The 1,153,433-nt window shown below is 43.0% G+C and overlaps 1 protein-coding gene and 6 non-coding genes across 11 annotated transcripts; 3 read left to right on the top strand and 4 right to left on the bottom strand.

The window, feature by feature from the left end:
* The first annotated feature begins 50,585 nt into the window (after positions 1–50,585).
* On the top strand, positions 50,586–50,723 carry LOC119931943. Its single transcript, XR_005452239.1, has one exon. It is a non-coding gene; the product is annotated as a small nucleolar RNA SNORA7 (small nucleolar RNA).
* A 28,404-nt stretch (positions 50,724–79,127) lies between these two features.
* LOC119931914 lies at positions 79,128–79,265 on the bottom strand. The gene has a single exon (XR_005452216.1). It is a non-coding gene; the product is annotated as a small nucleolar RNA SNORA7 (small nucleolar RNA).
* Positions 79,266–103,568: 24,303 nt separating this feature from the next.
* LOC119931898 lies at positions 103,569–103,707 on the bottom strand. The gene has a single exon (XR_005452201.1). It is a non-coding gene; the product is annotated as a small nucleolar RNA SNORA7 (small nucleolar RNA).
* Positions 103,708–205,334: 101,627 nt separating this feature from the next.
* Positions 205,335–905,648, bottom strand: PTPRT (protein tyrosine phosphatase receptor type T). 5 transcript variants are annotated; one of them, XM_038750171.1, is made up of 33 exons: positions 905,552–905,648; positions 806,321–806,592; positions 799,738–799,819; positions 792,762–792,877; positions 789,520–789,694; positions 693,691–693,984; positions 514,707–515,003; positions 510,701–510,810; positions 434,035–434,236; positions 431,145–431,247; positions 388,771–389,044; positions 376,163–376,199; positions 369,756–369,806; positions 356,065–356,200; positions 346,758–346,787; positions 324,524–324,672; positions 319,493–319,570; positions 319,279–319,314; positions 291,325–291,512; positions 268,796–268,883; positions 258,538–258,614; positions 256,459–256,495; positions 255,749–255,846; positions 246,680–246,796; positions 245,340–245,494; positions 241,527–241,662; positions 237,535–237,684; positions 236,420–236,593; positions 228,736–228,867; positions 214,887–215,012; positions 210,679–210,842; positions 209,550–209,685; positions 205,335–208,461 (listed from the first exon to the last, which is right to left on the bottom strand). In XM_038750171.1, exons 1-33 carry the CDS (start codon positions 905,574–905,576, stop codon positions 208,408–208,410), a joined length of 4,299 nt encoding a protein of 1,432 aa, XP_038606099.1. In that variant the 5' UTR covers positions 905,577–905,648; the 3' UTR covers positions 205,335–208,407. The 5 variants fall into 5 exon arrangements, with proteins under 5 accessions (XP_038606099.1, XP_038606102.1, XP_038606101.1 ...); XM_038750174.1 differs by lacking the exon at positions 319,279–319,314 and having other exon boundaries at positions 369,756–369,809; XM_038750173.1 differs by lacking the exon at positions 346,758–346,787 and having other exon boundaries at positions 369,756–369,809.
* Positions 422,310–422,447, top strand: LOC119931962. The gene has a single exon (XR_005452255.1). It is a non-coding gene; the product is annotated as a small nucleolar RNA SNORA7 (small nucleolar RNA).
* Positions 601,268–601,406, bottom strand: LOC119931865. The gene has a single exon (XR_005452172.1). It is a non-coding gene; the product is annotated as a small nucleolar RNA SNORA7 (small nucleolar RNA).
* Positions 905,649–1,086,133: 180,485 nt separating the features above from the next.
* On the top strand, positions 1,086,134–1,086,271 carry LOC119931918. The gene has a single exon (XR_005452219.1). It is a non-coding gene; the product is annotated as a small nucleolar RNA SNORA7 (small nucleolar RNA).
* The last annotated feature ends 67,162 nt before the right edge of the window (positions 1,086,272–1,153,433 follow it).

Genomic DNA, 1,153,433 nt, shown 5'->3' with positions numbered 1-1,153,433 from the left:
CTCTCCCCACACCACAACTCAGCCCACACACTTTGTTCCTCTAATAACCTCCAATAACCCATCCCTTTATCTCACTCGCTCTCGCCCCCATCACATCTAACAGACCACTAGTCTCCCCAACTTCAAAGCCTTAAAATTACATCTCCTCCAGGAAGCCTTTACTATCTTATATTCCCTCCCTTGTGCATCACCTAAGGACTTGAATCTCTTTCTCCTAAGCACTTAGGAATCCACCTTCCCTTCCACAATCCTGACACTTAAGTACACATTTTTATACCACCTGTAATTAATTTTAATGTCTGTCTCCTTTACTAAATTCCAAGCTTCTTAACAGCAGGGATCATGTCTTTTTAATGCTATTATACTCTCCCAAGGACTTAGTACAGCATTCTTTACACTGTTACATGCTCAGTAAATCCATTGATTTTTCACAAGAGGATGAACCCATTGCCAATCCTAGCACTTTTAAATTTGTGCTATGCTCCCCCAAGTGCTTAGTATATTTTCCCCTCTCCTAGCTCCATAGCACTTTTGTACATTTCCACCTGTATTTTATTTTAATGTCTATTTCCCCCTCTAGTCTGTAAATTCCTTGTGGGTAGGGATGGTCTATACCTACTCCTTGGTATTTTTCTCTCTCAACCACTGAGTGTGGTGCTCTGCACACAGCAAGTGCTCAGTATATATCATCGGTTATTGATTATCATTCATTGTATATGTTCATTCAATTGTACATTCCATTTTTAAAAATCATCTTAGTTATAAATATTTGCCTCCCAAATGAGAGTATAAGCTCCTTGTGGGCAGGAAAGATGTTAGTTCTTCATTCTGTACTCCCCAAGTGCCTAGAACAGAGCACCATCCCAAATCAATCAATGGAATTTATTAAGTGCTTACTGTGTGAGGAGCATTGTACTAAGCACCTGGGAGAGGTCAGTATACCAGAGTTAGTAGACACATTCCTGCCCACAAGGAGCTTACAGTCTAGAAGGGGAGACAGACATTAATATAAGTAAATTATGGTTATGTACATAAGTACTGTGGGGATGAGGGTGGAGTTAATAAAGGGTGTGGATGTGATGCAGAAGGGAGTGGGAGAAGAGGAAATGAGGGCTTATTCGGGGAAGGCATCTTGGAGGAGATGTGATTTTAATAAGGCTTTGAAGGTGGAGAGAGTTATCGTCTGTCAGATATGAAGGGGCTGAGGGAATTCCAGAGCAGAAGCAGGATGCAGACCAGGGGTCAACAAATACAATTACTACTATCACACCCAGAGAAACAGCAGTAACAGCATTAGTCTCTTCCTATGTGTTAATGGCTTGAGTAGATACAAAATAATCAGCTCAGAGAAAGCAAGTATTTTATAGATGTGGAAACCGGGGCCCAGAAAGGTTAATTGATTAGCTCAAGGTCACACAGCCGACTAATGACAAAGCTAGGACTAGAACCCAAGGATCCAGTGATTCACCCCCAATAAGGCCCTCCCAGAATCCAGCTCACCAGTCCGGGTTTGCACTTGGAGAAGTGGAGACACTGATGAATCCGAAATTCATTCATTCATATTTATTGAGCGCTTACTGTGTGCAAAGCACTATATTAAGCACTTAGGAGAGTACAATACAACAATAACCATGAAATTTGGGATGGGAAGAAGAATGAAAGCCTGGACTCCCGTTAGCCAACCCCATCACTGGCCTTTATCCCACCTCTCTTTTTTAGAAACTGCATCAGAATTCATTTACCTGAAAGTCAACTAGAGACATCCAGCATTTATGGTGATTTAATCCTTTTCTATTTAAAACCACTTTTGTGATGCTATAAAATTGTTGACAAGGCAAAATGTGTCACCCACAAACAAATTTCACACTACCATATGTAAGATCTATGTGAAATATTATGAAATTGGCCAACTTGCCTGCTAATTAGAAAATGTGGTGCGACAAAATTGTCTAAATAACTTGAAATATTAAAATGACAGAATGCTATAACTATAATTTTGAAAAGCATGAATATTGGCCAATTTGTTAATATAAATTGTTAATTTTTTTCCCCATCAGACATAACAATCTTGAAGGTGGGCTATATTAGTTATACAGTAGGATAATTATGCTGGAAATATATGTTCTTCCCCATCTGTTCTGTTTGGACTCTAGACTGTAAGCCCTCTAGACTAAGCTTGTTGTGGTCAAGGAATTTGTCTGTTATACTGTAATAATAGTAATAACATTAATGATGATGATGGTATTTGTTAAGCCTTACTAGGGGCCAAGAACTGTTCTAAGCACTGAGGTAGATACAAGGTTATCAGGTTGTCCCATGTGGGGCTCACAGTCTTAATCCCCATTTTACAGATGAGGTAACTGAGGCACCAAGGAAGTTAAGTGACTTGCCCAAAGTCACACAGCTAACAAGTGGTGGAGCCAGGATTAGAACCCACGACCTCTGACTCCCAAGCCCATGCTTCTTCCACTAAGCCACACTGCTTCTCCTGATTGCTTAGTACAGTGCTCTGCAAATAGTAAGCGCTCAATACATATGACTGATTTTTTTCCTACGACCTGTGAAGCATTCCACTCCAAAGAGTGACTATGCCTAGCTAGGATACGTAACAATAGTATATATGGAGCGTCTGTAGTGTACTGAGAATGGTAGGGGGCTTAGGGAGAATACAGCACTATTCACTCATTCAATCCTATTTATTGAGTGCTTACAGTCTGGAGCACTGTACTATGCATTTGGGAGAGTACAATACAACAATAAACACACATCCTCTGTCCACAACGAGCTTACAATCTAGAGCACTATCAGATATGGTTCCAGACTTTGAGCTGCTTATTGTGGTCTAACTGGAAAGATAAGATATCAGTTGACAATGAGACAATTTGTTAAAATATGAGGCTAGATTAAAAAAAAGGTGGATAAGTGCTTAGCATAATGCACTGTACGTCGTAAGCACTCAATGTTTATTTGACAAGTAAATCAATAACATAGAGGACCACCCAAGAGGCCTGTGGTGGTTAAAGGATTAAACAATCAATAGTATTTATTAAGTATAAGCTCTTGGGAAGATGTTATAAAGTAGGCAGATGCGATCTTTGCCTGGAGGAGTGAGGCACTAAATTATAGGTGGGATAAACAACCGAATATGACATAAGTGGTCTCAGAAGAGGGGGATCGGGTAAGTAAGGACTCAAAAGCACAGGTGATTCAGGAGGGAGGGGAAATAGGGTGGAGAGAGGAGAGTTGTATTAGGGAAGGCTTCCTGGAGGAAGCATTATTTCAGTAGGGCTTTGAAGAGAGGGAGAACAGTGGTCTGCCATATTTGAAGAGGGAGAGAGTTCCAGCAGGGCTTCTTGGAGGAGGCATTTTAAGAAGGCCTTTGGATCTTGGAAGGGTAAGGTTTAGAATCCTTGAGCAGAGGGGCTTGGGGCTTGGCACGTTATGGGGAAGAAGTTAATGGGGGGGATTCTTGGGAATGGATGCTCAGAGATTAGATGACTTCTGGGGTATGTAAGTGCCCTTTCCTGTCCATCCAAACTGCTACCACATTAATACAATCTCATCCTGCCTAGATTACTGCATCAGCCTTCTTGTTGACTCCCAACCTCCTGTCTCTCCCCACTCCAGTCCGTACTTCATGCCGCTGCCCAGATCATTTTTCTACAGAAACATTCAGGACATGTCACCCCACTCCTCAAAAATCTCCAATGGTTGCCCATCCACCTCCATACCAAACAGAAACTTCTCACCATGGACTTTAAAGCACTCCATCACCTTTCACCCTCCTACCTCACCTTCTCCTTCTACAACCCAATCCACATACTTCGCTTCTCTAGTGCTAGCCTTCTCAATGTGCCTCAATCTCACCTGTCTCGCCACTGAACCCTCTGCCTCTGACCTAGTACATCCTCCCTCCTCAAATCCGACATACAAATACTCTTCTGCTCACTTCAAAGCCTTATTGAAGGCACGTCTCCTGCAAGAAGCCTTCCCAGAATAAGCCCCACTTGTCCTCATCTCCCACTCTCTTCTGCATCACCCTGACTTGCTCCCTTTGCTCTTCTTCCCCCCTACCCCAGCCCCACAACATTTATGTACATATCTGTAATTTTATTTATTTGTATTGATGTCTTTCTCCCCACTTCTTAACTCTGAGCTCACTGTGGGCAGGGAATGTCACTCTTTATTGTTGTATTGTACTTAGTACAGTGCTTTGCACACAGTAAGCACTTAATACAATTGTTTGGTTAAGTGCGGTGAGGGAAGGGCCTGTGTATTCGGTATCTTCCTTCTATTATACTCTCCAGAGCACATAGTACAGTGCTCTGGGCCCAGGTGGCGCTCAGTACTGTTATTGCTGTTGCTGGACTCATTGAGTTCATGTGCGTAGTGAGGGAAGACAGCCTCAGAAGTGCCCTCCCTTCACTCCCATTTCAGTTGCCGGATGCCACTCCTCAATGCCACCCTTGGATTTCTGTCACAATCTGCCCTCGGTGAGAGCTGTCCTTGCATGTGAAAGAAAACCAGACCTGGTTCTCCTCTAATGGAGAGGGTGGCATTCCTCTGAAACCGTGTGCTATGGGAAGTATCCCCCACTACAACTCACGGCCGTGTGTATACATCCCCTTTCTTCAGAACCGATCCAGTTCTGAAGCCCAAACAAGCTCACTTTGTCAGAAGAATTCTGCTATTTAAGTGCTTACTGTGTGCCAAGTAACTGATCAATTGCAGTTATTGAGAGCTTACTGTGTGCAGAGCATGTACGAGGCAATTGGGAGAGCACGTTATAACTCTACTAAGCACTTGCGAAAAGAGAGGATAACCAGGTCCTACATGGGGCTCACAGTCTAAGTAGGAGAGAACACAGGTATTGAATCCCCATTTTGCAGATGATGGATCTTGGACTCAGAGAAGTGAAGTCTCTTGCCAAAGGTCACAGAGTAGACAAGTGACGGAGCCAGGATTAGAAGTAAGGTCCTCTGACTTCCAGTCCCATGCTTATTCTACTAGGCCATGCTGCACCTATAGAGAATATTCTCTATTTTCATTCCATCTGAAATATGCTGAAAAAGCACATTAGGGAAGAATGATCTTTTTAAATAGTAATAATTATGGTATTTAAACGCTTACTATGTGCCAGGCACTGGACTAAGCCCTCGATACAGGCAAATCAGGTTGGATACATTCATTCAGTCGTATTTGTTGAGTGCTTACTGTGTGCAGAGCACTGTACTAAGAGCTTGATACAGTCCTTTGTCCCACTTAGGGCTTGCAGTCTCAGTCCCCATTTTCCAGATGAGGTAACTGAGGCCCAGAGAAGTTAATTGACTTGCCCAAATTCACACAGCAGACAAGTGGTGGAGCCGGGATTAGAACCCAGGACATTCTGACTCCCTCTGCTGGCTTTCACAAGACCTTTGCTCCTCAGTGGCTTTAGAACAGCAGTGAAGGCGGTCTCAGTGGTAGTCTCATCTGGAACTGCAGCCTGAATTCATCTGCTGCTGGCCGCAGGTCACCTCAGTGAGAGAGTGTGGGTGTTTTGATGCCATCCATCGTCACTTCTGCCTAAAGAAAATTCTAAAATCCTGCTCAGGGTTGGATGTTTCTTCCCTCCCTCCCAACCCTAAATTAAATGTAAGTAAGGGCAAGGGGCTGCTCGCCATGTTCACCAAGTTCTCCGACTACATACTGTAAGCTGCCTGTGGGCAGGTAATATGTCTACCAACTCTGTTGTGTTGTACTCTCTCAAGCACTTAATACAATGCTCTGCACATCGTAGGTACTCAATAAATACAACTGATTGAGTGCATGAGCACAAGAAGCAGTGTGGCTTAGTGGATAGAGCATGAGCCTGGGAGCCAGAAGGTCATAGGTTCTAACTCCGGCTCTGCCAACTTGTCTGCTGGGTGACCTTGGGCAAGTCACTTCATTTCTCTGTGCCTCAGTTACCTCATCTGTAAAATGGGGATTAAAAGTGTGAGCCCTATGTGGAACAGAGAATACATCCAATCTGACTACCTCGTATCTGCCCCAGCGCTTAGAACCGTGCTTTGCACATAGTAAGTGCTTAACAAGTACCATAATTATTATTACTATTATTATGGGTACAGTGAGCAAGAAATTATCTGTCAGTGACACTAACGTGCAGGAATGCAGTCCCAAATGTGGGCAATTTTGTCCTTAAATAGGAAAGACAGATTTATCTATCTTTGTAGGTATCTATACATATAAATATAAATATCTCTAGCTACCTATGTGTGTGTGTGTGTGTTTGTGTGTGTGTTTACATACACACACAAATTTATATACATATAAGTAAAGGAATTAATAAGCGATAACCGTGATATCAGCCTGAGCTCAAGGGACAGATAACAGACACCGTAATAGACATTGTAGGCCACCGCTACCCTGTCATCATCACCCTCTCAGTCAACGACATAAGGTAAGAGATTCCTTGCCAGCTGCAATTTCCCAATCCTTGCCATCGATCAGTTCACCGTGACCACCATAAACACCACATTTGTCAAGAGAGAATATTTCACGTTTTCCCCACACCAATGAGGGCATGATCTATGGCTTTTGAATTTAAATGGCTGGTCAGACCTCATCAGGGCTGGATCGATAAATTTATTAGGGGGTATGGGGTGGGGTGTCCCATGCTTGTGTCATGGGTAAAATCCAAACCGCAGAGTGGATTAATCCAAGCAGCCCCACCATTGGAATACTTTTTAAAAGTGTATTCCTACCCATCAGGCTTCATTTCTTTGAAAGTCTGAGATTGGGGGATGTCCCTGGCAGTAGCAACCCTCCTAACCCATATCTGTTGGATACTCACCCCAGCTCTACAGCACTTAAATATACCTAAACACTACTATTTTCCCCCTCTGTAATTTACTTTAATGTCAGTCTCCCCTTGTACACTGCAAGCTTCTCGTGGGTGAGGACAGTATCTCCCAACTCTGTTACATTGTATTCATTCATTCATCCATCTATTAAATGGTATTTCTTGAGCACATACTGTGTGCAAAGCACTGTACTAAGCACTTGGGAGAGTACAATGTAAAAATAAAGACACATTCCCTGCCCACAATGACCTTACAGTCTAGAGGGGTAGACAGACAACAATATAAACAAATTACGGATATGTACGTAAGCGCTATAGGGCTGGGATTGGGGATGAATAGAGGGAGCAAGTCAGCGAGACACAAAAGGGAGAAGGGAAAATGAGGACTAGTCAGGGAAGACCTCTTGGAGGAGATGTGCCTTCAATAAGACTTTGAACAAGGGGGAGAGTACAGGAGTAGATACAGTATAATTAGATCAGATGCATTCCTGGCTTCACAATCAAAGGGAGAGGGAGAATGGGCATTTAAATCCCCAGTTTTTACAGATGAGGGAGCTGAGGCATGGTGATATGAAGTGACTGGACCAAGGTCTTACAAATGGCAGAGCTACAGTTAGAACCTAGGTGTCTCAACTCCAAATCCTGCGTTTTTTCCACTGTCACACTGTTTCCCATGTGACGTCACCACACAAGCCACTTTCTGGCTTGCTTTTAAATGAGATTAGTAATGAAGAGTTTAAAGAAATGTATCTGGGTTGATAGAATAATTTCTAAACCAGCCAGAACATAATCAAAGGATATGACATATCTTAGTTCCATGATGCACCGAACCGTTAGATATTTGTAGGTATTCTAAGACAGGGCCATGGGAGTGACCAACTTTATTAGATATGGCTGAACTTGAGGGTGCTCTGTAGGTTGAAGATAATGAACACCAATAAAGCACTCTGTGTTGTTTTTAATGGAATTATTTTCCAAAGAGACTCAGTCACTACCCTATAATTGGGAATAAGGAACAATTGTGAAGGCCAGGGAGCAATTATTTAGTTCAATCTCTTTCAATTAATCTGTGTTCCAGGAACAACCCAGAAGTCTGACCCAACCAATGATCATGTTTGTCTCTCCAGCTCCCGTTTAAGCCCTGAGAAATGGAAGGTTTAAATCCACTCTCGATTGGAACTAAATCAGGACTTTCTTTCTCCCTTTTGTTGTTTTAAATTACCTTCCAGCTCAACTCCAGATGGAGCAATTCAGAGTTTATGGGATATAAAAGTCATGGTCCTCGGCATGACAGTAGGTACCAGGAAGTGGCAAAAAATGAGGGATTTATCCTCTAGGAGCCTACTTGGATGGAAACGGAGACAAATCAACATGTGGATTGATGTCTCCTCCTGCCGCTGCAAGCTTATCATTCCACTTGATCGGAACAATCCTTTTATGTGCCTAGAAGCTGAAGATAAAATGTCCAGCTCTAGAATGACACAATACGGTATTAAGGAGAAAAATGAAAAAAATAATCACCCTCCACCTTCTATTTGTCTATGCATAGCCCCTTGGCCAAGGGCCCATCACTTTGGAGAGGGTGCCCAGCCTTCTAATAGTCTTAAAGTGAAGAACAGGCATCCATTTTGATCCCCAAAGCTGGATCAATTCCTTTGGAAGCAGCGTGGCCTAGAGGATAAACTGCAGGCCTGCGACTCAGAAGGGCCTCGGTTCTAATTCCGCCTCTGCCACTTGTCTGCTGTGTGACCTTGGGCAAGTAACTTTGCTTCTCTGTGCTTCAGTTACCTCATCTGTAAAATGCTGATTAAGACCGTGAACACTTTGTGGGACCGTGATTGGGCCCAACCTGATTAGCCTGTATCTACCCCAGTGCTTAGTACAGTGCCTTGCACATAGTAAGTGCTTAAATACCATTTAAAAAAACAACAAAAAATGAGATGCACCTTGGCCTAGTGGATAGTAAGTGCCTAACATACCGTTGCAAAAAAAAAAATGTCTTCACTATCTTGGTTATTGGATCTGATTCATATCTATGCCTTCGCTCTGGATATTTGAGGCCCCCCAAATGGATTACTTCTTCCACCCCAGGATCCTGCTATCAATATCAGTTCTTGGGAGCCAAACTCTCCAGCTTTGCACTGTAGACAACCCTTAATCTTGGCTTTTTTCTTCGACTCACTTCTCTCATTCAAACCATGTATTCATCCTGTCTCCAAATCCTATTGCTTTTACTTCGACATCTGTAGAATCCACTCCTCCCTCTTCATCCAAACTGTTACCCTGTTTATCCTTGGCGTACTTGACACATCTTGCATACCCTAACTTGATATCTGCATCAGCCTCCTCACTGACCTTCCTGCTTCCCGTCTCTCCCTGCTCCAGTCCATACTTCACTGTGGCCCAGATTGGTTTTCTAACCTACCATTTTGCTTATGTCTCCCCATGCTTCCAATGGTTGCCCATCCATCTCTGCATCAAACAGAAATTCCTTACCATTGACATTAGGGCAATCAGCTCATCCCTTCCTACCTAACTTTGCTCATCTTCCTTTACAACCCAACTGGCACACTTCATTCCTCCAAAAGACCTTCCCTAACTAAGCCCTCCTTTCCTCTTCTCCCCCTCCCTTCTGTGTCTCCCTGACTTGCTACCTTTATTCATCCCCACTCCCAGCCCCACAGCACTCATATACTTATCTGTAATTTATTCAAATTAATGTCTGTCTCCCCCTCTAGGTTGTAACTTCCTTGTGGGCAGGCAATGTGTCTGTTTATTGTTATATTGTACTCTTCCAAGCACTTAGTACAGTGTTCTGCACACAATAAGCACTCAATAAATACAATTGACTGATTGACCAACTGCAATATCAATCATCTCACTGTGCCTTCATCTCAACTGTCTCACCATCAGTCCCTTGTTCACTTCCTCCCTCCTACCTGGATCATTCTCCCCCTTTGCATTTGGCAGATTTGACAGTCTCCCGAGACTTATTCCTTCCTACTTGAGCTGTGAGCTCCAAGTGGGATAGGGACTATGTCCTATCTGATTATCCTGTATTTATTCCAGCCCTCAGAAAAGTGACTGTTGCCCAGTAAGCTCTGAACCAATGCCATAATTATTATTATTAGCTTCAAAACCCTATTAGAATTATCTCTCCTCCAAGAGGACTTAACTAACTCCTCATTTCCCCTATTCACCCACCCTTCTGTGTCACCTGTACTCTTGGGTGTGTATGCCTTAAACTCTCTGATACTCATCTCATGCCCAGCCCTTTAGCACTTCTTCCTGATCTCTCATTCATTCATTCAATCGTATTTATTGATTGCTTACTGGGTGCAGAGCACTGTACTAAGCACTTGGGAAGTACAAGTTGGCAACATAAAGAGATGGTCCCTACCCAACAGTGGGCTCACAGTCTAGAAGGGGGAGACAGACAACAAAACAAAACATGTGAACAGGTGTCAAGTTATCAGAATAAATCGAAATAAAGTTAGATGCACATCATTAACAAAATAAATAGTATAGTAAATACGTACAAGCTGCAGCTGAGATCATCTCATGCCTTCTTTCACTTTAACTGCTTGACTCTCAAGACACAGAACATGAGCCTGAGATTCAGAGGACCTGGGTTCTAATTCTGGGTCTGCCACTTGCCTGCTGTGTGACCTTGGGCAAGTCACTTCACTTATCTATGCCTCAGTTACTTCAGCTGTAAAATGGGGATTGATACTGTAAGCTCTATGGTGGACAGGGACTGTGTCCAACCTGACTGTCTTGTATCTACCCCAGGGCTTAGTACAGTGCCTGGAACATAGTAAGAGCTTAACAAATACCATTTAAAAAAATACACCAAATACCCTTTCTCACCTTTCCTGCATTAAGTTTAGAGCATCTCCCGTTTGTTTTCAAAGACTTTATGCACACAGCCTCCCTAATCTTATCTCTATCTTCCTCAGTCCATTCCCTCCCTGGGTTTTCTATTTTTCTATCAGCATCTAATAATAATAATAATCATGATGGTACTTGTTAAGCACTTACTATGTGCATAGCACTGTTCTAAGTGCTGGGGGGAAACAAGGTGATCAGGTTGTCCCACGTGGGGCTCACAGTCTTAATCCCCATTTTACAGATGAGGGAACTGAGGCATAGAGAAATTAAGTGACTTGCTGAAATTGTCACACAGCTGACAATTGGTGGAGCCGGGATTTGAACCCATGACCTCTGACTCCAAAGCCTGTGCTTTTTCCACTGAGCCATGCTGCTTCTTTACCGAGTACTGCCTCATTAAATTCTTTGTGAAAACTTTCCTCCCTCTTTCCTCCATTGGGAGCTACTCTCCATGGTTCTCTTTCATGGATTTCAAAGTATTTGAGGATGTCAGCCATTATGGAAAACAACAGGAATTCAGTGTAAAAACAGGTGATGTGAGATGGCTTGCTTAGTGCTCCTAGGCTATGTACTGCTGCTCTCTGTTCCACCAGAAAGAAGCTAAGCTTTGGTGGAGGGGTGGCACACGGCATGTGTGTTTTGGTGTGTGTGTGCATGCATGTGTATGCATTCTGTTGCTCAGCAGGAGAATCTTTTGGGCTGTAGGTTGTGACCTGAACTGTGCATTCTGCAATGGGCTTTTGAATCACACACCATGCATGAAGGACATGCATATGCATAGGACACACAGTGTACCACCCCTCTGCTAGACAGCAGCTTTGTTGGCCACAGGTAAGTGACCCACCCTAGGCTGGATCTCCATCAGGTTAGGCCTGCCCTGCTCACCCTCTTCTTTCTCTTTCTGTCTTCTCTTTCTCTCACCCACCTCCCCAGAGGTGAAGGTGACCAGATTCTTGACCTCTGGAAGTGGGGGCTGGGTGATGGAGAAGAGATGCATGAAGGGGAAGGCTATGCCAGAGGGTAGAGAAGAGGCACAGTAGAAAGTTCCCAATCTCAAACAGTCCCCAAATGGATATTGAAGGCACATCTCCTCCTAGAGATCTTCCCAGACTAGCCCCCACCTTATCTCGTCTCCCACTCCCTTCTGCATCACCTTAACTTGTTCCCTTTGCTCCTCCCTCCTCCCAGCCCCACAGCACTTACGTATACACCTGTAATTTTATTTATTTGTGTTCATGCCCACCTCCCCGCCTCTAGACTGTAAGCTCATAGTGAACAGAGACTGTGTTTATTGTTGTATTGTACTTTCCCAAGCACTTAGTACAGTGTTCTGCACACAGTAAGTGCTGAATAAATATCATTGAATTGAATTGAACTGTTACTGTACCAAAAGAGCTGATTACCAGAGAGTCTTTTAGTTTTCCCAGCTCTCCTCCCAGGGCCATGCTGGGAGGTCTTGGGGAACAGAGTCCAGGAAGGCTAGTGGCAAATTGAGAGGGGATTGGGGAAAGGAAGACAAGGATTCAGCACCCCCAACATCAGACACCATCTTTACAGACTCCTGAACCAATCAGGGAGCCCAAACATGGATGTACACAATGGACTTGCACCTTAGCCCCAACAAGCACTATGTGTTTAGGCCACCATTGAATTTATAAAGTGCTTTCCCCACAAAACACATCAGTATTAATCATCTCATTTCATCTTCAGAGATTCTCTGGAAGGTAGGGAGGGCAAAGCAAGTAGAATCCTTATTTTAGAGATGTGGAAACAGATACAGAGCAATTACTTGACTTGCTCTAGCTTTCACAGAAGGCCAGTGGTAGAATGGGGAATAAAACCCAGATATCCTAACTCCCAGACAAGTGCTCTTGTCTACTAATCTATCATGCCCAAAGAAACAAACATGGCAGATGAACTGTGCTAAATCACAACCCAAAATGCAGATTACAAATCCCCTTTTGTACTGAAACCAAAACCAGAACCACAGAGGATGTTAAAAAACAGGTGTATCTGCTCTAAGGAGTCTCATATTTTCCCCAAATTCCCAACTGTTCTCCACACCTAGACCTCTTAAGAGTGCAAACATAAGTTTATGTCATTTGGTTTGATTTGAATACTGTGTGAAGTTAAAGTATCTTCCAGAACACCCTGCAAATACTTGACTCTTTCTAACAGACATGCAAATTTGCTAGGAATTTAAGTGTTGGAGTCACAAACATTGGATCAAGTTTTTGGGAATAGATCACCTCTTGAGCACATAACCCCAAATTGTCCTAAAAAAAATCTGGTTTCCATTGCATCTGCATGAACTCACAGTTCTCTCAGACTTTACTTCAAATAGGGGCACTCATATTTTACTGCTGACATGGGTTTATGTACTGCTGCTTTTAAGTCTCTTGGGTGAGACCATTAGCATACCTCTAGGATGCTCTGTTATGTTTCATTATTCATGGAGAGCAGGTTACCAGCCCTCATTTTAATGAACCTTTTGTGTAACGTGCACAAATGGAGTCCAAAACAATCTCAAGCTACTGGGGACTGGGGGAGTCATAGGTGTTTGTGACCCCCTTCCTCAGAGCGAGTCAGGAAGCTGAGGGGGATGGATCAGAGAAGAAGATAAATAGAGATGGGGGGCTCTGGCTAGCCAGAGGGAGGAATCTGTGCTTAGAATTACCACATTAAGCCCCAGGTTACACAAAACTATGCACTCCACCCCACTGTGGTTTTGCTTTGGTATTTACCACATGCAGTCAATCAACTTTCAGTCAGGAAAGCAGAATTTAGGAAGTAGTGGTAATAGTAGTAGTAGTAGTTAATTGTATTTGTTAAGTGCTTAGTATTTGTGAAGCCCTGTATTAAGGTTTGTGCAATAAATCACTGAACCCCTAAATCTTTACCCGGGAATTTGCATGTGAACCTATGTGTAGAGTGCAATTTTGAAGAAGCTGTAGGGTAATTTTCAGGAGAAAGAGCATGGGTGAAAAGACATGGGCCTGGGAGTTAAAGGACCTGGGTTCTAAACCTAGCTGGTTACTTGATTCCATGCTGTGTGTTTGGACAAGTCACATACCTTCTCTGCTCCTCAGTTACCTCACCTGCAAAATGGGGTTTCAATACTTGTTCTCCCTCCTTCTTGGACTGTGAGCCCCATGTGGGACTTGATGATCTAGTATCTAACCCAGTACTTAGTACAGTACTTGACATATAGTAAACGCTTAACAAATACTATTATTGTTATTATTATCATTATTATTATCTTGTTTCTGTAATCTCTAAGCTCCTTATGGTTATTAGCTATTATATGATACTTTGTCAAGTGCTTGCAACTATTATATTGTTCTTTCCTAAGAACTTAGTACACTGCTCTGCACAGAGTAAGTGCTCAATATATACTACTAATTTATAGTTTATTTTTTTCTTCAACAAACCTGTGATTTAAACAGAGGACAGAGAAGACCCTGAATCCTAGGGTAAGAACCAGAAAATTCCCCAAAAGCATCAGAACATTGGGTTCCGTTTTAAGGAATATGCACACCCTCCTCAAGGTCTATCCAATTCTTTGGTATTTCCTGATGTCCTTCCTATCTGACAAGCCCATAACCTTGGCATCATGCTTGACTCCTCTCTGTCATTCAACCCACATATTCAATCCGTCACTAAATCCTGTTGGTCACCCCTTTTCAACATAGCTAAAATTTGCCCTTTCCCCTCCGTCCAAACTGCTACCATGTTAATACTGTCACTCATTCTATCCCACCTGGATTACTGCATCAGGCTTCTTGCTGACTTCCCAGCCTCATATCTCTCCCCATTCCAGTCCACAGTTCACTCTGCTGCCCTGATCATTTTTCTACAAAAACATTTCCCCGCTCCTCAAAGTACTCCAGGGGTTGCCCATCCACCTCTGCATCAAACAAAAACTCCTCACCATTGACTTTAAAGCATAACCTTGCCCCCTCCTACTCACCTAGCTATTCTCCTTCTACAACCCTGCTCACACATTTCACTCCTCCAGTACTAACCTTCTCACTGTACCTCGATCTCACCTACCTGCCCCTAGCCCCTGTCCTGCCTCTGGTCTGAAACACTCTCCCTCCTCAAATCTGACAGACAATTACTCTTTTCCCTTCAAAGACTTATTGAAGGCACATCTCCTCCAAGAGGCCTTCCCCCTTTCCTCCTCCCCCACTCACTTCTTTGTCTCATTGACTTGCTCACTTTGCTCTTCCCCTCTCGCAGCCCCACAGCACTTATGAACATATCTGTAATTTTATTTATTTGTATTGATGTCTGTCTCTTTCTTTCTAGACTGTAAACTCATTGAGAATAGGGAATGTGCCTGTTTATTGTTGTATTTTAAACTCCCAAGTGCTTAGTCGTGTCTCAGTGAAAAAGAGCCCGGGCTTGGGAGTCAGAGGTGGTGGGTTCTAATCCCGGCTCTGCCACTTGTCAGCTGTGTGACTTTGGGTAAGTCACTTAACTTCTCTGTGCCTCAGTTACCTCATCTGTAAAATGGGAATTAAGACTGTGAGCCCCCCATGGGACAGCCTGATCACCTTGTAACCTCCCCAGCACTTAGAACAGTGCTTTGCACATAGTAAGCACCTAACAAATCCCATTATTATTATTATTATTATTATTATTATTATTACAGCGCTCTGCATCCAGTAAGCACTCAATAAATACAATTGAAGGAATGAATGAGATGTTTTATGTTACTACTTTTCCCATATTCAATTCAGCCCCCTCTAATTGCTAGGATAGCCGGCTGGTGTGAGACCACACCGCACTGTTATATGAATCCTCTCCCCTCAATTCTGTAGGAACATTATGCTTGTGAGTTCCCAGGCTAAGCACCCAGAAAATTTAATCTCCTGATTAGAATAAGTGCAAAGAAGCTGGTTTTGTAATTTGTTTCTCTGCATCAAGGACTTTTACGGATAATAAGCCCCACAAGTGTGGAGTTTGGGTTTGCTTGTCATAACTGAGAAGAATTACAGTCCTTCATCTTCTGACTCACACCTGCCTGCAAGTGACAAGGACCACCCCCTATCTGGGGGCCGGATGGGTAGGGGGCAGGGGAGGGCACCCACTAGAAGTTGGGCAGAGCTGATCCCAGTTGTGGACCTGAGGGCCAGTGGAGAGGGAGAGGTCTTGAAGAGGGGAATTACTGACTGATCTTTTTGATTTTTATTTTTTATGATGGCATTTGTTCAGTGCTTACTGTGTGCCAGGCACTGTACTAAACACTGGGGTAGTTACAAAGTAGTCAGGTAGACAAAGTCCTTTGTTCCATATGAGGTTCACAGTCTAAGTGGGAAGGAGAATCCCCATTTTACAGATGAGGAAGCTGAGTCCCAGAGAAGTGAACTGACTTGCCCAAGGTCACACAGCAGGCACTTCATCTCCTCCAACTCCCACCTCTATAGTCTGGATTCCATCCCCTCCACTGTACTGAAATTGCCCTCTCAAAAGTCACCAGCGATCTCCTTCTTGCCAAATCTAACAGCCTCTACTCCACCTTAATCCTCTTTGACCTCTCGGCAGCCTTTGACACTGTGGACTTTCCCCTTCTCCTGGAAACACCATCTAACTTTGGTTTCTCTGACACTGTCCTCTCTGGCTACTCCTTCTAAGTCTCTTTCATGAACTCTTCCTCTTCCTTCCATCCCCATATTTTTTGGGGGTAGGAGTGGGTGGGTCACTCAAGGCTCAGATTTAGGTCTCCTATTTTCCTTCTGCACCCACTCCCTTAGAGGAGCTCATCTGTTCCCTCGACTCCAACTTCCCAAATCTACCTTGCTGTCCCTGTGATCTCACTCCTCCTCTGCAATCTTGGATTTCCTCCTGGCTTCAAGACATCTCTACTTGGATGTCCCTCCAACACCTGAAACTCCTCATGGTCAAAATTGAACTTCTCATCTTCCCTCCCAAGCATCTTCCTCCCCACAGGTTTCCCACTACTGTTGACAAGACCACTGTCCTCCCTATATCACAACCCACAACATTGACATTATCCTTGATTTGTCTCTTTCAACCCTCATATTTACTCAATCACCAAATCCTGCCAGTTCTATCTTCACAACATTGCTAGAATCTAACCCTTCCACTCCATCCAAACTGTCACCAAGCACGTCATATCTCAAATACCATCATTATTATTGTATCAAATGTTACAACAGTCCTCTCGCTTACCTCCCTGCCTCCAGCCTCTCCCTTCTTCAATCCATACTTCACTCTACCACTTAGATTGTCTTTCTAAAATATCTTTCTGCAGTTCCCCACTCCTCAGAAACTTCCAATGGTTGACAGTCCATCTCCCATCAAGCAGAAATTCCTCATTATTGGCTTTAAGGCATTCAAACAACTCACTTCCCCTCCTACCAAACCTTGTTTTTGTCCCACTGTAACACAGCTCACATGCTTTGCTCCTCCAATACCAACCAACTGTGTCTCATTCTCATCTCTCTCACCATCTCCCTCCTCCCTTCTGCCTGCTTCTTTTCCCATCCAAAAGACCACTACTCTTCAAATACCACATCTCCTTCAAGAGGCCTTCCCTAATCTCTCAACTCCCCACTTTATTTATTACCTGTTTTTATCCTGTACAATTTTTATTACCTGCCTGTAATCTGATTGTATTGTACTTGCCCTAGTGCTTGGCACCTAGTGAGTGAACAGATACCACTATTATTATTATTATTGTTATTCATTAGGTCCCACCTTCTGCATTATAACTGAACCTGAGTTCTCACCCTCAAAGGACTTAGGTTCTTCCCCATCCCTAAAGAAACTATATACATAACTGAAAACTCTGCTGCTTTCCCTACCTGTAATTTATTTTAGTGTCTCTTTCCCTCAGTAGATTGTAAGATGCTTAAGGGTATATATGGTGTCTACTAGCTCTGCTGTACTCAAGCATTTAGTACAGTTTTTCTAACAGAATAAAAGCCCAATAAATATAATTGACTGATGGAGCCAATTAACTGTAGTTCAGTGGTATTTATTATTCATTCATTCATATTTATTGAGCACGCACTTGAGTGCCTACAGTGTGCAGAGCTCTGCACTAAGCACTTGGGAGAGTATAGTACTGGAGAGAATGGTACAGTTCCTCCTGCCATCAGGACATCTCTACTTGGATGTCCTGCCATCACAACATCACCAAGATCTGCCCTTTCCTCTCCATCCAAACCGCTACCCACGTTAGTACAATCACTCATCCTATCCTGACTGGATTACTGCATCAGTCTCCTTTCTGACCGCTTAACCTCCTGCCTCTCCCCACTTCAGTCCATACTTCACTCTGCTGTCCAGATCATCATTCTACAGAAACATTCAGGGCATGTCACCCTCCTCCTCAGAACTCTCCAGTGGTAATCTATCATCCTCCTTATCAAACAAAAACTCCTCAGTATTGGCTTCAAAGCTCTCCATCAGCTTGCTCCTTCTTATCTCACCTCCCTTCTCTCCTTCTACATCCCAGCCCGTGCATTCCTCTCCTCAGGTGCTAATCTTCTCACTGAACCTCATTCTCACCTGTCTCACCGCCAACCCCTCGCCCATATCCTACCTGTGGCCTGGAACATGCTCCCTCTTCAAATCCCCCAATTACTCTTCCCCGTCTTCAAAGCCCTACTGAAGGCCCACCTCCTCCAAGAGCCTTCTCAGACAGAGCCCCCTTTTCCTCAGGTCCCCCTCCCTTCCATATCACCTCGACTCATTCTCTTTGTGCTCCCCTCCACCCCACAGCACTTATATATATAATTCTATTTATTTATATTGATGCCTGTTTACTTGTTTTGATGTCTGTCTCCCCTCTCTAGACAGTAAGCCATTGGGGGGAGGGATCATCTCTCTTTATAGCTATATTGTACTTTCCAAGTGTTTAGTACAGTGCTCTGCACACAGTAAACATTCTATACATATGATTGACTGAATTAATGAAATACCACTATTGTTATTATTATTATTAGCAACAAGGACATCTGCCTTCTGCTCTGTGACAGTGGGCTCACAGTCTAGAAGAAGCTTTACACACAGTAAGTGCTCAATAAATACAATTGAATTGAAGTCATACAACAGACAAATGACAGAGTGAGGATTAGAACCCAAGTCCTCTGACTCCCAAGCCCATTCTCTATCCACTATGTACACTGTTTTGTTAGGCCACACTGCTTCCCTCAGGACATCAGGTCCTAATGTAGCCACTCTGTCTTTAAACTAATCCAGGAAGACAGTGACTCCTCTTCCCCACCCTCGTAAAATATCCAGGAAAAAGCGTTCCTCAGACACCCTGTCACCATCCACAGTAGTGCATAGGGAATGACTGCTAGAGTGGGGGTTGTTAGGAAGAACAAGAGATGGTTAGAGTTAGAGTCCACAGAGAAGCAGCATGGCCTAGTGGCTAGAGTATGGGCTTGAAGTCAGAGGTTGTAGGTTCTAATCCCTGCTCTGTCACTTGTCTGCTATGTGACCTTGGGGAAGTCACTTAACTTCTCTGTGCCTCAGTTACCTCATTGTAAAATGGGGAATGAGACTGTGAGCCCCACGTGGGACAACCTGATTACCTTGAACAGTGCTTGGCACATAGTAAGTGCTTAACAAATTATACCATAAAAAAAATCTAAGGAGAAAAGAACAAACACACAATCAGATAGAAAAGGCAAGTGCAGGAGCATAAAGTAAAAGGGAAAACACTTAGCCATTACTTACCCATTCATTTTTAAATGATAGGGAGGATCAGTTGCAGTTTAATAAAATAATAATAATGATAAATAATAATAATAATAGTATTTGTTAAGTGATTAGTATGGACCAAGCATTGTACTAAGTGTTGAAGTAGAAACAAGGTAATCAGGTTAGATACAGTCCCTCTGCCGTGTGGGACTCACAGCTTAACTAGGAAGGAGAATCCTTATGTTACAGTTAAGGAAACTGAGTCACCAAGAACTTGAGTGACTTGCCCAAGATCACATAGCAGGCAAGTGGCATAGCTGGGAGGTCTGCCTGGCCAACTAGGAGGCAGCAGGAATGGTTGAACCCAGAGGCATCTCCCTCACTCTCCCTTGAATGAGTCAGGTTCAAGAGACATTCAAGAGACAGAAGAACTGCAGGCTGAATAAGTGTGTACTGAAACTAAGACTCCCAAGCCAGTCTCCTGGTTCCTGTTCCAGAAAGAGAACAAATAGAACTCACCTCTTGTGAATCTGCCCAGGGGTTTGGCCTCCCTTCTCATTCTCCCTGGGATTAGTTCCCTTTAGCTTCAGCATCCCCTTTTAAGAAGGGAGAGAACACAGACTCTGATGAGAGGGTCTTTATTCCCCTCCTACCAGCTTATCTGCATTGTCTGTTGGGAGCCCCTGTCATCCATCTGTGGCAAAATAGTCCACAAACCTCATTCTCTCTTTAAACCCCTCAGCTACTTCGGATGGTTTCCGATCCCGGGGAATGTTGATTGCAAGAGAAGAACTCTGCATGGACACCATGCCAACACTTTAAAGCGGTGGGATGCAATATTACCTCTCTGCCCCACTGAGCTAGCATCAAACCGAGCACAGCGGTTCCCACGAGCACGGGGAAATCTTGGCCTCCTCCCCATTGGGTACAGTTGGATGTGATTTCCTTGTTCTCGGTTGCTCCTTTTCAAAACTTGCTTTAAAACACAGGAGCAGATGGAGCTGGAATCCAGAGAGGGTCATTTCCCCCCTTGTGGGATTTTTAAGGGCCATTATTGAAGGTGGTGATGGGATGCTTGAACCCTGACAGCAGAGGAAATGTCTGACACTCATGGTAGATTAGGCTGAAATGAAAGAACTTTAGAAGAGTAATCTCTTCCCCTCAGGTGACGTTGCAGAGCATCAAGACAACCATTTCAGTTCTACCCTTTTTGCTCAGCTAGCGGGAATGTGTAGAGCAGGATTCTGATGACTCTAGCTGCAGATATTTTTGTGTCGGTCTCCCCTACTTGTTGGCAGAAGATGTGTCTCTTGTTTCTGTTCTATTTTCCCAAGTATTGGGTCCAGGACATGACACCAGTATAACCTAGTGGAAAGAGGAAGGGCCTGGGAGTCAGAGGACCTGGGTTTCTAATCCCAGATTAGCTGTTTACTTGCTGTGTGTCACAGAGCAAGTGCCTTAGCTTCTCTGTGCCTCAGTTTCCTCATCTGCAAAGTGGCGATTGCATACCTCTTCTCTCTCTTAGACTGTGATCTCCATTTGGGACAGGGACTGTGCCTGGCCTGATTATTTTGCAACTCCTCCAGTGCCTAGCACAGTGCTCAGTACATAGTAACCCACTATGTTGTACTATACTCTCACAAGTGGCTTAGTACAGTGCTCTGTATTGTACAGTAAGCACTCAATAAATACCAAAGATTGATTGATAGCAAGCATGGCATAGCGGATAGAGCATGGGCCTCAGAGTCAGAGGGTGATGGGTTCTAGTCCTAGCTCGACCACTTGTCTGCTGTGTGACCTTGTGAAAGTCACTTCACTTCTCTGTGCCTCAGTTGCTTCATTGTAAAATGGGGTTTGAGACTGTGAGTCCCGTGTGGGACTTGCTTACATCCACTCCAGCACTTAGTACAGTCCCTAGCACATAGTAAGCACTTTACAAATACTACAATTAACGTTATTATTACTTAACCAGTACCACAGTTACATATTAATAACAATCTATACCAATTTCCCCCCTCCCCGTTGCCCCCACCAAGCTCACAGTGTGGCTCAGTGGAAAGAGCCCGGGCTTGGGAGTCAGAGGTCATGGGTTCTAATCTCTGCTCCACCACTTGTCAGCTGTGTGACCTTGGGTAAATCACTTGGCTTCTCTGGGCTTCAGTTCCCTCATCTGTAAAATGGGGATTAAGACTGTGAGCCTCACGTGGGACAACCTGATTACCTTGCATTCCCCCAGTGCTTAGAACAGTGCTTGGCACACAGTAAGTGCTTAATAAATACCATCATCATCATCATCATCATCATACTCTTTTGCCTTCTTCCTGCCTTTCTCAGTCTTTAGGGGAATAGCAGAGGTGTGACAGGGCAGAGCTCTAAGGGACCAGCTCCTTTTGTTTCTGGATAAAGAGCAAGTTCACTGGATTTTCTTTTGGGTGGGAAGGGGAATCTGAGCAGCATTGCCTCCTAGGACCAATCTCACACAGTCAACTAGGGAGTCACTGGCAGTGAGCTGACGTTGTGACATTGTGTGACATTGTGGTTTTGTGAGGGTGCAACCACTGAGGGGGAGAGAGACATTGTCATATTAATAATTATGGTATTTGTTAAGCCCTTACGATGTGCCAAGCACTGAGGTAGGTATAAGGTAATCAGGTTGTCCCACATGGGGCTCAGAATCTGAATCCCCATTTTACAGATGAGATAACTGAGGCCCAGAGAAGTTAAGAGACTTCCCCAAGGTTACGCAGCCGACAAGTGGCAGAGCCAGGATTAGAGCCCAGGTCCTTCTGACCTCCAGACCATGCGATATCCACCAGGCTATGCTGCTTCTCAAATCTATTGGCCTCCTCATCCTCTCAGCCACCTTTATTCTAAGGAGCAACCCCTTCTCTTGGAAACATTATCCAACCTTGACTTAGCTCACCCTATCCTCTTCTGTCACTCTTTCTCAGCCTCTTTTCCAGACTCCTCCTCTGCTTTCCACTCTCTCTAACCCCATCTTGAAAGAAAGGACTAGGTGAAAGAGCGTGGATCTGCGAGTCAGAACATCTGGGTTCTAATCCCAGTTCTGCCACTTGTCTGCTGGGTGACCTGGAGTAAGTCACTTAACTTCTCATGCCTCAATTCTCTCATGTATAAAATGGGGATTAAGACTGTAAACCCCACGTATGACAGGGACTGTGTCCAAACCAATTATCTTGTATCTATCCCAGTGATTAGTATAGTGCCTGACACATAGTAAGTGCTTAGCAAATACCATTAAAAAAAACAAAAAACCCTTTCAGCGTGACCTAGTGGATAAAACCAGGTTCTGATCTCTGCTCTTTCAGTTGCCTGATGTGTGACTCAAGCCAAGTCATTTTACATATCTGTGCCTCAGTTTCCTCAACTGCAAAATGAGGATTCAATATCTGTTCTCCCTCTTTACTGTGAGTCTATGTGGGTCAGGAACAGTATCCTGTCTAATAATTTGTATCTACCTCAATGTTTAGAACAGTGCTTGGCAGGTAGTGAGGGCTTAATAAGTTCCATTAAAAAACTCCCAAAGCACACCATCCAATTTGTCTGATAGACTAGACATTTCAGTTGGTTTGCTAGATCTTACGAGAAGCCACTTGCTATAAGCCCCGTTTGACCTCCTGCTCTCCAAGGCAGGAGCCAGAATAAATCTTTTGGTTAAAAGTCACATTTACGTTTAGGGTAGGGAATGCTAAGTGAAGAAGTAATTATTAGATTTCCAGATTGTATTGACATTGGTCTGGGCCTCTATTAGGAGCATTTATTGTGTTATGAATCTATCTCAGAGGAATTTCTGGCTTCATGGAATGCTTCCAATATCATCTCTTAGGAGTAGGGTGGCTTTCCCCACCCCCGCTAGAAAGAATTCAACTGCGTTTAGACAAGAATATATCCTGGATCGAAGACTATTAGCAAGCAAAGAGAATTGAATACAGGCACGTAAGCAGTGAGCTCCTCTGGCTCGTTCTTAGCCCGAACCCTGGGCACTTGAGAAGAATTATTCCACAGGCACCCAGTGTGTGGGGCAAGAAAATGCCTATTGCTCCCTTCTCTTTTGTGTGGTTTCTCTCTATGCTTTCAGTGGTGGAAGGGTGCTAGAGAAAAGTTCAGGAGAAGCAGTGTAGCCTTTTGGAAAGAGCGCTGGCCTGGGAATCATAGCACCTGGTTCTAATACCAGCTCTATCTGCTGTGTGACCTTGGTTGTGACCTTTAGTTTTCTCAACTGTAATAATAATAATTATTCTGGCATTTGTCAAGTGCTTACTGTATGCCAGGCACTGTACTAAACGCTGGGGTGGATACAAGCAAATTGGGTGGGACACAGTCCCTGTCTCACATGGAGCTCACAGTCTCAATCCCCATTTTACAGATGAGGAAAATGAGGCCCAGAGAAGTGAAGTGACTTGCCCAAGATCTCGCAAGAGACAAGTGGCAGAGCCAGAAATAGAACCCGCAACCATCTGACCCCCTAGGCCCGTGCTGTATTCACTATACCATCTTGCTTCCCATCAAAAAATGGGCATAAAGAATATGAGCCCTATGTGGGACAGGGACTGTGTTCAATGCGATTCACTTGTATCTCCCCCAGCGCTTAGTACAATGCCTGGCATATAGTAAGCACTTAACAAATACCATAAAAAAGGTTCTCTCCTCCCTGGCAGTAGAAAGTTTCAGCAGGTTGGCTCTCAGAGTAGCAGTAAGACCTAGTGGACAGAGTGCAGGCCTAAGAGTTAGAAGGTTATGGGTTCTAATCTCGGCTCCATCACTTGTTTGTTTGCTGTGTGACCTCAGGCAAGTCACTTCACTGCTTTGTGCCTCAGTTACCTCATCTGTAAAATGGGGATTAAGACTGTGAACCTGATGTGGGACAGGGACTATGTGCAACCTGATTTACTTGTATTCTTCCCCCCAGTGCTTGGTACAGTCCCTGGCACAGGATAAGTGCTTTTACAATTATTATTATTGTTATTATTACTAAGTTTCTCTCCCTGTTGCTGCTGTAGAAAATGGAGAAAGCTGCTGAGATGGGAAGGGATGGAGTAGAATGGAGAAAGCTTTCTACGCTCTATTCCCACAAGCCAGTTCCCTCAGGGACCCCTGGACCCACATTGCCCACGAGGGGAGGCCATATCTGTTGATGAGAAGGCAGAGAGAGAAAGTGGGTTCTGATTATTCACCCCAAGACCCAGAGGCCGGCAATGACCTATATCAGGACACCCCCTCTCCAGTGGGGAGGGCCAAGATTCAAAGGTCATATGCCAATACCTATTTTTCAAGATCCCAAACTCCATTCTGAGGCCACTGGGGCAACCCCTTTTGCTGCTACATCATCTTAAACCTCTCTGCAGTTTTGCATTTATAGTTTGACTGCTGCCGTCTTTCTTGTCTCCTCCGGAGCCTTATCATAAATGAGAGGTCGGATCTCGAAGGGCTTATCTAGGAAGCTCTCCAAATAAGCAAGCAGGTGAGACAGGCAGATTGTGAAAATGAAGTGCATGGACAGATGTTGAGCAGCCCCTGTGATGGCGGAAAGGGGAGGAGGATTTCGTTGGAGCGAGGGCTGGCTACTAGCTCTGTTGGCCAAGCTGAGTCAGATTTCAGAGGCTGCTTCCAGCCTCTGCATCGAGGAAATAAAAATGGATTCTCCCTAAGGAGCTAAGCACCACACAACTGGCAGCTTCTCTCAGACAGAGCTGTGGAAAAAAAAAAAAAGGAACAGGTAGAAGTGATTTTCATGAGGAAATAAAATCCTACATATCTTTTCATCATTGTTATTGAACACAGAATTTATTATAATAATAATAATGGCATTTATTAAGTGCTTACTATGTGCAAAGCATTGTTCTAAGCGCTGGGGAGGTTACAAGGTGATCAGGTTGTCCCACGGGGGGCTCACAGAAGGACAGCTTTGGTTTGTGTTTGTTTCATAATAAACAGATCAGAAATATTGAGTTTGCTGGATTTTGATGCTAGGGTTAAGTCTAGGGGAACCTAGGCTTGGAACCTAGATGTCGACAACTGCATCAGAAAATCCAAGGAATTTATTGAGTGCTTATTATGAAGCACTTGGGAGAGTAAAAACCAACAGAGTTGATAGACACGTTCCCTGCCCACACTGAGCTCTGGATTTTGCCATTTGCACCCAAATTTATTCACAGAATTTCCCAGTTCAGGCAATCTTGTTGCAGAAAGATGCCAAATTCTGCCAGCTCTAGTCACTTGCTAATTCTAGGCACAGAGAACACACTTCATGCAAAGCCAAAAATCAATCAGTGGTATTTATTGAGCATTTACTGTTTGGAAAGCACCATACTAAGAGCTGGGGAGAGCACAGTATAACAGAGTTAGAAGATACGTTTCCTGCCCACAACAAGTTTACAGTCTAGAGGGGGAGACAGATGTTAATCAAACCAAATTAATTATGGATATGTAAATAAGTGCTGAGGGGATGAGGGTGGTGAAAACTGAGTGTGCTAAGGCTAAATATCTAGGGCAGAGCTATGGCTTAAAGTCAGAGTTCAGGATTCCTGGTGCCTTTGCTATAAATCCAATGAAACCAATTATTAATAAATACCTAAATGTAACGGGTTACATGTTGATTTGTATGTCAATCACTGAGGTGCTACCTGATAATCAAATAAGATCAGGGGAAACAATTTAAGAGGTAGGGAGGGCAGGTATTCAACGGATGAGAAAGTTGCAGCACACAGAGGTTGAGTCACCCAAGGTCACACAGATCTCACCCAGCATCACACAGGTCAGTAGCAGAGTTGAAATTAGAATCTGGGATTCCTGCCTCCCAATCCAGCAGGAATTCAGTGGGCAAAACACTATTGACCCAATTCAGTCCAGTTAATCATGCCAACACCAGTATGGGGAATCCATTTCCCCCACAGTCTCACCATTTCATGGCTCACCACCAAAAATCTCCCCAAATATTTTAAAGCCTAATGGAAGTTTATCTGATTTCAGTCCTCTGACATTTTCTGCCTTACCCCAGATTTCAGGAAGGGGACTCTCTTCTTTGAGAGAGCAATTCCCAGTGAGTACCCAGATGTTTCCAGACCCAGCGCTTCCTGTTGTGAATCCGCACCCCATGTTATAAATGGGACTGTACCCTTTAGGGAGCTGTAGGAAAAGTTTCAGCCAGGAGCCGGGAAGTGTCAGCGTTTCAGTCTCCGCTCCGCTCTAATTGAAATCTTCTCTGTCATTTACTCGTCAGGAATGAATCTAGCTCCTTCTCTAATGAAACACTAGACACTGCCTTGACAGTTCCAGGTGGAAAATTATTCCGCAGCTTAATCGCTCACTGTCAGAGCTAGTTCCACCCACATCAGCATCCATTAACCTTGGTTCTGCCAGTTCTTGTTTTTGTGTTGAATTTGGGGTTCCAGTCCCCTTTAGAATTTGAGTCTCAGCAGACTAGACAACTTGGCCTGGTTTTTAATATTCATGAATAACATCTAGGTGATGGCTAGCTGAATAAAGAGAAATCATGTAAACAGTTACCACCTGACACACAAATTTTGTCCTTTTACAGCACTTTTCAAAGGATCGCAAAGCACCTTCCAAGGAGTTTCTCTAACTGGATTGCAAAACAAGGGAGAAGTGACTCTCTAGGTTATAAAATTTTGCTCATGAAGTAATTTCAGCAGTCATGCCTTACTTCCATCTAGCATCCTTCTTTCAAAAATGGATGTCATTTATTTATTCATTCAATCGTATTTATTGAGCACTTACTGTGTGCATAGAACTGTACTAAGTGCTTGGGCACTGTACTAAGCGTTTGTAAAAGTATTTATCTTAATGTCTGTGTCCCCCTCTAGACTGTAAGCTCCTTTTCGGCTAGGATCATGTCTACCAAGCCTACTGTACTAAGTCATATTTATTGAGTACTTATTGTGTGCAGAGCACTGTATTAAGTGCATGAGGGAGTAGAGTTAATAGACATGTTCCCTGCCCATGACAAGCTTAGAGGGAGATACAGATATTAATATAAATTATGGATATGTACTTAAGTACTGTGGGGCCAAGGGAGGGGTAAATTACAAATGCAAATCTAAGTGCAAAGGTGAGACAGAATGGAGTGGGAGAAGAGTAAATAAGGGTTTAGTCAGGGAAGGCCTCTTGGAGGAGATGTGCTTTAAACAAGGCTTTCAAGGCGGAGAGTGTGATCATCTGTTGGTTATGAAGAGGGAGGGAGTTCTGGGCCAGAGGCCGGATGTGAGAAAGAAGTCAGCAGAGAGTTAGACGAGATCAAGGCGCAGCGAGAAGGTTGGCATTAGAGAAGCAAAGTTTACGGGCTGGATTGTAGTAGGAAATCAGGGAGGTGGGGACAAGGTGATTGAGTGCTTTAAAGCCAATGGTAAGACGTTTCTGTTTGATGTGGAGGTGGATGGGCAATCAGTGGAGCTTCTTGAGGAATGGTGAATCGTTGACTATTTTGAAGAAAAATGATCCGGGCAGCATAATCAAGTATGGCCTGAAGTGGGTAGGGGCACAAGGCAGAGAGATCGGCAAAGAGGCTTGACGCAGTAATCCAGGCGGGAAAGAATAAGTGCTTGGATTAACTTGGTAGCAGTTTGGATAGAGAGGAAAGGGTGGATTTTAACAATGCCGTGAGGATTAAATTGACAGGATTTGGTGACAGATTGAATATGTGGGTTTAATGAGAGCTATGAGTCAAGGATGACACCAAGGTTACAGGCTTGTGACCTTAGGCAAGTCACTTGCTGTGCCTCAGTTACCTCATCTGTAAAATGGGAATTGAGACTTTGAGCTCCATGAGGGACAAGGTCTGTGTCCAACCCAATTTGCTTGTATCCACTCCAGCGCTTAGTACAGTTCCTAATACATAGTAAGCACTTAACATGTGGACATGTTAAGTTTGAGGTGTCAGCAGACTATCCAAGTAGAGATGCTCTGAAGGCTGGAGGAACTGTAGTGTCCCCCTTCTAGACTGTGAGCCCATTGTTGGGTAGGGACCACCTCTATATGTTGCCGACTTGTACTTCCCAAGCGATTAGTACAGTGCTCTATAAATACGATTGAATGAATGAATATGGTACTGCACTCTCCCCAGTGTTTAGTACAGTGGTCTGCACAGAGTAAGTGCTTGGCACACAGTAAGGGCTCAATAAATACTATTGATTGAAGAATCACCCTCAAGCAGTCCAGACCCTGTGAAGAGCTTCCCTTAATCTACCTGCCTGGAAGAAGCTTGTATCACTCTGTGAGGTTTCCATTAATGCTTTCCACCCTGCCCAGATTCCTAGGGATGATATTCCAAGTGACATCTGCTCTGCAAAGCCCAGAGAAAGAAAGTGACTGATGCTTCAGTGATATTTTTTCAGTTTCATGTGGCGTAGTGGATAGAGCACAGGCCTGGGAGTCTGAAGGACCTGGGTTCTAATCCCAGCTCTGCCACTTCTCTGCTATGTGAGCTTGGGCAAGTCACTTAAATTCTCTGTGCCTCAGTTCTCTTGTTCACCTTCCAATTTAGACTGTGAGCCCCATGCGGGACAGGGACTGTGGCCAACCTGATTATCTTGTATCTACCCCAGTATTTAGAACAGTGCCTGGCACATAGTAAGAGCTTAAAAGATACCACACCATTATTACAATTATTATTATGCATAAAATGCTTTTCTCATGTCCTGGATCTGTAGAATTATCCTAATTTGGGCAGTTGTATTAATTATGGCACTCATCCAAAGTGGGACTTGGTAAGAATGATTCTCCCCATTTTGAGATGGGGAAAGAGAAGTCCATAGGGAACAGGAGAACTGGCCAAAGTTGCAAAACAGCAAATTGAATGTGTTCTCCATCAGGCCCAATGAATGCTGCCATTGCCTGAGAACTAATAAATGTGAGGACTAAGCTAAAATAAATCCTGGCTGCAAGGGCCAGTTGCTTTGTTTAGAGATAAATACAGATTAGTTTCTACTTAGATGCATTGTCAGCTGTTCAAGGATCACAGTTCTCTGCAAAGACAAATACAAAATAGAACCCGTTCAAGCTTTTGAATTTTGTTCTGTCTGTAAACTAGTTGTGGGCAGGGAACGTGTTTACCAACTCTGTTGTATTGGCCTCCCCCAAATGCTTAGAACAGTGCTCTGCATAGTTAGTGCTAAATGAATGCCACTGATATGCCTGTTTGATTGACCTAGCCAGGTTCATCTGATGCAGCCCTGTTCAAGGACCTTTTGTGTTTTTTTTTATTATTATGGTATTAAATGTTTACTATGTCCTAGGCACTGTACTAAATTCTGGGGTAGATACAAGCTAACCTTATTGGATCCAATCCCTGTCCCACATAGGGCTCGCAATCTTAATCCCCCTTTTACAGAAGAGGTGACTGAGGCAGAGAGAAGTGAAGTGATGTGCCCAAGATCACACAACAGACAAGTGGCGGAGATGGGATTGGATTCTTGATTATACCCTTCCTTTGTGTGATTATTTAGATTCTCCCATCATGGCTCACCTCAGCTTCTGTCCAGGAAAGGGCAGTGGCAGCCTGTCATATTCAAAGATGATGCAGGTGTGTTAACAGAGCCCTATGGTTCGTTGTGGAAGTATCAAAACTAGGCAAAATGTAGATAAAATGAGTGCATAATACAAACATCGTTGTACTAGACATAAAAGCCAAGAATGACAGTTCTTCCAATCAGTCATATTTACTGATCACCTACTGTGTGCAGAACAGTACTGAGAGCTTGGGAGAGTATAATATAACAGTGTTGGTAGACACAGTCCCTGCCCACAATTAGTTCACAGTCTAGATGGGGAGACATTAATATTGTGTATATATGTAAGGTCTATATAAGGACAAGGTCAAGGTCTAAATAAGAACAACCTTCTTATTCTGGGAGTAACAGACTAGTTATTTTGAGCAAAGGATATGTTTTATGAACTGCAGATCCAGACTACCTTGGCAGGACAGTCAGGGTAGCCCACACTTTGGACTAGGCGGTCTCCTTCCTGCTGAATCATTCAGTGACGTTTACGTGGAGCAAGAGAAGACAAGAGGAGAGCATTGAGTCCTATAAATATGTATATGTATGTATAATTCCAGGCTGAATTGATGGTCTGTTCTGAGAATATAGGAAAAGGTAGGTGGCAGCCAGAAGGAGAAGCAGAATGGCATAGTGGATAGAGCACCAGCCTGGGAGTCAGAAGGACTTGGGTTCTAATCTCGACTCCACCACTTTTCTGCTGTGTGGTGTTGGGCAAGTCACTTAACATCCCTGTGCCTCAGTTTTCTCAACTGTAAAATGGGGATTCAATATCTGTTCTCTTCCAACCCTCCAGTGTGAACCCTAAGTGGGTCAGGGGTTATGTCCAATCTGCTCATATTCTATCTACCCCAGTGCTTAGGACAGAATAAGCACTTAAATACCACAATCACTCTAAACATCAGGTACAGTGATTTGACCATACATACTTAAATACCTTTGGGGATGATGGCAACAACACAGTTTGGCCAGGAAGCCCAAGGGCAATGACTTGTTGGCATAGCCTGGAGAGGAGTCAGAATTACTTGATGTCAAGAATCCAGCAATATTTAAGGCCAGTATTTTCTGCAGCACTCAACTGGGAACAGGGTCATGGTCTAAATAAGGACAACATTCTGATTCTGGGAGAAACAGACTAGGTGTTTTGAGGATGGGGTATGTTTTATCAACAGAAGATCCAGACTGCCTTAGCAAGACAGTCAGGGTAGCTCACCTTCTGGCCTAGGCAGCCTCCTTCCTGCTGAACCATTCGCTGACTTTAACCTGGAGGATAAGAAGACAAGGTGGAGGGCATCGAGTCCTAGGCTGGGCCATGAGTGTTGCACAAGCCCAGCTCCAACATCAGTCAGCTGAGGGAGAATTGGGAAGGGACATTTTAGGAATCTGGAGGGCAGTGCCAACTTTAGACATTTGTCCACCCCAAGTCCCTGCCACCTCACTGGCCCCCCTGTTAGGTTGGATGACCAAGTTTGTGGGAACCCCTGGACCCCTCCCTCTAGATTGTCCCATGTGGGCAGGGAATTTGTTATATCATTATACTGGACTCTCCCAAGCACTTAGTACAGTGCTCTGCACACAATAAAAGCTTAATAAAAAAGTTTGACCGACTGATTGTCCCAGAGTGTTTTGACAGAGGTGCCTAAAATCACCCCCTTGCTCCAGAAGGATTGTGTTCCTCTCCCTGGTCTTGGTTCACACCAACATTGCTTTTTTTATTACAAAAAAATGGTATTTAAGCACTATGTGTCAAGCTTGTTATAAATCCTGGGGTAGATACAAGTTTATTAGGTCAAAGTCCCTGCCCCACATATGGCTCACGGTATAAGTAAGAAATGTAGGATTTAATTCTCATTTTACAGTGGAGGAAGCTGAGGAACAGTAAAGTGAAGTGACTTGCCCAAGGTCACACAAGAAGCCGTTGGCAGAGCTGAGATGAGAACCCAGGTCCTCTGCCAGGACCGTGCTCTTTCCACTTGGCCATTCTGCTTCCAGCCTGGTCTGGCGTTTTCACAATTTTAATTGTAGCTGCTTGGCTGCAACCCCTGAGCAGACACTCTGGCTTCCACAGAGGGAGGAGGAAGGCAGGGGAGGGGGAGTCAATTCCCCTTTCTGGGCCTCGCCGATCAAGTTGGTTGTGTGTAAAATGGGGATGAAGACTGTGAGCCCCACGTGGGACAACCTGATCACCTTGTACCCCCCCCCCCCAGCACTTAGAACAGTGTTTTACACATAGTAAGCACTTAACAAATGCCATCATCTTCTAGACTGTGAGCCTGCTGTTGGGTAGGGACCGTATCTATATGTTGCCAACTTGCAATTCCCAAGCGTTTAGTACAATGCTTCTAGACTGTGAGCCCTTCTAGACTGTGAGCGCACTGTTGGGTAGGGACCGTCTCTATATGTTGCCAACTTGTACTTCCCAAGCGCTTAGTACAGTGCTCTGCACACAGTAAGTGCTCAATAAATACGATTGAATGAATGAATGAATGGTTCAACAGCATCCTGGGCTTGACATAAGCGGTGGCACAAGGGGCCTTTTTGATCCCTTAGATTTCAGGATCCAAAACCACTCCGAGCTCCGTCTTGGGGGTGGGAAGAGAGGAGGGGACAGCTTAAAAAAAAAGCAGAGTTAATGGAGCACAAGTAATTCTGCTCTTTCTCCACACTCCAGTCCAGATCTGCAAAGTGCTGGCTTTTGCCCAGGATCTCTAAATTGGGAAACACATAAAACCAGACAATTACAATTCATTCCCCCAGCACTGGTTTCAGGACAGGCTGTGGAAGCCTGCTTTCTTATGTTCACTTAACATATTGTGAATTTACATAGTCATAAACTGCATTTTACATAAATGTCCACTTTCTTATAGAAAGCGTACAAGGGTAATTGAATCCACCAGTTAATGGAATCAAATCACTGTTCCCCAAAATAATTTCAATAAGAAGGACCCATTGTATTTGGTGGGCAGTGGGTCGCCGGGGTAGGGGGGGACGGGGGGAATCTGCTTTTTAGTGTCAAAAATCTCCATCTTGTAATTTAGGCCTGTGCTTTCTAATCATGTCCTCTCTCCTTCAAAGAGAAATGCAGCGTCTAATAAAGAGGAGGAAAAGCTAGTTCTCTGTGCATGCCCGCTAACAATCTAGGGAAACATTTTTTCTGGCTCATCCCCTCTCAAAATGAAATGGGTGGTTTCCCTTATTGTTGTTGTTAATATTATGAATATTAATGATGGGGACTTCATTGAGGATCTAGCTTGCTTGTAGAGTTAGATAAATGACACCTTGGGACTTGGCATTCTGCAGTGAGTGGCCTAACATTTCCCTGCATTAATGTGTATGCCTGCCATCAGTCAACTGGACATAATGACCCCAGTGCTCATCCAGGTTTATGGAAACTCTCTGGCTTGCACCAAAGTGAACCTGATAGAGAAGCAGTGTGGCATAGTGGACAGAGCATGGCCCTAGGAGTTAGAAGGACCTGGTTTTTAATCCCAGCCCTGCCACTTACCTGCTGTGTGACCTTGGGTAAATCACTTACCTTCTCTGTGCCTCAGTCACTTCATCTGTAAAATGGCAAATTGAGACTAAGCCCCACGTGGGACAGGGATGGTATCCAACTCGATCTGCTTGTATCCACCCCAGAGCTGAGTACAGTGTGTGGCATATAGTAAGCACTTAACAAATACCACAGTTATCATTATTATTTTTCATTCATTCAATCCTATTTATTGAGTGCTTACTGTGTGCAGAGCACTGTACTAGGTGCTTGGAAAGTACAATTGAGCAACAGAGATGATCCCTGCCCAACGATGGGTATTTTTGTCACCAGCTTAGCAGTTGTCCTTTGTTACTTGTCACAACTCCTGTGCAAGCCCATCAATCCCATCAACCCCCGGGGCACTCCTACGTACAAGGATCTCCAATGATTCAGTCAGATTGGGTTCCTTGAAGATGTAGATATCTTGTAGAGAATGTTTTCACACAGATTCACGTGTGGTTCTCCAGAGCCTGTGCCAGAAGTGGTCCCAACAGATGAATGGGGCTTCTAAAAAAGTAAAATAATGATGGTATTTGTTAAACGCTTACTATGTGCCAAGCACTGTTCTAAATGACACATTCTTTCTCATTTATTCTCCTTCCCATTCCTAGAGGCTTCCCTGCACCCTGGACTCAGTCCCCTTGTCCCTGATCTCTCCACACTACCGAGTGCCCTATTAAAAGCAAAATCTTCCAGAAGTCAGGGATTGCCAGCTTGATTATAATAATAATAATGATGGTAGTTTTTAAGCACTTACTATGTGACAGGCACTGCTCTAAGCACTGGGGTAGATACAAGATAATCAGGTTGTCCCACGTGGGGCTCACAGTCTTAATCCCCATTTTACAGATAAGGTAAGGCACAGAGAAGTTAAGGGACTTGCCCAAAGTCACACAGCAGACAAGTGGCAGAGTCAGGATTAGAACCCATGACCTTTGACTCCCAAGCCGGGGCTCTTGCCACTGATCCTCTCTTCCCACACACAGGTCAATATTGTTGATGCTGAGGAGAACAAGACCCGAAAATTTACTTTCAGGGGTCTTGCAAACATAACCACATCAGCAGCAAAACCCCTTCAGTCTGGCACTTTAGCCACATGCAACTTTATCCTCTCTAATCTTTTCAGTGCTGTTGAACTTGTTATTTCCTGCGTCAAAAGCCTCCAGTCAATATTTAATATATTTGATACATACGGTGGGTTTAATAAAAACATCCCCAGTAATGTTATTTCTTTTTTGAGATTTTTTTACGTGTTTCAGGAGCCAACATTAGATGCGGTGTGGGTAGATGTTCTGTGAGTTTCCCACATATTCTTCTGACCATAAATCTCAATTTTGAATTGCTTTTTAGAGTGTGAGCTTTCTAAAGGCAGAGTGTTTGCCAGTGTGGTCTAGTGGAAAGAGCAAGGGCCTGGAAGACAGGAGGCCTGGGTCCTAATCCTGGCTCCATCACTTGCCTGTTCATTCATTCATTCAGTTGTATTTATTGAGCACTTACTGTGTGCAGAGCACTGTTCTAAGTGCTTGGAAAACACAATTCGGCAACAAATAGAGACAGTCCCTACCAACAACGGGCTCACAGTCTAGAAATGGGTTTACAGTCTAGAAACCCCTAGCACTTAGTACAATAATAATAATAATAATAATAATAATTATATTTATTAAACACTATGTGCTTTGCACTGTACTAAGTGGTGGGGTGGATACAGATTGAGTTGGATACAGTTCCTGTCGCACAGTGGGATCACAGTTTGGGGTGGACACAGTCCTTGTCTCATGTGGGGCTCACAGTCTCATTCCTCAGTTTGCGGATGGGATAACCGAGGCCCAGAGAAGTGAAGTGACTTGCCCAAAGTCTCACAGCAGACCAGTGGTGGAGCCGGAATTAGAACTCATGACTCCCAGGCCTGTGCTTTATCCACTAGGCCATGGTGCTTCTCATCTACAGTGCCTGGCACAGAGAAAATGCTAAACAAATACCATTAACAACAACCAGTGGCAGAGGCAGAATTAGAACTCAGGTCCTATGGATCCCAGGCCCATGCTATTTCCATTAGTCCACATTGCTTCCCAGACCTCAGTTCTAATCCCAGTTCAGCTCTCTGTGTGCTGTGTGACTTTGGGCAAGACACTTTACTTCTTGGTGCCTCAGTTTCCTCATCTGTAAAATGGGGATTAAAACCTAATCCCTCCTACCTAGGCTCTGAGCCCATATGAGACAGGGACTTTGTCCAAAATCAACTTGTATCTTCCCCAGTACTTAGAACAGTATTTGGTACATACAAAGCATTTGTGTGGCTTAGTGGAAAGAGCCCAGTCTTGGAAGTCAGAGGATATGGGTTCTAATCCCAGCTCTGCCACTTGTCTGCTGTGTGACCTAGGGCAAGCCACTTATCTTCTCTGTGCCTCAGTTACCTCATCTGTAAAATGGGGATTAAGACTGTGAGCCCCACGTGGGAGAACATGATTTCCTTGTATCCACCCCAGCACTTAGAACAGTGCTTGGTGCATAGTAAGTGCCATCATTATTAGAATCCCTCATTATTATTACTTCACCATCCAAATTCCCTCCCACCCCCGCATCCATATACTCAAACCCCTTGGTCATTTGTTGAGAAGCAGCATGGCCTAATGGAAAGAGCACAGGCCTGGGAGCCAAAGAACCTGGGTTCTAATCCCAGCTCCACCGTTTACCTACTGTTCTGGCAAGTCACTTTACTTCTCTGTGCCTCAGTTACTTCATCTGTAAAATGGGGATTAAAACTGTGAGCCCCATGTGGGACATGGACTGTGTCCAACCTCGAATCTACCCCAGCACTTAGGACCGTCCCTGACACATAGTAAACCTTTATCAAAGACCGTTAAAAGAAAAAAAAGTGATTTCTCATTTGCTTTCAAAATCTATCCCATCCGTTCCTCCATCCTTATCCCTGTTCACCTTTCGTAAACACCGACACCCACTTGTGTTCCCTCCTTGACTGACATTTTCAACTGCTTTCTCTGAAGGCTCCTGTCCCCTCCAAATTCACCCACATACTTATGATTCTTAAAAAAAAACACCCTTTAAAAGAAACCCTTCTCTTGCTATCTATTCACCTGGCTATCATCCCATCTCCCACTTCTGTTCAAGGTCCTTGAGCAGGTCGTATACACCCTCTGCCTCTTCTCCAAATCCCTCCTTGACTCTCTACAGTCTAATTTTCACCCCCTTCACTCTATCAAGACTCTTTCCTTTTAGGTCACCAATGACTTCCTTATTGCCTAATCTAATGGACTCTATTCCTCCCTAATAGTAATACCAGTGATATTTGTGACATTTCTATCATGTACCAGACACTGTACTAAGCTCTGGGTTAGATCCCTTCTAGACAGTCAGCTAGTTGTGGGCTGGGAACGTGTCTGTTTACTGTTACATTGTTCTCTCCCACCAAGCGCTTAGTATAGTTCTCTGCACACAGTAAGCACTCAACATATGCAACTGAATGAATGAATACGGTATATGCAGATGGGAAACAGGCCCTATCCAACATACGGTTCTCATGTGGCTATGTGGGAGGGAGAGTAAATTTTGAAACCCCATTTTACAGATGAAGAAACTAATCCTAATCTTCCATTCACTTCTCAGCTGTTTATGATACTGTGCACCAGTTCCTTCTCATGGGGCCAGTATTTCTCGATAGGCATCGCCTTATTCATCTTCCTCAGTTTCTTTCATTGCCTCTTCTTCCACTTCTCACCCCTTACTCTAATGTTCCTCAAGGATCAGTACTATGACCCCTTTTCAATAGACCCACATTTTGGGGAGCTCATCTGCTCCCACACCTTCACCTACCACCTCTATGCTCCAAATCTACCATGTTAACTCCAACCTTTCCCTTTCTTTGCAATCTTGGATTTCCTCCTCCTTCCTACCAGTATCTCCAACTCTGTGTGTGCAAAGCTGAACTCCTCATTCTCCCCTCTACCATATCCTCTTCCCCACCCAACTCTTCCATTTCAGTTGACCCCGCCCCTATCCATCCTGTGTTTCAAATGCATAATCTTGACTTTATCTTTTTCTTTTCCTCTCTCAAATTCAATCATCTAATCCACTCTGTACCTTCTCAGGATAGCATCTGGAGAGTTTCCAGTACTTTACCAGTCTCTGCTAAGGGAGGAAGAGTCAGGCAGAGGCATTTCCATTCCTGGCTTGTGCAGTGTCTAGCAAGCGGAAGGCAATCTGCTATAAGTAAGAACTCACCTACGCTGGGCAGAAACAGCATGGGAGAGAGTCAAGGGCAGAAACTCGAGTTTACTGCATGGAAATGGTTTACTATTGCTTTATGGATACACTACCAGAACGATTGCAGATGGGTGTTCTGGGAGAGATGTGTCCATGGAGTCTCTATGGGTCGGAGACGACTCTACAGCATAAGACAATCCACTCAATTCTTCCTTCACAGCATACCCAGAATCCACCCCTTTGTCTTCAAACAGTCATACTGAGTGCTTACTATGTGCAGAGCACTATACGAGGGAGCTTACAGTCTAGAGGGGGAGACAGACATTAAGATGAACTATGGGTACGTACATAAGTGCTGTGAGTGGGGTGAATAAAGAGTGCAAATCCAATCATAACGGTGACGTAGACGGGAGAAGGAATAAGGGAATTTAGGGCTTAGTTGGGGAAACCCTTCTGGAAGACAAGTGATTTTTAAAAAGGGTATTCAAACAGTCACTTGACTTGATGTTACTACTGCATCAGCTTCCTCGCTGATCTCCCTGTCTCCAGTCTCTCGGCTCTTCAGTCCATACGTCACTCTGCTGCTTGGATCAGTTTTCTAAAATAGTTTGCCCATTTCTCCCACTCCTTAAAACCTTCAGTGATTTCTCACTCCTCTCCACTTATTGCAGAAACTCCTGTCCAGTAGCTTTAAGGCAGTCGATCGGCTCTCTCCCTTCTCCCACTCCACTCCAAATTGCACCCTCCTTTCTTTTCAATCTGACCATTTCACAGCTCCTCATTCTCATCTCTTCCATTGCTGAACTCCTGCTGACACCGTGCCCACTGCCCAAACTTACCAGCACCTTCTTATCCCACAGACAACTCTCCCCATCATCAAAGCCCTTCTGAAATGACATCTTCTCCAGTTCGTAAACCAATTTCTCCCCTCCTTTTCTTGTATCCCCCTCAACTGCCATTTCAGAATTTTCACACATATAAATACATATGTCTCAACCTACCCTTGCCCTTAGGCACATATTTTACAAACCCCATTATTTAAGCACCAACTGTTGCATCTATTCTTCTTTATTAGTGTCCGTCAGTTTCCCCCACTCTATAAGATCCTTGAAGGCAACAATCACATCTAAGAAGCAGCATGGAGTAGTGGGTAGAGAATGGGCCTGGGTCAGAGGTCATGGGTTTTAATCCCAGCTCAGCTACTTGTTTGCTGTGAGATCTTGGATAAGTCACTTCACTTCTCAGTGCCTCAGTTACCTCACCTGTAAAACGGGGATTGAGATGTGAGCCCCATGTGGGACAGGGACTGTGTCCAACCTGATTTGCTTGTATTCACCCCAGCACTTAGGACAGTGCTTGGCACACAGTAAGTGCTTAACAAATGCCACAATTATTATTATCTAACTCTACTGTGCTCTAGCAGCTTAGTACCGTGCTTTACATACACTAGATGTGTAATAAATACTAATGAATCTAGAGGGTATCATTGGGTGGGCTTCAGCCCTGCCAGAGAACCACGAGGTCCCTTCTCAGAGTGTTGCTTCTGAGCTGGGGGATTCAGCAACTGGAGTAGAGGCGGAGGGCCGGTGAATGAAATAAAAATACGAGACCTATAGGAATCTGGTGAATCAGAAAAGCAGAAAAGCCCAACAGCTGTCGTATTTCTAAGGAACTGGTGAAAGACAGGGGAACAAATTTCCTTTCAGATCCAGAATTCTGTGATGGTTTTACAGTGTTTGACCAGAATCTCACAGGCAGAGGTAAAGTGCACCAGAAAAGCTTCAGAACCCATCAGTGGTATTTATTGAGTGCTCACTATATGCGGAGCATTATACTAACCACTTGGGAGAGTGTGATATTAGAGAATTAGCAGACACATTCCCTGCGCATAACAAGTTTACAATCTAGAGGGACCAGATAAGTTGGAATAGTCTATTATTGCAGGAAACACAGGAGAATAAAGACATATAAGAACTGCCTTCCTCCCCATCTGATAACAAAAGACTAACTCTCATACTTCGGTTGACTACATTGCAAGAGCTCACTACCTTAACTTTCATTCATTCATTCAATCGTATTTATTGAGCGCTTACTGTGTGCAGAGCACTGTACTAAGTGCTTGGGAAGTACAAGTCGGCAAAATATGGAGATGGTCCCTACCCAACAACGGGCTCACAGTCTAGAAGGGGGAGACAGACAACAAAACAAAACCAAACATGTAGACAGGTGTCCAAATTGTCAGAACAAGTAGAATTAAAGCTATATGTACAACATTAACAAAATAAATAGAATAGTAAATATGTACAAGTAAAATAAATAGAGTAATAAGTCTGTACAAATATACAAGTGCTGTGGGGAGGGAAAGGAGGTAGGGAAGGGGGAATGGGGTGGAGGAGAGGGAAAAAGGGTCTCAGTCTGGAAAGGCTTCTTGGAGGAGGTGAGCTCTCAGTTGGGCTTTGAAGGGAGGAAGAGAGCTAGCTTAGCGGATGTGTGGAGGGAGGGCATTCCGGGCCAGGGGAAGGATGTGGGCCGGGGGTCATTCATTCATTCATTCATTCATCATATTGAGCGCTTACTGTGTGCAGAGCACTGTGCTAAGCGCTTGGGAACTACAAGTAATAAACAATAGAGTTTATTACTCTGTTTTACTTGTACATATTTACTATTCTATTATTATTCTATTAATATTATTATACATATTTACTATTCTATTTATTTTGTTAATACTGTGCATCTAGCTTTATTTTTATTTATCCTGATGACCTGAGACCTGTCCACATGTTTTGTTGTGTTGTCTGGCTACTCCTTCTAGACTGTGAGCCCATTGTTGGGTAGGGACAGTCTGTATGTGTTGCCAACTTGTACTTCCCAAGAGCTTAGCACAGTGCTCTGCCCAAAGTAAGCACTCAATAAATACGATTGAATGAATGAACTTTCAGAAATGAAAAACATAAGACATAAGCCATTAGGGTCCTTCAATAATAAATGTGTGTGTGTACATGTCAACAATGCACTTTGTTTCCCACAGCTTTTAAGAGCATTTTAGCACTCTGAGCAGACGAGAAGTCTGTAGGATTTTCTATATTTAAGACACAAGTCTGCATAAGGTTATCACATTGACTTCCGCAGGTGGGGGAGAAAAATATCCAAGGCACACATGAAAGATAATACATAGGGTACTTTAGGCTTGAAAAATCCTGTTAGGAAATGGCATACTGTGATTAAGAAATAAAGAAAAGTCAATTTTAAAAGTTGGGGAGTAAAAGTGTCTCATATTCAAAGTAGTCTGTTATGATGACAGAGCAATATAATGGATATGTTGAAAAGAACAGCAAGTGGTAAGTGTAGGTGTTTGAAATGGGAATTTGTATTGCAAAAGTCTAGTAGAGTAAGAAAATGAGTACATATTGAAAAAGAGAGAATCTATGAATTAAAAAAAGAATGTGTTAATTAAAACTAATTGTTATAGGGTTCAAAATAGTTCCTCTTTGGCCAGAGTTTCAGAAGTCATAAACGGGACAAACAAGTAGGGAAGAAAGGAGAAGGAAAAGTTTTACTTTTTACATTCTGCAAGCACTTGAGAACAAAGCCAGTCAACTGCTGATCATTCAAGAGCCGTTCACAGATAATGAAAACTGCCCGCACTGTTAGCAGTGATTGAATTTGCTCTAGAGTTATGTCCACCTAGAAGCTGACAAAGATCTGTTTGTCAGCGAAAACATGGATTTGAAAGTAAGACTAAATAGTATTCACTTAGTTTCTGTGGGATTTATTTCCCACCATATTGTAAGGTCCTGAAGGACAGGGATCATGTCTATCAATTCCATAGCACTGTACTCGCCCATGCATCGGGTACAGTCCTCTGAACACAGTAAGTGCTCAAAAAAGACCATTTATTATGAAAATTAAGGACTGTGGGTATTCAGGTATTGTAGTAATCAATTTTAGATAGTGGTCCCCACTGACTAAACATTTCCTTACTATGAGGGGCTTAGCATTTACTCAATAGATACAACTGCCTAAATTTGAAAATAATTGTCTGGCTCTGTAGAAGCTGAGCTATGCCAGGGTAACATATTGTCACCAGCTTTCCTTTTCATTCATTCATTCAATCGTATTTATTGAGCACTTACTGTGTGTAGAACACCGTACTAGGTTCTTGGGAAGTACAAGTCGGAAACATATAGAGATGGTCCCTACCCAACAACGGGCTCACAGTCTAGAAGGGGGAGACAGGAGAGTAGCGAGGTGAGGTAACCTGGACCCCTGAACCTCTTCCCTGGTCAGACAGCGGATTTAGGGCTGCCATTGGTAGAAGTTGTCCGTGAACCCTGAGGGGAGGAAAGGAAAGTGTCTTATTATTAAATGACTGCATGAGGGCCTGGTTACAGTCTCTGAGAGAGGCCATGGAAGAATTGAGAAGAAGCTCAGAGAAGGACAACCAAAATATCCATGGTGATGGTAAGGTTTTCATAGTGGCTAGATTGAGAAGTTGAAGGAAGAAACTTTCCCCAAATCTTTTTTTAAATGGTATTTGTTAAGCACTTAATGATTATAATAATTATGGGATTTGTTAAGCGCTTACTATATGCCAAGCACTGGACTAAGTGCTGGGGTAGATAAAAGATAATTGGCTTGGACACAGTCCCTGTCCCACATAGGACTCCTAGTCTTAATCCCCACTTTATATATGAGGGAACTGAGGCACAGAGAAGTTAGGTGACTTGCCCAATGTCACCCATCAGACCTGTAGCAGAGCTGAGATTAGAATCAGGCTGGACACAGTCCATGTCCCACACAGAATTTACAGTCTTAATCCCCATTTTACTGATGAAGTAACTGAGGCACAGAGAAGTGAAGTGACTTGCCCAAGGTCACACAGGAGGTAGGTGCAGAGCTGGGATTAGAACCCACATCCTCTGACTCCCAAACCTGGGCTCTTGCCACTAGGCCATGCTGCTTCTCCATGAGTGACTTGACTAAAGTCACATAGCAGATATGTGGTGGAGCAGAGATTAGAACCCAGGTCCTTCTGACTCCCAGGGTTTGGTCTGTCCACTAGGCCATGCTGCTTTGCTAATATTCCCACATTTTAGATCAATGTTGTCCATTCATTGATTCAATCATATTTATTGAGAGCTTACTGTGTGCAGAGCACTGTATTAAGCGCTTGGGAAGTACAAGTTGGCAACATATAGAGACGGTCCCTACCCAGCAGTGGGCTCACAGTCTAGAAGGGGGAGACAGACAACAAAACAAGACATGTAGACAGGTGTCAAAATCACCAGAACAAATAGAATGTGCATAGCTGTATGCACATAATTAACAAAATAGAATAGTAAATATGTACAAGTAAAATAAATACAGTAATCTTTACAAATATATACAAATACTGTGGGGAGGGGAAGGAGGTAGGGTAGGGGGTGGGGAGGAGGAGAGGAAAAAGGGGGCTCAGTCTGGGAAGGCCTCCTGGAGGAGGTGAGCTCTCAGTAGGGCTTTGAAGAGAGGAAGAGAGCTAGCTTGACAGATGTGCGGAGGGAGGGCATTCCAAGCCAGGGGGAGGACGTGGGCCGAGGGTTGACGGCAGGACAGGTGAGAATGAGGCACAGTGAGGAGGTTAGCGGCAGAGGAGCGGAGGGTGTGTGCTGGGCTGTAGAAGGAGAGAAGGGAGGTGAGGTAAGAAGGGGCGAGGTGATGAAGAGCCTTGAAGCCGAGAGTGAGGAGTTTTTGCTTGATTCGTAGGTTTGACAGGCAACTACTGAAGATTTTTGAGGAGGGGAGTGACATGCCCAGAGTGTTTCTGTACAAAGATAATTTGGGCAGCAGAGTGAACTATATACTGAAGCAGGGTGAGACAGGAGGTTGGGAGATCAGAGAGGAGGCTGATGCAGTAATCCAGTCGGGATAGGATGAGAGATTGAACCAACAAAGTCCAGCCAAACTGAAATCAAGCATGTTTTCACACAGCAGGGAACAAGCTCATGAGAAATCAAAGTTGGACACAGAGATCAAAGAGAGGCTCAAGGAGGGTTTGCATAAACTCATGGATGGGAGGTCCATTATGGCTCCTTAGAGAGGAAAAAAATGGGGATTTTAGAGTGTCAATTGGCTTTATGAGGACAGTTCTCTAACCACAAGGGTGGAGGCACAGGAGGACAACCAAGGCACTGTTTCTCAAAGTATCCCTTCAGGCTAATGATGAGGCAGAAAGTTTTCTTTCTTGGACCAGCTTTGCAAGGGGGTGGGATTCATCAGAACCACTTCTCCCCATTATTCCTACCAGCCTTCTTCTCCCTACACCCTATCCCCCGGGAAGCAAGATGTTTACTACAACAAAGTCTCTCAGATTCCAAATCTGTCTGCCGAAAGGTCTGCCCTCAGACTCCTACTTAAGGATTTTAGAGTCCTGAAGCTATTAACAGGTTTGATATGCACCTCATAGTGGATTAGACCAATATAAAACACTTCTCCACTTTCCCAGGAAAAAAACAAAAATACTCTATGTTCTGGGGACCATAGTTTCCACCAGGAGCTGAGATGGACAACCACTGGACTGATCCAATATCATAAGATGTTGATTTATGTGCCCCTTTCCAGGATTAATAATAATAGCAATAATGGAATTGAAGCATTTACTAGAGAAGCAGCATGTCTCAGTGGAAAGAGCACAGGCTTGGGAGTCAGAGGTCATGGGTTCTAATCCCGGCTCTGCCACATTTCTGCTGTGTGACCTTGGGCAGGTCACTTAACTTCTCTGAGCCTGTTACCTCATCTGTAAAATGGGGATTAAGACTGTGAGCCCCACGTGGGACAACCTGATCACCTTGTATCCCCTCCAGCGCTTAGAATAGTGCTTGGCACATAGTAAGCACTTAACAAATGCCATCATCATTATCATCATCATCATCATCATCATCATTTACTATGTGCCAAGTGCTGCATTACACTCTGAGGTAGATACCAGATAATCAGGTTGGACACAACTCTGGTCCCACAGTTTAAGTACAAAGGAGAATAGGAATTGAATCTCTATTCTGCAGATGAGGAAGCTGAGGGCTAGAGAAGCTAAATGACTCAGCCAAGGTCACACTGCAGGCAAATGACACAGCCAGGATTAGAAACCAGACACACTGACTCCCAGGGTTGTGTCCTTTCCACTAGGCACGTGACTTCCTAGACCATTACCACCCATGCGGTCATCTCCAGCAGGTATGAACAGCATTGTCCGGGGTAACCTCACTCCTCTCCATCAGAGATGGATGATGACTCATCCATTCTGCTAGGAGAGGAGTAATAATAACAATAATGATGGTATTTGTTAAGCAGTTATTATGTGCCTTGCACTGTTAGTGATGAGGGGAGGCGAAAAAGGATTTATGTTTATTGGTTCCCTCTCCAATTGGTTCCAATGAAGAGCAGCAATGGTTCCTAGCAGGGATTGTGCATTATTTCTATTTCAATCCTGAGGTGTTTCAAAGAGGGAGTCATTCATTTGTGGCTCCTTAAGGGAGGTGAGTCTGAGCAGCTGTTGACACAAGCCCTAGTTGTTCGGAGCTGGCAGTGGCATCTCCCCTACAAGATGGGGTCTGGTATGGCAGGCTGAGGAACCTCTAGGAAGGAGACTTGTAATCAGGAACCTCTTTCAGGGATGATAATAATAATAATATAATAATAACAATAATAATACTTTTTAAGTGCTTACTGTGTTCCAAGCACTGTTCTAAGCACTAGGGTAGATACAAATTAATCAGGTTGGACATAGTCCCTGTCCCACATGGGGCTCACTGCCTTAGTAGGAGGGAGTAGGATTTAATCCCCATTTTACAGATGGGCTAACTGAGACACAAAGCTTTTAAGTTACTTGCCCAAGGTAGCCCAGCAGACATATGGCAGAGCCAGGATTAGAACCTAGGTTGTCTTATACCAAGGCCTGTGGTCTTTCCATTAGGCCACACTGCTTCTTCAAAGATGATAAGGGATAACAATAATAATAATAATAATAATAATGGCATTTTTTAACCGCTTACTATGTACAAAGCACTGTTCTAAGCACTGGGGGGTTACAAGGTGATCAGGTTGTCCCATGGGGGGCTCACAGTCAACCCCCTTTTTACAGATGAGGGAACTGAGGCCCAGAGAAGTGAAGTGACTTGCCCAAGGTCACACAGCTGACAACTGGCAGAGCCGGGATTTGAACCCATGACCACTGACTCCAAAGCCCGGGCTCTTTCCACTGAGCCACGCTGCTTCTCTAATGGCATGCTGTAGTGGATACAGCATGGTGCTGGGAGTCAGAAGGTCATGGGTTCTAGTCCCAGCTCCACCACTTGTCTGCTGTGTGATCTTGGACAAGTCACTTCACTTCTCTGTGCCCCAGTTGCATTATCTGTAAAGTGGGGATTGAGACCATGAGCCCCATGTGGGCAGGGACTATGTCCAGCCTGATTTGCTTGTGTCCATCCCAGCATTTGGTGCAGTGTCTTGCACATAGTAAAAGCTTAACAAATACCACGATTATTGTAATTATTAAGAACTTTCTCACTTAGGGTCTGCAAGCTAAGGTGGAGCAAACTGCCCCAAGTAAAAGATGTTTTAGAACTCATATGAGCCTTAAAAAAAAGTTTTGAATCCAAGCTTTTGAGAATTGTGTTCCTGACCAGTTGGGGGTATTCTTTCTGGACTGTTTCACCCATTCCTACAGGATGATATAAAAGTCGGCGCTTCATTGAACTTTCTAATAGCCTGGACATATTTCCCTCACAACCCTGGTAGTTCCTCTCACCATGTGCTTTCTCCCTAGCAGCAGGACACAACATATTGTAAAGAGAAAATGGTGATTAGAAAGAACATTCGAGCAGAGGAAACTTGACTGGAAAAATGCTTTAGTTAAATGAAGCGATGAAGATTGTTTTTAACTTAATCTGTTAAACACACACATATCTATTTGTCCTCTTCTTTTGAAAATAAGGGAACATCTCATGTGCCAGGACAGAGCTTGAGGTGGAGACAGGGATTATTACAGTGACTGCTGCGTCCTGTTGGAATGCCTCTGAGGAAGGTCCAATATGTAGATAATCATTGGGAGACACATAACAGAATCAGATTGGACACGGTCCATCCCATAGGCTAAATTGGAGGAAGGACAGTTATTTTATCAATATCTTACAGATGAGGAAACCGAGGCTTGGAATAGTGACTTGCCCAAGAGTCTGTTCTCTTGATGTAATTATTGACTTATATGGAACACCTCCTTCACGATGTAGGGGCTCTGATGAACAGGTGGAAGATGGTTTTCTTCTCTTGCACGCCTAAAGAGAAAACAAAAGTCCTGAGCAGGTCCATTTTATCAAGACTGGATTAGCTGATTAGTTATTATCCCAGTTCCCAGGTTTACTGCATTCTTACCCAGGCTTAGACAGCTATGGTTCTGAGAAGGCTGTGGCCATGTTTGCCCAGGAATGATGGTGGTGTTATCCATTGTGAATGACAGATGAGCCTTGGTCTAGACACTTCAGGGCTGAAAATCCGTGCAGAGGAATGGATGGAAGTACTAGTGGTTTATATAAGACCACTGTACAGCATGGACCCTTCCAACCATGCTTGGGCTGTGTTTTCATTAAGTACGAAGGCAAGGAGCCATCTCATTATTCATTTATTCTTTCAATCGTATTTACTGAGTGCTCACTGTGTGCAGAGCACTGTGCTAAGCCCTTGGAAAGTACAATTCAGCAACAGAGACAATCCCTACCCAACAATGGGCTCACAGTCTAGAAGTGGGGAGACAGACATCAAAACAAGTAAACAGGCATCAATAGCATCAATATAAATAAATAGAATAATAGATATATATCATTAATATAAATAAGTAGAATTATAACTATGTACATATATACACAAGAGCTGTTGGGGGGAGAGGTGGTAGAGCAAAAGGAGTATGATGGAGAGGGGAGTGGGATCAGAGGAAAGGGGTGGCTTAATCTGGGCAGGCCTCCTGGAGGAGGTGAGCCTTCAGTAGGGCTTTGAAGGGGGGAAGTGTGATTGTTTGGCAGATTTGAGGAGGGAGGGCATTCCAGGCCAGAGGTTGGACATGGGTGAGGGGTCGACAGCGGGACAGGTGAGAACGAGGCACAGTGAGAAGGTTACATTATGAAGTGTATGCCAGTTTTAGGTATAAATCCCATTATTTGCCAAAGTGACCAGAGCACTGGTACAATGCTGTGCCATTGTTCCATATATTTACCAGCAGAGGGTGGAAAGAAAATGCGTCTAGGAGTCAGAGGACCTGGATTCTAATCCTGGCTCTGTGTGACCTTGAGCAGGTTGCTAAACTTCTCTGGGCCTCAGTTTCCTCATCTGTAAAAAGAGGGAAACAAATGGGGATTAAGATTGAGAGCACTATGTGGAACATGGACTGTGTCCAACCTGATTAGCTTGTATCTACCCCAGTGCTTAGTACAGTGCCTTGGATATAGTTAGAGCTTAACAAATACGATTAACAAATATATTTTTTTCATGTGTTAGCTATTTTCAGCTGAGTCTGTCCACTAAGCAAGATACCCTTGGGGGTGTTGAAGTCAGACACCTTCACCATGAGTGGCAGAGAACTGGCATGCACTGTTTCACTTTCGGCCATTTCACTGTCCCACCGGACGAGGTGCTGCATCATGCTTTGGGTTGGAAATGGGGGCATTTTCCAGTTTATATAAAACAGAATGAGTTATGGGTACTTTTAGTAAAGTGGGCCTATCTGGGAATGGGGCTGTTGGTTAAATAGCTTTAGGAACAGTGAATTTAATGCCTTCTGGAATATCTGCACCTTTGCCTCACAGAGATGTAAGCGCTAGACTGTAAAGTTGCCTTGGGCAGGGAATGTGTCTGTTTATTGTTATTTTGTACTCTCCCAAGCGCTTAGTACAGTGCTGTGAACACAGTAAAGTGCTCATAAACATGATTGACTGACTGCTTTGGTACCAAGCATGGTTCCTCCTTCCACTTCTCCCACTTTGTCCTGGTCGCAATACAGCCAGTGGGCAATACCAGTGTGTTCAGCACAGCTGGGCTTAACCACAGGGTAACCAAATCCTGTAGAAATATCCATGGTACCTCACAGCCTAACATGAATCCCCTTCTTCCAAGAGATGTTTGCAGCTTAACTTTCTCAGTTTGGAAAAGTTCTAGTAGATTCAGTAGACAAACTGAGAATTTTCCTTTTTTATGGCATTTCTTAAGCACTTACTGTGTGGCAAACACTGTCCTAAGTGCTGGGTTAGATACAAGTCAATTAGGTCAGACACAGTCCCTGACCCAGATTGGGCTTACAATTTAGGTAGGAGGGAGAATCAGTTTTAAGCCCCATTTTACAGTTGAGGAAGCTGAGGCACAGAGAAGTTAAGCGACTCATCCAAGGTCACACAGCAAGCAATTGGCAGAGCTGGGATTAGAAGCCAGGTCCTTTTGACACCCAGACCTGTGCACTTTACACTAGGCTATACTACTTCTGGTTCAAGCGAGCTAAACTCTGATGTGTTTTCTGAGCTCAATGGATGTGTGTGAAGGAGCAGATCAAACTCACCCAGCCACTCGAATTACTAGTATATTATTAATTTCCAGCTATCGACCAACCAAATACTGAATGCTGCTCAGATGGAGCTTTTAGAAGGGAGTATGCTGCTTTGTCATGTTGGCTAATGAAGGGGTAGAGCAAACAGCAACAGAACTGTAACTAGAGGCATGTAATTATTTCTGAAATGGAGAGCCCCAGAGATCTTTTTTTAATTTATTCTTATGACAATGGCAGTGGTTGAACTTCATTTGCTCTTCCAAGACTGAACACAGCTCAAAAGTGGGAGGGCTGCCAAAGTTTATAAGAACACAGGAGCAGTGTGGCCTAGTGGAAAGAGGATGGGGCTGGAAGTCAGGGATCTTGGTTTCGTTTGATGATATTTATTAAATCTTTACTTTGTGTCAAGCACTGTTCTGAGCACTGGGGTAGATACAAGTTAATCAGTTTGGACATAGTCCCCGCTTCACAAACAGCGATCACAGTCTAAATAAGTGGGAGAACAGGTATTTTGTCCACCTCCCCCCCCACCCCCCTTTTTAACAGTTGAGGAAACTGAGACACAGGAAAGTTAAATGCCTTGTTCAAGATCATGACTTATCCAAGGTCATGGCAGGCAAGTGGAAAAGGTAGGATTGGAACCCAGGTCCTCTGACTCCCCCAGTCCATGTTCTTTCTACTGGACCACTCTGCTTCTAATCCCATCCCTGCCCTTACCTGCTATAACCTTTAACAAGTCAAAACTTCCCTGTATCTCAGTTTCCTCACCTGTAAAATGGGGATCCAACATCTGTTCTCCCTCCCTACTATGCGCCCATGTAGGACAAGGGCTGTGTCTATCCTAATGCTCAGAACAGTGCTTGACTCATAGAAAATGCTTAACAAATGCCAAGGTAATAATAATAACACCATAAAATCCTGGAGCCTCTGCCTCCTCTAAGGACCCATTTGAAGCCACAGGAGTTGAGGATCCTTCAGTCAATCATTTTATATTGTCACTTTGGATTGCATTTTGATCTCAGGAGGAGAATACTACAGCAAATTCTCTTTCTTCAGTGGGTGTAGTATATTGGTGCAAGACTTAACAAAACCATCAATGAAGAGCATCAGCCTTTGAAACCAATTATGACCATGCAGCAGGTCTGTAGAAATATAAAGCTATGGGAAACCACCGATCGTATAGTATTTCAAATCCAAAATGATGCAGTAGACATAAGAGCTTGGTTTTCAAAATTTTTATATTTGGACCAAAACAAAAATGTTCCATATTGTCCCCCAGCATGGATGAAATAGGATTACACAGTGGCTCCCACTTCCTACCCACTCTCAGGGTTGCAACTGGAGAGTTTCCAGTACTCTACCAGTCTCAGCTATGGGAGGGAGAGTCAAGCAGAGGCATACCCATTCCATTCCTAGCTTGGCCAGTGGCTAGTGAGTGGAAGGCAATCTGTTACAAATTCAAACTTACCTTTGCTGGGCAACAGTGGCATGGGAGAGAGTAGAGGGCGGAGACTCAAGTTTACTGTGTGGAAGTATTTTTATTATTTTTACTTAGAAAACTCTCTGGATAAACTACCAGAACGACTGCAGATGGAGAGTGGGGCTTCCTGGGAGAGATGTGTCCGTGACACCGCTAAGAGCCAAAGACGACTCGACAGCATAAGACACACACCACCTTCCTCCCTGCACCAAATGGTACTCCCAACATGACTTCTAACCCACCTGATTTTGATATTCAATTTTCTCAGGGTCAAAATTCCTCCCAGGTGGCTTGGAAAAGCTCATTTAAGTAATCTCTTTTTTCTAAGGATTACTGCTTTTTACTACTTGTTTCTCTGTCCTTCACCATCCAGCTGACAAGAGACTAGAGAAAGAAACAAGAAGTACAACTCACTTTCTCCTAATTTTGCTCAAATTAAAGCACCCAAGGACCACCACTGAACCATGACTTCAGCATTATATCTCTCTCTTGCCACTTTCACATCTATGATCTTTTTTTATTATTTTTATCTCCCCTTGTGATACTTCAGCAAAGTCACAAACTCCTCCAGTACCAGGAACAAATAGCTCAAGAGCAACTGCTTGAAGGCTAATTGACATATTCAATCATTGACAAAACCCCATCAACCATTTATCTGTGACCACAGTAATTATCTTAAGTTCTAACCAATAAATAGTTTTTATTGTACACCAAGTGTAGAGCTAAGATTATTCTGTAAGAGCAAATATTACGAATCATGACTTCTGCATTGAAGGAGCTTACAGTCTAGTAAGGAAGACAAACATAAAAATGAATGGGAGAGGAGGAAGTCATAGAGTTTAAAGATATGCACCTAAAGTGCTAAAGTACTATTGATGACATTTGTATTTGTTCGTTCATTCATTCAATCATATTTATTGAGCACTAACTGTGTGCAGAGCACTGTACAAGGTGTGTGGAAAGTACAATTCGGCAACAGATGGAGACAATCCCTACCCAACAACAGGCTCACAGTCTAGAAGGAGGGAGACAGACAATAAATCAAAACAAGTAGACAAGCATCAGTAGCATCAATATAAATAAATAGAATTATAGATGTATACATATTAATAAAATAAATAGAATAATAAATATGTACATATATACAAGTGCTGTGGGGTGGGGAGGCGGGTAGAGCAGCGGGAGGGAGTAGGGGTGATGGGGAGGGGAAGAGGAGCAGAGGAAAAGTGGCTCAGTCTGGGAAGGCCTCCTGGAGGAGGTGAGCTTTCAGTAGGGCTTCGAAGGGGGGAAGTGTGCTAGTTTGCTGGATGTGAGGAGGGAGAGCATTCTAGGCCAGAGGTAGGACGTGAGTCAGGGGTTGACGGTGGGACAGGCGAGAATGAGGCACAGTGAGGAAGTTAGTGGCAGAGTAAGTTCTGCAGGCTGGGCTGTAGAAGGAGAGAAGGGAGGTGAGGTAGGAGGGGTCAAGGTGATGGAGAGCTTTGAAGCCAATAGTTTGGAGGTTTTGCTTCATATGAAGGTTGATAGGCAGCCGCTAGAGATTTTTGAGGAGGGGGCTGACATGCCCAGAGTGTTTCTGTAGAAAGATAATCTGGGCAGCAGAGTGAAGTATAGACCGAAGTAGGGAGAGACAGGAGGTTGGGAGATCAGAAAGGATGCTGATGCAGTAATCCAGTCGGGATATGATGAATACTATGATAAAATCGTACTAACAAAGTTGCGGTTTGGGTGGAGAGGAAAGGGAGGATCTTGGCAAAGGTGTGAAGGTGGGACGGGCAAGTTTTGGTGATAGATTGGATGTATGGGGTGAATGAGAGTGGTGTCAAGGATTTGTTAAGTGCTTACTATGTGCCAAGCACTGTTCTAAGCCCTGGGGTAGGTACAGGGTAATCAAGTTGTCCCACGTGGGGCTCACAGTCTTAGTCCCTATTTTACAGATGAGCTAACTGAGGCATGGAAAAGTTAAATGGCTTGCCCAAGGTCACACAGCAGACAGGTGGCGGAGCTGGGATTCGAACCCACATCCTCTGACTCCCAAGCCCATGCTCTTTCCACTAAGCCATGCTGTTTCTCTTAGCCATGCTGTTTCTCTTGCATGTGAGTATCCCTGTGCCTCAATCAGTCCTATTTATTGCAGAAGCAGTGTGGTCTAGTAGATAGAGCACGGGCCTGGGAGTCAGAGGGACCCGAGTTCTAAATCCTGGGTCCTTCCCTTGTCTGCTGTGTGACCTTGGGCGAGTCACTTAACTCGTCAGAGCCTCAGTTCCCTCATCAGTGAAATGGGGATTAAGGATGTAAGCCCCATGTGGGACATGGACTGTGTCCAACTTGATTAGTTTGTATCTACCCCAGTGCTTAGTACAGTGCCTGGTACATAGTAAGCACTTAACAAGTACCATAAAAAAGAGTGCTTAGTATGTGCAGATCACTGTATTAAGGATCTGAGAGACTAATAATAATAATGGCATTTATTAAGCATTTACTATGTGCCAAGCACTGTTCTAAGCACTGGGGAAGTTACAAGGTGATCAGGTTGTCCCACCGGGGGCTCACAGTCAATCCCCATTTTACAGATGAGGTAACTGAGGCACAGAGAAGTTAAGTGGCCTGCCCAAAGTCACACAGCTGACCGTTGGCGGTGATGGGGTTATATCTATATAACTACATCCATATAACAGAATTGGTAGACATGTTTCCTGCCCAAAATGAGTTTACACTCTAGAGGGGGAGAAATATTAATATAAATAAATTACATATGTCCACAAAGAGCTGTGGGGCTGAGGGGTGAATAATGGGTGCAAATCCAAGTGCAGGGGGGGACAGTTTGTCTTATGCTGTCGAGTTATCTCAGACTCATAACGACACCATGAGCACTTCTCTCCCAGAATGCCCCACCTCCATCAGCAATCGTTCTGGTAGTGTATCCATAGAGGTTTCTTGGTAAAAATATGGAAATGTTTTACCATTGCTTACTTACGCGCAGTAAACTTGAGTCTCCACCCTTGACTCCCTCCCACGCTGCTGCTGCCCAGCGCAGGTGAATTTTGACCTGTAGCAGGTTGCCTTCCACTCACTAGCCACAGCCCAAGCTAGGAATGGGATGGGTAGGCCTCTGCTTGACTCTCCCTCATATAGTTGAGACTGGTAGAGGACTGGAAATTGTCCTGGTGTGACCTGTGAGGGGAAAGGGAAACACAGGAGCTGGGATTTCAGAAGGGCTTTGAAGAAGGGGAGAGCAAGGGTGTTTAAGATGTGGAGTGGGAAGGAGTCAGAAAGATGTTGGCAGTTGATGAGAACAAGCTACAGTTAGCAAGATGGCTGGAGAGGAATGGAGTGTGAGCTGGGGTGTAGTTGGAGAAGAGAGTGGAAATGTAATAATGATAATTGTGGTATTTCTTAAGCACTTACTACATGCCAGGCACTGTACTAGGCACTGGGATAGATACAAGATAATCAGGTTTGACTCAGTCCCACATGGGGCTTGCAGTCTTAATCCCCATTTTACAGATGGGAAAACTGAGGGACAGAGAAGTTATGTCACTTACCCAAAATCACACAGCAGACAAGTGGTGAAGTCAGGATTGGAAACCAGGCCCATCTGAGTCCCAGGCCCCTGCTGTTTCCACTAGGCCACACTACCTCTGATTTCTGCTATAGTCTCACAAGTGTTTAATACAGCAGATGTTCAATAAATCTGAACAGTCAACCCCTAGGCATCAGGCACTTGGTTTAGGTTGATTCTTGCTCTCTCTTACAAAAGCCCTGCACTTCTGAAGCAAAAGAAGGCAGATGATCGAACAAGGGAACAGACAGTTTGGAGCAGATAGTTCCTCATTTTTCCCCTCAATTCCAATGAATGCTAGTTTGTGTCCACCTGGGAGACGTCATTATATACATTCATTATGAGAGAAGCAGCGTGGCCTGAGAGAAGCATCATGGTCTAGTGGATACAACATGGGCCCGGGGGTCAGAAGGACCTGGGTTCTAATCCCAGCTCTGCCACTTGTCTGCTGTGTGACCTTGGGCAAGTCACTTTACTTCTCCATGTCTCCATTACCTCATCTACAAAATGGGGATTAAGAATGTGAGCCCCATGTGCGACATGGACTGTGTGCAACCTGATTAGCTTGTAAGCGCTTAACAAATACCAACGTTATTGGAGGAAGTAGTGTGGCTCAGGGGAAAGATCATGGACATTGGAGTCAGAGGTCATGGGTTCAGATTCCAGCTCTGCCAATTGCCAGCTGTGTGACTTCAGGTAAGTCACTTAACTTCTCTGTGCCTCAGTTACCTCATCTGTAAAATGGGGATTAAGACTGTGATCCCCCCATGGGACAACCTGATCACTTTGTAACCTCCCCAGCACTTAGAACAGTGCTTTGCACATAGTAAGCACTTAATTAATGCTATCATTATCTACCCCAGCGCTTAGTACAATTCCTGGTATATAGTAAGCACTTAACAAATACCATAATATATATACACCACCTAACCTGTGCACCAAATCTTCTGAAACTCAGCAAGGCCAGAGTTTAATACAGCAAATTTCTTGACCTCCAGGTCATTGAAGAAAAGCTACGGAGAGGAATCAGGCCCAGAGAAAGGGGAAAAAAATAGGAAGAGGAGAAATTGAGGCCAGAGGAAGGGGGGAAGTGTGCCCAATTCAACACTACTCAAACTCCCACCTGGAGAGGTTGTCCAATTCCACACCACTGGGCATCTGTTCAGTTCCTGTTTAAGGCTAGGGAAGGACACTCAAGAGGTGTGAAGTCTTCATCGATACAATGTTGGGAAGGCCACGATAGCCTGCAACTCAGCTCTGGTAAACACTGTGCCCTACTGCTCTCTATCATCGTCCTTATCTCTGGTGTCATTTCAACTTGCCTTAGATGTCGCTCACCCCTTTTCCCTGCCTTATGCTGAGATTGTGAGTCCTTTGGGAACCATAGATTGTTGCCTAATTCTCAGCAGTGTGCTTTTCCCCTGAAATGTGCCCTGTACACAGTAGTAACTTAAAGCAGCATTACTACCCCATTGCTAAATAAACTGTAGAGATATCCTAAACTAGTCTTCATAAAGCCATTTTACTCAGCTCTCATGGCTGAAAAGTGCTTTTTAGCACTGGACCTCCCTTTTCCTAGTATCTCTTAACATGGAATCCCAAATACTGTGTTCCTGTTTAGGCAGATCGCAGTTTAATTTTAAAGGGCACAAGGTAATTTATTAGAAACACAAAGGGTTGAAGGAAATGAGTGAACAAAACACTCAAACATCCAGTGCAGAATAACTATCAAACACAGACTGTCTATCCACAAAAATTCATACAAGGTCAACTGGGGATACAAAAAAAAAAGACACCTTTCTCTGTACAAGACATTCCCTACAGTACATCTTTCCAGAACCAGCCCAAGGCTAAAATGAGGATTCTATCCCCCCTGGGCCCTTCCTTATGTAGACAGCTGTAATTATTTATATTAATGTCTATTGGTCCCTCTAGAGTATAAGTTCGTTGTGAGCAGGAAATATGTCTGTTCATTGTTATAGTGTACTCTGCATGCAGTAAGTGCTCAGTAATTACAACTGACTGACTCATACATGGGTAAAAGATGCCAAACTTCCTCAGTTTTCCCTTCTTGAACTCCTTGGGAAGATCCAGGCCCCAGCTTGAAGTTGAGTATAGGCACTGTCCTAAAATTAGTGCCTTCCTTATGAGTTGAATATTTGAGGGGGAGAATTACAAAGACCACAATCCCATTATCATAGAAGCGACTGGCCAATGCTTCATCCTCAGCCCTGATGATTTCCTAAGAAAAGTCTACATGCTTAGAGTAAGAACCACATATTTAAGGGGCCCAAGTAAACCATCCTTACATGCTCAAAGTGTTAGTTCAGAGCTAAATAATAGTTCAACGAGGAGAATTACATATTAGTTGGCTCAATTCTGTGATCGTGTTTTTGCTATATATTTTGGCTAGAAGTTTTCATCAAGGGAATGCGCTTCCAACAACACAAGTACATTTGGATTTAGCATGACATCATGTCAGAAGAAACAGTTGCAGGCATGCATGTCCATGGTGTCAGACATAAGTGAGTCCTAAAGCATGAGCTTTCTTTAAAGAGGAGTTCCATAAGTGCAATTCCTGCCCTTTGGGGACAGCTGGAGTGCTGTACAACAAAGTGATACAAACTCCCTAAGACTTTCATCACTCACACCCCAAAGAATCAAAAACTTAGTGGAGTAGTTTGCCCTTCCATGGCAAGTCAACTGAACTAGTCTTGATTCCCTAGGCTATACATAGACCAAATCCAGTGGAGAGCTGAGCTATTATTGCCTGTTACCAAGGACATTTACAGATTACAGACACCCTTAGTGATATCATTGGCAGGTTTGAGAACAGCATGACTGGGTACTAATCCCAGCTCCACCACTTGTCTTCTGCCTGGGCAAGTCATTTCATTTCATCTCCAAAATGGGGATTAAGACCATGAGGCCCAAGTGGGATGTTGTGTCCAACCTGATTAGCTTGTATCTGCCCCAGCGCTTAGATTCTGGCACAGAATAAGCGATTCACAAATACCATAAAAAAAGTCATATGAACAAGCTATGAAGTCACCTGATTGGAGGAAAGGTGTGCTTTGTAAAAACTGTGTGTTTGTGTGGGGGTGGGGGTGGAGGGGGAATCTAGCCCCAGTGCGTTATTCCAAGGTTAGAAATTGATTGGGACTTGTGGAAGGAATTGGGAAAAGTTTGTTTGATTTGGATGGGGCAGAATTTTCTGTTGGATGAGTGTTTGCCTGCTAGATTATGCTGGAAAAAATCTACTCTGGGGTATGGAACATGAATGGGGATGTTCTGTTATTAATTAATCCCAACAGTATTTATTGAGAGCTTCCTGTATGAAATGCTTGAGAGAGCACAATACAAGATTTGGTAGACATGTTCCTTGCTCACAAGGAACATCCTAGAGGCAGATACAGTAGTCATTAAAATAAATTACAAAGATAGACATAATAATTATGATATTTAAGTGCTTACTATGTGCCAAGCACTGTTGTAAGTGCTGGGGGAGTTACAAGGTAAGCAACCTGTCCCATGCGGGGCTCACAGTCTTAAATCTCCATTTTCCGGGTGAGGTAACTGAGACCCAGAGAAGTTAAGCAGCTTGCCCAAGGTCACACAGCAAAGTGATAGGCAGGATTAGAACCCAAGTCCTCTGACTCCCAAGCCTGTGCTCTTGCCACTAGGCCATGCTGCTTCTCATAATGCCATGGGGCTGAGACTGGGGTGAATAGCAAGTTCATTCGATAGAATTTATTGAGCACTTACTGTGCGCAGAGCACTGTACTATGCACTTGGGAGAATAAACTTTAACAATAAACACACTCCTTGCTCACAATGAATATACAGTCTAAATGAGGAGACAAAAGTTAATATAAATAAATGAAATTACAGATAATGTACATAAGTGCTAGGGCTGGGAGGGAGGATGAATAAAGGGAACAAGCCAGGGCAGTGCAGAAGGGAGTAGGATAAGAGGAAAGGAAGGCTTAGTCAGGGAAGGCCTCTTGGAGGAGATGTGCCCTTCAGTGATGTTTTGAAGTTGGAGGAGAGCAATTGTCTATCAGATAAGCAAGTACTTAAAGGGTACATAGGCACATAGAAAGAGGTAGGGAGTAGGGGAAATGAGGACTCAGTTGGGGAAGGCCTCTTGGAGGAGATGCAATTTTAATAAGTCTTCGAAGGTACTAAGGTCTTGGAAAAGCACAGTAGACGTAGTGGACACAATCTCTGCCCACAAGGAGTTTTCAATTCAGAGGGGGAGACAAGCATTAAAATATATTATAGACAGGGGAAATGGCAGAACCTAAGGATCTCTCTATTAAAAAGATTTGACTTGAAAAGTGGAGTCTCTGTGAGTGGTCCCTTCAGACTCTCCACAGGACACAGAGCTGGTCTACGGAGATGAGGAGAGCAATTACACTGTCCACAAGGTGTCCAGATCCCTGCCTCATCAAATAAAATGGAGCAAATATTGGGAAAATCTCATCATCCTGGGTAAATATCTTATCTTGACCATGCAGACCCTAAAGAAGGTTTTTTTTTCTTTTACTGATACCAGTGAAGTGCTTACTTTGTGCCAAGCACTGTCCTAAGCACTGAGGTAGATACAGGATAAATCCCTATCCCATATGGGGCTCACGGTCTAAGAAGGAGGATGTAGGATTTAATCCCCATTTTACCAATGAGGTAACTGAGGCACAGAGAAGTAACTTGCCCAAGATCACACAGCAAACAAGTGTTGGGACTGGGATTAGAACTCAGGTCCTCCGACTCCTGGGCCCATGCTCTTTCCACTAGGCAATACTGCTTTCCTTTGGACTGAGTGATCAGGACTGGCTGCTTACATTATGCAAATTCACCATATATTTGTTCAGTTCACAACTAGGGGCTGCCCAGGCCTGGATAAAAGTCTCTTTTCAGCTATTTCCCAGAACCAGAGAAGCAACATGGCTCAGCGTGGAAAGAGCATGGGCTTTGGAGTCAGAGGTCATGGGTTCAAATCCCGATGCCACCACCTGTCTGCTGTGACCTTGGGCAAGTCACTTAACTTCTCTGGGCCTCAGTTACCACATCTGTAAAATGGGGATGAAGACTGTGAGCCCCACGTGGGATAACCTGATCACCTTTTATCCTCCCCCAGTGCTTAGAACAGTACTTTGCACATAGTAAGCACTTAACAAACGCCATTATTATTATATTATTAACCAGTAGGAAGAACAGAAATAGTGAAGAGTCAAGAAGCAGTGTGGCTTGGTAGATAAAGCATGAGCCTGGGAGTCAGAAGGACCTAATTTCAGCTCTGCCATATGTCTGCTGTGTGTCCTTGGTCACTTAACTTTTCTGTGCCTCAGTTACCTCATCTGTAAAATGAGGATTAAGAGTGTGAGCCCCATGTGGGACAAGGACTGTGTTCAACCTAATTAATTTGTATTTACCCCATAGCTTAGAACAGTGCTTGGCACATACTAAACACTTAATAAGTATGATATTATTCCAGAAGGTAAATTTAAACTCTTTAAAAACTACAGCTCTCCCTCTAAACTGAGGAAAGAACTGAATTAAGTGATTGACTTAAAAAGGAAAAAGAGGCAATTTAGATCCATTTTTCAAACCACTATGCAGTTCTCCTTATGCCAACACAATACTTGTCAGAATCCCTCCCACTGCAAGAATAGTTGTGCCTACATAGCTCCAAGACCATTATTGTGAGGTTGATGCTAGTGAGCATGAGTGTCTCTGTTAGAATCATAACTAAAATGGAAATGCACTCTGAGACTACCACCCAGTAGTATAATGAAGTAGATTCAAACTGTCTGGTATTACCCAACTCTTCAACCTAGCCACTTCCCTTCCCGCTGCTTGGAGATAAGTTAAAGTTTTCTTCATAATCAAGGGAGGGTTTTTTTGGTGGTGGTGGGGGGGAAGCAAGGGGGAGAGAAGCGTCAGCAGGCTTCCTCTCATGAGCCTTTAATTAACTTCCCACTGTAATGACAATTGCATCCTGTAATCAAAGTAGTCATCATTAATGGGACAATTATTCCACCCCACTCATAGCTCTGGGTAATGACTCAGAAATGCAAATGAGAAACGATGAGTCTCTATGATGTGAATTCATGACAAGAAGGCAGAGAGTGCCTCTCCTGAGGACATATATTGGGACTCACTTTTCGTCATTTGTGATGCTAGGTTGTGAAATACCTGCTTGGATACTATTAGATGTTGATATCTTTCTCGCTCTCAAGAAAGGAATCCATGGATTCTATGGGTATGTTTTTAAAACAAGCATGTTGAATTCTAGCAGCTATTCTTCTATTCCTCTGGTTTTCCTCCAACTGCAATCATTCAGTAGTATTTATTGAGTCTTTATGGTGTGCAGAACAATGTACTAAGTCCTTGGGAGAGTAGAATAGAATTGCTGGGCATGACCTCTGTCCTCAAAGAGATTACGATCAATCTGGTGGCAGAAGGCAGACACTAAATTGAATCTATCCCACTGCTCTTGACTTTCAACATGACCTCCTTAGCAATGACCAGACAGGTGAAAAAAACCTAAAACATTCAAGGATCACCTATATAAGTAATTCAAACCCAAACATTATGTCCCATAAGAATCAATGTTCTTGGTTTTCACCAAAGCTGAAAAAATATGTAACTCTGCATGCTTACTTGAATGAATTGTAGCTACATTCTGTATTTGTTAAGCAGTCATGCGACCAAATGGAACTCTTTTTCATGGTACTTGTTAAACGCTTACTATATGCTAGGCACTGCAGTAAGCGCTGGGGTAGATACAAGGTAATCAGGTGGGACACATCCACATCCCACATGGGGCTCACTGACTAGATCGAATTGTACTTTCCAAGTACTTAGTACAGTGCTCTGCACAAAGTAAGTGCTCATAAATACAATTGAATGAATGAATGAATAAGTCCCCATTTTACAGATGAGGTAACTGGAGGCACAGAGAAGTCAAGTGACTTGCCCAGGGTCACACAGCAAACAAGGTCCAGAGCCAGGATTAGAACCCAGATCCTTCTGACTCCCCATCCACTTCCCTCATGATGATTTAGAACATCCTTGTGTCATTCTTGTGGTTCCAAAGCAATTCTTCCTTAAAAAATAGAATTGTACCTATTTATACTGCCTTTATAGTCTCATTGACATTTTATATTCCCCTTTATTTTCTTTACTATGCTAAATGGCACATTAAGTTAAGGGCCTCCATGACCCATAACACAGTACACATATATTAGCACAGTACATAGCAGAGTATACAATACAAAAATAATTGTGGATTCATAGGCCCGCCTTTACTGTGTTCATGTAGCCAAAATAAACTGAAGAGTAAAGGTAATTTTCTGGTTATATTCAAATTAAGAAATCCTCATGTTGAGAAAAGAGTGGGGTTTTTAGCTAGAGCTTTTTAATTTAGCTATCTACATTGTCTGATTTGAACAGATAACTGTTTGAATCACCATTCATGGAGAATACAAATGAGCATTTAATGGGAATTTTAACTGCAACCCCCAACCAATAAGAATTAATCAATTAATGTCAGCATGCATCACAACAACAACAGTATGATCTACTCAAACCTATGAAAGTTTGAAGGCCATTAGAAATAGCTTACAGTTCTCCCCTTCTCCCAGGCTTAAACAATTCAGAGTTCTTAACAAGTAGTGTTATCATTCAATGGTATTGATTGAGCACTTACTTTGTGCGGAACACTGTACTAAGCACTTAGCATCTGCTGCACTGCAGTTCCTATCATTTTTTTGCCTGGATAATTTCCAGTAGCAGCATGGCCTAGTGGAAAGAGCACAGGCATGAGGTTCAGAGGGCCAAGGTTCTAACCCCAGCTCTGCCAATTGTGTGACCCTGGATAAGTCACTTCCCTTCTCTGTGCCTCAGTTCCCTCATCCGAGAAACAGGGATTCAATACTCTTGATTATCAATAATTCAATACTTGATTATCTTGTATCTAAGCAGCATAGCTTAGTGGAAAGAGTCCGGGCTTGGGAGTCAGAGGTCGTGGGTTCTAATCCCGGCTTGCCATTTGTCAGCTCTGTGACTTTGGGCAAGCCACTTAACTTCTCTGTGCCTCAGTTACCTCATCTGTAAAATGGGGATTAAGACTATGAGCCCCACGTGGGACAACCTGGTAATCTTGTATCTATCCCAGTGCTTAGAACAGTGCTTGGCACATATAAAGCGCTTAACAAATACCATTATTATTATTACCCCAGAGCTTAGTACAATGCTTGGCATATCGTAAGCACTTAACAAATGCCACTACCATTATTATTAGAAATGGGAATCTAAGCACTGGAGACCCCTTAGTCCCAAATGTACAAAAACACAACGAGACACTCAGGAGTTTACTGGAACCCAGATGTCTTTAGCACCCATTGTCTTTCTTCTCTTCAGGGACCTAGGGTCACCTCAGTTAGGTTTTTCTTGCCCATCATTCCAAACCACTTTTCTTGTTTTACTACCACTATCACTGCTTGAGGTCTCCTCTCTTCACCGGGATCTACCGCAACTCTCCTCTGGGCTTCTGGAGACAACCAAGAGGCTGTAGGAGCCTGTGGAAGTCTGAGAGTCAAAGGGCCTGAGTTCTAGCAGCGGCTGTGCCCCTTGCCTGCTGTGTGACTGTAGGCAAATCACTTAACTTCTCTGTGCCTTATTTGCAAAGTGTTCTCCCACCTGTTCTCCCACCTTCTTCAAATGTGAGTCCCATGTGGGACCTGATTATCTTATTATTATTATTATTATTATATTTATATTATATTATATTATTATATTATATAATAATAATTATTAATAATAATAATGGTATTTGTTAAGCGCTTACTATGTGCAAAGCACTGTTCTTAGCACTGGGGAGGTTACAAGGTGATCAGGTTGTCCCACGTGGGGCTCACAGTTTTAATCCCCATTTGACAGATGAGGTACCTGAGGCACAGAGAAGCTGTGACTTGCCCAAAGTCACACAGCTGAGAGTTGTCGGAGCTGGGATTTGAACCCATGACCTCTGACTCCAAAGCCCGTGCTCTTTCCACTGAGCCACGCTGCTTCTCTAGTATGAAGTATGTGATAAAATGATACTCCAGAGCTTAGAACATAGAAAACACTTTGACAGGGAATGTGTCTATCAACTCTGATACTTTATACTCTTCCAAATGCCTAGTATAGTGCTCTGCTCACTGTAAGGCCTCTGTAAGTATGATTGATTAACAAATGTTATTATTATTATTAGTAGTAGTAGTATTAATGCAGGATGCTCAGGGAGATGTGGTCAGAGATAGTGCACTATCCTCATTTCCTGATCTAGTCAGAACGTTTAGGGATGCCCATGATCAGCAGGGCACCCGCCTGGCTTATCTACTTCAAACCTGATGAAGAGTAGGACCTAACCACACCCTCTTACCCACATCCTTAGTCACTGACATGTGTTATCCAGCAGCTGCTTGTAGGGTGGGATGGAGTCATGGAATAGAAAAACATCCTATCATTATTATTTTTATGGTACTCGTTAAGTGCTTACTATGCACCAGGCACTGTACTGAGAGTTGGGGTAGATAGAAGGTAATCAGGTTGGGCACAGTCCCTGTCCCACATGGGGTTCACAGTCTTAGTAGGAGGGAGTAGGCTTTAAACCTCATTTTACAGATAAGGAAACTGAGGCCCGGAGAAGTTAAGTTAGGACTTCTGCCCTCGAAAGGTAGATAGCTCCTTTCTGCTTCTTTTTCTCCATGACCCCCCGAGCCCCTCTGCCCATCCGCCAAGCTAGCTCTCTTCCTCCCTTCAAGGCCCTGCTGAGAGCTCACCTCCTCCAGGAGGCCTTCCCAGACTGAGCCCCTTCCTTCCTCTCCCCCTCGTCCCCCTCTCCATCCCCTCCATCTTACCTCCTTCCCTTCCCCACAGCACCTGTATATATGTATATATGTTTGTACATATTTATTACTCTATTTTACTTGTACATATCTATTCTATTTATTTTATTTTGTTAGTATGTTTGGTTTTGTTCTCTGTCTCCCCCTTTTAGACTGGGAGCCCACTGTTGGGTAGGTACTGTCTCTATATGTTGCCAATTTGTACTTCCCAAGCGCTTAGTACAGTGCTCTGCACATAGTAAGCGCTCAATAAATACGATTGATGATGATGATGATGATGATGATGATCTATCCGGGCTTGCCTTGGTTCAAAACAGCACTTCAAGCAGTAAGTAGGCCTGAAGGGAGGAAGAAGGAAGAAGGGCAGAGCTGTTTTAAAACCAAGAGTGAGTAAATCTTTCCATCTGCGAGGTTTTTTTTTTAAATTCAATAGTCAGACGAGATTACGTGATGTGGGGAGCCTACACACAAAGAATAAACATGGACAGCACAAGCATCCTTAAAAGTGCGTTATTAACTTGAAAGAGCATCCTGCATCCATCATGCTCGGTGGGGCCCACATCAATGCTTCACTAAACAGCTCAGATTATTTCCCTGTAATTGCCTTCCTGAGCTATCTAAGAGCCTCGATTCATTTCCATTAAGGCTCAGGAGAATGAGATCATTTAACTTTCTCCCCTCCCCACCCCAGCTCTCTTCCCCCATTTTGTAAATTATGCAATTATGTGCTCACTAACTGCGATTGATAAAGTTGAGCACTTGATGCGGCAATGGAGCGGTCCAGATGGGAACCTAGTGAGGGCTTTGATCTCTGGCATATGTTTTTCTGACTTTGTTCTTCAGAGACTCTATGAAGAGCAGAGAGGGAAAGGGAAAGGGGTGGATGAAGTCATCTAAGATCCTAATGTCTGTCTTCTCCTGTGGAATGTAAATTCTTTGTGGGCAGAAGTAATGCCTATGCTATTGTACTCTCCCAAGAGCTTAGTAAGGTGCTCTGTGCACAGAGAGTGCTCAATAAATACCACTGATTGATTGACTGACTGCTCTTCAGTGCGAGCAGAGCAGGTATCTGGAGGACCCTCCCAAAGCCCCATACAGCCACCTGAAGAGCTTGACATTGCCGAGTCCATGTTTGAACTTGATATTAATAATGACAGTATTTAATTATGGTATTTGTTAAGTACTTACTCTGTGCCAGGCACTGTACTAAGCACTGGGGTGGATACAAGCAAATTGGTTTGGACACAGTCTCTATTCCAAGTGGGGCTCACAGTCCAATTTTGCAGCTGAGATAACATTCAACTTTTCATTGAACATGGTGATTTCTGAAAGCAAATAGGCTGATTTTCAAGGAATTCAGTCTCCATTTCTGATCATGTCGACATTTTCTTTGACCTCCTCCAGGAAGCCTTCCCTGACTAATCACTTATTTCCCACACTATTTCCCCTCCTATGACATCAACTATGCACTTGAGACCATATTGCCATTCAATCAATGTTATTTATAAGTGCTTACTGTTTGCAGAGCTCTTGGGGAGTACAAGACAATAGAGTTGGTAAATACAATCCCTGCCTGCAAGGAGTTTACAATCTGGAATGGGAGACAGTCATTGAAATCATTACACATAGAGGAAATGTCAAGGTATAAGGATAGATATATAAATGCTGTGGGGATGGAAGCGGGGTGAACAAGTACTTAAAGGATAAGTAAAGTCACCCAGTGTACAGGGGACTCAGAAAGGAGAGGGAGCTGGGGAAATGTGGGCTTAGATAGGGAAGGCCTCATGGAGGAGATCTGAATTTAATAAGGTTTTGAAGGAGGGTAGAGTTGTATTCCGGTGAATACGAACGAGGAGGTAGTTCCAGGCCAGAGGGAGGATGTGGGATAAACAAGGTTGAGGTACAGTGAGTAGGTTGGCATTAGAGAAGCGAAGTTTGTGGGTTGGGTCATAGGAGGATATCAGCGAGGTGAGATAGGAGGGAGAGAGCTGATTGAGTGTCTTAAAGGAGTTTCTGTTTGATGAGCAGGCAGAACGGCAGTCACCTGAGGTTTTTGAAGACTGGGGAGACTTGAACTAAGTGTTTTTTTAGAAAAATGATTGATCAGGGAGTGAAATGAGGATTGGAGTGGGGAGAGATAGGAAGCAGGGAGGTCAGCAAGGAGGCTGATGTAGGAATGGAGGCCGGATAAGATAGGTGCTATCAGTGTGGTAACAGTTTGGATGGAGAAGAAAGGGTGGATTCTAGAGATGTTGTGAAGGTAGAACTGACATCTCCCTTTCTCTCATGGTATGTTATGTGTTTTCCCTACCTTCCTGCACTCTTTAATTCTTCAGACCAGTCAATCAATCAATCATATTTATTAAGCACTTTCTGTGTGCCTGAAACAGTAATAAGTGCTTTGGAGAGTAATAAAATAATAATAATGATGGCGTTTATTAAGCACTTACTATGTGCAAAGCACTGTTCTAGGCGCTGAGGAGGTTACAAGGTGATAAGGTTGTCCCACAGGGGGCTCACAATCTTAATCCCCATTTTAAAGATGAGGTAACTGAGCCACAGAGAAGTGAAGTGACTTGCCCAAAGTCACCCAACTGACAATTGGCAGAGCCAGGATTTGAACCCATGACCTCTGACTCCAAAGCCCATGCTCCTTCCACTGAGCCACGCTGCTTCATACAATATAATAGTACAATATAATAGAGTTGCTAGACACATTCCCTGCCCATAAGGATCTTACAGTCTAGAAGAGGACTTAGACATTAAGATATTAAATAAATTGTGATACATATATAACTGCTGAAGGACTGAGGGTGAGGTGAATAAAGGAACCAAATCCAAGTGCAAGGGCGATGCAAAGGGGAGGGAGAAGAGGAAATGAGGGCTTAGTCAGGGAAGGCTTCTCGGAGGAAACGTGATTTTAATAAAGCTTTGAAGTGGAGGAGAGTGATTCTCTGTTGGATATGAAGGAGAAGGGAATTCCAGGCCAGAGGCAGGACATGGGTGAGGAGACGGCTGTGAGATAGATGAGATCAAGGTACGGTGAGTAAATTGGCATTGAGAAGCCAAGTGTACAGGCAGGATTGAAGTAGGAATTCAGAAAGGTTATGTAGGAACAAGCAAGGTAATTATAGCCAAACCCTCAGCTAAACCCCAGTCTCACCTCCATTTCACTTATAAACATACTTTATAACAGAACACTTCCCCTACCTGTAATCTGTTTTGTCCGCCTCCTGATTGAACTCTGATTGAAGGTAGGGATTTTATCTACCTACTGTATTGTACTCTCCCAAGCACTTTGTACAGCATGGAGTAAGGGTTCTAGCAATACAATTCCAAATACTAGTCAATACCATGGATTGACTGATTTGTTTCATTTCAGAAGCTACCTTTTGATGGTTGGTTCTTTAAGTTTATTTTGTTTTCCTGCGGGATCCATGATCACATATATATTTGGATGAAATATGTTTGTCTGGACCAATTCCACAGTGAATGAATTTCCACACAGAACCCTCTGTCTTTTATAGCCAAAATGTTTCAGAGATTTCTTCCCTTGTCAGAAGGGTCGGCCACAGAGCACTTTTACTGTATTTCCGCTTTTACCATGGGCGGATTCTGAGTCTTTCTTCCTATTGCTGCTAGTGGAGCAATCGTGAGAGAATGTCAGAACCGGAACAATCGATTATCTTTTCTGAATCTTCTCCCAAACCTTTTAAGAGCCGTCTGCCAGAAAGAGTCGTGTCGAAACGTGGACCCTAGGTTCTCATCCTACTGCCTTCTGTGGGCTCTTGAACAGCAGACAATTCTGCCTGCCTGACTCTGTCTGTACCCCCAAATACCCCGGGGGCTTTAGAGAGAGGCTACCCTGACTTGGGGCTCTGGGATGACAGGCAAACACAGCCTTAGGCGACCTGTCATTGGTTGGCAGATGCCTTTGGGAGATTCAGGCTTAGTCAGGCACAATTCCTTGTTTGGAGACCCCTTAAAAAGCCCCTGGCCCTCACAGTCCCAATGGATAGGAGTGGCTCGAATCAATCCGTGCTACTTATTGACCACTTACTGCACCCCAGAGCCCCGAACTAGGCACTTGGGAGAATACATTTCCCCAAGAGACCATCATGAGGGGTTATATTGCTAGAAGCAACATGGTGTAGAGAGAAGCAGCAAGGCATAGTGGACAGAGCCTGGGGCCCGGAATCAGAAGGTCGTGGGTTCTAATCCCGGCTCCACCACTTGTCTGCTGTGTGACTTTGGAAAAGTCACCTACTTTGCTGTGCCTCAGCTATCTCATCTGTAAAATGGGGATTGAGATTGTTAGCCCCACGTGGGACAGGGACTACAATTTGCTTGTATCCAATCCAGCCCTTAGTACAGTGCCTGGCACATAGTTAGCACTTAACAAACACCACAGTTGTTTAATTAATTAAAACTTCCCAGTTCTGTGAACTCAAAATTGGCCTGTCTGGGTATCCCTTCCCCTAAGACACTAGTGAAGCCATCTCAAACCCTTTACAGTCTTGGGGCATTTTCACCAAGCTGTCACCATATTTGGCAAATCCTCAAATAAGGGGAAACATCATGGCCTAGTGGAAAGGTCACATATCTGAGAGTCACAGGACCTCGTTCTAATTCTGATCTTGGGCAACTCACTTGATTTCTCTGTGCCTCAGTTTCCTCATCTGTAAAATGGGGTTTGAATCATATTCCCTTAAGTTTAGACTGTGAGCCCCATATAGGCCAGGAACTGTGTCCAACTAGACTATCTTATATCTATCCCAGTGCTTTGTACAGTGCTGGACACAAAGCAGGCACTTAACAAGTACCATAAAAATGAAAAAAGTCCCCTTCATGGCCAACATGTTTCCATCAACCTCTCGTCCACATCCTGTCTCTGGTCTGGAAGGCCCTCCCTTTTCATATTTGACAATCATTCTCCCCACCTTCAAAGCCTCACTGAAGGCACATCTCCTCCAAGAGGCCTTTCCTGACTGACCCCTCATTTCCTCTCTTCCCAACTCCCATCTGCATCGCCCTGATTTTACTCGCTTTATTCACCCCTCCCTGCTCAGCCCCACAAACACCTATTCATAATTTATTTATTCATATTTATGTCTGTCTCCCCCTCTAGACCATGAGCTCGTTGTAAGCAGGGAATGTGTCTTAATAACTCTGTTGTATTGCACTCTCCCAAGTGCTTAGTACAGTGCTCTGCACAAAGTAAGCGCTCAATCAATAGGATTGACTGATTCATTGGCCTGTGAAGTTACCACAGTAGCAATGAATTTTCTATGTATCCTTTAGGACCCTGGCTGGGATGAGTTCTGGAATCCTGGATCGCTCCATCTGGCCACTGCTACCCTCTATAAGCTTTTTGGGGAGAGGTAGGCTCCTGGCCCACATGTATTCTGGTGTTCCAATGCCACAGCAGTGCTCTTATTGGAGGCAAAATTTGGGCAACATCTCACACAAGATTTCTGACCCAATCACAGGACCTCCCTTGCTCTAGTTATTTGCATCTGACAGAAAATAATACAGTACCTGTCCTGACTGATCAAGCTCTGAAGACAACTTCCCCATAACTTTAGCTTTTTGTAGTCAATCAAGCTTTAGTATTTACCAAGCACCTAATGTGTTCAGAGCACTGTACTTCACTCTTGAGAGTAGCTGAAGACTTTCTTGGGGGTGAGAGGCAGCCTGGCATAATGGATAGCGCATGGGCTTGGGAGTCAGCAGGGCCTGGGTTCTAATCCTACCGCTTGTATGCTCTATGACCTTTAGCAAGTAACTTCACATCTCTGGGCCTCAGGTATCTCATCTGGAAAATGGGGATTGACACTGTGAGACCCACGTGGAACCTGGACTGTGTCCAACTTGATTTGCTTGTACCTGCCCCAGTGCTTAGTACAGTGCATGACACATAATAAGGGCTTAACAAATACCACAATTATTATATAATATTCACTGCTAGAACAAAATCATGGATTGTAAACATTCTGTGAGCAGTAACTTTGTCTCTTACCTCTGTTGTCCCTCCCCAGCATCTAGTGTAGTATTCAGCACATAGGAGGGTTGATTGACTGTCCTGAAGCCTTTTCTTCATCATCAGTGGTATTCATTGAGCACTTACAGTGTGCAGAATACTGTACTAAGCTTGTGGGAGAGTACAATTACAATTCATCTTGTTGGCTTTGAAGGTGAGTAGCAAAGGAATTTAAAAGGAAAGGTGTAAATTTATTATGAGCAGAAAATAATTTTCTCACCCCCCAGAAAGTCTTCAGCTACTCTCAAGAGTGAAGTACAGTGCTCTGAACACATTAGGTGCTTGGTAAATACTAAAGCTTGATTGACTACAAAAAGCTAAAGTTATGGAGAAGTTGTCTTCAGAGCTTGATCAATGAGGACAGGTATTGTATTATTTTCTATCAAATTCGTTACAGCTTCCATTGTATTGTACTCTCCCAAATACTTAGTATAATGCTCTGCATGTAGTAAGTGCTCAGTAAATACCATTGATGGATTGATTGATTGAAGAACTCCTCTGGGATCTTGGGATGATTAGTACCTGTCAGACCTGTTTCTCACATGTCCCTGAGGAGAAGAAAACCCCTCCCTAGGAGAAGATTTCTGGGGCAGTCACTCTTGATGTTAAATAGGTGTGTTCAGATTGGCAGGAGAAGGATGGAAGGCCTGATTTTACTAGAGAGGAAATCTATTCCAAAGCAAATGCAGATATTGCAGAACTCCTGAATTTTTCAAAATCTGAGTTTGGAAGTCATCTTTTTTCTAGAGCAGCCTTACGTTGGAGAGATACTAGGTTCCGAACACAGTCACCCGGAAGAAAGACTCACACAAACACACACTAATGGAGTTAGAGATCAAGCACTTGGGCCCAGCCACCCAGGGGAGGGAGAGGAGAAGGATACATTAATGGAGAAAGATCCATGTACTGAACCCTGCCACGTAGAGTGAGAGAAGAGTGTTATACTAATGGAGAGTGATCACGTATTGAATGAAATCACCCAGGAGAAAGAACAGCTACATGCGTCAATGGAAAAGAGATGAAGTACATGAATCCATCCACCTAAGTGAGTGAGGAAAGGCACAGAAGGAAACAGACATCAAGTATATGAATATAGTTGCTTTGGAGAGGAGAGAGAGACACATCAAATAGAGTAAAACAACTACCCAGGAGAGAAGAAAGAGAGTCTAAGGAGAATTGTGTCATATATAGTGCACTGAAATCTATACTGCTGGGCCCCTACTTCTAGACTATAAACTTACTGTGAGCAGGGGACGTGTCCACTGACTCCCAAGCACTGTACAGTGCTGTACACACAATAAGCACTCAGGTAATATGATTGACTGACTGATTCTGGTTGCAAAAAATGTCCCTGTGTGGTGGCAACATGGGGCAAAGTGTATGTACCTGTGTGTATCTGTTTAATGTGCTACATGTATGTATGTGGGGAGAGGCCCTGTGAGCAGTGTTATTCATGGTGCATTATGGGCTTCCTCAGGAGGCCAAGGGGAGCAGACATTCCTACATGGTTCACTAGATTAGCCCCCAAAGACATTCTGGATCAAGCAGTATGGTACCCCACCCTTTTTATGGTATCCAGTAAGTGCTATGTGCCAGGCACTGTACTAAACGCTGGAGTATATACAAACAAATCAGGTTGGAAATCATCCATGTCCCACATGGGGCTCACAGTCTGAATCCCCATTTTACAGATGAGATAACTGAGGCACAGAGAAATGAAGTGACTGGCCCAAAGTCACACAGTAGACAAGTGGCGGAGCCAGGGTTGAAATAAAACCACACTAAGCTTTGCAACAAAACTCCCCTCTTGAGACAGGGACTGTTCCTGCTCTGATTATCTACCGTACACTTACCCTATTGTTTGGTCTTAATATGTGTCATAATTAGCCCAGCTCAAGGAAGAACTCAGTACAGTACCTGGCCTCACATCATGTTAATAATTGTGGTATTTGTTAAGTGCTTACTATGTACCAAGCACTGTTTTAAGAACTGGGGTAGACACAAGGTAATTAGGTTGGACACAGTCCCTGTCCCACATGGGGCTCACAGTCTTAATTTCCATTTTACCGATCAGATAACTGAGGCCCAGAAAAGTGAAGTGACTGGCACAAGGTCATACAGCAGACATGTGGCAGAACTACGATTAGAACCCACATCCTCTGATTCCCAAGCCTGTGCTCTTTCCACTAGGCCACATGGTGGGGCAGGGAGGTGGGGGGAGCAGAAGGGAGATGACTAAAGTGCTGGGGGTGGGCATCACAGGGTAGTAGGAGAGCCCAGAGGACTAAGCATGGCTGGGGCCTGCCACTTCCTCCCCAAACCTATCCCCACCCTGGCCAACTTTCTTTCACACCCAGAACTCCTTTCTCCTTGCAGGTCTCCTCCCTCCCACCCGACTCCCTCCCACTACTGACAAGAGTGGACATTCAGCTTCCCATCAATCAATCGATCAATGGTATCGATTGAGCATTTGCTGTGTGCCGAACCCTGTACTATGCGCTAGGCTGCAAGCTCACTGTGGGCAGGGAATGCATTTTTTTTATCTTTAAAGCATGCTCTCCCAAGTGCTTAGAACAGTGCTCTGCACACAGAAGTGCTCAATAAACATGATTGACTGACCGGCTGACTGGAAGAGTACAATGCAATCGTTTCTCACTCCCATAATGCTTCAAGCCCATCCGGCCAGGGATAAAAGCTGTTCCCGTGAGCTCTCAAATTCTTCCACCACCTCCGGAGAAAAGCTTTGTGTAACTGCTGTCGTGGCTTAGTGGAAAGAGCACGGACTTGGGAATCAGAGGTCATGGGTTCTAATCCCAACTCTGCCACTTATCAGCTGTATGACTTTGGGCAGGTCACTTAACTTCTCTGTGCCTCAGTTACCTCATCTGTAAAATGGGGATTAAGTCTGTTAGCCCTACATGGGACAACCTGATTACTTTGTATCTACCCTAGTGCTTAAAGCAGTGCTTGGCATATAGTAAGCACTTAACAAATACCATTATTATTATTATTATTATCATTGTTCCCTCCCCCCAAGTGGTCTCTGTCCCTGGTTTGCTCCCATGACCTCTCTGACTCCTCTATTACTGCTGAGACTTGAAGCCTATTTTGTCTGTTGGTGTTGTGTTTTAATATTCTATCTTATCTGTTGGGTCTGTTTCCAATTCCTCCTCCCCACTTAAACTTTTAGAGTGTGAGTCCCTTGAAGGACAGGGCTCATGTTTAATTTACACCTGTGTATTTTCTCCCAGCTCTTGGCTCAGGGCTCGTCACACCATAAGCACTTCATAAATATAATTACTATTACAACTCTAACAATAATAACTGTGGTATTTGTTAAGTACTTACCATGTGCCAGGCTTTATACTAAGTGGTGGGGTAGATACAAGATAATTGGGTTGGACACAGTCCCTGTCCCACATAGAGCTCACAGTCTTAATCTTCATTTTCTTGAGGAGGAAACTGAGGTAAAGATAAATTGAGTGGCATGCCTAAGGTCACGTAGCAGACAATGACAGAGCTGGGATTAGAACCCAGGTCATCTCTCAGGCCTGTGCTCTTTCCTCTAGGTCACACTGTTTCACTACTATTGCTACTGCTACTACTACTACTGCTGTTGGTAGAAGGAATCCCTGTCCTCAAAGAGCTTACACTGTCACTGCACAACACACCAGCCCCTTTGTCCACTCCCTGGGCATTTACCACTTTCAGCACTAGCTCTCTATGCTCCCACTTCTGGCAGCATGAAGACCCAGATCTGAAATCTCCTTCCCCATAAACTGGTGACTCCTCAGAAGCTGACATTCAATAACCTGTTCCCTCCCAATTTGTTCACATTGTCACCTTAATCCCAGACCGTCTACATAGTTCCCCTGGGGTCAGCCCCAAATCCAATCTCGTTTCTTTTCCTTCCCCTCATAGCCACCCCCACCATCCCTGTCATTTCAGGGAAGCAGTGGGGCTCAGTGGAAAGACCACAGGCCTGGGAGTCAGAAGGACATGGGTTCTAATTCCTGCTCTTCCACATGTCTGCTATGTGAGCCTGGGCAAGTCACTTAACTTTTCTGTGTCTTAACTACCTCCTCTGTAAAATGGGGATTAAGACTGTGAGCCCCGTGTGAAACAGGGACTCTGTCCAAACCAATTTGCTTGTATCCCCCCCAGCACAGACTGTGAGCCCGTTGTTAGGAAGGGACCATCTCTATATGTTGCCAACTTGTACTTCCCAAGTGCTTAGTACAGTGCTCTGCACACAGTAAGTGCTCAATAAATACAATTGAATGAATGAATGAATGAATAGTACAGCATCTGGTACACAGTAAATGCTTAGCAAAAACCACAGTTATTATTATTACTATTATTAACAACCTACATAGCTTGTATCTACCCTAGAGCCTAGTATAGTGCTTGACACATAGTAGTGTTTAAAATGTATCATAAAAAAAGGATCAGAGGGGGTTTGAAAGGTGAGTGCAGAACCAAATCAAGCAGCAAGGAACAGACTCCAAATATATCCGACAGAATGTATGGTGTGTTGTTTCTTATTGTTAGTCTCAGGATTTCAAACTTAAACGTGGGATTCATTCCCGACATATGTCAATTTAAAATTCCCTGTGAACTTTGAGTGTCCCATTAGTTCTCCTCCCAGCAGACTCATTCATTCATTCAATCATATTTATTGAGTGCTTACTGTGTGCAGAGCACTGTACTAAGCTCTTGGGAAGTACAAGTTGGTGACATATAGAGACAGTCCCTACCCAACAACTGGCTCAGAGTCTAGAAGGGGGAGACAGACAACAAAACAAAACATGTGGACAGGTGTCGTCATCAGAACAAATAGAATTAAAGCTAAATGCACGTCATTAACAAAATAAATAGAATAGTAAATATGTAGAAGTAAAATAAATAGAGTAATAAATCTGTACAAACATTTATACAGGTGCAGGAAATGAGAGTACAAACAGCTTACTCTAAGCCCTTTACTTCAGCATCCTAACCTGTTTCTACCCATCCTCCACCACAGCCCTTTTACTTGGTTGAAACTGGGGCCTAAGAAAATACGGATGAGAAGCAGGGCCATACAGTCCTGAGAACAGTCACCCCTCTCTGCACACAGACCTCTCTTCAAAATCCCCGCAGCCCAATCCCAGCCCACAGCCCCCAATACCCACCCAGTCCATCGTGCCCTCTTCACAGCCACGACCACCAAGTGGGTGGTGATTTGGAGATAATGCTAGGTGGCACCCACAGGGCACTAAAAAAGAACCCACCAGGTCTATTTGCATTAATTAGCTTGTCAATATGCATTTCCACATCTCCAGAAGTGAAAGGCCAACGCATTAAAAACGCACAGTGCCATATTTAACTGTCAGCTTTTCATTAGGATTAATTAGTTAATGTTTGTAAAGCGCTTTGGAGACAAGCGAGGCTACAAAAGTGCTAATTTATTGTTAATCATTACTGAAATTTGTTTTCTCTTAGGGGCTTTGCCAAAGCAAGGAGGATACCTCTTTGATTGTGAGGATCCACCGGAGGCCCACCACAAAGGCCCCCTTACTTGGGTAGGGAAGCCGTGTAGCCTAGTGGTTACAGCATGGGCCTGGAAGTCAAAGGACTGAAACGAAATTTAAAGGAGCTCTGTACATGCCCCTGGTTTGGGGATCTTTTTCACTATCAGAAGGGGATGTAAGCTCCCGGAGGACAGAAATCATATCTACCAACTCTATCGTATTGTACTCTCTTAAGCCCTTACTATGCTTAGCAAATACCACAGTTATTATTATTACTATTATTAACAACCTAAATAGCTTGTATTTCCCCTAGAACTTAGTATAGAGGAGCAGCGTGGCTCAGTGGAAAAAGCACAGGCTCTCCCCCTCCCCATCCCCCCCGCCTTACATCCTTCCCCTCCCCACAGCACCTGTATATATGTATATATGTTTGTAAATATTTATTACTCTATTTATTTTACTTGTACATATTTACTATTCTATTTATTTTATTTTGTTAATATGTTTTGTTTTGTTGTCTGTCTCCCCCTTCTAGACTGTGAGCCGGCTGTTGGGTAGGGAGCGTCTCTATATGTTGCCAACTTGTACTTCCCAAGCACTTAGTACAGTGCTCTGCACACAGTAAGCACTCAATAAATACGATTGAATGAATGAATGAATGAGTCAGAGGTCATGGGTTCAAATCCCGGCTCCACCAATTGTCAGCTGTGTGACTTTGGGCAAGTCACTTAACTCCTCTGCGCCTCAGTTAACTCATCTACAAAATGTGGATTAAGACTGTGAGCCCTCCATGGGACAACCTGATCACCTTGTAACCTCCCCAGTGCTTAGAACAGTGCTTTGCACATAGTAAGTGCTTAATAAATGCCATCATTATTAGTATTATTATTATTACCACAGTGCTCTGCACACAACAAGTGCTCAATAAATAGCATTGATGGATTAAATGCTCCAGCTGGAGAGGGCATTTCCACACCCCAAAGTGACCCTCTTTCTGGGGGTCAGCTGGTGTTGCTCAGAGGGAGGATCTCGTTGTAAACTTTTTATTCTGGCTCATTCGACTGCTCCAGATACTACCTTGCTCGGAGAGGAAGCTCAGTCAGTACTGCTAAGTGAGGGACTGAGGGGAGGGGGCATTTCTGCCCTCTACATAGCAAACTCAGGCAGAAGGGCATTGCTGCAGTCCCTTTATGGGCCTCTCCCAAGAGCCTATGCAGGCAAAGTCTGGCTACTAGTAAATATAGGGAGCTCCTTCCCTTCGAAGTGTGGTGAATTCCTAATTGCACATTCCTGTTTCCTCCTTTCCCTTCCTCCCTCTAATACACAAACACATCCTTAATAAGTCTGTACTAGTGCCCGCACCAGCACTCTGGACGGGAATTAAGGGATGGAATGCAAATTAAGCCACGTAGGCCAATTACATGGTTGGGCCATGCAGTAGACATGGCTAGATTCACGAATCAGACCACAGTTTATGGTCTGGAACCGCAATATGGCTAGCGAGGCAGACATTCATTCATTCAATCGCACATATCCTGCTTTATCTTTCTCCACACCACTTTTTCAAATGAGAAAAGGCTCAATATTCACTTTGTAGCAGCTGCTGCTGCTTAATTTTTACATAGAGTGCTCTGGAAGATGAAGGGACTGACAGCTGCTAACCACTCCTCTTGGCTAATACGGTGGCTTGGGAAGAGGAGGTTTTCTTTTCTGGGTTACTTTGCAGCTATTGAGGAAATGTGTTCAATCCTTCACTGTCTCATCCAGTTCCTCAGTCTTTAGTAAACTCCAAACATTTGCACTTGACCCCCATACTATGCTTAGAACAGAGCTCTGCACAGTAAGCGCCCTATAGATACCTTTGGTGATGATGATATTTAGGCCTCTAAGCTCAGTACAATTTTTAATAGTATTTGTTAAACACTTATTACATGTCAAATACCATTCTAAACACCAGAGTGCAAGTTGATTAGGTTGGCCACAGTCCCTGTTCTTCATGGGGTTCACAGCCTAAGTAAGAGGGTCAACAGGAGAACTGAGGCATGGAGGAAAGTGACTTGTCCAAGGTTCCACAAGCAATTAGCAGAGGCCCGATTAGAACACTGTCCTCTGACTCCAAGATCTGTGTTCTGTCTCCTAGGCCATCCTGCTTCTTAAGGTTTTACCAAATGTTTAACAGTTTGAGCAGACAGTTTCTCCACATCATTGCATCTTAATTTTCCTTTTTTTTTTCCAGGAGCATCCACATTTCCTTAAAATAGCACACATCTAATGTCCCATTAGATTTTAAGATTTCCAAGGGCAGAGACCGTATCCCCACTTCTATTTTAGGCCACCAAATCATTAGAAAGAGGCTCTGCACTTAGTAGTATATCAAAAAATACTGTTGATTTTCCTTGTGATGATGATGATGGTTCTGCCCAGTTTTCAACTACCTGTATTAGGATCAGGAATAGTACTGATCACTGAAATTCACCAAAATTAAATATAAGATTCAAGATTTTCCCTTATGCATTTTTTCTCAGAGTTTTATAGTGATGGTCTAACTGACCATCTGTGCCAATTCTGTACCTCATCTGCCTGCCCTTCCCCAGCTTCTCTGCTGAGCTGGTTCTAAAGGACAGGGGCATACATGGCCAAAATGTGGGCAGCAAGAGAGTGAAGAAAGAGGAGCAAAACGTCTGAACAATCTAGGGTCTGAATAAACAACCCTGATTAATTCACAGCTGACAGAACTTACGTATTGCTGGTCATGGGTGTATCAAACCAAGAGGGTCCCAGAGGGTATTTTCTGGCCATTTCCAGTTTGATTTCAGCTGGCAGAAGGGAGCGGACAGTTTCTCCAGAATACAGGGAAAGAGTGGGAGTGTGCCCTTTCTCTCATCTCATTTGGAGAAGCTTTCCCTGCCTTCACATACATTTTCATCTATGTATAGGCTACTTTAGTGGGAGATTTCTGAGTTGTGACAATGGGGCACAGTCCCCAAGAAGTCCATGGCCAGAAAAAAGCTACTGTTAGGAGGACAGAATACACTATTAATCAATCAATCAGTTAATCACATTATTGAGAGCTTACTGTATGTGAAGCACTGTACTAAGCACTTGGGTGAATGCAATATAACAGAGTTGGTAGATATGTTCCCTGGCCACAATCTTGTCTTCTCTTATGTCATTGCATCGTTTCCAACCCGTAGCAACACCACAGACACATCTATCCCAGAATGCCTTGCTCTCCATCTGCAATCATTCTGGTGGTGTATCTATAGAGTTTTCTTGGTAAAAATATGGAAGTGATTTACCTTCTGTGCAGTAAACTTGAGTCTGCACCCTCAACTCTCTCCCATGCTGCTGCTGCCCAGCATGGGTGAGTTTTGACTTGTGGCAGATTGTCTTTCTCTCACTAGCCACTGGCCAAGCTAGGAATGGAATGGTTATGCCTCTGCTTGACTCTCCCTCCCATAGTTGAGACTGGGAGAGTACTGGAGACTCTCCAAGTGCGACCCTGAGGGGCTGATCACAATGAGCTGGCAATGTAGAAAATTCTGGTTATTCCCCCCAGGTAACATGGCAAAAACACATGGATTCTGCCTTAAAATAAGAGGTCCTTAGAGCACTCTATCAATCAATCAATCAATCGTATTTATTGAGCGCTTACTGTGTGCAGAGCACTGTACTAAGGGCTTGGGAAGTACAAGTTGGCAACATATAGAGACAGTCCCTACCCAACAGTGGGCTCACAGTCTAAAAGGGGGAGACAGAGAACAAAACCAAACATACTAACAAACTAAAATAAATAGAATAGATATGTACAAGTAAAATAAATAAATAAATAGAGTAATAAATATGTACAAACATCTATACATATATACAGGTGCTGTGGGGAAGGGAAGGAGGTAAGATGAGGGGGATGGAGAGGGGGACAAGGGGGAGAGGAAGGAAGGGGCTCAGTCTGGGAAGGCCTCCTGGAGGAGGTGAGCTCTCAGTAGAGCCTTGAAGGGAGGAAGAGAGCTAGTTTGGTGGATGGGCAGAGGGAGGGCATTCCAGGCCTGGGGGATGACCTGGGCCAGGGGTCGATGGCGGGACAGGCGAGAACGAGGCATGGTGAGGAGATTAGTGGCAGAGGAGCGGAAGGTGCGGGTGGGCTGTAGAAGGAGAGAAGGGAGGTGAGGTAGGAGGGGGCGAGGTGATGGAGAGCCTTGGAACCCAGGGTGAGGAGTTTCTGCCTGATGCGCAGATTGATTGGTAGCCACTGGAGATTTTTGAGGAAGGGAGTAACATTCCCAGAGCGTTTCTGGACAAAGACAATCCAGGCAGCAGCATGAAGTATGGATTGAAGTGGGGAGAGACATGAGGATGGAAGATCAGAGAGACGGCTGACACAGTAGTCCAGACGGGATAGTATGAGAGCTTGAACCAGCAGGGTAGCAGTTTGGATGGAGAGGAAAGGGCGGAACTTGGCAATGTTGCGGAGCTGAGACCGGCAGGTTTTGGTGACGGCTTGGATGTGAGGGGTGAATGAGAGAGCGGAGTCGTGGATGACACCAAGGTTGCGGATTTGTGAGACGGGAAGGATGGTAGTGCCGTCAACAGAGATGGGAAAGTCAGGGACAGGGCAGAGTTTGAGAGGGAAGACAAGGAGTTCAGTCTTGGACATGTTGAGTTTGAGGTGGCAGGCAGACATCCAGATGGAGATGTCCTGAAGGCAGGAGGAGATGCGAGCCTGGAGAGAGGGGGAGAGAGCGGGGGCAGAGATGTAGATCTGGGTGTCATCAGCGTAGAGATGATAGTTGAAGCCGTGGGAGCGAATGAGGTCACCAAGGGAGTGCATGTAGATCGAGAACAGAAGGGGACCAAGCACTGAACCTTGGGGAACCCCCACAGTAAGGGGATGGGAGGGGGAGGAGGTGCCTGCAAAAGAGACTGAGAGTGAACGACCGGAGAGATAAGAGGAGAACCAGGAGAGGATGGAGTCTGTGAAGCCAAGGTCGGATAGCGTGTTGAGAAGAAGGGGGTGGTCCACAGTGTCGAAGGCAGCTGAGAGGTCGAGGAGGATTAGGATAGAGTATGAGCCGTTGGATTTGGCAAGCAGGAGGTCATTGGTGACCTTTGAGAGGGCAGTTTCAGTGGAATGTAGGGGACGGAAGCCAGACTAGAGGGGGTCGAGGAGAGAGTTGGTGTTGAGGAGTTCGAGGCAGCGCGTGTAGACGACTCGTTCGAGGAGTTGGAAAGGAATGGTAAGAGGGATATGGGGTGATAACTAGAAGGTGAGGTGGGGTCAAGAGAGGGTTTTTTTTAGGATGGGAGAGACATGAGCATGTTTGAAGGCAGAGGGGAAGGAACCAGTGGAGAGTGAGCGGTTGAAGATGGAAGTTAAGGAGGGGAGAAGGGACGGAGCGAGAAATTTCATGAGATGAGAGGGAATGGGGTCAGAAGCACAGGTGGCTGGAGTAGCACTTGAGAGGAGGGAGGAGAGCTCCTCTGAGGATACTGCTGGGAAGGATGGGAGAGTAGCAGAGAGTGTTGAGAGCCGGGGGGTTGGAGAAAGAGGGGGAGTGACTTTGGGGAGGTCGGACCTGATGGATTTAATTTTGTTAATGAAGTAGGAGGCCAGATCGTTGGGGGGAGGGAAGGAGGAGGGGGAGGAACCAGGGGCCTGAGAAGGGAGTTGAATGTACGGAAAAGCTGGCAGGGATGATGGGCATGGGTGTTAATAAGGGAGGAGAAATAGTTTTGTCTGGCAGAGGAGAGGGCTGAGTTAAGGCAGGAAAGGATAAACTTGAAGTGAACGAGGTTGGCATGGTGTTTAGACTTTCGCCAGCAGCGTTGGGCAGCTCGAGCATAAGAGCGAAGGAGGCGGACAGTGGCAGTGATCCAGGGCTGTGGGTTAGTGGTACAAGAGCGGCGAAGGGAAAGGGGAGCAAGTGAGTCTAGCTGAGTAGAAAGGGTAGAGTTGAGAGCAGTAATCTGATCATCAAGACTGGGTAGAGAGGAGAGGGAGGCGAGGTGGAGTGTGAGGCATTCAGAAAGATGGATGGGGTCAAGAGAGCAGAGATCTCTGTGAGGGAGTAATACGGATTTACAGGGGAAAGGAGTGAGAGTGAGGAGGCAGGTGAGAAGATTATGATCAGAGAGAGGGATTTCAGAGTTGGTGAGGGTGGACACAGTGCAGCGATAGGAGATGATGAGGTCGAGAGTATGACCAAGTTGGTGAGTGGGTGAGGTGGGGTGGAGCAAGAGGTTGGCAGCATCGAGGAGCAATAGAAGGCAGACGGCAGAGGAGTCATCAGGGATATCCATGTGGATGTTGAAGTCTCCGAGGATCAGAGTGGGCATGGAAAAGGAGAGAAGGGAGGTGAGGAAGGGCTACCTAGAGTTCTCCCCAACCAGTACCACTTTTATAGCACAGTTATGGCTTACCTGCTGCTTCCCATAATCCTACTTCTCTGGGCTCCATCTTCCTAGATGTAAATAGGATGGGGAGATCCAAGGGCACTAAATCACCAAGCTTCCTCTCCCATCATCCCCCGGGTGGTCAGCCAGTCAGTTGGTCAGTCAGTTGTATTTATTGAGAGCTTACTGTGTGCAGAGCACTGTACTAAGCACCTGGGAGAGCACAATAAAACAATATTGGAGAGACATTCCCTGTCCACAATGAGCTTACAGTTTAGAGGGGGAGACCAACATCAATATAAATAAATAATTTACAGATGTATTCTTAAGTGCCATGGGGCTGGGTTGTGGGATGAATAAAGGGAGCAGGTCAGGGTGATGCAGCAGGGAGTGAGATAAGAGAAAGGAGGGCTTAGGATAAGTTTTTGGATCAGTGTAGTAGCGGTTTGTATGGAGAGGAAAGCAGTATGACCTAGTGGAAAGAGCATGGACCTAGGAGTCAGAGGACCTGGATTCTAAATCCAGGCTCCGCCACTTGTCTGCTTTGTGACCTTGGGTAAGTCGCTTCACTTCTCTATGCCTCAGTTACCTCATCTGTAATAATAATAATAATAATAATGGCATTTATTAAGCACTTACTATGTGCAAAGCACTGTTCTAAGCACTGGGGAGGTTACAAGGTGATCAGGTTGTCCCACGTGGGGCTAGCAGTCTTCATCCCCATTTGACAGATGAGGTAACTGAGGCACAGAGAAGTGAAGTGACTTGCCCAAAGTCACACAGCTGACAAGTGGTGGAGCCAGGATTCGAACCCATGACCTCTGACTCCAAAGCCCATGCTCTTTCCGCTGAGCCACGCTGCTTCTCTAAAGTGGAAATTAAGACTGTGAGCCCCATGAGGGTCATGGGAATGTGTCCAACCTGATTAACTTGTATCTATCCTAGTACTCTAAATCCTGGCCCCACCACTTGTCTGCTGTGTGACCTGGGGTAAGTCGCTTCACTTCTCTATGCCGCAGTTATCTAATCCGTAAAGTGGGAATTAAGACCGTAAGACCCATGAGGGACATGACCTGTGTCCAATCTGATTAACTTGTATCTACCCTAGTGCTTAGTACAGTGCCTGGCACATAGTAAGTACATAACAAATACCATTAAAAAAGGGTGTATTTTAGTGAGGTGAAGGTAGAACCTGCAGGACTGACAGATTGTGTATGTGGGTTCACTGAGAGAGATGCATCAAAGATAATGCCAAGGTAAGTGCTTAGTACAGTGCTCTGCACACAGTAAGTGGTCAATAAATATGATTGAATGAATGAATTGACTAGTTAGACAGGGAGGTTGGTGGTGGGTTTGGGTGGGAAGATGAGGAGTTCTGTTTTGGACTTGTTGAGTTTGAGGTGTTGGTGGGACATCTGAATAGAGATGTCCTGAAGGCTGGAGGAAATACAGGACTGCAGAGAAGGAGGAAGATCAGGACCGGAGATATGGACTTGGGAATCATCTGCATAGAGATGATAGTTGAAGGCAAAGGAGCAAATGAGTTCTCCAAGAGAGTAGATATGATCCTTTTCTGTCATGGGAAGTGAGTGTTCATATGAGACAGGCAGCACCCAAAACACTCCTTTTCTTATTTCCAGCAGATCCAGTCTTGACGGCTTCCTATGTGTCCTCATCTTGGCTCCTACCTCCTGAGGGGACAGGTTTTGACTAGGCCAATTCATTTCACACCAGTGAAAAGGAGGTTATTGCTGCTGCACAAACCTTCTTTGTGTGAGGTTTTATTTAGTCGAATATATTGACCAGATTTTATGCATTAAAATTGCCGGAAAGCTTTGTTTGTCATTTGTACTTAGAGCTGTAGTACATAAACAAGACAGACAACATACTGGGGTTAGAATACCAGTCACTATGTGCTCAGCCTAATGAAAACTGGCACATTCGCCAGAGGATGATCATGAACAATTAAACATAATCACTGATAGTGAAAAGTAAAAATTCCAACAGAGAACAATTTGTCTAAGTGCAGTTCCAACCCTGGTAGTCAGGGGAAAAGGAATAAGATAGGGGAGGAGGAACTGAACTCTGAGACCCTGTTTTCAAACCTGTATCACTGTATTTTTCAGTTCAGAATTAATACTTTCTGGTGTTCCCCAGAGGGAATTGGAAAAATACTGTGTGTTTCTACAGTCAGCCAATAGTTGGTATTGGGTACCCACTGAACTGCTGGGGGGTTATAGCATGGCATATTAGAAGCAGCATGGCTATGGGAAGCAGCATGGCATAATGGGTAGAGCATAGAACAGTGCTTTGCCCATAGTAAATGCTTAATAAATGCCATCATTATTATTATTATTATGTGCCTGGGAGTCAGAGGTCACGAGTTCCAATTCCAATTCCATCACTTGTCTGCTGTGTGACCTTGGGCAAGTCACTTCACTTCTCTGTGCCTCAGTTCCCTCATCTGTAAAATGGGAATTAAGACTGTGAGTCCTATGTGGAGCAGGGACTTTATGCAACCTGATTATCTTCTATCTACCCCAGCACTTAGGATAGTGTCTGGCACATAGTAAGCACTTAACAAATACCATGATGATAATGATGATGATGATAATAATAATAATAATGATAATAATAATAATAATAATTACCACTGCTTGCTGGTACTACTATCATTATTTTTCTGGATATCTATTGGGTCTGTCTGCACCTAAGGATTCCCTTAGTGGATCTTTGGTCAGAATTCTTCACCTAGAAGGCGTAGGCAAGTATTTGCCTACTAAGTGGAACCCAAGTCTACAAAACCGCAGATTCATGCTTGTTTCACTGTACCAACAGCAGGATTGGATGAGTAAACCAATATCAATAAATCAATCAATATGAAATATATCTCATGGACAGGGAAGGTGCTTGCCAAACTCTATTGCACTGTACTTTGCACATAGTAACCAGTCAATAAGTAACACTGATTGATCAATAGAAACAGATGAATGAGGGCTGACTTGGTTGAGAGATTGGATTGAACAGTGGGGGATTCATCAGGGATAAACTCATGGAGTTGATAGCTTTTCATAAGGTTTGAAGGAGCATAAAACTGTAAAACATACTTAAGACAATAAGAATTTGCAGAGACATTCATACGCACTGAATCAATCCTGGAATACTTGGTTCCTGGAATACTTGGGGATATGAGGGAAATAACTGGGAAGATGTCCTGGATTTCTTCATCAGCCCACAAATTTCTTTCACATGTAATACCTCCCACCATTCTTGAGATCTGAGGAGGGGAAGATATTATAATCTTCTTCAATAGATAGAAAAACAGAGATTCTACAAGGTCAAAACACTTGCCCAAGGTCTCAGTGACTCAGGTACCTTTACCTACAGACCAGTGCACTTCCCATTAAACCATGCTGGGTGCTTGAGTGTTATGCAGGTAAAAATATCATCAGATTTAAAAAGGGCTTAGATAAATTCCTGCTGGATTTCCAGAGAGAAAGGTAGGGAGTAAAAAAGGGAAAAATCTGAGCTGCCAGCCGTCAGTTCCTCACAACAAAGTCCACCATCATATCGCACCTTCAAACATCCTACTGTTAGTGTCAGATGGAAAATACTGGATGAATCATTATTTTGATTGAGTCAGAATGGTTTTACTTATGTTATTCTGAAGATCTGAGAGGCAGTGGAAGAAGCTGGTTAGGGGGTACAAGCCAGGGGATTTGGTGGAAAGCTTACCTCCAAGCAAAATCTCCCAGATCTAAAATTCAGACATTTCATTTTCAAAGTGGGTCCTAGTGGATAGAGCACAGGCCTGGGAGACAGAAGACCTGGATTCTAATCCCAGGTCCGCATGGATTCTAATCCCAAGGTCTGCTGTTGGACCGTGGGCAAATCACTTAAAATGGGAATGAAAGCTGTGAGCCCCATGTGGGACATGGACTGTGTCCAACCTGATCATCTTGTATCTACGCCAATCTTTACTACAGTTTGGCACATAGTAAGATCTTAACGAATACCATTACAAAAAAGTAAATATCCTGTAAACCGATTTCATTCATTCCGTTGTATTTATTGAGTGCTTACTGCGTGCAGAGCTCTGCACTAAGCACTTGGGAGTATACAATAAAGCAATAAACAGTCACATTCCCTGCCCACAATGAGCTTACAGTCTAATATAAATATGGGAAAAAAGGAGGAGCCATCAAGCCAAATGGGTGCTCTTGACAGAAGTGGCAACTTGTGTCCCCAAGGTAAATTCTCTGGGCTTGTGGGAGCTGATGCAAATTTTGCACTCCTGGTTATCTACTGGCTAATACACTTGCCAGGCTAGAAGCAAACATAGATGCCTTCCCTCTAGTAGAAGGACCTTATCTGAAATCCTTTGTTCCTGAAGCTGCTGTTGCTCTCTCTTCAGCACACCCACTCCTGTGGAGGTAGGAAGAACAATCGGAGGTGACCCCCTGTCTTCTTGAAAGAGACTGTGGGTACAGAAATATTCTGCTCATCCCAAATAACAAATGGTCTGGCATCTCCACCTCAGAGCTGACTCAGTCATACATCTCTTTTAATAAGGAAAAGCTGGGTCAAATCTCAGAAACTGAGGAATTTAGTCCCTGTTCTTTGGGTTGTTGCATTTTTTTTTTGATCAGTAAATCCTCTTCCCACCCATAAATAAGGCATAATTTGACAAGGAGAGCTTGGTGGAGAAGGGAGCGAAGACCTGAGTAATGGAGCTTTCAATGTTTCTGTAAATTAGGAACACCCGAGTTGCTGTTGACCAAGTCGCCTTTATCACTTTGCTTTCTCGCACGACGCCAGCACTGTGCAATAAAGCTTCCTGTCCATTGCCTCCCTAATCATGTGAAACATAAATCCCTGAAGCTCAGTGACTGCTTGCAGTTGAGCAAGGATCATCAGGGATGTTTATTTTCACATTTTTAGCCATAATGAAATTAAAGGTGGTCCTTAGAATATACTTGTTCAAAATTGAAACTGAAATGCTCCCAATTCACTCCTATAGAGGACTGCCATTGTGACTTTTCACATGCCTCCATATTAGATAGGATTTGTGTTTTGGGGTAGAGGTGAGGGTTTTAAGGATTGATTATTATTATCATCAACGCTTTTTTGATTTTTTTATTATTTTTTGATTATTATTATTAACCCTAGTATTTGTTGAACACTCATGGTATTAACTTCCAATTTCTGATTTCCAAAAATTAGACTTGGTACTGTACTTGAGTGCTTGGTTAAAGGTGGGAGGGGAAGCAAATGGAATGATGCCCATGAAATGGAAATTCTACGAAGTTGTGTCTGGTTCCAAATGCAGACCCAAGGGAGCCTAAATTAAATGAAACTTGATTGTCCCTTGTCCAGACAAGATAGAGGGACAACACCCGTGGAATCTCTGTCCTGGATTTATAACAATAATGATGGTATTTGTTAAGTGCTTACAATGTGCCAAGCACTGTTCTAAGCACTGAGGGAGATACAAGGTTATCAGGTACTCAAGTGCTATTGGTGTTGGGGTGGGGCTGGGGAAAGGGTGACTATTCAAGTGCTTAGGAGATGAGGACTCAAATCTATAGATGACTTGAAAGGGTTGAAGTGGCAGTAGGGAGAAAAATAGCATGAGAAAATGAGAGATTAATCAATGTAATAATAATCATAATACTCTAACAGGCATTTATTAAATACTTACTATGTGTTAGGCAGTGGGATAGGTAAAAAATGTTCAAATTTTAATATTTTTTGTCCCACCCAGGAGCTCACAATCTGAGAGGGAGGGTGAATAATGAATTAATGAATCAATCAACCATATTTACTGAACACTTACTGTTTGCAGAGGCCTTTATTAAGTGCTTGGGAAAGTACAATATAACAGAGTTGGTAAACACATACAATGCACGCCATAAGCTTACAGTCTAGAGAGAGAGACAGACAGACATTAACATGAATAAATCAATTATGGATATGTATTTAAATGCTGTGGAGCTGAGGGAGAGGTGAATAAAGAGTGCAAATCCAAGGGCAAATGCAACAGAAAAGGGGTGATAAAAGAGGAAATGCGGACTTAGGGGATGCCTCTTGGAGGAGACGTGCGTTTAATAAGATTTCGAAGGCGGGGAGAGTGATCGTCAGTTGTCTATGAAGAGGAATGGCATTCCAGGCCAGAGACAGGAAATGGGCAAGGGGTCAGTGGTGAGATACATGAGATTGTGGTACAGTTGACACTAGAGGAGTGTAGTGTGCAGACTGGTTTGTAGGAGAAAATCAGACAAGTAAAGTAGGAGGGGGCAAGGTGACTGAGTGCTTTGGACTGTAAACTTGTTAATAGTAATATTATTATTAGTAGTAATAATAAAAATTGTGGTATTTAAGTGCTTACTATGTGACAGCACTGTACTAAGTGCTGGGGTAGATACAAGTTAATTGGGTTGGACACAGTCCCTATCCCACATAGGGCTCACAGTCATAATCTCCATTTTACAGATGGTAACTGAGGGACAGAGAAGTGAAGTGACTTTCCCAAGATCACACAGCAGACAAGTGGCAGAGGCAGAATTAGAATCCAGGTCCTTCTGCCTCCCAGGCCCATGCTATATCTGTGCTGCTTCTTATTATGGGCAGGGAACATGTCTGCTACTTCTTTTGTATTATACTCTCGCAAGCACTTAGTACAATGCTCTTCACATAGTAAGCACTTGATAAATAAGATTGACTGATTGATTAGAGCCGAGGAAAAGGGGTTTCTGTTCGATACAGAGGTGGATGGGCAGCCACTGGTGGTTTTTAAGGAGTGGGGAAACATGGATGGAACGGCTTTTAGAAAAATTATTCGAGGAGCCCAATGAAGTATGGACTGAAGTGGGGAGAGACAGGAGTCAGGAGGTCAGTAAGGAGGCTTTTGCAGTAATCAAGGTGGAATTGCTTGAGTGCTTGGATTAACATGGGTGGAGACAAAAGGGAGGACTTTAGAGATGTTGTGAAGGTTGAACAGGCAGGATTGGGGGTCAGTTTGAATGTGTGGATTGAATGAGAGAGATGAGTCGAGGATAATGCCAAGGTTACAGGTTTGTGAGACAGAGGATGGTAGTGCTACATGCACTGGGATTTGAACCCACGGCCTCTGACTCCAAAGCCCGGGCTCTTTCCACTGAGCCACGCTGCTTCCCGTAATGTAATGGCTCGTCGTGGGTTATCTGATGAAAGCCCGGCTCCGCCCCCTCACAATAATAATAATAATAATAATAATAATAATGGTATTGAAGCGCTTACTATGTGCAAATCACTGTTCTAAGCGCTACGGGGATACAAGGTGATCAGCTTACCTGTATATATGTATTTTGCCCCCTGTTGGGTAGGGACTGTCTTTATATGTTGCCAACTTGTACTTCCCAAGCGCTTAGTACAGTGCTCTGCACACAGTGAGCGCTCAATAAATATGATTGAATGAATGAATGAATGACTTATTTGTACATATTCATTCTATTTATTTTATTTTGTTAATATGTTTTGTTCTCTGTCTCCCCCTTCTAGACTGTGAGCCCACTGTTGGGTAGGGACCGTCTCTACATGTTGCCAACTTGTACTTCCCAAGCACTTAGTACAGTGCTCTGCACGCAGTAAGCGCTCAATAAATACGATTGAATGAATGAATGAAATACAGTTTCAAGAAAGTCATGGGAAGGACGGGCTCTGGGTGGGAAGATAGAAGTTCTGTTTTGGACATGTTAAATCTGAGGTGTCAGCGGGATAACCAAACAGAGATGTCCTGAAGGCAGGAGGAAATGCGAGACTGCAGAGAAGGAGAGAGATCAGTGCTGGAGATTTAGATTTGGAAATCATCTGCCTACATATGGCATTTGAAGGCACAGGAGCAAATGAGTTTTCCAAGGGAATGGGTGCAGATGGAGAACAGAAAGGGACCCAGAACTGTACCTTGAGGTATTCTCACATTTAGGGGATGGAAGGCAGAAGAAGATCCTGCTAAAAGGACTGAGAAAGAGCAGCAGCTAGAGAGATTAGCAGGAGAATCAGGAGAGATCAGTGTCAGTGAACCCAAAGTTGGATAATATTTTCAGGAGTAGGTGGTGGTTGGCAGTGTCGAAGGCAGCTAAGGGGTGGAGGAAGATTAGGATGGAGTAGAGCCTGTTGGATTTGGCAACAAAGAGATTATCACCTTTGAGAGGGCTGTTTCTGTCAAGCGAGATGAAAGCCAGATTGGAGGGGTTCAAGGAGAGAGTTGGAAGAGAGAAACTTGAGCCAGCAAGTATAGACAACTCGCTCAAGTAATATGGAGATTAATGGTAGGAGGGCAATGGGGCGATAACTGGAGGGAGCCGTGGGATCAAGGGAGGGCATTTTTGGGATTGGGCAGGCATGAGCATGTTGGAAAGCAGTGGGGAAAAACCACTGGAGAGTCAACAGTTGAAAATGGCAGTCAGGGAAGAAGAGACGGGGGAAAGTACTATAATAAGAGTAAGCACTGAAAGAAGAACCAACCACTGTAACTAAGCATTGGGGTTGATCTAATCTAAGCAGATGGGCTAGGGTCCCTTCCCTACATGGGGCTTACAGTCTAAGAGGCAGAACTGGCATTTCGTTCCCAATTTACAGATGAGTGAACTGAGCCCAAAAGGCTTAAGCGGCTTAGTCCTTCAAAGCTACAGAGATACCCAGAGTTTGAACACTGTCAAAGAACTTGATGGTAAAGAGACTTTATGCATTGAAAAGTTGTTTATTGCAGTAATTACCTGCTCAGTGATTAGAGTAGGCTGTAATGCATTCATTATGCCTGACCTGTCATCTTCACTAGGGGAAGAGAAGCCTTTTTCCCCACCCCATAGGCACTTACTTTGTGTACAAATGGGTTTCCTGGATATTTTATCATGACCTGAGGACTAGAAGAGAACCATCTGGAAATTAATTATATGCAATCCTTCATCAAAGGAAAGCAAGCCAAAATATGGTCCTCGAGGAGGGTGTGTTTCCAGAACATATCACCCAACATGGATTTTTTTAAAAATGGTATTTGTTAAAAAGTAGCATAACCTAATGGATAGAGTATGGGCCTGGGATTCAGAGGACCTGGGTTCTAATCCTGGTTCCTCCCTTGCCTGCTGTGTGTCCTTGAGCAAGTTGCTTAACTTCTCCATGTCTCAGTTAAGAATAATAATAATAATAATAATGACATTTATTAAGTGCTTACTATGTGCAAAGCACTGTTCTAAGTGCTGGAGAAGTTACAAGGTGATAAGGTTGTCCCACGGGGGACTCACAGTCTTAATCCCCATTCTACAGATGAGGTAACTGAGGCACAGAGAAGTTAAGTGACAGCTCCAAGTCACACAGCTGACAATTGGCAGAGCCAGGATTTGAACCCATGAACTCTGACTCCAAAACCTGTGCTCTTTCCACTGAGCCACACTGCTTCTCCATCTGAGAAATGGTGATAAAGGCTGTGAGCCCCTGTGGGACATGGTCCTTGTCCAACCTGAGCAGCTTGTATCTACCCCAGCACTTAGAACAGTCCCTGGCACATAGTAAGTGCATAACAAACACCATAAAAAAGCATTTACTATGTGTCAGGCACTGAACTAAATGCTGGGTAATATACAAGATAATCAGGTTGGACAGAGCCCATATCCCACATGGGATTCACAGTAGTAATCTCCATTTTACAGATGTAGTAAGCGATGCACAGAGAAGTGAAGTGAATTGCTAAAAGGTTACACATCAGACTAGTGTCAGATGGAGGATTAGAACTCAGGTCCTTCTGACTCCCAGGATTATGCTCTATCCTCTAAGCCATGCTGCTTTTCTTTGTGTTTGGGTTGTGTTGTGTGCGCGTTGGCATCAACTGGGCAAAAGTTTAAGAAACCAACTGTTTTGCCCCATTTGGATTCAGAAGTCACATGGCAGAGTCAGGGGCTGTGTCCACACAAGTAATGGGAAGCAAGGAGGCAAGCAGCTCTGGTGAATTTGATCAATAATAATAATAATAATGGTACTTGTTAAGTGCTTACTATGTGGCAAGAACTGTTCTAAGCACTGGGGTAGATACAAGGTAATCACATTGTCCCCTGTGGGGCTCAGAGTCTTCATCACCATTTTACAGATGAGGTAACTGAAGCACAGAAAAGTGAAGTGACTCATCCAAAGTTACACAGTTGACAAGCAGCAGAGTCAGGATTAGAACCCACTACCTCTGGCTCCCAAGCCGATGCCCTTTCCACTAAGTCACGCTGCTTCTCAATCAAAACTGACAATCAGTATCAGTATTGACAGCTGGATATGAGAGCCAAATTTAGGCCTCCACTGTGTACGCCACTTTGCCTGTGGAAATGCACTTACTAAATTCTTCCAGCCACACTGGCATGGGAGAGGCAGAGGACCCAAAATGGATCCATCCTTAATGGATGGTCTCCTGCACTCCTTGTGTAAGAATAAACTAGTGGATAGAAAATAACTGCCTTCTCAATTGGTGAACCACAGGCATAGCAATTACCTACCTCTCTTGTAGGAGCAGTCAGTCATGATCAACTAGTGTCCAGGTCGCTAGGAGCTTATGGAAAGAGCTCACCTCTGGAAAGGATGATTAATTATCTGCACCTCCAGAAAGTTCTTAGCTATGGGGAGGCTTTACAAAGACTGTCTTACACACCAGACCCCCTAACTCTATTAAAACTTTGCAGATACATTCCAAGTATCTCTCAGTCCACAGAAGTATGAGCAACCATTTCACCCTTACCAGTGGGAGCAGGAGCAGAGAGTAGGCAACATGGAGCCTCCGTAACACTAGAAACAACTGCACAGTATCCCAACACTGGGCCTGTCTCCATCTTCTAGACTGTAAGCCCAGTGTGGGCACGGATTGTCTCTCTACTGCTGAATTGTACTTTTAGTACAGTGCTCTGCACCCAGTAAATACTCAAAAAAAATGATTGGATTGAATTGAATCTACCCCCATCTCTGTCCCCTGCCCCTGTACTACTAGTCAAGTATCTTCTCCAGCAGAGCAGAGAGGGGACAGAAGCTACCTTCCCTACCTTCTCACTATTTTGCCAGTTTTTCTCTTTTCCCATGGGTCTGCCCTAACAGTAATTTGTTAAGCAATCCTAGTGATGTACTAATATAATAATAATTGTGGCATTTGTTAAGCACTTACTATGTGCCAGGAAATGTTCTAAATGCTGGGGTAGATACAAGCTAATTGGGTTGGACATAGTCCCTGTCCCACATAGGGCTCTCAGTCTTAATCCTATTTTGCAGATGAAGGAACTGAGTCACATAAAAGTGAAGTGATTTGCCCAAGGTCACACAGCCGACAAGTGGCAGAGGTGGGATTAGAACCCATGACATTCTGACTCCCAGGCTCTTGCTCTATGCCACGATCCTTCTACTAAGTGCTGGGGTAATGATAATAATAATTGCATTATTTGCTAAGCACTGACTGTGTGCTAGGCACTGTACTAAGCACTGGTTGGATTAAAGCAAATCGGTTTGGGCACATCCCACCCTTTTTAGATGGGGAGGCCCCTTGAGGAGTGGGGTTCAGTTTTGAATGAATATTAATATTGCATCCAAAGGCTGTGAGGACCAGTGAGTTGAAGGATAGTATTCGTTCCTTGAATTGCTTTTTTTCTCAATTTTAATTTCAATTCTTATTCACATCCTGATCTCTTGTAAGGTTAGCTTAATTTCTTTCCACACCTACCAATGCACTTGGGGTAATTTCCCCAAATATTCCATTATTTCTCTCCATTTCTGATATTAGAGAAAGTTATGATACAATCTCCCTCCATGTTTTGTCTTAGAACAGGGATAGAAGGCTTAATTACCATTCTTTTGATAATGCAAACCTGGATGTTCCTGCACATATGTGATGGATACTGAACACAGGAAGTACTAGAATATGAGGTTGCCTCAAAAAAGCATTTTTCCAAAAGGCAGCCTTAGTTTTATACCATCTGTATTTCTCTCTACTGTTCTTTCATTCAATCTATCAGTGGTATTCATTGAGCACTAACTGTGTGCAGAGCACTGTACTAAGCCCCTAGGAGAGTACAACAGAGTTGGTCGACACATTCTCTGCCCACAACTGGCTTACAGAGGCAGCAGAGCACAGGGCTGGGAGTCAGGAGACCTGGGTTCTAAAACCAGCACAGCCACATGACTGCTGTGTGACTGAGGGCAAGTCACCTAACTTCTCTGTGCCTCAGCTCCCTCCTCTGTACAATGGGAATTAAATTTCTGTTCTCCCTCCTCCTTACATTGTGAGTCTCAAATGGGACAGAGACTGTGCCTGATCTAATTATCTTGCATCCCAGTGCTTGGCACAGAATACTTAACAGATACCTCAATTTTTATTCTTATTCCCAGTTCCATGCTGGATCAGAGGAATGGTCCAACCTTCCCAATATTTTGTCTGCATAGTAGCACCAAACAGTAGTTGGAGGAGCAGAATAACAGTTATCCTTCCTGGTTAGAGATGTACCTTCCAAAAAGCCCTAATATTTTCCTCCCTACCAATGGCTTCAAAGCACTCAGCTCTCACTTCACCGATCTCCTGCTACAGCCCAGCCCGCACACTTTGCTCCTCTAGCTCCAGCTTGCTTACTGCATTCTGGTCTTGTCTACCTCACTACCAACCCTATTCCCACATCCTCCTTCTGACCTGGAAATTCCTCCCCTTCCATATATGCCAGACCATCACTCTCTGCACCTTTGAAGAATTTTTAAAGTCACATCTTCTCCAAGAGGTCTTCCCTGATTAAGTCCTCCTTTCCCCGGCTCCCTCTCCCTTCTGCATCATCTGTGCACTTGAATCTGTCACCTTTGGTCAATTGATAGTTGCCCCACCCTCAACCCCACAGCACCTATGTACATATCTTTAAATTATAAATTAAAATGATTTATTTTTATTAATGTCTGTCTCCCCTCTAGACACTAAATTTGTTGTGGGCAAGGAATGTATCTGCCAACTCAGTTGTATTGTACTCTCCCAAGCACTTAGTACAGTGCTCAGCACATAGTAAGCGTTCAATTAATATTACTGATTGATAAATCTCTCTGAGCCTTGCTAATTAGAGAAGCAGCGTGGCTCAGTGGAAAGAGTACGGGCTTTGGAGTCAGAGGTCATGGGTTCAAATCCCTGCTCTGCCAATGGTCAGCTGTGTGACTTTGGGCAAGTCACTTAACTTCTCTGTGCCTCAGTTACCTCATCTATAAAATGGGGATTAAGACTGTGAGCCCCCCTGTGGGACAACCTGATCACCTTGTAACCTCCCCAGCACTTAGAACAGTGCTTTGCACATAGTAAGCACTTAATAAATGCCATTATTATTATTATTATTATTGTTAACTTTGTCAGGCTCTTAGTACAGTGCTCTGAACACAGTAGGAGCTCAAGAAATACCACTCATTGGTTGATTTTCCCCTTTTATAATCCCAAATCCTTCTCCTGCCCTGTAATTTCCCCAAGGCCATTCTGAAGCTATTCATATTACATCCCTCCTTTCCTCAAATATTAAACTTTCCCCACCCGATGGGTGACAACTTGGTCCAAAAAAGAAAACACACCTTGGCCGGACCCAGAAGCTTGAGTTTTTAGAGCTGGTTCATAGTTTTAAAGAATTTGGAGGACTTTTGTGGTTGCCAGGGTTTTTTTTTTCTTGTATGTTTTCTAATTTGAGCCTCAATTTCCTTCCTAATGGTGCAATTAGGATCACCGAAGCTCAAGTGAAAATTGGAACGTGTCTTGTTAGATGCAACTGGAAACAAAACATCAGAGGGGTACAAAAAAGGGAGAGAATGCTTGACACATAACTATAATAGTTGGAGTGGAACTGCACTAACCTAAGTGGAATGGCACCTTGGGAAATCTAGCTGAATTGAATCAAAACCGAGGTGAACCCCCCGCCCAAGCAGATGGCAAGTTGTCTGGCTGACAAGCTTAAAGCAACGTAGTACTTCAGTTCTGCAGAGTCCAACATTAACTCTATAAGGTGCTATTATTAGGGAAATGAGAGCAGTTGTAAGTGTCTCTTAATGCTAGTGGGGAAGCAAGGAGTGCTAAATTAGGGAAAGTGTAATACAAAGGGAGGACTTCAGCACCATCAAATTATTCTTGGCCACCGAGGTCTGCTCATTTCAATTATCACTTGTGCAGTGGAGTCCCCTATAGTTTGCCATTAGCTCACAACATGATCCCTTACATACATGCACAAAGGTCTGGGCTGACTAGTTCAGTTGCCTTTGGTATAATGAAGCCTTTTTCTCTTTCTAAGCCACACATTAGTGTGGCTTTAAAAAAAGAGCTTCAAAATACTACACTTACGGCCAAATTGCTAGGAACCAGCCGAGTTGGCAGAAAGTTGAAAACTTGCAAAAAGTCACCTTCTATGTCTGCTTGAGCACTGGGGCCATGCAAATTTTTAGAATTATCCATGGTAGCAGACAGGTTGAAATGGGAAAACCTGCAATCAATGTTAGTCCCCACTCAGAAATTAAATGAAATGCCACTGGATGTTTTTTGGTTCAAAGGTATTTGGAAAAGTAGGGATTTTTATTCTGTCCCCATGTCCATGAACTGATCACCTCAGCCATACTAGTCAAGGTCTCCTGACTGGTACAAATGATGTACATCATAAGGATTTTGACTGAAATTGGAGAGTAGGTGTCCATCTTCAAAAGGGGTATGAAAAAGGAAATCAGCTACTAGCAACTTTAGTCAGGTCTATGCTAGCCAATCCAAGCTTTGAGGAGAGTTCAACAGAATCAAGATATGTTCTCTATTCTCAAGAAGTTTTCAGTCTAACATGAGAGGCAGCAGCAAGAAGACATAAAGGACTATTAAATATGGGCACCCTTAAAACCCATCATTTTCAACCATATGTGTATAGAGAACAGTTCCAAGAAATGTCCATATACATTGGGAGTACCACTTAGTTTTTTGTGTTTTGTTCTGAATTATACGGATACTTTATCCAACCATGTGAGGTCTCTCCTACACCTATCATGGCATTTCCTGTAGACTGTATGCTCCTTTTTTTAAAATGGTATTTAAGTGCTTATTATGGGCCAGGCACTGTACTAAGAGCGTGGGGTGGATACAAGCTAATCAAGTTGGACACAGCCCTCCTTGTAGGCAGGGATCACATCTATCAACCTTGTTGTACTGAACTTTCCCAAGTATTTAGTACTGTGCTGAGCTCAAAAATATCATTAATCAATTGAATCCAGGCACAAAACTACACTTCAGATGTGTAGGATAGCTGCCATCCTCTTTTAACCAGGGCGCCCAAGTATGGAAACCTGCCACCTGTCGCCCAAATAAAATTCACTGCTTTCCCATTCCTCTTTGGCAAATTGCAGACTTTGTTTCAAATTTTCCTGGAGAGGAGTGGATGTGGGTGATCTGAAAAGCTGGTCCCAACTTTCTGAAGAGTTTCAGCTTTTCCTCCATGGGGCTCATTTTAAAGGAATCCTGTCTTTCAGAATTGATGCATTTCTTTGAGCAGCCTATCTGTTATGGGGGTTGGCAATCTTGCCGGTTGACACAAAAAAACCACTGCAGCAAGGATAGGAGACAGGGACAAGGACAGTTATTTTCAACCACTGAAAGTTGGAGAGCCATTGTCTGCTCCTTTGGCAGCTCTGGGATTATATTTATTCTTCTCCAATCATTCGCTTTGATCTCCTCTTGCCGATTTCCAAAAGGGCAGTCAGTGTTCCCTGAGCTACTTTGGAAGTTTCTGAGAGAGGAAGAACACACGGGCAAAGTAAGCAGTGTGGCCTGGTGGAAAGAGCACTGCCCTGAGAGCCAGAGGACCTGCCACTTACATGCTGTGTGACCTTGAATAATCACTTAACTCTTCTGTGCCTCAGTTCCTTCATCTAAGTCTAAATAGACTTAGATGGGATTCAACATGTGTTCTCCCTCCTGCTTAGCTCGTGAGCCCAATGAGGGGCCTGATTATCTTATATCTACCCAAGCACTTACTACAGTATTTGACACATAGTAAGTACTTAACAAATATTATTATTATTATAATATGCATTGGCCAGGCTTCCACTTCTGGACGCCTCACCTCTTGATGGGACTCCTCCCTCCCACAATTCTAAATTAGGTACATTAACCCTTTTAGATCCTAAGGCTCTTGCAGTGAAGTAGCTTGGGAAGAAGTGTGACATAGAGGGATGAGCGAAGTCCTGAATGTCAGAGGACCTGGGTTATAATCCCCCGTCTGCTGCTTGCCTCCTTGTGTGACTTTGGGGAAATCACTTCTTTTCTTTGTCCTTCAGTTTCCTCATCTGTAAAATGGGAATTCAACACTTGTTCTCCCTCTTAATTAAACTGTGAGCTCAATATGGGACAGGGACTACTGTGTCCAACCTGATCAATCAATCAATCAGTGGTATTTATTAAGCACTTACTAAGTGAGGGACACTGTACTAAGTGCTAGGCAGTGTATAACACAACAAAATTAGCAGATCTGTTTCCTGTCCATAAGGAACTTACAGTTTGGAGGATTATCTTGTATCTACCCCAGAGGTGCATGTGTCATCACATACGTGATGCCAAGCTCATAGCTTATTGTGCACATGGTTTTAGAAGCCATCCAGAGCCCAGTGAGGATGGTTGGAAGACATGTACAAGAAGCACCAGGGCTCAGTGGAAGGAGCATGGGCTTGGGAGTCAGAGGTCATGGGTTCTAATCCTGGCTCCACCACATGTCTGCTGTGTGACCTTGGGCAAGTCATTTAACTTCTCTGAGCCTCAGTTACCTCATCTGTAAAATGGGGATTAAGACTGTGAGCCCCATGTGGGACAACCTGATCACCTTGTATCCCCCCCAGCGCTTAGAACAGTGCTTTTCACGTAATAAGCACTTAACAAATGCCATCATTATGTACAGAAACATAAATGCTCTGGGCATGTCACTCCCCTCCTCAAAAATCTCCAGTGGTTGCCTATCAACCTTTGAATCAAGCAAAAACTCCTCACTCTCAGCTTCAAGGCTCTCCATCACCTCATCCCCTCCTACCTCACCCACTTTGTCTCCTTCTATAGCCCAGCCCACACCCTCCGCTCCTCTGCCTCTAACCTCTTCACTGTGCCTCGTTCTTGCCTATCCAGCTGTCGACCCCTGGCCCACCTCCTTCCAGGATTCCTGGAATACTCTCCCTCCACACATCCACCAAGCTAGCTCTCTTTCTCCCTTCAGGGTCCTGCTGGGAGCTCACCTCCTCCAGGAGGCCTTCCCAGACTGAGCCTCCCCTTTTCCTCTCCTCCTCCTCCTCCCCTCCCCATCACCCCCTCCCTCCCTCTGCCCTACCCCCTTCCCCTCCCCACAGCACTTGTATATATTTGTACATATTTGTTACTCTATTTTATTTGTACATATTTACTCTATTTTATTAATGATGTGTATATAGCTATAACTCTATTTATTCTGATGGTATTGACACCTGTCTACTTGTTTTGCTTTGTTGTTTGTCTCCCCCTTCTAGACTGTGAGCCCATTGTTGGGTAGGGACCATCTCTATATGTTGCCAGTTTGTACTTCCCAAGTGCTTAGTACAGTGCTCTGCCCACAGTAAGTACTCAATAAATACGATTGAATGAATAAATGAATGAATAAATGAATGCATGAAATGTGCTTCTTGGGGAACAACCAGAATCTTGCTGGTTGATTCTTGGGACTCCTCTGACCCAGAAAGGAGCTGCTAGGAAAAAGGGAGACTCAAGTCATTGACCATCCAAGACTGGGGTAATTGGGGGCTGGGGGGTTGGGTGCCTCTAAGTAGCCCCATTGGACAGTTGGTCATAATAGGGTGAGCCTTCCAGTTGGGACATTTCTCAATCAATCAGTCAATCAGTGGTATTTATTGTAGTAAGTGCTTGGGATACTTCTAGAGAGTTGGTAGACCTGATCCTACCCTCAGAGACCTTACTCTTGGGCCAGCTTGTGGTGTTCCATAGTCTATCTACAGACTACATGATCCCATGTGTCTCTGCAGCTATTAGTGAACACCCCCGCCCCCAAAAAAATAGCAAATATCAATCAATGGTACTTACTGATTGCTTACTATGTGCCTAGTAATAATAATATTGATGGTATTTGTTAAGCGCTTACTAGGTGCCAAGCACTGTACTAAGTGCTGGGGTGGATACAAGCAAATTAAGTTGGACACAGTCCCTGTCCCATGTGGGGCTCACAGCCTCAATCCTCATTTTACAGATGAGGTAACTGAGGCACAGGGAAATGAAGTGATTTGCTCAAGGTCACACAGAAGAAAAGTGGCAGAGTAGGGATTAGAACCCTGGTCTTTCTGAATCCCAGGTCCTTACTGTATCACTACTGTACAAAATGCTTGAGAGAGTACAATATAAATGTTTCCTGCCCAAAATGTCTCTGTTCTGGGTTGGAATCAAGGCAGTGGTTCTAGAAAGCCTGGTGGGGGCCAGGGACTGCATCCATGACTAATTCTCTCTGCCATATTTTTTTTCCCAGCATTTAGTTCATGCCTTGCATGTAGTAGACACCTAACAAGTACTACTACTACACCTGCTTATGATTTACCTCAATGTTTTCCTCGGTGTAGCTAATGAAAGTGGTCCTTTGCCGTGGTTTAATCCTTACATAATGAAAATGAAAGAATAGTAACACATCCTTTAGCTGTTTTTCATTTGCAAAAATAACACCTTCACAAATGCCCCTGAACAGCTGTGAACAAATCTTCCTGCTCTGGTCCTACATCATCCCCCGGGCCTGGAATGCCCTCCCTCTGCCCATCCGCCAGGCTAGCTCTCTTCCTCCCTTCAAGGCCCTACTGAGAGCTCACCTCCTCCAGGAGGCCTTCCCAGACTGAGCCCCTTCCTTCCTGTCCCCCTCTCCATCCCCCCATCTTACCTCCTTCCCTTCCCCACAGCACCTGTATATATGTATATATGTTTGTACATATTTATTACTCTATTTATTTTACTTGTATATATCTATTCTATTTATTTTATTTTGTTAGTATGTTTGGTTTTGTTCTCTGTCTCCCCCTTTTAGACTGTGAGTGTTCTCGATCTACACGCACTCCCTTAGTGATCTCATTCACTCCCACGGCTTCAACTATCATCTCTATGCTGATGACACCCAGATCTGCATCTCTGCCCCTGCTCTCTCCCCCTCTCTCCAGGCTCGCATCTCCTCCTGCCTTCAGGACATCTCCATCTGGATGTCTGCCCGCCACCTAAAGCTCAACATGTCGAAGACATGTTGTCTTCCCTCCCAAACCTTGCCCTCTCTCTGACTTTCCCATCTCTGTTGACGGCACTACCATCCTTCCCGTTTCACAAGCCCGCAACCTTGGTGTCATCCTCGACTCCGCTCTCTCATTCACCCCTCACATCCAAGCCGTCACCAAAACCTGCCGGTCTCAGCTCCGCAACATTGCCAAGATCCGCCCTTTCCTCTCCATCCATACTGCTACCCTGCTCGTTCAAGCTCTCATCCTATCCCGTCTGGACTACTGCATCAGCCTTCTCTCTAATCTCCCATCCTCGTGTCTCTCCCCACTTCAATCCATACTTCATGCTGCTGCCCGGATTATCTTTGTCCAGAAATGCTCTGGGCATATTACTCCCCTCCTCAAAAATCTCCAGTGGCTACCAATCAATCTGCGCATCAGGCAGAAACTCCTCACCCTGGGCTTCAAGGCTCTCCATCACCTCACCCCCTCCTACCTCACCTCCCTTCTCTCCTTCTACAGCCCAGCACACACCCTCCGCTCCTCCGCCGCTAATCTCCTCACCGTGCCTCGTTCTCGCCTGTCCCGCCTTCGACCCCTGGCCCACGTCATTCCCCGGGCCTGGAATGCCCTCCCTCTGCCCATCTGCCAAGCTAGCTCTCTTCCTTCCTTCAAGGCCCTACTGAGAGCTCACCTCCTCCAGGAGGCCTTCCCAGACTGAGCCCCTTTCTTCCTCTCCCCCTCGTCCCCCTCTCCATCCCCCCATCTTACCTCCTTCCCTTCCCCACAGCACCTGTATATATGTATATATGTTTGTACATATTTATTACACTATTTACTTATCTATTTATTTTACTTGTACATATCTGTTCTATTTTATTTTGTTAGTATGTTTGGTTTTGTTCTCTGTCTCCCCCTTTTAGACTGTGAGCCCACTGTTGGGTAGGGACTGTCTCTATATGTTGCCAAATTGTACTTCCCAAGCGCTTAGTACAGTGCTCTGCACACAGTAAGCGCTCAATAAATACGATTGATGATGATGATGATGATTACAACTATGACCTTCCTTTATTTTTTCTATCCCCTTCCTAGTGTCAAGTCTAACAAGAAAATCAAATTGCAACAACACAGCACCAGGATATTTTTTATTGCAATATTAATACAGCTCTGTATTGGTAAGGACAGTGTCTATTGCCCTAAAAGCAGGCTCAACCTCATCACCGAAAGGTGGGAGAGATAGCTAGTTATAATCCTAGTGTTAGGGTTAGGGTTATTGGTCATTGGTGGGCTTGGTGTTCCTTCACACCAACAACAGGATCCAATCAAGTATGGCTTCAATTTTCTTAACTGACAACGCGTTGTGGCTGAAACTGACCACAGGGAAAGTGAGTGGCTGAAGCGTGATTTTGGGGAAACAAAGTAGATTGAAAACAAAATGAAGTAAGGGTAGTTAAGAGTTGATTTCCACACCAGTGATGCCCAACTTTCCATTGGCTCTTTCATTCACTGGGACTCATCGAACCAATTATTTGGTCCAACAAACAAAATTGTTAATGATTTTGCTTTAGAATTATATGATCATTAGTCACTTTGCCTTAGAATTCTAAAATGGTTAGTGATTTTTGCCTTAGAATTATATATGCATTAGGCTTAAATGTCCATTCATGATCACTTTAGAATGGACACGACCCAATAGCTTAGGGTGTTTGAGTGAGAATGAATGTGGAAAGTTAACTGGAAGGGAAAGTTACTAAAGCTGTCTGAAACAGAAAAAAACAAAACAACCCCCTGTGTAGCAGAAAATGTGGAATAGTAAGGAACTTCTGAGAGAAACAGAATAGGAGGGCTCTTACATCCTTACCTTTTTGACCAGGTTTCTATTTCAGAATATTTCACCCAAACAGTTAAGAAATGAAACAAAACAAAACAAAACAAAACCTTTTGATAAAGGCCTTTTGTCTTGTCATGCTGTGGAATGATCTCCGACCATAGCAACGCCATGGACACATCTCTCCCAGAACTCCCTACCTCCAACTGCAATCGTTCTGGTAGTGTATCCATAGAGTTTTCTTGGTAAAATTACAGAAGTGGTTTACTGTTGTCTCCTTCCATGCAGGTAACATGAGTCTCCACCCCTGACTCACTCCCATGCCACTGCTGCTCAGAGCAGGTGAGTTTTGACTTGTAGCAGATTGCCTTCCACTTGCCAGCCACTGCCCAAGCTAGGAATGGAATGGATATTGCCTCTGCTTGACTCTCCCTCCCATAGTCGAGACTGCTGGAGTACTGGAAACTCTTCAGGTGTGACACTAAGAGGGGAAAAGTCCTTTAGAAAATCTATATATATTATAGTTACTGATTTATCTTTATCCCTGGCTTCTTAACCACTTCAAAGAGAGATCAATAAGAGAAGGAGGACAGGATCTCCCAGCATGGCTCAGTGGACAGAGCACGGGCTTGGGAGTCAGAGGTCATTGGTTCCAATCCCGGCTCCGCCACTTGTCAGCTGTGTGACCTTGGGCAAGCCACTTAACTTCTCTGTGCCTCAGTTACCTCATCTGTAAAATGGGGATTAAGACTGTGAGCCCCTCGTGGGACAACTTCATCACCTTGTATTCCCCAGCACTTAGAACAGTGCTTTGCACATAGTAAGCACTTAACAAATACCATCATCATTATTATTATTATTATTACAAAAGCCATGTTGTCTTTCCCTCAGCAAGTTGGGGTTTCTTAAGTGTTTTTGGATTCTGACCATAATTACTGATTTCACTAGTTTGCCAGGTGTAAATCTACTGGTCGGCTGTATCCTTCCTTCACCCCACTGGTAAATAATAATAATTGTGCTCTTTGTTAAGCATGTGCTATGTTCAAAATACTGAAGTAAGCACTAAGAAAGATACAAGATAATCTGATTGGATGCAGTTCCTTTTCCATAAGGCAGTTCACAGTCTAGGTAGGACTGAGTAGGATTTAATCCCCATTTTACAGATGAGAGAACAGAGGCCCAGAAAAGCTAAACGACTAGCCCTAGGTCACATAGCAGGCAAGTGGCAAAGCTGCAAACTAGAACTCAGAACAAGAACAGAATGAAGTGGGTGAGGAAAAAATAAAGCCAAATTCAGTCATGCTTGTTGCTAGCTGTCAGAGAACCAGAAATCAATACAAAACACCTGCCAGCCAGCTCATCTATGAAAGGCTACCTACCGTATTGTCCAAGACTCCTTGCCAAGCATTATTTCTGCTGGACTTTTTTGGATTGCTCTCTGGAAGAAAAGATCCAGGACTCCCATTTTTGCAAATAGAAATCTGAGTGTTCTCTTCCTCAGGCTTTGTAATTCATCATCAAAGAATATACCATAGTTAACAAACCTATGTAAGCCCCTATGAGCTAACTAAATGCCAATTAATTAGCTCAAGGCCAGTGAGACTCTCTGGGTATGAATGGAAATTTTCTGTACATTTCATAAATAGGAGGTGAAAGAGAGAAATGTGAAATCTCTAGGACTCAAACAATTCTGAATCAACACTCCCGGAGAAAACAAGTAAGAAAGACTGGCACAAAACAGAAGGATTTTACTGCAGAGTCTAATTTCTTTTAATTATTTAAGCAACATACCTTAAATTTGATGGGATAAGCCATTAGTTAAACCTTATATCCTTTTTCTGTTGTGCGTGTGTTTTACTGGCTGTATTAAAGTGAACCCTCTGCTCCATTTTAATAAAATATTTTTGGAAAATCAATGGCCTGAGAGGCTTACCCAGAAAAATAGCAACAGTGAGGAAGGGGAACAGATATTAAAGCTAAAGGAAAGACTGAGGGGAGAAGTAGAGACAGCAGAAGAGAGGGAAGATTTGAGAAGCAGCATGCCTTATTGGAAAGAACACAGACCTGGGAGTCAGAGGGCCCGGGTTCTAACCTCAGCTCTTCCAATTACCTGCTTTGTGACCTTGGTCACTTAACTTCTCAGTGCCTCAGTTTCCTCATCTGTAAGATGGGGGATTGTATACCTGTTCTCCCTCCTACTTGGACTGTGAGCCCCACGTATTACAGGGACCATGTCCCACCTAATTGACTTCTGTCTAACAATAATAATAATAATAATGATGATGGCATTTGTTAAGTGCTCATTATGTGCAAAACACTGTTCCAAGCACTGGGGAGGATGCAAGGTGATCAGGTTGTCCCACATGGGGCTCACAGTCTTCATCCCCATTTTACAGATAAGGGAACTGAGGCTCAGAGAAGTTAAGTTACTTGCCCAAGGTCACACAGCAGACATGTGGTGGAGCCGGGATTGGAACTCATGACCTCTGACTCCCAAGCCCGTGCTCTTTCCACTGAGCCACAGTGCTTGATACACAGTAAGCACTCAACAAGTACCTTAAAAAAATGAACCCAGGTCCTCTGATTCCCAGGCTTCTGCTCTATCCATTAGGCCAAAGTGCTTCTCAAAATCTTTGAAAGTGGGGAGACTTGGGTTCAGTGTTCTCTTTGTCATCATTACGGGGACCAGGGGATTGGTTGGCCAATTTTGGATGAGAAAGGAGAGTGCTGGGAAACGTGAATGAGAGTGACATAACATTCACGAGGCTTAGAACATCTGCGTGAGCCCATAAGACATGTCTATAAATGCAATCTTATGCATAGTATTACTTATAAACTGGTTTTATGTTTCTTTATATATAACATCTATCACCTATTTCTCTAACTTGAACTATGTGAAAGCATTTTGATCTCCAGACTGTAAGCTCATTGTGGGCAGGGAATGTGTCTGTTAATTGTTATATTGTACTCTCAGAAGTGCTTAGGACAGGTATTTGCACATAGTAAGCACTCAATTAATGCGATTGAATGAAATGAATGAGTACCCATGGCTTGGAAAAAGCCATTAAAAACAAGTTCTTTTTTTTTCCTTTTTTCTGAGAGTTGCTTCTTAGCACTATTTGCCATAAACCAGGATATGGGCTTTAATCTGCTCTTACACTGATTAAATTTTTGTTCTAAGACCCATGCCTTTTCTCCCCTTCTACATTCCCACCTGCCTGCCAGCATCCAGCTCAAAACTTGTCAAATAAAGGAAAGAATGTCAACCAAACTAGGGATTTCTCCTGGATACAAGCCATATAATCAGACTCTTTGGCATGAAATTAAAAGAAAACTATATTTCATTAGAAGGGTGCAATTCTGTCCCACCTGCTCATGTGAACTGAGTCCAGTTCTGCAGTGATGGAGGCCCTGGGCAACTAGATAATCTTAAAATTATAGGGAGACTTGCTCCGTTCCTCCTCCTCACAACTCTCAATCAATCAATAATATTTACTGAACACCCACAGAGTCCACCCACAGTGAACATCCACACTATACTAAGGACTTGGGCAAATGCAATAGAGTAACTAGGCAGTGATCCCTGCCCTAGAGTAATTTAGAATCTAACTGGTGGTAGCCAAGGTGAGATGAATGTCTGGTGGGCTCAGGACAGAAGAACATTTCCTCCCTCCCTACCGCTCTGAAGTACATACCTGAGCTTGTACAAAGGATAGATTGTAAGGTTGTTATATGCTGAGAACATCTGCTAATTCTGTTGTATTGTACTCGCTTAAGCACTTGGTACAGTGTCCTGCACAAAGTGCCCAGTAAATACCACTGATTGATTGATTGCTTGATACAGTCCAATATTGTTGGTAGACTTGTTCCCTGTCCACAAGGAGCAATATGAAATAAAAAAAAAGAATGTCTGAATTGGACTTGTGACTCACCCATATATGTCAATACTGAACTGAGGTATTCTTTGTCCTAGAAATAATTTCAAATGGCCCCTTCCTTCATTCTCAGAGGACTGGATTTGACAATTAGAATCCAAGGGGGAGCATGATGATATGATTCAGTGCTATGGGTTAGGCATGAAATTCTGTTTCCTGCAAGAGAAGAACTGGAAAATGGAGGAGAGAAAATAAAATCCCTCAGCCAAAAACTTTCCCCCTGCCACCCTCCTACTGATCCCACCATGGTCAAGGAAGCAGCATAAGGTCTGTCTCCTTGAGAGGGTGTCCTACCCAGAGTGGCTTCATCGGATGAAGGAAAGGGAGGTTAGCAAATGCTAATCCCAGAAAACGAGATTGGTGGCCATTTTCCTTGCACTCCAGGCCAGCCTTTTAGCCTCTGGAGCACAGTGGTGCTAACAGCCTTGGGCTTCCAGGCTTGTGTTTCTTCCCTGCCATTTTGCTTTCCAGGAAATCTACAGGGGCTTTGGGAAGCCACACATCTCCTCCAAATGGACCTCAAAATAAATTAAGAGGGTTACACAAAGCAAAGTTTACTTTGACTTTCCCAACCCTAAAAGGAAAAAATAAAAACAACAACAACAGCATCCTATGTCTTTCCATTCCCCCCAAGAGGAGGTCTGGAGAAAAGCACTTCCTTGAAAATCATCCAAAAATTTCAGTAGCTTCTCTCTCCATGATCTCCCTCCTGTCTTTCCCACATCCCCCATCTCTGCTTCCTGCTCCCTTTCCCTCTCCTTTTCACTCACTGACAAATCCTGCTTAATCCATGGATTTGTATCAGTTGCTGACTAGATTGGGAAGTTTGGCTAAATCTAATCCTCCAGCTTCTGGAGAGAAATGGCTTATTTAAATATTTAGCTACACTTTGTCAACATCAGAGGGGCAGAGGCTGATGGATGACAGTAATTATGCCGGGTGCATCTCCATTAACACACTGCTGTCTCCAGGTATGATGTCTGCCTCTCACAGGCTTGTTTAATGATCAGGATGGGACAAGAATTTTAATGACCCTGGACCTACTATAGTGGCCTAACCTTTTTTTGTGTCAAAGCTCAGCTTTCAGGGACAAAGAAATCTGATGGAATGGGCGGTTCACCAGGAGAGCGCTCTCAGATATTGTTGTACAGTGGTCCACACTCAAGTCTATCCCATAAAAATAATAGTAATAATAATAACTATTGTTCAGCGCTTACTGTATGCAATTACTGGGGTAGATACAAGATACAAGATAATCAGGCCAGACACAGTTCTTGTCTCATTTGGGGCTTAACAGAATTGGTAGGCATATCCCTGCCCACAATGAGTTTATAGCTCCTGTTTCAGTTCTCTTAGTCTAAAGTGTGTCAAACCCAGGGGCACAAAGTAGGGAAGTTCATTCATTCATTCAGTCAGTCATTCAATCATATTTATTGAGCGCTTACTGCGTGCAGAGCACTGTACTAAGCACTTGAGAAGTACAAGTTGGCAACATATAGAGACGGTCCCTACCCAACAGCGGCTGATGCAGGAAGCAAGGATAGTGTTTATTTACTCTAGTGTACTCTCTTAAGTACTTGTGCTCAGCACACAATACATGCTCAAAAATACCACTGATTGATTGATTGCTCTGCCTCTTAGGGAGCAGCTTAAGTGTGGTGGACAATCCTTGGTCATGTATGTGTATATATATATACACTTGTCTTAGGGTTCAAAGATGATGTACTGTTAGATTTTTATCTCTGTATGTGTGTGTGTCTGACAAAAACAATTTTTTCTCTCCATTTGCAAGATAAAGCTGACAGCGGTCCAGGAATTCTGCTACTTTGACAGTATGCTCCCCAATAAATCAAGGATTGACAAAGGGGGAGAAAATCAAATTGACAAATCTAGTATTTCTTTTCAAAAACTGATTGAGTGGAGCCAATTTGGCATAAAGCTTCAGACCAAATTGAGGATGTATGGAGCAATTCTAATCAGATGTGGCATCTACAGTCAGTCTGGGAGCAGTTTTGTGAGGCAACCATATAAGCCATATCTGAGTTCTAGAGCAGTTTCACTACCACACTCATGTGCCATGCTTAGCTTTAAATGATGAAACATGACCACAGACAGTGAGGTACTGGAATGGAGCCACGTTCACCAGTATCAAAGCAATACCCATCACATCAATCGTCTCTAGGTGAGACATAACAGGAGGATGGATGACAGCAGCATGTCTGATTAGCTGCTCTATGGGAAGCTAAAAAGAGGAAATTATAAAGAGGAAGTACAGAAACCGGATTTTAAGCACTTACTAAAGCAAAACCACAAAAGATAGGGTGGGGTAGTCTGGATGGTTGAAAGATAGTAATAGAAATAATCTAGGGTATGACAATTAGAAATGAGGTGACTATTCTAAAACAGAGCCTTAAGGAAGATCAAGACACCAGGAGGGAAAAACAAATATGGCAGCGGGCACTGGGGATTTCCTAAATGCACCAATTTGGAAAAGAGCAATCTTTACCTACCAACAGTTTGGAAGGGAATATAGGTAACTTATTTCTCCTTCTACCTTTCTTCCTTCTCCTCCTCTTCCTCCTCCTCCTTCTCCTTCCTCTTCTTCTTCTTCTTCCTCTCCTCCTTCTCCTCCTCCTCCTTCCCCTCCTCCCTCTCCTTCTCCTCCTCCTTCTCCTCTTTCTCCTTCCTCTACTTCATAATAATAATAATAACAATAATAATAATAATAACTGTGATGAAGTGTTTTCTATGTGCCAAGCATTGTGCTGTGTGCTGGGATAGTTATGAGAAAATCAGATTGAACACAGTCCCTGTCCCACATGGGGTTCACAGTCTAAGGGTGGAGGAGAGAAGGTATTTAATCTCCATTTACAGCTGAGGAAACTGAGACACAGAGAGGTTAAATGACTTATCCAAGGTCAAACTGCAGGCAAGTGGCCAAGATAGGGTTAGAAAACAGGTCCTGTGACTCCCAGATTCACCCTGATTAAAAAAAAAAGGCTCATTATTAGAAATTTCATTTTTGAATTCAAAAGATATCTATCTTGGGCTTTAAACTTTTTTGCATGCAGCGCTGTAGTGCTAGCTGAATATCTTTAATTGGCCTTAATGCAATCATCTCTCCCCTTCCTATTTCACCTTGCTGATTTCCTACCCACCACTCACACTTCAGTCCTTCAACCTCAATCTCATCAATCTCGCCACTGACCCCTTACCCACATCTTTCCTCTGGACTCCAACTCCCTCCCCCTTCATATAAAAAAGACCATCACTATCGTCACCTTCAAAGCCTTATAATAAACTCACATCTCCTCCAAGAGGCCTTCCCTGACTAACCCCTAATTTTCCCTACTCTCTCTCTTTCTACATGGGCTATGCACTTGGATCTATGCACTTTAGGCACTTGATATTCATCTCACTCTCAGCCAAACAGCACTTTTATACATATTCATAAATTGTTTTAATGCCTGTCTCCACCTTTAGATTGTAAATTCTTGGTGGGCCGGACACGTAACTACCAAATCTGTTGTACTGTACTGTTCCAAGCATGTAATACTGAATAGAGTAAGTGCTCAATAAATACTTTTCATTGATTGACTAATGCTGTTTAGATGTATGTTCCCTCAATAAATAGTTTCATGCAGGGAACCAATGTGGCCTAGTAGAGAGAGCACGAGCCTGAGTGTCAGAAGGACCTGGGCTCTAATCCCAGCTCTGCCACTTGTCTGCTCTGTGTGACCTTTGGCAAGTCACTTAACTTCTCTGTGCTTCAGTTACCTCATCAGTAAAATGAGAATTAAAACAGTGAGCACCATGTGGGACAGGAACTGTGTCCAATCTACGTAGCTCATATCTACTACAATACTTAGTACAGTGCCACACAATAAGTGCTTTAACAAACACCATGAATAATATGCTGCCTATCTATTAGGAAACCATTTTGCTTAAAGTCAGGTAACATTCTGGGATAATGTTGTTTCATTATTGCCACCTGTGTGACTTCAATCTAAGCAGCATTTCCACTTCACTGTGGTGGGTACTGTTACCATATGCCAATAAACTACAAGTATTTCCTAAATATTTCAAATATGTGATAAAATCTCCCAGCAACACAAGTCAGAATAGCCCAGAAAGGGGAGTTGAAGTGTGTAGCAGAAACACTGGCAATAAAAAAAAATAATAAAGATTAACTTGAATAGTAAATTAAATGTTTTCCCGTTTCTGACCCCATTTCCTCCTCCAAAATTCACAATCATTATTAGTGTATTACAGTAAATTCTTGATTTAAACTTATTTGAAATGTATCCTGAATACACCCTTAATGTCTTTGGTGCAAAAATATTCCCAGAAATCGAACTCCCCCTTGCTTACATTAATTTTCATGAGGAAATTGGATATGTTTAGCATCATTTCACGGAAATTTTTAAGGACATTAAACATCAGTCATTATTGCATATTCCCAGAATTATGACAGTTCTTTGCCCAAGTCAAGTGCTCAATAAAAGCAATCGGTGGCCACAACCATAATAGTTGTGATGATGATGATCCTGACATCTGTTACAGTGTACTCTCCCAAGGGCTTAGTACAGTGCTCTGCGCATAGTAAACACTCCATAATTATGATTGACTGTTTTTAAAGGCCAGGGATTATGCCTTCATTTCTGCTTTATACATTCCCAAGCACACTGGTCAGGGCCTTACACGTAATGTTTGCTCAGTAACTAACTGTCATGACAATGATGGTGATGACTGGGTGATGATCTAGGAAGCAATTCTGCCTCTCCCCTCTCAGTCAGTAGGAGGTAGAGCCTCTGGCAGGCTTGGACAGCCCACATAATAACAACTGTGGTTTTTGTTAAGTGATTACTATGTTCCAAGCACTGTACTAAGTGCGGAGGTGCATGCGCTATAAACAGGTTAGACAAACCCCGTAACAGGGTGTCAGGGCATTGTGTGAAAGGGCAGGAGGCTGGAAAAGTTTGAAAAGCCCAACAGGCAGCTGTGTTGGGAGGATGGCCCAAGGGTTCGGAAAGAAGGACCCAGATTTTAGCTTATTGGCTGGTTGCTTTTATCATTCTGAATGTGATCTAGAAATGTAGGCTTTGAGAAAAAATTTGGGATAGCTGTGAACTGTGGAATGGCACAGTTATATTATTCCCTTTCTGAATGATTATTTCTTCTTCATGAGGCATCATGCGAGCCTTATGCCAATGAAAGCAGCATGACCAAGTGGAAAGAGCGTGGGCCTGGGAGTCAGAAGGACCTAAGTTCTAATCCTGACTCTGCCACTTGTCCACTGTGTGTTCTTGGGCAAGTCACTTAACTTCTCTGATCCTCAGTTACTTCATCTGTAAAATGGGGATTAAGACTGTAAACCCTATGTGGAACATGGACTGTGTCCAACTTGATTAGCTTGTATTTACCCCCGTGCTTAGTACAGTGTCTGGCACATAGTAAGCCCTTAACAAATTCCACTGAAAAAAAAGGTGTTTGTCTTCTGACTGGCATGTTTCTCTGCTGCACAAATAGTGGGTGATCTCAGCCCTGTGGGGAGAGTGACCTGCATTCAGTTTTATTTGATGAATTAAGTGTTCTCTTAGTTCACATAATGGCTTCTTTGGGGCACTGAGGAGGGGAAGCCTCTGGAACCAGTTGTCCCGGAGCTTCTCTTCCCACTCCCTGAAGGTGGATTGAATGCAGATAGCATCACAGGGGAAATTATCCTGAAGATTTCATTTAAATTCCTGTGGTATCTCTGCCCAAATCCAACACCTCACTTTTCACTTTGGGGTAATGGGCCTGGGGGAAGTGGTGGCCAGAATACTGAATGTTTCAGTTCTCTGGGGAGCTTGGGATGGGGATGGGAAGGGGGCTCCAAATCAGGGCTGCTGGAGAGCTTTGGCAGAACACTCTGAGTTGACTGCAATGGAAGCAGTATGGCCTAATGTGAGATGCAGCATGGCTTAATGGAAAGAGCAGGGGCTTGGGAGTCAGAGGTTGTGAGTTCTAATTCCAGCTCCACCACTTGTTAGCTGTGTGACTTTGGGCAAGTCACTTCACTTCTCTGTGCCTCAGTTACCTCATCTGTAAAATGGGGATTGAGTCTGTGAGCCCTACGTGGGACAACCTGATTACCTTGTATCTACTCCAGCGCTTAGAACAGTGCTTGGCACATAGCAAACACTTAACAAATACCATCATCATCATTATTATTAATGGATAGAGCCTGGGCATAGGAGTCAGGTTACCTGGGTTCTAATTTGCGTTCTGCCACTTGCCTGCTGTGTGACCTTGGACAAGTCACTTAACTTCTCATTCAGTCAGTCAGTCAGTCAATCAGTAAATCAATCATATTTAGACTGTGAGCTCATTATGGGCAGGGATTGCCTCTCTTTATTGTTGTACTGTACTTTCCCAAGCGCTTAGTACAATGTTCTGCACACAGTAAGCACTCAATAAATATGATTGAAGTGAACTGAATTATATTGAGTGCTTACTATATGCAGACCACTGTACTAACTGCTTGGGAGAGTACAATATAACAATATAACAGATGCATTCCCTACCCTCAACAAGTTTAAAGTCTAAATGGGGACCAGACATTAATAAAAATAAGTAAATTATAGATATGTGCAAAAGTGTGTGTCTCAGTTTTCTCAAACATGAAATGGGGATTCAGTATGCATCTTCCTTCCTACTTAGATTGTGAACCTCATGTGGGACAGGGACTGTCTGACCTGATGGATTTATATCTACCCCAATGCTTAGAACAGTGCTCGACAGTTCATAAGCGCTTAGCAAATACTGTGAAAAAGAGTCTTGTCAGACCTTTCTTTTTAAGAAACCATCGAATCAACTTTCTAGTGGAGGGTGTCTTTGTACAATTGTGTATGTGGGTGTGCATTGCCCTTGACATTTGAAGGAGGGGGCTCTCGTGGTGACTACAGATATGGCTGAAATTAGATGCACAGAAATTAGGTCAAGAGAGGGTGGGGAGGAGAGCAGAGAGAGATGGAGGAAAAGAGGGTTAATAAAGGAAAGATACAGAAGGGAGAGGATTAAAGAGAAAGAAAGAGAAGGTGGAAGCAGAAAGATCATCATCATCATCAATCATATTTATTGAGCGCTTACTGTGTGCAGAGCACTGTACTAAGCACTTGGGAAGTACAAATTGGCAACATATAGAGACAGTCCCTACCCAACAGTGGGCTCACAGTCTAAAAGATGAAGGAGAAGGATGAAGAAAGAGGAGAAAAAGAAGGAAGGAGAGAGGGGGCAAGGTACTTAGCTTCTGCTGGTCCGGCCTCCTGGGTAGACCTGACAATCATGTGATGGTTGGGTCAGAACTCAGCCCATTCAGTTGACAGTGTCCCGGGATGCCCCTGATGCCACCCTCAGTGGCAAAATGGGCTCTTGTTGCCCAGATGGCCCAGCCCAGGAAAGTTCAGTACAATGGCTGCCTCTACTCCATCAATCAATGGTATTTATTGAATGCTAACTGTGTGCAGAGCACTGTACTAATTGTATAGTGCTCACAGTCTTAATCCCCATTTTACAGATGAGGTAACTGAGACACAGAGAAGTGACTTGCCCAAAGTCACACAGCAGACAAGTGGCAGAGTCAGGATTAGAATGGAGACCCTTCCCCACACACCATGTCCCGCTCTCCTGCCGTCTTTTCCCCATCTTCCATGCTGTATACAAACTACTGTTCATGTAAATCTAGGGAGCACTTGGCTCCTGGCTGATTTAATAGGCCTACAGTCCAATTGTTAAGCCTCACACATGACACCTAAGGAACTCTACAGCCCTGCTCCGGGGTTAATTAATATTGTAAGTGGTCTTTGATTAAGTTTGTCGTAGTGGAACCAGACAAGATTGGAAGACTGGGACTTTGAGCTCCCCGAAACCCTTGGAAAAGAGGTTGTAATTTCCATGGGTCCCTTACCTGGCTCAATAAATATAAATAAAAATGAAATAAATAACAGCATGAGTTGTTTTTCCTAGCGAATCAGAATCTGCAGTAATAATTCTACACAACAGCCAGCAAATTCGAGAGGCAAATTGGCTTCTTGAACAATCTTAAATAAATTCCCCAAGATAATTACAGAACAGAGAAAATGCCATAAATTTGATTTAATTGACACCAGAAAAATGAAAGAGAGAAGGAGATATTTTTCCTTCAAGTGGGGATTCAGAAAACAGAGAGGATTGTGGATGTCTTAAAAGTGGGTGTTGTGTAGAGCTCCATTTTGCTTTGTGAATTCCTGAGCGAGGGATTGGTGTTGGAGACTGGAATTGTCTTAGAATGTAAGGTAAACTCACAGCAGAGTACGGGAACTTGAGAATAGCAATTCTCAAACTGGGGCTTGGACCTCCCAAGGAAAAAGATTGGAGAGGTAGAATTGGGCACTGTCTTGTAACCTCCTTAAGGGAAGTGTCAACCCTATAGCTATAACTCTCCTCATTTTGCACCCACTCCCTCTTTATTTTTCTACCTTCTACTCAGTCTCTACAGAAAACAGACTGTAGTTCAGTTGAGAATTTGATAATTTTGGAATTGGAGGAATAAAAGAATAGATATTCTTAATGCTCCCCATTTCCATTTTGGGTAACAATAATAGTAATAGTCAGTCAATCATATTTATTGAGCACTTACTGTATGCAGAACACTGTACTAAGCTCTTGGGAGAGTACACCATCACAACAAACAGACATATCACCTACCCATAGTGAGCTTACAGCCTAGAGGACAAGCATATATCCACATTAATAATAATAATCACCATATGTGTTAAGCACTTATTACCAATCAACTACACGATGGTATTTATTGAGGGCTTACTGTGTGCCAAGCACAGAACTAAGTGCTTGGTAAAGTACAATACCACAGAGTTGGTAGATGTGATCCCAGTCCACAAAGAATTTATAGTCTATCTGGGGAGATAGGCATTAAAATAAATTATGGATAGGGGAAATGGTAGGGTGTGGTACTGTACAATGAGCACGGTGGTAAGCACTGAGGTAGATAAAGTACAATCAGATTAGGCAAAGTCCCTGTCCGACATGGGGCTTTCAGTCTAAAGGAGGGGTATTCTGTCCCATTTTACAGATGAGAAAACTGAAGTGCAAAGAAGTTAGGAATCTGCTCAAGGTCACTCAGCAGCAAAGAGGCAGAGCTATGGACGGATGAGGAGATCATAGTTCAGAGAGGGGAGAAAAGGAGAAGCTCCTTTGAGAATGTAAGTGCCTTGTGGGCAGGGATCACATTTACCAACTCTATTGTACTGTACTTACCCAAGCATTAAGTTTAGTACAGTGCTCTGCACACAGTAAGCGCTCAATAAATACGATTGAATAAATTAAGTTCAGTGCTCAGCACCCAGTAAGCTCTCAAAACATTCCACTGATTGACTGAGAGGGCAAAGTCTAGAATGAGAGCAGGAAGAAACCATCAGGCTTTCCTGTCGAGTATGCGATATCATTCAAATCTTTTCTTACTTTTCTGGCTCCCCTGGAGATTGTAAGTTCCCTGAGAGTAAGGCTGTTGCCTACAATACTGTATTGTACTTTCCCAAGTGATTAGTATAATGCTGTGTACACAGTAAGTGCTCAATTGGTCGTTTGGTTGAGATTGTTCATCAAGCTGGATGAGGAGCTACCTGTCAAAGGGATAGCGGGATCAATCAATGGTATTTATTGAGCACTTATTCGGCGCATTCATCCATTCATTCAATCGTATTTATTGAGTGCTTACTGTGTGCAGAGCACTGTACCAAGTGCTTGGGAAGTACAAATCAGCAACTGCGCTAGCACCTTGGTGAGGACAATGTACAAGAGTTGGTAGACTCATTCCCTGCCTATAAAAAGATTACAGATTAGAAGCCTGACCCTCCTCCCCCATCCCTCTAATTCAGCAAATCAGGTTTGTAAAATACTCCTTCTACTTGTCTGTCAGTTACGGATCTGAGTGTTGAATTGGCTATACAGATAGCTTCTCCTGTCTAGCAGGAGAGGGAATTGGGAGGATAATTAACACTGCAAATCACTAAGGTATTCTTCCCTGCCTGTACTCACCCTAAGCAGTCAAGCATATTTTCAAGACATCTTATCCCCAACTTGCCACTTGGAACTCTCTCTCAAACCCATTGACCCTCCTTGAGGAGCCTGGCATCACGGTCAGAAATCAGAGGTGAAGGGGATCACAGCAGAGGGAAATTAGCTGGAGTAAAATGGGCCAGAATTCCCCTACCCTGAACAGTGCCATCTGTCTGCATGTGGGTTGAGACCTCATGGAAGCTGAGTGAAAACGTCATTTTCTGAGTACTCTCTGTGAAATGAGTGATTCTATTTTATTTGTTTTTCTCTTCAGATTTTAAAACTCTACAGTTTTAAACAACATTTGAGAAGAGTTTCCTGGAAATGTGCCTTTCCCTTCATATCCTCTTAGCTGGTCTTCAGGGGTTTGTCAGGTCCCAACCATCCAAGGAGGCCATAAATTTGTGTGTTTCCCAGTGGGACTGTTGCTTGCAGGTTCAGAGAAACAAACAGTCCTTGAAATTATGCTGTGCAAAGAAACCTGCCAAGTTAAAAGACCCTGAAGAAGGATACTACCATTAACACTTCCATTTTAATCCTTAAAAACCTGGTGAAATCTATCTGGAAACAGAAAGATCACTACCTCTGGGGACATTATTATTATTATTTATGGCACTCACCAAGTGCTTATTTTGAGCAAAGCACTTACTAAGTGCTGGGGAAAGGTACAAGGACACTGAAAAAAAAAACAGTCCCTAACCTACAGGGAGCTCACAATCTAAAATTATGGGGCAAGAGGGTGCCAGATACACATGAAAAGAATAACATGAATGAGCAAAAGCAACAACTAAACAAAGCAAAGACCAAAAAAAACTAAGGACAGCAGCTAAGTTCCGTTACAGAATGAGTGTTCAGTTTGAGAAGTAGTTTAGAAAGAGCATGGACCAGGGTTCTAATCCTGGTTCCACCACTTGCCTGCTTGGAGACCGTGGGCAAGCCAGTTAACTTCTCTGGGCCTCATCCTCATCTGTAAAATGGGGATTCAATACCTGTTCTCCCTCCCCCTTGGTTGGTGAGCCCCTTATGAACACTGACTGTGACCTTTCCTGATTATCTCGTATCTACCCCGGTGCTTGGTGCAATGCTTGGCACATCTCAAGGTCTTAACAAATACCATAGCTATTACAATTATTTTTCCTTCCCCAGACTGGTTTCAGACAGAGAGGGAAGCAGGAGTGCATAGCCATAAAGGGTTGCAGGGATGATGGCAGGTTTTGAGAACTGGGAAGTGCTCAGATTTACGTTGGATGAGTCAGAAGCCCCACTAGATTGTCAAGTTCCTCAAGGGCAGGGATTGTGTCTGGCAACTGTATTAATATAATTAACTGTATTAATATATTATTATTATTTCGGTATTTGTTTAAAGCTTACTATGTGCCAAGCACTGTTCAAAGCACTGGGGTAGGTCCAAGGTAGTTAGGTTATTCCACGTGGGGCTCACAGTCTTAATCCCCATTTTACAGCTGAGGTAACTGAGGCACAGAGAAGTTAAGTGGCTTGCCCAAGGTCTCACAGCAGACAAGTGGCAGAGCTGGGATTAGAACTCACATCCTCTGACTCCCAAGCCTGTGCTGTTATCACTAAGCCATGCTGCTTCTCTCCCAAGTTCTTAGTACAGTGCTCAATAAATATCATTGATTGATTGATTGACTGTTGTTAGAGCCACCTGGAAGGAAATGGCAGTTGGCTCTGGAAGAAGTTGATGAAGGTTTGGGATCCACTTGGAGGAATGCTGTAAATTTGGGGGTTCAGGCAACTTCCACGTGCCATTGTATGGGTGGGGGCAGTGAAATGTGTGAAGTGCCTTTCTTTTCACTGCAAGGCTGAAGCCAATCCCAACCTTTTCGAAGAGTCAACAGGGTGGGTGTTAGGCTGAAGTGGATGAGAGGGAATGAGCATTCTCAAACATCCCTGGCCATAGGAGCAGGCGGGTCTGTTTCTTCAAAATGTACCCAGGGGGATAGCTTTAAATTGAATGGGGATTTGGGGACACTTAAGCCCTGTGTGAGGCTACCTCTCAAAGCAGTTTTTCCTATTTGATTCATGTCAAGTAGTCATACATACTTAAATTACACACACATGCACATCACACACCTTTCCGGGTTCCCCAAGTGGGTTTGAAAAGCTTGTCAGTTAGTCTCTTCGATCCCTGAAAACTCTCTGTGATGCCATTTGGCAGGGGGATGAGGGATTTTGAACAGCCTCCAGGATTCTAACTACTGGCCTCTGTTTATTAAAAGAGCAGCTCCTTCTCCTTTCAGACATGTGCAGTTCTTCCTCAAATCTGGTCTGCCACAATCTAACCTTTCGTTCTCAGCAAAGAACTCTGTGTAGCTATAAAGCAAAATGTCACTTCATACAATGCTGCTGCACACCTTGTAATTGCTTCTGCCTCAGCTTTCCCTTCCCACCTGGCTCAGAGAGGCCCTTTCACTCTAAGAGATATAACCCAAGTATCAATAAATCAAAATGTCACCATTGATAAAATGCACACATGTAAGTGGAGTTCTTTCTTTGAGTCTCCTTGGTGCTGTTTCCCTGGGGTTGTATAAAAGGTATTGGGAACAGCTGCTGCTCATTTTGCTTACCTTTGCGTTGAAAGATTAACTCCCCGGGCCTTAAAAGAATTGCTATTGGGTACCAGGAAAAGGAAAAAGGGTTACAAAACACCTCTTGAAACATGAGCCCAAAAATACCTTTTGTGTGCACTTAGCTGGGAGTTCGTTGTTAACAAATCACTCATTTTTTCCTCTTTTTTTTTATCAACAAGATTTATAATACAAAGGCCAGGCAACTTTTCCTCATGTTTTTGTTGCTGGTGAAGCAGAATTAATGGACCTCCGCCATGTTTATCCATCATTAATCATTCCAAATCAACCCTGAGTCAGTTGGCTCTATTCTCTAGTGAATCGATGTCTACAGGTTACAAATAAAAACACTGTCATATTTATTGGACTTGCATTTGAGGTGGAAGGAGGAGAAGAGGTGTTGACTCCACACATTATTATTCAGAACATATTGGGCTCTCCCCACCCCCCACCCACCCCGGCCCCTCTCCAGACCTTCCTGAAAGTGAATAAGAACCACACTCACTGAACCTATTAGCACTACAGGTCACTAAATGCTTTGTACATGGCTGGAAAACATGACTGGATCTCCTTTAATACAGCTTTCTTTAAATTCAATTGGTTTGTCAAAAGCATATTAATCCATGCATGACCTTGCCTTTCTTTTCTGCTTCTGCAATTACTCTGCCCTTCATATGCTTTCTGGCTTCGCTTTTAAACTCAGTTCAATTGCTATTCAGGGGTCAGAAGAGGATATGTGGCACTTCAGTCAACCTTATTTGGAGAACATTTTTGGAAATGTTTTCTACTCCTTTTAGCTCAGCTTTTTTCCTATTTTATAGTTTCCAATTCCTTTTCCTCATTCCCCCACCCTGCCATTTCCCTCTACCCTTTCTTCTCAGCCCGATTTCCTTTCCATTTCATCTTTTCTTTCTTTCCTTTCGTGTACTGCATGTTTTTGCCGGAATTCTTTTGTATCTGGTTCTGAAAACCAAATCATGATGCTGTGCATTCTGGGTAATTGTGTTGGCCCATATACTTTTTGGTATTATTCTGCTTTTAAGAAGGAGGTATTACTGCTTTTAAAGCAATTTGCATAGAAATGCTAACATTTGCATTCAAATATACTTATCTCCATTCCAAAACACAGATTGAGGTGTGTTAAAGGGAGGGTTACCATTGTGCTGAAGTGTTTAATATATGCCAAACATAAACATTCAGGAAGGGTCAGTGCTGTTAGTAGATTGCCCCCGTTTAGTAATCGTCATGTAACAGAAGGAAGTGTAACTCAGCAAAAATCGAAGCAGAGCTTATCATCTTGGGTTTTAAATTAAATTGAATTACTTGCTAGCACATGTTAAAGGGTCCTTTTTCCAGAAGGAAGAATATCAAATTATAAAATCATCATGTAAGCTGGCCAGGTCAGTGGGGACAATTTTTTTTTTCCTTTTTTCATCCACGGAGATTGAATTTGGGCTGGTTGAGAAAGGATTTATCCTTCTATCCTTCTATGCCAAGGCAATCACCACCATCACAGATAGAAAAATCTCCTGAGGCCTTAAATAGGCCAGGGGTCAAGCTTAGATGCATACCATTTAGGGAGAAGATAGTGGTACCTTGACCCCTGACAGTGATAAGATGGAGTTGTCTTCCTGATGGTAGTAATGGCATTTATAGAGCACACACTGGATGAGAAGCAGTGCAGCTCAGAGAAAAGAGCATGGGCTTGGGAGTCAGAGGTCATGGGTTCTAATTCCGACCCCAACATTTGCCTGCTGTGTGACTTTGGGCAAGTCACTTAACTTCTCTGTGCCACAGTTCCCTCATCTGGAAAATGGGGAGTAAGACTGTGAGCCCCATGTGGGACAACCTGATTACAGTGTATTCCCCCCATTGCTTAGAACAGTGCTTGGCACATAGTAAGCTCTTAACAAATGCCATTATTATTATTATTATTATTACAATGCCCTGTTGTAATAAGTACTTTGGAAAACATGAGTGAAGCATAGGTGTGAGTCCCTGTCCTGAAGCAGCTTACCTTCTATCAGGGAAGACAGCCATACAGATATTTACAAAGAGGAGAATTAGAATAATTAACTAAATATACAGTTGAATAAACATAAAAATAAGTGCTAAAGTTAATTATGATGACGGCATTCGTTAAGCACTTACTATGTGCCAAGCATTGCACTAGTGCTGGGATGGGAATAATGATAATGATAATTGTGGTATTTGTTGAGCACTTACTGTGTGCCAGGCTCTGTTCTAAGTGCTGGGGTAGATAGAAGATAATCAGGTTGGATACAGTCCCTGCTCCACATAGGGCTCACAGTCTTATTCCCATTTTACAGATGGGGGAGCTGAGGATCAGAGAAGTTAAGTGGTTTTCCCAAGGCCACACAGCATACACAGGTGGGAATTAAACACAATCCCTGTCCCTTTGTGGGCTCACAGTCTGAAAAGAAAAAGGGGGGAGTGGAGACTGGTGACAGACACTTAAGGTGAGATGAGACAAATGGCTAAGGCAACGTAAAGATAACAACCCAAGAGCAGTATGGTATTCTAAATAGAGAGGAGCAGAATTTCAGGCTCTTCATGGCCCGAGATGTGGAGTATAATGAATGTGCCAAGAGATTGTCATCATTATTTTAATGTCATCTTTTGGCTTTAACAAGTTCTCCCTTTGGAAAGAAACACAAATTGTGCCAGTGATAACACTTCACAAGTTATTTAAAATCCATCAGCCTCTCCAGCATGTATCCAGGCTGTAATTTCACTGTGGGCAGGGAATGTGTTTACCAACTCTGCTGTATTGTGCTCTCCCAAGTGCTTAGTACAGTGCTCTGCACACAGTCAGCACTTAATAAATACCATTGATTAATTTATGCTTATACCTATTCATAGCACGTGTGCATATGTTTTTAAGCAACCACCCATTAAATCATTGATTACTATTACTCTGTTAAAAACTTTTATGTCTGTTTCCCCCATTTGAATGTAAACTCCTAGAAGTGGGGGAATGTGTCACTTTCTTGTTTTCTACTTCCTAGGTACTTACTACAGTGCCCCACTCAGAGGGGATGCTTAATAAATACTTCGATTATGACTACCCTTATTTATCTCCCAAGAAACAGATTTTCCTTTGAAGAAAATCTTTTTAAGCTGTAGTTACATTTAGATCATTATGGAAAACAGGGGCTGCTCAGTCTCTATACATAGACCGTGAAATGCAGTATTGTTTCTCTTAGAGATGAGAAGAGACCATCCCTGGTAAAAACCTCAGCCTGCATGCAGGAAAGAGTAAGACAGAGGGAGCCAAGGTTCTCTCATTGAACATTTGGAAACATTGTAGTCACTTCACTGGAGCTCCATCCGAATGCCTTTTCCCGGCCCGGCACTTTTCATGCAAAATGCTCAAGCAGAAAGGACAAAAATGTCAGAGAATGAGGGGGCGACTGTTATGTGTGGTCTATTAAACAACTGAAGCGTGAGTGGTGAGATATTCTCTTCTATGTTGCCATGGAATACTGCGCATTAGAAAGATGCAATTACTATTGACATCGCTAGAATGAGTACATAAATGCTCAAAAATCAGGATGGTGGGCTAGGGAGAGAAGGGGAGAGGGGAAAGCTTGAAACATTGTTTTAAACACACACACAAAAAAAATCAGTGATGGATGATCCCCTACTTCTGAAAAACCTGAGCCTTTCAACAGAGAGTAATTTCTGATCTGGAGAGAAAGAGTGAGAGTCGTGGGGAAAGGACGAGGTGGATCGGAGTAAATTACAAAACTGTCCTTTTTGGACAGAAAGGTAGTCATTTGGAACTCACAGGTTTCCTCACGTCAGCAAAAATCTGAGCAGCACAACCGAAGGAGAATGAGAATAATTGCCATACTCTGTATTTACACAATGCTCTGGATTTAAGGAGCTGCAAAGTCGTGATGGATATCATCTCATTAAGCTTCTTCCTGGAGTAAATGACAGGGGGCTATTATTCCAAGTTACTCAAGGAGCAATTGAAGCCCATGAGAGTGACTTGCAAAAGGTAACCGAATCAACTGGATGATAGGAAGATTGCCCAAGAGTTTATTCAGCTAGAATTGTCTTTGCCAGTAGCTTTTTTTTTTGCAATGGTATTTGTTAAGCACTTACTATGGGCCAGGCCCTATTCTAAGTGCTGGGGTAGATACAAGCTAATCAGTTTGGACACAGTCCATGTCCCTCATGGGGCTCACAGTCTTGAGGTGATTGAGGCACAGAAAAGTTAAATGGCTTTTTTTTTTTTCCAATAGTATTTGTTAAGCTCTTTACCAAGTGCCAGGCACTGTACTAAGCACTTTGGTAGGTACAAGTTAATTAACTTGTACAATGTGCCTGTCCCACCTAAGGCTCACAGCCTTAATCATCATTTTACAGATGAGATACCCGAGGCATTGAGAAGTGAATGATTTACTCAAGGTCACCCAGAAGACAAGTGAAGAAGCCAGGATTAGAATCTAGGGCCTTCTGACTCAATATCCTCACGTCTGACCCACTATCCCCTAGGCCATGCTGCTTCGCTGAGTGAGTTTTGCACTCAGTAAGTGCTCAATAAATACTCCCAACCGGTTCGATGTATGTTCCTTTAATTTACTTAAAGGTTTTATCTATTTTCACAGTTTTTATAACTATCATATGTGTGTATTTATGTATGCTTCTTTTTCCCCTTAGACTGTAAGCTTAACAAGGGAAGGAACTGGGCTTTAACTTCTGCTTATCCCTAACTGCTCTGCACAAAATAAGTACTCAAATACCATTGACCACTGATTGTTTAGACACCCAGTACAGTGCCTCACACGGAGGAGATGTTCAGTACATAATGATAATGATGATGACGATACTCCATTCTCGTGATTTCTCCCAGTCCCAGATTAGAACAACTGTGCTAAATTATTGGGAATGTACATTGCAGTAGACATGATCCCTCTCCTAAACGGGTTTATAATCTAGTGATAGGAGTGTAAAACATGGTTTAGTTGAAAGAACACTGGCCTGGGAGTAAAAGGACCTGGGTAATAATCTGGCCTCAGTTACCTCATCCGTAAAAAGGGGGGTTAAGACTGTGAGTCACACATGGGACATGTACTGTGTCCAACCTGATTAACTTGTATCTACCCGAATGCCTGCCCCAGAATAAGTGCTTAACAAATACCATAAAAAGCCCAATCCCAACATTTAAAGATTCACAGAATCCCAGTCATGTGGAATGAGTAGCCAGGGTATAGAGGAGCTCTGAGAGATTGCCCTGTTACCCTGGAGTTCAGAAATGGCTGAACGTGTCTGCTGTGTGACCTCAGACAAATCACTGAACATCTCTGTCCCTCAGTTACCTCATCTGCAAAATGGGGATTAATATTGTGAACCCCATGTGGGTTGCAGACTATGTCAAACCTGATCTACCTTCTCAACCAAGTGTTGAATGAGCCTGAGGGATCTGTCCTTAGGGGCTGGTTTCCAATGAAGAAGACTATGCTAGTAATCCCTTTACACTCCCAAGCCACTTGCTTGAAGGTGGCCATATAAAGAAGAATCACAGAATAAGAGAAAATGTTGCTAACCAGGGGCTTAGTGATATCTAAGTGAGAAACGGCATGGCCTGGTGGATAGAGTCTGGGACTGGGAATCAAAAATACCTGGATTCTAATTCTGCCTCTGCCACTTGTTTGCTATGTGACCTTGGGGAAGTCACTTTACTTCTCTGTGCCTCAGTTTCCTCATCTGTAAAATGGGGATTAATACTGTGGGACAGGGACCTTATACCTAACTCCAGTGCTTAGTACAGTGTCTGGCACATAGTAAATGCTTAACAAATACCACATTTATTATTATTATTATTATTACCTGCCTACCTAGCGGGCACATGTACAGTTTGAGCTACACCTTACTGGGCTCCAAGACTAGCTAAACCCCCATGATATCTAAACTCTCCATGGAATATTTCATGTGAGGCTCTACTCTCCTTCCATCTGAGTGCAGTGACAAGGCTGCTCCTATACTAATTGACTCAGGAAGCTCAGGATTCAAAGGACTTTGGGAAAATCTAAATTGAACTCTACAAAGGTTGGAAGAAGGGGGAACTCCAAAAAGATTGGTAGGAGGTGGAGCTCCACAAAGTTTGGGAGAAGATGGAGTTCCGTAAAATTTGGAGAAGCTGGAGTTCCACAAAAGTTGAGAGATTATGGAGCTCCACAGAAGTTTAGAGACTATGGAGCTTCACAAAATTTGGGAGAAGAGGGAACTCTATAAAGTTTGGGAAAAGATGCAGCTCTACAAAGGACAAGAGAAGGTGGAGTTTCACACAGATTGCTAGAACATAGAACTCCTTTATTGTTGGTAGAATATGGAGTTTCACAAAGGTTGGGAGAAGGAGGAATACCATAAAGTTTGGGAGAAGATGATGATGGTACTTGTTATGTGCCAGGAACTGCACTAAGCTCTGGGGTGGGGCTCACAGTCTCAATCCCCATTTTTCAGATGAGGTAACTGAGGCACAAAGAAGTGAACTGACTTTCCCAAGGTCACACAGCAGACAAGTGGTGGATTCAGGATTAGAATGCATGACCTTCTGACTTGCAGGCCCTTATTCTATCCACCACACCATGCTGCTTCTCCCAAAAGATGGAGCTCTGCACAGATTAGGACAAGGTGGAGTGTCTCACAGATCTGTAGAAAGTAGAGCTCTTCTAAGGTTGGGAGAATATGAAACTCCTCAAAGGTTGGAAGAAGAGGGAATTTCATAACGTTTGGGAGAAACATTGGTGGCCATTTCTGCCACATCACTGCCACTTTTCCAGTTTTACTGACCCAGTAGCTCTCTATTCCCAGCTGAACCACTCACACTTCTACGGGAGCAGAATGGAATGGGATTAGCCTGTTTTGGCTACTCTTCATCTGCCTCCCATTCTCCCAACCTCTCCCAACCTCATGGCCTCCGCTGCCCCTCTCCCTGCTCTGGCTGCTGAACCTCAACTTCTCCCTTCCCCTCCCACGTAGAAGCAGCATGGCTTAGTGGAAAGAGCACGGGCTTGGGAGTCAGAGGTCATGGTTTCTAATCTTGGCTCTGCCACTTATCAGCTGTGTGACTTTCGGCAAATCACTTAACTTCTCTGTGCCTGAGTTGCTCATCCGTAAAATGGGGATTAAGACTGTGAGCCCCATGTGGGACAACCTCATTACCATGTATCTGCCCCAGTGTTTAGAACAGTGCTTGGCACATAGTAAGCACTTAACAAATACCATAATAATAATAATAGTAACTATTATTATTATTATCCCCACCCTCTCTCCTTTCAAACTGTCTCTTTCCTGACCCTCACCAGTCACTACCTCTTCCCCCTGGAGCTCTGAATCTGTCATTGGTTGACAATGATCACAAAGCTTCCTGAAGTCCTCAGAGAGGCAGCTTATTCCTAGAGCAAAACAAAGTACAAACAAATATCATAAATTACGTATGGTTTAATAGAAGCAGTCAATTAATCAATGGTATTTATTGAGTGCTTACTGTGTGCAGAGCACTGGACTAAGCAGTGAGGAAAATACAATTAAAACAGTGTTGATCACGATCCCTACCCAGAAGGAGTAGGGATTCTTGGGAAGAAGCATGGTGTAGGGGAAAGAGCATAGGCCTGAGAGTGAGAGGACTTGGGTTCTAATCTCAGCTCTGACACATCTGCTTGTGACCTTCTCTGTGCCTCAGTTCCCTCAACTGCAAAATGGGACCAGATTATTTTATATCTACACCAGCACTTAGTACTGTGCTTGCACATCATAAGAGCTTAACAAATTCCATCATTATTATTGTTAATTTTAAAAAGATAAGCAGGTTACGTTATTTTGCTTCATCCCAAAATTCCTCTTGCCCTTTGGTCTTTCATAGGCTTGGGGTTAACCCATCTGGAGCCAGCTAGTGACTCCCCTGAACAGCTTCAATCGTGAATTGTTCCCAGAGAAGAGAACATTTTCTGCATCTTTTCAACAGCTCCAGGCCCTTGTTCTCCTTCCTGAGCTGTGAAATGGGTCACAGTGGTCAGGGGACAGGAGAAAGGGGGAGAGATGACAGCCAGCGAGACAAGAGGAAAGTAACAGAATCGTTTGGAATTATTCAGGCAAATCCAGGTTCTACTCTGAAATGAGCATCTGTAAGATAAGCTTCCAGCCAGTCTGTCAGCAATGTTTTCACAAAGATAGTGAGCTGGGAATTCGTTCCCTGAAATCAAAGTTCATCAAGGGCAAGCAGCATAACACCATCTCCGGTAATGGCAGGCCAATTCATCCTTCCTGTTTACAGTGACATAGAGCATGGCCTGCCACTCTGAGAGGACTGTGGAGATCCAGTTCATGGTGGGATATGTAAGAGGCAATCCAGGGGATCACAAATAAGCCAAAGGAGGATGGGGGAGAGGCAGAGGGTGACCCCTTCCATGCCTCCCACCCCCTGGGAGCTGGTTCTGTGAAGAGGTAGCGTCCACCTATTCCTTTTTACCTGGATCTCTACAGGCCGAAACATATAACCCGTAATTTTTTCAGCAACACGATTCTTTTAACCTGTAAATTGGAAATATATTTATTGAGTGCTTACTAAGTGCAGAGCACTGTACTAAGCTCTTGGGAGACTTGGCACTTGAAAAGATAAAGACCTAAGGTAAATAACAATGTGACAATCTTGGCTCCACGGACACTGTCCTCTCCTGGTTCTCCTTCTATTTCTCAGGCAACTCCTTCTCAGTTTCTTTTGTGGGCTCCTCCTCTCCCTTCCACCCTCAAAGTGCAGTTCTGGGTCCCCTTCTATTTTCCATCTACACTCTCTCCCTTGGAGAGCTCATTCACTCCCATGTTTTCAACTACCATATCTATGCAGATGATTCCCTAATCTACATCTCCTGCCCAAGTCTCTCTCCTTCTCTGCAGTCTTGTGTTTCCCTCTGCCTTCAAAACAGCTCTACTTGGATGTTCTGCTGACACCTCAAACTTAACATGTCCAAAACAGAACTCCTTATCTTTCCATTCATTCATTCATTCATTCATTCATTCATTCATTCATTCAGTCGTATTTATTGAGCACTTACTGTGTGCACAGCACTGTACTAAGCGCTTGGGAAGTACAAGTTGGCAACATATAGAGACGGTCCCTACCCAACAGCGGGCTCACAGTCTAGAAAGGGGAGACAGACAACAAAACAAAACATATTAACAAAATAAAATAAATAGAATAAATATGTACGAATAAAATTTAGTAATAAATACGTACAAACATATATACATATATACAAGTGCTGTAAGGCGGGGGGGATGAGGGGGAGAGGAAGGAGGGGGCTCCGTCTGGGAATAAAATTACAGATAGGTACATAAGTGCTGTGAAGCAGCGTGGCTCAGTGGAAAGAGCCTGGGCTTTGGAGTCAGAGGTCAGGGGTTCGAATCCTGGCTCCTTCACATGTCTGCTGTGTGACCTTGGGCAAGTCACTCAACCTCTCTGAGCCTCAGTTACTAAACCCTATTCTCTCCATGACCTTCCTGTTACTATAGACGGTCCCACCATATCTCCATCCTTCCTGCCTCACAAGCCTGTAATCTAGGTGTTGTCCTTGATTTATCTCTCTCATTCAACCCACATATTCAATCTGTCACCAAACCCTGTTGGTTCAACTTCACAACATTGCTAAAATCAACCCTCTCCTCTCCAGCCAAACTCCTACCATGTAAATCCAAGCATTTATTCTATCCCACCTTGATTGCTGTATCAACCTCCTTGCTGACCTCCCTGCCTCTGTTTCTTCCCATTCCAGTCCATACTTCACTCTGGTGCCTGGATCATTTCTCACAAAACCATTCAGTCAATATTTCCCTACTCTTCACGAACCTCCAGCAGAAGCTCTGTTGCCGCCACATCATATAGAAGCTCCTTACCATCAGCTTAAAAGCATTCAATCAACTTCCCCCACCTCTCTATAACCCAGATGGCACACTTTGCTCTTCTAATGCCAGTTACTCCCTGTACCTCAGTCTCGTCTGTCTCACTGCCAATTCCTCACCCACATCCCATCTCTGGCCTGAAATGTCCTCCCCCTTCATATCTGACGGAGGAGCACTCTCCTTATCTTCAAAGCCTATTTAAAGCACACCTACTCCAAGAGGCCTTCTCCAACCAAGCCCTCACTTCCTATTCTCCCAGTCCGGTGTCACCCTTGCACTTTGATTTTTACTTTTCCTTCACCCCTCCCTCAGCCATACTGATCTATATTTATGCATTTATATTAATGTCTGTCTTCCCCTCTAGTCTGTAAATCCTTTGTGGCAGAAAACATGTTGCTGTTGTTGTTTACAGTATTTGTTCAGTGCTTACTATGCATCAGACACTGCTCTAAGCACTAGGTAATCAGGTCGCACATAGTCCATGTCCCACAGGGGGCTCTCAGTCTTAATCCCCATTTAACAGATGAGGTAAACGAGGCACAGAGAAGTGAAATCACTTGCCCAAGATCACACAGCAGACAAATGGCAGAGGTGGAATTAGAACCCAGGTCCTTCTGACTCCCAGGTCTGTGTTCTATCCACTAGGCCACACTGTTATATTGTACCCTTCCAAGTGCTTAGTACAGTGCTCTGCACACAGAGGTGCTCAATAAATATGATTGATTGATTGATCAGGAACTGTTGCTTTTGTTTCCCCGTGGGACCTTTAAACAATCAAGTTATCAGGTAAAGTGTTTTCATGATCTATGCCCTCTGAGGGGACTCAATAAATACTTGAGGCTGATGACTTCTGTGACAAGGAATTCCAAATGGCTTTATATTTCCTTTGGAAATAGAGAGTCTGCTTCTGTTTTTCAAGTTAATGAAAACCTTAATACTTATGCCTGTGTTGTGCTGTGACTGTGTCATATTAGGGACAAGAGTTATACTTCATCCAGAAGGGGCAGAGACAGAAGCAAAGAACTATTCATTCATTCATTCAATCGTATTTATTGAGCACTTACTGTGTGCAGAGCACTGTACTAAGTGCTTGGGAAGTACAAGTTGGCAACATATGGAGCCAGTCCCTACCCAACAGCGGGCTCACAGTCTAGAAGGGGGAGACAGAGAACAAAACATATTAAAAAAATAAAATAAATAGAATAAATATGTACAAATAAAATAGAGTAATAAATATGTACAAACGTATATACATATATACAGGTGCTGTGGGCAGACAGACACATGGATTTACAGACAACCATGAGAATGAACACAGAACCAGGTAGATAGATGGAATCCAGGCTCAGACACACCCCAAGACACCGATGGATACCCACGTCTTCATAAACAGACTCAGATGCAGAGAAGCAATATGGCCTAGTGGATAGACCATGGGTCTGGGTGTCAGGAGACCGGAGCTGTAATCCTGGCTCTACCACTGACTCCTATGTGACCTCAGGAAGGTCACAACTTCTCTATGCCTCAGTTGCATTTGTAAAATGTAAGATGCTCTCCCTCCCTCCTTCTTAGTGTGTGAGACTATATCTATCACAGTGACTAGTACAGGCTTGGCACATAGCAAGAGCTTAACAAACATCACAATTATTCTTATTTTTACCCTTCCCTCACTTTCCCCACACACTGACAAAAATGCAGATACAGGTAGAATAAGTGGATAAAAACCCAGTTAGAGGTGCACATGAAAGAAGGCATTCATGGAGAGAGAGAGGTCCAGAGGGTGATGGCCAGAGACAAAGAGAAAGGTAGAGATAATAATAATAATGATGGCATTTGTTAAGCACTCACTATGTGCAAAGCACTGTTCTAAACGTTGGGGAGGATACAAGGTGATCAGGTTGTCCCATATGGGGCTCAGTCTTAATCCCCATTTTACAGATGAGGTAACTGAGGCACAGAGAAGTTAAGTGACTTGCCCAAAGCCACACAGCTGACAACAGGTGAAGCCGGGATGAATAGGAAGGGTAGAGTCACGGCTGTCCTACCCAATATCACAGCACATTTGTACATATCCATAATTTATTCATTTCTAGACTGTAAGCTCATTGTGGGCAGGAAATGTGCCTGCTTATTGTTGTATTGTACTCTCCCAAGCACTTAGTACAGTGCTCTGAACACAGTAAGGACTCAATACAATTGATTGAATGAATTTATATTATTTCCTGTCTTCTCCTTTACACTGTAAGGTCATTGTAGGTAGGGAGCATGTTTACCAGCTCTGTTATATCATTATATTGTATTCTTCCCAGAGTTTAGTACAGTGCTTTGCACACAGTGCTCAATAAATACAATTGATTGATAGATTGATTAATTTGTATCTACACCAGTGCTTAGTAGAGTGCCTGGCTCATAGTAAGCGCTTAACAAATACCATAATCATTAACAAATACCATTAAAAAAATGAAAAGCTGCCAGCCTCTGGCCACCAGACTCCCTGGCATCAATAAGATCACTGCCGTCATGGAGGAAAGCAGAACCTTTCGAGTCCTGCCAGCCTTGGTAGCCAACTCAGTCCTGCCAAGCCTGCTGGGAGGGGAAAGTCAGATAGCAAGTCTCTCTCCCTAGATTCTGGGCTAGTATCCCACCCCAGTGAAGGCGGTTTTGGGGTTGGGATTGAAGCAGTTGATGGGAAGACAGCCAGTTGACCAAGAGAAAAGGGGAACCTGGCCTTTTCTCGCAGGCATTTTCCTCACTTAGCCCTGATCCTCCTCCACAGGCAGGTGGCATGGGGAAACACCAATTTCACACATTTCAATGGTGCCAACGGTGAATATTTGCCTGGGTGGGCAGGTTGGTGCTGCCACCTTCTGCCACATTGGCAAACTTGGCACACAACTCCACTGGTGTGAAGTCTTTGCTGCGAGACTCAGGGATTGACCATTCACAGGAAGATCAGCTGGGGGACATTTGATGGTGCAGCGTTCTTCATGGAATAATCCACTGGCCAGGCAGTGACCCACTGCCAATTGAAAGAGTGTCCGGGTTGGGTTCAGAGGTAGTGGGGAAGGCTACTCCCTATCATCTGAGGCCACTGATATCTCTTCTCCAGCTCCTTACATCTTGTTTAGGATGCCTGGAAATCTGAGTGAGAGGGTCACATTTAATAGGCTTTTTAAAATAAAGCAATAAATCCAAAGAAAGGAAAAAAAATCTAATTACCAAAAGCCTCTTCCTCTCACAGTTCTAGACCTTCTAGCAAGAGGAAGTCTTGAGAGCCATTCCAAGGCTAGGCTGCTCTTTGCTTCAGGGATTTCTTTTTTTATTAGTCTTTTAATAATCCTTTGTGATTATTAACACTGTAATAAAACATCATAAAAGAAGTTGATCACATTATTAGAGTGCACTGAAGGCACAACAGCAGAGCTGTCTCTGGAGATTTCATCTTACGTGCTGGGGATGGGCTGAAGAGGGCTCACACCCTGTTCCCTTAAAATAAGGGGGTGCACTCTCACAAAACCTTACATTTGTGAACATCCATTGGCATTCAGGCCATTTCTTCCAACACGCTGGCATTTGGAATCCGGACGTTGTCTAATTTTAGATCAATGCTCTAGCTAGAAAGTTCTGGCAGGACTGAGTGAACCAGGATCCCAAACAAGAAGTGGACAGATCAGAACCTTCAGTAGGAAGTGAAAGTCATGTCTAGGTCTTCCTACCCTCCCCAGGCAGCTTTGTACAAGTGGGAGGACATAATAATAATAATAATAATGATGATGGCTTTTGTTAAGCACTTACTATGTGCCAAGCACTGTTCTAAGTACTGGGGGGAATACAAGGTGATCAGGTTGTCCCACATGGGGCTCACAATCTTAATCCCCATTTTACAGATGAGGTCACTGAGGCCCAGAGAAGTTAAGTGACTTGCCCAAAGTCACAAAGCAGACAAGCAGCGGAGCCGGAATTAGAACCCACGACCTCTGACTCCCAAGCCCGTGCTCTTTCCACTGAGCCAATGCTGCTTCTCTAAACACGCTGAGAGCAGTCAGACTGCAAGGCCAATCAGCCAGACAATTGCATTTACTGAGCATTTACTGTGTGCAAAGCACTGTACTAAGCACTTGAGAGAGTAAAATACAGCAATGAATGCATTCTCTGCCCGCAGTGTGTTTACAGTCAAGAGAAGGAGTCAGACATTAATATAAATAAATAATATTGATTCAGTTGTATTTATTGAGCTCTTATTGTGTGCAGAGCACTGTACAATTGGAAAGTACAACTCAGCAACAAATAGAGACAATCCCTGCCCACAGCGAGTCAAGCAAGACAGTTGAACAAGGAGTCCAATAGGTTGCCCAGGTCCCCAGGGCTGCAGCAAGGATCCTGCCTGGAGGAGGAGGAGGGATGAGAGAGGCACTCCCAATCCATCCACCAGTCATTTATTCAGGGCTTGCTGTGTGCAGAACACTGTACTAAGTGCTTGGGCGAGTACGCTAGAATTGGTTGTCATGATACCGGATCTCAAAGAGCTTACAATTTAACGGGGGAGATGGACATTAAAATAAATTACAGGTAAAGGAAGCAACCGTGTACCAGGACATGTACATAAGTGCTCCAGGGTTTGTGGGAGAATATTTGGAGGTCAGACTAAGTTCACTGGAGAAGTGATAGAGAGGGAAATTAGCAAGGAGATGAGAACTTCCTGGAGGAGAAAGGATTTCAGCTAGGCTTTGAAGATGGGAAGAGTGCTGGTTTGTCAGATATGTAGAGGGAGGGAGTGAGCAGGGGATCATCGGCCAGGGACCACGTTACTTTGGGAAAGTCACTTTTATTTCTGTGTCTCAGTTTCCTCAGTGAGGGAGAGCAGAATGAGGGATGGTGAATAGTTTGGTGTTAGGTGAACAAAGCTTGTGGACTGGGTTGAAATGTGAGAGGAATAAGGATAAGGGAGGGGGAGAGAGTTGAGTACCTCAAACCCACTGGGGAGGGGTTTCTGCTTGTTTGCTTTCGTGCAAATGCAAGTTTTGTGCTCCTTCAGGTATGAGGTAGGAAGAGCAGCGAGACTCTGGCCCAGAGTCACATCACACAGAATGTCACCAACCCCCATGAGCTTCACCTCTGGGGACTCCACCCACTTGGCTATGTCCACCCTGGGCATTTTCCTGGTCTGTTGGATGGACATGCTGAGCACTGCCCACCTCAAGACAGGTGGTGTGAATCTTGCTGGAAATGGACCCGCTGATACAGATTGGGGAGGCAGTCAGATAGTCACATTTATTGAGCACTTACTGTATACTGAACACTGTACTGAGCACTTGGGAGAGCATGAAATAACGATATAACAGACACATTCCCTGCCTACAACGAGTTTAAAATCTAGAGGAAGGCAGTCTTTCATAACTGGGGCTCTTGGATTAAACAGCTCTCTGAGATTCTTTGTCTCTACTTTTCAGTCCCAGACAATACCTACTCACCCAAGTAGACACCCATACCACCCCTGATGTGCAAACACTCTTGCAAAAGAAAAAAAGCCTAGAAGCCTAATGGAAAAAGCATAGCCCTGGGAGTCAGAGGACCTGGAGTCTAATCCCAGCTCTCCCACTTGACTATTGTGTGACCTTGGGAAAGTCACCTATATTTTCTGTGCCTCAGTTTTCTCATTATAAAATGGAGATTAAATCCTACTCCCGCCTACTTAGATTGTGAGCCCCATGTAGGACAAGGGACTGTGTCCAACCTGATTATCTTGTATCCACCCCAGCACTTAGAACAGTACTTGGCACATAGAAAGCACTTAACCAGTACCAAATCTAAAAGCAATCCTCCTCCTCCCCTTCTTTCTATTTCTTTCTCTTCCCCCCTCTTTCTCCTCTTCTTCCTCCTCCCCCATGTTCTACTCTTTCCCTTCCCCAAAATATGAAATGCTTTTCCAGCTGAGTGGTTTCTCTCTGTCAGTCACAAACCTTTGTTTGCCTGGAAACAATATGCCTAATGATATTCATTTTCTTCTCGGAATATAATTGCTGTTTAGCTATTCCATAATATTTCAATAATGTTAAAATTGCCTTGTTCTTAAAGAGAAAGCCACATAAGCAATCCATTCCAGTTCCCTAAACAATTTTTATGTCCCGCTGAGTATTTCTGGAAAGATAAAATATGTTTTTCACTCAGCACAAGCTAGAGAGTTCTAGCTACACTTCCCACTAGCTTGTTCTTGGACCTTGGGCAACTTAATTAAACTCTCTGCATCTCCATTTCTCGATCTGTAAATTGTGATTATAAATTCAGCTACTTAAACGTAGCATGATGAGGTTTAATTAATGTCAGCCATGTATCGGAGGAGCTGGAATAAAAAGTTCCATTTGCCGTAAGGCTAAGGGCTGCTGGGGGTTTTTATGTATGCCCTCTGCCGGAGTCGGACAACATGCATCAAGCTGGATAGGCAAATTCTCAGTGATGAAACTTCTGGGATTCGATGTTCTATGTGACATCATACAGAGCTGTGTGAGAGGCAAGCCACCCCCTACCCCAACCTTACAGAAGCAGCATGTCATAATAATAATAATAATAATAATAATAATAATAATCATAATCATAATCATAATGGTATTTGTTAAGTGCTTACTATGTGGAAAGCACTGTTCTAAACGCTGGGGGGATACAAGGTGATCAGGCTGTCCCACGTGGGGCTCACAGTCTTAATCCCCATTTTACAGATGAGGGAACTGAGACACAGAGAAGTTAAGTGACTTGCCCAAAGTCACACAGCTGACAGTTGGCAGAGTCAGGATTTGAACCCATGACTTCTGACTCCGAAGCCCAGGCTCTTTCCACTGAGCCACGCTGCTTCTCAAGTAGTGGATAAAGCAGGGGTCTGGGAGTCAGAAGGTCATGAGTTCTAATTCTGGCTCTGCCACTTGGTTGCTGGGTGACCGTGGGCAAGTCACTTCACTTCTTCTTTCCCTCAGTTACCTCATCTGTAAAATGGGGATTGAGACTGTGAATCCCACATGGGACAGGGGCTGTGTCCAACATGAGTTGCTTATATCCTCCCCAGCACATAGTAAGCATTTAGTAGCCTGGCACATAGTAAGACCTTAACAAATATTACAATTATTATTATTATTTGGACGCGAAGTGATGCTAATCTCACAGGCCATTGAGCAAAGCAAATTCCTTCCAGAAGAGACTATCTCCCCTCTTCCTCCCCTTCATCTGTATTTTGATCACATTTCAGGGCACTCTCCGAGGGAAAGGGAGTTTGGCAGCTTCTCTTTAGCCCCCCATTTGACTTCTTTGAAATGTCCCACCAAAGCCCAGTCCCTTGGCCAGCGGCTGCTTGGGAAAATGAGGGTGGAACTGAGCTGGAGGAAATTTGGAGCAGGAACGAAGCGTGACGTGTCTGCCTCCAGCCTTTGCTTTCCATCTATCTTGGCAGGAACTTGACACTTTACTAAAACAGAGGTTACGGAGCTGGGGGCAAAAGGAAACATAGAGACTCAAAGTGGATGTATTCTTTCCTGAAGGGGAACATGACAAAGATCTGACTTAATTGCTGCTTGGTTCCAGCTCAGGGAAATGTATATTTCAACATACCCTGGAACAACAGTTAGCCATCAATATTGATGGAGGGGCACCATTGCACTTTGAAGGCCCCCAGGTTGCTGCGTAATTTAAAGGAGACTTTTGTAGAGCTGCAGATTCTCTCTGTACTGAAAGTTTTTCATGTTTCACGATAGGGAAAATGGGCATGAGGAATAAGCATGTCAGGAATGCCCATTACAAGCAAATAATCTGCCCATCATACTGTAGGCCTACCGGGCACAGTCTCTTGGCCAGTATAATCGGAGCTGATTGACTTCACTGAGACCATGGTGTCTTTGGGGATGAGCCCAGGAGTTGTACTGATAGAGAGGAGGCCCCCTAATAATAATACTAATTAATAATCATAATATAATCATAGTTTATTATTATTATGGTACTTGTTAAGCATTTACTATGTGCCAAGCATGTTATAAGCACTTGGGTAGATAATAATAATGAATAATTCTGGTATTTGTTAAGCACTTACAGTGTGCCAGGCACCGTACTAAGCGCTGGGGTGAATACAAGCAAATCAGGTTGCTTCCCTGATTCCCATTCCCACATGGGGCTCACACTGTTAATCCCCATTTTACAGATGAGGTAAATGAGGCCCAGAGACGTGAAGTGACTTGCCCAAGATCACACAGCAGACATGTGGTGGAGTTGGGATTAGAACCCAGGTCTTTCTGGTTTCCAGGCCCGTCCTATATCCAATAAGCCACTCTGCTTCCCTAAACCTGGGAACATCCCTTAGAGGGGCCCGGGGCAAGTAGTCCAATAACAGTCACTGGGCCGGAGACATTCAAGAATGGGACAACCTTCTAGTGCCATAGTTCTGCGCTACAATCTCTCCCTCTCTCCCCTAGCCTCAGCCTGAGTTTCTGGAATTATTGCATCAGGGGGTTGGTTTGGTCCTAAACTATTTTTACATGCATTATCTCCTAGTATTATTACGAGCTAGAGAGAAGGAGGACTTATTATTCCCATTTTGCTGTTGAGGAAAGTGAGACTCAAAGAGTTTAGGAAATTTGCTCTCAGTAGCTCAGCAGAGCAGAGAAGGACTGTCCACATATCTTTCGATTACCTGAACTTTAACCTGTCCAATACGTTGCCTCATAGTCCATGTTTATCTACCAATCAACTAAGCAATCACTGTGGTCTAATGGATAAAGCATGGGCCTGGAAGCCAGAGGACCTGGGTTCTAAACCTGGCTCCCCCACTTGCCTGCTGTGTGACCTTGGGCAAGTTACTTAACTTCTCTGTGTCTCAGTTGCCTCAACTGCAAAATGGGAATTCAAGCCCATAACCTTAACATTACCATGGACTCATCTTTCTCTTCAACTCACACATTGAATCAATCACTATCTGCATTAAAGCAGTTAGCTTGTCCCCTCCTACAATAATTAGCTGATTCCCTTCTATAGCCCAGCCCATACACTTTACTCCTCTAAGGCCAATCTACACTCTCTCTACAGGTCTTTTCTATCTTACCACCGGCTCCTCTTCCATGTCCTTCCTCTGTCCTGGAACTCCAACCCTCTTTATATATGTCACTTTCCCAAACTTCAAAGCCTATTAAATTCACATCATGGCTCTTCAAATTGTTTACTGTGATTCCCTGGGTGTCACTTTACTTCTCTGTACAACAAGTTCCTCAGATGTAAAATGGGGATTCAATACCTGTTCTTCCTCCTACTTAGTCTGTAAGCCCCATGTGGTACCTGATTAATATGTATCTGTTCCAGCATTTATAGCAGAGCATAAGGTAAACACGTAACCAATAACACAACAATACTGATAATTATCCCTTCTAAGAGGCCTTCCCTGACTAAGCACTCAGTTCCCCCACTCCCTCTCCCTGCTGTACTGCTTATGCACTTGGATCTGTATCCAAGCAGATGGGAAGCAGCGTGGTTTAGTGGAAAGAGCATGGGCTTGGGAGTCAGAGGTCATGGGTTCTAATCCAGGCTCCACCACTTGTCAGTTGTGTGCCTATGGGCAAGTCACTTAATTTCTCTGTGCCTTAGTTACCTCATCTGTAAAATGGGGATTATGACTGTGAGCCCATGTGGGACAACCTGATTACCTTGTATCTACCCCAGTGTCTAGAACAGTGCTTGGCACATAGTAAGAGCTTAAAAAAGACTATTATTATTATTATCATCCTTGGAGCACTTGATATTTATCCCATTCTTAGCCCCAAAGCCCTTATGAAATATCCACAATTTATTTTAATGTCTGTATCCCCTTCTAGACTAGTGGGCAGGGAACAGGCCTACCAACTCTGTTTTATAATACTTGCCCAAGTGCTTAGTACAGTGGTCTGCACATTAATAATAATAATGGCATTTATTAAGCGCTTACTATGTGCAAAGCACTGTTCTAAGCACTGGGGAGGTTACAAGGCGATCAGGTTGTCCCACGGGGGGCTCACAATCTTAATCCCCATTTTGCAGATGAGGTAACTGAGGCACAGAGAAGTTAGGTGACTTGTCCAAAGTCACACAGCTGACTATTGGCAGAGTGGGGAATGGGATGATTGGGCAGGGCCAAGCAGCAGCCACCTGCCCATCAGATCACAGCCTTAGCTGCCGACTGACAATATCATTTATATATTGATTGATAACCGAAGGACCACCACTCTACCCACCTTTAAAGTCCTACTAAAATCGTATCTCCTCCAAGAGGCCTTTTCTGACTAGGCCTTCATTTGCACTCCTCACCTTCCCTTCTGTGTGTCTTATCTTTTTGGTATTTGTTATGTACATTCTGTGTTTCAAGCACTATGCTAAGAACTAGGGTAGATAAAAGCTAATCAGGTTGGACACAGTCCATGTCCCACATGAGGCTCACAGTCTTAATCCCCATTTTACAGATGTGGTAACTGAGGCACAGAGAAGTTCAGTGACTTGCCCGAAGTCACCCAGCAGACAAGTGATGGAGCTGGGATTAGAACCCAGGTTCTTCTGACTCCTAGTCCCGTGCTCTATCCACTAGACCATGTTGCTGCTCACATACCTATGCACTTGGATCTGAATCCCTTAAGCATCTGATATTCTCCCCACCCCCAGCCCCTCAGCACTTTTGTCCATAACTCCCTAGTTTCCCCTATCTTCAATTTATTTTAATGTTTGCCTCCCCTTCTAGACTGTAAACTCGTTGTGTGCTTACACAAGTGTTTACCAACTCTATTGTATTGTACTCACCCAAGTACTTAGTACTTAGAACAATGCCTGGCACATAGTAAGCACTTAACAAATACCATCGTTATTATTACAATGCTCTGCACCCAGTAAATGCCCAATAAATACGGTTGATTGATTACATATTTCTGACCAATCCTTCTGAAAATCTAAGCCAGACCTGAAACATTTTTAAATATCAAAAGAGAAAGAAATGAAAGCCAATCTAACATTTGATTATTACCTTAGAGATAGGGAGAAGCTCATTACAATATTAAGAAACAGGAAAATGAATTCTAAAGTAGATCCAGATGTTAGGAATACCAAATGAACTGAAAAAAAATCCTAATTATATTATATTAAATTACAGTAAATGGAGGTGCAAAGATTTTCAGGCTTAAAACAAGCACCTGTGTCTCAATTAGCAGCTTCAGAAGAAGACAGGGCGTTTAACCAATCCCAAGGCAGATGCCACCATTTCCAGTGATGTCTGGGGTATGTAGCATCTGCAGTTTTCCCAAGTCACCACCCTGGTTAAATCCTGAGTCAGAGAACAGTCACACCTAATTTGGAGTTCGCTTCCCTGAGGAAGAGGAGCATTAAGGTTCTTCTCCCAAGCTAAACTCAGATCTAGATGAATCATCACTTAAACACCTGCATTAGAACTACCACCCACTCAAATCATGCACTGGGCCTTTTAACACTACTTAAACTTTAATGAATTCCATTTAACAGTGTAATTGTGGCAGTGCTGAGCACTTGGAGCACGCAACCTGGAAACTGGGACAAAGTTATGCCTTTGTATAATTACTTATTGTTGTCCACCAGTGAACTTGGCATGACTGACTCCATCTTGTGCATATCAACAGTAACCCTCCAATTTTGTGCAGACCGAAAGCACTCCAGTGTGTGTAATGCTACATTAACCAAAGTGGCTCCTCTCTGTATGGGATGTCCCAATCCTGTGCTGACTGTTATCTCCTGATAACATCCTGATAACAGGAATTATGACATTAACCAAACCATGACAAACAAAGGGTTGTACTTTAACTCAGGATCTAGGAATGCCAAGGTTTCATGTGCGGCATGTACATGGGAATCCTTTGTGTAGCTCAGGTCGGGAACCAAATAAAAGAGGAAGAAGTGGCTGGGATCTGGGCTGCTTGCTGCTTGTACCTCTCTCGGGAGGTGAACGGGCAGGTAGTCAACCTTCCTACCTTTCCTGCTGTATCTGAACTCATGTCTCTGAGTCATTTTTCCTATCTGCGTCACCACCTTGTGTTTTCGAACCTTGCAGCCAATTTACACCGGTTAACCTATTTTGCACCCTACATTTCAATAACACTCATCTCTTGCCACTCCGCTTCCATGTCATCTCTGCATTTGGGTACTCACCCAGCTTTCTCTCCCTGGCACCTGTATACATGCTTTTATACTCTATTGCCTTCTGCTACCTGGAACTTATTTCAGTGTCTGTCTCTCTCACTAGGTGGTAAGATCACTGAAAGCCAGGGATAATGTATACTGATAATACAGTACTCTACCAAGTACAATACTCTACAATCAATCAAATTCATTGAGTCCTTACACTGTGTGCAGAACCCTGAACTAAGTGCTTGGGAGAGTACAATACAACAGAGTTCGTAGACTTGTTCTCTGCTCGCAATGAGCTTACAGTCTAGAGGACATGCTTACAGTCTACAGAGTGCACAGAATGAGGGCACACTAAATATTATTGATTGATTGATTGACTGACAGATGGAAGACAGTTTTAGAGAAGCAAGATCATGCCACTGAAGTCCCTGATCGCCCCCCACCTCAAAACCCGTCACAGCCTGGGATACCCTGGGAGTCCAGGTAGCCCTAGGGACCCCGCGTTGGGGTGAGCAGGTGAGGCCTGGATGGCTCCAAGGCCAGGTTGCCCACAGGGCTAGGTGGTCCCTGGGCTATTTGTGGTTATATTGGGGTCTCGGAGGAGATCCAAGGGAGACCCACACAAGATGACACTTGAGGTTCGGACCAGAGCAAGATGAGTCAAACTCTGCCCCAAGGTCTGCGTTCCTTCAGAGTGGCCTAGTGGAAAGAGTAAGGGCCAGGGAGTCTAAGGATCTGGGTCCTTACCCCAGCTCTGCCACTTTGCTGTGCAACCTTGGACAAGTCAGTTAAATTCTCTGTGCCTCTGTCCCGCAACTGTAAAATGGGGATTCTGCAGCTGTTCCTCCTCCTACTTTGAATTTGAGGCCGGGCCTCAATATAAATAAATAGAATTATAGATATATACATATATACATATGGACTGTGGGGCAGGGAGAGGTCAGGAAGAGCAAAGGGAGAAAGTCCTAATTTGGCCTCTGCCACTTACCTGCTATGGACCCTGGGCAAGTCACTTGAATTATCTGTGCCTTAATTACCTAATTTGTAAAATGAAGATTCAGAAGGTGAGCCCCGTATGGAACATGGACTGTGTTCAACCTCATTAACTTATTTCTACCCAGTGCTTAGTATAATGCCTAGACATAGAAAGTGCTTAACAAATACTATAAAAAGTCTTCTCTTGAGCCCTTGCCCATTCCATTAGGCCATACTGCCTTCATATACAATCCTCCAAAACCAACTGTAGAGAATAGATTTTTAGTGTACTGAAACTGTTCTTGCATTTGTTTCAGGGTAGGATAGGTTGCGCACTTGGAAACTGACAGTCCTCAAAACTGTGCCTCTAGCCTAAAGGAGGAGCTGGTATCTGATTTATCAATCAGTGGTATTTACTGAGCACTTACTACTTGCAGATCATTCCACTAAGCACTTGGGACAGTACAATACAACAAAATTAGCAGACATGTTCCCCACCCTCAGTGAGTTTACAGTCTAGATTAGTTTCCCAGCATCAGGTTGAACGCACAAAAACAACTCCCTATTTCCTAGGAGTTCCTCCAACTTGATAAGAGCTCCTGGTATTATTCTGTACACATCTTCCAGACTCTAATACGTAGGCATTAACTTTTTATGATATTAATTAAGTACTCATTATGTTCTAGGCACTGTGCTAAGCGCTGGGGTAGATATGTGTTAATCAGGTTGGATACAGTCCATGGGGCTCACAGTCTTAATCCCCATTATACAGAAGAGATCATTGAGGCACAGAGAATAATAATAATAATGATGATGGCATTTGTTAAGCGCTTACTATGTGTGAAGCACTGTTCTAAGTGCTGGAAAATTTAAGTGACTTGGCCAAAGTCTTACAGCAGATAAGTGGCAGAGCCGGGATTAAAATCAATATTTTTCTGACTCTCAGGCCTGTGCTCCATCCACTAGGCCAGGCTGCTCCTAATAATAATAATGATAATATGGTATCTATTAAGCACTTACTATGTGCCAGGCACTGTTCTAAACACTGGAGTAGATACAAGGTAATTGGGTTGGACACAGACCCTGTCCCACCTAGGGCTCACAGTCTTAATCCCATTTTCCAGATGAGGGAATTGAGGAACAGAGAAGTTAAGTGACTTGCCTCACATAGGAGACACATGGTAGAGCCGCGATTAGAACCCATGACCTTCTGACTCACAGGTCCATGCTCTATCCATTATGCCCTCCTGCTTCTCAAACACGTCCCCTTTACCCTCCTCCTATCTGTAAATTATTTTAGTGACTGTCTTCTCCCTGAAATGTGAGCTCCTTGGAGGGCAGGTGCCCTATCTCCTCATTCTATTGCACTCTCCCGGGTGCTCGGTAGAAGGCTGTGCACACCGTAAATGCTCAATAAATACCAAAGATTGCTAGGTTGAAAGTAATGACTGTATTTTCCAAGGAAGGAATCAAGGTAAAACTGCAGCCTTGGTGACAGTAATAATAGTAATGATGGTACTTCATAAATGCATACCCTGTGCCAAGCACTATTCTAAGAACTGCGGTAGATACAAGATAATAAGGTTGGACACACAACACACCCCACATGGCGCTCATAGTCTTAATTCCCATTTTATAGATGAGGTACCTGTGGCCTAGAAAGTTAAGTGACTTGCCCAAGGTCACACAGCAGACACGTGGTGGAGCCCGGGATTAGAACCCAGGTCCTTCTCATTCCTAGGTCAGTGTTCTATCCACCAGGGCACGCTACCTCTTTGGGCTGCCAGTTCATCTGAGAATCATGCTGTCGGACACGTGTGGGTCTTCCTTCCTTTGCCCCTGCCTCCCACCTTGGGTCAGAAGCCTCTCCTCTTTCATAGTGTTTGATCATCTGTAGACCATCTCTCAGAAATCTGAACTCTTTGGTGCCTGGCTTGGAGCCAGGGGCCAAAACAGAAGAAGCTCTGGAAGCCCATTCAATTCTTTTGACCTCTTCAGGTTCCAGAAAACCCTTGAGGAATAAGCATCAGAACCAATTCCCCTTTACATTGTGCATTTCAGAGCACCAGTTACTCATCAATGGACACTTTTGTGTCTTTGGTGTTAAGAATTCCAACTTCTGGTACAAATGTAATTTTTATGGGCTTGCTGCAAACTTGAGCATCTGCCTTCCCACTCGCTCTGTTACAACTGAGTAGCCGGAGTCGGGCCAGAACCTCAGCTGACTGTGTTTCCGAACTGAAGCGTGCAAACTCCTTGTGTTGTGTGGACTTGGGATTTAATTAACTTTTTAGGTGTTCTTGCTCCACTGAGCCTTGACTGCCCTTGGACCATCTACCTCCTTCCCCCTCTTTAAGATAACTAGTTCGCAGCCATTATGATTGCGAGCAGGGATAATTAAGGGAGAACTATCTTTCGAGATTCTTTTTCTGCAACTCATAGAACTCTGAATCCCATTCTCCTCTAGCAAAACACATTTCTCAGCCTCATTGTCATTATTTGTGAAAGCATTTATGGAATGTCTACTATTAGTTATGGCATTGATTAAGCATTCGCTAAGAGTTTACTACTACTGGTGATAGAGTGTATTACATGCCCAGCAATTCTGAGGTAGAAGAAAACCACAGAGTCCTAGATGAAGCTCTCAAACTGTCCTAATTTCATTTGAATGTAAGAAATTCAGTTTCTACCATAATTTGGGTTGGTGATACCAGATTTAATGTCTTCATATTAAAGCAGCGTGGCTTAGTGGAAAGGACCCGGGCTTGGAAGTCAGAGGTCGTGGGTTCTAATTCTGGCTCTTCCACTTGTCAACTCTGTAACTTTGGGCAAGTTACTTCTCTGTGCTTCAGTTACCTCATCTGTAAAATGGGGATTAAGACTGTGAGCCCCATGTGGGACAATCTGATAACCTTGTATTTATCCCAGTGCTTAGAACAGTGCTCGGCACATAGTAAGCGCCTAACAAATACCATCATTATTATTATGCACTCAATAAATATGATTGAATGAATGAATTAATTATTATTATTTACCAGGGCATGACATCCACTCCTTAGATGCCAAAGAAAAATGCATTCTCTACTAATACAACATTCTATGATATTGTGTTTCATCCTTCTATATAAGACAAGAAGGATACCAGGAACTTCCTAAGAGATCTTACTCAAAGAAGACTTGATGTTTTTACATTTCAGCTGGAGCACAACAGAGCAGAGTTATATGTTGTGATTAATTGCCCGGATCCAAAATGGTAAATTCATTTAGAGGGTTGAAAGAGTTTCAGGAGCCAACTATTTTGATAAGCCCCAGAGCACTATTCTCAAATCACAAGTTTTCTGAGTACATCATTAAGAACCTCCTGTTCACTTCTTGGAAGAACAGGAGGGTGGAAGTCCAACTGAAGAGCTGCAGAAAGCGTCCTGTGCTGGCTTGTATTTGTTGAAATGCTGCATTGCCTCAGTTCCAATAAGTCATGAATGGGGGTCTGGTCATGCTGGGGTGCCATGCCAGGAAATCATTATCATCAATGATATCTATTGAGTGCTTACTAGATGCAGAGCTCTGCACTAAGCGCTTGAGAGAGTACAATACAACAGAGTTGGCAGATACATTTCCTGCCCACAATGAGCTTATGGTCTAGAAATGGAGGCATACAGTAAAATAAATAAGTAATGTATAATATGTAATTTAAAGACATGTACATAAGTGCTGTGGGGCTTAGGGTGGGGCGGATAACAAATACCCAAAGGAGCTAACTACACTGCTCTTATTCATCAGAGCCAAAGACCAGTGGCTTTGATGAAATAACAGTTCAAAATAACGATTAGGAAACATACATCGTAAAAAAAAATCAGCATCAGTTCCTCAAGTGTCACAGTGACAGTGTTTTTGACTTACTGACTAGTGATTTTTTTCTCATCTTAAATCAAACAATCAATGGTACTTATTGTGCACTTACTGCATGCAGAACACTGTATTAAGTGCTTTGAGAGTGTACAATACAATCAAGTTGTAACCCCAGTGAGCTTACAACTAGAGGGAGGAAACAGACATTAATATAAATCAATAAAATATGGGTACGTACATCAGTGTTGTGGGTCTGGGGATGGAATGAATATCAAGTGCTTAAAGGATACAGATTCCAATGCATAGATGACAAAGAAGGTAAAGGGAGTCTAGGTTTTAATCGAGGAAGGCCTCTTGGAGGAAACTTGACCTTGAAGGTGGATAGAATGATGGTCTGTCAGGTCAGAGGGAGGGTGTAAGAAAGGGGTCATCAGTGAGATACACGAAATCAGGGCACAGTGAGTAAGCTGGCATTGGAGGAAGTGTGCAGATTGGGTTGTAAAAGGAAATCAGTGAGGTGAGGTAGAAGGGGGAGAGCTGATTGGAGGCTTTAAAACAAATGGTAAGGAGTTTCTGTTTGATATGTAGTGGATGGGCAACTTCAGAGAAGCTGTGTGGCCTAGTGGATACAGCACGGGCCTGGGAGAGAAAGGCCTGGGTTTTAATCCTGCCTCTGCCACTTGTCTGCTGGGTGACCTTAGCCAAATTATTTCGTTTCATTGTGCCTCAGTTACCTCACCTGTACAGTGGGGATTAAGACTGTGAGCAACATGGGGGATAGGAACTGTGTCCAACCTAATTAGCTTATATTTACCCCAGGGCTTAGAACAGTGTCTGGTGCATAGTAAGTGCTTAGCAAATCCCATTTAAAAAAAATGAGTGGGGGACATGAACTGAACGGCTAAACTGGGTTTGACAATTGGCAGAGCTGGGGAGTTAGAAAGGGACTTTGTTTTTATATATTTATTGCTTTGTTTTAGGTGCCTGTAAAAATCGATCTTTAATGCCCAGAATTGAACGTTTAAAAAACACATCACACACCTCATAACATTTTGTGGACCCGGTGCTAACAACACTAACAAATGATGAATCCCTAGAACTTACAGACCATGCTAAACGGAACTGCTGCATTGGGGGAGCTGCAGTTCAAATCAGCCTTAGCCTTCCGACTGCCTTTTGACCCAACAGCTACAGAAAATGGAAAACACCCTCTATTTGATGTGATAGCTATTGGTATTGAATTGGTAATTGGAACCTTGGCATCTGTGGATTGTGAATGACCAAGTTTCTATAGGCAATGCCAAGTAGTTAGACCCCTTGTCCCTGGCTGGCTCCATTCCAACAGAACCGGGGCTTTGGGAGTAACTAGTTTCTAACACATTGCCCCCAGAATTGTAGCCCCCTAGCAGAACCAAAGCCCCGTGAATTCTCAGAGCCACAGATGTCTCTGATTAAAGCTGCCTATCTCAAATCAGAAGCAAGTGGTTTTGAAGGAACATAGTGCTCTATCCCTGTGTTTATGTGTGTGTCGTGGGTGTAAAAAGACTAAAGTTCACCCCAGCAGTGAACCACCCTCAATTAAGAAGCTAGAGCAGGGGCAATGTATGGAGAGAGATCTCTCGTCATTGTTCCAAGAACATTAACTGAAACTGCACCAAGTATGAAGAGTAGGGTTAGGAGAGTGTCACGGAGTGTACCAGGGAAGCAGCGTGGCTCAGTGGAAAGAGCTCGGGCTTTGGAGTCAGAGGTCACGGGTTCAAATCCCAGCTCCACCAATTGTCAGCTGTGTGACTTTGGGCAAGTCACTTCACTTCTCCGGGCCTCAGTTCCCTCATCTGTAAAATGGGGATTAAGACTGCGAGCCCCCCAAGGGACAACCTGATCACTTTGCAACCTCCCCGGCGCTTAGAACAGAGCTTTGCACATAGTAAGCGCTTAACAAATACCATCATCATTATTTGGTGGAACTGGTATTAGAACCCAAGTCCTTCTGTCTACCACTAAGCCATGCTGCTTTGGCAATCTGTTGCCAATATCCTGCCTATTGGATTGATCACATGCTTGGGAGTTAGAAGGACCCGGGTTCTAATCCTAGCTCTGCCACTTATTTTTTTTTAATGGTATTTGTTAAGTGCTTACTATTTGCTAGGTGCTATTCTAAGTGCTGGAGTGGATACAAACTAATCAGGTTGGACACAGTCAATGACCCACATGGGGCTCACAGTCTTATTCCTCACTTTAGAGAAGCAGCATGGTTTAGTGGAAAGAGCAGGGGCTTGGGAGTCAGAGATTGTGGGTTCTAATCCTGGCTCTGACACTTGTCAGCCATGTGATTTAGGACAAAGTCACTTGACTTCTCTGTGCCTCAGTTGCCTCATCTGTAAAATGGGGATTAAGACTGTGAGCCTCATGAGGGACAACCTGATTCCTGTATCTACCTGGTGCTTAGAACAGTGCTTGGCACATAGTAAGTGCTTAATAAATACCATTATTATTATTATTATTATTTTACAAAGAGGCTGGTTAGGCTCAAAGAATTGAAGTGGCTTGCCCAAGGTCACATGGAAGACAAGTGGCAGAGCCAGGAATAGAACCCAGGTCCTTCTGACTCCCAGGCCTGTGCTTTCTCCACTAGGCCATGCCAATTGTCTGCTGTGTGACTTTGGACAAATCACTTCACTTCTCTGTGCCTTTTTTTCCTCATCTGTAAAATGGGGGTTAAGACTGTGAGCCCCATGTGAGGCATGGACTGTTTCCAACCTGATTATCTTATATCTACCCCAGTGCTTCATACAGTACCTGGCACATTGTAAGCGCTTAACAAATACTTTTAAAAAAAGAAGAGTCAGGAAGCTGATTAAGGCAGTTTTTGCTTAACACAGAGAGGCTTTGGAAGCCAGTGGAGGAGTCTGAAGAATAGAGAAATGTGTGTCTAGAGAGGTTAATATACCATGGCCCAATCTCATACCAGAGTTTTAGTTTGAGAGGAGAGGAAAGGGTCGATCTGGGGTTGTTGTTTTGGAAGATCTGGCATGATTTGGCAGAAGACTGAACCTCAGAGATGAAGGAGAGCAAGGAGTCAAGGATGACCCTGAGGTTTAAAGCTTATGGGATGAGACAAGGGAGATAGTGTTGCTGTCTACTGTGAAGGAAAATTAGGAAGAGAAGTGTTTTTAGGAGAAAAGACAAGTAGTTTTGTTTAAACTAATTGACTTTGGGACACTGAGTTGACAGGCAATTGGAGATGTCTTGGCAGCAAAAAGTGTAGCATTATAGTTTAGATGAGAGGTCAGAGCTAGAACAGTAGATTTGGGAGTTAGCCACATCTGAGTGGGTGGGAATGAATGTAGAGAGAGAAGAGTAGTGTGGCTTAGTGGATAGAGCATGGGCCTGGGAGTCAGAAGGTCATGAGTTCTAATCCTGGCTCTGCAACTTGTCTGTTATGTGATCTTTGGACCTATGTGACTTCTCTGTGCCTCAGTTACCCTATCTATAAAATGGGGATTGAGACTGTGAGCCCCAAATGGAACAGGGACTGTGTCCAACCTGATTTGCTTGTATCCATCCCAGCGTTTAGTACAGTGCCTGGCACAAAGTAAGCATTTAACAAATATCACAATTATTATATTATTAAGAGTAAGGGATGCAGAACAGTGTCATGGAATGCTCATAGTAAGAGGATAAGAGTGGGTAAAAGGGAGGAGAGGTTGGAGAAGTCAAAGAGGTAGGAGAACCAGGATGGATGATGCTAGGTAGTAAAACTGCAGCCTGAAAGCACTTTGAGGATCAGTTCCCAAGGTCAAAGGCAGCTAGACCACAAGCTCCTCGAAGGCAGGTATCACATCTACCAAATTTTCCCACTTAAGCGCTTCGTACAGTGCTCTGCACACAGTGGGAGCTCAATAAATACTATTGATTTAAGGGATAGGAGGGGAAGGAAGAGCACAGGGAAGGAAAGAGCTAGAGGAGAAGGGAAAGTTGGGGAGAGGAGAGGAGGTGGGGAGAAAGGGAAAGGGGTAGGAAATGGGAGGGGATGAAGAAGGTGGTGGAGAAGGAAAAGTGGGAGAAGAAAACAGGGAAGTAAGGGGAAGGGGGGAAGAAAGCAAAGAGGGGAATTCATTATGGGCAGGAAATGTGTCTGTTTATTGTTATATTGTACTCTCCCAAGTGCTTAGTACAGTGCTTTGCACACAGTAAGCATTCAATAAATATGACAATGAATAAAGGGGACAGAAAGGAGAAGGGGGGAAGAAAGGGGAAGAGGGGTGAGTAAGGGGAAAGGAAGTAGGGAAGAAAGGGGAAGAGGGGAAGGAAGGGAGGAAGAAAGGCAAGGGAAAAGGGGAGAGAAATGGGTGAGAAGAGTAAAGAAAGGGGAAGAAAGGAGAAGAAATGGAGGAAGAGGGGAGAGGAAAGGAGTAAGAAAGGGGGAAATAAAGCAGGGAAGAAAGGGGAAGAGGTTAGAGAAAAGAGGGAGAGATAGGAGGAGAAAGAAAGCAGCACAGAGGGGCATCAGTGCACATGGCTCTGGGATCACCTGGTCCCAGCTTTTGGGGGCTTCTGACTCCCTGCCTCTGGCCTTTGCCACCAGAAGGTCTCAATACCTTCACCTAGGGTACATTGTTGTTGGGTTTTTTTCTCTCCAAAGTGACCTGGGTGACCACAGTTTAAATATTTTCAACTCATCCTTCAGCATCACCTTTTGTGCAGTGGAAAGATTAATCCCCATTCCATGCTTTCTCCTGCAAGACAATTTCAATTTGGCAATAAATGCTAAGCAAATGACTATATATGTTATGCAAGTGAGTGTTGTGATGCAGTTTTACATATGTTAACAGTCAGGGGCTTAATTCATGCCATGAGACCCCTAAAACAATAACTGCAAAAAAAAAATATTAATTCCAGCAGTAGGCAATTATATACAGTGGGCTGGCAGAATTCCTCTTTTATACCAAATTTTACAGATCATATTTTCAGTGGATGCACATTAAATTAATTCTGTTAAAGAAATAATAAGCTATTAAGGCATAGGTAGCTGTAATTGGAGAAATCCCCTTTCTGGAAACCTCTGGGGGTGGTTCCATAAATTCTAATGTGAGTCTCAGATTGATAGTGGGAATAGCTTTCAGGTGAAGAACATGGGCCTTACTAATTGCTGAGAAAACCTTAAACACCTGAAAGCAGTTAAGGACTAAAGTGCCCCAACCAGGTTCCTGATGAGAAGCTTCAGGTGGGAAAAGAAACCATGGAGAAGATATCTCTCCTAGCATTCACTTCAGTGACCAAAGGTTTTACTTCTGGGCTCTACATGTCTCTTCAGGACTCTTGGGCTGAAGTAACAATAGAAGAGGAAATTGAAAGTGGTGAGTTTTGTCCCTTCAGCCTCTCTCCCTTTTACTATTTTCCTCCTCCTACTCCCCATTAGGTCTCACTTCCTTCCTGCATAATGTGAGCTCTCTTTACCATATCTTTCCCCTTATTAAAGTGTCTTTCAATGCCCAAAAGAACATTATAAATGGAAAGTTCAGAAATAACCACATTCTCCTTAGTCCTCTAGTCTAGTAAACTCATTATGGCAGGGAATGGGTCTGTTAATTCTGTTGTATTGTACTCTCCCAAGTGTTTAGTACAGTGTTCTCTACATAGTAAATGCTCAATAAATACCATTGTTTGATGCTCCAGATAAGGGAATAAATGAATAACTTTAGTATTCTTGGAAAATAATTGTAAACTCATTATGGGAAAGGAATGCCACTTCATTGTACTTTCCCATGTGCTTAGTACAGTGCTGTACACACAGTAAATGCTCAAATAATTGAATGAAATATATCACTGACATCAGGACACTTGCAGGGAAAAACAAAGTAAAACCAAAGGGTCCCATACACAATAGAAAGTACATTGGATTTTTATGACATTAACTTCAGGGCATGGAAAAGCAGCTCATTAACCATCAGAGGTGATATTGACAGCCATAACAGTTTGAATGTTTATAAATGATTTACAGTGGGAACTCTGACAACTAATTATGGGCTCCCATTGCAAATTGCTTTCTTCCAGTTCTTCTTTGGCTATCATTCTTCCAGTCTTAAGAGCCTAATTAGAACCGGTATTGACTACCTATGAATTAATTTTGTTAATATAAAAGGGGACTCTCTTGGTCAAACAAATTCCAAGTTATTTTCCTATGTCATTTAATGGGTTGCCATAGTGGGTATTTTCAATTCTGGAGTAATAGAAGCTGTTAGAGAAGTAGTGTGGCTTAGTGGAAAGACCGCGGGCTTAGGAGGCACAGGACGTGGGTTCTAATCCTGCCGTTGCCCCTTATCAGCTGTATGAGCCTGGGCAAATCACTTCTCTGTGCCTGTTACCTCATCTGTAAAATGGGGATTAAGACTGTGAGCCCCACATTGGAGAACCTGATTATCTTGTATCTACCCCAGCATTTAGAACTTTGTTTGGCACATAGTAAGCGTTTAACAAATACCATCATTATCACAAAGAGCTGGACTTTGACTTGGAAACCAATCTCTTCTTGTAGGAGAGGGAGTTGGCGGGGGTGGGGGGGGGGGAGGATTTTGCCTAGGCTTTCCCTTCTAACAGGAATACATCAGATTGCAAACTCTTTGTAGTTACAGACCTTTTGATGTATGTGCTCCCAAGTGCCTAGGACAGTGCTCTGATGCTCAGTAAATACAGATACAGGTGATGAGTGGGCCACTCTCTATGGTGAGGTGTCCTTCCCATAGTCATGCATCTGCTTGAGGTTCCAGAGATGCTTAGATGCACTCCACAGAGGAGGGCAGGGGGAGCTAGAATAAGTGTCTGACAATCAATCAATTGTATTTTGGGCAGAGCACTGTACTAAATGCTCGAGAAAGTACAATATAACACTTAGTGACATGTATCCTGTTTGCTACAAGCTTACTTACAGTTTAGAAGGGAGCTTAGATTCTAGAGGAGCTCTGACAGAGCCATGAGGCTTCAGCCAAGGTTTTCCTTGGCATGGTTCCCTGGAGACAGACAGGTGGAACCTTTTTCCATTTATCAACCCCATCCCCTGCCCCCCATTACCACCACCACTATCTGCTGACGGCTCAACTAATGCTTTCTGGGTGTCAATTATAATAATACTAGTGGCATTTATTAGGCACTTACTATGTGCAAAGCACTGTTCTAAGCGCTGGGGAGGTTACAAGGTGATCAGGTTGTCCCATGGGGGGCTCACAGCCTTAATCCCCATTTTACAGATGAGGTAACCGAGGCACAGAGAAGTTGTGACTTGCCCAAAATCACACAGCTGACAACTGGCAGAGCTGGGATTTGAACCCATGACCTCTGACTCCAAAGCCCATGCTCTTTCCACTGAGCCATGCTGATGCTCAAATCAAGTGCTTTACTAAGCACTAGGGTATATACAGTCACGTAGGACACAGTCCCTATCCCATATGGGGCTCAGTCGAAGTATGAGGGAAAAGAGGTATTGGATTTCCATTTTATCAATGAGGAAACTGGGGCACTAGGAATCCATCTATACATTTGTACTTTCTGTGTGCAGAACACTGTACAGAGCACGTGGGAGAGTCCAACAGAGTAAGGAGACGTGATTGCTTACCAGGCTCCACCCCCTGATGTCTCTCCCCTTCATCTATGCCCCACCCAGGCCTTACCCCTACAGCCCCACCCCTGTCCAAGCGTTTAGTCCAATGCTCAGCACACAGTAAGTGTTTAATAAATACGATGGAAGGAGTGAAAGAATGAATACTGTCCCCACCCTCCACCTGGGCCCCTCCCCGGCTCCGTCCCCTCGGTCTCACCTTCATCGATGAGGAACTCCACGGACAAGGTGCGGTTTCGCACGTTGAGCGAATCGGTGGGCTGGGACAGGATGCTGCGCAGCCCCAGGGGGGATTCAGCTGTGACTTAGTGGAAAGAGTACGGGCTTTGGAGTCAGAGGTCCTGGGTTCGAATGCTGACTCTGCCACTTGTCAGCTGTGTGACTTTGGGCAAATCACTTAACTTCTCTGTGCCTCAGTTACTTCATCTGTAAAATGGGGACTAAGATGGTGAACCCCATGGGGGACAACCTGATTACCTCGTATCTACCCCAGCGCTTAGAACAGTGCTTTGCACATAGTAAGCGCTTAACAAATATTATTATTATTATTATTGTTATTCGTCGTGGAGTTGCCTATGGGGAAGGGCTGGCGGAGGGCCAGAGTGGTCCAGGGTGGGGCGGGGGCGGGGCTGGGAAAGGGTCATCGCAGCTGGGGGCAGCGCTGGGGAAGGGTCAGCGCCACCATGGGAGGAACTGGGGATGGTCACCGAGGCTGGTGGGGGGCGGGAGAAGTGCCAGAGAGGCTTTGGAGTCGGAGCTCATGGGTTCAAATCCCTACTCCATCACTTGTCAGCTGTGTGACTTTGGGCAAGTCACTTAACTTCTCTGTGCCTCAGGTACCTCAGCTGTAAAATGGGGATGAAGACTGTGAGCCCCCCGTGGAACACCCTGATCACCTTGTAACCTCCCCAGTGCTTAGAACAATGTTTGGCACATAGTAAGCACTTAATAAAAGCCATTATTATTAGTAGTAGTACAGTGCTGTGCACACAGTAAGCGCTAAATAAATACAATTGAATGAATTGTATGAGAATGAATTGTATGAAATGAATGAGACTGACATTAAAATGGATTTCAGCTGGGCATGTACCTAGTGGGTTGGGGAGGAGAATAATAATAATGATAACATTTATTAAGTGCTTACTATGTGCAAAGCACTGTTCTAAGCACTGGGGAAGTTACAAAGTAATGAGGTTGTCCCACAGGTGGGGGCGCTCACAGTCTTAATCCCCATTTTACAGATGAGGGAACTGAGGCCCGGAGAAGTGAAGTGACTTACCCAAAGTCACACAGCTGACAAGTGGCAGAGCAGGGATTTGAACCCATGATCTCTGACTCCAAAGCCCATGCTCTTTCCACTGAGCCGGAATATCAAAGTGTTTACCGGATTCAGATTCAAATGCACAGGCAATGCAGAAGGCTTAGACAGGGAAGTGAGAAAATCAGGGAAGACCTCTTGGAGGAGGTATGATTTGAGTAGGGGTTGAAAGGTAGGGAATGGGATCAGAGAGATGAATGAGAAATGCTGATGCACTAATCAACATGGGATTTAATAAATGCTGGGATCAGAGAAGTAAAGTGACCGAGAAACAGCGTGGCTCAGTGGAAAGAGCACTGGCTTTGGAGTCAGAGGTCATGGGTTCAAATCCTGGCTCTGCCAATTGTCAGCTGTGTGACTTTGAGCAAGTCACAACTTCTCTGTGCCTCAGTTACCTCATCTGTAAAATGGGGATTGACTGTGAGCCCCCATGGGACAACCTGATCACCTTGTAACCTCCCCAGTGCTTAGAACAGTGCTTTGCAAGTAGTAAGCACTTAATAAATGCCATTATTATTATTACAGTACTTGCCTCCTTCCTTCCCTCACTGACATCTTCAACCATGTACTTTCCATTGACTTCTTCCCCACTTCTTTGAACATTCTCGTGGGTCCCTTATCTTAAAACAAACTCTCCCAAAGCAATCTCCATTTATTGCCCTATCTCCCTCCTATCATTCCTCTCTAAAACCCTTGAGTGAGTTTTCTACACCTGTTGCCTCTACTTCTCTCCTTCAATTTTCTCTCTGAGCTCCTCCAATCTGGCTTCCATCCTTCATGCCACAGTAACTGTCCTCTCAAAGTTCAGCAACGACTATCTTGCCAAATCCAATGGCCTTTACTCTATCCTAATCCTCCTCAACCTGTCTGCAGCCTTGGACACTGTGGACCACCCCTTTCTCCTGGAATCATCTAACCTTGGCATCACTGACAATGTCTAGTCCTGATTCTCCTCTTATTTCTCTGGCCATTCTTTTTCAGTCTCTTTTGTAGGCTCCTCCGCCCACAATCAACAACTATGGGAGACCCTCAAGGCTCGGTTCTGGATTCCCTTCTATTGTCCATCTACACCCACTTCCTTAGGACTCATTTGCTCCCATAGCTTCAACTATTATCTCTATGTGGATGATTCCCAAATCTACCTCTCCAACCCTGATCCCTCTCCTTTGGAGTTTGGCATTTCCTTCTGCTTTCAGGACATCTCCATTTGGATATCCCACCGACACTTCATACTGAATGTGTCCAAAACACAAATTCTTAGCTTCCCATCCAAACCCTGTCCTCCCCAAACTTTTTCATCACTGTAATCAATGCCACTACCCTCCCAGTCTCATAAGCCCGGAACTTTGGCGTCATCTTTGATTCATCTCTCTCATTCAATCTGCCAACAAGTCCTATTGGTTTTACCTTCACAGCATGTCTAAAAACTGCCCTTTCCTCTCCATCCACATTGCTACTATGCTGATCCAAGCATTTTTTCGTTTCCTGCCTGGACTACAGCATCAACCTGCTGACTGACCTCCCTGCCTCCTGTTTTTCCCCACTCTAGTCCATACTTCACTCTGCAGCCTGGATCATTTTTCTACAAAATCATTCAGTCAGTGTTTCCCCATTCCTTAAGAACCTCCAGTGGTTGCCCATCATCTCTACAACAAACAGAAACTCCTATCAGCTTTAAGGCACTCATTCACCTGCCCCATCCACCTCACCTTGATAATTTCCTTCTACAACCCAGCTCACCCACTTGGCTTCTCCAAAGCCAACCTACTTAGTGTACCACCACCACCTCATCTATCTAGCCCTTATAATCAATCAATCAATCAACGTATTTATTGAGTGCTTACTGTGTGCAGAGCACTGTACTAAGCGCTTGGGAAGTACAAATTGGCAACACATAGAGACAATCCCTACCCAACAGTGGGCTCACAGTCTGCCCATGGACTCCCTTTGGCCCGGAATTTCCTTTCCCTCTATATACAACAGGCCACCACTCTCCTCACCTTCATGAAACTCTAAGTTCTGTTCTGGCCCAAGGCAACCTTATTAATGTGCAATGAAAATCAATGCTTTTCCCTGCTGTGGCTTTTCCCTGCCCTTTTTTTACTAGTTGAGATGGAAGTTGAACTCTGACCGTCTGCCTCATCTTCCCCTCACTCACCAGCTGACCACAGTTCCCACCTCAGGCATGTAGCAGGCGGGCAGGAAGACATGTAGTGTTAAAATGAATCTACTACACTCTGACAGGCTAGTCAGGGTTTTGCAGCTAATGTGGTACAGAGCCTCGGGCTTCTTTAAAGTGAACAAGAGACGAAGAAAAGAAGCAGATAGACACTATAATAATAGGAGGTAGAAAGAACAGAGATAGCATGAAGACTCAGATGAAGGTGTGTCATTTTCTAATAATCCTCACCCACCAGTCTTTTCATTTTAGATGAGTACCGTTTTCTTCATTACCCACATCAGCTGTTTCTTCCCTTTTATAGAAACCTTACCTTAAGGGCAATGGATTTTACTGCAAAGTCAAAAGGCAGTTTTTACATAGACTCCATTACCTGTTTATAATTAAAATCATAAAACCCTTTGTAGAAGACTTAATAACTTCCCCCAGACTGAAGAAAGGTTTCATAAAAGGACTCATTAAAGGAACTTGTGGCCAACATTGTAAAATGAAAAGAATATAAAATGGGTGGGTCCTATTAAAGCATGGAAGAGAGGTGGGATCTCACTTCCCCTCCCCACCCTCAATTTCTCTTTCTTGGCTTCTCTGACCCAAGACTGGACAATGCTGAAATACTCTCCTTAGTTGATAAGCTCCTTTTAACCCCAGCTCATGAGGTCTCTTTTTTTTTCCACCCACATACACCTCTGGTCAACCAACTATATTTTACTAGGGGTAAAACATTGTACAAAGCTCTAAGAAAGTACAATAGAGTGAGCATGATCAGATGGTGAGAAATTGCTGATGAAGGAGTTAAAGGATATAATTTGGGAAGATGAACAATTCATCAGGGATGGCCTCATGGAGAAGATGTGATTTCAGAAGGGGTTTGAAGATGGAAAGAGCTGTGGACTGTCAGATATGAAGGAGAAGGAAGTATAAGGCACGGAGCAGGGTATGAGGGAAAGGACATTTTAGCAGATCTTGTAGCATGGAAGTGGAAGACAATGGAGGAGAATCAGGAGGTGGAGGGACTAACACTTTCCATTTGTGAAGACCATGGCTTTCCTGTCAGCAGCCTTATTCAGGGCTCTGCTGAGGCAAACCTTACAACCCTTCTCAAGACTTTTTAAAATAGTATTTATTAAGTGCTTATATGTCAAACACTATTCTAAGTGCTGAGGTAGGTACAAGTTAATTAGGTCAGACACAGTAGCTGCCCCACATAGAGCTCACAGTCCGAGGGATAACAGGTATCCCCATTCCACAGTTGAGGAAACTGAGGCACAGAGAAGTTATGCAGTTTGCCCAAGGTCACACAGCAGGCAATTGGCAGTTCGGGGATTAGAACCCAAGTCCTTTTGATTCTATGGGCCATGCTCTTTTTATTATGCCACACTGCTTCTCATGACCTTTCAGCGTCCTGGCACATAGCTTAGGGAACCTTTAGATATTTCTGTAGTAACCATTAGTGTAAATTAGTTCCCAGAGAAGAGACTCCCACTTTTGCATATGAGCCTTCTAGACTGTGAGCCCGTTGTTGGGTAGGAACCATCTCTATATGTTGCCGACTTGTACTTCACAAGCGCTTAGTACATTGCTTTGCACACAGTAAGCACTCAAATACAAATGAATGAGCAGAACAACTATGGCACACATCCACAAAACTAGGAACCGTCAAGGTGCAAGGGAGCCCTAAAGACCTCTTTGGGTGGGTAGGTCTAGGAAATTTTGGAGTATGGGAATCAATCAGTGGTATTTATTGAGTGCTAACTGGGTGAAGAGCACTGAATTAAGCACTTAGGAGAGTACAATATAACAGAGATTGTAGACACATTCCCTGCCCACAATGAGTCTAGAGGACTGGGGAGAGATAGAATGTGTGTGTGCATGCGTGTGTGTGTGTGTGTGGCAACCACACCTGGAAAACACACAAGTGACTCTTGCCACGTCATCCCCTGGGCCTGGAATGCCCTCCCTCTGCCCATCTGCCAAGCTAGCTCTCTTCCTCCCTTCAAGGCCCTGCTGAGAGCTCACCTCCTCCAGGAGGCCTTCCCAGACTGAGCCCCTTCCTTCCTCTCCCCCTCGTCCCCCTCTCCATCCCCCCATCTTACCTCCTTCCCTTCCCCACAGCACCTGTATATATGTATATATGTTTGTACATATTTATTACTCTTTTATTTGTACATATCTATTCTATTTATTTTATTTTGTTAGTATCTTTGGTTTTGTTCTCTGTCTCCCCCTTTTAGACTGTGAGCCCACTGTTGGGTAGGGACTGTCTCTATATGTTGCCAATTTGTACTTCCCAAGCATTTAGTACAGTGCTCTGCACATAGTAAGCGCTCAATAAATACGATTGATGATGATGATGATGTATGCATATATATGTGTGTGTGTATGCATGTATGCATATATATACGCACATATGGTATTTGCTGAGTGCTTAGTATGTGTCAGGCACTGTTCCAAGTGCTAGGGTAGATACAAGATAATCAATTTGGACACTTTCTATGTCCCTTATGGGGCTCACAGTCTTAATCCCCATTTCACAGATGAAGTAACTGAAGCACAGAGAAGTAAAGTGACTTGCCCAAGATCACACAGTTGGCAGAGCTGGGACTAGAATCCAAGACCTTCTGACTCCTAGACCTGTGTTCTATCCAGTAGACCATGCTACTCTCCTTTGGTCCCAGTTTTCAGAGTTCATCACTGTGGGATATAAATAATTTTAACGATGAATGAAAGGAAAACTACTGTGAATTTCTTAATGAAGAAGGGTAGGGATTAAACATTTTCTCATTCACATACCCATTTTTCCATCCCCATCCTCAGGTTCCCCTGTGAGACTGCTGTAAATTCTTTGAGGGCAGGCACCATATCATCTAAGTCTATTGTACTCTCCCAAGCACTTAATACAGTGTTCTACACACAGTAGATGCTTAATGAGTACTATTGGCTGAATGAAGAGATCCTGTGGCTTGCTTTCCATGAAAAGCACTTTGGCTATTGGATCTGGGACATCAGTCTATACTGCCCCCACATACAGTGGTGCATGATTCAGGCGCTCAAGTAATGTATTGTCTAACCAACTTAAAATCTCAAAATACTGCTCCCTCCACCCACACCCAAAGTGCATGGATTAATGGGTAGAGTTTGGGTCTTGGTGTCAGGAGACCCAACTTCTAATACCTGGTCTGTTGTGTGAACCTGGGCAAGTCATTTGACTGCTCTGTGTCTCCCTCTGTAGGGACACTTGCTCTCCCTACCACTCAGATAGTAAGCCCCCTGTGAGGGATGACCTGTTGTCACCATCTTGTATCTACCCCAGCACTTCATACAGTGCTTTGTGCCTGGAAAGCACTTAGCAAATCATCATCATTGTTCTTATTCTAGGCAGAGCTTTGGCCATGGAACCACTCAGAGATCACCTGATAGACCCTCAGCCTCAAAAAAGGTCTTCCAACCGGCAAGCCTGGAAAACACCTGATGGAGGTGAGATTCGATTTTCTTTGCCATATGTTGCATTTCACTGATCTTGCTGTGTGACTTAAAAGTAGCCTTGTGTCATTGTGCTCAGTGGAATATAGGAAGTGGCTGCTGGCTTTGGAGCTGTCTTCCTACCTAGTGAACTTTTTCTGTCCTTGCTGGGAATGTAGAAGGAGTGAACAGATGGTTCCCAGTGGTTGCAAGTATGAGACTGGTAAGGCAGGAGGGATGGCCTCTCCCCAGCTCAAGAAAGCATTCTTCTAGTTCTTTGGCTTTTGATCAGTATGAGTGAGTTATTCCTTTTCAAAGAAAGGGTATATGCACTATTAGTGGCACAGAGAAAAAGTGACTAGAAGAATTGAGTAGTATCAGACATAATTTATAATAGAATATCTCATTGAGAGTCATGGGTTTAATATAGGAACTAAAAAAACAAACCAACCAGTACCACCAGGTGAGAATTAAACAGGAGAAAGATAGCTGTACTATCTCTAACATTAATAAATGCAGGAGGCAACATTATGTTCAATAAGCCTGATAGATTATTTGCAGGATGCCAAAAGCTGGAATATGAAGCAATTATCCCACCACACAACAAACGAGATCCAAGACAGGTTTGAAGAATTGCATCTGGGTTTGTCATTTGTCAGGGACTTACAAGCAGTTGACCCAGTTTGGATGCTACGTAATAACATGTACCTTTGATCCCCTCAAAACAACCAGGCAGGCAGACAGCGGGCAGACTACCTAGGAGCTCGTTGTTGTCTGCAGAGAATCCAGGATAGGCTGTGGGAAGGAAAGGGACCAGGAAACCCTCTGTGTCCTAATCACTTCCCTGATATTTGACAGGAACAGAGCCATTGGACAGAGCTCCTTTGGGAAGGGAAGTAGAATTGGGATGAGCCCTATTCTCTCCCTCTCTACTTGGGCTGGGAGCCGGGCCTTGTGCAAATGCTGCCCCTTTTGTGACTCTGAATCAATGAGACCTTCCCTCTGTGAGGACGAGAGACGGTTGGTCCTGTACCTTGCACGGGTTCATACTGTTAGGAGTAGGGCAGAGAGGTTGCTAGTGAGTCTGCCATACACACACTTCTGACATCTGACGACTTTAAATTTCTTTAAAGTTCCTTCCTGACTTCTTTAAACATTCTAGCATGGGTCGCTGAGGGGCACTTAGCTGAAGGCAGAGAGTCTGAGGGCCCCCCAGTTATAAGACATCTTGAGGAGTGTCACAGTCAACTCATCTCTTTTGTAGAGGAAGAAGCTGCTATGGGATGCGTGTGTGTGTGTGTGTGTGTGTGTGCGTGTGTGTGTGGCAAGGGTGGGGGGATTGTTTTTGGTGAAATTTAAGTGCTTATGTGTCAGGCACAGTACTAAGCATTGTAATAGACACGAGCTAAACAGGTAGGATATGTCCATGTTCCATACGTACATACCATGTTTCATATGGGGCTCTCAATCTTTATGCCCATTTTATAGATGAGGTAATTGAGGCACAAGGAGGTTATTATTATTATTACTACTACTACTACTACTAAGAGTAAGGGATGCAGAACAGCGCCATGGAATGCCCATAGTAAGAGGATGAGAGTGAGTGAGTACATATTTACTATTCTATTTATTTTGTTAATGATGTGCATTTAGCTTTAATTCTGTTTGTTCTGATGACTTTGACACCTGTCCACATGTTTTGTTTTGTTGTCTGTCTCCCCCTTCTAGACTGTGAGCCTGTTGTTGAGTAGGGACCGTCTCTATATGTTGCCAACTTGTACTTCCCAAGTGCTTAGTACAGTGCTCTGCACATGGTATGCGCTCAATAAATATAATTGAATGAATGAATGAGTAAAAGGGAAGAGAGGTTGGAGAGGTCAGAAAGGTAGGAGAACCAGGATGGATGATGCTAGGTCAGTAAAACACAGCAGAAACATGACAGACCTGAAATTAGAATCCAGGTCATCTTATTCCCAGGCCCGTGCTCCTTCCACTAGGTCTTACTGCTTTTCATTGGTTCTGGTATAACTATTCCAACCCCCACTGAGTGGAATAACTGCATCCTCTCAATCAAGAGACACCAAGACTGGGCAGGAGTGTGGGTAATTGCACAGCCCACCTGGACCTCAACCATGGCAGAGGAATGTTTATTGGGTCAAATATAAAAGCCACTTTTGTGCCTTCCCAGCCTCTCTTCACCTCCAGAAAGGAAAAACCAACATCTGTAGCCTTGTCCCCTTGGGTGGTCAAGGCCCTGCTCCCTGCAACCCACAGCAGACACCAACTCCCCCGTGACTACGGATCGGAAGATTGTAGGTTCGACTCCTGGCTGGCTCCTAAACTTTTTGGAAGCAGCGTGGCAGAGTCGATAGAGCACGGCCTGGGAGTCAGAAGGTCATGAGTTCTGATTCCGGTCCTGCCACATGTCTGCTGTGTGGCCTTGGGCAAGCCACTTCACTTCCCTGGGCCTCAGTTACCTCATCTGTAAAATGGGGCTTAAAACTGTGAGCCCCACATGGGACAAGGGCTGTGTCCAACCCGATTTGCTTGTATCCACCCCAACATTTAGAACAGTACCTGGCACATAGTAAATGCTTAGCAAATACTACAATTATTATTACTATTATTATCCCATCCCCTCCTGCTTTCCACTCCCAGGCAGGAAGGAGAACAGCGCTTTCATTCATTCAATCGTATTTATTGAGCGCTTACTGTGTGCAGAGCACTTTACTAAGTGCTTGGGAAGTACAAGTCGGTAACATATAGAGACGGTCCCTACCCTAGAAGGGCTCACACTTGCATCATGAGGTCTCACAGAACCTCGGGAAAGAGAGTCACTGTTTTAGCCATTGCTGGGGACTCTGAATCACAAGGAGAAATTCTCTTCCACTTAACCACATATCCCTACAGACTTTTGTTTTTAGTTTTGTGTTTCGAGTACTTGTCCTCGGAATTTATGCCATTTTTGCGATTTAGTGTTTCATTGCTCCTGAGATGCCTGTTTCCAGCCCACAGTCCACCTTTATGATTATAAGCTCTGAGAGGGACAGGGTCCATGTCTAACTCCCTCCTATAATCTTTTTTCCAGAGCTTAGAACAGTGCTTTGTACAAAGTGCTTAATAAATACCATTTCTACTACTATATTCAGGACTAAGCACTTGGAAGAATGCACATAAATAGAAGGCAAAACCCAGCTCTCTAGGAGTTTTACAATCTAGCAGATGGTAGTGGGAGAGGACAGATAATATAGTTTACAGAAAGGAGGAAGTGCTTAATAGTGTATGTAAATCGATATGTACAAAAGAGGTATGGGCAGTTGAGCGATGAGGTGATGGGTTAAGTATCCCCTCTCATTCCCTTAATGTGATGGAAAACAAAGATTTTACTGTGAATCAGAAGCTCCTTTGCCTCCCCTACATCCCCAGCCCTCCATGCAGTATGGGTGATCAATAAATGCTTATTGAATGACTCACTGTTAATTTCTACTTCATATTCATCTGCATTTCATTGGCAGATGAAAACCACCCTCATTGCAAGTTTTCCCCTTAGTGATAATAATGGAACCTTAACTGGATGCAACACTTGGTGACAGGGAAAAATCCTTTCCGAGCCTTCAGAATAAGAGATGTCTCAGAGGCCCAGATCACCCTATTATTTCTAATATGCTATTTTTAAGATACATGTCAGAAACCTGCTCTTCTGCATTCTTAGGTTTTTCTAATATTTGCTCTTTTCATTGAAAAAGAAACAAAAGCAATAGAACTTTATTCTCCATTGATCTACTTTTATGGGTTCTGGGCTTAAGAAATTAGGAAAAATAGGTAAAGCACTGTAGTTGTCTGAGTACAGATAAGGCATTGCCTCTTCCATTCAGTATGCCCTTTACCAGAATGTCAGAGAAGCTGTATAAAGCTGTGGACGGGTATTACGTTATCGAGCATCATTATTTCTTCATCAGTTAGATCTTAAGAGATCCTGTTTATTAAAATGAAAAATAGGAACTGAAGTTAGTGAAAGCCAGGGTTTCATCATCGTGCTATTAACCTTGCGATCTCTTTTTAAGTTGCAGCTTTTCCACTAGTGCTCTCATTATCCATCTCGTCCTCTCAGCATAGAGGCCTTCTCCAGATGCTAACTCCCAGTAACAAGGTTTCTTTCTAAGACAATCAGTCTCCACATTGGAGACAGATTGATTGTAGTCTTATCTGCTTGGAATGGTCTCACCAGTACATAGAACCCTTTAATGGGATCTGGGCACCTTCTGTGCTGCCTGGATCCACTGCTGGCTGTATTTTCCTGCCAGTTTATCCTGGGCTAATAATTTATCCTAGAATTTAAGTCTATCCCTCTGGTGGATGTTCTCAGTTTAAGAGGTCTAAAGGCCTCTAGCAGTGCCCATACTGGCTGGGCTATTTGCAGGAGACTTTCTGTGGATAGAGGGAGCAGTACTGACACATAATGTCATAGGATTTTTTGAGGCTTTCCTAGGATTTCCTCTTTCTCCTCCTGCTGCTGAGTTTCTTCCTCACCACACTGTTTGTGTCCCCCAGGCCACCTGGCCTTTGCATCATTAGCCAGTAGGTCTGGGTCTATCAGTTCTACCCTGATGTTGAGACTTTTTTCTAAGTGGTGACTCCAATTAAAGAGCAAATGGGAAGCAGCATGGTGTCGTGGCTAGAGCACGGGCCTGGGATTCAGAAGGCCGTGAGTTCTAATCCCAGCTCTGCCACTTGTCTGCTGTGTGACCTTGGGCAAGCCACTTCACTTCTCTGTGTTTGTTACCTCATCTGTAAATGGCGATTGAGATTGTGAGTCCCTCGTAGGACAAAGACTGTGTCCAACCCAATTTGCTTGTATTCCCCTCAGCACTTAGTACAGTGCCCGACACATAGTAAGCGTGTAACAAATGCCATAATAATAATAATTATTATTATTAATAAACAGTAATGGTGACCCATCAACTCTACTGCTGTCAAGTGGTCTGGAGTAGTGTCACAGCTGAATCCTGCCACCATCAGGAGAAGATGCAGGCAAGCAAACTGATGGAATGGCAAAATAATAATTGTGGTACTTAAATGCTTACTATGTGACAAGCACTGGCCTAAGCAATAGAGTAGAAGCAAGTTAATCAGCCCTGTTTCACCTGGGTGTCTCAGCATAGAGGAGAGGGAGAAGTATTGACTCCCCATTTGCCAGATGAGAAAACCGAGGCACAGAAATGTTAAGTGATTGGCCCAGGGTCATAGGCAAGTTGGGATTAGATCCTCTGACTCCTAGGCCCGTGCTTTTTCCATTAGGTCACGCTGCTTCTCTGCAGTGGAATTTTTCTGGTGTTGAGTGTGACCAGGTCAGTTGGGATCCACTTCACGCCAGAGGCCAAGACTGTATAAAAGCCTCCTCCACTACAGGTGTAGGTTGTACCTGTCATAGAAATATGCTGACTTGAATTGAAGCAAAATTTTTGACCATTGAAACTGTAGGCTATTTTCATTTCAAAAACTCAACATCAATCTGAATTTATTGGCAAGTGACATTTAGATGTTAGATTATTTCTTGCTTCCTTGTAGTTTTACTCTCTGAACAGGTATGTCTACTTTGGAGTCTTTATGCATGGAGAATTGTAACAATCAGTTGTATTTATTCAGTACCTACTGGGTGCAGAGCACTGTATTAAGTGCTTAGGAGAGTACAATGCTACAGAACTGGTGGTCATGTTCCCTGCCCACAAGGAGCTAACAGTTCAGATCGGGGGGAAAGACAATAAAATAAATTGCAGCTATGAAAAGTGCTGATTTCTCATGAAATCTCTCGCTCCATCCCTTCTCCCCTGCTTAACTTCCATCTTCAACCGATCACTCTCCACTGGTTCCTTCCCCTCTGCCTTCAAACATGCCCATGTCTCTCCCATCCTAAAAAAACCCTCTCTTGACCCCACTTCACCTTCTAGTTATCGCCCCATATCCCTCCTACCATTCCTTTCCAAACTCCTTGAACGAGTTGTCTACACGCGCTGCCTCGAATTCCTCAAGAACAACACTCTCCTCGACCCCCTCCAGTCTGGCTTCCGTCCCCTACATTCCACAGAAACTGGAAAGGTTTCCAAGGTCACCAATGACCTCTTGCTTGCAAAATCCAATGGCTCATACTCTATATTAATCCTCCTCTACCTCTCAGCTGCCTTCGACACTGTGGACCACCCCCTTCTCCTCAACACGCTATCTGACCTTGGCTTCACAGACTCCGTCCTCTCCTGGTTCTCCTCTTATCTCTCCAGTCGTTCATTCTCAGTCTCTTTTGCAGGCTCCTCCTCCCCCTCCCATCCCCTTACTGTGGGGGTTCCCCAAGGTTCAGTGCTTGGTCCCCTTCTGTTCTCGATCTACACGCACTCCCTTGGTGACCTCATTTGCTCCCACGGCTTCAACTATCATCTTTACGCTGATGACACCCAGATCTACATCTCTGCCCCTGCTCTCTCCCCCTCTCTCCAGGCTCGCATCTCCTCCTGCCTACAGGACATCTCCATCTGGATGTCTGTCCACCACCTAAAACTCAACATGTCCAAGACTGAACTCCTTGTCTTCCCTCCCAAACCCTGCCCTCTCCCTGACTTTCCCATCTCTGTTGACGGCACTACCATCCTTCCCGTCTCACAAGCCCGCAACCTTGGTGTCATCCTTGACTCCGCTCTCTCGTTCACCCCTCACATCCAAGCCGTCACCAAAACCTGCCGGTCTCAGCTGCTCAACATTGCCAAGATCCGCCCTTTCCTCTCCATCCACACCGCTACCCTTCTCGTTCAAGCTCTCATCCTATCCCGTCTGGACTACTGCATCAGCCTTCTCTCTGATCTCCCATCCTCGTGTCTCTCCCCACTTCAATCCATACTTCATGCTGCTGCCCGGATTGTCTTTGTCCAGAAATGCTCTGGGCATGTTACTCCCCTCCTCTAAAATCTCCAGTGGCTACCAATCAATCTGCGCATCAGGCAGAAACTCCTCACCCTGGGCTTCAAGGCTCTCCATCACCTCGCCCCTCCTACCTCACCTCCCTTCTCTCCTTCTACAGCCCACCCCGCACCCTCCGCTCCTCTGCCGCTAATCTCCTCACCGTACCTTGTTCTCGCCTGTCCCGCCATCGACCCCTGGCCCACGTCATCCCCCGGGCCTGGAATGCCCTCCCTCTGCCAATCCACCAAGCTAGCTCTCTTCCTCCCTTCAAGGCCCTACTGAGAGCTCACCTCCTCCAGGAGGCCTTCCCAGACTGAGCCCCTTCCTTCCTCTCCCCCTCGTCCCCCTCTCCACCCCCCCATCTTACCTCCTTCCCTTCCCCACAGCACCTGTATATATGTATATATGTTTGTACATGTTTGTTACTCTATTTATTTTACTTGTACATATCTATTCTATTTATTTTATTTTGTTAGTATGTTTGGTTTTGTTCTCTGTCTCCCCCTTTTAGACTGTGAGCCCACTGTTGGGTAGGGACTGTCTCTATATGTTGCCAACTTGTACTTCCCAAGCACTTAGTACAGTACTCTGCACACAGTAAGTGCTCAATAAATACGATTGATGATGATGATGATGTGGATCTGAGGGTGGATAGAATATCAAGTGAATTTAGAGTACAGATCAAAGTGTATATGTTAACTTCTGCCTCCTCTAGACTGTAAGCTTGTGGATGGGAGAATGTCTACCAACTCTGTTGGGTTTAATACAGTGTTCTGTATTAGACTGTGACTAGACTGTGAGCCCACTTTTGGGTAGGGACCATCTCTATGTGTTGCCAACTTGTACTTCCCAAGCGCTTAGTACAGTGATCTGCACACCGGAAGCGCTCAATAAATACGATTGAATGAAAGAATGAATGTTCTGCACACAGTAAGTGCCTAATAAATTCCATCCTTTGATAGCTTAGATGACACAGAAGGGAGAGGAAGTAGAGGAGATGAAGGCTTAGTTGGGAGACACATTTTGGAGGAGATATAATTTTACTAGGGCTTTGAAGGTGGAAAGAATGGTTGTCTGTCGTAATAATAATAATGGTATTTGTTAAGTGCTTACTATGTTCCAAGCACTGCTCTAAGCACTGGAGTATATACAAGGTAATCAGGGTGCCCCACACGGGGCTCACAGTCTTAATCCCTGTTTTGCAGATGAGGTAACTGAGGCACAGAGAAGTTAAGTGATTTGCCCCAGAGTCACACAGCTAATAAGTGGTGGAGCCGGAATTAGAACCCACGACCTCTGACTCCCAAGCTCATGCTTCTCATCTATATGAAGGGGGAAGGAGTTACAGGCCTGAGAATGTAAGCAAGGAATCGGTAGTGACATAGACGAGATTGAAGTACAGAGAGTACTTAGTGAAGCTGTAATAATGATGATAATAATTGTGGTATTTGTTAAGCACTTACAATGTGCCAAGCTGGGGTGGGGTGAATGTGAGCAAACAGGGTTGGACACAGTTCTTGTCCTATGTAGAGCTCACAGTCTCAATCCCCATTTTACACATGATAACTGAGGCACAGAGAAGTGAAGTGACTTGTCCAAGGTCACACAGTGGCAGAGCTGGGAATAGAACCCATTATTTCTGATTCCCAGGCCCATGCTCTATCCATTTCACCATGCCGCTTCTCGATTGTAGCAAACTGGAAGTAAATTTGAAAAGTTCGGTGTGAGCAGCATTTATCAGCTTTTGGGCACTTCCTGCTCCTTGCTCTCCTTTCTCTTCCTCTGCCCCTTCCAACTATCATCATCATCAACAACAGCAGTGTTTATTGACAACCTTATTGTAATCAGAGGGCCCTACTAGGCACTTGAGGAATTTTCAGATGTATTAGAAATGGCTCCTTCCTTTAAGGAATTTACAATCAAATGGGAGACAAATACACATCAGAGGATGGGGAGAGAAATAACTCCCAAAGAACACAAAGTCTTTGATAAAAATGAAAAAGCCTAAGGAGATACATTTTAAAACTAGACAAAAAGGCTAGAAAATGTTGACTGAGTGTGAGGTGGCCAGAGAGAAGGAAAACCATTAATCAAGGTAAGCCTCCAATTTGGTCTACCTCATCTATTTTTTTAAATTATATTTGTTAAACATTTACTTGGTGCCAGTCACTGTATTAAGCAGTGGGGTAGATACAAGTTAATCGGGTTGGACACAGGCCCTATCTCACATGGGCCTCACAGTTGAAGTAGGAGAGAGGAGGAGTGAATCCCCATTTTACCGATGAGGTAATATAGGCACAGATAAGTTAAGTGACTTGCCCAAGGTCACACAGCAGACACATGGCAGAGCTAGGGTTAAAACTCAGTTCCTCTAGAGGCTAGTGAGGCTCAATGGCTAGGGCATTCCAACCCAAGGAGGAAGGCATGAGCAGAAACGGATGAGAAGTGAGAGAGTTGAGAGTGAGTGAGTGACAGCTGAGTTGTGGAAAAAAGGTAGGGGATATGAATGGGTCAGGCAAAGAGCCCAAGTTGTTAAGTGGAGTTGGGTGATCAACTGAGGGTTTGTTGTCTTGAAACCAATGATAAGGAGGTTTTGTTGTAAGCCAGAAGGAGTGGGAAGCCACAGGAAGTTTATTTCCCCAACTAAGCCCTCATTTTCCCTACTCCCTCTTACTTCTAGATCACATTTTTTCATTCATTCATTCAATCATGTATATTGAGTGCTTACCATGTGCAAAGCACTGCACTAAATGCTTGGGAGAGCACAGTATAACAATAAACAGACATATTCCCTGTCCTCAAAGAGTTTACAGTCTAGAGGGGGAGACAGACATTAATAGAAATAAATGAATTGCAGATATGTTGTACATTGGTGCTGTGGGGCAGGGGGAGGGGATGAACAAAGGGAGCAAGTCAGGGTGATGCAGAAGGGAGTGGGAGAAGAGAAAAAGCAGGCTTAGGGAAGACCTCTTGGAGGAGGTGTACCTTCAATAAGGCTTTGAAGTGAGCGAGAGTAATTGTCTGTGAGTTATAAGGCGGGAGGGTGTTCCAGGCCCGTGGTAGGATGTGGGCAAGAAGTCAGTGACAAGATAGACAAGATAGAAGTACAGTAAGTAAGTTAGCATTAAAGGAGTTTAGTGTGAGGGTTGGGTTGTAGTAGGAGCATAGTGAGGTGAGATAGGAAGGACCAAGGTGATTCATTGCTTTAAAGCCACTAGTGAGGATTACGATGGAGTGGAGGCCATTGGATTTAGCAAGAAGGAGATCATTGGTGACCTGCGAGAGGGTGGTTTCTGTGATGATGTTGATGGTATTTAAGCGCTTTCTATGTGCCAAGCACTGTACTAAGCATTGGAGGGGGGATACAAGGCAATCAGGTTGTCCCACGTGGGGCTCACGGTCTTAATTCCCATTTGACAGATGAGGTAGCTGAGGCCCAGAGAAGTTAAGTGACTTGCCCAAAGTCACACAGCTGACAAGTGGCGGAGCCGGAATTAGAACCCATGACCTCTGACTCCCAAGCCCGGCTCTTTTCACTGAGCCACGCTGCTGCAGGGGACCGAAGCCAGATAGGAGGGGGTAAAGGGGAGAACTTGTCTTGTACCGTCGAGTCGTGTCCGACCCATAGCCACTCCACGGATACATCTCTCTCAGTACACTCCACCTCCATCTGCAGTCGTTCTGGTGGTGTATCCATCGAGTCTTGGTCAAAATACGGAAGTGGTTTATCATTGCCTCCTTCTGCACAGTGAACCTGAGTCTCCACACTCTACTGTCTCCCATGCTGCTGCTGTCCAGCACAGGGGAGTTTTGATTTGGAGTAGATTGCCTTTCACGTGCTAACCACTGCCCAAGCTGGAAATTTCATTTCATTTATTTAATTGTATTTATTGAGCACTTATGTGTGCAGAGCACTGTACTAAGCACTTGGGAAGTACAAGTTGGCAACACATACAGTCCCTACCCAACAGCGGGCTCACAGTCTCGAAGGGGAAGACAGACAACAAAACAAAACATATTAACAAAATAAAATAAATAGAATAAATATGTAGAAATAAAATAGAGTAATAAATATGTACAAACATATATACATATATACAGGTGCTGTGGGGAGGGGAAGGAGGTAAGGCAGGAGGATGGGGAGAAGGGGGAGAGGAAGGAGGGGGCTCAGTCTGGGAAGGCCTCCTAATTTTCCTTAGGGAAAAGGCTTTCCTTAGGGAAGGTTTACACGCAGTAAGCTCTCAATAAATACGAGTGATTGATTGATGGAATGGCTATGCCTCTGATTGACTCTCCCTCCCATAGTCGAGTCTGGTAAAGTACTGGAAACTCTCCAGTTGTGGCCCTGATAGGGGTAAAGGAGAGAACTAGAGGAGATGAACTATGAACTTGGATCTGTCCCCTTTAAGAGCTTGATATTTGTGCCATGACACTTACGCATATATCCTAATTTATTTTAACATCTATTTTCCCCTCAAGACCATAGACTCCTTATGGGCAAGGAATACGTCTACCAACTGAATTGCACTGATACTCTCAAGTGTTTAAGACAGTGATCTGCACACAGTAAGGGTTCAATAAATGCCACTTGAGTGATTTGAAGAGCAGAATAAGTTGCTCCCTCCTTCCTCTAAACTGTAAGCTTGCTGTGGGCAGAGATTGTGTCTGTTATATTGTTATACTGTACTCTCCCAAGGGCTTAGAACAGTGCTCTGCACACAATAAGTACTCAAAAAATACAGTTGACTTAGATTGCTTCCCTTTCTCCTCCTCATCCATCTCCTCATAAACAGTGAGCATTATGTAGTGTTTTGCCCTAACCTGGGCACCTGAAGAAACACACAGTAGATACGGAGATGCTGGCCTTCCCTTAAGTTTTCAGTTTTAAAGTCCTCCTGATTTCACCTTTTATTTCACGCTACTCTTTTATTTTTTTAAGGTACATGTTAAGCACTTATTATGTCAGGCTCTGTACTAAGCACTGGGGTAGACACAAACAAATCAGGTTGGATGCAGTCCTTGTCCCATGTAGGGCTCACAGTCTTAATCTCCATTTTACAAATGAGGCACAGAGAGGTTAAGTGACTTGCCCAAGATTACACAGCAGATGTCCTTCTGACTCCTCGGCCCATGCTCTAGCCAGTAGGCTACTCTGTGACTGACCACTCTGTTTTCCTGGATTCAGGCAGCTCACAGGTGGCATTAAGCCCTCTTGGAAACTTCTATGACTGTCATGTGTACAGTGATTTTCCCTGCCAGTGTCCCCTCTTCTTTTTTTTCCTTTCACTCCCAGTGACTATTTCACCCCAGTCACCAGTGATGATCTGGCCCTTTTAAATCGGTTGAGTTTTGTTTTGTTTCGGGATTGGAGGGATTCAATGAGCAGGTTTTGGAGCTCTTGTTGTTAATGAATTCTATCTTCTTCACAGGGGGATTGTGAAGATTAATGTGTAAGTAAGTTTTCTAAAATGCCTTGAGCTTCTCAGAGGAAAGACGCTATATAAATGCAAAATAAAAACTAGGAGTGCGTGGCCTCTCTGTTCCCATAAAATGCTTCATGGAAGTGCCGAGGGCTGCTAAAGGGGGGTGGGGGATGGGGGAGGGAGAACTAGAGGAAGGACTCTCAGCTCACTGCATCCCCTCCCTCCATCAACCCTGCCTGAAGGTTTCCTCTGTCTTTAGCACTAACTCTTTAAAAGTTTTAAATGATAATGGTTATTGATGAAGTCACCTTCCATCAGGGCTAGTGTATGAACCTCAGTCCTGAAACTTCAGGACTGAGAATCTCCTGGAAGAAACAATGGACTGTGAAGTGCCTCTGATGGCCTAGTGGGAAGAGTCCAAGCTTGGGAGTCAGTGGACCTGGGTTCTAATCCCAGCTCTTCTACTTGCCTGTTGTGTGACCTCGGGCAAATCACTTATCTATGTCTCAGTTTCCTCTTCTGTAATTTGGGGATTCAATACCTCCTCCTCTTCCTACTTAGTCTGTGAGCCCCGTCTGGGAAAGGGACTGTGTCCAACCTGATTGTTGCATCTACCCCAGCGCTTTATACAGTGGTTGGTTTAAGGCTTCAGGCACTTAACAACTACCACTGTTGTTGTTGTTGTTGTTGTTCCCTTCTAGCTATGTTCCTGCTGGAGCTTGGTGGGTGCAGAGGAGTAGACAGGCAAGAGTACAGTGAGAAGTGCTTGGGAAGGGTTTTTATGTGTAGGATCTATTTAATAATAATAATTATAAAGGTAATTATTAAGCAATTACTTTGTGCCAGTCACTGTAATAAGCACTGGGGTAGATACAAGATAATTGGGCTGACACACACTGTCCCACATCGGGCTCACATTCTTAATCCCCATTTTACCGGTGAGTTAACTGAGGCACAGAGAAGTTGAGTGACTTGCCTAAGGTCACACAGCCAACAAGTGGCAGAGCTGGAACCCAGGTCTTTGTGACTCCAGGCCCATGCTCTACCCTAGGCCATACTGTTTCTCTTTATTTGAGAAGCAGCGTGGCTCAGTGGAAAGAGCCCGGGCTTTGGAGTCAAAGGTCATGGGTTCAAACCCCGGCTCTGCCACATGTCAGCTGTGTGACTTCGAGCAAGTCACTTAACTTTGCTGTGCCTCAGTTCCCTCATCTGTAAAATGGGGATTAAGACTGTGAGCTCCCCGTGGGACAACCTGATCACCTTGTAACTTCCCCAGTGCTTGGAACAGTGCTTGGCATATAGTAAGCACTTAATAAATGCCATCATTATCATCATCATCATTTGGAGCCAAAGTGACCACAACATAGTCAATGCTATGTCATAGTGCTATGACCAGACAGGTGGTGCTTCATTCATTGTCATATTTATTGAGTACTTACTGTGTGCAAGGTATTCTACTAAGAGCTTGGAAGAGTGCAAAATGACAATAAACAGGCATATTCCCTGGCCACAATGAGCGGCTACCTTGGTAGCTGCTATGGTCTTTCCCATGGATGGTGGGCAGCTATTTTTCTGGATCTCTGCTGGCTCTGTCCACCTCCCCTACATGGTCCTTTCATCAAAACCCTTCACCACTAATGGCACAGCCCCAGCTGGCAGAACTGAGACTAGAACCCAGCTCTCCTAATCCCCAGAGCATTAACTTGAATTTATTATTGATAGTAATAATAATGAAAGTAGTGATTCTTTTGGTATTTAAGTGCTTCCTGTGTGTCAACCACTAGGGTAGATACATGGTTGAACACAAACCCTGTCCCACCTAGGAGTCACAGTCTAAGTAGGAAGGAGTAGTATTTAATCCCCATTTTACAGATGAAGGAACTAAGACAAATAAGTTGTGACTTGCCCTAATAGTAATGATAATGATGGCATTTATTAAGCACTTACTATGTGCAAAGCATTGTTCTAAGCGCTGGGGAGGTTACAAGGTGATCAGGTTGTCCAATGGGGGGCTCACAGTCTTAATCCCCATTTTACAGATGAGGTAACTGAGGCACAGAGAAGTTAAGTGACTTGCCCAAAGTCACACAGCTGACAATTGGCAGAGCTGGAATTTGAACCCATGACCTCTGACTCCAAAGCCCGTGCTCTTTCCACTGAGCCACGCTGCCAACGTCATACAGCAGTCAAGTGTCAGAGTCAGGATTACAACCCAGGTCCTCCAAACTTCCAGGCCTGTGCTCTTTTCCTCTAAATCACGCTGCCTTTCCCAAGACACCTCTGCACCTATTACTTCAGCTAATCCTCACAACATCCCTGCGAGGTATTGAGAGGCAGATATTATTACCTCATTTCACTGATGGGGAAACTGAGTCTTAAGGAAGTTAAATGTCATGCCAAAAGTTGCAGATCTGGGACCAGAACCTCACTCTCAGTCCCGGGCCCCTGACACTACGCCACAATGCTGCTTACAGAGTGAGGTATGGCTAGAAGGTTGGCTTCGGAGGATGAAAAAGAGGGAGCTGATAAAGAGGGCTGATTCAAAATTTGGGAAGAGATGATGTATCTGAAATGTATTTATTATATCTGTAATTCATTTCTTTATATCAATTTTTTTTCTCCCTTTCTAGACTGTAAGCTCAATGTGGGCAGGGAGTGTAGACCTTGTTATACTCTCCCAAGCACTTAATACAGTTCTCCGCACAAAGTAAGCACTCAATAAATATGATTGAATGAGTTGAATTGAATAAATGAATGCAGATCTCTGAAGCTGATAGGAGTCCTTGCTTGATGCAGAAGGTTATGGCAAAGCCATTGGAGGGTTTTGAGGGTAGGAGAGAGAGGTGAAGCTTCAGTGGATTTTGTAGATTGAAGGCCAGAAGACTAACGAGGAGGCTGATGCTATTTCAGCAGCTGTTTGAGCTTCCCATTGTAACCGGTTTTCTCCTGTTTTCTGCCCAGTGAAGCTTGTATGTGTTAGGCATCTCTGTGTTCCAGAACCTCAGTGTTCGGGATATTATTTTGTCTTTTGATGGCCGTGTGCCACATGGGTACATGCACGGACCTGCTCTAGAAGATTGGCTGTGACAATTCTATAAATTTTTATTTCGGGCTGAATCTGGATGTCCAGTTGACACCACACTAGATCTGTCAATCTCCCAAAGGACATATTAGCCTTTTACATTCATTTATCTGTCTATTCTTGTATCAGTAGACAATGTGATGCTTTGGTAGATGTGGCTGAGGTCATCTCAGCATTGCTGAAGGAGATCCTTGCCTTTGTCCAGGGTTTACCAGGTGCAGCCAATTCGTGGCTTCAATCTTCAGGTTAAATGCTTGTCCACAACACTTTACTGATTTTGCAAAGCAGCTCATAATCATCTGCTGAATTCCTGAGTGTGTGCTCCATTAGAGCAGCTATCAGCTTTTGACTGGCTGATATGTATTTGATACCTGGAGTCGAATTGAGAAAGATTTCTAGAGAACTGGAATTATTCAACACCAACTTCCAGTTAACAATCAGCAATATTCATTAATAATAATAATAGTAATAATTTTGGTATTTAAGTGCTTGCTACGTACCAGCCACCGTACTAAGAGCTTGTCCAAACAAATCGGGTTGGACTCAGTCCCTGTCCCACGTGAGGCTCACAGTTTCAATCGCCACATATAAGATGAGGTAATTGAGGCACAGAGAAGTGAAGTGACGTGCCCACTGTCACACAGACAACTGGCTGAGCTGGGATTAGAACCCATTACCTCCGATTCCCAGGCCCGTGCTCTATCCACTGTGCCATACTGCTTCTTGTGTGTACTGCTTCAGTGCGTACTGAGCATGAAGCACTGTACCGAACATTTGGGAGAGTAAACAGAGGAGAGAAAAACTCATCCCTTGCCCTAAAGGAACTTACATAGGTTCGTGGAAAGAGCATGGGACCAGGGGGCAGAAGACTGGGGTTCTAGTCATGGATCTGCAATCTTGGACAAATCACTTAGTTTCTCAGTGCCTCCATTTCCTTATATGTAAAATGGGGATAAAATACCTGTTCTCTCTCCCTCTTAGGCTGTGACTGTGTGCTCTGATTATCTTGTATCTACCCCAGTGTTTAGAAAGGTGCTTGTCACATAGTAAGCCCTTAGTAAATATCATCATTACGGCATAATGCGGGAGACAAACAGAAATGACTTACAAATACAAGGAGTGGGAGGAAGAAGGAATTCACTCATTCAGTTGTATTTACTGAGCACTTACTGTGTGCAAAGAATGATACTAAGTGCTTGAGAGACTACAATACAATGGTAAACAGGCACATCCTCTACCCACAATAATCTCTCAGTCTAGAGGGGAGGAGACAGACATTAAAAAAAAATTACAGATACCTATGCAACTGCTGTGGGGCTGGGTGGGGGGATGAGCAAAGGAAGCAAGTCAGGGTGACTCAGAAGTGAGTGGGAGAAGAGGAAAGGCAGGCTTAGTCAGGGAAGGCCTCTTGGAGGAGATGTGCCTTCAGTAAGGGTTTGAAGGGGTGGAGACCAATTGTTTGTCAGATTTGATGAGGGAGGGCATTCCAGGCCAGAGAAGGGATGTAGGCAAGGGGTTGGCGGCAGGATAGATGATATCAAGGCACAGTAAGAAGGTTAGCTTTGAGGTCCAAGTTTGTTTGCTGGGTTGCAGTAGGAGAATAGAGAGGTGAGATAGGAGTTGGAAAGGTGACTGAATGTTTTAAAGCCAATGGTGAAGAGTTTTTGTTTGATGTGGGGTGAATGGGCAACGACTGGAGTTTTTTGAGGAGTGGGGAGACATGTCCTGAATGTTTTTGTAGAAAAATGATCTGGGCATCAGAGCAAAGTATGGACTCAAGTAGGGAGAGACAGAGGACATTGATGGCTACTGATCAATCTGCGCATCAGGCAGAAACTCCTCACCCTGGGCTTCAAGGCTCTCCATCACCTCGCCCCCTCCTACCTCACCTCCCTTCTCTCCTTCTACTGCCCAGCCCGCACCCTCCGCTCCTCCACCGCTAATCTCCTCACTGTACCTCGTTCTCGCCTGTCCCGCCATCGACCCCCGGCCCACGTCATCCCCCGGGCCTGGAATGCCCTCCCTCTGCCCATCCGCCAAGCTAGCTCTCTTCCTCCCTTCAAGGCCCTGCTGAGAGCTCACCTCCTCCAGGAGGCCTTCCCAGACTGAGCCCCTTCTTTCCTCTCCCCCTCGTCCCCCTCTCCATCCCCCCGTCTTACCTCCTTCCCTTCCCCACAGCACCTGTATATATGTATATATGGTTGTACATATTTATTACTCTATTTATTTATTTATTTATTTATTTATTTTGTACATTTCTATCCTATTTATTTTATTTTGTTGGTATGTTTGGTTCTGTTCTCTGTCTCCCCCTTTTAGACTGTGAGCCCACTGTTGGGTAGGGACTGTCTCTATGTGTTGCCAATTTGTACTTCCCAAGCGCTTAGTACAGTGCTCTGCACATAGTAAGTGCTCAATAAATACGATTGATTGATTGATTGACAGGGAGGTCAGCAAGGATGTTAATGCAGTAATCTAGGAGGGCTAGGATAAATAACTGTATTAACATGATAGCAGTTTGGATGGAGAAGAAAGCGTGGATTTTAGCAATGTTGTGAAGGTGGGACTGACAGAGGATTTAGTGATGGATTGAATATGCAATTTAAATGACAGAGAGTAGTCAAGGACTTCTAGACTGTGAGCCCATTGTTGGGTGGGGATTGTCTCTGTTGCCAAATTGTACTTTCCAAACACTTAATACAGTGTTCTGCACACAGTAAATATGATTGAGGGAAATGAATGAAAGGATAAAGCTAAGATTATGGGCTTGTGAGGCAGAAGGGATAGTGGTGCCATCTACAGTGATGAGAAAGTCAGGGGGAGGACAGGGTTTGGATGGGAAGACAAGGAGTTCTGTTTTGTACATGTTAAGCTTGAGGTAATGGGAGGACATCCAAGTAGAGATGTCTTGAAGGCAGGAGGAAATGCAATATGACAGTGATATAAAGGAAGTAGTGCAGCTACAACAGAATCAAAAGCTCCCATATTCCTTGTCAGGCTGCATAGAATAGACTAAGCAAGATTGGACTTCATGCTGAACCCCAAGTTTACTCCATTGATAATGGGGAAAGGGTCAGGAAAATTTGCTCCCATTGCAAACCTAGCCAGCCTATTATTAGAAGGTAATTCTAACATCTTAGTACACTTTTCAGGGCAGCAAAACAATTTTCAAAGGTGCGGGAGGCCAAAGATACTGATTGATCAATCAGTGGTATTCATTGAGTGTGGACTGTGTGCAGAGCACTATACTAAATGCTTGGGAAAGTATAGTACAACAGAGTTGGTAGACACATTCCCTGCCCACAAGGAACTTAGAGTCTAGAGGGGGGAGACTGACATTAATATGAATGAATTATGGGGTTTTTTATCGTATTTGTTAAGCACTTACTATGTGCCAGGCATTGTACCAAGTTCTGGGTAGATACAAGCTAATCAGGTTGGACGTAGTGTTCTACTTGGGGCACACAGTGCTAATCCCCACTTGAAAGATGAGGTAACTGAGGCAGAGAGGATATATATGTACATAATTGCCTTGGGCCTGAGGGTGGAATGATAATGAAGTGCTTAGAGGATACAGCCAAGCGAATAGGCGATGCAGACAGAGAAGGACTAGGGGAAATGAGGGATTCATCAGGGAAGGCCTCTTGGAGGACATGTGACCTTAATAAAGCTTTGAAGATAGGTAGAGTGGTTGTCTGTCATATGTGGAGGAAGAGGGAATTCCAGGTCAGAGAGAGGACGTGGGCAAAGGGTCAGCAGTGAAATAGACAAGATTAAGGTTCAGTGAGTAAGTTGGCGTTAGAAGAATGAAGTGTGGATACTGGGTTGTAATAGGAAACCAGTCATGTAGTGTAGGAGGGTGTGAGCTGACTGAGTGCTTTAAAGCCTATAATAAGGAGTTCCTGTTTGATGTGGAGGTGGATGGGAAACCACTGGAGGTTCTTGAGGAATATCGAGATGTGGACTGAATTTTTTTTTAAATGATCTGGGCAGCAGAGTGAAGGTGAGCCCCCCATGGGACAACCTGATCGCTTTGTAACCTCCCCAGTGCTTAGAACAGTGCTTTGCACATAGTAAGCACTTAATAAATGCCATCATCATTATTATTATTAATGGGGAGCAACAGGAGGCAGGGAGGTCAGCGAGGAGGCTGATGCAGTAGTCAAGGCGGGTTAAGATAAGTGCTTGAATCTGTATAATAGCAGTTTCAATGTAGAGGAAAGGGTGAATTTTAGTGATGCTGTAAAGGTAGAACCAACAGAATTTCATGACAAGTTGAATGAGAGAGGTGAGTTGAGGTTAATGCCTAGGTTCTGAGCTCATGAGTCAGGGAGAACGTTGGTGGTGTCTACAGTGATGGGAAAAACCAGAGGAGGAGGACAGGGTTTGAGTGCAAAAGTGAGTTCTGTCTGACACAGATATCTGTGCAGAGTATCTGTTCCTTGTATGTATCTGTATATATAAATAAATATATACAGATACATACAAGGAACAGTGTATATATATATATATATATATATATATATATATATATATATATATATATATATACATATATATGTATGGGCTCATACTTCCATTGTATATATAATAATAATATATATTATATATATATATATATATATATATATATATATATATATATAATGTTGACATTGGTGATTCATGTGTAGAATTCTCCCCTGCTATACGGGTGGCCTGAGTTCAAATTCAGGCAGTGCAAATAGTTTTTCCAGAGCTTACTACAGTGCCTGGAAGACAGCACTCAACAAATACCATTATTATATAATAAGCAACTGAGAGACATGATTCCTGCTCCCAAGCTGCTTACAATCTACCTAAAATCTAAGGCAAATTATAAACACAATAAAAAGCATTAAGCAGCCATGAACACTCCCTGAGTCCTCTTTCCTATGCAGTGGCGCACAATGCTGAGTATTGTTGTGCACACTTTGGAAATGTAGTACATGCTCTAAACCTGACAGACTATGAGACTCTGCATAAATAAATAGATGCATAAATATTCTAGGTTGTCGCTGACACTATAGTCTATGATACCAAGTGGAAAGGCTGAGAGGAGTTGCAATTTTTCATAAGTGCTCAAGCAGGATGCTGATAGCTCTTTATGCAGTCTCCTTTTTGAATCAATATCTGTGTGCAGACTGAACAGTGTTTCGCAACCAGAAGTCAATTATAAAGCGGGATCATCATGTGTAAATACTGTAAAAGCTGTAATCCAACCAGCCCTTCCTGGACTTCAGGCAGCACAGTGTAATGTGCAAACTAAAATTCAATCTGCTCACAGCAATCCCTTCCTCCATCATAGCCCCCCACAGCGCAGAAAACTAAATGCCATTCCCTGAATGCTTCCACTATCCTAGAACACAAAATAGCTTAATTCCTTAACCATCTTCCCAATCTGAACAGATTCCATCTACCCCCACTCCCAATGTCATGGTGATTTCACACGATTACCATCCCAGGGAGGAGAACCTTGCTACACCGTTGGAGACCAAGAAGTGTCCAGAAATCTGTGCAATAAAGAATTGACAGACCGGCACATAAACTGCTCTTCTCTGGTTCGTCAGTCAAGGACCAGTTGCCAGAGAGCAGAATGGCACCCCCCAAAAAACTGAGGCATGGAGAGGAGAGGCTACATCTTAAGACAGAACATGTCTCGCCACTGAATCTCTGAGTGTGGAAGTCTATATTAAGATGTGGTTGTTAGAAAAGTGGAACAGGTTGAAAAGGATGCTAATTTCTGCGAGCCTTCGAAAACCTGTTTAGATCTGTGTGTGCTGGAGATAAGATTCTGCTGTTGTATCGACTGCCATTCTAGTTACAAGTTTTATGCATGTGCACAGCAGTGGGGCATTAGAATTGCAAAGCTCTTCCTTTTCCCTTCATGAGTTTTTTTTCCCCTCTTTTGGTGCATACGTGTTCCTGCAAGGTAAGATGAAAACTGAAATGTTGGAGTTTTTTCTTTCTTTCTTTGGTTGCCAAGTGAAATGGTTTAGAGGGGATTCATCAGAAACAAGATGATAATGTCAATGCCGATGGTGTTAACTAAGCAACCGGCTAGTGAAATTTTCCCCTCAATAGTCCCAGACAAAGGCCTCAGACACTAATGACGTATATCTTTGGCCATTTGCCCACTGTTTTGGTTCCTTTTAGGGCGCTCTATCCTGGACTGTGGGCACCAAGTAAGCTTTTCAGAATGGGGAAGAGTTCATGATTTTCTGGAACTGGTTTTCTATGGGGAGTCTTTCTCTTATTGATGAAAGGGAAAGGGAGAGTGGAAGGACTGGGTAAAGTGAACAACTCTGACCTGTGTGTATGCATGCCAAGTGCATCAAGGCCATCTTTACTTTTAAGGTGAGAGAAAAGAAATACATACGGGGATAGGATAGTGGTTAATGATTATAATGATGGCATTTGTTAAGCACTTACTATGTGCCAGGCACTGTACTAAGTGCTGGGGTGGATACAGGCAACTTGCGTTGTATACAGTCCCTGTCCCATGTGGGGCCAAACAGTCTCAATCCCCATTTTACAGGTGAGGTAACTGAGTCACAGAGAAGTGAAGTGATGTGCTCAAAGTCACACAGCAGACAAGTGGCTGAACCAGAATTAGAACTCATGACCTCTGACTTCCAAGGCCCATGCTCTATCCACTACACCATGCTGATTGTATGTATGGGAAAGATGCTTAGTTGGGAACAAGGGGGAATTTGACTATCTGTATGCTGAAAACTCTGGAATGAGACTTCCAGAGAGATTAAGGTGTCTCCTTGGAGAGCTTTGCAAAAAAAATAGACACCCACTCCCACTGGTTTTGTCTTTCCTCCACCTGGATTCAGGGCGCTGGACCAGATGATCTATAATAATAATGATGATGGTGGTATTAAATTCTTATTTTCTGTCAAGGACTGGGGTTGATACAAGATAAACAGATAAACAGATCAGACTTAGTCCCTGTCCCAGTCAGGGCTCCCCATCTCAAAGGGAGAGAGAAAAGGTTTTGAATCCCCCCATTTTGCAGATGAGGAAACTGAGACCCAGAGATGTTAAGGGAGTTGCCTAAGGTCACACAGCAGGCAAGTGGTGGAACTGAGACTAGAACTCTGCTCTCCTGACTTGGGGCCCTTTTTATTAGACTATGCTGATCTCCTTGAAGACTCTTCCAGCTCTATGGAACTAGAGGACTGAGACAGTTCCTGGCCCATCCCAGCTTAGTAAGGGCTTAATAATAAGTAATAATAAGTATCATAGATATGTGCCAAGACTTATGCTTATTACTGGGGTGAATGCAAGATAATCAGATAATTGAGAAGCAGCGTGGCTCAGTGGAAAGAGCCCGGGCTTTGGAGTCAGAGTTCATGGGTTTGAATGCCGGCTCTGCCACATGTCTGAAGTGTGACCTTGGGCAAGTCACTTAACTTCTCTGAGCCTCAGTTACCTCATCTGTAAAATGGGGATTAACTGTGAGCCCCACGTGGGATAACCTTATCACCTTGTATCCCCCACCAGCGCTTAGAACAGTGCTTTGCACATAGTAAGTGCTTAACAAATGCCATCATTATTATTATTATTATTATTATAATCAGCAGCCCCTGCCCCACATGGGGCTCACTACCTAAGAGAAGGGATAGATGTCTTATCCCTGAGGCAAAGAGGCATCAAATGACTCACTCGAGGTCACACAGCAGGCCAGAGGTGGGATTAGTTCCCAGGTTTCATGATTCCCAGTCCCTTTCCATCAGACCACACTACCTCCCTTCTTGGTTCCCCCAAAACAGGGGATTGGCAAGTGCTGGGCTGACCAAACCTGTCCTTCTGGGGGTGTCTGCTGCTTGGACAAAGTCCCTAAATCTACCTGAACCTGGTGGATTCTTGGGCATATGGGCTTGCCAAGCTGTGTCTGGGTCTGGGCACCTTGAACCCTCTCCCAGAAGAGAGGTGTATCCAGGGAGCTTCTGGTTATGATCTGACCCTGGAGTGGAGTAAGAGGCAGATTCCTCCCTTGCTACCCCGCCCTTAAGTGGTCAAGCACATTGTCAGGGGTGAGAGAATGTACCCTGCACAGTTTGAGAACTCTTAGCCTCCTTTCAGCTGGTGTAGGGGCAGCAGCAAACTGCCATTCCTTCCCCAAGCAGCCTTACAGAGGGCTCTCCCCCAGGGTCCCTGAACTCCATCCCCAGGTCTATGAGGATGCATTATTTTCAGTGCTTCCTGCTGAATATTGGATGGAGAATCCAACCCCAAGGAGAAGCTGTTCCCATTATATTTCTACAGTTTAGCTTTTGGTCACAGCTGGAAGGAGGAAAGAGCTGCAGAGCACTAAAGTGAACAAAACAGTTCTCCGATCTTTCAGCAATTTCAAGGTTGAGATGCGGTTATCATGTTAGTCCAAGGCTGAGGAATGATTGTATTCTCTTTCCTAAACACTGAGTACTGACTTGAAATTTACTTTCAGAACTCCAAAGGTATCTTTGTCAGATGCCTTGCTGAGGGTTTTGATAGTAATGTAGGAATTACTTTTCCCTCATCCTTATCAATTAATTGATGGTATTTATTGAGCACTTACTGTAGGCCTAGGACTATACTAAGTACTTGGGAGAGTGCAATACAAAAGAGTTGCTAGACACATTCTCTGCCCACAAGGAGCAGGGAAACAGTGTGGCCTCATAGATAGAGGACGGGCCTGGGATTCAGAAGGTCATAGGTTTTAATACTGGCTCCGTGCCTTGTCTGCTGTGTGACCTTGGGCAAGTCACTTCACTTCTCTGGGAATTGAGACTGTGAGCCCCATGTGGGGCAGGGACTGTGTCCAACCTGATTTGCTTGTTTCCACCCCAGTGCTTAGTACAGTGCCCGGCACATAGTAAGCACTTAAGAAATACCACAATTATTATTGTTATTATCATGTAATTATAATTATTATCTTGTATGTTCCCCAATGTTTAGTACAGTGCCTGGCACATAGAAAGCCTTGAGAGCTGGGTAGATTGGGCAGGCATCGAGGAGTAGAAATTGTTCTTGCGGTTGCTGCTCACACCCAACTCCTTAGAATTGGGTGTAATTTATTGTATCTGTAATTCATTTATATTAATGTCTGCCAGCCCCTCTTAAACTCATTGTGGGCAGGGAATGTGTATGTTAGTTATTATATTGTACTCCTCCAAATGCTTAGTAGAGTGATCTACACACTGTAAGCACTCAATAAATATGATTGAATGAATGAATGGCTAGAGGCCCCACACTTGCTCCATATTGCTGAACTCTTTGTCCTTTAACTCATCCCAGGGCCATGGATGCTGCCCAGGCCATCCCACAAGGATATCTGCACCCTGAGACTTTCCTGAAGGTTGGAGGGTTAGTCCAACCATGTAACTACTGGGAAAACCACTCTGACACATGTCCCACTGGCATTGGCAAAACCCAAGTCCTAAGTGAGCAGGCACAGAGATCTCTGGAGTGCTCTGCACAAAATAAGCACTCAGTGCTGTTGATAATGAGGCTTCAGTACGATTTGGTAGCACCCTCGGGGTCTGAGCTACTCCATCTGGGAACATGCTACTTGCCCTGGTTGGGAAAGGAGACTAGAAAAGTTGTCCCTAACCATTTCTAACCTTGCCCAAACTAGACTCACCAGAGGTCCGTCACTATGGAGTCTTAACTAGGCAGTGGAAAAACAAATCAGATACTATGAAACTCAGATATAGCTGCACATTAAGTAGAGGGGATCATTCCTCTTGCTCGGAATGCCTTTCCTCCTCAAATGACAGACAATTACTCTCTCTTCAAAGCCTTATTGAAGGCACCTCTTCTCCAAGAGGCCTTCCCTGACCAAGCCCCCCTTTCCTCTTCTCCCAATACCTTCTACATTGCCCTCATTTGCTCCCATTGTTCATCTCCCCATCCCAGCCCCACAGCACTGATGTACACATCCGTAATCTATTTATATATATTAATGTATGTCTCCCCACTTCTAGACTGCAAGCTTGTTGTGGGCAGGGAATGTGAATGTACCTATTTATTGTTGTACTCTCCCAAACGCTTAGTACAGTGCTGTACACACAGTAAGGGCTCAAATGATTGAATGAATGAATCATTGGTCACAGGAAGAACCTGGAGTCAGGAGAGCTGGGTTCAAGCTCTGTCTCTGTCCCTGACCTGCTGGGTGAATTTAGGCAAGTCACTTAACTGTTACAGGCCTCTTTAACTTCAACCATGATTAACACAAAATCTGAGTCTCAACTTTCCCGGTTTGGTCACATTTCTGAGATGAAAACAATCCAGGAGTGCGAGCCTGCAAAGAACAGAGTCAGTTGGCAGTTGCCATTTAGGGAAGGGGAGAAGAGATGGAAAGAGAGATGACATATTTAAGCCATATCAGCGAGCAATTGAATAAGATCTGGGAAGGAACTGATTATGAAGTAGGTAGAAATGAATTACTCCAGTGTTTAGTTTAATCTCTTGGCACTGAAATGCTTCAGAAGAAAAAAAAGGTTAATCCATAAGTGTTGTTATTTTTAGGACTGCCTGTTGGTTCAAGATCTTAGATGTGTAGCATATTCTTATCAATCCCCCTAGAGCTGGCTTTAGGACTGATCTCTCTGAAGTCTTTGGTTTTTCAAGACAGAAAGAGATGGGGAGAAAAAAGGAGAAAGTGGGAGAGTGAAAGAGAGAGAGTAATCTTGTAAGTATGGAAGTATATGTGGGCAAACTCTGCATAATCCTGTCCTGAAGTTATCACCATAAAGATAGGATTTGAGCCTGTGGAATGAAAGCTGCTTTCAGCTCTCCTTTAGCTCCCCTGCCAGCAGAAAAATTGCATCTGATAATAGTTTCCACTTTACCCCTCACCCATTTCCTTGCACCACCCTGGATTGACTCTGCAAGCAAGATGGAAACTGAGAGAATCATTTTAAAAGCTTAAATTCAGTAGCAGCAAAGAGATCTCCCTAATTAAAATATGTCTCTGCTCCCCCAGTCAGAAAAGTAAGCTTTGGAATTAGACAGCAAATAACTTCGAGAGGGAAATGTTCCACCTTCACTCTCCCAATGTGAAGCATTGATGTGGATTTTGTGCCTAAACTACAACATCATGGTTTAGTGAAAAGAGCCCGGGCCTGGGACTTAGAGGACCAGGCTTCTAATCCTGGCTCTGCCACTTGCCTGCTGTGTGACCTTAGTCAAGTTGCTTAACTTCTCTGAGCCCGTTTTCTTACCTCTAAAATGTGGATTTAGTACCTGTTTTCCCTCCTATTTAGACTCTGACTCCCATATGGGACAGTGACTGTGTCCAACCTGATTATGTTGTGTCTACCCAAATGTGTAACATATAGTAATAGTTTAACAAATACCACAGTAATAATCATTATTATCATTAGTAAGCACCCAAGCACTTTTCTGAAGGAGCGCAAAGTGTTATGCACACATTTGTTACCTCATCATTATCAATGGCATTTATAGAGCACTTACTGTGTGCAGAGCACTGTTACTAACCACTTGGGAGAGTACAGTACATCACAGTTGATGGACATTTTCCCTGCCTACAATGATCTCACAGTCTAGAGGGGAAGACATTAATATAAATAAATACTTTATAAAATAACTTAAAGACCTATACAGAAGTGCTGAGGAGCTGATGGGACAAATATCCAGGGAAAATAGGGCTTAATCAGGGAAGGCTTCTTAGAGAAGATGTGCTCTCTAAAAGGCTTTGAAGGTGGGAGAGTAGTGGAATAACATACATGGAGAGGCAGGGAATTCCAGACCAGAGAGGACATGGGAAATAATAATAATAATAATGATAATATAGTACTTGTTAAGCACTTTATATGTGCCAAGCACTGTTCTAAGCACTGAGGTAGATACAAGGTAATCAGGTTGTCCCAAATGGGGCTCACAGTCTTAATCCTCATTTTACAGATGAGCTAACTGAGGCACAGAGAAGTGAAGTGACTTGCCCAAGGTCACACAGCAGACAAGTGGCAAAGCAGGGATTAGAACCCACAACCTCTGACTCCCAAGCCCCTGCTCTTTCCACTAAGCCACACTGCTTCTCAAGGGGTCAGTGGTGATGTAGATGAGATCAAGGCACAGTAAGCAAGCTGGTGCTAGAGGAGAGTAGTGTGTGAACAGGACTATAGTAGATGAGTGAGGTGAGTAGAAAGTGGGGGCAAGCTGATTAAATACTTATAACCTGTGTTAAGGAATTTCTGTTGGATGCAGAGTGAATAGGCAACCACTGGAGGTTCTTGAGTAGAAAGACATGGAATAAATATTTGTTTTTTTAGAACAATGATCTGGGCAGCAGAGTGAAGTGTATTCTAGAGTGGAGAGACAAGGGGTAGGGATGGCAGTTAGAAGGCAGATACAGTAGTCAAGAAGGGATAGGGTAAGTGTTTGGATGCAGTTTGGGGAGAAGGGCAGATTTTAGTGATGTTGTGAAGGTAGAACCGACCAGATTTAGTGACAGATTGAGTATGTGGGTTGAATGAGAGGCATGATTTGAGGATCCTCCCAGAGTTATGGGCTTGTGAGATAGGGAGGATAGTGGTAATTGTCTACAGTGATAGGAAAAACAAGAGAAGGACACATTTGTGTGGAAAGAGGGAGTTCTGTTTTGGACGTTCAATTTGAATAGCTTAATTCGTTCCCCTCCATGGTATGTGGGGAAAGGATCAAGTTCATCTCCGTTTTGCAATTGGGAAAAGAGAATCAGTCAAGGTCACAATCATCCAAGGCAGAGTAGGGTATAGAAAGAGCTGGGGTCCTTATCTGCTTTCTGCTCTCCCTCCCTCTAGATGCTAAATTCTCCTAATTTCCCTTGGACAAATGGGCCTACCGAGGCCCTTTTAAAGATCCAGTATACTCTCAGACTATGTGTTCTTGCTGCTTAACAATAATAATATTAATTATCTTGATCACTGTGGTATTTAAGTGCTTACTGTGTACCAAGCACTGGGGTAAATCCAAGATACACTGGATATAGTCCCTTTCTCACATGGAGTTCACAATCTAAATCGGAGGGAGAATGGGTACTGAATCCTCATTTTTAAAAATGAGGAAACTGATGTGAAGATGTGACTTGGCCAAAGTCACACAGCAGGCAAGAGGCATAACTGGGACTAGGACCCAGGTCCTCTGACTCTCAGGCTTGTTCTCGCAAGTGCCTAGTACGGCATCTGTCACACAGTAAGTGCTCAATAAATAACACTGATTGGTTGACTGATTTCTGCTAGACCATGCTGTTTCCACTCGTTTCCTGTGATCTCCAGTGTAGAATCTTCAATAGCTCCCCGTTCATTTGTTCTATAGCTTCAACAGTCTTTCTGAATTCCCCCCTCCGCCTTTCTTCCTGATGTCTTTCCTCCTTCCCTGGTGTCTTCCCGTCTCCTCCCCCGTGGGCTTAGCCCCTACTTTATCTCTGCCATTCCCATTTGTTGCCCCCCACCCCGAAACTCCTGCTTCCATCTCGGATATTCATCTTGCATGTTTGTATTCTCCCCAAAATCTTTCACTCCAATCCCAGCTTCCAGGGAGACCGACAAAACCCTAGTGGTTGTTTTGGTTGTGGTTAGAAGCAATTTATTCAACAATGCACCCAGCAGATGGAAGCATAGCAGCTGTTTGCTGCTAGAGGATGCACACAGAATCTTGACCCACAATCCCAGACTCCACCCTCATCTTTATTTATTTTTTTTTATTACTGTTGCACTCTAGTTTGCTGTTAAAGCAATGAATGTTACCATGGAAACAATCACACCATCGAGTCAGCCAATATAGAGGCTTGAATTATTTATTTTAAACCGAAGGCTGTGGTCTGGGTCTGAGAGTCAGTCTAGCACTTATCTGGCCACGCAGCTACACTGTGTGAAATTTAAAAGTCTTGCAAGGTTACAGTGTTGTCTGTATGTCTTAGGTCAAGGCACTGCAATTTGCCACTACGATCGCAATCCCAGCAGCAGACACTGTTGACCTTTCCCCATGTAAAAAAGGCAGAGAGAGGAGAAGGAAGGAGTATAATGGTCCGTGTTAGAGGTGTAGCTTTCCTAGATCCCAGGGTGGAGAGTGCTCTGTGACTTATTCACAGATTACCCCATCGATCCATTAAATGGCCAATAGCAAGTCATTTAGGCTCTCTGGGAAGTGTCTTCTAGGTTGCTTAAATAAGGGACTTGTTTACAGTGGAAAGAGCATGAGCTTTGAAGTCAGAGGTCATGGGTTCAAATCCCGGCCCTGCCAACTGTCAGCTGTGTGACTTTGGGCAAGTCACTTAACTTCTCTGTGCCTCAGTTACCTCATCTGTAAAATGGGGATTAAGACTGTGAGCCCCCCGTGGGACAACCTGATCACCTTGTAACCTCCCCAGTGCTTAGAACAGTGCTTTGCACATAGTAAGCATTTAACAAATACCATCATTATTATTATTCAGCATGACAAAAGGTATTGAAAATTAAATTAAGATCATTGTAGGACTGTGGGGTGCCCATTCAAAACTAGTAGATTAGGTCAGATTTTGTGAAATATGGCACAATTTTAAGTTATAGAGATGAATAGTTATTTCTCCCCTCTGTGCTCCCAGAGCTACTTATTTAATACTTGGAGTGTCATCTGGCATTCTTTTTTAGTGGTATTTGTTAAGTACGTATTATATGCCAGGCCCTGTATTAAGCACAAGGGTAGATACAAGACAGGTTGGACAAGTTCCATCTTCCACATGGGCTCACAGTCTTAATCTCCATTTTACAGATGAGGTAACTGAGAAACAGAGAAGTTAAATGACTTGCCCAGGGTCACCAAGCAGGCAAGCGGCAGAGCCAGGATTAGAACTCAGGTCCTCTGTCTCCCAGGCCCTTGCTCTTTCCACTAGGCCGTGCTGTTTTTCTGTATATTTTGACAGAGACCCTTGTGTCTGTAATTCATTTCCAAGGTAATGGTTCTGAAAAGATCATCCAGGAGTTAGCCGTCCCATCCCACATCCACCCTGTCATCCTTCTCTGCTCTCTCTCAAGAGGGGATCTTGCCTCTGGCCCTTCTCACCTTCTAAAAACACTTCCATCCACTCTAGGGAAGCAGCATGGCTCAGTGGAAAGAGCGTGGGCTTTGGAGTCAGAGGTCATCGGTTCAAATCCCGGCTCCACCACTTGTCAGCTGTGTGACCTTGGGCAAGTCACTTAACTTCTCTGTGCCTCAGTTACCTCATCTGTAAAATGGGGATTAAGACTGTGAGCCCCCCATGGGACAACCTGATCACCTTGTAAACTCCCCAGCACTTAGAACAGTGCTTTGCACATAGTAAGCACTCAATAAATGCCATCATCATCATCATCTTCTTCCCATCCTAACTGCCATCTTCAATTAGAAGCAGTGTGGCCTAGTGAAAGAGTATGGGTTTGGGAGTCAGAGGACCTGGATTCTAATCCTAGGACCACCACTTGCCTGCTGTGTGAGCTTGAGGTACTGAGCTTTCATTCATTCATTCAATCGTATTTAACAATAATAATAATGACATTTGTTAAGTGCTTGCTATGTGAAAAGTGCTGTTCTAAGCACTGGGGAGGATACAAGGAGATCAGATTGTCCCATGTGGAAATCACAGTCTTCATCTCCATTTTACAGATGAGGTAACTGAGGCCCAGAGAAGTTAAGTAACCTGCACAAAGTCACACAGCAGAGCTGGGATTTGAACCCATGACCTCTGACTCCCAAGCCCCTGCTCTTTCCATTGAGCCATGCCACTTCTCTAAATAATGGTATTTGTTAAGCGCTTGCTATGTGCCAAGCACTGTTCTAAGCGCAGGGGTAGCTACAAGGTAATCAGGTTGTCCCACGTGGGGCTCACAATCTTAATCCCCATTTTGCAGATGAGGAAACTGAGGCACAAAGAAGTGAAGTGACTTGACCAAAGTCACGCAGCTGACAAATGATGGAGTAGGGATTAGAACCCATGACATCTGACTCCCAAGCCCGGGCTCTTTCCACTAAGTCAAGCCGCTTCCTGCAGAGCACTGTACTAAGCACTTGGGAAGTACAAATTGCCAACATATAGAGATGGTCCCTACCCAACAGTACAACAGATGTGTCAGACATGTTCCATCTTGTATCTACCCCAGTGCTTAGTACAGTGCTTTGCACATAAGTGCTTAACAAATACTACAGTTTTTACTATTATGCCCACAGTTTAGAGTGGGGAAACAGGCATTAAATTATGGATATGTACGTAAGTGCTGTGGGGCTGAGAGTGGGGTGGATATTAAATGTTTAAACGGTACTGATCCAAGTGTTTAAGTGGTGCCGAAGGGAAATGGGAGGGTGGGTAAACTAGAGCTTAGTTGGGGAAAGCCTCTTGGAGGAGATGTGAATTTAATAAGGCTTTGAAGGTGGGGAGAGTGGTGGTCTGTCATTTGTAGAGAGGGAGGGAGTTCCAGGCCAGAAAGGGGACATGGGGTGAGGTAGATGAGGTCGAGGTACAGAATGAGGTTGGCATTAGAGGAGTCAAGTGTCCAGGCTGGTTTGTAGTAGGAAATTGGTGAGGTAAGGTAGGAGGGGGCAAATTATTCATTGCTTTAAAGCTGATGGTAAGGAGTTTCAGTTTGATGTGGAGGTGGATGGCCAGCCACTGAAGGTTTTTGAGGGGTGGGGTGATGGGGACCAACTATTCTTTTAGAAAAATGATTTGAGCAGCAGCGGGAAGTGAGGACTGAGCAAGATGAGATAGAGAAGCAGTGTGGCCAATTGAAAGAGCATGGGCCTGGGAGTCAAAGGACCTGGCTTTTAATCCTGGCTCTGCTACCAGTCTGCTGTGTGACCTAGGGTAAGTCACTTAACTTCTCTGTGCCTCAGTTACCTCATTTGTAAAATGCAAATTAAGACTGTGAGCCCTAATCTGGGGACTCTTTTGAACCCAATCATCTTATATCTACTCCAGAGCTAAGTACAGTGCCTGGCACATAATAAGTGTGCATAATAAGTTTGCAAGAGAAGCAGTGTGGCTCAGTGGAAAGAGCCCGGGCTTTGGAGTCAGAGGTCATGGGTTCAAATCCCAGCTCCGCCAATTGTTAGCTGTGTGACTTTGGGCTAGTCACTTCACTTCTCTGTACCTGTTACCTCATCTGTAAAATGGGGATTAAGACTGTGAGCCCCACATGGGACAACTTGATCACCTTGTATCCTCCCCAGTGCTCAGAACAGTGCTTTGCACATAGTAAGCACTTAATAAATGCCATTATTATTATTATTGTGTTTAACAAATCCCATTAAAAAATGGTCATTGAGGTGCAGAAGCAGTAGTCAAAAAGGTATATAAGGGGCTTGGATCAGCATGGTAGCAGTTTGGATAGAGAGGAAAGGGCAGATTTTAATGATGTTTTGATGGGCAGGACATCCAAGCAATGATTTCTACAAATCAGGAGAAAATGCTAGGCTGCAGAGGAGAGTTGTTCAGGCTGGAGATGTAAATTTGGAAGAGATGGTAGTTGAAGGTGTGGGAGTGAGTGAGTTCTCAAAAGGGATGGGTACAGATGAAGACTAGAGGGGAACCCAGAGCTAGGTGGAACTAACCAATCTGAAGCTAAACACTGGCATGGCCTCTCTTTTGGGCCCACCACGCTGAGGGTGGGCTAGGGGCCAGGATGCATTTTCTGTTGATTTTGCAACCAGAGGGAAGAAAGCTTTAAAACTAACCCAGTGTCCAGAAAGGCATGCTCGGGGCTGGGTCAAGCTAGGGTGGACTCTAGAGGTTGAAGAGCAGAGAGTTGTTGACACTGACCTTCCAACTGTGTCTGGCTGGTTGACTAACAGCAGTCACTGTTAGTGATTAGTCACTCCATCCATGGTATTTATTAAGCCCTTAAGTTATAGAACACTATACAAAGTGCTTGGAAGAGTATAATAGAAAAGTAATTGTGATATTTAAGGGCTTACTGTACTAAACACGAGGGTAGGTATAATTATTATTAGCATTATTGTGGTATTTGTTAAGTGTTTACTGTTGAATACTTTTCAAAGTGCTGGGGTAAATACAAGTTAATCACATTGTAAGTAGGCTCTGTACACACATGGGACTCACAATTTTAGTAGGAGGGGGAACTGAAATTGGATTGCCATTTTACAGTTGAGGTAACAGGCACAGATAAGTCAAGTGAATTGCCCAAAGTCACACAACAGACAAGTAGCAGAGCAGGGATTAGACCACAGGTCTTCTGACTCCCAGGCCCGTGTTCTATCCACTAGGCCATGAAACCAATTTCAGAAAAACAGGTATCATACCTGCCCTTGCTCTGACCAAAGTGCCCTACACACAGCAAGCATTCAGTATATACCATTGATTGACTCTGTGTGTATATGTGTGACTATATATACATCATACATATATAAATATATCAAGTGCTTAGTACAGTGCTCTGCACACAGTAAGTGCTCAATAAATACAACTGAATACATACAATTGTGCTTATACATATTTATATTTATGCAGTATTGCCTAGTGGACAGAGCATTAACCTGGGAGGCAGGAGACCTGGATTCTAAACCAACTTCCACCTTGACGACTTTGTGATTTTGGGCAAGTAACTTAACTTCTATGTGCCTCAGTTTCCTCAATTTTGAATGGTATTTGTTAAGCACTTACAATGTACCAGGTACTGTACTAAGCATTGGGGTAGATAAACAGGTTGGTCAAAGTCCTTATCCCACACATGGGTCTCACAGTCTAAATCAAAGGGTGGAGGATTTAATCCCCATTTACAGATGAGGATACTGAGGCACAGAGAAGTGAAGTATTTGCTGTAGGTCCCACAGCAAGCAATTGACAGAACTGGGACTAGAAACCAGGTTTTCTGACTCCCAGGCCTGTGCTTTTTTCCACTAGGCCATGATGCTTTTGATTATAGGATGATCAGATCAAATGCAGTCACTGTCCCACACAGGACCCACAGTCAAAGTAAACACAATCCCTATCCTCAAGGAGTTTACAATCTAAGCAGCCTTCCCTCCCAACCCCAGCAAAGCTCTCACTAGAATCCTTCTTCCTTCCGTATGGTAGAACTCTTCTCTTTTCCTCGACTGGATGGCGGGAAAGCAGGAGGGTCAAGTCCTCAAAATCAATTTATTTTTTTCTGAGCATTGGCCCCTTTGAGCTAAGTGCTGTCACATGTCCAGAAAAATTATAGTCTTCACAATGTTACATTTTGTAACATTGGTCCATGGTCCAATTTCCACTTTTGCAGGACACAGAGAAATTAGAAAGTGCTGTGGGAAAGGTTAAAGCAGTTACTCTGCCCCAGTTTTGTGTATGATCGGTCAAGAGTGTTCGCGCACAATTTGAAGCTTGCGGGTGCGGGGTGGATACTTTTCAAGAGGAGAAGGCAATTTTCTCGACTAGCCTCAGCGGAGAAAATCTAGCCCCAGGAAGTCCAAGGTCAGGGGGTGTCGGGGGGGCGGGTGTGTGGCAGAGAAGCCTGTGTGGCTTGTAATACCTCGGGCTACCTCAGTTCAGTTTGTTAATGTGACACGTTGCCCCATAGACCCAACAGAAACATGGTGTCCTCAGGGCTGATTTATTATTTTTTTAAGATCCCAGGGGAAATTCCCATTTAGGGTCACACTCCTAGCGGAGGGTCACTGACAGTAGCTCTAGTTGGGGCACTCAGCAAGCAGGCCTTCCTATGGAAACACTCCTGCAGGCCATCTTGAAGAGTGAGATGGACAGGGGGATGAAGCACAGAATTGATCTTGCTATCAAAAAATTATTTCCAAGTTATTCCTCGATTCTCTAAAATAAATTGAGCAATCCTTTTTGGCTGTGAAAATGCCAAATATGTCAGGTTTCCATTAAAGCATTCTTGTGAGAATAGTGGTCTGCCAGAAAGCCCTTCTCTCCCAAATGAAAATCTGCGTGTGCCTCTCCTTGCCTCACTGGAAGCAGCCATGGGAAACCTGCGCTTCCTTCCTCTCTCCCCATCCTCCTTCCTACCTTAACTCTTCAATCAGAGTGGGCTCACTGGTGATTTTGAAATGAAGTCAACTCCTAAGCCTGTGAGCCTCATTGGGAATGGGGACTGGGTCTAATCTGATTATTTTAAGTCTAACCCTGGAACTTAGTACAGTGCTTGGAATATAGTTAGTGCATCACAAATGCTACATGTTATAATAGCAATAATATTATCTTATTTGTCATTATTATACTCCAACACAAGGTCTTTGTTTTCCTTGAAGGGCATTACTTGTTGAGGGTAAGTCAGGGACACAGGGTTACTGCTAGATAGGATTTGACTTTATGGACAGGGCTACCTCAGAGGAGTTTTGTGTAAATTGTGTCCTGGTGTATTTTAGATTTTGCTCACCTTGCTCTTATGTGCTTTTAACTTACCTGGAAATATTTAAAAATTGCAAGCATGTCAGATTACATCACTAGGAAGGTCTGTAATGGAAATACCTCTGCAAAGGAAATGTGGTTTCTCTTGGTTGCAACCAAAGAAATGAGTGAATGATATGGACTCCACTAGGCAGGACTACTGAGAAGTCAAGTTTCTGCTTTAAAAATCTATCTAGAGTTTGAACAGACATGCCCAAATGCCACAGAACATTTAGAGTTAAGAGGTGAGGATTCTGTTGGGGGAGGAGGGGTGGTTTTCCTTTGAAAATCAGCATGAAGTGATGATTTTAAGCGTGTTTTCCCAGTGCAAGGACATGATTCTTTGATCAACTGACAGATTGTCGCCAGGTGTCCTGTAGCTTGAAGTAAATAGGATAGCCCCTTTCACCACAATGAGACACCAATGCAAATCCCTTGGGAAAACATAAATGTCCGGATCACAGGTTTATTGTATGGATTTGCAACACAGCCCAGATTACAAACATTGTTGGGGAACATTTACAGAATAAATAAGATGGACTCGCAGTTGTAAAAAGAAAAAAAATTGCACGCCACTAATGTACAGTCAAAAAATATATCGATATTCATTGACTTGACATTATTTACCTTCTGATTTTAAGCTAGGATGAAAAGAAAAAAACCCACTGAATGCAGTGTTGTTTTTTTGTATTAATTTTTTTTTCATTTTTCATACGTGCTTTATCTATCAAACATCCAAACTGTACAAGTGAACTTCACTGGTAGTCAGGAAGGGAGACTTGCAATGGCACCGAGATTTAGGTCTCATGCAACACACCACTCCTAGCTGGCAAAATATTTGCATCCAAAGACCTGGCACCAGAGGCTGCTGACCCAGTTCCCTCCAGAGGCCCAAGCATCAAAGAAACCAGCAAGGTTTGGCGGTGAGGGTCTCTGAGCAGTGACTGTGATTGAATCATGGGGGCAGAAAGATTGGCGAGGGAAGTTGATCTTGGCCCGTATTTTCCCACTGCCTCCTATGAACTACTTGTGTGCGAGGAGATAGTATCTTGGTCTAAGGAACAATGGTACCTGAGCGATAGCAGCAAGTGAATCATGATGATGATGGGAGAATGCGTGGTGTGGTGCCGGACCTACATCAGTCAGTCGGTCAATTGTATTTATTGAGCGCTTACTGCGTGCAGATCACTGTACTAAGTGCTTGGGAGAATACAATTAGAAGAATATCAGGGACACATTCCCTGCCCATGCGTCAGCTCAGTCGCCTTGCTTTATTTTGCCTATGGCCCGGGTGAATCCAGCCACGGTGATTGTAGGAATTGTGGAGCAGTGCTCAGTTAAGCCCCGTTGGCTCTGCCGGCCTCCCTCCATGGCCTTGGATCTGAGGCTGGACTCCCTCAGCTGCCTCCAAGCCAATTGGCACAGCTAACCCTGCTTCTCCCCCCTCCTCCTGATTTCTGAAGGATAGATCCCTTTAACCACTTCCTGACGGTATGACCTCTATCTTACAGCATGGAGCTCGATCCACTCCTTATTGTACCTTACTGCAGTCAGTTCCAATGACAGACCCTCTGAATGCAGACCCTCCAAGCGCTTAGTACAGTGCTCTGCACACAGTAAGCGCTCAATAAATACGATTGATGAATGCAACATTGGTGGGGGGGTTTGGATGAGGCATCCTCTGCGCTAACACATGTCAAGAGCTAAATCTAACAACAAGGCTGCATCCTTCACACGGGTATTATTTGGTGTGGAGGGCGGGCAACTATATTCTAGAGATGTTGAACTGAGTGGCACCAGAGGATTCTCAAATGGCCATTTGGAATCCTCTAGGTTTCTCTAGGGAGCGGCCACGTTGGGACTCTGGAGATCATTCGGGGCTTTCGTCTGGTCATGTGCTTTAGAATGGGGAAGCCTGGTAGCTGGGATCAGTTTAATCTCCCCATCTCATTGGCTCCCATGCCAGATGTCATGTCTCCTACTGAAAGCCCCATCCCCATGAACGTCTCCCACCTCAGGGTGACCCATCCCTCTGAGGTTATACCTGGTGGTAGGCATCACAGGAATCCACTTGGCCTTATGGCTGGAGGCCCTAGAGCCTGACTGCCGCCACCTATCACTGTAGGTAGGGCTGCCTTTTCAGAACAGCACTATCATCTTCAGGGTTCCAGCTTCATGCAGCAGGAGAGGCTGGGGTTGAGGATATACAGGATCAGTGACGGAAATTCTGGGAAGAAAGGACTCGAGCCCATTTAGCACAAAAGCACACCCTCAAACCACATTTCTGTTTCCTCCACTTTTCCTCTCATGGGCCCCTCCAGGGAGAATACTGTCCCTGTCACGGAGCAGGGAAATGCACGGATTTAATCTCTGAGATTGAACTTTTCAATGATTAAAGTCCTGCTTAGGGGTCTATATGTGTGGGAGGAAGCCTAGCAGACAGTAACGGTCTATGAATCAAGGACTGTAACTAATCCTGTGGACAGTCCAGGCAGAGGCTTTTGTGGCGTTATCAGTGAAACTGCAATTGTGTTATAGGGGTTATCTGGGAAATAAGGAAATTGAGGCCTTATCATTTATTACGCAGCAACAGAAGTGGACAGAGACTGTACTTCTAAGTCCGTGGACACTGACACTCACAGTGCTTTGTCAAATTAAAGCATACCCCAAATGTTCATTTGGATAAATTGCTAATTAATCTGTGATTTGACGGGAGGAGAGTGGCTCAGCAAGCTTGCCAAGGTACTGCCCGAATGCCCATTTGGAATCAGACTGACTTTTGAATGGACCCCCAGTTCACAGCCAAAAGTCCTTCCCCTGAGGCGGACTGCCTTTCCCAAAGATAGTGAGTGGTGGGTTTCACTGTCCTACAGTGAATCTCATGAGCACGTTAGTACCTGAGGCTGGGTGGGGGATCCTCAGTCTTGGTCCCTTCACCCTGCGCTCTTTCCTGGCCCTGAGGAAGAGGTAAAGATTATGGAGAGCCTCTGCAGCTGGGAAAGGAAAAGGGGTGGGTGGGCTGAAGATATCAGGGTTTTCATGGCAAATTTGACAAGGAGAGTCCTAAATTTCAGTCCCCAGGGCCAGCTCAACAGCAATAGGTTTCTGCAAAATTGAAAAACCAAGGGGTATTTATCCATGATAAAGTGGTAGAAGACATTGAGGTGCCAGCTTTGTGGGGGGGATGTCTGCCCAAATAAGCTGATCCCATCAGTGGGCTCCTTGAGCTATTAGCATTCATCTTGTGATCCACTCATTTTATTATTCATACGCAATAAGGCAACCTATTATCAGCACTGTTCTCTTTCACACACTGCCCAAAGTTCCCTCCCTGTGTTTGCTTAACTAGATATCTGGCTTATCCTCCCATCTTCAGAGCAAAACAAATAAACAAAAAGACACCTAGTGGTTCTGTCTTCCACCAGATGCCACCTGATCTCCTATGGGACAAATAAAATCTCTGGCTGCCGTTACTGTCTCGATGACCAGTCAAGGGCTGGGATGAGATTTGCATCTGTGAGAAATCACAGGTCAGGTGGCTCTTCCGACTGCACTCAATAGATAATGATTCACTGTCGATGATTCCCAGTCCCCATCCACACAGAGCACATTGGTTCCCCAAAATTCCTTTCTTGGAAGGACCTGAAACTCAGGCAAGCCCATGGAGTGCCTGGAACAGAACTCTCACTTCCTCTTCTCCCATTCCCTTCTGCATCCCCCTTGCATTTGGATTTGCTCCCTTTATTCACCTCCTCCCTCAGCCTCACAGCACTTAAGTACATATCCATTATTTATTCATTTATATTGTCGGTCTCCCCCTCTAGACTGTAAGATCATTTTAGGCAGGGAATTCTTTTATGTTGTACTCTCCAATCATTTAGCACAGTGTTCTGCACACAGAAAGCAATGAATAAATGGGATTGATTAATTAGTAAGGGTGCTGTAACTTGATCACCAGGGAATACCGCAAGACTTAAGCTTCTGCTAGGAAGGGATTCAGAAGAACAGGCATCCTTGTCCAGTTCTTCCTTCCCTTCCCTTTTCCCCTACTGGGCTCTCTGGTCTTCTCTGCTGCTGCCTTGGTGCTGAATCTGGTGCCCAGCAGGATCTAAGATATGAGATTCATTTTTATGCTATTGCTTTTAGGAGAGGTCTGGAAAGCTAGATCACAGGGCCTTAAGTAGGTACCAGTGTGCTAAAAAGACAGTCAAAAAAAGGGGGGAGTTGGGATGGAGGGAAGATGGGTTTTAGGGACAAAATAAGTTTTACAACTTTCCATCAAGACCCCCTATCATTGGCTTTCCCAATTGTACAGGACATTGACTGTGAGTTTGTTGTGGGCCGGGAATGTGTTTGTTGTTATATTGTACTCTCCCAAGCACTAAGTGCGGTGTTTTGCACACAGAAAGTGCTCAATAAATATGATTGAATGAATGAATTGACCTATTTCATTCTACATCCTGATGATGCAAGCTTTAAGCCCTCCCTCCTTTATCATTTCTCATACACCCTGTCTAGATGTGTTACTGCTTTTTCTAGCACACTTCTAGATGTATCCACAGTCACTTGACTTTCACTGCCCTAAGGTATTTCCGGGGTGAGGTATTTTTTGACTGCTGCCCCCGTGTTCATCTACAATGACCTACAAGGAACCAAAAAAATCTTACCCCCTACTGGCATCACCTTAGTGCTCCTTTCTTTCTCTCTTTCTCTTGAGGATTTTGTCCTTTCCACCCTTCCAGGCCAAATCTACATTCTTCTATTATGAACGATTCCCTGCTGTTTTCTAGGATTCTGGATCCCCTACACTTTCCCCTTGGGAGAGACCAATCACTGGTCCTGCCACCCCCTGCTGAGGGTGGAGCGCTTGCTCTATGAGCGTTCTTTACCTATTGATGGATCAAACTAGATGCAACACATGTCAAGTCTTCTTCCTAATGGCTAGCCAATGACATCCACTCCTGTCAAAAACTGGTAGGTTTCATTTATACCTAAGTAATTGTTTGGGAGAGTTGATCGATCCTGCAGAGTAACAGGCATTTGAGCCAGTTGATCTTGAAGTCCATTTCATCCCCCCTTTTTCCATGAATACCCCATACCTTGGGACAGCCACATCCTGCTTCCTAAAGGCAGATTGTTATTTGGAAATGGCTGACCTAAGAGAGTCCTTATCATTCAGGCAGATCCTTCTCCTGTGGGTTGCTAAAACCAGGATGAGGGCTATTGTGTTTATTTTCATGGGAATTCCACACACATCCAGAAAGAAAACAAAAGAATGCCAAACCATATGTGCAAAACATCGATGAAGACCAGACCAAGTGCCTCAATCCTGACTTGTGATCCTAAAGTATGACCAGTCTCTAGATAATGGTTACAGCATCTATTTACTACTCTGCTAAAAGCTGGGCAAAACCCAAGATATTCAGCTCAAACCCTGTCCTGTCCCACATGGTGTTCACTTGAACAAACCCAGAAAACTTGGCTTTCCCTAGGAGATAAATCAGGGAGGGATGTTTCCAGAACACCAACAGAAAACTACTCTCCATCTCCTGGAACACCTTTGGTAACATTGGGGGGGCCGAGGGGGTGGGGGGCAGTAAATTCAGGTGTTTTTAATTTCCATTCTAACAATGTGAACACCAAGATACTGATCAAATAATGGAGTTAAGGTGGAAACAGCCAGGGAAAAGATTTTAAAGTAACCTGGAAGAGAAGAAAAATGCTTTATCTTCCTGCCCAGTCAGCCCAAAAGACTTTCTTTATTCGAGTTCATTTTTGGGTCGCCATCTTATTTTTCATCAGCTTCCCACATTTCCTATTCCCTCTCTCTGTCTCACTCAACTCTCCCCAATAGCTCACTTTCACCATATCCATCCATCCAATACAGCCGTTGCTCCAGCAACTGCATCCGTATAGCATTCACCATCTCTCTCTCTAGCCTCTGAATCAGTAATGACACAGAAGTCCCCTCTCTGCCCTCTGAGTCATTGTCAACCTGACATCACTTTCCAGCTTTCTCCCTTCCAAGAGGAATAACTTCCCTCCATTTCATTTTTCTATTTGAATTTAAGGGGCCTAATCATACATCTTTGCCTGCAAACAGCACTCCCCAGGGGGAGACTTCTAACACCCAAGAAGACAGCCCTTAGATTCACCTGACCCAATGATCATGTAATTGTTCTGTCTCCCCTGGGAGCTATGATCAGTCTTGCTCTTAGTACTCAGCAGGTGACGTTTAAGCAGTTTGCAGTCTGGCAAATCCCATCTAAGTGTTTTTCATGTAGTCATACTTTGGGTTCATATCATCTCTTTTCTTATCCATTTCTTTTCACCGTCACCCCAACCTACTGACTTGTTCTTCACTAGGGGACACGGAGGGATGGCTTGCCCTGAGTCTTCCCCATCCTTCCAAAGTCAATATCCTTAATATTTATACTGGGGAAGGGGGAAGGTACTCTGTCTTTTCTTTCCTACTTCCCAAACCATTCACTATTTCCATAGTATTCCTGTCACTGAAATGTTCTTAGATTTGTACAGATCACTATAACTTAAGTGATTTTTTTCCATTGCCAAAGCAGGTCACTGACTTAGAGAAAATCAAGTGTGTGCTCTCTCTCTCCACTCTAAATGCAAAGTTGTGAGGGTAAGACTTATACATCAAGGGACCTGTTTCAAAGGATACATCATAGAATGGATCAAAGACACCTAAGCATGTAGACCATTGCCTTGCACAGAGCAGGTGCTCAGTAAATATTATTGATTGAAAGCAATGCTTGTTCTGGCTTTCAGTGTGCTGAACATGGTTCCTTGGGTGAACGGGCTTATCTAGCAGTGACATAATCACGGTCACATATGTTCTGGCAAAATCACTCTCAACATTAACCAATTAAGCAACTGCATAAGCCAGTGGACATTTTACTTTGCCCATGTGGCTGCTCTAAACTAGGAAAAGAGGGTTGCTGATAAGCTGAAACTCTGCTTGTATCAATTAATCAATTGTATTTATTGAGCACTTACTGTGTGCAGAGCACTGTATTAAGCAAATGGGAGAATACAACATAACAATATAAGAGACACATTCCTTTGCCCACAATGAGTTTACAGTCTAGAGAGCAAGCTTACAGTGTATCATAACATAGTCATATTTGTGAATGCAGGTAGATAGATATCAGTGGCCTGCAAAGTGTTCTCCAGATAGTATGGCACAAGTTCAAAATGAAGGTGCTCAAAAAGAAATGTCAATAAAAGTGGGGTGAGAATAAATCAAAGATGTGCATTTATGTGGATCCATGAGGACTGGAGGGGTACGTGCCCAGCTACTCTCTCTCTAAACATTGAGGCAAAAAATTCTGGTGATTTGAGCTAGTGGGAGAAAAGATTTATGTTGAAGGTGAAAGGTGGCAAAAATAAAGGGTTTTATATATATATATATATATATCAAAGATGCCTCAGTGGTGATGTCCAGTAGCCCCTAACAAGTTTGGCTGGGTCCATAAAGGAAGGGACCCTTTGCTCTCTGGGTTTTGGAGTTGTGTGTATGGCAGGAGGTGAGAGAGGGGGGAGAAAGGATGTTAACTGTCTGAAAGTCCCTAATATAGGACATGGGGCTTTCTGACCAGAATTCAGCTGTGTTCCTTCTTTCCATCCAGACAGATCCTAATCCCTGGGCCAAGGAAAGGGAGTACTGGCTGCCCAGGCCAAGATAATAAGAAAGCTTTAATATTTCAATCCAGGTGTTTGTGAAGTTGCCATCTTGTTTCTCACATTAGGCTATTCAAAGGGAACCATCTTCAAATCAAGGTGAACCCTCAGTATAGAAGGCCAGACAAACCCCAAGTAGGGGGTGCATGTCCTTAGAAATAACTGACAGGGTCCTGATTGTCACTCAGCAATGCATGGTCAAACACCATGCTCTTAAAAAGTGCTCAGGGTCTCAGGAACAAACCTGACAAGAGCCCTCTCCAGCCCCCTGAATTCTATTGAAACCCAAATACCCTTTGGGAAGCAGCATGAAAGAGCACGAGCCTGAAAGTCAGAAAATCTGGGTTCTCATCCCGGCTCTGCCCCTTGCCTGCTGTGTGACTTTGGACAAGTCAAAGTTTCTCTGTGCCTCAATTTCTTCAACCATAAAATGAGGATTCGATACCTGTTCTCTCCACTACCTTGACTGAGCCACATGTGAGGCAGGGACTATGCCCAAGCTGATTAGCTTGCTTCTACCCCAGTGCTTGGAAAAGTGCTTAACACATAGTAAGCGCTTCACAAGTATCATTTAAAATAAACACAAAAAAGTGTGCTTCCTTTTCAGTGGTTCCTCTCCACGGTCCCATAGTCCACTGGGCCATTCCTCTATCCATCACTGCCTCCCAGCTTTCGAACAGAACCCATCGTCTCCTTCCTTTCACTTACTTACACTCATGTTTGTTCATGTCATTCTTTGCGGCATCCTTAGCTCTTGCAAAAGTGCAATTTCTGATCCCATCCGAGCCAGACTGAAAAAGCCACCACTCTGGGCTCTTTCTTATGAGTGATGCCTAATCCAGTTCTGTTTTTCAATGCAATATTCTCACTGACCAGGGACATAGGGAAAGTAACCAGAAAGACTCATCTGTGCTTCTTCAGTGTCTGATGGAGAGGAGTAGTAATCAGTGCTGCCTAGGGCTTAGCTGACAATTAGCACAGTGTGTTCTAAACCCAGGAAGAAGAGGGTTTGGATGATGATCTTGTTTGAAAATGGTTTTATCGGCTTCATTTAGAACCAGGGCTCTGTTCTGTGGAGGAGGCAGAGATGGTGTCCTGCCTTAGGAAAGAGACAAGTGACTTTCCCTTCCTGGCACTGTCACTGCCCTTGAGGGTGTATATTGCTCTCTGCAAAATCACTGGCCAGCACTATCCTCCCCTCTACCTCCTCTTAGTCCTACAGCTAATGGCTTCTAGCCAAAACCCATGCTAAACATGCCCTTGGCAAATGTCCCCTGTAATCCAATTGCAGGGATGTATCTTCTGGCACATTTCCAGGGAACCTTTATTTCTTTCATATTATACCTGGGGGAGAAAGCACAGGGGGATTTTTGGCTTTGTGGTCTTTGCTGAAAATGAACATCCTAGGCCGAAAGGCCTTAAATGGGAATTTAGAAGAGCGTTTCACAGACAGAATCTCTAAACTACACCTTCCCATTCTGACTCCTTTTTAGTACTCTAGGAGTCACTGCCAAAAGTAAATTCCCATTCTCATGAAGCATCTCCCATCTAACATGCACATCACTATGCCTATATGCACATATACACATGCAAACATGAACAAATGCACACCTAAAAACACACTATGTCTACTGCTATCTCAGACCAAAAAAATTTCAAAACCAGGACAGAGAAATGCTCATTTGCTGGCAGAGGAACCACATAGCGTGGGTTTGATTGCATCAGAAGCTTCCCCCAGAAATCTGGGTGTTTAACTGTGGTAGCTTGAAATCCAGTGCATCTGGAAAGATTTGAAATCTGGATGATTGTGAAGGAGAACTTCGAATTGCAGGACAAGTAGCACGTGTTCAAGAACACTGAAATCTTAATCTGTTTGCCCTTTTAGTTTGCAGAATGGGTCTACCAACTCTATTGTATGTATGCTGCCAATCGCTCAGAACAGTGTGCTACACACAGGAAGTGCCCAATAAATACAACTGATTGATACAGCAGAAAGAATAGCCTTTTAATCCTTCCATGGTGTCTGGAGACTCTTGACTTGAGCACTGACAAATGATCCCCCACCAGCAAAATGTGTTTGAGGAGATGGGCCTCTTGAATTTGGTAAATGATCCCCATAGCCTAGAATGCTCCAAAAGATGAGGGGATTAAACACTTAAACTAAAATACGAAAGGTAACCAGAAACAGCCACCTCTTTCTATCTTGATCACCCTTTCCTTCTCTCATGGATGTAGATGCCCATTCTCCATAGGTTTCCTTGCTTTTGATGACAAATGGGATATAAAAATAAAACCCTCTAGGAGTCAGATTTGATTCACTTAAATTGGCTTCCAGTCTGCACTGGCACCCGAGATGTTAAAGCTTTTCAGTATTTGTTATGCCATGGGTTGGGTAAAGAAGAGATTGGGATTCACGGGGCGTTTTGGCGGAAAACAATGGTTAAATGTGTCAAATTCTGAGCCCTGAAAAACATATCCCAACTTCCCAAATCCACCAGCCCCGATTACACCTCATGGCCATTTTTTCTGCCAAACTGTCCACTTTGATGAGCAGAGAAGCTGCCGGCTTATAGTGGGACAAGTTTCATTTTAACCACACTGCTGAGAAATAAGCTGCCAACTCTCAATCTGGCTTCCTCATTAAAAGGACATCACCTCTATCAACTCTTCATGGGTTCCATCTTGAGTAACCAAACCCTCAGAAATCTGGTGCTCTCCATTTCTCAATGACAATAATGCCACCAAACAACTGCTCTGGAACCCCTCAGCTGAGTTGGTATGTACACAGAAAAAAGAACTTTACCCAGCATCTACCTCTGGCCCCAGTTCATTCAACAAGACCTGAGCCAGGGGGTGGTGGTACAGCATAGCTTGGAAACCTCGAGAAGTAAAGATAACCCAGTGGGAGTCACACACACATAATCAGGTCTAGCTAGAGGGGCATATTAAGGATGTGCCTAAGTCTAGCACTGTTGCTTCAATCAAACACTGAGGTAGAGCCAGGTCAGAGTCCATGTGGGCTGGCCCTCAGAGGAACAGGAGAAGATTTGGAGGCAGGGTCTCAGGGATTATGTACCCTTTAACCTACAGTCAGAGACCCCAAAGGATTTCTAATTCTCCAGCTTCCCAATTTCCGACTAGGAAATTCGCCGAGAGGAAGAAATATACCTCAACCTCTAAAGCACCTCCCTGTGGGTTTCAGTTTTCTCCAACAGACTCTAGCATAAGATTCACAAACCCGGGTAGAACAAAAACAAGTGACTTTAGACGGACAATCCGATGTTTCTTCTGTTGTCAGGGGGTTCCTGGGGGGTTAGGATGGGAATCCGGGAGGGCAGGGCAGACACTGGGGTATGAGAAAGCAGGGTCTTCCTCAGCCTTGCCTCCTTCCTCTCTGGTTTCAACAGCAGTCGGTTCAAGTAGCGGCGAATGAATGCACCATTGGCTAGCAGTCAGTCGCACGTGGGAGTCCCACTTCTCTTCAGTGAAGTCAGGATCTGGAAGTCTTTCATCCCTGTTACTGCCTTACAGAGAAAAGGGTGGTTTGGAGATCCTGGGGTTGGAACTCTTGCATGTTCACTGCTGCTAAAATGAACTCAAGTATTCCAGTGCAACCTCGTATACAAATTTATATTGTTCCTGAGAGCAGGTGGGGAAGGGAGGCGAGAAGAGAGAGAAGTGTTAACAGAGGGTTGGGGAACCCGATCATGCAGACAGCAGATACAGAAACAGCTTTGGACGTGAATTTGGGGAAAGATGCTTGGCCTCCGAACATTTCAGGTCACTAAACGGGCAACAGGAGTTTATTTGTGATTTAAGGACTGGCCCTCTGCCACAGGGTGGGCAAATAGACATGAGTATAGAAACACTGGAGATGCTCAAGTATTGAAGGGAGTGCTTTGGACCAGGACTTTCAGCCAGACTGGAAAACCATGAACAAAAAGAGGTGATTATGCTGTCCTACTAGCATTCTCTCACCCATCCCCAAGCTCTTAATGCTCCTTACGTCCCTTGGTAAGGGACAGGGCTCACCTCATAGAAGGGACGAAAAGAGCATGGAGGGAGACGGGAAGGGAGAGGAATCCAGGAAGAAAAGGGGAGGGGGTCAGGACTGGTCAAAGGAGGGAGGGGGTGATGAAAGGGGGACAGACAGCCAAGGGCAGTGATGAAGGAAGAGGGAGATGGAGGAAAACAGAAGTTTGAGGATGGAGGGATTGCATTGTGGAAATGGTGATTGAATTCACTGTAGTTTATATTAATGTCTGCCTCCCCCTCTCACTGTGGGCAGGGAGTGTGTCTGTTACAGTGCTGTGTTGTACTCTCCCAAGCCCATTAGTACAGTGCTCTGCACACAGTAACTGCTCAATAAATACGATTGATCGATGGATTGAATTAAGGCCTGGACAAGGTGTCTCTGCAGCTTCCTGTCTGCTCCTGCCCCAGGAGCCTTCCTGTCCCCAGGAGACAGAGGAATCTTTATTGGTTTCTGGCTGGAAGAGGATAATTTGCAGGAGCCTGAATCAGGTATCCTCTAGTTCCAGCTTGGATTCCCCACTTCCCAGTGGCAGAGTTAGGCTTTTCCCCACAGCTGTAGGGAGCAGAGAGCCCACGTGCCTGTGGGAAAAGGGGAGCAGAATAAGATCCCGACCCTTCCCTGCTTTGCCCTAATTAATGTTCACGTATTTTCCAAAAAAGACTTTGTCAAACACAGTCCCCTGGGCACTCACCAGCGTCTCCACCATGTTGGATTTGTTGTTCCTTAGCGTTTTCACTATGTGAAACACATCAATGATGTTTTGCTGCTGGATCATTTCACAAACACTGCAGATGGCACAGAAGGTTCCGCTGCGCCCACCACCATTTCTAGGCACGGAGGGAAGAAAGTGAGGCTCTGCCCTCCATACCTCTTATTCCACATGAAGATTAAATGCCTTCATGTTCATCATTGACAGGGGCCAAGAGCCAACAATGCACTGTGTGTAGATCAGGATTTAAAGTACACTACAAGAAGGCCTGGGCCTGTTCTCGCACATCTAAGTGTGAATGTACAGGCATATACCTGCTGCCTCACGTCAAAATAACCTTGATTTGGTCAGATCTGCCAATCACGACTGAAACCTTGCCATATGCCCTGTGGGCAGGGAGTATCTTTTACATCGTTATATTCTAGTCTTTCAGTCAGTCGGTCAATCATGTTTATTGAGCACTGATCGTGTGCACAGCACTGTACTAAGCACTTGGGAGAGTACTCTAAAACAATATAACAGATACATTCCCTGCCCACAACAAGCTTAGAGTCTACAGTCTTGTACTCTCCCAAGTGCTTAGTACAGTGCTCTGCACCCACCAAGCACTCAATAAATATCACTGATTGATGTTTTGCCCAAGACTAGATGGCACTGTAATCTAAACTAAGATTAGTGTGTCTTCTAGGATAAACAGGAAAGGCCCTTCACCATAAAGCAGTGTCCCAGGACAGTGGGGAGGCCAGTTGGTGACCTTCCCGATCAAGGAGAGGTGGGGGAGTGAGTACCTGCCATTAGGTGGGGGCCAGATCAGAGGGGTGGAGTGGTCTTAGGAAAAGCCTCAGCTTTGCCCACCCTCGGTCTCCCTCCATGACCCAAACCTATTAATAATAATAATGATGGCATTTGTTAAGCGCTTATTATGTGCAAAGCACTGGTCTAAGCCCTGGAGCACTGTTCTAATTGCAGATCACTGTCTCATCTATACCATCCATGGTTATAAGAGGCACACTGATGCCCAGGCAATGATTGGTCACACTTCCATGTGACCTAAGTAAGGAGGAGGAAGAGGGAGAACTAACAAGGAAGAGTACAGGGAAGTTCTACTTACAGGCAGTGAACAACAGTGCGTCCATCTCTCCCATCATACTGTTCTTGCCATTTCTCCAAGCGCCTGACAACTTTCAGAAGGGAGCGTTTGGAAGGAGGTGTGTCCCTATAGGCTGGCCAGCCAATATACTGTAGGTGCTGAACTATGCGGTACCCATCCTGGGGCTGAAAGTAAGACGTGAGGCAAAGTTATTAAAATGCTCTAGATTAGGACCTAGACACTCCATAACACCAATAATTCAGTGGTATGACCATCAGATGGGAACTCCCCCAAAACCTCCCCAGCTCCCCCAACTCCACAACATTCATAATCAATCATATTTATTAAGCACTTACTGTGTGCAGAGCACTGAGCTTAGAACTTGGGAGAGTAGACTATAACAGAGTTAGTAGATATGTTTCCTCCCCACATGGAGTTCACAGTCTATAGTGGAAGACAGATACTAATATGAAATAAATTATGGATATATATGTAAGTGCTGTGGAGCTTAGGTTGGAGTGAATAAAGGGTATAAATCCAAGTGCAAGGTGACACAGAAGGGAATGGGAGAAGAGGAAATGAGGGTTTAGCAGGGAAGAACTCTTAGAGGAGATCTGATTTTAATAAGGCTTTTAAGATGAGAAGCATGGTGGTCTGATGGATATGAAGTGGGAGGGAGTTTCCAGCCAGAGGCAGGATGTGGGCAAGGGGTTGGCAGCGAGGCAGATGAGAATGAGGTAAAGTGAGAAGGTTGGCTTTGGAGGAATGAAGTGTGCAGGCTGGATTGTAGTAGGAAATCAGAGAGGTAAGGTAGGATGGGGCAAGATGACTGAGCGCTTTATAGCCAGTTGTAAGGAGTTTCTATTGATGTGAAGGTGGATGGGCAACCACTGAAGGTTCTTGAGGAGTGGGAAAACATGGACATGGTTTTGCAGAAAAAAACAATCTGGGCAGCAGAGTGAAGCATAATAGACTGAAATGGGGAAGGACAGGAGGAAGGGAGGTCAGAAAGGAGGTGCTTGAAGTAATCAAGGCCTAAATAAGTGCTTGGATTAATTAGAGAAGCAGTGTGGCTCAGTGGAAAGAGCACGGGCTTTGGAGCCAGAGGTCATGGGTTCAAATCCCGGCTCCATCAATTGTCAGCTGTGTGACTTTGGGTAAGTCACTTAACTTCTCTGTGCCTCAGTTACCTCATCTGTAAAATGGGGATTAAGGCTGTGAACCACCCCCGTGGGACAACCTGATCACCTTGTAACCTCCCCAGTGCTTTGCACATAGTAAGGGCTTAATAAATGCCATCATTATTATTAATGTGGAAGCAGTTTGGATGGAGAGAGAAGGGTGGATTTTAGCAATATGAAGGTTGAAATGTCAGGATTTGGTGACAGATTGAATATGTCTGATGAATGAGAGAGATGAGCCAGAGATAATGCCAAGCTTCCAGACTTATGAGGTAGGGAACATGGTGGTGCTGTCTACAGTGATGGACAGAGAGGGTAGGGTTTGGGTGGGAAGATGAGAAGTTCTGTTTTAGACATGTTTAGTTTGAAGTGTTGGTGGGACATCCAAGTTGATATCCTGAAGGCAGGAGTAAATAGGAGACTGCAGAGAAGAAGAAAGGTCAAGGCTGGAGATATAGACTAGAATCATCCATGTAGAAATATAGATGGAGAACTGAAGGGGACCCAGAACTGAGCCTTCAGGAATTCCCACAGTTAGGAGATGGGAAGCAGAGGAAGAGCCTGCAAAAGAGACTTAGAATGAGTGGCCAGAGAGACAGGAGGACAACCAGGTGAGGACAGTGCCAGTGAAGTTCAGGTTGGATATTTCCAGGAAAAGTGTGTGGTCAACAGTGTCGAAGGCAGCGGTGAGGTCAAGGAAGATTAGGATGGTGTAGACGCCACTGGATTTGGCAAGAAGGAGGTCATTTAGATGGCAGTTTTGATAGAGTGAAGGGAGCAGAATCCACATGGGAGGGGACATCACTCGCCCCTCCTTCGAAACCCTCCTAAAATCACATCTCCTCCATGAGGCCATCCCAGACTCAGCCCTTTATCTCCTCTATTTGCCGTCCTCTCTGCATTGACTATGGTGTTTGTTATGTACCCCGTAAGCACTTTGATACTGAGCCACATACCTTCATGTTTCAGTTTGAATCCCCCTGCTTCCCAGTGCAAAATTAGGCATTTCCCCCCAGTTGTAGGGAACAGAGAGCCCACTTGCTTATGGGGAGCAGAATAAAGTCCAGACCCTTCCCCTCTTGGAGCAGAGGAAGTAGAGGTAGTGGGTGTAGACAACTTGCTCAGAGAACTGGATTTAGAAAAAAGGAGATGCTGGCTGCCTCTCAGGTAATCTCCACCTGCTTTTGAATCCTACCATGTTCACCTGGGCCTTTGATCACACTTTCACCCCTTGTAAAAACAGCTGTGCTCACTCTTTCCTCCCTGATCATCCTCTTCAACCACTCACTCTCTGATGGCTCCTTCCTCTCTGCTTTCAAACATGCCCACAAAACCTCATCCTAAAATTAAAAAAATCCCTTCTCAGCCCCACTGCACCAACTATTACCCATTTCCCACATCATCCCTGACCAAACTCTTCAAATGGGTTGTTCACCCTCACTGCCTCCACTTCCTCTCCTCCAACTCACTGACCTACTACAAGTCTGACTTCTGCCCCCTCCACTCCATTGAAACTGCTCTCTTCAAGGTCACAAATAATCTCCTCCTTGCCAAATCCAATGGATTCTTCACCATCCTAATCATCTTTTTCTTGTCATCAGTGATTGATACTGTGGACCAACCCCATTTTCTGGAAACGCTGCATCTAACCCTGATTTATCTGAACTCCTCTGGTTCTTCTCCTAGCTTTCTGGCCACTATTTCTCGGGCTCTGAGGCCAGCTCTTCCTCTGTCTTCCACCCTACAACTCTGAAAATCCCTCAAGGCTCAGTTCTGGGCCTCCTTCTGTCTTCAGTGAATCATATTTACTGAGCACTTACTATCTGCACAGCACTGTACTAAGCACTTGGGAGAGTAAAATACAACAGGATGAGCAGACACCTTCCCTGCCCACAGTGAGTTTACAATCTACACGCATTCCTTTAGGGAGGTCATCATGCTCATGACTTCAGTTACCACCTCTAGTCCAAATCTTCCTATCTAGCCCTGACCTCTCTCCTTCCCTGCAATCTCACATCACCTTTGGCTTCTAGAACATCTTCACTTGGATGTCATGCCGGTACCTCAAGCACAATATGTCCAATGCTGAAACCTTCATTTTCCTTCCCAAATCCCCTCCTCCTCCTAACTTTCCCATCACTGTTGCCACAACTACTTTTCTCCCATCCCACATTCCAGGAATGCTGGCATTACCCTAAACTTCCCTCTCTCTCTTTCAACTCCCCTATTCAGGCAGTCACCAAAGCCTGTCAGTTCTTTCTTCACAAAATCACCAGAATCCATCCCTTCCTCTCCATCCCAACTGCTACACAGTAAGTGCTCAATAAATATGATTTAATGAATGAATGAATGGTCCAAGAACCTGCCATACCCTGACCTCAGTATTACATCAGCCTCCTCTCTGACCTCCCTGTGCTTCCTCTCACCAGTCCATACTTTACTCTGCTGCCTGTATCATTTTTATAAAATTTTCATTTTGCACATCTCCCCGCTCCTCCTCTGAGAATGGTTACCTATTCTTCCTTACGTTGAGCAGAAACTCACCATTGATGTTAAGATACTCAAACAGTTCTCTTCCCTGTACCAATTCCTTCCTTCCTCCCACTTCACCCCAGCTCACACAATTTGCTCCTTTCAAGCCAACCTCCTCAATGTGCTTTCTTCTCTTGTAGATGAGGCAAACAGAGAGTGAGAGGAGTTAAAATTTAGCTAAGGAAGAAACTGGGGCAAGAAAACCGTTATAGAAATAATGGTCATTCATCTTGACCCTTGTGGGTTTGAATCAAAATGTTTACCTTTCAGCACCAAAATCTAGAAATCTTTCCTCCTTTGAAGAGGAAGCAGGTAATTAGGAAGTTTTCTTATAAAGTAGAATTCCTACCTTAGCCCTTCCTGTAATTCTGATTTTACATCCTATCACCGTGCATCTCATAACCCATTACACCTTCAGTCAGTCTTTATTTATCCAGCTTCCAACCAATCAGAACTGGACTCACGATCAAGTAGAAGGGAGTGGGAAATGGGAAAAGTGGTAATGGTGAATCTTACTCTAGCCATGTTGCAGATCCGGAATATCCTATTGATGATGTCCTCATCAATGTCGGCTGATACGAATTCCACTTGGATTGGTCCGTAACACGTGGATGTCTTCTCTGGCCAATACTGCATGCATAGCTAAGCCGGGGACAAAAGACACCAAGGGCTGATAAGTGAATTTGGAATATGAATCCTGCCAAAACTTATCCCATAGTTCTCTCATTTCCAAAACAGAATTCTTGCAAACCCCATTCTTAGATGAGGAACTGATGACCTGGGGGAAGTCATTTAACTTTGCTGTGACTCAGTTTTCTCCTCTGTAAAATGGGGATGAAATACCTGTTCTCCCCACCACCCTTAGGCTGAGTCCCACATGGGACAGGGACTTTATGTCTGATCTGATCCTCTTGTATCTATCCCAGCACTTAGTTCAGGGCTTGGCACATAGCAAATACTCAGCGAATGCCACTGTTACCATATTGAGAGCATACTGGGGCTTTGTGGATGGAGGATCGTCTGCTGGACTAGGAAGCAATGAAAATTTGAACTTAATTTCTCTTTGTCAGAGGCTTTCAATTATTCTGGCTTTTAACCAACACATAAGGCTGGAGGAATTAATACCTATGGACTCTTCTTTGCTGGCCTGAACCTCATTAGGCAATTTAAATGAATCAGAACTCCTTTCACTTTAATGAACAATTTCACCATGCCCAATTCTGGCCTGCCTCAGTTTGGCTGTGACTCAAAAGAAATGGGAAATTCTTTTTCCATAATTCCAACTTGGATAGAACTAAAAAGCTCCTAAGTCTTTTGTAAATCTGTTTTTAGCTCAGCATTTATAGCAAGTAGGTTAGAGAAAGTGACTGAAGTCTTTGGACTTTTAGCTGTATCTAGTCAAATGTCTGACTTAGAAGGCTATGCCCTTGGTATGGGTGGGCATGTAACTACACACACAAAGGGAGTGACCTTCTTTGTGTGTGTCTGTGTGTGTGTGTGTGCATGCATTATTAATTGTCCAGTGCTTCATGCTTCTGTACATATGCTTAATACAATGCTTTGCACCCAGTTGATGTTCAGTAAGTAGGCTGATGACTACCAAAGTTTGAGTTTGGGGCATTTATGAGTACCTTTGAAATGAACGTTGTCAAATTCGTTAACATAGTGAGCTTCTAGAATTTCTATTCCCAGCAAATGCAGTGAGGATTCTCCTTTGCTCTCCTCAGTTTTTCTTTCCCCAGTAGAAAAGGAGAATTAGCTGATTTCCCAGGAGGGCCCCCTGCAATCAGTCAGTGGTATTTATTGAGCGCTTACTGCAAGCAGAACACTGGACTAGGTGCTTACATTTTTGGGGAGTATACCACACCAAGCAGAGACACAGGACTCTGGAGTGTGTGCCCTGGACAGACTGGGACAGCAGAATTCCCATTCTCCTACCAGGCTAGGCCACATGCTCTTTGAGGTCTGGGGGCTATTTTTTTCAGTCATATTTGTTAATCACTTATTATGTGCCAGACACTGCACCAAGAACTGGGGCACAGTCCACATACCACATGGGGCTCACAAAATCCCCATTTTACAGATGAAGTAACTGAGGCATAGAGCAATGAAGTGACTTGCCCAAGATCACACAGCAGAAAAGTGGTGGAACCAGGATTGGAAACTTGGTCCCTCTGACTCCGAGGCCTGTGCTCCATCAACTATGCCATATTCATTCATTCATTCATTGTCGTATTTATTGAGCACTTACTGTGTGCAGAGCACTGTACTAAGTGCTTGGGAAGTACAAGTCGGCAACATATAGAGATGGTCCCTACCCAACAACGGGCTCACAGTCTAGAAGGGGGAGACAGACAACGAAACAAAACATGTAGACAGGTGTCAAAATTGTCAGAACAAATAGAATTAAAGCTATTTGCTCATCACTAACAAAATAAATAGAATAGTAAATATGTACAAGTAAAATAAATAGAGTAATAAATCTGTATAAATAAATGCAAGGGCTGTGGGGAGGGGAAGGAGGTAGGGTGGGGGGGATGGGGAGGAGGAGAGGAAAAAGGGGGCTCAGCCTGGGAAGGCCTCCTGGAGGAGGTGAGCTCTCAGTAGGGCTTTGAAGGGAGGAAGAGAGCTAGCTTGGCAGATGGGCGGAGGGAGGGCATTGCAGACCAGCGGGAGGACGTGGCTCAGGGGTCGACGGCGGGACAGGCGAGAACGAGGCACAGTGAGGAGGTTAGCAGCAGAGCAGCAGAGGGTGCGGGCTGGGCTGTACAAGGAGAGAAGGAAGGTGAGGTAGGAGGGGGCAAGGTGATGGAGAGCCTTGAAGCCGAGAGTGAGGAGTTTTTGATTGATTCATAGGTTGACAGGCAGCCACTGGAGATTTTTGAAGAAGGGAGTAACATGCCCAGAGCATTTCTATACAAAGATAATCCGGGCAGTGGAGTGAAGGATAGACTGAAGTGGGGAGAGACAGGAGGATGGGAGATCACAGAAGAGGCTGATGCAGTAATCCAATCGGGATAGGATGAGAGATTGAACCAGCAAGGTAGCGGTTTGGATGGAGAGGAAAGGGCAGATCTTGGCGATGTTGCGGAGGTTAGACTGGCAGGTTTTGCTGATGGATTGGATGTGTGGGGTGAACGAGAGAGTGGAGTCAAGGATGACACCAAGGTTGTGGGCTTGTGAGATGGGAAGGATGGTAGTGCCATCTACAGTGATGGGAAAGTCAGGGAGAGGGAGGGTTTGGGAGGGAAGATAAGTAATTTAGTCTTGGACATACTGTTTCCATGGACAGTACAAGCTTCAGATGAATATGTAAATTGGTGTTAAGGAATATGATATAGCCAAGATTGGTTCTGATGTTTAGAGGGTTTGCACAGTGAAATCCATGTACACATTGACTCTTAAATGACCTAAATAGAATGGGCTAGTGGTCACATCTCAGTCCTAATTCTAAGACCTTATGGTCACACAGCAGACAAGTCAAGTGACGAAGCTGGGATTAGGGCCAGGTTCTTCTGATACTCAGGCCCCTTCTCTATCTACCAGGCAACACTGCTTTAGGCTCCTTGGAGCAGCTGAAGGAAATGGATCAGGGCACTGGTTCAGTTTCGACATGGAATCCCAACCAGTCGCTTGCCTGGAGCCATCTTGTCGTGGTTGGAAATAACTGTTTGAGCCACAATTCTGATGTGGACTTAAAGGCTGTGTGGCATGGCTCCATTGTTTAGTGGCACTGATCTATTCTTCACCCCAAATGGAAACTTGTAATGGATGTGTCACTGTGGGCTAAGATGGTTAACACCTCTCTGCACAGGGAGGAGAATCAATTCATATGATGTATTTAGATGTACATTCATGTTATATAACAAATAAAACTTAACCTCTTCCCTTTTGGCCTGCCAGACCACCATTTTCAACCACTCACTCTACCAAGCTTCTTTCCTACTGCTTTCAAAAATGCCCAGGTATCCTCTACCTTAAAAAAACCCTTGCTTGAGCTCACACCAATTATCACCCCATCTGCCTCCTACCATTCCTTTCTAAATTCCTTGAGAAAGTTGTCTCCACCTGCAGCAGTCATTTCCTCTCCTCCAGGTCTCTGCTTGAACTCCGGCAATCTGGCTTCCACCCCTTCTATCTTGTGGAAACTGCCCTTTCTTAGGTCACCAATGATCTTAGGTCACCAATGACCTCCTTTTCACCAACTCCAAAAGCCTTCACTCCATCCTAATTCTCCTAAGCCTCTCAGTTCCACTGACATTGTGGACTGACCCTTCTCCTGGAAATATCATCCAATCTTGGCTTCACTGATGCTGTCCTCTCTTGGTTCACCTCTTGTCTCTCTGACCACTCCTTTTCTGTCTCTTTTACTGACCTCCTCTGCCTCCCACCTCTTAACTGTGAGAATCTGTCAAGGCTCAGTTCTGGGTCTCCTCTATTCTCTGTCTACATCCACTCCTTTGTAGAATGCATTTGCTTCCATGGATTCAACCATCATCTCTAAATCAACCTCTCTAGCCCTGATCTCTCTCCTTCTCTGTAGCCTCACATTTCCTCCTGTTTTCAAGATATCTCTAATTGGATGTCCAGCCAACACCTCCAAATCTTTCCACCCAAGTCCTACCCTCCCTGTGATCTGCCTGTTCAACACCACCATTCTCCCTGTCCTACAAACCCATAACATTGGCATTATCCTTGACTCATCTTACTCCTTCAATCTGCATACTTAGCCTGTGGTTCTTTCTTCCCAACATCTCTAGAATCCTCCCCTTCCTCTCCAACCAAACTGTTACCGTGGTGATCACATTTATCATATCCTGCCATGACTACTGCATAAGCCACTACACTGACCTCCCTTGCCACCAGTTTATCCCCACACCAGTCCATACTTCACTCTGTTACCCAGATCATTTTACTCTAAAATCATTCAATCCAAATCTTTCCCCTCCTCAAAAATATCCAATGGTTGTCCAACCATCTCCACATCAAACGAAGCTCCTTAAGTCACTCAATCAACTCTGCCCTTCCTGCCTGATCTCACTAATCTCCACTATTATCCAGCCCACACATTCACTACTCTAATGCAAAGCTACTCTCTGTTTCTTGATCTCATCTCTCTGCCAACTCCTTGCTCATGATCTCCTTCTGGCCATGAGTTCCCTCCCCTTTCACATTCAATAGACCACTACTCTTCCCATCTTTAAAGCCATCCTAAAATCATATCTCCACCAAGAAGCCTTCCCTATCTAACCTCTGTTTTCTCCACCCTATTTGCCCTTCTGTATCACCTGCATTTGGGTCTCTATCTCTTAAGAACTTCCTCATCTCATCCACACTGCCTTTATATACATATCTCTATACTCTGTCCCTTCCCCTCTCTGTAAGTTATTTCAATGCCTGTCTCCCCCAATAGATTGTAAACTCCTTGAGGTATCTGTGGTATTTGTTTTGTGGTATTTCTTAAACGCTTACTATGTTCCAGACACTATACTAAATACTGGGGCAGATAGAGAAGCAGCATGGCATAGTGGATAGGGCACGGGCTTGGGAGTTAGAAGGTCATGGGCAAGTCACTTCACTTCTCTGTGCCTCAGTTACCTCATCTGTAAAAATGGGGATTGAGACTGTGAGCCCTAAGTGGAACAAAGGACTGTGTTCAACCTGATTTGCTTGTACCCACCCCAGTGCTTAGTGCAGTGCCTGGCACATAGGAAGTGCTTAACAAGTACCATTATTATTATACAGGCAATGCTTGTACCCACTCCAGTGCTTAGTGCAGTGCCTGGCACATAGGAAGCGCTTAACAAGTACCATTATTATTATACAGGCAAATCAGGTTGGACAGAGTCCCTGTCCCACATGGGGCTCAAAGTCTCAGTCTTCATTTTACAGATGAGGTAACTGAGGCACAGAGAAGAAGGGATTTGCACAAGGTCACACAGAAGACAAGTGGCCGTACTGGGATTAGAACCCATGACATTTATACCAATTCTATTGTACTCTTCCATGTTGTTATACTATATATACTATTGACTGACTCTGTGTGTGTGTGTGTGTGTGTGTGTGTGTGTAAATATATGTAATTGTGTTTATATAATTACAGTTATGTAGTGTGGCCTAGTGGACAAAGCATGGGTATGGGAATCAGGAGACCTAGTTCTAAATCCAACTTTCACCATTTGTCTCTGGGTGACCTTGAGCAAGTCACTTATCTGTAAAACAGAGATTAAATACCTGTTCTTCCTCCCCCTTAGACTCTGAGCCCCATGTGGGCAGGGACTAGCTGACCTGATTATTCTGTAATACCCCAATGCTCTGTTAGGTGCTATATGCCAAGCACTGTACTGATACTATTATAATTAGTAGTAGTCGTTGTTGTATGATGTCTACTGAGACCACATCCTTGAAAGAATGAGCAGTGTTTTATGGGCACTCAAGCAAGAGAATCAAAGGCAGGAACTTGGTACCTGCACTTGGAAAATTAAAAAAAACAACAACAAAATTCCATCACCTATTTCAAGTGAAGCACTGTGAATAAAAATATGTTAAGTGCCCTGTTTATTTTCCGGCCTTGAAGTGATTCTAATCTACAACGAGTCACCTCTCAAAATAAAGGACCCTTCATTAATTGAACTCCAAGCTACTTTTAAGTCTTTTCCTTCAGTTAAGTAGTATTCTAGGAAGGAAATGAAATAGAAGTCCAGCGGTGGAGTTAATCACAGATTGTACATGCATTCCCTAAGGGGGTTAGGAGAGAGTTCTTGTGCTAAGAGGAAATCATGGAGTATTTTCTTGATGGCAAAAAGTGGCCTGGTGTTGTGTGTAAAAGCAGTAGTGTTCTGGTCAAGGTCGCTCAAGCAAGAGAGAGTCTCTTGCCAAAATCTTAGTTTTTCTGGAGTCCTTATGGATCAAGTTTTTCAGAACCTCCCTTCAGATCTGCAGCATGAGGAATAAGCTGATTTTGTAATTGTCTCCATTTGAGAAGAGCTCACTCAGTCTGGGCTAGAACACAGAAACAGGAAAGGGCAACCTCCACACTGGTGAAAGTTCCTGCTTATGCCAGTGACATACTAGGCAAAGCTAGATTGAGTAGGAGAAGGAGGAGGCAAGGGGAAGAAATCTAAAACATTATTTGACCCAGCCCTGCAGTTTCACATCAAGTCCAGCCTGTAACTGTAAGGATGCCCTCTGATGTGCCACACAAGCCATTTGTAAAGGTGGTGGGCAGGGCTTCTGGGAAGCTTGGGTTACCAGTCTTCCTCAGTTGCTGATCCAGGAGTACTCTGGTTAGGACCCTGCTGGCCATGGAGAGTAAGTAATGAGATGCCTTGATAACAGCCAAAATCTGATCTTTCACCTTTCTTCTTGAAGTTGGTGAGGAGGGTGGCTCAGTGGAAAGAGCACAGGCTTTGGAGTCAGAGGTCATGGGTTCAAATCCCAGTTCCGCCAACTGTCAGCTGTGTGACTTTGGGCAAGTCACTTAACTTCTCTGTGCCTCAGTTACCTCATCTGTAAAATGGGGATTAAAACTGTGAGCCCCCCATGGGACAACCTGATCACCATGTAACCTCCCCGGCACTTAGAACAGTGCTTTGCGCATAGTAAGTGCTTAACAAATACCATCGTTATTATTATTATTATCTGTTGGCCTTTCCTCAGTAGTTCATATGTTGAGAAAGAACTACTGTAAATATTAAAGCACAGTGTAGATCTCAGCAGGTTGGCCATTGAATCCAGGTGCTTTTCCATTCTTCAGGGCTCTGAAGACTTCTCCTGTACTTGGGGGATATGTCAGGTCTTTGTGAGTTTGGAGGCTTCATCTTCTTTTCAGGGCCTCATCTTCAACATTAGATGATGTATTCAAGGGAAGGTGGAAATTTCTTCAGGGTTCCCTCTTTCCAAGGAGATTTGAGTCACCTATCCTTTTCGGAGGTACTGTGGTGGCATTAATAGGGCTATATGTCTTTAGCCATTGAAAAGTGCGGGATGAATACCGAAACCATAAACATTTTAACACAGCATGTAGAATGTTTTGGGGTTTGGGGCAATCTGCATTGTCTTAGGGCTTTTCCACTTTGATACCCTACCTCTTATTGTTCATGCTGAAGCAGTGTGGCCTAGTGGATAGAGTATGGACCTGGGAGTCAGAAGGACCTGGGTTCTAATTCTGGCTCCATCACTTGTCTGCTGAGTGACCTTGGGCAAATCACTTCATATCTCTGTGCCTCAGTTACCTCATCTGTAGAATGGGGATTGAGACTGGGAGCCCAATGTGGGACAGGGACTGTGTCCAACCTGATTATCTTGTCTCTACCCTAGCACTTAATACAGTGCCTGGCACATAGTATGAGCTCAACAAATACATAATTATGATTATTATTATTTTATCATTATTATTATCTTCCTTAATTTAATTGGCATGTTACGATAAAGCTTTCTGAAAGCCTCACCCCTGCCTGAGATCTCAGATGCCACAAGGTACAGCAGATACAATAGTTGTTTGGCAACACCACATGCCTTTTATTTCCCAGTCATTAACATTGAACCCAATTTGGGTGACTTTTTTTGGCTATGCCAAAGGCTTGACAGCTACCTGGAATACAGCATCATGTTGAGATGCCCAATCAATCAATCAGTGGTATTTATTGAGTGCTTACAGTGTGCAGATCACATTACTAAGTGCTTAGGAAAAGCACCACACAACCAAGTTGGTAAACATGATCCCTGCCCACCAGGAGCTTACTGTCTACTGGGATCTCACTAAGATATCCATTTAGGAGACTGTGGTGTGATATTATTAAACTATTATTATTAATTTTAAGTGCTCAATAGATACCACTGATCGATTTTCACCTTTCAGCTGTGATATTGCTACAGAGCTCCTTCTAGATGTCTTCGTTTCCCAGAAGCTGAACATTCAGCTATTTGGTGATTTAGAGGCTAGTTTGTGATGCAGTAGTTGTGAGGACACTGCAGACTTGTAGCATATGAGACAGTAATTCATCCAATATGCTGCTTCATGCATGGTTGCTGTTAGCTGTGTGTTTTTGAGGTCCCTCTGCCACAATATCCTGATTTATCATTATTATTATCATCATTATAGTATTTTTAAAGTGCTTATTGTATGTCAAGCCCTGTTCTAAATTCTGAGGTAGATACAAGTTAATCGGGTCAGATACAGTCCCTGTCCCACATGGGGCTCACAATCTAAGTATGAAATCAATTAGATGCCACTATTTAGATTGTGGATGCACTTAGGATGTTTTTCTTTCATTTGGCAGGCTAAAGATAGTGTATGAGCATGAGATAGTATTTAGCATGTACACTCAGCAAAAGAGGGCTATTGATGTTGAGGTTGCCAATACCATACAGCTCAGTGACTTTCTTCCATGTGTACCACATATCACAATTTGGTACACTAGCAAGAAAATGCTCTATAAAACTGAGAGGAAGGCTCGGAGATATATTTACAGAATAAGGTGAGGCCTGGAAAAAGCTTAAGTGAATACTGCAGTGGGCTTCAGGCAACAAATACATCAAGCGATAAGCCCATTAGGGCACAATGATATCTTGGAAAATTTTCCTTTCTCCTAAATCTCTCCAGTTTGTGTGGATGGCTGCATAAGGGTAAACTCTTCCTCAACTTTTCAATCCATTCATGCAGGACTGTGGCTTCCCTCCCTTTATTTTTCCCTTCCATCTCCCAACTAGCTCTCTATTGTCTTCTCCTCCAACTCACTCCTCCTCACCCTTTCAGTATTATGGGGGATTCCCCCCTTCATCCCCACAAAGGAACAGGATTCAGTCTTTTCACTTGTACTGTTTTGTAAGCCTGCAGCCCAAGGACCGGCATTTCTTCAGTCCCCAGGGAGCAGCGGAGGGTATGGGGGTAGAAAGGTGGTGATTGAAGAATGAACTAGCATCCCTCTTTGAAAGCCAGGATTTTCAATCCCCTCCCATTGGACCAAACAATTGAATTGTGTTTCTCTGGCAGGCTGGTGGTGCTTGTAGGCCCGGCTCTGACTGGGCTTGAGGCCTGATGTTCAGCCCATCTATTCATTCAGGGTTTTGGCTGAACATCTGAAAGGCCCCAAGGAAAGGAAATTGGCAGCTGAATGTTAATGCAGACTTCAAATGACACAGTTCCAAGGCACCATTGAGGTGACACTGGCAATAGGTACTTTTGACTCTTCCTGGATCACTGTTTATTTTTGCAATTCTTTGATTTTTAACGACACGAGGTACCCAGATGCTAGTTATGAGTATCTTAGTGATATTTGTCTAAATAAACAGCCCATTCTACTGCAGATTTAAAGAGCATCGGGCCAACTATCTCTTTGTCCCCTCCCATCCAGGCTGTTTTTCAAAGACAGCAAACATTCCAAGAGAGCCCATCTTTGAAAGATTCTTTGAGTCCCTTCAGAGCTCTCCCACCTTCCTGCTCAGGATTTCTCCCTCCTTCAGAAAGCAGGCTTCTATCTCTCATCAAATGGTCTCTCCAAAAGGAGGAGAAGAGAAAAAAGTGTGCAAAACATGTCTCTGGAAAAGAAAGTCGACTTAATTTTAAATTTCAGATTAACCCAGTTTTTTTTTCCTGCCATTCTGGCTGACTTGGAGAAAGGCAAAAACCCTACCAGGTTTAGGGTAATTCTGGAACACTGTGGAAAATTGCAGGTGTCTATTCTCCTGGAGTGAGTACATCCTTCCCTCTTAGTGCAATGGTCTGGGTTGTTGATTTCTCTGGAAGCGCAGGAGATTTTGCTTGCTTACTAATAATTGTCATGATATTTGTTAAGCACTTGATCCTTGACAAGCACTGTAATAAGCATTAGGGTAGAAACAAGGTAATCAAGACAAGTACAGTCCCTGTCCCACAGGTGGATCAAGCACTGTTCTAAGCTCTGGAGTGGATACAAATGACCCAGGTTGGTCATAGTTCCTGTCACACATGGGGCTCATAGTCTAAGTAGGAAGGAGAACAAGTATTGCATCCCCATTTAACAGCTGAGGAAACTGAAGCACAATGAAGTTAAGTGACTTGTCCAAGCTCCCACTGCAGGCAAATAGCAGAGCAGGGATTAGAACCCAGGCCCTTGGCCTCCCAGGCCTGTGCTCTGTGTGCCAGTAAATCAACATGCTGCAGCCACACTCAGACCTCAAACCTGTCTTTGCCCTGATTTGTCATTCAGAGATCATCTGGTGGAGGGAGCTGTTGAGATCTATACTTCCCTACAAGGCAGTAGCATTATCATTAGGCAGATTAGCATTTAAGCATCAGAAGGGCTTCTGAAAATCCTTCTCCGATCATCTCAGTAACTAGGTCTTCCCATGGAAATCAACTAATCAGTCCATCAACTGTATTTATTGAGTGCTTTCTGTGTACAGAATATTGTACTGAGCACTTGGGAGTGGTTAATTTAGCATGGTTGAAAGCTGTGAGGAAGAAGCTATTGGAGAATGATCAGTTGAAGGTAGTGGTCAGGGAGGGAATAAAGGAGGGGGAAATGTGCTGATTAGGTACCAAGGGATGGGATCAGAAGCACAGGTGGAGGGGGTGGATTTTGAGAGAATGTGGGCAATCTCCTCTTGAGATACTGCTGGGAAAAAAGGGAGAGTCGAAGAAGGGGCAGGAGGAGGGAGGGACTGGAGAGGAGCAGGGGAGATTTTAGGGTTATCACGCCTGATGGTCTCAATTTTCTCGATAAAGTATATGGCCAGGTAGATGATGATAATAATGATGGCATTTATTAAGCGCTTACTATGTGCACAGCACTGTTCTAAGCATTGGAGCACTGTTCTAAGCACTGGATCATTACGGGCAAGAAAAGAGGGGACAGAGGTTTGAGGAGGGAGTTATATGTCTGAAACTACATGGGAGTCAATAAGGATGGAGACTGATGTGGCCAGGCGGAGGAGAGAGCAGAGTTAAATTAAGCATGGGTGAACTTCATATTGACAAGGTCAGCCTGATATCAGGATTTTCCCCAAAGCTCTCTGCGACTTGTGTACAGAATTGAAGAAAGCGGGATTGTGGAGGTGATTCAGGGCTGCAGGTCAGTTCTTTTTGATTGCTGACGGGATAGGTGAGGGAGTGATTTGAGTACAGTAAAGGGGGTTGTCAGGGGAAGGTAGTTTGGGTTTGGAGATTGTGAGACACAATGACTTGAGAAAATTGGCATAGGTCAAAAGATTGGCAATTTCTGTTGAGGGTGCCAATACCATATAGCCCAGTGACGTTCTTCCATGTGTACTGCATATCACAGTTTGGTACACTAGCAAGAAAATGCTCTATAAAACTGAGAGAAAGGCTCAGAGATAAATTTACAGAATAAGGCGAGGCCTGGAAAAAGCTTAAGTGAACACTGTAGTGGGCTTCAGGCAACAAATGCATCAAGCGATAAGCCCATTAAGGCACATTGATATTTTAGAAAATTTTCCTTTCTCCTAAATCTCTCCAGCTTGTGGGGAGAGTGTGTGTTTCCAAGTTGCTGCGTGAATGAAGTGGGGTAGAGCAGCAGGGTCAGTGGCATTGAGGAGTGGTAATAACCAGATATTTCAACCTCTCAAATGCATTTTTGCCTGCATTATTGTGATATTTCAGGTGACTAACAATTTTTAGTCTGAAATGTTTTCCTAGTTAGATTTGCACAGTTAATGCTAATCTTCTCACTGTGCCTTGATCTTATCTCACCTCCAACCCTTTGCCCACATCCTGCTTCTGGCCTGGAATGCTCTCCCTCCTCAAATCCAACAGACTATTACTTTCCCCCCGCTTCAAAGCCTTATTGAAGGTACATCTCCTCCAAGAGGCCTTCCCTATTTAAGCCCCCCTTTCCTCTTCTCCCACTCCTTTCTTTGTCACCCTGACTTGCTCCCTTTGCTCTTCCCCCTTCCCAGCCCCACTGCACTTATGTACATATTTGTCATTTATGTATTTATATTAATGTCTGTCTACCTCCCCACCCCCACAGACTGTAAGCTCGCTGTGGGCAGGGAATGTGTCTGTTGATTGTTGTATTGTACTCTCCCAAGTGCTTAGTACAGTGCTCTGCACAGAGTAAGCACTCAATAAATACAATTGAATGAATGAAACTTTTATCACCCAGTCCTTCATCATGGCAAACCCAGGGGTTCATTAAGGGAGCCAATAATGGGAAGAAAGCATTATAAGAATCATAGATTCAATTGGAATGTATAGGTCAGATAGCTCAAAATCACCGCCTGGCTGACAGATTCCTCTATTATTATGCCACATCTGGCACTAGCCAAATGTTTGGCATCTGTCTCTCAATTTAAAGTGTAAATACTTGAAAACTGCAGAAATAAAGTGTTGTACGAAAGAGTATGGCTGAGGCAGAAACCGGCAAGTGAGCAGCAACCTGATGTGATTGATGCTTACATACAGGCACACCCCCATTTCATCATCCCAGATCTACTTGTACCAACTTGGGGCTCTCTGCCATAACAGAGAGAGATCTGGGTTATTGGAAGAAACATTCTGTATTTCCTCACTCCTGTCATCCAAATCATGTAATGGAAACACGTGGCATAGCAGAATAGCTCCTTGCACAACTGATACATATAGGACAGGAAGCAGAAAACTCTTCTTCTTTTTGGAGACACCAGCTTGCAAATGTGTACAAGCCACGTCACTCTGCAAAATTCACATTATTATTATTACTGTGGTATTTAAGCGCTTATCATGTGTCTAGCACTGTTGTAAGAGCGAGGTAGAACAATCAGTGGTTTTTGAGTGTTTACTGTGTGTAGAGCAATATACTGAGGGCTTGGAAAAGTACAGTACAACAGAGTTGAAAGAGACGATCCCTGCCCACAATGAGTTTGCAGTCTAGAGGGGAGGTACAAATAATTCAGGATCCCGCCTCTGCCACATGTCTGCTGTGTGACCTTGGGCAAGTCACTTAACTTCTCGGAGCCTCAGTTGTCTCATCTGTAAAATGGGGATGATGGCTGTGAGCCCCATGCGGGACAACCTGATCACTTTGTATCCCCCAGTGCTTTGCACATAGTAAGCACTTAACAAATGCTATTATTATTATTATTATATAGTTCTTTAGATTACCAGGAGGCATTCTAAATAGGAGGTAGAACAGGAATTGAATCCCCATTTTAGTGATGAAGAAACTGAGGTATGGAGAAGTGAAGTGACTTGCTCAAGGTCTCAAAGCAGGTGGAGTCAGAATTAGAAGCCAGGTTCTCTGACTCTTGGGGTCTGTGCTCTTTCCCTCAGGCCATGCTGCTCCCTAACAAAAGTTGGGACCAACAAAAGTCGGAACCGACAAAAGCTGGGCCCAGAGGCCCTGGAACCTAAAGGGTTGGACCCCCAGGCAGAGTCTCCACCTACCTGGGCAGAATCCATCTCATTGAGCATCACCACCGAAGAGCAGTTGTAATCAAACACAAGCCTCCAGAAGTCTGCCACGGTGTTGGGAAGGGGGTGCTGGGTGACGATGAAGGCAGCAGGTTGCTTGTGGCTCTGAAAATAGAATAACATTGGCTTAAAAAAAACACCCATATCAATCAGCATTATTTAGATAACCCAGGAGGCTGAAATAGAGCAATCCAGGCCATTTAAACAGATTATACAAATCACCCTGACCTCCTTGTTATCACTTCACAATGAATGGAGCCCTCTCATAATGGAATCATTTTCCTCCCAACGAAGACATTTCATTAGAGAAGTGTCACAAGAATAAGGATTATCCAAATAAATTATTTATGTTTTGAGACTCAGCAAATAATAATGATTGGAAAATGCTGGAAACTGATTTCCCATCCCCCCGCAGCAGTAGATTTCTGGAAGAGAAAGCCTCTTTATCCTTTTGCCCGGCTTGCTTCGGTGTATGTAGAAAGGACCAGCACGGGCACAACCCTGTATTTTTTTCATAAAGCCTCTGTTCTCCCAAGGAAGGGCCATGGCTTTTCCTCCGGACTTTTGCAAGGTTTACTCTGTGGCCAGAGGGAAGTGCATCTCTTTATCGGTCCTGGGGGTTTGGGGAGGCTGTTAGTTAATACTCGTGCAGCTATGGCAATGTAACCAGCATTCAAATGAGGGCCCAGGTGGTGGCTTCTGGCAGCAAAGCCAGTCTGCTACTACCATCTGAAGGGCTGCTGGCCAGAAGCTTAAATGAGGCCACTGAACAATGGGACCCACTTCTCTGGACACTGGAATGGCTGTAGTGTACCACAGGGGGATTGGCAGTGTGCCTGGCCACTACCGTCTTGGAAATGGGACTTTCAGGGAGCCACCAGATTGAACCTAAACCCTAAAGCAGATACTGGGCACTCTAGTGCCACCCCCAGGTTCAGTGCTCATGCCCCAGCTGCAGTGAAACCTAAGCAGGCTACTTTGATGACAATGATGACATTCTGTACTTACCAAGTGCTGTAACCCGATTTGCTTGTTTCCACTTAGTACAGTGTTCTGCGCCCAGTAAGCACTCAATAAATACGACTGAATTCATTCATTCATTCAATCGTATTTATTGAGCGCTTGCTGTGTGCAGAGCACTGTACTAAGCGCTTGGGAAGTACAAGTCGGCAACATATAGAGACGGTCCCTATCCAAGAATGGGCTCACAGTCCAGAAGGGGAGAGACAGACAACAAAACAAAACACGTAGGCAGGTGTCAAAATTGTCAGAATAGAATTAAAGCTATATGCACATCATTAACAAAATAAATAGAATAGTAAATATGTACAAGTAAAATAAATAGAGTAATAAATCTGTACAAATATATATACAAGTGCTGTGGGGAGGGGAATTAATAATATTAATAATTTTGGTATTTAAGCACTTACTATGTGCCATTCATTCACCCCCCGCCCTACCTCCTTCCCCTCCCCCCAGCACTTGTATATTGGTTATTATTACTACTAATAATAATAACCACTGGGGTAGATACAAGTTAATCAGGTTGAACGCAGTCCCTGTCCTACATGGGGCTCACAGTCTAAGTAGGAGGGAGAGAAAGGTATTGAATCTGCATTTTACCAATGAGGAAACTGAGGTACAGAGAAGTTACGTGATCTGCCTGAGGTCACAAAGCAGGCAAGTGGCAGAGCTAGGATTGGAACCCAGATCTTCCAATTCTCAGGCCTGCTCTCTTTTCGTTTTCCAATTTTATAGGTCAGCTTTCAGATTTGGTTCCTTCACAGAATGTCCTTGAATGAGAAGCAGCCTTGCTTAGCAAATAGACCATGGTGCTGGGAGTCAGAAGGACCTGGGTTCTAATCCTTGCTCCATCACCTGCCTGCTGTGTGACCTTGGGCAAGTCACTTACCTTCTCAGTGCCACAGTTCCCTCAACTGTAAAATGAGGATTGAGATTATGAGCCCCATGTGGAACATGGACTGTGACTAACCTGATTAGCTCTTAGTACAGTGCCTGGAACATAGTAAATGCTTAACAAATACCATAAAAAAGGTTAAGTGTGGTTGCAAAGTGGTCTTCCTGGGGGCATTCCCATCCTGAGAACAAATCAAAATCCAGACAAGAGGCAACAGGGCCTAGAGGAATATGTCTGGACACCATGTTCCCCACCAGACTGTAAACTCATTGTCGGCAGGGAATGTATCTACTTATTGTTATATTATACTCTCCCAGGTGCTTAGTACAGTGCTTTGCACACAGTAAGTGCTTAATAAATGTGGTTGAATGAATGAATAAACCCAGGTTCCAATCTCAGCTCCAATACCTGTCTCCTGTATCATCCGGGGCAAGTCACAGTCTCTCTGGGCCAGAATTTTCTCTTGTTTAAACTGCTCTCCCTGCTTAGGAGACTGTAATCCTCTTTGGGGACAGGGACTGACTCTACGCTGATGATCCTGGACCTACCTTAGTGCAGTTGTTGGCATTTAGTACGTACTTCATAGACACCAAAATTATTATGATCATTATTGTTAATAACAAAAGCTTTGAGCATCACAGCTCCAGGGCATTCTCTGGGAAAGTGAGGAGCCCCTCTTTGCTCTTCCGAAAGACAGTAGGGCGGTTACCCTTTCTTTCCCTCTCCTGGTATCAATCATAGTCCCTGTCTTCTCTCCTCACAGGTGGTACCTACAGCCAACTGCTCCATGAGCACTAGCCAGGTGCTCGGCAGAGACTGGCAATGGCTACTGCCCAAATGAAGCAATCCCCTGTGGTCACTGACCCAGCAACTGGTAAGTTCCAACTGGGGAGAAGCCCCGGCCTGGGAACACAGTGCGAATGGCTCACAGGTGTTGGAGGCAGATGGTGTTTCTATGGCACTGCAATGAGCTGGCATGGGGCACAATGAGGAAGGCTAGCTAAATAGAGTGACATGAGTATTACAAGCCCATTATGTTAACCAAAGGCGGGAATGAAAAAGTCAGTTCATCAAATGCTAGGCTGAGCTCTCATTCCTTAGGTAAGGGAGAGCTACTTCCTCTCAGAGATGCTGCTGCCCAAACTGTATTTTAAACGTATACACCGTTTTGGGAGAATAATTTCTAAACACCTCACTTGCCTGTGCTGCTCAATAAGTCAATCAATGGTGTTTATTGAGCAGTTACTGTGCACAGAGCACTGAAATAAGCCCCTGGGGGAGTACAATACAATAGAGTTGGTTGAATTGTTCCCTGCCCAAAAGGAGTTCACAATCTAGAGGGCTGTTAGAGAATGGAGGCGTGCTTTCCTAAGAACAGGGTCCAAATCTGCTTCGACACACTGGATATTTGTATTTGATTCTGTTTCTTGGTTTATTACATTTCAGAGCTAACAGGAAATTTGGACATGAACAATGGCTACCTGATCAACTTCACTGCCTCACTGTGACTGACATTTCCACCTCCTCAGGTTTTAGTCCAGAGACGTGAAGTGGGAGGTTTGGTGAAGGCAGCTATTAAGGTGAGGTGGCCAATTGAAGCTGGCCTGCTAATATGTGTTTAAAAAGTGAGAAACAGACCACAGAGCAACAGGTCGCTACAAAATACACACTTGAAAATCCAAGTGGCCAAGAAAGTTTCCTAGCCTAGTCTTTGCAGAACATGCTTTTAGTGTGGATCTGAGTTCAGGCTTTGTCTATTGTTTGGAGCAAGTTTGGAGAGTCAGGATAACTGGGTTCTAATCTGCTGTGTGAACTTGGACAAGTTGCTTCTCTCTTCCTCAGTTATCTCCTCATCATCATCAATCGTATTTATTGAGCGCTTACTATGTGCAGAGCACTGTACTAAGCGCTTGGGAAGTACAAATTGGCAACATATAGAGTCCCTACCCAATAGTGGGCTCACATCTGTAAATTTGGGACTGAGACTATAAGCCCCATGTGGAACAGGGACTGTGTCCATCCTAATTAGTTCGTATCTACCCCAGTGCTTAGTATAGTGCCTGGCATATAGTAAGTGTTTAACAAATGCAATTATTATCATTACTATATTCTAATCCCAGCTCTGCCACTGGCCTGCCCAAGTGTAAACTGGACATCTAATACTTGCTGTCCCTACCTGTTGAGGCTGTGAGCTCCGTGTGGGATCCAGACTGTATCAGATCTGATTATCTCATTTGCTTAGCACTTAGTAAGTAGTAATAGTAAGTGCAGAGGCAACTGGAGGGTTTGGTTTAGGCACTAAATTTTGGGATTATTCTTCTAGAAGATTTAGGAGATTTATTTCCCGACTCCAGGTTCAATCGATTTTCATCTGAACCTGAAGCAGACCAAAGAGCAGCATGGAAACACACTCCATGTCTTTCCTGTGCTCTCTCTGGAAGTAAATATGGGAAATTTGTTCTAGTGTTTCTCAGAGAATGTTTCTACAGGGTAAATGTCCCTGTCTAAAGATGTTTTACTAGAACAGCTGTTCATTTCAAACACCTTTATTTGCAGGCAAGTTAATAGCTTGAAAATAAAAATTCAGGCTAAACTTCCCTGTCTTTGCATAATTGTGGTTGAGGAGGGTGGGAGATGGGAAAAGGGAAGGTAGGGTGTGGCAGGTGAAATCAGAAACTCTTTACCATTGGCTTTAAGGCACTCAATCAGCTCTGCCCCTCCTATCTGACCTTGCTAATATCCTATTACAACCCAGATCAGATACTTTGTTCCTCTAGGATTACCTTCTCACCGTACCTCAATCTCTCCTGCCTCTCCACCGATCCCTTTTCTACACCCTCCCTGTAGCCTGGAACTCCCTCCCACTTCATAATTGAGAGACCACCACTCTTCCCATTTTCAAAATCCCACTAAAATCATATTTCTTCCAAGAAGCCTTCCCTGACTAATCTCTTCTTTCCCCACCCTATTTGCCCTCCCTTCAGTGTCACCTATGCACTTGTATCTGTTTCCTTTAAGCACTTTGATACCCACTGTGTTCCCAGGCTCACAGGATTTATGTTCATAGCCTTATACTCCTCCACTTCCCCTATCTGTAATCTATTTTATTGTCTGTCTCCCTATCTAGACTCAAAGCCCCTTGAGGGCTGGGATCATGCCTTCCATCTCTATTGTATTGTACTCTTCCAATCTCTTAGTACAGTGCTTTGCACACAGTGAGCGCTCAGTAAATGCCATTGATTGGTGGAGGCCAGAGGGTTTTCTCACAGATTGAGAAGAGCTGAACATTCTCACTCATCATCAGAGCAAATGCAGGCCCACAACAATGGCCGGGAGCCGTGTCCACTTCTAACCATAAATTCTCTATTATCCTGACATATCTGACAGGCCCTTATCTTCAAACATGTTCAGGTTTAGTGCTCCTTCTGGCTTTCAGGAGACAGCCAGCAATCCATTTCATGGATAACATCATCCTTTACCACAAAAAAACATTAAAAATTAACTTTGGAGGGCTTGATATTTTTCTTCTTGTAGGAAAGTTCCTGTGGTTTCAAAATAATGGCCAGACTGAGCGGGAATACAGAGGAGAACACACAAAAAAGAGAAAAAACAAAAACAAAAATGACAAAAAAAAATGGAAAGGCCTCAGATGATAGGCAGGTGTGAACAATGCCCCATGGGAAAAGGATTAAAATAAGGCATTGCCCAAGGAACAGGGATTAACATTTGACTTCAGGGCATCAGCCAGGATTGTGTGCTACAGACTGGCAAAGTGTAAGGATGGACCTAGGGGCTGTAGGTCAAGGAAAACTCTTTCAAAGCCTGGAAACTGGACAGTGATGATTTTTTAAAATGTTATTTGTTAAATGTTACTATGGGTCAAGCACTGTTCTAAGTTCTGGGGTAGATACAAATTAATTAGGTTGGACTGTTTAAGGAGGAGGAAGAACACGAGAACTGAGGCACAGAGAAGTCAAATGACTTGCCCAAGGTCACACAACAACCTAGTGGTGGAGGTGGAATTAGAACCCAGATCCTCTAACTCCCAGGCTCATGTTCTTTCCACTAGGCCATGCTGCTTGACTGGGTCTAGGTCAGAGGAGTAGATCAAAACAATAACAGAGAGCACAGGGCTGTCTGGAAACAGCCTGCCCTCATTATAATAATGACAATAATTGAGGCATTGGTTAAATGCTTACTTGGTGCCAAGCACTGTATTAAGCATTGGAATAGATGCAGAATGCCAAATATCTCTGGGTTGAGGACCATGATTTCCTGATTGGATCTTAAATAGTATGCAAAGAAGAATTAATGCCACCCCTCCCCCACTATGGTTTTAGGAAATCTCAGTGCAATAAAGAAAGGGGAAAATACTGCCCTTTGATATGTACTCTGAGGATGAAGAAGTCAACAGCAAAAGGCTTGAACCTAACAGAAGTCTGAGCCCCAAATTTAAATTGAAATGTAATCTGCGGGCTGAAGTTTCTTGAGATTACTGACACTAGAGAAATGCAAGTGAAGGATGATGACAGTGACAGTGATGGAGATGAAAATTCTGATGGTGATGAACTCCTTAAAAAGAGAGAACAGGAGAATTTTGATGGTTCAGGATGAAAGCAAAATATCGGAAGTGCAAACACTTGATGCCAAATTGCGTTTTCCCCCCCAAAACATGGTGATGGAAGACAATCCTAAATTTTCTATTCAAGACATAAGCCACAAAAGGAAAACTAAGCTAAGGAGGAAGGAAAAAGGTGTTGATCCTATCATGATGACTCTTCTCAACTGGGAAGTGAATGGGGGTATTTTCCATAATTCCTGTTTTAAGGCGTCAACTACCATCACTGATCTGCTGGATCTTGGAGAACAAGACCCAAGGTTCACATTTTAGTGAAGGTTCTCAGCAGACAAAAACAACCATAGAAGCAGCATGGCTCAGTGGAAAGAGCATGGGCTTGGGAGTCAGAGGTCATGGGTTCAAATCCCTGCTCCGCCAATTGTCAACTGTGTGACTCTGGGCAAGTCACTTAACTTCTCTGTGCCTCAGTTACCTCATTTGTAAAATGAGGATTAAAACTGTGAGCCCCATGTGGGACAACCTGATCACCCTGTATCCTCTCCAGTGCTTAGAACAGTGCTTTGCACATAGTAAGTGCTTAAAAAAAGCAAAATAGTAGTGCATACACTTGATGCCAAATTGTGTTTTCTCCCCAAAACATGGTGATGAAAGACAATCCTATATTTCCTATTCAAGACTTAAGCCGCAAAAGGAAAACTCAGCTAAGGAGGAAAGAAAAAAGGTACTGATCCTACCACGATGACTTTTCTCAACTGGGAAGTGAACGGGGGTATTTTCCATAATTCCTGTTTTAAGGCATTAACTACCATCCCTGATCTGCTGGCTCTTGGAGAACAAGACCCAAGGTTCGTATCTTAGTGAAGGTTCTTCTCACTTAGCAGACAAAAACAACCAGGTCCACTGGTTCTATCTGTGAGGGAGACTTAGTACATGGAAGCTGTGGAAGCACCATCTCGAGAGACAGTGTTTTAGTTGCCCTAAGTGGTTTGGTTGTTCACCTGCCTGAAGGCATTGGACTGGACCATATGAACCCCTGGTGTCCCTCCCAGCTCTAGAACTCTGATGAAGGGCACCTGGGCCTAAAGAAAGAGAGGTGGGGTGGGGAGGAGAGATCTGGGGGAGGGGGTTTGTGGAGATACCATGCCCAAGATTGTACTTACATCCATGAGCGCCGCATTGATGTAGTTGCTTGATTCGCCATCTACAGAGATGAGGAAGGGCAGGCACCGGTCCAGGGGCAGAACATCCATGAGGCGGTTCTTGTCGTGATTTCTTGGCAAGAGGCCTATGCTGCAGTCTTCCGGTCTGACCCGAGGGGTCACGATGTTGAGGGTCTGCAGAGTGAACACAAGCCCGGAAAATATCACAGTTTAAAATCTGCCACCACAAGGCATCGCTGCACAGGGGCACGGATGTCCAACACCCTGCATTTCCTTTAGTTCCTCAGATTTCAACTTCATTGTGTTGAAATGGGAGAGAGGAGGAAAGCAACATTGCCTTAACCTTGTCCAAGAGAATTTCCAACTATGTTATCCTGCGCAGTAGACATCTGGATAAATCCTGGGTGGGATAAACTCTAATTTGGATGCTAATCAGAATACTGTGATTTCATACCTATTAATAATTTAAATGGGCTTGAAACTGCATCATGACTGAATTCTCAGGGTCTCGGTCTGAGCTAAGACAATCGCACGGAGTCCGAGCCACTCTGCAACCCTCCCACCCCCATCCAGATTTCAGCTGCCATGCCCCCAAGCCCCAGAGTCAGGCCCTGCAGGTGACAGAGACCCCCCCCCCCCAACCCCTTCTTTTGATCCTGAGGAAAATACTTTTTGGGGGAAGGAAATCTTTCCCATTTCTTTTTCTTTACATAAAATGATTTTTATGTCTTCATAATTCCCAACATTGAATACCCACAAAGCTGCTTTGGAATAACCTCATGTCTATTCATCTATGTTTTATTCTTTCATTTAAACTGTAATAAAAATAGAGTTTTGCTACAAAAAGAGGTGGCAAATTTTCTAACCTGGCACAGTGGCTGGGGATATTCTCTATGCTATTTAGAGCAGATGAATGATACCACTTCCAATTACCAGTACTACCTTGTAAGTCTGAAAACTGCACACCTGGCTCACTGCATACAGTCCTACATATCATCTCTTCTGCAAACCTTAAATTGATTTTTAAAAATTAATTAGCCCACTCGGCATCACCAGAAAGCTGAAAGTTAACTTGGTATTTGGTCTTAGTACGAAAAGTAACATTTGCCTTTTACCTGAAATTCATCTTTTATCTGGCTGGAATTGGTCTGTGGATCCAGTCTGCTGATGTTATAATATATAGATCTGAACTCACACACTGGAATAGCCGTATTACCACAAAGACAAGCCTCTAGGATGGCATCATGGACAAAGACATACTGTTCCTGCAAAGTAACAAGACAATGTACAGAGGATTTGTTACTTCTGGAAGAAGTTTCAAGTTGGCAGTGAGAATTTCCCCTTTTGAATTTGCTTCCATTGCATACTGCATCTTTCAGGAAATGTGTACCTCGTCACTGAGACTGCAAGAGATTGGTGGGGAGGAAAGGAGGTCTGAAAGTAGAAAATCCCCATTTTGTTGCCAGTCTCCATTGTCATTATTGCCAAGCTAATATTTCCTAGGAATCCCTACCTCAGAGCCCATCCTGATAACCACAGGATCAAATTTCCAATGTTATTTCACTCTGTGGTGATTCAGGCAAAACCCAGATTTTTCTACTGACAATTTCATTTTAAAAATTATACCCATCCCACACAGAAATAATATGTTCTGCTCCATCCAGATGACCCCATTCTGGGAATAAATTGCTCACCCTCTGGCCTCTTCGAGGAAATTAGACAATTTTAGTAAAGTACTGGATCATTTTACTAAATAATCTTCTCGTATCTCAAAAGTATTTCTGCAATCCCAAAGTGCCCAACTCTATTCCAGGAAATAGAGCTTTGTAGAGGCTAGGTAGGGTCAGGCCTGAACCTAATCCAGTCCATTTGAGCTCAGATCATTCCCTTGCTCCCTGCAACTTTCCCACCCCCCATTTTGGGTTTGCCAGGCTGAAAGAGAGTAGCATTACTGGAATTTTCACCTTTCGACAGTTGTCCCCTGGACTGCTGGCACTTACTCTAACTCAACAGTCCCAGTGCAGGTGAGCCAAAATCCCTGGATAAGGCAGGACCCATTTCTAGTTTCCTTTGGCTCATTTCTAGGCCAGTTCAGGACTTATTTGGGATGGAAGCTAGGACTAGCTTGGATTGGGGCAGGCCTGGGATAAACTAGAGCAGGCGTGGGTTCAAACTTGTTGGGGGAATCCAGGCAGGGCTAGTTCCTCTATTTTTTGGGTTCCGATATAAGGGGAGAATCAGTCTCATATTGAATGAACTCTTCCCGGGCATTGGATTCTAATACCTGAATTACTTCTTGCCATGGAATCAGTGATGTCTCAACTTTGTTAAGATGATTCTCCCAACTCTGTAGGTAGTAGTAGTGATAACATTTACTGAGCACCCACTTAGCACTATACTTTATGCTTGAGAAGCAGCGCAGCCTATTAGAAAGGTCATGGGCGTAGGAGTCAGGGGATCTGGGTTCTAATCCTGTCTCTGCCACTTGTCTGCAGTATGGCTGGGGGCAAGTCATTTAGCTTCTCTGCACCTTCATTTACTCATCTGTAAAATGGGGATTCAATACCTGTTCTCCCTCCTACATAGACTGTGAGCTTCATGTAGTAGAGGGACTGTATTCAACCTGATTATGTTTTGTGTCTACCCCAGCACTTATTACAGTGTTTGGTACATTGTTAAGGGCTTATCAAATACCACATTTATTATTACCACTATTATTAGGTAATATATTATTATATTACTCTCTATGTATCACCACCCAAACACATGGTCCACCTATTTTACGTACATAGTATGAACCAATATTAGCCTTCCCGGACTAAGTTCTCATCCTGTAACCCTATTTTCCTTCCTTACTGCCTCTTCCCTGTTCTTTGTCCCACCGGCTAAATCACTTAGATACTCACCCCACTCTCCCACTGACACGCAGCACTCATGTTCATATCCTTGCACTCGCTCCTAGACTGTAAGCTTTTTGTGGGCAGGGAACTTGTCTACCAACTCTGTTATACTGTGCTCTCCCAAACAGTAGAGTCTTCTGCACACAGTTAGCACTGACTCAATCAATCAATCAAGCATATTTATTGAGCGCTTACTGTGTGCAGAGGACTGTACTAAGCGCTTGGGAAGTACAAGTTGGCAACATATAGAGACAGTCCCTACCCAACAGTGGGCTCACAGTCTAAAAGGGGGAGACAGAGAACAAAACCAAACATACTAACAAAATAAAATAAATAGAATAGATAGGTACAAGTAAAATAAATAAATAAATAAATATGTACAAGCATATATACATATATACAGGTGCTGTGGGGAAGGGAAGGAGGTAAGATGGGGATGGAGGGGGGAGAGGAAGGAAGGGGCTCAGTCTTGGAAGGCCTCCTGGAGGAGATGAGCTCTCAGTAGGGCCTTGAAGGGAGGAAGAGAGCTAGCTTGGCAGATGGGCAGAGGGAGGGCATTCCAAGCCCCAGGGGATGACATGGGCTGGGGGTTGATGGCGGGACAGGTGAGAACGAGGCACGGTGAGGAGATTAGCGGCAGAGGAGTGGAGGGTGCGGGGTGGGCTGTAGAGGGAGAGAAGGGAGGTGAGGTAGGAGGGGGCGAGGTGATGGAGAGCCTTGAAGCTTATTTCCCTTAACCATAATGTATTTTAATGTCTGTCTTCGTAGAGTGTAAGCTCCTTGAGGGTAGGGGTGGTGTCTACCAACTGTACTGTATTCTACCAAGCACTTAGTCAAGTTCTCTGTCCAAAGTTAACACTCAGTAAATACCACTGATGGGTTAATTCCCAATTCACATCTCCACCCCTGATCTCTCTCCTGCTCTGCAATCTTGAATTTACTCCTGCCTTCAAGAAATCTCTACTTGGTTATCCCACCAACACCTCAAACTTAACATGTCCAAAACAGAACTCATTTTCCTCAAAAATCCTTACCATCCCCTGACTTTCCCATTGCCGTAGACAACACCTCCACCCTCCCTGCCTCACAAACCATAACCATGGTGTTATCTTCAATTTATCATTCCCTTTCAACCCGCATATTCAATCTGTCACCAAATTCGTCAGTTTGTCTTCATAGTATCATTAAAGTCTGCCCTTTCCTCTCCATCCAAACTACTATTATTGTGCTGACAGCCACTTATTACATCCCACTTTGACTACGACAGCAACCTCCTTGTTGTCCTCCCTGCCTCTTATATTTCCCCACTTCAATCTACACTTCACTCTGCTGCCCAGATTATTTCTCTAAAAAAATATTCAGTCCATGTTTCTCCACTCCACAAGAACCTCCAGTGCTTGCCCATGTACCTCCACATGAAACATCAACTCCTTCTCATTTATTTTAAAGCACTAAATCAGCTTACCCCTTCCTACCTTACTTCCCTGATTTCCCACTACACCCCAACCCAAACACTTGGCTTCTCTAATGCCAGCCTACAAAGTATGTCGATCTCGCCAACAACTCCTTGCCCACATCCTGGCTCTGGCCTGGAATTCCCTCACCCTATCCAGTGCTAAACAAGTACCATTAACAGACAAACAAAAATGTTTGTCTCCTCTTCTTGACTATAAGCTCCTTGTGGCTAACATGTAGCTAACATGTCTACCAACTCTGTTGTACTGTACTCTCCCAAGGTTCTAGTACAGTGATCTAGTCCCAGTAAGTGCTCAATAAAAACCACTGATTATTCTGGTTTGATTACCAGATTACAAAACTTCTTTTGTGTCAGATTTATTACAACTACTCCAGCAAGTCATAACAACACATTCTGTATATTAATAATAATAATAATTGTGGTATTTGTTAAGCACTTACTATGTGCCAGACACTGTTCTAAGAGTTAGGGTAGATATAAGATAATCAGGTTTGACACAGCCCCTCTCCCACATAAGGATCACAGTCTTCATCCCCATTTTACAGATGAGGGAACTGAGGCACAGAGAAGTGAAGTGACTTGCTCAAGGTCACACAGCAGACAAGTGGCAGGGCGGAATTAGAACTCAGGACCTTCTGACTCCCAGGTTCATGCTCTATCCATTAGGCCACACTGCTTCTCTATTCAAATGGTTAGATGTGGGTAAGAGCTCTGACCCACCGGCCTTTACCTCGGTCTGCACCAGGTTGACTCTTTGGGACCGCAGCTCTCGTACACAGTTGAAGATGTCTACCACGCCTTCATTCTCTGCCATATCGAGCATGATGTCTATGGCAATAAAACAACCCGTTCTTCCTGCACCAGCGCTAAAAAGAAAGGACAAGGCATCATCAATGAGTTCAAAGAAGCGGAACTATTGGATCAAAGGCTATCAGCTGGGAAGCCTCTGGAGACATCCATCTGCCACTTAGCAGAAAGAAAGCTCTGACAAGTGTAGATGGCATCAAAGACAAGGTGGTCTGTGTGGAGGTGAAGTTGGAGACCTCATGCCATGGAGGGAAAAAAGGAGAGAAAAAGGATGTAGAGGGAGAGAAAGGGAGAGTGTGTGAAGGAGACAAAGAGCACACACGAGCACCATTTAGACATTCAGAAAGGAAGTGCATTCCACTGGAGAGACATCTGGGTTGGGATTTAAAAGATCTAAATTGTATTTAAAATCCTCCTTCTGTCATCCTGCAATCTTGTTCAACACACCTTAATAAGCTGGGAATAATTATATCTCCATTTGTCAAAGTTCAAAATGCAACCTCTCATGCTAAAAATAATCAAAACACTCCAAAGATCTCTTAAATGTAAGCATTTTGAACATCTGTCTCTAAATGTAAGCATTTTGAACATCTGCATATTGATGGTTAAATTGTAATAAATAAAAAATCCGAGGACACCTTCCTCTAAAAATACTTTTGGTTTAAAATTTTGAGAACAGTTAAAGATAGAAACAGGTTTAAATACATTTTAATTATATTTTCCTCAACAAGACAATGCTCCTCTTGGAGAATTAGCTGGATCTTGAGATTGAAATGGCAGTTAAAGCCAAAGTGAATAGGAAGCAGACTGGGAAAAGTGGAGAAAGCAGTGGACGTGATGTGCAGGTTCCGAGGAGAATCAGAGTCCAGTTATAAAAGTCATACTAGGAAATTTTACTGATCATGAATTAATGGGCAAGTTCATCAAAAGCTAATCCTCAGAATAAGATACTTCTCGTATGTGCCATTCGAAGAGAAGATGACAATTTCTATTCCTTTACCTCTCCATACATTAACAAAGAGATTTACTGCTGGCTTAAAGGCCTCCTATATTAGAGAGCCTGTGCACAGATATCGAACTGTGATATCCAGAGAGGCTTTTGGAAAGAGGATCAGTAATTACAACCTAGAGCCACTCATTAAAACAGTAAAGATAACAACAGCTCATAGAAAAATAGCATTTCTTCACCAAATCTCACAACACCAGAATGGGGGTGGGGGTAGGGGAGGGGGCACCTGCTCAAGGTGAAGGTGGTAAGATTCAAAACCAACAAAATGCAACATTTTTTTCACCCAGCAGATGGGGAGTATGGAACGTGTTTCCACAGGAAGTTGTGCAGCCAGAAAATATCAATAAGCTCGAGAGGAGTTCGAATAAATTAATGGGTAAGAAGTCCATAATGAATCCATTGAATGGAGGTATGGTTATGGTGGGCTGCAGCATGGCTTGAAAATCAGAGGACTTGGATTCTAGTCCTAGCTCCATTACTTGCCTGCTGTTTGACTTTGAACAAGTCACTTAAATTCTCTGTGCCCTCTCTCCTCCTACAGCCCAGCCCGCACCCTCCGCTCCTCTGCCGCTAATCTCCTCACCATGCCTCGTTCTCGCCTGTCCCACCATCGACACCCGGCCCACGTCCTCCCCCGGGCCTGGAATGCCCTCCCTCTGCCTATCCGCCAAGCTAGCTCTCTTCCTCCCTTCAAGGCCCTACTGAGAGCTCATCTCCTCCAGGAGGCCTTCCCAGACTGAGCCCCTTCCTTCCTCTCCCCCTCGTCCCCATCTCCATCCCCCCATCTTACCTCCTTCCCTTCCCCACAGCACCTTTATATATGTATATATGTTTGTATATATTTATTACTCTATTTATTTATTTATTTATTTTACTTGTACCTATCTATTCTATTTATTTTATTTTGTTAGTATGTTTGGTTTTGTTCTCTGTCTCCCCCTTCTAGACTGTGAGCCCACTGTTGGGTAGGGACTGTCTCTATATGTTGCCAGCTTGTACTTCCCAAGCGCTTAGTACAGTGCTCTGCTCAATAAATATGATTGATCGATTGATTGTGCCTCAGTTTCCTTATGGGTAAAATGGGGATTAGTTTCTTCTACTTAGACTCTTAAGTCTCATGTGGGACAGGGATTATGTCCACACTAATTATCTTCTATCTATCCCAGCACTTAGTACAGTGCCTGGAACACAGTAAGCACTTAATAAACACCTTTATTATTATTATTAGATGGAAAAGTTGGGGAAGTTGGATAGAGGGCAAGGGGAGTAACCATTATGCAGTTCTCACAATTTTTCTGTGGCTCTGTCAGACACAAAACAGTAGGCTGGATGAAGCCTTGATTTGTTCCCTTCACCAGGGTCTCCCTAAGAGGCGTCAGGTAACACTATCTAATTAGGGGAGGGTATGGGTTCAGAAGGTGAGCCTGATAGGGAGCTTCCAGGAAGAATCTGTGTGCTGAGGAATTCCTGGTGTCATGTAATTAGACTTTATGGTCGGCTAGCCACATTTGGCAAACTTCCTGAAATTGATCACTTTGGAGGTATTTTTACAATGAAGCTCTTCCCTTTTTCAATTGTGGCATTCCTAGAGAAGAGAGGGTGAGGCAGGGAAAGGAAGTAGAGAGGTTCAGGGATCCTGTCTGCTCTGCCACAGGGCTGCTGCCCCTCAGCTTCCTGGAGACCACCCATTTACCCCTAGATTTCCTGGAGCTGGAAGCCTGGGTCTGGATTGCTGTCCTACTCCTTCCACTCTGCTCCCAACCAGGAAGAAACCTGTGGGTTTTTCATTGGAATTTGAAGGCAAGTAGGCGAAAAGCTGCCAGGAAGGCTCTCCTGGGCCCTCCCCAACAATATCCCCCGAGTAGGCCACCAGACAGCAACCATTAACCCCAAAGTTTCCTGGAGCTGGAGGATGGGTCATGAGAGAGTGTGACTCGATGCCGAATTACCCTGCTGGTCATCTTTGCCTAATAAAAGGCCCCAGTTGTTGATCAGGGATCGAAGAATATTTTTTGCTATCCTTCCCACTTGTTTGAAACTTATTATGAGACTTAAAACCTGACTGAAACTCCTGACACTTGTAAGAATAGGGAAACCCTACCCTTCCCTCCCACTCCAAACTCCAGGCACCTCATCCAGATAATCAGTAACTGAGGCTTTAGACTTCAATAATTCACAAGTAACCATCTGCTCTTGAGCTAAGCTAGCCTGTGGCAGGGCTCACGTCCTCCAATTCTACTGTCCTCATCACTTAGTACAGTGCTCCACACATAGTAGGTACACAATGAATATGACAGTTTGACTGGCTGAAGTGATGTAAGATGTAAAGGATGAAAAGCGTGGCTTAGTGGATAGAGCATGGGCCTGAAGGACCTGGGTTTTAATCTGAGCTCTGCCATATGTCTGCTGTGGGACCTGGGGAAAGTCACTTAATTTCTCTGGGCCTCAGTTACCTCATCTGTAAAATGGGGATTAAGAGAATGAGTCCCAAGAGGGACAGGGACTGGAGTCAACCTGATTAACTTGTATCTACCCTAGTGCTTAGAACAGTGCTTGGCACATAGTAAGTGCTCAACAAGTACCATAATTCTTATTATTAAAGGCAGGCTATTACTGTGCATGCATGGACACTGGAAGATAATGGAGATAACCATGGTGAAGAAAACATAGAAGAATGAGACATGGGGCTGCATAGTAGAGAGATAATCATGTAGAGATTGTACCTACCTGCAGTGCACAACTATAGGCCCCGCCTCAGGCGGATTGAGGAATTTCACCTGCCGAACGAAGCCCAGAAGGCCCGTGGCGTAGCAGGGCACCCCGTGGTCAGGCCAGCTGGTGAAGTGGAAGAGTCGAATCTCTCGGATTTCATGATAGCCTTTCTGAGGAGAAAAACACACCCTCAATTTTTTTCCACCTGCCATTCCCTTCTCTCAGCTCAGGTACTACAGCCCTCTAGCTGCTTCCAACAAAAGAGATATCCACAAGGTGTCTGTGTTGCCACAGGGTTGTGCAAGAATCAAGGAACAGACACTTTCACTCTGCTCCATGTCAATGTCAGTATTCAGTCAACTGACTGATAATGGAAGCCCTAAAGAGAATATGGAGTGTTCCATTTGGAATTTCCTTCTACAGGGCAGACAGAAAATGTGATGTTGCAATGTAGACCTATAGTCTTCTAAGGCTTCTCAGGGCATTCTTTATCAGATACATCTGGGTTGGGTAAGTGTCGGCATTTTTCTGTGTGTGTGTGTACATATAAACACTTGTCCTTTGATTTCCACAGTGATGTACCTGACTATACGATACCATCCAAGGGGACAAATGTGGCTGACAAAAACTGATGTATGACAAACACACACTGCCACAATCTTTGCAATTAAGGATTATTGGAATAATGGGTGGGCCCACCTCTGCTCTCATGCCTGCCTCTCGGCATCCTGATCTTTGTTAATCCTTCACTCTGGAAGAGCCATCCCTCTCCCGAGTCCCACATGTCAGGCTGATGTGTCGACTGCAGTGGAGCATCTCACCAGTCCACCGTTCCAGAGCACTGTTTGAGGCTGTGCTGCCCTATGTTTTTCATTCACTTAGTCTATCCTTCCAGTTTGCGTGTGTACCCTCTCAGTTCGCCTTACAGCAGCTGCTTAGGTTTATTGACAAAGAGTCAATTTTATCTCTAAAGATTCTGCCAAGACTACCTCAATAATAACAATTCTGCCAACAATATAGCTCCCAAATTGAGCTTTAGGACCGGTACACTAGGAACTGATGGTAAAGAGAAGCAGTGTGGCTTAGTGGAAAGAACACGGGCTTTGGAGTCAGAGGTCATGGGTTCAAGCTCTGGCTCCGCCAATTGTCAGCTGTGTGACTTTGGGCAAGTCACTTAACTTCTCTGTGCCTCAGTTACCTCATCTGTAAAATTGGGATTAAGACTGCGAGCCCCCCATGGGACAACCTGATCGCCTTGTAACCTCTCCAGTGCTTAGAACAGTGCTTTGCACATAGTAAGTGCTTAATAAATGCCATTATTATTATTGTTATTATTATTAAAGAGACGAGCTTACTTTTTGAACGGTAAATGTCCGGATGACATATTCAGCTAATGGTTCTGTTTCAATTAATGTGACCTTAATATCACTGTAGACCTCTGTGTCATCTGGCCAGTATCTGACACACTTCACCTGGAAGAGAAAAGAAAGAGAAATGAAAGGAGGAACGAGAAAAATCTGTTGCTAAGAAGAGAACCAACTTGACTCCAGCCTTAAATTTTAATGAACCAAAATGAAACGTTTGGTGCAATTTCAATTCTAATAGTAATAATAATAATTACTGTTGCACTTGTAAGTGCTTACTAGGTGCCAGATACTGTACTAAGCACAGGGGTGGATACAAATAAATCAGGGTGTACAGAGTCCCTATCATGATCTTAATCCTCATTTTACAGATGAGATAACTGGGACACAAAGATGTGAAATGACTTCCCCAAGGTCACACAGCATTAAGTGGAGATCCAGGATTAGACCTCATGTCCTTCTGACTTTCAGGTCTATCCACCAGGCAATGCTGTTCAGATTCCACAGGCCTGAACCTTCCAAAAGCCTCAGAACACAATTAACTCTTGTCACCTGAAGATAAGGCTGCCTGTTCTTGGTGACAGAGTAGTCCCATTAGGAAGGAGAGAAAGTGACTGTGTAAAATGAGAAACCATAGGATTAAGGAAGAGAAAGTCCTGGGACCTTGAACAAAAAATAAGAGTGAAAATAAGGCCATTGGTGATGAGAGAAGGAGGAGAAACTGAGATTGGGTGGAGACTAGGGCTCAAAGCAAAAGGGGTGGGGTGGGGACCCTGGAGTATTTGACAGGATGCATCATTTTACACACTGACCCTCTGCCTCCTCGTTGACTTCCCTGCCTCCTCCCAATCCAGTCCATACTTCACTCTACTGTCCAGATCATTTTTCTAAAGAAAGTCCAGTCCACGTCTCCCAACCATTATTATTATTAATATTGTTATTATTAACAGCAATCCAGAGGGTCCCATCAAATAGGAAGGAGGGGCTGCATGGCATTTGGAGAAGCAGTGCACGTTAGGGCTGGGATGACCAGAGAGAGCCAAATTAAGGGACCTTGGATCAGAGAATTGATCATGAATGTGGGGGGAGGTTACCACAGCCAGATCACTCACTGATCAGTCAGCCAGTCAGTCAATCCTATTTATTGAGTGCTTACTGGGTGCAGAGCACTGTACTAAGTGCTTGGGAGAGTACAATATAGCCATATAACAGACACATTCCCAACCCACAATGAGCTTACAATCTAGAGGGGGAAGACAGATATTAATATAAATAAATAAATTACAAATAATAAATAAATCTAAATTGGAGGAAATGTGCCTTCAATAAGGCTTTGAAGTGGGAGGAGAGTCACTGTCTATTGGATATGAGGCAACATATCCATTAATGTAATGCCTCTGGCATTACAGGCCAGAGGCAGGATGTGGGAGAGAGGTTGGTGGCGAGATGGACAAAGTCAAGGTACAGTGAGAAGGTTAGCATTAGAGGGGCAAAGTAGTACCGTACTGTACTAAGCATTTGGGAGAGTACAATATAACAAACACATTTCCTGCCCACAGTGAATTTACTCTCTTCCTGCCACACCTCTCTGAAGCTCTTTATGGGTGGGTTCTCTTCTAATCTTTCTGCTACTGGATGCATACTGGCCAGAAGTCCCAGAAAATCAAGCAACAAAGACGTTCATATCTTTGGTTGAGATTTGGGAGGTTGCCAAGCTATGCAACCCAACTGAGATAGAGTGTCTCCCGAGTTCAAACTACTTTCCCTGTATAAAATGGAACCGTGAGTGGCCTGAAAGAGGTAAGTCGGCTTAATGAAGCATATACAAGTGCACAAAATTCTCCTCGGGAGTAGCATAAGCATTGGGAGAATCTGACTCATTATCTTTCAGCATGGGGTGGGGAAACAGAGCGTGAACAGGCTCTTGCTGTTTGGAAATCTGGAAAGTTCCATTTAGTCACCCAAACTACCTTTTATTACCCTCTGAAATGCTGGAGGATGTGATCAAGGCACAAACCCTTGCCCTTAATGACCACAGCCTTTACTGGCTGCAGCAGAGTAGGCTAGAGAGTACATGGTTTAAGGCAACTGCGTATAGAAGGAAAAGAGCAGCAAAGGGGTGACCCCTCTTGTTCCCAAAATGCAGACTGATATAACAGGTTGGTGACAATGCCCATTGGGTGTCACGACTTGAAACTTGTGCTGCATCTAGCACTTCGATTTGCATGCTTTATTCACCCCTCCCACAGCCCAAAAGCATGTAAGTACACATCTGCAATTTATTTCTCTCCCTCTAGGTTGTAAGTTCGTTGTGGGCAGGGACTATGTCTATTTATTGTTATATTGTACTCTACCAAGCGCTTAGTACAGTGCTTTGCTCATGGTAAGAGCTCAATAAATACGATTGAATGAATAATGTCTGTTTCCCCCTCTAGGCTGAAAGCTCATTGTGAGCAGGGAACGTGTCTACCAATTCCATTATACTGTACTCTCCCAAGTGCTTAGTACAGTGCTCTGCACACCCTAAGTGCTCAATAAATATGATTGAATGATTATTGAAAAGACCACGGGCCTGGGAGTCAGGAGATCTAGGCTCTAATCCCAGCTCTACCATCTACCTGCTGTATGAGCTTGGAAAAGTCACTAAACTGCCCTATCTATGCCTCAGTTTCCTCATACTTAAAAATAGGTAACAGATACCTGTTTTCTCCTCTCCCATAGACTGAGGGCTCCACATGGGACAGGGGCTGTGTCTGATCTGATTATATTATAATCCACCCCAGCATTTAGTACAGTACTTGGCACAGAGTAAGCGCTTAACAATTAATATTAGCTCGGTTTGGTTGTAATGGAGAGATAACATCAGATGTAATCAAAAGTTGCTTTTAGCCTTGCTGGTCTGAATGCTCTGGAAACAGTTGTAATAAGGACTGGTTTGGTGAAAATGCTCTGTGACTCTAAAGACTATTGCAACCTTGCAGAAAAGCCAAAGCTGGGTCTTAATCCCACTGCTATGAGACAGTTTTTAGAACACAAATACAGTATTATAATGGTGGCACATAAAAGAGGTCAACAAAGTTTAGGGATATTCCAGTATTTTGAGAGCCACTCAGAGGCTGGTATTACACTTCTTTTGTATGTTCCCGAGAACCTAGTACAGCCCTCTGCTCCAAAACCAGTTAATACTGATACTGATTATGTCCCTGGCCAGAAAAAAAAACTTCTCCAAAGAACTGGTGAGCACTTAGAACCATAAGCACAACCATTGTATCACTGAAGAGTACTGAGGGCTTTATACTTGACATGCAAAGAAAAGAAATACTTGAGAGGAGGGAATATTCCTTTAAAATGCCCAGGACAAGAATTAGAGCTACATTCAAGGCCCTGGACTGTATGAAGTGTTTGCAAGTATGGAGCATAGGGATTTTGCCCTAAACAAAAAGAATTTCACACTCTAATCAATATCAATAAAAATGTCAAGCCTTTGGGGACTCTTCGGTATGATATGGTATAGTTAGAGATTAGAAACTGGCCAAAAGGTACACAGACTTTCCCTCAATACAGAGTACTCAGGGGAAATAGCTCGATACCACAGAGATCTGTCCTACTGTTCATTGTCTACACAGGAAGGAAGGGAAACTGGATAGTGGCAACTAGAAAGTAAATTCCCAGCTCTCAAACATGAATAAAAGCTCGGTCAATCTGACTCTTCTATTCCAGATCCCTGTAAACCAGAGGTCTCAATTTCCAGTGCAGTTGCTGACTTCAACAAATCACAGCAGACAGAATATTAGTGACTTAAAAGATCAGAAGGGTTCAGGGAACATCACTAGGAACTGTACCCCATCTCTGTCAAGATACTGCGATTTCTGAAAACCGAGGCACTGATAATTTAGGACAAAAGGCCCAAGAAGCCTTTGGATAAATTTCAACAGGAAAGATTTAAGCTAAACCCTCAAAATGACTCTCTGGGAGAACATTGGATCAGCATTCCAAGTTGTGAATTATTTCTCTGGAAATTTTTAAGAAAAAGGGTAACAACTGTTCTCCTGGAATACTTTTGGTGGGTCACGAACCTGATGACCGCTCATAGCTCCTTCCAGCCTCACGAGTGACTCTCCAGAGTTATTTTGAGTTGATTTTATCATGTGTTGTTTGATCAATATAGTATTTGTGGTGCCTTCTAAGATACCTTTCTTATCACAAATCAGCTTTTAGTATGGTTCCAGTATTATTAAATCTTTTTTGAAGCTGTCAAGATTTTTTCATGATAATTCTCTTCAGATTTTTTCCATGAGTAAGCTGAAGATTTATCCCAGATTCTTTGTAGCAGTCATTCAAGAACTAATTTTTGCTGATGACAGAGCTAACTGTCCCAGCAATGTGATATTCTGCTGGCAGTCACTGTTTGGCACATTCAGCATTATTTCATAGAAACAAAGGGGAAAAGAGGTCATAGACTGACCTTCCCAAGGAAAACTGGTCCAACCGAACATTAGAATACCACCAAAATCTGCACTGGAGTTTTGTTCCAGAGTAGGTTGCTGACCGTGAAATTCAATCAGGCAATGAACAAAAGTTAAAGAAACTGAATTAAGAAAGTGAGTGATACTGTTACTAAACCGACAGGCAGAATCTAGTCAGAGGAAGACATCATACTCCAGACTGACATTCAAGTTAGTCCCGGGGTGGGGGGGTCTCCACCCTTCCTCCCCTTTCCCCTTCATCTCCTGCTCCTAGAACCCCCCTCCCCATTTTGTTGTCTGTCTCCCCCTTCTAGACCGTGAGCCTGTTGTTGGATAGGGACCGTCTCTATACGTTGCTGACCTGTACTTCTCAAGCGCTTAGTACAGTATTCTGCACACAGTAAGTGTTCAATAAATACAATCGAATGAATGAAATTCCAGTCTACTGTTTGGTATTGCTGCCCAATCCACAGGATGAATAGAAGGCCTGGATCTGCTATGCTGTCACATTTGATTATTGGTAAAATTCAACTGAGGCTTTTTAGGTGCCATATTTAATACCGAACAGCAGGACCAAACATCCATAGATGAAGCTCTAATAATGATAATAATAATAATTGTGGCATTTGCTAAGCACTTACTATATGCCAGGCTCTGCAGTAAGAGCTGGGATGTATACAAGCAAATCAGGATGAACAAAGTCTCTGTCCCATATGGGACTCACAGTCTTAATCCACATTTTACAGATGAGATAACTGAGGCACAGAGAAGTGAAGTGACTTGCTCAAGGTCACACAGCAGACAAGTGGCAGATCTGGGATGAATAATAATAATAATTATGGCATTAGTTAAGCACTTACTATGGGCCAAGCACTGTTCTAAGCACTGGGGAGGTTACAAGGTGATCAGGTTGTCCCACGGGGGGCTCACAGTCTTAATCCCCATTTTACAGATGAGGTAACTGAGGCACAGAGAAGTTAAGTGGCTTGCCCAGGGTCACACAGCAAACAAGTGGTGGAGCCGGGATTACAGCCCATGTCCTTCTGACTCCCAGGTCTGTGCTCTATCCATTAGGCCACACTGCTTCTCCACGTATACGGTATGGTATGAGACAAAGCAAACTTGTCACAGGGGTTGATTTCTGCCAGGCTGTCGCTTGGGAAGATTGGATAGAGACCGACTACATAATCAACTGCTCTGTGGAGAGCAAAGGGAGAGTAGTTGGGAAAAGAAAATGCTGTCAGTGAACCCTGAAGCAAGGCAACATGGTAAATGCCTACGAAGAACATTCTGGTGTGCAACGATCACAACAGGGTGGCCCCCTGATAATTTGCTGATAATCAACATGCTATCCAGGAGACAAAGGCAGATCCACAAGCAGGCAAGCCCTGTGGGCAGAGGTAGAGAGAAAGCACTGGCTTCCTGTGCCCTGGGAGCCCTAGAGATTGCTAGTTTGTTCAGTTCAGCCTGCTTTCCAGGAGCACTGCTCCATCAGAAATGTCATCTGCATCTATTAACTAAGCTCAGTGCCGCTGATAGTTAACAGCTGCTCTCACCTTGTGTAGCTCTCCTCTGGCCTCATCTGCAGCCCCTGGAATATCCTTTTTGATTCTTCACTCAAGGGTGAACAAGAAAGAAGCTAAGTCCCCTCCTGGCCCTGGAGGGGATATGTTGTATCCTTTCCCTGCATTTTTTTCCACCTTGCCCTAGCAGCATAGCTGGAAGATAGATTTCTGGGGCAGTCATCACTGACCATTCTCTCTCAATGCAGCAAAGGCTACTGGGAGGCGATGGGGAAAATTGTGAACATCTTAGAGGATTCCTATCTAGTCTGGACTCCTCAGCTTCCCACCCAAACCTCTTTCAGTTTTTCTCATCACTGTAGGCTTCTACTATGCTTCCTTGTGTCACAAGCCCATAACTTTAGCATTATCCTCAATCATCTCTCTCATTCATCCTGCATATTCAGTCTGTCACCAAATGCTGCTGGTTCTTCTTTCACAACATCTCTAAAAACTGCCTCTTCCTCTCCATCCAAATTATTTACCATGATGGTCCAACCACTTATATCATACCAGAAGCAGCATGGCATAACGGATACAGCACGGGCCTGAGAACCAGGAGGTCATGGGTTCTAATCCCAGCTCCGCCACTTGTCTGTTGCATGACCTTGGGCATATCATTTCACTTCTTTGTGCCTCAGTTGCTTCATCTGTAAAATGGGGATTGAGACTGTGAGCCCCAAATGGGAAAGGAACTGTGTCCAACATGATTTGCTTGTGCCACCCCAGTGCTTAGTACAATGTCTGGCACACAGTAAGTGCTTAACAAATACCATTATTATTATCATCATTATTACCCCTACTTGACTACTGTGCTGTACTCTCCCCTAACTCTGCACACAGTAAATACCATTGATTGACCACCTTGCTGACCTCCTTGGCACCAGTCTCTCTCTATCCAGTCCATTCATTTCACTGCGACACCTGGTTCATTTTTCTAAAAAAAGGTTCTGTGCTCTTCTCCCCACTCCTCATAAAACTCCAACGGTTTCCCAGCCATCTATACATCAAACTAAAACCCCTTACCATAGGCTTTAAGGCACCCAAACAGCTTTCCTTGTCCTATTTTATCTTGATGATCCCCCACAAGCCAGCCCTCATATTTCACTCCTCTGACAGCAATTTACTCACTATACCTAAATCTAATCTGTCCCACTGCCGACCCCTTATTATAAGCTGTTTTATTAAACAGCCAAGCAGTAACACACATAGCATACAGTTAGTCAATCAATCATATTTATTGAGCACATACTGTGTTCAGAGCACTGTAATAAGCATTTGGGAGAGGACAGCACAGCAGAGTTTGTAGATATGTTCCCTGCCCACAGTGAGCAGTCTAGCGGGGGAGAAGGACAATAATACAAATGGATAATTTTATATATTTTGTAGCTATGTAAATAAGTGCTGTAAGGCTGATGGTGGGGTCAATATCAGGACAGTCAATCTAAAACAGTGAACCAAGCCTTTAAGAAACCTCTGATTAACCTGGTCCAGACTCTTCCCTTATAAAGAAGTTGTGTTCTTGAAGAACTTTGTGCTTCAGGAAAATTACAAATCTGTGGGAATGATTACGTTGGGGGAGAGGGTTATTAGCTTGAAGAGATAATAATAATAATAATAATGGCATTTATTAAGTACTGGGGAGGTTACAAGGTGATCAGGTTGTCCCACGTGGGGCTCACAGTCTTAATTCCCATTTTACAGATGAGGTAACTGAGGCACAGAGAAGTTAAGTGACTTGCACAAAGTCACACAGCTGACAATTGGCGGAGCCAGGATTTGAATCCATGACCTCTGACTCCAAAGCCCGTGCTCTTTCCACTGAGCCACGCTGCTTCTCTAGATCATCACTACTGAATTTTTCTATGTTGGTGGGCTCACCACTAGCAGAATGCTTTATGCCCTTGAAACTCACTGTTATTGTATTATGTAAAGCTGCAACTGTACTACATCACGCTACCTCATCACAACTTAAATCTCATGCATATGCAAAGCCATTTCTTCCCACTCCAAATTTACTTGTTCTAATTTATGGATCCATTCATTCATTCATTCAATCGTATTAATTAAGTGCTAACTGTGTGCAGAACACTGTACTAAGCACTCGGAAAAGTGCAATATAACAATAAACAGTGACAATCCCTGTGCGCAATGAGCTCATTATATTGAGGACATTCCCTCATCCTTCCATCAGGTTCTACCATGTAGTGTACTGAAAGTATACATTAATACAAATAATAATAATAATGAATCAGTTGTATTTATTGAGCACTTAGTGCTTGCAGAGCACTGTACTAAACAATAATAATGATATTATTATTATTAATAATAATAATAATACTATGTGCCAACCACCGTTCTAAGCACTTTGGTAGATACAAATTAATCAGGTCGGATTCAGTCCCTGTCCCAAATAGGGTTCGAAGTCTAAGTAGTTGGGAGTAGGGTTTAATTCCCAGTTTACAGATGAGGTAACTGAGGCCCAGAGAAGTGAACTAACTTGCCCAAGGTCACACAGCGGGAGTGTGGCAGAATGGAATTAGAACCTAAGTCCTCTGACTTACAGGCCCGTGCTCATTCCACTAGGCCATGCTACTTCTATGATTCTGCCATACATTGTAACAGAAATGACTGTATTTCTGAGGACACTCTTGGGAATAAGGCTCCCCTTTCTTCCAATTCTCAGGAGATCCCCTTTTGGTCATTGTCACTTTGGAAATCAGTTTAAACAGAATTTCACTGTGCAATAACATGGGTAATAAAATGGCAGTTTTCCCCTTTTCCTTGAGTAAGAAAATATGATTGGGTGTCACAAAAATATGCTGGGGATGGGGACACGAGGGAAAGGGGTTAGCAAAAAAAACACCAGGCTGCCCATTTAAAGGAAGAATGAGTGACCAAATCTATTTCAACTCTTTTTGAAGTGCAGCAAGTGGAAGATACTTCTCTTTGTCAGAAACACAGGAAGATCCAACAAGTCTTTTTGTTCCTTTCGCATGGTGGCTGGAAACATAATTTTACAAGTAGCTTACCCTTCCCACTTCCACAAGATTGGTAACCATGACAACACTGGCAGAGTTCTCCTGCCAAATCATCCTCCAAAAATCCTTGACTGTCTCTTGCATCGGACCTGTCAACAGGAAAGACAAAAATGATATTGAGGATTTCTGGGTGCAGAGACCAGCCACTTCCCTTATTTTTGGTAGCTGAGTGGTTCAGAAATACTCCATCTACCATCTGAGAGACTATAAGTTGACATTCAAGCTTTGAGCTTATTGGAAACTCTATATTACTCATGGTAGCTTTTGGTTTCATGAACATTTCTAATGTGGATGCTACCACATGATATTTGAGAGAGGAAGAAGCACTGACTCATGTTAGAAACCTCAGGTATCATGAAAAGATTCATGGAAACCTGAAATTGTCTCATTCGCCACTGGGTAGAGTTAAAAAATTGATTTGCAGTCATTCTGCTTCCCATCGAGGCTACATTCCCAACAGAATTCAAGAACAGGCTTGACTCCCAATGGAAGAGAATCATTAGCCCCTCTGAGGGCCTTTCCAGCCCCACCCCCACAATTCCAGAGATGTAAATTTGGTCTCGTTCATTTCTTGTTGCCAGAATTTAAAGGTCACGCATAGACTCATCTCCCTCCCATCCTAAGGATAGTGGTCATGGCAAATTCTGCTCCAAGGGTGCTCTCGGTGCCCCATGCTACAAAGAACCACGCAGGCTACTGACCTTGAGTTGCAATGTAATGGCGAGGTCGGTGATATCCCTGAAGTAGAAAAAGGGAAGGAAACAATGAGGATTCACAAGCTCCAGTCCCATGGGAAGTAGGGCATGACCCAAGGCTTCTTGGGCTTCTTCCACTCAATTTTACCATTCATTCACTCATTCATTCAATCAAATTTATTGATTCTACTAAGTGCTTGAGAGAGTATGAAATAACAATAAGCAGACACATTTCCTGTCCACAGCGAGCTTACAGTCTAGAGGGGGAGACAGGCATTAATATAAATAAAATATAAATAAATAAATTACAGATATGTATACCAGATGTGGCTGACAGCATGTTTAAGGCTGTTCTCACCCTCTCTTACTTCCTACACATGGGGCCTGTGTGGATGGATTGAAGGCAGTGCCTGGGTATATTACAGGTCTGGTGGCCTTGAGATAGAACAGGGTCTCCAAGAGGAGCAGGGCAGACCTAGCAGGTATGTGCTGGCTGAATCTCAGCCCATTTCACTCAACCCCTGCAGATTAGCCTACCAAGGCTCAGTGGAACGAAGCCACCTGGTCAACAGAACTATGGCTCCTTCTCACATCAGTCCATCACTGGCATTGTCTGAATGGTTACTCTGTGCAGAGGACTCTGCTAAGCACTTGAGAGACTACAGTTCAACAGAGTTGACAGATGCGATCCCTATCCACAAGAAGCTTACAGTGAGAATTACAATCTAGAGGGGGGAGACAGGAGTTAATAGAAATAAATTACACCTTGGAGACTGTGTCATTAGTCCCATTCTGAGGTAAAGGACAGATTTGAGCTGGGCTTTGATGTTTAGCATCAAATTAGATATTTAAAGGTAAAGAGATTGGTCTAGTTTGAATCAGCTATTTAGCTGAATGGTGGCAGAAGAAGACCAGGGCTACATTTTGAATCAGTTGATTTAATCTTGTTTCTTGTAATCAAAAGAGGTCAAAACATCCATAAACAGGCAAATAGAGATTACAAGAGGCAATTAATCCCGTTTCAGACAACAAAAAAATCATTTAGGACAAATTGAGTTGAGGTGGAGAAATTTCTATTTAAGTCTGTAGCAGGTATCCCTTCTAGACCATAAATGCCTTGATGGCACAGATCATGCCTATCAATCCTACTGAATTGCACTCTCCCCAGTGCTTAGTACAGTACTTTCTGCACATGGTAAGCTCTCAGCAAACACCACTGATTGATTGATAGATTAAATGCATTATTTTCATTTTTTCCTTTCTATGAAGCAGGCTGGTGATTAAATTGTTTGGCCAGCTGTGAAGCAACCATTTGGCTGTCTGAGAGTGCACAAAGAACAGCTGACCTGTTGGAGATGGGAGAGAAGTGGGGTTGGGGAGGGTAGGACATGACTGTGTGCCTCATGACAGACCGAGACTGTGTCCAACCTAATTGACTTGTACCTACCCCAGTACTTAGAACACTGTATACAGGAGGAAATCAAGGCCAGTACAGCACTGCATCTTCCAGGGGAACCTGTTATGGGATTCAGTATTGCAGGGTGGAGGAATCACTCAAAAAGTGGTGAGTGGAGTCAGTCAGTCAGACAATCGTATTTATTGATTGCTTACTGTATGCGGAGAGAGATGGAACTGTGCTGAGCTTAGGCCTAGATAACAGAGGGTGTGTGTGTGTGTGTGTGTGTGTGTGTGTGTGTGTGTGTGTGTGTGTGTGTGTGTGTGTGTGTGTGTGTGTGTGTTTACGTGTGTATGTATTTGTAACCTCACATTCCTTGTCCACTCTAACATCTGGCATATGGGTCAGAGGAAGTAATTCCCCATCTCTTGCCCTTACATTCTGATTCTTCTCCCCATCTCACATACACACAATCTGACTCGGTTGAAAAGGGTTGGGTGAAAATGTGGGCCCTCTGATATCCCTCCTATTTGCATTCTATAGCAAAACTTTTCAAGAAGCCAATTACTGTACATGCATATCTGAGGGACCAGAGACCACGTCAACCTCATTAAGGCTATTCCCTGATTCCCTCAGAAATACGCAGTCTTTGCAAGCTGAGCGTTGCCCGAACCATAACAGACACTTACGTCTATGTAGTTGGCATTAATGTAATCTGAGTGAGGGTCTCCATCCAACAGCAACAGCCTCACTCTTGAGTGGTCATCTGGGGAGGGAAAAGAAAGCCAAGCGAGTTACAAAAATGAAGCAAAAAAAAAATCCTCTCAAAACAGAAATAGAGAGACAAGTTTACAGAGTCATAGAAAACACACAAAGCGATATCTCTGAATCACCAACTGGGCTTCGAATCGAGATATTTATGCTGCTTCGGTGGTGAAACCTGCTGCATTTCAAGAGATTCCAGGACTCACAAAGCCTTCTAGGGGCACCCTGGAAAGGGTGGACAATCCTGCATTGCTTGTGTTTTATTTTCTTAAAAAAAAATCAAAATCTGCAGCAGTTCCTCATTTACCCCTGCTCTGTGGGGCGGTGATGCCAGTCAGACCAACCAAATAGTTATCATGTATCCGCAATGTGCTAAGCACTGAACTAGGCTCTGGGGCAGTTACATAAAATGTCTCAGAAGACATAGTATCATGGGAGGGGGCAAGCCACACAGAAAAACCTACTTTGACATTTGACAGGAGTTGTCAAATGAATGGCAAATGTCCAGAAGAAAAGGAAGCCCCCAACCCATCCTGGCTGCCTTTGAACCACCTGTGCCCTGAGGTCTGTTTTGCAATTTAAGAGCTCCAGGCCCTGGGAGCATCTGACTTTTTCTGCAGATGCAGGTCTCTCCAGTCTGCTGTGTGATTAAATGGTGAAGCAGTGGGAGGGGGAGGAAAGGGAGAGGGGAAGAGGAGAGGAGGGAGAAGGGATGACCCCATTGGGCTTCCTCTCTTGGCCCTGGTGGAGTCTAGGATGGCAGGAAGGGAACAGATTCCTAACTAAAGGGGAAAGAACGGTCACCCGAATCTGCAGGCATGGCCCCTTTAATCTTCTGCCACCAGAATTTTGCCTCAGGTGTCGGCCGAGTTAGTAGGTGAATGACCATAATGTGTACAGAGGGGGGCCTTTTCCACTTGAGTCAGAGGCTGCAGGTTAGAGGTAACAATGATTATTATAATGATAATAATAATGGTATTTATTAAATGTTTACTATGTGCTAAACATCATGCTAAGCACTGGGATAACTACTGGGCATTCAAGTCAGGCACAGTCCCTGTCCTAAGCGGTGTTCACCGTTTAAGGTGAACAGATATTGAATACCCATTTTGAAGGTGAGGAAACTGAGGCCCAGAAAATTAAATGACATGGCCACGTTTGCCCAGCAGGCAAGTGGTGGAGCCCAGAAATCAGATGGGATTAGTCTAATACTGTGGAAATACTGCTATTGGGCTGGCAGGGCTGTTAAATGAAAACCTCAGTAAATGTCCCAGAATTGGAAATGGGGCCCCCACACCCTATCTTCCCTGTGGTCATGACCTCTGGGCAGGAGCCTAGCTTTCACTATGTCCAGGGTCTAAGAAGTCAGAGAACCAGGCCCCGCATCTGGATCTGGGTTGAGTGCTAAGTTGGATCCCTCATGAAAAATTCTTCCTTCAGATGGACTGCACCATTTTGAAGTGCTACCCCTGGCCTTGCAGCCCAGTTTTCTTGAAAAGTGATATGGTCAGCTTAATTACAATATACACACAGAATGCAAACTCATTCAACGGTGAACCCAGAGAGATCAGGAGGCTTAATTAAAAGGTAAAAGGCACTTTGAAATCTACACTGAAAGACACAGGAGGGCAAATTACTATTATCCTCATAGCATATTTATTGCTTATGGGAAAGGCTCATACTGTTCCCTGTCCTTTATTCCCCTGACTTGGTATAATTAGGTAGATGAAAAATTATGTTTACTCACATAGACCTGGAGAAAGATAGGGTCGCAGCCAACATAGGAGAGTTAAACAGACAAGTTTACAGAGAGACCCAGAATGCTCATTATACAGTAGGTACATTTTGCAGATTTGTTAAAAAAAATAGGTTCTCATTTGCTATTCAAGGCAAGAAAAGAATCTGGAAAGCTTGAAACAGAACAACAACAAATCTCTCCAGGATCTAGGTGGTGGAAAAGCAAATAAAAACATCCCCTAGTGTTGCCATCAGGAGGTCAAAGTCTAGCAAAGTGGTACTTTATCGTAATAATATTGTTAAGATTTCTGCAATGGATCTCAAAGTGAACTGTGAGTCTACAAGACTGTGTTTGAAAGATAGTCCTTGGGAGAGGAGAGAGAATCTCTTACCTGGGAACTTTGAATAACTCTAGACAATAAACTCATTTTGGGCAGGGACTGTATCTGCTAATTCTGTTGTATTGTACTCTCCCAAGAATTCAGTACAGTGTTCTGCACATTGTAAGTGCTCAATAAATATAACTGATTGATTGATTAAAAAGGGAAATGAGGTTAATTCTTAAAGATTATTGCTGAACTACAGATATCTGTGAAGTATAACCACCCCATGAATGCCAACCCCCAAATCTAACTAAATGGAAATACAGTCGGGTTGGCTTCAGAGAGAATGCTCTTTGGATAACCCATGTTCTTTCTTGCTCTCTTTAGGGCAATAATGAAAGAGATATTATTTCTCATAGAAGAGTTATTTCACTCATTACAATGAATTGTGGAGTGGAGAAATCATTTCATGTAAGTATTAGAAATGTTAATGCTATCATCTTGCAAGAGTGGATGGAGAAGAGGCAGGGGATTGGACTAAAATTGCAGGGATCCCTAAGGGTATGTGAAGAGTCATGTGGTAACTCATCTTCATCAGAAGTGCTCATCGAAAGTTTCTGGTGGGGCCAGACAAAAGGGGCCGAGGGTTCTAAAGTTTTCTTTACACTTTCCTACACATGCTCCAGTGATGATAGATGGGTAATTTTCTCTGTGTGTGTGTGTGTGTGTGTGTGTGTGTGTGTGTGTGTGTGTGTGTGTTTAGAGATGACTATGTAAAAAGGTTGTGGTCTAGTGGGCTGATGTCAGGCTGGGGGAGATCTAGTTCAAATTCTGATGGGTTCCACCCCTAACTTATTGAGAGACCCCGGGGAAAGTGATGCCTGCCTTTCTTTTCTCCTCTGGGGGGTTATGAGGATCAAATGAAATCCCAGCTGTGTAAACACTGGGTGACTTTTAGGAAAAAAAAGTATGCTCGAATACAAGGTGTATTGCTTAAGGGGGGCTTAAGTTTTGTTCAGTCTGTCATTAGTATTTATAGAGTGCTTGCTCTGAAAGGCACTGTTTGAAATGCCAGGGAGCGTAAGATTGATTAGTCGTTAGAATTCCTGCCCTCAAGGGAGTTTACAATCTAGTGGGGGAGACAGAATTTAAAGATAAGTACATAACTGGTGTAGGGGGGACAGATGGGGATGAATGCCTAACTGCTTAAGGGAAGAGGATTCAAGTGCATGTGGGACATGGCAGTGTTGAAGTGGCAACACAAAGGGAAAAAGGGTGAGGGAAGGAGTTTTCACTAGTTTCAGGTAGAATAGTGGCTTCTTGAGATCAGGGACCATGTCTTTTCATCTTCCAAAGGTGATAAAGATGGCTGTGGAAATTATCATGTCATCTACTTCCTCTCCATTGCCTGGGAACCCTAGGCAAAGCCTTCTGGACCAAGTCCGGGAGACTACTGCAAGCCAGGTACACCCAGAATCAAACAGTGGCTTTAAGTGCCATATGTGACAATGGACATGTCATATTCAGGTACCATTCAGGTAAAAAATATCTAGCTCTCTAATTGATGCCTTTATATCTAGAAAAAGTGTTTAAACAACAGCTGACCTGGTCTCCAGTAGCTCTTCAACAAGTTGGTTTCTCTGAGAAACTACTGACAATCCAAAAAAAAAAAAAAAAATACCAAGACGGTAGGCTCAAGTGTACAGGAATTTAAGGTGGCTTGCCTGACCCTTTCCAAAATAACAACGGAGTAAAGTGGGGTTGTGAGAAACCCAAAGTCATAGTCCAACCATTCCAACTCCACAGACTCCAGCACACCATCCAACTGGTCTGCAGGATCTAAGCTCCCTATGTGGACAAGTATATCTGACTTTGGAGCAGTTTCCTCATCGTTATGGGTATCCTCCCTTTAGCATCACATGGTAAGACAACCTCACAAACAATCACATCATGGTAAATAGTCAATTAAATGAGGTTCCTTGAAAAGCATATTGTTAGAGTGGAACTGACGAAGAGAGTGGTTGACAACAGGTTACCCATTCAACTGCTTTAGGGTGCAAAGGAGAGAGAACCCATAGGCTGGGAAGACTGAATATTTTAAAGATAGAATGAAGGTACATGACTCATATCATGTAGTGTACATTCTGTTGGAAGAAATCAAAGCAGCTAGAACATCTACCATGCAGTTACCTGCAGTGTCTAGCAGAATCAGGCATTAAGGGCAAAATAGAAGAATATTAAGGGCTACCGTCCAGCCTTTATAATTACACAGTGTGGAAAAGTTGCCAAGTCATCTTTTCAGCTCTACCTGAACACATGACTCAAATTTCATTATCTTAAAACATGAAGGATGGTTATGGAGCAAAGTAATGACTTTTTTAGTATTTATTGAAGGCTTATTCTGTATAAAGCCCTATGCTGAGTGTTGAGGTAGATACAGTTTATCTAATTACAATCAGAGAAGCAGCATGGCTTAGTGGAAAGAATAGTGGCTTGGGAGTCAGAGGACATGGGTTCAAATCCTAACTCCTCCACTTGTCTGCTGTGTAACCTTGGGCAAGTCACTTAACTTCTCTGTGCCTCAGCTACCTCATCTGTAAAATGGGGATTAACAAATGTGAGCCCCACGTGGGACAATCTGATTACCCTGTAATAATGATAATAATAATAATGTTGGCATTTGTTAAGCGTTTACTATGTGCAAAGCACTGTTCTAAGCGCTGGGGGGGATACAAGGTGATCAGGTTGTCCCATGTGGGGCTCACAGTCTTAATCCCCATTTTACAGATGAGGTAACTGAGGCTCAGAGAAGTTAAGTGACTTGCCCGAGGTCACACAGCAGACATGTGGCAGAGTCAGGATTTGAACCCATGACTTCTGACTCCAAAGCCCATGCTCTTTCTACTGAGCCACGCTGCTTCTGTATCTACCCCAGTGCTTAGAACAGTGCTTGGCACACAGTAATCACTTAACAAATACTATTATTATTATTATTATTATTAATCAGATCAGATACTATCCCTGTCTCACCCCGGATTTAGAACCTAATAGATATGAAGAGCACATTCCCACTTTGCAGATGTGGAAACTGAGGCACAGAAAGATTAAATGATTTGCCTAAGACCACTCAGCAGGCAAATGACAGATGTGGAATAAGCCCCCAAGAGTTGTGACTACAAGTCCAATGCTCTTTCCACAAGGCCACACTGCTTCCCTCAATATACTCTATTTCCCCTTGAATCCCAAGATTACTCTTCACAGTTTCCTCCCACCCTGAAATCAATCAGTCAATCAACGGTACTTATTGAGTGCTCTACACAGTAGAGCACAGTAGAGTTCATTAGTACAGTGCTCTGCACACGGTAAGCGCTCAATAAATACGATGGAATGAATGAAAGTGCTCACTATGAGCAGACCACTGTACTCAGGACTTGGGGAGTACAATACAACAAAATTGGTGGACATGTTCCCTGCCCATAATGGGCTTACAGTCTAGATGGAATCAGACATTAATTCAAATAATTTATAATATATTTAAAGATATGTACTTAAGTGCTGTGGTGTTGGAAGACTGAGCTGTTGGCCGGGTTTTTAGAGTAGTTTGTTTTTTCTATCCAAGGCCTTCTAGTAACCTGTCCACAGCACTTACATACATATCTATAATTTATTTCTTTATGTTAATGTCTGTCTCCCCCTCGAGACTGTAAATTCATTGTGGGCAGGGAATGTGTCTGTTATTGTTGTGTCATACTCTCCCAAGAGCTTAGTACAGTGCTCTGCACAAAGTAAGCACTCAATAAATATGATTGACTGACTGACTGACCAGTAATAGACACCAACCTTGCCTGTGATCAGGCCTTTGCCCTCCCTGGGCATTTCTTAGTCAGTGCAAAGCTCCAACTTCGATTCCTAAAGCCCAGGACAATGTCAGTGTTTTGCTCGTCACTTTTCCCAGAATGGGTGAAATAAGGATTTGGAAAGGGAAGACGAGTCTCCTTCTCCTATTTTCAAATACACTGTCATTGTATGGATGCTCTGGGGCATTGGCTAAAGATGCATTTTGTAAATCTAACAACCAGCGATAAATAAATCCCTTTTGTCACTGTAGATGTGAAAACCCAATTTCTCTATCACCTGAATGACTCACAAATTTCTCCAGGTTTGTAGCATCTTTCTTACACATCGATTTCCTGCCTTTTAACAGTATCTGCCACTGTGCTCTTTTATGAATACCAAAGTATAGAATTCATTCTTTTTTTTCTTTCTTCCTTTTCAGTTACTAAATTCCATTTCTCCATCCTGTTAGTCTCATTGTCCCTCACCAAACTCTAAGTATGTATTTTGAAGAAAATAGTTATTATTTATCTGAAGGCTTTTTTAATCTCTGTCTTATTCTCAACCTTTTTTTATTTTACTCTCTCCAGCCATGCCCTCTCTTCCCTTCATTCTCCAATCTTTCCCTGTCCTCATCTGGACTTGAAGGCTTTGTCTGTTGTTTTATTCCCCTTTCTGTCTACTGATTGCTTTTTGTAGTTCCTTACATTTAATCACTACTGTTACCATATGTATATATGTATATAACCTTTGCCAGGATTCACTTTTTGAAGAGAAAAATGTAACTTTCTGAAACCTTTTCACTTCACTTGGGAACATTTACCCTTTTATTCTGCTTGATTTTAATCCTGTTACGTTTCTACAGTTGCTCTGAGCTTTTGTCCCAATTTAGAAGGCCACTGTAATTTATTTCCATCGCTCCCTCTGGTCCATCTTATTGGTTAACCAAGTCTAATGAAATCATTGTTGCTTTATGTTATCCTCTCCTGCCTGTTTCTACTGTTTGAAAATCATCTTGCAGTTCAGTCCACAAATATACTGATTTGTCTTCCTTAACATATCTGAGTTTATAGCCAGGTGGTTAAAGGGTGATTTCACTGTTTGTTTTATGTTACTGTCTAAAAGCATACACATCAGATGACAGGTAATAGATTAAGAACTGGGCTGCAATTAGCACAGTATTATGGGTTGACTTCCTTAGTGAGTAAGGGTAAAGCTGTATATCAAACTTGCATTGCAGAAACAACCCAGCTTCCTCAGCAGTAGCACAGAAAGCCGCATATATCTAAGGATATGCTGATAGACAAAGGGCTCTCAATCCATAAGAAATCCGTCTTTTCTCATGTAGGATTAAACAAATCAGCAAATGAAGCATCAACTTTCAAATCAAAATTCTGCAAATTGATGGGATGGTTCTGTTCTCTAGTTGTGAGGTTCACCTGGATGTGCTGGACCTGTATGTCTTATAATAAGGATAAATAATGACAGGATACCAAAGCATCTATTCCATAGTCAACAGATATTCAAACAAGGAGGATAAACTCTTAAAGGACACAGGGAAAGAGTCTTATGTAGTGAGGTCCTCATTAGCTAGGAAGTGCCTGCGGTAGAAGACAAATTTGGCTGAGTGACAATACTATAATAATAATATTTACTATTATTACTATCATTAAGATATGTGTCAAACACTGTACCAAGTACTGGGGTAGATACAAGTTAATCAGGTTGGACACAGTCCTTGCCCCACTTGGAGCTTACAAGTCTAAGTAGGAGGGAGAAAAAGTATTTAATCCTCATTTTATAATCTGAGGCACAGATTAAATGACTTGCCTAATGTCACACAGCAGGTAGTGGAAAGATCTGGATTAGAACCCAGGTTCTTTCACTCCCAGGCTCTTGTTCTTTGTATTAGGCCACGATGCTTCCTGCGAAGTACTTTATTTTGAGCGAGCAGATCCGGGAACTTGGCATTAAGTCCATCTTCAAGGAGGACGATATTTAGCCAAAGGAGGATGACCAGTTCCATTCAGTTCTACAGCTAACCTACTCACTGGTCCTTGTTCTCAACTCCCCGCTGACAGCCTTTCACTGTTGCCCTCCTTAATTGTCTGAATCTTCTTCCTCCTTCATATTAGACACTGCTGTCACCATTTTCATAGCCCTTCTGAGATCACATCTCCTTCAACCAATCAATGAATCAATGGTATTGATTAGGCATTTACTATGTGCAGAACACTGTTTTAAGTGTTTGGGAGAGTACAGTAGAACAGAATTAACAGAAACATTCTCTGCCCATAATAAATTTACAGGACACCTTCCCTGATAAATTTCTGATTTCCACACTTCATTTTTTATGTTATTTGTTAAGCACTTACTATGCCAGGCACCGTACTTAAGTGCTGGGGTAGATACAAGCTAATCAGCTTGGACACAGTCCATGTTCCCCATGGAGCTCCCAGTCTTAATCCCCATTTCACACATGAGGTTACTGAGGCACAGCAAAGTGACACAGCAAAGGTCACACAGTAGACAAGTGGCAGAGCCAGTATTAGAACCCAGGTCCTGCTGATGCCCAGGCCCATGCTCTATCAACTAGGCCAAGCTGCCTATTCTCTCTTCTACCCTTCTGGACCACTTAACCCCTCACAACCTCCCATGCCACTTGAATCAATCAATCATATTTATTGAACAATTTCTATGTGCAGAGCACTATACTAAGCACTTGGGAGAAGACGATGTAACAGAGTTGGTAGACTTGTTCCCTGCCCACAACAAGCTTCTGTATATATCTTACATACCTTATTTCCTAAGCACTAATTCATATACATGCATCTATTTAGCTTTCTTCTTCCTCCAACTGTAATTTATTTTAGTTAATATTCCGCTAGTTTGTAAGCTCCTTGAGGACAGGAAACATGTCCACTTAATCTATTGTACTCTTCCAAGTGCCTAGTACAGTGCTCTGAACACAGTTTGATGCTCAGTATATATTACTGGTTGGTTGTTTGGTTACAGCAAAAATACCTGGGTGCTGACACCTCATTCAGTAGAATTACAAACTCTCCTGGACATTTGGGGCCTTGGCTTCTATAACTGCCACTAGAGTACTGATGAAGGCCTGAACCTTTCATTCATTCATTCAATCGTATTTACTGAGCACTTACTGTGTGCATAGCACTGTACCAAGTGCTTGGGAGAGTACAACAATAAACAGACATATTCCCTGCCCACAATGAGCTGCTTCCCACCCTATGGCTGGATGGTTTCCCAACTATCTTGTGGGAAGTAAAGAAAGGGGGCGGGATGTGAGAGAATGTGTTTTATATAAAACAAATTCATAATTTGGAATTCTTGCTGCAGATTTGAGACAGTCCACCTCGCCGCCATGCATATCCTCCCCTTAGCATCATATGGTAAGACAAGCTGGTGATAAATGGTCAATTAAATGCTGCTCCTCTATGTTCAGCCACATACATTCTCCCAAGAAATAATCCTGTCTGTACAATCACCCTCAAATAGTGAGAATGATCAATGTTTTGTCAATGGTACCAGAGCAGTAAATCTCAATTTTAAATCTGCTTCTTTATTCTAGTGGAAGAACCTTCTGCTCAATCCACATTTCCTTCAAGTTCTTTCTCAATTACTTCCAGAACCTTACAAATAAAATTGTGCCAACTATCCTCTTTGATCTCTCTCTAACTACACTGTAACCCTAAAGAGTCTGCCCCAGTTGATTTCTTCTTCCCTATCATGCTTTCATTAAAAGCTTGTCCAAACACACCCTGGAAACACATAAACACACACATTTCTTCACTCTATTTCCTTGTTACTTGCACTGGTATTGTAAACGTTTCTGCCACTAACTTGAATAGATGTCTCTTACTCTGGCTATTTTCCTTGACTTTCTAAGCACTGAATTCCTTTTTTGTCTTCTCACAACTGCCATCTCGGTTTAAAGAGGAAGTTCCTTTGTAACTTCTAATGCAGAATCCTAGAGAATTCACAGGCCAGTAGCATCACAGTACACTTCCCTATATTTCTTGCACTGCCTTTGTAACTCTATGGAGCCTGTTGTGTCTATCACAGAAACTGCAGAGAGGTATTAACAATACACCGCCCAATGTGGAATTAAAACATGAAGTTTAAGTTGCTGCTAATAATCATATTCTCAAGGGAAAATATTTGGGAGCCATGTTTCCAGCTAAAGGTCATAAACATTAACATAACACGAGACATCATATATCACAGAAATTAAGGGGCGGCAACTCTAATCGGAACTTTCACCTACAAGATATGATGTTCCCGTATCGATTCTTGTTGCGGTTCTCATCTTCCTTGGCTGTATCCCAGGATGCTGTCTGCCCCTCGGGTAATGCCTGCAAAACAATGGCAAGGTAAATCAATCAATCGGTTGTACTTACTGAGTGCTTTCTGTGTGCAGAACACTGTACTACATGATTAGCAGATTACACTATTACAATAGAACAGAGTTGGAAGACACATTCCCTGCCTACAAAAAGTTTACGTTCTAGCTGTCAGTTAAAGAAAATAAACAAATGTACAGTTACAGAAAGGGGGCCGCATCTAACCCAGTGATTAGAACAGTGTGAAAGAAGAGGAGGAGAAAGAGGAAAACGAGGAAGTGGAAGAGAGAGAAGAGAAAGAACAATAACAAACAAGCAAAAATACAACCTCTGCTTTAATTCAGCAGTCAACCAAAGAAATGATTACCCAGTTTGGGACCTTTATGATGAATACAAATATGTAATCCATGATATTGTCTAATGATGTCATAAATATACAATAGCATGCATTTATCTAAATGCTATTCTTTATAAGATTAATATAACACCTTCATGCTTAATTCTAACTTATGAATACAAATAGATTTTTAGATATATGTAACAAAATATCCATCAAGACAATATGGTTAATGCAAATATATTTGTATTTATACATTTGTATTAGACAGAGGCACCAGTCCAATTATGTATTATTTAATAAATGCAGGGTAGGAATAAACCTCTAATATAATAATCCAGTCCCACCGAGATGATCAGAATACCAGGCAAACTATCATCTCCCCCAAGTAATGCTATAACTAAAATACAAGTGAACTGGGGGGTTGGGGGATTTCTTGTGTTCTCCAGAGCACTTTTTCAGGGAGAGCTGGATCACTCTGCTGGGCAGAAACTGGGACAATTTGGTTTTGCACACATCCCAGAGGAATTCCAGATGGCTCATGCCTTGGGCTCTATTTTTCATGCGAGTTTGGAAACAAGTGGACGAGATCATTTCTTCGGCTTCGAGGTTAACTATGGTGTCCCCTGAAAGCCTTCAGTGACTCTGGGGGGCCCAGCACCTGCTGTTCTTTAAGTGGGGATTCAATACTTGTTCTCCCTCCTAATTGACTGTAAGCCCCATAGGGGACGGGGACTGTGCCCCATTAGATAAACTTGTTTCTCTCCAGTGGTTAGAACACTGCTTGACATACAGTAAGTGCTTAGTAAATACCAATGAAAAAAGCACCTCTCCCTCTTCTCTTTCTCTATGGAAGTGTGAAGAAGTTCTCAGGCTGCCAGTTTCATTGGAGTGGCATAATAATAATGATGATACTAATGATAACAACTGTGTCACTTGTTAAGTTCTCACTATAAAGCCAAGCACTGTACTAAATGCAGGGGTAAATACAAGATAATAAGGTTGGAAACAGTCCTTGTCCCTTAGTTGGCTCACAGTTATTTAATCTTCATTTCACAGATGAGGAAACTGAGGCACAGAGAAATTAAGTTATCCAAGGTCCCTCAGCAGACAAATGGCAGAGCCAGGATTAGAACCCAGGTTGTCAGGCTCCCAGGTCCAAGCTCTTCATATGAGGTCTTGAAGATCATCTGTGGTGCTGCATTTTGATTCTGGCACCTCTTCTTGATAAGCTTTGAGTGAAAGGAGAGGGAAATTAGCTCTCAACCATCCTGAAGAATCCAGGACCTGTGTTTTAACCAATACCTCAGGGGAGAAACTCAGTTGTGCTTGCTCTGTAGTCACACTGCTTGACCTCAAGTGGAAAAGTAATTCCCTCCCAATCATTGTAACTAAGATTTTTTTTCTCTCTCTCTTTGATTTAACAGTCTGTTCTTTCATCAAACCCAGTTACCTGGATTGCATGGCAAATAGATAGAAATGTAATAAACGATACAGGTCCTGACACCTAATATTTTGGGGGGGAAGGGGAAGAGCCAGGGTTTCAATTTTTCATTTGGGTTAACCAGATTTGATGTTAACCAGGTGAACAATGAAGAACCATGGTTAATAGCACTAGAAAATTCAAGAAACGTGTCGGTGTTTGATGGTATCTATCCTCTCTCCATACACAACTGTACCTGCCATATGTCATTTTGGAGAGCCAGGGGTTTTGTGCTAAGAGTAGAAGTTACATGCTACTTGGAATTCTCTGCACCATAAAAAGCAAAGATAAAAGTAGTAGTAGATAAAAAAAAAAAAAAGATAAAAGTAGTAGTAGCATGTGTCGAGTGTTTTGTGCAGAATAAAGAAGGGACACATTCCTTATCCCACGAGAAGCTTACTCTCTAACCAGGGAGACAAACATAAAAGTATTTAGAAGTAGAATAGTCAAAATAAGTAACTACGTACACACGTATACATAAATGCTGAGAAGGGTACAAGTAAGTTCATAAGTGATCTAGTTGGGTAAAGGGATGATACAGTTTGGGTTAATGGGAAATTAATTTGGGAGAGTTTGTCGGAGGTAGAGAGATTTTAGCAGGACTCTGAATGTTGGGAGAGTTGAGGTCTGTCTGGGCCAGTGGCCAATTTGATTTTCATTTCCCTCTTCTCCACATTCTCCCATCTTTGAAGTCTTTGGTTGTTGTTGTCCACTGCCCTTCCGGAGCAGGAGAACAGGGCAAACAAACTGATGTTCATACATTGCTGAGCATAAAAGCTGTCCTTTACACACTGATTACTGATAAGCTTTCATCACAGTAACTTAGCTATTCAGACGTCTAAGGGAGCTTGTGTCAAGTGAAAATCAGATTCCCAGAATGCACGTGTCTCTATGCATGGACTGTAAGCTCCTTGTGGGCAGGGAACATGTTTACCAACTGTTACATTGCACTCTCCTCAGTGCTTAGTACATGGTAAATGCTCAATCAATACCACTGATAGGTTGATGCACCCTTCAGAAACCAAAGTGGTCCAGAATATACCAATAGGCATTGTGACACTGGAGGTCTCAGAAGAAATCTTCAACCCCTTTTCTACAAGGTTAAGAACGGGTTACAAAAAGGAAACAGAGATGTGGAGGGCAAAATTGCTACCTCCACAACCATTTGGATGGTAGCTCTTTTATATTGTACTCCCAACCACTTTAGAGTGTTCTTTACCTAGTAAGCACTCCATAAATACCACTGGTTGATTGATGGATGTCCGTCAAGGGAAGCAGCCTGGCCTAATGGGAAAAGCATGGACCTGAGAGTCAGAGGACCTGGGATCTAATCCTGGCTCTGCCACTTTTCCTGTTGGGTGAACTTATCTGTGCCTCAGTTTCCTCAACTGTAAAATAGTGATTCAATACCTGTTCTCTCTTCTACTTCTTCTAGAGAAGCAGCATGGCCTAGTGGAAAGAGCACAGGCCTGAGAGTCAGAGGTCATGGGTTCTAATCCTGCTCTGCCACATGACTGCTGTGTGACCTTGGGCAAGTCATTTAACTTTTCTGTGCCTCAGTTACCTCTTCTGTAAAATGGGGATCAAGATTGTTAGCCCCATGAGGGACATGGGCTGTGTACAACCTGATTACCTTGTATATAACCCAGCACTTGGAACAGTGTTTGGCACATACTAAGCACTTAAATATCACAATCATTATTATTATCCTACTTCAACTGTGGAACAGGGATTGTGTTTTACCTGATTAACTTGCGTCTACCTAGTGCTTAGAACAGTGCTTGACGCATAGTAGCTAATTTAAGAAATACCACTGGAAAAAAGCCCAACCCAAAACAGCAGTAACACTGTTTTTCCAAACATCTTATTGTTAACTGTTGGAAACAGTGTCTGGGATGCAAAGATTTGGGTTTGGCAATAACAATAATAATTTTGGTACTTAAGTGCTCACTATGTGCCAAGCACTGACTGGGTAGATATAAGTTAACCAGGTTGGACACAATCCCTGTCCCACATGGGGTTCAACACTCTTAATCCTCATTTTATAGATGAGGTAACTGAGGCCCAGAGAAGTTAAGTGATTTGTCCAAGGTCACACAATGGACATGTGCAGAGCTGGGATTGGTACTCAGGTCCTTCTAACTCCCAGGCCCAAGCTCTATCCCTTAGGCCAAACTGCTTTCCCAATAATGGTGGCGTTGCTAATGTTCTCAGAGTTCTTATACTACTAAAGAAGGGAAGTTCAAAAATTCCAACAAGTAATGGGTCAGGTTAGAATAACCCTTTGGTTATTTCTGGGTTGGCTATAAATCTACTTTATGGAAACCTGCAAACTCATCTCATTCAAATGTTATCAGTTTTGAACACCAATGAAAACTCAACACAGGGGCCTACTGCTCCAGTTGTGGCTAATTGCCCCCTGACTTAAAATAGAACCATTATTTACTTCCTTGTCAAGTAAGTATAAATGCTTACAGGAGTGAGAAATGCAGAAATGCTACAGGAGTGAGAAATAAATGGAAAAACAAATGCCATTTTCTTTTGCAGAACTGAGAGGCTGAGCGGGTTGGTGTTCAATAACAAGACAGAAGTCCCAATCTTTGGAACAGAAAGAGAGAAGCTCTTTTTCTATTCTGAATCTTGGCCTACTCCATCAGCATCCCTGAGTCATGGCCAGGGGGAATGACTAATGTATATTTCTCTGGCAACAATTATAGGATCTTTCTCTTGTGGGTCACTGGAAGAACTCTTCTCAGCTGAAGCAGATAAAACTTCAAATTTCAAGCAGATGTTCTCAGCTGGAACCATTTATGACCTCATTCTGGGTTGGAAATTGAATATTTAGTTTTCCCACATAGTTAATACACTGTTTTATGGGCTTCTGATTCACCTAAATACCACCCACGTAAAATAGCTGTAATTAAAAAGAATGTCAGTGCATAGGGCATGCACAAATATGGTGGAATTATTGACAAAAGTACCCTCCTTTGATATGTCACAACTTTTTCAATTGATGTATTCGATTTCTTTGGAGTCTGGGATGCATATAATTTAATCCATGTAAAGCCACGTTGGCCATCAACAGCCAGGTATAATTTGGAGTCATCCCCTCATGAAAATAAACACTCAAGTTTTCTCAGGCATGCTCTGCTGACACTTTGAGATAAACAATGGAAGAAATAGAAGGGAAGACTAGAGGAAATAACTAGGATAGACAGAGCTGACATTACAATAGACCCTGGTAGTCAGAACTCTGTGTTGGACCGAAGGGTCTTGCATCTCCTCTGAAGGGCTTCCAAGAGAGAAATAATGTCACATAATATTCTGAGGGTTGTTGACAAAGGCATGTTACAAAAGTTTTAATTCAAAAATCTACGGGTGAGCTGTAATAACATGGTAATTGGTGGACTTTGATCACACATCCATTTCTCTTTCTAGAGAGGTGCTACCTAATGGCCGGTAATCTCCCAGGCCAAAAAAAAAGAATGAAGAGGGTAAAAGCGCACGAGAGATGTTCATTTTCATCTTCAGAGAGAGAGGGAAAAGGTGCATTATTTTTACATTAGTGTCTAGTTACAGTAGATTGACCAGAGAATGGTGACAGTCATTAGGGATCTAATCATAATCTTTTGAAACAAAAACTTGCTATTTTCATTATATTAATCCATTATCAATCTCTCTTTCCTCTTCATTCTTTTTTCTCAGGATATGTTTGGTTCTATTTTTATATTCCTCTTCAAACTGCAAAATGTTTTCTAGTATTCAACAGCATTTTTTTAGTGACAATCTTTCAACCCCAAAAGAATTGTTTGAAGATATTCTTGCCTCTAGAAAAGGCTTTCACATTGCCCTACAACTCAGTAGAGAAAAGGCAATTCTGGTTGTATTACATATATCTATACATAGATATATATAGCTATATTCACATATATATAGTCAAAGGCTGAGGAAGACCAGTTAACCCTAGTGAACTCTAGATTCCCCTCATATGGAAAATCCCAGACAGAAAAAATAATCTCGACCCAGGACGGAGGCTACTTTGTAAGTGGTGGGCAGTGGCCTCCTGTCCCTTGGTGACTTTCTGGTTTCCACGCCACCATAAATAGCCTGTGCCTTCATAATAAATGCTTACCAGTTCTTCCTGGCAAACACTTAAGCTCTATAGGAGGTTTCTCTGTGAAGTCTTTCCAATTGGGTCTGACTGTGATAATGCAATGTCAAAGCCTGTTTGTTTTCCATGGCATCTGTATTTGCTTATGATCTTCTTTTCCTTAGGTGCTATAATGCTAAGGCAAAGCTGGATATCTCCCACCAAGTTGGGTACAGTAGTACTGAACATTTGGCACAGATGCTTAACAAAAGAAAGTGCCAAAATTTTCCAACAAGCGCTGGTAAGCCCGGTCTCTGATTTTTCATATTCCTTTCTTAACCAGTTTAGTTTGGGTTCCATCATCTTTGAGGAGTCACCATATCTAATACATATCAATGACCTTGACACAAATACCATCCTTCCACCCTCAAATGCATCACAAAACATAAGAATCCCAGCTTGGGGATTAGACGCAAGACTCCAAATTATCTTCACCTCCTTTTTCTAAATTCCTCCATTCATTATTATTATTATTACTAAGCATTTACTATGTGTCAAGCACTGGAGTAGATGCAAGTTAATCAGATTGGACACAGTACCCACCTCACATGGGGTTCCAAGTCAAAAGTTAGGGACAGAACAGGCAATAAATCCCCATTTTACAGATAAGGAAATTGAGTCACAGAGAAATTAAGTGACTTGGCCAAGGTCACCCAGCAGATGAGTGGCAGAGTTGGGATTAGAACCCAGGTCCTCTTACTCCCAGGCCCACGCTACTAGGCCATGCTGTTCCCTTATTTGATACTTATCATTCCCCAGTATATTAAAAGCAGATGAGGGCAAGTAACCACAGTCTGATGCTAGAGAGAATGCATGCACTCAGATTCCATCTCTTCTTCTTCCTGCCATCTTGTGATGTTTGCTAATGGTAAAATAGGCTGGCCACATTAAAAGTGTTTTTGAAAGATAGAAGACTGTAACACCATTCGAGGCTTGCAAAATTTATCTTTATGTTTCGATGGCCATGAGAGTCGGGTAGGAGTCTGGAAGTGTAAGAAAAATGTCCTACTTTGATGGTGAAATTAATCTGTGAGTATTCTTGGGGTTGCAAAGGCTAGTGCAAGTCCAAATTGCTGGCTACATTGTGCACACAAAAAGACCCTCTCTTGTTATGTCATCATGTTTGATGTTTGCAGCCCCAACACTATTTTACCTGTTTTACTTCCTGGTCTCTCATTCCTTCTGCAGCCTTTTCTCGAAAAGAGTCACTCCTTTTGTGGTAGAAGTACACCATGCTGATCTATCCTTGGCAAATGACTCAGTATTTCAGATGGGATGCAACACTGTCTGTGGCTTTGTTTTTACAGTGTCCTTAAACATTTCCTCTGTCCTCCTTGTTCTTACTTTCCTATTTTCACCTCTCTAAATAGCAGTTGTTTGCATATCCTGCTGTCATTCTTTCTCTTCACACCTCCCATCCAGCAAAACTTCCACATTAAGAGCCCTACTACATTTCAGTATTTCATTGTTTGTGATCTTGTCTTCCCAATTGAATTTGAGTTTGGTCCATAAATGTTGCTGGCCAAGGATAATGTTCTAGCATTCTGGGACAGCCAATCTACATGTCCCAGAATGTTGTGGGATTGAATTACTTATGCACTGGGCATGTTCCAGCCTGCATGTGGAAGTGCAAGAACTTAAGGGAGCAGAAGCTTCTGGGATAGGTTCAAGTTTTCTGAGCAGTTTAGCCAGGACTGTCCCAAATCTGGAACATCTGCATATTATTTGAAAATTGTTCGGAATATCTTGAAAAATTTGGACCCTAGGAGATTTGGGAGAGGCAGTGTGGATGGCTCAGGGAGATGCAACCCCACCACTGGACAAATAAGTCACATGCTGCTGCTGCTGATGGTGTTTGTTAAGTGCTTACTATGTGCCGAGCATTGTTCTAAGCGTAATGGTGTTTGCTAAGTGCTTACTATGTGCCAAGCACTGTTCTAAGCGCTGGGGTAGATACAAGGTATTCAGGTTGTCCCACATGGGGCTCACAGTCTTAATCCCCATTTTACAGATGAGGTAACTGAGGCACAGAGAAGTGAAGTGATTTGCTTAAGGTCACACAGCAGACAAGTGGTGGAGCCAGGATTAGAACTCACATCCTCTGGCTCCCAAGTCTGTGCTCTTTCCACTAAGCCACACTGGAATACCCCAATCCTACAGTCTTAACAAGCAGATAGTGTGGCTCATAGACCCAGGTAATTTTGGAACATCTCGGGTGATTTGAGAACATTTTTCAATGGTATCTGTTAAGGGTATTGTACTAGGTGCTGGGGTAGATACAAGCCAATCAGGTTGGACATAGTCCATGTCCCACATGGGGCTCACAGTCTTAATCCCCATCCCACAGATGACATAATTGAGGCACAGAGAAGTTAAGTGACTTGCCCAAGGTCACACAGCAGACCAGTGGTGGAGCCGGGATTAAAACCGAGGTCCTTGACTCCTAGGCCCATGCTGTATGTACTAGACTCTGCTGCTTCTCCAGGAACTTTGGTTATCTAGGAACATTGGTTCAAAGACTCAGGTTATAATTTGCTGATTAGACAGTACTGCCATTTGGTAAGAATCTGGGTATCTGAGACCCCACTTTAGAAATGTACTCTCACTACACAGGGGGAAGGCTAAACTAAGTGCCCTAAAACTTCCTTCTTTCACCAAGTTGGGCTCATTAGAACCACATGTAGCAAGCAAATACGAATAGCCACTAGGCTTATGGGATGATAATGTGACTGGTGAGAACACAAAGGAAAAGAGCATTGGCATAAGGAAAAGCTTATGGAGAGAGTAACCTTTTCTGGACAAGTCCCCTCTAAACGATGACATTGATTTTGGAATCAGTCCCTTGCCTCAAAACTCCCAAATTATCCCAGAGACAAGGGATCAGCTGTTGACTTCTCAAACAGAAATACTTCGTCACAATCATTTGACACGGTGATGAATACTAATGAATACTAATAAAAAAAAAGATTATTCTGCATGAGGACAGACTCATCACACTGATCCCAGCACCTGACAAACTAATCATCTTTGGGTATTTCTAGGCACAGCCTGGCAGCAGTGCTGAAATGTGGAAAATAGTCATCAGAGCACACGGGATTGGAAAACTAAACAGAAGTGCTTTATTCCTTGGTTAATTGTTTCCAACACTATATTCTGCCTACAGAATAAGAAAAAGTATTTCATGGCTTCACAGTTCAGCAGCAGTATATCAGGGTCACCTAGATCACTGCTTTAAAGGGATACTCAAATGCTTGCCTGTCCATGACTTGAATCGCACAAATGTCTTGCTGTTGGGGCAACCAGGACATCAAAAAGGGAACCTGCATCACCAAGCAAGCTCACGTTTAAGCTTCTAGTAAATGAAGGTAGCTGTAAGACATTGCATGAAGTCAGCAAGAAGCAGCATGGCTTAGGGAAAGGGGCATGGGTGTGGGACTCTGAAGACATGGGTTCGAATCCTAATTCTGCCACTTTATCGATGGTATTTATTGAGTGCGTACTGTGTACAGAGCATTGAACTAATCACTTGGGAGAGTACAGTAGAACAGAGTTGGTAGACATATTCCTTGCCCACTTTTTTTATGGTATTTGTTAGGTGCTTATGATATGCTGTAATGAGCATTGGGGTAGATACAAGCTAATTAGATTGGACTGGGTCCAATCCATGTCACTTATGGGGCTCTCTGCATTAATCCCCATTTTATTGATGAGGCAGCTGAGGCACAGAGAAGTTAAATAACTTGTCCAAGATCCTTCCGATTCCTAGGCCCATTCTTTGTCTTCTAGGCCATGCGGCTTTTCACTTGCTTGCTGTGTGACCTTAGGCAAATCCCTTAGCTTCTCTGGGTCTCAGTTTTCTCATCCGTAAAATGGGGATTAAAGACCTGCTCTCATTCCATTTTAGATTGTGAGCCGCCTGGGAGATAAGTACTGTGATCAACCCAATTATCTTGCATCTCCCCAGCCCTTAGTCCACATAGTAAGCACTTAACAAATATCTCAAAGGTTAAACACTGTGTCCAAACTAATTGTCTGGTATCTATCACAGAATTTAGTCTAGTGCATGGAACATAGTAAAGCACTTCGTAAATACCATAATTAAACCGTAGTCCTAGCGAAGCAAATACCCTATCTAAAAGTTCCAGTATGATTAATGAAAAGGTAACTGCCCAAGAAATGGTTTAATAGGAACTCATCTAGACTAGCTGGCCACCAAAAGTTGTTCAGCGAAAATGACTCAGAGGTCAAATAAATAATAATAATGGCATTTGTTAAGCGCTTATTATGTGCAAAGCACTGTTCTAAGCGCTGGAAGAGGATATAAAGTGATCACATTGTCCCACGTGGGGCTCACAGTCTTAATTCCCATTTTACAGATGAGGTAACTGAGGCTCAGAGAAGTTAAGTGACTTGCCCAAGGTCACACAGCAGACATGTGGGGGAGCTGGGATTAGAACCCATGACCGCAGACTCCCAAGCCTGTGCTCTTTCCACTGAGCCACACCTTGCAGTTAAGTAGAATTAAATCATCAATTCCTTATAATTCTAATCATCTTGTCAAAAGGATTACCTGCAGATATTGGAGTTGATATTCAGCAGCATGGCTTAGTGGATAGAGCTTCGGCCTGGGAGTCAGAGAGACAGACCTGGGTTTTAATCCCGGCTCTGCCACATGTCTTCTGTGTGACCTTGGGTAAGTCACTTAACTTCTCTGTGCCTCAGCTACCACATCTGTAAAACGGGGATTAAGCGTAGGAACCCCACGTGGGACAGGGATTGCAGGTTGGACTGCATCAAACCTGATCAACTTGTATCTGTAACAGCACTTAGAACAGTGCTTTGCACATAGTAAGCATTGAACAAGTATTACAGTTATGATTATAATTATTATAGTTACATTCAGAGGAAATTCCAAAATATGGGCACCACATTTTTTTTTAATTGGAGGGTTGCCATGGTTGAAGGATGCCTGGAGACCCAAATTATCACTAAGCCAAAGGACTTCTAGACTCTTTAAAAGGTCTACAGCAACTCAAACATATTACCCATACCAACTTCAACACTCACAAAAAATGTTGGTAGCTCCACTCTGGTCATCCTGGGAAATGTCATCGACATCTGAATGATTTCTGAACACCCCTTCGACTATTAAGGATAATTCCCCAAGAGAAAGGAAAGTTTACTCAGAGGTGAATCAAGCCAACGATCAGTGGTATTTATTGAGCACTTACTGGGTGAAGAGCACTGTGCTAAATGATTGGGAAAGTACAAAACAACACAATTAGTGCAGGTGATCCCTCCCAGAAGGAAGCTAGGGGATTTACTCATGCCAACTTTTGAGGAAGTCACCATCTCAGGGGAGCTGTGGAAACGTGGGGGCAGGAAGCAGGAAACTGATGTGCTGCTCAGACATCAGTATGCTTTACTCTTCAACCTTGTGGCAAAAGAAGCAGCGTGGCTTAATGGAAAGAGCACAGGCTTGAGAGTCAGAGATCGTGGGTTCTAATCCCAGATCTGCCACTTGACAGCTACGTGACTTTGGGCAAATCACTTCACTTCTCTGTGCCCCAGTTACCTCATCTGTAAAATGGAGATCAAGACTGCAAGCCCCATGTGGGACAACCTGATTACCTTTTATCTCCCCCTGCGCTTAGAACAGTGATTGGCACATAGTAAGTGCTTAACAAAAACCATCATTATTGTTATAATTATTATTATCTAGGAGGTATTGCTGAGTTTCAAAGATGCTATCACCATCTTCAAGAAGAGAAGTGATCAAACTGACTGTGGAAACTCTTGGGTCACCTAACTGTTCTAAATTGTTGGTAAGGCCTTAACTATATTCCTTCCAGATTGGCTATAGAAGGATACTTTTAACCATGCACTCCCAGAATGAGGGCAGCTTTTAATTGCAGTGTGGCTCAATAAATTTTGTGGAATCCAGAGGGCAAGGAAACCACCAATTTCTAGACTGTAAGTTTGTTACAGGCAGGGAATGTGTCTGTTTATTGTTATATTGGTACTTTCCCAAGCACTTAGAACAGTGCTCTGCACACAGTAAGCACTCAATAAAATATGACTGACTGACCACCAAGATTGCTACATTGAGGTCATCATCCTTAGGCAAGTGTTTTATACTACCAAGAGTCCTGGACCCTGGAACCTGCTAACTAATTTTAGCTAATTCCATAAACTCAACAAGACCCATAGGTCACTCATGATATTCAAAATGTTGAAGGTATTTGGTCTGATCCTAAATCCATCAACAATAAGCAGAGTAGGGCCCAGCACTGTCCCTCTAATCTTTAACAACCAGGTTTGAAAACTAACAAGAAACCAGGGAGCCACACTTGAAGACATCACAAAAGGAGGTGGGAGTAGCCTTACTAATTAGAGGAGCAGTGTGCTCAGTGGCAAGAGCCCGAGCTTTGGAGTCAGAGGTCATGGGTTCAAATCCTGACCACCAATTGTCAGCTGTGAGACTTAGGGCAAGTCACTTAACTTCTGTGCCTCAGTTACCTCATCTGTAAAATGGGGATGAAGACTGTGAGCCCCCCATGGGACAACCTGATCACTTTGTAACTTCCTCAGCACTTAGAACAGTGCTTTGCACATAGTAAGTGTTTAATAAATGCCATTATTATTATTATAAAATATTTATGGGCATCTGGAAAGTTCTATGTGCTCAAGAAGCTTGAAATAGTAGTCATCAACATAAGTCATCTGGTGGCTCTATGCCCCATTCCCTTGAAACAATCGTGCAAAATGGCGTGCCAATAAATCGAAACCACTTTGCAAAATCAGAGGAGCACAACAGACTGATAACAAGGCTGAGGAAGATTGAGGTGATGAATCCAACACACACCAGGAAACCTTAACTCACCACCAGTGATTTTCATCAAAAATCAGGGATGGAAGTTGCTGATATTTTGCTCTCTACACAACGTAACAGATCACCGGGCCCCCCACTGACAATAAAACAGTGAATAAACACAGTCTGAAGCAAGGCGACTATTTTGGAGACAATTAGGTGAAGTTTGGCATCAATGGCACATACACCTTCAGACAAAACTGCAAGGAGTCTGGATTTCTATTTGGATGAGAGACTGAACCTCCGTAGAAATTTCATCCAGCTTCTTGAACATTCTCATCCCAGTCATCTACGAGCCAAATAGCATCATGGAACAAGCCAGATTCACAAATGATGAGGGGATTGAAACACTGTCAATTTATCAACATTGAAGGGATACTCCTCATAACATAATTTCTCTGAAAGGGACCTGAGAGGAGAGTGGATGGCGGCCAAAGAGCTAAGCAGCTGCAGAAGAGTCCAAGGGGAGACAACTGAAACCACAGGTCTGATGTGAGTACAATACAACAAACACATTCCCTGCCCACAACAAGCTTATATCTCGCCCCCATCCTACCTTAACTTACAGATCTCCTACGGCTGTCCAGCCCACATACTTTGCTTCTCTAGCTCCAACTTTCTTCACTGTGCCCAACTTCATCTATCTTGCCACTCTCCTTTTTCCCATGTCCTCTCTCTGGCCTGAAACTCCCTCCCCCACCATATACAACAGACCAGAAACTCTCTTCACTTTCAAAGCCTTATTAAGGTCACATCTCCAAGAGGCATCCCTGATTGAGTCCTCTTTTCCCCAACACCCTCTCCCTTCTACGTCACCTGAGTACTTGTATCCACACCCTTTGGGCATTTGGTTTTCACCTCACTCTCACTCACACAGCATTTATATTAATATGCCTTTCCCTCCACAAGCTCACTGTGGGCAGGGAACGCGTCTACCAACTCTATTGTATTGTAATCTCCAAAGTGCTCAGAACAGCACTCTGCACACAGTAAGTGCTCAATAAATACTCCTGACTGACTGATTGATTGATGTGATATAATATTAAGCTGTTAAGAGAAAATAGGGGCGGACAGACCTGTCTCTTTGGTCTTGTTTTATGCTGTCAAGTCATCTCCGACTCACAGTGATTCCATGGACACATCTTTCCCAGAATACCCCACCTTCATCTGCAATCATTCTGGTAGTGTATCCATAGAGTTTTCTTGGTAAAAATATGGAAGTGGCTTACCATTGCCTTCTTCAGTGCTGCAGACTTGAGTCTCCAACCTTGACCCTCTCCCATGATGATGCTGCCTTGCATAGGTGAGTTTTGACTTGTAGCAGATTGCCTTCCACTTGCTAGCCACTGGCCAAACTAGGAACTGAATGGTTAGGCCTCTGCTTGAGTCTCCCTCCCATAGCCGAGACTGGTAGAGTACTGGAAACTCTTCAGGTGCGATCCTGAGAGCAGTTCCCAGTGGTAGCAACTGGGAAAGGGGTGACTCTTTGAGTAGAAGCTTCAAGAAAATTGACATTCTAAAAGTCTAAATCCAAGTCAGTTCCAAGCACTGAAAATTCCAAGGGTAACAGAAAGGCCAAGGACAAGCTTTATCTTTCACAGTACAGAACAGATTCTCAGTCAAGCACTCTGTTTGGACACCCATTTATTCCTGCTTCTCGCTACCCTTTCCACTGATTTTTTCACTTTCCTACTGATCCCACTGTTGGAAGTCGTAGGTTTTAATTGTGACTTGTAAATAGACTTATTGCAATAGGTACGTTTTTCAGAATATCATCAGCTCGTCAGAGGAAAAATTCTCTAGAAATCTAAGCAAATCATCCAATAAATGGAAACCTACATAAATTCAGAAAAGAGCATTGCAGCTTATCTACACTGTATTAAAACTTCTGCTGGATAGCGATGTGCCTAAGATACCACTTTGACACTGTGAGGCAAAAATGTCCTTTTCCAGAGATAGATACCGGAGACAAAATTCACCATTTCACGTAAAGGCAGCATCGGTGTCCGTTTCCCACCTTCCCCCACCCTGTGGCTGAGTCATCCATGGGAGAGGCCAAGGGTCAGATCTGTGCAGAAGTTATCATAAAGACATTCCTTACTAGGGTCTTACTGCTTCGTGAACCACAACCTGCTTCAGCTTGGGACATGTGAAACAGTAGAGGGAGCTGCAAGGCAAGTTTGGTGTGCACAGAGACAGTGTCTAAAAACTGGTCCCGAAATACAAACACACGCACTCCTACCCTTATTCACTGAGCTTATGTCTGATCGTATTTAAAGCAGCAATCTGCTCCGAATTTTTATGGCTGTTAACTGTTCAGTGATGAAGGGGCGAGGATACATTTTAAACAAAACTTTAATTTGTAACAGTAAATCCTACAACATCAGCCTAAATAGACCGGAGTGCACAGCCCTGAGCGCTGCTGTTCACTGATGACCTGCGCTCAGATGAGCAAAAACAATTTGCTATCAATTCACTTAAGAGGCAGTAACTTATGAATTTTGCTTGGAGAGGAAAACAGTAAAACAGCCCTTAGAGGTGAAAACATATTCATATATGACCCAGGCTATAATCCAAATAGTATCTACCTCCTCAGATAAGCAGCCCTTAAGGAGGGAATAATCATAATAATCATAATAATACTAACAATAATAATGATAAAAATTATGGTATTTAAGTACTTACTATGTGCAAAGTACTGTACTAAGTGCTTGGGTGGATACAAGCAAATGGGTTTGGACAGCCTCTGTCCCACGTGGGGCTCACAGTCTCAATCCCCATTTTACAGATGTGGCAACTGAGGCCCAGAGAAGCAAAGTAACTTTCCCAAGGTCACACAGGAGATGTTAGACCTGTCTGGTGTCAGAGTAGAAAAAGATTAGAGATACTATAACAAAGACATGAAAATTATCTCAAGGAGTAGCAACCCAGCATATGAATCCATGTGTTGGGTTATTCAACACTGACAGGAAGTGATTAGGCTGGAAATTTACCCAGGAGCAGATTAAGGGTCCGGAAGCTGAGGGAGACTATACAGCCTCAAGGCAAAGTCTGTCCCTTCTTCCATTCTCTGTGAGATGCGTGGGCATCTCCAAAGTCTGGGCATAAGATTTTCAAAGTACTTAGGGGCTACAGACTGAAGTGCATTATGTCTGTACCCTCTCAGCACTTTGATATTCCATCTCCCCAACCCCAAAGCACTTACGTATGTATCCTACTCTGCTGCTTCTCCCTACATGCAACTTATTTTAATGTCCATCTCCTTGGCTAAATCATAAGCTCTTTAAGGGCAGGGACCATGTCTACTAGCTCTAGTGCCCTCTTCCAAGCTCTTATTACAATGCGCTGCACCCAATAAGCACTCAGTAAATACCACTGGTTGATTAATTGATTTCCCTGCACAGCTTTAACTATTTTGTATCCCACAGCAACTGGGTTGTAATATCTAAGACAGGGAGGGGTGGGGAGGCAGGTATAGTTATGAAACAGCAAGGCATAGTGGATAAAGCATGGTCCCAGGAGTCAGAAGTCCTGGGTTCTAGTCCCAGCTCTACTATTTTTCTGCTGTGTGATCTTGGGCAAGTCTTTTCCCTTCCCTGTGCCTCAGTTACCTCACCTATAAAATGGGGATTTGAGACTGTGAGCCCCATTTGGGACAGGGCCTGTGGCCAGCTCGATTTGGTAGTATCCACCCCAGTGCTAAGTACAGTGTCTGTCGCATAGTAAGTGCTTAGCAAATACCATTATCATCATCATCATTAAAATGGCAACATGGGCAATGACCCCATTTTGATCAGCGTGCAGAGCATGGTCTCTGGACAGCTTGCATCCTCTCCCAGTGCTTAAAACTGCCCTGTAGTAATTGTCCTTCCCTCCAGCCAGGTATATGCCTGAATACTGAAGATGACACAAGAATTTGGTTTCTACCCCAGTGTTTGGAACAATGCTTGACCCATAGTGATCGCTTAACAAATACTGCAGTTCTTCTTATTAGTATTATTAAGCCCAGATTTTCCTCTGCCTCTACTACCAAGGTTATATCCTCCTACAAACCAAAGGGACGCTGAAGCCCCACATACTTACGATGGTTTAGAACGTACAGTCAGTCAGTCAATTATATTTACTGAGCACTTTCTGTGTGCAAAGCACTGTCTCAAGCACTTGGGAAACTGCAGTATAGCAATCTAACAGTCACATTCCCTGCCTACAACAAGTTTACAGTCTAGAGGGGAGAGAAAGTCCTTCCTTCTGTTTGTCAAAATTCTTGACTCCTGAATATGAATCCAAAAAAGATCAGGTCAAAGAAGAGCTTTTCCCCTACTCCCTTCAGCAGGAATATGCTAGAGGTTTTCTCCCTGACAATCTACACTGAGAAGCAGCGTGGCTCAATGGAAAGAGCACGGGCTTTGGAGTCAGAGGTCATGGGTTCAAATCCCAGCTCCACCAATTGTCAGCTTTGTGACTTTGGGCAAGTCACTTAACTTCTCTGTGCCTCAGTTACCTCATCTGTAAAATGGGGATGAAGAATGTGAGCCCCCCGTGGGACAACCTGATCACCTTGTAATCTCCCCAGCATTTAGAACAGTGCTTTGCACATAGTAAGTGCTTAATAAATGCCAAAATTATTATTATTACACTGTGAAGAGGAAATATAAGAGTATAATCCCTTCAAAGCCAGGGATTGGGTCTACCAACTTGACTGTACACTCCCAAGTGCTGAATACAGAAATATGCACCTAATAAAGTGCTCCATAAATACCTTTCAATCAATCAGCGGGATTTATTGAGTGCTCACAGGGTACAGAGCACTGTACTAAGTGCTTGGGAGAGTACAATAAATACAAGAGAAGCAGCATCGCTCAGTGGAAAGAGCACGGACTTGGGAGCCAGAGTTCATGGGTTCTAATCCTGACTCCGCCACTCGTCAGCTGTGTGACTTTGGGCAAGTCACCTAGCTTCTCTTGGCCTCAGTTATCTCATCCATAAAATGGGGGTTACAACTGTGAGCCCCACATGGGACAAACTGATCACCTTGTATCCCCCAACAGCGCTTAGAACAATGCTTTGCACATAGTAAGCACTTAACAAATGCCATCATTATTATTATTATTATTACAGTTGGTAGATGAGATCCCATCCCTGAGGGGCTAATAGTCTACACGGGGAGACAGATTGAAAATAAAGCATTTTATCTCAGAAACTGGGGTGTGGCTTTTGTGGGAACTAAAACAAATCCAAGAGATGGAGCAAACACAGGTTACTGTGGGATGGAAGCATACGGGGCTGGCACATTCGTCAGGATTCCCCATTTTCTACAGATAATAGCAACCTAACCCAGATTGCTGGTGTGAAAATGTTTTTGCCGAAAGATGTGAAAGTGGCCTAATAGAAAGAGCACAGGACAGGGTGGGAATCAGTGGGTCAGGATTCAAGTCTCAGCTCTACCACTGATCGATGGTGTGAGATCGGGTAGGTCACTTATTCTCTCTGAGACTCAGTTTCCTCATCTATAAAATGGCAGTGAGATTGATTGGGAGCCCAAATGGGGACACTGACTGTTTCTGATCTCATAGTCTTGAATCTACCCAGTGCTTCATATATAGTAAGTGCTTAATAAATGCCATAAATTATTATAATAATTGTTCTCTCCAAATATCTCTCAAGAGGAAGGGCTGTTCTCTGCCCTGAAGTAGAGAATTGCTAAGAAAAAGTATCCAGAACCCTTCTGCCCCTGCCACATGATGGATAAAATAAGACCTAGATTTTTTGAGGGGCCCACACAACCCATAACACTCTTTTCTAGAACAAAATGGGCCAAGCATCCAGTCAGTCCGTCAGTCCATTATAATTATTGAGCGCTAACCATGTGCAGAGCACTGTACTAAGTGCTTGAGAGAGTACACTCTAACAGACCCAGGTCTGCCACTTGTCTGCTGTGTGACCTTGGGCAAGCCACTTAACTTCTCTGTGCCTGTTACCTCATCTGTAAAAATATTTTACAAAAGTATTTGTTAAGCGCTTACTATATGCCAAGCACTGTTCTAAGCGCTGGGATAGATACAAGGGTATCAAGTTGTCCCACGTGGGGCTCACAGTCTTACTCCCCGTTTTACAGATGAGGTAACTGAGGCCCAGAGAAGTCAAGTGACTTGCCCAAAGTCACACAGCTGACAAATGGTGGATCAGGACTCAAACCCATGACCTCTGGCTCCCAAGCTCATGCCCTATCCACTATGCCACACTGCGTCTAATGGCTAGAGCACAAGCTACGGAGTAAGAGGAACCTGGGTTCTAATCCTGACTCCACCACTTGCCTGCTATGGGAACTTGGACAAGTCATTTCACTTCTCTGTGCCTCAGTTACTTCATTGTAAAACAGGATTAAGAGTATGAGACAGGGACTGTGTCCAACCCAATTAGCCTGTATCTACCCCAGCATTTAGAACAGGGCCTGTCAAATAGTAAGCACTTAACAAATACCACGTAGAAGCCCTAATTAATGACTACACAGGGGATCATAATGGCAAACAGAAACCAGGAGTTTTCCTCTAATCTACTGTGTCATATCAGCGCAAACCTGACGACTCCAGTTGTCTGAACAATAGAGTTTCATTCCCGACAAATCGCAACAAAAACCAAAGCCAGTGGTCGATGCCTCAACGTTGCTTAAAAATCAACAAGTGTTTTCTCTTCATTAAGTTGCATCATATTTCTCACAGCTGTTACATGCTCCTTTAAATTGTTTTAATGGTGCTCTAATAACATATTACCTTCTGGCCACCCCACAAAGCTTGTTTCATTCATTACAATTACAGCTTGCCTGAAATGGAGTTTCCTTGATTAACTATACTCATTCCTTTGCCTCCTTCCGTCACTATTCACCTCTGCTCTGTGTATGCGTGTGTGTGCGTGTGGGTGTGTGAGTGTGTGTTCTGCTTCTCTGCCTCTCCTCCCTCTCCCACATCCTTTCCCCTCCACTTATTTCTCTAATTCCTATGCTCCATCACCCTCCCTTCTCTTTAGGAAAAATGGTACAGGTTACACATTTCCTCTCCCTCCAGCTGCAAGTGAAATTTCCCCATCCCCTTCCATTGTCCCCCATTGAAAGCAGCAGATAGAAGTTCCTTTGAGGCCTCTTTAAGTCTTCCTAACCCCTCACGAGTGTAGTTTGGGTTCTCTTTCTTACCCACATCTTCCCTCTCTCCATTTCCAACTTGTCTTCTTCTCCAGCCTATGCTGATGATCTAATTAGTTGGACTAAACTAGAAAGACAGAGTGGCCCTTATAGGGTCTGGAGGAGCATGCAGTCCACAGATGACTCAGTAGATTGTGATCATTTATGCTTGGTCACAATGCCTTCAAACTGTGCTTTGTAGAATTTCGGGTTGGTACAATGGTGAGCAGAAAACAGCAGTATTAGCCACCCAAATCAATGCATTCATAGCTGGGGATATGGCATAATAATAGTAATTATAATTTTGGTATTTGTTAAGCGCTTACTATGTGCTAGGCACTGTACTAAACACTGGGGTGGGTACACGCAAATCAGGTTGGGCACAGTCCCTGTCCCACACAGGGGTCACAGTCTCGATCCCCATTTTACAGATGTGGTAACTGAGGCCCAGAGAAGTGAAGTGACTTGTGCAAGGTCACACAGCAGACAAATGGCAGAGCTGGGATTAGAAACCACCCTTTTTTTTTAATGGCATTTATTAAGCGCTTACTATGTGCAAAGTACTGTTCTAAGCGCTGGGGAGGTTACAAGGTGATCAGGTTGTCCCACGTGGGGCTCACAGTCTTAATCCCCATTTTACAGATGAGGTTACTGAGGCCCAGAGACGTGAAGTGACTTGCCCAAAGTCACACAACTGACAACAGGCAGAGCCAGGATTAGAACCCATGACCTCTGACTCCAAAGCCCGTGCTCTTTTCCGCTGAGCCACGCTGCTTCCAGGCCCATGGTCTATCCACTACACAATGCTGCTGAACTTGTCCAGTTAGAATTAGGACAAGGAGATGCTAGGCTGAGTATATTTCATGGGGAACTTCAATAGTCAAGGGGAGAGGGGGGTTGCTGGGATAGAAAGAAGTCCTGGTATTTTCAGGGGTGCATTGCCCTTTCCAATTTACTGAAAATATTTCCCAGCCTACTTGCCCAATGTGATAAGCAACAGGAGATAGGTCAGTAGAATGGAATGATGAATTCTTTTTCCCCTTTTTTACTGACATTCCTCTTGTGGGGATGTGTGGTGGCAAGAAGAAATTCAGACTGAAAGCTGCTTATGGGCAGGGAATTTGTCTATCAATTCTACTGCATTAGGAGAAGCAGTGTGGCCTAGTGGATACAGCATAGGCCTGGGAGTCAGGAGGTCCTGGGTTCTAGTCCTGACTCTGTCACTTGTCTTCCATGTGACCTTGGGTAAGTCACTTACCTTCTCTGTGCTTCCGTTACCTCATCTTTAAAATGGGGATTAAGACTGTGAACCTAATGTGGGCTGGGGACTGGGTCCAACCTTATTACTTTGTATCTACCCCAGTAATTAGAACAGAGACTGGCACATAGTAAGTGCTTTAAAAACATCACAATTATTGTTATTATTATTACTGTATTTTTCCCTTCTAAACAACTAGCATAGATTTGTTGATGGATGCAGCCGGGATGCACAAAGAAGATTTTAGTATTCTTAAAATCATGTAGTTGGGGGTCATTCTACCTTGAGTAAGAGTCTCACCTATTGAAGCCAGATGGAATGGTTGACAACACAGGTGCTCATCAGGGGTTGCCAGTTTGGCCATGGCCAATGGCTATGGGCTTCTCTGCAAGTGGCAGGGCTCTAATGGAAGACCCCCTTCCTCAATCCCAATGCCCTCCCCCTGCCAATGGCCTGGGGTTTTCGGTGGCACTGGACAAGCCTGTGTTTTGTGCTGTGAAGTGAGGTGGAAGAGAGGAAAGGCAGGGGGCATTGCCGAGCAGAGCTGCCAGTGGCTGCATTCATTCACTCAATTGTATTTATTGAGCGCTTACTGTGTGCAGAACACTGTACTAAGTGCAAGTCCCACCCCAGGATCCCGGGACTAACAGCTTTCAGATGCTGCCCAGTAGGGAGTGGTTTAAGGGAGTAGAACTAAGGGAATGGCAGGTGCTCAGTAACATCACTGACTGATGATTGAAATTCCCTCCCTAACCTCACTTCCACCAAAGGAGCTCCCAAAGTGCTACTGCTTGCTCGGGATCCAGGCAAACAGGAATTTGAATGGGGAGCAATAATAGGTGGTATTTGCACCCATTAATGAGAAGCAGCATGGCCTATTGGATAGAACATGGGACTGGGTGTCAGAAGGTCCTGGGTTCAAATCTAACAAATACCACAATTATTATTATTATTACCCGTCTGCCTCAAAGCATAGGCTCTACGTGTCACAGCCCAACCCAGAGTCTTTCCAGCAGCTACAACACTGCGTTCAAGACGTATGAATCAACAACAGTCAGGAAGGCATTACAGCCAATGGCTCCACAGGTCTAAACAGAGCTCCTTAAATCAATGACTCTCTCCACCCTTAAGTTCACGAAAATGAAGCTCCCCACTTTCTCTTCACATGTGCTCCTCTCACCTCATATTCCTCCTTGAATCCATAGCCCTGTCCCCGCTTCATCTGGGTGATGTGCTGAAGCAGGTCGGCCACCCGGATGGCTGGTTGGAACTGGCCTCGGGGGTAGGACATTTCCACGGGCTCGCAGCTCCGGTACGGGTGGGTCTGGATGGTGAGCGTGGGCTGGCTCATCTCTCCATGGCTGCTGTCTGTTTCATGGGAAGGGAAACAAAGCCAAGATTTACCTTCCCTGGTATTTCTAAGTGCTGTGTCTCATTTGTTATTTAAAGCAAAAGTGAGCCACTCCCATTATTTGAAAAGAGTCACGGTTTAGGTTTGCCAGAAGCCATTGATTTTACTTTACAAGAACAGCCAAAAGTGAGAAGCAGCATGGCCTAATGGAATGACGACGGGCCTGGGAATCAGGGGACTTGGGTTCAGAAGGTGGGGCTGATGCCGATCGGGGAAGCAGAAAGAAGAGCAGAGAGGCAAACCGAACCACCAGGAAGACGAAAGAACGCTTCCGGTATTTCTCCGTATTCAATCAGGGAGACGAGAGAGCGGCAGAGTCTTCCAAGGAGACGGGTGACCCGATGAAAAGGACAACATGGGATGGTTTATTTTCTTATTCAAACTCGAGTCCCTTCTAGCCTGCGTTTTGAGATGAAGAGTGGCTTGTTTGCCAAACGGCAGTTACAAAATGGCAATTGATTAGATTTCTGAGTTTTGTAACAACAAAGTGAAAATCTTTTCAGGCAATTAGCTGTAAAACATGAAATCATGTCCCCCCACATATTCAACAGGGATTTTGTGTGTGTGTGTGTGTGTGTGTGTGTGTGTGAGAGAGAGAGAGAGAGACAGAAAGACAGAGAGAAAGAGAGAGAGAGAGAGAAACTATCTGTCAGGGTGCTGATTTTAAATGAAATAACCAGCTCTAATAACCTGTTTTTCAGCCCCTACGTTTCACTTCTTTGCCCTAGTCCCATTTAGCTAAGTAAAGGGTAGAATGTGAGACTTCAAATATAAAAACCTTTTGTGTCAGGATATCGTAGATGAAAATGCATTGTTTGGATCTTTATTAGAGGAGCAGCATGGCCTAATGGACAGAGTAGGGACCTGGGATGCAGAGCATCTGGGTTCTAAACCCAGCTCTGCCAATTGCTTGCTGTGTAACCTGGGACATGTCACCTAGCTTCTCTGTGCCTCAGTTTCCTCAACTATAAAATTGAATGCTGGTTCTCCCTCCAACTTACACTGTGAGTCCCTTGTGGGACACGGACAGTGTCCAACCTGATTAAGTTGCATGTACCCCAGAGCTTGTAACAGTGCTTGACACATAATAAATGCTCAACAATAACATAACTATAAATGTATACAATAACAATAATGGAAATGTGCCCCAGTTCTTAGTTACATGCTTAGTATAAATGTGTCCCACGTTTGGGTTTGTTTCCAGGAATCATGGCAGAGGACCCAGCCAAGAGCTGAGGAGAGAGTATGATGGACACAGTTACATTAACATTAACATTAGAGAAGCAGCGTGGCTCAGTGGAAAGAGCATGGGCTTTGGAGTCAGAGGTCATGGGTTCAAATCCAGACTCCGCCAATTGTCAGCTGTGTGACTTTGGGCAAGTCACTTAACTTCTCTGGGCCTGACTTATCTCATCTGTAAAATGGGGATGAAGACTGTGAGCCCCCCGTGGGACAATGTGATCACCTTGAAACCTCCCCAGCGTTTAGAACAGTACATTTCACATAGTAAGCACCTAATAAATGCCATTATTAAGCACTGCCCCCCCTCAGTGAGGAACCTAAAGTGGATGGGTGGCATACAGGGGTGGGCATATAGGGCCTGTGGGATGTTTCACAGTATTATATCCTTAGGGATAACTTCAGCAAACACATTCCTAGATGGGTATAAATCATACATAAGCAAAACAAACAGAGAGAATGAAAAAGGATCACCCATTTGAAATGTAAGGAAAAGCATCGTCTTGAACCATTTGTAGTAATAATTATGTCAGTGCTAATGGCAACGTAAGGACTCTAAACAGAAGTAATTTCAAGGCTTATTAATTCTCCTAGTTGAATTCTCTTTTCCAGTGTATCTTACCTCACCTATTCCCTTATTAACCTCCTATAATATAGAAGAAATGTTTTTTCTTTTTTTTTTTATCGTGGGCCATTTCCAACAGACACACTATGCTTAATTTTCCATCATTAGGTTTAATGCAAACTCAATTTCACAACTCACTTCTCTCAGGAACCTACAAGTAATGCTATGTTTTTATCAGGCCCAATTAAAAAACGTTATGACGTTCCTATTCGAGAGGGAGCCTTAAAACTAATGTGCGATTCTATTGCTAATTCAACAAGGGCATGGGGAAATCGCAGGTTGCTCATAAAATGTAGCTCAAACCAGCCGGCCTTTGCTGTGCCAATTATTCTTTTCTCTCTTCATGCAATTTCAACTTCCCCTTTGCACTGCTTCCCAGATTTTTATTACAAAATAATATTTGGGATTCGGATAAGACTTTTCAGGTGGAGGAAAGTAGAAAACCTATAAATGTTCTCAGTGATCATGAAAGTATCCCTGGGAAAGAGGCAGTGAAAAGGTTTGGGGATCAGAGGGTTGAAATGATCTAGCCAAGATTCCCACTACACAGCCTGAAGTAATAATAATAATACTAGGTCCAGAATTCCCACTGCAGTTCTCACAGCTGGGCAGGGCTTTCATCCTTAGGCTGAAAAAGGATGATTTCTTGGAACAGGAAGCAACATGGCCTAGTGACAAGAGCACGGGTTTGGGAGCCAGAAGATGTGGGTTCTAATGCCGCCTTTGCCTCTTGTCTGCTGTGTGACCTTGGACAAGTCATTAAACTTCACTGTACCTCGGTTACCTCAACTGTGAAATGGGATTAAAACTTGTGAGTCCCATGTGGGACAGGGACTGGGTTTAATCTGATTACCTTGTATCTACCCCAGTGCTTGGAAGATGGTAACAAATAACACTATTATTATTATCATTATTATTATTATTATTATTGTTACTTTAACAGCCAACCCTTAGTGACTCAAGGATGGAATATTCAATGTGCAGCCTATCCAGACCCTGGGTTTTCCACATTTTTCCATTAGTTTGACCAGTGTGTGGGTACTTAACCCCTCACTAACCCCTCTTAATAGCTCTGGTATATGTTAAATGCTGGAGTGGATACATTATACATACATCAGATATAGCCTCCATATCACAGGGCTCTCACAATGTAATTAGGAGGGAGAACAGGTACTGAATCCCCATTTTACAGATGAGGAAACTGAGGTCCAGAGAAGTTAAATGACTTACCCAAGGTCACACAGCAGAGCTGGGATTAGAACCCCAGTCCCCTGATTCCTAGGCCTGAGCTCCTTCCAAGTAGGCCATGCTGCTTTTCAACTTCGACTGTACTTGTAAAGCAACAAAGGTGACTTCTGGCAAACATAAACCATGACACTTTTCAAAAAAATCTAACCCCAAAATAATAGGGGTGGCTCACTTCTGCTTTAAATGACAATTTTAAGTCAATCACCCAAAGAAGATGACTTGGATAGATCACAACATTGAGCACGGACTAGTGGAAAGAGCATGGGCCTGAGAGTCAGATGACATGGGTTCTAATTCTGTCTCTGCCACATGTCTGCTGTGTGACCTTGGGCAAGCCATTTCACTTCTCTGTGCCTCAGACTGTGAGTCCCATAGACTGTGAGCCCCATATGGAACAGGGACTGTGTCCATGCTGATTACCTTGTATCTACCCTCGCACTTAGTATGATGCCTGGTACACAGTAAGCCTTTAACAAATACCATTAAAAAAGAATAGGAAGAGGAATTTTGTGCCTTCCCTTTTCTGTCAATAATAGGATTGTTGGGAAACTTCCTCCTCCCCACCCTCCAGACTCCTGAAATGGCACAATAATGATTTCTTTACATTAACAATGATATTAAAAAACACTTGGCAAAAATAGAAGCAGTGTGACCTAATGGATAGAGCACAAGCCTGAGAGTCAGAAGCATGGGTTCTAATCTTGGCTCTCCCACTTGTCTGCTGTGTGACCTTGGGCAAGTCTGACATTTCCTCTCCATCCAAACTGCTACCTTGCTGGTTCAATCTCTCATCCTATCCCGACTGGATTACTGCATCAGCCTCCTTTCTGATCTCCCATTTTCCTGTCTCTCCCTGCTTCAATCTATACTTCACTCTGCTGCCCAGATCATCTTTGTATAGAAATGCTCTGGGCATGTCACTCCTCTCCTCAAAAATCTCCAGTGGCTGCCTATCAACCTTCAAATCAAGCAAAAACTCCTCACTCTCGTCTTCAAAGCTCTCCATCACCTCACCTGCTCCTACCTCACCTCCCTTCTCTCCTTTACAGCCCAGCCCGCACACTCCACTCCTCTGCCGCTAACCTCCTCACTGTGCCTCGTTCTCGCCTGTCCTGCTGTTGACCCCTGGCCCACATCCTAGCTCTGGCCTGGAATGCCTTTCCTCCACACATCCGCCAAACTACTTCCTCCCTTCAAAGCCCTACTGAGAGCTCACCTCCTCCAGAAGGCCTTCCCAGACTGAGACCCCCCTTTTTCCTCTCTTCCTCCTCCTCCCCTCCCCATAGCTCCCCCTCCCTATGCCCTACCCCCTTCCCCTCTGCACTTGGGTATCTTTGTACATATTAATTACTCTATTTATTTTACTAATGATGTATATATAGCTATAATTCTATTTATTCTGACGGTATTGACACCTGTTAATTGTTTTGTCTTGTTGTCTATCTACCCCTTCTAGATTGTAAGCCTGTTGTTGGTTCTATATGTTGCCGATTTGTACTTCCTAAGCGCTTAGTACAGTGCTCTGCACACAATAAGCACTCAATAAATATGATTGAATGAATGAATGAACTTAACTTCTCTGTGCCTCAGTTATCTCAGCTGTAAAATGGGAATTGAGACTATGAGCCCCATGGGGGAAAGGGACTGTGTCCAAACTGATTAGCTCATATCTGCCCCAGTGCTTGACACAAAGTAAAGTGCTTAACAAATACCATTGAATAAAATCATGTTCAAATAAAGTAATCTAATGGATTTTGGTTGTCCCAAATTCTCTTCCAGGCATAGCTTGTGACTTAATGAATGACCATCAGCGTGTTTACATGCCTTAGTTTCTCATCTGAGAAAAAAACTGATCATTAGGGAAAAGGTGGAACTTTGGCCCCATGAAAGGCCAAAGCATTATGTCAATGATTGTAGTCACAGATAATGCCTTCCTGGGGACTAATTAGGGGAATGAGAGGAGTTGGAGACTCCCAACTCAATAAATGGTTAAGTAAGGATTTTGTAACATAAAAGTAGAGCATGTGCTAAGTGGTAATTTGTTCCCAAAAGATAGAAGAGATTAACTGCCAGGTTGTTTACCTCAACAATTATTTCTGTAAAGTTTCTAGAGAGAAGTGAAGCATTTACTGAGTGATTGGAAAATCACAAAGGTCATTCCAAACTGTTTCTCTCAAAGTACTGTGCTAAGAGCAAGATTGAAATTATAGACCTGTAAATCTAAAATCTATATTAGGAAAACTGTGACTTTTACTTATGGATAGCTTAATGTTATTTTGGAAAATACACAGTTCTTCAGTTATGACTCAGACCAGATTTGCAAAAGATAAATGGTCTGAAAATTTGATTACATTTTCATTCCATGTTTGTTTTAAGAAGAGGGCTTCTGGTGCATATATGACTTGACTTTTCTGTACACTTAAAATCAGTTTCAAATAGAGGTTGACAACTTTAATATTTTTTAAGTCTGAAAACAGAAGATCAGAATGTGAGTGAAGTATTTTCCAACCTTGTCTGTGAGGCATAGGAGTCAGTGACTCTGGACTGAAACCAGGCCTTTCCTTAACACTTGATTCACCATTTAGACCAACAAATGATCATTTTCAATATCACTGTTTCCAGTGAGGGGAAAGAATGAAAGCTCCTAGTGGGCAGGGACTGTGACACTTCATAATTCTGTACTTCTCAAGCACATACTATGGTGCACTGCACCAAGTGGACGTGATATATGTGCTATTGCTACTATTACTACTACTACTACTACTATGACTACTAATACTATTACTACATTTTACGAGACTGATGCAGCCTGAACTGGCCCCCAAAATGGAACAAGCTTGATTTCACAGGTGAGAATGGCTCCAACAACTCATTCTTGGTGGGGGTTTAGGCCATTTTATGATGAGTTTCCTGTTCTCATTCACTGAATGGCTCCCTATCGGCCTAAAACAGCAGCATGGCCTACTAGAAAGAGCACGGGCCTGGGAATCCCTACCCTGCCATTTGCCTATGGGTGTGACCTTAGGCACGTCACTTCACTTCTCTGAGCCACAGTTCCCTCATCTGTAACATGGGGATTTAATACCTGTTCTCCCTCTTACTTACACGTGATGATCTGGTATCTACTCCAGTGCTTAGTACAGTGCTTGGTACATAGTAAGAGCATAACAAATACCACAATTATCATTATTATGCACTGTGTGACTCAGTGGAAAGAGCCTGGGCTTGGGAGTCAGAGGTCACAGGTTCTAATCCCGGCTTCGCCACTTGTCAGCTGTGTGACTTTGGGCAAGTCAGGTAGTTTCTCTGTGCCTCAGTTACCTCATCTGTAAAATGGGGTTTAAGACTGTGAACCCTATGTGGGACAACCTGATCACCTTGTATCCCCCCTAGCGCTTAGAACAGTGCTTTGCACATAGTAAGTGCTTAACAAATACCATCATTATTATTATTATTATTATTACTCCCAAAGCCAGTAGTTTTCAGAAGCCGTGCTGATATGATCGGGACTATATTTTGAACATGAAGTGATGTGCTTGGACAGAAATATGATTGTTTATTGTTGTATTGTACTCTCCCAAATGCTTAGTACAGTGCTCTGCACAGAGAGCTCAATAAATACGATTGATTGAATGAAGGAATGAAGGAATGAAACAATGTCCAGGCTGAGTAGAGTTTAAAACAGCACTTAATTAGTTAATGGGCTAGGGAAAAAGATCCATGGGCAATGACAGGTCCATATTTAAATTCTTGGTTTACTCTTCTGTGGCAGTAAAGTAGGCTAATAGTTTACTGGAAGCCTAGATGATAAATAGCATAAAGAGACTTATGTATGAGAAGAGGGATGAAAATGACATGTTTATGAGTTGCTGTAAATGAAATATTGAACTGTTTGAGGATAATTATAAAATTAAGGCTAATGATCCATTTGAAGTTACTGGAAAGGTGAACACAAACAGAAGGGTCAGTCAGGAATGAGACCAAAGGAAATAGATTTCATTCCAAAGAAAGGCTGGGAATAAAGGGAGATTGCTGACTTTTTGCCCAAGCTACAGGTTCTAGTAGTAATGGCACTTTAAGGCAGTGATTGATTGTGCTGTTTCATCAATTATTGTGAACTTCTACGTTTTGGCTTCATGCAGTTGAATTTTCCATATGGATTGAACAGGATTTAAAAATCTGCATATATTTGCAAGTTGTACAGTTTTTCTCTCGTATTTCAGTGTTTCCCACGGTTTTCAGACATAGCAGTCCAAGGTATAAAGAGCCACTTCCTGTTTGGGGCAGGAGTTCGCAGTCTAGCCAAGGAGTAGAAGGATGCTAGTACCTCATCAGACCTGCCCCAGAAATGCCAAACCAAGAAGGGAGTCATTGTCAAATTGAGATGTGAGTGAGACACTTTCAAAGTATAGGACTTGAAAACCATAAGTGCTGGCAGGAAAACAGTACTGGCATCCGACTCTTTCCGACCCAGAAATCTCAAAACTGGCTTCTGGTCACACACAGTGAGACTTTCTAGGAGATCTGAGAGGTTGGAAATGCATTCCATTTCAGATCTTATTCCATCTTTTTCCTCTGGTGACTAGGCTTTGGAATAATTTTGGTTTCTACTTTGGGTTATGAGGAATCAATTAACACTGCTGAACTATCTAACTTAGAAAATGCCTCAATTAACCAAGCGTTCCCTTTGGTTTATCCAGATTGGCATTTTGGAACACCCCAGAGGTTTGTCTCTGGAATCATAACAAACTACCATCAGTTACCTCAGTTACCCAAGGCTGGCACAATGGCTGATCCAACACATAATCAACTTCCATCTCGACAATCACTAGAGAATTCAAACCCACATGGCAGATGTGAAAAATCCACACCTCCTGGCACCTTCACTGCCATAGGTATGACCCAAGCAGTTTCTGCTGTGCAGAGACCTCCAAAAATGGCAGGTGTGAAGATGCCAATTGGGCATATGTATGGGTTCAGTTAATTTGGCTTACGTTTACTTGGCTAAGATGAATTCTCCACTTCTGTGCATCTTGGGTGAGACTGTTGGATGGGAAACTGGTCCCTCACAGTGCCTAAATCAGAGGGTGACCCCAAGAGTTTGGGTTTGCATCTGCAGACAGGTGGACCTAGAAATTCTCCAATAAACCAGATGCTTACTCTTCTTCTTATCAGAATAAAGAGCTTAGTTTTAGCCCAGAGGTTTCTAGAGTTCGTCACCTAGATTATTGTCAATGTCTCTTCTGACGGGGGAGGCCTACTGTGAGTCAAGAAGTAAATATCATCTCTGAAACTGATTATCCTTGATAAAAAATTTAATTTAAAGCGTTATTTCTCCCACTCGCCCCTCACCCATGCTGATGTAAAATTGGATTCCCTGGAAAATGAACAAAATCATTTTTCTTTTTTTTATTGTCCAATAATTGAATTTTCCAAATTGATCTGTGGAAATGTAAAATCCCCTGTTATCAGGGTTCTTAATGGAATGAAGTTAGCTATCTCCAAAAGTATCTTCGAGAATATTGCATTACCCTGCTCAGGAGCTCAGTAACTTGACTCCTTGTCCTTCAGTTCTTCAAACCAAGTAAATTCACCCATGCTCTGATTTTAATCCAGGCCTGCCTGAACTTAGCTGCTCAAAGATTAGCTCATTTCTTCAAGGCTTTCAATTTGCAGGCAACAAACACCAGCAAGAAATCAAGTCACACTCCAAGCCCTAATCATCTAATGAAAGAGCAACAGATTATGGAAATCATAACACAACCAATAGCAATAATTCCTTGTACTTGCAGATAATAATAATAATTTTGGCATTGCCCATGGATCTTCTTCCCTAGCCCACTAAGTGCTGTTTTAAACTCTACTCAGCCTGGACATTGTTTCATCCATTCATTCCTTCATTCAATCGTATTTATTGAGCTCTCTGTGCAGAGCACTGTACTAAGCATTTGGGAGAGTACAATATAACAATAAACAGTCATATTTCTGTCCAAGCACATCACTTCATGTTTAAAATATAGGTCCCGATCATATCAGCAAGCCTTCTGAAAACTACTGGCTTTGGGAGTAATAATAATAATAATAATGGCATTTGTTAAGCGCCTACGACGTGCCAAGCACTGTTCTAAGCGCTAGGGGGGATACAACGTAATCAGGTTGTCCCACGTGGGGCTCACAGTCTTAATCCCCATTTTCCAGATGAGGTAACTGAGGCACAGAGAAGTTAAATGACTTGCCCAAAGTCACACAGCTGATAAGTAGCGAAGCCGGGATTAGAACCCATGACCTCTGACTCCCAAGCCTGCGCTCTTTCTACTGAGCCACGCTGCTTCTCTAGTTTGGTTTCCATTACCCACCCCAACCCCATCTTCCTACCTGTTCACTTGCTCTCTATACCCCAGCAGACACAAAACTAACAAGGATGAGAGAGGGTGAGTGGTTCTGAGCAAACCACTTCCCATATATATTTAAATTTAATTAAATGGTATTTGTTGAGTGTTTATTGTGTGTCAAACTCTGCTTTAAACTCCTGCGTAGTTGCAAGTTAATTAGGTTGGACACAGTCCCTGTCCTGTGTAGGGCTCACAGTCTAAGTAGGAGAGAGAACAGGACAACTGAGGCACAGAGAAATTAAGAGATTTGCCTAAGCTCTCACATCAAGCAATTGACAGAGCCAATTACTATAGTGTACCACTTTGAGAAGCAGCATGGCTCAGTGGAAAGAGCATGGGCTTTGAAGTCAGTGGTCATGGGTTCAAATTCTGGCTCCACCAATTGTCAGCTGTGTGACTTTGGTTAAGTCACTTCACTTCTCTGGGCCTCAGTTACCTCATCTGTAAAATGGGGATTAAGACTATGAGCCCGCTGTGGGACAACCTGATCACCTTGTAACCTCCCCAGCGCTTAGAACACTGCTTTGTACATAGTAAGCACTTAATAAATGCTATCATTATTATTATTATTTAGTCCCCTCTCAGGGTCACACCTGAAGAGTTTCCAGTACTCTACCAGTCACAACTTTGAGAGGGAGAGTCAGGCAGAGGCATACACATTCCATTTCTAGCTCATCTGTTACTCGTGATAGGAGATGTCATAATTTTTCCCAAGGATTTTGGTTTCATTTTAGCCTCACCTCATCCATTATCAACTAGAGAGAGGAAGATTTTAGCCTCATTTTACAGGTGAGGAAAGGTTTAGCCACTTTTTCAGCATCATAAAGCTGGGACTAGAACCCAGGTCTTTTGATTCCCAGGGGGCTGCTCATCCTGCTAGATCCCACTGCCCCCGCCAAGGTCATGAATCCACCTATTTGGTTATGCATAGTTGGGTGACGGAGGCGTACAGCTGGAAGGGGGAAAGCCTCGTATTACACTGTCAATGGCAAAACATCTATAGCCTCCACTGCGTTCACTTGGCGAGGTGAGATTAATTGAATAAAAAAAGGAATAAATCCAAAATGGTGAGAACACAGTCTCCAAAGACAATGCGCTGTACTATCTGGCAAAAGAAAGATAAAAAAATGTTTCAAGGAGAACCTTAATCCTTATAGCGCCTAAGAAATTAGACTCTCAAAAGGAGGTGGGAGCGAATACTTTGCCTCATCTCCTTCTCTTATAAGAAGGACTAGATATGAGGGAGAGAGAGATCGTTGATGGGAAATCTGCCATGATTCCTGGAAGAGAGCAAAACTATCTGCACGAATCCCAGCCACTGCTGGACTGAGAAGAAGTCTGCAAATACAGCATCGTTTCCATTCAAAGTTCTTCTCTCAAGTCTGCCAATAATTTTCAGCTTCTGGAATGACAGAAGCACTGTTGTTTCCAGCTTAATTCTATTAGCCTTAGCAAGTGTGTAACGTGATAAGCTGCCCTCCATGCAAAATAAATGATTCCATGAGTGGTGCTTGTGATGATTTTAATTACACCCATATCCAATTTTTCTCTTCTAGAATAAGGGTTGTCAGTTTCACATCATTGCCAAAGGATGTCTCTGACATGTCTATTACTAAAGTCACAATTATTTTAAGGATACCAGTGGTACTTGGTACAATTAACTCAGCATTTTCTGTTAAATGGGTTTCAGCATATGAGATTAATAGCTGTATTGTAGATGGAGATATAGAATCAGCATGGCCTAGTGGAATGGGCACAGGTCTAGGAGTTAGAGGACTTGGGTTCTCATCCCAGTACCTCCTCCTGTCTGCTGTGTTACCTTAGGCAAGTCACTTCACTTCTCTGTGCCTCAGTTACCTAATCTGTAAAATGAGAATTAAGTCTGTGAGCCCTATTCAGGGCAGAGATAGTGTTCTACCCAATTATCTTGTATCTATCCTAGTTCTTAGTACAGTGCCTAATACATAGTAACAAATAACTTTTAAAAAAAGATGTTTATATCATTGGTATCTACGCTCTTAATCTTATACCTTCCATATGCTTTGCAATTTGTGCCCACTTATTTCTTCTAATTAAATAGTACACTGCTCCAGAACAGGTACTGCAATCCTTTGTCTTGTCTTCTGGTGTCAGATCAACTCTGACTCATAGCAATGCCATGGACACATCCCTCCCAGAATGCCCCACCTCCACCTGCAATCATTCTGGTAGCATTTCCATAGTGCTTTCTTGGTAAAAATATGGAAGTGGTTTACCACTGCTTCCTTCCACACAGTAACCTTGAGCCTCTGCCCTCGACTCTCTCCCATGCAGCTGCTGCCCAGCACAGGTTTGTTTGGACTTGTATCAGATTGCCTTCCACTCGCTAGCCACTAGCCAAGCTAGGAATAGAATGGATATGCCTCTGCTTGACTCTCCCTCCCATAGTCGAAACTGGTAGAGTACTGGGAACTCTCCAGGTGTGACTCAGTTGGATTATGTCCTTTACTTACTTTCTAAGGTCAACCTACTCACTGTACCCCGATCTCATCTGTCTCATCGCCGACCTCTTACCCATGTCCTGTTTCTGGTCTGAATTGCCCTCCCTTTGCATATCTGAAAGACAATTATTCTCCTCACCTTCAAAGCGGTTTTGATGGCACATCTCCAAAATGCCCTCCCTGACTAAGCCCTTATTTCCTCTTCTTCCACTTCCTTCTGTGCCAAAGTAAATAAATAAATAAGCAAATAAAGGTTTCACTCCCTTTATTCACCCCTTCCTCAGTTCCCCAAGCACTTATGTACATATCTATAATTTATTTAGTTATGTTAATGTCTGTCTCCCCCTCTAGACTCTAGGATCAATCTGGGCATGGAACATGTCAATCAACTCTGTTACATTGTACTCTTCTAAGTAATTAGTACAGTGCTCTGGACACAGTAAAGTGCTCAATACATTTGATTGACTGATTGCTATTGTATGTTCTCAAGTACCTAGTACAGGGCTCAGCAAACCATAGGCATTTAATACATGCCTTTGATGTTGATAGATATGAGGACTTCATCCTGAGAATAAAAAAAATCAATATTCCCCAATCTGATGAAAAAAACCCATCTATCTTTATCTACATTTTTTCTCTCTCACCTTTCCTTTTTTCTGGACAAGAATCTCCTTCAAGACTGCAATATGACAAACATACATAAAGGTGTGTGATTGTTTAATGAAATTGATTTTGCTGGAGAAGATGTGTCTGTTTAGACCTTTTTTTTCCAAACGATCCCTGAGAGGTTTTTTTATCTTTCACTTAGACTTAATAGAAAGAAAAGCATAAAGACTAAACAATTCTGGTAACAAAAAAAAAAAAACAAAAACATTTTGGGCAACATTATTTTAAATGACCAAGCCATAACGCTGGGCCAACCTAGAGCTCACTGTCCTGATAGCAACCTTTAAGTTTTCAATGAGGAAGTTTTTTTGAAAAATATTTCTAAAGATTGGGCTCCTTTCGTCATAGACTTCAAAAAGTGAAATACATAAAAGACTAAGATCATAGATACTAATAAGAGATAAAAATGTAATCTAGGATATGATCATTCATCTGATATCCTGACAGACACATAGAAAAAATATGGTGTTAATTATAACAAGTCCTCTACAAACCAAGGTATACAGAGTCCTGGAAAGACTCTGGCATTCTCTTTCACCCAACAACCTTTTTCTTTATTTATTCTTTGATGGTATTTATTAAGCCGTTTACCGTATTCCAGCACTACACTAAGTGCTGGGTTAAATACAAGCTAATCAGGTTGAAAAAAGTCCATGTTTCACATTGGGCTTGCAATCTTAATCCCCATTTTATAGATGAGGTAACCATTTACATTTGTTTGTTTTGTTTTATGGTACTTGTTAAACACTTACTATGTTCTAATCACTGGGGTAGGTACAAGTGACTTGCTTAAGGTTATACAGCAGACATGTTGGAGCCAGGATTAGAACTCAGGTCCTTCTGACTTCCAGGCCAATGGTCTACCCATTAGGCCGTACTGCTGCGTTATTTCAGTTTCCTGTCTATCAGCTCAACTATGTGAAATCAGGCTTCTATTTGGGTACACCTCAACATCCTCCTTATAGGCTGGTCAGTCCAAGATTCCCCTAATAATCCATTAGTTCATCACCCCACCCTTGATAATGGTCACAAACTGATCACCAAAAGATACCCAAAGCCAAAGTTAGTCTTTGGCTTGGCCAAGATATCATCCATGGGGTTATAAATATAGCTTTATTGGCTGGAGTTTCAAGTTTAATCAATAATTGGGTATGGGTGTGGCCTGGACCAAGTTTGGTTTAAAACAAAATCGGGAACTCTCCTTAAACCAGAGGGGTTACTGGGAACTGGGGCTTCAAAGTCAAGACACTAAGAAAGGTCAGATACATTCAGGATTAATGCCTGGTTTTAAGATGTAAAAAAATCCTCCTGTCTACTCTCCTACTAACCAGACTAGCTTCCCACCCACTCTCACCATTTTTCCAAAATATTTTCTCATTCACTTATTTGAACAAGAGATTGTAAAACCAGGGAGGGCAGGGATTTTATCAACTTATTCTACTTAACTTGCCCAAGCACTTAGTGTAGTGCTCTGTGCACAGTAAGCACTCAATAAATGCCTTTTATTCGCCTTTTCCTCAAATCACTCTGTTAACAATAATAATAATAATGTTGGTATTTGTTAAGTGCTTACTATCTGCCAAGCACTGTTCTAAGCACTAGGGGGGGGATACAAGGTAATCAGATTGTCCCATGTGGGGCTCACAGTCAATCCCCATTTACAGATGAGGAAACTGAGGCTCAGAGAAGTTAAATGACTTGCCCAAAGTCACACAGCTGACAAGTGGTGGAGGAGGATTAGAACCCATGACCTCTGACTCCCAAGCCTGTGCTCTTTCCACTGAGCCACGCTGCTTCTCTGTTCTTCCTGTTTCTTTCTCCTCGGATCCTTCCCTTCCTCAATTTTTCCTTTCATTATTTCCTCTTTTCTTTCCTTTCATATTTTACGTGACATCCTTTTTCTTGTGGCCTGTTCCCATGGTTTTCCTCCTCTTTGTTCTAGCTTATCTCTTGTCCTTGTAACTCCTACTTTATTTTCACTAACTCTTCCACCATTTCTTTTTCCTTCCTCCAAACTTGGTTTCCCATTCAGCCCTTTGTTCCTTCTCCTTATTTCCCTCTTTCCTGATCATTTTCTTTTCCATCATCTACTCAAGAGAAGAGCATGTGACATCCTGGCTCTTTTTGGTTCCTGATAGTGTGAGGGGGTAGCAAAGGGGAGGGTGTTGAGTGTCTGCTCCATGAAAACCCCATGTCACTGCCCTACTTTCTGGGCTGAGAACTTCTTGGAAAGGAGAGTGGAGGCCAGGGCTGACCAAAATCCTCCATTCCCTAGGGGCTGTGGCAGTGCTGGGCACCTTCTGCATAAGCTTCCTCTGGATTCCCCAGGAAAAAGACAAAGTAAAGTCTTGGTGAACCATTTCAAGTCTCCTACCTTTCCCCACTCCAGTCCATACTTCACTCGGCTGCCCGGATCATTTTTCTATAAATACATTTTTGAAACGACACCCCGCTTCTCAAAAAACCCCAATGGTTGTCCATCCACCTCCAAATCAAACAAAAGCTCCTTTCCATTGGCTTTAAAACACTATCAGCTTGCCCTCTCCTACCTCACCTCTCCTTCTACAACCCAGCCCACGTGCTTAGCTCCTCTAGCGCTAACTTTCTTAGTGTGCCTCGATCTCACCTGTCTTGCCGCCAATCCTTAGCTCACATCCTGTGTCTGGCCGGCAATGCCCTCCCTCCTCTTTTATGACAGACAACAAGTCTGCCCTTGTTCAAAACTTTACTGAAGCACATCTCCTCCAAGAGGTCTTCCTACACTAAGTCTAACTATCCTCATCTCCCACTCCTTTCTACATTGCCCTGACCTGTTCCCTTTGCTCTTCCCCCGTCCCGGCCCCAAAGCACTTATGTACATGTCTGTATTTCATCTATTTGTACTGATGTCTGTCTCCCCAACTCTAGACTGTGAGCTAGTTATGAGCAGGGAATGTCACTGTTTATTTTTGTATTGTACTTCCCCAAGTGCTTAATATAGTGATCTGCACACAGTAAGTGCTCAATAAACACAATCGTGAATCGTGAATGAATGAATGAACTCCAAGTTTCTGCTCTATGGATCAGGGTTTTGCATTAGAAAATCCCTCTACTGGATCTCAATGGACCACCAGGTTCTCAGCCTCCCTTCCCACTTTAGGCCAACACTACTGAAGGAGAAAAACAACTGTGGGTCAACAGTACGGTACCACTGCAAAATACTTGTCTAGTACAGAGTGGACTTTTGTGGATTACCCATAACTGTTCAATAATTCAGTGATTTATCTGGGGGCATGACACTCAGTTTCATACCTCCTTGTCAAATGCAGCAGCGTGGCGCAGTGGAAAGAGCACAGGCTTTGGAATCAAAAGTCATGGGTTCAAATCCCAGCTCCACCACTTGTCAGCTGTGTGACTTGGGGCAAGTCACTTAACTTCCCTGTGCCTCAGTTACTTCATCTGCAAAATGGGGATTAAGACTGTGAGCCCCACATGGGACAACCTTATCACCCTGCAACCTCCCCAGCACTTAGAACAGTCTTTTGCACATAGTAAGCATTTAATAAATGCCATTATTATTATTATTATTATTATTATTATTAAATGCCCAGCCAGGGAGAATGTTCAGCCTTTCCTAGATCCAAACAGCCTGAATGACCTTCTCTCAGTTCTACGGCAGTCCAATTCCCAAGGAAAATAAATGATCTTCAATTCCTTTTGTTCTGCAAGGGAATGTCTTCGGAGTGAAAGAAGTCTTAATCCGTAGGGGATTTAATGATTGATAATCATTTATAATAGTGAATTAATTATTCATTTGATGGTTTTTGTTCAGGAATATATTCAGCTACTGAATTCGTAAATGAATTAGCTAGTGATGACAGTTACTTCCAGTAATTAAATAGTAATTAAGTGTTTTGCTAAGAAAAGGAAATACAGACTAATGAATTTCTGAATAACAGTGTAATGCCAAATACATGATTTAGAGTAATTTAATAGGTACTTCCAAGGGCATTTGAACACATATATTGAGCACTTACAAAAGACAACAGTAGTAAAGTTTGCATAAATGACAGGGGAGGGGATAATGCAGATTAACTCCATCAGCTATGCTGCATCAAATTTCAAGGTGCCAAAAAATTCAGGCTCTATCATCAACAACAATCCACAGAAAACCCTACCTCTTAAAGCCAAAAGCATGACTGACTAGCTGTAAAGGCTCAAAGTTTTCCATGCATCTCCCTCCTGGATAACCTACGCCTGCTGGTTCAAGCCCCTGTTCCACCTTCGATACATTGGATCCTCGAGTGTAGTTAAGTTTAGTAATTAGTAGCCCTTTTCCTAGAGGGGAAAAAGCCTAAAACTTGCTTATTCCGTGAGGAACAAGATGGCCAGAAATTTAAAGTGGTGATGGAAGTTTTGTAGAGGAACTGTGTGATTTCCCAGTGTCCAACAGAATAGAATGTGGATAGCAGGGAAGCAACGTGACCTAGTGGAAACAACATAGGCTTGGGTGTCAAAGGACCTGGGTTCTAATTCCAGCTCTGCCACTTGCTGCTGTGTGACCTTGGGCAAGTCACTTAATTTCTCATTTCCATCACCTGCAAAATGAGGATTAAGACTGTGAGCCCCGTGTGGGACAGGGATTGTGTCAAACCTGATCACCATGCATTTATCCCAGAGCTTAGTACTGTGTATGACACATAACTGCTTAAAAAATACCATTAAGAAAGAAAAGAATCAGAGAACTGAATCACACTGTACATTGAAAGCATAGGCAGCTGCCAATATATAAATGCTCTCAGTAATATCTGCAGAAACTTGTATCTACTCCAGTCCTTAGTACAGTCCCTGGCACATAGTAAGAGCTTAACAAATGTCATTAAGATAAAAAGAAGGCTTTTTTCATCAAGGCAGGCTGTAAGCCTGGAGAACCCAAGCAGTGGATAGGTTGTGGAGGAAAATAATCAAGAGGCTGATTGTTCCAGGCTCAGGATAATTGGTACCCCCACTCCAATAGATTTAGTTTGCTAGTCTGTCTCTATCTAACACCAACTGGCCTCGCTTAAAACAGCTCCAGTCTATGATGAGGAAGAACAGCAACTGAGAAGAGTTTCTGTGGCAATAGGGCCTAGAAGCTGTGTGGCCAAGTGGAAAAAACACGGGAGTCAGAGGACCTGGGTTCTAATTCCATGTTCCACCACTTGACTGTTGCGTGATCTCAGGCAAGTCACTTAACTTCTTTGGGCCTCAGTTTCCTCAACTCTAAAATGGGGATTCAATACCTGTTCTCCCTCCTACTAAGACTTTGAGCACTATGTGACTGAAGTGGTACGTGAGGGACATGAGCTTACGTGAGCCCCATGTGGGACAGGGACTTTGTTTCACCTAATTAACTTGTATCTACCCCAGCACTTGGAACAGTGCTTCAGTGCTTGACACATAGTAACTCTTAACAAATGCCATCATTATTTAGTATTATTATCGAGGGGCATGAGGAATGCAGTTTCCCCAAATGTAGGAGGGGCAAGAATTTGGGCCCTGAATAAATACTTCCTCCCTCACCACCCATGAAACTGCCTTACCAGGTGTCTAAGCCCTGAGGAACTTTAATCTTTCAGTGCAATAACAGCGCACTGGTGAAATTATCCATCAGTGGCATTTACTGAGCTCTTACTGTGTGTAGAGCATTGTTCTGAGACTTTGTGAAAGTACAATAGAATTGGTAGACACAATCCCTGCCCATAAGGAGCTTGGAGTCTGCAGTCAGTCAGTCAATTGTATTTATTGAGCACTTACTGTGTGCAGAACACTGTACTAAAAGGGCTTGGCAAGTACAATATGACAATAAACAGACATGAAATAATAATAATGATGTGTCAGTCTTGCATTGTTCACAGATCAGACATCTGCATCAGCTGCATCCTTAGATCTGTAAGCTTACTGTGGGTAGGGAATGTTACTGTTATATTGTTATATTTTACTCTCTCAAGTGCTCAGTATAGTGATCTGCCTATGGTATGTGCTTAATGAATATGATTAACTGACTGACTCAAGACTGATATCCTGGAATGCTTTGGCAGTCACACAATTGGAGCCCACATGCTATTCCCATCTTTTTCAGGCCTGAAGCACATCTTGGCTGAGGTCTGGAGTACACCATTTCCTCATCTTTGATCAGTGTCCACTTCAAGAGTTTCTTTTTCAGGTAAGGGAGAGAGAATGCATAGCAAAATTAAGGGTAAGGGGCATTTTGGGGAGCCAAACCTGGTTAGGGCCAGGGCAGCCCCCTCCCCCCCCCCGCCCACCAAGAACTGTGTTGGTCTGTGCTCCCTCTAGACTGTAAGCTTGTCTTGGACAGGGAATGTGTCTGTTTATTGTTGTATTGTACTCTACCAAGCATTTAGTAGAGTGTTCTGAACACAATAAGTGCCTAATAAATATGATTGATTGATTGACAAAGGAACTCAGGACAAAAAGACTCTTCAAATACAACTACCTCTGTCCTTCACCCCTGGTCCCTGGGGGTTGGGAGGAGGAGGAGGACCTTCTTCAATTCCAGGGCCATGAAGAGGATGTGGTTTTCCTGGAGGGTCAGGCAGCAAAGGTCTGGAATAGGGGTTCAGAGAAGGCCATCAACTAGTCTGGGATTCCAGGAGGGTATGGCTGTCCAGAATGGCAACTCTCACAAGGTTCTCCAAGTAACCTGTTTCTACTACTGGCGACAAAACTGAGATGGACTGTGGCCTAGTGGAAAGACCCCAGGACTGGGGAGTCAGGGGCCTGGGTTCTAGTCCCAGGTCTGCCACTTGCCTGCTAGTTGACTTGGATAAGGCACTTAACTTCTCCTTGCTTCAGTCTCCTCACCTGTAAAATGGGGATTCAAAACCTGATCTTCCTCCCCTCATGTGGGACAGGGTCTATGTAATCTGACTGTCTTTACCCTAGCACTTAGCACAGTGCTTAACAAATAGCACAGTCATTATTACTATTTACAGTAATGAAACTGCTAATAGTCTTATCAGTCTCTTTGACTGAACAACTCCCTTGTTTATGCCTACACCAGTTCTGAGCTGTTGGCAAAGAGAGGCCCAGGGCTGGGATAATCGATGACATACAAAATAGTTCCAGTAAACAAATCCTCTTTTTGGCATCTTCAACTGGCCTTGGGGCCACTCTCAGAGTGCAAGTCCAGGCTGAGGTGCAGCCGGTTGACGCTGAGAAACAGCATGGCCTAGAGGAAAGCACACAGGCCTAGGAATCAGAGCACCTGGGTTCTAATTCTAGCTCGTCCATTTGCCTGCTGTGTGAACTTGAGCACATCACTTAACATCTCTGTACCTCAGTTTCCTCACCCGTAAACTGAGGATTCAATTTCTGTTCTCTCTTCTTCTTCAGACTTTAAGCCCCATGTGGAATGGCAAATGTGTAACAGGAACTCATTGCCTGTTACAAAGCCTTCCCATTTATTAACAGAAAACAGATGGCAACCAATATTGTCGAGCTGCAGGTGATGGATTCTGTTGGTAAAGTGGCTGAACGTCATTATTCCCTGTTTTTTTAAGAATCTCTCTCTCCAGCACTTTTAAGAAACCCCAAATTATCCTCCAAACCTCAGTGGACAGCTTCCTTCCAGATTCCTGAAGAAATCATCTTCAGTCCCCTATATTGTTCTTCAGGATTCAGTGAGAATCTTCAACAATCTTTGAAAGTTAGACCTGAATCCAAATGAACAGTGTGGCCTACTGGAAAGAGCATGGCCCTGGGAATCGGAGGACTGGGGTTCATTCACTGTTCTAAGTGCTGAGGTAGATACAACATAATCGGGTTGGACAAATCCCCATCCCACATGGGGCTCCCAGTCTCAATCCCCATTTTAAAGCAGAGGGAACTGAGTCCCAGAGAAGTGAAGTGACTTGCCCAAGGTCACACAGCAGAAAAGTGGCAGAGCCTGGATTAGAACCCATGATCTCCGACTCCCAAGCCTGGGCTCTTGCTGCTAGGCCTTGGGGTTCTAATCCCAGCTCTTCCAGTAGCCGGCCGTGTGACTCGGTGCAATCACTTCACTTCTCTGTGCCTCAGTTTTCTCATCTGTAGAATGGGAATAAGATACCTGTTCTCCCTCCCATTTAGACTGTGAGCTCCATGTGAGAGTGGGAGGGACTATGCCTGACCTGAAAAACTTATATCTATCTCAGCACTTGGTGAAATGTCTCAAGCATAGTAAGTGCTTAACAAATACGATGATGGTGATAATAATCATAACAATAATAATTTACCTACGGGGCTCTTTTAGTGCTGAACCCCCTATGAATTGATCATTAAGGTCTCAAATCAATCAATCAATTATATTTATTAAGCACCTACTGTGTGCAGAGCTTTGAGCTAAACTCTCGGGAGAATACCGTAGAATAGGCAGGCATGATTCTTGCCTTTATGGCTCATAGAGTCTAGAGGGCCCTCACCTACCTCTCTGGATGAAAATCCAAGTTCCTACTCAACACAAAACATGTATGCTTCTTAAAAATGGCTACATTTCAACACATCAGATGCTGCTTTCTGCTGCTCTATCAGTTTTTAAAACTGAATTTAAAATAGAAATACTGTATATATTTCCAAAGTGACCTGAAAGTTTTTAGCAGTCACGGGGGAGATTTGGCTAAATAAATCCAATCCCAAAATGGTGATTTAGGAAAGGCGCTAGCCCTGGTATTTATTGAGGGCTTACTTCGGGCAGAGAAATCAATCAATCAATCAATCACATTTATTGAGCTCTTACTATGTGCACAGCATTCTATTAAGTGCTTGGAAGATTACAATATAACAGAGTCTCTGTTCCACATGGGGCTCATAATCTAAGTTGGAGGCAGAACAGGCATTCAATCCCCATTTTACAGAAGTGGAAACTAAGGCCCAGGGAAGTTAAGTGAACTGCCTAAGATTACCCAGCAGGTGTGTGGCAGATGAGGGGTTGAAACCTAAGTCTCCAGACTCCTGGTCCTGGGTCCTACCCACTAGTTCATTTATTCAATTATATTAATTGAGCACTTACTGTTTGCAGAGCACTGTACTAAGCTCCTGGGAGAGTACAATATAACAATAAACAGACACATCACCTTTCCACAAGAAGCTTACAGTCCAGAGGGACTTATTCTGTTCTCTGACAGGTGGTTTATTTACTCACCCAAAAAACCCTTAGGTTGCTGGCCCAGTGCCTGGGCCCTGCCCTGGGAAGTATGCCTGGAGGTGAGGATGTTACTGTAGGAGTTATCTCTGCCCTGGGCAGTGTGTATTGTACTTCCCCAAGCGCTTAGTACAGTGCTCTGCACACAGTAAGCACTCAATAAATAAAATTGATTAATTGATGGTACGAGTTATCAGAATGATTACAGGCACCATGCTTATTTTCATGTCGGCCCCCTCCCCCTGCATACTGAAAACTCCTTGTGTGCAGGGATCACGTCTACCAAGTCTGTTGTATTATACTCTCCCCAGTGCTTAGCACAGTAAGCATTTTATAAATACCATTGATTGTCTGTCCCAACCATTACAGTATCAGCACGTAGAAACCCTGGCCAATTCTATCCATGCTTCCTTACACTGCCTTTGCTCTGCTCTCATTAAAGCCAGGGGCCGCAGAACTTGGGTCTTTTATTTGATCCTCAAGGGCACTTCTTTGTTCCTGTCCCTGATTCTGGCAGATCATTTCTCTAATTTGTCAAGGTCACATTGGATTCTATTCCTGTCTTCGGAGATGTGAGCAGCCCCTCTCGGCTAAGTGTCAACCTGAACTTAATCGGATTGTTCCTATTCTATCATTGAAGTCATTGATGAAAATATTAGATAATGTCAAGAAAATATTAAATGAAACTAGATATGGCTCACTTGTAACCCTCCAATATTTCTCCTTGATCCAATTTAGTCCTGGAGTAACCAAGAAATCTGATCTTCCCAATAAACATGTCCCTACATTTTTTTCCCTCCCAACATGATGCATTGCAAGCTTGGTTTACCATTCTTTCTTTGTAGCTATTTGCTTTATAAAATGGATTACTTATGAGCATCCTTATAATTTTCTCTCATTCAAACTCTTGAGCTGCTACCTGTTCAGGGCAAAGTTTAAAGCAGCTCCGATGGGTTTCTGTGGCTGGCAAAGAAAGCTAATGCAGATAATCCAAAATGACAGGCCTGAGAAATTCTACTGGTTAGAGTTTGAACATCTATGCATTTCCTTTCAGATTCATAGCAATGGGGTGGCCTTTTTCACCACACAGTCACATTCATTCATTCATTCATTCTCTCTCTCTCTCTCTCTCTCTCTGTCTCTCTCTGTCTCTGTCTCTGTCTCTCTCTCTCTCTCTCTCTCTCTCTTTTTGTACAGTCCCTGAATAATTCTCTAGCCCCTGGCTTCCCAGGTTCACAAGCTCCCTTTTCTGCCTTCTGGGATCCCTCTAGAGAGTCAGATTCCCCCAAATGGCAAACTGCACCCTAGGAATATTTGGAAAATCTGGGGGGAAGTTGCTTTCATTCTCTTTTAGGCCCCCAAGGGATCGGTAAGATGATAACTTATCCAGTTCACTACTGGTTCCCTACTGTGTTGAAAGTGAATCCCCAAATTCCTCCTTAAGGCTTTAGCTTCCAGGGAGCACATTCCAGGCTAGTAGAATTTTGCTCATTATCTTTGAACTTGTGGCTTTAAGGCAGCAGTCAGCTTTCTCCCCACTACTTAGCCTCACTCCTCCCCCACTACAAATCCACCCACATATTTGGCTCCTCTAACACCAACATACTCACTGGCTTCACTTCCTCTCAACCACCACTGACCCATTGCTCAAGCTATCACTCCTGCTTGGAACTCACTCCCCTTTCATATCTGACAACCACTCTCCTCATTTTCAAAGGCATGTAAATTATATTTCCAAGAAGCCTTTCCTAAATTTATCATCTCCCCATTTTATTTCCCTCCCTACCATTGCTGCTGCTACCACTACTACTAATAAGGATATAATGGTGGTATTTGTTAAGTGCTTACTATGTGCCAAGTTCTCTCCTAAGGGCTGGAATAGATACAGTATTTCAACACTTCTGTATCACTTGTGCACTTCAGTCCTCACCTACTTAAACACTTAGTTACTCACTCAAAACAGCACTTAGGTACATATTTTTGAACTCTCTTGCTTCCGGTTACCTGTAATTTCTTTTAGCATCTGACTCCCCTGCTAGACTGTAAACTCTTTGAGGGAAGAGATCGTTCCTACTAATCCTATTGTGCTCTCCCAAATGCTTACTCCAAAGCACTGCTCAGAATCAAAAACATTGACTGCCTTCCCAATAAGGAAGTGTTTCCACTTTTTTGGATTTCCTGCCTATCTGACATTCTGGGTAGAATTCTTCTCTCTGAGCTACCCAGGTTATGTCTTCTTAGGGAAACTCAGCAAAATGACAGAGAATCTTCACTTCCTACCAGATCAGGGGCAGTGTGCTCCCATCAATCAATCAATAAGTAATATTTATTGATCCTCCTGTACCCCCTGCCCCCATCATGTCTCTCCCCTGATGAATTAACAACATACTTCAGCAACAAAAATGAAACCATCAGGCATGATTCCCCTAAAATCTCCCCTGATCCTCTCCAATTCCCACCCTCTTCAACTCTCCCTATATTCCCTGCAGTAACTCAAGAAGACATCTCTCACCTTCTCTCTAAATCTATGCCCTCCACCTGTGCTTTTGACCCCATTCCTTCATAACTTTCTAAAACACTCACCTTCCTCCTTTCTTCCCTTCTTGACTGCCCTCCCCAACCATTTGCTTTCAAACACAAAGTATCCCCATCCTAAAAAAGCCCTCCTTTGATCCCATGGGTCCATCCAGTTATTGCCCATTCTCCCATCTACCATATCTCTCCAAGTCTTTTGAGTTGTTCACACCCACTGTTTCCATTTCCTCTCCTCTAATTCTCTCCTAAATCCCCTCCAATCTGGCTTCTGCCCCCTTCACTCCACATAAACAGTCCTCTCTAAGGCAACCAATGACCTTATTCTCCCCAAATCAGGCAGCCTCTACTCTATCTTAATCCTCCTAAACCTCTTAGTTGTCTTCAACACTGTAAACCATGCTCTTCTCCTTGAAAATTCATCCAACCTTGACTTCACTGATACTGTCATTCTCTTGGTTCTCCTCCTAGATCTCTAATCGATCCTTCTCAGTTTCTATTGTTGGCTGCTCCTCTGCCTCCCACCCTCTGAAAGTGGGGATCCCTCAAGGCTCAGTTCTAGGTCCCCTTCTATTTTTCATCTACACCCACTATACTTGAAAACTCATTCATTCCCACGGCTTCAACTACCACCTCTATGCAAATGATTCCCAAACCTACTTCTCCAGCCCCAACCTCTCTCCTTCCCTGCAATCTCTCATTTCCTTCTGCCTTCAGAACATCTTACCTGGATGTCCAGACGACACCTCAAAGCAAGCATTTCTGAAAATGAACTCATCTACCCACCCAAACCTTGGCCTCCCCCTGTCTTTCCCATTACTGTAGACAATACCACTAACTGCCCTGTGTCACAAGTGCCTACCTTTGGTGTTGTCCTCAACTTGTCTCTCTCATTCCACCAAATTCTGTCGGTTCTACCTTCACAACATCGCTAAAATCCATCCTTTCTTCTCCAAATTGCTATCATGTTGACCTAAGCACTCACCCTATCCCACCTGATTACTGTATCTGCCTCTTCACTGACCTTCCAGCCTCCTGTCTCTGTCCATTAGAGTCCATACTTCACTCTGCTGTATGGGTCCTTTTTCAGCAAAAACATTCAGTCCATGTCACCCCACTCCTTTAGAATCTCCAGTGATTACACACCCATCTCCACAATCAAACAGAAACTCTTTACTATTGGCTTTAAAGTACTCAATCACCTTATCCCATTTGACTCACCTCACTGATCTCTATTCCTCTAGCATGAGCTTACTCATCGAGCCTTGATCTCATGTATCACATCATCGACCCTTTCCTATGTCTTCCTCCTATCCTGGAACTACCTCCCTCCCCATATACACCAGACCACCACTCTCTGCACCTTGGAAGCATAGCTAAGGTCACATCTCCTCCAAGAGGCCTTCCCCAATTAAGCCCTCTTTTCCCAGCTTGTTCTCCCTTCTACACTGTGTGTGCCCTTGGATCTTTGACTTTTAGACATTTGATATTTGCCCCACCTCTAGCCCCACAGCACCTATGCACATATCTTTAAATTATTTATTATAAATCACTTATATTTATGTCTATCTCACCCTCTAGACTGTAAGCTCAGTATGGGAAGGGAACATATCTGCTAATTCTGCTGTTCTGTACTCTCCCAAGCATTTAGCACATACTTCATACATAATAAGAACTCAACAAATACCACTGATTGATTGATTGTGTGTTGATTTTGTGCAAAGCACTGGACTAAACTCTTGGGAGAAAACAATACAATAGAATTTGTAGATATGATCCCTTCCCCCAAGGAGTTTATAGCCTAGTAGGGGAAGCAGACATTAAAATGACTCAGCCAAGAAAACCTGCAGGGAAGGGAGGAGATTAGTGCTAAGTTCTCTGCACACAGTAAGCACTCAGTAAAAACCCTGGCTTGAGAGTCTGCAGGATACTCTGTGGCACCATGACTATGAAGATTTCACTTCATTCTATGAACAAAGTGAGAATTTTTCAGACAGAGCATCAGGCCCAAAGATTTCAGGACACCTGTTAAGCAACCAGGGCTGCTGATGTTTTTGGGAAGAGTGCTGCCATGAATTTGCCTAAAGATGCCCTGATGAATAGGTGGGAGAGAATTTGTCTATCCTGAGAGAGGGTACAGTAGAGAGAGCATGCAGTTGGACCTCAGCAGACAAGGGTTCTCATCCCAGCTAATCTCACTGGTCCACTGTGTGACCTAACACATTTCAGTTAACCTCTCTGTGCCTCAGTTTTCTTCTCTGATAAATGGGGATAACAATCCCTGCCTCTCCTAACCCTTACAGGGGTGTCCTCGGGAGGATAAACTGAGATAACTGATGTGAAAGGCCTTTGAAAAAACTACAGAGGCTACATAAAAACAAGGCACAGTATCATCATCACCTGTATATATGTATATATATTTGTATGTATTTATTACTCTATTTATTTATTTTATTTGTACATATTTATTCGATTTATTTTGTTAATATGTTGAATTTTGTTGTCTGTCTCACCCTTCTAGACTGTGAGCCCACTGTTGGGTAGGGACTGTCTCTATATGTTGCCAACTTGTACTTCCCAAGCACTTAGAACAGTGCTCTGCACACAGTAAGTGCTCAATAAATATGATTGAATGAATGAATCATCACGATTATCATTATGCTCTCATTGCCTTTCTGCAGTTGTGAAGCCTTAAAAGCTGGAAACCACCAGGATAGTATAGCCATTGGATGCAGAGATTCTCCTGCTTTGCAGCTGAACTTGCACCTTTCTGCAGTGGGAGATGACTGCAGCTGTCTCTCGCTAACAACAGCTGCGTGGTTGCTGGGTCCATCTCCCCTGCAGCCAGAGAAGTTCTGCACTAAGAGGGGAAGACGGGGCACCCACACCCCTCTGTCTTCCAGAGCCTGAGGGGGAGGATCAAGATTATTTATCATTTTTTTCCCTAGAGGAATAAAGAAAATTCAAATTTCTCCCCCTGGTTATTTTCTTCAAGTTTCATTGTTTCCTTCTTCTTCCGGCTTTCTGGGTTCTAATGGAACAGAAATCAACAGTGTTTTCTCATTTGTTTATTTTGTATCTGAAGTGTGAATGGGGCTGGCCCAGCTGTTAAAAAATCTTTTTTTTTTTTTTTTTTTTTGAGGGGGATGCAAGCTCTGTGAAGGTTTCAGTAAATATATTTCCCATTCCTTAGTAAAACAGTGGTAATCTTATCTCCAACTTGCTTCCTAAAGAATTCACTTGAATCCGGAGGCCTCACACCTAGACTATAGCATTTTCTGCTGTTTAGGAGGATGAATCACTGATCATAGCCTATGGGTTGGGAGGTTGTGGGGAGAGACTCTCTTGAAATACGGAACTTCCCCAAACCTGTTTCCTTACCTAGCAGCGTGGTTGACGGAACAGTATCTGATGACACTTTGAGATGAAATTCCGTTCACCCACAGGACACGTAATGATGGAAATCAACAGAAGGCGAATAGAATAAAAGCATAGAAATGAAAACACCGTTAGCTGCGACCCAGCCGGAGAAGAGTCAGTAAAATGTCAATTTAGGAAATATACCAAACGGAACACCAAATAATAGCACCGGTACCTGAATAGTAGGAATTCAACAAAGATTTGCTTTGCAGCGTTTTGCTTTGGACAGAAAATGAACAAGGAGAAGATGACGCTAGGTACAAAAGACATAAAGAAGAAAATTTAGACCAATATACAGAGAAAGAGAGAGCCTAGAGAGTAATTACATTAGAAAATATCATACTGTAATATCAGATGTAGATGATTAAATACAAATGAATATTTCCTTCAACTGAAGAAGGTGCATACTGATTTTTTCCCCAGGGTAAGCAAGATACATTCCACCTCCGAGAATGTTGAACCATTCTGAAATATCCAACACCTTGATAACAACATTATCAGGAAATGCAGATGATGATTAGCTTTGAATGTTTTTGTGAAGTTTCTTTTAAAAAGGTGCTGATTGGATTAATGTTGTAAAACACAACATAGTGATTTGTTTGAAAGAGAACTGTACTCTAAATTTTAGCCCCTTCCCAGGGTTTTGTCAATAAGACAAATTGCTGAGTATTAAATATCATCCTGATTTTTCAGGGCCTGGACACCTAGGATAATTTCCAGAGTTAAAACTATTCATCTTGTAATGGATCATGCTTTTTTCCCAATGCCTGACACATTTAAAAATATTCTTAGTGTCTCATAAAGATGCCAGTACACAAAATGGGAATACTATTCCCTAATACCATAAAAACAGATTCAATTTAATCTACATCAGGGTAATTTCTGAACCAATTTCTACATTTCAGTGGTATGTTTTTTAAACACCCATCAAAATGATTTTCACGGGGCATGTTAAGATGTAGCTGAGGCATTGTAGGGTTAGAACAGGAATTCCATAATGGATCGAATTGAGGTCCTAAAGCTGCTCCCATCAGACAGTATGAATATCCCTGGGCAACTCTCTGAGTTTTAAGAGTTCTATTCTGAGTGATCAGCCCTTTTATTTTGGCCTACCTTAGATTCTCAGATTCTCCCTTAGACAAGTCCCTCTAGACTTTAAGTTCGTTGTGAACAGGGAATAGGTTTGTTACATTGTCATATTTTACTCTCCCAAGCACTTAATACAGTGTGCTGCACATAGTAAGCACTCAATAAATACAACAAAGTCTATTCCTGAATAAAAAATCTTTCCCATGAAAGTCAGACCAACATATCTATTCTAATGATGATGCAATTCTTCTAATGTTTTCTTCCATATGAGACATGGGGCGATGAATGATTTGTAATCCACTGAATAATGAGCTGTTGAACCAGCATGGCCTAGTAGAAAGAGGGCAGGCCTGGGAGTTAGAGGACCTGGGTTCTAATCCCAGCTCTGCCACTTGTCTGCTGTGAGACCTTGGGCAAATCGCTTAACTTCTTTGTGCCTCAGTTACATCATCTGTAAAATGGGGATTAAAACTGTGAGCCCCATGTAGGACATAGACTGTGTTCAACCTGATCAGCTTGTATCTAATTCCTCACTTAGTATGGTGCCTGGCACATAGTAAGTGCTTAACAAATAACATAAAAAATACATGGTCAATGAGAAATTGATTACTAGTGATGCCAGCAGCCTGGCATGTTGTTGTTTTGGTTCCATGAAAGGGAGTCCAGGGAGTTTCTTTAGGGATTCAGTATACAAATACCAATGCCCCTGAAAGATGATCAGTGGAGGAGATAGACATGAGTGCAGCTTAGTCATTTACCTTTGTTCACTTTTGCCAGTCTCCCTTTGCTGAAAATTGTAGCCTACTTTTCATTTTCTAAGTCAAAAGAAGACCAAGAGGGCCTTTAAATGTATTAGAATTTGATTTTGATTAAAGCTCCCCTTTCCCCCATCAAATTTCCTCCTATAAATAGCATCATTTTTTCCAGGAAAATGGGATATTGAAATCTTCTCTATTGGCCAGTTCCCATATATGTCACCCTTGCTCGGAAGAAATGGGGAATTCTCTGAACCATCCCTACCACGTGGGAATTACCCAAGGACCCTGTCGAGTAATCTGTCAGTTGAGAGATTATATAGTGATAATACCAGGAAATGTGTCTGTTTATTGTTGTATCATACTCTCCTAAGCACTTAGTACAATGCTCCACACACAGTAAGCATTCAATAAATGTGACTGAATAATAATAATAATAATTATGGTAGTTGTTACGTGCTTTATATGTGTTGAGCACTGTTATAAGCACTGGGATAGATACACGTTAATTAGATCAGACACAGTCTCTCTGTCCCACATGGGGCTCACAATCTAAGTAGAAGGGAGGGCAGGTAGTGATGCCCCATTTTTGCTGGTGAGGAAACTGAGGCACAGAATTTAAGTGGTTTGCCCAAGGTCACACAGCAGGCTATTGGAGGAGCCAGGATTAGAACCTGGGTCCTCTCTTTTCCAGGCCTGGGCCCTTTCCACTAGGCCATGCTGCTTCACTCTGCTTATATCTTTAGAGAATCACAGCTCATGGAAATGGATGTGCATCCTGGAGAGCTGGGTTACTTAAAATGCCCAATCCCTATGTAAAGGGCCCAGAGCCATTGACCAATATGTAGTCTTTGGAGAACCATCGATCAGTATGGAGAGCTTTGACCAATATAGAGTCTCCCATCAAAAAAGACAGATGAGCCTCCAACCTGACCCATGAAGGAAGCTGACAGACAGAGTAGTGCTGAGGTTACAAACTTCAAGTGTCTTCTCCTTTGCTCCTTTTAAATCTAATTGCTACCTACCAACCCTCTTAAAAAAAGAATATAGCTTCAAGTCCAAAACAAACTTCTCCCAAACAAATCTATTTAGGGTAGATGTAAAATAAAAGCATTTAGGCAAAGAGTTGATCACTTTATAACCTATAGACTCTCAAGAGTTTCTAAAACTGCCTTTGAAAACCAACCCGGACTCATGAATTCTGTGTAATTATTTTAATCTCTAGTCTATAAACACCTATAGGGATTACTGAATAAGTCATACTTTCTCTTGTAGCTAGAAACCAAAGAACTTAGTGGATAGAGTATGGGCCTGGGAGTCAGAAGGACTTGAGTTCTAATCCCAACTCCACTTCTTGTGTGCTGTGTGAATTTGGGCAAGTCACTTAACTTCTCTGTGCCTCAGTTACCTTACCTGTAAAAATGGGGATTAAGACTGTGAGTCCCATGTGGGACAAGGACTATGTCTAAACTGATTAGCTTGCATCTACCCCAGCACTTAGAGCAGTGCCTAGCACATAGTAAGTGCTTAATGCCATAAAAAATAGGATAAATATATTCTTCCCTAGAAATGGTAGAGGTTTACGGAGGTGCTCTCATTTCTTCAAGGTCATTAGGATACATGCAATAGTTTGAATATGGGAATTAATCTTCTTAATTACTAACTTACTACAGAAAGGATCTGAGGTCTAAAGAATTAATCATTCAATAGTATTTACTGAGCACTTACTATGTGCACAACACTGTACTAAACTCTTGCAGGAGCACAATATAACAGAGGTGGTAGACATATTTCCTGGCCACAACATGGTTACAAGAATTCCGTCCATTAGACATTACTATTTAAGTTCATGCCTGGCAGGATTTATCATTATTTCCCCAGCCTTTGCCACCTCAAGCACTAGAAAGAGCATTCACCAGGAAGTTGGGGATTCCTTAGCTCTTATGGACGATAAGATGGAATGAATCTCTAGGGGAATTAGAATGGCATCCTGGGATGGGCCTGGGTTTGAACACAGAGATGAAGAAGAGGAGAAGAGGCCTTTGTGAGGATTGAATTCATTGGTCACCATATGTTCACTGAGGTTCTGTAATGTTCAGGTGGGATGGAAAACTTTGAGGGAGACAATGTGAATGTGGGTTGTGTGAACCTATGTACATATTTCACATTGGAAGATGCTTCTGACAGAAAAATTTCACTTACGTGCTCTCCCGCACCATTCACAAATGCCAAGTGTAGGATACCTTTTCTAGCTCCTTGGAAAATTGGGGTGAGATCCCCAACTAGGACTGAGACCTTCCAGGTGCTGCCTTATATGCCCTGTTGCCTTCTTCAGCAACTGGGATAATTAATCAATCAATGGCATTTACTGAGCACTTAGTGTGTACAGAGCACTGTACTGAGCACTTGGGGAAGTAAAATTTAATTGAGTTTATAGATAATTTCCTGCCTACAAGGAACTTACAATCTAGAAACCAACAATGGGCCGCCCATTTATAGTAGATATCAGCTTTGTGTAGGCAGCAATGGGGACAGGGGGACATCAGGCCAGCAGCAGGATTTGCACTGGATTTTTACTAATGAGCTACTGTTTCAAATGGGGACAGAGGAGTTCGGGAAGCATCATTTAGAAGAGGCACAGCTGGGTAACCCCAACTACTACTCAAAGATCCTAAAATAACTTTCATAAAGGGCAGAGCGTCAACTCGGGCGACCCGGCCAGATTTCAATTCAAGTAGCATACGCAGCAACCAGTAGGTATCGTGAAGGCGATGCTATTTTCAGGCTCGGCCCATAAGTTCACAGGAGGGCGAATGACAAGCCCACATCCAATTCCCCTCGGGCCACGGAGAGTCAGGAGACGGTCATGATTTTGATTACTACTTATTACATTATGATAAGCATTTAATGAAGTGAGTCGTTTCTTAACCACTGACTGTAGCCACAAGATGAAACATCACAAGACTCATTCGTGCCGGGTGAATTGGGTTTAAAATATGCAATGTTACTTTGTGCCCCAAGTTGGATAGCCTCCCATCACCAACAAGATGAAGAGAATTCATTTTCAGGTCATGAGAAGCTTCTTTCATCAAAGCTGGTTATCTTGTACTACCCATGAATTTAGCACGGTGCGTGGCAACATCCCAGGTGGTTTAAAAAATACATTATCATCATTATTATTATCATCATTATTATTACTATTCTTGTCTGATCCACCCTTTCATGTCATTGTTGGACCATCCATGGCTGGCATTTCATATCTTAAAATAGTCTATCAGCACCCTTGAGAAAATGTAAATGCTGAGGGACAGATCTAGTGCAGCTGACTCTGGGGTTACCTGTGACTGGCAGGAGAAACTTACTGAATCCATTAACATCCTGAGAACTGGAAGAAAGCACTTCTTCATTGTGAGCCGCGCTGAGTTTGGTGGTGGTCTTTTCTGCCATAGCAACAGGTCCCATCTCTCTCTGGGTGCTGCTCTGAGTTTCCTTCTGTTTCTTGGCTAGTTTCCTTTAAGGCATTTGCAAGAGAAGGGAAATCATGGTCAACTTTCATCAGGCATAATAAGGCTAAAGGAAAATAAGCCCGACTGCAGCCCTTTCAACATTTCATCTTGGACTTACATGCAGAGTGCTGCAAACAGAATGAAAGTGGAATTAAAGTGCATATGGATGGCTCAATGAAAACAGGGCCTTTTGAAATTGTTGTGCCCTTCTTTAGCTAAACAAAGACGACAGATGTTATCTCATCAATAACAGTGAATGTGCTTTGTCTTGGAGTTCAAGGGGGTTAGCCAATTAATAGTTTATTCAATGTTTATGTCAGTCATTCCAGAAAAGAAAGTGATGCTGGTCTAATTTAATAGCTTGTGTCATTCCAGTGACTTACCATCAAAATCTAGTCTATTTTCCTGAACTACAGGTGTCTACTATGAAAAGTAGACATGAAGCTCATGAAGTCCCAATAGAGTCATGACAATAAAAAATTAGCTTTGTTACTAGAGTTGGAAAAGAAATCTCTCTCTCCTTTTCTGGAAATAATGTGGATAAAAGGCATATGGGAATGGGACAAGTTTAGTTATTGTGCTTTAGGAAATTCAAAGAATCTTGCCTGGGACATACCCAATTTTCATGGTTGAAGGGATTGCAGGAAGATGATAAGGCCTTAGTCAGAAAAAGAGCAAAGGCTCAGGAGAAGCCTCCCTGATATGGCCAGCAAGATAAATGGGGATGAATGACAAGGAAATGAAAACTAGGTAATGTGATTGTCCGTCAAGAAGAAAATGAATTTAAAATGTACTATTATTATGATTATCATCATTATCATTCTTATTATTATTGTATTTGTTAAATGCCTACTGTGAGTCAAGCACTGTTCTAAGCACTGGGGTAGAAACAAGTTAATGAGGTTGGGCTCCGATCCTGCCCTACATGGGGCTCACAGTCACAATAGAAGGGAGAACAGGCATTGAATTCCCATTTTACAGATGAGGAAACTGAGACACAGAAAAGTTAAGTGACTTGTTCAAGGTCATACAGCAGAGAAGTGGCAGAGCTGGGATTAGAACCTAGGTCCTTTGACTCCTAGGCCTGGCAGCGTGGCTCAATGGAAAGAGCACGGGCTTGGGAGTCAGAGGTCATGGGTTCAAATCCTGGCTCCACCAATTGCCAGCTGTGTGACTTTGGGCAAGTCACTTAACTTCTCTGTGCCTAAGTTACCTCATCTGTAAAATGGGGATTAAAAGTGTGAGCCCCACGTGGGACAACCTGATCACCTTGTATACTTCCCAATACTTGGAACAGTGCTTTGCACATAGTACGCGCTTAACAAATGCCATTATTATTATTAAGTGCTTAGTACAGTGCTCTGCACACAGTAAGTGCTCAATAAATATGATTGATTGATTGATTAACTAGACCACGATGGATGTATCCTTAAACAGTTTTTGGAAAGGACCTAATGGAAAGTCCCAGCTCAATTCCAGCTTTATTCCCATTGTCTCAACATAAAATTAAATAAAACAAAATATAAGAGAGTTAGTTGTGATTGGGTACTTGAGACTTTGTTTTCTAAGAAACCAAAATCATAATTTGAATGACCACTGCAGAACATAATCGAAAGGAGAGGCTGATCTATGATTCAAGTGATAGGCATAGATGGGGGAAAAAAAGTATGTTATCTTTTCTAGGATAAGTAAAATGCCAAGGATTGAAATAGAGGGGAAAGCATGAGAAGGGAATTCTAGGAACCTCTTGGCTCCACTGGTATTCAAGACATTGAGTAATTGAAGAGAATATACATGCTGCATTAGTTAGACACTTTGAATTTCTAGGCTACTTTGTTCTGCTGAGGACACAACAACATATGCACATTTCAGAAATGAAGGGCACAATTTAAGATAACCACCCAGCTAGGAGATAAAGTTCAAATGACAAGGTGGCTTAGGGCACTAAAATCTAGTTATAAGTAATGGGCGTCCTCACATATTTGTATCTCATAATCTTTACAATGAGAAACCAATACTACTCATCCAGAATTCATGGAATATTCTCACACCCATGTCAACCTTGAAAATTGCATCATTGATCCATGAAAACTTGGCAAAATGCATCTGTATACTTCTTTCAAGAGCAGGAGTTCAAAGAATTTCATCTTAAAATGAAAAATCAAGTCAGGCATCATTGTAAAAACTAGGTTCACCCTGATGGAAACTGGCATCTGATACTATAACTTTTTTAAGACAAAACAGCAAAAGATCTTATTCTTGTTGTCATAGACAATGTGACTGTTTTGTTTCTCAGGAATTCTGCGCACAGCTATAGCTCATGCCTGTGGTCCTCAGGTTTTTAGGTCAGTGATCTGTTAATTGAGTTACTGGTGTAGCTGTGCTATGAAAGGGACTCAGGGCATTCCATGAAAGTGCATGATGAATCATTGTCCAGCAAGCAGGAACTGAAGGCTTCAGCCATAAAAATCTGCAGCTTGAATGGTAAAAACTGTGAGATCCAATCAGAACCAAGTTTTGGGATGGGGGCGGGTGGTAAGATTTTTACCAATAAACCTCCCTTGGCCAAACCCTGATTTTGCTAATGAATTACAAAGATGGGTGAAATTGTCAGAGAGATGGATAAATGTTGCCAACTTGTACTTCCCAAGTGCTTAGTACGGTGCTCTGCTCACAGTAAGCACTCAATAAATACGATTGAATGAATGAATGAATGAAAAGAGCTGTTTCCTACATAACTTCACTTATACATCGGTCTTTTCATATGGTATTCATTAAGCTCTTATTTTGTGGCAGGTACTGTACAAATAGATGGTGTAGATATAAGAGAATCAGGTTGATCACAGTCCGTGTCCCACATGGGGCTCACAGTCTTCACTCCCAGTTTACAGATGAGGTAACAGGCACAGAAAAATGAAGTGACTTGTCCAAGGTCACACAGCAGCAAAATGAGAGCCGGGTTCTGTTAGAGTCACTCCAGCTCCAGGCCCTCCGCACTACAGCAGCTGCACCCAACTAATGGGACCTCTGGTATGGAATCGATTGATAGATTGGAAAGGTAAGGTCAAGCCCAAGGGCCTGCTTGGCTATCAGCAGTATTGTAGAATGTGCACTGTGGTCATTCTGGCCCCTAAGTGTCGCCCTCAAATGGCTCTGCCCATCACCAGGTGGGCCACCCTGATCAGGGACCCAGGGGTCACAAAAACATCCCTCTGCCCCATGTACAACTTCCAGAGGAACAACCTGCAAGCTTACTTAGTCCGGTTTTCCCCTTCCACCATTTTAATTTGAAACATCAACTTGAAAGTTTTATATGATGCCAAGGCCCAGATGCTTTGCAGAGCTCAGCTAAGGTAAAAGCAGCACTGAAGCATGTTTCATGCCTTTCAGTTTGCTTTGCAACATTTGATAATGAATATCTAAAATACAGTGATATATTATCCTGTAAGATAATCAGAGGTACGATATAAGTTTTTTCTTGTGTACCCATGGTTAGTTATATGTTTGACTGAGAAGGAAGAAACCTCTTTAAATACAATATTGACAGAAATATTTTGAAAATGCTTAAATCAGGCAGTTCGACTTATTAAATAATCAGACCTGTGACAGAACATTCATTTATATCCTGGCCCATCCTAAATGTTGATGGCTTTGGGAGCCCCTGGGTACCCCTAACCTTTGGGCCTGGGGCAAGGCAGCACAGAGATTCTCAGGGGAATGCCCTATGCCCACTAGTTGCCCCAAGGTTGTCTGCTCATAGAGCCTGATTAGGTTATCTATTCTGACTGGGGCAGGATATCTAGGGCAGTTCAACTTGGGGAACTTGATTTCCTGGAGTAATCCCCAAGATTAATAGACTTCTAAGTATTCACTAGGTGTGCAGGACACCTGACTGCATGCTCATTAAAATGATAAAACACAGTGCCCACCCTTGAGATATCTGAAATCTAATTAATGAAGTCAGACCCGAAATGCATGATAAAATGGTCATAAAACATGGGTACGATGAGTAAAAATAAAGATAAATTTCTGTTTGATGAAAAGGAAAATGTCAATCCACTGTCGCATTTTCTTTTTGAGGAGGGAAGTGATGCATTCTGAATGGCATTTTAGGAAATTAATCTGGGAAACCAAATGTAGGATAGACTGAACGGAAGGGAGCAAAGGCTGGGGGCAGGAAGATCAATAAGGAAGCTGGGATAGTTTCCCTGGGAGAGTTGTTTGTTTCAGGGTATTGGTTAAGCATTTACTATGTGTCAAACACTGTTTTAAGTGCTGGGATAGATACAAGTCAATTAGGTTGGACACAGTCCCTGTCCCACATAGGGTTCAGATTCTAAGTTGAAGGGAGAACAGGAGAATTGAGGCCCAGAGAAGTGAGGTGACTTTCCCAAGGTCGCACAGCAAGGAATTGGCAGAGCTATGATTAGAACCCATGTTCTCTGACTACCAGTTCTGTGCTCTTTCCACCAGACCCTGCTGGCGATGACAGCCTGGTCCCCAGAGGTGGCTGAAAGTGTGGCAAGGAAGGGACAAGTCTGGGAAATATTGAGAAGGAAAATCCAGCAGGATTTAGCAACCAACTTTGCGTGTGGGAAGCATAAGCCTGAGAGGAGTCAAAGAAAAGGCCAAGGTTATGAACTTCTAGTACCGGGAAAATGGTGGTGTGGTCAGCCATGATGACAAAGTTAGGAGGAGACTGGATAAAGACAGGAAGAGAAGGATTTCATTTCTCACCATTTTGAGTTTAAGGGGATGACGGGCCATTTGTGTACAGCCATCCTGGAGTCCAAACAAAATAAAAGAACCTAAGGCAGATAGGGAGGTCGACTTGGGAGTCATCCTCTTAGAGGTAGTAGCTAAAGCCATATGATTGACTGTCTTGCCTGAGGGAATGCATATGGAACAAGAACACAGGATGAAGAACTAAGCCCTGTGAGACAAACAAAGTTAAAGGGGGAGAAGACAAAGAAAAGCCAAAAGTGTGAAGAAAAACAAGAAACTGTATCTGCTATAGTGAAATCAAGGCTGGAGAATATTTCTAGGAAAAGGGAATGGTTGATGGTGTCAAAAATTAACAAGAAGTCACTTCTTGGTTCAAAGAAGCCATTAAACATCACCCGAGTGACTTCTCTGCTTGCCAGGTACAATCCAGCTGCCTATATTTGTGTTGTATTGAGTTGCTGTAACCACAGTAACTACAACAACAATAGTTAGCCTTGCTCTGCTTTGATATAAACTGTCTTATTGTGCTAATTTAGTCCAATCACAAGGGTCACAGATTCACAAATAGAACTAGCTCCCAGAGTTCCTTAGGCTGCACTGTGATGCTGGGTTGGATGTGGAACACTTCCTGCACACCTGAAGACAGACTTATCAGATGCTGCTGAAAACCACGCTCAGCCTCAGTGAGATTTTTAATCTGAAGCAATTATCAACACGTAGAGACCATTAGGATGTGCCAAATGTATTTTGCTGGATGCTGATTCTAAGAGAAGTAGTGTGACTTAGTGGATAGAGCACGGTTCTGGGAGTCATAAGGACCTGGGTTCTACTTCCGGCTCCACCACTTGTCTGCTGTGTGACCTTGGGCAAGTCACTTCGCTTCTCTGGGCCTCAGTTACCTCATCCGTAAAATGGGGATTAGGACTAGGAGCCCTATGTGGGGCAGGGATGATATGAAATTTGATTTTCTTGTATCTATCCCAGTGCTTAGTATAGTGCCTGGCAAATAGTAAGTGCTTAACAAGTACCATTAAAATAAGTGCAGTTGGTTCTCCTAAACAAAATGTCATGTTCTTAATGTATACAGCACCAAGGAAGACCTGTGATGTAGTGCCACTATTTGTTAAAGTCCTACTACATGCCAGGCACTACACTAAGCACTGGATAGATACAAGTTAATGCACATGCATAACTGTTCTTCCAACACCATGATGCCTTCTCCCCAGACAAGCACGCTTTGTCAGAAGAAGTCTCCCTAACTGCCAAAGCTTTCTGGCAGAGTGGAGGGAAATCGTGCTTTCTGGCAGAACAGACTCGACCTCCTCATTTCACACCTAATTAGAATTGCAAGAAGCACTCACACTGAAAACTCAGGATCACATGTCTGCCAATGGGTTATCAGGTTTTCTAAAGCTGTACTGTTGGGAAAAATGTTATAGAGCTACAAGCTTAATTCTCCCCTTGCAATGCTACAGTGCGCAACATTATGAAAAGCCCTTCCTTCCTTCCTTTCTGGCAGGGCTCAGGCCTTTGGTCTGAAGGGGCTGACTGTCCTACCAGAAGAGCTTGTGGTTCACTGATCCTTTCCAAATTTAGATGACCCAAGGCAAACTGTTGCTATGGTTTGGGAGAAGGTTCATTTCTGCCTGTGCTCAGATAACAGGAATCAACCACTGGCCTTCCAAACCACCAGCAAAGGGAAGAAAGAAGAATTTAACTGAAACCTGAAAAGACAGTATGGAGAAAAGGAGATCTCAGCTTTCTCCCAACCCCACCCCTCTTTGTTTTCTGGGTTTGAGGGTTTTTTTGTTGTTCTTATCTCCTTCAGTCTTTCTGTGGCTACTCAACTTCATTTAGAGGTCTCTGGCTAATTGTTCTGTGTCCCCCTCCTTGGCTCTCTCCATTCTGCTGAGTCCTCGCTCTTGGCTTTCTGGACCCTCTTCTGAGCTCTGGCTTCATGTCTCACATGCCCAGTCCTTTCCCTGTCCCTCTCCTGCCTGTTACCCATGCCACAGGATTTCACAGATATTTCTGCCCTAATTAATAATTAATTTCAAGAAGAAAGGTGAAAGATCCATCTGTAGCAACTATCATGACAGCTCACTGCTTTCTTGCCATTGCTACCAGGATTCTAGCCAGAATCGGGTTACTTGAAAAGTTTGTTGACTACATACTTCCAGAATCACACACTGGCTCCATGCCACAGCATTACATAGTGGAAAAGATCTTTCCAGAACATCTGGTAAGAAGAAAGGAGAGAAAAGAGTTCCAATCCCTTGCTACCAATTCACACACCATTTCTAACTCAAAGGTCTTGTAATTATCACTGTTTCGTGGTCTGGAAATACAAGTCAAAGAATTGTTACTCTTGACTCACCCAAGGACAGACATTGGCAACCTCTATACTAGTAAATGTTTCCTTGAGCCAGGAAGTGTTATATTTCATCTACATATACAGCCCAATGATTTATTTCAGTTGGGGAGATTCCCCTTTGCCTCGCCCCTCCCTGCACTAATTTTGGTCTTGTAATAATGATTGTGGTATTTGTTTAATGTTTACTATGTGCCAAGCACTGTACTGAGCACTGCGGTAGATACAAGATAATCAAATCCCACAAGGGGCCCACATTCTAAGTAGGAGAGAGAGCACAGGCATTGAATTCCCATTTTTGCAGATGAGGAAATTGAGGCACAGAGAAGTTAAGTGAACTGCCCAAGGTCACACAGCAGGTAAGTGGCAGAGCAGAATTAGAACCCAGGTCCTCTGACTCCCAGGCCAATGCTCTTTCCACTAGACCACGCTGCTTTGTATGGTAGAAGGATAAATCAAAATGGACTCCAAAAAACTTGTCAGTCCCCAGAAAATACTCTCTCAAGGAAAATTTAATTCTGGGGCCAATTTTATTCAACATTTTTCCAAATTAGTTTGGTAGTGCAGACCTGGGACCTAGAAAGGGTCTGTGTTGTAGGGTCTAGTTTTCTCTGCCCTGCTCAACTCCCTTAAATTTTTTAGCTCCAATGCCCAGATTCTGATCTAAAGCCTGTACACTTACAGAATTCTTCATCTGAGAATCCTATTTCTTCTTTCTTCAAAATGGACTACTTGAAAGGGTATTTCTGAATCTCTGACAAGCTCTATCAGTGACATAGATCATGCTTCCTTCACTGATCAGCCTCAGCTGGGTCATCCAGATGGGAACATTAGTGTTAATCACGAGCTGGCCATCATCTGCTGAAAACACGTAACCACCATAATACTGGGGTCTGTCTCAGGGCATCAAGTAAAGCTTTTTGTCTCATGTATTATGCATCTTCAGTCCCCACCAGACTGGACAGCTATTGGAAGAAAAGTCTTGTGCAATCAACATCTGATGAACTGATTGAATTGTCAAAATGTCATTACAGGTAAATTAGGGGATGCTTCATTTTTAGCAATAAGAGAAGATGCCAGGAGAAAAAAAAATAGAGTGAGCCAATGAAGCAGTCTACCGGCTGGCTGTTTTTACAGTTGCAGATACATGGTATTAACAACTGATTCCCCATCTTTATGCAAGAAGTGTGCCAGGGTGGAGATAAATAGGGAGAAGACATTTGCAAATTATTCGTTTTACTAAATCGGAACACCAAAAATATGCATTGTAGGAAAATACCGATTTACACGGGCTTAGCTCCTTTTCTCATAAATAACCTGCGTGGATGACATCAGCATTCATGTCCAACATTATGACCTCACTGTTATGCATATGCTGCCATAATCTCTGCAGCCAAAGTGAGATGCAGTTAACCATGAGTAAGGTCTATATTCCAGGAAAACATATTAACAGAGGCTTAACAGCCACCATCCTGCTGCACATTCCCAGGTGAATCCTAATAACACTTCAAATCTGACTGGGAAGCATTCAGTTCAGGTAGTGATGGCAGCAATGTGCCAGCCCCAGAAACCTGTTCCTTAAGGGTCCCAGCAAAGGGGGAGAAGTCTGTCTCTCTGCTGGGCAAAGCCTGGACACCCTTTGGCAGCCCTGAAGGCAGGACATATCCACAGGGGTGGGAGCCATAGTAGGAGAAATGATTCTGTGTGGAGGGAACTCCATGGACCCAAGATCCCTTGCAGGTACCTTAGAAGGCCAACTAGCAGCATTCATGTTGGTGCCAACCACTAGATCTGAGGAGTCTGGGTCAGGCTGAAGTCATCCCAGAGAGTTTCCCAGACTCTGGGCCAAACACGTGGCAATGGATCGGGATGATCCAATTCATCATTCTTCTCTGAAGTGGGCTCAGTCTTGAGGCAGGTGGCCAATCAAGATCCTATTGCCCGTGGAAATGCTTCGAAAACCTTGACACATCCAACAGCTTAAGAGAACCCACTTGTTGCCCTATTATGTCACCATCCTTTCCATTTTGAAAATGCTTTTGCAGACATAGCACATTTGATTCTGCAGAACTCATGGCTTAGTGGAGAAAGTACTGGATTAGGAGTCAGGAGACCTGGGTTCGAATCCTAGCTCTGTCACTTATCTCTCCGCTTAACCTCTCCATGCCTCGGTTTCCTCATCTGTAAAATGTGAATTAAATACTTATTCTCCCTTCCCTTTAGACTATGAGCCTCACTGTTGTGATCATCATTATTATCACTCCTATTATTGCTAGGGATGCTCCTGAAAACTTCTTTAACTATAAAGATATTGTTGTTTGTCTCATTTGCTTATTATTATTTCCTTCCTATATTCATTCAATCATATTTATTATGTGCTTACTGTGTGCAGAGCACTGTACTAAGCGCTTGGGAAGTACAAGTTGGCAACATATAGAGACAGTCCCTACCCAACAGCGGGCTCGCAGTCTAGAAGATGTCTATACATCTGTGGGCAGTTCCTCTTCCTCGTTTAGGCTGTGAATCCTCTATAGTCCAGAAAGGATATCTGAATCAGCAATTAGTACACTCCTTTGCACAAAGTACTAGACATATACAATGAATAATAATAATGGTACTTGTTAAGCGCTTACTATGAGCCAAGCACTGTTCTAAGCATTGGGGTGGGTTGGACACAGTCCCAGTCCCACATTGGGCTCACACTCTTACTATATATTTTATAGGTGAGGTAACTGAGGCCAAGAGAAGTGAAGTGACTTGCCCAAGGTCACACAGCAGACACTGCTTCTCAATGAATAAAAGATGATTAAATATTTTGGTTATCTCTGGGGGCTGTCTAAACAGCAGTGTTGTCAGACATATCTGGCAGGAGTATTCAGCAAGGTCATCAGTGATTTTATAATCTGGAGAGAGTGGAGTCACATTCTCAGTTGTGAAGAAAGCCAGTGGAGAATAGAGGATTATAAAAAAGGGAATTTTTAAATGTATTATTCTCCGCTTAGAGAACCCTGGTATAAAGTGTGTGATCCAGTATGATCTTCTGGAATTCACAGCACCAATGGCAAATTAGGATGAGCCCTTCAGCCCTTCACCCACTGATGCCCCTGGTGAAAGCTAAACCAGGTACTTTAGTTGCTGGTGTTTCTCAATACTGTATTTCAGTTCCCAATGTAGATTTTCTCAAACCCATTGATTCATCTTGAAACTAATTTCTTAGCATCCTGCCAAGCAAAGTACAAAGCAGCAGCAGGCAAAAATCTTGCACCCAAGCTACTAAAACTAAAGGCATCCACACTTCACCATGGAAAATAAGTTGCTTAAACATAAGCATAAGAAATCATTATACCTGCTAAATAGAATATATCACCCTCCAAGACAGAAAAACTTCATTTTTATTTCCTCTGACCAAGGGGATACAATGACTGACTTATAGATCCTCTCTATTCAGTAACTCATGAGTGATGTGTTTTCCTTCTAATTCAATGAAGTAAAATGAATGAAACACTCATTTCATCACTACCTAAATCTCCAGACATCGATACCAAGATGGTCACGTTTATGTTGCTTTCACTTTGCCCCCATTCGTCAATTTCAAACATTCATAATTGTGACATAAAAATTGGTGGAGAATTTCAAAACATGAAACATACATGAAACCATGGTTTCAAACGGGCTGTTCAAAGGGAAGGAAATAAAAATCAAAGCCCCTTACCCTCTCATCATGGTCATAGGCCAAGGGAAAAGAAAAGGAATATTTCTCTGGAATAATAACATAAATAAAGGGGAAAATAAACAGGCAAACATGAAACAAAATGTATGAGTGTTCAGATGGCACATTTATAACCCACATATCCGTTGTATTTGAAAGCTGTCCTTCGCAGAGGATAAAAGCAGCTCCTGCCCCGCCACATGTCTGCTGTGTGACTTTGGGCAAGTCACTTACCTTCTCGGTGCCTGATTCCTCATCTGTAAAGTGGGGATTAAAACTATGAGCCCTATATGGGACACAGACTGTGTCCAATCTGATTTGTTGTTCCAGCGCTTTGTACAGCACTTGGCAAATTTGGAGCAGTTAACTAACATTTAAAAAAAAAATAAAAAGCAGCATCTCCCAGGTGAGGAGGCTGGCAGAAGTTGCAGAATTAGGGGGCTTCACATTTCAAGAGGCTTTCATTATGCCTCGGATAGAGCATAGGGTAGCACCAGGGCAGAGTACAGCACAGTGTGGACAAAGAGACTGATGCTGTTTTAAATAGCAAGTCTTTCCGTAGCACTTGGAGGGTAAATATCTGTGCACAGAACACCTGAAAGGATTCCAGGACAGTAGAAGCAAAGACAAGGATACTCAAGGTGGGATTCGCCACTATCAAGAAAAAGCCATCACTCCAGGCTGGTCAGATGGGAGATAAGACCAAAGCACTTTTGTTGCAACTGAACAATCCAGAAGAGTCAAGGACCCACCCACACCTGAAAGCTACCCCTGTTTGAGCCACTGTGGGAACCCTGGCCACCTTCATTTCATTGAGCCCCATGGGTGTCCAATTTGATTTGATCCAGATCCCCAATTATGACTGCCTATTTATGGCCTTTACTAAGCTTCTACTGTGTACTTAGCATAGTGTTATATGCTAGGGTACATACAATCAACAGTTAATATTCAGGATGTGGCCTATTAAGGGAAACTATTTAAGAGGGGGAGATCAGAAAATAGAAGAGAGAGAAGCAGTATGGCCTAGTGGATAGAGCATGGGCCTGGGAATCTGAGAACCTGGGTTCTAATCCTGGCTCCACCATTTGTCTCCTGTGTGCCCTAGGGCAAGTCACTTAAATTCTCTGTGCCTCAGTTACCTCTTCTGTAAAATGGGGATTAAGATTGTGAGCAGCATGTGGGACATGGATTGTGTCCAACCTGATTAGCTTGTATCTACCCCAGTGCTTTGTACAGTGTCTGGTCCATGGTAATCACATAACAAATAGGATTTAAAAATATGGCCCTAAAAAATGGGTCTTATTAAGATGCTGACAGATGTTGGCCCTGCTAGTTACTCATGCAAAGACTACACTACTGGAGAGAGTGGGAAGACTGTAAACTTTCAGTGACCATTTAAGATCACCCAGTAAGTGCTGTCCCTTAAAAATGCTTCCAGTAGCCCCTGGGATATAAACCAGCAATGAAAAGAGAGGAATGGGAGATACAGAGGAAGGTTCCTTGCCTCTTGGGGATTCTTAAAGGATACTAACATCCTCCCAGGAAGGCCAGGAATTAAACCCAAAGAATGGTCCCCAGGAATCCAAGCTTGTCAGTGAATCAAATGATATTATGATGTTCTAAAGTATCACTACTGTTGGACTAGATGACCATTTACTGTCCCTTACAGCTCACAGATTCTGTGATAATCCCTGCATCAAAGGCCAAAGAAATCTATAAATGCTGTTGTTATGAGACGTTTGGTCAGAGCTGCTCTCCCCATTGGGCAAATGAATAGTGAAGCAAGGTAACCTAATGGAAAGAGTCTGGACCTGGGATTTGGAGGACCTGAATTCTAATCCCACCTCCGCCACTAAGTGATCTTGGGTAAATCATTTAATTTCTGTGTGCTTCAGTTTTCTCACTGGTGAAATGGGGAAATAATAACTGTTCTCTTTCCTATTTAGACTATGACCACCTATGGACAGGGCTTTTGTCCAACTTGATTATCTTGTATCCCGACACCTGGTACAGTGTTTGGGACAGATTAAGCACTTAACAACTGCCACAATTACTATCAGTATCTGGCCTTTGCTGGGCCACAACCTAGGCTTGCTGTTCATGTCAGGAGCTTTTTGAGATCTTGCTTCTAAGTATCACATCTTCCCAAAGCCTGTTTGAAGACTCACATTATTCCTGCTTCTTGTCTGCCCACTGCATTGTTGTCTCAGCAAGCTACAGCTAGACTGAATCATTTAAGGTTGTGACTTTACAGTAGAATTAAAGAATTTCTTTCACATTCCTAGTTGACAGTGCCCACTTCCATGCTCCATAGACGAAGCTACGTGATAATAATTATGATGGTGAGAATAATAACAATGGTAATAATGGTATTTAACGGTATTTAAGAACTTATTCTGTGTCAAATACTGTATTAAGCACTAAGGTAGATATAAGATGTTTAGCCTGGACACAGTCACTGTCCCAAAAGGAACTCACGGTCTAAAAAAGAGGGAGAAAATATATTTAATTCTTATTTTACAGATGAAGAAACTGGGGCACAGAGAAAAGTGACATTCCTAAGGTCACTTGACAGGCAATTGTCAGAGTCAGGATTAGAACCCAGATCCTCTTACTCCCCATCCATATGCTCTTTCCACTAGGCTGCGTTGTTTCTCAAGTTTGCGGCAGCATTAATGCCAAACTTACACACTTTTTGTCAGGTTCCCGAAGGACATTTTGGAATGCTGGATCCTGTCTATACATAATTGGACAGCAGTTGCCCAGGTAGCAGAATCCTGTGACAGCATTCAACTCTGTGTAACTGCTGAAAATCTTTGATTGTTTGAGATGATTCCCAACACATGCTTATTGTCGATCCATGATACTTTGATGATCCTGAAACAAGGTTCAGGATCATTCATTCATTCATTCATTCAATCGTATTTATTGAACGATTACTGTGTGCAGAGCACTGTGCTAAGCGCTTGGGAAGTATAAGTTGGCAACATATAGAGACGGTCCCTACCCAACAACGGGGTCACAGAATGGGGAGACAGACAATAAATCAAAACATGTAGACAGGTGTCCAAATAATCAGAACAAATAGAATTAAAGCTATGTGCACATCATTAACAAAATAAATAGAATAGTAAACATGTACAAGTTAAATAATAAATCTGTACATATATATATACAAGTGTTGTGGGGAAGGGAAGGAGGTATTGCGAGGGGGGGGAGGAGGAGAGGAAAAAGGGAGCTCAGTCTGGGAAGGCTTTCTGGAGGAGGTGAGCTCTCAGTAGGGCTTTGAAGGGAGGAAGAGAGCTGAATGTGAATGTGTTCCTGGGGGTATGATTCTTAATTGTTTAAGGTGGCATATGACTGGTCCTATATGAATGCAGGGGGATGGACTAGAAGATCATTTAATGTCCCTTACAGCCCACAGATTCTATGATAATTCTTGCCCCAAAAGCAATAGAAACATAGAAACGCTGCTATTTTCAGAATGGTTGGTACAAATAACTACAGTATCTCAGTTTATTTTTCTTGAAGTAATGCACCTAAAAATTCAGGCTCAAAGCAGTTATTGGAACCATTTCACTACTTCAGCTAAATTAGTCTGCTAGTACATGCCATTTCTTCAAAAGCACAATCTACAGTTTGAGCCAATTTACTTCAGCACCTGGGAAGATAAATCTAACAAAAAAGAACTCTCAAAATATGGGCCCAGGACATGGGCATGTGTTTTGCATGAGAGCATCTATGTTCAAAATAAAGCCCCCAGTTCTACCAACCCAGCAAACTAAACTGTATCCTATCTAGGGTCGGATTAATGCAGAGGCTCATGAGGCTGAAGCCCAGAGGCCTCAGATTAAAAGGCCCCCACACACATCACAGTGCAGCCCCCAAATGTGCAAGCTACTGCCACCACCACAACTCCCACTCTTGACAAAAGTTGTCATCTAGCACATCCAATCGATGGCATTTATTTAGCATACTGGGTGCAGAGCACTCTACTAAGTGCTTGTGAGAGAACAATGCAACAGAACTGCTAGACACAGAGAAGCAGTGAGGTCTAGTGGTTACAGCATGAGACTGTGAGTCAGAAGAACCTGGATTCTAGTCGTGGTTCTGCCACTTGTCTGTGTGACTTTGGGCAAGTAACTTCACTTCTCTGTGCCTCAGTTTCCACATCTGTAAAATGGGGATAAAGACTGGGAGCCCAATGTGGAACATGGACTGTGTCCAACCTGATTACCTTGAATCTGCCCAGTGCTTAGAATAGTGCCTGGCACATAGTAAGTGCTTCACAAATACCATAAAAATAACAATAATCATAGTGATAACTGTTAAGTGCGTGTTATGTGCCAAGCACTGTACTAAGCATTGGGTACAGATATAAGATAATCAGGTTGGACACAGTCCCTGTCTCCAATGGGAGTCAAATTGGGAGGGAGAACTGGTATTGAATCCCCATTCTACAGATTAGAAAATTGAGGCCTAGAGAAGTGAAGTGACTTCCCCAGGGTCACATGACAGCCAGTGGTGAGCAAGGATTGGAATCCAGGTCGCCCGACTCCCAGGACTGTGTGCAATTCACTAGGCCACACGGGGACTTCTCTTCCCCTTCCTTTGCCCCGAAAACCCTTGACTGCAAGGGAAATGACTTTGCTGAAGCCACTTGGCTCTAGTCCTGAGAAAGTCCCATCAGAGCACATTGGGTAACAGTCCCAGGTATTATCATCAATAGCTTGGAACGTGTCATGTGGAGAACCCACAAAAATCCATTAGCTCCAGCCCCATGGCTCTATTCCTACCAGGACTCAGTAAGCAAAGATAGGATGTGGGAAATGGAAAAAAATAAATAAGGGTCTTTCTGTTGCTTCAATTAAGGGGGAGGTGATAAGCATACAATAGGGGCCCAATAAATAGTGAGCTGCAAAGAGGGAGCTGCAGGACAAGGAGAATACACCACTAGGTGAAGGAAAGAGAAGTGTTGGTAGAAAGATTTTGAAAAAAGCAGCCTTGTTCCTACCCCTACCAGACAGCTCCCCAGAGTTGTTCAGTTCTGGTCTTCGGGATCAACGTTACTGACAAACTTTCCATTCGGGCTCAGATCTAGAAGTCAACATTCATGGCGCCTTTCAGCAGAAAAGGGGCACTGGAAAGAGCACCGGAGAAATCAAATCATCCAAGAAGCAGCGTGGCCTAGTGGAAAGCACCCAGGCCCGAAAGTACCTTTCTTTGGGAAACCAGGACTCTCCCAGCTGAGAGCCTTTGCCTTCCACTCCCAAGTCTATGCGAACTGCAGCACAATGTCTGAGCCTCAGAACTCAGTAGTGGGAGCCACAGCCTCAGGAGACTTAGCTTTGAAAATAAACAACCGTCTCATAAAAGATTCCGGCGCCACATCCGCAAGGGTAAGGAGACAGGCAGGGTGAAAATTTTTTTTTAATGGCATTTATTAAGCGCTTACTATGTGCAAAGCACTGTTCTAAGCACTGGGGTGGATACAAGGTGATCAGGTTGTCCCACGGGGGGCTCACAGTCTTAATCCCCATTTTACAGATGAGGTAACTGAGGCTCAGAGAAGTGAAGTGACTTGCCCAAGGTCACACAGCAGACATGTGGCAGAGCCGGGATTTGAACCCATGACCTCTGACTCCAAAGCCCATGCTCTTTCCACTGAGCCACGCTGCTTCCGGAACTCCATCTGTGGGTCATATCACCTTAAGTAAGCATGCTGAATTACACATGCATTACCAAGGCAAATAGTAATTATAGCGATGATTATGGTATTTGTTAAAGCACTTACTGATTAACTTGTATCTACCCCAGTGCTTAGAACAGTGCCTACCACATAGTAAGCACTTAACAAATACCATAATTATTATTATTATTATTACTATATGCTAAGCACTGAACTAAGTGCTGGGGTGGATACAAGCATATCAGGTTGGACACAGTCCCTGTCCCAAGAGGGGCTTACAGTCTCAATCACCATTTTACAGATGAGGTACCTGAGGAACAGAGAAGTTAAGTGACTTGTCCAAGGACACACAGCAGACAAATCACAAAGAGAAAATCTAGGAGCTGCCAAAATCATGTTTGGCCTCTCTCCATCCCACTGGACTACCAAGCAACACCACTGGAAACCCTGCTGCCTGCCTCTATGTGGTCCCGGGACTTGGGAAAATACTCAAGTAGCAGCTGCTTGAGGCCTTCCCAAAATTTACAGCGTTGGGAAGGTTCTGGTTGTGGTGGTTACTGTTGGAGCCTCAGAGACCCTGAAACTTTGCTCCTCTAGCCTCAGTACTCTACTATTTGGCTTGTTTTACTGTTTTGGATTTCTCATCATCCTCATCTCTCACGTTGTTTGGGGGTTTTAATTGTATCTTTCCTTATGGGTCTATCACCAGTCGCTTTTAAGGATTTCTTTTCCCCAACTCTTAGACTGTGAGCCCCATGTGGGACAGGGACTTTGTACAAACTGATTACAGTGTAGCTACCCCAGCGATTAGTACAGTGCCTGGCACATAGGTGCTTATGAAGTATCATTTGAAAAAATAAAAATAAAAAGTAGGGGGCCTCCATCATTCAGTGATATTTATTGAGAGCTTCTGGATAAGTGCTAATACTAGTACTACTGCACCTTTCACTGACCATAAAAGGGGTTTATAGTTTGCTGGGCCATTCAAGGGAAATTAGGTTAGGCCAAGGGCAGTGGATGAATATGTAGGATAGTAGTGCAAATCCAACCTGAAGAGAAAGCTTGCAGGAGAAGGGAGCAAACAGGACAACGGGAGTTTTCCCTGGAGAATGCACCCGGAAAAACGGCCAATTGTTCCAAAGGCATCTAAACTCTCCTGTGGGATTTTGGGGATGTGGACAAATGATCCACAGAGTTGGCCCATGTGGTCTGGCTCCCAGAAATCGATTTTGTAGAGCCCATTCTGAATTCCCAGCTGTTTTCTGGGTCATTTCTGAAGCGTGTGGGGAGATGGACTCTAATCCTTACTGATCCATAGGACACTCATAATTCATTCAATTTCCGCTTGCTCTTGAGAGGTGACAAGGATGCTCACAGCATCCTGCTCTGACACCTTTGTAAGGCCATTTCTCCTCCATCATTTCAACCGGTATTTTTCAGATACACCAAAGAACACTGGCGTGGTAAGTAATTTGCAAAAATGCCAGACAATATGGCACCTATGTAAAAGGCAGCACATTTCCTGCCGTTCTGCAAATAGGGATCCTTGTTTTCCCTCCTCAGCTTCAGAGGGTGCAATCACATGTCTTCCAGAACTATAGCAGAGAGAACAACTTTTCTGTCCCCCATCTTCTGTGCTTTCTCGACCCAGATGTGTACCTCTCTCTAAAGGAGAAATCCTTCCTAGATATGCAAGGGCCCTGTGGTCTCCATTAAAGCAACATTTTCAAAGAGACATGACAGGAAGTTGGGACCAGTAGCTGCTGGCAGAATCAATGAGGGTACATGATTTCTGGTTGTCTTCTTAGTCCCACCTCCTGAGGCATGTGTTAATGATCCAAACTACAACATTATGTTCAGGCAGAGAGTGGATGTTTATAGTCTCTCTATCTTAAGAGAGAGAGAGAGAGAGAGAGAGAGAGAGAGAGAGAGAGAGAGAGAGAGAGAGAGAGTGAGTGAGTGTGTGTTGGGGGGAACAGGTGGACATGGGGAAATGGAGAAGGGGATGTTTTTATGAAGACCAAGGGACTGACAGTCAGGAGACATGGTTTCAAGTCCCAGCTTTGCCACTGGCTTACTGAGCAAGACACTTAATCTGGGCTTCAGTTTCCTCATCTGTGTAATGGGCTTAAGATGGATGGTGAGCCCTGGCTGGGACATGAACTGCATTCCATCACATTTTCTTGTATCTATTCTAGTGCTTAGCACATAGTAAGCACTTACTAAGTACCATAACTCATTAATTATTGGTTGGGCCAGCACAAAACAAAAAGGAATCTGGGATGGGATTTTTATAAGGTAAAATTCCTGGGTCTGTGCTGATGGGAAGGTCAAAAGCCAGGAAGAAAGCTGCTGAGCTGACAGGAGAGAGAACAGGGAGGGATCCCCTTGACCTTTCCCCAGGCTTTCAGACCATTCATGGATGTGGAACACCTGAATGATGGATTAGAACAGGCCAGTGGGAGCCATAGCCCCTAAATCTCCCTGAATCTGGTAGTTTCTTCTGCCCAGATGTGGTTCTTTGAGTCTTTTGTTGTGCTATCCCTCAGATCCCATACTTGCACAACATACAAAGTGGCAGAAATCCAGCTGTCTGCCAAGAGGCAGCAGCCCACGAAGCAGCTATATGTCAAAAGGCAACAGTTATCAATCATGCCTGGGCAGGAACCAATCAGGAGCTCACAGAAATGTCCAATCATAAAGGGAAAAAAAAAACCTGTCTGCTCTGACAGAAGCCAACATTTTACATTTGATTCTGACTTCTTACAACTTTCACTGCTTTCCAAACCCACCATAATGGGCATGAAAAGGAAAAGGACCCAGACATCCTGTCAAGAAATACTGGGGTTCAGAACATTAGGGAAAAGTGAGGGTTGCTTTTCCCATTTACAGAAGAGGAAATAATGTATCATTATGGAGTGATTCTTACAGCATCAACGCAATTGCCTCTTCCAACGTTCTCTAAAGATGCAGAAGGTACGAGCATGGGGAAGCAAGCTCTGATGAAGAATTTCTGTCTTAACTCTGAGGGTTAAGTCTAGTCTTTACTCAATTGGAACTTTCCCATTAGTGAAAAGTGCAAAAGAACCATGTCCAGTAGCCTAGATACCAGGATCTTTATGCCCTTCCACTCCGCTGAAAGAATATGAGAGGATTTGTTTCCCAGGAGCAAGGTTCCCAGGTTCATAAACCACAACCAATAACCACGTTTGAACCTGCATAGATCACATAAATTCCCTAACAGTCTAGAAAATATTATAACAGCCAAACTGAAGATATTGGGCATGATAAATAACTTAGCCTAAAAAAAAAGAAAAACCCGAGGTCTTAGGTAAAGACCTGACTGTATTTCTAAGATCCTCTAGCCCATAATTCTTAGTACTATAATAGATTATCATATTAAAACATTTTATGCAAAGAAACCAGTCTAACTGCTTCATTTATTTTCATTAATTAATGTTATTTTGTTTACCATGTTTGAAAATTAAATCCCATTTTTTTGTTTTGTAGTTGTATAATTGCCAAGCTAAATAAATCGAGTGAAACTGTTTCTTAGGACATCTACGGTACTTAAAGGTGAAATCCAAATCTGTGCAATTCAGGTCTGATGCCCTGGGGTGTTTCGTAAAGAGCTGTGGTATATTACATTTTTAAATGGGGGTTTGTGAGCACATCATGTTTCTGTTATCAAATCACTTCACTCCAAGTTTTTATGTGTAGGTGGGCAGCAAATGTCTGAAACCTTAACAAGTCTCTGACAATAATCATAATTATGTGAAGAGAATATTCACTAGGAATGATACAAATTCAGCCCTATGCTTCACCCAAGGCAAAATGTCTGGAAGAATGGTGTTCACATGGAACCACTTCTTGACAGAGAGAGTAGCTAGGAATCTGGGGAAGCAGAGCCTTCTATAGGTTTCTGCAATGATCCTGTCATCCAGGGGCTCAGTGGTTCCACTAAGAGGAAAGCTAGAAGTTCACACTGATGTTCTGGAATGCTCTAATCAGTCAATCAATAATATTTATTGAGCACTTACTGGGTGCAGAGCACTTTACTAAGTGCTTGGGAGAGTACAAAATAACAGAGTTGGAAGACACATTCCCAGCCCACAAAAAGCTTACAGTCTAGAGGGGGAGACTGGCATTAATATAAATAAATTACAGATATGTACGTAAGTGTTGTGCAGCCAAGGGGGTGTGAAAAAAGGTTGCAAATACAAGAGCAAAATTCCTTGCCGTGGCTGGATCCAGAGCACAGATTGCTTAGAGGTCCATTTCCCCTCCATGTCTAGAAAGGGCAAGGCTGTTGCACAGAAGGGAGACTGGAGAGGATTATAGCTCACCGTGATCCGCTTTTTCAACTTTATCCCAAAGAGGTCTTTGTGATCATTGAGAAAGAGTATCTGAGGGCCTAGACTGACCATGAGGTGTTCTGGAAGATGTTATATAATTTCATGACAGTAGGGTACCACTGAGAGTATGACTGAGCCAAATCATGAGTGCACCCAGTTCTCTCCACTGCTAAAATTCTTTTGGGGATGGAGACAGGTCTCTTTGAAAGCTGCATTAATTCTCCCTGGTTGTTATTAAGTCTGTTGTGCCTTACTGAATGATACCCTTGTATCTGAGGGGGTTAATGAAGCAACTCAGTGGGCTGGGTTTACTTTCAGAAAGCAGCTCGAGAGTGGGAGAACTTGGCTCAATGTGCCCTTTAATTACGACCAGGGAGTTTTGGGTGGGCACTGAAAGAATTTGGCTCTTTAGCTAAGTCATAAATTCACATCTCGGCAAGGTATTTTTTGGTGTCTTGCTTTAACGGATGAGGAAACAAGCAGAACAGTTCATGATTCACCCAAGTCCACAGAAGAACTGAACCTCAGTGCAGAATCCCTCCAAGACTGAGGAGCTTGGCCTAGAACTAGTCATAGAGGACTAAAGATATCTGGGAAAAAGAGTAGATACCATGAGAAGAAAATGTACTTTGAACCTAGGGAGGCTCAAGTTTTATTTAAAAACCAAAGAATTGTAAAAAAGACAAGGACTGGATGACTGAGTCACCTTGAACCACTCATATCTGCCTTTGCTAAATGGAGAAATGTCCACTGCTCTTGGTAGAGTTTGGACGAAATCTGATGCACAAACATTGTACACTGCTTCACACCGCACCTCTAGTTCCACCTTTTCATTCATTCATTCAAGCATATTTATTGAGCACTTACTGTGTGCAGAGCACTGTACTAAGCGCTTGGGAAGCACAAGCTGGCAACATATAGAGACGGTCCCTACCCAACAGCAGGCTCACAGTTTGAGCTTCTATTAACACACTGTGTCTCTAACTCCTAGATTAGGTAATGAAAAAACAACACGCATTCCAGTGTACAGAGCATTGCACAGAGGGAAAGACCACTAAGGGATGGGAATCAAGACAAATCAAAGATGATAAAAAGTTTCTAAAATGAAGAGAAGAAAGGAAAGGTACAAACTACTTAGACAAAGGTGAACAAGAGGGAAAAATTAATTGTTTAGGGAGGAAAACTACTGTTCCACTATAAAAAGCATGCTCAAGAAACGTCATCTCCAGCTAGGTACTTACAAGTAATAGGAGTAGGAATATGCATTTCTTCTATATATTGATGGGCAGTCAGATGAAGAAAATGTCCAAAAGGGGGGAAAAAGAAAAAACAAACAAGCAATAATTAGATTGATATGAAATCTTGGTTCTTTGAAATGTTCACAGTATTTCAGCCTCACTGAACTTAATGAGGTGTCTGCTTCTCGTTGGATGCACATTCTTTTGCCCTCACCATGACTCCTTTCAACCAAACTCGTTCAAGTCAAAAGAAAAGAAGACAGTGGCAGTAGAGAGTCTTGGGTAAAAGCTCGGCCTCGGGGTTTTGCCAGTTGGCTCTCTGTGACACTAAACATAACCCATGCACTTACTGCAGTGCTCCGTGCAAAGTAAGTGCTCAATAAATACCATTTGATGGATTGATTGAATAATGAAATCACTGCTTCCATTTAATGTTTGATAATTGTTTCATAGATTGTACCTGAACCGCTCACAGACAGGGTTTGCGATATTTCTCTTCTTCCTGGAGAAATATCGATGGAGAAATGCTATCGATATTTCTTTTTGATGGAGATATGCCATTGAACTTTAGGGAACAGAGGAGACCAGGGAGGTGTTTGTGCATTCACTCAAATGCTTCAACAGGTTCATTGACCTCCATTTTATATATGCTCTTTCACGCTGTGAGAAAACAGCATTTGGTTTGGCACTATGTCTCATTTTCCTTCTCAGATTGCTGCCCTGCAAAAGTGTTCAGGTTTAAGAATAAGAAGCCTGGGGATATTTAGCATAATTGCAGTGACCTCTTAAAAGATTCAAAAGACATTCTTCCTCAAGTGCAAGTAACTACCCAATGACCAGGTTCAGTACACGCTGCTATCAATTGTACTCTGATTTTCCTGAACTTTAAATACAAGGGGTACCTTGGCCATGATTATTCTGGAATGGAAGGTGTTAGTCCCCTGGAGAAGGAGCTGCCTAACAAATCGTACCAAAGACTGCCAAGCTTCCACAGTGAGAGGGACTTTAAAATATGCAATCCATTCTCTTCCACAAACCCCTGGCACAATTACTGCTTGACACGTTTGAAAGGGCAAAGTGATTATCACAAAACTGGATTATGAAATGCTGAAAGGAATGGCAAAGACTAATAATAATAATTGTAGTATTTGTTAAGCACTTACTATGTGCCAAGCACTGTTCTAAGCACTGGGGTAGGCACAAGTTAATCAGGTTGTCCCACATAGGGCTGACAGTCTTAATCTCCATTTTACAGAAGAGGTAACTGAGGCACAGAGATGTTAAGTGGCTTGCCTGAGATCACACAGCAGACAAGCAGCAGAGCTGGGATTAAAACCCATGTCCTCTGATTCCCAAGCCCGTGTTCTTTCCACTAAGCCATGCTGCTTTTCTAGATTTCCTAACCTTCACGGAATCTACTACCAGAAAGAAACTTCGGCCTCTCTCGCTTGAAGTCTTCCCAGAGACATTTGGGAAATCACACTGGCTCTTTTTTCCATGTTATGGGCAGGGAATGTTTCCGCTAATTCTGTTGTATTGTAGTCTCCCAAATGCTTAGTACAGTGCTCTGCACTTAGTGCTCAACAAATATACCATTGATTGATTTAATAATAGGCATGAGCCTGGGAGTCAGAAAGACCTGGGTTCTGATCCCAGTTCTGCCACATGACTGCTGTGTGACCTTGAGCAAATCACTTCACTTCTCTGGGCCTCAGTTACTTCAACTGTAGAATGTGGATTAAGAGTGAGAGCCCCATATGGGACAGGGAATGTGTCCAACCTGATTAACTTGTGCCTACCCCAGTGCCTAGAACAGTGCTTGGCACATAGTAAGTGCTTAAGAAGTACTATTATTTTTATTATTATTAGGGACAACTAGCCCAAATCTACTTTGTGTGGGGGAGAATGGGCAGTTCGGGGGAGTCATTGTTGCGGACTTAAGTGGGAGGGAAATTTCACCCTGTATCCCGTGCTTTCCTCTCACTCCCACACCTTTGCAGACCTTTGTGGGGACCACTCTGGAGGTAGCATAATAAAAATAATAATGATGGTATTTGTTAAGTGCTTACTATATGCCAAGCACTGTTCTCAATTATGGGTCCTGACTGACTGGAGGGGACAGATGTCAAGGTTGGAGGTTGGACCCTTTTGGGGCCTTGGGGAAGTTGTCCATGTCCTGCTTCTCCTACAGCAGCTTGAGGAGGGATTGGAGAGGAATGGAGCCGGCAGAAGAGTAAGTAACTGATTGATGCTCAAGGAGTGATTCCCCGCTTTTAGGTAACCTTGTTTCAGAAAGAAAAGGGAGGGGTGGAGTGAGCATGTTTCCAACTTTGTTGATCCTGAGATGGCATCATTTTGCCTCCAGGAGCACTGGCCAGGGCAATCAAGCTCAGCAGTTTCAATACCACCGAATATTTTATTTACATCTCTCATCAATCAATCAATCGTATTTATTGAGTGCTTACTGTGTGCAGAGCACTGTACTAAGCGCTTGGGAAGTACTGAGAGATTTAAGACTTCCACGTGTATCTTAATCATTATCTTGAAATTTACCCCAGTGCTTAGTGCACTGCTTCGCACAGTGTGCTCAGTCAATACAAAGATAATCATACAGTATGGTGTTTCATTGGATTCTCAAAAGATCTTTAGAACTAACGGCTGGTTTGACAATTAAGGCTCGTTGAGAATTAATGGCTGGTTTGAAGGTAACTGTCCCTCAGTTACCTCATATGTAAAATGGGATTAGGACTGAGAGTCCCTTGTGGGACAGGGACTGTGTACAACCTGATTAGATTTCATCTACCCCAGTGCTTAGTGCATTGCCTGGCTCATAGTACACACTTAACCAACTGGGTGTGGGGCAGCTGTTTCCTAGGACAAAGTTTGAGGTGGAGTTAAAAGGCAGGATTCCAATTCTTAATCCTTGATAGGGCCCAATAATGGTCCCTATGTTAGTGGCAGATCTAGTTATTCAAGGCTACCTCACTGTATCCCACACAGAACAAACTCCATCATCTCTAGTCTTTCTTAAATGACTCACTCAGGACTCTTCCTGAGTGAAAAAAATAAAATAAAGGAAGAAGCACTTCCAGGATTCACCAAGCACTGGGGTGAACAGACTACACACTTAACTTGGGGGTGTCCTAGGGGAAAGAACACGGACCTGGGATCAGAGGACCTAGGTGCCAATCCCAGCTCTGACACTTGCCTGCTGGGTAAACTTGGGAAAGTCACTTAACTTCTCTGTGCCTCAGTTACCTCATCTGTTCAATGGGCATTAAGACCGTGAGCCCTAGGTATGACATGGACTGTGTCCGACCTGCTTATCTTTGTACCTACCCCAGTGCCTCATATAGTGCCTGGGACATGTTGACAATAATGCTGTGGTATTTGTTAAGTACTTACAATGTGCCAGAAACTGTACAAGATAATTGGGGTGGACACAGTCTCTGTCCCACATAGAGCTCACAGTCTTCATAACAAATATTATTTTAAAGAAGTGTTTGCACTATCTGGAATAGTAGCAGTACTGTCCCCAGTCTTTAGTGCATCCTGCATTAGAGCAGAGGAGGAGCAATACTGGGGGCCCAGTCCTTCGATGGTGAGCATGGATCTGGGAGTCAGTCAGAACTGAGTTCTAATCAATCAATCAATCGTATTTATTGAGCGCTTACTGTGTGCAGAGAACTGTACTAACTGCTTGGGAAGTACAAGTTGGCAACATATAGAGAGAGTCCCTACCCAACAGTGGGCTCACAGTCTAAAAGGGACTCTAATCCCTTTTCTAGTTCTAATCCCACTCCACCACTTATCTGCTGTGTGACCTTGGGCAAGTCACTTAACTTGGAGAAGCAGCGTGGCTCAGTAGAAAGAGCACAGGCTTTGGAGTCAGCGGTCAGGGGTTCAAATCCCTGTTCCATCAATTGTCAGCTGTGTGACTTTAGGTAAGTCACTTAACTTCTCTGTGCCTCAGTTACCTCATCTGTAAAATGGGGATGAAGACTGTGAGCCCCCCGTGGGACAACCTGATCACCTTATAACCTCCCCAGCGCTTAGAACAGTGCTTTGCACATAGTAAGCGCTTAATAAATGCCATCATCATTATTATTATTAACTTCTCTGTCCTTCAATTACCTCGTCTGTAAAATGGGGATTAGGACTATGAGTCCCATGTGGGACAGGGACTGTGTCCAACCTGAGTAGCTTGCATCTACCCTGGCGCTCAGTGCAGTGACTGGCACATAGCACATACTTAGCAAATACCATAAAAAGAAAAATTTAAATGGTGCAGAGTCTCAAGTAAGAAGGTCTTTTTAAGAGGAAAGAAGATTCAGGAACTGAGCTAGCACCCTCCATGCTCTAAGCGGATTCCGAGGGGGAGACTATCTTGTGAATCCCTTGTACTTTCTTTTGGTCCAGCAAAAACTGAGAAGCCTTTCATCTGGAGTCTCATTCACTGTAGAAGGCTGAGGTAGAAATCCAGTGCATGTCACCTCTGACTCTGGTTAAAGTTCTGGTTGCATGCAGGGAGTACTTTGCCCACAGTAAGTACTCCACAATTATTGTTTGTGATGCTAATGAGAAGCCCCAAGAGAAGGCATCTGCCCTGCTTACCTGGAAGCAAAAGACATCCTAAGCCCCGAAGACTCAAGCTCCTTTCTGCATTACCCTTGGTTGCCATAATGTGGCCTAAATTCAAGATTAATTCTGGGTTCCTTTTCTGACAGGGTTCCCATTCTACACATAACGGGAAGAGGTTGGATGCAGATAGGAAAAGGCTTGGGGGAGATCTGCAAAAGATGATACATGCATTTAGCATTCCCTCTGGTTTCCCAACCTCCAGCCTCTCCCCACTCCAATCTTATGCCACATGCTACTACTCAGCACATCTCTCTTCTCCACAAAGCCCTTCCCTGGCTACTCTCGTTCTCTGCGCATCACAGTCGGCTTCAAAGCTCACAAACATCTCATCCCACGTTACCTTTCTGCTCCCTTTGCCCATTATTCCCCAATTTGCTGTGTTCATTTCTTCAAAGCTAACCTTCTAGCTGTACTTCACTCTCCACTCTCCCACTTCATCTCCTCACTCTACTCTTCAAGCTTGGAACTCTGTCCCTCCCAACATCAGCTCCCACAGCTCTCTCCACATTCCCAGCTCTACAAAAATCCCACCTCTTCCCCAAGCTTTCTCTGACTGACCCTGAGCACCCTGAGCCAAATCATCATAATAACTAACGATAATGGTATTTGTTAAGCACTTACTATGTGTAAGTATGATTCTAAGCGCTGGGGTAGATACAAGCTAATCAGGTTGGACACAGTCCATGTCCCCCATTATTTCTGCCCTCTTTTGCATTCATGTAAATATGTGGTCTCAATTATTTATTTTGATGACTCGTGTTATATTTTTTATGTTTGACCGAATGATCTGTCTTCTCTGTTACTGTATAAACTCCTGGTGCGCAAGGACTGTGTCATTTCTTTATTCTGTTCTTACCAACTGTCTAGTACAGGGCACCGTACCAAATGGGTGCCCAATAAATGCTACTTCTACATCAATCAAGCAATCAAAAGCATTTCATTGCTTGATTTATGTAGCAGTAGCATATGACACATATTCACCCCAACTCAAGGTGAGAAGCAGCTTAGTGGAAAGAACACAGGCCTGGGAGTCAGAGGACCTGGGATCTAATAGCGGCTCTGCCCATTCTCTGCTGATTGACCTTGGACAGGTCACTTAACTTCTCTGTGCCTCAGTTGCTTCACCTGTAAAATGGGGATTAAGACTGTCAGTCCCATGTGGGACATGCCTGTGGTCAACATGAGTCGGTTGTAACTACCCCATCACTTGGAACAGTGCCTGGCACAGAGTAAACACTTAAAACCTTAAGAAAAAGGCCAGTGGTTTACTCAAAAGACAGTCTTACTGCATTTGTTCAATGTTCTCAATGCTACTGTGTCTCCGTATCTTATTAATTCATCCCCTCCCTTTTCGTCCGCCTATTTTTATTGGTTAATAGAAAGCTTTGTTTAGGAAAATTAAATGGATCGTGTCTTCTACTAATTAACTACAGTGCCCCGAGCCACAAGCAGATGTCACTGTGATATCTTCCAGCTTCATGCGAAGGTATAGCTTCAAGTTCGTCTAATTAAATTACTTTGTTTCTGCACCATTGCCTGGAAAGACAAGCCTATCTTGTAGTGTTCCTCTGAGGCTGAAAGTGAGTTCCTTTTAACTAAGCTTTATTTCAAAGGGGTTAATCAGCCTCTGTTTGTACTTATGCAAATGAAAAGAAACTTTGGTTAGAAAATTATTTAGTCGACTGATTTTATCCACATAGCTCTGGCCTGTCAATGACTCTGATAGATGTACTGGCTTCTGATCTCCAAGGACCTGGTGTGACTATCTCTGGAAGAGATTGAGTTTGGGGCACTTAACCTGCTCTGTAGTGAAAATGCTTCTGAAGAAACAGCTTGGCCTAGTGAAGGAGCACAGGATTTGGAGTCATGAGTCCTGGGTTCTAATCCTGACTCCATCACTTGCCTGCTGTGTGGCCTTGGACAAGTCACTAGGTTTCTTCAGAACTCAGGTTCCTCATCTGTAAAATGGGGATTAAAAACCTCTTCCCCCTCTCCTTTGGCCACTGAGCTGGGATGGGGCAGGGACCATGTCTGGTCTGCTTATCTTGTATTTACTTAAGTGCACAGTGCTTGGCACATCATAAGCACTTAACAAATACCAGTATTTGTAAATATTACTACTACTACTAATACAAACAATAATGACAATAAGAATAATACCATCTACCAAAACATTCCAGCCAATGTGCAATTAGATATGATGAGGGAACATCTGCCAGAAGAAGCTTAGAGCTGACTCTACAAGCAATTCTAAATATTCGGAACCCTGGCATTGCTGTGTGAGCAGGACTGACAAACTAAGATTAAGTGGAGAGGGAAAAAATGCATGTTAACAAATAAATCCCCCTGACCACCTGATGAAACTAGTCAATTGGGGAATGAACAGGGAAGTAATCGCACTGTCCCTCACCAGGATCTGAAACAAGTACAGACCTTGCAAAGGGAGAAAGAAAATGAGCCTAGCACTATCAAGGGCTAATAAGGCAATAATGCAAACTGGATAGAAGAAAATCACTGTATTCACATAAATGCCCACCTTTACTCTCTAAACCCTTTCCATATCCCAAATATAATCCCATGGTGTCCATAGTTAACACCTTTTCTTTCAGCAATTAATGAAATATGGCTTCAAAAACAAAAATCAAAGTCAACAATTGAGATTTTCCTAAATTTTTAAATTTTAAATTTTTGATAAGGCTAACAAATACAGCTGTTTTTAAACTACCAATAAGAAAATAAAACTAAGTTGTGCCCTTTTTCAGAGGAATAATGCATTCCAATATTCTGTCTCAGACAACGGCACCTAAAGACACCAGGAGAAGGTCTTGCTGGCAGCTTATCTTCCTGGCACCTTCTCACATTCCTAATTCTTTCCTCTACTAACCTTATCATCCAGGAATTTATCCAAGTCCCTTTCAAACTTCTTGATAGTTTCTGCTGCACAACTTTCTGTTGAGATGAATTTCAGTTGCTTACCATCTGCTAGACCTATCAGCCTGGAAACTGCCAAAATCAGCCATCTAACCTCCCTATTTTTTCCCCTCTAACAATCTATCAGGGATCTATCATCAATGAATTTATCCACACCTTCTGGAATCTCTTCATATTTTATGCTTGTACACCTTCCCAAGTTAATGAATTTCAGTTGCTTATCACCCACCTAATACTTAGATGAACAGACTTTGTCTTATGGAGAATGGGATCCCTTCTAGTTTATAGATTCATGCACCTGATCCTTCCACTGAATATTAGAGATTCAACAAAAGCACCCTAAAGGTAAATACCCAACTGAAAATGAAACATTTTATATACCTACACACACTCACATGCACACACACATACCCCCTTGTGCATATCCATTCAAAACTAATTGGTAATATTTAGACCAGTACTATACATTACTAATGTGGGTTATCATCACTGAAAATCTGACAAGTTTCAACTAACATTGTGGCCTAAATTTAGTGGCCTCAGGACCATATTTCTTTTCTCCTAAAACTGAAATGTGAACATTGTCACCAGTCCTCATTATTTTCTGCTTAAATTCTTTTTTTTTCATTCTTTCTCATGACATTGAGCTTATGGGAATTTTGATAGACTGAAGGTGTCACAGCTGGCATGAAGTTCTTTTCCAGGGGACTGCTGTCGATTGATTATGAGGAGAAAGGCAAACCTCAGTCAAAGGCTCTGTTTTTTTCAATACAACTTTCCAAACTTTGGTGAAGTATGATTAAAAAAAAGTAAAATGGAATTAATCGAAGGGACAGGATGGAGCTACTGGGATTTTAGGAAGGAGAGAGAGATGCACTATAGAGGGCATGGCAATGCATGACTTATGTTGGGGAGTTTCACAGCAGGCTGTTTGAATAGTAACCATCAGCTGAAAAATGACTCATTGAGAAAATATGGAACCCCACCAGTGAAATTCTTTAGCTATAGTAAGCACTCATATTCATTTAGAACCTCTTAACTATTAGTGGAAAGAAAAAAAGCTAAACAATGTTTGCAAAAGCCCACATTTACACTGAGCTACTGACAGCATATAAAAAGTCTAATAGAAAATGAAGAGGAAGAACTTGTCAGTTTTGCTTCTTTGCAAAACAGGTGTTTTTGTAAATAGGCCTTGGCTCCGAATAACTAACACCACACTTCAGGATGCACTTCTCCTCTGATGGACTGGAAAGGTCAGTTTGACGAGATGGGATGTAAGAACTCTCATTTGGTGAAGAAGCACGAAGATGTTCAATGAAGAATCAGTGGAACTGCAGTACATTTCAGAACCAAATCTCTGAAAATCAAATGAGAGTCTTGCCCTTGCTCACAAACATTTCAGACTTTCACTTAACCATGCTTCCCAGAGGGCAGAATCAGAAAAACAATATCAAACAACATTTAGTGGCAGAAATATGAAAAATCTCATGCTCACACAAGGGTTATCCAATTCAGAGTCATTTCACCAAGAGGAAAAATATGGAGCTTCCCAATCGTTCTTATCATGTAGAGGGTTTTTTTTGTTATCACCTGTCTTTCATAGGCGCCATTCTCTCCCACAGAAACTGATCGGGAATGCAGGGTCCGGTGAAGCAAAGAAAGCACTGGCTCTCAAATATCGGGTCAATGAATAAAGTCATCCTGGGCCAAGAGGAGCAGAAGCAAAGCAGAGACTTACCTTCTCTTGATCGTGAGCATGGCTCCCAGAAGGATGATGACAAACATTAAGAGTCCTGCTATCACTCCTGCCATTTTCACAGTGTTGTCAACCTGCTTTTCAGGCTCCACTGAGTTGGAGTTCTGTGTGGAAGCTCCTTAAGAGGAGGGGAAGAAGATGCGGGGAAATAAAAACAACTCATATAAAACTCCAGTCTCAATACAGTGTAACTTATCCTAAATACTTTAGGGACCTAGAACTCACCACACCAGAACAAACCAAATGGTCCATCTGTTCAGGAGGCTGCATTTCCAAAAGCCTTTACCAGATGTTCCAAAGGAAAGTGGAGGCACCCAAGAGTGTACCAGACAGCTAAGTATCCCTTCCTATTCTCAAGGATAAACACCATTTTCCCTAAAACCTGAAGATTGGATGCTCTGACTTTTGGTTCAGGGGGAAAAGAGGATCTCTGCTGTTTACCAGAAAAACTACCCTGTCCCCAAGCCACTAGGATTTCCCAACTGCCATTGCTCTGTTCAACCATGACAGCAACAGCCATCCTTCTCTGTCCTTTCTCTGTCACTTCGAAGTGGAGAGGGTGTGGCTGTGACTAATGTGTCAGTTAGAATCTGAGCTGAGGGAAACCTGTAACTCTGATCTTTTAGCCACAATGCCCGATTGCTCTTATTGCATTTACCATTCTCTTTTTCGTTTATTTTTTTTTATTCTTTGATCTTTCCTTTTGTATCTGTTGCCCATCTCTTCTTTCCTCATTACTCTTAGATTATGAGCCCCTTGAGGACCAGGACCATCAGTAATTCTGAAATTTGTATTTTGTTCCCAATGCTAAGAACAATGCCTTGTGCACAGTCAGTGTTTACATAACTTTTGAAGGAAATGAACAATTGGTCCCCTATTTATAGGCAATTCAATTGTACATTCAATTTCTTCCTTTCATTACTCAATATTTGCAAGTCTGTCTATGGTATTAGAGTGAAAGTACCTTGTGGGAAGGAAATCTGTCTCTTGCTTATTTTGCACTTCCCAAACACTCAGTTCTGTGTATTACACCAGCTGATGCTCATTACATGCTACTCTGCTTTCACTTCTACAAATACCACTACTTTAAATACAGTCTTTTAGACTGTGAGCCCACTGTTGGGTAGGGACTGTCTCTATATGTTGCCAACTTGTACTTCCCAAGTGCTTAGTACAGTGCTCTGCACACAGTAAATGCTCAATAAATACGATTGATTGATTGATTGATATTAACCATCATATGGCCCATTATGGGCTGTGTCCTATTACAGCAAATGTCTCAATGATTTCAGCAGTAGATTTAGTTGTGTACAACATACAATACTGGGCTCATAATTTGACAAGCACTTTGGGATCCTTTCAAATGAAAGATGCTAATTAAAAATGAACAACCATTATCATTCCATAATTATATATTAATCAGAAAACATAGAAGCAAACACTTCCTACCCTAAAATCACACTAGGCCAAAGCCAGGCAGAGGAGAGCCACTTACCTGTCTGCCTCCCCTCGCAACCCTTTTCTTTCTATTTCCCCTACCCCTGGTTGTGGGCAAGGGAATGTGTCTGCTTATTGTGGTATGGTACTCTCTCAAGTGCTTAGTACAGTGCTCTGCACATGGTAAGTGCTCCCAACGTCTTACCAAGTTCCTAGAGTAGTACTTGAGTTACAGAGAAAGAAGATCAGCGAAGGAGTTTTCTAGCATGACTTTTGAGCCAACTACTAGGGTTTGAGAATGTAGACTGTAAGCTCCTTGTGGGAAGGGATCATGTCTACCAAATCTGTTGCACTGGAATTTTCGAAGTGCTTACTTAGTACAGTGCTTGCAACACAGTAAGCTCTTGGTAAATACAACTGATTGACTTGGGAAACAAAATGCTCATTAATTACTGAGAGAGGCCTAGTTCCCACCTATTCTCTAACTTTTTCTACTGCTGGTCTTCTATTTTCATTTTCTTTGTTTCCTCCTCTACCTCCATTTCTTACTAGTAATGAGCTCTGCCCTCTGCTCCATAAGCCAGAGGGCCCTCACACACATTTTCCTGGGAATGGGAAGGGAATATGCTGTCTTCTTTCTACCTACCTCCCAGATTCTCCAGCCCAGTTAGATTTTCAAGGTTACATTTGTGAGTTGAATATTTCTAGGCCTGCAGGAAATACTTAATGAAGCTGCTGAACACAACATCACATGAGAGGATGGACTTTGAACCAATGCCAGCTCTTCTGCTTGCCAGTTTCTAAAACGGTGTTTTGTAAAAAAGGATGGTGATGGCAGGTTGCTTTTAAGCACTTGGGAGAGTGACTCCAAACCAAAGAAAAGTGCTAGCTGAATGCCACACCCTCATCTTCCTTTCTTCATTTCATTTGTCCAAGGGGCATCTAATTGGAATATAAGTTCATTTAGAAGGGACCAGTGGTTTCCTTATGTTATTCGTGGCTTAATTCATGGTCGGTGCTTTTATGATATCAATAAACAATAATTTGAGTCATTTCCTATGATTCATAGAGGTAATTAGATAGTGGATGCATTATTATTTCTAATAGTGTTGATTTATTAAGCTATTCAAGTTTCACACATGTGTGACAAAATTGGCAATGGAAAAGTTAGCCCGATCAATCAGAGTCACTGGCCAGTGGTTGAGGACATCCTTTAGCATAAGGGGGTGAGACAGAAATCATGTTGATAAGTTAGTCCCCAGATGTGAATAAAAACATCAGTATTTCCCATCTTGAACTTCTCCTTGCAGTGAATTTAAGAACTTGTCATGATTTGCCTAAAAAGAGCCTAAGATTTCTATTCGGAATGGGAAAACCGGCTGCCATATCCTGATGTGGATTAAGGATTTATAATCGTTAAATAAAACACAGTAAGAGAGAAGAGGGAAAACATGGCTAAAACCACATTCTATATAAGGCCAGTTCCTTTAGAACCTCAACTGGTAGAAGAGTGAGGATTGATCAGTCAACTTGTCTTAGATTCTAAGACTGTTAACCCCTTTCCCCTTCCCCAGAATCTCTAAATTTATGTGTTAAATAATAATCAGCTCAATTTAGTGGGCACCACATTGCTGAAAATCCCCAGAGGGAGGATCTGGCCATCATTTGCACTGTGGCTATGCTCGGGGAGCAGAGAATCCCTTCCTATGACATGTGCAGAGAATCACCGAGCCCAGGAGGAACTGAGAAAATAATAATAACAATAATAATAACATTTGTTTAGCACTTACTATGTGCCTGGTACTGTACTAAGTGTTGGGGTAGATACAATCTAATCAGGTCGGAAACAGTCCCTGTCCCACAAAGGACTCCCAGTCTTAATCCCTATTTTACAGATGAGGAAATTGAGGCACAGAGAAGTTTACTGACTTGCCCGTGTTAACAAAATCAAGAAGTGTTGGAGCTGAGATTAGAACCCAGATCCTTCTGACTCCCTGGTCTTTGCTCTATTCACTAATAATAATAATAATGGCATTTACTAAGTGCTTACTATGTGCAAAGCACTGTTTTAAGCATTGGGGAGGTTACAAGGTGATCAGGTGGTCCCACGTGGGGCTCACAGTCTTCATTCCCATTTTACAGATGAGGTAACTGAGGCACAGAGAAGTTAAGTGACTTGCTCAAAGTCACATAGCTGACATTTGGTGGAGCCGGGATTTGAACCCATGACCTCTGACTCCAAAACCCGCACTCTTTTCCACTGAGCCATGCTGCATCTCTTAAGAGAGAAGGCCTGGGGGAGACCAAGCCTCCACTCTGCCTTGATGATTCTACGGCACATATTTTGAGTTTTGTTCTGTTCCCGGGGAAGAATCCTCAATCACCTGAGCTGCTGACAACTGAGGCCTCACTCTCCTGCAACTCTGTGCTAAACATCGCTCCAATCCCTTCACCTTCAGCTGCAGGACAGTCAAGCTGATTAAGCTTCTAACTCAAAGTATAGAGAAGCAGTAGAGAAGCAACATGGCCTAGTGATGAGAACATGGGCTTGGGAGTCAGAGGTTGTGGGTTCTAATTCCAGCTCCGCCACTTGTCTGCTGTGTGACCTTGAGCAAGTCACTTCACTTCTCTGAGCCTCAGTTATCTCATCTGTAAAATGGGGATTAAGACTATGAGCCCAACGTGGGGCAACCTGATTATCTAGTACCTACCCCAGCGCCTAGAACAGTGTTTGGTACACAGTAGGTGCTTAACAAATACCACTATTAATTAGTTAATTAATTACAATCAGCTGCTTGGAATATCTGAATGTAAACTATGCCCAATCCCAAAATGTTTCTTTAAATTAATTTTCCAGACCTAAATCATTGTCTTTGTTTTCAATCCCAGCGACCTTTCCCCGTTGGGTATCCTCGCATCCTCCCTCTCATCTACTTCCTCCAAATTGCAGTCTATTCCATCATGATCTTCAATAGCCCATCACTGGAAAAACTTTAATTCACCTCAAATTTTACCCCTGTGCACACAGCTTGAGACATACAACTCTTTTTCACGACTTGGTGTTGTCAGGGAATGGCAGTGTCTGTTAGAAACTGGAAGATTTCCGACAAATTTTAACTTTTGAGAAAGCAGGGTGCTATAGGCGTGGTAGTGATTTGAAAAGAGACAGGAATCTATAAAAAAGGATTAGCGGAAGCATAAACTCAATCAGTGGGAGGACTAGGGTAAACACCCAGCAAGGAGTTAAGATTAGTGATACTAAATTGAGCCAGAATAATGAAAAAAGCAATAAGAGAGTCATTGATTGCTGAGATTCCAGCCAAATCCGTCAAGGAAACATTTTCTTTCCTCTCGATCTTTAAAAGGCATTTTTTTTTAATGTGTGTAGAAGTAGAAACATTTCATTTTGGCTAAGAGCAAATCTATTCCCCAAAGGTTTGGAATAGATAGAGGGAAAAATTATTGGTCACAATATGGTTGTTGGATCTCACAGGGCAGTAACTGAAGGTTTTCATATTTAGAGCCTATTTGAAAGGGATGGGGTTGGAAAATCATAAATTAATTTCAGATCAGTGGTGTCAGGTCAAAATGACAGGGTAGCCTGGGAAAATATGGGGGCTATAAAGGGTGTTACAAGTCCACAGGCTGTTTGTTGCATTTGGCTGAGAGTTGGATGACATCACCAGTTCCTTGGCGAATAATTGATCTTGAGTGATTGACAAGAGGCAATTGGAGGAATAGCCAGTTATATATAACAAATTTAACAAGAACAGTGTGAGAAGCACAATGGCCAAGTTGGGAGAACATGGGCCTGGGAGTCAGAAGGACCTGGGTTCTAATCCCAGCTCCACCATATGCCTTATGCGACCTTGGTCAAGTCACTGAATTTCTCTGTGCCTCAGTTACTTCATCTGTAAAATGGGGTTCAGGCTGCGAACCCCATGTAGGACAGGGACTGTGTCCAGCCTGATTTAGCTTGTATCTACCCCAGCATTTAGTATAGTGCCTGGCACATGACTTCTCTCTTTTATTCAACCCACACATTCAATTTATCCTGTCAGTTAGACCTTCACAACATTGCTAAAATCTGCCCTTTCTTCTCCACGTTAATCCAATCACTTATTCTATCTGATCACACCTTGATTACTGTAACAGCCTCCTTTTTGATCTCCCTGCCTCCAGTTCATACTTCATTCTGCTGTTCAGATCATTTTTCTACAAAACTGTTGAGGCCATGTTTCCCAACTCCTCAAGAAACTCCAATGGTTGCCCATCCACCTCAGCATCAAACAGAAACTCCTCACCATTGGCTTTAAAGGACTCAATCACCTTGCCCCTTCTTACCTCACCTCCCTACTCTTTTATTACAACCCAGCCCACACACTTTGCTCCTCTAATGCCAAACCTCTCACTGTACCTCGGTCTCGCCAACCTCTAACCCACATCCTGCTTCCGGTCTGGAACACCCTCCCTCCAGTCTGGAACACTCTCCCTCCTCATATCTGACAGACAACTACTTTCCCCCTCTTCAAAGCCTTACTGAAGGCACCTTGACTAAGCCCTCCTTTCCTCTTTCTCGCACACCCTTGTGCGTCACCCTGGCATGCTCCTTTTATTCATTCCCCCACCCCAGCCCCACAAAACTTGCATGCATATCTTTAATTTATTTATGTTTAGGTCTGTCTCCTCCCCTAGACTGTTAGCTCATTGTGGGCAGCTGAAGTGCTCAACAAATACAAATGAGTGACTGACTTAAATACAGTAAAAGAGGAACAAGTGTTGAGTAGCTAAAGAGGGGAGTCTCTCTGGGTCTCATGAAAATGGAATGGACACTGCCCTTCCCCCTGTGTATTCTTCCCCTAATCACCTCTCTTTCTTCTTCCTTACTCTTCTCTCTTACTGTGCCTCTCTTTTCCTTTTTGAATGATTTTTTGAATTGGACTCTTCTGTTCCCACATCTTTGCCACATCACTGAAACAGAAGTACTTAGACTCTCCATGTGGGACAGGGACTGTGTCTGACCTGATTAAATTATATCTACTCCAGTGCTTAGAACAGTACTTGACATACAGTAAGTGTTTAACAAATGCCATAATAATAATAATAAGTACAACAAAGGGAATGACTGGCTTGGTGCCAACATGTCAGAAAAACAACCAGAATCATAGAAAATCTTAAGCAAAATGCAAACATCATGGCTGGGAGGTCTGCTTGGGGGTGTATGTTGCACAAAATGTCATCCATATCTTGGACTCAGCACCATTCAGACTCCAGTTGGATTCAAGGAGTTAAAGGAAAGGGGGAGACCTTGAAGAGCAGAGACGATTAAAGATTTGGAAAGTGGGAACAGTTAAGGAGACGTCCAAGAAATGTGGATTATGGAGACACAGAAGAAGCATGGTTTAGTGCAAAGAGCCCAAGCTTGGGAGTCAGAGGTCATGGGTTCTAATCCTGACTCCGCCACTTATCAGCTGTGTGACTTTGGGCAAGTCAATTAACTTCTCTGTGCCTCAGTTACCTCATCTGGAAAATGGGGATTAAGACTGTGAGCCCCACGTGGGACAACCTGATTACCTTGAAACAGTGCTTGGCACACAGTAAGTGCTTAACTAATAGCATCATCATCAAAATATGTGGGGTTATAACAGGTAGAGAAGCAGTGTTGCCTAGTAGATAGAACAGGAGTCTGGAAGTTGGAAGGACCTGGGTTCCAATTCTAGCTCTGCCACCTGTCTGCTGTGCAACCTTGGGCAAATCACTCAATTTATCTGTGCCTCAGTTACTTCCTTTATAAAATGGAAATTAAGACTCTGAACCCCATGTGGGACATGGACTATGTCCAACCTGAATAACTTGTATCTACCCCCACACTAAGTACAGTGCCTGGCACATAGTAAGCTCTTAATAAATACTATTAAAAAAAAACACAAAGGCACAGATCTATGAAGGCTGTTATGAAGAAGCTGACAAATAAGCTCCCTCTAGACTGTGAACTCCCTCTTGACTGTAAGCTAGTTGTGGGCAGGAAATGTGTCTGTTTATTGTTATATTGTACTCTCTCAAGTGCTTAGTACAGTGCTCTGCACAAAGTAAGCACTCAATATATACTATTGAAAGAATGAATGAATGAGGTTCATCTTCAGCCCCACAGATCACAGGTCCTGCTGTAACAGGCTTTCAGGCAGTTAAAACGTTTGGTCTGATGTCAGAAAAAAGTGTCTGGACTGTATGAGCAACCCTAGTCCTTGCAGCCTATAACTGAAGAAAATCAAGAGAAAACTGATTTAAACAACAGTAGCAACACCCACATTGACTAATAATTAATTGTGTTATTTGTTAAGTGCTTTCTATGTACTAAGCACTGTTCTAAGTGGTGGGTAGATTCAAGGTAGTTGGGTAAGACACAGCCCTTGTCCCACATGGGGATCTCAGTCTTGATTTGCATTTTACAGATGAGGCAACTGAGGCCCAGAGAATCGAAGTGACTTGCCCAAGGTCCCACAGCAGATGTGTAGCACAACTGGGATTAGAACCCAAGTCCTCTGACTCCTAGGCCCATACTCTTTCCACTAGGCCACACTGCATCTCCCTTACATCTTTACAGGGTTTGAGAACTGGACCTTAAATGCTCTTTCCTCAGACCCTGATCCAGCCCAAAGGAGAAAACTCCACAAAAGGGAAGTCAAATCCAATCAGCTCAGTTAAGAGGATTTTCCTGGGGTCCAGAGGGAAGACCTTCCCTCTGCTCCTCTCCAGTTTCCCGATTTCCCTGCTGGATGGTTCCAGGAAGCTGAAGCTCATGCCTGGGGAGCCCCCTAAAATGAACTCGGGGAAAATTTGGTTCTGGAGCCAGAGAGCCTCCATGAGGAGGTAGAGGGAAGCTTCACTGGCTCCTACTGTATCCCACCTCCATTTCCTCACCTTGCCTCACCCTCACCCCACACTAGGCACCCCCGTTCTCTCACTGTGCCTCCACTGAGTTCCTTCTAATGGGTGGCTGCACAGTAGCCACTCGTGGGCAGTAGTAGTAAGAGCATTTATTAAGAGCTTACTATGTGCAGAGCACTATACTAAGCTCTGGGAGAAAAAAACATACAGATGGGAATTAGACATCGATCCTGTCCCTCCAGGGGCTTACAATCTAAGAGGAGATCATTTCTACTGACTCTATTGTATTGTACTTCCCAAGCGCTTAGTACAGTGCTCTGCACATAGTAAGCGCTCAATAAATACGATTGATTGATTGATTGATTGATTACAGTGGTCTGCACATGTTAAGTGCTCAATAAATACCAGAGATTGAATAGTTCTATCCTTAGACCCTCAGATGAATGCACATCTCTCCCTCCCCTTTCCTCCTGCCCTTCCCACCACCAACCCACCAACAGACCAGAACTCTCCTCAGAGCATGGGACGAGTCAATATAGCTTATTTTCCCCCTACTATGTTCACCTGCATTTCTTTTACACATTCAATTGCCATTATAGACTATTTTAGAGATAGCTTCCCGAAGGAGATTTGAAGTTATAATGTATTAATAATAACCCTGTCTGTTTCTGAATATGGGCCCATTGGAAAACCTATTTAGGGAAAATGAGAGCTTTAATGTATTCATAACCTTAGGTATGTCATGTCTTTGGAAGCTCTATTTAAGGACGTGGACAATGGTAATATATTAATGCCAACATTCTTAAGAGCTCAGAGATAAAGAGAATTGCTGATTTGTGGTATCCTGTTGAAGAGTTGTTTCCTGTAGGCTCTGGAGGGGTGACAAGCCATTAGACCAATGTAACTCCAGGATCAAGAAAGTTTACCCACAGTTTGCCTCAGATTCTGCAGGTAAGGTTGCTTTAACAAAAATGCACCAGAGCCTATCCCTTCCACAAGAAGGGTCCAATTTATTTTTTATGGTATTTATTAAGCACTTACTATGTGTCAAGTGATGATGATGATAGCAATTGTTAAGTGCTTACTAAGTGCCAAGCACTGTTCTAAGTGCTGGAGACAGGTGGGGTGGGGGGGGGAATACAAGATAATAAGGTTGTCCCACATGGGGCTCATAGTCTTAATCCCCATTTTACAGATGAAGGAACTGAGGCACAGAGCAGTTAAGTGACTTGCCCAAAGTCACATACCTGACAAGTGGCAGAGCTGGGATTAGAACCCATGACCTCTGACTCCTAAGATGGTCCTCTTTCCATTGAGCCATGCAGCTTCTCTGTGCTGTTCTAAGTGCTGGGTTAGATATAAGTTAATGTGATCAGACACAGTCCCTGTCCCACATGGGGCTCACTGTCTACGTAGGGGACAGAACAAGAATTGAATCCCCATTTTTCAGAGTTCGAAATTGAGGCACAGAGAAGTTAAGTGACTGCCCAAGGTCACACAGCAGGCACACGGCAGAGCCAAAATTAGAACCCAGGTCCTTTGACTCCCAGTTCCGGACTTTGTCCAGTAGGCAACACTGTTTTCCGATTGGGTTTAGGCTCCCATGCTCCAGCAATAGGTGGGAGATGGGATGGCAAAGGAGAGATAGGGGCACAAGCTAAGGGAGATCATGTCTCCTCCAGGAAACCTCCCCTGACTAATATCTTACCTCCTACCCTATTTCACCCCCAACTGCATCTCACTAAATTGTAAGCTCCTTGATGGTAGGGATCTTATCTTCCAACTCTATTGTAAACTCTCAAGTGCTTGGTATAATGCTCCACATATACTAAATATCATTGATTGACTGACCTCTATTCTTGAGCCTGCATCTCCCAAGCACTTTCATTCATTCATTCATTCAATCGTATTTATTGAGTGCTTACAGTGTGCAAAGTACTGTACTAAGTGCTTGGGAGAGTACAATATAACAACAGACACATTCCTGCCCACAGTGAGCTTACAGTCTAGAGGGGACATTAATATAAATAAATAAATAGATAAATAAAGTACAGCTATATACAGATCTCCTCACACCACAGCACCAAGATCTTTAATCTCAGTGACTTCCCATTACTCATAATTAACTTTAGCATTTGTGTTCCACTTCATAGTGCCCACTTTGAGGGCAAGGACTGTGTATACTATCTTTATTGTAACTCCCAAACACTTGATACAGTACTCTGCACAGACTAAACACTCAATAAATACCACCGATTGACTGATTGGGAGGTCCTGAAGAGTAGAAGAGGCAAGAGAGAAGGTGGGACATAGAGAGAAGACTCCTACCCTGGGAAAGTTGGAGGGAACCTGGGAGAGTGAAGTGCTGTGTTCAGTCTCTCCCTCTCTATCTCTTATGGTTCAACCCTCCAAAGTCCCTCCCCACCCTTAAACCCGGACTTGGGAATTTTTCATCAAGAAAACATTTGGTGTCATTTCATAGATGATCTATTCTACTTAGACTTACACTCGTACCATAGAGGGTTTCTACACATTCAAAACTGTTTGTCTTGGAGTTGCACAGGTTCTCAAGATTCATGCTTAGGCCACGAGGCTGGGGTGAATTGTCTTAGTTTCCTCATCTGTAAAATGGGGATTAAATATGTGTCCTTCATTCATCATCATCATCATTTGTTTGAATCTACCCCAGTGTTTAGTACAGTGCCTGGCACATAGTAAGCACTTAACAAATACCATTCTCAGAAGCAGCATAGTATAGTGGACAGAGCACAGGCCTAGGAGTCTGAGGTCATGGGTTCTAATCCCAGCTCTGACACAAGTCTGCTGTGTGATCTTGGCCTCAGTTACCTCATCTGTAAAAAATGGGGACCAAGAGTGTGAGACTCATGTGGGATGGACGGTGTCCAATCTGATTAACTTGTACTATTGCACTGCTTAGAACAGTGTTTGACACACAGTGAGCGGTTAACAGGTACAATTATTATCATTATTATCATCATCAATGGTTCTTATTGAGCACTTAGTGTGTGCAGAGCACAGTACTAAGTGCTTGGGAGAGCACAATACAATATACCTGACAGACACGCTTCCTGCCCAGAGTGAGTTTACAATCTAGAGGGGGGAGTCAGAAATTAATATAAATAACTTCTATTATTTAAAGATATGTACATAAATAATAATAATAATGATAATGGCATTTGTTAAGCACTTACTATGTGCCAAGCACTGTTCTAAGCGCTGGGGGAGATGCAAGGTAATTAGGTTGTTCCACATGGGGCTCACAGTCTTAATCCCCATTTTATATATGAGGTAACTGAGGCACGGAGAAGTTAAGTGACTTGCCCAAGGTCACACGGCTGAGAAGTGGTGGAGTCGGGATTAGAACCCATGACCTCTGACTCCCAAGCCCGGGCTCTTTCTACTGAGCCATGCTGCATCTCAATGTTAGTTAGACTGTGAGCCCCATGTGACACAGTATCTGTGGCTGACCTTATTATCCTGTATCTATCCCAGTGCTTATCAGAGTGTTTGACACATAGTAAGTCCTAATGAATACCAATTCTTATGATTTATTATTATTGTGGTTATTATTATTATCATTATTATTGTGTCCTCTCTCATAGCAAGCTTTCTGAGGGATGCTTGATGAGTTCAGACTGTCTGCAGAGTGGTTCTGAGCAAGGAATCATTCCCTAATTTGAGTTTGATGGGAACTCAGAGGCTCTTATTTCAGTGGCAAACTGATTGAACTGAGGACTCCATCAATGAAAACCAATTAATAGGTCATTAATGGTGAAGAACCCTAAACCATCTTCAACAAACACTTCAGTTCTGGTGAGGACAGGTTTGCCAGTTCAAACCCATGTGTCCTTGTTCCAATCATGACTCTTGTAAGTAAGAAGTGATGCTGGTAGAGTGCTCAAGCACTTAGTACAGTGCTCTGCACATAGCAAGTGCTCAATAAATATGATTGAATGAATTCTAAATAACTGTCAAGATGGTGTGTGTAATTTTCCTGTATTTCTGGTATTACTACTACTGTGGGAATCACATTTTTAAAATGCCCTTAGAAGGGGGGAAACCTGTTAAAAGGAAACATTTCCATAGACCTAATATGTAAAATTACTTGAAAAGAAATACAACACAATGAAAAAAACCTGTTAAAAGAATTACATTCATTGCATCAAAAGGCAAAAGGCAGGAACAAATAGGCTTGATTTGGGATTAGACCTGTTTAAGGAATACATTATCTGTCTACCCAACTTGAATATATTTCATAAAACAATGGAACAGCCATAAATGGGGGTGGAGGTGGGGGTGGGGGGTGGGGGAGAAACAAGACTGGGTAGAAGAACAATTTCTCATGCAGCAAGGTAATGCAAAGAATAGGCTTTTCCTGTCAAATTTTCTATTGATGTTATTTCTGCTACATGCTTCCTTCAATATTATACTGGTCACTCTCTGGGTGGGAGATCAATTTTAGCACATCATGATTGCACAGTTACCTACAGGGACCTTTATCATCACTCTCGGGATTAAGGATTCTTTGGCAACAAGTACATGCTGGGAGAACATTTCAAAAACTATAGATCTAAAAGGACTGTTTTCCCTTTTAAACATGTGGCTAGACACTTCATTCATTCATTCAATCAATCGTATTTACTGAGCGCTTACCGTGTTTGCAAAGCACTGTACTAAGCGCCTGGGTGAGTACAATACTAAACCCTTGTCACCATCATATGCCATCCTGCAGTGCAGAGTTCTGGCCACCCAGATGGAGGAAACCAGATAACCATTGCCCATGCCAGGAGGCAATCATCCAGTTTCTAGAGGATGGATGGACAGAATGGGATAGAGGAGGGAATGAAACACCGAGACCTCAAAAACAACAGACAGAGAGCTATGCTAAGTAGAGTTGAGAGCCCAGATGACCTTCTTCCAACTACCATTACCATGGCTATTGGACTAGAAACCACTCCACATGCTCATTATGGGGAGGATGAGGTCTTCTGAGCTGATGTGGACACATGCAGAAACATGCCATGCAGAATCATGCTTTGGGAATTAGCAGCAGTCATTGTGCATGGGGACGGATTTTATAATTAAAAATGATACAATGGGAAATCACCCTCTAATTCCCAGAGATTTTTCAGTGACCTATCTCGGTGAGAAAGTAAGCATCAGAAGCCGGGTGAAGAGGACACATTCAGACCAAACACTTCTTTGAAAACAATGACAGAGAAACTGCACATGGAGTCTCTCATGCACACAACATGTGAACCCAGAGGGAAGGTAAATGTTGGAATGCTGGGAAATCCTGAGCTCTCCTCTCCTGAATGGATAGTCACCTGTGGTCAAGAGGGATGGGGAGCACGTGGTCACCTGCGGTCTACCCAGGACTGCTAAGGACAAGGAAAACAGTTCCCGGGCAGCATGCACAAGAGAAGAAAACAAAAAGAAAAAAAATGAAAATGTGCTACGCAACACTCAAACTGCAATTTGCTCTCATTGTAGACATTTCTCTTAGAAAGAAAAAGGACCAAAAGCCTCTGACTCAGTTTCCTCTGAGAGTCATTAGTCATTTAACACAGCAAAAATACAAGTCATCTCTTGCCCTTGCTCAGAAAGAGGCCGCAGTTTTCTACCATAAAATGTCTAAATTAGCGGTATCTGGGAGGAGAGGATTTTAATGCCAGGAGGATGGCTCAAATGAGAATAGAGGAAACAACACCAATGTCATTAAGGAATCTAATTGGCAATGTTTCTAGGCAGCCCTCTGTGTCAGAGAGCAAGTGAATTGTAATTTCATCAGCATTTTCTTTTTAAAGGGCAACTGCAATGTTAAAATGTGTGTTTATAAAAGAATACTAGCCAACTTGCTTGTAGAGAGACACTAAGGGGTAAGAAAGGACATTGGAACTACCTAAAATAGAAGCACAAAAAAGAGAAGTTCTGAAGAGTTTAAAACTTTCCTCAGAAGTTTTGGAAAGAGGTTAGAAGTCTGGGCAGAGCTTTCCAGTTATATTACACAGGGTTATTGTCCACAATGCTCTTTCAGTGCAGTAGTAGTAATAGTGTATATTATGCACTTACTGTATGCAAAGCACTATGCTAAGCACTGGGAAAGAATACATGCGCTGTCCCTGGTCCTCAAGGCCTCACAAAATAAGTACACAGTTAAGGGCAGAGTTATGACTGTATTAATGAATGCATCTATTTGGAAATGAGAAGGTAGAATTCAGCCACCAGAAATGTCTGAGAAAGATCAAAATCTGAGCAATCTTTTCCTTGTTTCAATATAGAACAGGTCACATGAGAAGGGGCACAGCACAAGTGTGTGTTGCAGGGGGATGAACTCATGATGAAGTTTCTCAGGTTTCCATTTATTAAAAAAAAACCCTAACGAACTACAGTTAAAAAGGAAAATTCTCATTCCTTCATTGCTCCATGCAAATGGAACCTTCCAAAGCATGCCCTGGGGGACTGAAGTAATTTCATTTCAGCCTTAAGTTCTCCACACCACCCAACAATATGATAATTTCCAATGTCACTCTGCTTGCACATCTTATTGCTTAATTATCCTAGAATTTGGCATTCAGCTCCTCGAAGGGGGGCTCTTTAATGGGAGAGCTAGTGATAGTATTTGCCAGATGAAAGAGTAGTTGTAGTCAACAAAGCAACTTGAAAACTGACCTCCTGTGGTTCTCTCAAAGACTTTGTTCAGTTTACAAATCAAATCAAAGATGATTTTTCCAACTGTCAAGATTGCAAACTCAATCCAGAAGCTAGGAACCCAGCTGTGGCTCCTTTTTGCCTCTTGCACTTGTAATACACTTTATATCATCAGAACTTGGACGACAGTTTTGATATTACGAACATGATCGAGGCCAGATATTATGTTTTGTTAGGAAAAAAGAGAATGCAGGATACTGGGGATCCACATATCAAAGAAGAAAGCTTAATTTTTAAAGTCTTCCAAAATATCTTGCCTCTTAATATCATTAAAAAAAACCCCACACATACACTTTGGATAAACAGGTTCCACTGGCAAACCTGTGTACTTTTAAGTGGCCAGGCTTCTTCAGTAGGACTCTGGGGATGGGGTCATTATGAGATGGGGAAGGTTCTTTAACCCACGTAAATGTGGTGGGTAAAATTCTATTTGTCCTACTATTTTGTTGGGGATTCCCATGTGCCTTCAGAAATCCTAATCATGTCTCAGAAGAAAAGTGCCGCATCAATAATGCTATTTCACAGTTCCTCCATACCGCTTTAAAGAGCTGGAATGAATTTGCTCTAGCTGGAGTTTGGCACCTCACTGAATTGGCTGTTCTGATCTAACATAAAATGTGCATCAATCAATCAATCATTGGTATTCTTTGAGAGCTTACTATGTGCAGAGCACTGTACTAAGCCCTTGGGAGAGGACTTATACAACAGAATTAGCAGACACATTCCCTGTCCATAAGAAGCTTACAGTCTAAAGGGAGAAACAGACATTTATATGAATAAACAAATGATTTATAATATATAATTTAAAGATATGTACATAAGTGTTGTGGGTTTGAGTGGGGTGAAAATCAAATGTCCAAAGGTCACAGATCCACGTGCAGAATAATAATAATAATAATGATGGCATTTGTTAAGTGATTACTATGTGCAAAGCACTGTTCTAAGCGCTCGGGTGGATATAAGGTGATCTGGTTGTCCCACGTGGGGCTCACAGCCTTAAATCCCCATTTTACAGATGAGGGAACTGAGGCACAGAGAAGTTAAGTGACTTGCCCAAAGTCACGCAGCTGACAATTGGTGGAGCTGGGATGCAGAAGGGAGAGGGGGCCTGGGAAATGACAACTTAATCGGGGAAGACCTCTTGGAGGAGATGTGACCTTAATAATGCTTTGAAGGTGGAGAGAGTGGTGGTCTGGCATATATGGAGTGGGAGACAGTTCCAGGCTAGGGGGAGGACATGGGAAAGAGGGCGGCGGTGAGATAGACAAAACTAGAGCACAGTGAGTAAACTGGCATTAGAGGAGAGAAGCTTGCAGACTGAGAGGTAGTAGGAGATCAGTGAGGTGAGGTAGGTTGGAGGTAGGATGGGGTGAGCTGAGTGACTGCTTTAAAGACAACAGTAAGGAGTTTCTGTTTGCTGTGGAAGTGGATGGAAAGTCACTGGGGAATACTGAGGAGTAGGGAGATATGGGCTGCACATTTTTGTTGATAAATGATCTGTGCAGCAAAGTGAAATATGGAGTGGAGTGGGAGATACAGGAGGCCCAGAGGTCAGCGAGGAGGCAGATTTAGTAGTCAAGGAGGGATAGGATAAGTGCTTGGATCAGCATGATAGTAGTTTGGATGGAAAGGAAAGAGTGGATTTTAGCAATGTTGTGAAGGTAGAACTTCATAACAAACAGCTTGGCATAGTGGATACAGCATGGGCCTGGGAGTCAGAAGACCTGGGTTCTAATCCTGACTCCATCACTTGCCTGGTGTGTGACCTTCTCCATGCCTAGGTTACCTCATCTGTAAAGTGGGAATTGAGACTGTGAGCCCCAGATGGGACAGGGACCATGTCCAACTCAATTTGCTTGTATCTTCCCTAGTGCTTAATATAGTGCCTGGTACATAGAAAGTACTTAACAAATGCCACAAAATAGAATAAGATTTGATGACACACTGAATATGTGGGTAGAACAAGAGAGATGAACTGAGAATAATGCCAAGGTTAGGGGCTTGTGAGATAGGGTGGATAGTGGTGTTGTCTGCAGTGATGGGAAAGACAGGGGGAGGATAGGATTTGGGTAGGAGAATATGAAGTTCCGTTTTGGATATGGTTGATTTGAGGTGTTGGCAGGACATCCAGTAGTGATATCTTGAAGGCAGGAGGAGTTGTGAGATTCCAGGGAAAGACAGAGTCAGGACAGGAGATGAAGATTTGGGAATCACGTGCAAAGAGGTGGTAATTGAACCCACTGGAATGAAAGAGTTCTCCAAGGGAGTGGGTATAGATGGAGAATAGAAGGGGAACTAGAACTGAGCCTTGAAGGACCTGTACTATGAGATGGTGGGAGACAGAGAAGGAGCCAACAAGAGAGACTGAGAAGGAGCAGTCAGAGAGATGGGAGGAGAACCAAGAAAGGAAAGTGTCAGTGAAGCCAAGGTTGGATAAAATTTCAAAGGAGAAGGGGATAGTCTACAGTGTCAAAGGTAGCTAAGTGGTCTAGGAAGATTAGGATGTAATAGAGGTTATCGTATTTGGTGAAAAGAAAGGCTGTTTCTGTGGGGTGAAGGGGGTGGAAGCCAGATTGGAGGTGATCTAGGAGAGAATTGCAGGAAAGGAAGTGGTGGCAGAGAATATAAACAACTCTCTCCTTAAGTTTGGAGATGGGACAATAACTGGAAGGAGCCATGGGGTCAAGAGAGGGGTTTTTTTAGGATAGGGGAGCATGTTTGAAAACAGTGGGGTTAGAAGCCATTGGAAAGAGAACAGCTGAAAGTGGCAAAATAGATGAGACCAAAGTACAGGGAGTAGGAGAATAGCTATGTGAGGTATGAGGGGGCAAGGTGATTGAGTGCCTTAAATCCAATGGAAAGGAGTTACTATTTGAAGTGGAGGTAGATGGGCATCTACTGGAGGGTCAGGAGTGGTGGAAACATGGACTGAACATTTTTGTAGAAAAATGGTCTGGAGAGGAAAGTGAAGTATCTACTGGAGAGGGGAGAGACAGGAGGGAGGGAGGTCAGGAAAGAAGCTGATAGAGTAATCAAGGCAGAATATGATAAGTCCTTAGATTAACATAGTAGCAGTTTGGATGAGGAAAAGTGAGCATTTAAGGGATGCTGTGAAGGTTGAACTGACAGGATTTGGTGACACTGAATATGTGGGTTGAATGAGAAAGATAAGTGGAGGTTAACGTCATGGTAATGGGCTTGTGAGACAGGAGCGATGGTGGTGCTGTCTATAGTGATGGGAAAGTCAGGAGGAGGACAGGGTTTGGATGGGAAGATAAGGAGTTCTATTTTGGACATGTTCAGTATGAGGTGACATCAGGACATCCAAGTAGAGATATCTTGAGGGCAGGAGGAAATGTGAGACTGCAGCGAGGAAGAGAGATCAGGCCTGGAGATGTAGATTTGGGAATCATCTGCATGGAGGTGGGAATTGAAGCCATGTAAGTGAATAAGTTCTCCAAGGGAATGGGTGTAGATGGAGAATAGAAGGGAACTCAGAACTGAATCCTGAGAGATTCACCCCACAGTTTGGGGTGGAAGGCATAGGAGGAGACTGTGAAAGAGACTGAGAAGCAGTGACCAGGAAGATAGGAGAAGCAGGAGAGGACAGTGCCAGTGAAGCACCGCTTTGGATAATGTTTCCAGAAGGGGCTGGTCGACAGTGTCAAAAGAAGCTGAGAGTATTAAAACCAGGTCCTTCTAACTCCCAGGCCCATGTTCTATCCACTAGGTCACATATTTTCTGGACATCCACAATGTGTTAGGAACAGTACTGAAGGAGAAATCATCCCATTATGAATTCCTAGTACAGTTTTCTATTCTAGAATCAGATGTGTTGCTATGGTGTCAAAATCAGTAGAATCTAAGAAGGTAAGGGGAATCAACAGATGAGGATGTGGAAGGAGTCCAAAAAGGAGGGGAATCATAAACCAAAGAAGTGATATTTATAAAAGGAAAAAAAAATCTGGTTGGATAAGTGGGTGAACAGCTAATACAGATAGGAAAACGGGGAAATGAGGATAATTACACGGGAAGTGAAATGGGAAGAATTGTGAGATAAGGTAGAAAGCCTTCTTGTTGATGAAATGTAGTGAGAGTATTCCTCATTATACATTACCCTACGGGCCTTTGGCAGATGTTCCCTAAGCCCTTATAATTTCATCAGACTGCAGAGTGGATTGGCAAGTGTACTAAGGCTATTTTACTTTCCCAGAATATTATTGCTTTGTTTTGTCTAAAGTGGACATTCAAAGTTCTACCACATCTCTGAATTTTTTTTTAATGGTGGACATTATATTTCTAGTGGCAAGTAATATAATTTGTGTAAATATTATTTGTGTACCATTATGTGTCTTTACTGGAAAGGATAAAGTTACAAGTCCTGTATCCCCTCATTATATGGTAAAAACTTCTTTTATCATCATCAGATTTTCTCAAGAGCTAGAATAATTTTCTGCAGATAAAGGACAACTCTTGGCTAGAGGTGATACATGCCTTTTTTATAGTATTTCTTAAGGGCTTACTATGTATCAAGCACTTGTTCTAAGCTCTGGGGTAAATACGAGGTAATCGGTCTGACACAGTCTCTGTCCCACGCCGGGCTCACAGCCTAAGTAGGAGGGAGAGCAGGTAGGTAATTGCATCTCCATTTTATAGTTGAGGAAACTGAGGCACAGAGAAGTGAAGTGACTTGCCCAGGGTCACAAAGCAGGCAAGTGGCAGAGTCTGAATTAGAACCCAGGTCCTCTGATTCCCAGGCCTGTGCTCTTTCCACTAGGTCATGCTGCTTCTTTGTTCTAATCTCTTTTTCTGTACAGTTTAAATACAAATCACGCCATTGAAAATAAGGAATTGGCATTCCTTCGGCATTGGTCAGCACGGCATGGATAAACCAAGCCAGAATGAAACTTGGCCCATGACTGAGGACTGCAATGAAAATTGAACTCTGTCACTAATATCATCTTTTCTCTATTAGTCACCATTCTTCAACGACAGGAAGGAAGACACCAACATTCCAACTTACCTTTCGTTGCCAATCGGATGCAGTTGATTTTGGTCTCCTGTCAACAAAAGCAATAAATGGTCCGGTTAATTATTGGGTGGATAAGTTGGTTCTATTCTATTCTGATAAAGAATAATATTTCCCGTTTTCCTGCATCCTGAAAGACAGTGTGTAAACACAACAATCTACTTCCCCAACCTACCTCACCCTCCCAAGGACCAAATTATTCCAACCTTTTCCAACACTGCTCCATTTCATTCAAAAACAGGTATATTCCCCCATCAGGGGATAGACTGGCTCCTTTGAAAACTTGGCCACAAGCCTTAAGAGATGGTTGGGGGTAATTTTGAAGCTATTCATCTGTTCCACAGTTGATTGCTTGCCAGCTTGTTATACACTGCACACAGTAAAATATTCAGTACATACCAATGACATCGATTCATTTGGGATATTGTGGGATAGGCCTTCTTTCCTGCCCCTTATATGCTAGGCGCATCATAAGAATGGCATGCCCTCTGATGAAGTGACTCCCTCCAACAATGTTATGATCCATATATCCATATCTGCTTAGTCTTCCATTCACTCACCCCATGGCTAACACTGCAGAGGTAATACAGTTTCATGATAGCAAGAGGCCTTCAAATTTTATCATGTGTATCATCAACTGGGATGGTCTGCTAAGGTCAGATTTTGGAATCTTTATTGCTCGCCCAGATATAAAGGCTGATAGAGTACAATTTTTATTTCCAGGAACCAGGCTGAGCAGATTGTGATTTTTAAAAAAATCTATTTTGACTTGTAAATGTAGCTCAAGAAATCTGGAAGCCAGTGCTATACAAAGCACATGAATACCAAGCAACACTGGCGTTTGTGCTGAGTTGCTTTTCTGTCCAAAATTATTAGAGCCATTTAACATGGCAGGTTCATCACTTGGGAACAGTGAGTGAAGAACGCTTTTCTGCAGGCAACAGTACAAAATCGGCATTGCAATCTGTAGCTAACTGTAAAATGCTGTGGAAGCAATAGCAATTCAGTCACCATCTAAAAAAGAAGAGAAGTGGCAATAGTAAAAAACAAGGAATAAATGGCACCAGAACTGATTTCATTTGAGCTGCTGGTTATGTCTGACTCAAATTAATCTAAGTAGACAGGACCCAATGGGTTGGTTGTGTTTGCATTTGCATGCATCAGTTACTATAGTTAATAAAGACAACCATGACTATTAAAGACAGTACTGTCTGGAATTCTACCAGTGTGATCGATTATTCAACAAGGTAAACCTGCTCTGCTGAACAGATTTCTCAGGTCTTTCCTCGATGACAGAAATTCAGAAACAGCTGACAAGAACTTTCTGATTCCCCATTCCCCACTTTCTAGAAGCAACCAAGAGTAAGACATTCAGGTTCACAATCCTGACTCCTCCAGAGCCTTGAAAAATCTCTTAATTTCTGCACCTCCCACTGCACAGTGTGCTTAATGAGAGAGCATTCCCTGACAGGAATGCACTGGGTCTTAATCGCTAATTGATGTTTGTAAAGTGTTCTGAAATCCTCCGATGAAAGATGTAATAAAAGGCCAATTTATTATTCTAATTGTTATTAGCACAGTCATTCATTAGCTGAAGCACAAACTGTCACAGCAAAATTGTGCGCAGAGATTACAGAGGGGCTTTCACATACCACTCTAGTGTGAGGATAAGTAATACAAACATCTATTATAAGTACCTGCCTTTATCTATCTAATTTAGATAGTTAGCCCACTGGGTAGGAATAGGGCCTATGGGTACCTAGCTCACTACTGATGCTCAATTAAATGTTGAGTAATCATCATCATAATCGTACACCCATTATAGAAGATTTCAGTTCCGTGAGTAATTAGGGAGACTAGAACCATTAACCACAAAGCAAAGCTCAGAGTCTTTGGTCTTCTCAGAAGGAAATGAGCAGGATTCACTTTTGGTCTCTTTCATGCCTGGTTGTGCATGAGCACTTACTACTGAAAAATAAGTAGATTAGGTGAAGATTGGCTCTCATCTTTTCCAAGCTTCATTCAGGGAACAGCATGGACATTGGGAGATGGGGGATCCAGCCCCAAACTCAGGGGCGGGAAGGTGATGCTAGGTAAGGGCCCCGAGCCCATTATGTACAAGGTTCAGAAAAAGTAAAGGACCGGGGCTTCATCTTGTCAACTCTCAGTCCCTCTACCCCCTTGCTTATGTCCATGTACACACAGAGAGCAGGGCCATCACTAGTCATTCACTTATTCGATTCATTTAGTGGTACTCATGGAGCTCTTACTGTGTGCAGATCACTGTACTAAGCACTTAGGAGAGTACAATACAACAATAAACACATTCCCTTCCCACGATGAGTTTATAGTCTAGAGGATGCATTTACATTGCCTCGGACAGGCAAAATCTGGAAATAATAATGATAATAATGGCATTTAAGTGCTTACTATGTGCAAAGCACTGTTCTAAGCGCTGGGGAGGTTACAAGGTGATCAGGTGGTCCCACAGGGGGCTCACAGTCTTCATCCCCATTTTGCAGATGAGGTAACTGAGGCCCAGAGAAGTGAAGTGACTTGCCCAAAGTCACACAGCTGACAATTGGTGGAGCTGGGATTTGAACCCATGACCTTTGACTCCAAAGCCTGTGCCCTTTCCACTGAGCCACGCTGCTTAGAGAGGTCTCGCTCATCCAGAGCACTATTTTAACCAGCAATGGCCTGGCACATATGTGACCTGGAACACACATCTTGCTTACATTCAGTGTGAGAAGAGACTCATGTGGGGCCACTGGATGGTCAGTGATTGAAGCCAAGAAGAGCCATTTGTATCCTCTTGGTGGAATCAATGATATTTATTGAGTGCTTACTGTGTGCAAAGCCCTGTGCTAAGTGCTTGGAAGAGTACAATACAACCGAGTTGGTAGACACATTCCCTACCCACAATGATCTTGCAGTATAGAGGGGGAGGCAGATGTTAATATAAAGAAAATATGGATATAATAAAGCACAGGTATATTAAATGAATTACAGACATTATCAGGACCAACTCCCCCCCACCCACCCCCACCCCCACCACCCTCCCCATTGCTGCTGATCAGCTCTGAGAGGAGAATGGTCTCACAGTTGAGGAAAAAGGGCAAAAATATGGACTGGGTGTCCTTCCTGCAGTGATCTGCTCTTCAGTTCCTTATACTCTCAGAGGCTATCAATCAATCCATCAGTGTTATTAATTGAGAATTATTTATGTTATTTGTTGAGCACTTACTACATACCAGACATTGTACTAAGCACTGGGGTAGATACAAGGTAATCAGTCTGGACACTGTCCATGTCTCACATAGAGCTCACAGTCTTAATCCCCATTTTACAGATGAGGAAACTGAGACACAGAAAAGTTAAGTGACTTGACCAAGGTCAAACAGCAGACAAACGGCAGAGATGTGGACAGTGCTCTGTACTAAACATAGCATGATTAGCAGACATGATCCCTGACTGTGAGGAGTTTACAATCTAGCAGGGGAGATAGATACTAAAACATTTTTCAGATAGAATGAGGAAGAGAAAATGCACAGGAATTAGTTTGTAAATGGGAGGGCATGCACAATATGCACACAAGTGCAAAGGAGGTTATGTGTACACAAGCGTGCATCTGACCCAGAGGTGCTGAGATGGCACTTAGAGGGATACAGCATAGGGAGATTAGAAATGTATTGGGGAAGATCTCCTGGAAGGGATAGGATTAGAGGAGGATTTTAAAAATGGGGATCCCTGTGGTCTGATGAATTTGTAGTGGGAAGAAATTCCAGGGAGGGGGAGAGGCATGAGCCTAGGAACAGCGGGGAGGAAATATAACAAGGCATAGTAGAGTAGCCTAAGAGGACTGAAGAGTGCAAACTGGGGTTTATCTGGGAGAAGATATTGAATGAGGAGGGAGAAAAGCTAATTGAGAGCCTTTAAGCCCAAGTTTGGGAGCTTCTGCTTGATGTAATGAGAAATGGAGTATTTTACGGAGCAGAGAGTACTCAGGCCTGAAAGGGGTCCAGGATATCCATTCCTCTGTCCTCTCCCCTTCCTCTCCCCTGCTTCAGCCTCTTTGTAAGTAATAATAATAATAATAATAATGATAATGATGGCATTTATTAAGTGCTTACTATATGTAAAGCACTGTACTAAGCACTGGGGAGGTTACAAGGTGATCAGGTTGTCCCATGGGGGGGCTCACAGTCTTAATCCCCATTTTACAGATGAGGTAACTGAGGCCCAGAGAAGTGAACTGACTTGCCCAAAGTCACACAGCTGACAATTGGTGGAGCTGGGATTTGAACCCATGACCTCTGACTCCAAAGCCCGAGCTCTTTCCACTGTGCCACGCTGCTGCTTCTCTTGGGAGCTGCTCTTACATTGTATTAATTTACAATCAGTGATATTTATTGAGTGCTTACTGTGTACTAAACACTTGGCAGAGTACAACACAACAGAGTTGGCAGGCACCTTCCCTGCCCATGAGTTGACAGTCTAGAAGGCACATCTCTTCCAAGAGGCCTTCCCTGACAAAACCCGCCTTTCCTCTTCACCCACTCCCTTCTGCATCACCTTGACTTGTTCCCTATATTCACCCCCCCCCACCAGCCCCATTACACTTGTGTACATAATCTGTAATTTATTTATTTATATCAATGTCTGTCTCCCTTTCTAGACTGTAAGCTCATTTTGGGAAGGGAATGTGTCTGCTTATTGTTATATTGTACTATCCTAAGCATTTAGTACAATTCACTTCACATATGAGGGAGAGACAATTGCCAGAGCCCTGGATACTGATCCAAAGCCCTCTGAGGTCAAGGACGGTAGAAGACTGACAATGAAGGAAGAAACATGGGGATATGAGAACAAAACCTATGAATTTATTAATCCAGGAGTCATAGTGAGTCTGAATCTCCCTTGCTGTGGATGAAAAGACTGGGCTGTGGGAAACCTACAGAATAATGTAAGCCCATTCCTGGGTGTATTTGAATGGGGGGAATGGGACACATTGTTCAGAGGAAATGATGCCTCACGCCACTGAGGTGTGACTGAGGGGCGGGAGCAAAATGGCAGCCAATCTGCCATCTCTATGTCAGCTTCCTGTACTTCCGCTGAAGTGGGCAGGAGACCGCCCTAGCTGATGGTGAATGAGAGGAATGACTAAAATGAGCCCGAGTATTAGGCAGTGTCTCCATCTCATTAGTGTTGATGAACAGTATTACAAACCAAGTGTGAGTGAATAGAGGGGAAGAATGCACCAGATGACTAGCTAGGAGGCTTACCCAACCAACACCAATCGCTTCATGGCCTCACTTCCATTCCCCTGGGTAATATCCCTACTGTACGTGCAAAGATGTGTCAAACAGAGCATGTTACTTCCGTTATCTAATGGCTACTTTTCAGCTTCTTAGTTCAATAAGAACTAAGCCTCCTCCTAGCCCCACAGCACTTATGTACATACTTGTAATTTATTTATTTTAATGTGTACCTCCCCCCTAGTCTGTAAGTTAATTGTGGGCAGGAAATGTGTCTGTTTTAAGTGCTGTATAGTACTCTCCCAAGTGCTTAGTACAGTGCTCTGTACAAAGTGCTCGATAAATATGATTGACAGACTGACCGAATAAATAGCAGTATTATGGTCATGGGTTTGAATCCTGGCTCTGCCATGTGTCAGCTGTGTGACTTTGGGCAAGTCACTTAACTTCTCTGTGCCTCAGTTACCTCATCTGTAAAATGGGGATTAAGACTGTGAGCCTCACGTGGGACAACCTGATCACCTTGTAACCTCCCTAGCGCTGAGAACAGTGCTTTGCACCTAGCAAATGTTTAACAAATGCAATAAAGATGGAAGGGACTTTGTGAGGTCATTTTGTCAAGCCACCTGCTTCTAAGTAAGAGTGGGTAAATCATCCAGGCCAGGTGGATGCCTATTTTAAAAAAGATATGTGTGGAAAATAACTCCATAGTCAGCTATTCCAGTATTTCACCACTGGGATGGTCAGACACCTCTTATATCCAATCCAAATCTCTCCTAGTGAAATTGAAGCCCATGCTCTCTGATCCTGACCTCAGACTGGTCATGGAACACGGTTCAATCTCCATTCTTCCTACAAATTCCCTTTATTCAGGTTTCAGAGCACTCCATAGCCATTTTCTTTAGCCTAGGTAACTCCTTTCTTCACTCTAACCTTTCCACCCAGGAATTGTTTTCTCATCCTTTGAAATGTGTTTCTCTCCATTCCTTCCAAAAGGCACACACAATCCAACACACTCTATACCAATAAGGGTCTGACCAGAGCAACATATGATGGACAGATTTACTTCTCAATTCTTTCATATCACACTCCTCTTTATATCTCCCACTTCCATGAATGAGTGAATACAGAAGTTAATTTGGGGGTTTGAGTGCAGCCTACAAGGTAGGGGATCCCCCCTCTAGACTGTGAGCCCATTGTTGAGTAGGGACCTTCTCTGTATGTTGCCAACTTGTACTTCCCAAGTGCTTAGTACAGTGCTCTGCACACAGTAAGTGCTCAATAAATACGATTGAATGAATGAATATTTATCTGATGTGCATCATGCCTAGAAAAAATACCAGAATCCCAGCAACATTGTGCAAATTAAGTAGTTGGCAGATCAATTTCTTCTGAAGAATTTTTTTACGTGTTTAAACCAGTTTGGAATCACTGCAGTCGATAATATCTTCACAACCATTCTCAAGTGATACTCTTTCTTTCCTCCAAACCCAAACGTATTCAGGAAAAACATATTAGATGCACAGATCTGGAGAGATGCTCTGTGTAGGACTGGTACTTATTTGTTTATTGATACTAAAATTGAGGAACAAGAGCCTAAATGCAACCCACTGGCCAAAAGAAATGATGAGAAAAGTGGGAGGAACTCCTTGCCTTATCAAAAATAACAATTCGTTGACAGAAATGAGTGACAGAGTTTCACAGGACAGGATCAAACTAGAGGGCTGAACTGCATCCAGCAATCTGCCTCTTTTGTTATTCTTCCACTGAGTTTTGCATCCTATTTTTTCCATCCACTATGGTGGACTAGATCCAAAGATGAGGGTGGCTCCAGAAATCATTTTTGTTTTTCAAAATTCCATTTTCAAAGGTAGAATCAAGGTAGTGTCATTATATAATGTATCCTTATAATAGCTCAGTGAGGTTGGAAGACAGAAGGGAGATAGTATAGTCTCCCATTATAAGGCTTAGGAAATTGAGGCACCAACTGATTGAATCACTATTCCAATGTCATTCAGCAAATGAGTGGGGCCGCTGGGATCAGAATTTAAATCTTAGCCAAACATTATACTCATAATCAGTGCTGCCTCTTCATTCGGTACAAAAACCCAATCAATACAGGGGGTTGCAGCTCCAACACTTAGAGACCATTGAAAGACTGCTGCTTTCGCAAGTGGGAAATCTCATTTCTATGTTGGCAGGAAGACCACCGCTTAGCCAGCTGCTCTGTCCCCTCTCCCACACTAAAGGTGCTCCAGCCAGCACATGTCAAACTAGACTGGGAGGAGGAAAAAAAAAAAGAGAAAGATGGATCACCCTCTTCTGTTCCCAGCATGATTCCTTGTTGTTCTATTTTCAAGTCGTGGGAATAGGAAGAAGACAGTGATGAGACTCTCCCATGAGAATACCTCCTGATACTGCTAAAGCTGTCCTTCTGTGTGGACAAGCTTTACTTTCAGGGTGAGAGAGAAAGGAAGAGAAAACAATCTGTGTTTAGATATTTCTGTTCTACTACATCTCTGAATCTGAGTTGATGAACTTAACTTCTCACCATATCTACCGTCCATCTGTCCCCATGCTCCAATCTGCCCTTTCTCTGTTATCATGATCCCTAAATCACTTTCTCTGTTTCACTACCATGTTTATCCACTTGTAGTCATAACAACTCTCGTACTTTTTAGCTATTGTTCATCAATTTATATCAGGTTGTCTTCCCAATGAGAACATAAGTGTCTCAGGGAATGGGGTACTGTTATGCATCTTCTGTATCTACCCCAAGGGCCTAGTGCAGTGCTTTGCAGACAGTAGACGCTCAATAAATACTATTGATGGTGTTGATAATTATGATCCAATAATTAAAATTTCCTACTTCAAAAATAGTAAATACTTGTTCTGAAATTCAGTTTTTAGTAGTGCATTTTCTAGTCAAGAAAAGGGAATTTACTGATGTTTCTATTTCAGTACCTCAGCAGATGAAAATCATTTTTCAAAGAGGGTGGTGATTAACAGGGTCATTTTGAGAGTGTAGTGACCGTGGCACTTTCCAAAAGTCAGATTCCAAGACAGAAGGAGCAGTAAGATATGTCCAAGTCTGACGTGTTCATTCTATTCCCTGTTATATCCCTGCCTGTCCTTCTGCTCTCACTATTAGTGAATAAGTACCATCTCCCCCTTTTAGACTGCGAGCCCACTGTTGGGTAGGGACTGTCTCTATGTGTTGCCAATTTGTACTTCCCAAGCGCTTAGTACAGTGCTCTACACATAGTAAGCGCTCAATAAATATGATTGATGATGATGATGATCTATACATTTCCCCCATTCAATTAGGAGCTTCTTGAGGGCAAGAAGTGTATGCCTTACTTCTCTTCTACTCTCCCATGTGTTTAACATTCAGTAACCACCCAATAAATGCCACCAATTGATTTCAATGAGGTGATAAGGAAAAGCGATGAGGTAAAGAACATGGGATAACTGGGTGCCTCCAATCAAAATAGATCAGAAGAACACCGGTGGTTTGGCACTCATTTTTCCACAACAGCCAAAGACATTGCCAACCTCAGTTAAAGCTGAAGTCTGCGATCTTCTCATGCAAAAATGCCATACCAAACGAAATCTTTGAGCAGTTGGTGGGCCAGCAACCAACCATTCAACACACACAGATGAGGTGGGGGAGAGAAGGAAAGAAAACAGTGCTTGTCACATAGTAAGCGCTTAACAAATACCATTATTATTATTATTATTATTATTATTAAAAACAGGGCACAGAGGTAAAAAAAGGAAGAGAGATAGAGAGAGAAAAAGGGAAAAAAATAATAATTATGGTACTTGTTGAGCCATTAGCAGGTACCATGTTCAGTACTCACTGCTGGGGTAGATACAGGATAATCAGGCTGGACGCAGACCCTGTCCAATGTGGAGCTTAAAGCCTAAGTGGGAGGGAATAGGATTTCATCCCCATTTTACATATGTGGAAACTGAGCCACAGAGAAGTGAAGTGACTTGCCCAAGGTCACACAACAGATAAGAGGAATAGCCAGGACTAGATCTCACATCCTCTGACACTCAAGCCTTGGTGCTTCTTGAAAGAGAGGGAACAAACTCATTTCTGAGTCTTTTCTTTTGAGAAGAGGGGATATGGCAGTTAGATTTGCAAAACTGCACGGTCACTGTTGTCACTGTCACACTCACCGCCTACTCTTCCTCCTGCACCACACCAGTGATCCAGAACTGGTATCGGTGGGGGTACATCTGGCCCCCTGCAACAAGGCTGCTCTATTCCCTGTCCTGGTGGATTGCTGCCCAGCAGAGTCCAGCCACCACAGTAAGGCCAGAGTGGTTGGTACTGGGCACTGGGGCTCCTTCTGTCCACTGATCCAGTGCCCAAAGGGGATGAGTGTTGTTCTTCCCTGTCCAGCTCTTTTGCCACCCTCAGCAAAGACAATTTAACTGGATACCAGAGGATAAGGGAAAGGGTGGGAGTAAGCCCTCACTTGCCAACAGTCAGTCAGTCAGACAATTGTATTTGTTGAGCATTTACTGTGTGCAGAGCACTGTACTAAGTGCTTGGATGCGTACAATATAGCAATAAACACATTCCCTTCCCACAACAAGCTTACTACCATCTGCATCATTATGCACTTCAATCTGTACCCTATAAGTACTTTATATTCATCCCACCTAAGCCCCATGGCATTTAGGTACCTATCCATAATTTATTTTAACACCTGGCTTCAAACAGTGCTCTGAACACAGCAAGTGCTCAGTGCATACCATTGATTGACTGGAAAATATTTGAGGGGATATCTTGACTTCCGATGCACATCCCCCAAGCCAAAACAGAGTGGTGCACACAATAGCTGCTCTGTAAGTATTTTTGGTGATACCAATGACTTCTTTCTCTTGAGAGATGAGGGCTTTGGTGCCTTTATCCATAACCTACTTTAAGAACATTCAATATGGATGGATGCCAGAAGAATGGCCCATGAGAAGGGTGATATTGTGTTTCTAGTAGGGAGAAAATCTGTTCCCACTCTTCAATGACCTAAAGTCTAAGACTGAGGCATCTTTTCTATCCAATACAATGTGTGGTAAAGTAAATGTGGTTACCCAATTGGGGAGAAACTGAAGTTGGTATTACACTTGTTTCAGGAACCAAGACTATTAGTTGAATTAAAGGAGTGGCTGATTAAGCACCTGAGACTCCCTTTTGTGGCTAGTTAAACATTTCCTTTAATAGGCCACACACAACATATCTTTGTGTGAATCATTCAAGCAATCATATTTATTGAGCATTTACGGTGGACAGAGCACTGTAATAAGCACTTGGGAGAATACAATATAACTGGGTTGTTACATGCATTCCCTGTCCACAAGGAGCTTACAGTCCAGATGGGGAGACAGACATTAATATTAATAAATTATGGTTATGTACCTAAGTGCTGTGGGGCTAAGGGTGGGGTGAGTAAAGGGTACAAATCCAAGTGCAAGGATGACTCAGAAGGGAACATTGAACTCAAGGCAACCTCTGTTTCTCTCCCTAAATCCCTTGCTGATGCATTTCTTTACCTGAAACACAATGACCCATTTCTACAGAGCATCCGATTTCTGACAATTCCCTCGAGGCAACACAATTCTAGTAGCGGAAAGAGCAAGCACCAGAGAAAAGGAAATGATTTTTTGATTTCTCACACTCCGTTTTCATCTCCCATGTCTGGCAGAGGCCCTATATAGGCTAAGTGTGCAACAGCAGAGTAAAAGGGTTACATAGAAGTGCAAGTCTTCTTCTCACACAAAGCTGAATGGAAAATAGCCATGCCCAACAAAGGCAGCTCAATATCCAATTCTGCATTAATTTGCCAGGCTTGTCTTCTATCCAGCTGTTAATTATGTTCTTTTCAATATAAAAATCATGACTAATGGTACCAGAGAGGAGTAGAACAGTGGATTCAGCAGAGCCCATTCTGTGAAGAGCAAAACCGAAACAATAAAAAATTGTTCTCAATCACTGTATGCCACTGAGAAACTTGCTTTTGTACTTAGCCATTTGGACCAAATTAAGCTCTCCCAGCATCCCTGAGTCTCCAGAGGAAGGCATTTGGGAAGGAGAGTGTTTTCCACACCAGGGTGCCATCAGGAAGGAGCTCAGCAGCTGCAATGAGAAGGGCTTGGAACCATATATCTCATCCTAATGCGAATAGAAACATCCAGTATCCTCAGCTTGCTCTAATCAGAGGTGCCAAACATCAGTTATCTTCCTTTGTGATGACTGGAAATTAGATGCTGAAGAGAAGACATCAGACTATCTGCCCAATAGACTCAGCTTGTCCTCAGGTGTGCAAACCATTTTCATTCCTACTAGGCATCTGAGGGCCACATTTGAAATTGCCACAACCCTTTTAGGCTAGAAGTGGTACAATTGATGGAGTTTGAGCCTGTAGCTTGCAGATTAAGCAAATATGTCACTAGCAAATGCCAGTGGATTCATTCACAGGAACCTGGAAACCTCTACATCAGCTTTGCAAAATGCAAAATTGCAAAATCCAATCAAACCCCCACAGTCGCAGGCCACAGGAAAGAACCCATCACCGGCCCTGTATTTTCCATCTCCATTCTTCTCCTTGCTTTTGATATGTATTCTAGATTATAGAATTTCTTTTTTTCAAAAGATACAAAAAGTAAAACTACCACATATGATGGGGGTGGGAAAAGTAAGATGGAGACATACACCTAAATATGTTTGATATCTTCATTTTTTCCCAAGTCAGTAGTGGAACTGTGTATATTATGCTGGTAGGAATGTCTTTGTAATTGGAAGAAGCAAACAAAACAAACCAAAACAAAGTTTGCCTATTTCAAGGTAGCACGAACAATGGTGCTGTTGGGGAGAATCAACAACAGGGCTAAGATACTAATTCTAAAATTTGGCTGTTAAATGAAAAAGTACCACTGTAATGCTGAACGTGATAGGGCATCCAATTTCCTCGATATTAGCCCGTATAATTTACAGCTCAGGTTCCTGAGACAGAGAAACATTGTGAGGGTAGCTTAATGAGTAATAGCCAGCTAGAGTCTTGACTCCCTAACCTGCGCTAATCCCTCTTATGTAAAATGAGTCCCTCTCAAATTCGCTTACTGCTGGATGTTGATCCCACCCCCTTCAGAACTGCCTGGAAGATCAGGCCCATCCTCTGGTTCCTATTCCCTGAATTCCTCCACTAACCTTCTGATGGACCAAGCAAAGTCACCATTGCAACATCCCGGGGCTAGGTTTCCCCAGACGTTTTGGCCAAATAATTGACAGGGATAAGTTCAAGCTCTTAGCCAACCACCCCCTTCCATACTTACTCCATTTGCTTTGCTGAGAGCCTGGAAATAGATGCTGTAACTCTTCAGGGGAGAGAGGGGGGCATTCCAGTAGCCATTGTAGGTTTTGTTGTCGCCCACTGTGAATGGCTGGGTCCCGGGAAGGTTGATGGGCTTCAGCTCAGCGGCAAAATAGTGAGGCGAGTCTAGGGTGGAAGCATTCTTGTAGCTCACAGGCACGGAGAAGCACTCAATGATGTCAGCAGCCCTCCGAGCCTTCTGTAGTCTCTCCTCCTTGACGACCAGCTGGTAGACACTGGGAGAGGACAGAGGGAGAGTTAGAATGCTCCAAACTGCCCCAGTCAGGTAGATCACAGTGAAACAGGAACAAATTTTTTTGGGGGGCGGGGGGCATTGCACTGGGCAAACAGGCTGAGGAAAAAGGTTGTCCGCTTTGGGTCTGAAGATGTACCCTTAAGCTGGAGAGGAATGGATACATTCTCAGAGAAAGCAAAACCTTGCCCAGAAACTTCAAAGGTCTAGAGTGCTGAACCCTGAACCAGAAAGCTGGAGAATGGCAGAAGCCTGGTTGTTTCCGGTTGAGGTTTTACCACACTAATTAATGCAGCTGTTGGTAAAAATGGCAAATACGCTTGCTTTATCAATAAATCCATCAATGATATATAATGAGCACTTACTAGGTTCAGAGCTCTGTACTACGTTCTTTGGAGTGTGCACTACAATAAAATTAGCACACTCAACCCTCCCCTTAACGAGCTTACAGCCTAGGTGGAACACTCATCCCCAGGGAGATCAGAAATTGGGTTGAAATAATAAATAAAATAAAAACAGGTCCACCACCAATTCTTACTCTCTGGATACCACCACCTTATGTCATCTTCAAAACATACAGAGGAGAAATCAGTGGCTGGGCCCAGACCCTCCAAATACTAGACAGGAGGTGAGTAAGCTGGTTTTAAAAAGAGCTTTTATCTCCCTGGCAACATGAGAAGCAGTACAGCTTAGTAAAAAGAGCACAGGCTTGGGAGTCAGAGGTCGTGGGTTCTAATCTCTGCTCCACCACTTCTCTGGTGTGTGACTTTGGGCAAGTCACTTCACTTCCCTGTGCCTCAGTTATCTCTTCTGTAAAATGGAGATGAAGACTGTGAGCCCCACATGATTACCTTGTATCTCCCCCGGCACTTAGAACAGTGCTTGGCACATAGTAAGCGCTTAACAAATACCATCATTATTATTATCAGCTCTTTAGGCAAGCCAGTGGATAAATAGCAAAAAACCAACCCTTGTTTGAATTGTTCTATCACTATCTATATTTGTTAATCCAGAATAGGGTCTACTGTCTGTGCCAGTTATCTACCGCCTTATCTACCCCTTGGCCAATCTGGCTGCTGCCACCAATTGAAATGATGATTTCAGAGCACAATACTGATTTGTAGAGCTCTTTTCTAAGCCTTGATTGGCAGCTTTAAATCTGACCTCAAGTGACTAGAACATGGGTCATTGTGCCCAAGCACTCTAACTTGCACTTGTTCACAGCTTATCCACCATCTATCAACTTGTTTACTCAATTTTTGGAGGGGTTCCTGCAGTACATCTCCATCTACATAACATTTCACTACCCAGAAGAGCTTCGTGTCAGCTGTGGATTTAGAGATTTCACCACGCACTCTCTTTGCCAAGTCGTTTATAAGGATGCTAAACAATACCAATTCCTGCATTGTTTCCTAGTGATCCCATCTTTACACCACTCCATTCAGGGAAAGTCTCATAGATTCTTCCCCTTTGTTTTCTATTTAGCCAGTTCTCTATCCAAAAGAGAACTTTCTATCCAATACCATAATTATGCAGTTGCTTTAAAAGCCTTTGGTGGGGAACCTCATCAAAGGCCTTATGACATTGTCTACGGATTCCCTTCTTCATTTATGTTTATTCACCCTTTCAGAAAAACAGCAGTATTTCAGACAATGGAACTGGTTTTAAAGCCTATTCTGTCTGAGGGCCCAGTGGAAAGAGCACAGTTCTGGGAATCAGGAGATCTGGGTTCTAGAGAAGCAGCATGGCTCAGTGGAAAGAGCCTGGGCTTTGGAGTCAGAGGTCATGGATTCAAATCCCGGCTCTGCCAATTGTCAGCTGTGTGACTTTGGGCAAGTCACTTAACTTCTTGGTGCCTCAGTTACCTCATCTGTAAAATGGGGATTAAGACTGTGAGCTCCATGTGGGACAATCTTATTACCTTGTATCTACCCCAGCACTTAGAACACTGCCTGGCACATAGTAAGCGCTTAATAAATGCCATTATTATTATTATTATTATTATTATCATTATTATTATTACTCTAGATGTAAATTTGCAAGTAGGCGGAATGTCTTTTGGGCAATACCAATAGCAATAATCGTAATTATGGTAATAATAATTTGGTATTTGTTTAGTGTTTACTATGTGCCAAGCACTGTACTAAGCCCTGATCAGGTGCCACATGGGACTCACAGTCTAAGTAGGAGGGGGAACAAGGTATTGAATCCCCATTTTGCAGATGAGGGAACTGAGGCTCAGAGAAATGAAGTGATTTGCCCAAGGTCACACAGCAGGTAAGTCACTGAATCAGAATTAGAACTCAAATCCTCTGACTCCCAGGCCTGCCTGTGTTTTTTCCAGTATGCCATACAGCTTCCTGAGGAAGTGAAGGAGGTTTCTGACTGAAGAATGTCTTTTGGTAAGGAGCCTATGGAATCAGATCTGACTCGAGCAAAATCACCCACTCATGGAATTGGAACTGTGAGGATGATGTCATTAACTTTGCCTCCACAGCAAAGGACAGTGCAGAAGCTGAGCCGCCTGGCCCCTTTGAGCCAGAAAGAGGCCGAGAGGAAGCCAAGGTGGCAGCTCCATGCCTCACTGGCTAGCAAGGGACGCACAACCTGTTCTTTTTTCCTTTTTTAAAAAAATAGTATCCAAATCCCACATGGGGCTCACTGTCCTAATCCCCAATTTACAGACAAGGTAACTGAGGCACAAAGGAAGAGAAATCTCTTGCCCCTAGTTACACAGCAGACAAGCAGCAAAGCCAACGTTAGAACTGAGGCCTTACTTACTCCCAAGCCTGTGCTCTATCCATTAGGCCTTCCTGCTTCTCTTGATCCCCAGAGTCCCCTGCATGGGCGACCCACTTGGCCTGCAGAAAGCAGAAGGGGTGCCAAAGTGGGCCAGACAAGTCAGGCAAGGTAGGAGGCTGCCCCAGGCATGCAGGGACAAAAGAGCACATCTACGCTGGGCACAGGGTGCCACGCTTACTAACAGCGGCCATGGATGGGCTCCATGTTGTTGGCAGTAGTAGCTGTTGCTCTGAAGCAGCCATGCAGTGCAATGACATCACATCACACTCTGCCATGTTCAGCATGATGAAATGACACCATGCATAGTATGAGAAGAGGGCAGCATAAATTGTGTGTCTCTTTGCACACTGACAGCTCAAAGACCCCAATGCAGACTCCTGGTCTAGGCCGTTTTGTGAGGTGGATGGGCCCAGCAGGAATTGTGAATAATTGTTGGCGAATGTGGGTGGGAGATAATAATAATAATAATAATGGCATTTATTAAGCACTTACTATGTGCAAAGCACTGTTCTAAGTGCTGGGGAAGTTACAAGGTGATCAGGTTGTCCCATGGGGGGCTCACAGTCTTAATTCCCATTTTACAGATGAGGTAACTAAGGCACAGAGAAGTGAAGTGACTTGCCCAGAGTCACACAACTGATAATTGGCGGAGCCAGGATTTGAACCCATGATCTCTGACTCCAAAGTGCATGCTCTTTTCCACTGAGCCACGCTGCTTGACAAATATGGGCAGAATCTACAGCAACCACCTCCTGGGTTTTGGTCTTCTCAGCCATAAATGGGTCTGACACTTAAAACATTTTTGTTTGTCCTCTAGACTATAAGCTCACTTTGGGAGGACACATGCCTATCAACTCTGTTGTATTTTCCTAAGCACTTAGTATAGTGCTCTGCACACAGAAAGTGCTCAATAAATACCACTGTTTTATTTGCTCTTCGCCATGAGGCTTTCTGCTGCTTTTCGACTCACTCTGTGCACTCTGTGCCCCAGCAGAAGCAGGAATGGCAGAGCTAAGAGACTTAGCAGCATTGCAGAAACTACTAGTACTATAATCCATTACTGATGAGGGTATTAAGTGCTTATAAGCACTTATAAGTGCTGAAAAGCAGCGTGGCTCAGTGGCAAGAGCCCAGGCTGGGGAGTCAGAGGTCATGGGTTCTAATCCCAGCTCTGCCACTTGTCAGCTGTGTGACCTCAGGTATGTCACTAAACTTCTTTGGGTCTCAGTTACCTCATCTATAAAATGGAGATGAAGATTGTGAGTCCTAAGTGGGACAACCTGATGACCTTGTATTCCCCCCAGCACTTAGAACAGTGCTTGGTACATAGTAAGCACTACACAAATACCATCACCATTATTATTAGAGAAGCACCATGACTCAGTGGAAAGAGCACGGGCTTGGGAGTCAGAGGTCATGGGTTCAAATCCTGGCTCTGCAGCTTGTCAGTTGTGTGACTTTGGGCAAGTCACTTAACTTCTCTGTGCCTCAGTTACCTCATCTGTAAAATGGGGGTTAAGATTGTGAGCCCACATGGGACAACCTGATCACCTTGTATCTTTCCCAGCGCTTAGAACAGTGCTCTGCACATAGTAAGCACTTAAAAAATATCAAAATTATTATAATAATAGTAACAAAAATAATGATAATGATACTAATACTGCTACTACTAATAATGGTATTTATTAAGCATTTACTATGTGCCAAGCACTGCACTAAGCTCTGTGGCCAAAACATAGTCAGATTGGTCATGGTCCCTGCCACACATGGGGCTCACTGTCTAAGTAGGAGGGAGAATGGGGATCTAATCACCATTTTAAGTTTAAGGAAACTGGGGTACAGAGAAGTTATACAACAGGAAAGTGGCAGTGGCAGCTCCCCTGACTCTCAGGGGAAAGAGGCCTGGTCTCTTTTCCAATAGGTTACACAAGCTCTCTAAGCACTGGATATCAGATCAGATGAAATCTATGTCCCACACTAAGCTCAAAGTAAGGAGGGAGGGCATGCATTTTATGTCCATTTTACAGATGAAGAAATTGGGACACCGAGATTTCTCAGAACCAAGATTTTCCTGCCAAACCTGTTGGGAGATTCCATCATCAGTCAACCTTTCAAGAATATCAACTGATTAAGGTCAGTTTGAGAATTTTAAATTGTGCTTCCCTTTTTCTCCATGGTATGTAAATTGTGAAAGAAAAAAAGATGGAGGAAAAAAAGCATTATTCCCTAATCCTACCATTTTCTATTCTTATCTTGCTGAAAATCTATTTTTCATGAGAAAAAGCTTGATTTACATTTATCAGCCAGAATAAAATAAAATATAAATATGAATAATGAAACAGAATTTTTCCGTCACTTAAAAAAAAGAGCTTGCAACCAAATAGGAGAATTCAGGAAAATCTGCTAAGAGAACAGGAGGTTTTGTTCAAAATATTCTGACATCAAAAGAGAACCATCTATAATATTCAGCCATCATATGCTTACTCAGTCAGAAGGCCCATTCTCTGATACTCCTCAGCTTTATCAGTCTGCTGGTTTATTCCCATCCTCATGACTCAATGAGGACCGATATGTTGCCATTTTGGGGGCCTTCCCCCAAAGTTACCAAGAGATTAATGTCACCACGCTTCCACTTTCAACCTGTTCCCTTCCTGAAACCATTATTTCAGTGATAGGGCATTAATTACTTTGATGTACTCTCCCAAATGTTTAGTATACTGCTCCGTACACTGTGGATGATAGAGCCTGACAATCTTCTTGAGATGGAAAGGATGAAAGCTAATCTCAAACTCATAACCAGTCTCCCTGTAGATCACCAGATGACTTTTTTTTCCTCAGGCACTTAGGCCCAGCTTTCAGAACCCTACAGTCCTTCTCTGGTAAGGATGTTAGTGTCCATCTACCACTCTAGACTATGAGGTCACTGTGGGTAGGGCATGTGTCTATTTTTATATTGCAGTCTCCCAAGTGTTTCATGCTGTGTTCTTCACACAGCAAGCACTCAATAAATACGACTGAATGAATGAATGAATGCTGAAGAGTAGATGGCTGTAACTGCCTGTTTAGCTTGGCTCACTTTGCGGCAGTGAAAGAGATGTCACCAGTAAAGTTTCACTTTTCTTCAGGGTATTCACATACACTCTCCTCACTTGTCTACACAAGGCTGGTGCTTTGTCTCAGACAGAAGAGATCAATAAAGGGATTAGAAATGGTCAGCAGTGAATCATTCTAAGTGCTTTCAAAGGGACGAAGCTTCTGAAAGACAGCATTGCTATATCTGTAATGGAAAGACATGGATTCTAACACCAACAAAGTAGAGGGTTAGGGTGGGCAGTTGAGAATTTTGCAGTGACTGCTTCAACCACTAAATCCACTTATGTGGATCATTTAACATTTCTTTTCTGGAGCCGTGTCAGTGTTGAAACGGTACAATTGATCAAAGGGGAAAAGGGCAAGGGATTTCTAATGGCAGACATTGTGAAGAAAGATAGTGATGGAAAATATTTATGCCTCAATCGATTACAGAGAGTTTAGAACGCAGATCATTTTTAATACAGAGCTGCTGTGAAATGTACATGTGTGTCTGTGTAAAATACTTTTTTTTTATTTCTTGTATTGATTCCTCCCTGTCTATAGTTTGTAAGATGAGGTGCTCAACTGTGGGGGATTCCAATGAGGGAAGGTCTCATCAGGCCTTGGGGGGCTAGGGGGAGCATTTTCCTGTCACCAATAAGGAGCAGGGAGCTGTCATGTATCTCTACTCCTTTTCACACACTTCCAAATTCACCCTTGCCATTGGCTAAATCTCCTCTCCCACGTATCCAGTAACTCAATTGTTACTGGTCTTAGGCAGTTTCATCTATTGAGTACTGAAAAGGTAATGTTTTTAATTCAACCAACACAGCTGGCAAAAATAGAATGATAGAGACAGATGGATATTCTGCCTCCCATTTTATCTGATAAATGGGCAATTTTAGCCCCACAGTGCCCCAGATACACAATACAGGGACATTAATATGATGCTGACTCAGAGCGATGGCCAGTTTTGGAAGCCTCAAAAGCTCTGTACACCTGCAATTACATTCTCTCTACTCTAAGGATTGTTCCGAGACACTTGGCTGGTTATCCAAATGCAGTTTGCAATGATATAAATTAGATAATGAAGAAAAATCAGTATTCCCTAAGCCTTAAAAGTCATGCTGAATATTTGCACTGCCACAAACAATCCTTAGAGGAGACTAGCTAACACACAAAGAGCACAGTAATTTATGGTTCAGTAATATTACTTTGCATTACATAGCACCTTCTAATCAACAATTCCAAAAGCCTTCAAAACAGGTATTAGCTTTGTTTTCTACACAGGTAAACTAATGTGCTATGACTCTTATACCCAATTTTCAGGCAATTAAATAACACTTTGTAAGTTTCAAAAACACTGTGGATTTGAGGTAGAAATTTGGAGGCCTAAATTAATGGCATTTGGGGAAATGAATGATGAAGGAGATGAAAATTCAAACAGACTATGATGACGCTCAAAGGAAGCCATTTTGAGGCTTCAAATTATCCAGTCTTGGACTACTCTTCTGTTTCTAATTATTTTGTATCTTCCTCAGCACTTAGTACAGTTCTTGTCCTATAGTAAGTGCTTAACAAATACCAGTTATTATTATTACCTTTATTATTATTGTTTTTGTTCAGTACACATTGGAAAAGAGAAGGTATCCCTAAAAAGCTTCACTATACTTGCTCCCAAGCACAAGGAAAGCTGGGGGTCTTTTTCTGCAACTATTCAGAAAAAAAAAAAATACTCTTTCTCCAAACAGTACAACTCAGACTTCTGAGTGTTCACGGAGTCTCCCTTTCTCGGGTCCTAACCTTCAGATGTCAGTCTGGTCCAAAACACTGGAATTCCTAAGATCAGAGCTGACCTCTCAAGTTTTGTCCATATGAATAAGTCCTTTTTTCCCAGATTCCATCCAAAGAGGGCAGGAGTGGGGATGGAGAAGAAGAGGGAGCAGAGCACAGGGTGATGATGAGCAGATTTAATAAAGCAACTAGTCAAACATTTCTACAAGCCAAAGTTTCCCCATTCTAGGAGTGTAATGGATCAGGATATGCACACACATTTCTTTAAGTGGAGCCAGCAGAGCATGCTGGCCTTTCTGCTATAATTAGAATCCCAAGAAGAGAAGGCAGCATTAGCTCACTATGGGTCATCTCAGCATTACTCTTTTACTATTTATTAAACACTTATCGGGCATACGTTGCTGCCCAGAGAAGATAAAAGAGGGTACTTTGGCAGCACCAGGGGGCATGTGGAGTGAACACAGATGAAATCCTGGAATCCTTGATAAATTGTGTAAGAAATGAGGGCCAGAAAATGTTCCCATACACGTTGAAACCCATCTTATGTTCCAAACCTGAGGCATCTGGAAGTTTAGACAGCTCACTTTATGTCTCTGGTAAAAAGCTTCCCTCGTTCTTGTTATCACAGCATAAACACAGCATCCAGAGAGGAAAATGTGCTCTTATCTTCACCTAACAAATGCTAACAAATGTGGTCTCCATTCAGTGCCCAGACATGAGTGTGGAAGATAATCACTCCAGATAACAGCTCTGTTTCTCACTTCGGGCTGGACTCCACCACTTACTTACTTTCTCTTTCATTTCCTTCTCTCAGTCTGACTACCTGCCAGTTTTGAGCTCCCTGGGGGATGGGCTTTTCCATTCACATATATTTGAAACCCAGCACCAGTAGGACAGTTGAGAATTTTCCTGGGTAACTAACTGATCCAAATCATTTGTGGTCAAATATTGTGTCCCTTCCCATCAGTCACTCAATCAATCATATCTATTGAATACTTGCTGCATGCAGAGCACTGTACTAAGTGCCTGTGAGAGTAATAATAATCCTGGTATTTGTTAAATGCTTACTGTGTGCCAAGCACTGTTCCAAGCACTGGGGTAGATACAAGGTAATTAGATTGTCCCACATGGGGCTCACAGTCTTAATCCCCATTTTACAGATGAGGTAACTGAGGAACAGAGAAGTGAAGTGACTTGCCCAAAGTCACACAGCTGACAAGTGGTGGAGCCGGGATTAGAACCCATGACCTCTGACTCCCAAGCCCAGGCTCTTTCCGCTAAGCCATGCTGCTTCTCTATAACAGAACCGTCTCTATATGTTGCAAACTTGTACTTCCCAAGCGCTTAGTACAGTGCTGTGCACACAGTAAGCGCTCAATAAATACGACTGAATGAATGAATGAATGAATGAAAGAAGCAGACATGTTCCCTGCCCACAAGGACCTCACAGTCTAGAGGGGGATATACACATTAAAATGCATTACAGAGGGGCTGGGTAACTGAGTAAATCTGATTTTGCTCCTGTATAATCTAGGTTACTGTCACAGTTGGCCTTAACTATGGGATGTTTTGGACATTTACACATGAGGAATGACCTGGCTTTCCAGGTCAGGTCAGGTCAGAAGAGCTTTCCCCAATCGAAGGTATTTATTGAGCACTTACTGTGTGCAGAGCACAGTACTAATGGTGTAGTGGATAGAGCATGAGCCCGGGAGTCAGAAGGCCATGGATTCTAATCCCAGCTCTGCCACTTGTCTGCTGTGTGACCTTGGGAAAGTCACTTCTCTGGGCCTCAGTTACCTCTTCTGTAAAATGGGGATTAAGACTGTGAGCCCCATGTGGGATAATTGGACAACCTTGTATCTAACCCATGCTTAGAACAGTGCTTGGCACATAGTCAGTGCTTAACAAATACCATAATTACTATTAATTCAATACAAAAGAGTTAGTAGACATGTTCTCTGCCCACAAGGAGCTCACAGTCTAGAACAACACAAGGGTGTATTTCTGTGACTGAAAACAGCAGACTGAGGAGATCAGGAAATACCAAATCAGCCTGACGAGAGCTGTGATAGGTGGCAGGAAACATTGCTACCTGTCTCCTGGACCAATATCCACCCGCACTCCAGCTCATCAACTCTAGACTCCACCTCTATCACCCCAATTGGACCCTGAAGATGAGATGGGGTGACAACAATTGGCAGGTGAGTCTGAGGTATGTGGGAAATAAAGGGTTGTTGCTAACTATTCCACTGGTGACTTGACTACTCTATCCCCTCACATTAAAGTTGACTCCCTTGGTTGTGGATTGTCCTAGACAAGGGATCGTGGGATCATGGAAGTAGGGAAGAGGAACAGGCAATGGGTGGGGTCCTCTGCTTTGCTCCTTTCTTTATTCTCACCCATCTTCCAGCTTAAATTGTATATTCAGGAAGGGTCAGGGGTGACTTTCCAAATTTGGGAAATAAAGCTTTCCAAACTGCTCCTGCCAGCATATTCCCAGACTTCTGGACTTCTAGCAGGGGGCCAAACTGGGGAAAAAGTACTGACCAAATAATAATAATAATAATAATGACGAGAGTATTTGTTAAGCACTTACTATGTGCGAAGCACTGTTCTAAGCACTGGGGTGATACAAGGTGATCAGGTTGTCCCACGTGGGGCTCATAGTCTTAATTTCCATTTTACAGATGAGGCAACTGAGGCACAGAGAGGTTAAGTGGCTTGCCCAAGGTCACACAGCTGACAAGTGGCGGAGCTGCAATTCGAACCCATGACCTCTGATTCCCAAGCCCACACTCTTTCCACTGAGCCACACTGCTTCTCTGCAGAAGCTAACCGAACCCCAGCAATACTTTCCAAGTAGTTATGTGATTCCAATTATTAACGGGTACACTTCAGTAAATTCTGAGTTAGCTCATTCCAGGCCCTCTAGTGGGGGACTCTTCACTGTCCAGGGCTGATATCGCAGATGGAAGATTCGGGAGGCCAGTTTTCAGCAGACGTGGAGGCTTAAGATGTGTGGATTTTGCTCATTCTGCAGCATGGGGAGCAAAGGGGTGTATACGAGAACTATATTAGGCCTATACTCTATTCAGGAACAGGAAGTTGGGGCATCATTATGGGAATGGAAAGAAGGGATCCTAAGCTGGTCAATAGGGAACTGGATATGGAATGTGGCAAGACTCGGAATAGCACAGAACAGGAGTCCCCACTAAAAGACAGGACGCAGGAAAAATCCCTTCTATTAGTCACCAAAGGAGCTTATATGAATTGTTCTGGTGGTGCTCACAAGCCATTTTTCAGGACTCTGGGAGGCAAACCAGATAGACATGAACACTAGTTGCAGGTCTCAATTCCTGGGTTTGTCCAGTGAATACTGACAAAAGCTAATTTGGTCTAATGGAAAGAGCATGAAACTGGGAGACTGGAGATCTGGGTTCTAATTCTGATTGTGCTTCTGGCTTGCTGTCTGATATTGGGCAGGGACATTGTCTCTGGGCCTCAGTTTCCTCACATGTAAAATAGCGATAAGATAGTCATTATCTTTATCTCTTGGACTGTAAGCCCTATGTTGGACAGGAAATCTGTCAGATGTGGATATAATAATAATTATTGTTATGGTATTTATTAGGCACTTACTATGTGTCAAGCATTGATCTAAGTGCTGGGGTAGATAGAAGTTTATGAGGTCGGATCCAGTCCCTTTCCCACATGGGGCTCACAGTTGAAATAGGAGGGAGAACAGGAATTGAATCCCTACGTTAAAGATGGGGGAACTGAAGCATAGAGAAGTGAAGTGACTTATCCAAGGTCACACAGGAAGCAATTGGCAGTGTCAGGCTTAGAACCAAGATAATCTGACTCCCAAGTTTGTGCTCTTTCCACTAGGCCACACTGCTTCTCTATGGTTAAATCTAACCCATCATCCAGCACGTTGCAGATTTTATAACTAGGAGCCCTTTTACCTTATGCAAAGAGCCAAGTTTTCAGAAAGCACAGTCTCATGGATAAAGCACGGGTCTGGGAGTCCAGAGGAGTTGGATTCCAATCCCGCCTCCACCACTTGTCTGTTGTGTGACCTTGGGCAAGTCACTTCACTTCTCTGTGCCTCAGTTGCCTCATCTGTAAAATGGGGATTAAGACTGTAAACCCCATATGGAACAGGGGCTGTGTCCAAACAGATTTGCTTATATCCACCCCAGCACTTACTACAGTGCCTGTCACAAAGTAAGCACTTAACAAATATCACAATCAGTACTATTATTATTATTATTCTAAGTTTAGTTGTTTTTCTAAGCAGCAGTGTATGAGGGAAGACTTAGTTTAGAAATCTGGGGGAGGTGGAGATATTTTTTCATGTTAGCTTATTATGAATTCAAGAAAACCCTAGGCTTTCCCCAAACTAGTACCTGCAGAGGCAAAATCAGCTCCAGCTGAACTAAGAAAAATACCGCACAATAGAAAATCAAGCTCCCATGCTTAAGAGACCTCAAAAATAGTGATTCTGCAAAGACCCCCTTATATTGGTCCTTTTTTACAGGAGGGAAATGATTATCAGTTGTTTGCTTTAGGTCTCAAAATCATGGTCAATCATCCCAGAGACAATTTACCATCTTTTTCGAAACCCTGTCCAGTGTCTAGTTCCGAAACGTAAAGTAAGAAGTAAATGACTTATTAAAAATTGTTGGGCTCCTAATAGCCGCCTTCCCCAGTAAAAATCATTAATAAAATATCAGTTGCTACCAGAGCAGCAAACATGCAGAAAGTAAAAATTGCATTAACAATGATATTTGAGAAGACAACTATATCCCAGTTCACGAATTATTCAACCAAGCCCTTAGTTAGGAATACTATTCTAATAGTTCCTCTCCAGGCTAATGGTGTCGGAAGTTTTCTCTATTGCCCCAAGGAGAAAAGCAGAGAAGTCTAGGAAGCTTTAAAAAGGCCAGATTACACATTTGCCTTGTATTTAGGTCTCAAAAAACAGAAAATTAAAGGTAATGTAATGTGGAAACCTGTTTTCTTCTTTTAAAGCACAAGAGTGTATTATCAATTTTAATAGAGAGGGGATCTTTATGCTTTCTTAGTGTTTTGTTTCATCTCTCTTTATGGGTCGGGCATGAGAACCCTCTTTAGATCTTCAAGTTAGGAGTGCTATGAAGTCCCAGGACAATGTCCAACTCTTTCTTGTGTAATAATAATAATGATGGTATTTAGTAAGTGCCTACTATGTGCCAAGCACTGTTCTAAGCACTGGGTTAGATACAAGGCAATTAGGTTGTCCCACTTGGGGCTCACAGTCTTAATCCAAATTTTACGGATGAGGTAACTGAGGCACAGAGAAGTGACTTGCCCCAGGTTACACAGCAGACAAGTGGTGAAGCCAGGATTAGAACCCATATCCTCTGACTCCCAAGCCTATGCTCTTTCCACTAAGCCACTAGCCCCAGCCCAATGTTCTGCATACATTTAGAGCTTAATCAATACTATTAATATTTCCAGGAACAATCAACTCTGCAAACATCTTCCACAGAGTTTTGCTAAATCCTTTCAAATAGCCCACTCCCCCTTTTCTCTCCTTCCCCTTCTTGCTTCTTCTTCTTTCTCTACTCTCTTTCCTCTGCTCCCTAAACTGCACAGTGTGGAAAAGAAATACCAGCTATACTCAATCAATCGCTCAATTAATCAGTGGCATTCAATGAGTGCTTACTGTGTGCAAAGCCCTGTATTAAGAGCCTGGAAGAGTATGATGCAACAGAGTTGGTAGACACATTGCCTGCACACCATGAACTTAGTCTAGAGGGGGAGACAGACATTCAGTAAATAATTTATGATATATCATTTACAGATATGTACGTAAGTGCTGTGGGGCTGAAGGTAGGATGAATATCAAATATCCCATGCTCTTTTTTGGAAAGAAGCTGCACAGGGAAAGAAAATGGGAGGAGCAAACAGAAGCAAGGGAAACAAATCTGGAAAATGAAAGACACTCAGTGGTTAGATTCCAATGAATGGGAATGCTGTGGACTTGTTGTGGACAAGGCAGGTGTGATAAGGTACACGTGTCTGATGGTGAGGAGACTGAAAAGAAAGAGGAAGCAGAGCTGGTGGCTTTGTCAGTGTTTCCTTAGTTTCAGAACTTTGGCAAGGATTCGACTGAGAATAAAGTCAAGTTAGGATATGATAAAGCTATTTCCCCCACTTAACTCAGCTGTCTCCACGTACCCGATACTCATAACATAGATTAGAGACAATAACTGCAATTACCCTGTGACATTGGCCTCTTTATCCAGTTCAATGTTATTTTATACTGACTGATTAATAATAATCAATCTCGATAAGTAGCCAGCTCAGCTATACACCATCTTCTACACCAGACACTTTCTCTCTTCTTCTCCCTAAATCCTCACTCAAAAATGTGGTCAGCTTTCGTCAAGCCTACATTCATCTTCTTCCCTGTCTCATCACTAACTCCATGACTCTATAATGTATTCATCTTCTTCCCCACTACCTTGTTCACAACTCCTCTTTCCATTGCCCCTCCCCATTCTATGCCATAACCTCCTACCACCTGTAGCCACTGCAGGGAGCTCACATTTCTCGTGTTAATATTAAAAGTCCGTACTTAGGATACCTAAATGGTGTTGTCTTTATAGCACAAGTCTCACTCATCACATGTCTGTGGTAAGATCTGGGAGTTGCCAGGCAGGACTGAAAAGATTCAAAATGGTGGCTTTCTGGCCTTCTGAAGTCTGTTCCCCACTGTTCCCTCAAATCCCTTCCTCTCTTTTGCCACTTACGCCTGTAAGTACTTAGGGTTTATAAGGCCCTTCTTGGCCTCAAATGAAGCCCAGTTGTTTTAACTGTATAATTGATAGTCCATTTGGCCTTCCCCTCCACCGTTTCCTCATAGATTTTGTACCCCATTCCATTATGCCCATGCCTCTAATGATCCCAAAGCATTATCTCTGCCAACCCTCCCTCTCTGCATCCCTTTTCCTTGCATATCGTCCCTCAGGAACACTCGGGGTGGTGTCACATGGATGGTTTGTTTTCTATTTTCTGGGCAGATTTACGAACCTCCTCCCTTTCCATTTCCAACTCACACACTGATGTAGCAGCCCCCTTTAGGGTTCCAAGAAATTATGCATTCATTTTGAAAGAAATTAACACCTCAAAGCAAACTATAATTAGGAATTCTTCAATTCAGTTTATGCTTTTTCAATTAGGTTCTCTATAATTTTAATCATGGGAGCATTAACATGTTTCTGTAATTTGTATACCTGTGGTATAATTAAGTCCTGAAATGCATTACTCGACACGGGGAAAGTGGGGTCTGCCAGTCTGTCTGCCTTTTTACATTCACATTATTGTCGTCTGTTGTTGGAAACATCTCAACATGATTTTGTAACTACCTTAGGGTGGCAGAGACCACAAGACACATGTGCCAAGACTAAATATTCTAATGCTAACCTTCTCACTGTACCTCGATCTCATCTATCTCACCACTGACCTCTCATCCACATCCTGCCTCTGGCCTGGAATGTCCTCCCTCCTCATAGCAGACAGAAAATTACTCTCCCTGACTTCAAAGCCTTATTGAAGGCACACCTCCTCCAAGAAGCCTTCCCTAATTAAGCCCTCCTTTCCTCTTTTCCCATTCCTTTCTGCATCACTCTGACTTGTTCCCTTCATTCATCCTCCCTCCCAGCCTCACTGCACAGATGTATATATCTGTAATTTATTTATTTATTCATTTACTTACTTATGCATATTAATGTATGTCTACCCCTCTGGGCCTTGAGTTCATTGAGGGCAGGGAATGTGTCCATTTGTTATTGTATTGCTTAGTACAGTGCTTTGCACACAGTAAGTGCTTAATAAATGATTGAATAAATAAATAGTAATAATAGCATTTGTTAAGCACTTATAATATGTTAAGCCCTGTACTAAGCACTGGGATAGATACAAGATAATCAGAAGATATGAAGAAGCAGCATGACCTAATGGAACGAGTACAGGCTTGGGATTTAGGAGGACATGGGTTCTAATCCCAGTTCTGCCTCTTGATGATGACGATGATTGCATTTGTGAGGCACTTACTATGTAGCAGGCACTGTACTTAGTGCTGTAGTAGATACAAGCAAATGGAATTAGACCCAGTCCTTGACCTAAGTGGGGCTCAGAGTCTCAATCCTCATTTTACAGCTGAAGTAATTGAGGCACAGAGAAGTGAAGAGATTTGCCCAAGGTCACACAGCAGATAGTGGCAGAGCTAGGATTAGAACCCATGACCTTCTGACTCCCAGGCCCATGCTCTATTCAGTACACCACTTCTCTGCTGCGTGACCATGGGCAAGTCACTTCACTGTTCTGTGCCTCAGTTTCCTCATCTATAACATGGGGATTAAGACTGTGAGCCCCATGTGGGGCACAGACTGTGTCCAACCTGATTAGCTTGTTTCTACCTCAGAGCTTAGTAAAGATACTGTCCCACCACTGATAAATGCTTTAAAAAACTGTTTAGGAAGAGTATTTCAACTGACAAGGACAGTCTGTCCTGGCAGGACATACATCAGTGCAGAATTGAGTAGGATAGATGAGTCTGAATCGGAAGAGTGGTTAAAACTTGGACTGAATGGGAATCAGACATTTTTGAAAGTTGAAAAATTTTAATTCAAGTTTTCAGTTTCTCTAGGTTAGTTTCTCTCCTACTGTTCCCGTTCTGCCTAGGAATAGAAATTTTGGTCTCAGAATATCGACTGCCAAGTTGATCTCGCTATACGGTTAGCAGCTCTGTATAGTCAAAGAAAAGAGTGGAAATTTCCACATATTGAACCCCTGAACCTTTGAAAAGTAAAATCTGTTCCTCTCTTTACTATCCCTAAACACTAAATCCAAATGGAAACTACTTCCTTTATGTTTACCAGCTGACTAATAAAAATTACTTTCAAACCAAATCTACGAGGCATTGGGATGTCATTCACATCAGAGGTGAAATTTTAAAATTATTTTTAAGCACTGAAGGTGGGATGGTTACAAAATGGAGGAGAATGGGGCACAAATTCCCTGCCCACAAAGAGCTTACAGTCTAGAGGGGATACAGACATCATTAGAGAAGCAGCATGGCTTAGTGGAAAGAACACGGGCTTGGGAGTCAGAAGTCATTGGTTCTAGTCCTGGCTCTGCCACTTGTCAGCTGTATGACTTTGGGCAAGTCACTTCTCTGTGCCTCACTTACCTCATCTGTAAAATGGGGATTAAGGCTGTGAGCCCCACGTGGGACAACCTGATAACCTTCTATCTAGTCCACACTTAGAACAGTGCTTGGAGCATAGTAAGCACTTAACAAATACCATTATTATTATTATTATTTAGGAAAACCTGTTTTCCACTTCAGTACTCTGAGGATCAATTGTTATTTGTCTTTGCAAAATAAAGCCGGACCCACAGGATTTTGCACAGCGTTTTCTAAGCTATCGTAATAATTAACATGTGACCATGGGTTCAATCCAAGAAAATCATTTGCACGCTGTTGAAATGTAAACTCTAAGAACAACCACAGCTGGAAGCTAAATTTAACAATAATAATAATAGTAAGTGTGGTGTTTTTTGGTTCCAGACACTGAACTAAGCACTAGGGTAGCTCCAAGCTGATCAGGTTGGACACCATCCTTGTCCCACATAAGGCTCGGAGTCTCAATCCCAGAGGCCCAGAGAATTGAAGTGACTCATCCAAGGTCACAAAGCAGACAAGTGGCACTGCCGGGATCAGAACCCAGCTCCTTCTGACTCCCAGGTCCTTAAAAAGAATTAACAGTGTTCAGGCCTCACCCTAGACAGGTTTGCTATTGACAAAAATCTGCAAATCTGCATGAAAATCATGCATTCCCCTGGCCTGGAATGCCCTCCCTCCGCACATCCACCAAGCTAGCTATCTTCCTCCCTTCAAAGCCCTACTGAGAGTTCACCTCCTCCAGGAGGCCTTCCCAGACTGAGCCCCCTCCTTCCTCTTCCCCTCCTCCCCCTCCCCATCCCTCGCCTTACCTCCTTCCCCTCCCCACAGCACCTGTATATATGTTTGTACATATTTATTACTCTATTTATTTTACTTGTACATATTTATTCTATTTATTTTATTTTGTTAATATGTTTTGTTTTGTTGTCTGTCTCCCCCTTCTAGACTGTGAGCCTGCTGTTGGGTAGGGACCGTCTCTCTATGTTGCCAACTTGTACTTCCCAAGTGCTTAGTGCAGTGCTCTGCACACAGTAAGTGCTCAATAAATACATTTGAATGAATAATAAAAATAAATAAATTATGAGTATGTATGTAAGTGCTATTGTGCTAGGGGAAGTGGGTGGTAAATAAAGGGAACAAGTCAAGGTGACGCAGAAGTGAGTGGAAAAAGAGGAAAAGGGCGTAGTCAGGGAAGGCTTCTTGGAGGAGATGTGCCTTCAATAAGGCTTTGAAGGTGGGGAGAGAAATTGTCTGTCACAAATGAAAAGGCAGGATGTTGCATATCAGAGGCATGATATGAGTGAGAGGTCAATGGCAAGATAGAAGACACTGAGGTACAAAGAGTAGAAGGGCATTAGAGGAGCAAAGTTTGTGCTGGCTTAAAGTAGGAGAGTAGTGAGGTGAGGTAGGAGGGAGCAAGGTGCTGATTGAGTGCATTAAAGGCGATGGTAAGGAGTTTCTGTTTGATGCAGAGGTGGATGGGCAACCACTAAACTCTCTCCCCGCTCCATATACACCACACAACCACTCTTTCCACCTTCGAACCATTATTGAGGTCACATCTTCTCCAAGAGGCCTTCCCCAATTAAGCCCACTTTTCTCTGCCTTGCTCTCCATTCTGCATCACCTATGACTTCAATCTGGGACCTTTGGACATTTGATATTAACCCCAGACGCAACCCCACAGCACTTATGTACATATCTTTCTACGATATATTATAAATTACTTATATATTCATATTAATGTTTGCCCTCCCCTCGACTGTAAGCTCATAATGGGAAGGGAATGAGTTGGCTAATTCTGTTTTATTGTACTCTCCCAAGTGCTTAGTACAGTGTTCTGCACATAGTAAGTACTCAATAAATACTAATGATTGACATTGTTATCTTGGAGCCTCTGAAGCAAGGAGGAGAATTCAGGAGCTGAAGCTGGAGTTTGGAGAGGGATGGTGGGGGTTTGCATTACAAAGGGAGAGAAAGTTGTTACTGGCCTCAAGCCAAAGTAGAGCAGTTCCCTTTTTCCTTTCCTCCACCTACCCTCTCCTCACTAACTCCCTCCCTCCATGATGATGATGTTGATGATGATGGCATTTGTTAAGCGCTTACTATGTGTCAAGCACTGTTCTAAGCACTGGGGAGTATAGGGTAGTCAGGTTGTCCCACGTGGGGCTCACACTTTTAATCCCTATTTTACAGGTGAGGTAACTGAGGCACAGAGAAGTTAAGTAACTTGCCCCAAAGTCACACAGCTGACAAGTGGCAGAGCCAGGATTAGAACCTGTCACCTCTGACTCCCAAGCCTGTGCTCTTCTCACTGAGCGATGCTGCTTCTCCATGTAGGGTCTACTCTGCTGATCAGCCTCTCCATTCTACCCTGACCCCACTGCTCAGTAGTATGCATAAAGTGTAGTAGCACTGCCAAAGGGAGTGGGTACATAAGATATGCACATAACTTTACTTAAGCATTAACACATGTATATTCCTCCCCTTTCCTTCTGCTTCCTAACTGTAATTTATTTTAGTTTCTGTCTCCCCAAATAGACTCTAAGGTCCTTGAGGGCAAAGAACATGCCAATTAATTCCCTTGTACGTCCTTGGTGCTTTATACAGCACTTGACCTATGGTAGGCACTCAATAAATACTTCGTGAAAAATGATAAATTAATTTTTATTCTAAACCCTGATTAGCATTGTGCCCAAACAATCTGGACTTTGTTAAGATCCACCTGAGGTATGTAGATTCTTGTATAGCAAAAAAAAAAATCTGTATAAATAGCAAAACCCATGACCAAACCACCTGGATTTTGTCAGCTACAAGGCACTATTTTAGTCAAAATCATCATCACCAAATAAGATTTATTTGGAACTGGGCTGGTCTGTTCAAATGATTAAAATAGACACTCTCATCACCACTTAATAATTTTGAGTCAAAAATAGACATCATCGATTAAACACACACACACACACACACACACACACAAATGTATAGAAAGACATGCAACTCTACAAAAGATATTAATAATGCAGGAAAAATCAGGGTCAGTATTACACGCACTAATGACTATTTAGATTTATCAGCACATAAGGATTTTCCATTTTCAGGTTTTAGTTGCAAACAGATTTTGATTGAACAAAAAAGGGAAAAAAACACTAGAATTATCTTCTGTGAAAGTGAAATCTCTTCCCTGGAAACCTTAACAAGACCCAGCCTTATATTCTGGATTGTCTAAACACTTTCCAGTCAGGAGATGGGGGGATGGACTAGAAGCCCTTCAGGGTCCTACCCAGCTTTGTAATTCCATTAGAAATGGATTTTCAACATTTCTTCCTTGTGTTTGAGAGACACTAATTGCTGTAGTTTGCAACAGACAGCTAACAAGCACAAGGGCTCAAAGTGAGCTGGGCTGATAGCATAATGGGATTTCTAGCTAATGGAACCATTAACATGTATCATCAGTATAATCCCCCTTCTCCATCACCCGAGACCCTGATGGTTAAGAATGCAGAATTGTGTGACTTTACATAAAAGCAAACATGTCTGTGAAGGAACTGACTCGAATGTGAATCTTTTCTCTTCCTGGTTGGCTCTTTTAAGAGTGGGATGAAATCCTGGGCTATTTTTTTTCCAATTGCTTGAGTGAGTATTGAATGTTGTTTAAGCCACTGGGAACAAACAGGATACAGTCCAGGAACCAAGCAACAACATTCCATAGTTATTAGCCCCGATGATCCTTTTGATCTTCAAACATAGGTCCACTTGTGTATGTTCAGAATTCCCCACAAATGAAACTTCTGACCATTAGCTTCTCCACCAGCAGAACCCCTCTTCCCTTTCTTCTCCTCCCATTACCTGTTACCAGATGCATGATCTTAGCACAGAAGGGCAAGTGGGTTCGAAAGACAGAGGGCTTATAGGCCCTGGGACCTGTGAGTGACCCCGATAGGGCTACAAAATGTAAGGCAGAAGGCCAGATCTGCAAAGAAGAATGTAAGATGAAAAGCCAGTAATGATAATTATTATTATTATAGTTTTTATTATTATTATCAGGGTACCTGTTAAGAGTTTACTATATGCCAAGCACTGTTCTAAACACTGAGGTATTGGCAAGTTAAACAGGTTGGACACAGTTCCTGCCCTGCGTGAGGCTCACACTCTTAATCCCCATTTTACAGATGAGGTAACTGAGGCCCAGACAAATTAAATGACTTGCCCAAGGTCACACAGCAGCCATGTGGCAGAGGCGGTATTGGAACCCAGGTCCTTCTGACTCCGAGGCCCGCGCTCTATCTACTAAGCAACACTGCTTTTCCTAATGCAGGTATGTAATGCAAATAAGGTGTAAGGCATTTTACAGAGAAGTAGCATGGCCTAGTGGAAAGAGCATGGGCTTGGGCATCAGAAGGACCTGGATTCTAATGCCCTCTGCCACACGACTGCTATGTGACCTTGGGCAGGTGTCTTAACTTTCTAGCGCCTCAGATACCCCATCCGTAAAATGGAGATTAAATCCTACTCCCTCCTATTTAGACTGTGAGCCCCCAGTGGGACAGGGACTGTGTCCAACCTTATTGACATGTATCTACCCCAGTGTTCAGAACAGTGCTTGGCACATAGTAAGCGCTTAACAATTACCATGATAAAAAAAAAAAAAACAAGGTGGAAGCCCAGATGTAAAATGAAAAGCCAGGCTTGAGAAATAGGCAATGTTTAGCTGCTATGAAAGAGAAGACTGATGAGTGGAAGAAAGCAAATCTGATTCAGAAGGCAGAGAAGAAACAGTGAATCTCAAGACTCTAGTTGATACTGGTTGAGAATGGACATAGGGGTTCAGAAGAGAGGGTAAGGATTGATGGAGTTGGGATAGAAGGAACTGGCCTCCCTTAAAGTTACTTCTCCTTGCTCTCCTCCTTTGGGAAGCAGCATGGCTTAGTGGAAAGAGCCCAGGCTTGGGAGTCAGAAGACATGGGTTCTAGTCCTGGCTCCGCTACTTGTCTGCTGTGTGACCTTGGGCAAGTCACTTAACTTCTCTGTGCCTCAGTTACCTCATCTGTAAAAATGGGGATTAATACTGTGAGCCCCACGTGGGACGAGCTGATTACCTTGCATCTACCCCAGCGCTTAGAACAGTGCTTGCACATAGTAAGTGCTTAACAAATACCACTATTATTATTATTATTCTTAAAAAACGCCTACTCAGAAAAATCGATGACACACTGCATTTTCATGAAAGAGGCAGACCTAAGGGACGGAGTGTATAAATAACTAAAATATTCAACCTGAATTGAGTTGGCTCACCGGTGGGTTAAGTGGTGAGGCTACCCGCTTTGGGATGCACCCAAAGTAAGCGGGGATACAGAGCAATAAAGTTTTTCTCGTGCCAACAAGTGGGGTTGAGTTCTTCACTACAGAGGGGAGAGTTGCAGGAGCCCTCGCCATGCCACTAGAGTCAGCTTTTCCCATAACACTATACCCTAGCTTCTGCTCTTCACTCCTCTCGAATAAATGTTCTTCCTATGCCTCACTCTTGGCTCTCTCACCTTGGATCCATTGCTCACAACTTCCCCCCTTCCCTTTCCCTCCTACCTGGAAAATCTTTCCTCATCTTTCCCAGAAATATTTCTTGGGAGGATCTTTCCTTTGCCAAACAAAGAGCCCCCATAAAAGGCCACTTCCTCCAGGAAACATTCTCTAATTCCTCAACCTCTCAGTCCAATCATTCCCCCAGACCTTCTATGCACATATCTGCTTCTCTACTTGTTACCTGTTATTCATTTATCTCCCTATGTTTTTAATTTGCAGCTATTTTCAAGCTATTTTAACAATTGTTTCGCCATTAATTCATGTCTACTTAACTTCCAGTCAGATTATAAACTGAAGGGCAGGGTCCCATCATACATTTCTGCTGAATGTAGCCCAAGTAATTAGGGCAGTGCTTTTCTCCCAGTAAGTAATCAATAAATACTGCTATTGATGGTCATTAAGGTATGGTCATTGTGTTCTATGTCCGGAAACATTTTCCAATCATATTCAATTTAGGGAAGGTGGTTTGTGAAGAGAATGCAAACAGTATTGTTTATTTCATTCAGTTTGTGAGCAAAATCTGAACCTATCTTCAGGCTCCCAAGGTGAAAGACTAATGCATTAATCCACTATGACACATACAATTAACTATCTATTTAAGATAATGAGGACCATTCCATAGCTTGGAAATGTGTGAAATGACTGGATAACATGTTTTTGAAGAATAACCCTCAAATTGGCAGTTTTGTGCTTTTCTCCCCCCTCTACTTGTCTAGCAAATTGACAACTTAATTTGAGGAAAATGGCCATTAGGCATGAGTCCTGACTCCATCAACAATGAGATAGCTGGTTTCTAGCCCAATGAGTGATCCAGACACTGAAGTAATTTATTTCAATCTTAAGTATATCATTCACTAACTGTCTTTGACGTGAAACACAAAACGATCAACCTACAACAAAGTTTAAAAACCATAGCTATACCGGGAATAATTTGGCCCAAGTGCCTTTCTTCCTAGAACCTCAAAGACTCTAGATGAGTTATATTATGTTTCAACCCAAGTGAGGCTACCTGGTTGCTTTGGAGAATACTCCAATATTATTTATCTGTATTTCAGGGAGCATACAGAAGATGAGGGACAAGTAAGGGGATAAAGCAACTGGATCTTATTAAAGATTGCATCAACTGCCTGGAAACATGGGGGCTTGCATTAGATAAATAGATTTCTTTGAATTCCTGTTATTATATTTAGATTTAGAGCATGGGATTATGGTGGGATAAAGGGTTTTAGATGAAGAATAATAGGTTCAGCATAACTTTAAGCATGTTAGGAAGACTAGAACTCTCCTGATGTAAATGCTTCTAAGCATGGCATATTTCAGTGAAGGAAAGGTGCTGAGTTTCAGTGAAAAAAATCAGTGCCCAGGTAGCCTAGAACTGTGTTCGGTAACCCCTTCCCACCACCAGACCTCATTGTAGGCAGGGAATGTGTCTGTTATATTGTTATATTTTTATCTCCCAAGTGTTTATTGCAGTGCTCTGCACACAGTTAGTGCTCAATAAATTTGATTGACTGACTGATTCCATAAAGGAAGAGTAGGAAGAGGAGGAGGAGGAGGGAGGATTCTGGCTTCCTGGGGTGTGTATGAGTCGGGGAGGATGAGACAGACACACTACCAGCTCTCCCTCTGCCTTTCTAGTGCCTCAACTATTCCCAGAATTCTCCTCTCACCATACAAACTCCAGCTTATACCAGCATCTAGAGTTAAGGTTGATACCCAAAACTTCATAGAACTCTGTTGAATTGTAAATCTCACTCCATGTAAAAATACCTGGTTATTTTGAAGCACAGTCTTAAGAAATGCACCACATTATACTTTAAATATTTATGAAGTTAACATCTTAATTGTTTTCAAACTACTATAAGCCTTAAAGAACAGTTTAAGAGTTCTTAAAGAATGTTATTTGCCAGATATTTCTTTGGTAATTATGCTCAGAGGTGCAAAGTTTTGTTACTAATCATAGCATTTATTCAGCACCCACTATATTGAGGATTTGGGAAGTATGGAATAAAGAAGTTACATGTTTCCTGCTAACAAGGAGCCTATACTCTAATGGGTAACAAAAGCATAAAAATATCTGCAACACTTTCAAAATGGGTAATGTGGCCTGATACATGTGAATATTAAGGAAGTTGTAAATACATTTAGAGGTGCTAGAGTTGGCTGATAGGACGATATATTCAATCGTATTTATTGAGCGCTTACTGTGTGCAGAGCACTGTACTAAGCACTTGGAAATTACAATTCAGTAACGAAGAGAGACAATCCCTGCCCACATTGGGCTCACAGTCTAGAAGGGCTAACATATGGCTTGGGTTGCTGGGAAATATATTAGAGACAGCTTGTTGGAGGAGGTGGGGGGAGCTGTGGTCTATCTGATGTGGGGAGGGAGGGAGTTCAAACTAAGGGGAAGAATGTGAGCGAGGGGATGGGTAGTGAGGGGATGGATAAAAGAGTGGTTCCAGGTCTGTAGCAGAAAGCAGGGAGATAGGCTGCCACTAGCTGGAAATCCATTCTACAAGAGAATTGGGTTCCATGGGATTCCTTGTTTTTAATACAAGGCATCTCTCTCTATATAAGGAATGGGCTTTCACTAATAAATATTTGTAAGTTGTATGGAAAATTATCATCATCAATCTGTGAACAGGATCTGAACTTCCCAAGGAGGTTAGTTTTGCCCTTTATAATAATAATAATAAAATAATAATAATGGCATTTATTAAGTGCTTACTATGTGCAAAGCACTGTTCTAAGTGCTGGGGGGGTTACAATGTGATCAGGTTGTCCCACGGGGGGCTCACGGTCTTAATCCCCATTTTACAGATGAGGTAACTGAGGCCTAGGGAAGTTAAGTGACTTGCCCAAAGTCACACAGCTGACAATTGGTGGAGCCGGGGTTTGAACCCATGACCTCTGACTCCAAAGCCCATGCTCTTTCCACTGGGCCAAGATGCTTCTCTTCTCGCTGCTTTATTGAAATGTACAGGATGATTAACTAGTAAATCTAATTCATTCATCTGTGAATTTTTTTCCCCCAAGAAGGTCCTTTCCTATCAAACAGGCATAAATCTGACTAAACAAGTTGGCTTGGATCCAGAAGCCTAATGTAGGAAAAGAAACAAAGGAATGAAGGAAACATTGACAAAGAAATAGAGACATAAGTCACTGCAGACACATTTTTACAGATTCAAAATGAGAAATGTGAGAAGCGATGTGCCCATATGGAAAGAACACAGGCCCAGAAGTCAGAGATCTGGGTTCTAATGTTGGTTTTGCCACTTGCTTGCTGTGACACCTGGGGCAGGTCACTTACCACCTCTATGCCTCAGGTTCCTCACCTGAAAAATTAGGATTTAATACCCATTCTCCCTCTTACTTAGACTTTGAGCCCCATGTGGAACAGGGACTGTGTCTGACCTGATTTTCTTGTACTCCCCCCACCCCTTAGCTCCTTAGTACAATTCTGGGAACACAGTAAGTAATTAACAAATACCATAATTGTTATTATTATTATAATTATATAAAAATAATAAGGCTCACTGACTAGAGGACCCAAAAAGAGGATAGAAGATGAAAAAAATTCCCAAAATACATATAGTAATTTAATCCTCAACTCTTGTAATCACAAAGTGTCAAAGCCTTATTGAAAGCACATCTCCTCCAAGAAGCCTTCCCAGACTAGGCTCCCCCTTTCCTCTTCTCCCACTACCTTCTGCATCTCCCTGACACAATCCCTTTATTCTTCCCCACTCCTAGCCCCACTTATGTATGTATCTGTAATATATTTGTATTGATGCCTGGCTCCCCACTCTAGACTTAATGTCATCGTGGGCAGGAAAAGTGTCTATTTATTGTTGTATTGTACTTTCCCAAGTGCTTAGTTCTGTGTTCTACACAAATAAGCACTCAATAAGTACGACAATGAATCCATTACAATTTAAGACTTGATTTGTGATATAGCCACAGAAATCTCTCCGATGATTTTTTTCTTTTTGTCCAAGCTTCATGAACGCAGTATTTTTTTTTAATCTCATCATTTTCATTTCAATTTGACTATCCCTCTTAAGTCAAACTTGAGAGGCTCTGAAGTTTCACCTGGATCATGTGTGTTGTGATTGTGGTGCAAATGAAAGCTTATTTCCCATTATGATCTACTGATGGAGTCTCCCATCAGGGATGAATGATGAGCCTTGGACCAGTGTAGAGGCATGGCTTTTAGTGACAAGGATTTGATCAGCACTCATAATCTCTCATCCCCATCATTTATTCTCACTGGGGCACGGAAAAAACAAGTAGGCAGGGTATAAACAATGTGAAATGCATGCCTTGTATTCATCCACAATGGCCAGATGCAGGCAGACCCGGGACTAGAATCCAAGTCTCCTAATTCCTAGAGTAGTGCTCTATCCACAGGGCAATGGCAAGGTTTATGGTCTATTAAATGGTGTCTATAAAACAAGAACCAGGATTGGATTCCATGGTTCATAACAAAACCACCAGTACAGTACTTTGACCAAAGAGCATGTGAAGAAATCATGTGAAGTTTGCTCTCCTTGATATCCAGTCTCTAGGTTTACAAGGCAGCTTCTAAATTCTAATTTTTTCCCTCTCATAACACATTGTGGATTAATTTTCCTTGCATTTATTCAATTATTTTTCAAACTTATTGACATTTTCTGCCTGCACAACTTGCTTTGGAAGTAATGTGTTCCCTTTTGTTGGGCTTGAATCAACCCCCTGCAGATACGAAGAGGAATCCCTAGGCCTGATGTACCTTTAAAATCTGGAGTTAAACAAGGACAACAGGTGATTCTTCCTAACCTTGGCTCTCATCTTCAATGGTATTAACTGAGCACTTACTATGTGCAGAGCACTGTCTTAAACCCTTGGAAGAGTACTCTCAGTGCATCACTGTTCTGAATTTATTTGGTGGAACATGTGTCTTTATTAATGGTGGAAATTTAATTTTGAGAAACCTAATGTTTCTCAGAGATGGGTTTTAAATATAATTGCAGGTTATTTCTTTTTCCAGTGTGGATAGGGAATTACCAAATCCTTAACTTGTTATATATTAATAAATCCTCTAAATTTTCATTTTTCCTTTCTAACTGGAGCTGATCATATTCTTGTATCTAAGAAGCAACCTGAAATCATTTCATTTTCCTTCCCTGTCTCTCAGCAGCCTCATTAAGCTCTTCTGTGATTTGCTTCTGGGGTTCCACTCCGGCTTCCTGTTTATTAAAGGTGAACTGATCCTTGTCAATCATTTTTCTCCTCTTTCTACAAAGGTTGATGTCCCCTCGGAAGGCAATCTACCTATTACTGTATATTTCACTTTTAATTTCAATTTACCTACTCATTCATTTTTCTTTCTTTTCTTTCTTTTGTGGTATTTGTTAAGTGCTTACTTTGTACCAAACACTGTGCTAAGAGCTGGATTAGATACAAGAAAATGTGGTTAGGCACAGTCCTGTCCCATATGTGATTAACAATCTAAATAGGGAGGAGAGCAGATATTGAGAAGTTCACTCAGATTCTACATGGAGCCCCAGTTTTTCCCATCCTGCAACACCAAGAACCTCTTTGGAAAGTGGGGAGTAGCTGAAAGACCAACAATGGAGACCCCAAAACAGCAACAAAACAAAACAACTTTTTTTTAATTTTCTACTAGGTCACTATCAGCTCCAAAAGAGAAGCAATACCAATAGTCTTAAGTAAAAGAAAAAGAAAACCTTCAAAAGCACATCCATCATTCTGTCCTAAAGGAAGGGATAAGCAAACTCATTCAGGCCTCCCAGCCTGGCAAGAACACTACAGGGAACACGATGTGTGGAAGAAACGGTTAATAATTGTTCTCCTTGCCATTCATCCTAATATTTAAGGCTGTAACATATGGCAGCCCTAACTATAGCATATATTAAGGACTTACTGCATCCTAAGCACTGAGATGGACACGAGGCTGTCAGAGTGGACAAGTCCCTGTCCCACACCAGGCTAACAATCAGTGTGGTCTACTGGAGAGAGGCATGGGCTGGGGACTCAGAGAAACTGGGTACCTAATTTTAGCTCAGACACCTACTTGCTGTATCACCTTGCAGAAGTCATTTTTACTGCTCTGTGCTTCAGGATCCTCATCTGTAAAATGGGGATTAAATACCCATTCTCCCTCCTACTTAATCTGTGTGCACCATGTAGGATGGGAACTCTGTCTGACCTGATTACCTTGTATTCACTCCAGCACTGACTACAGTGCTTGGTGCATAGTAAGCACTTGACAAATAGCATCATCATTATTATCATCATCATTATTTCCCCATCTTCATTTTACAGATACATTTAAGAGCACTAGAGAGTTTAAAAGATGGACCAAAGATGATAATAATAATAATAGTACTTGTTAAGTGCTTACAATGTGCCAAGCACTGTTCTAAGCACTTGAGTAGATAAAAGTTAATCAGGTTAGACACAGTACCTGTCCCACATGGGGCTCATGTTCTTAATCCCTGTTTTATAGATGAGGTAACTGGGGCCCAGAGAAGTTAAGTTACTTGCCCAGGGCCATGTGGTGGAGCCAGGATTAGAACCCAGGTCCTTCTGACTCCCAGACCAATGTTCTATCCACTAAGTCATGCCTCTTCACTAAGATCACACAACAGGTCAGTAGTGGAGTCAGGACTGTGTCTCCTTGATGTCATGCTACCATTAGACACCTAATATTTCCTCTAGTAACTCATTATTGACACTTCCCCCATTCATTTAACCAACCTGATATTTCCTCTCTCAATTTTATTTACAGAGCACTGTACTTAGCACTTGGAAAATTACAATATAACAGAGTTAACAGGTACATTCCTTGCCCACAAGGAGTTTATAGTCTAGAGAAAGAGGTACACAAATATAAATTACCAATATGTACCTAAATGGTGTGGAACTGAGGATGGGGTGAATAAAGGGTGCATATGTTAGTGCAAAAGTGATGTGTAAGGGGATAAGAGAAGAGGAAAGAAGGGCTTAGTAGGGAAAGACCTCTTGGAGGAGATGGGATTTTAAGAAGACTGACAGTGGGGAGAGTGATTGCCTTTCAGATCTGAAGGGGGAGGGAGTTCCGGGCCAGGCCACGGGCAGGACATGGGTGAGGAGTCGGCGATGAGATAGATGAGATAATTCCTGAGGTAACAAATTCAAATTGGTAAGTGCCTACTATATCAATCAGTCATATTTATTGAGTGCTTACTTGTGTAGACCACTGTACTAAGTGCCTGGGCAACTACAATATGACAATATAACAGAGTTGGTAGATACATCTCCTGCCCACAGTGAGCTTGCTATAGAAGTATCATCTGCTGTGGGTGCTGAGGCCAGGCCAGGGAGGGAGAGATAGGCACTCATGTTCTTCTTAGTTAGGGCACATTTTTGAATATCTTAATATTTAAAGTAGGCATGCGGAACCTGATTAGATTTTTATATTTTTATTTCTCAGGTTAACTTGGTCTTTACACATTATCTACACAGCATTAACCAAGTTCAATAACGTAATTTTCTGTTGCTGAAAGGGAGGCTGCCTATATGCCTGGTGGGTATTTGGGGGCTATCCATCAAGTCTGAAGATGAATAATAATGATGTTATTTGTTAAGCGCTATGTGCAAAGCACTGTTCTAAGCACTGGGGGGGGATACAAGGTGATCAGGTTGTCCCACGTGGGGCTCACAGTCTTCATCCCCATTTTACAGATGAGGTAACTGAGGCACATAGAAGTTAATTGACTTGCCCAAAGTCACACAGCTGACAAGTGGCAGAGCCGGGATTAGAACCCATGACCTCTGATTCCAAGCCTGTGCTCTTTCCACTGAGCCATGCTGCAACATGAATCAAATCTGTCAGAGTGCAGATATGGCTAGCAATCCCTTCTTCATTGTGGGAAGATACAGAGTGACCTTTCTGCACTGTTGCGTTTATTACTCATAGTGCATAGCACTGTTTTGACTCTCCCTCTTTGGGTCACGACCTTCCAGAAGACTTTACTCCAAGACAGGCACACCAGTTCTGAATGTTCTGCAGTGGCTGTTTCCCTTCTTCCCTGTAATTTTTTTTAAAATGGCATTCGTTACGAGTTTACTATGAGCCAGACACTGGACTAAGTGCAGGGGTAGACACAAGATAATGGAGTTGGACACAGTCCCTGTCCCACATTGGGCTCACAGCCTTAATCCCCATTTTACAGATGAGGTAACTGAGGCAAAGAGAAATCATAAGACCCATCCAAAATCACAGAGCAGACAAGTGGTAAAGGCAGGATTAGAACCCAGGGCCTCTGACTCCCAGGCCCATGCTCTTTCATTCATTCATATTTATTGAGACCTTGAAGGACACTCACTGTTAGGGGGTGGGAGGCAGAGGAGGAGCCCATGAAGGAGACTGAGAATAAATGACCAGAGAGATGAGGAGAACAAGAAGAGGACAGTCTGTGATGCCAAGACTGGATAATATTTCCAGGAGCATGGGCATGTTTGAAAGCAGTGGGGAAGAAGCCACTGGAGAGGGAACAGTGGAAGATGGCTGGTAGGGAGAGAAGGAGGGACAGGGCGAGAAGTTTGATAAGGTGTGAAGGAAAGGGGTCGGATGCACAGGTGGAGGGGGTGGCCTTTGAGAGGAAGCAGGAGATCACCTCCAGAGATACTGCTGGGAAGGATGAGAAGGTTGAAGAGGGGTCGGAGGCCATGCTGCCTCCTGTGACTGCATTTGAGATTTTGCTTTATTCATCATCATCATCAATCGTATTTATTGAGCGCTTACTATGTGCAGAGCACTGTACTAAGCGCTTGGGAAGTATAGTGTTTTCTCCATACAGCTTATCTATGGTGGCCCTGATTTCACCTCACCCTAGGCAGTTATTTAACCATCTATTCTACTCACAGTTCCCACCTAGAAAAGGTGTGCTATGATGAACTTGGAAGCCAGTGGCCTGCCTGAGCTGAAGAACTTCATTCTTTCTCATCCACAATTACAGCCTTATAGATTTGTTCCTTGGTTAGAGTCTATGTTCCCAAATGTTAGCGCTAGATTTGTTGTAAACATCAACTTTATCTCCTTCTCTATTGATTCCTAACTGTTTTAAAATCTTGCACATGCTCTTGGTATCAATTTCAGTTCCCTTACCAGGCTTCTCTACAAAATGCCTTCCTCCTGAATGACTGCATTTCACTTAAGTAGTCTTTCAGGTCAGGAGATTTAGCTACAAATTGCCGATACATTCCTAGTTTATGCACTGTCATCTTGGTTTCTAATGCTGTGTCTTCAAAACAACAGCAAGGTTTATTCTGATTCATTTCAATTGCCTATTCATTGTTCTGCTTAAACAGTCCTGTTCTCCAGGTTGATTGAATTTCATCAGCTAAAACCCTTCGACTGTTACATCCCATTGGCCCGAGGTGCTACTTATATTGCTTGTAGTTCCACCCTGTCAAATCATGCCACTTGCACCAGTTTTCACAGTACAAAACTGAATCTTGGTAAAAAGGTATCGGCTTCATTGTTGCTTCACCTCAAATTCTCATTTTACTTCGCAAGGTAATTACTTTGTCTTGGTGATGAGCTACTCTTACATTCAAGGGCTACCAGAGCCCAATTAGCTGGCTATAGCTTTACTCATTTCAAATGGACAGGGAAATAACATCCTTAAGGATGTAATGTTGGATTTTGGGATGGCTTGAGGTTGAGATAAAGATGAAAGGTGAAAGAAGATGGCACTGAAGAGGAGGAAAAGACGGGGAGGATGAGAAGGAGAAGGAAGAATAGATGAAGAAAAAAGGAGGCAGGGGGGAAGAAATGATGAGAAAAATGAGGGGAAAGAGGAGGAAGGGGTGGAAAAAGAAGAGAAAAGAAAGCTGAAGAAGATGATGGTCTTGAAGAATTGGTGAGGAACCAGATTTTCTTGCTCTAATGGAAGTTTTGCAAACAATTTGAATTAGAATTAGAAGTTTCCTTACCCTTGAAAGGTAAAGGAAGAATCAGATATTGCCTGTTCTTCACCCTTCACACCTTTGGGAAGCAATATAGCTTAGTGGAAAGAGCACAAGCCCAGGAGTCAGAGAACCTGGGTTCTAATCCCGATTTACCATGTGTCTGCTGTGTGACCTTGGGCAAGTCTCAATTTCTCTGTGCCTCCATTTTCTCATCTGTAAAACGGAGATTAAATCCTACTCCCTCCTTCTTAGACTGTGAGCTCCACGTAGGGCAGGGAGTGTGTCCAATCTAATTTTCTTGTACCCTCCCCGGTGCTTAGAACAGTGCTTGACACATGTAAGCACTTAACAAGTACCATAATTATAGTCCCATAATCCCAGCTCCACCATATGTCTGCTGTGTGACCTTGGGCAAGTCACTTAACTTCTCTGAGCCTCAGTTACCTCATCTGTAAAATGAGGATTAAGACTGTGAGCCCCACATGGGACAACCTGATCACCTTGTATTCCCCCCAGTGATTAGAACAATTTTCACACAGAGTAAGTGCTTAACAAATACCATCATTATTATTATTATTATAATTATTATTTAATCCTCCCAGCCTTAAATTGTCAAGTTACACAGGGCCATTTTAAGTTAGACATCCTATGGCTGTATTTAGTGGGTGTCTTATTCACAATTCACCTACATGCCATTAACCTGAATTAACAGTCAAGTTCATGGCATGGATAGTAGACAATCAGGGACAGAAATGTCTCAGGACTCATACCAATTTACTAGCCCTAGTCTTGACTTCCCCTCTCAGAGTCACATCTGGAGAGTTTCCAATACTCTACCAGTCTCAGCTGCAGGAGGGAGAGTCAAGCAGAGGCCTACCCTTTCCATTCCTAGCTTGGCCAGTGGCTAGCCAGTGGAAGGCAATCTGCTACAAGTCAAAACTCACTTGTGCTGGGCAGCAGAGGCATGGGAGAGGGTTGAGAGTGGAGACAAGTCAAGTGCAGAGACTTAAGTTTACTGCGTGGAAGGAGGCAAATACTTCTGTATTTTTACCAAGAAAACTCTATGTATACAATACCAGAATGATTGCAGAAGGAGGTGGGGCATTTTGGAAGAAAAGTGTCCATGGTGTCATTATGAGTCAACAGCATCAACGACAAGACAAGTCTTGACATGGATCCTCACTTTATCCCTACTTCTTCTTTCTCCACATCTCCTCCTGTCTTTTTCAACCCCAACCTCTCTCCCAGCCTTTGTCTTGGAATCTCTAACATTAACCACCCTGAGCTCAATTGAACAGAATTCAAAATAGCATAATCCTACTCATGAGAAATAATCAAATAATGGCAACCTACACATTCAAATCTTAGTTTGAGATGAGGATACCGCAAACTCCCAGTTTCCTGGGGCTTTATTTCTCTAGAAATCCCTTCTCTCCAAAAGAGAACTCCATAGTCGCTGCTCTGTTTGATCCTGTTCCTTGCTTCTGGTGAAATTATTTCCCCAAGTCTAATGAACTGTGTCTTCATTTTCTTGACAATGAAATACACTATGGTACAGAAAGTGAAATATAGTGTTCTGCACACAGTAAGTGCTCAATAAAACCCTGATTGATTGACTGATAGAAATGTTCCAGGGATGAGCAGACGGGTTCTTCAAGGGGCCATGACTTCTTAGCCCTTGTGGTTTCCTACAAAGCCACTCAGGGGTAAATTACTCCATGGTCCTATGGAAAATTCATTATTCTAGAATCGGCTTTATCCCAGCCCAATTCAGATGAAAGGAATGTCCCTTTTCCTACTTGTTCTGGTCACTCTAAATTATACAAAGGAGTCCAGATGAGGCAAAAATTCAGCATGACAACACAAGGTATGGCCATTTTATGTGCATAATGCAGCCAGAACTGTGGGTTCCACACTGGTCTTTTCAGGTCTTAAACGTGAACTTCTCTGTCAGTGATGATTTCTTAAAATAGAAAGGAAAAAAATCTCTCTCTCTCTCTCTCTCTCTCACACACACACACACACACACACGTTGAATTGGATACATTTCCAATTCCCTCTTCCTTCCCATTCCTCAACTCAAGCACATCATAAAGCCTCATTTTGACTACTGGATTAAATATGATTAATGTAGGCTGAAGCTTCTCCCTCTGTCTAGAACAACAGATCCATCAGCATTACAAGGGACAGGGTGGTTTGTTTTAGATCCTTCTAGAGGGAGTTTAAATATTAGATTCTCTTCACTATTTGACTGATCTTTTAAGTGATTCTGGGATTCTGTCACTTAAAACACAATAAATCTTTAAAGACTGGTGAAAACTCATGTAAAGGCAATATATCTCCACTGGGAAATATTAGAGAAATAGGTAGCATGCCACAATCCAGATGCAGGCTGCCGAAATTACTTTAGCTGAAAACAGACAGCAAGACATCATCCTATGCTTGGGACCCTTCCTCTTCCGACTTGATAACTATGTGAATGGGGTGACGGGGAGATGCATGTTTAAATCTCCTGGCATTCTGAGCTGTCCAAGCTACATGTCTTAGAATGCTGGAAGACTGATCTGGAGCATGAACTGAACATTCTATGGGACAGAAGTGAATTTTTTTTATGGTATTTGTTAAGTGCTTACTATGTGCCAGGCACTGAACTAAGTGCTGGGGTGGAAACAAGCAAATCGGGCTGGACATAGTCCCTGTCCCATGTATAAGCCAACACCTAATTATCTTGTATCTACCCAGTACTTAGTACAGTGCTTAGCATTGTTATTCTTAGTGTTGTTATTATACTCTGACATTCACTAGGGAGAGTACTTTGCACACAGTAAGCGCTCAATAAATACTACTGATTGATAAGCAGACCAGTTGAGCTGAGACAGTTCCAAATTTATCAATCAATTATATTTACTGAGCACTTAATAATAATGATGATGGCATTTATTAAGTGCTTACTATGTGCAAAGCACTGTTCTAAGCACTGGGGAGGTTACAAGGTGATCAGGTTGTCCCACGGGGGGCTCACAGTCTTAATCCCCATTTTACAGATGAGGTAACTGAGGCACAGAGAAGTTAAGTGACTTGCCCAACATCACACAGTTGACAATTGGCAGAGCCCGGATTTGAACCCATGACCTCTGACTCCAAAGCCTGTGATCTTTCCACTGAGCCACGCCCTTGAGAAAGTACTCCGGGACATTTGCTAATTTTGGTGACTAGACAGTATATGAACCTAATACTCTCCCACATAAATGCATTATATGGTCATTTCCAGTTTCATAGAAACAAAGGTAAGAATTCGGTAAACCTCATTTGAATGCCTGCCCACTTGTTTACCAAAGAACATAAAAGCAGAATGGAATGATTTTGAAATCACCTCTAGCTTTCCCACATTAGGAAGTGTTGTCTAAAAGAGACACGATGGAGATTTTACTTCAGGATCACATTCATTCAAATCCCTTTTTCTGGCAAATCGTATTTGCAAATTGAACAAAGGATGAGAGGGGTGGGTTTGACTGGAAATTGCCACTGAATTTAATGAAAAACACCTTAGCCACTCACACAATAAAATAAACACCCTACATCTTTTGTTAAATTTATAGCTGTCATGTACCTAGAAAGAAAAACTTCAAGAGGAAATGTAGTTTCAAATGTACAGTTCCAAATGAGATCATGCAAGACCATGGGTAAACTCCTTGTAGGTAGGAACACGTCTACCAAATATGTTATATTGTACTCCCCCTAAGAACTTAGTATAGTGCTCTGCACACAGTAAGCTGATGGACTGATTGATTTATTTTCAACCCAAAAACAGAGAGGAAGTCAAAACCATGCAAGGACCCCTTCTTGGCTAAGGAGGATTCACAAGGCTCTAACTTGTTGAAGAAAATATCATTTCAGGAAGCCTCATTATCCCTTTCCCCTTAAGACAGGATTCCTTGTTGGGTGAAAAGGATTTCATGATCAAATAAAGGTATGAGGTGGGTTGTGTTTCCTGTGGAGCCTGCTATGAGTGGAAAGTCTGAAGGAGATTCTTCACTTGGCATGGGGGAGAGTTGGTCTGGGAATCAGAAGAGCTGGGTTCTAGTACCTGCTTTCCTGCTGGAGCTGGCAATCAGTGGTTCAGGTTTCTGAAACAAGAACCACTTAAAGCATTTCATAAGGTGGACAGGCCTAGCAAGGATCCTGAAAAACAGTTGGCTAATATCAATCAAACAATGACATTCTTTCAGTGTTTACTATGTGCTGAGCACTGTTCAAAGCACTTGGGAGAGTACAATACAGCAGTTACATTCCCTGCCCATAATGAGCTTGCAGAGGTAGAGACAGACATTAATATGAATTACTAATTCATACTAATTCATACTAATATTAATAAGTACTGTGGGATGAATATCAAATGTCCAAACATCACAGACCCAAGAAGGGAGACCAAGATGGAGAAAAAAAGAGTTTAATCAAGGAAGGCCTCTTGGAGTAGATGTGATCTTAATAATGCTTTGAAGGTGGGGAGAGTGGTGGTCTGGCATATATGGAGGGGGAAAGAGTTCTAGGCTATGGGGAGGGCGTGGGAAAGGGGTTGGTAGTGAGATAGATGAGAATCGGCCACAGTGAGTAAACTGGCACTAGAGGAGTGGAATGTGTGGGCTGGGCTGTAGTAGATTAGTGAGGTGAGGTAGGATGGGGCTAGCTAACAGTGCTTTAAAGTCGATGCTAAGGAGTTTCTATTGGTATGGAGGTGGGTGGGTAGCCATTGGAGGTTCTTGAGGAGTGGGGAGTCATGGACTGAGCATTTTTGTTGATGATATGGATGGCATAGACAACAGTGGCTATCATTTCTATGCAGATGATTTCCATATCTCCCTCTCCAGCCCAGTCCTTTCTCTTTTCCTGCAATCTTGTATTTCCTCCTGCCTTCAGGACATCTCAACTTGGATGTCACCCTGCCACTTCAAAATTAACACATCTAAAATGGAACTACTCATTCTAAACCCTATCCACTTCCTGACTTTCCCATTGCTTAGACAATACTCCTATACTTCCTGTTTCACAAACCTACATTGTCCTAGAATCATTTTGCTCTTTCAACTCACATATTCAGTCAGTCACCAAATCCTGCCAGCTCTACCTTCACAAAATCTTGAGAGTGTGCTCCTTCTTTGCCATCTAAACTCTTACCAAGCTGGCCAGCTACTTACCATAGCCTATCTTGACTACTCTATCAGCCTCCTCCCTGATCAATCAATCCAAGGGAGTAATTGAGCACTTACTGTGTGCAGACCATCATACAATGAGTTGATCTTTGCTCACAAAGAGTTTAAATCTAGCTGGGGAGAAAGATATTAAAATAAATGGAGAAATAGAGTGTAAGGATAGGTACATAAATGCTGTAGAGGAGGAAGGGTGTGTTGGAGGGTGGTATATCACTTATTATCAAAGTGCTTAGAGGGTTCACTACACAGGTGACACAAAAGGGAGTGGATATAGGGTCAAGAGATGGAAGATAGAAATAACATGCATACATAACCTAACATCCCAAAAAACCCAAAGTGTTTGTAGCTGGGAATTGTATTTATGCTAAGTCTTTTTGTCCTTGCAAATGTGGGCATGACAGTGGAGTAAAGAGTGTATTCCTTTCAAGCTCTTATGGAAAAATATTTATATTGAAAATAGCCTCAATTTCTGAACATGCACAGTATGGTAAAATGTGTTGGTGGACTTTTTGAACATTACATAGGAAATTGCAAAGCATCAATAAAATGATAAATAGTAGCACTCTCATCATAGCAAACTACAAAAACTTGGGCTCAGACGTCATAAACCATCATGCCTGTTCACTGCTCCCTCAGAGCTTTACTACTTTTTCAAAACCTCAGGGAGGGAGGTCAGCCTCTTCAGTAACCTCCCTGCCTCCTGTTTCTCACCACTCCAGTCCATACTTAACTTTGCTGCCTGGATCATTTCTTGACAAAAATATTGCTGCCTGGATCATTTTTTGACAAAAACATTCAGTCCACTTCTCGCCACTGCCCAAAACCCACCCATGGCTGCCCGTCCGTCTCTGCGTCAAACAAAATCCTTACATCAGGATTTAAAGCACTTAATCATTTTACCCCTTCTACCTTACCTCTCTGCTCTCCTATAACAACCCAGCCCACATATTTTGCTCCTCTAATGCCAACCTGCTCACTATACCTCCAATCTCATGTATCTCAACCCTGACCTCTCCCCCCAACATTTCCTCTGGTCTTGAACACCCTCCCTCTTCATATCTAAGAGACCATCCCTGTCTCCACTTTCAAAGCTTTATTAAAAGCCTTCCCCAACTAAGCCCTCATTTCCTTTTACAACATTCCTGTGTCACCCTTGCACTCACTTTGCATGGCTTATTCACTCCCTCCCACAGCCCTAGAGCACTTATGTCACTATCTGTAATTTATTTATTTGCATTAATGTCTTGTTTCCCTGCTCCATACAGTAAGCTCACTGTGGGCAGGGAACATTTCTACCAACTCTGTTATATTGTACTCTCTCAAGTGCTAAGTGCAGTGCTCTGCACTGTACGATGGATGGATTGACTGAAAACCATCTCAGATTTACTCTGCTTGGCCATTTGATCTCTGTTCTTTTGTTTATTCATTTCTAGGATTTGGGCTTTGGGCAGTGTGAGAAGCAGCATGGCCAGGTGGAAAGAGCTTGGGCCTGGGAGTCAGTGAACTCAATAATAATAATAATAATAAAGTATGTGAAGTGCTTACCATGTAAGCACTGTTCTAAGAACTTGGGCATGTACAAGGTATTCAGGTAATGAGGCTCACAGTTCAAGTAGGAGGGAGAACAGGTATTTCAGCCCCATTTTGCATTTGGGGAAACTGAGGGACAGAGAAGTTAGGTGAGTTGCCCAAAGTCACACAGCAGGCATATGATTGAGCAAGGATTAGAAGCCAGGTCCTCTGACTTCCATGGGGCAGGGTTTTTCCATTAGGTCATCATGACCTGGGTTCTAAACCCTGTGGTCTACTGGGTAAACATAGGCAAGTCACTTAATTTCTCTGTGCTTCAGATCACGCATCTGTAAAATGAAGATTAAACCCTACTCTCTCTTACTTGGACTGTGAGCTCATATGGGACAGGGACTGTGTCCAAACTGATTATCTTATACTTACCCTAGAGCTGGACAGGTAGTGCATGCTTAACAAATACAATAATGATAACAATAATAGTTATTATTATTATTATTATAGCAATTATTGGACAGTAGATTTTCAGCAGTGTCCAACAATGCAGTACTTAGGAGCTGGGAGCATAAACATAGAATTCACAGTTCCTGGGTGATGGCAAAATGATTGCAAAACACCCTGCTGTACAAAGTGTGGTAGAAATGTCCATTAGTAAGAAGAACATTTCTAATAATAACAATAGTTTAAAGTAGCCTCAATTAATCAGTTTTCCGGCTTGGGAGTACCCATAATAATCTCAATGCAAACAGAGAGCTGTGAATTATTCACAGATAATGACCTGTGAAGTGTGTAAACAATGGAGTAATTTGGTTTCTGGGGTAGAGAATGGAGAATGAAGGCCAGTTTACCCACCATTGGAGGTGTAAGTACATTTCATTAAAAGATACTGTTTTTGAACAGGCCTCCTACTATGTCTGAACCTATGAGCTGAAGGATGGCTTCATATAAGATGCATTGGAAGTTTAGTTGTTGGTTCAAAGGAAAGACCGAGAACAAGCTGGCTGCTTTCCATGATTAGAAGCAGCATGGTTTAGTGGATAAAGTATTGGCCTGGGAATCAGAAGGACCTGGGTTTTAATCCCGGCCCTGCCACTTCTCTGCTGTGTGACCTTGGGCAAGTCATTTTTCTTCTCTGGGCCCTAGTTACTTCATCTGTAAAAAAACGGGGCTTAAGACTATGAGGCCCAGGTGGGACAGGGACTGTGTCCAACCTGATAACCTTGTATTTACTCCAGTGCTTAGAACAAAGCTTGGCACATAGTAAGCACTTAAAAAGTACCATAATAATAATAATTATTATTTACATAAAATAGGCCACCCCTGGTGCCATTCAAGGCCATTCATCAGCTGGACATCTGCGGAGATACAGGGGAGGCTTCTTGTCAGAATTTCTTCTGTTCCCTCCCAGGTAAGTCTAGACTAGGACTTCTCTTATTCTGAAGTGAATTCCACTTAAGGCAGTCAGGTTCTATGAAAGTAGCTATTGTGATACACCAAGAATCAGTATGCTGAGTGTCTGTTGGGGTCAGATTCAGGATCTGAGAAGCAACAGAGTAGGTCAGAGCAAGTCAAGAGAGCCCAGCTGACTCCAGCTTGTTTTGTGAGTTTGAGCATCATTTTCCTCATCTGTCAAATAGGGATAAGATAACCACTCTCCTTACCTCTTAGTTTGTGAACTCCATGTGAGACAGGGACTGTGCTTGATCTGATTCTCTTTTATCTACCTACTAGTATTAAGCCAATTACTACTATTACTACTGCTACTACTACTACAGAAACAGTGTGGCTCAGTGGAAAGAGCACAGGCTTTGGAGTCAGAGGTCATGGGTTCGAATCCCTGCTCTGCCACATGTCTGCTGTGTGACCTTGGGCAAGTCACTTAACTTCTCTGAGCCTCAGTTACCTCATCTGTAAAATGGGGATAAACAACTGTGAGCCCCATGTGGGACAACCTGATCACCTTGTATCCCCCCAGTGCTTAGAACAGTGCTTTGCACATAGTAAGTGCTTAACAAATGCCATTATTATTATTATTATTATTATTATTATTATTATTACCACTACTGACAATGATAATAATAATGATTGGGTTAAGTGCTTACTAGAGAAGCAGTGTGGCTCAGTGGAAAGAGCACGGGCTTGGAAGTCAGAAGTCATAGGTTCAAATTCCGGCTCCCCGGCTTGTCAGCTGTGTGACTTTGGGCAAGTAACTTAACTTCTCTGTGCCTCAGTTACCTCATCTGCAAAATGGGGATTAAGATTGTGAGGTCCACATGGGACAACCTGATCACCTTGTAACCACTCCAGTGCTTAGAACAGTGCTTTGCACATAGTAAGCGCTTAACAAATACCAAAATTATTATTATTAAAATTATTACTATGTGCCACTCCCTGTAGGAAGCCCTGGGACTCACAGACTAAGAGCAAGGGAAAATAAGTATCTTATTACCATTTTACAGATGAGGAAACTGGGGCCCAGAGAAGTTAAGTGACTCTCCTAAGGCCACACAGCAGGTAAATGGCAGAGCGGGATTCTGTAGAACTCAGGCCTCCTGACTGTCAGGCCATTGCTCTTTCCACTGCTCCTCAAATTGCTTGGGGCATAATAATCCCAGCTCTGCCACCTGTCTGCTGTGTGGCCTTGGGCAAGTCACTTAACTTCTCTGAGCCTCAGTTACCTCATCTGTAAAATGAGGATTAAGACTGTGAGCCCCATGTGGGACAACCTGATCACCTTGTATTCCTCCAGCACTTAGAACAGTGCTTTGCACATAGTAAGTGCTTAACAAATGCTATTATTATTATTATTATTATTATAAATAAGCACTTGTCAAATACAGCAACAACAGTAATGAAAGTTCCCACGTGAAAAGGACTGAAATCCAAAACTTTACCTGACAGGGGCTCCTCGGGACTGAGCGGGTTTCAACATGACCGTGATGGTGGTATCCGTTTCATTAAGTGGAGCATCTGTGTCATATTCAGCCATCGAAGGTGCTGTGCAGAAGACAGACAGCAAAATAATCACCCACATCACGTACTGGTGGGACACATACTCATTCATTTAATTCATTCATTTACTGAGCGCTTTCTAAGCACTTGGAAAGTACAATACAGCAATAAAGAGAGACAATCCCTGCCCACAACAGGTTCACAGTCTAGAGGGGCCCATGGCCTGGGGGAAGCTACACGATCAATCAATTGTATTTTTGGAGTACTTACTGTGTGTAGAGTAAGTACTAAGTGCCTGGAAGAGTGTACTCTATCAGAATATTACTGTGTGTTCCGCACACTTTAAGGACTCAATAAATACAACTGATGGATAACGGAATCTGTAGACACATTACACAATTAACTTACAATCTATTGACTAGGGATGGAACTCAGAGAATGCCTAAGTCCCAGGGCTGAGAATAGCCTGGACCAGAACAGTGGAAAGATGGATTCTGTTCCTTCAAGACAGAGAAGGCAACATACTCTCAGAGAAGATTTTATCAAGGGTAAAAGCTAGTTTACCCATCACAACCCTGCTAAAAATTGGTTCCAGTTAAGATTTACAATTGGCAAATGCACAGCAAGGCTTGTTTGATTTTTCTTATGGTCTTCTTAAGCACTTACTATGTGCCAGACACTGTACTGAGTTCTGAATTAGATACAAGCTAAATAGGTTGGACAAAATCTATGTCCCATCTGGGGCTCACAGCATTAATCCCCATTTTGCAGATGAGATAACTGAGAAAAAGAAAAGTTAAGTGACTTGCCCAAGGTCATACAGCACACAAGACACAAGGTCATACAGCATGGCCTAGTGGATAGAACACAGGCCTGGGAGTCAGAAGGTCATGGGTTCTAATCTTGGCTCTGCCACTTGTCTGCTGTGCTACCTTGGACAAATCACTTCACTTCTCTGTGCCTCAGTTATCTCATCTATATAATAGCGATTGAGACTGTGAGCCTCATGTGGGACAGGGACTGCATCCAACTGAATTTGCTTGTATCCACCTCAGTACTTAGTACAGTACCTGGCACACAGTAAGCGCTTAACAAATACCATTATTATTATTGTCGTGGACCCAGGATTAGAACACAGATCCTCTAACTCTCAGGCCTGTGATCTTTTTGTTTTTATGGTATTAATTACTTACTATATGCCAGGCACTGTACTAAGTGCTGGGGTAGATACAAGTTGGACACCGTCCATGGCCCACATGGGGCTCACAATCTTAATTCCCATTTCACAGATGAGGTAACTGAGGCTGAGAGAAGTTAAGTGACTTAGAGAAGCAGCGTGGCTCAGTGGAAAGAGCCCGGGCTTTGGAGTCAGAGGCCATGGGTTCATATCCCAGCTCTGCCAATTGCCAGCTGTGTGACTTTGGGCAAGTCACTTCACTTCTCTGTGCCTCAGTTACCTCATTTGTAAAATGGGGATTAAGACTGTGAGCCCCCCGTGGGACAACCTGATCACCTTGTAACCTCTCCAGCACTTAGAACAGTGCTTTGCACATAGTAAGCACTTAATAAATACTATCTTTATTATTATTACTTGCCAAGGGTCGCACAGCACCCAAAGTATCAGAGTTGAATTAGAACTCAGGTCCTCTAACATCTAGGCCTGTGCTCTTTCCACTAGGAAGGCAGGGTGCTCCAAACAGCCTACTGCAATCAAGTGTAGCCCAGTATGTCATCATCAGGGCAGGTGAGAAGGAACCCTTTGTCTCCCACTAGATTGTTCATCTATCAAATTCCTAGAGAAAACAGAGCAAATGGTGGCATCATAGAATTTGCGGAATGGGAGGATTGGGATTTCAGAGTGAATGCTATTGCATTTTTTGTGATGTTTGGGGGAGATGCCCAGTCCAAGCAGACAGCAATAAATCTGTGCTTTCATCTGTCCTGAGTTTATATTATGTGCCCAGAGAGGAACATTCATTCCAAGTTAATAGAGATATCTTCTGCGGTAATGAATTGGGTGGTTCCCTGGTGAAATGAGAGAGTGAATGACACCCCCTAAGGGACTCTGATGCTGGGGAGAAGTGAGCTGACTTGCATCTATACTAAAGGGAGACTAAACTCTCATCCACTCACAGTACAGAAGCAGCGTGGCCTAATGGATAAAGCATGGACCTGGGAGTCAGAAGGACCTGGGTTCTAATTCCGGCTCCACCACCTGTCTGCTGTATGACCTTGGGCAAGTCACTTCATTCCTCTGTGCCTCACTTACCTCATCTGTATGATGGGAATTAAGACTGTGAGACCTGTGCGGGACATGGACTGTGTCCAACATGATAAGCTTGTATCTACCCCAGCACTTAATACATTGTCTGGCACATAAATACCAATAAAAAGGTAAGAGAATATCCCTCATGCAGCACATGCACTGGAAAAATGTACATTCTGGGCACAGGGACATTAGCTCTTCTTTCTCTCTCTGAACGACTTTGGAGGGCATGGCTAAGAGGTAAGACTGACCTTTAAGGGACAGAGGCAAGTCCAGGCAGCACACATGCCCTGTCTCTCCCACTAAATTCCATGCAAGGCAGAGACAACATCCTTCAGTTTTGAGGGTACCGCTTCCCAGGGGCACAAAGTCCACTCTCCCCTCCATCATGAATAAGCACTTGGCCAAAGAGAGACCCCGGACAACCAGTAGAAAGGGCCCCCCATCCACCTGCCTTGGGACCCTTTAGTTAGGAAAGAATAGGACCCATCATAGCTGAATTTGCACCATTTAGGGCAAGGAGCCAACCCCCTGAAGCCATTCGGTCAATCTCCTAAGTGACATACCTGAAATTTTGGTAGCAATCCGAGTTGTGATGGGGGGTCCGAACCCCTTGACGGTGCTGGCTTTGATGGTGAAGGAGAAGGTGGTTCCAGGATACAGGCCTACAAAGAGGTGGTGAGTTTCATTCCTCAGTTTGAAGACCTTTCCTCTCTGGCTGGAGAGATCGGCACTGGGATCTAATGACCCAACGGCCTTGTAGGTTATCTGCAAAATAGGGACACCAAGAGTCAGGAGCTTCCTGTTTAATTCTCTTCAAGAAACAAGGAGGGACTGCCTTAACCTTGGGAAGCTCTAGCTTGGCAGTTAAATCTCAGTTACCCAGTTTGTGAGTTATCCAGAACCATGTCTTTTCTCACTTCCCTTTTTACCTGCTATGCTCCACTTCACCATTTTCAGCCTTACCTCCAGGAGGTCGGAGGATGGGAGAGCAGGCAAAAGAAAAAAATCAGGCCATTTTGGTTCATTAGTTAGGGAGTGACTGAAACCAGTGGTTAAAATCAATCAATCAAGAGTATTTTTGAGTACTTCCCATTGTTTTAAGTGCTCAGGATCAATCGATTAATCAATGCTATTCACTGAATCCTTACTGTGTGCAGATCACTATACTAAGTGCTTGTCAAAGCACTAGACAACAGACCTGGTCAATGCAATCCTGCTCACAAGAAACTTACATTCTACACTAAGGGTAGGGGAAATAGAGAAACAGAACACTTACACAAGTACTGTGGGCCTAGGGTGAATATCAAAGTACTTAAGGGGTTACCAACCAACTACATAGTTGAGGCAGAAGGGAGGGTGGATACAGGAAATGAAGGGCTAAGTTTGTGAAGGCCTCTTGTAGGAGATGTGATTTTAGGAGGGTTTCGAAGGTCGAGAGAGTGGTAGACTATAAGATATGAAGGGGGAGGGAATTCTAGAACTGAGAGAGAATGTGGGTAAGGGGTTGCTGGACTGGATGGGTGAGATTAAGCAACAAATAGTAGGGTGGTGCTACAACAGCAGAGTAGGAGATGAGTGAGGCTAGGTAGAAAGGAGAGAGGTGTTTCAGTGCCTTAAAGTGCCTTAGAGAAGCAGCATGGCTCAGTGGAAAGAGCTTGGGCTTTGGAGTCAGAGGTCATGGGTTCAAATCCCAGCTCTGCCAATTGTCAGCTGTGTGACTTTGGGCAAATCACTTAACTTCTCTGTGCCTCAGTTCCCTCATCTGTAAATTGGGGATGAAGACTGTGAGCCCCACATGGGACAACCTGATCACCTTTGTAACCTCCCCAGTGCTTAGAACAGTGCTTTGCACATAGTAAGCACTTAGCGTGGCTCAGTGGAAAGAGCCCGGGCTTTGGAGTCAGAGTTCATGGGTTTGAATCCCGACTACGCCAATTGTCAGCTGGGTGACTTTGGGCAAGTCACTTCACTTCTCTGTGCCTCAGTTACCTCATCTGTAAAATGGGGATTAAGACTGTGAGCCCCCCATGGGGCAACCTGATCACCTTGTAACCTCCCCAGTGCTTAGAACGGTGCTTTGCACATAGTAAGCACTTTAATAATAATAATAATGATAATAGTAATAATAATAATGATGGCATTTATTAAGTGCTTACTATGTGCAAAGCACCGTTCTAAGCACTGGGGAGGTTACAAGGTGATCAGGTTGCCCCATGGGGGGCTCACAGTCTTAATCCCCATTTTACAGATGAGGTAACTGAGGCACAGAGAAGTGAAGTGAAGTTGATGGTAAGGAGTTTTTGTTTGATGCAGAGGTGGATGGGCAACCACTGGACGTTCTTGAGGAGTGGGAAAATATGGAATGAATGGTTTTTCATCAGCAGAGTGAGGGGAGAGGGGAGAGAAGTTAATGAGAGGAGAGGAGAGGACAGTAGATTTTAAAAAGCAGTACCTGCCCTAGAGGGGCTAGTGGGGGAACTAGGAAAAATAAGGAAAGTGGATATGTACAAACGGTGCTGTAGGGTTTGTACAGATGTGCTGCAAGGGGTAATGTAAGTGTATAGTCAGGGCCAAGTGCTGTGGTAATATTTGGGGAAATAAAAGCAGTGGAGAGGAGCAATTAATCAGGGAAGCCCTCCTGAAGGAGAATAATTTCAGAAGTCCTTTGAAGAGGAAGTGCTCAGGTCTGGGAAAGATCAAGAGGGAGGGAGTTCCAGGTAGCAGAAAGGATATAATATAATAATAATAATGGCATTTATTAAGTGTTTACTATGTGTAAAGCACTGTTCTAAGCGCTAGGGGGGATACACATCATCAGGTTTTCCCACATGGGGCTCACAGTCTTCATCCCCATTTTACAGATGAGGTAACTGAGGCTCAGAGAAGTTAAGTGACTTGCCCAAGGTCACACAGCAGACTTGTGGCGGTGCCGGGATTAGAATCCATGACCTTTGACTCCCAAGTCCGTGCTCTTGCCGCTGAGCCATGCTGCTTCTCATAGCAAGGGATAAAATGAGACTTGAAGAGTACGGTGTCAGTGAATTTTCATTTTCCTCAGTAATGCTGTCTTCCACCAACATAGATACTATGATTCATCAGTTGTGCATAAATAGCAGTCACTGACTTGCTTTATTTCACTGAATGGAATTAATTAACCCCCTTCACATAACTCTGTGTGTCTCCCCCTGACCTCACAAAGTTCCTCCATTGTTAGCTGTTGATACCAGTGACTGCAGGAAGCCAACAGGTATCTCTTTACAATTTTACTGTGCGACCAAAGGTCACAAATCATGTGATTCAGAGAGTATGACTTGCAAAATTTCACATTTTGGTTGAACAATCCATTATGTATTTCATTTTCCCACTCAATCCTTCTCTCTTCTTCACCCACTGCCCCATCCCACCCCCTCTCAAGATAGAGGGAGGGGGAGAAGCAGAAGGGGCGGCAGAGTTTATATAAAGTCAGCAATCTTTACCCATGGATCAATCCACAAACCATCACTTGTCCTGGTGACTGTTAGATGGGGTGCCTGACAGGCTGCTTAATCTATCCCACTCCCTTCCGCGTCACCCCAACCTGCTCCCTTCATTCATCCCCTCTCCCAGCCTCATGTCACTTAAGTAAATATCTGTTATTTATTTATATTAATGTCTGTCTCCCCCTCCAGACTGTGAACTTATTCTGGGCAGGGACTTTGACTGTTTATTGTTATATCGTACTCTCCCAAGAGCTTAATACAGTGCTTTGTGCACAGTAAGGACTCAATAAATACAATTGAATGAATAGGAGCAAATATGACCAACTCCTCTGTAGTTCTCCTCACGAAGATGCTTGGAAGGTAGGATCTGATGCAATCTCAGCAGGACAGTTTTGTCAGGGCCAAAACACGTGGTCATTAATGATTATGGTATTTGTTAAGTGCTTACTATGTGTCAGGAACTGTATTAAGTGCTGGGGTGAATACAAGAAAATCAGGTTGTACACAGTCCCTGTCCCAGGCGGGTCTCTCAGTCTTAATACCCATTTTAAAGTTGAAGTAACTGAGGCACAGAGAAGTGAAATGACTTGCTCGAGGTCACACAGCAGACAAGTGACAGAGCTGGGATTAGAGCCCATGAACTTCTGATTTCCAGGCTCGTGTTCTATTCACTACTCCATGTTGCTGCCAGGATCAAGGAGCAAGGAACACCCACTTGGATAGCACTGACCAATGAAATCATAAGAGGCCCATTTAACAAGGAAAATCCATGATGTTTGTTCAGTCTCTGCTGTAGTTTGAGGACTGCTCCTGATTTCTCCCTCATTCCAGCCTTGCTTTTTCTAGTTAGTGAATGGGAATGATCCCTGACTTCCACCTCACAGAGCCAGCAGTGAGTTTGGCTACCGAGATTCATGAGTACATATATTGCAAGTACTAACACATCTTTAGCAAGAAATACAACCCAAAGCACACCTTTGAAATTCCACCTGAGTGTGGCTACGTATACTGGTGGCAACTCTTGATATACAGATACTTGGAGGTAAAACTCATGACTTATTTACCAGCCAATTCCTTCCCTGTGTTCCAAATTCAATCCAAAGGCGGCTCAATTTCAACTGAGCTGTCAATATAATATACCATGCTCTCCCGCTCCCTAACCTTTCCTTATATTACAGGATCCTCACTTATTTGTAATGAAACACTATGAATAAATCAATGTATGTTAATTTAGTGGGTCTTCAATTTTTTATGAAGGGCTTCTCAAAATCTAATTCCCAGCTTTGCTAGAGACAGTCTTTGAAAATTTTAAGTCACTGGTTTCATGAAGGTGGGGGTGGGCGATGGTGCATGGAAGAGAAGAAGGCAGGCATGAAAAAGAGGGGCAAGAGAATTCTGCTGCATCATGAACCTAAAAACAATGGCAACAAGGATTTAGAAAGACCTTTGTTTTACAAAGAACAAAGAGAATTTGATTTCAATAGCTACCCTGAAAGCTCAAAATGCAAAACCATTTCCTACTGGCTTTCTGACAGACAAACCCGATTAAGGACCTCTGGCGAGCTTTGCTGTATGGAGACATGGCCGGTCACTACCCAGAATGCTGGGACCAGAGGCTTGTTCTGATGACTGGGAAAAAAAACACCTCAGAAATAATGAATTCCTTCAGTTACCCAATGGTAGCGAACAATGAAAATTTAGGCACAGAGCCCCCAAGAGAACTGTGCCACTTCAAGGGATGTCAGTGTTTTTATTATAAAACAGCTGATTTTTAGATTTGGTGACCTGCCTGAAATTGGCTCTCTAAGGCCATTCTAAAACTTCTGTTTTCTTTCAGGGCTGGCCACTTGGTGGATCCTGGCAAATTCTAAAGCAAACTTTCAAAACAGGACTCTAGTTAAAAAAAAAGAATCATCCGGATTGAAAAATGAGTGTCCTAAAAATATGCAACATTGATTCTTTGTTTAAATATAGTTTGAAAATAAATTAGGAATGGCTTACCATTAAAACAGGGGGTTGGTACAAGGATTTTTGGGATTGGATACTGGTAAATTTGTAGCGCTTTATACTTGACCTAGAGGGATATTATGATTAAATGAGCCCTCAGCCCACCTTCTGTCTCTCCCTCCCACCTTCTGTGGATTGATGTTTTGAAGACTTTTGAAGAAGGCCTTCAACCCTAAAACATTCTGCTGTAGTTTGAGCACCACTCCTCATGTCTCCCACATTTCAGCCTTGCTTTTTGTGGTTAGTGAATGGGAATGGTCCCTGATTTCCACCTCAGAGAGCCAGCGGTGAGTTTGGCTCCAGAGAGATATTCATGAGTACATATATTGCAAGTACTAACACACCTTTAGAGAAATACAACCCAAAGCACACCTTTGAAATTCCGCCTGAGTGTGATTACATTAAATCCATCAGGTCCGACCTCCCCAATGTCACTTCCCCCCCTTCTCCAACCCCCTGGCTCTCAACACTCTCTGCTACTCTCCCATCCTTCCCAGCAGTATCCTCAGAGGAGCTCTCCTCCCTCCTCTCAAGTGCTACTCCGGCCACCTGTGCTTCTGACCCCATTCCCTCTTATCTCATGAAATCTCTCGCTCCATCCCTTCTCCTCTCCTTAACTTCCATCTTCAACCGCTCACTCTCCACTGGTTCCTTCCCCTCTGCCTTCAAACATGCCCATGTGTCTCCCATCCTAAAAAAACCCTCTCTTGACCCCACCTCACCTTCTAGTTATCTCCCCATATCCCTCCTACCATTCCTTTCCAAACTCCTTGAATGAGTCGTCTACACGCGCTGCCTCGAATTCCTCAACACCAACTCTCTCCTCAACCCCCTCCAGTCTGGCTTCCGTCCCCTACCTTCCACGGAAACTGCCCTCTCAAAGGTCACCAATGACCTCCTGCTTGCCAAATCCAACGGCTCATACTCTGTCCTAATCCTCCTCGACCTCTCAGCTGCCTTCGACACTGTGGACCACCCCCTTCTCCTCAACACGCTATCTGACCTTGGCTTCACAGACTCCGTCCTCTCCTGGTTCTCCTCTTATCTCTCCGGTCGTTCATTCTCAGTCTCTTTTGCAGGCTCCTCGTCCCCCTCCCATCTCCTTACTTTCGGGGGTTCCCCAAGGTTCAGTGCTTGGTCCCCTTCTGTTCTCGATCTACACGCACTCCCTTGGTGACCTCATTCGCTCCCACGGCTTCAACTATCACCTCTACGCTGATGACACCCAGATCTAAATCTCTGTCCCTGCTCTCTCCCCCTCCCTCCAGGCTCGCATCGCCTCCTGTCTTCAGGACATCTCCATCTGGATGTCTGCCCGCCACCTAAGCTCAACATGTCCAAGACTGAACTCCTTGTCTTCCCTCCCAAACCCTGCCCTCTCCCTGACTTTCCCATCTCTGTTGACGGCACTACCATCCTTCCCGTCTCACAAGCCTGCAAACTTGGTGTCATCCTCGACTTCACTCTCTCATTCACCCCTCATATCCAAGCCGTCACCGAAACCTGCCGGTCTCAGCTCCGCAACATTGCCAAGATCCACCCTTTCCTCTCCATCCAAACCGCTACCCTGCTCGTTCAAGCTCTCATCCTATCCCGTCTGCACTACTGCATCAGCCTTCTCTCTGATCTCCCATCCTCGTGTCTCTCCCCACTTCAATCCATACTTCATGCTGCTGCCCGGATTGTCTTTGTCCAGAAACGCTCTGGGCATGTTACTCCCCTCCTCAAAAATCTCCAGTGGCTACCAATCAATCTGCGCATCAGGCAGAAACTCCTCACCCTGGGCTTCAAGGCTCTCCATCACCTCGCCCCCTCCTACCTCACCTCCCTTCTCTCCTTCTACAGCCCACCCCGCACCCTCCGCTCCTCTGCCGCTAATCTCCTCACCGTGCCTCGTTCTCGCCTGTCCCGCCATCAACGCCCGGCCCACGTCATCCTCCGGGCCTGGAATGCCCTCCCTCTGCTCATCCGCCAAGCTAGCTCTCATCCTCCCTTCAAGGCCCTACTGAGAGCTCACCTCCTCCAGGAGGCCTTCCCAGACTGAGCCCCTTCCTTCCTCTCCCCCTCATCCCCCTCTCCATCCCCCCATCTTACCTCCTTACCTTCCCCACAGCACCTGTATATATGTATATATGTTTGTACATATTTATTACTCTATTTATTTATTTATTTTACCTGTACATATATATTCTATTTATTTTATTTTGTTAGTATGTTTGGTTTTGTTCTCTGTCTCCCCCTTTTAAACTGTGAGCCCACTGTTGGGTAGGGACTATCTCTGTATGTTGCCAACTTGTACTTCCCAAGTGCTTAGTACAGTGCTCTGCACACAGTAAGCGCTCAATAAATATGATTGATTGATTGATTGATTGATTACAGCTCACCATCATGTGCTTCCCATTGGGCTGGGCTGACCCACCAGCAAAATCTCAATGGGATTGGTTGGTTTCCTGAAGAGTGGGAGCTGGAAGAAGAGGATGGGCAAACAAAAGCCAGAAGTGGAGAAGCACTGTGAACTAATAGAGCACAGGCCTGGGAGTCAGAAGGACCTGGGTTCAAACCCAACTCTGCCACTTGTCTGCTGTGCAACCTTGGGCAAGTCACTTTCACATCTCTGGGCCTCAGTTTCCTCATCTGTAAAATGGAGATTAAGACTGTGAGTCCCATGTGGGACAGGGACTGTGTCCAACCTGATTAGCTTGTATCTATCACATTGCTTATTTAGTACAGTGCCTGGTACATAATAAGCACTTAACAAATACCATAAAAAGAAAAAAAGTGGATCCTCTCTGCTCCTCACTCCCTCCCACCTTAATACTCCTAATCCTCTTTATCACTATATTTATTAAGCAATGTTTCCTTGCCAAAGCACGATGCTAAGCGCTCCCAGTAAGTTTTTCAGAGCAAGTATGCCAGCCCTATGTGCCATCTGGACACCAAGAAGTCCTCTCTCCCACACTTCAGCTCTTCTTCTTCATAGATACATCCAGAAACCACAGATCCAGCCCTGTGATGCCTATTTCCAACAGTCACCCTTCACCTTCCCTCTTCACTTCTTCCCACCTCCAGCCCCAGCCTGATGACAAGATTCAGTTGTCCAACAGGAAGCCATAAGCTCATGGCCAAAGAGGTAACAGGTCACAGAGACATCTATTTTCAGATATCAGTGGTCAACTCACTGCACCAATCAAAATTTCTCCCTCCACCCTTCCCCCAAACACACCCCAGAACTTTTCAAAACTCATGATGATATTTTACAGATCAGCAACACTCCTGCCCTGGAACAGAATGATATGAACTAAAGGCATGGCTGATATCCCCCTAATACCCGACTCTTCTCAGATCCAACCACAGAAAGCAGCACTGTTTTTTGTCAATGTTCTTTATCAAAGTGTAAGCCCCTTGTGGGCAGGGTTCATGTCTACCAACTCTACTATATTATACTTCCCCAAGCATTTAGTCTGGTGCTCTGCATAATAAATCCACAAATACCATTGATTGAATGATTGATTGAAAGGACAAGAGAAATGAATACTGTAACTCTGTTCCTTGACCATTTCTGAACAAATTGCATTATCCAACTTGATGAGAAAACCGTCCTATGAACCATTATTAATTTCCCTATTATTATTCTCACAAACTTTCCACTTTAAAATAAAATAGTTGTCTTTGGTAAGTAAAGCAAATGTAAATTTGAACTGAATTTAAATAGGATTCTAATCTGAACAGATCACAATCAGTCATGGACTGCAGAATTTAGGGACAAATAGTTATGTTCCATCTAAGGGACTTACATAAACATTTTAGGACTTCAGGCTTGAGTTCTTCAGCAAATTCCAGTGTGTTTTCCCAATTCAGAGCTTAGAGAACAGATCTATTCAAGCTGTGGGACTAAATCAAATATTGTCTTCCAGGTACACAATGCAATTTAAAAATCAATTTGCTGTTTAACTGGCAAGCTGGGCAATGATTTCTGGGCCAATGCACTGTATTTGAATGTTCACTTCAGTTTACTTCTTTCTCTCTCCCTCTCTCTCTCTTTCTCTGCACCCCTCTATTTTTTGTACTTTGTAACAGTTTCCTCAAAAGGCATGTGAGTGATCCCACTTCCTTCCCACCTCACTCTCTGATCTTTGAGAAGCAGCATGGCTTAGTGGACAGAGCTCGGTTCTGGGAATCAAAAGGACCAAGGTTCTAATCTCAGCTTTGCCACATGTTTGCTGTGTGACCTTTGGCAAGTCACGGCACTTCTTTGGGCTTCAGTTACCTCATCTGTAAAATGGGGATAATATTGTGAGCACCATGTGGGGCAGGGTCTGAATACCGTGTATTGACCCCAGCACTTTTGTGTTTGGAACCTCGTAAGTGCTGTAAAAGTGCCTTAGTCATTATTATCATTATTATCTGTTTTATTCCTTTCCCTCCCAAGCTGTAGAGAGAGCCAAGAGGGTCTCCAGGAGGAATTTATCTCATAGCATGGAAAAGCATGTGGCTAGGCCTAGGGAGACCCACTGGCCTCTTAAATAAGTGGTCCGTCCTAGATTCAAATCTGAATCTTCTGAGATGATGGTTCACTTCCCCAAAATGCAGAGTTTTCTTTCCTCTTTGGAAGAATGATCTAATTTCCAGGAGAGGAGCTCCAACTGGTGGGACCGATACTTTCACCTAACAAGCCTGCTGACCGTTTTAGTTTTAGTGCTCTCTGAGGAAGGTGAGGTCGGCTGAAGGAGAGAAAGGCATCATGTGAAGGGAGCCATGGTGAAACTTGCCTTCATCAACAACCTATGGAAAAGAGAGCAGAGTCTTGTAAGGGCTTCACTTTCCCCACAGACCCCCAGTTTGAGGACTCTCTTAGGGAAACCACAATCAATCAGTGGTATTTATTGAGGGCTTAATATGCACTGAGCACTGGACTAAGCACCTGGGAGAGTACAACAGTTAGAAAAGATCCCTGACCTCAAGAAGCTTGTGGTCTAAAGGAAAACTCACTCTAGACTGTGAGCTTGTTGTGGGTAGGGATTGTGTTTGTCTTTTGTTATATTGTTATCTCCCAAGTGCTGACTACAGTGCTTTGCACAATAAATGCTCAATAAATACGATTGAATGAATGAATGAGAACTGGCATTCTAGTGATTCTCATTAATTGAAGTCTAAGAATATCACTTTGGTGGAATTGAGGAAAACATACATAAGATCTATTTCAATCACTCCCCTCTCTACTTGCTTTGAGACAGTCCTTTTGGAGGCCTCCAAGGTGGAGGGTAATGGAGTTCTTCAGGGGAGGGCAGATAATCTACCCTGTTCCAGGTATCGCAAAGGTGATGCACAGCCTCGTTTGCACAAACAAGAGCCATCTTGCCAACCTCATCACAAAAAGGACCTAAGGGGACACTCTTGTCCCATTTTAAAATATTCCACAGACATGGTAATAAGCATTAAAAGCCAATTTTATTTTCCATCCCCTAAATATAATTGGATTTATGTATGTCTGACACTGACTGTCCTTGAATATGAAGTAAAACCGCAAAAATGGATATTGTATCTCTTTTCAAAGAAGGAATTTGGCTTAACAAATTCTAACAAAGGCCTCCAAATCACAATTTCTGGATTCTCTCCCAACACCATCACTGTACTAACCCAAAGTTGAAGTGGACTTTCACCACAGGCTCAGAGAGCTAGCCTGTTTGCCTGCCTCTGAGTAGGATTACATAGTGGCTCTTCAACACAGGTGTTTGTAAACCCTGTTCCTAAAGGTGGTTGAAATGGAGGGGTCACCCACTTCCTCACAGCCTGCATAAAATCCTTTCGGTGAGTGAGGATTCCTAATTGGATTTCTAAATCTCTCTCACTGTATTAACAAGTTGCTTCCCTGGTTTACGCCTTGGTTTCCCCACTGAAGGGAAATCTCAGCTCACTGATCTCCTACTACAACCCAGACTACACCCCTGGATCCCCTAATGACAACCTTCTCATTGTGCCTCCATCTCGTCTGTCTTACCACCACATCCTCCCTTTGGTGTGGAACTCCCTCCCGCTTCACATTGGACAGCCCACCATTCTCACCACCTTCAAAGCCATCTGAAAATCATATCTCCTCCAAGAGGGCTTTCTGAACAAAGCCCATATCAATTAACCAATCAACCAATGGTATTTTTTGAGCACTAAGTGTGGAGCACAGTACAAAGCACTTGGGAGAGTACAACAGAATGAGCAGACACATTCCTTTGCCCATAATGAGCTTATAGTCTAGAAGGGGAGACAGACATTAATATAAATAATTTATAATATCTAACAAAGATGTGAGAAGCAGCGTGGCTTAGTGTAAAGAGCACGGGCATGGGAGTCAGAGATCACGGGTTCTAATCCTGACTCTGCCACTTGTCTGCTGTGTGACCTTGGGCAAGTCACTTAACTTCTCTTTGCCTCAGTTCCCTCATCTGTAAAATGGGGATTAAGACTGTGAGCCCCATGTGGGACAACCTGATTACCTTGCATCTACTCCAGGGCTTAGAACAGTGCTTGGAAGATAGTAAGCGCTTAAAAAATACCATTATTATTATTATTATTATTGTTATGTATATAAATATGCTGTGGGACTTATGTACACTTTAGCATAGGGCTTGGTGCATGGTAAGCACTTAAGCAAATAATGCTATTTATTGAGCTCTCGCAGTGTGCAGAGTTTTATACTAAGCGCTTGGAAGAATGCAATACAATAGAGTACGTATAAGTGATCCATGCCCACAAGAAGCTTACAGGTTACAGGGGGAGATAGATATTAAAATAAATTACAGACAGATATTTACATAAATGTTATTCCCACGTTTTTCCTTCTATTTGCTTCTAAGCACTTGGTAATCACCTCACTCTCAGCCCCACAGCCCTTATCCTTACACTCTGCCATTTCCCCTATTTGTAATTTATTTCAATGTCTGTCTCCCCCTCTAGTCTGCAAATCTGTACACACATCAAACACTCAACAAATATCACTGACTGCTATTGAGAGGGGACAACTTTGACAGAGGCATGCGTTTCTAAGCTACTTTCAACCCTCTGGATGAAAGGTTCTGGAAAACGAAAGCAGGATTATGTATAATTGAATGTGGCTCAGAAAAAACACAGTTTCTTAAAATGGCAATCATGCATCACACTAACGAGTCTGCCAAGTTTACATGGAAATAGTTTTTCTTTACGACCAAGAAGCAAGATAAACAAGGTAAACTGGGAGATCTGAGAGGAGCAGATGAACCTAATAAGGTCCTATATGAGGCTCACAGCCTAAGTAAGAGGAAGAATGGGTATTTAATCCCCATTTTGCAGATGAGGGAACTGAGGCCCAGAGAAGTGAAATGACTTGCCCGAGGTCACACAGGCAGGTCCTGGCTCCCTCGGACTCCCAGGCCCCTGTTCTTATCACTCTTCCTCCCTTCCCCATCGCCCCTACTTCCTCCCTCTGCTCTACCACCCCCCCCCGCCCGCCCCACAGCATTTGTGTATATTTGTACATATTTATTATTCTATTTATTTAATTAATGATGTGTATATTTCTAGAATTCTATTTATTCTATTTATCTATTTTGATCCTATTGATGCCTGTCTACTTGTTTTGTTTTGTTGTCTGTTTTTCCCTTCTAGACTGTGAGCCCCTTTCTGGGTAGGAATTGTCTCTGTTGCCGAATTGTACTTTCCAAGCGCTTAGTACAGTGCTCTCCACACAGTAAGTGCTCAATAAATACGATTGAATGAAAGAATGAATGGAGGTAACTGGAAAAGCTTAACAGCCTGTGCCCCATGGCATAATGGATACAGCACAGGCCTGGGAGTCAGGAGGTCATGAGTTCTAATCCTGACTTCTCCACTTGCAAGTCACTTTACCTCTCTGGGCCTCAGTTCTCTCATCTGTAAAATGGGAATTGAGACTGTGAGCCCCACGTGGGACAGGGGCTGTGTTCAACCCAATTTGCTTGTACACACCCCAGCACTTAGTACAGTATCTGACTCCTAGTAAGAACTTAACAAATTCCATTACTGGTATCCTGTAATAGTAACAAAGATGAGCATGAGGGTCAAGAACAAAATGTTTTCCTGAATCTTTGTCTTAATTACATAGAGATCACTGAAAAGACTCCCAGCTTCTGTGAGACTCAGTTTTCCATAATATGGGCCCATTTCCTCCTTCCTATTGGAAGGCTAATCTATATCTGGCAAAGTCCTTATCCCAAGGCCTGATTAGCCTGGACATGCCAGTATCATTCATTCAATCGTATTTATTAATAATAATAATAATGACATTTATTAAGCACTTCCTATGTGCAAAACACTGTTCTAAGCGCTGGGGAGGCTACAAGGTGATCAGGTTGTCCCATGGGGGGCTCACAGTCTTTCTTAATCCCCATTTTCCAGATGAGGTAACTGAGGCACAGAGAAGTTAAGTGACTTGCCCAAAGTCACACAGCTGACAAGTGGCAGAGTCGGGATTTGAGCCCCTGACCTCTGACTCCAAATCCCGTGCTCTTTCCACTGAGCCATGCTGCTTCCCACTTATTGAGCACTTACTGTGTGCAGAGTACTGTACTAAGTGCTTGGGAAGTACAAATTGGCAACATATAGAGACAGTTCCTACCCAACAATGGGCTCACAGTCTAGAAGATAATTATGGTATTTGTTAAGTGCTTACCAGTGCCAGGCATTGTACCTAGCGCTGGGGTGGACACAAGCAAATCGGGTTGGACGTAGTCTCTTGTCCCACATGGGGCTCACAATCCCAATCCCCACCCTACAGATGAAGTAACTGAGGCACAGAGAAATGAAGCAGTGTAGCTAAGTGGAAAGAGCCCGGGCTTGGGAGTTAGAGGACATGGGTTCTAATCCCAGCTCTGCAACTTGTCTGCTGTGTGACCTTGGGCAAGTCACTTAACGTCTCTGTGCCTCAATTTCCTCATCTGTAAAATGGGGATTAAGACTGTGAGCCCCATGTGGGACAACCTGTTTACCTTGTATCTATCCAGTGCCAATATCCCACTTCCACCACTTCACAGGGACTTCAACACCATGCAGTTGAACAAGGGATTGCTAGACTTGTAAAAGGGTGTCCTACAACATTTGGGTTTGGTGTTTGATTTCTTTCTCTACCAGCCTTCCTGTCTTCCTTCCTGGTCGTAGCTACTGGATTGGATCAAAGTGCGCTCACCTTCTGGGCTGATAACCCAAAAGACACTAGTACTAAATGAATGAATAATAACGGTATTTATTAAGTGCTTACCAAGCACAGTTCTAAGCTCTTCGGTAGAGACAAGGTAATCAGGTTGGACACAGTCCCTGTTCCACATGGAGCTCACTGTCTTAATTTCCATTTTATAGATGAGGGAACTAAGGCACAGAGAATTTAAGTGACGTCCCCAGGGTCACACAGCAGATGAGTGATGGAGCTGGGATTAGAACCGAGGTACTTTGTCTCCCAAGCCTGTGCTCTTTCTAAGCCATGTCTGCTTCCTTTGGGTCCCTCTGACCGTGAACTCTGCTGAGGACAGCAGCATGGCTTAGTGGGCAGAACTTGGGCCTGGGAGCCAGAAGCACCTGGGTTCTAATGCTGCTACATGTCTGCTGTGTGACCTTGGGCAAATAGCTTCTCTGGGCTTCCGTTACTTTATCTGTAAAATGGAGATTAAGACTGCGGAGATTAAGCCCATTGCGGGACAGGGACTGTCACCATCCTAATTAATTTGCATCTATTCCAGTATTTAAAATAGTGCTTGGCACATAGTAAGTGCTTAACAAGTACCATTATTATTGTTAACTACCTCCTCTTAACCCCCAAGAGCCACAGAGCCTGAGCTCAGGGAGAGTGGGGTCAAATCTGGGTGAGTTCTGGGGTAAGCAAATTTCCAAGTCTCCCACAGTGCGAAGGGCAGAGGTGCAACCAGGCGAGTGGCACATGATTGTTGGGTTAAGGTGAGGGAGGGAAGATGGCCAACCTGTGAGACAATTTGATTCAGTGAGCATCCTTCAGCTGTGGGGCTAGGCTCCCTTTCCCTAGAAATCCTTCCTTCACGTCCCCGTTTCACTTCTCTGCTACCTGTGCCTAAAATCCTTTGTCAGGAAAGAGCGCAATATGAGAGTCAAAAGTGACTTCTGTACTAGTCAGTCATTCCTACACCAACACCATCATTTCTTCCAGCCACTTCTGCCTCATCCACTCATGTTAGTTTCCTCCTGCCTTTTTTATGGTATTTTTAAAGTGCATACTAAGTGCCAGCAACTATATTAAGCACTCGGGTAGATACAAGCTAATCAGGTTGGACACAGTACATATTCCACATGGGGCTCATAGTCTTAATCCCCATTTTACAGATGAGGGGATTGAGGAACAGAGCAGTTAAGTGAATTGCCCAAGGTCACACAACAGACAATTGGCAGACCTGGGGTTAGAAGCAAGTCCTTTGATTCACAGGGAAATGTTCTTTCCACTACAGCATGAGTCTTCTAGCCTCTTCTTTGACTGAGGGTGAAGAGACTTTGTCTAAACCTACAAGCCTGAATCATTTTACTGGAGGAAACAAAATATTTGATAAATAAGGAATCTGGACCTAGCGGTAAATGGGTGTAGACATATACTGACAAAAGGCGGCAGAGAAGTTTCTTACTCCCACCCCTGGGTTCAACCAACTTTCTTGGAATGAGTTCCATTGGCAGTCTCTTTTCAGAGACTTGGAGTTAACTCTTAAAAGCATCGAAGGGTTGCCCATCACTCTGACAGATTCGAGCGCAGGGCCAGCCTTTCCATCTGCCACGCTTCGAGTCCCGTCGATCTATAGATGACATGCTTTGGAGAAGATTAAAGTAAAGGAGAAAGTAAATCAAATCAATGTGAAGATACCAAGTAATGTCAATGCCAGCTGGAACTCGCTGTAAGGAATGATTACAAATGATCAAGCCAGAAGCTTTAACTTTTGTACTCATTTTTTTCTTTAAGTGTTACATTTTCAACTATGAATTCTGAATGTCATTTGGCTCAGCAACAGCTCAATTATTATGCCAGCAATCTGACAGTCACACAGAACTCCCCCAAACGTAAAAATCTGAAGGAGTTGTTTCTTTTAGAGGATGGAAATACCTAAGCCTAAACATTAAATCAGACCAGAGAGAATCAAGATCTAGTATAGGATCGGGTCATTAGCTGGCCAGTGTCCCAAGCAGAAACTCACACCTATATAACCAGATCTGCAGAACACATTAGGAAGCAGAGGGTTGAGCAATTTCCCATGGAGTTCTGGATCTTTCAGACCTCAATGGGAATGACTTTTCTGACTGGGAGAATCCCTCTAAACTGTAAGCTCCTTGTGGGCAGGGAACATGTCAAGGAACACATCTATCAATCCTCTCATATCCTCTCCCAAGTGCTTAGTAAACATGATTGAGGGATTGAATGATCAATCAATAGATCATATTTATTGAGTGCTTACTGTGTGCAGAGCACTGTACTAAGCGGTTGCCTGAATTTCCATTTCACTGTGAAGTAACACACCATCCCAGACTAGTGCTTAGCAGACCCAAAAGCCAAGGCTTCACACCAGGAACCCACTGGGATTTACTTAAAAAAGTTCAGGACACGTCACACTGCTCCTCAAAAATCTCCAGTGGTTGCCCATCCACATCTGCATCAAACAAAAACTCCTCGTTATTGGTTTCAAAGCATTCCACCACCTTGCCCCCTCCTAACTCACCTCATTTCTCTCCTTTTACAACCCAGCCAGCCTACTTCGTTTGTCTAGTGCTAACCTTCTCACTGTGCCTCGATCTCACCTGTCTCACTGCTGATCCCTTGCCCACATCCAGCCTCTGTCTTGGAATGTCCTCCCTCCTCAAATCTGACAGATAATTACTCTCCCTTGCTTCAAAGCCTTACTGAAAGCACCATTCCTCCAAGAGGTCTTCCCAGGCTAAGCCCCACTTTTCCTCATCTCCCATTCCCTTCTGCATTGCCCTGATTTGCTCCCTTTGCTCTTTCACCCTCCCTGCCTCACAGCACTTATTCACATATCTGTAATTTTATTTATTTGTATTGATGTCTGTCTCCACCCCTCTTGACTGTAAACCTATTGTGGGCAGGGAATGTGACTGTTTATTGTTGTATTGTACTCTTCCAAGTCCTTAGTAAAGTGTTCCGCATAAAGTAAGCTCTCAATAAAAGATTGAATGAATGAATACCATTATGCCATTGCTGAAATGGGGGCCCCACTTTAAGAGGGTATGATGATGTAGTTCAAAGTCAGAAACAATGGTCTTTCCAGCACTTAGAACAGTGCTTTGCACATAGTAAGCGCTTAACAAATACCATCATTATTATTATCCCAAGATGCAACCCAGCAGGAAAAATGAGAGGAGGGGTCATTTTTCAGCTGTCTGTACCTACCTTCTAGGGTAAGTGACCAACTTTTTCATACAAATAAATTGGTTGAGCAGGTGTACAGGGGCAGCATAAAGCACAGGAGAGAGAAATCATCTGATGACTCCAAATCTGCAGGCTGCTAAGATGGATAACCCAGACAGCATAGTGAGTTTTCTGCTTGGCTGATCCACACTGGCCCAAATGATTCGGTTCACCAAGCGATTGCCCAGTGCCCTGCTTCAGCTGGGCTGACCAAAAATTACAGGGACATTTCCCTCTTTTTTTTTTGCTGGTGATTTGCTTGCACTGGTAAATGCAGCTTATCCGCTTTACTGACCACGAAACCCCTAAGTCGAGGTTGGAGTGCTATTTGGTCAAATACGGTCACTTCAGGACATTCTTCCTGGAGTGCTTAGAGCAATGCTTTGCATCCAGTAAGCGCTCAATCAACACCATTGATCAGTGGGTACACCCTGTCCCAGGTGACCAAGCAACCTCCTCAGCACCCCTCGATCCTCCCATCATTCCTCACCCTCCATGCTGGAGGGCCATGCGGGCTGGAAACCTGCTTCCCCACAGGGTCGGAAGGTTCATTCCTTCAGTTGTATTTGCTGAGCACTTACTGTGTGCAAAGCACTGTACTAAGCACTTGGGAGAGTACAGTACAACAACAGCCATATTCCCTGCCTGCAATGAGACTGGGATAGAGATCCATGTTACCCAGAGAACTCTTGAGACCACACTCTCTCCAGGCATTCCCAGGACCATAGGACACCATCCATCCAATGTTGCATCCCTGCCCTTTACAATCTGCAGAATGAATGTTGGAATGAATACCTTGGTGACTAAGGACTGTTGCCTGAGTGGTGAGGACCCTGAGAACTCTGATCACTGAGTACACATAATATCAATCATATTTATTGACTGCTTACAGTGTACCTAAGCATTTGGGAGAATGCAATAAAACAGAGTTGGTAGGCACGTATAATGAACACTCCAATACCATAGCTACTATTGCTATTCTTGTAGAAATCCACTCCTGGTTTTCATCTGTGCCTGATTCCCAAAGACTGTTCTAATTCCTGGCTCCACTTGCCTACTGTGTGACCTTGGGCAAGTCACTTAAATTCTCTGTACCTCAGTTGCCTCATCCACAATATGGGGATTCAGTACCTGTTTTTCCTCCTACTAAGACTGTGAGCCCCATGTGGGACCTGATTAATATGGTGCTTGGGACATAGTAAGTGATTAACAAATATTATTATTATCACTATTATGATCATACCCAGTGACAGGTGAGTTTTTATCATGAAATAATTAACAATGAAATGGCAATCAACCAATTATGCTCCTTCTTTCATAGCATCTATTGGATAAAAATGGAACGTATACATGTCCGTAATTCATATGTTACAGGTTTGTCTGGAGACTTACTTTCACTTGGACAAAATTGTTTCCTTCCAAGCTAAGGCAGAGGGATAAAACCTTTCCTGGTCTTGGGTTGGAAGCCGGACATGTAGGTGTTATAAAAAAAAATAGGCACCTAACTGCAAATAAAAACTGTTCTGAAGCAATCAAATAAATAACAACCAGAAAATGCTTACAAGAGGACAAGCTGATGGAAGGATTTACATTAATAGCACATCTTTTATTCAGATGAATGATAAGTATATGGAAACTCAGAATCACAATTTCACAGCAGGATTTTTTTTTCTTGTGAGAGACACAATTTATGGTTACATATATTTGCAAGAATAAATTCAGGACCTACTGATTCAAATTAGCTAGTTCTTCAGGGCAAACCCAGGCCTTGTTTGCAACAATGCTGGCAAGAGAATCTGAGAAGAATCTGATTTAGACCATACTCGCTTCTTCCTCCACTAAAATGGAGGTTTTACTGCGAAGAAGCTATTACCAGACATGGTGGCAGTAAAAACACTGTTGGTTCTCTGACCAGTTACATGTGAAGCTGCTTCACGCCATCAGAATGTAGGCCGAGGTTGGGGAATATTTTTTCAAACAATAAAGATGAAAGAGCTAAGCACACCCTCTTCAGTGCACCCAAACTGAGGTTTTGCAATGTTATCCCCAGGAAGAAATACCTAACAAGATAATGCATACTAAATTCACAATGTAATCAATCACCCCTCTGGTTAACAAAACAGAAAATTCTATTTCCAAATAGGAAGTATCTACTAAGTAGAATTTGCATGGTTAAGCATATTCTAGTCAACTAAGCAATTGGATTGGTGGAACTTGGCCATCTGACACTGCACATTCTGAAATTTCTGTGTGCCGACTAAAGACAGAATGTTAAATGTACAATCATTCCCCAGTATTGTCTACTCAAAACAATGGTTGTGATTACTGTTGGAATAACATGGGGTGCAGCTTTCCTGTTCACTTGTTTCAGATTTAGGGACTACTCATCCCGACAGATCTAAAAGAAGGCACTGGCTCGTAATGGAATGGGAAAATAGGGTGTAATTTTTCAGCACTATTTTTTCTATTTCAGATCAATGTCTTACACATTTTGGCCCAGTAATCATTACTTCCACTCACTGGCCTTGAGATATCAGAAACCTACTCAATCTCATCATATTTAGCAAGAGCTGAATGGAAAGCAGTCTACCTGCAGCAAAGAAGAGAGTCAAAGCTTCCTGTCACTGTCAGGTTAAAAAACCTCACTCAGATGTTCTACACATCTAATAATAATAATAATAATAATAATAATAATAATAATAATAATAGCAGCATTTGTTAAGCATTTACTATGTGCCAAGAACTGTTCTAAGTGCTGGGGTAAATAAAAGGTTATCAGGTTGTCCCACATGGGGCTCACGGTCTTAATCCCCATTTTTACAGATGAGGTAACTGAGGCACAGGGAAGTGACTCGTTCAAAGTCATCCAGCTGACAAGTGATGGAGCCATGACCTGTGACTCCCAAGCCCATGCTCTTTCCACTAAGCTACGCTGCTTCTCAGCCACACGGCTTATCAAATATATTCTTATTTACCCTGGCTCCATCTGCAAAAGCACCCAGAGACATATTCTTCTTTTGTCCTATTCTAGAGCAGAAATAGTCCTATTTTCCACTTAGCTATTGCAGGATGAAAGCAATGACTATTGATATGTAAAACATTCACTAAGGATTTAGGGGACAAAGCACTTTTTTTGAAATCTGGTATTTATAGGCAGGAGAGAAAATATTTGTCTTGGTAAACCAGAAAATAAAAGCTATGAATATGAATTAGGTCTGTATTACTGTATTTCATAAACGTATCTTGCACAATTTAATGATGTAAATCTCATAGCCTCAGAGAATTAAGAAACACCTTAAAAAAATAATATGCCCAATTAAAAGCAGTGTGGCGTCAGGGAAAGAACAAGGGCCTTAGCTGAGCAGCGGGGCATAGTGGATAGAGCATAGGCCTGGGATGCAGAAGGTCAGGGGTTCCAATCCTGAGTCCACTACTTGTCTGCTGTGTGACCTTGGGCAAGTCACTTTACTTCTCTGTGCCTCAATTACCTCATCTGTAAAATGGGGATTGAGACTGTGAGCCCCATATGGGGCAGGAATTGTGTCTAACTTGATTTGCTTGTATCTACCCCAGGGCTTAGTATATAGTACCTGGCACATAGTAAGTACTTAAAATATACCACAACTATTATTATTATTATTATCATCATTAGAGGACCTGCAGTCTACTCCTGGCTCCTCCACTTGTTTGCTATGTGACCTTAGACAAGTCAGTTAACTTCCCTGTGCTTCAGTTACCTCATCTGTAAAATGGAGATTAAAACTCTGAGCCCTATGTGGGAGAGGGTCTGTGTTCAACTTGATTATCTTATAGCTACCCCAGCACTTAGTACAATGCCCGACATAGTACATATTCAACAAATACAACAACAAAAACATTTGATCTACCAAAGATCCATATCTTTTTAAATATGACAACTGTGTCAAATAAAAAAAACTCTCACCCCATACACTGATGTTATAAGTGTAATTCATTCATTCATTTAATTATATTTATTGAGCACTTACTGTGTGCACAGCACTGTACTAAGTGCTTGGAAAGTACAATTTGGCAACAGATAAAATGAAAGAATAGGATATGGGGGAAAATGGGTTTGTCATTTTGAGTAAAAAACATTATTGGAAATAATTTCATTTTCCAAAAAAGGCAAATATAATCATACTCCACTCATTCTCAGGGCTCTTCTTTATCCTTTTCATCTTTATCCTCTTTCTCCAACTTCATTTTTTAAAAGAAAATTAGGTTGTAAGAGTCCAATAGAAATGTATTGTCCAAAACCCAGCCTCTCAAATTTAAACAACTTTTCTTCTCTCCTTAACTTACATTTCCTGGGCTCTTTTTTAGGACTGTGTATTTAGGTTACATGAATTATTGTAGAAGTTGGGATTTGGGAATTTGAGTCTGTTTTCCAAATGAAACTGTGATAATGGAAGTGAGAAGCCTCATAGGACAAGGAAATAAAGAAAAAAAATGAGAATCATAAAGGTAACACTTCAAAGGCAAAGCTAAGTGGAAAAGTGACCAATTATCCCAGTACTTTTGATCTATATGGACTGCTAATCTGGATCAATCAGACGAAGTCTACATGTTTTCTTCAGGAAAAAGAAATAAGATTTAGATTTGAATTATTCGGGTAACTGTTTCAACTCTACCTTGTGGAAAAGTCATTATTCAGTTGTGGTGGTGGGGGAAAAGGCATAATTTACCTATTTCATAAAATCACAAACAGAAGCAGCATCACAATCCACATGAGAGAGAGCTTCCAAGGGATGTTTTTTATGAAAAATTTCATGGAATAATGAAAGACTAGACTAGAGTTGTGCAGAGAGGTATAACTCCTGATTGACCAGGGAGTCTGAATAACTGACAACAGCTGTCCAAGGTAACGATTGTTAATATGATTATATATATTATATATATCATTATATATATATATATATATATATATATATATATATATATATATGATGGCATTTGTTAAGCACTTACTATGTGTGAAGCACTGTTTTAAGTGCTGGGGGGATACAAGGTGATCAGGTTGTTCCACGTGGGGCTCACAGTCTTAACCCCCATTTTACAGATGAGGTAACTGAGGCACAGAGAAGTTAAGTGACTAGCCCAAAGTCACACAGCTGACAAGTGGCAGAGCTGGGATTAGAACCTACGACCTCTGGCTCCCAAGCCCGTGCACTTTCCACTGAGCCATGATTACTACTACTACTATTAATATTTGTTAAACACTTACTATGTGCCAAGCACTATACTAAATGCTGGGGTAGATGTAATATTTGCTGATTGCACAAAGTCCCTGTCCCACATGGGACTTATAGTCTAATGGGGAGGTAGAACAGGTACCTTTGCCCCATTTTACAGATGAAAAAACAGCACCCCAGAAAAGTCCATTGATTTGCCCAAGGTCACATAGCAGTCAAGTGGAGGAGCTGGGGTTAGAGCCCAGGTCTTCTGACTCCCAGGCCCAGAGAACACAATTGATTGTGGTACTTGTTTTGCACTATGTGCCAAGAACCATACTAAGTGCTGAGGTAGATATAAAGTAATCAGATCCCACAGGGGGCTCACAGCCTAAGTTGAAGGGAGGCTTCTTATCTGCCCGACTGGTTCTTATCTGTCAGGGCTTTCCAAGGAGTTCTCTAATAGTGGAGTCCACATCACAGCATAAGCTTTTTTTCCCCTTTTTTCCCCTCTCTTGGGATAATTCATTTTCCCTGTAGTGAATTTAATTCCCACTGTTTGATTCAACAGACAAGTATTCCTTTTGTTTGTACGTAAAATAGCCTCTGGTCACACTGCCCTTCCCCAAAAGAAACATTATCGATTTATCAGGTCATTGTTCCCTATAGAATAATAATAATCATAATAATACAATGATAATGAAATAATGGGGCATTTGCTAAGCACATACAATGTGCCAAATATTGTACTAAGCACATGGGTAAATAACAATCCAATTTTCTCAGTCCCAAATGGTGATCACAGACAAAGGGTGATGGAAAGCAGGTATTTAATCCCCATTTTACAAATGAGGGGTCTGAGGCACAGAGAAGTTAAGTGGCTTGCCCAAGGTAACACAGTAGGCTGGTCCTTTTTTTTTTCTTTTCCACTGGTATTTTTTAAGCACTTACTATTTGTCAGGCATTTTACTAATCACTGGGGTAGATAAAAGTTAAATAAGGTTGAAAAACAAGGGGCAAGGGAACCGAGGCATAGAAAAGGGACAAGGGAACTGAGACATAGAAAAGTTAAGTGACTTGTGCAAGGTCACACAGCAGACAATTGGCAGAACCGGGATTAGAACTACTTTCACTAGGCCACAGAATGGGAAGGATAAGGTTTATAGACTAGAAAAGCCTGAAATGTAGCCTGTCATTCAAGTGGATCATCCAGCTGTCAAGGATGGAAGCGGGGAGGAGGGTGAAAGTGTTTTTGGGAGAATCAAGTGCTTTGTGCCTCACAAAACCACAAGTTTTGATGGCATGGGAAATATTTCTTTCCATCATTTTTTGGACAAATATTAAGTTTTTCTCATGCAAATTTGGGTCTAAATCAGATTTTTCAACTGTAAATATTCTACCTTTAAATGTGCCTATCCATTTGGTCTTGGGAAGGCTTAACCTAAAAATACACGAGGAACCGACATTTCTTCCTACTGAATTTCCCAAAGAATTAATTTTAGCCACAATTTTAAAATGGACAATCCTGATGTTCATGGAGTTTCTGAGGAATAGATGAACCTAAATGGTAGCAGGTCTTTCTAGTAACCTCATTTCTGAGCCCAAACCAGAAGCCCAGGTGATACGGAATTGACTGACAGTGCATCTTAAGCCTTTATAGCCCCTGATCTTATCCTCTGAGAAATTATGGGTTTGGGTGGCCAGAGGACAGACCAAGCAGGAAGGAGGGGTAAGGGGATCACAAGCACCCCCAGACATTACCTATTAATCATGTGGATTCCTGAACTAAGATGACGGACAGAAACTCCTTCACGGACCTCACTGCTGCCTCCACTCCCTGATCCCAACTGAGCACGCTCGCAGAAAACTGGGTGGAAATTTAGCAAGTGCTGTATTTAAGTGCATACTATGTGCCAGGCACTGTACTAAGCACTGAGGGAGATGCAAAATATTCAGGTTTTACACAGTCTCCATCCCACATAAGGCTCACAGCCTTAATCCCCATTTTACAGAGGTGTAACTAGATCACAGAGAAGTTAAGTGACTTGCCCAAGGTCAAACAGCAGAAAAGTGGCAGGGACAGGATTAGAACCCAGGTCCTTTGACTCCCAGGCCTCTCTTTCCAATAATCATGCTGCCTAGCTATCAGCTTCTCCTTCACAGACTTGAAAACAAGAATGGAACTGGAAACACGAATCCTCAGGGTTCACTCAGATTCTCGATCTTAAATTAAAATGTGCCAGGCAGTTCATCCCCGGGAGACACAAAAACATGCCATGAGAAATGGTGGCTGAGCAAGAAAAGGAAAGATGAAGCAAAGGTAAGTTCATTGGTGGGGGTGAGGTTGGTGAGAAAAGAAGCAAGGAAAAGGAAGAAGAAATTGAAGGAAACACGAAGGCCAAAATGAATTAAAAGGAAAGTAGTTACCTTAGTTATCTTCCCACAATTCTGTTATATCTCTGTCTTTCTATAGGTTCTACCTTTACATCTCTGGAGTCTGTCCCTCCCTCTCCACCCAAACTGCTACCATGCTGATAAAAGAACTTATTATAGCCTGCCTTGATTACTGCATCAGCTTCTTTACTGACTTCCCTGCCTCCTGTCTGTCCTGCCTCCAATCCATACTTCAGTCTGCTGGTTCTAAAAAAAACTTCTCCTCTATCCTCAAAAACCTCCAATTTAGCATTTTCATTTTCATTTTCCATCTATTTTCAAATCGAACAGAAACTTCCCCATCCTACCTTACTTCACCCATTTCCTACTACAATCTAACCCACTCAACCTCCCCCCTCTAAACCCCAACCTACTCATTATATCTCGATCCCATCTGACTTGCTGCCAACCTCTTGCCCACATCTTCCCTTCAGCCTGAAACTCCCTCATGCTTCATAGCTAGCATTCACTCTCCCCACCTTCAAGGCCCCACTAAAATCCTGTCTCCTCTAAGAGGACTTTTCTAAATAAATCCTCATTTCTTTAAGCTTGTTGTGGGCAGGAATTTTGTCTGTTAATTGTTATTATTGTTGTATTGTACTCTCCCAAGCACGTAGTACAGTGCTCTGCACACAGCAAGTGCTCAATAAATACAATGGAATGGATGAATGAATGTCACCTGTCCACTTGGGTCTGTGCCCCTTAAGCATTTTGATATTCACCCTCACATATCCTCAGCACTTACATACTTACCCATCTGTAATTTATTTTAATGTCTGTCTCATGTGTATGTGAAAGAGCACGGGCTTGGGAGTCAGAGGACATGGGTTCTAATCCCAGCTCCACGAGTTGTCTGCTGTGTGGCCTTAGGCAAGTTACTTAACTTCTCTGGGCCTCAGTTACTTCATCTGTGAAATGGGGATTAAGACTGTGAGCCCCGTGTGGGACAATCTGCTTACCTTGCATCTACCCCAGCACTAAGAACTGTGCTTGGCACATAGTATGTACTTAAATACATACAATTCCAACTTGTACTTCCCAAGCGCTTAGTACAGTGCTCTGCACACAGTAAGCGCTCAATAAATAAGATTGAATGAATGAAATACCATAATTATTATTACTGATGCAGTGCTCTGCACTAAGAGCTCGATATATTCCATGAATTCATTGATTGATTTTACAAAGCTCTTTTTGAAGGAAGGGAATGAATAACCTTGCCTTGATCTGCATTACTTCTATCATAATCTTTGATGTGTTCTGCTAAACTAGGAATCATGTTTGGTTGGGTATGTGCCTTAAAAATTATTAAGGATTTAAAGTGGAAAGTACTTTTTTTCTGGAAAGGTCTGAGACCAGCCCACCAGCTTTTGGAGTTAAATCTATGCTGGAGTGTAAATCATCCCACGCAGTGCAGAGATCTGCACACAGTGAGCACCCAATAAATAGCACTGATGGACTGATTTATTCCAATTCCATTTCTCTCTCATTTCAAGACCTGTAATTCTGCAAGACACCTGCAGGATTTGGGGCTTTTCCTAGAGTTCTCGCACCCCCTAATTTGGATTGCATCCTGAGGCTTTCAGAATTTCCTATTTCTCTGCACACATTAGGATGCTGATTACTGTGCACTTCATTATGTAACTGTCATTCGTTTTTAAGTTTGGAAATTCTTTTTACCAAAACTTTAATATGAAGCCAAAACCTCCAGCCACAAATTGATCTGACCACCTGAGAATCCTGCATCTTACGTTTTTGTTATTTCCCTAGGCCAACTCTTGATAATTAACTGATCTATTGACATTTCCAGTTGATTTTATTCATATTATAGAACATCTTGGTTTTTCAAATCTAAATTGCTTTATTTTTCTATTCAGTCTTTGGGAAGGGAAGGAGTGGAGGGGTTTTACTATGATTAAGTTTAAAATTCTGAAACTATGCCACCCCCTGCTTTCTTTTCAGTGTTTTATAACAAAACAAATATCAACAAAACTTTCAGTTCTTATCATTGTTATGATTATCAGAAGCATCATTATCACTATTTATTGACCATCTTTATGCAGAACACCATATGAGCCAATAGATTTGAAGGCATAATCCTCCCTTCCTAAAACTTATCTTCATGAATTTCCCCATGTTTACTTGTTCATTATACTTTAGATAAGCACTATATAATTTAACAATGTTTCAAAATCTTTTTGGTCAATGGAAATATTTTGAACATTATTTCACAGGGATATTTATTATTATTTAAATCAGATTGAAATACTGGATTTGGATCCAACAATTCTTTTAAGCATTATCAACCTATCAATAATATTTATAGAGCACTGCTTAGGAGAGTTACAATAGAGTTATCTTCTATCACCCAGAGTTCTCCTTTTGGGAATAAAATAAGGTTATTTCTTCTGAATTATAGAAAAATATGCAAAATCCTGTTTGAATGGGTTTTTTGAAGTGAAACATATTAATTAATTACACTCATGAAACTATATTTTTACTGTTTTATGAAAACAGATATGCTATTTATCTATAAGAAGATTTACAATGGTCTAATATATGGTTATCTCACTTCTGTCAACAGGGTATACGAAGCTTTGTCTGGTGCTAGAAGTGTCTTAGAAAACATTTTAATATTATCTCTCTCAAACTTTATTTTCCTTCTTTAGCTCTTTAGTTAATATTAATGTTTTAATATTTTAAAGTTTTAATATTTTTTAATGTTTTAAAGTGTCAAGTACTGTACCAAACGCTTAGATAGATAAGAAGGTAATCAAGTCAAACGCAGTCTCTGCACATGTGGGATTCACAGTCAAAGTAGGAATCAATATTTTGCAGGTGAGGAAACTGAAGCGCAGAAAAGTTAAGTGACTCACCCAAGTTCATACAGCAGGCAAATGGGATAATTGGGATTAGAACTCAGGTTCCTTGACTCTCAAGGCCTCTGTTCTTTCCACTAGGCCAAGCTGTTTCCTATATCCCAATTGCTATCATGTGTATGTCTGAAGGGAATATATGGCCAAAATATTTTATGTTTCTTACACTTAGGCATAGCTGTCTATGCTTTTCAAAACAAGGCTACATTATAGTTTAAATGTATCAATCGGAGTTAAATAATAATAATGATTATGATAATAATAATAATTTTGGGGGTTTGTTTGCTTTTATGCTGCCTGTTACGTACTTACTATATACCAAACACTGAATTAGACTTCTAGACTATGAGCCCACTGTTGGGTAGGGACTGTCTCTATATGCTGCCAACTTGTACTTCCCAAGTGCTTAGTACAGTGCTCTGCACATAGTAAGCGCTCAATAAATATGATTGAATGAATGAATGAATGAATTAAATGCTGGGGAGATACAAGATGATTAGGTCAGATGCAGGGCTCATATTTCCAGTAGGAGGGAGAGTAGGTATGGAATCCCATTTTACAGGTGAGGAAACAGAGGCATAGAGAAGTGAAGTGACTTATCCAAGGTGCCACAGCAGAGAAGTGGAGGATTCAGGATTAAAACCCAGGTCCTCTGACTCCCAGGCCTGGGCTATTTCAATTAGGTTTGACACACAGTAAGCGTTTAACAAATACTACTGCCACTACTACTATTATCATTATTCTTATTATTATTATTGCATGGTTAGAACTGGTTAGCACCCAACTTCTCTGAACTACAAGAACACACCCTATGTACCCATGAACTTCAAGTCTCAGTGCCAACACTCCCCTGAATCCCCTCCAATTCAGCTTCTGAAAATTTCACTCCACAGATGAGTCACGGGAATTATATGTATAGCAGCAATTCCTTCCCTGCACCAAGGCTGTTTTTATTCTGTCAAAGTGAGACATGTTATTTGCAAAAAATGCTACTGATATTTCTATACTTGGATGACACATTATTTTGTTCGTTGGTTATTTTGCCTTTAACAGTGCTGGAAAAAATCCAAAATTGACCAGAATCAGCTCTGGTATTATAAGAAAAAGTTCTGGAATGGCTCTTCTGGGGTTGGAGGGGATGCTAGTGGTTCCTCTAGCCTGCTTCCCCACTCACAGTGGCTATTACAACCCCTCTCTATTCTCTTCTCCAACCTCCATGGCCAGGAAAGCCTGGCTTTCTGGTTAAAAATATTTTTTTTTACGATTTTCAACAACTGACCTTTACTCTATGATGCGCAAGGTAGTCAGGGATGCTTCAAGACTTTGGCACCACCAAGTAAACTGGTGAAGCAGGGAAGGAGTATGAGTGGTAAACAGAGTCATTATTGAGGGTGGCAAATGACAGTTTGTGGCAATGCAAACTATATGCTTGGCTAATGTAGAAAGGTAAACAGGAGCCTTGGGAGAATCAAAAACTGCAATTCTCCCCTTACTGACTCCATTCATACAATCATATTTATTGAGCGCTATGTGCAAAGCACTGTACTAAGCTCTTGGAAAGTGTAATTCGGCAACAAATAGAGACAATCCATTCCCAACAACGGGACCCCATTATAGATAAGCAAAACACCAGCTTTGGCTTTTTCAGTATTTCCAATAACATGCTTCACTTTGACAATGTAGAAATGTTCCAGTGTTCTGCAATCAGTGTTGATTATACTTGCAAATTATTCAATTCCCCTTTTTTTTTTGCCACCACTGGGACAAGGAGCTTATTCTGCAACACGTAAGCTCAATGTGGGCAGGGAATGTGTATGCTACATTGTTGAGTTGGGCTCTCTCAAGTGTTTAATACACAGTTCTGCAAACAGTAGGTGCTCAATAACTACAATTGATTGATCTCATAAGATGACTGGCCAGAAGCTTCTTAGTGGTTCCCAGCTCCTCCCCAAATCCTCCAGGAGTCTGGTTGTCTGACACTTCTCAGGCTGCTGGTACTTTGAGGAATTGACAAGGATGGGGGTTGGCAAGGATGATTATGACATAGCACTTGGGCCAGGTGAACACAAATAGAAAAACTTCAATGCCAAGGAGGGTGAGATTCTCTCAAGTTTGGACAACTTACATCCTTTTCCCTAAGCTGAATCCCTGCTTATGGCTCTTAGATCATTCAAGTGCTTGTCGAGTGATATCTCATCTCCCTGGCTCACTCTATACCCAGGTTATAAATATGTACAATTATTTTCATCTTTTCTGATAAATCAATCCTTCAAGCTACCTATTGTTTCTTTTCTATAAATGACATCCAGTTTCCAGAGAGAAATCTGGAAACAAAGTGCCTAGAAATGTACTCAAGATTCGTCTCACTTTTAGAGGGAAGTTGGATGGGGAGGTTATTTGTACTCAGAGTTTGAACACTTAGAACATGAATTTCCCATCCCCCATGGGTATTTCTAGCAGGTAGCTTTTGCTTGGCAACATCATTTTTTTTTCCTGACATATTTGGGTGGTTTTGACAATGTATAGCTGGATTTCATTATTTTCTGCAAGCATTATATTTCTCCTGATTTGTATTTATCTCTTCCATTGGTATCAGAATCACTCAATCAAGTAGTAGTATTTATTGAATGCTTACTGTGTGCAGAGCACTGTACTTAGCATTCAGGCCACTAAAAAGAGTTAGTAAACATGATCCCTGCCCTTAAGGAGTTTTACAATGGAGTAAGTGAGGGAGACAGACATTAAAATAGATTACAGACAGGGGAAGCAACCAAGTAGAAGAATATATACTTTAGTGCTGAAGGGGTTGGGAGATCACTAAAATGCTTAGGGTGTACAGATTCAAGTGCATGGGTGATGCAGAAGGGAGGGAGAATAGGGTGGAGAGATGAGGGCTTAATCAGGGAAGGCTTCCTTGAGGAGATGTGATTTTAGTAGGGCTTTGAGGATGGCATGAGTGGTGGTCAGTCTGATACGATGGAGGAGGGAGTCCCAGATAGGAGGGAACATGTGAACAAGAGATTGATGGCAAGAGAGAGAGAGAAGATTGAGGAACAGTACCAATTCTCTGCCTTTTGAGGATTCCAAAAGTGACTATTTCCAATTCATGATCAACAAAAGAGATGTCAACTAAAATGTGACCTAACAGAGAACTTCAGGCACCCCTCCAAGTCAGTTCGATAGACCTAGAACTGAACGGAAAGCCATTTAGCCGAAATATTCAACAGGCTGTTCTTCTGCATGATAGTGCTCAATTTTTGGCTACTTGAAAGACATTTTTCAAAATTTTATAAGATGCTATATGAAATGCGTTCCTATTAGATGTCAGATAAATTATCTTCATCCTTGACTTGATTAGAATGAAGAATAGATTGTAAGGTCTTTGAGGGCAGGGAATATATCTACTTACTCCACTGTACTCTCCCACGTGCTTTGTATAGTGCTCTGCACTCTGCAGAGCACCCAGGAAGCACTCGGTAAATGCCACTTCTGGTAAGACTTTTCTTAGTACTTTTCCATTCACATAATACATTCATCTTTTTAGTAGGGAGAGCAATGTCTTCTATGAAATTTCTGCAACATGTAAACATGCAATGGGGAAGTTGACATCATCCTAGATGTGTTGGATTGAAAGACCCACAATCTTTAAACTGAAGCCAAATTCTTCCACTTAGTGATTCTAAAAGAATTGAAAGACCAGTTACTATGGATTTGTTCTGAATCTGTTCGGGTCTACAGAAAATCACAGTAACCTTTGTAAAATAGTAAAATGGGTACATTTTAAAATGAAATGATGTGAGCAATTTTTTTATAGTTCATTTCTTCCAAAACAAATTTCTTTTTCCCCCCACCAGGATGAATATTTTCCAAACCTATGATGTGTCAAGCACTGTTCTAAGAGTTGGGGTAGATAAAATTAATCAGGTTGAACACAGTCCATGTGAACATGGAGCTCACAGTCTTCACCACAATTTCATCGATGAGGTAACTGAGGCACAGAGAAGTGATTTGCCCAAAGTCACAAAGTAGACAAGTGGCAGGGCCAGAATTAGAACCCAGGTGCTTCTAACTCACAGGCTAGCATTCTATCCATTAGATCACACTGCTTCTTAGAGAAGCAGCGTGGCTCAATGGAAAAGAGCCCGGGTTTTGGATTCAGAGGTCATGGGTTCAAATCCCGGCTCCACCAATTGTCAGCTGTGTGACTTTGGGCAAGTCACTTCACTTCTCTGGGCCTCAGTCTCCTCATCTGTAAAATGGGGATGAAGACTGTGAGCCCCCCGTGGGACAACATGATCACCTCGTAACCTCCCCAGCGCTTAGAACAGTGCTTTGCACATAGTAAGTACTTAATAAATGCCATTATTATTATTATTGTTATTATTCTTAGTCTATCTCCTTAGAGCAACTGAGCATATATGGGACAGGACCTCCAAGGATTCCTGTTAGGAGTTCATTGTGGATGTGATTTAGATAACAAGCATGCCAGTGTTATCTGGGTTGCATGGGCTCTGGCTGTGCATTCCCTTTTGGGAGGTAATAGGTTGCTAGCTCTTTTTTCTTTTCACTAATGGGGTGGAAAATGACCCTGCTGATTCCATGCACCCAAAGGCCATGTGCAAGTTGTTAGATTTCATGGGGAATTTATGGCCTAATATTTCCTCTTCTGAGGAGAGACTGCAGCAACTGGTTAACTTCTCCCTCCAATAGTCATAGTCTGTATTATTATGATTTTAACTGTTAGTGTTGTTATCATTATCGTATTTGTTAAGTTCTTACTATGTGCCAGGCACTTTTCTAAGTAATGGGATAGATACAAGTTAATCAGGCTGGACACCATCCCTGACTTACCTGGAGTGCATAGTCTAAGTAGGAGGGAGACCAGGGATTGAATCACTGCATTGAGAAGCAACGTGGCCTGGTGGAAAGAGCCTGGCGTAGGAGTCAGAGGACCTGGATTCTAAACCCAGCTGTGCCATGGACCTGCTGTTTGACCTTGGCCAAGTCACTTAACTTTTCTGGGATGCAGTTCCCTCATCTGCAAAATGGGGATTCAACCCCTGGTCTCCCTCCTATTTAGACTGTGAACCCCTGCTTATCTTGTACCTATCCAGGTGCTTATTACAGTGCTTGGCACATTATAAATGTTTAATAAATATTATTATTATTATTATAAGCACCATCATCATCACTTTACTGTCTGAGGCTGAGAGTTGAGTGAGTTGTCCGAAGTCACACAACTGGCAAGTGGTAGAGCTGGAATTAGAACCCAGATCCTCTGGCTCTCAGGTCTGTGCTCTTTCTAATAGGCCAAGCTGCTCCTCCTCATTGTGGGAAACTAACTGGAATTATCTGCTTCTGCTGCTGATGGGGCAGCCTTCTAGTGAATCAGTCAACACCTTCCCTCATGCAGGGTGGTCATTTCCTCTGGATATTCCTGCTCCCCTGATCATGGGGAAAATCCTCTAGATTCAAATATCAATCAACACTGTAAGGTCATCCTCTAGACTGTAAGCTTCACTGTGTGCTGGGAATTTGTCTGTGATATTGTTATACTGTACTCTCCCAAGCCTTAGTACAGTGCTCTGCACACAGTAAATGCTCAATAAATAAGATTGACTGACTGACAGCCTTCTGTGATTCCACCAGCCATTTCTTCATGGGATGACTTCCTGGCACTCCAGGGGAAGGAAAAAAAATCTCCAGAAGTCATATTTCTACGCTGGGGCCGCTCTTCTAGAGCTCATCATTGCTTTTATCATCCTGCCTTCGTTAGCGCAAACCTCTGCTTTTCATTCATTCGTTCAATCACATTTATTGAGTGCTGTGTGCAGAGCACTGTACTAAGCACTTGGAAAGTATAATTTGGCAATAGATACAGTCCCTACCCAACAATCGGCAGCAGCTGTGGGCTCGTAGTGACTCCCCCACCCCCAACCTGGACTCAGATGGCCGGGAAGGCAGTGGGCCAGGACACATCTGCTTGGATTAGGTGAGAGGCTTTGAACAAATCAGGGTATCAGGTTTGTGTCTCTGCCACAGCTGAGGCCTTCCCATCTCTTCATCCCATCTCTTCCTTCCTGCTGCCTCCCCAGATTAAGAAAGCACCCCTGGATTTCCCAGTGTGGCATGGCTAGGGCACCATCAGTCCAACCACCTGAGCTGGTGGTTGGAGATAGAGAGAGAGCTGTGTGCATGGCCAGGAGTGGGTACTACAGTGCGCAATCAGAGAACATCTGCCCGCCATGTCCCGGGACCCCTGGCTGGGAGAAAGCCATCCCAGATTCACTTCCTGGATCTAGCAGCTGATGGGGATTCCTCATACCGGAACCTGGAAAGCTCCTGGGCCTCCTTGGATGGAGCTCTGGGCTCCTGGCTGGCCTGGCTAAGGATATCCCTGATCCTTTGCAAGCACTCGGCCAGGTTCAGAAGCTGGTACCGGCTTGATTCCGAGTTCATGATCAACTCCCCCAACTCACTGATCCGATGCCTTTACGCAATGGCAATTATTACTTCTCTTCCCTTGCTTCAAACAGGCAACACCTCAAAAGTTTCCTTAACATCCATCTTAACCTCATCAGCAATTCATTCCTTCTACTCCAAAACTCTCCAGGGCTATGACAAGTGAAGACCCCTGAGCCCACCTGAGCAGTGGCTACCTTTCTGCTGGATTAAAGCCTGGACCAAGCACAACAGAGGGATGGGAAAGCAGGAGCCCTTGGGAGAACTGGTAGAGAGCCAACTGTTCCTCCACTCCGAGCATCGGTGAGGTGAACCAGGTCAATTGCTGAGGATGTAAACGGCCGAGTCTCATGCTGGGAATCTCAGAAATTAAGCTCATTTGGGAAAGCCTAGATTGTCCTCTAATAGCTATACCTCATTAGGTTTCAGTTGGAAGGTAAAATTGGAGAATAGATGAGGAAAGAGCCAGGAGTGAGGGTTTGCCTTCCATCTCAGAACTAGGGCTGGGTCTGTTTTCCTTTATTAGTTTGGGGGATTAGTTTTCTTTATTCCCTTCCTTCTGAAGGAGGCGCTACATAATGTACAACCAATATAGGCAGAACTCATCCGTGGTACCACAGTGCTAACGATATGTGACTTACTAGAAGGGGTGAAAGTGGATAATTTATTTTGAGAATGGGTGAAAGTGGAAAATTTCTTTTGTCAGAACTTCAGGGAGTGAGCAATTGTTCCTGAGGGCCAGGCAGGGTGTTGGAGTGTGGGCGGAAAGTTTTTGAAGGAAGAGGAGGAATTGAGGAAGCTCCTTCCCTCTTCTGCTTAGCCTACAGCTGGAGATGTGACTCCTGGTTCTCTTCCTACTCATGCTGACCATACACCTGAGCATTAGGTTGGCCACTGAAGACACATATGAAGTCTCATGTGTGAAATCTGGGCACATATTCCAAGACCTTGAGTTCAGGGGGTGGAGTTAAAACCAGAAGGCGGGACTGTCACTGCTGGTCAGGAGAAGGCAGTGGGGCAGGGGCTAAAAGAGGGGTTAGGTGCCTCTGCTCCCTTGGGCACATGTGGATGGGGTCCTTGGCTCCTGCTGGCCAAAAGGGCTGGAGCAGAAGTGTATTGCAGCGTTAGGAGACACAACATAAACTGGTGGAAAGAGCACAGGCCTGGGAGTTAGAGGACCTGGGTTCTAATCCTGGCTCTGCCACCTGTCTGCTGTGTGATCTCGGGCAAGACAGTTAACTTCCCTATACCTGTTTCTTCATCTGTAATCTGGGGATTGAACCCTCTGATTTAGATGGTGAGCCCCTTGTGGAACAGGGATTGTGTTCAACCTAATTTGGTTGTATCTACCCTGGCACTTACAGTGTGGCTCAGTGGAAAGAGCACAGGCTTGGGAGTCAGAGGTCATGGATTCTAATCCCGACTCTGCCACTTGTCTGCTGTGTGACAACTTCTCTGTGCCTCAGTTACCTCATCTGTAAAATGGGGATTAAGACTGTGAGCCCTATGTTGGACAACCTAATCACCTTATATCCCCCCCACCCCTGGCACTTAGAACAGTGTTTTGCACATAGTAAGCACTTAACAAGTGCCATCATTGTTACAGTGCCAGGCACATAGTAAGTGCTGAATACCTGCCATAACACCAGATTATCATACATTTTAAATATGTAGATTGTAAACTCCTTGAGGGCCGCTACTGTCCTTACCACGTATGGGTAGGAACTGTTTATGATCTGATTTAATGTATGTAATTTATTTATTTATATTAATGTCTGCCTCCCCCTCTAGTCTGTATGCTGTTAACACACAGCAGGGAATGTGTCTGTTATATGCTGATTTTGTACTCTCCTAACACTTAGTACTATGCTCTGCACAAAGTAAGTGCTCAATAAGTACGATTGACTGAATATCTTATATCTGCCCCAGTGCTTAGTAAAATGCCTGGCACGTAGTAAGCACTTAACAAATGCCACAACGAAAAAAATCAAAACCACAACAGCAACACCACCAAAAAACCCTGAAGAAGTGCCTTGCCTATCAGTCTCAACAGTCCTCCAAAAGCTCAGGGCTCATGGCAATCTTACCTTCTAATGACTAACCTGAGTTACTCTGAGGGGTTACCAGTATGCAAATCCACAGGACAAGGAGCTGAATGACTGATTTCAACACTTAACAGAGCCTAGATCCAAGTGTTTGCATCTATGTCTATTCCTTGATTTTGTTTTCTCTTTAATGGGAAGATGAAGGGGTATCAAGTATCCCCTACATGTAGCATTTCTTGGTGATTTATGGGAATGGCCCTGGAGGCTTCTGGATCTTAAGAAATACAATTAATAGTAAGCAAAAGGGCCAGAATCTTCCTCATCAGTGAACATGAGCAGAGCTTCTCTTCTCTGAGCTTCCTGGTTCAAAAAGTTCTACAGTAGAGAGTTGACTCAATCAATAGCCTTTTTGAGCCCTGCTTTATGCACAGCACTGCATTGTTTGGAAGAGTACAATACAGGTAGAAGATATGAGCTCCGTGTGATCAGGGAGCTCCGTGTGGTCAGGGAATTTACCTCCCAAGGCCACAGAACAGTGCTCGACACACAAGTAAGCATTCAATAAATGCCATTCACTGCTTGGTGCTAATAGAAATGTTACAATTTAAGACCTCAGGGAGCTTACGTTCTAAAAAAGACAACACACAGATAAGCTCAATCAGTGGTACTTACTGAGTGCTAACTGTGTGCAGAGCACTGTACTATGCGCTTGGGAGAGTACAACAGAGTCAGTAGACCACATTGAAGAAAAATAGCGATCCTGGAGAAAATAGCCATTATTTTTGCAATTGACTTCATGAAAGATTCACGTTTATGCTGTTTTTGGTTTCTTTGTTGTGAAACTACAAACAGGGAAATGCAGTTTTATTGAGTTCATATGAGTAGAACAATACAGACGAATGATGACATCCACTCTCCTACTCAATCAGGACAACAAATAATGAATACCAAGTTTGGTGGGCTGATTTCATTAATTTTGTAACCTTTGAGCCTCTTTGGGAGGAAGACATATTCATAGACATTGCCTGATCTGGTAAATGGTATGTACTCATTTCCATCACATGATGCACATTTGGGTACCGTTACTGGGAGATTCTAGATTCATGAATGTCCAAGGCAAACACCCTTTTTTAAAAAATGATACTTGTTAAGCACTTAACTAAGTGACAGGCACTGTACTGATTGCTGGGGTAGATACAAGATAATCAGGTTGAACGCAGTCTGCGTCCCACCTAGGGCTCACAATTTTAATTCCCATTTTGCAGATGAGGTAACTGAAGCACACAGAAATGAAGTGGCTTGCCCAAGGTCACACAGAAGACAAGTGGCAGAATTGGGATTAGAACCCAGGCTTTCTGATTCTCTAGTCAATACTAGGCCCTGCTATTTTTCTCAGCCTTGTTCATGTCCACAAAATCAGAACTTTCTATCTCATGAGATTCAATTGAGAAGAAGTAGTAATGATCTGGGGCTCTTCCAAAGTTATTTTAAGGATGCAACTACCTAGACAAAGGACTCCCAGATTATTTACCAGCCACCTGGCAAAACTCATGTCTATGATAATAATAATGATGGTTTTTGTTAAGTGCTTACTATGTGCCATGCACTGTTCTAAGCACTGATGTAGAAACAAGCTAATCAGGTTTTCCCACATGGGGCTCACAGTCAATCCCCCATTGACAAATGAGGTAAATGAGGCACAGAGAAGTTAAGTGACTTTCCCAAAGTCACACAGCTGATAAGTGGCGGAGCCGGGATTAGAGCCCATGACTTCTGACTCCCAAGCCCTTGCTCTTTCCACTAAGCCATGCTGCTTCTCTATGATACCCTACAGTTACAGTAACAGTAACAGTTACAGTTACCCTACAAGAATATGCCCTGGGAGCTCTTTTTCTTATTAACAGCATTTGGAGACTTGAAAATGAAAAAAAATTATGAATTCTGTGGGGATAGAAGAATTCACAGGGAAATGGAAGAAGCAGCATCCTACTGACTCAACTTAGGAATACTTTTTATTGAAAGGCAGCAAGATTTACATGAGAGGCATTTGAAATTGTCTGCGATGTGATGGGACTTGTTTGGTATAAATATAAAAAGTCACCTTAAGATGTCAAGTGAATTCCAGCTGATTGGACTGAAATAGCTAGGCTGGTTTGCCTTTCCTGCTATAGTCAATCACTGTGATTATTAGGCTTTCCTCTCCTCCTAACCTAAGCAACTCCCTCTATGGTTATAAGGTATATGTTAGGTCAATCAGAAAGAGAAGTCAGTCTTTCAAGGCCACCCAGGGACCCTTTAGTTCACTCTACAAAACCTTTCAGTTCATGTTTTCCTACTCCAAAATCTCCAGTGGTTCCCTATTCATCTCCACCTCAAACTGAAACTCCTTACCGTTGGCTTTAAAACACTTCATCGCTTTGCCCCATCTCCCTTACGTTTCAGACTTTTTACTACAACCCAGTCCGCATACTATGCTCTCCTAACCCCAACCTACTCACTGTACCTCAGCCTCTTCTATTTCTCCACCAAACCCTCAACCATGTCCTGCTCTGGAACTCCCTCCCACTTCATAGACAACTTATGATTACTCTCCCCGACCTTCAAAGCCTTAATAACAGCCCATCTCCTCCAAGAGGCCATCCCCAATTAAGCCCTCATTTCCTCTACTCCTAGTCCCTTCTGTGTCATCCTTGCACTTGGATTTTCACCCCTTCAACAGTTCCACAGCATTTAAGTGTATATCTGAAATTTATTCCTTTATATGAATGCCTGTTCACCCCGCTATAATGTTAGCTCACCATGGGCAGGGAATGTGTCTACCAACTCTGTTAAACTGTATTGGTACAGGACTCTGCACATAGTAAGCATTCAATAAATACGATTGATTCACTCACACCTCAACCACTTTTAAAGGCTTTTCTTGGTCTTGAAGAGGATTTTCACCCTCTCACACACCTAACAATAACGTACCAAACCAGGGAGGGATTTAGCGACGGGGGATGGAGTCACAAAAACACATTGGCTGAACACAACCCCATGACCCTTTCCCAGCATCCTCTGGACATTTAATAGTTAAGCCTCCTTTCTGTCAAAGGAGCATTTCACCATCAAGGGCTTGGGCCCCAAAGCCAACCAGAGACATCAGGAGTCTCAGTTTGGAGTCCTGGATGTTTCTCAGGATTCTGAACTACATAACCTTTTGTGAAGACACTATGGAAAAGAGTCAGATGCTAAGGATTGGCAGCTAAATCTTGATGGTATCGTCATCAACGGCAATCATCGAAGGCAGTGGGGTCAAAGATCCTAGAGGATATTCATGCAGGTTAAGTAAAGATTAGAGTAGAAGTAGATTAGAAGTAGATTAGAGTAGATTGGAGTACATATCTCTCCTTTTACTAACTTTAGGTGACATGAATAGTAGAAGTACAAGCTTCAGAGTTAAACGTGGGTTGTTGTTTTTTTGCCTGTGGCCGATCCCACCTGTGATCCTTTAGTTCCAGTTTAGCAGTCTTTTTCCACCTGGCACAAGGCAGCCCAGCATCATTCTCCTGACTTACAGATCTTCAATCCCCTTTATATACTTTTCTAGTATATGGTTAGCCATGTATTTACCACCTATTCAGTACAGAACTTTGTACTAGGTGCTCTCCACTTAGTACAAAATACTCTCTAGGTGCTTACCAAATACAATTATTAGGAGAGAACAACATAGTTAAAAGATCCTGTCACCACCTACAAGGAGTTTACAATCTAGCAGTGGTGACAGGCGCAAAATTATTTACAGAGAGGAGGAAGGGGAAAATGCAAAGATGGATAGATGGATGGATAAGTGATTAAATGGAGTAAATCAATCAACACAGAAGTGCTAAGGATGGTTGTGAGTATGTAAGTGTGGTGGTGGCATAAAATGCTGAGGTGGTGGTTGAGAAATAGTAATCATTAATCCTATGAAATATTTGAACTCACAGAATCCAGTTATTTTTCTTTAGCACTCAGATACTACCACCTTCCTGACAGTTTAGCAGAGTGATATTTGAACCTCCAACAAACGCCAAAACAAATGTCACCATTAAATGAGCACCTTATTTATGTCCAAACACACTCTTTGGGATAGCTATTTATGGAGAAAGCTCTTTAAAATAAGACATTATCAGATAATGCACCCCACCATTCTGCAACAATCATCAGAATCAACTTTTGGTGAGGAAAAAAAATTGCTCCTGAAATGGCTCAAAAACAGCTGAAAGTGAGAGAGATGGAGATTTTTGCAAATTATGATGATGGAGAGTAAAAAGGCAAGGAAGAAACTTACATTTCCTTTTCATAAGACAATGGTGATTAATACGGCTGGAGACGATGCAAGCTCAATTGAAATGTTAAACAATAAACTTGCCAGTTAGGAAATCAAGTAAAAGGGCTATGGGAACTCAGGCCCTTAGTCTAGCTTTCAATCAATCAATCAATCGTATTTATTGAGCGCTTACTGTGTGCAGAGCACTGTACAAAGCGCTTGGGAAGTACAAGTTGGCAACATATAGAGACAGTCCCTACCCAACAGTGGGCTCACAGTCTAAAAGGGGGAGACAGAGAACAAAACCAAACATACTAACAAAATAAAATAAATAGAATAGATATGTACAAGTAAAATACAGTAATAGAGTAAAATAAATAGAGTAATAAATATGTAAAAACATATATACATATATACAGGTGCTGTGGGGAAGGGAAGGAGGTAAGATGGGGATGATGGAGAGGGGGACGAGGGGGAGAGGAAGGAAGGGGCTCAGTCTGGGAAGGTCTCCTGGAGGAGGTGAGCTCTCAGTAGGGCCTTGATGGGAGGAAGAGAGCTAGCTTAGCGGATGGGCAGAGGGAGGGCATTCCAGGCCCAGGGGATGACGTAGGCTGGGGGTTGATGGCGGGACAGGCGAGAACGAGGTACGGTGAGGAGATCAGCGGCAGAGGAGCGGAGGGTGCGGGGTGGGCTGTAGAAGGAGAGAAGGTATGTAGGAGGGGGCGAGGTGATGGAGAGCCTTGAAGCCCAGGGTGAGGAGTTTCTGCCTGATGCGCAGATTGATTGGTAGCCAGTGGAGATTTTTGAGGAGGGGAGTAACATGCCCAGAGCGTTTCTGGACAAAGACAATCCGGGCAGCAGCATGAAGTATGGATTGAAGTGGAGAGAGACACAAAGATGGGAAATCAGAGAGAAGGCTGATGCAGTAGTCCAGACAGGATAGGATGAGAGCTTGAACGAGCAGGGTAGTGGTATGGATGGAGAGGAAAGGCCAGATCTTGGCAATGTTGCGGAGCTGAGACCGGCAGGTTTTGGTGACGGCTTGGATGTTAGGGGTGACCGAGAGAGCGGAGTCGAGGATGACACCAAGTTTGCAGGCTTGTGAGACGGGAAGGATGGTAGTGCCGTCAACAGAGATGGGAAAGTCAGGGAGAGGGCAGGGTTTGGGAGGGAAGACAAGGAGTTCAGTCTTGGACATGTTGAGTTTTAGGTGCTGGGCAGACATCCAAATGGAGATGTCCTGAAGGCAGGAGGAGATGCGAGGGGGGAGAGAGCAGGGGCAGAGATTTAGATCTGGGTGTCATCAGCGTAGAGGTGATAGTTGAAGCCGTGGGAGCGAATGAGGTCACCAAGGGAGTGCGTGTAGATCGAGAACAGAAGGGGACCAATCACTGAACCTTGGGGAACCCCCACAGTAAGGGGATGGGAGGGGGAGGAGGAGCCTGCAAAAGAGACTGAGAATGAACGACCGGAGAGATAAGAGGAGAACCAGGAGAGGACGGAGTCTGTGAAGCCAAGGTCAGATAGCGTGTTGAGGAGAAGGGGGTGGTCCACAGTGTCGAAGGCAGCTGAGAGGTCGAGGAGGATTAGGATAGAGTATGAGCCGTTGGATTTGGCAAGCAGGAGGTCATTGGTGACATTTGAGAGGGCAGTTTCCGTGGAATGTAGGGGACGGAAGCCAGACTGGAGGGGGTCGAGGAGAGAGTTGGTGTTGAGGAATTCGAGGCAGTGCATGTAGACAACTCACTCAAGGAGTTTGGAAAGGAATGGTAGGAGGGATATGGGGCAATAACTAGAAGGTGAGGTGGGGTCAAACCCCCTGAAATCTAACGCTGAAAGAGGTCTCCGCATATAAACAGTGTCTTCAGAACAAAACTTCATTGAAGTCTAAAGATCACCGTCATATTTCTGCAGTTGTTTCCTACCAATGTTTCCAGGCTGCTTTCGTATTCTCAGTCTCAAGGACTAAATTCCTAAATAGCATCAATCAATCAATCGTATTTATTGAGCGCTTACTGTGTGCAGAGCACTGTACTAAGCGCTTGGGAAGTACAAGTTGGCAACATATAGAGACAGTCCCTACCCAACAGTGGGCTCACAGTCTAAAAGGGGGAGACAGAGAACAAAACCAAACATACTGACAAAATAAAATAGAGTAGATATGTACAATTAAAATAAATAGAGTAATAAATATGTACAAACATGTATACATATATACAGGTGCTGTGGGGAAGGGAAGGAAGTAAGATGGGGGGATGGAGAGGGGGACGAGGGGGAGAGGAAGGAAGGGGCTCAGTCTGGGAAGGCCTCCTGGAGGAGGTGAGCTCTCAGTAGGGCCTTGAAGGGAGGAAGAGAGCTAGCTTGGTGGATGGGCAGAGGGAGGGCATTCCAGGCCCGAGGGATGACGTGGGCTGGGGGTCGATGGCGGGACAGATGAGAACGAGGTATGGTGAGGAGATTAGCGGCAGAGGAGCAGAGGGTGCGGGGTGGGCTGTAGAAGGAGAGAAGGGAGGTGAGGTAGGAGGGGGCGAGGTGATGGAAAGCCTTGAAGCCCAGGGTGAGGAGTTTCTGCCTGATGTGCAGATTGATTGGTAGCCATTGGAGATTTTTGAGGAGGGGAGCGTTTCTGGACAAAGACAATCCGGGCAGCAGCATGAAGTATGGATTGAAGTGGGGAGAGACACAAGGATGGGAGATCAGAGAGAAGGCTAATGCAGTAGTCCAGACAGGATAGGATAAGAGCTTGAACGAGCAGGGTAGCGGTATGGATGGAAAGGAAAGGGCGGATCTTGGCAATGTTGCGGAGCTGAGAACGGCAGGTTTTGGTGACGGCTTGGATGTGAGGGGTGAATGAGAGAGCACAGTCAAGGAAGCCAGACTGGAGGGGGTCGAGGAGAGAGTTGCTGCTGAGGAATTCGAGGCAGCGCGTGTAGACACTCACGAGGGTTCACGGTTTGAACAACCTCCCGCAATCCTGTTTAATAGTACACTCGCTTTCAACTCTGGGTTGGCTGTCTGGATGTAATGCAGTTGTGGAGGGGGTCTCACTCCATTGCCCTGCCAGACGCTAGACTCATATCCCCCGGCTAAAGAAGCAGCATGGCCTAGTGGATAGAGCACGGCCCTGGAAGTCAGAAGGACCTGGGTTCCAATCCTGGTTCCGCCACTTGTACACCATGTGACCTTGGGCAGGTTACTTCACTTCTCTGTGCCTTGGTTCCCCCATCTGTCAAATGGAGATAAATACTGTCTCCCTTGACAAACATCATAACAGTCTGGGATTTACCATCTAACATCCTTAAGTGTTCCCTTCTACATTCCCCTATAGTCAACCATTATAGGTACATAAGAAATACTGATAGCTGGCAGACAATTAGGTTCCTCTTTTATTACATCCTTCCTTTTGTAATTTTCAGGCAAGGCATTTCCACTTAAGGAGTGAGGCAAAGCTTTTTAATAGCTCCAGATGCTAGCTAAAAAAGCTCCCAGGGCATTTACCGTAAATACTCACCCTGAGACGAGCCCCCTCCCCTAGCCATAACAGCCAGGAGTCTCAGGGGCACCAGGGGGGGTTCAACGCTTGCAGTTGTTACGAGTCAAATGTATAGTGTAGGTTGGTTTGTTCATCTAAACCCAAAGGAAACGTAAATTCACCTATGAGCCCTCACAAGGAATTGTGGCATTTACTCAGAAGCTTCGGCAAACAACAAAAATCTCTTGGCTGGGTGACCACACCGGCATTCAAATCAGGTCCTTCTGAAATGTACACCTCCTTCTTCAGCAGGCAGAACTGAATCAACTACTAGTCATTCCTCTAATGCCAACCTACTCACTGTACCTCAATCTCATCTATCTTGTCGCTGACCTCTTGCCTTCATCCTGCCTCTGTCCCGAAACAGCCTCCCTCTTCCTATGTGGCAGATCACTCTCCCTACTTTCAAAGCCTTATTAAAAGCATATCTCCAAGACGCCTTCTCCCAGTAAGCCCTCATTTCCTCTTCTCCCATTCCTTTCTGCTTTATCCTTGCACTTGGATTTATACCCTTATTCACCCCTCTCTCAGCCCCACAACACTTATGTACATATCCATAATTTATGTATATTAATATCTATATCTCCCTCTAGACTTTAAGCTCTGAAAACTCCTTTTTTGGTTTATTTTTATGGTACTTGTTAAGTGCGTCCTACATATCAGGCACTGTACCAAGCTAATCAGATTGGACACAGTCCATGCCCCCCATGGGCTCACAGTCTAAATCCCCATTTTACAGAGGAGGTAATTGAGGCCCAGAGAAGTTAAGTGACTTACCCAAAGTCACAGAGCAGACAAGTGGCAGAGTCTTGATTGGTCCATATGACTCCCAGGCCCCTCCTCCTTCCACTAGGCTACTGTTGTGGGCAGGGAATGTTTCTACTAACTCTGTTATAGTATACTCTCCCAAAAACTTAGTATAGTGCTCTGCAAACAGTAAGCGCTCAATAAATGCAAATGATTGATTTTATGCACATTTTATGCACATTCATCCTGTGTCCCCCATCTTTAATTGATTTTAATGTCAATCTTCCCCTGCAAACCAGAAGCTCCTTGTGTACAGGGATGTTGTCTACCAACTGTTTTTTATCATCATCACAAACCTGATGATCCAGTATGTACCCCAGTACTTAGTACACAGTATGTCCTTAACAAACACCATTAAAACAAACAAAAACAAAACAACTGTATTATATTGTTCTCTACCAGGGTGAGCCTGGAGACCACCCCAGACTGATCCTCATGGGGATTCTAGGGTACCCTGAGCCTTCAGGGACATTCTAGAGTAGGCAAATGTGGCAATGTGGAAAGAGAAAATGTCTGCCTACTCTGTTTCATTGTTATATTGTACTCTCCCATGCTCTTAGTACAGAGTTCTGCACACAGTAAACACTCAATAAATCCACTTCATTGATTGGAGGGTGGGGAATTCAATTTATCACATTGGGAAAGACACAAAAGTCACTCTCCTATTGAGTGTGGCCACATTGCTTCTCTGAATCTTCATTTTACAAATGAGGGAACTAAGGCCCTGAGAAGTTAAAGGACTTGCCCAAAGTCACACAGCAGACAAGTTGTCAGAGCCAGGATTAGAACCCAAGTCCTCTGACACCCAGGCCTGGGTTCTTTCACCTAGGCCACACTGCTTCTCTATCTGCAGATTTCCACAAACTGCATTTGCTCCTCCCTAACAGCTCCAGCCAAGAGCTACCAGCCCACAAGCAATCACTCCTTTTTGCCAAGATGGGCTGCCCCAGAGTGATCCAACCCAACAGGCAAAGACTGTGAGAAACTGTTCTTATGGGTGAAGCCAGGCTTTGGGATAGATCTTTGACTAATGCCTGCTTTCCTTATTTTTGTTTTTCAGTGACATGGCTAAGAATAGCACCACCTTCCCCGTGGCACTTGTGGGAATACAGGAGTTAAACAACTTGCAGCCAAATCAGGACTTCCTTTACTCTTCTTAAGCAGTTTTCTTGGCCCTCCATTACTATAATGGAGGAAGCTGAGCATCTAAGAAAACTTGGCTGCTAGAGGAGCAGACCTTTTCCTAAGGCAAAGCAGAATTACTTTCACCTTCTCCCTGCTTTCTTGTAATGATTAGCTCAGGGCTATTCTCATGATTCTACCTGCTGATGTTGCAGGAACAGCCTTGTTGGTGGTGAAAGGCCCAGCCTCCAACTGGGGTTTGAGCAGGTCTTTGGGGGTGTTGGGAATTTACCTGGTCTCCATGCTTGTGGGACAGGGAATCAGCTGAGGAAACAAAGGCCTGGAAGAAGTGAGGGGAGGAATCAAGGAATGCTTGTGCGAATGTGAAAGGATCAGAGGCTATCGATCAGAGATATCCTCTGGGGAAAGGGCAGATGGTTAAATTACAATGATCTGCAGCCCTTCCTGATTGGTTAGATACAGGGGTACATGTTGAACCAAGTGCTTCAATCACTAACATGCTTTCCAGGAGTGACTTGCATGCACTAAATATCGACTGAGTGGCCTGAAAGAGTCAATGCGCCTTGCCATTCTTAACTTATTATATTATTGTTGCTAAAGCCGTGGGAAGAATTCTTCAATCAGATTAATGCTTATTGCGCCCTAATCCATTTGTGCTGGCTTCTAGAAAAGGTTACAGTCCTATAATTCAGGTAGGAGCTTCTTTTTTCACCTAGATTATTTTCATAAGTGTTCCAACCCCCTGCCATCCTTTTCTCACGAAAGCCGTCTTGCTGTCCTGCCCAAGAGTCATAAGGAATTTTAACAGGAAGCAGTGTGGCCCAGCAGACAGATCGTGGGCCTGGGAGTCAGAAGGACCTGGGTTCTAATCCTGACTCCACCACTGATCTGCTCTGTTACCTTGGGTAAATCACTTCCCTGTGCCTCAGTTACCTGGAGATTAGGATTGTGAGCCCCACATGGGACGGGACCATGTCCAACCCAATTTACTTGTATCCACCCCAGTGCTTAGTACATTGTTTGGCATATAGCAAATGCTCAAAAAAACCCACAATCATTGTAATTACTATTATTACTATTATTATTAACAAAGAATGTGATAAGCAGTTCCAGTGGTTATTCCTGAACCCAGAGAAGCGGCATGGCTCAGTGGAAAGAGCACGGGCTTTGGAGTCAGAGGTCATGAGTTCAAATCCCAGCTCTGCCAATTGTCAGCTGTGTGACTTTGGGTAAGTCACTTAACTTCTCTGTGCCTCAGTTACCTCATCTGTAAAATGGGGATTAAGACTGTGAGCCTCCCTGGGACAACCTGATCACCTTGTAACCTCCCCAGCGCTTAGAAAATGCCGTTATTATTATTATTATTAGAGTCAAAGGCAACTGCTGAATCCCTGTAGATGGTCCCATCTGCCTTGGGTCAAGATACTCTGAAACCCTTCTCACTCTCTAATAATAATAATAATTATTATTATTATTAACGGTATTTTAAGCACTTACTGTGTGCCAAGCATTGGGGTGGATCCAAACAAGTCGAGTTGGACACAGTCCCTGTCTTATATAGAGCTCACAGTTTCAATCCCCATCTTATAAATGAGGTAACTGAAGCACAGAGACGTGAAGTGACTTGCCCAAGGCCACGCTACAGATGAATGGCGAAGTCAAAATTAGAACCCATAACCTTCTGACTCCCAGCCTCTTGCTCTATCCACTATACCATGCTGCTTCTCTACAGAACTGTAGTACCACAAACAGTTACTCCAGTCCCCCTCCCCCTCTAGAGTTGATGAGTCAATCACTCATGTTTATGTGCACTTACTGTGTGTAGAGCATTGTACACTAAGCCCTTGGGACAGTACAATATAATAGAGTTGGTAGGCACATTCACCACCCACAACAGGCTTACAGTCAAGCTATTGATCAGGAGAAGATTAACTCTGCTGTTTTAGCATTTATCCACATCCCCTGACAAGCAGGTTTATCCTTTCTAAATCACGCTGGCTTTTGCTAGATGATCAGGAAAACAAAACATAGCAGGCTGAGGCCCGTACGTTCCCAAATTATAATTTCAAGGTGATTTGAACTCCTTTTTTCCTAGGTTCTTGGGATGAATGGGATATCTGAAATCCTTTTTTTGAGCAGAGGGCCAAACAGAATTAATTTACTTAGAACTGCATTGTGTTCCAAAGTGAATGTAATGCCAGCAGCACAATCAGTTTCACCATTTTCTAAAGTTAATTAAATCATGATTTTAAAGCCATCTGAAACTTTTTTTTTTTTTACCATGGATTCCAGGAGGTTTTGTGTCTTAGAATCAGAGTGTAGTATTTAGCAGGAGAGGGGAATTCACTTCAATTTTTCATATTTTCAGTCAGGTTGGGGAAGAAGAGGAGGTTAATTTTAACAAATGCTTTAAACTATTAGAAGGAAGCATCTTCATCATTAATTACCAATGCCAGGAATGTGTTCCCCAAATAAGGATAAAACAAAGGCATTTTAGGGTTCTTTGCTTTTGGGCGGGGGGAGAGGTGTGTGTGTACATTTAAATGGCAGGAGAGATGGGGAACAGAATTCACATGGTGTTCTTCATATTCAAAAATGATATTATTGACAATGAGGTAATTCCCCTCTTAGGGCACAGGTAGTAGCAGAATTGGGATTTTGGGGGTGATACAATAAACAGAAACTTCTTACAATTAGCTTTAAAGCACTCAATCAGCTTGCCCCCTCCTACCTTACCTCACTGATCTCCTACTATAATAATGGCATTTATTAAGCACTTACTATGTGCAAAGCACTGTTCTAAGCACTGGATAATAACGATGACATTTATTAAGTGCTTACTATGTGCAAAACACTGTTCTAAGCACTAGGGAGGTTACAAGGTGATCAGGTTGTCCCATGGAGGGCTTACAGTCTTAATCCCCATTTTATAGATGAGGTAACTGAGGCACAGAGAAGTTAAGTGACTTGCCCAAAGTCACACAACTGACAAATGGCCGAGCTGGGATTTGAACCCATGACCTCTGACTCCAAAGCCCATGATCTTTCCACAGGTCCTGCCACACACTACACTCCTCTAGCACCAGTTTGCTTACTGTACCTCAGTTTCATCTATCTCACCACCAAACCCTTTCCCACATGCGCCCTTTGATTTGGAACTGCTTCCCCTTTCATAAATGATAGACCACCACTCTCTCCACCTAAAAAGCCTAAAAAGCCAAGAGGCCTTCTCCAATTAAGCCCTTTTATCCCTCCTCTCTCTTCTTTCTGGGATGTCTATGCTCTCAGATCTGGGCCCTTTAAGCACTTGATAATAATAACAATAATAATGATTATGGTATTTGTTAAGTCCATACTATGTGCCAGGCACTGTTGTAAGTGCTGGGGTAGATACAAGATAATTAGGTTGGACACAGTCCCTGTCCCAGGTAGGGCTCACGGTCTTAATCCCCATTTTACAGATGAGAGAATGGAGGCACAGAGAAATTAAGTAACTTGCCCAAGGTCAAACAGCAGACAAGTGGTAGAGTCGGGATTAGTACTTCTGGCCTTCTGACTCCCAGGCCTGTGTTCTTTGCACTAGGCCACGGTGCTTCCCCAACCTCAGCTCCAGGTAGACAGGTTTCCAGCCCTCAGTGAGCTTACAGTTTGCTGCTCTTACCACAAAATCCCGAGCCAGATCCTGGGCCCTCAGATCAGAATTCTGCAATAACTTTTTTTCCCTTGCCCCTGAAGCCCAGCCTCGACCCACTCCACTCAATTCATCAATCATATTTACTGAGCATTTACTGTATGCAGAACACTGTTCTAAGTGCTTGCGAGAGCACAATATAATAGAATTGGTAGAAACATTCCCTACTCACAAAGAACTTACAGTTTAGAGTGGGATGCAGACATTAACATAGATTAAATAAATTAGGGATATGGACATAAGTGCTGGGGCACTGAAAGAAGGGTGAATAAAGAGTGCAAATCCAAATACAAGGGTGATACAGAAGGGAGTGGAAGATGAGGAAATTAGGCCTTAGTCACAGAAGGCCTCTAGGAGGAGATGGGCTTTTAATAAGGCTTTGAAGGTGAGGAGAATGATCATCTGTTGGATATGAAGGAGGTTGTTCTACACTAGAGGCAGGATGTGGGAGAGAAGTCAGCAGTGAAATAAATGAAACTGAGGTACTGTGAGTAGGTTATAGTAATAATAATAATAACAATAATAATAATAATGGTATTTGTTAAGCACTTACTATGTGCCAAGGACTGTTCTAAGCACTGAGGTAGATACAAAGTAATCAGGTTGTTCCGCATGGGGCTCAGAGTCTTAATCCTCATATTACAGATGAGGTAACTGAGGCACAGAGAAGTTAAGTGATTTGCCCAATGTCACACAGCTGATAAGAGGTGGAGCTGGGATTAGAACCCACGAACTCTGACTCCCGAGCCCATGCTCTTTCCACTAAGCCATAGGAAATCAGGGAGATAAGGTAAGAAGGGGTAAGGTTTTTGAATGCTTTAAAGCCGTTGGAAAGGAATTTCTGTTCAATGTGGAGGTGGATGGGCAACCCCTGGAAATTCATGAGGAGTGGGTAAACATGGATTGAATGGCTTTGTAGAAAAATGATCAAAATGATCCAAATTAATCCATCAGTGATATTCATTGTGTGCTTACTGTGTGACAAGTACTGTACTCAGTGCTTATGTGCTCAAAAACTGTGATTGACTGATGGATTGACTGATTCAATGCAATGCAGTTGGTATCAGGGATCATGCCCACAAGGAGCTTAAAGGATTCCACCTCCTGTGGCCAAACTTGTGCTACATCAGCCCGGTTGTTCTGCAGCCCTTCACAGTCTACCGAACTCCCAATAAGTCAAACACGAACGCCTTGGCTCTGGCCTTTGGCACTCTCCATCTTCATTTTCTAAAGTCCACATCAAATAGTTACCTGGGGATTGGCAATCTGCAGATCAGTGACCATGAACAGGGCAGAAGTTGAGCTGAAGGAAAGATGGGCAGACATTGCAAACTCCCTGGATTTGGGTCAGGTCAGGGGGAGGGCAGGGTGTGGCTGAGGTGGTAGTGGAGAGAGCAAGGAGGAGGAGCCCAGGGAAATGCCACTAAGACACTGGTTATGTGGGGTAAGGGAATGTATCTGTCATTGTTATATGACACTCTCCCAGGTGCTTAGTAGAGTGCTCTGCACACAGTAAGTGCTCAGTAAATCCAACTGACTGGCTGACTGGCTAAAGGCATCAATTGCCTTCTCCAGCCTGGGCACCTCTGGGAGTCTTGTTCCTCTCCTCCAGTCTTCTTGCTACACACAGGCAAAGCTCAGTGGACTCTTGGTCCTTGGGTACTTGTCTGTCACTGCACCAAGCCCCCACTTCTTATTTCCGCTTCTTGCTCCCAGAGAGCTGTCTGGCACATGGTACTTGCCTGTATGTTTGCACCGGGTTAAGTCATTTCCCAAGACACGGCAACAGTGTAATAAAATTTCTCGAGAAAAACGGGAAGCGGGCATGAAGCAGGAAACACAAAGCAATTGGGAGTTTTCTGTAAGGCTATTATGGACTTCTTTTGATTTACTAAACTATAGATAATGGAAAAAAAATCCTTTTTATTTTACCTACTCTCTGAACATTATAGTCAAACTCAGCTCTCTAAGCTCTGCACCCCATTGACATTAATTAGAATGCTCTATATTATGGAGAGCTTTTAATGAGCTCTCATTTCAAATGATTTTACTGCCAACTAGCATTGTTCAGTTCAATAGCACGTAAAATGACATCTATAGAAAGGCTTTGATAAGATTGCAGTTCTGATGGTGTAATCTGCCCCATGCACTGTAGCTCAGTGAGTCTGCAGCAATGAGATTACATTCTTCCTAACATCCCTGCTACCCTTTGAGACCCAAATTTTCAGTCTTGCTGAATGCTGAATCCTCTATCTGGGGAAAAAAAATATTGGGAATTTGGTTTGTAAATAACACAGAGTTTGGGGAAGTATCCAAATTTATATCCAGCCCAGTTCAACACTCCCTTCCTATCAATATCAAACTCACATGGCCGTTCAGTATATCTATAAATATCTTTTCAATAAGGATGAAGCCAAGTATTTCTGAATGATTGTACCCAGCCTCAGGTGGTTTTATAAAGTGCTAGATGAAAGGCCAGGCAAGTTTAAGCACTCCAGAGATGCAATAAGTTAAAATATGTTTTGGAAAAAAGCTTGAGGCCAGACCTCCTTTGTGCTTCACAATTATGTTGAAATACCTTACTCAGCACTTGTGGAGAGACTATGGCAAGTGGATTCCAATGTGAAGCAGCCTGTTCGGTAACCCAGAATAAAAGCTGTTCTAAATTTAAAGCATTTGAGATAGATGGCCATTAAGCCATGCAGAAGGAAACAGAAGGACACTCATTTTTGCCACTGAGAAATTAATTGTGAAGTCCATCCAACACTTTTTATCTACCTTTGGCTGCATTTACGCAAAGGAAGGCCAACCACTTACCTAAGGCCAAGGAGGGCACTTCCCTTTAAGTGGACCTGCAGAAGAGCACTCCAGGCTGCTAAACTAAAGTGACAACACAAGGAAAACACGTGTATGTTGTAAGGTCACTGAAGTTTGAACATAGTAGAGGGGTAAGTTGAAAATGAATCCAACTTTTGAAACGTCAATTGACACATCTAAGCAATAACTTGACTCACACTGAATGATTTCAGAGTTAATCCCTTATTGTCATTAAAAGCAACGTTCACAGTGAGGACTCCCTGAAAGCCACAGGTCTATTGCTAAATCCCATATTACCCCCTTATCAGCACTGTGCTCTTAAGGTCCCTAGATGTACAGATGGTTGCTGTTGGAATCATATTGGGAGTTTACAAGCTTTCTTTTCTGGCAAGCGTAATTTAGGAAACCTTGGGATTGGTGAGATTTGTCATTGTAGGTAACTAAAATCAAATCTGATTGTTCCAAAAGAAGTTAAGTTTTCCCAAAGTAGATGCTGTCTCTATCTGCCTTCATTTCTGACCCTCAGACTTAGCTCCTTAAAGACAGTCTTACTGTTCATCATCCCCGATGAGAAGCAGCATGGTCTAGTGGAAAGAGCAAGGGTTTGAAAGTCTGAGAACTTGGGGTCTAATCCCTGATGTGTGACTTTGGACAAGTCACTTACATTATCTGGGCCTCGGTTTCCTCATCTGTAAAATGGGAATTCAATACCTGTTCTCCCTTCTGCTTAGATTGTTATTATTATCATTAAACCTGCTGGAAAATCACATGTAGGAAATTTCTGCTATACATTCTAGTCTCTGAAAATATAACTGAAGTGTTGATAGAGAGTAGGATTATCTTAACAGAGAAGTGGAAAGAACAAAAATTCATAAAGAAGGAAATATAACTTCCTGACCTCTGGATGCTAACATCATCCAAAAGAGGCAAAGGACAAGGAAACAAATCCAAACTTAACAGTTTCCTTTCAGAATGAAGCAGCCAATGGAGAAACATAAACAGGGAAAGATAAGGTGCACTATCATTAGAATGTGAGGAGCCTGAGAGATGTTTAGATGTTCTGAGAACTGAGTGTCAAGGGTAGGTTCAGATATATATATACATATTCATATTCACATATATATGTAGAGAGAATTTTGATCATAAACATACATATGTATGATTAAAAGCAAAACATACCCATATATATGTACATATACACACAAATCCATACACTTGTATACATACCACCCATATAGAACATCTATGTATGTGTGTGTGTGAACCTTTTACTTTTAATGACCCTCATTCTGATCCTTCATGCACAGTGGAGTATCAACTTGATGGCATTATTATTTTAAACTACAGTTCACTCAATTACACTGATCCAAGGAATTAAACCACCACTTTTAGAATTTTAATGCTTTGAAATTGCTAAATTGCAAAATGTTAAATGACAGAAAGGAAAAAAAAAACCTCACTGGAAAGGAAATATAAGGCCTATTCCTCACTTTGAACTGGAGAATCTGTGGGGAATTTGATGGGTATATGTTTATCTCCAGTACCTTAGCCAGACAGGTCTCTAGAAAGATCATGAAAAAAAAATGGGTCAACAACAACCACCAGATACAGAAAAGGAGAAGGTACATTTATTCAACATTAAGAATGAATTAGGGATATTTAGTAAGTCAATCTACTTCTGGGTTGATCAGAAGACCTTTCAGGAATTCTTCATATTAATGCCCCTGTAAACGTGTATTTTGGGTAAGGAATTTTAGGTTAAGCATTTTATTTTTTCAGAAGAGACTGTACTGGTGATCTCTAAAACAGCATACTTGAAGGGAATGATGTTGTGGAAATTTTCTAAAGCAAAAATATCAAGTTTAAAACCAGGGATCAAAGGCATGTATGGATATTCATATGTGCAGTGTATTGCATATATTTACATTTTTAAAATGTTTTTACCTATCATGAGGTATGTCTATTTTCTTTCTATACATCTGGGAATTTAACGGAATTCACTGAACATAAAGATCGCTCAAATCACTTAAAATTTTGCAAATTCACTTCCCAGTACAAATTTTGTGGGGATCCACATCTTGCTAATTTAGTCGTACTTCATGCTAATTGAGGTAGTCAAGAACTGCTAAAATAAATGAATATCAAGAGCTCAAATTCATTACTTTTAGACAGTTCAGACAATTATCCTATTTTAATGAGATAATCAAAACTGTGCACAGGAGTGTTTCTAGGAACAGGACATTTGAAAGTATTTGTGCACCCCCGGTGACTTGGGGGATCTTTTGGTTCAAGACCAAAGTTGGTTTGCTTTGATGGTAATATTAATACTAATAATACCAATGGTGCTTTCTAAGTGCTTACTATGTGCCAAGCACTGTACTAAACACTGGAGTTGATACAAGATAATCAGGTCCCACATGGGGCTCACCGTCTAAGTAGGAAGAAAAACAGTTACTGAATCCCCATTTTACAGACAAGGGAACTGAGGCATAGAGAAGTGAAGTGACTTGCCCAAGGTTACACAGCAGGTAAATGGTGGGGCCAGGGTTGGAACTCAGGTCCTCTGACTCCCAGTCCCAAGCTCCTTCCACTAGGCCACATTGCTTCTCACTCCAGTATTTCAGTATCCTAGTCAGGCTATACAAAAGGAGTATATAAGTTTAAGTATTCAGAATTGGTCATTGGGTTTGCCATTCATTAAGTTTGAATCTCTAAACTGGAGATGCAACACATAATCATGAAGGGCCTGAGTCTACGATTTCCATATTAGTTCCCAAGTGAGTATTGTAATGCTCATTGCACATTCTCCATAAATGCTGTCAATGAACAGATGTCTGACAGTAATGATGATGATGGTATTTGTTAAGTACTTACTATGTGCCAAGCACTGTTCTAAGCACTAAAAGTAGATACAAGGTTATCAGGCTGGACACAGTCCCTGTCCCACATGGGCTCACAGTCTTAATCCCCATTTTACATATGAGGCAACTGAGGCATAGAGAAGGAACACAGCAGAAAGTGGCAGAAATGGGAGTAGAACCAATGTTCTAATTGGTTCTGGCGGTTGTGGCCACCTCTCAGTAACATCTTAGAAATGATGTGCAACCATGGAGGTTACTCACATTTGAGAGGCTTACTTCAGCCTTTGATATATTTGGCCACCTCCAGAGTGTAGTTCTCCTAGCCTAGTCATAAAGCCCCAATTCAGAACCAATAAGACCACAGTTTGTTTGTTTTTATGGTATCTATTAAGCACTAACTGTGTGCCAGGTAGTGTACTAAACACTGGTTAAGTACCTATAGACTGTAAGCTCATTGAGGGCAGGAAATGTGTATTTTGTTTTGTTATATTGTACCCTCCCAAGTACTTAGCACAGTGTTCTGCACACAGTAAGCACTCAATTAAGATGATTGATTGACTACAAGCTAATCAAGTTAGAAATAATCCATGTTCCACACCCTTAAGACCTATTTTGTAAATGAGGTAACAAAGATGCAGAGAAGTTAGGTGACTTGGCCAAGTGGCAGAGTTTGGATTAGAACCCAGGTCCTCTGACTCCCAGTCCTGCTGCTTTCCACAAGAAGCAAGAAGATCAGGAATTTTCCCCAAAGGGCCTCTCAGTGAATTCATCAACAGTATTTATTGAGCAACTACTGTGTACAGAACACTGTACTGACTTCTTGGTATTTGTTCAGTGCTTACTATGTTGCAGGCACTGTACTAAGCACTGGGGTAGATCAATGCAAAATACTCAGGTTGTCACAGTCCCTGTCCTACATAAGGTTCACAATCTTAATCCCCATTTTACAGATGAAGTAACAGACACAGATAAATTAAGTGACTTGCCCAAGGTCACACAGCAGACACATGGTGGAGGTAGAATTAGAACCCAGTTCCTTTGACTCCCAGGCCTATGCTCTTTCCATTGAGTATAATGGTTTAGGAGCCTCAGACTCTGCTCTCAAATACTTTACAGTCTCTCCAGGAGTTGGGCATTCTTGGCAGATGTTCAAGAATCTCTTTTCAGAATCTTTGTGGCCTCTCAGGGATGATTGGATCTGGTTTCTCTGGTACATAAATCCCAGGCCATCCCTCATCACCACAGGGACATAGAGGTGGCCAGGACTCCTTGCCAAGGGGCAAGTCATTTCCTGACTTCAAAATAATTCACATCAGTCTCCTTAGGGATTCCAAGATACCACTTACCTCCCCTATTCCAGCTGGGAACCTTTTCCTCTAACTGGGTATTTTGAAATCCCAAAGGGAGGGTGGAGCACTGTTAATTTACTTGGAGAGAAGTGAAAATGGTTCTATATGCAATTCCAAATAATCTGCTTTTTCAAATATCTGCAAAGTGATTGCACAACTGAGAATGATTGGAAGTGCGCTAAGTTGCTGAAATGACTATTATTTGTACTTTTGGCCTAGTAGAAAAAACACAGGACTGGGAGTTAGGAGACTGGGTTCTAATCACAGCTCTTCCAGTTGACTTTATGACCTTAAGCAAGTCACTTCATTTCTCTGTGCCTCCCTTTCCTCATCTGTTAAATGGGGACCAATATCTACTCTCCCCCCACTCTGCCCCTTAAACTATGAGTCTCATGTGGATCACCAAACTGTATCTGATTATTTTGTATCTACCCCAGCTCAAACATAGTGCTTGGCACATAGTAAATGTTCAACGAATAGCAAAAATATTATAACTATTACTTAAAATACACATTTGAGCTAATAAATAGGTTGCTAAAATTGGGGAATTTCATTAACTTTAAGATGAAGCTGCACCCACATGATTTGTGGTACAATATTAGAAATACTTTTGAAAGAAAATCCTATCTACTTAATGGAGAAACCTGGAAAAAACATGTTCCATCCACCAGAACATGAATTAGAAGTTTCTCTCAGATGTAAGAGTGTAAGCAGCAGAAACATTTCAAGCACCTGCAAGTCAGTATTTATTTATTATTATGACATTTGTCAAGTGCTCACAATGTGTCAAGCACTGTTCTCAGCACTAGAGTAAGCTCATTATGGTCAGGGAACGTCTGCTAATTTTATTGTGTTTAACTCTCCCAAGCACTTAAAACAGTGCACTTCTCATAGTAAGTGCTCAGTTGATTGACAAAGAGAGTATAAACAATTTAATCAGGTTGGACACAGTCCCTGTCCAACTTGGGGCTCACAGTTTAAGTAATAGGGAGAACAGGTATTGCAATTTCATTATACAGTTGAGGAAACCAAGTCACAGATAAGTTAGGTGACTTGCCAAAGGTCACACAGCAGATGATGGCAGAGCTGGGATTAGAATTCAGGTACCATTGAGTCTCAGGCCAGCCAGCAGCCTTCCTTCAAGCCCAAGGCAGTGACCAAGCCAGCCAAGAAAGAGTTATCACAAGTTGCAAGGAGGCGAGTCCTTCACAAGCCAAACAACAGAAATGATCCTGAGCTTTCTTCAATAGGAATCCCCAGCCACAAGTTGCCAACTCTCACGGTATAGCAAACTAATCACATTTATCGACTGAAAACACATGCAAGCCCATAATGCTAGATCTCAAGGTTAGGCTGAGGGCATCATTCCCCTTAGGCTCCATTGGAATTCACTATATCCGTTTTCTGCCAATGATTCTCTAAGGCTTGGACTTAAAGCTATCGGAATCTGAAAGCTCATTCAATGTCACACACACTGTACACAGATTTGCAGAATCTGAAGGGAGATTTCTCTTGTTAAGAAAGAGTCATTATGATTGGCCTTTGGCTTAAAAATTAACTTTGAGGAAGCATATTATTTTTCTGGGAACGTTAACTGCCCTTTAATTTAGGGGATTTTTATTACTAGCTGTGGACTGAAATATCTAAAAAATTAAGGAGATTGGACCTGGATGCAACTAGATGTTAACAAGGAAAGCACAATAATTTTAAAGTGACAGAATGCTGAATGCTTCAGAATGAAAGGACAGTATTCAAACATGATTTCACAGGACTACCAAGCCACCTTTGATTTGTTGGTTGCAGGCGTTTGTTCTAGTGGACTCTCGAATGAAAATCATTCACCAAAACATGGGTCTTTCTTCAAGGAGGATTAAGGGCACAGTCTAAAACTATTTCAAGACAGAAGAATAACAATGACAAAACAGTGAACTAATGGACCCGTTTTTGAGCCACAATGAAATATATCTGATTGGACTGCATCTGTGTTGGCATAATGATTTGTTCTCGGTCTCTTCCTGATCATTATAACTGACTGATCGCTACAGCCGAAGTAGGCCAGAGAAGCCGATGGGGTGGATAACAAGGAAAACTAAAACAGCACATGAGTTATTGATAACCTGCTCATTTGTTCCTCTTTATCAAACAACTTGGCAGCTACCGACGGGCTACGGCACTATGGCAGTTAGAAGGGGACCCTACCAGTTGATTATTGAAATGGAGACCTCATTCACCAGGAATTTTTTTCCCAATTTTAAAAGAAACAGGATGTGCTGTTTTCCAATCTATTCTCCTGGGGTTTGCAAGTCAAGCATTGTAACACGAGTAAAGGAGAAGCCAGGCAAAGCGGGTATCACACTAATTAGCTAACGCTTGAGTTAACACCATATGGGGAGTGGGAAAACAAACAACTAATGCCATGCTTTCTCAGTCTGTGTACCTTTAGGTTTGGCAGGTGGTGCAGGTAATAGCGGGTGAGAAGCACTGATCTAATGACAAGCAGCAATTCTTAAATTCCCAACTGACTGTAAACACTTCAAGATTTGACGCAGGAAGGAATAGGTCAGTAGTGTAGTGATGGACCCTATTGGTCTACAAGGACATTGTCTAAACATGTCCTGTGCCTGTGGCCCAGCACACTGATATAATAACATCTGCAGCACCTACTTGTAAGCTCTTCCCAAAATCACACCGCTGGTAGGCTTTCCAAAGACTAATCTCTGTAATCCAATTTTTAAAAATGATATTTGTTAAGTGTTTACTATGTGCCAAGCACTGTACTAAGCCTGGCTCTCAGTAAGTGCATAACAACTCTCATTATAAAAAGCACTGGAGTAGATACAGGGTAATCAGGTTGGACACAGTTCATGTCACACATGGGGCTCATAGTGTTAAATCCTCATTTTACAGATGAGGTAACTGAAGCACAGATAAAGGAAGTGACATGTTCAAGGTCACACAGCAGACAAGTGGCAGGGATGGGGTTAGAACCCAGGTCCTTCTGACTCCCAGGACCATGCTCTATCCACTGGGCCACGCTGTTTCTCAATGAATGGTTTAGGAAAGATAACAATCCAGTTAACTGACAACAAGGTGTTCAAGTGACCACAAGCCTAATTTATTTTATGGCCCTCTACAACTTACTGATAAGGCATACTTTTTCATATTTTATAATCGTTATATAAATGTTTATCTCTCCCTCTGGACTATAAGCTTGGTTTAGGCAGGGCACGCATCTAACAATTCTGTTGTATTGTATTCTCCCAACTGCTTAGAACAGTGCTCTGCTTACAGTAAGTGCTTAATAATTTTAGTGGAACATGAACATGTATGTAGAGAGCCAATTCTCCCCTAAAGTAATAATGATTTAATTTAATAATGATTTTGGTATTTTTTAAGTGCTTAATATATGCCAAGCACTATACTAATCATTGGGATTGAAACAACACAATCAGGTGAGACACAGGCCCTGTACCACATGGGGCTCACAGTCTAAGTGACAGGGAGAATGGGTATGGGCAGGGAATGTATCTGCTAATTCTGTGGTATTGTACTCTCCCACGATCTTAGTACAGTACTCTGCACATGGTAAATGCTCTAGAAATATAATTATCACACCATTTTACCGATGAGAAAACTGAGGCACAGAGAAATTAAGTGACTTGCCCATAGTCACAAAGCAGACAAGGTTTGGATCAGGTTAGAACACAGGTCGTCCAACCTCTCACCTGGACATATGAGAGACAATGGGAGAATCTGGCTCCTTTTCCTTCAGTAACTTGAACAAGAGCCATCCGCTAAAACTTAGTTTCTAAATCACAGTTGATTTTAAGGAAGTGAATGAAATCAGCATTGACTCCCAGGACCATGTCCTTTTTTCACTAGGCCAAGCAGCTTCCCATAATTCCACAGATTGCTGTACAATGACATGTTAGCAATTCTTTCTCAAACAGCTATTGGTACGAACCTCAGAATCTTGAAGAGGTTATAGTCTGGGAGTCAAAAGGACCTGGGTTCTAATCTTCATTCCAGTACTCGTCTGCTGGGTGACCTTGGGCAAATCACTTCACTTCTCTGTGCCTCAGTTACCTCATCTGTAAAATGGGGATTAAGACTGCGAGTCCCATGTGGGACAGGGTCTGGGTCCAACCCGATTTGCTTGTATTCACCCCAGATCTTAATAAAGTTCCTGGCACATATTAAGTGCTTAACTAATACCACAATGATTACAGGCACCCCAAGTCAACCAATGTTCTTTGAACACTGTCCCTAAATCTTGCTCTAATGCTTATCTCAGTTATCCCTGTCCATCATCCTAACACTGACCCTAAGTGTATTGTTTCATTTTGTTTGTTTCACAGTGCTTGTTAAGCGCTTACTCTCTCCTATGAATCGACACCTTATCGTGGCAGGAGAATTTGCATACACTGGCAAAGCTTAGAGCTATGCTATTTAGGGCTACCCATAATGTAATGGTCGAAGCCAAAGTATCTGACCAAGTAGATTCACTTATGCTGGGCAGCACTGGCATGGGAAAGAGTCAAAGGCCCTTGAGTCAAAACGTTGATCAAAGAAAATGGCAGACTCAGATTTTTACTGCTTAGAAGAAGACAATGGTAAACCACTTCCATATCTTCACCAAGAAAACTCTATAGATACATATGCCACATTGACTTTATTACAGAATATGGGACATTCTGAAGAGAGTGTGTCCATGGAGTCATTATGGGCAGGAAATGACTTAATTATAATAATAATGGCATTTACTAAGTGCTTACTATGTGCAAAGCACTGTTCTAAGTGCTAGGGGGGTTACAAGGTGATCAGGTTGTCTCATAGGGGGCTCACAGTCTTAATCCCCATTTTCCAGATGAGGTAACTGAGGACCAGAGAAGTTAAGTGACTTGCCCAAAGTCACACAGCTGACAACTGGCGGAGCTGGGATTTGAACCCATGACCTCAGACTCCAAAGCCCGGGCTCTTTCCACTGAGCCACACTGCTTCTCAATGGCATTTGAGGAATGATGAAGCACTTACTATGTGTCAAATACTGTTCTAAGTGCTGGGATAGGAACAAATCAGTTAGGTCAGACATACTCCCTGTCCCGCATGGGATTCATAGTCTGAAGTAGGAAGAAGAACAGATATTGAATGCCCATTTTACAGTTGAGTAAGCACAGGGGAGTTAAGTGACTTGACCAAGGTCACACAGCAAGCAATTGGCAGAGCAATTGATGAAGCTGGGATTAGAACTCAGGTCCTCTGACTCCCGGGCCCATCCCTTTCCACCAGGTAACACTACTTCTATTGTTGATTTTTTACTGTTGCTTAGTATGTGCTGTACACACAGTAAGGACTCAGTAAATACCACTGATTGATTTTGACATTCCTGACACAATATACTTTTTGATATTTAATAATTATTCTGATTTTCACTAATTTGTCATCAAGCATAACATCATCAACAAGGTCCAGTCCTAGTTTCTCATTGGAAAGTTGTCATTCTTGAGTGAACCTCTCCTAAATAATTCCTTGGCTTTACTAAAGAGCTGTCCCAATCTGAAGGAATTAAGGTTGCTCCTAGGTTGTTGAACCTCTTACCTGGACAAATGGGAGACAATGGGAGAATCGGGCTCCTTTTCCTTCAGTAACTTGAACAAGAGCCATCTGCTAAAACTTAGTTTCTAAATCACGATTGATTTTAAGGAAGTGAATGAAATCATCGTTGATGGAACCCATAGAGATGTTGAGGTTAGGGAATGCTGATCTGAAATATCAAAGCAGAGGAATTTTCCACTCCACTGTGAGCTCACACTGTGTCTCCTGCACATCATGGTGTGATGCTAGGTAAACTTTTAATTCAGTGTCAGCTCTCATGAATCTGCTTCCCGTGCAGTGAAAAGCCAAGTTAAATAACCCAAGAGAAATGGGCTACTGGCAACAGGAAATGGAATTAGGGTTGACTGCAATTTTACAAGGCAAACAAGAGGGACTCTAACCTTCGAAGGACAATTTAAACTCAAATCTACTGGGATTAAAGTAACTAGACTCAAGTGCCCCGTTAAGGAGCTAAAAGTGTATGAAAGCCCCTTATTTTTATTCCTGGCATCCCAGCACAGACAATTTGCTACAGAAAATGGATATTGAGAAAGCTGGTCCATTACAAGAAGGAAATTCACTCCTGAGTAGTCTGAGTGGAATTTTTTTTAAAAAAATCATGAAATGGGAACATAAATGATGAAAAGAAAACACCTCGTAATGTTTAAAGAGACAGTTTGCTATTTACACATTTCCCTTAGGCATCACTCATTGAAAAGACTTTACCAATTTGAGCACTGCTTTTTCTAGCTGAGTGGCTACATATACTGTAGATACTTTTAAAATGCCTTAAGGATGGTAATGCATCAAAACAGTGCTTTCCATCCCCAGTCAAGTAACAGGAAGGATATTTCATACTGTGAAAACTGCAGAACTTTTTGTTTCCATCTTTCCTCCTTCTTCTGCCAAAGATATCTTTCTGTAAGCATTTTGCTTAGGTATTTATTTACCATATGTCTTGGAGATTTATTTTTACTTTCCTAGATTGCACAGAAGAAGAATGTTGGTGCTAATATCAGGAGTCCCTCCTGTTAGCTAATCAAGATGAGGTCTTGCAGCGTGGATGGGGAGGGCTAATATCCCATGAGCCATGACTAAAAGGCTGAGGTCAAGGCGTTATCCTCGCTCTCAGGCAGCTAAATTCTCATCCAAGAATATGATTAATGATGCAGCCAAGACAAAAACAGTGGCTAAATGAACCCCCCAGATCTGCAAATTCTTCCTCACATATACTGCCACACTATAAGGCTGCTCACCAGATTTCAAAAAGCACTGCTAATATTCTGCTGATGAAATCAATAATTAATGCCAACATCAAACATTATTCCTTCCACAGGGACATATTTGCTATACCCCTGGTTAAAAAAACCCGCCATCTGTCGATTTCCCCAGTTACCTTGTCCCGCCACATTACAAAGTACCTTTGTTGGATTAAAAAACAACAACCCTAAAGATCTTGATATTCACAACTGAGAGACAGCTGTAACAAAGATGCTTAAACAACTGTCACCTACATTTAATACCTTGCTTTCTCGTCTTCCCAGTGTATCACTGCAGTTCATCGTTCTTTTTAACTTTGTACCATTTCTATTTGAACACTTGTCAGTCTATCTGTCAGCTTTAAGCATCTGTGAACAGGCTCCAGGAGTGAAACTGCTCTACGTGTTTCAGGCTTTCGGGAGTGAAACATGATATGGAGGTTAGAGGAAGACCTAAAAATAGTAATTCTGAAGGGAGGCAGGAAAATCTTCCACTTTCCCTCCTTGATCCTTACAAATCCTGGGAAATAGTATCTTCTCTGTCCGACTCCTCAATCTCTCCCCCCATCTTCTTGGATCGTTGCCTCCTGGGCACCGGTTTGTTGCAGAAGGGTTTAAGGATTTTGCTTATCCATGTTCTCTGTGTACTTACGTCGATCTTCTTTAAGAGGGTGAATTGTACTTGGGGCCAAAAAGACTTTTCTTCACCCAAAGCATTTGAACAGAAGATCCTCCTCTAATCCTAGTGCCGCTCTCTTCCCTTCCATTTCCATCTGGATGATCTTCACTTATTCCTCAGCTCCCCTCATCACCATTAGAATCTGCCTGCAGCAAGTACGCTTATCAAAGATACCATGAAAATTCAAAATTCCCAGGAAAACCAAACATAAAGCTAAAAAATAAAAAAGATGAAGCAGAGCTGATTCATTTTATTTGGGGCTATCTTCCTTCAGGCCTGGCCCAAATTCTTTTCAACAATTAGTACAAACCTGCTTTAAGAGATCTCTCTTTCCACGAAGGGATTTTTTTTCCCAGGCTCTCCACATTAATGTTTCAGTATTTGTTAGACAGTATTTCCAATGCCTGGAACCATCCTGTCTCTTTGGATTACAGCCTTCACAACCTGAGAATGAATTCTGATAGAATTCCGATTCCTGTGATCTCTGCATTGTTGGGGGGGGCGGGGGGGAGAATAGTGAAGAGGGGGGAATGAAACGAAACTAGATATCTGTATCTAGAAAAAACGTTGACAACTTTCAAACCTATTGTACCTTCTAACCAAGTCTCATAAGTAGAGATTTAACATGGAATGTCTTTCTAAGAATAGCTTGAAGGGGGAATGTCAATCCCAGACTACTATTCTCAAAGCTACCATTCCCAGCTCATTAGGGGCATCTCATTTTCTTTAAGCTTCTTAGATTTATACATAGAATTTAGAAACTTAGTGATTCTGACTGCTTTAATCATAACGCTTACTTGGTGATTCATATGTCTGATTTTTAAGTGTTTTCACTACAATTTAACATAGTTTACATGAGAAACCTATTCCAGTTTAAATCAAATGTATTAAGTTCCCTTGCTTTCTGGGAAAGAGAAGCTTTGCAGTTAATTAGTTTGAAACAAATATTGATTATTGTTTTTCATAATCTCTAAAAGCTTGTCTTCGAATGGTTATATTGACATGATTTTTGACAGTGGATGACTTCTGGACAGCTTTCCTGATTAGCCTAAGACTCTGAATGTACTTTCTCCATTTAGCTGGAGTACTATGTTGGGGGCCCATGGATGTCAGTGGGATTTTTTGCCACAAAAAATCATCATCATGTACTTACATATAATGATAATGGTGCAATTTGTTGATCGCTTACTTTGTGTCAATTGATGTAGACGTAGAATAATCTGGTCAGACAGTCCCTGCCCCACATGGGGCTCGCAGTCTAAATAGGAGGGAAAATCCCCATTTTCTAGATGAGGAAGCTGAAGCACTAAGAAGTTAATCGACTTACCCAGGGTCCAACATCAGGCCAGTGACAGAGTCCAACTCCCAGGCCTGCGCTCTTTCCACTGGACCAGGCTGCTTCCCAGCAGCCCCGGGGCCTCCAGGCTCTCCTGGATGAGTCCTGGCTAGTTGTCATGTGGGCGGATTATCGGGTTTGGAGGGGAAGCATATGCTCAGGAATGGCTTGTGATGGTGCCAGTTTGGGGGTGGTACAAGGTTTCTTGTTGTTCTGAGAATGAACTGCTTGTTATACTAAGAGGAGTCAATTTTTCAGTTGCTGAGTTAGCAAAACTGATCATTTTAAGAAATGTTAATCAACTCAATTTGCAGGCACCACCCAATCAGTCAATCCAAAGTTAGTGAGGGTTTACTGTGGGCAGAGCACTGTACTAAGCTGTACTCCTCCAACAACATAAAAAAGAACTTGGTTCTGAGGAATTGCCTAACGTTACTTTGGATATGTGATGTTTCAAATAAGACTGGAAGAATCACCTCAATTCCAATGCATCTGCTGCCAAGATCCTCTGAGAAGGCAAACAGCAGGATCACCAACAACTCAGTGGGGGTGTTGGCATACTATGGGGCATCCTATCATTACCACCTGAGGGAGGGACTATATGTAAGATTTATAGGCCTTTGAGAGGGGTAACCTCCAAAGAAATAGAGAGCTCCTCCAATTCACATATGTGGCCTACCTTCCGCCTTGCAAACTGGGTCGCACTCACATACCTCTCCATTTGTGGGCGCTAAGTTTATGAACCTTGCAGGGAGACATAAAACCATTATGTCAAAGAACTCAGTCCTACTGTGAAAACAGGGTTGGGATCCTGAGCTAGTAGCCTCCATGATACCTGTCATGTTGGAAACCTCAAACAAGAAAAGGATCTGGGCCCTAGAACAACAGGAAGGCATAAGCAGGCATGGTCAACTAGACATCAATTTTGGCAGTGTTAGGAAGACCCAGGACCCAAGAATCCTGGAATACTACCTTTGGGGCTGTTGGGTTTCCCAAGCATTTAATACAGTGCAACACACCCAAAGGGGGCTCAATGAACATTGTAACCTTTTAAAAGGGGTCTTTTAAACTATAACTGCATTTGTCTCTGATCCAATATTTAGAACAAGGGATCACAGTTGACATCGAGTGAAATCCACAGTTTAGAAAGGCACAAATTTCAAGGTCTTGAGGGAAAGATATAATCTTTCTTTTTTTTTCATTTCAAAGATGATGATTTTAATGCAGAACCTCACTTAGGGGAGTGTGTATAGCTAGAAATCTCAGTACAATGTACCGACCTTTCCACCCTGTGCATATATAAACAACTCCCTTCCTTGGCTGCCATATGTTCCATTGTCAGCAGCTGGCCCCATTTTTCTATTTTGCTTTCAATATCACGATTTGTTTAAAGCTTCATCTCAGAGAGTTGTTCCTCCCTCAGAACTGACCTGCCGATTCCATGTTCTCCCACAGGTTGAGAGTGCCTAGGAGGCCAGAGGGCTAGCTGGGCAGAGCCAGCCTCATCTCCCTCCAGGAGCTATCCCTGTTAGACTCGGGAGGATGCTCCTCATTCATTCAATCATATTTATTGAGAGCTTACTGTGCAGATCACTTTACTGAGCACTTGGGAGAATACAATACCACAATAGTCAGACTCATTCCTCTCCCACAATGAGCACAAATCCTAATTTACTACGATTTTCCAGGGGAAGACCTGAGGTCATCTTGAACTGTGCAAGTACCAGTGAAACCAAGACCCCAGTCAATCAATCTGTGGTATTTTTTGAGTGCATATTCTGAGCAGAATACTAGACTAAGCCCTTTGGAAACTATAGTATGGTAGAATTTGTATACTCAATAGCATCATGGTCTAGTGGATAGAGCATGGGCCCGGAAGTCAGAAGGACCTGGATTCTAATCCTGCCTCCACTACTTACCTGCTGTATGACCTTGGGCGAGTCACTTCACTTCTCTGTGCCTCACTTACCTCATCTGTAAACTGGGGATTTGAGTCTCTGCCTTCAAACATGCCCATGTCTCTCCCATCCTAAAAAAACCCTCTCTTGACCCCACCTCACCTTCTGGTTATCACCCCATATGCCTCCTACCATTCCTTTCCAAACTCCTTAAATGAGTTGTCTACACGCGCTGCCTTGAATTCCTCAACAACAACTCTCTCCTCGACCCCCTCCAGTCTGGCTTCCGTCCCCTACATTCCACGGAAACTGCCCTCTCAAAGGTCACCAATGACCTCCTGCTTGCCAAATCCAACGGCTCATGCTCTGTCCTAATCCTTCTCGACCTCTCAGCTGCCTTCGACACTGTAGACCACCTCCTTCTCCTCAATATGCTATCTGACCTTGGCTTCACAGACTCCGTCCTCTCCTGGTTCTCCTCTTATCGCTACGGTTGTTGATTCTCAGTCTCTTTTGCAAGCTCCTCCTCCCCCTCCCATCCCCTTACTGTGGGGGTTCCCCAAGGTTCAGTGCTTGGTCCCCTTCTGTTCTCGATCTACACGCACTCCCTTGGTGACCTCATTCGCTCCCACGGCTTCAACTATCATCTCTACGCTGATGACACCCAGATCTACGTCTCTGCCCCTGCTCTCTTCCCCTCTCTCCAGGCTCGCATCTCCTCCTGTCTTCAGGACATCTCCATCTGGATGTCTGCCCGCCACCTAAAACTCAACATGTCCAAGACTGAACTCCTTGTCTTCCCTCCCAAACCCTGCCCTCTCCCTGACTTTCCCATCTCTGTTGACGGCACTACCATCCTTCCCGTCTCACAAGCCTGCAAACTTGGTGTCATCCTCGACTCCGTTCTCTCGGTCACCCCTAACATCCAAGCCGTCACCAAAACCTGCCGGTCTAAGCTCCGCAACATTGCCAAGATCCGCCCTTTCCTCTCCATCCATACCACTACCCTGCTCATTCAAGCTCTCATCCTATCCTGTCTGGACTACTGCATCAGCCTTCTCTCTGATCTCCCATCCTCGTGTCTCTCCCCACTTCAATCCATACTTCATGCTGCTGCCCGGATTGTCTTTGTCCAGAAACGCTCTGGGCATGTTACTCCCCTCCTCAAAAATCTCCAGTGGCTACCAATCAATCTGCGCATCAGGCAGAAACTCCTCACCCTGGGCTTCAAGGCTCTCCATCACCTCGCCCCCTCCTACCTCACCTCCCTTCTCTCCTTCTACAGCCTACCCCGCACCCTCCACTCCTCTGCCGCTAATCTCCTCACTGTACCTCGTTCTCGCCTGTCCCGCCATCGACCCCCGGCCCACGTCATCCCTCGGTCCTGGAGTGCCCTCCCTCTGCCCATCCGCCAAGCTAGCTCTCTTCCTCCCTTCAAGGCCCTACTGAGAGCTCACCTCCTCCATGAGGCCTTCCCAGACTGAGCCCCTTCCTTCCTCTCCCCCTCGTCCCCCTCTCCATCCCCCCATCTTACCTCCTTCCCTTCCCCACAGCACCTGTATATATGTATATATGTTTGTACATATTTATTACTCTATTTATTTTACTTGTACATATCTATTCTATTTATTTTATTTTGTTAGTATGTTTGGTTTTGTTCTCTGTCTCCCCCTTTTAGACTGTGAGCCCACTGTTGGGTAGGGACTGTCTCTATATGTTGCCAACTTGTACTTCCCAAGCGCTTAGTACAGTGCTCTGCACACAGTAAGCGCTCAATAAATACGATTGATGATGATGATGATGATGTGGGACAGGGACTTCTTCCAACCTGACTAGCTGTTTACCCCAGTGATTAGTACAGTTCTTGATACACAGTACGCAATTAAAAAAAACAACATCCTCATCAAAGAGCTTAAGGACCAGAGAGCCTGAGAACTCAGACATCTTCATCGCTCTTTACTAGTGTGTATTGTAATCTGGGGTCACTTGATCCTCCTAATGAGGCTAATAGAACTGAATTTCTGGCAGATGCTTCAACCACTAGTACAGCATTATCAATACCATGCTAATATTATATTATCAAAGAACTATCCTCTGTGACCAAAAATCATGCTCCTGATGTAAAGATTTAACTACACTGGGAAAGGTAACATGCTGGCATGCCAACCAGCTTCTATTTCACTAAACAAACTTCTCTGACCTCTTTCCCAACTATTGAGCAGGAAGGACAATGCTAAGTTTGGGGTGATGTCCCAGTTTCCTGATTGTTAACAAGAGGCAATCTGATCAGTCTATCTTTAAATAATGGACACACAAGTTGCAAATTAGCTACCAATGGAATACAGTGTTTACTGAATTAAAACAGATAGTTTGACTGGAGGCCAAAAAGGCAGAAAGATCAAAAGGCCAAACTGCGGAAAACTCTACCTCATGGAAGGTAGTTTAAAACAGATGACACTGTATGTGTTCTCTTTGATAATGGAAAGCCTTCAGTATTATTCATTGGATTAAACCATCAGGAGACCTAATTAGTGCATAGGCATACCTGCTGAAAGAAGTCAATGCATTTTAATGTATAGGAATACAGAACATAAGGAAAAATGGGCAGACATTAGGGCCTTTAACCTGCTGATTTGTGATGTCATATTCCTAGGATTAACCTCTTGTGTGACAAGACCCTGGAAATGTAGCCTGTCAACTGCAGATTAGCTAGGACCAGGCAATGCTCCTGATTAAGAGAATTCTGATTCTCCAAAAATATTTAAGACACACTGAGAACCACAGTTTTCAGGGCTAATGCTACAGGCAGACTGAAATTAAAGAAAAAACCATTTGATTGAACATAGATAAAAGTGGTATTCTTATCATCATCAGAAAAAAAGAGAATTTGAATGCCTGTGTGAAGAGTGCTGTACCAAGTGCAAAGGAACAAGCAACAGAGGAGAAGGTCCTCAGGGAGCTTCCAATCTCATGGGGGAAGATAGGAGAAAATAAATTGCAAAATCTGCAAACAGTGAAAGCTCAAATACACATGAACTATGAAAAAATAAGCAATTATAAACAAAATAATTAAGTAACAGATCACCAAATAAGCCCATGAGTTTCAAGGTGGTTGTTGGGTGACACTGTCAAGAATATATGGCAATTAGTCAAGGAATTCCCCTTAGAAGAGATGACGCTTGAGGAAGTCTTTTAAGGTTGGGAAGAAGGTGGGTTACCAGATTTGAGGTGGGTAAAGAGAGAGGGAAGTTCATACAGGGGCAAAGGAGTGAGCTTTGTGAGATTTATGGGCAGGTTAAATTAAGTTAGCTTGGGTACAGTGAAGAATGCAAGATGAGAATTAGTGGGAAAAAGGAGTAAATTGGTAATGATCAGACACTTGGTGGAGAGCCTTAAGTTAGTGGTTAAGAGACATTATGTGTGAACAATTGGGTAGACATTAAAAACAGTTTTTTAAGGAGGATGTATTCCAAACTGCCATTTAAGAAGACGGTTTGTTCAGTTGTTTAAAAGATGGTTAAAAGAGAGAAGAGGTTTGAGGAAGTGAGGCCCATTAGAACTAGCATGACCTAGTGGAAAGAACAGGAGCCTGGGAATCAGAGGATGTGGGTTCTAATCCCCATTCTGCCAGTTGCCTGCTGTGTGAGCTTGAGCAAGTCACAACTTCTTTGTGTCTCAATTTCTTCATCTGTAAATGGGGATTCAATGCCTTCTCTCCCTCCTACTTAGACTGTGAGCCCCATGTGGGACAAGGATTGTGTCTGGCCTGATTAACTTATATTTACCTCACCACTTACAGCGGGGTTTGACACCTAGTAAGTGCTTAACAAATATAACAGAAATAATAATAAGGCCCTTCATGCTTTCAGCAGGCTGGTGGTCACAGGGGTGGAGAGAAAAAGGAGGAGTTAGGAAATAGAGAGAAAAAAACACAGTATTTGAGACCAACAATGCAGGCATTCATGACAAAGAAGTGTTAACGACAATACAAAGTTTGTTGATAGTGATATGATGAGTACTTGGATCAGCATGAAAGCAGTTTGGAAAGTAGGAAGGGGCAGATTCTAGAGATGTTGTGAAGAAAAAATGATCAGCTCTCATCCTATCCCGTCTGGACTACTGCACTAGCCTTCTCTCTGATCTCCCATCCTCGTGTCTCTCTCCACTTCAATCCATACTTCATGCTGCTGCCCGGATTATCTTTGTCCAGAAACGCTCTGGACATATTACTCCCCTCCTCAAAAACCTCCAATGGCTACCGATCAATCTGCGCATCAGGCAGAAACTCCTCACCCTGGGCTTCAAGGCTCTCCATCACCTCGCCCCCTCCTACCTCACCTCCCTTCTCTCCTTCTACTGCCCAGCCCGCAACCTCCGCTCCTCCACCACTAATCTCCTCACTGTACCTCGCTCTCGCCTATCCCGCCATCGACCCCCGGCCCACGTCATCCCCCGGGCCTGGAATGCCCTCCCTCTGCCCATCCGCCAAGCTAGCTCTCTTCCTCCCTTCAAGGCCCTGCTGAGAGCTCACCTCCTCCAGGAGGCCTTCCCAGACTGAGCCCCTTCTTTCCTCTCCCCCTCGTCCCCCTCTCCATCCCCCCGTCTTACCTCCTTCCCTTCCCCACAGCACCTGTATATATGTATATATGGTTGTACATATTTATTACTCTATTTATTTATTTATTTATTTTACTTGTACATTTCTATCCTACTTATTTTATTTTGTTGGTATGTTTGGTTCTGTTCTCTGTCTCCCCCTTTTAGACTGTGAGCCCACTGTTGGGTAGGGACTGTCTCTATGTGATGCCAATTTGTGCTTCCCAAGCGCTTAGTACAGTGCTCTGCACATAGTAAGCGCTCAATAAATACGATTGATTGATTGATTGATTGATTAATCAGAAAGCTTTATCTAGTTCATTCTGCTGTTTTAATTCCTAGACTTCTCTATTGAGAGATACTGTAGAGGAAACGGCAGAAATGTACTTGGATAGCACAGCTGTGAAAAGGCTGATTTCTCGGTCAGAAAGAAGAACTTTAATGCAAGGAGGAGGGATTTGTACAGAGATTCAGATCCTAATGTGGCTGACCAGATGTTCATCAACACCCCCACCAGAGACATCCGGAGAACAATCCACGTTCAGTTTGGTGAATCTCTTTCAGAGCTCTCAGCCTGCCTGTACTGTGTTAGCAGCAAACCACAGGTTTAAAAATTAAAAGAGGTTTTCTTTGTATCATTTGGTTCTTCCCTCTATTTACTGACATATATTTCCTTACTAAATCTTCCAAGGGTTAGCCCTACTGCCCCAAAATAATTAGGTGATGGAACCTAATCCCCAGAATAGTCTTTCTGGTCTCTGGGAACTTAAAACAAAATATATTTCATTTTACCATTTCTCTGATATTTACCATAGAGCTCGCTGTCTCATGCCTTTAAATAAAACAAGTTTGTTCAGAAGTGAGCCCTGAAAGAAAGCGATCTAGCCATATTGGGCCCAGTTTGAACCCAGCGTATATGGACACCCTCTTAGAGTCAGATCTGTAACTACTCCCATGTCTTCTTTTGGCTAAGGTGTCTGAACTTTGAGCAGCTGGCTGATAATGGCAAATGAGAAGCAGCATGGCCTGGTGGATAGATCACGGGCCTGGAATTCAGAAGGACTGGGTTCTAATCCCAGTCCCGCCACTTGTCTGCTGGGTGAGCTTGGGCAAGTCATGTAATTTCTCTGGGCCTCAGTTACCTCAGCTGTATAGTGAGGATTAAGACTGTGAGCCCCATGTGGGACATGGACTGTGTCCAGCCTGATTAGCTTGTACCTATTCCAGTGTTTAGTATAGTGCCTGACACATAGTAAGTGCTTAACAAATACCATTAGAAAAAAAATGAGGTAGCTGTTTGGAAACGGACAAATATTTTCAAAAGATTAGGGAAAAACCACCAAGCCAATTTCATCTACAAGTCAAGCCCTATGGACTAATGAGCTCTTAGATGTGAAAAGTTAATCTTCATTAATTCCACTGTACCTCCCAGCCTCCTGCAATCTGCTTTTGCTACAATGCCTGGTTTGAAGTTCAAGATAAAAAGGAAATAACTCCTTGTTGGGTTCTTTTACTTAAAAAATGATCTGTTTCCTGTGAAGACAGGCAGCTAAACTTTGCACTCTAATGCTAGGTGTGTTTTCTGCTTGGATAGGCCACAGAAAGCAAATATAAGTTTAGACATCTAATCACATGAGCCTTCCTGGACTACCCTGTTCAATCCTCCCAAACAGCCAAGCAATTAATTTACAAAGGTACCTGAATGAGAATATTCAGCACTTCTGCCAGCTCATAATTGAGCTGGAAAGAAATCAGTCAAGTCTTTTTCACAATCAAGGCAAAACGGTTGCTTCTTCATATACTTTAAACATTTTTAATGGTATGTGTTTAGAGCTTACTGTGTGTCCAAAACTGTTCTAATTGCTGGGATTTGCACAAGTGAATTGGGTTGAGCACAGTCCCTGTCCCTTATGGAGCTCACAGTCTAAGTAGAGGGGAGAACAGGAAAACTGAGATAAAACAAAGTTAGGTGACTTGTCCAAGGTCACAAAGCAAACATTTTGGCAGTGCTGGGATTAGAACCCAGGTCCTCTAACTCCCAGGCCCGTGCCCTCTCTGCTAGGCCATGCTGCTTCTTTACTAGCTCAAACTTGTGTAGATTAAAAATGCTTTAATGCAGATTAAATGCAGATTAAAATGCTTTAATACTTTTTTGCAGAGAAGCAGTGTGGCTCAGTGGAAAGAGCACGGGCTTTGGAGTCAGAGGTCATGAGTTCAAACCCCAGCTCCGCCAATTGTCAGCTGTGTGACTTTGCCAAGTCACTTAACTTCTCTGTGCCTCAGTTACCTCATCTGTAAAATGGGGATTAAGACCATGAGCCCCCTGTGGGACAACCTGATCACCTTGTAACCTCTCCAGCACTTAGAACAGTGTTTTGCAGCACATAGTAAGCACTTAATAAATGCCATCATTATTATTATTATTAAACTTCCTTAATTCCCTTTGGTGGCACTCTGTATTCCACTGTGGACTTGGTGGAGGTTTTGTAGGTGGCAAGGGGTCTCGCTTATTTATGTTTTCCTATTTCAATAAACCATTTATCAGTTAATCATATTTATTGAGCATTTCCTTTTTTCTGGTATTTGGTAAGAACTAGGTGCCAGAAATTGTACAAAGTGCTGTGGTGGACGCAAGACAATCAGGTTTGGGTACAGTCCATGTCCCACATGGGGCTCACGGTCTTATTCCCCATTTTGCACATGAGGTAACCAAGGCACAGAGAAGTTAAGTGACTTGTCCAATGTAACACAGCAGACAAATGGTGGAACTTATTGTATGCAGAGCAGTGTACTAAATGCTTGGGATAGTATAACAGAGTTGGTAGACACATTGCCTTTTCACTAGCAACGTACAGTCTAGGTTGCCATCTATTTCCCTCAGCCTCGTCATAGGTAAGATCTGTAGGTCCAGTAGTTAGAGTAGTTATAATTCTTGTAATGTACTGAGATAATTAGCTAATGGAAGCTAATTTTAAAGCTCCAGTTTGTTCGTACAATTCTTTGGCACTTACACTGCTTAAACACAATTATACTTCAAAGCATGAGAGGGCTTGGGCAGACTTATTATGGCCCTGCTGAGAGTTCTGAGCACAAGGAAAATACACCTCCCAAACTCTATCCCAACCCAAATCAATCAATAAATAGTATTTACTGAACACCCCCTTTAGGCAGAGCACTGTAATGAGCACTTCCTTGACCACAAGGAGCTTACAAATTATCTAGACAGATAATAAAATAAAAGATTGATGGGAGGAATTAATAAGAGGAGGTAAGAGCTTGGGAGGGGTAATATGAAAACCCAAGTACTGAAGTAGCAGTTGGGATAAAGGGTGGGAAAATGGGAGAAATTAATTAGGGAAGGGCTGTTGGAAGATTTCAGAAGGGCCTTGAAGATGGAGAGAGCAGTGGTTTTCTAGATGTGAAGTGGGAAGGCATGAAGGAAAGGTCAGTGGTGAGAGAGAAAAAAAGATTCAGTAAGTAGGTTGGTTTAAGAAGAATGAAGACTGTAACCTGGTTTTAGTCGAGAGGAGAATGGATAAATAGGAGGGAGAGAGCTAATTGACTGCCTTAAAGATGATAGGAATTTCCGCTTGATGTGGAGAGAAACAGTCAATCAAGATTTTTGAGGAATGAGGAGAGGTGCAGGGTGACATTTTAGCAAAGTGATTTGGGCAGAAGAGTGATGTTTGGACTGGGAAGGTGAGAGACTAAAGCAATAGCTTAGCCAGGGATAAACCAGTACCTGGACCAGAATAGTGGGCCAATCTGATGTTGTAGAGGATGAACAGTCTAGGGATATGGGGGTCAAAAGAGAGGGAGCAGGAGTTAAGGATAATGCCATGATTATGGATTTGGGGAGAATGGTGGTGGTATCAACTCCTCCACCAGAGAGAGCATCCTTTCTTCCTGTTTCCCCTCAATTCTGGAAGGGAGAAACCACGTGACCTAATGGATAGAGCTTAGGCCTGGGTGTCAGAAGGACCTGGGTTCTCTGCCACTTGTCTGCTGTTTGACTTTGGGCAAGTCACTTCACTTCTATGTGCCCAGTTACCTCATCTGTAAAATGGAGATTAAGACTCTGAGCCCCATGTGGGACAGGGACTGTGGTCTAACTCGATTATCATATATCTTCCCCAGTGCTCAGTATAGGGCCTGACACATAGTGAGCACTTAACAAATATCATCAAAAAATAAAATAAAATTGGATACCCTCTGCGTTTCCATGAACTATGGTCATGTGCCCTACCTTTCTGCAGGGATATCGATAAGTTATTCACCCTGGTGGAAGCAGCGAGTCTCAGAGTCTTTAAAAGAGCCTTCCCTCAGATCATTTCCCTCTGAATGCTTTAGAGTTTTTGAAACAGTACACATATAGGGACCAGAAAATACATCTGGACAGGGTCCTTCATGAGGCTCTTTAATGCATGTTTTTCAGAATCTCTTGCCTTTCTTACCTCATAGAGGGTGATGACTCCATTGGTTTCATTTGGAGGTTTCCACTGAACATATATCTTCTCTTCAAAGGGTCCTCCTTGAATGGACTCGAGAGGAATAGCTCCAGGAACTGAGGCATCAAGGAAAAGGAAAAAGAGTATGGGGTCAGAAGGCTCCCAAGACCAAGAATCCAGGGAAATTTTCTCCTCCACATGCTTCTTCCAGAATATTCTGCCTATGTTGGATTCCCTAATCAAACTGGAACCATGTATGGAGTAAAGTAGAAATCCTTTTTAACTGCCTTATCCCCAGTATAGGGAGGAAATTTCTCCATAGCAGAAGCTGAAGTTGTAAAATAAAAATTGGGCTCCTTCACAGAAAGGAAGACATTTCATTTTACCCTTTCAGTCACGTGTTGCATCATAAAGAACATTTCTTAAAAAGAGATCTCTTCCTCTTTTGATTATCTGGCACTATGCTTTCTCTTCTGTTCTTACTAACATTTTAAAGAACTATCTTTCTTTACCCCTTCATGACTTCGCTTTTCTTTCACTGGACAGAATAGGATTTTCCTTAGCCCCTGACAGAGGTTCTACAACGAAAGCTAATGAATTTATAATTTTATTCTCTTAAAAAATGTTTACAAATGAAATTCTAGTTTTAACCGTGTTCCTTGACTGCGGGTCAATGTGATTCATCGCAATTAAAGCAGACATGCTGCCAAGACTTCAAGCAACATAACAGAAGGTAAAGTTCCTTTCTTTTTTTTTTTAAGTACAGAAAGGGACTTGGGGTTTCAAGTGCAGGCTTTTTCCCTTGTCAAATCTAGGAGGAAAAGGTGTTTAGCTCGATTCTTAATGGGGAGTGAGAATTAGGGCAGGCGACAGTGAGCAAGTGATATCGCAAAGTTTGATGATGGGTAGGCAGGTGGAGGCGGTCAAAAATTTGAAAACATCTGCCTGCTAAGAAGACTATGTGAATTGGGACCTGGGAGCACAATGATTCTGGAGCAGGCTTAGGAATGGGAGTGGACTAGAGGTCTCCCCAGATAAATTCTAAATTCTGAGGTTTAAATAGATTTCCTTAATGACATATTCCTGAATTAGTGTGACCAATTTTTTCCTTCATTCAGGGCAGCCAAATATCTGAAACCAGTCCTGGTCAGAAAAGAGTCAGCTTCCAGCCAAGAAGAGTATGTGAAAATGAGTTTGGTTGAGAAAGGCACTCTTGCCCAGAGCTATCCCATACCACAGTGGACTGTGGTAAACCAAGTGGAATGCTGAGGTAATTATCTCAATAATCCAGAGGGCACCCTTTTGTTTTGGAATTGGGACTACTTGTCTTGAAGTTACCTCAGAGCCACCATCCCACTAACACAACATGCATAGAAATGTCATCTGCATAGCAGGCATGCTTATTAGTCTGGTAATTTTTAAGTGCTTACTATGTGCTAAGCCCTGTTCTAAGCACTGGGGAAGATACAGGATAATGAGGTTGAATATAGTCCTTACAACATTGGCCTTATAGTCTAATTAGAGGGGAGTAAGACAATCCCCATTTTACAGATGAGGAAACTGAGGTACAGAGAATTGGCTTGCCCAAGGTCACACAGCAGAGAAGTGGAGGAGCTGGGATTAGAACCCAGGTCCTCTGACGCCCAGGCCCATACTCTCTGCCCTAGGCCTTGCTGCTTCCCATTTAAAACAGTAGCCTCAGACTCCTCACCAAAGTCAGAGATTTATTTATTTTTTATTTGTTTTCATGTATGTCTCCCCTGCTAGACTGTAAGCTTATTGTGGGCAGGGAATAGGTTTACTGTTGTATTATACTCTCCCAAGTGCTTAGTACACTGCTCTGCACACAGTAAGCACTCAATAAATATGATAGGCTGACAATGACAGATTCTAGAGGTATGAAGAGTGGGTTCCAGCTATGATGATTAAGCGACAGCTCCTTCGGTTCTTTGTGAGGGGTCACCTGTCTGTTCCAGTGCACAACTAGTAATCTAGAAGAACAAATAAACTTTCTTCATATGTAGGATGGCCTCAGAGTTAGCTCACTCAAACAAATAGAAACTTATAATTAAGGCATTCTAGGGCTGGCCTGACCTCCACACTCTCTAATGACAATAATTTTTCTTCCGATTTTTTTTCCTCAGATGACCGTTATTTTCCTGACTACTTCGAAGGAGTTTCTCATTAAGCTGAGTATGGTCAACAAGGTACCTATGTGTGAATTTAGTAGTGTCATAGAATCATTGTTAAGTGACACACACGTAACGGGTGCCTATCTACTTGGTTTTTTTTGTTGTCTGTCTCCCCCTTCTAGACTGTGAGCCCATTGTTGGTATTGTCTCTATCTGTTGCCAAATTGTACTTTCCAAGTGCTTAGTACAGTGTTCTGCATGCAGTACGCACTCAATAAATACAAATAAATGAATGAATGAGTGAATGAATGAATCAGGTGCCACTAGAAGCCCCACAAGGCATCCTCTATACCTCATGTTCTAGGGCATGTTGTTTTTTGGAAGAAAGAGTCAGAGTTGCAGAACAATGGGTTGAAATCCCCCCTTAAAAGAGCATATTTGGTTAAGACATGATCTTGCATTCCTCAAGTCCCCTCCCAAAGATATTTCACCTAATTTCAAGAGAACGCCATCTTATCCTATGAGATGAAATGTTATCAAGAATCATCATGCCTTTCGTCACCCAAAACCTAATGTGGAAACTGAAATTATCATGCACCTTCCCAGCATGGATGAGGGCATTCAAAGGTTCCCTCCTACTACTTAGAGACTTCTGGGTCTAGTTTACAAGATGCCAACATTTTTTACTCTTCCCTCGTGAGGTTTTTGCTTTAATGTAAAAGGTGTCATTATGAGGTTTTCATTTCAGGCTGAATCACCTATTTTGCGCTGCCCTCTGACTATTCCCAATTATACTAAATGGGTTTCTAACACCTTTCCTGAGAAAACAACTGAGGTAGAATATGCTACACACTAAAGCTGGGTCTTCACAGCCACACTGCTGAGAGCTGGTTTCCTTCTGAGAAATCTGTCGGCATCTGTCTTTATAACAAAATGTCAGGTTGATGTGTCTTTCAGGTAATGTGTGAAAGCCACTTTGAAAATTTAATACATTTTCATGCAAATATAGAGCTGGACCTCTACCTGCTTATTCTATTTAAAATGTTTATCATTTAGCCAATCTATATGGATTTAGCACCTTGCATTTTCCATTTGTCTATCAATCCCTCAGCCCTCTTCTGGATGGAATATTAAACATGTGCAATCCCAAAGAAAAAGCCACATTGTAAGTAGAGTGAATGTTGCTTGTCTTAGGGCTGTACTGTACAATACACTCTCTCTGTGCTGAACACAAGAGCCTTTCAGTCTAAGAGGCAGTGAATCCAATAAATTCATTCCTATTTCTAGGCGGGCACATGACATTCTCAATTAGAAGAAATCGCAATTGATTTAAGTAAAAGGAGGAGTGGTTCAAAGCCTAATGACTTTTAAAGTTGCACTGCATTTTCTTTTCTATGACCACAAATATTAGGAGAGAAACATTGTATCTCCTTAGTTTGATTTCTCTCTGGTCTTTCGTCTCAATTTTTTGGTAGGTGTACTAATTGCAACCCCCCCCCCCCCCCCCCCCCCCGGGATGGGCTGGCTCGCTCTCTCTCTCTCTCTCTCTCTCTCTCTCTCTCTCTCTCTCTCTCTCTCTCTCCTCCACCCCAGGTGTTAATCTGAGCCTTACCCAGAAATTAGTGGGTGTTGAATGCATGGCCAACATTCATGGGTAGGGAGTCTTCTGAATTTCTTTATAGTGGCTGATGACCACTAGTTCCATCAGAACCCTGAATCAATCAATCAGTCATATTTATTGAGTGCTTACTGTGCAGAGCTCTGTACTAAGCGATTGGGAGAGTACAACATAACAGGTATTTGGGGGATACCAATGAGGTGATATAAAAACCCCTAATCAGGAAAAATACAACTCAAAACAGATAAGATATGCCCCTTACCATCCTCTTCTGTCTGTACTACCAGCTCCTCGCTTTCCATCTTCCCCTCTGGATTAGACAGCACCATCCTCAGCCGGATGGTCATAAAAGGGCGAAGGCCCCGTAAGGTATAATGAGAAGATGTCTGGATGAGTTCTTCGGCCTCGTACTTTTGCTGATTGAACACATACTGGTACTGGACAGTTAGGTTGTAGCTGTGGCAACGGGTCACCGTGTAGCCGAAAGGTTCCCACTGAAGGGTTACTTGCCGGGAGCGGATGTCCACAATTTCCACATTCTGGGGACCATGGACAGGATCTGGGAAGTAAACAAACAGAGACAGAGTTTTAAGGCAATCGGGGCATCTAAAAGAGAGAGGAAACAGAGGGACATTGAAGATGGAGCATGCATCCGGCAGAAAAACATTTAGGATATGGCTGGAGATTCAAAACCAGGAAATCCACTAGGGGTTAGAGTTTTGTTCCTTTCTTTGGATACTATGGGTTCTTCAACTGAGGCTTGACCTAACTAGCACTGAATGAGGGGGAGGTGAGACATTTATCTGATTCAGTTAATAAATGTATTCAGACAATTGAGATATTAAGCATCAAAATGAATTTTGGACAGCTTTGAGAGGCTGAAAATAAATGGATGATTATCAATCGTCTTTTTCCCCGGATTGAGCCATTCAGGATTGAGTCCACTCTCGACAAGATTTGACTTATCTCCCAATTCAGTGCTATATTTAAGTCACAAGAGAACCAAAAAAAATGAGATAATTTCCCCTTATCTCCGATCTAATAATAGGTAACCAGAGGAAGAGTTAGTAATGTACAGGGAAAGGTTAGGGAAACTGGATGGTAGATATCTAACTTTTAAGATGGCTGTCAAAAAAGCCATCCATTGCAAAGTATCTTCAAGCCCTTTGTTGCCATTAATGAAGGCAAAATAACATGCTGGGTAGACAGTTGTTGTCTCCCACTAATAGCATTGCTTATGTTCTTGTTAACTCAGAATTCACATATTATAAACCTGAGTTTCTTCAAATTTTTACAGTTCAGTTCAAGGTTTTACCCACAGTGCAAAATGTTTTCCTTTTTCAGAGCACAGAATCAACATCTGAGAGACTTGTGACAAAGAATAAAAAAGAAAAGTTGTTTGCCATTTATAAGAAGCAATAATGAAACAGAGGAAAAAAGAAATAACCCCGATGAGAAAGTCATGGGGAAAGGTAAGATAAGAATAACAATTTCATTAGTGCTAACCAAGTCTGTGACAATTAGCAATGATGCAAAAACTACTGTGGAAATTAGCAATGGCATTTATGCTTTCTTTTTAAGCACTGTGGTTTGTTCTTGTGCCACCTCTGAAGGGAGAAAACTGATTTTCTTTTGTTTTTCTCCAAATATGTGATTTAGTAATACATTAAAAGCAAAACAATACCTTTGAATACTGGTATTAAAATGAAAAGCACTGTAGCTATTGGCTAATGTGCTCTAACTTCTCTCTCTCCATTTCTTTACTTTCTAACATCTTAAAACTCCCTATCATTGAATCTCAGAAGCTGAAGAACATTTGAGTTAGCTCCCAGGGAAGTCTAAACAGTTTGCCTTCCTGAGTAATTGAGGCTAAGAAGAATTGTTTTTGTGGTGATTATATTGAAAATAAGTATGTTCTTTAAAGAACCATCATAAGTCTGTCACCAGTGAAATTAAATGCAGTGTCCACTAACAAGTCACAAATTGTTTACATTTTTAGGATGATACTTGAACAGCACACTAAATTAAGAAACCAGAAAGTACCTGTACAAGATACTTTCATATCTTAAAAAGAACATAGAAGTCATACAGACTTTGTTGGCCTGGGGACAACAATTTGTACATTATCAGGAGAGGGTTCTAGACTGATCTCAATTCACTTGCCATTCACCCCACCTTCAGTCCCACAGCACTTTTGTCTATAACCAAAATTTCTTTTAATATCTCTCTCCCCCTCTTGACTGTGAGCTCCTTATAGGCAGCAACTGTATCTACCAACTCTGTTGCATTGTACTCTCCCAAGCACTTAGTGCAGTGCTCTTGTATACAGAAGCTCCCTAAATACTATTGACTGCTTTCCATAAAAGCTTTAGCATGTTAAATTCAAGGAGCTTAGTCTCCCAGTCAAATCAGATGAATATAAATGAATGATGTCACACTACGGGACTGTCCTTGAGAACTTGAAAATAATTTTGCTATGTACATACAGTGGGAACCTAGGAAGAGCTCAACTGCCCACTTTGCCAAGCTAAATCCTTGTAGACTCAGTGGTTGTTGATATCCAGTATTAGTTGAGGATACCCTAGGTGGCCAGTTCTAAGTGCTTAGTACAGGGCTCTGCACACAGTAAGTGCTCAATAAATATGATGGAATGAATATGCATCTTTTGTAGTCAGAGTATAAGAAACACAGATGTTTGCTTCAGAAGTTTTTAATGAGAAAGAACATAATTCCTTCCTCGACACTGCTCCACTGGAGGTATGCTCATGGAGTAAATGTGTAATTAATGGCTAAGCTCACCATTGTAAGACTGTAGGTATTACCATAATCAAGGCTAAGCTTATCATGCTTAAACTAAAGGAATAACCATTAGACTGTAAGTTCTCTGAGGACAGGGATCACATGTATCAACTCTTTTCTATTGTACTCTCCCAAGAATTTAGTACCGTGTTCTATACATACTAAACACTCAGTAAATACCTCTGACCTACTGATACTTAGGTTTGCTCATTTGCTAAGGGGGCAAATGGGCCTGTTGGAAAAGCAGAGAACTGGAAGTCCGGGAGAACTGTTTATTTCAATTCTGCCAATGCTATGCAACATTTCTATGCCTCAGTTTTCTCAATTGTAAAATGGGGGTAAGTGCTCTCTCTCTACCTTTAAGATTGTGAGCCCCATGGGAGACACGGGCTGTGTCCTCTTTGATTTCCTCATATCAATCCCTGTGCCTTGGGACATACTAGGAATGACTATTATTGTTCTACTGCTTTCCTAAAGTGATTTTCTTGCAAACGATGAAACTGAGGGTCACTTGCAGTAGCTGTAATAATTGATTTCCCTGATCAAATCCCATCAGAGAGAAGCCAGAATATCTAGAAAAGCTCTTCCTTTACTATGAAAGGGCAGAAATGTAAAGCATGAACATTGAATAGCGTCCTTCAGGACATGTTAATAGCCATTACAGAGGAATTTTTCAAGATCTTAAGACCATTCCAAATGAGGGAAAAGCCCCCCAAATACAAAAAGGATGAATTTTCCAATCACTTTTAGGTAACATAAGTCTCATAATTAGATGAGACTGTGCCTGCCCCATTTACCAAAAAATGTCCCCTGTCCTTTCAGGTTGACTGAAAACATCTGCTCTGTATGCTTGGCTATTGGCATTTTGCTCCTTTATTTCTCCCATCTCTTGAGTAAAGAACTTTGGTTTGGATTATTTGCTGCCTGTTTTCTTCATTTGCTTCAATCTAGCAGATCTCCAGTGAATTTCTATTCTAAAGTGCTGTAAGCCACTTTTCGGAACATGTTTCTTGCATTGCCTCTTTGAGAGGGAGGAAGCAGAGGGCAGAAAAGAGGCAAAGCGACTAGCTGCAGGAATGGCTGAGAGGCCTTGCATTGAGATGCAAGCCTGTTAGGTGCTCAAAAGTGTCTGCTGTGTGGCCTTGGGCAAGTCATTTCACTTCTCGGTGCCTCAGTTCCCTCATCTGTAAAATGGGGATTAAGATTGTGAACTCCATGTGGGACAGGGATTGTGTCCAACCTGATTACCTTGTATCCACCCCAGTGCTTAGGCCAATGCTTGGTACATAATAAGTGCTTAGTACCATCATCATTATTATTATTATTAAGCTAACAGTTTGGAGGCAGAAACCTAGCTACTCTTAATATTTTGATACACTGGAGAGGAAAAATGCAGGAGATTGAAAATTGCTGGTACTGAACTGAGAAGTCTATTCTCCCTCCAGTGATGGGGCCCTAAAAGCAAGTTAGTTGAAATCATTTGAAATAATTTTGGTAATCGGATCATCTTTTTGAGAAGAGCCTCATTTGATACAAACATCTTTCCGCTTTTATCACCTTCTTAATGACAGTGTACTTTACTGAAGAGGAGGGAAGGGATGCAAAATACGATTCAAATGATAGAAAAGAGAGGCAGTGAGTTGCATGCGTGGGTCCTGTTGATATTGGGGAGGTATTTGGTGCATGATAATACCTCAGAGGACAATTTTATGTGGTTTTCTAGTGTAGATATTTTTTACTGTTGTGAGGAAAATTAAAAAGGCTGTGGCAGCTGCTTTGTTGTGTTTGATGAATAAACTTTTCTTTGTTCTGAGCTCATCTCCATCCTTTGGCTCTGAGAACTGCCTGCAACTCTCTTGCTTGCAGGTTCATGTCTAACCTGGGCATCGGTCCTCCCCATTGATTCATCCCCAAACATGACTATTGCCTTGTTTGCAAAAGTAACTGAAAGACTGGCTCCAGTTTAAATAAATGCCTGTGATGTGGAAATTCACAGGTTTGCTTTCAAGCTGCATCAAACAGGCTTGGAATTGCTGTGAAAGCCATGTGTATGCAGCAGGAATTGTTTTTATATAATTTGGTGCTCTATTCAAATATTTGAAAGGTAATAACCTGAGTCTTTGATACCTGATTCATGACAAGGTCCAATCCATGCTCTTCTCTCACCATTACTCATGAGGAATCAAGATCATTTAAAAGAGAGTTGAGGTACATTTAACATTTTGTTTCCTTTATCAAAATCTCCCATGGAAAGATTTATACCTTGACTGACCAGATGATTGCTAATTTATTGTCCTTGGTGGGACTCAATGAAGTAAAGACCCAATCAGAACTGCCTTGAAAGCTCTGGGGATTTTGGGAGATTATTCAGGCTACAATTTTCTCCCCTTGTATTTATTTTCTCAATGGTACTTGTTAAGCATTTACTATGTGCTAGGCACTGTACTAAGTGCTGGGGTAGATACAAGATCATCAGTCCTTGTCCCACAAGGGACCCACAGTCTAAGTCAGAAGAGGATTTAATCCCCATTTCATGGATGAGGTAACTGAGACACAGCGAAATGACACATCTAAGATCACACAGCAGACAAGTGCCAGAGCTGGGATTAAAACCTAGATCCATGCTTTTTTCACTAGACCATGCTGCTTTTTCCCACTATACTGGCAGGCCAATTTAGTCCATGATGGAGGCAGTGGCAATGGGGGATGGGTAGGGATCATCACAAGGTTTTCTCAGTAACTGTTGAGTCCCCCAAGGATGAAGAGAGGACCTGGGGCATATCTGCCTAATCGCTTAAGGAAATTGGACCCAATCCCCCACCTGTTAGGAAATTCTGCTCTAGTTAAACAGGCTACTTAAGGACGTATATTTTTCCTTGGGAGACATTGATTCACCTTTGTTTTTTGGATTGGGCAGGAGGAGCGGTGGGCAAAAGGAAGGCCACTCATTCCTCAATGAATGGATACTGTCCAAGTTCTGACGTCTCACTCTCTCTCTCCACCTACCCCCTTCACTGTCCTCTGATTCATAGGTTTCAGCTTCCTGAAGGAAGAGGTGCTTTCACCACACAGTGTTAGAAAGGCCAAGAAATCATGGTGAGTAGAAGCAACAGCTAAATGAAGGGAAAGAGGAAGACAAGACCTCTTGGAACAGACCAGGTAAGAGGAAAAGAATTGTTTCTTGGAAAGCTCTAGAACATGAGGCCAAAGTCTCTAGACTGCAAGCCCTTGTGGGCAGGGGGGATGTGTCTACCAACTCTGTTATATTGTTACTCGCCCAAGAGCCTAATAATAATAATAATTATGGTATGTGTTAAGCACTATGTGCCAGGCACTATTCTAAGCACTGGGGAAGATATAAGATAATTGGATTGGACTCAGTCACCATTCCACATAGGGTTCACAGTCTTAATCCTCATTTTATAGATGAGGGAATGGGGGCACAGAAGTGATGTGACTTGCCCAAGGTCACACAACAGACAAGTGGGGGAACTGGGATTAGAACCCATGACCTATTGATTCCTGGTCCTGTGCTCTACCCACAGCAAGAACTCAATAATAATAATAATGACAACATTTATTAAGTGCTTACTATGTGCAAAGCACTGTTCTAAGCACTGGGGAGGTTACAAGGTGACTAGGTTGTCCCACAGGGGGCTCACAGTCTTCCTCCCCATTTTACAGATGAGGTAACTGAGGCACAGAGAAGTTAAGTGACTTGCCCAAAGTCACACAGCTGGGCAGAGCCAGAATTTGAACCCACGACCTCTGACTCCAAAGCCCATGCTCTTTCCACTGAGTCACACTGGTTCTCTACAATTGGCTGACTAATTGATAGACTCTAAGCTCCTTGAAGGCAGGGATTGTGCCTCCTCTTATTTTGTATCTTCTCAATTCCATTCATTCTATTCAATGTTATTTATTAAGCACTTAGTGTATACAAAGCACTTGAGAGACTACAATAGACACATTTCCTTAGTTCAATGCTAGGCACGAGGTAGGCGCTAAATAAATGCAGTTGAATGATTCTAACTTTCCCCCAATTAAAAACTGAAAGATGATTTCACTGTGTTTTCAGTTGTTTAAAACAAAAGGATTTCATTAGTCTAGTGTCAGCCACTTCTGCATTTCATAAAGGGCTGGTGGGATGGCGGCCCCTTTCTTTGAGTCTCAGAGTAAAGGTCACCACACCGGATGAGGGCTGTGGCGGAGAAAAAGAATGAAGCTTAAACTTTGGGCTAGGATAAAGTCTGCTAAGAGGCTGATAAAACAGGTCACATTTTTTTTCCTTTTTTAAAGGTATTTGTTAAGCGTTTACTATGTGCCAGGCACTGTTCCAAACACTGGGGTAGGTACAAGCTAAACATGTTGGACACAGTCCAATTCACAAATGGGGCTCACAGTCTCAAACTCCATTTTATATATGATGTAACTGAAGCACAGAGAAGTGAAATGACTTGCCCAAGGTCACACAGCAGACAAATGGCAGAGCCAGGATTAAAACCCAGGTCCTACTGACGTGCAGGCATGTGCTCTGTTCACTAGGCCATGCTACTTCTACGTATGTCTCTTACACAACAGTGGTAGCTCTTCTCCAAATGAAGTGGGTAAGACTGTGCGCAATAAAGTGGGAAAAATGTAGAGGTGGCCAGAACTTCCAAATGGGGTTTTACATTTTTTTAAATGGAATTTGCTAAGTGCATACTATGTGCCAGGCCCTGAACTGAGCACTGGGGTAGATATAAGCGAATCAGATTGGACACAGACCAAGTTCCACATGAGGCTCACAGTCTTAATCCCCTTTTACAGATGAGGTAACAGGCACAGAAAAGCTAAGGGACTTACCCATGGTCACACAGCAGATAAGTGGCAGAGCCGGGATAGAACTCAGGTCCTTTGAGTTATATAGTGAGTTCTGGATACCCTCTTTCTCAGCCAGTCACCATTCAAAGTAAGAATTAATCATTACAAGTCAACATGGAGATAATGTATTGAGAAAGCCTATACATATGAAAGGACAATCCTTATCCTCGTTTTTTAGTGATATTTCTTAAGTTCTTAATATATGCCAGGCCCTGTATTAAGCACTGAGGCACTGTAATAAGCAATTTTCCTGAGGAGTGGCATATCTCTTTTTTTCAGCCAAGTCCTCAAAATGCCACTACTTCCAAAACAGAGAAGCAGCGTGGCTCAGGGGAAAGAGCATGGGCTTAGGAGTCAGAGGTCATGGGTTCTAATCCCGACTCTGCCACTTATTGGCTGTGTGACTTTAGGCATGTCACAACTTCTCTGCCTTAGTTACCTCATCTGTAAAATGGGGATTAAGATTGTGAGCCCCATATGGAACAACCTGATCACCTTGTATCCCCCCAGTGCTTAGGACAGTGCTTTGCACATAGTAAGTGCTTAACAAATGCCATTATTATTATTATTATTAAAACTATTGAAACTATGCCATCATGTACAGAGGACACTCCTCCTTTCACAGAGTTCATTGTGGCCTGGGGCATTATTTCGCCAAGAGTGAGGATGGAAGGTCGTGAACACAGAATGGAATTTTTATTTATTTGGACACCCAGTTGAAGTCACTTCCAAATGAAACTGCCAAAGTTTTAGTCCTCGAGCTAGGAGCTGAAAACATTACAGCGTACATGATTTGATGTAGCATGTAAAGGAATAAATCAACAGGTAGTTGGGTACGACCATTAATTTGCCATTTCTGGATGAAAAAGGTACAAGGTAGCGGGGGAAAAAAGAGGAGAAAGGAAAAAAAATCAAATCAATCTCCCTGCAATGTCTCAACCTCACTCAAGTGGTTGCTCTCTTCTCCTATTTATCATGGCTCCTTTGTCAACATGAGTTTGCAGAATAAAAACAATGCCCACTTCTGCCTCTGGTGACTAGTAGGTTAAAGGAACCCAAACAATTTTCCAAAATCAGTATTCCTTCAAGGAATACAGATGACTGTAAGCTCGTTGTGGGCAGAAAATATGTGTATCAGTTCCATTATATTATACTCCCCCAAGTGCTTAGTACAGTGCTCTGCACACAGCAAGTGCTCAATAAATGCCATTAATTGAATGATCGGTAGTGGTCATCTGCTTCTTCCATGGTGCTCTTAATCTAGTCTCTGACTTCCTTGTGGCCAGCGATAGAGAGAACATCTCCAAAACAGTTTCACACAAGTCTTTGGTCTAATAATAATAAATAATTATGGTTCTTTTTAAGTGATTACTATGTACCAAGCACAGTTCTAAGCACTGCAAAAGATACAAGTTGGTCATGTTGGACACAGTCCCTGACCCAAATGGGGCTCACACTCTTAATTCCCATTTTACAAATGAGGTAATTGAGGCACAGAGAAGTTACCCAAGGTCACCCAGCAGACAAATGGCAGAGCCACTATAAGAACGCGGGTCCTCCCGACTCCCAGGCCCATGCTCTATCCACTAAGCCACACTGGTCTCACCCAGATCTCGTAAGCGCCCCTGAGAATTTGGGGAATTTACCTAAGAAATTGAAAATGGGGTCCCTGCAGTATCCTTGGGCCCTCTTTGGAGCTCTTTCCTAACTCTTGCTTATTCCTCGTGAGTTTCTTCTCTCAGCTATCACCCTTAGGAAACCTATCCCCTAACCAGACAAATTCAGCACATTATCTGGTGCAATTCCCAAGTTGGCTATTTCAGCCTCAGCTAAATTAAGCTAAAGCAAGAAACCATTACCGCCTTCCCATTCCTTCCACGATTTCACTCCCTTTAAAAAAAAAAAGAATAAAAGGAGGAAATGTTTACCTGCTTTGTGGGGATCCAAGATTTAAAATTTCAAAGTACTTGAAAGCTGCCCCACCTGCTATGCTCCTCTTTCCTTTCTCCCAAGCTTCCTGTGTTTATGATACCTGCTGCTGGGAAACAGCACTTAATCAGCAGCCATCTGTCTCAGGCTCTCTGTGAGGTCCAGTGAGGTGGGCACTAGGGCTGTGGAGCAATATGGACTTCCTCTGCACTGTGGGTGTCATTCCTGATGGCACCAATTTCTTGCAATTAGGCATCTGCAGCAGGTTAACCTGAAGGGCAGCACTGGGCTGTCCCCATTTAGATTGGCTGCTCAGCTGTGGGCTGCAGATTCAGAGTCCAGCTGTTTAAGAGTTTGCTTGCCTCTTCTCCCTGATGCAATTAGCCCAAAGAGAATCAACCTTCCTCTTCCTTTGGGTCACCTTGAGTTAGGCACCGAAGAGGAGAAAAAGAAATTAAATAAATGGTAATTGGCACCTTGAGGCAAGAGAACCCATGAGGAATGCATAATTGAGTTTCTGTTTTCTTTTTTTGTTTTAATAGTATTTGTTAAGTACTTACAATGTGCCAGGCATTGTACTAAGCTCCAGTAGATACAGGCTTATCAGGTTGGATACAGTACATGTCTCACAAAGCTCTATTCAAGTCACATCTCCTCCAAGAGGCCTTCCTTACCTAAGCCCTTCTTTCCTCTTCTCCCACTCCCTTTCTGCATCAACCTGACTTGCTCCCTTTATTCCTCCCTGTCCCAGCCTCACAGAGCTTAATTTATTTATTTATATTAATGTCCATCTACCCCTCTAGACCATAAGCTTCCTGTGGGCTGGGATGTATCTTTTTATTGTTATATTGTACTCTTCCAAGCTATCAGTTCAGTGCTCTGCATAGAGTAAGCACTCAATAAATATGATTGAATCCCTATTTTACAGATGAAGTATCCAAGGCACAGAGAAGCTAAGTGACTTGCCCAGGGTCACACAGCAGGCATGTGGCAGAACCGGAATAAGAACCCAGGTCCTTGTGACTCCCAAGCCTGTGCTCAATCCATTAGCCCATTCTGCTTCTCTAACCCTTTCCCATTGATGGAGCCTGCTTCTTCCATCTCAATTATTATTATGGTCTTTGTAAAGCGCTTACTATGTGCCAAGCACTGTCCTAAGCACTGGGATAGGTCATCAAGTTGTCCTACGTGGGCTCACAGTCTTCATCCCCATTTTACAGATGAGGGAACTGAAGCACAAAGAAGTGAAGTGACTTGCCCAAAGTCACCCAGCTGACAAGTGGTAGAGCCGGGATGAGAACCCATGACCTCTGACTCCCAAGCCCGGGCTCCTTCCACTGAGCCACACTGCTTCTCACGGGAGACAGAATCAACCTACCCAGTTAACAGTACCTGTCCACAACAGTTACTTGAACCCAATGGGAAGTGATAAGTGGAGCAAGCGAAAGCCATCTTCTTACTTGCCACAGGATTAGCCAGGAGTCCAGCAGTCCTTGGAACACCTCCCTGGGCTCTCAGACTACAGAGAGAGTCAGGAGCTGGAAGGAGGATCTCCCAGAACATCCTGTAATGGAAGCATCCAGGAGTACAAGTGCCCAACTTCAAAAATAAATGCCCCAAGATGCTTAAAAAATGGTGGGGACCCAGAGGAAATCAGGTTGGAAACAGAAAAGCAATTTCAAAATTACATGGTTTCAGTTTCCAGATGAAGAGGAGAGTGATATAGAGAAACCTGTGGAATAGAGAGTATAATTCCTTTCAGGGTTTGCTGCCAGTGTCTCATTTCAAGACAGGTTTCTGGTATCTCTAAACTAGAAGACTCAGGTAAAGTTTAAAGCAGAAATGGAAAACACCTTTGATTGTCAAAGATGATATCTTCTGCCTTTACTACTAGAATATTGGGCAAGTTCACCTTGAGAACTCTTCTCCCTCTGGGGAAAGCACACCACCTTTAAAGGATGCCTAAAGAGTGTCAGATATACGTATAAAGCAGAAATACAGACTTGCTGTCTCAACTTTTTTTTAATCCTCAGAAGCATATGCAGAAGTTAATCCAATTAAAAACACTCTAGAGTCATTACTGGATTAATCAATCAATGCAGCACATAACACTAGGCACTTGGGAGAGTAGATCAGAAGCCAAAGAAACGTCCCCACCTACAAGAAGCATACAATCTAATGGGAGAGAGCAGAGATTCATTTCTTACAGAACAGAGAAGAGCAAAGACGGAACAGGTACCTTGCTCCTTATGAGAGTGGACCTGTATCATGTTAATGTTTTGGGTAGCATATATTACTTAGTTGTATTTCTGGGGTTCCTGAAGAAGCCAGACATCATCAGTTCCGCTTTCCATATTTAACCAGCTCTGACCCCTTCTAACTGTGCTGCTTACACCCTGGGCAACTTCAGGACAGACCTCAGGGATTAAATAAGCAGTTTAGAGAAGCAGTGTGGTCCAGTGAAAAGAGCATGGGCCTGGGAATCAAAAGACTGGGATTCTAATTCTGGCTCTGACACTACCTGCTGTGTGACTTTGGGTGAGTCACTTAGCTTCTCTGTGCCTCAGTTCCCTCATTCACAAAATGAGGGTTCAATACCTCTTCTCACTCCTACTTAGAGACTGTGATCCCCATGTGGGATCTGATTATCTTGTATTTACCCCAGGACTTGACATATAGTAAGTGCTTAACAAATCACAGTTATTAATATTATACATAAAAACTGTGGTATTATTATAATTAATACTAATAATGAGCATCAAGAGCCTCCAGCCCCTTTGGGCAGCAGCTGTCAATCTAGTGGACCTCTAGGCCAATCAGGAGGGATGTATAAGGACAGGATTTTGTGGGGGGAAAAAACTCTCCTCCACCCAACCTCAGTCTCTCAGTTGTCAGCCTTCCTGTGATGAACTGTCACTTAAAATTCTAGCAGTGCATCCCCATTAACTGGTTAATGAGTCAGTTATCCTTAGCACTCTTCCAAAACATGGGCAGAATCTTCCAAACTGCTGCTAACTTTGCTCCATGCAAATACCACATTTCAAGGCTCTGGCTGAATTAATATAGGCTGCCTCATCAGGTTTGCCTGTTATTTCTTGTTAAGAAAGATGAAACCAGCCAAGTCCCAGTCACGGAAAAAAACCAAAAACAACAATGAAAAAAACCTCCCAGCTGCAGCTGAGACAGATGTGTTCACCTAGTGCTCTATTAGACAATGAAGACTTCTGGAAAAGTCCATCATTTTTATTGGATAATGAAGAATTCTGGAAATGGCCATCAGTTCTATTAGACAATTAAGACTTCTGGAAAAGACCATCACCTCTATTAGATAATGAAGGCTTTAGGAAATGGCCATCAACTCTATTAGGCAATGTAGATTTCTGGAAAAGACCAACAGTAGTGCTCCTTCTATGTCCTGCCCCTAAAATGTCAGTGTATTTACATGGGACTATTTAGAATCATACCCTCTCTCTCTCTCCAGTGCTGGGTTATCTTTCTGTTGGTGAATTTCTGAAATGATGAAGGTATTTTCTTGGCCAAACCCTCCAATGAATCAAATTTCCCTTCTACTTCAACACATTGTATTGTTTAGAAATAGGAGGTTTTTTTCCCAATTTTTAAAAATGTAATTCATTCCGGGTACCCGAAGGGCATGAAAGTAATTTTCAATCATCAAAACTTCATTCTTCTCCCTGCCAAGGTAAATATTTCACCACTGGGCTTCCGGACTCTCTGCTGACAAACATGATCATGCAAGTCTTGAAAAACTGAACTTATTTTCCCTGTCACTAATGCTGATGCTGCTCACTTTATCTCCCCTTGTTCTACCACACCTGACTGACTGTCAAAGAATGTCATCTTTCAGAGCTTCCAGACTCCTTCTGCTTCATCCTGAAACTTCACTCTCCTTGTCAAGAAAGGGCCCCAAGATCCAGTGGAGGTGCTGGGGGAGGGAGGGAGGTTGTTCTGCATTGGTTTTGAACCTCGTTTTCAACAGACTTTCTCCCCCTGTGGAGATATGGTCCTTTTCTAACTTTCTCTTAACCCATGCTTCTGGCTCTGCCCAGATAACAACAATAATAATAATAATGATGATGGTATTTGTTAAGCTCTTACTATGTGCCAGCACTGATCTAAGCCCTGGGGTAGATATTCATTCATTCATTCAATCGTATTTATTGAGCGCTTACTGTGTGCAGAGCACTGTACTAAGTGCTTGGGAAGCACAAATCGGCAACATATTGAGGCGGTCCCTACCCAACAACGGGCTCACAGTATAGAAGGGGAACACATACAAAACAAGTAGACAGGTTTCAATACCATCAGAATAAATAGAGTTATAGTTATGTACACATCATTAATGAAATATAGTAAATATGTACAGAGTAATAAATATGTACAAATATATACAAGTGCTGTGGGAAGATACAAGGTTATCAGGTTGAATGCAGTCCCTGTCCCACATGGGGCTCACAGTACTAATCTCCATTTTACAGATGAGGAAACCGAGGCACAGAAAAGTGAAGTAACTTGCCCTAGGTCACACAGCAGACAGGTGGTGGAGTCAGGATTAGAACCCAGGTCCTTCTAGCCCCCAGGCCCATGCTCTATCTGCTACACAACACTGCTTTTCAATTCAGCCTAGACAGACATCATTGGACAAACTCTACCACTGACCATACCTCTGTCCTCATTCACTATTGCTATGACTTACTCAAACTGCCCATGGAGTGAGAGAGTACAAGAGTTTCAAGTTTGTGCTTGAAAGAGTACAAACCTTAGCTCTCTTCCTCCCTTCAAGGCCCTGCTGAGAGCTCACCTCCTCCAGGAGGCCTTCCCAGACTGAGCCCCTTCCTTCCTCTCCCCCTCGTCCCCCTCTCCATCCCCCCATCTTACCTCCTTCCCTTCCCCACAGCACCTGTATATATGTATATATGTTTGTACATGTTTATTACTCTATTTATTTATTTATTTTACTTGTACATATCTATCCTATTTATTTTATTTTGTTAGTATGTTTGGTTTTGTTCTCTGTCTCCCCCTTTTAGACTGTGAGCCCACTGTTGGGTAGGGACTGTCTCTATATGTTGCCAATTTGTACTTCCCAAGCGCTTAGTACAGTGCTCTGCACATAGTAAGCACTCAATAAATACGATTGATGATGATGATGATGAATCAGAAGACTCGGGTTCTAATTTGGGTTCTGCCACTTGCCTGCTGTGTGACCTTAGACAAATTGCTTCTCTTCGCTTCAGTTTTCTCATCTGTAAAAGTGGGATTCAAAACCTGCTCTCCCTCCTTCTTAGGCAGTGAGCCCCAGCTGGGACAGGAACCAACCCAATTAACTTGTAACTATACTAGTTCTTCATACAGTCCTCAGCATATAATAACTGCTTAACAAATACTCAGTGGAAAGAGCACAGGCTTTGGAGTCAGAGATCATGGGTTCAAATCCTGACTCCACCAACTGTCAGCTGTGTGACTTTGGGCAAGCCACGTAACTTCTCTGGGCCTCAGTTACCTCATCTGTAAAATGGGGGTTAAGACTGTGAGCCCCCCGTGGGACAACCTGATCACCTTGTAACCTCCCCAGCACTTAGAACAGTGCTTTGCACATAGTAAGTGCTTAATAAATGCCATCATTATTATTAACTACTATTATTGTCATTTTTACACTTGTAATTCCTAAGGCAGAGGAGGGGAGTAACATGGAGGAATCAACAGGCATATACCAGAGAGCCCTATTGCACAGACAACCCTATTGTATTCCTTGGAGGATCATTGCTGGTCTAGAGGAAAAAACAATGAGCCTGGAGTTTGAGATCCTAACATAGCCCAGCCAGATGGCCCTTAAATAGATTAAGGTTAGAGGAAATAATTGACTCTGCAAATTATGTACATAAGTGCTGCCGGGAGTGTGGTAATTTAATCAATCAATCCATAGTATTTATTGAGCGCTTACTGTGTGTAGGGCACTGTACTAAGTGCTAGGGAGAGTACAATACAGTAAAGGTGGTAGACATGACACTGGCCCTTGAGAAGTTTACAATCTAGTTGGTCCATGAGGCATTTGCCCAGGTGCACTTTAAAATGCTTGTACCAACTTGTGGCTTGGCCACATCCGAGCTGACTGTGCGCTCACTGTGGGCAGGGAATGTGTCTGTTTATTGCTATATCATACTCTCCCAGGCATTTTGTACACTGCTTTGCACATGGTAAGTGCTCAATAAATGCAATTTAACTGAACTGTAGGCTGGGGAGGGCATTATGAGACACTAAACACACTGCTGGATAGGGCACAGCACAATGGATTTTAGAGAAAAAGGGAAGAGGGACCAGGGACACGTCCACACATTCCCAGAAAACCCAAGGGGAGATTGACAGAGAGCATACATGTGTTTTATGCACTTAGTCCATTTCTTCAGGCTATTGTAATAAGACGTTCACCAAATGAATGTTAGTGAAATAGTTTGCAGCTGAGAAAGAGCTACTTACATCCATCTGCATCCTCAGATGGTGCCCCACTACAATAATTCCTGAATGGACTTAAGAATCATCAGGCTAACTTTTTTTATTTCCTTATCTTTAAAAAGGAGGGGAAAGAACTCTAGTTCTGGCACACACTCCCTTTAATGACACTAAAAATGAAACTTTGAGGAATCACCCAGGGAGGGTTTTCCCCTGGTCAAACACCTTTGTCCACTTCCTTTTTTTGGACAAGGAGGGATAAGTAGTGAAACTCAAAATACCTTTCAATAGTTCAGTGGGTAGAGGTGATCCGGACCTGTATTCTGTCACAATATTGTTAAGGTCAGTGCCTTGATTGATGGGTGACCCCACAAACATCCTACTATCTTTTTGTTGGGTTACACATTTTGAGGTAATCCTGCCCAACTCCAGAACCAAATTCTGGAACTTCATGGCCACTCCAGTAAGAATTAAGTGACACCAGGTTCTGTGTGCCATAAACATGCACATGGGTGTAACATTAGTACTTACATGCACATGAAGACCACCCAAAAGATATTTTTAATCATCTACAGTCTTTCATTAATTGGATGGGAGAGCAGCAAAAACCTTTTCAAAATTGGCTCTTTTGGGTGACATTAGATCACAGTTAGAAATCCTGCATTTTGGGCACTCCGCTCAAGATCATATTTCCTGCACAAACCTAAAAGCTAATCTTTAAAATAGAGGAAAAGGATAATAAAAAGGGGGTAATTACTGATTTTATTAAAAACATCTATCACAGAATCACATAACTGGTTGTTATTTCGAAGGCTGGGGAGAGAAAGTCCATTAAGCATTCTTATGATTAAAGATAAGAGCATGATTAAATATGTAAATGAGAGCAGGTCTCCATGTCAGAGCCAAACTCAAATTTTTACGGAGAGGGATATATTTTCCTAACTCAGATTTCATCTTTGTGACCTCTCTGTGAACTTCTTCTGATCCCGTTGGGAAGTGGGTTAGCTCTTTCCCCTAGAAGCAAGCGTGTGGGCGGGAAAGGCTGTATAGAGTGCATATGTTGTTAGAATACAGAAGTTAGGGGGTTAAAATTGTAGTCCACTAATGTGCTCTTTCCATTCTGACTATTCTGCTGAAGTGCTCTGGAAAATCCTCAGGGAGAAAACAATGGGCCTAAGCCTCCCCTTCACTTCCAGGGGGAACTGGCTAGCCCCTTTTACAGGGCATAGAGGGGTAAGAACGTTTTCCTGAGTTCCCTCCTGAAGGCAATAGAGAATCACTTAGCTGACCCCAGCAGTCCTAAATTATGCATAATCCAGGATTGATCCACCCCAGAGGACACCGGGCAAAGTGACCAGAACCTGTGGAATGTGTTGATCTTTCTGCACTTTTCCTAGAGTGTGGGTGGGAAACCACAAATAGCAACAGAATCTCTGACCTTCCCAAAATGCCTCAAATGTCCAAAAGCTCCCAGATGTTCCTCCAGCATCCTGGAAGTTGGCCCACATGATGGAGGTAGCCCAACCCTTGGATGGTGAGTCCTGTCTGCTCTGCGGAGTTCACTGGAGCTGCCGTAATGCCCTGCCCACTTGGTACAATGGTCAACCACTCACTCCTCACAGTCTTTGCCCAATTCCAAGCCACATTGACACCTCAGCACCCAAGACTCTGCCTAACAACAGGCACCAGGTCAAACGCTGCTCCATATGAGTCCATGGGGTGGGAAGAACATCTAAGTGATGGAATGTTGTACTATATTCTCCCAAGGGCTTAATACAGAGCCCTGCACATGGTAAGCATTCAATAAATAAATACTGATTGGGAGGTCGGGCTCACGTTTGCGGTAATTCAGCTTTTTTTTCCCCCACAATTGACATTTTGTTATGTGGTGTCATAAAATTTGCAATGAGAAAATTTGTTCTTCTGTAATTTTGCAAAATCAATAAAAACAAATTAAAATAGAGAATTTAAGGTGTTTTTTCCACATCCCCAGTAAAAAAAAAATCAGTGATCTCATTTTATTTCTCCTGAGATCCCTAACTAGAATATAAAGTCATTAAGCTCAATTCAACTGAGAGACTATTCACTGCTTGCATCATATTACCCCAGGGAATGGTAATGTGATGAGAAGAGCAGGTAGATAGAGGGGCGGGGGAGAGAAAAATTTCACATTTTCATATTAAAGGAACACAGTTGAGGTGCACAGGTTTATGAGCAAAACTTAGCTTTTGTAGAAAATTAAAGGAACACTGATTAAGTATATTATTATTATTTTTATTGTGTTTGGTAAGCTCTTACTATTTGTCAAGCACTGTTTTAAGTCCTGGGGTAGATACAAGGTAATCGGGTTCGACTGTTCATGCCTCACCTGGAGTATGCAGTCTAACTAGGAGGGAGTACCAGACCCCAAATCCCCATTTTACAGATGAGGAAACTGAGGCAAAGAGAAGGAAGTGACTTGCCCAAGGTAACACTGCAGGCAACTGGCAGAGCTGGGACTAGAAACCAGGTCCCCTGACTCCCAGGCCTGGGGTCTTTCCATTAGCCTACATTGTTCATCCTCGAAGTACATATTTCTTCCTAGCCTTTGGAGAGGTTAGAAGAAGGGCAGCCTTAGGAAATCATTACCTCTGTTGTTTTGGCAAACGGAAAATGACAGTTTGGTGGGTTCTGGGGAGATAGAAGGGAAATCCCTCATTGCTGTTGAATGAGAAGGAAAAACTAGGTGAGATCATCAAGAAACCTAATTTGAAGATAATTTTGACAGAGCACAAAACATCTTCGCTAATCCAGAGAGCTCGCCAGGAGAAAATGAAAGGAATGTAGTGTCTTCATTTTACAGTGGTGAAAACTGAAGCTCAGGAGATGATGGGTCTATTTCATAGGGTCAAAATAAGAAGGTCCTGCCCAGCACACCAACTTCTAGATCACATGAGCTACGGCTCAAGAGCCGGTGAATTACAACTGTGCTTGATCTGACAATTAATGTGTTTTCATCTAATGCCTCTAATGCATTTTTCATCCTAGAAGTACATATTTCTTCCTAGCCTTTGGAGACTGGAAGCCCCGCCATATTTCATCTAAATATGCTTGCTCTCTCTTTACCTAGAAAAGTCTGGAAAATAATCAATCAATAGTATTTACTGAGCACTGACTGTATGCTGAGCACTGTACTAAACACTTGGAAAAGTACAAAATAATAGAGTTCGCACATGCAAGCCCTGCCCACAAAGACTTAGAGTCTACAGAGGGAGAGAGAGAGAAATACACACACACACACATATAGGATAGACAAATATCCACCTGTACAGATTTCACATATATCTTTTTTCACAGTAGCTTGAAGACTGTATCTGTCCTTGTCCAGTTTACCAAGGCTTTCACCAATCAATGGTGGTTATTGAGTGCCTACTAAGTGCAGAGCACTGTACTAAATGCTGGGGAGATTACAATACAACAGAATTAGCAGACATGTTCACTGCCCGTAATCAGTTTATAGTCTAGAGGGGGAGACAGACATTAATATAAATAAATAATTTATAATAGATGATCTAAAAATATGTACCTAAGTGCTGTGGGGTTGAGGGTAGGGAGATTATCAACTCTCCCTGTGTGTCACAGGCCCAAATGCAGAGATGACGCAAAGAGAGACAATTTTGGACCTAGGAAACTGCTGTCCTTGACTCATCTCTCTCATTTAACCTGAATAATCAGTCTGTCACCAAATTCTATCACCTCTAGAATCTGCCCCTTCATCTCCACTCAATCATTGTCAATACTGCCTTTTACAATTATTGATCCTTGCTGACAGATTTCTTGTCCTTCTTTAAAGATGTCAGAAATCCAGAAGAACAAGAGAAGCAAGTCTTAGCTGAGCTATTGTTCCATAATTTAAATGTGCATTTCAGGGAGGTCTGGGTGGGCCCATTACAGCCTGCTTTGCTGAAATCTTTGAAAAAAAAAAAAGATCCCACTTAATACTAAATCTTTCTTTTCCATCAGGTATATTTGCTCTAAACCCAGCAGTTTTTTGCTTTTTTTAATGCATCTGGATTAATTGCCTGCTCAGAAAATGGCTCAATTCTAAATTATTCTAAATTGCCTCGAAAACCTGTAATCTTTCCCAGTCACGTGGCACCTAATGTATTATTGAAGGTTTTCATTAGCCAGGCATGCTCTGGGTTTGTTCAGCATGTAACGTTCAGCGTTGCAGGAGGTATGGATTGGGTGTGACTCAAGCCACAGAAATCAAGTCCTTCTCCTCCTGGAAAGCTGAACAATTGATGAAAATTCCATCAGCCTAATGAAAGATTTGATTTTATTGCAGGTGAGCTAACAGAGGAATTCTGGCCTGCCTGTTATACAAACTCAATGAGTCTTTTGCAGGAGGAGGCCATCCAGAATCTGTGTTTCCCTGGACCTCAGCCCTTCCATGTTAATTTCCCTTTATGTAGAACACACTGTCCTTCTTTTAGGAAGACAATGGTGACAAGTGGGGCCGAAGAGACTGATGAGTGCAGAAAGGGTGAAACACTGAAAGTAAGCCAGAAGGGAACAGGGCTAACTTCTTATCGCTAACAACCTTGAAGGCAAACCCCAAAGACAGGGACCAGGAAGGGTCCATTCTGAGCCGGACACCACCAAGCCTCACACCTCAGCAACCGAGCACACGCAGAAGCAAAGACGACCATTTTACGGACACCAAAGACCCATTTGCCTGGTCAGACTGATTGAATGGTACACATGTGCCCACAGGCCAAGCCTATGCCACAGACCTTGAGGGCAGGGGATTTGGGGGGAGGGGATTGGCTGAGGTTACCTGCCTTCTAGGTGACATTTGAGCCAATCCTGCACAATAAAACTGCGCACAGCTGTTGGACAGAGAGCGCCCCAGTAGACTCTGTGTGGCATGAAGCCCTGTTCACCCAGAACGCACACTCCTTTGGCTTCCTCAAGGGCAGGGATTCAGGCTAACAATGCCCTTCCAAATTGTTTACATGGAAGAACAAATCTCTCTCGGGCTAATGGATCTGTCCCAGAGGAGGGTCTGTCATCTTTTTGAGCCCTCCTCCTCACACCCCTCATTGCCGAACCCCTGCTCCAAGTGAAGGACCCATCTTCCACTTAAGGCCTGGCATGCACATGTGGCTCCTGCAAAGCTCTCCCATCCGTGTGCTCTGTCTCCTTGGGAGAGATTGAACTTCACTAGATCTTTAGTTGTCTATTCTGCTCTCAAGGGGTACATGCTTTGTTTTCAGTTCACCAGAGCAGAAGTGCCTTATAGCCAGGGAATCAGGGAGAAGCTACTTCTTTCTTCTGCACAACCCAAGCATCTGATTCAGTGCACTACACAATAGGTTCTCAATAAACGCTACTGTGATGACTTCTACTATTTCCCCACATAGCAGCTGCTCAAATATTCAATCAATTATATTTATTGAGTGCTTACTATGTGCATAGTACTGTATTAAGCTCTTGGGAGAGTACAGTATAACAATAAATGGACTTATTCCCTGCCCACAGCTAGCTCACAGTTTAAAGTATCCTGCTGTCATACCTTCACCTCAGAAATCCTGCCGAGGACAGCATGCCACTGTGAACATTACTCCAATCTGGTGAACTTACTGCTTTCTAGGACTGCATTGACTTTAAAGCAGTCAATCACCTTGCCCCCTCCTACCTCACCTCACTGCTCTCCTACTACAACCCAGCCCACACAGCTCCTCTAATGCTAACCTTCTCGTTGTACCTCATTCTCATCTATCTCACCGCTGACCTCTGGCCCATGTCCTGCCTCTGGCCTGGAATGCCCTCCCTCTTCATATCTGATGGACACTTACTCTTCCCACTGTCAAAGGCTTATTGAAGGCACATCTCCTCTAAGAGGCCTTCCCTGACTGTTTCCCTTTTCTTCAGCTCCCTTATGCGTCACTCTGACTTGCTCCCATTTTATTTGTCCCCTCCTTCAAGTCCCACAGTACTTATTTCTTTACATTTATGTCTGTCTCCCCTCTCTCCACCACCTGCCAGATACTGTAAACTCACTATGGGCAGGGAATATATCTTTTATATTGCTATACTGTGCTCTCCCTAGTTCTTAGTACAGTGCTCTGCACACAGTAAGCACTCAATAAATATGATTGATTGGCAGATTCATGCTAGTCTTGTCTTTTTAATGGTATCTGTTAATCACTTATTGTGTGCCAGGCACTGTACTTAGTGCTAGGGTAATTACAAGCTAATCAAGTTGGATATGGTCCATGTCCCACATGGGGCTCACAGTCTTAATCCTATTTTACATTCGAGGAAACTGAAACACAGAGAAAAGTGACTCGCCTGAAGTCACACAGGAGACAAGTGCAGGACCAGGATTAGAACTCAGGTCCTTCTGACTCCCTGGCCCATGCTCTATCCACTAGACCATACTGCTTTGCAATGTCTTGCCATTTGATTTTGCATAAGCTTATATGTAATACGAGTGAAACTTCCTTCAACTACCCAAAAAGTCAGAAAGAGGTAATGAAAGAATATATAGACAGGGCGAGTGTGGTCAAATAGAAAGAGGACTGGTGGCAGTCTTAAGACCTGAGCTTAGGTACTAACTCTACCACAGACCTGTTGCATGATCTTGGGTAAGTCTTTGTACCTCTCTGCGCATCAGTTGCTCATATGTGAAATGGTGATGAGCCAATCTGCCTCTTCAACATCCTCCAGCAAGTCTTCCCCAATCAATAAAACAACAACAATGATAATAATAATAATAATATTTAAGTGCTTACTATGTGCCCAACACTGTTCTAAACACTGGGGTAAATACAGGTCAATCAGGTTGGATATAGCTCCTATCCCACATGGGGCTCACAGTCTAAAGAGGGAATTGAATTTAATCCCATTTTACAGATGAGGTAACTGAGGCACAGAGAAGTGACTTGCCAAAGGACACACAGCAGACACATGGCAGAACCAGGATTAGAACCCAGGTCCTCTGACCCCCAGGCCTGTGCTTCCAATAGGCCACACTGTTTCTCAACATTTTCCAATACTTGAGTTACATCAAATGAACAGCTACATATATCACATAATAATAATAATAATGGCATTTATTAAGTGCTTACTATATGCAAAGCACGGTTCTAAGCACTGGGGAGGTTACAAGGTGATCAGGTTGTCCCACGGGGGGCTCACAGTCTTCATCCCCATTTTACAGATGAGGGAACTGAGGCACAGAGAAGTGAAGTGACTTACTCAAAGCACACAGCTGACAATTGGCAGAGCCGGGATTTGAACCCATGACCTCTGACTCCAAAGCCTGTGCTCTTTCCACTGAGCCACTTATCTATATATAATGAAAATGATGGTATTTGTTAAGCACTTATGTGCTAAGCACTGTAACAAGCACTGGGGTAGATACATGATGCTCCAGTTGGACACAATCTCTGTCCCCCATGGGGCTCACAGTCTAAGTGGGAGGGAGAATGGGAATTGAGTCCCCATTTTACAGATATTTGCATATTTAATTGTATATACAATTACACACTGAATATACCTGGGTCTAATCCCAGCTCTGCCACTTTGCTGTGTGACCTCAAGCAAGTCACTTTACTTCTCTTTGCCTCACTTCTCTCATCTGTAAAATTGGAATTAAAACTGTGAGCCCCATGAGGGACAGGATCTGGGTCCAACCTAATTAACTTGTTACTACCCCAATACTTAGAACAGTGCATGGCACATAGTAAGTGCCTAACAACTCATTTGGAAACCACTAGTACATATTCTAAGTCTGTCTGAGCCTCTCTCTCTTTTTCTCTCTCACCTGCTATAATGTAGGGTCTCTGTTGGTAGGAAACATTTCTTGTGCTTCTGTACTACTTTCCCAAATGCTTAGTAATCAATTAATCACTGGTATTTATTGAGGTCTTTCTATGTGCAGAGCACTTCTGCTATGTGCTTGGGCGAGTATAGAGTAAGTATGCATGATCTCTGTCCTCAAGGAGTTTACAATCTAATAGAGTACATTGAATTACCATTGTTAATACTACTACTCTCCCTACCCTATGGGATTTTATGAGGGAAAAAAATGAAATGAATGATCCAAAAGACCTTTGAAAATATTAAGGTGCTATTCAAGTTTAAGGTCTCATTTTAATAAAAGTACTGTAGAGGTTTTGATAGTTACAGAGCACATTTCTGCTGCCTGATTCCTAAGGATTCATGCTCCCTTTACATTTGTTCATGTTGTCCTGAAGTATTAAATGTAAAACTATGAAGCGAAAAACTGATGCTATTTCTGGCACACATTTGTTTTTTCCAGTTAAAACAAAAAGAGGCTAAACTTCCCAGGAACTTTTTTTTTCCATTTGTGTTGAAATTGAGGAGAGAGGATCATTGAAGTGGAACTTAGTTGGGCAGGCTGCCTGCCAAACTGATTTCTGGAACCATCCCTAGGGAATCGCCCATTTTTAGTCATAGGACAAGCTGTCTGGGCAACAATTCCACTCTAATCTCAGCCACAGACTTTGACATCTTGTTCCTGAATAGAATAATGGCCACCCCCAGTTATGTGGTTGATTTAGGTCCTGGCTAGGATGAAGGTTTGACACATAAACCAGATTGTCCTACATATTCATTGGTCGAAAGTTCTGCCCAGTTGGCTCCCAAAACCCCAATTCATCAACTAATCAATTGTTCTCATTGAGCACTTACTCTATGCAGAGTGCTGTTCTAAGGGACATTAGTATAGAGATGGAATAGTATATAGAATACCAAAACCCCAATGCATCAACTAATCAATTGTTCTCATTGAGCACTTACTCTATGCAGAGTGCTGTTCTAAGGGACAGTATTAGTATACAGATGGGATAGTATATAGAATATAATACAGTATAGTGCAGTATAATACAGTAATTACATGAAGCAATCCTATTCAGATTAAAGAATTGTTCCTGATGAAACATCCTCCTCAAAAATATTCTTGCTCCTGGTCAAATAGCTCAATAAACTAACTCACAGATGAAATCCATGCCCCCGACAGCCCTGCATTTTCAATCTACTGCAACATCCAGATCCTTCTTGCCAAATGGATAGTTTTAGAAACTTCAAAGGTGGCTTTTGGCTCTTCTCTTAACTGGCACTTCGGATCTCCACTGGAACCATTTAAACAAAAACATTCTGATTAAAAACCTCAGTATGAACAAAATTTCCCTCGATGAGGGGATAAAACACATATGCATTGATGGGAGAAACACATAACAAATCTGTGAAAGGAGAATCTAAGGTAGGAAGACTTTGATCCTATGTTTTCCCATTTCATGATTGTTACCGTGCCATTACTAAGCAGTCACTGAGTTATGCCCAGATTTTTATATATTAATAGCTGAGACAATAATGTGTTTGCCCATTCTGACTTCAATTATGGGCCCCTCCTGAGTCCCTTCTCACATCTTGTACATATTTATTATTCTATTTATTTTATTTTGATAATATGTTTTGTTCTGTTGTCTGTCTCACCCTTCTAGACTGTGAGCCCGCTGTTGGGTAGGGACCATCTCTATATGTTGCCAACTTGTACTTCCCAAGCACTTAGTACAGTGCTCTGAACAAAGTAAGCACTCAATAAATACGATTGAATGAATGAATCATGCCGTGTCTCAGTGGGGACAAACGGAAAAATCAAAAATTCATTTTGTTTTCTGCAGCACCCCTGGTCTGGTTCAGCTCCATCCCAGTGCCAGTTGACAGAGCTCTGAGGAAACAGATGGCAGTCTGTGGGCCAAATCTGCCGCCATCTTTAATCGAATTGGGCAGCTGAGCTCATTTCCGCTCCATTAGGATCTGTCTTAGAGACAGGACTGCCAAAGGAAGGCGGCACAAAAGATGAGTTTTCCCCCTCACTGGTTTAAGAGATGCTCTTGGCTCTGAGAACTAATTGCACCGCTTTCTAACTTCCTGTGAAGTCTACACGTAGCGGGCAGACCATCGATATTTCTCCTTTCCATTCCTGCAAGCTGCTGTCTTCACATCAGTGCACTGCAGATCAATGGATTACAAGCCTCTATTTTCAAATGAAAAAATTCCCCACAACCAAAACATTTCCACCTCGGAATCCATTTTCTGAACAGGTGTGGGGAGGCATTGGGTCTGTATGAAGTGACATGATGTATTAACTCCATGCTTCAGTGACTACCCCACAGCTGTGGCATATTTCATATGCAGACCAGATAGGCCCATCTGCAAGAGTTCAGTTTTTCTCTATTTTCGTCAGGTGCCACAGTTTAGAAACTCAATTATGAGGGGTAACTGACATTTTGTGTGTGCCCTGGAAAAGAGATTCATCTAGGAATCATCTGAATCAGGGCAAGGAGTCAAGTGACAGTTGGTGGAAATCTCCTCTGTGGAAGAGCCAGGGCTTTGCTGGAAATAACCAGCACCTCAGTGGAAACAGCAGGGGAAAACAGCATGGGTTAGTGGGTAAAGCAAAGACTGGGAGTCAGAGGACCTGGGTTCTAATCCCACTCCGCTACTTGTCTGCTATATGACCTTGGGGGCAAGTCACTTATCTACTCTGCCTCTGTTTCCTCATCTGTAAAATGGAAATGAAGACTGGGAATATTAAATGGGATAGAAGTCTGTGTCCAACCCAATTTTCTTGTATATATCCCAACACTTCTTATAGTGTCTGGCACAAAGTAAGAGCTTAACAAATGTCATTTATAAAAAAAAAATAAAGAGCACAGACCTGGCCACATGCTGGCTGTGTAACCTTGGACAAGTCAATTAACTTCTTTGTGTCAGTTTCCTCATGTGCAAAAATGGGGTTAAGTTATCCATTCTCTCCCCCACCCTACCCGCCCTACCGTGGGACAGAATCTAGGGTGCTACTTATAGTGTGCCTACCCAAGTGCTTAGCACAGTGTTTGCCGCAGAATAAGCATTTTATACCTCAGGTATTAGTTACTACTATCAAAAATTGCATAGTAAGTGTTTGCAGAGTACATGACAATACTATGACATAATATGAGAAGCAGCATGGCATGGTGGACAGAGCATAAGGCTGGGAGTCAGAAGGTCATGGGCTCTAATTCCAGCTCTGCCACTTGCCTGCTGTGTGACCTTTGGTAAGTCACTTTACTTCTCTGGGCCTCAGTTCCCTCATATGTAAAATGGGGATCAAGACTGTGAGTCCCACATGGGAAAGGGACTGTGTCCAACCCAATTTGCTTGTATCTTCCCCAGTGCTTAGTACAGTGCTTGGCACATAGTAAGCACTTAACAAATACTTAATAATTAATTATTATTATTATTATTGTTGTTATTATTATTATTTCTAGCCCTTGGGTTCATGGATTCTTTTGGTTAAATGTTTCTGGGATGAATGATGAAGTCCCTCAAAATAAGCAATGGTGTAGACATTGAGCAGTATAAAGCTGTCCCACCACGAAGTTATATTCTTTGCTCCAAATTTCAACTTGGCTTCTTATAGAGAGGATGACATGAGGTAGTGTGACCAGCTGGAGGTTAATGCAACTTTCCTCAACTCTACCTTCTTCCTAAGGGAAAGTTCTGCTCTCTTCCTCTGTTACCTGCTAAACTCCCTTAAGCAGTTTGATATCCCAGCCCTAGAAACATGTATGCAAATATCCTTATACTCTATTATTTCCCCTATCCATAATGTAATTAATTATCTGTCTCCCACTGTGAGACTGTAAGCTCCCGATGGGCAGGTTTCAAATCTACCACTTCAGTTGAAGTGCACTTTCCCAGGCATTTAGAGTAGTGCTCTGCACACAGGAAGCACTTAGTAAATACCATTGATTGATTGATGGATTGATCATTATTAGAATGAATTTGATTTATTCCGTTAACCTTTGCCATATTGCTACAATTTGGCTTGGGGACTATGAAGCGATACCTAGGCTCATAGAACATCAATGAGCCGGGAGATCTTTTGGAATGGGCACTCTGATGACCTGGAAAAAATAATAAAGTGGGGGCAAGGGGAATGATTACCCTTTTCTTGAGAGGAACTGTAAATGCTTAAAGAGAGTTCAACTTATCCTGGAAGTGTTATCAGCTAATAAGCCATGAAATTCCAGCTTTTTTTCTGAACTCAAGAAAGAGACCAGCATAGAGGCAAATATATTTACTTATTCATAGGGAAGTACTGACAGTTTAAAGGAAAGAAATCTTTAAAATTTGTGTAGTTATGCAAATATGCATGGAAATACTCATATTCAGAGGACAATAATCAAATTAGTTCTACATAACACAATTCTCATTCTAGGTTGCTAAGAAGTATCGAATGACTACATTAAGTACATATATAATTCAAATTCACCAAGTGAATGGGGACACTGATTGCCAAAAAGACAAATTTGAAGAAAGATTATGGACCGAAAAAAAGCAAAGATCTGGTCTTTTCTGAAATTCCGAAGCAATTTATATCTCTTTAATGGACTTTGAGGCCACAATCAGTAGCTGTATGAAAAAGAACAGCAACTTGGGAGCAAATTGGATATTCTTACACTTTTCCAAATAAGATCCTCTTGGGAAAGTGGTTTGTTGGCTTGTATGACTGATTTTTAGGGATCACTGCCCAATTACTTCCCTCCTTTCAGATGAAAGAGGCAGAATAAACCATCAAAAGCAGATTACAAAGTTACATTTCAATTTTTTCTTGGAAATCTGCATAATGAACATTTCAGATCTGATGTTCCAGAGAGTGGTGCAAGTGGCAATGACAGAGAAACTCATACCCTGAGCTACCTACATCTCTCCCACTCCTTTGCCTGGAATTGCAATCACCCGGCAAAGTGAGGATTTATTTTTGAATGACTTCAAGTTAGAAAAAGCTTTTTGACTGCTGCCCCTTAATTAGAGGAACGACTTAATTGTCAGTCATATAATTAACAAATTAATTAGCCATGTGTAAATATCACACATAGGGCTGTTCATGACATTAACCTGTAGAACAATCAGGAATCTTCACATATCAAGGTGCTCAGGCAAGCGGCTGTGAAAATAATATTTGTTGTTCTTCATCTAGTCCATATCTTAAGTAATTTTACATGGAAATTGGCTCTGTTTACAAGGAAAAGTCAGATTTTTTATCTCTCCACCATGGAAACTCCACCTGTTTTCAGAAGCCAAGCTGTGTCCTTTTTTGTTCAGCCCATCGCCACCCACAATCAAGAATCGGAAATGGGACTGCGACTGGTGATTTTGTCGAAAAGGCAAAAAGACAAATCGGAGCAGCTTGTTTTTATACAGCTATTTGCCTCGGGGACGCTGACAGTAGTGAAAATGTGGTTTTCTATGTCAGTAAATTGAAGTTATGATTCAGAAAACCTGATGGCTTAGATCCCACAAACTTTTAACTGGAAAACAATAGTCTTAAATCAGATGGGCAATTTCTTTCATTTTGCAGTACCTCAGAGTATCTTTGAGATCCTTCCAGGTTTGCTCACTGGTTGTGCCTCCACTGGGCAGCTGGGAAGTCATTCATTCATATTTATTAAGTGCTTACTGTGTGCAGAGCACTATACTAAGTACTTGGGAAAGTACAATACAACAAGTCCAGGTCAAAAACATGGGGTTTTAATGTGTCTCGCTTATGAGCCGGCTAACAGGATTTTCAGAAGAAGCACAGAACTAAGGCTCTGAATGTGTGCTCTTGAAAGCACTTTCCTATCTTCACAATGATCTTAAAGACTGGGAACTGAATATCCTGCTTTTAGGTGCCTTTCTGCTCTATCCATTCATAAGGACTGGACCTACCTAAGAATTGAATCAACTTTGTCTATCAATCAGTGATATTTATTGAGCATTCACAATGTGCAGAGCTCTTTGTTCAATGCTTGGGGGAGTGTAATACACTAGAATCGGCTGACGTTCCCTGACAATGAAGACAAGCCCATGAAGACATAAGAATGTTAGAATCCTTGGTCAGGTTGCCCCAGTCAAATGATAAAGATGTCCTCAATAAGATGATACGAAATGAACAACCAATCCAAAAGATTCCAATCCTACACTCTGATTGTGTTTAAATTATCCATAGGTGAATGGGTAAAGGGGTGTATTATATTTTGGACATTTATAACGATCCTCTTCCTTTGAATAAAAGTCCCTAGGCACAAACTGAAAGCAAATTTAATGACTAATCGCTCCTCTTTTCATCCATAGACAAATTTCAATAATTATTCTTAGTCAACCCTTTAATTAGTCTAAATTTGCCGAGGCATAATTGAGGCTGCCCACACAATTTTCTATTAAAAATCTCAAGTGGATGGGTAAACAGAGATCTACTTTTTCTGACTTTATTTTTTGCTGTATACTGTATGCATCAATCTGTTCATAAATGCTTGTCCCAAATGTTGGTTAATCCACCTAACTAGCTGTACATTCCATCTTGAGACTCCCTTATTGGTTGAAAATATTATTTATTCATTCATTCACTTGTATTTATTGAGCGATTACAGTATACAAAGCCTGTATTAAGCGCTTGGGAGTGTACAATACCACAAGAGACACATTCCCTGCCCACAGTAAGCTTACACAATCCCAAGGAAGTCATTTCATTATCATGGAGTTGACTAGTTCCTCTGCGATGATACTTAGCATACCCAGACACTATAGTGGTGGATAGAAAACAGCATTGGCATTTAAGCAGCTGATGTTTTTAATCAGTAACAGGGAATGCAAATGTCTGCAAATTCTGATGAATTATACTCTCCCAAGAGCTTAGTACAGTACTCTGCACATAAGTGCTCAATAAATACCAATGATGAACAAATCCAGTCAAAAATGGAATCTGTACTCTCCAAATTCTGACCCAATGACAGTGCTTCAACCTGTCACTTCTGGTGGAATTTGAGGTTTGTTTGGGAAAACCATGGGCATGAGGCCAACTGCAGATTTGGAATGCAAAATTCAATGCTGGTCACTTTGCAGCTCTTAAACACTTTGCCCTATCCAGTATTCAAATTTGAACCCTAATCTTAATACTTGCCCTATCCCTACCTATCCTTGCTCAAAACCAAGTTTTTCTCAGAAATTTTTCTCCTCCCAAACTTACTATTCATTCATTCTTCATTCAATCATATTTATTGAGCACTTACTATGTGTGTAGCACTGTACTAAGCACTTGGGAGAATACAACAATAAACAGACACATTCCCTGCCCATAGTGAGCTTACAGTCTAGAGGGGAAGACAGATAGCCATATAAATAAATAAATTATGGATATGTATGTAAGTGCTGTGGGTCTGGGTAGCGGGATGAATAATGGGAGCAAGTCAGGATGACGCAGAAGGGAGTGGGAGAAGAAGAAAGGAGGGCTTTGGAAAGGCCTCTTTGAGGAGATATGCCTTCAATAAGGGTTTGATATTATTACTATCATTACTGTTAGTACTATGGTACCTGTTTAGAGCTTATTACATGCCAAGCACTGTTTGAAGTGCTGTGGCAGATACAAATTAATCAGGTTAGACACAGTCTCCATCTCACATGGGGCTCACAGTCTAAGGAGGAAGGTGAACAGGCTTTGAACTCCCATTCTACAGAGGAGGAAACTGAGGCAAAGGGAAGTGAAGTGACATCCCAAAGTCAAACACACAGGCAAATGGAAGAACTACGATTAGAACCCAGGTCTTTTGACTCCTAGGCCCATGTTTCAGTACAATTATTCAATCTTAGCCTTTCACCTAAAACTGCTGGAGTTCCTCAGGGATTTTATTGCTAACTGAATATGCACTTTTGGTACTTTCAATGAAACATAGGTTACTTTTGTCAAGAAAATTCTGACAGTGAATATTGCTAATTAGTGTAAATCAGGAATAATCCCCTTGTCCTTCCAAGTAGTCCTAGGTAATTCTATATTTGGAGCAGCCTGGCCTAGTGGATAAAACATGGGCCTGGGAATCAGAAGGACTTGGGTTCTAATCCCAGCTCTGCCACTCATCTACTGTGTGACCGTGGATGAGTCACTTCACTTCTCTGTGCTTCAGTTCCTTCGTCTGTAAAATGGGGATTAAGACCATAAACCCCACATAGGACAGGGACTGTGTCCAGCCTGATTAACTTGTATCTACCCCAGAGCTTAGTACAGTGCCTGGCACTTAGTAAGCGCTTATTAAGCAAAATCTCATTAGAGGGGCAACTAAAAACAATGATTTAAAATTGATTTAGATGAATGTATGGTATATTACTCCTAAAATTCAGTTTTGGTATGTGTCTGGAGACTTGAATCACGTTATGTGCTCTAGAAAATGTAATCCTTCCATCTGTCTATGTCTATTTCCTATTTCAATTCACTCATTTGCCTAACGATACTGTCTACTTACAGTGTGTCTTCCAAAAATGCCAGACCAGGTGCTGTACCAGTGGGTTGGAGTGGAATAAAATTGAGCTAATACACAGGTAAGATGAGGCGCCTTCATGGTGGAGATACGTATTTGGCTTCCTTCAGGTAAACGAAATGTATCTATGGAAAGATCTGTCTTTCCCTTCAGCCCAAGCTCACTTCTGATTCCTGGCTCCTCGGGTAATTAGATGCCACAGAGTTTGTCTAAAGCGGATTTGCTGAGGCTTGGCAACATATATCCTATATGGGGACCTGATTTCACCCGAATAAGGTGAAGGTTTCATAGAGGTAGTTCATTCATTCATTCATTCAATCGTATTTATTGAGCGCTTACTGTGTGCAGAGCACTGTACTAAGCGCTTGGGAAGTACAAGTTGGCAACATATAGAGACGGTCCCTACCCAACAGTGGTAGTTGGGTGGGAATGTAACAAGAAACATATCCATGACAATCTGTTGAGGAAACAATGTACTTTTTTGGTTCATTCACAGGTTCATGGGAGCAATTAATTTAGTTGGTCAATGAATAGGCATTGAGCACTTCAACAAGTGCTTGGGGCACTGAGTTTCTGCCCTCAGTCTGCAGTTGGATTAGCATAGGGCATTTCACTCTTATGGAATATTAAATCGGGGAAATGGAAATCTCATCAGTAGAAGAATAATTTGTTCTTAGACAGGGCCGTGAAAGTGGTACAACTCCTTTAAACCAAAATTAAATATCCTCCTCTCAAAGAATTTTCAGTCCATTAATACTGTAACTTTAGATGGGAATGTTTTTGTTATACTTTAACCAAAATTCCAAGAACTGAAAATAATGGTGAAGATGAATAAATGAAAAAGGTACTTTAAAAAATGAAATGACTTTCCAGTGGGTCATAAATATCCATATCATTTTTATAAATCCAAATGCATGTGACCTGAAAGCTTTCAAGTTAAGAAAAAACTTCCATTATCCAAATTATGAGGTTTTTCCTCAAGACTAATACAACCCAAGGTACCTTTGTATTTATAATAAATAATGTTAACAATACATTGGTTTTTATATAGTGCTTTTCCTTCAAACACAGTTATTACTCAAACAAATGTGACCAAAATATACAGCTTGAAAGGAATGAATACCTCTTGGGGAGCTGTCCCCAGTAAGGTTCAAATCACTCAGGGCTTTTAATTAGTTTTGCCAACATTTGGCCAGATGCACAAACACCTATATTAACTGTTAGTTTTAAAACTGGAGAAACCAACAGTTGGTCAGCCAAATCCATAGCAAGGAACTGTTCTTATTCTGTAGCTTTTTTTATACACACACATAAACACACACACACACACTGTGCACTTGTGTTTGTGAGTACAATGCAGCTTCCATCTCCATGGGCCTGCCTTATTCATAAATCATTCTTGCCAAGGTGGATTTTAGTATAGAAGTTCCCCTCAGGGGCTATAATGTGCTTAGAGAAAAGTAGTGTAGCATCAACAAAAGGTAAGAGAAACAACAGATGTTCTTTCCTCTGCTACTACTGTATCCAATTGCTCCTCTGACCACCACCAGGAGCCCAGCAAGAAACCCAGGGGTGGCAGGAGCAGATGACAATAGAAACCACAGCTGCCAGTGTCCCCTTCATCATCCTTGCCATAGGTAAACACTGAAAGTGAGCTTGAGGTTGCTGTGGAGACTCAGGCCCCATCACCTGGCTTTAGGACCAGAATAGTCTTGATGGCAGACAGGACCATGTCTGTACTTTCTACTTTAACCTATTCCTAAAAATAGTAATAATAACAATTAATAATAATTGTAGTATTTGATAAGCGCTATGTGCCAGGCACCATTCTAAGTGTTGTGGTAGATACAAGCAAATTGGGTTGGACACCGTCCCATATGGGACTAACAGTATCAATCCCCATTTTACAGATGAAGTAATTGAGGCACAGAGGAGTGAAGTGACTTGCCCAAGGTCACACAGCAGACTAGCGGTGGAGCAGGGATTAGAACCCTTGACCTTTAGACTCCCAGGCCTGTGCTCTTGTCATGGTGGCTCCACTCTGGGCTAAGAACACTGTGTGTTGTGGCTGAATAAGTCATGAGTGTATCAGTCTTCTGGTGTCTCTCTCAATCAATTATAATTGCATTTATTGAGTGCTTTCTGTATTCAGAGTACTATGCACTTGGTAAAGTACAATATGATACAGTTGGTAGACACAATCCCTGCTCACAAAGATTTTAGCGTCTACATGGGAAAGACAGACATTAAAATAAACAGATAAGGGAAATAAAGTATGAGGACATGTACATAGGTCATGTGGGCTGGAGTGAGTATCAAAGAGCTTAAGGGTTATGCAGACAAGTGATTAGTTGATAGTGTGGGGAGGGTGAGGGGGGATGAGGGAGGTTTCTTCCAAAACCAGGTGAATTTTGAACAGTCCCACTAGTCTTACTAAAATCCAAGGAATACATAATAAAACCCTTTGAAAACACAGTATATAATTCAGGATGTTAGGTAACTGAATGAACCCAGGAAGTGTGTGTGGGGGTGGGGGAAAGAATGGCGGGAATCAGTACACAGAGGTTCTCTTAGAACACAATCTTCAGAATGGTCCATTAGCTTTATAGGGTTTGATAGAAAGCAGTTCTGAGAATACTGCCAAGGTGAAATGGATTTGGGCAAACTCTTTCAGATGCTCAGCCAGCGGAAAAGACTACATTTAAAACAAATATCCCTCTCTGACATCTAGAATAACACTTTGGTTGAACATGCCTCACTGTTGCCAAACCAACTTGAAGTCTGAACCTTTCTAGAGCACAGGCCTAGGGGTCAGAGGACCTTTCTTTCCATGATATTTGTTATGCACCTACTATGTGCCAGGCACTGTTCTAAGTACATACAAGTTAATCAGGTTGGACAGAGTACATGTCCCATAGGGGCCTCACAGTCTTAATCCCCATTTTACCGATTTTACTGATTTTACCCAGGTGTTCCTCCTGGGATGCAGAATGCAATGTGTGGTGTGGAGGGGTGTAGCACACTGGGGCTAGCACATGAACATTTGTTACAAACCAGACCCATTTGGTGCCACTTGCCTAAGTGACTTTGGGCAAGTCACTTTATTCACTGTGCCTCAGTTTCCTCATCTGTAAAAACAGTGGTTCATTACTTTTTCTTCCTCTTTAGCCTGGGAGTTCCAAGTGGGACAGCAACTGCATTACACCTTCCTTTTAGAGTACTTTGATACGTCCTTGATTAAGTACAATAAATTGTACATTTTCCCCAACCAGGAATAGAGAAAATAGATCCTTAGTGAAGAATAAAAAGTATTGTGAGTTTTAAATTAGTTACAGAAATATGGCTCTTGGATGCATAAAGCCCTGTTGAATGGGTACACCATAGAACATTTCAACTAACATTATTGCTTAATCTATTCATCGCTAAACGAGTGGCATGAAAAGGTGACACACTGATATGTCATAATGTCAGAACTGGGTGAAAACCACAGGACAGAGAGGGAAATTATTCAGGCACTGTTGCTACAGTGTCAATATGGAAGACAGTTAATCAGAATGCATGAAACTGATGATCTAATAATGAAAAGGAAAGAGTCTCCTCTTCCCTGCTCTTGATGGAGAGAGATGTCTGGGTTCAGGAATTGTAGCTGGGACTGCAGCTTGGGGAAGGAATATTGATAGTGGGGAAAAAGGACACACCAGAAGTGCCCAGAATAGAGAAACAAATATCACGGGAAAGAAGAGTCATGAATATTAACTAAAGATATGATAGTGCTGCCCTGTCATTAAAGCCATTCTCTAATCCGAACTCCCGAGAGCTCCCTTCCTTCAAAAGGGTTGTGAGAGTGATTTGCAGCTTGCTCTCCAAATATATCTAGTGTTTTTATTACAAAGGCAAATATAAATATCAAAGCAGAAACAACAAAAATGAAATCTTATTTAGCCTGTCCACTGAAAGTGTCAGTCATTTCATAGCAACTTCAGACTCAGAGTTGGTTGTATTAGAAAAAGGTATCTATTATCTAATTCTGGTTTGGAAATCCAAGACAGGTAGGAGATGAGAAATGTTTGTACTGGATATAAAGTGAGCACGAGCATTGTGAAGCTGATTTTTCCTCAGATAAAGGTAGGAGGTCCCACTGGTTGGCAGCATAAACTGATGTCTAAAGCACAGGACTGAGAATTGGGAGACCCAGGTTTTTGGCACAAGTCTGCCTCTGGATTGCTCTGTGAACTTGAGAAAGTCATTGAACCTCACTAAGACTCAGTGTACTCATCTGTAAAACAGGGATAAGGCACTGGCTCTCCCTGTTAGCCACCCGCGTGGGGCAAGAACTGTGTCCAAGCTGATCATTTTGAACATTTCCAAGCACTGGGGCACATGGTAAATATTTAATTAGTTTGATAATTGCTCTATTGCTCAACTGATAATTGCTTTAGAGTGAAGCATACTGGAAAGCAGAGATCTCGTATCAAACAAAAACTCACCATTTGCCTTAAAGCACTTAATCATCTTGTCCCCTCCTACCTCACCTCACTACTCTCCTACTACAATCCAGCCCATACACTTCGTTCCTCTCACATTAACCTTCTTACTGTACCTCGATCTCATTTATCTCGCCACCGACCTCTTGCCCATATCCTACCTCTGGCCTGGAATGCCCTCCCCCATCATACCAGACAGATAATTGCTCTCCCCCACTTCAAAACCTTATTGAAGGCACATCTCCTCCATGAAGCCTTCCCTGACTAAGCCCTCATCACCTCTTCTCCACTCCGTTTGTGCCGCTCTTACTTTCTCCCTCAATCACTCTCCTCCACATCCTCACAGCACATGTGTGCATGTAACTGTAATTTATTTATTTATATTAATGTCTGTCTCCCCCTCTAGACTGTGAACTCATTATAGGCAGGAAGATGTCTATTTGTTGTTATATTGTACTCTCCCAAGTGCTTAGTACAGTGATTTGCACACAGTAAATGCTCAATAAATACGATTCAATGCATGAATGAATCTATGCCTGGAACAAACTCCTACTTCACATCAAGTAGAGAAAGTAGAGAAGCAGCATGGCTCAGTGGAAAGAGGCCGGGCTTTGGAGTCAGAAGTCATGGGTTCAAATCCCAGCTCCGTCACTTGTCAGCTGTGTGACTTTGGGCAAGTCACTTTACTTCTCTGTGCCTCAGTGACCTCATTTGTAAAATGGGGATTAAGACTGTGAACCCCCTGTGGGACAACCTGATCACCTTGTAACCTCCCCAGCACTTAGAACAGTGCTTTGCACATAGTAAACACTTAATAAATTCCATCATTTTTATTATTATTATCAGGCCTGTAGCTCATAATAATGAGAACAGTGTTTGAGTAGGCTTAAGATTCATTTAGAATGAAACATACTAGAGAGCAGAGATCTTCTGTTTAGCATATCCTGTTCAGTTGCGGCAGCTTGATAAATGATAAGGAATCAATCATTCCATATCAAATTGGTAACTGCAAAACTATCAAAGGAAACTACTTCACCTAAAGTGGGGATTTGGGATTAACTTGATCTGACATCAAGACTGCCTTTTTCTGTTCTCAGTTTGGAAACTCCTTAATAGATTATTGAATGTTAAGTGAGTGCTACCTCATTTATGCACATCCTTAGCTCTTATGTACCAATTCTATTGCACTGTACTCTCCCAACTCTTAGTACATTGCTCTGCACAGAATAAGCACTCAACAAATACAAATACTATACAAATACTATATTCAACTGAACATTCCATTTTGCACTCAGCTCTTTCATCGTGACATACCCGTGCTACCTCCAATCTATCCTTGTTGTCACTCCTATTATTTCTAAATAATTTATGTCTACATGCTTCCCTAGGAGACTGTTTGCTTCCTGAGAGCAAGAAATTTGTCTCCCAAGTGTTCAGTACAGTACAGAGCTCAGACAGTATTACTGATTGATTGATCAATTGACAGGTACCAAATTCTCTTGAGAGGGCGGGAACATAACAGCTTTCAAAATAGAGAGGAAATTTGGCCTATTCGACCCACCCCATAGACTCCCGCAGTTGTGAAACATTGCATTTGAGGATTTATTTTTTAAATCTCAGGAGAGGCATTGGCTTAAGAACTTGTGACCTACAAAACTAAAATAGCAACCAATGGGAAGGCAGTGTGGCATTGTGGGAGAGCTGCTGCCCTGGAAGTCGGAGATTCCGGGTTCTAGTCCTGGCTCTGCCACCTGTCTACCAGGTAGCTTTGGGCAAGTCTCGTAACCTCTCCATGCCTCAGTTTCCCCATCTATAAAATGGGGATAATAATACCTGAACCCTACCTTGTAGGAGTGTTGTGGGAAGCAAATTAAAATAACTAATGTAAGGGGCTTTGGCATTTAAAGCACCAAATAAAAAACTCAGCCAGCCCTTAGTAAAGTGCCTGGCACATAAGAAGTGCTCAACAAACACCACTTAAAAAAAAAATGGTCCAGCACTCATTAATGAAACTTTCAGACCTCTAGTGTCTGTCTAAGTTAATTACTTGGAATCACATGTCTACCAACTTCACTGAATTGTAATCTTCCAAGTGCTTATTACAGTGCTGTGCACACAATAAGCACTCAATAAATACCATTGACTGATTGAATTATCAGTAGGATCCAACTACTGGGTGATCTAGAATTCACTCAGTAAGCAAATCTGAACTTGCAAAATGGGCAAGGAATGGGTCTGTTTATTGTTATAGTCTACTCCCAGACTTAGCCTCCTCCTTCCTCTCCTCCTCCTCCCCCTCCCCCTCGCCGTACCTCCTTCCCCTCCCCACAGCACCTGTATATATATATATATATATATATATATATATATATATATATATATATATATATACACACACATATATATGTATATGTTTGTACATATTTATTACTCTATTTATTTTACTTGTACATATTTATTCTATTTATTTTGTTAATATGTTTTGTTTTGTTGTCTGTCTCCCCCTTCTAGAGTTTGAGCCCGCTGTTGGGTAGGGACCATCTCTATATGTTGCCAACTGGTACTTCCCAAGTGCTTAGTACAGTGCTCTGCACACAGTAAGCACTCAATAAATACGATTGAATGGATGAATGAGTGAATGTACTCTCCCAAGAGCTTAGTACAGTGCTTTGCACACAATAAATGCTCAATAATTATGAGTGAATGAATAAATGAATGAAAGGAAAAAAAAGGGGTACATAATTCAGCCCAAGGCTACACACATAATGCTTGCAGACCAAATGACTTCTGAAAATGATCCACAGTGTTAATCTTTGTCCAACAGAATTTACACTGGGTGACGTCTTCTCCACATTCCATATCTCCCATCCTCCCTCTTCAAACCATCATCCCTTCCTTCCCTGCTTACTAAACTACCAGAGTAGATGAAACATCCTGCAAAGAATATGGTAGAATTTTTTCCCAAAATGAAAAAGGGGTACAATGAAGAGGCCCAGGGATGTATATTTCTTTAAATCAGCTGCCTAAAATTCTCATTAGGCTTTTTCTGATCTTTGTAGGGTCTGAGCATGTGGGCCAATGCTCATTTTCATGGTTGACCTAAATCATCCCTCTAGCTAAAGAGATCCCACAACCTCTCCAAGTAATCAGTTCCAGTATCTAAGCACCCTAAATGTGAGAAACATATTCAGAATGTCAAATGCAAATCTCTCGCACTACAGTTGGTAAGTCTGCTTTCTGTTGTGTTGGCCTCTGTGGCAAAAGAGAACAGAAGTTCTCTAACCGACTTATAATAGAGATACAGCATGGCAAGAGCACGGGCTTGGGAGTTGGGAGACATGGGTTCTAATCTGCTCCACCACTTGTCTGCTTTGTGATCTTAGGCAAATCATTTAACTTCTCTATGCCTTAGTTATCTCATCTGTAAAATGGGGATTAAGACTGTGAGTCCCATGTGGGACAACCTGATTACCTTGTATCTACCCCAGTGCTTCGAGCAGTGCTTGGCACATAGTAAGCACTTAAATACCATAATTATTAATAAAATTTGGACCTTTGAAGAAATTTATGGGGTAAACCTCGGAGGACTGTCAGCATTTCTTTCAGAAGCCAGACTTGTCAACTGGGAAACCTGTAGCCTGGGTGTGAGAGAGAGTGTTCTGGCCCAAACAGTAACCTCTTGGACATGTCAATCCCCCAGAATTTAGATTTTACTCTGAATTATTCTATGACTAGGGCAGTTGCTTTTCTTTCCTTTGAAATGTAACCTTGGAGATGATCTACTCTTGTATCAAAGAAACACTTTTTGCTTGGTCCTGAAGAGTTCCAACAGTGAGATATTTACATCCTTATACAATTCCAGAGGAGAAAGAGCAAGCACTTAGATATGCTTGTGCCTTTTTCAATTGCAGGCTTAGGCTGGCTGAATTACAACACAAGGTTGAGCTTAGTAGAAAACCAAGCAAAAGGAGAGAAAAAAAAGCCTTTCTAAAACATCCAATCCTTGGGTAGGTTGTCTAACTGTGTCGTTTCAGGGCAAATGCCCTCGACTCACTTGTGATGGCTTGTGAAAATTTAGCAGAGGGTGTCTGAAACCACTGAAACTAGTTAATTTACAGAGCAGCAAAAATGCTACCAATGATGACTGACTCTCCAAAAAGAATTCAAGGGTGGCAGCTAGCAAGAAAAATCATTGGAATATGGTCTTCTAGAGGGCAGGAACATCTGGGAAGTAGGCACGTGGACATGTCATAAATATTCATTAATAACAAAAATTGGACTGATGGGCATTGCGGATTCATAAATGAATAGCCACCTTCAGACAGCTTGAGATAAGAGCCTGAGGAATCAAGTGATCAAAGGGAGAAGGAAATTATGTCAAGATCCATTTCTGCTCTGTGATTCTATGAAAAAGACCACAGACATAAATTATGGGAAGACGACAGTTGTTGTTCATGCCTGAAGGGGAAATCCCTAAATATATCTACTGCATTTATGCTAAGCATATTGAATGCACAGTCTCTTTTCCTGGATTTTGAATAACCGTATTCATCCTTGTATGGAAAAGGTCACACTTACGAGGAGATTCTTGTACCATACTGCCTAATGGCATCTTTTTAAAGAAGCTTTTCTTCTGAACAGGAGTGTCTTGCACTGCCCTTGGCAAAAGCAGCAAGCAGCATAGCGAGGGGGAATTTTTTATGAGGAACATTCTGTCGCTCACCCACTACTTTTATTATCCACACAAACCCACAGGATAGAATCTCACCACCAGCAGGGCCATCTTTGAATCATGACAGAAAGCCTTGTACTCTTCACTCCTCTCATGCAACGCCCTAACCATCCCTAACTCACTACTCTGACCTCTGACCTTCTCTCTCTCTTTTTGTTTTTCAAATGGTATTTATTAAGCACTTACTATGTGCCAGGCACTGTACTAAGCACTGGGGCAGATACAAGATCATTAGGTTGGACAGAGTCCCTGTCCCACATAGGGTTCACAATGTTAATGCCAATTTTACAGAAGAGGTGATTGAGGCACAGATAAGTTAAGTGACTTGCCCAAGGTCACACAGCAGACAAGTAGTGGAGCGGGATTTAGAACCCAGGTCTTATAGACTGCCAGGCCCAAACTCTATCCACTAGGCCATGTTGCTTTGCACCTGAAACATCCTCAACCTTCGACTTTGACCAATCACACAAGTCCCCACCTCTCCAATCTCTTCTAAAGTGCCACTTCCTCTCAGAGGTTTTCCTTCATCAATCCTTTCCCCGCTGTGGTTCCACTGTCCCCTGTGTTAATCAAGGATTCTCATTCATTTCTATGCTTGTTTGCTATTGATATATTTATCCATCTGTTTTTAATATGAATATAATAATACCTTAGTTTTTGTACAATGCTTTTTCTTCACTAAACACTCTCATATTGTCTCATATCTACTTGTTCGCTCTTGACTACTGTATGTTTCCCAATTCCTTATGCTTTCTTCATGTATATGCTCCTCCAAGGCAGCGAGCACTTATAGTTTTCTGTATTGCCCCCCTACCAAATGTCTGAAACGATATTCTGCACGCAGTAGTTGCTCAGTAAATCCTGATGAATAGGAGAAGATTATACATACATCTGATGAAGTTTCCTTGCCAGAAATTATGGACTACTTGACTGCATCACATCAAACAATACTTGAAAAAATACCAGGAACAGCCATCAAAATCTGAATTCTAAGGCAGACCAAAGTTGCACCCCAAATCCCAGGCACACAGCGCAAGGAATTAGTGAAAAGGTGCAGGTCCCTTAAGGTGCCGGATTGTCACAAGAGTGTGCCAATTAGATTTTACCATTACGTGTAATTAAGATGGTCTATCAACCTCTAATAATGTATCATTATTAATAACCTCTAACAATAAATCTAATCATTTAGATGGTATTGACACCTATCTCCTTGTTCTGTTGTCTGTCTCCCCTTTCTAGACTGTGAGCCCGTTGTTGGGTAGGGACCGTCTCTATGTGTTTCCAATTTGTACTTCCCAAGTGCTTAGTACAGTGCTCTGCACACAGTAAGTGCTCAATAAATATGATTCAATGAATGAATGAATGAACCTCTACCTGTATACCTTTCTATGTCAGCTTTTGCCTCAGTTCTATCCACAGCTTTCTGATGTGTCCTTCGGTGAATTCACAGCTCCGCTACATTTTGTCCAGACTGGAGAATGAGGCGGATCACAGGTCCTTCAGAGAAAATGCTTCAAGTTTTAGGTTATAGGCGGTGCCTGACATTCATCTGTGATAATGAGGAAAGGCCTGCTATTCATCAATTATCACCTGTGTCAACATCAACAATCAGAGGTTGGACTATCCACTTAAGGCAGGATGTGGGCTGAGGACAAGCCTCCAGGGAAACCGGTCATGGCCTTGGGGCTGGCAATGTGCCTTGTCTAAATTAGGCTTTCACTGTGTTGGAAGAGACTCCCCCAGGCTTGGGAAGTGCTGATCATACAAGCAGGAAGAGGATAACTGAGCATTGTTGGTGCATGAGGTATGATTGATTCGCCACCTTTGAATTACTTTAACAATTCTGGAGCAGGACCTTTGAAATCCCCCTTTGCTCTTCTAACAAGAGTCTGAAGCTTAAGGTGTTGGCCTCTCCGACATCGGTCATTGATTACTCCAAGAAGGCCAATCACGTCAGCAATCGTTAATTCACAAATCCCATACTTATCAGAATAATTATTGGAACCACTTAAATGAAAAAGTCAGTGATCAAAGCTGAATGTACTCTGTGATAAGAATGGGAATATATCTAAACCAAATCTTTATGTCACTGGAATGTTTAGCATCCCTCATCTAGAATGAAGTCTAAATATGAAAACAAGGTTACTTCAAAGCCCCACACCAAGACCTGAAATGACTCCTTCCTCCTTTAGTGGGCACACCCTTCAGAGCAGTCTGTAGCTTTCTTTTCTTCTCCCCCTTCTTCTCCCTTCTGTGCTCCTTTTGTTCATTCCCCCCTCCCAACCCCATGGCACTTATGTACATAACTGTAATTTATTTATATTAATGTCTGTCTCCCTCTCTAGGCTGTAAGCCCATGTGGACAATGTGTCTGTTATATTGTTCTTTCCCAAAGCATTTAATATAGTGCTCTGCACAAAATTAGTGCTCAATAGACAACTGACTGCCTGGTTACCCATCACAGCTGTCTTAGAGACATCCATCTATTCAACCAATGATATTTATTGAGCACTTACTATGTGCAGAGCACTGTGCTAAGCACTTGAGAGAGTACAAAACAACAGAATTAGTAGACACTTTCCCTGACCATAACGATTTTATGGACTATAAAATAAACAGTTGTGGGAAAGATAGGGAAATCATCCTGATAATACCTGTTAATTACTTGCTATGTGCTAGGCAATGTTCTAAGCACTGGGGTAGAGACAAGCTTATCGGGTTCCACACACTCCATGTTCCAAATGGGGCTCAAAGTATTAATCCATAATTTACAGATGAGGTAACAGACATAGAGAAGCTATGTGACTTTCCCAAGGTCAAATAGTGGACAAGTGTCAGGATCAGAATTAGAACCCACCTCCTTCTTTATTTTTTAATGGTATTTGTTAAGCGCTTACTATGTGCCAGGCACTGTACTATGTGCTGGCACAGATACATGCTAATCAGATTGGACACAGTCCCTGCCCTGCCCTCACAGTCTTAATCCCCATTTACAGATGAGATAACAGAGGAACAGAACAGATAAGTGATTGCCCAAGGATATATAGCTGATGAGTGACAAGGCTGGTATTAGAACCCATGTCCTCTGACTCCCATGCCCGTTCTCTATCCACTAGGCAACACTGCTTCTCAGCAATGAACCAGAACCTATGCTGGGGGTAGGTTCTGGTTCTCTACTCTATAATACTTTATTTTTCATTGCCTAAGCCCTTCCCTGGTAGTAGTTTAGGTGAGAGGAAAGCCCATGTATTCTCTTTCAACATAAAGGGACTATTTAGTGGTTTGCTGCTTCCATGAGTCAAGCCCACTGTGCATTTACTAACTGTTGCACTCAGTGTCTTTCAGTGTCAGTGCATTTGAGCACTTACTGTGTGCAGAGCACTGTTCTAAGGGATTGGGAGAATACAATACAACTGATCTTATGGTCTAGAGGGGAAGATAGACATTCATACTATCCACCAAATAATCCTCTAGTGACTAGGGCACTGGGAAGAATTGGGCTCAGTAAAAACAAAAATGAGAAACACAGCTAGGACATTATCTTGAAATGAATTAGGATCTTCAGATGTAGGCATTGCCCTTAAGCGCTATGTATGTTCGATTGTGGTAATAAACAGGACCAAACCTGTATCTTCCTGGGTCATTTCCTATAATCCTCTGGCAATACTTGGCACCCAGGGGGATCTTTAAAAGCAGATGGATTTTCAGCCTTTATATAGTCATACAATAATTAGGGAAAAATGAGGAGTGGGAAAGCAGAAAAAAAGGGAATAAAGGGAAAAAGGATTATAAAGAAGAGCCAAAAAAGCAAGTTGAGAAGAAAAAAGAAAAAAAAAACACAACATTTTATGTTATTTCCTAACTATAGCATAGTTATCAGTATTTTCTTCCAGTAATTGTACGTATCTGATGCAGTTAACATGGTGAGACCTAATCTTCAGCATGTTTGTCCACTTTCCTCAACCTTAGTCTAACACTGAGTTCTGTTTTCCAGGAACGGAACTGCTGAGAGTCAACGCAAAGTGTGGAGACAGGCAACAGGCAAAGGCAATACAGCCCCATCCACCTCCCTCATGTTCAAGACCTACATTTTCAATATGCTGATTGTAAGGCCCAAAGTGCAGAGGTTAATCACCTGCCAGTTTGCAAAGAATGCTTTTTTCCCCTGCCTGTCAAAAATCAGCATGGGGTGTGCATAGTTCATTGAGGCAATCATAGGAATACACTCCACTCACCAACATTCATCAATGTCAACCTGAGGAGCAATTATATTTCATCCAACCGAAAATAAACAGACGTCAGGAATCACATCGTAGATGACAGGCAAAAACATCATCTATAACTATATACCAGTTCTCATCAAGTCTGTGTGTGTGTGTGTGTGTGTGTGTGTGTGTGTGTGTGTGTGTGCATGTACACCCAGACTTACATCAGGAAAACACAGGATAGGAGAACTAATTTGGTTTTATCCAAATGTTTTAGCTCTATAAAGTTGCCTGCCTTTTTTCCTTTCACTTGAGAAAACTGGAAAAGTGCCCAGAAGAAGATTAGACACTACAATGGGACCACAACAGTGTTGGACTGACTGGGAAGACCTTCATTCATTCATTCAATCATATTTATTGAGCGCTTACTACATGCAGAGCATCATACTAAGCGTTTGGAAAGTACAATTCAGCAACAGAGAGAGACATTCCTGCAGAGAGACAAGACCTGCAGACAAATCCTTGGTTATCCCACAGTAAAAGTTTTTTTTAGGGTGGAGGTGGAGAACAGCAAGACCTATGACCCCTACATTTTCTAGACTTGTAAGATAGTTCTGGGCAGGGAATGTGTCCGTTGCTGTCTGTTGCATTATTATATTATACTCTCCTAAGCTCTTAGTACTGTGGCCTGCACACAGTAAACGCTCAATAAATATGACTGACTGACCCCTCTCCCACCCATCTTTACCCTCAAATGATCCAGTACAGAATGTCACCAATCCCAAGAAGCCCTGGAAGTTAAACCCTAGGAATCCAAAGATGTGCGATATGCTAAGTGGAGGGGGCTGGATCACTGAGGTCAATAAATGACTGATTGCATTGATTTGACTGAAAAAAAATCTCATTCAAAAAGGCCACAAATAAAGAATGCCAAATCAGGCAGCATTCTAACATACTGTAAGAAGTTAAAAGCAAGGCACCATGGAGAATTCATAAGCAACATACCAACCACATCCCCAGGATACACAAAATGATAAACAGGATGGAAAATAGGAAATGGTGCTAATTGAGGAAAAAGAACGGAAAAGGAATCACTGAGTAAGGGTCTTCAAATAAATGGAATATTTTTTTAGAGAGAAAGTTAACCAGCTGGCTCCAGTGCTCAAGGAGGACCAAACAAGAAAGTAAATGAACTTAAAACAAAGGGGGAGATATTCTGTTTCGACATGAGAGAAATTTCTGACCTCAGGGTGATAAAATGGTAATTGGGCAGTCAAGAAGGTCTCCATCCCTGAAGAGCTTTAGGAAGACTAAGGAAGACTAAGATTTACTATTGATCCATCCATCCATCCATCAATAGTATTTATTGAGCATAACACTATACTAAGCACTTAATACAGAGAACTTAGCACAGAGAAGCAGCGTGGCTTAGTGGCAAGAGAATGGGCTTGGAAGTCAGGGGTCATGGGTTCTAATCCCACCTCCGCCACCTGTCTGCTGTGTGACCTTGGGAAAGTCACTTCACTTCTCTGTGCCTCAGTTAGCTCATCTGTAAAATAGGGAATTAAGACTGTGAGCCTGATGTGGGACGAACTGATACCTTGTATTTACCCCAGCACTTAGAACAGTGCTTGGCACATAGTAAGTGCTCAACAAATACCATTATTATTATTACTATTATTATTATTATTATTTCTCGGAAGAGTACAATATAACGGAGTTTGCAGACATGTTCCCCGCTCACAACAAGCTTACTGTCTAGAGGAGCTTACAGTCTAGAAAATCCTCTCTCTTGGATGGTGTAATTAATAACCTGCCTGGAGATTCTCTCACGGCACCTTAACTCCTCTTTGATTCCAGAAAAGAACAAAGACTTGAAATCTAAGTCCAGTAACTGTGGCTATAGAATCATGTTTGCTGAAATCAGCAGAACTACAGAGAGCCTCTGGGGTTGGAATGCCTGCTTTGGTTTAGACAAAAGTGCCAGAACCTAGAAGCTTTTTGAAAAAAACTGCTTCTCGGGAAACTTTCCATGTTCAGAGTCCCATAGACACGGGCAAGGATCTCTCCTGTAGCTCAATAGCGTATGAAATCCAAGTAGCCCATCAATCACTAATTTACTGTCCTCTTCCAGGGCTGTCATCCTCATTAATAGGGGTCAGAAATGGTTCTACCCCATGGGGTCCCTCTTCCTTTTGAGACACCGTGTGAGGGGCATTGCCAGCTGTGGGAGACCCACTTCTGATAATAAATACAGGCAGGTACTACAAACTGGTGTTTAAAGGTGGGATGGTGCTGGGGGTTTCTGAATAGCTGCCACTGAAGCCAGAATCACGTCATATGTAGTACCTATGCAACAAGCCTGACCGTTTTCCTGATTTTCATGTAAAATTTTATTCTATAAAAGCAACGAGACCCTCCAGGAGTGGATTGCAGAGTGATTAATACATTTCTCAGGTGGTTAAAACCACTTAATCTTCAACCTCAAGCCTTCAGATTCCTTCAGAGGCAGGCTATAATCACCCACAAACGCTTTGCCTGATGGGTCTTTATTGCTTAATTATTAAGGTGAGAGGCTCATACTCAGGCATTTAATCATAAATGTACACATATTCAAGTTCTGGAACAAAAAAAAATTGTGCTATAAAGTCATATCATCTGTCTTTTCTTTCTTTGTCACTATAACTCCCTTGCTAGTCAATTGAACCAGTGTTTTTCCTGCTCATGAGGTAGAATGTCCTCTGATAAAACTTTGCTAATAAGGCTGTCCCCTTTCAAATAATACACAACCCTTTCATTTCATTCTGTGCTGTGTCCATTTCACTGTCTATCTCTCTCACACACACACACACTCACTCATTCTTGGAATTGTGGCTATTAAGTCAGTACTTTAGAAGTGGTGAAAGTTGCCCTGATAAATAGTGCAATTACATTTGATATGTTGACCTGTGATAGTCCTTCCTTATCTTAGGCATCAGTTAGGTACAGATTGCTTGCAAAATACTCTAAAATTCCAGCCAAAAGACTGACAGATCACATCTGAGAGAGGCAGTTAAGAAGCATTTCAGATTTAGGCTCCATCCAACATCTTCTCTCTGAAACCAGAGGAGGCTGATCTAAGCAAGGTCAAGATGCTATGCTCGAAGGGTACAGGAGACGACACAGTGAAAAAATGTGGATTTATATACAGAAATTTTTCAAACTATAACTGGACACTGGACATTTGATTCTGGTGTAGATTTGTTTACCCTTTCTACTTAATATTATTTCTACCTTTAGTGTGTTCTTTTTCAGAAATTTCAGATACGAGGCTAAATAAAAATCTCTGAATATATCTGATCCCTTTAATTCTCTGAAAAAGTCCCCTCTCTCTAAAATGTCTCCACCGGGCAGTGAATCAGGAACCCATTAAGAAAATAAATGTACAGTATCACTACTGACATTTCGCTGCCTATTATATTTAGGATGAAAAGTAGGCATCAGAATATCCTACAGCATTAAAAATAACTTTGGGGATCATGAAAATGTCAGTTTGACAACCCAGAGAAGCAAAATTAAATATCTACAGGAGTCATACTGCTCTGCACAGCTAGAACCAGTACAGGTTGTCCCAACATCTCCCTGAAAATGTGACACCACTCTGCTCTGTAGGCAGCAATCCAGGGGGTGAAGAGAGCTCAATTGCTTTACCCCATAATTCCTTGCTGTAGCTCCAAACTTGCCTGCTGAGTCACAGCCTCAGGTAAATCACTTAATCTCCTTCAGTCTCAGTTTCCTGATCTGAAAAATGGAGATAAAATAACTGATCTCCATCTTTCTTATGTTGTGACCCCAGCATGAGACAGGGACTGTGTCCAATCTGATTACCTTGTATCTTCCCCAGTGCTTAGTACAGTGCTAGAAATATAATAAGCAGTTAAGAAATATTATCATTCCTATTATTATTACTGTTAATAAGAAGCATTCTGAACATCCTTAACCCCACCCCCACCTTGTACACAATTAGGAATGGCTTCTATAAATTACTTATATGAAGTATGAAATGAAGTATTCCTATGCTCGATCACTGCCCCTGGTTTGACGAATTAGCACAAAACCCACACTGCCAGCTTCTTTGAGCAATTCCCACCTTTGCACTGGCCCTCTAAAATGTTAGGTGGGATCTGAAGGAGAAATGTGGAGAAGGAGGGCTGGGCTGGCTCTGTTAAACCAGTAGGATCTCGTTTCCTCTGCATGAAGGTATAGAAGCAGGAAACGGTTTGAGGCTGAAATTTTCTTTACTTTCATGTACTATTTGCACACAGGTTCCACATAAGAATCTCGTGGCCATGAACTTAATCCAAATGGCCTCCAAAAACACTGGCCCATTGGGATTTCCCCAAGATCTCTTAAGCCATTCTGGCCCTACTTCCATCAACTCCAGGACAGATCCTAGGTAAGTTATAGGCTAAAAACTACTTCTCCAGTAAGACAGAAAAGCAAGCCCAATGAACAAATCCCAAAGCAAAACCTTCTGGACTTTAAACAATCATTGTGTTTAATGATCATTAGCAGATACAGAAGGTGCAAAATGAAAGATTGCATCAATTTTCTAGGAACAGATAGAACAAGGGGCCATCAAAGGTCAGATAGCATCCACTCCATAATAGTATCTTACAACCCAGTTGTATATTATCATCACCTCAACCATATACTCCCATCCTTGTTAAGTTCTCCGCATCCACTTAAGTTCTCTGTGCTTCAGTTACCTCATCTGTATAATGGGGATTAAGACTGTGAGCCCCATGCAGGAAAGGGACTGTACTTACCCCAGCACTTAAAAAAGTGCCTGGCATGTAATAAGCACTTAACAAATACCATTTTAAAAACACCTAATGAACTCTATTCAAATTCTCCTCCATCTCCTGACTTCCTTTTACACTGCTAACCACTCTCTTTTCCTGAAAACCCCATCTAACCTTGGTTTTACCAACACAATTCTCTCCTAGTTCTACTCCTGTCCTGTAACTGAGGCACAGCAAAATGTAGTGACATTCCCAGGGTTACAAAGTAGAGCAGAGCTGGGATTAGAACCCACAACCTTCTGATTCCTAGGGCTGTGTTCTGTCCATTATGCCATGCTTTATATATTATATAATAGTATATAATTATAAACATATATTTAATGTATAATTACATTGTATTATAAATTACTTATATTAATATCTGTTGCCTCCTCTAGACTGTAAACTCATTGTGGACAGGAAATATGTCTATCGTTATATTGTACTCTCCCAAGTGCTTAGTACAGTGTTCTGCACACAATAAGCACTCAATAAGTACAAATGATTGGCTGACTGAATTATACTCTCCCTAGCACTTAGTATAGAGAAGCAGCATGGTGTAATGGATACAGCATGGCCCTGGGAGTCAGAAGGGTACAGGTTCTAATCCCTAATCTGCCACTTGTCTGCTGTGTGACCTTTGGCAAGTCACTTCATTTCTCTGAGCCTCAGTTAACTCATCTGTAAAATGAGTATTAAGACTGTGAGCCCCATGTGGGACAGGGACTGTGTCCAATCTGATTACCTTGTATCTACCCCAGTGCTTAGAAAGGTGCTTGGCACATAGTAAGCGCTTAACAAATACCATTACAGTGCTCTCTTCATAGCCACTTGTCAGCTGTGTGACTTTGGGCAAGTCACTTAACATCTCTGCATCTCAGTTCCCTCATCTGTAAAATGGGGATTAAGACTGTGAGCCACATGTGGGACAACCTGATCACCTTGTATCACCCCCAGACCTTAGAACAGTGCTTTACACATAGTAAGCACTTAACAAATACTATTATTATTATTATTATTATTATTATTATTATTATTAGGGGTGAGGGGCTTAAACCTGTGAAATTTGTACGATTTGGGGAGAAATATGACAGCTAGAAAGGCAGAGCGGAGAACAGAGAGAAGGCAGGTGGCCAACCTGGTAAAAGCCTCCCCCCTGCCCTCTCAAACCCATGTAAAGCCTGAGAAGCCAATATCCCCACTCTGGCAACTCCTGCTTCCAAAGACAATGCTCTGAGGATCACTAGAGAAGAGGTGAGTGGATAGTAGACGGTCTGCAAATTCCACTTGGGACCCCATTAGGAAGGCATGAATAGAGTAGATCTATTCCCTATCTGGTATTGCTGTTGTGAGCCAATGTGTCACAGTGTGCAATGAGAGCTTTGCAGGCTGAGAAATTGTCTGTGTTGTTCGGATCTAACAGTACCTAGGTCCTGGTGAATGCTGTCTTGCTTTTTCACATGGAAAACCTCAGCCCAGTTTAAGACACATGCTAACATGGGGTAGACAGGAATACAGATAAGATTAAGAAAGGGACTTCAATCAAAACAACACTACTGACAAATTCCAAAGCTAAAAAAGCATTATGTTTGTTCCCTGCTGGAGAAAAGTAAATAACCCTCCGCATGACTTAGAACTCTCTAGTCAGTTCTCTGATATGTTTTCTTGAATACTAGGTCCAAGCCTTTTGGCCCCTGAGGATTTGAGGACATGATTCACCTCCACCCATTTTTGGGGCAGGGAGGGAAGGTGGATATTTGGATGTGGAATTTTAGTTGCCACGTCAGTCAATAAGAATTTTGTATAGAATGGAAATGAGAAGAATAAATTGCACTGACTTTAAACTGTAATGAAAATGGAACCTTATGAGGCTAATATGTTACAGAGATTGCATTTCTAGTTCAAAATAATGTTGAGGGAGAAGCAGTCAAGTTTGCATGTTAAAATCTGCTTTACAGTGGGACTCCTGAGTTATTGGAAAATTTACAATCCACGTCAATTCCCAGCTTAGATCCTGCTTTGAGAAAATACTTGAAATGTAAAAGGGAAGGAATAAAGAAACAATTAGCCAATTGGAGCACAAAGGAGCTGGGAGTTTGCCTTATATTCACCTAAAATTAAATTAAATTAAATAATATCAGATAACAGTAATGACACTACCAATAATAACATCATGAGCTCTAGTACCTATCAAATGGGGAAGTCCCCCAACATTTTCAAAATGTTAAGTTAAAATCTCCCTTAGGTTTATTCCAATTTGAAAGATAGAGGGATATGATATGAGCTTCTAATTAAGCACAACCCAATAAGCAAGGTGACATATTAGATGGGATGTGACAGCAGGATTATAAAAGCCTTTTTAAAAATTATACCAATGCATTTTTATGTTCATGTAATGAAAATAAATATTCTGAAGCCCATATCAGATGGACTGTATCCCAGCTGATTATCTTGGGTCTACCCCAACCCTTGATAGAGTACTTGGCATGAAGTAAGAGCTTAGCAAATCCCACAATTATTAGTGTATGATTATTTACTGTGGGACCAGTGAGAGAAAAACTGAGATTTTGGAAACCACAGGCTAACAATTGACCAGGCTAAGGGGCCTTCCCACCAACAGAGGGTGTGTAGTCTACCAATGATGTAGATAAGTCACCTGTTTTTCCGCAATTTTATCTTTCCATAGATGTGTGATTCCCAGCTGCATGCTTGTTCACCTATTATTTGTAATTAACTTTTGTCAGTCTCTTTCCCCCATTCGATTGTTGACTCATTGCAGGCAGGAACCAAGTCTTTTACTTTTATTGTACTCTCTCAAACCCTGAGTAAAATGTTCTGCACAAACTAGGTGCTAAACAAAAATGATTACGATTATTAATGTCTGTCTCCCCCTGTAGACTGAAAGTACGTTGTGGGCAGGGATCATGTTTACCTACTTTGTTGTACTTTCCCAAGCCATCAGTACAGTGCTCAATAAATATGATTGATTCATTGATTGATTTATCCCCTCAAAATATTATTTTCCAGGAGCATGGGCAACAGGAACATGACTTCATCAAACCTGCCAATTGTTCTGTTTTTGTTATTGGTGGTGGTGTTTGTCTTTTTAATGGGATTTGTTAAATACTTAATATGAGCCAGGCAATGAACTAAGCCCTGGGGTAGAATATGAGCTAATCAGTTTGGACGTGGTCCATGTCTCACGTGAGGCTCACAGTCTTAATCCCCATTTTACAGATGAGGTAAAAGAGGTACAAAGAAGTTAAGTGACTTGCCAAAACTTATACAGAAGATAAGTGGTGGAGCCGGGCTTAAAATCCAGGTCCTCTGACTCCCAGGTAACACTGATTCTCAACTATTTTCACTCAATCCTCCACTCCACCCAGCTAAATGAAAGGTATACTGCATCCTTATGTGAGAGCACCTGCATCAAGTTGATCAGGTTTAACAAGCTTATACATATGCGTTAACAGCATATATGGCTTTTATATGTTAGTGTTGGAGTTATTTCATTAACAAATATCATGAACACCAAATATTTTACATACAAGGTCTTCGAAGGCATTCTAAAACTCATTAAATGGTCATCCAACCCAATAATTGCCCACCACTTCTGTGGAGTGTAGGAACTAATTATTGCCTCCATTCTTTGGGATGGATGGACCTGAGCCTGTTTTAATCAAAGGGGCTTGATTACATACCAGAGAGAGAGCATGCCTACGAGCAAAGAACTTGCCCAATTGGCATGGGAAAATCTCCTGAGAAACAAACATAACATACTGATTTCTCTAGCAAAAGGAAAGAGCTACAACTGCTCTTTCCACAGCCAGGTTCTGAGTAATGGGTAAAAGGCAAACAGGTTTAGTACACCCCATTTGCTAGGTAAAGATGTATTTGCCTGATTTACTAATGCATCTGTTTCCCAAAGAGGTAAGCTAACGAGTATGATGTTAGGCTGATTTCTCCTATTCTAGATTTCTTTTGCTCCATTAAATTTATGGAATTTATTTATTTCAAGGTTCCACATTAATGCAATTACCTCTCACAGTTACAGAAATTCAGGTCAAAGGATATTCAATCAATTAATGATACTTATTGAGTGCTTACTGTGTGCAGAACACTATACTAAGTTCTTAGGGGAGTATAATGAAACAAATTTGGCAAACACGTTCCCAGCCCATAATGAAAGTACAGGCTAGAGGGACAGGCTCAGACTCTAGAGTCTATATTCATATATAATCCTAGCAGATAGGCATAGTCTTAAAGCAAATTTCATATTCATGTTGCCCATGTTCCTGGAAAATCACATTCGGAGGGGATAAATCAATCACTCAATCATCACATCTATTGAGCACTTAACTGCATGCAGAGCATTTTACTAAGGGCTTGAGAAAGTACAATCCAACAGAATAAGTGGACATGATCCCTGACCATAAGGTACGTACAGTCTACAGAGGGAGACAGACTTTAAAATACATCTTAATGAAGAAGGGAGTTGCATCCTCAACTCCTGTTCCTCTCATCTTGGGTCCTTTCTACTCATTCTGATTGATCAAGCTTTTCCCGTCTTCTGTCCCCATGGCTTTAATTTTCTCCTCTGACTGATGCCTTATCCATTATGAACTCTGGGATGGGAAGGTCAGAATCTTCCCAGATACCACTACTCTCACTCAATTGCCATGAGACATTACCTTCCCAAGAACTGTTTCATCAATTATTCCCAAACACGTCTTTCTGACTTTCAAGACTTATCCGGTCTCTGGTTATGACAGATGCAACACGCTAAACTTTACCCTATTCATTCTGACTCTTGGACCCGTTCCCCACCAAGCTCTTCCTTGACATACGCTGCTAGAAACAGAGGGCACGAGAGCTGTCCTGTTCCTATGGAAGGGCTGATCAAGTGGAAGTGACAACAGCCAATGCTCAATAACTAGGAACTGGCAGCAGTATTTTAGGCAACAGTGTTGATGACAGTTTCCAAACCCAGAAATATCATTTTTTGCTGTAATAGTATGCATAGCAGGAATGTTCCAGAACAGTTTAGTAAGCTGCATTTGTGGAAATTTGGAATTTTGGTTCTAGATGCATGGGAATGTTGAGATTCTTAAAAATTACTTCTTATGACTGAGCAATCCTCCCCTAACCCACCCCCTGCAGACCTGACTTTCTGAGAGCAAAGGTAAGACTTGGCCCCTACAATTACTCAAAAGAGGATGGAGGGGATAAAAACTACTCAACATTGTGGTAAATATGATGAATATGAAACAAATAAAGAGCATAAAAACTGATCTTCTTTAAACCTTTACAGATGCTCAATAATCTTGGTAAAGTAACATTTTTTAAAAGAACCATCCCATCCTTACATTCTGATGAAGCGGAAAACAAAGAGAGATTGATATTTAGAATTTATTTTTGTAATACCCTGTTTTTCTTGCAGAGGTGTTAAATCTATGCAAGACCTTACGAACCCTCCTGAGATCTTTCAGATGCAGGACACAATGAAGACACTTTTCAACTATGTCAAAATTAAATACACATTTCTCAATCCAGTGCATAAATATAGAACACTCCTAATTTCCCACTTGATGCCCTGAAAACAGACCTTTCTTTGAGCATCTTGACTGCCTTTGGAAAGTACATGCCCAGAGGAATGTCTCTGATTGCAACCATGTGAAAAGGAACTAAACTGTCAGAAGTAAAAGAGAATCAATGCCCAGCAGGGTTGAATCTTCCAAAGGTTTGTTAAAGAGTCCCTATTGGAGCCTGTGATTTTTTTTCCTGAAGAGAGCTGGTAACTACCTAGCTGATGATTGACCAACAACAAGAGGCTCTCTGGTGCTATTTTTAAATCGAAGTGGCCAAATGAATAATGACATTTGGAATCTAGACAGCTCCCTCATTAATCTAAATGAGGGAAAAGTCATTTGTGGATCCACCAGTAAGTTCACTATCATGATCCACTGAACATATATTTCAAATGTTGAATGGCTCAAAATGGATGGTTCTTAGATTCCTAGTAATTAACGCTCAGGATCCGCTTGATTGGTCAGGTGGTTCAACATTATTAGCATCTTCATTTGCATTTATCCTGTCCCTGATATGCGGAGCAATGTATGAAGCTCTTGGAAGATTACAAAAGAGTTAGAAGACATGATCTATGCTCTGAGGAGCTTAGAGTGTACTTGGGGAGGCAGAGATTTAATTACAGATAGTGGGAGTAGTAGAATATATAGTATATATAAAGAAGTACTTGACATAAGTACCATAGTAACTTCAGTGCTTACATGATAATAATGATGATAACTGTGGTATTTGTTAAGCGCTTACTATGTACCAGGTACTGTACTAAGCACTGGGGTAGATACAAGGTAATTGGGTTGGACACAGTTCCTTGTCCCACATTGGGTTTACAGTCTTAATCCCCATTTTTCAGATGAGGTAACTGAGGCACAGAGAAGTAAAGTGACTTGTCCAAGGTCATACAGCAGATAAGTGGCAGAACCAGAATTAGAACCCAGGTCCTTCTGACTCCCAGTCCTGTGCTCTATACACTAGGCCACATACTTTCTCACTGGGCAACATGCATAGGGACACAGATACAGCCTAGTTCAGTTGTGATGGGGAGAATCTCATTTGGCACCAAGGACGTTACAGAAAGAGGGCGTGAGGGCCATCTGACATACAAATGAAAAGGAATGAGCTTGGCCCGCACTGTCCACCAGTGGAAGGGCCAAGACGGAAGTTGGGAGATATACACTGGGAAGTTAAGGGATAATCGTGGAAGACCAGCTGGAGGATATGTGATCTCAGAAGGGCTTTAAAGAAAATCTGTGGACTGTTTGATATAGAAAGAGAAGAGAGTTCCAGGCACTGTACGACATCCTGGGGTAGAAACAAGCTAATCAGCTTGGACACAGTCCAAGTCTCACATGAGGCTCACAGTATTAATCCCCATTTTATAAAAGAGGTAACAGACACAGAGAAGTTAAGTGACTTGTCAATGTCACACAGCAGCCAAGTGGTGGAACTGGGATTAGAACCCAGGTCCTTTCCATGCCAAAAATCACTATCGAGGGCATTCCCTTAAATGTTTCAATCGGGCTTCTACTCAGTGTCACAATAACTTTAGTGTGTCTTCAGACACCAGTATCTCACGCAGGAGCATTAGTGACCATTGTAAGCTCTTGCTACGACTCAGGGAAATCTATTCACGACATTCTCCTGCTTCTAAATAGCTGTAGGGAAGTAATGGGTTTGAAAGCCTCAGCAGTTGTTTCCCCCATCTTTCCACATGAGTTGTCTAGACTGTGAGTTCGTGGGCAGGAATGTGTCTGTTTATTGCTATATTGTACTCTCCCAAGTGCTTTGCACTTAATAAGCACTCAAAAAATTCAATTGAATAAATGAACATAAGCTGAGGAGGTGGGGCAAGTCACCTCAATATGTCAATTTGGCACCTGTATATATGATTGCACAGATTTATTACTATATTTATTTTACTTATACATATTTACTATTCATTTTCTTAATGATGTGCATCTAGCTTTATTTCTATTTATTCTGATGACTTGACATCTGTCCACATGTTGTCTGTTTCCCCCTTCTAGACGGTGAGCCCGTTGTTGGGTAGGGACCATCTCTATATGTTGCCAACTTGTACTTCCCAAGCACTTAGTACAGTGCTCTGCACACAGTAAGCACTCAATAAATATGATTGAATGAATGAATGAACCTCCATTTGTGGAAACTTCCAAAGATCAGTCTCACAGATGAGGGACCTGCAGAGCTCCAGATTGCCCTTTGAACACTTTCTACATATCCATTTGCTGCTAACCTAGGTCCCTACTCTGGCATCCCAGAATAATATGAACTTTTTTTTTAACACAAGTGAATGTAGCAGTGGCAATTTGGTGGCTGCTGCTGAATTAGTCTGATGATAGTAGCATTTTGTGGCTGCACAGGAGGTGGTATTTCATGAGAAATTTGCAAAAGCTCTGCCTTGCCTGCTAAGAGCACAAATCAAAGCTTTCCTGGGCTTGTAGCGAGGCAGTCTAAACAGTGTCCCTTTCAGTGCCCCGGAGTCAAGATGTTTAATGCCAGGGTCAACTCTCAGCCATCTCTCAGTCCACTTGTGTCCAATGAGGAGAAGGATGGGGGCTGGTGAATTCAGCCCCCCGTGGCATTTTCCGGTTGAATTTAATCCTCATTCCCAAATTTCCCTCTGTTTGTGGATCCCATAGGAATCACTCCCCTCCTCCCTGCACGATTTGGGTGTTTTCCATTAATGTGTGAGGTCTCTGAGAAAAAGAATGATAAACTTGATTGTTTGGGAAGCTAGCCCAGTTATTCAATTTGTCTGCCAGTCATAAACACAGCACCTTTCCTTTGAACAGAAAATCCACATTTCAGCAGAAATGTTTAATGTTCCATTTCTCTTCCATCCATCTCGCTCAAAGCTGCTTACTCTAAGAGGAAGTTTAGAATGAAAAACAAAATACAGAAATGCAGGACTCTCAACTCGAGACAAACTCTCCTCCAGGGATCTCAGACCTCCGACCTTTCTCCCTCTAGCCCATGAATTCTCTTCAAATGCCTGAATCCTAGGCAGGTAGTAAGTGCACTTATTCTCAGTTCACAACTGAGCTAACTGCAGCTCAAGGAACCAGGAATTGAGCCTTACACTTTGACATCAAACATGGGGCAAAAGCTTTCAAAGAAAGGAAATACCTTCCAGAGGAAGCAGGAGCCCAGTGAAAAGAGCAGTGTAATAGGAGTCAGGCAACCGGGGTTCCAGTTTCAGTTCCACAACTTGCCTGCTGTGTGAACTTGAGCAAATGGCTTAACTTCTCTGGCCTCACTTCTTCATCTGTAATATGGGGATAAAATATATGCTCCTTCTTCAACTGTGAGCCCCAGTTGGACAGAGATTGTGTCTGATCTGATTACCTTATACCGGCTCTTGTTATCACGGTTATCACAGTGCCCATGGTAGTAATCAATCCATCAGTGGTATTTATTGTGGTATTTATTGAGTGCTTACTACATGCAGACCATTGCACTAAGTGCTTGGGAGAGTATAGTACAACAGAATTAGCAGACATGTTCCCTGCCCATAATGAGCTCACAGTCTAGGGTAAGGAGAAAGACATTAAAATAAATTATTGATATCAGATCCAAGTGCACAGGCAACACAGAAGGGCCAGGGAGAAGGAGAAAAGTGGGCAAGGCTTCTTGGAGATATGAGTTTTAATAAAACTTTGAAAGAGGGGGTAGGAGTGTTTGTTGTATATGAAAGGGAGGGAGTTCAGGGCCAGAGGGAGAACATTGGCAGTGAGACAGATGAGACTGAGGTATTGTGAGCAGGTAAGTGTTACAGGAGTGAAGTGTGTAGGCTGGATTGTATAGTAAATTAGTGAGGTAGGTGAGGAGGAGTCAAGCTGACTGCTTTAAAACCAGTGGTAAAGAGTTTCTGTTTGATGTGGAGGTGGATGGGCAACGACTGAAGGTTCTTGAGGCGTGGGGAAACATAATCTGAACTTTTTCTGTTTTTAAGAAAAATGATCAAGCGCCTGAGTTAAGTATGGACTGAAGAGGGTACAAAGAAGCTGAGGCAGTAGTCAAGGCAGATTATAAATGCTTGTCCCTGTGTGGTAGCAGTTTAGGTGGAAAGGAAAGGGAGGATTATGGAAGATGCTGTGAGGAAGAACTGGAAGGATTTGATGACAGATTGAATATGTGGATTGAATGAGAGAGAAGAGTTGAGAAGAGTTCCACGGTTGCAGGCTTGTGAGGCAGGGAGGATGGTGTGATGCCTTACAGGGTTTGGGGGTCAGATTGTAGGAAGTCAAGGAGAAAATTGGAGGAGAGGAAATTTAGACAGCAGTTGCAAACAACTCACTAGAGGAGATTGGTGAGGAATGGTAGGAGGGAAATGGGCGATGAAGGTCCTGTGGGGGTCGAGGGATGGTGTTTTTTAGGATGGGTGCACATGGACATGTTTGAAAGCAATGGAGAAGGAGCCTTTGGAGAGTGAATTGTTGAAGGTAGCAGTCAGTGAGGGAAGAAGGGAAAGGCTAAGTGTTTTGGTAATGTAGGAAGGGGTGGGGTCAGATGTGCATGTCGGGAAAAAGATTTTAGGAGGAGGTGGGAGATCTTGAGATATTTCTGGAGAGGATGAGGGAGTTTAAGGGTTGATAGGAGGAGGGAGGGGTTAGAGAGGTGGAGGGGAGATTTTAGGGAGACTGTGCCAGATAGATTAAACTTTATCAATGAATTAGTTGGCAAGGTTAATAGGGGCCAGGGGTGGAGGTGACAGGGGGTTTAAGGAGGAAGTTAAAAGTCTGAAACAGCTGGCCTGGGCAATGGGCATGGGATTGGATAATGGTGGAGAAGAGGGAGAGTTAAAGCAGGAGAGTTAGAGATGAAGAGGTCCGCCTGATGTTTGGATTTCTGCCACTAGCACACTGAGGCTGAAGCACAAGAATGGAGGAAGTGTTCTGTGAAGGTGATCCAGGGTTGTGTGTTGGTGATATGAGATTGATGGAGGACAGAGGAGTGAGGGAGCTAAGTTCAGGGGAGATGGCAGAGTTCAGGGGGTGGATTTGTGGGGTGAGAGAAGGTAGATTCAGTATGAAGACCAAATGGGGCATGATGGCTTGGGACAATTGGAGAAGGTCAAGAAATTGGAGGTTTCTGTAGGGGAATAAGATACTTTTGAGGAAAATGGGATGTGGGAGAAAAGAGAAGTGAGGAGGTTGTGGTCAGAGAGAAATTTCAGAGATACTCTGTGATACTTCTGCCTTTCTCAGAATCAACGGGATTTTCCAAGGTAAAGGAAAGGAGATAAAGCTGCAAAAGTGAGTGTGGAGGTTACTAAAAAGGAGGAGAGGAAGGAGAGTATGTTTCAATTAAGGAGCAATAAGGCTGGGAAAGATTACTTATTCAACAAATGAGCACAAAATAGGTAGAATTACCAACCTATTCACAGACTGAGGGGGAGTGTGGCCTAGTAGAAAGAACTTGGGCCTGTGAGTCAGTTGACCTGGGTTTTAATCTTCACTCTGCTAGTGACCTGCTGTGTGTCCTTGGGCACTTAACTTCTCTGTGTCTCCATTTCCTTGTAAGTAGAATGGGGACTTGATGCCTGTTCTCCCGCCTACTTAAACTATGAATGCTGTATGGGACATGGATGGTGTCCAACCCGATTAACTTGAATCTACCCCACAGCTTAGAAAAGTGCTTAACAAATACCATAATAACAATAAATGCAACCATGGTAGAGAGGGATCACCAAATTATCAAGTCCATTCACCACACCTCCCTTAACTCATTTATATTGATTCTTATCAATATTTGAATATTGATAAATTGAATATTGATAAAATCGACAAGCATTTTAGGACAAGGTGGGGGAAAAGGTGTGGAGCTGATTTATTTTAGAAAAGAAAAATTAAATAATGCACATTTCTGCACAGTCTTTCTCCTACAGCTCCACCAGGTTTTATTCCATAGTTACCTTTCATTTAAACTTCAAATATGTGGCAACTTTATGCTATAGCAGGTCCCTGAGTTCCTCAAAGTCACTTCTGACTGCCCCCCTTAGGCATGTTTTGGATGCCTATCATTTTAAATCAAGAGAACTTTGAAGGAGTCCCTCATATTCCCCCCTTGACAAGAAGACCCCAATTTACAAGTTCTCGGGATCCCGAGAAGGGAAATGCCAGTGATGGCTGCTCTGATTTTCAACTCCACTTTCCCGGGAGTGAAATCAGCAACTAATTTCTGCAGTTTAAAGAGCCCCATAGCGGGAGGGCCATGGCCTACACAGCCATCACTGGGTCACAAAGAAAGTGCTGAAAAACATCAGGGATTTCTTCCAGTTGAGTGCCGGGTTGATGTTATGAAACACTCCTTTCAAGCCAGAGAAACAGATTGGTCAAGTGCAGAAAGCACAGGCATGGGGGTTAGAGAGACATAATCCCTGTTCTGCCCCTTGCCTGCTGTGTGACCTTGGGCAAATCACTTAACTTCTCTGTGCCTCAGCTATCTCACCTGTAAAATGAGGATTAAGAGAGTGAACCCCATGTGGGACAGGGACTGTGTCCAACCTGATTAAGTCAGGTTGCTTAGTGCTTAGAAAGTGCTTGGCACATAGTAGGCACTTAACAAGTACCATTATTATTATTATTATTATATGGACATATGGACTGTGTTCTACATGATTAGCTTTTATCTACCCCAGAACTTGGTACAGTTCCTGACACATGGAAAGAACCTAACAAATTCCATTAAAAAACACAAGAAAAAAAAAACCCAAAGTATTAGAAAGGATGCCCCAGGAACAAGAACTCTGGGTTCAGCTAAATTAATCCGCAGCTCTAGATCATCAGCTCCAGGGCACTGCCCTCCTGCAATTAGGGCAATGTTGACCATTCTGTTGCTGCCTCCGGTAATGAATGGTCACCTGTGGCTTGGAAACTTAGTGACCTTTACATGCATTGCTATTGCCCAAATAATCTCCCACGTATGCAGGGCGAATCTAATGGCAAATCTAATGGCCAAGAAATAATAATGATAACGATGGCATTTGTTAAGCGCTTACTATGCGCCAAGCACTGTTCTAAGAGCTGGGGAGGATATAAGGTGATCAGGTTGTCTCACGTGGGGCTCACAGTCTTAATTCCCATTGTACAGATGAGGTAACTGAGGCCCAGAGAAGTGAATTGACTTGCCCAAAATCACACAGCTGACAAGTGGCAGAGCCGGGATTCAAACCCATGACCTCTGACTCCCAAGCCCGGGCTCTTTCCACTGAGCCACGCTGCTTCTCTGGTAGCCCAAGAAATGGTAGTACTGCAACCCTATATATGGGACTGGACAATTCTCTCCCTAAAATCCTTCAAACATGGCTTACTGGGCCAGAATACTCTTCCAAGAAATATTCTCTAGAATAATGGGGATGAGTGTGTAGGGGGTGGGTGGGTGTGTGTGTGTGAGTGAGTGTGTGTGTGTGTGTGTGTGTGTGTGTGTGTGTGTGACTAATATAGTGACAGAAACACTGAGAGAAGCAGCATGACCTAGTGGAAAGTGTCCGGGCTTGGGTGTCAGAGGATGCAGGATCTAATCCCGGCTCCACCACTTGTCTGTTGTGTGACCTTGGGCAAGTCATTTCACTTCTCTGTGCCTCAGTTACCTAATCTATAAAATGGGGATTAAGAACTGTGAGCCTCATGTGGGACAACCCAATTATCTTGTGTCTACCCCAGTGTTTAGAACAATGCTTTGCACATAGTAAGCACTTAACAAATACCATCATTATCATCATTATTATTATATGCCAGCAACACTAACTATGCCAAGTTAGATGATACATGTTTCAGTAGGGGAACTAATGTTTCTTCAGAAACCAAGGGCATTATAGGGGAAAATTTGGGGGATTTTAGTTTCTATTTTCTTCTAAGGGTAACTCTAATGGAGTCTTCTAGGAGGAAGAGACAAGAAATAGGGGAATGAGTTAGGAAGGGATCCTTGTTCAGGAGGAAAAAGATTCTTCTTTATTCCATAAAAAAATACACAGGGCAAACAGATCCAGGAAGGTAAAGCACAGTAGAGCACTGAACTCATTATTGAATTCAGGGCTGGGCAGGACAATTTCCAGCCTTGCCATTACCCAGCTGGTACTTTCAGTTTCCAAATCTGCAGAACAAAGCCAGGATTATTTATCTAATGCACAGTATTGTGTGGGTGCAATCAAGATTATGTTTGGGCACAACTTTGAAACCCAGAAAAGAGAGACACAGAAGAAATGGAACAAGATCGGTTCCTGCAAAAGCTGAAAAACAGAAAACTTATTAAGAAATAGTCTATTGTGAATGAAAACAGAGAAGCAAGGTCTACTCTTACTAATGGGCTTTTTGGTGGGTCTTCCAAATGGCAGTAAGCAGAGCAGAAAGCCAACAATCAGATAATAAATATCTGTATTCACAAGTTGCACCTCTGTTTCCCAGACTGTAACAATAATAATAATAATAATAATGGTATTTGTTAAGGGCTTACTACGTGCCAAGCACGATTCTAAGCACTGGGGTAGATACGGGGTCATCAGGTTGTCCCATGTGAGGCTCACACTTTTAATCCCCACTTTACAGATGAGGTAACTAAGGCACAGAGAAGTTAAGTGACATGCCCAAGGTCACACAGCAGACAATTGGCAGAGCCAGGATTAGAACCCATGTCCTGTGACTCCCAAGCCCGTGCTCTTTCCACTAGGCCACGTTGCTTCTCTCCTTGTGGGCAGGTAATGTGCCTACCAACTCTGTTGTATGGTACTCTCCCAAGTGCTTAAAACAGTGCTCTGCACATAGTAAGCACAAATTAGATACGATTGATTGAGTAGAAGCTTGGGAATTCCCATGGAGCCCACAGAGTCCTGGGATCTTTCCAACATGCTAACAAGCAGGGGCTTCTGGTTCTGGCTGTATCTTCCTAGCCCTTCCCCAAGTACTTTGGGACATTCACAGTTTTTAAAATGAGGGAACCCTCTATTTCCCATCCTCCCTTTTCATCACTATTTTTTTTTCTTTATGGTATTTGTTAAGTGCTTACTCTGTCCCAGGCACTGTACTAAGTGCCGGTGTAGATACGAGATAATCAGGCTGGACATAGTCCCTTTCCCACACTAGGCTCACAGTCTTAATCACCATTTTATAGATGAGGTAACTGAGGAGCAGATGATAATAATAATAATAATAATGATAATTATGGAATTTGTTAAGTGCTTACTATGTGCCAGGAACTGTACTAAACGCTGAGGTGGAAACAAGCAAATTGGTTGGACACAGTCCCTGTCCCACATGGGGCTCATAGTCTCAATTCCCATTTTACAGATGAGGTAACTGAGGTACAGAGAAGTGAAGTGACTTCCCCAAGGTCACATAGCAGACAAGTGGCAGAGATGGGATTAGATTAGACTCCCAGACCCATGCTCTACCCATGAGCACCATACTGTTTCTTGTTTAAGTGACTTACCCAAGGTCACACAGCAGTCAAGTGGCAGACCCAGGATCAGACAGGCAGGCCCATGCTCTAATAATAATAATGATGGTATTTGTTAAGTGCTTACTATGTGCCAAGCACTGTTCTAAGTGCTGGGATACATACAAGGTTATCAGGTTGTCCCACATGGGGCTCACAGTCTTAATCCCCATTTTACAGATGAGGCAACTGAGGCACAGAGGAGTCTAGTGACTTGCCCAAAGTCACACAGCTGACAAGTGGCACAGCTGGGATTAGAACTCCGGTCCTCTGACTCCCAAACCCGGGATTTTCCCACTAAGCCACTCTGCTTCTCTATCCACTCAACTATCTTGTTTCCTATGTCTCAGCAGTTGATTCTTTCTCCTCCTCAGCCTCTTTACTTCTCTAGCTCTATGTTTCTCTTTATGTCTCTAGGACACAATCACTGTTTTTTTTTTCTTCCCTCTTCCCATTACTCTTGCTGTTTCTGGTGTGCTTTTCCACTCAATCTGTCTTCTGTGTTTCCAGCTCTCTCTATCTGGCCTTCAGTGTACCCCTTTCTGATATCTCCATCCTGGTCTATGTTTAAGGGTTTCCACTAAAACTGCTTTGGATGTGGTTCTTTGAGCTCTTGCTTTACTTCCTCTGAGGTTGAAATTCTCTGTTAAATCACCACTGTAGTAATAATAATAATAATAATATTTGCTAAGGGCTTACTTTGTGCCAAGCACTGTAGTCAGCACTGAGGTTAATCAGGTTAGAAACAGTCTCTGCCCCACATGTAGCTCACAGGCTAAGGAGTGAGAAAAGGCATATCTCCATTTTACAGATGAGAAACTTGAGGCACAGAGAAGATAAGTGACTTATCCCAAGTCATTCAGTAGGCAAGTAATGGAGACGGGATTAGAACCCTGGTTCTCTGACTTCCAGGATCGTGCTTTTTCCATTAAGCCACATTAATTCTCCACTTTAACTTTCAATTTGCAGCTCATTTTTTTTTTCTGATGGTGCAACAAATCGGTTTCTTTCGCCCTTTCCATTTGATCAGTTTTGAAGAAGTGCAGGATTACGACCAGAGAAACCAGCCAAGCTTATTCTTCATTGCATTTTCCAACATTGTTCATTATGCCAGTCTTCTATGTGGACAGTAAATAAATCAGCTTTGAGCAAATGCAGTATCTGTTAAATGTTTACTTCGTACCAAGAACGGTAATAAACATTGGAGTACATACAGTATAATCAGATCATGGTCTCTGTCCTCACTACCTAAGTGGGAGGAAGCACAGCTACTGAATCCCCATTTTCCAGGTGAGGAAACTGAGACACAGAGAAATTAAATGACTTGCCCCCAGTCACTCATGACTACCAGAAATGGATTATTTCACTAGACCCCTCATCTTCTCCAAAGATACTGTTTAGGACAGAGACGCAGAGAAAATGATGACGTAAAAAAGAGAACTTTTTTAGAGTTTCAAATCACAAATCTGTGAACATGGTTATTGAATTGTACTTTACGTTGATCCATTAACAATCCTTTCTACTCGCATTGAGGTGGGTTCCACGTTGGTTTCAAGAAGCCATGGGGCAGGTCTCTTTAGCCTTTCCTCAGTCTCTGCTGTAAAATATTTTTTATTCCACTAGAGCTGTTTTTCTTAAATGAAGGGGTGAGCCTCCTTGGGGTGGGGGGGAATTGTTAGGGAGGTTAAAAGGGGACAAAACAGAGACTTGAGCTGCGGAAGTTTGAATGGCCATGACAGGGTGGTGGTACCCCTCCCCTCACCTCCTTTTGCTACCATTAATTCATTTTTCCTCCAATCTACCCTGTTGTTCTAGTCCCTTCATCCCTCAGAGAAGACATGACTTATTTCTCCTTTTGTATAGATGGAAAGTGATGATAATGGGGAATGAATAGGCTGGAAACATTTAAGATGGGTCATCAATCAGTGGTGTTTACTGAATGCTTACTGTATGAAAAGCACTGTACTAAACACTTGGAAGGTGCGATACAGAGTTGGTAGACACCTTCCCTGCCCATAGCAAGCCTTCAGTCCAGAGGATCATGTTAAATAAAATCATATTAAATGGCCTCTGTCATATTTTACACAAGATTCTGAACCCTAAATTTTGGTGGGTTCGACTAGCCTTGCAAAAATATTCCAAACACTGTCCAATCTTTAGATTTTTTGGTTTTATTTGGTTTTTGTTTCTCCCCGGTTTCCCTCTTCCTGGAAGGATATAAAACATGGAATAATTCAGGACATCATTTCCTGCTGAGTGCCCAGCATACATCATTTCTTGCCCTGGGTAAGCAGGTGAGTTTGCTGTGTAGCAAGGATGTTATGAAAACTGCCGCAGTTTTGTGAAACTCTTGGACAAAACAGAACACCAGCTTGTAAACAGGAGAGCATTTTGTGAAAGACGACAGAACAAAATTCTACCATATGTTGAAAGGTGGGTAAATTCAACTCAGGGACCTTGCAGGCAGGGGAAGAGGCCATAAATCACCATGACATCCCAGTTTTAACCTGCCTCAATCAATCAATCATATTTATTGAGCGCTTACTGTGTGCAGAGCACTGTACTAAGCGCTTGGGAAGTACAAGTTGGCAACATACAGAGACAGTCCCTACCCAACAGTGGGCTCACAGTCTAAAAGAAGAAGCTACCAAGACAACTGCCTTCTGGATCACAGTGCCATTGAACAGCCCTGGGAACCGTGTGATGATCACTTCAGTCATAAATGGGTCTGGCACATAAACAACCTTCACTGTGCACTTGCCAATGTGCTACACTCTGGCTTGCCTACCAACCCAGTGCACTCTGCACTCCAGGAGAAACACCACTGGCAGTGGTGAAAATGTGCAAGTGACAATGTGCAAACCACTAGCACTACAATCAATCCCTTCCTGCAGGCTTCCAGTCCTGAAATCTCAGGTCTGAGGTTCACCTATCGTTACTGACAGGAGGCTTAGAAGCAGCAGCGTGGCTTAGTTGAAAGAGCCCAGGCTTCAGAGTCTGAGGTCTGGGTTCTAATCCTGACTCCACCACTTATCAGCTGTGTGACTTTGGGCAAGTCACTTAACTTCTCTGTGCCTCAGTTATCTCATCTGTAAAATAGGGATTAAAGACTGTGAGCCCCACGTGGGACAACCTGATTACCTTGTATATAACCCAGAGCTTAGAACAGTGCTTGGCATATAGTAAGCACTTAAATGCCATCATTTATTTTTTTAAGGAAGCAGCATGGCTTAGTGGGAAGAGCACAGGCTTGGGAGTCAGAGATCGGGGGATCTAATCCCGCTTCCACCACTTGTCTGCTGTGTGACCTTGGACAAGTCACTTAACTTCTCTGTGTCTGTTACCTCATCTGTAAAATGGGGATTGAGACTGTGAGCCCCACATGGAACAACCTGATTACCTTGTATTTACCCCAGCGCTTAGAATAGTGCTTGGCACACAGTAAGCACTTAACAAATACCATACTTGTTATTATTATTATTTCTCTGTGATTTACCCACACATGACCTTATGTGTTCTTCACAAAGTGAAGTAATACGGTTTGCTGTATGGTAGATATATGCACCCAGTTTTTAATTAGCAACATCCGCAAAAGTTCTAGATGTACCTATATACAGAACCACAGCTGTTCCTAGTCCAAGGTCACACTGTCTCATCCATGAAATCCTAGCCATGAGATGGCTGGGAAGATTGATGTGGGGCTACCAACCCATTTCACACTGCGCACATATAAAGATTGTCTTTTGCAACACTGGTGCATTTGCCACTTGCAGCATTTTTCATCATTTGCAACACTGTTTTCTAGTCCTGAAACCTCTGTACTAGGAGAAGCAGCCCCCTGCTTGCTGCTTCCCAGGCTAGTTGACCTACCGCCGTTGTTGATAGTAACGATATTTGTTAAAAGCTTACTATTTGCCAAGTGCTGGGCTAGATATAGGTAGGTCAGACACAGTCCCTTTCTCACTTGGGGCTCATCATCTACCTAAATGGGAGAATGAGTATTTAATCCCCTTTTCCAGTTGAGGAAATTAAGGGCCAGAGAGATTTAAGTGGTTTGCCCAAGGTCACACAGCAGGGAAGTGGCAGGGCCTGGCTAACAACCCAAGTCCTCTGTGTCGCAGTCCTTTGCCACACCATGTGTGCTTCCCCATTCTTATAGTGCTCGATTTTCCCTGCTTGTGCTTCCCCTAGTGCATCTTATAAACAAGAGGATGTCCTGCCTTTCCTCATTCTCCTCTCTTGAAATTAGTATTTAAATAGTGCTTGACCCAAATCATGACGAGGTAGTAATGCATCACTTACAATCACAGTCATATCATCAGGCAGGTAGATCCTTCATCCACGCCTCACAGTTGCTTTTGCTACATCCTCCTGGCTTTTCCTCCCAGTCATTTACCAAATCTTCTCCTACTCTTCTATCCAAATACCCCAGTTCCCAGAGTCCAGTTAGATTACTCATTTACCTATTCTCAGCCACTCTCCACACATCACTTTGCTGCCTGGATCATTTTTCTAAAACACTATTCTGCGCATGTCTCTCCTCACCTCAAAAACTTTGTATCCATTTCTCTCTCCATCCAAAGTGTCAGCAGGCTGGTCCACACACTTTTCAAATGCCAACTTGACTCCTTTAGAAACCCCCTCCAGTCTTTCCCCTCCCCAATCCAAACTTCTCTCTGCCCCCTGGATCTGTGTCATTCTGTATCAGCTCTCTTCCCCCTTACTTATCTACTCCAGTCCCCCACTATACCTCAGCATTCACTCTTCACTTCCCATCTTCTACATTTTGGTGAAACCATATCTCCTCCAGAAAGGACGCCTCGATTAAGTGCTTAGCCTTAACCCCTAAGCACTTGGTACTCACCACATGCCCATCCTCACAGAACTTAGGTAATAATAATAATTATGATATTTATTAAGCACTTATTATGTGCCAGGCACTGTTCTAAGCACTGGGGTAGATCCAAGATATTTAGGTTAGACACAGTCCCCGTCCTACATAGGGCTTACAGTCTTAATCCCCATTTTACAGTTGAGGGAACTGAGGCACAGAGAAATTAAGTGACTTGGCCAAGGTCACCCAGCAGAGAAGTGGTGGATCTGGGATTAGAACCCATGACCTCCTGACTCCCAGGCCCATTCTCTATCCAGTAGGCCCTATGTACCCTTATTTGTGGTTGCTTCCCTTTCCTGTAATTTATTTCAATGTCTGTCTCCCCTGATGGACTGTAAGATCTCTCAGGGTAGGGATCAAGTCTACTGACTGTCTAGGACTCTCTCAAATGCTCAGTATACTGTTCTGCACAAAATAAAGGCTTAGAGTACTATTGATGGACGGATCTTTTTTCCACAGCTAACCTTCTTAATGTGCCTCATTCTAGCCTCTTTTTCCACTTATCTCATCATCATAAATGGTGTTTACTGAAAGATTACTATGTGCAGAGCAATATACTGAACATCCGGGAGAGTGCAACACAACAGAGTTGGTAGACATGTTTCCTGCCATAATAAGCCTGCTTTTTCACACCTTTCCTCAAGCCTGAAACTTCCTCCTGCTTCAAATATGCCAAAGCACACCTCTCCCCAGTATTCCAAGACCTCATGAAAACCCATCTCCTCCAAGTGGCATTCCCGGATTAGGATCCACCCTACCAGGCCGCCTTTAGTATTTATATCAACACACCTTATTACTTATGCATTAGTTTAATTTACCTTTCTTTGTCAATTTATCCTTCCATGCTTTTAATCAGGGTTTGTGGCTGGATTTTGTTTGCCAGTCTCTCCCTCTAAAACAGCAAGTACTCTAAAGGTAGAATTCATGACTCTTACTCAATCGTATACTCCCAACTGCTCTAAACACAGTAAGCATTCAATAAGTACCACTGATTGACTTTTGATCTGAACATTATTGAAAAAGAGTGGAGGAGTGAGGGAAAGAGGGAGGAGAAAAGGAGAAGGAGAGGAGGGGAGAAAGAGGGAGAGAGAACGGGGAGAGAGAAAGGGAGAGAGAGAGTTTGTGTGTGTGTGTCTGTATGTGTGTGCAGTGGGGGAGGGGAGGTGACAATCAATATTGTCCCAGGGAGGACATTCACCATCCATCCAATAGTACCTATTGTCTACTGTGTGCACATTGTGCTAGGTGCTGGGGAGAGTACAAAAAAGGAAGAGACCCAAACCCTGTCCTTGAACAACCTGCAATCTCTTTGTAAGATTAGTTGGGTGAGAGATATTCCCCAATCTTATCTCCACCAACTCAGACCCAAGCTGCTTGGTCATGTCAACCATGAACGAAAGGGGTTGTTGCCGAGTTGTGTCAGGAGCCTAGTGGGGCACTCTCTATGAAACTAGTGGACCCCAGTATTTATGTTCCCTGAATGGATTCTGTTACATCAGTTTGGACGTGGGCCAGTGACTGCATTATCTGCTGGCATTAGGGGGAGCCTGTGGAAGTGAGGCAGAAGGTTGCAACTCTCCCATTCCCATCTGTAAGGAAGATGGAAGTTGGCAAACGTAAAGGGGTGACTATAGCCTGAGGTAATTGTCATTATTCCTACTCTCTCCCTCAGTAAAGAAATAAGCCTCCTATTCACATTCCATGCACATTCAGTTTGGAAACAGACACAGAACTAATGAGGTCTAACTAGGCCAGGCATCGGCAATGTCCTGGAACATTCATGCGAAAGGGGCCCACTTCACCCTCCTGGCATGCCCGCCATGCCTGGTCTGCCCTCCTGGCTGGCTCAGCTGAAGCTGGGGCACAGATGTCTGATGCAACAAAGAAGCAGCATGAGGTAGTAGACAGAGCATGGACCTAGGATTCAGAAGGTCATGGGTTCTAATCCTGACTCTGCCACTTATCTGCTGTGTGACCTTGGGTAAATCACTTCACTTCTCTGCACCTCAGTTACCTTACCTGTAAATTGGGGATTGAGACTATGAGCCCCATGTGGGACAGGGACTGTGTCCAACCTGATTTGCTTGCATCCGCCCCAGCGCCTAGTACAGTGCCTGGTACCTAGTAAGCACTTAACAAATACCACAATCATTATTATTAGTGCCTTTTTTTTCACATTTGTTAAGTGCTTACTATGTGCCAGGCACTAGATAGAAGCTAATCAAACTGGACGCAGTCCATATTCCACATGGGGCTCTCAGTCTTAATCCCTATTTTATAGATGAGGGAACTGAGGCATAGAGAAGCTGAGTGATTTGCCCAAGGTCACACAACAGAAAAGTGGCGGAGCCAGGATTAGAATCCAGGTCTTTCTGACTCCCAGGCCCATGTTCTATCCACTAGGCCATGCTGCTTCTTGCAACCTCTTCTACAGCCACCGCCAGGCCTGTGTCACTTCTGTGGAGACCTGTCCAGTTGTCCTGTTCTCCCCCAGAATTTGAACCCCCAGCCCTGGTCTCAGGAGAGGAGGTGATCTAAATCTGGAAACTGCAGTGGAGGTTCTTTCCCAACCTCATAACAGTCTGGGAAACCAGCTCAAGTCTCATCTCCTTCTCTGGGCCATTTGGCATGACAATTGGCTGTGCTAGAAGCTCATGTTAATATAAAATCAACATATCATCTCCCTCATAAGTATTTATTAAGTGCCGGCTGGGTGCTGAACATATTACTCGGCTTTTGGGGACATAAAATTAAAGAATAAGTCACAGTCTTTGCCCTGGAGGAGCTTAAAAAGACAAAGAATATGTGCATAAAATGGGAATGAAAGGAAACACATAGATACAACTGGTAACAACAGTAAACAAAAGGAAATGAATGAATTAATAAATGGAATGAAAAAACAGATACGCTTGCCAAGGTTGGCTAAGGGATGACCTAATTAGGCAAGAAGACAATAGTCTAGGAATGCCTCCTGCCTGATTTTACAGGCAGGTATTGAGGTGGAGGAGAAACACGGTTGATAGATTGAGTGCAGTCTCAAGCAAGTCTCAAGCACGGAAAAAGGCAAATATAATGAATGGAGGGCAACAAGGGCAAATCCAATGAGAATTGAAGACAAGGTACAACTAGAAGGCTAGTTTGGGAAGAGCAAAGAGTTGGGACCAGGGTGAAGATGAAAGTAGAAAGGTAAGAGCTGGTGGAGAGACTTCAATCCAATGACCAGGAGGTTTTATACGATGCAAATATAAATGGATGGCCTTAGGGGTTTTTGAGGAGGGAAGTGACGTTCTTTAATTATTTTGACGGAAGAGGAGAGAGGCTGGAGGCATGGAGGTCAATAAGGAGGCTGTACATCCAGTATGTCCAACAAGGAAGAGATGAGGGCCTGAACCAGAGGGAGATTAATGGATGAAGTGCCTGGTACATAATAAGCACTTAACAAATACCATAATTATTAATTCTGGGAAAACTAGGGAGAAAATATTACCCTGAGTGTAGTAAGAGAAGCCCGAAGTGCAAAAACCAAGAAGAAATCATTCAATTAAGGTTTTCATGGCTCAGATCCTTAAAATATCATGTCCAGTTTTGGTCCATGGTACCTTCAGAAGAACTAGAGAGAGAGTCCAGAAACAGAAATATGATGTTTCAAATGATTAGGTAAAGGTTTGGGTTTATTTAGCCTAGACAGCAACTAGCTTAGATGTAACATTGTAACTGTATTTAAACAGTGTTACACTTAGCCCAGGATAAAGAGGCAGGATTTCTTTTTTTTTCCTGTTTTAGAAATCCAGTTTTTAAAAACACTAAAACTGTGAGCATGAGTTTGAACAAATTTGAAAATAATCTAGACAATTTGTGTCTAGAATGCATTTTCATTTTGATTCCCCTTGTAGTAAAGGTGAGTGTTCCATGTTTCAAGAACAATAAAAAAAGGAATTTCTGCATCATGGGCCACCCTGTATCCGAAGGTAGGAGGATCCTGGTCATATCCACAGAGACCTGAACAAGAGGAAATGAAAAGCATTCCTGGAAATCATTGTTATTAATGGTATTTATTGAGCACTTACTACGTTCAAAGTACTGTACTAAGTGCTTCAGAAAGTACAACAGAGAAGCAGTGTGGCTCAGTGGAAAGAGCATGGGCTTTGGAGTCAGAGGTCATGGGTTCAAATCCCAGCTCCGCCAATTGTCAGCTGTGTGACTCTGGGCAAGTCACTTAACTTCTCTGTGCCTCAATGACCTCATCTGTAAAATGGGGATTAAGACTGTGAGCCCCACGTGGGACAACCTGATCACCTTGTAACCCCCCACTGCTTAGAAGAGTGCTTTGCACATAGTAAGTGCTTAATAAATGCCATTATTATTATTATTATTACTATTATCAGTTTCTCTTTTAATGGTATTTGTTAAGCACTATGTGTCGGGCCCTGTACTAAGTGCTGAAATAGATACAAGCTAATCAGGTTGGACACAGTCCCTGTCCCACAGGGGGCTCACAGTTTTAATCCCTATTTTACAGATGAGGGAACTGAGGCCCAGAGAAGTGAAGTGACTTGTCCAAGGTCACAGAGCATAAAAAGTGGCAGTCAGAATTAGAACCCAGGTTCATCTGACTCCCAGGCCTGGGCTCTATCCACTTGACCCTGCTGCTTCTCTGCAGACATATTCCCTGCCCTCAATAAGCTGACAATCTAGAGGGGGAGACAAATTAATTCAAATAATTTATAATATATAATTTACGGATATGTACCTAGTGCTATGAGGTGGAAGTTCTTGGATCAATGTGGTACCTGTTTGAATGGAGAGAAAAGTATGGATTTTAGCATTGTTGTAAAGGTAGAACTGATATGATTTGGTGACACATGGAATATGTGGGTTGAGTTGCAAATAATACCTAGATGCAGGCTTGTAATTTATTTACACTAATGTCTGTCCCTCTCTAGACATAAGCTTGTTGTGGGCAGGGAACTTGTCTACTAACTCTGCCATGTTGTACTCTCCCCAATGCATTGTACAGTGGTCTGCACAGAGTAAGCATTCAATAAATACGACTGATTGATACTGTCTACGGTAATGGGAAAGACATGGGAAGGACAGGGATTAGATGGGAAGATAAGGAATTCAGTTCAGGACATGTTAAGTTTGAGATTTCAGTGGGACATCCAAGTAGAGATGTCATGAAGGCAGAAGGAAATCCAAGACTGCAGAGAAGGAGAGAACTCAGAGTTAGATATGTAGATTTAGAAATCATCCTCATAGAGATGGTAGTTGAAGCCATGGAAGTTAATGAGTTCTCCAAAGGAGTGAGTGTAGGTGGAGAATAGAAGAGAAATGAGGAAGACTATCAGACAGAATACCAGTTTGAAATACAGAAATTCAAATACCAAAGAAGATTGTGGACCAGAAAATATTCCTTCTATGTACTTCAATGATTCTTCAATTTTAGAGACTGCAATAGTCACCTAATCACCTAGGTCACTGCTCTAAACTTTGAATAGGTGTATTCCATTTGGTAGAGGTAACAATTGAGTCCAATTCTACTGTTTTATGAATCAGCTCTTCAAGTGCACCATGCACTTCACTATAACTGCCTTTAGCCTGGTGAATGTTCCCTTGGTAGAATGGATGCATTAGTGAAAAATAAACGCTATGAATGACAGAGCCCTAAAACTTTCAGTACAAAATAGTTCGCTTTTCCCTTTATTTATGTTGTTCTTGGTTTTCTTCTGCTTTTCTTTAATACTTTATAGTGTTCTCCTCTGCTTCTTAGTAACCTGAAGTTACTTTCCAATCCAGTAACTCTTTTTAAGCAACTTCCAATCCCTGGTATTTACCTTAAAGGTTTAGAATTAAGAGATAGACCCAGGCAGAGAAAAAAAATGATGCTGTCACAATGTAATGGTTCTATCTTGCTGGAAGATTATTTTTCAGAGTAGGTGATGGGGACCAATGACATTATTTCTTTTAGAGCAAAGGATCCAATTTAGATTGGATCAGTAAATCTGATGGAATGTCGGTGGTGGAGTTGCAGCTGGTCACTTGTTACATTACAGAACATCTGCAGTGTGATTGGGCAGGTGAATAGACCTTTTTGGAATTCCTCCCAATTAGATAGTAGTATGCTGTCATTCTTTGAATAAAATGGCTACTGATTGGATGAAAGGCTACAAATATCAGAGCTTGCACCCAGGTTGGCAGGGGATTTACTTAAATATTTGGTTAAATATAAAAATTCTCAGTTCCCTCGTCTGTAAAATGGGGATTAAAATTGTGAGCCCTTTGCAGGACAGGGGCTATGTCCAACCCAATTTGCTTGTATCCACCCCAGCACTTCGTCCAGTGCCAGGCACCTAACGATGCCATACTTATTATTGATCTCTGTGAAAAGAAGACTATAATAAATCAATCATATTATCAAGCACTTACTTTGTGCAGAGCACTACATTAAGCTCTTGGAAGATTTCAATGTTATTATATTACCTAATTTGAGAAGCAATCTAGCATTTACATATAGATATTTATAATACTGTGAATTGGACTACTTATTCCATTTACTCTCTTCGAAACTCCTTTTATGTTTGCCTCCCCCATTAGTGTGTAAGGTTCCTGTGGGTATGAAATGTCACTTCTTCTTCTCATACTTTACCAAATTCTTAAAATAGTGCCTTTCACCCAGTAGATGCTCAAGTACCATTACTACTACTATTTCTCTCCACTCCTCAAGAACCTCCAATGATAAACTGTGAGCCAGTTGTTGTAGGGATTGTCTCTGTTGCCAAATTGTACTTTCCGAGCACTTACTACAATGCTCTGCACACTGGAAGCTCTCAATAAATACAATTGAATGAATGAATGAATGAGTTGACCAACCACTTCCGCATCATTCAGAAACTCCTTAACATCGACTTTAAAGGACCTCAATAACCCATCCTGCACACTTCGTTCACTTACTCACTCTACCTCTTTTAGACCAAAGAGCAGAGGCCTGGGAGTCAAAGGACCTGGGTTCTAATCCTGGTATTGCCACTTTTCTGCTGTGTGACCTTGGGCAAATCACTTAACCTCTCTGTATGTCAGTTACCTCAATGTAAAATGGGGATTAAGATTGTGAGCCCCATGTGGGACATGGACTGAGTTCAACCTATCTTGTATCTACCCCAGTGTTTAGTACAGTTTCTGGCATATAGTAAGGGTTTAACAAGTACCATCAAAAAGAATAGATGAGAACAAGGAACAACAAGAAGAATAACTTGAGAGGAATGATTCAGGGGAATTAGAGTTGTAGTGGGAGAAGAGAGGATCAGAATCAATCTATCAGTCAGTGGCATTTTTTGAGTGTGTGCAGAGCACTGTACTTAAGCACTTGGGAGAGTATAATCCAAAAGAGTTCATTCATTCATTCAATCATATTGAGCGCTTACTGTGTGCAGAGCACTGTACTAAGCACTTGGGAAGTACAAGTTGGCCACATATAGAGACAGTCCCTACCCAACAGTGGGCTCACAGTCTAGAAGAGTTGGTACACATGATCCCTGCTCACATGGAATTTACAGTTTACAATGGGGCTGGGGAGAGAGCTGATTGAGTTTCTGACAGCTGATGGTCAGGAGGGTTTTTGAGGAATGGGCAGCTGTGTGAGGAGCGATATTTTAGAAAAATGATGCAGACAGAAGAGTGAAGCATGGGCTGGAGAGGGGAGAGGCTGGAGGTAAGAAAGTCAGTGAGGAAGGTGATGCAGTAATTAAGATGGGATATAACAAGTGTCTGGCCCAGCCGGACTCTCAGTTTGGATGGAGAGAAAGAGGAAGAGAAACAGAGGTTGTGGACACGACAAATATTAGCTTACCAAATCCCTCAATGCCAGCATGAAGGGTCACTTATTGAATCTTATCTTTGGTGTATAAAAAGAAAAAGGAAACACTTCTTCACACAGTGAACTGTAAACATGGAATTTGCTTCAACAAAAAGTTGAAAATATCAGCAAGTCCAACAGGAACTTGGAAATTCCACTGAGGGAATGGCCCTTCACATGGAGCTGGCCAACTATGGCTTCTTGGGGGAAAGTTGGGATATACAGGAAAAACAATTAGGGTGATTGCATGGTCTGTTCTCTCACAGTTAGTATGGAGGACAGTCATCATACTGTCTCTTCAAACAAACTGCTGCCTCTAAGTCAGGAAACAGAGTTGACTAGATTATAAATTCCTTATGGGCAGGTTACATGTCTACCGACTCTGATGCAAGGTTCTTTCCCAAGTACTTAGTATGATGTTCTGCACATAGTAATCAATAAATACCACTGCTTGACAGATGAAAATGACATGCATCTGCTGCAGAAATGAAATTTCTTGTATCTTAAAATGAAGGATGGATCCGAAAAGGGGAAGGATGTTTAGCACAGGTTCAAAGATGAATTTTATCTTCTCTATCTCAATTCACCCTTTCACACACGTTATGAAATGAAAATGTTGCCCCATGAATACTGGAAAGAACATTAAAACTAAAACAAAAAATTGCATCGTGCAGTTCAAATTCAAGAGATAACGTAGAACAGAACATCAGAAACAAACTCAGCATTATTACATGAACATCATCTTAGTCACAAGACCCGTGCTGGGTATAGAATACTAAATGAAATATTTTATAATAATAATAATAATAATGATGGCATTTATTAAGCGCTTACTATGTGGAAAGCACTGATCTAAGTGCTGGGGAGGTTTCAAGGTGATCAGATTGTCCCACGGGGGGCTCACAGTCTTAATCCCCATTTTACAGATGAGGTAACTGAGGCACAGAGAAGTTAAGTGACTTGCCCAAAGTCACACTGCTGACAAATGGTGGAGCTGGAATTTGAACCCATGACCTCTGACTCCAAAGCCCGTGTTCTTTCCACTGAGCCACACTGCTTCTTTGCACAAGCTCTTGCAGGGTAGATTTGCAGAAATGGCTTGCTTCCAAATTTCTTATTTCCTGAAATTATTTGAGAGGTTTATGATCAGCCATTTTAACTGCCATTAAGTTACAAACATTTTGCCTGACGGGTTCGAAACTTGTTTTTATTTCAGTAAACTTTATTTCTTCACTTTGTAATATTGTAATTATTATTTGGATGCACAGCAGTGACCAGAGTCCTAGCCAAAGGAAAAAAAGCAACATTAACACCTAACTTTCTAGAATCACCCCTGGGTGCATGGCAATCAATTAAATTTCTGGGAAATAGGACATAATGTGCAGTAGATGTCACTCTTAAGGGGATTTGGTCCAAATTCTGGAGCAGAAATAGCTGATTGGAATCTGAGGACCCCTCTGGGATTTAGCACAAATGTGATCTAGTATCCTGTGTAGGCCAGTGATGCTCTGTGGAGTGATAAAACATGCATTTTCACAGCCTCTCGCTTCCTGGTCTGCCACCTTCAACTCCCACTTCACTGACGCTGTCGACCAAGTGCAATCGGGCTTCCGACCCTTTTACTCCACTGAGACTTCACTCTCTAAAGTCACCAATAACCTCCTTATAGCCAATTCCGAAGGGCTCTACTCTGTCCTAATACTCCTTGACCTCTGAGCTGCTTTTTGGCATCAAGGACCACTCTTTCCTCCTTCTCCAAATCCTTTCAGGGCTTGTTTTTACTGATGCAGTATTACCCTGACCTCTCGGATCTCTTCCTCTCAATCTCAGTTCCTTGTGCAACTCTCATTCCTTGACTGTTGGAATCGCACAAGTCTGTGCTCTGGGGTCCCTACTCTACTTGCTCTAGGCACGCTGTCTCAGGGGGCTAATACACTCACATAACTTCAGCCACCACCTCTCTCTAGACCACTGTTGCCCTGACTCATCATCATCATAACTCCCCCATAATCCCTCACCTCCTCTTGCTTCAAGGGTCTCCACTTGGATGTCCCCTCCGCTGCTTGAACAAAATACTTGTGAAACAACCATTCAGCTTCTCTCCTAAATCTACTCCCTCCTCCTAACCTCACTACCTCAATCAATAACATAATAAGAATAATAATTGTGGTACTGGTTAAGCACTTATTACATGTCAGGCACTGCACTAGCACTGGTGTGGATACAAGCAAATTGTGTTGGACATAGTCCCTGTCCAATGTAGGGTTTCATGGTCTCAATCCCCATTTAACAGGTGAAGTTACTGAGGCACAGAGAAGTGAAGTGACTTTCCCAAAGTTACACAGCAGACAAGTGTTTTGTTTTGTTGTCTGTCTCCCCCTTCTAGACTGTGAGCCTGTTGTAGGGTAGGGACTGTCTCTGTATGTTGCCAACTGTTACTTCCCAAGCACTTAGTACAGTGCTCTGCACACAGTAAGCACTCAATAAATACGATTGAATGAATGAATGAATGAAAGCGGTGGGGCTGGAATTAGAACCCAGGTTCTTCTGACTCTCAGGCCCGTGCTATATCCATTAGGCTACCCTGCCCCAGAAGCCCACAATCTCAGAATCATCCTGGACTCCTTGCTCTTCTTCTTTGTATCTGTTAAGGACTTGACTGTCATTCCACCCTCCACTCCACAGCACCTGTTTAGGTAGCCACAACATTTTTCAAAATATATCTTCCCCTCCAGCCTGTAACCTACTTATAGGCAGGGAACATGTCTACCTAATCTGTTGTATTGTACGCTCCTACAAGCTTAGTATAATGCTCCACAGACAGTAAGGGCTCAATAAATACGATTGATTGATTCTTCAACTTGAACCTTCAATCCACTGCCAGAACAGCCAGGTTCTCCCTTCTCAACAGCTCCTGCAAGTTATCATTTTGGAGCAAGCTCTGGCCATATCACAACTAGACAATTGTTATCAGTCTCCTTGCTGGTTTCCCTGCCACCAGTCAATCAATCCATCGGCGGTATTTATTAAGTGTCTACTGTGTGAAGAACCCTGGACTAAGAATTTGGGAGATTAAAGACTCATTCCATATCCCTTAGGAGCTTACAGTCCCTCTCCTCTACAATCTATATTACATACTGCTGAACAGAAGAATTTCTGTTAGCGTCAACTGGCAGGTCTCTTTCCTCCATTGCTTCTATGGGTTCCCCTGCATCAAGCAAAATCTCACAATTGGTAAAGACTTGACACTAACTCACCCAACTTTGCATATATGCTCTCTTCTCCCACTAGTCCTCAACCCACTCACTACATTCCTCCAATCAGTCAATCAGTGGTACTTACAGAGCACTTGCTGTGTGCAGAGCACTGTACTAAGCAATTGGGAGAGTACAATACAATAGAGTTGGTAGACACGATCCCTGCCTTCAAGAAGCTTACAGTTAGAAGTCAACTTTATTATGGTTCTTCACTCTCAGCCTTCCCACTTCCAGACCCTTGCTTGTGGCTCTTCCCCTGGCTTGGAACTATCTCCTCCCTGTAATCTGGTGGACCACAGACCTCTCCATTTTTCAAAGTCCTCCTGAAAGCCCGCCTCCTCCATCATGCCCTCCCCACTTAATTTCCAGTATCCCAAGTCATATAAACCCATCTGCTATCTCTAGCAACCACCCTTGGCACTTATGAATACATGCTTTATCAACTGTACTTTCAATTCTTTGTTTTGACTACTCTTTTTAAATTTATTTTCCATCTGTCTCCCCCATTAGAGTGAAAGTTTCTGGTGAGAAGGAATGTGTCACTTGTTTATTTGGCCTGACCCAAGGACTTAGTATAGTGCATTTGCACCCAGTGGGTGTCCAATGAACGTTACTACTTATTTCATTAGTAGTAATTATTATTAGGGAAGCAGCATGGCCTAGGGCTTGGAAGTCAGAGGACCTGTTGTTCTAATTTCAGCTCTTCCATTTGTTTGCTGTGTAACCTTGGGCAAGTAACTTAACTTCTCTGTGCCTTAGTTCCATCATCTGTGTATGGGGATTCAATAACTGCTTTCTCTCTTACTTAGACTGCAAGCCCCATGTGGGACCTGATTATCTTGTATCTACCCCACAGCTTAGTAGTGTTTGGCATATGGTAAGTTCTTAACAAATACCACAGTTAATAATTATTATAATTATTACTTTCGCTGCTACTATGACTACTACTACCACCACCAGACATTACCAGTTTAACCCGTGGTTTAATGGTTCTCATATCAAAACCATATAATAATAATAATAATAATGGCATTTAATAAGTGCTTACTATGTGAAAAGCACTGTTCTGAGTGCTGGGGAGGTTACAAAGTGATCAGGTTGTCCCATGGGGGGCTCACAGTCTTAATCCCCATTTTACAGATGAGGTAACTGAGGCACAGAGAAGTTAAGTGACTTGCCCAAAGTCTCACAGCTGACAAGTGGTGGGAGCCGGGATTTGAACCCATGACCTCTGACTCCACTCATTCCACTGAGCCACGCTGCTTCTTCTTCTTATGACGTATCAGTCCTCTAGATTGAAAGCTCATTGTGGGCAGGGAAAGTTTCTATTTATTGTTATAGTGTACTCATTCAAGTACTTAGTACAGTGCTCTGTACACCTGTAAGCACAATAAATATGACTGACTGAATGACGTATGCTAGTAGTACACAAAAAATTCTACTCAGCCTCTATAGAATTAAAAGTCTCTGTTTAAAAATATCTTTCTCCAGTGATTTCTTCAGAGCGGCACTAAGGGCATGTCAATCTTACAGTGAAATGGAAAACAATATCTACCTTAGGTGAAATGGTGTTTCCAAAACATACACAAGAAAATGGAAGATTACAAAGATGTGTATTATGAAATGATTCTGAACCCAGTTGATGAAAATTGTTCAGTTTCAGCAATACTGTCCATCTTTTCTTTAATTTTTATTGTCCATCATATACTTATTGAATTTCCCCAGTATGCACAGCATTTTGCTATAGTTTTCCTAGAATCAGTCTCTGAATCAAGGACCAATGTGGTAGGGCACAGGATCACAAGTGACTGTAGTTTGGGTCCACAAACCCAGGAATCAGAGCCTGCTTTGTTGACCCACAGACCACCGATCTTGTCAAAGGGAACATAAAACTTCAATAAATAGTCTCAGAGAATCAAGATTAATTTGAGACCTTCATTCAGACTCCCCCAAAAATGCTAGGGAGTCGTATGTATGACCCTCATTTTACCTCAGTAAGTCCATTCACTATACTTACTCAGCACCTATTGGGTACAAAGAGCACTGTACAGGATATTTGGGTGAGTACCTATCCTCAATCTAATGAGGGAGCCTGGATGAAAAATACCGGTAATAGCAAGCATGTAGAAAAATGAAATAAATGAAAATGTGAATAAATAAATGGAGTACATAAAGATGAGTGCTTTGGAGGTCCTTTTGGCATGCTATGACCAGGGTTGCTGAAAAGCTCAGTGATGGGCAAAACTGAGCATCTGGTAGATCCAGTGAGAAGCAGCGTGACCTACTGGGTAACTCACAGGCCTGGGAGTCAGAAGGACCCGGGTTCTAATCCTGGCTCCAATGCATGCCTGCTGTGTGACCTTGGGTAAGTCACTTCATTTCACTGTGCCTCAGTTACTTCATCTGTAAAACAGGGATTAAGTCTGTGAGCCTTATGTGGGACAGGGAATATGTCCAATCTCATTATCCTGTATTGACCCCAGCGCTTAGAACAGTGGCTGGCACATAGTAAGCACTTAACAAATAGCTCAGTTATTACTATTATCATTATTATTATTATCCAGATTGCACTCTTTCAGGAGCCAGATGGATGTGAAAAAAATTCAACCTTAGAATCAAGGAGAGACTTATTTTGGGTGTACTTCCCAAAGGGTTTATATAGCAGCATACTGCACCTGAGGGGCACTCAATAAATACCATTACTCCTAGATTAGCCCAAAACAGGATTTTTCTGCTTTGAAAATGGAAACAGAAATGCCTAAGTTAAGCCCATCCTTTTACCCAAAAAACCCTTTCTCCAAAATGTATTTCCCAAAAGTCTCCTTGCTATTTCTATTGTAATGTCTCTGTTGGAATGGTGGTGGAACCTGACAGCAGGTATCATTAGAACCCCAAATTTTGACTGCATTTGCTGCTGCTAGGAAATGGGAATGGATTTGCTCGGGGATTTGTTCAGGGAAATTTATGTCCAGGCTCATTGCTGTCACTGCACATCCTGCTGCTGTTGAATATTTACAATGAAAAGTAAAAATCATTGCAGACCTTATCAAACATGTATTCACTGAAGGATAATAATAATAATAATATATGCTTCATATATGCTTCATAATATTATGCTTCAAAGAGATAGACTTCACTAAAAATGTTCTTTGATATTCCTGGCATTTTGCAGGTTAGAGCAGCACCTGATAGGAATGTCCTAAATTCCACCCCTTGAAATCCATAACAAGATGATTAACCAATGGTTGAAAGTGAAAAATGAAGACAGCCTCACACAAGAGATGAAGGGCCCCTTAGCAAATCAAGAGTTTTTGAGTCAGTCCTAGGCAGATTTATCCTTCATCCAAAAGCTGTTGGTTTTTGACCTGTCATTCCTCTCCTGTCAAAAATCCATTTCGCCTTCAACTTGACAGCACTACTACAACTTCCTGGGCATGTTAAAAACTATTCCCTGGGCAGCCCTATGCGTTCTCATGTCCTCGCTTCCTCAAGATCCACAAATCATCTCTCTCTAGAATTGCACTTCAGCAAGGGCTGAGCATTCACTGTGGTTCAGCTTGGGCTCTCCATCACACTGTAACAAACCCAAATTGGGACGAAATGAAACTCCATCCTGTGAAAATCTTTCTTCCTCTTTCAAGGGGAAAGAACATTCTTCATTCACTGGGGAATGATTCATGCAACTTGGATGTTGCAAAAGAAAGCATTCAGCACACATTTCTGGGTGAGCAAAGCAGAACTCTAATGACCAATTGAAAGGTATTTCATCCATCTTTTTCCTGCTAAAGTTGCATCTCTCCATTCCCTTTTCCAAAAGTCCAGAATTAAAAATTATTTAATTATGTGTCCCTTCTCAATCCTCAAGGCATTTACTGGGCGCTTACTATATGCAGAGCACTATACTAAGTGCTTGGGAGAGTACAATAGAATAGAGTTGGTAGATATGCTCCTTGCCACAGATGCTTACAGTCTAGAGTGGGAGACAGACATTAAAATGAATTACAGGTAATAATAATAATAATAATAATAATAATAATAATAATAACAACTGTGGTATTTGCTAAGCACTTACAATGTAACAAGTACTGTATTAAGTGCTGGCATGGATACAAGCAAATAGGGCTAGACACAGTCCCTGTCCCACATGGGGCTCACAGTCTCAATTTGCATTTTACAGATGAAGTAACTGAGAAACAGAGAAGTCAAGTGACTTCCCCAAGGTCACACAGCAGACAAGTGTCAGAACCAGGTTTAGAACCCACAACCTTCTGACTCCCAAGCTCGTGCTCTATCCACTACACCATTCTGCTTCTCTACGTAGCGCTAGGGGACTGAGGGTGGGGTGAATAAAAGGTACAAATCCAAGTGCAAGGGTGACTCAGAAAGGAGAGGGAGTAGGGGAAATGGGGGCTTATTCAGGGAAGACTTCTTGTAGGAGATGTGATTTCAATAAGATTTTGAAGGTGGGGAAGCCAAGGTATTTTTATAATAGCATATTAGATAATAATGATCATGATTATCATTATGTTTCCTGGAAACTGAAGTCAAAAGTTTGTCGAAAAAAGGTTTGGAACACAACCTGGTATTGGGACTTTTAGTTGGGTCTTTTCTGATTCTACAACCATAGTAACAGTAACAATAATATTATTTAAGTGCTCACTATATGCGAAGGACTGCACTGAGTGCTGAGGTTGATACAAGAAAATCAGGTCATCAGAAACAGTCCCTGTCCCACCTGGGGCACATAGTCTAAGTAGGATGGAGAACAGGCATTGAAACCCCATTTTACATATGATGAAACTTAGGCCCAGAGAAGTTAAGAGACTTGCCCTAGGACTCCCAGCAAGTGAATAGGGGAGCTAGGATTAGAAGTCAGTTCTTATTCCCAGAATTGAATTCTTTCCACTAGGCCATGCTGTGTCTTTAGTAATCTCCGACTCATAGCGAGGCTATGGACACAGTGCTCCTCAAATTCTCCATCTCCATCTGCAGTCATTCTGGTAGCATATCCATAGAGTTTTATTGGTAAAAATACAGATGTTGTTTACCATTGCCTCCTGTGCAGTAAACCTGAGTCTCCGCCCTCGACACTCTCCCATACCGCTGCTGCCCAGCCCAGCTGAGGTTTGACTTGTAGCAGATTGTCTTCCATTCACTAGCCGCTGCCCAAGCTAGGAATGGAATGGGTAAGGCCTCTGCTTGATTCTTCCTCCCATAGTGGAGACTGGAAAAGTACTGAAAACTCTCCAGCCGTGACCCTGAGAGGGGTGCTGTGTCTTTACTACTTTTAAACTCCACTGGGTGAGAGGCCCAGAGTTACTTTTCATTTGGAAGGAGAGGATTCGTTAAATGGCAGTAGTAAGCCCAAATGGAGGAAATTATACATGATTCAGTAATGAGTCTGGTATGGTGCCCAGCTCCTGAAAGAATACTGGCATTGGTTCATGGAATGAAAGTGTGAATTTTAGGGATGAATTTCGGCAGTGTTCATTATCGACTCGGTCACCAGTACACACACACTCACTCAAATATACATAAAATGGCTCCTTAGAGCCTCCTTCTGGCTGAATCACAAAGCCCACCCCCAAGCCAGGCCTATGAGGCAAGGTGATCAAATGATGTTCCCCTGGATCTATGGGATGTATCTACAGGGTGGAAGGTTTGCCAGTTGCCTTTGTGGCAGGGAAAGAGGACTCACCCTACAACCAGTTGACTGTCACAGGGTTAAACCCATTGGCAAACAGGATTTTCTACACACAGACCAGACCTACCCTGTACCTTCATTGCTCCCACCACTTTAGGTATTTTGAAGTCTGTGAAGATTCCACTGAACACATCCACCCTGCCCATTTTTCCCATTCCAGGGGAAAACAACAGGGAGGCTAATGAGTTCTCTCACTCATCTCCTAGCTTTTGGGGATGAAAACAGCCATTAGCGGGCATCAGTTTCCCTCTTATTGCTTCTTCTATGCACCCCACTGGTCTAGGATGTTGGACATGTTACTCATGCTTGATTTCCTCCGTAGAATAAACTCATTCATTCCAACTCTCCTACCGCATGAAAGATTTCTCTATTCCAAATAGAATTTAGAGCTTGCCAAGGGCTACAGCTATGAAATAGATAGGCTTTTTTCCTGTTCTCTCTCTCTCTCTTCAGCATTGTTGTTTTTTTTAAAAAAATTAAAGTATGCATCACACCGGTGAAAACCCTTTACATTGGCAATCCATCTATTACCTACTGTTGGAATCAGACACAGGAGTCGGGACTTTCAATTAGGTCACTGTTTGAGAAAACATCAATCCAAATCTCTTCCAAATATCGATGCTGGGGCTAGGTAGAGAGACACGCCAAATGTGGTTCAGGAAATTAGCAAAGCCAGGTATTATTGTGAATTCCAGGGGGAGACAAAGCTTGGGAGTCAAGGAGTGACTTTTATCTTAAAAAGAAAAGGAAGCAATGGAAGCCTGAGATGAACAGGCTGTCCTTGTTGCTTTAATCGAGAGGGCTTCTAGTGTTCCGGTTTCATTATGAAGAGAACATCATTCGGGGAGAGGAGAGGTCCTTCTCAGGAGTGCTTCTCCCTCTACTCGGGGTTTGGGTGAGTCATTTCACCCCCCTGCCTCAATCTCCCCATTCTGGGGCTAATCATCATCATCAATCGTATTTATTGAGCGCTTACTATGTGCAGAGCACTGTACTAAGTGCTTGGGAAGTACAAATTGGCAACATATAGAGAAAGTCCCTACCCAACAGTGGGCTCACAGTCTAAAAGGGGGAGACAGAGAACAAAACCAAACATACTAACAAAATAAAATAAATAGAATAGATATGTACAAGTAAAATAAATAAATAAATAGAGTAATAAATATGTACAAACATATATACATATATACAGGTGCTGTGGGGAAGGGAAGGAGGTAAGATGGGGGGATGGAGAGGGGGACGAGGAGGAGAGGAAGGAAGGGGCTCAGTCTGGGAAGGCCTCCTGGAGGAGGTGAGCTCTCAGCAGGGCCTTGAAATGAGGAAGAGATCTAGCTTGGCGGATGGGCAGAGGGAGGGCATTCCAGGCCCGGGGGATGACGTGGGCCGGGGGTCGATGGCGGGACAGGCGTGAACGAGGTAATAACATTCATTACATAATTGCTTACTAATTAAGTCCTTTACTAACCTGGCCCTCACTTTCAGGCAACCAATCCATGTTATTTAACCAGCAGTTACTGTGTGCAGATCATTGTTCTAAGTGCTTGGGCGTGCAAGAGAATTGTTACACATATTCCCTGCCCACAAGGAGCTTACAGTCGGTTATTTGTGATACTTCAGGGCTTATAGTTATTCCCTTCTTTTACTGCCTCTACCGATACCAAGGAAAAGCCTTTTTGGAACTCACATGAGAAGGTTTTGATCACTGGGTTGATTCTCCTTGAGAGCAGAGCCTGTATCATCTTCTTTTATAGACTGCTCCCAATTTTATGTGGTGCTCTGGCAGAAACTGCTCAAAATAATGACACTAGAATCATTTTCTCCCTACAAATTCTTAATTCCGAAGTGCCAGGATTGGTGCCTATGTGACATTCCTTCTAGGACACCCCACCACATAATGATTAAATAAAGGCTCATTTATATCAGGAGGAAATTACATCAGAGCAAGGGCTGGGGGGCACTTCTTGGGTGGCTCACTGGATAAAAGATCACTTTGTGACAATATGTGACAGGGTAAATCCTTGTGGGTGATGAACTTCCAATCCAACAAAATTCTAAAACTTCCTTAGCTATTTTAGTCACTTTCACATTATTTAACACTGAGAGAGTGCTTATATTTCCCAACTTGCAATAAATCATCCAATGACATTTATTTTTTTTAATGGTATTTGCAAGAGCCAGGCACTGTGTTAAGCACTGGAATAGATGCAAATGAATCAGGTTGGACACAGTCCATGTCCCACAAGGGGCTCACAACCTTAATAACCCATTTTACAAATGAGGTAATTGAGGCACAGAGAAGTTACTGACTTGCTCAAGTTTGCACTTCAGAGAAGCGGTAGAGCTGGGACTAGAACCTGGGTCTTTCTGATTCCCAAGCCTTTGCTATACCCACTAGGCCATTCTTCTTCTCAAACCCATTTTTTGAATGCTGTGGCCAGAGCACTGTACTTAGCACTTGGGAGAGTACAATACAAGAGAACTGACTGACACATTCCCTGCCCACAAGGAGCTTACAGTCTAGACAGGAAGACAGGCATTAATATGATTAAATAAATTACGGATTATTATATCATTATTATGACACTTGTTAAGGGCTTATTATATGCCAAGCACCATTCTAAGTGCTGAGGTAGATACAAGGTAATCAGGTTGTCCCATGTGGGACTCACAGTCTTAATCCCCATTTTACGAATGAGGTAACTGAGGCACAGATAAGTTAAGTGGCTTGCCCAAGGTCACACAGCAGACAAGTGGAGGAGCCGGGATGGAACCCACATCCTCTGACTCCCAAGCCTGTGCTCTTTTCACTAAGCCATGCTGCTTTTAGGTATTTAAAGTGAACAGGTCCAAGTGCCTAGGTGATGCAGAAGGGAGAGAAGTAGCATGGTCTAGAGAAAAGAGAAGCAGCATAGCTTAGTGGATACGGCACAGGCCTGGGTGTCAGAAGGACCTGGCCTCTAATCCTGACTTCTCCATTTGCTGTGTGAACTTGGGCAAGTCACTTAACTTCTCTGTTCCCTCATCTATAAAATGGGGATTAAGAATGTAAGCCCCATATGGGACATCATGGTCTGTGTCCAACTTGATTAGCTTTTATCTATCCCACTTTTTAGTAAAGTGCTTGGCATGCAGTAAGCGCTTAGCCAGTACCATAGAAAAATGAAAAACGAGACGGAGTAGTGTAAATGAAGGGTTAGGCAGCACTTGGGGGACTGTTATTGTTCTGGGGATAGATTCTGTGACTGAAACATGTCAAAAGCAGAACTCCTCATCTTCTAGCTCAAGCCCTGTCCCCTCTGACTTTCCCATCACTGTAGACAGCACCTCCATCCTCCCTGTCTCACAAGCAGGCATTACTCTCAACCAACTCAATCAATCCACACATTCAATCTGTCACCAAATCCTGTTAGTTCCATTTTCACAAAACCACTAAAATCCGTCCTTTTCTCTCCATCCAAACTGCGACCATGTTAATCCAAGCACTCATCCTATCCCACCTTAATTACTGCATCAGCCCCCTTGCTGACCTCCCTGCCTCCTGTCTCTCCCTACTCCAGCCCATACTTCACTCTCCTTCCTGGTAGTCCATCTCTCCCCACTTCTCCAGAACCTCCAGTTGTTGCCCATCTACCGCCACATCGAATCGAAAACCTTTACCATTGACTTTAAAGCACTCAATCACCTTGGCCTCTTCTATCCTGTCTTGCCAATCTCCTACTATGACCCAAAATGCTCACTTCATTCCTCTAATACCCACTTGATTACTGTACCTCAATCTTGTCTATCTTGTTACTGACCCCTTGCCCACATCCTGCCTCTGGCCTGGAACTCTCTCCCCTTTCATATGTGACTGACCATAAATCTCCCTACTAACAAAGCCTTAGTAAAATTGCTCCCTCAACTAAGCCTTCATTTCATCTTCACCCACTCCCTTCTGCATCTTGGATTTGTACCCTTTTATTCACCCCTCCCTCAGCACCACAGCACTTACAAACATATCCATAATGTATTTAATTATATTAATGTCCATCTCCCCCTCTAGATTTTAAGCCCCTCGTGGGTAGGGAATGTGTTTACCAACACTGTTGTAATGATATTCTCCCTTACACTTACTGCAGTGCTCTGCACACAATAAGTGTGTAATAAATCAACTGATGGACTGAATGACAACTTTACGTATTTAAACATGAACTCCAATATATTTCAAAATAATAATAATGGCTTACAAGCACCAAGCACTGTACTACTAAGTGCAGGGGTAGGTAAAGAATTATCAGGTCAGGTGCAGTCCCTAGCCAATAGTCAGAGCATCAGTAGGAGGGAAAATGGATATTGAATCTCCATTTTGCAGGGGAGAAAACTGAGACAAAAAGAAGTCCAACAGCAGGCAAATGGTGTAGCTACAAATAGAAACCAGATCTCCTAATTCACAGTCCCTTACTCTATCCACTAGACCATGCTGCTTTTCTCAGTTCCATTGTTCAGGGACTGAATGGAGGTCGATCAGAATGGGCTTTTTCTGCCATTGGATTCTATTTTATGCCTGGAATTTATTTTGTTGGTACAATTTGTGACAGCAATCAGCCTTTGTTGTTTGTAGTTCTTAAATTTCTGGAGGCTGCTCTTCCAAACTGTTGGATGATGAATCACCACTGAAACGTGACCAGAAATGTTCAGGAACAGGGAAGGAAATCAGGACAACAGAAATGAAATGTAAATACTCTTGATTCCAGCCTCTCCACCTAAATCCAGCCTTCACCAGGCTAGTAGGTGGGGGGTGGGGACTTCCATAGAGTGCCTATCCCAGATTGGTAGAGAAAAGGAGTTTCATGACCCTCTCTCTCTTCTGCCTATCTCTCTACCCTCTTTTCTTTTCTGTCAGAGCACTGTACAAAGTGCTTGGAAGAGTACAATAATAAAGAGTTAATAATAATAGTAGCATTTATTAAGTGCTTACTATGTGCAAAGCACTGTTCTAAGCGCTGGGGAGGTTACAAGGTGATCAGGTTGTCCCCTGGGGGGCTCACAGTCTTAATCCCCATTTTACAGATGAGGTAACTGAGGCACAGAGAAGTTAAGTGACTTGCCCAAAGTCACACAGCTGACAAATGGTGGAGCCGGGATTTGAACCCATGACCTCTGACTCCAAAGCCTGCGCTTTTTCCACTGAGCCATGACATGATCCCTGCCCTCAAGGGGCTTACAATCTTTAATAATAATAGTACTTATTTGTTAACCTCTTATGATGTGCCAATCAATCAATCAATCGTATTTAATGAGTGCTTACTGTGTGCATAGCACTGTACTAAGTGCTTGGGAAGTACAAGCTGGCAACATATAGAGACAGTCCCTACCCAACAGTGGGCTCACAGCACTGTACTACACACTGGGATAGATCAAAGATATTTAGGTCGGAAACAGCCAACTGGGGGAAGACAGATATTGAAATAAATAGAGGTAAGAGCAGAGTATATGGGTTTTTTATGGTATTTGTTAAATGCTTACTAAATACCAGGCACTGTTCTAAGCTCTAGGGTAGATATAAGGTATTCAGGTTGGACAAAGTCCATGTACTCTACGGGGATTATATCTGTCATAATCCCAATTTTACTGATGAGGTACTTGAGATACAGAGAAGTAAAGTGACTTGTCCAAGTTCACACAGCAGACAAATGGCAGAGCCAGAACTGGAACCCAGGTCCTTCTGGCTCCCAGGTCCATGCTCCAGAGTATATAAGTAATCTGGGGTGGGGATGGGAGAGTATCAAAGTGCTTAGTGGTTCAGACCTAAATGCATAGGAAACACAGAAGGGAAAGTACAGCCCCACAGCACTTATGAACATATCCAAAGTGTATTTTAATGTCTCTCTCTCTGGACTCCTTGTGGGAAGGGATCATGCCTACCAACTCCATTGTATTGTGCTTTCCTGAATGTTCAGCTCAGCGCTTTACACACAGGAAGCCCTCACTAAAATACCACTGATTTCCCTCTCAGTGTCACACCTGGAGAGTTTCTAGTACTCTACCAGTCTCTGCTATGGGAGGGAGAGTCAAGCCTACCTATTCCGTTCTTAGCTTGGCTTGTGGCTCGCGAGTGGAAGGAAATCTGCTACAAGTCAAAACTCACCCATTCTGGGCAGCAGCAGCACAGGAGAGTGTCGATGGTGGAGACTCTAGTTTACTGCACAGAAGGAGGCAATGGTAAATCACGTGGCATTTTTACCAAGAAAACTCTATGGTTACACTACCAGAACGATTGCAGGTGGAGAGCGGGGCATTCTGGGAGAAATGCATCCTCGGTGTCGCTCTGGGTCGGCGATGACTAGCTGGCATAAGACTAGATTGATCTATTGATAGAGTCAAGTGATGCCCGCTGAAGGGATGGGGGTCCTGCAGCGGGCATGAAGACTTGGTTCCACCAGGTGCCAAGGTGGCATCAGCAACATGGGACAACATGCTCCACAAGCACATATCTGTAATGTAATTTATTGGTAATTATTTATTCATATTACTAGCTGTCTTTCCCTCTAGACTGTGAGCTCACTGTGGGGAGGGAATTGTCTTTTTCTTGTTACATCTTATGCTGCCAAAGTGCTTAGTAGAGTGCTTTGCACACAGTAAGTGCTCAACAAAGATGATTGAATGAATGAATGAAAGTGCATGGCACACCACCTCTGCAGCTACAGCACACCCATGCACCTCAGAGGGATCATCAATTGAAACCCTCATAATGTAGTTGTGCTGGGACTGTAATGTAACATTATGATTCCTCAAAGTGTGTAGAGTATTGTACTGAGCTCTTGGGAGAGATTGTTACAGTTGAGTGGTACACACAATCCCTGACCACAATGATGATGATGGTATTTGTTAAGTTCTTACTATGTGCTATGCACTGTTTTAAGCGCTGGGGTAGATACAAGGTAATCAGGAGGTCCCACGTGGGCCTCAGAGCCTTAATCCCCATTTTACAGATGAGGTAACTGAGGCACAGAGAAGTGAAGTGACTTGCCCAAAGTCACACAGCTGACAAGTGGCAGAGCCAGGATTAGAACCCCTGACCTCTGACTCCCAAGCCCAGGCTCTTCCCACTAAGCCACGCTGCTTCCTACAAGGAGCCTAATGTCTTATGGTGGAGGTTGGGGGTAAGACATTAAAATAAATTACAGATAGGGGAATGGCAGAGTTTAAGGATAAGTACGTAAGTGCTATTAGGATGGGGTGAATGTCAAAGAGCTTATTGGCACCAACCCAAGGGCATGGGTGGCACAGACAGGAGGGCAAATTGGGATGGGAAATGAGGGATTGGTCTGGAATGCCTCTTAGAGTTGTGACTTTAAGTTTATTATGGGCAGGGAGTGTGTCTCCTAATTCTGTTGTCTTGCATTCTCCCAAACTCTTAGAACAGAGTTCTGGACATAGTAAGGGCTCAATACCATTGATTGACTGATTGTAATTTAGGAATTTACACTTGCCAATGTGACTCAGCCACTTCTGACTGCTTTTCCAAGGGCACCTTTGGCCTCTAGCCTCCAAAGCGCAACCAGGAGGTATGTCAGCCACTGTGCTGTTGATAAATTAAAATCACTGGGTAAACTGACTGAAGCCCATTGAAAAAAATCATAAAATCACATCTGTCTCGATGTGAGAAATAATAGAGCCCTCCTTTTATCATGCATTTCACATTCTGGTTGTCTTTACCATCTCCAACCAATTTAGTCATACTTTGCCTACAGTTCTTTTCTAGGGAACAAATATAATTTAGTAGGTGGTTTTCCCTATAGTTTTAAGTCACTGGCTCATTTATTTCCTTCTGTACTCTGAAACTGTACATTTCCCTCCTTGTGATGGAGGATTGCCAACTGCCAAATCCTTTCCAACCAACTTAGGCTCTGACTTGGAAATTCTTTCCTGAAGAGCATTTAGTTCCCATGACAGCTGCTTCAAATGTAGTCTAAATATCTCCAAGTAATCCTGAGAATGAATTCTGCAGTCATGTTAGAGGCAATAATTCATATAAGTGTGTTCTTTCCTGCTCACAAATTTCTGGTGATGGTGACAGATTGTGGATTGTATCATCTGGGTTCATTTTTAAGTGCATTCACAACATGAACCTTTAAAGGGTAGAGTCTCTAATATAATAATAATCAGAATCAGCTCGTTGTTGGGTAGGGACCGTCTCTATATGTTGCCAACTTGTACTTCCCAAGCGCTTAGTACAGTGCTCTGCACACAGTAAGCGCTCAATATGATTGATTGATTAAAGAGTGCTTAGTACAGTGTTCTGCACAAAGTAAGTGCTCAATAAATACCAGTGATTGACTTGAGCCTGGGGCGAGTTGGAAATGGTGTGCGATTTGATTAACCTGCACTACTCCAGTGCTTGGAACAAAGTGCTTAATAAATACCATTATTATTGTGACTTCTAAAAAGTCCATAGTACAGTGATCCATACAAAATAAGTGCTCAATAAATACCATTGATTTATTTCCTGAATCTCTTGGTTGAGAGTGATGATTAATGATGACTGGGAAGTTGAGCCCACTTCTCCTGAGTCTGGGTCCCATAGTAGATTGGGTTTTGAGTTTCTGGGTTGAGCTTTGAGTTACTCCCACTGGGAACACCACAGCATCACATCACACTAAGTCATGGAGCAAATGATAGCTAGAGCTACTGTTTTTCCACTTTGTTTTCCTTAACGAGTCCCTCATTGGTATAGTACTCTAATTACAAAGAAATGGCAAATAATCGTGGGAGAGATAGGGAAAGAAAGGAAGATTTAGGAATAAATCAGTGGCAAATCTGGACAATAAGCAGCTAAGCATCAGACTGTTTAATGCATATCCTTGTAGTCATTTCTGAAAGTCTAATTTTTTAGGGTATTTATGAAGTACTTACTACCTAAGGGGTGCTAAATTCAAGATGATCAGACACCACTCCTGTTCCACGTGGGTCTCACGATCCAAGAGGTAAGAAGAGCAAGTTCGGAGAAGCAGATAAGCTTGAGCCTGGAGTAAGAAGGACCTGGGTTCTAATCCTGGTTCCATTTTGTCTGCTTTGTGACCTCGGGCAAATCACTTAACTTCTCTGTGTCTGTTACCTCATGTGTAAAATGGGAATTAAAGCTGTGAACCCTATTTAGGATACGGACTGTGTCCAACCTGACTGTATCTACTCCAGCGCTCAGGACAGTGCCTAGTGCATAATAAGCGCTTAACAAATGCCATGTGTAAATTAAAAGGTGTCTTCTCAGCATTTTTCAGATGAGGTAACAGGTGCAGGGAAGTTAAGGGACTCTTCTAAAGTCACACAGCAGGACAGTAACAGTACAGTGGCTGAGCTGGGACAAAGACCCAGATTTTCTAGTAGCCAGGAAGTCGGGGTAGAGTTCTGTTCAGGCTCAGGTTCCAACAGCCCACAGAGATAATAATAATAATTGTGGCATTTGTTAAGCACTTACTGTGTACCAGGCACTGTACTAAGCACTGAGGCGGATACGAGCAAATTGGGTTGGGCACAGTCCCTGTCTCACACCAGAATCACAATCTCAATCCCCATTTTACAGATGAGGTAACTGAGGCCCAGAGAAGTGAAGTGACTTGCCCAAGGTCACACAACAGACAAATGGCAGAGCCGGGATTAGAAACCATGACCTTCTGACCCCCAGGCCCACGCTCTATCCACTTCACCAGGCTGCTGAACTTGTCCAGTCAGAATTAGGACAAGGAGATGCTAGGCTGAGTATATTTCACAGAGAACTTCAAAAGTCCATGCCTTGGCAGACATCTGAGGCAATATGGTCCCTAGAAACAATTCTTTCCATTTTTCCTAAGGCTTTTCTAATACCTGAACCTCCTGTCCTTCCAAAAGTTGAAGAACTAATGAACATCCCATACTTCTATTTCCTATTTAAAACAGTTATTTTAGCACTTTGTGATTTCCTTCGGTGGTGACATATTCAGGTTTCTAGCCCTTTTTTTCCACTTCTGGGACACAGGACAGTTCTAGAAGTTTAGGCATAAAAAAGGAATATGGAAACTGTGGATTCTGGCCTAAACCAACCAGCACTGTGACCTTGGTCAAGCTGCTTAGGCCACTCCAATATTTGCTCCAAAAGTGGTTCCAATATTTGCAAAATAAGGAAAATGATATTGACCTAATTTCCGGAGATGTTGTTTGCATTAATTAATTAATGAATGTTCGGCAGTCTGAAAATGCCAGTGCTAAATGTTCAGTGTTATCATTTTAGCCTCTCTGGTTTCAGAACAGGGAAAAAAACTACAGCCATGCAGTTCTAAAATGGATAATAGCATTGATTTTGTGCCAAGAGGAAACAGAATATGTTCATGGAATAAACAACAGCTGCTCCCATATAATGGGGCTTTGGAGGTTAAAGCCTAGCTATGGATTTAATCACAGTGCAGGAGAGGGAGATGGGAAATCTTACTTTGTCCAAATAGATAATCCCATCCAGATTGCTTCCTGAGTATGAGGTGTATCCTCAGGAGAAGGTTCACGTCCTGTTTTAGTGGCTATAATGTCCCCTCATCGTCATTAGGGGACTGAGGTTTGTGTTGCCTTCTGTGAGTAAAGCATTGTGCTAGGCTCTCCAGGACCCAGCAATTGTAGATGATGACCTCAGCAGAGCAGGTGGCCAAAGGTTGGCAAATGGCTTTTTTTCTTAATGTTATTTGTTAAACTCTTACTTTGTACCAGGCACTGTACTAAGCACTGAGATAGGTACAAATTCATCAGGTTGGAAACAGTCCCTGTCCCACATTGGGCTCATGGTCTTAATCCCCATTTTACAAATGAGGTAAGTGAGGCACAGAGAAATTAAGTGACTTTCCTAAGGTCATGCAGCAAACAAAGTAGTGGAGTTGGGATTAGAACCCGGGTCCTCCTGACTCCCAGGACCATGTTCTGTCTTCCTCGGGCTGATGGGGATGTCTGTCTCCACAGATATTGCCGTTGACTCGCAGCCTCACTATCCCTTCTGCGTTAACTCTGGACTTGGATCTGTGTCCTTCGGACATAACCCCACAACACTCACATACATATCTTTAAATTATATACTATAAATTATGTATTTATATTAATATCTGTCTCCCACTCTAAACTGTAAGCTCATTGTGGGATTGGAGCAGGTCCACTAATTCTGTTGTACTGTACTCTCCCAAGGACTTAGTTCAGTGCTGTACACATAGTAGGCACTAAATAAATACCAATGATTGATTGATCTAACAAGTCCTAAGAGATTCCACTCAGAACTAATGGGACAGAAAATGGAGTCTTGTAGGTCTTTAAGACTGTTCCCCCTCAACTCCTGCCCCTCTTTAAACCTCCTATCCCCTTTTTGCCCCCATATTTAAAATGAAAAGTTGGCCTTTATGGATGGCTTCCCTTTTGTTGCCCTTAAGGAATCTAAAAAGCATGTGAGGTGAACAGCTGTAATGCTCTATTAGAGTTCATCCTCCATAGAAATAGAATATTATGTATCTTTACACATTGATTATTATTATTTATCATTATTATTCTTATACTTGTTAAGCACTAACTGTGTGTCAAGCACTGTTCTAAGCACTGGGGAAGGTAACAACTATACAAGTCAGACACCATGTGGTCAGCAGGTCCATATGGGGCTCATAGTTTTAAGTAGAAGGGAGAACAGGTATTGAATCATACTTTAACAGTTGAGGAAACTGTGGCACAGATAAGTTAAATGACTCGCCCAGATATGTTTCATGCTCCCCTTTATCTTAAAGAAAGAAAAAACACCCTAGGCAATCAATTAACCCTCTCAGGACCATACTTGGAGAGTTTCCAGTACTCTACCAGCTTCGACTATGGGAAGGAGAGTCAAGCAGAGGCATACCCATTCCATTCCTAGCCTGGGCAGCAGCTAGCAAGTGGCAGACAATCTGCTACAAGTCAAAACTCATCTATACTGGGCAGCAGCTGTATGGGAGAGAGTCAAGAGTGGAGACTCAAGTTTACTTCAGAGAAGGCAATGTTAAACTACTTCCGTATTTTTACCAAGGAAACTCTATGGATAAACTATCAGACTGATTGCAGATGGAGAGTGGAGTGTCCTGGGAGAGATGTGTCCATGGAGTCGCTATGGGTCAAAGAAGACAACAGCATAAGACAAGAGAAGACAGATGAATGGTCTATTGACACAGCTAACAGAAGAACAAAAAATGAGCCCTGTAGGAGCAGAGATCCAGCTAATTGCTACTACCCTGGTACAAGTTCAGATCTTTCTTTCATCTAGACTACTGCATCCCCCTCCTTGGGATCTCCCAGACTTCAATTTCACCCACTCCAAATCTGTACTACACGATGCTGTGCAGATCATTCACTCATTCAATCAATTATATTAATTGTGTGCTTCTTGTGTGCAGAGCACTGTGCTAAGCACTGTGATTTGAGAGCACAGCTGAACAATAAACACAATCCTTTCCCACAATGAGTTTACAGTCTAGAGCAGAGACAGCTATTAATATAAATTACAGATATGTATATAAATGATGTCAGGCTGGGTGGGGGATGAATAAAGGGAATAATTCAAGGTGACGCAGAAGGGAGTGGGAGAAGTGGAAAGGAGGGCTTAGTCAGGGAAGGCATCTTGGAGATGTGTCTTCAATAAGGCTTTGAAGTGAGGGAGAGTAATTTTCTGTTGGATTTGAGGAGGGAGGGGGTTCCAGGCCAGAGCAGGACATGGGCAAGGGGTTGGCGGTGAGAACGCCTTCCTGAAGTTTCTTCACTAAGCCCACATCTCTCTTCAACACCTTCCCCTGGTTTCCTGTATATCTCCCCATCAGAGAGAAACTCTTCATAATTGGCTTCAAGGCTGTCCACCAAGTCGGTACTTATCTATCCGCTTTTTTTTTTTTTTACTTGTTATTCCCTAACTCACTCTCTTCATTCCTTCCCAGCTAGATGTAGCTTGCTCTTGTCTCTCCCACCTCCATCCTCTAGTTTGTGCTGTTTCCCTAGCTTGGAACTCCCTCCCCATGTCTGAGAAACTATTGGTCGTCCCACATTCAAATCCTTCCTAAAAATCCCACCTCTTCTAACAAGTCTACCCCCATTCATTTCCCAGCACTCCAACCATCTCTAGCACTTATGAACTAACATATAATCGCCCTCAGCACTTATATATATATATATATATATATATATATGTACTTCATTATTATTTTGTCCAGTCTAGCTGTAGATATTTTTATGTTTGTCTCCACCCTTAGATGGTAAACTCCTTGTGGTCAGAAACATATCTCTTTGTTACTCGGTACTTGTCAAATTCCAAAACTGGTACCTAAACAGAAATCCGTATCTTGCCATGTAAAGCCTGCCTCCCACCTAACATTTCTGTCACTGTAGACAGCACTGCCATCCTCCCTGTCTCACAAGCTTGTAACCTTGGCATAATCCTCCACTTACCTCTAGCATTCAACCTACATATTCATTGTCACCAAATCCTGTCAGTTCAACCTTCAAAACTTCATTAAAATCTGCTGTTTTCTCTCTAAACTGCTCCCACATCAATTTAATATAAGCACTTATCCTATTCCACCTTGATTACTGCAACAGACTTCTTGCTGACCTCCCTGCCTCCTGTCTCTCCTTATTCCAGTCCATATTTCACTCTGCTGCCCAGATCATTTTTTACAAAATTGTTCAGTCCATGCTTCCCCACTCATCAAGAACCTCTACCTTTCCATCACCACATCAAACTCCTTACCAATTGGCTTTAAAACATTCAGTCACCTTGTCCGCTCATTCAATTGTATTTATTGAGTGCTTACTATGTGCAGAGCACTGTACTAAGCGCTTAGGAGAGTACAATTTAACAATAAACGGACACATTCCCTGCCCACAACAAGCATACAGTCTACCTTACCCTGCCACTTTCCTACTATAACACAGCTCACACACTTCACTTCCTCAATGCCAACCTACTCACTGTACCTCGGTCTCATCTATCTCTCTGCCAACCTCTGGCCCATGTCCTGCCTCTGACCTGGAACAACCTCCCTCTTCATATTTGACAGATGATCATTCTCCCCATCTTCAAAGCCTTATTAAAGGCACATCTTCTCCAAGAGACCTTACCTGATGAGGCCATTTCCTGTTCTCCCACTCCCTTCTGCATCACTCTTGCACTTGGATTTGCATCTTTTTATTCACCCCTCTCTCAGACCCACAGCACCTTTATACACAACCATAATTTAATTAATAATATGATTAATTACATAGCGATAATTTATTTATATTAATGTCTGTCTCCATCTCTAGACTGTAAGCTCACTGTGGGTAGGGAAACTGTCTACCAACTCTGTTATATTATACTCTCCCAAGCACTTAGCATTGTGCTCTGCACGAGTAAACACTCAATAAATATGATTGATTGAACAAATGCCTAGTACAGTGCACTGCAGCAAGTGGACATTCTATGAATACTACTAGGAGAAATTTGGGGGCAATATGTGGGCCCCAGATATGTTGGGTGAGGAGCTCTAGATTTAAGAAATGTTTTTCTTCTTTCATTCCCCTCGCTTTTCTCTTCAGAAATTCTCTTTTCCTCTAAAGCTTAGGAACTACTCAGCATAGTAGGCTGGGGAACTTGAGTTTCGTGATGAATCCTGAACTTCATTCTCCCCTATTTGGAAGATCAATCAATCAAACAAAGGTACTTACTGAGTGCTTACTATGTGTAGATCACTGTACTAAGTGTCTCAACATAACAGAGTAAGTAGAATATCCCCTGCCCAAAACAACCTTACATTCAAGAGGGGGCTGCATGAATTGAGCACAATGAGATCACCCGGGGTCTAGGTGCTGGACACACCACCCCATTTTATTGTATAATACCCTTTGTTCCTTCAGCCTTATGTACAAAGGATCCCATATAAGAATGACTAGACACATGGAGTCCCTCCTTCGACATTGACTTAAGCTACCCCATACCTGAAATTACATGACCATCATAGTGGGGGAGAACAGAGTTCTATGATTAATAATAATGGTCCATCAATCAATATTATTTATTGAGTGCTTACTGTGTGCAGAACACTACACCATGCATTTGGGTGCATACAACAGAGTTGGTAGATACATTCCCTTCCCACAGGAGCTTAATGAATTTTCATAATTCTTTCTTCTATTTCAAAAAAGGAAAAGGCCAGCCTAGGGAATGATGACCCAATCATTTGCTTATGACCCAATCCATAAGGAGAGATCCCACTGCCACTCCACCAAAATAGTATGACCACCATTCAATCAGGATGCGTCTCTCTCCTGATTCCTGTTCTCATGACAGTTGTCCTAGATGCCCAGAAGGATCAGCAGGAAATCTCTACATCTCACACACTTGGACCAAGCTGATAGAGGCAGACTGAACAGAATAGGATGGGGAGAGATGCCAGTTTGGAACGTGATGCTAACTGTTCTGCACCTTCCTCACCCAGTGGCTGTAGCCACTCAGGAGCTAAGGGTAGAGGGAGAGAAGAGGTTGACCTCTCCATTAGCCCTGGGTTTATGACCCCATTTTCTACTCACTGAGTCTCCCCAGATGTGCCTTGGGAGATGAACTAACCTGTTTAACATTCAGATTTGGCCCAAACACACTCTGAGGCCACTTAGTCACTAACCACGGGTGTGGGGAAGGATGATTCCGCAAAGACATGCCTATCAGAGGGGCAACATTAATACTGCTTGCAGAACCCCCCCCCACCCCAAAACTGATCTAAAAGGGCACGAATTTGGCAGATGTTATGAAACGGCATGGACTATCTAGTGCATTTTCTGAGCTAGGGAACAGAATCATGCTGGTGGCAGCTTTATAAGGAAGGTTCTTTGATGGGCAAATAGATAAACATATTCACATACCCTACACGTGTGCAGTCATGTGCATCCAAATTTTTAAATATACATTCTATGGCCTTTTGCAGACAGTGATGACAGGTGGTAAATTTGCAGTGGCCTACAAGATCTGTTCTAAAAGGAGGCATTTATTTCATTTGCTTCCAGGGACTAAATAGCCTTCAAGTGCAGGATAGGATGCAGTTTCAGTACTGGGGAGAAATCTGTCTCAGTTGCCACTAAGTGTAGAAATGAAAAATTATGTAGGCTGTGCATGTACTCTAGCAGGAGTCCTGGATAGATTTGCTTAAAATAGTGGTAGAATGTTCTCCGTCTCACCTGAGGCAGTCCCATAGAAATGGGCTCTGGATGTGTGCCAGCTCAGAAAATCAGATGTGGTTCCTGATGATGATGATGGTATTTATTAAGTGTTTAACTAGTGCCAGGCACTGTACTGAGTGCTGAGGTTGATACCAGAAAATTGGGTTGGACATGGTCCCTGTCCCCTGTTGGGCTCACAGTCTCAATCCCCATTTCACAGATGAGGTAACTGAGGCCCAGAGAAGTGAAGTGACTTGCCCAAGGTCACGCAGCAGACAAGAGGCAGAGTCGGGATTAGAACTCATGACCTTCTGACTCCAAGGCCCGGGCTCTAGCCATTAGGCCATGCTGCTTCTCAACCTACCCAAAGGGAGCGTATCTGCAGTGTGGTCGTTATAGAGGAGGAGGATGGTTAACCCGCTTGTTCATCATCCCAGGGAAGCACATGGCAGACTTTGGCCTAGAAATCTTCTCTGGAGAGTTCTCTTTCTGGTCCTTCCCTGCTATCCTCATCCCCTTCCCTCCTCCCTCTCTCCCTTCAATCCAGCCCTAGGGTGGGGAAGCATATACAGTTGCCCTAGGAAGCTAGGTGGTCCTATGGTGAATAGACAAGAGTGGGTACCATTGTTCTCCTTCCCACCCATCTTGTTTCCTAGAAGCAGTGTGGCCTAATGGAAAGGGCACAAGCCTGGGGAGTCAGAGGACCTCTGTCTGTCTGCCTCCCCCTTCTAGACTATGAGCCCATTGTTGGGTAGGGACCGTCTCTATATGTTGCTGACTTGTACTTCCCAAGCACTTAGTACAGTGCTCTGCACACAGTAAGCGCTCAATAAGCACAAATGAGTGAATGAATCAATAATCCTGACTCCACTATTTGCCTGCTGTGTGACCTTGATTTGCAAGTCACTTAAATTAACTGGGCCTCAATTACCTCATCTGTAAAATGACGATTAAGACTGTGAGCCTCATGTGGGACAGGGACTGCATCCAACCTGATTACCTTGTATCTACCCAAGACCTTAGAACAGTGCTTGACACATAGAAAGCTCTTAACAAATACAATGATTATTATAATGATGATAATTATCCCATAGGCTCCTCCGACAAAGCCCTAGATCACTGTTTAAACCGTCATTGAGCATGAGCATATTTGCATGCCAAATGTTATGTATTGGGAGGCAGGATTGTGGATCCCAAATTTGGGGGCTGTAAAAAAACTGGGAAGTATAAATAGCAGAAATAAATCCAAAAATAGTAATAGTATCGAGAACTTATTAAGCACCTTCTGTGCTTAGCAGTAGAAAAGAGTACGTGGGTGAGGGAAGCAGTGTGGCTTAGTGGAAAGAGCCCGGGTTTGGGAGTCAAAGGACGTGGGTTCTAATCCCGGCTCTGCTACTTGTCTGCTGTATGACCTTGGGTAAGCCACTTCACTTCTCTGTGTCTCAGTTACCTCATGTGTAAAATGGGGATTTAGACTGTGAGCCCCATGTGGACAACCTCATTACCTTTTAACTACCCCAGTGCTAAGAACAGTGCTTGGCACATACTAAGTGCTTAACAAATACCATCATTATTATTATTAATTAAGCAGAGTTCCTGGCCCCTCAAGGACTTCACAGTCTAAGAATAAAGGGGGATAGGAGAATGGCCACAGAAAACAGAAGGCAAAAATAAAACAGTGAATACACAATATTCTGGGACAGGGATAAATACTAAAATAAAAAGAAATGAAATATGTGGGGTATTGAGGGGTGTGTGTATTCGTGTGCTCATATATGTTCATGTGAACAGGCAGAGAGATTTTCTAGTTTTGGTGTTGGCCAGCTGTGAATTGCTCCTTGTTGTCCTTCATAAATAGCCAGTGGAACTTAGGTGACCTGTTCACCAAAGTATTTCACTTCTCTGTGCCTCAGTTACCTCATCTGTAAAATGGATAGTAATACTATGAGCCCCATGTGGGACAGGAACTGTATCCTACTAGATATGCTTGTATCCATCCCACCATTTAAAGTGTCTGGCACATAGTAAGCATCAAACAAATACTATAGTTATTATTATTGTCATTGTTATTTTACCTAAAATCCTGCCTGGGGTACCTCCAGAAGAGAGACCTCTCCAGCTACCACAGGCTCCTGAAAACTAGCTATTTCAAAGGTTTTCACACCTGCTAATCGATTTGACACTTCGTATTAGGACTGGAAGGCTTCTTATCCACATGGGGACCATAACAATTATATGTAGCATAGATATAATACATAGCCCAGAGCCTCTATAAACTAAGATTTGTCACCCCACTGATCTGACACAGCTCAATTCTGGTAGCTCGGCTGGAAATCTATGGAGACATCTGTTAGCTGCTTCTATGCTGCTTTCACTTGTCTAACTACTTTTACCCCATACTAGCTACAATCTTGACACCTGTTTACTCAATCCCCTTGCTTAATTGTTTTCTCCTTATGTTTAGGTCAGGTTACAGTATTTTAAAAACTGAAGGAACCCTCTTCTAGTCTCCATGGTCTGCTTTTATTCCATTTTTTTCTACTCCCTTGATAACCTAGCCATCTCCTTGAAGGCCCCACCACCTATGATCCAGTAGAGAAGGTCTATTGGCCAGTAACAAGAGAAACTGGGGCAAGCCAAGATATTTGAGTGGAACATAATAGTATTTGTTTTGGGATATAAGAGTTTCAGGATCTTGGCATGTCTCCCTTACTCCTCAGTTTCTTGCCACGTGACCTTGGACAAATCTTAACTTCTCTGTGCTTCAGTTTCCTCATCTGCAAAATCAGCATTCAAAACCTGTTGTCCTTCCTACTTAGCCTGTGAGCCCTAGTATGGAACCTGATTATCATGTATCTATTCCAGCATTTAGTGTAGTGTTTGGCATGTAGTAAACGCTTAACAAATATTACAATTTATTTTATTTTTTGTCTTAAGTCTGACCATCCCACTGTGTCTATCCTGGCCATCTTGGGGCTCTGAACTTGTGGACAATGAGGAGAAATGAAAAGGCTGCCCTTGGAAAGTCATCCACCACAAAGTTCACCAAAGCACCAGCACCAGATATACATGCTTCCATGCACCTAACTGGTTGAGTTGTGTGATTCCTTTCCCACGCTGGCATTTTTAGGCACCATGCTGACACCAATTGGATTGCACCATTCTATACCTGCCTATAGATTTTTTTAAACCCACACTTCACTAGGGAAGCAGCATTGCCCAGTAGCAAGAGAACAGGCTTGAGAGTCAGAAGGTGTGGGTCCTAATCCCAGCTCCGCCTCTTGTCTGTTATGTGACCTTGGGCAAATCACTTCACTTCTCTGTGCCTCAGTTACCTCATCTGTAAAACAGGGATTAAGATCGTGAGCCCCAAGTGGGACAAGGACTGTGCCCAACCTGATTATCTTGTATCTACCCAAGTGCTTAGAAAGTGCTTGGCACAAAGAAAGCGCTTAACGAATGCCATAACAATAATTATTATTACTATTCAATAGGTCACAACTGGCATGTAAGTTTTTGGCTTCTTAATGGACTACTTTTCCTCACAACCTAGGACAGAATGACCACACAGTGACCTTCCAAATTTCTACACATGCTTGTTATTCTTATCCCAGAGCTAATGATAAAAACTACAGAAAGAGGGTTCTCAGACAAGCTCAATGAAGTTAATGGTTATTGGTCCAGTAGACTGTGAGCCCCACGTGGGACGGGAACTGTGACCAACTTGATGATCTTGTATCTACCCCAGAGCTTGTACAATCCGTTTTCCACCATGAAGGTAGAAGAATGTCAGAAACAATCAGTCAGTGGTTATCTTATTTACACAATGCACATCTTACCCTACCCTACTGTATTTGTACTCTAACGTATGACAAAATGAACAATTTATCAGATGTTTAACTGCATTCAGAATCCTCTATTCATTACATGTTTCTGGCTATTCTTATTCGGTATAATTGTCACCTTGAGCTGTTTCTGACTTCTGACCAGGAAAGTGGAGGGTGGCAGGGGGAGAGGGAATGGAGGAATTACACTTTGGGTAACTTGACAGTTTGAACTTCCCCGCCCCTTGTACATAAGTGGGGAAGAAAGGGGTGTTGCACGGCACACTGTTGCATAAAATATAATTAGACTTTGCACTTAGAGCATTTTTTATTCAAGGATCGCAAAATTCTTCATTCTCCCAACTAAATTCCTTCTCCATGGGGTGAGAATTATGACTCATTCATTCCTACTAATAATGCTCCAAGTTTGAGCTCAAAGGAGCAAGTAAAGAGGCTTTGAGCCATCTTCTTTCCCATCCCATCCAACCAAGCTTTAATTTGTTACCTGGGCCAGTGCTTCATCTTGGGAGTCCTTGGGCTCCTTTTTTTTTTCTTTTTTTTTTTTTTTTTAGTGAGGACTTGACCTAATAGAGCTCAAGTGCAATTAGTATATTAATTTGTTCCTAGGCTTGCCCAGAGGATCAGGGCAATGGACACATTTTAGGCAAATCAAATAAAGAAATATAGGACCATTTTTTATTTATCTGCTTATTCTATATTGTCATAACATTTTATTGAATTAAAGGCAATGAGCCAAATTGTTTCATCTCAGCCATCAGACATTTTAACGTGGCTTTGTACCATTGTCCCAGTGGAATTCACACTCTAAAACTATTTTGGCATTCCCCACATTCTTATTCATACTCTGTGACACATGTTTGGATAATTTAGGTTCACAGCCACCGACCTCTAAAAACACAATTTACTTTTCTCTCTTTTAACTTTCATCCGCAACAACAAAAGTCTGCATTACTGATTTATTGAAGAAGATTTTCCAATTGCTTAAGCTTCACTCCTATGGGACTGCTAGCTGTTGGGAAAGTTACATTAACTTTTGCAAACGGTGGTTCACTTAGTTGCCACTGTTCCGGGACCAAGAAGTGTGACAGTGGCTTGGAAGAATTAATGCAACTTCCAAAAGAGGCTTGCTAATACCAAGGGGTAGCTTATTCTGGCTCGATAAAATGCCACAATTTTGATGCACACAGTAGTCAGATTAAAGTTACCCATTCAGGTGCTCCACTTGTAAACAGTATCTATCTATTCATCAAATCAATAGTATTTCTTGGGTGTTTACTCTGTGCAGAGCACTGTACTAAGTGTTTGTGAAACTGCAACATAATGGAGTTGGAAGATACGACCACTGCCTACAAAGTGCTTACAGTCCACAGTCTACCTACTTGTCCAATGAGGGAAAAGGAACATCTCAGTCAGTTATCTTTATTGAGCACTTACTGTGTGCAGAGCACTGTACTAAGTGTCTGGGAGAGTAAAGTAGAACAATGTAACAGACAAATTCCCCACCCACAACAAGCTTACGATCTGGAGGGATGAGCTCACAGTTTCGCACCTGTGAATTCTCTCTCAGCACATAGAAAGCACTTAATGAATACTATTACTATGACTACAGGAAAAGCTGTCTCCACCTGGGTCACTGCCAAGAATCTGGATTACCTCAGAGATCAGTTCAGGCAGAGATGGTTAGACCAGCTGGGCACTGGGAGGGAACTGGGGAGAGAAAAGTGGAAGAAATTGCATTGGGGAAGAAAATGATGGAGAGGATGATGGGCAGGGGCCAGGTAGAAATGCCTCAGGAGAAAGAAAATGGCTGCCCGGGAGGCAGGACCAGTGTCAGAAGCAAGGAAAGGAGCAACTGGTTACCAAGCCGGCATTCTGCTATGCTACTATTTGCGGATGAATATATTTGAATCATAGAGAATGTAAATGATGTCCTAGAGACTACCCAAGGAATCTAGAAAGCAGATGGAAACTAAAACTCACCCTCTTAATCACAGCCTCCAATTTTAACCACAGACACAGCCCCTACTTGAACATGTTTTTTAAAATGTGTTCCTGAATTGCATCTGGAAGCAAATCCTGTTGAATGAGAACAGGCATTAATGGACCACAGAATGTGGGGCATAACAGTTAAATTGATCAATCAATCAGCGGTATTTATTGACCTTTTACTGTGTGCAGATCACTGTGCTAAGCACTTGGAAGAGTACAACAGAGTTCGTAGGCACATTACCTACCCACAAATAAACAGACAGACACTCACAACCATGTACCTATGGACAGTAGGCCCATAACCCACCCATTCTTGTCCTTCACTGTCCCTGGAAAGGAGGGCCTCTCTAATAATCATTATTATTATGGTTTTAAGTGTTTACACATTCTCTGTCTCCCATGGGGGAGAGGGAGCAGGCATTGAATCCCCATTTTACAATTGAAGAAACTGAGGCACAGACAAGTGACTTGCCCAAGATCAGACGACAGACATGAATCGGAGCTGATATTAGTACCCAAGTCCTCTGTGTTTTTTTCCGCTAGGCCACACTGCTTTCCTCTACCCCAACAACACACCATCCAAAATCATTTCTCCATCTGCACTTCCTGCACCCAAGGGATAGAAGTGGCTGGGATTCTTCCTGAAGCTCAATTCACCCAATTGCCAGCTGGAGAAATCAGGGAGGTTCAGCTTAACTTCCCATATGGATGCCCCTACCAACCACCTCATCCTGATCAGGCTGAAATCCACACTGCTGTTTGCCCACTCCCAGAGTCGCCTTCAAGCAGAGCGTGTGGTTCACAAAGCAGCAGGCGGTCGTTTTCTCCCCGAGAGAAACTCAGAACTGCAGATGGAACAATTAGCACTGTCCCTCAATATTTTGTTTCCCAGTTTTGCAAAGTAAGGGTGCCAGGGAAGATAATTGCTTTTACTGCTCTCTTGGAACATACTGTGCTACTTGCCGACAGCCTCTTCTATGCCAACCATATTTCTCTGAGCCCCGGGCGTCTTCATTCTTTCTGTAGCTTATCTGCCCAGCACAACTCAGCTCCTGGGTAGCATATGCTCTTTGGGGATTTACAATTTCTGCCCCCCTCCCCACAACGTATTTCCAACTTTAGCAACTGAGGTATTAGAGGATCAAGAGATCAGCCTTATGGCTTAGCCCAAAGGAAAAGGCCGGCACAGTCTGTTCCTTTAATTTACTATGGGCGGGGGGGGGGGGGGGGGGGGAGGGGGGGGGATTCGCCTCAATACCCCATTCAATTTAATTACACATAGGTGGAAAGGTCTTTGTCTTCTCAAGGTGTCATTTTTGGTGACCAGTATAGTGTCATGGGAGCTCAATATACAATAACCAATTGTGATGCCTTTAGTATGGTTAGTTCACAACATGACGACAATGAAATTTACTAAGCTCTTCCTATATGCCAATCAATCAATTGTATGTACTAAGCAGTTACTGCCTTCAGAACAATGTAATAAGCACTTGGTAGAATATAATGTGATAGATTTGGTGTAATAGATATATAGAGAATCAGCATGGCCTACTGGATAGAGCATGGGCCTGGGAATCAGAGGACTTGGGTCCTAATCCTGGCTCCTCTACTTGTCTGCTGTGTGACCTTGGGCAAATCACTTCACTTCTCTGGGCCTCAGCTCCCTCATCGGTACAATGGGGATTAGAACAGTGAGTCCCGGGTGGGACAGGGACTGTGGTCACACTGACAAACTCGTATCTACCCCAGTGCTTAGTACAGTGTCTAACATATCGTAAGTGCTTCAATACCATAATAAAATAAACAAAAAAAGCCCAGAAAAAAATGAAAAAAAATTTCTACAATATAACAGATTTCTACCCCAAGCACCATGCTAAGTGCTAGATTAGATACTAGACTGTGAGCCCATTGTTGGGTAGGGACCATCTCTATATGTTGCCAATTTGTACTTCCCAAGCACTTAGTACAGTGCTCTGCACACAGTAAGCACCCAATAAATATGATTGAATGTATACTAGTCAGATTGGATGTGGTCCCTGTCCCACATGGGGCTCCCTTTTTATGAGCTCAACTGTTCAATTCTTCCCTGCAAGTTTAGGAAGTGGATCCTTGACAAAAACAAAGAAGCCACCTAATGTTGCAAGCAATCAATCGATCAATTGTATTTAGAGTCTTTACACTGTGCAGAGCACTGTACTAAGTGTTTGGGAAAGTACAATATACCAGTATAACAAACATTCCCTGTACACAACAAGCAATCTGCATAATGCACACATGATATCTCTCTAGGTACATTTGATGTCCGATTTATTTGCAGTGACTATGCAGTAGGAATGCAGGGGAGAGCGATTAGATTATCACTGCCTCTCAAGTAGAATCATGCTGGGTCCCACCCCTTATATTCCCCTGTAAAAGGCAGGGAAGCAGGCTGACCACTTTCCTTCAGACAGCACTTCTAATAAACATCAATATCCCTACTCTTCGAGAACCTCCAGTGGTTACCCATCCACCTCCATATTAAACAGAAACTCCTTACCATCGGCTTAAGCACTCAATTTCCTTGCCCCCTCCTACCTTACCTCAGTACTCTCCCACTATTCATTCATCCATTCAATTGTATTTACTGAGCACTTACTTTTGCAGAGGACTGTAGTAAATGCTTGGGAAAGTGCAATACAACAATAAACAGTGACATTCCCTACCCACAACCACAAGTCTAGAGGAGGGGACACAGACATCAAAACAAATAAATATAGTTGCAGATATATACATAGGTGCTGTGGGGCTGGGAGGGTGGAAGAGCAAAGGCGAGCAAGTCAGGGAGCCGCAGACGGGAGTGGGAGATGAGGAAAAGTGGGGCTTAGTCTGGGAAGGCCTCTTGGAGGAGTTGTCCCTTCAATAAGGCTTTGAAGGGGAGGAGAGTAATTGTCAGACTTGAGGAAGGAGGGCATTCCGGGTCAGAAGTAGGATGTGGGCTAGGGGTCGGCGGCGAGACAGACCAGAATGAGGCACAGTGAGAAGGTTGGCACTAGAGGAGCCAAGTGTGTGGGCTGGATTGTAGAAGGCGAAAAGGGAGGTGAGGTAGGAGGGGACAACCTGTACACTTCGTTCCTCTAATGAAAACCTACTCCCTGTATCTCAGTCTCATCTACTTCTTCTCTGACCCCTTTCCAACAGCCTCCCTCTGGCCTGGAACCCCTTCCCCATCTATACATGCCAGATCATCACTCTCCCATCCTTCAAAGCCTTATTTAGGTTACATCTTCTCCATGATTATGCGCCTCTTCCCCCCGGCTCCCTCTCCCTTCTGTATGTCTCTGCACTTGGACCTATGACCTTTAGGCTTTTGGTATTCACCCCATCATCAAACCCATAACACTTACGTATACAACTTTAAATTAAACATTATAAATTATTTATTTGTATTAATATCAGTCTTCCCCTCTAGAGTGTAAGCTCATTATGGGCAGGGAACATGTCTTCCAACTCTGTTGCACTGTACTCTACCCGATGCTTAGTACAGTGCTCTGCGTGCAGTAAAGACTCAATGAATACCAATCTACCAATAACAGTCTCTGGTGAAATTTCCCATCTTTAATATCTCAATTCTCCCTTCATTCAGTGGTCATGTACGTTCCCTTCTGAGTTCTCTTTCCTTTAGAGATTGTCTCCTACCTAAATCTCACTGATCTCCTACAACATCCCAGCCCACACACAGCATTCTTGTAACACCAACCTTCTCACTCTACCTCAGGATTTGTCTTTCTCATCACTGACCGTATTTGCATGTCCTCATCCTGGCATGGAACTCCCTCCCTTTACATATCTGAGAGACTCTCTCTCTCCTCAGCTTCATATCCTTTGTAAAAATCACATCTCCTCCAAAAGAATTTCCCTAAGCCCTAACTTCTCAACCTAAGGCCTCCTATATTGCCTATGCACTTGGGTCTTCTTACCTTAAGCACTTTGATATACATGCCCTCCCCACAGCCCTTACGTAAAAATCTTTATACTTTCCCATTTCCAATGAATTAATCAGTGGTATTTATTAAGCACTTCTGGTGTGTAGAGCATTGTACTAAGTGCTTGGGAAATTATCTAATTTATGTCTGTAAACTCCTCAGGGGCAGGATGGTTTATACCCAATCTTTTGTACTGTACTTTCCCAGGCATTTAATACAGTGCTCTGCACACAGTAAGTCATTAATAAATATCACTGATTGCTTCCACTCTGAACACAATGGCTACTGGCGCCTTAGGAGTCTTACCAATCCTCTGATGGTGTTCTAGCCCATGTGGGATCAGAAGGAGGAGAGAGACTGCTTGGCAGGAGCTCTGGCTCTCTGTTTCTTCCCTCCCCCATCTCCTCCTACACCCTCAACCTCCTTCTCCACCTTTCAGCAACTGATCAATCCATCAGTGGTATTCACGGAGTGCTTACTGTGAACACAGCACTGAACTGCAGAGCATTAAGAAATGGATTACTGTACCCTAGAAAGGGGGTGTTGGTGGTGGGGGAGCCATCAAGAGAGAGTGGTGCTGGACTTGTAACCTTTCACAGACTAATAATTTTAGCCTTTCATAATTTGTACAGTGCCTTTAAGGCTTTATTTTTAGTAAGGGGCAAGGGATCACTAATTCATTTGTCACTGACTGCAATATCCTGATGAGTCTTTATAGCATTCATAGAGTGTAAAGAGTAGTTTTGTTGCAATTCAGCATCAAATAATTTTCACTCATAAAGGATGACAGAAATACTTAACAGTTATTCAATCTGGATTCTTAAAACTTCAGGGAATGGATTTGCAAGAGGATACTTGCTGTTATTAACCGCAACACTATTAGTCTTTGCACTCGCCCACTGAAAAGCTCAAGGTGTTTGACAAATGTAAAGCTGCTTTAATACCTATATTAGGGGGCTGTGGTCCAGTACCACTGCCTGGTGACAGGTCCTGTAAAAATAATAGCTAGAAATCAACCCCAAGTGGAAGAGCGAGGTTTTAAACCACAGATAACCGCTTCTCAGATGTTTCAATAAAAACTTGGGAAGGTTAATTAAATTACCTCTGAAAAGTCTTTGGGTTTCTTTGGAGAAAGGCAGGGCCCTACTGCATATTCTTGTTTAAAATGAAGCAGTATCCTGAATTTATAGAGTACTTTAATTTCCAAGGAATTCAAAGTGCTTTGCTGACAATGTCCCATTTATTTTTTACAAAATCCAAGAGAGAAGACTAAGGGACAGATGTTATCATTCCCATTTCTCATTTGTTAGCCCCAAGGAATAAGGAAGCTAAATGACTTATTAAAGTCCCCCAGGTAATGAGGGAATTGGGAATAGAGGCTCATAACTCACAACTAAGTGCTCAGTTCAATCTTACCACTGGGCTTCAAGGTGCTCACACGTTCCTCCCACCATGCCATTTCTCTCCATTGCCCTGAATGTTTTCTCAAAGAACAGGTTTTGAGGTTAGGAATGAGAAAGGGGTGAGCAAATTGAGAGTGGTAGACAAGCTTTGAAAAGTGGGAAACAATACGGCCTAGTGGAGAGAGAGCATGGGTCTGGGGCATGAGCCCAGACTGAGCCCCCTTTTTTCTCTCCTCCTCCCCATCCCCCCGCCCTACCTCCTTCCCCTCCCCACAGCACCTGTATATATGTTTGTACAGATTTATTACTCTATTTTACTTGTACATATTTACTATTCTATTAATTTTGTTAATAATGTGCATCTAGCTTTATTTTTATTTATTCTGATGACCTGACACCTGTCCACATATTTTGTTCTGTTGTCTGTCTCCCCCTTCTAGACTGTGAGCCTATTGTTGGGTAGGGACCGTCTCTATATGTTGCCAACTTGTATTTCCCAAGTGCTTAGTACAGTGCTCTGCACACAGTAAGCACTCAATAAATACGATTGAATGAATGAATGAGTAAGGAAGACCTGGGTACCAACCCTGACTCCACCACTTATCTTGCCTTGGACAAGTCACTTCACCTCTCAAGTATCTCATTGGCAAAATAGGGATTCAACACTTGTGCTCCCTCCTCCTTAGACTGTGAGCCCCATGTAGGACCTGATGATCTTGTATCTATCTCAGATCTTAGTACAATTCTTGACACATAGTAAGCTCTTTAGCAAATATCACAATTATTATGAAGTGAATGGGTCAAAAAGGCCTGGTTTGGGGTCTTTCTGGGAAGTTGTCAGTAGTTGGAAACATGTAATGTGTGGGACTGAGAGGTCTACTCAAAAAGCTGGAGTCAGAGCGTGGAAACAATCATTCCCCCTCCACAGCTGGAAACACCAGAAAAAATAGCAGCCATTAACCCCAGGGAGTTTTTAGTTTTGTTTTTGTTTTTTACTGAACCTGTTGAGAGCTTACTAAATGCCAGGCATATTACTAGATGCTGGCGTAGACACAAGGTAATCAGGTTGGACAGAGTTCCTGTCCCACATGGTACTCACAGGCTAATTCCCCGTTTTTAAAAGGTAAGGTAGGCCCAGAGAAGCCAAATGATTTGCAGACAAGTGGCAGATCCTGGATTAGAACTCAGGTCCTTCTGACTCCCAGGTCTGGGCTCTATCCACAAGGTTACACAGAGTTGGAGTCTATGTCTCTCCCTCCATCAGCCTAGCTTGATAGTTGCCCCTGCATCCACACCTTCCATATCTGATCCCCTGCCTTTACTCAAAATGTAACATCAACATAAAATTGCCTTTACTATATAAGTCAGATAATGTATCTGGTCTGGTACCCTGTCTCTGAGACAACAGGATATCAAACAATCAATGGCATTTATTGAACACTTATGTTTGTAGAGCACTACACGGGGGAGAGAACAATGAGACAGAGTGGGTAGGCATGAATCCTGCCCAGAAGGAGCTGATAGTCCACAGGGATGTGGAAGGGTTATGTGATGGCTGCCATCATTGACAGTCATTTTCATGATAATGGATATCTCAGCTAAAATCTCAACTAGATCCCAAGCCCGTGCTCTTTCCACTAAGCCATGCTGCTTCTCTAAACTGCTTCTCTAAACTTATTCTATAAATTAGTCAGGTTGGAGTGTGTCCATATCCCACAGGGGCTCACATTTTTACTCCCCATTTTACAGATGAGGTGACACCAAGGTAACACAGTAGACAAGTGTCTTCCATCCCCTTCACTCCACAGAAACCACCCTCTCAAAGGTCACCAATGATCTCCTTCATTCCAAATCCAGTGGCCTCTACTCCATCCTAATCCTCCTCAACCTCTCAGTTGCCTTTGACACTGTCAACCACCAACCTTTTCCTGAAAACATTATCCAGCCTCAGCTTCACTGACTCTGTCCTCTCCTGGTTGCCCTCCTATCTCTCTAGCTGTTCATTCTCAGGCTTCTTTGTGGGCTCCTCCTCTGCCTCCCACCCCCTAATTGTGGGAGTCCCTCAAGGTTCAGTTCTGGGTCCCCTTCTATTCTCCATCTATACCCACTCCCTTGAAGAACCCATTTACTCACATGGCTTCAACTACCACCCCTTTGCAGAGGATACCCAAATCTACATCTCCAGCCCTGATCTCTCTCCCTCTCTGCAATCTCTCATTTCTTCCTGACTTCAAGACATCTCAACTTGGATGTCCTTCCATCACCTCAAACTTAATATGGCTAAAACTGAACTTCTTACCTTCCCACTCAAACCCTTTCTGCCTGCTCACTTTCCTGTCACTGTTGATGACACCACCATTCTTCCTGTCTCACAAGCCCGTAACCTTGGCATCGTCCTTGATTCTTCTCTGTCATTCAACCCACATATTCAAGCCATCACTAAATCCTGTCAGTTCTACCTTCATAACATCTCTAAAGTCCACTCTTTCGTACCACATTAATACAAGCAGATACCTCCTTCTGCCTTGATTATTGTATCAGCGCCCTTGCTGACCTCCCTGCCTCCTGTCTCTTTCCATTCCAGTCCATACTCTACTCTGCTGCCTGGATCATTTTCCTTCAGAAACATTCAGACAGTGTTTCCCCACTCCTCAAGAAATTTCAGTGGTTGCCCATCCACCTCCACATCAAACAAAAATTCCTCAGCATTGGCTTCAAAGCATTCCACCATCTTGCCCTCTCCCACCTCACCACTACCCTCTTACTACAACCCCACACAGTTCATTCTTCTAATGTTAACCTTCTCAATGTACCTTGATCTCATCTATCTCGCCACCACCCTCTCATCCACATCCTGCCTCTGGCCCAGAAGGTCCTCCCTCCTCACACAAGACAGATAATTGCTCCCCCTCTTCAAAGCCATATTAAAGGCACATCTTTTCCTCTTCTCCTACTCCCTTCTGTGTCACTCTGACTTGCTCCATTCTTTCATCCTCCTTCCTAGTCCCCCAGCATATATGTGTATATCTATAATTTATTGATTTATTTATAACAATGTGTCTCCCCCTCTAGACTGTAAGCTCGTGGGCAGGGAATGTGTCTATTTGTTGTTGTATTGTACTTTCCCAAGCAGTTAGTACAGTGCCTTGCACAGAGTAAACGCTCAATAAATATGATTGAATGAGTGATTGAAAGTGGTGGAGGTGGGATTAGAACACATGTCCTTTGACTCCCAGGACCATGCTCTACCCACTAGGCAACACTGCTTCTCAACACAAATAGATAACGTAGACAGGACTGGGGTCTTATCCACAATTTGAGTAATGATCTCTAAAATCACAAAGTTCATTTCCTATACTACTCAAGATTCAAGCTGCTTATTCTCATGCAAAGTGACTGATTTAAATTAACCTTTATTGGTTTTATCCAAAAAATGTACAAAAAGCATCAGAGGCTGAGCAAATATCATTTGGGAATTAATGAATTTCCCAGTATCATTAGTGGCTGTGAAGAGCAGCAAGATCCTGGAGTAATTCATTTTGATAATTGTACCTTCACATCACACAAGATGGAAACCTGACCAACTTTTACAAGAATTCATAATTTACAGAAATTGTAAAGGAATTTACTATATTGTATATTTTCTTATTCTTGACTTTAGAGGCATAACAACATTGAACTGAAATAGAACACTGATGTTAATTACAGTGAATTCTCTTTAGAAATGGTCATTGTGAGAATTCAGATGCAACCATATCAACTGAAGATATCAAAAAATTTGCCACGTGGATCACTCACCCCTCACTCATTCTAACATACCATCCCTAAAATACACCTCCACCTTATATATAGCAGGCGGAATTTGCCTAAAGATGATCTGTAGGGAGAAAAATATTACTTGTGTTTCAGAGATCTGAAATTGAGATGGCTCTTCCACCTCCTAATTAAATGAGAGCTTCACTTGTAAACAGATCTAGACCCAAATAATAACAACAATGCCAGGCACTCTACTAAGCACTGGATGTCTCAAGTGATTAGAATGGTGGAAACTGTTGCCTGCCCAGTGTACTGGGAAGTTCTGGTGCTTGGAATATCGGAAGAACCTCTGAGAGAAGCAGAGGAGCATTGTGAGTCAGTGGATAGAGCACAGGCCTAGGATTCAGAAGGACCTGGGTTCTAACACTGGCTCCACCACTTGTCTGCTGAATGACCTTGGGCAAGTAACTTCACTTCTCTGGTGCCTCAGTTACCTCATCCATAAAATGGATATTAATACTGGGAGCCTCCTTTGGCACGTGGACTGTGTCCGCCCATGATTAGCTTGTATCTATCTACTCCAGCACTTAGTATAGTGTCTGGTACATAGTAAGCGCTTAACAAATATCACAAAAAAGGAAAAAGTTCTGAATTCTACAGGGCCCTGATGGCTTTTAAACAAACAAGAAAAGTTAATTAGAGCATCGGAAACTAGTAGACACATGAGAAATTCAGCCCTAAAGGTCCTCAGAGTCTGGGAGAGGACAACCAATGTGCTTTATGATGACGCCTTTCCATGTGTGGGGGTTGATGGGGGCGGAGGTGTGTGTGTAAGCCTCTGTTGGCTTTTATTCTTTATTTCTTATTTATTCTGATTTAGTGTTCATCATTCCTCCAGACTGACAAAGCAGCATGAAAAGCCCAAATAGGAGCTAAAGAGTTATTTACTAGAAAAACGCCAGCTTTGAGTCTTCCTTTTTCACCTTGATGGAACCTGGCATTGATACATCCTGTGCCCTCCTCTTCCCATGTCTGGGTTTGGAATCCTGCTCTGTGTCACATGATTCATCCCATTCTCAGATGGATTTATAAAACCTGCTTAAAAGAGTTATGATGAAGAAGCTGGCTCTTTCAGCTGTACTAATGCCACACAATGTTTCATGAAAGTAGATAGGGGAAAAAGAGCACCTAGTTAAACTGAGGACTTTCATCTAGTATTCAGAGCAACCTGCCCTGATGATTTGCAGTGTTTATTTTCTGTTTTGAGATGCCCAAGCAATGAACTCTTACACACTTTGATACTCACCCTAGCCCTGCAATACTTAGGTAAATTCATTCATTCAATCCTATTTATTGAGTGCTTAATGTGTGCAGAACACTGTACTAAGTGTTTGGGAAGTACAAATCAGCAACATATAGAGACGGTCCCCACCCAACAACGGGCTTACAGTCTAAAAGGGGGAGACAGACAACAAAACAAAACTAGTAGACAGGTGTCAATACCATCAGAATAAATAGAATTATAGCTATATACACATCATTAATAAAATAGAATGATAAATATGTACAAATATACACAAGTGCAGTGGGGAGGGGAAGGGGGTAGGGCAGAGGAAGGGATGGGGCGATGGGGAGGAGGAGGAGGAGGAGAGGAAAAAGGGGGGCTCAGTCTGAGAAGGCCTCCTGGAGGAGGTGAGCTCTCAGTAGGGTTTTGAAGGGAGGAAGAGAGCTAGCTTGGTGGATGTGTGGAGGGAGGGCATTCCAGGTCAGATGCAGGACATGGGCCATGGATCAACAGCAGGACAGGCGAGAATGAGGCACAGTGAGGAGGTTACCGGCAGAGGAGCGGAGTGTGCGGGCTGGGCTGTAGGAGTGAAGGGAGGTGAGGAAGGAGGGGGCAAGGTGATGGAGAGCTTGAAGCTGAGAGTGAAGAGTTTCTGCTTGATTCGAAGGTTGGCAGGCAAATAGGTAAATATTATTTTATTCTATTTCCCCTATTCCTAATGTATTTTTATGTCTGTTTCCCCTGTAGACAAAGGTCTTGTGGGTAGGGATCGTGTCCACAAACTCTGCTTTTTTTTTTTGGACTTTCCCGAACACTTAGGTCAGTGCTCCGCACATAATAGTGCTCAATAAATACCACTGATTAATTGTGTGAGCAAAAGAGGGAGAGGCTGGCAATGCTGAAAGGACAGCACTGAATTTGAAAAAGAATCTAGGCCCAATCTCTGATGGTTTCACAGCTTCAATTTCCCTTTCTCACCCTCCCTTCCAACATTCAAATGAAAGGGCAATTTTCTTCCATAGCTGAAATTGTGTGTGTATGAAACTCTGACAATTTTGATGGTCCCATGCAGCTTTTCAAGCTTTTCAAATCCCATAAAAAGAAATAAAAGCCTCATGAATCATTAAGGACCATCAGCAAGGGCAGTTCTGCAACACTGCTGGGCGTGCAGAATAGGACAGTCTAACTTCAATATTGTCAGACAGGTTGTGGCCAATTCCACGCCAGAGAAACTTACCCCAAGGCTCAGGAGCAGACAGTGAGATGGATGAAGAACTGAATTTAGTGGTTTGGATTTTCCTCCGTCTCCAAAGTTCATAAAATTCCCTCCAGTAATTTAATGAAGTGAGTTAATTCCCCTGCTTTGAACTATCAGTGCCAAACAGGTGAAGTATGCAAAAGTTGAAGAAGCATCTGACAGCTCAGTTGAGTATGGAGTTTATCTGCTGCTAAATATCTCTTAATTCTCACAATCAGTTGCTATAGAGATAGCCACAAGATATTCTATAAGTTTAGCATGGGGTTCAACACTAGATTCAAAAAATTAATATACACACAAACACACACACACACTCACATCTTACTGATAACTGCAACAATAATAAAATGGCTTGATGGTACTTTACCAAACCCAGGCCAGGATTTGGCAAGCCTTCCTCAGCTATAGGATTCCCAGGATTATCATCATCATCATCAATGGTATTTATTGAGCGCTTACTATGTGCAGAGCCATGTACTAAGCATTTGAATAGAGGAGTTTCTTTCCTGCTGTGATTGAACACTTCTGCTAAGCACTATGGGGGGAAGTGGAAAGGTTGAGAGGGAGGGTCATGGGGGAAACTGTCCCCAAATGGGTCCAGAGAGTACCTTAGGGAACCATTGTGTACTATGGCTACAACTCAACCCCAGTCATATTGGGACTGGGTGGGTGAGTTTTAGAAATTAGCAGTAATTTCTTAACAGTATTTCTGTCCCCAGTGCTTGAAGAATTATCAGTGAAAACAAATGGGTACAAAAGAAAATGGGTACTTTGTGGTTTTCCCTTTGTCACTGATAAACATCCATTTAATCACGTACACCTAATACAGCATATGATGTATGTGAGATGCAGACACTCAACACACACTCTCAGTGTTAATTCCCATTTTAAAGATGAGGTAACCGAGGCCCAGAGAATAAAAATAATAATAATGGTATTTATTAAGCACTTACTATGTGCCAAGCACTGTTCTAAACACTGGGGTAGATACAAGGTGACCAGGTTTTCCCATGGGCGCTCACAGTCTTAATCCCCATTTTACAGTTAGGTAACTGAGGCACAGAGAAGTTAAGTGACTTGCCCAAAGTCACACAGCTGACAAGCGGTGGAGCTGGGATTAGAACATGTGACCTCTGACCCCCAAGCCCATGTTCTTTCCACTGAGCCATGCTAGGTAACTTCCCCAAGGTCAACCAGCAGACAAGTATCAGGATTAGAGCCCAGGTCCTTTTGACTCCCAGCCCCATTCCCTATCCACTAGGCCATGCTGCTTGGTTTGGATCATCCTGGATATGGAGAGTGGGTAATAATAATAATAATAATATAATTTATTAAGCACTATGTGCAAAGCACTGTTCTAAGCACTGCGGAGGTTACAAGGTAATGAGGTTGTCCCACGAGGGGCTCACAGTCTTAATTCCCATTTTACAGATGAGGGAACTGAGGCCCAGGGAAGTTAAGTGACTTGCGCAAAGTCACACAGGTGACAAGTGGTGGAGCCGGGATTTGAACCCATGATCTCTGACTCCAAAGCCCGTGCTTTTTCCACTGAGCCACAGCATCCCAGGCTTGGAGTGTCTCGACTAAGCTAGACTCCTGGCTAGAGGGGCCAAGATGTTGAAACCAGGCAGACTCCCTCTACAGCACTGCTCTTATATGCTGCCCTTGTACCTAATCTAGTTCTGACCCAGACCTAAAAGGTCCAATTGGCCCAATTCAGGCCCCAAACCCCAGTACAGAGGCTGAAACTCATGAATCTTTGTTGTCTGACCAACTCTACCTCCCCAAGACCCAACCATGATTTTATCAAGAAACCAAATCCTGATATTAATAGTAACAATAATAATAGTAAAAATAATGAAAATGATAATAATAATAATAATAATAATGGCATTTATTAAGTGCTTACTATGTGCAAAGCACTGTTCTAAGTGCTGGGGAGGTTACAAGGAGATCAGGTTGTCCCACGGGGGGCTCACAGTCTTAATCCCCATTTTTACAGATGAGGGAACTGAGGCACAGAGAAGGTAAGTGACTTGCCCAAAGCCAGGATTTGAACTCATGACCTCTGACTCCAACGCCCGGGCTCTTTTCACTGAGCCACACTGCTTCTGTAGTACTGTGTGCAGAGCATTGTAGGATAGTACTTGTTAAGCACTTACTATGTGCCAAGCACTGTTCTAAGGGCTGAGATAAATACAAGTGAATCTGAGATAAATACAAGTGAATCAGGTTGGACCCAGTCCCAATTCCACATGAGGCTCGCAGTCCAAGAAGGAGGGAGTTGGATTTAATCCCCATTTTATAGATGAGGTAATTGCAGAACAGAGAAGTGAAGTGACTTGCCCAAAATCACACAACAGATACATGGCATCATTCTGTGCATAACTCCCCACTCTTTAAATACCTCCAGTGATTGCCCATTCCTCTCTGCATCAAGCAGAAACTACTTTATGGCCCCCCTGTCTTACGTACCTCTCCTCCAACTGTCTCCTTGACCCCCTCCAATCTGGTTTCTGTTATTAACAATGATGGTATTTGTTAAATGCTTACTATGTGCCAAACACTGTTCTAAGTGCTGGAGTAAATACAAGGTAATAAGGTTGTCCCCAGTGGAGCTCACAGCCTTAATCTCCATTTTACAGATGAGGTAACTGGGGCACATAGAAGTTAAGTGACTTGACCAAAGTCACACAGCTGACAAATGGCAGAGCCAGGATTAGAACCCACAACCTCTGAATCCCAAGGTCACGTGTGTTCCACTAAGCCACACTGCTCTTTCCCTCCACTCCACAGAAGCCATCCTCTCAAGTCACTTATGAGCTCCTTCTTGCCAAATCCAGTAGCTTCTACACCATCTTAATCCTCCTTGACCACTCAGCTACAATGCTCTGCACACAGCAAGTGCTCAATAAATACGATTGAATGAATGAATGAACACTGTCAAACACCTCCTTTTCCCAGAAATGTTATTCAACTTTGGCTTCGCTGACATTGTCCTCTCCTGGTTCTCCTCCTATGACTCTGACCACTCATTCTTAGCCTCTTTCACAGGCTCTTCCCCTGTCTTCCACCCCGTTACTGTGGGAGTCCCTCAAGCTTCAGTCTGGGTCCCCTTCTATACTCTCCATCTACACTCACTCCCTTGGAGAACTCATTCGCTCATGTGGCTTCAATTACCACCTCTATGCAGATGATTCCCAAATCTACATCTCCAGTTCTTATCCCTCTTCCTCTCTCTCATTTCCTCCTGCCTTCAAGACATCTCTATTGGATGTCCTGCTATTACCTCAAATTTAACATGTCCAAAACAGAACGCCTTTTCTTTCCACCCAAATTCTGTCCTCCCCTTAATGTTCCCATTACCTTAAACAGCACCACTATCCTTCCTGTCTCACAAACCCACAACCTTGGAGTTACCCTTGACTCCTCTCTCTCATTCAACCCACACATTCAATCTGTCACTAATTTCTGTCGGTTCACATGTTTAATTCCTGTCGAGCCAATTGACTTGTTGTAATCCATTCTCTTTTCTCCTGTGGTTCAAGTCTTTCTCACATTCTTCCTTCTATGAGGAATTCGCTCCCTCCTTATATCCAGCAAAGCATTACTCTCTCCTCACCTTCAAAACCCTTTGTATATGACATCTCCTCCAGGAGGCCTTGGCTGATTAATCTAGACTGCGAGCTCATTGTGGGCAGGAAATGTGTCTGTTTCCTGTTGTATTGTACTTTCCCAAATGCTTAGTACAGTGCTTTGCACACAGTAAGCACTCAAGAAATATGATTGAATGAATAAATGAATAATCTCTCATCTCCCGACCTTTCATTCTCCCCAAACTGCCACTTGAACACTTCCATATCATGGCGCTCACCACCAATCCTTAAAACTTACGTACACATCTTTAGTCTCTGCTGTCCCCTCCTACCTGAATTTTTTTTCTAGTGTCAGTCTCCCCCACTCGATTGTAAACTCTTTGAGGGCAGGGATCATTGTACTCTTCAGAACTTCTATTTAATACTCTGCACTCAGTAGGTGCTCACTAGATGCTCTTGATTTATTATTGATGTGGAGCGTTAATGAGCCCTCCTGGCTCAAAGTCAAGGTAGCTCTCAACCAAAAAGTGGGATGACCTGATGGATAGAGCACAGGCCTGGAAGTCACAAGGAATTGAACTCTAATCCAGAAGCACCCCAGTTCTAATCCTGGCTCCACCACTTTTCTGCTGTGTGACCTTGGGCAAGTCTAACTTCTCTGTGCCTCAATTACTTCACCTGTAAAATGGGGATTAAGACTGTGAGCCCTATGTGGGACGAAGACTGTGTCCACCTGAGTATCTTATATCTATTTCCACACTTAGTACAGTGTATGGCACATATTAAGTCCTTAAATATCATAAAAAATTAAAAAATATAAAAAAAACACTGGAGGTGGTGATAGAGGAAGAGTGCTTCCAATTCTCATTGATATCAGAGTGCTCTGTCATCAATTATGCTTCCAATTCTCATTGATATCAGTGTGCTCTGTCATCAATTATGTACAGGTGGCAGTTATCTGTCTGTTTCAGCTCATTATTGAAAGTGCTTTGCACAGGCTTTATAACTCAGATCTGCTAGTTGTCAATACCAAACAGTACGATTTTATTTCTTCCATTATCACTGAATTTTGATGGCCTCTTTTTCCCTTTGCAAAAGGCCAGTGATCCTGTTCACAGTGCAGGAGTAGAGTTGAAGATTCTTATGTGCTTTCATGTGCATTCTCTGGAATCAAGTGTGAGTCAGCCCAGATTAAAGATGGGGAATCAAGTCAGCCAGAATCCCAGAGGGCAATGTTCTACCTCTGTTATTCCCCGATATTAAATAGCTACAGTCCCTGTTTAGAAACCTAATCTGTATCTCCCCTCATGTTCTATAGGGAGGAAATGTGCTAATTTCAGGCAGAGATGAAGATGATCTAGTCTGTTCAATCTAAGTAGGGGCAGATTTTTCCCCTCATTCTGGAATGATTTAGGAAACCTAGAAGATGTCCAGGAGAGATTGGGGCAATACCTATGGGCTCCCCATTGGGTAGAACAAGAAACCCTTCCAGGGTAGCAAAAAGGTAGCAAACTCCTGCCAAACATGGTCCCCTAAATTTGCAAAAAGGAGTGTTGGTGTTTCATCTGACAAGGGCTGTCAGTTAATCATGGCATTATAAAATTGCCACATCTAAGCTCAGCGAGAATAACAGTCTTGGTAAGCGTGAGTACTGGAAATTGGGAGGGGGAGAGATGTGGGGGTCTGATGAAAGGTCATGAGGGGTCTCAGCTCTCAGGGGATGTGCTCCAGGGGAACACCCAGGCCTGCTGAGAAAGGATTCTTCAGTCAGGGCGGTGCAGGGACAACAGTTTCACTGGAGGCTGTGGTCTAGATGGCATGGGAATAAATCCACTACTGTCTTTAGCCCAAAGGCAATGATAAACTTCTCTCACATCTTTCTGGCTCACTAGATACTTGCTCGGTTGAATATAAAACACCTAGTGAGGCTTTTACTTATTCTATAATAATTGGCTTTAACTCCCTTATCCAACAGCCGCTACTTAAATGTAGAAGTCAAATCCATGCCTTCTTTGATGACTCTACTTCTTTTGGCTTTATTTAGAAACAAATGTAATTACTTAAGCTAGGAAAGACAGAATTACTTTTTCAGCAAAGTCAAAACACGCATCAACACTCATTTCTGTAATTATTTCAAAGAAACCTCTCACTGGCAACTTTCACGGAAAGGTTTGGCTACTAATGAGCAACACAGAGGGAACTGTAGGCACAGAGGAGGAGGAGGAAAAGGGAAAGTCTCTTTGCTGTCATTTAACCCTCTCTGATAAGATCCACTTTGACTGAGACTCTCGATTCCTCCCTGCATTTAGCCTCTCCCATTTGACCTTCTACCAAATCCTACCGGATCTTTCTACACAGTATTGATCAATGGCATTTATTGAGTGTTTTCTATGTGCAAAGCACTGTAATAAGAGCTTGGGAGAATGAAATACAACAGATTTGGTAGACCTGTTCCCTGCCTACAGTGAGCTTACAGTCTACAGGGATTATACAGATATTTAAATGAATGATGGCTATGTACCCAGATCTGCCCCTTCCTTTCAACACCAGCCACATCCACTTGCCAGTACAAGTTCTGATCTTATCACTCTACTACAGCATCAAGACTTCTCTCTGGTTTCCCCACCTCCCTCCTCTCCCCACTCCAGTTCATACTAAATGCTGCATTACTCAGTGACTAGTATTTGTTGAGAGCTTACTGTGGGCTGAGCACTGAGCTAACTAATTGGGAGAGAACAATACAACCTGTGGTCAGTCTCCATCAGATGAAAATTCCTCAAAATCAGCTTCAAGGCTCTCCCAACAACTTATCACTCTGCTTCCGTCACCCACTGTTCCCCAATCCCCCACCTTTGCTTCTCCCAAGCCAACATTCTTTTTGTTCTTCTCTCTTGACCCTCACACCTCCAACACATTGCTCATGATGTTCTTCTAACTTGGAACTCCCTCACTTCTCAAATCAGACCACAACTCTTCCCACATTCAAAACCCTTCCTAAAACCACACCACCTTCACCAAACCTTCCCTATAAGATTTCCCAGTTCCTCATGCCATCAGCCAACTCTAGAACTTGTGATCTACTTTATATCTCAGGACTTTTGTACATCATATGCATATTCAATTGTACACCCAGTGATATATTTTGACTGACCCTGAATATATTTTTATTTTTGTCTACCCAATAGAGAGTTATCTCTGTGTTGTCAGAGATCAGGTCACTTCTTAAATCTGTACTTCCAAGCACTTAGAACAAACAGCACACTACACTCAGAGGGTGCTCAATAGAAATGAATGTGTATTAATCAATCAATCAATCATATTTATTGATCACTTACTGTGTGCAGAGCACTGTACTAAGCACTTGGGAAGTACAAGTTGGCAACACATAGAGATGGTCCCTACTCAACAGTGGGCTCACAGTCTAGATGAGTACCTGCTGAGTATGAGAGATAAACTTTCAATGGAAGCAGGGAGTCTATTTTTTTGTTTTATATGGTCCTTGTTAAGGGCTTACTATGTGCTAGAGTCAGAAGGACCTGGGTTCTAGTCCCAGCTCTGCCATCTGCTGCTGAGTGACCCTGGGCAGGTGACAACTTTCTGTGCCTCGGTTACCTCAACAGTAAAATGGGGGTGAAGATTGTGAGCCCCATGAAGGAGATGGACTGTGTCCAATCTTATCACCGTGTATCTACCCCAGCACTTAGGACAGTACTTGACACAAAAGTAAGCACTTAACAAATATCAAATTATAATAATAATCATTATGATGATTATTGATATCAATAATAATTGTGGTATTTGCTAAGTGCTTACTATGTGCCAAGCATACAGGATAATCTGGTCTCACATTCTAAGTAGGAGGGAGAACAAGTATTGAATCCCCATTTTGCAGATGAGGCACAGAGAAGTTTCTCAAGGTCACACAGCAGGTAAGTGGCAGTAATGGGATTAGAACCCAGGTCCTTGGACTCTCAGGCCAGTGCTCTTTCCACTAGGCCACACTGTTTCCATTTTACTAAGTGTAGGCAAAATACAAAAAAAATCAGGTTGAACTGTCTGATCCACATGGGGCACACAGTCTAAATCGGCAGGAGGATGATTTAATTCCATTTTACAGATGGGATAACTGAGGCACAGAGAAAGTCACACAGCAGACAAATGACTAAGTCAGGATCAGAACCCAGATCCTTTGACTCTCATGCCTGTGCTCTTTCCCTATGTCACACTGCTTCCATTTGAACAGGAAAGTTTACATAGCCCTATAGTTGCCGGTCTGCATTGGGCAAAACCAATCCCCAACATTACTTGAGAATGGTAAATTTCTCCCATGAGAAGGGATCATGAAGTAGCACAAGTAGTAACAGTTCACAACCAGCGGCTGATGACACTTAGAACTTGACCGGCCGTTTTGTGGGTGACAGTACTGGTTAACCCATGCATTCATTCATTCAATCGTATTTATTGAGCACTTACTGTGTGCAGAGCACTGTACTAAGTGCTTGGGAAAGTACAACACAACAATAAACAGTGACATTCCCAGCCCATAACAAGTTTACAGTCTAGAGACTATCCTTTGGGCTGATGGGTTGGAGAATTTTCCCTACCTCCCACCCAACTGGTAGAAAATGGAACACACCAGAAGAACAAGAGGGGCCTACTAAAACAAAGGCAGAGAGGTCACCTGGGCATAATAGATTGGCTCTCCCAGACTTGAGAAACTCCCTTTAGCCCACTGGACTAAACTTATCTTGTCCATTGCCTTTGATCTCATGCTCACTATTGGACTAGGGATCAGTGTAATTGGCTAAATTCAGTATGGGATTAGAGAAATACAAGTGTCTACTTACTGTTGTATTGTACTCTCCCCAGCACTTAGTAGAGGGCCCTGCACACAGTAATAGCTCAGTAAATACTCAGTTGAATATTTACACAGTAAATAGCTCAGTTGAATGAAAACAAACAAAAATAGGAATCCTGCCACCAAGGAAATTGGTGCTTTGTGGCTGTCCTGTGGAACCTGATCACCTTGAATTTTTTTTTTTAATGGTGGTATCTAAGACCTTACTATGTGCCAAGTACTTTATTATGCTCTGTAGATAGATGCAACATAAACAAATGATTCTGTAAAGTAATACCAATACCTCCAACTTAGATTGCTAGCCCACTGTGGGACAGGTACTGTGCCCAACCTGGTTATTTGTATTTAGTCTAGGGCTTACTACAGTGCTTGGCACATAATAAGCACAAGTACCTATTATTATTAATACCATCCCATCTTCTTCTACAGTACAGATGCATTATTATAAGATCATGTTCATTGTTCAGGAGGCTATGACCGCTGTTTCTTTAGAAAGGTCCATCTTGACAACTGCATGATGAGTCAAGGACTCACCAAATTATTCCAGAACATTGTGATCCAGTTGCCTGCACTTCAAGGACATAGCAAGGTCATAGTCTGTATAATCACAGAAAGGATGATGGATGGAGCCCACGATATCTAAATAGCAATTTCCCATGGTACAAAGATTTTTGAAAAGCAAAATTTTCCAAAGAGCTAGATAGAAAAACTATCAACATTTGCCCAAGCTAAGGAATTCAGAGATTAAAAACTCACACTGAATCTTTAAACCATTCCACTCAGCAGATCATGCTAATTGTCCCATTAGCTGAACTACCTTGGTTTGGTAGGGAGGCTGCGAAGAGCTGAAGTTCCAAACTCGGCTCTATCCTCCCAGTTTTTCTGTACGGTGGGCTTTTGAAATGGTTTTGAATACACAATTAGATAACCTGAAGAGATGGAGGGGAGGGGGAAGGAGGGCTCAGATAGTCCATGTTTACTGGGAACACAGCAGATGGAGAGCCCCAGGCAACATTTTACTCTTTGGATCTGATTCCATTCAGGAAGAATATTTAACGGAAAATGGAAGATAAAACAGTTAGGAACCTTATTCCTAATAGAAGGAAAATCATACAAATCTCAGGTCTGCTAGGAACTAGTCTTACAAACCAAAATGAACTCTATAGAAAGTTGTAAATAGCTGCCACTACAACAAAGAGCGTGAGGCAAGGTAAATGTGATCCCCAGGAAGGTAGGGCTTTCTAATGGATGATGAAAACTTGCCTCGCTCATAGCTCATGGGGTCACTTGCAGTAGTTGAAGGCTGGTGCTTGAAGCAGTGTGGCTCAGTGGATAGAGCCTGGGCTTGGGAGCCAAAAGTCATGGGTTCTAATCCCAGCTCCACCACTTGTCAGCTGTGTGAGGTTGGGCAAGTCACTTAACTTCTCTGGGCCTCAGTTCCCTTATCTGCAAAATGGGGATTAAGACTGTGAGCACCACATGGGACAACCTGATCACCTTGTATCCCCCCTCAGTGCTTAGAACAGTGCTTTGCATAAAGTAAGCACTTAAATGCCATCATTATTATTATTGTGGTTGTTATGGTCCCTGGAGTTTGGATGGTGATGGGGTACCCACTTCCTACCATTAGCAAAGTAGCCGTTCCAGAGGAGGGTTCTTATCATGGAAACTCCTGTTTACACAAACATGGATAAGAGAACCAAGAATCCCATCTTCAGGATCAGACAAACAACTGAAGTTTCTCATATTCCTCTTTGATAAAGACTACCCAGTATGTGAAGAATCAAGAGCAGGACTGTTACATGGACGTTAATAATAAGGATGATATTTGTTAAGGGGCTTATTCTTTGTCAAGCACTGTCCTAAGTGCTGAGGTAGAAGAAAGATAACCAAATCAGATACAGTCCCTTGTCACACTTGGTGCTCACAAGTTGAAAAGGGAGAAAGAACTGGTATTAAATCCCTGTTTTTCAGATGAGGAACCGAGGCCCTGAGAAATACTTGCCTTAGGTCACACAGCAGGCAAGTGACAGAATTGAAATTAGAACCCAGGTCCTCTGATTTCCAGGCCCATGTTCCTTCTCCTCTATTATGCTGCTTCCTGCTTCCTGGATAACTGAGTTTTTACATATTTCATTTAGCTTCAGGTGTTATGTTACCATAAATATCATATATGCATATATATATAATTGCATATTTATTGCATAATATATAATCACATTTACTGTAATACAACAAATATTACTACATAAAATATATAAATAGAACAACTATAACAGTATATAAACAGCACGTGTATACATAAACAGCTTGTCTTAGTGCAAATGGCATGGGCTTCAGAGCCAGAGAATATGGGTTCTAATTTCAGCTCCTCCACTTGTCTGCTGTGTGCCCTTGGTCAAGTCACTTAACTTCTCTGTGCCTCAGTTACCTCATCCGTAAAATGGGATTAAGACTTTGAGCCCCATGTGGGACAACCTGATTACCTTGTAACTACCCTCAGGGCTTAGAGCAGTGCTTGGCAAATACTAAGCACTTAAATACCATTTTTATTATTATTATTATGTATACATGTACACACATAATGTGCATATTTAGAGATTTAGAGAGATACTTGTTTTAAGGAAGATGCCATTGAAGGTCAGCTTCACCTATGGATACTTGTAAGGCTAAATAAGGCCAAAGCAGAATACACTGTCCCACCTTTTCACTCCCAAATATTGTCCTTTGGATGTACTGTTCTGATTTTTGTTTGCAGTGTTTGATGCTGTTGACATTTTACTTTAAACTTTGAATTGCTGAGTATTCTAGATACTTGGAATTTGGAAATTTAAGATCTTAGTCAACTATGAAATATGGAGCTGGGCAAAACAGTCAATCTAATCAACAGGGGGATTAAATCATCTCCAGAATTTATGTTACTCTCCTGGTAGAATTTCAGAACAGTGTCCTTTGTAGTTGAAGATGTCATTGCTGCTGCTGCTGCAGTGCCTAATGAGACACCCACAGTCCTGACCACTATGTGCATGAAAAGACTTTCTGAGGTTGTGCAGAGTTGCATTTATAATGCTTGCATTCAAGATTTTCATGATTCATATGAAGCATCTGCTTAAGAGCAGCTCCCTTCTCTTATGTTTGACTTTCCGCTGCCTTCCAGTTTACAACTGTGATTGTCTACATCTTTTGCTTTTTTGCATTTCTAAAACATTTGCTTTGACCTCTTTCTCAGCTTCCCAATTTCAGCTCACCTTGGAGCAGCTGTTTTGGTATCTGTCTTGTCCACTCTTCAGGGAAACTGTGATGAGGTGAGCATTGATCATCATCATCATTAATGGTTTTACTTTGGGCAGAGCACTGTACTAAGCACTTGAAAGAGTACAATACAACTGAGCATACATGTTCCCTGCTCACAGTAAACTTACCAATGGTAGAACTGACATTGGTCCTGGATTTAACTATGAGCCTTTCTTTCACTTGATCTCCCTCTAGATTGTAAGCTCCTTGTGGGCGTGGGCAAGGAACCCATCTACCAATTCGGCTCCATTATACTCTCCCAAGTGCTTTCAGTACTCTGCACACAGTAAGCACTCAATAAACACGATAGATGGTTTGAGTGATCGATGTTGTACAAAATCCAGAAGTGAAGCTTATGAAACAGTGTCTTTGGGAGGGTAGCTTTAGGAGACTAAATCTGTTCTAGAAATTCTAGCTGATATACGATGAAAAAGATGAGTTCATTACACAGATAACAATGATCCCCTTGCCAAACAGAAGCAAGATTACCAGGAATCAGAAAACACATAAAGCAGAGAGAAATAGCATTTTCAAGGTTTCTTGAGAGTGAGTGAATGATTCAATAAGTTTGTAACAGAATTAGGAAGTCCAAGAAATACAGGAGAGTAAAGCCAAGGAACACTGAAGGGAAAGAAAGGAACAAGGCAGAGTGATTAAATAGAATGTGAGGATGATTCTAACTTGGCCTCCAAAGGTATCAACTCCTTCCTCAGATAGTCTACCAAACATGTTCTACATGAGAACAGTTTAACAGCTCTGAGCACAATGTGCAACTGATGTTTGTGCAAGAACAAATGCCACCCCACACAAACAGGGGGTTGCTTTTCCAAAATTTGGATTTTAAGCTGAAGATGAATACTGAATATTTTTAAATCAAACAGAAATCTCTTTTATCTCAAATTCACAGGAATCCTATTGCTTGAATTGTGACCCCTTCCAGTAATTATAAAAATAATAATAATAGTGGTATTTTTAAGCATTTATTATATGCCAAGCACTGTATTAAGTGCTGAGTCAAAACTGGATAATCAGGTCCCACATGGGCCTCACAGTCTAAATAGGAGGGAAAACAGGTATTGAATCCCCATTTTGCAGATGAGGGAACTGAGGCACAGAGAAGTTACGTGACTTGCTCATGGTCACATAGCAGAAAAAAGGCAGAGTGTGGATTAGAACCCAGGTTCTCTGACTCCCAAGTCAATGGTCTGGGGCCACAGTGCTCCCTAATATTATGGAAGGCAAAGTTTTTGCTCTTCTTATTCATCTCTTGCAGATTCTCTTCACACAAAGAGATTCTTGTCATAGGTAGTTCATATCACAATAATTTTTGATTGCAATGATAATGTGATATTTGCTAAGCACTTACCATAAGCCAAGCATTGTACTATGCACTGGGGTAGATACAAGATAATCAGCTACCATGTTGAGACAAGCACTTATCCTATCCCACCTTGACTACTGCATCTGCCTCCTCACTGACGTCCCCAGCCTCCTGTCTCTCCCCACACCAATCCATATTTCACTCTGCTGCACGGATCATTTTTCTACAAAAACATCCAGGCAACGTATCCCCACTCCTCAAGAACCTCCAATGGCTGTCCATCCACCTCTGCATCAAACAGAAACTCCTTACCATCAGCTTTAAAGGTCTGAATCAGCTATCCCCATTCTACCTCACTTCACTGAACTCCTACTATAATACTGATAATAATAATAATAATAATGGCATTTATTAAGCTCTTACGTGTAAAGCACTGTTCTAAGTGCTGGGGAGGTTACAAGGTGATCAGGTTGTCCCACTGGGGGCTCACAGTCTTAATCCCCATTTTACAGATGAGGTAACTGAGGCACAGAGAAGTGAAGTGACTTACCCAAAGTCACACAGCTGACAATTGGCAGAGCTGGGATTTGAACCCATGACCTCTGACTCCAAAGCCCGTGCTCTTTCCACTGAGCCACATTGCTTCTGTAAGCCCAGCTTGCAATATGTTCCAGGCACTGTAATAAGTGCTGGGGAAGATACAAGCTAATCAGACTGGACACAGTCCCTATCCCACATAGGGCTCACAGTCTTAATCCTCATTTTACAGATGAGTTCACTGAGGCACAGAGAAATGAAGTGACTTGTCCACGGTCAATCAGCAGACAAGTGGCCAAGCTGAAATTAGAACCCATGTCCTTCTGACTCCTAGGTCCTTACTCTACCCACTAGACTAGGCTAAGGCGGAAGAGAAATAGATAGATTAAGGTAGAGAGAGAGAGAAGCATCAAGCATTTTCAAATTCTCACAAATTTCCTTTATTTTCTTTGATTTTTCTATTTGTAAATATTTTTATCTCTGCCTCCCTTATTGGAGTGTAAATTCTTTATAAGCAGGAAATGTGTCACTTCTCTGTCTCTACTTCCCAAGCACTTGAGTATAATCAAAATATGTATCTTAGAAGTGAAATGTGGGATCCTGAAATAGCTAACTTGTGGGAAGTTTCCCACTATTTCTCAGATTTCTGGCAGCCCTGCAACAGTATTAGTAGTAGCATATATTGAGAGTCCATTTGGTGCAGGGCACAGTACTAGGTGCTTGGGAAGGACAGAATAACAAAGGGACATGTTCCTTGTCCATAATCTTGTCAGAATTTTCTGGTTCAGGTTGTATCTCTGTGTCTTTCCCAACACTGCAATAAAAGCACTGGGTGGGAGAAAAAGACCGTAACCCTTAATTTGCCCCAGTCCCAATTTTAGAGAGGGCATTTTTTTTTTTGAGGGGTTGCTGGGCAATTAGTCTGTTTCTATTGTATTTCCACCTTGATTTAAAAAAAAAAGAAACACTGTGTCCTCCGCAGCTAGGAAAGTGTTTCAAAGGTCCTCTGCTTCAGACAGTATTTTCCAAAAAAAATCATTGGAGCCCTCCCTGGGATGGAAGAGGGGATTTCTTCTCCTTTGTGGGACAAGGAGAAATGTGTTGGCTTTAGTTGGTGAGGTCAATGAACTGAGAAGCAGCATGGCCTAGTGGATAGAGCATGGGCCTGGGTGTCAGAAGAGCGTGAGTTCTAATTCCAGCTCTGCCCCATATCTGCTGTGTGACTTTGGGCAAGTCACTTCACTTTTCTGTGCCTCAGTTACCTAATCTGTAAAATGAGGATTAAGACAATGAGCCCTATGTGGGACAGGGACTGTGTCCAAACTGATTAGCTTGTATTAGCTTCCCCAGCACTTAGTTCAGTGCCTGGCACATACCAAGTGCTTAACAAATACTATAAAAAAATCAAAACTAGAGAAATTAGATGAGGCCTTAGGAAGTCATCTCATCCAACCCCCGCCTTGAAGCAGGAACAAAGCCATCCCTCACCGATATTAGCACTGCCTGGGAAATACCGTGCTTATGGGATTGTTATCATTAGGGTACTTGTAAGTGCTTACTATGTACAAAAGACTGTATTAAGCACTGCAGTAGATAACCAGGACAGACACAGTCCCTGTACCTTATGGGGCTCACAGTCCATCTAGGAGCTTGTAGGATTTAATCCCCATTTTACAGATAAGAATACAGGTATAGAGAAGTGGCGTGACTAGCCCAAAGCCACACAGCATCCAGGATTAAAACTCAGGTCCTCTGACACCCAGACCCAAGTACTTTCCATGAGGCCATACTGCTTCCCCATAGGATCAAATGGGGAATCACTGTTTCCTTCTAGTCTGACAAAGTGGCCCCATACAGTCCCAGGTACATGATCACCCTTCCAGGAGAGGGGATAATAGTTCCCAGGACTGATTAAGTGTTTGTGTGTCACTGGGGCTGCTGGAAGCTCAACAACAACACTCTCATTGCACAAAGTGCATTCTGAAGGATTAAGCAGAAGACACAGTCCCTGTCTTCAGTGTTTTCAGGTTCCTTTTGTTCTGTTTGTGTCTGGGTATGTATGAATATTTAAATACGCACCTGCCTTTCACTTCTAAAGATGAGGCTACTGATGGAAAAATTGTGTGTGTGTGCGTGTGTGTGTGTGTGATTTAGAGGGCCAAAGTAAGCCCAACACTGGGACTCTTCCACACTGTTGGCACCTAAGAATAAATCCTTGGTGTCCCATGTCCCAATGGGTTTGTTACCAGCCTGCTCTCTGGTACCCTGTTCTTCCTAAAGCCTTTGTTTAAGAATATTCCTTCTCCTGAATGCCACTCTTCAGTGTGGTGTGTCTACTGCAGAGGTCTCCCAGGAGACACATAATTGTCAAGGAAATCCAGCATTTTGGCTAACATTTCTACATCTTGTAAGATGCCCCCAAGGTTCAGTCCTGGTGAAATGCCTGTAAGTTCCCTCCCTAAAACACAGTGTCTCCCAAATTGTGTGGAATATGTGGGTAGCCATGCATCCTCCTCTTGCCCAGGAAATTAGATGCTCCAGAAAACACAGATGTCCCAACTCTTTCCAGCTGATGTTACATCATGTTTTTAGTTATTTTTTGAAAAAAACACCACATTTTGAACACTTCAATATCTGTTCCCCAAGGCAGTATACTAATTATGCAATTAATTCCATCAGGCACTATAGACGATTTCCTGTCTAGAACCTGAAAGAAAGCTGTATTTAAGCCTAAAGAAAATTAGGCGGTGACCTAAAATTAACTTCACCAAGGTCTGTCTCTCCCTCCCAATTGGATCTCTGTCCTACCTTGCTTTCCTTCTATGTCCTTTTCCCCACTGTCCTCTCTCTTCATCTTTCATTTTCTCTTCTTCGGTCTGCACCTCAGTCTATTTTTGTGGTGCCAACTTGGCAATTCCCTTGTCTTTTTTATCTCTACTTCCCACCACACTCTTAATACTTGTGTGTTGGGAGGGAGGGGAGGTGCAGGGGGCAGGGGCTGGCAGAAGGGGAAGCACAGCAGGAAGAGAGGGGAGGTCCTGGAAAGTGTAGAATTCTTGGATAATTCTTGAGTAATTGGCATTGGATAACCAGAGGGCAGTCAGTGTTGAAATGATGTCTTAGCTGAGAGCTTGGGGAAGCAAAAGGGAGTGGCAGGTGAGTATGGGCAGGAGTTTCAGTGAAATATCCAGAAAGTCTAATGTCACCTCATAGACAGTGTGTGAAGCAGTGTGACCTACTAGAAAAAGTACACATGACTGAGGGTCCAGAGACCTGGATCCTAATCTTGGCTCTGCCACTTGCCTTCTGTGTGTTTCTGGACAAGTCACTTGACTTCTTTGGGCCTCAGTTTCCTCATCTGTAAAATGGGGATCAAATACCTGTCCTCCTTCCCCCTTAAACCATGAGGCCCAGGTGGGACAGGGACTGTCTGATATGACTGTATTAAATCAACCCCAGCACTTAGCAAGGGCTTAACAAATATCTCAACTAGTATTCTTATCCTTAATGTGGGCTCCACAAAAATCAGATTTTCAGTTCAAAAGCAAGGTGGCCATTCTCACTCCATCATGCTCCCCCTAAACTGGGGAAATGAGGACAATAGTAGGCACCATAGCCCACTTAGATATTCCATAACATGTGTTTTACTACTTATTTCAGATAGATGGTTATCTGGGAAATAGGGAATGTTCTTCTCACAACATGCCTTTGACAGGATACAATATGCTGCAGTGTTGGAAGATGTGATTTTGCACATATGTGTGGCGTCTTTCAAGATGCAAGTTTGTCTGCCTCTCCTCTAGACTGTCAGCTCCTTGTTTGGCAAGGGATCAGGTCTACCTGATCTCCTGTACTCTAATGTCCTGTACTCTAATACTCTACTATATTATGCTCTCCCAAATCAATCAATCAATCAATCGTATTTATTGAGCTCTTACTATGTGCAGAGCACTTTACTAAGCACTTGGGAAGTACAAATTGGCAACATATGGAGAGAGTCCCTACCCAACAGTGGGCTCACAGTCTAAAAGGGGGAGACAGAGAACAAACCCAAACATACTAACAAAATAAAATAAATAAAATAGATATGTACAAGTAGAATAAATAGAGTAATAAATATGTACAAACATATATACATATATACAGGTGCTGTGGGGAAGGGAAGGAGGTAAGATGGGGGGGATGGAGAGGGGGACGAGGGGGAGAGGAAGGAAGAGGCTCAGTCTGGGAAGGCCTCCTGGAGGAGGTGAGCTCTCAGTAGGGCCTTGAAGGGAGGAAGAGAGCTAGCTTGGCGGATGGGCGGAGGGAGGGCATTCCAGGCCCGGGGGATGACGTGGGCCAGGGGGCGATGGTGGGACAGGCGAGAACAAGGTACGGTGAGGAGATTAGTGGCAGAGGAGCGGAGGGTGCGGGCTGGGCTGTAGAAGGAGAGAAGGGAGGTGAGGTAGGAGGGGGCGAGGTGATGGACAGCCTTGAAGCCCAGGGTGAGGAGTTTCTGCCTGATGCGCAGATTGATGGGTAGCCACTGGAGATTTTTGAGGAGTGGAGTAATATGCCCAGAGCGTTTCTGGACAAAGATAATCCGGGCAGCAGCATGAAGTATGGATTGAAGTGGAGAGAGACACGAGGATGGGAGATCAGAGAGAAGGCTGATGCAGTAGTCCAGACAGGATAGGATGAGAGCTTACTACAAACCCTTACTACAGTGCCCTGCACACAGTAGGCGCTCAGTAAATGTCATTCTTCCACATTGTGTGCTATCAATAGTTGTTTGGTATACAATTTGGTTGGGCATTAAGGGAAAGCTTTTCAACAACACTAGTCTGCACGAATACTGTATTGTGGAGTTGAAAGAAATGTTTTTTTACATGTAGTGGAGTCAGTGTGGGCATGTGTACTGTAATGTGAATTTTTCTAAATGCAAGGTTTGTCAGGAACACCAGCTTACTAATATAACTTGAAATCATGTAAGACCATGAATTTTCTGCCTTTGGGAACCTGAGATGTTCAAGTGCATCAGCAAAGATGAAAAACATTGAGAAGCAGCGTTGCCTAACGGAAAGAACTCGGGTCTGGAAGTCAGAAAATCAGGGTTCTAATTCCGGCTCCACAACTTTCCTGCAGTGTGACCTTGGGCAAGTCATTTAACTTATCTGTGCCTCAGTTGACTCATCTGTAAAGTGGGGATTAATACTGTGAGCCCCACATGGGACATGGACTGTGTCAAACCTCATTATCTTATATCTACCCCAACGCTTAATATAGTGCCTGGCTCTTAGTAAGTGGTTAATGCATACCTTAAAAAATATTGGAATTAAAAATTGACTTTTCAGAATCTCAGGGGCTTGACGCAACAATCAATACATCAAATCAATCACTGTGTGTATAGTACTATACAAAGCACGAGGGAGGGTACAAGAATAGAGTAAGCAGACATGATCCCCTCCCTGGGGGAGGTTACAGTCTAGTGGGTAATTTGATTCCAAACCCAACTGCTCGAGTGAGATCCAATAATCCATCCATGACATATTTGGGCATCTGAGAGAGTGCTACTTTCCTTTTAAGGATTAGCGAACAAAGGTTTTTAAAGTGCTTTGTGTTCCTCAAGTAAAATGACGACACAGTGGGCCAGGTATTAACTTTAATCCCCTTCAGTGGAATCGGCTAAAGTGTCCAGATTCTCTGCTGACTGAGGCTCCAAACGCCTGCAGGGGATCGGAAAAAATTTACATTCCATCGAATGCCATTCATTCGGAGAAAGTTTTGACATTTTATAGGTCAGAGAATTTCTCCTCCCCACTGTCCCTTTCTAGAGACCTCAAGTCAACTCCTGCTTTTATCAGGCGCTTCTGGTTTTATTAAACTGAAGCTGGTTGCTCTGGGCAGCTCTCTTTCTGCCTTTATATCAGTAGCACTTTCCTCTAAATCACCTGGGAATTTCACTGCTGGGCTGTCTCTAACGCAAGAGGGGATCAGAAATAATAGGCTAATGACTATGCCTTTGGCTTGCAGGTGCATTTGCAGAAACCAAAGTGTAATTTACCAAGATAACATTTCCTTCAGCTTGGGCGTCCACGATCTCACCGGAGATTAGCTCCTACAATGTGTGTGCAGATCGGCTAGGTTTCAAAGCTTGTGAAAATAAACACAGGCAGGAAAAATGTCTCCTTGCTGATGAGCTAGCTGTTTGCCTTAGAACTAGGCTGCCATGCAGGAACTGGACTCTATGAGGGCAGGGCCAATGCTTGCACTGAATCCAGCCTCACAAAGGGCCTGACTGTGGCTGGAACCCTAAGCACCGGCTTGCTCAATGTCATTACTTCTCCTTTACAAGCCAACACTGCTTCTCTCTGAAAAGAAACAGCACTTCCTGGCTTGCTCTTTGGGCCAGCAGCAAATAGCTTGGATAAGCTTTTTGAAGACAATGAGCAAGAAGAGGTCTGGGAGAGGAGGGGACATTGAACATTTGGATGCATGACTTCACCAAACCAGAAGTTCCTGAAAGCAGCCCGAAGCCAGAGAGAACCCACTTGCTCCCATTTGCACCTCCAGACCGTTATGGAAATAAAACAGTTGGGGGAGGTTTCAGGAAAGGAGTGGGGTCATTTTGGGCTAAGGTTCACAAGGCAAACTTGGGTATCTTTGTCTTTTCATGGTCTAACAATACATCTTATCTAACAATCCCCTGTCTATTAGTTTTGTTGCCTGTCTCCCCTTTCTAGACTCTGAGCCCATTGTTGGGTAGGGACTGTCACTATATGTTGCTGATTTGAACTCCCAGGAAGTGCTCAATATATACAACTAAATGAATGAATCTTGGGTGTTCTTTAAAAGTGGTGCACTACTTCATAAAGGAAAAGTTTGACTGAAGATTTTGAAGGTATGTAAAAGATTATACAATAGATCACTAAACCTGTGGTTCCTGAAAACTGGGGCTCCATGGTGTGGCACAGTGGACATCCCCTTCAATCTGGGGTAGACCTTTATGTACATCAATTATTAAGAGTTTTCTGTGAAAAGTGTTTATATTTTCCAGCCATTTTTTTTAAAGGATAAAATACAAGTAGATGCTTAAGACTTTCTTTCAAAGGTTTCTGCAGGCTCACCCCAAGTTCCGTACAAAATGTCCTAGTTCTACATTTAGGTCACCAGTCTATGGTTTTATGGCAACTGCTTTTTTTCCACGTTGATTTTAAGAAAATAAGCTGAAGGGGAGTAACGTGCTTACATCTAATCTAAAGGGCTTTAAAACATGCTTTTCAAGATGCTTGGTTATCTAGAATGATGGACTCAGTCTATCCTCTATTTCTGACACAGCCAAACTCCTATTATTACTCTTTTCTTGCCTCATTTCACAACCTTCCACAGTTCCCTTCTCTGCCTGTTTAAGTTTTAGCACATCTCTTGAGCTCTGGCTATCATCTTCTCAAAGAAAACTCTCAACTCCAGGCCTCTAATTTGATTCTTGCCCAGTGTTTCTCTTCCAATATTATTTATAGATCATCTACTCTGAGCAGAACACTGTATTAACAGTTTGGGAGAATACAATAGACACAATCTCTGCCCCCAAGGAGCTTAAAATCTAGCCGAGAAGCAGACACTAAACTATATTACGTGAAGAGGGAAGCAATAGAGTATTAAAAAATGTACATAAGTGTTAGAGGTTGGTGTTTGTTGCTTGGTAGAGAAACAAGTGCTTAAGTACTTAGGTGATGCAGAGGTCCTAAAATGGCAGCAAATAGGGTAGGGAGGTGAGATATTAATCAGGAAAGGCCTCCTAGAGATATGTTTTCAGAATCATGTTAAGGCCACAGACTTGCATGGTGTCAGTTATAACACAGAGCAGTTATCCAGCAATCTTGAGGAGCCAGGGATTGACAACCTGCATTCTGTGGTTTTAATTAATCATTCAATCCAGCAGTAGTATTTATTGAGCACTTACTGTGTGCAGAGCACTGTACTAAGAATACAAGAATACAATAGGGTTGGTAGGTCTCCCAAAATCTGCTTCTAAATTCGAAGTTCATTGCTGGGGTGTTTCCCCATGGGATGGGTTTGATCTTAGTTTTCTGCCACATGGTGATGGTTCTGCATGCAATATCTCCAAGAATTAACTTAATGTTTGGAAAAAACACAGCTGAAAGCTGTGTTTTCCCACCCCCTAAAGTTACCAGATGTCCCATCTAATGCAGCCAGTCAAGAAATGTTGACATCCATCCTGCCCACTGAGTAAATCCAGTTAAATCCACATGGCTTAGGATGGCAGCAGAGGCAGCCAACAGGGGTTCTGTTGCAGTAAGGAAGCAAGGCAGCAGAGAGACCTGTAACAGCATTCCCAGAGCCTGCCCTCAATCCCTAAATTATTTCTGCCTTGACCTCCAGGCAGGAGACTGGAACTGTTACATGAAGGGTGTCAGAGAAGCAGCAAGAAGCAGCATGGCTTACTGGATAGAGCATGAGCTTGAGAGTCAGAAGACCATGAGTTTTTTGTCTTGTTTTTGGTTTTTTTGAGTGCTTACTATGTACAAAGCACTGTTCTAAGCACTGGGGAGGATTCAAGGCAATCAGGTTGTCCCATGTGGGGCTCACAATAAAAATCCCCATTTTACAGATGAGGTAACTGAGGCAAGAAGAAGTTGAGTGACTTGCCCAAAGTCTCACAGCTGACAAGCAGCAGAGCCAGGATTTGAACACATGACTCCCAAGCCCGTGCTTTTTCCACTGAGCCATGCTGTTCTAATTCCAGCTCCACCACTTGTCTGCTGTGTGACCTTGGGCATGTCACTTGACTTCTCTGGGCCTCAGTTACCTCATCTGTAAAATGGGGATTAAGACTTGGAGCCCCATGTGGGACAGGGACTGTGTCCTACCTGATTACCTTGTATTCACCCCAGTGCTTAGTACAGTGCCTGGCACATAGTAAGCACATAAATACCACAGTTATTACTATTATTAGGTAACCAACAGCCACTGGGAGCAATGGGAAAGGCTATTTCTTGGCTATGGCTCCCGGCCTCTCTCGTTCTCGGGAACTGAGATGCATGATGATGAGAATCTGAGAGAAAGTGAAATATCCACACCCCAACAAGGGATTCCCCACATATTGGAAACCCAGTTTCTATCACTGCTCTGCCAGGGAGCAGACCAGCTTAGAATACAGTCTCTAGACTGTAAGTTTGCTCTGGGTAGGGAACGTATATGCTAATTCTGTTGTACTGTACTCTTCCAAGCACTTAGAATAGTACTTCTGCACATACTTAAGTGCTCAATGTATACCACTGGATTAAAGCAGCTTGGTCTAGTGAATAGCGCACGGGCTTGGGTTCTAATCCCAGCTCTGCCACTTAAGTGATGAATGGCCTTGGGCAACTCACTTCATTTATCTGAGCCTCAGTTACCTCATCTGTAAAAGGCGGGGGGGGAGGTAACATCTGTTAAATGGGGGGACAGGGATGGTGTCCAACCCAATTTGCTTGAATCCACCCCAGAGTTTAGTACAGTGCCTGACACATAATAAGTGCTAACAAATACAATTTTTATCATTATTATTATTAATAGTTCCCCAGAACCAGAAACTCCTAGGAGAAGACCCAGTGGTGCTGGAAAACCCCTGGAGAGCAGGCCCAATGATGGCGGAAAACCTTGGACAGCAGACCCAATGGGACAGATCCACTGGTGCTGAAAACCCCTGTACTGCAGACCCAATGATGTTGGAAAACCCTGGGAAGGAGACCCAATGGTGTTGGAAATTCCTGGACAGCAAATCCAATGATACCAGAAAACCCTGGAAAGCAGGCTAGGTGGTGCTGGAAACCCCTGGGCAGGAGGCCCAATGGTGGTGGAAACCCCTGGACAGCAGACCCAATGCTGCTGGAAACCCCTGGAGGAGAGGCCCAATGGCTCCAGAAAACCCTGGAGAGCAAGCCCAGTGGCACCAGAAACCCTTTGGAGAGCCGGCCCAGTAGCACCAGGAACACCTTGGAAAGCAGACCCGACAGGGCGGAATCCCCTGAACAGCAGACCTAACAGTGCTGGAAGCCCCTGGAGAGCATTATTAGCGGCAGGGCCAGCAGCAGGCCCTCCCACAGCAAATGGTGGGGTTGGACCAGGACAGCAAGCCCAAAGCAGATAATTAGCAAAGGAGGAGCCTTGGCCACCTTGTCACGGTCAAAGGTTTCCAGGTACGTCTGTGGTGTGTTTTGGCAGAGAGTAGGCCTGGATGGGACTGTTGCCTTAACCTATGGCTATCTTTCTCTTCCCCCATCCTCTTTCATTCTCTTCACCTCTCTCCCTCTCCCTTTTCCCTTTACCTCTCTGTTTTAATCTCTCTCCTTTTTCCCCCAGTTCCCATCTTTTTCTCCACTCCCTTCTTTCTTCTGTCTCTCTAGTGCATGCTCTCTCTAGTGCTCACTCTCTCTCTCTCCTTTCCTTGCCATTTTGTCCCTTCCCCTCTCCCTTTATATTAGACCACTGTCCCCAACCTGATTTAATTCCTATCCCTATACTTCATGCACTTAAAAAATGTATGGTGACCTTCACCCCTCCCACCATCCAGGAGGTGCCTCCTTTTTCCCTGGAAAATCTGGGCCAAATTCAACCTGGTCACAAGACAACAAACGGCATAAAAAGAGGCAAGTCCTTTGGGTTGGAAACCTTATGGAATCTCTTCTTTTCTGTGCCACAGGCTGATGCAAATGCTGTCATGCCTAAAGCCTCACTCTCCCGGATTTAAAACGTTTATTGTTGCACTGTACTCTCCCAAGTGCTTAGTACAGTGCTCTGCACAAAGTAAGCACTCAATAAATACGACTGAATGAGTAAAATAGGCCCTCTTGATTCCATTTAGTAAATTAATGTTTAGATGCACTACATGCCCTCTAGTGGCCTGAAAGCGTTTGCAACTGCTTTCAAAGATGCAAGACTCCCACCCGTAGTAGATTGCACAGTGGGATGTACTGTGCTCTCTCTATAATTTCACCAAGTCACTTTTCCTGCCTGAGCTTTCTCAAGACTCAGATCATTTCCTCCAATAAAATAGTTCCCAAATAGCTATGTAGGAAGGGAACTGGGTTTAGTCCTTTCCTGTAAATGGGGATAACAATATCTCGGTAATCAGGTAATGCTTGCAAAGCTTTTTGATATCCTCGGATGAAATACCCCCTCTATATAGAAAGCACTATTACCGATACCTAAAATATGTCTTCTGTTCATTTGGGGAACTCTCAGCTCCTACACTTAATGGAAAAACAGAGAAGAATGTATTCATAGTGAGCATGAACACAATGAATCCTTGAGAATGACACACCCCTGCACAATGAAGGAAGATGAAAGCCCTCGACATTGAAATTCAGTCAGTACAGTCTCCCCCTTCCAGTGGGCTTGTTCAGAAAATAAAAAACGAAAATTAAAAAAAAACCACACACATGCAAAATACTTCATTACGGACAGTCTGCCTGCCATTTTTTTTGGTACATGCTTATGCTGCTGTTCAAATACACACACACATAGAGAGATAAAATTACAAATCCAAAATACATAGAAAGGAAGCTATTTGTAGCCTTTGATCTCGGAGGGTACATCACTGCTAAGGCAGCAAAGAAGCATGCCTAGCTTCAATATTGCTGCCCAATTTACCATCCCTCCACTGACAGGATCAAACAGACTTGAAGACCCCATTTTCTTCATGAGCCATGACAATTTCTCTACAGGTACAAGTTAACTTTTCAGCATAGTTTCAACCAATCACATGATAGTATTTATTGAGCCCTTACTGTGTGCCGAGCAGTGTACTAAGTACTTGGCAAAGTACAGTACAATGCTAGGCACATTCCCTGCCCACAAGGATATCACGGTTTACAGTGAGAGGTGTCATTAAAATAATTACAGATAGGGGAAGTAGTAGACTATAAAGACCGGGACATAAGTGCTATGAGGCTGGGATTTCCTTTATTCTCTCCAACAGGAATGCTCTGCTGCCACACTAGTGTAAAACACAGACTGCTGTCCACCTTTCCCTGTCCCCACCTAGAAAGGGGACAGCAACACTTGTTTTAATCAAAACGATTTTTGTGTAGCATTCACTATGATGCAGAAAGTCTTTCACAACACAGTAGAGCAGCAGGCTCTGTTGGGAGACAGCAGCAGTAGAGTAGCCCAGTAGGTAGCAGTTAGAAGAGGAACAGCTCTCCTTGAGCCCAGACATGGCAAACCCAGGGAAACTGAGGCAGATATACAGAGGGGCAAGTTAACCAGCCCAGCAAAGTAGTATCAATCTACAGGTTACTTCCAGCCCTATCCATACATGGAGATGAGGCTCACACACATCAATCTGGTAATATTTAATCGGATGACCACGCAGGAGTTTATGGGCTACAGGGCTGGAATAAGAGAGGCATATCGACAACAAAGGGAAGAACATGCATTTAAGGGTTCTGGAATTTTTTTGTGTTCTGAATTCCACCAAAGAAACTGTCTGCTGTGTGACCTTGGGCAAGCCACTTCACTTCTCGATGCCGCGGTTACCTCATCTGCATAATGGGGATTAAGACTGTGAGCCCCTTGTGAGACAGGAACTGTGTCCAATCTGATTAACTTGTATTTACCCCAGTGCTTAGAACAGTGTTTGGCACACAGTAAGCACTTAACAAGTACCATAATTGTTATTATTAACAAGTAATAAATCTCTTTAGCAAAGTGTGATTTCTTATTGGTTTTGCTCCTGGGACTGTAAACTCCCTCTATACTGTAAGCTCAATGTGGCCAGGGTATGTGTCCATTCATTTTTATATTGTACACTCCCAAGCACTTAGTTCAGTGCTCTTGCACACAGTAAGGGCTCAGTAAATACAACTGACTGACAGACAGGTAGGCTCTCACCTTTAAACATTCAGAAAGCCTCTATTATTAGATGCACAACCAAGAAAATGTTTGCTTTGGTGTCTTTTAGTGTACTGTGTATATAGGAGATGAGATCTCCCTCCTCTCAAGTGCCACCCCATACACCTGTGCTTCGGACCCCATTCTCTCTCATCTTATGAAAACTCTCACCCCTTCCCTCCTCAACTTACATCTTCAACTGCTCACTCTCCACTGGTTCCTTCTCCTCTGCCTTCAAATATGTCCACGTCTCCCCCATCCTAAAAAAACCCCTCTCTTGACCTCACTGCCCCTTCTAGTTATTGCCCTATCTCCCTCCTATCCTTCATTTCCAAATCTACACTTGCTGCCTTTCTTCCTGAACTCCAACTCTCTCCTCGGCCTCCTCCAATCTGGCTTCCATCCCCTACACTCCACTGAAACCGCCCTCTCAAAGGTCATCAATGACCTCCTTCTTGCCAAATCCAATGGCTCTTACTCCATCCTAATCCTCCACAACTGTTGAGCTGCCTTTGACACTGTGGACCATCCCCTTCTCCTCAACACTTTATCCAACCTTGGCTTCACAGACTCCATCCTCTTCTGGTTCTCTTGTTATCTCTCTGGCTGTTCATTCTTAGTCTCCTTCGTGGACTCCTCCTCTCCCTCCCATCCCCTTACTGTAGGGGTTCCTCAAGGGTCAGTTCTTGTCCCCGTCTGTTCTCCATCTATACTTACTCCCTTGGTGAACTCATTCGCTCCCATGGCTTCAACTATCATCTTTATGCTGATGACACCCAAATCTACATCTCCACCCCTGTTCTCCCTCCCTCCAGACTCGTATCCCCTCCTGCCTTCAGGACATCTCCATCTGGATGTCTGCCTGCCATCTCAAACTCAACATGTCCAAGACTGAGCTCCTTATCTTCCCTCTCAAACCCTGTCCTCTCCCTGACTTTCCCATCACTGTAGACACCAGCACCATCCTTCCCATCTCACAAGCCCGCAACCTTGATGTCATCCTTGACTCCACTCTCTCATTCACCCCATACATCCAATCTGTCACCAAAGCCTGCCAGTCTCACCTCCACAACATCTCCAAGATCCACCCTTTCTTCTCCATCCAAACCGCTACCTTGTTGGTTCAATGTCTCATTCTATCCCGACTGGATTACTGCCTCAGCCTCTTTTCTGATTTCTCATCCTCCTGTCTCTCCCCACTTCAGTCTACACTTCACTCTGCTGCCTGTATTATCTTTGTACAGAAACGCTCTGGACATATCATTCCCCTCCTCAAAAATCTCCAGTGGTTGCCTATTAACCTTCAAATCAAGTAAAAACTCCTCACTCTGGAATCAAAACTCTCCATCACCTCGCCCCCTCCTACCTCACCTCCCTTCTCTCCCTCTACAGCCCAGCCCTCACCCTCCGCTCCTCTGCTGCTAACCTCCTCACTGTGCCTCATTCTTGCCTGTCCCACCATCAAACCCTGGCCCACATTTTACCTCTGGCCTGTAATGCCCTCCCACCACACATCCAAACTAGCTCTCTTCTTCCCTTCGAAGCCCTACTAAGAGCTCACCTCCTCCAGGTGGCCTTCCCAGACTGACCCCCCCTCCCTCCCCATTGGCCCCCCTTTCCTCTCCTCCCCCTCCCCTCCCCATTGACCCCTCTCCCTCCCTCTGCCCTACCCCTTTCCCCTCTCCACAGCACTTGTGTATACTTGTACATATGTATTACTCTATTTTACTAATGTGGTGTATATAGCTATAATTCTATTTTGATGGTACTGACACCTGTCTACTTGTTTTGTTGTTTGTCTCCCCCTTCTAGGCTGTGAGCTCATTGTTGGGTAGGGACCATCTCTATATATTGTCCATTTATACTTCCCAAGTCCTTAGTACAGTGCTCTGCACACAGTAAGCACTCAGTTAATACTATTGAATGAATGAATGAATATTGTGTGCAACTTGCATTGTCTTAGGTGAGGCAATGGAATAATTGAAGAGAAGCATAGCCTAGTAGAAAGATCACAAGGCTGGGAGACAGAGGACCTGGGTTCTAATCCCAGCTCCACTACTTGTCTGCTGTGTGACCCTAGTGTCTTATTTACCTCACCTGTGAAATGGGGATTAAGACTGTGAGCCCCACATGAGACACAGACTACATCCGACCCAATTAGCTTGTATCTACCCCAGTGCTAAGTAGAGTGCATGACAAATAGTAAGCACATAAAAAATACCATAGGTAATAATAATAATGATCATAATTAGTCTTGGTAATCATTTTATGAAAGGACTGATCCATGGAATACCTTGTGGTTTAGCCAATTTATATTCTAGATCTCCAAGTCTACGGCTATAGGCCTGTGTGCATGCATCATGAAAGGAGTGGAGCAGCAGAGCAAGGTGTACTTGGGAAGCTGAAATGTGTAGAAAGAGATTGAAGTCCAGGGTAAAAAGCAGCTTCTTGAGATTCTGTTTCTCCTTGCAGGATGGTTTAGTTAAATTTCTTCAACAGATGAGCAAGGAGAATAGATATGAGCATGGGCTGCTTAGACTCCTCCCAACCCTTTAGTTACATCCTTTCTTTTGCTGGCCATTAGTACACCATTTCCTTATAACATGGAGTGAAATCTGTGCTGGGGATAATTATTATTATTATTGTTATGGTATTTCCTAAGTGCTTACTATGTGTCAAACACCGTTCTAAATTCTGGTGTAGACACAAATTAATCTGTTTGGACACAGTTTGTGACCCACACAGGGCTCACAGTCTAAGGATGGAAAACAGCTATTTCAACCCTACTTCACTGTTGAAGAAACTGAGGCACAAAGAAGTTATGTGACTTGCCCGAGGCCACACAGTAGGCAAGTGGCAGAGCTGGGATTAGAACCCAGATCCTCTGATTCCCAGGCCTGGGCTCTTTCAAGTAGGCCCTGCTACTTCCCAATAACAAATGACTGGCTTCAACTTAATTGTTCACCTTCATTATTTCAACCTTTTAATTGAAAGGCAAATCAAATGAAGAAATTAATACTAGCTGGCTCTTTATTGGCTCAAAATGGGCCTTTATATGCACATACTATGGAAGAGGAAATCCATAATTAAAAAAACTAATGTTATCACACAATAACTACACCTCTACTTACCCCATGAAACACACGCTGAAATCAAATACTTGAGTCAGATAATATTTTTGGAGAGCCCACCGCTTGCTTTCTAATACAGAAATCAAGTACCCGGGACCTGTCATCACATCCATGGCAACAGACTAACACGACCCACACTGGCTCATGACTTCTAATCCAAAAGATAATAAGCTTGGCTATTTTCGAAGTAGGCTCTCATAGGAAGAAGCATAGGCCAGAGTAATGGCTGACATTCTACTCTTCCATTTCGACTTTCCCTTAACGTTGATAACCTTTTTTAATAAAGAGATTTCTTTCCAGAATGACCTGTCAACACACATTTCCATAGGGAAATAAAATGCTTTCTAGGGCTGAGTGTGTTTTTTTTCTTATAATGAGTGCCTGGCCCATTATTTCTCTATGGGGCTAAAGTTGATGCTCATGTTAAAATCCTGCTTATGTGGGCAGAGGCTGTACAGATTCCTTCTCCCCCTGCATTACTCCTTTCCCTCCATCTTGCTTAGATCCGGCTGGTAAAAATAGCTACCCTTCACAAACTCTGGAATATTGAGAAGGTTTGTGACAGTTCCTCTCCCAGGACTGCCCTTCTGAAGCAATAAGTAACCAGAAAAATACCCTCTCAGAGGAATGTTGAAATCACACTTTCTGTTGCTGATATTTTGATTATTGAATTTGAACTTGTTTCCAAAGTTAACTAGATGCTGTAGCTACTGCAATATGCGCCTGACCTCTCCAGCCTGGACTGGGGTCCAGGGGCCTTATTTTAATTTGAGTCTCATCAATCAATCCATAAATAGTATTTACTGAGTGCTTACTAGGTGCCTAGCACTGTAATAATAATAATAATTGTGTTATTTGTTAGATACTTACTATGTGCCAGGCACTGAGCTAAGCACTGAGGCAGATACAAACAAATCAGGTTCAACATTCCCTGTCTCAAATGGGACTCACAGTTTTAGTCTTAGAGAAGCAGCATGGCTTAGTGGAAAGAGCACAGGCTTGGGAGTCAGAGGTCATGGGTTCTAATCTCAGCTCTGCCACCTGTCAGGTCTGTGACTTTGGGCAAGTCAACTTCTCTGTGCCTCAGTTACCCCATCTTTAAAGTGGGGATTAAGACTGTGAGCTCCACGTGGGACAACCTGATAACGCTGTATCTATCCCAGTACTTAAAACAGTGCTTGGCACACAGGAAGCACTTAATGAACACCATCATTATTATTACTACTATTATTATTATTAATCCCCATATTCCAGATGAGGTAACTAACTGAGAAGTGAAGTGACTTGCCCGAGGTGTCACAGCAAACAAATGGAGCCAGGATTAGAATCCAGGTCCTTCTGACTCCCAGGCTTGTGCTCTATCCATTACGCCATGCTGTTTCACCACTGTAATGAACATTAGTGGGAATGCTTATTATATTACATTATCGTATTTAAGAACTCACTGCGTGCCAATCACTGTACTAAGGGCCGGGGAAGATAAAAGGTAATCAGGCCTGTAATCGGGCCTGACAGAGTCCTTGTCCAATATAAACCTTTCAGTGGGAGGGAGAGTATAATCCAATTGATTTGGTAGACACAATTCCTGCCTTCAAGGATCACAAAGTCTAGTAAGGGACCCATCTAATTTTTCCAGCACTTGGACTATGTCTAGGACTTAATCAATGGGAATAATTAAACTATTTGAAGATGTTGCTGACATTGAGATGTTACTCCTGCATGAAGGTGTGTCTGAAAAGACCACTCTGATAGACAATCCAATCACGTGCCTGAAAAGGAATCTCTTGTCTTGACCTGCAGTTGTTGTTTCAGAATCCTGCTCTTTTCCAAACTTCTGCTTTGAAGAGCAATCCTATTTCTGATTGTTGTACACCCAGGATCTCTCTGCAACAGTTTCCTTCCAACTTTCTTGTATCATATTGCATCACACAGTGAGATTATATTACACTACAAAGCATATGCCTCATTTCCATTCACTATATAATCAATTAATAGTATTTATTGAATGCCTGTATACAGAACCCTGTACTAAGCATTTAGGAGATTATAATAGCATTAGTAGATGTGATTCCTGCCCTTTAGGGGCTTACAATCTACTGGGTGATGTAGACACTAAAGAAAATCTAAATTAGGGGAAAATGACTGAGTAATTAAGGCATTAAGGCTACTTAAGTGCTGATGTGAGAGTTGGGTGAAATAAAGTGAGGGAACTTCTTCTCCCCATATGTTTCCCCCTGCAATGGTGCAGCTAGGTTGCAATAAGTATCACCTCAGTACTGATTGCCCACCTGTGGTCCAAGTTGCTACTTTAGGGAATCTGGCCTTGCCAATGGATACTGATTAAACCTAACAGGTAATGTTGATTCCTTCATTTTAATTTATTGAGCACTTACTGTGTGCAGAGCACTATACTAAGCCCTTAGGAGAGAATAATATAACATTAAATGGACACATTCCCTGCCCATAATGAACATACAGTCTAGAGGATGAGTCAAAGCTTTCTTGAATAGCTTCATATTCCCCCATCCCCTACAATCCTATCTGTTCCCGAGAAGTCTTCTCCATTGCATCACCATGGGCAAGATCAGGGGAAAGACTAAAAGCATCATGTACAACCTGCAAACCCCATTCGATTTAAACCCCATTCTTCAACAGGAAACACTTCTTCCAACCCTCTTGAAAGTGTGTTCAACAATTAGCCAGCAACGGCACCAGAAACAAAGATTCGCTCTGAAATGACTTCAATCTCTCCAGCTTCTATATGAATGATCCAGTATTGCTAGCTGGAGGTGAGTTCTTCCTAACTTTAAAAATGTTTCTGAGGGCTCTTTACAGCAGTAATCAGAATGACATTTTAAAGCAGTGCAGACCAGTTTTATGGCTGTTACTCTCTGAACAGAGGAAATGTAAGTCCTAACACAGAATAAATCTTTTGTTTTTTTGACTTAACAGTCACATATCCAAGATCCCAAGCAAAATGGCACAAAACTCAACCTGTAAAGTCACTTTAAAAGCAGCGTAAGAAGCAGCATGGCTCGGTGGAAAGAGTATGGGCTTTGGAGTCAGAGGTCATGGGTTCAAATCCTGCCTCCGCCAATTGTCAGCTGTGTAACTTTGGGCAAGTCACTTAACTTCTCTGTGCCTCAGTGACCTCATCTGTAAAATGGGGATTAAGACTGTGAGCCCCCCCTCCCTTGGGACAACCTGATCACCCTGTAACCTCCCCAGAGCTTAGAACAGTGCTTTGCACATAGTAAGTGCTTAATAAATGCTATCATTATTATTACTAAAAGGAAAGTTTCTTGTAGGATCTTCATAAGGTAAGACATTTTATTCTTGTTTTCTTATAGTCTCTGCATTTGTTCTGCAGTTACAATTAAACAGCAGACATCATTTCTTGAGCTGCACTGATAACCTCTATGATGCTTCTGCACAGATAAAGCAGTAAACAAAAGCCAATTTCCTTTCAACATTTCAAGCTCCTTTAAAAATAATATATGCCAAACATGGAAGACAAGGATATAGGTAGAAAAGAGGAACAATCCTAATTTTTTGTGCCTAACTAAACTTAATGCAGAGCTCAAGAAATTTAAACTCTGAAAGAATAGATGATAGCCGCCTCTAAATTTGTCACCACACTCTCTCTTGTCTTCTTTTAAGAAAGCAAATTAAGGAGCACTTGTTTTGGGTATTTTCTAAAACAGGCCCACTCTAAGTGGGAAACCTAAATGCCTCCGCTGCCTGAGTGCTTTTTAATCTACAGTTTTGTGCATGGAGAAGCAATTCTGAAAGGAAAGCGGGATTGAATTTCCACTGTTTTTACAAGAGCAAATTAAGTAATTGAATAAAGAGGCAATTTTAGGGCAAGAAAAGGCATGTTGATGCAAACAAAGAAACAAAAGAAAGGAAACCTGGACAATTAGGAATTGATTACAATGGTACCAATTTAGTTACTGGCCCAAAAGCAGTGAAGGAGGAATTGAAAAAGCACAGATTAGCAGGTCGAGATGACATGTAGTCAAAGGGGTGGGGGGTGTCGGGGGGTGACAGCAAGCTAGTGGAAAGTTTTGCTGGATGGAATGAGGAGGGCAAAGACGAGGGGACAGCAAATTGCCCTAACCTCCTAAACATGCAGCAGTCAGCTGGGAAACACTGCATATGTGAGTTCTGAAAAGATACTTTGTAATGTTCTTTGCACTCTAAAATTGTAGAACTTAATCAAAAGAGAGATATTGGATAAGAATACAATCAACATAAAAATGCACGAATGACTACAGAGATTGTCGAACTGCTGTGATTTTTTGATGGTATTTGTTCAGCACTTACTATGGGCCAGGCACTGTACTAAACACTGGGGTAGATAGGATACATGGCTGGATATTGTCCATGTCACACATGGGGCTCAGGGGCTTAATTTCCATTTTACAAATGAGGTAATTGAGGCACAGAGAAGTGAAGTGGCTGACCCAAGGTCACACAGCAGACAAGTGGTGGAGCCAGGACTAGGACCTAAACCCTCTGACTCCTGGGCCCAAGCTCTAACCATTAGGCCATGTTATTTCCAGTGATCACAGTCCATTCTTTTCCCAACCATAGGGTTCTTTTGTTTGCACATCACCTTATGGAGGAAAACATTACATCCAGAAAACAGCAGTGTTGCCTAACCTTCTGTAAGGCTAGTGAGTCTTGATCAATCAATCAATCGTATTTATTGAGCGCTTACTGTGTGCAGAGCACTGTACTAAGTGCTTGGGAAGTACAAGTTGGCAGTCCCTACCCAACAGTGGGCTCACAGTCTAAAACAACCAGACATGCTAGTTGTTTCCTCAGATTATACTTATGTCTTTAGGTGATTGCAAATTGATTAAGCATTTATTTTTGCATCTTTCCAGGTACCAGTGCTAATCTGGTTAGTCTATAATTACTAAGGATTTACTTTTTCCCTTTTATAAAGGGGAATAAAACATTTGCATTTTTCAATGGGCAGGAATTTCTCACCTCCTTCATGAGGTTTCTAAAACAAGTTTTTTATGGTATTTGTTAAGTGCTTACTATCTGTACTGTACTAAGTGCTGGGATGAGATGGATGTGAGCAAATTGTGTGAACACAATCCCTGTCCCACATGGGGATCAGTCTTAATCCCCACTTTACAGATGAGGTAACTGAGGCACAGAGAAATAAACTGACTTGCCCAAGGTCACACAGAAGACAAGTGGCAGAACCAGGATTAGAACCCAGACCCTCCTGACTCCCAAGCCCATTCTCTTTCCACCAGGCCATGCTGCTTTTACAGCCAGGCCTTTAAATACCCTTTAAATAGTCCTCTCAATATTCTACACTGGATTTTCAACCTTCCATCTTTGATCAACTGTTCTCCTTTGATAGTCAAATGTGCAAAAAAAAAAAAAAATGAAAAGCCTCTGCCTTTTCCCACCCATCATCTATTGTTCATTTTCTTTCTCTGCCTATCAGTGGAGTGAGGAAGGAAAGAGGGAGGTGGGGAGGGAATTTTCCCTGGTTCTCATCTTTTGCCTAATATAATTGAATATAATTGACTTATGAGGAAAGATTAAAGGATCTAAATATGCATTAACTGACTAAGAGATGATTCTGGTAGAAAGATAAGAATCCGCAAATATTTGCAATGTCCTAATACCAAGGAGAACTCATTCTGGCTGGTACAAGGAGCCATAATGTGCAGTCAGTTATATGAAATTAAAATAAGGAAATTGAGGTGGAATATCAGCTCCTGTCAGTAAAGGTCTTAACTTATTATAGAATCATTTTCCTAGGGAAATGGAAAATGCTAGAAAACTTTAAAAGCAGAATAGCTTGAATGTTTTATAAAATCAGGACACAATTTTACATTGGATCTATCACTCAGTGGTGACACCACTGGCCTCATAAACCAGGGGTCGTGAGTTCGTATCTCACTAGGGACTGACTTTCAGCATTAAGAGAAGAAGTTTGGCCTAGTGGATAGAGCACGGGCCTGGGAGACAGAAAGACCTGGGTTCTAATCCTTCTCTGCCACTTGTCTGCTGTGTGACCTTGGGCAAGTCATTTAACTTCTCTGGGGCTCAGTTACCTCATCTGTAAAATGGAGATTAAGACTGTGAGCTCTGTGTGGGACAGGGACTGTGTCCAACCTCATTACGCCCACTGTTGGGTAGGGACCGTTTCTATATGTTGCCAACTTGTACTTCCCAAGCACTTAGTACAGTGATCTGCACACAGTAAGCGCTCAATAAATACGATTGAATGAATGAATTACCTTGTATCTACTCCAGTGCTTAGTACAAGGCCTGGCACATAGTAAGTGCATAAATACCACAGCTATTATTATTGTCAACATTGTTATCATGCTAAACTCTATTCCTTTTCCCTGTGTGACTGCATACTATTGGTTCTCATAATACCTCACTGTCTTGAGGAATAGTAATGTTTCATGCGTGCACTAACAGAAGCAAAATATAAATGAATCCAGCTGTTAAAAATGATGCCACTTGGGTTCATACCGAACACTAAATTTCAGAAATATTACAAAATATGTCAGAAAAGTAACGTGTAAACTGAACTCCACTCCCCCATCTGAGGCTCTCCGGAATGCAGCAGGCAGTTCACCCTTGAGAGCTGTAGAGGAGAGAAGCAGACTCTCCCTGAACCTGCCTAATCCACACCACCTTTCATTCTCCTCCTTCCCATGTGGCTCTCAATTGGCCTGAGAAGAAGTTTAGAATCACTACCAGCATGGATTAGTGAAGAACTTGGGCCTGGGAGCCAGAAGACTTGGGTTCTAGTCTCAGTTCAGTCACTGATTGTCTGGGTGACTTTGGGAAAGTCACTTAACCTTCCCGTGCTTTAATTTCCTCTTCTGGAAGCTGAGGATACTAATACCTACTCTCCCTACCTCTTAGGGCCAGGTTCTCCATGTGAGTCAGGGACTCTGTCCAATGTAATTATCTTGTATTTGTGCTAAGGGCTTTGGTACAAAGTAAAGGCTTAATAAGTGCCAAAATAACTATTATTCATTACAGAACACTGGTCAAACTACCCTCAGACATGTCTCCAAACAAATGTGAGGCGTCTCAGGGTAACATTTGACACAAGATTGCCATTTAGCATCCTACTGTTGGATGTGGGAAAGGACTCCTTCTTCCCATCCTCATCACTGAATACCATGGAGATGTCCTTTCATGGGCTCTTTTAGACTGTGAGCCCACTATTGGGTAGGGACTGTCTCTATATGTTGCCAACTTGTAATTCCCAAGCGCTTAGTACAGTGCTCTGCACACAGTAAGCGCTCAATAAATACGATTGATGATGACTCTGGAAAGCCTGCCTTTCAGTATGCAGCCTGCCTGCACTTAGTATAGCGCTTAAGCGCTTAGTACGGTGCTCTGCACATAGAAAGTGCTCAATAAATATGATTGAATGAATGAATGCCTGCATGGCTTTTCACACAATAGTATTTATTGTGTGCCTCCTGTATGCAGAGCATTGTACTAAGCCCTCGAGAAAGTACAATAGAGTAAAATAGCGTGGTCCCTGCACTGAAGGAGCTTTCAATCTACAGGGTGGTATATACCTCAAATAATTGGCAGACAAGAGGAAGAAGGAAAAGAGGATATGTTCACAAGTGTGCGTAAGTAATAGGCTACAATAATAATAATAATAATGATATTTGTTTAGTGCTTACTATGTGCCTAGCACTGTTCTAAGCACTGGGGGGGGGGGGGATACAAGGTAATCAGGTTGTCCCACGTGGAGCTCACGGTCTTCATCCCCATTTTACAGATGAGGGAACTGAGGCAAAGAGGAGTTAAGTGACTTGCCCAAAGTCACACAGCTGACAAGTGGCGGAGTCGAGATTAGAACCCATGACCTCTGACTCCCAAGCCCGGGCTCTTTCCACTGAGCCATGCTGCTTCTCTTGATATGCCTAAGTGCTACAGGACATTGTAGGTTCACCAGTGATTAGTCGGTGCAGAAGTGCAGAAGCAGGAGTTGGGGAAGTATTCACCTCTAACAATAGCTATCAATGATTTTTTTGAGCCCCTACTGTGTGGAGAGCACTGTACCAAGTGTTTGGGAGAATACAGTAGAATTAGTAATAATAATGATGGCATTTATTAATCGCTTACTATGTGCAAAGCACTGTTCTAAGCATTGGAGAGGTTACAGGGAGATCAGGTTGTCCCACGGGGTGCTCACAGTCTTAATCCTCATTTTACAGATGAGGGAACTGAGGCCCAGAGAAGTGAAGTGACTTGCCCAAAGTCACAGAGCTGACAATTGGCAGAGCCGGGATTCAAACCCATGACCCCCTGACTCCAAAGCCCGTGCTCTTTCCACTGAGCCACGCTGCTTCTCTAGTAGTAGTAGATTAGTAGACCTGATCGCAGCCCTCAAGAACCTTACAGTCTAACAGTGGAGATAGCATGACCTAGTGGAAGGAGCACAGGCCCAGGAGTGAGATTATTTGGGTTCTAATCCCGGCTCTACCACTTGTCTGCCGTTTGATCTTGGGCAAGTCACATAACTTCTCCATGCCTCAGTTCCCTCATTGGCAAAATGGGGATTTAATACCTTTTCTCCCTTTTAATTAAGCACTGTGAACCCCATGTGGGACCTAATCATCTTGTATCTATCTACCCCAGCACTTAGTATAGTGCTTGGCATATAGTAAGTGCTTAAATACCACAGTTATTAATGTAAGTCACAGATTGGAGAAATTAAAAGAGTATAAAGATATGTTCATAAGTGCTACAGGGTAGGGGTATGCTTATTTTTCGTGAAAGTGCCGAAGTGGCAGCTGGGGGAAAAAACAGGGTGGGGAAATGGGAGATTAATTTAGAAACCAAGCACTTAATGGCCTTTTACCTTCAGCTGGGCAATCAATAATGCTTATTGAACATCTAGTGAGCACAGACCTGCACTGTTTCTGAACCGTTATTTCTGCCCCAGTTTCTATTTTGCTTTAATAACAGAAATGTTGACCTTCCAAGCAGAGAAGGTTGAGCTCTGGTGCTTGGAGCATGAGCACAGGAATTAATGGAGAGCTGTGGGATCACATTGACCTGGGGCAAAATTTCACTTTCCCTTACAAAGTCCCAAACCCATATGGTCCTGAATGGTCCTAGCTTACCCAACTTCCCTTTCTGGGAAACCAAAAGGGAACTCAGAAAGAGTGAATGTTGTTATTATATTTTAGAATAAATCCAAGCAATTAGGTTCATCCTGGGTAGATTATGTTTCTCGACCTTGCAGCTTTCTGAGTGGCTTGGGAATCTCCCTGATTGACAGGTAATGCTGAGAGTGCTATGGATTTGGAACTGTTCCTCTTGCCTGACTCTCCGTCTCTCTTGGCTCTCACCCTCTCAAGCCAGCAGCGGGATGGAGGGGCAGGACCGGGGGAAGGGAAAATGGGAAATAATATGTCAACCAGGAAGCCATGAATACAAAATGAACCCCTGAACTCCAGAGAGATAACCTTTTATCTATCCCCACCCTACAAGTGTTGTTTTAGAGCTAAGATCGTGACTAACAAATGAAAATAAAATCACTTCCCAAATTAGTAACACCCTGGTCAGAAGAGGTTAAAGTGCTATGTTTATCTGTCATCTATTACCACAACACATTTATCCCCTATTGTACACACAAACATACTTGAGTAGACTCAGGGATATGTTCACATTGGATTATGTTACAGTCTGCCTCTATGGGAGGAGTAAATAGCCTTGTGTAATGGACCCCTCCCTCTCTATCCATTTCCTCCACTCCCCAGTTCTTTGGGAAAAGAAACAAATAAAGCAAAAGTGCCAGTTTCCAAGTCTGAAGTCCATCCTGGAGCTGTTCTGCTCAGGGAGTTCAAAAGTTTCAAACTTAGCAAAGCTTTGCATGGAAGAGCTGTTTAAACCCCAGGGCTTTCATGTCAAGAATCTTGTTAATTAGCAGCGAGCCTGGTGTTCTGAACATAATGCTGAAATCATACACAATTAGGGAGAGTGAGAGAATTAAACAAAATGATAAATAAAAACACAGCTTGACGGAGAAATGAATCAATTTTGAATGCCAGCAAAGAACGAGATCCAAGGCATGTGTTACATTTAGGGCCCTAGCAACTGCTCATCCTGAAGAAATCCCTCTGACAAACCCCAGTATAAAATCCCTCTGGGAAAAAACAACATTACATCATCATCACAGCTTCACTCCCAGATTCACAACAGGTGTGGTTTTATGCTGAGATAACGAGTAATGAAATATCATGCTTGAGGGCATAAATTGTTCTCCTGCAAGGGTCTGGAGGGATTTTTCTCCTGCAAGGTGTACACCGTGTTGCACAGTAGATTCTGCACTGCACATCCCAAAATGTAGTGTTTAAGAATCACTTCTCGGCTGGACATTGGTACTTTCTTTCTGGCTGTGCCATTGTTGCTGCAGCTACGGTCTCACAACCTGGAGACCGTGATATTTTTCATGGTCCTCAGTCCCTGCGGAGCCAATAATTCAAGCTGGGGCTGGGCCCTTAGAAGGCCCAGGAGGAAGGAGCGATTCCAGGATGGAACTACTGCACCAGTAGATTGTTCTGCTCCTTAAATACCAATATTCCCCTCCCTTCTCTCCTGTTCCAGGGACACTGTACTGAATGTGGCCCTCACGACTTAACCTTGTCTTGTGCTGATAGCCTAACCCATTTTCACCCCCAGCCACTGCACCCAGGAAGGTGGCTTAAACCAATCCCACCCTCCACCCACTCAAGCCTCAATAATCAATCGTATCTGAGTATAAACTGCGTGAGGAGTAATTATAATTGTGGATTTGTTAAGTAATTACCATGTGCCAAGCACCGTGCAAAATGCTGGGAGAGATACAGTACAATTATATCAGTCCTTATACCACCTGCAGTTCATATTACAAAAAGGAGACCAGTTATTGAATACCCATTTTACAGATGTGGAAACTGAGGCACAGAGAGGCTAGGTGAAAGGCCCCAGGTCACACTCCAGGCATGTGGTGGAGCAGGGATTAGAACTCAAGTCTACAAACTCCCAGGCTTAAACCCTTTCCCCTGGACCACGCAAAGACATCTTTTTACAGCAAAGAATTTCCCAATCTGTGGTTTGTTGGGTCAACTCCCTTCCACTCCCTTTCTTCATTTGGAAAGTTACTCCAGGTATGTGGGTTTTAATTCATTTCTCTTTTTTTTGGTATGTACATTTCGATGTTGTTTACCTTAAAAGCAAAGCATCTAAGAGACAAAAACTAAAGCTCGAATCACCAGACCTCAGTACATTCCTCCTGCAGCACCCAGGGCATGGCCATAACATGCCATCCAGTGCAGCACTTATCCATAATTTACTTATATTAATGCCTGTTTCCCCCTCTAGACTGCAAGCTCCTGGTGGGCAGGGAATGTGTCTACCAACTCTGTTGTATTGTACTCTCGCAGGCACTTAGTATAGTGCTCTGCACACAGTATAAATATGATTGATTGATCAATCCAGTGGGTATACATTTCTATATATTTATATACACAAATTACATTATTATATTTATATATACTTGAGCCACTTGTGGGACAGGGACTGTTGTCCAACATGATTAACTTGTATCTATTCCAGTGCTTAGAACAGTGCTTGTCATAGAATCATGTAACAAGTACCAAAATAATAATAATAATAATAGTATATATATGTGTATATATATATGTATATATATCATCAAAAATGACGCAGTTGATGGTGAGATGAATGTACATGCTTACCCTGTACAGACTGCTCCTTGCTGCAATTTCATTTCTCATCCACAATACCAAGTGCTATTTTTCAAAGCTTCCCCCTTACTTTGTGATTGTCCCAAATACCTTTTCTTCAAACCCTTCTATATCTAATTAATGAAAACCAGTACTTACTGAGGACCTGCAGTGTGAAAAACACTATAGCATTAGCATTTTGTTAATGATGTGTATGTATCTATAATTCCATTTATCTCTTTTGATGGTATTTACACCTGTCTACTTGTTTTGTTTTGCTGTCTGTCTCCCCCTTCTAGACTGTGAGAATGTTGTTGGGTAGGGACTGTCTCTATCTGTTGGCAAATTGTATTTTCCAAGTGCTTAGTACAGTGCTCTGTACACAGTAAGCGCTCAATAAATATGATTGAATGGATGCATGAATGAGGGCACAGTAGAATTAGTAAAAATGATCCCTGATATCAGAGATTTAAAAATAAAGTGGGAGATAAGCACTAAAATAAATTAAAGGTAGGAGGAAGCAATACGTAAGTGCTATGTGATGTGTGTTAGCACCCAAGTGCTGAGGTGACTGGGAAGTGTTGAAGTCTCAGTTGGTGGAATAATAGAAAAGTCTGTCTCTTTTTGCAGCCTCCCAATTGTACACCTCTTTGCCATATCATTTGAGACTTTTTACATAAGTGAATACCAAGCTGGATTTTCCCAAATTTCTCCGACTGTACATTTGTTGCATAACTCCTTCAATCCACTAGAGGGCTATTGGCTACATTCTCCACTAGGGGACTATTTGGAGAATCCCATGAAGCTAATCTGACTTTAGGGACAGAAATTCTTCCATTTGGTGAATTCCCCAAGATTGAGCATTTTAGAGGCATCTTGACGAAGCAACTATTTCCTTTCTCAAGAGTCCCAAGGCTCGTTTTCAGCATTTCCAGCAAAGAGGGGATGGGGTAGGGGGAGGAAGCCGGGCAGGTCCTGACAAGGCAAGGAGGAGGAAACTGCCAAAAGGGTCTTCTAGGCACCGCCCGAGTGGGACCAGGGTCAACCCATCCGCTGCCTTATCCAGGACCTCCCATATACCCCCAGTTTTCCTGAATCTGGAAGTCTGTACCCTGAGTTATTTTGAGTCTGCCTCAGGCTCATTTTCCCCATCACCTGTGCCTAAGGAAATGCTTCAACCCTTGGGTGGGGGCTTGAGACTATTTCTGGCTTTCCCCCCTACTTATTTGCAGCTGATCACACTTCAAAAGGTTTTGAAACTCCACCAAGCTTGTAAAGAAAGGAAAATCACCTCTCCCCTTCTATCCTAAACTATTTTGTACTTTCCAAGCACTTAGTTCAGTGCTCTGTACATGGTAAGTGCTCAATGAATACAATTGAATGAATGAATACATCAAGACATCCAACCCTCACCATCCATCTCACACAGTTTCTGATCTCCCACTTTCCGGGGTTTTGACTTTTGCTAAGGAAAGGGCATTGAACTGAGTGTCAGGAGAGCTGGTAAACAGCGTCCCTGCTGAGATGCCATGCAAGATTCAGTGGATACTGAGTACCCACTCTACCAAGTTCAGAAACAGAGCGGTTCGCAATATCAGCTCAAGGAACTCAACAGACAAGATTTGCCCACTATTCAGATTCTACCTGGGGGAACTAATCAGAGGTGAGGTGGGATGGGCGGATCATAAACCCAAGTTAAAGGGAGGAATCCAAACAACAAAGGTTTCCCAGAGCCTTTCATTTTTCCAGGGAGTCATAGATTAGCCATAAACCTACCTCATATCTGCCTGAGTCAAAGTCTCTCCTTAAGCATGGAAATCAGGCAAAGGAGTACTGGGGAAATTTTGCCAACTTTATCATATGAAAGAGAACAGTAAAGAAAGCAAACTTTGGGATCTATTTTTGGACTTGCCTTCACTGAGAAGAGCTTAAACAGTAATTTTTTTTCTGATTCAATTACTATGCCACATTATGAATGTCCTGAATTTCTTGCCAGCAACATTATTTGGTGGATATCATCAATACAGTGGGATAGATGTAGGAGAATTACAGGGTAAAACCTTAAAACTGGTACAACGGTATTTAATGATCTCACAGGATGGACTCCAGCAGCTAAGAAGGGTATCAATAATAATGGGATTCATTAAATGTTTATTGTGGGCTAAATCCTGTGCTAAGTGGTGGAGTTTTTACTTGTATCCTCCCCAGCACTTAATACAGTGCCTGGCACATAGTAAGTGCTTAATAAATACCAAAAGACAATCAGATGAGACACACTCCCTGTTGCACCCAGGACTCACAGTCCAAGAGGTTGGGGAAAAAAGGTGTCTCCTCCACTCCTCCACTGGGAAAACGTAGGCACAGACAGGTTTAGTGACTTGTCCAAGGTGGAGCAGGCCAGTGGTAGGGCTAGGATGAGAAACAGAGACTAGGCCTGCTTGACTGTCTTCTAACCACCTTGTTTAAGTGAACAAGAGTACCTCTGGTGATCAGAGGCCCTGGAAGTGTAGAATACCAAGACATGAAACGTGATGGGCCTTTAGGCCTGGACTCCATTTTGTCTGGTCAAGCTGCCATTTACTTGAAGCGGAACACTTCACATATCTTCTTCTCTCCTTTGTTCTGTCCTACCTAGGAATATGTCTATCTGTTTATCAGGAAGTTTGGTTTGTCAAGGTCTTGAGACAGGAAGAAGCCAGTTCAGGATTTCTAACCTGATTACCTACAATCTGGTGTTTGCCCTCCAGATCCTTAAAATGGAGAGAGAATCAGGCAGGGCCTAATAATTACCCTAAACTGAATTTACTTCTGTTTGTATTAAGGCACATACAATGATTTGGGCTCTTCAATCACATGCGAAGCTAGGATGCTGAACCTTCTGTATCTACAGAAACTCTGTATTGCTTGAAGTTGAGCTGACCTTGACTAGCAGAGGAAACTCTGCCCACCAACCACTACTCCCTACTAGTGCTAGAAGAAGTGTTAGTAGCAATAAACTTGTCTCTGACATACTGTTATGAACACAATGCATATTCCATGAAGTTTACTTCCACACTCCCTCTGAGAACTCTTGGTTCCCCAGAACTTGAGAAATGTTTCAGATCCCTACAAGGAGGGGACAGTGCTTTGCCCACAGTAAGTGCTCTAAAAATACGATTGAATTAATGACCTGGGGCAAAATCTGGGAACTATATTCACCCAGTTTGCCAAAGGCCCAGCAGATATCTTGGGGCAAATCGAATCAATCAATGATATTTATTGAATGTTTACTGGGTACAGATCTTGAGAGAGAATAATAATAATACTAATAATAATAATGGCATTTACTAAGCATCTACTATGTGCAAAGCACTGTTCTAAGCTCTGGGGAGTTTACAAGGTGATCAGGTTGTCCCATTGGGGGCTCACAGTCTTAATCCCCATTTTACAGATGAGGTAACAGGCACAGTGAAGTGACTTGACCAAAGTCACACAGCTGACAGTTGGCAAAGCAAGGATGTGAACCCATGACCTCTGACTCCAAAGCGCCATGCTCTTTACATTGAGCCACGCTGCTTCTCTAAAGTTGTTAGACTCAGTCCCTGTCCACCAGGAGCATGCCACCATGGGCTTTGGGAATGAAAGTGATGCCCCTCAATTACCCAAGTTTGGCAAACGAGCAATTCTCTGGCTTCTGGATTCCAGTCACAGTGCTCATATCAATCAGACAGAAGTCCTGATCAAAGTTTCTAGGCTTTTAGTTAGCTGAGGGTTTCTAGGAGATTCATGTCTGAATTGACCAAAATTTTCATGGAACCAATAGCGAGAGAAGTCAGATTTGCTCCAGCTTCCTGAGAATTCTGGATTCTGGTGATCTGATGATTTTATATTTACTTCAGCATTTAGCACAGTGCTTGACCAAAAGCCTTTAATATTGAACTTTCCTGTATAATCTCCTAACAAAAATGTGTGTGTGTGTGTGTGTGTGTGTGTGTGTGTGTGTGTAAAATACATTTGTTTAATCAATCAATGTATTTATTGAGCGCTTACTCTTTGCAGAACTCTATAGTAAGTCTATGGGAAAGTACAATATAACAGTCAGACACATTCCCTGACTACAACAAGCTTACAGTCTCTAAGGTGAGACAGACATTAACTATAGACACATAGTTTGTCAAAGTTAACATTATGGAAAGAGCAGAAGGAAGATCAAATAAAATGTGGTTGCAGAGTTTTTAACAAAAGAAGCTACAGAGCCTACTATTAAACATCAAAGGAACTCTTCCCTATCAACACATTCTTTATCTTCTGCTTAGTGATGACAGCCTCTACCCTTTATATTTATAGATAGCAAAGAACTAAAGGAGGGTGACCATGAAGAAGTAATTATGCCCAGCTTGGTCAATTATATGACCAAGAAAGAAGCATCCTTTTTGATATTTAAAGGGAGGATCTCCCAGGGCAAGTTCTACTGATCACACTCATTTGACTGAGCACAGAGATTTTAATTTCTCTTTTCTGAGAGGAAAAAAACCCTGGAAAACACTCAGTTATGCCTGCCACTTCACAGAGTAGGCTTTATAAATGTAAATACAGTATAAAGAGCAATCAACTTTCAGGTGAAGGAATAAAGAGATCCAAATCAGCTGGAAATGCAATGCCTTCATCTCCATAAAGTCTTTATTCCCTGAGAGAGACAGAAGTCCAGTGAGGCCACAAATAAGTGAGATTCCAAGGAACAGGTAAAGAGGGTAAGACTCATCAGAGCTATCTTTAATTGACAGGTTTGCTGGATTAGTTAGTTGGAATTTTGAAGCTGGGGAAAAGAGATGTGACTGGAAGGCCTGGTTCAAGAAGTTTTTGACAAAGCAGAGTGGAAATGAGTACTGATGAGGAGAAAGTGGTGAGCAAAGGGTATAAGTGGAAGATTTACAGAGTCAGAAGACCCTGAGATTAGAAAAACCACAATTGAGATCTATGGAGGGCATGGGCAAAGAAAGAATCACAATTTAAGAAAACAGAGTGCTGAGGTATTAAGGCTCCTTGCCTTGAACATCACTTCTTTGGCTCTGTTGTCTTTACAGGCAGTCAGTCAGTCACATTTATTGAATGCTTACAGTGTGTAGAACACTGCACTAAGTGCATGGGAGAGTGCACTATAACAATAACAGACACATTCCCTGCCCTAGTCCAAGCTAGCTACGAATTGGAAAGCGTGAATAATGTCTGAAATATTGCCTTATCTGGACTGCCAAAATGAGTTGGCCATTGGAATTTGGAATGAGAAGCAGCATAGCCTAGTGGAAAGAACATGGGCTTGGGAGTCAGAGAAACTGGATTCTAATCCTGGCTCTGTGGCTTGCCTGCTGTGTGACCTTAGGCAAGTCACTTAACTTCTCTGTGCCTCAGTTAACTCATCTGTAAAATGGGGATTAAGACTGTGAGCCCCCCATGGGACAACCTGATCACTTTGTAGCCTCCCCAGTGCTTAGAACAGTGCTTTGCACATGGTAAGTGCTTAATAAATGCTATTATTATTATTATTATTATTATTATAAGGGGCTTGGGAGTCAGAGGAACTGGACTCTAATCCTGGCTCTGCGGCTTGCCTGCTGTGTGACCTTAGGCAAGTCACTTAACTTCTCTATGCCTCAGTTACCTCATTTCCAGTTTTTGATCATCTAATAATAATAATGATGGTATTTGTTAAGCGCTTACTATGTGCCGAGCACTCTTCTAAGCGCTGGGATAGATACAACGTTATCAGATTACCTCACGTGGAGTTTACAGTCTTAATCCCCATTTTACAGAAGAGGTAGCTGAGGCACAGAGAAGTTCAGTGACTTGCCCAAAGTCACACAGCTGGCAGGTGGTGGAGCTGGGATTAGACCCCACAACCTCTGACTTCCAAGCCCGTGTTCTTTCCACTAAGCCACGCTGCTTCTCACTATGTAACTTCTTTTTCAATATTCCTAAACTTTTCCAATGACCAATAGACTGTTCACCTGAAAGTTCAAGATTATTTTGTGCCTGGGCCTGTAACTACATGTGTGCTGTGTGACCTTGGGCAAGTCATTTAGCTTCTCTGTTCCTCAGGTCCCTCATCTATAAAATGGGGATGAAGACTGCTAGCCTCATGTGGGACATGGACTGTGTCCAACCTGATTATCTTGTATCTACCCCAGCGGTTAGTACAGTGTCTGGCACATAGTAAGTGCTTAAAAAATACCAATAGAAATAAAACTTGAGATCATCAGTCTCAAAATGGGTGCAGTTTGTCTCAGTGGGACAACATAAAATAAGAATTGCTAAGAGCCTCACCTCGACAATGGTGGGAAAACTAAGCTAGCCCAAGTTCTGCCACTGGTGATGTTCTTGAAATAAACAAGTCCTATGCACACAGACAGTCAGGGGTGCTAATTGCAAATGAGGCAACAGCATCCTTAAGCAGCAGCACCTGGGTACCAAAGAAGCCTCACTTAGGGACATCTTCTTACCCTTCATGTGGACAGAATGGGCTAGACAAATGTTCACAGACTATGTACCACCTCAGGTTTCCAGAGAGTCAGTACTGAGTCAGTCCAGAGAGAGTCAGAGAAGCAGCATGGCTTAGTGGAAAGAGCATGGGCTTGGGAGTCAGAGATCATGGGTTCAAATCCCAGCTCCGCCACTTGTCAGCTGTGTGACTTTGGGCATCACAACTTCTCTGGGCCTCAGTTCCCTCATCTGTAAAATGGGGATTAAGACTGTGAGCCCCCCGTGGGACAACCTCATCACCTTGTAACCTCCCTAGTGCTTAGAACAGTGCTTTGCACATAGTAAGCACTTAATAAATGCTATCATTATTATTATTATGAAGAAGAAATGAAACATTTTTTCATATCTTTTACTTTTCTTTCATTTCCTTCCCTTCTTTCCCATACCATTATCTTCTTGGGTTACTTTTTCTACTCCAGGGTCAGCTCCACTAGAATTGGATTACCCAAGAAAGAATCTGGCTGGACAATTCTGAGGGAGTAACAAGGGAGGAATGTCAGAAGTCTACTGAGTTCCAATTTGGTCTCACTCTTAGGCCCAGCCTCTCTGTGATATCCTATAGGACTTTACCATTCTCTGGAAAACTTTTCTCCCCAAGAATCTCTGTTCAGTGGCCTGTTTCCTTGGGAAGGTACCCAGCTCATTAATAACTGGGGTATTTGTTATGTGCCTAAATGTGCCAAGCAGTGTATTAAGCACTGAGGTAGATGGAAGATAAACAGTTCAGACACACTGAGCTCACAGTTCTATGTAAAGTTAGTCCTGGTCTCTCATCTATTTCCTGTTCTTCAAATTTCTCCATGAAACAAATGGCTTTTGGATTTCTTTCCCACATTGGTTATCCCAAACAGTCATGGGTCCAACAGGTCAACTCAATGTTGTATTTTTGCCTACTGTTTTGTTTATATTCAAGTCAGTCTGGAAAGTCCTCTGGGAAAAAATTCTGCCATTTACATTTTATGTTTTTTTGAATTTTCTACTGTGAAAAACACTGGGTGTACACTACCGAATACTACCAGTGTACATTGCCAATACAACAACCTGATCACCTTATATCCCCCCCAGCGCTTAGAACAGTGCTTCATACATAGTAAGAGCTTAACAAATGCCATCATTACAATTAATAATGGTAACCCAAAAAAAAGCCAAAGCCTGATAAAAACAATATTGCCAAATGGACCCTGTCAATGAATGCCTTCAGAAAGTTAACACTAATAACAAGAGCATTCAGCCATGAGGATCAGGTCTTTCCAGTGGTGTATTGTTTAATGTAGATTATTCAAGATTTTACCCATAACATACTTTACGCTGACTCTTAAAATGTAATATCATCCTCAATATAACAGTTCTAATAGTATTCAGACTTATAGCTTTCCCAGTGAAACTCATACAAATACGTTTTCAACTTATAAAATCCATTTGCCGGTTGTAGAAACAGTTTGAAGTAGATGGTAAATTTTTAGTGAGCTGATCATTCCGTGATTGAATTTCAAAATATATTACAAGATCATCAGCAAATAGGTCATTGGGGGCCACTTTGGTAGTGCGAATGTTATTTGTAAAGATCAAAAACACTAGAAGCCCTAAAATGTATCCTGTGGTAAAAGAAAAGCTATATCAGCAGAACCAAATAAATTATTTTTATAGATTGCCATTACATTCAGAAGCTGGGTATGATATTATCCAGAGTAATAACATTCCTTTATGCATGCTTAAGGTAGTAAGTATCATAATCAGATTTCAAAGCGGAATTTTATCCAAAACCCCAGAAAATAGCATCTCCATTATTTTCTCGTTCAATAACCTTCAAAAGGGTATTATGAAAAGAGCCTATGTTTAGACAAAAGTGTTTATGATGGAGGGGCAGACGGCATTGGAATTATGAGCCCCCAAAATATCATCTTTGGTTCGTTGATCCTCATTTACCTAATCCAGTCCTTCCCAACTGGGCACTGTGGCTCACCAGAGAGGCACAGGGAGAGTTTTGCTAAGCTGCCACCCTTGTTATTGCTATCCACCCCACCATCCTGACTGCCTGTTAACAGCTGTGGTATTTGTTAAGTGCTTATTATGTGCCAAGCACTGAACTAAACACTGGGGTAGATACAAAAAAAAATCAGGTCCCACATGGGGCTCCCAGTCTAAGCAGGAGAGAGAACAAATATCAAATTCCCATTTTGCAGATGAGGTAACTGAGACACAAAGAAGTAAAGTAGCTTGCCCAAGGTCACACAGAAGGTAAGTGGCAGTGCTGGAATTAGAACCCAGGTCCTCTGACTCTCAGTCCCTAGCTATTTGCACTGGGCCACGCCACTCCTCCTGTTCCTGTACTAAATACTCACCACCATGGATTCTAGGCCTCTACTCGTTAACGCAGTGGATTTCTAGTTGGAGGAGGGAGAGACATATTAAGAGGCAGGTGTCCATAAACTACTTATTCTGACTGGAAAGTACTGATCTAATACCCCCAAGAAGATGTTAATTGATTGATTAATTAATAAAGTAGCAGCGGGGTGACAGGGGGGAGGTGGGGGAGAGGTGAGTGCAATGGAGAAGGTGCATTCTCTAGAGCTTATTTGGCACTGGAGTCCAGAGCACACTGTTTGAGTTTCTTTCTTTGGGATGGAAGTGGAGGAGAAAAGAGGTCTGTGGAAAGTGCACATCATAGTTAAGCAGCTTATATTTTTCTTCTTCCCTCAGATCTTTTGATCTCCTTTCTGTTTGCATTTCACTGTGGCTGTATGTTAGAAGGGGCACGGTTCTCTTTCATGTTGGAGAATAAGGAGTGTGGAAGTGATGAAACAATATCTTTTTCTGACCTCAAGCAGTCACTTTCAAGGAGCTGGCCTAGTCCCAGGGACTCACACAGCACATTTTGGGGTGCTGGAATAAGAGGGCTCTTATGTTGGCAGGATTTTAGCTGAAACTAAATGCTACAAATAAGCTTTGTCATGGCCGTGGCACATTACCAGTGAACCAGGATGCTGATTTACACAGCTCAAACTGTCCATGCAAAACACACACACACACCTTCCCCAAAGTTACCTCCCATCTCAATTGGGAGAGCAGAGAAGGCACCATTGCAACTTCATAGGGAAGTATATATTATAGATTATTTATGTCCATTAATGTCTGTCTCCCTCTCTAGACTGTAAGCTCCTTGAAGGCAGGAAATGTATCTACCAACTCTGCTGTATTATACTTTCTCAAGCACTTAGTACAGTGCTCTACACAAAGCAAGCACTCAATAAATACCACTGATGATGATTAGAGAAGCAGCATGGCTCAGTGGAAAGAGCCCGGGTTTAGGAGTCAGAGGTCATGGGTTATAATCCCGGTTCTGCCACATGTCTGCTATGTGACCCTGGGCAAGTCACTTAACTTCTCTAAGCCTCAGTTCCCTCATCTGGAAAATGGGGATGAAGACTGTGAGCCCCATGTGGGACAACCTGATCACCTTGTATCCCCCCAATGCTTAGAACAGTGTTTCGCACATAGTAAGCACTCAACAAAATGCCATCATTATGATTAAGAAATCCAATTAGAAACAGTGAGAAGAGTTCCTCCTGTCAATCATATTTATTGAGCACTTACTGTTTGCAGAGGACTGCACTAAGTGCTTAGGAGAGTATAATATAACAATAAAACTGATACATTCCCTGCCCATAATGAGGTTACAGTCTGGAGGAATATGCCTGCCCAGAATACAGACATAGCACCTTAATTATGACTCCATGTGTCCGCACGTTGTGGGGGTGGTGGGGACAGGATCGGGTGGAGACATTGCAAGACGGGATACCTGTGTCAACTGATTTTCCTAGACATGACCGGGATCAGCGGGGTCTGCTGCCCACCCACTGAGACAATTCTGAGCTGGATTGTAAACTCCTTGTGGGCAAGGACTGGGTCTACCGACTCTATTGTATTGGGCGTTCCCAAGCATTTAGCGCAATGTTCTGCATACAGTGGCACTCAATAAATACTACTGTTTGACTGATTGATTGACCACTTTCAACAAGAGTCCAAAACAGATTGAAGCAAGGTAGCCCCATGGCCATAGGGAGAAAACTGGTGAGCTAACAATAATAATAACAACAATAATAATCATTGGTATTTGTTAACTTACTAAGTGTCAAGCATTGTGTTAAGTCTTTGAGTAAAGACTAGATAATCTGATCCCACAAGAGGTTCACAGTCTGAGTAGGAGGGAGAAGAGTTACTGAATCCCCATTTTGCAGATGAGGGAACTGAGGCACAGAAGAGTTAAGTGACTTGCCCAAAGTCACAAAAGCAGGTAAGTGGCAGATCCAGGCCATGCTAACTTGACGACTTCCCATTTTCTAACTCCCAGTGTTACCACAAAGAGGGTATGCTTTTCCTGATTTCATTTGGTTTTCGTTCCTCACAGCTATTTGTTTACAGAATGTGTCACTTCATTTATTTCTGAGTACAGAGTCTCTACAGGATTACTCAGTAAACATCTGGACTCTCACAAGCTGGAGAAACAGTCCCAAACATCCTCCCACTTTGAAACTTGGGAATGCAACTGTTGACTCTGCCACCCAGCCAAGCACAGTGGTATTCTATTTCCTCTCTCCGAATGCTTTCCTTGCTCCATCTGCCGCTGAGGTTCACCTGTCTGACATGCAAGCCAAGGCTGGTTTGAGATCAGAAATCTGCATAGACTCATTTAAGCTTGGAAGAAAGGCTCTCTGGTGGTTAGTCTGCCCTGGTCCCTGCGATGTCTCAGAAATTGATTTCATTTCCTCTCAACCATCCCGAGAGATGGGAGTCGAGTCATCCTCAGGCGTCTCCAGTGATGCGGATTCTGCAAACTCCCTTGATAGCCTTCTCTACCACTGAACCGTTTTGAGAGTAAAATTGGTTTTTCCCCATATTTTGCCCAAAGTCCCCCTGTTTCTGATGAGGCCCGTGACTGCTTACTCAATCCTCGGAGAGAATAATAAATCTTTGGCGTCTTCCTAAATGGTGCATAAGACTTACAACAAGGAGGAAATGACAGGAAGGAGAGAAGACTGCTCCTTTGAGGGACAGGACAGAGGCTCTGAGAAAGGCTTTGCAAATTCAACTGTTCTGAGGGCTCAAGGGATGGGTTTTTTTTTTTTTTCCAATGTAAGGGTCAAGATGAGGTTAGAGGATGATGCCCCCTCTCAATCCGGATCCTGCTTACCAAAGTGCAGTGTACACCAAGAGAAATGTACAGAGCAGAAAGAGACAGAGTTTTCTGTAACACAGGAAAGTGCAGGCTCAGCTCTTCCATTTTCACACATCCATGTCTCTTCAAGACCCCTACAATCCTCAAAAGCAGTAGTGGCATTCGAAGTTATCTAGAGCTATGTTGTCCAGCACATTCTACTAGATGTGGAGGAGAATGTCAGAAGAGTAAAACAAGGACCTGGTCCTCAAGAAGCTTATAACCTTAGTGAGGAGAAGAAAAAAGCAGCATGGCCTAGTGGGAAAGAGCATTGGCCTGGGAGTCAAAAATAGACCTGGATTCTAATTCCGGCTCTGGTACCTGTCTGCTTTGTGGCCTTGGGCAAGTCACAACTTCTCTGGGCCTCACTTACCTCATCTGATGGTAAGGATAAGGACTAAGATTGTGAGCACCATTTGGGACAGGGACTGTGTCTGACCTGATTAGCTTAGCTTGTATCTATCCCAGAGCTTAGAACAGTGCTGGACATATAGTAAGTATTTAACAAATACTATTACCATCATCATCAAAACAGGTCACACAAAATGTCTGCACCACAAGACAAATATGCAATCCTCCTGAATGAGCACTGGTGCTGCAAGAACCACCGCAGATGGTGCTCCAGGGTGGCAGGGGAGTTAGAGATCGGCTGAGTTGCAGTCCCAAATGCCGAGCTGCTCTGCAGTCCAAGATGTGGCACCAATCCAACAAAGCTGCACAATGCCATGTCAGCAATGCTCTGGACCGGCCAAGCCACAAAGCATCAGGTAAAGGTCAACCTGCACAAGGTGGTTGAGGCCAGAACCAATAAATAATAATAATAATGGTATTTGTTAAGTGTTTACTATGTGCAAAGCACTGTTCCAAGTGGTGGGGGGGATACAAGGTGATCAGGTTGTCCCACATGGGGCTCACAATCTTAATCCCCATTTTACAGATGAGGTAACTAAGGCACAGAGAAGTTAAGTGACTTGCCTAAAGTCACATGGCCGATAAGTGGCAGAGCCAGGATTAGAACCCATGACCTCTGACTCCCAAGCCCGGGCTCTTTCCACTGAGACATGCTGCTTCTCAACCAAGAGAACCAGCGTGGTCTAATGGATAAAGCATGGGCCTGGGAGTCTGAAGGACATGGGTTCTAGTCCTGGCTCTGCCACTTGTCTGTTGTGTAACCTTGGGTGAGTCACTTCATTTCTCTGTGCCTCAATTACCTTATCTTTAAAATGGGGATTAGGACTGTTAGCTCCATATGGAACAAGGACTGTGTCCAACCTTGTAACTACCCCAGCACTTAGTACAGTGCCTGGCACAAGGTAAGTGCTTAATAAATACCAAAATCATTATTATTACTTTGCTCTTCTAATCTCTGATATACTGAGCCCTTTGTAGACAAAGGACTGCTCAATCTGATTATCTATTTCAGTACTTAATACATTATTATTAATGGTAATGATAGTAATAATGATATTTACAAGTTTACTATGTAAAAAAAACCCTTCTCTCAGGGTCACATCTGGATGGTTTTCGGTACTCTACCAGTCTCGACTGCGGGAGGGAGAGGCCTATCAATTCCATTCCTAGCTTGGGCAGTGGCTAGAGAGTGGAAGGCAATCTGCTACAAGTCAAAACTCACCTGTGCTGGGCAGCAGCAGTATGGGAGAGAGTCGAGGGTGGAGACTCGAGTTTACTGCACGGAAGGCTGCTATGGTAAACCACTTCCATATTATTACCAAGAAAACTCTATGGAAACATTACCAGAACAATTGCAGGTGGAGGTGGGGTGTTGTGGGAGAGATGTGTCCATGGCGCTGCTATGAGTCAGAGACAACTCAACAGCATAACAATAATACTAATAATTATGTTATTTGTTAAGCACTTACTATTTGCCAAGCACTGTTCTGAGTGCTGGGGTAAATACACAGGGCAATCTTGTTGTCCACTTGGGGCTCACAGTCTTAATCCCCATTTCACAGACAAGGTCACTGGGGCCCAGAAAAGTGAAGTACTTGTCCTAGGTCACACAGTATACAAGTGGCAGAGCCAGGACTAGAACCCACATCCTCTGACTCCCAAGCCTGGGCTCTTGCTGCTAAACCACACTGCTTCTTCTTGCATAAGACAAGACATTGTAAAAAAAAAAACCAAAACACTGAACTATGCTCTGAGGTAGAAACAAGCTAATTAGTTTGGACTCAGTCTCTCTCCCCACGTGGGAATCACGGTCTAAGTAGAAGTGGGAACAGCTATTGAAGACCCATTTTACAGATGAGGAAATGGAAGCCCAAAGAAGTTAAGTGACTGGCCCAAGGTCACACAGCAGACAAATGGCAGAGCTGGGATTAGAAACACAATGATTATAATTATTATCAGACAGCTGCCTCAAAATCAGTCAGTATAGACAGCTACATAGTAAAGGGATCTTCTTTTGTTGTGATGCCTGGATCATGGATCTGGTGGGCTTTTCTTGCTCATCTCTGAGTAGTGGGCTGGCGGGGAGGCTATATGTAGTGGACCATGAACAGTGCTGCTCCCAGAGTTACCTGGCTAACAGAATAGCTACATACACAGCACAAGCATCTGTCACAGATCATCATCATCATCATCAATCGTATTTATTGAGCGCTTACTATGTGCAGAGCACTGTACTAAGCACTTGGGAAGTACAAATTGGCAACATATAGAGACAGTCCCTACCCAACAGTGGGCTCACAGTCTAAAAGGGGGAGACAGAGAACAAAACCAAACATACTAACAAAATAAAATAAATAGAATAGATATGTACAAGTAAAATAAATAAATAGAGTAATAAATATGTACAAATATATATACATATATACAGGTGCTGTGGGGAAGGGAAGGAGGTAAGATGGGGGATGGAGAGGGGGGCGAGGGGGAGAGGAAGGAAGGGGCTCAGTCTGGGAAGGCCTCCTGGAGGAAGTGAGCTCTCAGTAGGGCCTTGAAGGGAGGAAGAGAGCTAGCTTGGTGGATGGGCAGAGGGAGGGCATTCCAGGCCCGGGGGATGACGTGGGCCGGGGGTGGATGGCGGGACAGGTGAGAACGAGGTACGGTGAGGAGATTAGCGCCGGAGGAGCGGAGGGTGCGGGGTGGGCTGTAGAAGGAGAGAAGGGAGGTGAGGTAGGAGGGGGCGAGGTGATGGAGAGCCTTGAAGCCCAGGGTGAGGAGTTTCTGCCTGATGCGCAGATTGATTGGTAGCCACTGGAGATTTTTGAGGAGGGGAGTAATATGCCCAGAGCGTTTCTGGACAAAGATAATCCGGGCAGCAGCGTGAAGTATGGATTGAAGTGGAGAGAGACACGAGGATGGGAGATCAGAGAGAAGGCTGATGCAGTAGTCCAGACGGGATAGGATGAGAGCTTGAATGAGCAGGGTAGCGGTATGGATGGAGAGGAAAGGGCGGATCTTGGCAATGTTGCGGAGCTGAGACCGGCAGGTTTTAGTGACGGCTTGGATGTGAGGGGTGAATGAGAGAGCGGAGTCGAGGATGACACCAAGGTTGCGGGCTTGTGAGACGGGAAGGATGGTAGTGCCGTCAACAGATGCCAAACTCCAAAAATGCCTGGGCCGCTTTGGCATGGATAAGAGTGCTCTGCCTGTTCTAAGCGAAATATGCTAAGGTTAACCCAGCTCTGGGGCTGGTATTGACATTTCTCTAGCTTGGAGGTGCTAGCTTACAATGGCCTGGCAGAGATCCTGTGCTGATAGACAGTACAAACCAAGAGCTTCTTGCATCTCCGGAGCTCTCAAAGGGGCCACTTGTGTCCTTTGGCCAGGAGAGAAGTATGTAGTGACTTTTTTTTTTTAGTGGTATTAGTTAAGCATTTATTGTGTTCCAGGCACTGTACATTAAGGGCTGGGATAGACTCTAGCTAATCTGGTTGGACACTGTCCCTGTCCTACATGGGCCCACATTCTTAATCCCCATTTTACAGATAAGGTAAATGAGGTAGAGAGAAGTTAAATGAGTTGCCCAAGGTCACACAGCAGACAAGTGGGCCAGCTGGCATTAGAATCCAGGTCCTCCCAGGCCTGTGCTCTATCCATTAAGTTATGCTGCTCCTCCAAAAGGCTTTGGAGAGTTCCAATAAAGATAATGGTATTTGTTAAGTGCTCACTATGTGCCAGGCACTGTACTAATCACCGGGGTGGGTACAAGCAAATTGGGTTCCCTGTTACACTTAGGGCTCACAGTCTCAATCCCCATTTTACAGATGGGGGAACTGAGGCACAGAGACGTGACTTGCCCAAGGTCACACAGCAGACAAGTGGTGGAGTCAAGATTAGAACCTATGACCTTCTGACTCCCAGGCCCAAGCTCTATCCACTAAGCCAAGTAGAACCACCCAAATGCTCTTCCTTTTAATAAACAAATGAGTTGGTGACATTCTATAGGCCCAGAATTCCTTAGAAAACCCACAGAAATTTCAGAGAGAGTCAATCTGTCAAAACTGGCCAGGCTTTGGAGAGTTCACAGCAACATGGGTTTCTTACAGCCTGGCATCTGCTGCCAACCAAGGTTACTTCTGATGTGCCCTGAGTACGTACTTAGAAGAGAGCGGGCCGTGTGTTTAATGAGATTAATGTGCTTATTAAGAGGCAAGGCTGTTGTGTTTTTCTTTTGCTTTACCTGACTTGGTTAGTAAGCAGCGGAGCACATAGCAAGCCAAAAGAACTCGAACAAATCAGCTGTGGGACAACCCTCCTCTAAGCATCTGCCCATTAATTCCATGCTCTCTGATCAGAAAAATGAGGCCATTGTTCACAAACACAATCCATACCACAAGGCCACCAGACATCTGCAGGATGCGTCAGGGAATAAGGATAGGTGTGCTTGCTACAGCGCCTGAGGTTTTCCTGTGATTTCTGCATCAAACACAGGAAGCATGACAGACAGCATTAAGGAATTGCCCTCTTCCAGCACTCTCACAAGGGCACATGAAAGGAGAAACAGAAGACCAGAAAAAAACAACAACAAAAAAATCCACCTTCCACAAACAGTCAACTATTCATCAGGCAACCGCTAAGTAAAATGGAAAGGACTCTTTACCTGCACACTTTGTCCTGGTGGTTAACGGTGGACCTGGGGGGCCTGTCCCTCCTTCGCCCGGCCTAGTGAGGAGCACCCGGATTTCGTACTCCACATCGGGGTCCAGATGCCACAGCTTGTAATTGGGGGAGTCGACGATGTGGGTCTCGGCCCAGTTGCCGGTGGTCGTGCGGTATTCCACCTCCTTTAGGATGATGGGCCCGTCGCCAATGATGGAGTTGGCATTTGGCTTTATCCACAGGTAGGTGGCCCCTACTGCCAGCAACTCTGGAGGAGCGATGGGTGTGGGGGGTTCTGGAAGCCAAACAGACCAGAGAAAAATTTTACTCGAACCAAGTGGATGAAAAGCAAAGGACTATGGATCCCCTCTCTTGGGTTCTGGGACAAAATTCCTAAGGCAGAGCTGCATGGCTAAAAAAACAATTTCATTCCAATTCCATCACATTCCTTTCACACACATCACCTTCCTAAGGCAGAGCTTTCAAAACATTCATTCAGTCAGTCATATTTCTTGAAGGCTTACTGCATGCAGAGAACTGTACGAAGAGTTTGGGAGAGTACAGTACATCAATAAACAAAAACATTCCCTCCCCACAGAGAGCTTACAGTATAGGAAAGCTTACGGTCTGGGGGCAAAAAAAAAAAACAAAACAAAAGAAAAAGCAGTTCTCTTCAGTACTTCATAACAAATCCCTCCCTGCTTTTGTTTTTCAGAGAAGTTTGCAGTCCATTAATGCCAAGGGCCATGGAGAAGCTAGCTATTCAGTGTTTTCGTTTTTTTTTTCCCTCTGTAGTTTTGAGCACAGCCAGGAATTTTTCAATCAACTTTTTTTTTTACAGCTGATTTTTTGAGAAAACAGCAAAATTTTTAACCCTCTCCACACAAATCAATTGCTGCCCACTTGAGAAGCCCATCTTTCCTCCCTGGCCAATTGTACCTTATTCTCTTCATTTTGGACCACTTTCACATCTTAACCTTCACTTTCTTTGTGAAAGCTGCAAATGCAAGGATCCCACTCTCTCCATTACACAAGCTATGCAAAAATATGATAAACAGCATAAAGGCCAGTCCTGGCCCTTTGGGGACACACATAGCATCTTTGGCTCCATATTCAGCCAGCCTAGAAGGGAGAACGCTGTGGGAAAGAGAGAGTACTCCATCTTCACTGCTCCAGAAGCCACTTAACTTGTACCATCCTGGTTTCATAGGATAAAATATTATCATCATTACATTTATCTGTGTTAAAACTAGGGGGGTCAATTGTCTGGTTTCACAGTGGACAGTCTGATTTTCCATCTGGTCGGTACTCTTTCCCGTATTGTTTGTCTTTTTCAGTTTCAGTACCAAGCATGTGTGGAGGCATGACATTATGCTGCCTGACTGGTGTAACATGAGAGTCACATGCATCTCCTTATCTGGTATTAATGACTGTGGTATTTATTAAGCAGATACTATGTTCCTAGCCCTGTGCTAAGTGCTGGGGTAGATATAAATTAAGTGGGTCCCAAAGTATCTGACTTACATAGTTTTCACAGTTTAAGTAGGTGAGACAACAAGTATTTAATCTCCATTTTACAGATGAGAAAGCAGGCACAGAGAAATTAAGGGACTTGCCCAAGGTCACAAAGCAGACAAGTACCAGAGTCAAGATTAGAACCCAGATCCTCTGACTCCCACGCCTGTTGCCCTTTCCAATATGCCACACTGGGTGGCCGTTGACCAACCCAGTCAAGATTTCCCAACCAAATGGGCATTGCCCACCTGCTCAGATGAGATGGTGATGATCCCTGGCAGGTGTTCCAGAGGGAGACTCTTAGAGACATCAATTTTTCAGGTTGGTTGGCCCATATCTAGCAGCAGCTCAGACAAACATCAGACCACTCCCCACTTTGAGAGTCAGTTCTAGGTCTGCTACTGTCACTTATAGTCTCCCCACTGCTGCAGCTGCCTCTCTTAGCTAGCTCCTCACCTCACTGTCCAAATCCCCTCCCCAGTTCTCTCCTGTCTGCTTGTCTCTGCTTTGGTGTCAAGGTCACCAAGAGTAGGCTAAATGGTGTAGAACATACATGATGGGGTAAAAGTATGAGGCGGGAAAGAGTACATGCCTGGGAGTCCAAAGACATGGAATCCTCTATACTGTAAATAATAATAATAATAATAATAATAATAATAGCATGTATTAAGTGCTTACTATGTGCAAAGCACTGTTCTAAGTGCTGGGGAGGTTACAAGGTGATCAGGTAGTCCCACGGGGGGCTCACAGTCTTAATCCCCATTTTACAGATGAGGTAACTGAGGCACAGAGAAGTTAAGTGACTTGCCCAAAGTCACACAGCTGACAGTTGGTGGAGCCAGGATTTGAACCTATGACCTCCGACTCCAAAGCCCGTGCTCTTTCCACTGAGCCATGCTGCTTCTCTCTAAACCCACTGTGGGCAGGGAATGTTGCTCTTTATTGCTGTATTGTACTTTCCAAGTGCTTAGTATAGTGTTCTGCACACAGTAAGTACTCAGTAAGACTGGACAAATGAATGAAACCAATTCCTGCTCCGCTACTTGCCTGCTGTGTGACCTTGGTCAAGTCACTTAACTTCTCTGGGCTTCAGTTTCCTCATCTGCAAAATGGGGATTAATGCCTACTCCCCTCCTACTTATACTGTGAGCCCCATGTGGGACAGGGATTGTGTCCAGCCTAATTGTTTTGGATCTACCACAGTGCTTGGTACAGGATTTGCTATACTGCATGTGCTAAACAACTATAATAATAATATAATTATAATAATAAGAAGAATTATTGCTATTACATGTGGTTCCCTTGGGAGGGCAGGGGTATCCTTCATTGATTTCCCCCAGTTCCTCCAGCAGCAGCAACAAGGAGAGGTAGCCAGTGTGGATCCCATGTATGCTTGTCAACATTTAAAAATAGGTCCTGTGAGACAATCCAAGCCATGCTAAAGCCTAGACGACGACGACGGCGGCGGCAACGATGACGACGACTACTACTTCTACTGATATTTGTTAAGTGCTTACTATGTGCCAGAAACTGTACTAAGCCCTGAGGTGGATAAAAGCAAATTGGGTTGGACCCAGTCCCTGTCCCACGTGGGGCTCACAGTCTCAATCCCCATTTTACAGATGAAATAACAGGCACAGAGAAGTGAAGTGACTTGCCCAAGGTCACACAGCAGACAGGTGATGGAGCCGGAATTAGAGCCCATGACGTTGACTCCCAGCCCTGTGCTCTGTCCACTATGCCATTCCCCCAATCTACCAGTCCTGCGATACAATTACAGAAAGAACTCAAGTAGGTTAGTTCTGTTCTTTGCAGGCCACCTGGGTGATCATTACACACCCTGATGTTTTCAAACATTTTGGCAAGCTTTCTATTATCATTTCTCCCAGATTCTTCCCAGGAATGTAAGTTCAGAGGATTTATTGATTGTTCCCAGTGTTATCCATTTTCCTTTACTAAGGCCTTTTCTCTTACTCTTATTCACAGTTTTCTAGTCTTTTGAGAATTCCACCCATCTTTGATTAGGACTCAAAAGAGCTTGTTAATGACAGATGACTTAGTCAATTCCTGAAGTACATCAAGATGCAGAATTGAAGTACATCAGGATGGCAGGACATTATGGCCCACTGATCTAAATACATTCCATTTAAGTAATCTTTCACTTTCTCCTTCCCTGTTCTTTCTCTTCTTTCTCTTTCATTCTTTGAATTCCCTGTTCCCAATCTTCAATCACAAGTTTAAAAAAAATGAATTGAAAGTCTTTTTTGGTGGCAATTTATATCCACCACCCTCCCCTTCTTATAAAAACAATTCCTTATATCCCCTTCTTGTGTCTGATAAGTTTTTGGTCAACTACCAGGGGCCTTTTTTTAATGCTTTCACCCTTAGTATTGAAATTTCTGAGGACATTTCAGTAGACAACCTGGCCTTCATATGTCACATTTCTCCAGTGTTCTGACCTCAGTTCAATTCACCAAGTGTCAGAGGCTACAAGGTCTGTGAAGCTAAGGAGATAGCCTGCAGTGCTACTTGTAAGGACTGAGTCTTATCGTTGATGATACTTCGGTGAAAATAAACACACAAGAACATCAATGAATCAGTGCAATTATTGAGCACTTACAGTTTGCAGAACACTGGATTAAGCTCTAGAGAGAGTACAAGAGATTTATTAGACATGATCCCTGCCTTCCAGGAGCTTAGAATCTAGTGAACAACACAAACATAGCCTTTCATATACTTTCTTGGAGACGGAGATGCTTCATAATGCACATATGGTACTACTCTCCTTAATCTTCTCCCAATCCCTGAGGACTCTAATATCCTTGTGGGCAAGGGCAAGAACCATGTCAATCAACTCCTTTGTAATGTCCTTTCCCTAGCACTTACTTAGAATAGTGTAATGCACACAATAAGCAGTCAAAAAATACATTTGATTGAATGACTGACAGAGTGGCCTACCAAGACACTGCCATATATGGTGACACTTCTAATACTGGTAAATCCAAAATTCTGAATTGATTTTACCATCCTTTTTTAAATATCATAGGTATCGATGTTACCCTAACCAGTGACAAGTTCCCGTGGCAACTAACATGAATGAAAAGAGAAAATGAATTTGCAAGCAGAAAATAAGTGAAATTGAACAATTCCTTGGCCTATACAGATTGTCTAATGAGACAATGAAGATCACACTGCTGTCTCTGAATAATGTAGGCCATCCATATAAATAATAAATATAAATACATAATATAAATGTAAATAAAATATAAATCAACATAAATAATGAAGATGTGATCTTGTCAGGTTCCTGCTTTTTAAATGCACTCTAGATCGATTTAGGGTTAAATATGCTCCCATTTAGAGTGAGGAAGAAAGAGAGAGGGCAAATCAGAGCAAGAGTCAAAATGTGAGCAAGAGAGAAAGTAATTGAAAAATACATGCTACTGGCATGATCCCGAATTACATGGAAAACTTACTTAAGTTCTGATCAAAATTCAACCTGGAGAAACCTGCAGCTCACTAAATTCCCAACGTATCCAGTGCCTTTCCTCCATGTCTTAGTTTCATCCAGTCTGCAACAATTTCCCTCCTGGCTAAGGTGAACAGCAAAGTGTGATTACAACCGTCTGTGATGGTTCAAAAATTACAGCATTGTGCATTGAGGGGAAAATCTCCCCAGGGGTTGCAGGCGATAAAATGAGCCTTATTATACTCACAATAGAAGCTTATAATGCTGAAAACATTAAAAAAGGACGGAGAACCAATTTAGTTCCAGATCAAACACAGCTGAAGATGTGTGTCGGCATCTAAGGAAAACAAAATTTGAGGTGGGTAGAGGCTGGAAGCAGATGAGGGAGTTGAGCCTGAGGCAGTTAATCTATTTCAGCCATAATTGAATTAGAAAATCAGTAGCTCCAAGACTTTGGCTTCAGATTTGTGCCCTGTTGAAGTGGAGGGGAGAGGGAATGAAAGCTCCCTTGCATCATGAATGGCAAACCTAGTGGTGTGAAAAAATCAGCAGTGATAATGATTGAGCCCTTCCTGTATGCAAAGCACTTTATTAAGCACTTGGGAGTGTACAGTAAAGCAGAGTGAATCGACACACTCCCTGCTTACAGCCCAGAGGAAATGACAATCTGTGAGTTTTGATTCATAATGATAATAATAATAATAATAGTATTTGTTAAGCACTTACTATGTGCAAAGCACTGTTCTAAGCACTGGGGGGATACAAGGTGATCAGGCTGTCCCACGTGGGGCTCACAATCTTAATCCCCATTTTACAGATGAGGTAACTGAGGCACAGAGAAGTTACGTGACTTGCCCAAAATCACACAGCAGATAAGTGGTGGAGCCGGGATTAGAGCCTATGACCTGAGGCACAGAGAAGTTACGTGACTTGCCCAAAGTCACACAGCAGATAAGTGGTGGAGCCGGGATTAGAGCCTATGACCTCTGACTCCCAAGCCTGTGCTCTTTCCACTAAGCCAAGCTGCTTATCTGTTCAGTGTGGTTCATCCAGTTCTGAGCTACCAAGGTGAGGAGAAGATAAGGGACCTTGAAGTCACTGGGCTATGTTTGTGATCCACTGAGTCACCTGCTGATTCACCTGATTCAGGATTCTAATCCTGAATCCACCACATGTCAGCTGTGTGACTTTGGGCAAGTCACAACTTCTCTACGCCTCAGTGACTGCATCTGTAAAATGGGGATTAAGACTGTGAGCCCCACGTGGGACAACCTGATTGCCTTGTATCTACCCCAGCACTTAAAACAGTGCTTGGCACACAGGTAAGCACTTAACATATACCATCATCATATAACTGTACTTTCCATGTGCTTAGTTCAGTGCTCTGCACACAGTAAGTGCTCAATAAATATGAATTGATGAATGACTATAACCGCATATAGCCCTGGATCCTCTATTACAATTCCTCAAATACCATTTCCAGCAGATCCAATTCACCAGAAACAAGTACCAAGGCAACAACCATCACCATTCAGTGGAGCGGAAGAGATGCAGCACGCTGCAACCTTTCCTTGGAGAGTTCCATTAACATGACCTCGTTCTTCCAGGGGAAGTGATCACCTGGAAAATGGCCACCTAGGCTCTACGAAGTTGTGCCTCCTCGACTTTGAGGCTTCTCATCCCCTTCATGGCTTTGGTGATTCATTGCTAAAAGCGAGCCCACAACTCTTCAAGTATTCATTGGCTGTTCCCACAGCCCTGAAATAAATCCAAAGTTTTCTGCTGGCCAAATGGAAATGCAGCAACTGGAAATGATGAAAACCAGGCTTTAAGTATCTTAAGCGGTATGGGGAACAAAGGAGCAAACTGAGATGTGTAAGCACCAAAGCCCAACGGCCCTTTTCTGCCTGAACACCAGAAGACAGTAGCGGCACTGACATGATCTAAGCTCAAGATTTAGTTAAAAAAGGCTGGGGCGTCCCCAACTCATCCTCACAACTAGGATGCAAAGAGAATGTGTCCAGAGCGACAGCAGGTGGGTTCCTTCCCATCACATCTTATCCTTTTTCTGTGGCCCGGAGACTGATTCTTCATAGAAGCCTCTACGTTAAGAGTAAGGATAATATTTGTTAAGTGCTTACTATGTGCCACACCTTGTGCTAAGTACCGGGATAGACACAATACAATCACATCAGAGCACTGTACTAAGCAGTTAGGAAAGTACAATATAATAAATGCAGTCCCTGTCCTCACGGAGCTTACTGTCTACAGGGAGAGACAGACATTAAAATAGCTTAGGGATGAGAGGAAATAGTGGAGTATAAGAATATTTACACATATGCTGTGGGGTTATTTTGTACCTATAGTTTCTGCTCAGTATCTACAATTACAATTTTAGTTTCCTCTTCTGACTGGCTTTTCTCTCCAAGACATACCAACAGTCATGGGTATTTGTTAAGGTCTTACTATGTGCAGAACACTGTACTACCTCATCTGAAAATTGGGGAGGAAGACTATAAGCCTCATACAGGACATGGACTTTCCAATCTGATTAGCTTGTATCTACTCCAGCTCTTAGTACAGTGCCTAGCACATAGTAAGCATTTAATAAGCAGTATCAAAACGAGCTAAAAAAGATCATCCCTGGGCCACCTGGGGCTCAGAATATAAGAGTTGTTGGACTGTTTATGGGATGATAAAGAGGCAAAAGACTTCAGGCTTTCCAGAGACTAGGTCGATCAATCAATAATATTAATTGATTCAGTAAGGATGATTAAAGAGCTGAAATCCTGATTGGGGCCCAGGGGGAAAGAGAGACCAGAAGTTTCTCCACTTTACTCCCTCCCTTATTTTCACTTGCATCTATTACTGTTATTCGCCGCAGTTAATGTTTTGTATTGCTCGAGGTATGTAGTCCTGTAAATCACAATTTTACTGTTCACTTTACTTCTGCTTTTCAGTTATTAGTGTAAATAATTAATCGACCCTAAATCACAAATATGCATTACTTTCCAGCAAGCCCTCCATGTTCTTGAGGAGGATGGAAAATGGGATCAGCCTGTGGGCTGGTAGCACAGAAATGCCTGAGTCTCCAAACTGTTTTATTTTCCCCAGAGACAATGCTTAAGAATGTTCAGTGGACTTTATAATTTATACGGCACCACTGTTTTGAGATACTTAGAAACAGATCCTGAGAAAGTAGTGTTCCATAGTGGAAAGAGCATGGGCCTGAGAGTCAGAGGACCTGGGTCCTAATCCCGGGTCCACCACTTGTTATTTACAAGTTACTGAACTTCACAGTTGCCTCATCTGTAAAATGGGGATTAAATCCTCCTCCTTATGACAGACTGGGAGCTTCCTGTGGGACAGGAATTGTGTCTAACCTAATTATCTTGCTTCTACCCCAGTGCTTAAAACAGCGCTTGACAGATAAAAGCAGTGTGGCTCAGTGGATAGAGCATGGGCCTGGAAGTCAGAAGGTCCTGGGGTCTAATCCCAACTCTGCCATTTGCCTTCTGTGTGACCTTGGGCAAGTCACTTAACTTCTCTGGACCTCAGTTACCTCATCTGTAAAATGGGGATTAAGAGTGTGAGCCCCATGTAGGACAGGGACTGTATCCAACCTGACTGACTTGTATCTACCCCAGAACTTAGTTCACAGTAAGCGCTGAACAAGTACCATAATTATTATTATGATTATTATGTACTTTACAAAGGTGTGTGTGTGGTTTTAGGGCCCTCTATCAGCCCCAAGTCCTTTGGAGCCATTATCAGAAGAGATTTCCTGGAAATCCCTCCCAGTGGGATGTACTGCTAAAAATGTCTGGGGCACAACTTTGCTCTGGGCATGCTCATTTTAAGAGCTCCAGGACAGGAACAGCATCCCCTGCCTAATCTGTTCCCCTTCATTCATAGGGAGGGTATGGAGAGCAATTTTCTAAGGCTGTACACCCATGCTATCTTCCTGGCGTGGGTTAATATAGCATGGCTCACCTCCTCTGTGGGCAAAGCTAGGGAAGGATGGAGAGAGCCCCTCTGGTGATTTCATGCATTCTCACTCTGACCAGGAAGACTGACAAACACTTGTGTATATTTGTACATATTTATTATTCTATTTATTTTATGAATGATGTGCATATATCTGTAATTCTATGGATCTATTTTGATGCTATTGATGCCTGTCTACTTGTTTTGTTTTGTTGTCTGTCTCCCCCTTCTAGACTGTGAGCCCTCTGTTGGGTAGGGATTGTCTCTGTTGCTGAATTGCACTTTATAAGCGCTTAGTACAGGGCTCTGCACACAGTAAGCACTCAATAAATATGATTGAATGAATGAATACTCCCATTTTCCATATAGAGAAACTGATGCCAAAGGAAGATTAGTAACTGGCCCAGGGTCCAGGAAGGAGTTAGAACTAAGGCCCATTTCTCAATATTCCACATCTTAGACTCTTTCCCTAGCCTAGGCCACATTCCACAAATAAAATGGTTTTAGTGACTGGGGTCACACACCTGGAGCAGTTATAATGCCGTAGTCTCACCAAATTCCACAGTTCAGATCCTGGCAGACCAGGAGTGTTATAATCAGAGGTCAAAAGGCAATTTGTGTTGATGTCTTTGTCCCACTAATAGTGATAGAAAGGCCCCATCTCCAAATAACTTCTTATAGAACTGTGTCATTTCAGAATTTTTGCACTTGGATTTCTGACCTTTGGATATTTGATATTCATCCTACCCCTCAACCCCACTGAACATATGCATATATCTACAAATTATATATAAATCATTTATTTATACTAATGTCTGTCTCCCCCTCTAGATCATAAGCTCATTGTGGACAGGGAACAGGTCAAGCAACACTGTTGTATTGAACTCTTCCAAGAGATTAGTATAGTGCTCTGCATACAGTAAATGCTCAATAAATGTCACTGACTGATCGAGCTCTTTAATTTACCAAAACTAGTGTTGCATCAGGGCCAGTGAGGCAGGACATTTGAGCCCCATTTTATAGATGAAGAAACTAAGGAAAAGAAAGGTCACATAACTTGCTCGGAAGGTCAGTGTAAGAGTTGGGTTTGGATCCAGATCACCTAATTTCCAGCCCTGTCCACTTTGCACCAGAAAGGGTTCATAGAAATGTTTTGAAATTCGCTTTAGACCTTCACCTGGAGGGTGGAGAAAGGCTGTCATAATAAATGGGTAATGTCTGGCTCAACTTTCAAGACTTCATCCTCCAAGATGCTCAACTCAGTAGCCTTTCAAACTCTGAACTCTTAAAAAAAAAAAAAAAACATAAACCATCCAGGGTGGTCTAACCAGAAAAACACTGCAAGAGTTTCATCTGATCCCTGTTTCATTTGATGCCCCAATTTCAAGTTGATGGTTTTCTGGAAACTTCCCCTAATTAAGGCTTAATCCCTGAGGTTTCTCAAACTTTTATTTTCCATCAATAGACCTCAGAGACCAAACTTATGGCCAGCAGGGTACATGTTTCTTGTTAAAGTCTTTGATGTTGCTTGGCCACTTTAGCATCTTTAAGCCAAGGGTGGGAGAAATAAAGCCCAGGAGGTGGAGGGGTTATGGCCCAACAATTAACTTCATACAGCCTGAGGGTCAAATCACTATACTGGTGGGCACGCAGCCCATTTTGCAGTACTACAACAAAGGCACTGTGTCCTAAGATCAAGCTCTGGACCAGGAAGCAGAAAAATTGGATTTTATATTCTGCCTTTTCCCTCTTACCTTGGACACATGGTCTCTGCTCTGTGCTATTTCACAGAGATATTATACTTGAAGCCTCTTCGTGGGGAAGAAATGTGTTAGATAATTCCACACATTACATAATACAACCTTAAGATATGACCTTCAAGGGGAGGGAAATTGGCTGCATAGGGAAACTGGGAAGGGGCACCCACTTTGGGTTTCTGCTAAAGAAAATGCCTTTACAATATTTCCCCTGACATCTCCAACTTTCTCTGCAGTCAACCATGAGAAACATTCATTCATAAACCAGTTCATTCATTCATTAAATCAAATTTATCGAGCACTTACCATGTATAGAGCACTGTACTAAATGCTTGGGAAAGTACAATACAACAATAAACAGTGATATTCCCTGCCCACCATGTGGTTACAAGTTCCCCTTGAAACTGCTTTGGCCAACAACTTCCTATCCTGGATAATTATGTAGGCTTATTTTCTGTGGAAAGAAATGTTTCCTTTAATTAACACTCATTCCCAGGAGATTTTGGCTAATTTCCATGGAGCCTAAATGAGAGCAATGGCAATGATGAAGGAAAGGGCAAACTGGGTTTGGGAGAAATGTGAGTGAATTAACAGAATGAATTATTTGTTGGGGCAACAGCACGATGTTCAGTAATACACAGGCCAGAAAATTTATGACATCTTCCAGCTCCTCTCCAATTCCACTGAGGGGAAAAAGAAATGATCCTAAATTAGAGCAGGAGGAATTTTGATTAGACAGAGGGAAGAATACCTGATTATAAATTTTAGTTTGTGCTGGAACACCGCAAACAGGAAGAAAAAAACCTCTCTCCTAGAGATTATCATCATCATTATTATCATTATCAACATGCTATTCAAGTACCTACTGTGTGTCAAGCACTGTTCTAAGCGCTGGGGTAGATACAGGTTAATCAGATTGGACAAAGTCCCTGTTCCACTTGGGGCTTATGGTCTAAGTAGAAGGAAGAAACAGAATGCCTATTTCACAGCTGAGGAAACTGAGGCCCAGAAAAGCAAAGTGATTTGCCCAAGTTCACACAGCAAGTGACAGCACACAGCAAGTGACTGGCAAGGACAGGATTAGAACCCAGATCCCCTGACTCCCAAGTCTGGGCTCTTTCCACCAGGCCATGCCTGGTACTTCTCAGGTACTTAAAAGTAGAATGGAAAAACCAACTCCTCTACACGGTGAAAGTACAGTCCTGCATGAAGATAGGGAAATGATCTCTGGAGGTGGGTTTTAACCCTAACCTTAATAATTTTGGGATTCCATATCCTTACTTTATCACTCCAGTGTTTATCTGCCATGACTATCATTCCTCAGTACTAAAATTATGCTTATTTTATGGGACCCTTACACAAATTAAAATTGCTACATTTTATGGAAGGGGATAGGCAAGATAGGAAAAAGATATTCCCAGTAAGCTCCTGCTCAGAATGAGGGGGAAATCTGGTTATGTCCCCAAGTCTCTTGTGATGAGTCACGTCATTCAGTCATACTCTGTACATAGATTTCAACTATAATTCAATAGCAGTAAAGGATGTTTTTCTTATTTTCCCCCATATTCTTGTGAGGTAGGGTAGGTATTCCCATTTCAATGATGAAGAGATTGTGACCCAAAGACTTACAGACTTGCTAAGGTCATAGTTCCTGAGGAGTCTAATCCCATTTGCAAATCAATGGGGCTGGCTTCACTGAAGAGGCATCAAGTCCTTCTCACAGAAGATCAAAATGCACCAATACCTCTGGAGTTGGCCATTCCTCCAAGTTGTGCAGTTTCAAGGACAGCAGATTCATCTGCAGAAAAATCATTTTATGGGAATGTCTGATTTCCTCTGTTTTATTTTTAACCACCTTTTCCAAGACATTGGCTCCTGCCAGATCTTGTTTTAATTCTCAGATAGAGTGTCTGAGACAGGTTAGAGTGTAAGGCCGTCAGACAGAGGAAGAGAGAATTAACATGGAATTCCATTTCATTAGACTCTCAAACAAGCTGTCTCTCAAACTCTCCACTCTGAATCCCACCAGAATCTCAGAGGATGCATTCTCTCTTTAATAAAGAGGAAAATAACAATGGATTAGTGGAATAGTATTTCATTTCCCAGCACAAATTAAGGAAATTAGATGAAAGACTCCTGACTCTAATTGTGAAGCTTATTACTGGAAATTTTGTGGCTCCGAACAGAACCTTTCTTTTGTCATCATGCAGGCTAAATTTTAAAACAGCAAAAAAAGTTCATTCTGACTGTGGGGGGACCCAATCAAAGTATTGCTGTGAATATTCTTTCTCTTCTGGGGGCTAAATTGGCCTTGAACAGGCCAGACTTCCTCAGAGATGCCTTGGAGAAGGTCATCTGGGATGTTCAGGGGACAAATCAGCCATGAATTTCAGGGATAGTCGTGGCAAACATGAAATAACGGCTTTCTCTACAGCTTCAGTGACCTGCATTCCATTCTCAGCTCTGATTTGCTCCCTGACCCCGTGAAGACGGGACAATCCTATCACTCACCACAGCTCTTCCTTCCCGGGAAAGCTGCTGTGAGGATTGATGAGATGATATGTACAAAGTGCTTTGGCCTCCATGGGAGAAAGGCCCTTGACAAGTATCTTCTCCAGGAACTGAAGTCCAGAAATTGAACACAACAAATGATTAGAACCCACTTGAAACTCTGAAAACCCCACTATCAGCCACCTAGAAATTTGCCCAGCACTCCATTCCCAGCTTTCAAACAATTGCAGGTCTCATACTCCCTGGTGCTTTTTAACCTGTAAGCTTGTCGTGGTCAGGTTTATTGTGGCATTTTACTCTCCCAAGCACTTAGAATACTGCTCTACACACAGTAAATGCTCTCTTTCCCCCTCTCAGCCCTACAGTGCTTATACATATATCTGTAATTTTATTTATTTGTATTGATGTCTGTGTCCCCGCCTCTAGACTCTAAGCTTATTGTGGGCAGGGAATGTCACTGTTTATTGTACTTTCTCAAGCACTTAGTACAGTGTTCGGCACACAGTAAGTGCTCAATAAATGATTGAATAAATAAATGTTTGACTAAATGAATGAACCAAACCATCCATCTCCTTCCCCAACTCCCCACAACCACCTGGGACCATAGACAGAGGTGACTGGATGGCTAAAGGCCAAATTAAAAGAAAAATATTTCCCAGGACTATCAATAGATCAATGGAATTTATTGCGCACTCACTATGTGCAGAAGTACCATACTAAGCACTTGGGAGAATGTAATTCAACAGAATTAGCAGACGCATTCCCTTACTCATACTGAATCTACAGTCTAGAGGGAGCAACAGACATTAAGATGAATAAATAACTAATAATGTATTATTTAAAGCTTTGTACACAAGTGCTGAGGGTTTGGGGTTGGAGCGAATATCAAATGTATAAAAGTCACAGATCCTAGCCTAGCTCTTTACCAGTTTGGCATGCAGTCCTACTACCTTTCCTCTCCATCAAAACTGCTACCATGGTATTTGTTAAGCATTTACTGTGTGTCAAGCACTGTTCTAAGTGCTGGGGTAGATACATGCTAATCAGGTTGGAAACAGTCCCTGTCCCTTATAGAGCTCACAACCTTAATCCCCATTTTACAGTTGAGGTAACTGAGGCCAAAAAAAGTGAAGTGATTTGCCCAAGGTCATGCAGCAGACAAGTGGCGGAGTCAGGATTAGAACCCAAGTCCTTCTGATTCCAAGGCCTGTTCTTGGTCCGCTAGGCCATGCTGGCTCCCTTGCCTCTCACTCACCCTACCATACCTGGATTACTGCATCAGCCTCCTTGTTGACCTCCCAGCCTACTGCCTCTTTCCACTCCAGTCCATACTTCACTCTGCTGCCTGAATCAATTTTCTACAAAAACATTCAGGACATGTTTCCCCACTCCTCAAAAAACTACAGCGGTTGCCCATCCTCCTCCACATTAAACAAGAACTCCCTACCATTAGCTTCAAAGCACTCAATCACCTTGCCCCCTCCTACCTCACCTCGCTATTCTCCTTCTACAGCCCAGACACCTCACTCCTCCAATGCTAACCTTCTCACTGTGCCTCCATCTCATCTATCTCACTGCCAACCCCTCGCCCACGTGCTGCCTCAGGCCTGGAACACTCTTCCTCCTCAAATCAGGCAGACAATTACTCTCTCTGCCTTCAAAGCCTTATTGTAGGCACAACTCCTCCAAAAGGCCTTCCCTGACTAAGCCCCCCTTTTCCACTTCTCCCACTTCCTCCTGCATCATCCCAACTTGCTCCCTCTTTTCTTACCTCATAGTCCCACAGCATTTATGTACAAATCTGTAAGTTGTAATTTCCCTCCCCACTCTAGACTGTAAGATCATTATGGTCAGAGAATATGTCCGTTTAAAACTGTACTGTACTCGCCCACTTAGTACAGTACTCTGCACACAATAAGTGCTCAATAAATACACTTGAATCTTCTTGAATCTTTAAAGTTTCCAGCTTTAAATCTTCAGCTCAGGTTTGTCAGCTAGGTCTGCCTAAGTTGTGTCTTTGAAGATTTCAGCCTACAGGAAGGTCATCTGTCAATATCCCATTGGACGGGTCTGCTAAGTGTCCATAAATGTTGAGTTTTCCAACATCTTCAATCATCTTTGCCTTGGACACAAAAACCAAGGAATCCTCCACTCCTGATTCTTGGGACAACTTTCGGGTACCTCCAGACTGCCCTGGGCAGTCTCAGAGAGTGCAACCATCACACCTTTCCTTCCGGCATCCTGGTGCCACTTTCAGATACAGAATCCTGGGCTGGGGAGTCCATTTTTCTGACCCATTAATGTCACTGCTGATGGTATTGGGTACTGGGCTGAAGAGCAGGTGGTGGAGTTTGAGGAAATGGACCATGTTGGGTCAGTGATTTAAGGCAAACCCTAGTTTGAGAAAGAACTGCAAATGGGGATCCCAGCTCTGCCACATCAGCTTCCTGTTCCTGTTTCCTTACTGGCTATAGAGCAGACGGTTGGGGACAGACAGGCAATTTTACTTACCTACCTCTCAGGCTAGCCTGAGGCAAAAGAAATGAAAGTCACTGTGGAGAACTTCACAAACCCAAGGCGTGACCATTACTTAGAGAAGCCTGGATATCTCTCCTTGAAAGATTTTTACTCTAGTGTGGCCTTCTAACATCTAGATTTAGCTTTTGGTTTTTCTGATTTACAGGGCAAGGGGCCATGCAAGTAAACAATCAGTTGAACATGTGACACGTTTTGAATGTGCAAAGAGCTATGAGAGGACAGAAGTGGCAATCTAGGGGCACAGAATAGATGTGGATTTTTTCCCACAGGTGCAGCTGTTGAGCAAGTCCTTGAAAATCAAGACTTCAGAGTTCTCAATTGGATCTAATTTCCTGTATTACAATGTTACTTATCACAAGTTCACCTTCTTGAGTGATCTTCATCACCTTTAGTATTTAAGGCAAAAAAACAAAACCAAGAAGAGCATGGCTTATGGGAAAGAGCACAAGCCTGGGAGTCAGAAGGACTGTATTCATTCATCCAATCATATTTATTGAGCGCTTACTGTGCGTAGAGCGCTGTACTAAGCACTTGGGAAGTACAAGTTGGCAACATACAGAGATGGTCCCTACCCAACAGTGGGCTCACAGTCTAGAAGGGGAAGACAGAGAACAAAACATATTAACAAAATAGAATAAATATGTACAAATAAAATAGAGTAATAAATACACCCAAACATATATACATATATACAAGTGCTGTGGGGAGGGGAAGGAGGTAAGGCGGGGGGGGAGGGGGAGGAGGGGGAGAGGAAGAAGGGGGCTCAGTCTGGGAAGGCCTCCTAATCTTCAGCTCTGCCACTTGCCTGTTTTGTGTCCTCAGGTACGTCACTTCCCTTCTCTGTGCCTCAGTTGTATCATCTGTAAAATGGAGATTGAATACCTGTTCTCCCTCCCACATTATGAGATTTGTTAAGCCCTTACAATGCATCAGACACTGTACTAAGCCCTGGGTTAGATGTAAGATAATCAGGTTGGACACAGTTTATGTCCCACGTAGGGCTAACACTCTTAATGTCCATTTTACAGATGAGGTAACTGAGGCACAGAGAAGTGAAGTGACTTGATCAAGATCACACAGCAGACAAGTAACTGAGCTGGGATTAGATCCCAGGTCCTTCTGGCTCCCAGGCTTGTGCTCTTTCCACTAGGCCATGCTACTTCTCTTTCTTAGACTGTGAACGACATGGGACAGGGAATGGGTCTAACCTGATTAACTTCTACCTATCCGTGTGCTTGACACCTAATAAGTGCTTAACAAATACCATTAAAAAAAACCAAAAGGCACAAAGCTTGAGAAGACTTCTCTTTACTGGTTCTTCTCTGGGCCCTAGAGAGATGCTGTCTTAGGGCTTACTGGGAACTTGGAAACTAGGCCACACTGGGTAAGGACTGATATTAGGTATAATGGCTGGGGAGATTTTCCCCTTTTAGACTGTGAGCCCACTGTTGGGTTGGGACTGTCTCGATATGTTGCCAATTTGTACTTCCCAAGCAATTAGTACAGTGCTCTGCACATAGTAAGCACTCAATAAATACAATTGATGATGATGATGATTTGAAAACACTACAGTCAAGGTTCATGTAGAGTGAGTCCAGAGCAGAAGAGCCCAAGGACCAAAGTAATGTCATTACTGGGTCAGTTCACTATAGCATCCAGTTGGTATTCTGTCTCCAACTGAAGCAACCACAGAATGGGGGAGGAATGTATGATGGTCTTCTACAGCAGATCTCCCCAGATCTGACCAGAACCAGACGTGAGGTGACGGGTGGGATGACAGTGGAGGAGAAAGGTGGCCTTAAAGTCTCATTAGAATATCACTGCAACTCTGCTTACAACATGCTTGAAACCAGACATTTCTCCTTACAATAATAATAATGGCATTTATTAAGCACTTACTACGTGTCAAGCACTGTTCAAAGCACTGGGGAGGATACAAGATTATCAGGTTGTCCCGCCTGGGGCTCACAGTCTTAATCAAGTGCTCATTCAAGCTCTCATCCTATCCCGTCTGGACTACTGCATCAGCCTTCTCTCTGATCTCCCATCCTCGTGTCTCTCCCCACTTCAATCCATACTTCATGCTGCTGCCCGGATTGTCTTTGTCCAGAAACGTTCTGGGCATGTTACTCCCTTCCCCCAAAATCTCCAATGGCTACCAATCAATCTGCGCATCAGGAAGAAACTCCTCACCCTGGGCTTCAAGGCTCTCCATAACCTCGCCCCCTCCTACCTCACCTCCTTTCTCTCCTTCTACAGCCCACCCCGCACCCTCCGCTCCTCTGCTGCTAATCTCCTCACCGTACTTCGTTCTCGCCTGTCCCGCCATCGACCCCCGGCCCACGTCATCCCCTGGGCCTGGAATGCCCTCCCTCTGCCCATCCGCCAAGCTAGCTCTCTTCCTCCCTTCAAGGCCCTACTGAGAGCTCACCTCCTCCAGGAGGCCTTCCCAGACTGAGCCCCTTCCTTCCTCTCCCCCTCATCCCCCTCTCCATCCCCCCCATCTTACCTCCTTCCCTTCCCCACAGCACCTGTATATATGTATATATGTTTGTACATATTTATTACTCTATTTTACTTGTACATATCTATTCTATTTATTTTATTTTGTTAGTATGTTTGGTTTTGTTCTCTGTCTCCCCCTTTTAGACTGTGAGCCCACTGTTGGGTAGGGACTGTCTCTATATGTTGCCAACTTGTACTTCCCAAGAGCTTAGTACAGTGCTCTGCACACAGTAAGCGCTCAATAAATACGATTGATTGATTGATTGTGTTCTTTATTCAGTCAATCATATTTATTGAGCACTTTCTGTGTGCAGAGCACTGCACAAGCTCTTGGGAGAGTACAATATAACAGACCCATTCCCCATGCACAGTGAGTTTACAATCTAGAGGGACAGACAGACGTTAATATAAGTAAATAAATTGTGCCAACCAACATATACCTTCTGTACTTCTCTTTTCCCCCAAGTGGAGGCATTCTAAATTAATAGGTGGTTTGCCTCAGCCTCAGTTCTGGCTCATGGTCTTCACTCTGGGAAATGTCCAGGTTCATCTATCATGCATTATTAAATCCATTTCAGCTTTCTGCATGAGCAAACCACTAATCTCCCAGAGGGACTGGCAACTTACACTCACCAAACATTGGGGAGAAAACACACACGCACACACAAATCAGCAGCAGTAACAGAAAAGGAGAGAGAGAAAAAGAAAACATGTTAACCGTGAAACATGTAATTTCAGGTCAACCCCTGTTCAAGCAACCTTCATCAGTTGCTACGATACCAGTTTACAAGTAGGGAAAGAGTGACGATGCTGGGGTTTTATAGATGTTATTTAGCAACTTTTGCTTTCTGGCATATCTCTATGGGGGGCGGGGGGAAGAAACAGGAAAGGATCATTAGTCTGTAAGCTGCTGAAATGGCAAGTGACTGGAGATATTGACTACTTTGAGCAGTGTGGAATGGTTTGTCTGGATTGATTAAACAACTTAATCCATAGCAACCTGCTAAATTTGCAGTAAGAGCTTAAGGGAGGATTTTTCACTGTATTTAAGGAAAATAGGATATTAAACTCTTCCCTCCCTGCCTATGCTGCCTTTCTCCCTCCCTCTTCATCCTGCTTCATTCACTCTGGGAGGGCAAGCCAAACTACCTGGGGCAAAATGAGGCATGAGAGTTGAAAGGAGAAGAGGTTTGGGGGGTGTGGGGAGGATATTTTAGCAAAGTAGTGACATTCCTGCGTGATTTAAAATCTCCTTACTACTGCTTTTTTCAGCTCAACTTTGTGTGCCCAGATCCCAGTGGCACAGATTTTTGCCAGGCACTTGTTTCTTTAGACATTAATCATCTCAATGTAGATTTTCAATTGTTAGTACATGATCAGGAGTCATTTAGAGCTCAACTTTCCTGACACTAGCCATACCCCCACCCCACTCCTACCATTGGAGGGAAATCTAATTGGAGCCTACAAACTTTCAAGGTCAATTACAAATGCTGAGGTTTCAATTCTTACTCTCAGAAACTTCAAACCTCTCTTATTCCCAAGGCAAGCCTGTTTCTTTTGATAGACCCTGACCATTGCTGGGCAGGGGCAATGGGAAGAAGATGATGATGATGATGTCACCAATCAAGAATGCCATTACCATAATAATAATAATAATAATAATAATGGCATTTATTAAGCACTTACTATGTGCAAAGCACTGTTCTAAGATGATGACCAAAGTAATGATTGGATGCCTGGAAACTTTCTGAGAAACAAAAAGCACTATTTGGTGGTCCGACGATTGGGGAGGCTGAATATTTCCAAGAATGATTGTTACCTAGGAGTCCCTCAAGTTTCCAGTTGTTATGGTATTGAAGAATGACATAACAGGAAAAAGTTTTAGTGGCTTGTAGTCCAACCCCTTTCCCTCCCTCCCTTCCATAAAGCAACAAGACTCTGACATCCAGATAGCCTGCTGATATGGATGCTATTCCCTGGCCTAGAGATTCCAAAATTGCCCTCCACAGAGTCAATTGCTCTTGCACTTAAAAGACCATTACTTCTTTGTAGCCTGTGTCTACTGATACAATTAAATCAGTTTAAATTCTGCCCTTTGTAGAGCTGGAGACCAACTAGTCAGCATTCTCCTTATAATACTACTGCTAAGCAGCATGACCCAGTATAAAGAGCACAGGCTGGGGAGTCAGAGGACTTGGGTTCTAATCTCAGCCCCAAAAACAAATTTGCTGTGGGACCTCAGCAAGTCACTTAACTTCTCTGTGTCTCAGTTCCCTCATCTGCAAAATGGGGACTCAATACCTGTTCTCCCTCCTTCTAAGACTGTGAGCCCCATTTGGTACCCGTTGATCTTGTATCTACCCCAGTGCTTAGTGCAGTGCTTGGCACATAGTAAATGATGATGAGGGCACTTACTATGTGCCAAGCACTGTTCTAAGAGCCAGAGTAGATACAAGGTAATCAGGTTGCCCCATGTGGGTCTCACAGTCTTAAACTCCATTTCACAGATGAGGTAACAGGCACAGAGAAGTTAAGTGACTTGCCCAAAGTCACACAGCCGCCAAGTGGCGGAGCAGGAATTAGAACCCACGACCTCTGACTCCCAAGCCCGTGCTCTTTCCACTAAGCCATTCTGCTTCTCAACAAATACCACAATTAGTACTACTACTACCATATCTTGAAATTGTAATGTGTATTTTTTCCACAGCTCCTTCACATTAATGACCTCGTTTAATCCTTATAACATCACTAAGAGGCATAGAGGGGCAGGCATTATCTCCAGATCCAGATGAGAAAATTGAGGTCCAGAGAGGTTAAGTGATTTTCCTGAGGTCACACAGCATGCCATAGACACAACTAGCACCAGGTTTTCTGACTCCCAGACCAATGTTCTTTCCATTAGTTCTAATTATCTGCGCATCAGGCAGAAACTCCTCACCCTCGGCTTCAAGGCTGTCCATCACCTCGCCCCCTCCTACCTCACCTCCCTTCTCTCCTTCTACAGCCCACCCCGCACCCTCCGCTCCTCTGCCGCTAATCTCCTCACCGTGCCTCGTTCTCGCCTGTCCCGCCATCGACCCTCGGCGCACGTCATCCCCCAGGCCTGGAATACCCTCCCTCTGCCCATCCGCCAAGCAAGCTCTCTTCCTCCCTTCAAGGCCCTACTGAGAACTCACCTCCTCCAGGAGGCCTTCCCAGACTGAGCCCCTTCCTTCCTCTCCCCCTCGTCCCCCTCTCCATCCCCCCATCTTACCTCCTTTCCTTCCCCACAGCACCTGTATATATGTATATATGTTTGTACATATTTATTACTCTATTTTACTTGTACATATCTATTCTATTTATTTTATTTTGTTAGTATATTTGGTTTTGTTCTCTGTCTCCCCCTTTTAAACTGTGAGCCCACTGTTGGGTAGGGACTGTCTCTATATGTTGCCAACTTGTACTTCCCAAGCGCTTAGTACAGTTTTCTGCACACAGTAAGCGCTCAATAAATACAATTGATTGATAGATTGATTATACTAGCCATCTACTCACATCTCAGCTTTTGGGGATCAGTATATTTTCTGGAGGAGCTGGAATGAAGAAGTTTATAGAGTCTGGCCCAAGAGGTCCACTATGACCCCTGCATTGTGTCTAACATTTACAGGCTTGTCCAGGCCCATGTACAACAGTGGTCAAGCCTTGACCCCCTTCACCAACTCCTCCCTAAAAATTCTGAGTTCTTTTGGAACAGAGCAGAGAGATAAGCATCCAGACTGTATTCTCCCTTGCTGGGGAGTCTTTTGGCTGAAGCAGTTCAAGGGAGTTTGCCTCAAGCCAGGAATGGGGGAATTATGTTCAATGTATGACTCTTTTCTTTTACTATTTTGATTCCTTGGATTAGAACCATCCTTAAACTACAAAGGATCCTGGAGAAAGTCCTTGAAAAAATCCACACTGCCCTCTGAACTAGGGGGTTTGAACTTGGGGAATCCTTGAAGACTGGACAATCAACATGTTAGCCCATTTCTAAACTGAGTACAAGTTTAAATGAGCAGAAACTCCTTATCATCTGCTTTAAAACACTCAATCACCTTGTCCCCTCCTACTTTACCTTGCTGCTTTCCCACTACACTCCGGCCTGCACATTTGGCTCCTCTAATGCCGAGCTACTCATCCTTATACTTGGATTTGCACACTTCATTCATCCCTCCATCCCACAGCACTTGTGTCCATATCTGTAATTTATATTAATGTCTGTCTCTCTCTCTCTCTCTAGACTGTAAGCTCATTGTGGGCAGGGAATGTGCCTACCAACTCTGTTATATTATATCCTCCCTGGCTCTTAGTACGGTGCTCTGCATACAGTAAGCACTCGGAAAATATTACGGATTGATTGATAGAAATCACCTTCCCTTTTCATGGGCCTGGGAGTTAGGAGACCTGAGTTCTTGTCCTGGCTCCCCAATTTCCCTACTGTATGGCCTTGGGCAAGTCACTTCACTTTTCCATGTCTCAATTTCCTCATCTGTAAAACAGAGACGAAATTTTTCTCTCTGTACCCCATTAGGCTATGACTCTCATGTGGGAAAGCTGCAGTGCCTGATCTGCTTATCTTTTCTTATCTGCTTAGAGAAGCAGAGTGGCTCAATGGAAAGAACATGGGTTTTGGAGTCACAGGTCGTGGGTTCAAACCCTGGCTCCACCAACTGTCAGCTGTGTGACTTTGGGCAAATCATTTAACTTCTCTATGCCTCAGTTACCTCATCTGTAAAATGGGGATTAAGGCTGTGAGCCCCCCATGGGATAACCTCATCACCTTGTAACCTTCCCCAGCTCTTAGAACAGTGCTTTGCACATAGTAAGTACTTAACAAATGCCATCTTCATCATTATTATTATTATTATCAAACACTAGTTCTGAGTAAAATGCTTGGTGCAGAGTAAGGGCTAAAGAATTACCACAATTATTATCATTAGTAATAATCATTTTCTCTTTTTCCATGACAAAGGCCCTACAGGCCTTTCTCCATGTCCATTTTTTTCTGGCTATTTCCATATATCCCTGGCTACTCTCTCAGAGCCTCACGTATTTTGTGTTTTCCACATGTAACACTTATTGGCACCATTTAAACTAGTGGGAAGCCCAGAACAGCAAATATGCTGCAAAGATTTCTGGCTATTTCAATTTTTCTCTTCCTTAAGAATGTTAGTGACCTTTGTATGGAAATCAAATTTCAGGCCCTCTCTTTTTTACCTTACTACAAATATGGAGAAAAAAAATACAAAGCAATGAAATGAATACTGGAATATGGGTTTGGGTTATTCCATCTGTAGCACTGAATGCCTTCTCTAAGGACATTGCAAGTCATTCATACCTTCCTTCCAACAATCAAATTTTAACTGCCATGAATTATCTTACCAGTGAGAGATCTGGAGAGATCATTGGATCTGATACAGCAATACATTTCTTGATGCATCAGGGCCTCAGAGTCCAAGATAATAGATTCACCCTGGAAATCTTGAAAGAATCATCCTGCTTTGTGTGACTTGGAAACATAGCTGGACAGTTTCCTTGGTATTGGGGCAGGTTGAAGCAATCTTGTGACTATATTTTCACACTAGCTTCTCCAGAGAGATAGAAAAATAAACCATAAAATAAATAGGCATGATAATAACTGTGGTATTTGTTAGCACTTTCTATGTGTCAAGCACTGCACTCAGGGATGGGGTATAGCCAGGCTAGTCAGGTCTGGAATTAAGTATTTTTTTTAACTTACTTAGCAAAATGTTTCTAGGAAAGGACCAATCAATCAGTAGAATATTGATTGAAGCAGCATAGCCTAGTGGATAGAGCACAGGTCTTTAAGTTTCAATTCTGCTCTACCATTTGTCTGTTGTGTGACTTGGGCAGATCATTTCACTTCTCTGTGCCTCAGTTTCCTCATCTATCAACTGGGGACTAAGACGGTGAGCCCAATGAGGGACAAGAATGGTGTCCAGCCCGATTTGCTGGTATCAATCTCAGCACTTAATACAGTGCCTGGCTTATACCACCGTGATATACTTATCTCCTGCTATGTGCAGAACACTGTGCAAAATATTTGAGAGTATTGACAGGAAAGAAAACACTCAGAACAGTAAGCCCTGATACTTTCTTGACCCATTAGTACAGTAGTGATTACTTTACCTCCTGTGGTATATACTGAAGGACGGAAAATGGACTGAGACCCAGAACATATTTTAAAACTACTGAAAAACATCAACATCTCTTTAACATTACTTGCCTCCATAACTGGAATTCCTCTAGTGATCTTTTTGACAGTTACACTTTGATTCATTTAAATAAAATATTTTTGAAGTTGTAGGTGGTAACTACAACAAATTGAAAAATCATTCTAGGCACTGGGGTGACAAACTGTCTAATTATAATGTGATTTAGCACCTTGTGGTTATGATTCCAAGTAGTGTTACTACATCATTATCATAGCACGTTAATGTAATTCCCTGAAATAGAGTGAATGATACGGGTCAACATTGTTTACTCTAAAGAAAATGCTGCAGAAGATGAACTGTTATGGCAGGAAGCCATCAGAAGTAGAGCATTTCCCAAGAGTTTGAGAAAGGCAACCAAGCCCTCAGAATTGGACATTTGGGAGAGGTGCCAGGAGACCTGAATTTTATTTTTGCCACCACAACTGACCCACTAACTTCCCTTAGTTTCTCCATCTGTAAATAAGGCATGTCCACTGTCCCTATAATCTATTTATTTTACTTGTACATATCTATTCTATTTATTTTATTTTGTTGATATGTTTGGTTTTGTTCTCTGTCTCCCCCTTGTAGACTGTGAGCCCACTGTTGGGTAGGGACTGTCTCTATATGTTGCCAACCTGTACTTTCCAAGCGCTTAATACAGTGCTCTGCACACAGTAAGCGCTCAATAAATATGATTGATTGATTGAATTATAGTTGATATGAGGGTTGATGGGAAATACATACCAGAGGCTTTTCAAACCCTTAAAGGGATTATAAATAAAAGGTATCCCAATTGCCAGAAAGCCAGTCAGGTACACGGGTCTCTTATAATGACCTATTTATCACTTGGCTGATTCACCATTCAAGCTTCCTAATCCCTTTGTTACTGGGTGCCGGATGGATGGACCGAAGGAGAGAAAGAGGGGGAAAGGAAAGACAAATGAGAGAGATCCAAAGCTCATGAGAGCTACAAACTCTCCTTATCAGTCACATTTGATTTTAAATGACTTTGCAGGAAGCATAGGAATGCATTTGTCTCCTTTGATGATAATCTGCAGGAATCAGAACTCAACCCCATTTCAATGCAATTTTGGCTGAGATTTCATGACAGACTGTGCCTCCTGCAAGCTGTTTTTATCTCCTTAGGAAACCATAGTTTGCAGTCCAGATAATATGAGTTAATGAGCATTAAGGGCATCTAGTTATCTTGTGATAACCATTGCCCTGGCATGTAACAACACTCGTGCCAGAATTAATGAGCAGAGGCACATACTGTATAACTCCACAGCTTGTACTGACATATGACCCACAGCCTCAGCAGCAGGAAGGGGCCCCAAAGGCTCAGTGCTTGGCAGAAGGAATAGATATTGTCTCAGGATTTGGGAATCATGGATTTGTACCCTGAATTTGACTCCTGCCTTCAGGATTGCATAAATAAATTCCAAGATGGATGATGGGTCTAAGAGGATCTGATATTATAATAATAATAGTATTTAAGCACTTACTATGTGTCAAGTACTGTTCTACGTACTGGGATAGAAGTCAATCAGGTTGGACATAGTCCCTGTCACACATGGGGTTCACACTCTTAATCCCCATTTTATAGATGAGGTGAGGCCCAGAGAAGTGAAGTGACTTGCCCAGGTCTCACAGCAAACATGTGGTGGAATTAGGATTAGAACGAAGGTCCTTCTGGCTCCCAGGCCCATGCTCTATCCGCTAAACCAAGCTACTTCTCATTCAATCAATCAATCAATCAATCAATCAATCAATCGTATTTATTGAGCGCTTACTATGTGCAGAGCACTGTACTAAGCGCTTGGGAAGTACAAATTGGCATCACATAGAGACAGTCCCTACCCGATAGTGGGCTCACAGTCTAAAAGGGGGAGACAGAGAACAGAACCAAACATACCAACAAAATAAAATAAGTAGGATAGAAATGTACAAGTAAAATAAATAAATAAATAAATAAACAGAGTAATAAATATGTACAACCATATATACACATATAAAGGTGCTGTGGGGAGGGGAAGGCGGTAAGGCGGGGGGATGGAGAGGGGGACGAGGGGGAGAGGAAAGAAGGGGCTCAGTCTGGGAAGGCCTCCTGGAGGAGGTGAGCTCTCAGCAGGGCCTTGAAGGAAGGAAGAGAGCTAGCTTGGCGGATGGGCAGAGGGAGGGCATTCCAGGCCCGGGGGATGACGTGGGCCGGGGGTCGATGGCGGGACAGGCGAGAGCGAGGTACAGTGAGGAGATTAGTGGTGGAGGAGCGGAGGGTGCGGGCTGGGCAGTAGAAGGAGAGAAGGGAGGTGAGGTAGGAGGGGGCGAGGTGATGGAGAGCCTTGAAGCCCAGGGTGAGGAGTTTCTGCCTGATGCGCAGATTGATTGGTAGCCATTGGAGGTTTTTGAGGAGGGGAGTGATATGTCCAGAGCGTTTCTGGACAAAGATAATCCGGGCAGCAGCATGAAGTATGGATTGAAGTGGAGAGAGACACGATTCAAATCCATGTTAAGTGTGGGGAGGCTAACCTGGTAAATTTTCAGATTAAGTGAGGAACTCATATGATTCGTTCCTCTCAAGGCATCTGATTCACTGGGCCTCATCCTTATGTTTCCCCTTAACCAACCTCTTGCTCTCTCCATCTTTTTTGCCTGGCCTCCCTTCATGTATCTCCCGATATTCAAGGCCCTTTTGAAATCATATTACCCCCAGGAGGCCTTCCTCAATTATCTCTCATCTCTCCACCCAACATTTCCCACATCTATCTGTCACTCAAGCACAAATATCATTTAAAAAAGCACTTGGGTACTGCCCTCCTACCTCTAGCATTTGTATTGGCCCCTTTATACTCTAGTGCTTCCTCCTACCTGTAATTTATTTTAATGTCTGCCTTCCCACTAAGATTGTAATCAATTGATCAGTCATATTATTGATCATTTACTGTGTGCAGATCATTGTACTAAACACTTGGGAACAGACTGAGATAAACAAGGTACATTGAATAGGATGGTCTTAGAGGAGTGAAGTGAGCATGCTGGGTTGTATTAGGAATTCAGTGAGTTAGGAGGGATTAAGGTGATTAAGTGTCTTGAAGCAAAGTTTCTCTTTGACCCGTAGGTGGATGGGCAACCCCTGGAGGTTCTTGAAGAGTGGGGAAACATGACCTGAGCTTTTTTTAGATAAATTATCTGGGCAGCAGAGTGAAGTGCAGACTAGAGTGGGGAGGGACAGGAGGCTGGAAGGCCAGCAAGGAGGCTGATACCAAAATCAAGGAAGGATAGAATAAATGCTTGGATCAAAGTAGTTGCACTTTGGATGGAGAGGAAATGATGGATTTTAGCAATGTTGTGAAGGTAGAACTGACAGAATTTGGTGACCGATTGAATATGTGGTTTGAATGAGAGAGGTGAGTCAAGAAAAGTGCCAAGGTTCTGGGCTTGTGAGGCAGGGAAAATGGTGGTGGGAAGATGAGTAGTTCTTTTAGGACATGTTAAGTTTGAAGTGTCAGTGGTAAATACAGTTCTTGGTAAATACGAAGTGCTTAGATAATTCTGCTATTGTCATTACCACCACCTAGGGAGCCTTTTTACCAGCACCATCCCCACCCTCTTAGAGTTCTGCTTCAGGAAATAGGGGGCTCAATCTCTGGTCACCCTTTGGAATTCATCAGATATGTTTATTAAGCACTTACTGTGAGCAGATCACTGTCCTAAGCACTTGGAAGAGTACAGTACAACAATTGGTGCACACATTCCCTGCCCACAAGGAGTTTACAGTCAAGAAGGGGAAAGAGATGTCATGAAGAAGAGGCATTCTTTGGTCCAGGCCTGAGAAAGGGCCGATTAGTATGGGGAAGAACCTAGACTCTCTCCAAACTCAAGAAATGGATGCCAGTTTGTCATGCTGTACCTGCCCCCAGATGTTCTACTCAGGACTTCTATTCATTGGTCAAAGGACCTAATGTGTGCCAACAATTAACCAACTAGACTCAGCCAACTCTGGCCAGGGCCATATAACCATTGGCTCTTGAATGACACAAATCCAAAATGAATGCTTGATTCATTAAGCTTATCATCATCACACATTTGATAACAGCTGCATTTTGTTCTCCTTCAATCAATATCATCTCTCAAGAGGCCGAAGTACATGAAAAAGAAATAGCCGGGAGGACAGTTTGCAAAAAAAAAAAAAAATCAGAGAAAGTTAAACAGATTAATTTAACACCAAATCACAAATGCTTTTCAGCCTCTCAGAAATCCAGTCACCTAGCCTGTGGTGCTAAATTTTCTCAATGGCATCAAGCAGATGAGAACTATTAATAGTCACCAGCAAAAGGCCTGGATAACAGAAATATGCACAGATACCTAATGATATTGTCAAATTCTGGAGTTTCACCTTGGCCCTGTGAATCACATGACTTGTATCATTCACTTATCCAAAAATCTTTTCCACTTCACTTTCCAAATGTATTTATTTGCCCAGTGCCTCCAGCAATCACTGTTCTGGCCTCTTGCTTCCTTTCTGAAGATTTTATTTTCAAATATCCTTCTGGAAATTCTATTTCTGTCTAATCGTTCCAGGTGTCCAAACAGAGAGGTGACCTCCAAAGAACTGTAGGACACTCACATTGTGTGTGGATTTCACTTCACTTTGGATTTCATTTCATTTTGATTTTCCCAAGATGGTTTTGAGGTACTTGGACATCTACCTTTATGCTGTCTCCCCACTCCAATATTTAATTTCTCTGATGTACTCATTAGAACAGGTAGGAAACAGTCTCAGATTAACACAATTGTTTTTCTCTGGCATCCATTATCTATATAGTTTTTCTCCTGCTCTGATAGCTTTGTATAATTCCATTTGCTTTGACACTTTACAAGCATTTAGAAATTTATCACAGATATTTAAATAATATAATTTTTAGTGGACTTATCCTTTTGTCTTGTACTGTACCACAAATGTGGTCCTATTTAGAGACAAAAAATATTCTACTGAAATAGGCTACTTATGCTAAGGAGATACCACAACATCACGTTTCAGAAAGGAAACTTTCAGCTATGTCTTGCTTACATGAAAAAAATAACAACGATGTACTTGTTTCTACTCTGAAAGTCAATTAATAGAGATGCTTGCAATTACCAAAGGTAATTAGCAAATAATTTCTTACGGAGTGGAAGAGAAATCGACCCCAAATTAACCTAACTCACCAGAATGCAATGACCTACAATATTCATATTTCCTCACCAGTGGCAGAAAATGCTGTACAGTGCTTGTGACTGCCTCTTTTCCTGCCAGTTACCATGTGGGGTGTAAGAAACTACGATAAACAAACTATGTGGGATAAAAATCGTCATTTGGGAAGAAATCTCTCCTTTGCCTGGGCGTCTCAGCTTGTGGTTTTATTCAGGACTCAAAATCTTGTTTGCTTCTTTTACCTCACTGTCTACTATCCCACTCTTATCTCCTGCTGCCTGGATCATTTTCCTAAAAGTCATTCAGTCCACATCTCCCCACTCCTCAAGAACTTCCAATAGTTGCCCATCTTCTGCAGCTTCAAACTCCTTACCATCAGTTCTAAAGCATTCAATCAGGTCTCCCACTCTCCCTTAACTCACTGATTTCCTCATACTACCCTGCCTGCACATTTTGCTCCTATTATGCCAACCTGTTCACTATACAGAGAAGCAGCATGGCTCAGTGGAAAGAGCATGGGCTTGGGAGTCAGAAGTCATGGGTTCAAATCCCTGTTCCACCAATTTTCAGCTGTGTGACTTTGGGCGTCACAAGTTCTCTGTGCTTCAGTTACCTCATCTGTAAAATGGAGATGAAGACTGTGAGCCCCACGTGGGACAATCTGATCACCTTGAATCCTCCCCAGTGCTTAGAACAGTGCTTTGCACATAGTAAGCACTTACCAAATGCCATCATTATTATTATACCTTGATTTCATTGCCAATCCCTTGTCTGTGTCCTCCCTCTGGGCTGGAACACCCTATCCCTTCATAGGCAGGAGACAATCACTCTCCCCTACTTCAATGCCATAAAAAAAATCACATCATCTCCATGAGACCATTTCTTAACTAAGCCTTCATTTCCACTACTCCTTCTCCCTTCTGTATTGCCCATACACTTAAATCCAAACCCTTTAAATACTTGATATTCACTCTTCTCTCAGCCCCATAGCACATATTTGCATATCTGTAATATATTTTCACGTCTATCTCCCCTTCTAAGTCTGTAAGCTTACTCTGTGGGCTGGGACTGAGTCTACCAACTCTGTTTTAGTGTACACTCCCAAGCACCCAGTAAACCTTCAATACCACCATTGATTGATTGATTCTTGGTAATCGGTAACTGCAGCCTCAAAGGAGGGGGCTATTACTGTCAGGCAATGCAGACCTGGAATCAATCAATAATACTGAGATGTTACTCAGTGCAGAACACTGTTCTATGTGCTAGGGCGAGTGCAACAGATTTAGTAGATGTCTTTATCCTCAAGGAGCACACAGTCTAGCCAATCATCTGTATTGTGTCAATTCTGTGCTTGAAGGATGTGATGGAGCTAGTTCTCTTACACCTAGCATGTTGCCTGAAATGTTCTTTGGCAAGATTTCAAAAACAGCAGAAGAGCAGCAGGTTATTGGACTCTGGACCTAAAGAACTAAAGATCTTCAGAGCTATTGCGTTGTCCACCTTTCATTACGGCTGCAAGACGTGGTCCCCAAATCTGGCTCCTTGAGCAATTCCATCAGCAACATTTATGGGCTATACTCAATATTAGAGAAGGAACATGGCCTAGTAGAATGATAACGGACCTGCGAGTTAAGAGGACCTGGGTCCTAATCCCGGCTTCGTCAATTGCTTGCTGTGTGACCTCAAGCAAATCACTTAACTTCTCTATGCCTCAGTTTCCCCAACCGTAAAATGAGGATTCAATACCTGTTCTCCCTTCTACTTAGACTTTGAGCCTAATGTGGAACAGGAACTGTGTGACCTAATTAACTTGTACGCACCTCACTGTTTAGAAGTGTTTGACACATAGTAAGTGCTTAAAAAATACCATTAAAAAACACATCGAATGCCAAGCCAGATCATTAACAATGAAGCTCTGGAATGAAGTCAGTGTCATTGCATTGAAGTTGCACTCATCTCAACACAGTTATTCTGGGTGGGACACACAAGTAGAATAAATGACAGCAAGATACCCCACCAGCTACTGTGTGGAGATGTGAAATTGGGAAATAAAGGAAGGAGTATAGTGTACTCTCCCTAGCACTTAGAATGATGCTTTTCAACAGTAAGCACTCAATAAATACCATTGATGATGATCTCAGCCTAAAACCAAGGATCATTTGCCAAGGATAAACCAGTGTGGTACACGTCTATCAAGAAAGGAGTGGCTTTTTTCAAGCAAAAGCTTCCTGAGCAATGAGAAAGCTAGAAGCAAAAAAGGAATCAACAGCAGGAACTGCAGGCAACAAAAGACAAGGGGCATCTTTTTTGGGGGTACAATGTGGCTAGAATTGCAAGGCCCTCCTGCACTGCTCTTTTCAGTCACATAGACATTATATAGGTGTTACATATATATATATATATATATATATACACATATAGTGTGTGTGTGTGTGTGTGTGTGTGTGTGTGTGTGAGAGAGAGAGAGAGAGAGAGAGAGAGAGAGAGAGAGAGAGAGAGAAACATCAGGACTTATATATTAGTAAAAGAAGATGTTTTCCACTTTTCTGTTAATGTCCAGAAGAAACAGAACAAATGTATTTGTTAAGCACTTATGTGTCAAACACTAAACTGGCAGTTGGGTAGATACAATATAATAAAATTGGACACAGCTCGACTCAAATGGGGCTCACAGTCTAAGCAGGAAGGAGAACAGGTATTGTGAGCAGAGTGTTCCTCTTAAGAGAACAGCTGGATAGCTTTCACAGTGGTCTCAAGGTTGCCCCAAACTTTTTGCAGCCTAACTCAAGTTCAAATTATGTGGTAGGCAGAGCTGAGGAATTTGAAGTTCCTTCCAAGTGTGGAAATATACTCCTGGAAAATGTCCAACTCTAAAACTCTGATCGGAATTCATCTTTCATTGTTATTCTTCATATAAACAGGCAAGAGATAGGAGAGATGATGGGTTGTATCCCAATGGTGTTTTGACAGAAACAAGTACATCAGTGAGGATGGAGCTGTCAGTTTGCGTTTTATCTTTTCCCCAAAGAATTAGGCTATTGCTAAGGTGCTATTTTTACTTCATCTTCCTTCTTTCATGGTTGAATCACAAATTATATATTTTATTAGATTATAAAATAGCTTAGATTACATAGAAGCAGATGTTTGTCCTATGCAAAATTACCTTTATTAAATAAAAAGGAGACTAGCGATGCATTTATTATGTTACGGGCACGATAATTTGGTTACACCTCAAGATTTCTTGTATTAACGTGCTATATGTTTCAGAAATAGTTTGACTATATGTTAAAGAGAAATTTCTCAAAAATTAGAAAACAGGAGCTCAGTTGCCTACTATCCTATAAATCCTTTAGGTCTGAAACTTATCTAGGAAAATTGAAAGCTTAATAAGCTTTCTTCATTGAAACTAGTAGCTTTTAAAGCATTTCTAAAATCTTAAATATGCTGCAGAGCAGAAAATAATATTCTTTTTTGTTTTGGACTACTGTAAGATAACTTCAGCATTCTTTTCTATTAATGATTTTTTTTCCATTCTTTTTGGTGATGTATGCATTTCACCTCATTTCCCCCCAATGTTTCATTTTTCATTGATATCCTTAGCCATTTGACTCAAATGTAGATCTTGACTTAAAAAAAAAATTCTTTATAATGTCAAAGCAGCCTGCTTGCACTGATGTGCTTTCCTCAAGCTTTACCTTTTCTGTTAGAAAAAAACAGTTGAGTCATTGTCAGCTTTTGGATCCCATTTAGTTTCATAAGGGAAACTTCATCCTTGCTAATGGAGGAATGTCCGTCTGACTTTTCCAGAAGACTTTGGTGGATAATCTGGAAGAGAAGGGAAACCCTAAAATACATTGGGGGGGGTGTGTGTGTGTGTGTGTGTGTGTGTGTGTGTGTGTGTGTGTGTGTGTGTGTGTGTGTGTGTGTGTGTGTGTGTGTGTGTGTGTGTGTGTGTGTGTGTGTGTGTGTGTGTATGTGTTGTGGTTGGGGGCATAGGGAAGTGAGCAGCAGAGAATCACAGGTAGAAAATGTCTATCTCTTCAGAACCACAACCCCATTTTGTTTTCTAATCTTGTCCTCTAGACTGTAAGCTCATTGTGGGCAGGGAACATGTCTACCAACTCTGTTATCTCGGTATATCATACTCTCCCAAGCAGTTAATAAAGTCCTCTACACACAGTAGCAGCTCAAGAAATAAAATTGATTTTCTCAGAAGACGACATCAAGTCAAACAGGCATTAGTCTGTTTTTGTGAGCTCTTTTTGTAAGACTCAAGAGAAAAGTTCAAAAGTGAATCATAGCTCTTTTGACAAAAGGCAACAAGATCTCTTTCTGGGTGCCATCCTCTTTTTTAAAAATGGCATTTGTTAAGCCTTCAGTATGCACCAAGAACTGTTGTGAGCATTGGTATAGATACAAGTTAGACACAGTCCCTGTTCCACATGGGGATCCCAGTCCAAATATGAGGGAGAACAGGTGTTGAATCCTCATTTGAGAATTGAGGAAACTGAGGCACACAGAAGTGAAGTGACTTGCCCAAGGTCACTCAGCAGGCAAGTGGCAAAGGCAGGATTAGAACCCAAATCTGCTGACTTCCAGGCCTGTGCTCTATTCATTCATTCAATCGTATTTATTGAGCACTTACTGTGTGCAGAGCACTGTACTAAGCGATTGGGAAGTAGAAATTGGCAACATATAGAGACGGTCCCTACCCAACAAGGGGCTCACAGTCTAGAAGGGGGAGACAGACAACAAAAACAAAACGTGGACAGGTGTCAAGTAATCAGAATAAATAGAAATAAAGCTAGATGCACATCATTAACAAATAGTATTTCTATTTATGTACAAAATAAATAGAGTAATAAATCTGTACAAACATATATACAGGTGCTGTGGGGAGGGGAAGGAGGTAGGGCAGGGGGGATGGGGAGGAGGAGAGGAAAAAGGGGGCTCGGTCTGGGAAGGCCTCCTGGAGGAGGTGAGCTCTGCTCTATCCACAAGGCCATGCTGCTTCTCTCTGCTTTTTACCGGACCATGGGTGAGAGGCATTAAGTGTTAACCTAGACCTCAGGGCTCAGTGTATTCCATTTATATCACACTGTGTTTTGCAGACTTCTGATGCAACTCTACTGAGCTGATATTTTGAATAAAACCTAATATAAACCTGGTTTGAATAGATACAGTGATTTTCAGCCAAGACCCCTGAAACATTATAGGATCAATAAAGTAAAAAAAAAAGATGATCTCCTTTTTTCTCAGGCCCAGTTTTGGATTCAGTCAATGAATGGTACTTATTAAGCACTTACTGTGTGCAAATCACTGTACCAAGCATTTGAATCATTTTCTTTTCTTCACAATGAGAAGACGAGATTCTCCAGGGTGAGAATTTAACAGGCATAACTCGACTAACAAAGCAGGTCTAATGCCCCCTGTACATGAAAGGGAATCCAGGCTGGTGGAAGACAGCAAGGGATGACGACGACTGTAATAATAATAATAATAGTATTTTGAAACACTGTGTGTCAAGCACTGCTCTAAACACTGGGCTAGATACAAGTTGCTCAGGTCAGTCCCTGTCCCACATGGGAGCTCATGGAATAGGAGGCAGAAGAAGTACTGAATCCCCAGTTTTGAGATGAGGAAACTGAGGCACAGAGAAATTAAGGAACTCAACCAAGGTCATGCAGCAGGCAAGTGGCAGAACTGGAATCAGTTCCTATGATTTTCAGCTCTCCGCTCTTTCCGCTAGTCCACACTGCTATGGTGCTTTGAGACCCTCAGAGAAGCAGCGTGGCTCAGTGGAATGAGCCCGGGCTTGGGAGTCAAAGGTTGTGGGTTCTAATCCCAGCTCTGCCATTTCTCAGCTGTGTGACTTTGGGCAAGTCACTTCACTTCTCTGTGCCTCAGTTCCCTCATCTGTAAAATGGGAATGAAGACTGTGAGCCCCACGTGGGACAACCTTGATGACCTTGTATCCCCCCACCCCAGTGCTTAGAACAGTGCTTGGCACATAGTAAGTGCTTAACAAATACCAACATTATTATTATCCTCCATGTGAGAGCTGAATGTCCTATCTCCCAAACAGGGCAGACTGAGGCACTGGGAGGGAAATACTGTAAGAAGCTGGGCTTTTCCTTCTACCTCCTTGACTGCTCTCCATACTTGAGACAGTAAGCTCCCTGTGGGCAGGGAACATGTCTGCAAACTCTGTTATACTGTACTCTCCCAAACACTTAATACAGTGTTCTGCACACAATAAGTGCTCAATAAATACAACTGATTAATTGACTGCTTCTTCCAAATCTTATGCACTGGCTCTGCTTCTGATTCTCTTCCAATCTTTATGGGCATCTCAGAAGGTTCTGTTCTGGGTCTCCTACTTTTCTCTCTTACACCCACTCTCTCGTGGAGCTCATCTGCTCCCATCATTTATTAATTTATAGATAACTCCATATCCACCTGACATTTTTGCTTCTCTGCCATCCTACATTTATTCTTGCCTCCACCTATAACAATCTCAAAATGGTTAGAACTGAATTCCCTGTTTTCGCTTTTCTAACCCACTCCTCTTCCCATCACCCTAACTTTCCCAACTCAATCAATGCCAGTCAACATCAGGTGTGAGCTTCCTAAAATCACCCCTTCCCCTCCTCCTTTCAGCTCCCTCTTCAACTCTCCCATCCTTCCCAGTAGTATTTCTAGAGGAGATCTGCCTCTACTCAAAATCCACACCCTTTATCTGAGCATTCGACCCCATTCCTTCACACCTTATCAAAACTCTTGCCCCCGTCCTTCCGTAACCACCATTTCACCTGTTTGATCTCCAGTGTCTTCTTCCCCATGGCTTTTAAACGTGCCCATGTCTCCCCTATCCTAATCCCCCACCCCTTTGACCCTACAGCTCCCCCCAGTTATCTCCCCATCTCTCTCCTACCATTCCTATTCAAACTCCTTTAGCAAGTTGTCTGCACCCACTGTCTCAAATTCCTCTCCTCCAATTCTCTCCTTGACCCCCTCCAATCTGGTTTTCAACCCCTTCACTCCACCTAAACTGCCCTCTTAAAGGTCACCAATGATCTCTTTCTTGACAAGTCCAATGCCATCTACTCCATCCTAATCCTCCTCAACCTCTCAGCTACCTCTGACACTGTAGACCAACCCCTTCTCCTGGAAATGTTATCCAACCTTGGATTCACTGACTGTCCTCTCTTGTTTCTCCTCATCTCTCTGGTCGTTCATTCTCAGTCTCCTCTGTGGGCTCCTCCTCTGCCTCCCACCCACTAACTCTGGGGTCCCTCAAGGTTCAGTTCTGGGTCCTTTTCTATTGTCCCTCTACACCCACTCCCTTCGAGAACTCATTCATTCCCATGACTTCAACTACTACCTCTATGTGAATGATACCCAAATTAACATCTCCAGCTCTTATCTCTCTCCCTCTCTGCAGTCTCACATTTCCTCTTGCCTTCAAGACACTGCTACTTGCATGTCCTCCTGTCACCTCAAGCTTAACAGGCCCAAAACAGAGCTCCTTATCTTCCCACCCAAACTGTGTCCTCCCTTTGACTTTCCCATCACTCTGTGCCTAAGGTCACAGAGCAGACAAGTGAGACTGTGAGCCCATTGTGGGACAGGCACTGTGTCCAAACTGATTAGCTTGTACCTACTCCAGAGAGCAAGAGAAAGAAAGAGAAAGAAAGTGAGAGAGAGAGAGAAGGGGGGGGGGGGGGGAGAGAGAGAAAAAAAAAAAGACAGAATTCATCACATGATGGATCTGGCCAGCACTCTGCTGCATGAATGGCTGCTGGGATCTGTCCATACCTGTGATCTCACTGCAGCACTAAGGATAAAGTCAGTGAAATGCTACTAGTTAGAGAATGGGTGAATCCAGATGATTTTTCCTTTTGTTTATTAGATGCAAAGGGCATTGGGGGGAAATTAAAATAAACACAGAAAGATATTCCAAGGACTAATGGGAAAACTGTGTCCTAGGTGTAGACATATTGTTTACATTTGCAGCTTTCTGCACTCAGGCCCGATCAATGAAATGCCTGGGATTGGCAGAAAGCTATACGTGGAAATTTTGTCTGAGTTCATGAAAAAACATGCAGGCACTGTACTAAGCACTGGAGTAGATACAATATAATCAGGTCAGACACAGTCCAGGTCCCACATGGGGCTCACACTCTTAATAAGAGAAGCAGCATGGCTCAATGGAAAGAGCACGGGCTTTAGAGTCAGAGGTCATGGGTTCAAACCTCTGCTCCGCCAATTGTCAGCTGTGTGACTTTGGGCAAGTTACTTAACTTCTCTGTGCCTCAGTTCTCTCATCTGTAAAATGGGGTTGAAAATTATGAGCCCCCCGTGGGACAACCTGATCACCTTGTAACCTCCTGAGTGCTTAGAACAGTGCTTTGCACACAGTAAGTGCTTAATAAATACCATCTATTATTATTATTAATCCCCATTTTACAGATAAGGTAACCTGAGGCACAGAGAAGTTAAATGGCTTTCATTCACTCATTTAGACAGTATTTATTGAGTGCTTACTGTGTGCAAAGCACTGTATTAAGTGCTTGGGAGAGTACAATGTAACAACAAACAGACATATTCCTGCCCAAGATGAGTCCAAGGTCATAGAGCAGAAAGTGGAAGACCTGGGTTTAGAACCCAGGTCCTTCTGACTTAACAGGCCCATGTTCTATCTTATAGACTATGGGGCTTCTTCAATAAATATGTTCACATTGACCCTGAATGAACACGCAGTCTTATTCCTGCTTTCTCAAAGATTTGTCTTTTTGTTTTGCCAAATTACCAGCTCACCTACTTAGCAGCTGCTCTCCTGATATTTTGTCAAAACTGCATGTTATACACACACAATATTGGTCACTGGCATTTCTGCATCTGGTTGGGGCTAATCAAATCACCTAGAGATTTAGGTAAGAATATATGTTTCATCAATTTTAATTGCTAAAAAAAAATTCTGATAGTCCTTTCAGTTTACCTAAAGATATTCAACCCTAAATTTCGGAAATAATAGAGAACAGATGGTAGGGATATTTGTGTCTCTTGTTTTTTTTTTTTTTTTTTTTTAACAAACCTATCAAAGGAAAGTTTTAATTTCAAAATTAATTTTTTTCTATTACTATTTTGCAGAAAAATGTCTAGCATTGGAAAAAACATCTTCACAGCACCTAACTTGACCTTTTGCAAACAGCAGCATTGAAACTAAGTTTACAAAAACTAAAAGATCTCCTCCAAAAGTTTCTATAATAAACATGATGCACTTGGTGTACAAAAACATTTCAGATTCTGGGAGGTAAGAAAATGAAGCATAGTCTGGGGAGTGGAGTACAACACTGGGCTTTTTCTCTGTCCATTGGCACTGACTGGTATAATGTCATTTATACATGAGATGTTGAATTCAGTGAGCCAGCAAGTACATGAGAATTAACTGCCTAGGCCAGGTATCACAGGGAGAGAACTCAGGTCCTCTGACTCCCAGGCCTGTGCTCTTAATAATAATAATAATTATGACATTAAGCATTTACTATGTGCCAGGCACTGTACTAAGTGCTGGTGTGGATATGGGCAAATTGGGTTGGACAGAGCCCCTGTCCTTCTTGGGGCTTGCACTCTCGATCCCCATTTCACTGATGAGGTAACTCAGGGACAGAGAAGTGAAGTGATTTGCCCAAAGTCATGCAACAGAAAAGTGGTGGAGTCAGTATTAGACTTAGAACCCACGACCTTCTAGCTCCCAGGCCTGTGCTCCTACATCTAGGCCATGCTGCTTCTCTGAGTAAAATTATTACTGAATAAAATTGAATGAAACATAATGAAACAGACTCTTCTAGAAGTAGAAGTCAGGAGAATGATGCCTGGGGTTTCCTCTTAATTTTTTTAATGCATTTGTTAAGCACTCACTATGGTGACAGGAAAACAATCAATCCATCAACTGTATTTATTAGTGCTTATGGTGTGCAGAGCACTGTGCTAATAATAATAACAGCATTTGTTAAGCGCTTAGTATGTGCAAAGCACTGCTCTAAGTGCTGGGGGGGGGGGGAAACAAAGTGATCAGATTGTCCCACGTGGGGCTCACAGTCTTAATCCCCATTTTACAGATGAGGTAAATGAGGTCCAGAGAAGTTAAGTGACTTGCCCAAGGTCACACAGCAGACATGTGGTGGGGTAGGGATTAGAACCCATGACCTCTGACTACCAAACCCGTGCTCTTTCCACTGAGCCATGCTGCTTCTCTACATACTAAGTACTTGGGAGAATACAGGCATTGTACTAAACACAGTGCATGTCCCATATGGGGCTGACAGTCTCAATCCCTATTTTACAAATGAGATAACTGAGGCAAGGAGTAGTGAAGTGACTTGACCAAGGTCACACAGCAGACAAGTGGCAGATCTAGGACTAGAACCCAGGTTCTGTGAATCCTAGGCCTGTGCTCTTACCACTAGGCCATGCACCTTCCCCTTTCATACTCAAGGGGAGAAAGGAAGACTGTAGCTACTTTAACAAAGACTTGAAACCCACCTGGCAACCATGTGCAACCCAACACAAATTTCACTGATAATATTACTACTTATAATAATAATAATAATTGTGACTTTTTTAGCACTTTCTATGTTCCAGGCACTGTGTCTCATTTTACAGATGATAAAACTGAGGCACAGAGAAGTTAAGTGACTTACCCAAGGTCACACAGCAGACAAGTGGTGGAGCTGGGATCAGAACCAGGTTCCTACTGTCTCCCATTCATTCATTCAATCGTACTTACTGAGTGCTTACTGTATGCAGAACACTGTACTAAGTGCTTGGGAGAGTACAGTGTAACAAACAAGCACATTCCCTGCCCATCCTGAGCTTTGAGTCTAGAGGCAGGCCCGTGATCCATCCACTAGGCTTGCTGCTTCCCCTAGAAATTGTGTATGTCCCGTGTTTGCTCCCGTTGCTCTCTTCCAAGTGCTTAGTACAGTGCTTCACCCTCAGTAGGCACTCAATAAATGCCACTAATTGCCTGATTTCACAGGATGAGACATCTGAGGACAATGGGAGAGAACAGAATACTCTAGCAAGGACTGCACAGAGGGCTGAAATAGGGCAAATGTAAACTGTAAGCCCCCTCTAGACTGTACATTCTCTGTTCTATTCTAGTCTCCCTAGTTCTTAATATAGTGCCCTCTCACAGTAAATACTCAGTAAGTATGACTGAGTGATTAATAAGGTACCTCTAGGTGTAATAATAATATAATAATGGCATTTATTAAGCACTTACTATGTGCAAAGCACTGTTCTAAGTGCTGGGGAGGTTACAAGGTGATCAGGTTGTCCCACGGGGGGCTCACGGTCTTAATCCCCATTTTGCAGATGAGATAACTGAGGCCCAGAGAAATAAGGTTACTTGCCCAAAGTCACACAGCTGACAATTGGCGGAGCTGGGATTTGAACCCATGACCTCTGACTCCAAAGCCCACGCCCTTTCCACTGAGCCACGCTGCTTCTCTTAAGGTATGGCGAAGTACAACCTCAAATAATATAGCATAGCGGCAGATGGACGGAACTACAAAGTTTTCCAATTGGCCACACACTCACAGACTGAAACGAGTAACCTGCGTTGACATTGAAGATAAAGCCATGAATCAAAATTGAGTCAATATGTGGGACGGGGGCTGTGCCCGGTCTGATGAAGTTGTACCTACCCCAGAATTTAGAACAGTGTTTGACACCTAGTAAATGCTTATCATATAATAATGACAATAATGATGGCATAGTGGATAGAGCACAGGCCTAGGTGTCAGAAGGTCATGGGTTCTAATCCCAGCTCCACCACTTGTCTGCTGTGTGACCTTTGGAAAGTCACTTCACTTCTCTGGGCCTGTTACCTCACCTGTAAAATGGGGATTGAGATTATGAGCCCCATGTGGGACAAGGACTGTGCCCAACCTGATTTGCTTGTATCCATCCCAGCGTTTAGTAGGGTGCCTTGCACAAAGTAAGCGCTAAACAATTGCCACAGTTATTATTATTATTAATGATGAGAATAATAATGATAATGCTGGGGAGGCCCTCCCCTTGCTCTACCCACCTCGCTCCCCCCAACAGCACTTGTGTATATATGTACATATTTATAACTCTATATTAATGATGTGCGTATATCTATAATTCTGTTTATTTCTATTGATGCTACTGATGTCTGTTTACTTGTTTTGATGCCTGTCTCTCCCCTTCTATACTGTGAGCCCATTGTGGTCAGGGATTGTCTCTATTTGCTGCTGAATTGTACTTTCCAAGCACTTAGTACAGTGCTCTGCACACAGTAAGTGTTCAATAAATACATCTGAATGAATGAATGAATAATATTTTAAATTAAGATAAAGCCTAATTTGTTTTTAAATCAACATCTCTACCTCCCCAGTTAGACCTATTGATCTGAAAGTCAAATATTAGGGTATAGCTCGTGTTATATTGTACTCTCCCAAGCTCTGCACACAGTAAGTGCCCAATAAATTCATTCATTTATTCAGTCATATTTATTGAGTGCTTTCTGTGTGCAGTGTAGTGTACTAAGAGCTTGGAAAGTACAATTTGGCAACAGAGACAATCCCTACCCAACAACGAGCTCACAGTCTAGAATGGGGGAGACAGAATATAACTGAATCATAAATATAACAATCATAAATAACAGAATCTTGTAACAGAATCATAAATATGATTGATTGATTGATTGATGGAAGACACTGTCATTACTCAATAGGTTAAAGGAGGAGCCAAAATCCGGTTTAGGTTGAGAGGGACAGTTTGATAAAATAAGATACCACTTCCTCACTGATATACTATGCTGATCCTGCCACAAGAAGTAACTGCTAGTTGAACGGCGGTGCTCAGGGCTTGGCCTCAGGGCTGAGATTCTGTTAGAGAAGACAGACACATGACACCCACAGATCCAGAGGCAGCCTCTAGGCAGCCAGGCTGGGAAATCCCTCAGACCCTCAAGGCCATACTTCACAGGCTACCAGGGATGGAGGGATTTTTGTGTTCTTCTACCTTGTCTGGAAGACAAAAAAAATCAGTAGAAATCCAGTCGTGTGTGTGTGTGTGTGTGTGTGTGTGTGTGTGTGTGTGTGTGTTGTGTGCACGTACTCACAACAATAACCCAGACTTCTAACTGGCTCAAACCAGACAAAACTGCCTCAGGCAGTCCTGTATATGTAAGATGCCAAAGAGATGAAGGGAGGGGTGTTGTAGGTGTGGAGAGTGGGATGGAAGGGAGGGGGAGACTTTACTATTCAAATAGGATGAAATATTCTTTCTCTCTGTGGGCTTCTCTTCTATCAGTCTTCTAACAGGTAGTGCACACCTTTCTTTTCTAAAATTTGATCTGAGAAAACCAAAGAGAATCCATGGCAATAGCGGAAAATGCATTGCAACAAACTACAGGGTCATATTTCCGAATAAACAACCACGGCTGTCTACAGAGAGCCTAGCAACAACAAAACCTTATCAGGTTCTTCTTGCCTGAACAGTATCCCATTACCAAACACTGTAAACAGTGTTGATTTTTTTTTACAAGAAACAAGATGACCTAGGTCTTGACAAAACAAATTCTAATTTGTTCTGAATCCCACAGGAAGAGAATCCTCAAGGAACTGAAGAGGGAACTTGATCTCACCTGTGATGATACTTTCAACCCTGAGGAAAGGAGCATGTTGCTTTCCTGACCTGGCCAGTACCGCTCTGGGTACCACTGGGAACTCAGCCGCAACTATGATTGCCGAGTGGTTGGAGAGATTGTTAGAAACAATCTCTGTTAATAAATCCACAACCTTCCTTTGAAGACAGTTCTATCAGTGGTATTGATTGAGCATTTACAGTGTGCAGAGCACTCTACTAAGCACCTGTGGGAGTGCAAGACAACAGAGATGATAGACATGTTCCATGCCCCCAAGGTGCTTACAGTCTGGGGCAGGGAGAGAAACATGAATATACATTACAGATCTGTACATATGTGCAATGGGGCTGAGGGTGGGGGAATATCAAGTGCTTCAAGGATGCAGAGCCAAGTGCAAGAGTGATGCAGAAGGGAGAGGGAGTAGGGGAAAAGAGGGCTTAGTCAGGGAAGGCTTCTTGAAGGAGATGTGATTTTAATAAGGCTTTGAAGGTGGGGAGAGTAATGGTCTGTTGTATAAGGAGGAGGAGGGAGTTTCCAGCCAGAGGGAGGACATGGGTAAGGGCTTGGCAGTGAGATGGATGAAACCAAGGTAAAGTGAGCAGTAACTACAAGTTGTAGTGAGTGACAATATCTTATTTTTGCTTCCAAAATAGAACTGGAAAATAGAACCCAGTCCAAAAGACCAGTTCCCCTAAGTCTCCTCTCAATGCTCTAGTGAACTGTTCAGGGTTCAACTCCTGACCTAAAGCTACTGGGCTGTAATAATAATAATAATAATTATAGTTATGGTATTAAGTGCTTACTGCATGCCATGCACTGTTCTAAGCACTGGGTAGATACAAATTTAGTAGGTTGGACACAGCCCCTGTACCACATGGGGCTCACACTCTTAATCCCCATTTTATAGATGAAGTAACTGAGGCCCAGAGAAGGGAAGTGACTTGTCCAAGGTCACACAGCAGATATGTGGTGAGGCTGGGATTAGAACCCACATCCTTCCGGCTCCTAGGCCCAGGCTCTATCCACTAAGCCGTGGCCTTGGCCCTCTAAATGGGCTCCAACAGAAGAGGCTGCTAAAGGGAGACAGGAGTATTGTTATCCATGGTTAATTGTGTGGCCATAAAAGAGAACCATCTCCCTAACTTCAGCTGGTGAGCAGCTAAATCCCTACTGAACTGGAATCCATTGCACTTTGATTTGTAGACAGAGACGCCATCCTTGGTCTAATAGTCTACCTGGTCGATCTTGTAAATGCTTTGCTTTTCCCACTTGTCACAAGGTGTGATCTGCGACAAAGCAGAAAAGTGTGCATTGTCCAGTTGCTCACTGAACATGTTTTAAGACCCTACCCACTCCGCAATCACTGGTATTCCTGTTTCTCTGCCTAACTAGGAGGGAGTCAGACAAGAGGTATTTTAGAAAACTTCAATTCTGAATGGGCTGTTACCCGGGGGCCACTGGGTACAGTGGGCCAGCCTCAGAATAACAGCAGCAAAATACCCACAATGGTCATCCCTGCAACTGCTCAAGGAGAAGGTCCACACTTATTAACACCTAAACAAAGATCCCTAGAAAAGCATTACTGCAGACTCTCAAGAAGAGGGGAGGAATCAGTACTGTTTGCATCACCAGTAGTGGAATATTCTGTGAGATTCCTGGATTCCCTTGGAGAAAAGATTACCTGAGATGTTACCACACAATATCAGCAAAGGAAAGGAGGAACCTGCTCACTCTGGAGGACTCTTTATTGGATAGGAACTAAAGGGAGGATTCTGGGAAGTATTTGGGAGTTTGGATTTTTTTTAAATGGTATTTGTTAAGCACTTACTATGTTCCAGTCTCTATACTAAACCCTGGGGCATAATGCCTTCAAATCTCTCATGGGAAACAGTCTAAATTAAGAAGCGTTTCATGACTAATCAGGTGGGACACAGTCCATGTCTCATGTGGAGTTCACAGTCTTAATCCCTATTTGAAGGTTGAGGCACAGAGAAGTGATTTGCCCAAGGTCACACACTAGACAAGTTGCAGAGCCGGGATTAGAACCCAAGTCCTTTGACACCCAGACCGGTGCTCTATCCACTAAACTACACCGCTTCTTGATTTAGCAATGTATAGATGCTACTGCATCGCTGTGACCTTCGGAAATTCCAAACATGGAAGTTTATGATGACCACGATGCTTGAAGTTAGAGGAAAAAACATTTCTAAATTTGGACTAACTTCGATTCAAACTCAAAACTCCCCGCAGTTTGGACATCCAAACTCCAGCTAATGTGCTATATATTACATATAATATATATAACAATACATATTATAAGCCCCTCTCAGGGTTGAACCTGGAGAGTTTCCCGGACTCTACCAGTCTTGACTAAGGGAGGGAGAGCCAAGCAGAGACAAAGCCATTCCACTCTTAGCTTTGGCAGTGGCTAGTGAGTGGGAGGCAATATGCTATGAGTCAAATCTCACCTCTGCTGTGCAGCAGCATTATGGGAAAGAGTCAAGGGCAGAGGCTCAAGTTTACTGTGCGGACAGAGGCAATGGTAAGCCACTTCAGTAGTTTTACCAAGAAAACTCAGTGGATACACTACCAGAACTGCAGATGGAGATGGGGCATTCTGGGGGACATGTTGTCCATGTAGACAACAGATGATAAGAGCATACACCATTATATTCTGCTGCTTCGCCTGTTATTTTAATTCCTGTCTCCTCCAATAGACTGAAACCTTCTTGGGGACAGGGACTTCTCCCAACTCTATTGTATTTTTCCAAGTGCTTAATACAGTGCTCTGCACTTGGCAAGTTCTCAATAAATATCACTGATTGATTTAATCACTTGGCAGTTTCAAGCCCCTTAGGACATGATTAAACAGAACTCAAAGAAAGGCACTCAGAATTGGAAATGTTGGACACAGTAATCCATTCTCCAGCTGTATCCAACCAGGCTGTTTAAGATCTTTCATCTATCTAGGTGGAGGAGAGGGAGTATGATTGATCCACTGATAAGGGTCATTCTGATTTAGGAGAGAGATAGGGTGTTGTGAGGAGGGGAGGAGAAGGGTGAGGAAGTGATGTAGAAAAGCAGCCATTCACTGAAAAGTTCTGTGGGTCCATGGGTCTCCTTCATGCTTTCAAAGTCCTACACCCTATGGGATTTTTGTTCCACTAGCCTGACTGTTGAGGCCTCATCTCCTGTCAGTGGTAATTCACTACTGTGGAGTAAGGATTAGGTTCTTTAGGCGGGTAGGGAGAAGAGAGAGGGGTGGGGAGAGAAAGAGCCAGAGGTCTGAGAATAGAAATTCAGAGAAAATCCACTCTTCATCATTCCACCCCAGTTGGAAAGCACAAGCCAGAGAATTTGGGAGATAACAACAACAGGCTTTGGGAGAAACAGCCCCACTGTCAGAAGCAATTTCTGAAACCACAAGTCATCACAGATCCTCTACCAATAACCAGACCACTGAACCGGTTGTCAATTCATTCAAAGTTTGCTTATTATAAAAAACAATAGGTGGTCCAGAATCAGCAACACAGGGTCCCCAGTTGTTTCCACAGCCAACTCTATTCCCACTTCTCAACTGGTCAGCTCAGCAGCAAGCCCCAGCCACTCACTGACCTAGTGACGATTTCAAACCATGTGTCAGTCCCAACCAACATGTTGCCTAACAAACCCCTTACACGTGCCTTCGCCTTTCTTTTTCCTCACCCAGCTCACCCGGTAAATCAGAATATACTGCAAATGGCTACAGGGAGGGACAATCCTATCCCAGCTTCTCGCTGGCTGTGTTGTACAAGTACTTATTTTCAGTTTAAAGCTAAGCCATGAAACATGCTTCTTAATTTAGACTGTTTCCCATGAGAGATTCCAAGGTATTACGCTGAAAGATCAATTCCTTTTTGTTTCCGTGCAGAATGTCTTCCAGAACAGTAATAAATGCTGCAGAGCCCAATATCCTTCATGGCGAGTGAAGCAGCAATGATAGCTGTAATGACAGGTGATAGGTCTTGGTATTTTGCAAATGGAATTCTTAGAATTCTGAAGGATGAGGAGGAGGAAGAGAAGGAGGAAGGAAACAAGACAGGGGAAAATTGTTGAACCAATACAGGTGATGCAATAGATGCAAAGACTGGAAATCCAGGAACCAGTCAAGTTCCTCCCCCCTTGTCCGGCCCCCACCCCCAACTTCACCATTCATTCCCCGAGAAAATGGTATTTCTTATTTTACATTACATTCAGCTCACTGTCTCTATCAGTTATGTTTTGGTGACTGATGAACTGTTTCCAATGAGTTTTTTTTTATATAAAGCAGCTTCTATGCCTCATCCTTCCTGCTGAGTTTTTGACATAGATACAGATCTCATGGAAATAATTCTGCAAGGACTGTAGAAATGAATAAATGCAGAGAATCACCTGGAAACTTACCCCCAGAGAGATCATGCTGTGAGCCAGTTTGCCCTAAGTACTTGACTTTTCCAGGGCATTTACTGATACTCTAGACTGTAAGCTCCTTGTCTACCAACAATATTTTATTGCACTTTCTCAAGCACACAACACAGTGCTCAGCATAGCAGTAAGTACTGAACAGATACCGCTGATTGACTGATTGACCCAGACTAAACCAGTCAATGGGCTGTGACCAACGGGACTTGGGAATGTGTTCCCAATGGTGACCAAGTCCCTGGATAGCTTAGAGAAACATTAACCCCTCTAAGCCTCAGTTTGCCCTACCATCATCATCAATCGTATGTATGGTCTATAATGAAGAGTACAGGGCTAGGAGTCAGGAGACCTGGATTCTGTAACTGGGTCTAAAAACATGAACCAAGCAATAACTGAACCAAACCAATGGTTCATCCAATACAACATTCACTCTCTGAGAGTGGCAACAGCATACTTGGAAGAATCTTGGAGTGGCTGCCTTCCTTGGCATTCATCCTGTTTAGGGATGTGTCCACATTTGTACCCGTTCCATTTAGAGAGACAGCATGACCTAGTGGGAAGACCACAGGCCTGGGAGTCAGAGGACAAGCATTCTAATCCTGCATCCATCACTTACCAGCTGTGTGACCTAGGGCAAGTCCCTTAATTTCTCTGTGCCTTGGTTTTCTCATCTGCAAAATGGAGATTCAATATACTTATTCTCCCTCCTACTTAGAGTGTGAGCCCCATATGGGAACTGATTATCTTGTATCTACCCCAGTGCTTAGTACAGCGCTTTGAAACATAGTAAGTGCTTAACAAATAACACAGTTCTTGTTATCACATGCACAACTTTCTCTAGTACCCCATTATGTACTTCTCAGTCTTGAATTTGTCCAAACACTTCTTGAGCCTGTTTCCACATGAACATTTCTAGTCATATGAATCCTGTAGGCTTACCACCCCGTGTGAAAAAGTGTTGCTGAACTAATCATCCTCAGGAGTCCCCTCACTGTGAAATTTGATATCATGGAAATTAGTAAACAACTTCATTGGCTCTATCTTTCATGGTTTTGAAAACTTCTCCCAAGCAGAAGCAACAAGGCCTTGTGGGAAGAGCATGGGTCTGGGAGTCAAAGGACCAGGGTTCTAATCCCAGCATGGCCACTTGGTGCTGTGTGACCTTAGGCAAGTCATTGTTTATTCTATTTATTTTATTTTGTTAATATGTTTTGTTTTGTTCTCTGTCTCCCCATTCTAGACTGTGAGCCCACTGTTGGGTAGGGACCGTCTCTATATGTTGGCAACTTGTATTTCCCAAGCGCTTACTACAGTGCTCTGCACACAGTAAGCGCTCAATAAATACGATTGAATGAATGAATGAATGAATTGAACTTCTCCGTGCTTCAATTTCCTAGTCTGTAAAATGGAGATTCAGTCCCTGGAATCCCTTCACTCTATGGTGTGAGCCTATGAGGGGCAGGGACTATGACTGATCTTCATACACTGTTTTTATCCCAGTGCTTAGTGCAGTGATTAGCATGTGGTAAGTACCTAATAAATATCATAATAGAATAATAGCTCCTTCTCACCCTGCATCATTCCAAACTGAAGAGTCCCGATCCCTTGCCTCTGCCTTTCTACAAGATGATTTTAAGAAAATTATTTTCCTGCTCTGTGCTTCAGTATCCAATCTGTAAAATAGGGATAACAATCCATGCCCCCATCCTACTGCATGGAGTTGTGAAGAGGAAAAAATAGGATAATCTTTTTGAGTTCTAAGGAAGGAAATAACTTTACGAATCCAGCTGCAATAAATGATGATCATGATCATGATGAAATTACATTGCCATCCTTGTGAGCAATTCTCCATTTGATGCAGTCACCCCCCTGTTTCAAGTGGAGAATGTGGAAGTTCTCAGAAGTCAGACTCTACTTCTATTAGTTGCCATTTCTAAGGGTGACAAGAAGAGTTATTAATATTCATTTGGACTCACACCATGCTGCAACTGCTCTACTCCGGGGTAAAGTGAATTTCCTTGACAGAGCAGTTCTGATCAATGCCAAAAACTGCCAGAAGCCTGTTTGATGAGAAAGTTTCCTGCAGCAAAAGAAGGCTCTCCAGAATCCCCAAGAAAATGTCAGCATATCCTGGGATTTCTATGGAGATCCAGAATGGCCTGAAATGGACTTGTAGGTCTCAGGCTTCACAAGGGATTCTGGGCTAACTGCACCCTTAGGATGGAGAAGCCTGGGGGACTAGAAAGTTTCCAGAGGCACCTTACAACTTAGGACTCTGTTAGCCTCTGGGGACTGGGTGGATGGGTGATTGGGTAGGATGAGGGAGTGGAGTATCAGAGAACCCTCTTGATGACCTCCCTGACTCCTGTCTCTCCCCACTCCAGTCCACACTTCACCCTGCTCTGTGGATCATTTTACTACAAGCAGCGTGGCTCAGTGGAAAGAGCCCGGGCTTTGGAGTCAGAGGTCATGGGTTCAAACCCCGGCTCCGCCAATTGTCAGCTGTGTGACTTTGGGCAAGTCACTTAACTTCTCTGTGCCTCAGTTACCTCGTCTATAAAATGGGAATGAAGACTGTGAGCCCCCCGTGGGACAACCTGATCACCTTGTAACCTCCCCAGCGCTTAGAACAGAGCTTTGCACATAGTAAGCACTTAATAAATGCCATCATTATTATTATTATTACTCATCAAGAAACCAGGGGTTGTTCATCCACTTCTGCATCAAACAGAAATTCCTTACTACTGGTTTTAAAGCATTCAACCACCTTGCCCCCTCCTACCATTTCTCACTACTCTCCTTCTACAACCCAGCCCACACACTTCACTCCTCAAATGCTAACCTTCTCACTGTACCTCGATCTCTTCTATCTTGCTGCCGACCTCTCACCCACATCCAGCCTCTTACTTGGAACATCCTCCCTCCTCAAATCCAACAGACAATTACGCTCCTCCGCTTCAAAGCCTTATTGAAGGCATATCTCTTCCAAGAGGCCTTCCCTAAGCCCTCCTTTCCTCTTCTCCCTCTCCCTTCTACATCACCCTGACTTGATCCCATCATTCATCCCCCTCTACCCCCAGCCCCACAGCACTTATGTACATACCTGTATTTTTTTTAATGTCTGTCCCCACCTCTAGACAGTAAGTTCACTGTGGGCTGGGAATATGTCTTTATATTCTACTCTCCCAAGTGCTTAGTACAGCGCTTTGTACACAGTAAGTACACAATAAATATGACTGAGTGACTGGCTATTCCTCTGGGACCACTTATGGTCCACAACAACTCAAAGAGGATCCTAGAATGTCAATGCCACCATGTAGGGAGGTAATAAAATAATAACTATGGCACTTGTTAAGTGCTTATTGTATTCCAAGCACCTTACTAAGTGCTGGGGTGGATACAAGCAAATCAGGTTGGCTGCAGTTCCTGTCCCACGTAGGGCTCACAGTCTCAATCCCCATTTTATCAATGAGATAACTGAGGCACAAGAAAGTTAGTGGCTTGCCCAAGGTCACATAGCGGACAAGTGGCAGAGCTGGGGTCAACTGGGACCTAGAGCCTACCCAACACCTGAATCTTCCCCTCATTCTCTTTCTGCACTTTTACCACTACCTATCATGCAAACTGCAGCAGAACTCAACACGGATATTCTTGGAAGGCTCAGGGTACCAAAGTCACCCAGACACTGAAAGGTATGGGCACTTGGAACTTGAAGGTGCAATTTAGTGGCCAGGCACTCCCCCGGTGCCTGGAATTTTGGCTCAGCCCAATGCCAAGCCAACCAGTGGCATGCTGGAAACCCAGTGTTGAGGTTTGGCCATGCCTCCACCAAAATGCCAGTCTTCTTTGAGGGGGGAAAAAAGTATTCATTAATTCTAGCTCCCTGGCATAAAGCAGGATACCAATAATATTAATAATTATAGTATTTGTTGAGCAATTACTCTATATCAAACACTATACTAGGATGTAAACTCATTTTGGGCAGGGAACACATCTGCTAATTCCATTGTATTGTACTCTCCAATGCTTAGTACAGTGCACTGCACATAGTAGGTGCTCAATATATATGATTGATTCATTACTAATTGCTGGGGTGGGTTCAAGATAATCAGATCCCAAATGGGCTCATAGTCTAAGTAGGAAGGAGAAACAGAGCAGAATATGGAACAGAAGGCTCAGTGGCAACTCAGGCTACTGGCTAATGAGTAAGTAAAATGTGCCTGGGAGACTTATGACAACGCTGCTCTTAACCTCTGCAGGGCATTTTCGTAAAGAGCTGCCCAGGAGAGAAATGATTGTTTCGTAAGGAGTCCAATAAGGCCTCTCTCGAGCATCAAGCTGGCTTCTCCATTTTCTGCCATATGCTCGGCTCTTTCTTTCCCTCATACTTATTTCTATTAAGAATATTTGCATGAAAAGGGAATTTTGCATGAAATGGGAATTTTGGCTCCAGAGTCCTCCTCTTGATTATTCTTCACCTGAAACCACAATCCTGGGTTGACTTTGGAAATGTAAATGATCTAAAAATCTGACTTTTAGTCAGAAAGATTATCCAGGAGCAGAGAAATGGTTCCCCAAACAAAGACCTTATTTTTATGCAAATACACCTAGCAAAGAAGAGCCAGGGAATGAATGGCACTAGAGAACTCAGAAGGGTAGATTTTGGTTATGAGCATCCAAATGGCACTTAAGCATCAAGGGACCATCAAATTCAACCTGGCAATTTTCAACAAGGCAGGCCTAATGGAGAAAAGATCTGTGCCTGCATACTGAAAGTATCCAAATGGGAACATACCCGGGGTGTCCAAATTGTCATGTCTGGAAAACAATGTAAAAGGGGCTGGCTCTAATGAAGGCAGCAGGCTGAGTGTTAACCATTTAACAGTAGCCCTGTCATGATTGCAGATGGTCCTATCAATTACTATTTTTAAAAATTAACACCCCGCTGGATATCCACACTGCTGGGGGCTGTTAAAAAATCATAAAGCATAGACCACATGCAATGTGATGGAACCAACAGTTTGGGAAAGAAAAAAAAATACCCACTAACTCTGTGTGTGCAAGAAATCTCCACGCTAATGAAGTATTAATACAAACGTGACAGTTCTACCACTAAGAAAAATATTATTTTTACTTGTCTCACTGCTCTTCCTTTTCAAGACAACCAGGGATATCTAACTGATGCTATTCAAAGCAACAGCTGTAAAAGAAAAATTAAAGATTTAGAAACTTTTCTGGGTTTGTAGTAATCAAGGGTGGAAATTAAAATGCACAGTGAAATTTAGGGAAAACAAACAAGGAGGGACTTTTCATTTTAATTTGCCTCAGTTTCCTGCTGTGGAACAAACAATTTGTAACTTAGGTTGCATTGCATAATTCAGTATTACCTGCAGGCTAACAACAAGGATGGTGAAATGCATATTAAGGCAGAGTTATGGGATTCTAGGAGACACAGCCAAAGATCTTTCCTCAGTGTGAATGTCTCTCCCATCCTCTCTAAAGGAAAGTTTCTGGCTGTGGACTAAGTGAAAAAAAACAAAAGGGAGAGGAGCAACAATGATCTGTGCAGTAGTGGAATGGGAGAGAGGAAGGGATAGTTAAGAACTGTCCTCATTTTGATTTATTAGCCATCTTCCAAGGAGCTCAAGGCACTGGAAACACACTGCCTGCTTATCCCAAAAGGTCCCAAGGAGGTGAGGATAGCTAATAATTCCACTTCCTCCCCATTAAGCCTTTTGCCAGAGCAGTTAACAAGTAGCAAAATGGATTGATTGGAGGGGTTTCCTTTCGCCTTCTCACCCTCCAGGGCAGGTGGTAATGAGCAGTTGCACAGGCCAAAATGTAGACTGCAAAAAGCAGGAAATGGAATTGGACCCTGAATACCAGTCGATGCACTGACAAAACCAAAACAACCAAACCTGAAATAGAAATCTTAAGAAATCCCAGAATTAAATACCAGTCCTGCTGTAAAAGTCACGAAGGGCATAGCATAAGGGTGTTATTTGCTTTTGCATCTTCACTTGATACGGTTTTTAGGTGACATGAATTTTCAGCAATATATCACATCTTTCAGAAAATTGCTCCATTGTAGGCGTAAACAATGGTTCCCATCTAAATTACTGACTAGGGCAAACTTAAGCAATGTTTAAAATAAGAAAAATCATGGTCTCACTCGGAAAGGCTGTATCTGCCTGAAATTTACTGAATTTGATAAGCATTTTTTCCATATGCTGTCCCTCCAGCATATTCCCATATATTGATTTCCACAGGACTGAAAGTTAGCATCCTGGGTTATAATTCTGACACTACTCCTAGCCTGTCGTATGACATGAGGCAAGTCACTTAACTTCTCTGTGCCTCTGTTTCCTTATCTGTAAAATGGGGATTCTTTCTTCCCCTTAGACTGAGTCTCCCAGGTAGTGCAGACCCATTTGATTATCCTGTAATCTACTGCAGTGCTTAGCACACAGGAAGTGCTAAGCACTTACCACCATTTTTATTATTTTGGAGGGTATATAAATTACTATACATACCTCTGACAGAAAAGTAACTTATTAAAACAGAGTGGTGGTATCTGTATGTTTCCAACCCCTCTGCTCCAAGTAATGTCATTAACTTGAATTTACCCACTCTTCAAAATGTGGAAAAAGAAAACTCCAGAAGTGACTTCTATCAATCTAGAAGATCTATTATTCTGGAGACATATGTGCTTTAATCTTTTGAATATGATTTTCCTATAACAGGGAATTGAATGTTCTGGGTCTGGAAAAAGGTTTGTTATAGGTTCTAAGTGAGTTTGATTTTACTGTCCTCATATAAAAGAGTCCTATAAATTGAATCCTTTGAGGAAAACTAGAGGGTACAGAACATTGGACGAAAATGGCCTTTTGTGAGGAGAATGCTTAGATAGTCATCTAAATTTCCCCTTTACTCTGTTATCGATTAATAGGCTTACTTTTTCTAATACTGATATGCATTTCTGCAGGCCCATACATTACGGATTAGTGATCTACTGCCTGCTCTTTGGTAGCCACCTCCACAGAGGTGAGGTAACTGTTTATTCTCTCCCTCTCCTTCCTCTTTGCCTTCTCACATTCCCCTTCTCTTTCCCTTTCTCTCTTTTTTTGTGGTACTTGTTAAATGTTTACTGTGAGGCAGGTACTGTACTAAGCTCTGGGGTAGATACAAGAGAATCAGGTTGGATACATTACTTGTCCCACATAGGACTCACGGGTTTAATTCCCTTTTTATAGATAAGGTAACAGGCACAGAGAAGTCAAGTGACTTGCCCAAGGTAACACAACAGACCACTGGTGGGACTGGAATTAGAACCCTGACTTCCTCCCCACTGGAATTTCTCCCTTTATTCATCACCCCCTCCCAGCCCCAGCACTTATGTACATATCTTCAATTTATTTATATTGGTGTCTGTCTTCCCATCCAGACTATGAGGTCATTGTGGGCAGAGAAGGTGTCTGCTGTTATATTGTACTCTCCCAAGAACTTAGTACAGTGCTCTGCACATAGTAAGTGCTCAATTAATAGGATTGAATGAGTGCACGAAACCAGGTCCTTTGATTCCCAGATCTGTGCCCTTTCCACTAGGACACACTGCATCTCAGTCTATTTTCTGGGCTCCTCCTCTGCCTCCCACCCCCTAACTGCTGGAGTCCCTCAAGGCTCAATTCTGGATCCCCTTCTATTCTCCATGAACTCCCACTTCCTTGGAGAACTCATTAGACCCCATGGCCTCAACTACCACTTCTATGTGGGTGATTCCCAAATCTATACCTCCAGCCCTGATCTTTCTCTTTCTCTGCAATCTTGTATTTCCTCTGGCTTTCAGGACATCTCTACTTGCGTATCCTGCTGACACCTCAAACCTAATATACTGAAAACAGAACTCCTCATCTTCCCATCCAAACCCTGCCCACTCCTTGATTTACCATTCCCTGTAGACAGCACCACCATCCTCCATGTCTCACAATCCCATAATCTTGGCATTGTCCTTGACCCATCTCTCTCATTAATAATAATAATGATGGCATTAAGTGCTCACTATGTGCAAAGCACTGTTCTAAGCACTGGGGAGGTTACAAGGTGATCAGGTTGTCCCACAGGGGCCTCACAGTCTTAATCCCCATTTTATAGATGAGGTAACTGGGGCACAGAGAAGTTAAGTGACTTGCCCAAAGTCACACAGCTGGCAATTGGTGGAGCTGGGATTTGAACCCATAATCTCTGACTCCAAAGCTTGTGCTCTTTCCACTGAGCCATGCTGCTTCTCTAATCCACTTATTCAATGTCTCCAAAACCTGCTGGTTCTACCTTCACAATATTGCTAAAATCTGCCCTTTTCATCCAAAATGCTACTTTGTTGATCCAAGCATTTATCCTTTCCCACCTTGACTACTGCTTCAGTATCCTTGTTGATCTCCCTGCCTCCTGTCTCTCCCCACTCCAGTTCAAAAATGCCAGGATCATTTTTCTATAAAACCACCCACCCATCCAGCTTCACATCAAACAGAAACTTCTTACCCTTGGCTATAAAGTACTCAGTAACCTTGCCATCCCCATTATTATCTTGCTAATTTTTCACTGCAATCAGCACACACTTCTCTCCTCTAATGCCAAACTACAAACTGTACCTCGATCTCATCCAGTTACTAACCCCTTGCCCATATCCCCCCTCTAGCCTGGAACTCCTTCCCACTTCATATCTGACAAACCATTACTGCCCACTTTCAAACCCTTATTAAAATCACATCTACTCTAAGATGACTTCCCTGATTACGCCCTTTCTCTTTCCTTCTCCCTTTTGCACTTGTATTTTCCCCCTTTATTCAGCCCAGCTTCAGCCCCACACACTTAAGTACATATCTGTAAATTATTTTAATGTATTTCCCCCACTAGTCTGTTAGATCCTGATAAAGAGGGGACAGTCCTATCAACTCTGTTGTACTGTACTCTCCCAAGTGTTTAGGGCAGTGCTCTGAACACAAGAAGTGTTCAATAACTATAATTAATTTATTTCCTCTCTCTTTCCTTCTCCTCTATTTCTTTCCCTTTCCTCCCCCCACATCACCCATCCCTCTGAGCTCCAAACTCAACCTGGAATTCTCTGTGAAGCCAATTTTCAAATGATACAGCCTGTGGCTGTGACATAAAAGGAGAGTGATTCACCTCCCAAGGTGCAGTTGGGAGGATCAGCCAGGTGACCTTTCTCTACAAAATTCTCCTTCCTTTCAAAATGCGAACCAGAGTTCACCTTTTCCATCAGCCACGATTTTGCAGAATCCAACCCTCCTCGGCAGAGTCTAATTGTGCCAGATTTTATTTGAATCTTTACTGTGGCTGTCACTTTATCCAATTAAGTGGAGGTTTAGAAGGATTCGCTTGTCATTAAAGCAATTCCTCTACGAGCAAAACTCCCTCAGAATCTTAACTGCAAATGAGCAAGGAATCTGGAAGTTGAGTGACTGAAGGAAGACTAACATATATCTCTTAGGGCCAATGTTTGAGGATTTAGAAGGCATGGTGAGTAAAGCTCACATGTAAATTACTATAAACACTCAAGCCTGACGCCTGAGCATTAGGAGGCTGCGATAAAATAAATAATTCTGAAGAGAAAGAAGAATTTGAGTGACATTGGAAAATATGATCCCTATGGGAGACATCATAGCCTAGTCGAAAATGCAGGGATGGAAGACAGATGACCTGGGTTCTAGTCCTGGCTCTACCACTTGGCCATTTTGTGTCTTGGAGCAAATTATTCAACTTTTTGGTGCCTCAGTTTCCTCATCTATTACTTGGGGATGAAATGTCTATTGTCCCTTCTCTGAGCTGTATTGGATATACCCTGTATCCAATTATCTTGCATCTACCAGAGCTATCACAATGCTTGGCGCATAGTAAAAACTGGACACCAAAATTATCCCCAGGACTCTCATATGTCTCTTTAGGCATAAGTTTGCATTATTGCAAGGATGTTGTTAAATTCAGTAATGGGGATAATAATAATGGTAGCATTTATAAGCACTTTGTGCAAAGCACTGTTCTAAGCACTGGGGAGTTTACAAGGTGATCAGGTTGTCCCACGGGGGGCTCACAGTCTTCATCCCCATTTTACAGATGAGGGAACTGAGGCCCAGAGAAGTGAAGTGACTTGCCCAAAGTCACACAGCTGGCAATTGGCAGAGCCGGGATTTGAACCCATGACCTCTGATTCCCAAGCCCGGGCTCTTTCCACTGAGCCACGCTGCTTCTCATCAATCTAATAGGCAATTTAATGGGCTGGTAAACCTCTGGGGGTTAGCAGGGTCCAAAAATCTAACTGCGATGTTTCCTTAAATAATCTAATTGTATAATCTGGTTTTCCTTCTTCAATCAATAGTATTATTGAGCATTTTCTCTGCATAGAGAACACTTTACTAAGTGCTTGTGAGACAACAACAGAACTAATAGACATGATTTCTGACCCTAGGAGCTTGCAGTCTAGCAGGACACCTAGTACTTAGCTATACATATCCAACAGAATGCTATCCTCCCCAACTTCAAAGCCCTATTATAATCATATCTCATCTAAGAAGCCTTCCCTGACTAACCTCTCTTTTCCCCAACCTGTTCACCTGTCTTTTATACCACCTAAGTACTGGGTCTGTACTGTCCCCAGACCCACATCACTTATTACGTATGTATCCCTCTACTCTGGCTCTCCCCACATCCATAATTCACTTTAATCTCTGACTCCTCCACTAGACTGTAGGCTCCTGATGGGCAGGGATCATGTCTGCCAATTTTATTGTCTTGTAATTTTCCAAGCTCTTGGTAGAGTGTTCTGTACACAGTAAGTGTTCGATAAATTGTGATTCATTAATGCCAATTTATTCAATCATATTTTTTGACGGCTTCTTGTATGCAGAGCATTGTACTAAGCACTTGGGAGAGTACAGTGCCAGGATGGCCAAATCAAATTCAGATGGAGGGGATAGAATGTTGAATATTGTGCCTCACACAATGGAATATAAGACAACTTTTACAATAACTACCACTGTCACAGAACAAAAATACCCAATGGGGAAAGGTTTAATTTCAATTAAGAACTACTGAATCCAAACTGGTTGCCCTTGAGAAGCCTGAGGATAGGGACAAAAATATAGAATTACAAAAGATGGGAAATTAACCAAGAATTCTGACCATTAGTTTTATTTGTTCTAGTTTGTTTCATTGTTCTTTTATCTGTGTTTTCAGCCTGACCATACTTCAGCTTGTCCACCCCTAAAATGGACATATATGGTAATATTGACTGGCTCCCAAAAGGGACCTGAACTATTCACCCATTCTCATAAAGTCTGTGGGGCTATGGGGGATGAAAGGGGTTCAATAAGTGGTAAGGGAAGGCAGAATGGCCTAGTGGAAAAAATACCAGAGTGGGATTCAGAAGGACCTGGATTTTAATTTCAGCATTTCCACTGGCCTGCTGTACGAACAAAGTTCCTAGCCTTCACTGAAACCAGAAAATTTTCTTCTCTGGGTTGTACTTCCCAAGCGCTTAGTACAGTGCTCTGCACACAGTAAACACTCAATAAATACGATTGAATGAATGAATGAATGAACCAGAAGGGATAGAGGTGTAAAGCTCCCTGTGGACAGGGAATCTGTCACTTAATGTGTTAGTATTTTCCGAATGTTTAGTATAATGCACCACACCCACTTGGTGCTCAAATGTTGTTACTACTAGATGGTCTGGTGATGTGCTAAACACATGGGGGCATTTTTTTTTTTCAATTCATGATTGGGGTAAGAAGGTCTCCACTGTCCCTCTGCTTGACCTCTCTTCCGGGTGCAGTGGTGTGCCCTCTCCCAAATTCTCCCATCGAATGGAGCTTGTCTTTGGCAACTGAATCTTTGTCCTGGTTCAGGTTTCCTGAAAGACCAGTGGCAAAGTATCATCCCTGTTTTTCCTGTAAAGTATCATCATCATCAATCATATTTATTGAGCGCTTACTGTGTGCAGAGCACTGTACTAAGTGCTTGGGAAGTACAAATTGGCAACATATAGAGACAGTAGTGGGTAGTGGGCTCACAGTGTAAAGGGGGAGACAGAACAAAACCAAACATACTAACAAAATAAAATAAATAGAATAGATATGTACAAGTAAAATAAATAGAGTAATAAATATGTACAAACATATATACATATATACAGGTGCTGTGGGGAAGGGAAGGAGGTAAGATGGGGGGATGGAGAGGGGGACGAGGGGAAGAGGAAGGAAGGGGCTCAGTCTGGGAAGGCCTCCTGGAGGAGGTGAGCTCTCAGTAGGGCCTTGAAGGGAGGAAGAGAGCTAGCTTGGCGGATGGGCAGAGGGAGGGCATTCCAGGCCCGGGGGATGATGTGGGCCAGGGGTCGACGGCGGGACAGGCGAGAATGAGGTATGGTGAGGAGATTAGCAGCGGAGGAGCGGAGGTTGTAGGCTGGGCTGTAGAAGTAGAGAAGGGAGGTGAGGTAGGAGGGGGCGAGATGATGGAGAGCCTTGAAGCCCAGGGTGAGGAGTTTCTGCCTGATGCGCAGATTGATTGGTAGCCACTGGACCGGGAAAGTATGGGACCGGTTAGGGGTTAGAATGGGGAAGCAAGGGAGAACAGTGAGCAAAGATGGCGGTGGCATTACCAGTTGGATCATGGGTAGCCACTAGCATATCCCAGTCCTTGGCTCTTGACTCAGAGAGTTCATCAGCAGGTCCTTAGGCGAACAGGGCAGCCAACAAGTGGAGCCACTCGGGGGTGAAAAAGTGCCGCCCTTTCCACCCGCTCCTCGTGCCACATAATTTGCCACTCATTCAATAGTATTTACTGAGCACTTAATGTGTGCAGAGCACTGTATTAAGCACTTGGAAAGTACAATTCAGCAACAGAGACAATCCTTGCCCACACCGGGCTTGCCAGCTCACCTACTCTACACAGGGCCTAATATTTTCAGTCTGTTGGAGAAACAAGCCTGAATTTGCCGCTGTGGCAAAGCTGCTACTCGAAAAACAAAGGAAAACAAAGAAACAGGAAAAGGTGAAAGGGAAGTTCTGTAGACCTGTGCCAAAACATGCCAGTGGAGGAACAGCCTGGGAGACAGTGGACCTGGGTTCTAATCTCAGCTCTGCCATTTGCCTGCTGTGTGATCTTGGGCAAGTCAAGAAACGTTTCTATGCCTCAGTTTCCTCATTTGTAAAAGAGTGATTTTCTACCTCCCTTCTGGACTGTGAGCCCGTTGTGGGATAGGGACTGTGTTTGACTTCATTTTCTTATATCTACCTCAGCACTGAGCACTGCTTGGCACATAAGAAATGCTTAACAAATACTACCACGAAGGGTGGTTCATTAAGCAAGCAAAAAGTTGGGCAACCGGGCCCTTGAGCATTTCACATTAATATGCTTGGTGATCCTTGTCAAGATAGAAATCGGGAAAAAAAGACAGTGGGGAAGGGGGGGCAGCGAATCAGCTAAAGCACTGCAATTTGGCATCAATCAATTTTGTTCTCCTCATTCACTGCCCATTGGAAAGGGAAGCATGGGGCCTTTAGGATGCAAACAGCCAGGTCAACTGTAAACTAGCTGGGGACCTCATTAATACCTTGCTGAAGTCAATGGGCTGTCTGCCTTTCAGGAGCAATTTTGAACTTTCTCACTTCAGTCCTCTCCTTACAATCGATAGAATGCTTCTGGAGGGAGCCCGTCAGCTCAGCTGCATTGGCTGCTGGCCCTCTGAGAGACCCAATAAGAGTCTCTTTAGGTCTCGTCTAAAACCAACAGGCTTCTCAATGGCACCAGTGCTCATGCCGGGTTCAGGCACTTGTATTCATAAAAACAGATTTATTCAATGTATACGAAGGTGGTTTACCAGTTTCAGCTTTCCTGGGATCTGCAGGGTTTATGGACCCATAAATGCACTATATTTTGTATGTTTTGCCCAGTCTACTCTAATGCAGGTTTCGCTGTTTCTGAGCTTCCTTGTATACAGCCCTACAATCAAATGTATTCCTGCCTGAAAACCCACGGGGAGCCAAACCTGTTCCAAGATTTGAGAAGCAGTGTGGCCTAGTTGTATAAAGCACAAGGCCTGGGACTCAGAAAGACCCGAGTTCTAATCCCAGCTGTTCCACATGTCTGTTGTGTGAGGTGTTGGGCTAGTTTTTTTAACTTCTATGTTCCTCAGTAATATTTCATCTGTAAAAAATGTGAGCCCCATTTAGGGCATAGATTGTGTCCAACCTGAGTAGCTTGTATCTACATCATTGCTTAGTAATCAATTAATCGTGTTCATTGAGCACTTACTGCATGCACAGCAGTGTACTAAGTGCTGAGGAGAGTACAACAAAACAATATAACAGACACTTTCCCTGCCCACACTTAGCTTACTATCTAGAGGGGGAGACGGACATTTACATAAAAAAATCAATTACGGATATGTAATACAATGTCTGGCACATATTAAGCACTTAAACACCACCAAAACAAGACCTGCAGAGGATACTGATGATGGGACAGGACTAGGAAGACTCCAAGAATAGGGCATGGCAAGAGTCAAGGCTATTTTCTCCACCCAAAAAGGCCCCCTACCCGACACGGAGAACAGCCAGTCAGCACCCTTCTCATAAAACCCTGCCTTACGACTACACACCCTCAACTCCTTTAACCAAGTTCCATCCCTCTTTTCATCACTCTCCACTACACCCTCTCCAGCATCTCAGAGTCAGTTTTTAAAGGGCATGCAGTGATTAAAACTGGATTTCTGGTCCACTCCAGAGCACAGTGGGGGCTCACTTCCCGCTTCTTTCATTACATTCTCCCAGTTAACACAACCCAGCTGTGAACCACAGTGGCTCTACACTGCAGAAGGGTACTCAGTTTAGACAGCTATATCCTGCAGGTCTCGTCCTGCTGTACCCATGCCTAAATAGTCTTTCTCCCATCTTGTCACTTACTTTCCTCTTCTTGTCTTCTGGACTAATTCCTGTAAAATTCAGTCTTCTGGAGGAGGGGTCAACAGGGGAAATGGGAGGGATCACGGGGGAGAAGGATGGAATGAAAAAGGTAGGATGAGAGGAGGAGAGATACAAAAAATCTATAGGTAGCCTCTGGGGATCAGTACATAAACCCAGTGATTTTACACTGGACTTGCAAATTTTATCTCTTGGTCAGTGTTTGTATGCCAGGCCTGTTGTCCACACTGTTTGTCTCAGCTCTTTCTGGTAGAGGCTTGAAATAGGGCACTGACTTACAGGGAGCCCATATTATTGAACATTCCTGGGCCTATAACCTCAAATGAGAGCTATTTTCTATATTCTCACAGCTATAACCTTCACTGAATGCAGTTCTCCCCTTATATTAAAAAACAGTTAGCACTTTAAAAGCATTAACTTGTAGCCCAAATTAATTAAATCACGTAATACCCCTATTAGGCAGGTGAACATTAAGATGTATCTTCCCCATCTAATAGCTCTGGAGATTGAAAGCATAAAGAGGTTAAGTGACTTTTCCAAGTCACCAAGTGAGACAGGAGGTGATCTGGATCACAGATCCAAAGATGCTGAATCTCAGTTCTGCATCCAGACAGCCGAGCAACTGAACTGGCTGTTAAAGCAAACGGAGAGGGAAAGTGGAAACTGAGGACTATGCCTACCAACTTCATTTTATTGTACTCTCCCAAGCATTTAGTGCAGTGTCCTGCACACAGTAAGAGCTCAATAAATTTGACTGATTGATCATCATCCCCTGCATCACAATGTGTGGCTCAGAATGCTACCTTCTGTCTCAGTACCTTGACACTTAACGCTTTGATAAATCTGCTATTCCCTTGATCACAAATGTCAAAAGGTAACAGAAAATCAGGTAGACATCACAACTGTTATTGCTTCCATCCTCATGGTTGCACAATATTCATGAGGAGTTAGTACCAAAAGATTCACCAACCCAATTCACAGAAGCTCCATGAAGTGTTGTGCTTAAGTGACAGTAATTGTGATATTTGTTTAGCGCTTACTATATCCCAGGGACTGTACTAAGCACTGGGGTGGATACAAGCAAATCAGGTTGGACAAAGTGATCTCACAGAAGCTCTCAGCAGTGGAAGTAATTGCAACATATCCATTGAATTTTCTTGGTAAAAATACGGAAGCGGTTTACTACCGCCGCCTTTTGCACAGTAAATGCGAGTCTCCACCCTCGACTTTCTCCCATGCTGCTGCTGCCCAGCATGGGTGAGTTTTGACTTGTAGCATATTGTCTGCCACTCGCTAGACACTGGCCAAGCTAGGAATGGAATGGGTGTGTCCACTTGACACTCCCTCCAATAACTGAAACTGGTAGAGTACTGGAAACTCTTCAACCCTCTCAGGTGCAACCCTGAGAGGGGTAATTGTAGTAATACTATTTTTAGAGTCTTTGGGCAACAGCTCCTTCTTCTGAAGGAGATGTGATTTCAGAAGAGTGATGAAGATGAAGAGCTGTGGTCTGTCAGATATGAAGGGAAAAGGAGCCCCTGGCTGAGGAGAAGATGTGAGCAAAACGTTGGCAGCAGGAGAAATGAGACCAAAGCACAGTGAGTAGGTTATCTTGAAAATTACGAAGACAGTGAGCTGGGATATAAGGGGAGAGTAGATCAGAGGAGTAGAATGATTGAGGGTCTTAAAGATGGTGGTCAGGAGTTTCTGCTGGGCTTTAAGAGGATGGAACAACCATTGGAGGTTTTTGTGGGCAGGGAATGTGTTTGCTTATTGTTATATTGTCATAATAATAATAACAATGGCATTTGTTAAGAGCTTACCATGTGTGAAGCACTGTTCTAAGTGCTGGGAGGATACAAGGTGATCAGGTTGTCCCACATGGGGCTCACAGTCTTAATCCCCATTTTACAGATGAGGTAACTGAGGCCCAGAGAAGTTAAGTGACTTGCCCAAAGTCACAAAGCTGATAAATGGCAGAGCAGGGATTAGAACCCATGACCTCTGGCTCCCAAGACTGTGCTCCTTCCACTGAGCCATGCTGCTTCGCCAAGTGCTTAGTACAGTGCTCTGCACACAGTAAGTGCTCTATAAATGCGATTGACTGATGAGTTGGGGAACATAAGCTTTAGAGTATGGATAGGACAGGGAAGAGCCTGAGGCAAACTTTTCCTAGCATTAGTGTCTGACTCAAATCCCAAATTCCAAGTTTCATTCTATAAGAAGAATTCTTATTCTATGAGAAGCAGTGTGGCTCAGTGGAAAGAGCATGGGCTTTGGAGTCAGAGGTCATGGGTTCAAGTCCCAGCTCCTCCAATTGCCAGCTGTGTGATTTTGGGCAAGTCACTTAACATTTCTGTGCCCCAATTACCTCATCTGTAAAATAGGGATTAAGACTGTGAGCCCCCCATGGGACAAACTGATCACCTTGCAACCTCCCCAGCGCTTAAAACAGTGATTTGCGCTTAGTAAGTGCTTAATAAATGATATCATTATTATTATTATTATGGTGGAAGGGCCCTGAGCACTGTGTTTTCTTGGTGCTAAAAAGTGACCTGGCCTGTGGTCTTCTGGGACAACCACCCCAGGAATGGACTCAAGGAAGGGAAAACGGAGATTCCAGAGACCCACACTTTAAGAGCTAGTCTCCTATTTCCAGGAATGTACTAAAAATTCTGTCCTTACTTAAACTTACAAATAACGCAAAGTGAAATAGAAATAGAAATTTGTGAAATAAATTTACAAATCATAAAAATTAAAGCCTCGAAGGTCCCCAAACTGCCCTAAAGCCAGCACTGCTTGGACCTGCGCAATAGAGCAGGGAATGTCCCTTTTATAAGTTGCAAGCAGTATGGTGCCTGGATCGCTGGAAATCACTCTGAAGCAGGGTGGTCTAATTCATTCATTCATTCAATCGTATTTATTGAGCACTTACTGTGTGCAGAGCACTGTACTAAGTGCTTGGGAAGTACAAGTTGGCAACATATAGAGACGGTCCCTACCCAACAGCGGGCTCACAGTCTAGAAGACTGGTCTAATTGATACAGCATGGGTCTGTGAGTCACAAGGGCTGGATACTAACCCTGACTCTGCCAACTTCTCTGCTGTGTGACTTTGGGTAAATCACTTGGCTGCTCTGTGCCTCAGTGACCTCACCTATAAAATGGGGCTTAAGATCATGAATTCTATAAGGGACAGGAACTGTGCCCAACCTGATTAGCTTGTATCTAACCCAGTACTTAGTACAGTGCTTGCCACATAATAATAATAATGATAGTATTTGTTAAGCACTTACTATGTGCCACGCATTGTTCTAAGCACTAGAGTAGATACAAGGCAATCAGGTTGTCCCACATGGGGCTTATAGTCTCAATCCCCATTTTACAGATGATGTAACAGGCACAGAGAAGTTAAGTGACTTGTCCAAAGTCACACAGATAACAAGTGGCAGAGCCGAGATTAGAACCCATGACCTCTGACTCCCAAGGCCAGGCTCTTTCCACTGGGCCATGCTGCTTCTCACTTAAATACCATCAAAATGCCATAAAAATATTTGAATATGACACTGAGTCTCTTCACTGAAGTTATTTAAGTTTGTCCTATGAGAACTTCCTTCCCTAGCCCTGTATGCCACTCTAACATTTTGTAAACTGATTAGGGTTCTTCAGATGAAAGATACCACAAGAAGGCAAATTACTAATCATAAGTAAGGACACAGATGTTCTATCCAAAATGAACCCCATTTAATGCCAGCCTTAACTGGAACGCCCTAGTTATACAGAGATACCACTTTTTATATGTTGTTTTTTTTTTTCAAAGAAAGGCAAAGGAACATGTTGGGATCTGGGGAATCAAATGGAACATGAATATAAACACGGAAAGGGGCTTTTTTTAAAAATGGAGATGATTATTTTTTAAAAAAATCCTTACTTTTGATTATTTTTATTCTTTAAGCTAAAGCCCAATTACAAAAATAGATGGTCTTTTTTAGTAGCCCTGTCATTAGCAGCTGCTACAAACACAAAATCCCCCACATGATGAACCAAAAACAAGAAGCTTAAGGAGTAATTAAAACCTAAGCCTCCTGACAATTTATTCCAATAGTGCATGTCTATAAAATTTCTGTGACCATCCCCCTTCCACAACAGCCCCTCAAAAGAGAGGAACCTCTCTATCACTTTACTCAGCTCGGCTTTTATTAGAAGGGGGAAAATTATAGCAACCACATTTTTCGAGCCCCACAATATAGTTTTATACCTCCTTGACCTTGCTCATAAGAGCACAGATCCTCGTTAAAACAAATGTTTTGTCTCCCTTTTAAATTGCCTTTCATTTGTAGGTTTTTCACCACATGACCTTTGGTCTTCAAACATCCTTTTGTACTGAAAAGGGAAAATCTGTTCTAACCACTTGTAACCACTCTTTAAAAAAATGGTATTTGTTAAACACTTACTCTGTGCCAGGAACTCTACTAATCAAGCTGGACATAGTTCATATCCTTCACTATGCACTATTGGCTTCAAAGCTCTCCATCACCTTGCCCCCTCCAACCTCACACCTCCCTTCTCTCCTTCTCCAGCCCAGCCCACATACTCCACTCCTCTGCTGCTAACCTTCTCACTGTGCATTGTTCTCGCCTAACCAACTGTCGATCCCTGGCCCCCATCCTACCTCTGGCCTGGAATGCCCTCCCTCCACACAACCACCACACTAGCTCTCTTCCTCCCTTCAAAGCCCTAATGAGAGCTCACCTCCTCCAGGAGGCCTTTCCCAGACTGAGCCCCCCTTTTCCTCTGCTCCTTTTCCCCTCCCCATTGCCCCCACTCCCTCCCTCTGCCCTAACCCCTTCCCCTCCCCACAGCACTTGTGTATATTTGTATGTATTTATCACTCTATTTCATTAATGATGTGTATGTATCTATAATTCTATTTATCTATTTTGATGGTATTGGCACATGTCTACTTGTTTTGTTGTCTGTCTCCCACTTCTAGACTGTGAGCCCGTTTATGGGTAGGGACTGTCTCTATCTGTTGCCGAATCGTACTTTCCAAGAACTTAGTACAGTGCTTTGCACACAGTAAGTGCTCAATAAATATGATTAAATGAATATCCCATGTAGAGCTCATGGTCTTAATCCCCATTTTACAGGTGTGGGAAGTGACTTGCCGAAGGTCATACAGAAGATATGGCAGAGCCAGGGTTAGAACCCAAGTCCTCTGACTTCTAGGTCCCTGCTCCTTCCACTAGACCATGCAGCTTCTTCATAGCCACATCTGCTTTTTAAGGATTAAAAGTGTTATCTGAAAAGGGAATTGTTACATCCATCAACACTAAGGGTAATAACTGGGTGCTTATTGTATGCACAGCACTATACTAAGTGCTTGGGAAAGGACAGTGTAACAGAGCTGGAAGATGCAACTCCTAACTCCAAGGAGCTTACGGTCTACCAGGGAAGACGGACACTAAAACAGATTCAGGTTATGGGGAAGTAGTAGAGAATAGAATACTTTCATAAGCACTGTGGGGCTGGGGTGAGAAATGGTACTTGGAAGTTAACTGCTCCCTTGCTGTGGTATTGTTAAAACTGCTTAAAGGGGACAATACAGGTTTCTAACACTGTTCATTGTGGATAGGGAATGTGTCTATTATAGTGTTATACTGTACTCTCCCAAGTGGTTAGTACAGTAAGAGCGCTTAGTAAATACCAATGACTGACTGACCCTTGTGAATGTGTAAGGGGTTCTGGTCATTTAAGCCAAAGCTGGGTTTATAGCCCATCTCCTTCAGCCGTGTTGAATGCAAATTATTTCCATTCAAACCTTAAAGAAAGGAGAGTGGGGTCTGAGAAACCTGAATGAAAAAGAGAGTGCACAAAGAGTATTTATAAAAGGAAGATGAATTTTTTAATCTCTATTCCCCCAATCTACATCCCTTCATTTCTTCCTTCTCTAGCCAAGATAGTAGCCACCTCACTCTCCTCCTCCTCCAACTATTGTTATGGTCCTGAAAGGGCAATTTTAGATTCCTTCCTTCCTGTGGATAAACCACAGTTGAGACAGAACTGAGTATTAGCCACAATTTCTCTCTCCTCTTCCAGACCCCATAAAAGTTTATGTAAGTGTAGGTGACTTACAAGGATTACAAAGAGAAACAAGACATGAACATGCTGGGAATTCTTTGAAGGAAATGCATTTTGTAAACAAAACTATCGTTAGATCTCCCCCTCATCCCCCTCTCCATCACCCCCCCTTACCTCCTTCCCTTCCCCACAGCACCTGTATAAATGTATATATGTTTGTACATATTTATTACTCTATTTACTTATTTTACTTGTACATATCTATTCTATTTATTTTATTAATATGTTTGGTTTTGTTCTCTGTCTCCCCCTTTTAAACTGTGAGCCCACTGTTGGGCAGTGACTGTCTCTATATGTTGCCAACTTGTACTTCCCAAGTGCTTAGTACGGTGCTCTGCACACAGTAAGCACTCAAATACGATTGATTGATTGATTAATAATGATGGTATTTGTTAAGTGCTTACTGTGTGCAAAGCACTGAGCAGTGTTGCCTAGTGGGAAAAGCAGGGGCCTGCGAGTCAGAGGACCTAGGTTCTAATCCAGCTCTGCCATATGTCCACTGTGTGGCCTTGGGCAAGTCACTTCACCTCTATGCTTCAGTTACCTTTTTACAAGCAAGAGGGGGAGACAAACATTAAAATAAATTATGTATATTTACAAAAGTCCTGTGGGGCTGGGTTCAGTTCTGGGTTCCTTTCTATTCTCCTTCAGTGCCCATTCCCTTGGAGAAGTGACTTGCCCAAGTTAGCAAGTCACTTAACTTGGGCAAGTTAAGTGACTTCCCCAAAGTCACACAGCAGACATGTGGCGGAGCCAGGATTCAAACCCATTACCTCTGACTCCAAAGCCCGTGCTCTTTCCACTGAGCCACACTGCTTTGCATATAGTAAGCACTTAATAAATGCCATTATTAACATTATTACCCCAGCACTTAATACCGTATTTGTCATATAGTTAATGCTTAAGAAAAAACACAGTTATTATCATCATTATTATACCCCCCCTCCCTAGGCCTTTCAGGTTTGCAGGTAGAATCATTCATTTATTCATTCAATCATATTTATTGAGCGCTTACTGTGTGTAGAGCGTTGTACTAAGCTCTTGGGAAGTACAAGTTGGCAACATATATAGACGGTCCCTACCCAACAATGGGCTCACAGTCTAGAAGGGGAATCACCCAAAAAGATGTCCATCCTGGCTTTGGTAGGGTGGCAGGAAGGTTAGAAGCTTCCATATCCAAAACACTGACAAATCTGCAGATGTTGGTTAGGTGAATCAAAGTGATGCCTTGGGCCGTATTGACATGAGGCTTAATGGGATTGAAACAGTCACAAAACCTCAAATCTCCTTCATCTCCATCCCCAAAGAGTTTCCAATAATGTGGTCCAAGTGTAGCTTGGAAACTGAGGAAGAGACAGCCAGACTGTGAGAAGGGCAGGGAGAGATTCCTGGGAGGCAGTAATGGATATAATCAATCATATTTGGTGCTGTGTGCAGAGCACTGTATTAAGCGCTTGGGAGAGTACAATATAAGAGTTGGTGTACAGGAAGCAGCATGGCTTAGTAGAAAAAGCACGGGCTTGGGAGTCAGAGGCTGTGGGTTCTAATTCCAGCTCTGCCACTTGTCAGCTGTGTGACTTTGGGCAAGTCACTTAACTTCTCCGTGCCTCAGTTACCTCATCTGTAAAATCGGGATTGAGACTGAGCGACCCACAGGGGACAACCTGATTACCTTGTATCTACCCCAGTGCTTAGCACATAGTAAGCGCTTAACAAATACCATCATTATTATTATTATTATACATGTACCCTGCCCAGAAGCTCAAAGTCGACTTCAAGGCACTCCCTCACCTCACCCCCTCCTACCTCACCTCCCTTCTCTCCTTCTACAGCCCAACCCACAGCCTCCGCTCCTCTAATGCCAAACTCCTCACTGCATCTTATTCTCGCCTGTCCCTCCATTGACTCCGGCCCACGTCCTTTCCCTGGCCTGGAATGCCCTCCCTCCGCATATCCGCCAAGCTACCTCTCTTCCTCCCTTCAAAGCCCTACTGAGAGCTCACCTCCTCCAGGAGGCCTTCCCAGACTGAGCCCCCTTTTTCCTCTCTTCCTCCCCATCCCCCCCATCCTATCTCCTTCCCCTCCCCACAGCACTTGTATATATTTGTACAGACTTATTACTCTATTTTACTTGTACATATTTACTATTCTCTCTTGTTAATGATGTGCATATAGCTTTAATTCTATTTGTTCTGACGATTTTGACACCTATCTACATGTTTTGTTTTGTTGTCTGTCTCCCCCTTCTAGACTGTGAGCCCGTTGTCGGGTAGGGACTGTCTCTATATGTTGCCGGCTTGTACTTCCCAAGAGCTTAGTACAATGCTTTGCACACAGTAAGCGCTCAATAAATATGATTGAATGAATCAATCTGCCACATTAGTTTGGCAGATGTGTGGAGAGGCAGAAACTGGTATTGGCCCAAGAGGGATCCCGAAGAAAGATCGTGCTGAAATGTCCACCCAAGCAGCTCAGCATGGAACAGCTCACATGCAGAACCCATGGAAAAGAGGGAGTTTCAACGACAGTGATCGGCCGTAAGACCCTACAAGTGTAACAGCAGCACACTTCCTCATCAAATCTACAGCAACAACATTTCTAGTTTGGATTCCTTTTAAAGTAAATACTATCTGGGGGCTTTCCTCGAACCCCGCTCTTTTCTGGAACAGGCAACAGAACACTATATGCAGCATATGGCTTGCACCTTCCCTGTCCCTGAAATCTCCATGTGGAATAGGGACTATTATGTCTGATTGTACTGTACCTACCCCAGCTCTTACAATAGTGCTGGCTCCTAGTAAGTACTTAACAAAAACCACAGTTATTTATTATGTTTATGTGCAGGGAAAAAATTAGGGTCACTATGCAGAGTTAAACACCTACTCAGAAAAACAAAAAGATAGAGAAGTAGCCTGGCATAGTGAAAAGACTGTGGGCTTGGGAGTCACAAGACCTGGAATCTAATAATAATGAAAATAATAATGATGGCATTTGTTAAGCACTTACTATGTGCCAGGCACTGTTCTAAGTACTAGTAGATACAAGTTGAACAGGTTGTTCCACATGGGGCTCACGGTCTTAATCCCTGTTTTACAGATGAGGGAATTGAGGCACAGAGAAGTTAAGTGACTTGCCCAAGGTCACACAGCAGACATGTGGCGGAGCCAGGACTAGAACCCATGACCTCTGACTCCCAAGCCTGGGCTCTTTCCACTGAGCCATGCTGCTCCTGGTTCTGTCACTTGCCTGCTGTGTGATTCAGGGCAAGTCACTTAACTTCTTGGTGCCTCAATTCCCTCATGTGTTAAATGGGGATTAAACACCTATTCTTTTTTCCCCTTAGATTGGGAGTCCCACATGGGACAGACTGTGTCCAACCTATCTTGTACCTACCCCAGATCTTAGAATATTTGACACGTAATAAGCACTTAAATACTGTTGTTAACATTATTAGATTGGGTGGAAGGAGTATGGGAGTTCACCTCCTCAAAGAAGCTTTAATGAAATGGGTGAGCAGGAAAACCACAGGTAAAGGATAGAGGTTTCTCTGACTCCGATTCAGTAACACTTTACTCTGACTGGCAGCACTTACCACTGTCAATGTTTGCTAACTAAGCAGTAAATTATACTCCCATTTATTAAGTCAGCCCAGTACCTTCACATCAACTTCAGTGAGGGATTACATGAGTAAACTATGGTATACATTCTGCTTTCTATTAACCCAAATGTGAGTTTTTCCTCTGCACTGAGATAAAACTATTAGCTTTCGGTGCCAATAATAACCCCTTCTGTAACTCTGGGCTAAATTTAACTGAAAAATGAAAAATTTAGTATTTTATTAGTTTAAGTGCACACATCATGCAAGTTTCTGGAGAAGGAGAGGAAACAAGAGTAGAAAAAGGAGGAGAAGAAACAGTGTTTCTTAGTGGATACAGCACAGGCCCGTGAGTCAAAGGGACCTGGATTCCAATCTCTGCTCTGTCACATGTCTGCTGTGTGACCTTGGGTATATCATTTCATTTATCTGTGCCTCAGATAACTCATCTGTAAAATAGGGATTAATACTATGAGCCTTATGTGGGACAGGAACTGTGTCCAACACAATTATCCTGTATGTACCCTAGCCTCTAGTACAGTGTGAGAAAGAGGAGGAGGAAGGAGGAAGAATGAAAAGAAGAAGGGGAAATAGGAGGGGGAGGCGAAGAGGGTAGAGAAGAGGAAGGGGCAGGGGAAAAAGAAGAGGAAGAGAAGAAGAAAGAAGGTGATGACAATGAATACATGAACAGGCTGAATTTTAAGTTCAGGCCAACTCACCAAAATTGGAGTTTGAATAGTGCCCCCAAAACTGAGACTTTGAACACAAAGAGTGTCTAAAATGAGATAGTTAATTCTGCCACAATATGCACTTCCATTCTAACTAAAATGCAGTTTAGACATTAATACCTCTTCTTCCAACAATGAACATCTGTCTAGACAAAATCATGCATGATGGGAAGAAATAGTTACATTCATAATAATAATAATAATAATGACATTTATTAAGCACTTACTATATGCAAAGTGCTGGGGAGGTTGCATGGTGATCAGGTTGTCCCACGGGGGGCTCACAGTCTTAATCCCCATTTTACAGATGAGGTGACTGAGGCACAGGGAAGTATTCATGTAGGTAGCAGACACAAAGACTACGCTGCCATTTTTCGTTAATACAAGGCTCTTCAAGAATGTAATCTCACATTTAAAAAGAAGTGCCTATCTCCTTAGTAAACAATCAGTTCTGGAAAAACCCCAAGACAACCAACAGAAATGTCTCAGGACCTAGATTGTGAGCTCAAGCCCAGGGATCGGGTCTTCTACCTCTGTTGTAATTTCTCAGGTGCTTAGCACAGTAATTTATATACCTTAGGTGCTCAATTAATATTCTGGATATGACATAAATCAGCATACTGTCTGAAAGGTACAACCAACCAATCAATCAGTGGAATTTATTGAGTGGATAAAGCCCAGGCCTGGGTGTCAGAAAGAGCTGTATTCTAATGCCAGCTCCATCACTTATCTGCTCTGTGACCTTGGGAAAGTCACTTAACTTCTCTGTGCCTCTGTTACCTCATCTGTAAGATGGGGATTAAGACTGCCATCTCCAAATGGTATATGGACTGAGGTCAACTTGATTAGCTTGTATCTACACCTGCACTTACTACAGTGCCTGGAACATAGTAAGCACTTATACCATTAAAAAAAACCCCAAAACGGAATTGGTAGACATCAATATAAATAAATTACAGATATGTACAGAAATGCTAGGGGTTGAAGGTAGGGCTTTCAAAGGGAACAGTCCACTAAACTATTAACTCCTTGAGGGCAGAGAATGGGTCTACCAACTGGTATAGTACTCTCCCAAGAGCTTAGTACAGTGCTCTGCACACAATACATATCATTGATTGATTGATACATATCAAAGTGCCTAAGTGATGCAGAAGGAGGAGGAGTAGGGGAAAAGAGGTTTTATTAGGGAATTGTCCTCTCACTCAGTTTCAGTGACAGAATTCACTGCTGGGCAATCAATTGGTTGAAACCCAGTTACTCTTCATACTTTGTGTTTCTACAATGGACTCCTGCTAATTGCTATGCTTTTATGTGCTTCTAAAATGTTTACATCAGAAGAAATTCAAGACAACTAGGGTTATCCTTCCTTTTCCTCTTATAAATGGAGACTCTCTTCTGATGCTAATAATAATAATGATAATAATTATGGTATTGTTAAGCACTTACTATGCACCAGGAACTGTACTGAACACTGGGTTGGATGATGGAATTGAGGCCCAGAGAATTGAAGTGACTTACCCAAGGTCACACAGCAGACATGTGGCAGAAGCAGGATTAGAACCCATGACCTTCTGACTCACAAGCTAGTGCTCTATACACTACACCATGGTAAACTGTAGTGGTGTCAAAACTGGGGATTGCATAGAAAAACCATTTAGAATGTGATTAAACAATGACTGCAAAGCAAGCAATTGAAGAGCTTGGAGGAGAATGTGCAAACCAACCCTTTAGGAGAAAAGTGCCTTTTACCTCTCTCCACTGAAAGTGACAGACTCTTCATATTACATCTCTGAGATAAAGCTAAATGACAAGAGCAGAAATTTCCAAACATCACATTCTGGACAACAGGTATCCATTCAGTCTAGTGAGACACACAGGAAAACCAAAATGAAGCAAAACCCTTTGAAATGTAACTGAAAGAGCCAGAAGACAAGTGAGAGCATAGCCCCAACAGCATGGATAAGACTTTAAAAGAATTGCTGCACATGTTTCAGAAAGGGGCACATAGCGGGGGAGTGAATAACAGAGTTTAGTTTACATTAAAGGCAAGATCTTGAAGAGACAAACCGGACCAGTTCGATGACAAAGAGGAAGGAAAAGTAGCTCTTTTGACACTAGTCCTTCTCAAGGAAAATTGTCTAGAGCCAGCAGGCATCCGCCAGAAAGTGTATTTGGCTGTAATGAACCATCAGATGTTTAGAGTGCAATGTTTGATGCTCTGTTTATCTGCCTTGCTTAATCCCAGAAAATCCATGTTCAGAAGGAAAAGAAAATTAGGGATGATGGGCTAGAAAAAAAACCCTCTCTTGACCCCTCCTCACCTTCTAGTTATGGCCCCATATCCCTCCTACCATTCCTTTCCAAACTCCTTGAACGAGTTGTCTACACGCGCTGCCTCGAATTCCTCAACACCAACTCTCTCCTTGAACCCCTCCAGTCTGGCTTCCGTCCCCTATATTCCAAGGAAACTGCCCTCTCAAAGGTCACCAATGACCTCCTGCTTGCCAAATCCAACGGCTCATACTCTATCCTAATCCTCCTCGACCTCTCAGCTGCCTTTGACACTGTGGACCACCCCCTTCTCCTCAACACGCTATCTGACCTTGGCTTCACAGACTCCTTCCTCTCCTGGTTCTCCTCTTATCTCTCTGGTCGTTCATTCTCAGTCTCTTTTGCAGGCTCCTCCTCCCCCTCCCATCCCCTTACTGTGGGGGTTCCCCAAGGTTCAGTGCTTGGTCCCCTTCTGTTCTCGATCTACACGCACTCCCTTGGTGACCTCATTCGCTCCCACGGCTTCAACTATCATCTCTACGCTGATGACACCCAGATCTACATCTCTGCCCCTCTCTCCAGGCTCGCATCTCCTCATGCCTTCAGGACATCTCCATCTGGATGTCTGCCCACCACCTAAAACTCAACATGTCCAAGACTGAACTCCTTGTCTTCCCTTCCAAACCCTGCCCTCTCCCTGACTTTCCCATCTCTGTTGATGGCACTACCATTCTTCCCGTCTCACAAGCAGCGTGGCTCAGTGGAAAGAGCCCGGGCTTTGGAGTCAGAGGTCATGGGTTCGAATCCTGACTCTGCCACATGTCTGCTGTGTGACCTTGGGTAAGTCACTTTACTTCTCTGAGCCTCAGTTACCTCATCTGTAAAATGGGGATGAAGACTGTGAGCCCCACGTGGGGCAACCTGATCACCTTGTACCCTCCCAGTGCTTAGAACAGTGCTTTGCACATAGTAAGCGCTTAACAAATGCCAACATTATTATTATTATACAAGCCCACAACCTTGGTGTCATCCTTGACTCCGCTCTCTCGTTCACCCCTCACATCCAAGCCGTCACCAAAACCTGCCGGTCTCAGCTCCGCAACATTGCCAAGATCCGCCCTTTCCTCTCCATCCATACCACTACCCTGCTCGTTCAAGCTCTCATCCTATCCCATCTGGACTACTGCATCAGCCTTCTCTCTGATCTCCCATCCTTGTGTCTCTCCCCACTTCAATCCATACTATATGCTGCTGCCCGGATTGTCTTTGTCCAGAAACGCTCTGGGCATATTACTCCCCTCCTCAAAAATCTCCAGTGGCTACCAATCAATCTGCGCATCAGGCAGAAACTCCTCACCCTGGGCTTCAAGGCTCTCCATCACCTCGCCCCCGCCTACCTCACCTCCCTTCTCTACTTCTACAGCCCACCCCGCACCCTCCGCTCCTCTGCCGCTAATCTCCTCACCGTACCTCATTCTCGCCTGTCCCGCTATCGACCCCCGGCCCACGTCATCTCCCGGGCCTGGAATGCCCTCCCTCTGCCCATCCGCCAAGCTAGCTCTCTTCCTCCCTTCAAGGCCCTACTGAGAGCTCACCTACTCCAGGAGGCCTTCCTAGACTGAGCCCCTTCCTTCCTCTCCCCCTCGTCCCCCTCTCCATCCCCCCATCTTACCTCCTTCCCTTCCCCACAGCACCTGTATATATGTATATATGTTTGTACATATTTATTACTCTATTTATTTATTTTACTTGTACATATCTATTCTATTTATTTTATTTTGTTAGTATGTTTGGTTTTGTTCTCTGTCTCCCCCTTTTAGACTGTGAGCCCACTGTTGGGTAGGGACTGTCTCTATATGTTGCCAACTTGTACTTCCCAAGGACTTAGTACAGTGCTCTGCACACAGTAAGTGCTTAATAAATACGATTGATGATGATGATGATAGAAAAAGAGTTTGTGATAGTTCAGAGACTCATAGGTACCCACTAGCTCAACTTCGTTAGTACATAGAGCAGAAAGAACAACATTTTCCCTCAGATTTTGGTTGCTTCGAAAGGGACTCAAGAGCAATAGGGCTATATGTGGAGAATGTTTAAAAGAAGAATACACTGGAATACATTTAGGCATATAAGGAGAACTTCTGTAATGCAGGGGTTTCCTTCTCCCAAAGGTTGTGTTAAAATAAAGCTGACAGCATGAAGGGTGTCTAATGCACCATGCATAGCCACAGGCACCTAGGCATGCACAGTGTTTGGAGTCCTCTATCTAAACAAGCTTGTGTGGTCAGATGAATGTTTCTTAGTTCCCTAAGCATATTATGGAAGCAACTTAGCCTCATGGAATGAGCTTCGGCCTTGGAGTCAGAGGACCTGAGTTCTAATTCCAGCTTTGTCACTTGCCTGCTGTGTAACCTTGAGGAAATCACTCTTCTCTGTGCCTCAGTTACTTCACCTATAAAACAATAATTATAACTACGATATTTGTTAAGCACTGTTCTAAGCACTTAGGTAAAATCAAGTTAATTAGGTTGAACACAGTCCCTGTACCACATGAGGCTCACAATCTGAGGAGAAGGGAGAACAGGTACTAAATCCCCATTTTGCAAATGTGGAAACTGCAGCACAGAGAAGTTCAGTAACTTGCCCAAAGTCAAGAGAAGCAGCATGGTCTGGTGGATGCAGCACAGGCCCGGGAGTCAGAAAGACCTGGGTTCTAATCCTTACTCCACCACTTGTCTGCTGTGTGACCTTGGGTAAGTCACTTCACTTACCTCATCTGTAAAATGGGGATTAAGACTGTGAACCCCATGTGGGGCAGGGACTGTGCCCAACCTGATTTGCTTGTATCCATCCCAGCTCTTGCACAGTAAGTGCTTAAATATCACAACAAATACCACCGGTTCTGAATGCAAAAGGGGAAATTAGTCCATGCCTCAACAGCCGTGCTGCTCTCTTTCCGGCAACTCTAAAGGCACCACAGACCAGTCAGTTCTCAGGAAGCAGTATCAGGCACTCTGAATTTCCCAGGAGCTTGTGAACTCAGGCTGGGGAGAGGTTATAGACTCGGGAGACTTGTTTCACAAGTTTTCTCAGAATGTACACAGCTCTTAAGAGTAGACCACATGGACCTGCTCACTCCATGGAGAAAAAAAACATTAAGAAACCCTGACCCTGCAGGAAAAAACCCCTAATAATTCCACCTAAAGACTGGAATTACCCAAACATACAAAATCTAGCTCTCGGCCTGCTCCCTGTCCATCTCACCTTCTTTCTAGGTTTTCCACTGCCATGGGGGAACATATTGGAGTCTGATTCTCCCTTTATGACATCTTGGAGTGGATCCTGCAGGACAGCAGGGCTCTAACTGGGTCTGTCACTGTTGGAAGGAGAAGCCTCTGCCATGTGAGCATCTTCTTCTGGTGCCAGTGATTGGTTGAGTGATGCCTTGGCCTCTGGTGACATACTATTGATCAGGTTGATATTTGATTATCAAGATGTTTTGGCACTGGGGATGTAACTCGGTGGTAGAGTGCATGCTTTGCATGTTTGAGGGTTCCATCCCCCATAAATCCAGTTTCAGTTTTAGGAGCAGCATGGCTTGGTGGAAAGAGGAGGGGCCTGGGAGTCAGAAGACCTGGGTTCTAATCCCATCTCTGCCACTTGCCTGCTAGGTGATCTTGTGACCTAAATTCTCTGTGATTCAGTTTCCCCAGCTATAACATGGAGATTCACTTCCTGTGATCCCGTTGTGGGACAGAGACTGTAAGTGTATCTTCCTTAGAACTTAGAAAAGTGCTTGGCATATATTAGGCACTTAATTTGTACCATGATTGTTATTATTATTGCTGTGTTTTGGATATTCAACTTAAGTTGATTATTCATAATGTCACCTCTTGAATTTAGGTGTAAAGTCATTGGGGAGTGGATAGAATCTAGTTGGGTGGGTGGGAAAAAGACCAATGGGTAGGTAAAAGGTGAGTAGAGCTGGAGTGGTGCGGGGCCTTTTGGGCACTTACCTCCATCAGTAAACATGGCAGCTAGGGGAGGTAATAATAATTATAATTAAGATATTTGTTAAGTGCTTACTGTGTGCCAGGCACTGTACTAAGTGCTGGGGTGGAGATAAGCAAATTGGGCTGGACATAGTCCCTGTCCCATGTGGGGCTCACAGTCTCAAACTCCATTTTACAGATGAGGTATCTGAGGCACAGAAAAATGAAGTGACTTGACCAAGGTCACACAGAAGAGAAGTGGTGGTGTTGGAATTAGAACCCATGATCTTCTGACTTAAGGACATTTAGGGTGAGCCTTGATTGCCCTTAATTGTTCTGGGATGACTAATCTGGCAAATGCTCACATTTTAGTGTGAGGATCTGCTGCCACTACATTACCAAAATGTGGCCCATCCCACTCTGGGGATCCTGGGTAACTACCCTGTTTATTCTCCCCCTTTTCTCTGGTCTTGGTGAAGAGTAGCCATGAGCCAATCAACCACAAGATGCTCATAAAAACTTGGTGACAACAAAGTTGACTTGAGAACTAGCTCTCTGCAAGCATTTCAGCACTTTGGGTTTCAGATCTAGCTCTAACTGAAAAGTAGAAAAGAAGTCTTCGAATTTTAAGACTCCATAAAAAAAAAACCCGACTTGTCCTAAAAATGGTAATTATGGTCAATTCGGTATGAATTCAACATTATCTCCTCTTTTAGATTTCTTCCCAGAAGGAAGTGTTAAATGGGCAGCTGATAAGAATAAGTACCTTGGAATCAGAATTACAAAAAATTTTCAAGATATAATTAAATCATATTCAGACTCGATCTTCAGTAATGCAAGACTTGATTTGGACAGATGGGACTGGCTGAAACTTTCTCTGTGGGGGAAGTGTGTACAATTACCATAAACATGCATTCTATAATGTTATATCTATTTAGTTCACTGCCTTTACGCAGTTTAAAGCATTACTTCATAAAACCTAACAAAATGTTGCAGGCAATTTTATGGCAAAGCAACAGAATGTCAAGATTCTTATATGAGAGGACAATACTTTCATTTAAAAAGAAAACATTTGGTTTTCCATATCTTAAAATTCCTCAGATAGTTTTTTTTTTTTTTTACCTTAAAGCCAACATTATAAATGTCTAGGAATATTAATTGGTAGAGTTAATACATTTATAGGGGAAAAAGTATGACTCTTCTGTGCCCAAGGCAGCTCATTATTAAACTCATGAAAACAATCATAGGTACCAGAAAACAAAAGTGTCAGAATCCCTGAAAATTTTGCCTGTTCTTGTAGTGTGTGGAAATTGAAGGGTGCATATCTATGTTTTTAAGAAAATGCTTCCCTATGGAGAAATCCAGTGCCCAAAGTGAAGAGTGGAAACCTGTTTATTCTAATAGGTGGCAGACAGAAAATTTGACCCTAGTCTTGCTATTTGTTTTTAGGATTCTTGACCTACCTTAAACTCCAAAAGATGCAGCATGTCTACAGTCGGTCAATTAACAGTATTTATTGAGCATCTACTAGGTGCTTGGCACTATACTCAGCATTTGGAATAAAATAATTAGTAGACACAGTCTTTGCTTTCAAGTATGATACAATCTACATGGGAGAAAGACATAAGTATATTACAGATAGGAGGCAGCAATAAAATGATATGTGCATAAACGTTTAGGGGTGGGTGGTGGGAACTTAGAAGCGGCATGGCCTTCCCAAAAAGCACAGTCCTGGAAGTCACAGGACCTGGGTTCTAATTCTGCATCCACTAGAAGGATGACCTAAGGCAAGTCACTTAACTTCTTTGTTTCACAGTTTCTTTATCTGTAAAATGGGGATTCAATACCTGTTTTCCCTCCCATTTAGCATCTAAGCCCCATGTGGGACAGGGACTTTGTCCAACCTGATTATCTTGTATTTATTCCAGGGCTTAGTGTCAGGGTAACTGCACAGAGTAAGCTCTTAATTACTTCCACTACTACTTAAGTTTTCAGATGGTATGAAAGTGCTGGCAGCTGTTGGCAATATATGGTGGGGAGTTTAAAAATTGATCAAGGTAGGCTTGCTGGAGGAAATTCTATAATTTATAGTCCTTTCCCAAAGCACTTCGTACCATGCTCTGCACACAATAAAAAATAACACTGATTGGTCGATAATGGCAACAAGAGGTTTCTTCAGATAAGGTACAAAAGACAACCTTTAGCTGGCCTGAATTAAAATATTTTCAGGCAAACCAAACTCTTACTCTGCTAGATGCTCAAAGCTATAAGAAGCAAGTGGAATATTTCACACTCTTTGCCAAAAACGGGATCTGAGTCATTTACTAGTGTTCATTGCAAAACAAGGGTATGAGCCTTTATGCAATAAACTACAATGGGATGATCAGAACAAAACTAAAAGGGTTGTAGCCAATATAGGAACATCCAGCCTGGCAAACAATCTCAATAATTTCTGCCTTCTAAGAACACAACTATCAGTTTCAATAGGAACACATTTCCATAAGAAATAAAACCACAACAACAGGAAACACAAACCCCTCTCACGGTCACATTGGCTGAGCAAAGAGTTGCTTGGGGCAGGAACATGGAGAGGAACAGGAGGTCTTTCAGACTGGGATGACTTTAGAGTCAAGACTATAAGCTCGTTGTGAGCAAGGAACATATCTTTCAACTCTGTTGTGTTGTACTCTCCCAAGTGTTTAGTACAGTGCTCTGCGTACAATAAGCGTTGTAACAAATATCTCCGATTGGACGGGGAGAAGTGAGCCATATTAGGAGGCCCCCTCTCTGCTCATTCACCCCCAGAGCACCAGGTGTCCCCTTTTGGGAAATTCAGGGAAATGGATCTGGGCAACCTGAATGCAGACTAGAGGGTTGGCTAAATGGGATTAAACAGATATATTTTCCACTTTCCTCTAAAATCATATTTCTGTCCAACGACACAGAGTATGTACCTACACCAGATGGGGAAAAAATGAATGCAAAATTGGTGAGTGCAAGTACTGGAGAAGGGGAATATTTCAAACATGCTATGGAGTTGCAAGCAGCCTGACACAAGGTGGGTTAGAAAAAGAACAAAAGATCTGCCAAGACACTTATGGATAATGCATCAAAAGGCACCCTCCTAATTATAATTGCTTTCAAATAATTTTGAGTGGCACCCTTCAAAAATGAATGCCCAAAAGAGTAATTCCAAACAAATAGCTTGATGGTCAATTTGTGAGTACTCATAATCTGATAATCCAATTTCTCCATCACCAGAGGTCTATTTCTCCTTTTTGTTCTCAGATTGCCAGCTTTTTGACTACTTTATGAAGGACCAAGAGAAGGTGAAATGAAATGAAGAATGGCTGAAGAGCACCAGGTTCATTAATTTCTGTCTTTTATTTATCCATGTTGCCACTGTCCCTCATTAGAATCTATTAATGAAAAGGTGTTGACTATCATTTCTTCTAACAGAATTTTCAAAGAATTGCTCTGGGAAGCAAAGGTTAAAAAAAAATTCTAGAACAGTGAATGGAGAAGATCCACAGCCTAGCGGAAAGAACACAGGCTTGGGAGTCAGAGGACCTGGGTTCTAATCCTGACTCTGACCTTGTCTTCTGGGGGATCTAGGTCAAGTAATTTAACTTCTTTGTGCCTCAGTTATTTCATCTGTAAAAAACTGTGAAGATTGACTTCCCCATGTGGGACAGTGTCAGACCAGATTATCTTGGATCTTCCCCAGTGTTCAGTACAGTTCTTAGCACATAGTAAGCACTTAAGTACCATAATTAATCTTATTAAATATAATTAATAGCTCCAGTAGATGTCAGTCATCACTGTGATAGGAACCCAGGTCCATGAAGCTACATTTTCCTTCCTGTTCATGACTTGCTACATTCACAAGGAATGTAAAAGAAAAAAAATCAGAATGAGTTGCATCTTTACCCAGATAGCATCTTGGGGCCATTTTAAAATAGGGAGGGTAATGGTCCAAAAGAATGTAGATTTAATGGGATTGCTATTTGGTTTAATTACCAACGGCTTGAAAATGATCATATAAATCACAAGGCAGTATTTGATGCTGCATTAGATTATTTTTTAAACAAATAGCATTGGCCTTTATTTATGCATATGTGTGTGTCTTCCAAATAGACTGGAGTGTTTTGGATGTGTGTATATACATTATAATATATATGGATATTTACCCCTAATCCCTCCACACAAGCGCATATGTTTACTTGTAAATTTCTCTGTTTCCCATCTGTTATTTTATTTTCCTCTCCTGAAAAGTAAACAGGCACATTTAATAAGTAGGGGAAAATCTTGGAGGATTCTATTGGGGAGGAAGGTACTAACTTGTGAAGCTGATATTAGAAATGTTATGGACGGTGACCTTTGTCATGAAAGTGACCTTGGTGTGTCTTTTTTCTACAAAGAACCTGATGTTATGAGGAGGCAGACAGTTCTGTTTCCTCATGGTGCCTCCAGAGTTGCAGAAAGCAGAGCATTTCCAATTCAAACTCGTCTGGACAATGACAATACTAATGGCTGGCTGGGCTTTAAGGTCATTCCCATCTCATAAAATTATACCCTGGCAAAAGACTTAAAATACTGAATCCTTTTTAAGGGATTTGGGGGTAAAACATCAATCCACCAAATTAAAACATAACAACCTAATGGGGAAACATGGAGATTTGTTGCCTAAAGGTAAGATGGGTGATATTAAAACTCAGCCACCATCACTGTTAAAACTTACAAACAAGGCACCTTAAACAAGGCATCTAACATGAATGTCGCCTCAATAGGCTTCAAAGATATTTGCAGATGTTTTGAGAAGCTAAGCAGACATAAAGAAGACCTGAAAATGTTTCAGACTGCAGACACTACCGTAATGAGAGCAAAACCAACAACAGCATCATTTTGTGTTCTTTCAGATCCTTGCTTCAAATTGCTCATAGTACACCAAATATGCTCTCTGATTAACCATAATGTCACCTCCGAGACAGGTGGAGGATAAGTACCATAACTTCCCATTCTGTGCCTGAAACCTTGAGGCACAAGAAAGGCGAAAACACATGTTTTCTTTGTGAAATATTTGTATATACAATGGATGTGTATGGATACTTAGAGGCAGCAGCAAGTGTCTGAGACAATGGCTCAGGAACTGTTAGATGCAGCTGACTGTACCTTTGAGGCCCATATGTAAAAAGACATGCAAATGATTGTGAATCACTCTGCATATTTGGTACAGAAAAAACCAAAGTCATGTACTGGGCAAAGCTGATAAATCACACACACAACCGACCATTCAAACAATGGCAAGTTGTTAGAAAAACTGATGGGATGATCAGCTTCAGTGATTACCTTCTGAAATGGGAACATTTACAATGATATAAAAAATTATGGAAGTGAGATTACACAGAAATGGGGAAGGGAAAGGGTGCTGTTTCAAGAATCCTGAGTTCATTGGTAACTGATTATGAAGTATGCAAGAGTTTCTGCATCAATGTATGGTGAAGTAATGGAGTGATTTCACTAATTTACCAATTGTCCTTAATTCTTAGCCAGAACTGCACAACCCAATACTCTCTGACCATGTTAAGCCCTTTAGGAGCAGCATTAACTCTTTCATACCAGAGGGGATTGTTTCGTGCAGAGCTCCAGTAAATGCACAATTTATACTGCAAAGCACTAAGTGGTCCCCAAGGGAGATGAAAGAGTTAATGCTCCTCCCACAGTGCCTTGCTTGTTCCTTGGGAGTAACTTTAGACACTTGGAGTCTTGCCCTCCTCTAGACTGTGAACCCATTGTTGGGTAGGGACCATCTCTATATGTTGCCAGCTTGTACTTTCCAAGTGCTTAGTACAGTGCTCTGCACACAGTAAGTGCTCAATAAATACGATTGAATGAATGAATGAAGGAGACTGTCTCATGTGATTGTAATGAAATCAGTCTGAGTGCCTGGTACATAGTAAGCACTAAACAAATACCACGATTATTACAATCATATATGATGAGTTCATACCCTTCTTAAAATACAGGAAAGGTTTATGGGTTGAAGTGTAAATTACTCAATACAAGCTTTTTATTAAATTAGTAGTGATAGAGATTTTCTTCTTCAGTAAGAGACAACATTACTGATGGTGCGGTTTCATTCATGAATCTAAATTTGTATCAAAGCTATAAGAATATGAAAAGCATTTTGAAGTTATTAAATTGATCACTAGTAATTCACCTTCTTCCCAGTTCTGTGAGCCTTTTCAGCTTCTCCTACCACAGACAGAAAGCTAGTGAGTCAGATCAATTAATTACTTAAGCCTGCTCTTTAGAAACAAACACTAATTCCAAAAGGCTAGTCATGAAAAGCAACATTTGTCTACATTTCAAGATCAAAGAAACACACAGGCAACTGAAATGTTTAGTTCAATCTCCAGCACTGGTAGTGTACTTTCTTTTGGTTGCTAACAACGATATTTGTCAGGCTACTAACATTTTTAACTGGCCTCATTTTCACTTTTAATTTTCAAACCAATGAGTCAGGTTACGGAAAGTATAACCCTTTCAGCCTTCTTTGTGGCTTAACCAAAAATGTGTGATTGTGACTGGTCAGACCTTGGGCCAGGCTGACTCCATTTTGTAACAAGTCTCAATTTTGCTCTGAACAAACACAACTGTGCCAACCTCACACTTGTGGGCCCCTTCAATTCTGAAAACCCAAAAGGTCACTGATGCTGGAGGGATAGTAGGGAGCAATAGAGAATTTTGGGACCCTTGATTCTGAAAACCCACAAGGTTACTGAAGCCAGAGGAGCTGGTGGCGAGCAATAAGGATAATTCCAATGGATCTTTCCACACATTCCTCCCAAAATATCACCATCATCATCATCAATCGTATTTATTGAGTGCTTACTATGTGCAGAGCACTGTACTAAGCGCTTGGGAAGTACAAATTGGCAACATATAGAGACAGTCCCTACCCAACAGTGGGCTCACAGTCTAAAAGGGGGAGACAGAGAACAAAACCAAACATACTAACAAAATAAAATAAATAGAATAGATATGTACAAATAAATTAAATAAATAGAGTAAAAAAAATATGTACAAACATATATACATATATACAGGTGCTGTGGGGAAGGGAGGGAGGTAAGATGGGGGGATGGAGAGGGGGACGAGGGGGAGAGGAAGGAAGGGGCTCAGTCTGGGAAGGCCTCCTGACCATGACCATGACCATATGAAATATGACCATGGAGGGGGAAGGATCAGGAATTAGTAGGGTATATTTGGAGGGTAGCCTCCAAGAAGTCTGTAGTAGGTTGGAACTCTGTCACATCAATGTGGCGAGTCACCTTTCCTTAGAGTCGGGGAGGTCCACTCTGTCAGATACCTGCATGGTGAGTGACTGCCTCACTGGAGCAAGGAGAAGTGAGTATCCCTTCCTGAGGGAGCTCAGTTGCCAGGTGATTTGAAGGGTAGCCCCCGGCTGATTTGAAAGATAACTCTCGGGGGACTTGATTGGGGACTTGATTGCCAGGTGATTTGAAAGGTAGTCCCTGGAGATAACCAGTGACTACTCCCAGTTGCACCAGCTGCTAGAAGTTGGGGACCATGCTGACCAGAGTACTTGTTACTTAGCCTAGGAATAGCTTTGCTCTTGAAGACTACCTCGCAAATTCTTTGTGCTATAATTCTAATAAACCTGCTCTTAATATACATATACCTTGAGTCTCTGAATCCATTTCCAACCCTCCAATCTGCAAACTCACCAGTTACCCAGTGGTCAGTTCCGCCCCGTGATGGTGATAGAAGAAAGTACCAAAGATGAGTGTGCACTTTTTGCACGTGAACTGTCCTTAATCAGGTGGACTGAGGGCCAAGACTGTCAATTGAGTGAATCATCAATTATAGACTAATCTAATGTACAGCCAAGTACATTATCGCAATTCAATAAACATCTCTTTAGAATTAAGTAATTCCAATTTGCTTTCATTTCGGGTTACATGCATGCGTTGAGAATTTGATAATACCCATCCCAAAATGAGAGGCTTTTGGAGGCACTGATCCATGCAATCCCCATGTGCCACAAAATCTACATCAGGCTAACCGCAAATCAACCAGTCATAAATTTACCTGCTTAGAAAAAGAAAACAAGCAGGGCTTAGCCATGTATTACTCAATCTAACCTTAATTATCTTTCCCCCCATCTCTATCTGTTCTGTTCACTTTAATTGCCTCTCCATCTAACTGTCTGCCCATTTGTTTCCAGTAATGAATCTGTCAATGCCGTGACTGCAGAATGGCCACCCGTTGGAATTTACAACCTGGAATTGTAAATTCATAAATTGTAAATTAATCTGCCTGGCATTCCACCACCACAAATCCCTCCCTCAGGTGCGAGCCCATTTTCAGAGGCTAAACGCCCACTCAGTTGGCTCCTCCCACAGGGGAGGTTTGAAACAACCTCCTGAATCACCTCAAAAATCTTCTCTGCAAGTTTCACTCTCCTTCTCATTAGTGACCAATAAACGACAGGAAAGGTGTAGGGAAAGACTGCCTCGAGGATGTTTCTCTTTCTGTGGAACACCGACTTTGAAATTCATCCACAAAATCTCCTTAAGGGACCCTTCTCTGGAGTCCTTTTAAATCCAAAGACCATAATCCACTGAAAAATGGAAGACTAAAAGTGGTGGGCATTTTCAGGAGTCCTAAAACGACAATTAGATTTTCTTTCACAATCTTCCAGATATGTACCATAAAGTATGTGGGTGCCACTTCACCCCCAACTTTATGCCTAGTAACCTAAGTGAAGCATGCTAAAACTCTGCAGCAGCTAAAGTTTCCCCTAAAAGTGGGCAGGATTTTATTTTAAAGGAATCCACACATATAAACCACCAAGCATGTGGGTGTCAACTCTTGTGTCCAGACTCTCAAAGACAACTGAATTCTTGGAGAACAAACACAGAGAGCACATCAACTCCAGGCCAGATGTCCAGTTCTCTATTAAAATGTCTCCCCTCCTGTATTAAGGAGGGGAGATCGATACTTAACTAAATATTTTTCACACCATTAAAGTAGTGCACTTAGCCTTTTTGTCCAGGCCCTTAAATTACCCTTTAAGAGATAATGGCTGTGAGTCATTCTTTATGACATATCCTCCCTTTAAGTGGTTCAGTTTGCCTTCTTCAAATGGACAATCAAGCCACTGGCCTTTCAACTAAATGATTCCTTTCTCTTAAATGGTGATTTGAGTCAGGCTTCAGATTTCTTTGTGTATTCCATGACCTTTCCATAAATTTCAAATTTTGGTCTGGTAGCACAGGATTTGGAAGTCAAATTGGACTTTTGCTCTTGTCCTTTCTTCTGGAGGCTAAAATGCAACATCCAGCCCTGGGTGGACTATGAATAGGAGTTTGAGGGCTCAAACTACTTCTGACTGGTGTGTACCACAGTACATTTCAGTCAGTCCCTATCTATGCATGAAAGTGAGGCTCAAAAGATGGCTGAGAGATCAGTGCATGAATGACACAGGCTGCCACACTGCACTTAGGGGTAGATCCTGAGAAGCCAGGTTGCCTAATGGGAAGAACACAGGTCTGAGAGTCAGAGAATCTAGGTTCTAATCCTGGCTATATCAATTGTAACTATGTGACCTTTGGCAAGTCACTTAACTCATCTGGACCTCAGTTTTCTCACATTTAAAATACCTGCTTTCTCCCCGACTCAGAATGGGAGCCTAATGTGGGTCAGGAAATGTGTCCCACCTGATTATATCTATCCCAGTTTCTAGTACAGTGTTTGGTACATAATAAGTGCTTAACAAATGCCTCATCTTGTTACAAATTATTATTATTATCCTAGCTACACTAATAAATTTGCCCCTCAGGGTCTGTTTCTGTTTTCGAACTTGCCTCAGTATCCAGTTGTTTTATTGTTGTTGTTCTTACTATGTGCCAGGCACTGTACTAAATGCTGGGGTAGATACAAGCTAACCTGATTGGACACAGTCCACGTCCCACATGGGACTCACAGTCTAGTGCTCGGCACACAGTAAGCGCTTAACAAATACCATTATTATCATTATCATTATTATTATTAATCCCCATTTTACAAATGAGGGAAATGAGGCACAGAAAAGTTAAGTGACTTGCTCAAGATCACAAAGCGGACAATTGTAGGAATCAGGGCTAGAACCCGTATGCTTCTGACTCCCAGGCCCATTCTCTATCCATTAGGCCCATTTTCTATCCATTAGGTAATCAATAGTATTTAAAGAGCACTGTACTAAACACTTGAGACAGTACAATAGAGTCAAGAGATACAATGCCTACCCTCAAAGGAGTTTACAATCTAGTGGAGACAGAATCTAAAATACAGTATACTTGGGGGAGCAACCAAGTATTCAGGGCTTTGGTAATAAGTAGCTTCAGTAAGTAACATACTTTGGTAAGTAACCAAGTAAACAGGGCTTCAGAGAGGAAAAGGGTGTGAGCATTGAGTTGCTTAGGTGACACAGAAGGGCTACAGTAGCAGTGTTGAAGGGAGGGAAATAGGGTGGCAGGATGAGGGAACTAATCAGAAAAGGCTTCCTGGAAGAAACGTGATTTCAGAAGGACCTTGAAAATGGGGAGGACAGTGGTCTTCCGGATGTGAAGGGAAAGACAACTGAAGGAGAAAGAGTGGGAAAGCAAGAGATCAGCGGTAAGAGAGATGAGAATGAGGCACAGAGAATAGGCTAACTGGAGAAGAATGAAACTCGAGTAATGAGGTGCAGCTCCAGAAGAGAGATGATAAGTACAGGGGGAGAGAAAGAGCTAACTGCCTTCAATCTAATGGGCAGAAGTTCCTGATTCATGCAAAGAGGAATGGGCAAACTTTGGGAGTGTTGGAGGAGAGGGGAGACTAGGTTTAAGGAAAATGACCTGGACAAAAGATTATGGACTGGAGATGGGAGAGACAGGAAGCAGGAAGGATGGCAAGGGTACTGATGAAGCAATAAAGTCAGAATGTGACAAGTACAAGTAAGGGATCGTTTTTCTGCAAATAATTCAGTCCATGTTTCTCCAATTCTCAAGGATCTCCAGGGGTTGCCCAGCCACCTCCGCATCAAACAGAAACTTGTCACCACTGGCTTCAAAGCGCTCCATGTCACCTTGCCCCCTACTACCTCACCTCTCTGATTTTCTACTACAACCCAGCCCACACACTCCATTCCTCTAATGGCAACATACTAACTGCACCTAGATATCATCTACCTCACCCATATCTTCCCTCTGGCCTGGAACTCCCTCCCTCTTCAAATCAAACAGTCGTTCAATCTCTCCACCTTCAAAGCCTTATATATAAAAATCACATCTCCTCCAAGTGGCTTTCCTCAGCTGAGCCATCTTCTCCTTTTATCCCTCTCCCCTGCACTAAGATTTGCATATTTATTCACCCCTCCCTCAGCCCAATAGCATGTATGTGCATATTCCTAATTTAATGCACTTATTTATATTAATATTTGTCTCCCCCTCTAGACTCCAAGCTTGTTGTGAGCAGAGAACATGTCTATCAGCTCTGCTATATTGTACTCTCCCAATAACTTAACACAGTGCTGTGACACAGGAAGTGCTCAATACATACCACTGATTGACTGATAATTCGATAGGTGGACCAGCATGGTGGTAGTTTGGAAGGAGAAGAAGGGTAGATTCTGGGGATGTTGTGAAGAAAGTACTCAGGATTTGGTGACAAACTAAATATGGGAGTTGCAAGAGAGAGAGAATTGAAGAAAATGCCAAGACTGGGAGTTTGGGAGATGGTGGTGCTGTCAATAAGGATAGGTGAGTTCAGTGGCAGAGAGGATTTGGGAGCAAAGATGAGGAGTTCAGTTTTGGACATGCTTAGTTTGAAGTGCCCTCGGGACAGCCATTAAGAGATGTCAAGAAGTCAGGAGGAGATTGCAGAGACAGAGAGAGGTTGTAGTTGGAGAGGTAGTATTAAAAGTCACCTGCAGTTGAAGTCTTGAGGGTAGATGATTGTCCCAAGGGAACAAGTGTAGCTGGAGAAGAGATGAGGAACCAGAAATGAATCTTTAGGGACTCCCACAGTTCAGGAGTGGGAGGCAGAGGAAGAGCCAGCAAAGGAAACTCTCTGGGTCACCACAGAGATAGGGGGAAAACCAGGAGAAGGCAGTGTCAGAGAAGCCAAGGTGAGGTAGTGTACCAGGAGAAAGGGCTAATCCACAATGTCAAAGGCTACTACAAGATCAGTGAAAACTAGGATTGGGTGGATTTGGGGCAAAAAGAGGTCATTGGTGACCTTGGAGAGAGAGAGCAGTTTCCCAAAACCTTTGCTCGGTGAGAGTAGTTTCTCACCCAAATGTGGCTCACATGGCTGGTCTGTCAACATATGGGAGGGAGTGATTCTAAAGTCATTTAAACAGTAACAGGAGTGGTGATAGTGGAACACCCGGTTCTAGCCTGGAGTCCTTCTGGTTCATAGTAAGAAAGTCAAAGTCAGAGAGAATAGAAAAGGATATTTCTAAGTGTTACATTCAATTTCCAAGCTGCATGTTAAAAAATAACTAATTTTCCCCTTTAGGCCAGGATATTGTGATCACGCACAAGGATAAGGCAATGACACATTCAATCTTTACTGTTAGATTCTCCCTTGTAAGGTCACTCAATTTTATGGTATAATAAGTATGGTTTTCTCCCATTATTTCTTCACAAAAGACACCATCAGAGACCTGTGACAGGGAGAAGGGAAGAGGGTAAGAATCAGGGTTTTTATCTTCAACAAAAAGTGGTATGGAAATTGTCAATGCCCAGACCCAGAGTCTGGTAGTGAGACAGAGTCAAGGAATGAGAAAAGATTCCTCAACGACAGGAATTGAAGTCTCCGAACTGTATAAACGTGACCTAAAAATGAGAGGAAAGGATGGATCCTTTAGGTTCTTGGAGATTGTGTTCGATATTCCTTCAGCATCGATGGCCAGAGGTGCTGCAAGGGGAAGATCACTGCAAATTGCCAAAACTCAGGACTTCATGAAGGAATCTAAAATATCGAGGAGAAGAGGATGCTACCCCAGAGTTGAACTGCAGGTCTGATTATATTATACAGCTATCTAGGGATAGGTGATTTTTTTTAATGGTATTTGTTAAACACTCACTACATGTTTAAGCACTGTTCTAAGTGCTGAGATAGATACAAGATAATCAGGTCTGACAGTCTTTGACACATGGGGCTTTTGGTCTAAGTAGGAGGGAGATCAGGTAGTGAATCCCCATTTTATAACTGAGGAAACTAAGGCATAAAGAAGTGCAGTGACCTGACCAAGATCACAAGTCAGACAAGTGGCAGAGCCAGGATTAGAACCCAGGTCCTCTGACTCCCAGTCCAGGGCCTTCCATAGCATGGATTTCTAATTGGTTTTCCTTTTTCACATTGTTACCTACTCAAGAATTACTCTCTGGGCACCAAATACTAGAACTGGCTACATCCAATCTGGAGGGGTTTTGTGTTTAAGTAGGAAAGGACCTAGGCTTACAAAGAGGCCTTGCTATTGTAGAGTGTATGAAAGCTGGAAGGGAGACTGGATATATTCTCTCTGCTATTAACAGCAATAACCCTGTACAAGTTGGGGTGTGCTGCCCAACACCCCAAAGATAACTTCTATGTACTTGAGTGTGGGCTTAATTGTAAATAAATTCAAGGCTATGGTGGCAATAAAATGAAAGATAATAATAATAATCAGTGTGGTACATGTTAAGTGCTTTCCCTAGGCCAAGCACTGAACTAAACATTGGGAGAGATACAAGATAATCAGGACCCACTCGGGATTCACAGTCTGAGAGGGAAAACACGTATCAAATCCCCATTTTGCCTATGAGGGAACTGAGGCACAGAGAAATTAAGTGACTTGTCCAAGGTCAAACAGCACACAAGTAGCAGGTCTTCCGACTCCAAGGCCAGTGCTGTTTCCAGGGACTATTAGGCTTCAGGGTGCCTATGTGACAGCATTTTGAAACTGCCCCCATCCCAGGAGGAAAATCTGTGATTATTTTTGTGCGCTGCTAAAAATTCAGGTGTCTGGAAACTCTCCCCTCAGTGGACTCTCTGGAGTTTTACTGGCTAGGGAGTTCCCAAAATACCATAGCCTCACAGAAAGAAACCCCCTGCATGCCATTCACGTGTGCTGTCCAGGTAAGTCCTCTCTGTGTGAGAGGCATGGCACTAACCACTATCACTCTTTTTAATTTTCACAGAGATTCTCAGCCTGAAGTCTTGGAACTAAGCCTCATCCCTTGCTCCCATCCGTGGAAGCAGCATGGCCTAGTGGAAAAAGCATGGGCCTGGGGGTCAGAAAGGATTGGGTTCTAATCCTGTCTCTGCCACTTGACTGCTGTGTGACGTTGGGCAAGTCACAACTTCTCTGGTCCTCAGTTACCTCAACAGTAAAATGGGGATTAAAACTGTGAGACCCATGTGGGACAGGGGACTTGTGTCCAACCTGATTAGCTTGTATCTACCCCAGTGCTTGGCACATAGTAAGCACGCAGCAAATACCATAAAAATGGTTAACGGCTAGTCTTAGCATTCACCACTGAGGTCAACTATGTATTCGATAGTCTACAGTTCATCTTCTTCAGGTTGCCCTCCCAACGTTAGCATATTTTTTATGGTATTTGTTAAGCACTTATTATGTGCCAGGCACTATACTAAAGCACTGGGGTAGATACAAGTTAATCGGTATATTTCTGAGACTGCTCCTGAAAGAGAGTACTTTGGAAACCAGTCCTTTCTTGCAATATTTAACACATATATTATGTGCAGCATACAACAAAATTATTTATAGTTTGAAATGACACTATAGAAATCCAGAGAAAGGCTGTGGGCCAGTGAAAAAACATGAGCCTTAGAGTCAGAGGGCCTGAGTACCAACCCTGGCTCTACTATTTGTCTGCTGTGTGACCTTGGGTAAGTCACATAAATTCTATGTGCCTCTTTTCCTTCTTCTTTAAAATGGGGATTAAGACTGTGAGCCCTTTGTGGGACAGGGACTGTGTCCAACCTGATTAGCTTGTATTCGCCCCAGAGCTTAGTACAGTGTCTGGCACAAAGTAAATGCATAAATACCATTTCAAAAAAAAAAAAGGCAACAGATTCACTTTCATGGACATTTTAATGTCTGTTTCCTGTAGACTGTAAGCTCCTTACGGGCAGAGGTCTATTGTTTTGTACTTTCCCACATGCTCATACAGTGCTTTGCACACAGTAAGAACACAAATACCACCGATTGATAGACCGGTCAAACTATGATAGGGGCCTCAGATCCAGGGCAGAAAATACTACACAACTCTAAAAAAAGGGGTAGCTGGTAAAAATGACATCATTAACATAGACAAGGGCAAGGTGACACTGTCTCAACCCCTTCTCCTGTGACAGGTCTGTTCATCCATCACACACAGATGGGCTCAGTTCTGCTTTTTAATGGTAGTTATTAAGTGCTTTCTATGTGCCAAAAACTGTACTAAATGCTGGAGGTAAAAACAAGATAAGCAGGTTGGACATAGTGCTTGTCCCATATGGGGCTCACAGTCCAAGTCGGAGGAAGGAGGATTTATAATTTGTTTCTTCAAACAGCTAGAAATCATTATCTGAGCCCTGCGAGGAACAGGGACTGTGTTCAATCCCCTCCTGTTTATTTTCTCCCAGTGCTTACTATGGTGCTCTGAACACAGTAAGTGCTTAATAAGTCCAATGATTACTAACTACCCCTCACAGACTGCTCCCTGAACTGAAGCTCATTTAAAACACCCTCTGTCCCTGCTCTTGCTTTCATTTGCTACTTTACATTACTTTAGAATTTTCAGAGGAGCTGGATAACTTCAATAAAGGTACACAACAATCTCTCTACTGTGAACATCAAGTTCTCAAAGCAAAGTTGTTTTAATTACCTTCACTCATTTTTTCTCTGCTCTACCCTCAACCAGGTTCAAACAGAAAGAATGGCACTGTTTCCCAAGTAGCGTTTTTGCAAGAGACACCAAACAAGTTGACAATGAAAAAAAAATTACCCCTCACAGTTACTCTTTCCAGAATAGATGGGTTTTCCAAAGTAGCATTTTTGCGAAAGAGACACCACACAAGATGACAATGAAAAAAAAAAAAAAATCACCCCTTCATAGTTACTCGTTCCAGAACAGAAGAGTTTACTGGAGAACTTTGCACCGACAAAGTTATCTTAGGAGTGGCCAGACGATATCATATTTAAAATTCAGATTTCTCTTCCATATCACTTACCTTTCACTATCAGTTCTGCATAGTTTGAAACTCCTGAACCACCATCTGAGCGAATGACACAACGGTATTTGCTGATGCTTCGCTGAGATGTGTCGGCTACACTGACCGTAGCCGAGAACCTTCTGTGATTGACCACTCGAGTCACCATCAGGGCTGTGTCTCTCCCATTCCACTGCTATCAGGGACACCAAGAAAAAAAACAGAAATAAATACATTAAAAATGAAGTCAGTGAAGGCAGCACTGAAAATTACGGTGAAATGTCAGCATTTCACCTGTCCTTATCCTGGAATGCCAAATAAGATGTATTTTTTAAAAAATGTTATTTGTTAAGTGCTTACTATCTTTCAGGCACTGTACTAAGCACTGGGGTAGGTACAAGATACTCAGATTGCAGTCCATGCCCCACATGGGGCTCTCAGGCTTTAATCCCCATTTTACACATGAGGGAACTAAGGAACAAAGAAGTGACTTGCCCAAGGTCCCACAACAGACAAGTGGCCGAGTGAGAATTGGAACCCAGATCCTTCTGATTCCTATGAATGTTTAACAATACTAGTGTTTTCCCCCAAGTGCTTAGAACAAATATCTGCACACAGTGAGCAGTCAAATATTATTAATTGACTATCATTTTCCTTATCAAGGCCTGGAAAAACCACCTCCCCAATTTAACTTTGATTTTAGTCAATCAATAAATCATATTTATTGAGCACTTACTAGGTTCATAGCACTATACTAAGCACATGTCCACAATATAACAGAGTTGATGTGGACATGTTCCCTGCATACCACTAGCATACAGTATAGAAGGGAGACTAGTCTAGTCTGAAGCACTTGCCTCAGCTCGGGCGATAATAGCAATTCTCCAGAGCACAGAGGCAAGTAACGGCTGTTTACATGAGTGCCCTGGCAGTAGACAAAGCAAATTTGCACAAGGCTATTCTGTGGAATTAAAAGATGCTTGGAGTAAAATATTTGTGCCGAGTGTCAGATTGATATTGAGGCTCAGTGAAATGTGGACATGAGTTATTTCTGCAAAGTGTTCCCTCCCCGGTTTGTAGCTCTTTCTTCAAACAAAAAAAATTCTTCATGTATTGATTTTTGGACTCTTACAGACATTTCCACCTTCCTTCACTAGTTGTGTTGCAATTAATGCCAATTTATTTCTTAGTGTGTAATCCCGACCTGTTTGGTGATGCATTACCTAGAGGAGGTTTCCCTTGGTTACCTCACCTGAAAGCAGTCACCTTATTTGCAAAATGGGAATTAGGACTGTGAGCCCTGTGTGGGACAGGGACCCACCCAAGTTAACTTGTATCTACCTCAGCGTTTTATGTCCTACCAGATCAATTTGTATCTACCTCATCAATTATTCCAATGCCTGGCACATAGAAAGTGCTTAGAGTTACATTAAACAGAAACTCCTTACCATCAGCTTTAAAGCACTCAATCACCTTGCCCCTCCTACCTCACCTTGCTACTCTCCTACTACAACCCAGCCTGCATACTTTGCCCTACTAATGCCAACCTTCTCCTTGTTTCTCAATCTCATCTATCTCACCGTCGGCCTCTCACACACATCTTGCCTCTAGGTGGGAACACCATCCCTTTCCCTATCCTACAGACAATTACTTTCCCCACCTTTAAAGCCTTATTGAAGCCACATCTCCTCCAAAATGGCCTTCCCTGACTAAGCCTTCCTTTCCTCTTCTCCCACTCCCTTCCACTTCTCCCTGACTTTCTCCCTTAATTCATGCCCCTTCCCAGCCCCACAGCATTTATGTACTATCTATAATTTATCTATATTAATGTCTGTCTCCCCCTCTAGACTGTAAACTCATTATGGGCAGGGAATGTGTCTGTTACATTGTTGTACTCTCCCAAGTGCTTAGTTCAGTGCTCTGCACACAGAAAGCACTCAACAAATATTTTTGATGGCCTAACAAATATCATTAAAAAAAAAGAAGGGAGGATGTAGTCCAGTGGTTAATGGAGCTAAAAAAGACTACACATTCTACCTGAGATTTTCCCTAGTTTAATTTGGGTCCCATGGCAAATCTCTTAACCTCCCTAGTTAACCTTGCAATTTAACTTAATTTTGTTCATTTCTAAATCAAACCTAACAGCAGTTACCTTCCCTATTACTGATTTAAACTAAGGTTTCAGGCAGGTTAATGAACATCAATGCAAACCAGAGCAGTTCTCCTGAAGGAAAAATTAACCTAGAGGAACCTTGCTAGACCAGATAGAGTCTGGTACATTAATATTGCAACCAGTTAGAAATGCTGAGTACAAAATATTAACCAGGGGAGATCTTGAAATGTGTCCAGTAAGGAAGCAATGTTATATAGATAATGGCAGTCTGAACTTTTATTGGGCTTTGGCAAATCTGATTAGTTTACACCTACCCCAGAGCATAGTACAGTCCTTGCCACAAAGTAAGCACTTAACAGATGCCCTAAAAATAAATAAAATTTAAAAAATTCTAAGGTTGCCAACTTTGCAAAATTGTATGGACAACAGCCATTTAATTTGAGAACAAGTAGGGGGTCACTTTGGAGAGGTTACCACAGCTTCTGTAATGGCCACCTACATTACGTTCTTCAACTTTGTGGAGGTCTGCCCAAACACCCAATAGATATCATGATTACTGAGCTTCTGTGGTGGATACGAATGGGTGCCTAGCTACATGTATTTGGTTTGGAGCTTAAAATCCTGATCTAAAGATAATTTAGTCTCAGGACCCTTTGAACTGTGTCAGTGCTGTAAGCTGGACCATCTGTGCTGATTTAGCCAGGATAGTCCTGGATTTTTCTCGTCTTTCTGGGGCAACTTAAGAAAATTATTAAAGGGATCTGGATGGGGGCTGCCACAGCTAAATTGGTCAATACATACTGATGATTCTGAAACTGACCTACTTTTCCCAGACTCCCATCTGCTCTTCCTCACTTTAAATCATTGGCTTTTCTCATCCAGGATGGATGTGCTCCATTTAGGGCCCAAAAGCATACTGAGACATGTAAGAGGGCTCTTCCAAAATTCTGGGGTCCTTGAACTGCATACTTCCTTCCTGTCTAGACTTTAAGGGCATTGAGAGAGAAGAGGTATGCACACAAGCTCAGATTGGGGTTTGGATGTCCCGATTTCTACAGAAAGAATCTGAATACCTTAACATGCTCTTAAGGCCTGATATTTGCTGAATCAGGAGAAAAATAGGGAGGGGTTGAGCATTGAGTCTCCTTACCTGAAGCCAGAGTTTGTCATGCTGAGACCACTTTCCCCCAGCAATGCATTGGAATGTTGCATTCTGCCCCACGTTAACTTCCACATTTTGAAGGCGGAGGAAGTGAGGTGCCTTTCCTATCAAAGAATCCAAATATCATGTGGTTAGAGCCCAGAGCAGAGACTTGCCTGAAGAACCTATATAGGAGAGGACAGTATCCCAGATTTCCCCCTTTTGGAGAGAGCAGCCATGGGGATATACTGGGTAGGGACCGTCTCTATATGTTGCCAACTTGTACTTCCCAAGCGCTTAGTACAGTGCTCTGCACGCAGTAAGTGCTCAATAAATTTGACTGAGTGAATATAACTTTTCTTCCATGCAGATTTTACAAATGGACCAGAAACTACCAAAATCAATGCACACAGACATTTCTGAAGACAAAGATCTTAATGTTGTGACCAAGGATCGTTAATCAGAACAAGGGTATAATCTCAGAGATATTTTTTTTCCAAACCAAGACACTGCCCCCTGCATCCTTTTCATGGCTCCAGCAATAATGCTCTTGTCCCAAGGAGACCCTGGCATTTCCAATAAACAATCTGGTAGTTCTCTCCTTGTGGACAGAGCTTTCTCCTTTTGTTTTCACCCAAGAATGAGTGGGACCCACTATCACACATACAATTAGACAGAAAACTTTAAAGGAACCAGGGAACTAAGGCAGGCATCAGTCTGTTCCACAGCTGTAGCATTGAGGTTAGATAAAGAGAGAATAAAGAACACAAATGAGAGATTTTCAGAGGCATCCTAGAGAATTGTTACCATCAACAGATGTTCTCTTTAGATCTTCCCACCAAATTTAGATGATTATTAAACCAAGAGTACCATAATATCTACTTGCCCAAATAAAAAAAAAATCCAGAAGACTATAGCAGACCATTTTCCATAAATGTCCACTGTATGAATGGGGCTTAAACAACTATTACACAATCAGACCACTAAACACCTTCAAAATGACTACTCCTTGATCACTAATTGGCTTCTCATTTTGACTGCCTAATCACTGAGTGAGTTTAAGATGTCTAATGATATGAACTGGTTACCTAAAATGACATGGGAGCAAAGTCATTGGTTATTTGTTGTATATTTAGGACAAAATTGCTGATGTGTGTGACAATTTAAAGTTATTCCCCAAACCTGAAGTATCTTCTCCCCAAATTATGGCATTTAACATCTACTCCTTTGTCCTTTATGTTGCTCTTTAGGCTAGTAAGCTCAAGACAGGAAATCAGATAAGTGAAGAAAACAGTGATCAGAGAACACACAAAAATGATTTCAGCCATTCCAGAAAACACTGGGTAGCAACCAGCGATTTAGTGGCAAAAATGGAATTTTTAAATATCATGAAATCACTCAGTGGAACCAAAATCATAAAACTGTGAGCAAAGTTTCCCTGACATTTATCCATGATGACTTTTTAGTGATTGAGCTCTTGTAATGGATACAACAGAAACTGTAAGAACCTGTAACAGAGCCACAGTACATTTAGGGCAACATGAAAATGTTAAATGGTCTATGAAGAATAAACTAGAGGCTTGAGTTTATAAGAGAAAATCATTGCCTTCATCCTGGCTTTAAGCATTACAGCTATGTTTCAGTCATCTTTTTTAAACACAATAGCAAAGTTTAATGTTATTAACCTCCTTGCCAATCGATGAAAGAAACAGCAGCAATCAGGCTGCTAAAGACCCTGGAAGTTTCTGAATATTTAGCAGAAACACTTATTGATAAACTCTGTGCGTTTATTAGTAGTGAAATGGCTTCAGAGGAGAGATGTGGGAATTAAAAGGGCTGAGGTTGTGAGAATACAAAGACCTAAATGCGGTTAAATATTTAACGTCTGGGGAGTGAATAAGTAACTGGACATTAAAGAGAGAGAGAGAGAGAGAGAGAGAGAGAGAGAGAGAGAGAGAGAGAGAGAGAGAGAGAGAGTGAGTGAGTGTGTGTGTGTGTGTGTGTGTGTGTGTGTGTGTGTGTTTTCACACATGCATGGAAGGGGAGGAAGAGGGTTTTGGAAAGAAGGATTATCAATAGGTCTTCAGCCAGTCCAGAGATTCAGACTAACTGGCTTCTATCTGTAATTTAATTTAATATTTGTCTCCCCTGTAGGCTGTAAATTCCTTTATGGGCAGGGATCATATCTACCAACTCTATTATACTGCATTTTCCCAAGCGCTAAGTGCAGTGCTCTACCCATAGTAAGTGCTCAGTAAAAGCATTGATTAATGGCTTGATTTACCAATTGTTCTAGAAAAAAAAAAATCAGCAGCCATCGCCCTTACCTCTAATTTGTGTCAGATTTAGCTCACATATTTAGAAGACTACAAGACTACAGTTGCAGTTGACATGCTTTAAAGTTGTGAATGTGGGGCATCTGGCATATAGTGCCATTCTTGCAAATGCTTGCTAAACAAATTCCATTTTCACGTGCTCCAAATGTTTTTTCAAAATTTTAATTTGCTACTGAATTTCAACAAGTGTGATGGGTGTATGTGCGTGTGGAAGTATATAAGTAGAGAAGCAGCATGGCTTAGTGGAAAGAGCACGGGCTTGGGAGTCAGAAGACATGGGCTCTAATCCCAGCTCTGTCGTTTGTCATTCATTCATTCAATTATATTTACTAAGCACTTACTGTGTGCAGAGCACTGTACTAAGCACTTGGGAAGTATAAGTTGGCAACATATAGAGACGGTCCCTACCCAACAGCGGGCTCACAGTCTAGAAGGGGGAGACAGACAACAAAACAAAACATATTAACAAAAAATAAATAGAATAGTAAATATGAACAAGTAAAATAGAGTAATAAATCTGTACAAACATATATACAGGTGCTGTGGGGAGGGGAAGGAGGTAGGGTGGGGGGGATGGGGAGGGGGAGAGGAATGGGGGGCTCAGTCTGGGAAGACCTCCTGGAGGAGGTGAGCTCTCAGTAGGGCTTTGAAGGGAGAAAGAGAGCCAGCTTGGCGGATGAGCGGAGGGAGGGCATTTCAGGCCAGGGGGATGACATGGGCCGGGGGTCAACGGCAGGACAGGCGAGAATGAGGCACAGTGAGGAGGTTAGTGTCAGAGGAGCGGAGGGTGCGGGCTGGGCTGTAGAAGGAAAGAAGGGAGGAGAGGTAGGAGGGGGAGAGGTGATGGAGAGCCTTGAAGCTGAGAGTGAGGAGTTTTTGCCTGATGCGTAGGTTGATTGGTAGCCGCTGGAGATTTTTGAGGAAGGGAGTAACATGCCCAGAGCATTTATGCACAAAGATGATCCGGGCAGCAGTGTAAAGTATAGATTGAAGTGGAGAGAGACAGGAGGATGGGAGATCAGAGAGGAGGCTGATGCAGTAATCCAGTCAGGATAAGATGAGAGATTGAACCAGTAGGATAGCAGTTTGGATGGAGAGGAAAGGGCGGGAGTTCTTGTCTGTTGTGTGCAAAGTTCTTGTCTGCTGTGTGACCCTGGGCAAGCCACTTAGTTTACCTGTGCCTCAGCTACCTCATCTGTAAAATGGGGATTAAGACTGTGAGCCCCACGTGGGACAACCTGATTACCTTGCATCTACCCCAACACTTAGAACAGTGCCTGGCACATAGTAATCATTTAACAAATACCACAATTATTACTGTTATTATTATTATTATTATTATTATATTGTGTGTGAGTAAGGAGATTGAAGGAGAGCAAAACTAGGCAGGGGCATGGACAATGGAATTAAGTTATGTCTATGTGCCAATAACTGTACTAAGCACTGGGATGGGTAGATAATAATCAAGCAAGACACAGAGGAAGTGAGAAAAAGAGGTAGGAGATGAAGGAATGAGAAAGAGGAAAAGAAAGAAAAGATTTTTGGCCTTGAGACAGCTTTAGTTACATCTGAGTTAAAGAACTGGGGCAGAAGAGTAAATTATGCTGCCTTTTCCATTTTTCCTGTCTCAGGTATTTTGGCATTCACAACCTCCAACCTCACATAGGATGAGGTGAGTACTCTGGAAACAAACATCAATCAAAGGTATTTACTGAGGGCTTACTGTATACAGAGTACTGTCCAGTGCCTAGAACAGTGCTTGGCAAATAGTAAGTGCTTAACAAATACCAACAGTATTATTATTATTACTAAGCACTTTGGAGAGTACAACACAACTGAGTTCACGGATACAATAGATGCTTTCAAGAAGCTTACGATCTAGTGGAAGAGCTTCTCACCTATAATAATAATAATAATGGCATTTATTAAGCGCTTACTATGTGCAAAGCACTGTTCTAAGTGCTGGGAGGGGATACAAGGTGATCAGGTTGCCCCAAGGGGTCTCACAGTCAATCCCCATTTTACAGATGAGGGAACTGAGGCTCAGAGAAGTTAAGTGACCTGCCCAAAATCACACAGCTGACAATTGGTGGAGCCGGGATTTGAACCAATGACCACTGACTCCAAAGCCCGGGCTCCTGCCACTGAGCCATACTGCTATAATGGTTTTCAGCACTGGGAAACTCCTTTTTGCTGTAACAGTGGTTACATTCCCAGAGCCTGCTCCTCTCCACAGTTGCCTGTGCATTAACATTAATGTTGCTTTGATTTAGCAGGTGATGTAGAGGGGAGGAAAGCAATGGAAATTAACCCCTAGATTTGAAATTGGCTGCCGCTCAGGCCAAGGTGTAGAAAGGCTAGTCGTGTTCATTTCTGTACACTTTTGACTGAGGTATACCAATCCCAGGAAACTGAAGGCCAAGAATCTGGTGAGCCAATATCATGCTTGAAGACCTACATTGAGAAGGGGTCCCTGTATGTATGAGGGGTGCCTCAATCATCACCAAGCACAAACACCGACTAGAGATTCCAAATTACAGTTCTGATTTTATTCATGGAGGCAATAATGTGATGGGGTGGATAGTCTGACCTCTGTATTCAGACCTAAATGGGGCACAGATATGGGGGGTTTAGATTAGACACACCAATGTGAGCTTCATCATGTTTATCCTAGTTATGCCTCATAACCTATTTTCATGGTCACTGCCTCCTGGTTATTCCCCAGGCAGGAAGTGAAGATAGAACTTCCTGCCCCACTTAGGGCTCAAAGTCTAGGACAGAGGGAGGAGGATTGAATCCCCATTTTGCAGATGAGGGAACTGAGTTAGAGAAGTTAAGTGACTTGCAAGGTCACTGAGATGACAAGTGGCAGAGTCGGGGTAAGAACCCATGTCCTCTGACTCCCAAGCTTGTGCTTTTTCCATTGGGCCATGCTATTTCTCATGCTTTTAAAACTTCCATTTTTTTTTGATATTTATTAAGTGATTACTATGTACCAGGCACTGTACTAAGCGCTGGGGTAGATACAAACTAATCAGATTGGACATAGTCCAGGTCCCCTTTGGGGTTCACAATTCTAATCCCCATTTTACAGCTGAGGTAACAGACACAAAGAAGTTAAATGACCTATCCAAGGACACCCAGCAGATAAGTGGTGGAGTGGGAATTAGAACCCAGGTCCTTCTGATTCTGTGGAAAGAGATGTAATGAAACTGCCATACCTGAGCCAAGACACGCCAATTCATGGAAACATAGCCCTTAGCTGAAGTAACACCTTTTTGAGGAACACAAATGTTAATATGAAAAGTTGAGAAGGTTCCATCCAGTTTAGAGAATCCTTTGTAGTGGCTTAATTTTACTGCTTACCATTGAGAGTGTGTTAACATGCCCTGGCACCTAGGATAACCATATCTGAGAATCAAGATGCCTATGTCAGTGATTGAAACGTGCATATAGGGGAGGGGGTGGGAAGGGAGCTATTAGTTGGTATAAATGTAACATAAAAAGTGTCTTGGGATCTTACACTGATCACCTCCTAAGGTGTGGTGTCTGACCATTCTGCTGAATAAAATTTGGAGACAGTCCGAATCATGTATGTGTTTCATTGACCGTGCAGAGCAACGAACAGGCATAATTTTACATGCAACAATTCCCAGGCCTGTGCTCTATCCACTAAGCAACACTGCTTCTTTTGTAAACTCTAATTGTGCATTACAGGCAAAACCCACTTCTGGACCAGTGGCTCAGCTTCTGACCCATTAGCTAACTTCACCAGACAATTGAATATACCTGTTGGATCTGTTAGAGCAAACCAAGACTAATAACCAGAGCCTACACAATGCCCGAAAGTATTGCTCCGTCCCAGGCTACTTATTCTTCTAACATGGAAAGGGCTAGGGGCAGTAGACAGGAGCTCTTAAGGCCTGGAAATACGTTCCATTTTAATTAACATTCAGTTGAGTTAATTGTTTAGCAAGGGAAGCACACATGGGACAAAATTAATCTCATTAAAGGTTGTCATGTCTCTTTTAACAAAATGTGTGTGTTCTCTGGGTCATAACTCACAGTTGTAAATACTGAAAATATTCAAATATACATTTCCAAATAAATAGAACCTGGATCAAATGCAACACAAAAGGGCTAGGGACAGAGTCTGGGAGTCCTTATCATGGCTCCAGTGCTCTACAATATGAGCCAACTACTTTGATAAATCTTACAAAATGCCTCTATGGAACTGATGAGTAGATTTAAAATTCTTTTAAAGGAATTAATAGCTTTGGGGCATTTTTTCCTTCTGAGTGAACATTGCACTAATTTTCCCTTTTTAAAAAAAAACAACTCATGGGGACTCCTTTATCTCTTCCTCTTCAGTGGTCTGAATCACTCTAATAAACAATCAGGGCTTTATATTCCCTTAATAATGGGATGGGAGTTTTTAAACAGAGATATTTGGCACTATCTGCAGATTCATATAGGTACTGCCTGTTGCATAATTTGCAAAATTATGTATTTATTCAGGATTGATTGCTGCGCCTGTGAAAGCATTTTGGAAGGATAAAAGAAGATGTTTGAGAGCTGACTGAATAGGATGAAGTAATGCATAAGACTGCATAAGGCAGTACTACATTAGGAAAAGAAAATGTGCTTACTGCATGGATGAGCAAGAACACGCACTTCGTCCACTGCTATGTATCCCGGATGTCCCTTCAATGATACGGATTCAAATATCACCTGCAATGGGAAAACACTTTTCTTAAAAACCACAAGTCAGGAGGCATCATGCAACAACTCTCTCTCTGTCTGTCGTTTTTCACCAAAGTTTTTGCATTCTGACAATGATGCTCCATTAAGGCTTAGGTAGGGGGAACCTAAAATTGGAATTTTCAGTGGTAAACTGTCAAACCACTGAAAAGCCAAAGCCTGATGAAAAACAGGAAGTGCATGGACTGGAGGTCATCTCCCACCTGAAATGGATTTCTCTGACATTATCCTGAGGTAAACCAGGAATGAGAACCCAGTGATGGAAGAGTTGGACTTAGGGTTCCAATGTTCACCTTAGGAACATTGGTGAAATCCACCTACTCAAACACACTAAGAGGGAGCAAAGCATAAATCAAAGAGAGTTGGTTACAATTATTGTGTGATTGTCCTCAAAATATCTCTCATTCTCTCTCTCTCTCTCTCTCTCTCACACACACACACACACACACACACACAGAGACCCACAGATTCCAGTTGTTCAGTAAGTATTACTTGATGTTAAATACTGAAGAGAGACTCCTTGAACTTGCTGCTTTGTCACTGGTCAGCTATGGAACAAGCTTTAATGCCTTGCTGAAGTTTCACTTATGTAATTTCAATTACAATTTTAAAAATAAACTTCCTTCCAAAAAATTCAACTCCAGATTTTCAAATGGAATTACTCTAAATATATTCTTTGTCTTCCCTGCTGGCCCTTCCCAGTTCTCCTAGTATTTTTTTTTTTTTTACCAAAATCCCTCAGGCAGGAATGACTAGGGGCCAGTTTGGCTGGACAAGTAGAACAAAGATTGGTCTTTGAATCAATGATATTTATTGACCACTTACTATGTGCAGAGCACCAAACACTTGGGAGAATACAACAGAATTGGTGGACAAGTTCCCTGCCCATAACGAACTTAGAAGCCATACTTTGCCCCTAGTATTTAAGGGAAAAATTAATCCATTTCCTACCACTGAGACTGAACTTTTATCTTCCCAGACTTGATCTGCCACCACTATAGGAAGGCCAATACCAAAAGAATTCAGAGAGTAAAATTCCATATACGTAATGTCCTGGAAGAACTAGCTTTATTTCACAAAAGCAGTGCTGGTTTAAAACACACTCCATTAAATGAAGGGCTAAGCTGGAGCCTCTAATTGGGCACCTCTAAACTGTAAGCTCAATGTGGGCAGGCACATCTACCAATTCTGTTGTATTGAACTCTCCCAAGCACTGAGTACAGTGCTCTGCACATAGTTAGCACTCAATGAACACCATTGAGTGTCTACTCAAAGTGTTTTCTGCCTCTCCAGAAGCAACAATCCATGAGGGGAAAAGAGGCAGAAAATTATTAAGTCTAGTTAATCGAAACAATGATGGCTTTATCATCCTTGGACCCCTCCTACTGGTGAATAGAAATGTACAATTTCCACTGCCAAAACTTACAATTTCATAAACAAGAAAAATAAAGTCATAGTAAGAAAAACTTTAATAATGACCATGAGGAAACGGCCTGGGTTTGAAAGGTAAAGCAATATCTTGGTTTCAGTGGCGGCCCTACAACAATTTCTTTGAAGCAGAGATCAATAACTTTGAAGGCATTCTTACTGCCAACCTCTAGGAGAGCCCTTAGTGTATTTTATATCTTTGTTCATCTCTGTGACAAGCCATATTTCATTGGCTTTAAGTAGAAACACCTCTTCAACCCCTTCCCCTCGAGTGCACTTTCCTCAGTAGGCTGGAAGGACATTCAGGCTCTGAAGCTAACCCATTACATTAGAGAAACCTTGACAATTCTACCCCATTGCCAAATAGATTCTTAGAGGTTTTGACCAAACCAGTGAGTATTTGAAACACAGACCCTGTGTGGGGTTTGTGAAGTTGTTTTGAACCAATTTCTACTAATTCAACAACTGCTAGGGGGTTGAAATTATCAAAAAGTAACGGCATTTTCTTTAGAAGCTGATCTCTCACAACCTTACTTTTTGTATGTTTTTGTAGTTCTAGAGGTTGATCACTGGATGTGTGTGCGTGTGTGCATACATATATATGTTTTTTCTTCCCTCCCTTTTCTGCAGAGTCTGTTTCAAGAATAAAAAGGACAGCTGCATGTGTATTTACATATAGGTATATATGCTCGTATATATACACACATATATGTATATACACACACACAGTTACAAATATACATTACATTTTCTTTATGAATTTTGACATATTGGAATAAAGGCTGTAGATTAATGTGCTTTTCCATTCTGTTAATGTGAATGATACACCGGTTAACCATTTTCTGTGCTTTCAGTCACTCTGTTTCACTATTCTACCATCACAAGGCTTCTACAGTTGCATAGCTGCCACAGGCTTCTGTAATCTTCTGGTAAACAGCCGATCAGTCTTATGGACATAAGTACACAGCATCTGCACCAGCCATATTTTAATTCCTCTTGCTATAGTTGACAGTCTCAAAGTTGTTAGAGAACTACGACCTTGGAGTCTAAGATGTAGAATCCAGTGAAATTTTGCCAGTGTGCTTATCTTCTAAAAGCCTCATCACCCTTCTTGGGTAGAAACATGGCTTTGGGTTTTTCTTTGCTCCCAATGTGCTCTGAGCATCTATTCGATGTCCCCTTTTGTTCTCAGCCTCAAGGATTAGTCTTAACAGTTTAAATGGGGAAATCCTAGACAGTCTAGACTGGTGAGTTCTTCTTTGATGCTGAACTGGTCAAGTCAAAAACCAGGTACAAGGATGAATTCCTGTTAAAACACTTATTGTAGGCAGTCAAAATTTACAACAAAGATTACCCATTTGGATTCACTTGCCCTACTCCATTCTCTATGCCATGCATATTGAAGGGGTTAGAAATACTTCATCTTCAGTATTTTGAATCAGTACCTCCCAACACTTAAGAAGCATTTTATGGGCATTTTATGTTTTTTGTTAATCGCTTATTATGTGGCAGGCACTATACTAAGTGCTGGGGTACATAAAAGATAATTAAGCTGGACACAGTGCAGGTCCCACATGGGGCTCATATTCCAAGTAGGCAGGAGAACAGGTTGCATCTCCATTGTACAGATGAGGAAATGGAAGCTCAGTGAAGTTAAGAGACTTGCCTAAGGTCACACAGTAGGCAACTGACTCCCAGGACCCTGCTCTTTCTGCTAGGCCATGTCTTCCCCTCATTCTGTCTATGGGAAAAGTTGCTGATGAGAAAGCAAAGGAGCCGTTTTACTGGTTCACAAACTTGTCACTCAGAACTAGGATGGTCACTGAATTGGCATCCATCTTGGATAGTCCCTCTCTTGCTTGAGTACACTTCCAGCATGGAAGCACACTCACGCATAAACACAGAACACAGAAACGAAACATGGTAGTCTCCCCAAATTCTTACAGCATGCTTAGCAGATTGCCAAAACACAACATTCTTAGTTGGAAACTCCTCTTCCAGATCTAGGTCATTCTTGGCCTTAGAATTTAGCTTTTAAGTGTTTTGTCTCATCTTCTTTGATGTCTTCTGGGTCCAGGCAATGGCTACTAGAAACTCACTAATGTGGGGAACACGTGAAAACTGATAAATGTCATTCACCAGGTAGTATCCAGCTATCTCACGCTCCATTACCTTGGCTGCACTTGGTACAATAAGCAATTCACCTTTCTCTCCTGCTTTTTCTAATTGGCATTTTGGAGGGTGATCCACTGCTCTACCTCAGCATTCTACCATGGTTTATGTCGAGAAAAAACCCAAGTTATTACAGGAAGCAAAAACAGCTTCTGATCAGTTATCTTCAAGAAAATACAAAACAGGCATTTATATATCCTGGACCATTGTGTGATTCTTCTGCTTACTGTGCCCCTTCCTCTAATGTATTTCTATTATATCAGTCCACATATTCCAAATTTTTCACTGCACTGATGAACAATACACTTTATCGTTTCTTCTTAACTAATTGGTCACGAAAAGAAGCAAACAAAATGCCAGACATTTAACAAAAGGCAGGTGTTTTCATATCTCCCAGTACTTGTACTGCACAAAGAGTAATTTAACACAAGCAGATGATGGACTATATGACAGGTGGCTGCAAAATGAATTCCATAGTTTTTTAATCTTGGGAAAGAAAACCCAAGAATCATTTAAAATGTTAAATATAATGAGCATCATCTGGAAAAATGCCGAAGGCACCGAGCATCACTTAATCAACATTTAAAAAACTCTGACTTCAGTTAACACAGCCAAAATACACATAGTGGCACATGAGAAATCCAGGAATTAAGGTGACTCTTGCAAAATCAGCATAGCCAAAAAAGCACACAAATAGGCCAAAATGACAAACCATCATTATCAAGGAGATGAATCCATTTTGGGAGCCTGAATTATGGCTTTAGTAAATGAATACAAAAACCATCATGGTTCTGTGGCAGGGAGCCCACAGGGCCTAAATTGGAGGGAGCTCTCCAAGCAACATCTGGCAGGATTAGAGTTTGGCATCTGGGACTCCAGTAGATAAGACTTTGCTCTCTTTACCTCTCATGTTGGGTCACAGAGGCTACTCTTCCTCTCAAGAAATTGTGGTTTCAGGCCCCAATATCACTACCACCCTCCCAACACCACTTACTTGCTAAGAGAGGGTAGAATAGTCAAATAGAATACAACCATGGACACAAAGTGGCAAATCTGGACCACAGAAATGCTAGATGGATCAGTCAAGGATGGATTAGCCACCGGTGGCTTTTCTTTCAGCAGAACAAGTCAAATCTGGCAGGTGTTATTGTAAATGATGCATTTTTATTGGACTCCTGCTTCAATGAGAGAAACTTTATTCAATACCAAGTTTGCAGGATATGAGTCTTAATGATGCCTCTTGATAACCCTGCTTACTTAAGGGCTACCTCATTCAAAGCAACACTACAGGATGAATTTTGTGGCTTGAACAGTAAAGAGAGGTCACTCATGCTATTCAACTCTGCTGAAAAAGGCCTTCCATCCCTTCTACAACCATCGCTGTCAGACACACCACGATATGTTGCCTTCCAGGAGGCTGGGATCCAACTTAGAGAACTCCCACTCACTATTTATTCATGTCCTGATTCAGAAACCTTTTCTCCAGACACACTGACAAATCTTTCAGTCTATGAATCTTCCAATACAGAAATATTGACTCTACTGCAGTAGTGGGCAAATGTAGGTTTCTCCTCATATATGTGGGCAGGGCAGGAAAACTACATATGTGTGCTCTTCGGTTATGGAAAGGTGGGCCTGGTTCCATACACCATTTTGGATATAAGCCATCATGAAGTAGGAAGTCCCCTCTCCAGAGTCACACCTGGAAAGTATGCGGTACTGTACCAGTCTCAACTACAGATGGGAGAGTCAAGCAGAGGAATAGCCATTCAATTCCTACCTTGGGCAGTGGCTAGCAAGTGGAAGGCGATCTGTTACAAGTCAAAACTCACCTGTGCCTGGCAGCAGCAAGGGAGAGAGTTAAGGGTGAAGACTCAAGTTTACTGTGTGGAAGGATGCAATGCTAAACCAGTTCTGTATTTTTACCAAGAAAAATCTATGGATATACTACCATAACAATTGCAGGTGGAGTGTTCTGGGAGAGATGTGTCCATGGAGTTGCTGTGGGTCGGAGACAACTCGACAGCATAAGACAAGAAGCAGGAAGCAGGTACACATAATGCAAAGATTGGGCCCCTATTTAGGTAGTCCCTGTTTGATGCAAAGGAAGAAACACTTGCCTTAAATCTAATCTGTTCAATGGTAATTTGCCATTCACTTGCTTGCCTCCTTGTTCCCCCTCTAGGCTATAAGTTGCTTTGAGAAGGGAAAGTGTCTGCAAACTCTGTTGTATTTTACTCTCCCAAGCACTTAGTCCAGTGTTTTTCACATAGTAAGCACTTAATACATATGATTGATTGAATGGTGGAAGAACAATATCAGGGGCTGGACCTCTGCTGATCTTTGGGGCTAATCATTCAGGAGGCATGACCCAATCACCTCCAGCAGCATGTGACATCATTGGACAATGGCAGCAGAGAAAAAGTGTCCTGGTATCACCAGGACATCCTTCCTCACGATAGTATACATCAAGACCCAGAATGGGCAAGCAGATCTGATTCCCTTGAATGTCCACAGTCCACCAGTGGCACTGCCCACTCTTCTCCCTTTCTCCCCTAGTATCCTGCTCCTTTTCAATGTGCCAGTCAAATAAGCCCCACCTCCAACAAGGAAAATGGCTCCTGAAATTGATAATCTGAATGTGGGGACTAGGGAAATATGTCTAAACATTGAGATTCTCTTCAAACCCCCTGCATTAATACCACTCCCACAATAAAAGACATCAAATACTGCAGCAAAGCAAGCTCTTGCTCTGAAATGGAAACCTGGCCCCAATCCATCATTTCCAAACCTAACCTCAGCCTAGCCAGAAGGATTCAATGTCCAGGAGTCCAGAGGGAAGGAAAAAATGAGAACCCATAGAGATGATACCTGATAAAAATGTGGCCAAAAGGTGCTGATGGCCAGCTCCGCCTTCACCCATCCTTCTGTGACAATCCCCGAGACGTTCCAGATGGGGTTCCCCTGGGGGCCACCGTTAACTTTCACGTAGACGTTCAGTGACCCGGGACTGGACCGGTCACGGCTGGATAGGTAGTAATGGAAATCGATGCAGTGGGTATCATTCTCCTTCAAGGTGGGCAACAGTAAGTGAGCTTTCTGTCCAGAAGCCCGCCCAGAGCTGTTCACCATCATGAAGGAACCTAGGGATTTCCCCAAACCGGAAGGTTGAGGGTATGGGAGTGGGGAAGGGAAATGGGAAAGGAGGAGGGAACAGGGGAAGGAGGAGGAGGGGAAGAGGGGGAGATGAGAAGACAGAGAGAGGGAGAAGAGAGGAGAAAGGAGGGAGGGAGGAAGAGAGAAAAAACATTAAAAATAGCAAGAGACTAAGGAAATCCAACTCCACAAAATTAATCATAAATAGAAAATGAAATAATTTACAAAAAAATGTAGCCATTACATGATTAGGTGTTGATAAAGTGAATATCAGCAATGACAAAACAGAGGAGACTAAAAAAAATCTGCAGTTTCTCTTCTCTCACTCTGGAAAAAGGGTTGTGCTTTCTTTGTTTCTTCAATTTATCCTTCAAACATGCAATAGAGGGATGAAATCTAGTACCTCAGCTCCTTCCTCATTCTACACCTTCTACCTCCCTAGTCACTTTTAGCCCTACTCCCCCTGTAGATAGCTAAATCCTACACATTTCCAAGTGATTTCACCTAGAGGTATTAGTGTTCACAAGCTGGATCAATGAAATACTAGCTTGCAGCCATGATAATGAGATCTTGGTTGGGTGGTTCGACACCTGCCAGCTCCACAAAGAATAAACCCAAATAATACATATGCTCCTGCTGCCCTCTCCTTCCTGTACTTTGAACATCTTCTGTCTCAGCTTTACATCCTCTTTTAAATGGACAAGATCTAAGTGGATCCCAGGAGAGTCTGGGGAGACGGGCCTGAGCCCACCTTAAGAAGCGTTGCTGCATCTTCTACTTCCCTGCAGCTCTGAACTCTGAGTGGAAGACTGGCTGGAGAAAGAATAGATTGGAAGCTCCCTGAGGACAAGGGTCATTTGTACCTACTCTAGTTTACTCTCCCAAGTGCTTACTACAGTGCTCTGCACACAGGAAGTACACGTTAAATAATATTGATTCATTGATTTATTGAGTATGCATCATTCTGAAGCAGGGGCCTTGCCCTGGCCCTTACTCTTACTGATTCTCACCATCACCCAGTGCCCAGAGTAAAGCTGTCCCTCTCAGATGCTTCCTGCAGTAACCCCTTAACTTCCAGGGGGCACATTCTTCCTGCACACTAACTGGATCCTAGATTTCACAACTGGTATTCTACCACAGTGTACTGGGGATACAAAATCAATCAACGGTATGTTTTGAGTGCTGAGTGTTGTGTATAGAGCACTGAACTAAGCTTTTGCGACTTTCCTACTTAGACTGAGTTCCCTGTGGGGCAGGGACTGTGTCCTACCTGATTAGTTTGCATCTATCCTAGCATTTAGAATAGTGCCTGACACATAATAAGCACTTAAGTATAACAGTAATAGTAATAATAGAAAAGAGTTGGTAGGCATTCCCTGCTCATAAAGATTCAACGACAATTGTCTTGATTTAGTTTATTCCTCTTACCCATGGAGACATATGGAATGGAGGACATTTGCAATTTTTTGTTGTTGTTGTTCAGCTACTCCAATTTCTTCTCAGTTGTCTATATTCTTCTTCTACTACTAAGGAATATCAATTTTCAAGAAATAATAAATTCATCATCCCCCAAGCCTGGAATTTTTATTTTATTTTATTTTATTTTATTTATTTAATTTTATTTATATATTTTACTTTATTTTAATTTTATTTTTATTTATTTTATTCTGTTAATATGTTTTGTTTTGTTTTGTCTGTCTCCCCCTTCTAGACTGTGAGCCCACTGTTGGGTAGGGACTGTCTCTATATGTTGCCAACTTGTATTTCCCAAGCGCTTAGTACAGTGCTCTGCACACAGTAAGCGCTCAATAAATACGATTGAATGAATGAATGAATCACCCCAAACCTCTGGCCATAATTTAAGCAAAAAGTGAGTCTGGTAAATCCTGACACTTAGTAGAAAGGTCCCACGGCTATGCTAAGAAGGTCTGAGTGCCCAATCTGATTTGATGCTAGTAGGAGCTTCTCCCCAGCTCCCAAGCACTGGGATCAGTGGTGCTCATCCTGAGAGTGGCCTCAACACTCTACATGAGACCCATTTTGGGTCTTATTAGATGACCACCCCATTGTGGCAACGAGCTCTATTGGTCTTTGATTAGAGCAGTGAGCTCTCAAACTCTAATCAGGTCTGCCAACAGAAAGGCAGAGATGGAAAGGAGGGGAAACTACAATTCCTAGTATTCTTTTGAGGGTGGAGGAGGCAAATTCTCCCTTGCCTTTCCTGGCCCTATTATAGTGAGGTTGTGCCTTCCTCCAGATATTAGAAGCAGGCTCCACAGGATAAGAAGCCTCTTTCATACAGAGATGTGGGGGTTGGTAATCTATCTGGGGATTTTCTAGTTTAAATCTCCATTTGAATTCCTTTTTGCATTCTTTCCAAATGTATCTTTGAAAAAGTATTATTTGTCAGCAAACACATTCAGCGTGTCCCAGCGCTAAGAAAGATTTACAGTTTTATTTTAGTCCTTGAGAAAGTTCTTTCTCCCAATTTCTTTTGAGAGTGTTGAATATAGGAGAGTGAATAAATTTCATAGATTTATATGGATATAAAAGAGAAGAATGAGAAGCAGTGTGGCTTAGTGGAAAGACCATGGTCTTGGGAGTCAGAGGTTGTAAGTTCTAATTCCAGCTCCACTACCTGTCAGCGGTGTGATTTTGGGCAATTCACAACTTCTCTGTGCCTCAGTTACCTCATCTGTAAAATGGGGATTAAGACTGTGAGCCCCACATGGGACAACTTGATTTACCTTGTATCTACCCCAGATCTTAGAACAGTGCTTGGCACATAGTAAGCACTTAAATACCATAATTATTATAATTATTAAATACCATTGATTAATCAACAACATTGCAGTAAGCACTGTGGTACTGGACTTTGAAGAAAACCTTGAGTGTTTTTAAGACTATCAGTATAAAGCATTTAGTAGTTCATTCAAAACATCGTAGAGAAGTGGCATTAATTATGGTACTTGTTAAGTACTATATGCCAAGCACTGTACTAAGTGCTGGGGTATATGCAAGGTAATCCTACTGGACACATTCCCTGTCCCACAGGGTGCTCACAGCCTAAGAGGGAGTAGGATTTAATTCCCATTTTATAAATGAGGAAACTAAGGCCCAGAGATGTTAAGTGACTTTCCCAAGGTCACAGCAGACAAGAGGTGGAGCAGGAATTGGCATCCAAGTCCTCTGACTCCCCAGCCCATGCTTCCCAAGTGGCACAATCCTGAAGTGTGCATTCATCTGCAAATATTAGCTTGAGGATGATTGCACACTTCAGGATGTGCCACTTTGGAAACATGGGTTGGGGAGTCAGAGGACTTGGGTGCCACTTCCTGCTCCACCCCTTGTCTGCTGTGTGACCTTGGGAAAGTCGCTGCAAATATTAGCTTGTGGAAGAAAGTCTTTGCCAACTTGATCTTTGCAATTCAAAGGTCCACCAACAAACAAGGTGATACTGGATACTGGATGCAGACTCCCAAGAAGTGACTTTTGAACACACCACTCATCAAGGCCATGAACATTAACGGTAATTAAAAATGGTATTAGTTCAGTGCATTCTGCGTGCCAAGCACTGTGCTGAGTGCTGGGGTAGATACAAGCTAAATCAGGTGCCTTAAACTTTACACAATTCATAAAATACACAAGATAGAGTCTCCTACTACACTATGTGCTGCTGATGCTATTTACTAAGTGCTTACTATGTGTTAAGCACAGTTCTAAATGCTGAGGTAGATAAAAGCTAAACAAGTTGGACACAATCCCTGTCCTACGTGGGGCTCACAGTCTTAAAGCCCGTTTTACAGGTGAGGTAATTGAGGCACCAGAGGAGTGAAATAACTTGCCCAAAGTCACACAGCAAACAAGCCGTGGAGTAAGGATTAGAACCCAGGTCCTTCTGACTCCCAGGTCTGTGCTCTATCCCCTAGGTCATGCTGCTTCCTCCAGCATGTTGAGAAGTGTATGGGCAGGGAACTTGTTTTGAGTTATGGGATGCTTCCGAAGCATTTACTAGAGTACATTGAACTCCATAGGTCTACACTAAATGCCATTATTTATGTAGAAGTTTTCCAAAAGCTCTGCACTTCACACCAACTTCACAGCCTCTTTTTTTCCTCTAGAGGAGTTCCACCTTCTCTTTCTGGATGCACCCAGGTACCACAAGTTTGTCAGACATTGAAAATCCATCCTAAGGGTTGATGGGACCATTTGTTCTTCTTCCTGAATTGGGCAACATGTGTTTCTGGCAAAGGGGGATACCTAGAAGAAAATAAGGAAGAGAGTGGAATGGGCACAGAACATGTTTACCAAATCTGTTATATTGCACTCTCCCAAGAACTTAGTACAGTGCTTTGCATCCAGTTAACACTCAGTATGACTGATTGATTGAATGCCTGATAGCCAAGTAGCAGTGCAACCTAGTGGAATGATCACGGGCCTGAGAGTCGGAGGATTTTGGTTCTAATCCTAGTTCAGCCACTTGCCAGCTGTTTAATCTTGGGCAAGTCACTTAACTTCTCTTTGCCTCAGTTTCCTCATCTGTAAAGTGGGGATTCAAAACCTTTTCTCCCCCTTTTTAGACTCTGAGACCCATGTGGGGCAAGAACTGTATCCAATCTGCTGAAAGTGTATCTAACAGTGCTTTGTACAGTGTTTGGCACATAGTAATAACTCGAAGCAATTATTCTTACTGTTAGTATGTTCAGGGACCAGGCATGATCAGTTTTAATCTATTACAAGACCCTCAATTCCAATACTCCTGCCAAATCAGGCAATGACAGTGTTTCTCTGGTCTCTTACAGTTTTGTGGGGGGGTTTAAGGTATTTGTTAAACACCTACTAAGTGCTGGGATAGATACAAGTTAATCAGGTTGGACACAGTCCCTGTTCCACATAGGGCTCGCAGCCTTAATGTCATTTTGCAGATGAGATAACTGAGGTACAGAGAAGTGAAGTGATTTGCCCAAGGTCACACAGCAGACAAGTGGTGGAGTTAGGATTAGAACTCAGGTCTTTCTAACTTTCTAGCCTGCTTTCTGTGCATTAAGCCATGCTGCTTGACAGCAAGTTGGATTTGGTCAGGCTTCTGTCATATCCAACCTATCGTGATTTCTCTTCTCTGTTCATCCAAGCTACAGGGTTGGGACGGGCCCTCAGATTAGGTAACTAACCAGCTGATCAATTTTGTCATGGTGGGCAGCCATGTGTTACAAATTCCTGCTGATGGCAACCAGCAGCCTGCAACTGCCCAAGCCTTCTGTAAAGCCATGGTCCCCAGATCCACACAGAGAACCATCTGCTTAGCTGATTCATAAAAAATATTTCCCTTCCCCACAGAAGCAGCATGGCATCATAGAAAGGGCACGGGTCTGGGATTCAGCGGTCCTAGGATCTAATCCTGGCTCTGACACTTGCCTCTTCAATCAATCAATCATTTACTGAGCAGTTACTGTGTGCAGAGCACTGTACTAAGCACTTGGGAGAGTACCACACAACAGAATTGGTAGACATGTTCCCTCTACAAGAAACGTACAGTCTAGAGGAGTCTACATTCTGTTGTGTGACCTTCGGCAAGTCACTTAACTTCTCTGTGTCTCAGTTCCCTTATCTGTACAACAGGGATTAAGACTGTGAGCCCTGTGTGACACAGGAACTCTGTCCAACCTGGTTATCTGGTATCTACCCCAGTGCTTGGCACGTAGTAAGCACATAAACATAAAAGGTATTTGTTAAACATCTACTAAGTGCTGGAATAGATACAAGTTAACCAGGTTGGACACAGTCCCTGTCCCACATAGGGCTCACAGTCTTAATCTAATTTTACGGATAACAGGTACAGAGAAGTCAAGTAACAAAACAAAAGTAAACAAAAATTACTCAGTCCTCAGCCTTCCCAAAGCCCCTTTAGAATCCCATCTCCTCCAATAAGCTTTCCCAGTCTTATCATAAGCACAATTTCATTCATAACTACCTCCAGCCCCTGACCATGTTTGTATATTTGATATTTCAATGCCTGTCTCTCCAATTTGAATGTAAGCTATCTGAGCACAGGGAACTTCCTTTGTATTTCTGGGGTACTTTCTGAGCACTTAATAAAGTACACTGAACTCAGTGGGTCCTCACTTAATACCATTACTACTATTGACGTAGCAATTTTCCAAGAGCTCTGCCCTCCACATCTCAGCGATATGTCCCACTTACAACTTTTCTTTGCTGCTCTTTTATTAAGGACATTTCTCATAGTTCAGAGCAATGAGGAGAATGATTAACTCTGGGAATGCTGGCCTTTTTCTGTACACTCCATACAGGAGATGCCCAATAAATTACATCAATTGATTGATAGAGCTTAGCTTGGCCAGCCCCAAATAGTGTGTATCTCAGGCAACAATGCGAATTCCAGGCCAAGGAACTCCGCCATGCAATTGTGGGCCAAATCAGAGGAAAGGATTAATGGAAAGGATCACTCTGATTGGCTCCATCTAGGCAGCCTTTCCTCCCGTTGACTTTTGGGGAAATAGTGCCAATAACTTTTCTCTTAAGGAGTCTGGTTGTCTGAAGTCAGCAGGGTTGGGAGTTCTTGCCACTGGTCTGTGGGGCTCACATGGGGTTCTCAGTGGCTCATTTCTTCAGCTGTTGTTTGTCAGGCCACAGTCATGTAATCTTAATGAACAATATGCAAAGCCATTAAAAACTCAATTATGGCTTTCTTTTAACTGCAGACGTGAGAAAATGCAATCATAAAGTGCTGATGTGTAAACACAATAGCCACCATCTGCTATGGCCTAGCATTTTAGCTCAGAAAGGAGGATATATGTTGCAGATGCATCAATAATAGGAGGCTTATCTAGGCATCGTTATGCACCAAGGGGACAAAATGAGAAATTTATGGCTAGCCAGAGACCACTTCAGGATTTAATTCTCCAATTTACGGTGGTACGTTTAATAACAAAGGGAAAGAGAACACTGCTTTATGTTCCCTTTCCCGTTAATGATTGTGTTTCTTCAAAAAAAAATTATTTACCCCCACCCTTCTTGTTTTTGACTTATTGGGCTATAATAGCAAGTTCATTTTGACATCCAAGAGAACAGTAGTAACAGTAAGACATTAATTAAGCTAACCTGTCGATCGACAAGCACTAAAGTGTCTTCTTATTTTGGCTGTGGCTAACCCAGATGGCAAGGGGCCAGGAAAGGGCACTGTTATGGACAAAGAAATTTTACCTCTGTAAATCCCTCAGACCCCTGGATGCAATTTCATCATCAGCAGTTTCATCTTCAAACTGAGGGAAAGCCCAATCCCAGCTCTACCATGTGCCTGCTATGTGCCAAACACTGTTCAAAGCACTGGGGTCAATACAAAGTTAATCGGCTGAACACAGTCCCTGTCCCACATGGGGCTCACAGTCTTAAGCCCCATTTTGCAGATGTGGTAACTGAGGTCCACAGAAGATAAGTGACTTGCCCAAAGTCACATAGGAGACATATAGCAGAGCAGGGATTAGAACCCAGGTCCTTCTGACTCCTAGGCCCATGCTCCATCCACTAAGCCACACTGCTTCTCAACTCTTCTATATATTTAAGATGAAAAAAAAGTTTCCAGCAGGAGGAGGTGTAATCTTTTCCAACATTCTCAGTCTGATCTTTAAATCTTAAATGAAGTCAAACTTCCTGTATCAAGTACAAGTTGAAGTGCAGTTCACCAAGGAGGCTAAATGAATGAATTGAGGAATTTTTCTTTGCACTTTTCAGGTGTCATATTTGGCAACTGTCCAAACCTTTCATTGTCTGAGCTTATCCTCTTGGGTCTATTCAAGGTCTTCTCTTAGAGAATTTCAAAGAGGAGGTAAGAGGAATTATAGGATCTCACTCCTTTAATGAAACTAGAAAGGGAACATAGAACTGTCCAAAATTCTTAACAGTCCCTGATTTCCTCTTTTTTCTTCCTATAAAATTTGTTAAATGCTTACTATGTGCCAGGCTTTGTATTAAAGTGCTAAGGTAGATACAAGATAATCAAATTGGACATATTCCCTGTTCCACATGGGGCTCACAATCTTAATCCCCATTTTACAGATGAAGGAATTAAGTCACACCAAGGCTAAATGACTTGCCCAAGATCACAGAGCAGACAAATAGCAGAACCAGGATTAGAACCCAGACCCTTCTGGCTTCCACTCTTTCACCTCATTGATTGACTGGTGCAGGCTACTGGCAATTTGCCATTCACTTGCTTGCAATATCAGAGGAGGGATGAACCTCTGTTAACCTTCGGGGCTAGTCATTCGGAAGGTGTGAACCAATCAATGTGACATCATCGGGCAGCGGCAGCAGAGAGAAAGCTTTCCTGGAATCTGCAGGACGTCCTTCCTCACAATAGTGTACACCAAGACCCAAAATGGGCAAGCAGATGAGGTTCCCTTGGATGGCCAGACTCCTCTAGTGGCACTGTCCGCCCTACTCCCTTTCTCCCCCACTATCCTGCTTCTGTTCCTCACTAGGCAGAGCTGCTGGTGAGCAGGGCCAGTGAGAGGATGCGCAAGGGCCTGAGAAGCTTAGAATGGGTCCAATCAGTGTGGAAATCGAAGGAGAGGTTAGACATCTACTTTTTGTTTTTTAATGGTATTTAAGTACTATGTGCCAGGCACTGTACTAGGCACTGGGATAGTACACGATAATCAGTTTGGACACAGTCCATGTCCCATACGGGGTTCTTAATTTTCCTAGACTGTGAGGCACATGGTTACCTTGTAAAGACCCCAGCACTTAGTACAGTGCTTGGCACATAGTAAGTGCTTAACAAATATTATTCATTCATGTTTATTGAGTGCTTACTGTGTGCAGAACACTGTACTATGCACTTGGCAATAAAGAGAAAATCCCTGTCCACAGTGGGTTTACATTCTAGTAATAATAATAATAATAATAATAATAATAATAATAATAATAATAATAAGCCCCCTTTTACAGAAGAAGCAACCGAGGCACCCAGAAGTTAAGGGACTTGTCAGAGGTCACAGAGCAGACAAGTAGCATAGCCAAGATTAAAACCCAGGTCCTCTTTCTCTCAAGCCCATACTTTTACCACTAGACTACACTGCTTCGTGCTGGAAATGGAGAACCAGTATGCCAGACCTTGGTCCCTTAACGATCAGTAACTCAAATCAACTCAGTCCAGCTTGCCCAAGGAGTATATCGAAATTTCAGACACGGGAAACAGCAAAAGCTTCTTTCCCAATGCATTCTTGTTCACTCTTTCTCCTCGGACTTCAAGGCAGGAGAGTATCTTGCCATGAGAGGAGGTTCCTCCATGGGGCAGGGAGATCCCAGCCAGGCTAAGTCCCAGGCAATGCTGCTGGGAGTCCCTTTCCCTTGGCTAAGATAGGAGCCACAAACCTGTGCCATCCATGTTTCCTTCCCCCACCATCCCCTTCAATTCCCACTGCCCTAACCCACCATTCCCTGTGCTCTTATCTTCCCATCTCCCCATTTTGCCCTCACATTATCCCACCCAACTGTGGGCTGCTCTGTCTTACAATCGCATAAGAATAATGATAATAATGGTGTAATTTATTAAGCACTTACTATGGGCCCAAAGGAAGCATGTTGTTGGCAGGGAATATGTTGGTATATTGTTATATCATACTCTCCCAAGCACTTAGTATAGTTCTCTGCACACAGTCAGTGGTCAGTAAGTACAACTGACTGACTGAACTAAGTGCTGGAGTAGACCCAATCAATTTTATTTATTGAACACTTTCCATGTGCAAAGCACTGTACTATTCTCTTGGGAAAGTAAAATAAAACAGAATTAGCAGACACATTCCTTGCCCATAATGAGCTTACAGTCTAGAGGTGGAGACAGACATTAAGATGAATAAACACATTAGTCAGAACAGGCACAGTTCTGTCACCCAGGAGGCTCATATTAGAACCTCTCTAGACTGTAATCTCATCTCTAGACTTTACGATGGTTGTGGGTAGGGAATGTATCTGTTTATTGTTGTACTGTACTCTCCCAAGTGCTTTGCACACAGTAAGTGCTCAATAAATACGACTGAATAAATGATGGAATGAAAGAGTACAGAGAATTAGTATGGAATCTCCTTTTTACACATGAAAGAACTGAGGCATAGAAAAATTAAGTGACATGCCCAGAGTCACACAGCAAGCAAGTGAGGGAATTTCAATTGGGATACAGATTCTGTGACTTCTAGGCCTGGGCTCTTTCAACTAGGCCACACAGCAACAGAGCAGAGATGTAGGAGGGAAGAGGTTTCCAGCATGGGAGAGGGATGTCTGGGGGAGAAATTGGCTGCACTTGAGGGCAGCTTTGAGCAGGCGTGAGCATCTTGGTTCAGGAACCCTGGGCTCCATCCCCAGAACCCCTGTGATATTCTGGTCCTGGGGCTATCAGGCCCAATAGGGACCGACCAAAGGTTGCCCACAACCCAGAGTTTCAAGTCAGTCTCTGTGTGTTCAGGGAAGTGGGGAGAGTGAGGTGGGACACCTTCTAATGGTTCCTCAAAGACCACCTAAAATGTGCTTGTGACAGTCAGCATCAACAAATGTTTAGCACCTTGAGAAGCAGCATGGAAATGTGGGTAGATCACAGGCCTGGGAGTGAGAAGATCATGGGTTCTAATCCTGGTTCAACCACTTGTCTGCTGCAAGTTACTTCACTCCTCTATGCCTCAGTTACCTCACCTGTAAAATGTGTATTGTCCCATTGGGGACAAGGACTGTGTCCAACCCCATTTACCTGTTTCCACCCTAGTGCTTAGTACAGTACCTGACACAGAGTAAGCATTTAACAAATATCACTATTATTATTGTTATTATGAACTGTGGGGGAATCCTGATGACAGAGGTGACCAGACCAGTGGCCGCATTGTAGTTTGGCAAGCATCCACAGTGCTAACAATCAGCTCGCCTGTCAGCAGGAATCTGGGCCCACAAACAAACCCTCCTGGGTGGTCCACCAAAGAGGGTGGGTTACAATGTTGACCACAGAGGCCACATTACACAAAACAGTAATGGTCTTCTGAATGTAGTGACACACAAGTCAGAGGTCATGGGTTCTAATCCCGGCTCTGCCTCTTGTCAGCTGTGTGACTTTCGGCAAGTCACAACTTCTCTGTGCCTCAGTTCTCTCATCTGTAAAATGGGGATTGGGAAAACATGATTACCTTCTATCTACCCCAGCACTTAGAACAGGGCCTGGCACATAGTAAGTGCTTAACAAATACCATTATTATTACCCTCCAGTGAATTGGCTCAATTCTACTGAAGCCACCAGAAAAGAATTCACTGAGTACACAGTGAGCCTTTCTTTGCACCTTAAAGTGTTAAACAGCATTTCACTCACAACTTACTATCAGCCAAATAAGCCGTTCAATTTATTAGGTGCAGAATTGTTGAAATGAGTGTAATTTTGCAGTTTTCCAATAGAACAAATAGCTTGCTAGATTAAATGACAGTTTAATGAGTGCATATCATGTATCTAAAACAAAAAAAACATATTGAACTTGGAAAGCACCAAACGTTTTAAACAATTGTTAGAACTAGTGCATAACAACAGGTACATATCATTTTCTCCATTACTCAGCCATGAAAATATAATCAATTTTAAGTTACTTTCATTAAAGAAAGAATTTCAAATATGTCAGATTCTTTATTGGATATAAATACATGTGTCCAGATCACAATACTGAGTAATGCCAGAACCCGGAACTAAATTAGGAGAGCTGTTGGAAGCATCATGGCCTAGTGGAAAGAGCATGGGCCTGGGAGTTGGAGGACCTGGGTTCTAATTCTGGCTCCACCACTTGTCTACTGTGTGATCTTAGGCAAGTCACTTAACTTCTCCATGCCTCAGTTACTTCATTTGTAAAATGGAGATTAAAACTCTGAGCCCCATGAAAGTTCTGGTTGTTGGAATCTGAGATAAATGCACCACTAGAAGGCTTTAAACCTAGATCCTTTTCTCAAAAAAAAAAAAAAAAAAAGGTAGGGCCACTGGGTCACTGATGTCACTGCTAAAATTTTAACTCAATGAAAGGTCTTAATTAGCAACAACATTTTTCTGTAGTTATTATTGGAAAGAACATGGTGCCTAAGAAGGATTACCAGATCCCAAATTCATTTTTCTGTCTTTAACCTTGTCTTTACTGAAACTATCAAAAGATACAACCTGGGCTAAGGAATGTTAATTGGAGGCTGGAAAGCTTACTATGAAAATAATATTATTTCTAAGTACTTAATAGACTGTAAACTCTTTGTGGGAGGGGAATGTGTCTTACATTATTATATTGTACTATCCCAAGTGCTTAGTACAGTGCTCTGCACACAGTAAGTGCTCAATAAATACTACTGGCTGACTGCCAAGCCCTGTACTAAGCTCTGCAGTAGATACAAGATGATCTGGATGGGGCTCACAGATTAAGTAGGAGGGAGAACAGGTATTTAATACCCATTATGCAGATGAGGGAATTGATGCGCAGAGAACTTGCACAATGTCGCACAGCAGGTAAGTGGCACAACCAGGATTAGAAGCCAGGTCCTCACTCTGCTTCTCAGAATTCTCCTGGTGCTCAGGCTAAGAATCAAGTATGTAACCTTCTGAAAGACTAGGGGAAAGAGCAAAGGTCTCAGTGTTAGGGAGGACCTGGGTTCTAAACCCAGCTCTCTCACTTGCCTGCTGGATGACCTTAGGCAAGTCTCTTAACTTTAATGTGCCTCAGTTTCCTCATATGCACAAGGTGAGCTCCATGTGGGACTGAGATTGTGTTCAACCTGCTTATCTTGTATTTACCCCAGAGCTTAGTACTGTGGTTGACATATAATAATTGCTTGACAAATACAGTTATTAATAGGGCTCCAGCTGAGGTTGCCAGTTGCAGAATCACTCCTAGCTTCCATTACTTGCCAAATGCTTCTGTATCATAGTCTTTGATAGGTTTTCTGGGAAATACCAAAGGGAAAGGTGGATTCTAGTCTGTTATTCAAATGCCTAGTGCAGTACTCTAGAGAAGCAGCTTAATTAATACTGTTATTTCTGAATCTCATCTGTTCACTGCTGTGAAACTAGAATCATTTCCTTTGGTGAGTTTCCAGCACCGTGATAAGCCTTCTGAAGTTACCCCAAAAAAGGAAGGTAAGAAAGTAAAGTAAGGTGAGAAGTAGCATGACCTAGTGGATAGAGCAGAAGCCTGGGAGTCAGAAGGACCAGGTTCTAATTTCACCTCTTCCACTATGCTCTTCTGCTATATGACCTAGGGCAAGTCATTTCATTTCTCTGTGCCTCAGTTACCTCAGCTGCAAAATGGGGATTAAGACTGTGAGCCCCATGTGGGACAGGGACTATGTCCAACCTGATGATTAGCTTGTATCTACTCCAGTGCTTAGTACAGAGGTTGGCACATAGTAAGCACTTAATACCATAACTATCACCATTATTAAGGTAAGGTCCAACTAGACTGAAAAACTATAACTCTGGCTTCAGATGAAATGAAGTAGTTCTCATATGTGATTCTTTAAATGTCTGTAGCCACTGCTGTACATCTGAGGTGAAGTTCTATAACCTTATCAATGTCAGTTATTTTTGAGAGATGGCTTTCCAGATATAGGAATACTTTGTGGCCTTTACCTTCTCACCATCAATCAGAATTCTTGGGGTACAGTATGGTCATAAGGCTTGTTTTCCTAAAGAACCTTAGCTTTTTAATAAACTATAAAGCTTACTTTTTACATGCATTGGAAAATTAGTCAGTGATTGAAGAGAGATATAATTTTGTATGAGAACACACTACAATGCCACTGAGGTTCCCTTCTGTATCACCCTTGCACTTGGATCTCTACCCTTTATTCACCCCACATCACTTTACGTCCATATACACAATTTATTTTAATGTCTGGCTCCCCTTCTAGACTTTAAGCTCCTTTTGGGCAGGGAACATGTCTACCAACTCTGTTTCATTGTACTGTACCAAGCACTCAGTAAGTGCTCTGCTCACAGTACGCACTCAACAAATTTGATTGATTTTGGTGAGAGACTGTCAAGTTTGAGCAAATGTCCATCCACCTGAAATATCAAGGAGTTCCTAATTCACAATTTTGCCAGACATTATTTTTTTTTTAATTGAGGGACCTTCCTCATTTACCACGAGAGAACAGATGGAAAGCTGTGACGGAATTTGGGGCTGGAATAGCTTCCAACCCCTAAGGAAATCTTCCTACTTAATAGGCCATGAGCTTCACTGAAAGTCTTTAGGCAGAAAGGACTGATAACTGTACTCTAGAGTCAAATTCATAGGGACCACAAGATGCACAGATGATTAGAAACCCTTCTGCAGAGTCAGCACAGTGTGGTAAGATGGCATCAAGTCAGATGAAAAGTGAAGTGATTGTACCAGCCTGCCCAAGGGAAATGTTGTACCCAATCAAAATGACACCAAAAAAAAAAGTTGCTCATTATGGGCTGGGAATGGGTCTACCAACTCAATTGGATTGCATTCTCCCAAGTACTTAGAACAGTGCTCTGCACACAGTAAGCACTTAATAAATACCATTGAATGAAAGTTGAATAGAGAAGCAAAGTGGCTTAGTGGAAAAAGCATGGGCTTTGGAGTCAGAGGTCATGGGTTCAAATCCCAGCTCACAAATTGTCAGCTGTGTGACTTTGGGCAAGTCACTTAACTTCTCTGTGCCTCAGTTCCCTCATCTGTAAAATGGGGATTAAGACTGTGAACACCACGTGGGACAACCTGATCACCTTGTAACCTCCCCATCGCTTAGAACAGTGCTTTGCACATAGTAAGCACTTAATAAATGCCATCATCATTATTATTATTATTCATAAAATTCTACTGCTTCAGCAGAGCACTATCAAATGGGTCATGGGGAGACAACTAGATAATTGCATCAAGAAAATGAGTAGTTGTCTGGGAGACTAACAGTGTGGGATGATAACAGAACATCAAGCATCATACTCAACTAGGTCTACAGAGCTATAATAGCATCTAACTGAATTCAACCTATGGTAGTTACTATGCAGAGCACTGTACTAGAAGCAACATAGCCTTGTGTATACAGCACAGGTCTGGAAGTCAGAAGGTACTTGGTTCTAATCCCAGATCTGCCACTTGTCTGCTGTGTGACCTTGGGCACGTCACTTAACTTCTCTGTGCCTCAGTTACCTCATCTTAAATGAGGATTAAGACTCTCAGATCCAAGTGGTACAGGGACTGTGTCCAATCTGATGATCTTGTATCTACCTCAGGGTTTAGAACAGCACGTGGCACCTTATAAGTGCTTAACAAATACCATAAAAGAAGAGCTTGGGAGTGTAGAGTACAACCAAATTGTTGGACACCTTTTCTGCCCACAGTGACCTTACAGTCAATAGTATTTGAGCACTTACTGTGTGCAGAGGGCTGTAATAAGCACTTGGGAGAGTACAATACAGCAGTGATAGACACGTGCTCTGCCCATAAGGATCTTATTACATTTAACTCTGAAACCTGAGCCTATCTTTGAAGCCAGATCCAACTTCTCTAGCAGTTTCATTATCATCAAGACATATTGAGCATCAAATGGCCAGACAGGATCAAGAGAGAAGACCTCAAGTGCTATCCATATACCATCCTTGAAGCAGTGCTCGAGTCAAAGAAGCTTCCTAAGTGGGACTTATTTTTTTATGATATCTGTTAAGCACTTATTCTGTGCCAGGCACTGAACTATGTGCTGGGATAGATACAGGCTAATCAGGTTGGACACAATCTATGTTCCTCCTGGGACTCACAGTCAATCCCCATTTCACAGATGAGGGAACCAATGCACAGAGAAGGTAAGTGAGTTGCCCAAGGTCACAGGGCAGACAAGTGGGGGATCAGGGATTAGAACCAGGGTCCTATGATTCCCAGTCCGTGCTCTTTCCACTAGGCCCCACTGCTTCTCTTCTACTGATACATTGAAACATGAGTCAGTCACACACACACATGCAACAACTCTGTTTTACACCACATAGAAATGGAAATTTCAGAATTTATACTTATGAAGGACTCCAGAACTACTCTGTGGGGTAAATGAATGTTCTCAGAGAAAAGATTTCTCCAGAGGAGATGATTAAGAGCCAAGAGATGGGAAAATATAATTTTTTTTTGTCTGGGACAGCAGTGTTGTGTTTCCCCAAAATGAACCCTTTCCTTAAGCCTATTTTTGAACGACCTAACTCCTTTAAGTGCAAGCTATTTTAAATTATTACAAACATTTTTCTGAGGATTACGTTCTTTAGTCACACTTAAACAATGCCAATTTGAAGATGCATATTCACTGTATAATCAAGACTAAAAATGATAATCTCAAATAAGATGTTTAATAACAATTTAAAACTACTGAAGTCTTGATTAGGGGAGCGAGATGATTAAATGAGAATGAAAGGTGGCCAAGGGGTAAATACAAGGACTTCAAATGCATCTTCAAAACCTAAATCATCACAGTTTTAAAATGAGTAGGTAGACATTTCCTCCCAGGAAAATGAAATCATTTCATCAGGCTTCATCAATGAGTTTGTCTTTAATCAACGGCCTTCGCTGCTCACAGGGAGGACAAGATTAAAAACAAAGCAACATATAGAGCAGTTCAGCAGTACAACAAGAGAACAAAAATGCTTGCCACATATTCCTTGGGAGTAGTTGGTGAGAAATCTGTTTCCAGAAATTTCCAGCAGAATTTAAAACAGGAAGATGCTTACTGAAGGATTTGTTAAGAGCCTCTGGTCTCCCCCTCTAGACTGTAAGCTCCTTGTGGGCAGAGAAGCTGCATGGTCTACTGAAAAGAGCACGGGTCTGGGAATCGGAAGACCTGGGTTCTAATTATGGCTCTGCCACTCACATGCTGTTTGATGTTGGGTAAGGCATTTAACTTATCAGTGCCTCAGCTTCCTCAACTGTAAAATGGCGATTTAATACCAGTTTCCCCTATCTGGACTGTGAGCCAGATGTGGAACAGGGACTGTGTCCAACTTGCATAACATGTATATACCACAGTGCTTAGAACAGTGCTTGTTACCATAATAAGAATACTATATCTGTTATAGCGTACTCTCCCAAATGCTTAGTGCACTGCCCTGTGTACAAAGTGCTCAATCGCTATGATTGATTGATCTTGGAATTCTGATTTATTGAACCTGATCCTGCCTGAAACTTCCCAAGGGGAAGCAGCATGGCCCAGTGGATAAAGCACTGGCCAGGGAGTTAAAAGGTCCTGGATTCTAATCCTGGCTCTGCTGCTTGTCTGCTGTGTGACCTTGGGCAAGTCACTTCACTTCTCTGTGCCTCATCTGTAAAATGAGGATTAAGACTGGGAGCCCCATGTGGGACAGGGACTATGTCCAACTTGCATAACATGTATATACCACAGTGCTTAGTTCACCTTAGATCACCTAAGTTATCAGACCTAAGTCTGATAACCTGATTAACTTGTATCTACCCCAGCGCTTAGAACAGTGCTTTCCACATGGTAAGCACAAATACCATCATCATAAGTGACCCGCAACTGATTCCTGAAGCAATGTTCTTATTTAAGGAAACAGTTGAGGAATGAAGATTACAGAGGGAATGGGGAATGAAAGGATCATTCATCATCGAACTCCTGATTCAGAAAAAGAGAGGGAGATGTTCCAGTCAAGAGACAATCTACCTTTTCTTTAGCAAAGAAACAACTCCAGTTTAAGTTTCTCTGCACTCTGATTCTGGTTTATAGTATCAAAATAGCAGATAAACAAGCCACAAGCCAGGGTGGATTGGGCGGTTGGTGTCAAGCAGCTTCACATCAGTATCCCCGCTTTTACTGGGTTTTTTTTGGTTTTGTTGGGGTTTTTTTGTACAGACTGGTCTCCTACAAGATGGTAGTTTCATCCCTGTAAAATCCCCACATTATCCTAAAATTGTGTTGTGCCAACAATTGTTTCAATGGGAAATAAGAGTTTGGATTAAGTTGATTACAAATCAACTCAAATAATAGATTGCATCTATAATCCTGGGTGAAATTCAAGAAGGCTGGGAAAGAAGAAAACGCCTCAGAGCTTATACAGCTAACCTGTAAAATAAATTATTGTACTTCACTTGTTTCTCTGACATTTTACACCTCACCTTCCAACAATTTTAAAACAGCTGCAATTGGTTCCCTCAGCAACACTAACAAAAGGTCTGATAACAGCATAGCTGCACATTCTGTCACCTTGCTTAAAGCATCATTCCTGGTACAGCCCCCTCATATTATAAACAATTCATAAGCTTCCAGTGCATTTTATCCAAATCACCTAAGTTATAGTAGAAATATCTGTACTGAAACACAAACACAAAAAAATCTTCAGTAAAATTTCACACAGTTCAACCAACGTCACAACAGCAGTTTCATCATCACTATCATCACTGTACACTTGTCTCTAGACTAAGCCTATTTTGGGCAGGGAAGGTGTCTACCAACTCTAATGTGTACTCTCCCAAGTGCTTAGAACAGTGCTCCGTACATAGTAAGTGCTCAATAAATACCACTGATTTATTGCTAAATGAACCATAGACAACATCAAATGGCAGGACAAAATTAGCAACACTGAGGCCCTGGGATGTAGACAAGATGCCCAGCCTTGAGGCAATGCTCCCAGTAACATTACTTCGCTCGGGAGGATGTGTGTGAAGGATGGATAAGACGATACCTAAACAGTTATTATATGGTGAAATGAAAGGGGACACCACTGTGAGAAGCAGCATGGCTTAGTTGATAGAGCATGGGCCTGGGAGTTAGAAGGACCTGGATTCTAATCCCGGTTCTGCTGCATGGCTGCTCTGTGCCCTTGGGTAAGCCACTTAACTTCTCTGGGCCTCAGTTACCTCATCTATAAAATGAGGATTAAGAATGGGAACCCCATGTGGAACAGGGACTGTGTCCAACCTGATTAACTTGCATTTATCCCAGCGTTTGGCACACAGTAACTGCATAACAAGTACCATAATCATTATTAAGTCAGGTGGACAAAAGAACCAATTTAAAGGTACAGTGGTGCACAGTCTCTGTCAGTAAGATTGAGCAGCATATTGCAGAGAGACAAGAATAAAACAGGGGCACATTAAAGCAGGGGCTCATAGAGCACCAGATTAACCCCAATATCTCAACCTTACCACTGCTTGGGGGATTGTGAATATGATACTTCTTTTAAAATGGCCATGGCAAGTCAACTAAGGATGTCCGGAAATCTATCTAGAGAAGCACCATGACCTAGTGGATAAAGTATGAGCCTGGGAGTCAGAAGGACCTGAGTTCTAATCCTGGCTCTGTTTTGAGCAAGTCACGTCACTTCTGTGTCACAGTTAACCTCATGTGTAAAATAGGGACTAAGACTGTGAGTGTCATGTGGGACAGGAGCTCTGTCTAACCTGGTTATTTTGTATCTACCCCAGCACAGAGTAAGAATTTAAGAAATACACAATTATTTCATTGGTCATGGTGGGTGTAGATTAGGAGGTGCAAACCTAATGGGATCCCCTCCTTTGCAAACAATATGGAAAAGAGTCTCAGTCATGTATAAGTCATTTTCATCCCAACGCTCAAAGACTCTCTTCACTAGTGGCTTCATTTTTGAAAATAAAGTGCTGTGAAAATGGCCATCTTTAAAACAACAAGGAAACACACACCTTTGTACTTGGGCTCCTCTCCATCACTGAACGTGCTGGGCCCTTCTGTTCTCAGGCACTGGGAAACTTCTCTTGGAAGTCAATAACAGCTTCAATGACAGGGGAAATCCTGAGCTAACTGACTGACACTATTTCATGCTAGGCTGGGGATTCCTTAACAAGCCCTTAAGTAACTCCAGAGCATGTTAAGGAAAACTTTACCAGTTTGGGGCATTAAAATATAGGCTTCTGCTGGCCCAAACAGGGACTATGATAACCTTGTTTAAGGTAGTGAGACCAGGTGGAAGAGAATGGCCACTTAAATTCACTCACTCATTCATTCAATCATATTTATTGAGTGCTTACTGTATGCAGAGCACTCTATTAAGTGCTTGGGAGAGTAAAATACAAAAATAAACACATTCCTTGCCCATAAGGAACATGCTGTCTAGAGAACTAGTACAGTGTCAGCACTTAGTACAGTACCTGATACATAGTAAGTGTTTAACAAATACCATAATTATTATTATTAATTGAATCATACCACCTGATTGTCTGCTTAGGGTAGAGATAAATTTATAAATAAATCTTAATCTGCTATCTATCCCAGCACTTAGTTCAGTGTTTGACACAAAGTGCTAAATATCATTACTAGTTTTATTTTTACTACTATTTTCCTTAAGGTGAGGTTTGTCAGGACTGTAACTCCAGCATTATGGGAGAATTAACTATATTATTGGGCTCCACCATGGGGAGATGCAGAGAAGAGGAGGGGGTGGTTTTAAGATAGTCCCTAGAGCACAAGGTCGTTGGCATTTGGGTGAAGTGTTCCCATCTTAGAGTCATTAAACAGCCCCCACTCCTTCTCCTGAGGATAGCATGGTACAGAACTCCTCAGCCAATCAGGAACCATATTTGAGAACACAGTCTTGAAGGGGAAATGTCCCTTCTGCACCAGGTCAAGCTAACACTATGAAATTGCACACTTATTTTCATTATTATTACTGTAACTAGTGTATTTATTCATTTATTATATATACGTCAGGCACTGAACTAAGCACCAGGGTAGATACAAGATAACCAGAATGAACACAGTCCCTGTTCCATATGGGGCTCACAGTCTAAATAGGAGGGAGTGGGGTTTAATTCCACTGTACAGATGAGGAAACGGAGGCACAGAGAAGTTAAGAGCCATGCCCAAGGTCATGCAGCAGTCGAGTGGCAGAGGTGGGATGAGAACCCACGTTCTCTGACTCCCAGACCCGAACTTAATAATAATAATAATGGTATTTGTTAAGCACTTACTAATAATAATGATGGTTTTTGTTAAGTGATTACTATGTGCCGAGCACTGTTCTAAGTGCTGGGGTAGATACAAGGTTGTCCCACGTGGGGCTCAGAGCCTTAATCCCCACTTTACAGATGAGGGAACTGAGGCCCAGAGAAGTTAAATGACTTGCCCAAAGTCACACAGCTGACAAGTGGTGGAGCCAGGATTCAAACCCATGACCCCTGACTCCTAAGCCCGGGCTCTTTTCCACTAAGCCACGCTGCTTCCCCTATGTGCCAAGCACTGTTCTAAGTGCTGGGGTAGATACAAGGTAATCAGGTTGACCCACGTGGGGCTCACAGTCTTCATCCCCGTTTTACAGATGAGGTAACTGAAGCACAGAGAAGAGGAGCAACTTGCCCGAGGTCACACAGCAGACAAGTGGCAGAGCCAGGATTAGAATCCACGTCCTCTGACTCCCAAGCCCGGGCTCCTTCTACTATGCCACGCTGTTTCTCTATGAGGAATTGTGACATGTAGTAAGCCTTTAACAAATACCACAAAAAAGTTAAATGCTGTTAGGCCTAAGACACAAATAGAATCTGGGATTTATTTTGCAGTTGCTCTGGTTAGGTCCTGTAGAGAATGAGCTGCTGGCTTTCCACATTCATCCAGAGACAAGCAAAATGGTTGCTTCTACGTGGCAGCAGAACTGGGGATCAATCCTCCGTCCCCTCCCTGAAGCCTCCCATGCCTAGGCCTGGCAAGGACCCAAAAGCAGTCCTGTTGAGTACCATTTCTTTCCTCTTCTTCCTTTCTCCCTTCTCTCTCATTCCTTCCCCCAACCTGTCTACCCCAAATACCCACCCTCCCAACTTCACCCCCCATTCAAAAGAAGTAACACCATGCCCAGCTCTCCATGTGATGTTGGCAGTGGTGAGCACAGTTTCTACCGCTCTGGCAGTAGACAGGGAGTGTGGGGGTGGCAGCAGGGAGGGCACTCACATCCCCCTCCCAGCATTCAGTCCACTATCAATCAACAGCATTGAGTGCTCACTATGTGCCGAACACTGTGCTTGAGAGAGTACAATATGACAGAGAGGGTAGAGACGTTCCCTGCCCACAAGGAGTTTACAGTCTAACTCTCCCCTTCCTGGGGGACTTGCCGTGGAGCACTGAGTCCAGTCCAGGCTCTAGGGAGGTCAGGGGGAAGAGGGCCCAGTAAAGGGGAGAGGGACTCCAGACTTGGGAAACAGGGGGTAGGAGATGGATCTGGGTGGTGGTAGCACAGTGGGGAGTCACCTCCTCCCCACCAGTTAAGTGACTGGGGATGGCAGACAAAAGAGATGGACTGGGCTAGGGGGCTTCCGTGTCCAGTTTGGGGGCCAGATTCTGGCTCTTGTAGGTTCAGAAGTCACCTGGAAACCAAACTGACCTTAACCAAGCCCCTTCAAATCATCTCTGGTCTTGCAGGAGATGAACGGAGAAAGACAAGCAATGGGAAAATGCTGGCAGGGTGCTTGCCTGAGAGAGGCAGGCCCAGGAAAGCTGTCTTTTGGGCATCGTACAGAAAGTGTCCTTGTCTGTCAATGTGTCACCACGGCCATTCCCTCACTGAGGGAGGCAGCAGGGTAGAGTGGCAGGTGGCCAGGGCACTTGATCCAGCTGTGCCTCTGGCCTGTCTGGGGACTGCACGGCTCTCAAGTCTTTAAGGGTGGCAGTAAGGCAAGGAGACAGGGCTGCGAGGGGATGGGACTGAAAATACACGCAATGCTTTCTGACCAGACAGACATGTTCTGATACCAGAGTGCTAGAACAGGCACGGAGTGCAGAGTGGCAAATGGCATTAACCTTGTCTGACTGGAGCAGGTCTTAGAAGCACCATGGTTTAGTGGCCTGGGAGTCAGAAATACCTGGGTTTTTCACCCCAGCTCTGCCACATTTCTGCTGTGTGATCTTGGGCAAGTCACTTCACTTCTGTGGGCCTCCTTTGCCTCATCTGTGAAATGGGAATTGAGAGTGAGCCCCATGTGGGACAGGGACTGTGTCCAACCACTTGTATCGACCCCAGCATTTAGAATAGTGGTTGGCACATAGTAAGTGCTTAAATATCATTATTATTACTATTATTACTACATCACAGATTCAGGAGCCGGTTTGACCTAGTGAAGAGATAAGGGACTAGGACTAGATCTGAGCTCTGGTAACAGCTCTGCTGTGTAACCTTGGAAAAGTCTCAACATCTTCATGGCTTAGCTTTCTCATTGGTAAAATGGGGATAATCATAGCTAGTGTACCTGATGTAGAAGCCCTTAGGAAAAATAAAATGCCAACAAATACAGCATTCTATTACTCCCACCAAACACAAGATTTTCCACTGGAAAATTTCACCTCCAACACCCCAAAATCCTATGCAGATTTAGCCTGTGTTACTGTCTGCCTGACAACTGCAGAAAACATAGACAGTGTTTTCTAGTTCTCCATTACTTTGTGTCTTGCTGACACACTGGTATAGCTGAGGGACTCAGGAAAAAAGGAGCATTTAAATGTTTTACATCCCCAGTCCCCTTCACCTTAAACCACTGTACAATGTCCTAATATATTTCCTCCTATGCTGCTCATTTTGGGCAATTTTGATGTTCAAAGCAGTTTCTGATTCTTTCAAAAGCAACACAATCCAGTTCTGGGGAGACCATGCATCATTCTCAAGAGGCATTTCATTGCAACACGAAGCAGCACTTCTCAATTGAAACACCTCAACACAACTCAAAAAAAAAAAAAAGAGTCAATTATTCTCAGGAGTCCTTCCACCCAAATCAGTCCAAATCCTATTTTTAGATCCTCTGATAGGTCTCAATTACCCTAGCACCACCGCACGTGGATACATATCTATAAATTATATATTATAAATTATTTATTGATATTAATGCCTGACTCTCCCTCTAGACCGTAAGCTCATTTTGGGAAGGGAGTGTGTCTACCAACTCTGTTGTATTTTACTCTCCCAAGTGCTTAGTACTGTGCTCTGCACATTGTAAATGTTCAGTAGATTCCATTGACAATGCTGAATTCTTCAGTGAGAACTGTGGACTCACCACTAATCAACTCTGGTTATGGAATCTTCTTCCGTGGAGAAATTCAGGAATAATATGGATACCCATCTGTCCAGAACATTATAGGTAAGACATTTCCAAACTATTCAATTACATTTTTCCCTACTTCATTCCTATAACCCTATTACATACACACACAGTCTTCCAGACTGTACGTTCATTGTGGACTGGGAATGTTCATTCATTCACTCATATTCATTGACACTTACCATGGGCAAAGCACTGTAATAAGTGCTTGGGAGGGTACAATACAACAACAAAGAGACACATTTCCTGACAACAATGTGTCTATATTGTTATATTGTACTCTTCCAAGTGCTTAGTAGAGTGTTCTGCACACAGTAAGCACTCAAACATGATTACAAATATATATATGTATATATATATATATATATATGTCCAGAGACTCTTTTCCAACTGGTTTGTGTAAATTGCTTCAAATAACTGACTTCAGAGGCAGAAAGTGGACTAGGGCTTGGCACCAGGCCAGGGTCAGTTTGTATCACATGACTGTCAGAGTTTAATCATAGGAGTCGCAGCTCATTAGCTGATCTTAATTGAACCTCTCCTACTAGAGGTTTGTAGATCGGATATGGGGCCCACGTACATCAGTAATCATAATTATTGGGCATTTACTGTGTGCAGAGCACTCTACTAAGTGCTTTATTCCCATAACACCTACAATCTCCCTCCATAAATGTATACATATATATATAGACACACACGTATATATTTATCCCATATCCCAAATGGGGCAGGGACTGTGTCCAACCCAATTTGCTTGGATCCACCTCCAACATTTAGTACAGTGCCTGGCTCTTAATAGATATCATTATTATTATTATATAAAATGTATGAATGAAATCAAGACCTTTCCCCACCAAATCTCTCCCTTCCTTTGATCTCCATTTCTGAGTGACACCCTTATGTTGCTTCCCCATCAAACCTGAAATTTTCCATAGGCTTTTCAGCATCCAGATCCAGCCTCCTGCACACATGCATGCACACACACACACACACACACACACACACACACACACATAAGTGTGTACATGCACACATATGTATTTCATTTACCCTGGCTGCCTGCTGTTCCTCAGGGATCAGGCCAAGTAGCTGATCACATCAGGGAGCACAGAGACCCAGTACAGGTAACACCTACCCACTGAGCCTTGCAATTTATGCCTTGCAATTTATCGAGTTATCAAAAGCCTCAAAAGCCTCCTGGGGCTACAGAGCTGACACCTGACTAGGTAATTGGGTTGTGCTGAGTCCAGGCATGGAGGGAGAGCCAAAGAAGTTTGAGCTCATGGCTCACTGCCAGATTTCACCCCAAGATTGGAATGCGTGGCTTCTGCAGTGGAATAAGAGGGCATATAGAGGATGCCGTGACTACACTTAGCAAGACTGCTGGCTTCCCCACCAATCTTAAAATGGGAACACAATGATTCAGAGGGCAGAAGTTCTTTAAAACTTAATGCTCGAGTCTCGGATTGGAGTTTCAAAACAAAGAATGAAACTGAATCAGTAGCTCCACAGAGGTCTAAAGTAGTTAGCAGCTTTTGTTCCTTCCCCTCAGTGTGGCTCAGTGGAAAGAGCCTGGGCTAGGGAGTCAGAGGTCATGAGTTCTAATCCCAGCTCCATTGCTTGTCAACTGTGTGACTTTGGGCAAGTCACTTAACTTCTCTGTGCTTCAGTTACCTCATCTGTCAAATGGGGATTAAGGCTGTTAGCCCCACGTGGGACAAGCTGATCTCCTTGTATCCCCCCAGCGCTTAGAACAGTGCTTTGCATGCAGTAAGCACTTAAATGCCATCAACATCATCATTCTCCTCCCAAATACCACCCAAACATCAATGCCCAGCTTTATCATGCATCCAAGACGGGTTTTCTAGAAGACTCCTGGACAAAAAGAAGGGGATCATTGTTTTTAAAAGTCAGGCTTTTTTTCAGTACTAATGAATTTGGAAGAATTTCATTGATTTTCCTCTAAGTTACTTTCTGTGAAAATCCAATAGATGAGATTGCTCTTATTTCCCAGTGTGTAAACTGTCTTGGGACCTTCTTTATGCAAAAACTATGCAGAAACTGCAGTTCATACCAAAACCTTTTAAACACTTGTCAAATACACATATCTCTGCTCAGCTCTATTGCTTCTCCGTCCCTGAAGAGTAGCTTGAACATCTACAGGTTCTATTGTCCCGGCACTTTTGCCCAAGCCAACTGAGCAAATGGCTTTTGGGTCCATTAATATAAACAGCCCCCATTTTCTGACAGTTTTTCATTTCCCTAATATAGACAGTTAAAGGGCCATGGTGGTGTAGTGATGAAAAAAATTTGGTTAAATCTTGGAAATAGATGAGGAAGCATGGCAAAGTGGAAAGATGACAGGCCTGGGAATCAGAGGACCTGGGTTCTAATTCCAGCTTGCCATTTGCATGCTGTGTGACCTTAAGCAAGTCACTTACTGTGCCTGTATCCTCAACTGTAAAATGGTGATTCAATACCCGTTCTCCCACCAAGTCTGAGCCCCATGTGAGAGAGAGACTGTTTCCAACCTAACTTGTTTCTAGTGCTTAGAAGAGTGCTTGGCACATAGTAAGCACTTATGAAGTAAATCCTTACTTGTTTTGTTAAAACAAATACAATAATAATAAAAATACACATTCAATTTAAATTCCCCAATATGTTTAGTGCAAGTTGGTTAAATATATTTACTTTATGTTGGATTTTATTAATAAATAGCAGCTTCTCTATGGGAAAGATGAATCTATCACATCCAATAATTGCCACAAAAATAATTATGTCTCAATCAGTTTGAACAGCTTACATTTACTGAATTGTCGTAACTGTTTTATGTGTCTCAATTAAATGCTTAAAGTGCTGGTAGAAAAAGCAATTTCCAAACATTTTATTCATTGTTGTTTCTAACTCTCTTTTTTAAAGGTGGAAAATTAAATCTGATCCATATTGCTCTATTTGTGGTTTATCCCCAACATGCCCATACTTGATTTTCAAAAGTTTCCTTTTCTGGGAAGAGGAAATCTTTAATTGTTGTTTGAATTTGATACTGTAGGATTCTCTTAATAGTATTGAGTACTCACAGGGTACAAAGCACTGTACGAACTAAGGACTTGGGAGAGTACAACTTTACAGAGTTGGTAGACACAATCCCTGCCCACCAGGAGCTTACAGTCTAAGGTGTTCTTTATAAATGCTAGCTAATATGGATTTTTAACTGTGCATATGCTACCCTCTCCCACGTCTTCTGTTGTGCTTGTGAACTTCTGGAAAGAAAGCTATTTTCTATATTGGGACTAAAATAGTGATGATGATAAAATTAAAAATAATAATATTAGTGGTTAACTGCTTACTATGTGCCAAACAGTGTACTAAGCACTGGGATAAGTACAAAACAATCAGGTCCCACATGGGTCTCACAATCTAAGGAGGGAGAATAGTTACTGAATTATTCAGCTATTGAGGCACAGAAAAGTTATTTGACCTGCATGAGGTCACACAGCAGTTAAGTGGTGGATACAGGATTAGAACCCAGGTCCTCTGACTCCCAAGGCCTGTGCTCTTTCTGCTAGGCCAAGCAAAGAGCTCTACAGTAACTACACATTGGTTTTGAATATAACACTCACAAAGAGGTGACCATCAAACCCCATAAATGGCAAATAGATTTCCCCTTTCTGTCAACAATGGACAATATTTTGCCCTTAGACGCTAGCATACTTCTCACTATATCCAGATGGTGGAAGTTGGAGGAATGAAGCTGTACTTTCCCCAGAGGCTAATTTACTCCATATACTAACGTTGGCCCTTTGAGAGGTTCAATAATTCTTTCAGGCTATTATAGTGGTACTTTAAATGTTCCCCTAATGGCCTGGAGGAATGAATACACCTAACAACGTAATACAACGTAATACAACGTAACTAAGATACCATCAGGAAATGGCATAAGCAACAAGGAAAACCAATACTCCTTTCTAACCTAGCCAAGCAGCAAGGCCCTTAGCTAGTCACATGTGGAAGTCATTTTCTCTGCCTGCTTGGAGATTCCCATGAACACTTTCAGTTCTTGGTGGAAAAGAAGGGAAAGATGAAAGTGCACAGAGGTTATAATTGCTGGCAGTGACCATGAATAGAATTGGCAGTGGCAGGTTAGCAGAAACTGTGTTGGATTAGTGAAAGTTTGGGAAATGATTTTGCTGGGTTCTCCAGATTTGTTAACAACTGACACTGATGGTTCATCCTATTTCATACTATGGTAATCACTAGGTAAACTGAAAGCTTGTAAATATGTCTCTATTCTTTGAAAACACTTCAGGTCACTTGATTGAGTTTACAAAGCTGGTAGACGTTTAGCCTCAAATACCATGACAAGACCTTATGAACTTTCAATTCAAGGCCCAACTCAAAAGACAGTCTCCACATGACTGCAAAAACACTGCCTCAGAAGCAGACTTATTAATAGTAATAACTGTGGTGTGGGCAAAGCGCTGACTCTGCATCAAGCTGCGGAAGACACAAAAGTACCAAAGTTTCTTTTAGTCCAGTGGTGGGAAAGAAAAGTAAGAAAAACAAAGAAAAGTAAATAAGAGAAAGAACTGTGTCCTGATAGATCAAGGTACCAATTCCAAAGACACCCACAATCAGGCCTTAATATCTTAAGTGGGCAGTTCTTCCTCTTAATGGTCACCCATTCCCAACCACCTTCCCCGAAGTCTCAAGATGAAACCATTGCTCGTCTCCTGGAGGAGTTGCCTTGTGCTTCCTTTCAAGTTGCTGATTCCATTTCTGATTAGCTGAGTTCACATTCAATACTGGCTGGCTGACACCATCTCCTCTGGGAGGGTTTTAATGCAGAACCAATCTCTTCCAGTCTGCAAGATAGGAACCAAGGAATCTACGGCTGGCTTCTGCCCTGCTTAGTGACAGTGAGGGGGTGACAAAGATAAAGCACCTCAGAGTGCTGACCAGCTCCTCCTGGAGAGCCTAGTGGGATTAGGGAATGTTGGCTGAGTTATTCTGATGGGTTGGCATTTCAGTTCCCTTAGCTACCTGGAATGAAAAGTTAATCTTCATGTTCAAGCTGAAATATCTAATTTCACCATGATGGCAAACTCTGCAATTGTAGGTGAATCTCCAGGACTCTGTAGACAACTCTGAATTCAGGCCTGTTTAGTGCTCAAGGCGAAGGGGAACTTTATTCTTTAAAATAATTTAGACTATTGACAAAGGAGCTTTACTTCTAGTTCTTTCCTTTTGTTCCAAAGCAACTTGTATACCTCTAGGAAATTCCCTGTGGAAAACACTAATCTTTCCTCCATAGGTCAATTCCCCTACAGCTATATCAAGACTACAGTTGCCTCATATATTTGTTTTCCTCAATATTAAAAGAAAACTACTCCCTCAAACATGGGATATTTATCCTCAACCATGTCCTTGCATCCCATAATCACATAAGCACTTAGTACAGTGTTCTGCACACTGAAAGTACTTAATAAATTCAATTGAATGAAACTCATCAAGGGCTATAAGGAATCCTCCTAAATCTGGCAAATGTTAAAGATCTCTTCCCTGCCAGTTAGCTCATTATGGTATGCATTAAGTGCTTGCTTCAGACCAAAAACTGTGTCAGGGCCTGGGGTAAATACAAGATAATCAGACCAGACAGACCAGATCAGAGAGAGTGGCACCCAAACCGAACAAAACCTCTCATGCTACATATGAGTCTTCCCTATTATTACAGCCAATTAACAACATGACTATTAAAGACTTGAGCCCAGAAATGTGTTAGGGATCATATGAAACCAAATTTGAAAAAGATAAAGGAATTACTTTGTTAATCAGCAGGTTTGGAGAATGGTGGGTCCAAGGCAGTCAACCCATCTGATCAACCAGAAAATCAAAACTGAGGATGGGAATTCAATTCTTGGAGGCCTTCCCAGGCTGAGCCCCCTCCTTCCTTTCCCCTTCCTCCCCATCCCCCCGTCTTACCTCCTTCCCCTCCCCACAGCACCTGTATATATGTTTGTACATATTTATTACTCTATTTTACTTGTACATTACTTGTATATTTGCTATTCTATTCATTTTATTTTGTTACTATGTTTTGTATTGTTGTCTGTCTCCCCCTTCTAGACTGTGAGCCCGCTGTTGGGTAGGGACCGTCTCTATATATTGCCAACTTGTACTTCCCAAGCACTTAGTACAGTGCTCTGCACACAGTAAGCACTCAATAAATATGATTGAATGAATGAACACTCCATTCAGGGATACAGGAGAGGAGTGCTATTGGGTTCTCCATGCCTCAGTTACCTCATCTGTAAAACAGAGATTAAGACTGTGAGCCCCACATGGGACAGGGACTGTGTCCAACCTGATTTGCTTGTGTCCACTCCAGTGCTTAGTTCAGTGCCTGGCATTTGGTAAGTACTTAACAAATGCCATAAAAGTATTATTATTATTCATCTTCTCATAGCTATCTTAGACTTCCTCCCTTCCCTCCCTCTCCAAGAGAGCCAAGGGATGGGATAAATGAGGGGAAGGGATCATCATGCCAGAAGGCCAATCTGCCCATGTCTTGCCCAACCACAGGGGTTTTTCAGGGATTGCAGGCCCCCAACATTAGCTGTTAATTTTGTTCCTGTTGTGGATCCCCCAGCTAAATGAGAGCTGTATACAAGGAAGTGTGTGCCTAGGATCTGATGCTCCTGTGTGTTCTCAGGAAGGCTAAATCATTTTCAATTCTGAACCATTCTCATCAGTTGCCTGTTGTGTGACCTTGGGCAAATCATTTAATTTCTCTGGGCCTCAGTTTTCTCCACTGCAAAATGGGGACTCAATACCTGTTCTCCCTCCAACTTAGACTGTGAGCCCCATGTGGGACAGGGACTGTATTAGAACGGATTAACTTGCATCTTTGTATCTACCCTAGAACAGTGCTTGACACACAATAAGTATTTAAAAATCACTAAAAAAAAACAAAAAAACACCTGGGACAAAACTCTTAGTTAGCAATCTTTTTTGAGGTATATTTAAAATGAGGCTGGAACCACAGTGGCCTTTAAACAGGAGGTGAAATCAGCTAAGATTTTTTTTTAATGACTTCCAAATTCCTGTGCTAGTCCCCTCAAATACACACCACAAATGCATAGTGACTGACAGCCTAATCAAAGAAAATGGACATCCAAGGGGAATCAAACAGAGTGTGTAGGAAGAAGAATTTGTTCTCAAAGGGGAAAAGGCCACTGTGTTTTGTATGTAAACTTACATTCTTCCACTATAAGGTTAACCACCTGAAATGACATCATCATACAAATCACAGCAGTTTTGCGAACCTGCTTCCCCTAGGGCCAGAGCTACAAAGTAGCAGATACTACTGTCAATTTTCAGGAGAGGAGGCTAGTGTGATAATATACAACCTCAAAATTGGAGTGGACAGAGCCAAAGCCACCCAAGGAGATTGTATCAATAGATGTAATAAATACTGTGGACCCTAGGTTTCCCCAGTTGTAAAATGGGGTTAACTGTCCACTTTGGTAGAGTACATTCAGGGTTAAACAATACCTGAAAATTCAAAAGCATCATTAGTTTGGAATCATATTCAGAGTCCAACACAGAATTACTTTTAAAAAGCTCATTTTCTTTTGCCAACTTCTTTCTTAAAAAGTGTCATTTGGGGCTAGAATTAGTGCAAAAGCGATTTTCCTCTCTCGGTTTTTGGACTGTTTGAGCCATTTATTTTCAGACTATTTGTGTCAAAAGGAGTTACAGCAAGCACATTTTAACACCTTTCTCGAATGGCAGTTTGAAGCTCTGGGGCACACATATTTAAATTCAACTTGAAAAAGGTGCTTGAATCATGTCACAGCCTTACTATTTTTCCCTTCCCCTTCTGGGGTGAAGTGATCCTGGTTTATTCCTCCCTAATTTCCCTCATTTAATCTCTGAATTCGAAGGGCATTCTAATAAAGACAACTCAGGCAGAAATGCAGTGATCAGTTATACCTGAGACGCACCCATATCTAAACGGAGGACAGCATTTTAAAAATTAGGGCAGAGTACCGAGGTTCTTTGTCTTCCCGTTTACATTACAAGCTCTGTTTTCTGAGGGCACATCTAGCCAGCCCAATTTGCCCTCAGTAGGGAAGAAAAGGGGTTAATGGACCTGAAGAGCATCTACAATTAATCAGTCACTCTCCTAATTCACCTTCTCTCTTGCTCACTCACGGTTTGAATAATCCAGAAGATTCAACCACTTCTCTTTAATAGGGCTTGCAGGATAATGGGCATGTTAATATTCTAAAATGTCACTACTGCAAATGCTTTTTCCGGCAAGGTTATGGAGATTATAAAAACAGAAGAACACTTTGTCAAGGTTAGAATAAGGACATGCTCATGATACACCACTTTCGGTAACAGATTTCAAAGAAAAAAAATAACATTATAAACCCCAAGGTTATTTTTTCATTCATTTCATTTCTAGCTCTTTCCATATGGGGTAGCATGATATAAGCCACTGGAGGGATGGGATTTGAGTGGGGATCTTTTGACAATTTACTTCATAAATTTTTCTTCTTAAGGCTGCGAGGGAGAATCCAATTTCCAAACCTACAGGCAGTCCATTTAGAATGCAGCTTTCCATTTTAAACACTCACCACTTGCAACTCATGCTTACAGCACATCCAATTATGTTTTCCTTGGTAAGGGACAGTTTCCCTGTATTCTTCAGGAATGGCTGGCAAAGTAAACCAAGTTCGTATTTTCAACAGAGTACCTCTAGAGTAGGTTTGAAGCTTCGAGTGGGACGCACTAAGACCTTAAAAGCACAACAAAATAGCTGGTCTACAAACATGCCACATAACTGGAACCACATTTTGCAACAAACCTCAGAGTTTTGAGAAGCAAATGCTTTTAAAGTGGAATTGGAGTATAAATGAATGCCCCTTCAACAACTCAGAGTCACTCTCCTGATTCTGAAAGTACAGTAAATTCATCATCAACGACAATAGTTATTGAGCGCCTAACATTGGTGGCCCTCTCTTCAAACCCAAGGGTAGCTCTCCACTGTGGACAGAGCACTAAATTAAGCACTCAAGAACATACAACAACAAAAGGCACGGCCTCAATCCTTTAGGAGTTTACAGTCCCAAGACAGAGACAAGAGACTATAAATTCCCATGTAAGGAACGGGTGACTACAAAAGCTTAGATGAAAACAACAGTACTGATAGAAATGTTCTATCGATAAATGAGCAGTATGGCATAATGGATAGAGCATGGGCCTGAAAGTCAGAAGGCCTTGGGTTCTAATCGCAATTCTGCTGTATGATCCTGGGCAAGTCATTTTACCTCTCTGTGCTTCAGTTACCTCATCTGTAGAATTGGGATTGAGACTGTGAGCTCCATGAGGGACAGGAACTGTGTCCAACCTGATTTGTTTGTATCCACCCCAGAGCCTAGTACAGTGCCTGGCACATAGTAAGTGCTTAAATACCATAATTATAATTAAATTAATGCAAACATTTAAATAGGTAATAAACAATGGTAACTCCCTTCCCTTCCTTATACTCCAGGCCACTATCCTCCCCATCAGAATCAGAGGTCATGGGTTCTAATCCTTGCTCTGCCACTTGTCAGCTGTGTGACTTTGGGTAAGTCACAACTTCTTGGTGCCTCAGTTACGTCACTTGGAAAATAGGGATTAAGACTGTGAGCCCCACGTGGGACAGCCTGGTTACGTTGAATCTACCCTAGCGCTCAGAACAGTGCTTGGCATATAATAAGGGCTTAACAAATACATCATCATTTTTATTATTATTATCTTCAAATTCTTATATAGCTTTCATCTGCTCCAAGAGGCCTTTCTCCATTAAACCCTCATTTTCCTAGCTCCCTTTCCCTACTGCATTGTCTGTCCATGCACTTGGATCTGTGTCCTTAGGGCATTTGCTATTCACCTAACCCTCATTCCCACAGCACTTTTGTACATTTCGTTAAATCATAGATCATAAATTAGTTATCTGTATTAATGTCTGTCTCCCTCTCTAGCCAGTAAGCTAGTTGTGGGCAGGCAATGTGCCTGCCAACTCTGTTGTATTTTACTCTCCCAAGTGCTTAATAATGGGCTCTGCACAGGGTTAGTGCTCAAGAAATACCATTGATCAGGACGCTGCTGATGGAGTTTTCCATCAAGAAGGAGAGACGACCCTTGGTTCTGAGATGTCAGGACCAAGAACCTGTCCAAAGGAATCATTTATTCATTCAATCATATTTGAGTGCTTACTGTGTGCAGAGCACTCTACTAAGCACTTGGGAAAGTACAATACAGCAATAGAGAAAATCCCTGCCCACAATGAGCTCACAGTCTATAGGGGATGAGACAGACATCAATACAAACAAACATCAATATAAATAAATGAAATTACAGATATATACATAAGTGCTGTGGGGTAGAGGGTCGGGGGAAGAGCAAGTGGAGCGAGTCAGGGTGATGCGGAAGGGAGTGGGAGATGAGGAAAAGTGGGGCTTAGTCTGGAACGGCCTCTTGGAGAAGATGTGCCTTCAGCAGGCTTGAAGGCAGGGAGAGTAATTGTCTGGCGGATTTGAGGAGGGAGGGATTTGAGGAGGGAGGGTGTTCCAGGACAGAGGTATCAATTAGTGATAGTGGTTTAAGCAGGGCCACTGACAGAAGCATTCCCCACAGGGGCCCAGAGGGCAAAGAAAAACAAGGTTAGCTGGGAAACAGCACTTGGCAAAAGGCACACAAAAGATTTCTAGGGCTAGGGCCCATTAATGGCAGAAGTGAGCACCACACAGTACTGATGCAGAGCTGGAGCACCACAACTCAGCAGGCAGCTGTTAAGGTGACTGCGTTCTTCACCTCCCATGTCGGCCCACCCATTTTTCACTATTTTTCATAGGCCAGTCCACCTTAATGACTGAACATGAGTGCTAAAGCAGCTAATGGGGTGGTCTGGTCTGGAAGGTTCGAGACATGATCCCTGCTCTAAAGAGCTTCAAACTAATGGGATTTATTATGGATTGAGCATGGGCCTGGGAGTCAGAAGGTCATGGGTTCTAATCCCTGCTCCATCACTTGTCTGTTATGTGACCTTGGGCAAGTCACCTCACTTCTCTGCTCCTCAGTTACCTCATCTGTAAAATGGGGATCCAGACTGGGAGCCCAACATGGGATAGGGATTGCATCTACCCCGATTTGCTTGTATTTACCCCAGTGCTTAGAACAGTGCCTGGCACATAGTAAGCGCTTAACAAATACTATTATTATTATTATTATACTAATGTGCATCCGGGGGAGGGGAGTTTTTGTATCTTAGGAAAATTGGAACAGAGTCTCTTACAAGCAATCGTATTCATTTTTTTATTTTGTGCAGAGCACCGTACTACACACTTGGGCAAGTACAATAACAGAGGTGGTTGACACATTCTCTGCCAACAATGAGCAAAGTGTCTAGAGGGGGCTATTACTTCTTTTACCATCCATTTTTCCCCCTCATCACCTAAGGAAGCATAAAGAAGGGCCAAAAAACCCAGATCAGAACAAAATAGGAAAAGAAGGAAGAAAAACAACAAGCACCTTCCCACTCCATTGAGGCATACCCATTTCTGACCGGTCCCCATGGGTCAAAGTCACAATTGGAAAGCCCAGACATGTCGATTTCAGGATAGAGCTCATGGCTGGACACTGAGACACACTTCGTTGTGTGAACTGGTGAAAACTGTGGCTCTAATGCACACACACACTTGTTGATCCAGATCAAAAGATTAAAAAAACCAAACCCAAAACATACCTCAGTACAGTTACTGTTTAGAATCCTTCAGTAACCTACAGCATATCACAAAGTCCGGCTTCAGGGACCTCTTTATTGATTTATTCCATATATCAATCTCTCCTGTCCCACAAATTTACAGTCAATAGGAAAGCTAATGATAAACTGGAGCTAAACCTAGGGAAGCTAAGATTTTCTTGTCCACAGAACCCATTGGTTTCTGTGCCCAGCAGTGCCCCTATCAAATTACAGTGAAGGATTCATATATTTTCAACCACAAAATGCTCTTTTAATCTCATTTGAACTCTCTGAATGGGTTAGGAGCCTTTTGCTCCCCCAGCTAGTTTCTCAAAATTTGCTCATTGTTGGAAAAAGATAATTTGTTTCTATTTGCTCCCTTAGTTTTTAGGAAACAAACATGATCATGGGTCAGTTTTTCAAATAAATTGATGCTCAAGGGGAGGCAATGATTACCTAACTCTGAACACAGAGACATCAAGATAATTATACATCAAACACCCTGACTTCAATCCTGAATTAAAACAAATACTAATTTTGGAAAACTGCCCCTTGGAAGATTTGGCCCTAGAACTACAAACTATTTTTTGTAATCATTCATATTTATTGAGTGCTTACTGTTCACAAAGCACTGTACTAAACATTTTGGAGAGTACAATAACACAGAGTTGGTAGACACATTTCCTATGCACAGCAAGCATTTTTTTTGAAAGCATATTTATTGAACCCTTGAGTGTACTTGGGAGAAATAGGTCCCTGCCCTCAAAGAATTTACAGTCTAATGGGCAATATTTATTATTTAGTAATCATGAAGCCAAGGGGAAGGGGCCAGATGAAGATTGAAATGCAGTTTAATTAATGGAATACTTGGTTCTACTTCCAAGGTTTAATTAATGTCTTTAACTGAGGAAACAAATAGCTCAGAAAATTAAGAATGGGGATTCCAATCTTACTGAGGATGAGATTTTCTTTTTTCTCTTTTAGAATAAGCCCAAGGTAGAGGCTTTCTTCCTCACCTTGTAAATATTAGGGTATAAGTCACTTTGGTAATCCATGATGGCACCTTGATTTCTACTGCCCTCAGGCATTTTTCCAGTGGACTAGGACACTCTGCAAAGAGGAAGACTAAGAAGCAGTCAAGTAGCAATAACGGCGCTTTATAACAAATGTTATTCCCTTCTGTCTACAGTCATCAAACAAATACATACAACTCGGTGGCTATAAACCAAATTAGTACAATTACACCAAACTCATCTTTGCTACCCAAACTTCCCTTGAGGCTGCATTTTCCATAAAAACAGATGAGGTTGATGGCTCATTTTCCAAAGTAAGGACTATTCTGCAGAAATATGTGAGGAAAACAGCTTTTAAGCAAAGGCTACATCAGACAGAAGTGGGAAGTGGGTGTTTCCTGAAATCTTTAAAATCAAAGAACAGCAGAAAACCTCGGGTATTTTTTTTTCCTTTAGAGTATATAGTGGCTGCGTATAGGTGAAAGGGGAGCTCAGAGGGTGAAATATGCTTTTTCTATTAGCGATGGGGACTCCAAGGAGCAGTGAGGTGGGTTTATATCAATATACCCAAGACACCAAAATACGTTTGTGAGCATTTCTCAAACAAGGAGGTCAACAGGCAGCCTGCTATTAACATTTTGCCTTGTCACATCTAATGTTACCTACCCTGAGCAGATTCAATGACTCTAGAAGCAACTACAAAGCCCAGGAAAATGAGTTTACCAAGAAAGCCTTCGAGCTAGCTTTCTGCTTTTTACTAATCCTCCCGTTCTTCCTTCAAGGCCACAACCCTTCTGATCTTTGTAGCCTGGAAAGAGAGGCCTTTCTCAGCCACTTAAAACACATTCAGGTATTAATGTCCCCTGTTGGATGAAACCAAGTCACTTTTTCACTTCTTGGGGAGATTCCCTAGGAACAAAAGCTACCACCACATGGGTGAATGATACCAACTCTATTTACAAATAAAAGATCAGATGACTGAAACCAAAAAGAACAGTTAGGCATACAGATAAAAGGTCACAGACACAGACAAAAACTATTTCATACTTCCTCTCACTCCTGAATCCCTTTGAAGCTGACAGTGAAAGCAACAGGAACTCTGGCTCTTTTGTTACAAAATCATTCTGGACACTATACACACTTTACCTCTTGTTGGAAGAACATGCCAGTAGGTTCCTGTATATCTCATTGCTATTTCCTGCCAAGCTCATGATTCAACCATTCTCAAAGGATAACTTCCTCCTTGGCCTAAGCAAGCACTTCTTGATAAGGATGGTATGTTATTCAATCAATCAATCGTATTTATTGAGTGCTTACTTTGTGCAGAGCACTGTACTAAGCGCTTGGGAAGTACAAGTTGGCAACATATAGAGACAGTCCCTACCCAACCGTGGGCTCACAGTCTAAAAGAATAGACAAGACACCCTCCACCTTTTTCTTTATTTTTGAGTGGATTTGCAACTCCCTTCTCACAAGCCTACAACCTTGGTGTCATCCTCGACTCCACTCTCTCATTCACCCCACACATCCAATCCATCACCAAAACCTGTCGGTCTCCCCTCCACAACATCACCAAGATCCATCCTTTCCTCTGCATCCAAACTGCTACCTTACTGGTTCATTCGCTCATCCTATCCCGACTGGATTACTGCATCAGCCTCCTCTCTGATATCCCATCCTCCTATCTCTCCCCGCTTCAGTCTATACTTCACTCTGCTGCCCAGATTATCTTTGTACAAAAAATGCTCTGGGCATTTCACTCCCCTCCTCAAAAATCTCCAGTGGTTGCCTGTCGACGCTCCGGCCCATGTCCTTCCCCTGGCCTGGAATGCCCTCTCTCCACACATCTGCCAAGCTAGCTCTCTTCCCCCGTTCAAAGTCCTACTGAGAGCTCACCTCCTCCAGGAGGCCTTCCCAGACTGACCCCCTCTTTTCCTCTCCTCCTCCCTATCCTCGCCCTACCTCCTTTCCTTCCCCACAGCATTTGTACAAATTTATTACTCTATTTTACTTGTACATATTTACTATTCTATTTATTTTGTTAATGATGTGCATATAGCTATAATTCTATTTATTCTGACGATTTTGACACCTGTCTACATGTTTTGCTTTGTTGTCTGTCTCCCCCTTCTAGACAGTGAACCCGTTGTTGGGTAGGGACCGCCTCTATATGTTGCCGACTTGTATTTCCCAAGCACTTAGTACAGTGCTCTGCACACAGTAAGCACTCAAATACGATTGATTGAATGAATGATTGAACTTAATGTTGATAGGCTTGATAATTTCTTGGTCAGAGTAATGATCACAACTAATCCAACCACAAAGCCAAGGCAAAGGAATTCAGGAGCTGTTTACCTGTCTATGGTAATGTAGTAGCTCTTATCAAGGCCCCTTTGGCCTCAGCAATCTGGTCTATTGACACTTCTCATCTTTATCTCGCCTAGATCTTGTTTTGTTTTTTTAAACTATATTGTATTTTTAAGTGAAGCCAAACAACTCTGAATCTCTTTTCTTTCCAGGCACCATTGTCTGGATTTAGGTCCGAGGATGTCTTCAGTTAAATATCTTGACATTAACTCTGTTGACCATCTCAATAGGCCCAGGACAGCCACTTCCAAAAATTATTTTGACAAACTCATCATGCTGGGTCATTAATGAGATGCTTTAGAACAGTGCCAGGGGAAAGCGAGTTATCCTCCTACCCAGTAATCTTGGTCTTAGTTCCTGGAATTTTGCCCAAAGAGTACCCAGCGGTAGCTGTTTGCCACCCAAATGGGGTGTCTCAGGAAGTCTGCTGGCTGTGAATTGACCAGGGCAGACCCAGAGGACTATGGGGGTGAAGATACACATTTCCTAAGACTTCCCTTTTTTTTAAACCCAGACCAACATTACCAACAACAACTAGCTTCAAATGTAATTCTCAAAGCTTAAATCCTCACTTCTGGGACTTTTCTAATTTGTTTGCAAAGAGCTTTTTGGCTTTCTTCTCTCTCCACCTGTGTGCCCCTTCCTCCTCATGTTCAGAATCAGCAAATGAGGGTCTTGATTCAAATTGGAATGCAGAATTGCGAAGCAGCATGACATAGTGGGTAGAAAATGGACCTGGGAGTCAGAGGGTCATGGGTCCTAATCCTGGCTCCGCTACTTGTTTGCTATGTGACCTTGGGCAAATCATTACTTTATGCCTCAGTTACCTAATCTGTAAAATGGGCATTGAGACTGTGAATCCCACATGGGACAGGGACTGCATCTAACCCGATTTGCTAGTATCCACCCTAGCGCTTATTACAGGGCCTGGCATATAGTAAGTGCTTAAACAATTATTATTATTAGAATTAAAAACAGTGCCACACTGAAGCTTATATATTTCTGATTTATGGCTCAGGTTTAAAAAAAAATTGTGCCCATCATTTGATGTGCTTCCTGATGCAAATTGCAAAACTTCAAGCAAAGCACTTGGCAATAGAATTCCTAGGGCAATGATGGTGATGGCAAATAGAACCTGGGAGGGCTACTTAGCACTTTGGAAACAGCCTCCAAGAAACCAGAATTGGAATCCAAAAAAAAAGAGTTTATAAAAAGATACAAAACCATACATAGGTGACATACAACATTTAATGAGAGAAAATAGAAATGTCATGTACTATGTATTATGAAAAATAATAATAATAGTATTTGCTAAGCACTTACTATGTCAAGCACTGTTCTAAGTGTTGGGGTAGATATGTTTACCAGGTCAGTCATGGTACCTGTCGTTCATGGCTCAAAGTCCAAAAAGGAGGGAGGATATCCTGTTTTTCACACAGTTCCAAAGGATCAGCTAAAATAAGCATTTGATATTCATCCCACCCTCAAGCCCCACAACACAAATACAATTTTAAAAGTAAATTTTTTAAATGTCTACCTCTCCCTTCTAGACTATGAGCTCCTTGAGGAAGGGGATAATAGAGAAGCAGTGTGGCCTACTGGATAGAGCACAGACCTGGGAGTCAAAAGGACCTGAGTACTAATCTGGCTCCTCCACTTGTCTGCTGTGTGACCTTGGGCAAGTCACTTCCATGCAACTCAGGTACCTCACCTGTAAAATAGGGATTAAGACGCTGAGCCCCATTTAGAATTTGAACTGTGTTCAACCTGATTTACTTGCATCTATGCCAGAGCTTAGCACAGTCCTGGCACATAGTAAATGCTTAAAAAATACCATAAAAAATTACTGTAGTATTTGTTAAGTGTTTACTTTATGTCAAGCACTGCATCAGTAATAGCATTTATTATGCACTTACTGAGCGCAGAGCACCGTGCTGAGTACTGGGAGAAAATAAACAGGTGGAAATTAAACATGGTCCCTGTGACTCTTGGAGCTCACGATATAAAAAGTAGTAAGAACTGGGGTACATAAAAGATAATCAGGTCCCACAAGGGGCTCACAGTCTAAGTAGCAGAGAGAACAGATACTGAATCCTCATTTTGAAGATGAGGGAACTGTGGCACAGGGAAGTTAAGTGACTTGTCCAAGGTCACACATGAAATGGCCGAGCTGGGATTAGCACCCAGGTTCTTTGACATTCAGGCCTGTATTCTTTCCACTAGGCCATGATGCTTCTCTGCACTCTCCCAAGCACTGAATTCAGTGCTCTGCACACAGTAAGTGCTTCATTTATGCCACTGATTGATGGAACCAGGCAAGTAATTTTTCCCCGACCTCACCAGAAATGCTTATGGGATAAAAAGGGACTCTAATTCTGCATGCTAGGAATTTTACAGAGTCTCTATCTTATTGAGAATTTAGGCCTCCCCTTGGAGTTTAAGAAGTTGATCCTACCAGCTAAAGCACATATGATTGACCAATCCTTCTGAAAAACTCTCATAGGAATAGTTAGCTTCTTTAATCCACATTGTTCACCTCTTCTAAAACAGGATGTTTTTGGCTCTTAAGAGATTTCATATATGGTACATGGGAGGTTCAGAGCAGAATCTATATAAAAATTCTTTCTGATCAGCATAAGGAATCCCTTTGGACACAGCAAAGATCAGTTTGCCACTTTCCTTCCCTACTTTCTGGAAAGCCAGGAGGTAGATCATGTTTAACATTCCCATCTGGAGCTGCTGCTTTCACTACTAGAAGAATGTTTTCTGTGGTAATTTTGTGTTCCCAGTAAAATACAATGCCACGAGGTGGAGAATATCCCATGGGAGATGTAGTTCGATTAAATCCATTCTGAGTGAAGCAAGATGTACCGTCCATAGGGTCAACAGACTGTAACCCCCTACAAGGTCTTAATTCCTGCTGACAGAAATGGAATTCAGCCTTGATAGTCTGCTTCAATGGGCCACAGGTAAGAGGTGATTAAGAGGAACTATATGGTCCAGCTATCTTTGTGGCAGAGCTTCTGGTAAGTGGATATTGTGCTGATTGGAGTGACTGAAAGAGTCACAACTTAGGTAAAAACAGTTTCAGCACAAAATGAGGAACCATACATCCCCTAAGCCATCGACACTCTACCCATGTTGCTTACTGGATTCGCGTCTGACAGATCAAAAGGAGGGATGTCAGAACTCACTATAATGAAACAGTTTTTTGTTGAGAGCATGAATTTGAGATTCAGAGTCTCAGCAGGTTGATGCCTTAGATTTCCATAACCAGGCTAGAGGAAAGAGTGAAATGGCGGCAGATGGCATCATCCTACATGGCTCTATTTTTCCAAAGGATCCTGGCAAGCCTGCAGCTCGTGTGGTGGGAGTGGGATCATTGGAAATGGAAGCTTTCCGGTCCGGACCTGGGAGAAGGGACAGGGGATCTCCAAAGCATGTGGTACCTCAGTAGGGTAGATGGGCTGGCAGATGGGCAGACGTGCAGCTATCCACTCATGATGGCAACTCCAGTTGTGAGTTAGAACTACAGTCCTGAGGTAGGGGCATCCAAACCTTTCCCCCACAAAGGTCAGATAAAACAATTGCTTTGTAAAAAAATGAAAATAAATAAATGAAAGGTAGGCCACTTAAGGTGATCCCCATTGACAGTCCATCCACTGCAGGGGTAGGTTGAATGACAGTTCCAGGGGCCAATTTGGTGCAGCACTGAGCCACTCTGCCCCTTGCAGGAGTTTAAGCTTGATGAGCTGGATAAATCAGTTGATGGTATTAAGCACATACTGTGTGCAGAGCACTGTACTAAGCACTTGGGAGAGTACTATACAATGGTCCTCTAGACTGTGAGCTCTGTGTGGGTAGGGATTGTCACTCTTTACTGTTGTATTGTACTTTCCCAAATGCTCTGCACATGGTAAGCACTTAATAAATATCATTGAATGAAAGGTAGGCACCAACCCTGCCCATGAGGAGACTGTAGTATAGAGGAGAAGTCAGGCATTAAAATAAATTGCAGATAGGGAAATTGGCAGATTTTGCTCAGATCCTGTGATTTGGACACCTTTTTATCAGGGGCTTCCAATGGCAATCCTAAATACCCTACTCTACCCTGAGGAAACGTCTTCTCTGGATCAGATATGGTGGTTTGAAGAGCAACACAGCTGTGATAGAAAATGTACTAAGAACACTTGGTTCTTATTTTTTAGAGGAAAAAGTCTTAAGGGCAATAAAACAATTCCAGTAATAATCAGATGAGGAGTATTGCTAGATAGACAAGTCAAATTCATATACACAGGAGAATATCAAACATTACCATTTAGCCACCCCAGCATAGGCATTATACTAAAATACCAACTGCCCTGGTGCATAAAAAAGAAAAAATGAAGTGAGAGGAGGAGACAAGGGACAACTGATTGGTGGCCCTGGAAACATGTTCATTCATAGTTTAACTGGACCCATAAGTCTCATGGCAGAGATAAACATAGGGTTTTGATATTTACAAATCCCAGCCTCTAGAGGCTCTACCCAAGGCATAGCACTGATTCTTCCCAGTAAATTCTGAAGAATCAATAAAGACACCTTGCATTTATATTTGCCTTCAACCGTGGACCATCCAATTCTCCTGGAAACATTATCCAACCTCAGCTTTAGTTTCCCCTGCTGGTTCTCCTCCTAGCTCTCTGGTTGTTCATATCAATCTCTTTTGCTAGATCTTCCTCTTCCTCCCACCCCCTAACTGTGGGAGTCCCTGAAGGTTCTTCAGTTCTGAGTCACCTTCTATTCTCCATCTACACCCACTCCCTTGGAGAACACATTCACTCACATGGGTTCAATACCACCTCTATGCAGATGATTCCCAATTCTACATCCCTGATCTCTCACCCTGTCTTTAAAACATAACTAGTTGGATCTCCTGCCATCACCTCAAACTTAACATGAGGTAACTAAGTTATGAGTTAACATAGCTCCTTATCCTCTCACCCAAACCCTGCCCTTCCCTCAACTTTCCCATCGCTGTAGACAACACCCCCATCCTTACTGTCTCGCAGCCCATAACCTTGACATTATCCTTGACTCCTCTCTCTCATTCAAGCCATATAGCCAATCTACCACTACTGTCTGTTCAACCTTTGCAGAATAGCTAAAATCCACCCTTTTCTCTCCATCCAAACTACACTTATCCTATCCCAGGTCGATTAGTATATCAGCCTCCTTGTTGACCTCCCTGCCTCCTGTCTCTCCCAACTCTGTACTTCACTCTGCTTCCCAGATCATTTTTCTCCAAAAATGTTCAGTCCATGTTTCTCCACTCCTCAAAAACCTCAAGTGGTTCACTTTTGCAAACAGAAATTCCTCGCAGTTGGCTTTAAAGCACTCAGTCACCTTGGCCCCTCTTGCCTCACCTTGCTACTCTCCTACTACATCCCAGTTCATACACTTCACTCCTCTAATGCCAATCTATTCACTGTACCTTGATCTCATCCATCTCACTGCTGACATCTTGCTCTCATCCTGCCTCTGTCTTGGAATGCCTTCCCTCTTCATATGGGACAGATAATTACTAACCCCGCTTCAAAGCCCTATTGAAGGCACATCTCGTCCATGAAGGCTTCCCTGACTAAGCCCTCTTTTCCTTTTCTCCACTCCCTTCTGGGTCAACCTGACTTGCTCCCTTTATTCATCCCACACCCCAGGTAAACAGCATTTGTGTCCTGTGTGCACAGCACTGTTCTAAGTACTTGGGAAAGTACAATATAACAACAGACACATTCCCTGCCCAAATTGAGCTTACAGTCTAGAGGGAGAGACAGACTATATATATATATACACAATTACAGGTATGGACATAAGTGCTATGGGGCTGGGATGGGGGATAAATAAAGGGAGAAAGTCAGGGTGACCCAGAAGGGAGTGGAGAAAAAAAAAAAAAGAGGGCTTAGGGAGGCCTCAGAGGAGATGTGCCTTCAATAAAGCATTCATGTCCACTAGTTGAAGGGACCCAACTAATTAAGGTAGGTTGTAACAGTAGGACTAGAAAGTGAACAGTGGGTGAGTAAACAATGGAAAAGAAATCAGATGAGGTCACTGCTTCCGTTGCACAACAAGGAACTGTGTCTCATCCCAACTATGTGCACGTCATCTGGAAATGTCTCACTGTCCTACTGAAACACCCCAAGATGTTTCATTCTAGCTAAATCATTTCAATTTTTTCCTTCCCAACCATCCTGACTGGTCCATTACTTTCGCAGCCCCCTACACTTGGAATCACCTGCCTACTCTCCATATCCATTCTCTGTCCCCTTAAGGTTTTAACTCTGTTAAAATTAAGAATAATGATTGTAGTATTTGTTAAGCACCTACTGTGTGTCAACTACCCGGCTCCGCCACTTGTCAGCTGAGTGATTTTGGGGAAGTCACTTTACTTCTCGGGGCCTCAGTTCTCTCATCTGTAAAATGGGGATTAAGTCTGTGAGCCCCTCGTGGGACAACCTGATCACCTTGTATCCTCCCCAGTGTTTAGAACAGTGCTCTGCAAATAGTAAGCGCTTAACAAATGCCATCATTATTATTATTATTACCATACTGAGCTCTAGAGTAGATAACAGTACATGCAGATTGGAGGCAGGAGGCAGTATGGCCTAGTGGAAAGGACATGGACCTGGGGAGTCAGAGGATCTGGTATCTAATCCCAGCTCTTGTCACTTTGCTGTGTGACCTTGGGCAATTCACTGAACCTCACTGGGGCCTGAGTTCCCTCATTTGCACAATGGGGACTCAATACCTGTTCTCCTTCCTCCTTTGACTATGAGCTCCAAGTGGGATGTGATGATCTAGTATCTACTCTAGTGCTTAGTACAAATACCACTTTTATTAGTATTGGATATGGTCCCACATGAGGCTCACAGTCTCAGTAGGAAAGAGAACAGCAATTGAATCCCCATTTTGCAGATGAGGAAACAGAAGCACAGGGAAGTTAAGTGACCTACCAAGGGCACATAGTTGACAAGTGGTACAAGCTTTCAAGTGCTTAGTACAGTGCTCTGCACACAGGAGGTGCTCAATAAATATGACAATGAAGCTAGGATTAGAACTCATGTTCTCTCTGGCCCTGACAGTCTGCCCCTGTCCCTCTGCCCCCTGGCCATGACTGCCTGCCTCTGCCTCTGCCTCCCTGGCCCTCATCCCTGGCCCTGACCATCTTTCCCTGCCTCTGCCTCCCTGGCCCTGACCGTCTGCCCCTGCCTCCCTGGCCCTGACCGTCTGCCCCTGCCCCTTCCTCCCTGGCCCTGACCGTCTTCCCTTGCCACTGCCTCCCTGGCCCTGACTGTCTGCCCCTGCCCCTCTGCCACCCTGGCCCTGACCGTCTGCCCCTGCCACTGCCTCCCTGGCCCTGACGCTCGGCCTCTGCCTCCCTGGCCCAGACCGTCTGCCCCTGCCCCTCTGCCGCCCTGGCCCTGACCGTATGCCCCTGCCTCCCTGGCCCTGACCGTCATCCCCCGCCTCTGCCTCCCTGACCCTGACCGTCTTCCCCTGCCCCTGCCTCTCTGGCCCTGACAGGCTGCCCCTGTCCCTCTGCCCCCTTGGCCCTGACCGCCTGCCTCTGTCCCTGCCTCCCTGGCCTTGACCGTCTTCCCCTGCCTCTGCCTCCCTGGCCCTGACTGTCTGCCCCTGCCCCTCTGCCTCCCTGGCCCTGAACGTCTGCCCCTGCCTCCCTGGCCCTGACTGTCTGCCCCCGCCCCTCTGACACCCTGGCCCTGACCCTATGCCCCTGCCTCCCTGGCCCTGACCGTCTTCCCCAGCCCCTGCCTCCCTGGCCCTGACCGTCTGCCCCTGCCCAAGCCTCCCTGGCCCTGACCATCTGCCCCTGCCCCTCTGCCGCCCTGGCCCTGACCGTCTTCTCTTGCCTCTGCCTCCCTGGCCCTGACCGTCTGCCCCTGCCCCTCTGCCTCCCAGGCCCTGACCGTCTGCCCCTGCCCCTCTGCCTCCCTGGCCCTGAACGTCTGCCCCTGCCCCTGCCTCCCTTGCCCTGACCGTCTGCCCCTGCCCCTTCCTCTGCCTCCCTGGCCTTGACCGTCATCCCCTTCCTCTACCTCCCTGGCCCCGATAGTCTCCCCGAGCCCCTCTGCCTCCCTGGACCTGACCATCTGCCCCTGCCTCCCTGGCCCTGTCTGCCCCTGCCCCTGCCTCCCTGGCCCTGACCGTCTTCTCTTGCCTCTGCCTCCCTGGCCCTGACCGTCTGCCCCTGCCCCTCTGCCTCCCAGGCCCTGACCGTCTGCCCCTGCCCCTCTGCCTCCCTGGCCCTGACCGTCTTCCCCTGCCCCTGCCCCTTCCTCTGCCTCCCTGGCCTTGACCATCGTCCCCTTCCTCTGCATCCCTGGACCTGACCATCTGTCCCTGCCACTGCCTCCCTGGCCCTGACCGTCTGGCCCTGACCGTCTGCCCCTGCCCCTCTGCCCCCCTGGCTCTGACCGTCTGCCCGTGCCCCCCTGCCTCCATGGCCCTGACCGTCTACCCCTGCCGCCCTGGCCCTGACCATCTGCCCCTGCCTCCCTGGCCTTGACAGTCTACCCCTGTCCCTCTGCTCCCCTGGCCCTGACTGTCTACCCCTTCCTCTACCTCCCTGGCCCTGACCGTCTGCCCTGCCCCTCTGCCTCCCAGGCCCTGACCGTCTGCCCCTGCCCCTCTGCCTCCCTGGCCCTGAACGTCTGCCCCTGCCCCTGCCTCCCTTGCCCTGACCGTCTGCCCCTGCCCCTTCCTCTGCCTCCCTGGCCTTGACCGTCATCCCCTTCCTCTACCTCCCTGGCCCCGATAGTCTCCCCGAGCCCCTCTGCCTCCCTGGACCTGACCATCTGCCCCTGCCTCCCTGGCCCTGTCTGCCCCTGCCCCTGCCTCCCTGGCCCTGACCGTCTTCTCTTGCCTCTGCCTCCCTGACCCTGACCGTCTGCCCCTGCCCCTCTGCCTCCCAGGCCCTGACCGTCTGCCCCTGCCCCTCTGCCTCCCTGGCCCTGACCGTCTTCCCCTGCCCCTGCCCCTTCCTCTGCCTCCCTGGCCTTGACCGTCGTCCCCTTCCTCTGCATCCCTGGACCTGACCATCTGCCCCTGCCTCCCTGGCCCTGACCGTCTGCCCCTTCCCCTGCCTCCCTGGTCCTGACCGTCTGCCTCTGCCCCACTGGCCCTGACAGTCTGCTCCTGACCGCTCTGCCTCCCTGGCCCTGACCGTCTGCCCCTGCCTCCCTCGCCTTAACCATTTGCCCTGCCCCTCTGCGGCCCTGGCCCTGACCATCTCCCCTGCCTCTGCCTCCCTGGCCCTGACCATCTGTCCCTGCCACTGCCTCCCTGGCCCTGACCGTCTGGCCCTGACCGTCTGCCCCTGCCCCTCTGCCCCCCTGGCTCTGACCGTCTGCCCGTGCCCCCCTGCCTCCATGGCCCTGACCGTCTACCCCTGCCGCCCTGGCCCTGACCATCTGCCCCTGCCTCCCTGGCCTTGACAGTCTACCCCTGTCCCTCTGCTCCCCTGGCCCTGACTGTCTACCCCTTCCTCTACCTCCCTGGCCCTGACCGTCTGCCCCTGCCCCTCTGCCTCCCAGGCCCTGACCGTCTGCCCCTGCCCCTCTGCCTCCCTGGCCCTGAACGTCTGCCCCTGCCCCTGCCTCCCTTGCCCTGACCGTCTGCCCCTGCCCCTTCCTCTGCCTCCCTGGCCTTGACCGTCATCCCCTTCCTCTACCTCCCTGGCCCCGATAGTCTCCCCGAGCCCCTCTGCCTCCCTGGACCTGACCATCTGCCCCTGCCTCCCTGGCCCTGTCTGCCCCTGCCCCTGCCTCCCTGGCCCTAACCATCTGCCCTGCCCCTCTGCGGCCCTGGCCCTGACAGTCTCCCCTGCCTCTGCCTCCCTGGCCCTGACCGTCTGTCCCTGCCACTGCCTCCCTGGCCCTGACCGTCTGCCCCTGCCCTTGCCTCCCTGGCCCTGACCATCTGCCCTTGTCCCTCTGCCCCCCTGGCTCTGACCATCTGCCCGTGCCCCCTGTCTCCGTGGCCCTGACCGTCTGCCCCTGCCGCCCTGGCCCTGACCATCTGCCCCTACCTCCCTGGCCTTGACAGTCTACCCCTGTCCCTCTGCCCCCCTGGCCCTGACCCAGCCTGACTCTGCCCCTGCCTCCCTGGCCCTGACCGTCTTCCCCTGCCTCTGCCTGCCTGGCCCTGACCGTCTTCCCCGTCTCTGCCTGCCTGGCCCTGACCGTCTTCCCCTGCCTCTGCCTGCCTGGCCCTGACCATCTTCCCCTGCCTCTGCCTGCCTGGCCCTGACCGTCTTCCCCTGCCTCTGCCTCCCTGGCCCTGACCGTCTGCCCCGGCCTCCCTGACCTTGACCGTCTGTCCCTGGCCCTGACCGTCTTCCCTGGCCATGACTGTCTGCCCCTGCCTCCCTGGCCCTGATTGTCTGCCCCTGCCCCCGTCTCCCTGGCCCTGACTGTCTGCCCCTGCCCCTGCCTCCCTGGCCCTGACCATCTGCCTCTTCCCCCCTGGCCCTGACGGTCTGCCCCTACCTCTGCCTCCCTGGCTCTGACAGTCTGCCCCTGCCCCTGCCTCCCTGGCCCTGACCGTCTGCCCCTGCCTCTGCCTCCCTGGCCCTGACCGTATTCCCCTGCCCCTGCGTCTCTGGCCCTGACAGTCTGGCCCTGTCCCTCTGCCCCCCGGGCCCTGACCCCCTGCCTCTGCCCCTGCCTCCCTGGCCCTGACCGTCTTCCCCTGCCTCTGCCTCCCTGGCCCAGACTGTCTTCCCCTGCCTCTGCCTCCCTGGCCCTGAACGTCTGCCCCTGGCCCTGCCTCCCTGGCCCTGATCATCTGTCCCTGGTCCTGCCTCCCTGGCCCTGACCGTCTGCCCCTGCCCCTGCCTCCCTGGCCCTGACCATCTGCCCCTGCCTCCCTGGCCATGACCGTCTTCCCCTGTCTCTGCCTCTGCCTCCCTGGCCCCAGACTCCCTGGCCCCGACCATCTGCCCCTGCCCCTGCCTCCCTGGCCCTGACGGTCTGCCCCTGCATCTGCCTCCCTGGCCCTGACCTTCTTCCCCTGCCCCTGCCTCCCTGGCCCTGACCGTCTTCCCCTACCTCTGCCCCCCGGCCCTGACCGCCTGCCTCTGCCCCTGCCTCCCTGGCCCTGACCGTCTTCCCTTGCCTCTGCCTCCTTGGCCCTGACCGTCTTCCCCTGCCCCTCTGTCCCCCTGGCCCTGACCGTCTGCCCCTGCCCCTGCCTCCCTGACCCTGACCCTCTGCCCCTACCCTTCTGCTGCCCTGGCCCTGACCATCTGCCCCTGCCCCTGCCTCCCTGGCCTTGATTGTCTTCTCCTTCCTTTGCGGCCCTGACCGTCTGCCCCTGCCTCCCTGGCCCTGACCGTCTGCCCCTGCGCCCCTGCCTCCCTGGCCCTGCCCATCTGCCCCTGCCCCTCTACCGCCCTGGCTCTGACCTTCTGCTCCTGCACCTCTGCCGCCCTGGCCCTGACCGTCTGCCCTGCCTCACTGGCCCTGACCATCTTCCCCTGCCCCTGCCTCCCTGGCCCTGACCGTCTGCCTCTGCCCCTGCCTCCCTGGACCTGACCGTCTGCCCCTGCCTCCCTGGCCCTGACCACCTGCCCCTGCACCTCTGCCCCCCAGGCTCTGATCGTCTGCCCCTGCCCCTCTACCGCCCTGGCCTTGATGGTCTGCCCCTGCCTCCCTGGCCATGACCGTCTTCCCCTGCCTCTGCCTCCCTGGCCCTGACTGTATTTCCCTGCCCCTGCGTCTCTGGCCCTGACAGTCTGCCCCGTCCCTCTGCCCCCCTGGTCCTGACCATCTGCCTCTGCCCCTGCCACCCTGGCCCTGACCATATTTCCCTGTCTCTGCCTCCCTGGCCCTGACCGTCTGCCCCTGCCCCTGCCTCCCTGGCCCTGACAGTCTGCCCCCGCCCCTGCCTCCCTGGCCTTGACCGTCTTCCCCTGCCTCTGCCTCCCTGGCCCTGACTGTCTGCCCCTGCCCCCCTTGCCCTGACCATCTTCCTCACCCGTTCCTCCCTGGCCCTGACCGTCTGCCCGTGCCCCTCTGCCATCCTGGCCCTGACTGTGTGCCCCTGCCTCCCTGGCCCTGACCATCTGCCCGTGCCCCTCTGCCGTCCTGTCCCTGACTGTGTGCCCCTGCCTCCCTGGCCCTGACCATCTGCCCCTGCCTTCCTGGCCCTGACCGTCTGCCTCTGCTCCCCTTGCCCTGACCGTCTGCCCCTGCCTCTACCTCCCTGGCCCTGACCGTCTGCCCCTGCCCCTGCCTACCTGGCTTTGACCGTCTTCCCCTGCCTCTGCCTACCTGGTCCTGACCGTCTGCCCGTGCCCCTCTGCCGCCCTGGCCCTGACCATCTGCCCCTGCCTCTGCCTCCCTGGCCCTGACTGCCTGCCCCTTCCCTGCCTCCCTGGCCCTGACGGTCTGCCCCTGTCCCTGCCTCCTTGGCCTTGATCGTCTTCGCCTTTGTCTACCTCCCTGGCCCTGACCGTCTGCCCCTGCCCCTCTGCCGCCATGGCCCTGACCATCTTCCCCTGCCCCTGCCTCCCTGGCCCTGACCGTCTGCCCCTGCCCCTGCCTCGCTGGGCCTGACCATCTGCCCCTGCCTACCTGGACTTGACCATCTTCCCCCGCCTCTGCCTACCTGGCCCTGACCGTCAGCCCATGCCCCTCTGCCGCCCTGGCCCTGACGATCTGCCCCTGCCTCCCTAGCCCTGACCGTCTGCCCCTGCCTCCCTGGCCCTGACCATCTGCCCCTGCCCTTGCCTCCTTGGTCCTGACCGTCTGTCTCTGCCCCCCTGGCCCTGATGGTCTGCCCCTGTCTCTGCCCCCCTGGCCCTGACGGTCTGCCCCTGCTTCTGCCTCCCTGGCCCTGACCATCTGCTCCTGCCCCTCTGCCACCCTGGCCCTAACTGTCTGCCCCTGTCCCTCTGCCACCCTGGCCCTGACCGTCTGTCCCTGCCCCTGCCTCCCTGGCCCTGACTGTCTGCCTCTGCCCCCCGGCCCTGACGGTCTGCTTCTGCCTCCCTGGCCCTGACCATCTGCCCCTGCCTCTGCCTCCCTGGCCCTAACCGTCTGCCCCTGCCTCCCTGGCCTTGACCAGTCTTCCCCTGCCCCTGCCTCTCTGGCACTGACAGTCTGCTTCTGCCCCTGCCTCCCTGGCCCTGACCGTCTTCTCTTGCCTCTGCCTCCCTGGCCTTGCCCATCTTCCCCTCCCTCTGCCTCCCTGGCCCAGACCGTCTGCCCCTGCACCTCTGCCGCCCTGGCCCTGACCATCTGCCCCAGCCAGAGCCTCCCTGGCCCTGACCATCTATCCCCTGCCCCTCTGCCCCACTGGCCCTGACCGTCTGCCCCTGCCCCTCTGCCCCCCTGGCCCTGAGCATCTGCCCCTGCCCCCCTGGCCCTGACCCTGACCGTCTGCCCCTGCCTCCCTGGCCTTGATTGGCTTCTTCCTTTGCGGCCCTGACCGTCTGCCCCTGCCTCCCTGGCCCTGACCGTCTGCCCCTGCCTCCCTGGCCTTGACCAGTCTTCCCCTGCCCCTGCCTCTCTGGCACTGACAGTCTGCTTCTGCCCCTGCCTCCCTGGCCCTGACCGTCTTCTCTTGCCTCTGCCTCCCTGGCCTTGCCCATCTTCCCCTCCCTCTGCCTCCCTGGCCCAGACCGTCTGCCCCTGCACCTCTGCCGCCCTGGCCCTGACCGTCTGCCCCAGCCAGAGCCTCCCTGGCCCTGACCATCTATCCCCTGCCCTCTGCCCCACTGGCCCTGACCGTCTGCCCCTGCCCCTCTGCCCCCCTGGCCCTGAGCATCTGCCCCTGCCCCCCTGGCCCTGACCGTCTGCCCCTGCCTCCCTGGCCTTGATTGGCTTCTTCCTTTGCGGCCCTGACCATCTGCCCCTGCCCCCCTGGCCCTGACCGTCTGCCCCTGCCTCCCTGGCCCTGACCGTCTGGCCCCTGCGCCCCTGCCTCCCTGGCCCTGACCGTCTGCCTCTGCCCTCCTGGCCCTGATGGTCTGCCCCTGCCTCTGCCTCCCTGGACCTGACCGTCTGCCCCTGCCCATCTGCCTCCCTGGCCCTGACCGTCTGCCCCTGCCCGTCTGCCTCCCTGGCCCTGACCGTCTGCCCCTGCCCGTCTGCCTCCCTGGCCCTGACCGTCTGCCCCTGCCCCTGCCTCGCTGGCCCTGACCCTTTGCCTCTGCCCCCCTGGCCCTGACCATCTGCCCCTGCCTCTGCCTCCCTGGCCTTGACCGTCTGCCCCTGCCTCTACCTCTCTGGCCGTGCCCATCTGCCCCTGCCCCTCTGCTCCCCTGGCCATGACCATCTGCCCCTGCATCCCTGGCCCTGACCAACTGCCCCTGCCCCTCTGCCCCCTTGTCCATGACCTTCTGTCCCTGCCCCTGCCTCCCTGGCCCTGACCGTCTGCCCCTGCCCCTCTGCAGTCCTGGCACTGACCGTCTGCCTCTGCCCCCCTGGCCCTGACAGTCTGCCCCTGCCCATCTACCTCCCTGGCCCTAACCGTCTGCCCCTGCCCGTCTGCCTCCCTGGCCCTGACCGTCTGCCCCTGCCCGTCTGCCTCCCTAGCCCTGACCGTCTGCCCCTTCCTCCTTGGCCCTGACCGTCTGGCTCTGCCTCCTGGCCCTGACCATCTGCCCCTTCCTCTGCCTCCCTGGCCCTGACTGTCTGCCCTTTCTTCTCCCTGGCCTTGACCGTCTGCCCCTGCCTCTGCCTCCCTGGCCTTGACCATCTGCCCCTGCCTCTGCCTCCCTGGCCTTGACCGTCTGCCCCTGCCTCTGCCTCCCTGGCCTTGACCGTCTGCCCCTGCCTCTACCTCCCTGGCCCTGGCCATCTTCCCCTGTCCCTGCCTCTCTGGCCCTGACAGTCTGCCCCTGTCCCTCTACCCCCCCCGGCCCTGACCGTCTGCCCCTGCCTCTGCCTCCCTGGCCTTGACCGTCTGCCCCTTCCTCTGCCTCCCGGGCCTTGACCGTCGGCCCCTGCCTCCCTGGCCATGACCATCTGCCCCTGCCTCTGCCTCCCTGGCCTTGACCGTCTGCCCCTGCCTCTGCCTCCCTGGCCTTGACCGTCTGCCCCTGCCTCTGCCTCCCTGGCCTTGACCATCTGCCCCTGCCTCTACCTCCCTGGCGCTGACCCTCTGCCCCTGCCTCTCTGCCCCCCTGGCCTTGACCGTCTGCCCCTGCCTCCTTGGCCCTGACCGTCTGCCCCTGCCCCTCTGCCGCCCTGGCCCTGACCGTCTGCCCCTGCCTCCATGGCCCTGACCATCTACCCTTGCCGCTGCCTCCCTGGCCCTGACCATCTTCCCCTGTCCCTGCCTCTCTGGCCCTGACAGTCTGCCCATGTCCCTCTACCCCCCCTGCCCCTGACCGCCTGACTCTGCCCCTGCCTCCCTGGCCCTGACCATCTTCCTTTGCCTCTGCCTCTCTGGCATTGACCGTCTGCCCCTGCCCCTCTGCCTCCCTGGCCCTGACCATCTGCGCATGCCCCTCTGCCACCCTGGCCCTGACCGTCTGCCCCTGCCTCCCTGGCCTTGATCATATTCCCCTTCCTTTGTCTCCCTGACCCTGACCGTCTGCCTCTGCCCCCCTGGCCCTGACGGTCTGCCCCTGCCTCTTCCTCCCTGGCCCTGACCGTCTTCCCCTGCCTCTGCCTCCCTGGCCATGACCGTCTTCCCCTGCCTCTGCCTCCCTGGCCATGACCGTCTTCCCCTGCCCCTGCCTCTCTGGTCCTGACAGTCTGCCCCGTCCCTCTGTCCCCCTGGCCCTGACTGCTTGCTTTTGCCCCTGCCTCCCTGGCCCTGACCATCTTCCCTTGCCTCTGCCTCCCTAGCCCTGACTGTCTACCCCTGCCCCTGCCCTTCTGCCGCCCTGGCCCTCACCGTCTGCTGCTGCCGCTCTGCTGCACTGGCCCTGACCATCTGCCCCTGCCTCCCTGGCCCTGACCATCTGCCCCTGCCTCCCTTGCCTTGATCATATTCCCCTTCCTTTGCCTCCCTGCTCCTGACTGTCTGCCCGTGCTCCTCTGCCTCCCTTGCGCTGACCGTCTGTCCCTGCCTCCCTGGCCCTGACCATCTGCCCCTACCCCTGCCTCCATGGCACTGACCGCCTGCCCCTGCCCCTCTGCCGGCCTGGCCCTGACCGTCTGCCCCTGCCCCTCTGCTGGCCTGGCCCTGACCGTCTGCCCCTGCCTCCCTGGCCCTGACCGTCTTCCCCTGCCTCTCTCTCCCTGGCCCTGACCATATTTCCCTGCCCCTGCGTCCCTGGCCCTGACAGTGTGCCCCTGTCCATCTGCCTCCTTTGCCCTGACTGTCTGCCTCTGCCCCTGCCTCCCTGGCCCTGACTGTCTGCCCCTGCCTCCCTGGCCATGACTGTCTGCCCCTGCCTCTGCCTCCCTGGCCCTGACCGTCTGACCCTGCCCCTGCCTCCCTGGCCATCTGCCCCTGCCTCCCTGGCCTTGATCATATTCCCCTTCCTTTGCCTCTCTGACCCTGACTGTCTGCCCTTGCCCCTCTGCCTCCCTGGCACTGACCGCCTGCCCCTGCCCCTCTGCCGGCCTGGCCCTGACCGTCTGCCCCTGCCTCCCTGGCCCTGCCCGTCTTCCCCGGCCTCTCCCTCCCAGGCTCTGACCGTATTCCCCTGCCCCTGCGTCCCTGGCCCTGACAGTGTGCCCCTGTCCATCTGCCCCCTTTGCCCTGACTGTCTGCCTCTGCCCCTGCCTCCCTGGCCCTGACCATCTGCCCCTGCCTCTGCCTCCCTGGCCATGACTGTCTGCCCCTGCCTCTGCCTCCCTGGCCATGACTGTCTGCCCCTGCCTCTGCCTCCCTGGCCCTGACCGTCTTTCCCTGCCTCCTTGGCTTTGACCATCTTTCCCTGCCTCTGCCTCCCTGGCCCTGACCGTCTGCGTGTGCCCCTCTACCGCCCTGGCCCTGACTGTCTGCTCCTGGCTCACTGGCCCTGACCGTCTGCCCCTGCCTCCCTGGCCCAGACCGTCTGCCTCTGCCCCCCTGGCCCTGACAGTCTGCCCCTGCCTCTGCTTCCATGGCCCTGACCGTCTGCCCCTGCCCGTCTGCCTCCCTGGCCCTGACCGTCTGCCCCTCCCCCTGCCTCCCTGGCCCTGTCCGTCTGCCCCTGCCCCTGCCTCCCTGGCCCTGACCGCCTACCTCTGCCCCCCGGCCCACATCATCTGCCCCTGCCTCTGCCTCCCTGGCCCTGTCTGCCTCTGCCCCTGCCTCCCTGGCCCTGACCATCTGCCCCTGCCTCTGCCTCCCTGGCCATGACTGTCTGCCCCTGCCTCTGCCTCCCTGGCCATGACTGTCTGCCCCTGCCTCTGCCTCCCTGGCCCTGACCGTCTTTCCCTGCCTCCTTGGCTTTGACCATCTTTCCCTGCCTCTGCCTCCCTGGCCCTGACCGTCTGCGTGTGCCCCTCTACCGCCCTGGCCCTGACTGTCTGCTCCTGGCTCACTGGCCCTGACCGTCTGCCCCTGCCTCCCTGGCCCAGACCGTCTGCCTCTGCCCCCCTGGCCCTGACAGTCTGCCCCTGCCTCTGCTTCCATGGCCCTGACCGTCTGCCCCTGCCCGTCTGCCTCCCTGGCCCTGACCGTCTGCCCCTCCCCCTGCCTCCCTGGCCCTGTCCGTCTGCCCCTGCCCCTGCCTCCCTGGCCCTGACCGCCTACCTCTGCCCCCCGGCCCACATCATCTGCCCCTGCCTCTGCCTCCCTGGCCCTGACCGTCTGCCCCTGCCTCTGCCTCCCTGGCCTTGACCGTCTGCCCCTGCCCCTGCCTCCCTGGCCTTGACCGTCTGCCCCTGCCTCTGCCTCCTTGGCCCTGACCATCTGCCTCTGCCTCCCGGCCCTGACCGTCTGCCCCTGCCTCTGCCTCCCTGGCCTTGACCGTCTGCCCCTGCCTCTACCTCCTTGGCTCTGACCATCTGCCCCTGCCCCTCTGCCCCCCTGGCCCTGACCGTCTGCCCCTGTCTCCCTGGCCCTGACCACCTGCCCCTGACTCCCTGGCCCTGAGCATCTGCCCCTGCCTCCCTGGCCCTGAGCGTCTTCCCCTGCCTCTGCCTCCCTGGCCCTGACCGTCTTCCCATGCCTCTGACTCTCTGGCCCTGACTGTCTGCCCCTGTCCCTCTGCCCCCCTGGCCCTGACCGCCTGCATCTGCTCCTGCCTCCCTGGCCCTGACCGTCTTCCCTTGCCTCTGCCTCCCTGGCATTGACCATCTGCCCCTGCCCCTCTGCCTCCCTGGCCCTGACCGTCTGTGCGTGCCCCTCTGCCGCCCTGGCCCTGACCGTCTGCCCCTGGCTCACTGGCCCTGACCGTCTGCCCCTGCCCCTGCCTCCCTTTGCCCTGACCGTCTGCCTCTGCCCCCCTGGCCCTGACGGTCTGCCCCTGCCTCTGCCTCCCTGGCCCTCTCTGGCCCTCACCGTACCTCGTTCTCGCCTGTCCCGCCATCGACCCCCGGCCCACGTCATCCCCCAGGCCTGGAATGCCCTCCCTCTGCCCATCCGCCAAGCTAGCTCTCTTCCTCCCTTCAAGGCCCTACTGAGAGCTCACCTCCTCCAGGAGGCCTTCCCAGACTGAGCCCCTTCCTTCACCTCCATCTCGTCCCCCTCTCCATCCCCCCATCTTACCTCCTTCCGCTCCCCACAGCACCTGTATATATGTATATATGTTTGTACATATTTATTACTCTATTTATTTATTTATTTTACTTGTACATATCTATTCTGTCTATTTTGTTAGTATGTTTGGTTTTGTTCTCTGTCTCCCCCTTTTAGACTGTGAGCCCACTGTTGGGTAGGGACTGTCTCTACATGTTGCCAATTTGTACTTCCCAAGCGCTTAGTACAGTGCTCTGCACACAGTAAGCACTCAATAAATACAATTGATGATGATGTTCTCTGGCTCCCAGATCCTTGAACTTGCCACTAAGCTGTCATACGTCCTCCATGAAGTTTTCTTTTATTATTTTTGTCCCACCTCTGGCTCATTATTACATGGCACTCCACAGGCTCACACTTGTCCTTTTTTTAATCTCAATTTGTTGTTTATGCCCATGGGTGACTATGAAGCACCATAGTGGATTGACTCATTGGTTCATGTTAGCTTTGTTTCTCCCATTTTGTCTCCCTAATAGATTGTAAATTCCTTGAGAGTAGGGATTCTAACAAATTCTGCATGTCCTTTTGCATTTATGCAAATCTTTCCCTACTTAGAAGCAGAAGCAGCAGTGTTGCTCAGTGGAAAGAGCACGAGCTTGGGAGTCAGAGGTCATGGGTTCTAATGCCAGCTCCATCACTTATCAGCTGCGTGACTTTGGGGAAGTCACAACTTCTGGAAAATGGGGATTAAAACTGTGATTCCCCACGTGGGACAACCTATTTACCTTGTATCTACCCAGTGCTTAGAACAGTGCTTAAAGAATACCAAAATTACTATTATTATTAGAATGTTCAACTAATGTTTACTGATGAAACTGAGAACAATTATTCCCCCAAATTCAATAACTTAATCTCCTTATTGTCCCAGTAAGGAAGGCAGTACATCTTGTCACTCCAGTATTACAGATGAGAAAACAGAGGTCAAGTTCAATATTCAGGTTTCTACTGCTGGAGCCTTGGTTTTCGTTCTCGCTGTCTAATGTACAACCCGAATCATTCTGCCTTCCAGGTGTGAACATCTAGAAAGGGATTATCAGATGCAAGAACAGCAGCCCCCTCCTGATAAATCAGCAAGAGTCTAACCTGGAAACCACATAGTTTCTGGGAAACAGTGTTGAGTTAGCTTTTTTATAAAATTACACTGATCTTGTCCTTCTGTCCCTAAATTATTCTGTACTTTCTCTTGGAAAATAAATACCTCTTAAATCTCATAACCATGGCACCATCTCCCCTGATGCCTGGTTACTAAATCCATCTATAAAGGAAACACCTTTGAAACGTATTTCAGAACATTTAAACTTGCATGTTGATGGCTCTCAATCTTACCATTTTCCCTCCCCCACTGATCAGACTGAGCTTTTCTAGTATTTCAAAAAGATAAGTTTCTGAAGCACTGTATCATAGTGTTCTGACCCATGACATCCCTTTTCCATTTTGACAAGTTCATTTTTTACGGGAAAATGGATATACTGACACATAGCAAACATCAGTTCAATATTTGGAACTAAAATAACTGACAGCATTTTGGCATCATTATTCAGTATGCATTACAAAATCTGGACTGTTAGCTTTCTGCTTAACCTTAAGGTTAGTCATTTCTACCATATTGGCATCATCTGTGTGTGTGTGTGTGTGTGTGTGTGTGTGTGTGCGCGCGCGTGTGCATGATCCAACAGGATTACTGTAAACAACTGCACAACCATTTCTCTTTGTATGATCCTTTTTTTTTTTTTCTTTTATGGTATTCGTTAAGTGCTTACTATATGTGAGCACTGTACTAAGTGCTGGGGGAGATACAAGCTAATCAAGTTGGACACAATACCTGTCCCCAATGAGGTTCAGTCTTAGTCCCCATTTTCCTGATTAGTAGCTGAGGCACAGAGGAGTTATGACCAAGGTCATGCAACAGACATGTGGCAGGGCAGGGATTAGAACCCAGGTCCATCTGTCTCCCAGGCCTGTGCTCTATCCACTAGGACACCCTCCTCCTCATCTAAGGGAAAATTAAATTGTATTTATTCTAATTCCATTGTTTTTGAATACTTCTATATCTTCTTTCCCCGTTAGAATATAGGTTTTCTTTTTTTAAAAAATACATTTCTTAGGTGCTGGGTAGCGATAAGTTAATTAGGTTGGAAACAATCCATGAACTTCCTTCCTCTCCCCCTCATTCCCCTCTCCATCCCCGCCATCTTACCTCCTTCCCTTCCCCACAGCACCTGTATATATGTATATATGTTTGTACATATTTATTACTCTATTTATTTTATTTGTGCATATCTATTCTATTCATTTTATTTTGTTAGTATGTTTGGTTTTGTTCTCTGTCTCCCCCTTTCAGACTGTGAGCCCACTGTTGGGTAGGGACTGTCTCTATATGTTGCGAACTTGTACTTCCCAAGTGCTTAGTGCAGTGCTCTGCACACAGTAAGCGCTCAATAAATATGATTGATTGAACATATGAGGTAACTGAGGCACAAAGAAGGCCACACAGCAGAAAATGTATCTGTTTATTATTGTACTGTACTCTCCCAAGTGCTTAGTACATTGCTCTGCACACAGTAAGCACTCAAAAAATACGATTGACTGATAATTGGTAGAGCTGGGAATTGCTATGCTATAGTGTCCAAACCAATTTGTTTGTGTCCACCCCAGAGCTTAGTACAGTGCTGGGCACAGAGTAAGCACTTAAATACCGCAAGTATTATTACTGTGCTTCCCAAGTGTGTAGTTCAGTGTTTTGCAATCAATAAGCACTCAATGCCACTACTACTACTAGTACTACTACTACTACTACCTGGACTAAACAACTAGGAAGATAGGCAATGCCAATACAAGGTCAAAGCAATAATCCCCTCAGCTCAGGATTCTGTCAGTAACAACAGAAAGCTTCAAGGAACAGTGTAGCCCTCCGACATTCATCTTCTTGTAGCATCTGCCAATCCCCTCTATCTCTTTAACTTCCACTTTAGCAGCTCATGATAGACCACTCATCCATGAATTATCCAAATCCCTCTCAAATCCACCAAGTGGTGACCTGCTGAGCTTTCTCCCTCAAAAATTCATCTTTTGGGTTAGAAACGCTTCAGGCTGGAATTTGCTACTTAAACGACAATCTCTTTTCCTCACTAAAAATTTCCGAGAAATCAACCAGATTTTAAAGTGCATGGTAATTACTTAAATCGAATCCCATTTAAGGTCCTGCTCCCCATTTGGTTACTTATTAGCGTCCCTCTTAATCCATTATGGAAATCAAAACTCTGAGATAAACCTTTCCTTCATCTCCCTTAGATGTGTTTGACATTATGGATGTTACATCAGATTCCTTCCCATCTTCCAAATGTAACCAAAATACAGTCAAAGTTCAATATATCTTTTGGGTTTACATCTCTTATTCTACTCCATGTACTCATGGCAGCCCAAAAGTTATGTACAAACATCTTATACTTCATTTTTACCTAATTCTAATGTATTTTAATGTCTGTGTTCCCCTGTAGATCACAAGTTCTTTATGGGCAGGGATCACACCTACCAACTCTGTTGTTTTGTTCTTTCCCAAGTACAGTGTTCTGCACACAGTAAGCACTCAATCGATACCACAGATTAATCTTGTTATTCATTTAAATGTTGATCCAATGTAGTCCTATCCCTTAAGCTGGAAAAGAAACTCATTCATTCAATCACATTTATTGAGCGCTTACTGTGTGCAGAGTACTGTACTGAACGCTTGGAAAGCACAGTTCGGCAACAAATAGAGACACTCCCTACCCAACAGGAGCTCTCTTCCTCCCTTCAAGGCCCTACTGAGAGCTCACCTCCTCCAGGAGGCCTTCCCGGACTGAGCCCCCTCCTTCCTCTCCCCCTCGTCCCCCTCTCCACCGTCTTACCTCCTTCCCTTCCCGACAGCACCTGTATATATGTATATATGTTTGTACATATTTATTACTCTATTTATTTATTTATTTTACTTGTACATATCTATTCTATTTATTTTATTTTGTTAATATGTTTGGTTTTGTTCTCTGTCTCCCCCTTCTAGACTGTGAGCCCACTGTTGGGTAGGGACTGTCTCTATATGTTGCCAACTTGTACATCCCAAGCACTTAGTACAGTGCTCTGCACATAGTAAGCGCTCAATAAATACGATTGATTGATTCATCATGCCTCAGTTAACACATGGTAAAATGGAGATAGAAACTGTCAGCCTCATGTGAGACAGGTACTGTGTCCAACCTGATTAACTTGTAAATACTCCAGTGTTTAATACAGTGCCTAGCACACAGTAGCATTTAACGGATACCATTAAAAAAGTAATTTATATCCTAGAAGGGGAGACAGACATTCTAATACTTGGGAGGGCACTTGGGAGGGTACAGTGTAACAGTTAGTAGACATGTTCCCAGCCCACAATGAACTTACACAGTCTCACCTTCTTATATCATTTGGGCTGTCACTTACTGATACTACTCTCAATCACTTGTACATTTGTCTTTTATCAATGCTCCTATCCTGTGGCCCCAGAATTTACATTTCTTGTCTAATTAAAAACTGGGAGATTGTAGGGGTGGGGAAGAGGGGACTGTCTCTCCCGTTCGATGCTCAACTCCCTGAGGCCACAGAACCATTCTCATATCCAAAATAAAAATAGAACAGAGCCATTTTTAAATCTCTTACCCTACAAATTTTCCAAACTTCTCACACCTGTGAGTTATTCTTTATTTGACCAGCTTTTCAATACCCTTGGTCTCTCATTCATAGTTTCTCCTGATTCTCAGAGATGCAGAGCAAAAGGGACAGGGAAAGGCTAAACCATAAAGATTCAAAGACCCTTGGAAGATGTTTTTTTTTTTCCTAATATGCTTTATTGCCCTTCACTCTGCAACAGCTATACACTTAAACCTGTCTTTCTTAAGCACTTGATAGTCACCCACACAGAACGTCTGTACGTAGCCTTATTCTTTGCTCCCATTTCCCCTATATCTTAATATCTGTCTTCCACTCTAGATATTTGGGCATAGATTGTGCCTACAAACTCTACTGCATTCTGCTCTCCTAAGCACTTACTACAGTGCTCAATGAGTGCCATTGTTTGATTGTTGCCAGTTCACTAACCTCGTCCACTGATAACTCACAGGGCTTTCCAGAAAAGAAAAACTGAGCATCCTGGGTCTGAATTGGGTCATCTAGCTCTCTCTCCACTCTGACCTCTAGTAAAAGGAACACAACTATCAAAGACATCAGGGAAAAACAAACAAAAAACCTTCACCCATCCTTAAATTAGTAATATATTCTCCTATTGTGGGAAGTGAAATCGAATGTAGTCATTCATTCAAAGTCAGAACTTTGGTTCTGGTTGCATTTCACCACCATCGAAACTGAAGTTTGATCATCAACTAAATCAAACACTAAAAAACTACACTGGGGCCAAGGGTTAGCTCTTAGATAAGGGTTAGGGACAGGATTAGGGCTTGAATGATAACAATGACTGGAGATGGGGCTTGGTGAATGGGTTGGTCAACTCTTGGGTGTGTGAACAAACTTAACACCTAATGACTGGATGAGTCGATGCTTAGTCTTTAAGTTCACTGATCATCAGTAGTTTCTTAGAATGCCAAATGGGCACCTGCATCATCATCAATATTTATTGAACACTTACTGTGTGCAGAGCACTAGTAGTAAGTGCTTGCATGAGTACAACACAACCCAGTTGGCAGACATGTTCCCTGCTCATGGTGAGCTTACAGTATAGAGGAAGAACAACTGAAGTTTCACCCAAGGTCGGGTGTTCAATTCTAAAATTAAAAAAATTAAAAGGGGTCGGTCAAAGATTAATACAAAATCCAGGTCACTAAAAACCCTCCCCAAATTGATGATTGTGAATCAAAAAAGGAATCTGTTTATAGAAACGTATTTACCCCAACACTTAGAACGGTGCTTGGCACATAGTAAGTGCTTAACAAATACCATAATTATTATTAATAAACAGCATTCCTAATAACCCACGGGTTAACAAATCAAGCCCTAATTCTCATACCCTACATATTTTGGGGGTAGTCCTTTGTGATTCAGCCAGGCACAAGGCCCATGCCAAGGTGAAACTATGCTTAGGGCACAACTTTGTTTCCGCTGCTACAGCAATGAGAGGGGGGCGGGAGGTGCTGACATGCACGTTAGTAAATCCATTAGTCTAGTGACGTTTAGCATTAATGGCCTCCTAATGACCTTTCTGCGCATGCAATTTGGGCACTGGGGAGACTGGAGCCCAAAGATCATTTTAATTAATTTACATTTCAAGTCACCTTCCCGGTTGTTTCTGAAAACCCTGCCAAGCTGGTGGCAAAACACAGCAAGGCTTCAGACAACTTGCAAAGGAGAGTGTGGCTTTCAGGATCTTAAGTGGGAATGCTGAGTTTTCTCTACTGCTAGAGGCTCTTTTGGAAAACCTTATAAACTCCGAGGTGAAACTCTCTTAGAATACAAGTTTATATCTAATGAAGCAGGCCGTTCATGCAACCCAAATTTACATTTTTTTTATATAACTGCCTTTCACCACCATAAGCAGAGCATGATGAGTGTCACTTAAACAAGGTATAGAGGCTTCCTATAAACACTGGGATTGGATTAAAGTCTCCCCATTGGGCAGTGCTTCCATCAGAGTTTACTGAATGTCAGCTGGAAATTGAAGTTTTCTGCAGCTTGGACCAGTTTTTGGAAAGGAAAAAAATGCAGCTTGCAACTTCACTCGGCAACAGATATAGGAAAGACTTGGCTTCCCTTGTGAAGAAAGTGACATATTTCACATGCATTAGAATGTAAATGAAGTGTTGAAACCCATGATCATACAGGATCCTGGCCCACACTGGGTTCAGAACTTCAGGAACTGCAAATTCAGACCACATCTTTAGACAATGGGATGACAGGGATGAGTGAGAATAAAAGGATAGCTCCTACTGGTAATTTTCATTATTAGGATGACTTTTTCCCCTCTTCCTCCCAATCTGTTGGAGTCTCCATCCAATATGACCAATAAGCCTCAGTCCCAATACTTCAGGTGCCGAGGAATTGACTCAAGTGGTAGTGGCCTTGTTCAGAGCCACCCACACTCTCTTCGTTCATTCATGCAATCACATTTATTGAGCGCTTACTGTGTGCAGAGCATTGTACTTATTGAGCGCTTGACACCACCTGTCATGTTTCTGCTGGGGCATGGTGTGGGTAGGCCAGAAGGGATACCCCTTCACCCTCATTAGTTGTCTGCAGGCCAGAACTGGTACCATAAGTGCTTATAATACTCGGTAGTGATTGCTCAATAAGTACCATGGATAATACCATTGGAAGTCATGTCTCCTGATTCCCATAACTATGCCCTTTCCACTGGGCTGAAAGAAGAGCGTCTCCCAATCAAGAGAGCAAATAAGAGCAAATAAATACTCCCTTGACTCCCTCCTTGAAGTAGGAAGCTGTATTCAGGCTTCTCTGTCTCCCCACCCACCTGAGTTTCTTCTGTTTTGTCTTTGTTTTTAAATGGTATTTCTTAAGCACTATGTTCTAGCCACTGTGCTAAGCAATGGGGTAGAAATAAGGCCATCAGGTTAGACAAAATCCCTGTCTTCCATGGGGCTCATAGTCTACGTTGGAGGGAGGAGGATTCAATCTGCATTTTACCGTTAAGGGAGGTTGACTTGTCCTGGTTCACACAGCAGACAAGTGGCAGAGCCAGGATTAGAAACCAGGTCCTCTGACTTTCAGACCTGTCTGAAAGGTCTGACAGACCACTAGACCACTAGACCACTTTGTTTCTCCACTGGTTTTGATATGAAGAGTTTCCAAGAACTCGTTCCTGCAGAGATTAATGCAGGGACCCTTCTTTAGTAATATAAATTATTGAATTCCCACTAGTTGCAAAGAACTGTACAAACCTTTCCACTGGAACAACGGTGTCTGTTTCCGAATCAAGAGGATGAATGAGACGGGTGTTCTGTTCTCTGAAGCTACTATGGGAGAGTACTAGACTGGAAGGTCCTCAAAGGAAAGGATCCTGTCTACCAACTGTACTGAACTGCACTATCCCAAGCACCTAGTACACCAGAGCTCAGTAAATAAAATTGATTGATTGGATGGAGGCGAGAGAGTTGGAAATGCGGTACAGTCAAATGGTTAGCCTAGGTTGCTGCTTCATTCTGTCCTCTGGGCTTCCCAGAGAAGATGTCATTTAACAACATGATGGCAAACAACTCCATTTTCCTATAAGATGACTGAGGTACAAAATTTAAGTCCCTGATGTAGGATCCTAGGAGTTATTCAGTCCGATGGAGGCCTAAAGAAGCAGTGTTGCCTAGTGGAAAGACCACAGGTATTCTCAGCGATGTCATTTCTTCATCAATCATCATCAGTGGTATTTTTTGAGTGCTTACTATGTGCAGTGCACTGTACTAAGCACTTGGGAGAGTATGATAAACAGAATTGGTAGACAGGTTCCCTGCCTCTTCTGAATTGGGAACAGGTTCATTTTCCACAAAAGCAGGTCCAATCAGGACAGTACCAAGTCATATTTTTGTTGCCATAGGCCAGCCTTCGTCCCCTTAGAGTCAGTTTCTCTCTGATCATTATGGTGCCCCAGTGCATCCAGTTTCACTCCTCCAGATACTGCAGAGTGGATAAATCTCCCTTACAAGGATCCACCAGCTGTCTCTGAAGAGTACAACGAACTTGTTTTTAATGCATTTATTAAGTGCTTACTATGTGCCAGTAACTGTACTAAGCGCTGCAGTAGATACTAGGTAATCAGGTTGGACACAATCTGTGTCCCACATGTGGCTCAGAGCATTAACCCCCATTTTACAGATGGGGTACCTGAGTCACAGAGAAGTTAAATGACTTTCCTAAAGTCACACAGCAGACAAGTGGAAGAGCTAGGATTAGATTCCAGGTCCTCTGACGTTCAGGCCTATGCTTTATGCACCAGGGCACGCTGCTTCTTAGTGGCATCTCTGGGCATGGCTGGCATCTGCTGTTGCTCTCTCCTTCACAGAACCTGCAGGTACTGACAATTCAAGTGGAACACCCCCACCCCCACTCCCCAAAGCTATTATTTTTAGGTATCCCATCTAGTCATAACCTGAATATAGCCCAAGTAGCAATTCCCTAACCTGGTGCAATCAGTGCCACCATGTCTGTTTAGGGTGGTGTGTTTTCCCAGAGATCATCTTTGTTTTAAGAACACAGTCTGGGCACCACCACCATCCAGACAGTAACTCTTTGGGTAAGAAACAGCTATGGTTTTAGGCCCAGGTGAATGCCGGCAGGGTCAATGGAGGAGCCACTGCTGGGATGTTAGGGCAGTGTGACCTACAATTATTCCTTCATTGCTATGGGCTCCTCAGATAATTTTTTTAAGCATTTAATATGTACCAGGAACTGGGGTAGATACAACATAATTAGGTAGGACACAGTCTTAAGCCCCATTTTACAGATGAGAAAACTGAGGGACAGATAAGTGAAGCAACTTGCCCAAGGGCATACAGCAGACAAGTGGCAGAGCTGAGATTAGAACTGAGGTCCTTCTGAATCCCAGGCCCATGTGGAGAAGCAGCTTGACTTAGTGGAAAGAGCACAGGCTTGGGAGAGGATGTGGGTTCTTATTCCAACTCCTTCACTTTTCTGCTGTGTGACCTTGGGCAAGTCACTTAACTTCTCTATACCTCAGTTACCTCATTTTGTAAAATGAGGATTAAGACTGAGCCCCACGTGGGACAACCTGATTACTTTCAATCCACCCCAGCACTTAGAACAGTGCTTGGCACATAGTAAGCACTTAAAAAATACCATTATTATTATTATTATCCACCAGGCTTTGCTGCTTCTCTGTTGGAATTCTCTCCCGCAGACCAAACTCCTCCATACTTCTTCAAAATTCAATACATCAATCAATAGTATTTATTGAGTGCTTACTGTTTCCTGAACACTGTACTAAGTGCTTGGGAGAGTATAAAACAGAGTTGGTAGACATAAAATAACAATGTCCAACTCACCTAACAGGAAGCTGTCCCTGAGCAAACTGTTTTTCTTTCCTTTTATGAATTGCCATTGCTTGATGATGCCCATTCAATAATAATCGTGCTTTGAATTTATTACGCACTTACTGTATGCCAAGCACTAGGGTAGACATAAGATAATCAGATCAGATATAGTCTCTGTCCTACTAGAGACCTACTGCCTAAAGTTTCCCCATTTTAAGATGAGGAAACTGAGGCCCAGAGAAGTCAAATGACTTGCTCGATTAATTGATTGTATTTATTGAGCATTTGCTTTGTGCAGAGCACTGAAATAAGAGCTTGGGTGTTATAGATGAAGGAACTGTGGTCCCAAGAAGTGAAGCGACTTGTCCAAAGTCAAGCAGACCCCACTTCACTAGCAAAGCAAAGGCCAAATCAAAGGGGCTCCTCAGACTTATTAATTATTATTGTATTTGTTAAGCATTTACTATGCATCCAATGCTGTTCTGAGCACTGGGAAAGATACAAGCTAATCAGGTTGGACAGAGTCCCTGTCCCACATGGGGCTCACAGTCTACAGCTTGCCCATCACTGAACATTTTTTCAACCTTGCATAATGCAATTGCTCTCTGGAGGTAGACTTGTGCTCAGGATAAATGCTACCAACCGTCAGGAAGTTGTAAACTCAATTAGTACAGTACAAGCTCCTCTGTACTCAGGGATGAAATTTCTAGCATGAATTTGTTTTTTCCTCTGCATCTCATTCCTCCAAAGGAGCAAGACAGCATCTTATGCATGACAAGCAATTAATTCCATTGGCTCAGCAAGAGTCTGCCTAAGGAGAAAGGTGTTTGCTCCTCCTTTGAATCTCTGACAGATATACGACAGAGAAAAAGGTTCAACTGGTTGGCGCAGGGTTTTAACTGTAATGGTATCATTATGCACAGACATGTTCAGGACTAGGATTTCATAGGCCTCTCTCCTCTCATCTCTGTGCGATTGAATTGACCACGGGCAATAACCTCTCCTGGTATTTCTGACCGAACTAAGTCAAGGTCAATTACATCCGGCATTGATTCTCCAACATGATCAACCGTGACATTTTTATTGTAGTTCTTCTGTGAGGCTCCCTCAAAGGTCTGGGTACTGAAGGCAAATTCTGGAAAGACCTTCAAACGGTCCCCGTCATGAGTCATTCTGGAGATGCAAGATGATGTGTGTGTTAAAGCCTACTGATCAAAGTGGTCCCTGCTTTAAATCCTTAACTTCCAACCCCAGAGATGGGGAACGATCCCTACAGCCATCAAGTCTCTGCCCTCTTGCCTGCTGAAGAAGTAATATTTCCTAGTGTGAATTTAATCACGTTTTAGAGACCGAACCAAGTTATTGAGAGCTGAAATCCTACAGGGCCAGGAGTACAGACAGAGAGCCAACAGCATTCTGGGGATGGGGAAAGAAAAAAGCCCCTGGGTGAAAACCGAATGACGTTACACGAGGTTAAGGGGGAGTAGCATACAGACAGGTGATCAGAAGATCGAGTAATGGGAGGGTGTTTGCCAGGGATAAAGCGATTTCATTTTCCAAGGGGTTAGATTATGGGCCTGAGAGTCAGAAGGTCATGGGTTCTAATCCCAATTCTGTCGCTTGTCTGCTGTGTGACCTTAGGCAAGTCACTTGGCCTCAGTTACCTCATCTGTAAAATGGGGATTGAGACTGTGATCCCCATGAGGAACAGGGACTGTGTCCAACTAGATTTGTTTGTATCCACCCCAGTACTTACTACAGGGCTTGACACCTGGTAAGCACTTAAATACTACAATTATTATTTTTATTATTATTAAGTACATCTTATCTGATGCTAATTTGTTTCTGCTGGATCTACTCTTCGAAGTATACCCACCATCAACTTAAGATGAACCAATTCCCCTTCTCTTTGCTATCATACATCAGAGGGGATCGTGCACTGGCTTTCTGGTATCACCACATGGTCATTTCCCTCAATATAACCTCTCCCAAGCACGTTCACCAGACCACTACTCTCCCATCTGTAAAACCCCTCTAAACATCACATCTCTTCCAGGAGACCTTCCCTGATTAATCTCTCATCTCGCCTCCTACCACCACTTCAGTATTAAATATTCACATGGTTGCTCCCCCTATTTTTTGGTATTGGTTAAGCACTTACTATGTGCAGTAGCATTATAGCACCTATGAACACACCTCTACCTGTAAGTTTTTAGTGTCCATCTCCCTCGCTTTCTTCCTTCCCGAATTAAGCACTTTCTAGGTGACAGGCACTGTACTAAGTGCTTGGGTAGATAGAAGCTATTCAGGCTGGACAAAGTCCACGTCCCACATGGGGCTCGCAAACTTAACCTCCATTTGACTGATGAGATAACTGAGGGTCAGAGAAGTAAGTTGAGAAGCAGTATGGCTTAGCAGACAGTGGGAGTCAGAAGCTCCTGGGTTTTAATCCCATTACACCATTTGTATGCTGTGTGACCTTGGGCAAGTCACTTCACTTCTCTGTGCCTCAGTTTCCTCATCTGTAAAATGGGAATTAAGACGCTGAGCTCTATGTGGGTCAGGGACTGTTTCCAAGCCAATTACCTTGTATCTGCCCCAGAGCATAGTACATTTCCTGGCATATAGAAGCAGCAGTGTGGCTTAGTGGAAAGAGTATAGGCTTGGGATTCAGAGGTCATGGGTTCTAATCCCAGCTCCACCACTTATCAGCTGTGTGACTTTCAGCAAGTCACTTAACTTCTCTGTGCCTCAGTTGCCTCATCTGTAAAATGGTGATTAAGACTGCGAGCCCCACCTGGGACAATCTGATTACCTTGTATCTACCTCAGCACTTAGAGCTTGGCACATAATATGTGCTTAACAAATACCATCATTATTATTATTATTATTATTATAAAGTGCTTAACAAATGCCACCATCATTACTGTTATTATTAGAATTATAATTAAGTGGCAAATGACCCCCTGTTTGGTACAGTATTCTGACCAAAGTAGGCATTCAATAAATAATAGTGACTAATGTCACTCCAAAGAAAGGCCATGCTATGCTTTCTTTGACTAAAGAGTTGATAGTCATCTTCCTGGTTCCATTATTCAATCTCATCTATGCATTCAGGCACTGGGTTTCACTTAGAAATACTTTGCTGGTTGGGAAACAGCACACTAATTAATATAATCAAGAACAAAAGTTTCCCAAGTCTCCTAACATTGGTCATTAGCATAGACCTCAGAAAGAGATGATAAAGTTCAAAGCTTATCTTGTAGCCTGCATGCTCTCTATTTGCCCAGAATAGCAGCTGGCCAAGTGATCTCCTTTCTTAGAGAGGAATATTACATTAGATTTGATTTTTTTTCCCCTTGTAGGATTAAGAACTCAAAATGACAACAAGAAAATTGATTGCTGAAAGCCTCATTCCATTACTTAAAGGGTACGCTACTGAGAGACACTCTCTGCTACATCACTATATACTGATTATGCAACAACTTTTGGCAACCTGAAGTGAACAGGATTACTTTTTATTATACTGTTGGAGAAGAACACAGGCACAATAATGTATAAATAGGTCATTGCTGGCATTCAGAGAATTCAATACTTGTAAATCCTTTCCAGTAAGGGCCCAAAGCAGAGTGGCTCAGTGGAAAAAGCACAGGCTGGGGAGCCAGAGGTCATGGGTTCTAATCCCAGCTCCGCCACTTGTCAAGGCATATAATTTCTCTGGGCCTCAGTTCCCTCATCTATAAAATGGGGATGAAGACTGTGAGCCCCACATGGGATAACCTGATTACCTGTGTCTACCCCAGTGCTTAGGACAGTGCTTGACACATAGTATGTGCTTATCAAATACCAACCTTATTATTATTCATTATTATCGACGATTCAGGAATCTAGTCGTAAAAGCCAAGTAAGAATCTCACCTAATTAGGGAAACCTCGTAAGTACGGGCTGAATCAATGAATGATCTATCCCCGGAGTTTTTCTAAACGATCCAGAGGGTGTCATTTCCATCCCCATCACATTTGTATCCTGAGCTCTTGGATTCCTTTTGCATTGGTCATCTCTGTCTGTCTTCTGTGAATCCTACCCCGCCGACTCTCTATTTCTAGCACTGTAGCACCAGACTCAATGCAGTAATGCAGGACACAGAAACTATCCAGCAGGGCTGACTGGAATGAAATGATCCTTCTCCCTTCTCGGGTTCATATCACACCTTTGCAGACTGGAGTTGGTTCCAAACAATCTATTACCATCCTAGAGAACAGTCCCCAGCTTCACACACTGAGCAGCATAATAGCGGTGAAGCGACTGACATCAGCTTGTGCCGAAGATTGGTGCTGTCAAGCTCAAGGTGAATTTTGCTTCATTTCAAATGAATTTCCCAAATACTGGAGGCTTGCAGATCTCTGATGACTTGCATGGCAACTTCAGGCTCATTTAGCTGGGTATCACCTTTCAAAGTCCAATATTCCCCCTCTAGACTGTGAACTTGTGGGCAGGGACTATGGCTTATTTTGTTGCACTGTACTCTCCCAAGTCCTTAGTAGAGTGTTCTGCACACAGTAAGTGCTCAGTAAATGTGACTGACTATATGATGTTTTAATCTACTGTTGCCCATATTCCTCTAATTCCTAAGTTTAATGATCCTCTCTCCCTCCACTCCCATGACCTACAAGTGATGAGTTTTCAAGGAGGCTCTCCAAAGGATTTTTATGTCTACATTTTCAGTCATTGGAAACCTTTTCCTTGTTCTAGATAAGGCTCATGTCCATTCTCCACTGAATATACTAATTCACAGTCATCTCAAACCAGAAAGACCTATCGTACCCTCCTGGATCACTCCAGTGGCCATCTCCATCAACCAATAATATTCATTGAGCACTTACTGTGTGGAAAGCTTTGTGCTAAGTGCTTTGGGGAGGCCAGTGTTTTTCTCCCCTACTAGACTGTGAGTACACTACAGGCAGGAAACGTGTCTGCTAATTCTGTTGTATAGTACTTTCCCAAGCACTAATATAGTGCTCTGCTCATAGTAAGTGCTCAATAAATGCAATTAGGTTTATATTTGTATTTATAAATACAATTGATCAGGACACCTGCACTCAGAGACTTGGATCAATGCAGGTGAAGAAGGTGCGAGAGAGCGAAAAGGCCATCAGGGAATCAATGTGGACTTGTGGAAGAAACACATGCCTGTCAGAAGACTTGTGTTCTAATCCTGGCTCTGCCACTTGCCAGCTGGGTGACCTTAGCCACTGAACTTCTGTGGACCTCAGTTTCCTCATCTGTAAAATGGAGACTAAATACCTGTTCTCCCTCCTTACTCAGGGAGCCCAGTCAGGGATAGGGACTGTGTTTGACCTGGTTGTCTCGCATCTACCCCAGCATATAACTACAGTGGTTGGCACACAGTGAGAGAAAATACCACCATTATGATTATCATCAGACAGGCAGACTAATGCCAAGGTTCCTGGAGCAAACAAGTAAAAGGAGGGCTACTGCTATGCGACTCCAGGCAATCAGTCAATTGTATTTACTGAGCGATTACTGCTTACATAGTACTGTACCAAGCTCTTGGAAAAGTACAATGTAACACTACAACAGACAAATTCCCTGCCCACAACGAGCTTACAGTCTAGAGGGGGATATGGACATTTATATCAATAAATGATTTACAGATATGTACATAAGTGCTGTGGGGTGGATAAAGGCTCCAGAAACTCATCTCAACTGTTTCAGAGTTGGCCATATGAATAAGGGTGGGTGTTCATTATTGGTTTGCCCATGACAGATTTGGGCCAAATTTTTCTAACAAAGCACTGCTTGCTCCAAGCTCTCTCAGAGACTCATTTTCTCTCCTTCATGAAAAAGACTTTATATTCATTTGTAATCCACAGGACTCTTTCCATCCAAGCCAACTTGAAGCCATTTTATCATTTGTAATTTAGCCTGGATCATGTGCCAAGCACCATACTTTGTAAATAAATATTTGCAATGTTTTCAGCAATTTGATTGAAGTCCAAATACAGAACACTAACCAGGTCCCATTCATTCCCATATTTGTAGTTTCATTGAGAAAACCTATCTAATTTGTCTAGTGTGGTTTGTTTTGAATAACCCCATGCTGCTTATTGCTGATGATGCCCAGGTCGCCTACATGTTTTCATATTTTCTGCCAACTGTTATTCCATTATTAGCTAATTGCCTAAATTAGATTTATGGGGCAATAATTTCTGGGATCATTGTTCCTCTATTTTCTTTTGAAACTGATACCACATTTTTTTTTGCTGTCCAATCCTTGACTTTCTTCCCAATTCTGTTTTTTTTCTTTCTAAAATGTTGGTTAAGTGCCTCAAAGTGCACCATCTAATTTTCTTCAAACCATTCGTCCTTGTACAGGATTCTTGCTTCCATTGACTGATACCCCTGTAAATATGCTTTCTTTACATCCATTCGATTCTCTGCAAAGTCACTGTTATTTCTCAACTGCAGGACATTTCTCCTGTAGTTTTTGTATTAAGGATTGATTTAAAGAATGTTTTAGTATCTTTTCAGACCTTGCTTTCATTTGTATTCCCAAATCTTTACTTTCTTCTGCCAATTCTTTCTTTTTTACCCCATCTTGAGCCCTTCTGCTGCTCTAATCTTTGCTCGAGACACTTCACTGGCTGCAGAAAGCTCTCTCTCTCCCTATTACTTTTCTTCTCTCATACCTACTGGAAGAAGGTAATAGTAAACCACTTCCTTTTTTAAAAAAATCAAGAAAACTATGGATACACTACCTAAATGATTGCCTATCAAAGTGGGGTGTTCTGGGGGGAGTTGTTCTTGGAGTCGCTATGTGTCAGAGAAAACTCGACAGCACAAGACAAGACAAGATTACACCTGCACTGTTTCCTTTCAAGATCACTGACTGCTTACCAGGCCTCTAGAATTCCCACTGGTCACCTTATTGCTCTTTACTACTCCCCATTACCAGCAGCAAGGCCTAAAGAAAGAACTAGCCTTGGAGTCTAAGGACCTAGGTTCTAATCCTCTCTCCGCCACTTATCTGCTGGGTGGCTTGGGCAAGTCACTTAACTTCTTGGTGCCTCAGTTACCTCACCTGTAATATGAAAATGAAAACTGTGACTCCCATATGGAACATGGATCATGTCCAACCTTGTGCGAACCCTGCACTTAAGTGCTGAATACTATTACTTGCACACACACACACACACACACACACACAGCATTTTCCAGATGCTAACTGTGATGTTCCAGTTTTTTTCCTATGCCAAGATCTTAATGCCTGTTATCTAGTCACTGGATGGGTGAGGTTTCCAATGCTTCTCAAATGGGCTTTCCTGATCTCTAGTACCCATGTACTTCTCTGGTCAATACAAGTTCTTCCTCTGGGCTCAGGGTTGATATTACCAAGCTTGCTTTTATTGACACAAATTCAGCCAGTCCCTCCTGGACCAAGAACCAACACATTGGGCAAAATTGGCTTCACCCATCATCCACCCCTTTCTAGATGCTTTTCCCAATCAATCCATAGTATTTCCTGAATGCCTACTCTGTGCAGAACACCATACCGAGCATTTGGGAGACTATTATGGGGATTCAATCTCTGTTCTCCCTACTACTTAGATGGTGAGCCCCATGTGGGACAGGGACTGTCTGATTTGATTAGCTTGTATCTTCCTCATGGTTTAGAAGAGAGCTTAGCACACATGGAAGTGTTTAACAAAAATAACAATAGTAGCATGATAGAGTTAGTCGACATGATGTCTGCTCTCAGTGACTCAATGCTCTCAACTTTTCTCCTTAGTTCTTTGCTCTGGAAACCAACTGTATTAATTGAGCACTTACTATGTGCAGAGCCCAGTACTAAGCATTTGGGAAAGTACAATGTAACAGAGTTGGGAGACACGACCCCTGTCCACAATGAGCTTACAGTCTAGAGGCTTTCATTCATTTTACTTGGGTCATTTTTCTTAGGTCACTCCTCTGGTGAAATGTACACTAGTACGAGCAGAAAAAAAGTTTCCTAATTATTCTGTCCAATATTTTCCTCTCCTCTGGCAGAGGATTTCACTCAGGTTCCAGGCTCTCCCTTCTTCCCAACCTCTGATGCCTACATGTGGCTCAGCTCAGGGCAGCCACATTGAGGCCAGGCACTGTGCAATCTCCCAGGGCCTCTCAAAACCCAGAATGGGGGCTACCTGGAGTGTGTCAAGGGCAGCAGCAGTGTAACTGGGTATTTTGTAGGTGGATTTCTGTTATTCTGACTCCTCTGCTGGGAGGGGCTAGAGGGAGGCTGTCCATCTCAACGTGTCTCTGAGGGTGCACTGCTACTACCGGAATTGAACTGACTTCCATTCCAATGTAGTCTTCTCTGATTTACACTGGAAGATGAGGGAGAGTGGGAGGGTCAAGGGTTCAGGTCAGCATGTGTCAGGAAAGGGAAAGGGGACCCTTTGACTATATGAACAGGCACTTCTTACACAGGGAGGATATCAGATAACAGATAGAGAGCAGTCAGGCTTACTGCGTGCAAGAGCACTGTATGAAGTGCTCGGAAAGCAGCATGGCCCAGTGGACAAAGTACAGACCAAGGATTCAGAAGGCCCTGGGTTCTAATCCCAGCTCTGCCACTTGTCTTCTGTCTGACCTTGGACAGGTCACTTCATTTCTAGACTGTAAGCTCATTGTGGGCAGGGAATGTGTCTGTTTATTGTTATATTGTACTCTCCAAAGCACTTAGTACAGTACTCTGCACACAGTAAGCACTCAAATGCAATTGACTGGATGAATTTCTCCGTGCCTCAGTTACCTCTTCTGTCAAGTGGGGATTAAGTCAGTGAGCCCAATGTGGACAGGGACTGTGTCCACACTGACAACCTTGTATCTACTCAATTGCTTAGTACAGGGCCTGGCACATAGTAAGCACTTAAATGCAACAGATACATTCCCTGCCCACAGTGAGCTTATAGTCTTGGGGAGGAGGGGGCATGGTGGGGAATGCTTTCTCACCCAACTTTTTCCAAGTGAAGAAGAGAACATACACAGAAGTGTCCTGCAGACAATCCTAAGTAAAGAAAGGAGGTGAAGAAGATGACCAGCTCAGGCATTTATCCCTAGCCTGCCTAGACCACAACCCTGCTATCAGGCCTCTGAACACTTGCTGGGGGAAAACTGGATAGCACATACTCCTCAGGCAACTCCATTCAGAGGCTGAGAAACACGTGCCTCACCTCTCAATGGCATCTCCTCACATGGCTGGTGCTGTTTGCTACAGCTGTTCATTTAATTCAGAAAGATCACATCGTCAAACACATGCTAAAGGAAGAGAGGGAGCGAGTCCATTAGAATTCACTGTACACAGCTTTTCTTTTAAAACCCCCCACAAATGTACAGAATCACTTTAGTTTGCTTCATTTTTCAATATTCATAAATGTAACTGCATTTATTATCTAGTCAAGTCTGCAAAACAAGTGATGATTTACTGCATTACAACCTATATAGAGTAGGTTTGCAGCCACAACAGTTCTAAGGGACCACTCATGGTGGGAAGAAGGGGGAGTTGCGAGGGGAGGTGGTTGAGGGAAGATTGTACCAGGAGGTTTCATTTGTTTTCAAGAGAAAATTCAAGTAGCAGGGCATTGATCTTTTCCAGGTGAAAAGCAATTCCCCAGAGTGACCAACACAGAGTGGATAGTTTTTCCCTAAAGGTGAAGGACTCATCCCTTATGGATCCCAGGTACAGGGACCCAAGTCATCAGCTGAGAGACCTACGAATCTAAGAAAACTAAGGGGGAAGTGTATGGAATGAAACAGAACCCTGCAACAAAAGCCCATGAGGAGTGCCACTGCTGGATCACATGTGGTCAGGGAATGTGTTCATTCTTGCATCATACTCTCCTAAGTGCTTAGTACAGTGCTCTGTACACAGTAAGTGCTCAATAAATACGACTGAATTAATGACTCAGTCTATGGTCCATGCAGCCCAATAGTCTATCTCCAAGAGGGAAGCAGGAAGCTTGGAGGAACGGTATGGGGGTAGGACTTACAGCCAACCATTCTGAAGATTAAGGATGTATCATCCAAGATCCCTAATTTCCCTACAGACGCTTGCTGTGTGACCTTGGTCAAGTCACTGAACTCGTCTGTGTCTCAGTTTCCTCATATGTAAAATGAGGATTCAGTACCTGTTCTCCCTCCCACTTGGGCGCAGAGCTCCATGTCAAGGTTAGGGACTGTGCCTGATCTGATTATCTTCTATCTACCCAACATTCAGTACAGTGTTTGGAACACAGTAAGTGTTGAACAAACACCACATGATTAATATTACTATCATGGACCTGAGAGAGTGAAGCCACTCCCCATTTTAATTCATTCAATCATAATTACTGAGTGCTTACTGTGTGCAGAGCACTGTACTAAGTGCTTGGGAGAGTACAATATAATAGGCATTCCCTGCCAACAACAAGCTTACAGACTAGAGAAAAAGATAGTCATTAATATAAATGAATAACGGGCATGTACATAAGTGCTGTGGGGCTGAGAGAGGGGATGAATAAAGGGAAGAAGTCAGGGCAATACAGAAGGGAGTGGGAGAAGAGGAAAGGAGGGCTTAGTCAGGGAAGGCCTCTTGGAGGAGACATGCCTTCCATAAGGCTTTGGAAGGTGGGGAGAGTCATCTGTCAGATTTGAGGAGGGAGGGCGTTCCAGGCCAGAAGCAGGTCGTGGGTGAGGGGTTGAAGGTGAAATAGACAAGACCAAGGTACGGTGAGAAGGTTAACAGAGGAGTGAAGTGTGTGGGCTGGGTCGTAGTAGGAGAGTAGCAAGGTGAGGTAGGAGGGGCAGAGATGACAGTGCTTTAGTCAATGGTGAGGAGTTTTTGTTTGATGTGGAGGGGCAACCACATGAGTTTCTTGAGGAGTGGGGTTACATGTCCTGAAACTTAACATAGAAAAATGATCCAGCAGCAGAGTGAAGTAAGGATCGGAGTAGGGAGAGACAGGAGGCTGGGAGGTTAGCAAGGAGGCTGGAACAGCAATCAAGACAGGATATGATATGTGACTGGATTAACATTATAGCTGTTTGGATGGAAGAACAACTTCCAGACTCAGGTGATGTTTTCTTAATGATGAAACTACTCTGACCAGCAAGTCATTTCAGAGAATCACCTTGCTTGCGCTGATCATTTCATCTACTGTATCAGCCTCCTCTCCGATCTCCCATCCTCCTGTCTCTCCCCACTACAATCCATACTTCACGCCACTGCCCGGATTGTCTTTGTCCAGAAACAATCTGGGCATGTTACTCCCCTCCTCAAAAATCTCCAGTGGCTACCAATCAACCTACGCATCAGGCAGAAACTTCTCACCCTCGGCTTCAAGGCTCTCCATCACCTCGCCTCCTCCTACCTCACCTCCCTTCTCTTCTTCTACAGCCCAGTCTGCAACCTCCGCTCCTCTGCCACTAATCTCCTCACCGTGCCTCATTCTCGCCTGTCCCGCCATCGACCCCCGGCCCACGGCATCCCCCTGGCCTGGAATGACCTCCCTCCCCACATCCACCAAGCTGGCTCTCTTCCTCCCTTCAAGGCCCTACTGAGAGCTCACCTCCTCCAGGAGGCCTTCCCAAACTGAGCCCCCTCCTTCCTCTCTCCCTCCTCCCCATCTCCATCGCCCCCGTCTTACCTCCTTCCCTTCCCCACAGCACCTGTCTATATGTATATATGTTTGTATGTATTTATTACCCTATTTATTTTACTTGTACATATTTATTCTACTTATTTTATTTTGTTAATATGTTTTGTTTTGTTCTCTGTCTCCCCCTTCTAGACTGTGAGCCCACTGTTGGGTATGGACCATCTCTATATGTTGCCAACTTGTACTTCCCAAGCGCTTAGTACAGTGCTCTGCACACAGTAAGCGCTCAATAAATACAATTGAATGAATGAATGAATTTACAGGGAAAGGTGGTTTCTGCTTGATGACTCTGATATGAACAATGAGAATAGTGTCCAGATTCTGGAGCTGTTGAATATGCCCAGCCCTAGCCATTGCTTGACAAATCTCCAAACAGGCTGAGAGGAAGGCAAAAACAAAACAAAACCCAAAACAAAACAAAAAAAACCCCAAAAAACCCCAGAGGGCTGAGCCTGAATACTGGGTTAAGATAGCCAAAGCAGGGGAAAAAATGAAGTCCCATTTCTTTAACCTTTTATTTCTTCACCTATTTTCCCTCCTTTTTTCATAATAATAATAATAGCATTTGTTAAGTGCTTACTATGTGCAAAGCACTGGGGGAATACAAGGTGAGCAGGTTGTCCCACGTAGGGCTCACAGTCTTAATCCCCATTTTACAGATGAGGTAACAGGCATAGAGAAGTTAAGTGACTTGCACAAGGTCACACAGCAGACGTAGCGGAGCCTGAATTTGAACCCATGACCTCTGACTCTGACTCCTCTTTCCATTGAGCCACACTTGGGTCTATACCCCTTAAACACATCATTATGCACCTAACCCCCAACCCCACAGAACTTATGTACATAAATTGATTATGGGCAGGGAATGTGTCTGCTAATTCTGCCATACTGTACACTCCCTAATGCTTAGTACAGTACTCTGTACATAAGCGCTCAGTTGCTGCTCCCCCTAAATGTAATTTATTCCAGTGACTGTCTCCAGCACCAATCTGTAAACTCTTTAAGGGCAGGGATCGTGGCTATCAACTCTGAAATCCTCAATAAATAGTATTGATTGTTTGGTAGGGCAAAACAAGGTAATTCACTTGAGGACTTACACCTTGAATAGTCACACACCAAATCTGCTTTTATAGGCGCATTTCCAAAACAGAGTGAATTTTTTTTTAACACAAGAATTCTACATAAAATGTTGGAAGCAGTTAGGTGCCTAGCTACTTAGCTGTAACTGTCTCTGTTCACACTTCCCAGACCAAGTGATGGCTCACCAATTCTGCCTGCAAACCAACTCTTTCCTACAAAATCCTAGTTCTGACCATCAGCCACAAGAAGGCTGCCAAAGTGAGTGTTTTTTTCTGATCTATGTCAGAATCTTATCTCCATTTCTTGAAGGCGAAAAGCTAATATGAACATTAAAGCAGTGTACCATCTGGTCCTCATTAAGTAAGCAGGAAATGATACCTTTTACAATTATTTTGTGCATCAAAGTTACATATTCAATGAGATTTTACAAGCACATAACACTCTCAGTTCCAATACAGCATTTTATTATCTAAATGCATTGTCACACCTAAATGCACTCCCCAGCATACCTCCCACCTACTCCTGGATAAAAGGCATTTGAGGCTTTTGTCTTACTTGTGTTTCCTGAAAAACTACCCTGGGTTATCAATTCTGGCTAATAGTATTCATGCCTTCATTAATTAGGAATGCTAATAAAGGCACTATTGAATTGCTATTTCAAAACTGGGTAAATTATACTTCATTTCCACATTTCACAGGTCTTGACCACCAACAGGACTAAAATAATGCCCATATCACCCAAACAATGGTAAATCTAGGTAAAATGTATGCCAGGTCTGCATGGGGAGAAACAAAATGGTACTGACTGTACTAATGGTGACCAACGAATCAGAAATATAAAAGAAAGATGTGCTACTAATTCTTTTCAGTGTCACTGCATGTAGGAATGGTGGACATGACAGGGTATGAGCAGTCATGGTATTCCTTTATAACTGGCTCATATATGTTTCTCAATTGGTCGAGGATTCTGTCCAATACCAGATGTCCTTGAGGAGTGTGTGTGTGTGTGTGTGTGTGTGTGTGTGTGTGTGTGTGTGTGTGTGTGTGTGTGTGTGTGTGTGTATTGGGGAGAGCTCTGTATTATTCTTCACCACAATTATTTTATATTACTATGTTTGTTAAATGCTTACCATATGTCAAGCACTGTTCTAAGTACTGGGGTAGATATAAATTCATGAAGTTGGACAAGTCACTGTCCCACCTGGAACTCACAGTCAATAGGAGGGAGAACAGATAGACCATATGCTTGTTGCATAAGGGAATGTATCAGTTATACTGTTGTCTTGTACTCTCCCAAGCGTTTAGTATACTGTTCTGCACATAGTAAAGTGCTCAATAAATACAAGTGATTGATATTTAATTCCCACTGTACAGCTGAAAAAACTGAGGTACAGAGAAGTGAAGTGACTTGCCCAAAGTCACACAGCAAAGCAATTGGCAGAACTGGGATTAGAACTCTTTCCCCTCGGCCACTCTGCATCACAATGCAGCTTGTCTGGTCTCTGAGGACTACCCTAAGCACCTAAATTGCAACAGGAATGAGAGGTGACTGTAAACAAAAGCATTGTCCTATTGGAACCTGGAAATGTTCCACCCACACCAGTATTCTGCCCAGGCAGTGGCAACAGGGAAGGTAAAGAGAGACAAATGAGATGTCGTGTTGACATTAATCCTTATGGCTAGGGTTGGGGCCTGTCTTTCCCTCTAAAGCCTATCATGAACCTAACATCTCTATATCTACTTAATCCTACTCAATCCACGTAACATCAAAAGTCTTACCTCAATAACCTACTATGGAAAAATGAATGTATCAAAACCATCCGCACCTGTCTGGGGCAGGACTGGAAGAATTAGTAAGAGGAAAGTGAAAGGCCTGAGGTGCTCACATCTACCTCATCACCAACTGCTTACTTACATCTTCTCTCTGGCCTGGAACTCCCTCCCCACTTCATGTACAACAGACCACTACTCTTCCCACCTTCAGAGCCCTATTAAAATCCCATCTCCCTCCAAGAGGCCTTTTCTGAATAAGCCCTCATTTCCCCTACTTCCCTCTCCCTTCTAGGAGTTGTACCCTTTACACACTCAATCTTCACCCCACCCTCAGTCCCACAGCACTTACGTACATATCCGTAATTTATTTTCATGTCTGTCTCTCCACCTAGACTGTAAGCTCCCTGTGGGCAGTGAACGTGTCTACCACTTCTGTTGTATTGTACTCTCTCAAATGCTTAGTACAGTGCTTTGCACACAGTAAACACTCAATAATTACCATTGATTGATGGATCAGGAGGGTATATGTCATAGTTCCTAGATTGGATTTGGAGTGCATTGGTGTGGGGCTTCAAAAATGCTGCTCATTTCAGCACATACCCAAGATAGTTGGGTGGGACACAGTCTATGTCCCAGATGGGGCTCAGAGTCTTATTCCCCATTTTACAGATGAGGTAAAGGGCACAAAGAAGTTAAGTGACTTGCCCAAGGTCACACAGCAGACAACTGGTAGAACCAGGATTAGAATCCAGGTCTTCTGACTCAATTAGGTCAGTCAGTCAGTCAATCATACTTATTAAGCCCTCACTGTGTGCAGAGCACTATACTGACTGCTGGGGAGAGTACAATATAACAGTGTAACAGACATATTCCCTCTCCACATCAAACTTACACTCTGCCAGGGGGAGATAAACATTAAAATATACAAAATTACAGATATGTACTTAAGTGCTGTGAGGCTGGGACAGTGGATGAATAAAGGGAGCAAGTCAGGGTGATGCAGAAGGGAGCAGGAGAAGAGGAAAGCAGGGCTTAGTGAGGGAAGGCCTCTTGGAGGTGATGTGCCTTTAATAAGGCTTTAAAATGGGGGAGAATAATGTCTGTTAGATATGAGGAGGGAGGGTGTTCCAGGCCAGAGGCAGGATGTGGGCAATAGGTCAGCAGTGAGACAGACGAGTTTTAGGTACAGTGAGAAGGTTCGCATTAGAGAAGCGAAGTGTGTGGGCTGGGTTATAGCAGAAGAGTAGCGACGTGGGGTGGAAGTGGGTGAGGTGATTGCTTTAAAGACTGCTTTAAAGGTCATTACTTAAGGTTAGGCTTGCTTCAAGCAGAGTTGGACCCTGAGTGAATTTTTCCAAAAAATAAATTATCTGCCAAAGACCGTCTTGCTTAGTTTACCCCTATGCTCTCCGGGTCAAGCGAACTTGGTAAATAGTGCCCCAAGAGTACCCAAGAGGGTCTCATAGACAGCTCCCCTGAAAATGATTCTTGTAAAGCAAGGAACAGCCAGATCAGATAATTAAACTGAATTTTTTTTGAAGTCAGCAGAAGCCTTGCTGAGTTGAGGGGAGCTGTTTCTGTATATAATACCATAGGAAGCACCTTGACCTAATGACCTATTTGCCAATTAATGAATTCTTATGTTAGTGTAGGCTTTATTAACCATCCCCATCCCACCTTCTGTCATCCTAATACATTAAAAACAGAAAATAACATTCCCTTGCTTATTTCGAGAGGTGGTTGAATGCTTGAATTAGCAGTTGACTGGAAGCCACTTTGAAGTTGCAAAGCTCTATTAGTGCTCACAGTACTAACCACTTTAGAACAGCTTGGTATGGTATCACCTGTTCTTCATTTGTTACTGACATACTTTACAAGTTGCTTCTTTCATGACAAATAATGCTGTTTCAAAGACTATAAGTACAGTATTCATTTCCTAATGATGAATAACACACTTAAGCAAAGGAAACAAATTTAAAAGGTGACACTGGCACATTCATGGAAACTTTAAAATTACGCTTTTCTAAAATTACTGCTGCTTTCCTGGAGACGAATTGTGATTTCATGAGCACAGTGGCAACATTAAACGAATTAGGCCCAAAAGGAAATGTTATTAGAAATCAGAAATCTTCCATTAATGCATAAATGCCTTACTAATCAGCAATTATGGGGAAATAAATACAGAATATGTCTATGATATTTTAATGGCTCTTTTGATAAAATATTACATTTTCCTACATTTGCCTGAGTGCAGAATACACTTGAAAGCACTTAATCTCTGTTGGGAGATTTATCTTCATGTGAGAAGCGACAGAACTTACTCAGGGATGGATTACGTTTCAGGCATCCTGTCTCTTGGTTCACCAAGACAAATTTCTCCATAGAGCAATATGATGCAGATACTGTGTCAGACGTATAGACAGAGAGATTGCTTCCCTGAACAAAGAGACTTTTAATGCCGAATTCTGGTTGCTATGATTTGCAGCTCAGTGGTCTTATTCGCTTTAATACCCACCCTCTTCGGGATGCTAAATCTAAACATGGCTCCTTCCTGCCCTACCTCACAATTTATAGGCTCTCAGGAAGGTGAGACTCAGGGGAACACTGATAATTCAGGGGGAAAGAGAAGATGCTCTCAGCCTGTGGTCAGGTTTTGGCTTTTTCTACCCAACCATCCTCAACCAGAGTTTCTACCCCTGCCTGTAGATCTTTGAGTCACTGCCACAAACTCTATTGGGGACTAAGCTTAAGCCCAAGTGTGTGAGGGTCCTTGTGAGAATAAGCCCCCTCTGAGTTGAAATCAAGTCCTTCTTAATAGCCTTAAAGCAAATGAAAATGGACCTTTACCAACACTGCAAAGAATCAAAAATAGGAGGATCCTGGAAAAGCCTCTTCCTTCCAGAAATGGGGAAGAGGTAAGGAAGGGGTAGAGGAGGAAGTAATGCACAGGGAAAAGGCACTAAGGAGCTACCACAGGACTGTGCTGGGAGATTTTGATATTGTGAATCTCGTCCTGGGAGCCAGCTGGAATTCTGGGATCATACCTTGGCCCACATCTCACGGGTGGTGGAACATCACCTATGCCATGATATTTGGCCGAGACTCCATTCAGTGACAAAAAAGTATTCTGGGTCTTAAAATCTACAATCAGCCACCCCATGAGTTACATCTATCATCTATCTCCTTCTGGGCTACGAGGGGCCCAGCAAAAGAACCAGGTGTGTTCTATGAAAAATCCATACCAACCTAGGAGGATTGGAAGACAAGACTGACTACTACCTGCCAATTTCTTCCATATTTTCAAAGGGAAGAATAAAGTTCATATGAAAAAATGCACAAAAATAACTGCACTTGCACCACCTGTATTTCTATCTCTCATCAGCGTGGCTCAGTGGAAATAATAATGACATTTATTAAGTGCTTACTATGTGCAAAGCACTGTTCTAAGTGCTGGGAAGGTTATAAGGTGATCAGGTTGTCCCATGGGGGGCTCACAGTCTTAATCCCCATTTTACAGATGAGGTAACTGAGGCCCAGAGAAGTGAAGTGACTTACCCAAAGTCACACAGCTGACAAGTGGTGGAGCTAGGATTGGAACCCATGACCTCTGACTCCAAAGCCCATGCTCTTTCCACTGAGCCACAATGTTTCTCTGGAAAGAGCCCAGCCTTGGGAGTCAGAGGTCATGGGTTCCAATCCCAGCTCCGCCACTTGTCAGCTGTGTGATTTTGGGCAAGTCACTTAACTTCTCTGTGCCTCAGTTACCTCATCTTTAAAATGGGGATTAAGGCTATGAGTCCCACATGGGACAACCTTATCACCTTGTATCCACCCCAGCGCTTAGAACAGTGCTTTGCACATAGTAAGTGCTTAACAAGTACTATTATTATTATTATCTTGATAACAAGGTACCCACAGGGAAAAGCATATAATGACAAAAGCAACAACAACAATGACAAATGACAATAATAGTAAAGACAATAATAATAGTAGTAGCAGCAGCATTTGTTAAGCAGTGTTCTAAGCTCTGGACTAGATGCAAGATAATCAGATTCCACCTGGGGCTAACAGTTTAAGTAGGAGGGAGTACAGGCATTGAATCCGTATTTTACAGATGAGGGAACTGAGGCACAGAGAAGTTAAGTGACTGGCCCTAGGTCACAGCAGAGAAGTGGCAGAGCTGGTCTCCTCTGACTCCGAGGCCCATGCTCTTTCCACTAGGCCTTACTGATTCTCTTGCACATGAGCAAAGAGTATTTGGGAATGGGAAATCTGTAATCAATCAGTATACATAATGGACTTTGGGGTATATCCACCACTGGCCTATTTCATTATGACAATTTGAGTTCCTCTCCTTTTAAATCCAGGCCTTTTGTGGTTTCCTGATTGTGTGTGTGTTTTCATGTGCCTATGGAACCATCACTACAAACCATCTGCAACAGTAGACTGAATGAAACTGATACCCTAAAACACACACATACTTGTAAAATTACCATGTACACACAGCTGGCAGATTGATAGCTTGAAGAATTTGTCCATTATAAACATTGAGAACATGTTTCTTTTAGAAGCTTAAAATAACGTCTTCATGTTGAAATGAAACAGTAAGAAAAAAATCCCCACCCTCCCCAAGTCATCTTGAAACTTTTGCATAAAACTTAACTAGCTACAAACACAGACATCTCCAGAATTCACCCCTCCTCTTCACTCAAACTGCTACCACATTAGTTCATGAACTAGTTATATCCTGTCTCAACTAATCTTTGCTGACCTATCTGCTTTCAGGCCCTCCCCTCTACAGTCCATACTTCACTCTGGTAATAATAAGAACTGTGGTATTATTTAAGCATGTACTAGTTGTCAAGCACTGCTCTAAGAACTGGGAAAGATACAAGATAACTGGTTCATAGTCCCCTGTCCCCTCACAGGGATGACAATCTAAGTAGGAGGGAGAACAGGAATTGCACCCGCATTTTCAGATGAAGTAACTGAGGCACAGAGAATTACTTGATTAAGGCCATGCTGCAGACATGCGGAGGAGCCAGGATTAGAACCCAAGTCCTCTGAACCCCATGCTGGGGCCATCTTTCTAAAAATTTGTTCGGTGCACATCACCCGAATCAATTGTTTCTGAAGATTCCTTATCTATCTCTGCAGAAATTCCTCACTATTGGATTCAATTAATCAATGGTATTTATTGGGCACTTATTGCATGCAGAACACTATACTAAGCACTTGGGAGAGTACAACAGTTGGTGGGCACATTCCCTGTCCTCGAGGAGCTTACAGGCTAGAGGAGACAGACAATGATGTAAGTGAATTGCTTGTTCATTTATACATATCATTTATATTATTCATTTTATTCATTTATATTCCATATTAATTAAATTACTTTTATTCATTTATATTATAAATTATGGATATGTTTTGCAAGTACTGGGGGCTAAGGATGGGGGGTGAATATCAAGTATTTAAAGGGTACAGACCCAAGTGCAGAGGCAATGCAGAAGGGACAGGGAGTAGGCAAAAAGAAGGGCATAGTCAGGAAACCCTCTTGGACGGAATGTAATTTTTAAAAGGCTTTGTACCTCAGTCTCATCTGCCACTGACACCTTGCCCATGTCCTCCCTCTGTCCTGGAATTCCCTCCCCCTCTATATGTAGTAGACCACCACTCTCCCATGAATAGGCACAATGATGAGACTTTGGAATTTTGTTATAAGACATTATAATATTCTAAATGGGACTTCCAGACATGCACTACATAGACAATGTCTGCCTGTATCAAGGAAGAGATGTGGAATAGAAACACTGTTTTCCAGATTTAGATTAGCCTAGAAAATTCACAAGTGTAGGGAAATCCATTCTAATTCCCTTCTTTCTTCTGGACTGAATTTTGTGGGAGAGAGAGAATGGCTCCATTTTTGACCATCCTGCTCATCCCATGCCTCATTTTCAGATTTCAGATCCCACAGTGTACTTACTGGGTGTTGGGAGAAAGCCCTGTGGGGAACTAGTCAAATAAGATCTCTGAGGAAAGATGTGGAGAAGCAAGTGGGTGGTGAAAATGTCAGACAGGCTGGTGGCTGACAGATACCTTATCCTTTCCATGTGTCCGAAGACAGAGAGAGAAAAAGATTTACAGAGATGATAAAGGTTCAATAGTTAGTTACCAGGGGCTATTTTGCACAGAAAAGAACAGTGAATGATGGAGGGCAATGGACATGTGAGTTTAAGGTCTTTCCAAGGCTTCTGCAAGTGTGTCATAGATAGGATGGCAGAGGCAGCTTCTCATCCTAGAGAGAGAGTGGGGGGGTGGGGGAGGAGGGTGAGAATCAAAAGTCAGTTCAGGAATTACCTTTTAACTTTAAAAAAAATGGGTGAGAAACTAGAGGGGAAGGCTGAGGAGAAGAGTAAAGGCAGAAATTATGGTGGCAAGGTAAGTGGTGATGAATGGGAAAGAGGGTTGTTTGCCCACTCTAGACTGTCTGTTCCTTGTGGCCAGGGAACTTTTCTACCAATTATGTTGCATTGCACTCTCCCAAATGCTTAGCACAGGGTTCTACACTCAACAAATACTTAATACAATTTAGTAATTGATCCTTGCTTATCCTTGGAATAAAAGGGCAGTATCCAGTGGAGAGCTTACCCAGTGGAGAAGTTACCCACTTCTTGAAGACTCTGCCACTGCTTCCAGATGAAGAATCTGGCTCATACCCACTTTATAGATGAGGTAATGGAAGCACAGAGAAGTTAAATAACTTGCCCAAGGCCACACTGCAAACAAGTGGTGGAGCTGGGATTAGAACGCAAGTCCTCTGACTCCCCAGTCCATACACTATCACTAGGCCATACTGTCTCTAGATTGTAGGCTCCTTGTCGGGAGGGAATGTGTCTACAAACTTTGTTGTATTATACTCTCCCAAACTCTTAGTCATGTACTGAGCACAATGAGGGCTCAAACAAACATGATGGATTGATTAGTCATATATAAATCATCAGGGCGTGAAAACAGCCACCCTAAGACTTGAGTTTATTTTGGAAGAAAACAGGAGAAGTCCTTGAAGACTGGAAAAGGGTAAATGTTATATCTATCTTTATAAAGAAGCCTCTAGCGGTTACTGACAGGTCAGGGCTGTTACATTCTGAAGTTAAACAAAACACCAGCTTGAGCCCTTGAAAGATCAGAAGCCACAGGAAGCACAAGACATGGCTTTGTGAAGAGTCAGAATTAATTATGCCAGAATAATTTCCTTCTAAGGTAGAGTAATAGACTTCATAGACAAGGGGGGACAGCAATAAATGGAATCAATCTAGACTTCATAATGGCTTTTGATTCTGCCCTCCAAGACCTTCTCCTTGACAAGCCTGGAATGAACTGTCTTATTCATATGTTCTGTTTTTCCAGACATACCTGTCTGCATAGATAGTACTTCACTGGAAGTAGCAGATTTATCTTTAATAATTGAAAGTGGACATAATGGTATGTGAATATCTACCTATAGGTACATACAATCTATAGAAATGGTATACATATACACAGAGGATGCTGATATAAGGATGGGGGAAAAATAACTTGCTAGGTACAAGTATAGTAGATAATATACTCAGGGCTTTGTGCTGATTACCAACAGAATAGGAGGTGACAGTATAGAACTGCTATTAAAATAGTCAACCAGGTAACAGGGACTGGGGCTCTTTGGCTGGGAAAGAAGACTAATGAATGCCAAAACTGCCTTCAAGGCTAAGGAAACAATTACTCGTATTTATTGAGCACTTACTGTGTGCAGAGCACTGAACTAAGTACTTGGGAGAGTATAATATAACAGAGTTGACAGACAACATCCCTGTCCACAGTGAGCTCACATTCTAGAGGGGGAGACAGATAATATACATAAATTGTGGATACATGGATAGTTTTAAAATACAGAAGTGTTTTTATATGGGAGGACGCTGACCTGTTTTTTTTCCTGTGACCATGGGTATTGGAATCAATCAATCATATTTATTGAGCGCTTACTGTGTGCAGAACACTGTACTAAGTGCTTGGGAAGTACAAGCTTGGAAGCGCTTGGAAGAGGGAGAAGTAAAGCAGGAGGGATTTCAGTAAGATATCAGGAAGAACTGCCTGGCTCAAAATGAAACAGCAATTGAGTAAGCTACTTTGGGCATTAGTGCATAGTCGAGTGCTTGATGAGGTTACCTACTGCTGAATTGGTTGTGTCCATCCAAGTTCTCACCTCTCTCTCTCCCAGTTTACCTCATGTTTCCATTCTCTTCTGGCCCTGAGTTCCAGTTCACCCTTAGCTCTTACTTTTATTTCCTGTGTATTCCTTCTGCTACTTCTCTAATGTTTCTTTTGTGTTCCCCACTGTGTGCAGAGCACTCAACTAAGCACTTGAGAGAGTACAAGAGTTAGTAGACTGGCTCCTTTCCCACCTGCTCTACTCTATTTCTCTCTTCCATTCCTTCTGGACATTCTTTGCCCTGGAACAAACGCATAGGGGGGACAGAGTGGAAGAGGAAACAAAAGAGGAAAAAAAAATAGAGAACCAAAACTACCAGTTGAGTTACTTTTTCCATCATGTTTAGCAAGGTAATGAGTGGCTGTGCACTCATTACATCATCCTTACATTCAGCCCAGAAGACTGATTGGAAGAGATTGTTTCAGTAACTGCTTGGTGGCACAAGGCATAATGGGCTGGCATGTGGGCAAGCAATCCAGACAGACCCTTGAACTGGATTCAGATTCAGTGCAACTGTCACTGAAAAAGGTCTTTAATACTTATACAACAGGGAAGAGGCCAAGATGGAGCTGTGTGAAGTTTAGAATTTGTTTTCCTGGATTTCAGTTGGGAATGGTAATATAAATGTTAATCTCTGAGATTGAATGTTATGGATTTTCCTCTCTGCAAGCAAAATGAACGGGCGGTGGTGGTCCAAACATGAGAGATACAGCTGGGAGCCTAGGAGAGAAAAGTGTAGGTACACTTGTTGTAGACAGGGAACATGTCTAAACTGGAGTATTGTTCTCTATACGGTGATTACTACAGTGCTCTGCATACACTAACGGTATTTGTTAAATGCTTATGATGTTCCAGGCACTGTACTAAGCTCTGGGTAGATACAAGATAATCAAGTTGGATCAATAATCAGGTCCCTGTCCCACGTGGGGCTCACTGTCTCAGTCCCCTTTTCAAAGATGAGGAAACAGGCACAGAGAAGCAAAGTGACTAGCCCAAAGTCACAAAGCAGACAAATGGTTTAGCCCACATTAAAACCCAGAACCTTCTGACTCCCAGGCCTGTTCTCTCTCTATCCACTCGACTATGCCGTTTCTCTTAAGTGCTCAATAAATGCCATTGATTGACTGATTGACTGATTGACCAGGGCCTGAAAGTCAGAAGGTTATGGTTTCTAATCCTGGCTCTGGCACTTGTCTGCTGTGTGACTTTGGGCAAGTCAATTCATTTCTCTGGGCCTCAGTTACCTCATCTGTAAAATGGGGATTGAGACTGAGCACCCCACGTGGGACAGGGACTGTGCCCAGCCTGATTTCCTTATATGTGCCCCAGGGCTTAGTACAGTGCCTGGAACATAGCAAGTGCTTAACAAATACAATAATTATTAAGGCAGTTGTATAGAGAAGGAGAAGAAAATCATTTGCTGTATTCAGTGAGAAAAGCCTGGAGCAGCTAACTTGCCTCAGGGTGAGATGCATTGGAGACATCTTGCCAAGAGCTACTCAGTTCAAGAAGGCAAAGGTGAAAACCTGATTTTATTTCTTAATACCAAATTGCAAACTACTGTTAAGAGAAAAAAACACTTGTGCTTCACTATAATTTCTTTTGAAAAAGGCTACAAATACATACCATAGGCAGACATACAAACACACTATTGGAGGAGGTAGAGAAATTCCTTTTTCAATCTTAGTGAAAACAAGGTCTTTGATTTATCCAAGGGCTAGTTAGATTCTAATTCATTCTTTTTCATGATATTTGTTAAGCACTTACTATGTGCCAGGCATGTTGTTCTAAGGTTCTAAGTGCTGGGGTAAATACAAGCTAATCAGATGTGGAAACAGTACAAGTCTCCATGGGGCTCACAGTCTTAGTCCTTAGTCCCCTTTTCATAGATGAGGAAACTGAGGAACAGAAAATTGAAGTGACTTGCCCAAAGTCACACAGCAGAAAAGTGGTTCAGCTCAGAATAGAGCCCAGATCCTTCTGACTCCCAGGCCCAAGCTGTATCCACTAGACCACACTGCACATGAGAAAGATATATTCATTTTTGTAATTCATTAAATGGAAAGTACAACAGGTCATCTTAAACTGCTTCTGACATTAATTTATGCCAAGAAATACATGCTCAATCAATTGTATTTATTGAGCACTTACTGTGTGCAGAGCACTATACTAAGTGCTTGGGATACTACAATATAACAATATAATAGACACATTCCTTGCCCGAGCTCACAATCTAGAAGATGACAGATATTAATATAAATGCCATTATGGATATGTACATTAACTGCACATGGGACTGAGGGGAGATTGAATGAAAGGAGTAAATCAGAAAAGGAAAAAAGGGCTTAGTCAGGGAACCTCTTGGAAGAGATGTGCCTTCAATAAAGCTTTGAAGGTGGGGAGGAGAGTAACTACCTGTCAGATATGAAGAGGGAGGGTGTTCCAAGCCAGAGGCAGGACATGGGCAAGTGGTAGGTAGCAAGATAGAAGAGATCAAGGTACAGTGAGAAGGTTGGCCTTAGAGAAGTGAAATACGCAAAACTTACAGCTCTTCTCTAGTGGGCAGAAGGGAAGCAGCACTTTGAATAAGCATGGCTTAGTGGAAAGAGCATGGGCTTGGGAGTCAGAGGTTCTAATTCTGGCTCTGCCACTTGCCAGCTATGTGACTTTGGGCAAGTCACTTAACTTCTCTGTGCCTCAATTACCTCATCTGTAAAATGGTGATTAAGACCGTGAGCCCCAAGTGGGACAAAAACTCATTACCTTGTATCTAACTCCAGTGCTTAGAGCAGTGCTTGGCTCACAGTAAGTGCTTAACAAAATACCATCATCATCATCATCACAAGGATGTTGGAGGGTGCAGTAGGAAGACAGAGAGGTTGGGAGAAAGGGAAGAGAGGGGTGGAGAGCTTAAGAGGCCTTTTATATCACTGATGGGAAGAGCAAGAAATGCTGCAAGTTTGGGATGAGTTGATGTTTTTGTGGATAAAGAGAATTCTAAGCTGATGAAATCTATAGGCTTATCATGATGGAAGAATTTCAGTGAAAATTATTAAATGCATCTATTTGGAGTAAGCTCAGAAGATGGTAATAGCACAATTCAATATTTATGAAATGTCACTTTCCTATAATGAGGGGCTTAACTAATTAAGGCTAAAATTCTGAGTTATTTGTTGTTCCCCCCAGGCCAATTTCTAGTGAAACCCGAAGAATACAGAGAGGTTCCTGAGACACTTCTCTCTATTCCCCAGGTGCTGCAATACATTTTGGAAGAATACAACATAGTTGGTAGAAAAGTTCCTTGCCCACAGGGAGCTGACAGTCTAGAGTGGGAAAGCAATCCTCTTTCTCATTCATCACAACTTATCCCACCAGCACAATTTCTGCCTATACCCTTCTCCTCTGCCTTCCCTCTACTTCCTCTCACATATTTTTTTTAAAATTAGAAGGGAATTCCTGAACTGACTTTTGATTCTCACCACCACACTCACCTATCCTTTCTAGAGTGAGAAGCTGCCTCTGCCATCCTATGACACATCTGCCAGAACCCTCTGCCTTCCAACAACCCATTCTGCTCTGTACTTCCTATATTGTTTCACACTGTGGCTCTTACCCTTCTGCGGTCTCCTGAGAAAATCAGTGGATAGAGCACACAGGCCTGGGAATCAGAAGGACCTGGGTTCTAATCCCAGCTCTGCCACTTGTCTGCTATGTAACCTTGGGCAAGTCACTTCACTTCTCTGTGCCTCGGTTCCCTCATCTGTAAAATGATGATTAAGACTGCGAGCCCCATGTGGGACAGGGATTGTGTACAACCTGATTAGATTGCATCTACTCTAAATCTAACTTTGGTATCTGGCACAGTCAGTGCTTAAAGTTTTCCTCTCCTCCATCACCCCCCTCCCTCTGCCCTATCTCCTTCCCCTCCCCACAGCACTTGTATATATTTGTATATATTACTTTATTTTACTTGTACATATTTACTACTCTATTTTATTAATGATGTGCATATAGCTATAATTCTATTTATTCTGACAGTTTTGACACCTGTCTACTTGTTTTGTTGTCTGCCTCCCCATTCTAGACTGTGAGCCTGTTGTTGGGTAGGAATTGTCTCTATATGTTGCCGACTTGTACTTCCCAAGTGCTTAGTACAGTGATCTGCACACAGTAAGTGCTCAATAAACATGATTGAATGAATGAATGAAATACCATTAAAAAACCAAAACTTGCTGTGGTCTCTATATTACCCATGATGATGTCATCTACTCAAGGATATGAATAACTTGGGAAAAATTCACCAAGGCTTGAGGTGACAGTCAACAGTTGAGGAATTTGCTGATGAGACAAATGCTTGAAATTAAAGTAACGCCTATAAACTCACCTATCGGGAGTAGAACTCTTCCTATAGGTCTCCCTCTCTCGCCTACCCTCCTGAGGTAACATATGGATGGATGCTTTCTCTTCCCTAAGTAGCAAGCTATATTCTTTCACCTGTGAACCTAATCATAAGTCTTTTTCCCTGTCTCTCAGTTGAGCTGTTTGTCTGTCTTTGTCAGCCTGCTTCTTTTCCTCTAGCTGTCTGTGCATCTTTAAGTCAATCTCTTTATCCCATACTTCTGCACCTCTCTGCCTGCTCCACATCTGCCTTGGGTTTCTCCTTCTGAAAGTCTGCTCCTCTGGGTCTTTCAGTGGCTCTACAATTGTGTCTCTCTTGCTCACTCTGACAGTCCAACTCTGTCTTCCTGGGTCAATTTCTCTTCATGAGTTTTTGTCTCTTTACAAGTCTCTTTTTATTTCTCCCTTTGTGCAGGTGCTTGCCCTTGTGTCACTGTTTGTGGGACTCACATAGCTTTGCTGCTGCCTCCTTCAGCAGCTGAATGCTTTCTGAAAGGGTCACCTTAACATAGTTTTCTTCTTGGCTGCTCTCGTCTGTTGTCATCAGGTCTCTTTGTTTCAATTTTCTTGTTGCTGCCTCTAATTCTCCTGGCCAGCTGGGCTCTGGGTTCTACTCTTCTACCCTCCTCTTGCCTTTCTCCCCCCTCAGGCACCAGTCCTCCTTTCTCCCTTTGCCTAGCCTGTGACTTGCCTTCCTTCTGATCTGAAATTTCTTGTATGTCATTTCCGTATGTGGAAAATGTCTTCAGATGCTTTGAAAAGCAGCATGGCCTGTAGATAGAGCACAGGCCTGAGAGGCACTAGGACCTGGGTTCTAATCCCAGCTCTGCCACTTGTCTGCTGGGTGACCTTGGGCAAGTCATTTCACTTCTCTGTGCCTCAGTTACTTCATCTGTAAAATGGGGATGAAGACTGAACCCCAGGTGGGACAGGGACTTTTGTCTAACCCAATTTGCTTGTATTCACCCCAGCACTAAATCCAGTGCCTGGTACATAGTAGGTTCTTAGTGAATACTACGATTAGATGGATGGGAAGTCCACTGAAAATGATGTAGACAGTCAGCTCACTCTACATGTCCCCTGATTCTTCACTTCTACCTTTCAGTCAAGTATTTTCTATTTCAATATCAAATCCTATTCAAATAATCATAAAAAAATGTCAAATCAATAGTATATAAGCACACACTATACAGATATACAATAACAATAGAAAGAGCAATTAGCAACAATTTATTGTTAATGCAGGAGGGTGTTCCAAACCTTATATCCAAGGATACCATGTTCAACATTTAGAGATGAAAAGCAGATTTCACAAATATGGGGTGAGGAATGGTGGGATGTGCAAGATTGAGGGTCAGAATGGATTACAAACTGAAAGTTAATTGGTGCATTGTTAAAAAAAAAATCTCACTCCAGGCCTTTGAGTATGGTAATAATGTATAATGTAAAGGAACTCTGAGGTTTCATTCTCTCTTTCATGGGGTGAAACATTAAACTTCCAAACTGGTGAGCCATTGTCTGGTACTTTCACTCAGTGTTTTCATGCCTTCTGTTCCAGCTGGGCTTTTACAGAAACTTGCAGCATTCAGCACTCAGCATTCAGAGAAATAGCATGGCTGAGTTTAAAGAGTATGGGCTGGGAGACAGAGAACCTGGGTTCTTATCCCAGCTCTGCCACTTGTCTGCTGTGTGACCTTGGACAAGCCACTTAACTTCTCTGTGTCTCCATTACCTCGTGTGTAAAATGGAAATTAAAACTGTGATCCCTATGTGGAACATGGACTGTTTACAACCTGATTAACTTGGACCCCAGTGCTTTGTCCAACCCTATTACCTTGTATCTACTCCAGAGCTTAGTACAGTGCCTGGCACCTAGTAAGCACTTAACAAATACAACAGTTATTATTATTACTACAGTATAAACCCCAGTGCTTTGTACAGTGCCTGACACGCAGTATGCACTTAAATGCCATAGAAAAAAGTTCCTAGCTATTTATTAAATATCACATTCACATAGGAGGTTGTCAGGTTTGTTAAAGGAACTCCCCTCCACTCCCAATATTTGCCATTAGAATACCGGGTCCAAAATTGGAGTGAATGGAGTGGATTCAGCAGAGAGCTGTGAGAACAAAGGGGTTAATAGGATTTATAGAAAAGGCTGAAGGAATTTGGCTTATGTCATGTGGAGGAGAGAGAGCTGAGTGCAATAATCCTCAAGTACATTGTCATCCTGATTGTTTCTTTTTTAAGTTGTTGATTAATTAGGAATCACTCTATGATACCATACTTTTGCAAGTACAGTGCTTTATACACAGTAAGCACTCAATAAATACCATTGATTGATTGAGAGCAATGTTTTGTAATAAAGTTGTGGGTTCACTCTTACTTGAGATTCAATGCACCCATTTTGTCATTGTTGTCTACAATGTGGCTAGTTCTGACTCATGATTATATCACCCCATTTCATGCATCAACATTCTCCAATATTACAGGACCTTACAGTAACTGTAAGTTTTAAAAAAAACAACCAGCAATTTGAGTACTAAATTGGATTTTTTCTCCAGTCCTCTGACTTCATCACCATAACCAACCCATAAGTACTGGTGCTTTAAATTACTTGTTTAAAATTACTTAAAACTTATGCTGAATATGTATTGTGTCTTTTGCCTGATAAAAGAAAATATCCTGGACACAAACACTTTTCTCTTTACATGAATTTCTATGGGGAGATTGGATTCACTTAACATCATTTTACTTAAAGTTACATTTTCAAGGCCATAAATACAATGGTAAGTGGGGAGCCTCTCGCTGAATATGAAATGAGGCTGTGGAATGCTTTTCTTGGGCATCTTTAAGGGAGTGATGCACAACTGTCCAGGATGATTCAAATTAAGTTCTAAGAGAAGATCAGGAATCTTCAGCTTTTTTGAAAATCTGCATCTTTCTGGCACCAAGGTTTCACATATGGTAGCTCCACACCCCGCCCCCCCCAACTCATATCTAGATTCCTCCTCACACACCCTCTCTTTTTATTAAACAAAAAATGGTATTTGTTAACCCCTTACTATGTATCAGGCTCTGTACTAATAATAATAACTGTGGTATTTGTTAAACGCTTAAGAGGTGCCAGACACTGTACTAAGCACTGGGGTGGATACAAGCAAATCAGGTTGGACACAGTCCCTGTCCCATATGGGGCTCACAGTCTTAATCCCCATTTTACAGATGAGGGAACTGAGGCACTGAGAAGTAAAGAAACTTGCCCATGGTCACAGCAGACAATTGGTGATGGAGGGATTAGAAACCCGATCCTTCTGATTCCCAGACCCATGCTCTATCCACTAGGCTTCACTCCTTCTTTTTCTCTCAATTCTCCCTCACCCCTTCAACCATCCATTGCCCCCATATACAGAAATGTTCATTGAAGTAGTGTTCCCTCTAGTGCATCAGAGGCAGGATCAGCAAAATGTGAGAAAACGGCTCTTGAGCATCTCAAAGTAACTGAGAAAGTTACCAGTCCCTTATTCTGTCACCGCGGTCTGCAGGATTTCCATTGCCTGACTTCGGTGTCTGTCAGAATGGGTTCACCCTGTTAGAGCTCTCTGAAGTATTCCCACTGACTCTCGCTTGTCTAGAAAACACAGAACTGTCACCAAATATTCCAACAGTAGCGCTCTCAGGCTCTGGACCATTTATAGTCCTCTCAAATTTTTGTCATTAATTATAACATTGGCCTCGGCATTGGGAAGTAACCCATCTTTTCTTTCTTTCTGCCCAATCCCCTCACTTACCTGTTGGCACAGCGGGATCCAGCATTGGCTTTTCCCAGGTGTTAATTTGCTCCCAGGTAAATCCATTGGTCCCCAGAGCCACACTGTATCCACAGTTGCTATAGTGTTCATCAAATGAACAGCCACCTAAGGACACAAGAAATATGAATAAATCCTTCCGTCTTTTCATTACTTCTGCCTCATTATGTTATTTCATTTACATCAGTGCACTTTAAACTTTGTGAAAGATTTTTGAAAACTCTGGGAAATTAGATATTTTATACTTGCTTAAGGGCTTCCAAGAAACAGGCCAGGACTTGACTGTCCCCCTCCCCCATATTAAAAAAAAAAAGATTGTGCTGCTATTAGGCCATTTCATTGATTTGCAGCTGTGGTTCTTGAAAAGTTAAACAGAAATATCTCATTCTAAGCATGAGCAATGAATTCAGGTACACAGCTCAGTAATTGCTTCCAGCAATATGGTTCTCTAAAAAACAGATGCTTAGAAAGAAGTGTTTTCAGGGGGGAAAAAAAAATCCATATTCGAAACTAATTAAAAACCCTCACAATCAGCACACAACAGTTCAATTTTTCTCTCTAGGTTTTGGAAACCTTCCCTTCAGTTGTACTTTCAATTCTTCATATTTGCATGCAATGCTTGTAAGAATTTGCTGAATTTCCATTTCTAAATTATTAATAATATAGTTGATGGCCACCTTAGAGACACTAATTCTGTTGTCTCTTCCTTATTTTAGATACTGGGCTTCATTCAGCCTTCCATAATGGGTTTGATTAGCGCTTAGTGCTGCAGGGAAGTAACACATTGAAGTTCACTGCCCATGTGATTTTCAGCTCCCAAATCTGTTTCCTCTCATACTCTCAATAATGATGCTTTCAATGATTCCCTTTGACAAAGGGACAGCGTGTGTAGCTTTCTCCTAATTGAAGGAATTTTTGAATTTAGGTCTTGTTTTGCAATCTCTGATATCAAGACTTCAGAATCAATAATGACATAGCTTCAGTGAAGACTTTACTGAACAACGGAATATAGTTTTTGGATAACATGCAGCAAAATGATTCTGTGTGACTTGAAAATAATCTGAGACTTCTGAGTCAAGACATCCTTGAAATTCAGAGGAAGAACACATCAAGTGAAAGTCACTTGTCTGCTGTGTGACGTTTGGGAAGTCACTCGACTTCTCTGTACCTCAGTATCCTCATCATTTTATGTTGGATTAAGTACCTGCTCTCCCCTCCTTCTTAGACTGTTATCCCCATGTAGGTCAGAAGGCTGGGTCTGATCTGTTTATTATATTGTCCTGATCCCATAATAATAGTAATTGTGATACTTGTTGAGTGCTTACTATGTGCCAGGCACTGTTCTAAACAATGGAGTTGATACAAGCTAATTGGGTTGGACAAAGTCCTTGTCCCACATGGGGTTCAGTCTTAATCCCCACTTTATAGATGAGGGAACTGAGGTACAAGAGAAGTCAAGTGACTTGCCCAAGGTCACACAACAGACAAGAGAGAGGTGAGATTAGAACTCATGTCCTTCTGACTCCCAGGCCATGCTCTGTTTGACACACAGTCAGTGCTTAAATACCACAATTATCATTATTTTTAAATTACAGAGCTTCTAGCAACTAAGGAAAGGAAACAGAGCCAAAGATCTAGGTCATCTCTGCTTTGACTCTTCAAGGAAAGGAAATGGGTCATCAAAGTGTATTTATTCTTCTTAAGGTTGGCAATTAGGGGAAAACTAGCACTTTTTATTGTTTAGGATCAGCCAGTGGAAACATTGTTATGCACATAACTTGGGACTGAAATTCAGGCAGCAGCCACTACCTGCAGAGCCAAGCAACCTGTTTTATTTTTCAAACGGTATTTGTTAAGGGCTTACTTGTCAAGCAGTGTTCTGAAGCACTGGTGCAGATGCAAATCAAGGACAAAGTCCCTGCCCTTCATGGGGCTCACAGTCCAAGTAAAAGGGAGAACAGAAATTCAATCCCCATTTCACTGATGGGACAACTGAAGTACTAAAGTATTTAAGTGACTTGCCCAAGGTCATTCAGGAGGCAAGTTGGACTATAATTGCTCTCTATTACAAGAGATCAGGTTGGTCTGAATCTTGATGCCATGTTACGGCCATATTCTGTTAGAAACCAAATCAAGAAGCTAATAATTCCTCTGAAAGACTGCCTCCTTTTTAATTCTGAATGATTGAACTGTGCCCTGACTAGATAACAGAATTCATCAGCCTCATTCAGCTCTGTGGTGACTGCTGTTGAGAACAACAGTGAGATCAAAGCCAAAACAAAAAATTGCTCAGCAAAACCTAGCACAGCCTAGTGGAAAGAGCAGGGGTCTGAGCATCAGAGGATTATCATCATCATCATCATCAATCGTATTTATTGAGTGCTTACTATGTGCAGAGCACCGTACTAAGCGCTTGGGAAGTACAAATTGGCAACATATAGAGACAGTCCCTACCCAACAGTGGGCTCACAGTCTAAAAGGGGGAGACAGAGAACAAAACCAAACATACTAACAAAATAAAATAAATATGTTCCCAACTTGTACTTCCCAAGCGCTTAGTACAGTGCTCTGCACACAGTAAGCGCTCAATAAATACAATTGATTGATTGATTGATCTGGGTTCTAACCCCTCTGTCACTTGCCTGTTCTGTGACCTTGGGCAAATCACTTAGCTTATCTGGCCTCAGTTTCCTCATCTGAAAATGGGGATGAAATGCCTCCTTCTTCCTTCTATTTTGATTGTGAGCCCATGTGGAGGAGGCACTGTATCTGACTTGATTAACTTATATCTAACCTAGTACTTAGTACATTCCTTAGTACATTGTAAGCACTTGATATCCCAGCTACAATTAATAATAATAATAACAACAAATAGTGACAAAAGAAATGCTAAGCAGAGCATGGAATTCAGAAAACTCTGAGAAATATATTAGACAAGTGGTGCAATACAGAGTGAAGACATTTTGGCCCAAACTCTAACCCGGATTTTCCCACACCTCTAAAGAATGCCTAAAGAAAAATTCACAGCATTTGAACATGAAGAGACATGGTTGCTTCAATCAATCAATGGTATATACTGAGTACTTACTGGATGCATTACAAGGATTGAACTTTAAAGTTACAGGAACTCTTCAAAACTTTAAACACACCTTTCCACTAACTTCAAGTTCACATCTTATCACAATTCAGTGAACTGCCTGCCTATATGTGAAGACATGGAGGTCATCTACAGTATTTTGACTGATTTCTAGGAATAAAATTATCCCCCAAGCAAAGGTTTCACACTTACTCAGATGCTAGGCTACAGTATTATTAAGGCCACCAACCAGATGTTGCTCTCAACTAACAGTTGAGAGGAATTTCTAGGCAACCTTCACTTAGACTAATGCTCCTCTTATACTGGAAGAACAGGTGTCAACTTTCGCTAGATTAAAAACAAAACCAGCCTGAACAAAAACCTCGAAAATTTGTTCAGAAACCAGGAAGTCCCAGTGAATAAGCACTGGCCCATTAATGAACAGCAGAAAACTAAGGCAAGCTCAGTAGAAGCATGACCGATACAAATTATAGCAATTTTTTTTTATTATTCCATTACAGCAGGGTGCCGGGCCGCTAGTGACTGAAAACAGGCACCGATTTCATTATGTTGGCTCAGTAGCAAGAAAGTTGAAGTACTCCCAAGTTGTTCTGTGTGAAATAAACACAGAAATGGTAAACCATGTAAACAATATTAAGTTTTGAAAATCCATTTGGTTCTAGTAATCTATAGTGCCGACTCCCCAAATCCATAGGGATGGATAGCTTTTGCAGCATGTTTTATTATAGACTCTCTATATGTAATGTTTTTGACTCAAATCAAAGATCTTAAAGCAACACTAGCTCCTCTTGAGAAAAATGTTAAATTAAAAGGGTAACAGAATTCAGTACAGCACTACTATATCAGTTATCCCATTTTTCTGGCTACTGTACTTCTTTGAACACCAGAGAATTAACCAACATAAGAAAAGGAGTTAAATTAAAGAATAAAAGCAACAAAGAAGCTACAAAGAAAAATGTATTGTTAGCAATTGTATTTTCCTAAGAGTGACACATTTAAAAATGCCTGGAGAGTTGAGAACTTATTTGGGGGAAGTGTAGAATACAAATTCCCCTATTAAATTATAAGATCCTTGAAGGAAGTGAGCACAAGTTTCACTTCAGACTTACTCTCCCAAGAACTTAATACCGTGCCCCACTCTCAGTGAACACTCAAACATCAGTGATTAACTGTAAAATCTTGTATTTCAAAATGTCTCTTTTCATCATCTTCCTATAATCCTGTAAATTAGTCTGTCACCTACATTACATTATCATCTGAGGGCAAAAAATCAAGCACTCTTCCCCCCCCCCCTCCCCCGCCACCATTGTTCTCTAACAAGTGCTCAGTGCAGTAGTCTGCACATAGAAGCAGTGTGGCCTATAGGAAAGAAAACAAACCTAGGAGTCAAGCAACCCAGCTCTGCCACTTGCCTGCTGTTGTGACCTTGGGCAAGTAACAACTTCTCTGTGTCTCAATTTCATCATTTGTAAAATGGGGATTAAATACTTGCTCTCCTTCCTATTAGCCTGTGAGCCCCATGTGGGGCAGGGACAGGGTCTAATCTGATAAACTTGTTTCTACCCCAATGCTTCCCATTGTTTGACACATGGGAAGCATTTAATATAACAATAATGATAATGATAATAATAGTAGTAGTAGTAATTGTAGGTTCTCAAAAATACTATGGAGTGTAGGGCATAGCCACAGAGTAGTAGTAATGGTATTTATTAAGTGCTTACTTGGTTAAGAGCACTATACTACACTTTGGGAAAGAGTATATGTGTGAATTAGACATGACCCTGATCCTCAAGAGGCTCATAATCTACAAAGAACCAAAGTCTTTAGTATCAGTACTGGTCAGAATAGAGATAGGAAAGAAAGAATAAAGATGGGACACACACTCACATCTGTGAATTAAAATAGGGCAGACCCATGAATTCAGATGGGCGTATGTCTATAGAAAGAAATTGTTTCCAGAAACAGGAAATGGAAAGGTTAGCAGTGAAAGTCGATAGGAAAGGAATCTGCGAGACTACCTAAAATGAATCAGTGAATATAACAAATGACATCCTAAATGTGCCAGAAACTGTAGTTTTTCTTTTCAATTTAAAGGAAGCAAAGGGATTTTACAACTATCAGAGGCGTTTATTCAGCACCTGAATAAAAGACACTATGTTATGTGCTTTGGCGAGAGTAGAATGGAAGCAAGACATTTCCTGCCTTCAGGAAGTTTTGAATCTAATAAGACAGACAAAATGGATTTACAAAGGGTGGAAGCAGAAGGATGAATAAAGTCATAACAGCAAAAGGTATGTGGCAGGAGTAACAGTTGTATTAATGAGTGAATTTACAATTGAATACACACTTGTACAAAAGTACCAAAGATAATAACCAAATACCTAAGTCACATTAAGTGGCTCTTGGGTTGAAATACGAGTCAGGGAAGGCTTCTTCTAGGAGTTAAATATGAGGAGTGTTGTGGACTAATAATAATGGTATTTAAGCACTTACTATGCACAAAGCACTGTTCCAGGTGCTAGGGGGATACAAGGTGATCAGGTTGTCCCACATTGGGCTCACAATCTTAATCCCCATTTTACAGATGAGGTAACAGGCACAGAGAAGTTAAGTGACTTGCCCAAAGTCACACAACTGACAAGTGGCAGAGGCAGAATTAGACCCTATGACCTCTGACTCCCAAGCCCATGCTCTTTCCACTACGCCACACTTAGGGAAGAGAGTTCCAGGGCAGGAGGACATTTTGTGAGAGGGGAGAATACAGTTAGAAGTTGAGCTTGAGAGGGAAAAAAAGAGAAAGCTCCCATAAATTAGTTGGGGGCTTCTAGAGGAGGACCTTGAAGCCAATGGTAAAGAGTTTTTTGCTTAATATGGAGGACTATAAGTAGCCACTGAAAATATTAAGGTATGGAGAGAGATATCCCAGTCAGTCAATGGCACAAGGCAACTTTATTTAATAAAACAGATCATACTGGTTTCATTCAAATCCAGGATAATAGCTCAACATCTCTCTGGAATGTTCCAACTACAAATCCTAAAACACATTTCTGGGCTAAGCTAGCTCAAGTTAAATGGATTTGTAGTCCTTGACTTAAAAGGGAGTAAGAAGTGATACGTTTAACAAATAGGGTCCCAATTTTGAAGTAATTTTCCTAGAAATGCATTTGAAATCTTAAAAGAAAATCTGGGATTGACCTAGCTATGCTACAGGTAGACAGCTTAAAGTCATCAATAATAATAATCATACCAATAAAAAACTTTTATTAAGTGCTTACAATATTCCAAGACAGACATTTCTCTCACAGGAGTCCCAATCTAAGAGGGGGAGTGGGCAAAATATCTTCATTACATAAATGAGAGGACTGAGGCACAGGGAGGTTAAGTGCCTTGTCCAAGGTCATACAGCTTGCCAGTAGCAAAAACATCAAGATGCTGTAATAGCCTACTGTCACTATCATGAAGAAGCATCAGGCACAAATGAAATCATATTAAGAACCGGCTTAAAGGGTGCAGGCAATTAGAAGAACAAAGAGGAGGTAGCAAAAAAAAACAAACCCAAATACCAGTTTCAATATGGAGATGAAGAACTGCATTGGAGGATTTTTGCTAGCTCAAGTGAGGCATTTCTGCCTCGGGACCCTTCAAAGTTGCTCATATCAAGTCAGAATGCTATTTTTGGTTCAAAGAGGCAAAGGCGGTGGTCAAGAACAAATCACAATGTGTCAAGAGATACTTGGTAAAGTAGTCATTGAGGGAAGATAACAGAGGAAGGTGATGGAAAAGAACCTTTTCAAATAGAAAAGGCCTCTTGAAAGAATAAAATGTCAGTGTTCCAATGATGCTTCTGCCAAAGTATGATAAAAGCACTCTGAATGAATGTGTCCAAGGCAATCACCATGTTAACTGAATAAACTCACATTGTGTGTAATAATAAACTCTAAAGGTAAAATGGGGGCAGAGAGGTATGTAGTAAAAAGAAGAATTCCATTCAAAGATGGTTCTTTCTGTGCAAGTTTCCACTGCCCCTCAAAACCCACAGTACTACAGAGCTAATATCTATGACCTGCTAAACAGAGCTATGTCCAAATATATTAGGGTACTCTGAAATTATGACAGATTAAGTCCCACAGAAACAAAGGTGACTTCACAGTAACATGGCTGCTAATGATATTGCTATAATTCAGAGAACTTAAAACAAGATTTTGACAGATGTGCTTTCCTTTCCTAGATTTGTACAAGTTCAATCCTAGAACTCAGTCCTGCCTATTCATATGTGGCCTTCTCTCTGCCCATGTCTCTCTGAGGGGCTAGTCAGTTAGCACTGTTAGCTTAGTCAATGAAAATTTTCCCTTTGCAAATTGCACAAAAAATTCCTCTGCTGTTGTTTTGCACATTATCTCTTCCTGCTGGGATAAACAGCCTGAAAAAAAGTTATTTCTGACAGTAAAACGTTACTGGTCTGTAGCTGGTTACCAGGTGGCTATCTGCAAAGCTGAATTTCCATTACATTTATATAGACCATATTAATTTCTCCAGGAATGAAATCTTGTGAAGGGCTGGAGCCATGTACAGACACCATCAAGCAAATACTAATGTTTAACAAGCGTGTCTCAGTAAAGATCACACGTTAGCAATTTTGCACACCCCAAATCTACAACTACCTAGTTTCAAAGAAAGTCTTCCTTTCATTCATTCATTCAGTCACATTTAATGAGCACTTACTGTGTGCAGAGCACCATACTCTGTTCTTGGGAGAGTACAAAATAACAGTAAACAGACACATTCCCTTTCATTCCTGTAATAACACAAGTCTGTGAAGCTACATGCAATGCTTTCTTCTAAAATCATTTATCCTTTCCTCACATACTGTTCATGTAAGTCTTCCCCGTGACCAGCTTTGCTACTGAATCCCAGCTGAAATTTATGCCACGCTTTTCCAGCTCTCCAACTAAGCACCTTAGCAAGCCTAATTTGAACCTATCCTGTCATAGGTTCCTGAATATTTGATTCCCCAAAGTGTTGTGGAAGATTAATAGTGAAACACTATACCATTCTAACATCGAACCATTCTAATTTCTATGAGTCAATATCCAGTTTTAATGAGATTAAATGGCATATTTATGAAATCTCTGAACACAAAACTAGGAATGCTCTTTCAACCACTGATGTTTTGAGTTCTCTGAGGAAGTCTTTCCTAGGAGAGAACAAGTCTCCATCAGCCCTGACAGAAGTTCTGTAAAGCCCACACACCAAGATAGTTCAAATATCAAAACTAGACATTCTGAGAAAATGAATGAAAGGCCTGAATTGTTCCTATGCCTCACAGTTCAAACTGCAAACCTAGTTGAAAGGGAACATTAACTTTGAAGGATTTTTCCCCCCCGTAAAAAATGAAGAAAAAAGAAACAAGTGTTCTCCATGAAATGGCCCTGAATCCAATTTCGCTCTCTCTCAAATTTCTTCTTTATAGAGGTTGAATAAAATGAACTTCTGGTACCCTCTCACCCCTCCATATCCACCCCCTCTCTCCCTCATCAAAAGCAGAAGGGAATTCAATTGTGTGGACAGAAGAAAGGGTATGCCTCAAAATCCACTCTCCTACCACATGAGCTGAGAAGTCACAGAGATGGCCGTGGCAGAGAGAGACCTTCTGGGCTGAAGCGACTTAACCGATGAGGAGAAAGACTCCTCACCACAATTCACATGACCACAGAGATCATGTTGAAAGTATGACCTATGACAAGCATCACCCCTGCTAACTCTCCCCTTCCCACCACACAAACACACACATCCTTAACTCAAGAAGTAGGTCAGTTCAGAGTATGATTGCTCATTGAAGAAGGATAAAGTAACCCCGATTAAACACCATGTACTTGCACCAATGCCACTGCTCATCCGAACAATGTTAATTTTGAGCGGATCTATCATCAATTGCTGAGACTTGCCCCTAGATTAAAATGTAAGCCAGCCTTGCATAAATGCAGTGCTGCCTTTGAATGTATAAGTGAATTTGCAGAAGTGGAAGCCAAGGAGGGTGTTTAAATAAGTGCACAAATATGATAAAAAGGACTTCACACTATTATATCTAATTCAGTAAGCAAAAATAATAGCAGGGCATTTTCCAATTAGCTTTTGATTTATTTATTTTAACAAATCCAATTAGTAGAATGTTTTATAAAGTTAGCCAATGTCAAACTCATGGACTCATTAGATTGGAGCAAAACTCCTAATCAGGAAGAAAAAGAACATAAAAACTCATTGGCTAGCTAGACTATGGTTGCTTTTATGAAAAGAAAACAAAATGAGTGGTGTTTGATTTTGCTGGCTCAAGTATTCACAGAATTCCCTAAAGACAACAGAAATGCAGGCGTGTCTGACACTTTGTCTTTTCATTTGGCATCTCTTCTCGTGGGGGATAAACACTGCTGATCAGGTTAATGTTTCCCATTCTATTAAAAAAGTCTTATATAATGAGACCCAGGAGGAAATTAGGAAATGGATTTCAGAAAAGATGCTGCTCTTGTTGGGAAATCTTTTTATAGACCATCACTGGGTACTACTTTAAAGAAATCAGGACACTTTCCAGGCTAAATACAAACAGAAAAGTCCAGGATATAGATTGGGGGAGAGGGAGGAAGGGGGAGAGGGAAGAGGGGGGAGAAAGGAGCTCCCAGAAGAATACATTCTTCCAACAAAAAGAGAACTGTGGAGTAGCCAGGGGTTCCAGGGAGGAGAAAAACTAACAGGGTTTCAGGAAATGTCAGCTGGAATTAGGGAATAGATTTCTAAGCGGGCCAAGGCTAATGGCATACATCTGTTGAAAATTCTGGATTGTGGAAAGACAGATCTAACTTTGATTGGGCTTATTGTTGGAAAGGAAAAACAAATCAGTGAAAGGGAAGGTTTGTTTTCCAAGAGAAGCCATGAGGTACTGAACTGCCTGGAAGTGAGAGGGTGGGAACTTAGGGAAGGTATGAGGAGCAACTGGAAACAGGAGAGGCTGGAAGAAGTTACAGGGAAACTTTGCCCAAGGCAAATTCGTAGTAAGCATAAACTGTGGGAATTTTCTGGATTCTTACTAACCAGGTAAAATGGTAGTTTTATCTGAGAGCAGTGTGGCTTAGTGGCAAGAGCACGGGCTTCAGAGTCAGAGGTCGTGGGCTCAAAGCCCGGCTCCACCACTTGTCATCTGGGTGACTGTGGGCAAGTCACTTCACTTCTCTGGGCCACAGTTCCCTCATCTGTAAAAGGAGGATTAAGACTTTGAGCCCCACTTGGGGCAACCTGATGATCTTGAATCTACCCCAGAACTTAGAACATTGCTCTGCACATAGTAAGTGCTTAACAAATATCATCATCATTATTATTAGTTCTCTGTGATGGACATAGCTGCTGTTGGTCACAACTAAAATTTTATAAAGAGCATTCAACACAAGAGCAGTAAGAAGAGACAACTGGAGAAATACCCAGGCTAATACTCAGCCTCGGGAAGGCTGATAGCCTCTTGTATAGATTCACAGAGATGTTACCTTATAGGTAAAAGCACCTTACAGCTTTATGTAACTAACAGATTATATGTACCTATAGGGAGTCTCATCTCTTAAGAAGCAATTTTGAGAGGAAAGAAATTGGAGAGAAGCTGGATTGGCCTGGGCCTTAATTCCCTTGGCTAGAAGCCCCGGGAGCCAAGATGCCTTGTTGAGAACATGCATCTTCAAAAAGAGGTAGCCAAACACCATGGTTGAAGGCCACTCTCAGACTGCCATCTAACAGAGCACAAAATAACCAAGGCTGGCTACTACCTAATATGAATCAACCGTACATCTGAAATGTGGATCCCTTTATGCCATGAGCATGGCTCAGTGGAAAGATCATGGGCTTGGGAGTCAGAGGTCATGGGTTCTAATCCTGGCTCTGCCATTTGTCAGCTGTGTGACTTTGGACAAGTCACAACTTCTCTGTGCCTCAGTTCCCTCATCTGTAAAATGGGGATTAATACTGTGAGCTCCATGTGGGACAACCTGATTACCTTGTATCCCCCCCAGTGCTTAGAACAGTGCTTGGCACATAGTACTTAACAAATACCATTATTATCATTGTTATTTTAGAGTTGGTTTGGTTTTTAGTCAATATTTGCTTTAGAAAAACTACTCTAAATAAGCAACTTGGTGCCAGGGAAAACCTGATTCAATCTTTTCTTAACCATAAACTATAATGAACCAGAGCAGAAAATATTCAGGTCATTTTAAATTGGGAGTTATTTAGAAATTTCTCCCACAGTCAAATGCTGTCTCATAACAAAGGGAATAGATGGGATCTGTTTTTTTCTTCCCTATGAATACCCAAGGGACCAAGAACCCAGGAAACCCACCAACTTGGTAGCTTGCCAAAACTCCTTGTCATTCTGCCATGGCTCCAGTAGATTAGAGCCTTAGGGAGAAATTCATCTTCTAGTTTCCATTAACACCTAACTTTTATGTCTGTGTCAAGCACCTAAGTAATGTAAATAAGAAGCCTATGAAATACTTAAAACTGATTGATTGATATCGACATATGCATCTTTTATTGGTAAATTAACTTTTAATTACATACAATAAACACTACAATTTGGAATAGCCAATTAAATTTAATAAGACAGGCCTTGGATGTCATATTAATACCAAATGGGGATTTTACATGAGAATATCAAGGTTGAGCCATTATTATGGCTTTATGCTTATGTTTAGGCATTATAAAGTTGTTAAGCTTTACTAAATATTCCTTTAATTGTTAACTGGCACTGATCTAACACAGCCTATTAAATGTGCATTAACTGCAAAGTTAAGGGTATTTAAGTACAACCAATTTAAATACCCCCAAATAAAGGAAGCCCTTTATCCTGTGTGCAAAGAGCCCGTCAATACTAAAGGAATTATGAGGAGGAACTTTTCTGGGGGTTGGGGAATGACAGTATATTAGATCATTGCAATTATGGAAAATTAATTTAGCCCCATTTAACTCATCAAGGCCATCAGTATTTGGGGGAATATAGTTGAAGAGCTTTTCACTTTGATTCAACTTTGAAAATATGATTTCCAGAAGAGAGGGAGTTTAAAACTTGGAAAGCACATGAAATTGGGGGAAAGGCTCTTATGGTACTTAAGAAAGATTCATTTGAAGGGCACTTCAAAGTGTAATTGAAGGGAAGTTGCCAGGGTTACTAGGCCTTTACATGGAGCAATGTATTTCAATGGGCTGTGTCCCATTTGGTGGCTCTTACGGATTGATAAGAGCCTTCACCAGGCAGTCATGAATTTATTCATTTAGCCTTTTAAAAATGCCCCCAGCAATGAACTCCATAATTCACGTGCCAAAAAGATAAACATGTAACCTAAGAAATTTCCTCCTATAATAAATATCCCATTGTTCCCTGTCCATTGAAAAGCCACTCTATTCAGATACATGCCAGTTCAAGCTCTGGGGATCCAAAAGGTGAAATGCGAGTATGTGATGCCAGAGACTGAGTTGTGAGTGTTATGGGTGTGCAATTGTGTAGTTATAGAGAGTTCAGTAGTATGAAAAGTCTGAGGGTAGGGGCCCCCTCTAGACTGTAAGCTTCTTGAGGGAAGGAAGCACAACTACAAGATCTGTTGTACTGTACTCTTCCAAGTGCTTAGTTCAGTGTACTATATACAATAAGTACTCAAATACAATTGATTGATTTTCCTTTCATTTCCCATAGAGTCTAATATGGAGTTTTCCTCAATCAGCAGCTACCCAGTTACATGTCTTAGGACCCTTTCAATTTTGCACTCTTCCAGGGTTCTTTTGAAGTTATGAACTGTCAAGGATCAGAGACTAATCAACAGTATTTATTGAACACTTACTATACTAAGCACTTGGGAGAGTACAACACACCTGAATTGGTGGGCACTTTCCCCACTCACAAGATTATACTTTTCCCCTGAAGATCCCAACTGTACACTTTGGTCTCTGAATGTGAACTGGACTTTTTCCACTATCACAGAAGGCAGAACAGAAAACAAAGCAGGTGAACTCAATCTGGTGCCTGTGCCCATGTGTATACACACACACACACACACACAGAACCCACCTCAAGCTATAGAAGCTGATGCTTTTTCTCACTCCAAGTGCTGGCTGCTATGTTTCTCTAATGTACAATTTGGGGGAAGTCGGCAAGTGGAAGGTTTAAAAAAAAATTAGTCAAAATTCAATTACCTCCATGGAGATATTTTGCCGAGTGAAAATAAAAATCCAATAACTGCCTAGAAAGCATTTGTATTGTCAAGAGCAAAATACTTTAATTCAGTCCTTTGCCCAGTTTGCTGAAACACACAAACTGGTGAGCATTTCAGACTCTTGTTAACATTCCCTTTATCTCTCCTTCCCAACTCCCTCTAGCTCATCCCATCTCAATTTCAACCTTACAAGAAGCCATAGCAAGGATGTCTCCCTGCCTGCCCCTGAAATCCCATTCAACACTGGCGATCATCTTGATGAAAAGGCTCTTAAGAAGCCTTGGCCAGCTGGGCCACATGCCAAGTCACAGGTAATCTAAAGCAGTGGTTGCTGGGCTAATTCTTGCCATACCACTCCCTCATCAGGAAGTTTTTAGTGGCTTTCCTCATTCATTTGGGTGGAAAAACTGTGACTGGACACTATTATGTGTTGCTCAATGCCCTGGGCCATTTGGTCACTTTTTAAAAAACCTGCAGATGCAGTTACACACAATTTCTGCAGTTGTGGTGTTCTAATTTAAGTATTTGCAGTTCTAGACTCATGTGCAATTAGGTTTAGAAAGTACCTAGGGTATTCTCCTAACGTTGCACATGAATCTTCCCCCAAATTGACAGCTGCCTCTTCCACATATGACACATCTCTCTACCAGGAGGGCTCTAATGTGTTTCACAAACTTTTCCCTCTACATTCATAAACTGAGAATTACCCACGGTGCTCCCTCTACGCCTCCACCTCACCCCTACAGATTTAGGAAGTCATTCATTCAATCAATCGTGTTTACACGACCAGGGGGATGGAAGCTTCTGGAGTAGTCAGTACAAGGGCAAACTGTTCTTACCCCTCTGGATATGCAGCCTGAATCCCAGAGGTGACATAGAGAGCTACTGTTTTATTGCCTTGTTAATTTTAGGCTGCTTGGCAACATAAAACAAAGGGAACCTATATGATCATTACCCTGGAGGAGTTTCCAATATAATGAGGGTAGCAAATAGACACAAATTGTCCAACATATACTAGAAAAAGCACAGGATTATAGGCAAAAATTAAAAACTAAGAATGGGAAATCAAATAAATCATTAACAAATGCATCCCTGAGGGATAAGGTAGCTGATGACTGCATTGATGAGTAAGTCTTGATTAACAACTGAATAGCTCCTGGAATTGAAGATCAGCAGGGACAGCATGGCTCAATGGAAAGAGCTCCGTCTATGGAGTCAGAGGTCATGGGTTCAAATCTCAGCTCCACTGATTGTCAGCTGGGTGACTTTGGGCAAGTCACTTCCCTGGGCCTCAGTTCCCTCATCTGTAAAATGGGGATTAAGACTGTGAACCCCCCGTGGGGACAACCTGATCACCTTGTAACCTCCCCAGTGTTTAGAGAAGCAGTGTGGATCACTGGAAAGAGCACAGGCTTTGGAGTCAGAGTTCATGGGTTCAAATCCCAGCTCTGCCAACTGTTAGCTGTGTGACTTTGGGCAAGTCACTTAACTTCTCTGTGCCTCAGTTACCTCATCTATAAAATGGGGATGAAGACTGTGAGCCCCCCCGTGGGACAACCTGATCACCTTGTAACCTCCCCAGTGCTTAGAACAGTGCTTTGCACATAGTAAGTGCTTAATAAATGTCATCATTATTATTATTATGATTATTATTATTAAGGCTTAATGCAGGGGTGGGGGCGTTTATGGAGGCAGATGGCCATGAGCAAAGGGTCAGGCTCAGAAAGTCATGAGTGAGGTGCAGTAAAATGGTGAGGTTCAGAGTTGTGTGATTCCATCATCATCATCATCATAATGAGTATGCATTGAGAACCTGCAGTGGATAGAAAACTCTACAAAATGCTTAGGAACAAACTGACTGCAATAAAAAGATTCCCTGCCCTCCAATGGTCAGTGACCAGACTAGAACCAGGGAACTCCAAAGCTAGAGTGACCAGAGCCACATGAACCTAATCTTGGAAAGTTTCATGGAGGAGGTAGACTTTCTGTAATATTTTGGAGGAGGAGACAGGCATGGTTTGCCAAAAAAGAATGGGGAGAGGAAGCATATTCACTTTGAAATGAAATATAGGTCACCTGTGAATAATGAAACATTGAATTTGTAGAGCACCTTTAATTTTCCTAGCAGTTTACACCTCAATCACCTCATTTTATTATGCAAACATTCCCTTCAGATAGTTTTGAGGCTGGCATTATCCCCGTTTCTCAGATGAGGAAAAGGCAATAATTCCTCAAGTCTCTCTACCTATTCTGCCCATTTGAAATTTCTTCTCTCCATCTGCTACTCCCCAGCTCATTTCATTCCTTCTGGGCTAACTACCTCACTGCCCCATTACTAATAGCTCTCCCACCTCTAAGCTTTTTGCTCATGTTCTTCCCTCAGCATAGGGCTCCCTCCTTTGATCCTTCAGACCACAGCTTTTGCCATTATCCAAGCCCTCCTACAACCCCATCTCCCGCAACGAAGGCTCCTTGCTTAATCCCTATCACCCCAAGCTATACAAAGCCAAACAGCCAAATCTAACATTTATGTATTAATTTATACCCAACCTCAGGACTTGCATATTTTTTTTTCTATTTTGATAACGTACTGTCAATATTTTTATTCATAACTCCCCATCAAAGTGGAAGCTCCTTGTAGGCAGGGACTTGTCTTTTCCAAACACTACTCCACAGAGATTGAGTAATAGTACCACTACTACTAACAATAATGGTATTAAGCTTTTACCATTTCTTATGGCATTTAAGCACTTACTATATGCCAAACACTGTTCTAAGCACTGGGGTAGATGCAAGGTTGTCCGACATGGGGCTCTCAGTCTTAATCGTAGTGAGGTAACAGGCACAGAGAAGTTCAGTGACTTGCCCAAAGTTACATAGCTGGTAAGCGGTGGAGCCAGGATTAGAACTCATGACCTCTGACTCCCAAGCCCAGGCTCTTTCCAATAAGCCAAACTGCTTCTCGGGTGATACTTACCCCACCTCCCCACACTTATACAGATCTGTATACTCTGTTGCTTCCCCTACCTGTAATGTATTATTTCTCTCTCCTACTTGGCAGGGATCAAATCTACCAATTCTTAGTATAGTATTCTGCAAACAATAGGTTCTCAAATCCCACTGTTAAGCACTGTGCTAAACTGTGGGTAGATACCAAATATGTCAATTGATCACAGTCCCAAATGGAGCTCATTGACTAAATGGGAGAGAGAGTAGATATTTAATCCCCATTTTAAAGATGAGGCAACTGAAGCACAGAGAAATGACTTGCTTAAGGTCACAGAGCAGGTGAGGGGATGCAGTGAGGAAGCAGGTCACTTGACTCCCAAATGCTAAATTGCATCATCTAAATCAAGCTACCTTGGAGGAGATGTTTGAATGCAAAGGGAAAAAGCACAGCACTGGCACATTATACTCATGCAAGAAGCAACCTGGGAAACATGAAGCTTGGACACATAGAAATCTGAGGTCAAACCATTGCCAGGGAAGCCTGGGGTAAGACACCTGCCTGGTATTTTTCCCTGCAGTTGAGAGTGGAGTGAGGTGATAGGCTAATACTGCCTAACTCCAAATGTGGTCCCAAGCTGACCTTCAATCATCATCATCATCAAACGTATTTATTGAGCGCTTACTATGTGCAGAGCACTGTACTAAGCGCTTGGGAAGTACAAATTGGCAACATATAGAGACAGTCCCTACCCAACAGTGGGCTCACAGTCTAAAAGGGGGAGACAGAGAACAAAAACAAACATACTAACAAAATAAAATAAATAGAATAGATATGTACAAATAAAATAAATAAATAGAGTAAAAAATATGTACAAACATATATACATATATACAGGTGCTGTGGGGAAGGGAAGGAGGTAAGATGGGGGGGATGGAGAGGGGGATGAGGGGGAGAGGAAGGAAGGGGCTCAGTCCGGGAAGGCCTCCTGGAGGAGGTGAGCTCTCAGCAGGGCCTTGAAGGGAGGAAGAGAGCTAGCTTGGCAGATGGGCAGAGGGAGGGCATTCCAGGAGGAGAAGGGAATTTAGGAGAAGCAGCAATTCAGAGTGGCAGAGGCAGCAAAAAGGAGGAAAGGCCAAAAAAAGATTGGTAGGAAAGGAAGTGAAGCAATTCAAGAGCAGCAGCCTAGCCTCATGAATAGAGGGTCGACGTGGGAGTCAGAAGGACTTGGGTTCTAATCCTGACTCCACCACTTGTCTGCTGTGTGACCTTGGTCAAGTCACTTTACTTCTCTCTGCCTCAGTTCCCTCTTGGAAAAATGGGAATTAAGACTGTGAGTCCTATGTGGGACATGGACTGTGTCCAACCCGATTATCTTGTATCTAACCCAGTGTTTAGAACAGTGCCCGGCACATAGTAAAAGCAGGTTTGGAGGGAAATGGCAACAGAGGCTGACGGGAAAAGGGTGAGGGGAGTGCTCACCGAGGGCCCCAGGAGAGGAGCTTAGAACTAGTCACTAGTCACCCTCTCCAACAGCCAGGAGAAAAGATATAAGCAACTGAGAGACCAAGGAGGGATAGGAAGCCCAGAGTGATAAATCAAATACAAAGGGAACAGAGGTAGGAGAAGGAAAGGTTTGCAGCTGGTGTGTTGATTAAGGAGCAGGTAAATAATGACAAAAAGTGTAATTAAGGGTAGAGACAATCCATATTCCTTATCAGCTTGAGAGACCCAGAGGCTCAGCATTTCCCAAGGGCACTTGTCATTATTCTGTCAGAGGCACTGAAAGCCAGCAAAGATATGGTCAGAGGGATTTCCTCCCAGGCTGTGAATAGCTTAAGTCAACTGGGAGCTGTCTTCCTCACAGAAGAGAGACACCAGTTTCAGAAAGACTGAAAATCTAGCTGGAGAATGTACAGTAGAGAGAAGAGAAGGCACTCAAGTTAACTTCATTCCTGAAAAAAGACCAGAAAAGTTGATCCATTTGGAAAGGCACGACCCTTCTTCTTGCCCATTGCAAGGGGTGTTTTTGAAACAACATTATCATACACAGAGAAAGGTGCTGGGGGTGGAAACTGCCAAGGTTTGAACAGTTGATGGAAGGAGTTGGGGAAGTTACCTCATCACATAGGGCAGGGCAAGCAAGTTAGCTGAGCAGAATGGTAGAAGCAGTGTGGTCTAGTGGATAGAGCATGGGCCTGAGAGTCAGGAAGACCTGAGTTCAAATGCCAGCTCTACCACTTCATTCATTCAATTCCATTCGATCATATTTATTGAACACTTGCTGTGTGCAGAGCACTGTACTAAGTAAGCACTTGGAAAGTACAATTCAGCAACATATAGAGACAGTCCCTACCCAACAATGGGCTCATAGTCTAGTCTGCCACTTCTCTGCTGTGTTACTTTGCGGAAGTCACTCAACTTCTCTGTGCCTCGATTACCTCTTCTGAAAAATGAAGAATAAGAATGTGAACTTCACATGGAACATGAACTGTGACCAACCTGATTATCTTGCATCTACCCCAGGTCTCAGTACAATGCCTGGCATATAGTAAGCACTTAAATACTATAAAAAAAGGAAAACCAAAAAAAAAATTAAAAAATAGAAAAGTATTAAAGGAATGTGGAGAAAGGAGCAGGAAAGCACCATAGTCTATGGAAGCAGTGTGGCCTTGTGGAAGCATGGGGCTGGAAATCTGAGGACCTTGGTTATAATCCTGACTGTGGCTGTCTGTTGTGTGACCTTGCACCAGTCCCTTAATTTACCTGTGCCTCACTTACCTCATCCGTTAAATGGGGATTAAATCTTCCTTTCTTTGTTCCCAGCACTTACAGTGTTTGGTATACAGTAAACACTTAACAAGTACTGTAAAAAGAGGGGTTTTTTATAAGGTATATGTGCCAGGGCAGATACAAGTTAATCAGGTTGGACACTGTCCCTGTCCCATATGGGGCTCATAGTTCAAGTAGGAGGGAGAAGTGGGGTGGGGACTGCGGGGGGCGGCGGGGGGTGGGGGGTGGGTAGAGATAGGGAACATGATTCTGACAAGGGCAGAAGATTAAAACTATCTGCCTGGCAGTAGAATGCAAAATAAAGCAGCAGAAAGGCATTGGTTTCCTGAAAACAGAAGGGTTTTAAAAGTTCACTCCAGTGTTCAACTATGTCCAACCTGAATATGGTGCATCTACCTCGGTGCTTAGTGCAGTGCTTGGTACATAAAAAGATCTGAACATATATGGTAATTATTGTTACTGTCTCAGGCTTTTGAATGTCATTTGGGAGAAAGATAAAAGGACTAAGTCCATGACTCAAGAGCTATTGAATTTTCTTGTCTAAGGAATGAGAAAAGGCGGGTGGGTGGCATCAGGAACTGATGGTCCTAAATACGATTGAATCCAGACTCTAAAATATTCTCTGACATTTTACTGCCAAGAGAAGCAGTGGTAGCTGGCAGGATGATACACGAGACCCCACGCCATGCAATAAAAGAAAAGGAGATCGCAGACAGCCCAGTCTCTGCAAGAAAAATGGTGGAACATACTAAGAAGGGGAGATATATGGTGCTTCCCAGTAAGGCTGAGGAGGAGACATCTGACAGGGCAATGCATGATTTTTGTTTTTTCCTCTTAACAACAACGTGGGCATATGGGCCACCATCTGCATTTGTGAGATTTGAGAATGCTGAACCCCAGTGTGACTTGCATTCAAAGAGAGAATGAATGGTTGGGAAAAGGATGAAAGTCACAGATGGTAATCCTAGGTCCTCCCTATTCCTTCTGCTCCTCCTGCTACAAAATAACCAAACAGGCAGCAGGTGTGACACAGGAGAGAATTCAGGTACGAAGGAAAAATGTGTGCCATTCACCTACAGAGTAAGCAGCATGGCCTAGTTGGAAAGAGCTTAGGCATGGAAGACAGGACTTTTAGTTCCAGTGACCTGTTGTGTGTCCTTGGGTGGGTCACAACCTCTCTGAATAAATTTCTTCATTTTATAAGGAAGCTTCTGGTGGGCAGGGATCATGCCTACTAACTCTGTTTTAGCCTAGTTTTCCACAGTGCTTAGGACAGTACTCTGCAGTCATTAAGCACTCAATAAATACAATTGATTGATTGATAGAATGGAATAAGATACCTGCTCTCCCTGGTTCCTGAGCTGTGAGCTCTATGAGAAATTAGAACTGTGTTCCACCTGATCCTCTGGAATCTACCCCAACCTCTAGATCAGTGCTTGGGCCTATGAATGCTTAATCAAGCAATGGTATTTACTGAACACTTACTCTAAGTCCTCTAGACTGTAAGCTCGTTGTAGGTAGGAAGTGTGTCTACCAACTCTTTTATTGCACTCTCCAAAGCACTTGATACAGTGCTTTGCAGAGTGAGCACTGAAATATGAATGATTGCAGAGAATTGTACTAAGTGTTTGGGAGAGTATAATACAACAAACTTGGTAGGCACATTCCCTACCTACAAGGAGCTTACAGTCTAAGACCTAATGTAATAATAATAAAATAACTTTTACTGGCTGTGGCTAAATTGCTGGTGGAGGATGAGATTTTCTAGCTGGTGATAAATATAGAATTTCAGGTCCAGTAAAAAAAAAATGGGGAAGGAGAAATACAAAGTTACTAGTAAAGGCTGGAATGGGGACAGATGAGGCAGAATGGAGAGAGGCTGAAGGGGAAAAAAATGGAAGCAGATCTGTTGGAGGAATTGTGCCTTCATCAAGCAATTTGTGACTCTGGAAGTTTTTTTTCCACCATTCATTCAATAGTACTGGGAAGCACCACAGTGGTCATCTGGATACTCGCAACTCTGCATGAAAGTCAGTTTATTCGAAGTCCATTTGGATAGAGGAAGGGGTACACACTGGCAGGTTTGGGAAAGAAAAAGAAATTTATCTTAATTTTTATGAAAGAAAGCTGAGGAGAATTTAAATCTTCCACTTTTCCCATTTAAAACTGGGATTTGAGGAACCCATAGTCTTACATAGGAAGACTATTTGTCTGCTGTGTGACCTTGGGCAAGTCACTTCACTTCTCTGTGCTTCAGTTACCTCACCTATAAAATGGGGATTAAGACAGGGACTGTACCCCAACACAATTATCTTCTATATATCCCAGCTCTTATTTCAGTGCCCGGCACATAGTGCTTGACAAATACCTTAAAAAAATAAAAGGAATGGCTCAGTACTTGTAAAAAAAATGGAGAGAAAAAAAATCAGGAGTACTTACTGCCTGAGTGCAAAGCACTTTACTAAGTGATCGGTCTAATGCAACAGAGGTGGTAGACATCTCTGCCCTTGAGGAGTTTATAATCTATCAGGGGATTATAATAACTTGCAAATAGGCAGAAGGAAAAATGCATATCTGTATGAATTACATCTTAGGTAACAGCATGAAAAATAAGTGTATCAGTGTTACAGAAGGCTTGAGCGATGAAGAAATTTTGAAGATTAGAAATCAATTTGGAAAGGCCTCCTAGAGATGTGAATTCAGAATACTTTAAAAATGGGGAAAGCCGTGGTCTGTCAAATATGAAGAGGGAGGGCATTCCTGCTAGGGGAAAAAGGTATGATGAGAATGAGATATAGCGGATTCAAAACTTGGGAAAATGAAGAGTAAGAGCCGGATCATGGTGGGAGAATAAAACGACAAATAAGAGGGAGGGGGCTGATGAGGTCCCTTAAACCCATAGTCGAGATACTGGCAAAATTATGCTTTAGAATAATCACCTGCACTACTAAGTATGGCATGGAGGGGGAATAAACACACCCTGAAAAGTTCCATGTATATTTTAGACTTGGAAGAATATGGGGGGTGGGGGGGGGAAGAAAGAAAGAAAGTATTAAAAGAACTTAACACTTAGGGAGATAATAATAATAATGTTGGTATTCGTTAAGCTCTTACTAAGCACTGTTCTAAGCGCTGGGGTAAATACACGGTAATCAGGTTGTCCCACGTAGGGCTCATAGTCTCAATCCCCATTTTACAGATGAGGTAACTGGGGCACCGAGAAGTTAGGTGACTTGCCCAAAGTCACACAGCTGACAAGTGGCAGAGGCGGGATTAGAACCCACAACCTCTGACTCCTAAGCCCGGGCTCTTTTCCACTAAGCCACGCTGCTTCTCATAGGCACAAAACATGATTTTCCTCCTATGAGGGGAAATAAATTAGTCTGGGAGTTTGGAATAAATCGTGTCCTAGGACTGGATGACAAAATGGAAAAGCAATTAAAGACAGCCAATTTTTAATGTTCAAAAGCAGGAGCCCTTCAAATAGAATAGGAAGGATCCAAGGTGAGCTTCATTCACTCAATTCAATCATATTTATTAAGCGCTTAATGTGTGCAGAGCACTGTACTGAACACTTGGGAAGTACAATTCAGCAACATATAGAGACGGTCCCCATCCAACAACGGGCTCACAGCTTCAAAGTCCTATTATAGAAGATGATTTCCGTGGATTACCCTAACGATAGACCTGATTAGTAAAAATGCTTCAGAGGGAGACACTGAAATGAATATTTGAGAATGAAGATAAATGGAATAAAATAATTCTTAGAGGACTAACTACAGAATCAAGGCATTTAAGGAGATACAAAATTCCTCATTACTGGGATACAAAGAAAACTGTGGGGAAAAAGGGAAGGAAAGGAGAAAAACATTTATGTTCACAATTACTCTTATGTAATAGAGCCCAAATGTGTAGTGTAAAATGAATAGAATCTAACTGAAAAGGAAAATAGACTGGTAATGCAAAGAGAAAAGAATGGATTTTTGTAAATAATATAATTTTAAATGGTCTTTAGTAGGTTTCTATTTCTGAATGGTGCCCCAGAAAAAATAAGCCAGAGAGGACAAATGAGATGAAATGTTGAAATGCACTGAGCTCCCTATAAGAAAAAAAAAGTGCTATAGAAATACCAGGTAAAAAAAACATAAGTAACTAGCTGGAACTCATGGGAAAGTCATGGAATTTTTGTAGTTCCCTTGCTCTGGGTTGCTCCATTTGCTTCTTTGTTTATACCAGTTTCCCCTTTAATCTGTCTTACCACCTCATGTTCTCATCTTTTTTCCCTTTGCCACTCCTACATTTCCCAACTTTCCCTTTTATCACACACCTCTGACTGCCCATCCATATATGGACAGATATCTGGGTCAAGCATCAGTTATTCAATAGTAAAAGCACTGGTGAATGTCTGACTATAAGTGGATAGAACTTGTTCATTTCCCCACCTCAATTTCTAGGAACAATACTCCCTCTACTGAGTCTGGATCAATTCTATCAGGGCCTTACTGAAGTCTTTCTATTGTTGGATTTTTTTTTAAATATCCTCCCTATCATCCCATGTTCAGCTTGCTAAATCCAAGGTTAAAACTGGAAAAGCAGGGAGGAAGATGCAACATGGAGAATTTCCTGAAAGTAGGCCTACATCACTGCAAACTAAAGGAAGTTGGTTTTCAAAAGGATGTTTTCCTGTGTACTGGAGCTAACTGTGGAAATTGGATGAATTTTGTGTTGGGAGGGTTCAGGTTTTGCAACTGACTACTAAGGACTTTTAATAATCTGCTACAATGAAGAAAGCAGCAGGAAAATCCTGATTTTAAGAGTCATCTGGACTGATGGGAGGGGAGAGTGCTGAGGGAGCAGAAGAAAATCTAAACAAACAAATGATGTTTTCTCCCCACTTTGCCTGGCCTCAGTCAGTCAATCTGCGATGGAAATGACTCTTTAAAGTGTCAAGAGTAGGAGTTGTGCCTGCTACAGGGAGAGCCCAAACCGTTGATGAGTTTATCGCTTTTAATAGTCCCTTTACCTAAGGAAGGTGTTTGTTTTAGGCTGCTATGATAAATACTATGCAATGATAATAATTGATAAGGTGTCAGAGAATTTGAGATCGTGAAGAAAGTAATATGCACAAATTAAACCAATCTGGGCACAATGCCTAGAAAAGCAGCCAAATAGCTAACACAAGAGGGCAAAAATAATAATGAAAATAATAATGTTCACATTTAAGGGGTCCTCTTAGGCTTTGGAACCCACATATCATGGATTTAAATTTGAGTGGGAAAGGTATCCCACCTTTATGGGTGCTAGTTTTTGCCTGGGAATAATTGTCTCCACAGCTGAGTTAATGGAGCAACTGAGCATGAGCTGATAGGGAGGATATTGCATCTCAGCAAGAAGATAAACATCTCTTTTTTTAAAATAGAAGTTTAGTTTCAACAGGAAATCGTACAGTGAAAGTGAAGTCCCAGAGAGGCTCTAAAATGGCAGAACCATGACCTTCCTACCCTTGTGCTTTTCTTGGGGTTCCACCCTTAATTCCATTAGTGAAGACTGGAACATCATTTTAATGACGTGGGGCAAAGTCTTAATGTCCCTCTTCTGCTTTCTGTTCATTTTTAATTGAGACAGAATATTGGCCAAATGAGCCACCTGGACAGTTATGAACATTGCCGCCAGGTTCAGGTTGCCCAGACAGCCATCTGGATTCCTAGAGTCTAGGGTTAGGGGGTGGAGGAAGGGTTGGGTTTTGGTGTCGGAGCTCTAAATGGGCAACATGGCTCCTGCCATCAAGTTACAATGTGAAAGTAGGAACCAACCTACCTTCCCAGTTACCTTGGCAACAGTGGCAGCCCAGTTCAAGTGGGCCTCCTTCCAGTTATTTATTGAATAGTCATTGGATGCAGCGCACTGTGCTAAGCACTTGGGAAAGGACAACAGAAGTCAGACACATTCCCTGCCCACCAGGAAATAATAAGCTAAGGTAGGGAAGAGATATAGTTATATAAACAAAGTTGTCAGAATAAATACTTGATTGTACAAGTGCTGAGGCTGGGTAAATCAATACCTAAGGAATAGAGATGGCTGTCAGGGTCACTGCGCCAAGAAATCCTTAGGAATCTTGTCTGCTGTGTGGCCCTCAGACTCCCTATTACAATCAAGAACAGTATTTACAGAGTACCGCTTGTGGGACAAGCCATGGAGACAGTTCTCTTCAGGATCACCAATGAACTTCTCCTCTGCAAATCCAACAGCCTCCATTTTGTCTTTATCCTCCCCAACCGACCTCTCAGCTACTGTTCTGCTCAAAATGCAACTTCTAGGCTCATTGTGACCAAGGTTAACTGGGATTATTAAAAACAATGTTTCTTCGAAAATGTAGAAACTGCATCTCATCTTCAAGCACCTTCACAAATGCCACATTTTTCTGTTCTGTTTGTGCTTCTGCTTCATGTATTATAGAACTGTTGTTGATTGATATGGCTAGTACCCTAGGATTTCCTGGTAAAATGTGAAGAACCATATCAGTAAGTCTCTGGGGTTTTCTAAACCACTTGGAAACAATTAGAAGCCTTTCAGAGGCAGAAAAGACATCTATTGAACTGAAACTCTTTCTGACTTTCTGAAGGGAACTAGCTATGGCAGCATCTTTCCTGGAAAAACTAAATCACTCTGGGACACATCACAACTTTGAGTGTCAGGTGACATCATGAAAGGCAAAACTTATCATGTGAGCATTGGCCCAAATGGTTCTTTCCCAGTATACTAACACTGTTCAAATCAGAACTTTAAGAAAAATAAGTTTACAGGTCTCTCAAATTCCATTTTTATGATTGCTATTGGTTTTAGATTTATATAGCACATTTCCCCTCAAGAGCATAAAGAAATGTATACAAAACTTTTAATATACGAACATTCAGGCTAATGGAAGAAAACTCAGGCATGGATTACTCCAAACCATGCATAATGCATTGGAATATTCAGTTTTGACAGCCATTCATAATAATTATTAAAATTTTTAACTTTTAAATATAGGAAGTAACATTCCTCAGTAGTTTTGATTGAATATATGAGACTAGAAAACCACTATTAAGCAGGTACATAGTTCTGTACTGGGCAGAAAGTGTTTTTGAACTTGTAAATAAAACTGCAGCAGTGACAACCACAGTAATAAAAATCACTGTCTTATAGTAATGGGATTCTGATGTGTTTGATTCTCTGGCTGGTTTTTCCCTATTTGAGAAAAATAAAAATCTCATCACTGATTTGATTATGACGCTGGCTAGGTTCAGGGGTTAAGGTAGAGGGAGGTCTAAGAATCATACAAAGGCGACAACAGAGAGGAAGGAAAGAGCACAAAGGAGGGAAAAGGGCAGCCCCGATGGAGCAGGAGATAGTCATTCATTCATATTTATTGAGTGTTTACTATGTTCCAAGCACTGAGAGAGTACAATCTAACAGTGAGCAGATACGTTCCCTTCCCACAACCAACATACAGTCTAGAGAAGACCATATGAGCCTCTATATCACTGAAGATATGAGTACAATCTAACAATAAGCAGAGACGTTCCCTTCCCACAATGAACATACAGTCTAGAGAAGAGCTTATGAGCCTCTCTCTCTCTGAAGATATCCAGACTTGGGGTCCCATTACAGTCGAGGGTATATTTTAATGATGAAGAGGAGGAGATTTCAGGGAAAGGTAGTTAACTCTGGATCCTTATAAGCTCTTTGTGGGCAGGGAACTGCCTATCAACTCTGTTGTACTCTAGTAAGCTCTCAATAAATATGATTGCTTGATTGATCTGCACATAGTAAGTGCTCAATCAATACCCTAACTCCTTTCACCTCTCCCCCTTCTGGGATTGGAAGCTTAGACCAAACCCCCCTCAAAGCAATCTGGTGGAGTTCAGCTCTTCATAAACTCAGGAACCCTTTACTGAATGCTGTTTACAATCCACTGCTAATCACTATAATAATAACGATGGCATTTGTTAAGCGCTTACTATGTGCAAAGCACTGTTCTAATCCAAGACAGGACTAGGGGCAACTCCAAAGACCTCCTTCCCCGCCCCACAGCACCTGTATATATATATATATATATATATATATATATATATATATATATATATATATATATATATATATATATATGAACATATTTATTATTCTATTTTAGTTGTACATATTTATTCTATTTATTTTATTTTGTTAATATATTTTGTTGTCTGTCTCCCCCTTCTAGACTGTGATCCCGCTGTTGGGTAGGGACCGTCTCTATATGTTGCCAACTTGTACTTCCCAAGCGCTTAGTACACTGCTCTGCACACAGTAAGCACTCAATAAATACGATTGAATGAGTGAATACTGGAAAATCACTCGGAGACATTCCCTCTCCCACCTGGGGCTCACAGTGTGAGCTCACTGTGGGCAGGGAACTTGTCTATCATTGAATTGTTATCTCCCAAGCACTTTCATTAATTTATTCATTCAATCGTATTTATTTAGCGCTGTGTGCAGAGCACTGTACTAAGTGCTTGGAAAGTACAAGTTGGCAACATATAGAGACGGTCCCTACCCAACAGTGGGCTCACAGTCTAGAAGAACTTAGTACAGTGCTCTGCACACAGTAAGTGCTCAATAAACATGATTGAACGAATGAATTCCTCCAAGCACCCGATTGCCACTGTCAGACAGCACAGGACTGGTTGTACCAATGGTCTAACACAAGAATAGTATTCCTCATTTTAGGTTTTTGACCTGAGAAGCAGTGTAGCCTAATGGATAGAGTATGAGCCTGGGAGTCAGAAGGACCTGGATTCTAATCTTGGCTCTGCCACGTGCATGCTATGTGACCTGGGGCAAGTCACTTCACTTTTGTGCCTCAGGTACCTCATGTGAAAAATGGGGAATAAGACTGTGAACCCCATGTGGGTCAGGAACTGTGTCCAATCTGGTTAGCTTGTATCTACCCCAGTGCTTAGAACAGTGTTTAGCTCTTAGTAAGATCTTTAAATACCATTAAAACAACCCCCCCCCCCCCCCCACCCAAAACAAACAGAAAAAACCTGGCTCTCAGGTTCATCTGCCAAGCTCCACTTTCCAGTATTGTGAGACAGTAGATCTCACTGTCTTTAACTCTGGATGAAGGAAGAGATGACAAAGTAAGAACCTTTCTGTGGGCAAGTGGGATGTTACTTAGACTGCAAGCCCCTAAAGGGGCAGGTACTATGTCCAACCTGTTTATCTTATACCTACTCCAATGTTCAGTACAGTGTTTGGCTTAGTAAGTACTTAACAAGTACCACAATTACTATTGTATTAGATGTCTGTTCAGACAATAGAGCTTTGACCAAGATAGCCTATCCTTGTTATAAATTCCCATCGTTGTGATCCTTTTTTCCTGGAAGTAGAGGCAGCATCACCCAACAAAAGACAGACACAGAAGCAGCATGGCCTAATGGAAAGGAAACATGCCTGGGAGTCAGAGGACCTGGGTTCTAATCCCAGCTTTGCCACTCAGTTGTGTGACCTTAGACAAATTACTTAACTTCTCTGTAATTCAGTTAACTCAGCTGTAAATGGAGATTAAGACTATGTCCCCCATCTACCTCAGCACTTAGTACAGTGCCTGGCACACAGCAAGCACTTAAATGTCTCTTGAAGAGCTATATCACGGGGTGTATTTTCCCATAGATGTACATACAATCAATTGGGATCTGCTCCAAAATCTCTAAAAAAATAATATGAAATTCCTCTATGTGCTATGCTATTACATTAAGCATGACTAAACTACTGTTTAATCTTTGTTAAAGTAATTCAAAACCTAACAACACATCATTAACTACATGAGGAGTTGTAGAAGGATTATAGATCTTTGTAAGAAGCTGTAAAAGGAGAAGCTTGTTCTGCTGACTGTGGAGGTGGCTATTCAACTTCAGAGAAGAATTTGTCCAGTTTGTATTAAACAGCTTTTTTTCTTGCCTTCACAAAGGACTTTTTAGCAGCCTGACTTCTCAACATGTCTTTAGGCCTTGGAACTCCTTTTCTTTTATCCCCTTTTTGTAAAAATTCAACTGCTTTCTTTACAACTGATACAATCTATTTCTTAATCCCACAACCCGAGCTGGTGCTTGAGACTATAACTGTTTTGTTGTCTGTCTCCCCCTTCTAGACTTGTGAGCCCATCGCTGGGTAGGGATTATCTCTATCTGTTGCCGAATTGTACTTTCCAAGCGCTTAGTACAGTGTTCTGCACACAGTAAGCGCTCAATAAATACCACTGAATAAATGAATGAATGAACGTCCTCTTTTTTGGCATTTTGCAAAGATGTTGAAATGCCCAGGCATAATAGCTAGGTTGCCTAAGAGTAACCTGGCATAGAGTAAAAGACTACAATGGTTGTATGTGTAGCTTGTACATATCATGGAGGGTTTGTAATCAGGGTATGCCAGGACTATTAATGAACTAATTAGACTGCAGGGAAAAAATCCTCAGCCTATGTTGGGTGAAACATCTTCTAGTAAATGTCCATTACAGGACATTCGCTATTACACTACAGTCTATGTGTAGGCCGAAGAATCCTACATTTGCCTAGCAAAACTATTAGCAATACTGAAATTAAAATGATCCCTCACAGCCACAATGCATTGGTATTTAAAAGCAACATTTTTCATGACATTTCATTTGGGTGTTAAAGAGCTATAATGCCTGAGACAAAATTAGCACTTTGGGAAAACAGTAAACTGCCAAGGGGGCAGCTTGGATCACCAGAGGATGGCCAGGTCCCAGGTGACTGACCTTTGGCCAAATTTTATTAGGGCTCTGGACTCCCATCCCATTCATTGCCCATTTAATAGTTGAGATAAGCCTGGGAACTGACAGCCGTAATCGGCCAAAACTTCTTCCCCTAGGAAGAAGGGGATAAACCACACCTTTCAGAGGTCTGTGGCACCATCCCTGATAATCAGAAATGTTCCAAGATCAGATCTGTTTGATTCACTTGGGGCTCAAAGCAGCATGGTATAGTGGATAGAGCACAGGCCTGGGAGTCTAGCACAGGTCATGGGTTCTAGTCCTGTCTTCACCACTTGTCTACTGTGTGACCTCTTCTGTAAAATGGGGATTGAGACTGTGAGCCCCAACTGGGACAGGGACTGTGTCCAACCCGATTTGTTTGTATCAACCCCAGTGCTTAGTACAGTGCCTGGCACATAGTAAGTGCTTAACAATACCATTATTATTATTTCCAGCAGCAAGAACTTTGCTGAATAAGAAAACAGTAACAGTACCTGAGATTGTCAATCTAAGATAAATTTCAAGACTGGAGTTAAGTGGTCACCTACCTTGAGCTTGTTGCCAATCTTAGACATGATACAGCAGAACTCTCCCATGAGCCACTTTGCCACAATTAATGTAGAACTTGAATCATTCTTTTCCATTTACGTCACTCTGCACCCTCTGACGTGGCTCTCAGAACCAAGATAGGTGAATGCTAATCTTCTCTCTCCTTTTCATCAGAGCCTCACTGGAGACTAATCAGAGATGAGCTGAGAAGCAGCGTGGCTTAGTGGAAAGAGTCAGAGGTCGTGGGTTCTAATCCCAGCTCCACCACTTGTCAACTGTGTGAATTTGGGCAAGTACATAACTTCCCTGTGCTTCAGTTACCTCATCTATAAAATGGGGATTAAGACTGTGAGCCCCTTGTGGGACAACCTGATAACCTTGTTATCTACCCCAGTGCTTAGAAAAGTGCTTGGCACCTAGTAAGCACTTAAATACCATCATTATTATTTTCTGACCATTCCTGTTTTCTAATGGGTCCGGGGCAGACCAGATGGCAGGGGTCTCTATACAGCTGGTACTGATGTGATGGCTGCCTAATGATTACAACCTCTCAGTCAATCACTTTTGAGTGCTTACCTTGGGCAGAGCAATGTACTAGGCACTTGTGATAGTGCAATAAAACAATAGAATGGACATGTTCCCTGCCCACAACTAGCTTACAGTCTAGATAGGGACTGAAAGAACTCAAATGATTCCTGAAGGAACTCATATGACTCGAAGTGGCATTTGTGTGCTTTGGTAAGCAGACTGGTTTGATTCACGCAAATGGAAGCTACTCCACTTTCTAATGTTAATATTCTAGATGCGGGCCCGTTTGCCAATAAGTGATTGAAGTGCCCTGACAAGTGTCACAGAGTGCCTCTGTTCTCCATGAGCAGACCTCCACAGCTGTCATTACTAATATAAAACTAATGCTGATGAAATCATTTTAAGAAGAATAGCTTGAGCATAACACTGTTTGCCTGGCAAAATGTGTGGTTGATGCATGAACGGGAATATCTTGGATTGCTGATGGGCCACTTAGAAATTGTCTTCCACCGTGGTCATTTGCGTCACACCATTATTATTGCTCTGCAGCCTTGGTCACAATTGGAGCATTTGGACTGGTTGTGTGATTTCAAGGGGTGAGCCGAATACAGGGCTCTGACTGCTTCCCTGATTTCCTTGTATAAACTCCACTTCATAAGGGACTCTGGAGGCAGTGCGTCACAGATGATATTACACTTCTCGGGTGGTTAAAGTTAATGATTGGCCTTTGTTCACAATAGAAATTGAGCAGAGACAGGAAAGCAGAATGAAACCATATGTATTTAAATACTCTGCACAACTTTCGTGGAAAAGGACATTGGCCACCTCAAAACAACTCCGTCTTCAATACAAGCTGTTTGATTTCCCCATAAGCAGTCTCACAGCTTTTCTGATCCCAAAACAATAACGGGATTCATCATTTGTCCTTTCCATAGGTCATGGGAATAAGTAAGGCATTCTGCACCATACTGTCAAGAACTCCCCGAGAAATTATAGCAATCCTAAGTAGCTGGTACAACTAAATGGAATCTGAAGCTAAATGACATTCTAACCATAGAAAGATAGTTTAATGATCTGACATAAGGAAAAATGAACCTCCCTGAGGGTCCCTGATACTGATCAAACCCCTGGTATTTTACCTCCAGAAGATTCTGCCAATAGCCAAAGTCTGATAAAGACACCAGAACAGGAATATTACTGAATCACCCCAGGCCACTTTTTGCTGAGTTGTCCTATAATTGGAACCACCTGCAACTCAATTATAGGGAAGATTCCTCTCCTGTTAGGTACAACATGGCCAACCCCCCAACATGACTCTGGAATAGTCACAGTCCTGTATGCTCAACAACTCATCTGCTCTTTTTAGTGGCTGTTATTCGGCTTCAATTCTACACTGTGGCTCCAACGCTGGAAAAATAGATGCACTGGAACTGGAAATATGGCAAGAGATACCCATTCTTTCACACTCCACAGACTTGTTATCATCTTTTCTCAGAGAATGTTATGTAGTCGAGATTTGGGGGCTTTCAGAAGTCTGTAGGCTCACCTACTGTAGAAGCATGATAGCACATTGGATATTTGTTGAGGAACATATCTGTACTTCAAGGCAATTCTAACTGCAGTTTTAGTCTGTCCTTTTCTTTCTCCAGTTTAAGATACATTAGACACTAGTAAATCTTAAAATGAATATTCAACTTCCAATGGGGATCTGCAAAGGACATGACATTTTTAAATAAAATAGCCCTCCATTTTGGTGATGAATGCTACCAAAGACCAGATAGGCTCATTGGAGCTGGATTAATAGACTGTAAAGCATTTATCAAAGTCTTTGGGCCACCCCTGAGAATCTCTGGAAAATTATCTACTTTTCTAAAAATATTCCTTCATCCTGAAAATATTTCTAGAGATGAGAAGCAATTTGTGACTGTCTATAACGAACACAATCCTAACTAATCCCCAGCCCATTCCTATCATTTCACTGCCTTCCCATAAAAATCCAGATAGACAAAAACCTGTATATCATGTCCCAAAGGTTAAACTTAGATAATCTCAAACTAAAAAAAAAAAAAAAAAGACATGATTCTGAGAGTAGAACTTTCAAAGAGAATACCTGGATTTCTGCCCCTTCAAAAATAAATCCTGAGTCCATCTGCCTACCTCAAGCAATCTCACCAGTCTGTGGGTGAAGAGAATGAGCCATGTCACAGAGGCATAGAATGCCCAATCTATTTATCTTCTTGGAGATCTCTTGGGAAGTTTCCCTGTGATAAGATGACCATTTCAAGGTATACGAGGGCTGTTTTATTCAGTCAGCTCATTGATTAGAGAAGCAGTGTGGTTTAGGGAAAGAGCATAGGCCTGGGACTCAGAGGACCTGGGTTGTAATCCCTGTTACTTGTTGTGTACTTTGGGCAAGTTATTTAACTTCTCTGTGCTTCATTTCCCTCACCTGAAAAATGGGGATTCAGTAACTGCTCTTCCTGCTTAGACTGAGCTCCATGTGAGACCTGATTATCTTGTATCTACCCCAGCACTGAGTACAGTGCTTGGTACACAGTAAATACATAACAAAAAAGCACAATTATTATCATCACCCAAACTCAAAGGCACAGATTATGCATCACTATTATTCTATAAACGCTCATATTGCCTAATAATTTCAGTATCATCCCCAAGCACTTAGCAAAGCCTCTGCTAAGTTGCATGATTTGAGTGCTTTTACCCCTACCAAACTGCCAGTAGAGATGTTAATTAGCAGTAAAACAGCCAAAAAAATGACCTGTATAAGAGAAAGAATGAGTAATACATAGGAATGAATGCTATACTGTATCATCAATTCCTAAAAATAATCATGGGTTAGCTAACACTAAAAAAAGAACCAGGTTCCTTTGCTGAGGCACACTGTTTAGGTGAAAATCATCATAAACATATAGACATACTGTCTCTAACAAAAGAAAATAATTGGCCAGAACATACTCCTATGTTATTAGCAAGCACAGTTATTGGAGATTGAGAGGTTATGTAGTAAAATGTCACACTTTTAAACCAGAGATAGAATCCAAAGACAATTGAGTACCTGCATCCAAAGCAATGCACACTTGGGAAAGTCCAAAAAAGAAGAGCCTCTGCCTTCAAAAAGCTTCCAGACTACATTCAAATACACATGCACTTCCAAGTACATTGGTCAATGCAGTCTCCTTGTCAATTACTCCTTGCTAATGACAATCCTTCGGCCTCCTTTAAAGCCTCTTGAGAGCACAACCCCACTACCTTCTCAGGACCCCCCCCCCCCCCCCCCGTTCCTCCCCCTCCTCCTTCCCTCACCCCCAACGATCTGTCCTCCTACTTCATTAACAAAATTAAATCCATCAGGTCCTACCTCCCCAAAGTCACTCCCCCGCCTTCTCCAACCCCCCGGCTCTCAACACTCTCTGCTACTCTCCCATCCTTCCCAGCAGTATCCTCAGAGGAGCTCTCCTCCCTCCTCTCAAGTGCTACTCTGGCCACCTGTGCTTCTGACCCCATTCCCTCTCATCTCATGAAATCTCTCGCTCCATCCCTTCTCCCCTCCTTAACTTCCATCTTCAACCGCTCACTCTCCACTGGTTCCTTCCCCTCTGCCTTCAAACATGCCCATGTCTCTCCTATCCTAAAAAAAAATCTCTTGACCCCACCTCACCTTCTAGTTATCGCCCCATATCCCTCCTACCATTCCTTTCCAAACTCCTTGAACGAGTTGTCTACACGTGCTGCCTCGAATTCCTCAGCACCAACTCTCTCCTCGACCCCCTCCAGTCTGGCTTCCGTCCCCTACATTCCACGGAAACTGCCCTCTCAAAGGTCACCAATGACCTCCTGCTTGCCAAATCCAACGGCTCATACTCCATCCTAATCCTCCTCAACCTCTCAGCTGCCGTTGACACTGTGGACCACCCCCTGCTCCTCAACACGCTATCCGACCTTGGCTTCACAGACTCCATCCTCTCCTGGTTCTCCTCATCTCTCCGGTTGTTCATTCTCAGTCTCTTTTGCAGGTTCCTCCTCCCCCCCCAATCCCCTTACTGTGGGGGTTCCTCAAGGTTCAGTGCTTGGTCTCCTTCTGTTCTCGATCTACACTCACTCCCTTGGTGACCTCAATCGCTCCCACGGCTTCAACTATCACCTCTATGCTGATGACACCCAGATCTACATCTCTGCCCCTGCTCTCTCCCCCTCTCTCCAGGCTCGCATCTCCTCTTGCCTTCAGGACATCTCCATCTGGATGTCTGCCCACCACCAAAAACTCTACATGTCCAAGACTGAACTCCTTTTCTTCCCTCCCAAACCCTGCCCTCTCCCTGACTTTCCCGTCTCTGTTGATGGCACTACCATGCTTCCCGTCTCACAAGCCCGCAACCTTGGTGTCATCCTCGACGCCGCTCTCTCATTCACCCCTCACATCCAAGCCATCATCAAAACCTGCCGGTCTCAGCTCCGCAACATTGCCAAAATCCGCCCTTTCCTCTCCATCCAAACTGCTACCCTGCTCGTTCAAGCTCTCATCCTATCCCATCTGGACTACTGCATCAGCCTTCTCTCTGATCTCCCATCCTCGTGTATCTCACCACTTCAATCCATACTTCATGTTGCTGCCTGGATTGTCTTTGTCCAGAAACGCTCTGGGCATGTTACTCCCCTCCTCAAAAATCTCCAGTGGCTACCAATCAACCTGCGCATCAGGCAGAAACTCCTCACCCTCGGCTTCAAGGCTCTCCATCACCTCGCCCCTTCCTACCTCACCTCCCTTCTCTCCTTCTACTGCCCAGCCCACACCCTCCACTCCTCTGCCGCTAATCTCCTCACCATGCCTCGTTCTCGCCTGTCCCGCCATCGACCCCCAGCCTACGTCCTCCCCCAGGCCTGGAATGCCCTCCCTCTGCCCATCTGCCAAGCTAGCTCTCTTCCTCCCTTCAAGGCCCTACTGAGAGCTCATCTCCTCCAGGAGGCCTTCCCAGACTGAGCCCCTTCCTTCCTCTCCCCCTCGTCCCCCTCTCCATCCCCCCAATCTTACCTCCTTCCCTTCCCCATAGCACCTATATATATGTTTGTACATATTTATTACTCTATTTATTTATTTTACTGCTACCTATCTAGTCTATTTATTTTATTTTGTATGTTTGGTTTTGTTCTCTGTCTCCCCCCTCTAGACTGTGAGTCCACTGTTGGGTAGGGACTGTCTCTATATGTTGCCAGCTTGTACTTCCCAAGCACTTACTACAGTGCTCTGCACACAGTAAGCGCTCAATAAATACAATTGATTGATTGATTACTAAAATACCAGCTATCTGCTGTGTAATCTTGGGCAAGTCATTTCACTTCTCTGGGCCTCAGTTACCTCATCCGTAAAATGGGGATTAAGAAAAGATAGCTAGAAATTGGAAGTTGTTCCCTGGCAGCTCACAAGTTATCTGAAGTCACTAACTGGATCTAAATATGAGCCAGCTCTCTGTACTGGGACTCAGGCTCCCTGTTTCTACCTCCCCCTCCTAATTTAAACATCTGTTACTTTGGATGGGAATGGAATCTCCGAAGATCCTCAAGCTTTAATTATCCAAGGCCTGATAAGTACTTCCGCCAACAGCTGCTGTCACCAAGTGGTCCCCTGGAGACGCCCACTATGAGGTAGTGGGAGGTGATGAAAAAGAATGATGAGAAAAGATGCATTTGGATGGCTGCAGGTGCCAGGGGAGCCCACTGTTCCAGCCTCCACACCTGCATCCTACGGCAGCCTTGGAAAACAAAACAGGGAAAGAACCATGCAAGCCAGGCTGAGAAATCACCTCTCTCTGCCCCACCACACCTTAGAACCCCCTCCACTGCACCCCAGAGAAAATGGTACCCACGTGATTATACACAGTGGGTTGCTCTGCTACCATGACTTGGCTTCCAGTAAAACCTGTACCACACTGAAGTGACTAACCTGTACTACCGTCAGTGTTTAGCACCTTGTGGATGTTCTTGGGGAAACGGAAGTGGCGACTATTTGCTTTGATAGGTGTGTGGGGTCCCTTGAGTGGGAAAGACTGTCAGAGGATGGGGAGAAAGATGTAGCAGAAAGTCTAGGAGCAACAGAGCTTGACGTAAAGGGAAACACATCATCTTTTCATTACTGAAATATTTACAGTGTCATCTTGACAGTCATGGAAGACTTGAAAGCTTACCAAGGGGTGCTGAAGACTACCCCAACACCCAGATTAAGAAGATTTGAGAATGATTTAACCAGGGCAGACTCAGCTTTAAAAATAAAAGTTACATGACACATGCAACATTTGGTGAGATATCTAAAGGAGTCAAGGGCAAGAAAGCAGATCTGGGAAAACTCAGACACTAAGGAAGAGGGCCTGAACTCCTGGACTTGGAAGGTCCATCTTTCCTGACTAAAAATAGTAGGTCTGAGAGCCTGGATTCCAAGCCAAATTGGTCCTGAATGATTTTAATGAAGCTAAATGACTTTGAAAGGGTTTTGCAAATTGCACTGGAGCAGATTTCTGGGGGAAGTTGGTTCATATATGGAAATGAGACATTCATTGATTGGTCACTACCTCAGAAGACACAGGAGTTTCTATTGGAAGGGAGAGGGGAAATGAATGGCATCCCAAAGGTTTGCTCCCTTACCCCTCAGCCTGACAAGGGGACAAATCATTGAAAAGGAAAGTGGCAGAAGCTTCCCAGGGAGCCCTAAGGCTTTCCTGTTTATTAGCCCTTGGAAGTCTGACATTGGGGCAGTGTGTTTAGGGAATGCTGGGTCCCCAAGAACCCAGAAAGGTGGGATCTTTTGTCCCTTTCTGTTCTTCTCTCCCATAGGCTAGTGGCAGCAGCGTTTGGAGTTGCAAGTCCCAGGGAAGGCCACCCTTTTCAGCATAGCAGGCAATGCTTGGAGGGAACAGACTCCAGCATTTCATAACAATAATGGTATTTGTTAAGCACTTACTATGTTCCAAGCACTGGAGGACATACAAGGTTATCAGGTTGTCCCAGGTGGGGCTCACAGTCTTAATCCCCATTTTCCAGATGAAGTAACAGGCACAGAGAAGTTAAGTGACTTGCCCAAAATCACACAGCAGACAAGGGGCAGAGCCAGGATTAGAACCCATGACCCCTGACTCCCAAGCCCAAGCTCTTTCCACCAAGCCACACTGCTTCTATCAGTCAAAACACAAGTTCTATGAGCATGCTATCATATTTGGGCCCAGAGGCAAACTCCTGCAAACCTGACACAAAAATAAATGTGTGCAGATACTCAACACAACTAAAAATAATGATCACTTCAAGCACCTGGTGCTTTGTCCTTTAAAGTTCCAAAACGAATTAAGCTCATTATGGGCAGGGAACAGGTCTGAGAATACTGTTGCATTGTACTCTCCCAAGTGCTTAGTACAGTGCTCTGCAAATGGTAAGTGCTCAATAAACACTGTTGATGGATGGATTGGATTACAGTACTGCAAGAGAGAAGGGACAGGCAGGAAGAAGCACATGATTTTTCCTCCGGAGATCAATTTCAGCTCCTCCAGGATGCCCCCTTGAGTAATCTCTCATCCCCTGGTCTTATTTTCCCTCCCTACTGCCTCATCCATGCACTTGAGTGAGAAGCAGCATGGTTTAGTGGAAAGAGCACGTGCTTGGGAGTCAGAGGTCATGGGTACTAATACCAGCTCCGACACTTGTCAACTGTGTGACTTTGGGCAAGTACTTGATGATGACGATGGCATTTGTTAGGCACTTACTATGTGTGAAGCACTGTTCTAAGCACTGGGGGGGGTACAAGGTAATCAGATTGTCCCACGTGGGGCTCACAGTCTTAATCTCCACTTTACAAATGAGGTAACTGAGGCACAGGGAAGAAGCAGCGTGGCTCAGTGGAAAGAGCATGGGCTTGGGAGCCAGAGGTCATGGGTTCTAATCCCAACTCTGCAATTTATAAACTTTGTGACTTGGGGCAAGTCACTTATCTTCTCTGATAACCCTGTATCTACCCCAGTGCTTAGAACAATGCTTGGCACATAGTAAACACTTAAATACCATCATTTTTATTATTATTACTATTACTCCCTAAGCATTCACTCAACCCACCCCTCACCCCTCTTCTGTGCATATCTTTATACTCAGTTGTGCCCCTACCTGTAATTCATTTTAACGTCTGTCTCCCCTGCTGGATTATAAGCTCCTTGAGAACAGGGATCACCTCTACTTACTATACTGTGCTCTCCCAAGTGCTTAGTACAGTGCTCTACACACAGTGGGAGATCTAATAAATATCAGTAAATGGGATTACTCATTTCTTATTGGCAGGGAATGTTCTACCAATTCTAGTGTATTGTACTCTTCGAAGTGCTTAGTACAGAGCTCTGCACACAGGAAATGCTCAATACCAATATTTGATTATTGATGATGATGGATAGTCCTGTAGATGGATTCAGGAAAAAAAAAATGCATCATCAATTCCAGTTGACCTCAACTTCAGCCAGAAGCCAGTGCCTTGCTCCTAGAGGGTAAATTTTCTGGCAGATTCCTCCAATGAACGAGAAACTCCCCGGCTATTCCATCGGGCATCTCAAGAAGTTGCATTCCCTCTTTCAGGGTAGCCAGTTTACTACATACTGCATTCGTACTTCTCGCACCACAAAGTGCCTGAATGAGTCCATAACACTGCAGAGATGCTTCATTTATCGGCTGTACCTTTTGGGCTGATAGAAATCTCGTTCACTGCTCATCCTACACAGGAGGAGTCTGCCAGCTTCTTTCATCTTTTAGTGGAATACGTGTGGGTGGGTGTGGGTGTAATGTACCAACTCAGAACGGAACCATTTCATCATTATTTCATTAGTGTCTAGCAGAACAGAACAAATTCCAAGCATCCAGATTCTATAGAACTAAGGGGCTCCCAAGGCAAAGCTGAACACGGCCGCTAGATATCTTATAGGGAGCTACTAACCAGAAGACACAGACCATCTACAGTGCTCTCAAGACCTGACATTTTCTCTTCCTATTAATGAGCTCAATCAAATGGAACCTTCTGATCTCTTGAAATAAATGCACATTAGCCAGTTGTGATGTGAACAAAGCAGAGGTGGCATGGAGCCAAAGCCTACAGAATTTATGAGTTTGGCACTTCTACTAATTCTCTTGTTTTGTGCTTTCCCTAGCACTTATTACAGTAGTCTGCATATGGTGCTTGCTCAGTAAATCTCAGTGATTGCATGCCTTCAAAAGTCTCCCACCAAAATATGTTTTATCTGCCTCAAATGGTCTGATATCTGTAGGAGTCACTTTCGAACTTTAACCATTCAATTTCAGGGCCGGACCAATGCGTCTTTCAGGCCCAGAGTTCTTTCTCAGAAAACGGCAGTAAGATATTGGAAAAGACCACACTCAATTCCTCTATAGGTCCCTCTTCCCCAGTCCACAGTATCAAAACTACAAATCAGACATCCACACATCTCCCATTTCAAGACAAAAATTAATTATTCTGAATCACTGCTCCTTGCCTCACCCCAGTACCTAAACAAAGGGGAAAGAAGTGAGTGTCCTGGGGAAATCTGGAAATCTGTTGGATGGGGTGAAAGAGTCTGATCATTGTCAAAATCTGATCTCTTTCACCAGGTTGTCTGTTCTTTTCTCTTCAGCTACATGGGAAAATGACTGAGTTTTGCAGGCCTACTATATTATATGCTCCAATCCAGTCCATTATTTTGCACACAAGTAGGTACTCAATAAACACAACTGGTTTATTAGTTGGTATAGCAGTGGACACTAAAGCAATGAATGGATCCAAGTCAGTTTCTGGCCCAGACCTGAACCAAGTCAAAGTTATGGAACATAGCAGCCATATCCAAGACAGATGGGCTGTGCACCTGAGGGGAAGCAACCTGGCCAATTGGCCACAAAAGAACATGGGCCTGGGAGCCAGAAAACCTGTGTTTTTCTAATTTTGTCTCCATCACTACCACTGTGTGACTTTGGGCAAATCACTCAACTTCTCTGGGCCTCAGTGTCCTCATCTGTGAAATTGTGGGTAAAATATCTGTCACCTCTGCCCCTTCTACTGTGGGACAGGGACTGGATCTGATTTGATTAGATTGAATTTACCACAGCACCTAGAACAGTGCTTGGCACATATTAAGCCCTTAAATACCACAATTATTATTCATTATTAATGGTTTGTTTACTCCAAGAGGGGACAGAAGTGCATGTGCACAATCCGTAATCCCAGGAGTTCAAACTACTATAGGTGGCAACAATCTCCCACTCCCCATTCCCCTCCCCCTCCACACATAGCAGGTGGCCCATTCCCATTTTCCCTTCAACCTGGGCTCACTTTCAGGTTCTGGATTCCCAGCCATTCCATCTTGGTCAGCCTGAATCACCTAAAAATGGGATTTTTGGGTAAGGCTGTGATGCACCAGAGAGAAACCTGAATCCAAACCACTCTCATGGGTCCAGACATACAGGATCTCATGGTTCAGCTCCAAGCTAAACAGGCTTGAGAGGGAAGCCATCCTATCCTATTGATAGATTCCATCATTAAAAGCAGGATTTCTCTAATCCATTCTGTAACACCAAATTACTCACTAGTCAGAACAGAAGCAAATGTCATGCTCTCAGACGAAAGGATTGCCTGTTTTTTAAGCAAACTTCTCAGTGTGCTAAAAAAACTGTACAGAAATGTTACCATGGAAAGAAATGTGTGTAAACATGGTTAAACACTTAATATTCTGTTCAGTATTGTTTAGATATTGATGATGTATTTCCTAATTCATTCTCTCTCTATTTTGACTTTCCACTGATGTACATGCTCTGGTTGTAAATGATTGTTCCATTATAAATCCCTGCCTTCAGTGGATTGAATTTTGGTATCCAGAATTATTCTGGGGGGCTAAAATGCTGCCTCCTAGGTTCTTGTCCAAGAATAAATTCATTTTGGAAAGTCTGAGGAAAATCTCTTCAGTCATTTTTCAGATGGAGGAAAGGGAAATACTTAAGATTTGTTTGTTTATCATTAAGGCATTTTTGCTCATTCCCTGCTCATGTTCATCCATTTTTGAAGTGGACATTTTCTAGATGTCTAATCTCCACAGAGGGTGAGCTGCTTTGTGTGCTATGAATATCTTCCAATTAAGTTATATGACATTGAAAAATTGTCTCTTGTTTCCGACGATTTTCATCCAACTCTCCATGAATATTCAGAACTGCTTTAATGTTGTCTGCACTGGTGTGAACAATGTCAGTGCAAGATATGTCAGTGTAAGCAGCTGGGAAATTAATGCCCTGAGCATCAACTCACTCTGAGTTAATGTTAAGTTCTGTTTGGATAGTACCTCATATAGTACTACGCACAAGAAAGGGGCTCTCAACTGCTGATAATGACAATGATGCACTTTCATCCCTCTTCCCTTATAAGTGTAGGCCCAATCAAACCTTCCTGGACTCCCAGGAATGTGAGATAGACAACTCCTTTTGTCAACTTCAGATCTACTTAACACAATGCAGTTCTGAGGCAACGAACCACCAGAGGATGGAAAAATTAGGTTTATTTTCTGGTTAGAGACAGAGGGGTGGACTCAAGTCAATCCAAATTTAGGCTCAGTACTAATTTCTGCCTGCAGAATTCAGGAATCAGGTTCTGGATTTTGACACAGTGCTGATCTCCTGAAAAACCTGGAGAGAGCAGACATATGCCCATATGTTCTGGGTGGTGGAATCGACCGATCTCCATCATTTGATAAGAGTTCCTCATGCCCCACCACCCAGTTAACCAGTATCGAGTAGCTACTATGAGTGCAGGGTAAATCATTTTGATTTTAGGGTCAACTACCCTAGAGATGCCCTTACAATACTTCCACCCATTATCTGAATGACCAAGTTCTCCGGGAAGTAGGCATCACAGGATATCCTCCCAACTGAATGTACCAGACACTGAATCTTGCACATTGTATTTAGCAAAACCCATTACAGCCTTGCACTTGAAAACCCCATGGGACTCTCGAAAGAAGTTTGGCAAGCTGGGTAAAAGCCGATGGAAATTCAGTGGCAGAGGAAAGTGGTGTGAAACTGTGTGGCCAGCAGGGAAAGTAGGGGATGGTATTTCTGGAAAGGTATGTCCAAAGGATATTTAGCATTTACTGACATGTCATATTTTCAAAGTGCCATTCTAGCCTTTTCATAATCATTCACAATACCCTCCTTGGGGATGATACTGATTTTCATCAGTTATTGAACACTGAAGAACAACATAATCATGGCCCTTGGACCTCAAAAGGTTCAAAATCAAAACTGTGGATTGGCTACAGGCAATGGAAGAAGGATTTTCATTTTTTTTAAAAGGTATCTGTTAGGTGCTTACTATGTGCCAGGCACTAGACTAAGCACTGAGCTAGATACATGATAATCAGGTTGGAAACAGTCCATATCCCACATGGGGAATCATAGTCTTAATCCCCTTATCACAGCTGCAGTAACTGAGGCACTGGTAAGCTAAATTACTTGCCCAAGGTCACACAGCAGGCAAGTGGCAGAGCAAGGTTTAGAACCCAGGTCCTTCCGACTTCCAGATCTAGCCACAAGACCATGCTGCACCTCTTGATTTGATAAAGGCAAAGCAACATAAAGGTAACGATAAACACATGAAACCCACTGGGGTAGAGTCAAGATAATCATGTGGGACCCAGGCTGTTCGCCACATATGGGGCTCACAGTCTCAGAAGGACAGAGAACAGGTATTCAATCCCCATTTTACAGATGAGGTAACAGGAATACAGAAGTTAAGTGACTTGCCCAAGGTCACACACCCAGCAAGAGGCAGATCCTGGTTACGAACTCAAATCCTCTTTCCACTAGGCCAAGATGCTTTGGGTAAACAACTAGTCACAACCAAAGCCTTACCATCAACTCCCAAAGCTGAAATTCTCAATAAACTACCTTCTGTGTTCTTTAATCATAAGAAGTTTACAATATTACTCTCCAAGATATGAGGAGGCAGTGCTCTAGCTGCTTAAACCCTTCTCCTGACACCTCTATAGGAGATCTCGGCCTACCTCATGCCATTCCATTTGAAGATCTCCTATTCCCCACTCTCCTGACTTCATCAGCTCTAAACCCTTCTCATTATGGATATTCTGAGTCACCTGGACCACACCTCCTTTCAGTAACACAAATACTATAAAATTCACTGTATTTTTCAAACTGTATTGACAGAGAAACTGAGGCACAGAGGGGAGAAATGTCTTCTCCAAGGATAGACAGCTCATCAAAGTTAGATCTGAGGAGTAGCATGGCCTAATGGAATAAGCACAGGGCTGAGTCAGAGGAACTGGTTCTAACCCCTACTCTGTAAGTGAGGATTCAATTAGCCTACTCTCCCTCCTACTTAGACCATGACCCCCATGTGAAACAGGGACTCTATCTGGCCTGTTCAACCTATATCTACCTGTCTCAGTGGAAAGAGCACGGGCTTGGGAGTCAGAGGTCATGGGTTCTAATCCCAGCTCTGCCACTTGTCAGCTGTGTGACTTTGCACAAGTCACTTCACTGGGCCTCAGTTACCCCATCTGTAAAATGAGGATTAAGACTGTGAGCCCAATGTGGGACAACCTGATTACCTTGTATCTCCCCCAGTGCTTAGCACATAGTAAGCACTTAACAAATGCCATTATTATTATTATTATTATTATTATTAGAATTGAAGTGATTACATCATAATCACTTCAATACCAGAACAATCATCATCATCTGAGAGAAAGCACAAGAGCTTTGGTGTGGAGAAGCAGTGTAGCCTAGTGGAAAGAACAGTGGCCTGGACATCAGGAGACCAGGGTTCTAATCCTAACTGTGTCACCTTGGGCAAATCACTAACCTGTGAACTACATTCAGGTTCACAGTTTAAGGGGGAGAGAGAATGGGTATTCCTCTCACATTTAACTGATGAGCAAACTGAGATGCAAAGAAGTTAAATTGATTGGCCCAATTTAAGAATGAATAATTATGGTCCTTGTTAAGCTCTTACTATGTGCCAAGCGTTGTTCTAAGCACTGGAGTAGATACAAGTTAATCAGTTGGACACAGTTCTTGTTCCACTTGGAGCTCACACTCTTATCCTCATTTTACAGATGAGGTAACTGAGGCACAGAGCAGTTAAGTGACTTGCCCAAGGTCAGACAGCAGACATTTGGCCAAGCCAGGATTAGAATCCTTAGTATAGTGCTAAGTGCTTAGCACACTGTAAGTGCTCAATAAATACAATTGAATGAACCACCCATGTCCTTCTGACTCACTGGCCTGTGATCTATCCATTAAGCTGCTTCTATTACCAGACAGAAACTGGGATCGGGATCCAGGTCTCCTAATTCTCCATCATACAGTCTTCCCACTTAGTCCAGATTGTTCTGGACTGTTCTGTTTCTTCTGTTGTACTCTACCAAGAGTTTCATGCAGTGCCCTGCAGGGAATAGTATCATTACTACTACAGGAAACTGTACACTTTAAACTCCTCACCCTGGGCTTCAAGGCTCTCCATCACCTCGCCCCCTCCTACCTCACCTCCCTTCTCTCCTTCTACTGCCCAGCCCGCACCCTCCGCTCCTCCACCACTAATCTCCTCACTGTACCTCGCTCTCGCCTGTCCCGCCATCGACCCCCGGCCCACGTCATCCCCCGGGCCTGGAATGCCCTCCCTCTGCCCATCCGCCAAGCTAGCTCTCTTCCTCCCTTCAAGGCCCTGCTGAGAGCTCACCTCCTCCAGGAGGCCTTCCCAGACTGAGCCCCTTCTTTCCTCTCCCCCTCGTCCCCCTCTCCATCCCCCCGTCTTACCTCCTTCCCTTCCCCACAGCACCTGTATATATGTATATATGGTTGTACATATTTATTACTCTATTTATTTATTTATTTATTTTACTTGTACATTTCTATCCTACTTATTTTATTTTGTTGGTATGTTTGGTTCTGTTCTCTGTCTCCCCCTTTTAGACTGTGAGCCCACTATTGGGTAGGGACTGTCTCTATGTGATGCCAATTTGTACTTCCCAAGCGCTTAGTACAGTGCTCTGCACATAGTAAGCGCTCAATAAATACGATTGATTGATTGATTGATTGACAAGGAATGAGTCCTGTACTTCTGTTATCCATTCCCAAGTGCTTAATACAGTAAATTGCACTCAGTAGGTACTACTATAACCCATTATTATCACATTCCAAGACTTTTTAAATATGAGTCACCTAGGTGACAGAACAAAGAACAGTCAAGAACCAAGCTGCATATCCAGAATGACATATTAATTGCCTATAAATCATGTCTTATTTTATAGTCAATATCCTTGTGGTTTTGTTTATGAAATCCTTTTTGCAACTCTGTATTTTGCCAACAAAATAAAATCCATATGATAACTGTCTATCTTGCCCACCAAGACACTACAATATCGATACTACTGTGCTTGCCAAAACCAATCAACCACAACAGCAGCAGTTCAGAGAGGAAAACCATTAAGAAGGAATCAGTAGGAGAGCCTAAAAACCAGCTTAAACAGTGACAGAAGCTTATGCTTCCCAGAGTGCTTAAAATATGGTTAATTGTGTTTCTGATTCTACCTCCAGACTGGATGCTTCCCCAGGGAACCAAGGTTCTTATGGATCTTTTAGCCAGTTTAGCATCCGGGACCAAAAAAAAAAAAAAAAAAACCAAGATCTTCAGGTTGCTTGTAATCTAAATACTTCGGGAATACACTTAAGAGGGATTTCTGTTTCCAAATCACTTTACAGTAAAATGTAATTTTCTGGACTGCACAGGAATGAAGTCTGCAGTGTGGCTCAGTGGAAACAGCATGGGCTTTGGAGTCGCAGGTCATGGGTTCAAATCCCAGCTCTGCCAATTGTCAGCTGTGTGACTTTGGGCAAGTCACTTAACTTCTCTGGGCCTCAGTTCCCTCATCTGTCAAATGGGGATTAAGACTGTGAGCCCCCCGTGGGACAACCTGATCACCTTGTAACCTCCTCAGCACTTAGGACAGTGCTTTGAACATAGTAAGTGCTTAATAAATGCCAAATTAGTTAAATTAAGTCTGTCTGATTTTTGGATGTTCTGAATAAGTTCAGCTTAACAGTATTTTGAAATGCAATTAAATTTATTAGATCCCCAGTAAGCAGCTCACATTCAAGTGTAAGGACTAGAAATTACTGCATACAGTGTTATGCCATTGCTCTAATTTAGCAATAATGATAATAATAGCGATGTAAATTTTTTAGGCTATTTGTTAAGTGTTTCCCATGCGCAGTCATTGTACTAGTCACTGGGGCAAATACAAGCTAATCTGGTTGGACACAGTTCCTCTCCCATATGGGGCTCATAGTCTTAATCCCCATTTTATAAATGAGGGAACTGAAGCACAAAGTTAAATGGCTTTCCCAAGGTCACGCAGCAGATCCGTGGCAGAGACGGAATTAGAACCCAGGTCCTTCTGAGTCCCAGGCCCTTGCTCTATTCACTAAGCCATGCTGCTTCTCTTAAGCGCTTAAAGCAGCAGAGAACAGAACAGGAGAATCCCGTTTTGCAGATGAGGGAATTGAGATACAAAGAAGTTCAGTGCTTACCCAGGTGACATAGCAGACAAGCAGCAAACCTGATATTAGAACCTAGGTCTTCAGACTCCCAGGCCTGCTCTCTTTCCCAGAAGCATCAGGGAGTGGCCTCATTATCTATCACCAATTGCTTCCTTAAGTATGTGCTCAATGGTATTTGAGCACGTACTCCATTTTTCACCTGTGTTTTCTTTCCCAGATTTTAGTGTAGTGCTCACTACACCGTAAGTGCTAAATAAATAGTATTATTCCTACAATGGTCACAGCACTATGCTGGGCATTAGTGAGAGTACAAAAGTCAATCTTATTTATTGAGCGCTTACTTTGATCAGAACACTGTACTGAGCACTTGAGAGAGGACAATCACAGTCACAAAAGGAGGTAAGAGATAATCCCTGTGGTCAAGGATTTTACAATCCACAGCAGCAGACATCTCTCTGTCACTGACAGGTAAACAATATGTTGTTTTTCATTTGGTGTTACTCCACTCCAACCCACCCCCTTCCGCTCACTTTCCCGCCCGCCAATGCACCCTTCTTTTGTCACTCTTTAACTTTGAGTTCCAATACCTGCAGCTTTGAGGAGCACCAACCCTCCCCCTGCCCAATGAGAAGAGATTTATGTCCCTGTTTGCCCAAATCCCACTGCCTCGCAGAGAAAGGCATAGCTCATTATCAGCAGAGAATGTGCCTACCAACTGTTGTACTGCACTCTCCTCAGTGCATAGTACAGTGCTCTGCACACAGTTAATGCTCAATAACTAAGATAAATTGATTAAATGGGGCTGAAGAAGGGTAGTGTCACCTGGCATACCAAGAATGCGCCACTCCTTCCCTGAGCTGTTGAATCTCTCCTGGATCCTGCAGCAGGCTTTCTTTACAGGTTGAAGAGATTTAAGCTGAACTCTCATATAGCCCTAAAGAATCCTGGATTCTAGAGCTGCCCTATTCTTAGGGCTCTGAGAGCCACAAACAGGTCAAGAATTTTTCTGCCTCCAGCCTCTAAGATGCCCCTGGTAATTCCAATGTTTACATTTCTCCTGAGAGGCCACTGAAATATCAACCAGCCAAACCCAAAGAATTTTCCCCAATTTCCTTTAGGAGCATCACACGTAACATGAGGCAATGATTCAATTACACGTGCAGGACAATAGATGAACCCCAGAAGCATCCAATTAAGGCATTGTGCAGAAATCTAGAGCACAATGGACACTCCTGACCTCTGCCAGCTTCAGGCTGAATCAGCCACTAATAATAATAATAATGATGGTATTTGTTAAGTGCTCATTATGTGCCAAGCACTAAGTGCTGGGGTAGATGCAAGGTAATAAATTGTCCCACATGGTACTCACAGTCTTAATCCTCATTTCACAGATTAAAATTGAGGCACAGTGAAGTTAAGTGACTTCCCCAAGGTCACACAGCAGATAAGTGGCAGAGTTGGGATTAGAACCCACATCCTCTGACTCCCAAGCCTGTGCTCTTGCCCCTGGGCCATGCTGCTTCTCTAATGAATAATAAATAATAATGGCATTTATTAAGCACTTACTATGTGCAAAGCACTGTTCTAAGCACTGGGGAGGTTACAAGGTGATCAGGTTGTCCCACAGGGGGCTCACAGTCTTAATCCCCATTTGACAGATGAGGTCACTGAGGCCCAGAGAAGTTAAGTGACTTGCCCAAAGTCACACAGCTGACAAGTGGCGGAGCCGGATTTGAACCCATGACCTCTGACTCCAAAGCCCAGGCTCTTTTCCACTGAGCCACACTGCTTCTAGACTGTCAGCTTGTTGTGGTCAGGGAATGTGCCTGTTTATTGTTGAAGTGTACTCTCCCAAGCACCTAGTAAAGTGCTCTGCACACAGTAAGCACTTGATAAATACGATTGAATGAATGAATGAACAGCTCCTTTTAAGGGTTAGCAGCTGGGGTAGGCTAATAGCAAGAGGTATCAGGCTCGAGCCTTCGGTTTGCAGAGAGGTGGGAGGGTAAGTCCACCTCTGTGAGATATTAGACTTGGATCTGCCCCATTCGGGTTCCCAGGCAGCCCTGCAGTGGAGCTTCTGCTTGAGATGTCACCTCTAACGGTAAGACCAGCCATTAGGTCCTGTCCTTTTGTGAGACTCTGCAGCTGAGCTCATTTGGGCTGACCACCCGGAGAATGGATGACAGTACCATTGCTGAGTCCAAGGGCTGGAAGTAAAGTGGGTCGAAAATATCAATGAAGAAGCTGAAGAGATAACTCTCAGTCAGGGGTAACTGGAAAGCAGTATGGCCTAGTGAATAGGCCACGAGTCGGGCAGTCAGAAGGACCTGGGTTCTAATTCCGGCTCTTCTATTTGTCTGCAATGTGACCTTGGGCAAGTCCCTTAAATTCTCTGGGCCTCAGTTACCTCATCTGCAAAATGGAGAGACTGTGAGACCCACGTGGGACATGAATTAGCTTGTATCTTCCCCAGCACAGTGCCCAAACAAAAATAACCAAAAAAGCAAACAAAAAATTCCTGGTGGAAATAACCGAGGTGGTGGAGCTACTCTCCAATGAAGGTCTCCAGGCAGCATGGGAGGTAAAAGGCCATATGGTTACACAGCGATGGGTTCTACAAACAACTGCTCAGCCTCTGATCTGATGACAGTGCACGCAGGAGAGGAAGACTGTGAGTTATGCACTGGTCTCAGAATTATTTTGCCAGCCGCAATAAAGAGCATTCTAAGAAAAAAGTCATATCTCTAGGTAAATGTTCAGCAACTACCTACAGTTCTTCTGCTTGGGGATCAATGTGGCCTAGTGGAAAACTACAGGCCTGGAAACCAGAGGACCTAGGTTCTAATCCCATCTCTGCCACTTATCTGTTGTGTGAATTCAGGAAAGTCACTTAGCTTTTCTGTGCCTCAGTTTCCTCAACCGTAAAATGGGGATTCGATACCTGTTTTCTCTCAGACTGTGAGCCCCAAGTAGGACAGGGACTCTGTCCAACCTGATCAGTTTGAATCAACCCGAGGGTCTAGAACAGTGCTTGAGAGACAGCAAGGGCTTAAATACAGTAATTATTATTATGATGGTTATTTCAGCCACTGAATTTAATCACTTCTCCTTCCACGTAGGACTATTGACCAGTGTCTCATTGAGCCATTAGTGGTACTGGGTATATCGCTGCTTTGGGTTAAACTCATTAAAATAGTGCCACTAGCAACTAAGCAGAGGGACTAGTAGCCCAGTTGGGGAGAGGGGGTGGCAAGTGAGTCTATGTACTTGTAAAGTGGCAAATATTTTAGGATATTTCAATAACCTTTTTGTTCTCTGTCAGTTTCCTTTGTCTAAAGCAGTCACATTTTGAACCCCTCCTGTACCATTAGAAATAGAAAAAGGAGCCAATTAAAAAATAAGCTCTAGCTTAAAAATAACATTTATAATAACTTTACAGATCTAACCTGTACTTATCTGGCAGCAGCTTAAATAGAAGGCTCCTTGAGAGGTTAGCTATAAAGAAGCCTTTGAACACTTGATCTCTGAAGACTGTTTCATCAACCCACTCTCTCCCCCAACATCCTGTCTCCCTATAATCTACAGGGAGATTTGAAAGGCACAGAATGCACCTTGAGAGTTTGTAAGGTTCAGGCCTCTCAAGCTTTCTCCATACGGCTGTTCACAGCACAGCCCTCAATGGCACATTTGTTACACTCTAATCTCAATTTCTTCTGCCAGCAGAGAGTTCTAATGCAATGCTTAGTACAGTGCTCTGAACACAGTAAGTAGTTAATACTATTACTGCTACTTACAGCAATGAACTCCTGAACATTTAGGCATTTGCTTTTAGATTCTTCATTTTAGTCACCACTTCATCAAACAAAAACTCCTCACTATTGGCTTCAAAGCTCTCCATCACCTTGTCCCTTCTTACCTCACCTCCTTCTCTCTGCATCCCAGCCCTCACATTCCACTCCTCTGGTGCTAACCTTCTCACTATGGCTCATTTTCACCTGTCCCTATGTTGATCACTGGCGTACGTCCTACCTCTGGCCTGGAACATCCTCCCTCCTCAAATCCGCCAATCATACTTCCCCCCTTCAAAGCCCTACTGAAGGCTCACCTCCTCCAAGAGTCCTTCCCAAACTATGCCCCCCTTTTCCTCAGCTCCCTTCCCATGTCGCACTGACTTGCTCCCTTTGCTCTACCCCCCCACCCCATAGCACTTGTATATAAATGTGCATATCTATAATTCTATTCATTTATATTGATGCCTGTTTACTTGTTTTGATGTCTGTCTCCCCCCTTCTAGCCTAAGACTGGTGTGGGCAGGTATTGTCTCTATTGCTGAATTGTAGTTTCCAAGCACTTAGTACAGTGCTCTGCACACAGTAAGCACTCAATGAATATGACTGAATGAATGCTTCTGACAGTCTCCACTCTTGATGTTACAGAATAGGGTTATTTCTCATACTCATTCATCTTAAAATGGGTTCAGTGAGCCTTACCTTTGAATCGTACCTCCTCCAGGAAGGCTTCCCTGACTGAACTCATCTTCCCACCCCTGCTCTTCGTCTCAAGCCTTAAGCACCTGGGCACACACACCAACCAGAGAGCACTCACATACATATTCTTATACTCCATTGTTTCCCTTAAGAAATATTTTAATAATTGTGTAGCCTACTAGAAAACCTGTATAGAACAACTCAGTCTGATGTTGTGGTTTAAGCAAAATTGTTTCTTTCAAAAGCACCCCAAGCTGTACCCAAGCAGACTTACGTTGTTGCAAGGTTTCCTCAGTCTTGCCAAAATGCATAGTGCAAACATCCCATATGGCAGAATGCAAAAAACTGGCCCTTCCAAGTACCAGTATATTTTAGCATGAATTTCACTGTTGATAGTCAAGTTTTATTCTGTTTCTGTTTTCTTAATGGTATTTGTTAAATGCTTACTAAGCTCCTTGTGGGCAGGAAATGTGTCTGTTTATCATTATATTGTACTCTCCCAAGTACTAAGTACAGTGCTTTGCACACAGTAAGTGCTCAATAAAAATGATTGAATGAATGAATGCCAAGCACTGTACTAAGTCCTGGGGTAGATATAAGCTAATCATTTTGGACACAGTCCATGTTCCACATGGGGCACACAGTCTTAATCTCCATATTTCATATGAGGTTACTGAGGCACAGAGAAGTGAAGTGACTTGCCCAAGGTCGTACAGCAGACAAGTAGCAGAGCCGGGATTAGAACATGAGTTTAATATAACCCATTTTTTGACTTACAGTCTTTTTGTTCTATGGTTGACTTAATTTGTGAACCCTTTTGGGGTCAGGGATTGGGTCCATCTAAATTTTATATATTTGTCCCAGTACTTAGTACAGTGCTTAGGATATTGTACTTAAAGTTTACTTATTATTAATAATAAACTCAACAGAAAACTAAGGTAAAACAGAGAAGATTAAAATACACAACCTGTACATTCTCTTTTTACTGATTTGTTGCCAGTAAGGCTTATGCTGAGAATTTTCGCCATCTATCAATCAACCAATGGTATTAATTAAACACTTACTGTGTGCAGAGCACTGTACTAAGCACCACAGTTTGTAGATAATCCTTTCCTTCAGGATGCTTAATAATAAAACAGTTTACAGATAAGGGAAGTGAGAGTCCTAAATATATGTACATAAGTGCCCTGGGAGAGGGGTGGGATGGTGATTATCAAAGTGATTAGTTTGTAGGAAGAGATTATTGAATGTAAGTTTTAGAACAAACCTGGTACAGATGAACCAAAATGTTTAAACTACCTAAAACTCTACTGTGGAGAAGTCTTCCCTGCAGAATGCATGCAGTATAAGATTTGACCTGTGAGAAGCAGCATGGCCCAGTGGAAAGAACACAGGCCTAAGAGTCAGAGGACCTGTGTTCTAATCCCTGCTCTGCCAATTGCTTGACAAGTGACCTTGGACAAGGCACTTAACTTCTCTGTGCTCCAGCTCTCCCTTCTATTTAGACTGTGTCCAACCTAATTGGCTTGTATCTATCCCAGCACCTAGAACAGCGTTTGACACATAGTAAGCATTATACAAATACCATAAAAACCAGTTCTATTATACTCTCCCAAGTGCTCAGTACATTGCTCTGCACTCATTAAGCACTCAATATGATTAACTGATTGATAGGTGGGAGGTGAACACTGGTTGGTGTTTCAGCTTGGGAAAGCCACCAGGTTTCAGCCTGATCACAATGCATGCCTTCCATCATCTTTCCCCCAAAATTAAGTTCTGCTTTGTACCTGTAAGCCTGTTTTCTGGACAGAGAATAAAACTTACACTTTCTGCCTGTAGGAGTATCTGATTAGATTTTTCCCCCTCTCCAATAATAATAATAATGATGATGGCATTTGTTAAGCGCTATGTGCAAAGCACTGTTCTAAGCACTGGGGAGGATCAAGGTGGTCAGGTTGTCCCACGTGGGGCTCACAGTCTTAATCCCCATTTTACAGATAAGGTAACTAAGGGACAGAGAAGTTAAGTGACTTGCCCAGTCACACAGCTGACAAGTGGGGGAGCCGGGATTAGAACCCATGACCTCCGATTCCCAAGCCTGGGCTCTTTCCACTGAGCCACGCTGCTTCTCCAAGCCATTTTAAAGCCCTGAGAAGCATTTTACATTGATGAGAAATCACAAAGACTGGACAATCCAAACCTACATAGTCCTGAGCACTTTAGACAAGAGACTGGAGGAGAGAGCAGAGGATTGGAATGCTGTACTTTGCTTCTGATTTAGGAAATTACTTTTTGATCTTGTGTGAACAAGAGCAGAATCTTGACACCACAAAGAATTTAAGGGTGACACTACACTCTAATCACATTTCTGATTTATATCTCCCTTGACTCCATCTCTCCTTTGCTTTTTTTTTTTTGCCTTGCCTCTGCACAATAATAATTATTACTATGGTACTTAAGTGCAGCCAGTCAATTGTATCTGAGCATACTGTGTCCAGAGCACTGTATTAAGTGTTCAGTAGTCCACAATATAACAGGCACATTTCCTGCCCATGTGAGCTCACAGTGTAAATATGAGGAAGTAGGATTTAAAAACCTATTTTACAATTGAGGAAACTGAGGCACGGAGCAGTTAAGTGACATGCCCAAAGTCCCAAAGGAAACAAGTGGTGAGACTAGGATTAGATTCAGTTCCTCTGATTCTCAGGCCCAAGCTCTATCTACTAGGCCTTGCTGCTTCCTTAAGAGAAAGGTTAGGTGTTGAAGGCAGTCCATCTCTAAGCATTAGAAGGGATGTCAGTGACCACAACAACACTTTGTTTCCTCTGCTGATAAAGCCAAGAACTAAACTGGATTGATACTGTATATTAATACTCTTAGGTTCTTACCTGAAAGATTTTGAAATAGAAGTAGCGTGGCCTATTAGAGCATGGATCTTGGAGTCAGGATGACCTGGGTTCTAGTCCCGGCTCGGCCAGTTGTCTGCAGGGTGACTTTGGGCAAGTCACTTGACTTCTCAGTTACCTCATCTGTAAATTGGGGATTAAGACTATGGGACATGGACAGTGTCCAACCTGATTAGCCTGAATCAGCCCATTGCTTAGTACAATGCCTGGCACATAGTATGGCCTCAAATACCATTAAAGAAAAAAAAAAATGAGGGGAGTCAGAGCCATCTGACTCTCAACTTGTTGTGGGCAGGAAATGTGCCTATCAAGTCTATTGTCTTACTCTCTCAAGTGCTTAGTAAAGTGTTCTGCACACAGTAAGCACTTAATAAATGTCATTGATTGATTGTAGAGGGTTGGAAGATTTCCAGGATTTCAGATTTGACAATGGAAGTGAATAAATAAAATGCAATATATGAGGCTGAGCATTTAGCTCATATAATCTCCCCTTTCCAGGAATGAAGCACGACAATTGAGCACACATTTCACCACATCCTTGTTCAAGGCTTTGGAAATGTTAAGTCAAAACACACACACCCCACCCAACTTTTCATCCTGTGTTATCCAAAATTCAGTTCACAAATCCAGATTGGGAGTTGTCCATAAGAAAAGCAGCGAAGTCATTTCCTTGATATGAGCATCTGGTGAGGCTCCTTTTAAGTTGTAGTAGTTATTAAGTGTGCAAAGCCCTGTACTAGTACTGGGAAAAAATACCGGTGGGGGGGACCATATTTGGCCACTGGCTCTCAAGGGGCTCATAATCTAAATAAAATGGATTTTCATCTTGTCCAACCCATTGCTTGAGCATTACTTCAGAAAGACAAGATCCCAGCACCCTGTGCTAATGAAGCTTGTCTTTCATAAATGCAAGAAAATGGGGATGGAAAAGGATTTAAATGTGTCCCCTTGCCACCCTCCTCCCCCCCACCCACCCCGGGGACTCATTTACCTCTGAACAGATGGGAGGCCTCATGTAATACTCCCAAGGAAACATGAAACAAATCCTCGTGGAAACATTCTCCATTGCCATTGTGTCTCAAACACACTCCCATCTTTCATATTAGAAGATGAAACTTTCTGTGCAGTTCTCCTGAGTGGATTTGTGGATCCCTCTCCCTTATGTCATCTATGCACTTGAATCTGTGACCTTTGGGTATTTGATATTCACCACATCCTCAACCCCATAGCACTTAGGTACATATCTTTAAATTATATATTATAAATTTTTTATGTTAATGTCTCCCCCTCTAGACTGTAAGCTCATTGTGGGCAGGGAAAGAGTCTGCTAACCCTGTCAAATCCTACTCTCCTAAGTACTTATTAAAATACTCCGCACATAGTAAGCATTCAATAAATACCATCAATTGACTGATAAGCTTAAACGGTTAATGCGGGATCCACAGTCCCAGTTACGTCACACACCCAGAGTCCAACAAGGCTCAGCGCCCCAGTTTGGTGAAACCGACATAACCAGCTCACCCAAGGACCACCCTTATTCTAAACTTTTTCTTACATATCCTGATGGCTGAGCTGGAAAATCTTTACAGAGGAACTGTGATGCCCCCAAAGCACAATTGTATAGGTTTCTGTTGGAAAACAACTGCCTTTCCCCTGATCCTGTCAAGGTTTTGACAACACGCTGGTTAGAAATGCCAAGACCAAAATAAAGTCGGGGGGAGAGGGGAGAGAAGGGGAGGAATGAGTAAGGGGACACACGGAGAAATCTAAGCTGACAAAACATCTCCACGCTGTCAGCCCTCATCTGCTAGGTCTGCCCTGACACCTTGGCTGGGGGCTGACAATGAAGATTATATTCTCTTGGAGTCTTTCTGCTTCAACAAATGCAAGGAACACAGTCAAGATGCCTGTCCATCGACTAGCTGTCAAGAAGGGCGGATGTCAGAGGTTTCCCTTCCCTTCAGCTGGCATGGAATGGACAGTGTTTATGTCCAGTCCAAAGCCATTAAAGCTCTCTGGTTTGATGTGCCATATTACTATCAAAATATGAATGTTCTAGATGCCTGGATATGTGGTCTCTTTAAAGCATTAAGGAAACAAGATTTCAGGAGGATGAGGCAAAGGGATGGGGGTTTGGACAGCAGGAGGAGGAAGGGGCATTTGGTACAGAACTGCAGCCTTTATGGAAAGACTTTCCAAACTACACCCCTCTAGGGCTCCCATTTTGCATCTTAGTTCAAGGAGCAAAAGTTCTGCCCTCTTCGACACTGATCAATTCCTCCTTTTTCCATTTGGCAAATTAAGTCATTTGGCAATCATTTTCTAATATTCAGGAGCTGATCATTCCTTTGAAGATTATCCATCCCATTTGCTTCTCCTGCTCCCTTCCACATCTTGAATTTGGGCCGTTTTGCCGCTCCAAAGAGCTTCTGCCAGTCTGTGAGCCAGCAAAGTAAGAGATGAAACTCAAGTCAGGGTTACCTACCGACAGCAGCTCAGGAAATGTAACATGTCAACCTTCTATTTCTGCCGACAGCTATCTGCTGGGAGTTCCTCCTGCTGTCATGACCAATACAGCCCATCGGAATGAAGCTGATAAAACATCTCCAGTAGGAGAGCATGCACGACTTCAAGCAAAAGAGAAATCTCCCATAAGCGAAATGAGCTGAAATTTTGGTCTAGAGGATAGATCACGACCCTGGGAATCAGGAGGACCTGGGTTCTAATTCCAGCTCTGCCAATTGTCTGCTGTGTGACCTTGGGTGAATCTCTTCACTTTCTGTGCCTCCATTTCCTCATCGTAAAACAGGGATTAAGACTGGGAGCCCCATGTGTGACCAATCTGATTAGTTTGTATCTACACCAGTGCTTAGTACAATGCCTGGCACACAGTAAGCACTTAAATACCATAAAAAAATAGAAAGGTGGATGACAGTTCTACATCTTGAAAATGATTCTTCACTAAACGGTGAGCTAGGGAGCTGAACATTTGCACACTTATAAGCTCCTTCTTGGAGTATAGCCAGTGCCAACTTTGAACACAGTAAGCAAGACAGGCACCCATTTCAGAGCCCACCCCAAAGGGGGCAGTTGCAGTTGAATATATTTCCATTTTCAACTCGAGTTCGTCTGAGGTGCTGATTCAATCCCTTCCCTGAACATTCAGATCAGACTGCCTTCCCTTTTCCCCCAGTGTTCAAAATCTGAATTTCAGTTACTGCTCCATAACCTAAGGGCAGGAATTGTGTCTACCAACTCTACTGATTAGACTAAAGTAGAAGGGGGCAAGGTGAGCCTATGTTTTAAAGCCTATGGTAAGGAGTTTCTGTTTGATGTGGAGGTGGATGGGCAATACTGATAGATTAAATTTGTGGATTGAATAAGAGAGAGGAGTCAAGGAAAATGCAAAGATTACAGGCTTGTGAGGCAGGAAGGATCGGGGTGCTGTCAACAGTGTTGGGACTTAAAGAGAAGTGTTGACCACCCTTTTAGAGAGCCACTTGTCTACCTGTGCCCTCAGATCTGTACTCAAACTTAATATTCACCCCACCTCAGCTTTTATGTGCATATCCATAGACTCTTCTATTTCCCCATCTATATTTTAGCATCCATCTCCCCATCTTTTACTGTTATCTCAGATACATCCTTCATATAAACCCTGGCTTGGATCCTGATAATGCCACTGTGGTACAAGTGAGGTTCCACAAAAAAGCCACTTTCCAACAAGTGGAGATTGTACTTCAAAATTCTATTGGTTTTGTTAATCTCAGCCATTAAGGCTAGAATATGCAGAATTGATGACCCAGGAACTGCTCTCTGCATTCTGAGCTACTCTTGCCACCAGGCCTCAGTTCTCGACTGATAAATAGTGCTGTGGAGGGAGGCAGAAGGAGTTTGAAATACATTGGTTGCCCTTGGCCTTCTCCTCCACTTCCTCCCCCATGCTGACACACCTTTTTTCAGCTCTCTTCCTGAGGGTGCGGTGAGATGGCTGAAGAAGCAAGAGGAGGTTAAGAGAGGAAAGGAAAACTGCTGAAGTGAGTTCCCAAAGGGTCTGCCCACTAACTGGGAACCTCCAGCTTCTTCCCAGCAATAAACACAAAGGCTTTTTTCCAGAATAGACAAGGTGGGAATGCCTTGTTTGAAATTAAAACTATCAATACATTCTTGGCAACACCCATTTAATTCACAAGGAGCACACAGAAATAGCACTCACCCAGGAGTCCTCAGTGGAGCAGTCCGCCAGAGAGAAATGTAAGGGCTGACTGTAGTGGCAGCAATAATTTTGTGTCTTACCTAGAGCTCCCAATAGCACCCTTGTGTAAACCCTCAATGGTACTTATTGAGCACTGTGTGTCAAGCACTGAACTAAAGTGCTTGCAAGAGTATGGAGTTGGTAGCCGTGTTCCTCGCTCATGACAAGCGTACAGTCTAGAAGAGGAGATAGACAATATAATTTTTATGGTATTTGTTAAGCACTTACTATGAGCCAGGCACTGTACTAAGCACTGGGGTAGATAGAAATTAAACAGGTTGGGCACAGTACGTCTCCCATATAGGGCTCACAGTACTAATCCCCATTTTGCAGATGAGGTAACAGGCACAGAGAAGCTGTGACTTGACCAATGTTACTCAGCAGACTGTTGGTGGAGCCAGGACTAGAATTCAAGTCCTTTGACTCACAGGCCCATGCTCTGTGCATACACTAGGCCACACTGTTTCATGGTATACTCCCCTTGGCATGGGTAAAGTGGCAGGAATATCTACCAGAACAATGTCATAAAGAATGTAGTAGAACATAATTCTTGTTGGTGTCCCTCTAGTGTGTATCTGATAGTGTTTTGTAACACATTTTAAGGAGCTGGAAATTAGAAAGGGGACCAGCATTTGAGGCAAAGACCTGTATCAAGTTCTACTGCTGGCTACACATGGCCCCAGCTTTCAGCTTCATTTTTTTGTTTTTTAATTATATTTGTTGAGTGCTTACTACATGCCAGGTACTGTACTATGCTCTGAGGTAGAACCAAGATAATCTGGTTGGACACAATCCCTGTTCCACAGAATCTGAATCCCCATATTACAGATGAGGTAACTGAGGCACCAAGGAGTGAAGTGAGTTGCCCAAGGTCACACAGCAGGCAAGTGGCAGAGTTGGGATTAGAACCTGGGTCCTTCTATGCTGGAGAAGCAGCGTGGCTCAGTGGAAAGAGCCTGGGCTTTGGAGTCAAGGGTCATGGGTTCAAATCCCAGCTCCACCAGTTGTCAGCTGTATGACTTTGGACAAGTCACTTCACTTCTCTGGGCCTCAGTTACCTCATCTGTAAAATGGGGATGAAGACTGTGAGCCCCCCGTGGGACAACCTGATCACCTTGTAACCTCCCTAGCACTTAGAACAGTGCTTTGCACATAGTAAGCGCTTAATAAATGCTATCATGATATTATTCTAACTCCCAGGCTGTGCTCTATCCACTAGGCCACACTGTTTCTGATGCTTTCTTCAGTTTCTGTGTGGAGAAGCACTGTCAAGTTACTTTTTCTGGCTCATAAACAGTATTTCCTGTGTGGGTCTTTCCTATGAATAACAGGACTTTAGTCATGACAGTTGGAATAATCTGAGGAAACGGTATCAGGAAAACGCCTGTGTGGAAGACAGGAGTCAAAAAAGAGCATCTTTTCCTTAGGCAATGGAATTCTAACCTGCACTAAAAGACTTTCTAGCTCTAATACCTGCTATAAAGGAAGCTAAGTTACACTCTTATCTGGAGCTTGTAGAAGGGATGTATTTTGTCAGAAAAATCACCAGGCTGGAAGTTTGTTGAGACTGGATTTTTGGAAAAAGCAAATCACAAGAAGCAGTGAGTCCTAATGGATAGAACACAGGCCTGGCAGTCGGGAGGACCTGGGTTCTAATTCCTGCTCCACTACTTGTCTGTTGTGTAAACTTGGGCATGTCACTTCACTTCTCAGTGTCTCAATTACCTCTGTAAAATAGGGATTGAAACCGTGAACCCCATGTGGGACATGGACTAGTGTCTACCCCTAGTACAGTTTCTGGTACATAGTAAGCACTTAAATACCATTTAAGCAAAAAAATTGTATAAAAGATAGGTCTATTGCTCTTCTGCCACAAGATCCTTAATGAATAGCAAATGATAATGATGACAAAAATCAGGTTATTACAGTGTAATGATATGTGTGAACATGGCTATATCAGACATCCAAGAAACCCTAGAGGTCAGTGGTCATTTCTCCCAGGACTTAGGACTTTCTTTAGTGACACCCAGTGGCCTCAAATAATCTAAATTTGCTATGTCACAAGTTCAGTCTTCTAACTTCCCCTGGGCACTCCACACCTTGCAGTCTTACGATTGTCAAAAAGAATTATAAAGAAGACTCTACAAAGCCATGGCAGTGTCTGCAAAAGATTTTTCTACACATTTTCTAAATTCTTGCTATATCCCCCACAAGCACTTCTGCATGTAGCACCTTACAAACCCTATTCCTTTAGCACTCATCTACATAAAGGCTTTTCCTGTTTCCTCCAGTCTATCTGGGGCATTTGTTTCCCCTGCTGGATTATAAATTTCCTGTGGGCAGTAATTACTAACTCTACTCTCTCACATGCTTACTACAATGCTTTTTATACTGTTTGTTGCCAAAGCTGATAGTTTCTGCCTGGATAGCATTCTGCCTGGCGGTGAAGGCATCAGTAACCATCCAGATGCATCAGAGTCCAGATCCCAGCTTTGGGTCCGGAAGATGGGCATCAGTAGAAGCAGATACTCACACCCAAGGGTGCTGGGGTTCCCCACCATAAGGCTGACACCCTCCAACCCCCCATGCCTGGAGCTCAGTCCTTGCAGGACTGCCTAAGCCCACAAAGTCTGGAGTTGGGTGTCAGTCAGAGCTAGGGCCCGGCCTTCCCAGAATCCCTTCTGCTCCCCATTAGCAACAGCATGGAGTGAGAGGGGTTCTTTTATGGTACTTATTAAGTGCTTACTACATGCCAGATACTGTACTAAATGCTGGGGTAGATACAAGCTAATGAAGTTGGACATAGTCCATGCCCCTCACTGTGAACCCAGTCTTAATTCACATTTTCCCCCTTTTAGACTGTGAGCCCACTGTTGGGTAGGGACTGTCTCTATATGTTGCCAATTTGTACTTCCCAAGCACTTAGTACAGTGCTCTGCACATAGTAAGCGCTCAATAAATATGATTGATGGTGATGATGATGATTTTATGAGGTAACAAGCTCAGAGAGGTGAAGTGCCTTGCTCAAGATCACAGAGCAGACAAGTGCAGAAGTCAGAATTAGAACTCAGGTCCTTCTGACTCCCAGGCCCTGCTCTATCCACTAAGCTATGCTGCCGAGGTTGGGCAGGTCCATTGCCACCCCATTACTCTGATCTCCATGCTCTGGAGGTCATCATTCTGACCTCCATGATTCTTGAACTCCGCATTATAGCAAAGGCAGAGGGCAGGTAAAAACAGTCAAATATTCTCTCATTACCAAATAGGTTTCATCCATGAGGCTGAACATAAATACGAACACAAAGTCCTGTCCCCAGGCACTAGGCCCAAGTTTTCACACCTGAGAAATGGAAACAATTCCAGAAACTCTGGAAAATCTACAAAATAGCATGAGACAAAGAACTGAAAGGCATTGATTCTGAACTGGCTAATCTGAACTGTCAGATTTGTTTATGGGAAAAATCAATTTTAAATATAAAATGATTAACTAGAGATCCATAAAAGAGTAAAATAAAGATCAGTTAAGAGCTAAAAATCAGTCCCACCTGGAAGCATATGGAATGCTGCTTCCAGGAGGAGCTGTACATCATAAGGCAATGTAATAAGGGACTTCCAGAACCTTTTCTCTCTCTCTCAAATATTTAAAATTTAGTTTCCCAGCTAGACAGTTAATTTTTCATGTGCCTTTATAAAAAGTGTATTTGTTTTTAATCTCCTCCTCTACATCGATTTGATATTGTGTTCATTTTTGAGAAAATGAAAAACTAATTCTGTGTTTACTCTTTCCAGAGATTGTGGGCTCTGAAGAGGTGGAAGAAACATTTTCTTTTCTTATTGCCACAGTTAGAAAAGTTCAGAATTGTTAACGCTTATAGGTGGTTAATGTCATTGTTTTTCTTGAGCTGTTAGCTCTAGCAGAAGTCCTTTGCGATTCAATGAGGTAAATTAGAGTGAAATTTTCAACAAAAATGCTGCATTCATTGGCACTGCATACTACAACCATCACTGACATCTGGGAAGAGTTTCAGAAGAAATGGTAGTGTCTGGCACCTACTGGTCCCAATCAACGCATTGTTCCCTTGAAAATTTAAAAGATCTCTCATTTGATTTTTCATTAAATTTCATATTAATTAATTTTTTTCATTAGGCCTAATACTAATAAATTACATTTTCAAAGCTCACAGGAGACTCCATTAATTGCAATGGGTCCCTGATTCTAGGAGGAGTCATTAGAGCTGCCTGCTTTAATTAGTTTTTCATTAATTACTTTTTATCAATTAATAGTTTGTACCTTGGGCCCATTCCTTAAAATCATCAAATGATAAGCTCTTCAGTGACACTTCATTTATCGCAGTCAAGCAAGGGACTAGTGGGGGTCCCCCAGAAATAGTGAGAGCCTCATAACGATAACAGAATACAAGTGTGTCGGAATCATTCACAGTGCTCTGGATTCTTAGCATGTGGCCCTTCCTAAATGATCCCCTGAGGGAAATACCATGGCTTAGTGGATAAGGCACAGGCCTGAAAGTCAAAAGGACCTGGGTTCTAATCCCAGCTCCTCCATTTGTCTGCTGTGTCAACTTGGGCAAGTCACAACTTCTCTGGGCCTCAGCTACTCACCTGTAAAATGGGGATTAAGAGTGTGAGCCCCATGTGGGACACGGACTGTGTCCAACCTGATTAACTTGAATCTACTACAGTGCTTAGGACAGGGCTTGGCACATAGTAAGCACTTAACAAGTACCATTATTATTATTCCCTTTCAAAGAGGTCTCTCTGGTCACATGTGGAAAGCAGACTTCACTGGAGTGTAGAAGCTTTCAAAAGGGGCAAGTCATGCCATCTCTCTATCCCTCATATAGGTAGGGCAAGACCACTGCCAACTGGAATATAGCGATGATGACAACTCCATGGCAAAGCTGGGTTTGCAATCAATCAGATCGTATTTATTGAGCACTTACTGTGTGCAGAGCACTATACTGAGCGCTTGGGAAGTATAAGTTGGCAACATATAGAGACAGTCCCTACCCAACAGTGGGCTAACAGTCTAGAAGGGGGAGATAGAGAACAAAACCAAACATATTAACAAAATAAAATAAATAGAATAGATATGTACAAGTAAAATAGAGTAATAAATATGTACAAACATATATACAGGTGCTGTGGGGAAGGGAAGGAGGTAAGACGGTGGGTATGGAGAGGGGGACGAGGGGGAGAGGAAGGAGGGGGCCCAGTCTGGGAAGGCCTCCTGGAGGAGGTGAGCTCTCGTTTGCACCTTAAGTGGCTTCCATTCTGAAAATCTCAAAACAGACCTCAGGCAATAAGTGGGTACTGACTGTCATTCCTGAGACTGGGAGCCAGAACAGAAGGGGATGTTGGGAATAGGACAAGTCCAGACAAAAGTGGGTTGTCTAGATCTTTACTCCTCTCGTCCACCACAACAAGGTACTGAATACTTGGACTAAGGACTAAGCAAAGTGGCCACAAGGTTTAGAAGAGAGCAGAGGGAGTGGTGATGCAGGCAGGTAGGAGGTGAAGGAAACGTATTTCCACTCTGATGCCTACTAATGGCTGGAATCAATAAAGCCTGGGCATCAGAGGGCCTGGGTTCTAATCCCAGCTACACCAGTTGACTGCTGGGTAACCTTGAGCAAGTCACTTCACTTCAGTTACCTCATCTGTAAAATGAGGATTAAGACTTGATCCCTACATGCAAGAGGGACTGTGTCCAACCCAATTATTCTCTATCTACCCCAGCACTCATTACAATATCTGGCACATAGTAAGTGCTTAACAAATACCACAATTATTATTATTATTATTATTCTTACTGCTTATAATAATCAGTAATAATAATAATAAGGATTTTCCCATGTTTTGGCCCAGACTACTCAGGAACCTTGCCAGAATGAGCCTCTGACAAGAAAAAAGGCTGGATTTTGGTTCAAGACTGATTCAGGTAGAAACTCCTACTTTAGGTGCCAGCATCTACTGATGGTTAAAACGTGGGAGGAGGTTGGGGTGTCAGAAACACCTGAAGGCAACAAACTTTAGTTCTTTGGTAGTGATCAGTTCAAGGACCTATCCAGCGCTTAGAACAGTGCTTGGCACATAGTATGTGCTTAACAAATACCATTATTATTATTTATTATTATTATTATTATTATTATTATTATTATACTTCTAGAAATACAAGCACATTGGGGATTCCATTAATTGAAATTGTTCTGGTTTAAGAGAAACAATTTTGACAGCCTACTTTAATTAGTATTCCATGAGTTATTGTTTTAATTGTTCGATCATGATTCACTAGGAGACCCTCCATCCTGACTGAATGGGCTTTGTTGAGATTGACATGACTGCTGCTTCTCCATCCTCATAACTGTCATGCTGTTTGAGGAAAAAATAAAGCCCAATAGACTGACCAACTGGTGATCATCCAGCTCTCGCCACAAGGTACCAGGGGATGCCTGGATTCAGGAATTCTGGCCCTCAATTCCATGCCCTACTTTCTGGCTTTCTGAGTCTGGGTCCCAAATTACCCCACTGCCAGCCTGCAGTTTACAACTACTTCTAAGTAACTTTTCCCCACCTACACAGCACCACTTCAAAAGAAGCGAATATCACGGAAACAATCCAAGACAAAGCTGGGCAGACTTGAACAAGGGTTCCTGAAAATAGGTTCAAGGGATTCACGTAGAGTTGTTTTTACTTCACATCACAGTACACATTTCTTTTCAGTCCCCTTACTGCACATTACTGCTAAGTGCAGCCTAACTGCATGCCAATTTGAAAAGAAACAATGAAGAACAGGATATGGTGCAGGGTATTTCTAAAGCTAGATAAAGGAGAGTTTTCTAACAGTATGGGGGTGTGTTCTCTGGATGTTCAATTCCAATTAAAAAGTACCACCAACTCAATTACTAGGAAACTAAGAAAAAATAGCTACCATCATACCATAAAGACTGCTGAAAAAGCCACCATGGGTTGAGCCACCTGAAGCCATACCTGTGTAGCTATTGGCTTTCAATAGGTAGCATTCTGCCTGGAAAAAAAAAGCAAGCTGGATATCCGGGCAGGAGAGTCAACCGCAAAAAATGTGTTCATTAGAATGAGGTAAACCAGGATGATTAATAAATGCTGCCGCCACCTTGTGGTTTCGTGTTCTGCGTCTTCTCATTGGCTCTGACACTGACCATTTGACTGAATCTGGTTTCCAGGTTTCAAACCCAGCCCAGCCTGTGTATTTTCCTCCTCTAGCGCCTGCTTGCTCAGTGTCCCCCCATCTCAAGTCACTGACGACCCCCTTTCCCACATCCTCCTTCTCACCTGGGACTCCCTCCCTCTCCATATATTAATAATAATAATAAACATCATTTGTTAAACACTTACTATGTGCCAGGCACTGTTCTAAGCACTGGGGTGAACACAAAAATGTCAGTTTGGACACAGTCCCTGTCCCTCATTGGGCTCAGAATCTTAACCGCCATTTTACAGATGAGGTAACAAGCACCAAAAAGTCAAGTGACTTGCCCAAGGTCCCACAGCAGACAAGCAGTGGACCAGGGATTGGAACCCAGTTCCTTCTCACTCCCAGGTCCGTTCTCTATTCACTAACTACGTTGCTTCTCAGAGTCCATTGGACTCTGTTGCTGAATTGTACTTCCCATATGCTAAATACAGTGCTCTGCACATAGTAAGCACTTAATAAATATGACTGGATAAATGAATGTACATTAGATCACAACTCTCCCCACCTTCCAAGCCTTATTAAGGTCACATTCCCTCCAAGAGGCTTTCTTCGATTAAACTCTCTTTCCCTTCTGTGTCACCTAAGCCCTTTGGTCATTTGGTATTCACCCCACCCTCAGCCCTACAGTGCTTATGTATAGATTAGTACATTTATACTAATATCTGTCTCCCTTCTAGATTGTAAACTTATGGTAAGCAGGGAACTTGTGTACCAAGTCTGTAGAACTGTACAATTCCAAGCATTCAGTACTGTGCTCTCCACATAGCAAGTGCTCAATAAATACCATTCATTGATTGAATCTCTACAAAGCCTGCTGCGGCACCTCAGTTTACCACCTTTGCAACATAGGGGCATCAGGTAAGCCCATATCCTACCTACTGGCACCGTGCTGGTAAATAAATACATACCTGGAGCACTGAATTCCTAAACTCCAAATGCTACATATCACTGATAAGCTATGCCTCTCCATGCCAGAGAAGAAAAGTTCAAAGTAGCCCTGGGGAACTATAAATATATTCCAGCCTCAAATACCCACTCACTGTAAACAATTATTTTTGTTTCCTAAAAGGATCTAGGCTCAAAAGGCTTTGATGCTAATTGCCCACCTCCTATCCTCCCATGCCCAAGGCTCCACAGGGGCATGGGTTCTTCTGTAAAATTTGAGAAATCAGTTGGCCTCCACAGCTTTTTGAGCCAAACTTCCAGCTTCATTCAATGCCAAATCTCTGACAAGCCCTGACAGTATACAGATAGAATGGAAAATGTAATGTAAGCTCATTGTGAGCAGGGAATGTGTGTTTACTGTTATAGTGACTCTCACAAGTACTTAATACAGTGCTCAGCACTAAGTGCTGAATAAATCATTGACTTTTAAAAAAAAAATAAATCCTTTCAGTCCATGTTTCCCTACTTAAGAACCTCTAGTGGTTGCCCATCCACTTTCACAAACAAAAACTCCTCACCATTGGCTTTAAAACACAATCACTTTGCCCCCTACCTTATCTCCCTAATTTCTTACAGCTCAGCCTGCACACTTGCTCCTTTAATGCCCAACTACTCACTTCACCTCTATTTTGTCTGTCTCACCACTGACCTCTCATCCATGTTCTGAAACTCTCTCCCCCTTCACATGACAAATCACTCTGCCCACCTTGAAAGTCTTATTAAACACACATGTCCTTCAAGAGGTCTTCCTGGCATAAGGCCTCATTTTCTCTTCTCTGACCTCATCTTCATCATCTATTTGCACTCTTTATTCACTCCTCCCTGAGCCCCGCAGCACTTAAAAACATATCTGTAATTTATTTATATTTATGCCCATCTCCCCTCGAGATTGTAAACTCACTGTGGTCAGGGAACTTGTCTACCAACTCCATTATATTGTACTCTCCCAAACACTTAGCACAGTGTTCTGCACAGGGAAAGCACTTGATAAATACTATTGACCGTAAGCTCTTTGTGGGCAGGGAAAGTGTCTACCAACTTGGTTACGTGTACTCTCCCAAGTGCTTAGTACAGTTGTTCTGCAACACAGTAAACACTCTATAAATATGGTTGATGGACTGACAATACAGAGGCTTCCTGGACTTTTAGTGGTTTTAAGTCTAACCCTTCCCAGCCCTCAACCCTGCTGAAACCTCTGGCCAGGTTTTGTACTGGCACTCCAAAGGAACAAAAAAAAAAAGGCCCCTATGGTTGTTGGTGCAACATGTTAGGAACCCATTCAAATACATTCCATGAAAAAGGCTTCCTACTGAGAGGAACACAAATTCCATCTGTCTTGCTCACAGAGATTGGGCACAAATAAGGAAGAAAGCACAAATGGAGTGATGTTCTCTACTGGTACATCATAAATGAGCATCAGGGAAGAAAAGGTTATATACATGAAAGAGGGAAATAGTGGTAATAATGGGAAAATTCAGTCTGTTTAGAGAGAATGTTTGCTGTAGGATATAGAAATGAATAAGCAATCCCATTATCCATCATTGGTATCTATTTTCAGTAGCATTACTGTTTATTAAGTATTTGAGTACCGGGTTGAATCCAAAAGAATGCAGGCACAAGACTCACAATCCATAGGTTTACCATCCCAGTAGACCACACCACTGCCTGAATTTTCAAGTCAGTCACTGAAACATCATGGCAGAGCAGACAGAGCATGGGCCCAGGAGTCGGGAAGTCATGAGTTCTAATCACAGCTGTACTACTTATCCACTGTGTGACCTTGGGCAAGTCACTTCACTTCTCTGGGCCTCAGTTCCCTCATCTGTAAAATGTGGAAACTATGAGCCTCACATGAGGCAGGGACTGTGTCTAGCCTGATCTGCTTGTATCTACCCCAGCAGTTAGTACAGTGCCTGGCACATAGTAAGTGTTTAAATACCATAATGATTAAGTTTGCTCAGATAAGAACTGCTAAGCAGCATGGTGCCCTGGAAAGATCCTGGGTGTCAAAGAATCTAATCCCATCTCTGCCACTTGTCTGCTGTGTGACCTTGGGCAAGTCACTTCTCTGTTACTTTAGTTACCTCACCTGCGAATTGGGGATTAAGACTGTGAGCACTGTGTGTGACAGGGGCTGTGTCCAACCTGATTATGTTGTATCTACCCCAGGGCTTAGTACATCCTGTCCCACAAGGGGCTCACAGTCTAAGGAGGAGGGAGAACAGGTGTTTTCTCCCCATTTTAGAGATGAGGAAGCCGAGGAACAAGGAAGTGACTTGATGCAGTTTTTGAACATCTGAGGATGACATTAAGTGACTCAACACTTCCTTTCCCAGGCCAAGCATTGAAGGTTGAGAGCAAAAAATCATTTTTTAATTGGGCTTAAGTCCCTGTAGCCTTAAACAAGAGCCCCTGAACTGGGGCTGGGCTGTAGCTTTATTAGAGCAATTGTGTCTGAAAGGTGACCACCATTGATCTCTCACCTTAGAGAAGATTGTGGTGCTCCAGCTTTGAAACCATACAGCTATCCTGCTATGTGATACAGCTATCTGTCTTAGCAATGGTGGTCTGTAAGAGGATTTGTGGAATATTCCAGGAAGTGTAAGGAGGAAAATGAAGAGTGGGGGATGGAAGTCACCTACAGTCCCATATCAGGATTGGGCGTATCCAACAAATTAATGTATGTTATCACCAATTCTTCTTCATCAGCATAAGAGCAACTAAGAGGCACTTGGAAACACACAGTAGCAGTCAATCACAAGGTCTCTGCCCTCAAGGAGGTTGCAGTAACAACCAACTTAAGGTGGCCTTCAGAGAAGCAAGCAGGATAAAGCCCTAACACCTTCTTAGATTTTTCAGTCAGTCTGATTGCCACATCCATTCCAAAGAATACAGTTCGGGGGGGGCCGAGGGGGAGAGGAAAAGAAGAGAGGGATAGAGAGTGCGTGCATGGTATTGGTTTCTATTTTACTCTCAAGTGTTCTGTACACAGCAAGCCAAGCACTTATCAATTACTGCCTTGATTACTGCAGCAGCCTTCTTTCTGGCCTCCGTGCCTCCTATCTCTTCCCCACTCCAGTCCTTACTTCACTATGCTTCCTGAATCATTTTTCTAAAAAAAGAACTTCAGTCCACATCTCCCCACTCCAAGAACCTACAGTGATTGCCCATCCACCTCCACACCAAACACCTTGCCATTGGCTTTAAAGCATTCAAGAGAAGCAGCATGGCCCAGTGGAAAAAGCATGGGCCTGCGAGCCAGAGGACTTAGACTGTGAGCCCATTGTTGGGTAGAGACCATCTCTATATGTTGCCGACTTGTACTTCCCAAGCGCTTAGTACAATGCTCTGCACACAGTAAGCACTCAATAAATGCGATTGAATGAATGAATGAACTTGGGCTCTAATCCCTTTTCCACCTCTTGCTTGCTCTGTGATCTTAGGCAAGCCACAACTTTTCTGTGCCTCAGTTTCCTCCACTTCCAAATGGAGATTACAAACCTATTCTCCCTCCTACCTAGACTGAGCATCATGAAGGAGGGGAACTGTGGCCAACCTGATTAATTTGCAACTACCCCAGCACTTAGAACAGTACTTCAATCATATTTATTGTACTTGACACCTTGTAAGCACTTAATCTTGTCTTATGCTTTCAAGTTGTCTGGGACCCATAGCGACACCACGGACATCCCTCCCAGAATGTTCCACCTGCAAGTGTTCTGGTAGTGCATTCATAGAGTTTTCTTGGTAAAAATATCGAAGTGGTTTACCATTGTCTCCTTCTGCCCAGTAATCTTGAATCTCTGCCCTTGACTTTCCCATGCCACTGATGCCCAGCACAGAGGAGTCTTGGTTGCCTTCCACTCGCTAGCCACCGCTCAAGCTAGGAATGGAATGGGTGTGCCTCTGCTTGACTCTCCCTCTCATAGTCGAGACTGGTAGAGTACTGCAAACTCTCTGGTGCAACCCTGAGAGGGTAAGCACTTAATACCATAATAAAAAAAAAATCAGCTCGCCCCCAATCTCATATCACTGATTGCTAATTATATCCCATTCTGCACACTTCACTCTAATGCTACCCTACTACTCATTTTACCTAGGTCTTGTTTACCTCATTCATTCAATCATATCTGAGTGCTTTCTGTGGGCAAAGCACTGTACTAAGCACTTGGGAGAGTACAATATAACACTAAACAGACATTCCCTCCCTCTCACCACCAACCCCTACCCAGCATCCTACCTTTAACCCAGGACTCCATCCCCCTTCCTATTCTACAGGCCACCATTCTCCCCACCTTCAAAGCCGTATTGAAATTGAATCTCCAAGAGACGTTCTTCGATTAAACTCTCACTTCCCGTACTCTCTCCCTTCTGTGTTGTCTATGTGTTTGGATCTGTACACTTTAAACATTCCATAGTCACTCTTCCCTCAGCCCCACAGTATATGCCCATAATCCATAGGGTCACAGAAGCTGACAAACAGGAGCAGAAGCTCAGGGAGGCTGGGTGCTAAAATTAAAAATGCCAGGAGTAATGCTCTCCAGGGTGTATTAGTACCAGGCAGGGCTCAGGCCAGCTGAAAAAATGGCCACCATTATAAAATTATGCACAGGGCTACCTTCCCTGGGAATTCCAAAGACTTTGAAGGTGGAGAGAGCTGTAGTCTTGTCATTCATGGAGAGGCCACAGGGAAGGGATTGGAGGAGACGTAGAAGAGATCGAGGCACAGTGAGTAGGTTAGCATTAGAGGAGCAGAGTGGAAATCAGTGAGGCATGGTAGGATAGGGCAAATCCAGTGAGTGTTTCAAAGCAGATGGTAAGGAGTTTCTATTTTATGTGGAGGTGGATGGACAACCCCTAGAAGTGCTAGAGGATTTGGGAGACATGCCTCAATGTTTTTCTGTAGAAAAGTGATCTAGAGAGAGTGAAATATGGACTGGAGTGGGAGGAGCCAGGAGGGTCAGCAAGAAGGCTGATGCAGTAATCTGTGACCCTTAGAGAAATGCAGAGGGTGATCATTACAGCAAGGTCTGACAGGTCAAGGAGAAGGAATGGCAGTGCTATGCTTCCCAATGCCATCACTGGAACAAAAGCTATCATTCCCGAAAACGTCTCTGATGAAACCATATATTCTGAACCGGGAATATGCTGTATGCCCACCTCCAGGCACGGAAATAATTCTCCCATTAGCTTTCCTCATAAGATCACTCTCTAACAGGTTATAATTGCACAGCACCTCACAGAAGGACCACTTGAATAATATATTATGCAAATTTAATTCCATCTGCTTCTCACTCTTCTCCCATGGGGAAAAAAAAAGTCCCATGTAATGGGAACATCATCAAGCACATCAAACCCTAGTGAACACTAATGCTTCAGTACAGGTGATGCTTAATCCCGAGATTCTCCATTCACACAACACAGGAAGGAAGAGAGAATTGAGAAGTCAGTTTTATTGCTGTGGGTTAGTCATTGGCGTTCTACAAAGCCACAACTGCATTTCTAGGTGATCTTAAGAGTGCATTGTTTGCCTGACAATGGACTACTGGTCCAGAAACAAATGAGACAGACACAGTGCCTTCATTTCCTTGCACACCTGGAATGTCCTCTTTCAGCATTAGATAGCTTTACAACAAAGTCCAAGTATAAAATGAATCCTGGCAGCAGGAAAAGGACAGTTAAAGAATCTCTGAAAACTGCTGTTTTGACAATGAGGCAAGACTAACCCTACCCCTCTACAAGACTATGGTATTTATTAAATGCTTACTCAGTGCAGAGCACTGTACTAAGCACTGGGAAAAATACACAACTGCCCAAGTTTCCTAAGCCCTCATTTCGTCTCCCATTTCCTTTTGCATCACCCCTGCACTTGGATTTGCACTCTTTAATTCTCCCTCCCTCAGCTCGACAACACATAGGCAAATCTATAATTTATCTATATTAATGTTTACCTCCCCCTTTAAACTGTAAGCTTGTTGCAGGCAAGGAATATTTCTAACAGCTCCATAATATTGTACTCACCCAAGCACTCAGTACAGTGCTCTGCACACAAGTGGTCAATACATAAGATTGATAGGTAAACAACCCCAGCCCACACTTATGTTTCCCTATAAACTCACCTAGTGACACAGATTAAAAGTTAAAGACTGTCTGCTGCCCTTGTGAGTCTCCAGAGATCCATTGCACTCACCCAAAAAAAGAATTTGTCCACCCTTCTGGCTGTTGAACTGAACATCCTACATATCAAATGTAGTACCATCAGGACTCTATTCCTTCATTAATGTATCCCATTATGGGTAGGAAATGTGTTTGTTGTGGTATTGTACTCTCCTAAGATCTTACTGTGCCCAGAGCATTGTACTAAGTGCAATTGAGAGTCCACAAATTTATGCAAGTCTCTTGAACCCTCCAACATCTCAATCCATAAACCAAAGGGCCATTCGATTAGAATAATCTGTTGCCAAATTGTACTTTCCAAGTGCTTAGTACAGTGCTCTGCACACAGTAAGTGCTCAATAAATACAATTTAATGAATGAATAAGGTACCCTGTCCCAGGCAATCTACCCAGAAGAGCGAATGGCACAGAACTGTTCCCAAAACAGGAGACTTTAAGGCTTCTGAACCAGCAAAGGCCAAATCGGTAAAAATAGCTGGGCTTTGGACAAGCAGCATTCCTGGAGTCAATCCACAGTCCTCTAAATGAAACAGATTTTGTTGTACATTTAGCCACTTTGTGGGTTCTGGGAAATGGGGTTTTGATGTGTGAAATATGAGGCTTCAAGTCACTTTGGTTTTCCATCTTGCCCAAATGCTCCCTGTCCCAGCGTAACCGTCTGCAGCCTTGCTATACATTAAGTAGGAAGTGACAGGTTCATGACAGCAAATGAAAATATATACCCCATGCAGCACGTAAGCATCCATTCATACAGGGCCAGGGAAGCTCTTGAATTTTCATTAGATGCTTCACCCAGACTGTAAACCTGAAGAGACAGCTTCTGCAGTTAAATGGACAGCGTTCTAGACAAAAGCCACTGGTCAGTCACAGCCTATTAGTCCCTGGGAGCCTGTAAATAACCCATCAGCTTACAGCAGAGATGAGCAAATTTATTGGCTTCAAAAAGCCAAAGGAATATCAAATAGGAGCATCTACTGGAGTAGAGGCTTTTCCAAGGAAAAAAAATCTGCCTGAGGAAGAATGAGGGAGCCTAGCAACTTAGTGATGTGGAGAAGTAGTCATTAAAGAATACATTTTTCCATGCCAACATTGTCTGCCTCAAATTCACAGAAGCCACATCTATTTTTTGTTTTAGCTTCCTCTTAAAGATTGGAGTTACGTAAAACAGATTTCCAAGGCTTCCCCTATCCTTCTCTCTCTACACAGTTTTGAAGTTTAAATATATGCAGAAGCAGAGGGTTTCCACACAGACTATTAGGGAATCTTAATAGAAAACTAAGGTTGTGAATTCAATAACAGTGCCTGGCATATTGCTGGAGTCGAGTAAATATTTATTATTAACATAATGAAATCCTAATGCTCTCCTAGCAACATTCTCTCTCATATTACAGCTACATTGTGTTTGAATTAGAAATTAGACTTATGTTCTGAAACTTTAATTTGCATCACATGCAACTATTGAGTCTCTGAAAAGTGTTCAGTTTCCCCAAATAACTGTGGAATTTGGCATCTTGGCATTTTACTAATTTAGGATTTACATCCCATAACATATAGAAGACTAATCATAAGGGAGAGAAGTTCTGTTACTGCAGGCTGATAAAAGTCCAGGTGTCCAAGTGAGGCTGTAGGAGGTCAAAATTTGAAGCATATCTCAAAAATCAGGGGATGAGGTGGGGGATTTCGGCCCACAAACCACAGGGACAGTGATGTCACAGCTCCAAGGGGATAACATAGAAAGGCGACAAGCAGAGAAGAGAGGGTTAAATGAAATCATCCCACCTTTACATTGGTCTCAAGTGCTTAGGTCTAATTTTGAGTCATTAGCCTCTGAACATGTTACAGTGCACCAGTGAGGAAAAAAGTCACATAATAGGTCTTTATTGAGCACTTTTGGTGCCCAATACTGTACTAGGCACTTGGGAGAGTCAGTAGATATGATCCCTGTCCTCAAGAAGCTTGCTTGCTAGTAGGGGAGATGCAATTAATTATATATAGCTAAATCAGTGGTATTGACTGAGTACTTACTATGTGCAGACCACTGTACTAAGCACTTGGAAGAGAATAGAATTAACACACTAGTTCCCTGCCCATAATGAGCTCATTATGCCCAAATACAGACTTTCTGCTTTCTTTACATGGAGAAGCAGCATAGCCTAATAGATACAGCACAGGCCTGGGAGTCAAAGGACCAGGATTCTAATCCCAGCTCTGCCATGTACCTGCCGTGTGACCTTGACCAAGTCATATAACTTCTCTGTGCCTCAGTTCCCTCAACTGCAAAATGAGGATTTAATATCTGTTCTCCCTCCTATTTAGAATGTGAGTTCCAAATGGAACCTGATTATCTTGCATCTACCCCAGTGCTTAATACAGTGTTTGGCACATAGTAAGCACTTAAATGCCACCACTATTTACATCAATTATGAAATTCTAATAATCCCAATGAATGAGTACCTTGTAGCCATGTCAGAAATATTACAGAGTTCAGTAAGAGAAGCAGTGGGGCTCAGTGGAAAGAGTATGGGCTTGGGAGTCAGAGGTCATGGGTTCAAATCCCAGCTCTGCTACTTGTCAGCTGTGTGACTTTGGGCAAGTCACTAACTTCTCTGTGCCTCAGTTAGCTCATCTGTAAAATGGGGATTAAGACTGTGAGCCCCACATGGGACAACCTGATCACCTTGTATCCTCCCCAGTGCTTAGAACAGTGCTTTGCACATCGTAAGTGCTTAAATGCCACCACTATTATTATTAGTAGTAGTAGTATGGAGTTACTTTATGGTATTTATTGAGCACTTACTGTGTGGCAAGTACTGGACTAAGCACTGGAGTAGATACAGGCTAATCAGGTTGGATGCAGTCCATGTCTTACATAGAGCTAACAGTCCTAATCCTCATTTTACAGATGAAGTAACAGATACAGAGAAGTGAATTGATTTGCCCAAGGCCACATAGCACTCGTGGCAGAACAGGAATTAAAACCCAGGTCCTTCCGACTCCTGGGCCCGTGCTCCATCCACTAGGCAACACTGTTTCAAGGCTATTTTCTTCCATGCAATGTGACAAACTCCATTCTTCAGACAAGATCATCTACAAGCACATAACTGTCATAGCACTGCCTTGTACTGAACACTCAAACTTAAAAATATTTTTTATTGGAAGCTACAGTAATTTCAGCAAATATTTCCCATTCAATTGCCTCAATTATTTTGCAAGGACTTCTGTGGGAGGGTGAAAAGTATTTCTCAATGCTTCTTTCAATGAGTTTAACTTCCTCACCAAATAGTCAACTTGATCATTACCATTTCACAGATGATTGAAGTACACAATAGTTTACATGCATGCTCACCAGAACAAGTTGTTAAAAATCTAGGAAAACCACCAATTGTGGTACAGTATTAGCAATAGCATTTCAAAACAGACTAGCTGGGGAAAAAATGTCGCAATTCTTTAAATACTTCCTGGAGACAGCAATGGTCCAGCTGTCATAAAACAGGCAGAAAAGATGCCAAATGGAATTTCAACAGCTACTGAAAATGTTCAAAGGGATTTACTTTACTGTAAAATTCATAACTCATATGGGAGAGTTTCCCCCTAAAAAGATAAAAAAGAGAGACTACAATTTTCAAAGACTCCCCCAAATATCGAAAGCAAATCTCCCAAGTTTTTTTTAAGTTTGTTTTCATTGTATGATGCCACCCCTGCATAAATTGATTCATCACCCTGCTTCCTGTACTGACTTAACTGGCAGGTGAAATATCAAGAGATAACTTTGCTAAGTTTTAACACAGCACAGCTTCAGCATATTACGGGCCAGTAACCAACACCATAAACTGCTCTAAATTCATTTCAAGAATTATCATTATGTATTTGTTAAGCACTTACTATGGGCCAAGCACTGGGGTAGATGCAAGTTAGGCAGGTCAGACGTAATGCCTGTCCCATACTGGGCTCACAGTAACAGATAAAAAACAAACACTGAACCCAAGTAGCTCCTTAAACACTTAGGCTACAGAAAAGAAACAGCTGTGTTCTAAGTGGATTACCATAAGCATGGTAATCACATACACCTGAAGGCAATAGAGTGAGCTCACTTCCTCTCATCCCGCCCCCCCACCCCCAACCCGGTGCACGAGATTTAGAAGTTTAACCCCCAGTAGGACAAGGAATGTGTCTAACCTTTGTTTCTAGGCCAGAATTTACAACAGTGCTTATCACATAATAAGCACTTACATAACCAAAAGATAAACCTCAGCTGTTTGAGACTTCACAGAAAAGTAATAGTGGAAAGCGAGGCAAGACTGTAAAGTCCTATTTCTGTCATAAACTCCCTTTCTTAGATTTGAAGATATACTCTATAAAGGCTTCTGATAATTCAATTTTGAAATGAGGCTTATATCCCAACCTTCCTTCCTACTTTATAGGGATGTTTCACAAATAAACCACCAGTAAAACAAGAATTAAATACCTGCTTTCCCCCCCCCACCCCTGACCCCATTAGATTTGTGAGTACACTGTGGGACAGATTGTGTCCAACCTGATATTTTATCAACTCAATACTTAGTCCATAGTAAGCACTTACAAAGTTATCACAATTATTGTTTTATGAAGGACTCTATAAAGTGCTTGGTTAGTAAAGGGCAATGATATTTGCTGCAAGAAAATAATCCATTTTTCATTGGCTATTTTGGCCTGTAATCATCAGTGGTATTTATTGAGAGTATACTGTGTGCACAGCACTGCACTAAGCTCTTGGGAGAATACATTACAAGAATTGGTAGACATATTTCCTAACCACAAGAAGCTTAGAAAGCAGAGTGACATAATGGACAGAACGTGACTCGGAATCAGAGGACCTGAGTTCTAATCCTGAATTTACCACGTGTCTGCTGTGTGAGCTTGGGCAAGTCACTTACCTTCTCTTTACCTAAGTTACTTCATCTGTAAAACAGGAATTGAGTGTGAGCCCCTTGAGGGACATGGATTTTGTCAAACCTGAATAGCCTGTTTCTACTCCAGTGCTTTAGTCTGTGCCCTGGCACATAGTAAGGGCTTAAAAATACCATTAAACAAAAACAACAATAAAAGAAGAGCCTACGCTAGAAGCTAGCTCTAGTAGACCAAGGAGTAGGGTTGTGAGTTTAACATTTTTCCAAAACCATCTTATTTCATAAACTACCAAGCTAATAGCAGGTAGCAGTGGTACTGCCCACCTCTATGAAGTATGTGAACTGGGTTTCCCAGTTCTTTGGAGGTCAGAAGAGACAATAATGACAACTTGGGGATGTGAAGTGCTTACTATGTGCCAAGCACTGGGATAGGAACAAGACAAGCAGGTTCGACACAGTCCCTGTCCCCAGTGGGGCTCAGTTTCAATAGGAGAGAACACAGATTTTTAATTCCCATTTTACAACTGAGGCAAGCACAGAGAAGCTAAGTGATTTGTCCAAGGTCACATGGCAGGCATGTGGAAGAGTCAAAATTAGGAATCAGGCCACCTAAATCCCAGTCCTGGGCTCCTTTCACTAAACCACATTGGTTCTCAAGAGTTTTGCTCAGGCAGCCTAGAGTTTGTTTCCTTTAGATATGCTTGACTGGGCAGAGTCTTTTGGAGTTGACAATGTGGCAAGACAGGTTTTAATGATATTCTGAATGGCACCAGAGTAATCAGAACCCTGACAACTGGTATGCAAATATCATAAAATAAATAACATAATGAATAATTAAATCAGCCTAACATGATAAATGAATTAATCATGTCCAAGTGATGAGCAGTAACATGCTTTGTTGCCCATAAGATCATTGGTAGAGCTGACAAGAGAACATTTCTATCACAATAAGACACTCACACTCTACAGGGCATACACATTCAGATTCTTACCCACTTTATTATACATCTGTGAAAAAAACTGAGGAAATTTCCATTAAAAGATTAAACAAAAGGAACCTTATCAGTAATGATAACCTGCTTAAAGGCCATTCAGCAGTAACATTCTGTTGCCTCTCCCATGTAATATTTCATTTTTCTTCCCCAAAGCCCTTTGGAGTATGTTAACAGCAAGTAGTACTATTACCTTCCTAATATTAATAATGGTATTTGTTAAGTACTATGCACCAAGCCATGTATTAAGCACTGGGGTGGATACAAGCAAATTGGGTTAGACACAGTCCCCATCCCACATGGGGCTCACAGTCTTAATCCCCATTTTACAGGAGGAGGTAACTAAGGCCCAGAGAGGTGAAGTGACTTGCCCAAGGTCACAGAGCTGACAAGCAGGGGAGCCAGGAATAGAACCCAGGTCCTTTCAATCCCTAGGCCCATCATGTTCTATGCACTACACCATGCTGCTTTTGTAGATGAGGAAACTGAGGCTCTGAGTACTTGCATGCTCTGCCCAGAAACACAGTGGCAGTAAGGCAGCCCAAATGGGAACCCAAGTTTCCTGATGCCTGGCAAGCATGTCATGCAGTAGACCGCACCATCTGCAGTTCAAGAGGAACCCTGTCTCTCTTCTCCTGCCAACCTAAGCCCCAAGTGGAGAGGGAGCTGAAAGCCAGAGTTGTTTACTCAGAACTACAGAGGCAGGAGATAGTGACGCAGAAGGGGACCAAGCCTCCTTATATAACACACCCAAGGAGAAACATTGAATCAGTTTTGAGAAGCTATGGAATCTCTGAGCACTATCATCTTCACCTAAAAAACAAGTATAAGAGACCTGATTTGGGGAGCATAGGAGGATGAGATTTAGTCATTACAAAGCCCTGAGCACAACAGTTTGACCTAGAGAAAAAAGCCCCGGCCTAGGAATCAGAGGACCTGGGTTCTCATCCCACTTTACCACATGCCTGCTGTTTCACCTTGGGAAAGTCACTTCATTTCTTTGCACCACAGTTGCCTCATCTGTAAAGTGAGGATTAAATCTTACTCCCTCCTATGAACCTCATGTGGGACAAGGACTGTGTCCAACCTGATTAACTTTTACCTAACATAGCACTTAGAACAACCCCTGAAGCATAATAACCTCTTAACAAATACCACAGTTAGTAGCTGACCAAAATACTTTCTCCACAGGGAACAGCCCTCTGTCTCTCTCCTATCCCAAGAACCTTGACATTACTATCCATCCCACACAATTCCCTAAAAATTGGGGAAAAAGCTCACTTACCCTCACAAGCAACAGCCATTACTACAAAATTCCAAGTAAATGGAAGACGCCAGGAACTTACAAACTCCAGCAGCTCCAGCTGAGAAGGGTGGGGCCTACCAAAGATAACTCAGGGATTGGCCAAAGCTCTATCCTGACTGTTACCTGGCTCCCCCATTTCCTTAACCGCAAATAGACCTCAGCTGGCTCACCTCTCCATGCAAATGCCCCACCCCACCTCCCTTCCCCACAAATGAGAATAATGAGCTCATCTGTGTTGTTAAAGGCCAAGTCAGCTGTCCTCTTCAAAGGGGTGGCAAGGAAAAGTAATGAAAAATATTCCAAGGCCCAGTGCAAATATGAAACATGATGTCACAGCCTGATAAAAATAAAAAGCCAATATTGCAGTATCTCATCTTTTAATTACCCCACCAAAGAGAGAATATGATCAAAGCCAAGCCCTTAAGGGAAGGTGAGAGAAAAATGGGTCTAGAGGATAAAAGGAACTAAGAAGGATCAACAAAATAACTGCTTGGGCCACCTCAGGATGGAAATAAGCTAGGGCCAGCATTCCCTGCATGTTTTTTTTAACTAGTCCTAGAGTTAGTGGCTTCATGTGGGAACAGTTTCCCAGTTTCCCTGGCTTGGCAAGGCTACAACGAAGTCCTATATCCTTTCCTCCCCAACAGACTTTTCAGGCAACTATCAGCCCTTCAGCCTCCTCCTGCGGAGCCTATGGAGACAAGCTAAAAGGAACCATAAATAACATCTCTATGGAAGCTCTATCTTTTGTCCCAAGGACTCAGGCCAGAAGGATGCCAAGAGCCTTAATCCTTTAGGGATTTCCATTTATATTTCATGAATGACAAATGATATGCTCTCTTCATGAAAGATAACTCTAGAAATGTAGTCAGGACACACTAAGAAGCAGTAAGGCCTAGTGGAAAGAGCATGGGCCTGCAGGGTAGGGGATGTGGGTTCTAATCCTGGCTCTACCACTTTTTTTATGATTTGTTAAATGCTTACTATATGTTAAGCACTGTTCTAAGCACTGGAGTAGATACAAGTTTATCAGGTGGTTACCATCTTTGTCCCACATGGGACTCACAGTCTACGCAGGATAGAATAGGATTTAACCCCATTTTACAGTTGAGGAAACTGAGGTACGGTACAGAGAAGTTAAGTCATATGCCCAAGGTCACACACCAAGCAATTGGCAGAGCTGGGATTGCCTGTTGAGTGACCTTGGGCAAGTCACTCAACTGGTCTGTGCCTCAGTTTCCTCAACTGTATAATGGGTATTGAATACTTGTTCTCCTTTCTACTTAGACTGTGAGTCCATATGTACCAGGAACTGTATCTGACCTGATCATCTTGTATCTAACCCAGTGCTCAATAGATTGCTTGGCACATAGTAAGTGCTTAACTAATATCACAATTTCTATAATATACATAGTACTATGCTGAACTATAATCTTGATTAGCATGAACTGACATTTTCTCCACTCTCAAGTTAATTTGTTTGCAATTCAAACTGAACATTTTCAACCAAAAGTGCCAGTAACAATCTTTACCCACTTTTACATGTTCTTGATGGGTGGCATTTCTTCCTCACACCCTCCTGAAAAACCTTGAAGGAATAGCTCATCATGGGGCAGAGAATATGCCCACTAATTCTGTTTTAGTGTACTCTCCCAAGTGCTTAGTACAGTGTTCTGCACATAGTAATCACTCAATAAACACCATTGATTGTCATCAACCCTATGCATTTGCCAGTATTGTGTTCTAACATACTGGCTCAAACATGCAAATAAAAAGTCAAAAGTATGTACAACTAGGAGGTCTGTTTCATCTCAGCTTAAACTCAAAGGTGTTTTTTTTTTTGGAGTCTAGTACCAAACAAATAGAAGATATATCTTGTCTTCATTATGAATACTCTGCATTGGATTTTTGTGTAGAATCAATACTGTGTTCTTTCTCTACTAACTATTCAGTACCTATCACCACAATGCTTTGGCGCATTATATTATTAAAATCATCTTTCACTGACCAATTCTTCACTCCATATGCAAGTGATTTCTGCCCTAGTCAATGGGCAGAGAGCACAGATTGTGAGTCCCATGTGGAACCAGGACTTTGTCCTACCTTTTTTCATGGTATAAATGTTTACTACAGAGAAGCAGCATGGCTCAGTGGAAAGAACATGGGCTTTGGAGTCAGAGGTCATGGGTTCAAGTCCCTACTCTGCACTTAAAAAATGCCATCATCATTATTATTGTACTGAAGGATTCAGTAGGACTTATTGAGCACTTTATGTTGAGCACTGTATTAAGTGCTTGAGAGAGTACAGTCACTCTAAACTGACACTCTCTGCTCTGCCTCTCAGTGTGCATGGGCTCACAATAATAATAATAATAATGTTGGTATTTCTTAAGCACTTACTATGTGCCAAGCACTGTTCTAAGTGCTGGGGTAGATACAAGGTAATCAGGTTGTCCCACGTGGGGCTCACAGTCTTAATCCCGATTTTATAGGTGAGGTAACTGAAGCACAGAGAAGTTAAGTGACTTACCCAAGGTCACACAGCTGACACGCGGCAGAGCTGGGATTAGAACCCACAACCTCTGAGTCCCAAGCCCGTGCTCCTTCCACTAAGCCATGCTGCTTCTCTGTGCAAGAGGAGCAAACTCCCACTGCTTACTTTAGCCTGCTTCTGGCTTCCCACAGTATCTCACATCGCCCATCTCTAACTCTCTTTTCAGGTTCTAGTTGTTGCAAACGATCACCCCCTGGCATCACCCCTACTGTGCTTTTGTGACTGATTTTGACACCCTTGGAGATAGCAGTGTTCCTGTGCCTGATAGCCTCTGAACCTTTGGTCACCTGTCTCCCTTCACTTCTGAAGTCTTCTGACCTCTCACAGGCCACCCGCCTCTGCCTCACCCATTCTCCTCTGGACAATGTTCCATTCCTAGCCTTATTAACTCCTCCCTGCTACTCTCAAACATGGCTTCTTGACCTGTCACCTTACCCCCAGCTTCTCTCCCACACATTCAGTGCTCAACCTTCCAGGATGCCTTCCCAGACTGAGCCCCCTTTTTCCTCTCCTCCTCCCCATCCCCCCCCGCCCTACCTCCTTCCCCTCCCCACAGCACTTGTAAATATATTTGTACAGATTTATTACTCTATTCATTTTACTTGTACATATTTACTATTCTATTTATTTTGTTAATGATATGCATATAGCTTTAATTCTATTTGTTCTGACGATTTTGACACGTGTCTACATGTTTTGTTTTGTCTCCCCCTTCTAGACTGTGAGCCCATTGTTGGGTAGGGACCGTCTCTATATGTTGCCGACTTGTACTTCCCAAGCGCTTAGTACAGTGCTCTGCACACAGTAAGCACTATATATATACGATTGAATGAATGAATGAACACTCACCATGACATCTGGACTTTGAAAAATCCTCATAGATTGCTTCCGTCATTCCCAAGTTTGGTAAGTTGAATGTAGTCTGTGGAAGTCCAGACACCAGATTCCTACCCCTTCAATTCAACCTCTCTTTCATTGGCCAACTTTTCTATTCCTTTCTCATTTACTCCCATGCCCATGCCCTTCCACCAACTATTCCAAAACTTTACCTCTCTGTTCCAAATCCCTGTGTTGTTCAGTTATCTACTGTTGCACTCTCCCAAGGGCTTAGTTCAGTAATTAGCTCTCAGTAGGTGAATGCCACTGCTTTGGGCATCGTGCCTTGATAAAAGGACACTTTTGCGGATGCTCCTGGGGAAATAAGAAAGCTTCACCTCCAACCTGCCTGGGGAATGTGCCCAAATGAGCCCAGGATAGTATGAGGGAACAAGCAGGGAAAAGCAGCTAGTACAGCTACAGAAGCAATGTGGCCTAAAGGATAGATCATGGGCCTGGAAGTCAGATGGATCTGAATTCTAATCCTGGCCCTGACACTTGTTTGCTGTGTGACCTAAGGCAAGTTACTTAACTTTTATGGGCCTCAGTTACCTCATCTGTAAAATGGGGATTAAGACTTTGAGCCCCATGGGGGACAGGGACTGTGTCCAAACTGACTTGCTTGTATCTACTCAGGGCTTAGTACAGTGTCTGGCACATAGTAAGTGCTTAGAAAATACCACAGTTATTATTATAATTATTATTATCAGTACATATTGGAAGTCAGACCATCAGTGAATTGTATTTATTGAGCACACAGAAATTCTGTCAGCAGTATAGCAGCTGCCCAGGGCTCCCCTGAGACACTTCCTCAATGTAGCTCAGGGCTCCCCTGAGACACTTCCCTTGACACTGGGGAAGTGTCAAGTGGGGCAGGAGATCTTCCCAGACTAAGCCCCCTTTTTCCTCTCTTAATAATAATAATAATAATGGAATTTGTTAAGCATTTACTATGTGCAAATCACTGTTCTCCCTCCCCTCCCCATCACCCTGCTTCCTCCCTTTGCTCTACCAGCCTCCCTGCCCCACAGCATTTGTACATATGTGCATATTTATAATTATAATTCTATTTATTTTTTATTAATGATGTGTATATATTTATAATTCTATTTATAATGATGCTACTGATGCCTGCTTACTGATTTGATGCCTGTCTACCACCTTCTAGACTGTGAGCTTGTTGTGGGCAGGGATTATCTCTAATTGTTGCTGAATTGTACTTCCCAAGTGCTTAGTACAGTGTTCTGAACCCCGTAAGCACTCAATAAATACGATTGAATGAATGAATGAATGGTGATTCTCTGCTTGAAGCAGGAAAGAGAAAAAGGTGCACTGCCTTTCCTGTGGTCCCTGACTCATTGCTTTCATCTTACTAGTGTAGACTCGGCCTCTGTGCCTAACGACTCAACCCAGCCATTTTTATGAGTTAATCCTCAAAATGCCCCTGTGAGTTAGGTCAGTGTTCGTGCCAGATGAGGAAACCAAGGCCAGATGAGATGTAGGCAGTAGCCCAGGGTCACAACATAAATAATGAGCTTCTGACAGCCAATTGAACGCTCTCTCTGCCCAATGACACTGCCAATCCCCTGTACAACAGGCTGTCCAACTGAAACAGTAGTCCAGAAGTGACACTTCAGCTAATCACAGCAGGACCAAAGCAGGCTTGTACTGTGTACGTGCACGGAGATCTAAACTGGAACCCAGAGGCGATGTGGAGGAGAAATGGAGAACTGGTGTTTTGGATTCAATTCCCAAGACAGTCCATATACCACCTACTTAGAGAGGCAGAGTGGCCTAGTGGATAGAGCATGGGCCCAGGAGTCAGAAGGACCTGGTTTCTAATTCTGGCTCCATTACTTGTCTGCTGTGTGACCTTGGGCAAGTCACTTCACATCTCTGGGTCTCAGTTACCTCATCTGCAAAACAGGCATTAAGAGTGTGAGCCCCATGTGGGACAGGAACTGTGTCCAACACGATCTGCTTGTACCCACCCCAGTGCTTAGTACAGTGCCTGGTACATAGTACGCACCTAACAAATATCACACTTATTACTATTATTGTGGATACCTGAATAGGAAGGTTGTTTAAAGGAAACAAAAAAAGATCAAAGGATAATACCCAAAGGCAAGCTAGGATATGTGGTGGGGCTCCTCCGTTCCCTTGCCCATCTTGTGTCTGTTGGATCTTGGCAACCAAGGGTGGTACACAGATGTTAAATACTTTTTAGAACACTTCAGGGAAAGCTCATGAAACACAGTTCTGTCAAGTTCACAGCTGTTGTTCCCTGGAAGACACTGACAATTCTGGTGTGTGAATCTGGCTTTCCATTTTAACTTTCTGTAGATTTGAAAAACAGGTGAAAGCCGTTGAACTTGAACCTCATGCATATATATTTCATCATTTGATCTGAAATGTTTTGCTTCATTACTGCCCAAGAAAGGTCAATAAACATAGTATCTCACCGAAGGTGGAATCAGGTAGGCCATAACAGAGGAGGGTCTGGGATTGCTTAAAAGGCATACATTGACCAGGCTCTCTTGGATTCTGGAGTTTATGTTGCTACTGGGCCTGCTAAGATTCAAACAGCAATGGCTGGGTTTCAATGATGAGAAGGAAGACAGAAACCTGACATATTCCCCACATTCCTTCACATGGAGAAGCAGCATGGTCTGGTGGAAAGATCACATGACAGGGAGTCAGGAGACCTGGGTTCTAATCAATTTCACCACTTGCCTGCTGTGACCTTGGGCAAGGCACTTAATATGTTTGTGCCTCAGTTTACTCATCTGTAAAATGGAGATTAAATACCTGTTCTCTCTCCCCCTTAGATAATGAGCCCCATGTGATACAGGTACTGTGCCTGATATGACTGAATTTTATCTACCCTTTCCCTTAGCACAGTGCTTGACACAGAGTCAACACTTAAAAAATACCACAGTTACCATATCACCCCAAAGGCCAAGATAGTCCAAAGCCAAATTTGGAGTACTGGGATAACTCCAATAAATCTTAAGTATCTCTTCTCTACCACTTTTCCCCCATCTCCTTTACTCTTAATTTGTGCATCAAACAATTTAATTGATTTCAGAACCTTAGACAAGTTGTTTTTTTCCATTCAAGCAAACAGTGATATTTGTTGAGCACTTAGTGCAAGCAGAACACAGAGTCCAATACAACAGAGTTGGTAGGCGTATTCACTTCCCTCAACAAATTTACAGTCTAGAGGGGGATAAAGATACTAAAATACATTATGGATATGTTCATAAGTTCTTTAGGACTAAGGGTGGGATAAGTATCAAGTGCTTAAAGAGTATAGATCCAAATGCTTTTGCAATGCAGAAGGGAGAGGGAGTAGAGGAAATGAGGGCTGAGTCAGGGAAGGCCTTTTGGAGGAGATGTCATTTTAATATGACTTTCAATGTGGGGAGAGTGGTAATCTGTCATTTATATGAAGAGGGAGGAAGTTCTGGGACAGAGGGAGGACACAGGCATGGTAGATGAGATTGAGGTACAGTGACTAGGTTGGTGTTAGAGGATCAAAGTGTGTGGGCTGAGTTGTCGTGAGAAATCAACAAGTTAAGATGGGAGGAGGAGGCAAGGTGATTGAGTGCTTTAAAGCCGATAGTAAGGTGTTTGGGTTTGATGCAGAGGTGGATAGGCAACCATTGGAGGTTTTTAAGGAGTGTGAAGACATGGACTGAACTTTTTTTTTTTTAGAAAAATGATCTGGGCAGCAGAGTGCAGTAAGATTGGAATGGGGAGAGGCAGGGGGCAGATTAGCAAGGAGGCCGATTGCGTTAATCAAGGTGGGATACGATAGATGCTTGGAAAAGCATAATAGCAATTTGGATGAAGAGGAAAGGGCAGATTTTGGTGACATAGTGTAGGTAGAACTGACAGGATTTCCTGACATATTTGTGGGGGATGAATGAGAGATAAGTTGAGGATAATGCCAAGGTTATGGGTTTGTGAGACAGCAAGGTGGTATCTATAATATTGGGAAAACAGGAATAGGATTTGGATGGGAAGATGAGTAGCTCTGTTTTCTGTTCCCCAATTTCAAAGTCCTACTAAAATCATATTTCCTCCAAGAAGCCTTCTCTGATTAACCTCTCTTTTCCCTACTTCGGTCAACCTCCCTCCTGCAGTGTCTATTCACTTGTATTGGTACCCCTTAAGGACTTTGATAATCACCCCCCTCCCAGCCCCATAGCACTTTGTACACATCTTTATTTGCTTCCTATTTACTTTAATGTCTATCTCCCCCACCAGACTGTAAGCTCCTTGAGGGCAAGGATCGTGTGTACTATCCCTATTGTACTCTCCCAAACACTTAGTACAGTGCAATGCACACAGTAAGTGCTCAATAAATACCACTGATTGATTGGGAGGAGAATGGAAGACAGGATTTTCTCAAACAGTGATACACAAGTATAAAGAAGCTTAAGAAAGGAGAGAAAAGGACCTTTACAGTGTTCAAAGTAATCTAACTTGAACTGTATTGATGTAAAGGAGAGTTTATCTCTCTAATTTGAATGAGGTCTGTGTTCCTGGGATATTGGGCACCACTTCAAGTTGTTTAATAAATGGGAGACACTGCTGTGTGTGTTATTGTTATAGCTGGTGCCATCAGTTTCTCAGGGCAACTGCCAAAAAGATATTAAAATGACTTGCTTTCCAGTAATTGCAACATTGCTCTTATCCTTAATATGCATTTTTCAACTCTATAGAGATGAACACCGAGCTTCTTTGAACTCAACCACATCTTAAATGCCTTCTCGGCTGGGTCGTGGTCATGGTAGAATTGGAAAAAAAAAGCCATATATGTGTCGAAGCTCCAATTCAAATATTTGAAAATAGAACTAGATTAATTTACCTGGGTACTAGTTCACAGAAAACAAGTGACTGCCATTGACTGCCTTTTAATTTAGAAGCAATGTGGTCTTGTGGACAGAGAACAGGCCTGGAAACCAGAAGGATCTGGGTTCGAATCCCTGCTCCACCACTGGTCTGCCCGTGTGGCCTTGGGCAAGTCACTGAACTTCTCTGTGCCTCAGTTACCTCATCTGTAAAAGGGGGATTAAGAATGTGAACCTGACGTGGGACATAATTAACTTATATCTACCCCAGTGCTCAATACAGTGCCTGGCATATAGTAAATTCTTAACAAATTCCACTAAAAAGGAGAAAAATTGTAGGTAGATCCTCATTGCTGACCAAAGAAGCCTTCAAGGTCTTTAATATCTCAAACCTCCAGTCTCTCAGAATTATAAAAGGAGGCAACTTCCAAAAACTACAGGGTGATTCTCTCAATAAGGAGATTTTATCAATCGATAGCATTTATTATTGCACACCTACTCTGAAAAATGGAGAAAATCAAATCAGTGGTATCTATTGAGCGCTTATTGTGCACAGAGCTCGACACTAAGCATTTGGGAGAATACAGTACCAGCGTGGCTAGTGGAAAGAGCCTGGGCTTTGGAGTCAGAGGTCATGGGTTCAAATCTCAGCTCCGCCAATTGTCAGCTCTGTGACTTTGGGCAGGTCACTTGACTTCTCTGGGCCTCAGTTCCCTCATCTGTAAAATGGGGGTGAAGACTGTGAGCCCCCCATAGGACAACCTGATCACCTTGTAACTTCCCCAGCGCTTAGAACAGTGCTTTGCAATAGTAAGCACTTAATGCTATTATTATTATCATTATTATTATTATTATTATTATTATTACCACTGAGTTGGTAGATACATTTTCTGCCCATGGCCTTACTGTCTAGAGGGGGAGACTGACATTAATATAAATGCATAAATTGCAGATATGTTCAGAAATGCTGTGGGGCTGATGGAGGGGTGAATACTAAGTGTCCAAAGGCTACAGATCCAAGTGCATAAATGATCCAGAAGGGAGAGGGAGTCGGGGAAAGAGAGCTTAATCAGAAGAGGCCTCTTGGAAAAAAAAGAAATTAATCCAGGAAATTTGCCTGGAGGAGGTAGGATTTCAGAAGAGGGCTTTGATTGTGAGTCCCACTAGCCGCAGGGATCATGTCCAATCTGCTTGTACTGTATCTACCCCAGCATTTGGTAGAAAAGCAGCATGTCCTAGTGGATAGAACATGGGCCTGGGAGGAAAAAGGACCTCAGTTTGAATCCTGGTTCCACCTTTAGTCTGCTGTGTGACCTTGGGTGAATCACTTATCTTTTCTGTGCCTCAGTTCCCTCTGTATAATGGGGCTCATACTGTGAGCCCTATGTGGACAGGGATTGTGTTCAATCCAATTATCTTGTATCTACCCCATTGCTTAGAACAGTCCTGAAACATAGTAGGTGCTTAACAAACACCACAGAGATTATTATTATTATGGTGATTGGCATAGAACATAAGCGTTTAACAAATACCACAATTGTTACTTACCATTACGACAAATAGAGCTGATAACTGGTGGATTTGAACAGGGAGGGAATTCCAGTCAGGAAGAACGATGTTGAGAATGAGCTAAAAGGAGGTACCTCACTTTTACCTCCACATGTAGGAATGAACAGCCTACAGTGTACCTAATCCAAATTTATGGAATGAGATCCTCATATTTGGTTAAATTCTTGGAGACAGTTTTAGAACACATTTATCTCCTTTCTCACATCTACTAATGCTCAATTTCAAGCATTGTTAGCCAAGAGCGTTGTTTTTTGTTTTGTTTTTTAACCAGTATTTGTGGGCAAGAAGGAGAAAAACTTTGAAGAAGGTTCTCCTAAGCCCTTCCCTCCCCTCCCCTTGGGTGGGACTAGAATCCAACCACCTTACCTTTCATTCATTCAATCGTATTTATTGAATGATTACTGTGTGCAGACCACTGTACTAAGCGCTTAGTACCTAATTGCTAAGCCTACCTGAGACCAACCATTTACTCCCAATTTTCCTGGACCTGGAGGCCAGGTTTTAACTGCACACCTCCTTCCCCTATCTTGCTCCAACAAGGAAGAAAACTGAATTTTTCATAGGGATTTGCAGGGAAGCAAGAAGAAAGCAGCCAGGAAGTTTCTCCTAGTGGCACTTCCCACTGAGGGGAGAATATTTTCTGTTTCTCCTCCCATTTTTTTTCCAATTTTCAGGTTTCAAAAGGTATTGAAACTCTGCCAGACTTGTAAAGGGATGAAAACACTTCTCTCCCTTTTTCATTCCAAGCCCCAGCAATCATGCCCATACAGCTCCCTACCAACTCTGTCTCCCTCCCTGATATCCCTCTTTCAAGAGTTTTTGCTTTTGCTAAGAAAAGAGCATGGGGTTGGTTGTCAGGAGATCTGAAATACACAGCGCCCGCTGTCATGAGAAGCATAATACAGTGCGTAGCAGATCCTGCCTGGGGGACCCAATCAGAGGAGGAGGTGGTAGGGGCAGATCATAAATCAGTATTTTCATTGGAGGAATCTGATAAACAAAAGCTTCCAAAAGTCTTTTATTTATGAGGAATTGCAGATTAGCAGACCACAAACCTATCATGCAACTGTCATTTCCATGCTGACACAATGTACTCTAAAATTGGTCTTATGGTGAGATCAGGTGGTGGACTTAAAAATCTGTAGATTAAAATTTCAAACTTTTAAATCTTTCAAATCTGTAGAGGCCCCTGAGTGTAATGTGTTTTGGGGGAAGTGAATAGCAATTCTAAGGCAAACAAACCTTTTAGATTTATAATGCCTGATCACATTTTCTTTCAATCACAATTTGTTCCCTGTGTGACCTGGCAAAAGTGATATCTTTCCTGAGCCTCAGTTTCCACATCTTTAAAATCAAGTTAAAATAGCTGTCCTCCCTCTCTATTAGATTGTGAGCCCCATGTGGGCCAGGGACTGTGTCTGATCTGATTATCTTGTGTCTACCCTAGTGCTTATTAATAATAACTGTGGCACTTGTTAAGCATTTACTATATGCCAGGCACTGTTCTAAGCAATGGGGTGGATACAAGAAAAATGGGTTGGATACAAGGAAAATGGATTGGACACAAGTTGCTTCAGTGCTGGGCACAGAATAAATGCTTAACTACTGTAGTCCTTATTCAAACTCTATGAACATATTACCACAAAGTAAGCAATGGTTTGGGATTACTTATAAGACTCCTGTAGCCCAGAACTGAGCTCTCCTTCCGAGTGGTACATTTGTGTACCTGAGACAGAATGCCTCCTTCTTTGTTCCATTAATAATGAATGATGGAAGAGAACGGTTGATTGGAGCTCTGAATCAAAAGCAAGCTCACTACAGAAAGTGATAGATAAAGATGGGTTACCACCGAATTATTGTCACCAATCTTCTCTTCCCCAGAAGGAAGCCAAGATACAGTGCAGTGTAAGTTTCAGTAATAATTGTGGTGTTTGGTAAGCGCTTACTATGTGCCAGGCACTGTACTAAGCACCAGGGTAGATATAAGATAGTTGAGTTGGACACAGTCCCTGTCCCACATGGGGCTCACGATCTTAATCCCAATTTTACAGATGAGGAAACTATGGCACAGAGGAGTGAAGTGACTTGCCCAAGGTCACACAGCACACAAGTGGAATAATTGGGGTTAGAAACCAGGTCCTCTGACTCCCAGGTCTGTTCTAAGCCATGATGCTTCTCAAGATAAGTTCATTAAATAATGACCATTTTCATAACTGTTGAAAGTGTTACAATTTATAAACTAAAGGGCAGAAATGGGATCTGAGCCTAAGAGTAGCAAAATGACCCAACTGCCCATACGCTGGGTGAAAATTCTACCCAAGAAGTCTCTACCACTAAATTGCCAGCATTTGGGAACCCTCAATTCAAAGATGTTGCATCCTTTAAATGGGTCAGAGTCAGGCCGTGCAATTTCAAATTATCCTAATCATCATTAGGATAAAGTATTATCAATCAATTAATCAATCAGTTGTATTTACTGAGCACTTGGGAGAGTACAACAGAGTTGGTAGACATGTTCCCTGCCCACAAGGAGCTTACAGTCTCAAGTCAATGGATGATTACTGTCTTGTTCTATTTTCAGGCCAGGGTCTGTGTCATTTACTTTTTGTTTGGGCCCCAGCTGACTAGGACAATGCTCTGCACAGAGAAGACAACTGCATATATAAGTCATCGAAGGTAGCAACATAGAAATTCAACAATGATGAATTGTGCCAATGACAGAGTGTAAAAAAATAATTCTAGATGTCACTTTAGAATTCAGAAGGTTTTGTGATTGTCAAATTATATTTTCCTGAAGGTAAGACTTGAAATTGCCTATTTGCCTAAGTAGGAAAAAAAAAAGCCAAAAAAAATGGTAGTGCAGAAATTTCATTCTGTTCTGCAACCAGATTTTCTCCTTTCGTTTTTTGTTAATGGCATTTATTAAGCACTTACTATGTGCAAAGCACTGTTCTAAGTTCTGGGGAGGTTACAAGGTGATCAGGTTGTCCCATGGGGAGCTCACAGTCTTAATCCCCATTTTACAGATGAGGGAACTGAGGCACAGAAAAGTTAAATGACTTGCCCAAAGTTACACCCTACTGAGAGCTCACCTCCTCCAGGAGGCCTTCCCAGACTGAGCCCCTTCCTTCTTCTCCCCCTCGTCCCCCTCTCCATCCCCCTCATCTTACCTCCTTCCCTTCCCCACAGCACCTGTATATATGTATATATGTTTGTACATATTTATTACTCTATTTATTTATTTATTTTACTTGTACACATTTATTCTACTTATTTTATTTTGTTAGTATGTTTGGTTTTGTTCTCTGTCTCCCCCTTTTAGACTGTGAGCCCACTGTTGGGTAGGGACTGTCTCTATATGCTGCCAATTTGTACTTCCCAAGTGCTTAGTACAGTGTTCTGCACACAGTAAGTGCTCAATAAATACGATTGATTACACAGCTGACAATTGGCGGAGCTGGGATTTGAACACATGACCTCTGACTCCAAAGCCTGTACTCTTTCCGCTGAGCCACGCTGCTTCTCTAATGGGAGGGTTCAGTGCCACTATCATCCTCCCTGTAGACTGTAAGCTGTAGACTGTAAGCTTGTTGTGGGCAGGGAATGTGACTACCAAATCTGTTATATTGTATTCTCCCAAGCGCTTAGTTCAGTGCTGTGCAGTAAATATCACTGAATGCCAAATGAAGTGGCATTCTGCTCCTCTGGTTATTTTGCACAGAAACATAAATTTGACTGTTTTGCACTTGAAATTTTCAGGTTCTTTGCTTGAACTCACAAAGAAATCCTATTAGTATGATGTTGTATATTTTTGTTTGTTGGTTGGGATTCACGTTTGTTACCCTTGATACTCAAACAGCATACGAGGGGTGTGCTGGATTCTGCTGAAGGTTCAGAATTATGGCTATTAGTCATTAAGGCACTGATTTACCCAATTGACAGTAAGAATAACAGTTCTATTAGGATCCCACTAAGGAAAATACTGAGCTTAAAGAACCTTAATGAATATTTTCTCAACTCATTTTGTCAGATGGTGTGAAACACGTATTGACTATGGTTGTTAATGATTTATAGTATGCTGTTGCTTTCCTACTTTTAACCTCCTTGGAAATATTGTCAAACCTTTTCAGTAAGACTGAGTCTTCTGGAAACTTGCCTGCTATGTAATCATGGGTAAGTCACTTAACTTCTTTGTGCCTCAGTTTTCTCATCTGTAAATGGGGATTTAATTTCTCCTCCCACTTAGACTATGAATCCCATATGGGACAGGGACTATGTCCAACCAAATTATCCTGTATCTACCCCAGAATTTAGTACAGTGTTCGGCACATAGTAAGTACTTAACAAATACTATGATTATTATAACTATAGAGCCAGATCCATTCCTTTGGAGTCAACTCTAATAGCACTGTCTCTTCCTCATTTTTGCACTGTTTCAGTGGTACCCCTTCCCTTTAAAACCACTCACTTCATCAAACCCACCCTGTGAGAATGCAGCTGGATTTCCTACTGGACTCTGGTATCTTGCATTGTATATCATTGAGCCAGGAGAGCTCACCACAAATGTTGTCATGCAGGAAATTCCGTGAATAAGTCAGGCAGTAACTTGCTACCTCTTCTCCTTCTCCACAGGAAGCCAATGAACATAGTTTAGATGATGAGATCCTCTAGGATCTGTTCACACCCTGGGGAGACAAATCAGGGCTCCTTTGTAATTATTATGTTATTTGTTAAGCGCTTACTATGTGCCAAGAACCGAATATCATGAATCGGGATTTTCTTCCAGAGAGGCTTTGCTAATTCCCACTGGGTTCTAACGCAGTTGCCCCCTCACTCTGAGATTCCTGAACTGCTCCCCTGGTTAGACAGGGTCTAAAAACAGTGATAGGGAAACAGAATGGAAAAGGGGCCACGTATTAAAAAATGAGAGGGTGTGTGTGTGTGTGTGTGTGTGTGTGTGTGTGTGTGTGTGTAGTAGGGGGCAGGGGAGGGCTAGAAAGGAGGGGGAATCAAACTAGCTGCATTTTGTTTTCCTAGAACCTCATTTCAGAATCCAATGGGGTCTTTGACAGGTGCCTAGCAGAAAGACCATGAGAAATGCATATTTCAGTGAAACCAGCCAAGGATGGTTGGAAACACCCGGCTCCAGATGTTCTTCAAGAGGGAGGATTTGGCTGCATATGCAGGACTCTATTCTGTTTCAATGGCTTTGTTCCATTTGGTTCATTCCAGTTTCAGTGACTTATATGGGCCTTACACAAATCAAGATCTGACTCTCTCCTTGGGGAGCAGAGATTTTGACAAAAGGCAAAGATGGAGATGACTTGGTTTGCAAAAACAGAGACTAGACTCTAAGACCCCCTGTAGACTGTAAACTCCTTTTTAGGCAGGCATTGTGTCTGCCAACTCTAGCATGCTGTACTTTTCCAAATGCTTACTACAGGGCTCTGCACACAGTATGTGATCAGTAAATATCATTGACTGACATGGACTGAGATGGCAGAAATAAGCTCATGTGCATGGAAGTGAAATGGCATGACTCCATCACCACAGTTACCATCATTAATGAGTAGTTATAGAGCCCTGCACTTTCCCATGGTTCACTATGTCATGCTCGGTGACATGTAATAATCAACCAATCAATGGTATATATTGATCACTTAGTGCACGCAGAGCACTGTATTAAGCATTGGGAGGGTATAATATAAGAGCTGGAAGACATGTTCCCTGTCCACGAGGAGCCTATAATCTGGAGGGGGAGATACATATTAACATAAAAAAATTATGGATATAATAATAACAACGATAGCATTTGTTAAGCGCTTATATGTGCAAAGCACTGTTCTAAAGCGCTGGGGGGATACAAGGTGATCAGGTTGTCACATGTGAGGCTCACAATCTTCAACCCCATTTTACAGATGAGTTACGTCAAGTGACTTGTCCAAGGTCACACAGTTGGCAAGTGGTGGAGCCGGGATTAGAACCCATGACCTCTGATTCCCAAGCCCGTGCTCTTTCCACTGAGCCACGCTGCTACTCTATGTAAGTGCTAGGACCTGAGGGTGGGGTGAAGAGGAAGTACCTAAAGGGTACAGATACAGTTACTAAGCACTTAGAGCACTGACAAAGGGTGTCCTAATTGTACCTTGCATTTATACAATTCCATTCTTCCAGAGGGCAGCATGGTCTAATGGATAGAGCATGATCCTAGGAGCCAGGGGACCTGGGTTCTAATCCTAGCTCCACCCCTTGCCTGCTGTGTGACCTTGGGCAAGTCACAATTTCTCTGTGTCTCAGTTCCCTCAACTGCAAAGTGGGGATTCAGTACCTGTCCTCCCTCCTACTTAGACTGTGAGACCCGACCCATGTGGAACAAAGCTGTGTCCGGTCTAACTCAAATCTACCCTACCGCTAGACACACAGTAATCGCTTAACAAATGAGAAGCAGTGTGGCTCAGTATGAGAAGCAGCGTGACTCAGTGGAAAGAGCCTGGGCTTTGGAGTCAGAGGTCATGGGTTCAAATCCCTGCTCCACCACTTGTCAGCTGTGTGACTTTGGGGAAATCACTTAACTTCTCTGTGCCTCAGTTCCCTCATCTGTCAAATGGGGATTAAGACTGTGAGTCCCCCGTGGGACAACCTGATCACCTTGTAACCTCCCCAGCGCTTAGAATAGTGCTTCGCACATAGTAAGTGCTTAATAAATGCCATTATTATTATTATTAAATACCATGAAAAAATGCCCTTCCAATCACCTTCTGAACACCCTGGGAGGCTGGCAGAGGGAAACTGTGGGAACAAGATAATAGATGAAATGGGATGAGCTATGACTAAAAACTCAGCCCCCTGGGTCCTTTGCCGTGAGATTATGGTTTTGTTTCTATCTTAACAAGTCCATGGGCAGTACGGCTCCTTTGTTTTAACAATAGTGTCATCCCCAGGACTTTGCCTGCAAATGAATCTGACTTACAAGAGAGGTCATTGTGTGGGTTTTCAAGATGATGCTTGAAATAATAATAAAAATACTGGCATCCTTTATTTCTGCCTGAGCAGATAGGACCCTCCACCTAAACTCTAACTCATTTCATATTTCTTCCCCACTGATTCATTAAATCAAGATGTAAAGAAAAGAAAATTGAACAGCATTTAGAGCAACATTTTCTGAGAAGTGTAAATGCACTAGATGCTAACCTTGAGAAATGGGAGAATTATACCTGTCCATATAAAATGAAAACCCCCCAACTATTTTCTGAGGCCATAATGTTCTATAACCATGGATACTTATTATAATGCTAGCATAATAACATGTTAAGTGAAGATGTTGGTTTGATTTAGAGGTTTATTTTTCATATTTGTGCTACCTAAACTGTAGTGCATTTGAGTGTTAAATTAGCAGGGGGCATGAAATTATGGGATACAGATGCTGTCTTGTCAAAGCTATTGAAGAAGGGCACAATTTGGGATCAGCCAAAGCTCCCAATTTGAAGGACAAAAAATTACCTTCCATGACAGAGAGAAGTGCTTCTCAATTTGTCTTTTCCTCTTCTGTAGTTACTGCTTGATTATTCTTTACTAGAGACTGGTATGTTCTATGCACTGTAATTTAATGTGTTAATGCGGTTAGGATTCTTCTCTGGGCAGTGGTGAGTGTCCTATCTCCTACAACAATACTTTCAGTCCTCCTATTACTCTCCCCCACTTCAAAGCCTTATTGAAGGCCCATCTCCTCCAAGAGGCCTTCCCTGAATAAGCCCTTCTTTCCTCTTCTCCCATTCCCTTCTGCGTCACCCTGACTTGCTTCCTTTACTCATCCCTGCCTCAGGCCCACAGCACTTACCAATGATATTGGAGAATCAGCGTGGCTTAGTGGAAAGAGCACGGGCTTGTGAGTTAGAGGTCGTGTGTTCTAATCCCAGCTCTGCCACTTGTCAGCTGTATTCCTTTGGGCAAATCATTTAACTTCTCTGTGCCTCAGTTACCTCATCTGCAAAATGGGGGTTAAGACTGTGAGCCCCACATGGGATAAACTGATAACCTCGTATATACCCCAGTGCTTAGAACAGTCCTTGGCACATAGTAAGTGCTTAACAAATACCATTATTATTATTTGTTATTATTATAGATTTAGATTAATGTCCGTCTCCCCCTCTAGACTGTAAACTTGTCAAGAGCAGGGAATGTGTCTGTTTATTGTCTTACTGTACTCTGACAAGGGCTTGGAACAGTGCTCTGCATTCAGTAAGCACTCAGTAAATACAACTGACAGACTTACTCACTGACTGACTGATTCCTGGGTACCAGAGGGTGGTGGTTCAACTGCACTTGACTAATCCTGGCTATTTGGTCATTCGCCCCATCTTCTGTCCCATAGAATCCCCGGGTTCCATTTCTGAAGGCAGAATGGGCTGTGTTTCTAAAGTTTCAGCATTTATTAACCTACAAGGGACTAAAGAAGCCTTAACAAACCCAAGGAAAGTCACACCGAGTTTTCTTTTCTTCCCCATAACAACAGGACGTGTCACAGACCCAAGAAGAGGAGAGAGGGAGAGAGATCAGAAATTTAAAGCCAAGAAGTAAATTATTTACAAAAGCATTGATAAAATACATGAACTTCACATTCCGTTGCAAAGCATCTTTGTTAAATGATGTTGCCATGCCATGATTCAGTATTATAAACAAAATTTGCTTGGAAGCCATGGATAATCACTCCTCTAATACTTACCTGTTTCTCCATCTACCCATGGCAGAGACTGCAGGAGTTTCACAATAAATTGACCTTTGCTATCTTAATATAATGAGATAAGCCTATACTTTCCAGCTCATTTGGCTAGGATAACTACAGTTGGTAACTAATGCCTACAAACTGTCACAGTTTAATGAAAGCTCCCCTGAATAAGGCTTTTTTTTCCAGGTCCAGCTTTGGTTTCCAAAATGGGATTTCACCAAGTGGGTACTAACGGCATAATCTCTCTTGGGACATCTAGACTCTCAGACATCTCCTGGGGCCAAAAATCACAATCTGCACTAGCAGATGAGATCATGTTTTCCAGCAATGACATCAGAAATGTCTTTGAGTTTCAGGAGGTTATGTATTACTCAATATTAGCCCAAATTTACACAAAACTCCCAAATCTGGCATGCAGATTCAAACCTCACTGTAATCCTTGTTTATGAAGCACACAGAGAAATTCAAGCAGTCTTAACTAAGCAGTGCATGTGCATATTAATGAGACTAAATTCTAATCCTGGCTTAAAAAATAAAAGGGTAAGAGAGGATTGGTTTCAGAATAATTTGTTTTTAAACAGGGTTACTTTGCATGTCAAATAGTGCTGGGGAAGGGGATGGAAAGGAGAAACTAGCAGAACTTGATTTGAAAGGGCTAGGTTATGGCCCCTAGAGTTCTTTACACATTCTATTTTAAAATTCTATTTTAAAAGTCCCTTTTAGTGACATTTGCTGAATTAAATCCCTTTACACTCTCCAGGAGTCTGAGCGAGGGGTGCAGGGTGTCTGCTATTGACACCTTTCCAGCAGACATCCTGGTACTTAACTTCTCAGGAGTGAAATGCTCTCTGGGCTAATCCTGAATCCTTGTAATAGAACCCGATGCAGCAGCGCCAGGATTATCCAATCGTCCACTGCTCTTCACTGATCAATACGGCAGATACCCTTCTTCCCAGACTCCCGCTCTTCACAGTCCCCCAGTCTAGTCATCCTGCTCTAATGCATCTCATTCCAAGTTCCTTAAGGCAACTGATTAGTTTTTTTTACCTTGTTTTTGGCCCGTCACATTTCCCCCAAAGTAGAGCTAACAATGCCAGGTGCAGAGAGATGAGGGGATGGAAGAAAAACTAGGCTAGGAGAGGGGGAAATTAAAGGGAATAGAGCGAAGTATCAAGAATCAAGAGAAGCAGAGTGGGCTTGTGGATAGAGCATGGGGCTGGGAGTCAGAAGGACCTGGGTTCTAATCCCAGCTCTGCCACTCGTCTGCTGTGTGACCTTGAGCAAGTCCCTTAACTTCTCTGTGTTGCAATTACCTCACCTGGAAAATGGGGATGAAGACTGTGTCCAAACTGATTACCCTGTATCTACCTCAATGCTTGGAACAGTACCTGATACATAGTAAGCACTTAACAAATACCATAACAAAAAATAACGAACTAGCTATGAAACAGCCAAGCTTCAGATATTTGGCCATTCTGAGACAGGAAAATTTTTCTCTGCCCCCCTGCAGAATGGCTGTCCTTGAAGTCTGTGACCCTTGCATTCCAGAGGGAACTCGGCGTAAGGGACAGACTGTGGGAGTCCACTGGAGCCTATATCGAGAATAGAATGATACTTGTTAAATGCAGCTAACAATTTTAATCTTATAATTAGCAGACGCTCACAACTGACAGTGAGCCCTGGGGCCATGCCTCACTTGCTCCCCATCTGACTTCGGCCCTGTAGGAAAGATCATTTTTGAGCAGCTAAAGTCACCACCTCTCCATTCACTTTCTGTCGTCAGGAAAGGCCTCATGCTAGAACAGCCTTTGCCTGACAGTAGTCATTCACAAGCTTAATTATGGACGCACTGGTGTTTCTGAACCTTCCACTGAAGAACCAATCGGTTTGCTTCATCAAATCTGACTGTCCTTTCCTCTTCTGGAGGTGCCTTGCTGTTCTTCTTCTTCCCCTCCCTGTCCTTGCCCCTCTAACCGCAGCCCCATCTGCTCCTGACTCCAGGAATGCGCACAGCTGTGGCCTGCATTATTCAGCTTGAACTGAGATCAGAGGTTCCTGGAGCTCAAATGGCTCATTAACCTGTCATGCCAGGACTCTGGAGAAGGGGCTCGGTGTGGATTGGAGAGCGAGATGGAAGCAGTGTGGCCTGGTGGAAAGAGCATGGGCCTGAGAGTCAGAGGACACGGATTCTAATCCCAGATTGGCCAGTTGCTTGCTGTGTGACCTTTGGCAATTCACTTAACTTCTCTGTGCCTCAGTTTTCCTGTTCTCCTTCCTACTTAGAGTGTGAGTCCCACGCGGGGCAGGAACTGTGTCCAATCTAATTAATGTGTATCTACCCCAGCACTTAGAACAGTGTTTGACACACAATAAACACTTTAAAAACATTAAAAAAAGATGTAGGATAGGAGCAGAACAGTTTTTTGAGCGGGTTCAGGGATCTTCCACAACTGGAGGGTGAGAAAGAGGTGGGGAAGGGATGAATGCCAAAGTCGGGGGCGATTTTGGTTTTCCTGAATGTCTGGGCAGATAGGTCTCCAATTGTTCATGTACCACTGGATTGCTTTCCCTCCTTACTCCATCTCCCACCATTCCCCCTAAAGAGTTAGGTATTCACCACACCTCACAGCACTTATATACACATCTTCATACTACCTGTAACATATTTTAATGTCCGTTCTCCCCACTAGACTGTAAGCTCCTTGAGCTCAATAATTGGGTCTGCATACCCTACTGCATTTTCTTATTATTACTATATTTGTTCATTTATTCATTCACTCAATGGTATTTATTGAGCATTTACTCTGTGGAGAGCGCTGAACTAAGCATCTGGGAGAGTGCAGTATAACAATTAACAGACACCTTCTTTGCCCACATTAAGCTTACAGTCTTGCTTAGTGCTTAATTTATGCCAAGCACTGTTCTAAGTACTGGGGTAGATAGAAGGTTATCAGGTTGGGCACAGTTCCTGTCCCACGTGCAGCTCACAGCCTAAGTAGGAGGGAGTAGGATTCAATCCTCATTTAATAGATGAGGACACTGAGGCCCAGAGAAGTCAAGTGACTGCCCCCAGGTCACAGAGCAGACAAGTGGTGGAGCTGGGATTAGAACTCACTGATTCCCAGGCCCGTGCTCTTTCCACCAGACCACAGTGCTTCACACTCTACTAAGCTCTGCACACAATAAGCACTCAGTAAATACCATCGATTGATTGAGATGGGTACTTGGATTGCACGGGCCCCAAACAATACATGTTCTCAGTACAATGCCTCATACGGGTCACAACCCAGTCTTACACCACCACTTTCTCTGAGCCCCTCACAAAACTCCCAGGCCCTAAACCCCGGCAATTTTCACCATGGCAACTTTGCTTTTGAACTATTTTCTTTTGGAATGAAATTGTATCTCCGTCTCTGTCTGCCTCACACAGATCACAATGCTTGCCCCTGCACCTGCTGTCCCAGTATACTATCAATACGAAGTGCCAAGGCTCCGGAGAGAAGTGGGGGGGCCATCAGCTGTTACCTACCAAGTGGAGAGGCCTTTGGGAGGGGAGGACTGTTGGAGTGAGGGTGGAGGGAGAGCTCTGACCATTTACTTCCAACCTGCCTAAACCAGTGATGTCTGCCAAAGTTTCCATTGAATTTATCTTGCTCCATAAAAGTCCCACTTCCCAGAGGTAAATACGGCTAATGAGCCGGAGCCGTGCACTGTCGCAGCGTGAAGAGGCAAGCGGCTGAGTCGCTGGCAAAAGCCAATTTGCTGGACTAATTCCTCGAGCCGAGGGCTTGGACATGGACTGGCCAAGGGCCCAGCCCGACGTTCCCTGGGGTGAGAGCGGTGGGCCGTGTTCACTTTCTGCTCCTGCCTGAAAGGTGAAATGGGACAAGAGGAAAATAGCAGGGGCCTTCTTTCGGGGCTACAAGACAGAGGGCAGGAAAATTCTTCCCAGGGTCTCGGGTGATGGAGCCTTTTCACAGATTAGCTTTTCCTCTTCCAAAAAACTCAAATCCAAACCTGGATCTGAAAACAGAACCTGGATCAGAAAACAAACAGCTTCTGAAGCAGACAAAGTACCTCATGGGATCTCTACCCATGCTTTTAAGCCAGCCAAGGACAAAGACAAGGAAAAAAGAAACTCCTTCCACTAAAATGCCTTAGACTCCTTAGTCCTAGGTAAAGAGGAGAGGAACTCATATTTAAAATCTCCTCAAAAAACTTGCATGTGATAAGCTGCCCAGGGCTCAGTAAGTCAGCAGTGGAAAGTGGAAGAAAGGCATTTGGGTTTGTAGAGTTAGAAAGTATTGCTCCTTTATTCAAGTCCAAGTAGTCCCTAAGTGAACACATTTTGCTTCTCTAAAAGAAGCAGCGTGACCTAGTGGAAAGGCCATAAGCCTGGGAGTCAGAGGACCTGAGTTCTGATCCAGGCTCTGCCAAGCGCCTGCTGGGCAAGTCACTTTAACTTCTTTGGGCCTCAATTTCTTCAATACCTGATACTCTCTTACTACACCCCCAGCCCGGATACTGTGCTCCTTGAAAGGCAACCTACTCACTGTACATTGATCTTGTCCATCTCGCCATCTCTCCCTCCTCATATCTGACAGGCAATCTATTTCTTTTCTAGTACAGGTATGGGCAGTTCTCCAAGTTTGTCCCTTGTGTTCCGTTTCACAAGAGAGACAGGGAGGTGCTGTGAAGGAACAGAGAATCTTTTTGGGGAAAATAAAAAACTATCAATTGTAGTCATTTCTTGAGCCCTTACTGTGGGCAGAACACTGAACTAAGAGCTTAGGAGAGTACAATATGACAGAGTTAGACACATTCCCTGCCCACAACAAGTTTACGGTCATCTCCCCCTTCTAGACTGTGAGCCTGTTGTTGGGTAGGGACTGTCTCTATATGTCACCAACTTGTACTTCCCAAGCACTTAGTACAGGGCTCTGCACACAGTAAGCATTCAATGAATATGATTGAATGAATGGATAAATATCTGTTCTCCCTGATAGTTATGGTATTTGTTAAGTGCTTACTATGTGCCAGGCACTTTATTATTAAGCACTGGAGTAGATACAAGCTAATCAGAATGGACATAGACCATGTCCCACATGGGGCTCACAATCTCGATCCCCATTTTTACAGATGAGGTAATTAAGGCACTGAGAAGGGAAGTGACTTGCCCAAGGTCATGCATCAGACAAGTGGCAGAGTGGAATTGGAACCCAGGACTTTTGACTCTCTGGCCCGTGTTCTATCCATTAGGCCATGATGCCTATTCATTCATTCATTCAATCAATCATATTTATTGAGCACTTCCTGTGTGCAGAGCACTGTACTAAGCATTTGGGAAGTACAAGTTGGCAACATATAGAGACAGTCCCTTCCCAACAACGGTCTCACAGTCTAGAAGGGGGAGACAGACAACAAAAAAAAAAACATGTGGACAGGTGTCAAGTCATCGGAATAAATAGAAGTAAAGCTAGATGCACATTATTAACAAAATAAAAAGAATAGTAAATACATACAAGTAAAATAAATAGAGTAATAAATCTGTACAAACATATATACAGGTGCTGTGGGGAGGGGAAGGAGGTAGGGCCGGGGGGTGGGGAGGGGGAGAAGAAAGAGGGGGCTCAGTCTGAGTGAGGCCCCTGTGGAGCTGGAACTGCAGAGAGACAAATTATCTTATATCTACCCCAGCACAGCACAGTGTTTGTCATAGGGTAAGTGCTTAACAAATATCACAATTCTGTCCAAGACTCTCAAGGGCTCAGTATAGTGCCTTGCCCTGTTTTCAGTGCCTGCAATAAGCCTTCCTAAAATCACATCTCCTCCCAAAAGCCTTCCCTGACCAAGCCTTCAATACCCCCACTTGCCATCCTTTCTGCATCACTTCTGCCCTTGTCGCTGCATCCCATAATGCTCTGATATTCACCCCACCCCAAAGCCTCACAACATGTATATTCATATCCGTATATATAATTTAATGTTTATCTCCCCCTCTAGGATGTAAAACCCTTGTGGACAGGAATCAGCATGGCACAGTGGGTACAGCACAGGCCTGGGAGCCAGAAGAACCTGAATTCTAATCTCGGCTCTGCCACTTGTCCGCTGTGTGACCCTGGGCAAGTCACATAACTTCTCTGGGCCTCAGTTACCTCATCTATAAATTGGAGATTAAGACCACGAGCACTGTATAGGACAGGGATTGTGTCCAGCCCAATTACTTTCTGTCCACCCTAGCATTTAATTCAGTGCCTGACAAATAGTAAGCACTAAACCAATACCACAATTATTATTAGTTCCAGCTCTGTTGTATTTTACTCTCCCAAGCTCTTAGTTCAGTGTTCTGCACATGGTAAGTACTCAATAAATACCACTGATTGAGTGCATCATTAGGCTTTCAATAAATAACATAAATTGGCTGGGTGCATTCCTGGTGGTGAAAGGAGTTGTTTGATTGGCAGTTCATTCATTCAATCGTATTTATTGAGCTCTGTGTGCAGAGCACTGTACTAAGCACTTGGGAAGTACAAGTTGGCAACATATAGAGATGGTCCCTCCCCAACAGTGGGCTCACAGTCTAGAAGGCAGTTGTACACAGCCTTCATATAGTTCCCAGATAAGGTCCCCAATGATGTCACTGTCTGTAAAAATCCTGCCCCATGGACTTGCCACCAAGGTGTCCCACAAAACACCACCAACTGACCTATAATTGTTAAGTTGTCTCAGCATGTGAGGCTGAGGTGAACTGACCCTGCCCCCTAGCTGTCTTATCTTTTCTGAGCCCTGCCCTGCTGGGCTCAAATATATAGATTCAACCCCCCACCACTCCACATTAAATTCACCTGAAAATTTTGATTCCAAATTAAACAAAGCAAACATCTTCACAGTGTAATTCTAGGGAACTCATGCAAAATAAAAATATCAATCATCTGAAAAAGGCTTCGGCTAGCTTCATGGGCTACAGATCACATCAATCCTGAAGAGAGACAAATTGGGAGCAGTTTCATTCATTCATTTGATTTTATTTATTGAGCACTTACTGTGTGCGGAGCTCTGTACTAAGCACTTGGGAGAGTACAATACAACAATAAACAGACACATTAAACAGACACAATAGATAATAATACTATTAATAATGATGGTATTTATTAAGCGCTTACTATGTGCAAAGCACTGTTCTAAGTGCTGGGGAGGTTACAAGGTGATCAGGTTGTCCCACGGAGGGCTCACAGTCCCCATTTTACAGATGAGGTAACTGAGGTACAGAGAAGTGAAGTGACTTGCCCAAAGTCACACAGCTGACAAGTGGCAGAGCCGGGATTTGAACTCATGACCTCTGACTCCAAAGCCTGTGCTCTTTCCACTGAGGCACGCTGCTTCTCATACTACTGATTGAATCAGTCAGACCTAGTTCCTGTCCCACACAGGACTCAGCATCTAAAACCAAGGGAGACCAATCCCATGACTAACACTTAACGAGTACAGAGCTGAAAATCTCCTATATAGAGACCTTACAGAGCAGATTTGGAAGTAAATGGAAAATGATGTAATAAACCATTCAGCAACAGGACCGCCAAATGTAGTTTATCCCACAGTGTCTTTTGAATACCTTTGGCCCATTTTACCTCCCAATTTTGAAACTACTATTCAAAACCTGAATAATAATCCCAAGTGGATTCAAACTGCATGTTCCAGATGGAGAAGTCTATTCGGCAGCAAAATTTCTCCCTACTCTATAAAACCTAAGCTCATTGTGGGCAAGGAGTGTGTCTGTTTATCATTGCATCCTATTATTTGCACATAGTAAGGGCTCAATAAATATGAGTGACTGACTGACTACTTAGTGCTTAGTTCAGCATTCTGCACACTGCAAATGCTCCATAAAGACCACTGATTGATCAATTGATCAAATGGGCAATGAATACCTTTTCTCCTTCTCCCCAAATCTGTGAACCCCATCTGGGCAGGGACTATGTCCCATCTGATTATCTTATACTTAACTCAGAGCTTTGCACAGTTTTCAGCACATAGCAAGCACCTGACAAATACCACAATTATTATTATCGTTATTTTTATTAAACACTTACCAAATACCATCATTATTATCATCACTTCTTTCCCTCCTCCTAGGCCTATCAACCCCTTCCTTTGGCACACCACTGCACAGATGAGGTAACTGGCACAGAGAATAATAATAATAATAATAATAATAGTATTTGTTAAGCGCTTACTTTGTGCCAAGCACTGTTCTAAGCACTGGGGTCGATTCAAGGTAATTAAGTTGTTCCACATGGGGCTCACAGTTTTTTTGTGTCGGGAGATGTTGAGGAGAGAAGTGAAACCGGGGTAGGCTGATTATATAATAATGATAGCATTTATTAAGCGCTTATTATTTGCAAAGCACAGTTCTAAGCACTGGAGAAGTTACAAGGTGATCAGGTTGTCCAACATGGGGTTCACAGTCTTAATCCCCATTTTACAGATGATCCAGAAACATGGCTATCCCACCTATTCAGGTCAGTCTCCCTTAATCAATGTTTTTTATTGATCACTGAGTGAATGGAGTGTGCTCTACTAAGCGCCTGGGAGAGGACAATACAACAGAATTGGTAGATATGTTCTCTGCCCATAACAAGCTTACAGTCTAGAGTTGAGCTTTGGTCTTGCCCATGTTAATGACTGGATGTCCACATCCAAAAGTTGGAGTTTGCTCAGGAGTTGCTCCACTTTGGTCCTGTACCTTTCAGGGACCTATTGCTCAGAGTGATGAATAACTTCAATCCCACACGTCTTCCTTCACCCCCATTCTCACAGTCCCTGAGGGGGAAGGACAGTGTACACAAACATGTGTGCACACAAGTTTGGGTACTGTCCTGATGCCTTGATTTTCCATGAAAATATGCTCCCATAGCTGAGAAGGAGGAACCATTTGAAACATCAGAGGCAGAGACTGTAGCGCTGTGGATGTAGCACTGTGTCTTTACATTCATTCATTCATTCGTACTTACTGAGCACTTACTGTGTTCAGAGAACTATACTAAATGCTTGGGAGAGTACAGTACAACAATAAACAGACACATTCCCTATTTCAAAGCAAACCTACAACTTGCTTGCTGAGACACGGCCACAGAATTACATTCCTCTTTGTTGCCAATGATATTACTCAGTGCACGTTTTTTCCACTTTGACTAAGACCTAAGAAACAAACCTCCTGGTTTCATAATTATGTGGTTAGTTAGTCCCCCAGTTAGCAGCACAGAGACAGGGACTTTTCCCTCCCATCTTAGAAGTCACGATGTATTAACTCTCTACTATGTCTCTATTACACTTGCTTGGAAATCATAATTAGAAAAATGTTTGTAAAGTCTGCACTGAGAGTGAGAATTTAACATGAAAATTAAATGAAACTTTTACCACTTTTACATCCCCATTTGCAACTGATCCACGCGTTGCCAGGGAAGACTGAGGTCGGGGCAGGATGGGAAAAAGGGAAGAGAAAGTGGGGGAAACCACACAGGCCTCACCACTGGCCCATGGAGCTCATTGGGACAGGAATCTCTCCTGGTCCCAGAATCCCCCCGGCGCTGCTGAGAAGTGGGCCCTCTCTGGGACAAGTAGATCGGAGCTATTCTCTCCCTCAGCAGTTTACAAGCTGACACGGTGTAACATAAAAGGCTAAGTGGTTCACAGTAACTGGTTAGATGTCCTTTAACGGAAGAAACATCTCAGAGCAAGGGCCATTCTCTTTCTGTCGCATCAAGGGACATCACCCAATCCAATTTAACTGGGAACAGTCTCAGGACCCAGCCTTTTTTTTTCCATGAGGGTTCTAGGGCATCATTGGGATGGGTCATTCTACTCAACTGGTTGCTAGAGAAGCAGCATAGCCTGGTGGAAATGAGCAGGGGCCTGGGAGTCGGAGGATCTGGGTTCTAAACCCAGCTCTGCCAGTTACCTGCAGTGTGCCCTTGGGCATGTCATTCAACTTCTTCGTGTCTCAGTTCCTTCATCTGAAAAATGGGGATTCAATGCTTGTTCTCCCACTTAGACTGTGAGCCCATGTGAGACCTGATTATCTTGTATCTACTCCAGTGCTTAGTACATAGTAAGCACTTAAAATGCCACAATTATTATTATTGGTAGTAGTAGTAGTAGTACTAGTAGCAGTATTCATTCAATTAATCATATTTACTGAGTGCTTACTGTGAGCAAAGCACTACACTAAGCATGTGGGAGAGTACAATATAACAATAAAGACACATTCTCTGCCCACAACAAGCTTACAGTCTAGTAGAAATAGTAATAATAATAATAATAGTAATGGCATTTGTTAAGTGCTTACTAGGTGCAAAGCACTGTTCTAAGCACTGGGGGGATACAAGGTGATCAGGTTGTCCCACGTGGGGCTCACAGTCTCAATCCCCATTTTACAGATGAGGTAACTGAGGCACAGAGAAGTTAAGTGACTTGCCCAAAGTCACACAGCTGACAATTGGCGGAGCCAGGATTTGAACACATGACCTCTGACTCCAAAGCCCGGGCTCTTTCGACTGAGCCATGCTGCTTCTCTAGTACAGTGCTCTGTTCACAGTAAGTGTTCAAGAAATACTATTAGTTGGCAGATTGATCACTGAAGTGAAAGGAATGTGACGAATGACTTGCAGTCTAAAATCTAGGCACAGACGCTAAAATCTCAAAGTCACAGGTGGCTTACAGGCAGGACTTTTACTTAGTGAAATGCTACTTGGCTGGGGAAATCAAGCCAGGTGCAACAGTGACCCCTTCTCAGGGTGCTGGATCCTCTGCTGGATCACAAGACACTAAGTGGGCCAATTTTTATGGTACAGTGATGAACAATTCTAATTTAAGAATGGGACACCCTATAACACCCAGGTTCAAGAACAGTAGTAGACCCACTTGATACAGTGCCGTGAACTAAGTTCTTGTGAAGTACAAAACAAGGAAGGGACCCAGCCTCTGCCCACATGATCTTACATTCTAATAAATCTTTAATCTATTGCCTTTATTTAGGCTTCTTTAAAACACTCAGCCACCTTGCCTGCTCCTAACACACCTTGCTCCTCTCCTATTACAACCCAGCCCGCACTCTTCGCTCCTCTCATGCCAACCTTCTCACTGTACCTCTATCTCATCTAACTCAATGCTGACCTCTTGCCCACTTTCTGCCCCTGGCTTGAAATGCCCTCCCTCTTCATATCAATTAGTCTCAAAGCCTTATGGAAGGAACATCTCCTCCAAGAAGCCTTCCCTAAGCCCTCTCTTCCTTTTCTTCCTCTCCCTTCTGCATCACCCTGACTTGCTCCTTTTATTCATCCCCCTTCCAACCCCTCTTCACTTATGTATAGATCTGTAATTCATTTATTTATATTAATTTGACTCCCAATCTAGACTGCAAGTTTATTATGGGCAGGGAATATGTCTACCAATTCTGTTATATTGCACCCTCCCAAGCACTTAGTACAGTGTTCTGTACACAGTAATCGTTCAATAAATGCCATAGATTGATTTGATTACTCTCCCCATCTTCAAAGGTTTACTGAAGACATATCCTCCAAAAGTCCTTCCCTAAGTCCTCATTTCCTCTTTTCCCACTCCCTCCAGCATCACACTTGCACTTGGATTTGCTCTCTTAATTCACCCCCTTCCTCATCTCCACAGTACTTACATACATATCTGTATTTTATTTATTTACATTAATGTCTGTCTCCACCTCAAGATGGTAAGCTCATTTTAGGCAGGGAATGTGTCTACCAACTCTGTTATATTGTCATACTGTACTCTCCTAAACACTTAGTACAGTGCTCTGAACACTTTAAGTGCTTAATAAATATGATAGATCGCTAGATTGAATAATTGCATTATGCCCTGAACTATTTTTCCCCACAAAAATGTGGCAGGAGAGAACTAGAAAGGTGCTTGAGTATAACAATTGCAACCTATTCTGTGATCCTCATCTCTCCCTCTCTCTTCTCTTCCCCTGACTTCCTCCCCTTCCCCCCACCTAACCCTCTCTTTCTCTCCCACCCTCCTCACATGGGCTGTCCTATAGTTTCTATGGAGGAAGATTTCTTTCCTACAGACTAGATTAGTATTTTCAAGATAAGCTTTTCCACTCAACCCACAATCTATCCCAGCTTGGGGAAGACTGGGAAAAAATATGAAAAAACAGCATTTTTCCAAGTTCCATACAGTTGTCATGCTGGCCAGTCCTAACAGCCCCCCAAACAGGTCATTATTATTAAGTGCCATTGAGTTGTTTCTGATTCATAACGACTCCATGGATATACTTTCCCTAGAACATCCTGTCCTCTGCCATAATTCTCAACCTTTCTAACGGTTCTTCCATTATCGTTGTTATGGTTTCTATCCATCTAGCTGCTTGTCTGCCTCTTCCACATTTTCCCCGGACTTTTCCTAGCATTAGTGTAACCAAACAGGTTACATGCCAGGAAATTATACTAAGCACCTATCTGTCAAATCCCTCTATGGCATTCAGCCTCCTTCTGATGAATTATTACTAAGCTATGCATACAGGTCACTGCTTGGTTTAATAACCACTTACCTGTGATTACAGTCCAAAACACAATGTAAGGTATTATTAATGACACCTGCAGCACATCCTTTGAAATAATGTAGAGTAACAGCCTCCAGCCAATAAATGTGCTCCCTCAATCAATCATTGGTATTTTTTGAACACTTACTGAGGACTGTAAGCTTGCTGTGGGCAACTCTGTTCAATTGTATTCTATCAAGTGCTTAGTACAATGCTCTGCCCACAGTAAGTGCTCAATAAATATGATTGATTGATTGCAGAGCACTGTACTAAGCATCTGGGAGAGAACAACACAACAGTAATAGACAACAGTAGTAGACAATAGTACTACACAACTGTAGTAGACACATTCTCCACCCACACAGAACTTACAAGTCTTTTCTTTCAATTTTTCTTCATTCTAACAGGTGGCCAGCTGCAAGGGATCCCCATGAAGTTTGGATGATAGCAGATGGAGCATGCCTTTGATTCTCTAGTTGGGATGTTTATACTCCAGCTTCCTTTCTCCTGTCCCCATAGCAATAGAGTCCATACTCCACAACCCAAAGAGTTTCTCTTAAAGCTTCCACAGCTCTTGGATGGTGCATTTGGTAGTGATACCGTTGGAGTTGTGAGCAACTAAACAACTGAAATTGTCTCAGTCATAAAGTTGGGTATTAGCTGCATACCCAGGAATAGCAACAGATATCGAAAGGGGTCTTGACAGTTTCTTGGACTGAAAGGCAGAGGTGTGGAAGCGGAGCTCATCAGAAAAATCTGCCAGAAAACTCCAAGGTTTCTCTCCAGGAGAGAACACAAGAACAATTTTTCTTTTCAGAAGAGAGGTGAAGAGGTGATAGGTTTGGAAGGAAACATTATGTTATATCATACTGGGACTGATTCCTTCTGATTGGACCTGCCTTTGAAAACAATGTCCACAACCGAGTGATTATATAAGGCCTTTATTTGAGTGGTTCCAACTACTGAATTTGGAACTTTCCCCTGCCCATTGCCTCTGAGCACTTGGTGGCTCAGTGATCCTTTGGGTGGAAAGTGATTAAGAGGTTACTTTCTTAAGTGTCAGTGGTTTCTGCCCAGACCAGGAGGATGGACCCATTCCTTAAGGGGAAGCTGAAGCCTTCTTTGACCACTTCACAGGTTCAACACTAACTGGTCCTGTAAACTTTGTTTTCATGATATTCGTTAAGTGCGTACTATGTACCAGGCCCTATACCAAGCACTGGGATAGATATAAAGTAATCAGGTTGGACACAGTCCCTGTCTCACATGACGCTAATTGTCACTAACACCATTTTACAGATAACTGAGCCACAGAGAAGTGATGAGACTTGCCCAAGGTCACAGAGCAGACAAGTAGTGGAACCAGGATTAGAACTCAGGTCCTTTGACTCCCAAGCCCGTGGTCTATCCACTAGGCTACATGCTTCTCTAAATACAGGCAGGGATTGTGTCTACCAAAAGCACTTAGTGCAGTACTTTGTATGTGGTAAACGCTCAACAGATACCACTGATTGATTGATTGTCCCAGGAAGGGCCACCAGATAGAATCAGTGATTTGAGTTGAAATCAAACCAAAATATTTTTTAAATTTCAAATTTGGACTCTTGTTTCTACTGGATGCTCCTGATTTTGAGGGCTGTGGCCTGGAAGAACAGTCAATGGCAGGTGGTGCAATTAATATAGGACATCCAGGCACCTCTGGGGTGTCCTTCTGGGGTGGGCCACCTCTGATCCTAGTGATCTAACAATTGCTTTGGATCCAGCCTAGCCCAGATGGTTCCAGCAGGGTGGGACAGAACCCTCTATCATTACCATGTGATTCAGCCAGGATGCAAGGAGGATGTTATAACCTGCACCATGGCAATTCTGTCACCCAGCTAGAAGAGGAGAAAAGCAGTTGAATGAACTGAATCTGTAGGGGCCAATTAGCATAACGGTAGCAAGCAGGAGTGGGTGGATGGTGAGGGAGTGTTTAGAAGAAAGGAAAAAAAAATTTGTTCACTGGTGAAGGGGCAAGCCTGTCACCATGCAATGGTTCTTTACTATAAAGTTCTGCTGCCTTGACTCCCTGATCTAATACTGTTCACCTCAAGCATTGGACATCCTTAGCAAATAATCCATCAGTCAATACTCATACTCATAAACATGCCCATAAAGTGCCAACCCTGTTGATACAGGCACCCTGTGTCCAATCAATAAATCAACCAATTGTATTTACTGAACACTTGGGTATAGAACATTGTCCTAAACATGTGAGTACACCACTAGACTGCTACACCTCTAGACTGTACGCTTGCTATGCACAGGGAATGGGTCTGTTTATTGTTATATTGTACTCTCCCAAGTGATTAGTACAGTGCTCTGCACACAGTATGTGCTCAATAAAATGACTGAATGAAGGAATGAAAAGACGGTAAGCTCCTTGAGGGCAGTGATAATCGTCTACCCACTCTATTGTACTGTACTGTCCTAAGTGCAGAGTACAGTGTCCTGTATTCATTCATTCATTCAGTCGTATTTATTGAGCACTTACTGTATGCAGAGCACTGTACTAAGCGCTTGGGAAGTACAAGTTGTACACAGTAAGTGCTCAATAAATACCACTGATGGGGAAGGATGGGGTGATTCTAGAGGGCAGTGGGTATTCGTAGGGAAGCACAATCTCATGAATTCTCCAAATTAACAAAAATATTACAGCTTCAGTTCTGGTTCACGTCCTCCAAAACCACCTAAGGAAAAAAATCCCTTCAGATAAAACTAATTAATCCAAGGGGGAGATGAGTATGTAATTAATCCAGAAGGGAGATGGGAAACCATTTTTTGTACCTGTTTATGTTCACTTTATAAGCAGGCAAAAGCTAATTACTTTGTAGTGTCAGTAAAGTCCACACAGGGAATACGAAGCTCTTATCTATTGCCACCTGCAGTGGGGGCCTCTGCTACTTTGAATTATATCCAAGATCAAAGAGCATCTGTGCATATCATTACTATGTTTTCTCCCTTCTCCCTCCTCCCTCTTCATCATCTTCAGGAGCCTGGCCTACATTTTCGTGTCTGTGGAATGTGGGTTTTTTTTTTAATTATCACCCATCCCAGTTCCCAACTCCCCTCCTCCCCTCTTGTTCCAAAGTCATGACGGTCGATTGTAACCGGTGGCACTCGGGGACGCCTCGAGCGAGGCTGCCTGCCAGGATTAGGGTCTCAGGGGAGGCTTTTTCAAGAAGCCCCCGCTGACAGGTGGTTCATCTGTCAGCAGATAAGCCAGCCACCACTATTCATTCCCTCCACGGTTCCTCGCTCAAGTCTGCTAATAAGGGGTAGGCTAGGTACAGAGCCGCATTAATTAGTTATAAATTGCAAGTCATTACCATAATAATGAAAGGAAGTGTGAATATAAAATTAGCTTCTTTTTTTACAGTGGTATTTACAAAAGAAAGATTAATAAGGTAATTTGTGCTAAATTTTACTAACAAACCTATGAGGGATTCAGCTGCGGTAGCATGAGGAAAAGGAAGAGAGAAGGAGGGAGAGAAAGAGAGATGCTTGGGTAGTGCTGAAATGAGTCCATCTCAATTCTTTCACCAGTATGAGCCTGAACAGCTCCTGGGTGTCGGGGAATTTGAGTTGGAGGCTGTGGGGTTAACCCACTGCAGGGTTAACCCGCTTCAGTGTGAGAGAAAGCAAGAGACCCAGCCCGAGAAAAAGCACAGTGGACAGCAGATGGACATGAGCAGTGATGTCACCGTGCTGAAAAAAGGACGGGGCTGAGAAAATCAGCTGCACAGAAACAAAGACTCCTGTGTCGGCTGATGATACGGTCATCTGGAGGGGAACGTGCTCTTCGGGCCTCATTTATGCCTTCCAAAGGACAGGGAAGACAGCGGTAAGTGTTTTGGACCAAATTTAGCTGCCCTCTTCTGAGTTCACTCAATCGCTTTTGACCCGAAAACTCCCATAGCATTCCTAGCTATAAAGTTAGGATCTGGTTTTTAAAGGTTCTAAGGACTAAGGGAGACCAAGATGCCCAAAATGAGTAGCAGTATCAAGTTATAAATTCCCTTCAAGTTCAGAATATTGTATTACGCACCTGGGAAATATACCAAAGAAGCATAATATGCAATCCCTGCCATGGAGGAGCTGACCATCGAATGGGGAGACAGTCAATACAAACTGAATAATTTATCAGTTGAAAGAAAGACAGGTAAAGATAAGAGAAACAAGTGAAAGTATACATAAAGAGATGAAAAAAATGCATGAGTGATGATGGGGTGGCACGCTGGAAGGTGAAAGAGTGATTTGGAGAGGTCTTCAGCAAAAGAAGGCTCTTAGGAGGACTAGAAAGAAAGGAGAGACCTCTCAATCTGGGTAAGTTGCGCAGGAAGGGTGGCCCAGTACAGGGAAAATTATAATAATTATGACATTTGATAAGTATTAACTGTGTGCTAAACGCTGTTCTAAGCACAGGGGTAGATAGTTTATCAGTTTGGATACAGTGGGATGTGGACTGAGTCCAACTTGATTTGTTTGTATCTACCCCAGAGCTTAGTACTGTGCCTGGCACATAGTAAATGCTTAACAAATACCATAAAACAAAAACAAAAATCCCCATTTACAAATGAGGGAACTGAGGTCCAGAGAAATTAAGTGACTCACTCAAGGTCACAGAGCAGACAAGTGATGGAGTCAGGATTAGAACCCAAGTCTTCTGTCTCTCAGGCCCATGCTTTTTCCGCTAGTCCATTCTGCTTCTATAAGCTCTTTATGACCATAATTTTATTTATTTGTATTCATGTCTGTCTCCCCTACTCTAGACTGTAAGCCTGTTGGGGGCAGGGAATGTGACTGTTTATTGCTGTCTTGTATTCTCCCAAGCACCTTAATATAGTGCTGTATACACAGGAAGTGCTAAATAAATACGATTTAATGAATGAATGAGTGGCTAAGCTCTTTATGGGCAGGGACCATGTCTATTGTATTTTATTTTCCCCAGTGCAAAATACCAAGCTCAGTACACATTAAGCCTTCAGTAAATACCATTGATTGATTGAAAGACCTGAGCAATAGTTTAGTTTGACAAATGTCGAGAGTGAAGGCCGGATAGAAGGTTTATTTAAGATGAATAAAGAGCATGAGCTATGGGATAGTAGGAGAGGAGAGGAGAAGGAAGAGGAAGTCAGCTGAGAAGCAGTATGGCCTAGTGGACAGAGCATGGGCCTGGGAATCAGGAGAACCTGGATTTTAATCATGGCTCTGTCTCTTGTCTGCTGTGTATCCTTGGGCAAGTCACTTCATTTTTCTGTGCCTTAGTTACCAAATCTGTAAAATGGAGATTAAGACGGTGAGCCCTATGTGGGACAGGGATTGTGTCCGAGCTGATTAGCTTGTATCTACCCCAGCACTTAGAACAGTGCCTGGTATGTAGTTAGCACTTAAATACCACAAGTATTATTATGATGATTAAAGACTCAGGGGGTTGAGGGAAAGTTGCTGATTGTGCTGGACTGGCTACCCCGTAAACTGGGAGTCAATCACCCTAATGCATTTAGTTGAGGGCAACCATGATGGTAGCCAGGGCCCAAACCAGAGAAGCCACCTCGAGGCCTTCCCTGATTAAGCCCTCATTTTATCTTCTCCCACTCCCTTCTGTGACTCCCAGACTTGTTCCCTTTGTTCATTCCCCATCTAAGTCCCACAGCACTTATGTACATATCTGTAATTCATTTACTCATATTAATGTCTGTTTCTCCCTCTAGTCTGTAAGTTCGTTGTGGTCAGGGAATGTGTCTGTTTATTGTTTTAATGTACTCTCCTAAGCACTTAATAAAGTGCTCTACACACAGAAAGAGCTCAATAAATTGGATTGAAGGAATCTCAAGAACCCTCACCCCCAGGGCTAGAACAGCCTAGCTAAACTCAGATTCTGTAATGAGAGCGACTTTCTCTCCCCTTGAGATCTGGACCACAGATAGCACTCTGCTGGTGTGTCAGGAGTCAGCAAGACATCTCCCCGTGGGAATAGCCGACGTCAGCTCCTCTTGACTCATAGCCAATGGGGCTGGGAGAAGTTTCCAAGATGGAATGAATACTTAATTCAGGGAAGAAAGAATGGAGAATCCTTCATCTGGGGCTCATGGAAAAAGAAAACCCCAGTGAAAAGAGAAGACTGAGAAGATCAGCTTCTGCCCCTGATTGCTGAACTTCGAATTCTCACCCTCACCAGCTATCACACTTTGTTTTATCTGGCAACCAAGTTCCTTGTGCCCCCCACCCCCCCCCAAAAAAAAATAAATCAAGAATGTAATCCTGGCAGGACAGCCAAGTAAAAAGTGCTGAATTGTTGGCTCATCTTTCTTAGAGAGGCTTTCCCACCAATCAATGTTTACCGGGAGCAAACCTGCTTTGCACAGAGCTTAATTAAATAAAGTGAGAAAGCCGATGTCTCTACTAATCCTGTGCGTAATTTCTTGGCCCTCAAAATAAGGGAGAGAGCCCACTTTGCTCCACAGGGCAGCAAGAGCAGATTCGGCAGAGGAAGACAGTACCCTGGAAACTGGTCCAGACAAATGGTAGCTCAGGCCAATAGGTGACACTGTTTCTCTTCCTGGTCCTCCCTCCCAGGCTAAACGATGCTTCAGGCAATTTTACCAAGAGCCTGGAGGGTTAAAATGCAACTGGACTTCCTGGCAATGGTGTAATATAGCAGCAGGAACCAGCAATGCTCAAGGTTAATTGTTCTCTTGTGTCATATTTCCTCCTTTAAATAAGCACAGTGGGTTAACCATGCAACAGCTTTTCAGATAACATGTGATTATAGAAACCTACTATGTGATCGCTCTGCAAAGCATCAAATGAATAGTAGACCTCATTCTTTTTCCCACCTGCTTGTTAGCAGTGCTCAGGGACCAACCTGCTCTGTGCCATTAGTGTATTATGGACATTACCTGTGGGAATAATAAGCTTCCATAATTAACATTCCCATACACAGGAAAAATTCCAATAATCCCCCTGGACTCAAAGCACATTACATGTTGCAGGTCTAAGTTAAAGCCAAAGGAGGAAAAAGCTTGTTGAGAAGCAGTTCTTTGTCCTCTCAAAGTCATTTAGTGACCTTGAGCTGTTGCTTCTGATTTCAGGTCTTAGAATGCCATAGAAACTGAGTAGCAGTGTGGCCTAATGGAAAGAGTCTGGGCCTGGGTGTCAGAGGATCTGTGCTCATTCCAGCTACTCCACTTATCTGCTGTGTTACCTTGGGCAAGTCATTTAACTTCTCTGTACCTCAGTTTCTTCATCCATAAAATGGGGAATCAACACCTGTTCTCTTCCAATTTATTATTATTAACAATAATAATAAAAATAATTTTGGTATTTGCTAAGCTCTTACTATGTGCCAAGTAGTGTACTGAGTGCTGGGGTAGATACAGTATAATCAGGTTGGGCACAGTCCTTGTCCCACAAAAAGCTCACAGTGTAAGTAGAGGGAGATACATTGAATTCCCATTTTACAGATGAGGAAACTGAGGCCCAGAGAAGTTAAGTGCTTGCCTAAGGTCACACAAGCAGGCAAGTAACAGAACTGGGATTAAAGTCATTTGGGCAAGTCATTTAACTTTGTGTCTACCTCATCTGTAAAGGGGTGATTAAGACTGTGAGCCCTTTGTGGGACATGGACTGTGTCTTATCTGGCTAGCTTGTATCTACCCCAGCACTTAGTACAGTACCTGGCATGTAATAAGTGCTTAACAAATACCATTTAAAAAGGCACTTGTTATTCACCCTACCCTCAGCTCCACAGCACTTATGTACCTATCCATAATTTATTTTAATGTCTGCCTCCCCCACTAGACTGTAAGCTCCTTGTGGGCAATGAACATTACCAACTCTGTTGCACTGTACTCTCCCAAGCCCTTAGTACAGTGTTCTGCACATGCAATATGCTCAATAAATATGATTCACTGGTTGACTGGCTTACTCTGCTTCCAGATTAACACATCCAGAAACTAGAGTCAGGAAATTTTCTTCATCTCTAGAATGTCCGGCGTGAATGAATCATGATGATGGAGACTCAATGCACTGTCCTTCAGGACCTAGCAAAGCTCATAGGGTTGTTTTGAGGATTTAAATGAAATAATTAATGCGAGACCACTTTGTCAACAAAAGCACTATAGAAGACTAAGGTCCCCCTAGACTGTAATTTCATTAAGGGGATGGAATGTGTCTGCTAATTTTGTTGTAATGTACTCTCCCGAGCACTCAGCACTGTGCTCTGCACGGAGTAAGTGCTAATAAATACCACTGATTCATTGATTGGGGAGCAAAATCAGGGGGTGGCATGTGAGTGAATGTGTGTGTGTGTGTGTGTGTGTGTGTGTGTGTGTGTGTGTAAATGGACGTGTATGTGCTGTTTTACTCTGATACTTCATCGTATTCTGATGCTGAATGCTTCAACATTGTTAGTGAATGGTACTCCCAGAGCCTATTCAAATAATGCATGTAATAAAAAAAGAAAATCATACAAATATTTTTTTAAGTGTGGTCTGAGAGCTCCTAGGAGGTAAAAGAGGAGTAAGCAGACTTTGCAACTATAGAATGAAGATATTATACATGCCGGATTCTGCCCTTAGGCCATATATTTAATAGGCCTCCTCTGCAGGGTGGTGAATGATAATTTACTGAACTGAAGCCCCCAAGCTCTCCATTGTACTAAATGGATGGTGAACTTGGTCACAATATATTCCTTCCTGAAAACAAGATTTTTCCAGCTCAGCCCTTCCAGTCGACTATGGATTTGAGAGAAAAACAGTTCCCCTGGGAAGCCCACTTCATGGAGGGAGGGCAAAAGGGAGACAGTGTTCAGCTTGTGGAGTAACTACTTCTCCCAGCTTCCTCCCTGCTTCTTCTTTAATATTTCTCTGCTCCCCCAGGTAGAGAACGCGTATACCAGCTCCTCACATGAGATGAGGAAATCCATTTCCCTCTCAGGTCAAACTGCCATAGAAGACAACCAGCATTCTCTACTGAATGGTTTAGTCTCAGGACGCTGTTCCAAAAGAAAAGGAAACACTTTATTTCCAGAGAGAGAAGGACCAGTCCATGAAAAGGAGTGAGTTAATGCATTCTGCAAACAAGCCAAAGACAGGTGGATCACAAGCAGGGTAAGAGTCAATAATGCATAGCAGTTATTAAAAAAAAAAAACACACCAACACAATCCTTAATGTTGGGACACTAACAGCAGGATGATTTTTTTTGTTCACCATACTCTCTTACTGCTGTTCTCTACCCTGATCACATCCCTATTGGTGCGCTTTGTCCCATTTTGGCCTCTGCAGCTTTAAAACAAATTGTGGAAGCTGGAGATGGTCCAGAGAAGATCCAGAAAAAATGAAAGAGCTGGGACATTAATAATAATAAATAATGCTTGTTAAGCATTTAACTATTGGCCAAGTAATGATAATAATAATAATAATAATAATAATAATAATAATGATATTTATTAAGTGATTACTATGTGCAAAGCACTGTTCTAAGCACTGGGGAGGTTACAAGGTGATCAGGTTGTCCCACGGGGGGCTCACAGTCTTAATCCCCATTTTACAGATGAGGTAACTGAGGCCCAGAGAAGTGGACTTGCCCAAAGTCACATAGCTGACAAGTGGCGGAGCTGGGATTTGAACCCACAACCTCTGACTCCAAAGCCCTGGCTCTTTCCACTGAACCACGCTGCAGCTTAAATACTGTATTAATCATTGGGGTAAGTACAAAATAATTAGTTTGGACTGTATCCTAGTCCACATTTATTTCACAGTGTAACTAGGAGAGAATATGATTGAATCCCTATTTTACAGATGAGAAAACTGAGTCAAAGAGAAGTGAAGTGACTTGTGCTGTCACACAGCATTCATTCATTCAATCCTATTTATTGAGCACTTACTGTGTGCAGTGCACTGTACTAAGCACTTGGGAAGTACAAGTTGGCAATATATAGAGAAGGTCCCTACCCAACAATGTGCTCACAGTCTAGACAAGTGGCAGAGCTGGGATTAGAACCCAGGTCTTCCTGACTCCCGGGCCCATGCTCTTTCCATTAGAGCCCTAAAGAGGCTGGAAATGTTCAGCCTGACCTAGCCCAAGAGTGCTAGACTCAGGTTTGACCCCACCTAACTAGGTCCCACCTCATTTCTGACAGTTGAGGCATAAAGGAGGACAGATTTATGAATGCACGGTGCACTGCACAAATGTCCTTTCTTCAGTGGCCTAATGGAACATGTATACTCACCAGGAGCTGCTGCTCTTTTGCAATTCACTCTGCATTCATTGCGGGCAGGGATCGCTTCTACTAACCCTACTGTATTATACTCTCCCAAGCGCTTAGTACATAGAGGCACTGTAGCCTAGTGGAAACAGCACATACCTGGAAGTCAGAGGACCAGGGTTCCAATCCGGGCTCCTCCATTTGACTGCCTTATGTCCTTGAGCAAGTCATAACTTCTCTAGGCCTCAGTTTCCTCATTTGTAAAATTAAATCCCTGTTTTCCCTCGACCTTAGACTCTGAGCCCTATATGGGACAGGGAATATGTCCAACCTGATTAGTTCATGCCTTCTTCAATGCTTAGTGGAGTTCTTGGCACACAGTAAGCACTAACAAAAAAGCAGCATGGTCTTGTGAGAATCAGCATGGTCTAGTGAAAAGAGATCAGGCCAGGGAATTGGAGGACTTGGGTTCCAACCCCAGCTTTGCCAGATTATCTGCTGTGTGATACTGGGCAATTCACTTAATTTCTCTGGGCCTCTCTTACCTCATCTGTAAAATGGGGATTAAGAGTGTGAACCCCATAAGGGACAGGGTACATGATTAGCTTTTATCTACCTCAGTGCTTAGTACAGTGCCTAGCACATAATAAGAATTTAAATATAAAAATCCCAAAACAAATACCACAAAAGAAGTGTTCTGTACACAGTAAGTGCTCAGTAAATATCACTGATTGATTGATTGACTCATGGCAGCATCCAAGTCTTCCCTTTTCCACTGACTCATACCCCAGTTGAAGCGTAGCTTAGTGGATAGAGTATGGGCCTGCGAGTCAGAAAGACATGGGTTCTAATCCCAACTCTGTCACTCGTCTGCTGTGTGACCATGGAAAAGTCACTTCACTTCTCTGTGCCTCAGTTACCTCATCGGTAAAATGGGGATTTCAATTGTGGGCACCAAGAGGGACAGGAACTGCATCCAACCTGATTAACTTGTATGTACCCCAGCACTTAGAACAGTGCTTGACACATAGTAAGCTCTGAACAAGTATCGTTATTATTAGGATGGGTAATGGGTCCAACAATTGACTTCAAGTATCTGAAGTGTTTTCATAAAGTGGAATGCCTCCCCAACTATTCTCCAAATCTTCAGAGAACCATTCAAGAGGAAATGGGCATTTGTTATAGCAGGAGAGAGTTGGGTTACACATAAAGAATGTTTTTGTCGGGCAGGGTGATACTGCACTAGAAAAGATGTAAAACAGGTTTCCATGGGTGGTAGTGTTATTTGTCTTCCTCGAAAGAAAACCATGGAGATAACCACCTGACCTGGATCAATGAAGTATTCACTTGTTGGGAAGCTGGAGGCTGGATCAGATGATTTCTTGAGACCTCTTCAGCTCTGTGAGTCTATGATTCTTTGATTCTAAATATGGGGTTAGAGCAGGATTCTGAATCCCAAACTCTTCACATCCTATTGTTTCTTTTGTGAAATAGTAAGAGTTGTCCTTTATGATTGAGAGCAGGACAGCTATGCGAAAGTCATTTTCTCGCTCACAGCAGAACTTGACTGATTAATTGATTGATTTTTTTAGACTCTCCTTTAAGATCTTGAGATGCTGCAAAGCCAACAATAAGCCTTCAAACTCTAATATGGTAAAGTCGTTAGCAGGAAGAAAGAGGGAAAAGGAGGAGTGCCAGAGAGAAGGCAGGGGATTAGGAACAGTGGAGGAACCACTTGAATCAATCAATAACATTTACTAAAGTTACTATGTGCAGACCACTGTACTAAGCGTTTGGGGGAGTATAACATAACAGAGTTGGTAGACCTATTCCCTGGGAGAGCACAATATAACAATATAATAATGATAATAATTGTGATATTTATTAAGCACTTACTATGTATTAGGCATGGTACTAAGCACTATACAAGATAATCAGTTTGGACACAGGCCCTGTCCCACAAAGGGCTCCCAGTCTCAATCCCCATTTTACAGATGAAGTAACTGACACCCAGACAAGGAAAGTGACTTGCCCCAAGTCATAACAACAGACAGGTGGCAGAGCTGGGATTAGAACCCAGGCCCCAGGCCCGGACTCTATTCACCAGGCAACACTGCTTCTGGCAGGGTTAACAGTGATCTGAATGACAGAAAATTCCCTGGGCATAAAAGATAAAGCTGAGGCACCCTAGTGGGAATCATTTTAAGGATCCATTTAGTGTATACCTTGGCCCTCCCCAGATTTATCTCTGGGATTGCTCCTGATTAACTAACCAGAAATAATCCCTGAGGTTGTTGGGTTTAGGAACTAGCCTGCTGTGCTTAAATTAGGAGAGCACAAAGAGTGCCAAAGTTTGGAGACTCTGGGGTCTTTGGCTAGTTTGTTGGTTTCCAAGCCCAGGCTAGAAGAGTTGGCACTAGTCAGGGGGATCAGAAACACTAATGAATAGGGAAATTTGAGGAGATTGAGAATGTGGACCTGTTGCCTCTGGCCATTTTGCAGAGGCCAAAAAGGGGTTGTAGGTATTTTGTGGTATTCGTTAAATGTTTACTATTTGCCAAGCACTGTACTAAGCAATGGGGTGGATACAAGCAAATCAGGTTGGACAAGTTCCTGTGCCATGTGGGACTCTGAGTCTCATTCCCCATTTTATAGATGAGTTAACTGAGGCCCAAAGAAGTAAAGTGACTTGCCCAAGGTCACACAGCAGGCAAGTGGGGATTAGAACTCATGACGTACCTGATTTAGACCCTTTACAACAGGGGCAATATCGGGGCTAACATCACTACTTCTTTCTCTTTCCTTCTTCCCCTCCTCCTCCAAAACCATCATTGAACTTTCAGGTCTTTTTAGCAACTTTTCCCTAAAGAGCAAATCCCTGAGCTTCAGCTTCCGAACTGACTTGGCACTCAACAGGTGTTCATGAACAGCAAGGTGGAGTGTTCCCGGGGGTCAAAGTTCAGGATGAAAAGTCCAGCTCCAAGATCCATGGTTCTCTACCCTGTTGCTGAACTTGGGCAGATGATATTTCATTTGGCTAGATTAGAAAACTTGGGCAGATTTGTAAATGTAAATGGAATCATTGATCCAATAATGTGAAGAGTAGAAGAAGAACGTGAGTAAGAAAAATAGTTTAGAGCATCTCTTGGGGGAAAAAAAATTGGGATTACATTTTGGATCTTGTTTTCAGCAGCACATTCTGGTGCTAAACACTTGTCATTCAATAGCTCTTTCTGTTCTGAAGCATTTTGGCTGCCAATCCTATGGGAACCGGTGTTCAGTTGTTGATGACAACTCATGATGGTTATGAAGATAATACTTCAAAATTCAGTTAGGAAAGCCAGAACTCGGCACCACTTCGGCGCTTATTTGTTTGGTGCTTCAAATAGCTTCTCCCTCCCCTTCCAACATTTCTACATAGTTTAGACTTATTTTTGGGATTTATGAGAAAGATTTGCATGTAATTATTCTGTCTATATGATCAGAGAGACTGGGGTATTTTTATTCTCTTCTATGTCAATTTGGGGGGCTTGGTGACTGAAGCTAGAGAAGGTTAGTCTGATAATTGGTGAGCAAGCAATTCAGAGCAACATAATTGTCCAGAGTGCTTGAGGAGCTTGATAGAGGTTGGAAGCTTCATCTTTTATGCTTTTAGAGCCCTCATTTCTTCTCACTAGGATGGCCAATGATGGTGCTTGCTGATGCCAGACAAACTGGGAGTTATGTGTGTGATGCCAGGCACATAATAATAGTGGCATCTGTTAAGTGCTTACTTTGTGCCAGTAACTCTACTAAGTGCTGGGGTAGATACAAGATAATCGGGTTGGACAAAGTACCTGCCCCACAAAAAGGGGCTCATAATCTTCATCCTCATTTTACAGATGAGGTAATTTAGGCCCAGAGAAGTAAAATGACTTGTCCAAGGTCACACGGCAGGCAAGTGTTGAAGCTGGGATTAAAATTTAGGTCCTTCTGACTCCTGAGCCCGTGCTCTATCCACTAGGGTATGCTGCTTCTCAAGTGAAACATAATGACATAGTGAAATGTAATAACATTATAGAACATTTTGTGGAAATGGTATTTTTATGGTATTTGTTAAGTGCTCACAATGTGCCAGGCATTATACTAAGCCCTGGGGTAGATAAAAGCTAAGCAGGTTGGACACAGTCCATGACCCACATGGAGCTCACAGTATTAATACCCATTTTACAGATGAGGTAATTGAGGCACAGAGAAGTGAAATGACTTGCCAAGATCAAACAGCAGACAAACTGCAGAGCTGGGATTAGAACCCAGTTCCTTCTGACTCCCAGGTGCATGCTCTGTCCAATAGGTCCCGCTACGTCCCCTCAAACCTAGAGAATATCTCCAGAGTGATCCTTGTCACTTCCCTATCCTTGCTCCAGAGACAGTGCTCCCCTTTAAAGTCCCTGTAAACACAGGCACCACTTCTGAGCTTTGAAATTAGAAGCAGGAACAGAGGTGGAAGGAAGCCGGATGCTGAAAATATAAAAACACCAGTCTAAAAGGTTTCCACATATTGGACAGGGGCGAGCTCAACTGCAAACTGGACTGCCCTGGCATAAAAATGGACCAATCTGCCACTCTCCAGTACCCATACCAGGCCCTAAACTCATGAATTCCAAATCTGATCAGAAGTAGCAACTAAAAGATACACTGGCAATAAGATCACTTTTTAAAGACTAGTTTGGGACACTTGTTTCTCAACCTTTAAGATTCAGAAAATGGAAAAGATTTCAGATGAAAAATACTTGTTGTTGGTAAAGAGACATTCAAGGTAGTTTATATCTCCTAATACTCTGAGCAGGAAAGGGATAGCACTCTGAAGAAGTCAGGACATTTGTGCATCTAGTAATTTTTTCTCTGCCAGCTGTAGCTGCAGTGATCAGATGACAGTGCTTGTGAGGTTTAGTGGTGAATCAAAGCACTCCTAAACTCTTGGTGGTTCTCAGCTGCTGGGTCAGAATACAATTTCATTTCTGCCCATCTATGGTCATTTCAATTCCCAGGTCATTAAAACAAGGATGACCAGGACATGGCCTAAATTCCCATCTTGATAATTATATTCTCCTTTGGTGAATACACTAACCACATGGTTTGGATTCCTCCTGTATCGTCTTTTCCAGAAGTACTGGGCAGCCTAAGTGTTGATTCCTCAGTGGCAATGATGGAGAGCTGGGTGATTGCATGAGAAGTATCCAACTGTGAAGGTGATGGCCTTATTTGTTCCTCCATAATTATTTGGGTTGGACTCCCAGCCTCACTCATTCCAGGTCTCTGATGCCCCGAGTATTTCTCCAAGGGGCTCAAAAGACCCAGATATGGATTTTTTTAAAATCTAGTCAGCTTTTTGGAGGTTGCCAGCCACTTCCAAGCTCCACTTGCTCCCCTTTCACTACCTGCCCCCATCACTCCTGTATTCACTCAGAATGAATTGTTGAATTGTACTTTCCAAGCACTTAGTGCAGTGCTCTGCACACGGTAAGAGCTCAATAAATACAATTGAATGAATGAATGAATGAAGACTTCGCATGTAGGCTCACAGTTGGGAACTGATTATGCCTCAGAAACAACTGCATTTTATTGGTGGATGAAATGACCTCTCGATAGGGCCTTGTCTGTCAATGGGATTCAATGAGATTTAAGTTAACTACGTGTTTGCAGGCCCCTGCTCTGGACAAAAGCTGTAGTAGTAATAATAATAATTATTATTATGGTATTTGTTAAGTGCTTACTATGTGCCAGGCACTGTATTAAGCGCTGGGTGGATACAAGCAAATGGGGTTGGACACAGTCCCTGTCCTACATGGCGCTCAGGGTCTCAATCCAGATGAGGTAACTGACAGAAGTGAAGTGACTTGCCCAAGGTCACACAGCAAACAAGTGGCAGAGCCTGGATTAGAACCATCACCTTCTGACTTCTAGTCCCATGCTGTATCCACTATGCTATGCTGCTTTATCTTATTTAATACTTACCATGGGCAGTGCCACTGTGCTAAGCCCTTGGGAGGACATTGAAAAGTATGCATAAGAAAGCATTCACAGGCACTGAGAAGCAATATGGCCTAGTGGAAAGCATACTCACCTGGGGTCATAAGGATGTGGATTCTAATCCCAGCTCTGCTACTTGTCTGCTGTGTGATTTTAGGGATTAAAACGAGAATTAAGTCTGGGAGGCCCATGTAGGACATGGACTCTGTCCAACCCAATTATCCTGTATCTATTCTAGCACTTAGTACAGTGCCTGAAACATAGCAAGTGCTTAACAAATACCATTAAAAAAATGAAAAAAGAAAGAGTAGAGGTACAATGCCAGCCACACTTACAATAAAAAAAAATTCAAGGAAATCTTTTTGATACGGGGGAGTCTGTCTATAATTATTACTTCATTAACAGAAGCGTCACTGGGATTACAAAAACAATAGTACAGATACATCCTTTCTTCCTGAGGATGATAAAGGGTCAATGAGCCCTTGATTTACCCACATCCCCAAGTCACCCTTAGGGTGGATCCCTTTATAGTCTCCTGGGCTCTTTCTTTGATCCATGGTTTAGTAGGGAATAGGAAATTTCAGAATACAGTTCATTTGCACCAGTATTTTCCAAGATGGTAGTTCTACTTAGCTTCCTCATCACAAGTGCCAACCACACCTTGTCCCATCCATCAGGAGCTAGGTCTCACTGGGGCCCCACAATGGCATGACACTAACTTAATGTCTTATGATTGTGACTTTCTCTGGAGGGCATTGGAAATTAAATGATTGTCCAGTGTTCCTCTGCAGCTCAGAACAATCACTCAATCAATCTTTTACAGAGTACTTACTCTACACAGTCCCTCTAGACTGTAAGCTCATTGTGAGCAGGGAATGTGCTTGTTACATTGTTACACTGCATTCTCCTAAGCACTTAGTGCAGTGCTCTGCACACAGTAAGCACTCAATAAATTCTATTGACTGACTGCACAGAGCACTCCACTAAGACCTAGCCTATGAGCTCCATGCAGAACAGGTACCCCAGAACAGTGCTTTGCAGCTAGTAAGCACTTAAACACCGTAGCTATTATCATAATGATAATTATTATCATTGCAATCAACCCCCATTCAGCCTGGGAAGGAGTTGACCAGTGGCTACTTCTCATACATTGACTGAGTGACTGTTGGTTTGCCTTGTGAGGAACCTGAAATCCTGTTGCTCCTATCCTGTTCATCATCATTTTTAGCTTCTATCTTTTAATTCACCTTTCTTTAAATGTCTGTCCACCTTGCCCCCTCCTACCTCACCTTGCTTCTCTCCTTCTACAACCCAGCCCGCACACTTTGCTCCTCTAGTGCTAATCTTTTCTCTGTGCTTCTATCTCATCTGTCTAGCCACCGACCCCTAGCTCACGTCTTGCCTCTGGCCTGGAAAGCCATCCCTCCCCAAATCTGACAGACAATTACTCTCCCCCCTTTCAAGCCTTTATTGAAGGCACACTTCCTTTAAGAGGCCTTCCCAGACTAAGCCCCACTTTTCTTCATCTCCCACTCCCTTCTGTGTTACCCTGACTTGCTCCCTTTGCTATTCCCTCCTCCTAGTCCCACAACATTTAGGCATATATCTGTAATTTCATTTATTTGTATTGATGTCTGTGCCACATTCCAGACTGTAAGCTCACTGTGGGCAGGGAATGTGATTGCTGACTGTTGTATTGTACTCTCCCCAGTGCTTAGTATAGTGCTCTGCACACAGTTAAGTGTTTGATAAATATGATTAAATGAATGAATGTCACTAACCTCCACTCCTTCCTGCCTATTTCCTAGATCGCGAGCCTCTTGGGAGCCATGGACCTTGTCTCTACCTCACCCAGATATCTCTTTCCCAGGGCTTAATACAGTGCTTTTTCTTTTCCTGACTGACCTGGTGAGTTTCCTGTACTCTACCAGTCTCGGCTAGCTGAGGGATAGTCAAGCAGAGGCATATCCATTCCATTCCTAGCTTGGGCAGTGGCCAATAGTAATAATAATAATAATAATGGTAGTTGTTAAGCATACACTATGTGCCAGGCACTGTACTAAGTGCTGGGATGGATACAATCAACTCCAGTTGGACACAATCCCTGTCCCATGTGGGGCTCATAGTCTCAACCCCCATTTTACAGAAGAGGTAACTAAGGCACAGAGAAGTGAAATGACCTACCCAAGGTCACAGCAAACAAATTGTGGAGCCTGGATTAGGCTAACAAGTGGCAGGCAATCTGCTACAAGTCAAAAATCACCTGAGCTGGGCAGCAGCAGCATGGGAGAGAGTCGAGGGCAGAGACTTCATTCATTCTTTCAATCGCACTGATTGAGCACTTACTGTGTGCAGAGCACTGTATTAATTTTCAGGTTTACTGCACGGAAGAAGGCAATGGTAACCACTTCCATATTTTTTAACCAAGAAATTTCTATGGATACACTACCAGAATGATTGTAGATGGAGTGGGGCATTCTGGGAGAGATATGTCCATGGAGTTGCCATGGGTCAGAGATGACTTGACAGCATAAGACAGGACAAGTACAGTGCTTTGCACATAGTAAGCACATAATACTACTTCCACTACTGTTATAGAGAGAGTAGACCCAAACATTTGGCCCCAGCATCCCAAATGAACACTGCACCCATTAACTGCAGGGACTGGGTCATTCTCATTGCTTTGCACCAGCCTGACTAGTGCTCGCTCTTATCTCCCTACAGAAAACTGAGGTATTAAAAACAACCTGTCAGTAATTGAGAGGTGGAAAGATACAAGGAGCAGCCTAGAGGCTCTCACTCTCTGACAGCACAATTTGAAGGCCGGCCTGTTGACTCTGATGGACAGCATCCCTTCTGCATTTAACCTTTCTCTAAGTTAATGTGTCACCTCCTGCCCTATGGAAAGCAACAGTAGCACTCTTACTGTCTGGGAGACATCTGCTTTTCTTGTCCTTCCCTTCAAAAACCTCCTATCTGACTCGAAATAGCCGATGGGAATGTCAGATGAATCCATAAGCACCTATAAATGAGGCCTAAACAAGGCAGTGAAACAAGATTTGAATATTCAGTAAGTGGTTTTTCTTTCTTGGCTGTCACCCTGTTCTGGCCCTTTTCTCCCTTCCTTCCCCATTAATGTGGAACATGAAGATCAATCTCCATCCAGGACACAGAATTCTTGACCCAGAAAACCTATGGCAAGAGAATAAGACCTTAGTGTTTACCATCTGAAGTTTTGGAAAGTTTCTCTATTCACTGTAGTTTGCTATGGAAAATTTTGTAGAAAAAAATTCCAAAAACCAGTGACTATATATAAACACACATACATGCATGTGTATGTCTGTAGGTGCATATATATATATATATGATGTGTTTTGCACACAGTAAGCGCTCAATAAATATGATTGAATGAATGAATGAATGATGATGATGGTATTTGTTAAGCACTTTCTATGTGCCAGGCACTATTTATACATGTATGTGTAAATAAGTATGTATAGCCTTATAATCTCCTTGAATTCACAATAGGGAGAATTAAAGGATGCTGAAAAAAGGCAAAAACCTTTTTCACCCTCACCCATTCCAAAGGGAGTTGGATTTCCTTATTGCATTTATCATCTTTCATACTTGCATTTTGAAAACACAGGTAAGCCCAGGGCTATGAGCCAAATTACCCTCTGTGAGTAGTTGGAGACATAAACCACATCCACCGCAGGCAAATGAGTTGAGCTACAACATATTTGGGGATTGACGTGTATTTCTCTCAGTTCTCATTGGGCAAAACACACACTCATCACTAATACATACTTGAAAAGAGCAAGCTAGCTTCATTTCCCAACTGTTCACTGATCTGCTACACAAAACGTATTTCAATTTATTCATGGTTGATAGGTCACTTTTGGATTTAGTTAAGGATGTTAGGTGGGATATCCCTTAATATGTCCCTTCTCCCTCCCCAGGTGGGACAGGGACTGTGTCAAATCTGTAAGTCCAGGGGAAATGTGGAAGAGGCAGACCAGAAGGCAGATGGATACTGACCATAACAACGGTAATGGAAGAACTGTTAGAAAAGTTACAGATTATGGCAAAAGACAGGTAATTCTGGAGAAAATAGATCCATAAGGTCGCTATTAATTAGAAGTGACTTGACAGCACTTGACAATGATAATAATAATTGCTTCCTTATCTTTGCTAATCCCAAAAAACAGGCTGAGTAGCCCCAAGTTGTGATCAGGGTCACCTATAGCCTTGGCACAGTGCATTTGGCCTGAAAAGGAGACACCTCCGCCCCCTCCCCACCAAAAGAGCTGGGCCCTTGAAAGACAATTTGGATTTGGTCAGAACACAGTTTATTCTCCACTCAACACAGTGTGTCTTGTGGAACATCTTATTAGTTAGTGGTATCTGCAGTCAGGTCAGGCAGTCAACAGTGGAATTTTGGAGCCCTGAGGGCTTTGGACTTTTCTGCATTTATTCCTAAAATGATATAGGCATAATTGATACTGTACCAACAATTTTAAACCCTGAATATACATCCACTTGCACATTTCTGACAAGGATCTGTGCTGCCCAATAAAATGCCTTGATTGGAAACTCTCTTGCCTGCCTGCAGGTTCATATAGTCTTAAAGTGCAGCAGCATGAAGTTAGTTCATCTCCCAGTCCTGTTTGCTAACTACAAGATAATTTTCCCTCTGTTACCCTTTGCTTAGTCTTTAAGACATTTGGACAGAAATCAAAATAGAGGCCCACAAAGACCCAGTGGGGTTAAGGGCTGCCGGGGACTCTAGAAATCTTGACTTCGTGGTGCTATCCCACCCTGCACAGAAGGAGGGACACCTCCTGTCTGATTTGGGCCTTAATTTAGATGGGCATCTCCCTGGACTAAAGTAATCTCTGGAAAAGAAAGCCTGAAGCTCCCAATTTCGGTCCCACATCACCTTCATTTCTAGGCGGCTTACTGTGTGCAGAGCACTGTACTAAGCTCTTGGTAAAGTACCATACACCAGAGTTGGTAGATGTATTCCATGCCCACAAGGAGCTTACAATCTAAAGGGAACTTACAGAATTCCCTTGTCACCCTTGTCCTCTTGTTAACCCGAAGAATTTAGACTTGGCTGAGAGCTGATAGTTAATAGTAATTTTGAGATATGATTTAGTACACTATTCAGAACTCAATTATTCAGTTAATGACAGAGAAAACCTCCTCAACAATTTCCAGTGGCTCCCCACTGCTTCTCACTTGAGATGAAAAGTACTTAACTTTAGGCACCTGGTTCCCTCTTTCCTAAAGGCTTTGTTCTCCCCACTTTCCCTAGTTCATGGTCTTTATTACTCCTGACCAAACTTTATACCTGCCCCTTGCTCTAAACTCTCCCACCTCTAATGTGTGGCTTATTCCTTTCCCTCACTGCAAAATGCTCTCTGTCCTGTACCAAACTATATTCTTCCCTTCCTCCCTAGTCCTCCTATGAAAACATCTCCTTTCAGAAACATGCTATGACTAATTCCTTCATTATTCCTGCAGTGCCTTCTCACCTGCCACCTCAGCATTTAGATATTTATCTATTCATCTGTCTATTCATTTACCTATTCATTCATTCTTCTATTCACTATTTTCCCTCCCTTCTGCATCACCTAATTACGTCTATTCCAACTAAGAACTTCTACACTCATCTCACTCCCACTGCACATTTAGATATATATGTACATATCTATGTAGTATATCTGAGTATACATTCTATCCTTCCAGAGTATGTGTATGTATATATATATATATATATATATATATATATATGTGTGTGTGTGTGTGTGTGTGTGTGTGTATATATATATATATATATATATATATATATATATATATATATAGCCTTATACTCTGTTGCTTCCCCCAACTGTAATTTATTTTCATATCTTTCTCCCCTTTTAAATTTTAAGCTCCTTGCTGACTGGGATCATGTCTAGTAACTCCACTGACTCTCCGAAATGCTTAGTACAGTGCTCTTCACAGAGTAAATCCTCAACAAATATCACTGATGGAGTGATTAAATGACTAGTCCCAGCTCTTCCACTAGCCTGCCTTGTAACCTTGGGCACATCAGAAGGCACCCCTGCCTTGTGCCTCAGTTTCCTCATCTGTATACCTATACTAAGAACCCTACTCTCTTTTATGTTTTTGAATATTTCCCAAGTTCATAATATAGCACTCAACACAGCAGGTACACAATAAATACTGTTACTACCTGTAGTGATCAAATAATTGTGTCAAATATTTTTTTTTTCTTCAGAGCACTGTGTTCAAGTGCTTGGAAGAGTACAATACAACAGAGTTGGTAGGCACCACAGGTGAATGCATCAAATTCATCTTATCTTGAGATTGACTAGGACTGATCTTAATTAAGTGCTTCCTTTTCAATTACACTTTCTCTTACTAAAAAGATAAAACATGCTAAGGTGATTTTTGTTGATGGTCTATTGAGTAGTGACATTCAGGAATGAGTGGTCAGGACCATTCATAACTTATCTCATGTCCCCCATCATCCTATCATTATCATTTGTTCTTAATTACTACAAGCAGTTTTATTAATATACTTTTTAGCCTCATTAAATATTACCTTAGGCCCAACATTAAAAATGATGAGATGGGGTGATCTTAATGATTTTAATACCGGAGTCCCCCGCACCAATGAATAAAATGTACCAGAAAGACCTGAGTAGATTTCAAGCAGACTCTAATCTGTGAAGTCACCAGAAGAGGCATATGAACTGTAAAGTCAAAAAGTATATTCCATCTTAAATACAGAGGTTTGTTTGAGAATCATTAAGGTCTTGTCAGGAGATTCGAGAGGAGAGAGAATTATGAACCACAAAAACGACAGCTAAAGAGGTTTTGTTTCTTATTTTTAATCTTTCCCTTCTATCCTTGGCCTAAGCAGGCAAACTATCAGCAAATGCCACACACTAGCTGCCTCTGGACAAAGATACGTAGTGTGAAACTGACTGGACAGAGAGATGGCAGAGGCTCCTATTTAGAGATCTGGAAATTTTGGACATCTGCAGCATTCAAAAGAGGGCAGGGGAGGCATGGCAGAGCTGAGTTGAGGAAAGCAAGATGAGTGACAAGAGAAGAAAAAGATTCTTTATCTCCTCCTGTGACACGACTGGAATTTAACATAAGCAGCCAGTTCTGTCAGAGAAGCAAGACCGGCTGCCCTGTTCTCCAAGAAAATTATTTATCAGAATAGTTAGATTTACTGCTTTCATGGCTGAACTGTTAAAAGCCTGGAACTGCCTGTGGAAGATGAAAATGCGTGTTCTCCGAAAGATTTTTCGGTTTTATTTTTTTCCTGGTTGGCCTCTGGGACCGAGGGTAAAAGAGTTGTATGTGGGATTGGGTTAATGTCAATTCTCCAGATGGAACAAGCTCAATTCTCCAGATGGAACAAGCTTAACACCAGGTAGTCCCTTCAGGAGGAAATGGGAGATAATTTAAAACAGAAAACCAAATTCCATCCTGTTTACCTTAGAGGGCTTGAGTGGGGGGAAAAAAAAAAAATCAAGCAAAAAAAGTACACATTTTCCCCTTTTTGCATGTGATTTCAGTACTTGAGAGGAAAGTACACATATTTCCCAAACCCCCTTAAAAACAACAGAAAAAAGTATTTATTCAATTGTCTAAATGAGTCCTTTGCAAAGCATAGCCTCCATAAATTAGATCAATCCAGGCCTCAGAATGAAGAGTTCCAGTCCCTCTGACACAGTAGATGCCTGAGAAGAGCTGACTTTACCAGAGATGGTTTTAGGGAACCCTAAAATCCTCTGTCCCCTACTGTCAAGAAGAGATTTGCTTCTCCATTTGATCCTTTCCTTTCAATACAGATGCTGGAGACAGATAATTGCCTCCCTGTATTCCCCTTCCAGCAAAAAGAGAACTGATCTCTTTTCACCTACGGTACAACCCAGGGCAGACTGGGAGAATAGCCCACTACTTATTTTTAGAGTTTTAACATTTGGAAAAGCAACCTGGAATATTAATATTAAACCTAATTAAAACACTGGCGTGAAATAAATACAGCTCCTTTAGGTTACCAAATTGTTACCTGCTGCAGTCCAAAACCAATCATCCTCTAACCCTCCCACTGAAAAGAATCATATATTTACCCTGTAATGATAGTGTAATTACCATGTGAGCACCCTGCCATTGCCTGATAAATACTCAGTGCAAGATAATTAAATGGTCAATAGTTACATATAAAAAATAATTAAAAGGTAATTGCCCCCCATAACTTAAAATACTATATTGCTGTGCTGCAAATTGTGTTTTTCATTAAAATATTGAGGTGTATGTGTGTAATATACGTACACACAAGGGCTGTAGTTTTAGTCCAGGTGGAAGAATAATCTCTTCAAATAATTTTAGACAATACACTTTCTACAATAAATGGGGTTTAGACATGGAGAATTCATTACAGACTTAGGTGGAACAATACAAAAAATTCATGGGGGAAAAAGGCATAGGCAGGTGGATCCAAACAACCAAGGTTAAAACATTAAATATCACCCTCGGAGAGCTCTCACCTATAATGATAATAGCAGTAATAATAACTGTGGTCTTTGTTCTGTGCTATGAGCCAAGCACTATACTAAGTGATGGGGTAGAAACAACAGGGGACATGTCTGTTTATTGTTGTGTTGTACCCTGCCAAACCCTTAGTATAATGCTCTGCACACAATAAATACGACATGAATGAATGAACAAGATAATCAGTTTAAGTAGGAGGGAGACACAGCAGACAAGTGGTAGAGCCAGGATTAGAACTCAGGACCTCTGACTCCTAGGCCCATACTCTTTCCACTAGCCTTGATGCTTCTCAAAGGCCAACACCTTAAGAACCTGAAAGACTTCAAAGCTTTACTATAATGAGGCACTGGCTGTATACTGTGTACAACCTGATTAGCTTGTATCTTCCCTAGCACATAGTACAGTGCCTGGCATAGAGTACATGTTTAACAAATACCCTAAAAAACCCCAACTCATTTTTCAATTTTGCACAGCAATGGGAAGGTGAGATTAAACAATACATTGTGAGTGTAAAATAATGCACATTAGGTTTGCATTTAAAGGCCAAGAGACTTCAGGCTTAAAACTTTTCTGTCTGCTCCGAGAATGCATACACAGCTTCCTTGTTCTGAAGTTCTGAGCCCACTCTCGGCAAGCTGAAGGGAGACAGCCTGGTGTTAATACTTAAATGTTTCTCATTCCATCCCAACACCTTAAGAACCTGAAAGACTTCAAGGCTTTATTATAGAGAGACACTGGCTGTATTGATGGAGAGGAGGGCCTGGACAACAGCCAAGGCCATCAGGAGCTTCAGGGATTGGACTTTCAACCTCAACAGCCTAGCTGGAAGCAGCAATGGCACCAGGGAACAGGGGAAGCAGCAGTAAAGAATCTCTGTTTCCCTCTAACTTTGAGTCTGCCCCTTTGTGCGTCTCTAAGCTGTAGGCTCCTTAGGTAGGAATTATAGTAATTCCTAGTGCACAGGAATTGTACTCCCTACAGCACTTGTGTATATTTGTACATATTTATTATTCTAGTTTATTAATGATGTGCATATATCTATAATTCTATTTATTTTGATGGTATTGACACCTGTCTACTTGTTCTGTGTTGCTGTCTGTCTCCCGCTTCTAGACTGTGAGCCTGATGTTGGGTAGGGACTGTCTCTATATGTTGCTGATTTGTACTTCCCAAGTGCTTAGTACAGTGCCCTGCACACAAAAAGTGCTCAATAAATACGACTGAATGAATTGCACTCACGTTTTCAGTGCAATACCCTACACAGAATATGCACTCAATCAATATCATTGATTGATTGATTGATTGATTCTGTGTTTGTCTCTCCACTCCACAGTTGTCTCCCTCTATCAGTTTCTCTATCTCTGGGTCGGTGTTTCTGGCCCTGGATTTTCCACTATGAGTCTTCTTCTTTGAGTCTCTGTGTCATCTCCTTGTAAAGCTCAGGTCTTTTTGATTGCATGCGATAAGTCGTGATCAATAAGATTTCCTAGCATATGCAAATATGCACTATTAAAATTTAAAATATGACTACGCTCTCTGGCAGAGCTCCCCTATTGAGTTTCTACCCTCAAGAGCATAGCGAGGGAAAGTCTTCCTGAAGCATTAATGAATTCTAGCTTCAAGGTGATTATTAGTCCAGAATTGTCTTCTCATAAAACTGTTTTACTTGAGTAGTGGAGAGATATGGACTGAATGATTTTGCTGATAAATGATCCATGCAGCAGAATGAAGTATGGATTGGTGCGGAGAGAAACAGGAGGCTGAGTGGCCAGCAAGGAGGCTGATGCAATAATCAAGGCGGGACAGGATCAACATGGTAAAATAACAATAATAATAATAGCATTTGTTAAGTGCTTACTATGTGCCAAGCACTGTTCTAAGTGCTGAGAAAGATACAAGGTCATCGGGTTGTCCCACATGGGGCTCAGTCATAACCCCCATTTTACAGATGAGATAACTGAGGCACAGAGAAGTTAAGTGATTTGCCCAAAGTCACACAGTTGACAAGTGGTGGAGCCAGGATTAAAACCCACGACCTCTGACTCCCAAGCCCGTGTTCTTCTCACTGATCCATGCTGCTTCTCTTTGTAAAACTTTGGATGGAGAGGAAAGGGAGGATTTTAGAAATGTCGTGAAGCTAGAACTGACAGGATTTGGGACAGATTGAATATGTGGGTGGAATTAGAGAGATGAGTCAAGGCCAGAGCCAAGGTTACAGGCTTGTGAGATAGGGAGGATAGTGGGGTTCTCTACAGTGATGGGAAAGATAAGGGAGGACAGGATTTGGGTGGAAAGATGAGGAGTTCATTTTTGGATGTGTTTAATTTGAGATGTCAGAAGGATATTCAAGTAGATATGTCTAAGGCAGGAGGAAATGCAAGATTGCAAGGTAGGAGAGAGATCAGGGCCAGAGATACAGATTTGGGAATTGTCTATATAGAGAAATGGTAATTGAAGCCATGAGAGTGAATGAATTCTCCAAGGCAGTGGGTGTAGAGGGAGAATAGAAGGGGACCTACAACTGAGCCTTGAGGGACCCCTATTGTGTGAGGGTAGGCGGCAGAGGAGGAATCAGCCAAAGAGACTGAGAAGGAGCCATCAGAGAGATAGGAGGAGAACAAAGATGTATATAAGAGTATGTATATATTATAAACTATTCATTTACATTCATTTCTGTCTTCCCCTTTAGACTGTAAACTCACTGTGGGAAGGGAATGTGCCTACCTACTTTGTTATAGTATAGTCTCCCAAGAGCACAGTTCAGTGCTCTATACACAGTAAGTGCTCAATAAATACCATTGACGATGATGATACACTTCAGAGGATGGCCCAGTGGGATCTAGTTTGTAATAGATTCAATTGACAGAACAGATAAAGGTGAATTAGCAAAGATGATTTTTCTTTGGAGCTTATTTTTTCATTTTTCCAGGAAATCTAGCCTGCTGTGTGACCTTGCAGAAGTCACTTAAATGATCTGTGCCTTAGTTACCTCATCTGCAAAAATGGAGATGCATACTGTGAGCCCCATGTGGGACATGGACTGTGTACAACGTGATTAGCTTGTATCTACCTGCCTGGCATACAGCGCATGTTCAACAAATACCCTAAAAAACCCCAACTCATTTTTCAATTTTGCACAGCAATGGAAAGGTAAGATTAAACAATACACTGTGAGGGTAAAATAATGAACATTAGGTTTGCATTTAACGGCCGAGACTTCAGGCTTAAAACATTTCTGTCTTCTCTGAGAATGCATACACATCTTCCTTGCTCTGGAGTTCTGAGCCCACTCTCAGCAAGCTGAAGGGAAACAGCCTGATGTAAACACTGAAATGTTTCTCATCCCATTAATTTTAAAGCAATTTTCAGACAGGTCAATTCAGGGTCGGATAAGGTTTTGCCTTCCAGGATTCTGAACTATTTAATTTTTTCACCCTGGCCCCTAGAGATGTTCTCTGCTTAAGACTGAAAAATCAAGGGACTTCTGAAAATCTCAGCAGCTAGTTAGGGGGATAGAATGACATCATTTTTTGAAAATTATCTTTCTTCAAAATCTGTCACATTAACCTGGGTGCTCCAAAACAACCCCAGCTCTTCCCACACAAGCATCTTCCCAAAGCTACTGTTAGAGGCACGGGCAAGGCCCCAAGGCTGCAGCACAGAGAAGAGTGGTAGCTGAATGTATCGGGTTGGGCCCCCGGGGTCCGGGCGGTATGGTCACCCGTCTGCCCCGCCTGCTGCTCGCATCCAACTCCAGCCTGCATGGCCAGGGCTACCTGGACAACTGCCGCCCCCAACTGCGCTCCTTCTTCGGGTGAGAAATGAAGAGAATTGTATTAGTTCCTTATGCCTTGCATGACCGAGATGCCTATGCCAAGACTGCCAGAGAAAAGTTTGAAGCATTAGGATATGGACTAGACAGTATTCATGAGTCTTCTGATCCTATTGAAGCTGTGAGAAAATGTGAAGCAATATTTATAGGGAGCCCCATATGGAGGACAGAGACTGTATCTGACCTGATTACCTTGTGTTTAGAACTGTACTTGAAGCATAGTAAGTGCTTAACAAATAGCATAATTAGTAGTAGTATTATTACCACCAAAGTGACCCAGGATGGTTTACTTGATACACTATGAAGGGGTAATATTGATCAATGAATGTATTTATATTGAGTGAGATTCTATGGTAGGGTAGCTGACCTACTTTAGTGAAAATAAAATGGACCGTGTCACGGACAATTGTTAGCTATCTGTAAATAACTGGTCAGCACCCCTTCTAGACTGAGCCTGTTGTTGGGTAGGGACCGTCTCTATATGTTGCTGATCTGTACTTCCCAAGCGCTTAGTACAGTGCTCTGCACACAGTAAGCGCTCAATACAATTGAATGAATAAATGAATGTGTCAGAAAATGAGCTGTAAAAGCATCTATGAAAGATAAATTGATTATCTGGCTTTTGAAATTCTAAGGACACAAAATCACCCCCTTCACAAGTCCTTTGAAAGTTTCCCTTGGGATCCAAGGTGCTTTGAAAACCAGGTTCACAGGTTTACATTATGACCATACAATAAGATGGTAGACAACAAAATTGTCACTGTGATAAACTTCTCAAGGTGTCAGGATTGGCTGCCACATGCAGGGGAAGGTATCAATCATCTGGCTGGACCTGCTTTGTGAAGGTGGGATGTACTAGATAGGATGGGGTTCATGAGGCCACCAACCTCCTGCTCCTTAAACTAGGACATGAGGTAACTAGCTTCTCGGAGAAAGAAAATTTCACCAAGATGATTGGGCCATTCAGCTTCAATCAATTGATCAATCAATCAATAGTATTTATTGAGTTATTATACTGTGTGCAGAGCACTGTACTAACCACTTAGAGTATGATTCAACAGAGTTGGTACTTAGACTGTGAGCCCCATGCGGGACAAGTTCTGTATCCTATCTGATTAACTTGCATCTACTCCAGCATTTAGAAAAATGCTTGGCATGTAGTAAGTGCTTAACAAATATCATAATTATTAACTACTAGACATTTCCTATCCATGGGGAACTTTCAGTTTAGAGACTCTCCAGGGACCAGTTTTTGAAAGAAGCCAGCCATGATTAGTTTGCTTGGTTTCATTATTGGTTTTCATTGCTTTCAGTTGAAGCAGCATGGCTCAGTGGAAAGAGCACAGGTTTTGGAGTCAGAGGTCATGGGTTCAAATCCCAGCTCCGCCAATTGTCAGCTGTTTGACTTTGGGCAAGTCACTTCACTTCTCTGTGCTTCAGTTACCTCATCTGTAAAATGGGGATGAAGACTGTGAGCCCCCCGGTGGGACAACCTGATCACCTTGTAACATCTCCAGTGCTTAGAACAGTGCTTTGCACATAGTAAGCACTTAAGTGCCATTATTATTATTATTATTATTATATTTCTTCTTATTATGTGGCTCTTCTTTCAGTGAGGTTTTCTCCATGCTCCCCAATTGCCTGAACACAGCATAAAGAACTGGTTTAGAGTTGTTAGGGTGATACATACATTGTTAGACCGATTTCTAACTTGCTTAGCATAAATCTTTCCAATCATATACCCTTATGATTCAGGCTCTAAGCAACTATTCTAAGACCAGAACTGTTTTTCATAATTCTCTTCCTTTCGCTCGCCTCTTACAATCTCCTACTCCTGATTTCCTAGATCCTCCAAAAACAAAAAGTGGGTTTTCAATAAATGAAAAGAGCTAACACTCCAGAGTTTAGACTCTGTATATTGTCAAGTTGCTTTCATACCATGTGGTGCCACTTATCTGTATCAGACAAGAAGCTCACATGTCTAAGGCTTTCACTGCCTAAATGCTTCAATTACCGGACCACCTGCCTGTCATGTTCTTGGTAGTGCAGTGCTTACCGCTCTTTTTAAAAGAAATAATGTTAACAAGCAGGGTCTAGTCAACTGGGAAATCTCACAGTTCCTCTGAGAAAACAGAAGTTACTTTAATAACATTATCAATTTTTTTGGAGGCAGGTGTGATATTTGAAAGAGAGAGAGACAGCTTAAGAGAGAGACAGGGAGGAGAGAGAGGGAGGAGGAAGGAGGGAGAGGGAGAGAGAGGAGGGAGGAGGGAGGATCCTGCTAGGCATTACTCTAATTATTTGTTCATATAGCTGTGACACTTTCCTCAGGAAAAACCATTCTAACCACAAAAAAAAATCAATCTAATTGGAGAATAAACCTATAAATACAAAGAAATGTACTTATGCATGCTGAAGGCTTCCTCTGAAACTGGAGGTAATCAACCAATCAGCAGTATTTCTTGAATGCTTACTGTGTACACAGCACTGAACTATGCACATGGGAGAGTCCAATACAGCTGCTAGACACAACTCCTGCCCTCAAGATGCTTACAGTCTACTGGATCCATTTAGGGTGATGGCAGCTGCACAATACAATCATCACAGCAGAAGAAGGTGGTCTGATGGTCTTGGCTCTTTTTTATTCATTCCCTGAGTGGCTGTTAAGCCTTACGGTTAGAAGATTGATCTGCCGGTCAATAATAATAGCAATAGTGGTATTTGTTAAGTCCTTACTATGTGCCAGGCACTGTAGTAAATGCTGGGTTAGATACAAGATAATCGGGTTGGACCCAGTCCCCGTCCCACATGGGGCTCAGAGTCTACATCCCCATTGTCAGACCTGAGGCAGAGAAGTGAAATGACTTGCCCAAGTTCACACAGCAAGCATGTGGCGGATCCGGGATTAGAACCCAGGTCCTTCTGATTCCCAGGCCCGTGCTCTATGCACTAAGTCATGCTGCTTCTGGTCAAGAGAGCTGGATGGTAGTTCCAGTTCTTCTATGACTGTGTCACCTTGGGAAAATTGGTTACCCTTTTCAGCTTCTCTCTCTGGAGTGAACTATACAGCCAGTGGCCTTTTTCCTGGAAGAGAATATGTGAATGAGCTTTAAGCGCTTCAGAAAAGCTGGTCTTCTACCAATGCATGGAATAATCAATAATGGTAATAATAATAATATTTGTTAAATCCTTACTTTATGCCAAGCACTGTGAAGTGTGCTGCCATTTGCCTGCTGTGTAGCCTTGGACAAGTCACTTCACTTCTCTGTGACTCAGTTACCTCATCTGTAAAATGGGAATTAAGACTGTGAGCCCCAGGAGAGACCGAGACTATGTCTAACCCAGTTTGCTTCTATCCACCCCATCGCTTAGTACAGTGCCTGGCACACAGTAAGCGCTTAAATACCACAATTATGGGGAAACAGCATGGCCTAGTGGAACGAGCATGGGCTTGTGAGTCAGAGGGACATGGGTTCTAATCCCAGCTCTGCCACTTGTCTGCTGTGGGACCTTGGGCAAGCCACAACTTCTCTGGGCCTCAGTTACCTCACCTGTAAAATGAAGATTAAGACTGAGTCCCCCATGGGACAATCTGATTACCTTGTATCTACTTCAGTGCTTAGAACAGTGCCTGGCACATAGTAAGCACTTAAATACCACAATTATTATTATTATTAAGCATTGGGGTAGATACAAGATAATAAAGTAGGATGGTCCCTGTCCTACGTAGGGCTCACAGTCTAAGGAAGAGTCAACAGTGCTCTGCACACAGTAAACGCTCAATAAATACAATTGATTGATTAATGAATCTCCATTTTACAGATGAGAAAACTAAGGCACAGAGAAGTTAAGTGTTTTGCCCCAAATCCCACCTCAGGCAAGTGGCAGAGCCAGAATTAGAACCCAGGTCCTCTGACTCCCATGCCCCATGCTCTTTCCACTAGGCCATGCTGCTTCCCCTGGTGTCACATTACAGTACCTTAACCCTAGGGTTTATGTAGTGCCTTATCTCTGCTGGGGGGGGACCGGGTTGGTGGAGTGGGGGGCATGGAGGCTCTTACTGCTGCTCTTTCTCCTTGGTCTTAAACAACAACAGGGCAGCTCAGGACTAAGTCAGTCTAAGATTAACTAGATGCTAGCCTCATCTTCCCCATCTTCTGCACAATCCCTTCCTCCAGCTCTTAGTTGGAGCCAGTCAAATCAATGCCTCCAGCCAGGTTCCTCTTCTTGGGTTTATGCATTCTCACTGGAGATAAAGGAACTGATGTAACCTTGCTTGTACAGTCAAAAGCTGAAGGCTTTCTTGGAAAGAGAAAAAAAATATGAGCTTTTCTTCTCAACAGTTCCTAAGAGTTCTTAACAGAAAACCTATGCCTTAGAGAACAAGAAACCAGATGTGCCTTGGCAGACAATGAGCAAGAGACATGTTCCTAAGATTCAACAGTGATTGATGGAGTAGGCAAGGCATGGCAGACTAGTCAAGCATCCTTTACAGCACTGTCTGAAAATGACAGAGGCTGGATGGACCATTGTTTAAGGCCTGCAAGACCATGTTATTCCTACTATAAAGTCTGTCTTATATTCCACTTTTGCAACGAACAAATACAACTTATCTGAACATATGTTTGGGAACATACTGAAACAGCAGGACACCTTGGGCTTATTATGAGGTCCCTAAAATGGGAGTCACAAAGATCACCGTGAAAGGGACTACCAGGGCCTATTGTCTGAAAAGCAGAAGAGTCACTAGTGGTGACACAGTGATAATTGTTCAGAAATATTGTCTCTCTTCAGAAGCCTGACAGGGTGTTATCAACAGAAATCAGATGACACGTGAAACCCGTGAGACTGGCCTGAGATATTTCCACAGTCACCCGACCAGAGTGAGCCAAACTTCTTGACATACACCCAAGAAGAGCCAAATGGTTGACTCCATTTTGGAAAGACCCACCATCTCCTCTGTTGTTCAGGAATTGCCACATGCTCTTACTTGTTTATGTATGGGTAATGAAGGACTTGTTCTTAGAGGCCACATATTGCAGACATGGCCCAAGGTTGCACTTAACAAGAACTAAACATTTCACCCAAATTCCCCGAAACCTTCCCCGCCTGACAATTCCACAAAATGTTTATATGTAATAATAATAATAATGGCATTTGCTAAGCACTTACTATGGCAAAGCACTGTTCTAAGCGCTGGGGGAGATACAAGGTGATAAGGTTGTCCCACGTGGGGCTCACAGTCTTCATCCCCATTTTACAGATGAGGTAAGTGAGGATCCAAGAAGTAAAGTGACTCGCCCAAGATCACATAGCAGACATGTGGCAGAGCCAGAATTCAAACCCATGACCTCTGACTCCAAAGCCCGGGCTCTTTCCACAGAGCCACGCTGCTTCTCTAGATAAGTAGATTAGGGCATCCCATCTGGGATAGAGGTTGGTGCTTGTAGGAACCACTCAGTGGTGGGGTGAGATATTGAGATCCTAGGGGTTGTAATATCTTTTGTTTGAAGTTTGGGTCTGTTCTGTGCATTGGATCCATAGCTTTTTACCTAGGTTTATATATTTTAAAGCCATACCCTTTTTCTAGGTTTATGCATTAAAGCCATAGTTTTCATAGCAAAACTCAGTGTGTCAGTTTGTTTCATTCTTCTGCACCTGGATTGAAGTGCCCATGGACAAACTCCTTCCTTCAGGGTGCATCAGACTCCTGAGTCAGTGCCTCGTAGATAGTATTGCCAATATATTGGCAGATGGAACCCCTGCATCCTTCAGGTTGAAATCATAGAGGCAGCATGGCCTAGTGGAAAGAACACGGGCAGAACAGAAGACCTGGGTTCTAATACTGACTCTGCCACTTGTCTGCTGTGTGACCTTGAGCAAGTCACTTCACTTCTCTGTGCCTCCATTACCTCATCTGTAAAATAGGGATTATGACTGTGAGCCCCAAATGGGATAGGGACTGTGTCCAACCTGATTAGCTTGTATTCTACCCCAGGGTTTAAAATGATGACTGGCACATATTAAGCACTTAAACACCGTTTTTAAAAAAATCAAGAGTTCTGGATTTCTACAGAAGAGGCCATCTCATTGGCTCTGTGCATCTTAATGCTCTCCTTGATCTTAAATGGGGTAGACAAAATGTCCCAACTTCTATTTCCTGAGTTTCTCACTGGGGTTTTCCTCCTGATGGCTATTTTACAGCCACTACTTTTCCATGAACACTGCCACCCATGCAAATAAGCCCACATTTATAGACCTGCATCTTAGGAGAAATAAGGTCAGACCTGAATGAATCTAGATTGTGGGAAAAGAATAATTTTGAATTAAAATTTGGAATGCTACCCACATAATGAGTTCAAACTTTTTTGGGGGATTGGTAGGCACTGCTACCCAATGCATCATGGCTCTGAGAAGGTGAAAACAGTTGCAGAAAATTTCAGACTTGTAGCTTTCTGTAGGCTGATATGTCTGTGAACCCATCGTCTAAGCTGAAAACATGAGTATTTCATTACAGTGGCCTCTCCTCACATTTTCTACTTTGATTTCTTTTCCTATCTCCCAGGAAAATCCAATTTGTGCATTGCTTTTAATGTAAAGGTTGAATCATTCAAAGGGCAACATTTTCACTGTACAATCGAAAGGGTGGGGTATAAGCCCTCTAAAGCTAGCTTTAGGCTCAACCAATTAACAAGAAAATTACTCTTGTCCCAGGATGAACCATGTCAGTAGGCTGCTATGGCTATACCCTCACTTTGAGAGCATGCATGATGTGCTGTCATGACAGAGGACAAAACATTTCTTTAGGGATTGAGTGGAACACCTCTTTACTATTATGGGACGAAAAGTCAGCTTTTCAAATAGGTCAAACAAAACCTAAATGAAAAATGTTTTGTTTTACCAATGTTTGAAAACATTGGCAAGCAGCATGGTCTAGTGGAAAGAGCATGGGCCTGTGAGTCGGAGGACCTGGCTTCTAATCCCAGCTCTACCACTTTCTTACAGTGTGACCTTGGGTAAGTCACTTAAATTCTCTGTGCCTCGGTTTTCTCAACTGCAAAATGGGGATACAATACCTGTTCCCCCTCATACTGAGACTTTAAAAACCCTGTGCAACAGGGACTATGCCAATATGATTAACTTGTGTCTAAACCAGCACTTAGAACATCACTTAACACATAGTTAGCACTTAAATACAATTATTGTTATTATTATTATTCCCCCATTTGCCAATAGAACAGTCCCCTTTTAATGCTATTCTTCAGAGTCCTTAATTGGCAAAATCAGTATTTTCCCCAGGAAACAAGGGCTAACAATCCTTCCATCAAATACCTTATTTCCCCATACAAGGGGCAATATTCCTAGAGTTAATCAATTTCCATGTTGTAACCCCCCTTTCCCCAAATATAGTCATGTACTCCAAAGCAAAAACTATCTCTTGGAAAACACACATATATCTTTCAAAACACACCACCATTATTGGTGAATTCACATTTCACCAATGTATACCATACTAGCTTTCCCAAGCAATAGAGTTAGCTTCCAAGCGTACATGCAGTTACCCCTCTAACGCATCTGAGAACAATGTGCATAACCACAGTACCACCATTTATACAAATTTTCAATAGCTTTTCATTCTTTGAATTTATAAAATTGCTTGCAGTATTGTGTGTTTGGGGAGTTAAAGTACTCAGATGGGACAGTGAAACAATTTTACTGCGAGGGACTACTGTATCACCACTCACCCATCACATCTGGCTAAAAGGACACAGACATTTGTTTACAAACCAATGCTTTGCAAGTTCACCCCCAAACCTAAGTACAACCCTAATACAAATGGACTATAGGAAATAGATCAGGAGCAGAGCAGGAAGTTGGAGTGAGAAGACAGGGAAAAGGAAGGATCAAGATGGAATGGAAACTAAGAATGGCTAGGGGAGACAGGAAAGAGAGACAGAGCTTATTAAAATACTTAATAGTCTGCTTCCTAGCTTCTTTTAGCCTTGGTCACATCTGTTCTAATTAGCAAGATTGCTAAAAATGATATTTCCCTTTTGGCACACTGGCATCTAAATTGGCCAAATCAGTCTTATTCTTGCAGAGATCAAGGTGATCTCAGCACATCCTAATAAGGGATTTTAAAGGCCATGTCTGTCCAGCTCAGGCATATTTTGAAAGGTATATCCCTGTAGAAAACTGCATGCTTTACCCAGATCTGTACAGGGGCAGTCAACTAAATTTAGGTGAGAGCAAATTAGCTTCTATTGGCAAAACCAACATTCATGAGGTCAAATAGCACTAGGGCCGCCTCCAAATCCTTTCAGGGATATCTGCAGTCAGCAGAGCTGCCAGGTTGCCAATTTGTACTTCCCAAGCGCTTAGTACAGTGCTCTGCACATAGTAAGCGCTCAATAAATACGATTGATGATGATGATGATTAATAAATAGCAAATGTGAGTTCCTTCTTTTACCCCTTTACATCTCCCTTACCCTGTTATCCTCATTTTCCTAGGTAGCCACTGGATAAGTCCCAGAATCTAAGTTGTATGGTGGCAGAGATATGGGCTGGAGGTTTATGGAGATTCCAGATCCTGCTGGAATCATAGCCCTAAGAAAGCTCCCTGCCCTTAGGAAGTTTAGAGTCTTGGGCTATGTGATCTAGTTCATTCCAGGGACTGGATTTTGCAGGCAATGATCTGGATATTCACAGCACAATGTTGTAGCCATTTGCTAGGGAAAATTTATCAAGAGTTTCTGTAGGAGAAATAATGTTATTACCTGATGCTGACACAGTTTGCCTAGGGCAAAAGCTCAGATTTCGTCAGCTACACATTCAATCATATTTATTAAGTGCTTACTGTGTGCAGAGCACTTTACTAAGCACTTGAGAAAGTTCAAACCAATAACAGTGACATTCCCTGCCCACAATGAGCTCACAGTCTAGATGAGGGCCTGCAATATTTACATAAGTGCTGTGGGGCTGGGGAGGTAGTGAAGAGCAAAGGAAGCAAGTCAGGATGACACAGAAGGAAGATGAGGAAAAGTGGGGCTTAGTCTGGGAAGGTCTCTTGAAGGAGATGTGCCTTCAATAAGGCTTTGAAGAGGGAAAGAGTAATTTTCTGTCGGATTTGAGGAGGGAGGGCATTCATTCAAATGCTCAATAAATACGATTGAATGAATGAATTTGAGGAGGGAGGGCATTCCAGACCAGAAGCAGGATGTGGGCCAGGGGTTTGTGGTGAGACAGGAGAGATCAAGGCACAATGATAAAGTTGGCACTAGAGGAGCCAAGTGTGTGGGCTGGGTAGTAGAAGGAGAGAAGGGAGGTGAGGTAGGAGGGGGCAAGTTGATATACATCATAATCACCATCATCATCATCAGGAAGGGACAAATCCACCCACAAAATACAGGGAAGAAAAAATAAGTGTGGAGGCACAATTCGTTTACAGGTCCTTCTTTTTTCTAAGCAGATTCAGGGAGGCCGAAGATCTTTTTTTCCACATTGAGAGAAAAATGACTGCTTCTAATTACACAGTTGATCTTTCTGAAAGATGTAGGGGGTCTCCAAGAAAAGAAGAGGGCGGCTATTCACCTAGGAATCAGCACTAAAATCCATAAGAACCTAAAGGATATCACATATGCTGATAAAGGAGGGTCTGAAATTTGGGATCTAATGGGAATTGCAGGTACCCAAGACTCAAAAGACAAGAGAAAAATCATAATGACAACAGTGAAGTAGGGTGTAGCAAATAATTATTTCCACAGGCCAGTACAATAGGGGATGTCATAGACTTAGGGGAAAGGTTAGGATTAGGAAAAGACAAGGATTGGGAAAAGAATTGGGACTATAGCTAAGGTTTTTGCCAAAATTAAGTTAAGGGATGAAGTAAGGGAATGGAAGAGAGTTATATTTCAACATAGGGCAATAATCACTGTTGGATGTAAAAAGATTGGTACTTATGATTCCAGAAGGGGTAGAATTTCAAACATTTGCCTTTACGTCAAACACTTTTAGATCCTGCTGGAATCATTAATAATAACCAGTCTTATTCTCATCCAACATTACTCCCTGAGCTTGTCAATTAGGTTCCCTTCGTGGCTTGATGTCAATATCCTCTAGTCCAACCTGGAATTATTGAGTTGATTGATGTGTGATGGTTCTGTAACTGTTGCTATATGCAGTAAAATATTCCCAGATTTTTAATACTTCTAGATGAGGGCTTTAGAAATTTAAAGTGCAATGGCAAATTAGCCCCTTAGAAAGAGATTTTATTACCAAAGTATTCCCCAAAATGGAGATTCTTAAAACACAGTAATAAATAATTGTCACATTTCATTTCATCATCCTTAAATCCTCCTCTATGCCAATAACTGAAGGATGTAGAAACCAGAGAAGAAGGGGACTTGAAGAAAAACCAATGAGATTATTCTGAATAAAGGAGATTTTGAGGAAATTTATTAGGAGGTGAAATGGCCTACACAGGAAAAGAAATGGAAGACCAATTGTCTGCAAGGAGCTAGTAATGCTGAAATATTACCCTTGTGCAACAGTTATTAAAAGAGACACTCTGAGAAAAACTATCTATCCCTAGTTGGCAGATCTCTGTCCACCAAACTGCTTATGCCTTCCTCCCTGCAGTAAGCCCTCAACAAATATGATTGACTCCCCAAGACAGAATATCCCTTCTGTTCAAACTTCCCAAACCACATTATAATTATAATAATAATTATGGTATTTGTTAAGCACTTATGTGCCAAGCACTGTTTTAAGCACTGGGGTAGATACAAGGTAATCAGGTTGTCCCATGTGGGACTCAGAATCTTAATCCCCATTTTATAGATGAGGTAAAAGGCACAGAGAAGTTTAGCAGTTTGCCCAAGGTCACACAGCACACAAGTGGTAGAGTCGGGATTAGAACCCTCGTCCTCTGATTCCATAACCCATGCTCTTTCCACTAAGCCATGCTGTTTCACACATCCCTCCCACTTCCTCAAAGTCCTTCCAATAGATCACCTCCTCCAGGACACATTCCCTGAATATTCTTCTCTACCACCTGGTCATACCATCTTTCAAGCAATCTCAGCACTAAGGTACATATGTTTATTTCATACCTATTTACTTGCGTCTTTCATTTGTATACTCTTACTCAAAAGACTAGCACATTCCTCAACTTTTGCTGAATATTTTCCCCCATTATTTTGTAGTCCCAAAATTGAAAGGATTTTTTAAAATTTCTTTGAACATTACCTAAGCACTTGGTTCAATAAACTACACCAATAAGATAAATCAATCAGTGGTGTTAATTGAGAACTTACTGTGTGCAGATCACTGTATTAAGGGCTTAGGATAGTACAACAGAGTTGGTAAAGACATCCCCTGCCCACAGTGAGTTTACAGATGCTCCAGGATGGGTGAGTCTGTTGATTTTGAATATCTCAATGTGTTACTGACACATTTTCTGCAAATTCTGCCACAGAATTCTCATAAAGGCAAGGCCTCTCCCCTACCATAGGTGAAGGTAATCTCAGGAAGTCTTTTAGAAAAAAAAAAATGTGGATCCTCAAGGGACAAGACCATGCCTTTTACTTTGACTGCATTCACCCAGCTGCTTGGTACAGTGCCCTGCATACCACAGGAACTCAACAAATGCTAGTCAATAAATAGACAGGAAGAAACGTAGAATCCTGGGGTCCTTTGATGATTTCAGACTCTCGGCCATTTCTGACTTACGTATTTCAGATGTGAAAATCTGATGGAGCTGATTCTCTAACTAATCCCTGAAGAGGACATATTAATATTTTAATCACCAAATAGAAGTTATCATTATTCATTCACTATAATTGAGCAATAATAGACTATGCAGGGGAAATTGGTTCTTGACTACCTGATGATTATCCTAAACCCTGAATCATGTAGATTAATAAACCTTGTAATTTTATCCCAGCTAGTGTAATTTCAGGGGCCATTTTGCTCATTTAAATGTCTAATCCCTCAACACAGTGTGCTTCAGGGCTCTGAAACTAGATTCATGTAGACATCTCCTAAATCTAGACATATCATCAATCGTATTTATTGAGCACTTACTGTGTGCAGAGCACTGTACTAAGTGCTTGGGAAGTACAAGTTGGGCATATCTGTTCTTTACAAAACACAGGTCAGAGCTGCAGACCTTTACACCTTAGTGGAAACTCAAGTTTTCCAACACAATAACCCAATTCCAAAAAGGCCCCTTTTGATTTATTCCATAACATGACCCATAGTTTACTGCTTGAACTGCATTTACTTATGATTTTAGACCAGGTTCCATTCATCATTTTTCCTCTCTTTGCACAGAATCTATCTGAAGGAGATATGGAAGAGGCAAAATTCTATAATTTGCACTTCATTTGAATACTAATGAAAAGAAATGTTCTTCCACTTCAAACTATTTCCTCAGTCAATTAAACAAATTTTCTAAGTGGAGTTCGTGAAGTGATTTGTGTCCAAAAACTTAATTAATACTTAATTCTGGAACTCGCATCCTCTTAAGCCCACTTTTCTTTAAACTTCTGCCACAAATACATGTTGCAGGTGCAGTGAATTGGCCAAAGAATCAAGTTTCTAAAGACAACCCAAAGTCACTTGGAGGACAGGAGCTCATGAATCCTAAAGGGCAATTCCCCACCTTCCCTCTGAATTCTAGTGGCCCTTTTGATTCCCATTCAAGGCAAATTTGGAAAAATACAGAAGTAAACTGCATGGGTAGCTAATGAATTATTTCACTCTTAAGAATATAATAACATAAGCAATACTATCATTGTTCCAAACCAGTGATCACTGAGACTGTAAGCTTGTTGTGGGCAATGAACATGTCTGCCAACTCTATTGTACTGTACTCTACCAAGCATTTAGTACAGTGTTCTGCACGTAGGACTCTCCCAATAAATCCTATTGATGATGATGATGATTCATCCATGGTATTATTTGGTCTCCAGGAGTGTCAATAGGAAATGGGGAGGAAAATGGGATGGTTGCCCTCGTGGCCATTAAGTCTAATGTTTACAGATGTTCCATTTAACAACCCGAACTTTCCCTCCAACAACCATTACAGACCTTTTTTCTTAATGGTATTTGTTAAGTACTTATTATGTGCCAGTCACTTTACTAAGTGTTGGGGTAGATACAAGTGAATCAGGTTGGAAACAGTCCCTGTCCCACATGGGGCTCACAGTCTTAATCCCCATTTTACAGATGAGGAATCTGGGGTACAGAGAAGTGAAATGACTTGTCCAAGGTCATACAGCACAACTCAGGTCCTTCTGACTTCCAGGCCTGTGCTCTATTCACTAGACAATACTGCTTCCCTTTCATCTATGCATTGATCCTGGTATTTCTTGAATTTGCTTAGCAATGTAGTGTAATACCAAATTCCACATGCTTACCAGCCTGCTTAAACTGTCAGGAGATAAATATGAGAAGCACAAAATTATGTAATTCATATCACATACTTTCTCCACTAATCCATTCCTTCCTCTTCTTGCATACTGACCAAATTGGGACCCAAAATTGTTATTCTCTAGTACCATGCTGCTTGAGAGTCTCTGAACTTCAGGTTTTTCCAGCCTCCCACCACTCTGCCCCCCAAATAATGATAATAATAAATAATAATTTTGGCATTTGTTAAGCACTTACTGTGTGCCAGGCACTCTATTAAGCACTGGGATGGATTCAAGCAAATCGAGTTGGAAAAAGTCCCTGTCTCACATGGGGCTTACAGTCTCAATCCCCATTTTACAGGTGAGGTAACTGAGGAACAGAGAAGTGAGTGACTTGCCCAAAGTCATACAGCAGACAAGTGGCAGTGCTGGTATTAGAACTCAAGTCCTATGACTCCCAGAGCCATGCTCTATCCTCTAGGCCATACTGTTTCTCAATGTTGAGTACTTACTGTGTGAAGAACATTGTGCAGTTATCTATACTGTAAGCTCATTGTGGGCAGGTAATGTGTCTGTTTATTGTTATATTGTAATAATAATAATAATGATGGCATTTATTAAGCACTTACTATGTGCAAAGCACTACACACTGGGGAGGTTACAAGGTGATCAGGTTGTCCCACGGGGAGCTCACAGTCTTAATCCCCATTTTACAGATGAGGTAACTGAGGCCCAGGGAAGTTTAGTGACTTGCCCAAAGTCACACAGCTAACAATTGGCAGAGCCAGGATTTGAACCCATGGCTTCTGACTCCAAAGGCCCGCACTCTTTCCACTGAGCCATGCTGCTTCTCCAAGCACTTATTACTTCAAGTACTTATTAGTGTACTCTCCCAAGCACTTATTACAGTGCTCTGCACACAGTAAGTGCTCAATAAATATGACTGACTAGCTATTAAGCACTTGGGAGAGTACAATTCAACCTAGTTGGTATACATGTCCCCCACCTCCATAGAGTTTATGGTTTTAGATGACATGTGCTGTGTTTTTTGGTGAATTCGTTTTCTAGCATCTATCCAGTGTTTGTTTTTTTCTTGTCATTCTGCTCTCTCTCTCATTCAGGACTATGAATTCTTTGCTAGACTCTATCCTGTTTTTTTTTTTCTTGTTACTATCCTCTCTCCCATTCAGGACTATGAATTAGTTTTCTAGATTCTATTCATTTTTTTCTTGTTACTCTGCTCTCTCCCATTTAGGGTTATGAGCTCCCTGTGAGCCACAGACCATATGGGCTAAGGGTATTTGACTGGCATAGTGTAAACAGTTAATACAGATATTATGATTATTACTAAGAAACAAGAATACAGTAGGCCATCATTTAGCAATCCAGGCTCCATTTGCTTAGTTGTTTGAGAGTACGATCTCTAGTCCTGCAGATTTTAATAATGGCAGTATTTGTTGAGCACCTACAATATGCTAAGCACTGTACTAAGTTCAGGGGTAGATACAAAAAAGTCAAGTCCCATATGGGGCTCAGTCTAAGCAGGAGGAAGAGTAGGTATCCTAATCTTTTGCAGATGAGGGAACTGGGGCACAGAGAAGCTAAGTGACTTGCCTAGGATCGCACAGCAGGTAAATGTCAGACTCAGGATTAGAACCTTGGTCATCTGATTCCCAGGTCCATGTCCTGTCCTCTAGGGCACACTTCTTTTAAGGCAGATTTTGTCTGCCTTCGGTATTTTTCTTCACCTTCCCTTCTTGCTTCTCCTATTCAGGTAAGAGAGCAAGGGAGACGGGTGAGAAGTGTAATCTCCAGGTGGGCTTCGTGTACAAGTGTATGTTAGGGTGTGACAGAGCCAACTCTGTCCAATTTGTCAATTGATTTAGGCATAGACACATCATTGCCTGCACACTATTCTGCAGTTCACCCTTCTCCAAGAGCGGTTTCCAGGGAACATGAGCATCAAGAAGGAAGAAGATGCTTATTTAACCTATAACAGTGTTGCCTTGTTCCAGGCAAAGATGACTCTAGATTTTCAGTGGCTTAATATTTTGTGGCTCTGAATAACAGGATTAAGATACCATAAATTATTTCTTCACACTGTCGCTCAGCCACTTGCTGAAAGCAGAAAACATTTGCTGCGTTGACTGTGGCAAATGTTTCGAGAAAAGAATTCTGCTCCTACCAGTTGACTCTCCATCTGTTTCAGACTGCCCTGACACTACTGCCTTCCAAATATGTCTGGAAATAGTTGTGTGTTTTTTTTTAATGGCTTGGAAGCCCTAGGTGACTTACGAGTTCAATCACCCCAAAAAATACCTCTATCTGCAGGAAAATTTGCCTCTCTTGGTTACCTAATTGGTGGATTATTACCAACAAACACCACTGTACAGTTAGAAGACACATGAAAAAAAGGAAGATGCCACAGGATTTCCCCCCATCCCTTAGCCACAGAAAATGTATCGAAGAAACTCCTGTATCTCAGTTTCAAATCAACTCAATCATATTTATTGAGTGCTTACTGAGGGCAAAGCACTGTTCTAAGTGCCTGGGAGAGTACAGTAAATAGAGTTTCCATTAAAAACATCATCCTTTCTTTATCCCCTGTCCTGAAGTGCTGTCAGGATTATTATCAATTTTTAAATCCACCATCATGCAGTTCAGCTGTTTGGTGAAGATGCACGTGGAGTTGGTACTTTATAAAGTTTAGAAGTAAAGTTTGTGTGAACATCAATAGAAGCGATCAGATTGGACCGCTCTTTTTCATGCCTGGCTGCTCTGCTGTAACGCCCGTTTGCCTTTTTTTCCCCCCTCAGGCAAGTCATTGCATTTCAAGCAGGGTTTCCAGTTTATATGTGGTTGGTAAAGTAGTTCGGCTTCCTCCTGGGTGAAATGTGCTATGTAACTAACTGCAAGTCATTAGCATTTAAGTTGAGCTCCATTTCAAAGGAAAAACACAGTCAGGTCAAGCATGTCTCTATCTCTGACTTGTCAAGATTGCTCAACAACTGCCCTTTGTTCATGCCTGACACCTACAGATTGACCTTGAGAATTCTATATAGGGCCAGAATGAGAGGAAGATATTAAATCAAAACTGAAAGGTAAAGTACACTTTAAACCTTTGGACGAAGGATGGTTTTCAGAACCTAAACTGTAAAGCAAAGAGGGCTGCATTGTGGAAATTCACATGTGCAACTCACACAAAGTAATGAACCCAATTATCCCTTTGCTTAAAGTTACTCCCTCATTGCAAGTTAGGTTGCTTGTTAGGAGGATTAGCACTTTCAGAACACTAGGAGACCATTTTGTACATTGTCTTAGGGCATACACAATGAGGGCAACCCAGTACTGAATGGGACCCAGTGGTCCAAAGTAATTAATACTCCTCACAATAAGATTAACTCTCCATCGAGGGATAGATCTGGAAGAATTGAGAAGAAAAAAAAAACTGAAGAAAAACCAATCACCTTCCAATTTTCATCCCATTTCCCTGTTGCCGCTTTCATCCAAACTCCTAGATTGTATTGCATATGCATGCTGCTTTAATTTCCACTCCACCAACTCTCTTTTTGCCATTTTGCAGCCTGGCTTTCAAGACACATTCACTATCCGGAGACTGTACTCTCTGAGGTCACCAATGACCGCCTTGTAGCTAATTCCAAAGGCTTTACAAATGAAAACTTAAGATGATATCACTGTATTAAATACCATGGACGTAAGCAGGAGTATTTATTGAGCATCCACTCGGCAGTCTTCTCTATCAGGCCCTAGGGAAGGATGGAATAATGATGTGTCATGTTCCCTGCACTCGAAGAACTTACTCTTTAATGGGGGAAACAAGCATGGAAATATTTACAGAAGAAGTCAAAATAATTGCAGTGAAATGTACAAGTGAATAAACATATAAGAATGCTGTGGGTGACTATAAATACTTTATATGCTTTATATACTCTATCCTGAACCTCCTTGGCCTCTCAGCTGCTCTTGACCCTGTTGACCATTCTCTCATTCATATTTATTGAGTGCTTACTGTGTGCAGAGCACTGTACTAAGCACTTGGGAGAGTACACTATAATAGAGTTGGTAGACAAGTTCCCTGCTCACAACAAGCTTACATCCTGTCCTTCTCCAAATGCTATTAGAACTCAGTTTTGTTAACACAGAACTACCATGGTTCTCCTTCTTTCTCTCTGACCACTCTTTCTTGGTTTTGTCCAGTGAGTCCTTCTCTGCCTCTCACTCTCTTGCTTCAGAAATTTCCTGAGATTGCCTTCTAGGCCCCCTACCAACCTCACTGTAAAATAATTCTCAGGGAGCTCATCCACTCACATGGCTTCAGCTTCCATCTCTAGGCCAATGACTCATAAATCTCTCTCTCTCTACTCTGACCACTCAGCTGATCTGCGATGCCACATTTTTGCTTGCCTCCAGAACATCTGGATTTGGATGTCTAATCTGTCCTGCAAACCCAACTTAACACAGAACTCCTAAATCCACTGCTCCTCCACTTCATCACTTTCCCATCCCAGCTAATAATGCCACTATCTTCCTTGTTCCAGAAGGCCACTCTTCTGATGTCAGTTTCAGCTTCTTTCTGTCTTTCAGCTCTCACATTCGATCTACTGCCATGTGAAGCAGCATGGTCTAATGGAAATGGCATAGGCCTAAGAGAGTCAGAATACCTAGATTTTAATCCTTGCTCTAACCACTCACCAGCTGTGTGACTTTGGGCAAGTAATTTTAATTCTCTGTGCCTCATTCATCTCACCTGTAAAATTTTTTTTTGTGTTTTGTTCAAGCACTTCTGTGCTGGGATCTAAAATAATGATGGTATTTGTTAAGTGCTATGTGCCAAGCATTGTTCTAAGCGCTAAACTATACAAGCTAATCAGGTTGGACACAGTCCATGTTCCATATGTTCCACAGTCTAGTTCTTTCTAGACTGTGAGCCCATTGTTGGATAGGGACCGTCTCTATATGTTGCCAACTTGTACTTCACAAGTGCCTAATACGGTGCCCTGCACACAGTAAGCACTCAAATACGATTGAATGAATTTGGGGCTCAGAGTCTTAATCCCCTTTTTAAATATGAGGCAATTGAGGCACAAAGTAGTAATAATAATAACGAGAAGAATGATGATGATGACATTTGTTAAACACTTACTATGTGCCAAGCACTGTTCTAAGCACTCGGGTAGACACAAGGTAATCAGGGTGTCCCACGTAGGGCTCATAGGCTTCATCCCCATTTTACAGATGAGGTAACAAGCACATAGAAGTTAAGTGACTTGCCCAACGTCTCACAGCTGACAAGTGGCAGAGATGGGATTAGAACCCATGACCTCTGACTCCCAAGCCCATGCTCTATCCATTAGACCACACTGCTTCTCAAGATTAAGAACATGAGGCCCACATGGGACCTAGACTCTGTCCAACCCAATTAGCTTGTTTCTATCCAGTGTTTGTGAGCATAAGTGCTTAACAAATACCATTAAAAAAAAAAAGTCCTGCCAGAACTTACTAGACAACATCTCCTAGATCCGCCATATCCTTTCCCAGAAAGCCGCTACCAACCTGGTCCAAGATCTGGTGAGAACAAGCTTACTATTGCATCAACCCCCTCGCTGCTTTCCCTGCCTCTAGCCTTTCTCCCCTCCACTCTCCACTAGACCCTGCTGCACAGTGACATTCTACATGGCTCACATCTCCCCAGCATCTCTAGGCCTCAAACAGAAACTCCTCAAAATGAGCTTCCAAGCTCTCCACCAACTTGCCCCATCTTATGTACTGGCTCTCTTCATTCCCCATCTTCCTCTTTTCACTCCTCCCAAGCTGAGCTGCTAGCTGTTCCTCACTTTCAGTTCTTCTGCCTCCAACCCCTGATGCCAGTGCCAGGCACTGCACTAAGCACTGGGATGGATACAAGTAAATTGGATTGGAAGTAGTCCCTATTCTACATGGGGCTCGTATTATTAATCCCCGTTTTACAGATGAGGTAGCAGGCACAGAAGTGTGAAGTGACTTGTCCAAGATCACACAGCAGACAAGTGGCAGAGTTAGATTAAAACCCAGATCCTTCTCTCTCCCAGGCCCATGCTCTGTCCATTAGGCCACACTCCTTCCCTTTGCAAATCTGATAGATCATGGCTGGCACCCAATTCAAAGCCCTCCTCAAATTCCACCTCCTTCAAACCAGCCTTCCCTGATTAATTTCCCAGCTCCCTAACCCGAATAAACCTGTCAGACAACTCTAGTGCATATAAAGTATTTATAGTCACCCACAGCACTCTTATATGTTTATTCACTTGTACATTTCACTGCAATTATTTTGACTTCTTCTGTAAATATTTCCATGCTAGTTTCCCCCATTAAAGAGTAAGTTCTTTGAGTGCAGGGAACATGACACATCATTATTCCATCCTTCCCTAGGGCCTGATAGAGAAGGCTGCCGAGTGGATGCTCAATAAATACTCCTGCTTACGTCCATGGTATTTAATACAGTGATATCATCTTAAGTTTTCATTTATAAAGTTTCCTCAATTACTGACCCCTATCAAAATTTTATGTCTTGTGAACCTGTCCAACACTTGGATATTTTTTCCTGAGACATTTTCTCATCAAGGGGCTTTTATTATTGGCCCCCCTGAAAAAAATAACTTCCTATTGTTTCATTATAACTATCATTTGAAGACAACTTTGAAACTGAAAATAGAAAAGCACCCTGTCAAATTAAATGATCTGAGTAAAACTTTGTTCCCTATCCTAATTTTTTTGGGGGGGAGAGGAGAGAGATGAAGTAATTGGGAAAATGACAAGAGGAAGAAAATAATTATGGAATTAGAACATTTCTCTTCTGAAGAGTTGGAATATTCAGAGAAGAAACAGTGGATATGGGGCAATAACTGTTTCCAGGAGTAGGAAAACTTTGTCTAAGGATGTTGTGGGACACGACATCTTCCTAGAAGAAGAAATTAGAGGAAAACATCTTAAATTGCAATGGGATATTTATTTCATATAAAAGGAAGGCCTCAAAAGTAGCATTTAAAATGATTTTTCATTTATGCTTCACCTAAAAGTTATGAGATAATTGAGTTAGACTTAATGAATGGCAATTAGAAGACACTTTGAAGGGTACTGTTTTGTACAATACAAAATCCAAGGTCATATTTGTCTTTGTATCTGTATTTAGGCAGCTGTGGTGATATAGCACCAGAAGTTCAAAAAGGTATATACTAAAGTGTACCTAGAAGTGTCTAACAGACCTATTGTTAAGGACTGTGTTTTATAAAAAAGAATGAGGAAAAACATCCTTAAAAACCAAGTGATCCACACAAAACATGATATTGACAAACGGCTAAGGAGAAACACTTTCTGTGTTTAATAAGGCAAATATCAAACTAGCAGAAAAACATGAATTTTGACTTTAGGGCCATAAACTCAATGATGAGGGGGGAAATGGCCTATAAATGTGCCCCTTTGAAAGAATCAAGATCCATCTGATGATGCAGCCATAACTGCTTGCAGTTCTAATCATGTTTCTCTGGCAGGAAATCCAATTTCCAATAAACTCTGAGTGGCAGGGAGAACACACACACACAGAGCCAAGGATGGCAAAATAAATCACACTTCCACATGATAAACAGGCAACAGCTCTTTTCAAAATCTGTTTCCTTGCCATAGTGTGGGTAGGGGAGGATGCAAAGAAAAACCAGCCACTCTGTTCTGAAAAATGTGTTTCTATCTATGCAGAACCCTGAGCAGTTCACCTGGAACTCCATTTCTCATCTTCACACCCAGGGAAACTCACCTGGGATGGGGGGGGGGGGGGGGGTGTCACTGACCAGCAGGTGGACAACAGAGTAAAACTGCCATTTGGTTAGTCTGACACCTCTAATAGTCATACCAACCAAGTGGCACACGTCATCCTCCTGGTAGAAAGTTACAGAACTGTAGCCCGGATTCCCTAGAAATGGACCCAGGTGACACCCAAACCTCCTGAATAGAACCTTACCCAAGCGCTTAGTACGGAGTTCTGCACTCACTAAGCACTCAATAAATTTGATTATTAATAATAATAGTAACTGTGGTATTTGTTCAGTGCTTACTGTGTGTCAGGCACTATACTAAGTGCTGGGGTGAATACTGGGGTGGATATGTGCAAATCGGGATAGACTGATTTCTGCTCCAGCTGCCATGGGAACCGAGATGTTTGGTTTAAACCAAGATTGGCCCTGCTCTCCCGTCATGATATATTATTCTGATCTGATGGAGGGAGAGGCCTTCAGAATAGGACCTTATCACAGCAACTCACTGTGTGCCGTAGTTGTCCTTGAGCCCCGGGCTTTTACCAATCAGGACTTTCCTGGACCAGGGGAGCCTCAGTGAAACGCAGCAGAGTCAAACCACACCACCGACCACCAAGGGTACTACGGAAAGTTTTTCCACTTACTTTTACCAATATGCAAGGAAGTGGCACATACACACGCTCATTCATTTCACCAAGGGTCCAATACCAGTTTGCTGGTCAAGGGAGCCCTTTCTGCCGATGCTTCTTCTTCTAAGTGCTGCTCTTCTATCTTCTGCTCCACGTGCTTACTGCTCTGCATGCCTCCTCGTGATTCAACAACTGCCTTTTATCTGCCTTAGGCATCGCAGCTGTGGCTTAGGTGGCAGTCATTGATTGGTCCAGGCCTGTTACTGGGTAGAACAGGGAGATAAGGACGCGCCTCCCTCCATGCTCCGCTCCACCCCCCACACCCCCGCCCATAATTACCTGTCCTCAATTAGAGTCCATCAGGGCCGATGCTAATCTCTTCCCTGTTGTTATTCGTGGGATCACAAACACTCACTAAAGCAGCTTGTTGTGGGCTCACCACATCAGTCGACTTAGATCCTTACTAATGAGGCCCAAATAATAAGACTAAGCATTAGGAGGTGGTGTGACCTCGTGAAAAGGTACCAGTCTGGGAATCAGGAGTCCTAGATTCCAACCCCAGCTCTGCCACTGGCTGCAGTGTGACCTTGGACAAGTCACTTAACCATTCTATACCTCATTTTCCTCATCTGTAAAATCAGTAATTCTGGTGTATGTGTGTATGTGCCATCAGGCTGGGTCTTTGCAAAGACAAAAGTCAAATGGGGAAAACATTGTATGTGAAAATGCTAAAAGTGGGTTTTCTACATCATTTCTTAAGCACTGACCATTGGCTGTATTATACAGGGCATGAAGAAGAAGCAATCATTCAATTGCATTTATTGAGCACTTACTGTGTGCAGAACATTGTGCTAAGTGCTTGGAAAGTACAATTTGGCAACAGAGACAATCCCAACCCAAAAACGGGCTCTCAGTCTAGGGTTTTATAATCAAAGTGACATCTCCTGACACTTTCTAGAAGTGTAGGGATGTTTTCCCATTTTTGTAATTAATTTTTGCTGACCTAACATTCTCATGTCACTTCAGTTAGACTCCTGATTCTTCTCCCTATCTGTTATTCAAACTGGAACATGAGCGTACCTATTGGCTGTTCTTCCTGCTGCTGTACTTCCTTCTGAAAGGGGTTAGAGAGGCTTGGGAATTGTCTACATTTCCAATCTGGCTATCCCAGCACTGTACGTAAATAATAATAATGATAATGGTATTTAAGTGCTTACCATGTGCCAAGCACTACACTAAGTGCTGGGGTACATACAAGATAAGTAGGTCCCACATGGGGCAAACAGTCTGAGAGAGAACAGATACTGAATCCCCCTTCTGCAGATGGGGGAACTAAGGCCCAGAGTCATGAAGTGACTAGCTCAAGGTCACAAGCAGATGTGGTGCAACTGGGATTAGAACATGTTGTTGTCTAATGCTTTCAAGTCATATCCTACCCAAAGCGATGACAAGGACACATCTTTCCCAGAATGCCACACTTCCATCTGCAATCATTCTGGTAGTGTTTCTGAGCATGCCCAGGAACCTAGGCTCACCTGCTGTTCATTGATTTTTTTTTTCCCCCATTCTGCACCACTCTGGTGCAGGAGAGTTTATGAACACATTCCTGCATCACTCCCATGACACTATGGCAGCTTGACTGACAAAAACTATGGGTTTCCAGCGATCTGTTTCACACACTCTGAGGTAGGTATTACCTTCCCAGAACATGGCCCACTGTTCTGCCCATCTGTAATGTCACTGCTGTTTCTTTATGATATCTGTTAAGTGCTTATTATGTGTCTGGTACTGTTCTAAGTTTTGGGGTAGATAAAAGGTACTCAGGTTGGACACGGTCCATGTCCCACACGGCGCTCACAGTCTTAACCCCAGTTTTATAGATGAGGTAACTGAGGTACAGTGGAGTTAAGTGCCTTGACCAAGATTATGAAGCAGACAAGCAGGCAGAGCTGGACTTAGAACCTAGGTCCTTCTGGCTCCCAGGCCCATGTTCTATCGACTAGGCCACACTGCTTTCTGAAGTCATATCTCCTCCAGGAGGTCCGGAGTAATTTGTCTTTCCCACATATCTTAGCCCTCTTCTACCACCTCTGCTTTCCCTGTGCCAATTTTGCATTTAAGCACAGCACTTCTGTACATATTAACTTGCTTTCCCGACTATTTAAGCACTTACTTCCTCTACAAATCCATTTTTCTTTCTCTTCTTCCTTCTGTAAATAATGTTGCATCTGCTACCCCACTCAAGTGTAAGTTCCTTGAGGTCAGAGACTGTGCCTTCTAACTCTATTGTACTCTCCCAAGAGCTTGTTTGGTGCTGTATGCCCTGTAGGTGCTCAGTAAACACTGTTGATTGATTGATTGCCCTCATACATCTTCATTTATTTTATTTTTGTATAAACCTACCCAATCCCTTCCAGGCTCTTGTTAAGATTTCAATTTCCCCAACTGCGGTAAGTGTTCAGAGACAAGCCTCACTGAAAGCAAATTTCCTCCAAGAGGCCTTCTCAGACTACGCCCCATTTTTCCTCATCTCCCTCTCCCTTCTATGTCATCCTGACTTGCTCCCTTTGTTCTTCGCCCTTTCCAGACCCACAAAATTTATGTATGTATCTGTAAATGTATTTATTTGTATTAATGTCCAGAGAAGCAGTGTGGCTCAGTGGAAAGAACTTGGGCTTTGGAGTCAGAGGTCATGGGTTCAAATCCTGGCTCCACCAATTGTCAGCTGTGTAGCTTTGAGTAAGTCACTTCACTTCTCTGTGCCTCAGTTCCCTCATCTGGAAAATGGGGATGAAGACTGTGAGCCCCCCCGTGGGACAACCTGATCACTCTGTAACCTCCCCAGCACTTAGAACAGTGCTTGGCACATAGTAAGCACTTAATAAATGCCATTATTATTATTATTATTATTATCTCCCTCTCTCTAGACTGTAAGCTCCTTATGGGCAGAGAATGTCACTGTTTATTGCTCTATTGTACTTTCCCAAGTGCTTAGTATAGTTGAAAAAATGAATGATTAAATAAAGAATGAATGAATGACCAAAGGTGCTTCCGATTCATCCATCATCATCATCATCATAATAATAATGGTATTTGTTAAGTGCTTACTATGTGGCAGGCACTGTTCTAAGTGCTGGGGTAGATACAAGGTAATCAGGCTAGACACAGTCCTGGTCCCACATGGGCCTCTCAGCTTAGTCCCCATTTTACAAATGAGGGAACTGAGGCCCAGAGAAGTGAAGTGACTTGTCCAAGTTCACACAGCAGACAAGTGGCTAAGCTGGAATTAGAACCCATGACCCTTCTTACTCCCAGGCCTATGCTCTATCCTTTACGCCATGCTGCTTCTCATCATGGCAGATGATGGGGAAAATAAGAAACACAAAACCCTGACTTCCAAGAAGTATATAAGCACCATGTCAAGAGAGACAGCTTTGCCATTGTAAAAAGCTCCCACCTACAGCCAGAGGGAAAAGAGAAGGTGAGAGAACTCCAGAAAGAACAGCACTGGAAGGAGCTACATTTCTATTTTATGTGAGTTCAAAAGACAGAGGTGCAGCCTATTTTCCATGCTATAAAACATATATATAATTTTGCAGTAATGAGGCCTTTGGGGATCATAAATATGCTTTAAGATTTTCTCCCTCTTAACAATGTAAACTCTTTTAAAATAGGAAATGCCTGTAATGAATTTCCTCTGCCTTTTCCTTTAGTACATTCAGGCACAAAAACACTCGTGCACAAATATGCATGCAGAAGCACGCTCATCAGGTTGGATGCCTAAACACATATTTTGGCACGTGAAAATATGCACACACAGGCATCTACTCAGTTAAGTCATGCCTGATCTTTCCTGCCAAAGAAAATACTGTTAATGGTCGTGGGCCGGGGGTCGACGGGGGGACAGGTGAGAACAAGGTACAGTGAGGAGGTTAGCAGCAGAGGAGCGGAGGGTGTGGGGTGGGCTGGAGAAGGAGAGAAGGGAGATGAGGTGGTAGAGGGCAAGGTGATGGAGAGCCTTGAAGCCGAGAGTGAGGAGTTTTTGCTTGATTCGTAGGTTGACAGGCAGCCACTGGAGATTTGTGAGGAGGGCAGTAACATGCCCAGAGCATTTCAGCACAAAGATGATCTGGGCAGCAGAGTGAAGTATAGACTGAAGTGGGGAGAGACAGACTTCTGTGATTTATTTCCTACACTGAGTCATATCAATCTAACAATCTGCTCTAGCATTTATATATTTAGTTATACTAGACCCTCGACACTGCTGCATAATACAGTAATAATGACTGTGATATTTGTTAAGCACTTACTATGTGCCAGGCACTGTATTAAGCACAGGGGTAGATACAAGCAATTGGAGTTAGGCACAGTCCCTGTCCCAAGTGAGGCTCCCAGTTTTAATCCCTATTTTACAGATGAGGTGACTGAGGCACAGAGAAGTGAAATGACTTGCCCAAGGTCACACAGCAGACACGTAGTGGAGATCAATCGATACACCAATAGTAATCTTTGAGCACTTATTTTGTGCAGAGCACTATACTAAGCACTTGGGAGAATACAGTTCAACTGAGTTGGTAGTCATATTCTCTGCCCACAGTGACTTTAGAGTCTAGTAGCCTGCTACTGCTGCTATGGACAGAACCAGTATTAGAATAACCCAGGTCTTCTAGTTCCCAGGTTCTAGTTATTGGAGCAACAGCCAAGTTCCTAAAGAAAATCATTTATACCCCTAAGGATTGCATTAAATAAAGGTATCTTCTAAATAATTATAATTACTGTGGGGCCAATCCCCTCAGAAACATCACACTGTAATTGCAGAATATTCTGATTAAATTTGTTGGACTAAGAACATGACTGGAAATCAGAGAACCTGGGTTCTAATGCCAGCTTTATTTACCAGTTGTTTGACTCTGGGGAGCTTTCTTAACTTCTCTGTGCCTCAGTGTCCTCATCTGTAAAATGGGGATTAAATACCCATTCCACCTCTGTCTAAAACTGTGAGCCTCATGTGGGACAGGGACTTTACCCTACCTAATTTTTATAAATTTACCACAGTGTTTACTGCTGCACATGACACAAAGTAAGCCCTTAAAAACCACGATCAATTTGACATAGAAGGGAGAGGAACACCTCTCCCCTAATCTCCAGGTACCTAATTGCTGCAACCCCCCTCACTGTACAGAAACTAGGGGAGAAAGTAACAGTATTCTGAATGTCCAGATCTGCATGGATAGGTACCTTTTTAAAAATAATCCTCTGTCAAGTGTTTGGTACAGTGCTCTGCACAAAGAAAGTTCTAAATAAATGCCACTGATCGATGTAGCAATTGGTTGAAAATTCAAATTCTTGTCCAGAGCCAAGTGAGGAAAATTTAATGGTAGGCATCTAACTAATGTGAGCTAGTATCACACTGGACAGATAAAACTAAAGCCTTTAGAGGCCTTTATCATTTCAACACAATAACCAACTTTTCATTTTTATGTAATATTTTAAAAATATGTCCCCCAGGATTTGTTCCTAGACTAAGTTGATCCTGTTTTAAGGTAACAAATGGCAACATCCAGTGCCCTGAGGTTGAATAAAGTGTTTATTGGAGTGGACTAGTGATTCCATGGCTAAGGCTGCCCTCAGACCCCTGATGTTAACTTGGCTAACTGAAGTGATGGCTAGTTGGGCCCAGCCCCCAGCCTTGACTTCCACCTCATTGCCACCCCAAGAAGCTTCAGAACATTCTTCAGAGTTCAGAGATATTAGCAGCAAAGACACAGGGATGAAAGGTCACCCCAGAAAGCCCTCAGGGGAACTCCCTGGATATTGGGAGGGCATAATCTCCTAGAAAATTGCCCTTCCTATACCAGCTGACTAATGTGATCTGGTGGATATGGTCTATACTATATGTATAGTTCTGTTCCCCTTCCCAACCCCAATTGTCCCCCTCCTTCACACACTCTGAGAGAGCATAGAAGAATTGGTTATTACAGTCCAGGCCCTGCACTCTTCACCAAGTTCTGCTTCAGTCAGAAATGGAGACAGGAATAATCAATCAATCCACTGGACTAAGCATTTAGGAAACTACAATTCAGTACATTTGGTAGCCATTCCCTGCATGATCACTCCCTTAAAGGAGCATACAGTCTTTCTGGGGAGATAGATATAAAATAAATTATAGATAGGCCACCAGCAGAGAATAAGGGTTGTGCTGTAAGGCTGAGCTCTCAATCAGTGGTATGTATTGAGTGCTTACTGTGTGCAGAGCACTGTACTAAGTGTGTGGGAGAGAATAACAAAATAGGATAGGTAATTTCCTGCCCACAAGGGGCTTACAGTATAGAGAAGGAAATATACATTAAAATAAATTAGATGGGTATGTAAATAAGTGCTGTGGGACTGGGAGAATGGTGGTCTGTTAGATATAATAATAATAATGATGATGGCATTTATTAAGCACTTACTATGTGCAAAGCACTATTCCAAGCACTGGGGAGGTTACAGGGTGATCAGATTATCCCTCGTGGGGCTCACAGTCTTAATCCCCATTTTACAGATGAGGTAACAGGCACAGAGAAGTTAAGTGACTTTCCCAAAGTCACACAGCTGACAATTGGTGGAGCTGGGATTTGAACCTGTGACCTCTGACTCCAAAGCCCATGCTCTTTCCACTGAGCCATGCTGCTTGATAGGGGAAGAAAGAGTTCAGTTCACTCCCATAATGTGGGGGCTCCAACCATACTTATTATTAATTCTCCTCACTCTAGAGTATATTATACAGAAACTAAGGGCTTTCTTAATAATGATAATGATGATATTTATTAAGTGCTTGCTATGTGTTAATCACTGTTCCAAGCATTGGGGTAGATAAAATTAATCACACTGGGCACAGTCCCTGTCCCATGTAGACCTCACAGTCTTAGTAGGAGAGAAGACAGGTCTTAAATCCCCATTTTACAGATGAGGAAAGTGAGGCCCAGTGATGTCAAGTGACTCGCTAAAGGTATCATAGCATGCAATTGTTAGAACCAAGGTTAGAACTCAGGCCTTATGATTGCCAACATCAAGATCTTTCCATTACGCCAAGCCAATTCTCCTTCCCTCCTATATTTCATATTCTAGTCTTTGGTCCGTGAGCAGCACCACTTGGCTTTTTGTGAGACAGGGACTAACTTTGGTTCATCAAATTAAACCAAGAGGGATGTAAATTTTCAGGTTTCAGTCTGTGGAGACTTACCAGAAGCAGCTATACTCACCCCTTGGAATTTCATTAGGCCTAAGAGAGGAATTGTCATGATGATTTTCTACTTAACTAAAAACTGAGGAACAGAAGGGCTAGTACTTTCCAGAAATATAGTAAATCAATAGATAATTGTGGTATTTGCTGACCCCTTACTACGTGCCCAAAGCAGTTCTAAGCCATGGAGAAGACACAAGATTATGAACTCCTATACAATCCCTGTCCCACATGGGGTTGACAGTCAAGAGGGGAGGGAGAACAGATATTGCAGGCCCATTTTACAGATGAGGAAACTGTAGTACTGTTGTGCAACTGGCAAGGGGAAAAGTGGGAATTAGAACTCAAATGGTCTGATTACCAAATCCCTGCTCTTTCCACTAGGCCACACAGCTGCTTAGTAGACAAACTAGGAGTTGGATTCCATGTTCCTGACTCTTAATCCAGGCTGGGCCAGTGGCCCTGCTGTCTCTTACACTAAGCAGTGAGATGGGGCTCAGAGACACTGATTGGTGGATAAAAAATCCCTATCTCTCCCTCAGCCTTTCTTCCAAACTGCTTAACTCTGGGGAATGGATGGCTCAAAGTCTGACTCCAGGTTTTCCATTGATCTCCCTCCTTGTTGGCTTGCAAACTTCTCTTCAAGAGCTCTGGACTCTTAACATGAAATCTGCGTTCCCAGGAGTCACAGTCTGGCTTGGGAAGGTTTTGGCAGTGGGGGGATATCCCGCTGGAAAAATGGCTCATAAATGAACAGAGCTGTCTGGTTACTGAGCCAAAACTGCCTATCATCGAGCATCTGCATTAATGTGATGGTATCTATTCGGGGCACCTGAGCGCTGCTTCCCTAGTTTGGGGCACTGAAGCCACGCAGACCTTCGCCACCTTTCCGGTACCCTATACCCTTCCCCATCTGTTTTGTTTGATCCGCAGCTTCTCCTCGTAGAAATGCAGGGAGCCTGGACTGCGCCTGCTTTGAATGCCAATGGAGTTATTCCGGATGCAAAGACAAGTATAGTCAATTTGTTAAATCATCTGCGGTGCCAGTGGGAGAGAGGGGGAACTGGGCATCAGTCAAGGAGTGGGGGGAGATCCATCAGGTGCCGGTTGGCCATCTTGTCAGCACCATTAAATGGGTATAAATATACATGGTTACTCAGGCAGAGACAGCACTGCAGGGAGCCTGACAGGGAAGATGGGTGGAATAACGCCATTAGTCCCCCTTCCAGATGGGATAAATCAGCGTCTGTTTTGTTCTCGGCTCTGAGTGCCCAAATGTATCTTAAAACTTAGAGGTCAGCACCAGTAAAAACAAAAGGAACAAGGAAGAGCCTCTGCTGAACCGACTGGAAAATTGGCAGAAAGTAAATTCAAAAGAAAAAGTCCCTTTCCTGTAATAGGATTGTTCACACACATGGCCAATTCTCCCAAGTTGGCGTTAACTCGCTGACCCAGCTTATGGTCACTCAGTCAGTGAATTAGAATCAGAGGTCAGGGCAATACAACAGATCATAGTTTACAGACAGGAGAGATGATAATAATAATAAATAATGATAATAATAATATTTGTTCAACACTTACTATTGGCCAAGTATTGTACTAAGCGCTGGGGTAGATACAAGATAATCAGGTTGGACACAGTACCTGTCACACATGATGCTCACATTCTAAGTAGCAGAGAGTAGGATTGAGTCCCATTTTGCAGTTGAGGAAATTGAGACACAGAGAAATTAAGTAACTCACACAGCAGGCAAGTGATGAATTCTGGCTTCCTGAATTAGAGCCCCTGTCTCGAACAGTGTTTGGCCCATAGTAAGTGCTTAGCAAGTACCATAATCATTATAATTATTATTCAACCTAATTATTATTCAAACTGTAGATTGTGGACCAAAGTAGTCCATTCTCCATCCCACCTTTGTCATGGAGACAGTGTCCCAGGGTCCTGGTCTCCAACCATCTTAATGATATCAGCCCTTGGCTGGGGCTCATAGACTGTTCTACACTTGATTAATGAAGTGTGAAACAATGTTTTCTAAAAGATAGACAAATGCAGCCATTCCTTCATGACCCTGGCTATCACTGCAGGAATTTCCAGGAGCTGTCAGGAAGGTGGAGGGAAGCAGTGTGGTTTAGAGATTAAAGCATGGGCTTGGGTGCCAGATGACTTGGGTTCTAATCCTGGCTTTGATGTTTGCCTGCTGTGTGATCTTGGGCAAGCCACTTAATTTATCTGTGCCTCAGTTTCCCCAACTGCAAAATGGGAATTCAATACCTATCTTCACTCCTCCTTAGACTGTGAGCTTCATGTCTGACAGGGTCTGAATCCAGCCTGATCAGCTTATATCTACCACAGTGCTTAGAACAATTCTTGACACATAGTAAGTTCTTAACAAATACCAAGAAAGAAATCAGGTCTTGTGGCAGGTTACTTTGCCTCAGTCTGACCAGAAAAGACATCTTTGAATCAACTGTGTACAAAGTTTTAAGCAGCTTTGAATTTGTACCACAAATCCTGAAAACCATGGATCTCTCCCACAGATCAGGTGTCCTACTGGCTGATATCAGGAAGGGGAAAGGGGGTTGATGAATGATAACACAGTCCTGGGGCTGGGTAATTAACCGTTATCTTTTACCTGCTCCCAAATACACAGACTGCAGAGAAGCAATTCTAACAACTGTGCCTTAGTTACCTCATCATAAAATGGGGATTAAGTCTGTAAGAACCATGTGGGACATGGACTGCATCCACCTTGATTAGCTTGTACTTACCCCAGCACTTAGTACAGTGCCTGGCATGTAGTGATAATGATAACAATGGCGGTAAATAATAATGATAATAATATTTGTCAAGTTCTTGTGAGAAGCAATGTGCCTAGTGGATAGAGCACAGGCCTGGGAGCCAGTAGGACCTGGCTGCTAATTCCAGCTCCACCACTCGTCTGCTGTGTGACCTTGGACAAGTCACTTAACTTCTCTGCGCCTCAGTTACCACACCTGTAAAATGGGGATGAAGAGATTAACTTGTATCTACCCCAGAGCTAAACATAATGCCGGGCACATAGTAAGTGCTTAACAAACACCAAAAAGACCCCACTGTACTATTCACTGGGGTAGATACAAGATAATCAGTTCCCACATGGGGTTTACAGTCTAAGTAGGAGGGAGAGCAGGTATTGAACCCCTATTTTTCAGAGAACTGAAGTGAATTGCCCTGGATCCCACAGAAGGTAAATGTTGGAGCCAGGATTAGAGCCCAGGTCCTCCGACTCCAAGACCCACGCTCTTTCCACTGGGCCACGAGGCTTAACTAATACCATTTTTAAAAAACCAGGTTTTTGAAAAATGCACTTCACACCGTCAAGATAATAGCATCTTCAACCTTTGTGAACTGCTCTACAATGGTTTCGTCATCTAAGTTGGAATCACAGGAAGGCCTACCAGACGAATACCGAGTACAAGGGCTTACCATCAGGACTCAAACACCTCCACTGCCTGCCAATTGAAAAAAGGCCCATGTTCCCAGAGGGAGCTGGAGAGGCCATTCACATCACTGGAAGCCCTTCTCTTTGAAACACGGTTCAACTTTGGCTTCACTGAGACTGTTCTCTACTGGTTCTCCTCCTATCTCTCTGGCCACTCATTCTCAGTCTTTTTTGCAGGCTCCTCTTCAGTTTTCCACACTCTGACAGTGGGGGTCCCTAAAGACTCAGTTCTCGGTTGCCTTCTTGTTGTCCACCCCAGAGCTTAGCAGAGTGCCCGTGCCTCGATCTCACTGATCTCACTGCCAACTCCTTTCCCACCTCCTCCCTCTGGCCTGCAAATCCCACCCCATCCACATATACCAGACCACTACTCTCCCACCTTCAAAGCTTAAATAAGGTCAAATCTCTTCCAATAAGCCTTTCCCAATTAAACCCTCATTTCCCCTACTTCCTTTCCCTGCTGTGTCACATAGACATCTTTTAAGTACTTGATATTCATCCCACCCAAGTCTGTAGCACTTATGTACATACTGTAATTCATCTCTTTATATTAATGCCTGTCTCCCCCTCAGAACTGTAAGCTCCTTGTAGCAGGAAACATTTCTACCAACTGTTTTAGTGTACTCTACCAAGCACTTAGTACAGTGGTCTGCACACAGTAAGCACTCCATAAATGCCGGTAGTTCATTCATTCATTCATTCATTCTGTCGTATTTATTGAGCGCTTACTGTGTGCAGAGCACTGTACTAAGCACTTGGGAAGTACAAGTTGGCAACACATAGAGACGGTTCCTACCCAACAGCAGGCTCACAGTCTAGAAGGGGGAGACAGACAACAAAACAAAGCATATTAACAAAATAAAACAAATAGAATAAATATGTACAAGTAAAATAAATAGAGTAATAGATATGTACAAACATAAATACATATATACATATATATATATATACAGGTGCTGTGGGGAGGGAAAGGAGGTAGTTGATTTACTGATTGAATAATTATGTATTTGTTAAGTGCTTACTATATGTCATGTACTGTACTAAGCACTGAGGTAAATACAAGATAATGAAGTTTGATGCAATCCTTGTCCAATACAGGGCTCACAGTCTAAGGAGGAATCTCTAGACTGTAAACTCATCTCTAAAACATAAACTCATCTCTAGACTGTAAGCTCATTGTGGGCAGGGAGAGTGTCTGCTAATTCTGTTGAATTGTACTCTCCCAAGCACTTAATACAGTGACCTTAGTGCAGCGCTTAATTAATGCCATTGACTGATTGTTTGAGGGAGTACAGGTACTGAATCTCTATTTTACTGATGAGGAAACTGAGGGACAGAGAAGTGAAGTGAATTGCCTAAGGTCACACAACAGGTAAGTGGAAGAGTCAAATTAGAACCCAGGTCTTCTGACTCCCAGGACTGTGCTCTTTCATTAGGCCATGCTGCTTCATGCCTCTGATCTACCCCAGTGCATAGTACAGTGCTTGGCACATAGTAGTTACTTAACAAATGTACATTATTATTGTACCCACTACAACTACTAGTTGCCATTATCTACTACCTCTGGGTCCCACCTGTAATTTTCTGAGCTTTTCTCATCTTCCTCTCTCCTTCTCTTTCCCTATTCCGACCTTCGTGGATTTCAACATCCATGTGACTGTTCTTGATGAGCTCCCAGCCACCCGCTTCTCACTTCTCCTTTCCATCTCCTTCTGCTCCTCCCCATCTCACCTACTCACCAACTTGGTCACCCAGCATCTCCAGTCATTCTACAATCTTTAACTTCATTCATTCATTCATTCATTCATTCATTCAGTCGTATTTATTGAGTACTTACTGTGTGCAGAGCACTGTACTAAGCACTTAGGAAGTACAAGTTGGCGACATATAGAGACGGTACCTACCCAACAATGGGCTCACAGTCTAGAAGGGGGAGACAGACAGCAAAACAAAACGTGGACAGGTGTCAAGTCATCAGAATAAATAGAATTAAAGCTAATGCACATCATTAACAAAATAAATATAATAGTAAATATGTACAAGTAAAATAGAGTAATAAATCTGTACAAACATATATACATGTGCTATGGGGAGGGGTAGGAGGTAGGGCGGGGGGGATGGGGAGGAAAAAAGGGGGCTTAGTCTGGGAAGGCCTCTTGGAGGAGGTGAGCTCTCAGTAGGGCTTTGAAGGGAGGAAGAGAGCTAGCTTGGCAGATGTGTGGAGGGAGGGCATTCCAGGCCAGGGAGAGAACGTGGGCCGGGGGTCGATGGTGGGACAGGTGAGAATGACTCTTAATCTCACCAACTCTGAAACCCCACTCTTCAACTACCACCTGCTTACCTGTCTTCTCTCCCACACACATCCCTCCCCACCTCTCCTACCCCAGGATAGAAAGTTCATTCAAGAGTAGCAAAGGGCACAAGACTGGGGTATAGGAGAACAGAAGTGAGCAAATAGGTAAGGGGGAGCTTTGTGGAGAACCTTGAAGCCTATGAACAGGATTTTCCATCTCTAGGGGAGGTGAGGATAGGCTTTCATTTCTTCTGAAAAAACAGGTCTTGGAAAAATGAACTAAAAGCATACCACTTTTTGAGGTGCCCAGGAACTTAAGTGCTCATCTTTCCCGAAGAAAGAATCTAAAAATTCTTACAGAAACTTGATTTTTGAAATGAAGGTGGCAAAGACTTTCTTATTGGCAGGCCATGCTCATTGTTCTCAAGCTAGTAGATTACTTCCAAACATTTTAAAGCATAATGAAGATACCAGAAAAAGGCCGCAACATCTTCTGGCAATGCTGGAGGGGGGACTGTCTCCTGAGATCTGGATTCAGGAGGTGGTGTGTGGGAGAGAACATGGTTTCAAAGAGCCAGGCTCACCTTCCTGTTCTCCCTTTCCTTTAGAAGCAAAGGAGAGGAGAAATAAGACACTTAGCAATTAATTCAACTAATCTCTCCTGAACAGCTGCAAAAGTACTTGGAGAATTTCATTTTCTAAAGTAAAAGTGAATGAAAGACTCGTATCTATATCAGAAACAAAATCCAACACACTTGTAATAAAGAAATTACAGTGGCTCATTTAAGTAAACTGCAGAGTTGCTGGTTTAAACTGCCAATTCTGTCAGATTAGGGAAATATTATCAGACGAATTGCTTTTAGGTTGAAGAATTAATATTTCTATTTCATAACAGCCTTAGAAAGTAGAGCAATTTGCGTATTAAAGCTATTTTTCAGATTCAGGTAGCTAATAAAGGTGAAGTTTCCCAGGCTTCTGGTTTTTTGTCCCCAAACAGTTGTAGAGACATGCTGGTAGAAATTTTAAACAAACACTCTGAGCAACAAAGGCCAAAGAACAAACACAAAACCTCATGAAGACAATGGTTTTCCTTAATTTTAGACACTTTAATGAGGAAATCTGCCTTACTCTTGTGTTCAATTGTATAAACAACAGAGGGGACAAGGTATCCAATAACAATGGATCAGCCTTGGAGACCCCAGACCTCACAGATTAGCCATTCTTTCCCTATTACGGCTCAGAGATTTCCTTCTTGACACCCTGCCTGTTTAAGCGATAAGAAATGGTGAAGGGTTGGGTCAGAGGAAGCTCTGGTTTGAGTGAGAGGCATTGTATTGTCAATGGGGTAAGGAAAAGAGGAAATTGCCACCCAGAGTTCCAGATGAACCCATTCACTGACATTTCATTTCGACTTTGGGAGTATATACCCAGGATGGGGAGGGAGATTCACCCAAGGAATTACCATAAGAAGAGCCAACCTACCTCCCCCGAGCTCTCCCTACTCCCAACTCCTATTCAGTCATTCATTCAATCATATTTATTGAGTGCTTACTGTGTGTAGAGCACTGTACTAAGCACTTGGGAAGTACAAGTTGCTTATCAAATATCAAATATCAAAAGGGGAACAGATCCAAGTGTATAGATGACACGGAAGGGAGAGGGAGCTGGGAAAAAGAGGGCTTAATCAGTGGGGAGAGTGGTGATCTGACATATGTGGAGGAGAAGGGAGTTCCAGGTTAGGGGGAGGATGTGAGAAAGGGGTTGGTGGTGAGATAGATTGGTTCAGGACACGGTGAGTAAGCTAACATAGAAGAGCAAAGTGTGAGGGCTGGGCTGTAGTAGATCAGCGAGGTAAGGAAGGAGGGTTGTGAGCTGATTGTGTGTTAAAGCCAACAGTAAGGTGTTTCTGTTTGTTGGGCAACCACTCACGCAGCTGAGGGAAGTATGGATGGAAGTGTGACTGTGAGCCCACTGTTGGGTAGGGACCGTCTCTATATGTTGCCAACTTGTACTTCCCAAGCGCTTAGTACAGTGCTCTGCACACAGTAAGCGCTCAATAAATACGATTGAATGAGTGAATGGAAAGTGGGGAAAGATAGAAGGCAGAGAGATCACGGAGGAGGTAGATGCAGTAGTCAAGGTGGGCTAGGATAAGTACTTGGAAAAAGAGGAAAGGGTGGGTGTTAGTCATGTTGTGAAGGTAGAACTAATAGGATTTGGTGACAGACTGAATGTGAGGGTTGAAAGAGAGAGATTAGTTGATCTTGTATGTACATCAGTGCTTAGAACAGTACTTGGCACACAGTAGTAGTAATAGCATTTAATAAGCACTTATTGCACTGCAAAGCAGTCATTCATTCATTCATTCAATCATATTTATTGAGCGCTTACTGTGTGCAGAGCACTGTACTAAGTGCTTGGAAAGTACCATTCAGCAAAAGAGACAATCCCTACCCAACAACAGGTTCACTCAGTAAATCAATAATTTTTACTGAGTGCTTACTGTGTGCGGAGTACTGTACTACAGGTACAGAAGTACCTGTACTGCTACAGGCACTAGGACTGTACTGTATGTGCTCTGAACTAGGTGCTGAGAAAGGGTATACAGGTGGTAATTCAGCATGGATTTTGTTCCACTATAAAAAGGAGGGAAAAATAAACTCCTGAGCCCCATCTATTCCATAATTTGAAATACAGAAAAAGCCCATATAACTAGACTTATGTTTCTTTGAAAATTCTCCAACCTCCACTCTGATTCCTGAGACAGGATGATCAAAACAGGATTTTAAAAATCAGAAATCTAAAAAGGCTTTATAAAAATGGAAAAATCCTTATCACCATTCAGTGCCCATTTAAAAGTAATAAGAAATGCATTAGCAAAATGCACCGCCTCCAGCACTAATCAAGGATAAAATCACTTTAATTCCAAGATACAGCTCAACTACTCTCCCTCTAATTGGATGGGCACACCTAAAGTTATAATCTAAGGCCTGAATTATGCTGTACATTCTTCTACTTCTCTCCACCTGGCTATCTAGCAAAACAATGCGATAATGGGTAAAAATATAGTCAAGTTACCATCCATAAGGATGGTCACATCGGAATATAAGATGAAATAGTTCTCAGGTCTGCTAGGTGGTGAAAAAGGGCAAAGTAGACAATGCTGAGTGGCAAATGATATAGAAGGAGATGATGGCTATGTAAGGTTTAACCAGATTTCCCAATTGGTCTATGTCCCAAACTAGAATGTTCAAGTTTATGTAGAGGAGGGTGTCAACTTCAAAAGCTCAGAAAGCAAAGAACCCAGAGCTTTCATACTGATAAAATTAGATTCCTGATCATATACGTTCTATTCTAATTTACACCCCACATACTATGAGACATAGTCAGTCAGTTAACTGTGTTTATTGAGCACTTACTTTGTGCAGATCTCTGTACTTAGCACTTGGAAGAGTACAATATAACAAGTTATATAACAATATAACAAACACATTCCCTGGCCATAATGAAATTACAGTCTAGAGGGGGAGATGGACATTAAATACGTTGCAACAGAATAACAAATGAGGTGGAATTCTATGCATGAAAAATCAATAAATACATCAGTGGTATTGACTGAGTACTGAACTAAGCATTTGGGGGAATACAATATAACTGGATTGCCAGACATGTTTCCTGCCCACAAGGAGCTTATACTCTAGAAGGGAAGACAGATATTAACATAAATAAAATCATTATTGATAGGTACATAAGTGCTGTGGGGCTGAGGGTGGGGTGAATAAAGGGTACAAATACAATTACAAGGGTCATGCATAAGGGAGAGATAGAATGGGAAATGAGGACACATCCACTCCTTGGCCTAAAAACCAAATTCTCTTTTTAAATAACACTCACCTCCAGCAAGATTGGCTTACCTGGAAATTGAAAATCTATACAGGCTTGAATACTAGTAGGGAGTGCTACAAATTGTATGCTAGTGTTCTTCCATAGGGAAAAGATCTGAAGAATTGCACTAGCTCACCAAGTATCAGTTCTGTTTAAAACTTTTCCTACCTCCGGTCCAAAAAAAATTTATCATAGTGACCTTCAGATCTGGATTACAGGAAAGCTACTTGATGTTAGAGTCTCCCCCTGGGAGAACTGAGCCTTAGTCCGTATTGAGAAAAGTAGAAACTGTCTTCATCGGGGTCTTAGTTCTGCATTCTGATTGACTCAGCTGTAGCTCCCAAGTGGTGATTGGCTGGGATGAGGTCAGGAGAAGGAGTCGAACAGAGACTGGGCCAAGAGGGAGCAGTATGGGGGAGGATGATTGTGGGAAAGAGAAGGTGAGAGCCAGAAGGAAGGAAGACTGGGATCTGAGTATGCCTGGATCCAACAGGTCAGTGGAGGAGAAAAGAGTGGCACCAACTAGCTCCAGGGCGAAAGAGAGTCTTGCTTCAGTGACACCAGAAGCAGAATCTCTACTCTTGGGAGAAGCTGCATGGCATAATGGATAGAGCACGGGTCTGGGAATCAGAGGTCATGAGTTCTAATCCCAGCTACGCCACTCGTCTGCTGTGTGGCCTTGGGCAAGTCACTTCACTTCTCTGTGCCTCAGTTACCCTCTCTGTAAAATGGAATCTGAGACTGTGAGCCCCACTTGGATAGTACTTCACACATAGTAAGTGCTCAATAAATACGGTTGAATGAATGAATGAATGATGTGTCCAACCCAATTTATTTGTATCTACCCCAGTGCTTAGTACAGTGCCTGGCACATAGTAAACACTTAACAAATACCATAATTATTATTATTATTACCGTTGGAATCACAGACGGCTGTGAGAACAATAGCCAAGTAGGAATTATTGTTGCAGGAGCCAAAGAACTGAATCAGACAGTGACAGGGAAGAAGGACAGGAGCCAGATATTTCTGCTATAGTTTCTTAAAAGTATGAAAAATTCCTAGGGGGCAGGGACCATGCTTACAATAGGCTCTACCTGGTTCTTATATTTGGGACCTCAAAGACTCTGATTATTTCCATCCCTCAGAGTTGGTAGAGAGAGTGGTGCTGTGGATTTTTAGAGGGGAATGAAGATAATTGCTCCCCCTGGGGACCCTTGAGAAGCTAGCTCCAGGAATAACCCCATGTGACCAGACTTGGCCCCTCTCAGGGTTGCTTCTGGAGAGTTTCCAGTCCTCTATCAGTCTCAACTATGGAAGGGGAAGTCAAGCAGAGGCATGTCCATTCCATTCCTAGCTCTGGCAGTGGCTAGTGAGTGGAAGACAATCTCCTACAAGTCAACACTCATCTGTGCTGGGCAGCAGCAGCATGGGAAAGAGTCGAGAGTGGAGACTCAAGTTTACTATGTGGAAAGAGGCAATGGAAAGCCCCTTCTGCATTTTTACCAAGAAAACTCTATGGATCCACTACCAGAACAACTGCAGGTGGAAGTGGGGCATTCTGGGAGGGATTTGTGTGTGGAGTCACTATGGGTCGGAGATGACTTAGCATAAAACAAGACAAGATGACACTTGGGCAAGGCTGGCAATACTTAGCCCCTTCGGACGAGAGAGAGAGAGAGAGAGAAAGGGGTTGGGGTGGTCCTGGTCTAATGACTACAATTGGTCTCCAGCTTCCAATCCTTAGTTCTAGCATGTGATGCTTTAGGAAAAATGGTTCTAGCTTCAACTGATAAATCCACAGATATTGATATTGATATTTAAAGTCCCCAACATCTGCTTGCTCTGCCTAGGTTTTAAGTAAGAAAAACATATTCCAAAGGCATCGATGTGCTACAAAACCCCCGATTCCGGGAATCCAATCAAAACACAACTCCAAGTGAGTTACTGACACAGGCACGGACAGCTAAGATTCTTCAATCACACTTTCCAGAGTTCAGCTCCAAAAACCAGCTGCAGGCACAGAGCAACCCTCTCCTAGGGGCTGCCTGTTTTAAAATGTGAACACTCTCTGAATGTTAACACTACTTAAATTACCTACTGGGAGGAGAAGGGGTAGCTTGAGAATTTAACACATGTTCTGGTTTAGTTTTCTCTTAACCCTAATGAAATTGACACTGGTGCACCCAGGGGACTCAGGACTGGGTGGGATAAATTGGGGAATGCCTCCTGGAAGAAATAGACCCTGGACTTTTCAGAAGTGTGCATGGAATCAGCTCACCATCAAAAACAATTTTGTCTTATTCTATCCTCAAGCTTAGAAAAGTGGGATAAAAATTACTTGCAACAGGGGAACTTAATAATAATAATAAGTACATTTTTATTATTTATGTATTAAAACACTTTTGTGCCAAGCACTTTGGTAGATACAAGTTCAGATCCAGTCCCTCTCCCACCCAACATGAGCAAATATTGTAAGCCACTATAAGAGGAAAAAGGTGGGTATGATGAAATGATATGATGAAATGATCCCCTATTTTCAGGTGAGAAAAACTGAGGTAATGAGAGGTTAAGTGACTTGCCGAAGGTCACACAACTGGACGATGGCAGAGTTGGAATTAGAACCCAAGATTTCTGACTCCAGTCCTCATGCTCTGTCTGCCAACCCACGATGCCTCAAGGACAGTTTTTCATAGAGCATAGTTGCTCACCACGCCAGATTTAAACATGCTTTCTACCCCAAACCACATGGAAAAATAAAGCTTCATAAATGAGAACTATAGGTTCATTCATTCAATCATATTTATTGAGCACTTCCTGTGTGCAGAGCACTGTACTAAGTGCTTGGAAAGTATAATACTGCAATAAAAAGAGACAATCCCTGCCCACAATGGGCTTGCAGTCTAGAGGGACTCTAAATGTTCTCTCTTTTTTTGGTGTGTTACCTGTTGCATATTGCTTGTTGGAAAATGAAGCTATCAATCAATCAATCAATCAATCAATTGTATTTGTTGAGCACTTACTGTGTGCAGAGCACTGTACTAAGCGCTTGGGAAGTACAAGTTGGCAACATATAGAGATGGTCCCTACCCAACAGTGGGCTCACAGTGGGCCATTTCTGTTTCATTGATAAGCCTGCAAGTCCAAGTACAGCACCATGCAACTAGTGGATATTCAGTGCATATTGATTACCCTACCCAATTCATTCATTCATTCAATTGTATTTATTGAGCACTTACTGTATGCAGAGCGCTTGGGAAGTACAAGTCAGCAACATAGAGAGACAGTCCCTACCCCACAATGGGCTCCAATCCCTCTCAACTGCAATCTTTGTAAAAAGCTTTTCCCCAGGAACTACCCATAGAAATCCAAGAGGGGAAAAGACCATCTGAGCAAATGATTTGAGTGCTAGTAACAGAACTGATCAAATCGTACCTATGTGCAATTCTACAAGAAACTGTGCTTCTTAATAGATACACAAACTGGACATTTTCTCTGGTACTGGTATTCAGAGCCAGCTCAAGTTCTACATCCAGAATTTTGCTATTAAGTCAACCTTAAAAGCACTGGAAGACAGTGCCAGTAGATCAAAGCAGTTTTTTTCTCCTAAAAATCCCGTGTCTAGAAAGATCACACCAAGAACAGAGAAGCAGTTTTACCTAGTGGACCTGGGAGTTAGAAGGGCCTGGGTTCTAAACCACTTGTCTGCTTTGTGACCTTGGGCAAGTCACTCAACTTCTCTGTGCCTCAGTTACCTCGGCTGTAAAATGGAGTTTAAGAGTGTGAGCTCACATGGGACATGGATTGTGTCCAATCTGATTAGCCTATACCTACCCCAGTATTTTGTGCAGTGTCTGGCTCATGATACCAAATACATTTTTTTCAAAAGAAGAAAACTATACTATCTCTCTACACAATCGTCACAATCGCCTTAACACCCAAGTGGGAATTTTTTGCTTCTATTTCATAGAATCTGGGGGAAAACCAAAAGGAAAAAAAAGCAGATGGAACAGGGGTCTGAAACCACATTTTAGGAAAAGGGAAATTAAAAAAAATTTTAAGAGCAAACTGGTATGATGAATTATACAAAATATTAACCGTCTTTCAACATCACTAGAAACTAGTCTTAATTATTGTTGGGAAGAGGAAAATGGTTCTTGAAATAAACTACCCTGGTGCCAAGCTTTCATGCTTGACATGGGCAAGAATTATGTTTTTAATTTGAAGACCGTGAATCAAGGCTCTGGGCCAAAATCAGAAGTGGATTCACATCAACAAGTGAGCAAATGAATATTTTCATGTAAAGGACCTTTCAGCCTTCCTGGAACTTCCAGTAATAAAATGTCTATATCCCAAGAGGGAAAATGCATTCCTTAATGCATTACTGGAATCTGTGTAAGTATTAATATTGAAAATAGGAAAATAAAAACTCTAAAATCCAAGTTTTGGGTTGGGAAAAGGAAGGATAGAATGTTGGGATAAATGCTTTGTCTTTCATGCCTAAATTCATGAGAACCCATGTGGCCTAGTGGAAAGAATGAAGGAGACTTGGGTTCAAATCCCAGCTCTGCCACTTGTCTGTTGTGTGTCCTTGGATAGGTCGCTTAAACTTTTCGCACCTCAGTTTCATCACCTGTAAAATGGGGATTAAATCCTTGTTCTGCTTCTCCATTTGGGACAGGGAGAGTTTCTGGTCTGATTGTATTGGATCTTCTCCAGCATTTAGCAAAGGTTTTGGCAACTGTTAATAGGAAGTTGGTTGTAAGGTGGAAGTAAGCTTTGTGATGGGTATTCAGTATCCAGAAAACAAATGTTTTATCTTGTCAAAGAGGCACCAATTCCTGGAAATACAAGGAATGCCTCATATATGAATTCATATATGTATTATCCACCCAGTTGGTTTATAAAACGAAGGTCATGTTCTTGCCAAACTTTGCCTTAAAGAAAATTCACGCATTTCTCACAATGATGCTGCTCATGTGCAGTTTCTTTAGATAATATGGGGTACCGACCCCAAAACAGCTCTCATTGTCAGAAAAATGTACACTAAGTCTGTGTCAGCTTCCTGCAAACTTGACGTGTGCTTTTGAGTAGGTTTTCAAGGTTTCTTATGCAGATATTACAATTTCCACCTATAATCTTTAGGAAGTACAGATTTTCAAATCTGAAACATACCATCTGATGCTCACCAGGCACAGAGCAAGTAAGGATCAAGAACCAGAAAAGTTCAAGAAAACCAAGAGGAGAGTAGATCTTAATAAGAAAAGCAGCTTGACTTGACTTGAGGATAGAATATTGTACTAGGAGTCAGAATGATCTGGGTTCTAATCCTGCCTCTGCCACTTGTCTACTGTATGAACTTGGGCAAGTCACTTAGTGACTCTGTGACTCAGTTACCTCATTGTAAAATGGGTATTAAGACTGTGAGCCCCATGTGGGACATAGACTGTGTTCAACCTGATTAACTTGTATCTCTCCCAGCACTTAATACAGTGCCTGGCACATAGTAAGCACTTAACAAACACCATTTTTTTTAAAGGGAACTCCAAACCACCAGAGGAGTTTTGGAATCTCTGGTTCAGTAAGGATAGTAGGGGATTATATCTTGCAACATGAAGGAAAAGGCAGAGACAGGAGAACGTGCAATAAACATTTAAAACATAAGTCCCTCTAGACTACAATTTCATTGTGGGCAGGGAATGTGACGCTTTAGTGTTATAGTGTACTCTCCCAAGTGTTAAATACAGTGCCCTGCACGCAGTAAGAGCTCAGTAAATATGATTAAATGAATTTAAATAAATTAAGCATGAAAGAGCCAATCATTAATACCTATAGGGGGACCACACCCACCCCTTTAATATCCAACAATTCACCACTCTTCACACCTTCAAAATCCTCCTAAAATCATATCTCCTCCAAGTTGCCTTCCCAGATTAAGCCCTTATTTCCCTCTATCTGCCCTTTTCTCTGTATCTAATACGCACTTGGTTATGAACCTCTTAAGCACTCTGAGACTCAGCCCAGCCCCAAGGTATTTATTTTAATATTCTTATACTCCACTATTTCCTCTATTCCTAATCCATTTTAATGTCTGTCTCCCCTTGTGTAGACTGAAAGCTCATTGCAGGTAGGGATTGTGTCTACTAACTCTGTACTATTGTTTTTTTTCCAAGCACTTAACCCAGTGCTCTGCACCCACTGAACCTTCATTAAATAACATGGACTGATTGGGGACCAAGGAAGATAGCTGGTGGAAGATTGTACATATAAGAAAGGGAAAGTAAATGTGCTCTTTGGTCAAGATGTAACCTAGATCAGGACCTAATCTTAGCCAGGATACAACCTGTCATCATCCAACTAGCATGGCTAAATAAAGAGCTGATGCTTTGATTACTGCCACCTCCCCCATTGTCAACCTCCTAGAGAACTTAACCCACAGGATGACAGACACTAGCAGCATGGCTTACTGGATAGAACATGGGCATGGGAGTCAAAAGGACCTGGGTTCTAATCCTGGCTCTGCCACATTAATCAATCAATCAATCATATTTATTGAGCACTTACTGTGTGCAGAGCACTGTACTAAGCACTTGGGAAGTACAAGTTGGCAACATATAGAGACAGTCTTTACCCAACACACATGTCTTCTATGTGACCTTGGGCAAGTCATTTAACTTCTCTGGGTCTCAGTTACCACATCTGTAAAATGGGGATTAAGGGTGTGAGCCCAATGTGGGGCAGGGACTGTGTCCAACCTGATTAATCTGTATCTACCCCAGTGTGCATCTAGCTTTACTTGTATTTATTCTAATGACTTGACACCTGTCCACATGTTTTGTTTTGTTGTCTGTCTCCCCCTTCTAGACTGTGAGCCTGTTGTTGGGTAGGGACCGTCTCTATACGTTGCCAACTTGTACTTCCCAAGTGCTTAGTACAGTGCTCTGCACACAGTAAGCACTCAATAAATACAATTGAATGAATGAATGAATGAACAATGCTTGACACATAGTAAGCACTTAACAAGTACCATAATTATTATAAGCAGCATGAGCAGCATCAAGGCCTAATGGAAAGAACATGGGCTTGGAAGTCAGAGGACCTGGGTTCTAATCCTGGATCTGCCTCTTTTCTGCTTTCTGACCTTGGGTAAATTAAGTCACCTAACTCCTCTTTTTCAATACCTGTTCTCCCTCTGACTTAGACTGTGAGACCTGATTGTCTTGTATCTACCCCAGTGCTTTAGTACAGCACATGACACATTGGAAGTGCCTGTCAAAAGCCACAGTTATCATTATTATCATTATTATAAATCAAAGAAGAAGAGTGAATGTTGCATGTTTTTGAGAAGGCTTCACCAGAGTTCAGTAAAAGGAGCTTCATTTTAGAGAAAACTTGGGATCGATGGTTGAACAACAAAGTTCAAATTCATCATTAACCTTTCACTTTGAATCATCACCACCAAGGGAAAGAAAGGAAAATGAAACCTGTATCCTCTTTAATTCATGGTCAGGGGTAGGGATTTTGTTTTCCCAGGATACCAATAGGTGCTGATGTGTTGACAAGTCCTCTTTCCTTAATTAAACTGCTGTCTCCCATGAAGGGGATGAATAGTATTCCCAATCTAGTGTCTAATCCTTGATGAACTTTGTGGTATCACTTCTATTTCCAAATGAATTTGACTTATTAAAAAAGTAATGAGCTATTAATTAACTTTGCACTCATACAAAGCTGTTTAATTCTCAATCCAATTAGCAGCAATCTGTTGAAGGATTCTAATGATTATTGTAAATTTGCTAACAGAAACATCTTTCACTTTTCATAAGTTATTTATAGAATGGCTCACATCAGATCCTGTGTTTTTAATTAGATAACATTTTTATTACACTCCTCATTTTTTCTAAAATATTAGCCTCAGCACAAGTGTTTGGAAGAGTCAGATTTTGCCTTAAGGAACCATCTTTTCATTTAATAAACTTCTACAGAAAACACAAAATGATCAAAGTATGAAAACCATTTTGTCAATGTTGAGCAGGATTGAGTCCAACTTTCCATGTCATCAGAAATGAATGAAACAGCAAAAGGCCAGCTGCAGTTTATGATTATTGCATGGTCCTATTAAACTTTGGAGCAGCTCTCCTCTTGTCTAGATGGCCAGAAAAAGAATTCTGGTTTTGGGCAGGAAACATGATGTGCCTGTGCTTTTCTTCCCTATCCTATCCCCACACAAAAGAGCAACTCTTGCAACTTCAAACCAATTTTGCTACTCATATGCTTCACTCATCAGGCAATGTGAAGGAAGTTCTTGAAGCTGATGTTTCAGCAATGCCAATGAGAATGGATTATCAACACGACTACATTTTTAAAGACACAGGGTGGACAAAGGCATTACATAGTTGCACAGGGCAAAGGGCTATATTGTCATTGAGTTCTTATTGAGAATTCACTAAGAAGGCTGCAAAACTAGTGAAACCAACCCAATAAGGAAACTTCTGTTCAGGAAAATGGCTAGAGTATAGGGCCTTTTATGACTATCGCCCCTGTTAAGATAATATGAGTTAATGGGTGTGCTAATGAATCCAAGTAAGAATTCAGTAATGTCGCTTTTCAAAAGCCAATGCAGCAAACAGGCAAAACCCAGAATATTTTCTCAGGCACGATACTCGTCTAAATCATGACATCTCCCAGATATCATACTCCATTTTGCCCTCTGTTTTTTTCAATAGTTTGTTAAGTGCTTACAATGCACCAGGAACTGTACTAAGTGCTGGGATAGACACAAGACAACCAGATTGGAAACAATCCATGTCCCACATGGGGCTCACTGTCTCAATCCCCATTTTATAGTTGAGGTAACAGAGGCACAGAGAAGATAAGTGGCTTGCCCAAGGTCACACAGCAATTAGAACCCAGGTCCTTCTGACTCCCAGGCCCATGCTCTATTCACTAAGTCACACTGCTTCTCAATGTTCAATTATACAACAGATCTTAAAACCCTAATTGAATTGTATATACTTGAGTCCTTAGTGTGTAGAAAGCCACAGTACCATAATTATTATCATTATTACTGTAAACCCCTATGAACCAGATGGAGGAAGGTATTCATGCAAATTAGATAAATATTGATATTTATTGAGCACTTACTGTGTACAAAGTGCTTTACTCAGCCTTTGGGAAAGTACAGTGGAGTTGATAGACTCAATCCTTACCCTCAAAGAATTTATAATTTAGTGGGGGAGACAGTCATTAAAATAAATTACAGATAGGGAAAGCAACAGAGTATAAAGATATGCACCCAAGTGCTGTGGGGTTGAGGTGGGGGTAAGGTGAGTATCGAAATGACTAGAGGTATGTGCATTATTGCATAGGCAAAGCAGAAGGGAGGGAGACTGGGGTTGGGGTTGAGAAGTTAGTTAGGTGAATTGGATCAAGTTAGCCAGACTCACAGTGACCCTAGAAGCCCTTATGTACTGACCCCACAGCTTCTATGTATAAATGAAATTGAGTTTAGGTATTCCTTTATCACCATAGGATTGCCTTTAGAAGCCTTGGGACACAAGTGAAATTTTTATAAAACTACCCTTGCAATTCAAATGTTGGAGCAACATTAATAAAACATGACCTCATCTCATTGCTCTTTTTCAGGTTGGAAAACTGGTTTTGCACTGATCCTGAGGGCTGAAAATCTGTCCAACTCCAGGAGCTATGGATTTCCTGCTCAGAGAGTGTCTCATTTTCAGTTTCCCAAAGTGCAAACTAAAAGCATTACTAAAATTGTGTTGGCAGATGTCATTAGATTGTAAGCTCCTTAAGCTCCTTGTATACTCTTATCATTTGCAAGTACAGTGCTTCAAGCACAGCAAGTAATAAATAAAGAAGTTACAACTAAATAGCTGTCAAAAAGCAAAAGAGCTAGTGTGTGTGTGTGTGTGTGTGTGTATGTGTGTGTGTTTGGAGGGGGGTAGAGGGGAGAACAAAGGTCTCGCACACTTTGCTCCTCCAATGTCAACCTATTCACTGTACCTCAATCTCATCTATCTTGTCACCTACCTCTCGCCCACATCCCGCCTCTGGCCTGGAGTGCCCTCTGTCCTTACATCCAAAAGACAATTACTCTCCCCACCTTCACAGCCTTATTCAAGGCACATCTCCTCCATGAGGCCTTCCCTAACTAAACTCTCATTTCCTCTTCTCCCACTCCTTCCTGCATCATCCTGATTTGCCCCCTTTATTCACCACCACTCCGCAGCCCCATAGTACTAATGGACATATTCATAATTTATTTTTTAATATAAATGCCTGTCTTCCCCTCTAGACTGCAAGCTCACTGTGGTAAGGTAATATGTTTGTTATATCATTGTGTTGTATTCTCCCAAGAGTTTAGTTCATTGTCCTGCACCCAGTAAGCACTCAATAAATATGACAGACTGATTGAGAGAGAGAATGAATCAAGGCTCAAAGATGTGAAACCAAGGCACTTAGGCTATTTAAGATACTACTATTTCTCCATTCATCCACCCACCCATTCATTCAACAGCATTTGAGCACCCACTGAGGGAAGAACAGCCTACTGGGTGCTGATGGAAATTACCAAAGGAAAGCTAAGACATAACTTCTGCTCTTAAATAACTTCCTATCTAAATCATTCAGTCTATTCATGCTCATCTCTCCTTTATAGAAATAACAAGCAACGCTTTCTAAGCCGAGTTCAAAGTTCTCTGCAAACACTTTCATCCTAACAGTTTCTCAGGCAAGATTTTCCAGGTGGGGAGATTGAGTTACAATTGGGTTAAGTGAGTGATCAAAGACACTGACTTTCTTGCAGGACTAGGACTGGATATCCTAAACCTCTGATTGTTTTCCTGTCCAAGAACTGCCCCTGTGAGATGGTGCTGTTTTTCCAGAGTTCTAAATGAGGCTCTCTGTCACACCAGGTTCCTTGGGTCATGCAACTCCCACAGCCATGAATAGGGTGTCCTCTAGGCAAATTATTCAATTATTCAATCAATCAAACATATTCATTGAGCACTTACTGTGTGCAGAGCCCTGTACTAAGCACTTGGGAGAATACAATGTAACGGGTTGGTAGACGTTCCCTGCTCACAAGGAACAGACGTGAACATTGATTAGAAATATTTACATAAGTGCTGTGGGACTGAAGGTGGGGTGAATAAAGGGTACAAACCAAAAAGCTAAAGTGATGCAGAAGGGAGAGCAAGAAGGAGAAATGAGGGATTAGTCAGAGAGGGTCTCCTGGAAGAAAAATGATTTTAATAAGGCTTTGAAGGAGGACAAAATTAGGGCTTGTCAGATATGAAGGGAGAGGGAGAGGGAGGAAAGTCTGTTGGCTGATAAGGTGTTATTCTCTCTCTCATAGAACTTCACTTTGTGTGACTCCATTATTAATAATTATGGTACTTGTTAAGTGCTTGCTATATGCCAAACATTGTTCTAATTGCCGGGGCAGAAACAAGATATTCAGGCTGGACACAGTTCCCAAATCACATGGAGCTCAAAGTAGGAGGGTGCAGGATATAACCCCCATTTTACAGATGAGGTAATGGAGACACAGAAAAGTTAAGTGACTCACCCAAGATCACACAGCAGATAAATGGCAGAGCCCAGTGCTCTTTTCAATAGGGCAGGTTGTTTCCCTTCATTCATTCTCATGCTTTAGAGCAAAAGTTGGAGATCTATGGCTCCTAAACCTGGCTCCTTCACATTACCAATGTGGATCTCCAGCACAGGTGCCTGACAACTTGGGCCATCATGTCAACAGGTGCATGGTGCCATTAATTTTCCCTCACAAAATGGTTGCAGAACTCTGCTTCAGAAACTCTTCCCAGAGAGAGAATATGAATGGTGACTTTATGTCTTGCTTTTGATTGCATCTGACATCATTTCACATTACTGTATTATCATATCTAGATATTTAGAACATGTTTTCACTCCTGGGCCCATATTCTTCTTTACAAATAAACACTCTGCCTTTACTCTTATTCTATTTTGTGAATAGATCTGAACTAGAGTGTCTCTAGTACAAAAGATGCACAAATTACATTGGTTTTCCATGTTCTACATGGTGGAAATGGTGATAAATGATGATAAATACAAACTATAAAAAGCCATGACAGACAACTCTATTTCTAAGTTTTATCAAGATTAGTTTCTCCAACTGTCTCAACTGGGTGAGAATGCTCTTTTAAATTTGTTTCCCCTTCTCTAGAATGGCAGATCAAATTAAAATTGTCCTTTAAGCAAATGATATTCACTCCACCCTCACCCCCACAGCATTAATATCCATATTAATTCATATTATCCATATTAATATCCATATCCATAATTAATCTTTTGAATGTCTATCTCCCCTCTAGATTGTAATCTCATTATGGGCAGAGAATGTGTCTACTAACTCTGTTATACTGTAGTCAGTCACTCCGTCAATAATATTTACTGAGCGGTTACAGTGTGCAGAGCACTGTATTAAGCGCTTGGGAGAATACAGTGTAACAATATAACAGACACATTCTCTCCTCATGATGAGCTTACAGTCTAGAGGGGTCACAGACACTAATATAAGTAAATAAAGTTAAAGATATGTACCTAATTGCTGTGGGGATGGGAGAGAGGATAATAAAGGGAGGAAGTCAATGTGGCGCAGAAGGGAGTAGAGAAGAGGAAAGGAGGATTTAGTCAGAGAAGGCCTCTTGGAGGAGTTGTGCCTTTAGTAAGGCTTTGAAGGTGGGGAGGGTGTCTTCTGGATATGAAGAGGGAGGGTATTCCAGGCCAGAGGCAGGACATGGGTGATAGGTCAGTGGTGCGATTGATGAGCTCAAGGTACATTGAAAGGTTAGCATTAGAGGAGCGAAGTGTGCAGACTGGGTTGTAGCAGGAGAGGAATGAGGTGAGGTAGGAGGGGCCAAGGAGGAGCTTCTGTCTGATGCGGAGGTGGGTGGGCAATCTCTGGAAGTTCTTTAGGAGTGGGGAAACATGACCTGAATGGTTTTGTAGAAAAATAATCAGGGCAGCAGAGTGAAGTTTGGACTGGAGTGGGAAGAGACAGGAGGCAAGGGGGTCATCAAGTAGGCTGATAGAGTCATCAAGGCAGGATAGGATAAATGCTTGGATTAACATGGTAGCAGTTTGGATGGAGAAGGAAGGGCAGATTTTAGCAATGCTGTGAAGGTAGATATGACAGGATTTGGTGACAGATTGAATATGTGTTAAATGAGAGTGAAGAGTCAAGGATAATGCCAAGGTTATGGGCTCATGAGACAGGAAAGATGGTGGTGCCATCTACAGGGATGGGAAATTCAGCCCGAAGGACAGAGTTTGGGCGGGAAGATACAGAGTTCTGTTTTAGACATGATAAGTTTGAGGTGACAGAGGGATGTACAAGTAGAGATATCTTGAAGGCAGGAGGAAATGTGAGACTGCAGAGAGAGGGAGAGAGATGAGGGCTGTAGATGTAGATTTGGGAATCATCTGCATAGAGGTCTCAGTTGAAGCCATGTGAGTGAATGAGTTCTCCAAGGGAGTAGGTGTAGATGGAGAATACAAGAGGACCCAGAACTAAACTCACCCATGATTAAGGGGTGGGAAGCGGAGTACTGTACTAAGCACTTTAGGAAGGGCAATGCAAGAGAGTGGGCAGACCTAGCAGCATGGCTTAGTGGATAGAGCACAGGCCTGGAAGTTAGAAGTTCATGCGTTCTAATCCTGGCCCTGACTTTTATCTGCTGAGTGACCCTGGACAAGTCACTTTACTTCTTTGTGCCTCAGTTACCTCATCTGTAAAATGGGGAGAAAGACTGCGAGCCCCACGTGGAATAGGGACTGTGTCCAACCCAGTTTGTTTGTGTCCACTACAGTGCTTAGTATAATGCCTGGCACATAGTAAGTGCTTAACAAGTACTATTATTATTATTATTATCATCAACATCATCATCATTATTATTCCCTGATCACAAGGAGTCAAGAGGGAGAGATAGCACATGGAGGCTAAAAAAAATCTTTTGGAAAGAAAAGAGCAACTGAATTTTGACACCACAATCCTGAAATAGGGGCACAAAAAAATGTTCCTCCCCATCATTGCTGCTGGGGCCAGGAACAGAAAGCTTTCTATGAATATTCTGCACACTAAAGATATCTGAAAGTACCAGAACAGCGGAATGCCAGATGATTAAAAATAAAGCAAGTCCTAGCTCACTAAGGAACCCACCTCCACTAAAATGGCCATCACTAATTCCTTCTCATTTTGTATTTAAAGACATTCTACCACCGGACTACTTAAGAGAGACCTTAGAGCAGCAGGAAGCTTGTTCTGGGCTAATTTCCCAGAGTTAATGGTGGAATCATTCTGACATTATACTGGACTTACATGTTAAATTCCATCAAAAAACAGTCCTCCATTTATCAAGCAAAATGGAAATGCAGACCCATTACAATGAAACCAGGGCCTGAGCACTGAAAAACTCAACAGAATCTGACAGGTAGGTTCTGGAGAGAGCACCCTGGAAAGTAATTACATAGCTATTCAAAGTTCAATCAACCAATCAATCGCATTTATTGTTCTGATTAAAGTTCAGATTAACTTACCTCTTAAGCAAACATAGCTAAGTGCTATCCTTTAGAATTATGATGAATTACTCTACCAATAATGACCAAGATTTGATATCCAGTCAGTTATGTTTGACCCTTTTAGCTCTCTCCATTTAATTCAATCTCCTATCTTGGATGACCTGATTCCCTTTGAAAGGTGGAAAGTGAACATACTCAAAAAATTAGAAAGATTTAAAGCAACACTTAAAGGGACTGAGAACACATTAACAGAAAACAATCCCCTTTACTTTCAGAGATCCACAAGTTAATAGTAATGATAATAATAATGCTATTTTTTAAGCGCTTACTATGTGCAAAGCACTGTTCGAAGTGCTGGGGGGATACAAGGTGATCAGGTTGTCCCACATGGGGCTCAAATCTTAATCCCCATTTTACAGATGAGGGAACTGAGGCCCAGAGAAGTTAAGTGACTTGTCCAAAGTCACACAGCTGACAAGTGGAAGAGCTGGGATTAGAACCCATGACCTCTGACTCCAAAGCCTGGGCTCTTTCCGCTGAGCCACGCTGCTTCTCTCCTAATAGAGAGATTACCTAATAGAAGTAAACAAACAAATGGATTTCTCTTTCTAAAGCAAACACTGCAGTGATTTTCCTGAAGGATTTTGGTTGAATACCACTTTCAATGTCATGAGATCCCACTTAGGGCTATGAGTATCATTAGTTGAAAAGCATTGCTTTAGTTGCTCTAAATGCATAATTGTCCAATAGCAATTAATGTTCTCTCATACTTGTCCCCTTTCCATGGGAAGGATAAAGAGGACCTTCTTCTCAACTGATGTTATACCCTCACTAAACGAGACCCATTTGGGTCAATCAGACCTATAGCCTCTTATTATTAAAGCTGTATGTCTTTACAAATGCCAAATGAATTGGGTTTGAACTGTCAAGATTTGTCTTAATAAATATTCTTGCAATAAAATAATAAAGGGCAATACATTTCAAAAGGTTGTACTACAGTTTAGAAACTGATCATAATCACCTTGTTTGAGTTTTGATGGGAAAGGCAAAAGTCAATCCCGAGTTCAAAATTTCCAGTATAATGTCTAGTGGAATGCCATTTAGTAGTTAGTGAGCAAGAACTATAATTAATGCTTTCAGTGACTTCCCTTTTTGTTATTTGTTTGCAGATTGACTACTCCTTTTTTCCATTTTCCTTCCTGTAAGCCTGGGGTCTTACAGTCAATCAGTGATTTGTAAAAATCATACACACAAAGGTGCTACTGAGGTCCAGTTCCAGCCACCTGATTTCAGGACAGAGGTGCCACAACAGTAATTTTTCCCCCATTTTCCAAGGGTCTAAAAAATAAAAATGAAAACACAAATTGCATGCTCTCAGAAAATTTCAGAAAAGCCAGACAGTGTGTGTTTGTGGGTGTGGGTGTATGTGCTTCATACAGAGTGGAAAAATTAAAATTCCAAAGGGCAACCAATTCTCTGCAACATGGAGCAGGTAAAGAGTTTGCATCTCTAAAATTGGATTATTGTGATTTGAAGTCTCACAGTGGTACCATTCGGCATCAATAGCTCCAACTTTGCCTCAGGCAGTTCACCTTCTCTCTGTTCAAGGCCTCACACTCATCCCAGCAAATAACTGCTCCTGTGCCCTGAGCATCTCTGCATGTTAACTACAGCCCAAGGACGAACCTAATCTTGAGGACAGAATGTTCTGCAGACAAGCAAAGCCTGGGCAACTGAGAGAGAAGAGAGAGAATCCTTGACTTGCAAACGTGGGATTTAAGAAACTGATTCACATTAAAAAAGGAAAGATCAATTTTTCTTCTTGGATAGGTAAATCTTGGGAGTTTTGTTGTTGTTATCCAATAGGCTAAATGAAAGGTCTTTTACTGAATCGATAAAAAGTGAATTACATTACAAAACCCATTTTCCCTTTTCAGTCTTTATAAAGTTTCATTTAAAGCTCATTTCCTTTCTTGGGTGTTAAGTTAGTAAGTGCTTGATAATCATTTGGGCCCCTTATGGTAAGAAGATATAGGAAATTGATACCTATGTCAATATGTAACTTCGGTTCTCAGTTCTTTGGATATTCCCAGTTTTTACATTTTGGGGACACTTCATTCAAAATATCTTCAATGTGCAGCAGTTTCTACTATGTCCTTTGACTTAAGTGTGTTTTGATGGTCTCTGAACATTCAGGAGAGTGTAGGGGAGACTCAGCTAGGAACATTGATTCTTCCACCTACTATCTTCAGACTTGGATTTTATTTGGTTCCGTAGAAACACTCCCCTCAGAATATGGCTATTTAATTTACACTGTTAGAGGGGAGGGAAAACGGTGTGTGTGTGTGTGTGTGTGTGTGTGTGTGTGTGTGTGTGTGTGTGTTTCTGGTGAAGAGGGTGGTTATCTGTACTATATAGTCATTATTTATGCACATTTTCAAGAATGTAGCAAGGCAATTTCACTATGCTTCAAAAAAAAAGTTGGAGAAACTATATGGAGAAAAGGGAAGAAAGAGGGGCCCAAGTGGGTGAATACTCAATTTCAAATGATAAGTCCTTATTTGCTGGGGGGGTGGGGGGGGGGGAAGGGAGGAAAAGAAGGGAAGAAGGAAAGGAGAAAAAGAGGGAGGAAGAGGAAAAAAAATCAATGTACTGTGGTGGGGAAAGGAAGACCACTTTTTATGTGCATAGGATGAATAGGAGGATATTTATCTGGGTGTAGCAACCCTAGTTTAGCGAGGACGACTGTAACACAACTGTGAGCTCCCCTTGATGCTCTTCACCAACAGCAGTAATAACAACAGATTGGAGAAAGAGAAGGGAATGGGTGGAGTCTTTGCATCCTCCCTCATTTCTAGGGCAAGTGGTAAATCAGTGCTCTGCAGTGCTCTGCACATAGTAAGCGCTCAATAAATACGATTGATGATTGATGATCAGTGGCCGAATTAAGGATTCATTCCATGTGACAAACCCTAGTTCTGTTCCCCTCTGGTTGGAAATCTCTTCACTCAATTAGTTCACCCCACATACCATACCTCACCAATCTCCTATTACAGCCCAGCCCACCCACTTCTCTCCTCTTGTGCCAGTTGGTTCATTGTGCCCCCATCTCATCTATTTCACTGCTGACCCCTTTCCCGTGTCTTCCCCCTAATCCTGAACTCCCACCCGCCTCCACATCCACCAGACCAAAACTCTCCCCATCTTCAAAGCATTATTAAGATCAAGGCCACATTTCCTCAAGGACCTTCCCCAAGTAGGCCCTCTTTTCCCCAACTCCCTCTCCCTTCTGCATTGTCTAAGCACTTAGTTCTGTACCTTATAAGCACTTAATATTCACCCACCCTCAACCCCACAGCACTTATGTACATATCCATAATTTATTTATTTATTTATATTAATGACTGTCTTCCCCACTAGACTGTAAGCTTGTTTGGGGTAGGAACCGTGCCCACCAATTTTGTGGAATTGTACTATGCCAAGCACTCAATACAGTGCTCTGCACACAGTAAGTGCTCAATAAATACCATGGACCGATTGAGATTGATTGACTCCAGGCTGCTCAGCAATAATGGTGCTCAGCAACCAATGAGAAAACCTTCAAAAAGAGTTCAGGATTCTCTTGAGCTTCTTTCTTTTAGATGTTTGTGAACTCCCCCATACATTCAAGGGCCAAAATGCAAGCCATACTCTATCAAGCATTCAGCTAGCAGAGGGCAAATCCATTGTATAAATCTAACAAAAGTGACCCATTGCATAAATCTAACAAAAGTAACACTTCATTTCATCTGCAATTGACCAGAATTCTGCCAGGAATCCAGTTACTTATCTAGCAGCCGCAAAAATTAGCGACTGTGTAAAAGATGGTTTTTGGTCTCATTAATCCACCTTCAACAAACTTCCCTCACAAATGCCTTTGACTTTTTAAATGAATTACTTTACTGAGAATGGCTCTCCAGCCCATTTCATTAAATTGCTATCTACCCACAACTTTCCTTTTCCATAACATAATTTACCTTTAATAATTAATATAAAAGAATTCAAAATGCAATCACTGAACTCACATAAGGGGTCCTTAACCAATTACCAGACTCCAGAGTGCTGTCACAAAGGTTTTCCCAAAGGCTTCCAAATCCCCCTGCCCCAGAAATTAGTTTCGATAGAAACCAGACCAAGAAAAGAAAGAAAAAAAAATACACATCCTCTGTGGTTTGGCCTTTCTGAGGAAACCAAAGAATTGGCTATAAGATGAACAGGAATCAAATGTATAATTGTCTTTAAAACTTCCCTGAGCTCCCCAGGTTTATGCAGATTCTGCTCAGTCTAATGCCAGAGTTAGGCCAGAAGTACTGGTGTTCATTGAGCATCCAATGGGACACATTCCCTGCCCACAAAGAGCTTACTCTCTGTAAGGGGAGGGAGACTTGAAAGTATTTTCAAATACAAGTTATTGAGAAAACCAGCATGTCCTTTTGGAGACAGTCAGGCAGAGTGTGGTAGGACTGTGCTCTCAGGCTCCAGACCAAACTAATCATCTACACAGCTCGTGTGTTGTCCACCTTTCTCTATGGTTGTGAGACCTGAATGGCACACAGGTGCCAATCCTAGCTCCTTGAATAGAACTACAAATGTTACTTATGAGCCATATTCAATATCAAATGACAAGGCAAGATCATCAAAGTTTAAGTTCTGCAACCTAGTCTTCTGGTAAAGGAGCTACTTTAGTTTATTTTAACACAGCGACTCTGGGTGGGACATGAGAAGAGAATGACCCCTCAAGCAGCTGCTGTACAAAGAAAATGAAGCTGGGAAGCTGAAAGCAAGGTGGACGGAGGAAGTGTTTCAAGGACACAGCAAAACAATGCCTTTGACAATCCTGCATCCCAGCTGGAAACTGGTACACTTCCATCAAGAATGGAGCAAAAGTTTCATATGGAAAAAGAGAAAAGGAGGCAAAAGAGAAAACAGCCATACAAACATGAATAGGTGATCTTCACCATCAGTAATGTCTCCAAATACAAAGGAAAGGTGTGTGCATGTGTGTGGGTGTGTGTAGGTTTGTCCGTGTAAAAATATACAGATGAGATAACTGAGGCACAGAGGAGTTAAGTGACTTGCCCAAAGTCACACAGCTGAAAATTGGCAGATAAGGATTTGAACCCATGACCTCTGACTCCAAAGCCTGTGCTCTTTCCACTGAGCCATGCTGTACTCTTCCAAGCACTTAGTACAGTGCTCTGCACACATTGTGCTTACTATATATGATTGCCTGATTGATTGACTAAAAGCCAAGCCATTTGATCAGATACACCTCAACCTCAGTTATGCTGCCACAAAGAGTGCTTGAGAACTGTGGCAAGGGCATGGCAGCCATAATGCCCAGTTCAAAGGATATGGGTTCTAATCCTGACTCCGCCACTTAATGATGATGATGCTGATGGCATTTGTTAAGCACTTACTATGTGCCAGGCACTGTTCTAAGCTCTGGGGGGTGCAAGGTAGTTGGTTTGTTCCACGTGGAGCTCACACTTTCAGTCCCCATTTTGCAGATAAGGTAACTGAGGCCCACGGAAGTGAAGTGACTTGCCATAGTCATACAGTTGACAAGTGGCAGAGCTGGGATTAGAACCCGTGACCTCTGACTCCCAAGCTGGTGCTCTTCTCACTGAGCCATGCTGCTTCTCTATCTTGTCTGTTGTATGACCTTGGGCAAGTCATTTTACTTCTCTTTGCCTCAGTTCCCTCTTCTGTAAAATGGGGATTAAGTCTGTGAGCCCTGTGTGGGACAGGGACTGTGTCCAACCCAGTTATCTTGTATCTACCCCAGCGCTTAGAACAGAGCCTGGCACATAGTAACTTCTTAACAAATACCATAATTAGCATTATTATTATTGTTTTGAGTGAGGCCAATTTGAATTTCAAAGCATTTTCACTGCTGAGATTTGAATGAGCTGAGAAGGTGAGGGAAAAGTAAGGGATAAATGAATTTGTGTGTCTTAGATTTTCTGGGTTTCCATTTTTCCAGTATCTCAACAAAGTATAAAATACCATGGGGCAAATGCCCAAACAGTGGACTTGGGGCCAGACCCAGGGGCACATATGTGGCCTTAGTGGTAGTGCCAGCTTGTACTTCCCAAGCACTTAGTACCGTGCTCTGCACACAGTAAGCGCTCAGTAAATACAATTGATTGATTGATTGATTGATTGATTAATCCATAGATTCTAGACTGTGAGCTCATCCTCCAGACCGTAAACTTTGGGCAGGGAATGTGTCTACCAACTCTGTTATATAGTATTCTGCCAAATGCTTAATACAGTGCTCTGCATTAAGTGCTCATTAAATACTACTGATAGTCCCAATGTAGAAACAAATTTCACAGACCCTACTGGAATCCCAGCCAAAATTTATTAGGTCTTTTGCCTCCCTGTAGGATACTTCAATGCCATCTCCCCCAAAATGGGGGTGTAAGTGGCAATTGAGCTATGCATAGCATTTGCATGGAGGTGTTCAGATGAAAAGTGGTAAGTATATATAAAGTTCACAAAAGAATTTGTAGTGAAGTTTCCACTATATTAGAAATCCTTCCTGTCATAACTGAGCACTGTTCAGGTTGGGAGTTCTATCCCTCAAATTTAGTATAAATTTTATTTCTTTAATCTCATCTCTTCTCTCTCCACAGTGTAAAATAATTCTTTCCCTCAAGATGAATCTCACTTGTGTTCTTTTCTGCTCATAGTTAAATCCTCCCCAGGGCCATTTCTATTATTCTTCTGCCCTTAAGAGTATTTGCTAGACCTCCTTATTTATTATCATTCACAAATTTCATTAAAGCACTGTTTGCTCCCTCTTCTAGTTTGATAATAAAGAAGTTAATAGCGGGCCCAATACCGACCCCTCCACAACCCACTATCAGCCTCCCGCATTATGACAAATTGTGATTTGACATTTGTCCTCTGTCTCCCACCCAGTTTTCATAGTAGTTAACAATTAGTTTTCTAAATAGACCAAACACTGTTTTTCAGTTAGATTTCAAGAGGCATTTGGGGCTCAAGTCTGCCCTCCGTTGTCTTATCTTCTGATTCTACCTACACTCACCATCAGGTCATGTGTTCATACATAATAATGATGGCGTTTATTAAGCACTTACTATGTGCAAAGCACTGTTCTAAGCACTGGGGAGGTTAGAAGGTGATCAGGTTGTCCCACGTGGGGCTCACAGTCTTAATCCCTATTTTTACAGATGAGGTAACTGAGGCACAGAGAAGTTAAGTGACTTGCCCAAAGTCACACAGCTGACAATTGGCGGAGCCGGGGTTTGAACCCATGACCTCTGACTCCAAAGCCCATGCTCTTTTCCACTGAGCCATGCTGCTTCTCTACATCTCACCTCAAGCTGCATAAGGCTGATGACTTCCCTGCCTCTTGTCTCGCTCCACTCCAGTACATTTTACACTCTGCTTCCCTGATCATTTTTCTTAAAAAATTCATTCAATATTTCCCCACCCCTCAAAAACATCCAGAAACTCCTTATCATAGTCTTTAACACACTCACTTTGCCCCCTTCCTACCTTACTTCTCAGATTTCTCACTATAACCAAGACCATACGCTCCATTTTCCTAATGCCCATCTATTCATTGTATTTCAATCTTGTCGTATCTCAGAACCCTCGTCCACATAATAATAATAATAGTAATAATGATAATAATAATAATGATAATAATAATAATAATGGCATTTATTAAGCACTTACTATGTGCAGAGCACTGTTCTAAGCACTGGGGAGGTTACAAAGTGATCAGGTTGTCCCACAGGGGGGCTCATGGTGTGGCTCAGTAGAGAAACAGCGTGGCTCAGTGGAAAGAGCACGGGCTTTGGAGTCAGAGGTCATGGGTTCAAATTCTGACTGCCAATTGTCAGTTGTGTGACTTTGGGCAAGTCACTTAACTTCTCTGTACCTCAGTTCCCTCATCTGTAAAATGGGGATTAAGACTGTGAGCACCCCCTGGGACAACCTGATCACCTTGTAACCTCCCCAGTGGTTAGAACAGTGCTTTATGCATAGTAAGTGCTTAATAAATGCCATTATTATTATTATTATTAATCCCCATTTTACAGATGAGGTAACTGAGGCCTAGAGAAGTTAAGTGACTTGTCCAAAGTCATACACCTGACAATTGGCGGATCAGGGATTTGAACCTATGACCTCTGACTCCAAAGCCCGTGCTCTTTCCACTGAGCCACGCTGCTTCTCTTGCCTCTTGACATCTTGCCTCTGTCCTGGAATTCTCTCCCCCTTCATATCCAACAAACAATCACCCTCCCCACCTTCAAAGCTTTATTAAAATCAAATCTCCTCCAAAAGTTCTTCCCCGACTAAGCCCTCATTTCCTCTTCCCCCACTCCTTCTGTTTTGCCCTTGCACTTGGATTTGCACTCTTCATTCACCCCACTCTCTGCCCCACAGCTCTTATGAACATATCCATAATTTCCATTAATTATTCCATAAATCCATAAACTTATTTATAATAAGTTCTGTCACTCCATCTAGATTGTAAACTCCTTTTAGGTGGAGAATGGTTCTACCAACTATGTTATATTGTACTTTCTCAAGTGCTTAGTACAGTGCTCTGCACACAGTAAGTGCTCAATAATTATGATCGATTGATATAATATTGTCCATCAAGTCAATCAATGGTATTTACTGAGCACTTCCTGTTAGCACTTCGGAGAGAACATTTTCTACTAGATGTGATTTGTCATTACCAAGATCTGTCTGGTTTCAATCTTTCTAAAACTAGAGTTTGAATTCCAGAGTCATTCCTTTTACCTGTCTGGAACACTTTTATTTTACTTAGTAGTTTCTCTTGGAGTCTCTCCTCTCCTTCCCGTCTCAGCCCCGATTCTCTGGGATGGGGTGGGTCTCTTAATGACAAAGCCTTTGGAAGGAACAAACCCAAGAGGGCTTCTTCAATCGGGCCAACATCTGTTATTGACACAAGCCACTTGTTCAGGGCCACACTGATGGGTCAATTCCATCACAGGCTGATTTTAAGGTGCTCCGTTTGGTCCAAAAGAGCTATGGAGAGTCTGGTTATCCCATTCTGGACAATCCACAATTTCTTGGAAACATCCAGAAGAAAGAAACCCTTAATGCCATTCCTGACTGGGCCTATCAACTGATAATCTCCCTGATCAGTAGCCTCTGGCTATCCTGCCTCATCATAAGTCATCTTCCTGCATTTAGTACAGTACTCTGCATATAGTAAGCATTCAAAAAATACCATTGATGGATTCCTGTCTAGTTTGTACAGTTATCTAGTGCCCCGGGGCTTTTTACCAACCTGATAGTGTTAGCTAATCTGCTTAAACCCTCCATTTCATTCAAATTTCAAATTTTTCAATTTCAACCTTCATTTGTGTCAAGACAGTTAGTAATTTAATAATAATTATAATTATAACTGTGGTGTTCCATTGTTGGGTAGGAACCATCTCTATATGTTTCCGACTTGTATTTCCCAAGTGCTTAGTACAGTGCTCTGCACACAGTAAGCATTCAATAAATACGATTGAATGAATAAATGAATGTGCCAGACACTGTAACTAAACACTGGGGTGGATACAAGCAAATTGGGTTGGACACAGTCCCGGTCCCAGTTGGGGCTCACAGTCTCAATCCCCATTTTACAGATGAGGTAACTGAGGCACAGAGAAGAGAAGTGACTTGTCCAAGACCACACAGCAGACAAGTGGTGGAGTCGACATTCGAACTCATGACCTCCTGACTCCCCATCCTGTGCTCTAGCCATTACACCATGCTGTTTCCCCATTTCTAATTTCTAATTTCCCACATGCATTTTCTCAGTAATTTTATTAGAAGATTGTAAGAGACAATTCTATTTATCAGACACTGAACTCATTAACAGTTTCACACTTCTCTTTTATATACTGTTGGCCTATTTTTATTTCAGTCTCTCTTTTCTATTGATATATTTACAAAATACTTTCTTATTCCTTCTGACTGCCTTTGCTAACATTAAGCCATTATGCATTTTCAACTCTCCAATTTCCCTTGGAATGTTTAACTTAGATTAGAATAGTCTTCTGTGATTTCTTCACCATCCTCTCATTCCTAGATAAACTTTTCTTTTTATCTAAAACAAACCAGTCCATCCTGTAGCCCCAGAGGATCCTTCCCCTTCTTTATGTCTTTTCCTGTGGGCTGAAAATTAACCTGTCAATTAGCTTTTATCAAATGTCCATATGGTGATATTACTAGACACTGTAGAGAAAATGGAAGACCAAGTCCTTCTCCCAAAGAACTTACATCACAGCAGAAGAAAATCAATCAATCAATCAATTGTATTTATTGAGCGCTTACTGTGTGCAGAGCACTGTACTAAGCACTTGGGAAGTACAAGTTGGAAACATATAGAGACAGTCCCTACCCAACATTGGGCTCACAGTCAAGAAGAAAATGAGCCAATGTAGAATTACAGAAAGATTTCTTCAAACGGTGATGCCCCTGTGAATGTGTGTTATGTATGTATGGAGGCATCCCCACACCCTGGAAAGATGGGAACCAGCCCCCAAAGGAAGACACGTTTCCTTCCTGTCTCTTTCCCTTCACTTCAACCTTGGCCATCTGTATATTAAACAGTCCTGCATCTGACTTCTAGAATCATTCTAGCAATGCCATCTACTTCGCGCTCTTTTCCTACAAAGTATTTCCAAGTTCTGCTCCTTCCTCTCCTTCTAAACAGCCACCAAGCTGATCGAGGCCCTTGTCATACTGAATAGCTGGTCTACGGGGAATGAAAATGGCACAGCTATAGGCAGGGTGGACGGAAGAATTATTCCAAAAACATAATGAAGCCATAACTCAAATGAGATAACAGAGTAGTGAACAGTTGGAAGACCACAGCAGGATAATAATAATTGTGACAAGCACTGTTCTAAGTGCTGGGGTAGGTAAAAGATCATCAGGTCCTATATGGGGCTCACATTGTAAGTAGAAGGGAGAACAGGTATTGAACTCCCATTTTACAGATGAGGGAACTGAGGCACAGAGAAGGTTACACAGCAGGCAAGTGGCAGAGTGGGATTAGAACCGAGGTCCTCTAACTCATAGGCCCGTGCTCTCTTCACTAGGCCACACTGCTTCTCTGCAGAAGACAGAACTTTGTGACACTGAGCAGTCAGAAATGGGGAAATCTCCTAGACCTGAGATTTTGCGGAGGATGGGGCATTAACAAGAAGAAATGACAATGGCACCAAGAGTAGCAAATGAAGTAAGGAAGCAGTGTGGCCTAGTGGATAGAGCATAGGCCTGGGAGTCAGAAGGACCTAGGTTCACACCTTGGCTATGCTACTTGTCTGCTGTGTGACCTTGGGCAAGTCTTTTCAGAGAAGCAGCGTGGCTCAGTGGAAAGAGCATGGGTTTTGGAGTCAGAGGTCATGGGTTCAAATCCCTGCTCCACCAATTGTCAGCTGTGTGACTTTGGGCAAGTCATTTTACTTCTCTGTGCCTCAGTTACCTCATCTGTAAAATGGGGATTAAGACTGTGAGCCCCACGTGGAGCAACCTGATCACCTTGTATCCCCCCAGCGCTTAGAACAGTGCTTTGCATATAGTAAGCACTTAACAAATGTCATCATTATTATTTCACTTCTCTGGGCCTCAGTTCCCTCATCTGTAAAATGGGGATTAAGACTGTGAGACCCATGAGGATATGGACTTTGTCTAACCTGATTCTTTCATATGTACCCCAGCAGCTAGTACAGTGCCTGGTTCATAGTAAGTGTTTAATCAATACCATAAAAAAGTACTGCAGAACCTAAATGAGATGAGGAAAGGTTTATTAGTCACATGGTGGTGCTTGTCAACCTCACCCCCACTTCACCCCCAATAAAATCTTCTTCATCAGTACCATCATCTTTGAAAAACTATATGTATTGAGGGGGCTGGGGATTGGTCTTCTTTTTAAACAAAGGCATGAGGTGTCCTATTCACATTAGAACTAAATAGAAAATCACATTTTATCCCACCTATTCCATTTTGCTTTGGTCATATTGTTTCTTGCATAAGCTTCCTTCCACTCTCACATCTACCCAGTGTTCCACATTCACAAAGATTTTTTAATCCAGTTTTCTTTTTTGAAACCTATTATTCCTTCAAGGTCACTTTCTGGGAAATTATCTTTTACAATGCGGAATTCAAGCAGCTTATGGTTACCAGTCAATTACTCCTGACAGCCAGAAATAAATTCAGCTCAGTTTCTCCTTCTTAGTCTCACCTTTTCATCTCACAAACACTCCACTTATCTTGGGATATGTGTTGACACTGTGTTCTTTTTGAAATATATAAAACAGTGAGATTCTACTAACAATAGAGTCCTCGGACAATAATTAAAAGCCACAGAATTAATCTAACAATTGGATTTCTGAGAGTTTGTCTCAGTTCCCTACTGCAAATAGTCTTTTTGAGAGACAGTTTGAGTGAGCTGCCTTCAAATCATCTGAATTGACTGGTCATTTTCCAACGCCAGCGTGATTTCCTGGTTGGTGATTTAGCCAGTCAGCCAGTTGTATATATTGAAAGCTTACAGTGTGCAGAACACTGTACTAAGCATTTGGGAGAGTGCAATATAACAATAAACAGATACATTCCCTTCCCACAGCGAGCCTAAGAGCCTATGTTTAGCCAGGTTACTGATCCATTTGATGCTCAGAGCAAGCAGCTAGAGAATGGGAAGTGAGTAGAAATACCACCTGGAACCTGCAAATATTCACTCCTCTCTCCAATCAATCAATCAATCATATTTATTGAGGGCTTACTGTGTGCAGAGCACTGTAAGAAGCATTTGGGACAATGCGATATAACTCAGTTGGCAGACAAGTTTCCTGCCCACAGGGTGTTTCAGTCTAGAGGGGGAGATATTAATAGAAATAAATAAATTATGGCTAGGGACACAAGTGCTGTGGGAAGTGTGAATAAAGACTGCAAATTCAAGTGTAACTCCGTTCACAGAAGACTGAAGAAGGGGAGGCCCTATGGCAGTGCAGGAAAACAGGAAGCTACAGCAGCTATGAGGAGGTCTAAGTTCAAAGAATGCTCCACTCTGGGAGCAGTGATGCACTATTCGTGCCTTGAGACCTTTCTCTGATCTTCCAACCCATGAGTACCACTAGAACCCTGGGACTGAAGGTCGGGGTGCAGTGTTGGCACGGGTGGGGCCAGCATGAATGGACTAGGCCACGAATTTCCCAGCAGAATGTGTAAATGCTCATGTCCCTACATTTCTTTCTTCTGGGTCTGGCCCAACCTCATGCCCCTCATGCCCCTGATTCTCTCTCCTTCCAATATTCTCCCTGGGTTCTCCTTTAATATGATCCCTTCTAATCTCTATTCTCCCCATTTCGTATTCAGTAGACCCCATCTCTTCCATTTTCAAAGGCTTACTAAAATATCACCGCCAAAGGGTCTTCACTGACTCAGCCCTCACACTTCCCTGTCATAACCCCTCCCTTCAGTGTTGCATACTTACTTGGGTCTTTTCCTCTTGATTTCTTTGCTATTCTCCCCTCCCAAAGGACCAAAGCACTTATGTATATATCCATCTGTAATTTGTCATCTGCAGGCTGTTATCTCTTTATAGGTAAGGAGTGCTCTAGCTATTCCTCAGTATTGTACTCTGGACTGTAAGCTTGTTGTGGGCAGGGAATGAGTCTGTTATACTGTTATATCATACTCTCCCAAGCACTTACTACAGTGCTCTGCACACAGTAAGTGTTCAATAAATATGATTGACTGACTGACTGACTTGTTCTGTCCCAGGAGCTTAGTATAGTGCTCTGACAACAGTAAGCCTCAATAGGTAGCACTGATTAATTGATAGAGGCAAGGCAATGTAATATGGAGCATGACTGCATCTGGGGCATGCCAACCTAGATGTGTGGGAGAAAGGAGAGGAAGATGGAAGACAGCAGCAGATAGCAAAAAAAATGAAGCAGGAAAAGCCCATTTTGGGCATCGTGCTATAATAATAATGACATAATGATGCAATGGAGGAGGTGAGAAGGCTCAGCCTCTCCTCTCCTCTCACTCCTCCAGCTCAGTATCTCCCCTCTCCAATCCTCCCTCCCAGTGTTTCATGGGAGAGTTGGGTTTACTGGAAATCTTTGAAGGAAGGATGGAGGAGCTGGCTGGATTTGGAGATGGCAGGCTGCCCAGCTATTAGTCAAGGCTTTGGGGAGAAACTCAGAGCCTAAAGTGGAAAAATAATAATAATTATTATTATGGTATTTGTTAAGTGCTTACTACGTGCCGAGTACTGTTATCAGCTCTGGGATTGAAACAAGTAAGCATGTTATTCCACGTGGGGCTCACACTCTTAGCCTCCATTTTACAGATAAGGTAACTGAGGCACAGAGAAGTTAAGTGACTTGCCCCAGGTCACACAGCAGATAAGTAGCAAAGCCAGAATTAGAACCCATGTCCTGTGACACCCAAGCCAGGGCTCTTGCCACTAAGCCGTAAGGCAGTGGGAACAGAAAGCACTGTCCAGGAAGATTTGAAAGAGACTAGACAAGAGATGAGACAGAGATTAGGTAGACAGAATGGGCAGATGGGATAAAAGACACAGGCACCACAGAATGATACAAAGTTTCATAAAAGCATAGACTTCTCCTAGGGAAGGAATAACTCTTTGTAGGAAACTGCGTGGCAAGACACATATATGAGATGATATATAAAGAAACAAAATTAGCATGCCCGGAGGGCATGAAGCCAAAGGTGGGTAGGCACACCTGCCAAGATTTTATATTTTAAAAGAGACAGAAGTGTTTATTCTGTACCCTGTGAATAGAAATAGAAAAAGTCTCCCTGTTGGCTACCTGGCTCGCACTTCCTTTGGTGGAGCCTGACTACCATAAAGCTTTTGATTGGAAGAGCAAGATTTTTAGCTCTGGCGCTCTGTCCACTCTGGGCACAATGGAACAAATCTGTGACAAGACTGATTGGGTTCCATTTTGAAAGAGAGAAAGGTTTCCCAGCTCTGGGAGTAGTGAGAGACACAAATGGTTCCATGACAATGGAGCTCAATTTTCCTCATGAGAGAGAGTCATTTCATTGGAAATTCAAGTAACTGTTGGGCTTTTTTTTTTTAATTCCTTGCCATGTGCTGGGCACTGTGCTAAGTGCTGAGGTAAACATAAGATAATCAGGTCCCACATCTTCCCACTAAGCCCCCCTTTTCCTCTGCTCCTCCTCAGCACCCCATCACCCCAACTAGCTCCCTCTGCTCTACCTCCCTCCTCACCTCACAGAAACTGTGTATATATGTATACATTTGTATATATACCAAATTGTGCTTTCTAATGCTCAATAAATATGATTGAATGAATGAATGAATATATGTACATATTTATTATTCTATTTATTTTATTAATGATGTGTACATATCTATAATTCTATTTATTTATTTTGATGCTATTTATGCCTGTTAACTTGTTTTGATGTCTGTCTACCCCCTACTAGACTGTAAGCCCATCATTGGGCAGGGACTGTTTCTATTTGTTGCTGAATTGTACTTTCCAAGTGCTTAGTACAGTGCTCTGCACACAGTAAGTGCCCAATAAATATGATTGAATGAATGAATGAACATTGAGCTCACAGTCTAAGTAGGAGGGAATAAGATTTCATCCCCATTTTATAGATGAGGTAACTGAGGCATAGAGAAGTTAAATGAATCGCCCAAGGTTACACAGCAGACAAGGGGACTGGAACCCAAATCCTCTGACTCCCAGGCCTATGCTCTTTCCACGGCTACACTAGTTCCCTTACTAATGGCATTTATTAAGTGCTTACTATGTGCAAAGCACTGTTCTAAGAGCTGGGGAGGTTACAAGGTGATCAGGTTGCCCCAAGGGGGGGCTCACAGTTTTAATCCCCATTTTATAGATGAGGTAACAGGCCCAGAGGAGTGAAGTGACTTGCCCAAAGTCACACAGCTGACAATTGGCGGAGCCAGGATTTGAACCCATGACAACTGACTCCAAAGCCCGAGCTCTTGCCACTGAGCCATAGTGCTTCCCTTCTCAGTCTTTCTTACAAACAGGTGCATCAATCAACTGTAGCTCACTCTTGAATCTCCCGAGTCTGTCCCTCTCTCCCCACATTAGACAGACACCAACTCTCCCCACATTCAAAATCCTCCTAAAATCCCACCCCCTCCAACAAGCTTTCCCTAATCTGAGCATTCTGGACTATAATATCTCTTTGCCAACTCCGGCACTTATTAACAATCTCCTCTGCACTCATATACACATGTAATCATATCAGTTGAAAATATGTTTATGTTTCCCCCACCCCTGACCACCACTGAGAAGGGAAGGTGTTACTTCTTTTATTCTGTATTTCCCAAGTGCCTAATATAGTGCACTGAACAACATGGGTGTCCAATAAATGCTGCTGCTGCAGCTACTACACTTGTAAAATGTTGTTCAATCCATCAGTCACCTGTATTTATTGAGTGTTTACTGAGTGCAGGGAACTGTACTGAGTGCTTGTGAGCATGCTGCATAATAATATAGCAGATACATTCCCTGCCCACAACAAGCTCACAGCCTATTAGGGAGAAGACATAAATAGAAATAAATTAAAGGTGTGTATATAAGTGCTGTGGGGCTGGGAGCCAGGGTGGGGAATAAAGGAGCAAGTCGGGGCAATACAGATGGGAGTGGGAAAAGGGGAAATGAGGGTTATGGGAATGTTCAGAACAAATCACTCTCCTCCTCTCAAATGGCTCAAAAGTCATTTTCTCTCACAAAGAACAAAAACTCCTCACCTTTGCCTCCAAGTTGTCCACCAACAGTATGTTTCATCTCCACCCACTGTACCCCATTCCTGTGCTCTTTACTCATTCTAAGCCAACCCATTTATTACACCTCATTTACAATCCTTCTATCTTGACCGAAAGTGCAGGCTTTTAGTCCTCCATGGAACAGTCCCATCCTCAACTCTGCCAAACCACATCCTGCCCCACCTTCGTATCCCGACTGAAAAGTCACTTCCTCTAAGAAGAATTTAGCATCATCATCATCATCAATGGTATTTATTGAGTGCTTACTATGTACAGAATGCTGTATTAAGCACTTGGGAGAATATGATATGACAGAGTTAGCAGACACATTCCCTGCCTATAGGGAGTTTAAATTTCCTGGAATTCTCCAGCTTCCTGATCATATCACTTCATCATTCATCTTAACAGTCAAGTGACTATTCTTTTGTTAACTATCTGTTTAATTAGTCATATAATTTCTTACTTTTCCTCTTTTTATTATTTGGATCTCTGGTCCCCCTTCATATCTGACTGATGACCACTCTCCTCATCTTCAAAGCCTTACTAATATCATATCTCCTCCAGGAAGCCTTCTCTGACTAATCTTCCATCTCCCTCCCTCACTTTGTTACTCAAACAACCCCTGCTCCTACAGGACTTACTTTTTGCTCTGCTGTTTCCCCTATTTGTTATTTAATTTTAATGTCTGTACCCTGCACTGGATTGTAAAGTTCTTGTTGGCAGGGATTGTACCTACCCTCTCTAATAATATTAATAATAATGATGATATTTGTTAAGTACTTACTATGTGCTAAGTACTGTTCTAAGCACTGGGGGATACAAGGTGATCAGGTTTCCCCACGTGGGGCTCACAGTCTTAATCCCCATTTTACAGATGAGGGAACTGAGGCACAGAGAAGTTAAGTGACTTGCCCAAAGTCACACAGCTGACAAGTGGCAGAGCCGGGATTAGAAACCATGACCTCTGACTCCCAAGCCCGTGCTCTTCCCACTGAGCCACACTGCTTCTCATGTACTGTTGATATAGCCGTTGATGAAGGTAACAAGAGAAGTCACAGTGAGAGGCCATGTGGTCTAATCCCTACTTCCAGACAAGAGAATAATTAAACTATCCAGGACAAAAGGATGTCTATCCTTCCAGGTCTATACTTCATAGACACGAAAAACTGTAAAAATGAAAATTCCCTTATAGCTATTCTAGGGTTTTATAACTCTTGTCATCAAGAAGTTCTTTTTGACATCCAACCAAAATATATCCTGAGTTAATTTAAGCCAATTTCCTTTTGATAAATCTTCTGGGGAAATGGAGAACTGGTCAACATCTCCCTCTCCAAGTTCCTTTCTCTCCTGAAGATGGTTATGAACTGGACCATCTGATGTAAATAGATCAAAATTTAAAAAATAAGCTTTATTCTTTCCCTTATTCCAGTTTAATATTCCAATCTTCCATTTCAAATGGAACTTGCTCTGGTCAACTGTTCATATTTGATCTTTTTTTTTAATCAAAGGCCGAAAAAGACAAAAAGCAACATTTAAAGCCTCTGCCCTTTCAAAGTCATTTTTTTTCCTCTCTTCCAGTCTTAGGTATGGGAGGAAGCAGAGGGTGGAGGGGGAAGTGACATTTTATTTCATCCTTCTCTTTTGCCTGATGTAATTGAAGGAGGGGGGTTTCATTATCTTTTATGCTTGCTGTACCTGCTTTTTGACTTTTGCTTTTTTTAAGCTTGTCCTTACACAATAGTGATAATTTTTTATACCTCTTTTAGATGCTTTGGCCTAATTTCCACTTTTCACAGCTGCCCCATTTGACATTTAGTATTCTTCATAGTTCTAGATTTAACCAGTTTGGCATCTTGGTACCCATCTTGTTCTATGCTTGTGGGACTGTCTGTTTGAAGCAGAGCCAGTTTTCTTCAACTAGGTTGCCACTTGGACTTGCTTTCCATCAGGTCTTTCATATCAGTACCAAAGTCTGCTTAAGATTGAAAAGTATTTTCTGAAAGTTCATCTTTTTTGGCTTTCTGACTCCTCACTGCCACATCCCAGCTGTGAGTCCACTAGGGGCCACACTGACCCAAATAAAAGAAGAATACATCTCCAGTTGCTTGGGACAATTTTAGCACACACACACAAAAAAAATAATTTTGGTCATTGTGATTACCGATACCTCCTTTTCATGCCTTTGTGCCACCCACAGTTTTTGGTGAGTTTGTGTTTCAATATTCCATATGATACTCCAGGGCCCCTGCTGGCTACTGAACTACTAATCTTCAGTTAGCTCCGTTTCCCTCTCCTTGAAGTCTGGAATGTCATCTTGAAGTCACTTCTGCCCAGATTTCCACCCATCTAATAGCTTCCCAGTGAATTCTAGACTGTGAGCCCGTTGTTGGGTAGGGACCATCTCTATATGTTACCGACTTGTACTTCCCAAGTGCTTAGTACAGTGCTGTGCACACAGTAAGTGCTCAATACATATGATTGAATGAATGAATGAATGAATGAATGAACTCTAGGAAAGAGACAACTGTTCATTAAAACATGAGCAGATGTCATGCTATCTGCTCAAAGACACAGTGCTTTGCCTAAAACTGCTCTTACCCAGGTTTAGATTCTGGACTTGAATTCTACAGCTAGTCATCTGTCTGGATTAAGTCTACAACCCAAAATGCCTCTTGTCCATTCTTCAGAGTGGGCCTCTAATAATAATAATAATAATAATAATAATATTTGTTAAGTGCTTACTATGTGCAAAGCACTGTTCTAAGTGATGGGGAAGTTACAAGGTGATCAGGAGGGCCTCACTTGTGGGTTTTCTTGACCCCCCCATCAGTATTCTATTAATAGGGTTCTCCAAAGCTATGATATTAACATTTCAGTGATATAAGGGCAGCTGCCTCCTCTGAGCAACAAGATGAAGAATCTATTCAATTTATGCTTATTGGCTTGAGTTTCCTCAATGCAAATAAGAACCCATCACTCCGTCTCCTTATCTTTTCCTTCCCTCAGAAGCAGACATAGGTGTGCATGCCATAGAAGCTGTAAATTCTGAAGAGTTTTTGTATTAGCAGAAATGGATTGGAGCTAGCATCCTTAATAGACATAGGAAGCACAGTAAAATCCCATTAAACTAAAAGGATTGGAAGCAAGCAATTTTTGAATTTACATTTCTGTTCTCAGAAAAAGGAAAAAAAAAATCAAAAGAAAGTGCTCTTTCCCAGTTCATTCTGACAAAACGGGCAAAAAAAAACTATAGAAAAATGAGACACTAGAAGTGGCAAGAAAAGCTAGAAAAAAAAAGAAAGCTAGAAACTTATCTTCACAGCAGCCTGAAGCTGGGTACCCATGTACAAGTACACCTTTCCTGTCACATAAGGTAGCAGCCACCACAAATGTGTTTTTTTAGAAAATAGAATAATATGTGAAATGATATGCTGATCTTGCCATGAAATAAGAATGAATTATAATTAGTCAGTCAATCATATTTATTGAGTGCTTACTGCGTGCAGAGCACTGTATAACTGTCACATTCCCTGCCCATGAGTTTACAGTCTAGAGAATGAGCTCACAGCCTCAGTAATCGTGCAGATCCCTCTATCTAAATACATACTTAATATTTTAAATCCTCCTTTCTTCCAAGCCAACTCCATGCCCTGTTCCTACTTCTCTTCTACTTTGCCCTATCAGAATAACCAAGCTTCCCAAAGTATCTCTATGAATGAAGTAGTTTTCAGTTGTCTCATCTCATTATTATTATTATCATCATCATAATTACTATGATTGTGTTTGTTAAGAACTTACTCTATGTCCAGCACCCTTCTAAACCCTGGATAAATACAAGTTAATCAGGTTGGATACAGAACCTTTCCCACATGGGGCTTACAGTTTAAGTGGGAGGGAGAACAGGCATTGAATCCCCATTTTACAGATTAAGGAATGAGGCACAGAGAAGTTAAGTGACTTACCCAAGGTCACACAGAAGACAAATGGCAGAGCCAGGAATAAAATCCTGGTCTTATGACTCCCAGTTCCATGCTCTTTCCACTGAACCATGCTGCTCCTATATCTGGATAAACAATGAATGTTGTTCACGTTCTCCCTGGACTCAGTAATCTCACCAGAGTTGTATACTGGAGTTGGAGTTGTATACTGGAGTTGGATCTCCAAACACATTAGAAAGACCATAGAAGTGAGGTTATGATATTACCATTATTATAATGCTTAAATGAAATGTTCATTAGCCATTGGCATTTTCTAATGGCCAGTAATGTGCTATGTACCTGAAAGGAAAAGCCGTGTATTTTCAACTTCAAATTATAAATTGTTGGGTACCTTGTGCTTGACTGCATTTTTTTGTGGGGCAGAGGGAGGTCAGAAGTAAAGATCAAAGAGAAAGAGTACGATGACTGTCTGTTGAGCAGTGGAGGAAGTAGGAGGTTCAGAGGACAAACTAGATGGAAATCCTCTTCTAACTCAAAAATAGGAATTTTCATCTGAAACCTCAGGTTCCACTTTATCAGTTTCCATTGATAACATTACCCATCCACTTTTTAATCATTCACAGTAATGGGGAAAATGTTCATTGAAAATAAACACACACAAAAAAAAAACCCCAGACCTACTATGATTAACCTTTTCCACCTCCTCTCCCATCAAACCCTTGGCTGGGTCACTAAAAAGTGGTTACAGTGACTTAATTTGCAATTCTCCTTGTCCTTGCTCACCTTTTAAAGTAGAGTTAATGTGAAGTGATATGGTAGGAAAGAGAAGCAGAAGCAAGAGCCTACGCAGTTCACTAATTGGAAAGCAGCCCCTAAATAATTGAGACTTGGTGGTATTTCAAGACAAAGTATAGGAGATAGTGTTGTAGTAGTAGTGACAGCACTAGCAGTAGTAGAAATAGTAGTAGTAGTAGTGGTAATAGTACCAGTAATAGTAGTAATAGTAGTATTTCTTGAGCACCCACATAGTGCAGAGCACAGTATTCAGCACTTGGTAATATGGAATAAACAACAATAATGCCAATAATAATATTCCTTGCCCTCACGGAGGCTTAGTGTCCTTTTGGATGTTCTCCATCACCTCACCCCCTCCTACCTCACCTCCCTCCTCTCCTTCTACAGCCCAGCCCTCACCCTCCGCTCCTCTGCCACTAATCTCCTCACCGTGCCTCGTTCTCGCCTGTCCTGCTGTCGACCCCCAGCCCACGTCATCCCCCTGGCCTGGAATGCCCTCCCTCCCCACATCCACCAAGCTAGCTCTCTTCCTCCCTTCAAGGCCCTACTGAGAGCTCACCTCCTCCAGGAGGCCTTCCCAGACTGAGCCCCCTCCTTCCTCTCCCCCTTGTTCCCCTCTCCATCCCCCCCATCTTACCTCCTTCCCTTCCCCACAGCACCTGTATATATGTATATATGTTTGTACATATTTATTACTCTATTTATTTATTTTACTTGTACATATCTATTCTATTTATTTTATTTTGTTAATATGTTTTGTTTTGTTCTCTGTCTCCCCCTTCTAGACTGTGAGCCCACTGTTGGGTAGGGACTGTCTCTATATGTTGCCAACTTGTACTTCCCAAGCGCTTAGTACAGTGCTCTGCACACAGTAAGTGCTCAATAATTACGATTGATTGATTGATTTTGGACACGTCCTTTTGGACACTGAGGACCAAAAAGAAGAAGTGGTCATGTTCGTAGGATCCCTCTGGCTCAGGAAAGATTAGATAAAAGCTAAAAACTATGGGACGGAAGGTCATAAAGTCGGCTTGGTTCCATGGGTTTATCTTTCAAATTCTCCCCAGGAGTGCAGCTTAAACATGTTCAGAAAACATCAAGCTGCTCTTAAATCTGGCTCAATTTTTCATCTAGTGGGCACTGTGCCTCCAAGTGGATACTCACAGCTTCTCCGTCCTTCAGTGGTGTTCTGGTTGGTTAACAGAAGCCAAGAACAAATGTAGGTAACAGGAACACAGCTGATTACAGGGGAGCTGTTACAGATACAGAAATCCCAGAGTAAACTGAATTTGTTTCCTACATTCCCATCTGCCTTTAGAGTGCTGCTAAGAATTCTCATTGTCATCATCACCAGATCAGACACTTAGATAATCAGGTCAGCCGTGTCTAAGTAGGAGGGAGAAAGGTATTGAATCCCCATTTTACTGTTGAGGACAAAGAACACAGGCCTGAGAGTCAGAGGACTTGAGTTCTAAATCCACTTGACCACTTGCTTGCTGTGTGACCTTGGACAAGTCACTTACATTTTTGGTGCCTCAGTGTCCTCATCTGTAAAATAGGGATTCAATACCTGTTCTCCCTTCTACTTAGACATGGTCAACCTAATTACCTAGTGTCTACCCTGGTGCTTAGTACAGTGCTTGGCACATAGTAAGCACTTATTAATGAAGAATTGAAACAACCCATCAAAATCCTCAACTACACATGCTTCCTGAGCATTCTCACAGCCCACCTAAATGGAACTAGCTCCTGGAGAGTTCCAACGGTTTAGTTAAATTTGATTCTGACTCATGAAATTTACAATCTAGTGGTCACAAAAGAACCTTAAATATAAATTCCATATTTGATGCTTAAAAGTATATGCAGTGTATCAGTAGATAGGAACCTTTAGAATGAGTAAATTGATAACGTTTGCTGTTCACTAATAGAGTAATACTTGAGTGTCTTTGACTGTAAGCTCATTGTGGGCAGGGAATGTGTCTCTTTATTGTTATATCATATTCTAGGCACCATTAAGGAGACTCCATCCTGTCCTGCCTTCCACCATGCCAGCAGGAAAGAGAAAAAGCATCTGCAACAGGAAGTTTCCACGAAAGTCGGAGGCTGTGACTCTGGGGTTCCTTGGATTCTGAGCCATGAAGAGCCTGGAATTCTGCTCTACTCAGCATAGCACCCTACTGAATTTTGCTTTCATTTTGTGCATTTGTCCTTTTCTTTCATGTTGTTCTAGTGTCTTACTGTTTCATTGCTCCTTATGTGTCTGTCTTCAGTCCCCTTACCAACCTTAGACTGTGAGCCAGGGACCATGTCTAATTCCCACCTTTATAATTCTTTCTCATGCTTAGTACAGTGCTCTGCACACAGCAAGTGCTTCATAAATACTATTACAACTACTATTTACCATCTAATGGGAGGACTGTACACAGAAAGTGATGAACTGAATCCATATAAGAGCTAAAACCCAAACCCTCACCTCAGCTAATATGCATCTTTCAAAAATCTTCCAACCTCATCACGACACTCAAAATGGCCCAGTCATTTTATCCTGTGCTGCAAGAGCCTACTTATTAAACCTTTTCAGTGGGATTGTAATGGCAATAGTCATTTTAACCTCTTTTTTTCTGGGCTTTCCAAAAATGTTTCCTCACTTCCACAATCTGACTCTCACGAAAGGCAAGTGGTCCCAATTTCCATCATTCATGCCTTCTCCTGCTTTTAATCCTCCCTGGAGGTTCAACTCACTAAATTCATAGAATAGATATTCCACAGTTTTCTTGCCGGCTTTTGATGACTTGCATCTGACTTGCTATCTGTTTGAAGGACAAGCAAGCTGCTAACTCAGAACTAGAGTAAAAGCTTCATAATGTAACTCACTGTGTGCAGGGAATGTGTCTACCAGCTCCATGATATTGTATTTCTTCCTTCCTTCATTCAAATGTATTTGTTAAGTACTTACTGTGTACAGAACACTGTACTAATTGCTCAGGAAAGTACAATACAGCAATAAAGAGTGACAATCCCAGCCCACAGTCTAGACGGGGGAGAAAGACATCAATACAAATAAACAGACATCAATATAAATAAATAAAATTACAGATACATGCATAAGTACTGTGGGGCAGGGAGAGGGAGAAGGGCAAAGGGAGCAAATCAGGGTGATGCAGAAGGGAGTGGGAAATAAGAAAAAGTGGGGCTTAGTCTGGGAAGGCCTCTTGGAGGACATGTGCCTTCAGTAAGGCTTTGAAGGGGGAGAAATTAATTGCACTCTCCCAAGTGCTTAGTATAGTGCTCTGCACACAGTAAGTGCTCAAATAATATGATTGATTGATTGACTGATTCATCAGGTAAGAAAAGCAGAAAGTGATCCAAAGATCCAATATTCCAATGGACCTTTTTGATCCAAATCAGAGGAAATAACATTCCACTGAAGATGGAAAATACTTCTGGGTGCCTGTTTTATAGACCATGTACTCTATTCCTAAAACACAACGGAAAGTCTGGAATTCTTTGCTAAAAGAGGGAATGAAACTGGTTCCAGCTTGCCTATGGGCATAATCTTTTCACCTTTTCTCTACCCCTGCTAATAAAGTAATTCCTCATGCTGGATCTGGCCCCTGCAAACATTATCAGCTAGTCAAAGAGACTGTCAGATTTCCAAAAAATTACAACAAGAAACTTCTTTTTTGTTGACCTTCCATTTAACCTTAACTCCTTTACAGTAATCTTTTTAATAAATAGCTTTTTTGTGATGAATTGAACAGATGGTGTTAATTGAAGAGAGCATTTTTAGGAATCCTCTTCTCAATCTAAAACAAAAGATCATTTCTAAAGCATTTCACTGTTTCTCCTAGGGTGACGGAAAGAGACTCCTGGAAACTGAATGCATGTAACTTTTTAAATGAAAATTTTAATTGTAGCCATAATTCTGAGGGTGACCAGTTATTCAAAAAGTCTTTATTTTTTCCCCGACTCCCTATACCTTTCTTGAGATTGCAATATAATCCCCAATGACACCTAAATATTGCCTCTCCGCTCTGAGTGGATGACACTAAGACAATAAATCAGCTTGAGCTAACACAATATGCCGACCAGCTCAACAAAGCCAAATATTTGACAAAAGATGCACAAACTGAAATTTAGCAATGCAGAGACTCATCTGGGAACTAGTGTCCTGAATAGCAACCATCTCTAGGCTGGGTATAGGAGGAAAAATAACTAGGAAGAAGTGTTTGTCATTTGGGGGAAAACAGGATGACTCAGAATTCAAAGCAACTGTGCTTCATGTACTGGATAAGTCCAAGGAAGCATCTCAGAACAAAATGGCAAATGGTCAAGTACAAAAACTTCTGTTTATTCTGTGACAGAATAGTGAAGAATAACCTCAGTGCACTCAAAAATTTAACAGTGCTAGATAAAATGACACTAACGTTTCTCCCTCCCATGATGCAACAAGTTAGTCACAAAGGAAAGAGATGATCTGATTTTGGAATCAATTCTAAACAGGATTTCAAGGACTCGCATTTACTAAAACTAAACCTCACTACCCCTTGCCCTGACTATGCTGTGCCATTTCAATAATAATGATGGTACTTGTTAACCACTTACTATGTGCCAAGCACTGAACTAGGCCCTGAAGTAGATATGAGGTAATCAGTTCAGTTACAGTTTCCATCCAAGTGGGGCTCACGGTCTAAGCAAGTGTAAATTTTTATCCCCAATTTACAGATCAGGAAACTATGGCACAGAGAAGTTGTGACTTCAATCAATCAATCAATCAATCATATTTATCATGGGCTTACTTTATTCAGGGCACTCAATTAAGCCCTTGGGCGAGTACAGTATAACAGAGTTGATAAATACCCTCTCTGTCCACAACAAGTTTACAGTCTAGACTTACCCAAGGTCACACAGCAGACAAGTGGCGGAACCACTATTTTGTACTCTGCCAAGCACTTAGTACAGTGCTCTACACACAGTAAGTGCTCAATAAATGTGATTGACTGAGACAAGATTAGAATCAGATCCTCTAACTCGCAGGCCAGGGCTCTTTCCACTAGGGCATGCTACTAGCACTCTATTACTGTGCCAACCCCAATCTTCTGATTTTGTCAAGTGTATGTTTGTGTGTGCTTATGCACGGGTGCATATGTTTGGGGAAGTTCATATGTAAGTTAGTCTTCATACTAATTTCCATGTTGTTCTCTGCTCTTGTCACTCACACTGCCAACATGTTGTTTACATCTTCCTGGCTTGTTGCTCACATCCTTCCCACTGGCTAGATGTCCCTCCCTCTTCCAAAAGATCCAAAAGACCTTTGTTCTTTTCATCTTAATGACCTTTCTGAAGTCACATCTCCTCCAGGAGGCCTTCCCTGATTCATTTCTCATCTCCCCACCTTATATTTTCCTTCCTGCCACTTTAACATTTCAAGTCATCTAAACACTTGTGTACTAACTCAGCCCTGTAACACTTACATATTTTTTCCTGCTATTACTTTCTCCTATCTGAAATTTCTTTAAGCTTTTTTATGGCACTCATTAAACACTTGCTATCTTCTAAGCACTGAGGTAGGTACAAGTTAATTAAGCCAGACACAGTTCCTGTCCCGCATGGGACTCACAGATTAAGTACAAGCACTTAGTACAGTGCTCTGCACACAGTAAGCGCTCAATACATACGATTGATGATTAAGTAGGAAGGAGAACAGGTATTCAATCCCATTTGACAGTTGAGGAAACTGAGGCACAGAGACGTGAAGTGATTTGCACAGGGTCACACAAAAAGGAACTGGCAGAACCGAAATTAGAATCCAGGTCTTTTGACTTCCAGCCTGTGCTTTTTCCACTTGGCCATGCTGCCTCCCTCTGTAAACTGTGGCAAGTCCTTGAGGGCAAGAACAATACCTACCAACTCTACTGAAGTCACACTAGCACTTATTACACTGTTATGCATACAATGGGCCATTCCAGACTCATCCCTTCCCCTCCACCCCCCCACCCCCGCTTCTGCATCATCTGTGCACTTGGATCAGTAATAATAATAACGGTATTTGTTAAGAGCTTACTATGTACAAAGCACTGTTCTAAGTGCTAGGGAGGTTACAAGGTGATCAGGTTGTCCCACGGGGGGCTCACAGTTTTAATTCCCATTTTACAGATGAGGTAACTGAGGCACAGAACATTTGTGCAGTTGATTTTTGCCCCACCCTCAACCTCAAAACACTCTAATACATAACTTTAAAGTATACATTATAAATTATTCATTCATACTAATATCGGTCTCCCCCTCTAGGCTGTAAGCTCACTGTGGGCAGGGAACTTGAAGAGCAAGGGTTTGGGAGTCAGAGGTCATGGGTTCTAATCCCAGCTCCATCACTCATCAGCTGTGTGACTTTGGGCAAGTCACTTAACTTCTCTGGGCCTCAGTTACCTCATCTGTGAAATGGGGATTAAGACTGTGAGCCCCACATGGGATGACCTGATTACCTTGTATCTACACCAGCGCTCAGAACAGTATTTTATATGCACATAGTAAGTGTATAAAAAATACCATCATTATTATTACTATTCTTACTCTCCCAAGCACTAAGTAGGATGCTGTGCACAAAGTAAGTACTGAATAAATACCATTGATGATGGTGATGATGATGATAAAAGGTGCTTAGTAGATACTATTGACTGGTTGAGAGAAATAATATAGGAGATGGTACCCTACATGGTGAGATCTTATCCTTGCAATGGGAGTAGCAGAAAATAACTAAGTTTAACTAAACAATCCATTCCACACCATGTGCACAAAAAGTCTTCTGCTAGTCTGAAGGATTTGCCATTTGCAAGTATCTTGATGTTCCCAAAAACACTGCTTAAGGAAAACAACCTTTCACCCAAATGCTTGATGTTAGACTGATCTGCCCAATGCTGCTGACTCCCAATGATTTTCAGCTCTTTACTGAATACTCCTTTGGTGGAGTATACTGTATTAAATGCTTGGTATCATCACTACAGCACATTGTTTGAGACAGTGCTTCACAGTGTCCAGCATGTCCTGGCATCCTGCCTGCACTCAGGTCATCCTACAGCACTTGGCTTACTGGAAAGAGCACAGGCCTGAGAGTCAGAGGACCTGGGATCTAATCCCAGCTCCATCACTTGTCTGCTGTGTGAATTTGGGTGAGTCACTTCACTTTTCTATGCCTAAATTACCTCCCCTTGTAAAATAGGAATTAGGACCATGAGCCCCTTGTGGAACGGGGGTGGTGTCCAGGTAGATTATCTTGTATCTACCCCAGTACTTAGTACAGTGCGTGGCACATAGGAAGTGCTTAACAAATACCATTATTATCATTATTATTTTTATTATTATCATTAATATCCTGCTTTTGCCAATTCCCCTCATGGGTCTCTCCCAGTCAAGATAAGCTATGAACCTTATCTCAGTGTTGGTGAGGTGACTACATATTCCATGATCTCCAGGTTGGTGGCCCTGTCTTACCATTTACCTTCGAGAAAGGTTTTAAGTGACACTACTGAACCTGAAACTGCTCAAGACCATAAGCTTGCTGTGGGCAGGGATGTGTCTTCCAGCTCTGTTATACTGTACTCTCCCAAGTGCTCAGTACACTGCTCTGTGTGCACACATATACCTTCCTTAGTAAATCAAAGCTTCTGCTATGTATTACTGTCTGCAGCCATGAATCACAACACCCTGTATCATAAAGCAGAGGGAAGATTTGATTCAGAACCCAGATATGTCTTCCTTGGTAAATCAAAGCTTCTGCTGTATATTACCAGCTGTAAAAATGAAGATTGAGACTGTGAGCCCTACATCAGATGAGGACAGAGTCAAAACTTTGCAGAAAACTAGTTTGGCAACAACAGAATATCAGGTTCCAGAACCAAACTCTTTCAAGCTCCCAAAAGACACTCCGGCTTCTTGAATGGATTTCCTACTTCTTTGTGCATCCCTGCATCATTGGATAGTGAGTAACCTAGGAACCAGACATTGGTGATAGAATTTAGTACTATGTTACTGTTGAAAATATTTGATTGTGTGCGTGGTTTTGAAGGTCATCATCAATTTTTAAATATCCAGAAAAATCATCTTAAATGTCACCATTAACAATCTCAGCTAGAGGATAACTTGAGTGATTAGGCAACTACAGGACCAGAAGATTAGTGCAGAAGAAATCATTAGTATCCATCCAAATTTTTCCTCTGTCTTATGTATACAGCAATAAATGTTCCTCTACACATAAGAGTGTAAAGTAATAGTCACAGAGAGTTTCATCATTTCTAAATCTTGCTTTGGAGCATTATGGTAGAGAAGTGGAGCCATGTTTTAGGGGAAAATTTATGCTCAGGGATTATTATCATCATCATCCATCATCAGTGGTATTTATTGAGTGCTTAATATGTGCAGAGCACTGTACTAAACATTTGGGAGAGTACAATACAACAGAGTTGGCAGACACATTCCCTACCCACAGTGAGCCTACAGTCTAGAGAGAATTATGAATCAACCAGCAAAGGAACCCTTGCATAGTTAGCACTCAGCAAAATTTACTGTCGTGGCTTTTCATAAAACCCTGAATCAGCATTAATGAGACAGTTTCATGAATTCATTTTCAGTTCCAAGCCTGCCAAATCTGAATATCATAAACTAGAGAAATCTTTAGATCTCTCAGGTAAATGGAGAATGCTGAGAAACAAGCCTGAGTTTGTTGGTACTTTTGCAACATTAATTAAGGCTGAAGTGTGATTGGAGCAAGGAGAAATAAACAATCTAGATTCAAGTTCCTTTTGGAATACATTGTTCTTTAATTGTTTTCCCCCTACAATTACATGTATATTGTAGATAATACGCTTGTATCTGATTTGCACAATTGCAATATATAATTTTGAAATAGTACGGCAAATGCTATCTTCTCCCCAGGATCTCTTGGAAAGAAATCATTTATCATCTCAAAGGCATTTGCTCCTGTGGGCAAAATTTGAATAAAATGAAAAGGAGTAAATATTTATTGTCTTTCCTTTCCCATTTAAACTAGATGAATTCAATAATCATAAAAATGAAGAATAACAGACGGCACCTCAGTAAGCTTTGCTGGGGCACTCTTCTCCAACAATCTTGGGATCTCAGTCACAGGGTTCACCCAGCTTAACTATTTCCCGATAGGCTGCTGTTATTACTTCAAACTGGGGGATCCCCAGTGCAGGTTGTTGATTAAGAAAGCAGCATGGCCTAGTGGATGGAGCATGGACTTGGGAGTCAGAAGGACCTGGGTTCTAATTCCGGCTCCACCACCTGTATGCTGTGTGACCTTAGGCAAGTCACTTCACTTCTCTCAGCTTCAGTTACCTCATCCTAAAATGGGGATTAAGACTTTGAGCCACAGTGTGGGACATGGACTGTGTCCAACCTGATTAGCTTCTATTTAGCCCAGTGTTTAGTACAACTCATGGAACATAATGAAGCACTTACACAAATAACCTAAAAAACACATACTGGTATTTGCCTGGACTATATCCCCCAGTCAATCCATCCTATTTATTTATTTATTTTTAATGGCATTTATTAAGCGCTTACTATGTGCAAAGCACTGTTCTAAGCACTGGGGAGGTTACAAGGTGATCAGGTTGTCCCACAGAGGGCTCACAGTCTTCATCCCCATTTTGCAGATGAGGTAACTGAGGCCCAGAGAAGTGAAGTGACTTGCCCAAAGTCACCCAGCTGACAACTGGTGGAGCTGGGACTTGAACCCATGACCTCTGACTCCGAAGCCCATGCTCTTTCCACTGAGCCACACTGATTCTCTATTTATTGAGCACTTACTGTTATATCCCCCATGCCTTATATCCCAATCAATCAATCAATGGCATTTGAGTGTTTATTGTGTGTGGAGTACTGTACTAAGTGCTTGAGAGAGTCCAATACTGAAGAGTTAGTAGATACGTTCCCTTCCCACAAAAGCTTCTCCTCCATCCTCATCAGCACCTACTATTGCTCCTTTCCTGGACCTTACTAATGTCAGACTAAATTTTCTCCTATTCACTAGGTTTCTGAGGAGGCCACCCAATTAATTACCCTTGTAACCTCAAAACTCACATTTAAAGCCAAAGTCTGCAATTGTGACAAGGACGGGATGTAATGAACGACTCCCTTCCCAGCCTCTTAGTTACCCAACTTTATATCACCCTTCTCCCAGGCCTGGAATCTGTTTTATTGAGCATCTTCTTGGCATTCAGCTGAGTCTCTGAAATACATTGCGTCTATCACCCAATGCACCGAGCTGATTGAATTGAAGGGTAAACTTCAAGGAAAACAATTTCATCTATTCTCCCTCTAATTTTCTCCTGTGCTAGTGTTGTAGGAGTTAAGGGGAGACAAATAAATCCAGACACCTTGTCTCGTGACTACAGGAGATTTGCATATTTATTAAGTATAATTTATGTCACCTCACATTTACACACACACACACACACACACACACACACACACACACTGACATACATACACAAACATACCCGCAGACATACGATAAAGCCCCATGGCTCATTCTAGAATAGTCTCAGTGACAGTCATATTCATCTTCTAGACTGTGAGCCCATTTTTGGGTAGGGACTGTCTTTATATGTTGCCAACTTGTACTTCCCAAGTGCTTAGTACAGTGCTCTGCACACAGTAAGCACTCAATAAATACAATTGAATGAATGAATTATGGAACACGTCATTAAGAGAAAAGGAAAACAAAAAGATGATCCATTACTGATGACAAAAAATGAGAATAAAATAAGAAATACAGGAGAGAAATTGACTGGCCACCGGGGAATACAATAAAGCAGCAAACTAAAGAGCAAGGTGTGATTTGTCCACTTTATTGTTCCAATAGCGTAAATGTTCAATAAATAAAAATAAGAAATGGGAAGTTAACAGTTTTCGGAAGACATCAGCCCCCGTGAACTGGCTGATGGAAGTCACACTCCACTGTGCCTACATTTTGTTTGCTTTAATGAGATTTGAATAGTCAATTATTCAATTTCATTGCAACTTGGTGAGGTTGCTGCACAGAGTGCCACAATTCCAACCAAGGGGTGCCTGTAGACACGTGTAGCTGGTGGATTTGTCACAATCTCAACAAAGATAGGGCAGAATGGGACTTTTACTTAGGTTCAGAAATGATCCTGGAAACATGAAGGTCACCTCCTGAAGGGATACAGCCTCTTTAACAACTGGGCCAGAGGCAATCAACTGATCACTCAATTAATGGGATTTATTGAATGCTTAGTAGTGGGCAGAGCACTGTACTAAGTCGGTCCATCGATCTGTATTTATTGAGTACTTACTGTGTGCAAAACACTGTACTGAGAGCTTGAGAGAATACAGTGCAACAATATAATGGACAAATCCCCTGCTTGGGAGAGTCCAATATGAAAGAGTTAGTGGACATGTTCCTGTGAAGCACAAGCGCCCTATCCCACTGGCTTGTGGAGGGAACTCCTATCTGGTCAGGTGGCTTCTGGCCCCATCAGGACCCGCCACAGGCAACAGAGATTTGAGAACCGACCTGGAAAACTCAAGTTAAATAGTCTTGCCATAACCTTCAACACCTGGGTAATTCAGAACCACATCAGAATGTTTCTAGGGCCTAAATTATCTCGCTAATTTCCAATAGGAAGGCGTGACCATAATTCATGTTGATACTTAGGAGCACGCAAAACACACACTTGTTAAACATTTCTTTTCCTCATTCTGTCGCGGCTTCTCTCCTCTAAGACTGGAGGCTGTTTGGAAAATGGGAGACTCAAAGAAAATGCCAGTAAGAAACAGGTAAGCTTCACCAAAGGAGTAGGGAGAAGGAGATGAGACTACTGAAATGCTGCATTTCCAAAACATCTCTCTGCTGTAAAATCTCCAGTGCTATCATTACGCTTTCTGATATTCTCACGGGTTGTGTTTTATTACTCACATTGTTATCTGGATAAAACTGGAGGAGGTAAATGACTTTCTCCAAGGACACTCATTTTGTCAATGACAGAGTAAATTAAATGTTGAGGCCCTGACTCCCTGGCTTATCCCACAAGACCAAATAGACAAGTCAAAAACAGTTTTCCAGAGGCATCTGTCAAATCCAGTTCAAAAACCAAATATGTCCATCGTCACTCCATGACCATGATCTTTATCCCTTCTCCCATATGCTTTTGCCAGAGGAAAGAATAATTATTGACAGGCTGACAGGAGTTACCTTTAAGGAGGATATCATCTGTTTTATGGTTCTTTTTTGTGTGGTGGCAATCTATTATGCATCTCCAATTTCTTCATCCTTCTCAATAAATGCTAGTCGATGAGAGAGGGAATTAGAGTTTTCTTTTTAAAGAAAGGAGAAAGTTTAAATATGTGGAGGGTCTAAAGATTGTGGTTAGTTTCCACATCAAGACATTTTCTACTCAATAAGAAAATGTCCTATAATTGCACACACGAGTGTCCTTGTTATTATTTTATTTTACAAGCGCTTGGGCATGTGGCACCGAGAAAGGGGCAAAACCCAAAAGGTGCTCAGACACGGCCCATGATGTCCATGAATCTCCTGTTATTACAGAGAGGCTAGGGCACGAGCCTTGGAGTCAGAAGGACCTGAGTTCTAATCCAACTCCCCCACTTGTCTGCTGTGTGATCTTGGGCAAGTCACTTCACAGTGCTTCAGTTACCTCATCGGTAAAATGGGGATTAAGACTGTGAGCCCTAAGATGGACAGGGACTGTGCCCAACCTAAATAGTTTGTATCAACCCTAGGGCTTAATATAGTGTCTGGCACATAGTAAGCATTTAACAAATACCATAAAAGGAAAAAAAGAAGGAAAACAACATTCATATTCAACTTACTCCATCTGTCACCAAATCCTGTCAGCACTGCCCTTCACATCACTAAAATCTGCCCATTCCTCTCCATCCAACTGCTTTCATGCTGATCCAAGCACTTATATTATCCCACCTTGATTACTGTATCAGCCACCTTGCTGACTTCTAAGCCTTCTAAGTCTCCCCACTCTAGTCCATACTTCACTCTGCTGCCCAGATCACTTTTCTTAAAAAAAAATCCAGTCCATGTCTCCCCACTCCTCAAGAGCCTTCAGGGGTCACCCATCCACCTCTGCAACAAGCAGTCCTTACCATTGGCTTTAAAGCAATTAAGCCCCTCACCCGTCCACCACCTTACCTCACAGATTTCCTACTAGGGCCTAGCCTGCACACTTTGCTCCTGTAATATCAAGCTACTTACTGTACTTTAACCTTGTCTTTCTAGCCACTGACCCCTTGCCCATGTCCTACCTCTGGCCTGGAATTCCCTTCCCCTTCAAATCTGACATATCATTATTCTCCCCTCCTTCAAAGCCTTATTAAAATCACATCTCCTCCAAGAGGCTTTCCCTAAGCCCTCATTTCCCCTACTTGTTCTCCTCCAAACTTGCACTTGGATTTGTACCCTTTAAGCACTGATAGTCACCTCACACTAAGGCCCACAGGACTTATGTCCATATTCATAATTTATTTTAGTGTTTGTCTCCCCCTCTTGATTGTGAGCTCTCCTCCATCTCCATCTGCACTTCCAACTGCATTCCTTTGCCCCTTATCAAAGTGCTTGCCCCCACTTCTTCCCTTCCTGACTGCCATCTTCAACTGTTTACTCCCCACTGGATTCTTCCCCAGTGCTGTCAAGCCTGCTCGTATCTCCCATATCTTAAAAAATAACCCTCCTTTGACCCACGGCTCCCTCCAGTTATTGTCACATTTCCTTCCTACCATTTCTCTCCAAAAACTTTGAGGGAGTATTCTACACCCAATGCCTTCACCTCCCCCCTCCAATTCTCTTCTTGACCCACTCCAATCTGGGGTCCACTCCCTTCACTCCACCAAAACCGTCCTCTCAAAAGTCACCAATGGCCTCTACTCCATCTTAATCCTCTTGGACCTCTCAGCTACCTTCGATGTTGTCGACCATCTCCTTATCCTGGAAACACTGTCCAACCTTGGCTTCACTAACACTATCCTCCGCTGGTTCTCCTCCTTATCTCTCTGGCTGCTCATTTTCAGTCTCTTTCATGGGCTCTTCCTCTGCCTCCCATGCCCTATCTGTGGCAGCCTTTTAAAGCTCAGTCCTGGATCCCCTTCTAGTCTCCATCTACACCCACTCCCTTGAAGAACTCATTCATTCCCTTAGCTTCAACTACCATCTCAATGCAGATGATTCCCAAATCTACATCTCCAGACCTCATCTCTCTCTTTCTCTACAGTCTTGTATTTCCCCTGACTTTAGGACTTCTTTATTAGGATGTTCCACCAACACCTCAAATTTAACATGTACAAAAAAAGAGCTCCTCATATTTCCACTCAAATCCTATCCTCCCCCTGACTTTCTCATTATTGTAGACAGCACCACCATCCTCCGGACTCACAAACCTGAAACGTTTATGTTATCCTTGACTCTTCTCTCTTATTCAACCCACATAGTCAATCTGTCCTTAAATCCTGCCAGTTCAACCTTCACAACATCACTAAAATCTGCCCTTTCCTCTCTATCCAAACTACCATGTTAATCCAAGCACGTATCCTATCCTTGATTACTACATCAGCCTCCTTGCTGACCTCCCTGCCTCCTGCCTGTCCTCCCCACTACAGTGCATACTTCTCCTTGCTGCCTTGATCATTTTTCTACAGAACCACTCAGCCCATGTTTCCCCACTCCTCAAGAACCTCCAGTGGTTGCCCATCTACCTCCACATGAAAGAGAAACTCATTACCATAGGTTTTAAAACACTCAGTCACCTTCCCCCAACTCTACCTTATCTTCCTGATTTCCTACTCCAATCCAGCCTACACATGTTTTTCCTCAAATCCCTCATTATACCTCAGTCTTGTTTATCCTGTCACCAATACCTCACCCCTGTCCTGCCCTGGCCTGGAATGCTTCCCTCTTCACATCCTCAGACTATCACTCTTCCCACCTTAAAAGCCTTATTAAAAATACAACTCCACCAAGCAGCCTTCCCTGATTTAACCCTCATTTCCTCTCATCATAATACCTTCTATGTCACTCTTGCACTTGGATTTGCACCCTTTATTCACCTCTCCCTCAATCCCACAGCACTAATGTACATATCCACAATTTATTTATTTAAATTAATGTCTGTTTCTCCTTCTAAAAAGTAAGCTCACTGTGGGCTAGGGAAGGTATCTACCAATTCTGTTACATTGTACTCTTCAAAGCACTTGGAACAGCACTTGGAACAGTGCCCTGCACACAGTAAACACTCATTAAATAAGATTGATCGACTGTATTCAGGGAACATTTCTGCCAACTCTGTTATACTCCATAAGTGCTTGGTACAGTGTTCAGCACAGAGTAAGCCCCCAGTAAACACAACTGATTTGATTGAGCCCCCTTAGACTGAAGGGTTCCCTTTCAGGGGACCTCTATTCTTTATTTTATTTCTCTTTCCTTCTCTCTCTTCTCATTTCCCCCTCTTCATCTCTGCCCACTGCTCCACTGTACCTATTCACCTATTTCCCAGCCCTCTCCCCTGTGACCCTCCAAAATGGAGTGAGAACACTAGCTGTGAATCAAACCACTCATCCAAATGCCCAGGGCTTAGAAGAAATCAGGGTCAGGCTAATTTCTACAAACCAGACAGATGGACAAATGAGTACGAAACAGACTTTGCCTTGCACTTCCTTTTTTCTTGAATTTTCTTGGGAATCTGGGCAGAAACTTGTATATGCCGAGGACAGGTGCTGCTGGTGTTTTCACTGCTTATTGACACGAATAGCTGTTAAAGGTTAGGGTCCGGGTGAAGGTGCATTGGGAACTAGAGGTTTGAAGCCAAGAATATCCTTCAGGCTGCGTAGGATCTTCACACCCTTAAGCTGTTGGGAAAATTATCTGTAAGGCTGTAGCACTATGTACAACCAATGATGATAATGAGCTAAAAAAAAATCCTGGAGCTGAGCTGCTGTGAGCCTTTTTGGATTAGAGGCAGAAGGTGGATTTCTATTGCATTCAGTCTGACATCTACAATTTCCAAATATAAGGACTCATGGGGACCAGAGCCTTCAGAAGAAGTTCAACAGACACGGGTAGTTATCAAAGCACACCATGAGCGGCGGTTCCATAAACGGCAGTCTTCAACTGAAGCTGCAGATGAAATCTGGTGGTGCCGACCTCCAGAATAGTCACAACATCAAACCTGAAGCCTGAAAAGCCATAGAATGAAAGGCAAATTTACACAAAGAAAACCTGTCATACAAATTGTTCCCTGTATATGGGTGTGAGCCTCAAAGTGAGCAAGATGGGCATTCATGTGTGCATGAGAAAGAACCAGAATACAAAACAGCAGAAGAGGTTTCCATGCCAAGATGCCTGCTCCATAATCATTTATGTTTTCTGCTCCTGCAAGCAAAACCCAAACAAATAGACTCAGTTTGTAGCAGAAAGCTTCACAAATATTAATAGGAATGGTCAAGGTTGACTGGTTGAGATGGATTGTTAAAGCTGAGGTTTACTCTGCTATACTGCATTTTCCCAAGTATATACAGAGCTATATACAGTGCTCTGCACACATTAAGTGCTCCATAAGCACCCTTATTTAATTGATTGATTGATTTGCCATAGAGACTACTTGCTACCCCAGTTTTGATCGGGGAGGGTGGTTAGAATTAGGTTTTGATGAGAGGCAGAAACAGTGTTGATGAAAACTCATAAAAACAGTCATAAAGCAGTCATTTTCACTACTGAAAATGATCAGTGAGTATTCTAAAAGTCTAATTTCCCCTGGCTGCCATGTGACACTGACCATTCACATCTGGGCCATCTGGTAGAGACCTCAGAGATTAGAACAGAAGGATCCAGAAGGTACACAGATTATGATGCTATTGCAATGGCTTTCTTGGGATCAGAAGAGCATTACAGGGTATTACCATTTCTTACAGGTCATAAATATTGTACAGCTGTCCTTCATTAGCATAGACATTGTTGATTATTTTGGGTACATGCAAATATAAGATGCCTATTTCCTCTGCCTAGTTTTAGGGAAATAGGCTCAGGCAATAACTTTTTTAATGAAGACAGGGCAAAGTGGCCAAGAAAGCTGAAATTGTATTTTGGGCCCGATTTCATTTGAAAACTCGTACTGCTATTCTGATCTATGAGGTGAAGTGGTACCCAAGCCAGGAGAGGTAGTGGTTCTACAATATTTACGAGAGACTGGATCTCTCTTCAGTTTCTTGAGGCTTTGATCGTACTGTAGATTTTAAGCTCTCTGTGGGAACAGATCATGTCTTGCACTTCTATGGTACAGTTATGTACGTAACTGTTGTGGGGCTGGGAGGGAGGCAGAGAAAGAGGGCAAGCCAGGGTGATGCAGAAGCAAGGGGGAGATGAGGAAAAGTGAGTTTTAGTCTGGGAAAGCCTCTTGGATGAGATCTGCCTTCAATAAGGCTTTGAAGAGGGGGAGAGTGATTGTCTGTCGAGTTTGAGGAGGGACAGCATTCCTGGCCAGAGGCAGGATATGGGAGAGGTGCCAGCAGCAAGGCAGGCGAGATCGAGACACAGTGAGAAGGAAGGACCGAAATATGTGGGCTGGATTGTAGAAAGAGAGACGCAAGATGGTGGAGTCCTTTAAAGCCAATGGTGAGGAGTTTTTGTTTGATAAGGAGGTGGATAACAATAATAATAATAATAATGGCATTTGTTAAGCGCTTACTATTTGCAAAGCACTGTTCTAAGAGCTGGGGAGGATACAAGGTGATTAAGTTGTCCCATGTGGGGCTCACAGTCAATCCCCATTTTACAGATGAGGTAACTGAGGCTCAGAGAAGTTAAGTGACTTGCCCAAGGTCACACAGCAGACATGTGGTGGAGCCGGAATTTGAACCCCTGACCTCTGACTCCAAAGCCCGGGCTCTTTCCACTGAGCCATGCTGCTTCTCCAATGGGTAACCACTGGATGGGTAACCACTGGAGTTTTTTGAGGAGTGGGGTGATGTGTCCTGAATGGTTTTGTAGAAAAATGATCCAGGCAGCAGAGTGAAGTATGGACTAGAGTGGGTAGAGACAGGAGGCTAGGTCAGCCAGGAGGTTTATTCAGTAACCCAGATAGGATAGGATGCATGATTGTATTAATGTGGTAGCAGTTTGAATGGAGAGGAAAGGATGGATTTTAGTTATGTTGAGAAGGTGGGACCAACAGGATTTAGTGGTGGATTGAATTTGTGGATTGAATGATAGAGTCAAGGATAATGCCACGGATATGGGCTTGTGAGACAGGATGGATAGTGATGTCATCAATAGTGATGAGAAAGTGAGCCGGAGCACAGAGTTTGGGTAGGAAGATAAGGAGCTCTGTTTTGGACATATTACATTTGAGGTGATGGCAGGACATCCAAGTAGAGATGTCTTGAAGCCAGGAGGACATGTGAGACTGGAGAGAGGGAGAGAGCCCAGGGCTGGAGAGGTAGATGTGGGTTTCATCTGCTTTGCAGTGGTAATCTAAGCCATGGGAGAGAATGAGTTCTCCAAGGGAGTGGGTGTAGATAGGCAATAGAAGGGGACCTAGAACTGAATTTTGAGGGACCCCCGCAGTTAGGGGATGGGAGGCAGAGGAGAATCCTGCAAAGAAGACTGAGAATGAATGGCTAGAGAGTCAAGAGGAGGACCAGGATAGGATAGAGTCAGTGAAGCCAAGGTTGGATAATGTTTCCAGGAGAAGGGGGTGGTCCACAGTGTCGAAGGCAGCTGAGAGGTTGGAGGAAGGTTAGGATGGAGTAGAGGTTTCTGGATTTGTCAAGAAGGAGATCATTGCTTGTTGAAATTCATGGATGGAGGCAAATACTTGCAGAAAAGGTCTCAGTCTACACCACTTCCATGTTCAGCCTGACTGAAATAGTTCCACTGAAATGGGAAGCATTTTAGCAATAACAAGAGCAACTCCAACCCAGTAAAATCAGGAAGGGCATGATTAGTTAGGGTTGTCATTCACTAAATTCTACAAGACCAAAACGAGGGGGAAGTCCTTGGAAGCTTGAAGGTGGTGAGTTTGAAACAATCAGAAGGAAACACCTTTTCACTCAGCTGGAAGCAAATATATATAAATTTTTACCATGGGAAGTTCTGGAGAGAGAAAACATACCTAGATGCAAGGTGTATTTGGATAAATTCATGAGGGATAGTTTCATGAAGGGTTATGGGAGGAAAAGTTAAGGATGTTCACCTCAGTTTCTGGAAGGCAGGAATTTTGTCTTCTATTTATTTTGCATGGTCCCCAGTGTTCAGCACAGTGTTCTACATATTTGAGTGAATGTTGTGTTGTTAATGATAGATGGCATATATATAGCCCAGGGGTGGAAGGTGGCTTTTCTAGTGAGGCATGATGAAATAACAACTTTTAACACCAACCGGCTGTCCCTTGTTTTTCATATAATAATAATAATAACAACAATGGCATTTGTAAGTGCCTATTATGTACCAAACACTATTCTAAGTGCTGGGATAGATACAAGGTAATCAAGTTGTCCTTCATGGGACTCCCAGTCTTTAATCCCCATTTGACAGATGAGAGAACTGAGGCACAGAGAAGTTAAGTGACTTGTCCAAGATCACACAGCAGACAAATGGTGGAGTAGGGATTAGAACCCACATCTTCTGTCTTCCAAGCCCGTGCTCTTTCCTCTAAGCCGATAGGTGGCCTCTGTGCATTTCACACATAAGCAAGCTTTTAAGATCATTCTAAGGGTCATCCTCTCCTCTTACCTAAACTGTCACCTAAACACAGCAAGTAGTTCTACAAGGAAGATAATTCCTAAAACCCTACCAGAGTAGCTATGGAGACAACTTGTTTCTTTCATTCTAGAAATAAATGGCCAAATCAGTGTGGCTCAATGGTAAGAGCCTGGGCTTTGGAGTCAGAGGTCATGGGTTCAAATCCCGACTCTGCCACTTGTCAGCTGTGTGACTTTGGGCAAGTCACTTCACTTCTCTGTGCCTCAGTTACCTCATCTGTAAAATGGGAATTAAGACTGTGAGCCCTCCGTGGGACAACCTGATCACCTTGTAACCTCCCAGTGCTTAGAACAGTGCTTTGCACATAGTAAGTGCTTAATAAATTCCATCATTATTATTATTATTAAATAGGACCAAAAAACCCCTCACATTTTACAGTTTTAAGTTATTAATTCAGCAACAAGGTTTAAAACCAGATATATCTTATTTTTCTATTTTCAGCCCATAGCAGTCTTTTAGTTTACTCAGTCATCTGTATTGCTTCCAAACACTGGGAATTAAATTTATTAAGCACCTTCACATACATTTCTCTGAGTTAAGCAATGACATGCCCAGATACAGTGCCAATCAATGCCAAATCATTATTTGAACCCTAAATCCATTAGATTGAAACTACCCAACCAGAATTTCCTACATTACAGACAAAGCCCCAAAGGTTAATATGGTACTATCGTATCTAACAGTGCATCTTTCACCAAAGCTGATCAGTGCTTGAAGGGGTCATGTCAAACTCATTCCTGTACCTTATATAGCCATAAATTTGTACACAGAACCCCTTTTTAAATTAATTTCAAATCATGAATACTTTGTAAAATAATTAACAGCCCAATGCATTATTATAAAATACATTAAAGTAAAATGAATTAATCATGATAGTTTTAGTCACTGATTTCTGGCAGCTATGGTTTAGGGAATATAGCTGCTCTGAGGACAGAAAGAGTGGTCGGATAAGAGCTGGGAGAAAAAGGCACGAGAGAGAAAGAGAGACAGTGAATAGAATGAAGAGAGTTAAAGAAAAAGAGAGGAAAATAAAAATAATTATTATGATGCTTGTTGAGAGCATAGCCACAAAGAGAAATGACAATCAATCAATCAATCGTATTTATTGAGCACTTATACTGTGCAGAGCACTATACTAAGCACTTGGGAGAGTACAATATAACAGAGTTGGTAGACACTTTTCTCCCCACAGCAAGCTTACAGTCTAGGGGACATAGACATTAACAGAGATAAATTAAGGATATGTACATAAGTGCTGTGGGGCTTAGGGAAGTGTGAAAAGGGAGCAATTCCAAGTGCAAGGAAGAAACAGAAGGGAGTGGGAGAAGAGGAAATGAGGGTTTAGTCAGGAAAGGCTTCTTGGGAGGAGGCACACCAATATGGGAGGCAGCATGGTACAGTGGATAGAGCAAGGGGCTGGGAATCAGAAGGTCATGGTTTTGAACCCTGGCTCTGCCATTTGTCTGCTATTTGACCTTAGGCAAGTCACTTAACTTTTCTGAGCCTCAGGTACCTCATCTGTAAAATGGGGGTTAAGACCGTGAGACCCATGTGCTACAGAGACTGTGTCCAACTCAATTTGTGTGTGTCCACCACAGCACTTAGTATAGTGCCTGGCACATAGTAATGGCTTAACAAATAGCAGAACTATTATCATTATTCATTATTATTAATAAGGCTTTAAAGGTGGGGAGAGTAATTGTCTGTCGGATATAAAGACGGAGGGAATTCTAAGCCAGTGGTAGGATATGGGCAAGAGGTCAGTGGTGAGATAGATGACATCAAGTTACAGTGAGTAGGTTGTCATTAGAGGAGCAAAGTCCGAGGGCTGGGTTGGAGAGCAGTGTGGTAAAGTAAGAGGGGGCAAGGCCGATGGAAGGAGTTTCTGTTTGATGCGGAGGTGGATGGGCAGTCATTGGAATAACAGTTTCTTTTCATGGCTTTCATGGATCTACCCATATACCCTTGAAAAGAAAGTGTTTTACAGTCTTTTATTCCTTAGTCACCACAACTCCCTTCAAAGCGAATTGGCACCCTTCATAATCCTTCAAAAAAATGGGGTTCCTCTGGTTCCCCTTTGAATTCCCAATTTAAGAGCCCACCTGATTGATAGAGTCTTCTAATTTTCCACATATTTCTAATTGCATTACGGTAACCATTTACACCAATCTAAAGAAACAGATTAGGAATTGATTCCTTCCAAAAAAACCACCACACTAAACCCATCTTGAGCCCTTCCATTTGACAAAAGAGCTTCATTTGCCAAATCTTCTCCTTTTAGTCCAGAGGCAAAAAGAGGAAAAACCTAAAGCTGCAAACAGAACTGACAGTGCACAATCTGGCCAGCTAATTGCAAAGGGAAGGAATACAGTGTCATGTTTGAGGGACCCACCACCATTCAAAGGCCTGTGGGTTAAGAGCCTGAAATTGTACACAACAGATCCCAGAGATGGGAAAAACACAGACCTCAAGTGAGACAGAACAAGGACACTATAAATCAGACTGAAAAATTCTCTTCACACTACATTTCCTTCTCCTAGCAGATTGCCAGTTTAAGTCCATGAACAGCCTAATCAGTCAGATGCCCCTGGGAGTTGAATTTTCCACCCCCAAGACCTGGCTCAGCACTGGCATCAGAAAAGCCAGAAAAAGATACAAGTCTCAACCTCGAGCTCAAATTTTCTGTTTTCTCAGCAGGAAGTTGTCCTTGATTCACTTAAACCAGGACACTCATTCAGACAGACCACAACTAATTACCATTTGCCTCGCTTTTCTTTATGTCTCTTTTCTTTTGCCTTTCTTCATCTCTCCTTTCCATTTTCTAATCCCCTCATTTTTGCCCTCCCCATGCTCCTCACTCCCACCTATTTAGCTGTAATTAAACTGTTTTGGTTTTTATAAATAATCCCTGTTTAATGTTCCTCAAACAGCACTTTAGAGAACAGGTCCTTAGAGGGGCACCTGTGACAAACGTGGCCTAATCCTTAGGGTTGTGTAGGAGGGACAAACAGACCCACATAGGGATGAGGATCACTGCTCCCTACTGCCCTGCAAAACCGGAGAGAGGCTCAACAGTGTGGTCCCCACTTCTGCTCCATCTCTTCTGCTCCATGATTCCCAAAGGTCTCTCTCTTTAAAAGCTTATTAAAATCACATCTCCTCCAAGAGGCTTTCCCTGACTAAGCCCTCATTTCCCCTACCCCTTTCCCTTCTGTGCCTGCCCTTGGACTTGGATTTGAACCCCTTATTGACCCCACCTCCAACCCCATAGTATTTATCTACGTATCCATAATTCATATTAATGTCTCTCTCCTATAAGCTCCTTGTAGGCAGGAAACATGTCTACAAACTCTGTTACATTGTACTCTCCCAAGTCTTATTTCAGGTTTCTGTACAGAGTAAGCGCTTAATAAATATGATTGATCAATTCAGATCAGAGCTGGGGAGTCCAAACAGAGATGTCTCTACTATCATGAGCTCTTTGAGATACCCCCATCTCCACAGAGGCAAGGATACCAAAAAAGGGACTACAACCATTAGGGATAGTCTCTTTTTGTTCTTTCCACAATGCACACGCTCAAGAGAAGATTATTCCCCACGATGCTCCCTGTAGCATTTCCTACCAGATCTGATAGGCTGCACTCCAAGGGGTGTCCCCATTACAGCCACTCTCACTGTCAGGAACTTCTGAATATTTCATTAATTAAGTTTCCTTTCCTTGATATTTTGCTGCTTACCAGGCAAATATTTTCTTCCCATCCTGTGGGAATCAGTGAACCAATCAACCAGTCGTATTTATTGAGCACTTACTGCAAGCCAGCACTGTACTGAGTTCTTCAGAGAGTACAGTATAACAGAGTTGGTGGATCGCTTCCCTGCCCATTATGAATTTAGAGTCTAGAGGGGTATTTGCACTTTGGGCCTCTTGCAGCTGTTAGTCACCATTTTGCCAAATGATACTTATTTAAGGTTTTAACATTTCCCTCAAGATCACTTCCTTAATTTCTCTCACATTTTGATAGTTTTCTCCTAACTCTTGCACCCCAGAGGAAACCCAAACCTCCAAAATTCCGGAGAGATGGAGGCCAGCATTATCTGACCAGTTTCCTAACAGGGATCCCATTAAATCTTTCACAATCTCTTCAGTCACTGGCATTTTAAGTGGAGCTGAGAGGTCCTGAAAAGTGCTCCTTCCTCCTCCTCCCTCTTCTCATGCACTCTCATCTATCCCATTGTATGCCCCTGTCCAGCCTTCTTCAAAACCTTTTCTATGGCACTGGAATTCAGGATTGTTTATGCCCCATTACCCCAGGAAAGAAGAATTTTTCATTACTTATCCTCATGATTCACCTATTCCATGACTATCACTGCTTGTATCAAAATGCCTGGATTTAGGGGTTTCCAGTTCAATTCCACCTTGCCCCTTCTGCCAGTACTTATCAATCAATCCATGGTATTTATAATTCTCCCTAGGTTGTACCATCCTTTGTGATGTTCCCAACCCCTCCCTTTTTCATTAACGGGCTGTTTTTTTTTTTTCCTTTTCCTTCCAGGCCAGCATGAAAGCTATTTAGGGAAACTGGACCAAATGTGGAAATCTATGCCCCTTAATTGACACACTCACCTACCTGGATACATTGCATTTACCACTGCCACTGCTTCCCGGGCCTTCTGATTGCTATTAATCCATGCGCCTTTGTTCTTCCCCAAGCCAATTTAAATCAATTTTGCAAGTAAGATTTCATGAGACACTCTAACTGCTCTCTAACGTTCATACACTGTGTTCCCGTCAGGCTCCAATTTTGTAATCTGTCTGAAAATGTTATCGGGTTCGTCTGGCCTGAGCTGTTTTCAATAATCCTAACGCTTTCTTCATCATTCAGGATGCTTCCATTGTCCTACCCTCACTTACAGATTTCCTCTCTATTGCCTTAAATGTACATAGCACCTTCCTTCTGCATACAATGACTTGCAATGAGCACTTCCCAGATCTCAGGGCCAGGTAGACCCTGGAGCAAGGTTCAGCAGCAGTTTAGGAGCAGTTTTCAATCTCTCACAACTAAAGCTAAATCATTAAAGGGAACCAAATGAACGACTAATTTATTGTTCCACCAAACCCAAAACAAAGACAAAGTCAACACACACTGAAGCTTGGAGGCAGCTGCTTTTTTTTTTAAATGTCATTTGTTAAGCGATAACTTTGTGCCAGGCACTGTTCTAAGGGTGGAGGTAAATACAAGGTCGGACACAGTCCATGCCCCACATGGGGCCCACAATCTTAATTCCCATTACACGGATACAGTAATTGAGGCACAGAGAAGTTAAGTGACTTGCCCAAAGTCACACTGCAGACAAGTGGCAGAGCCAGGATTAGAACCCCTGTCTTCTGACTCCCCAGCACCTGCTCTTTCCAACCAGGCCACATTGCTTCTTCAGAAGTCCACAGTTCCCAGAACTCTCTCCAGGTCAGTGGAAGTGGAGGGAGATAGGCTGGTTCAAAATAAACTAAAGAAAACACCTAACCTAAAGTGGCTGGTAAACGTATAGAATTAATTTCCACGGAAGTCGTGCAGACCAAACCTATCAATAAATTTCATAAATTCATGAGCAAGAGTGCCCTAATGAGATACTAGGGTGGAAAGTTAGGCTATTAAATAAAACATTTCTAAATATTAGGATGGACATTAAGGAGTAAGTCTTCTGAGCTTCCTTCTGCTATTTTCAGATGGTAGACTGTGCTGTATTACAATCAGTCTTTGGTGAGAGCTATGTGTGTTCAAAACATCCAGAGGTCCATTCAGAAGTTAGCAAAGGCATTGAAGAGCATGAGAGGAGAAACTACCTTTCTCAGGAAGTGAGGGGGCTGGCGTTAGCATTTTGCACCACACTAATGGGTCGTTCTGGGCAAAGCCAAGTCCCCTGAGTTTCCTTGGTAGGAGTGGAGGAAAAATCCCTTCCTCTTTTCTTGAGGGGTTAGGGAGGAGCTGCTTCATCTAACTGGGTGAGGCAGGCTTCACATGGAAAAGGAGTCCCTATCTCCTCATTAAACTGATGGAAAGATAGACCAGGAAAGTGGGTAGTGATGATCTATTATAGACTTTTCTGCTGTAAATCTCAGTTGGAGTTTATCAGCTCTAGTCTACTGTACTCTCCCAAGTGCTTAGTACATGCTCTACACATAGTAAGCACTCAATAAATACCATTCACTGGTTTTAAATCTCTTTATTTCTTGCCTTCTTTTCAATTGTATCTCCATTGACAATATTATTTGTGAACAGACCTGAGTCATTAGAGTTTTACAATGCCTCAAAGAACTCAGGCAGAATTTTCTTTGGCATTCTGGCCAAATTCCACAGCTCCTTCATTCCTTTTGAATGCCTTGATTGGTGAAGGGTTATACTGGCTTCCCATTCTACGTGCTTTATGAAGATGTCCCCTCCCTCACAAAACATGTCAATCTAGTATGGAGACAGAATCCTGGACTGTAGGAATCTAATCTGCCCATGATTAGAAGATGTTCTAGTGGTTTTCTTGTATGGGTCCCTATGGTATAGTATTGTGACCATCCATTCTATTTGGAAGATGTGTTTGCTAAGCGACCCTTAGGCTTTCTCGTTGCAATTTCCAAATGGGATCCTATCACTTATAGTACTATCACTTATATAGTACTCTAAACTCTAAGCTCCTGGTTGAGGGGGAGTGTGTCTACAAATTCCCTCATATTATGCTCTCCTAAGTGTTTAGTACAGTGCTCTACACACAGTGAGCACTCAATAAACACCACTGACAGAAGAAAATCTCATTTGAAAAAATTTTAAAAAAACAGTGCTCCTCAGCAAATAGTACAAAGTTCATTAGGCAAACTACCTTAAAACCAATAAAAGATGAACCAAAAAAAGTCAACAAAGCACATCCAAAAGTAGACCTCCCACACATTTGTGAAAATAAAAATCACCTATCTTCGTCTACTCTCTGAATGTTATTTATTAGGTTTATGGGCTTGTGGCAGCAACAGAAACAGCTCCTTGTGGGTGGGGAACATGTCTACCAACTCTGTTGCATTTGTACTCTCCCAAGCGCTCTGCATACCGCAAGAGCTCAGTAAATGCTATTGATGGACTGATCAATAGCATTTATTGAGCACTCACTATAAGCAGTAGGAGAGATTCTGCAACAATTCATTGTCATCCCTTATTGTATAAAAGAAAATATTCAGTTCTTTTATAATTTGTTTACATTTCATTTCTCTGTACAATGCATGTCTGTCTAGATACATGGAATGCTCTCATATGCACCAAGTTGGTCAATGATAATGATGGCATTTATTAGGCGCTTACTATGTGCCAAGCACTGTTTTAAGCACTAGGGTCAAGCCACCACTACTATTAACAGAGTTTTTGTGAACATGAGATTCTTTGGGACCATGTGTAATCCCTGTGTTATAGAAGAACTGACTGCACGGAGATAGTACTCTGTAATATTGGTTCACTAATAAAAACTTACCATTAAAAAAATGAAAAATGTATTTAATCGTATTTTTTTAATTAGGGAAACTCCTTCCTTCCCCCGCTATCCCATATTCTTACGCACTCTCTCCCATTCATCTTCCACTTCCTCCTCTACCTACACATTTACTCACCCAACAACCCATACGGTTTTACCTATCCATCTATTCTCAGTCTGACTGCCTCTCATTTGGTCTTTCTATCTCTGCTCACTAAGATTTCTCTCTCTCCCTCTCCTCCTTGGTCTCAATACCTCCATCTTATTGGCTCTTCTTTTTGTCTTCATCTTTTTCTCTTTCTGTGAAAGTCTCATTCTCTCTGCTTCTACCCTTGATTCAGACAGCTCCTCTATGCTTCTGACACTGTCTCTTTTATATTGGTATTACTTTGTCACTGATTCTGACTCAGTCTCAGGCTCTATTTCTCTCACTATCTCTCACTCTGTCACTACCTTTGTGCCTCTTCCTATTTTTGACTTTCTCTCTAAAATACAGAGGCTCAGAACTCTTTATGAAGGTGTCTGCCTGCCTTCCTGCATTGTCCCTATGGGCATGCGGCTATGTAACTCTGGGTATGTACCCTTTGGATTCCCCTCTGATGGTACTGAGCCCATCCTGATCAGGAAAAGACACTCTATTACCACATAAATGCACACACAATTAAATATGATGGTAGTGCTAATGCAACTGACAGAATTCTTAATTGATCATCCAGAATACAGTAGCATCTTATTTTTTCAATACAGACTATCACAAGGAAAACAAAATCAAGAGCAGGAAGAAATATTTGCATCTGCTTAAGGATACTGGGTTATAACGTGAGAAAATGATCCTGCTTTCTAAAACAAAACGGCTCCAATATCTCTGGCCATAAAAGAATTTCAAACCATCATTCTACATTAATTGTACTTTTATTAGAAAACAAATCAAGCAAGCAAGGGTGGAACATAAAGTTCCAACGAGCTGCTAATATTTCCCCAGAGGAGGCAGAAAGTGATTATTGAGTTAAATGACTAGAGTGTTAACAGTTGCCACATAAGAGTTGTTCCCACTGTAAGATTCATTTTGGTTGTCGACTTACTGGTGCTAAAATCTGCGAGTAAAGGAATTAATTATCCTTTAGCCTAGTCTTCAAATCCCTTCTCTTTTTTCCCCTGACCCAAACCATGTTCTACCACCCCATTAATTGCTTGGTTTTTATCATTTGGCATCAGTTTGCAAACATCTATTTAATACATGTCCATGTGCTCAGCAGCAACATCATAGGGAAACAAAGAGCAAGAGCAGCCCTCTAAGCAGCATTTCAATTAGGAAACACTCTGGTATTTTATTCCCATGTTTCAAACACAGTGGCCCCACCTACTACTGTCTCCAGTTTCTCCCAAATGGAATAGCAATTCTAGGCACAACTTGTTGTGTCTCCCACCTTCTATTTAAGGAAAAACAAGGAGACTAAGAGGTGGAATTAAATAGCTCTCATGGGAAAAACCAAAAAGAATAAATTATGTGGGAAGGTTTGCTTGGATTCTTTTTTTAAGAAAATATTCCCAAACTTCTTGAAGTAGTTTGCTTTATTTCCTGAAAAGACAACCAGGGAACAATCAATGTACATAGGAAGACCTGAAAGTAAATTTGCATCATAGCGAAGGCAGTTTAGCTATTTGGTGGTGCTCCAGAGCAGCTACCTATGTAAAGGTAAATTTGTTCTTCAGAATGTGAGTAAAATAGCAAAAAAATCCCCGAGCTCAATAAAAGCCAATCCCCAAAAAAGCAATCTGAACCCATGCAAAGAAATCACATAGTCTCTAAACATGAGGGCTCCTTAGACCATCCATATGTCAAGAACAAACTAATTTCTCTCGTTATTTTAGCATATCTAGAATCAGAAACAAGTGAAGCCACTTGTTACGTAAAAGCAGGGTTTCTAACGTTAAACATCCCAGGCAGAATGAAGTGGGACGTGGGAAAACTAAACCTACATTTCTTTTAACCTGGATTCCCCAAGTCTTCTTTGCCCCCAAGGGCAATCCACCAGCAGTGAAAAGGTGCTGAGTGTTCCCTCGGTTACTTTTCAAAGTGTTTTCACAAAAGGCTGCTAAAAAAAATATTAGTCATAAAAAAAAAAGTTCCATCCGAGCCAGGGAGAAGGCAGCTTGTAGCGTAATAGTTGTGGGGAGAGCACCACCCGATGGAAAGCAGCGGAACTGCATAGCCTTCAGCACTGGACAGCTTCCACGCAAGTTGGAAACTCCATCCCCGGCTGAATAGGATGCATTTTTCATTTGTCTCGAGTTATCTGCATGTTAGCTCTGTACCTCGCTTGCGGATCGAGCAAGTCTGGCAGGTAAACGTCGCCTAAAACAAATAGCGTGTGCGGGATCTCAAGGCTGCACTCGGGATCCAGCTCAGACCTCACGGAAAGGAGGCGTTCTGGCATCCTGAAAGCACTGACATGCCAGCCTTCCTTCCCGTGCCAGGATCCTTTTCCCCACCTTTTCGCCACGCTGAACATCCCACCTTTAGTGGGCAGAAAATGAACCATATCCATTCATTATATTTAGGTGGGCTTATCCGGTAGGTTTGTTAAGGTCTTTTGCCACTTACTCCTTTCCCACCCACAAACAAAATGCCTTCTGCTTCCCACAACCCCAAAAGACGTTCCGAGTAATGAAGTCCAAGTGAACGAAACTTACAATCTCTTGAGAGAAAAAGCCCAGGATCTAATCGCCATGTTTAACTCTGAGCACGATACATTCGAACCTAATTTTGTTGGCGGACTGTTCCGAAAAAGAAAATAATTCCGCTGATTTCTTGCTTTACCGAGGAAGCCGTCTGTTTAATGAGCCTACATTTCCCAAAGGTTTTTCAAAAACCATGATAACGTACAGACCCAGCTGTTGCTTAGCAATTGAAATCCAACCGTTTGTCATTAAATACCATGCAGTTTATTCCAGCCACTGGACTCGAGCAGCCCTGGTCATACAGACCCTTCTTCCCTCCGTCACAGCAACTGCAAGAAACTTTAGAACTATTTAAAACTTTACAGAATTCTTTAGGACCATAGCCACTCTCCGAGTTGGGGCTGAAGCTGGCTTCTTCTGAAGACTCTTTGGGGTTCGATTCTGTGCCCAATTATAACACCCCAAGTGGAGGGGCCCGGGTGGCGGGGCGGGGGGTTACACCCCCCCCCCCAATACCAGTTGAACTATAACCTCTTCCAAATCTGTTATTCCTATTTCAATCGTTTATTCAGCGTCCCAATCAAAATAATGAAAATAAACCGGACTGAAGACAAAAACAAAGTGATTCGAAGGGTCTTCCCGTAACGTGCGTTGTCTAAGAAGGATCTTTATGCACACCAGCTGCTCCAGGGCACAAATAGCCACTTCCCAGAACTCTGGATTTTCGGAGGAACGTGAACTGCCAAGCTTCCTCGCAGCGGTAGGAGAGGCATTGCTTCTGGATTTCTATTTCAAGGTGCCTTGGGACTCCAGAGAGCCAACTCCACAACTCCAGAGAGGATTTCGGTCTTACTGGTTGGCACACTGGTACTGAACAGTGCTTGGCACATAGTAAGCGCTTAACAAATACCATCACTATTCTTATTATTACTGGAAGAGCCCTTCAGAAGGGAGGAGGCAGTGAATTGACAGATGGGGTTCCTGCCCTCCTCGGGGAATGCCAGCTCTGTTTCAAGGGCTGGAAGACAATGGGATAGGGAGGAGGGGAGCTTTGCCCCGTGTCCTAACAGCCCTGGTCCCTCCGAGTGACAGAGTTTAACAAGTGTGAAACGGGCAAGCCCAAATATTCCCGGCATTTGAGGGAGTGATCCCACGCCTGGGAACCCGGAGAGGGGCGGGGGAGGAGAGTGAACTTCTCAAAGAGATACTCAACTTTGGAGTTCCAGGACGGGCGAGGGGCTCAGGGGGGTCGCCAGCCTCCTCCTCCTCCTCCTCCTCCTCCTCTGGACAGCTGCTGCTCTCCGGGCAGAAGTGGGATGGAGGAAGGGGAGCTGCTTCTCCGGGGAGCCCAGCCGGGCTCCGACTTTGTCCAGGTGGGGCTGGGACCCAAGACCCCCGAAGCCCAAGAATAATTAGTACTAATAATGCTGGTATTTGCTAAGACCTTACTATGTGCCAAGCGCTGTGGCGGGCGAGGAAATCAGGTTGTCCCCCGTGGGGCTCACACTCTTCCCCCCCATTTTGCAGGTGGGGCAACTGAGGCCCAGAGAAGCGAAGCGGCTCGCCCAAGGTCACCCAGCAGACAAGTGGCGGAGCCGGGATTGGAACCCAGGTCTTCTGACTCCCAAGCCCGGGCTCTCGCCACTGTGCCACGCTGCTTCTCGCGCTCTCGGGGGGCTGTGGTGCCCAATACACACACACACACACACACACACACACACACAACACATACACATCCCTGGAAGCGGGGTTCATTCCAGCTTTCCGCGACCCCCTTCACCGCGGGAAAGAGCGATCAGGACGAAGGCGCCCACGCAAAAGAGGAAATCTGCCACCGAGTGGATTGAACTGGCCGCCCAGGGCCGCCCGGTGCTAACCCGGTGGAGGGCCGCCCCGGCGGGGTGGGGAGGGGGGCTCGGAAATAAATATTTTCATTTTCCGTCAGGCAATGACTGCTCAAGACTAGGTAACAGACTATCAAAGATTTGTAGTCCAACACGTACAAGAGCGCATCTCCGGAGAATAGTTTGTAATTAATGGAATCGACCCAGAGAGACTGAGCAGGGCATGTGCGTTGTACTGTCCTCTCCCAAGCGCTTAGTACAGTGCTTTGCACGCCGTCAGCGCTCCATAAACAGGACGGAATGCAATCAATACGATTAAAGGAAACTCACCTGCAAAGCCCTGCCCCTCCGCTCCTGGCAACAGCTGCAAAAGCAAGACCACCGCGGCGATCCTGGTCATTCTTCCCCGGAGTTGGCATGCCCTTCCCGCGGGGGGCGGGGGCCGGGGGCGCGGGCAGGGGCCGGGGGGCGGGGGGCGCCGGCCGCCGTCCCCGGCATTGGGGGCGCCCGGGCGGTCGGAGAGGCGTCTCTGC

This window comes from Tachyglossus aculeatus, chromosome 8, assembly GCF_015852505.1.
Source record: "Tachyglossus aculeatus isolate mTacAcu1 chromosome 8, mTacAcu1.pri, whole genome shotgun sequence".
Classification (NCBI taxonomy): Eukaryota; Metazoa; Chordata; class Mammalia; order Monotremata; family Tachyglossidae; genus Tachyglossus; species Tachyglossus aculeatus.
This window is presented reverse-complemented; position numbering and strand designations above follow the sequence as displayed.

Coding starts and splice junctions, on each gene's coding strand:
- PTPRT (XM_038750171.1), bottom strand. CDS start 905,576: ATGCTGGATCCCGCTGTGCCAACAG. Junction 799,820..806,320: donor TTTGGCCACATTTTTATCAG/GTATCATCTCTA, acceptor TTCCCATTGCAG/GTGATATTTGAATCCGTATC. Junction 376,200..388,770: donor CTCTCAGCAAAGCAAATGGA/GTAAGTATGGAA, acceptor TTTTGTTGACAG/GAGACCAAAATCAACTGCAT.